Below are 1,149,746 nucleotides of genomic sequence, written 5' to 3' on the forward strand. Positions count from 1 at the left end.
GATCAGCTCTGAGTGGACAGGTCTGGCATGAGCTGGAAGATAGGCATTGTGCCCTTCCTTAGCATTCAAGGTCATAACCAGGGGGCCAGTGTGTCTGGGGATTCAGGAAAGTAAGATGATAGGAACAGAGAGGGGAAGGAACAGAACAGATTAAGAGATCCACGATTGCAAGGAGCTGGAGAAGGCTGGTCGGAGAGAGTTTGAATGCTCAAAGCCCAGGTTTATCTGTTCCTGATTTAAATAGGCAGATGTGATTTAAAAATAGAAGAATAAGACTAACAGCTCTGTCTCTACCTTGGCAAAAATGGCATGAGGATCACATGGGATAATGGATGGGAAAGCCCTGTCACACTGTACTTGATAGATGGGCTGAGTCAGAAGAAGAAATGAATTATGCAGAGGGAAAAAAAAGAATTATATTGAAATTTCTCTCCACTGCCACTGATCTGGTCAGTTCAAGGCTACTGTGGCAAATGTAGCCAGAGCTGATCTGTCGAAGGTCAAGTTAAAATACTACTCCGTCAGCAGCCCCTTCAGCAATGCTGAGCTGGTTATCAGTTTTCAGAGAAACATGGAGGGCCTACAGACCACGACTATTTTTGTAAATAAAATTTTTATTGGAACACAGCCACAACTGTTTGTTTCCATAACGTCTGTGTGGTGACTTTCATGATACAATATCTGAGTTGAGATATCACAGCAAAGACTATCTGGGCCACAGAGCTGAGAGTATTTTCTATTTGATTCATTGCAGACAATGTAAGTCAGTTTCTGGATAGGATGCACAAATGCCTGTGCATAAGACCAGGCCATAGAGTTCTTGTACTAATAAGGTAAATGTTTTGTTTGTTGTTTGTTTGTTTGTTTGTTTTTTGAAGCCTTTTGGACACAGGCACCTAATTTTTCTGTTCAGTTATAAACAGAGAAATTCAGGGCTGATGAGAAGGAACTGAAGAGAAGTTAGAGCGTGGTTACCAATCACCAGTCCACATGTACGTACTGGTTTGGAGAAATTTCCTGGGGGGTCTGTAAAAAAGTTCTAACTCCTTAATCTGTGGGATTGTTGCATCATGCAGAAGAGTGGATGGGAACAGTGCTGCTCAGAACAAGTTGAAGTGGTGGTGTGCAAGCACACACGTATACAATGGTTCACCAGCACCTATTGTGGAAACTTGTTTGCTGGTAGCTCCTGTTAGTCCCATCCCAGGGACCTTTCTGTCCCCTAACTTTCTGGCATTTGCATATTGTTGCTAAAGTTGCATTGTGGTATTTGAGAAAGCAAGTTTATTGTGCCATCATGCCGCAAAATTCAAAACCCTACAAAATGGAGACAAAAATGTCAAACACCAAAACCTTTGAACCTTCTTTCAAAGCAAGAACAATAGGAATAAGGAAGTGACAAAGCTGAACATAAGCCAAGTAAATGCTTCCAGTTTAGAAGAAACAAGGAAAAAGAAACACTTCTACTTTGTAATGTGCAACATAAATCAAAAAAAAAAAAGAAAAGAAAAGAAAAAGCATTTAGGTTTTCCAATAAGGGGTGCTTAAAGCTTGGTTGCCTGCAGCCTCTGGCAGTGAGGCTACAGTACTGAGTGATATGCTCTGAACTTCTGTAAACTGACATTCTGAAACCTTCCAAACTTGCCGTTGTTTGTCTTTGAAACATATATATCTTACAGGCAACCCACCAGAATTCTTTTGGGTAATCAAGCTGAAAAATACCTGGATGCTGTATCACCCTCAGACAATACCATTCAGAGGGAGATGGTAGATGTCACCCTGAGCTCAAAGAGCAAGTTGTTTAGGGGTTGAATGTTTTGTGATTCAAACTGATGATTCATTAGCATGAGTTATCCTGCTCTGCTCTGTGAAGACCAGAGAAGATTAAGACTATAGAGAAGAACTTCTTTGTTACCTTCACTCTCTAGCATGGTCGCTAGTTCAGAGATATTTAGTGTTCATAATGAGAATTGTCTGCTTCCTTCCTTCCTTCCTTCCTTCCTTCCTTCCTTCCTTCCTTCCTTCCTTCCTTCCTTCCTTCCTTCCTTCCTTCCTTCCTTCCTTCCTCCCTTCCTCCCTTCCTTCCTTCCTTCCTCTCTCTCTTCCTCCCTCTCTCCCTTTCCTCCCTTCCTAGCCTCGCACATGGCCAAACCTGGTTTGAGCCCCAACACTACATATGGTCCCCCAACCCTCACTAGTAGTGGTTCTTAAGTGCAGGGCCAGGATTAAGCCCTGAGTACTGCCAGGTGTGTTTCCAAAACAAAATTAAACCCCAAGAAAGGGGGATGGTAGCTCAAAGCTGGAATCATTAGCCTAAAAATAAGGATACTATGGAAATAAACTTAATAATCCCTCCATGGAAGATGTCAACTCACTAGCAGATAGTTCTTGTGATGACAAAAAAAATCCTGATTCAGTTGTCTTCTGATGTTACTTTGGGATTTTAACATTGTCTCTATTTTGGATATAGCCTGGAGGAAAATTATCCATATCAATTACAAAACTACTTAATTGTGGGACACTTTTTTGGCTACCTATTTGTGTGAGATGTTTTTCAGGCCTGTCAGTGATTGGGAAAAAAACACACATAATGAAATGGAAAGGATGTCTATGGCCTTGTCCTCTCACTGCAATGGTATTGCAACCATGGTTATCAAATGTTCTAGTGGAGACAGTCTCATCTGCGCCAACAGTATTTGAATGAAATATTACTATCTTCAAAGTTCAAGATGGTCTATTTTTACTACTTTTTTTACTCCTTTGTTTCTAGTTATTTTAGAAAGGTATAACTCTGTTTTAACACCAGACACAAACTGTAGCACTGTAGCACTGTGTCCTGTTGTTCATTGATTTGCTTGAGCAGGCACCAGTAACATCTCCATTGTGAGACTCCTTGTTACTGTTTTTGGCATATCCAATACGCCAGGGGTAGCTTGCCAGGCTTTGACATGTGGGCAGGATACTTTTGGTAGCATGTGGGCTTTCGAGAGGGATGGAAGAATTGAACCCGGGTCTGCCATGTGCAAGGCAAACACCCTACCTGCTGTGCTATTGCTTCAGTCCAGACATAAACACAAACACAAATAATACGAAAAGTAACATTTTGAATTTCTGCTTTAGTGATCAGAAAATGTTACTCCTGGTCTTCAGGTGAGAAAGATTTGGAAACCACTGAAGAAGAGGATCTAAGTGGTCTGATAAAGCCTTTCAACCCTGCATCTGACAAAGGGGGGACCTGGGAATAGAGGCAAAAAGAATACAATGGTTAAGAGCAGGAATGGCCTGAGTTCAATTCTGCATCCTCTTTGCTCAGTGACCCTGGGAAAGTTACATCACTTTTATAATTCTTATAAAGTAAGAATTATAGAAAGTGAGAAGAACAACTCTCACAGGGGTAAAAATAGAGAAGGGATGTATGTAAAGCACTTAGGATGGAGTCTGATAAAATCCATCATTATTTACTTTGATGTAGGAAGGAGTTTATGATCTCTTCACTTCCATGGTCCCAGAAGGAAACAATTCTGGAGGGGCAAGGGAATAGGTCACACCAGTGATGCTCAGGGACTACTCTTGGGTCACTCTTGGTAGTGCTCAGGGGATCATGAGATCCCAGAGATTAAATCCAGACTTCCAGCAGGCAAAGCACTTGCTCCAGTCCTCTGAGCTATTCGCCCCCCTCAGCCCACATAATATTTTTTCAATTACTAAAAGTATGGTTAAAAATTGTCCTGACTATGAGAAGTCTGCTACAGAAACTGAGAAGTATAAATCATGCTTCTGTATATTCTGCAGCAGTGAAATATTAACAACTGGCCATCACTCCAAAATAAAACTTACTTTCCACTTTATTGAGGCCACTTCTCCCACTCCATTCATTTTAATTGACTCATAAAAATGACACAACTAAGTTCTCAAGGTTGGGGCTTTTGGTGGGACCATAGGAGAAGCTTCTGCCTCTCCTTCAGTACCCCTGCATCTCCAGGTGGGAAGCAAGATTTGTCCCATCTGCCATCTCTAGACCAGAGTCCCTAGTAGTTCCAGAGACCCTCAGGAAGCAATTTCCTTTTCCTATGCTCAGGCCTCGACCTCTGGTGTGGAGACTCCAGGCTGTCATTTATGGGTGAAGAGTGCTGGGCTTCTGGGAAGACTGTATGAAGTAGCCTCTCTCTCACTGCCCTCACCCCACTCTCTGGTGGTGTGCCAGTTGGCTAGCTCTCTAACAAAATACAGAACGCTGATTAATATAGCATTTGCCAGTTACTATGGTGTAAGTGCTCCCACCATGGTCCATCGAAAGTTATCAGTGGTTTGTAAATACTGAGCCAGTAGAAGCAGGCTCCAGCCCTGCAGAGCCATGACCGTATGTCATCCCCCCATCCTTCTTCCCTATTCCAGGTTCCTTATCTGAAGCCATATCACACTGCAACCCTGGTGACTCTTGAGTCTTTAGTGAATTTTCCCCAAAGGGTCTGTAGTATTGAAGAGTATGAGTTCTCTCAAATTCTACTCCTCAGATAACTTCTGCTTCTAAGTCTAGATGGGTTGACCCTGTTCCCAATACCAGAGACTCTTCTGGGACTCACCAGTTGAGATACCAGCTTCCAAGCCCTTCTTTGGCTCAAAAACCTACCCATTCCTCACCATCTCACCCAGACCCATCCATGACCTTCAAGCCCTTTTTGCCTCTTGATCTTCTTTCAGCCTCTTCTTTGCTTTGTTCATCCCAGACATTCTCTACCCAGTTCGTTTTCTGCAAAACCACCTGAGAAATTCTCCTAAAACATAAATAAAATTTTATCACTCTCCACTTACAAAGAAAAAGCCAAAGAACAACAACAACAACAGAAAAAATTGGTTCCCTATCACAGGGTAAAGCAAAGGATGTTTTTTATTGCTAGTGTGGGATTTTTGTGTTGTTTTGTTTGGGGAGCTTTCTGGAACTCAGGTACAAAGCATCAAGTTATCACAGTCCTTGCTCTATGGAATAATGTTATGATCCATAGAAAACCCATCTGATTTCATTTATTTATGTGTATTCTCCTTGATTCCTAGTCCTCTCTTTTGTGACATGCAACTGCACAAAACATATTATTTGTATTTTTGAATACACATGTGTCCTTAGAAAATAAAGATTGTTTTCATCTATGGAAGTGAGACTGCGTGGAAGATCTTGTCCAGTTCCTTATGCATATCATATCTCCTGTGGGTGAGAATTTATCTGGGGAATTGTGGGTCCATATGGAATCTGTCTCTTTAGCTTAAGTCCACAGCAAATAGCTCCCCAGTGCTATTATAATAGCAATGCCTGTCCATATCCTTGCAGCCCAAATCTATAACCATTTGACCCTTCCTAACTCTCCAGCCCATCTCTGGTCACTCTCATCCTATGCTGACACACCACCCCATGTGTTCACTGGCTTACTAAACATTGGTGGTTTTGAGAGTACCCCCCCAACAACAACTTTGACAGATTGGAACACTAGCATCCCTAGACAGGCTGTCAGTGGCTCAAGCTCATTTCTACCGGATGGTTTCACTAGGGAAAGCCTGCGTCTCTTGATCAGCTAAGGTTCTTTAGCTGACTTTATCCCAAGGTCAAATTCATTTATCTCTCATTCTGAAGACATAGTAAAGATAGACCCAGAATGATTAAACGGCACTTTGGATTTCATGGAAAATTAGAGGAGAGGGAAAAATCATGGCTGTTTTATCTCTGAAACGATCTTCTTTGATATAGACTTGACCTACAGAATAAGCAAATCCTGGATGCTCCTGTGAATGGGGCCTCAGGGTTGTGCTGGGCTCTCTCCAAGTCACGCAGAGCAGTTCTCTCCAGCACTCAGACTGTGCACCCCACTGTGCTCACCTGTCACTATGCACTGGCCTCTGGGACCTGGAGGAGTGAATGGGTCTTTTATCAGCTTGATCTTCCTGAGGCTTCAGCTAGGGAGAACACATTTAGACCAAAGTCTGTTTCCATGTAATTGTCAATTATTCCAATGGATCAAAGTTGGTTTGGGAAACTGGAGGCTACATTTAAAAGTCAGTTTAAGCTTATGAAACTGTTTGGGGACAATAATAATGTAAACAAGTGGGCTCTTTAATACATTTTAAATGAATTCGTTTCATTTTTTATAGGGTTTTTCATCTCCTCCTCCCCCCTCCACCTTCAGGGCATCATTTTTAAACTGAGAAAAGGTTTGCTTGTGAGGGAGAGGTTGGGGTGAAGAACAAAGTCAGATTGTGACGGGCTTCCCTGGGTGCCTTTCCCCTTCAACCAGCCACAGGAAGCCCCTAGAGGATGGCTCTTACCCTGAGAGATAAAGGGAACCCCCTGCCTGGCCTCAGGGCCACTGGGTATTCATGGCCTGTACCCCACGCCCCCACCATATCACTTTCTAGCTATTGCAGCGAAGGACAGAAAACTAGTCTCCTTTGGCGCCTGTTCTTTATGCAAGAACAGCCACCTCCTGCCCCCTCCCTCCACCTCCTCTCACTCCCCAAATCCACCCGCAAGTTATAGGCAATTTAACAGGCAGATCTAATCTCACCAAGATTTCAAAGCCTTCTAGCCGATGTATCCTCTGCATCCTGGCTCTGCCTTTTTTGTACTCAGTCTCTTCTTCCTCCTCCTCCCAAGCTGAACCACAGCAGGGCCCTGGGGGAGGGAACAGAGGCCCTTCCCTATCAGTCCTGTGCTTTCTGGCTGGCACTCACAATGGAAAAAAAGCAGTCTTCATTGTACCTCATGTAACACAGAGAGAAAAATGGCCTCACAGCCAGGAGCCAAGAAAACTGGAGTTTATATTTATTTATTGCTTTGGGGGTCATACACAGTGATGCTCAATGGTTACTCCTGCCTCTTCATTCAGGAACTACTCCTGACGGTGCACAGGGAACCATATGAGATGCCAGGGATTAAACCTGCTAGCTGCATGCAAGGCAGGTGCCCTACCTGCTGATTTATCTCTCCAGCCTCAGAAGACTGGACTTTATACCAGCTGTGGAAACTTGAGCAAGTTGCTGAACCTTTCTGTGCCTATGGTTTTCAGGGAGAAAAATAGAAGTATTTGTATTTTTAGCAGGACTTGTTAGCAGGACTTACCTCATTAAAAGACTCATTTGTGAGATTTAAATGTTTTCATACCCTTGGCAATATGCTAAGAACAATACCTGGTGTGGTGTACAGGAAGCATCAGGTAGCACTTGCTGCCAGGAGAATAATTGATGATGGTGATGATGCAACTCCAAACGAGGAAGTGATATTTAGGGAATCCAATATATGGAATTCACTGAATTCACTGAAAAATTCACTATTTTCCAGGTCATTTTCTCCTTGTTGTCCTCAGAATTCAGTGTTTCTACATATTGGTGAAGGAGGCCTCCTGAAGCCAACACAGAGTGAAGGAGGCTGCAGGAAACCAGCATAGAGTTGACTGGTGAGAAATTCTGGATGCCTAAGGGTCTAGAAATCACCAGAAGACAGCTGATACAAGACTGTTGCCTAGGTGGCTGGGGTTTTATCTCCAGAGGAAAGGAGAATTCGCACCCTGCCATGTGAGGTGCTCCAGTTTCTTGCGGCTCCAAGCATGGTGTAAAAACAGTGTGAGTTTCCCCCAGAAATTTATTAGAAAGGCAGAGTCTCGGGTCTGGCCCAGATCTTCTCAATAAGAATTAGCCTTTTAATAATATCTCCAGATGATTTCTCTGCATATTCAAATTTGGAAAGCCCTCCCCTGCTTAAATGCAGGGGTGTGGATTTCGCTGCCCTCCTCTTTGACCTGTTAGTACTGTAGGTATGCCGGAGAATCGCATGACTCTTTCCCCCCACTTGACCCTGAGCACATGCACCTGATCACTCTGAAATAATTGCCAAAGAGCTGTACAAGCAGCAGCATTTGGAAATGAGGAAATGGATGACCATGGGACTCAGTGACCCGGTAACTCCTTTAGGGTCCTCACTGAACAGCTGCAATCCCCCTCGGGGGTACAAGTGAGTGAGCCAGCACGTCTGCAACACATAATTTAATATAAGATTGAATGAGGAAGTATCTAAGGTCTAGGTACTTCTAGACTGCATGTTGCTGGGCAGAGCAGGGGCAGGTAGGGCCTGACCTCGTGCCTGCCACATGTCTGAGCACTCATCCTCAAGTGTCTTTGAGAAAGAAGGAAACCAGGTCAGTCTGACATGCCTTGTGCTAAACGTGCTTGCCTGACAGTAAGCCTGACGTCCTTGCCTGGCACTTGAGCATCAGTGCCTCCAGACCCTGGGTCTGCCTTCTTACATGCAGAGAATGGCTTACAAAACTCACCTTGTCCTTTGAAAATGTGAATGACATTTGCTATTTCTAGACTTACACCTATTCCCAGACTTAAATGTTTCCCCAAAGATCAACATACTGCAGTTGGGTCATAATCTTTGCAAGTGTTTTTCAGATGCCCTAGTACACCATTTGTCAGGGCCAAGAGGCCAGGGATGGACACAGTACTCAGTGTTTGAACATAGGGACCTTTCTTCCTCTTGAGTGGCTTTTATCTCTACCAATACTTGCTGCAACCTTTACATTCTAAAGATTATGCTAAAGATCCATCCAATGAATTGAGGAACTGCATGTGATTGCCTCAAAGCTTTGAAGATCTGTGGGCAGCTCAGAGAAAGCCCCGCTATTTAGGTCTCTCTTTATCTTGTTCCAGGCAGCCCCTTCTATGATTGCTCAACTACAGGATATACCTTCAGTAGTGAGGCACAGGTTGAATCTCAAATAACCCAGGGCTTGGATACCATCTGTGAGGGACAGACCAGCAGAAAGAACTAGGTACCGGGTACTAGAACATCCAAGTCCATATACTTGCATGACCTATGAGTCTCATTCTCTTCTCTTACCAGTCAATCCTGCCCAGCTCTTCCCCGCTTTACTGCATGGAAGCAAAGAACTCTCCCTCTCTTGACATGGGAGCTCCTAAGTATGACAAATATGATGTTTTCTGACTTCAGTATTCATTCCCATCTCATATTATTGGATATCCACCACAATCACCTTTCCCTTATGCTTCAGAAAGAATAGACACAGCCTTTCTGGGATTCTATAGGAATCTAAATCAATCTTGGTTATTCCCAACCTTATTGCCAATACCTGTGAACCAATGTTGACCAATAACTTATGAGGCTGGTCAATAGGAGAACATTTACAACAAAATTGCTTACTCTTTAAAGGAAACCCATGAAAAGAAAGAAAAGGTGTCTTTTTCTTTAAAAAAAAAATTTTTTTATTAGAGAATCACTGTGATGTACAGTTACAAACTTACAAACTTTTGTGTTTGCATTTTACTCACACAGTGATTGTTTACCTTTCCCTCCACCAGTGGTGTCTTTTTCTTAATGTCAACAGGTCTAAACATTATTCCTGGAATGATGGTAGCATTGGGGATGAACCAGACTTAAGCCAAAACATTTTGGATGACAGAGAAAAAATATAAAGGAGTCTGGGTCCTTGATGACATCTATGGGCCATTGAATTAATCAACCCTGGAGCTGTTCTACCTCTGGGCTGGTGGTAATATGAGATAATAAATCTTTCTATTGTCGGGAGCTGTTGAGTTGAGTTTGCTGCAGCCAAAAGCTAAAAAAGTCAAATTCGTATTAGATATAGATATCTCAGGAGGAGGGTTGGTGCTTCTATCTCCTTTGTGGTGATTGATTTGCTGAGAAATTCAGCCCTGAGGGTCAAACTTTATGCCTCCCATAAACAGACATGCACGCTTCACAGGCCCTCACACAAATGCATATGTCAATATCGGCCACGAAATGGCAGCAATTATGTGAATATCCTTCTGAGGAGAACCCAGTTCCGTTGAAAGCCGAAAGTACAAGGGCCCAGTTTTGTTCAGATCAGGAAAATGAAGCACCCCCAGGTGGGATTGGGTGAGAACAAGCCAATTAAATTGTGACATTTATTAGTAACTTGTCCTTGAGCTTAAGGCCTAATTGGTACAAGTTTGTCTAGGAGAGAACTTTGGAAACCATAATTCTGTTGCTAAAACTAAAACCCATAATTTTGATGCTAAAAGGTCCTTCTGTTCAGAGATCATTATGTAATTCAAGAAACATACAATATCTGCAGTATAAAATTCTTGAGAGAATGAGGCAGAAGTTAGCCAACTCCATTTTGCTGAGCCTTGCCTGGACTGGCCAGCTGTAGCCCAGGACTTACCCTAGCAGACATCCCTTGGGCAGAAGCCTCCAACAAGTCTCAGGAGGTCTGAATGCAGGAAGGTCTTCGTGTAAGAGTCAGGGCAGGGAAAGGGTTCTCAGGAATACCTGGAATTAATGAGGGAAACAGGATTGGGGAGAGACTGGGGAGAGCAGATAAGTTTGAGACCTTGGAAGATCCCCCAGGGACCTCTAGAGATGATGTGTCTCCCACAGAGATTTCCTGCATTAAAACAGGCACTGGGCTTTGACCTTATGCATTGACCTTTCACAGGACACAAGCTGTCCTCAGTGAAGGCATATAAAATCTAGGACAAGACAGAGGGAAGGAGGGAAATTCCCAGGGGAAGGAGTCTGAGTCATTGACAACTGACATTTCCGACATCTTGGAGAATCAGTACCATGGTCTGGTGCAGGGGGCTCAAAGCAGCATGCCAAAGATCCACTGCCCTTGCAGTATAGATATTAGAAGGTAAGGAGCAAAAATATACTATTACTCTGAAACTGGCTAGAATACACATGAGAGGCACTTCCTAAATCCTGTGGGACAAATATCCATGGCTATCCAAGATTCAGCTAAGGCAAAGGTGAAAGCATCTGCCTTGCCTCCTCTCTTCAACTGATCACTCCATGCAGAGAAATCACTGTCAGCTGTAGAACTGTCAGGCATACACTGTTTGACCGCATACATTGGCATCAAATCTGAGCCATAAAGAATGAGACAACCAAGAGGGGTATTTCAACTCTGAGAAAAAGCAAATGCTCCAGCATTTCTGCACAACACATAATAAAACTATATCTGCATGGTTAAGGAGTTAAATATAAAATAATTGAAGTCATAAAAGAATTAGAGGGACAGTCTAGAATAATATTTATGTAAACTTAGGGTAGTTAGGTCTTTCTAAGCATTACTAAGCAAAACAATAAAAGGAAAGATTGATGAATTTGATTACTTAAAAATAAAATCTTCACTGGGTCAAAAAAAATACCATAAGCAAAATTAAAAGGCAAATGACACACTGGGGAAAATATAATAAACACATATTATAGAAAAAAGACTGATATATATGAAGAGCTCTCAGAAGTCAAAAAGGAAAAGATAAGCACACCCATAAAAATGGGCAATTGACATAAGCAGGCAATTTACTAAAGAAAAATTACAAATAGACAATAAACATATGAGAAAACATTCAGCCTCATTGGAAACAAAAGATATGCAAATTAAATCAACAATGAGTGTGGGGAATTGGGCCTACTTGTACCCTGCTGCAGGGAGAGCAAATTGGTGCAACCTTTCTAGAGGGCAATTTGGCAATATCTATCAAGTCTTAGAAATGTGCATGTATACTTTTGACTCAGCAACTTTACTTCTAGGCATTTATCTTAATGATCAAAGCAAATATATGTGCAACTATTTATGTGTAAGCATATTCAATAAAAAATTATTTATGCTAATGTAAGCTAGAAATAAGCTGCATATCCAATCATAGGCAGTTGATGGAAACAAGTATGGAATATTCATACTATGGCATGACTAAAATGAAATTACAAAAGAATATTTGCTTGTATGTTTGCAAAATATTGCTGAATTAAAAAAAACAGGCTATGAAATAATGTAGAGAACGTCACAAATGTGAGTGCTTGTACGTTTCTGTGTCTAGCTAGAAACATGTATTTTCCAAATATTTACTTTCACTTGGCAGTCGATAACTGTGGTGGATCATCTTTGTGTCTTTCTGTATGTTGTTGAAATTTTCTGGATTAGACAGGAACTGGAATCAAATGTCATGAGTAAAATAATCAGAATTGATAGGATTAGCAAAAATTTTTAAAAAGAGAGCTTCCATATGGCCCAGCTATTTCATTTCTAGGTACAGATTCCAAGAAAACAAAATCCTTATTTCATAAGGATAGATGAACAGTCTAGTTCATTGTAGCATTATTTACTCTAGTCAGGGAAATAACTCATCTACCCAACAATAAAAGAGTAGATAAAGAATTGGTGGTGTATGGAATGCTATTCAGCTGTGGACAAACTGAAATCTTTCATTTCAATGCAATTTGAAAGACACAGTGCTAAGTGAGAGGAGTCAGAAGGAGAAAGACAAACACTGAATAATCTTGTTTATATGTGGAGCATAATAAAACAAAATAAGGGGCTACATACTGTGCCTGGTAGAAATAAACTCTGTGATATTTCCATTGGAACCGAAAATTGAGGTTGCCAAGGGTGGGATGGGTGAGTGTGTGTGTGTGTGTATGTGTGTGTGTGTAAAAGGGACCTTTAGGACAGTTGGGGTGTGGTGGGGGGACCACTCTATAGGTGGGTGCTGTGCAGGAGTATTATCAACCTAGAACATGACTATTAGCATTATTGTTGACCATTATACCTCAATTTTGAAAAACCACGTTATTGTCAGTATTAAGAGTATCAGGGAGGGTCCCTCTGTCTCATTACAGTTGTTGAGACTCTCATTTTTCCTGAGAGTCAGGGCAAAGCACACCTGAGTTTCAAAGAAGATACGAAGTGTGCAGCCCCTGGTGATATAGATCACCCATGGTTTGAGAGCACGGATGAGGTCCAATGTCTCTGAGATCAGCACAGGATTGGCCATGAGTAGAAGGAAGTGATAAGTGAGCAGCATGCCTTGCACTTCTACATTCTACCTGGCCCCCTCTGTCCCCCCAATCCTCTCCTCCCCACCTGCCTTGTCCCCCCTACCGCTATGACTCCTAGCTCCTGTGGAAGCAGCAGAATGCTCTTATTGCCTTGAGATTCTGAGCAGAGGTCATAGCCCTGTGAAGGTCAGCTTCACCAGGCCTGTCCCTCCTTCCACTCTTGCCCAAGTGGAAAGGAGAGGGCTCCTGGGGCTTGCTGTCAGTCTCCAGGTAGAGACAGCTGGCTGCTCTACATAACGATGCTTTGTATTTACCCTTGTGCTCCAGGCACAGCTGCATGAAATTCTGAAGGGCCCCAAGTACAGACTGTATTGATTTAGTTTTACTCCTGGAATAGATGATGACACTGTAGTTAAGCTTGATTTGGTGGGTGGATATGAGGTCAGTGTTTTCTAAAAGCAGGGAGTGGGGAAGGCACTAGACACTGGAAAGTGGGATACGGCTAGAAGTGACAGAATGTTCACTAGTGAGGACAGGGGTCTTTTCTTTGTTCTCACTCCCCCCAATCTCCATGTGTCAGCCTTCCCTGCTCTTGAGGTCAGAGCAAGCCCCTCACCCACCCACAGCCCTGGGAGCCCTCAAAGCCCATTTAGGTCCACAGAGAAGCTACCACCATCTGTCATAACTGTCTGTTTACTTGTCTGTCTCCTCTAGACAGCAAATCCTCTGAAGGCTATGATTTTGTTTCAGTCAGTTCTCCTTCAGTTAAAGAAATCTCAATCTACGCTGAAGAGTAAAATGGAATCCATGGCTCTTAGGTTGTTGAGACCCAGGGCGCAGAGCTGGCTTTGGGTATAGTTCCATCCAGGGGCTCAAATCATTTCACCAGGACAATCCAGTTTCTCTTTTCCTGTGCTTTTTTCCTTCCAGGTGGTCATCATTCTCAGAAAGGCATTTCTCCACGGTAGCAAGTAAGTTGCAGCAGATCTAGCATTTCACATCCTTTTCACTTCAAGCTCTCCCAAAGAAATATTCCTGAATCCCCTTCTAACATCTTACTATACTTGCTATTTCTCACTGGGCCTTGTGCTCGTTTCTGATCCAAGTATTGCAGTCTGACGAAGGCAGAGATTTCCATTGGTTTAAGCTGCAGAAACAGTTAGTTGTCCAGAGAGAAGCTGAATATTGTACCATAGAGACTGAGGGTGCTGAATGCATAAGGAGCAAATACACACGGGCAGAGCACCTGCCTTACAACATGAGGCTGGCAAGGCCTTAGGTTTGATCCCAGAGTGCTGCACTCACCTCAAGTATGTACCCAGTGATTCTCTTTGGCACCGCTCCCTGTGCTCTGGGGCCACAAGAGGTTCTGTGGCACACTAGAGTCACAACAAGTACCATAAGCCAAATGTGCAAGAGCACCACAACTAAAGTGTGCAGTTCCCAGAAAGTGCCACACAGAGTGCAAGAGAACACCATAGCCAAACAATCCCCATCCTATACTCACAACAGCATAGAGAAGGAAAGAGGTTATATTTTCAATTAAAAAATAAATACTAGAAATGGAATAGATGTACTTGGCAAATAATGTCTTCTTCACACTGGGTCTCACTACCTCGCGTGGATTGGTGACTCTAAACTCAGCATGAGCTTGTTACAGAAACCCTCCTGACCCAGCAGGGACTCCAGCAGTAGGGAGGGGCAGTCCATCAGCCCCCTCCCTTATTTCCTCTGCTGCCTTCTTGCTAGCCTGCCATGCACTTTAATGTTCCAGAGCCCTGGGGCAGGAATATCTGAAGTTGATAGAAACTTAGAAAACTGTGACTTGTTTTTCCCTTTTCTCTAAACATATGGTTTTTCTCAGACACCCAGAAACTGATGGTAGTGGATTTCTGTTCATACCTGTAACGACAGTGATCACACCAGTAACAATAATAGTTACTGATATAGCAATTTTCATTTTAAAAGTCCATATGGTACCAAATATGTTAGGCATACACTTGTATTTCTGTACCCTAACTTTGCAAGATAGTGTAACTGAGACTACCAAACATTTGCCCACCTCTAGGTGGTAATAAAACAAACTCAACATTACAGATAGAGATACGAATTTCACAGATTGGTTGACTCCAATTCAGGAACTAATCTCTAGTCTTCTCCTGTGAGGTCCCAGGTATATGGGATCATCGGTTCTGCGTGAAACCATAATATCAGTTATAGCAGTCACCAGCACCAATCACCCATGACTTATTCACCAGACCTTTTTTTTATTGGTCATAGTCAATCAAATATAGGCCTAACTGATGTTGCCAGGGTACCAGTCTGTGGGTTGGAAAACAGGAAAATTGACACCTTCTTCCCTCCTACTTCATTCCCATGTTGTCAGTACTTGTGCCCTGATAGTTACTGAAATGACTCCATGGGTATCTCAATTCCATCACACACACACACACACACACACACACACACACACACAAACACACTCTTATCATGGGAGCTAACAAGACATGAGGGTTAAGTGCTGAACTATCAGGGTCAGGGCTGACAGGTGCTCACAACAGATAATCAGAGATCCTAGATCTCCTCATTCTTCATTTCCTTTCTTCTTTCCCTCCCCCCACTTCTTGAATGCCACCCAAGACTGTTCTCAAATTTTTATGTAAGGTTTCCCTTTCTCAGGCAAAGTTTGTCCTAATTGGGGAAAATCAGTTTTTAATAAACATATGTTCAATCATTAGTAGGATGGATAAAACACTGCATCAGTTCTTACGCCAACTAGTTTCTGGTGTGTCCACTCCACATGTATTTGAATTTCATTTACACTCAAGCTGGGATCCTTATTAGAGTTGGTATGATTCTCCTCCATTTTATCGAGTAAAAGACTAAACTCTAGATACGTTCGACCACTTGTGCAAAATCACACAGCTAATAAGAGAAAGAATTTAGTTTCAAATTTAGGCCTAACTGATGCTCAAGTTAACTCCTCTTTCTATTCCACTATCTCCAAGGAAATATGGAATTTATGTTTAAGGAGGCTCGTGATACTCTCATTGCAGGGCATCATGGGATGTCCATTTTGAGCTATGACCACCAAGACAGTGCTGTATTTACTGTACCCCTAGGCATGGCAAGTCCAGGATGGAAGTCTGTGGAGCTCTCACTTCAGCAGCCGGTCTGCTAGCCCTTCCGGGTGAGGAGGGTGGTTGTTCTATTGTTCACAGTCTGCTTTTACCTGCTTGTCATTCACTTTTACAGACAATCACTTTTATAGCTAGCTATGTTCCAAGGTCCCCATGACCCCTCCAGCAGCCACATCCTTTCCTAGTTTTTTCTGGTTCATCTGAAAAGTGATCTCCAGGGATTTTGGAGAAGACAGGCCAGTCCTTTGGGGTCTGTTCCTGGCTACTGACTCCTTTCTCTAAGTAGTAAAATAAAACCCTAAGCAACCTCAGCTCTGCTAAGGTCAGGACATAACACACACCAGTCTGGCTGGCAATTACCAGACGCTCTTGTTTCCACTCCTGAATAAGGGAGACGTGTCAGCACATGGGCAGGAGATAAATCTGATCAGCTCCATGGTTCAGCAACAACACCCTCACCATACCACTACCAACTACCAACAATCTTCTCAGCCCATCCCTGGATGCTGCTGTTTTCTAGTTTCCAAATTATAGCAGCTTGTTACCTGGGTCTCACCTCCAATCCCTTAAGAAATCTCTAGGCCTCACTTTAGAATGACCTTTATTCCTATGCTTTTAACCACTCTCTGGCTCCCAAAGATGTGTAATAGTACAGTCTCAGCCTAAGCTGAGCAAAACAGCTTCCTTCTTGCCTCTGGAGACAACCTTTTGGATTTCAACCTCAGCCTAGATCAAAGTCCCCTGGTATCCTTGAACTTCTAACCCCCCCTCTCAAGCCTGAGTAGTTTCTGCCCTACCTTACTTCCTGGCAGAGCACTCACTGGGGGCTTTTAAGGGGAATTGATTTCCAGTGGGAGAGTTTGGAGATATTCTTTCATAGCAGCACAGAGCACGTGGGGTTACAGATCCAATTCCGTAGATGACTTGGGGGTCAAGTAAGTGCCAAGTCTGGACCCAGTCTTGCAAACACTAAATGAGAACTGGATATCAGTTTCATAAGAATTCATACATGTGTATGCTTGTGCTCCATTGCTTTTGTTAATATAACAAGCATTTACTCAAACTTATTATGTGCTGGGCACCATTTTAAGGACTAATGCACTTTTACACATTAACTGATTTGACCTTAGCATGCTTTACAGAGGCCAGAATAATAACTGGACAGCAGGTAGGGTACTTGCTTTGCATGCTTTCCAACCAGATTCAATCCCCAGGATCCCACAGGGTCCCTCAAGGTTTGCCAGAAATGATCCTTGAGCACAGGACCAGAAGTAAGTCCTGAGCACTGCTTGATGTGACCCCCAAACCAGAAAAATACCCCACCCAAAACAAAAATAAAAACAAAAGAAACATGCTCTATAAAATAATATTATTTGGGGGTTATTTTTAAAAATTATGTTGGGGCCACAGCTGACAGTGCTCAGGGCTTATTCCTGGCCTACACTCAGGGATCACTTCTAGTAGGATGCATGGGACCATATATTGTGCCAAGAATTGAGCCTGGGTTGTCCACAGGCGAGGTAAGTGCCTTTCCTCCTCTATGCTCTCTCTTTGGCCCCAAATAATAATATTAATATCCCGATTTTATTCACAAAGAAACTAAGATTCAGAGAGACCAAAGAGCATTAACAGTTCACATAATACAGTGAAAAAATGGAACTAGTAGTAGAACCCAGATATTTATGAACTCCCAACCCCTGCTTTTATTTTATTATTAAAGACATATGAAGACCAACAAAAGCTGAGACTTCACAAAAAGAAAAGTTAAAAAGTGGGAAAGAGCCTTGATTGCATCAAAATGCAGGACAAGGGAACATTAAAAAAATAGTGTCTAGTATGGGTCAACAAACTCCTCTATTAAGTCTTGGCACAAAATTTTCACTCATTTTTCCATAAGCAGTGTGTGAATCAGACCTCACAAGCCTCTTTTTACAGGAGGGGAAAGTATATCTCAGTGAGGATCAGTACCCCACTCATGCACATGTACTTGCATATCAGTATGTGGTGATCTGAGATTCAAACCAGGGCCCTTTTGAATCTGAAATCAGGGCTGTATAAAAGGTAGATTTCCGGTCAAAGTTTTAAATATCATGGTCAGGGACAGATGTGTGGTCCAAAAAATACTGTGCTCTTCTTTCATCCCTTTCTTCTCCCAAGGGTCCCTCCCTTGATTCCCACACCTTCCACCACACCTCTCTTTACTTGCTGGGGATTAAGTTAGGAAAACAAAAATGAAATGAACACTGTTCTGCCAAGCCATCCCTGGAGACACCGACTTACACGGGTCTGATGCTGTTGATGATGTTCTATCGATTTCCCCTCTAATTGCTGCAGTTGGATCTATATTCATTTTCTGTCTCAAACTTGTCTTTTGTTGGTTCAATCAGCTAAATGAAGGGCCCATTTCTCTCTGCTCCTGTCCTGAAAAGCCAAAAAGGTTTCAAATGAAGCGCTCTCTTCAGAAGTCAGGAAGGTCAGCAGACTAGGGACACAAAGTGCCCCCAAATGGCTAATTTCTTCTGTAAGCTTGGCAAAGAAGGCTATAAAATAGAGACCCATAACACAGAGTCATGTGTCAGGAAGCCAGAAATATTCCACCTGAAGTTAACAGCTTTGGAGTCTAGACATTCAGTCAACATCTTGCTTAAGCACCTACTGTAGACTCCTACAGATAAGAGGGTAGAGAAATATTCATTGCACAGGCTATGTCCTTATGGGAGTTCAGTGTGAGTCAGGTAGACAACCATCCATCAAATAGTCTTATAAATAAGTCAGTTGTACTCTGGAAAATGTCTTGGTCAACCTGGAAAACCCCAGGAAGGACTCTCAGGGAGAGACCCTGCACTGGTTCAAGCAAGACTCATCTTTCTCTTTGCCAATTCAGCTTGCTTTTCACTCCACTGAATATGTACAGTGAAGAGAACAGTGTTAAGGGAACTCTGCAATCTGAATAAGATGAGGTTTTTCTTCAAGGACTTGACCACAATATCTGGAAGTTAGAAGCTGCAGCAATTGTGCCTCTATGGGTGGGGTTGGAGTGTATACAAAATCAACCCTCTTCTTGGGTGATCTCCTACTGGGTTTGGGTAAGTAGACTCTTGTGGTGCTTGCCACAAGACTGTTCATTCTTCTCTCAAAAGACACATGGGATTTCTTGGTTCCCAGCCTTGAAATCTAACTCTATCTTATATTTCCTGCTCTGTTCTTTGCTAACAACTGACCTTCAGCTATCCAGTCTTCCTCCAGCCCTTTAATTATCAGGCTAGAAGTCTATAGGGGCATTATTTGGGGTAAACAAGATTATGCTGTAATAAGATCAAAATATTCGTCGATGAGCATAGCAAAAGCTAGTTTTCACTCGTGTAAATTCTCCAGCAGTCTCAGAGGCTCTCCACGGTGTTCCCTTCTAAGTCTCTAAAGTCTTCATCATAACTCATATCTGTCACAGCAGGACAGGATGAAAGGGTCATTTGTGGGATCTTATTGCCTCTTATCCCAAGAGGCATATGGTTTCTACTTAGAAGCTGGACCAGAATTAGTCACAAGGCACCACCTAACTTTGCAGCTTCCTAGGACAAGAAGAAAGCCTAAATATTTATAGGTTCTAGTATTATCTACTATAGTTTGTCTAGTCCCTAAACAGGGATTATTTATAGACATTATTATCTTGACATCTCAAATAATCAACCCATTGTAATCTAGCTTCTCATATCTTGTCTTTAGTGCTATGAGGAATTCTGACCCTATATCTCTGTCTTTAATAAAACACTGACTAAACTGTGATCCAGACTCATGAATATCTTTAAAAGCAAACCAAACTCACACTTTTCCTTCTATATTAGACTTGTTTATTGGAAAAGTTTACATCACCAAAGCATTTCTGCTCTTACTCAGACAGTAGTATTAAGACAGACCATAAAGTAGAATGGCACAGTATCTGAGTTTATGAAATGAGTCATACAGGTTTCAAATGTTATTTCTGCCATATATTATGTTGGTGACTTTGATTAAATTACATAATCTGCAACTTACAAATCTATAAAATGGGTGCTGTGGTACAAAATGAATTCATGTAATTAGCCAGAACTCAGTAAATGGTAACCATCATTGGTATTAGTATAAACTTTTGAAAGTCAATATCTGATCAAAGGGTTTGATAGTTTGCTTCAGACTCAGTAGTGGAGTAGCAACGAGAGAAGGAAGGAGTATGAATATGCATTTGGACTGCATATTTTGCAATCTCCAAATAAATTGTTGAGCAATTAAACTTACAATAAATTCAGATGTAAAAGAAATTTCAGGCACACACCTCAAAAGTAATGAGGCCTGGAGGTAGGTGTTGATAAATTTCTGACTATAAGGAAATGTTAGGGACTGCAGATACACCTACTTTATTCTGCAAGCTTGAATTTGGGCTGACTCCAACAGTTCTTGAATTAAATATCATCATGCTTATAAAATGCATATTACAGTCCCAGGTCTATAGTTGATGCTCAATAAATGATAATTATGGTCATTGTGATGATCATTCCACCCCCAGTAAGTTGGCTCATTTATGTGAGGGATTGTAATAAGATAGTTATGTCATAAGAGACTTCTAAGAATTATTGATCCCCACCAGCATCTTGTTAGGGAACCCTATTTAGAAAGACATTTCCCTATATGTGTAAATTTATTTTATATTGAGCCACACCTCCTTGGTGCTGGGGTGGGTATAGCTGGGGCCAATCCCAGTGATGCTTGGTCTGGCTATGCAGGCCTAATAGGTTATGCAAGATGCAGGTTCTTTGGCTCACTAGTGCTAGGGGGACTGTATGGTGCCAAGGATCAAACACACTAGGAATATTCTATACCATTTTTCTCTTCATACCTGCTTAGTAGGGATTTAAAATGGAAAATGTACTATTACAGATCTCAAAGAATTTATGACCTAGGCAGAGTTAGATTCGCTGTGATGATGTATGTGAGGTGTCTTATCCTATATCATGGCCATTATTAACATTATCTCAATTCTTCATAAAAATTTAGCAAGGTAAGATCATGTTTTGCCCTGTTTTACAGTTGAATAGATGTAAACCTCCACTTCTTAAGCATGCTGCCTTCTTATGAAGATTAGAGATACGCAACTGACACACATAGAAAAATTCCAAGATGCAACAGTGTTATGGCAGATGAGAGTGAGGTCTGTAGGGAGCAATTGAATTGTTGCCTGTAATGGATAGGTTTGTGAGAGAAGTATTATGGCCAAGGAGTCTGGGAGAGAAGTGTTATTGTGTAAATTATCAGGAGGAAACAACAGATGGACAAATGAGTGAGTGAGAAGGGATGTGAATCTTAGATTCGACAAGACTTTTAGCTAATATGCTGGAGGGCTGAAGCCAATATGGTTATGAGATGGATTCTTTTACTATAAACTTTCAGCACCCCACCAAGGACTAATATAATCCAAAATTTACATCTAGTTCTTTGTAAAAAACTAAAGAACGCCGAGGGCGAGTGCACCTCCAGGCGGCTCTGTCTCACCGCCCGCGTCCGGTGCCCCAGAACCGCTGTGTGTGCTGTCAGTAGAGGGCAGGCGACGGAAGGAAGAAGGAAGAAGGCCAAACTGGTTGCTCAATCCGTTTATTTCATCCTCTCTCTCCGCTTCTCTCCCGCTCTCGTGGATCTTGTCCCCGTGGATCTGGCTCGTGGATCTGGCCCCCCAACCCACTCTTACAGCCTAGTTAAATCTCCACAGCATGAGGGGGTTGGGGCGTACACATAGGTGTGGTCACCATCAATAGGGTAAGGTCCTTTCCCTTAGGGGATGCTTCTCCTAGGACTTAATTCTCTTTCAGCAGGAGGATCCGCCCAAGGGCGGAGTCCCATGAATGTGTTTCTCTTCTCCTCAGCCAGCAAACATATAAGAATTCATAATATTAATTATTTTGTATGGACACAACAAGAGATGCATTAAAGCTTATAGAATTGCTCTCCTGGGGCCATCTCAATCTCAGACTACAGTGCTCAGGCCAGATCAGTCTTTCCTATCCCTGGCAGGGTCCCAGTCTCATAATTACTACTGGATCATGACAGCATTTGTCTATGATCAAGCTCTTAACTTATAGTTAAGAATTAGGCACTTTGGCCAGGCCCATCTCGATGCCAGGGTAGCACATAACTCACCACTTGCCCTGGATCCTTCCTGTCCCACGTCGGGGACCCTGCTTTGGGGTGCTAGGAACTGAGGGCAACTGAGGCTTAAGTGGAGAAAGCAGATGCCCGGGAGGGAATATTCGAGGCCAATTAATTCCCAAGTTATAAAAACATAATATTGTCTTCTTGTGTCTATACAAAACAGTCATAGCTTTAAAGTAAATAATTCAAAAGGCACAAGAAGAGGAGAAAGGCAATATTAACTTATATAATATAAATTCAGTATCCTAGGAAGGTCTGACCTTGCAAATTAGCAGAGTCAGATTAAGGGAAAGCCGAGGATTAACTCTTTTGGGGAAGAGAGCATGGAGAAGTGATTATAGCTAAACAAAGGGATGGGAGAGATTCGGGAACACCTTGATGGGTGTGACTGGGGTAAGCCTAAGCTCTGGGTAAAACCGGGACAAGCTACTTGTGGCAAGGAGGGAAAGGACAAAGTAATGTCATCCTACAGTTCTTCATCTGAAATTTTACTGCAACTTTTTTTTAATTACCATAATTCTCCAGTGTAGCCACCTGGAGTCAATATGTCAAAGACTAGCCTTGGGTTGGGCAACTCCAAGTCTCTGCACAACTGAATACTCCCACTCTCTCCATGACTTCATGGTGTAGAGCTAGGATCTGTCTATTACTATAATAAACAGTGCTACATTGACATACCTCTTCTCTCTCTGTTCCTGAATATTTGACATACAGCAAGATATTCATAGAATCATAAGAAAGACCTTTGAAACTACAGTAATTATTTATTGAACTTTTCATGCTTAGTTGGAGATAACCACGATAGGTGAACTCTCTGGAAGCCCCTAAGTCTAAAATACTCCCTTTGGGTTGTTAAAAGCATAAATTCTGCCATCAGAAGTATTTTATTTTAATTTGGATTATGAATCCTTTAATGTGAAAATATTTCCAAGAAGCATAGTACATAATCAGAGCTCTGCAAAGTCTTAATGCGGGGAGTTTCTCAATGAGGTTGCCTGTGGCAAAGCCAATAATCAGAACGCTGGAGGATGGAGACAGTCTGGTTTGGACTTCATAAAAACAGGACCATGGAGAGCTCCTTCCAGGCTTAGAGCAATCTCAGGGAGGGTTTCAAATCTGTTCCTTGTCCTGCAGGCACCATTACCTTTAGGCCATCAGCTCTCTAGGGGAGAGTTCTTTAGCAGAGACTTTAGAAGATGAGGCCTTCATTACTGAGAAAATGTCAAAGTCTTTCCTCTTAACAAAGCTGTAGCTTGACTTGTGCTCAACACATTAGATTAACCGAAGTACACAGACATCTCCTTGAGTATACCTTGATGACATTTAGGGTGACAATAATAGTGGTGATAGAGATGGTAGTGATGATGACAGATTGCTTTATATTGCATATTTACATTGTGCCAGATTTTGTTTTATGTACTTCATGTGAATTCATTTATCGAACACCGATAGTAAGCCTTGGAGGTCTGTACTATTACTGCTCTCATTTTTACAGAAGAGAAAACTGAAAGGAAAATAATCAGAACTTCTTGCCACTACACTAAACAATCTTATGGTCCATGTGATTCTCACTAGGACTACCCTTGCAGTTGCTGAGTGCACAAACAATAGAGCCAGTGTGTAGAGGGGAGGGGTTACCACATTCGTGGGAATAGGAAGAGAACCCAAGCAATGCAGTTCCAGATTTCCCATTAGTAACCACAGCATAAGATGTTAAACAATTACCACTTTATCAGAGATTTTGTTTTCAAATAAGTGTCCTACAGGCATTCGATGAACCATGTGATATTTTTAAAGTTCAATTTTAATCTTTGTTATTACCGAGATAATCCATAATCTAGTCGCCAACTCAAACATAGAAGAAATCTATGTGAAATCAGTTTCCTTTCCTGCCTCTCACTCACTGTCCTCCATGTGGGTGTCTCTGTCCCCTCATTCTCCCACTAGTGCCCCACAGACAAAAAACAAACAGAGAGGGGATGATGATAGCTTGACTTAATTACTAATGGGGAGCATGGTTGGACAAGGAAGATAAGGCCATCAAACCTGACTTTCATAACAACGTTTGGGCATTCAAATTAAGTGTCCTGCTTAATTCTTTCTTATCTAGATAAGTGAGATGGGAACTATGTCCTATGCAAATTTGAGGAGGATATTTAAAATGGTTTATGAGTGGTGCTTCAGAGCCATTGGCTCTCATTCCTACCTATTAGACCCCTGCCAGGAGAAAAAAGCAGTGTCTATATGTTGTATTAAGAACTAGACAAGTGTTTACCAAAGAGATGATTTCATCCCATCTGAGATGACGAAATGATCAAGAGGGGGATTGTCGAAGTTTTAGGTGCAATTGGGGGGGTCTTTCTATTCCCAGAATGAAGGCAAATTTCTAGAGTGGAGTTCAAACAACATTTTTTCTGCAAAAGGGACAGTAGACAAAATAAGTTTAGGAATCTTTGATCTAGGTACTTCTGGGCTCATTTTAAAGTTTTGAAGACTGTGTGATGCTTCCGTGAGTCTTGGCTATAGTAGCCAATGCCAGGACCATGTAATCCCAGGACCAGTATAGGGTAACTCTCATGACCTTAAAACCCGTATATGCATGGTTTTTCTATTTTTATTTATTAAAGTAAGATCATACTATATTTTCCTATAATTAGTTCTGCTCAACACACTCTCATCTATCCTGCACTTCTCCCCATGTCGATGCAAAAAAAAACACACCCATATTTTTTTTATCAGAGGTGTGGGTACCCATTGCCACCACAACCCAATTGTTTTATCAACATCCTATTTATGGATATTTAGATCATATCTTTCTGCTGTAAACATTGCCATTACAAATATTTTCACAGATCTCATTTCACCTCACATATGTTTTTATCTGAAGGGGAATTGCTATGTCAAAGGACATACATTTGGTCGGTTTTAATGGCATAACCAGATGACAAGAGAAAAAAGGCAAGTCTCTTTCTCTGAGTATGGAGGTGGAATGGCTTAGAAATGGTCAGGAGGCACAGGAGAATGCTGACTAGAGCTATTCCATCTTAGCCGAGAGAGACTTGGCTTGAGGCAGCCAGGAAGATCTCACAGTTAAGGCAGGTATTCCAAAGTATTCCAGGGAAAATCTGAGCAAGCAAGAAAGCTCTTTTGTATTTTTTAACTGGGAAGACCCGAAGGGGTAGAAGCTGTGAAGTTGGATGGGGGTGCAAGGGATGGACAATGTGGAAATGAGAGGATCAGAGGTTATGAGATACTGGAGTTTAGAGAAGGGCTTTCTAATAGGAGGTGAATAGCTGCAGACAATGATAAGGATGTGACTCTGTCTCTATGGTTCAAACCAGTCTAGAGTGTGTTTCTGAACAGGTCCAAGGTATGATATTTGTGAAGAGATGGTCCTTAATGTGGTGTTTGTCTTAGGTCTGCTTCCCAAGAAACAGAGCCCAAGGGATGAATTCCCATCATATTTATTTGGATGGTTATGATTTCTTTTTTATGGGAGGAGGGAAGGGAACATACATAGTAATGCTCAGGAGCTATTTCTGGCTCAGTGCTCAGGGGTGACTCTCTGGTGGTGCTCAGAGATCATGTGTGGTGTTATAGATTCAAACCAGAGTTGGCAGGTTGCAATGTAAGCACTTTAACCCCTGTACACTCTGTCCAGCCCTGGATATTATTTATTTACAAAGGGTTTGCTAGAAATACCTATAAAGGAAGAAGGGTAAGGAAGTGGGAAGAAACAAAATAGCAAGCAAGGTGGTTAATAGCTCATTGTGGCTAACCGAAGTGGTACTCTGGAGTACAAATCACATCATGAGATAAAGAGACCAGGGCTTGCACTGTCATGTTAAACAGTCACTGGACACTAGGCTTTCTGGTTTTCTCCATACCATGGCTTCCCACCAGCCAAGGCAAAAATTTCCAGTGAAGGTCACAGTCATATGCCATTAACCACAGGCATTGCATTGATCAGGGATTGAAGCAGGTAAAAGAATCTGAAAAAATCCCAGATGGCTGTAAATCAGGAACTCACCATAATTTTGACCATATGAAAGCCAAACAGACTGATGGGGATACCTCCAGAGACATACAAACCAGACATCAAAGTGGGGCAGCAATCAAACATTCCCAGTAACCTTGCCCCAAAGCAGCAGGAAAAAAATTGCAGAAATAAAGTTGTGCTAAGGTGAAGAGATCACTGTATTGTGTACAGTTTTTTTCTCTGTTTTTAAATTAAGTTTTATAAAAGCGCCATGATTTTCAAAGTTGTTAATTATACAGTGTTTCAAGAATTTATGTTACAACACCATCATCATTGGTATTTTTTTTCCACCAATACCCCTAGTTTCCTCCCAGTCCCAACCTTCCTTCTCAGGCACACAACAAAGTTAGCTTATATTCCTTATTCCAAGAAAACTTTAAGAAGTGGTAAATAGAATGATCAGGAAAAAAGTCAGGAAGAGCAAATGTGTGATTACTCTATGATTTTGACGGATGTAAATAAGAAAATTAAAACCACTTAATACAATATAATAAAATGCCCATTCTCACTTACATATATTAAGTTTTCAACTCTGGAATCTAAAGTATATTACATTAAATTTCATTTTATACTGGGATCTCATTTTGGTAAAAATGATGTCTCACTTGTCATTAATACAACTTTTAAAGCAATTTTGTGGAGTTTACATGAAATAGGTAAGGCCTACATGTATAATTCACCCCCTACATTTTATATAGTTTTCTTTTTTGTGGTGTCTTTGTTTGCTTTTGGTATTAGGGGGATATGAGCCTCATAGAAACTGTTTGGGAGGGTTTCTGTTTTTTCAATTTCCTGGAAAAGCTTGAGAAGAACTGGCAACAGGTCCTCTTTAAATGTTTGGGAGAATTCACTAGTGAATCCATCTGGACCTGGGCTTTTGTTTTTGGGAAGACTTTTGATTACAGTTTCAGTTTCCTTGATATTACTATGACTATTCAAGTATTCCTGGTCTTCTTGATTTAGTCTTGGGAGGTTGTAGGAATCTAAGAATATATACATTTCTTCTAGATTCTCTTTTTTCATGGCATACAGCTTTTCAAAATAGTCTCTGATAATCTTTTGAATTTCTTTGGTTTCTGTTGTGATGTCCCCCTTTTCATTTCTGATTCTGTTTATAAGGGTTCTCGCTCTCTCTTTCTTTGTGAGTCTTGCTAATGGTTTATCAATCTTGTTTACTTTCTCGAAGAACCAGCTCTTGGTTTCATTGATCTTTTGGATTGTCTTTTGGTTTTCCATATCGTTGATTTCTGCCCTAAGTTTTATTATCTCTTTTCTTCTGCCTGGTTTGGGCTTCTTTTGTTGGTCCTTTTCTAAAATCTTAAGCTGTGAAGTCAAGTTATTTATGTGGGCCCTTTCTTCCTTCCTGAGGAATGCTTGCAGAGCTATAAATTTTCCCCTTAACACTGCTTTGGCTGCGTCCCACAGGTTCTGGTAGCTCATGTCTTCATTCTCATTTGTTTCCAGGTACCTTTTGATTTCTTCCTTGATTTCCTTCCTGACCCACTCATTGTTCAACATTGAGTTGTTTAATTTCCAGGTGTTTGATTTGGTTTTCTCCTACATTTTATATAAACACCGTAGTTTACAGAGTTGTTCATTATGATTTGTCACAGGCATCCAATATTCCAACACCAATCCCACCAACATTACACCTTCCCTTTATCATTGTCTACAATTTTCCCAACCACCCTTAGCATCTGCCCCCATAGCAGGCCCTCAATAGTTTATTTTATATTGCTTGTTATCAATAATTTGCTAACAGAATGATGAATGATCAAAAATGTTTCCTTAGAAAAAAATTATTGTAACTTGGTGTATCTCACCATAGATACATTAAGTCCTTGTATGAGAGATTACTAAGTTGTTGTTACAGGGTAAAATATCTATGTTTCTGTTTTGTTAATGGAGACTGGCTGCCTTCTATGTTACATCCCATCCAATATTGTGTGCTGTTAGTGGTTTATCAGTGTTGTAGAGTTTGAGCTGTTCAGGAAGTTCAAAATTTTTAAGAGGGTGGTACAGCTGACATTAAATTTTTAACGGAGTGGTGGATTTGGTATGTGGGTGTGACTGCTGGGGCTTCTGTAAGTATGGGAGGTGAGGAGAGGTAGCCCATCCTGACTCTGAGAAAGCCAGGAGATTTAAGTCACAAAAACCACATGCCTGAATTTTGGCAGAATAATTTCTTGGTGCACTTCATCCTGAGATGATGGAGTCTAGGCAGAGACATGGCAGTGATTCTGGAGTTTGGGAGCAAATGGTTGCTGAGGTTCTGTTTGGGTGGGCACCGGGCTTACCTGGTCCCCTGTGGAGTTATTAGGCATACTTTAGAGAACACTTGCTTTGTGGAAGGTTGTTCTAAGAACCAAGAATTATGGTTATACTAAAGTGAAGAATCTGTACCAACCATCTTTGGCACCAGTCCCTGCTTCTGGGCTATGAAAAGAGGTCTAGGGATTCAGAGAAGCCTGGAGAGAGTATATTGAACTGCAGAAAATGCCCAGGTTGGGTACTCCCTTTCCTGCAGAGATGATACAGTTTGCCTTGATAGAGCCATCTGCATCTCAGCCCTAAAACCATCCTGTTAAATAAAGGTTTATCCATGGGCACTGGAATCACACATCTGGGGTTGCCTTAAGGCCCTGTTATTTCCTAATTGAGTGACCTTAAGTGAGTTTCCTCACCTCTCTGAACCTCATTATTCTCACTCAAGACACAGATGTGAGAGTAATCACATCACTGAGTACTTGTGCAAATGAGATGATAAACACAAAGCAGAAAGCAAAAAGTGGGTGCTTAATAAGTGATGATTACATTTATGGTCACACTTAAAAATCAGTATATTGCTAGAGCTCAGCAGTGTCTATTCTGGCTCTCTCTTGGCCTATAGGCCTAAGAACAAACACCTCATAAAAGGGTTACTCCCACTCTGCTCCCCTGGGACTCCTTCTAAGCTCAGTCTCTGACTGCTAATCCACCTTGAGTATTTCGTATTTATGCCTGATGACAAAAATTTACATTTTTTAATGAACAGAATAAGAAAGAGAGCAGTATTGGGAATGGGATGGACCAGATGGAACCAGAATTGAGCAGGTGGCTGTGCTCTGGGGCTGCCCTCTCAGAAAGGTCCCAATCTCTCTTTGGCACAGCGCTTAAAGGCACTACAGAGGTCAGGAGGAACACTCACAAGCTCTGAGAAATTCATTTGTTCAGCTGTTCATGATGCAAATTGGTGAAAGCTAGTTGAAACAGACAGACTTTGTTTTTCCTACCACTAGGAGACTTCAGGTCAGAGGTTTCTGAAAACATCTTTAAAACTGGATGAAGTCTGAAGTGATGTCTCTGAGATGCTCTTGTCCTTTATCTTTGAATTTTGCTTCTGATCACAAGATGAATGTGAATATGGTGCTCATGTTTGTATCACAAAGAAGGAGAAAGGGGGAGGAGACAGAGACTGCTTCAATTCTGCCTTCTACCCTTTCATGGGGATGTGGTAGCTTGGAAAAGGCACTCAGAAGAATTTTGTGAAGATCCAGTTAGCAGATGTGGCTAAAGAACACACACTCCTGGCTTTTCTTAATCTCACATGCCTACCTTCATTCCACCACATTAACATCCAAATAATTCTCTGACATCACTCAATGTGATGCAGTTCTAACACTCCCTGGTGAACATCAAATACTATAAAGGTCTCAATTTTACCAGAATCTCCTGTCCCCCTGCCCTCTCACTGCAGATCCCAATTTCAAGACCAAGCTTTCATCTGTATGTCTGATCACAATATCTGACCGTATCTGGGGTTTGTTATTTTGCTAGAATGGTTCATATAACTCTGGGAAAGGTCTGTCAATTTCTGCTATAATGAAGAGTCTGAGGAATCCATTGGACTAACCATAGGCATAAAGAGCAGAGGGAGTTCCAGCTCCATGGAGTGGGGTTCACCAACCTCCCAGAATAGAGATGTGCTCACCAAACTGGAAACTTTCCAAACTCTGCATTTAGAGACACGCAGGGCTGGAAAGTTCTGGTTGCGAATACTCACCCCAAAGTTCTGACCAGGCAGTGAGTGCAAGAGGAAAGGCTAACTCATATGGTCTCAGCTCCCCTCAATCTAGAGAACCACAGCCAGAAGCCTTTCAACTGTTTTTCAAACAAGGGGCTCTCACATTCAGGTCCTTACCACCCTCTTCAGTCAGAACAACTGTTTTCAGAACTGCATTTCCGTAGATGATTGCATGAAGAACCAAGGTTAATAATAAAGATTTAAAAAATTACTGATGTGACTCAGTTCCCTCTGTTGAATATCCAAAACAAAGCCAGTTTCTTCACTATTCTAAAATTCAACCTGCACCTGGGTTCCTTGCATTTGCCAAGTTGATACGTAAGCCAAGATAAAAATAACACTTGTAACCATGTCTCAGAGTTGTAAATTCAGAGTGGGGAACACTCTGCTGAAATGATTCATCTTGAGCAACTGAGGTGGGATACCTTAGCAATGAAAAGGGTGGGTTCTCTGTTCAAATCCTGAGTCCATTCCACATAAGGCATAATCCTAGAGGTTAGGAAGCCAGCCTCTCTAAAATCTCTGAATTGTGAGTCAATGAAATCTATGCCTAGTAAGTATTGATTTAATGACAAAAGATGAGAGAACCTATAGAGAACACTCGGCTCATAGTGAAATATAAATCTGATCCAAAATATTTACCACCTCATGCAGTTCTAGTGCCAATCAACAGGGAATATTCAGCATTTTGCAAACATGCATTGATCAATCAGGGCCACTGCCCAATAAGAGTAGATACCTGAAGGGACCCACAAGAGCATACCCTCCTTTTCATGTTACAACTTAAGAGTAGTTTTATGTATTCTGGCCAGCTAGCAGAAACCTCAATACAATTTTCCTTTCCTCCTTGTTACAGAAACTCCAAAATGCTCTAGTTTATTTCTATACTACAGTCAATAAAGAAAGAGAGCTGCTCTGCTGAGTGAGGGAGATTTTTTTCTCCTCTTCCCTCATCCCTAAAATAGACCTTCAATAAAGATGGACAGAGGAGACCTGAATCACTTGAGCTTCAGGGATCACTCCTGGTAGTGTTCAGGGAAGCATATGTAGTTCAGGGATTGAATCTGAGTTGGCCACGTGCAAGGCAAATACCTACCTGCTATATTATCTCTCCAGCTCCTGAGTTTCAATATTGAGCATGCATGCCCTTGGCTGCCCCAGGGCAGTGAGAAGAAAATAGGCTATTGGAGCATATTCTCAGGATTCCTGCAACTGTTGTGCCAGGAAGCCAACATCTTACTGTGAACAGTGTGTCTCACCCTTATTCACAATGCTAAGTTCAGGAGGCAGAGTCTGAAGGATGGACTTTATTTATTTATTTATTTATTTATTTATTATTGAATCACCGTGAGATAGTTGCAAGCTTTCAGGTTTGGGTTACAATCTCATAATGATCAAACACCCATCCAGTGGGTGAGTCGATCAGTGCACATTCCCCACCACCGATATCCCAGGTATACTCCCCCCTTTTCCACCCTCCCCCTGCCTCAATGGCAGACAATATTCCCCATAATCTCTCTCTACTTTTGGGCATTATGGCTTGCAACACAGACACTGAGAGATCATCGTGTTTGTTCCATTATTTACTTTCGGCATGCATCTCCCATCCCAACTGGTTCCTCCAGCCATCATTTTCTTAGTGATCCCTTCTCTATTCCAGAGATGGACTTTATTCAAGGGTATATTTCGACAGTACTAAGGCATTGAGTGGGAAATTCACCAGAAGGAGAAAATTCTCCAAAAGGAAATGGAGAATCAGATAACTGCTGGGCAGCAGCATAAGAGAGATATATCAACTACATAAGGAGACATAGATTCATTCCTTAATGTTCCTCCATTTAAGTTATGACAAAAACCTCAACTTGCCAACTCACCTGAAACTGGAATACACAGACTACGCACTGTTTAATTCCATTCATCCCTAAAATGGTGACCAAAGGAAGTGAGGGAGGTTTCAACTACCAAGATTTCCTGTAAGTACCGAAGTCCTACCTATTTCAAGTGTTATTTCCTTTCACCTTTCAATTTATTCCCCACTCCTGAGAGTTATTGTATCATCAGTTTCTAATTAATACTCTGTATGGTTGTTTGCCAATAAACTTTAATGAAAATGGAGGCGTCTCCTTGGACCCTGAACTGCCCCACCACCCTGAGCACCATCCCATCCGCCCCTGAGCCACCCTCCAGTGCTGCTCCCAGTTTTCTCTCTTTCCCAGATTTCTGCCCGGGACCTGGCACCCCACCCTAACTGCAGTAGTGGGCGTGGTATCCGCAGAAGTGGGCGTGGCCTGTATGGGGGTGGCCACAGTTATTTTCCCCTTTCCTGGCACTCAGAAATCACATCTTCATTTCCATCACCTAATTCTATGGAGATTATCCTGGCCATCTCAAACACATTAGGACAATAGTCCAGTAGGGTATTCCAATTGCACCATAATTCTGGCATCACTAGAAGCTCTACAAGTCCAATATGAAAGAACACATCCAGTGCCTTATATACCCTTGATATCAACCCCTTAGCTGATGGCTATTGGGTGAATATCCTTTCCTATTCTGTAGAAAGTCTTTGTATTCTGGTCACTGTATCTTTGGCGGTGCAGGAGCTTCTTAGTTTAATGTAGTCCCATTTGTTTATCTCTGTTTCCTCTTGGTTGGTCAGTTGAGTGTCATCTTTGAAGAAACCGTTAACTTCAATATCATGGAGGGTTTTTCCAACCTTGTCTTCAATGTACCTTATGGTTTGTGGTCTGATGTTGAGGTCTTTAATCCATTTTGATCTGATTTTTGTGCATGGTGTCCGGTCGAGGTCTAAGCCCATTATTTTGCATGTGGTTGTCCAATTGTGCCAGCACCATTTGTTAAAGAGGCTTTCCTTGCTCCACTTCACATTTCTTAATCCATTATCAAAGATTAGATGGTCATACATTTGGGGTTGTGTGTAGGGATATTCCACCCTGTTCTGTTGGTCTGAGGCTATGCCTTTGTTCCAGTACCATGCTGTTTTGATTATTACCACTTTGTAGTAAAGTTTGAGGTTGGGGAGGGTGATGCCTCCCATCATCTTTTTCCCAAGAATTGGGAATCCGTGAGTGTTTATTGTTCCATATGAATTTCAGGATTGCTTGATCAATTTTGTGCTGAAAGTAGACTAGAGACTGAACACAATGGCTACTCAATACCCCTATTGCAAACCACAACACCCAATTGGAGAGAGAGAGAGAGAACAAAAGGGAATGCCCTGCCACAGAGGCAGGGTGGGGTGGGGAGAGATGGGATTGGGGGGTGGGAGGGATATAGGGCTTATTGGTGGTGGAGAATGGGTACTGGTGGAGGGATGTGTTTTCGAACATTGTATGAGGGAAAAACAAGTTCGAAAATGTGTGAATCTGTATCTGTACCCTCATGGTGATTCACTAATTAAAGAATATAATAAATTTAAAAAAAAGAACACATCCTCTGAAGCTTCACTAGAGACCTCACCTAAGCCGCTGAGGAGCACCTGAGAGGAAGAGGGCAACACTGATAGTGAACTGGAAGGTTCCACCACCACACTACTACAAAAACATGAAGAAACAATGAAAATCCCCACCACAAGGAGAAGATGATGAAAAGGGCCTGGTGCCTCAACACGCATTACCCACAAATATGATCTCTCTGATAAAGAATTCAGAGATGAAATACTGAAGATGCTCAATGAACTCAAAGAAGTGGCTCAACAGACATCCAGTTAAAGGAGGGCTTGAAAGAAACAATGGAATGAACAACCAAGAAAATACAGGAAGAAATTAGAGCAGGAATAAAAAACTTACAAAATGAGGTGTCACGAATTAAGGAATTATGTAGAAGAAATTAAAAACTCAGTGGGTGTCCTCAATAGTAGAATGGCCACAGCCAAAGACAGAATCAGTGAGCTTGAAGATGAGCTGAAGGAAGCTTACAGGCAACAACAAGCAATGGGAAAAGACCTCAAAATAGCTCTTCGGCAAATCAGAGACCTAGGGGATGATTTCAAGAGGAGCAACATTAGAATCATCAGAGTACCAGAAGGACAGGGAAACAACCCTAGTGAAAAAAGCCACAGTTAAAAATATCATGGCTGAAAAGTTCCCAGAGCTGGAGAATGCAGGCATCCAGATCTAAGGAGCATGAAGAGTGTCAGCTAAAAGAGAACCTAGTAAAAAGACTCCAAGACATATCACAGTCAGAATGAAGGATGCCACAGATAGAGACACAATACTGCAAGCAGCAAGGTCACATACAAAGCAGCACCCCTTAGATTGACAGCAGACCTATCAGAGGAAACCCTCAAAGCCTGAAGACAATGGTGGGATATAGTGAACAAACTCAATGAAATGAATGCCTCACCAAGAATACTTTATCGATCTAAACTCTCACTCAAACTCAAAGGAACGATACACTATTTCATGGATAAACAACAGATCAGGAACTTCATAGACTCAAAACCAAACTTAAAAGAAGGACTAAGGGGGCCACTGTAAGACAAGAAAAAAAACTACAAGGAAAACAAACCTCTACAGAAAGATGTCAATGTCGGGGGCCAGAGCGATAGCACAGCGGGTAGGGCGTTTGCCTTGCACGCGGCTGACCCGGGTTCGATCCCCGGCATCCCATATGGTCCCCCAAGCACTGCCAGGAGTAATTCCTGAGTGCAAAGCCAGGAGTAAACCACCCTGAGCATCGCTGGGTGTGACCCAAAAAGAAAAAAAAAGATGTCAATGTCAATGGTCTAAATTCACTCATTAAGAGACACAGAGTGGCAAAATGGATTCGGAAACTAAACCCAACATTCTTCTGCCTTCAAGAAACACATCTGACCAGTCAGAGAAAACACAGACTCAAAGTGAAAGGATGAAAACAATCCTGCAAGCAAACAACTCCCTCAAAAAATTGGGGTGGCCATACTAATATCCAACAACATAGATTTCAGGTTTAAAAAGATTAAAAGGGATAGATTATAGATATCTACTGTCAAGGTCTCCCAAACGTCTCTATTCTCACCATACTTGAGATGTCCTTATTCTGTCTTGTTTGGATTCCCTAAAAGAAACAAGATACTCACAATAACTCTTTTTTATGTAAGCTAATAAGTCATTGGTTTGTTATTTATAACTGAAAGAACCTTATTCGATACACTCTTGATTCTCTGTCTCTGAGAATGTCATGTTCTCCTTTTCCGTGAAGCTGCATTGACAAAATATGCCGTCTTCATCTTCTGTGCCCTCTTCATCTTCAAGTACTTAAAGTTTACTTCTGCTGCAGCATTCTATACATGATTATGTAATCTGTTGTGTATTTAAAAGCATGGATTCCTCCAGGAAAGAGCAGTCTTATTTATATCCAGTCCCCTACTACCGACTACCGATCTTAGAGCTTGCAGCACAATAAGTGTTTATTAAATTATTCTTGACTAACTGATTAAATGAATGAATAATGAGAGTTAAATTGAAGACAGAATCCGTGAAGTATTAAACCTTATTTCTTTTGTGTGTATGCGTAGGTGAATACTGCAAAGGGATGCCAAAACCATGCCAATTCTGTTCATCTCTCATCTAACCACAATGAACTCCACAAGCTGTCAGAATTCCTTTGTCCTGCTGGAATGTCTGTTTGCTACATGCTTCTTGGAATGAAAGGCCATCAGATAGGGAGCTGGAGATTCCTTTGGTTGTACAGGGATTTCTCTCTTTCAGAAACCCTGACCTGGAGGAACTTCTTGTTGTCTTATTGACTCCTGATTGTCTGGAGTAAGGCCCCAAAGAGCAGGAAGAGATGTCTCTGCCTGGGGGAGAGCGCCAGGGTGCAATCTGGAGAACCTGGCTGAGCTCTTCTCATTCACCAGGCTTCATTCTTTCAGGATTTAGAGAGATTCCTGGCTGTGACTTGAAGGTAAAAGTCAAAAGCATTGCAGCATGGGTGAACATGAAATTCCTGACAAAGTAAAGACTTCCAGAATAAACAATCCAAAGATCGCAACTCTGACCCAAGCTGCACAAAGCTTGTATAATTACAGAAAAGCAGGGCAAGAGAAGATAGATGAGTCTGACACTGATCAAAGTTCAAACATTCAGATTTTTTCAGATGCTTGCCATCTGAAAAGTTGGACCATAAGGCCAGAGCTTGAATTTCAACAGGGCCACAATAATAAGAACAATGCAAACTTCCCTAGAGGACTGTAGTTGTGCTATTTTGGGGAATGTGTTAGAGAGGTGGAAAATGCCTGAAAGGAAAAGTTCCGTAAGCCAAAAACGAAGGCAAAAGATGACTGATAATTATAACAACACAGTGGTAATATAATAACATGCTAGACACAGTCCTCAGGGCTTTCTAGATGTTTTATCTCATTCAAGCCTCATGATGCACTTATGAAAACAGTGTCTCCATTATTCTATTGGCAGATATGAAAATACCCCTGGATAGGACACAGCTTACCTGTACTCACACAGGTTGTTACTGGTGGGCCTGAGGTGCTGACTCTGAGGCGAGAATCTATGCATGGAGCCCCCAAGAGCATAGATGGTTTTCAGACAATACGGACTTTTTTCTTGACTTCAGGTTTTGCCTCTGCATGCCCATGCCTAAGCATAGTGAAAGGGCTTGGAAGAATAGACTCATGTGTTTATTCATAAAGCAAAATTTCAGTTGAGAATTGCCATGAAATGTGATAGGTGCAGGGACTAAAGCAGTAACCCGAACAGTCTTGCTCCTGGTAATGTAAAATATGAGAAACAACAAATCTCAGTGAAGAAGCTAGGGGTTGGGGATGGTCAAGGGTGAAGTACTGAGAGAAGTTCTTCCAGAGAAGATGACACTTAACTGAAGACTTGAGTGGAGAAAGTCATGTGGACATCTGGAAGAATATATTACTAGGGAGCAAGAATAGCAGGTGTGTACAAAGGGCCTTCCTTGATGTATTTGAGGAAGAGCAAGGAGGCCTTAAAGATGAAATGGAGTCAATGCAGGTAGCATTCAGAGTCCTGAAGGCAATGGGGACCTGGACCCTTCATAAGGCCATTGAAAGTCCCTGAGTTTTTCTTGGGGTGAAATGGAAAGTCCAGGGAGAGTTGCCATAGAGATGTGATATATCTTACAGGTACTTTGAAAAGACAAAAAAAAATTCACCTACTTTTTCTGTTGAGAAAAGATATCAGAGTCCCATGGTAGAAGCCAGGGGACCAATTAGAAGCCTGTATCGTTAGGTTAAGGAGCTGTATCCAATGTACCATAGATGCCATGGCTTATAAACAATGGACATTTATCTTTTCTAGTGCTAGGGATTGAGAGTTTAAAGTCTGGAATATTTGGTGTTTGGTAAGGGACATTAGGTCATATTGGTTCTCTTCTCTCTATGTACTTTCATGATGGAAAGGGCAACAGAGTTCATTGGGGTCTCCTTCATAAAGCACGGATCCCATTTGTGAACTTTCATGAGCTAGTCCCTTTCTAATGACCCTTTTACTTTACCTCCTTTACTGTGACCCTACCACAGTAAAGATTAGGTTGCATCAGATGGACTTTGCAGGGCATGATAATAATGGGTATTGAAATGATAGAATAGGATGTTAAACTACTCATGGGAGATGGTGTTGGGATATTCGGGGTGGTAAAGACTAGTCTTATTCTGGCTAAGTTTGAAAGAAGAACCATAGGATTTTCTGACAAATTATATGTAGAGGATAGAAAGAGGGATAGAAAATCACAAAATTCAAGCTTGAAAATGTGCCTGCCAAGGAGGAAGGCTGAGAGGGGGGAGGGGGGATGGAAACTGGGGACACTGGTGGAGGAAAGTTGACATGGTAGTGGGACTAATGCTGTAATAAGGTGTGTATAAAACTCAACTATGGATAAGTCTTACATCATGGTGTCTTAATAAAAGACTAAAAACAATTTAAAAAGAAATAAGAACATTGGAGAGTAATTCCAAGATTTGGGTGCTGAACAACTGGAAGAGTGAATTGCCATATTTTTTTTGCTATTGGAAACACTTTAAGGGGATATGGCATGGGTGTAGTGAGGAGTTTGGTTTTAGGTTTTAGATACTTTAATTCAGAGATGCCATTAGCTATTTAGGTGGAAATATACTCAATAAATAATTGTGTATTTGAGATATCTGGGCTAGGTGATATTCCACATCATCTCTCTATATCAGATCACACATATCTATATGTGAGATACCCCAAATTTATGAATCATGTGATGTTTTTCTATACAAGGACAGTAGATACAAGAGGATTGCCCCATAGCTGGAAGCCTTCTTCATGAGTGGAGGGGAGAAGACAGATGGAATAGAGAAGGGATCACTAAGAAAATGATGGCTGACTGGAGGAATCAGTTGAGATGGAAGATGTGTACCAAAAGTAGATAATGAACCAAACATGATGACCTCTCAGTGTCTGTGTTGCAAGCTATAATATCCAAAAGTAGAGAGAGAGTATGGGGAATATTGTCTGCCATGGAAGCAGGGGGAGGGTGGGAAAGGGGGGGTATACCGGGGATATTGGTGGTGGGGAATGTGCACTGGTGGAGGGATGGGTGTTTGATCATTGTGAGATTGTAACCCAAACATGAAAGCTTGTAACTATCTCGAAGTGAGTCAATAAAATTTTAAAAAAGTTTTTTAAAATTATGAATCATTAGTGTCAACATTTTATTTATTCATTCATTCATTTATAATTTGGAGTGAGGATGGACATCTTTGGCAGTGCTTAGACGTTATTCCTAGCTCTGTGTTCAGAAGTGACTGCTAGCCATGCTTGAGGGACCATTTGACGGGGTATAGAATCTCTCCTGGGTTGGATGCAATCCATGCAAGGCAAGAGCTTAACCTATATCTTATATTATCTCTCAAGTCTTCTGCTTATTTGGTCACAGGATCAGATAAGACCACCCAGTTTAACAGCAAAACAGTTGTTTGAGTGTGAGTTATACTGCACTTAAATAGCAATAGGTAAGAGAATCAAGAAGGAACCAGCAACACCCAAGACTAGTAGAAATAAGTACCAGGAGGCTGACTCCATGGCTTGGAGGCTGGCCTCACATTCTGGGGAGAGGGCAACTCAGAGAAGGGATCACCAAGTATAATGCAATCAGAGGCCATGCGGGGGAAGGGTGATGTGGGCTGAATGTAGACTAGAGACTGAACACAGTGGCCACTCAACACCTTTATTGCGAACCACAACACCTAATTAGAGAGAGAGAGAACAAAAGGGAATACCCTGCCACAGTGGCGGGGTGGGGTGGGGGAAGATGGGATTGGGGAGGGTAGGAGGGATGCTGGGTTTACTGGTGGTGTAGAATGGGCACTGGTGAAGGGATGGGTTCTCGAACTTTGTATGAGGGAAACAAGAGCACAAAGATGAGTAAATCTGTAACTGTACCCTCACGGTGAGTCACTAATTAAAAATAAATAAAGGGGAAAAAAAAGAATAGTATTTCTAAGCTTTTAAAAAAAAGAACCAGCAAAAGAGTGCCTGATAAAGAAAGAAGTGGATAAGAATATAAGAGAAGAAGGCCTTTCAGGAAGGCAGGAGTCATCAACTGTGTCAGCTGCAGTGAGGATGTGTATGTCTAAATTGGGCAGGATGAGGTCCCAGGACTATGATCAAAACTATTTGTTGGCATCACTGGAGTGAAAGACTGTGGAATGGCTTTGAGAGGACAGTGAAAAGAGTTTGTGGTTAGAGCAAGTGGAGATCCTGTTTCTGAGATGCTTGCCCATGAATATGTGTAGAGAGAGACGAGACAGTACTTGGAGGAAGAGAGGTATAAGAGGGTTTTAATACTTAAATCGATGCCTGGATACTTACAAAAAATGGTCAAAAATAGAAAGGAAATGAGTAGTGGAAGTATTTTCAGAATTCATGAAGATCCTCTGAGGCAATAAGAAAAGAGTCTCCATATACAAGTTTCACAGTGTGTGTGTGTGTGGGGGGTGTCTCCAGGAGAGGATCCCAGGTCCCCAGTGCAGGTTTCCAGTGGAAGGCACAGCTGCATATATGATCCGACTGCTTTGTTGAAACTCTGGAATTGTCTGAAAACGTCTATTTTCTCAAGAAAGCAGGAAGCAAGGTTATAGCTAAGATTGGGGAAGAAAAGAAAGTGAGGTAAAGGAGGAGTAGGTGAAAAATGGAGGAGGAGGTGTGAGAGTTTTGTGGGAGAAGGAGAGAGAGATGTGAGCCAGGAGCATGTAGACCGATTACCAGGTTGCCCTGAAAGCCTTTTGAGGTTGGTGGACAGAAACTGAAAGTCACAGCTGAGGGCTTCGGCTTTGGGTTTCCTTCACGCTCAGTTAACAGTGCCGGCATGCAGTGGACAGGAGGTGGGTGAGGCGGTTCTGATGGGTCCACCTTGTCTGAGCAGTCACCAATGCCACATTTGCCTTCTGTGGTCCCAGTGGCCCTTTGTACTAGGATGCCTTTGTGCTCTTGGAATTTTATGAACTTTAATCGCAGAAGAAGGAGCTGTTATTGCTTGCTGAATTCCTCTCTGCCAGATGGCATTCCAAGCACTTCACAGGCATGATCTTATTAAACTTCATGACAATCTTATGAGTCTGGTGCTCTTATTATTCCCATTTTGCTGATGAAAACACTGAGATACTCAGAGATTCTAATAGCATATCCAAGGCCACATAGATAATAAATGAAAGTAGTACTGGGCAGATACTACAAAGTGCCTCTCAAGCACCACAAAACACCCCAGTACCCGGAATTTGCAATACAATTCAGTGTCTCATGCAAAATCGCTGAGTTCCTAAATGTGGATACCAGATGGGGAAACATGTTCCAATTTATTGCCTAATTTATAAAGGGCTCTAACTTAGCTCCAGTTCTGGAGGCATGCTTTTGAACAGAGGCATTCTAACCCAATTAAAGGAACTGGAAAGGATGGAATGATGCTGGTAATCCTCAACAAACTGTCTTAATTATCAGCAATTGAGGGTGGGAGAAAGTTTGCCTCAATTCTGAAACTTCCTCATCATTAACAATATTGTAACTCAACACTCCATCCACACACACCCACAGTCTTTACTTTTTGGTGTTACAAGGGTGGATGCCTTATCTGGCAGTGCTCAGGGCTTGCTCAGGGCTCACTCCCGGCAGACTTTAGGGGTGCTGGGGATCAAACCTGGGTCAGCAGTGTGCCAAGCATGTACCTTATCTGCTGTACAGTGTGCCTGGCATCATGTACCTTATCTGCTGTACTATTGCTCTGGCCCTGGAAACACCATTCTTTTTTTTTCTTTTACTTAAAAAAATTATTTTTATTAGAGAATTACTGTGAGGTACAGTTACAAACTTATGAACCTTTGTGTTTGCATTTCACTCATACATTGATCATTTACCCATCCCTCCAGCAGTGCCCATTCACCTCCACCAATGATCCCAGTATCCCTCTCACCACCCCCACCCCATCCTCCACCACCCCACCCTGCCTCTGAGGCAGGGCATTCCCTTTTGTTCTCTCCCCTTTTGGGTGTTGTAGTTTGCAATAGAGGTATTGAGTGGCCTTCATGTTTGGTGTATAGTCTACTTTCAGTTCACATCTTCCAACCTGAAGGGTCCTCCCAACATTCTCTACTTGGGGAAACACCATTCTTAATCTATGGAGAGATACCAGAGAAATGTCTCCCCTAAATACTCTTAAAATTCACTACATTGGAGCCTGGAAAGAGGGAGTATTTGCATGTTGGAGGCCCAGATTTGATCTTTTGTACCATGTGTGGTCCTCTAAGCACCTCCAGGAATGAGACCTGAGTATTTCCGGAAATAAGCCCTGAGCTTCCAAGTGTGGCCAAAAAGTCAAAATTTAAAAATCACTATGTTGAGTGCCAGGGATATAGTACAGGGATTCAGGCACTTGCCTTGCATGTGACCAACCCCTGTTCAATTCCACACACGATATGGTTTTATGAGTACTAACAGGTATGTAATAGAGGCCCCTGAGCACTGCTTAGTGTACCTCTTGAAGCTATCAAGTACTTCTGGGGACCCTGGTAGTTCCTGGCATTACAGGGTCTTAATAGCACCATAATCTTATGTCCCTGGCACTCAACCATGTGGCCTAGTTAGCTAAGAATCATCAATATGGTTCCCAGATCCCCTGTACCCTGTTTGAGAAGCCTCCCAAATCACTGCATTGTTCTTCACAACCTGTTTTCTTCTATTATCTTCTGATGTTGTTTGTGCTTACAGGCCATGCATTACTAAGGATCGAACACAGAGTCTCACGCATATAAGGGCTCAACCAATGATCTTAATCCTTAAATTCCTAAGACCCTAATAATTTTTCAATCTAGAGGCAAATCCCAGACTTTTCCAACTGCCAGCACACCCACTCTGGCTGGGTGACCAAGGTAACCACCTACATTCGTTCAGGCTTCTTCCTGAGGTGATGGAGCCTTGTTCATATAAAGGTATTTCCTGTCTCTCTCCTCTTGTCTAAGTGGGATTAGTTAGGTGTTAGTTTGCTCCGGGCCAGCTCTTAAGAGAACCATACTGACCCATGAGGTCTCTGCAAGAGGAACCAGGTGAGTCTGGAAGTAAGGGGCTGGAGTGAAATGCTTTAGGGATCATAAAGTTTATAGACCCTCAAGGGAAGTCAGTAGTGGGTTGGGTGGATGCAGTGAGAAGGGTAGCTTATGCAAAATATTCCTTTCCCAGAATGGTTCTCTGGAAAAGGAATGTTTTTCTGGCTGAATTATGGGTGGTGGCATGGGGCTGAGTGGGATTTCTTTTTAAAAAAATTTTATTGAATCACTGTGAGATAGTTACAAGCTTTCATGTTTGGGCTACAATCACACAATGGTCAAACACCCATCCCTCCACCAGTGCACATTCCCCTCCACCAATATCCCTGATATATACCCCCTTTCCCACCCTCCCTCTGCCTCCATGGCAGACAATATTCCCCATACTCTCTCTCCACTTTTGGGCAATATGGCTTGCAACACAGCACTGAGAGGTCATCGTGTTTGGTCCATTATCTACTTTCGGCATGCACCTCCCATCCCAACTTTCTTGATCTTTAAGTAGTTCAGTGTAAAAATCTAAGGCTCGCTGAAGGGCGCGTGCACTCGCGGGCTCTCCGGGCGGCTGTCTGGAATCGCTGTGTGTGGGCTGGATCAGGATGGTCAGTGGTCAAGGACAGGCAAAGGAAGAACGAAGACCAAGCTGGTTGCTGATTAGTTACTTTTATTCAATCTTCTATCTTTCCCATCTCCTGCACTTCTCTCTCCATCCTCTTTCTGGATCTGCTCCAGCCTCTCTTGCTTCTCTAGTCTCTCCTCCTACTTGTCTCTCCCACCTTGCCCTCTAGGCTACACCCAGCCAGGTAGCAAAATCAACATAAGAAAGCCCTTCCTGAGGGCAGGGCATTCCAAAGCCCTTCCTGACTCTTAAGGTCTTTTTCCTTTCCTTAGTCCAACATCTTAATACTAGTTATTTTTGTATGGACATAGCAAGAGATACATTGAGGCTAGCAAGGCAGCTCTCCTGGCAACATCTTGCCACAGGCTCAGACTACAGCACTCAGGCCAGATTAATCACTCCTAACCCTAGCAGGGTCCAAATCTAGTTATCACTGTTTGGATCATGACAACATTTGTCCATGATCAAGCTCTTAACTTATAGTTTAGCATTAGGCACTTTGGCCAGGCCCATCTCGATGCCAGGGTAGCACACAACTCACTGCTTGCCCTGGGTCCGTCTCGTCCCTCATCGGGACCCTGCTTTTGGGGGTGCTAGGAAGTAAGGGCAGCTGAGGCTTAGGTTGAAAGAACAGATGCCCAGGAAGAAATATCATGTAGAGTCAAATGACTCCCAGGTTATAAAAACATAGCATTTGCTAAGTCTTCCTGTGTCCATACAAAAAAGGACATTGCTCTGAACAAACTATGCAAAGGACTCAAGAAGATAAAAACAATATTTGCAAGTCAACAGAACACTAAGAAAGAAGTTACAAATAAACACAGAGGAGTGGGAGCACTGTAATGGGAGTAACCCAATAAGCCTAAACTACCTGAGGCTATGTTATCCTACAGTTCAGTCCCTCCAAAAAGCTTGGGACATACTGTCTTCCTTCCTTGGTGAACTCTGAACCTCTTTAGCATCAGCTCATGGCCCAGTCAGAAGAGAGAGGGAACAGGAAGCTGGAGACTCTCACCTCCTCATTTTGGTCCTTCTAACTACTATCTACTGCTGTGGTCTCTGCTGCTGTATGAACACCCAGGGAACCTCACCCCCCTCCTTTTCCTTTTCTCAGGCTGTTTGAATGTGAAATGGGACAGCCTTGAGGAAAATCATTCTCTCCTCCAAAAGCCAACTCTTGAGGGTTTATTGGGGTGTTCCAAGGAGCAGGGAGAGATAGAAGCAGCTGGAAGTGCCCTGGGGATGGGAGCTGTACAACAGGGGGCATGAGAGAAAGGTTATAACTCTTGAAGTGCTCTGAAGGAACCAGTCGATCTCATGGTGCCACGCACAGAGCACAGATCACAACACCAACAAGCTCCCAGATCTCACAGGAGCATTCCAGTCATGGCAGCTGGCACATTCTGCTGCCTTCCATCGGACCCCGAGAGCTCTCCTGATGTATTTGTTTCTAATTTAGCTAAGGAATGCATTTCTCTGTTGAGAAATCAGGAATGCTAGGAAATACCCCAGATCTTTCCCCACGAAGATAGGTATGTTTTTGCTTTTTTTTTTTTTTTTGGGGGTCACACCCAGCAATGCTCAGGGGTTACTCCTGGCTTTGCACTCAGGAATTACTCCTGGCGGTGCTTGGGGGACCATATGGGATGCCGGGGATTGAACCCGGGTCGGCCGCGTGCAAGGCAAACGCCCTACCCGCTGTGCTATCGCTCCGGCCCCAAAGAAGATAGGTATGTTAACGTGTTTACTTCCACCATGACAACTCTGTATCTGCACGTAAATGCCCTGCACACATATGACTTTGAACTGTATGTACTATATTGCAACCTTCTTTCCAATTTGACAATCCGTCAAGCTCAGCTTTCAATGTCAGTGCACACAGCTCTACATCATTTTTAATGACTACACTGAAATCCTTTGGGTCGATATACTAAAATTCATTTAACCAACCCCCTGTTGTTGGATATTTATGCTGCTTTCACATTTTTTCCCATTATAAACAAAACTGTAGTGACTATTTTTGCACATACAGGCTGTGCCCTTGAGGAATTTGCAGTATAAGAATTTGGGGGCAGGGAGAGAGCAGGTAGGGCTCTTGCCTTGCATGCAGCTGACCTAGGTTTGATTCCTGACTCTATGTACGGTCCTCTGAATCCTTCCAAGAGTATTTTGGTGTCTTGGTGTGTTCCTAAAACCAAAACAACAACAGCAACAACAACAACAGAAGGATTTTTGAGGGAGATTTCACTGTTTATGTCAGGAGCAATAATGAAGGCTATTTTGTGGAATAAAACTATAATAAAAGCTGCTTCATTAAACTGCTCCATCATACCCTGCACTATGCTATGAGCTTCTAGACCATGTGCTATTTGATCCCAATAAGAGGCCTTCAAGGGTGAAACCATCGGTCTCTCTATTTTGAGAAAACGGAAGCTGAGAAGGTGCAAATGGCTAGCCAAACATCACACAAAGCATATGTAGCAGTGACGGTATTCCAACCCAGGTCTAAAATCCCTAAAGCACAAGTTACAGGTCAAATACAGATTTTTTTATAATGACTAGAAGCCTGTGTTTCTGGATTTCAACTCAGATCTATTCTTTATATATATATATTTTTAATTTTGGGGAGGCCTTCCAAGCTATAATTAGGAAGCTTGGGAACCACTCCTGTTGATATTCAGCCATCTGGGCCAGAAGCTATCAATGATCAGGACTACTGATGCAGGGGTGTCACTGAGCCCAGACCCGCAGTGCTTGAGACTTACACCCACAGTGCTGGGGATCCGTGAAGTGCTAGGGGTAGCACTTGGGGCTTTGAGAATGCAAAGCATGCACTCTGACTCCTGAGCTATCTCCCCGCCCCTCAGACCTATTCTTGACAAGGTTCATGTTGGAGTGATGAAACAGCTCTGAGAGCCCAGGTGGCAGTCTTTTTCCTCTGTGCAAACGAGCCTCTCTTTGCCAAGAGAGTTTGAAGCTCCCCCTTCAAAAGCAGAGCCTTTTTCCTGCACCAACGAGACAGCATCGGCCTTTGTGGTTGACTTTCACCAACAGGATAGGCCCACAGGACAGGGCACTGAATCTGAGCTCAGACCTCAGGAGGGCCTGCTGTTTGCAGCCTCATCTGAGATACTCGCTCTGCCAGGGGGAGCGCTTTCTGTCTGCCTGTTGGAGCATGAAGCTTGTGAGGCTCAGTGACCCAGCAGCCTTGGCCCATCAAACCTCCTGATTGACAGCAACTGAAGTTAAGGAAGACCCCCAACTGGGTATGCACACACCTGTAATTAGGAGCTCCTATACTTACCCTGCCAAGCACACTGAGGACATCCAAGTTGTCGGTGGATGTTCTCAGTAAAAGCGAATGGGGTACCTAGTCTGGTTGTGTGTGTGTGTGTGTGTGTGTGTGTGTGTGTGTCTGTGTGTGTGAGTGGTGGCCGAGGTGGGGGGGGGGTTGGCTCCATTGGGGCTTATGAGCCACGTGACTAGGAAGGCTTCACAGAAGAGGTGACAGCTCGTGCATCTCGGGGTGTGCAATAAATAGCAAAGCCTTCTGAAGCAGAACAGAGAGGTGGGCCTGCATGTACAATTAGACCAACTGCACCGCTGGGGCTGCGGGTTGCCTGAGCCGTTTCTCCAGAGTCTGAATTAAGCAGAAACCTCCCTCTGGCCGGAAAGGCAGCTAGATGTCATTTACACACCAATGCAAAAAATAAAACACCTGGCAGGTTCCCTGGCAGCCTTTCCCAGGTCTACCCTGCGGGCTAGAGCAGAGATGAGTCGGATGATGGGCTCCCTTTTAAGTGGAGAATTGGAATTCCAATCTCGGAAGCCATAGGAAAATGCTGCTCCTTCTTCGACATCTCCACGCAGACTGAGGTTGCTCCCCAAATGGTGGGCCAGGAGTAAACGCTGCCTCATTTGAGTTGGTTAAGAAAGCCGTGGGCTCTCTTCTCCCACCTCTGAAAGAGCCTGAGGGTATTGGAGTTCAAGAAAAGAAACAGGAAGTTGAAAGAGGGGATATCCAGATGCTGCAACTTGTGCACTTCTGAGCTTTCATGTCACCCAGGAGACTGACAGACTTGCTAAGGCTGTTGCTCTTATGGGAGTCCAGGGTGATAGCCTTGTGCCAGGTAATAACAGGAACAAGTTTTGCATCTAAAAGCACCGTTTTGTCCTTACCTATTAAGGCTCTGTTTGTTGAACCAGTCTTATGGGAGGTGTTGGGGAGTTAATGAGGCTCCTGCAGACCTCCAGAAACTTAAGGTCTTCAGACAAATTGCTGCATTCCATGCTGACGGACAGTAGTAGGAGCAAGCAATAACTGACATTACTAGAGACTGCCACTCCTGTTTATCTTCTTCCAGCCTCACAATAAGCTTGTAGGACTCACAGCACAGATCTACTACTGTCCCTGTGTCTGCAGTCAAAGAAACAGATGCTTTCTGTCATGGCCAACGAGAGGGAGATCAAAGGAAAGTCTCTTCGTCTCTTCAGATTCTCAAGCCCAGCACTGTGTCCAGAACCCAAAATCATCACCCTCTCCAGGGCTTCCCAAGTTCATGTGACAGTGCTAAACCCCAAGAAACTCCAAACTCTAATTCTCCTGTCTCTTTCCTTTCCTGTCTTTTAGGACGAAGGGGGACTTCCGAGGCCTGAGGGAGGGATGGAACAAGAGGGTGCCCCCAGCTTCGCTTGAGTTTCCATATAATTCCATATAAGGTAGTCTTGGACCACCTTTGCTAGGAGCCAGAAGGTCTCTCTGGTACCAGAGAGAGGACAGAGGAGATGATGTGTCACTTTTATCCCAACTCCTTGAGGAGAGGAATAGAGATGCACAGCATAGAGATGCACAGAGAGGGAGGGAATCTTCTGGAAGCTCTGTGTTCCAAGCAGACATTTATTACCATAGTAAGGGCTTATACTATAAGACAATCAATATCATTTCCATTTTTTCTTACCTGAAGTCTCAGAGCTAGGGTCAGTCTCCAAATCCTTCATCATTTGGCTGTGGTGATCCTGCCCTCTGGTGAAGAAGGAGGGGCTGACCTACGTTGGGACAGTCTCCTCTCACCTGGGGGTGTCTTCAACCAGCCAGGGAAGGTGTCCTACCTGGGAGTACTGCTCTGGTGAGCCCCCAACTGAGTGAATTAAGTAATGTGAAAGGGACTCCCTGGAGAAGTAGGAGTGGGAAAAGGGACTCAGTTTATTTTCTTTTCTTAACCAAACTCAGTGTGTATCTGTCTCTAGCCTGAAGAAACATTTAGATGGAATATATTAACAGCCAAGAAATGTGATAAGTACTTGATATACATTATTTCATTGACTACTACAAACAACATTATGAATTAGGTGCTGTTATCACCATTCCCTTTGCTAGAAGAGAATCCTGTGGCTCAGAGAGGAGGAAGAGCAACTTCTTCCTCCAAGGTTATTAGTTCTAAGTGGCAGCTATTAGCATGGGTTCTTTTTATTGTGTGTGAGGGGGTGGTAGAAGGAGTCACACCTGAACTCTGTGCCAAGGGTTCACTCCTGGAAGCTCTTGGGGGATAATATGAGGTGCTGGTAATTGAACTGGGGTTGGTTGCATGTGAGGTAAGTGCTTTTCCCATTGCACGCTCTGGCCCCAAGTTTATGTTTGGAACCAGCAGTTTCTTCTGCCTTCTGCAGGAGGGTTGAACATGTATACCAGTTGCAGTGAGGATGAGTGTACAAAGCTCAAAGACCACCTGTGGCACATGGATCCACATGGGACCCAGAGGATAATCCCTCATAGGAGCTCTCAGTCTGGGCTGAATCCCTGAATGAGGGTCCACCAGCCACAATCCTGGCTTCATACCCTAACCAAGTTTCACTGACCTGGGATTCTTATGCATTGCTGAATAGTAACAGCATGTGGTCCCCCTGCTCAGGCCTGTGGTGTGCAAGAGCTAATGCTAGTCCTGCCATCTGCTCACTTGTGGGCTTGACTTTGGGTGCTCATCTGTCAAACAAGGCCTGTCATACATCTATTTTCTGGTTTCTATTTCTACCAAACTGATCAGCTTAAACCACTCATGACTCAGTGGTGAGCCAGGACTTTAAAAAGGGGAGATGCAGTGCATCTACCTGAGAACACGCATCGGGTAGAGACTGATGATATCTAGGGCTGCCACCAGCTGAAGGTTTGTCTGAGCTAGACATTCAGTTTATGTTGGGAGTCAGTATCACTGGCCATGGACAGCATAAATGGGGTGCACTTTAGAGAGCCCCCCAGGGTTCCTGAGCATGGCTGTTTCAAGGCAGGTTTTCTCAGAGAAAAGAGAGAAAGAGAGAGCAAGAAAGAGAGAAAAAGGGAGGTAGATAAGAAGGGAAGGTTGGAGGGAGAGAGGGAGGAAGGGAAGGAGGGAGGAAGGGAGGGAAGGAGGGAGGGAGGGAGGGAAGGAGGGAGGGAGGGAGGGAGGGAGGGAGGGAGGAAGAGAAGCAGGGGGAGAGAGAGAGACAGAGAGAGAGAGAGAGGAAGAGAGAGAGAGTTTGGATTCCCAGGAAACAACTCATCCTCATCCCATTAACGACGGAGCCTCTGAAACCAGTCCTGTCTTGCGATCCTGTTCCTGAGCTCTGTCAATTTCACAGATGTCCTGGAACATCTGGGATCAAGGGAAGAGAACTGGATTCCACCTTAGAGTGTGGAGAGTGGGAAGGGTCCAGAAGAAGAGATAAGCAGATCATTTTACTGTGGTCACTTCAGGAAAGATGATCTGGCAGCCTGGCATTATGGTATTGAGCAGAGATCATCTAAGCCTCTGCCAAAAAAGCCTTTAAGCATGTTAGCTGTAGAGAAATTGCTGTGAATGTTGGTTCTTGTTTCGAACTGCATGTTTTAAAGATGGTGGAAGGGTGGAAGAAATGGTGGAAGGAAGGATAAAGGATGTTGCTGAGAGGTAATATTTTGATAGGTATGGTCCAAATCAATGATAAGACACAATTTCTTCAGAAAGCAGAATCTGAGGATCCTCTGGATAGCAATCAGGTGCATGGGAAAGGAAATGGGGCAAGACTCAGGAGACCTCAAGCAGTGGGAGATCGGGTTGGGACCCTCCGAAGTCCAAGGTCCTGTTCAGGAAAGTGCAAGTAGAAAGTAGGCGGGATGAGGGGAGAAGAAGGAAAGAGAGGAGTTCAAGTGTGTGAAGTGTGTGTGGATGGGAAAGCAGGTTCTGGGCTCATACTTGAGGGGGGGAAGAAGTCTTCAGAGAAGATTCTCCACCAGGCTGATAGACAAAACAGAGTGCAGCTTTAAGAGCTGCACATTTTGTTCCCTCAAGGCCAGATCTTCCCACAAATTGGGGTCTGGGCTAGTTCCCAAGGGCAAGGAAGTTGTTCTGGTAAGGTATTCTCTGTGGGGACAGGTTGGTGCACTGGACACGTAGTCCTTTGGTTTCCTAGAACATTCTCTCCTGAAGGCATTTTCAATAGGTGATGAAAGTATCAATGTCTGGACACTCTGAGGAGGTCTGGGAAAATCATTCTTTGTTCCCCTATTGTTTTTACAACACAATGCACACATCTCAGAACCTTGGGGGATCTGGCCTCCTGCACTCTGGACTTGAACTTCTCTCCCATTTTCTAGGCCTTAGTTCCACTGATTGCCTTTCAGTTGCATCAGCATTCCTTGTTTTCTTTCCCCAGGACCTCTACACATGTGTCTTTGACTTCCAATGGCCCCTGCCTTTCTATCTCACCCCTATCACACTCTGGATCTCAGCCAGAGTGTCACCTCTTCAGGTTTCCCCCAACAACCCAATATGAATAGATGGCTCTTACTCTCATTTAAAAATACCTGCTGGTTTCCTTCATGCCTCCGATCACAATTTTTTGTGCATTTATATATTGAACTATTTTCTTGTTTGTTGTTTCTTTTCATACTAGATTCTCTGCAATATGAGATTGGGGATCTTGAGAGCTCTATATACTCTACATACTCACTCGGCTCCTTGTAAGTGCCACTGGGCGTGTGTTAGGTGTCAGAAAGGCCGTGATGTCAATGTGACTGAACTAAGGGTCATGGACCTTGTTCATTTTGTGACCTCAAAGCTGGGAAGGTTAGAAGGTACTGGAATGTTGGTTGTGGCTAGCCATGACCCATCAGGAACTAAAGGGTTTGTGTTCCTAGAGTTGAAGTTCCCTCAAAGATAGCTATACTTGAAGTTAAACTCCAGTCTCTAATATGCTCCTTTGGAAATGGTTTCCAGGAATTTTTTTTCCTCTGTGCAAATGAATTTGAGTGTTTTCTGTTGTCAGAAAATGAAAACAGTGTCGCCAAATATGCAGTTGCTACCAGAAACAAGGTATTATTTATGTTCCGTCACTTGAGTTGGGCTCTGTAGGGGGCTCAGAGGCAGGTCAGACTGCTCTCCTTGCTCCTGAAATCTATCACCTTTGTCCTCAGAGAAGCATGCAATTCAAGAGGAAAAAAAGCACAAACCACACGTGTGTGCACACACACTTTTATACACACATCGCACATTCATCTTGATGTGCTCTCATTAATGGGGAGATGGCTGAACTCATTTGGCACATGTGTATTAAGCTGTTATTTTGTCACTACAAACTAGGACGCTTTAGGTTCTTTATAAAAATAAGGCCATTCTAGCTCCAGAGTCATATTTGTTTGCAAGCCTACAAATTATTTTTGTCCCTGTGTCTGTGCCTCTTGTAACGTGATTTTCCTTTTTTTTTTTTGCATCGAGAAGTAGAATCTATTTCCTCACCTCTTAGATCTGGGGCTAACCTAGGACCCACATTAGTACACAGAAAGTGACACACATGAGAGTGCATGAGTTCCAAGCCGACGTTTCAAGAGGCCTTGAATATTCTTATTCTCTCTCTTGGAAATTCATCCAGTTGCCATGTGAACCAACCTGGCCTTCCTGCTGGAGAATGAAAAGCCATGCAGGGTAGAGATAAACCATCCTAGCTGAGCCCCTTGCAAACAGTACCATCTCCTCATCCAAGTGCTCCTCAAGCAGCCTGACTCAGCCTGTCCCAGAAAGCTGCCTAGCCAATCAGTGGACTGTCAGCAGCCATAAATTATTTTTAAAGTCACTAAGATCAGGGTGATTTGTTACCTCAACAAGCTCTGGGTATAGTTGCTTATATGAAAGACTAAATTGAAACTTTTCCTGAAAGTAATGTCCATAAAGGACCCTAAAGTAATTCTATTGATTACTAGAAAGCCCCAGAGGCACTTGGTAAAAGAGACCTAAATCTTCATCCTGACTCTGCCACTAATGGACTGGGTGACTTTGGCCAAGTCATGGCTCATCTCTGGGCCTTAATTTTTTTTTCTGTATATTAAAAGGGCAAGTTTAGCTGACTTTAGACTCTTGTGTCTCTGACACAAATGTTGTGATCCCATGATCCTCAGTCTCTGCTACTTTCATCCTGCAAATCAAGGGAAGATGATTCAAATTCTTTCTGTCTTGCAGGATAATTCGGAAAGATAAAGTGCTATTTTCTCGATGGCACCTCTGCTTCCAGACACTTTCAAGAATTTGAGTGTCTGTGTGGTAAGAACAGATACGATGAGATGCTGGCTTTGTTATAATTCACTGAATTTTATCAACATATGTGAATACACAGATTTTCAGCTAGTATTAGAACTTGGGAGGGAACTGGTGAGTGTAGCTCTGTAGCTCTGAGGCAGTCTCCATCAGAGCCTTCAGAGCAGGAAGAGCCTCCTGTTTGAATGTACACTCTAGCCTCGCTCCTTTTCCCTCCTGGGTTTCCACTGGAGGTTAATAAAACTTGATTTGTGAGTATGATTGAGTCGAATGAGGTCCTAGGTAGGCAAATACATTTGTACAAACAAGGTGAGGAGAAAGAATTTCTTGGAGCTCTCTACCTTGTTGGGACCATACAGAGATCAGTATAAATGGCAAGTGGGATAAAATTATTCAGTCAATTATAAATGAGTTTAAATAATTTTACTGAAATTTGTACCAGAAATGGAATCTAGGAAATGTCGAGTTAGGAACCAAAATCTGGATTCCAATTTATGATAACTCAGGAGAGAGCATTGCTGTGTGACTCTGGGAAGCATTTATTTAAAAAAACTTGATTACCAGAATCAAGACCTGCAGAGCGCTTGAATACAAAGGAAGACCACAGTCAAGGACCATGCACCCATGACTTTCATCAGTGCCAGCACACACATGAAGGTAAGGAAATAAGGAAGCTTTTGCTGGAAGTGTTTAAAGACAGGATGAATCATGCATTGTTTAAAATTTTGGGGGCTCCCATAACTGGGAGACTGCTTCATGAATGATAATTTCATGAAGGGGAGAAGGCAGATGGAAAATAGAAGGGATCACTAAGAAAATGATGGCTGGAGAAACCAGTTGGGATGAGAGATGCATGCCGAAAGTAGATAATGGAACAAACATGATGACCTCTCAGTGTCTGTGTTGCAAGCCATAATGCCCAAAAGTAGAGAGAGAGTATAGGGAATATTGTCTGCCATGGAGGCAGGGGGAGGGTGGGAAAGGGGGGGTATACCCAGGATATTGGTGGTGGGGGAATGTGCACTCGTGGAGGGATGGGTGTTTGATCATTGTGAGATTGTAACCCAAACAAGAAAGCTTGTAACTATCTCATGGTGATTCAATAAAATTAAAAAAAAAAGATTTTGGGGACTATAGATTGCAGAAAAATCAGATCCCAAACAACTAATTCAAAAGTGACTTTAGTGGATTGCTGATATGAAAGGAAAGGCCAGGGCTATAAGGCTGCCTCTGGACATGCTTCATGCAAGAGAGAGAACAATGTCACCAAGACCCAGTGTTCATCTCTATTCTCTCCTTTGTGCTGGTTTTGACACCTTTCTCCTTTACTACACCCAAACCACAAGAACTTAGAGTAGAGAAAGATTATCTCTCCAAAGGAAATTTAAGATTCCATTTTTAAACCATAAGGTAGGTCAGTGGAAGCTGGTGGGAAAATAACCACAAACGTTCACTGTAAGTATGAGTAAATAGAAATAGAACACTAGACTGACAGACCTTCTAGCCTGAATGTCGATGACTTCCTGAAAACAAAAAGCTATTGCACACAAGCAAAATCTAATGATTAATGTTAGCAATATTAGCTGAATTGTGTGGCTAGAGAGAAAGGAAACAGGCTTCTCAGATAATTTCTGGACTGGAAAGTCTGGGGTTAAAGTACTCTGGGCTTTTGAATATGAGGACTAGAAGAAAGATCTGCCAGCCCTGATCTGAACTGGGAAGAAGTCAAACAGAACTGAAGTTTCTAGGGACCAAGACTCAGAGAAGCATCTCTAAAAGAAGACCTATTGGACCTTTTTTTCCAGAAAAAAATCTGAACCTACTGTAAGGTATAAAGCATAATTATTATTCTCTTGTACATTGCATACAACCCAAATTCAGCCTGCAGATACAAAGGAGGTCACATTAAATGCTTAAATTACCATAGCTCCAAGCTCCCACCTGCTGGATAACAACATTTATAAACAGGATCTTAGTCTTCTTACAACTCTGTCACACTCTGTCACCTAGGCCCAAAGCAATTCTGCTTGTTCCCTGAATCTATATCTTTCAACAAAACAACTCAATAAGCTGCTTGCTTTAGCCCTCTATCCAGTGAGACTTAAACCTGATACTGGAACCAGGGAAGAATAGATATCACAGCATCTCTGTCTCCATCCCTTCTACCTCTGTTGTGCCCATGTTCCAGTAAATTGCTACTCTCCTCCCACAACTTCTCAGTAGATACAAATAACTACAAGTGGGGGTTATTTCACCCACTTAACTAATATTTATTGAGTACATAATAATCCAGGTACTAAAGTGGTAAAGATGGAGAATTAAAAATGAACACAAGGGTGCAGGTACATAGACATGCTATTAAAAACTGTCTAGATGAAAACCAATTGGTATAGTTTATCACATGAGCAGACTAAAGAAGAAAAATCACACAATCATATTACTGGATAAAGAAAAATCTTTTGAGAATATCCAAAAACCCATTAACAATAAATACTTCTAGCAACAATGAATAGAAAGGAACAACCAACTTCATAAAGAATACCTAACAAAAATTTCAGTGACATCAAGCTTAATGGTTAAAAAAAAAACTAGATTGTTTTCCTGCTAGGAGTAGGATGAAGATGAGGAAGTTTCTCTCATCACTCATCTCTAACATCATACTGGAAGTTCTGACCAGTGCAGGACAAAAGAAGATAAAAGAAGATTAGAAAGGAAGCTAGCATGTGAATTTTCATGATTATAATATACTGCATTATTAATACTCCATGAAACACAGGTTAGATTCCCAAAACATTTATCTGCTAGCTGCAAATTTTCTGTAAGTACTCCAATCACAAAAAATAAATTATAATCATGTGAAACAAAAGAGGTATAACCTATATCAACAATGGCAATCTTATTATTATAACAAATACGTATCAAATCAATGTCATATACCTTAAATTTACACAATGCTATATGTCAAATATGTTGCAATTAGAAAACTGTAAAAAAGCAAAACAAAAAAGACTAGAAAGGAAGATATAAAAACTGTCTTTGTTCACAGGTGAAATGATTGCCTATGTAGTAAAGCTCAAGCAATTGACAACAAAAATTCCTGGTACTAATAAGCTTTCAAGATACAACTTTAACAAATAAAAGTCTTGTTTTGGGAGTTGAAGAGATAACACTGTGGGTAAGGCCTTTGTCATGCATGTGATTGGTCAGGTGTCATCTCTCTCACCCCATATGGTCCTCTAAGCACCACCAGAAGTAATCCCTAAGGACAAAGACAGGACTAATTCCTCAGTATCACCAGGTGTGGTCCCTAAACCCAAAAACAATGAAGCAAAAAGCCTTATTTTTATACAGGTGAGAAGTGAGCAAATGTAAATTGAAATGTAAAACGTAATGCAATTGACATCAGCAGTAAAAATAAGATATTTTGATGTAAATCTAACAAAATGTAGATTTACAAATCTAACAAAATGTAGAAGCTCTGTATAGGTAAAACAAAATTCTGGTAAAATGACTAAGGAAAATCTGAATAAATGAAGAGATACTCCACGTACTTGAAAAGGAAAACTCAATATTGTCAAGCTATCAGTTCTTTCCAAATTGATATATAGGTTCAGTACAAGGCGAATCAAAACCCCTATACATTCTCATGTATATATAGACAAACTTATTATAAAGTTTATATGGAGAGGTAAAAGACCTAGACCAACTAATATAATATAGAGAGTAAGAATAAAGTTAGAGGACTGACACTAGCCAACTTTAAGACTTATCATAAAACTCTGATAACCAAGACAGTGTGAAATTGATAAAAGAATAGAAAAAATATAAGTGAAACAAATAGACAAAAGAGGATACCTGAGAGAGAAAAGAGCAAAGGAGAATAAAAAAAAGATGGAACAAAAATAACAATCAGGTCTTCCAGTCTACATAGATGACATAGACCATCTATTCTTTGCTCCTGATTGCTAAATAAGATCTGGAAAGAATGCTTGTCACAAGAAGACGAGCTGGAGCACAGTATCAGAAATGGAGGAATAGCAGTGACAAAGCGTTTTTTGCGTCCCCACCTAGCACAGGAAGATCATCCAGCTTAGAATTTCCTGGCCCCCAATCCTACAACAGAAATCAGTCCTGGTGCAACTTTTTCTTCCTTGGGTTAAACAGAAACTTTATTTCTGAGCAAAATAAGATCAATCCAACATCTCCAACAAAAAAGATCAATTGACCAAGAAGGAAACTCTCCTTCCCCAGTGACTCTGAGGCTTCTCTTTTCCACCAGGAAATGCTAAGGTTGGTGGGTGGGGCTTAGAGGAAAGACCAAGATACAGCTAACTGGAAACCTCTTCCATGGGGATTGAGGACATCATTTCTTTACGATGGGCCAGTGACTCTAGAGAAAGGAACTCAGATGTGGTGAGTGCATAGTTCAGAAAGTCTCATTGACCCCACTGGCTTCTCACTTTCTAAGAAAAACCAAGCAGTTGGGGATACCAGCCCATCCATCTATGCAGCCAGAAGACCTAGGGAAATCCCTTCCTTACCTTGAGCAGTTCTAGCAGAGATCAGTGGAACCCCCAACAGCACCAAGTACCACAGACCAAACAGACTGAAGCACCACCCTGAAGGCTCTGCCAGTGAAGTTCCCATTGGAAGCATTATTGACAAATGTAGGACCTCTACTTCTGCTAAACCTAAATGAAATGATCACCTGACTAAAAAATGAAAGATTTAGGCTGGAGAGATAGTGTGCCTGGTAAGGTGCTTGCCTTGCGTGCAGCTGAGCCATCCCCAGCAACTCTATCTGGTCCACAAAGACCACCACAGGTGATCCCTGAGAGCAGAGTCAGAAGTAAGCCCTGAGCACTGCTGGGTGTTCAACAACAACAAAAATAAGATTAAGTAGGATCAAGAATTTCCTAACATAGTGGGAAGAATTTCCAGCATTGAAAAATTTTAAATAACTGAAAATCATCCATTAAAACAAAGAACAAGAAAATCAAAAGAAGATAAACAATGTCAATATTGAGATAAATAAAATGCTGGAATCGTATAACAAAGATTTTTTTGTGTTTTTTTTAAAAAAATTTTTTTTAACTGATCACTGTGAGAACACTTACAAAGCTTTCCAGTCTAAGTCTCGGTCGTACAATGATCAAACACCCATCCCCTCACCAGTGCACACCCTCACCACCAAGAACCCAAGTATACCCCCTACCCCAGCCCTCCCCCTGCCTATGTGGCAGATGATTTTCATCTTACTCTCTCTCCGCTTTGATCACATTCAATATTTCAACAAAAAATCCACCATTATTATTTAGAATTTCCCCCAATATTCAGACCTGCCTAAAAGGCATCATTAGATAATTTGTTTTCTGTTGCTGGTTATGAAGAGCATTTTGGATTTCTGATATTTTAGTAATAGGTCTGGAGGGATTTCTGCCAAAAGCCACTGGGTTCCAAGATTGTTTTGTGTGCCTCTGGGATCATGGCCCTTCAGGAACCAGGAGCTATTCGTGGGCAGCAACTCAGGGCCTCATTGGGGCAGGGAGAAGGGCCTGTTCTACTCCCCATCCTGTGAGGTCCAGCGTGTCATGTCACTGCAGTATCATACTTGGATGTCCAATAGGCTCTGAAGAGGTGGCGGCCACCCTGCCACCGGGGAGAAAAGGTGAAAGGGACAAACACCTTCCCCCCTGCCCCAGGTGGCACGGTGCCACAGTTTAATTAATGCTCAGTACAGATGCATTTCTGCCAAAAGCTGCTGGGTTCTGAGATTGGTTTGTGTGCCTCTAGAATCATGGCCATTCAGGAGGCAGGAGCCATTCATGGGCAGCAACTCGGGGCCTTGCCAGAGCGGGGAAGGGGCCGGTTCCACCCCCCATTCTGCGAGTCCCCCCGCATGTTGCTGCTCTCTCTCTAGTTTTGGGCAGGGGCAGATGCTAGATCATTTATTTTTTGCTGCTCACTTTGTATATCAGAAAAGGTCGTGCGGCTGAGTAAGTAGCAGCTCACTTCGGAGGAATAGTCCTGTAGCCATGCTTGTAGAAGCTCATGGTTGCCGGGATTACATCTGGAGAAGGCGAGGAGACTGCACCTGCTCCATCTGGGGTGTCCCGGAGATATTGGCTCAGTATGGGGCCCAGAGAATTCTCCGGTGTTGTGGCGCCCACCAGATTTCTTCACTGCTGAGTGTGACAAGATCTTCTGTTGTTATTTTTGAAAGTCCATCCCACAGAGTGCACAGGGGCTCCTCCTAACCCAGTGCTCAGGTGTCATTCTTGGTGGTTCTTTGGGGAATCATTTTCTGGAGACAGAACCTAGGCCTTCATCATGAAAAGACACTTGCACTAACTTCTTGAGCCATCTCTATGGTCCCATAACAAACATTTTAAAGTAGTGATCACATAAGTACCCTAACAACTAATCCAAATTAATTGTTACCTGAAACAAATGAAAAATATATGCAATGAAGTGGAATGTTTAAAAATAATTAAACAATAATTATAAAATTATAAATCTGAAAAACACAACAGCAAATGAAAAACGTTATAGATGGATGCAAAAGCAGAGTAGATGCAGAACATATTAATGATCTTGAGGTCAGATCATAGAATAAATCCAAAGCAAACAATATAGGGGAAAAGGACCAACAAAAAAGAGACTTGGGCACACATCAAAAAGTAAGAAAAAGTCTAACATCATGTTCACAGAATTACAAAAGAAGAGAAATAAGTGTGGAACAATGTTTAAAGAAATATTACCTGAAATCTTCCCAAGTTGTCTATATACACAAAGCTACACATCTAAGAAGCTATGTGAACTCTGATAGAATAGACCCAGAGAAAGCCATGCTGATCATTTTTACAGTTTTGAAAACTGTTGAAAATAGTAGCAATAGAAAGGACATATTATTGGAGCTGGAGCTATAGCACAGCGGGTAGGGCATTTGCCTTGCGTGCGCCTGACCCGAATTTGATCCCCGGCATCCCATATGTTCCCTTAATAATAATTCCTGACTGTAGAGCCAGGAGTAACCCCTGAGCATTGCTGGGTGTGACTCAAAAAAAGCAAAAATGAAAAAGGACATATTATGTATAAGAAAACACCAATATGAATGACAGCAAATCATCATCTAAGACCATGAAGTCCAGAGAAAAGTAGCACAACATTCTTCAAGTGATGAAAAAATAGAATTGTTGTATGTCAATTCTACACCCAGCAAGACAGTTCTTCATAAATAAAAGAAACATCAAAACATTTTCAGAAGGAAAATTAAAATAATTTGTCACTAATATACTTACACTTGATTAGAAAATAACTATATATCTGAACCACAGAAGCAACAAAATTGAAAACATGAGATATAAACTTCAATAACCAAACTTAAAAATGTATCTATCAAGGAGGCAGGCTGTCAGTGGGAGGGAAACTAGGGACACTGGTGAAGGGAAATTGACACTAGTGATGGGATAGGTGTTGGAAAATTGTATACCTGAAGCTTAATTATAAATAACATTGTGCATAATGCTGTCTCAACTAAAAACAGAAAAAAGTACATCTCAAAAAACATGAAGGAACTATTATAAGAAGGAATATTAGAGCCTCAGAAAGGATGAAAGAAGAGTGAGCAGGAAAAATTATGAATATGTATATTAGATCTACCAAATTTATAATATCTTCTACTGATGACAAATAAAACTACATAAAGAGACATCTTAAGGCACTGTAAATTAAGATGGAGTCCCTTAAAACTTTTAAAGGCAAAAAAATAGAGAAATGAGAACCAGAGGAAATAAATAATCAATGGCATGTTTAAATATATATATATATATATACACCAATAATTTCTTTAGGTTTAAATTATCTAAATATACAAATCAGAAGATAGAAATTGTGGGCAAAAATATTACTCAATTATATTCTATGTATAGAAAACATTTCAAATGCAGTGAAACAATTTGACCATATATTATACACCATTAAACATTAATATTTTATCTATGTGGGACATAAAAATAATAATTCTTTTTTGTTGATTAGTATTACAAAGTATAACACGTTTTAATTATATTCAAAAATATACTTTTGTATATTTTAATTATTTCCAGGTTTTGGTTATTAGAAACACATTTTCCATGAATAGCTTTCTGAGGGAGGGACCTCTTTTATTTCTCTTGGCTAATATAGATAATACCTGAAATTGAAGTTAGTGGATCATAGGGTACTTCTAGGCTTAATTTTCAAATAATCTGCTGTCACATTTTTTTTCAAATTAGATTTACTAGCTTATATTCTCATAAGCAATATGAGAGCTCTGGTTGTTTCATATCCCCAGTGATATTTGATCACCAATATTCTCCATTTTTGCTATTCTAATGAGTATGTCATGAAGGCTTTTGTGAAACTAATAGTAAGAATAGATTGCAGTTAGAATGAAGGACACTGGAATCATAATTTGAGCAGTACTATTACCATTTGAGGTAATACTATAGAGCTCAAAGAGAACCATTGGGCAGCAATTTTAAGTGGAATAGAGTTCTATTGAAAGATGATGAGGCATAAAATTTCCAGAGATGGGTGTATTCATTTTCTATGGCAGGCAATATAAACAACCATAGATTGGGCAACTTAAACAGCATAAACTTATTTTCTCAGTATTCTGAGGTTAGAAACCAAAAAAAAAAATGGTATTGGCTAGTTTACTTTCTTCTGAAACCTTTTTCCTTGACTGGCAGATGGCATTTTTTCCCCCTCAATGTGCCCTTTCATGCTCATTCTCCATCATTGCTTATTTGTGTGATATCGTCTTGTAAAAACAACACTCTTTGGATTAGGGGCTACACAACTAACCTCATTTTATCTTCATGGGCTTTTAAAGATGTCTTGACAAAGACTTCTTGACCAAACAATAGTGAGGGTTCTCTAAACCCTTTTCTCAAATAGATCATGAGTTTGAGAGAGTCTCATGTTGATTTTACATTATCAAACTTTATCAAAAATTCTGTTCATTTTAATGAGAATCTTCCTCACCATGTAACCACTCCCCCGATATGTGAAGGGTTCTTCCTGCTATACTTCCCCCACAATGACGACTGATCTCTCTAGCTTATCCTGACAAGTCAACGTATCCAGAATCTCCCTGCCTGCTCACTTTACTGTTTCTGCATCCACAAATCTCCCGACATAGTTCTTTGTGTATAAAATCCCCATTTTTCCCTATTTACAATATCCAAATTGCATTTGGAGCAACTTTGGAGGGGTGAGAGCTGCTAAGCTGAACCTATGACAACAGGGTATGAGAGGGGCCATTTTCGTGGGTGACAGGATAATAAGCAACAAGGACAGAGAGGATTAGGAACTAAGAATAAAGAACTGAGTCTTCAGGGAATGGGGTGGGGAAGCAAGGAATGGCCAGGCCTCTGGGAGGCAGCAGTGAATGTATATATTTGTAAGAGGGCACCTGTGTGGGTATCAAAGGAGAGATAGCCTTTGGAAGTGGGAAAAAGTAACCTAGAAAGAGTTGTGAGGTGAATAGTGAGGCCTTCTTTCCAGGTCCTGAAGCATTTGGAAGTTGGAACCTGAAGATCCAGTTTCTAGGGCTGCCTATGCTGGGAGATCCTTCCCATAGGCATGTTTTTGCCAAGGCTGGAGGTGAATTGGAAAGCCAGGAGAAGCTAAGAATACAGGAACATTTGCTCATCTGAACAGGAGTCTACATGAGGGTGCCAATGTGGGTAAACCTGTGTGTGCACATATGCATGCACATTCCATCGCTTTCAAGCTCCAAATCAAGAACTTTCATGGTCTCCTGGCCACTGTTCTCCACATTTACTCAGTGGCTAGAAGAACCACTTACTCAGTGTAAAGATCTGGTCACCTGTGAAATGGGAGCTGACTCACAAAGCCCTTGTTAATTGGTTCTCCTGAGGAGTGCCCCACAGAATTCACAGAGTCGGCTCACTTTCCATTATTCCAAGGACAATCTGAAGTTAAAGAATCTCATACCAGGATCCATCAGCCTCTTCCATCGAAAGGATGTAGTTAAATATTAAGAGGTTATGACTCTCATTCCATTTACATAAGGCCAGGTGATTCCTTCCTTCTGATTTGTACATTAATGTTCAAAATAAAAAGTCAGGTTATGCAGTGGCTTAAAGTAAACTAATATTTAGCCAAATAAGCATGTGCAAATGCAGAAATTGAGTTTTGAGCTGGAACATCTGAAGGACAGGATGTGCCTGCACGTTTTGTACATTTTACTCTGTGGAATGAGCCAGGCACTTTACTTAGATGATGCATTGCTGAAGACTGTCTAGAAACAGAAAAATGAACCCGAACCAGGGCAGGCTCCCTCCATTTAAGTAGACATGAATCCCAAACGAGTGCCTTGGGGAAATGGGTTGAATTTGAATTAACTTAATCACTAGGAGGAATGAAATCAAGGCATTTTCAAAAATGAAAATGGATATGTGAGACTATCTGGGCATCTCACTTTAAATAATAATAAAATCATCATGTAAGTAATTTCATTTTCATTCATTCAATCAGAATTTAAAAAATCTGTTTTGTCTCACATTTTATGCTTGGTGCTGGTGATATAAAAACAAGGCAAGTCTCTGCTTCTGAAGCTCCTCTGAGTCCAAGGGAAGACAGACAGTCACAGATGTTATCAATTTCCATTAAAAGATTGTCTAGATCATGATTCCCAGTCTATAGACTCAGAAACCTAGGGCAAAGGGTATCTATGCTGCAAAGTTGTTTTGCTCTAGGCATTTTATAAGAAAAAGATTTTCACACTTTTGGGGAAGGAGGCAGTGATTAGAGCTTTACTCTTGGCTCAGTGCTCACACTACATTTTAAAGAAGAATGAACAAAGTAATGATTAATAGAAATAAAATTTACTTGAAATTTTTCTTGAACTCCTAAGATTTCTTGCCACTATGTATTTTCTAAAGCAATGAGTAATACAATGTAAAGTTATAGACTGGAGAGGAAACTCAGTGATCAGAGCACATGAGAGGGGGACTCAAATTTGCTTCTACCAGGTGTGGCCCTGATAGATGGGAAATGGCAGGGCCTGAGCAATCTCAGGCCCCAGCGCTGAACCGCCTGGCTTGGTTGGCTGAGTAACTCAGATCAGATCCTGGGACCATGATTTCTGAGGCCCATTTTCTAAGAGAAAAAGTAGAGCTACACATGGAACTCCAAAATTTACTTCGGAATTCAGACTAGAGCTTCAGGTTGTAAAGAGTTGGTTACCCAGCATGGAATCCAAGTGTGGCCACTGTCCAGAGGAAATGAAGGCTCTCTGTTTCAGGGCCAGAGAGATAGTACAGTAGATATGGTGCTTGCCTTGCATATGGCCCCTCTGAGTTTGGCCCCTGGTACTCTGAGTCTGCCAGGAATGATCTCTGAGTGCAGAGTCAGGAGTAACCCCTGAACACTGCTGGATGTGGCCCCCAAACAAAATAAATCCCCAAAACACTGGCTGTTTCCTCCAGGCCAAGACTGGCCTACCACCTAGTTCTGGCTTCCTTTCCACTCCTCCTCAGGAATCACTTCATTGACTGCTTCTTTGATAGCTTCCCTCCTCACCAGATTTTTCCCCTCAGACCACACACAAACTCAAGTCTCTTCCATCGCTACAGTCTGTCATGTCAACTGTATAGCCATTGACTAGTCCTCTGTAACCCTCATTTGGAATGTCAGGGAGACCTCTCACCCTCAACTCAGGGTAAACATCAACCTCAGATCAAGAAGGAGGCAATTGCCAGCAAATATGGAAGAATAAAATATAAGAGCGTTCCAGGCCTTTCATTTGATCTAAAAATTCCCTCAGCACCTTTAACTTCCCTCTATCTCTAACATCAGCTTGTCCAAACTGGGATCAACTACTATCTGAACATTGAGCCTTCATAAATAGTCTAACTTCTGTCACTCTTACTGCATATTTCTCATCACCACATTACAGCCAGAGTCGCCTTTTCAAACGAGGGCTCTTCCTAACTCCTTGCTATAACTGTAGCAGAGAACTTGTGATTCACCTTAATTCAACTCTCCCATCTCACCAAACACCCCTCATCCCCTCACCTCTTTTCATCCAATATAAATGAGCTTTGTAGTATTCGTATATGCTTTGATCCCTACCATCATAGGAACTTAAACAAGCTTCTCTTGGTCTGAGCTCAATGGTAAGAAGCTGGTTTCATTTTAAGAATAAAGATAAGTTTTTGAAGCATTTTTAAGCAGAGGAGTAATGCTATATATGGAAGATCTTCCATATATATATAAAAGAGTAGCCTGGTTTATGTGTGAAGAGTGAATTTGAGGGGGCAGAGCATGAAGCAAGGAGACTCGTGGGAAGGCTTTTTATGAGACGCAGGTGAGAAATAATGGTGGCCCGAATTCAGAAGACAGCAGTACAGATGGAGAGAAATAGACTAAGTATATTGGGAACTAGAACCAATAGAATTTGGTGACAGAAATTAAGAGTAATGGGGGAATCAAGGATGAATCCTAATATTTTTGTCTGAACAATTGAGTGGGTGCTGGTTTTGTTTACTAAAAACCCAAGCAAGGGGATGATATGGAGTTTCACTGTCTTATCTCTACTGACCAGCTGCTCTCTCTAGTCCTGTACCAACTGGCTTTGCATTTTCAGGGTAATTGGATAAGGAGTGCTTGATTAGGAGCAAACTTGGAAGATGCTGAAGTATAGAGAAGAGAGGGTTGAGGAGCATGGTCTATATAAAGCTTTATCAAAATTCACACCATACAGTCAAGCTTGAGATGTTATCTTGCTGACCCATGACACTGGCATTCATTTATCTCTGAATATTGGTCCCCTCCAGTTTTTACTTCATTTCCACCTAGTTTAGGTATTACTTATTACTATTTCTATCTCTCTCTTACTAGTACCCTTTCCTCAGTGTCTCCCCTTCCAACTTCTGGCAAAACATCAACTTTGGATGAATCCAATTATTGCTCATCTTTGGTCGCTAAGCAGTACTGGAAAATACACACAGATTGGTGTCACTAAAATCATTAATGCCATTCAAAATTTCTGGTCACTGGTTAACAATGGACCGTCTGTGCTGCTTGGCAATCTTTCTCAATTTCCCTTGTCAGTTCTCTCTCATTTTCTACAATGGCTATTACAGATTTTTACCTTCTATGAAACTCCACTTTCCCTTCTCTGTGAGTGGATGCATTGGCTCATATGTTATAGAGGATCATCAAGATATCAGAAAGTAAAAATATCTTACCCTTCTTTCATAAACCTATAAACTTACTTAAATCTAAAACTATTTTTCTTATTCTCTCCAGCTACAGGTTTCTTCTCTCTAAAGGTGGTAATTCGAACATCAAAAGATGATCTCATTCCCTTCCACTTTTCAGGAAGCCTCTTTATTCTTTTTTAAATTTTTTAAAAATTTTATTGAATCACTGTGAGATAGTTACAAGATTTCATGTTTGGGTTACAATCTCACAATGATCAAACACCCATCCTTCCATGAGTGCACATTCCCCACCACCAATATCCCAGGTATATCCCCCCTTTCCCACCCTTCCCCTGCCTCTAGGGCAGACAATATTCCCCATACTCTCTCTCTACTTTTGGGCATTATAGCTTGCAACACAGACACTGAGATGTCATCATGTTTGGTCCGTTATCTACTTTTGGCTTGCATCTCCCATCTCAACTGGTTCCTTCAGCCATCATTTTCTTAATGATCCTTTCTCTATTCCATCTGCCTTTCCCCCTCCGCTCATCAAGCAGTCTTCTAGATATGGGGCAATCCCCCTGGCCCTTGTATCTACTGTCCTTGGGTGTCAGCCACATGTGATGTTATTTTATACTCCACAAATGAGTGCAGTTCCTCTATGTCTGTCCCTCTCTTTCTGACTCATTTCACTTAGCATGATGCTCTCCATGTTTATAAGCAAATATCATGACTTCATCTCTCCTAACAACTGCATAGTATTCCATTGTGTAGATGTACCAAAGTTTCTTAAACCAGTCATCTGTTTTAGGGCATCGGGTTGTTTCCATATTTTGGCTATTGTGAACAGTGCTGCAATGAATATATAGGCACAGATGCCATTTCTACTGTGCTTTTTTGCGTCCTCAAGATATATTCCCAGAAGTGGTATTGCGGAGTCATATGGAAGCTCAATTTCTAGTTTTTGTAGGAATGTCCATATTGTTTTCCAGAAAGGCTGGACCAGTCAACATTCCCACCAACAGTGAAGAAGCGTCCCTTTTTCTCCACATCAACACCAGCACTGGTTGCTTTTGTTCTTTCAAATGCGTGACAGTCCCTGTGGTGTGGGATGATATCTTATTGTTTTGATTTGCATCTCCCTAATGACTAGCGATGTGGAGCACTTTTTCATGTGCCTTTTGGCCATTTGTATTTCTTTTTTGAGGAAACTTCTATTCACTTCTTCACCCCATTTTTTGATGGGTTGGAAGTTTTTTTTATACAATTCTACTAGTGTCTTGTATATCCTGGATATTAATCCCTTATCAGATGGGTACTGGGTAAATATTCTTTCCCATTCTGTGGGTTCTTTCTGCATTTTGGCCACTGTTTCATTTGAAGTGCAGAAGCTTCTTAGTTTGATATAGTCCCATTTGTTTATGTTTGTTTCCACTTGCATGGTCAGTGCTGTTTCGTCCTTAAAGATGCTTTTAGCTTCAATGTCATGGAGAGTTCTGCCTACATTTTCTTCTGTGAACCTTATAGATTCATGTCTGATATTGAGCTCTTTAATCCATTTTGATCTGACTTTTGTGCCTGGCATTAGACAGAGGTCAGAGTTCATTTTTTTTGCAGGTAGCTATCCAGTTTTCCCAGCACCACTTGTTGAAGAGGAAGCCTCTTTATTCATCACCTCTTTTTTTTCTATACTGCTCAACTACTTATTTACATAGGTGTCTGTATTTCCCTTCTGTTCTTAACTAGTTACTAACAGAGCTCTCTTCTTCCTTTCACTTAATTTTTTAGCAAATATTGTCAATGCTGCTTTTGTCCTATTGCCCCATCAACCAAAGTAGCTTTACAGACACTATGAGTACCCTTGCCAATCATAAAAAAATATACAATCTGGATCCTAATAATTATCATCTGTGCTTTTTTGCGGCCCCGCGCGAGATCGACCCCGGAGGCAACTGAACCACTTTGGACACGAGCGGCGCCCCCAAAATGCCTCCAAACTGTGTGCTGGGAGCTTCTGGCCCAGGCGCTGCCGGCAGGGTATGCTCTTTTCTCTCTCAACTTTTTCTGTTTGAACGCAGCGAGGCTATAGCCGGTTTTTAGACTCTACAGGAAGCCCGGGATAGCCGATGGGCGGGACTCCCGGATCCGCCCTGTGCCGGCCGACATTTAAGCAGAGAGCCATGTGGGGACGCTCTCTGCTTAAATATCTTCCAAAAGATATTAGGAAGACCTAATATCTTTTGATTGTTTGATTGTCAGCAACGTGTAAATGTTCCTTTTTGGCAGGGCTTAACGTGGGGGGAAACTCCAAACAATAGTACTCAGTTTTTTGTTAAAGGGTAAAAGATTGTAGCGATAGAATTTTAGGCAGAATTTTCCCTGGACTTTAACGGGTCGGACTTTGGTGGGAAATCCTAACAAGAACAGTAAGTCTTTTGCTGAAATATTGAAGGCCACCAAAGTGGTAGCCATCTCTATAGACTGAACTAAGCCATATCCCCACGCCGGCTGAGAAGAAATATCCTTCTTTCTCGGGAAAAAACGCGGCATGGCGTTAACCATAGTATGATGTCCATTAAGCTGACACGGACCTGGTGGCGTGGGAATCAGATGCAAGGGAATAAATTATTATGTACTTGGAACAGCGGGATGCTGGTGGAACCTTGAGCCGGGGCCGATACCAGCGTATTACTTTTGGTTCCAGAAACTGCTTGCAGACATTATACCAGACTATCAACTAAGCTAGAGCCCCACGCCGGCTGATGACGAGAAATAACCATCTCTTTTGGTTTGTTTCCCTTTGTCAGGCAGCGTGGTGATTACTAAACAGGCGTGATCTCGGTGGCGCGGGACGAGGGGGGAAAAAAATAGAAAAGTTATGTAACAAACAGCGGGACTTAATATCTCTACATTCTCAGCAATGGAGAGCCATCAAATGCTTCCTTGACAGTGGGACTGTCTTCTCTTTTTTGGGGGGAAACCCTAGCAACAATAGTGAATTATGTGTTGAAACATGGACTGTAACCAAGATAAAGCGTAAACGAAGTGAAACTTATCACTTACAAGGGCGGGGACTGGGGGGGTGGGAGGGGGCGGGAGGTATAATGGGGTGGTTGGTGATGGAATATGGGCACGGGTGAAGGGAAGGGTGTTTGAGTACTGTATAACTGACATAATCATGAGAACTTTGTAACCCTCCACATGGTGATTCAATAAAATTTAAATTTAAAAAAAACAAAAAAAAATAATTATCATCTGCACCTCTTGCTTTTCAGAAGTTTTGATGTGATTATCATTTCTTCCTTCTACACACTCTCTATACGTGGCTTAGGGGAACCCCACTCCCTATTTTCCAATGGCCTCTGACGTCACTACACATACATCTTAATCGCGAATAATAGTTAAGTTCTGGGATTTCTTCTTTTTCCCTTCTCTAGCTAAATTTTGTATCTATGTGTTTGTAACATGCTATACAAGAAGTAGAGTACCTATTAAGGGGCAGGTGTGTTTTTATCTTTGAGTCTGGACTGATTTTCCCTTACTTTGGCCAATCGAATATGGCAACACAATGTCATACCAGTTCCAACTTGGACCTTGCTGCTATGTGAGTAGCTATAAGTGAACTTCCTAGATGGAAAGAGTGTTGTGGTCTAATGGCTTAGCTAACAGCCAACTAAACAACTGGTAAATAAGGCCACCTGAGACAAGCCAGTCTCAACCAACCTCCCAATGGACTAGAGACACAAGAGCATGATCATCAGAGATTAGCCAAGCCCAGTTCAGTTCACAGAATTTGTAAACTCTTGAACTGTAAAACATGCTTGTTCAGGTATGTTTTGGGCAATTTGCTGTCCAGTCAAGTTGAATGACTTACATGTTCTTTAACAGGTCCTTCACAGTCATCTTTAGGTTGATAATTTTCTGGTTTGTCTTCCACCTCCACTCTTCAGTTTGATAATTTTCTAAGCCACATCTTTAGTATAGGACAACGACTCTAATGCCAGGCACTGATTTATACTTGCCTAGTAGACAACAGCATTTATACAACTTTTGTATTGTCAAGATGCTATGCTACATACAAAATTCTCTTCATCTTATAAATTTTCTCATTTAGTGCACCTTGTTATGCCCTTATTTTAAAGATGAGCAAAATGAAAGCAAAGAGAATGAAATGACATAGCCACACAACAGAATTCAGTAAAATTTAATTTTACATCTAGCATATGTCAAAGTCCATGGCTGTTACTATTAGTTTGCCCTTCCCTATTATCTGCAGTTTCAAACACACCATGCATTCTTAAATCTCTTTATTTCAAATATACACCACATTCTCATAACTTAACTTGTGTTGACTTTTGTTCCTTATGATACTATTTCACAGGCTAATTTCTATCTGTCCTTTACAACTTTGTTTGGACGTTCCTTCTCAAAAAACTGACTTCTCCTTCTCTCAGATTGAATTAGGTGCTCCATGGTCTTCACAGCTTCCCTCCCCACGGCATACTCCTACCTAGTCTCACTGCATTTTATTTGTCATACCTTCTTTCCTAGATTGAAAATCCCTGGTGGGACAGGGAGGTGGGAGAAGCAGGTGCTATTTTCAGTTTTCTCCATTAGACACCATAAACCAATATGCAAAAGTGAAGAATTCAAATATTCCCATGAAGTCTAATGAAGAAGTAGAGTTGGAAAAAAAAGAAGTACAAATGGCCAAAAGACACATGAAAAAATGCTCTACATCAGTAATCATCAGGGAAAAGATAATCATCAGGGAGATGCAAATAAAACAACAATGTGTTATAATCGCACACCACAGAGACTGGCACACATTCAAAAGAACAAAAGCAACAAGTGTTGGCTTGAATGTGGGGAGAAAGGAATGCTCTTTAACTGTTGGTGGGAATGCCGACTGTTCCAGCCTTTTGGGAAAAAATATGAACATACCTTCAAAAACTAGAAATTGATCTTCTACATGACTCTACAATACCATTTCTGAGAATATATCCTGAAGATGCAAAAAAAGCACATAGAAATGACATCTGCACCTGTATGTTCATTGCAGCATTGTTCACAATAGCCAGAATCTGGAAACAACCTAAGTGCTCAAGAACAGATGACTGGTTAAAGAAACTTTGGTACATCTACTAAGTGGATGGTCATGGAGAGTACGCTAAGTGAAATGAGTCAAAAAGAGAGGGACAGACATAGAAGGACTGCACTTATTTGTGGAATATAAACCAACATAATATGAGACAGACACCCAAGGACGGTAGACACAAGGGCCAGAAATATTGCTCCATAGTTAGAAGTTGTCTCATGAGTCAGGGAAGAAAGCAGCTAGAATAGACAAGGAATCACTAAGTTAATGATGGTTGGAGGATCATTCAGGGTGGAAGATGTGTGCTGGAAGTAGATAAAGGACCAAACATGATAGCCTCTCAGTATCTATATTGCAAACCATAATGCCCCAAAGTAGAGAGAGTATGGGGGAAATTGTCTGCCATAGAGGCAGGGGGAGGATTGGAAAGGGAAAGTATATAGGGAACATTGGTGGTGGAGAATGTGCACTGGTGGAGGGAGGTGGGCGTTCAATCATTCTATGACTGAAACTCAAACATGAAAGCTTTGTAACTGTATCTCATGGTGATTCAACAAAACAAAAAGTTTAGCTTCTCTTAGAGAAATGGAAATTCCAGTCCATGTAAGGTAACATTGGGTTTGTCCTTTTAGCCTTGCCACAGGGAACTTAGTTTACCTTAAAGCAATGTCCTTTCTATATGGACACAGGAAGACAGTTAATATTATGCCTTGTAACTGGGGAGCTGATTGACTCCAATAATATTTACTCCTGGGCATCTGCTTTTTCAACTCGGTTGCCCTTAGTTCCTAGCACCCCCCAAATCAGGGTCCCGACGAGGGACGGAATGGACCCAGGGCAAGATGTGATACCCTGACATTGAAATGGGCAAAGCCAAAGCACCACAATATTCAACTATAAGTTGAAAATATGGTCATAGACAAATGCTGTCATGATCCAAAAGTAACGACGAGACTAAGACTCTGTTGGGGTTAGGAAGACTAACCTATCCTGAGGACTGTGGTCTGGAATATATAGTGAGATGTCCTCAGAAAGAACCAAACTTTAAGTTTGATACATCGTTTATTGTGCTCTAAAATGACATTGCTAGAAATATTTGAAGTAAATTTACTATAATTATTTAAGCAGATTACTAGCTGCGGAAGGAAGAAAGGGACACACCCTGACACACCCTTGTTTGGATCCCATCCTTAAGCAGATCTACTAGTAGTCTGGAGTAATCTCCTTAGATGAGATTTTGTTAATCTCCTCGAGAAATAGTCTTACCCTTCTTGGTTGATTTGTTAATGTTCAACCCACCTTTGTGTTATCGCCCTATGTGATTGCTATATAAACTAAGACTGTAACAGAAGTAGGGGGAAGACACAGAAGAAAAGGAGACAGCAGAGACAGAAAAGGAGATAGCAGAGACAAAAAAAGAGACAGCAGAGACAGAAGAGGCAGCAGGACACAGACAGAGGCTGCAGGACACAGCCAGAAGAAGACACAGCAAGAAGAAGACACAGAGGCAAGACAGAAGCAGCAGAGGTAAGACAGAAGCAAGGAGAAGAGACATAAGTGGAGAGAAGACACAGAAGCAGGAGAGAAGACACAGAAGCAGAGACAGAGAGAGGTTGGAAGAGACCAGAGAACAGAACACAGAGACAGAGACAGAAATAGAGAGACAGACAGAAGAGAGCACAGCGGCACACACAGAAGCAGAGCACAAGGAGGAGCCATCCCGATTTGGTCCATGCACAGCGGCTTGAGAGCTCTGAATGCGAGCAGTGCACGTGAGAGAGAACCGCCCCAAGAGCCCTCGAACAACAGAACACAACACACACATCATCACACCCTCCCACGCATGTGTCTTTGTAATTTTTTACAAGTCTACTTGACAATTTTTAAGACTGCGGGTCTTAAAAATGAATTTTTCATAGTTCAAGATTTGCAGAGCTACATGCCATAATTTCTTAATATGTGGACTTGCAGAGAAGTACAAGAGATTTCTTTTTTCTTTACTTCATTGATAGACATTGTCTTGTGAAACTGACTCTAAGAGGTGCTGAAAATAAAAGGCTTAAGGAATGGAAGTAGTCAGCCTGGCCACATCTCAAGTAAAACCAAATTCAAATAGCCCCAAAGCAGAGCAGTGAAAGCAAATCCTCACTAGGATGGCTGGGGCTTCCTAAGAGCTCCTGTCTCAGAAGTTGCTGCCATCTAGGTGTCATGTGGTCTAGAACCATCAATTCTACTTCAATCACCTCTGATGTGATGAGACAATGATGAAAAAAAAATCTGCCATCAAAAGAACGAAGTCTTTAGAGGACAAAATCCTGGCTTATAACAAGTGTCCCAGGCAATTAAAACAACCATTATTATTTTTTTAATGTGCAGTTGGTTATATAGTGATAAAGCTTTCTAGAATACATTTTGTGCAGTTTCTCAGAGAATCTTTAGCCATCCACCTTTTCCAGAACTTTCTTGTAAAAGTCACAAATGCTAAAATTAAGCAACCATCAGTAAGGACCTATGGCATCAATGTGATCATGTGGAGCTTAAGGTTAGTTTGTTCTTAAGTAAATGGCCTTTGCATTGCAATTGTGACTTGGGGTTGTTTTAAATTATAGAAGCTTTTGTACACATATATGAGAAAAAGTAAACATTTGTCACCCCAAATCTGTGCTTCCTTCTTAGATACACAGCTAGAAGAGTTTTTTTTTCTCAATTTCTTGTCCAGTTAGGTGTGACCATGAAAACAAACTTGGTTCTTGAAATACGAGGAGCAAAAATGACATACCTTCTAATCTTGGCTTTTAGACATTCTGATATCTCAATTTTACAGAATGGAAACAGTCCTAGAGATACTTGGTCGTGATGATTGTCCAAAACTGTGAATGTACTTCATGTCACTGAAATGGATTACATTTTATGTTATGTATACATTTACCATTATTTAAACATAATTAAAAAAACTAAATCACAAAGTCCCATCCGTGCTCCATCATGTTCTCATCCCCTTCCATGGGACTGAAACATAGACTACCTCAGAACCATCTTGGAAGTCACTTTAAAATGAGTCTCTATTAGCATGTTTGTAAGTGCTCCAGGTAAATTTTTATTGTCTTTGAGCCATTATACACTCTAGGATCTGTATCCATTATTGATCGCTTTGTAACAAATTGCCCCAAACTTAATGTCTCAAAACAGCAACATTTACTATCTGCCACTGAGTACTCGGGAATCCAGGTGCAACTGGGTCCTCTATTTCAACGTTTCTCACAGGCCGTAATCAAGGTGTCAGCCAGGGCTACAATCATCTCCAGTCTCAACGAGGGAAGGAAGTATATGTTTTCAAACTCATCCTCGTGCTGGTGGGCAGAATTCATTTCCTTGTGAGTTGTTGGCTGGAGGTAGCCCTGGGGTCCTGGCTCTGTGGACTACTCCACAGGGAAGCTGACTTTTCACTTAAACTGGCGAAAAAAGCCAGAGGGAGGAAGTGAACAAGACTACCAGTCCTTTGTCATCGAATCTCAGAAGGGAAGTCCCATCTTTGTGCCACATTCTGCCATCGGAAGCCATGGATGCAGTCCACAATCAAGAGCGGAAATTGCTTGTGTAAAAGTCTGAGATGATTGGTTAAAGAAACTTTGGTACATCTACACAATGGAATACTATGCAGCTGCCAGGAGAGATGAAGTCATAAAATTTGCTTATAAATGGATAGACATGGAGAGTATCATGCTAAGTGAAATGAGTCAGAAAGAAAGGGACAGACATAGAAGGACTGCACTCATTTGTGGAGTATAAAATAACATCACATGAGGCTGACACCCAAGGACAATAGATACAAGGGCCAGGAGGATTGTCCCATAGCTGGAAGCCTGCTTCATGAGTGGAGGGGAGAAGGTAGATGGAACAGAGAAGGGATCACTAAGAAAATGATGACTGGAGGGACCAGTTGGGATGGGAGATGCATGTCAAAAGTAGATAATGGACCATACATGATGACCTCTCAGTGTCTGTGTTGCAAGCCATAATGCCCAAAAGTAGAGAGAGTATAGGGAATATTGTCTGCCATGGAGGCAGGGACAGGGTGGGAAAGTGGGCGTATACCAGGGATATTGGTGGTGGGGAATGTGCACTGATTGAGGGATGGGTGTTTGATTATGGTGTGATTGTAACCCAAACAAGAAAGCTTGTAACTATCTCATGGTGATTCAATAAAATTTTTTAAAATAGAGTTTGAAAGCCCTGAGATAGAATCTGTAGCACTGTAGCGCTGCCGTCCAGTTGTTCATCAATTTGCTCGAGCGGGCACCAGTAACATCTCCATTGTGAGACTTGTTGTTACTGTCTTTGGCATATCAAATATGCCACAGGTAGCTTGCCAGGCTCTGCCCTGAGGGTGGGATGCTTTCTATAGCTTGCCAGGCTTTCCAAGAGGGATGGAGGAATTGAACCCGAGTCGGCCACGTGCTAGGCAAACACCCTACCCACTGTGCTTGGAAATTATTCTAGAGGCTACTCCAGGGTTTCTTTGTTACTTCACCTCACCTACTTTACATTTTACAAGTCAAAAAGAGCAGTTTTCAGTGTTGCTATTAGTGACAGTTTTAAAATTTGAAAATTTTACCCCATGCATTCTACCTATGCTTGCAAAAGTGTCCAAGATCATGTTATTTGTGACTGAAGAGATTAGTGATACCAGTAAGGTCTACATTACTACATTCTGACCATTTCTGAGCAAATCTATGGCAAGATGAAAAATCAGTTTCTTTTTGCTGTCAAATGCTACTCTTCCTTTCCTTCAGTGGTTAGAAACCAAAGCAAAGGACCTTCCTGACTGAGGTGGCCTTGTCACCATATTCTTTGGAGGGTATAGTCAACTTCTGATGCTTCAGAAGCTCTAAGAGGAACATGCTGGTGTGGTTTCCACACACCCTGGATTGAGGAGAGGCTAGTCTGTCAGCTGTCAGATGTAAAGATTCTTACTACGTGAATAGTGTGATTTCATTGCTCATCTGGCTAAACCCCCTTCCCCTCCAGATGTTGTTTCACGACACCACTGGAATTGCTGATTTCAGCCTCTTCTCATCACCCTAATTAAACCAAAATAATAAAGCAACATGTTAGACACGATGATCAAGTTTTAATTAGACTTTGAGAAACCCAATGTGAATTTGGTTTCGTCAGGTGCAACGTTTCTGATGAGCCATGAGGCCAGTGCATCATGAAATAGTTTGGGTATAAATAGCAACCATGGTCTGTCTCATTTGTGTGGAGGGGGTTCAGGGACTGGGCATATGTGCAACTATGATTACCCATACATTTGAGGAATTTTATAGTTTTCAAAGTTTTTTTCAGCCCATAGCTACATGATTGTGTGAGTTGAGGTTCATTTGGCAGCGAAACAGCCGGGCCCAGATGGGTAGAGGAAAGGAAAAGCTGACAGTTAGTCAACTGTCAAGACATGCCAGGAATTGTACAGGAGAATCCTACCGGGTAGAGTCAGATGTCTCACCCAAACTTGCAGGAGAATTTCCTCTCAGGTTTGTTCATTTCCTCTCCAGGATTCTCATACATTTCATGAAAATAATCTTCCAAAGCCCCCATGAAAGCATCTGTCACATAAGTGAGCCCCAGAATTAGCTCTGAAAGCACCCTGAGAAACTGATCAAACTTCTTATTCATCGTGTAGCCTTAGGGACAGAAGGAGAAGGCACGCACTCTAGCCACATAATTATTTGTTCACAGAACCCAACAAGAACTGGACATTTACACTCTCAAATTCATTCAATTCAACAAATGTTTGCTGAATGTCTACTATGTGTCAACCACCACTTTAAGAATATAACTAGTACATTCATTGAGTAAAGGGAGGGTAAAATAATTGACACCCATAAGCAAGTTCAATGGTATATCAAATGAAACAATTAAGGATTTTTTAAAAGGAAAAAGGAAAGGCAGGATAATGGGAATGGAAAGTATTAGGGAGAAGGGAGCTTACATTTATAACAGATAGGGTAGGTGTTATTATGATGGAAACAACTTTTCAAAAGTAAAGATTTCTATCCATCCATTCATTCACTTGTTCTTTTATTGAGATTTTACAGAACACTCTGTGTCCAGCCTTTTGATGGAAGTGAGTAATGATGTTAACAGAACCCACACAGTCATTCTGTAGTCTGAACTGCTTTTTCCTAAAAAGCTCCTCAGGCTCATTATCATTACAAGTCATGAGCTTGCTCACAATAACCGATGCTATTGTTCACTTTCACGTGGCAAGAAAGAAACAACTGGACACAGCATGAGAAGTGACTGGCATAGAAAGGGGAAAGCATTCAAACCATGTTGGGGATCAGACAGTAGGTTCAGGAGACTTCCTCCCTCGCCAATTTACCAAATATGTACCCCTACAATTCTCCCTCCCTGGAAAACCCTCCAACTGACTTTTACTTACCCTTTCCCATCAGAATATCCTGTAACTAACCCCATAATCAAATCCTATGAAACCCCAGGTGTCTGTGAGTTATCCCTATAAGTTAAATGACTCTGGGTTCCTGTGTCTATTCTGGTCTGTTAATTGGAGTCTACTGACCCCAGACTATTCATTTTCTCCCTTCTTCTAATTTGTTGAAGTATCATTCTAGAGATAAATGGTCTCTGTTGGGAGCCTGTGGAGTACACTATGTAGGAGCAATAATCCTCAGTGTTTGGGTAGAATTGTACAATTGTAAGGCACTTTTCACATTTATCATGTTGTGTGAGCCCCACAAAAGTGTTGGTCAGAGTATCCTGCCCGCACGGCAGAGCCTGGCAAGCTACCCGTGGTGTACTCGATATGTCAAAACAGTAACAACAAGTCTCACAATGGAGATGTTACTCGTGCCTGCTCGAGCAAATCGATGAACAACGGGATGACAGAGGTACAGTGCTACTTTTTCAACAGTATTTGTCCAATATTTGTCCAATTCAAAACAGCTATTGAAACACAAAATATCCAGTCTTCTTTCTAGAACTCAAGTTGGTTTGACCAGTGGACAACATTTGGATGACAGGCCAAATAAATAAAGTGGGGGTAAATAGAAAATTAATAGAAAGAATGGAATTCAGGAGCACTAGAGCACTATGTTTCCCCAAATTCAACGTGTACAAACATCACAAAGGAATTTATCTCATGAAAATTCAGATTATGAGTTTTCAGTTCAGGAGAAGAGCCTGGAATCCTTCATTTTGAAGGAGGACACTCAAGTATCCCAATGCAGCTCGTTCTCAGGTCACATTTTAAGGAACCAGACTGAGATGTATATGCATTGCTCAAATATTCTATCCATTGAAAGGAGCTCAGATCCCCATTATGCCCTTGAGCATATGTGGGTCAAAATTCTTTACCAAGCTGAAATTCAGGGCACTTGGTTTGTTCTCTTTTTTTTTTTAAAGGAATGATAGTATTTTTATTTTATTTTATTTTTAAATTTTATTGAATCACCATGTGGAGGGTTACATAGTTCTCAGAATTATGTCAATTATACAATACTCAAACACCCTTCCCTTCACCAGTGCCCCTATTCCATCACCAACCACCCCAGTATACCTCCAGCCCCCTCCCACCCTTGTAATTGATAAGTTTCATTTCATTTACGCTTTATCTTGGTTACATTCTATGTTTAAACATATAACTCACTATTATTGCTGGGGTTTCCCGCCAAAAGGAAAAAGACAGTCCTATTGTCAAGGAATCATTTGATAGTTCTCCATTGCTAAGAATGTAAAGATATTAAGTCCCGTTGTTTTTTACATAACTTTTCTATTTTTTTCCCCCCTCATCCCACGCCACCGAGTTCACGCCTGTTTAGTATTCACCACGCTGCCTGACAAAGGAAAAAAACTGGAAGAGATGGTTATTTCCTGTCATCAGCCGGCGTGGGGCTCTGGCTTAGTTGATAGTCTGGTAGAAAGTCTGCAGTTTCTGGAACCAAAAGTAGTGTGCTGGTATCGGCCCCGACTCGAGATTCCATCAGCGTCCCGCTGTTCCATGTACATAATACTTTATTCCCTTATATCCCATTCCCATGCCACCAGGTCCGTGTCAACTTAATGGACATCATACTATGGTTAACGCCACGCCGAGTTTCTTCCCGAGAAAGAAGGATATTTCTTCTCAGCTGGCGTGGGGATATGGCTTAGTTCAATCTAGAGAGATGGCTACCATTTTGGTTGCCTTCAATATTTCAACAAAAGACTTACTATTCTTGTTAGGGTTTCCCACCAAAGTCCGACCCGTTAAAAAGGAACCATTTCACATTGCTGATGATTAGATGACATTAGGTCGCGCGGTTTTGGGTTTCTGTATAAAGTCCAGGGAAAATTCTGCCTGAAATTCTATCGCTACAATCTTTTACCCTTTTATGGTGCTCATAAGATGGGAAAACCTAGAAAAATACCGGGCCCCCGCACGGGCGGAAGTGGGAGAGTGTCCGAGGTGGGCAGAGACTGGTACTTCCCCGCCCTCGATCTCCCACCAGCCGCGCCGCGCAGTTGGGTGCATGTTTCCATTTTGTGCTCAGAGAAGTGGGGTGGAGGCTGTGCTGTGCCCAGGAGTGGTTGAGAGAGAGAGAGAGAGATTAAAAAAAAGAGAAACGCCGGGCCCCCGCACGGGCGGCCTGGCGGAAACGCTCAAATCACATACTACAGGTTGTTCAGTGGGCTGCTGGTGTCCAAAGCAGCTCCCTTGTCCTCCTCAGTCATACTGGAGCGGCGGGCGTGGCGAAGTGGGCGGTTTGTTCTCTTTTACAACTTGGTTACTTGAAAAGGACACGATTGACAGCCACATTTGACTGGCACTCACCCATGGGAATGGGCATGAGCAGAAGTCCAGGCTTCGCTCCTCTCACAATATGCAGCCCACATACAAGTCCACATGAACCTAGGTAATGGAACACTGCTTCTCTCATTTATTCAGGGCCACCACGTGGGTAGCAGAGACCTCCAATACCTTTCTAACATCCTTAAATACACTGTCGAATCATTCTGCCCCTGCAGGGCTTGGTCTAATGTGAAATTTTTTCTAACGCTTGGTTTCCTCATCATTCTTGTACTGATCCCTGGGACTGCTCGTCCAGGTCTATATTATTGCCCTCTCCCCTTGCAACCATGAATAATTTTGTAATAGGGTTCATATTCATTGATTACCATTTACTCATTCATTCAACAGCAAAGAGTTAAGCATTATCCTCTGTATGACAGGCTGAGCTCCAGGTCTTGAGTATAGATAGAGGACCAAACAAAAGCAAAGTTTTTGCCTTCTGGGTTACCATTATCAAAGAGAAAGGATGATCCATAAATAATGTGTATAGTAATGGCAGGTAGTACTCATGTCATGAGGAAAATGTAGCAAAAGCTATCTTTGAGCACAAGGGGCAAGAAAGTGAGGCTTGTGAGATATTGAAGGAGAAGTATAATTTGGGCAGAAGAATCACCTCTAAATACTTCTTCCATAAACAATGTGCTTACTGTGACCAAGGGAGGAAGAAGACCTGTGTGTCTGGGGAAAAAAAGGAGAGTATCTAGGTCCCATGGAGGACTTTGGACTTTTTGGAAAGCCCTATCATGAAATAATTCTGGAATACCCTATGCCTTAGCCATGTTCTGCCAGTCCATCTTTGTTTCCAGTCCAAGTGTATCAAAGGTTTGGAGTTTGTAATAATTTATTTAACAAATGTATCCTGAGCTCCTTCTAGGGGCTGAGAAATTAGCAGTGAGGACTATAGACAAAATACTTATCCTCACGTGTCTACATTTCTATGAATGGGGAGATACATCTCCATGCTTTTCTCTTCTTGCTAAGATTTAGATAGCAATGAGATGAGAGTGAAGTTGTGCTATTTAATAGACATTATTGACTTAATATGTCCAAGTCGGATCAGGGGTGGGACAAGAACAGAGCCAAAGAACCCACCGATATCTACACACAGATACTTGGGTTTGGTGACTCACATCGAACTCAAGAACAAGAAGTAACACTAAGCTAGAGACTATGTGAGGCAGAGAGAAAGGCGAGCTCTGGGAAGGAAAAGCATGTGGGAGTAAGCCTCCGAAAAACTGACCTCGCAAAGTCATCACAAACTTTGGGAAGTCATTCTAAATTCTAGAGCAATAGGGAAAACAGAGGGAGGCTTCACATTGCCTGTGATTTTCATGTGGATAAACTTTTGCCTAGATTATACTTGCCTTGTAAGATACAGCTGAAAACACATTTTCGTAGGACCTTTTTTTCCTTTCAGTTTTTGGGTCATGCTTAGCAGTGCTCAGGGCTTACCCCTGGATCTGTGTTCAGGGATTACTCCTAGTGGGGCTCAGAGAACCATATGAGGTGCCAGGGATTGAATCCCAGTCAGAAACATGCAAACCTGTGGTACTATTGCTCTGGTCCTGGATCTTGTTTTGTTTGTTTTGTTTTGGGGCCACACCCAGATGTGCTCAGTGCTTACTCCTGGCTCTTTGCCAGGAGGAATCAATCCTGGCAGGCTCAGGTGACCATATGTGGTGCTAAGGATTGAACCCAGGTTAGCAGTGTGCAACACAAGCACTCTATTCACTGTACCATCTCTCTGGCTCATGGCCCTGATTCATTTAAGATGTTTCCTGATGTGGTCAGCCTTTCCAGAGTGTTTCACAGAACCCAGCTCATAGCAGGCCTCGATAAATACTTATTGGAAAGATAATACGACACGATTTGTATATAGCTTGATCTGAGCTAGCTTGTTGGTTCCATGGTATAAACATGTGGGGCTCATGGAGGTTTCAAGGAATGACTAAAACTGATTAGTCTTTCTCCTCTAGCACCTAGACTGTGACCTTGCACATAATGAGAGTCCAATAAAAGTATGCTGGATAAAAGAAGATAATCTTTGGACAGAAATATGAGTCCAAAGGCTCTGTTTTTTTTTCATAAAAGTTTTATACCAAAAATAATTTCTGCATGTGAAAGTTATTCTTCTCTACTCATCTTTACATAATCAAGCAGCACGTGGTTCCTGGGGGACTTGTTTGGACATTACATTCCTTCAACAATCTGAGGATGAAAAGGCTGCACTTAGGCCATTACCATTGATTTGTCATTACAATAGAGGGGTACAGAAACAATGGAAGTGGTGGGGATGGTTTGGAAAGGAGAGATAGAGAAGCAGAAGACCCCAGAGACCAAGACATAGGGGCTATCTTTAGAGAACCAGGGACCACAGAGATCACTATCTTTCAAAAATGCCAACTTGCAATGCAGGATCAGGCCATCAACACACCCCCGAGGTTTGGAAAGCTCTTTTTTTCTTTTCTTTTTTTTTGTCTTTGGGGGTCATTCTGGCTGTGTTCAGAGATCACTCTGGAAGTGTTCAGGGGACTTTATGCAGAAGTGAGGATCCTTCCAAGTCAGTGGCATGCAAGGGAAATGTCTTAACCTCGTACTTCTCTCTGGTACTGGAGCTTTTTGTGTTTTGTTCTGTTTTGTTTGGGGGCCACACCTGGCTTACTCAGGGTTTACTCCTGGCTCTGTGCTAAGGAATCAATCCTGGTATGCTCAGAGGACCAATAGGCGATGCTAAGGATTGAACTCAGTTTAGCTGCATACAAGGCAAGTGCCCTACCCACTGTACCATCTCTCTGGCTCATGCCCTGATGCAATTAAGATGTTTCCTGGTGTGTATTTTTTTCTTACCTCAGGATCTAGCTAATGCCCCTCAACAGCTTGACAAGCGCATCTTATCAAGTCAGGAAAGGAAGGAGGTCAGAGAGGTTATCTTTGTTTTTCAGTGAAAAACCCAGGAGATGAGGAGGAAAAGCATCCTAGAGGCGCTCTTTGAAGATGGGAGTCCCCGGGGAGCTGTCAGAGGAGGCGGTGAATTGCTAAGGCAGGGTTTGCAGGCTCCCCCACTCTGCTCCTACTTCCAGGATCCCAAAAACCAGCACTTTTCTTTGTAAGGAGAAGTCTGACTGAAGGTGACCAGAGCGGCTAGAACCCTGGGGAGAAAAGATAATGGCTCCTGCAGGGACCCAGAACTCAAGACAACAGAACCTCTAAGGAAAAGAAGGAGGCAGGATTGCCCTCCCCTGATTCTGCATGTAAAAGGGAAATTCTCTCCAGTTGGAGGTATAATGGGAGAAGAAATCTGCAGGCCTCTCTCACTTCTTTGTGAATCCCTGGAGCTGAGACTAATTGGAGATGGACAGAGATGCAGGGAAGGAGAAGTGGGAGGAAGTCTTTACCATCCATTTTGCTCTAAGGCAACCAGCTTCCTGTTTCTGGTCACTCCAAACCTGTCCACCTGTTCTCTGGAACAAATTCAGTGATTTCTGTTCATCACTGGCTGATGGGATTCCCCAAAAGATAGGTCCTAATTCCATGTGTGTCACCTTATTTAGAAAAAAGTTATGGGTGTTCTGGGGAAGACATTCTGGTTGATGGGATGGACCCTTGGTCCAAAGTTTAGTGTCGCCTAAAAGACAAAAGACTCTGACCTGGATGGTCACCTGAAGACCAAGGCAGAGAGTGAACTGAGGCAGCCACTGACTAAATTATCCCTCCTGGAGCCACCAGAAGTCAGCCAGGCAGGAAGCACCCTTCTTTGAACCATCCAAGGGTACTGGCCTTAGTTTCAGTCTTCTGGCCTCCAGAACAATGAGAGAATAAATTTTTCTGGTTTCTGGTCATCCAGCTTGTAGTTAATTTATTTTTATTTATTTTATTTATTTATTTGGGGGACATACCCAATGCTGCTCAGAGATTATACCAGGATCTGTGTTCAGGGATCACTCAGAGGGGGAGAAGGGGGGTTGGGAGTGCTTGCATACAGAACCAAGTCAGCCTTATGCAAGATAAGCACAAATGCCTAACTGCTATATGGGCCCATTTGTAATAATTTAAATGTCACCCTATTACACCATTTCAGAGCTGGGAGAAACAAGACACTGAAAGCTTGAGAAATTGCTAACACCTGGCTGCTTTGAGGCAGCTCTGGATTCCAAAGCCTGGCGTAGAACAGAGAATGATCATTTTCCTAAGGACACCCCACAGAAATGTACCCAGTAAGGCCACCTACAAAGGGTCTCATGATAAAGAGGTTTGGGAAGTTCCTCTCTGCTGTCAGGCCTAAAAACATCTCATAGGCACCTGCTAGACCTCACTTCCTCAGCAAGCCTTTCCCTGTGACAGAGAAGGTGACACTCTCAGCCCAGCCAGTCCTCCTCTGTGTCTATTCCAGGGCTTCCCTTCTCTACACACCTGCACAAGACATGAACCAACCACAGACTTCAACCAACTTGAGTTGTTTCATGTCTTTTCTCCCCAGCAAGACCCAGACACTCCATGAGCAGCGAGGCTGTATCTGAGGTTGAACCTTTAATAGTCCTAGTTCTGAGCTCCACACTTGCTACATGGAAGGTGCCCATAATACCTGCTAAGTGGATGATCAAGAAAAACATTTGGTAACTTTATTTAACCCAAGGTTTTCCAAGCATATATCCCCATGGAACCCTTTTGCCTGGAGCACCTGTGAGTTTCCAATTTGGGAGAAGGGTTTCTGCAAACATCTTGGACTGAATGACAGTTTTCTCCATGAGAAAACCTTGAGCACCAACTTCTCCACCCAATGAGATCACACTCTCCTGGGAATAAGTGATGCTGTTGGCACAACATAAACCAGTGAATATATCAAAGCAATTGGGGTTAGGGGGATGGGGAAGAGGAAATGATGAGTGGATTTACCACCTATGGAGGGTGAGGGATCTGGCACAGAGGGTAGAGCACATGCCTAGCAATTCAAGACTCTGGCTTTCATCCCCAGCACCGCACTGGCCTTCGAAATGCCTTCAGGTGAGGACCACACAGCTGATAAAAAAAATAGCTAAAAATAAAGTCTTCTTGGAAAAGTAAACATGTGGTACTAACCCAAAATAATCTGAAATATTTTAAAAGAAAATAAAAGTGACAAACCTTGCCAGATATTAGAACATGATTTAAAAAGAAAAGTGATCATGCTCAAGACTATTTGGTACTAGGCCATCCAAGCAAAAAAAAAAATCATATAGAAATCCAAGAACACATAGGGATTTAAGTACATGATGAATATGGCATTTCAGATCCGTTTGACAAAAAGATTATTCAACAAGGAGTGGGGGTGGGGGCTGAGACAACCAACTTACCATCTGGAAGAAAGTAAAGCTGGATCCTGTCTTCACTTCTCACATCAAAGCAAAATCCAGATGGAGCAAGGATTTCAATATAAAAAATAAAGCCATAAAAATACTAGAAAGGGACAGGGGAGAGTTTTTTTTGTGGCTAAGGAGTAGAGCTGCTCCTTCTAAACAAGACATAAACTCTAAAAGGATTAACTTATTTGAGTAGAAGAACTAAATTTTCTGAGCTTCAGGTATTGTACATGAATTTACAATTCCACCAATAAGCTGAGAAAAAGAATCTGCAACTCATATAACAAAGCTCGCTTACTTATTAAGTCAAAAGCTCTTATACATTGATGAGAAAATGACAAATAATCCAATAAGGGTGAAAATGGGTGAAAAAGAAAACAGAAGACAAACCACAAAAACACACTGGAAAAGATCTGCAAGTGGCTCGTGATATATTTTAAAGATATCTAATCTGCAAGTGGCTCATGATATATTTTAAAGATATCTAAAGCATTTTTGGCACATTTAAAATGAGAAACAATTTCCCATTTTCTAGACTTGCAAAATTTAGAAATTTGGTAAGACACCATGGTAATTTGTGATAGGGAAATAGACACCCTCCCGCCTATTAGCGGAAATATAAATGGTTCAGGCTTTCTGCAGGGGAATTTGGTGGCAAGGACCAAAATGAAGAGAGAGCCAAACAATCAGTGGAGGCAGATTCTGCTTCACCAGTGACTGGGCTGCACCCTGGCACTAGAACATGATTTTTTAAAAAAGTGATCATGCTTATCAGGGCCTCCAAGACCACCTTTCTCAGCCTCTTGCCAGGATCCCTCTCTTACTTGAACTACTCTCAGCTCTGGAGATCTCCTTCAAGCCCAGAGCAGTCTGGAGCTCATGCCCACCCACCCCCTGATATGCTCTGTTCGTGCCTCCCCTCTGTGACAGAAGCAAAACATCTCAGGACATCTTTGCACAATGTTTTCTTCTCAAACTCCATTAGGAGAATAGATGTGCTGAGAAGCTGAAAGGAGAAGCTATGATGAGAAACAGCACAAGGCAAACAGGAAGCAGACCAGGGCAAACAAGAGGGTTGAAAATTACAAGTGTGCATTACACTTGAACAGAAGTGTGACCTGATTATTAACAGAAACTGTGCAAATTACTTCTTGACCCAAATGCTTCCCACTTTGGGTCTTTTCTGAAACCTGGTTGAATAGCCATAATACATCAAGGAATGGACTGATCATAGAAGCAACCTCTCAAGATGGATTCTGACCTGGTGGAACATCTTTGTGACAAACTCACCTGGAAGACAGTGACAGTGAGCGTTGAGTCCAGGACAGCTTGAGGGTGGTTTCCTAATATACTGTGTGTATATTAGGTGCCCATCACTTTTTCTCTGAGCTACTCCAAACGACATTCTCTTGGAATATTTCACTATTTCTTTCATGAAGGAATCTTACACCCTTTCCCCAAAATAAATATCAATATGTTAATATTAATACTTAACATTTTAAATTTCTTAACACAGCCATCTTTTTTTCAGGGGTGGGGGCAACACCTGGTCGTGCTTAGGGCTTAGTCCTGGCTCTGCACTCAGGGATCACTACTGGAAGTGTTCAGAGAACCATATGGAATTTGGGGATCAAACCTGGGTCAGCCATCTGCAAGACCTTACCTGCTGTACTATCTCTTTGGCTCCATCAAAGCAATTTTTGAGGAAATTATCTTCCCAATATGCTCACACATGGGTTAAATACACACGCGATTATACAATTTGTAGTGGAAGCAAAAGACAGGAAAAATCCTAGTGTCAGTCAATAGAGAACTTGTTAGATCAATTACAGGATAGCATGTAACAGAAAACTAGTCAGCCATGAAAAGGGATGAGACAGCTGATAAGGCTCATTTAATATTTTAATATTTTTAAAGCAAGGCACTGAATTTTTCACCGTGGATGAAAAAAACAGATAATTGTATATGCCTAGAATAGTTTTAGAAGTCTGTCATTATAAAAGGCATGTGGTAAACAGATTCCCTTCACCCACGGCAGGCCAACCTTCTCCCTTCCCCAAGTCTAAGGGAGTAAAGACTGATCCTCTGAAACAGGAGGAGTTACATATGTGGTCCTCTCACAATCCAGCAGCCCAAAGCATCTGAGATCTTGTTTAGGATCATTGACCAAAGTGTATTTGCCCCACCAGCCCCCAGTAAGGATGATTAGAGCTTCTGTGTTCTGATCAGGCCCACAGTTAGCTGCAGAATCCCAGCCTGGAGATCAGAAACCCATTCTTGGGCTGCATTTCTCCATTACTCATTGCCTTGGTATATGAAGTCCAATCTGTGTGAAATACCCAAACCACCTCCTAGAAGGCTGAGTCCTCCCTGCTGCATGAACACTGTCTCTGGGTGCACTGAAACTACACCTACAGTATCAGGCATAGCTTCCTGATACTGCCCACAACAAAACTAGGCATAACCTCCTAACATCACCATTCCAGAAGACATATAAATACACTGCAGTCCTCAATATGGCCACCGATGGTCTTGACTTCTCCACCAGGAGAAAAACTGCCACAGATCTGGAGCTCAGGGCACTGTTTGCATACAGAACATCTCCGGCTGTATAGTTGCTGCAAGGCACCTAAGGAGGACCTCCCAGTGTTGAGTGGATTGCAAGCATGGACCACAGAGCCTGTGTGCAGAAGGTTTAGAGCATGGTCTCTTGAGAATGGGCTCATTCGAATGTAAGAAATCCTTACCCGCCCCCCCCCAACACACACCCTCATTAACTACTACCATCTCAGACAAGGTTTTATTTTCCTATCCCCTGACTTCCAGTTCTGCATCTTTTCTAGGGTCATTTTATCACTCCAATTACAGTGGCAAATTGCCTGAATACCTATTATGTACTGAGCATGGTGGTACCTTGGCATCAACTATGTGCTGAACATGACAGTGTCCTAGACACCCACTGTGTGCTGTGCTGTGGAAAACTTCTATTCTGGGAAGTAAGAGATAAGGAGAGAAACTACTTCTTTCATAAATATTTTGCTGAGTTGTAAGCAGGCTGGTCTGGCCACTGTCAGAGTAACTCAGAATGAAGTTAGAAGCCAAGATGTTGGTATTTTTTTCCAAAAATGTCTATAGAGACATTGTGATTTACAAAGTTGTTTATAATAGCTGTATCAGGCATGCAATATTCCAACATCAATTCCACCACCAATATCCACTCCCTCCATAAATATCCCCAGATTCCCTCCCACCCCCCAGCCTCTCCTCTTGGCAGGCATATAACAAATTTATTTTGTATTACTTAGTACAAAAATCCCCTTAAAGGAATGACAAATAGAATTATCAAAAATAAATCATTAAAAGTCATTTGTGATGATGAATTACTATATATATATATTTATGTTTCTAATCTAGTAGAGGAGATTATCTGGCGCCGGTAGGAGGTGGCTTATGAGTGTGACCCCCGGGTTGCCAGAGACTGGGGGGAGCAGACAGAGAATCTCTGTTTCCAGGTCTCATTGAGCCCAGAGTCCAAGATCACAAAGTTCCACATTACCTGGGTTCCATGGGACTTTGCCAGATAATCTCCTCTTCGGCCACCCTCAGAACTCATGGCTGCTTCTCCTGGAAGGGAACATAAAAATGAGGCCCCCCTAACCATGCCACTGGACTTCGTGCCAGGCTGCTTTCACTAGGGGCGCCCCCGAGGGGGGCAGGTGAGAACCCTCCCTGCCCCAAGGGACCCAGCCCCGGCAGCCGACCTCCACTACCCAACTGCCGTCATGCTCTAGGCCACTTTCCACATGCTCAGGCCGAACCTAACACATGAGTGAACATATTCCTGGACCACGCAGACGCAAAGTGTCTGCGCGATACATCAGCATAGAGGGAAATAAATATATATGCCTCTCGGAGAGCCCTGCAAGCTACTGAGAGTAGCCCGCCCACACCGCAAAACCTGGCAAGCTCCCCGTGGTGTATTCAATATGCCAAAAGCAGTAATGATAACAGGTCTCATTCCCCTGACCCCGAAAGAAACCTCCAATCATTGGGAAAAACGAGTAAGGAGAGGCTGCTAAAATCTCAGGGCTGGGACAGATGGGGACATTACTGGTGCCTGCTTGAGTAAATCAATGAACGATGGGATGACAGTGATACAGAATCTAGTAGAGGCAACCATGCACACCATTAGTGAGTGCCATACTCAATGCCACATAATGGGATGCTTATCCTGTCCTTTAAAGAAGCTCTTTTAACACTTGTTGCCAAACTCTTTTCAAGGCAATAAATTCCCTAAGCTGTTGCCTGTCCATAAAGCTCTATATAAGATATAGACCTTGATTAGCCAAGCTCCAGAGGGTTCAAAAGATGAACTGGCTTCACTTCAGGAGATGCTAAGTCTGAATTGGTGGGTAATGCTGATAGGTTAGAGCTCAAAGGGTGCTGAGATCATCTCTCAGGATAAATTAGAAGACTTATGCATGTCCTTTGGGTCAAAGGCTAGAATTCAGGCTATGCCATCATACCTAAGACCCTGACTTTCTCTTGGTGTGACCCTATACTACAGCCCCTCTGTACTCCCAACAATTTGGGCCGTGGTTATAATTAAATCACTCTCAGACACTGTAGATAATTTTGCCAGGTGCTCCCCAGTAGTCGCTTTACCCTTGGGCTTCCCATGCAGGTACATGGTCAGTACCTGGTAACTTCAGCCATCAGTCTGTGCTCTCATTCCTATGCTTGTCTGGATCTCCAGTGCTGGCCACAGCATTCTGGAGAAATAGAGCTCCAGACAATCTACTCGAGAAACATCACCAACTCTAATGCTAATCAGAAAGTTCTGTGCCCATGGTAATCATGTGGGAACTTACCCTGGTGTCTTATGGTAACCCTGGGAAGGAGCACTGAGGTCAGAGCCTGTGGCAGCAAGCCACGTCCACTGGCAGATGGCTTAGCTTCTCCATACCTTAGTTTTCCACTGGTAAAGGGGATAAAAATGGTATCTCCTGAGAGCGTTGTGAAGACTGGCTGAATGAATAAATCTTAAAGTATTGAGAATGATGCCTGACACACACCAACTGCTCTAAAATATCAGTTAACACCACTGCTAAGGGTAAGTTCCTGAACACATAGCATGATCCTTCACAAGATCATTGTGATTTAATTCTCAGGGAGCCAGAGTCAGGCTTGCCATCCCCTTTTGTTGATAAGGAATCAAGTCAAAGAGAGGGAAGGGGGCCTGCCTAAGGGCTATGTCTCCAAAGGGATGAAGTTGAAGTACTAGGCAGATTCTAGAAAGACTCTAACCACTAAACAACACAGTCCTGGAGAAGCAACCTCCTCCTTGGGTGGGTTTCTTGTGTCATTGAACCCAGATTTCTTCAGACACAGCCATCCCTGCAGACTTACTATTTAGAATATGCTGGGGCTCAGTGGCTGAATAAATAGCAGTTTATTCATTAAAATTACAGTTAAAAAACATAGAATATGCTGGGGCTTGTTCCCTGAAACACTGAAGTACCTACTGAGGTTACTATGGATACAGGGCTGGATTATATGGGCTGGCCAGAGAGATCAGGAAGGTAGTGAGCCCTGTAAAAGTCAGCACTCACTTAATACCAAGTCATAAGCCTCATCTGCCTGTGAGCTTCGGGCTAAACTGTGCGTTAAGTACTGTTTTATCAGTGACAATGCTGAACACAGACCAGCTCAGTAATTTTCCCAAGATCACACAGTCTGTCAGAACCTCAGACAGACTAACCCAGGGGCCATGCTCTTAAGCACTGCTCTACATTGCATTAGAAGTTGTTAACCTAGAGCCCATCTGCAGCGGGAGAAGCATAGACTCCTGTGACTGCTTATGCTTCAGAAAAGGAAGAGGAAGTACACCTCAGGGAAAGCCAGGAAAACTTTACAATTAAACAGCTCTTGATCAGGAGGTGTAAGGTGCTGGTGACCCTCACATGTTGTAGCAAGAGCTTCAGGAAGGGGAGTTCAGAGTATAAAGAGAAAACACTGGGCTCGGGCGACAGGGGGTGGTTCCAGATGCTTGACCCGCAGGCTGCTACTCACCCTCTCTGGAAAGGAGTTTTCTCGTCTATAAGTGAATATGGGGACTTACAGGCTCTCAAGGGTTGTTTTTTTTTTTTTTGTCCTGATGCGGTTCTGTCAAGAGAACCATGGCCCAGTCTAGCACTGAGCCTTGTCTATCTGAGGTAGACGCCTCCCACTTACAGTGGGGAAGCCTGCCATAGCATTGACATTGCCATAGCAGATGTCATTCACGTTGGCAGCTGCTAAGACAATGCTGATTCCACTTCAAGGTCCCAAGAGGTGGAATGAATCTAGGAAGCCACTCAGAGGAGATGTGGAGCTAGAGAGTCAGTCAAAAACAAAGAACAAAACTTAGAAAACATATGCCAGTTTTCTTATGGAAGAGAAAGTTGCTGATACAGCAAGCATCTGTGCAGAGACAAGCGTTCATCACCAGAGCTTTGGAGAAGATGTTCCTTCCTTCCCCCGTGGATTCATAGTGCACCATATTTTAGCCTGCACATTGATCACTTACTCACCCAATGGTATTTCACAAGCAACTACTGTGTTTTGGACACAGGCAAGGAACACTGATAGAGCCCTGTCTCAGACTGCAAAGGTATATTGTGGTATCAGGAATATTAAAAATGATTCTCATTTACTGAGATATAACCTCTTGGTGGGTCATGCCCAACTTGAGGGTTTCAAACATGATCATCTGTGTTATATTTTATAACAAAATTTGAAGTCTGTTGGGGAGAAGAGAGATGTGTCCTAAAGTTCATGCTTCCAGCCCACTTGCTCCCATGCCCATAGAGCTGAGTCCAGGCAGTTGGGCCCCCTATCTGGTGGCAGAAAGCTGGGAAAGACTTTGAGGCTCTTGGGAAATTACAAACCCACATCAGACAGAACTGGAGTGCAGCCATGAAGGTGACCGAATCCAGGCTCTAGGAGGTTTGGGGTGGGTGTATCTCCTTCTTCAGCAGAAACCCAAGAAGACAGAATATCTCTGGCAGGATGAGAAGGAAAATCTATGTCTTTAAGCAGGCTAGAGACTAGGGTAATAAAGGGTGGGACTCAAAGCAAGATCTCTCCTGAGAAAAACCCAAGTAAGTTTATTCACCTGGGTGGGGGCAAAGATACAGGCAGAAAGCAGGGTCACCTCGGTTCCTTGAAGGATCTGATGAGAAACATGTGGAACAATTACAGTCAAAGGGAAACTAAAGGTCTGGCCAGAGAATAGCTGGCACATGGCCACATCTTCCACAGAGTTTTTTTGCCTCGGTTCTGCAAAATGGCAGTCAGAACCATTCTAACCCACTGCCACTTTCAGGACAAAGTGTGACTGTTCGTCTCTGTGGGAGGTGAGGCCTGGCCATCCAGAAACTACAGACGCCCAAGAGGAGGAACTGGAATGGGCGTGTAAAGCCAAGCACAGAGTCCAGCCATGTGAGAAATGGAGCTGCAGCCTCAGAGGGCTCCTCTCAGGTCAATCCTGTAGAACAGAGAGGCTGGGAGCTCACCTGAAGGGGCCTGGAAGATGGCAGCTGGCTAGATGAAGAGTTGGCTTTCTAGGGTCTGCCTGCCTCTGAAGTAAAGTTGACCATTGATCCATCTTTCATCAAGATGGGGTTCGAAGAGCTGTTCCCTGGGTACTGTGGTTCCTAGAGCTGCCCTTTTATCATGAAAGCCGGCCTGGCTGTTCTCCTAGTGCAGAGGCCCACGTAACAGCAGCAGCCTGACTCTGGCCATCTTCCTATCCACTTCAAAGAGCCAGAGTCCACACTCCCCCACTCCTACAGACCAGACACAAGGATTCACCTCTCCTAACATCCTCCAAGGTAGCAGAGTCTGTCCATTCACCAGGTAGGGGAAGAGCTGAGCTTCAAGTGGTCAGAACTGTCTCAGACTACAGGGGGCTAAGGAGCGAGCTAGGTTCAGACCTGGGCCGGCTGGGAACTGCCACTGAGTCCTGCTGTGCACCCTGATCACTGAACATCTCCAGGGATTCCCTGGGGCATCTTGGTCTCTTGTCCCCTGTCCTTTGGTGATTTTGGATCTTGATAACTACAGCAACCTCACTGCTTCTTGGCCAGGATCTAGATTTGGTGTCTGCTTGGCTGTGTCTCTGCCTTCCTCCCTCATGTGGCAACTGGCACTGGCGAACCACTGGTCCTTATTCCTCCTTTGGTGATATTGTTCTAGGAGCCACAACAGAGCTGGTGCTATGTTTAAACCTCCCTCAAGGTTCTGCTCATCCACCGTGAGACCCCAGAGGCTGGGCTTCTCCTCTGTCTCTCCCTTGCTGCAATCCCTCTCTCCCTTAATAGCTTCTGAGGATGGCAGCAGCTTCCAAACCTGAGCTCCAACCACACTGAGTGCAGTGAACTCCAGCCTCAGAGAACAATCTTTCCTCAAAACCCCTTCTACCAGCTGGGTTTCCTGTCTTCAAATCATCTTACCCAGGATAGCCAAGAATTTGTCGCTCAGTTAACCGAGGTCTGCTGGCTACATCTCAACCTGCTGTGGATCTGGAAATTCAGCACACTGGCCAGTGTGACTGACAGGAAACGCTGGGCCCACGGATCCATCTGGCATGTCTCGAACAAGCCCAGGCTCTTGGCCCCTCCACAAATGCCGTAGTGAATCATGACATAATTGTTTCTTGTCTTCTAGACTTAGTCTCGTACTACATGTTCAAAGCAACTCAAAGCAAAGCAATTACATCAATAATTTAAGGAAGAGAAGAAAGAGGAGAAAGGGGAGGAAGAAGAGAGGAGAACTCCCAATTCTGGGCTCTAGAGGGGTTTCTGTGGACTGAATCAGGTCTTCACATAGTCCTAGCTTGACTCCCTAAAATGGGATTTTAGGGACGTAATTTTAAATGAGGTCATGAGGTCATGAGCCTTGAGGGAAGGATTAGGATCCTTTGGAAAGAAATACGGTATTGCTTCTGCTCTTGCTCACCATTTGAGTGTAGAGAGGTGGTGACCATCTGCCAGTCACCAGAGGAGGCCTCAGAAAGAAACCCACCACCTTGGTAGCTCGACCTTGGATGTGTCCATCTCCAGCACTGGGAAATAAATGCCTCTTGTTGGAGCCATCCAGTCTATAGCATTTAGTCATGGCAGCTGAGATGGCTAAGGCAGGGACATTTTGTCCTTACTGTCTCTGGACCTTTGAGATAGGAGGTAGACACTTTCGGTTCTAAGTGGTCCCCACTTCTTCCTTAGTGAGAGAATCCCACATTCATCTCTGGGCCTGTGGAAGGTAAGTCCCTTCTCCCACCCCAGAGTGTCAACTTTCACGTGAGATTCTGAAGCCAAACAGGGGAACATGCACATCCATTAAAACACAACTCTGGTGAGTCATTATGCAGGGGTTAAGGATCTTGCCAGGACTGGAGCACAGCAGATAGGGCGTTTGCCTTGCTCGCAGCCGACCCGGGTTTGATTCCTCCCTCCCTCTCAGAGAGCCCAGCAAGCTACCTAGTGTATCCTGCCCGCATGGCAGAGCCTGGCAAGCTACCATGGCGTATTCTATATGCCAAAAACAGCAACAACAAGTCTCACAATGGAGATGTTACTGGTTCCCGCTTGAGCAAATCAATGAACAACAGGACAGTGCTACAGTGCTAAAGATCTTGCCATGCACTATATATTATCCCCTGAGGACTCCCTGAGCACAAAATCAGGAATAAGCCCTGAGCACTCCTGACCCACCCACCCAAAAACAATTCAAACAAATAAGCAAAAAGAATTCAAGCAACTCCAACTTGCAGGACCTGTGCTCTGTAGAATCACTCCCAGGTTCACATCCAAGTTCTGACAATTAACCTGCAGAGTGGCCCTGAGCATAAATTTTGAAACCTGTCTGCACGTATTTCTTGGCATTGTTAAAAGGGGTAAGTTGGTTTGTGTCTATGAAAGGGGTCTGCATGGCATCTGTCCTCTATAGATGCCCCTTCTGTGCTTGTGTTTCTCAACACTGTTGTTGGTGCCGAGAACAGTATAACCAGGAAGTCTCTGGGTCCCCAAAGCAAGATTATTCCCTTTAATGAAAGAGAAGATGGCAAAGAAGACTACCTCCCCCCCTTTTTTTTGGCCTTAACTTTGAGGGTGATATGAGTTCATGCCTGTAGATGCTATGCTTATGTTGAGGTTAGAAAGGGATACTGAAAGGAAAATAAAAACTCCAGAAGACCCCTAAGCATGTTTGTATGGCCAGAAAGTCTTCCTCTGCACTTGGCTCCCCATTAAATACAGAGTAGCCATTGGAGGCTCTTATTAGCCCATTGTGCCAATGAGGAAACTGAGGCTGGGGGAAGGGAGGAAGTGTTTACATAGCTTGTTCATGATCACACCGCTAACGGCAAATTTAGGATTGCAGCCCAAAGCCCAATCCCTTGTCTTAAACCCATAGGCCTGGGGAGCCAAGGAGGGGGCGTGCCCAGGAGAGGAGGCGAGGGAGGCTGTGTCTGGTAGGCTCTATGCTTCCCCTGGAAGAGGTGCATTGGAGCAGGTGCCTGCCTGCCTCCAGGGCCTTAGCTGTCAATAAAACCCGCAGCCTGGCTGTGGCAAGCTGCAGATTCATGCAAATTCAGGGCCTATATTTAGGAGTAATTTAGCTGTCATCAGTCAGAGGGAGAAGAAAAAACCCTCCCCAATGGAATGGTTATTCATATCGACTACCTACTCCTTCGGTGCCTTCTAAATCCCAGGGAATATGCCTTCAAAGAAGCACTGGTGTGCAGGGGCTCCCTCACTTGGATTCTCTGATTCCCCCAGGGCTGAGAGGATGGGGCAAGGGCCTGAGTACAAAGACAGGGAGCACAAAAGCATTTTTCTTGGAGGGTAATGATAAGGAGAGAGATGGGGAAAGATGAGTCAGTCATAGAAATGCAATGGGAAAAAAAATCAGACAAGAAGGATGCAAATGAGTCAGGATGTCAAGCCTGGAGGGTCCTGGGAAATCAAGCCATTCAAACTGAGGAAACTGAGGGCTCCTGAGGGGAGGGGGCACAGCCTGTCCCATAATGGCAGTGATTATAATTAGGGTTCATTGGCAGCTCACACTCCATGCCAAATTCCACATGAAGTACTTTGCGGGCATGAACTCATTCGATTTCCTCAAGAGCACATGAGATCAGAATCACTGATCCCGTCTTACAGCCCAGAGATGAAGAAGAGAGTTCAGTCCCTCAGTGCAGGTCTGGAAAGGGCTGGGTCAGGATTGGAACACCGATCTGTCTGGTGCCCTCATTGCCCAAAACCACTAACAATACTGTAGTCGCCTGGTTAATAAGTCAGCAGCATCCCTCCTGCCTGCCAGGCCTTGCCTTGACCGCTTCCTGGATTCTGTTTTCTCCAAGTAGAAAAGAGCAACGATTCACCTGGGGCTTCTTAACTATCTTCCACTTGTGATTCTCCTGTGACAAATTTTTACACGACTCACGTATCAGGGTCTATATGTCTACAAATCAAACATTTCCGGCCCATAAGTCATAGGGAAATTCATTGTAAAATGACCCCCACATGCAGTTACAAGTTTAGGAATCACAGTGTCAGCTAGGACTTGAGAGGGTGAAAAGCGGGGGGGGGGGGAGGGATGTGATGGATGGAAAGAAAGGGTTTGTGTTGGAGAGGGTTTTGGAATAGATATAAGTGTCCTGCACTCTCTCCCTCCCTAATAATGCTGAATTTGTTGGAGGGGGCTACGGGGTTCCTGGTAGTACTCCATGGAGAGGCTGCTGTGAAAAGGGAATCAGGCAGACCACCTGGCAAGCATGGTAAAGGGGACTTTGGGCATCCTGAGGAGAAGACATTGGACACAGAAATGGAGGCCAAGCAAAGGGGTTACGCCAGCTCCCAAGGGCCAAAGCACTGCACTCCTGTCTCAGGCACCTTAGCCTCCAGAAGCTTGTAGACATAAAACCACCTCATGGGGAGTGAGAATCACACACATCTTCCAGTCTAGAAATGGTTGAACCAGGAAGAAGTCACCCCTCTGTTCTCAGCCCGTACACTCTGAGCTGAGCCGGGTCTTAGGACTCCCTCCAGGACAAAGAAAGAGGATTCTGGGACCAAAGGTTACTCATTAGTTGGGTGACCATGGGCAAGTCTCTTACCCATTCTGCGGCCCCATCTACTCAGCGACCCCCACAGTAGGAAGAACTGAGCTGACCTCCTTGGGTGGGTGTGAGGCTGGAAGGAGTCCTATAGGGAGGGCATGCAAGACGGCTCCTGGCAGCCGGTGCTGTCTGTGTGAGTGTCGGCACTTACTATTGCTTCTGTTGTCGTTCTTTCTGAGACACTCCTGTCTGCCAAGGCAGAAGGTCTGTGGGAATGAACGTTTCCCTCCGTAAACTTAGGATGAGTCAATTATCCCCAGCCAGGCCACAGAACACACATCCCAGTCACGCTCTCTGCAACAATGCTGAATGTCTAGCCCAATCCTTCCCCTCTACCCCTACTTCCCCACCTCCACCCCCAATACACACCTCCTCCTCATCACTACATTTATCTGAATAATTATAGAGAAATAAACCCGCTGCTTTGTCCTCAAAATGCACAGGCATCTTCAAGTCAGTTCATTTGGGGAAAGTTTCACCCAGAGAGACTCAGGCAGGTTCTTCTTTTACCTGCACCCCACCCTCGGCTGCCACATCACGTTTCCTCAGTCCTGTTACACAGCAGCTCTAGGGCCTGGAGTCAGAGCATCGCAGACTTCCGTTCTGTGCTGCAAATTCCCTCCTGGACAGCATTTTGTACCCTGAGTAGCCAGGAAAAGGCACTGCCCTAAGTACCTGTGTCAATGGAGGTTGAGGAAGGAGCAGACTAGGTCCCCAGCTTACTGGTCTCACCAACACAGAGTCCGTGGTAGACTCGAACTCCTGAAAGCCAGTACTGGGGGCCAGACTGTGTACAGAGAGAGCATTTCAGGAAACAGACCCTAGCACTCAGGTCTTGGGAAAGGAGAATCTCTACAGTTTCCTACTTCCAAGACATATGCTCAATGAAAACCCTCACTGGAGAAAATTACTCAAAATGTATTGGCGTCTTCCCCCCTGAGGGTCGTGTGCAGCCACCGGAAACACAAATTTCTCACTTCACTGAATTAGAAGGGCAGGAGGTGGATCCCTGTAATCTAGGTGGCAAGCATTCAAGTCACTGGTATTCAAACTTGGTTAAATACTAGGATCATCTTTGAGCTTTTAAATCTTTTGAGCTTTTAAATACCTCCCACACACGCTCCCACACTCCAACACGCCCCACCAACTTCCACCAGTGGCCAAGTCACCCTCAACCCAACTTCACGACAACTCCTAGATAGAGGGATCTAGGGGAGCAGAGTGCCAAGTTCCTGCAGGTGACTGATACAAGTTGAGGACTTCAAGCCACTTATGAAAATGTTTTCTAGATGAAGGCACAATATCCTATTATCAATATAACTGGGTCAAACAAATGCCAGGAAGATATTATGCCTCCGTTTGAGTTTAGGCTGCAGCCACTCAATGCCAAGATATTTCTGTGCCTGTTTGACTAAGAAAGAGAGGAAAGTAGAGAGCTGATAAGGTGTTCACAGCCCAAAGCACAGCCACTTTAAGGCAAGCAGCACAAGTTGTTCACCTGGAGTCTCAGCTGAAACCTGGGTCTGGTGCTAGACTATAGTTCTGCAGCCCTTCATGGCACTGCTGCCTCACAAAAGGATGCATCCCACTCTGCTGGGGCCTGGGAGTGCTGTTGCCAGCTAAGAGAGCTCAAGCATGGTCAACAAGCCAGACCATGCGTGCGAGTAGCACTTATGCAAAAATGAGACTGTACTTGTAAAGTGTGGTACACTGCCCAGAAGCAAACAAATCATGACTTCTTTTGGCTAGCAAATTACGGCTAGTATATAAAATATAAGGGAAAAAGATATTAACCCCTGCAAGTATAAGATAGAATAAGAAATAAAATAAGCTTAAACACCGAAACCAAAATGGTGATTTTTATTCCCAATGTTTTCATATTATCTCTGGTCTTGATTCCTCATCCAGCATGTTTCAGAGCCATAATTTGAATCCTCCTCTGACTGACCCCCAAATTCAGGCACTTAATACTGGCTTTGAAAATCAATTCCCAATGAATAGCTCAATAGAAAAGAAAAAAAATACTTCTGCATAGGATGTTCATCAAAGCATTAGGTATACTTTTAAAACAAAGAATATTTTGAAATAATAAAATTATTAATAACAGTTATGGGAGCATTTTGGGTACAGTTCAAGTGGCAGAGCACATGCCTATTATCTACAGGGCCCTGAGTTTCATCCCTAGCATTACCTTGGTAGCCCTTGAACACAGATGGGCCCAGCTGGCTCTGAACCTTCAGATCCACAGCACTGGGCTAACATCACAGAATGTGTCTTCCCCACCCCACTCCTGCCCACACACCACTGGGTGGGACCCCTATATGAAGAAGACAATAATGGTAGAATCTTCCCTCTGAGATCACCTCTTGTTCCTAGGCACTGTGTTAAGAACCTTGGATGTACTGTTCCATTTTCTTTCCTTATGTGAAAATCGGTGTCACAACATAGAAGTCCCATTCTGTGTTTATCAAATGTCTGTAGTACTCCCTTTCCAGATGCAATGTAAGATTGTACTTCTGGTTCCCTTGGACTATGGGTGGGGTCGCATAATTTTTCAACAGAGTTGTAACCAGAAAACATGAGGATAGAAATAAACCTTTGTTTTGTAATCTTGGACTTAGTGGTTGTTACCAGAAACCCACCAACCTATGCCAACTGATTACATATATTATTTCATGCTAAGCCTGATTATATCTCAGAATGATTAATGTCGATTCTATTTGATAAATGTTAAAGCTGAGTCACAGGGAGATTAAGTGACCAACATGCCCAAGTGCAGCACTAGAAGGATTTGAATGAGGTGGGCTAAGCCAAGACCAGGCTCTTAATTGCAGCACTAAGGAAACAGTAGGAACATTTCAAAGGACTATTAGGAACTCACAAAGATCTCTAATTCCTAAGATGGTATGGAAACCCAAGGAGAATTAATTTGGTACAGTAATAAGTGAAAGTGAACCTATTGCCCCTGTGCCAGGCTGTCTTCACCAGGGCCCCTTGGAGGGGGGTGGGTTGAGTTTCCCTCCCTGCCTCAAGCAGAATCCCAGCAACTGAAAACCTCCAGAACCTAGCCACGGTCATGCTCAAGGACACTCTTTGCACACCTCACGCATGAAGGAACCGATAGAGAAACCCAGATATGTGGGACCCATGGCTGAGATCTCCAAAGCCTGCTCGGTTAGGGACTGGGCCTCATTCACCCATCCCCCATTTTCTAGTAGCTTGGCAGTCACACCCACAAACTGCCCCAGCACCATATAATATTATCAATGACCAAGATCCAGACTATAAAACAAAGCTTCCGGAAGAGAGCAACACAATATTTCCGTCCCTCTCAGAGAGCCCTGCAAGCTACCAAGAGTATCTTGCCCTCATGGCAGATCCTGGCAAGCTACTCATGGCATACTCGATATGCCAAAAACAGCAACAAATTATGGCCCTCATTCCCCTGACCCTGAAAAAGCCCCAAATATGCTATCGGGCTACACTATGCTAGCACGTGACAGGGATGAATGGAGACCTCACTGGCACCTGCTAGAGCAAATTGATGAACAACGGGATGCCAGTGATACAGTGACAGTGAATAAGTGAAAGAAGCAGATGATCAAGTAGTGGAACATTGTGTCTGCGATTATATTTCATTGTGTCTGAAAGGCACCAAACCCAAAAGGAACTGGGCCGAGTGGGAGTGACCATGGTCTTACAACAGTGGAATTATGGGGAACAAGCCAGAGGTCTCCCCAGTGTTGTTATTTCATCACTTTTTCATTACTAAGATAAATCCATCTTCTTTCTCTAAGACCCACAAGTACCCAATGTCAAGTATGTGGGCGGAAGGTAAGAGAGAGACTGCCGTCAGCAGTATACATCTTACCCAACATCAGACATCTGGAAACTCTGAATGTGCCAAATGACGGCACTTTTCATGCATCGCTGAAAATTTGAGGGAGTACAGAGGACACAGCTCTCTGAAAAACTGTGAGCCTCATGATGAGGCCGCCTTAGGTAGAAATATTGTGGACATCAATGTCTCACAGAAAGCATAGGAAAGCAGCTAGAGGCTCCCAAGAAAATCAGATGCAAGACATTTCTCAGTCGACAGGCCTCCAACATAGTACCTGCAGAGTGGACCTCTCCCTGGCACTATATCCCGTGGGGCAGGCTGCCTCACCAGGCCTGCTGGGCTCCCAGCTCTGCATGGGGGAAGAAGCAAGGAGGACTATTTTAGTCCACTGGAAGGAAATGGTGCCCAACTCAAGACATGTCCAAATATAGAGTTAATAAGGCTACATACTAGGCATGCCCCACACTTTCTGGTTATGCTGCCCTTTCACAAAAATTGTCACACTGACAGTATGTGACCATCTCCCACAAGACCCTAGATGCTGCAATACGAGATCCCTTAGGTCAAGTGGCATGCAAGGTGATGTTTCTGACTTAAACAGAAAGCTCTTACTTACTCCAAGAACAATGTCATCTGAGAAGACCTTCTCCCTTTCTTAATGAGAGTCCTAATTCTCCCTTCCTACTCCACCCAACCCACACTCCCTGAGATGGAGATATTCACCAAAAGTAAAGATTAGGTCATTGGAATAGACGCAGGAGGCCTTGCAGGATGACCCACCCTTGTGTGGGTCACTGGACACACTCTTGCCTTTAGGTGCAGAATGGTCTTTTACAAATGAGTTGGCGAAGGAGCATCCATCCTGGAGGAGCTTCCTCTTCCCAGGCTATCTTGCAGTTTCAAGACAGTGAGGTCCAGAAAACCTTATCTGAGGGTACTTACTAGGGTTATTCTTTGGAGCCTGCTAAACTGGCAAAAGCATTTGCCTAAGCACTTCCCTAGGATAAGAATGTCAAAGCCACAACAATCTTCAAATTCTTGCAAGTACAGTTCTTGATCTAATCAGTAGAAAAAGGAGTCAGCAAACTTTTCCTGTAAAAGACCATGTAGTCAATATCAGCCTTTGGAGTCAAATCATCTTTGCCACGGTCATTCAACTCTGCGGCTATGGTTTGGAATCGATTGTGGAGCACATGCAAATGAGTGGCTGCCAATCAAACTCCATGATGAAACTGGCTGCAGTTGACTGACCCCTGCATTGGGCTATCAGGATACTAAATGCATCAGGGACTTGTCTGCCTGCCTCTCCAGGATCTGGTGCCCACAGAAAATCAAATGTCTTCCTTTCACATAAGCAACTGATGGTGTAGCAGAAGGGGGCTGGCTCAAAGTGACATTAATCTCCAGCCACTCCCCTTTTCCCACCATGTGGCCTATAAGTCTTTTGCAGCTCCTGGGTTCTAGGGACAGCATGATAATGAGGTGACGCAGGGCTGACAGGGGCTCTGGAGCCCTGCCCCCTCCTCCTGACAACTCCTCTGTCTTCTGTGATAAAAACACTAGCAGAATATAGGGTGGTAGTAACTGAAGAAAAGAAAACACCACAAGTGAAAATAAGAAACTACCTCTCGACTCCATCCATATTTAAATGAATCCCCTTGCTCACAGAACAGTTGATTTTTAACAACATCTGGCCATGTCTATCCCTGCCATTTCTCCCAACACACTAAGTTACTGGTTTCAATGCCTCTGCCCTGAGTTTCTGGCTGACAAGGGACAACTACCTCCACTTGGAGACCTAATCAACAACTCTTGATTAGTAATCCCCGTGTGCCCCAGATCTGCTGTTCCTCTACTTTTTCCACATCATTAAAATGTCACCTTCAATTATTCAATTTCTCAGACCTAGATGCAAGGAATCCTTATTCTCTCTTTCCTAATCCACCCAACCCACAACCCAGTCTGATAAAGTTTCACAAGTTATTTCAGATCTTTTTTCTTGATTTCACCCCTAGTACATCTTTCAGGGCCTGAGGATCATCCTTTTCCATAACTCCTACCATACTCTTTTTGCTTCTCCACTCCATTTGCCATCAGCTTGAGTAACAATTTTTCAAACATAAAGGTGGGGGTTCAAATATTATCCTTTAGGCTCTTACTCATTAACCTCCCTTAGTTTCTTTTTACTCATAGAACAAAGCCTGTAACACAAAGCAGCTCCTACCCACTTCTCCCATCCATCCTATTCATGTTGCTGCTCACTGGACTATGGTCAAGTGGTCTGATACCTGCTCTCTGACTCTACCAGCCCTCTCTAATCTCCAGGCCCATACATGAGCTACTGTCTCTGCCTGCTGAAAATGCACTTGACCCACTTCTTTGCAGGAATTGCTGGTTTGTTCTCTGCCCTCAAGAGTAATTTCTAATGCCATAGAATGACAGTAATTTCTCTGTCAGAGAAGCCATTGATCAGTCCCAAGTGATTGGTGTATCAACCCATCTGTTTCCCTCAAGACCCTCCTCCATGGTCAGAAACCATCTTTGTGGTATTTGTTTACCTACATATTGTTTCTTGCACTAATTTCTAACATCTGGGAAAACAGAAATTTTGCCCATCTGCTCTATTGGCTCTGTGAGCATCTGGCACTGGGTTTATGCTCTCTGCTGATTGAGTAACCTCACCCACCACCCATGGGGATAATGCAACCTTCCTCCTCTCTTCCTCCACTTTCACTCCTCCCTTTCACAAGGACTCTGATCTTGCTTACTTGTCCAATATTTATGCTCACAGAAGGAACTCTTTCTGTTTTGTGATAAGAAGACTTAACCTAAGATCAATGTTCTCAAAAGTATTGGAAACTGTAGCCACGACAGTATGCAGCAGATATTCCCATTGGGTAACTGAAACTCTACCTGTTGAACAGCAACTCTACTTTTCCTTTTCCTCCCCCTTGGACAGCTAGATTTCCTCTTTCTAGTTCATGATTGACCACTTTAGGTTTTTCTTCCTTGTGGATAATCATGCATTGTTTGCCCTTCTGTGGCTGCTTATTGTACCGAGAATACTATTCCCTAGGTATTTTCCTCTGATCACATGTGACAGGATTTAAGAAGGGACTTCTGTTGGAGTTGCCAGGGGACTAGACTTAGATCAGGAAGGAGTGTGAGACATGAGAATTTAGAGTAGGGTATCCTATCCCCCCTTCATACCACCAGCCTTTTATAGCCTTTACTCCAAAGACACACCCTGCACGTGAGTTTTATTGTCCGGGTTCAAAGGAGGGATAAATAAATGCTACCTCTCAGATTGTTGTCTGGGGAAAATGGAAGAAAACTCATGAAGCTAACTCATTCAAAGAAGTTCTGGACACAGGGGGCAAGAGTGTAAGGGGGTACCTTCGTTATGTGTTAACCAATACCACTTAAAAGGAAGACATCAACACACTCCCTGAAGAAGCAAGCTCTATTTTACATTGCTGTCTGCCCAGGGCCTACAACAGTGCATAACACAGAACAGGCACAGAAGATACAAAACAGAGCATTCAGGGAAAGTCAAAAGTCATTATCTGTTGTGAGTCAAGAAGAGAAATAGGAATCTGAGTCTGAGTTAGTACAGCTGAGACCCTTTGCTCTTAGTTCTAACAAAAAGGTTTTTTAAGGAAGGAAATAAATGGAACAAGTAGAGTAGCTGAGTATGATCATGACTGCGGTGTAGTATAAGGGACCTGGTTGGGACTTATCCACAGGGTATTGCACTTGGGAACTTTGTTCTGGTAGACTATGATCCTATCCCCTTTCTCTTTTCTCTCCTGTTCAGGCTCAATATATCTCCCAGCAGCAAGCCTTCCATACATTACTTCTTTTTTATTATGCTTCATTTACCTCAGACAGACTCTGGGATTAACTTGGGCAATCATGCTCTCTGGGTGAGGGAACTTCATTTGGGCTGATGATTGTAGAAACGCCAGTAATTGATTCACTCAGAATCAGTCACTCTTGGTGACTATGGTGAGAATGTAGCTACCTGGACTTGTGCTTCTCCACCTCCCCACCTGGTTCCAGGGCAGATGGTAGGGGACACCTCCTACACTGTTGTCTGCAGAGCTGCCACTCTCCTCCTGAGTTAGTTCCTAAAGCACAGCAATTCATGTGAGCTGTTCAGGAGTCTAGACATACTCAGCATCACAAACCAGGGGCTAATACTGACATGGTTCATGAATGAACTTTCAAAGCAGGGTCAAAGTAAAGATTAAATTATGGAGGCAGTGTGAGGGTGGGGGAGAGAATCTCAGAAGCCATCTTATGCCCCACCCATCCTAAACTGTTCTCAGCTTGAAAATGTCAACTGTGGTTCTACTTGTGCCGTTTCAGAAGTAGTCTAGCAAAAGACCCCTAAAATGATGTTAGCTTACGTCCACATTTCAAAGGGTTGGCAGGCTGATCCTCCCTTCTAAGGTAAGCAGCTGTGCCCAGGAGTTTCTAGAGGTTTCTAGAGGTCCCACTATTGCTCAAGTCTGTCAGTTCCTACAACAGTTCCCTAGGAATACATGCCTACCAAGGCATGGCCCAGAAAGACATATATTCTATGACTTTGCTACCAAAGTTCTTAGAATTGGTCACACCACTCCTTTCTTGAGAAAGACTGAAATTATTTTGCATATATTTTATTATCTCTATATTATTGTCTTAGAACACTTCATAATTGATCCAAATTATTATATGTATTTTAAAAATATTTTTCATTTACTTGTCTTGGAACATTTTACATCTAATTTATTCTCTTTTCAAAATTGGGTACATGTCTCCTTCTAGCCTCCTCCCAGAACTAACATTCTCAGGAAACTTTTTATCTGGGTCTCTGCCTTTGGAGGCCTCCTCGGTGTCAGTCTGACCAGTGTAATAAATAACAGCAGTTAGTCAATAAACTGACTGCTCTTTTACCACCCCAGAGTTCAGATTCACAGGGGTCTGGGTTCAAGCACCTCCTCCTAACCCTTGAATTTCTTCTGTAAGACAATAAGAAACAAACACACAACAACAAAACATTCCCTCTTCCTATTTTTTTGGATTATTTTAACCTTAAGAGGAAGAATGGATACATAAAAGAAGGCTTCCATGCTACCTCTGACTGAGTCAGGGCTGCTTCTTCCTGACCCATGGATTGGCCTCTAAGAAGTCCTTGACTTACTTTCTCCCTCACATTGATGAGAACTCCTCCAGGGTGAGAACTTGTATTATCATGAAGCAGTATCTGAAGAAAGACCTACCACTTAGTCAGTATTAAGCCAACCTAGCAAATTTTTGAAGATCATAGGGTTCAGAAGTAGCAAATATCCAAGTCAGCATTGAGGTATATCGGACCACCCTGAAGCTCAGGGCTTCAGTGAACATGCACTAACTTTGTGCTTGTGTTGTGGTCTAGCAACTACAGCAGAGCTGTGATTCTACTCAGTTCTACTTGATGTAGCATCTCCTTATGAGATGCAAGGAGAAGAAGTATCTCCTGGATGGGACACTGCCATTCTCAGGGCAGAATCAGAGAGCAAGAGGTTGAAACTAACTGCATTAAGTAAAGCTTTTGCCCAGACAGAATATATGTCAGTTCACTCATATTACAAGCAACATGGCAAAGCCCAGAGTCAGTGAGAGAGAGTTTTCTTTTAGGAATACTTAAGTAGAATGAAACAACCATTCACTTTGGAATTTTATATTAAATGGCCTGCCTTTCCTCTGCCCCTGCCTTTGATTGTAGAAACTCAACACTAAGTTTGACATTTAGTTAGTAAGAAAGGGGAATGGATCCAGATGTAAAGGAAGTCTATGTTTAAGAACCATCAGGCAGAACTGGAGAGATAGTACAACAGGTAGGTCACTTACCTCGCACATGGTCTACTAGGAGTAATTCCTGAGTGCAGAGCCAGTAATAACCCCTGAGCATTGTTGGGTGTGGCCCCCAAACAAAATTTTAAAAATACCCAATGGACCAGCTTTCTGAAAAAGCTGTATCTATTTCCCATTTTGATGAAAAATTCCTATGTTTACACCACTGCAACTCTAAAAGCATGACTAAAGCTTTGATAATTCCATAAAATATTGATTTTGTGCAATATTTTGGCAGTCCTACACATTTAAAGGCATCATAAACTTCCTTTTTCCTCCAGGAACCAGGACTGGAAAACTTAGAGAAATAATCCTAAGAAAGACATGCAACATAAACTCAGTTCTCTTCTCAAGGCTGCATTTAATGCTCCCAGAAATTCCAGGTGAAGCAAGAAAGAATTGGACTCAGTGAGCATCTGCACCCCAAGCCAAGATCACAATATCTTCCAGCTGAGAGATAAGACAGGCTCATTGGTAAGGAGCAACTAGTCTTCTCTCTTCTTTCGATAGATCTTGCAGGGGATGGAAAGATATTACAAGATATGACAGTGGGTGAGACACTTGCCTTCATGTGGTCAACCCCAATTCCCTTCCCAGCACCATATATAGTTCCTTGAGTACTGCCAGGATCGACCTAGGAGCACAGAGTCGGGAGTAATCCCTGAGAACTGCTGGGAGCAGCTCAAAAGCAAAAATAAAAATAATCGATTCCTCTTTCAGCACCATTTTGATTATGAAAGGAGGGAGAAGAAAGAAAGGGACTATTTGCTCCTATTGATACAGCAGAAGCTGAAGTGTAGAGCACCAGATCACTTTAAATCTCCACTCATTAACAGGTAGCAAATCAGAATGTAGAATGGGATGGCTAGGGGTGGGATTTGGCTACAGATCACAGGAACCCCCGAAAGCCAGTCTCTTTCTCTCCTCTCCTTTTCGGAACATGCATACCTTGGGCCCACCTCTCTCTCTACAGACCCCCAGGTCAGGTAGGGCTGCATGTGCTTGGACAGCACCTGGTATAAGTGGGCATCTCGGGACCAGACAGGAAAGTCATTCATGGGCCAGGCATCATAGGACAGGACCAGGGGAAGCATTAGGGACAGGACCTGGTCATTGTTCACTGGTAAAGGAGAAACTTTGGACATCTGGGGAGGGACCTGGAACCATCTACCTTTTCTGTACAATAAGCTTCCAATCTTCTGAGCTTGCATGCAAATTTTTCATACAATTCTCAAAAACCCACCAGTGCAAGAAAATTTGTTTTTGTGTTAACACTATTGCACATAGACTCTAGTAACTGACAATGTGAAAAAAAATCTGCAGGCGTCAAAGAACCCAGTTTTCTAGAAAATAGGAAAATTGGTAGATGAAGTAAGGCTAGCCTACCTTTCCACACGATACCAGTTGCTAAGAACAGGGAAATGGGCAACCCCCATTAACTGGGACATGAAGCCCTATCTCGATGAATACAGTCACCCCACAATGTCTGACTGTGTCCAGACTGCATGTCTAACCTGCCTAATTAATTTCTGGTTTCCCTCTAGCATTTGTTAGCATTTACAGTTTTCAATGCCTATTTATTAAGTGCCTACTGTGTACACTGGAGTAGTCTAGAAACCACATTTTCACCTTGTTCAGTGGAAGGTTAATACAAAAGGGAGCGTTTCCTTTACAGAATTTCCACTTAATTCAATCTGTATTTGAAGTTCTCATAAAAACTGAGGGGCCCCAGATGATTGGTGCCTCCAAGGAGCAGAGAATGATTTTATTTGGGCCATTGATATAATTTACCTCTAGGGAGTTTTCTAATGACTCATTGTTCACATCTGGAATGCTAATAAAGTTGAATGAATATGAGTTTTGGGCAAGTTGACCTTGACTCAACTTCCAGCATCAAGTCACGTCAAGTCCCTGAAGGTTTGATTCCTCATTGTAAAATGGATATATTTAATTCATTCTTTTTTCTAATAAGGACCGAAAAAACGAGGTCATGGGCCCCTGTCCCAGGAAGCTGAGGAAACTCAGTGGTGTTGGCAGCCCTGCATTTTACTCAAGATTCCCACTTTGCCCCCAGGTCAGTACCCACCTCCTGCCTGCAAAATGAATAAGGAAGGGGAGAGTTGCTTAGCCACTGTGGCTTGGCTCTGCCCAGCCCCAGTCAAAGGAAACTGAGGAAGCTCAGCAGCATCAGGCATCCTGCTCTTCATCTCTTCATAACTCACTGTAAAAATACAAAAAAAACCCAAATGCCCAAGAACAGGTGACTGGATAAAGAAACTGTAGTACATTTATACAATGGAACACTATGCACTGTTATGAAGTCATGAAATTTGCTTATACATGGATGGATATGGAGAGTATCATGCTGAGTGAAATGAGTCAGAGGAAGAGGACAAACAAAATGATTGCGCTCATTTGTGGGATATATATGTGTGTGTGTATATATATATATGTGTATGTGTGTAGATACATATGTATATATACATATATATATATCTTAGAAAACAGCGATAGCATAGCAGGTAGGGTGTTTGCCTTGCACACGGACTACCCGGGTTCGATTCCTCTGCCCCTCTCGAAAAGCCCGACAAGCTACCGAGAGTATCTCACCCACATGGCAGAGCTGGCAAGCTATTCGTGGCATATTCAATATGCCAAAAACAGTAACAAGCCTCACAATGGACACGTTACTGGTGCCCGATCAAGCAAATCGATGAGCAACGGGATGACAGTGATACAGTGATACAGTATGTGAATAATACCTAACGATAGTAGAAAGCAGTTCAGGAGGATTGGTTCATAGTAGGAAGCTTGCCACAAAGGGGGAGGGTGAGTGTAGTTAGGAAGGAAAAAGGACCGCTCTGTCAATGATAGTTGGAAATAAACACTCTGTACAAAATGTGAGTGCTGAAGAATGTAAAATGATGTGCATGATAACTTTCAGTAACAGTTTTGTAAACCACAATGACTGAAAGGAAAATAAGGGGAGAGAGAGTGAGAGAGGTATCTGCTCTAGAGGCAAGGTAGGGCAGGGATAGGCAGGAGGGAAACTGAGGACATTGGTGGTAGGAATGTACACTGGTGAACAAATGGGTGTTGAAACAATGTATTACTGAAACTCAATCAAGAACAACTTTGTAACTGTATCTCACAGTAGTTCAATAAAAATATTTTTAATGAGATTGTGTATGTAAAAAACTGATCTTGAATTATAAAACAGTCAATAAATATTGTCTCCCTTTCTCTCTGTTTTGTTTTTCTTATTTTATATTTTTATGTTATCCCCTTTAAAAACCTCATCTAGTCACAGTTTTACATGTGTGAAGACCTAATATGTGAAAAAGACGTGAAAAAATAAGTAGCTAAGAGATGATTCAGAAAAAGTGAATATACTGTCTAAGGTATAATGGAAAGCTGTAGACCATTCTGTTTTAGGAAAGAACTTTGTCCTATTGCCCCCAGTCACCGTGGCCCATGTCATGGCTTCTGGTGGACAGGAGAGTTCTGTTGGAGACTGTGAGGTACAGTCTTCTGTACTATTGGTCTGCGTTTTTGTTTCTTATGTTTACATCTTGCTTTATTAAATTAGTTGGGTAGATATTGTCCTATCTTATAGATACAGGCAATCTTATTAACTCTTGGCTGTAAAAGCTACTAAAATTATCTACAGTTCTATACTTTAATGAACACACTAGAATATAGCAAAGCCTCATAAGGACAGGCACTGGGAACTTGTAGCACAAGCTGCCATTCTCAGTAGCCTCACAGTTTCTCTCCTATTGCTCTTCTCTCTGATGGCTAAGCATGCACTTGCCCGTGTGAGCACCAACCTGATTCTTCCCCATTTCCTTGGAACTAATCAGCTTCTCACAATCCAAAGGAGTCTGTCATGGATTCTGAAGTTCTTGCCCTTCTACTGTGAATAAAATGCCTGGTGTAGGACTTCATTGGATACTCTATCCGTTTTTATGAGTTCTTCCTACCCCATTTCATTTTCAATATGAAATGGAAAAAAGGCAATATTTGAAGTGTTAGTAACTGGCATTCCCAGAATTGAAGAAATAAACTAATACATTGGTAAACCCAAATGAATATTGACTATGCAAATAATAATAATATCTAATTTAGTTTGCTAAAAATACCAAATAACAATAACTTTGAATCAAAGAGGGATAATTGTAGTTAAAATTCTTTGAGTTATTTTTATGGAAAACATATATAATTTATTAATTCTGTTAAATATGCATGATAAAATATCTAAGGCAACACTGAAGGAACAAAGATTAGGTTGTTTAACTTCCATGTTATATGCGAGATAGTGTATAAGAAAGGAATCAATGAATAAAAGGCAGAGACCACAACAAAAGCAGGCCATAGGCAACTCAAAACAATAGGATAAAATCAAACTTATAGAGATTTTAAGAGAATGAAATGATAACCAGAATAAAAATAATTCACTTATAGACTGTATAAAGCATAAGGTAAATAGAAGCAAACAAAATAGAACAAATTAAAGCATAAAGATAAGGGAAAAATGTAGCACTGTAGCACTGTCATCCCATTGTTTATTGATTTGCTTGAGCAAGCACCAGTAACATCTCCATTGTGAGACTTGTTATCACTGTTTTTGGCATATTGAATATGCCACGGTAGCTTGCCAGGCTCTGCCGTGCGGACGGGATACTCTTGGTAGCTTGCTGGGCTCTCCGAGAGGGAGGGAGGAATTGAACCCGGGTCGGCTGCGTACAAGGCAAACACCCTACCCGATATGCTATAACTTTAATACTAGATAAGATGGCTTTAATTTGAATAAATGTAAAAAAATGTTGTATAACATAGGCTATAGTTAATGGATTAAATGCAGTTAAGTTAGATAAAAGTAAAAAATAAATAACTAGGAAAAATTCAATTCAATTAAAAAATTTTAATTTTTAATTTTCAAAATTGAAAATCACTCTTTAAATAACTCATGTGAAAGAGGTGAACATGGTAGAATCTTTTTAATTAAATGAACAAAACAATATTAAAATGCTAAGTATTAAAAATTAAAGGACTCCGCTTAGATGGTACTTAGGAAACATTGGATAGTTGAGGATTTAATGAAATAATCTTATCCCAATATGAAAACAGAAAGCAACTGAATAAACCCAAAAAAGGGTAAAATAAAAAAATTACCAACGGGGCAAAGTTATTAAAATTAGAAATGGTGACAATGGAGATGATCAACAATTTTTTTAAAATGTGAATTATGAAATATTTGGTAAGGGAAATTTATAAAGTAAGTATATAAAGCAGACACTGTATATGACAGAATAAAATGGTAGTAAACTATTAAAATTTTTATAGTAGGGGCTGGAGCGATAGCACAGCGGGTAGGGCGTTTGCCTTGCACGCGGCCGACCCGGGTTCGATCCCCGGCATCCCATATGGTCCCCCAAGCACTGCCAGGAGTAATTCCTGAGTGCAAAGCCAGGAGTAACCCCTGAGCATCGCTGGGTGTGACCCAAAAAGCAAAAAAAAAAAAATTTATAGTAAATGTGAAAATAAGGATAAATTATGTACCTAGAAAAAATTGCCCAAAAATAGATGGTATAAGCAGTTATAACAATTAAAGAAATTGAATTTAAACTTGTCAATGTATATAATACTAGACCCAAAGACTATAAAGATAAGTTCTATCAATATTTAATAACAAGGCATTTCATGATTGCATAATTTTTTAGAGGTTACATAGAAACAGAACACTTTCCGACTCATTTTTTGAAGATAGCACAGGATACCTAGATTTTGGTATGAGGATCAATATTTAAAAAATCAGGGTCATAAACATAAGTACAAACATATAAATAAAGTTTAGTAACTGATGATAAAGTATTAATCAATATAATTTACCTCATAAATAGCTTAAAGGAGAGATGGTACATTACTAACCAGGAAATGCATAAAACCATTCAGAAGCATTCAATACTTATTGATTTTTTAACATATACTACTATAATCTGAGAATAAAAGGAAACATTCTAAAACTAATATAAATTATCAACAAATAACCTTATGATAAAGAACCTATTGAATAGCTTGAAGATTTTAATTTACTCTTTAAAATTAGTAACAAAACCAGGATGCTTGCTGTAACTCTATATATTCAATATATACTTAGTTCTAACCAGTTAAGAACCATAAGAAAAAAATGCCAGTCATAAACATTGGAGAGGAGTAAACAAAACTATCATTACTTAATATCTATAAAGAATCCCCTAGGGACCTACATAGTTCCAAATTAAAATGACTTAATAAAGCGCATTGTATATTTACAATTTTATTTCTATATGCCTGCCTAATTTTCAAAGAAATATAAATAAAATCTAAAAAAGATAGGCAAAATAAGATAGAAAATAATCCAATTGTACTAATATATATTTAAGAAAACATAAATTAAGGTATAAGACCAAAACAAATAGAGAAATGTACGTTATAACTGAATAGGAAGATCCCAAGCTATAAAAATATCAAGTACAACGCTGTTCTGTTTTTTTTTGGCAGGGATCTAGCTTTGGTTTGGGGCCACACCTAGGGTTACTCAGGGCACTCAGGGGTTACTCCTGTGTCTGTACTCAGGAATCACTTCTGGTGCTTCTCCGGGGACCATATGAGGGTCTGGGGGTGAGTGGGGGAACCTGGATTGGTTCATGCAAGGCAAGAACCCTACCCACTATACTATCTCTCCAGACCCGAATGCAACACTAATTCTTATTCCAATCCAGTATGACTTTTGGTTTCTGTTATAGAATTAAGTATTGAAGTGATATTTTTTCCATGCAGTTTTTAAAAATTTTTTTCTAATTGAATCACCATGAGATACAATTACAAGCGTTCATGTTTGAGTTACAATCATACAATGATCAAACACCATCCCTCCACATTGCCCACAACCAATCTACCCAGTATACCCTCCCTCTCCCCCCTCCCCCTGTCAGTATACAAAGCAGGTTTTAAAACATAGTTAGGATATCATCTAGAAAGAAAGCAGTTCAGGAGGCTGGTGGATAGCTCGAAAATAGAGAGCAGTTGCTTTGCAAACATGAGTTCAGGGAGGCTGGGATCTCTATCCCTGCCCCTAACCACATACCTGAGTGCAATCCCAGTGATTCTGCTGTTTAAGACCCCTGAGCCACAATAGTGTGCAACGTCTGGCTCACTGTTACCAATTCTGATGAAGCCCTGACCTCAAGCACCACAACTGAAAACCACATGATCTCCACAATACTCCACAATACTCAACCCACAGTGAATATGGTGAGCAAAACATGTGCAATCACCACAACTGAAGTATGCAACCAAGTGTGTGACCTCCAGCAAGTACCAAAACCCAGGGTGTGAATGCCACAACCAACTAGGTGCAGCCCCTATGCTCACAGAAACATTATCAGAAGGAAGGGGAGAAGAAAAGGTAAAGCTTGGTCACTGTCATTGTCACTGTCATCCCGTTGCTCATTGTTTTGCTCGAGCGGGTACCAGTAACATCTCTCATTGTGAAACTTTTTGTTACTGTTTTTGGAATATTGAATACACCACGGGTAGTTTGCCAGGCTCTGCCATGCAGGCGCAATACTCTCGGTAGCTTGCCGGGCTCTCCAAGAGGGGCAGAGGGATCGAACACGGGTTGGCCTCATGCAAGGCAAAAACCCTACTGCTGTGCTATCCCTCCAGCCCTTGCCTGGGGTAATATAAGGAAGCACTAAAATATTAACCATGAGCCAATAGAGTTTTTTTTTGTGGGAACTGAACTTGACAAGCTTGACTATAAAATTTACATGGTGAAGTAAAGCCAAAAATATATATATATACAACCTTCCAAAAAGAGATGAGTATGGTGAACTTATTCTGCTAGATTAAAAAAAAATACTTCATGGGACATGGTGGCCAATTCAGGTGTGTTGAGGTGAGGTAACTATGCACACCAAGGTGATAAATTCCAAAACAATTGCACACACATTATCTTAACTATAATAACTTAATAACCATGCAATCACTGTATCACTGTATCACTGTCATCCATTGTTCATCAATTTGCTTGAGCGGGAGCCAATAATGTCTCCATTGTTCCCTGTCATGTGCTACTGTAGCCTGATGGCATATTGGGGGTTTTTTCAGGGTCAGAGGAATAAGAACCGTCATTGTTACTGTTTTTGGCATATTGACTATGCCACGGATAGCTTGCCAGGCTCTGTGGTGTGGACAGGATACTCTTGGTAGCTTGCCGGGCTCTCCGAGAGAGATGGAGGCTTTTGGGGCAGTCTCCAATTGCCTTTACAGGTGTTCCCAGTCAGGCATGTATATATATATATTTCCCTCTATGATTTTTTGCCTACTGTTTGAACCCCATCAAATATGGTGTGGCAATTATGGAAAATGAGTAGGGAGTGTCTTATGATGTGTTGCGTGGCCACTTATGTGGCCATGCAGTCCAGGAATATGTTCACTCATATATGAGGCTTGGCATGCAGTGAATGTAGGGTTGTGGAGGTCTACTGCCAGGGCTGGGTCCTAAATGCTCATTAGGAAGAAAATTCTGTACTTACCTGTATCACAAGGGACAAGTGAGCCAGCTCTGTTCCATAGCTCCTTCAATTTGTTATAATTATGTCATTTGTTTCAGAACAAAAAAAATTGGAAAAGACCAATGGAATAATTAGGGACCTCAGAAATAGATACACATATGTAGAAACAGTATATATAAGAAATTACATTGCCAGGGCAAGAGAGACATACAGTGGGTAGGACTGTATGCCTTGCATGAAGTTGACATTAGTTCGATCTCCAGCACCTCATATGGTCCCCTGAGAAATGCTTGGAGGTATCCCTGAGCACAAAGCTAGGAACAAGCCCTGAGCTCAGTCAGGTCTGGCCCAATAACCACTCCCCCCCATACACACACCCAAAAAAGGCATTGCCAATAAAGAATGGGAATGGAAAGATAAGTTCTCCTTTAAGTGTTCCTGGGAATTCTCCAGGTTAATAGTATTTCAGAAAAACAGAACCTTGTAATCTTGTCTCCAAAAATGTGCAAAAATCAATTTTATAGATATTATATGTGAAAAAAGAAAATACAAAACTTTTAGAAAATGACAAAAAAGGGAATCTTTGAAACTTCATAATGAGAAATTGTTTTTTAAACAGGACTACAAAAACAAACCAAACGGAAAATAGAGGGCTTGAGAGATAGCAAAGCCTGTAAAGAGCCTTCCTTGCAAGCACCTAACTGTATGGTTCATTTCCCAGCTCTGTGCATAGTTCACCAAACACCACCAGAAATAAACCCTGATCACCACTAGTTGTGGCCCCGAAAACAAAACAAAACAAAACAAAAAGAGAAAGATGAATTTAATTTCACTGAAATTAAGTCTTTTGTTCATTATATGAGTGCCCATGAAGAAAGAAAACAACCACCAACTTGGAAAACCTCTTAGGGTTAATATTCTATATGTATAAAGCAAGGAGGGAAGGGGGAGAAACACTAGAGAACTTATAGGAAAAATAGACCAAAGGTCAGGGCTGGAGCGATAGCATAACAGGTAGGGCATTTGCCTTGCATGCGGCAGATCCAGGTTCAATTCCCAGCTTCCTGTATGGTGCCCCGAGCACCACCAGGAGTAATTCCTGAGTGCATGAACCAGGAGTAACCCCTGTGCATCGCCAGGTGTGACCCAAAAAGCCAAAACAAAAAATATAAACTAAAGGTATGGGAAGTCATGCACTTGACAGAAATAGAAAAAAAATAACAATATGAAAACACATGCTCAGTTTCATAAGAAAAGAGGAAAAACTCTCAGGAAGACCACAATGTAGGGTGAACCCACAAACAATTATTTTTAAAGTTACATTTCTGACAAGCTACCGAGAGTCTATTGCCCACTTAGGGGAACCTGGCAAGCTCCCCATGGCATATTCATATCCAAAATACAGATATATATATATATATATATATGTTGGAGAACCCGGCAAGCTACCGAGAGTATCCCGCCTGCAGGGCAGACCCTGGCAAGCTACCCGTAGCATATCTGATATGCCAAAAACAGTAACAATAGGTTTCATTCCCCTGACCCTGTAAGAGCCTCCAATTGTTGGGAAAGATGAGTAAGGTGAGGCTGCTAAAATTTCAGGGCTGAGTGTAATAGAGACATTACCGGTGCCCACTCGAGTAAATTGACGAACAGCAGGATGACAGTGATACAGTGATATATTTATTTAAATGATAATTGCCTATTTAAGAAAATCATAGTGGTGATGTATTATGGCAATATGGGGGACTGTACACCATAGAAATGAAGTTTAGGAAAAAATATGGGAGAGGCACAGGGAAGCCTTATTCTGTCTGTTAGGACCACGATAATAAAGTACTACCAATGGGGTGGCTTCACCAACAGAATGGCATTGTCTTGCTGTGCTGGAGGCTAGCAATTTTAGAAAAAGAGAATGCTTTTCACTTCGATTCTGGTGGTTTTATGGTCATTATTTAAAATTTCATCAGTTTGTAGACATATTACCCAGTTTCTGCTTTCCCCTTCACCTGCTAGTCTCCCTGTGAGTGCATTGCCAGGGTCCACATTTCCGCTTGTGAAAATAACAGTCATACCAGATCAGGGGTCTGCTTTCCTCCAGTATAACTTTCTAACTTAACTGCTATATCTGTAACTTTACCAAAAAGGCCACATGCTGGACTAATGGAAGTTAGAACTTCAACATAGGAATTGAGAATGAGGAGATGCAATTTAACCTAGAACATTCTACCTCTGGAGCTCTGAAATGCGTGTCCTCATTTGCAGAACATATTTACTGCATTCGACATCCCTTAAAGTCTTCAACTTCTTTGACAAGGATATCAAAATGCCATTTACTTGTGATTGACACTTTTTTTGCAGTTAAAACTTGCTTTTATTTTTTATTTTAAAAAATTTATTGAATCACAGTGAGATAGTTACAACCTTTATGGTTTGACTTATCCTGGGCTAATATTACTTTTCATTTGTCAGTCTATTCATTATTTCCAAAATACTATGGTATAGGCACAGGCCACACTTTTTCATTCCTCCTGGGAGAAACTTGAGAATAGTCACTAGTTCTCTTTGGCTTGAAACTTTGCTCCCTAGGATCACCCTTGAACTCGTTGTGGCCCTGAGTCTACTCTCTGGGTTTATGGCAACCACTCCATAGCTCTGGCAATAAGTCAGTTCAGACTGACAAAGTTTCTGTTGGTTGGTGTAATATTCACAAATACTCTTCTTGGCCTCCCATGGGAGTCCAGGCCATTAGACAAGAGTATCTCCACATACTTTTCCTGAGAAGCTATATCTCAATCTCTGTATTTTTCTGGGGTTGTTGATTGGGTCTCTGGATTTTAGGTGTAGTCTATTCAGTAAATAGTACACTCCTGGTCCTTTCGGTTGGTTTACAGAGCATACCTTCCATAGTTTCAAACCCTGGATTCTTTTTTGCTAAGTAGTTCCTTCTTCTATTTATTTCTGTTCTCTCATAGGAAAGAGCCACCATGTTACACTTTTAAAAACTGGAAATATCACCTGTGAAAAAAATCTCAGTATTAGCATCTCTTCAACAAAACACAATTCAGTCAATTATTTTGTTATTGAGTTATAAGGATCATCTTTCTTGCAGTTTCTGATAATGTCTCATTTCTGTATGGGAACACACCAGAATCACTTTCCACCTTTGTATTTCTAACAAATTTCTGTTCAGGATGGTGTATTTTCTAAGATGATGGCATCTCTATAGCTCTCCTCTTTCTTTCCTGAGCTCTCATGAGAATCTACTTTGACACCCTATTTCTACCAACAGTAGACTCTTCAATGCAATCTAAGTTCCACTTAATCCATAACAATGTTAAGAGTCATGCAGTGTACATTACTTCAATCAGACTTAACAAGTTGAAGAAACATATTCTGCAACTCAGAGGATCTACTAAAAGACATAAATGAAAACACAGAAGTGTATTTAAAGAGAAAAAGTGGAAGTAAAATGGAATACTAAAATTACTTCAATATAAATGAAAGTAGAAAGGAAAAAGAACAGATGGAACAAAAGGCAAACAAATTATAAGATGGCAAATTTAAACCTGACCATACTGGTGTTTACATTAAGTGTAAGTTGTCTATGTATTCCAATTATAAACCAGAGATTGTCAGTCTGGGTTTAAAAACATTGTCTGAGGGACATAAATAAGGTAAGAATAGAATGTCTTAGCCTCATTTCCTCTGCCCCCCTGAACTCCACAACACCAACCTAACAAGCATTCATAGCTAAAAAAAGTACTTTTACCTAAAGCTCTGGAATCTAGGGGAGCAATTACAGAACCATGGTGGATCACATGGATCACGGAGTTGAGAAAAGATGGTCAAAAAAAAAAAAACGGCAAGTTTTATTTTACCCACATTATTCTCCTCATAATCTGGCATGAGTAGAATGAAACAGAATCCTCTGGCTCAAGAGTTCATCTGGAGGTTAAGTGGATAATGAATCCACTAATTAACCCCGGAGCCCCATGGTATCTGCCCCCTAACTTATCCAGGATCTCTGGTTATGTTGAATGAAAATACATTTCCTACTTAGGTCATTCTATAAAGTTTGGATGATGTGGCAGCTTCAAGTTTGAATTCTTCAAATCCTTAGACAATAACAGAAGGATACAGGATTATGAAAGATCTGAGGGAAATGACACCACCAATGGGACAAAATTAAGTTTCTGTAACTTAGCCTAAAAATGGTGATATATGAACCACTGACAATTCCTAATGACAATTTTAAGAAACTCTGTGATCTATGAAAGAACAAAAAGAGCTAAATGAAAACAGAAAATTCATAAACAAAATTTAATGCTCAGTAAAGAGATGAAATTAAATAGAACCCAAAAAATGTGAGGTGAAGAATTCAATGTTTGAAAAATTCAATAGAACTTCAACAACAGCTTAAATAAGAGGAAGAAAGAATCCACAAACTCAGACAAGTCACGAGAAATTATACAGTCATAGTGATAAAAAGGAAAAAATATGATAGAGTGATAAAGTCTGTAAGACAGATGGCATTCCAACAAATCAATATTTGCATATGGGAATCCCAGAGGGGGGAAAAAAGCAGGAGTAGAAAGCTTATTTATGGAAATAAATGGCTTAACGCATTTCAAATTTGGGGAATGAAATGGACATTCATACTCATCAAATATCATTGACTCCAAATGTATTGGTTCTAGACAAAGATGCATTCTGATTAAATTGCTAACAATGTAGAGAATTCTGTACATAGCAAGAAATGAGCAACTTGTCACATATAAGGATCCCCTACATAAGACTAATACCAGATTTCTCAGTAGAAATTTTGCAGGCTAAGAAAAAACTGAATGATGTAATCAAAATTATAAAAGAAAAACCTTCAAAAAATGTAGAGAAACTTGCAAAATTAAGAGAGGAAAATTGTCACTACTAGCTTTAAAAGAAGTGCTAGAGGGAAATATACAAATTTAAATGACAGGATGATATAAAAGAGTAGACAAGTATAAACCTCAATCATAAAAATAAATATATACACAGATACAGAATAACATTATATTGCAATGTTGGTATATAAATAATTTTAATCTGTGTATAAAATTTAAAAGTCAAAGAATAACTTAGATATAAAAAATTGTTAATAGATATGCAATATCAAAAGAAGTATATTATACTATCAATAATATAAAATATTGGGGAGAAGGATTTAAAGTACAGATTTTTTTGTATTCTTTTGAATAGTTTTGTATGCAATTTTGTCAGCTTAAAATAGACTATTACATTATACAAAGTTATATTAAAGTTCCATGGTAACCACAAAGTAAAAACCTATAGTAGAGGCAGATAAAAAGGAAAGAACAAACTATATCACTACCCAAAAAATTACAAAGAAGACAGTAACAAAAGAATTAAAGAACTACAGTGGGCAGTCTGGCCAAAGGCCTGGTGATGGTTTTGGGGTGTGGTAATGTTGCTGGGACTTTGTTAGGGTGGGAGCCAGCCTGATCCCTTGGACATCGCCCCAGAAATCTCAGCCTGGAATAGGTGTCTAAGAAGTTTTTGTAGCTAGTTGATCTCTTTTGAGATCTATTTCTGAGTCTCTGAAACAAGACTAGTAGATGGGCTTACATGGTGACAGTGGGGTGTGAGTGTGGCTTCTGAGTCTTCTGGAAGTACAGGGAGGCTGGGGGAGGTCACCCGTCCCAAAGTCCCTTCTGCTGCTCCCACATCCCAAAGCCAGCACTATGCCTCCAGCCTAAGTGTCCATGTAAATGTTCTGGATTTTCTGGAGCTGATATGGGGTAGCAACAGCTCCAAAATCTGCAACACTTACATCTCAGTAGTAGCACACCAGATTAGACAGGATGTTATTTAGAAGCCAATCAGTCTTGACTAGCAAAAAACATTAACACAGAGGGCTTAACTAGAAACAACAGCTTAGTAAATCTCCAGGCAAGGACATTATTGTCCCGATGGTGAGATACAACAATTTTCACAAATTTTCTTCTACAGAAATATTTTTTGATCTTTCTGTTAGCTACTTAATGGTAACAAGCAATATAAAATAAATTATTGCGACCCTACTATAGAGGTAGGCTTTAGAAGTGGTTGGGAAAATGGAGACAATGGTTGGGGGGGAATGTGATTGGTGTTGGAATATTAAATGTCAGTAACAAATATTTGTGAACAACTTTGTAAACCACAGTCTTTAAATAAAGTGGGGAAGAAAAAATAAAATACCGTGGATCTCGTGCTCTGGGGGGAAAGGTACCTGGGATGGAGAGAGGAGCACTAAATAAACGATGGTTGGAGGAGTTGCTCGGCATAGTAGTGTATGTTAAAAGTAGACTATGGACCAAACTATGACTTACCAAACTAAGACTATGATGGCAGCTTGTTAACACCCAAAAGGACAAAGAGAGTAAGAGGGATTGTGCCTGCCACAGAGGCAGGAGGTGGGAAGGGGTGGAGCTGGGGGGAGGGATACTGGGAACATTGAGGGTGGAGAATGGGCACTGGTGGAGGGATGGGTACTTGAACATTATTTGACTGAAATGCAATCATGAAAGTCTGTAAGTCTGTAAATGTATCTCACAATGATTCATTAAAATAAAATACCATGAAAAGAAAGGATAAAAGAAGTAAAAGATAGAAAACAATAAAATGTGAAAATTAGGGGCCTGGAGTGATAGTAGAGAGGGTAGGGTATTTTCCTTGCATGAGGCCAACCCAGGTTCAATCCCTGGCACCCCATATGGTCCCCTGAGCCAACCAGGAGTGATCCCTGAGTGCAGAGCCAGAAGTAGGCCCTGAGCACCACCACGTATGGCTATGTATATATGTATATATATATATACACACATACATATATGTATATATGTATGTATATATATACATATATCTACACATATATGCATACACACATATATATGTAAACACCTCTAAAGGCAATTACAGGCCACCCTAAAAGCCTCCATCCCTGTTGGAGAGCCCGGCAAGCGAACAAGAGTACCCCGCCCGCACAGCAGAGCCTGGCAAGCTACCCGTGGCATATTCGATATGCCAAAAACAGTAACAATGGACCTCATTCACCTGACACTGAAAGATCCCCCAATATGGCAGCATTAAGAGCAAGGAGAAGCTGATAAAATCTCGGGGATGAACTAGACTGCAAAAACAAAGAAGGACTAAAATGACTGTCTATAATTTCAACACACGTACTCTGACATCGGAAGCATCCATTGAGGACCTGATGGTGCAAGTGCAGAAGATCAAGTATGACATCATTGGTCTGACCAAAACAAGAAGGCATCGATCACATCACGCCATTTTCAACACTGGAGAAGAACTGTTCCTCAGAACATGTGACAATAGAGGCATTGTCCTTGCCAACACGAACTTGGCCATGAGCATTGATTCCTTCGAATGCCTAACAACCTGAATCAGACAATTAGGCTTGAATAGATGTGGCTCACTGCTGGCAGTTTCTATCTTTGTTGCCTATGCACCAACACCCAACTACTATGAAGAAATTGAGAAGTTCTACATGGAGCTGGAGAAGTTCTATAAAGAAGACCACACCTTCTACAAGATCATTGTCGGTGATTTTAATGCCAAGATAGGACCAAGAAGGTTGCCTGAAGAACTCCACATAGGGACTCATGACCTAGAATGGAGAGAACAGGGTGAGAGACTGTCTGAGTTCATCATTCGACCAAGACCATCCATGGTAACTCACAGTTCCAGAAGACCTAATCTAAACGTTGGACATGGGAGTCTCCCAGTGGACAGTTCCACAATGAAATTGACCACATTATATTCAATCCACAGTTTTGCTTGACCAATGTTGCTGTTGTCCCAAAATTCCAAACGGGATCGGACCACTGTGTAAACACAAAAAAGGGTGCAGTGCACAGGGGGCTCTATCTCTCCCCTGCTGACCACGTTCAGTAGTCTCACGCCACTTCCCCCACCCTGGGGAGGTCAATAGCGAAGGGCAGGCGAAGGAAGGAACGAAGGCCAGGCTGGTTGGTCTCAGTTGCAGTTTATTCCATTCCCATCTCCATTCTCCTCTGATTCTTCTCCTGCTTCTTCCTCCCCCATGCTACTTCATTCTCCTTCTCGCTCTGGATCTGGATCTGGATCCGGAACCCCCAGCCCACTCTTACAGCCTACTTAAATCCCCAAGCATGAGGGGTTGGGGCTTACGCATAGGTATGGTCACAATCAATAGGGTTAAAATTCTTTCTCTCAGGGGATGCTGCTTCCAGGACAGATTCTTATCCAGCTAGACAACTGGCCCAAAGGTAGATATGGCTGTGTTTCTCCTCTCCTTAGTCCAATAAACATATAAACATTCATAATATTAATAATTTTGTATGGACACAGTAAGAGATACAATAAGTTTATAGAATTGCTCTCCTGGGGCCATCTTGATCTCAGACTATAGTGCTCAGGCCAGATTAATCTTTCCTATCCCTAGCAGGGTCCTAGTCTCGTCGTTACCTCTGGATCATGACAGCATTTGTCTATGATCAAGCTCTTAACTTATAGTTAAGAATCATGGTGCTGCTTTTGGAACCTGCTGCGGAGCCAGCACGATGGAAGAGCCCAAGGAAGCGCCCTTGGACTCTAAGCTGCCCACTGAACTAATTCCGGCACGGGACCAGAGACCTCACGGCGCTGAAACAGTGGGAGCCGGGCATCCCCCAATTCCTCTAACCTCTCTCTCTCTCTCTCAACTCCTTCTGAACAGAGCGCAGGACCCGCGGTTTTCCTGAGCGCAAAATGGAAATGCTGAGCGGGCTGAAAGAGGACGCGCGCGCCTGCGGGAGGCCCCAGGGGGCGGGGGCAGTGACCCCCGCCCACCGCAATAGATACTTAAACCCACCTCCCCCACGTGTGCCTCCTTTTGGAACCTGCTGCAGAGCCAGCACGATGGAAGAGCCCAAGGAAGCGCCCTTGGACTCTAAGCTGCCCACTGAACTAATTCCGGCACGGGACCAGAGACCTCACGGCGTTGAAACAGTGGGAGCCGGGCATCCCCCAATTCCTCTAACCTCTCTCTCTCTCAACTCAGAGTCTCTCTCTAGGTTTCTCCATCTTATGAGCACCATATAAGGGTAAAAGTTTGTAGTGATGTTATTTCTGGTTGTACTTTCCCTGGACTTTATACACAAACCCAAAAACCTAATGTCATCTTAGCATCAGCAATATGTAATGGTTCCTCTTTAACAGGTCGGACTTTTGTGGGAGATCCTATCAAGAATAGTCTGTTGCTGAAATATTGAAGGCAATCAAAGTGGTAGCCATCTCTCTTGACTGAACTAAGCTATATCCCCACGCCGGCTGAGAAGAAATACCCTTCTTTCTCGGGAAGAAATGCGGCGTGGTGTCAAACATAGTGTGATGTCCATTAAGCAAATAGACCTGGTGGCGTGGGAATGGGATATAAGGGGAAAATTATGTACATGGAACAGTGGGACGCTGGTGGAATCTCGAGCCAGAGCCGATACCAGCGCAGGACCCTTGGGTTCCAGAAACTGCTTGCAGACACTCTACTAGTCTATCAACTAAGCCAGAGCCCCACGCCTGCTGATGACGGGAAATAACCACCCTTTTCGGTTTTTTTTTCCCTTGTCAGGCAGCGTGGCGATTACTAAACAGGCGTGAACTCTGTGGCGCGGGGCAAGGGGGAAAAAGAAAAGTTAGGTAACAAACAGCGGGACTTAATATCTCTATATTCTTAGCAGTGGAGAACTATCAAATGCCTCCTTGGCAATAGGACTGCTTTTCTTTTTTGGGGGAAACCCCAACAACGGTAGTGAGTTATGTGTTGAAACATGGAATGTAATCGTGATAAGGCGTAAATGAAGCGAAACATCATTTACAAGGGTGGGGACTGGGGAGGTGGGAGGGGGTGGCAGGTATACTGGGGGTGTTGGTGATGGAAGATGGGCACTGGTGAAGGGAAGGGTGTTTGAGAATTGTATAACCGACATAATCCTGAGAACTATGTAACCCTCCACATGGTGATTCAATAAAATTAAAAAAAAAAAAAGAATCATGGTGCTTTGGCCTGGCCCATACCGATGCCAGGGTAGCTCATAGTTTGCCCTGTGTCCTTTCAGTCCCTCGTCAGGACCTTGCTTTTGGGGTGCTAGGAACTAAGGGCAACTGAAGCTTAAATCAAGAAAGCAGATGCCCGGGAATAAATAATATTCAAAGCCAATTAAATCCCAAGTTATAAAAGCATATTAACAACTGTCTTTCTTTGTCCATACAAAAAGGACATTGCTTTAAAGTAAACTATTCAAAAGACATACAGAGAGGAGAAAGACAGTATTTCACTCATACATGTAAAATCATTGATTTCTGAGGAATCTGACCTTACAAGTTAACAGAGTCTGATCAGGGGGAAAAGCTGATAGACCAATTGCGGTAGAAGCATGGAGAGGAGTTTAAAGATAAACGCAATGGAATGGAAGTGCCTCCGTAGCACTGTGATAAACCTAAGCTTTCTGTGGCAAGGGGAATAGGACATACCAATGTTGCTTAAAATGTTTGGAGATTATTACATGATAAACCTAAATTCTTTGTGGCAAGGGAGAAAGGACAAACCAATGATATCCTACAGACCACCATCTCCTTCGTACAAAATTCTACTTCACAGAGCAGAGAGAAAGGACTGCAAAGTTTACATTTAAGAAGAGAACTTCCAAAATGACCACCAACTGGGAGCTTTTTGGCACTATTGCTGCAACGTGGGAAGATGTCATCCTCAACAACATTGACAAGGAATAAAATAGACTGGTTCAGCACCTCCATGACTGCACGAGGAATGCTGAGAGTGGGAAAGCCAAAACAGACACCTGTCTTTGGAAATTCTAGAGCACATTCGCCAATGTGGTTTGGCATGAGCCTCAGGCAATCACAAGCTAATGTCCAAGCTTGCAAAGCTATGCAGAGAAGTGATATAGGAAGACCTTAAGGGGAGAAGAGCAGCAGTGTTGGCCGATGCAGCAGAGGCTGGAAAAAGTATTCGCAATGCTCGCCTGTCCTTCACCAACAAGATGACTCGCCTCCAACGTCCTGATGGATCTATCACATCTTCCAGAAGAGCAATGGAGAGGATTATTCACAACTTCCACTTGGATCTCTTTGACAGCCATGTGCACCTGCCCACATACCAAATTCTGCAGGATGAATATGTCTTTCCCAACGTCCTCCCTTCCGAAATCTGACATGCCATTCTGTTGGTAAAGACATGTACAGCATCCGGTCCAGACAAGGTCAGACCCGAACACCTGAAGAATCTGCCACCAGTACTCATCAATACACTGGCTCGGCTCTTCACATGCTACCTGTCCGAATGCAAGGTTCCGTCCCAATGGAAAACCAGCAGGACCATTCTGTTCTACAAGAAGGAAGATATCCACGACATTGCCAATATCATCCAATCTGCCTGTTGTTTGTCATCTACAAGTTGTTCACTTGAGTCTTTCTGAATAGAGTAGGCAGAACACTTGATGAAGGACAACCATGTGAGCAAGCCGGGTTCTGAAAAGGATTCAGCATGATTGACCTTATCCACACAGTGACCAAGTTCATTGAAGTTTTCAAGAGTTCATGATGCCACTCTGTCTAACGTTCATCGATTTAAAGGCCTTTGATTCTATTGAGACTGAAGCGGTCATCGAAGCCCTAGCCAAATAGGGTGTTCAAACTCAATACATCAGGATCCTCCATGAGCTGTATTATGGATTCACCACCAGGATCCCACCATTCTACAAGGAAGTGATCATCAATGTAAAGAGAGGGGTTTGGCAGGGGGATACCATTTCATCGAAACTCTTCAGTACCACCCTTGAGAATGTCATGCGATGACTGGAATGGGAAGGAATGGGAGTGAAGATAGAGAGTCGGCAACTACACCACCTTTGCTTCACTAATGACATCATTCTAATAACACCAAACATTAGCCAAGCGGCACAAATGCTGGCCAACTTTGACCACGAGTGTGGAAAGTTCAGACTGCAGCTGAATCTCACCAAGACAATGTTTATGAAAAACAAACTAGTCCCTGACGTTCCATTTGCTCTCAAGATAACAAACATCTCCAAATACAGCAGCTATGTGTACCTGGGTCGAGAACTCAACATGAGAAATGACTTGGCAACAGAACTGCACAGGAGGAAGAGAGCAGTGTGAAACGCCTTCCAGAGCATTGAAGAAGTTCTTAAGAGGACGATGAACCTCCAGGTCCAGGCACATCTTTTCGACTCCACCATTCTTCCTGCACTAACATATGCCTCAGAGATCTAGGCCCTATGAAAACAGGACGAAAACGCTATTTGGGTATCCGAAACAGGAATTGAAAGAGCTTTGCTTGGAATATCACATTTCACTCAAGTGAGAGAAGGAATCTGGAGTTCCAACCTCCATTGATGATTAAGAATCAGGGACACTGTCTCGTTTGCCAAGGCATCGAAAATCAGATGGGCCCGACATGTAATGTGATTTAGAGACGACCGCTGGACTAGAGCTGTTACTGACTGGATTCCACAGGATGTCAAAGACCGCATGGTCTCCCACCTATGAGATGGTCAGACTTCTTTGTCAAAACCCTGAATGAACAGTTAGAGGCTCTTCGTGTTCCTGGATCAAGCAGATATCATTGGGCTACATTAGCACATGACAGGGATGAATGGAGACATTACTGGTGCCTGCTTGAGCAAATTGAAAATCAATGGGATGACAAGTGATACAAGTGATATTTATATGTATATATTTATACATATAAATTAGTTATTATTTATCAATAATGTAGCTAAGACTCACCAATAAAAATGTACAGACATACTCACTTTATTGCATGTCACAGAAATTGTGAGTTTTATAAGCTAAAGTTTGTGACAATCCTTCTTTGAAGAAGTCTCTTAGTATCATTTTTATAACAACTCAGATGATAGCTCTTTTAGCAAGAAAGTGTTTTTAATAAATGTACATTATTTTAAAAACAATGCTACAGTACACTTAAGAGATCACCATATAATGTAAATATAACTTTTGTGTGCATAGGAAATAAAAGTGTTAATGGAGCTCACTTTAATTTATTGGTCAAAGTATCAAACCCATAAGTCTTTACCTATACAGCGTGGCTGAATGGATGAAAAGGAAATCCAACTACATGTGATCTAAAAGTGACTTTTTAAAAAAATGTATAACTGAAAGTGAAAATACTGTATGCAACTTGCAATCAAAAGAAAACAGGGTTGGTAATGCTAGAACAAAATAGACTTTAAAAATGTTGACACAAGGCAAGGTCACCAACATAATTATAAAATAATCAATTGGACAAGAAGATGTACCAATACATATTTGTGTACACATTTATACACATGATCTCAGAGCACCTAAATATATAAAGCAAACGTTGACAGATACTAGAGGAAAATAGACAGCAATACAGTAATAGCAGGAGACTTCAATAACCCAGACTCAATAATAAGTAGATTTCTCGGATGGAAAATCAATAAAGAAGTAGCAGACATAAACAACACAATAAACAAAGTATATCTAACAGTTACAAACAGCATTTGACCCAAAGCAGCTGCATATATGTTCTTTCCAAGTACACTTGAACAATATTCAAAATAAACCACTTACCATATCACTAAAGTTTTAAAATAATTTATTATAGCACCATGATTTAAAATGTTATTCATAAAACTCCAGATTCAATGGAACTGGTAATTGGTTACCTACACCCATCTCTTCTATTTCTGGTGGTCACATCCACAAAGCTCAACCTTTAACAACACGATAGTAATCTCTTATAGAAGGGCTTAATAGCCCCTGGGTGAAATACACTTGTATTTTTTTTACAAATACAAGTCTTCACACACTTTCCTCTAAGGAAACTTTTTTTGAATCATTTTCAGAAGTTTATTTCTTATAAACAATACAATATTTTATATCTTGGTTTGTATTTTGTAAATTATTTTGGGTCTGCTTTGGGGCAGGGGTTGGGGTTCAGAATGGAAATATCTGAAATATGGTGGTAGGAAGGTGTAATGATGGTGGAATTAGTGTTTGGATATTAAATGTAATCAATTACTGTGGACTACTTCATAAAAATAAAATTAAAAAATATTATTCACAGTTGATTTTTAGACAGTGTTTCAGTACTGATCTCACCACCAGTGTTAAATTCTCTCCACCACTGTTCCCTGATTCTCTCCCCCATCGCCACCCCCAGCCTGCACCTTGATAGGTACCTTTGGTTGTTATAGTTTGGATCTCATAATTTCAGTGTTATTTGCTCTGTGGCTTAGAAATTTGGCTATACCATTCCTGTAACTGAATCCCCTTGACCCCACCCCCATTGTTTCTTATCTGTTTCTTTTCCCCCCACCCTTCAATCTCTTTCCTTCTCTATCCTTCTCTCTATATTCCAGGGCCAAAGGTGATCTAAAAATCTTCCTTTAAGATATTGCATTCTTTTATCCAGTTATTCTAAATGCCACATGTGAATCATCCTGTGTTTGTTCTTCTGGTTTATTTTATTTAACATGGTAACATCCAGTTCCATCCATGTTGCAGTGAATTGCATGATTTCATTGTTCCTTATTGCTTCATAGTATTCCACTGTGTACATAAACCACATCTTCATGATCCACTTATATATTGTTAGGTATCTAGATTGATTATATATCTTAGCTACTGTACTAAATGCTGCAATGAATAATGGTGTGAATGTGTCCTTTTGAATGAATCTTTTTCTATCCTGATTAGATACCCAAAAGTAAGGTTTCTGGGTCATATGACAGCTCAATTATAAGTTTACTGAGAACTCTCTACACTGTTTTCCAGAGGAGATGAACTAGACAACATTCCCACAAGCAGTGAATAAGAGTTCCTTTTCCTCCACATCCCCACAAACACAGATTGTTCCCAGTATTTTATTTTTTGCAGGGGGCAGTTCTCAATTGGCAATGCTCAGGGTTTACTCTTGGCTCTGTACTCAGGAATTAGTCCTGGCAGTTCTTGAGGTTCCTTATGAGATGCTGAATATCAAACCCATGTTGGCCACATACAAGCTAACACCCTACCAGCTATACTATCACTCCTCCTCCTTCCAATATTTTTTATATGTGTCATTCTCATTGGTGTAAGATAATACCTTATTGTCATACTGATTTGGATTTCCTTAATAAGAAGTGATGATGTGCATTTTTTTCATGTTCCTGTTGGCCATCTGTTCGTCTTCCTCATGGAAGTCCCTGTTCAATTCCTTCCCTTTTTTGGATTTTTTTGTTGTTGTGTTGATCTTTGTGAGTACTTTATGTATTTTGGATATCAACAATTTATCTGATGTGTTGAATGCAAATATTTTCTAACATTGAGTTAGCTGTCTTTTAGTTGTATTCTGTTTCTTTGCCATGCAGAAATTCATTAATTTGATGTAGTTCCATTTACTTTTTATTCCGTAGCCTTTGCCAATGACATCGTATCATTGAAGACATCTTTGAGGTCTAGATCTTGGAGTATACTGCCTATATTTTTCTCAATGTACTTTATATAGATTCTGGCTGATCTCAAAGACTTTGATCCATTTTGAATTGACTTTTGTGTAAAGTGTCATATGTGGATCCAGCTGTAATTCTTTATACGGGGTTATCCAGTTTTTCCCAGCACCATTTATTGAAGAGTCTGCTTTTATTCCATTTCATGCTCTCAGTTCCATTGTCAAAAATTAGCCTACAATGTTTATGGGGGTGGTTTATGGTTGTCATTGGATATTCTTTACTGACCCATTAGTCAGAGAGTCTATCCTTATTATGCTGTTTTATCACTATGGTTTTATAGTATAGTTCCAGGTTAGGTAATGAAATGCCTTCCAGTTTGATCATTGTGCGATTGTAACCCAAAAATGAAAGCTTGTAACTATCTCACAGTGATTCAATAAAATTTTTTTAAGTTTCTTATTTTTCAGTATGGTTTTGGCTATAGGGATCTATTATGATTCCACACAAACTTTATTATTGACTGTTCTTTAAGAATTTTGTATGAATTTGCATAGTGTTGCATTGAATCTATATGATACTTTAGGTAGGATAGTCAATTTGATAATATTGATTCCTCCCATTCAAGTTTCTCACCAAAGTTTCAATAAATTTGAAAGACTAAGAGTATCTTTTCCAAACACAATGGAATAAAACTGGAAATAGCAAAAGAAAAATGAGGAGACTCACAAATACACAGAAATTAAACAACACACTCCTGAACATCTACTGGGTTAAAAATTAAATCAAAAAATAATTTTTAAAAGACTTGAGATCAATTAAAATGAATGTGCATCATAAAAACTCATGGGATACAAAGAAAACAATGCTCATACTACAATTTATAGCGGAAAATTCTACATTAAAAGTTTTTCTTTATTAGTGAATAACTGTGGGGGTACCATTACAGACTTACAAACTTTTGTGCGTGCATTTCAGTCATACAATGATCGAGTACCCATCTCTCCACCAGTGCCCATTTTCCACCACCAATTGTCCCTACATCCCTCCTGTAACCCCCACCCAGTTTCCTGCACCCCACCTCACCCTGCCTTTGGGGCAGAGCATTCCCCTTTGCTCTTTCTCTCTTTTGGGGGGCTGTGGTTTGCAGTAGAGGTATTAAGTGGCCATCATGTTTGGTCTATAATTCACTTTCAGCCCACCTCTCCCATCCTGAGCCAGCCCTCCTAGCACCCTTTACTTGGTGGTCCCTTCTCTATTTAGCTGCCTTTCCCCCCAGCATAGGAGGCTGGCTTCTAAGCTGTGGAATAATCCTCCTGGTACTTATCTCTGCTGTTCTTGGGTGTTAGTCTCCCATTCTGTTACTTTACCTTCCATACATGAGTGCAATATTTCCATGTCTGTCACTCTCTTTCTGACTTATTTCACTTAACATGATACTTTCCATGTTGCTCCACCTATATGCAAATTTCATTACTTCATCTTTTATAACAGCTGCATAATATTCCATTGTGTAGATGTACCAACATTTCTTTAACAGGCCATCTGTTCTCAGGCACTTGGGTGTTTTCCAGATTCTGTCTATTGTAAGTGCAAAAGTCATTTCTACTATATGTTTTTGCCTCTCTGGGATAAATTCCCAGAAGTGGCATTGCTGGGTAAAATAGAAGCTCGATTTCTAATTTTTTGAGAAGCGTCCATACTATTTTCCAAAAGGGCTGAGCCATTCGGTATTCCCACTAGCAGTCTGTGTGTGGTTGACTTCTATCTTCAGTGCATTGTGGTCTGCAAAGGTAGTTGACACAATTTCTATCTTCCTGATTCTATTGATGTATGTTTTGTGACCTAGCACATGGTCTATTTTGGGAAATGTTCCGTGTGCACTGGGAAAAAATGTGTATTCTTTTTTTTGGGAATGCAAAACCTTGCATAGATCTATTAGCCCTCTCTCTTCTATCTCTTCCTTCAAAGCCAGTGTTTCCTTACTGATTTTCAAATCTTGAAGATCTATCTAGAGGCTATAGGGCAGTGTTGAAGTCTTCAACTACTATTGTGTTGTTAGCAACGTCCTTGTTAAAATCTGTTAGCAGCTTTTTAAAGTATTTAGCTGGTCCCTCATTAGGTACATACATGTTTAGGAGTGTGATTTCTTCCTGTTGTATATATCCCTTGACTAGTAAAAATTGGCTTTTGCTGTCCCTTCTAATCTTTTTCAACCTGAAATCTATGTTGTCAGATACTAGTATGGCCACCCCAATTTTTTGAGGGAGTTGTTTGCTTGCAGGATTGTTTTCCATCCTTTGACTTTGAGTCTGTGTTTACTCTGACTGTTCAGATGTGTTTTTTGTAGGCAGAAGAATGTTGGATTTAGCAGAATGTTGAATCCGTTTTGCCACGCTGTGTCTTAATGAGTGTATTTAGACCATTGACATTGAGGGAGATTATTGTCATGGGTCTTGTGCCATCTTTCTGTAGAGGTTTGTTGTGCTCGTAGGGTATTTTCTTGTCTTACAGTAGCCCCTTTAGTACTTCTTTTAAGTTTGCTTTTGAGTTCCTGAGCTGTTGTTTATCCGTGAAATAGTGTATCGTTCCTTCAAGTTTGAGTGAGAGTTTAGACGGATAAAGTATTCTTGGTGAGGTGTTTATTTCATTGAGTTTTTTCACTATATCCCACCATTGTCTTTGGGCTTGAAGGGTTTCCTCTGATAGGTCTGCTGTCAATCTAAGGGGTTCTCCTTTGTATGTGATTTTCTTCTTTGACCTTGCTGCTTGCAGTATTGTGTCTCTATCCATGGCGTCCATTATTCTGACTATGATATGTCTGGAGTCTTTTTACAAGAGTCTCTTTTAGCTGGCACTCTTCTGACTCCTTGGATCTGGATACCTGCATTCTCCATCTCTGGGAACTTTTCAGCCATGATATTTTTAACTGTGGCTTTTTCACTGGGGTTGTCTCCTTGTCCTTCTGGTACTCCGATAATTCTAATGTTGTTCTTCTTGAAATCACCCCCTAGGTCTCTGATTCCTCTAAGAGCTATTTTGAGGTTGTTTTCCCATAGTTTGTTGTTGTCTGTAAGCTTCCTGTACATCATCTTCAAACTCACTGATTCTGTCTTCGACTGTGGCCATTCTACTATTGAGGGCACCCACTGAGTTTTTAATTCCATCTACAGAATCCTTAATTTGTGACGCTTTATTTTGTAGTTTTTTTTATTTCTGCTCTCATTTCTTCCTGTATTTTCTTGGCTGTTCATTTTATTGTTTCTTTCAAGTCCTCCTTTAATTTACTGGATTGAGTTGAGCCACTTCTTTGAGTTCATTGAACATCTTCAATATTTCTTTCCTTTTTAAAAATATTTTATTGAATCACCATGTGGAAAGTTACAATGCTTTCAGGCTTAAGTCTCAGTTATACAATGCTCAAACACCCATCCCTTCACCAGTGCACATATTCCACCACCAGGAATATACCTCCCCCCACCCCGCCCTCCACCCCCTGCCTGTGTTTCTGATAAATATCACTTTACTTTTCCTTTACTTTGATTACACTCAATATTTCAACAAAAAACTCACTATTATTGCTTGGAGTCCCCCCCCGGCAAAGTCAGACCTGATGAAAAGGAAGCATTTGAAAATTTGTTTTCCATTGCTGACAATGAAGAGATATGAGGTCGCACAACCACACGGCTTTGGATTTCTTATTTTAGTAACTAAGTCCAGGGAAATTTCTGCCAGAAATTGCATCACTGCAAGCTCGTACCTCCCTTTTGTGGTTGTCATAAGATGGCAGCCGTGGCTCAGTTCACAGTCTAGAGACATTTCTGCAAGAAGCTGCTGGTGCCCATATTAGTTTAGCTGGCCTCCTGGACCATGTTCGTGCAGCAGCGGAAAGGCCAAACATCTTCAATATTTCATCTCTGAATTCTTTATTTGAAAGATCATATTTGTGTGTAATGCTTATTGAGGCGCCTGGACCCTTCTCATCATCTTCTCCTTGTGGTGGGGATTTTCGTTCGTTCTTCATGTTATTGTAGTAGTGTGGTGGTGGAACCTTCCAGTTCACTATCAGTATTGCTCTCTTCCTCTCAAGTGCTCCTCAGCGGTTTAGGTGAGGTCTCTAGTGAAGCTTTGGAGGATGTGTTCTTTCATATTGGACTTGTAGAGCTTCTCATGACACCAGAATTATGGTGCAATTGGAATCCTCGACTGGATTATTGTCCTAATGTGTTTGAGATGGCAAGGATAATCTCCATAGAATTAGGTGATGGAAATGAAGATGTGATTTGTGAGTGCCAGGAAAGGGGAAAATAGGCCAAGCCCACTTCGGTCGAGGCCACGCCCACCACCACAATGTAGGTGGGGTGCCAGTTTGGGTGGCAGAAACCTTGGGAAAGGAGAAAACCTAAGCGGGCTAGATGATTAAGTTCCTCACCTAGTCAGAAAGAATGTAGCAGAGAATCAAAAAAAATCTCACAAAGGGGAAGGGAGAAGAGATTTGATTCTGAATCTCCTACTGCTAGGTTCTATGTGGAGAAGTCAACTGCTGCTTGAGGTGGGAAACGGTCTCAACCACTCAGCCTTCACCTCTTCACAAAATGGCTACATTTAAAATAAAGAAAGATGGGACTGGAGAGATAGCAGAGTGGGTATGGCCTTTGTCTTGCACACACCTGACCTGGGTTCGATTCCCAGCATCCCATATGGTCCCCCAGCACCACGGGGAGTAATTCTTGAATGCAGAGCCAGGAGTAACCCCTGTGCATCGCTTCGTATGACCCAAAAAGAAAAAAAAAAAGATATTAGAACACCAACCTAAATTTATACCTCTAGGAATTAGAAAAAGAACAAACTAATTCCAAAATTAAGCAAGGAACATATTAGAACATGAAAAAAATAAAATTAAAAAAATAAAAAACAAAAGAAAATAACAATGAAAGTAAGAATCAGTTTTTAAAAAATAAACAGAATCAACAAACCTTAGCAAGACTAGTAATAGATGCTCAAATAAATTAAATCAGAAATTAAAGTAGATATTAAAGTAATGCAGAGAGTCTCTTGCCCACACGCCTGGCTGTCTTCTCCGGGGCTCCTCAGAGGGGATAGGCTCCAGCTTCCCTCCCCACCCTGAGCAGAGCTCCCGGCGGCCGAAGACCACCGGAACCTAGCTACAGCCATGCTCGAGGCCCCTCTCCACAAGTTCGGATGGGCCTCACACATGAAGGTACTGGCAGAGGAACCCAGGTGTGTGTAATCCCATCAACGGCCCACATCCAGAGACTTAAAAGCAAGCTCCCAGAAGAGAACGATACAGAGAGTCTCTTGCCAGCATGCCTGGCTGTCTTCCCCGAGGCTCTTCAGAGGGTATGGGCTCCAGCTTCCCTCCCCACCCTGAGCAGAGCTCCTGGCAGCTAAAAACCACCAGAACCTAGCTATAGCCATGCTCGAGGCCCCTCTCCACACATTCAGACAGGCCTCACGCATGAATGTACTGGCAGAGAAACCCAGGTGTGTGTAATTCCATCAATGGCCAACATCCAGAGACTTAAAAGCGCGCTCCCAGAAGTTCCCGATATCTTGTAGCCTACTTCTCCCTTTGGGAGAAACTGGCAAGCTTCTGAGAGTTTCCTGCCCACATGGGGCAGCCTTACAAGCTTCCCATGGTGTATTCATATGCTAAAGCCAGTAACAAGCTGGATTCTATTCCCCTGACCCTGAAAGAGCCTCCAGTGCAACATCATTGGGAGGGCCGAGTCGAGAGAGACTTATAAGATCTCAGGGAAAGGACGAATGGAGAGGTTACTGAGCCCACTCGAGAAATCGATGATTAACGGGATTTCGTGATCGTGATTTCATGATTAAAGTAATATCACAGGAATCACCAATTAGATATTAGCAATGTTGGCAGGAGTATGAAGAAATGAAGGAAGAGAACTTACACTACTGGGTGAATGTTATAGGTACTGTGTAAAGCAGAATGAAGGCTTCTCTAAAATTTAAAATAGAACTAAAATATAATCTATCAATCCCATTTTTGGATATAAATCAATAAAAATTGAAATCAGAGTATCAAAAAGATCTCTACATGAGATAGGTTTCTTATCTTCTATGCAGCTGACCTAAGTTTAACTCCCCAGAACCCCATATGGTCCCACAAGCCTTGCTAGAGGAATCCCTCAGCACAGAGCCAGGAGTAAGGTCTGGACACTGCTGGATGTGCCCCCCATGAAACCAAATATAACTACCAACAAAAATCCCCTTGTGTCATGTTCATTGCAGCATTATTCACTATAACCAAACTAAATGTCCTCTGGTGGGCAGGTGAATAAAGAAAATATTATCCATATAATGTATTGTCCATCCTTAAAATGAAGGAAATCCAATTGGCCGAAGAGATAGTATAGGTGTTAAGATTCTTGTCTTGCATGCAGCCAACCCAGGTTCAATCTCTAGCACCACATATAGTCCCCTGAGCACCGCCAGAGTTCACTTCTAAGCCTTGAGCAAGGAATGGACCTTGAGCACTGATGGATGTCACCCAAACAATAACCCAACCATTCCAATTTTAAAAAGAAAAGGAAAATTAAAGTCTAACTATAAGGTGTGTATTTGTAGATGCAGTCAAGAGAGGAAACATGAATAGGTTAAAATTAAAACAGCATGAAAAGATATGCCAGGCTAATACAAAACCCAGAAAATCTAAAGTAACAGACAATCACACATAAAATATTTTCAAGAATAAAAAGCATCATTTCATGAAGATAAAGGAGACATTAATTTAGGATTTATAACAATCTTAAATGTGTGTGTATCCAACAATAGGCCTTCAAAACGCACGAAACAAGAGCTAACAGAATACAAAGAATAAATGGACAAATTCACAATTTTAGTTGGAAATTGCAACAGTCCTTTCTCAATTATTGATAGAACAAGTAGACAGAAAATTGGTAAGTGTATAGAATACTGAAGACTATTTACAAATGGAAGTAATTGACATTTATCAAATACTACTTTTAACAACAGCAGATCATGCATTCTTCTCAAGTGCACATTATCTATTCACCAAGATAAACAATACACAAGGCCATAAAATAAATTTTAAACAATCTTTGAACATTGAAAACATATAGACCATGTTTCCTGAAAAGGGAATTAAATGAAAAGCAAATAGAAGAAATACATCTGAAAATTTCCCACATAATTGGAAATTGAAGCAAACATTTCCAAGTAATTCACATCAAAGAGGATATCACAAGAGAGAATATTTTGAATTTAATGAAAACAAAAGCAAAAACATCAAAAATTGTGAGATAAAACTGAGAGTGCTTTGAGAAAATATTGAGGCTCTACGTGGTTGTATTAGGAAATAAAAAAGGTCTAAAACCAGTTATCTAAGTTTCCACTCTAAGAAAACACACTGTCATCCGGTTGCTCATCAATTTGTTCGAGTGGGCACCAGTAACGTCTCTCATGGAGAGACTTATTGTTACTGTTTTTGACACATACCATACCCCCCGGGTAGCTTGCCAGGCTCTGCCGTGGGGATGAGATACTCTCAGAGTCTCTGAGAGGGGCGGAGAACTCAGGTCGGCCGCTTGAAAGGCGAAAGCCCAATTGCTGTGCTATCGCTCCAGCCCAAGAAAACACACACACACAAAAAAAATGTTGGGAGAGGAAACAACCAAGCAACGCTCAGAAGGCCTCCCTGCCACTCTCTGCCAACAGGACCAAGGGCTCATTGCTGATTAGAACACACAGCCAGTGGCTTGGCGGCAGGGGGTGGAGTGGGGTTGGTAACACCTATACTTGAGCTGGGGTTGGTTGTTGACATCTATCCCATCTTTCCCACCCCTCAAAAGAACATATTACGGCCAATGAAAGTAGGAAGGGAAAGGTAATAAAGAACAGGGAATTAATAAAATAGGAAATAGATTTAAAAATGAGAAAACTAATAAAGTCAAATGGGGTGGGGGTTAAAAAAATATCGTTGATGAAACGCTAATGAGCTTGATTAAGAGCTAATTGTTGAGACATTGTATGGAGGAATAGACCGTGTCAGGGAAAGGCCACTTGGAGAGGAGGGAAACAGAAATCAAGCTTTTATTTCTTTCAGCTCTATCACGAAGAGCTTCTCACCAGTACAAGCACCTACGTCTTTTTAAGAGAAGCTGGAAGTTCCTGGAATTGGTGGAACAGGGAGAGTTCCTATTGCTGCCCCAGGAAACCGGAGTTCTCACCGAGCGAATTCAGATCAAGCAGGAGAGCAGCCGGTCTATGGGGGCACCCAGCTCTCCAGGACCTCAGTGCCACCCTTAGAAGAAGGACCTGCTTGACAGCTGGAGCTGCGTGTGTATCTGGCCACTGAATTTTCACAATTTTGGCAGACAGAGCATGGGGGGTGGAGCTCCCTGTCTGCCCCTGCCGCTGCTGTCCCAGTGGGCAGGGGACCACCACTGACTCCAGCACCACCCAGTGTGCTGGGGCTGCACCTACTTGGTGGCCTTCATGAATTTGTGTTTGGACAGGACGTGGGGGCGGGGCGGGGCGGGGTGGGCGCTAAAGCCCCCCTAAGTAGCAGGGCCGAGTGTCCAGAAGGTCAGGGAGTGGCGGTGTGGCATGCACAAACCCCTTTGGCCCTGGCACTCGGGGGAGCCCCTTCCCTGCTGCCTCAGTGCCTCAAACCCCCACAGCTAAGGCGGGCAGCCCCCTGCTACCGCAGGGAAACGGAGCCGGCGGGCAGGTGCAGCAACGAGGCTGCCACCTGCCCCATCACAAGTGAAGCTTCCCGACCTCGGGGCAGAACTGCTGTCCACGCGTGCCTAAGGGGCCCTAGTGGATGAGCACGCGCAACAGGCTGTGGCCGCAGGAGGGACCAAATTTCAAACTAACAAATCTCACCATGCAGCTCCTCTCAGCTCAGCTCAGCAGAGGAGGGTCGCAGATGCGCTGGCGTAATTCAAGGAGCTACCCAAGGTAGAAAACTACGGCTAGAGGATAGAGGAAAGTTTCAAGCATTTTAATATATATTGGGTGGCGAGGAGAGTTCCCCCCACCAGCCTCTCTCCATCCCCTCCGCTCTCCACCCCCTACACACACACACACACACACACACACACACACACATACACACTTACTTCTCCCTGTGCCTTCAGTGATAAACAACAGAGCCTCAGGCTTCAAATTCCTACCCTGTAACTGGGAATCTGCAAAGGGATGACGGGCATCATTTGGAAGACTAAGATCCCTCTTTCCTTCACTGGAAATCTAGGCAAGACTATCTCCTGAGTCCCACTAACATAGCAGCAAATGCCTGCAATGGGTCTAGAGGGGAGATAAATTAAAATGAAAGAGAACAAGGACGAATTTCATGCCCAGACTAATTCTTCTGTCCCAGGGAAATGATCAAAGGAAACCCCCAACAGCCCAGTGCCTCTTCCCCTCACATGTGAGGTTCTGAAAAAGAAAAAATAGATTTTTAAACCAAGAGCCATGAGGCCTCCTACTGGAGAAAAACAAACAAACAAATGCCAGAACTCTAAAGGTTAAATCCAACAACAAATGAGAAAAAAATCCTCCCCCATCAATCTTAATACCAGAAAAATACAGAACATGCCATACAATAAACTTCAAATAGCCATGATGTAGAAAGAAAGATCAAATGCACATGAACACAGAACAAGATAGGAAAAACAACACTAAAAGAAAATAAAACCCATCTTTGTGGAAAGAATAGTGAACGAGCTCCATCTTAGAAAAAATATTAAGTGAAATTGAAGATATGATCCCAGTAAAGACTTATGGGAAAGAGGATAGAAAAATAAGATTTAGGAAAAATGAAGCAACCCTTTGCAAATTATCAGACTTCATCAGAAGAGAAAATGTTAAGACAGTGGATATACTGGAAGGTGAAGAGAGAGGAAGGAACAAAGTACTTCTTTAAAAGAAAAACTGAGAACCTCTCAAATCTAAGGAAAATAAACTGACATAATACCCCAAGCTCTAGACTTAAAAACATTATGCTACATAGCAAGTTATATCATTATTAAATCATCTAAAGTCAATAATTACCCCCTGCAGTCTTTAATATTGCAAAGGGGGAGATATATAATATATAATGGCACCCTATAGGTTAGGAAAATAGAATGAAAGATTTTTGAATTTAAAAGATAAAACTGATGGACAGGAATACCATGAAAATTTATCATTCGTGGAATAGTTTTCATATAAGGGCTGAGAGGACACTCCTCCTATTGGAGCCTGTGGATTCCTGGGGCAATGAGGGAAATGATGTCTTAATTAGGGAAAGAACATAGTCCTGTTTCTGTCTTGCTAGGGTTAAGCTGACCACCAGTGGGGTAGGCTGGATTACATAAATAAAGCCCCATTGGAAATAAGAGTACCAATTTGAGGTCTTGTAGTGATGAAGATGGCTGATATGGCCAGACAGATGGTTATGAAGAGGGAAAGAGGATGAGGATAGGGAGGTATTAAAGTCAGAGCTGGAAGAATTAAATTATTAGGCTGAAAACAGAAGATTTTAGTGAAGTGGAAATACTCTGCATTATATAATAGTGAATACCTGTCATTAGACATTTGTTCTAACCTACAGTAGGTACCAAGAGAACCCTAAAACATAATAGGGACTGGATAATGATATGTTAATATAGATTCACTAACGACAACAAAAGTTCCAGTCTGATATGGAAACAGGGAAAATAAAGGAAATTTCCATACTTTTCTCTAGGTTGTGCTATAAAACTAAAATTTCTCTAAACACATGTTTTAAAAACTAATACAACTAATACGTCATATCACAATTGATGGAAGTTATCAGAGGTGAAAAAACTGAAGATATCTGGATTTCTGGATCTGATAATGAGATTATTTTTCAAGATAACTATGCTATCTCCTGTAATTCAATGAGTCATCTTATTCTTAAGACAACATGGATCTTTACCTTTGTAAATAACTAAACTATTTCTCTCTCTCTCTCTCTCTCTCTCTCTCTCTCTCTCTCTCTCATTCACAGACCCCTTAAAACTATGACCAAGGGTCTGAAACAGAAAGAGGCAGAAAGAGTAAATTAGGATTCCTCCTACTGATAAACCTTTAAGTGAGGAAATAGATTGAATGGTGCAAGTTACTAAATGCAGGTGAGCAGTCATTGTCTAGGTCACAGGGCAAACATTCAAAAAAACATTCTGAACCTAGCACTAAACAGGCATATCATACAAGGAGTAGATATTTGTTATTGGAACGAACAAGCTATCTCAGGGTGACGAAGCTGAGATTAAGTTCATATGCCCAAGGTTTCAGAGCTGGTGAATAATAGAGTATTCACAAGTCTAATGCTTATAGGGAGCTTTCTATGTATCTAACACTGTTCTCTGTGGATAACATGCATGAAATCATTTAATGAACTGCTTGGCTCCATGACAGTTACTACATCCAAAAATCTTGGATGGGGGGGGTGAGAGAGATAGTATAGTGGGTTGGGCGCTTGCTTTGCATGTGGCTGACCAGGTTTGATCACTGGTACACTTATGGTTTCCTGAGCTCACCAGGAGTGATTCCTGAGTGCAAAACTAGGAGTAACACCCAAGCACTTCAAAAATAAAAAAATTAAAAGAGAAAACTCAGACTACCCCCCCCCATCCAAGCTAAATAACACAGTTAAGATAGTACTGACCAACCAAGTGGAAACAGAGATAAACAAATGGAACTATATTAAACTAAGAAGCTTCTGCACCGCAAAAGATACAGTGACCAAAATACAAAGACAATCTACAGAATAGGAAAGGATATTCACCCAATACCCATCCGATAAGGGGTTGACATCAAGGGTATATAAAGCACTGGTTGAACTCTACAAGAAGAAAACATCCAACCCCATTCGAAAATGGGGCGAAGAAATGAACAGAAACTTTTCTAAGGAAGAGATACGAATAGCCAAAAGGCATATGAAAAAATGCTCTTCATCACTAATCATCAGGGAGAAAACAATCGTGAGATACCACCTCACACCACGGAATGGCACACATCCAAAAAAACAAAAGCAACCGCTGTTGAAGAGGGTGTGGGGAGAAATGGACCCTTCTACACTGCTGGTGGGAATGCCATCTGGTTCAGCCCTTTTGGAAAACAATATGGATGCTTCTCAAAAAATTAGAAATTGAGCTTCCATTTGATCCATCAATATCACTTCTGGGAATATATCCCAGAGAAACAAAAAAATATAGTCGAAATGACATCTGCACTTATATGTTCATTGCAGCACTGTAAGATTGCACTCATCTGTGGAATATAAAATAACAGAGTAGGAGACTAACACCCAAGAATAGTAGTATATACTACAAGGAGGTTGACTCCATGGCTTGGAAGCTGGCCTCACATGATGGAGAGAAAGGCAGCCCAGATAGAGAAGGGATCACCAAGTAAAATGTGGTTGGAGATCCCATGTGGGAAGGGAGATACGTGTGGAAAGTAGACTAGAGACTGAACACAATGGCCACTCAATACCCCTATCACAAACCACAACACCCAAAAGGAGAGAGAGAACAAAATGGAATACCCTGCCACAGAGGCGGGGGGGGGGGACAGGATTGGAGGGTGGGAGGGATACTGGGTTCATTGGTGGTGAAGAATGGACACTGGTGGAGGGGATGGGTTCTCGAACATTGTATGAGGGAAACACAAGCATGAAGATGGATAAATTTGTAACTGTACCCTCACGGTTTTTCACTAATTAAAACAATAAATAAATTTTAAAAATACTAAAATTAAATAAAAAAAAAAGATAGCTCTTCTGATGAGTACAGGAAACTAAGAGTTAGACCTCAGCCACTTTGCACTAAAACTTGTTTTTGGCCCCTATTCAGCCCCTCCCTGAGGTGTTCATCTACCTGATGAACTCTATAAAGACAGATACTCTTTGTGACTGCTGAGCATCCGGCGGCCCAGACATGGAAGGGGAGTTGGCGGAATTCCAATCTCAAGGCATTGAAAGACCAGGAGGACTGGGGGTGGCGCACATAGTAGGAATCTTTGCTTTGTGGGATGGGCCTGAGGGTTCTGTGTATCTGTGAGCTCTGAGAAGGAGACAGCAACAGGGCTGATGGCTGCAGCATGCTCTGGACAAAGGCACGTGAAGGATTGAGACTGCAAACTCTCACCTTGGCTAGAGCAAAGGTGTGGTGGTAGAAGGAGCAGGGCACTGTAAGTGGCAAGGCTTGTTGAGATTCTATAAGGACACTTTACAAGGATCAGACTCTCTGAGTCTTGTGAAATTGATTTTATTTTTATGTCTTAAGTTCGTGCCAGGATGTTATTTCTCAGTTGAATTCCTCTGACTACTTCTATCTCCAAATTGCGCTCTCATCTTCCTCCGGTAGCTGTGCATTCATTTCCACGTGCGCACAGGGACTGCAAGCAAACTAGTCTTGTTTCCTGTAAGCCAAGAGTGCTGTCTGCCTGTTGGTGGTGACTAGAAAAGAAGCACACTGCACAGAGTCCAGTGACCTGTGTCAAGTCAGACCTTCTCCTTGAACTGGTTTTGCTTTATCTTTCTTGTCTCATATTTTTACCTGCCGTATTAACTTCACTACAGGCTCCCCCGCCTTTTAAAAAAAATTATGAATATTAAAGCCACTTAAAAGTTACAGGAGCTTTAAAATGGAAAGAGAAAGGAGAAGGGAGAGAGAGAGAGAGAGGGAGAGAGAGAGAGAAGAAAAGTGCCTGCCATAGAGGATGGTAGGGGTGAGGAAGGATGTGGAAGGGAAATTGGGACATTGGTGGTAGGAAATGTATACTGGTGAAGGGATGGGTGTTGGAACATTAATTATATGACTGAAACCCAATCATGAATAACTTTGTAACTGTGTTTCTCACTGTGATTCAATAATTAATTAATTAATTAAGGTTTCAGGAGTTTTAACCTTTGCTTCATGCCTTTCGTCTTAACTAACAATCTTTATCTAAACTTTCAGGGCCTTTGGACAAGGTTCTATCTTCCTTAAGACTTTTGCTTGAATTTTTTTGAGGAATGCCCATACTGTTTTCCAAAAAGGTTGGACCAGTAAGCATTCCCACCAACAATGAATGAGAGTTCCTTTCACGTATATTTTGGCCATTGTATTTCTTTTTTGAGGATGTTTCTGTTCATTTCTTCTCCCCATATTTTGATGGGGTTGGATGATTTTTTCTTGTAAATTTCTACCAGTGTCTTACATATATTGAATACTAACCCCTTACCTGATGGGTATTGGGTAAATAATTTTTTTCCATTCCGTGGGTTTTCTCTGTATTTTGGTCACCTTTTCTTTTGAGGTGTAAAACTTCTTAGTTTAATGTAGTCGCATTTGTTTATCTTTGTTTCCAATTTCTTGGTCAGTGGTGTTTCATCCTTATAGATTCTTTTAGCTTCATTGTCATGAAGGATTCTGCCTAAGCTTTTCTCCATTTACCTTATGGATTTACTTCTGTTATTGAGGTCTCTTGCCCTCACGCCTGGCTGTCTTCCCAGGGGCCCCTCAGAGGGGTTGGGCTCCAGCTTCCCTCCCCACCTCGACCAGAGCTCCCAGCGGCCAAAGACCACCAGAACCTAGCTACAGCCATGCTCGAGGCCCCTCTCCACACGTTCAGACAGGCCTCACGTATGAAGGTACCGGCAGAGGAACCCAGGCAGAGGAATCCCATTAAACGGCCAACATCCAGAGACTTAAAAACTAGCTCCCAGAAGCGCGTGGCTGCTGCAGTATCTTGTAGCCTACTTCTCCTTCTGGGAAAAACTGGCGAGCTTCTGAGAGTTTCCTGCCCACATGGGACAGCCTTGCAAGCTTCCCATTGTGTATTCATATGCTAAAGCCAGTAACAAGCTGGATCTCATTCCCCTGACCCTGAAAGAGCCTCCAGTGTGACGTCGTTGGGAGGGCGGAGTCTAGAGAGACTTCTAAGATCTCAGGGAAAGGACGAATGGAGAGGTTACTGAACCCGCTCGAGAAATCAACAATTAATGGGATTTCGTGATCATGATTGAGGTCTTTAAACCATTTTGATCTGACTTTTGTCCCTGGCTTTAGACAGAACTCTGAGTTCATATTTTTGCATGTAGCTATCCAGTTTCCCCAGCACCACTTGTTGAAGAGGTTTTCCTTGTTTCACTTCACATTTCTTGCTCCTTCATCAAAGAGTAAATGATCATATATTTGAGGGTCTGCATCAGGATATTCAAGCAAGACTTCATGCTATGTGTTGTGGAGACCATGGCTATGTTTAAACAAATGTAGGCCTTTTACCTGTCCTTTAAAAGCCTCAAAGGTGAGCCAAAGAGACAATACAGTGAGTACGATGCTTGCCTTGCATGTGGATGACCCAGGTTTGATCCCCAGCAGCACATATGATCCCTGGATCCCACCAGAAATAATCCCTGAGCACAGAGCCACTAGCAAGTCCTGAGCATAGCCAGGTGTGGCCCCCACATCCTAAATTAATCAATAAAAACCCTCAATGGCTCCCATTGCTCATAGATGGAGTTACAATGGGGTTCTCAGCAAGTCTGTAAGATCTTTCAGTGGTCAAGTTCCTGAATACATCTGCACCCTACCCCTCCTCCATTTACTAACTCGTTCTGCTATTTATCTTCAAATCCCAGCTCAAAACTAGAGTCTATGGGTTTTGGAAAAGGACTGTGACTTGGGGCATTACCTCACAAATCAAATCTGGGTTCAAATCCTAGCTCGGTGCCTGATTACCCTTAGGATCAGGTACCATTTATAAACCACAGACAAGACAATGGAATACTCAGTGCTTCTTCCTTCTTGAATGAAATCAACTTTACTGGGAATGCAGCAAGGTGTGTGGGGAGTTGGGGAGTGATGATTCACCAAAGCAAATCAGGAGATGGTCCCAAAAAGGGGAGGCAGATGCTGAATAATAATTGTCCGCTTCATCTTCATACTGCCTTTTCCAGATCTTGACTCTGGTGCTCCTCCTCCTTGACACTCCCTTATCAGGTTTCGCAAGTATTGCTTTTCCTTCCATTTCACCATTTCACTTTTGTACTTAGAGCCTTAAGATAAAGTTATTTATATTACTTCTACAAATGAAAACCTCTATTACTTGCCATAAAGAGGAGTTAATCTTAAATTTTTATACCGTGAAAACAAAGCAATGTTATTAAATTCCACCTAGAGACTGTGGCCTGCTAGAACCGCTCCAAGATTGTGGCCTTGTTCTCTCTTTGTTAAAAAGAGAGATTATCAAGTGTTAGAGAGGTGTAAAGACATACTAACACCAAACTGAGCCTTTCTCCCTGATGTAATCAGAAGGCCTAAGGAAGAATTGAAAAGGAAATTACTTTCTCACTATGTGATTCAATGTGATGTGATGCCATATCCATATGGCATTGAAAAGTCATTTTCCATGCCACTTGCAATCATCTGGAATGCGCCAGTGTTACCTGCCCCACGATTCAAGACACACTGTCTTGGTGTGTTTGAACCTGGTCAGAATCAGCGAATGGATGACCCCAGGCATTTCACTAAAGGACTAGTTGGTTTAGGGTTAGAGGCAGAACAATTTATATACTTTAGTAAAAGGAAGTTCCCTCGTTGTCTGATGGTCCTTTCTGGGTATATTTGAAAGGAGTCAGCTCCTGTTTCTCGTTTCACTTCTTGCTTCCTGTGCTGCTGCCCCTTCTCCAGGAGACTACAATTCTTTGCAGGGAGAAGGTTTGGGATCTGAGCTTGGGGCGAGGGGTCTCTCTCTCTAGGCAGTACTCAGTCGACCATGCTGTGTTGTGGATGAAACTGGGGTTAGCAGCAAGCCCCTGTCCTCTCTCTCCTGCCACAGAATTCTCTATTTTGCCATCCCCAAAAAGTGTTTCCAGTGAATTAGCCCTTCTGCACACTCAGAACCTCGATATACCCTTGACACTTTAATTTACTCTTTCCCTCCACCTGACAATTTCTCCAGCATAGTCAGTCGTTTCTGCCTATTCCCTCAACTGCCCATTTCTACTCCGCACAGCAATACCCATGGGCCACACTATCTTCATCTCCCTTCTGGATGACCACGACTATCTCCAAATGATCCTGAATATTCAGTTTCGCTTTGCTTACCCTCTGATCCACTTTCCACCTATCATTCAGGCTGATCTTTTAATTCTAACACTGATCTCCCCACATTAAAACTTCAATAATTAATCAAAGTTATATTAAAAGATGTAACAAAGACAGACCTACCTGAATGTCACTCAAACCTGTCTCTTCTCTCTCTTCATATTATTCCATACCCACCTCCTCCAACCCTCTATAGGAGCCTCTCATTCTTCTTCGTTGGGTCCTGGACTAATTTGCTCCCATCTTTGGAGCCCTTATCCCACAGGCTGCTCCGAGGTGTGGTAGAGGGGTCAGGAAAAGCACTCGTTTGCACTCAGGGGTTAGGAGAAGCACTACTATGAGCTCAGGGATTACTCATCGTGGGCTCCCCCCAACCATAGCACTTTTATCATTCATTCATTCATATATATATATCACTTATATATGTACATATATATTTGCATATGTGTTTGCATTTATGAGTGTGTATATGTGTTTAATGTTAATCTACTTTATTGGGCTTGAATCCCCCTAAGTAGAGGAAATAGGTTTGTCTTTCTTATTCACTGATACATCCCAGCCATTAGCCCAAAGCCTGGCATTCATTCATGTTTGTTAAAAAACATAAATAGATGCTTTCCATAAAGCACATAATGTCCTTAATGTCTAAAATTGACTAAGAGGGAAATGCAATGCATTAGAAGAGGAGAATTTGTAGGTTAAACATTAAGTGAATTGAATGCATTTGGTAAGATGTTTGGTGGTGGATAAGGTATAATTATGTGGCTAAATATGTTTAGGGATGATTTGTGCTTTATGTTTAGTCAGTAGAAGTAAAAAAATCTGTTAAGCTAGAGAATTCAAGAAAACATGAAGAGTTCATTAAGGCAAGGAATATAAACATACAGGATAACTCAGAGGACTATGAGTGTTGACCACCTGGAGGCCACGGGAATGAAGTGAGCTGTGCAGACAGCTGGGCTCTAAGTAAGAGGGCCCCTTCAGGCTAGTCAAGGGCCCATCACACCCTTGCCCTGGTCCTCTCACTAATGACACCAGAGTTAGGAATATCCCTCCCCCACAATCCCATGAACAAAGAGTCAAACCTTCACCAGTTCCTAGCAGAAGGGAGTGAGGAGAAGATGAACCAATACGTTATCTGGGGATGTTACAGAGCCTTTGAAATGACAAAGGAATCTACTGAGTAGATTTATGTACTGGAGAACTTCTTGAGCAAGATACCTTCGTGTACGCATGTGACAGCCAGAGCTCATCAATTAAGAGTTTGGGAGGCCAAATTATCTCCTCTGTCCTGCCATCCCCACTCCAGGGAGCAGGGCAAGGTAAAGTCAGTTGTCTCCACCAGATCTTGAAAATCATATCCCTTTTCATTATACCTATAAGGATATGACATGAAGACAGACTCAATTCTAATGCAATCAGTACATACACCACACTGTGTATGATTATTGTGAGTCTACAAGCCCCAGAACTAAGAAAGTGAGTGATCTGTTAAAAGTATCCACCAGAGAGGGCAAGTTTTATCACTAGGACAAAGTCCTCCTGAGGTAAGTCAGAAGGGTGTGAGAGCCAGTTCATACCAGCTTTCAAAATTTAGTTGTTAGATTTTTCTGAAATTTTTGTACTAGTTATTAAGCATAGAAATTAAAAATTAAATTCTGAAGCCAGTACAGGGTTAAAGACATTTGCCTTGCATGCTGCTGATTCCAATTTGATTTTTGGCACTGCATATGGTTCCCAGAGTACAGCCAGGAATGAACCCTGAGCACAGAACCAGGGTACTACTAAGTGTGGCTTTACACCCCTCCCTCCCATTAAATTCTCTATAGCTATAATTAACTAAATATACAAAAAGCTAACAGAAACTCAGACAGCATAACCTGATTACTTCTTAGCACTTTACTACAAACTACTCTCAGAATTATTTCTCTCCAATCTGTCTGTGTGGTAGACATGCTGTATGATATTGTACTTTTGCTCATATCTTCCAACACAAAATTCAGCGACATCATATTGTTGGCTTGAAATCATCCAAGATGGGAGTATTTATACCATAGAAATCATAAAATGCTAAAATCAGGGCTTGGTTTATTGTTTTGTGGATTAGCTAGACTTGAAAATTGATGGAGAAATGTTAATAAGACAGATTACATTTAAAAGCCTGTCGTGTCTGCAAATAATACATTGTGAATGGCACAAAAATTGAGAAAATATTCTTTTGGTATTTGAAAACTATTATCGGCTCAGCAAAGCAGTCGCTCACATCATTGACAAACGAATGGAGTTCCGACATGCCTTCCTTGTTTCTTGTTCATAGCACTTGTGAATGTAAAAGAAAATATCAGCCAATGTTCATGTCAGAACTGCACCCATTCACCGATTATGTCCTTAGGTTGAATATAGATGGATTCAAGAGTTCAACAAAATCCCACAAAAGCTTTCTCTGAGAATCAACGGGTTATAAGAAATGTGCAATAGGCAGTACTTAATATTTTACTATCTGTGAATTGTGTGGTAGAGATCCTTTCTATCGGGAAACACTTTATCAAACATAAAGCTGGTTGTTAAACCAGTATCACACTTGGTTTCTTCTAAACTAAAAATGAGTACTGAGCATAAAAGGTCAGTGAGTTCTAATCAATTGTATTTATAATTTTCAGAAACAAAGCCATCAAAAGAAAACTGAATTTTGTGAAGCCCTATGAGAATTGAGCAATGGGAATTTCACAATTCATCTAGTCCTTCTAGTACTTGGAGATTGTTAAGTAGCAAACTTTAGGGAGTTGATTTCTGCTCATCATCATCATCAGCAGCAGCAGCAGCAGCAGCAGCAGCAGCAACATCCCATTGATCGTCAAATTTCTTGAGCAGTCTAAGTTCTCCATTCATCCTAGCCCTGAGATTTTAGCAGCCTCTCTTTACTTGTCCTTCCCAACGATGCCACATTGGAGGCTCTTTCAGGGTCAGGGGAATGAGACCCAGCATTGTTACTGGTTTTGGCATATAAATACACCACGGGGAGTTTGAGAGGCTCTCCCATGTGGGCAGGAAGCTCTCGGTAGCTTGCCAGGTTCTCCCAGAGGGAGAAGTAGGCTATAAGATCTCTCACAGCTGCAAAGTGACTGTGCACTTCCGGGAGCTTGGTTTTAAGTCTCTGGATGTTGGCCGTTGGTGGGATTACATGGCGCCAGGGGCACCATGTGACCAGTCCCTGGGTGTGACCACCTAGCTACTGAAAAATTGGGAATCTGGGCGGAAGAGGCTCAATTCCAATCTGAGCAGGCTTGGAGGTCTCAGCCCTGGGTCCCATACACCTGTGTTCCTCTGTCGATACCTTCATGATTGGTACTTGTCCAAATGTGTGGAGAGGGGCCTTGAGCATGGCTGTGTGTAGGATTGCATAGCCTCAGGTAGTTTAGGTTTATTGGGTTACTCTCGTTACAGTGCTCTCATTCCTCTTTGTTTATTTGTAGCTTCTTTCTTAGTGTTCTGTTGACTTGTAAATATTGTTTTTCTCTTCTCCTTGAGTCCTTTGCATAGTTTATTCAGAGCCATGTCTTTTTTGTATGGACACAGGAAGACTTAGCAAATGCCATGCTTTTGTAACCTGGGAGTCATTTGACTCTACATGATATTTTCCTCCTGGGCTTTTGTTCTCTCAACCTAAGCCTCAGCTGCCCTTACTTCCTAGCACCCCCAAAAGTAGAGTCCCGCTGAGGGACGAGATGGACCCAGGGCAAGCGGTGAGTTGTGTGCTATCCTGGCATAGAGATGGACCTGGCCAAAGTGCCTAATGCTTAACTATAAATTAAGAATTTGGTCATGGACAAATGCTGTCATGATCCAAACAGTGATAACTAGATTTAGACCCTGCTAGGGTTAGGAATGATTAATCTGGCCTGAGTGCTGTATTCTGAGTCTGTGGCAAGATGTTGCCCAGAGAGCTGCCTTGCAAGCCTCAATGTATCTCTTGCTATGCCCATACAAAAATAAATAGTATTAAGAGTTTGGACTAAGGAAAGGAGAAAAACACCTTAAGAGTCAGGAAGGGCTTTGGAATGCCCTTAGGTAGTGTTCCCTTTGAACCTGGCTGCCCTCAGGAAGGGCTTTCTTATGTTGATTTTGCTACCTGGCAGTGTGTAATCTGGGGGGCAAGGGTGAGAGAGGAAAAAGGGAGGAGAGAGATGAGAATCCAGGCGGCAGTAGATCCAGAGAGAAGACGGAGCTGGGAGTGTGGGAGATGAGAAAGATGGAAGATTGAATAAACGGTAACTAATCAGCAGCCAGCTTGGTCCTCGTTCTTCCTTCACCTGTCCTTAACCACCGGCTGTCCTGATCCAGCCCATACACAGCGGTTCCAGAGCACCAAACGCGGGCAGTGAGACAGAGCCGCCTGGAGAGCCCGAGAGTGCACACGCCCATTGGCATGCTTTAGTTTTTTACAGCTGTGGCTGGGCTCCGGAGGTCTTTGTCCATGGGAGCTCTGCTCAGGGAAGGGAGGGAAGCTGGAGTCCACCCACTCCCAGGGGCCCCGGGGAAGACAGCCAGATGCCTGGGCAAGAGAATTCTGTTGGAAGAACAAATTTTTCATCAAATCTCACCAATAAATCCACAATTTCTCAACCTTTGCACTATTCTGAACCACTGAATCATATCATATCTCTCTCTCTCTCTCTTTCTCTCTCTCTTTCTCTCTCTCTGTATGTGTAGGGGGTGAGAGATGTCTTGTGTATTAAAGGATATTTATCAGCATCCCAAGGCTTTCTACCCACTAGATGCCAAAGACACCTCCCCACTGTAGCAACTAAACTCTGCAAACTTCAGCCCCGAGGAGAAAAACTGCCCTTGATTGAACTGAAATATGACTTGAATTCCATGCCATTTAGTAAATAACTATGATCACCTGATGATCACCTGATGGTAGAATGCCTGAGGTAGAATGCCAGGAACTTGGAATTCAAAATTGAGTAAAATACAAATAGAGGTTTGCTCTCATGAAGCTGCCAGTCTACATGTTTTTTTTTTCTTTCTGGGTCACACCCCGAGATGTACAGGGGTCACTCCTGGCTCTGCACTCAGGAATCACCCCTGGCGGTGCACAGGGGACCATATGGGATGCTGGGATTTGAACCCGGATCGGCTGCGTGCAAGGCAAACGCCCTACCCGCTGTGCTATCACTCCAGCCCCACTCTCTACATGGTTTTGATGCCAGTCTACATGGTTTTGATGATGCACTGAGTTGTTTTCTTATGATTTCTTATGATTTCAACTGTGAGATCATAAGCTCTGCAAGAATGGAAATTCTGTCTAGGCCTCAAACACAAAGTCTGGCCCATCTAGCCTCGGTGATGTGGTACTTGATCTGAGCACACTATCTACATGGACAACACCATAACAACTTTGCTTACTTTTGCTCTCCATCATTTTTCTTTCCCTAGTGCCATCAGGTTCTCTTTCTCTTGGAAATCATTCTGTCATTATCCCTTGACTATGTGAGTTTTCCATTGATGGGCAGCAAGTTATTAAAAATATAACCATTAAAAACCATCTTGCTGCTTTTTTCCTGCCTGAGATCCAGGCACTTGATGTTCTATGCTGAGGTTCTGAAATGAAGGTGACTTCTTTCTGATCTGGAGCTTAAGAACTTTCTTTCAAGTACTTTCAGGAAGTTTGTCACATATCCATGAATCTGGCTATCCACCAGAGATGGCATTCAGTTATGGGAGGCAACTTTTATCCCTGTCACAAAGACAATTTATCTTCAAAATCAGAAATGTGCAATGTCTTCCACATCCAATTCCCCCTCATGTTTCACATCGCTCTGACTTTGCTGTCTTTCACCATGAAAGGACTTCTCCCTTGTAAGGACTCACATGATTCAGTCAGATTCACTGAGAATAATCTCCGTTTTGCAGCGCATAACATAACTGGACCCTGACGCAAAAGAAAAAAGGGAAGTTTTTGTTTCTCTTAAACCACAGAAACATGTCTTGTCATGACTTGGGTCCCTGACCCCTCATGATAAATAGTATTAGACAAGGCTGTGATCCTTAAAAAACATTTTGGAATTCTTCCTGCCCCATTTGAACTCCTACATCAAACTCCAAACTCTAAATCACCTTCAATATCCCAGCAGTCTTGTAATTTAGACCTAAGTTTGATGATACTACTTAACAATAGCAGCTTACTTTTATTGAGTTATTTCCAAAAAATCATGCCCCAAGCTCCACACATAGTTTTGTATTTACTTTCTGAAACAGCCATATGAAGTAGATGTCATATTTATTCTCAGCACTTAGCTTTCCCTCTGGCTAAAACTCTTCCAAGAACATTTCATTCCATTACTCCTTTACCCTCCACTCAATTGCCACCTCCTCAGAGAAGTCTTCCCTGGTGATTCTACCTAAAAATAGCTTATAATAGAATTCCAGCTACAAGTGCAAAGAATGATAGAATTAGAAAATCATCATTTGGAACCAGCATATTAGTAATTGATTCAGGCAAGAGTCATCAATGGAGGCAAAAGCCAATGGGAAAATTTTTGATGAGCAGCAAGATAATTACATAGCTCCAAGTATCTCCTGACAAAAGCCTTAATCATTATAAAAGAAAAAAATTCACATTTTTATTATAAAAAAAACTGGCAAAGATTACTTTAACTAAATGGTCAGAGTTAATATCACCAATAATAGGATAAATCCACCAGGTGTGCCTTCTAACGTGAGGCCCTGAGAGAGGCACATTACTTCTATGTTTTCCTGTCTTACCAGATGTGCCCAAATTGAGGGCTCGTGCTACAAAATTACTAGCCTGTACACTTCAAAAATGTCAAGACCAAGGAAAGCTGAGATGATTGCCGATTAGAGATTAAAGATGTGTGAGAACTAAATGAAAATGTGATTCTACATGGATCCTGAAGCAAAAATAATAGGAAGAATTTTTTAAATATAAAAGATACTATTTATGTAACTGTTAAAATTTTAATAAGTCTATATAATAGATAATGGTAGTAAGTTAATTTCCCAATTTTGATCGTTGTACTGGGGCTGTGTAATAAAAGTGTTCTGACTCTTTGAAAATACATATTAAGTATTTAGAGAAAAAGGGACATCCTTTCAGCAAGTTACTATCACATGGTTCCAAAAAAAATAATAGAAAAATAGAAAAAAAATTAATGGTGACGCCAACTTGGTAACACAGGCAACCTAAGAGAAAACGTACTAGAACCCTGTGCTATTTTGCAACTTTTCTATATGTTTCAAATTATTTCAGAAGTTACCATATATAAGAATATATCACTGATCCACTCTTTATCCCTCTGCTTTGCACTCTTTATCCTCCCTAATTATAACATGCATTTATTTACCTACGAAAATGACCTTATGAAGTAGGTACCACTGTATTTCTCCCTGCCTGGAATGTTCTGTTTGCCCGGTTCTTTGTAGGCTACTCCCTCATTTCCTTCTAGTGACTACTCACGTCATTAGTAGTGCAACAATGTCAATTTTATCCCTCTCTAGACTAAATTCCATGAAAGCATAGACTTTAGGGAGCTTCTTAAAGCAGTAGCAACAAGTCTTATAATGGAGACATTACTGGTGCCCACTCGAGCAAATCGATGAACAGGATGACAGTGACAGTGACAGTGATTTATTTTTTAGTTTTTTGGGTCACACCCAGCGATGCACAGGGGTTACTCCTGGCTCTGCACTCAGGAGTTACTCCTGGTGGTGCTCAGGGGACCATATGGGATGCTGGGAATCAAACCTGGGTCGGCCATGTGTAAAGCAAACATCCTACCCACTGTACAGGTATGGTATGGTGTGGAGAGATCCATATGACAAGAAACTGAGAAATACTTTTAGTCAATAGCCTATAAGGAATTGAATCTTTCAACAAATATATGAGTGCTCATTTGTATGTGCCTCCACCTCAGTTGAGCCTTCTGTTGAGACTATAGTAGCCCAAGTAGACACTGGAATTGCATTCAATGAAAGATCTGAAACAGAGGACCCAGCAAAATCATGTCCAAGATCCATATCCATGTAAATAATGGTTGGTTCTTTAAAACCATTGTGGTTTGTAATCATTTGCTATGAGGCAATAGAAAACTAATACAAACCTCTGCATCTCTACAGTGATGTCCCACTATTGTACAAATATTTTGTATTATATTTATTTGAATCTCCCATTACCCACACCTTAAACTCTTTTGGGGCACATACTGTGACTTGTTTGTTATTTATGGCTCATGAAACAGTTCCTGCTTTCTTGTTGAAGCTCAGTAACTGATCATCAAATATCATCAAGAAAGTCCTCATTCAAAATAAATTACAGCAGGTTTATCCATTAACCTATAAAGCTGATCAGATCTAAGAACCCTGGTAACTGAGCTTTGAATTTGAAAATTTCTAAAGCAAAGCTTGAACTACAGACACTTAGCCATCGCTCTGCCTGTTATGAGGCCCCATCTGGGTGGCCAGCTGGACCCCTAGGTGACATCTCTATCTTAACTCCTTCAACATCATAATTTTTAAAACTAATGTTTGTAACACTAAACCACATGAGAGGACAAAGTGACCTGTCTGTGCACCTGTTCCAATTAATATACTTTTAATCTTCCCAAGGAAAACCATTTCCTCTATTTCTTTACACCGCAAAAAGATTTAGCCATAAAATTTTGGCTTAGAGTAATCACATCCTGAATCAATGGCTCCTTTTTTGAGTTAGAGGAGGGGGAAAAAGAAAGGTCCTTCTAACATGTTCATTTTAATTTTAAAAATGCTATTTTAAATGGTAGGGAGCCTTTTAATTCTCTACTCGGGGTTATAAAAAAATAATAGATAGGCAGAAATGCGTTATTAAAGCTATTTTTCTTGGCGTTCTGGTAATTTAATAAACTGCTGAAGCTAAGCCTCGAGACTTTATGATGCAGGAAGAAGACGGCTTGTCTCTTGATTAATAGTTTCTGATCGTCCCCATCCAACCACTCTGCTTCATGGAGTGATCCCTGAAGGACAGTGGGTAATTTCTGAGGAATGGAGATTTGGGGAAACATCAGGAAAAAATGTCTTTTCCAAAAAACATCCCCACATTCTTGTCTAAGACTCAAGGTCTCAGAAAGTTGATTGGGATAAGCCTCAGAAGAACTCCGGAGATGGTCACTTCCATAATGGATAACTTCCGAGGGTTTTACCAACATAGAAGATTTTCTCTGTTGCAGTAATTAGAGAGAGTCTGAGACTGGCAAGGCTGCCACAAGATACAACCCTGTGATATAAGCAAAAGATCATTCTGGCATTTCTAGGAGTGGGAAGTTCAAAATCAATGTGTCATCAACATCTGTTTATTCTATGGGTTCTTCTCTTGCTGTGTCACCACAAAGCCCCTTCTTTGAGTGCACGTGGAAAGAGTGCAAGTATTCATCTTGTAGCAGCATGAGGGTCTCACCCTGAGAACCTCACCTACTCTGATTACTTCCCAGAGACCTCCTCTCTTGGAGGGAGAGGCCACACTGGAGGGAAGGGTATAATCTCCGGTCTAGAACTCTGGGTGTTCTAAGTTATCAGGCATTTATTACCTGTCTTAAACCCACTCTTGATGATTCTGAAATGCTATAAACCACTGAACTGCATTGCCTGCTGGTTCTCTGTTAAGCTCTGTCAGTAAGGGGCACTAGAGGGAGATATAAGTCTGGAAGAGAAAGATGGGACTGGTTCATTCCTTGGTTTCCAATTCTGATTGGAATCGCCCCAAGAAAAGTCAGCGTCTCATAATAGAAGCAGTTTCTTTCCAATTTTCCATGTGTCTATCACTTTCAGACCTCCCATGTCCATGCCTCCTTAGAAAACCAATACCACTAGGTTAGTACCACCTCCTTAGAGGGACCCAACTCCATAGAGCTTTTCCTCTGAGCCCAGAGAGCCTGACACCAGCCCTGTTCCCCATGCCCAGATTTCTAATTTCAGCCCTTCCAGGTTCCTCCTCCAGGCTACTGAATTTCAACATTTCTACTTTCTTGTTTATAGATGGTGAATGCTTTCATTAATTGCTGTTTCTGTTATCCTAAGGATTTTCTTTTCCTTTTCCATGATAGAGTAAGCAATTACTAGCTTATATGAAATTCTGCTCAGATAACTGAAGCCGTTTTCTCTTCTTCCTGGGCTATGACAAGAGACTTGGAGTACTCATTTGGCAGAAAAATATAAGCCCCCAAAATGTAGATCAGACACTCCTGCATTCTCCAAGCCTATTCCTCTCCTTATAAAGCAAAGCATTAGCAAATGTTTCAAGCATGAGGCTGACACCACTAAGCCAACAGTGTCTTTCTTCTAGGCAGCATTATTATGGAAAGAAAATATTCCTTGGAAAGTTCTCTTTCTCTAGAGACAGCTCTGTGAGGGCAGGGAATAGGATTGCTCAACCATGGAATTCAGTCCCAACCCAATGCATGAGTCAAGGAAGGTTTTCAACAAAAATCTACCAAGTCAGTATTTTTTGACATTTTTGTTTTTGGACCAACACACATCTGCAGAGTAGGTTTTGAAAAGCCATTGTATATACTAACTGATGAATGAATAAACAGAAGGACAAATGGCTAAAAAAGAAGAATAAACGGATAAATGGATGAGATATGGAAGAGCAATGGATGGATAGATGGCAGGATGTTACCTTAAGATTATCAATAAGTGATGAAGGACGCTGGTTTTTGAGTACACCAATTAGGATTAAGTTTGCTAATATGTGTAAAGGAAACCTGACCCATCAGTGGCTTTAAAGGAGTCTACTTTACTGTCACTTAGAGCTCAGAGTCAGGCACTCTAGGGAAGGGTTGGTCTCCCATGATTATTCACCAACTTCTTCACATAATACAAACCTTTAGGCATCTCTCTCTCTCTCTCTCTCTCTCTCTCTCCCTCCCTCTTCTCCTACTTTCCTTCCCTACTCTTCCTATGTCTGTCTGTCTGTCTGTCTGTGTCTCTCTCTCTTACACACACACACACACACACACACACACACACACACACTTCTGCTCAAACCCCATTTAGTCAGAATGAAGTCATGTTCTGGTGCCCAAATGCCAATCTGAAAAAAGTTTAGTTCTTTAACCAAAGAAAAGAAGGTAGTGAATACAGATTGGCAGTGACATCTCCGTTACATGGCAGAACAATGAATAAAGAACTAAAATGCTCATCTGACTCCTCCTTTTCTTGGACTGCCTTCTTCCCAGCTCTCATCCCCGCCTCCCTTTTATATAATCATGGTGGAATCTTGGAAAGTGAATTATAGGTATCAGTTGCCTAACAACTTAATTGTCATTAACCATTAAAAGAGAGTTTCCCAAGGGCCAGGACCAATGGTTCATGGTTGGAAGCCTGCCTCAAGGGGTGGGGAGAGGGCAGTTGGGATAAAGAAAAGACCATTATGACAATGGTGGTTGGAAGGGATCACTCTACGGATAAAAGTGGGTAAAGTGGGAAAAGGACCAATCATGATGGCTTCTCAGTATCTGTATTTCATCAGATCTCGAAAGGAGAGGGGTGGGGAGAGAAGAAAAGTGCCTGCCATAGAGGCAGCCTGGAGGTGGGGGGGTTGAATATTTTATGACTGAAAGCTGATCATGAAAACTTTGTACCTGTATCTTATGGTGATTCAATTAAAATATTTTTAATAATAAAAATTTTAAAATTTAGCAATATCCATTCACTCCGGGCTGTGTTACTAGAAGCAAGAAAGTCGGTGATAGCAATGATTTTGAATCACTATGTGACCATGTGATAAGAAACTTAAGCACTCTGACCTCAATGTCTGTGTATGTTATATAAAAATAAAAATATGGATAACAGTTATTATGGGCATTGCATTATAAATAAAGAGGACAGATACAGACAACCCCTTGTCTTCCCATATATGTTCGGTGATCAGTAGCCGTTTTATTAAGCATGTCTGTACCCCACAAAAACATGTTACTTCTTAACTTGGAGGCTTCAACTTTTCACAGGCTGGTTTTAAGATTTTGCAAGTATGTTGGGGGGAAGCAGACTGGGGATATAACTTGAAAATCCTCAAGTTGGTGACAATAAGCTGCTGAAAGAAGAAACAATCTTCGCTCTCTGGCCGTGGTGGCTGCACTGCAGTTTACTCCCATCATCTCCCCAGTAACTATAACATCAAGTTAAACTTAAAGATGCCTCAGTGCAGAAAAGGACACTTGTCTGTCTCGTCCACTGTTGCTTCCCTAAGAATCTGTGCACCAAATGCATGGTGTGGAATGTCACTTGGGAGGAACCAGAGAAGAGCAGAGAGTTTTTGACCTCTTCCCAGATTGTACCATCCTGGATTGGAGCACCCCTGTCCCCATGACTCCCTGGCAGTTTTCAGAATTCCTTGAATGTGTGAGCTGAGTCAGAGGATACACTGTGTTGCAAAGATATGGAGCATTCGCTCCAGCCCTCCCTTAACCAAATTTCCTCCCAAAGCTTACCTTAGGGGAACCCTTCATAGAGGATTCTGAAAATCCAGTTTTGAGTTATCCAGGAGCAGGGGCTTGAGCAGTAGGTGCTTGTATGTCAGAATGCAGCTCAGTGCAATTCAATAAGCATGTCTTCTACCATTGTGCAGGCATCATTCAAGATGCTGTACTCCATGCAATTTCTTTTTAAAAATAAATCTTTATTTTCTACAAAATAATCCATGTATATGGGTTAAAAGCCAAGAACAGCTGCTAGAAAGCTTGTAAGCAAGGCAGCTATCCCCATATTCCTTACAAACTCATCCTATTTTTCATAGGCAAGTCTTTGTCACTTTATTTGGGGATTTACCTCTAAATTTCTAGATAATTATGGGCCTTCCTCTCTTGAGCCATCCATTTCAGATATTACCTACTGACTTTATTATGATAAATGGGAATTTGGGCTCTATTCACATCCCTCTTTCCACCTCCATCCTCCCACTATAGTTATAACACAATTTTGGATTAAATCCATATTTGGGCTTTCTATTATTATGAGCCATGCAAATGTTTTTCACTGTAGAGTTGATACCCATTACTCCATTTTTTAATTTGAATTTATAACTCTCTCCACCCTTACCCACTGCTATAAAAAATAACTCCAAATACAATTTTCCACACCATCTACTCTCTTCAAATAAACTATTCTTTCTTTCCTCTAGGAAAAAGGGACCCCTAACCCCAACACATCACCCACACACTCCTCTCTCTAGTTGCTCCCTTCAAGCTTTCTGCCTGGACTAGGGGTGGGTGTAGCTTTCCAGTTTCAACTCAGGGTCCTTGTGTTAAAATCGTCCCTTTTTGGTTACACCAGGAGTTTCCTCAACCTCCCCCCCAAGGAGGGTCCGTTCCTCCCGCCCATTTCCTGGATTCTGAGTCTTCTAGGTTGGTTACCCACCTGTCTTAAAAGCACATTTCCCCTCAATCCCCCCAGCTTCCAGAGAAAGGTTCAGGAGGTAAATGTTTGGGGACTTTGTCAATATGAAAACATTTTCATTTGACCTGCAGCTTATGAGAATTGTACTGGAATTCTGGACTGAATATCATTTCCACACAGAGTTCTGTACCATAACTTTCCAGCTCCCCAAGGTCCTATTGAGAAGTCTGATGCCCTTGAGACTCTAAAACACTTGCCTGTCAGTGGATTTTTTGAAAAGCCAGGTCCCTTGCCTTTATCTTCTGGTATTCTAAATTTTCACATGGAATGTGATTTCACAGAGAACTTTGTCATTTGTTTGCCTGTTGGTGAAAGCTATTGGCATTGGCCATGTATGCATATTTCACTTAATTTCTATTTTCTATCTGGGCTCTCATCTTCTATAACTCTTATGTATCATCTATAAATTATTCTAGAGAAAATATCCCCCAACCCTATAGAACTGTGTGCCCCCCTTTTAGGGGCCAGAATAGGAGTTACTTTTTTTTTATTTATTTTGATTTTTTGGGTCACACCTGGTGATGCACAGGGGTCACTCCTGGCTCTGCACTCAGGAATTACCCCTAGTGGTGCTCAGGGGACCATATGGGATGCTGGGAATCGAACTCAGGTCAGCCATGTGCAAGACAAACGTCCTACCCGCTGTGCTATCACTCCAGCCCAGAGTTACTTCTTATATCAAACCTTCTTTCATCTTTCTTGCCCCACTTTCTACGTTATCTAGTACCTTCTCAGGTCCTCTGGGCAATGCATGGGAAAACACTTTGCTTCTTGTTGATGAAGAATCAAAAGTGACTTCTGGAAAAGCCACTTTTATGTGATCTTTCCTGGTCTGCTGAGGTTATTTCTAACCCTTCCATCCTACTTCTGCTGTTGTCAATAGTGGACATTATTCCTGGTTGCACCTGGTCTTACTGAGAATGAGATACATTTACTTGTTCTCATATTTTGGGGATAAATTCCAAGGAGGTCTGGAACATCTCATTAAAATCGTAGTGAAACTGTCCCGTCCCACGGGACTTGGTCAACGTGGGTAGCCAGGAGAGGGTGCGCAAGTGAAATGGAGACAAATACAAGAAGAGACAGACACAGACACACAGGAATGACATGGACACAAGAAGAATGAGAGTAAGCTTCAATTTTATTTCTCCTAAGCTAGTCTTTTATAATTGATTATATGAAGAAGTGGGCAGAATGGGAGAATAGCAAAGAATGCAAATGTTTAACGAAACTGGATGTGGGCCCTGACGGCAGTTATCCTGGGCATTGTTCTGCAACCTTCAAAAGGTACTTTGATATTTTCCCCAAGAAGCGGTTGTTCCTTAGTTACAGGTCAGTTTGTACTGACACATTGGTTCCCAGGCATTGGCTCCCAGCATGAAATCACACTTCTACATTAGTTACTGGTCTACATTGAACTGGCATCAAATTCAAACCCTCCCTGGGCCGGAGCGATAGCACAGCGGGTAAGGCGTTTGCCTTGCATGCGGCAGACCTGGGTTTGATCCCCGGCATCCCATATGGTCCCCCAAGCACTGCCAGGAGCAATTCCTGAGTGCAAAGCCAGGAGTAACCCCTGAGCATCGCTGGGTGTGACCCAAAAAGCAAAAAAAAAAAAATTCAAACCCTCCCAACTATAAGCATTATTATTTGTAGAACTCAGGTTCAGACACCTTTAAGTTCTCTGCTCAGAGTTGGATAGTGACTAGAAATCCAAGTCTGGCCAACAGTCAAGCTCTTTCATTTACTTTTCTCCAAACACTTGGGGAGGAGAGAATATGGCAAACTATCGTCCAGTCTGAGTTAATGACTTGGAGTGCAGTATGAAGAAGTCATTCATCCTGCTGGCCTAGGAATAAGGGCTTAAGGACTCCGGAGGAACTCAAGATTGAGACCTTATGAGGCAGATGATGGTGTCATACCATGAGGGTATGAAAAATAGTCTCTTAGACCTATCCCAAGACATCAGTATTTCTGCCTTTCTTTCTTTCATGCTCCTTTTAACTCACACTGACTGTCCTCTGGGAGATACAGCATATGGCAAAGTCTGCCATGGATGTGTGTGGCCTGACATGGCAGGGGAAAGGGCACATATCCCTGTTTATGTCTGGATTAGGGTCCCAAATGTTCCCCAGACCTGGCTCTCATCTCGGCCAGTCTGGGAAAGACCCCTAGACTGGTCACAGAGCAACTAAGCTGAAAGTATTAAACCATCTTGTGTGTACAGAATTCTTTTCTGATAATGTATCTGTTAATTTCACCAGTGAGAGTTTTGCAAAGGATGACACCTGAGTTTCACTTATAGGGTCCTGGGTTCCTGGACAACCACAGGGAGCATGATTCCGTGATTTCGTCCAGGCTCATGGGAGCCACTCATTAGTGTGCCCACTGTAGCATGGGAGATTTAAAGCATGTGTGCTGTCACTAGCCCAAATTATCTCATCTCCCCTCCCATGACTAGTGTCCTCCCTAAAGGTGACCATGATGCAGTTGGTCCGGTTGCGTGCAAAGGCAGTGCACTGAGCGCAGTGTTGTTCACGATTGGCTTTCCAGTGCAGTAACTGAGACAGTCTGTCACATTTTGTTTTTGGAATTGATTTCCAGGCCACATTTTCCCACCGTGTGTCCGAGAGAGAGACTTTCCCATCAAATGAAGAGGACGGAGGAGAGCACTATTCTCCCACACTGATTCCAGAGGCCCTCCACTGGGCCTGGAGAAAGGAGTGGCCTCCTGAGGGGAGTGAAGTCCTCCAGTTCCCGGTCCTCAGGGGCCCAGAGTTACAGAGCAGCATTAAGAGGACTCCAGTGGTCAGAGAAAATGTTATTTCCCGGGAGAAAATGAGCAGTAAAGATGACACAGATCATAAAAGAAAAACAGGCACACTCCATTTCAAGCAGTTCATACTTTTATCATAAAATACAAACTTTCTAAGATATAGTGTCTTACTTCTATTTTACCAACAACAACAAAAACAAAAATCACTCATGGTAGCTAAATACAGGTAACATATGTAGTTGAGCAAGCAAGTATGACTACGAGGGGTGTGTGTGTGTGTGTGTATGTGTGTGTGTGTGTATGTATGTGTATGTGTGTGTAAAAGGGGCATGTGTGTGAAGGATGCTGTGTGTGTATCAGTGTTGGTTAATATATGAGACTGGTCTTGCTGTTTTCTGTCTGTGACCTGGCTGGAACCTTGGCTTTCCAAACTTCGAACCAAGCTGTCGCAGAACTCAGAATTCCAGAGCCCTTAGCCCTGATCCAAGGGCGAAGGTAGGAGGAGGCAGGAGAGTAGGAGATCTAAAAATTGATGCCATTCCCACTGGAGGGGAAGTAGGGGCTGTTCATCAGGGGCCCACCGGATGTTGAGCCGAATCTGAGATAGAAAGAAGGTGGACATCATGATGAGATTCCTGATGCGAGCAGGGGTATTAGAAAAAAATAATGTATTAATTTTGTGGCTGTCAAAGACTGTGAAGATCATGACAGGCTCGGGGGCTAAAAGCTTTAGTGTAATATAAAATCTTTGACTCTGGGAAAATCAAATATTAAATTGATACAACTGGATGACAATAAAGAGTTTCTTCTGCCACTTACTCAGGTCAGGAAGCCCCCAGGGCCCCTAGGATCAGCGCTGCCAGACTGCACTCTCCCCACCTCCCCCCATTCTTATCACAGAGTGGGGAGCCCTCTCTGAACTTGGGCACCTTACCTGGGGACTGGGATTTCTCTACCTGCTTTAGGATCAGGATCACGTGTGGCCCTCAGTAAGTTCCACATCATCAGAGAACTTGGGGCCATGGTTCAGAGTGAAATGTGATCACAAGCAATTCCCCCTTCCCCACTTCTCAGCGCCCAGCTGAGATCTTTCAATATCAATTTTACTCATAAGCACTGACTGGGAAGCCCTTGAGTGCCTGAACTTTGCTAGATTGAAAGGTAGGAAGAGCCAAGAAGAACCAAGATTCTCCCTCTATTTTTGGAAGGTTGAGGGATGTGGGCCACCCTTGGCATTACTCGGGGCTTGCTCTTTTCTCTGCACTCAGCGGCCATGCCTGGCGGGGCTCGGGAGACCATAGTGGGTATGGAGGATTGAACCTGTTTTAACCAGGTACAAGGAAAGTGCCTTACCCTCTCTGCTATCTTTCTGCCCCTAAACTTCTCCCTTTAAAGGTGCACATATACACTCCTTCTTTTTATCCCTGGAATTCACTTACTCATACTTCAAAGAGAAAAATGCAAAAGCTATCTTTTCTGTAACCTCTCCAGATGGAATCACTTATTTGTATTCCTGGGATACCATTGCAATTTTACCACCCATCTGCTAGAACACTGGGCAAGAATGGGAGCAGGGTGCAATATAAATGGCGGCAGTGCAAATGACTAGCTTTAGTCTAATCCAGGGATTTCCCAGTCACTTTTCAGTTGGCCAGTTGCATATATTACAGAGGCAGCTCATGTTCACTGCACCCACTTGTGAATGGATGAAACAAAGAAAGTGGGTGGGGAAGGGAAACAGCAATGGAAATAACCAGCCCATTAATTCATGATTCCTCCATGGCATACTATCTGTCATTCACACGGAGCGTCCACCCAAAAGCTGAGCTTTGGGTTATGTCAAATTCCTTTCAGTGGAGATAAATTCCATGGAAATAGGGACATCATCCAAATTGTTCACCTTTGTACACCCAGTACTCAGGCCGGGACCTGGCACGTGGTCAGTGCTGAATAAGAAACTAATACAAGTGGTGAAAGCCACCTCTTTTTCAACAGATTGGAAAAGAATTCATTAAAAATGGTACTTTCAATCCATTCAAAAGGATATATGCACATCATTATTCATTGCAGCACTTAGCACAATAGCTAAGATATGGAATCAACCTAGGAGTCCAATGACAAATGACTAGATTATGAAGATGTGCTGTGTATGCATAATGGAATACTACGCAGCTGCAAGGAACAATGACGTCATGCAGTTCACTGCAACTTGGATAGAACTAGAGGATATCCTGTTAAGTGAAGTAAGCCAGAAGGAGGAGGACAAACACAGGATGATCTCACTTATCTGTGGTCATAGAATAACTAGATGAGGGGTTGCAATGTATTGGGGGGGGTGCCTAGATCACCTCTGACCACAGAGTATAGGGAGGAGAATGAAACAAATTGAGGGGTACAAATAAGAAGAGGCAAACAGAAAGTAATGGGGTGAGAGGAGCAGGTATCAAGGCCCTTGGGCCCATCGGTGGTATAGAGGGGTGGTATAGTTCTATATCCAAACCGCAGAGTAAACAACACTGACAATAGTAGATCCACACTACAAAAACCAAACATAAAAATGTGCCTGTCGGAAAGCAGGCTGGGAGATGGGAGGGAACCTAGGAATCCTGGTGAAAGGAAGTTGATAATGGTATGGGATTCATACTAAAACATTGTGTGTCTAAAACTCAACCATCAATAACTCAATTTTAAGTGTTGTTTTCACACTGGGGGACTCTGGAGTCCATGCTGGTCTAAAGGCACTAACCCCGTATTTGTATTTGATCGTTATCAGGGACAAAGGGCTTGTGGCACATTTCACTGTCTCTACCACAGCCCACACGTGTCCCTGGCATGGTCTGCAGAGGGCTGGCACTAGTGACACCATGTGGATTAGAATTACCCCTGAGTGTTTCCTGGAGGAAGTGGGGAGCCTGATGCTTCCCGAGCAAGAGTACGGTAAATAGCTTCTAGCATAGTATTTCCAGTGGCGTTTCTTTCATGCTCCTTTTAACTCACACTGACTGTCCTCTGGGAGATACAGCGTATGGTAAAGTCTGCCATGGCTGTGTGTGGCCTGACATGGCAGGGGAAAGGGCACATATCCCTGCTTCCCCCTTGGGGCTACCAGCTTCTTCTTTTCCCAGTTCATGCAGTAGTGGCTTCTGACCCTCCTTGGCTCCCAGACTCGTTGCTCCATGAAGGCATCCGCTATACCTTGTTTCATCCTGCACCCTGCTGTTCACAGCGCCCCTCCATGCTCAGTGCTCCCTGTGACCATCCTATGGTGCCTGGGCTTTTCTTTCATTACTCCAGTGTCCCTAGTTTCTAGCAGCCATTTCTCTATCAGCTCCCTGCATCTATGCTCTGTTTCCCCGCCCACCCCACTAATGCTCCTGCTCAGGGCCATTTGGCTTCCCCAACTTCTTCCCAAGCTCTCCACGTGTTGGAACCCAGAGCTCAGTTCCCGAGTCTCTTCTTTTCTCTGTGTAGTTGCAAGTCTGCACACTACAATTGCATCCTTTCCTTTAAATACCAGATACATGCTAACGACCCCCAAGTTCATACTACCAGAGTCCAGGAAGAGAGAGAGAGAATGGGACAAAGGTATAAAGAAGGAATAAAGAAATATGGGAGAGGAGAAATGAGAAGAAGGAAAGAGAAAGACAAGGTGGGGGGGAGCATGTACAAATAATTTTATCGCCCATGCCCTTGTACTTCACTCAGGCACTGTGGGAAGCTAAATGATCTGAGAATCCCAACAGTTAAGAAGTCTGTTTGTCTTTGTTTCTCAGCATTTCCCCCAAACAAACCTGGTTCAATCAATCTTGTTTTAAGCAAGCAGCCCTTTTACTAGTTAGGGAAATGCTGAATGGAGGAGAACTTGGGGGCACCTGCTGGACACAGCCGGAAAGGTTTCTCCAATGGGTGATGGGGTGGGGGGGCGGGGGTCTGGCCCTAATCCTGTAAGCTGAGTTTCTCCACCATGGGCCCTACACCCTCTAGGTATGCCCAACAGCCAGGACTCTTGGGAAGGACTCAGTCCCACCCATCTCTTGGGAGCACCCTCATCCGGTGAAGATCGGAAGAGGGGAATGACCTCTGTTTGGCCTGCAATCAGTTGGACACACTGCCAGCAGGCAAACTCTGTGGGGCGCACAGCTGAACTGAACTGTGGAGCTGGAGCTGACTGCTCAGTACCCACCCACCCAGCTGTTTGGGGGGCTTCTGTGGGAAAGCAGGAGTGGCTGTGATAAGCACTGTCCCCAAAGGCTGACAGTGGAAGGTTCAGGACATGAGGCTGGCAAGAAGCAGGTGCAGCAGGTGGGGAGGGAGCTGGAGGGAGATGACCTGTCTGAGTCCTCCCACAAGCCCAGCCAGTGGATACAGGCACATGTGTCACATCCCCCATCCGGCCCTGCCATCCCTGCACTCTGACTGCAGGCCCCGGCCCCTAGGTCTGGACCTACCTCCATACACGCCCCATCAGGACTCACCCAGCATCAGGAGAGGGCAAAGGATAATAGGACCCAGATATTGAAAACGTCCCCTCTGGCTCCCCCAGGCCATAGGCTGAGGACTCACCCGTAGGCCTGGGGGAACAGGTACTGCGGCCCGTCACCTGCCATGGGCGAAGCGTCTCTCGGGTTGGTGGGCAGCTTCGGAGGCGTCCTCTGAGGGTACGGGTAGTTGGGCTGCACAAAGGGGATGTAGCTCAGCAGGGGGGTGTAGGAAGAGCGGAAAACCTGCTGTCCGGTCTGCTGCGCACTGTAGGGCGCCACCTGCGGCTCAGAGGGGAGACAGGGGTGGGTTTCAGCTTAGGCCTACCGCCTCCAAACATCACCCTAATTCTGCCCCCACTTTCACCCGCCCCCTCCAAACAACCCCTCAAGCACTGTGGGGCACCCAGACAGCACCCTGTGGGGATGGGAAAAACCCAGGGCTCTACAAGGACACATGAGACCAGAAAATTAACTTATCAGAATCTCAGTTTCCTCATCTGCAAAATGGGCCCAAACTAGCTCCATGAGTTGGGACTTGAGTAGGTCGGTATAAGCAAAGTTGACTGGCACCTAGCAAATTGCTGGCACATATTACTTTTTCCATTATCTCCCTGTCTCACTATTGATTTGTCCCCATCAATAGCCATTCCCCAAATCCCTTGCTCAGTTGTTGTCTTTTGAATTCTCTGGAGGGCAGGGCAGTGGGGGAGCTGATCCTCACACATCCCTTGGAATGAATGAACCAGTTCTCAGTCCAAGGCAGCTCTACTGAGGGCCAGGGATGCAGTGCAGTGGGAGAGCCTTTGCCTGGCATGTGAGAGGCTCTGGGTTCCACCCCCAGCATGGTACATTATCAAGGCAGCTCTGTGCAGAGGCGTCCATGTGCTGGCGGAAGATGCCCATCCCCACTGCCCCACCAAGCACAGACCTGAGCACTTGGAATGTAGCTAATGTGAATCTGAACGCTTCATTTTACTTACTAGCATTGACTTAAAATTAATGTCACTGCAGTATTGGACAGAGTGAGGCAAAGAGAAAGGGCGGAAGGGGGTTATGCTCAAAACCTAGAGAAATTAAGGCCCTCCGTGGGGTTCTGAGACTGCCTGGGTCAGACACCCATCAAGAGCTCAGGTTCTTGGGGTCAGGCTGATAACTCCAAGGTCTGGGGCTCCTGTGTGCATGCGGAAGCATCTGGGTTTGTGCCCCAAATCTATGATATGATCACCTGAGCATACTAGGTTTGGTCTCTAAAGAAAAATAAGTTAAAAAATAAAAAGCTCTGATTCTAGCTTTCTTGGCCCTAACCAGGCAAGGACCCCTTCTTATCTCATTTCCTAAGATAGAGCTCGCCCGCCAGGAGCTGCAGCACACACATGTTAAATGAATGAGTGCAAGGAAGAAAGAGGGCAGATGCAGAAGCAGTGAGTACCAAGGTACTGTATGGTGCATCACCTCTGCCAGAACAAACCAGAAAATCTTCTCCCAGTGCAGCTGATGTGTGTCCTGGGTGCTGAGGGGATTCGCCGTCAAAACTGGGGCCTGGCAGAGGCTGGAGGGTTCACCTTACACACAGGCGACCCAGGTTTGGTCTTCAGCACCACATATGGTCCCCCAAGCCCCACTAGGAATGATCCTTGAGCTCAGAGCCAGGAGTAAAAGCCCTGAGCACTCCCAAATGTGGCAACATAACAACCCAAACCTTGGGTCATTCCTGAGTTTCTCCTCACAAGTCTGGATGCACTCCACATCACAGCCCTCGGGTAGACATGTAGGACCTCGGCATACTGGTTAGGGACGCCCACATGCTGAGATAACAAGCTTCAGACCAGAAAGCACTCAGAGCTTTATAGAGCATCCCAGAAGTTCACATGCCAGGGCAGACATTCACGGGTCTATGAGGCAGAAAACGCCCCTGGTTTTCAGTGAGTCTCCCCAAGTTGAGGACATCCACACAAAGGAGAAGATGCCCGTCTTGGAGCATAGGCAACTTTCATTCAGAAAACATGTCTCTACTGGCACACATTCAAAAGAACAAAAGCAATCAGTGCTGGAGTGGATGTGGGGGAAAAGGGATGCTCCTTAACTGTTGGTGGGAATGCCGACTGGTCCAGCCTTTCTGGAAAACAATATGGACAGTCCCTCAAAAACTAGAAATTGAGCTTTCATATGACCCCACAATACTACTTCTGGGAATATATCCCAAGGGTGCAAAAAAGCACAGTAAAAATAACATCTGTACCTATATGTTCATTGCAGCACTGTTCACAATAGCCAGAAACTGGAAACACCCTGAGCTCCTGAGAACTAATGACTGGTTAAAGAAACTTTGGTACATCTAAACAATGAGTACTATGCAGCTGTTAGGAAAGATGAAGTAATGAAATTTGCTTATAAGTGGAGAGTATCATGGAGAGTACCATGCTAAGTGAAATGAGTCAGAAAGAGAGGGACAGACATAGAAGGACTGAACTCATTTGTGGAATATAAAATAACATAATATGAGACTGACACCCAAGGACAGTAGACACAGGACCAGGAATATTGCCTGCCTTGTGAGCTGGGGGAGGAGGCAGCTGGAATAGAGAAGGGATCACTAAGACAATGATGGCTGGAGGAATCGTTTGCAATTGGAGATGTGTGCTGAAAGTAGATAAAGGACCAAACATGATAACCTCTCAATATATGTACTGCAAATCATAAGTACCCAAATGTAGAGAGAGAGTATGGGGGAAATTGTCTGCCATGGAGGTAGGAGGAGGGTTGGAAAGGGGGGTATACTGGGGACATTGATGGTGAGGAATGTGCACTGGTGGAGGAATAGGTGTTTGATCATTGTATGATTGAAACTCAAACATGAAAGCTTGTAACTATTTCATGGTGATTCAATAAAAATAATAATAATAGTAGTAAAAATAGTAAAACACATAAAATACTCTGTGAAACTGAAAAAAAAAAAGAAAAAATGTCTCTCATCTTTAATCTCAGGGTCAAACCAAGACTGACTGGTCCAAAACAAGCCCCCAAATCCATAGACTGAGCTCTGCATCCCTGTACTCTGAGCATCTCTGACAAATGCAGCCACACTGGGACATCGGCCTCCCTGGATCCAACCCTCTGACCGGCCTCAGTGGGATTGAAGCACCCTGTGACTTGGCCAGCTGGGATTGAAGCACCATGTGACTTGGCCAGCCCAGCTCAGCCTACCTGCAGGCTCAGAGCCAAGCCAGAGGCTGATGGACAACAGTCTCGGAGGCATGGACCAGGGTGTTAACATGTGTTAATGCCACGACCTGAGGCAGCCACCTGGTCTTCACACCTCCTTCATGCATCTCTCTGCCTTTGGCCTTCCCATAGTGTGGTGGATACACAGGCAGTGGAGGGCCGCCCAGCACACGGCGAGGGCACTGCGGATGCTGGCCTCCCCCTGAGAGGCTGACTCGTGCACCCTATCTCCTGGACCTCCCACACACACAGGAAGTTTGGGTTCTTTCCCCTGGATCCTGGGGTAGATCACATAGTCTGACACGCGGGCCAGAGGCCGGGAGCAAGTGTCCAAGCCTGAAGGTGCGAGGTGGACATCACTCACCTGTCGGGAGTAGCAGCCCAGCTGGGGGTGCAGGGGCTGCTGATAAGGCATCCTTGCTGCTCTCTGAGGGTAAAGGCCCTGGGGAGAGAAGGAAGAGGTCAGAGCACTCTGGCACAGAGTACCGGGCACAGTGTGGCAAACACCCAGACTTCGAGTTGGCTGATCTGCTGGAATCAGGCTGACTAGGCCCATCTCCCCCTGCTCTGGGAGCTCCTGTTTGCAGGTACACAACCTCTCAATGAGCACTTATCCTAAGAGAGTCAGGTACCTTGTTGCTTCTTGAAGTCCAGATTGGCCCTGTAGGACTGTGTGACCTTGGGAAAGCCACTTCACCTCTCTGAGCCTCATTTCCCTAGGTTATCAGCCCATGTGTGTTCAAGCCCTCCGAGTGAGGGCAGGGGGTCTCTTCAGCTTCATCACCAACCACACAGCTTTTCTAAAAGCCTCTCCCCAGCCCAGACATTAGGTGCCTAGGGAGTTGGGGCACTGGGTCACCTCTGTGTCTGTTGGAATACCTCCATGTGTGCATTTTGGTTCGCGTCTGTAGCTGTGTGTTTTTATGAAAGTGTGTGCTGCTGGGTATCTGTGAGCCCCCACATGATGAGGATGTGTGTGCCAAGAACTGGGTTTCTGCATCTCCTGTGACCACACATGGTAAGACCTCTTGTGCGTGTTAGGAGCCTTCAGTGCCCCACAGGCTCAGCCAGCAGAGGAAACACTGAATTCACATCTCTGTCTAGAATGACCTTCAGCTGTCCATGTGTAAACATACACATGCACGTACATGCATATACATGCACGTTTATGCACACACACGTGCATATGCACAGCCACCTATGTGTGACCTCTCCAGTACCACACTGACTTTCCTGCCCATTTAGAGGGATCTCCTAAGATGCAGCGCAAAGCTCCGCAGACCAGAACATCTTTCCAGAAGATTCCACACCCTGAGATGTTGCATCCCTTCTGTGCTCAGTCTGTGCCAATTAACAAATTGTGGATGGATGGCACTGTGAGAACTCTCCTCAGCAAGGCTTCAGAATCCCTGAGATGGAGTCTGGGGGTCCCTGAAAGCTTGCATCCTCTTAGAGTCCCCTCCTGGTTCTTTCTGCTCCCCTGCTCCTGACACTTGATCGTGGCTGGACCCCTCTCACTACTACTCCAAATAATATCCTGGGCACAGTCTGGTCCCTACCATCCAGACCTGCCCCCAAACCTGTCAGGGAAGTCAAAAGAATGGGGCTGTCTTGCCTGTTCCCAGTCCTTGGGGTGTTGCAGACCAGGATCTAAGTTTCCCCACCCACCCCACCCCATTCTCACTCTGCCCCATGAGCTCTCCGTTCTGCTGTGCACCACCAGCTCTGCCCACGCCACCCTCCTCCTGTGCCCTGTCCAGGCAGAGTCTGCCTCCGCCTCGTCCATGGGGGCTAAACAGCGGCGTCTGTGCTCTGTCCTGGGGCAGGTTTCTGGGAGACGGTGCCATATTCATCAGCCGGAGCAACACTGTGGGGCTTGAAGACCATTTCTAATGGCTCTGATTGCATTTCTGTAAAATCACAAGCGAGGGATAAATACACATCCATTCTCTGTTGCTGCCGGCCATGGTCTTGCCCTGCTTCACCCCACTTCTTATCTGCCAGCAGAGTTTCTTTGTGCCAAATAGCCCGGGAGCCTCCGGAGCTCCTGAGTGTTTGGATTCAGTCTTCCATGGCGGTGCCTCCACCGTGAGAGTGGAGCACTGAGAACATTGGATGGGCACCTCGTCCTTACTCCTAAACCCAGCAGGCAAAGGATGTGGGGTTGAGGGCAGCTCCTGCTTCTCCCTCTAGTCTCCTCAGGCTCAGCCAAGCTCTCTCACCCTGTTTCTGAGGAAGATCAGAGCTGTGCACTAATAAAAATCATGATCTGCGTCACCGTGTAAGTCTTACAGAGTCCTTTTCCTCCCAGGGACTCCCCCTGACCAAATATTGAACATTCAGGCTCTTGCTAGAGCTGCTGGGGGGATGATCAGTGCATTGCTCATTTGGGGAAGTCAAGACTCAGGACTTGGAGCATGCAGCTAAGTTACCCATGGGCACAGTAGCAATTACTTTCAACCCAAATCAAATGATTCTCAAACCCATTCTTCCCGCTCCCTGAGCTGTCTGGAAGCTGGGTGGTGTTAGGAGCCGGAGACTCTGGGAGACGTGAGTGTCTTTCCCTACCACCTTCAAGGGCTGTGGTCACATCCAAGGGGCATGGCCAGCGCCCGCTCAGCCTCACAGGCCCCAGGGGAATCCTACTAGGACCTGTACCCACTTCGCACAGAGGCCAGGGAGCATCTGATGCAAACACTGGCACAACCCAGGACCAGATCGTCATGCTCACAACACGCGCTGAGACACTCTCCTCACAGATACACTCTCCCCTCTTCATGGAACAAACCCGGGAGTGGTAGCTTCACCCGATGAGCCAGTGAATGGGGCCTCCTGAGTTTTGTTCTCCCTTACCCTGTACCATTTGTGGAAAGCAAAGGCTTTTGAAATGACTTAAGTGAATATGTAGGTAAATAAAATGAGTAAATCACTGAGTGGGTAAGTAATGGCTGAGTAGACAATGTGGGAACACAGAAATAGAAGAATGAAGCAACGGGGTCCAGACTAGAGACCCAGGGGCACAGAACTCTGTGGTCTGCTGGGAACTGGGCTTTATGGGTGGCTTCATTGCTGGGGGTGGGATTTCAGGACCTCTCTCTCCTCTGCAAGGGAAGAGAGGAGGGGCACTTGTGTCCTGCATTAAAGGAGCAGGAAGAAGCAAATCTTGGAAACAAATCTTTGGAGAAGGAAAGGGAGAGTGGGTTAAGCCTCTTCAAGTGGGGCCTAAAAGCCACTTTCACTGCTTTCTTTGCGTAGGACTTTTAAGAGGAAGACTTGCAGGTCTGCTCTAAAACAGGACATACCCACGGGTCTGGCCTCACAAGTTTGTATCCTATGAGATGCTCTTTCAATCTCTGTCTCCCCCAGACCTGCCCTCTCCTCTCTCCCTCTCTCCCTCTCTCCTTCTCTCCCTCTCTCCCTCTCTCCTTCTCTCCCTCTCCCCCCACTCCCCCCACTCTCTCTCTCTGCCCCCTTTATTTCCCACTCTGGAGAAGTCCATGTTCCCTCTTAAACACATTTAAACACATCTTTCCTCTCTTTCTCTCCATGTCTTTCTAAGTAAGTTTCATTTAATTAAAACTTTTGCTTTGCTAAAAAATTGTAAAATAAAAAAATATATATCCCCCTGCATCCTCCCCCCCCACACACACACACCTAGATGCCATTCTACAGAGGACCCAGAAAGGGAACCCCAGGTAGAAATCTAAGATCCTAAAGAGTCACAACTCAGTAACAAAAGGGCCTGTCTTGCAGGCATGTGGTAATGAGTTCAATCCCAGGTGCTGTCACATACACAAAGCACCATCCTGGTGGCTCTGCTGTGATCCCACTGCCATAGTTGGCCATTCAGTTGAAAGCACCATGGCTTGAGTGCATGTGCACTGGCAAGCACTATAACCAGAATGCTTTCAAGGACCACAACTAAAGGAGCTTAACCCCAAGTAAGCATCACAACCGTGTGTGTGTGTGTGTGTGTGTGTGTTTCTGTGTGTCTGTCTCTGTATGTGTAGGTGATGGCTGGTCATCACAACCCCAACACCCACAGAGGGAAGCCAGGGGAAGGGGTGGGGCAAGGAGAAATCCTAGACACTGAGCACTATTTCTAGAGAAATGGAGAATACACCTAAAAAGACTATTTAGTTGTTGCATTGGACGAGGATTTAAACCAAATCCAACATTTATTTGATTTCTTGATTTCTTCCTCCCTCTTCCCACTTGGGCAGCAGCTCTTCTGGGATATTTAGTTAAATAGACAAACTAAAGAAACTACATTTTCTCTGCATAAGTCAGTTCGGTAACATTTCCATCCCAGCCGAAAACTGTTGCATCATCCCTGTGTCTGGTTTCCAAGTCTCCTTTACTGATGAGTCCAGTGCTGAAAATGTGCTTAGCTGAAACAAGTCAGGAGTCTATAAACTTTAAATGAGGCACTGTAGACTTTGCTCCACAAATCAGGAGAGGTGAGAGTGCCAGGTGGTGCGAGGGGCCCAAGGAGATAGGAGAGCAGTGAGGCCCTCTCAGGTTTGTTTGGGGTTTTTAAAGACTATTTTATGAGTTTGGGGAGGGGCTGAAGTCAGCAGTATTCAGGGCTTTCTCCTGGTCTGAGCTCAGGAATAACTCCTGGTGGAACTTAGGGGACCGTATGTGCTGCTGGGGATTTTACCTGGGTTGGCCACATGCAAGGCAAGTGCCTCACCTACTGTACTATCCCTCTGATTGATCCCAGTACCACATGGTCCCCGAGCATCACCCAGGTGTCTCTGGTGGTCCTTGGCACTGCAAAGCCCAAGTGGTACTTCCTATTTAGGTCCTTGCCTTGAACCATTGGTTGGCTAGTAATCACCAAGCCCCCTGAACACTTTGGGAGAACCCAAAACCATTTTTAAGTGGGTTTAAAAAGCCGAACCTGGGACTGACCCTGTGACTATCTGACATGTTGTCCAGTTCTAAAAGAAGGGACAGGAGGAAGACAAGAAACCAGGGCTCTGCCATCATCCTATCCTAGGACCCCAAATGCCCAGCTGGCCTCAACCAATGAGACAGCCCTGGAGCACACTGCACTGGCCAATCTGGAACTCAGAGCACACACAGGTGTGTGTGCATGTGTGTCCCCAGCAGTCGGCCTGATGGGATCTCCAGGAAGAAAAGAGAGGGCATGAGTATGCTTGAAAGTGCTCTGGGAGCCAGATTCCAGGCCCAGGACCCCAACCTTGTCTGTGAGTGGGATGTGCAGTGCAGGTCCCGCCCAGGGCTGGCGACTCACCTGGTACTGCGGGAAGGTAGAGTGGTTGGTGAACATGGGTGGGGGAGGATAGTTGAGGTTGAGCCAGAGCGGCTGGTTGAGGGTTGCTGAGGTCAATGTGGTGGCAAAGCGTGGGGTGAACACATTCCCTGTGTATTTGAGGTTGTTCTTGTCTGCAGCTGTCACAGGTGGGTTAACTATAAGCAGGAGAGAGGGCAAGCAGGGCCACCGTGAGGGCCTCAAGCAGGGACGGGCAGCCCAGACTCCCCCCTCCCCCCCCGCCTGGGTTACTGTTCTCAGCTGTCCAGCCATGGAGCTCTCAGCGGGTGTTTCAAGTTTGGGCATTTTATGCTCTTAGAAAACTATTTCTGGGGCCAGAGCAATAGTACAGTGGGTAGGGCATTTGCCTTACACACGGCCGACCTGTGTTCAATCCCTGGCACCCTATATGGTCCCCCTAGCACCGCCAGGAGTGCATGAGCCAGGAGTAACCCCTGAGCATCACTGGGTGTGACCCAAAAAGAAAAGAAAATTCCATCACACCTCCCAGTTTGGAAAGAGTGACTGGCCCCAGCTCAGCCTGGCTCTTAGTCTCTTGCTCTTCCTTGCTGCTAAAAGAGGAGGAAGAGGGTGCAAGAAACCCGACTGCCAGACCTAGAATTCATCTATGGAGAAAAACACAGTTCCTTTGCTTGCTTTTGCAAAACCCAGTTTTATACAGACCATTCTATGGAAGTTACTAAAGCTGCCCCCGCTGAAAGCGAATTTGAAACACTGAGGGGCGCACACAGCCAACTTTTGCTTCTAGATTGGAGAAATTTTGTTTGTCTTCGAAGAATAGTTAAGACATATAATTCATGACCCCCAAATCAATGTGACTAAATGAGACCTTACTGAGCTTTTCAGGGACCTCTGCTCCCTCTCCAACACATCCTGGGAACTTTTATGGAGTCAGAGATGGGGCCCTGGTTTTTCCTTCTTGGCATTTAGGGGGCAGAGTAGAGGTTTAGCCAAAAAAAGTTATAAGAGGACAGGGACAGAGGCAGGAAGAGTCATCTCAGGAACCTAAAGCAGGGATTCTTCTCGAGCCAGGACTGCTGGAAGGGTGACAAGGCACACTGCCTAGGGCGGAGTGCACATTGAGCACTGATGCCCCCACGCCTCCTGAGACCCAACTGCATTGCTCGGGCAACTGTCGTCCCAGCAAAGGACACAGGAAGAAGTCACTTCCCTCATTTTGTGAGTTTACTAACCATGAAGGAAAGCAGTGACTTGTGCTGAAGAGACAGCCCAGTGGAACTCTGGGATCACTCCCCCAGGGGCACCCCTGGGTCTCCCGGAGCCTGGAGCGCCAGCTTACATTTCAGCTCCAACCCTTCCACCTCCACTTTGCTGCGAAGCTTCAGCTGCCCACTTGGGTTCTTGGTGGCCCCAAGAAACTCATAGAACAGGTTCTTCTCAGCCGGCCATGCAGCAGGCTTCTTGGCTGGCTGGGCCGTGGACACAGAGCCCACAGGCTCACTGCCGCCTTCCTCATCACGGGCGTCCTTCCGGCCCTGGGGCCACTGACTGAGAAAGAGGCTCTCTCGACTTTTGCTTGTCTCCTTGGTACCAGGGTTCCGTTCTGCAGCAGAAGAGAAACTGAGTCAGTGGCTCTGGAGGACCAGCTGCTGGATGTCTCCAGGGAGTACCTGCTTGTGAACTAAGTGACGATTCATCCATCATACAGATATGTGCTCTGTACCCCCCCACACACCCATTCAAAGGACTCTGTCATTCATTCCCAGGCTATTTCTCTCTAAAGCCCCTGTTAACCATTGCCAATTCTTGTCCTTCCACACATGCACCCTCTCCCTCCATCACCACCCCCTACTCACCTACAAATCCACCCAAAATCTAGCCATAAGCCAGCCAGCCATCACTCATCTGCCCACCCCTATATCTACCCATCAGTTCATCCACTTATAAATCTATACCTCAGCCTACCCACTCACCCATCCATTCATCCATCCACCCACCAATACCAATCCACCATACACCCATATATCTATCCATCTGCCCTCTACCTACCCATCCACTCACCCATACACCAATGCCTCAGCCCCCCACCCCACACACAAACATCTATCTCGCACCCATAGCTATCTCCCATCCCATCACCCATTCATCTATCCACATTATCAGTCCACCCATACATATGCCAATCAGTTTACCTATATATCCATTTCCCAATCCATCCCTATCTTTCTTCCTTTCATCTACCCATTTATTTTTTCCTTCTGTGCTTCCTTTAGTCCATCTAAACTTCCTTCTGTTACCTTTTCCTTCCCCCCTCATTTCCTTCTTCTCACCCACCTTTCCTCTTCTCTTCTTTTTCCCACTTTTTTTATTTCCTTTCCCCCTTTCTTCCTCATCCCTTCCTTTCATTCACAGTGTCAGCCTTGGTATTCACTGTGATGAGCACCCCAGCTTGCCTTTGGGGTACAGCTGGCTAGTGGAGGAGACCATCAGTTTCCCCCCCTCCGCCCCCCACCCCCAAGCCTGTTTGGCCTGAGCTACTTTTGTCTCTCATCATGGATTCTACTCCTATCAGCTCACAGGCAATTCAGTTCACTTGTTAGCGTTGGGCCCTGACCTGGGAGTGGGGACACTGATGACTCAGAGGCAGACTCAGCCCTGCTAGAGCTTGCAACAAGGAGGGAGAGGGACACGGCACCAGAAATAGCTCTGGGATGAGGCCAATGAGGACCTTGAGGGATGGTGATGAAGGGTGATGAAGACAAGCTTCTGAGGGGGGCCCAAGAGCTGTCAAAAGGAAGAAGGCCTGGAGAAGGGGACAGGGGACACAGAGGCAGGGGAACTGCTGATCAAGACAAAGAGGCATCAGAAGGCAGTTGGTCACCTCCCAACCTGAGGGCTCTGCCAGGGCCGTGGTGGGATCTTCCACAGCAGTGACCTGCTCCTTGACCCATTTCCTTTACACACTTCAAATGGTTTACATGTGGCAGGAACATGCAGCATAAGGGTTGGGGTTTTCTTTTTGGATTGGGGGCATACCAGATGGCACTCAGCTACTCCTCTAGCTCAGGGACTGCTCCCAGCAGTGCCTGGGGGACCACCTGATATCAGAATTGGGCCTCCTATGTTTTTTGACAGCCCTTTGAGCTATCTGCTGGGACCTCAGGCTGCTTTGGGAGTCTCTGCCAGTTGGAGCAGGAAGAGGCCCAGACCCTCCCAGCCTGGATGGAGGCCCCTGTCAGTCTCCATGGAGCTTGGCTGAGAAACAGGACTGGACACTCAGGAGGCATCTCAGGTCTTTCTGGCAGCAGCTGGATCAGGAGACCTGTGTCCAGCATGACCTGGGCACTTGGCAGCGCCTCTCCTCCTCCTCCTGCAGCCCCTGCCACCCTCACCCCAGCCCACAGCCTTCAGACTGAGTCCAGACTGAGGCTAACATGCCCCCCTCCCCAGCCCCCCAGCAACAAAAACCCATTCAGAGAACGAGCCTCCCTAGCCCAAATCAGTTTAGGAGAAAATGACATTCTTAGTGAAACATGTCCCTGGAGTCTCTTCTAAGGTTTCTCAAGTGGCCGAGTATAGCCCCAGGTCCATGTGCTGAGACGACAGTACCCACAAATAATAGCGTTTTCCCCAGAGACCACACACCCAAAGCCCCACTCACACTTTCAGGGACTTTGAATATGCAGCCACTCACACATCTCCCAAAAACTGTGTACACAGGCAAGCATACACATGCACACGCTCTCGCAGCCCCACCACCATCCCTCCCCCAAACACACACTCACAGCTGCATTCGTGACGGGCACCCGTGGACACATTCTCTCAAACAGCTCCACTAGCCCCATTGCCACTCCACCTCCCCAGCCTGAGCCCTGCCCGGGACCCCAGCTCCAGCTTGCTTGAGGCAACCCTGGTTCCTCCTTTGCTTCGCTACCATATTCCAGTACATGAAATGCTTCCTGGGGCTGACCCTGTCCCTATTTCCTAGGGGAGATGGATACGCCCTCCCAATATACCCCATAGCACAGTTATCCATCACAGTTATCCACTGACGGGGGCAATTACTCTTTTCTTGACATGAGTCTGAGTTAGGCTGTGAGTGGCTGCGGGTTATGGGCAGGGCCACTGACTGCCTGCTTGGAACACAGGACCGGGCGACCAGATCAGAGCAGTAGCCAGCTATAGCCTGCGGGAGTCGAGTAGAGGAGGAGGGTAGGTTTCCTGGGGAGAACATGGTCTCCTGGATGTGGGGGTTGGAAATGCACTGTCCACAGGTCCTGGAGTCATAGCAGACAAACCCAGGAGCCACCATCTGAATTGCCCTGCAGCAACCCCAGTCACTCCCTCCCTCCCAAGACTCCAGTCGGCTGAGCTAAAACAGGCACCTCGAAAGAAACCAGGGACCCACCCACCCTGCCAACCAGATTTCTTTCCCACCCAGCTGCAGTTTTGCTCTTTGCAAGCAGTCGCCATGACTATTCATGCAAGCTGGGCCCATGCAAGACAGGCTGCATGCAAGACAGCAGACTGCAGTGGGGCCACACCACCCGCCTGACCTGCAGTGGCCCACGCTAGGTCTCTCTTCCCTGCCCACGTACTCTCCAGCTTTCCCCATGCTCCTCCCCCCACCCACCCCCCGACGCTCACCCATCAAGTGGTGCTCCTCCATGATGGGTTCGGCCTCGGGCTTGGAACAGATCTTGGCAAACACGGGGAGCTGCCTCTTCTGAGCGGGTTGCTCAGAGAGCTTGTCAGGGGGAGTGGACGGAGGTGGCGGTGGCAGCAGCAAGAAGGGGCCCAGCCCAGAGGCCTCCTTGGGTCCAGGGCCATTGAACATGTTATTCTGCAGGAAATCCTTGATGACCTTCGTCTCCTTCAACACCATCTTATTGTCAGGGGCCTTGCTCGTTTCTGTAGACTTGAGGGGGAACTGAGCCAGGAGTTTGCTGATCTCCGAGTTGGAGGTACTCAGGCTGCGGCCTCCCCCGTCTGACCCCTTGGCACTCTTGACCTTGGCAGCACGCAGGATGCCTGTGACTGTAGACATGGCAGAGTCGTAGTCCTGCCGGCCACCGAGAAGGGACATTGTCATCTTCGGCTCCAGAAGCTTGTCGCTGGTGAGGAGGGAGGCTCCTGGGTGCTCGCTGCTCTCTGCCATCAGGGGGGGTGTGAGAAGGCAGGGAGCCAAGTGTCTGGGGCTCTCCGGAGACTTGTGGGGCCCCTCCAGGGGCCCCGGGCTCTCTGTGACCAGGAGGACATGCTCCTTGGTGAGGTTCAAGAACTCCTGCTCCACTAATAGGGAGATCTCGTCTTTGCAGCTGCTGAACTCCAGAGCTCTGCAAACAGGCCAGACAGACAGATGGGTTCAGTGCCAGTCCACTGACAGCCGGCAGCACAACAGGGACAGCCCTGGGGAGGTGGGGTGGAGGGAGGGACCGTTTCTTCCTTTTAGGAAGGAGGAACTGAGCTATTGCTTTCTCGAGAGAAGGTGGAAGGCGGTGGAAGGGTGGGGCTGCGAGTGCCCATGTGGTGCCAGCATAAGACCTGGCATTCAATCCCCAGGGCCACTGGGTGCCAGCAAGGTGTGCGCACACACCGCAACCGAAGGACATGAGCACGCTCTTGCTGGGCTCGCTGACCCCTGGCAAGCACAATGAGAGACAGACGGATGCTTTCAGTGCCAGCTCTCTGATAGTGGCAGCACAACAGGCACAGGCCCAGGGAGATGGGGTGAGAGAGGAACCAGGGCACCACAGCTGCCCTGGCAGAGAGCACCATAAAAGCAATTCCTGCTGAGCAGCGGGGAGGGGTGCGGTGGGGAGAAAGCCACATGTATAAGTACCACAGCCAGCGAATGTGAAGCCCCTGTCACAACCACAGCTACAAATGGGATGGGGGAAAGGGAAGTTGGGGAAGGGAGGGAAGGGGAGAGGGAAAAAAATGTAAAGAGGGCAAGGGGCCAGAGTGATAGTACAGCAGGTAGAACATTTGCCTTACAGGCAGCTGACCTGGGTTCAATCCCTGGCATCCCATATGGTCCCCCGAGCACAGCCAGGAGTAATTTCTGAATGCAGAACCAGGAGTAACCACTGAGCATCATCAGGTGTCACCCAAAAAGCCAAAATAAACACATAGATCACTGTATCACTGTATCACTGTCATCCATTGCTCATCGATTTGCTCGAGCGGAGCACCAGTAACGTTTCCATTGTGAGACTTGTTGTTACTGTTTTTGGCATATTGAATATGCCATGGTTACTTGCCAGGTTCTGCTGTGTGGGAGGGATACTCTCGGTAGCTTGGCGGGCTCTCCGAGAGGGGCGGAGGAATCAAACCCAAGTCCGCCACATGCAAGGCAAACGCCCTTCCCACTGTGCTATCACTCCAGCCCAAATACATAGATAAATTTTTTAAAAAGAGGTAGGGAGACCCAGGAGATGACACAGAAGTAAAGGTACCTGCCATGCAGGCAGCCAGCATCACATAAGGTCCCCTGAGCACCGCCAGGAATGATCCCCTGAGCACTGAGCCAGGAGTAAGCTCTGAGTAGCACAGGGTGTGGCCCAACTAGCAAACTAAAAAGGTGGGCTAAGCCCTGCTCTCCTCCATGGTTTCTACACTGGCGGGCCAGCAACGAGAGCTGCGCTCTGGGTCGGGGTCCCAGGGTTCCTCTCCCCACTCCATGTCCTTCCACACCATGGCCAGAAACAACAAGAGCCACACAGCTGACCTTGGGGAGAGCCTGCTGCTCTGAACTGGGACCCAGCTGCTGTGGCTGATGCCGGGCACAGCGCCCCCAAACCCAGCCCCCCTGCTGAGTGGCAAGAGAGGCTGGAGTGAGGGAGGGAAGCGGGGGCTCACAGACTGGCGCCGACATTTCCTAGCTGGGAATCCTGCCCAGCAGCCCAGCACCCCGTCTCCACACTCGTCACAGAGGTGCAAACCCCTCAGCCACGGGCTGGCTTCGGGTAAGGCAGTTCGCCTGATGGATTCATAGACCCACACTGGCAATCCAGATTCCTGGGCCGGCATGACCCTCTGAGCAGATCCCAGTCCCAGGGCTCAGCTGCCCTTTTTCCTGGGGGCTCCGGCACATCCCTGAACCCCCATTCACAAGTATGTCCCTATAGCTAAAGCCGGGCCTGTACTGGCCCTGCTGACTTTGGACTCCAGTTGGACCCTCGGGAGCAGCCACCAGCCTGAGGAGGGCGGGTGACCCCATGAATCTTCGGCGGCTCCTTGTTGCTGGCATTCCGGGTGTGCAGCCACCCTGCCTTGTGGCTCAGCCAGCCCCACCAGTAACATCCTGAACAAGGCAGCGCCTTCCTCCCAGGGCCACTAAGCAGTAAACTATGTGCCTTGCTCTCTGCTGTGAGGGTGGGGGAGTGGCCCCACACGGAGCTTGCTGGAAACCACCCTGAGTTCTAGCCTTGGGTGAAGGTGATGAGGATGGTTCCCGCAGGCCCATGCACTCTAGAAAGGCCACGCATGAGCATCACTGGAAAACATGGATGGATGCATTCATGTGTGTCTGGGGCATACCACACATCCAGAATCCCGGAAACTTCTGGCTGGACCTGCCACTGTCCTTAGGATCCCGCTGAAGCTGGAGCGAGAACGCGGACTAGGTGGCGGGCACTCTTGGGGAGTTCAAGGAAGAGCAGGGGAGGAGGTTGGTGTCCCCGTTCTAATCAGGAAGAACTGGCACCTTGAGGAGCCTCCCCAGGCTCAGAGGGAGCAGAGCCAGGAGAAAACAAACTCAGCACCTAGCTCCAGGGGCCACTGCTTGATTCATGTCAGAGGCCGGAATCCCCAGGACCTCCCATGGGCTGGCCGTGCCCCTAATCATGGTGAGGCTCCTTGGCAGGGGTTCATCCAGATGGGGACTTGGTCAGCACATAGCGACCATGAACCTTAGGTCTCTGGGGGACCTGGCCCTGGGTGCAGGGGCTGAGGTCCCAAAGTGAGGTGGAGCCAGCTCCTAAGCTCCACTTCCTCATTCCCTGCATTCTCCTGGCCCCTTCCTGGCCTCTAGCCTTGCCTAGACTCCTACATAAACAGGTTCCAGCTCCCTGCCCTGTGCCAGGATCGATGAGAGCGAGCAGGGAGGGCCCCCCTTCCTCCTGCTCTGCACCAACTTCCAAGGAACCAGCCGAGTCTCTCTAGCCACAGACATCTGAAGAGCTGCTTTCTGCCTCTCCCCTGCAAAGCAAGCTACACACCAACAGATTTCCTGAATTAGACTGACGACAATTATGTTCATTTTTAAAATTGTGATAATGGTGTGTTGGTTATACTTAAGCAAGAGTGGGGGGAGGGCAGCCCTTATCTCTTGGAGAAGATAGATCCTACTAAAGTGTTTACAGATAGCATTCTGTCTGAGCTGTGCTTTAAACTTAATCCAGCTGGGAAGAGGATGAGATGAAAGGGGGTGGGACCTGGGTAGAGAATGGCCCTGGGTAGCTCTGTGTTCGGGGCGGTGGTGGTGGGGGTGGCAGATGGGCTCTTTTGCCTGTTTGCTCCCGTATTTTGTTTTGCTTATAAATCCAAATGTGACATAATTTGTGAAAATACAAAATTCTCACAATGGAACTTCTATTTTTTTAAGGGACCACTCCCAGAAAAGCCAGAGATGTGAAGGGTGGGGGTGGGGGTGAGAGTTTATTGAGTGGGTAGAACTGGCCTAGGGCCCTCATGACTCTGCTTAGCCCAAGGATCTGATGGCTCAGTGTTCAGGGGGTCATATGGTGACAGGGGTCAAATCCAAGGTGTCGCACATCCTAGGCTTTCTCTCCGACTAGGCCCCTCACGACTGAATTGTCAACAACTTTAAGAAGTCAAAGCATCACCTAGAGCAGGGATCTTCAACTTCCAGTCCATAGACTGGTGCCAGCTAAGAAAGGTTTCGACCACTATCTATGGTCTTGATTATACTTGCTGGCCCATGCTCCAGTATGCAAGGTTCTGTGGGTCCAGTCCATGGGTGCCAGCCCACAGGAGTACAAGGTTCTAGCAGACTCATAGGGCCCAACATTGCAACACTGACAGGCCGACCACAAGCGTTGGGTACAAAGGACTAAGGCAGACTGAGAAGACAGACAGAATGGGCAAGACACAGCACCCCTGGAACCTGAAATTTGATGCTGATGTGGAAAGTCATTGAGTCAGGAGGCCTGTGATTGTTTTGTCTCTGTTCTTCCTCCCAGAGGAAATACCCTTTGAGACAAGCCCAACATGTTTGTCTCAAAATGCATGTCCTTTAGGGCCAGAGCAATAGTACAGTGGGTAGGGCACTTACTGGCCTTACATGCAGCAGACCGAGGTTTGATTCTTGGCAACACATAAGGTCCCACATGCATACCAGGAATAATCCCTGAGTGCAGAGCCAGGAGTAAGCCCTGATGACTGCAGAGTATGGTCCCCGGGGGTGGGTGGGTGGGGGGGAAACCCTTGGATCTATAAAACGGTCTAGCCCAGTTAGATTAGCATAGATTGGCAACTGACTAAAGAACGTCATCTCCCCCTTTTCTTGGGACAATTTCTTGTTCTAAGGAATAAATATGAATGTGAAGGATAGTTGAGGCCCACATTTCACAAAGCTATTTGTCCCCTGACCCCATACTTTTGAGTCTTATTTCTGTCTTTTGCCATAATCCTCTGCATAGCCCTATTCACTGGGGTTGGTCCCCAGCCACGAGCAATCGGCCCTCTCCAGCACCAGAGAGCACATTCTGGCCCTTGCGTGGCAGCTAGAGAGGATGGGGCAGGAGACCCAGCACGAACTCATTTTCCTGGTCATTCCTCTACACATCATAGGGACCTCTTAGGAGGCTGGCATTCCTGAAGCAAGTGTAGTGCCAAGAACAAATTCTACACCCCGCTGTGGACTCTGAAAGACTGGCCAGAACTCTCGCCATCCTTTAGACAGTCTTACCAACTCCTATCTTCTTAGCACTTGTCATAAAGAGTCTAAGGCCACCTGATGGCCAGGCATCCATGCAAATGTACTCTTTCATCTTCCCCGCCCCTGGACAACACACAGATGCAGCCCCACTTTTCAGATGGGAAAAGTGAGCCTCAAAGAGACTAAGGATCACCCTTAGTGAAGATGTTGGTGTGGGGATACCCAGACATCCAGCTCTCCTCCCATACCCCCCTTCCCCTTTACGGCCTCTGGCTTCTTTTCCAGGAAGCAGTTAATGTGCACTCCCTGCCCCTTGGCTGGATTTGTGGCCCCCAGACCACCATCTGAATGCAACTAGGGACACGGCTGGTCTGCTTATCCCTATAGCCTGGGTAGGATCATCCTAGCAACCCCTGAGCCTGTCACTAGCGGCATTTCTCTGTCCCCGAGAGCTCCGTGGCAGTGCTGTGTCTGTGGAGGCTCCCGTCGATTTGTGGCAGGGAGTCACAGGCTCAGTGCTGGGGACACTTGCAGTGACACCCCAACTCCTAGCACAACAGTAATTCTGGGTCAGCACTTTGGCTGTTCAATCCAGTGACTCTCACCCCTCACCAAGACAGAATGTGGCAAGTGATGGCGATTCAGTGCCCAGGCACAAGTCTTTGTCCAGGGTCTTTCTGCCACCTTCAACTCCAAGAAAACCAGATCGGTCTGCTCTGATTTAGTCTTAGAAAACTGCACGTGGCTTCTCATGATCGTAAAGACAAAACCCAACCTCCTCCTCAACAACCTCACAAAGTGATTCTACCCATCTCATCCTGCCCGAACTCCCCCTTCATCTGGTCCTATTTCATGACGTATTCCAGTTATAGGGTCTTTGAATTTCCTCAAAATGCTCCATCAACCCTGACTGGCTCTTTCACATCACTAGGGCCCAGAGTTCAAGGTTTGGTCTCTCCATAGCCATCCCTGCCTTTTCTGCAAGACTCTCTCGCCATGTGTTCCCAGCCCTGGGCATTCTTCTCTCCCATCCTGTCCATTTCCCCTTGTTCCTCGCACTTTCCTATGTCTTTATTCTCCATGACATGTCTTTCCTGAGGACAGGGCCATACTGATTCACCCCTGAGGCCTCCAGACCCAGTGCAGGGTTTGGTACATAACCAGCTCCACAGTGGTCAAGTAACTGAAAGAAAGAATCCCACCGTTTACCTTGACTCATATCCATCTCCTGAAGATCTCAAAAATCAAAAGACTTGATGCCAGAGTCTCAGCTCCTTCCACAGGTTGCACCCTGCGTGACTTCTCCTCTGTTCTCCAGCCTCCCTCTGATCCTGGCCTGCTGTGAGCTAATTACATAGCACCAACCACACTCCTCGACACTCCCAGTCTAAGAACTCCTGGTCTCTGCAGACAGAGTCCCCTTGAGATCCCACCCAGAGCCTAGCTAACTCTTAGCAACTTCCTGAGGATGCACAGAAAGAGTTTTTATTCCCCCCGCCCCCCTTCAGCTGTGCAGGCTTTGACATCAGGACGACTGGCCTACATTTTCTAGAGTATCTGATTTTTTTTTCTTCCTCAGAAGTTTTGCCAGTCCTGGCACCTCTCCCATGCTATTTGCTTTCTCCTTTGAGTTGGTACAAAACCATGATGTCTATCACAGACTATCACAGTGAGTCACTGAGGGGGGGAGTTAACCTGGCTCCCAGATGCTGACAAAGGAGACAAGTCAGTGGGCTCCCTTATTTCTCTCCCACCTCCAGAAATGATGGGTGTCTGATGGCGGCTCTGGACTGAGGTACAGCCATTATTCCTGCATTTTCAGTGTACAGAGTCATGTAAAAATAAAGGCTATTGACTGGCTGGCACCCCTTCCCAGAATAATGACTAAGCAAGCATGCTGTTCGCTCCCCAACAGCAGTTCTGTGTACATGATAACACAGAGCAAAGATGAAAACTGCTATTCATCAGAGCCAAACAACAGGAAAACGCAAGCAGAAAATTGTTAGTGCTGGAAGAGGACAGCAAAACAAATATTTTTTCCCCACTGTCTCATTTCAGACCAACAACAAACATGGTATCCAGGCCTGGTGCCCGGAAGTGTGGCTGATTGAGAAGTAAAGCAAGTAGAAGATTCCAGGGTCCCAAAGAGATTTGGGTGTGAATGACCACATGTTCAAAGACTGACCTCATGGACTATGGACTTTTCTATCATGTCTGCGTTGGGACCAGAAAACTGGGGGTAGGGAGATTGTGGGCTTGACCCCTGGAAGGAGGCAAAAACTGAGTTGAAATATCTTCTCCAACATGGAGACCAGACCTCAGAAAGCTGCTTAAGATGTTTAAGCCTTAAGTCCTTGTCACAAAATAGTAAGAATTAGCACTTGTGGAGTACTCAATCGCTGGTCAGGCACTGTGTTGAGTACATCATTATATGCAAAGCTCTCATTTTAATCCTTAAAATAGCCCCAAAGGGGCATAGGGGTAGACTAACTAGAGGTATGGCCCCATTTTATAGTGCCTTCCTGGATCAAGGACCTTTGCTAGTTTCTGTCCCTATTGACTCAGTAATAAGGGGACTTGAAAGTTTGGGGACAATGGAGCTTAAGCTCTTTTTCAGGTAGGGTCTCAGCAACCTCCATGTGAACACACCTGATGGAGCCATGGAGGAGAACTGCAAAGTTTTAGGTCAATGGTCAGCCAGACCCAGAGAACTGAAGCCATGTGGTGAGTAGGAACCTCACTGACACATCAGACCCTCACAGATGAACCAGCCAACTGAGCCCAGGCCAGACTGCCAGACTACAGAAGTGAGAGCTAAGAAGAGTTGTACTTTTGAGAAATTAAGCTTTTGAGAGCCTTTATCAAAAACTAATTGGCAGAGAAATGCCAGTATCTCAGTTGCTTTTTTTGAAGAAAATTAAATTAAGAAGTCAAGGTATAGGGAGGTTAGTTAATTTTTCCCAGGTCAAGGTATTAAGAGACAGAGTGGGAAACAAGATCTTCTTGCTAGATGCCACCAGGCTGGCTTCATGGCTTCTGGCCCTCTCTGCACATGAGACTCAAGGAAAAGGAAATTGCAAAGTCATCCCACCACAAAGGATGGAGCTGGGGTTTGAATATAAAACTCCAGCCCAAATCCCCTATTCCATCTTGATTTCTTCTATTTGGGAAAGGACAGAGTAGTGGCCTGGAGTAGAGTTTGGGCTATGTGGACCTGGGATCTAAATTCTACCCAACATTTACTCTCCTGGCTACACGTGAATGTAAGTTTCAGGGTTCCTGTACCTTGGTCTCCTCTTTCTAAACTGAGACGGAAGATGTCAGCCTAACTCCTCATGGCTGCTGTGGGGACAAATGTCACATATGATGCCTAGAACCTAGTAAATTCAGTGCAGTTCCTAGCTTAAGGCTCAGTCCCCTTCTGTCACTTCTCTGAACTAGCACGAGGAGAAATACCCATCAATCATGGAGACCAGAGCCTCACACCTCCCGACGGAGGTAGGAACCACTCAATAAGTAGTATGACAAGCAGCAGAAGGGCAAAACCTGGGGGGTGGAAGATCAGGTGTTTACCTTGGGAACTTGCATAAGACCTGACAGGGGGAGGGGGGACATCCAAAAGCCCCACCAGGGGGGATGGATGTATCATGTGTTCAGAGGCTCTGACAGCCAGCCTGATACTATACCCCAGTGGATCCTAGCCCTAGTACTCACTTGGGAATTTCACTGGTGGACATGTCTGGATCTTCCTGTATGCAAGAGAAGGGGGATCCATCTTCTATTTCCCTGATATTCACTGAAGAGGTCTACTTGGGTTTGTTTAACCTGCACATAACATAAACTTATACACACAACACACACAATGCTGCTATGTACATCCATCACACCCAGAACCGTGACACATAGACATGCCACCTCTATTACCATAACCTGTGAAGAAGGAAACTCAGGAAGGGAATCAGGATGGGAAGGTGGATTCCATCTCTCCCCATCTAGGGGCTCTGGGCTGACTTTTCCTGTTTGGCTCAAGCAGAAGCTACAGATTCAGTTCCCAACCAACACTGATGAAAATCCACTGAGTTCTGCAGGTGGGGGGTGAGAGTGAGGATAAGGGTAGCGAAGGGCCTTCAGAATGCTCTGGGCTGCCAGCCCCAGCCTTTCCTCCATTTTCTTGCAGCTCGAGGATTAAGGAGCTGATGAATGGGAAAGCACTTGGTAAACATCAAGGAGCCCTAAGCAAATGTTAGCAGCTCTGAAGATGTGGGGGTTGGTGGCCAGCCCCCTAAACCCTCACTGTCCAGGGCAATGGCTGACTAGGGTGGAAAGTGCAGGGAGAGATCTGAAACTTGAATTCATCATGTGCAGTGTGGCAGAGGTGGGGCTGCCCATAGGTTAGATTAGACAGTGGGAGGTGGGTGGGTCTAAATCCTCAGCAGAGTTTCGTGTAGACTAGGGTTTCTCACAATGCTCCTGGCACAGAGTTCAGCAAAGCTTAGTCTCCTTCCTTCCGCTTTTCTTCAGAAAACCAGCTGCTTGAAGTGAGTCCCTAAGGATCCCTCATCTTTGGACCCCAAATTTCAGAAATGGTTATAGACAATATAGTTGTGCATGGGATCCATATGTAGATGTTTTTCAAATGCAGATTCCTGGGTCATTGGAGGAACATACCAGCAGTCAAAGAATCTGAGTGGGAATCCCTCCTTCACCTGTCCTCTATACAGCTTGGTGGGCTTAGATGCAAATATGAGCTCAGAGTCATCAGGTTCCTGTGAATCCCTCTCCACTCTTTTCAGCTCTTTCCTGTGTCCCTGGGGCAGGTGGCCAACCTTGGAAGGCAGATTAGTATATGGAAGAGGAGTCTCCAATCCCAGCCCACCCCACCCAACCCTCCCCTTCTTCTCTCCCCCTCCCTAGAGGGCAAAGTGGGAGCAGGTTCGGGAGGGTTGGTGAGTGAGGAGTCAGTGAGCTGAGGAATGAGGCAGGAAATACTGGGGAATAAATACAGCAATAAAGGAGCTTCGGCTGGGAGCTACAGAGTGATTCTTATTGTTCAAATTATCTTTAAAACTTTTCATTTGAATCTGTTTAATAAGAGAAGGCTTACCCCAAGGAAGAGGTATTTTTTTAATGTGACTTGGGAGCTGAATTGGAAAGAACGTTGCAACAAAGATATTAAAAAGGGGATTAAACCAAACCACTGGTGGCCCATCTCTGCGGGTTCCCACAACCTGCGACATAGCTACCGAAACCATAAAATTAAATTAAAAAGGGGGACACGGGACGTGGGACGCGTTAATCATGATTCATCGTCCCTTCACTGCTCTTGGCTCCTGGTGCTAAGCAGGCATGGAAGGGCTATTCAGAAAGGCTCCTGGTGTCCAGGAAAGAGCTCACATCCTGGTACCCCAGTGACTTCCTGTTCCCACTCTGTCTCTCCAAGCCTATGACTCTGGATGAGTCACCTAATCTCCACTTGCCTTAGCTTCCTCGTATGTAAAATGGGAGCAATATCCACCATCCACTGGATAGAGTTGCTGTGCCACTGACATAAAAATAGTCTAGCAGATGCCGGACGCTCAAGAAAAAATTAGCTCCCCTCTGCACAGCCTAGGGTGAAAGGAGAGGAAACATACTTTGGTGATTTGACTCCTTGATGTTCTCCATGTCCCCTCAATCCAACAGTCATAACACTTTGCCTTCATTCATACCCACTGAATGGACACAAGTTCCAGAAGCTTAACTGTGTAAGAAGGAAAGGAGAGAAAGAAAGAAACAAGACACAAGCCTTACATGAGAGGAGCCAGAATTTGGAGGAGGAACTGTCACAACAGCAGAGAGTACGGACCTGTGACCTCCTTGTCTCAGAACCCATCCGTGCTCTGCACCAACAGATCTAAGTGGGAGTGAGTGTCCCATGCTTGCTCATCGATGCCAGAATTGTTCTAAACCTGTTCTACCATTCTGCATCCTCCAGAGAATTCAGGGCCTGTTGGTGTCTACTGACCAGCCTGACCGCCTCCTCTTGTTAGGCAATAGGAGTTAGGAAACCAGCTGTTACGAACACACTTTCTGCTAGAGCTGTCAAGAATCTGAAAGCAAAATGCTTTCCTCAGTCGAATAGTTGCTCCTGGGTTCAGTGGTCTAGAGTAGAAATCTCCTCTCCTCACACCAGTTTTCTTTGCTTTTTAATTGATCCTTGTCATTTTTTTTTATCCCTGGTAATAAAGGAGTTACTGATGACAATGTACACGAATCTCTATCTTGTACCCAGTGCCGGTGAGCTTTCTATGTACTTTATTAACTTTTATACAGTTCTGTAAGGTGGTTGCTATGACTTGTTTTATTTTTGATAAGAGACATGGGGAAAAAGAAGTTGGAGGGACTGGTTAAGAGATCACAAGTGAGCTGGGAGTCAAATGCACAGTGTTTAGTATAATCTGAGCTCTCTTTCCAGTTGTATGAAGAGAGAGGGGATATCATTGTTTCTTTACCTTAAAAAGAGCATGGAGAAAAAGGAAAGAAGGTTTGGAGAAAAAGGAAAGAAGGTTGAGTGGGGTAAGCCATGGACACCTCAGAGGACAGCACACTTATTCTAGGTCTGGAAGGATGGACAGAGAGAGAGAGAAAGAGAGAGAGATGTGACTAGTAATGCAATATCCAGAACAAAGGCCAGGAGCTGTGCATGTATTGGGTTCTTCTTGGCTCACAGAGTGTGAGGAAGAGAGCAGAAAGACTTGCATTATGAGCCTAAGACAAAGCCAACTCCAGAGACCCTGGAACAACTGAAGTCACAGGTCAGGAGACAATGGAGTGCAATGGGAGATGCCTGTGCAGTTCTGTTGACATGCCCTAGGGAGATGAACAGTGTATAGACTCTGAGAGATAACTAAGACAATAATGGTGAGATGAGGATCCAAGACAATGGCAGCAGAGCATTCAGGAGAAGTAGGGGGTCAAAGGTCACCATGAAGGTGACTGACCGATTATGAGAAGAGACTAGAGGAGGGAAGGGTGAGGACCTTGAGCTTTTCCTCTGCTGACCCCACGTCATCCCCTGATACATGTGATAACTAGGATAGGAACATCCAGTTGTCTACATTAGGGCCTGAGCTGAGGCTGAGACCAGGTCCTCCTGGAGAGCTTCATGGACAGAGGACATCCCAGAACTGGGTTTGGGATGAAGATTCCATCCTCAGGGACTTCCACTGGGAGAGTTGAGGATGTCTTTCAGCAGCTATTCTCTGAGGTGGCCGTCCTCTCCCAGGGCGATAACACTATGTGCAAAGGATACTCCGACTTCTCAAGGTGGCATCTGCTTCCACCATCAGACTGACCCTCTCCTGAGTCTCATCCTTATCACCCCAACTCTATGTTTCCTGCCTTTTATATAATTAAACACAAGTGGAAATATATTCCAAGCAATTTTTCCATAAAGACAGGTATCTTCCCATGACTCAGCTAACAATAGCACCAAAGATTGGTTCGCTGGGAGAGCGGGTCAAACCAGGCTGTACTCCCAATGCCAGGTCTACACAGGCCCATCGACACCAGCCAGAATAGTCCCCCAATGCCAATAGCCCATTCCTTTTAAAGACAGGTTCTCCAGAGAGGCGAACAGCCAGACATTGGCTGTCCTTAAAAAGGTTCGACAATTTCCATTTTTCTTGTAGACTTTCTTCAGATTTGGGTCTATTCTGAAATGATGTTCACCCTAGCCTTCAGACTTTGCTGACAAAATGCTGCCTGACCAGGATCAGCGTAAGGAGGGTGAGCAGATTCCTGGGTGCTGCAGTGAGGGCTGGAGGCAGCCACTGAATGTGGCCATCACCATTAGGCCTCAGTCCGCCTTGTCCTCTGCTCTTCTCTGGCTGGCGGTGACATCCTGCCTCCCCTGCTCCTCCTGGGCTCTTCCTGCTCACTTTTCCTCCTCTCTCCTCAAGCCCCAGACCAGAGGAGGCTCCCAGGGCCACCTTAGCAGTGAGCATGCAACGTTCTCTGCTCAGGAAGTGCTATCCCCATCTCTCCACACTCACAGTGCAAGTCTCTTAACCTTTCAGCCCACCTTCCTGAGCTTCTTTCAAGAAACACACCCTGAACCCTTAGGCTTGGTCACTTATCCCCTCCCTGTGCTACTGGGAGGGGATATATCCTCTCTGGTCCTACTGTCAGAATGTTTATTATATTTATTTATAAATATTTATTGTAATTTTTATAATAAAATTATAATCATTATAAACATTTATTATAATAATCTACTATAATCTGCCCTGAACATTCATGCAGGAAGTCAGAGACTGCCTCTCTTGACACTACTATGCTTTCTCCACACTTTGGCATGAGGTCAATGGACAATAAATATTTACAGAGGGACTGGGCAGAGAGCTTAGGTGAGCAAGCATCTGAATTTGATCCCCTAGCATCACTGGGATGGCTCTGGTGGTCCCCGGCACTGAATCCCTGGTCCTGAACTACTTGGGCCTGGTTGACCAACTATGATTGGGAGTGCCTCCTGACCAACATTCTCCTGTGCATGGCCTAAGAGGCCCCTCAAAATAAATGTAAGGAGCCTAAATACTATCATGCATCCATCTCTCCCACTAGACTGGAAGGTGTTTGCCACAGGAATTCTGTTCAATTTATCTCTGTGTCCTGATACTCCCGTATAGGGCTGAGCCTTTGTTGAAGAAATGAACAAATCTCATTCCATTATTAGGGCTATGGGACGTCCAATAGGAAATCCAAAGCCCGCATTCTGAGGTCATAATGCTTTAGCAGCAGAAGAATGTATCGTCTTAGAACAGGAGCGAGCGAGTGTCCTGCTGCAATCCTCTAAGTCCAAATTTAAGACTAATTAAAAGATAATTGAACAAAATTTTGCAGTTTAATTGACACCAGACAAAACTATTAATTTCTCCTCCCACACTCATACCCCTCTATTCCTTCTCTGCCTAGAAAATGGAACCACGATCCAGACATTAGCATAAGCCAAAAGATTCAATTCAGTCTTGTTGTCTCTGGGCAGCCCAGACCATCTGCAGGTCTGTTAGTTGATCTCAAAATGCACACTCTGAGTCTCAATTTTTTTTACAGTGTGGAAGAAAGTTGGTCCACACCCAAAGTGCTCAGAGATTACTCCTGGGGGTACTCAGGGGACCATAGGTGGTGCTGGAAATCATGCCATGGTCAGCCACACGTGAGACAAGGAGCTTAACATCTATACTACCTCTCCTTCAGCTCCACAAATCTATACCTTTTCCTTCTTCATGGAGATAGGTAAGGTTTAGCCCCACCAGGTTTCATCCAGGTGACTGCAGCACCTTCCAAGTGGTACCCCAATTTCCTCTCTCACAGGCCTGCAAGCCATCAGTTCCACGTGGCAGCTGAGACAGCTTCTTTTTTATCTTTTTTTTTTTTTTTGCTTTTCGGATCACACCCGGCGATGCTAAGGGGTTACTCCTGGCTGAGCATCTCAGGAATTTCTCCTGGCAGTGCTCAGGGGACCATATGGGATGCTGGGAATCGAATCCGGGTCGGCCGTGTGCAAGGCAAATGCCCTACCCGCTGTGCTATTGCTCCAGCCCCTGAGACAGCTTCTAATACTAGTGACTGATCCCATTACACATCTCGCCATAAAACCTCAAAGACATCATGGAGAGCAAAATCTGAACTTCCTAGCACAATGGTTCAAGGCCTTCAGAGACTCCCCAGCCTGCCCCTGTCATCACCTTGGGTTGTCATCAGCACTCCCTACAACCTGGTTTGTTGCTCCTTGAGCATCACTCCCACCTCAGAGTCTCTGTAGTTGCTCTCCCTTCTGCCTGGAAAACCATTCCTTCTTCTCCTGCCCAGTCCTTTTCTGACCACCCTGTTCCAATTCCTACAGAAACTCTGTCTTGTAACTGATTGATTTGAGTTCCATCCAGGCTCTCTTCATTCTCTGATTTTTTTTTCTTTTCTCCAACTAAAATGCCAGTGCTTTTCACATACAGAAGTAAATGCTTTGTTTATTTTAAATGTTTTATGTTGCTTTCTCTCCCTGAGTGTAAGTTTTAACAAGGCAAGGTTTTATCTGATCCAGGACTCTCTCCCCTTTGCTCTTGGAACAGTGTTGGACCCACAATAGATGCTTTATAAACACTACCAGATGACAAATTGAATCAACAAATAAGATAAAAAAAAATGTGTCCATTTGGTGACACCAGTTTGGAGAGGAAAGTAACTGTTCACTATTGTTGGCTATTGAAAACTCAGACACAGAGAGGGAGGGTCCCACCTGCATGGTCCAGTCACAGGTGGATTGCAACCACCTGGTCTGGTCGTGGTTGCAGCTCAGCCACAAGGCTCCCAGTGCAGGTTGGACACTGGCTAAATGGCGCGTGAGAAGACATAGCAAACCAGAGGAAGGGAGTTTGTATAAATAAGAAATCCTGTGAGGGATACTGTGGCTGTCTTTTAATCTCCTAAAACATGCTGAGAAAAAGAAGAGATAGATTTGATTTGGGTAAATCCAGATCAATGGGTATTAGCTTAATAGAAACAACTTCTCCTACATGAAGAAAATGGTCTTTTGCCAGTCAGGACTCATAGGAAAGCAAGGCACTACACTTAGAAAATGGTGAGCTCCTGATCTGAGAAAATGCACAAGTGATCACTTGTACACAGCTAGGATGTAGAGGAAATTTAGGTGGCAGAAGATGGCCTTTCAGAGTGCTTTCAGATTAGTAAGGTCTGGGTGTCTACCACACACAGGGATTTCAAGAAAATACTACTGGCTTACAAGAGATCTGAACCCACTTATCTAACCAACCAACAACCAAAACTATTGCCCAAACTAGGCCTACAAATTTAGTAGTGGGAGAAAGATGAACTGGAATTGAAGCCATCCCAGAAATTGCTGGACAGTTCCCTGGTTTTAAAATCTGTTATGTATGTTGAACATGGGACTGCCAAAGATGTTGGCTATTGAAAACGATGCCTCCATTTCTAGGGGACGATAAACCAACACTACCACGGGTTTACCTCTAGAAACTCCACCATTTGGGAGTTCCTGTTTGGGAGTTAAGTTCTTGGAAAGAATTAACCCCTCTAATACGCAACCTCCTCTGTAAATAGGATTTCATTTAAAAACTGGGGAGGGAGGGAGGAATTGTAACCGGATGGCACAAATTTAATTAATGAAACTCAGTGATAGATACATAGCCATTCCCTATTTTATTCTATTTTATGCATCCGAACATTTGCATAATAAAGAGTAAGGAGGGGGAGTTTTAAATAGTACCTACCTCTTGTAATAATTGTAGGGCTCAAAGAAATCATCGTCATCATTATTACAAGGAATTTTTACAAATCCTAGTTATTATCAGAAATGTTTAAATGGCCCATTTAATCATCCCGACAACCCTAATCATCTCCATTTGGCAGATGAGGAAACTAAAGCTCACATAAATTAAACAAATCTGCAGCTGGCATAGAGCTAAAGTGCGCTCTGAAACCAGAGTTCTCACACTCCACCATCACAGCTGCCTTTATTTCAAGAATAGCTCATTGTGTTCTACTTGGTTGATATCTACACAATTATGATATCGTTTGTTCATCTAAGTCAATGGTTCTCTAGCTCTTTTCTCAGTAGCAGAACCCTTTTTTTGCAAAGGCTGCCTTTACTCCAGAACTCCAGTGATCAAAGCCCATATAAAAATAAAACAATTAAGGCTGAACTAGAGATCAGGGCCTCCTGCAACCAGGTAACTTAACACCAGGCTGGTCCCTGAAACACCCCCAGGTCCATTGGAAGACTGTGAAACCCCAGATAGAGGCCAGCAACAAGAATGCCCAAACCCTCCAGACCCTCAGGGTTATATTTCAGGATAGCCTCATTTGTATAATGCATCTGTCGAGTTCTTGTCTCGCAGCACATTTACTCCTCATTATCAACTCGACTTGGAGGTGGACAAGGCTGGGCCTATCACCCTCAATTTTCAGATGAGAAAATCCACGCCAAATGAAGTTAAGCAACTGGCCAAAGGTGCGCAAGTCCGCCAGTGTGTGCAGCCAAGTGCAGACTGGAAGTAGTCTGACTCCATTAACTCTGGATGACCTGGCAGAGAGAGTGCCATCTACTGGAAATTGCCACTGACCCTTGGTCCACCCAGTGGACGGACTATCAGCTCCTTGGCCACTGGGAGTGGGCCACAACTCCCACAGGCCCTGCCAAAGCCCTGTCTGTGAAAGCATATGACAGAGGCCAGAAGAGAGGAGCTCAGAGCCACTGGCGGTTGGAGAGCAAGATGTTGGCTGTGGTGAGGCTGTTCCCATCCCAGCTATGTCCTGCTGAGAAGCACAGCCAAAGCGCCTTTCCCCTTCAACAGCCCAAGTGCGGAAGCACAAAGGGGGGTGACAGGTAAGAGGGAACCCAGTGCCAGTGATACTGTACGTTTCTTCTTTCCTCTGTCACTGAAATCCCTGAGACCAAACACAGCTGATAATTGCTTGTACAGTCTCCTCCCTCCCCCACCCCCCTCTTCAGAGCATCTCTGAACTGAGCTGGAGCATGTGTTGAAACAGGCAACACTTAATTATCACTTAGCCTTTAATTAGCATTTAATTATTAACACTTAATCCATCTGTAAAATGGGGACACTAATACCTGCCTCACAAGGACTTGGGAGTATTAATTATGCCTGCTGCCCATTTTGAAGATGCCAAGCATTGGACAAGTGCTTTAAGGTGGCATTAAGGACCACAGCCATCTTGCTTGCCTTTCTACTGAGCTTCCTTCTTCCTCTCCCCGTGGATATCCATCCCCAACACTGGCCCAACTTTGCCCTGGTGGAGAAACATTCGGCTCTGTGTTTCCCAGACACAGGATTTCCCATCCAGGAAACGGGCTATTTACAGCCATCTTCCCGCACTTTAATTTTCTATTATGTCCTCTGAATATGTCAGTGCCTTCCCAGTAAATATTTTGATGTGTGCTCCTGCAGCGGCTTCTGTGGAGGCTGAATGGGACAGCTGCTCTCTGTATTAGGGAATTCCAGATGTGGTTTTAAACCACCAGACTCATCCATACTCAGGCCCTGCTTTCGGGGGTGGGAAGAGGGAAGGATCTTGCTGTTATCTCTGGGGAAGCCACAAGCCTCTATCCCTCCACCTTGCCTACAGTGTTTTTTCCTCAGCTCTCTCTCTTTCTCTGGGCTGCTTATGGTTTTTGGATGAGAAATGTCTTCTTAGAGGAGTGATGAAAAGGCAAACTGGACCCCCCCCCACCTCTGTGGGCCAAGACCTCACGAGTAGATGATGATATGTAGCTTTTCGGCTTTATCCAGACTGAGGAAGATGTCGCACTATTTCCCCAAAAGCACAGACTGAGATCCTCCCCACTTCCTGCCCCCACCCAATGCCACCAGTAGGGGATACTCACTCTTCTTGGAAGCTGAGACTGCTGTCACCCAGGGCGGCAGGCAGCAGCTCAGGGAGCTGCTCCTTGGATGTCCTGGACTGCAGGGCCTCTGGCAGACCCTGTACTCTTTTCCAGATCTCATGGCAAGTCTTATCTAAGCTATCTTGGGGAGTGTCCTGGTGGATCCAGATGTATCTGGGGAATGGGCCCAGGGCGGAGGGGCGCTTGGCCACTAGGGCCGAGGCGGAAGGGAGCCCATTCCCACTGGCCATCCTCTCTTTATGGAAGCCTCTTTGTCCACCCAGGACTCGAACACTGGGGGACCAGGCACTGCCACCCCTCATTCACCAGAAAGGGCCAGAAAAAAGGGATGGAAGCAGGTGGGTTCTATCTGGCTCTGGTGGCCACAGGCTGGGGTGTCCAGCGGTGGATCTGCCTGTGAGCGGTGCCTTTCAGAAGGCTGGCTTTGGGGGAGGGGGAGCTTGTGATTTATTTTTACTGGCTCGCTCCTGACTTTCGCTCCCCTCCCCCTCTCCCTTAGAAGAAAATATTTAAAAGTCAACAAAAACCAGTAACTTAGTAACGGTGGAATCCCTGTGAGCTCAGGAACCAGGCTCCTGGGCGGGCAGAATGACATCTGGGAACAGCTGGCAGGGGAGGGCTGGCTCTCCCCACTGTCCCTGGCACTCCCTGCCACTCTGCGACAGGCCCGTGGACACCTTGCGGTGCCAGGGGCTCAGCCCATTCTGCCCGTTCAGCCTAACAGACAACGGAGTGCGGGGTCTGGCACTATGTAGGGCATCATGGGAGGGGCCGGAGCCCTCCCAGAGATTCTCCCACGCCGGCCTCGCTAGGGACCCGCGCTCACCCGGAGGGCCAACGGCCCAGCCCTCTGCCCTCTGCTGGCCTAGCCCCTCTTAGTTTGCCTGCTAGCCCCTCCTGATCAACTCTGCAGCGCCGCCCCGACGCCCCCTGCCAGGCAAACTCCCGAGTAACGTCCCCCACAGGTGGCCCAGGCGCTCCTGCGTCCGTCCCCCAAGTCTCTCTGTCCACTTGCCACGCCCCCTGAGCCGGGCTGCGCGATGCGCCCGGAGAAGGGGTCCCAAGGCCCGCGAAAAGCGCGGTGTGGGCGGCGCAGCGGGCTGGCCAGGCGAGCGGGGGGCGGACTGGCTTGCCCGAGGCTCCCACTCCCTCCGGGTCCAGCGCTGGAATTCTTCGGCGGGCTTCAAACAGCAACGGCTGGGGGGGGCGCGGGGCGCCCGCAGGTGCGTGCCCAGGTCCCGGTGCAGTGGGGGCGGGGTGGGGCCGGCAGGAGCCCCCAGAGCTGTTAGAAGTCAAGGGCGCCTTGCCCAGTCCCGGCCTGGCCCCAGGCCATACCTTTGCGCCCGCCGCTGGGCTGCTGTCAGGGGCCACCCGGGGCTGCGCAGGGCTGGATGCCCCTTTCAAGCATAAGCAAATAGGAGCTGTGGACGACGACCAAATGGGAGGGGCGTAAATGGGTGTGGTCAAGCTCCACCCTCGGGCCCCCCAGGCCCGAGGCAGCATTCCGACGGGATGGCAGGCAGGCAGGTGGGCAAGAGGCTGAGAGGCTGAGATGCAGGGTGAAGGGCTGAGTTAGCAGTTAGCTGCCCCCCATCGCCACCAAAGCCTGGCTACCTCTGGAAACTGCCCTGGTCATTCCTCCTGCCCCACCTCCCAGACCCGGTAGCCTGGACTTGAGCCTCCAGTAAAGGAAGCCCCCGAAGGAAGCAAGAAAAAAGTGACTCCAACGGCTGCCTGGCACACAGAGATGGCTCGTTTGAATGCTGCACTGGCTTCCTCTCGGGGTGACCCCAACAACGTCTGCCATTTCCCCCACCCTCCTCCATTCACCCCCTGATGACCGATAGAGCCTTTTCTCTCTGCCACATGAGTTTCTGGGCATTGGGGACATTTGAAAGTGAACAAAACTGGGATGGTCCGGGGCTCTCAGGGAGTCTGTGTCCTAGTAGAGGGAAATGGATCACTCGCTTCTAGCAAAGCCAATCAGGTGTAATTACAGATGAAAGAAGGATGCTAATGGAAACGAACCCCATTTGCTAATGGCAAAGGGAGAAGATAGGCATGCCCAGCTGAGACCCCTTCCAGGCACACTCTCTGAGAGGGTAACATTTGGGCTCAGAGAGAAGGAAGGGAAGGAATCCCTTTCGGTAAAACACGTTAAAATTATTCTGAAGCTTAAACTTCCCATGGACACATACCATATCAGATGAGTTCATGGACTCCTATTTCTAAAGTGCCCAGCAGACAGTGGGCGCCCCAAACGCAAACTTGCTCTTTACAGAGGGGCTGAGTTCCTGGAAATATTGACTCAGTTTTGAAATCTGAGCTTTATCCCCTTTTGGTTTCCATCATAAAACTGAAGATGTGTTCCTTTGGGGAAAATTCCGAGGACCTAGACTGAATAAAATCATAGTTAAGAATGTAGAAAAACCTTTTAAGATAGTGTATTTAAAGGAAAAGTGATCATTTCTGATGAAATATTAATAGTTCTGAAAATGTCACCCAGTGTTTGTGCTGCTTGGCATTTGGTTGGCTAACACGCTTGCTGAGAGCAGAACACCGATGAGCCTGGCCTGGCCCCGACCACAGGATTCTGGAAAGTTAGCCAGCTCCCTCACAGCCCCTCAGTGTCTGTCTCCCTCCAGCAGGAGACCAGGCAAGGGGCTAAACGAGAAACGACTGCAAAACAGCGTCAAGTCCTGCAGCCAGAGAGACACAAATGTGGAGCACATTTTATATTCCACAGCTCAGGTTTCTAGAAGATTTTATTGAAAAGCTGGTGGTGAGCTTCAAAATAGTATGAAGTTAGGTCTAATGTGCTTGACACATGAGTCATATGTGGCTGTTTTGATTTTATTTTAATGCAGATTCAGTTAAAATGGCAGTTCCCTGATTACATCAGTCCTAATTCCAGAGCTCTATAGCACTTAACACATAGACAGCCCCCAAACGAATACCTGGCACCTAAGACAGCTAAACGTGCTGTATGTCCTTTCCTTGTTGGTAACATTGAGATGTGTGTTGGAGTTCCTGAGTAGCAGCTTCTGTGCTGTGTGGAGGGAGAAGGCTTAAGTGTGCTGGAGAAGGTGCACGGTGGAGGAACGGATTCAATCACCAACCAAGGCTTTCTAGGCTTTGTTTTTTGAGCGCCTCCCATAGGTCTTGATTGTGCAAGGCTCAGGCTAGGAGATGAATAAGACCTCTTAACTGGACATGGTCACAGGCCAGTGAAGTGGGCACTTAAGGCAGAAGCATTCCTTAAGTGGCTGCGCCACACTCAGTGGAGCAAGGCGAATTTGTTCTAGCTTCAGTGCTACACAGAACATGGAAGGGTGCTGGTGCTAACTAGGGGACTGATGGTTCAATTTAGTTGTATTTATGTCATTACTTGATTTAGGGTGTCTATTCAATAAATGTATTGTGCACTGAATAAGTATGGGCATACACCCAATGCTCTTCAAGGTGCTAGAGACAGAACAGTGAGGATAGGCCAGGTGTTGCTTTTTCCCAGAGCCTGAAGGGATATATTCTCTGGTTATGCCACCATTGTCTTCTATGAATTATTTTTAATTTGGACACACTTTTGAACCACCTCTCACTATCCCTATTACCCTGGGCAGTTGGTTCAACACCTTGATGAGTCTCTTGGGGCTGGAGCAATAGCACAGCGGATAGGGCATTTGCCTTGCACGGGCTGACCGGGGTTCGATTCCCAGCATCCCATATGGTCCCCTGAGCACCGCCAGGGGTAATTCCTGAGTGCATCGCCGGGTGTGATCCAAAAAGCAAAAAAAAACAAAAACAAAAACAAATCAACACCTTGATGAGTCTCTCCACTTGCTCATCTGCGAAATAGGGATAATAGAATGCCAACCTCATAAGATATATTTACAGAAAATATTAATTATGAAAATATATAATATTAATAAAATTATATGTATTATTATATATTATGTCACACCAATATATATACAGGCATTGGAGCTGCACTTGGACTTGGCTCTCAGAAATCACTCGTGGCAGGGCTCAGTGTCTTGATTGAGCCTAGGTCAGCCCTGTGCAAAGCAAGCACTAGACCATTTTTATTATCTCTCTGGCCCCCCACATAGCAATTTTTTTACCACTAATGAGAGAATAAATGCATTCATTGGAACACATAGCCTGGCACATGCTGCATATTCAGTGAATGCTAATTATCATTACTTAGAATTCTAGGATTCTTGCTTAGAACCAAGAAAATCTCTGCAGGAGGCAACTTTTTCCCCTTATTGATTCTCCAGCCAAGCTGCTGTTTACCTGACTTCCTTCGCTGAGGGTCAGGATGAGGCTTGGAGGTTCCCACGAGGGTGGGCCAGCCTGTGTACTCTTTGAAGATCTTCACAGTCCCTACACCAGCCATACCCTGCAGTTCTCAGGGGCGATTCGTGCTTTGTGTTCATGAGTGACCCTTCGGTGAGTGATCAGGAAATCATGTGAGGCACCAGGCATAGAACCAGGGTTACAGCAGGAGTAGCCACGAGTGGCAAGGCAAGTGCCTTACCACTGGTATTATCTCTGCAGCCCACACCAAATATATTCCAAACCCACACAATATAGTTGACTATAAAAAAATATCAAGCAAGGTTTTAGCTATTTTGATTTTGAAAATTTTTGGCCATGAGTAATTTATTTAATTTATGGGCAGCCCTGATTTCTCACCCATCTGGGTTAATGCCAGGGAAATCTTGCATAGCGAGAAAACCCCAACCTGAAAATTGGTATCAAATGTAATGAAATTTTTATGCCTACTAAATTCAACAGTTAATGAACTTGATATAATGTTATATTTGGCATTTAATTAAATATTTACTGATTTCAGTGTTGCCACTTTCTTCTTTGTGTTAAGGAGATTGGTAAAAATGTTTTTAGGGGCAGAATTTCCTGACCCCACGCCAGGCTGTCTTCACTGGGTCACTTCGGAGGGGGACAGTTGAGTTTCCCTACCCACCCCAAGCAGTAACCCAGCAGCCAGAAGCCTCCAGAACTCAACTGCCACCATGCTCAAGGCTCCTCCACATTCTCAGAGAAGCTTCACCCAAGAGGAAACCGGCAGAAAAACCAGGTATGCGGGAACCTGTGACTGCGATCTCCAAGCCCACTTGGATCGGGACTGGACCTCCTCCTCCCAGCTCCACAGTTTTCCAGTTGCTTGGCAGTCACACCCACAAACTGACCCTGGCGCCATGTAATCTCATCAATGGCCAAGATCCAGAGACTATAAACTAAAGCTCTGGAAGAGAGCAATGATGCAGAATTTCCTAGAGCGTATGGCCGCATTCACAGCTGCATGACCTCTTATACTCTAGCCCACTTTCATACCAAAAGTAGCACGCATTTGCTTGATTTTAACATACTTGCTTGTATTCTCTTATGAATTCTCCTAGGCTTAAATGGCTCCGGAATGAAATACAACAACCTTCACACACTTCCCTCTTATTGTGGTGTGATAGTGCTGGGTGGTGGGATTGGTGTTTGAATATTATCTGTAATGAACTATTATGAACTACTTTACGAAAACAAAATATATAAAAATTGCAGAAAATATATGTTTTTAGGGCCAGAGAGCTAGTACAGTGGATTAAGGTGCTTGCCTTGCATGGGGCTGACCCCAGCTTGATCCTTAATACCACATATAGTCTCTGCAAGCACCACACTAAGGGGAATTCCTAAGCCTAGATAGACACTATCTTATTCCTAGATAGACACTGAGCACCACCAGGTGTGACCTTAAATGGAAAACAACAAAAAACAAATCAGCTAGAGAAAGCTTTAATATGCTTTCCATTAGATATTTCTATAGAGCCTTCCCAACCAAGGAGCCCCTGGTTTACATCCCGCTGGTACCCAGAGCCAGCTGATACCCAGGAAGAGTCCAGGGAAGTGTCTCAGAAGCCACGTCATCAGAACTGGAAGAAGAGGAGGGTACAACCATGTGTCACCAGAATGGGCCTCCCCTGGATGTTGTCTCATTAACAATCTAACTGCAGAGCAACTATTGATGCATAACAATGACTTGATGGATTTTTTTCTTCTGGCAACTCCATCAGCAAGCACTTTTCCCATTCATCCCTTGCTATCACCACCGTTCTTGGCCACAAATGAGGAGAGTTTGGGGGGTGGCAGTGACACACTCTGATTGGAATCCTTTCTTTGCCACTCACTAAAGCAAGAATATGCACATACGGGGTGGAGTGATAGTACAATTGGTAGGGTGTTTGCCTTGCATGCGGCCCACCCAGGTTTGATTTCCAGCATCCCGTATGGTCCCCTGAGCACCGCCAGGAGTAATTCCTGAGTGCAAAGCCAGGAGTAACCCCTGTGCATTGCTGGATGCGACCAAAAAAAAAGAAAACAACCAAACAAACAAAAGAACATGCACATGTTTCTCTGGTATTTCATCATCTGTAAATCAGTTTAAATATACACAATAGTTCAGAGGGGGACAGACTCAAGTAGGAAAATGCATATAAAGCACTCACAGCACAGTGCTGAACTCAAAGTGTTTCTTCCATCAGAGACACCTTTATTATTGATATAAAAATTCCATTCTATGAGATGTCCCTTATAGTGAGGGAAAAGAGGGGGCAGAGCATAGTACAGCAGATAAGACATGTGGCTGACCCAGGTACAGTCCCTAAGCATAGAGCCAGGAGTAAGCCCTGAGCACTTCCGGGTGTTGTCCCTCTATCACCGAAAATAGGGAAAAGGAAGGACCTAGCTAGAAAAAGAAAAAGAATATGACTTAGTCCAATAAGAAAGCAACAAAGTCAGAATCTAGTTGGACTTCTGCTCTCTACTTGTCTTCCTTCCAGACCCCTGTCATGCTAGGTACTCCATGCATTCCTGGAGAGGTTTTATCTGGGATCTTTCTCAATTAGAAACATGGTGTCCCATCCTTCCCTCCTTTGCTTCCATGAAAAAATGTTGGTCACTCATATGCCTTTGCTTAAATTATATACTAGCTTATCGCTGAGATTACTTGAGGCAGCTTTTAGATTCAAAAAAACAAAGGTATGATATTGCACACTTAAGGGCTGTCTCCATTTAAAGAAAGCAAGAAGGGTTGCTACTCTGAAGCACATGAACCGGCCAGAACACGCGAAGGTAATAAGGCAATGAGATTGGGAAGCCATATTTGTCAACGAAAGTACAAAGGGAAACACATCGGATGGCAGAGTTTTTACTTCCTGACAGCAGAAAATACACATCTTCATCTACAGAGACAAAATACTTCCTGGAAATAACCCCAAGCATGAATTTATCATGAGTCCTTGTATAAAGGACACTGAGTGACAGAGTGGGCAATATATTCAATTCTGTTTTCATAAAGACAGAAATGGCATTAAGTTGGTCAGTTTCTCACATCAGGGTTCTCTGAAGACAGGACATAACATTAAATCATAACTCTGAGAAGGCATTTTTTGAAGGAATTCAGATAATGAAGTCCCAGCTACTTTGGGGCTCATTTCACACACATTACTGAAATCTACTCAAGCAATCATTACCCCCTTCCTTCCACTCAGTTATCCATCCATCCGAACATCCATCCATCCTTCATCCATCCAGCTTGGATCTACTGAATGACCACCCTATACCGGGCACTGGTGAATACTGTAAGAGCTGAACCTTGACAGAGTCTTAGAGGACACAAAATAAAGTGGACATGCAGAAGGAAAAAAATATTCCAGGAAGAGGGAGCAGCAGCATGAACCCTCATGAAAAACTCATTTTTGGGGTCTAAGAATGCCATGGGGGCAGGTCATGAGCCAATAGTAAACTATGAGGGTAGAGGTGTGTGTGTGTGTGTGTGTGTGTGTGTGTGTGTGTGTGTGTGTGTTGGAGAATGGGACTGTGGGTAATGAAGGCTTTTGTGGGGAGGGTTTAGGCAGGAATTTGGAGTTCATTCTTTGCAAAATGCCAGGGGAAAGCAGGGAGATGTGAAACTAGGCTAGAGGGCTTTTCCCTCATTTGTTTTGCTTTTTCACAATCTTTGCTATAGTTGTGGGGACCATACTGGACAGTGGTGGTGATGGTGCCGGTCTCTGCTGGGTTGCATCCAGGGCCTACCACACACCCCACTCCAGTTTTAGGGTTTCAAATGGTAGCACAGCTGCCAGAATGCCCTGCCGAGTGAGGCAAGAGCAGAACAGGGTCTCATCATGCGATGTCATCAGTAACCTGGAAGAGATCTCTTGTGGGCCCTGGCTCATAACTAGAAGATGTGAAGGAGAGAGACTTTAGAAAACTTGGGAGTTACCTGCATGTAGAAGATGAGAGAGATGACCCCAGATGGATTCCCCCAGGATTTTGGCTTGGAAGGGGGGTGCCTATGGAAACATTTTCCTGAGCTGGGGGCCTGATGGAGAGCAAGTAGGGAGGAGTCCAGTTCTGAGAGGCTGTGGTAGGACAACCTAGAGGGCCCGAAGGCTGGGTACACCCATGGCCCCCAGCCCTCAGGGGAGCTTGAAGCAGATTTCCATCAAAACTTGGTGCCTGTCCTCTCGAGGGAACAAAGGAAAAAGTCAATACACAGAGAAAGGGAGAAGAGTCCAGAGCAGACCCCATCCCACCCTCCTGAATGGACCTCTGGGTTGAACTGCTCCTGGTTTCCGCCACTTTTTCTTCTTCTTTTTGTTTTTGCCCCTTTGAGGGGGATGGAGATCACACCTGGGGCAATTCTCAGGGGTTACTCCTGGCTCTGCACTCAGGAATTACTCCTGGTGGTGCTAGGGGTACCATGCAGGAGATCGAACCCCAGGTCAGCTGCAAGGCAAATGCCCTACCCATTATACTATCTTTCCAGATCCTCCATTACTTTTCTATTTCTCTGGGAGTCACACTTTGTGGTTGAATTCTCCTCGCAAGAAACCATCAGTCCCTGAGGGCAGGGATCACCCCTAATGTCTGATTCCTTTGCTTCTCTTGCCTCAGCCCCTAGCATAGTGCCACAGGCAGATATGTGCTGGTGGCATGAACCAATAAATGAATAGTCCATGGAAGATGCCTTAGAATGCAGGAAAAACCAAGGTTGTGTCAGAGTATCGCTACCTACTGTCATGCACCCCAATGTTTCAATGGCTCAGGTCATTTCTCCTACACTGTCCAAAAATACAGGTCTGTCTGCTGGGGCGGGGTTGGGGTGACTTTTCTCCCTGTGGCAGTTTAGGATACAGGTGGCTTTCATCCTGTAACTCTGCCATCCCCTAAGACCCCAAATGCTCTGAATCCAGCCAGCAGACTAAGGGGGTGAGGATTGGTAAAACCTCACAGGCTAGACCTTGCGTGATATCATTTCTGCTCACATTCCTTGGGCCATAACTTCACCCAAACACAACCTGTAGTCCCTGAAGACCTACGCCTTCTTAGTCACAACCAAGCTCCAGTGACATTTTTGCTCAAATAATTCTTTGGAGTAGAGAGGAGTGTCCCTGGGTATTGTAGGACCTTGAGCAATGTCCCTGGACTCTGTCCCCTAGGTGCCAGTAGTACTTTCCAGGTGTCAAAATCACAAATGTCTGAAATCATGGTTGAGTGTCTCCTGGCAAGGCTGCGAGTGGTAGGGAAGTGCCAAATCACTCCGGGGGTGAGGGGTGGGGTTGGGAGAGAACTCCAGTTCCGTACCAAGAACCATCGATTTTTTTTTTTTTTTGGCCATGAACAAGCTGTCCTGGTTGCTAGGGATCATCTCTTCCAGCAGGGGGCGCGGAGAAGACCGTGGAAAGGCTACCTGGGGAGGTGACACTTGAGCTGAGTGATGACTGGGAACCGGTTACTTTAGAAGAGGACAAGAGGTAATGGAATTGCAGCCAGAAGTGCCAGGCAGAGCAAGGCACAGAGACCTGGTGGCAGAGCTGTTTGGAGGAACTTCAAGTAGAGATGGTCGCCTAGAATAGCCCCTGGCCTGCTGCTGATGGCTCTCACAAGCAGAGGAAAATTTGACTTCTAACCACAGACAGGAGCCCCACCCATCCCTCGGCTGTTTCACAAAGGTGGGGTGTTTTGCAAGCAATGGTGAGATCCTGTATCACAGCAGTGATAGTACTGAAGGGATGGTTGAATTGGTTCTTCCCTCTCCCTCCTGTGTGCAGTGGTCCAAAGCATCGCCATAGTTTGTTTGGGGGTTTTCTTCAAGGGCGGGGGAAAAACCCTCCTCTGTCACCTTTCCTTGGCAAGCACATCACTGTCATCTCCACAGTGACAACCTAGCCCTTGGGAAATACTAGCTTCTGTCTGATCATGCTCATGATTTTACACCCCCACCCCCTGCTGGCTTTTCCTCTGAGTCCTTGTCTCCATTCTGGAGCCATTCTCATTCTCTCTCTCTCTCTCTCTCTCTCTCTCTCTCTCTCTCTCTCTCTCTCTCTCTCTCTCTCTCTCTCTCTCTCTGTCTCTTCTTCCCCCCCACCAATTGGGTAAGATTGCATACTTTAGGGCATCTATTCTGCAGCCCCTGCTTGAATCAGGCGTGGGTCCCTGCAGTATCAGGCCTGGCTTTCTTAAACCAACTCTAATATCCCCCAGGCATTAGGCTGCTCTTGGGAGTCTTGGTACATCACTGGGCTTTCCTGCGTTATGGTCTGGTGGGGTGATCCTGACCCAGCACTCGTGGGGCGCATGGGACAGGCTGAAAGCCCAGACTGGGAGTCACCCTGTCTTAGGCCCAAGGAAAGGGCTGTGATCATTCCAGTCTCCCCCCTACCCTTGCTCGATTTCCAGTCTCTACATTACCCACCTGGCTCCCAGATTAGATAAGTGTAGGCACCACATCCCAAGCGACATCCTATTTGTTCTGGCCCTTGTCTTCCTAGCTGTCCCCTCACAGAGGTGTTCAGAGAAATTGTGGGACCAGGCCACTTGACTTTTAGTTCCTGGACAGGGAAACCCACCGCTGGACCTGAAGGGTTTCCACCTTTCTCCACTGGTTCCTGCAGCAGCCACAGGGCCTTCAGCCTTAACACAATCTCTCCACACAGATTGCTCTCTCTTTCTTTCCAACTGAATAGCCCTCCCCCTCGCTGGGACTGAATTGTGGACCCCTTCCCCAATTCATGTGATCAGGTCCTGATGCCCAGGACCTCCACATGAGACTCTTTTAGAGGGAGAGGCTCTCTAAAGAGAGAATCATGCACAAAGACGATTGTTAGGGTGCGCCCTGTCAGCCTGCCTGGCGCCTTGTAGGAAGAGGAAACACGGGCACAGCCACTCAGCGGGGAGACAGGTAGGGGAGAGGGGCGCTTAGGAATCAAGCAGAGGACAAGAGGGAACAACCCTGAGGTCCCCTGGATCTTCTGATTTCAGGGCTCCACGCCTAGGAGATAGGTCTCGGCGGAGGCCACACTCTGAAGTCTGGTACTCTGGAAGGGCAGCCGTGGACTTAGTCAATTAGCTTTCTACTTTCCACAAAAGCGCCCACTCCCAAGAGAAGGCCCCCCGTGGGCCTTAGAATATCCCGCCTCCTTCTCCTCTTTGTGGTGTTCCCCTTGCCCAGCTGGAAGCAGCCTTCTGCCTGCCCGGTACCTTCGTTTGCCCTTCCCAGGTTTTTGCCTGCATTTTCCTCCTGTGTCCTTGCCAAGTTTTTGGGTTTTGATGCCATTTTCAGCACCCCAGAGACCTTCCCAGACCACCTGTCAGGGTGTCCTCTCCATGTTCTTTTTCTTGCACTCTCCCTCCATAGTGTCCGTCACTAGTCCCCTGACCCGTGCATTTCTATTTTTACAATGGCTTGCCTAGACACAGAGGCTGTTCTCTTGGCTATCTCTTACCTGACCCTGGTACAGAGTGACCCTTGAGAAACATCTGTTGATTCCACTAACGTCCGCCTGGGCCAAATCTCTCAAGCAGGTCTCAGGGGACAGCCTGAACGAATCCTACTTCTCCGCTGCAGTTTGCCTTGTGTTCCCCGAGCACCAGGGGTGCTCGCTGCCTTGATGCCCCAGTCTGTCACCGGGATCACCACCACTGGCTGGGTTCTGTGAGGGTTTCCAAATCTGTCCTGCACTCCCCAGGGCCCGCACATTGTGCCTGTCTGTGTTGCCCGTAGAACCAACTGGCTTCAGGCCCAGAGCCCAGGAAGCTTCAGGAAATGCAAGTGGCCCCAAATAGATCAGAGAGAGGGAGGAATGGTGGAGGAAGTGAGGAACTGGGCCATTGACGGGGATGAAAAGATACCTCTGCCCTCCACAGTCCTTCACGGGTGGGACTTCGACAAATGTCACCTCTTGGCAGGGAGGATTTGGGGCAAAGTTCTGAGGCCGAGATGGGGGTAGAGGAAGTTCTCTGGCCTGTAGCCTCATGTAGGCCTTTATAGAGCACCCTGAGGCTCTTTTGCTTAGTCTGGAACTGCCCATGGGCACTGGATCACCAGCCAGTCAGAGCACTGGAGGAGGAGCATACCACTACCCGGGAAAGGACAGCCCCAAGGGAAGACCTAACCAATATACCCTCCTTGCAGCTAGATACCTACCTCCAGACCCAGCCAGTGCCTCCTGCCCCTGCAGGCTTGGTGGGAAGGCCCCTCCAGTGGGGGCCGGCTGAGCCCAGCGCTCTCTTTGGGGGGGTCTGGGCCTGGACAATGGGAAGCTAAGAGCGCCCTCCCCGCTGCCCCGGGAACATAAAGCCTTTCACTGTGCAGTTCTGGCCGCCTCGGTCGCTTCTTGGCATCCCGAGAGGCAGCTCAGGGAGGGGTGAGAAAGCCAGGGGGTGGGGTGGGGTGGGGGTGGGTCCGGGGCGGGCGATGGGGAGGAAGCTCGGAGCCCTGGCCGCCAGGCCTTTCTCCCAGCTGTGGGATGAGTTAGTGTGGGGAAAGGCGAACAACCTGGGGCGCAGGAGGGGGAGGAGCACCAAGGGAGCTGGGGAACCTTGGCTCTGGGGAGCAAGGACAAACCTCCACTCCTCAGACCGCCCGCCACCCTCCCCACCGACCCCAGTGGGCAACCCCGCCTCCTTGTCTCTTCTTTGTCAGAAATTCCCAGCCCCCCCCGCCGCCGCGGGCCACTGCCCACTGGAGCTTGGGCTTGGCCACCCCACTGAGCCGCCAGCGCACGCAGCCCGTTTTGGGTGCCTCTGGCAAGCGGGGAGGGGTGCTCACCGCGGCGCCCCTTTGCCTCCCACCACCCGCGCAGCGTAGCTTCCCTTTCGCTGAGAGTTTGGCGTAGACAGCGAAGGAGCCATCGTGACTGACGGAGGAGCCCAGGGGAGGCGAGACAGAGACCGCCACGGCGTGGGGGTGGGGGACCGGGTGGGGACCGGCACTGAGCCTTTGGGGCCTGGTGGCAGCGGCGACCAGAGAAGCGTGGGGAGCGGCTCACGCCATCGGGAGAAACTCTCGTCTGGATTTGGGGCCAGGACTGGGAGGAGGAGGGGGAGGGAAGAAGCAGGGTCCGGTTATTAAATTTGGAAGATAAATTGTAAACCCACAAGTAACTCTAGGTGGGGCCCCCCTTTCCCTCCCTGGCTCTCCTCGACCCCCCCCCCCGCGCCCCCTAACACCAAGTCCCCTTGCCCTCCCCAGCGCACACGGGCACTCCTCCCTCCATCTGGAGATTTTGCCAGGGGTAGGAGCAAACAGCCCCCAAAACCGTTTCCCTTGCAGTTCTGACCCCGGTTCCATGCACATACACCCCCTTGTCGTGGCGTACGGTAGGGGGCTACTGCAAGGAAGATGACCCAAGGCTGCAAGTTCGAAGCCGCCACCCAAGCGAAGATAGATCCACATCAGCTCATAAGATTCGTGACTCGGGGTACCGAGTTTTTCTTTGGCTACCTTTTACCCAGACAGTATTCAGTATTCCAGTTTCCAAACGTGGAAGATGTGCGTGTGTGTGTGTGCGCGCGTGTGTGTATATGCGCGCGCCTGTATGTGAGTGCGCGTGTGTGTACAGGGGGGGGGGGTGTATTAATGGGCGATCTTATAAATGGAAGGGAGAAGACTGAACTTAAAAGAAACTGGTCAATTGTAAAACAAACAGGAATAAACAGCCCTTTCGATGAGATTTGTGGTTGATGTGGAGGTGGAGGTGGCGCTGAAGAGGCACCCCCACCCCCCAATATTTCCCCCTTTGCTGCGCCTCCACCCCGGCATTCGGAGCGGCGGAGAAGCGGCTCCGGAGTGATTAATCCGGGGATAATTCGCCCCCCTCCTCGCCCCCCGGCGCGAACCCCGCGAAGCGGGATTGGAGCGAGTCATTTCCGAGAGCGCAGCGCGCCTCTCCCCGGCCGGGCGGACACTTGGTTCATTCCAGCCGCAGAAGCTCAGGGCTCCCGCGTACCGGGATTTTTTCCGAGCAGAAAAAAAGCTCCAGAGCTCTCCTGACCTCCTTTCTCCTCGGCGGCGAGCGGAGCCTCTCCCTGGGCGCTGCCGGCCGCGCCATGCCGCGCTCGCGGGGACGGGAGCTGGGGCGTTGCGGCTGCCCCGCTGGGAGGGCTGGCGGCGAAGCCGGGGTTTCCGCGCTCGCGGCGGGCGCGGGGAGCCGCCGGGGCCGCCCGTCGCCGCCGCCGCCGCCGCCGCCGCCGCCGCTGCTGCTGCTGCTGGGCTGGGGCTTGCTGGGTGTCTCGGCCGCCGCGGGTAAGTCCGAGCCCGGCGGACCCCCCACCCCCGGCCCCATCCCCCGCTCGCCCAGACCCCAGCTCATCCTCGCGCTTCGGTCTGCCCCCCATCCCCATCCCCGCCCCCCACTCTCCGCCGTGGCCTCGCCTCCACCCTCCCGCCTCTCCCCAACCCCGCCGCAACTTGGCCGAATCTGGCGGGGCTGGGGGGGCCTGGCAGACGGACGTCTCCTCCCGGGGCTTCAGTTTCACCAGCCTCCCAACCCCCCCAGGTGCCAGGCTGCTCCCCGATAAACTTTCCTTGGAGCCCTCTCCCCCACCTCTGGGTTCCGGCTGGCACACCCGTGCTGGGGTCCGGAGCAGGGGCAGGTGGCGCCCCCTTGCCCGTGCCAGCGTCTGCCGGGTCTGCCCTGCCCTGCCCCCGCCCATTTTCTCCCGAACGGAGCCCACGCCCCCGCCGGAGCCGCCTGGAGACTGCGGCCACCTCCCCCGAACCCCGAACCCTCCGCAAGTGTCCCCTTCTGGGCGCGCCGGGTTTGAAAGGGCCACCAGGGGGTCGCCCGCCCCGGGCGCGTGGGTCCCGTTGCACGTTTTGCAGGAGGGCTCAGGTGGGGGCTGGAGGGTGCCGGGGGCGGGGGAGGGGCTGTCGCCGCCAGGCTCCACGCCGCCGCCACCTTCCCCTCGGTGCCCACTCCGCGCCAAAGTGCCCTTTCCCGCGCCCTGCTGCAGCCGAGCGCCGGGGCTGCGGCAGCGGCGGCGCGGGCAGCGGGGCCAGCTCGTGGCGACGGAATCCAGGAGGGGGCAGAACTGCGGGTGCAGCGAGTCCCGGAACTTTGTGGGGGTCTTGCTGCAGCTGACAGACCCTGGAAGGGAGCGGCCCCATCAGAGGTCTTCATCCTCAAACGGGGACGCGGGCCTCGACCGGTGCCCTCCCACTTTATCCCCTGCACGGCTCAGAGGCTCTGCTCTCTGACCACAGCCTAGAAAGTTCCATGTGCCCGGGTCGGGGACGGGTCCAGTGGGAGAAGCCGGGAGCTGCGTTTTCCCTTAGTCTGGAGACGGATCCCCTCTGGGCAGAAGATTCCAAAAACACCTGCTGCCTAGGCCTGGTCTGGGCACCTCCGACTGGGAGCCTGCTTGCTTTGGCATCTTCTTGTGTTTTTTTTTTTTTTCCTTTTTTTAAAATGAAACCACCAATTGAGTCTCTCCTAAGGCTTGCCCTCCGCTGACCTGGCATCTCTCGGTTTCCTTCTTGGAAAGTGCCCCCCTTTCTTGACCCGTCTCCAACGAGCCGGTTCCCGTTGACTCGTTGACTCCGTCGCCAGCTCCTTCGCCTCTGAATGGTCCGGGTACAGATCCAGGAGGGCACCCAACCCAGCCCCTGATTTCTTCCTCCCCTACTTAACCGGACGTTCTCGGGTTCTCCGACGAGTCATAGCCGCCTCCACCCAGAGAGGGGCGCCCGCGGTGCGCGCGCCGAGATGCTCCAGCCCGGCGCACACCCACACCCCGCGGTGGCTGTGCAGTTCCCCACCGCGCCGCCTGGCATCCGACTTGCCACCTGGGCGGCGGCGGCGGGCAGGCCTCGCGGTGATTTTTGCCCAGGTGTGGCCCTGCTCTGACTGAGCACACAGCTGCTGCCCCCCTCCCCCTTTGATGGGCCGGTTATTGTGGTCAGATCCATTCCCCCGTGAGCTTGCCGTGCTCGTGCTCGAGACAGAGGCAAGCTCGCAGGCTCCCTTCCCCACTAGCACACCAACAGGGCTCTGTCCTGAAGCTCTTGGGTCAGCAGGCCATACGAGGTGGCCGCAGGCTGCGGGGAGGTCCTGATGCTCTGGTTTTCAGTGTCTTTCTTTTAAGCCTTAGCCATATTCCATTGGCCTTGCAAGCAGCTGAGGTTTGGAAATGGACTCAGTGACGGATGATGGCAGGATTTGGCGGATTAGAGGGGGAAGTGCATTTGTTTTGTGCTCTCTTTCATGCCAGTGAATGTAAAAGAGTGTCAGGCCTGAGCAAGCTCCCTTCCTGGGCCTAGTGAGGGCTCAAGCGAGTGAACCATAAGGGTTTTCAAAGAAGGAGCCTTCTTGGCCATCTTCCCCAGCCCCCTGCCCTCCTCTAGGTCTCTCATCCTCACTTTGGTGCTTTCCCTGAGCCTTGGGAACTTTTGAAGGAAACCCAGCTCATTGGATCACTGGGCTAGCAGCCCCATAGCTTTCTCTTTTAGAAGTCAACTCTCTCCACTGGGAGTCTTGTTCAGTTTCTCCGCTTCCCGCTCAATCCCTACAGTTTGCCTTCAGTCCCCAGGACTCAGGTTTTCTAGAAAAGATCACCAACTTCCACCCCCAACCCCTACCTCACTGCCAGTTGTCAGACTTATTATACATTCTCCACTTCGTTTCCCCTCCCCCCCACAAATACACCTATCTGTGCCTCTGTATACAGTCTGGGTTGCCTCCTTTGAAACTTTCCCTGGGACTGCTGGACATGATGTTTTGCTGCCTTTTCCTCTCACCTCATGACTGTTTCTTCCTAGGCTCCCGTAGCACCAATGCCTCCTCCATTCTGTTCCTTAACTGCATCTCTTGTCCTTTCCTTCCTTTCCTCTCACTGCTCCCGGCTGAGCTCATTGGGGCCTGTCCCCTCCGCAGCCATGCGCTGGAACTCCCAAACAGACCTCTCCTGCCAAGATGCTTCACCCGATAAGCGCCCATTGGCTTCCTCACCCATGGAAACGCTGGGTCTAGACAGCCCATATATCTGACTGCCTCTCGGACACCTTCACCTTCATTTTTCCTCCCCAAACATTCTCTTTAACTCCTTTCCCAAGCCGTCAGAATTCCCTGACTGGGCTTTTGCAGTGAGTGTCGCCTAGAGCTTCCCAGTTACAGCCAGAAATTGTCACACAGTAATCTTCAACCACCAGTCCAGATAGGTGCCAGAGTGTAGATGCAGAAGGTTAAATGCCACCGGCCCCTCACACCATGGTTATACATGCTAGTCCATGGGCCTGTGAGCAGGGCATGCGCCCACCCAGCCACAGATGTGAAAGATTGAAGAGCACAGCCCCTGCCCCCATCCTCATTTTCTTTCTTATTAGGTGGACTGAACCAAAAGCACAGTAGGTAGGGCATTTGCCTTACATGCGGTCAACCCGGGTTCGATTCCTCTGTCCCTCTCAGAGAGCAAACTACCAAGAGTATCCCGCCTTCACGTCAAAGCCTTGCAAGCTACCCATGGCATATTCAATATGCCAAAAACAATAACAACAAGTCTCACAATGGAGAGGTTACTGGTGCCCGCTTGAGCAAATTGAGGAACAACAGGACGACAGTGCTACAGTGCTACATTATGTGTCTTTAGGTGCCGCCCATTTTTTGGCCTTGATTATTCTTAAAACACGAGCTGTTCTTTGCATGGAGAAGCTCTGAAAAGGCTGAAACAGCCCCTTAATAAATCATTGGAAATAAAGGTGAAATTAAACATAAGTATATGGAATGCTGGCAAAGGTCTGATTCTGTTCCTCCCCCACCAACTACTTAAATGTCTTAAAAAATATCACTGTCACTATATCTCTTTCATCCCATTGCTCATCGATTTGCTCGAGTGGGCACCAGTAACATCTCCATAGTGAGACTTGTTACTGTTTTTGGCATATCGAATACGCCATGGGTAGCTTGCCAGGCTCTGCTGTGCGGGCGGGATACTTCCGGTAGCTTGCTGGGCTCTCCGAGAGGGACGAAGGAACTGAACCCGGGTCGGCTGCATGCAAAGCAAATGCCCTACCTGCTGTGTTATCTCTCCAGCCCCCTTAAAAATAAAATCAAATAATTATTTTTTAATGCTCCCTACTTTGCTTATTTCCCTGCATGCTTGTTTCAGCTGGCCTCTTGCAGCTGAAGCCCTGACTTTATCTGTGCTCCACTACTGTACTCCCTGAGCTGTATTTGATCGATTACTTTGAGCAGGAACAGTGCTTCACTTCTCTTGGTATCCCCATCTCTGAGCTCTAGACGAGACTCAAAACTGGATCCTGGTGGATGATTGTTAAATAACAGATGATTTTAAAATATCTTTCCTTGAATACTTTTCTAGGGATCTATAAAACTAATTCCAGCATTTTAAGCAGTAAAGGGAATCACGTGATTTGCAAAGGTCATGCGATTATTCACCCTCCCTCAACTCCCACTAAATGTCACATATTAGAAGGATGGCTCCTTAGATTCTAGAACCGAAGCAATAGTGATCTGTTAGCATTATCATACAGCGCTCTTCTCCTAAGAGAAGACATGGAACAAGAAGAAGACAAGAGAAGACATTGGTACGTCACCCATGTACCAATCCAGATTTCCACTTGCAGCTGAGCGCTGGGCTTATGGTGTAAAAAGAATCAGCTCACTGTGGCCAATAGGAGACAGTGTGGACCAAGTCTTGGGCTAGTGTTTTGTCTTCTTGAAGGAGAGGCCAGAATCATGTGCTAGGGGACTGGAAAATGAGATTGTGGGGCTAGAACCCTGCAAGCTTTGGGTCTGTCCAGAAGCAGGGGGCCTCTCTGACCCTCCTGTTTCATCACCAGTGTCACGCCAGCAAGACTGAAGGAATCCGATGGCTCAGCTGAGCCAGACGTTCCTCATTACAGAACCAGCCCATCTTCAGCCCCCTTGAGAGTTCAGATTTCTCCTCTGCAAAAGGGGGTGAGTCATTCCTGCCTGTGGAAAGCACGAGGACTCAGAGATGCAACAGGTACACCTCTTTTCAGACGTGTCCACTCAGTGGATGCCAGGGCTGATGGACGAGCCAGGAGGTCTGTGCACTCTTACCCTGTGCTCAGCTCTCTGGGGGGCCCGGGGTCACATTCACGCACATGCCCACTGAATCCTTTTGTGTGCTGGCATCATTCTCAGCCTCTGTATTAACACAACTCTCACCACAAACCAGCAAGGCTGCAGTGGTATCAGCACCAAGTGCCGCATGCTGGAAGGAAGAGACCCTGTGGGGGCCGTGATTACTCCACCCCACAAGTGTTCAAGCCAGGTCTGAGCCCAGCTCTGCCTGACTCCTAATCGTACTGCTACCACATCTTCGAGGACCCAGCTGGTGCTCCACCCCTGACATCCCTCTACTCAGGTTCCCTGCTTGCTCTTTGCAGTCCCCACTCCCCTGTCCCCTTTGGTTACACTTTGCTACCTTTAGCGCCTGAAGCCTGGACCCCGGACTTCCAGCCTTATAAACAGTCATTGATGAGTTCCCCTACCATAGACTCCTGAGGGCTAGCTATACACCTTGCCTCCTGTGAGTTTGGCCATAGATTCTCTCAATTCACCAGCTTCCTTCCCTTCAAGTGACCTTCCTAGGACTCCCTGAAATTTCTTGCTTAATGAGTTGGTGTTCATCTCTTCTTCCTAAGGGCCTTTGAACTCAGGCAGGTAGTGTGGACTGGGTCATATCAACCTGCAGACACTGCATGAGCACCTGCCAAGAGGATGGGGGGCAGATACTGGGAGCCCCAGACCCCTTTTCCCCCAGTCTTCCCTATTGGCCATTTTCAAGACAAGCGGCTTGGAGGAAAAGAAGGGACAAAGGGACATTCCTAATGGGAGGCCACTCTTGGCCCTTTTGCTCATCATAATAACAGCTCTCCTTTATTGAGTGCTGGCTGAGGGCTTTCAGACATCACCCTTCAATGGTCACAACAATCCAGGCTCTATAATATATTTGAAGAGCCCAAGGTTTAGAAATTAAGCAATTTGGCCAAGTTAAGAGTACAGATAGGTAGAAGATGCTGGATTGAACCTCAGGGCTGCATGACTCAAGGGCCCATCTGCTTACTTCACAGAAAGCATTTGTTACAGTATCAGGCCCCTTGTTGACTTGCAGAACACATGGGAGGCTGCAGCTATTGTTATTACTGCTGTTGCCACTACAGTCCACTCGCTTCCAGAGCTGGCTGCTGATCGTTCTGAGAACTAATGGGAATCTGATGGCTCAGCTGATGGTTCTAGCACTTTGCTACTGGAAGGCACCTCTCAATGTTTTAGCAGGAGTCTTTCTTGCTTCTCCCACTGAAGGTGCTTTCTTGAATTTAGCCAGCTCTCCTCACCCACCCACCAAGTCCAGTGGGTGAGCCACAAACACTGGTCTTTGTGGCATAATTAAGAGAAAGGTTCCTCTTGTTCCCCCTACAGGTGGGAAACTATAACTTATACAGTCCTCCTTGAGTTTGGCTTCTTAAGAGGCTTCCTAAGAGGCCTTGTCCCCCACCCCCCAGCCCCACACACAGCCCCAATCCCGCAGCAGAGATTTTCAACAGAAGACCTTCTAGGTAAATCTCAATGAAGGAACATTTCAGAGTCCTCAGGCTTACAGAGTCCCCATCTCAGGATTCACTGATTTTTGAATAGAATGTGACTTTCCCTTGGATCCACAGAAAGTTTAGGGTGGCCTATGAGTGTGTATGGGTGTGTTAAGGAGAGGAGTCTCGAGAGGAAAATGATGGTGTGGTCCTTGGAGACCTTTCTTAAGTCTTGTAAATTAAGAAAATTCCTTTAAAGTTGAGATTCTGTATGTGTTTCTTCTGTGCCATCTAAACACACAGAGCTTAGAGATGCTCTAGCTTTTTTCATGTATTTTATGTGACATGAGGAAACGTTATGTCCCTGTATACAAACATAGGTGAGAACTTCAGCCATGCAGGGGAGGTGCAAGGAAGAGATGAAATGGAATATGATGGGTGGGACTGAAGAACGGGGTGATCTGCGGTAGATTGAAAGCTCAAGTAGGAAGAATTGAGTAGGGAGTAGGTCAAGAGTATGTTAGGCTTATTTGGACTGAGATGGAAAGAACTGGGATGTATTGAGATGGTGGTGAACAATACAGTAGGATAAGTATTATGATTTTGTTCAGATATGTAGTATCCTGTGAATTGGCTGGGGTGTAGTACGGTAGGGACGGTTAGGAATGGGTTAGAAGGGATGGGGGCGCAATAGGAAAAGAAGCGATGGCTGGAGTTGGGTAGGATGAATTGAGACCACTGGAATATGATGGAGTGGAGGTGAGATGAACTGGGGAATGGGACGAGATGAGGGAAGTCAGGATGCAGGGGGTGGTGTGAGTGAGTGAACCAGAATGGGATGCTGAGAGATATGGTGGGGTTATGCAGCCAATTGAATGGGCACATAAGGAAATGGGAAATGAGGGAGGGCACCCATACACTGCTGTTGCACCTTCATCTTCCTCCCCAGAGTCTCAGTTTCTCACTTGCCTGAATTGCAAAAGTTTCAGCAGGGAAAGAATGTCCCTATCGACTCTTGGCATGGATCTTAAAATGATGGTGGTATCACTTCTCCTGCTAAAGGGCTCATTCATTTCTCTACGACCTCCAAATGAGTACTCAGGGTCCTTGGGACCACAGTACTTCACCAATAGGGCTGGTGGTTCAGTACTGGGACCCAAGGGTGAGCTGCTTGGGTCATGCAGTGCCTGAGACTCCAGGGCCACAGCTGATGGTATTCAGGCCCTTCAGGGGTATATCTGGTGATGTTCAGGGGACCATGTGGTCCAGGGAATCAGTGAAAGTTTGGTGCATGCAAGACATGTGCCATCACTTCTGTATTGTTTCCCCAGTCCAAGGGATCCTTGTTCAAGATTCCTGTGTGGGATTGGGATTCCTGTGTGGCTACCACCACAGACCTTACCTGAGAACTATGGTGGCCGGAGCCCCCAACAGCCCACGTCAAGTCCAACATCAGAAAGGTTGCAGTATACATCCTAGAGCTATGGGGTAGCAGGACCCACAGAAAGCAAAGTCCTGGGTGGGTGCAGGGCTTACTTCTATGACCTCCCTGGCTGGCAAAACTTCCCCATTGGAAATGGCCTTCTACTTGCTACCTATTTGTTTCTGTATTGTTGGAAAATTTTAAACTGAATTGATCTCTAAGGTGATGTCAGGCATATCCTAGAAAATCATCATTATAAGGAACTCTTATGATGCTAAAAATTATGTACGGTTAAATTACCGAGAGCACTGAGATAACTCTTAGAAATTTATTTGAGAATCTCCCGTGTGGTCTAGAGCAGAAAATAAAGGCTCATATTGCATCACAAATAGCCTTCCTCCCTGCCAGTGTCTAATTTATACCCAATTAGGTGCAATTATAATCCAGAAACCTCAAAATTATGTGTCCATCTTCTGGGTTTTCAAATAGGAAAGAGAATAAATTCTATTATTAAGTAGCTACATCTATTTATTGATTGAAAGTAAGTGAGTGTGACGGTTGCAACTTTAAAGGGAGAAAGAGAGAGGCTTTGAAACGTGGACCGTTTGAGATACAAGTATATTATGAGAAAACACGCAGGCATTTTGTTTGGAATGATTGATGGCCCTTTCTGAGATGAGCGAGTGTGGTAGAGCCGACTCAGGTCCCAGGAGGAGGAGTGGGCTAGCATGGCTGCTGGCTTCCCTTGCCCCGCTGTGGTCTCACTTACCTCCCAACAATTCTTACTGCTTCCTCTGTTGCTAGTTTCAGGTTTAGGGGCTCAAGGATGGGGAGCGTCTCAGAGGTCTTGAGATGGTGCTTGCACCCCGGGCATATGACTTGGCAATAAGAATGGGGTGAAAGTTCTTTCCTTCAATCCATGTTACAATGTTCCTAGCTTGAAAACAGCCACCCCTGGGTTGGCATTTCCCCCACTCTGGCACCTGCCCTCCTGGCCACTGTGATTAGTGCAGCCTTCGCTGACCTACTGCAGATCTGTGCCTGGGAGGAAGACATGCTGATCTAACAGATACATGTCCATGGTTTGCAGTTTGGCCCGAGAATCTGGAAACTATTCTTCTGGTCTTGGTGGTGTTCTACAAACTCCATAACTATAAGTGAATCATTTCATGTTCCCACACTTCCATTTCTTACTTGTAACATGGGGAGAATAATACCCACCGTGTCTATATATTCCTGGGCTTGGAAGCACTTTCATACACAAAGCATAAGGGACACAGATGTTAGGAAAGGATCACACCAGGGCCTGAGTGATTGGGCAGTGGGTAGGGCATTTGCCTTGCATGTTTGATGACACTGGTTTGATTGCCAGCATTCCATATAGTCCCACTATACGGTGCATCACTAGGAGTGATTACTGGGTGCAGAGCTCAGGATCCCAGAGCACACCCAGGCGTTACCCCAAAACAAACAAACAAGAATAATGAGGATCACATATGATAGGACTTAGGCCACTACTCTTTTTTTTTTTTTTTTTTTGCTTTTTGAGTCACACCCGGCAATGCACAGGGATCACTCCTGGCTCTTCACTCAGGAATTACCCCTGGTGGTGCTCAGGGGACCATATGGGATGCTGGGAATCGAACCTGGGTCGGCCGCGTGCAAGGCAAATGCCCTACCCGCTGTGCTATCGCTCCAGCCCCTAGACCACTACTCTTAAGCTCTACCCAATGGGAAATCCTGCCCAGCAACCAAACGTGTGTTCTAGGGAGATCAGCTGGCACAGGGATGGTGAGTAGAGGGGGCTGGACTGGTTGAGCTTGCCAGCCTTGGCCCTTTCTCACCTGCCAACGCCTGTGTGATGCAGGCCTTTCCCATCCACATCCATCCGCTCTCTTCCAGAAGCAGCTCCTCCCTCCTGCCCGCACCGGCAGCATCTCTGTGAGCTCAGTGTGGGAGGGGCTGCACAGGCCTTGTGTCCACTCACACAGCGAGCCAGGGGTCAACTCTGCCAAGAAGCTTTTTCATTCTAGCAAGAGGGAAATTCCTCCGTACCTGAGAGCCATAAGGATTCACCTCTCCTATGACATTTTGTTCTAAGAATCATGGCAAAAGGAAATATGACAGAGGATAGATTTCCTGAGCCTCGTGAAAGACATATCTACATGTTGTTTTTTGGATTCTTGAATTTTTGCTCTCAGGAGGCATTAAACCTACCCTCTTCCCATGACGCTTTAGATCTTTCATATAAGCAAAACTCCTCTCTTAATTTCTTTAAAAAAATCGTTTCCTCCCTTTATCCTCAGTCCTAAGGCTGTTGTTACCCTTCTCCATATGTATTCTGATACATTTGCTGTACATCTTGAAATATGCAGGGCTTCTTATAAAATATGTAGTGTTATTTTGCATGTGTGTTATTTTAATTTACAGAAATGAGAATGAACTATAAGTGTCATCCAGTTTCTTCATTTTCTCAACACTGCCTTTGAAAGATCCAGTCTTGCATTTTGGGTGGACCTCGAGTGCATATTTTTCCCCACTGCGTTGTATCTTGAGTTATGCATCCATCCTGTTCTGTCTTTCCACCCCAGGCATGGAGCTCTGGTGTGTCTGTAATTCCTCTGGCCACACAGGAAAGTTCTGAAGATCATCTTATGCACACTCTCCCATGGGAGAAGAGTTTGGGGGGTGTGGGGGGACCAGACAGCGAGAATGGGGATCCTGAGTTGTTAAACTTGTTTTCTCTTCTACCTTAATGCTCTCTTAGGTACCCAGGCATGCTTCCATCAGGAGTGCTGAATAGCTTCTCAGGTCTTTGCCAGTATCGAAAATTATCCAACTTTCTAATGTCAGCCATTCTGAGTTTAATGCGCCCTCTCATCATTTTTATTTGCATTTCTCAGATTACAAGTTTTAATATCTCAAATTCTGATTAGTTATTTGAACTCCTCTTTTCTTGGCAGGGCCAGGGGATGGGAGGCAGATTTGGGGTCATACCCAGTGGTAATCAGGGTTTACGCCTGTCTCTGCTCAGAGACCACTCCTGGCAGTGTGCATATGTAGTGCTGAGGACCCAACCTCAGGGTGACTATGAGTAATGCAAGTACCTTAATCTCTAGACTATCTCTCTGGCCCCTTAAATTCTTCTTTATTAGTAAATTGACTTTTGTTTTAGGTTTTAGGTGACACTCAGCTCTGTGCTCAGGGCTTATTCCTGGTTCTATACTTAAGGAACCATTCAAAGCTGGGGAATCAAACCCAGGCCTCATGCATATAAAGCAAGTGCTCGGCAAGTGCTACCTCTCCGCCCGCTTAATTTCTTATTTCTTTTAACTGAGTTTTCCCTTTTTTGTATACATGGGGGGAAGTTCCACACCTCACTTTGCTCAGGGTTTACTCCCAACTCTGTACTCAAGGATCACTTCTGGCAGTGCTCAGAGGACCCTATGTGATTCCAAGGATTGAACCCAGTTTGGCCACATGGAAACTATGGAACATAACCACTCTCCTAGCTCTTTGGCCCCATCTTTACTTATTTTTAAATGATGCTTCCTGTCTTAATTTTGGAAAAGTTTCTAGATTTTCAGAAATTCCTTTATTTTAAATGCCATCCCTTGTCTATTTTAGTGGCTACAAAACTTGTCTCAATCTTTCTTCTGACTTCTTTATTTAGAGCATCTTCCTTAGGGCAGAAATACTTCATTTTGATGCCCTCAGACTCATCAATGGAGATGATGGTAAGACAAGCAGGGCAATGGTGAGCTGGTGAGCAGGGCAGTTTCCAGGCCTGTTGGGCTCTGTTTTCTGGCAGGGCTGGCTCTCTGTACATCAGGTTTCCCCTTTCCCTGGGCATCCTGCTCACAAGAGGCTGCCCAATCCTACAGGAGATCTCTTCTCTAGCCCAAGATCCCAACTTTCCCACTGGTTTCAGTGTAAGTATCAACAGACATATGTAAGCAAGTTGCAAGATCCCTGCTTTTAAGTTGGCACTTTCCAAGGGTTTGGGCTGTGCCAGGCTCTCAGCTGTATTTGGGCCATGGACAAGTTTCACAGATGTGAGTACATGAGAATTACAACTCTTCACCTTTCAGTGAAGTGTTTTTCATAGTATCCAGCAACAACCCAGGTATTCCTCCATATCTACAGAGATAAACCCAAGGTGCTATACTTATGCAGTGGAGTGTTATCATATGTTCTTCTGCCTTGAGCCAGGAAGGGAGTCGAGAGCGCCCCTTGCTGAACCCTCAAGACACAATGTTGAGTGAAAAAAGGAAAAAATAACCATTCCTTTCTCTGAAGGTGCCTGGTAGGAAGATCATTCAAGAAGAATGCAGAGTACTGTTTTTCAGGGGCAGGGCTGGGGCATAGGTGTAGGGTTTCTGTTTGATAAGATGAAGAGTTCTGAATATGGATTGTATTGATGGATGCACAACAATGGTGAAACACCCAGCACCAGCTCGCTGTACACTGTCAAATGGGGACCATTGGGCCACGGAGACAGTACCAGAATTAGGGGCCTTGTAAGTAGTCCTGTTTGCAAATTCATGTTCTCCATGATCTTCTGGATCAGAGTATCTGGGAGCAAGGAGTGTAATCTGGCACCATGCCACTTTCCTGAACAGAGCAGCATGACGGTGACATGATGATGGTGGTGACAGGAATGGTGAAGGTGATGATGATGAAGATGGTATGTTGGTGAAGATGATGAGGGTGATGGTGATGGTGAGGATGACGGTGAGGTGATGATGGTGGTAGTGAAGATGGTGATGATGCTGATGGTGAGCATGAGGATGTATGCTCACAGCTCCTCAGCTCTGAAGACCGAGCTCACAGGATATGGACCTGCAGCTACCCAGGCCCTTTTTCCCCAAACTCTGGCCCTGACCATGCCCAGGAAGGAACCAAGGAAGGCTTCAGGCCCAGGGCAATTTCCAGAGGCTTCAGAACCATTCCCTTGGAGGGCAGGCATGTTTGTGCTGATGAGAATTAAATGCCTGCCTGTGCCCCCCTTCCCCCCACCCACTGGGGAGAGCCAGAGGAAGTTCCTACAAACACAGCCCAGCATCAACATTCTGAAACTGTTTCATAACACACTCACCAGAAGGCTTGTCAGTGAGGGTGAGCCAGAGCTTAGAGCTCCCGAGCCTCCAGTTCCTTCCACCAGGTGAGATACAGGGTCACCCGGGGAGTCTTACCCTTCAGTTCCTGTGTGGCCCAGGTCCCACTATTCTATATTAAGTGCTCACTGAAGAGTAGACTCTAAGGCCCAGAATGCCGTTTTCCCAAGACTGGAGGATGGGAGGGTGGCAGGCTGGCAAGGCGGAGTCAGGCAGGCAGGGGTGATGGCAGGGTTTGGGGCAAGCTCCCAATGGGGGCCCAGGACCCAGAGTCTGGCTCTAACTTTGCTCCTGGTGGGAGCAGGATCCAGTCCTCTATGGAGGGGCCTTAACCTATTGGAGGGACATTTAGAGAATATGCAGTGAGGAGCCTCAGCAGGGAAGCTGGGGGAGAGAGACACCTATACAAGGCAGGAAGTGCAGAGACACCAGGAGATCCAGGGGTGGTATTTACTCATTGATTATTCAGCCAAGCATTTCTCTCACTCATTCGTTCATTCAGCCAAATGAGTCTTGGGTTTCAGGAAGCAAGGCGGGGACTGTTAAATGAATGCTGTGGAGATTCCACATACAGGTGAATTGCAGTAACATTAGATCCAGTTTCCAGGGAGATCCCCTAGGCCATGCCAGGAAGCCTCTGGAAATTCTTTAACTGCCCCTACCCCACTCTCCTGTCCCCTTTCCCATCTCTGGAACCAGATTCTGCATTCTAACAAAGTTCCAGGTGATTCCTGTGCTAAAGAAATTCTAGGGGACACGCATCCTGTTCTCACACTCTGGGGTAGGAACAACCCTGGACCAGTGCTTGGCCCTAGTGCCTCCAGGGCCCCCTGCAGCTGACCTGGCCAAATGAAGTGGAGAAACCTGACCTGAGGTCATTCCTTCAGTATCCAGGTTTGCAAAGAGCCTGGCACCGAGCAGGCAGCTCTTCCCAGAAGCCCATGCCCACAAGAGGTCACCCTGGTGTCCTCAGCACCTGCGACCATACCAAGAACATGGCAGTTGCTTGGCCAACATTGGTTGAATAAATGAATGCTCACCCAGAACGGCAGAGACACGGTGTTTTCTGTAGCAGCACCATTTCGAGATTTCCCAAGGTGAAGGGCAGTTGAGCAGCTGAGGTTAGGGGGTGGTGGAAAAATTGGATAGAGAAGAATGAGCCAGCTATTCTGTGTCAGCTTATGTTTCTGGAAGCTTCTATTGTTCCTGACATCTTTGAGTCGAAAGTTGTTAGCATTAAATATTTTGAGAAGTGTTAGCCATTAACACCTTAGTTAAGATGAGCTCATCCATCTCTGGAGAGAGTTGAGTCAGGTAGGGTGATAAAGGTAGATTTGAGTGTGTGTGTGTGTGTGTGTGTGTGTGTATGTGTGTGTGTGTGTGTGTGTCCATATCTGTGTCTGGACCAACATAATGTCTCTGAGCCTCAGATTTCTAACCCTTCTAACCCAGAATTTCATCTGACCCAGCCTGGCTCCTCTGCTAGCCTCACCCTCTCAGCTCAGCCCATCAGCTATCCTGCCCCTGGCCCACTCAGAACCACAGAATCTTTCTCATGACTGTTCTCATCTCTGAGGCTGTCTCAGTTTCCTGATAAACCATGTCATCTACATCCCAGAAAAATGTAACCCTAAAAGAAAGCAATGTTGGAAACCTTGCTGCTGGATTGGAAGAGGACACAGGGAACGCAGATACTATTGTACTCTGTGCCAGGCAGGATGGCCCTTGCCATCACCCTGCCATCACTGGCATCCCTGCTCCCCGTTTCTCTAACACCGCCCTCTGTTACCTGCCACTAACTCACTTGTACAATCTGTCTTTATCTTAAAAACATATCAAGCCTCACACGCCCCCCTTGCACCCTGCACCCCTTCCTGGCTGTCACCTTTTCTCTCTCCTTCATTTCTAGCCACGCTGTCTGAGAGGCTGTGGTTCTACCATGCCCTTGTTCCCAGCCGTCTTCCCATCCCAAATGCTTGTGTGCTGCTCTCTGCACCTTTCCACCACCCACCTTCTTAAGCCTGAATGCCAGGCTGGCTCCTTGGATTCGACCCACATCCACGTGCTCTCAATAATCAGAGAGCTGTATTAAGGTGTTTCTGCCTTACATGTGCACCAGGGCTGCTGACACTCAGGCCTCACCTCAGTCTCCTGGACTCCAGGGACCCAGTGTTCTGCCCATGACAGTGATGTCCAAGGGTTCATCCCTCCATTCTTGCCGTGCTTCAGTTGGAAAGACATGGGGTGATGCCTCCCATCCCTCGTGGGGTTGGTAGGGAGAGACAAAGACCAGAGAGGAGAGAGGAATTAGCCCTTCGTGAACAGACTGGAGCTGCTACCTAAGTGGGAACCTAGGACAGTGTCTAAACCCACAGACTTGAAGATCCCCAGCTGCTGGGTTCCCCGGCATGGGTAGGACAAAGAGCTCTACTCAGGCTAGAGGGAAAGTGTGGGCTCATTTGTCACCAGCGGGGGTGGGCCTGGTGTTTGGGCTCCTGGCACACTGCACTGAAGACCCTGCTTGAGACTGGGCAAAGTGGTGATTTCTACCTCTCGCCTTCATGAGTCTGAATTTTGGAAAGTGAGTCCTCAGGGGCTCTGCTAGTGGACAGGATCTCTAGGGCATGCTTACCTCCCCTTTCCCAACCAGCTGTTAGTGTCGCAAGACTGACCTGATGCCCTGCCTTGGCTCTAGGGATTGCCAGAGGCAGCTAGTGGACAGAACTGACCTTTCGGTTCAGTGATGAGCCCATGGGTAAACCATGGCCCACTGAGAGGCAGTGGAAGGGCGGTCAGCAAAGCAGCGTTTCTTGTGCTTGCAGGTACAGAGGTATCAGGTTCCCCCTCATCTATGTGCTAAAACCATCACAGCCAGGAAAGGTGGGTAAGCCTCCAAAGTATCTCTTCTCCTTCTGCCCAGCCCAACTGTGCTGCACTGCTCACCACAGGCCCCTCAAACCCGGCCCTGCCCAGCACCCCCAATCTGCCTGTTCTGAGAGCAGTGTGTCCTGTTTATTTCCAAAGTCAGGGTGTATTGCCATTGTCAACTCCCAATCCCACCACCCCACCCTGCGCCACTGCAGGTTCAGAGAGTCCGCCGGCAGGTTCACCAGCCAGCCTGGTGCCCTTCCCTTCAAATTGTCCTGCAGAGCCACAGGTAAGGAGCATGCAATCTGAGCTCTTGCTGTCCCTCACTCTCCTGCTCTTGAGCCCTAGCCCCCTTCTCACCCACTGTGGTCTTGCCTTCCCTTGACATCCACTCATGCCCCTGGAGCTGTAGTCCTGAGCGGCCAACTCTCCTAATGTGGGTGCTCTAGCCTTTGGTCCTGGCTTCTTGTGAGCAATCGTTCTTATACCTTTCATCTATGTTTGAGATGACCCATTCCCTTCCCTCTTCCCCTCCAAGCCTTCCTGCAGTTTCCTCTTTAAAAGCAACAGACAGTGCTGCCAAGGGGGCTAAAGTTTCTCATGCGGTGAAGCGGAGGGGCTGGGGAAACCAACACCCCTTCATTGTCAGGTCTGTGGGGTCCTCAGAGAACCACAGCTCCGTCCCACCAATCAGCGTGGCCCGAGGACAGTGTGGCCTCACAGTTTGGGAATCCTTCCAGCCAGAGGCAGACACTTGGCATGGATTTTGCCTGTGCATTTTGATTGGGGCTCAATGCAGTTTCTGTTGGGCACTTTGAAATATTGAAACTAGCTCACCAATGCTCATTACTGCCTTTGAAGACCTGCAGGGGTCTGGGAACCCCAAGCAGGGAATGCTGATCTCATCCAAGTCCTCTTACCCTCCCCACCACGCCTTTCTTCCCCTCTCAAGCTGCAAACCCACAGAGTGAAAAATGCCTGAGGAGTTAGATGGAAAAGATTGAAATGTCAGTGTCATTACCCATGGAGCTGGTTGGAGGAGGGGGCTTTGGATACGTGGCCCCATTGATTTCTTAACACATCCCTCTTGAATGGGACAAGTGTTCCCATCCATTCGTGGGCACAGGAGGGGCCAGCTTGACTCTGGTGCTCAGAGTCCCTCCCACCCTCTGAACTGTGCTAGCTGCCATCCTACCTCGGGGCTTCTGCAAATTCTGACTCCAGACTGAGAGATTTGACTGTGATGTGGGTCACCTCGCCTGCTGATCTCTGTGTCATGTTTAAATGAGCAAACCCATTATTCACTTTTCTTTCCCCTTCCTTGCCCACTGGAAGAGTCCATCGAGGCAACAGTACTTCATTCAGGGGAACTGTTAGGAATGGCTCTGGATTCAGACTTCGTTCTCCTCCGTGAGTTCCTTGCTAGGGACTATTGTCAGTGCAAGATTAGACACTGTGCGTCTGCTTTGCAGATGAAGGACCAGAATGGCGGAGGATCCTAGATCAAGACCAGAGCAGCTGCAGGGACAGGCAGAGAAAGTTACATAAGGCAGTAACAGAGCCATGGTCTTTGGTCTCTTCATAAGTTTTCCTTCGCTCTCCCCCTCTTCTCATTTTCTTCCCTGTCAGACCCCAGCCATTCATGCACCTATCCAACCAAGTATCGAGCCCCCGTTTTGGGCTGGGGATTCTGAGGGGCTCTGGGGCCTCAGTATGATGCCATGAGTGGATTCTGAACCCCACCCCACCCCAAGCCCCAGGCTTGCATGTTTTCCTCACGTGTCACCCTCGAGCAGGCAGATGATTCAGCAGGTCATCTCAGTGTCGTGCCCTGAGTATCCCAGCAGAGTTCACAGGTGCCAGGCTGGTTCTGTGGGAGTATAGAGAATGGCTGGCGTTGAGGCAGGGGCTCTCTCCCAGGGCTGCCTTCTGGGACATACTTTGGACATGTCATAGGTTCCTGGGAAGATGGAGCTGTAGAAGCTGCAGCTCCTTGACCAGCTCCATCACCTCATTGGTGGTGACTGGAGGTGACTATGCATTGGTGGGGTGGCATAGATGCCTGTGCATCTCTGATTCTGACTCAGTGGCCATGTGGCCATGCCCAGGCACCCTATTAGACACATTCCATGTGATGTGTGACCCTCATGTGCAGCGAAGGATCCCCAGGCCAGGGTGGTGGCCAGTGGGGTGCATCCCATTGTAGATACTGAGGTTTGGAGGAAAGAACTGATTTGCCCAAGTATCACACTGCAGTTAAGAGGTGGAGTGAGGACTGTTGCTCCTGCTTACCCACCCTCCTGGAACCTCTTGACATTTTCTGCACTGCACACAGTCCAGGACACAAGTGGCAGTGCTGGTGCAAGTTACAGATGGTTTCTGTTATGATAGCAGTGATGCTATTCGCTTCATGTCTGCAGTTTCTCCTGGGAGCTGCCCTGTCAGGCTTTTGATAAATACCATCTCGTGTGCATCTCTCAACAGGTATGGGCCCTTAGCTCCATTTCACAGATGGGCAAACTGAAGCTCATGGAGGTCACTGATGGCTCAAATGTCAGTGCTAAGTTAGAGCCCAGGGCGAGCATGACCCCAGCATGCAAGGTGCAGGGCAGAGTGTTACTCGCTTTCTCCTCTATGGCTTTCAGTAGGGAAGTGGAGAGAAGGACGATCTTCATCCAGCTGCCTTTGCACCTGTTCCTGATGTTTTCTGTCACCTCCTTGGTGGTATGGGGCCTGTCATTTCCGCCTCCCTGAAATAGGCAGATCGGTACCCCCCCCCCCATCGCCTCCCCAGAGCTTGTCCGGAGGGCTGGGTGTCTGTCTGAGGGAACACCAAGAGGCTGAGGGCAGAGCCTCTGGTGGGCCTCAGCTAGCTGCAGGGCCCAGGTGTCCAATCTGAGCAGGCCCAGGTCATACGCAGCTGGCATGGAAGGTGGGGAACCTGTTTGGAGATGGAGGAGTCCCCAGGACAGGGCATCTCCTGTCTCCTCTCAGAGACAGTAGCTACAGAAGGAAGGGCAGAGAAGCTGCTCAGATGTGCTGGCTGGTGCCCACCAGGGACAGACACTGCCCTATGTGGTGCTGAGGGGCTCCCTGGCCTGCAGGAGGCACGCTGGCTTTCAGGAGCAGAGAGCTTCATACACAGTGGGTGCACTGGTGTCCTGGTGGGAGCAGGTCTGAGAGGAGGGGGGCTGTGAAGTGACTGGCAGCCAGGGCTCTAGGGCCAGCTCACCTCCCCACCCCCCGCCCGCCTGGCAGAGAAGATTCATATGTACCCTTTTGAAGGACCAATGAAATCATGGCCCAGACCTCGGAGGTCTGTGTCAGTGACTCTCGGAAGCACGAGCTGGTGCTTGAGATTCTGGCTTAAATCCCGGCCCTTCTTGGTAGGAGACTACCAGAGAGACTGCAGCTTGCTGGGCATCCATTCCCCAGCTCTTAAAACAAACAAACAAACAAAAAGCAGCAAAACAAAACTAGAAAACTAATGATCCTGCTTCTCTGAGTCTTTGGAAGGCTGCAAGGAGACTCTGTGTGCAGACCTTTGCTTTCTGCCTGGGCTGGATCTTGGTCACAGTTCAGTGGGATCAGGAGCAAGCAGGGAACGTATGCCATTGCAGCTCTTGGTGGGGCCACAGATGTACTCCAGAGAGTCTCCTGCTCTCTAGCCTGCCACCTTCCTCGGGTCCTCAGGGCCTTTGTATGCCCATGTCGTCCTTTGGCTGGAATGTTCTCATCTCTTCCACCTCACTACCAAGGCTCCTTACTTCCTTCCAAGATTTGCTTCCTCCTCCAGGCCCCTGGAGAGGATTATCCTCCTAGAATTGTGCTCCTTGTCTTCCTGTTGTTTATCTCAGCTGACAGTGTTCACTGTGCTGAGTCCCCAATTCCTCACTGAGACCAGGAGTTTCCAGAGGGCAGGGACTGTGGCCCACTTGATGCATCACTGTTTCTGGTCCAACAGACGTAGGTTATGAAGAAAGGCAGCTGGAAGTGACATGAAAATGGTCGCAACCTTGCCTTCTCCTGATCTTTCCTGCCCAGACTTGCCTGTGAACCTCCCAGCAACAGGAGGGACGCCAGCTCTTTCTGAACATAGAACAGCAACAATAAATTACACGCTCGGCACTCTAGTCACTGTGCTAAGTAATCTGTAGACATTACTTCATTTAATTGAACCGTCATTATTATTGAGTGAGAAAAGCTGAGAAGTATGTATAATATGATCCAATTTAAAAAAGATAAACAATGTCAAACCCCTACTCTATATGTAAATGCATAGATGGGAGCATGCAGCTTATGTTTGTATATGGTTTTATGAGTCAGAATAAAATTATGGAGAGATGCAAAGTAGCTCATTAATATGGGCGGGTGTTGGCCAATGGGGGAATGGGGCGAGATGTGGGTGGGAGTGAGGGAGAGAAAGCCAAAGGAATAAGGGAAATCACACCAAGTCTGCTTAATAAGATTATAGTTGCTTATTCGTGCAGGATTATCTGTGAATGCATGTGTGGAGCGAAACATACATCACTGCAGAAAGAAGTTCTGAACGACACTGGCAAGGGTACCATGTAATGGAGACTTCCACAAACTGCCTGGAGGAGTGAAAATGGCTACAAACTTTCTGGAAAGCAACTTGGCAACAGCTTCATCAACAGCCTTAACTATATTTGTGAATTTGGACTCAGTCTTCCACTTCAGAGAATTTACTCAGAAGATAGAGCCAGGGTTGCAGCCAACCTTCTATGGGCAAGCTGCACAAAATTATTTATCCTAGAGAGAAAGTGGGAATAAACTAAATGGTGAGCAACAGAAGGGAAGGTTAAATAAATGTTTGCATCAGACTATAACTGGCAGTCTCTTAATGGTTTTGCTGACATGGATACTCTTATCATTGTTTTACTGATCAAGGAAGCAGGCTTATAGAGGTGAAGGGAGCTATACAGAGCACAGGGCAAGTGAGAAATGCTGTGAATTTAAACCCTCTGTTTTGCAGAAATGTGGAAATCACTACTTTATAGATCAGGTTGAGAATGGGGTGAATGGGCATCCTTTTGTTCAAGTCCTGCTCATGCCTACAACCTTTGAAATCATGATCTGACAATGTTCAGTCTGAGTGGGTGGAAGGAGTCCCAGAAAGACCATCAAGTAACTTAATTTTCTTTCTAAAGAAACCACAGCTAGATGGGCTAGAATGATATAGCACAGCGGGAAGGGCATTTGCCTTGCACGCGGCCGACCTGGATTTGATTCCCAGCATCCCATATGATCCCCTGAGCACCACCAGGGGTAATTCCTGAGTGCAGAGCCAGGAGTTACCCCTGTGCATCGCTGGGTGGGACCCAAAAAGCAAAAAAAAACCAACCCACAGCTAGAAAGTCTCTGCTTCATACCTGCCAGAGTTAGCACACAGTATATGCGTTAACTTGGGATTTACATGATCATTTTGTCTAGGTTAGGGATGCAGCTAGGAAAATAGAGCTCTTTGCTATTTTAATATTAACCGATGAAAATGGTAAGATTTGTTTGATAATTCATTATTATAGTGGAAAATTTTAACATAGACTCCAAGGGAACAAGAAACACGTGGGTTAGCATGTTAGAGTTAGAAAATGGCTGATTAAACATGTCTAGGGAGCAGCTACACAAACATCCTTTTAACAAAACAATACAGATACTTTTAGTCACATATGATTAAACATTATTGAAAAACTTTGAGGGAAACAGGAAACACCACAGTCTCCCTGACATGAGGAAGGTGCATATTGTCACTGGAAAAGGATGTGGACAAGGGACTCCTGCCTAGTGTAGCAGAGAAACACATTCCCATGCTGAAGGGGTGACAGCGCCTTTGTGAACGTCATGGCAAATCCAGACAACCTTCATTTCTCTATTAGAATTGAATAAAGTGTTTTCTATCCAAGTGATACCTCTACAGAGGTAACCCAGGTGAAAGGGGAATCAGACTGATGCCCATCCACAAAATCTGAATACATTTCCTGATGGGCATAAGATGCTTTACTGTAAAATCTAGAGTCCAGATATCTAATATCTAAAGTGGATCTTTGAGGTGAATCCTTTGAATATATCAGTAGACTCTTGTACCTCCAGGAATATGGGAATAAGTTTCGGGTGATTTTCAGGATATTCTTTTTTTTTTTTTTTTTTGCTTTTTGGGTCACACCCGGCGATGTACAGGGGTTGCTCCTGGCTCTGCACTCAGGAATTACCCCTGGCAGTGCTCAGGGGACCATATGGGATGCTGGGAATCGAACCCGGGTCGGCCGCGTGCAAGGCAAACGCCCTACCCGCTGTGCTATTGCTCCAGCCCCCAGGATATTCTTAACTGGGAAGAGCAAAGAATCTAGAATCTAGGAATCTGGGAGATGATTTCCTTCAAGAACTTATGCATTGTCTCCCTGTATGATGACTTCAAAATCTGACATCTTCATGTCTGCCTTGAAAATTCCATGCCTTGAAAATCTCCAGGTGCTTGGAGAAATCTAACATGGAAACGTGAGGAGGACAAGTGCTAGGAACTCTAGTTCCTGATGTTACTCACAAGGACCATCTCTCCAGCCCTAGATCTTATTGTCTTGTCACAGGTCTTTTCTTCATTCAAAATATGCTCCCCAAATATAAGTCAGTAAGAAGGATCAGGAGCAAAGGCTCAAACATTAAAATAATAATACACCTGGATATAATCTCTTTGATAAACTTGTCATAGATTAAAATGTATTTCAATTATTTCATAGCAGGGAAAATGGAAAATGGATGCTTTACTCACCAAAACCCCCCCTTATCTGTAAGGTATACTATATTATGGATACCTAGAAAGTTCAAACAAAGTCAGTAGAAAAAATGAAAAATGAGGCTCTTTTCCATCATTATCAGTCTGATTTCTCTGGGCTGTTTGGGAAAATGTTCTCTAAGCAGCAGTTTGCTGGAAAGGAAGGAACCAAAACTTTGATGGGGTTTGAGTTTCTGTGTTTCTCTCAGCAGTTGTGTGATTTTAGACAAATTACTTAACCTCTCTGAGTCTCTGTTTCTTCCTCTGAGCCTCTTGCCTAACCAAGAGAATTGCAGTGAAGATGTAATTAGATGTTAAATAGAAAGTGACTAACGTAGCTCCTGTCTTGTAATAGGCTGCTTGCTTCCTAATTGGAAGGCACATTTTTCAGTTGAAGTCTTGCTGAGTGGCACTGGATTGTGGCCAGCCAGTGCCACAAATTGGTTAAAGGACACAGACATCATGGCTGGGGCTTTATTTTAAGCTAGAGTTCAAAGCGAGAGAGATAGGAGAGAAAAGAACCTGGCTCCAGGATATGGATAAGACATTAGTGGCCGATTTTGAGCTTGATATTTTTTCTCTGGTTGGTACTTTGAAGTTAAACTAATCAGAGGTCAGTGGGGGGAATTGGCATAAAAAAGAGAGGAAGGATGGGAAATTTGGTAAAAACGTAGTATTGAGACTGTTCAGATAGAGTCTGTATTTAAGGAGCTTGGCAGTTCTTGGGTAAAGCAGTGGAATTTCAATCACATTATTTTTTTTCTTGTAAAGTCATTTGACCTTGATTCCCCAGCCCTTCACCTCCAGAGGCATACACTTAGTCTATGCAGTGGGATGAAGAGATGAATGAGTGGATGGATGGGTGGATAGATTGGATGCATGAATAGCTCATGGAAGGATGAATGAGTAGACAGGATGGTGAAATCGAGAGGAAATTAATCTAGAGGCATGGTGATATCTAGAAGGCAATTGGTATAGGCAAATACACAGGATATTATTTATGAGAGAATAATATATGCATGGAGGGCTAGGATGGAGAAATAGCATTGACTGATATACTGGTAAAATGGAAGGATAGACAGGCTGGATTGGATGGATGACTGGAATAGATAAATAAATGCAAAGTTAAATGGAGGGATGAGTAGATAAATGGAAGGAATTTCTTGATAGATTGTACGGATGAAAGGGATGGTTGAATAAAATGATTGATGGAATGGACAATGAGTAGTTTCATTGAATGGGTAGATTTATGAGTGTTTGAATAGATGAATAGGTAAAAGAAAGGACCCGATCAAGGGTATATAGGAGGATGATGGGAAAATAGATGGATCAGGGGTTTTATAATTTATTTTATAAAGAAATATACTTGAGAGTTGGCTGACCAGAAGTGGAGATAATGTCTGAACTGGAGAATAAAATAGATTGGCTTCTTAGAGGAAATTCCTGGGATTAGTAATCTTGATTTCTCTGCATCAATCTTTCGTTTCCCGTGATGTCCTTAATGAAAAGCCTTAGTCTATCAAGCTTGGAACATCAACACAGACCATGTGTTCACACACCTCTGTGAAAACAGGCTGTCTCTGTTCTGAGGTACAAACATAGTCTTTATTCACTCTGACATGCAAATATGAGATATGTCTACACTGGCATTTACACTCACATGTGACTTGTAATGGAGACAGAGTGTTCATACTCTGCTGGAAACCCAATGAGATTCAGTCACTATGTCCACAGCATCACAGTTGGGAGGGATGAGCCAAGGGAAGCACAGCAGGTAGCGTGGAAACCTGGCCTTGTTTACCAGGCTTTTCACTTTGTTGTGTAAGTAATTGACTTGAAAGCCACCAGTTCACTGAAACAGTTTTTCAGTTGTTCTTTATCAAAACAACCCAAGTGACTAAAGATAAAGCACTGGAGTGTGGTGCTTGGTTCTCATGTGGAGTCTGGGACGTTGCCTCGATGCAGAGACCCAAATGATCTAATTTTCCTCTCTTCCAACCATGCTTCTCTCGCTTGCTTGCTCTTTCTTTTCTACTAAGTTAATTAGTTATAACTAATTTTCAATTACTGTAAAAGCAATATGTACCCAGGGCAAAAATTCAAACAGCATATAGCAAATATTATAAAAAAAACAAAAAGGAGAAGAAAGGAAACCAAAAAACAAAACAAACACTCAAAACCCCAACAAAACAAGAAAGAGACCTTCAACCCTCCATAGATCCCTCGTCCTGCTTATTAATGGTTTCTTCTGAATTACCCCAGAAATCTCCAAACCATGTCAGGAAGTAGAAATGTGGCACAAATATAGATATAGCATTTATTATTTCTTATGCATCATTCTGATTAGGTGTATAGAGGTTCCTCTCATTCTTATAATTATTACAATGTATTACATAAATTACCATAAATTAATAAATTCTTTATTATTTAGGGATTTTCTCTATTTTGACCACCCTAAACAATGCAACAATACAAAAATTGTGTGTGTTTGTGTGTGTGGTGTGTGTGCGTCAGAGAGAAATTTCAACATGAATGAACTAATATCTAAAATTATAATATCTAGACCTGATGATATTTGTTTTAAAGTTTATTTTATTTTTTATTGAAGTAGCATTGCATCATAATATATAAATTTCAGGCATGCTTCACTGAAAGTCAACATGCATGAATACTATATAAGAACATTCTACTAGGGGCTGTCTCTTGTGCTGGGGGAGATTGGGATATATTGGCAGCCACACACAACTACATCTGCAATTCCTGGATATATCAGAAGATGCTTGGGTTGGGAAGAGGGTTAGAACAGGGCCACGTGGAGCAGCTGCTTTTAATTTTTTTTTTGAGGAATCTCTGATTTGCTTTCCATGAAGGCTATACCAGTCTACACTTTCTCCCACAGAATTAGGAATTCCTCTCTTCTTCATCCTCTTCTCTCCACATCCTTTCCAGCAGCTGGTTCTTCTCTTTGACAGAATAACCATTCTCATAGAGGTGAAGTGCTATCTCACTGTTGTTTTAATTTTCATTTCCCTACTATTAAGTGCTAATATCTTTTCATGTGTCTATTACCATCTATATGTCTTCTTCGGAAAAGTATCTGTTTTTTTCCTCTGTGCCTTTTAAAAATTGGACTTTTTCATTGAGTCTTAGTGGTTTTTTATTTTTTCATTTTGGATCTTTTCCATAATGGGCACATACATGTATACCACTAAAAGTCCTGAATGGCACAAATTCAAGTAAATATTAGCATTAGCATTTGGGAGTTCTTGGTTTCTCCGTTCTTAGTGTATCAAGATCGCTGGAGGTGGTTAAATCACAGATCTCTGTCCCAAGAGTTTCTGATTCAGTGGAGTAGGTTGGGAGGGGGTTGAGAACTTGAATTTCTGACAGGTTCCTGGAAGATGCAGAGTTTCCGGTCCAAGAACCTCTACTTTGTACCTGTCCAACAACTTCAAAAAATGTAATCTGACATTTACAGAAAGGTATCTTATTATTGCTTCTTTAATTATAAATGAACTTGAGCATCTTTTCATGTTTCTTAGTCATGGGTGTCTTTTCCTGTAAAGTATTCACGTGCTTTGATCATTTTCTATGTCACTGTTTATATTTTCTCCTAAGGATTTTAAAGAGCATTTTGCAGGACACTAGGTTTTCATCTATAGCAGCATGGCACATGCTCCCCCCGCTCCCCAGTTTGGAACTTTAGAGTCTGTGATATCTTCCTACATTTTTATCCAACCCAATTTGTCATTCTTTGGCCTTCCAGTTTTGTGGGAGAGAAAAGTCTTTGTCACTCGGAGATTACAAAAGTTAACAATGAATGTGTTTTAATGTTTGATTTTTTTCAAATCTGCAATCTAAAACAGAGCAGCAAGTGTTACTATGGCAATGGAGTAATTAATTAATTGAAAATGAAAATGTGAAGTCTTCACATTTCTGAATTAACCTGAAGGGATCTTTTCAGTCTCTTCATCCCTTGGGTTTGAGAGAAAAGAAACTGTCATCTGATGATTTCTCCCATGTAGCTTTTACTGTGATGAGTTGAGATTTTTAAAAACTGAGGAAGAAAAAGAGCTTGAAGTTTGGGGACCAGTGTGTTGGCTGTTTTTAGGCAAGCAGATGTTTCTGAAGTGACACAGAGAGAGACATTTGGAGGCCCCAAGCAAAAGGCAGCAGAGTAAATAGAAGCTCGCACTCTTGCCCACTCCGCCTCTGTGCTGCAAGCTCCCGGCCCCGAGTGTGCCCTCCTCCACTCAGCTCCTCAGAAAAGAGGACTGGGAAGGGGGCTGGTGGAGCCTGGCCCTCCCGAAACGGAACACCAATAAATAAAGGCAGATGGAATGAAAGGGCGCATTTTGCTTTTGAAAGCTTCCCTTCTCTAGTGTTTTCTCAGACAATTTCTGTGCAGGTTCTTCGACTAGAGACTGGGATGACACTCTTGGTCAGCTGCCATGCTGGCCATGGAGGAGCCAAGTTGCTTGATGGACACCTGGATATGTGGAGAATTGCTAATTTACAGAGAGAGAGAGAGAGAGAGAGAGAGAGAGAGAGAGATGCTAGCAGAGGCATGAGATTGGACCAGAGGAGGAACAGGGTTTGGTGCATCATTCTGATTAGAAACTAACACTTAGCCTAATGCTCACCCAATGTTTGGTGACCGAATGAATGAGCTTGAGACAAGAGAGAGAAATGGGGGTGTCCATTCTTGAGGCAGGAACAGAGGAGGGGAGACTAGAGTGTGCCAGATGGGGGTCTCTGCAGGGCTCACCTGTTGTTTACTGGGGCTCAGGTAAGTGGCACCTGTCTAAGTGCTTTTGTAGGGACAGGCACTGATCTAGGCAAGGGCAGCAGATGGGTGACCCAGGCCCCACATTCTCCTTAATCTCCATAGAGGGGTGTGCTGGGGCCTTGGAGCTCTACCTGAGGCTACTCCTTCCGGTGCGTCTGGCATGCTGGTCCTTGGACACTGAGCTTTTGTGGCAGGCTGGGGTGACATGGAGACTCACTGTGCTCAGGGCTGCCTCACAGGGAGCCTGGAGGCAGGGGGTCTGCATGAGTCAGTGGCTCCTGCCCCGCCTCCATTTCCTGCCAGCTCTTGGGTGGAACAAGGCCCTGAAGTGCTCCCAGGTGGAGATCCCAGGGAGGGGATGCAGGAGGCTGAGGGCAAGTTTGGAGGGTGCACATGGAGAGACAGTGAAGCAGAGGCAGCCCTCAGGCCAGGCCAGCCTGGCTAAGGCACCTGCAACATGTATACCCCCTATTCATTAGGGGAAATGAGTGACATTGTAACCTGAAACATAATTCTTAAGAGATATTCAGCCTATAAACTGGTGTTATCATAATTTGAAATAAAGAGCAAGACAGCCTGGCCGCCAGAGCATAGACACTGTGACAGATGTACCCCGGCTCTTATCCAGGACGGCCACTCCTCCCTGCTTGTGAGACCACTCAGGGCACGTTGTTCCATTGCTCTGCACGCGCCTCGGTTTCCTCATCTCTGCATAGTGGAGTTGCTATAGCTGTGGTCTCATAGCATAGTTGGGAACACAAAATGAGATTATGTCCTCGGGAAGAGACTTAGCCCACCGGTGGTCTTAACATTTGTGGGCTAGAAGAAAGCGCCCATTGGAGAGAGGAGAAGTGGGGGACACATGTGAAAGGGACAAGCCTTGGGCAGGAAAGAAGGGGGGAATTTCCTGCATTCCCCAGTGTGCTTTGTGGCAGAGGGCTTCAGTCACTGGTCTGCATATTGGTGCCCTCCATACATGTGGAAAGGTTGAAGGCTGCTGTCTGGGGTGGGGCGTTCTATGTGAGGAGTCAGAGGCCATGCTGGTCCTGAGTCCTAACTAGGGGATAGTAGCTTGTCCTTTAAACCACGTGCTTATGTGGGTAATTGTGTAGAGGTGGGGACCAGAGAGTCTCCTTGAGAACATGCCTGCAGAGTTCGGATATAGCCTCGGGAGTCTGGAGTCATGAGTAAGGAGCCCAGGAGAGATGGAGGAAGAGGTGAAGGCCGAGAAAGAAGTCTCTGGGGGCTCCGTTGTGCTGAGTGAGCCCTTATGGTCCCATTGTCCCATTGTCTCTCCCTGGGGACAGTAACTCCTTGACTGCTCTGCTCCTCCCACCCACCCATCCCCACCAATATCCCTGTGTCCATGCACCCAGCAGTGAGAGAATCCCAACCAGGTCTCCCCATCCCCTCCCTGCCCGGCCCACAGGGCAGTGTTAAATCCAACTAGCCCGGGCCTGATCTTGCCGCCATCCACCACAGCTCCTGTCACAGCACCACTGAGAAAGACGAGTTTCTTACTGTTACCCCACAATACCAAGGTGGTTCCAGCATCTTGTCACTGATGCCTGTTCCTTCCTCTACCTGGCATGCTCTCCCCCACCATCGTCCATGGCTCCCTCTCACTCCGCTCCCAGCTCTGCTCCAGAGGGTCACCCTCTGAGGCGGGCTGCTGCAGACAGAGCCCGTCACGTGTCACCTTCTTCAAGGCTCTGACCACACTCCTTCTATTATTTGTTTATTGTTGGCTTGCTCACCATCTGTCTTCTTCACTGGAAAACAGGCTGCATGAGGATGAGCATACGGACTTTGCACCTCCTGTACCTACAGCAAGCTTGACACACAGTTAGCACTCAATAAAGACATATCAGTTGCAGGCATGGAAGCACAAGGTGGGTGGAAGGGAAGGAATGAGTGGTAATTAATGTTTATTGAACGCCTTATGCCTGGGGCTTCACATTCATAATCTTATTTAATCTTCCCACTCACCTGGGGCAGAGGAAGGGAACTGTTGAGATCCTTCCTTTACTGAGGAGGTTGCTGAGGTCCAGAGAGGGTGAGCAGAGTCTCCAGGGTCACACAGCCACTGTGATGTGGTAGAGTCAGCTCCCCACTGCAATGCAGGGAGCTTAAGGCCAAAGCCTTGGCACTATGCATGTCTGAGGGGGCAGTGTCATGCTCTTGTGTCGTCCCCCATACTTTGTGTCCTCTTCCATGTATTCCAGTGTGTCTGCATGTGTGAGCAAGCACATGTACACACTCAGACCTCTACACACGTGCTTACACACACAGCTTCCTCAGACACACAGTTTGCTCTACCACTCACAGACACAGCACCAGGGAAATGAGACACCCAGACTTGGCATAAATTCTTCCAGAAAGCCAGCAGGGTTTGATGGCTGTAGGGAGTGGGTACCCGTATACTGCAGAGGCAGGGGAAAGCTGCGAGTGTATATCTGGGTGGGGGGATGGGCAGTGAGCTTGCCGGATCTGGGCCTGGTCCTGGTATCTGCAGACGCCCATGTGTGCGTACACATGAACTGCGTGTGTGTTGAACTGTCCATGTGTGTGCTTGGAGCAGGGAGTCCTGGCAGTAAGTTTAGCCTGGGTCCCTTCTCCCAGCCCCAGGGTGCAAAGCCGGCCTTGACCCTGGAAGTGTCCCCTGTATGTTATATTCCTGATTTTGGCAGAGTTTGGGGGTGGCCTGGTGCTCTGAGCTCAGCAAAAGAGGTTCGGTGCCTCCACCTGCCCTCCAGCCTCCCTGAATTCCTGGGGTCACTCCCTAGGCAGAACTCTGATACCCGCTGGCTGGAAGTCACTGTTCCTGCTTTCCAAGGGAGGTCCAGGGGGACCCTCTCAGACAGCCTGAGGGAGCCACCCCAGGGGGTGAAATTCTTCTTCGGTTCTGTGGGCCTCAGAGGTGTTCCATCTGTCTCCTTGCTCAGTCCTCTGCAGGCTTTGTGGGGAGCCTCTGAAGTTTCCACCTCCCAGAGCTGGTGCGGGTGGCCCAGGCGAGGCTGGTGGTTTATTGCCACTGTGCGACCAGCAGGGCCTGAAGCAGGGCAGCCCTCCAACCCAGCAGGGCTGAGCTGCAAGCCCGGAGCTGTGGGAGGAAGGTCACCGTGGCCTTAATGAGGAGCAAAGGTGGGTCAAGGCAGTGGACATGGCTTCTGGGGAGGTCAGCGCTCCTTCCAAGGGGCATGGACAGAGCAGTCTGGCCAAGGGGATGAGGTCTGGGCTAGGTAGGGCCGTGAACGTGGAACCTGGAGTGCCCGGGCACAGAAGGCTTCTGGTGAGTACGACCAGGGGTATGGACAGTGCCCGGATAGAGTCCTGGAACTCCTCTTCCACCTCTCCCTGCACTACCAAGGCCTCATGTCCTGCCCGTCTCCAATTGTCCTACTGGATCCTTAGCCTTGGTCCCTCTGGGCTAGTGATGTGGGTCAGCTCCCTGCCCAGCCCACAGGGCAGCAAGTCCTGCGTGCCTGCCTCTGGCCTCTCCCTGCTATGCTGCTGCCATGGCCCCAGGAGTGGCCCTTCCCAGTGTTCCCTGCTCAGTCACAGGATGACGGGGCCAGTGTGTCACCGCAACGGGACCTGAATCCCACCTATCCTCCCGCCACATCTGGGCTCCCTAAAGAACAGGGGCAGGAGGGATAGAGATGGGCACTGCAGAGTGAGATGCAGCCCCCCCCCCCCCATCTGCAGAGAGGCTCATTTCTATTCCCTTCTCTGGGCCTGACTGTCCTTTCCTGCACCTTTCTGCTTTAATTTTCTTTCACAGCAACTTTTCTTTCTTTCTTTCTTTCTTTCTTTCTTTCTTTCTTTCTTTCTTTCTTTCTTTCTTTCTTTCTTTCTTTCTTTCTTTCTTCCTTCCTTCCTTCCTTCCTTCCTTCCTTCCTTCCTTCCTTCCTTCCTTCCTTCCTTTCTTTCTTTCTTTCTTTCTTTCTTTCTTTCTTTCTTTCTTTCTTTCTTTCTTTCTTTCTTTCTTTCTTTCTTTCTTTCTTTCTTTTTGTTGGTTTTGGTTGTTCGGGAGCCACACCCAGAGGTGCTCAAGGCTTACTCCTGGCTCTGCCCTCAGGAATCAATTCTGTGGGTTTAGAGGGAGCATAATATGGGGTGCCAGGGATTGAACCCAGGTTCACAACATGCAAGACAAGAGCCACAGCAGCTGTACTATTGCTCTGCCCCCAGCTTTACTCCTTAAATCTCAAACATGTTCCCCCTCAGCGGCTCTCTCTGGCTTCTCCCTCCTCTGCACGCTGCCCTGTTCTTCCACTTCTACCAGCTGCTCCCAGCGCTCTGCACTGCCTCCTCCTGTTTCCCCAGTTCATTGGCCTGGAGACTTGGGCTCCAGGGACACAGGTGACCTTTGTCAGCTGGGCAGGGCCAGTGGCTTCCCTTGCTGTTCAGTCCACCGTCCTCTCTGTGACAGATTCTCACTCTGCAGTGCCCATCTCTGTCCCTTCTGTCCCTGTTCTATCTGTCCTGCCTCCCCCTGTCTTTCTGGCAGCCTCTGCCACATGCCCCCTGTGTCTTTCTATCCACCTGTCTCTCTCCCTGGTAATCTCAGTCATTGTCTTTCTGTCTCTCGCTGGGCAGGGGCGTCTGGCCAGGGTGGTGTGATAAAAGGAGCCCCAGTGGGTCCCTGAGACAGCTCCAGAGAGCCTCCCTTGGACCGGCTGTGCTCGGACCTGGCACAGTGGCCCCATGGAGGAAGGTGCCCTCCAGGAGGTGGTGGGGCCGGGAGAGCGTCCAGCTCCTGGTGCCTCTCCAAGGTGTGCAAGCCACGGGGGCTGGGAGCGCCTCCAGTTAGTATAATTACATTCTTCCTGCTGTCAATTCCCACCGTGGTCTCGATTGGATGTGACATTCTTATTAAATAACTTCACCAGTAACTAGTAATAATAACACAGCCCTGACCTAAATTGCTCGATGCTATTTTTGGTGAGCAGCCCTGGTGAGCGGTGCTTCTGTACGATAACCTGCCAGACTGCTATCAACACACGTATCAACACACACGCACACACATGCATGAGCGCGCACACACACACACACACACACTCACCTGGGTGTGCTGCAGTTAACAGGGAATGTGTGTACACATGTGTGTGTGTGCCCAGCAGCATGGGGAAGTGCTGTAGCCCCTGTCCAGACCAGGGAGTCCCCCAGCCTCAGGACCCCGCCACCCTCCCCGGGATTTCTCTGCCCAAAGACTGTTACCCAAAGTGAATATTTGAGTTTTCCAGAGGATTCTGTGATTCTCTGTCCCTTCTTCTGTTGTCTTAAACTCTGCACTGGCACAAGCCTTCCTTCATGTCTGGAGTCCTTTCCTCCTTTTCCACCATGCAAGACTCAATTTATCCTTCCAGATCCAATGTAGATGCTGCCTCCCCCAGGAAGCCTTCTCGGATTCTGCCCTAGTAGGGCAGACTGAACTGCTCTCCAGCTTTCTTCTGCCGTATCTCTGTTCCAGTTTCACTAGCTGGTATGGGACCATCTTCTGAGCCAGAGGCCATCTGTGCCTTAAGAGCCAGGACTGAGTCCTTTCAGAGACCATGCCTGTTCTCATTGTAAGACACCACTTCTAATGAATAGAGTGACGAGAGGTTTATATGGGGGCGCATTGCTAGAAACTGATGTGGGTTTCCCCCGCACAAGATGGAGAGTTTTCAAGGCCCTGAGACTGTTCTTTGTTTTTATTTTCCATCTTGACAAAAAAAAAGTGAGATGTTCACTCTCACAGAACAAATAGAACTGCGACTTCAGCTTCACAATTGACGTGGCTGACTTTGTCTGCTTTTGACAGTTCTGTCTTGTTCCTGACAGTTACAATTTGGCTTTCCTCTGGGACCTGGGGATGATAAATTGGGATGCCAACCTGGCTTCGATCCATGAGGGAGCACTGAGTCCTTTTGCCTTTTTCCCCATTCTAGGTTGGTACCAGGGGGAGAACAGATGGGGATGAAAGTGAGTGTGTGCAGGTGAGCAGGTGCCAGGGAAGGGTACCACCTGGATCATCTGACCCAGATGATACCCAGACATGAGTGGTGCCAACCCAGAGCTCCCCAGGCACCTTCCCCACAGCTGCCCTGGTTCCCAGAGAATGCAACTGGGCGCTCCTTCTGGGCTCTCCCATTCCCTCCCAGTTCACCCACCAGCCTGTCCTGTGTCTCCAAAACACAACTGGAGCTTTTTGAGCAGAGGGGTCAAGTTTGTTTCTTTTGCCTCGAAGTCTGGTCTTGGCCTCCAGTTGCCTGGGTCCATGTTTTGCGGAGTGCCTGATGAGTTAATGAATGGACACCTAGGTGAAACAATGAATGAGCTATCCCTTTTTCTAGAACTTGCCTTTTCCTTCATGCCCAGAACATGGAGTTTTGAGTCTGTCTGAGATTTAAATCATACACTTACTATTCCTGAGTGATCTTGGAAGGTTATTTAGTCTTTGAGAAACTGGTCTCCTTCTGAATATCAAGAAGAGAATCCGAGTCTGGGTGACTCACAGGGCAAAATGCAGGAGGAACTGACCGACAGTGTGGGGTCAAACCCATGATGGGTTCTAGGTCTCAACTACCCAGTTTTACAGCTTCACTCAACTTCCTAGCTGTGTGACCCTGGGCAACTGACTTAGTCTCTGTGTTCCCTTCCATTCCTCTCTGCCTGGGGATCACAGTGCTACTTCTGCCCAGGACTGCTGGCCGGATTGTCTGAGGCAAAACATTGTAAGCAGGACCTGGTACATAGCTATAGCTGCAGCATGTCTGATGGGGCATCTCAGCTGAGTCGCAGCTGAGATTAGGCAAGAAAGGCATTTAGGAATTAGGTGCTACCCTCTCTGGAAGGCCTCTCTGGCCTCTGGGATGTGGTCCTTTTGTTCAGAACTTTTGGGATAATATCATATATATTAGTCATATCCTTAGTTTTCCTGGGACTTGGGGATTTCATGAGGAAGAAATTGATTCCTTAGCACTGATGGGGCTCATCAATAAGACCTGTCTAACAGGGGAGGTGGGGGAAGGCTCCCTGGTAGTAAAATGTCCACTGGGATTTTTCCAGGCTGCTCCAGTGCCGCAAGGTTGAGAACCAGCCAATGTCACTCAGCTTTAATGGCCAGATATCCTGGAAGTTTGTCAAAAGTGCAGACCCCACTGGGAGCTAGTACAGCTGTTAAGACATATGCCCAATAGACCGATACAGACTTGATTCCTGGCAGCATATGAGACCCCCACCCACGCATCTCTGGGTGCAGCCTTGGAGGCTCCAGACCCCAATGAGGTAGCCTGGGTACTGTGGGCTGTGGGCCCAGAGCAACATGTCCTCAGGCCCTTGCATTGAACTGCTGGTCCAGCTGGCTGAGAATCACGGGGCGAGGTGGGGGCAAGCCTTCTGAGAATCCAGCAGGAGTCCCCCACCCACATAAATGTGGACTTTCAGACCCCACTGACACCTGGTGATTGCCCAGGTGACCCAGACACCAGGCTTTGAGCTAGGATATGAATAGTGGGAGGGCTGAGGGAGCTTCCTTCTGTGTCCTGAAGTCTATTGACCTAGTGACCTCAAGGGAAATCAGCTACCTGTCATGGGTCTGGGGCCACAAGAGACCAGGGCAAAGGTTCTCTAGCGGATGAATGGTCCTTCCCTCTTCAGCCTATTCTAGAAACTCGTTCCTGCCTCCACAAGCCCGGCCTTAGACCTGAGGCTGCTACAGGTCTCCCTCCTTTCTCTCTTTAAGGAAGACTTCCAAATGCAGGTGAGAAGCCTCCTTCTCCCTTTATTCGCTCACTGGGCATCTGCTATCGGCCACTCATGCCTCTAGATGCTGAAGACTCTGTAACAAACAGGAAGGTAAAAATCCCATTCTCCCCAGGGAGCTTGCCTGTCTGGTTATTTGCAGACAATAAATGGGTGAGTCAACATGGGACCTGTTGGATGGGCATCGGTGCTGGGAGTAACAAAATGAGCAAGTCAGTGTAGTCAAAAGTCTTCTCTGTGCACGGGAATGGGACTGTTCCTTTTGCTTTAACTGGACAGGGTGGGCCTGGTCTCTGCCACTGATGGTGTCTGTCTGCATGCCTCATCTTGCAGTCTTGGTAAATGATCCCCAAATTCCCAAGCTGTCTCTGTTGTTGTTATTATTATTATTATTATTATTATTATTATTATTATTATTAAGGTGGACATAGTGGCAAGCTTACCATCTTTTAAAAAATTTTATTGAATTACCGTGAGATAGTTACAAGCTTTCATGTTTGGGTTACAATCACACAATGATCAAACACCCATCCCTCCACCACTGCACATTCCCCACGACCAATACTCCCAGTATAGCCTCCCTTTACCACCCTTCCCCTGCCTCCCTGGCAGACAATATTCCCCATACTCTCTCTACTTTGGGGCATTATAGCTTGCAACACAGACACTGAAAGGTCATCATGTTTGGTCCATTATCTACTTTCGGCATGCATCTCCCATCCTGACTGATTCCTCCAGCCATCATTTTCTTAGTGATCCCTTCTCTTATTCCATCTGTCTTCTCCCCTCCGCTCATGAAGCAGGCTTCCAGCTATGGGGCAATCCTCCTGGTCCTTGTATCTACTGTCCTTGGGTGTCAGCCTCATGTGACGTTATTCTATACTCCACAAATGAGTACAGTCCTTCTATGTCCCTCTCTTTCTGACTCACAAGCTCTAAGTACCAGGGCCATACTAGTAACCAAGGAACAAAACACATCTCTAGAGATTTCTGTCTCACAAAACTGAAATGAAAAAGCTGTCCCACAGAGCACACCTTCACCCCACCCTGCCCCACCCCTGACAACCACCATCTGCTTTTCTGAGTTTGAAATCTTTTGTACCTCTTATCAGAGAAATGCAATATCTGGCTTTCTTTGTGATGGGTTTATTGCATTTCACATCATACCTTCAAGTTGTCCATATGCTGGTTTGTTACAGGAACTCCTTTCTCCTGGCAGTGTTTATAGGCTGCTCCTGTTGAGTTCCTTGGAGGCCAATCCTGGCAGTGCTTGGGAGACCAGACAATACCCGGGATTGAACAAAGGCCTCCTGCATTCAGAATATGCACAGTAGCCCTTTAAACTATCTTCTTGGCCTACAATTTCTTCCCCTCTAAGCCAGGGTAATATTTTACTGAATGTATATATCATATTTTGTTGTTGTTTTGGGTCACACCCACCCCAGTGGTGTTCAAGTCTTATGCCTGGCTGTGCACTCAGGGATCACTTCTGGTGGGACTCGGGAGACATATGCAGCACTGGAAATTGACCTCAGGTTACTGTGTTTAAGGCAAGCAACTTATCTTCTGTACTATCTTCTCTGCCCCTTTAGCATATTTCCTTGATCCATTTTTTGTTGATTAACAGTCAGATTGCCTCCACTTCTAAGGTTTTTATGAATAATGCCCCAATAAATTTAAGCATGCAGATAATCTTTTGGGACTGCAGAGTCATATGGTGATTATGTTTCTCTTTGAGGTCCTCCATACTGTTTTCTCTAATGGCTTCACCATTTACAGCCTTATCCATCCAAATTGCTCAGAAGCCCCCATTTCCTCATATCCTCAACACATACCTCCTTTCCTAGTGCCACACAACTGGTGGTCCTGAGGGGCTATCTCATTGTACTTTGATTGGACTTTACCTTGTGCATCTTTTCATGTACTTGTTGGCCATCTCGCTATATTTGGAGAAATATTGTTTTGGAGTCTCACCCATTTTCAGATTATTTGGGTTTTGGTTTTGAGTACCAGGAGTTCTTTATATGTTCTGGTAAGTCATCCTTTATCAGAGAGTGGTGTATGGCTGTTTTCTTCCATTCTGTAGTTGGTTTTCATTCTTGACTGTTTCCCTTGCTGTGCAGAAGTTTTCACACTTGATGTAGCTCATTCCTCTATTTTTAATTGCATCATCGATGTTCTATCTGGTAGATCATCGCTGATTTTAGTGCCATGAGGCTTTCCCCTGTTCTATTTTCTTTCCAATGAATTTTGTAGCTTAAGGTCTTACATTTAAATCTTTAATCCACTGAGTCCATACTTTTCCTATGTATTATGAGGTAACAGTCAAGTTTCTTCCTTGCATGTGGGGGTGTATGTTTCTCAGCACCATCTGCAAAGAGACCTTCCCTTCCTTCATTGTAACTTTAGCACCAGAGTTAAAATCATTTGACCTTAAACCTGAGAATTTATTTCTGGAATTTCCATTCTGTTCATAAGTCTGTCATACTATTTCAATGACTATAGTTTTAAAGTAAGAAAATGTGAATTTTTGTTTCATTTTTATTTTCCAAGTTTTTTGTTTTTGTTGTTGTTTGAAGTTTAATGTTTGTTTCTGATTTTCTATTCAGAGTTGTTAAAATATATTATGAGTTGTAGGATTTTTCCTATTAGTTTTGCAAAATATACCACTGGAATTTTAACAGGAATTACTTTGAATAAATGGGTCATTTGGGGACAGTGTGGACATTTTAACAATATTAAGTCTTTCAATTCAAAACATAGAATGTATTTTCATGTATTGTGTTTTTAATTTCTTTCAGCAGCAGTATGTTGTATTTTTAAGTCTTTTTCCTCTTTGGTTAAGTGGATTCTTAATTATTTTATTCTGCTTGATGCTATTGTAAGTAAGATTAGTCTGTTAATTTCCTTATTGGATTCTTAGTGTATAGAGAGACAGCTGATTTTTGCATTTGTTTTGTACCCTGCAATTTTGCTTAATTTGTTTGTTCTAACATATTTTTATTGTGTATTAAATTTTTAGGATTTGGATCATGGCATCTACATCCACCAGCAGATATACTTCTACCTCTTCCTTTCCAATTTGGATGCCTTTCTCTCTCTCTTTCTTTCTTTCTTTCTTCCTTCCTTCCTTCCTTCCTTCCTTCCTTCCTTCCTTCCTTCCTTCCTTCCTTCCTTCCTTCCTTCCTTCCTTCCTTCCTTCCTTCCTTCCTTCCTTCCTCTCTCTCTCTCTTTCTTTCTCTCTTTCTTTCTCTCTTTCTTTCTTTCTTTCTTTCTTTCTTTCTTTCTTTCTTTCTTTCTTTCTTTCTTTCTTTCTTTCTTTCTTTCTTTCTTTCTTTCTTTCTTTCTTTCTTTCTTTCTTTCTTTCTTCTTCTGTGGGAGGGGGGCAGTCTAATTGTTTTCACTGGGACTCCCAGTTCTATATTGAACTCAAATTGGTGAGAGAAAATATCCTTGTCTTAGGAGAGATACTGGGAACATTGGTGGTAGAGAATGGATACAGGTGGAGGGATGGGTCTTCAATCATTGTGTGATTGAAATGTAATTACAAAAGTTTGTAAGTCTGTAACTGTATCTCATGGTGATTTGTTAAAATATAAAAATTAATATTTTTTAAAAAAGAAAGTATCTTTGCCTTTTTCTGATATTGGTTTGTAGTTTTCTTATAGTACCTTTGATTTTGGTATCAGATATAAATTACAGTGCTGGGGCTGGAGGGATAGTATAGTGTGTAGGGCACTTACTTACCTTTCATGAGGCTGACCTGGGTTTAATTCCTGACATCCCATATTGCCCTCTAAGCATCAACAGGACTAATTCCTGAGTGCAAAGCCAGGAGTAATCCCTGAGCATTTTGGGGGGTGTGACATGCCCCCCTAAAAAAAAACAAATAAGCTATAGTACTGACTTTATACAATGAGTTTGGAATGGTTCCCTTTCCCCACTTTTATTTTAAGTTTAAGAACATTTGTGTTAATTCTTATTTAAATATTAGCTAGAATTTTCAGGTGAAGCCATCAGCTTCTGGGCTTAACTTTCTTATGATTTTTTGAAAAAAAATTGATAATCAAATCTTTTTACTAGTTATAGTACAATGACTTTTGGTGTTTTATAATTTTTTATTTCCTCATGATTTGGGTTGTATATCCAGAAAAATGGATAACATTTCTCTAATGTTATCCATTTTTCTGCATATAACCACTATTAGTAGTCTCATGACATTTTAAATTAGGTGGCACTGATTGTAAAATAACTATAAGAGGTTATTACTGATTTTTGTTATTTGAGGCTTCTCGCTTTCTTCTTAGTCTAGCTAAAAGCTTGTAAGTTTTGTTGGCCTTTCAAAAACTCTATTGAAAAGAGAGTTCCTCTATTGTTTTTGTCTTCCCCACTTTGTTTACCTCTGTTCTCTTCTTTATTACTTCCCTCCCTCTAGAACGATGTTAGTTTGCTATTCTTTTACTAGCTCCTTGGGATATAAAATTAGGTTGTTGATTTGAGCGCTTCCTTATTTTTAATGTAGGCTTTGAAAAGAAGTAGCCTTCTTAGAACTGCTCTTGCCATATTCCCTAAGGTTTGGTATATTGTATTTTCATTTTCATTTGTTTCAAGTTATCTTCTAATTTCCCTAGTGAGTTCTTCTTTGCTTGCTCAATAGTGTGTTGATTCTCACATATTTGTGAATTTTCCAAATTTTGCTATTGATTTCTAGTTTTATTCTTTTCTGTCAGAAAAGTTACTTAATATGGCTGCAGTTCTCAGTTTATTAACACTTCTCTGCGGCCTAAACATGTCATCACTCCTGCACAGTGTGCTGTGTGTGCTTGAAAGCAGTGTGTATCTTGCTCCTAGGCTCAATGTTTTTCATTTGGCTGTTAAATCTATTTGGCCAATTATGTTGTTTAAGCTCATTTATTATTGAAAGTGAGGTGTTGAAGTCCACGATTTTGTTATTGTCTCTTTTTCTTTTCAATTCTTTTGGTATTGCTTTATATATTCAGGTACTCTGTTGTAAGATACATATATGTTTATAGCTGTACAAAAGCTGCCTTTTTTCATAATCATATAATACCTTTATGTTATAACAGTATTTATAACTTTGTAACAGTATTTTCTCTGACATGAGTATGGTCTCCCCTGCTTTTATTATGGTTACCATTTGTATAGAATTTTTCCCCAACTTTCATTCAGTGCATGTATGTCTCCTATTCCTAAACTAAAACTAAGACTGAGGCACAGAATTCTTGTTGTTTTATTATCTACCAATGCCTATATTTTTGTTGCTATTTAGTGGACTCTGCCTAGAGGTGCCCGGGACTTACTTCTGGCTCCTCACTAACAGATCACTCCTGGTGGGGGTGGGGAGACCATGCTGGGTGTCAGGGATCAAATACGCATCAGTCACATGCAAGACAAACTCCTTACTAACTGTATTCATTCTCTTAGCCCAGTGTCTATCTTTTGGGTAGGGGGTTTGATCGATTTATATTTAAAGTAATTTAAATTTAAGTTTAGAATTTGTGTTCCATTTCCTTCCTCAGACTTGGTATATTTTGGTGTTATATCTTCCAAAAGCTTTCTGCGCCTTTCACTCTCTAGCCTCTTTTTGTATATATTGATCTGCTTGTTGGGGGGTCTTTTGATTTACTTGAACTCTCTCTCTCTTCCTTCCTTCCTTCCTTCCCTCCTTCCTTCCTTCTTAATTTGTTCTTTTCAGTCCTCTGATTCTATCACATCAAATGATATTCCTTTAAGTTTACTGATTCTTGTTTGAGAGTCTGATGCTAACCCCCAGTTGTGATACTGGGCTTTTATTAGTTTTAATGATAGATTCTTTGGCTACAAAATTTCTGTTAGTTCCTTTCAAATGATATTTATCTTTTTATAGATATTCTCATTTTTCACTTAGGCCAGTTGTCTGTTTGAGTCTTGCTCTTCAAGCCCGTTTTTCCCTTGAACAAGTATTGTGCCTGCTTGTCTCTGTCTCTACTTTATTTCACCTTGGAGAAGCCCGTGCTCTCTCTTGCACACCTACTTCTCTTTATGTACCCTTACATCTTCCCATGTAACTATTTTTTTGGTTTTTGGGTCACACCCGGCGATGCACAAGGGTTACTCCTGGCTCTTCACTCAGGAATTACCCCTGGCGGTGCTCAGGGGACCATATGGGATGCTGAGATTAGAACCCGGGTCGGCTGCGTGCAAGGCAAACGCCCTACCCACTGTGCTATCACTCCAGCCCCCTTCCCATGTAACTTTTAATAAAAACTATCTTGCTCACCAAAATAATAATAACAGTTATCACTGCTCCCCATATTTATCAACTGACCTCCTACAGGAAAAGACTATCACCAACTGCCTGGCTAGATCTTCCTCAGGTGTCTCAAATCTTGTCCAGGAATATGACTTCGCTGGGCTTGTTCAATTAGTTTCTTAATTCCAGGGCTCTGTCATTTTCTGTTCTAGGTTCATGTTATTTCTGACTGCTCTTTCTCTGATGTTGCATCAAGCTCTCAGTGCTCCTTGGTTCTCTGTGACTCCCATACCTGCAAAGCATGCTGGTTCTCCATTTCCAGTGCATGGCCCATGGGCATTCTTCCTCCCAGACCCTGCCTCCAATCTGGAACTCTCTGCCTGCGCTCAATGCTGTATTTCCTTCCCATGGGAGCAGTCCCGAGTTAAGCTATTCTTCCCAATTATACTGAGCTCTGCAGACTTTGGGGAAAGAAATCTTGAGGTTGCTGCGAAATAACTTTTCTCACCAATTTCAATGTGACTGTTTTGACTTTTATTTTTTCTGGGATGCTCTGATTCTTGTTTCCTCTCCCTTGCAGGTGCCTTCTTGTCCTTTCCCTAAATTCTTTTTCCTTTCTTGCCATATACTCTTTTTGGCAGCTCCCCTCTTCCACAAACACTGTCAGGGAAGGGTCAGACAGCTTTGTTGGAGATCCTCACAAATGTCAATGGAATTATCTCACACTTTATGCTTCCCATAACCTCCTGATAGAGACCCCCCAGTGCTTCCTTCCAGAGACCCCCAGCAGTGGAGCCTCCTAGATTCAAAGGCACCAAACTAGCCTTGCCTCTTCCACATTCTTCCAATGGAAAGCTCATCCTTTCAGCCATTCACTCACTTTTTAAAATACACACTTTCAATTTTTGTTAAGCCACCCAGAAGATGGCTAATAGAAATTCCTGTCCCAATCTCAGGCACAGTACAAATCAGTATTGTGTGCCCACAGGAGAGGGGACCTAGTCTTGGCAGAAGTTCCAGGGAAGGAAGGAGTCTTGAAGGTCTCCAGGACCCCTACAGAGCAGTCTCCCGCGAAGCCCTTTGAGGGACCTAGTGCTGGGATGCTGGGCCAGGAAAGAAGACGGCAGAACTCAGCAGGAGGTTATATAGACCGGGTTGGGGCTGCCAGGTTGGAGGAGGCCCAGGGCATTCTGAGGCCACCAGTGCCATGGGCAGGTCTTTTAAACTGGAGTGTGAGGTTGCCGGTTAGGTTCTGAACCAGAGGCCTACACACACCCAGCCTCATACTGGTGCTCCGCAGGGCCCACCTGTGTGTGGTGAGGGACAGCAGTGGGGCTTGGGCTGTGATGATCACCTCAAGAGAGCTGAAGAGGAAGTTCACTTCTCACCCATTACCTGACATTGTTTTTAGGTTCTCTTTCCACCCACTCAAGTATGTTTTCCCTCAGTTCATTCAAGCAGAGAGCTGGGGGTGGAGGTGGTAGAAAGAGAGAGAGTTCGGGCTAGCGGGGTAACTTAAAGTCTCATGTATATGCTTTACATGACAGAGGCCCAGGTGTTATCCCCTGAGCACTGACTGAAGGTCCCCCTTGAATAGGTCTGAATACTAAGCTGGGAGTAACATGTGAGCACCACTGAGCATGGCCCCCAAACGAAACAGTGAAACGAACAGATGTCTCTTTCGGATAAGATGGGTCATCCTGGTGCCTTCCCTGGATGGGTGTAGGGAACAGGACTGGAATAAAGACATATCTAGCCGAAAGGAAAAATTCCCTAGCTCTAGCCAGGACTTCAGACCTCACATCACACCTGGCATATGGCCAGCCCTGCCATCTCCATCCCTCCCCCTCTACTCCGCCTTCCTCCCTCTCTTTTCATCCCAGTGCAGAGGGAGACCTACATTAAGATGGGGCCTCAGGAGTCAGACAGGCCCGTGTTTGAAGCTCGGCTCTGCCATCTATTATCGTCTGTGTGAACCTGAGTGCCTTTCTTAGCCAAGACTACTTTTGTTAAGATGAGTCAGAAGGATGAACATCAAACAGAGTCCCTACTTCTTTGAGAGAGTTGAAAGAAATGAGAGTCAGGTGCTCAGCATCATGCAGGCACATTATCAGTGCCTGGTGCACAGTGATGGAGATTCCTTTGACCAGCTGCTTACTGAGATTTGCTTCCCTTGGCAGTCCTGTGCTGTACCTTCAAGGAGTTTTGGTGAATTGCTCTGTGGGTGACCATTCTCTCTGTCTGCCAGGAGCTTGGTGTGGTGTTTGTGGGAGCAGTGGGCAGTGGGATACCACCTCTACAGTTTTCATTCCACTCTGGGCTGCATCTCCCAGGGTCTGTCTGTCTCCAGCTGCTTCTAGACACAACCACACCAGACTGTTTGACTCTTGGGACTTCAGGGGGTTGAGACCACAGAAGCTGTGCATTGGTGAGTGGACAGGACTGCAGTTTTTTCATTCATCCATGAAATATTGACTAAGTGCCTAGTATGTGCACTGTTCTAGGCTCTTGGGATGTGTCAGTGAAATAAAGCAAGGCCTTGCTCTTATAAAACATATGTTCTAGTGGAGGAACAGAATATAAACACAATATATCAGTAAATTAAATACGTGCTATAGAGCCACATAGGATATAGGAAATAAAAGAAAATAGAGAGCATAGTAAGGGAAAGTAGAAATACCAGAATAGGTGAAGGCAGTAGTTTAGGTAGTTCAACTAGAGTTCATTGAGAAGAAAATGTTGAGTAAAGACAAATGATTTTTATGGAAAATTTACATTAAATAATTTTAATGTAAAAATTTATGTTAAAAAATCTAAAGGTGGGGAGCGGGAGAGAAGAGAATTTTTTAAGGATAGGGGAAGCAAGTGCAAGGGTCCTGAGGCAAGAGTGTGCCTGAATATTGAAGGAAAGGGAGAAAGGCAAACTTGGCTTGGGAGGACTGAGCAGAGAGGGAGACTGGATGAACAAAGACATGGAAGATGTCCAATGTGTATTATTTGAATGAATAGATCTCTGCTGGCATCTAGGTTGTTCTGAGCTGATCCAGGCCAGGACTGACCTCACCACTAATTTGCTTGAACAGAGGGGGCTAATTTAAACTCTCCTTTTTGCTAGGAACAATTTTTTGATATCCATACTCTGATAAAATTCAGTTGTGCAGTTGGGGGCATTGAAATCCTCAGTCCTTCCCCTAGCATATAAAGAGAGCCACACTCACAGGGAAGAGTGGGGGCAAACAAAGAATTGCAGGTGACCTTCCTCTAAGTTCACCTACCTCATCTGAAGGGAAGTCCGTGCTGGGCTTGCCCTGTAGCTGCTGTGAATGCGCCAGTTGGATATGCAGCAGATGTCCAGTCTAAAACTGGGGGAGGAAAAAAGACAACAGGCAATCTATGGAAGACAAGGCTACCCTCAGCTGCTAGGGACTGCCTGTGACATCTTTCCAGACTCTGGTCCCCAGGATGTCTTTGTTTTTGTGCCTGACTCTGTATCTTAGTCTCCTGACCTCTTTCCTGCAGAGAGTGGTCTCCTGCCCGTCCTCTTCATCCTTAGGGACTGCTGAAGATAAGGTCACAGGAACCTTTCCTAAGGCACCAGCCCCCTCTCACTCAGCCCTTCTCCTGCTTCTGGGTGGCTCCTGGTATTGCCTAGCCTCAGGCTGGAGTTCCTTGTCTCAGGGCCTTAGCATCCTGCCTGGGGCGCCTATGATGAGTTCTGCCTCCACCTCCACTAGGTCAGCCCCTCTTTATTACTCTCATTCTCTCTCCTTCTCCAATACCACTCCCTTTACCTTTTCCCTTTGGAGCACAGATGTTGGGAGAGGCTGGGCAGGCATTCCTAGTGGCCATGTAACAGGAGGAAAACCAGGATCCTTGAGGCCTTTCATGGTTCAGGACCATGGACAGGGATTCTTACTTCCAGAATATAGAATAACTATATTCTTTGTTATTCTTTGTTTTGTTAGTGAGGGGAACTTTACTATATTCTTTGTGACTTATAGGAAAATTAAGGAGCTAAGACTTTAGTTTCTTTCCACTCTTACCATGATAGTTTGGGGGGGATACTTTTCCTTTATTTATGAATATGTTTTTCTGTGCTGGAATTGAACGCAGGATCTCATGTAAAATGAGCATTCTACCACTGAGCCATATCCCCCAGTTCTATTTTTCCATTTTTAATTAATTTTCAGATGTGGTCCTATCAGGGCAATGGACTTGAAATTGCTTGTGTCCCTTAGGGAGAAGGCCAGTTAAAAATGGGTGTATGTGTTTGACAAAACAGCAGCCAGGAGCTTTTAATGGAAAAAAAAATAAAGAAAAAATAAAAGGCACAGATGACAACCGGACATATTAATCTATGTACTCAGCAAATATTAACTGAGTGTCGATGAAATGCCAAGCCCGTGTTGGGGATTGAGCCAATGAATTAGATGCAGTCTCTGCCACTGTGAGGTGCTCAGGCAGCTGCCAGAGACAGAGACATAGCTTTCTCTCACTTGATTTTTGACAACTCACTTTCACCTCCCCAATCATTGTTTTTCTTCTTCTGGGAAATCTGGTGTGCACAGAATTCCCTTTGTGGACTCCTTTCTGATACCAGGTGGAGCCTCCCTCTAACAGGCCGAGTCCCCCAAAGGGCAGAAGCCTAGGTGTTTGAGCTAGAGTTTATTGACACTGGAAGAAAAGGCTTCCCAAGGCAATATTCTATGCCTATGAGAACACTCTAGAAAGAGATATTGCTTATCACCTCGGCAATAAGCGTTTAACCCTCCTCACCCTTATCCCCATCCCACTCAATCCTTCAGGCTATAGAATGATGGCTAAGAAGATAGGTGTTAGAAGTCAGGGACTTGGTTCAGCTGGTAGAGCAAATGCTGGGCATAGACCAGTTTCTGAATTTGGTCACTTGGACAGCAAACTACCCTCTGCCAAGCACTGCAGGTATGTCTTTTACAACAATAGCAGCACACACACAAATAATAAGATGAGATTGATTTGACACTAAATGCCTGGGGTCAAACCCATCCATCTCCTCCATTTCCCAGCTGTCTGAACTTGGGCCAGTTTCTTAACCTTCCAAGGCCTCACTTTTCTTGTGTGAAAAATAATGATATTATGAGTAGCTCTCTCACACAGTTCTGTGGATAGAACATTGGGTTAGACATAAAGTGTCTATGGCAGCAACTGGCCCAGGAAAAATGATTAATGATGAAGCTAAGCTTCGTGAGGGTGATATGGTACCTGGGTCATGGTGGGCACTCGGGATGATTCTTTCTATGAGTAAATGAAAGGATTCAACATGTGATAAGATCTGAACTTCTGTGAGTCAGGCTTTGTGCTCAGCCACTATCTCCTGAGCTACAGTCCCAGCTCAGGAAACTCCTGGCACTCAAGGAGGGTGCCTTGGCATTGTGTCTGAGATGGTGTATGGGGTCCCGCAGCATGACACGAGGAGGGGCCTGAGCTTCACTTTTGCATTGAGCTGGATTAGAATCCCAGCCCCTTTGTTACTTGGAAAGACCCTGGCAGGGACAAGATCATTATTCCCCTCTCTGTACAGACCTGGACCATGAAGCAGGGAGGAGTACAGCATGATGCATGAGAGGCCCTGCCATCAGCAATTCAGAGTCCAGGATTCCCCGTCAACATAATAAACAACTTGGCTGGTGTTGGCGCGCCATGATGACAAATGAGCTTCATCTGGATTGCCAGGCGGGGAAAATCATATTTGGTCCACAGCGGTGACTTCCGTGTTAAACATGTCCAGGAGAATGAAAGCTCCTCACATCAGAACTGAGGAGCCGAGGGGCCTGGGGTTAGGCCTGCAGAGCTATTGGATGGGGTCTGGAGGCAGGTTTGGTGCCTCCCATGTCCACCATGCTTCATTTTGTTGCCTGCATCCTGGGCTTGTGAGGAAAAGGAGACCCAGGTTTGTTTCCATGTCCCTGAGGCATAGCAACTGTGCTAAGTCCTTTCAGCAACCCCCAGATTCTGCCCCTGGCACTGTGTGCAGAGTGGAAGGGGGCCTCAGCTTTGGCGTTGTCTGAGATGGTGTGTGGATCTTGCAGTGTGGCAGGAGGACGGGCCTGAGCTTTGCTTTTGCACTGATCTGGGCTGGAATCCCAGCCCTTCCACTGCTCCCTGCACCCTGGGTGTCTTTCTACCTGGAGGAGCTTTGGTTTCTAGACCTGTGAAATAGGAGGGGAATAGGCACAATACCACCATATCTCTCTCTTTCTCTCTCTCTTTCTCTTTCTTTCTTTCTTTCTTTCTTTCTTTCTTTCTTTCTTTCTTTCTTCTTTCTTTCTTTCTTCTTTCTTTCTTTCTTTCTTCTTTCTTTCTTTCTTTCTCTCTTTCTCTCTTTCTTTCTTTCTTTCTTTCTTTCTTTTCTTTCTTTCTTTCTTTCTTTCTTTCTTTCTTTCTTTCTTTCTTTCTTTCTTTCTTTCTTTCTTTCTTTCTTTCTTTCTTTCTTTCTTTCTTTTTCTCTCTCTCTCTCTTCTTTCTTCTTCTCTTTCTTTCTTTCTTTCTTTCTTTCTTTCTTTCTTTCTTTCTTTCTTTCTTTCTTTCTTCTTCTTTTCTCTTTCTTCTTTCTTTCTTTCTTTCTTTCTTTCTTTCTTTCTTTCTTTCTTTCTTTCTTTCTTTCTTTCTTTCTTTCTTTCTTCTTCTTCCTTCCTTCCTTCCTTCCTTCCTTCCTTCCTTCCTTCCTTCCTTCCTTCCTTCCTTTCTTTCTTTCTTTCTTTCTTTCTTTCTTTCTTTCTTTCTTTCTTTCTTTCTTTCTTTCTTTCTTTCTTTCTTCCTTCCTTCCTTGCTTCCTTCCTTTCTGATCTCTTCACCAGTGTCCACTTTCTTCTACCAGTGCTTCCCACCCCTGTTTGCCTCCCACCCATCAGTCTTGCTCTATAGGAAGTGCTTTTATTTTCTTCAATAAGTTTTTGTACTGTTATTTGCAGTATGAGTGCTAATAGGGTTTTATACATAACACTTTACCATCTTTCAGCACCACCAGCTTCTCCCAGTTGAATGCTTCCCTCCACCATAAGTGTTGCCCCTCCCTGTCCTTTCCCCCAGGTCCCCCACCCCCGCCCAAGTGGCAATTTTCCTAATGAATACCAGTTCTCGTGTTGTTTTTACATTGCGTTAGGGTGTTTATTATCTCATTGTTTCTTTATATCCTGCATATGAAGAGATCATTCTGTGTAGGTCTCTCTGACTAACTTCACTGAGCATGGTACTCTCCAGGTCAATATGGCAGCAAATTGCTTGACTATCTTTTCTTGTGGTCAAGTAAAGAAACATCGTTTCTTTATCCAGTCATCTATTTCTGGGCACTTGAGTTGTTTCCAGATCTTGCCTGTTGTGGATAGTGCTGCAAGGAGCATAGGGGTGCACATGTCTATCTCCATTTTGTTTTTGTGTCCTTGAGGTATAGTCCAAGAAATGGAGTTGCTGGATCAAAGAGAAGCTCAATTCCTAGTTTTTTGTTTTATTTCATTTTGTTTTTTAGGAATGTCCATGTTGTTTTCCAGAAAGACTGGACCAGTTGACATTCCTACCAGCAGTGAGTGAAAGTCCCTTTCTCCCCACATCCACACCAACACTGGCCATTCTTGTTCTTTTTGTGGAGGTGGCATGCCCAGCTGTGCCCAGGGCTTTCTCTTGACTCTGTGCTCAAGAGTCACTTCTGGTAGGGCACAGGGGTTCATATGGGCATATCGGGTGCTGGGTATCAAACCCAGTTGGCTATGTGCAAGACAAATGCTCTACCCACTGTACTATCATTCCAGACCTCAGTTCACACCAATTTTGATATATGTCAGTCTCTGGTGTCTGTTGAGGTGTTGTCTCATTGTTGTTTTGATTGCATTTCCTTGATGATGAGACACAACCACAACTTTCTAAGGGACATTGCAGGTGTTAGGAATAGCTATTGGTTTCCTCTTCATACCTGCATAAAAGCACCTGTTTTCCTGAGTTTGTTGGTATGTACTCTTTCTTCCACTGGGATCCATGATGAATCTTCCCTGAACACTTTGTTAAATGGAGGCGGTTAGATGGGCCCTGTCTCTGTACTCCACTGTGAACTCCTGGATGGCATAGTCTCTCGTATTCTCAGCCACACGTTTTAACCCCCTGCCACACTCCCCACCTGCACACATGCAGTCTATAACTGCATTCCTCTCCATAATTACTGAGGTAAGGAGGTGGCTTGAATTTCTGGGGTTTCTCAGTAGAATCTGATCCTAATTTGAGTGGGGAACATTTTATTTTCACTAATTTACTGATAGTTAGAATTCTATCAGCCATGAATGTAGTCAACACAGCACTACCTGTGAATTTGTCACCGATGAGAAATTTTCCTGGAATGTTACAGTTGCTGCCACTCTCTAGAAATAGCACTTATGCTTTGAACTCCAGTATTTATCATGCCCACTGTGGATTATGTTAATAATACATTAATAAAGGAGTGCCAGTATTACTCTGTGACAAAATATTTTGAAAACTATATGTCACCATAATTGGTTTGTAACCGATTATAATTCATTTGTAACCCTATGTCTTTTGTTTTATGCCATAAAAGGCATCATTTGAGAAAGCTTACCAACAGGGGGTCACGGCACAGCCAAGATAAAAAGCTGGTCAGGGAAACAGATCAGTGAATATCCTTAAATAAATGACCAGGAGGAGAGGTAAGATTTCTATGTGTATTATCCCAGATGGGCTGGAGCAATAGCCCAGTGGGTAGGGTGTTCACCTTGCACACGGCCGACCAGGGTTCGATTCCTCCACCCCTCTTGGAGAGCCTGGCAAGCTACCGAGAGTATCTTGCCCACATGACAGAGCCTGGCAAGCTACCCGTGGTGTATTCGATATGCCAAAAACAGTAACAAGTCTCACAATGGAGAAGTTACTGGTGCCCGCTTGAGCAAATCAATGAGCAACAGGATGACAGTGACAGTGACAGTGATTATCCTAGATAGACTTTTTCCCTGGCTTTCATTATAAACTCCAAAATGGCTAAGAGGCAAACCAGTGGGTCTCAACTTGGAGTGAGAGATTTTTTTCCCTTTCAAGGACATTCGGCAAATGTCTGAAGATTTTTTTTTATCAACTAGAGGTGCTAGTTGGCTATTTCTTGGGGAGAAGCCTGGGATATAGCTCAACATCTTGTGTACATAGGACAGCCCCTCAAAGAAGAATGACCTTGCCCCATATGTAAAGAGGCTGAGCTTGAGAAAGTCTGAACATACGCTTCTGCAGTGATGAAAATTTCTATGTAAGCTTCTAAGAATGGGAATCGATGCACAACTTCATTAGCAGCACCTCTCATCCAACACCGAATGCGCACCTGCTGTCTCAAGTGGCCCAGAGCTTGACTGTAGGATTGCAGAGAGAAGTGTGAGCCTGGAGGGGCTCTGAGACCTGCAGTTCAGGAGGGGGGATTGAGCAGAGATGCAGCCATCTGCAAATCTCTGCAGGGCCCCTGTTTTCCAGGCAACATGATAGGACCTGTGCCCTGGTGTGGATGGAGGGGAACATTATCCCCACTGCATGGGACCCACAGTGCAGGGAGCACAGCATAGCATCCCTGTGATGACACGGCTTGAGCTGTGTGTATGTGTGTGGGGGGGTGCAGGCTGAGGACACGTGTCCACTGTGAATGTTTGGGTGCAGGTGTGAGGACGGGGCTCTGTAGTGTTGGGGTCCATAGCGCCTTCTGGGAGTGGTGAAGCGTGATTTGCCATCAAAAAGAGGAATAAGCAGAGGGTGAAGAGATGGGGGTAAATAATGCTTCAGCCAGAAGGAACAGCAAGGTGGAAGGTTCAGTGAGCAGAAGGGCTGAAGGGTTATTTCAGGGACAGAGTGGGAAGGGAAGAGCCAATAGAGAGTGTTGTGAGATAGATTTAGGATTTGGGGCTTTCCCAAAAAGAGACACTGAAGGAGTTTAAACAAGAGCTGCTGAAAAGTTTTTAAGGTACAGAATGGGAGGGGCTAGAATTTATGAATGGTTCTTATAAGGGGAGTAGGGAAGAAATACAGAGAGAGAGACAGACAGACAGACAGACACAGAGAGATAGACCGACAGACACACAGAAGAGGGGGGGGGGTTGCTGAGGACATATGTGGGGAGTTCACAGAGAGATTGCCCAGAAACCCTGGAGGAGGTGCGGTGTGCATTGAATCTGGAGCAGGGATAAAGGTTAACCAGGCAGAGAAGTAACTGAAAAGCATTCCAGAAAAGGAAGTGAGAACTGACATTGCCAGCAAGGGCCAGGGTGTTTGTAGATGACACAGTCAGCTTCTGGGTATGTACTGGAAAAGTTTTTTAAATTTTATAGTTTTATTGAATCACCATGAGATACAGTTACAAAGCTTTCATGATTGAGTTTTAGTCATACAATGATCAAACACCCATCTTTCCACCAGTGTGCATTTTCCACCACCAATGTTCCTGGTTTCCCTTCCCGTCAACCCCAACCCATCCCACCCGCTGCCTCTTTGGCAGATACCTTCCTTCTTACTATCTTTCTACTTTTGGGCATGATGGTTTGCAATTTAGATACCAAGAGGTCATCACGTTTGGTCCTTAGTCTACTTTCAGCACACATCTCCTGTCCTGAGCAATCCCTCCAACCATCATGGACTTGGTGGTCACTTCCCCATCCCAAATGTCTTTCCTCCCAGCACATGAGGCAGGCTTCCAAACTGCGGAGCTATCCTCCTGTGTGCCAGAAATTTTGTGTGTAAGGGAAAGGAACTGAGAGAAGGCTTGGCGCCAGTCTCTATGCTGACACCTCTGCCCCTGTCCTAGAGAGTGATGGCAAAGACTAAACACACCGAGCCCTGCTTCTCCCACCTATTGAACCGGGTGTGTGTACCAGTAGGTATGCAGAGGGTCTCACCAGATTCCCAGTCTGGACTCATGGATGGGTGGGAGATCTTGATGGGCAAGCTGATTTGCCTGAACTCCTACTCTCCTCCAGGTGGCCGCGGAGGGGCACTTCACTCATGGCTGGCTCTGACACATGGCTGTCAGCAGCCAGCATGCTCCGATTCCAGCCCACAGCCCTAATTGCCTTCTGGCCATCTATAGCTGGATGTCCCACTGGCATCTCCAACTAGATTTGTCCAAAATTGACCTTATCAGTCAATAAATATTTGCAGAATTAAATTGAATCTTCCTGTCAACCTCCTCAAAAGAGTTATCTCTTCAAAATTATCATTATTTGTAGAGAACATGAGTGCAGACCTAAAACACCCAAGGGAATCAACTGAGAAATCTTTCGAATTAATAAGAGTTCAGGAACCCAGTTGGTTGCAAAATGAATATATAAAAATCAATAGGTTTTCTCTATATCAGTAATAACAAGCAGAAAAATATAATGGGTAAAATATTATTCACTAGAGCAACAAAAAATGTTTGGGAATCACTTTAACAAGGTATGACTGGGACTGAAATAAAGATGAGTAGCAATCTTTACTGAAAGATTAGCTGGTATTTATTGATCACTTACAGTATATCAGGTACTGTACTGAGCATTGAACCAGTAAGCAGATAACATCACATTAATCTGTATGACCATTCTACAAGTGAGGTTAATTTAAAGATGTCAAAGCTAAGCTTGCAGGGCTTATCTATAGCAATCACAATGTGTTAAGTGGCAGAATTGAAATTTGAGTCTTAGGCATTTTTGTCTCCCAAATCCAAGCTTCTAAACTTTTTACAAAGCCAATCCAGGATAAATCGTAGATGAACAAAGTTGTAGATAGAGTCTGAATATTATAAAATAAGTAATTCATTTCCCCATCTGTTTATTAAAAATATATACCCAGTATCCACTCTTGGCAAGTCCTAAACCAAGTGACTATTCTGGCAGAGGTTCCAAGGAACAGGGAGGATTTTGACTTTCATGTCAATGAAACGGGAAGCCTGAGGGAGGTCTTTTGGGAATGTCAATTAAAGAAGATATTTTCAGGCAAAAGACTAACTACCCATATGAAATTGAACATTTTGATTTATGTGAAAAATCTAAACAAATCAAAAAGCATAGAGCTAAGTAGTGGACATCATTTCTGACCAATAGAACAAAAGATGAATGTCCTGGTCCTAGCGTTGGTACCAACTGAGATAAAAATAGTACAACCTTACATAAGACTTAAGTATAGGGACTGGAGTGATAGCACAGAGGGTGGACGTTTGCCTTGGATGCAGATGATCTGGGTTCGATTCCGAGCATGGTCCCCTGAGCATCGCCAGGGATAATTCCTGAGTTCAGAGCCAGGAGTGACCCCTGTGCATCACCAGGTGTGACCCAAAAAGCAAAAAAAAAAGGACTTAAGTATATAAACCACAAGTAACTCAGGCTGTTGAATCTAATACAAATAATAGAAACCACTACATGGCATGCATATAATGCACAGGTGAGAGAAATGTGTAAGTCAGTAAGAAAAATAAATGCCCTGATGAAAAATGAACAACTTCATCAGATAGTTCTGTAAAGGGGAAATAAAAATTACTAGGGATTTTCAAAAACTGTTGAATCAGTCATAAAGAATGACTAAATAAAACAGATAAAATGTTTTTCATGCACCAAATAGGCGAAAACGTCTCAAGAAGAGAATGCACAGTGCTGATGAATGCATGTTGAGATTGAGACTCCTGGGTGTGACTGTTAAGAACATTATTTTTATACATTTTCTAGGAAGTATTTGGGCAATCCAGAGACAAAGCCTTAGTCATGGTCAGACCCTTTCTAGCCAGGAACCTGCATATTTAGAAGTTTGTCCTAAAGAAGACATCTCCAACCCATGTATGAACAACAAACTGGATAGAATTTTCCAAGACTGTTCTAAAGCCTCAAAGAGCCTATTTGATAACTGCATTAATGAGAGAGGTTGAAGACAGGAATAGAGAGATGGTTTGCAAGAGGTACCAAGAAGGAAATGTAAGCACCCTCAAATGAATGTTGGTAGCTGCATTCTAAAACAAGAGAAGCAAACAGAATTGTCTTCTGTTTGTTACTTCTTTTGGCTAGTCAGCTAGTCTAGAGAGTAGAACAGGGAATCTTTCTTGGGAGGAATTCAGTGTTTGATTGCCATAAAAGGGCAGGTAGCCTTCTTGGGATGGGTTCTCACTCTACTAGTGTTTAGATCTACAGTGCTCATCTGAGCTCTATAACTTTCTCAGCTCACTCACATGCATTCGATTTCAGGGAGACTTCCACGCAAGTCAATCTTCTAGCCCTTTGCAACTGTCTCCAACAGTACTTGCCACAGAGGTCAGCCAGCTAACAGAGAAAATTCTCCCCTAGAAATCAGAGCTGGATGCAGTGACCGCAACAGTGTTCATTCTGGGACTCTGGCCATGGGAAAGCATTTTCCACTGTACTGACCAGCATTCTGTCACTGGCCCTGACTTGGAGTCCAGGTCTTATTTATAACAGGGAAAAAAATCCAGAAACAATTTAAATGTTTGACAATAGGAGAATGCTTCAGTAAATTTTAGTGTAACCACATACCGGAATGCTGTGCATCCATTTAAAATGCTGTTTATGAGCAGATTCAATATCTTGGGAAAAAGCTCCTGTTATAATGTTTACTGAATTGTTGCAAAAGAAAACCAAGAAATGACCTGAATGGCTGTCAACTGGGGAGTGGTTGAATAAATTGAGGAATATCCATGCTGTGGAATATCATATATTTATATAAAAATAAGTTAGATATGTATCTACTGACCTGGAAGGGATCCCTGATGGATTGTTAAGTGAGAAAGCAAGTTGCAGAGAAATGAGCTAAACTTCGATTTTTATTTTTAAAGGCAAGTAATAAAAAATTTCTGGAACGTGTCTGTTTTAGTGAAAGTAAGGAAGGTTGGAGGGGCACCAAGGCCTGCCTGTTAACTTTGGTAACTTTGAACTGGGTGGAAGGAGAATGCCCAAAGACCAATTTTTCTTTCTACTTGCCTTGGTGCTGCATAGAAGCATATTTATATGCATTATAAGGGCACATTGCCTTTTGTAACTTAAGACTGAAGAATAATTTACTGAAAAAAGCACAGACGAATTGTATATGTATAGATATGTGTATGTGTGCTTTATAGATTTAACTTAGTATGAAATATGCATGGAAAATGTAGAAAATAATGAAAATGTTAAAAGTAGTTGCCTCTGGAAAGAACATGAAATGATAATGTTTTCTCTTTTCTTAATTCTAATATTTCACAATTTTTCTACAAGGAGAAACAAGTATAACATACTGTTTAAAACATAATAGTTTCCACTTTATTTCATAGCCAATCTTGCCTTTAATGATTACAGCCTGGCCTCTCTTCCTTACCACTCGCCCCTTGCCTTGGCTGAAGCTCTGTAAACATTCAGCAGATATGAATTCTAGGCACTGAGGTGCGGCAGGAATCTGGATGAAGCGTCCTCTCTAAGAGTCTTCCTCTCAGAGGGCTTGTTTAGACACCAAACCCAATGACCTCATCCTGGACCCTCATCTTACTTCTCTATACCAATGCTCCATGTACCTTCTGCATGGAACTGCCCTGCAGTTCTTTTCCCACCCTCCTGCCTGCCCCCTGCCCATCATCCTTCTGTTCCCACATAATGGAAAGTGCCCCCAGGAGCTCTGTTCTGAGTCCCTTCACTGTTTTGTCTACAAAATACCATTAAGGTGGATAACCATTCGTGTCCAGATTCTGAGTCAAAATTTCAAGACTGGGCCAGAATTATACCACAGCAGGTAGGGCACTTGCCTTGCATGCAACTGGGCCAAGGTCCGATCTCTGTCATCCCATATGGTCCCCTGAGACCTGACAGGACAGATCCATGAGTGTAGAGCCAGGAGTAAATCCTGAGTACTATTGGGCGTGGCCCCCAAACAAACAAATTCTCCAAATGAACAGAAACTTTAGGCCAGCAGATAGTAGCTGAGCAGCAGTCTGGGATGCTGTGGAAGATGACGGGTGTTGGTCCAGGAAATTTGTATGAGGAGGAGGGCCCTATAGGGTTCTGTACAGCAGCATCGCTCTGTGTAACCCATAGGCTCAGTGCTTCATAGGGATGGGTTGCTCATATCTAGTCCATGATCTGGGTTCCATGGTCCATTATATAGTATAACCAGAAGAGTAAAGAAAATTATGCATGGAACAGCAATATAGAGACTATGGTATCACTATGGAGGTTTCAGAACATGGACCCTCATAGATCACCTGTGGATAGTAGTGTGGGGAAGCTCCAGGGAGTCATCTAGGAGAATCCTTTGAAAGTTATGGACTTGGAAGCTTTGCTTGATTGTTATTGTGGTTGAATATTTTTCTGACTTCTGGACCATTTATGTTTTTCTTTTGTGAATTAATTTTATCAGGACTCTGCTCAATTTTTCAATTATTGTGCTTATTGTTCTCATATTGGCTACTGATACTTCTTTCTCTATTGAGGCTTTAATATAGTAATAAGTATAAAAATTGGTTCATATTAATTGTTCATTAATAGGCAAAAATTAAGATAACAACTTTATTAACTTTTCATCTAATGTTTCGTATATGCCTTTTGATTTTTGTTTCCATTGCTGAGATATGTTTTATGCTTTTTGCATGAAAGTATAATTTTTGTAGTAACTCTTGTAGATTTTATCCTCTGTAAACCAAAGTCAGATCATTACTCTTGGCTGGGCTCAGGGGATCATATTGGATGCTGAGGATTGAGCCTGGGTTGACTGCATGCAAGGCAAAGGCCCTACTTATTACACTACCTCTCCATTTCTAGTTCTTTGGTGTATCATGTCCACCCCTCTGCAATACCATGTCATAGTCTGCCCTGACTCTGTTGGCCACCTTCACACTCTGTGTAAGTCCTTCGGTGATTTGACTGAGCACCTTGTAGGGTGCTAATGTCATATTTACTATCTTTTAAAAAGTGCATTGTCAGGGCTAGAGCAATAGCACAGTGGGTAGGGCTTTTGCCTTGCACAGGGCCACCCCAGGTTCTATTCCCAACATCCCATATGATCCCCTGAGCACCGCCAGGAGTTAATACCTGAGTGCATGAGCCAGGAGTAACCCCTGTGCATTGCCAGGTGTGACCCAAAAAGCAAAAAAATAAAAATAAAAAATAAAAATTGCATTGTCTCTGACTCTGTTCCTGGTGAAACTTAGGAATCATTTCATGAAATTTAAAACAGGTCATTAGGCTTTTGATCAGAATTGGCTTTAACTTGTAAATTAACTTTTCAATAACTTTTCAAAAGGTTAATATCATAAATTAACCTTTCAGTGGTTAGTCTTTCCACTCAAAATTACATTATGTCTTGTCTCTCTAATTATTCAAATTTTTATCCCTCTCTAAAAGTTATTTTCACAAGTGCCTACACAAGTCTTATAAGTGTTCTTCTATAATATGAATTTTAAATTATCATAAATAGGACCTTTAAAATATTTTTATCTAAAGGACATGTGGAAATGTTATTTTTTTGTGCACATGTGTGTGTTTAGGTCCATATGTGTATAATTGTTTTTTAGCATCCCTGGGTAGACAAGAGATGATTTTGTATATTTACTGGTATTTTGCATTTGGCTATCTTCCTGAAATTTCTTATTCATCTAATAGCTTTATAATTGATTCTCGTGGGTTTTCAGGGTAGATTAATATAGCCTCTGAAAGCCATATTTTCATTTGTTCTTTTTCTCATTTTTTTTTCTTGTGTCGCATGGTTTGACTCTTCCAATAAAGTATGAAATCCCAGGGGTGAGAGAAGCTTCTCTATCTTGTTCCTGATCTTAATCACGTGTTTCATCACAAGTACATGTAGGTTATTATTTTAAAATGGATGCTTTACCATAGGAAATATTCTTTTTCCTGGTCCCAAATGCTTATTTTAATCAGGGTTACATGTCTAATTTGGTTAAATGCCCGTTTAGCATTTGTTCAAAGACCTTGACTTTTTTCTCTTTTAATGGAATACTTTGTGTTAAGAGATTCTTCAATATTAAAGTCATTTTAGAGATTAACTGCCCTTTCAGATAGTCCCTAATGTGGGCTTTATGAAAAATAAGTGGTGAGTCCATTCTTGAGTGTCAGAGTTGAAAAGGTAGATCTGAAGTTCTCTGCTTATTCTTGACTCCTATCCAGGGGTAACTGCTACATGGGGCCATCCTTATTTTATCTTGGTCTTAGTTCTTCATCTGTAAAATGGAGATGGTGATTCTAGTACCCACCTTATCAGGCTGCTCTAAGATTCAATGTAAAAGAAATGTAATGTAAAGTTCTTAAAAGAGCATCTTATCAGATATTGCATCCAAGCACTACATTAAATTACAAGAACTTGCCATGTGCCTCAGACTGAACTCAGGTGGGGACAGATTAAAAGATAGGAAAACTCACATGTGGTCTGTCTTTTGGAGGAGTTTAAAGCCTGGTAAGAAGATAAAATTTTATGAAATAATCACATCAGAGCCTGGAAATATGCTACTATGATCAGCTCTACCAAAGAGAGATTATGGAGTCACAAGAACAGAATGGGGGTTCCGCCTAGTCAAGGAGACACTTGATTGAAGTTTTAGAAATAATTGTGCCAAAGAGGGAAGGAACAGTGTTCAAGGGTATTCTAGGCAGAGAGATAACTTATGCCAAGGGGTATTTCAGGAGCTGTGCTCTGAGAGCCCATGGCCAATATAGACAACCTAGAGGAATTGCATTTGCTTGAAGCTGGTGGACATGATGCTAAAGAGCTCACTGAGGGCCAGACCATGCAGTAAAAACTCTTAGTTCATCTGGTGATTTCTTTTTATTGAAGAGCAATGAGGAGCCACTGAAGTTGGGAATAGGTATGGGGGAAGCAGAGTTAACCTAAGCTCATTTCTGTTTTGAAAACCTGTTCCCAGCTACAGTACTGGCAAGGATCAGCATCCATGTGGTTGGTCAGTTAACCAGTTGCTATGATAGCCCAGAGATTGGTGTTGGCTGGGGAAATTGGAGAAAGGGTGCGAGAGTGCGAGACTGACCTTGGGGTTGTGAAGGAGGTTTCAGGATAGGACCGGTGTGTATGTGAGGGCCAGGAGTGGCACATCACGGGCTTGGGCATTCCCAAAGAAGATGGCAGGTCTGGAACTCAGAGAGGCTCTGGCCTGCACTGTGTAACTGAGAGTCATCAGAGTGCAAATGGGGGGTCCTCTAGATTAAGGAGAAGGGGAGACGGGGCTCCAAACTGAGTGAACAGAAGAGCCCAAGAATGAGTGGTGGGAGAGAGTCCTGGCCCCCTGTGAGGTGTGCCTGAGCAGTAGCGGCCTTGTATCACCAGTTTCTGATTAGACAGGCTCTACTGAAGTGCTATGATCAGAACCTGCATTCCAGCATGGTCCTCCGCACCCACAGGGCAGCCTGACACTTGAGAGGAGTGTGTTCAGAAGGAGGGTTTGCAAGCAACAGAACCTGAGTTAGCTGAGAGAGACTCTGTTTGATGGAGATAGAAAAATACCAGCTGGACCCACCAGTGATCCTGAGACACCCATTGGGGTGGATGGATCAGATCAGGAGGCAGAGCTGACAAAGCTTGAGAGTGAGTGGGAAGTACAGCAACAAAGACAGAAACCAGAGACAGATTGTGTTTTCTAGAAAGTTGGCTGTGAAGGGGATGAGAGACAAAGCTGGAGGGGAGATGAGGAATGGAGGGAAATTGTTTTCTTAATGACAGATCCCTGAGACACATTGGAAATGGGGAGATTTCCAGTGGAGAAGACACGTTTGGACATCCATAGCATATGGAAGGGAGAAACGTGCACTTGAGGAGGGTGGGGAGGGGAAGAATCCGGGATCTGAAGGGCACAAGGAATGGTGGGAGGAGCTGGGACCTCCGTGGGAGGGAGGAAGAGGGCCTGGGGTAGGTCTGAGCGGGGCCGGAATTGAGAAGAATGGGATCTCCACTGGAGGGAGGAGTGTAGAGGCAGCTAGGTGGTGGGAAGGGGTGAAGCCTTTAGTTTGGCATCTGATCTCACAGGACAGGGCCTGCACGCTGCCTGGCGAAGTGCTTTTGAGTCTGAACACTCCAGTCTTCATTTTCTTTCTCACGGCATGTTTCTGAGACTGGACTATTAGCTACACATTGATATGTAGTAAGCACGTCCCAGCAAGTTCCCCTACTGGGTCTTCACCCTCTTTGCCTCCCTCTGTTGGCGCATCAGGCTGACCTGCAGGAAGCACTTGGAAAAGTGGGTCAGTGGTTCTCCAGCACATTGCTCCTGTCTCTCTGGACGTTTCTAGGTGTTCTGTGGCTGCACTGAACTGTTCCCTTTCTCTCTCCCAGGCCAGAACTGCACGTTCCAACTGCAAGGTCCCAATGGAACGGTGGAGAGCCCCGGGTTTCCATATGGCTACCCCAATTATGCCAATTGCACGTGGACCATCACTGCAGAGGCCCAGCACAGGATCCAGCTCGTGTTCCAGTCCTTTGCCCTGGAGGAGGACTTCGATGTCCTATCTGTGTTTGACGGCCCACCTCAACCAGAGAACCTGCGAACCAGGTACCCTGCACCTGTCTGCCCTTCAGGGCAAGCATCTGGACGCTGAGGGGTGGGGCAAGGTTGACTCAGGTGCAAGTTCAAGGTCACCCACAGCAAACACTGGTTTTTGTGAGCTCTGCCTTCAACTCCTCTTGTTACTTTAGTCTTTCCAAATGCTTTCTCCTACTCAGAAATACCCAGTAGAGAGGATGGTTGTATAGGCACTCTGGAAGACTAGATAGGAAACATAAAAGGGTGGAGAGAAATTGAGGTCTTTCCTTTGCATACCTGTGTGTATGTGATTCTATCAATGTATATTCCTGGTGTACACAGAGGTAGATATTTCTTCCCTTGGACCAACAGGTATGAGTTGAAGACTAAAATAACTTTATCTTGTATGCTGTTCTTGAAAACCATCACCACAGTCATCTTCCCATTAGCCATAATCTTGGTGTATGAAGTTTCAGTTATTGAGACTGATCACAATTGGAAACTCTTGGGTAATAACAAGACTTTGAGAGCGAGTGACCACCTTCATGTATGTATGCTCATCTACTCTAAGTTGTGATAATTTATAAATTAATGAGCTATGGCATTAATGAAAATAACAAGTAATAAAATTATTATTTGTTATTAATTATAAATTACTTGTTATTTTCATTAATATCTTACCATATTAATTTGAAGATTTTCAAACTTTATGATAGGAAGTGTGTACAAGAAGAAACCTAGTATGTACAAGATTGATATTGAGGTTTCAACATGGGGGGTTATCTTGAAATGTACTTAGAGGGGGCTATTGAATTTTGTTGGCATTTGTCCTATGTTTATGTGCCCTTGACTGTGAATCTAGATGGGGACATTTCAATTCATGAAACTCTATCCCAGTTGATATAAGATAAATTCAGGGAGGAGGAATATATGTTTTCCTGTAACCTAAACTATCTCCCAAGGGAGAGAGTTCACCTCCAAAAGGAAGGGAGGGACAGAAATGTCTCCCTCTGAAGAAAGGGCCGTGTGCTGTGTGCCATGGAAAGGCTTGCTGGCTCCTCTCCAGGAAGTCTAAGGGCTAATTGCTGCCTTCTAACCCCAGGATCCCTAGGTGCTTATCAGCAGTGCTCTCTGGAGTGGTTTCTGAGCAATTGCTTAATGGCAAGGCTTTATTTAAGATTCCTCTGAGCCATTGGCTTGCAAGCTCCTAGAGCAGGGCCACAGACTGCATTTAGCACCCACTTCTGGCTACCTTCTTGTCCTTCAGGCAGAGCACCTCTGGGCGGTGCCCAAAAATACATACATAAGCATATAATTAAGAGACATCAGGCTGAAGTTGCAAACCTGGGAGATTGGGACTGGATAGTGCTGAAACCCACAAGCTTGGATAAAGCCTGAGAGCCTTCGCTAGAGTTCAAAGGATGCCAAGTGTGTAGACTATTGGTCAATGATGAATGAAGGCTGAGAGATGGAAGCCAGGTCAGATCAGTGCAGCTTTGGTGGGGTGTGGACAGTCGGAGGCTAACTTCCTGGTTTTGTCTTCTAGACTCCTTCCAATTTCCTTGCTCTTGAATAGGGTCTACCCCTGTGTGATCTTCCTGTCTTCTGACAGATGGGTTTTCTAGTTTTATGAGGGAAGTGGAGAAAGAGCCTCCAGAGTGAAACTTCTGTGACTTTGAAGGTTTCTCTGATCTTGAGAGTTGGCCATGACACAGACTGCTTCGACAGACTGGTGGATGGGCTTCTGTTTGTTTGCTAGTTCATCCCACCTTGAGGTCCTTATCTCTGCCATCTTCCTGATCTGCTCATTTTCATTTATTTCACTTTTTCTTTTCTTTTTTATTTTGGCTTTTTGGGTCACAACCAACAATGCTCAGGGTTTACTACTATCTCTGCACAATAAGAATCACTCATTGTGTTGCTCGGGGAATCATATGGGATACCTAGGATCAAACCCACATTAGCCTCGTGCAAGGCAAACACCCTACCCACTGCACTATCTCTTTGGCCTTTCCATTTATTTCAGAAGATGCCAAAGGCATGCAGACTCAGCCAGGGGAAGGGCTGGAAAGAGGCCTCTGGACTTTATGGGGCTCACCACTTTGGGGACATGAGGAGAATTGACTCTAGAGGGTGATTCAGATAGCACCAGAATATGAGCTCCTGGAGGTATCAAAGTGGTGCTTTGGGGGAGTTGAAGGAGAGATGGCAAGTGTGTTTGGGGGAGATCCTTGGGTCTTGGTGGATTTTTCCATATTCTTGTTTTCTTCTTGGTCTACCCAGCTTTTTTCATATTCACAAACTCATTTCTATATGAATGTTTACCTAGTAAATCATGCAGTTTATGGAGATGTCCAGGTGTCCGCCTAGAATTGTCAGTGATTTCCCCATGCAGCAGTTCTATCTCCCTGGTTTAAAATTTCTTCTTTCTTACATCTGCTCCTGCATGTTTGTGTTTTACTTCTTTTTACTCAATTAGGTTTTGTTTTGTTTTTTTTTTATTTTTTTTATATTTTTTAATTTTATCACCATGTGGAAAGTTACAGAGTTCTCAGGTTTATGTCTCAGTTATACCGTATTCAAACACCATCCCTTCACCAGTGCCCATAATGCACCACCAAAATCCCCGGTATACCCCCCGCCCCCCACCCCAACTCTATAACTGATGAATTTAACTTCATTTTCTCTTCACCTTGATTACGTTCAATATTTCAACACAAAACTCACTATTGTTGTGGGAGTTATACCCCCAAACAAGATAACCCTAATAAGGAAGCATTTGATAATTAGTTTTCCATTAAAAGATTGTATGTTTTCAGGTTTTAAAAAAGGACGCGCGGCTCGGATGTGTCCCAGTCCCAAATCCTGGAGCCATGTTAGTTGCTGTTCAGTGTCGCCAGGGCTCCATCTGGAGAAGGTGTGCTGGCGGGACCTCCTCCTTCCGGCTCCCCCGTGTTGCTGGCCCCAATTTGGGTCCGGAGCATTTTCCGGGCCGCGTTGCTCACCAGAATGCCTGCCGCTTCTCTGTTGATTGTGGAAGATGGCACCGAGGGTGGGTCGAGGGCGTGACTTTCGGCGGCCGGGACCACTTGGAGTTTTGGGCTGGCGCCGCCCCACTCCAGTGCCCCCCCGCGGCTCGGATGTGTCCCAGTCCCGAATCCTGGAGCCGTGTTAGTTGCTGTTCAGTGTCACCAGGGCTCCATCTGGAGAAGGTGTGCTGGTGGCACCTCCTCCTTCCAGCTCCCCGGTGTTGCTGGCCCCAATTCGGGTCCGGAGCATTTTCCGGGCCACGTTGCTCACCAGAATGCCTGCCGCTTCTCTGTTGATTCTTACTCAATTAGTTTTGCCCTAAAAAAGACTCAGTTCATTTTTTGTCCCCGCTTAAGTTTAGTCATTTTAAAGTTTCAACTCTGGGGCTATCTATTTTATTCTTTCCCTATTATCCAACCTATTGATTTCAGCTTTTAACTTTATTCATCCTTTTCTTCTCCTTACCTTAGGCTGATACAGCTTTTCTCCTGATTTTGCAAATTGAATTAGTTTCATTATTTCTTGTTTGGTAATAAACACACTAACAGGCATCTCCCCTAAGAATAACTTTGACCATATTCCATAAATTTTGATGGATAGTCATTATTTCAGAGTCTCTAATTGTAGTTTTGTTCCTTCCCTGACTCTAGGGTTTTTGTCCCTCAGATTTTCCAATAAGATTTTTGTGTACTTAAAATTATTTCCAAGTTGTATTGCAATAGAATCAGGTTATGATTTCTACTTTGTTTTACTATTTTCCTTCAGTACAAGACCAGTAAAAGTACAAAAGCAGCAGTACAGAAGTATAAGTACAGAAATACAAGATCAATTTTGGCAAATGTTTTATGAGTCTCTGAAAAGAAATATATTCTGTGGTTGAAGGTAGAAAAGGTTAACATTCTTAAATTTATTTTCAATCTTATTTTCTAACTAATATATATCAAGGACAGGCAATGTATTATTTTCATATTTTCACTATTGTTCTTTTCAATTTATCCATTTATGTCAAGGTTCTAATTATGTATTGTTTTTGTTTGGGGAGCCATACCTGGTGATGCTTCGGGGTTACTCCTGGCAGCACACTCAGGATTTACTCCTGTTGGTAAACAGGGGACCATCTGGGATGCTAACCTCTTCAGTATATATTTTAAAATATTAGGTCTCTAGAGTGAATTTTATTTCTTCAATAGACAGTTGTGGGAAACTAGAGTGATAGTACAGCTGGTGGGCCACTTGTCTTGCATGTGGCTGACCTGGATTTGATCCCCAGCACCACATTGGGTCCCCTACGCCTACTGGGAGTGATTCCTGAGTGCAGAGCCAGGAATAAGCCTTGAGCACCACCAGGTGTGGCCCTCAAAACCAAACCAAACCAAACCAAAATAATAGAAAAGTTGTTTTTATCCCCAAATGGATTTTTGCCTGAAATACTCTTTTAATACCATTTTTCTCCTCTTAGTTTGCCCTTATTGGATCCATTTCTGCCACTTCTGTTTGTAATATTCCTATGCTGTTACTGTAGGTATGGCTCTTGTACAACATCTAGTTGGATTTTTATTTTTAAACCATTCTCCAGAGGTTTGGGTTCCTTAACAGGGGATTACGGTCCACTCATGGTTCTGGTAGGTGTGGTTTCTCTCAGGGTACTACTGCCCCCTATATTGTTTAATGCCCATATCCCCAGGACGCAGTGTCCCCCACTCAGGGAGATACTGGCCTGGAATGAGTCTTCTTCCTGGCTGGGTCATGCTGGGACTCTGTTTCATAGAGATTCTTCGATGCTTGAGCATGCACTGCCCCCCTTTTCCAGTCTCCCAAACTGACATATAGATCTCCTCTTCTTACAGACCTGAGCTGATTTCCATGACAATTTAGGGGGGTTGGGTGGAAGCAGGGTGGGGGGGAGCTCAGTGTGCTGCCTCGCCTCTCCATCTGGAAATGGCAATTTCTTGGATATTATTTTTAGATTATTCATTACTAATGTACAGATATAGAATCAATTTTTATATACTGGTTTTGTGTTCTATGACCTTGCTGAATTTTTTCTTAATAGTTTTACTAGATTTTTTTTAAAAAGATTTGTGCATAAAGTAATTTTGGTTCTTTCTTTCCAGCTTAGATGCATTTAATTTCTTTTTTCTTTTTGCATAATCCTGGATAGAGCCTTAAGGATAGTTGTTTTTTTTGTTTTTGTTTTTGCTTGTTTGTTTGTTTTTCGGGCATGGGGGTTGGGCCACACCCAGCTGTGCTCAAGGCTTATTCCTGGCTTTGCACTCAGAGATCACTCCTGGGGCTCGAACCTGGGTTGTCTAAGCGCCAGATAACCATCTGACTGTACTCTTTCTGGCCCAGGACAGTTTGTGGCCCAAGACAGTAACTCACATAGCCTGCTTCATGAGCAGAGGGGAGAAGGCAAATGCAATAGAGAAGGGATCACTAAGAAAATGATGGCTGGAGGAACCAGTTGAGATGGCAGATGCATGCCAAAAGTAGATAATGGACCAAACATGATGACCTCTCAGTGTCTGTGTTGCAAGCCATAATGCCCAAAATTAGAGAGAGAGTATGGGGAATATTGTCTGCCATGGAAGCAGGGGGAGGGTGGGAAAGGTGGGGTATATTTGCGGTGGGGAATGTGCACTGGTGGAAGGATGGGTGTTTGATCATTGTGTGATTGTAACCTAAACATGAAAGCTTGTAACTGTCTCAGTGATTCTATAAAATTTAATATATATATATATATTTAACAAGAAAAAAGACAGTAACTCACAAGAGGTGAGAGTGGACATCATTGCCTGATCCTGACCTTGATGTGTTCAATATTTTACCATAAAGTCTGATGGTTGCAGGAGGCATTTATTAGAAAGTAGATGCCCTTAATCAGAAGATTTTGGTATAATCTGACTGTGTTGTGCAATGAGGACCAGGCCAAACAAGAGACAAAGGCATCCCAGACTACTGCAAGGAAGAGGTCAGGCATGAGTTATCCCATACTACAGGAGAGTACCCTGAGAATGAAGGTAGACTTGTAGGGACTACAGGTGGGGATAAAAAAAGGGAAGGTGGAAAATGACTAGTGTGTAGCTTGGAAGATGATCAGCCTGTGAGGGATACCAGTCATCAGTGAACAATTAGACATGTGTTCCTGAGTATGTACTTGTGTTTATAATAGTTCTTTCACCAAGAACAGGGGGGTCATTTCCTCTCACCTGTCAAGCTGTATGGCCCAGCAGATAGACTGACTGGTAGACTGACACCCCACCAGTTCATATACTTACTAATGCTGTGACCATGCATGTAGGATGATCTGATCTGCATGTGCACTGGAGGTGATCCTCACCCACCCTATGTGTTGCTTTATGGTATCTTCTGCTATGGCTCCCTGAGAACCTGCACGCTTGGTTTGCATCCTTCCTGCCCTGTAATTAATAGGAGCAAAGCACCCAGGCCATTTTGACAGTGTTAGTGCCTCTCTGGAGTGTGTCTTTGAAGAGATATTTGGCTTCCAGGGAGTCATTCCTAGAAGATGGCATTACTGGGTCCATGGGTTAATTGCTGGCAGTGGGGCAGAAGAACCAGGAAGCCTGTGCAAAGTACACCCTGCTTAAATTCCTCAGGGTTTTGTGTTTTTACTGTTTCAAACAGGACAGTTCTAAGTTTGCAATTCTATTTCTATGTATTTATTTATTTGTTTTATTGATTCTGGGGGGGGTGTCACCAAAGTGGTGCTCAGGGGCCAGTCTGGGGCTACTTTCAATGATATTCAGCCAGAATGTGGTATACTGTTCAGATCCTGCAGTACCAGGAACCAGGAGGGCACCCCCAGCGATGCTCAAGAATCTGTGTGGTCCTAGTAATTGAACCTGAGCCAGGTGAACACAAGGCTTTCACTCTAGCCCCTCTAATAAATCCTCAGACCTAACTCAGTACATTTTTGATGCTTAACTTTTCTCTTCCCTAACACTTTTTTTTCACTTTACTTGTGCATTCACCCCAACAAACGACTAAAGAGGCACCTCACCACCACCCTGAAATGCTCCTTTCTCTAGCGATGTTCTCACAACTTGTACTGCGAGTCACACATTCTCTTCAAAGATCTTAAGCTCCTTGAACTAGGAGTCAAACCTCCTATATTTTGCTGTGGCAGAGTGATGCAGTTGAAAATTATCCCTTGCAAGGGCTTGTCACGGGATTTGAGTCCTAGCTCCTCCCTGTCTAATTGACCTCGGTGAGTTGAATTTACTCCTCTTCCCAGTCTTTTCATCTAAAAATGGGCTTCTCAATGTATACATCATAGGTTGGTTGTTGATAATCAAATGAGATAATGTATGTAAACTGCTTTGAATCAGATTAAGATGTAAATAAAAAGAATACTATTGGGAAAAATAGAAACTATAATGAAATAAAAACACAAAAAAACTCCAGAACTTCTGGATCAAGATAACCCGGGAAGAGCCTATAAAAGACACCTTGAACAAAGGAAGGGCGCACATGTGCTGCCCAAGCCCAGGTGCTGCTTGTGCCCACGGCCAAGCACATGCGGCTCATGAGCACATGTCTTGCCCACATCTCCCCTCTTGAAATGTGTACTTTCATGCTTTCGTGTCTAATGCTAGGATGTGTGTAGGGGCTCTCTCTGTCCTTGGAGAAGCCTGTGTTCTCTCTCTCTCTCTCTCTCTCTCTCTCTCTCTCTCTCTCTCTCTCTCTCTCTCTCTCTCTCTCTCTCTCTCTCTCTCTCTCTCCTCCCTCCACACCTTAAAAAACCTCCAAATAAAATCTATTTATTTCACTGCTAAAAAAAAAAAAGACAAAAAGAAGCCCAATCAATACATCATGTGATGGAGTGGTGGGTGGAGATCAAAATGACATGATTTGGACCTCCAGAGACATTCATTGTTAGGGCCTGGAAGTATGCTTGTTTCTCACTAGTAGACACAGACCAGGACATCCATGGGCTGAGTCTCGGGAGGCCACTAAACACTGACCACACAGAGAGCCACCCCCACAACAAATGCCTGGAATGCGAGGATTGGGGAAACATAAGGTAGAGTGAGGGTGGAGATAAGACCTTGAGTACCTCACCTACCTGGGTTCTAATCCTATTTCTGTAGTAACTAGAACAAGTGAGACCACTCACCTGAGCCTCAGTTTCCTCTTCCGAAAAATTGAGGACATCTCAGTGATACTTGGTCCCATTGCCACCCCTGGTATGGTGAACGCAGAGGCGCTGCTAGGCACCAAGCTCCCAGCTCCCAGCACCCAGCTTGTTCTAAATGCAGATGCCATCCATCTTCCAAAGACTCCTTTTCTCCACCAGGAGCTCATAGCCATCTTCTCAAAAGCATCTTACATTTCATCTGGCGCTATTCACAAGCAGACACACCCCAGGGTGCCAGAAGGCAGCGTCTGGCTGCTTGAAATTAAATTTACAATAGAAGCTGATCAGATTCTTCTCATAATGGATCAGGCTGGGAAACAGGAGTAGGAGCTGGTCCTGAAGGCCGGGGAGCCTATAGGAGTTTAGAAATTAGCAGCCAAAGAACAAAGAGCCTCCCAGATACTGCAGTGTCAGCCCTGTCCGAATGAATTACTGAAACAATCTCCACATCTCTGCTTTTGCACAATTAGATGGCCTTCCCATGCTGGCAAGCATCCTATTGCAGCGCCGTTTAATGTGGAATGAAGTTTTCTAATGGAATGCGAACAAACACAATCTATGGAGAGGCTGCTAATAAACTGCCTCACTGTATGGAGAAGGGTTTCTGGGGGCGCTGGTGATGACTGCACCAGTTAAGCACAGCTAAGCATCCCTTCATTTAGACACTTGGGCTCAAGTTATGGTAAACACTACAACTCGTTCCCTCAATTACTGGCAATCCACATTCTGTCATCAGCCTAAGGTGTAATGCAGTTTCAGTCATTTGGAGCTGGTTGCAGATTTCACTCAACTGGCGTTAGACACCTGTTTGGAAGTTGTAAAAATATCACAAATTTGCCAGATTTACTGTCTTCTTTTGCATATGTATCAGTGCAGAGGCTCTGAAAAACCCTGCTGAGGATTCGTTGAAAAAGCATGCCACGGGGCTGGAGCGATAGTATAGTGGGTAGGGCGTTTCCCTTGCACGCGGCCCACCCGGGTTCGATTCCCAGCATCCCATAAGGTCACCGAAGCAGAGCCAGGAGTGATTCCTGAGTGCATGAGCCAGGAGTAACCTCTGCACATCGCTGGGCTGGGTGTGACCCCCCTTCCCCCAACAAAAAGAGAAAGAAAAAACATGCCTTGCAAAAGCTGAGGGCTTGCCCTTACCGAGCGTGCTCTTGAGGGCATGAGGTAGCTATAAGGTCTGGGGCAGGAGGGTGCCTCTTAGTTTAGAATTGAAACAGAGAGAGTTGCTGGAAAGATGAAAAAATGAAGACATTGTACACCTATTGGCAGTCAGTCCTTGTGGCAGACAAGCCTCTCATTCACTCATTCATCCATTCATTCATTTGTTCAACATTAATCGGATGCCCACTCGGAATGCCGAGTGTTGGGGAAATCACAGTGCACGAGGTCCTTGCAGTCTCTTTAGTGAGACAGATACATAAATAGGCTGAGGTAGTCCAGGATGCCACCCGTTGTGATGGGGGACCTGACCTCACCTTGGGGAGATCTCTGTAGAGGCTCCTTCATGGGCCTGGGTACTTGCCTTCTCTACCCCAAAGCTCAGTGATCACTCATGCATTCAGTTTTTTCTACTCTGCCACTTCCTAAGCACGGACTCCTCAGAGATAACCTATGACTTTTCTGCCCATCTCACCCTCCCTTGATACCTCTTGGATCAGCCTGTGTGCATTCTCTTTGGTGTTGCACATGTGTGCCATGATTTGATGTGTGTTTGTGTCCCCCACAAGCCCCCCACCTCACTGTGAAGACGTTCTTTCTGTTTTATTATCCACCAGCTCTCCATGGCTGTGACAGAGTAGGGGCATAGTAGACCTGTGTGCAGTGAATGATGGATGCTCTCTGAATGAAAGGCTCCCCAAGAGCGCATGGAGTCAGGGTGGGGAGCATGTTTGAAGCAAACAGAAGAGTAATGTGCACTTGGTCAGGCTGTGGAAGGACAGACCAGGCACAGAATGGCAGAGGTGCTTTGTGGGGGAGTATGTGGGAGTGTTGGAAGCATGAAGAGACCAATTGTAGGGGTCCCCATATGATGTGTTGGCAAGCTTGTCATATATCTGAAGGATAGAGAAGACCCAGGCAAGGCTCCCTATAGGCATTAAATATGTTGCCTATAGCATGTGCTACATTTCTATAAAATCTGGTCCTATATATGCACACCATTATTCACTGCTACACTCAGTAAAATAGCTAAGATATGGTATCAGCCAGGTGTCCAATGACAGATGAGTGGATTATGAAGATGTGATATATATGTATATAGTGGAATACTATGCAACTGCAATAACAATGGAATCACGTAATTTGATGCAACATAGTTAGAATTGGAAAATATCATATTGAGTAAAGTAAGACAGAAGAAGACAAAAAGAGGATGATCTCACTTATCTGTAGTGAGATAACTGGATGAGGAAATGTATTGTAGCAAAAGGAGATGTTTAGATCATCCTTGACCCCAGTGTTTAGCAAGGAGACATAGAAGGAAAGAAATCAAGGGGGGAAGAAGAGAACAAGAAGTAGCAGGTTAACAGCCACCAGGGCTCAATTATACCAGTGATATGAGCAAGGGGTATAGCTATAAACCCCAAACACAAATTCAACAGAATTGAAAACATGAGATTTAAGGGGTAATGACAGAAGCTTTGTAATGTGCCTTTCAAGTTGACAGGTGGGGGTCGGGCAGGGGTTGGGGTGGGAAGGGAATCTGGGAACACTGATGGAGGGATTGGTATTGAATTATTATATGCTTAAAACACAACCATCAGTAACTTTATAAATAATGACTCTTTAATAAATAAATAAGCAACAACAAAATCTCTGGTCCTAGCCTGGGGAGGGGGCCATGATTTCCTTCCCTGAGTTAAGGAGGTCAAGTGGCTGATGACAGAACCGGCCTGGACCTGTGAGGGCCAGAGCGTCGCCTTCCCCCGTCATGATGCCTTCTCCCTCTTGAGAAACATTTACGCGCATTACACTTCCTTAATAAAAAGTCCATTCCATTTTCTTTACAAAGCAGGTTTTTTTTCAAAGTTATTTTTAAAAAGTCAAGTGTGGCCACAGTATATTAAACCCGCGCCCTGGTCCCAGCCCTGCTCCCCAGAGGTAACCACTCTTCCCAGTTTGGTGTCTGTCCAATTTATTCTTAAATAAAGATTCATTAAACTGCCCATGAGGCTTATTGGGACATTCATCAGCCCTTTAGAAATTGTTCTGATGAATTAAGTGTAAACTAATTAGAAACATGGATTCAATTACCCTCGAAACACACAAGGGTTTAATAATTAATAGGAAGAGGGCTTGAGGCCAAAGGCATTATGGATTTTATCAAACCCCTAACATCTGAAAAGTAAATATGTTTGATCCACCCTAAATGCTGGAAAAATTTGCCATTCAGAGACAGACTATTGATGGGCGCTTCATACTGAGTCAGGAAAGTTATGTCTGAGTCATGAAGGGTCAGGGAAGTGGGCAGGGCTGGCACCAAGGAGTGTTGCTAGGTAGGGCTGCCTGGGCCGAGGCAGCCACCTACCTGCCTTTGCAGGTGATCGCATTGGCCTGGTCCCCATTTCCCCCCGGTATGCTTTGGCAGCAGGGTAGGAGTGCGGGTAGGGGGGTGTTTGCTAAGTCCCCAAGGCCATCCCTTGAGGGAGCCCCCTGGAGACAAGACACACTGCACAACTCTTTGGGGAGATGTTCTGTGACTCCCCTTAAATATGAGTTATGGTGACTTAAGACAGAGAGGTGGTCAGGGTTGGAATGAAAATGTATCAGCTGCTTGTGACTGAGACTTCACAGAAGAGTCACAATGTACCCAAAGTGAGGAGGAAATGATTGCTTCCACTTTCCTGATAGAGGCCTGCCCTGGGTCTCTGTTCAGATGGACAACCAGGTCACACTGGCCTGCACAGCCTTGGCGGGTCCACAGAGACTGGGGAAGGGGGGATGAGGAAAACTGGATCTTCCTGGCCAGGGGCTTGGCAAACTGACCCATGGGGCAGTCATGTGCTCTGTCCCCCAGTGCCAAAAGCGGGGCTTGGGCACACTGGGTATGAGGAAGGGTTGGCAGCAGGTGAGATACAAAGCCAGGTGGACAGCAGTGTCGGAGGCCTGAGCAATCTCTCCATTCACAGTAGGATAGTGTGGTTCAAGGTCAAAGTATTTGTGGCAAAACCTCACCGGCTTGTTCGCCAAGTCTTCTGTTTCATAGCAGCCAGAACAGAAGACCCCATGGTGCCATGTTTTTCAAGCTAAAAGGTCACACTGTCTGCATCACTCTCCATGAGGATGACACCACAGGGTCACCAGGTGGTGATCAAAGCTGCAACATTGCCCCACAGTGGAGTTGTCACCCCAGATTACCATCTTGCCAGTGGTGGCCCATGGGGCCGTGACGAAGATAATAAGAGAGTCTTCGTTTTTATCTTCAACTCCTAGTCTTTGAGCTTTTGGAGCCATATAAATTGCTATAGCAGGACCCCTGTTACCTGGGAAGCAGGTTTCAGGGTACATGTAGGTTTGGGCATGTCATTCTAACCTTTACTCAGACTCCTTGTGAGTGGAAATAGACACCCAGATCAACACTGCCAAATACTGAGCAGCTTAGCATTAAAGTAAATAGGAAAGAAAAATAATTATCTGCTTTTTTGTTTGCTTTTGGTTCTAGCCCATCAGTGCTCAGTGACGACTCTTGGTTTAGTGCTCAGGGGATGCTTCTGGTAGTGTTTGGGGTTTGGGGGCCAGGCAGTGTCAGGAGTGGAACCAGGTCTTCTGTTTACACAGCCAGAACTCAGAACATTAAGCCAGTCTAATTAAAGTTTGGGAGTTTTGTGGTGTTGTTTTGGCGGGGAGGGGGCGTAGAGTGAGAATCATATCTAGCTGTGCTCATAGCTTACTCCTAGATCTGCAGTTAGGGATCACTCCTAGTGGTGTTTGGGAGACCGTATGTACATATGCGGTGCTGGGGACCAGTTGAAGTCAGCTGCCTGCAAGGTAAGCACCTTACCCACTGTACTATCTCTATAACCTTTGTATTTCTTTTTTTTTTTAAGTGTTTAAGTGGCCGAGTGACCTCTTATAGTCTGGCCCACTGATGTGCCTAAAGCAGCACATATGTGTTTGGTTTTAACATACTTGCTTTTATTCTCTGATATACATTCTCTGTCCCTCTCAGAGAGCCCGGCAAGCTGCTGAGAGTATCCTGCCCGCACAGAAGAGTCTGGCAAGCTTCCCGTGGCATATTCAATATGCCAAATACAGTAACAATAACAAATCTAATTCTCCTGACCCTGAAAGAGCCTCCAATTGTTGGGAAAGATGAGTAAGGAGAGGCTGCTAAAATCTCAGGGCTGGGATAAATGGAGACATTACTGGTGCCCGCTTGGGCAAGTCAATGAACAATGGGATAACAGTGATACAGTGATGCAGTGAAGTTTTTTTTCATTATCAAATAATTTTATCTTTTTAATTTTATTTATTTATTTATTTTAAAAATTTTTATTGAGTCACTGTGAGATAGCTACAAGCTTTTATATTTGGGTTACAATCACACAATGATCAAGCACCCATCCTTCCACAAGTGCACATTTCCCACCACCAATATCCCTGGTATACACCCCCTTTCCAACCCTCCCTCTGCCTCCATGGCAAACAATATTCCCCATACTCTCTCTCTACTTTTGGGCATTATGGCTTGCAACAGACACTGAGAGGTCATCATGTTTGGTCCATTATCTTTGGTCCACTTCCCACACACATCTCCCATCCCAACTGATTACTCCAACCATCATCTACTTAGTGATCCCTTCTCTATTCCATCTGCCTTCTCCCCTCTTCTCATGAAGCAAGCTTCCAGCTATGGAGCAATCCTCCTGGCCCTTCTATCTACTGTCCTTGGGTGTCAGACTCATGTTACGTTATTCTATACTCCACAAATGAGTGCGGTCCTTCTATGTCTGTCCCTCTCTTTCTGACTCATTTCACTTAGCATGATACTCTCCATGTCTATCCACTTATAAGCAAATTTCATGACTTCATCTCTCCTAACAGCTGAGTAGTATTCCACTGTGTAGATGTACCAAAGTTTCTTTAACCAGTCATCTGTTCTAGGGTACTTGGGTTGTTTCCAGATTTTGACTATTGTGAACAGTGCTACAATGAACATGTAGGTACAGATGTCATTTCTACTGTGCTTTTTTTGCATCCTCGATATATATTCGCAGAAGTGGTATTGTGGGGTCATATGGAAGCTCAATTTCTAGTTTTTGAAGGAATGTCCATATTGTTTTCCAGAAAGGCTGGACCAGTCAGCATTCCCACCAACAGTGAAAGAGCATCCCTTTTTCCCCACATCCACACCAGCACTGGTTGCTTTTGTTCTTTTGAATGCGTGCCAGTCTCTGTGGTGTGAGATGATATCTCATTGTTACTTTGATTTTCATCTCCCTGATGACTAGCGTTGTGGAGCATTTTTTCATGTGCCTTTTGGATGTTTGTATTTACTTTTTGAGGAAACTTCTATTCATTCTTCTCCCCATTTTTTGATGAGGTTGGAGGTTTTTTTCTTGTACAATTCTACTAGTGTCTTGTATATCCTGGGTATTAATCCCTTATCAGGTGGTTATTGGGCAAATATTCTTTCCCATTCTGTGGGCTCTTTCTGTATTTTGGTCACTGTTTTTTTTTTTTTGAAGTGCAGAATCTTCTTAGTTTGATGTAGTCCCATTTGTTGATGTTTGCTTCCACTTGTGTGTTCAGTGCTGTTACATCCTTAAAGATGCTTTTAGCTTCAATGTCATGGAGAATTCTGCCTATATTTTCCTCTATGTACCTTATAGATTCATGTCTGATATTGAAGTCTTTAATCCACTTTGATCTGACTTTTGTGCCTGGCATTAGACAGAGGTCAGAGTTCATTTTTTTTTGCAGGTAGCTATCCAGTTTTCCCAGCACCACTTGTTGAAGAGGCTTTCCTTGTTCCACTTCACATTTCTTGCTCCTTTGTCAAGGATTAAGTGGCCATATATTTGGGGGTCTGTGACAGGATATTCAACTCTGTTCCATTGGTCTGCAGGTCGATACAGTGAAGTTTTTAAGTGAACAAAGAGCCAAGCTATGGTAGGGGTGAGTTGCCCTAGATGGGGGCCCAGAGCCAGGACTGCGGCAGGGAGCCCTGGAATTTGTCCCAGTTCGGACACCGCTTTGCTGGTGATAGTCAGTAGTCCTGTCCCTTCTCAAGGACAATGCACTTTCCTGACTTGTAAGTCGAGGACCTACGTCTAGGGCAACTCCCAAGTTCTTCCCGTATTGGGGTTGTATCGCTGAACAGTCCCTCACTGAAGGCTGATTCTGACGGGCTTATTTCTTCCCTCCTTGGGTTTGCTGCTGATCTCCACGATTCCTGTCTGCTTCATTGGGAAGGGTTGTTTGCGGGAAGGAGCGCCGGCACCAACAGGAGCGCCTTGTTTCTAGGGTGCCCCGAGCAGAAGTGGCAGGCCTGGTCCAGAGAAGCGCCTGTGATCTTTCACTCACTTTCCGCAGAGAAATCTGAGAATCACGGGCCCCTGGATGATCCCGTGAAGTAAGCAGTCTCTTGAGAGTGTACAGGGTATCTACTACTGTCGCCGGTGTCTCCTAGGCAGTCGTGCGCTCCAAGGCTTGATACTTAGGAATTTATACGAGCTAGAAGTAGGTGAAGATTCTAGCTAGCAGAGCCCATGAGCTCTCCTGAGTGGACACGTGGCCTGGTTTTCTCTGGGAGACATGAGCCTTCAGGATCATCTGGCCTGAGAGCCTTGAAAGTGAGGCCATTGCCATAAAAGGGGCAGTATATTGATTGATTAATTTGATTTGTGGTGCTGGGAGACGATCCAGTTCTCATGTGTGTGTAATACTCTTTTTTCTTTTAATTGAATCACTGTGAGATAGACCCTTACAAGACTGTTCATGATTAGGTTTCAGTCATTTAGTGTTCCAACACCCATCCCTCCACCAGTGCACATTTCCCAGCATCAGTGCCCCTAATTTTCCTCCCATCACCCCCCCCACCCCAGTCTGCCTCTGTGGCAGGCACTTATCTCCTCTCTCTCTCTCTCTCTCTCTCTCTCTCTCTCTCTCTCTCTCTCTCCTTTCTCTCTCTCTCTATCTCTTATCTTTCGGGCATTATGGTTTGCAATACAGATATTGAAAGGTTGTTGTGTATTATCCCTTCGCCTACTTTTAACACTCAGTCCTTGTCCAGCGTGATCATTTACAACTATTATTGTTATACTGGTCCCTCCATTGACCAGTCCTCCTAACCCTTGTTATTCTTAAAAATATGTTTGTGCTAATGTGCTGCTGGCTTTGGTGGATTCTTCTTGGCACCAAAGGGTAGTTAGTACAGTTGGAGTGATAGTACAGAGGGTAGGGCATTTGCCTTGCATACGATCGACCTGGGTTTGATTCCCAGCATCCTATATGGTCCCCTGAGCACCACCAGGAGTGATTCCTGAGTGCAGGAGCCAGGAGCAACCCCTGTGCATCGCTGGGTATGACCCAAAAAGAAAAAAAAAAGTGGTTCTTGATGCTCTCTTTATCACCAAGGCCATCCCCTGCAGGTCTAGTGGAGCATAACACACAAAGTGCAGGATGGGAGAGAGCCTTTTAGAGCCAGCCTGCCTGGGTTCAACTCCCTTGGACCAGAGAGATAGTACAGGAGCTAAGGCACCTGTTTTTCATACACACTGCTAGCGGTGACTCCTGAGCATACAGCCAGGAATATCTCCTGAGCACTGCTGAGTGTGCACCCCCCTCCAAGTAAAAAGGTCACCTGTCCACAAGGCAGAAAGGATGTAGAAGATGCTGGCACGTGGGAAGCACCCAGGGCCCACTAGTCTACAGGTCTCACTGTGCTCCTCTTTCCCTGGTGGCTGCCACTTCCCCTGCAGGCCCGCAGCCACTAAGCTGAACCAAGCATCCACTGTCAGGCCTCAATGACCAAAGTCTCTGACCTGCTCTTCCTAGCTAGAGCTCGTCACTTTCAGTCTGTTTGTAAACCCAGAGCTGAAGGGCTTTTAGTTTCTCCCTCTTTCAAGAATGAACTCTAAAGTCAATAGAAATTAATTTAGAACTAAAGTTGTGAAGATTAGTTCTTAGCCCAGCCTTCCCTATGATTACTCGTTTGCATTGGTGTGGAGCAATGAGTTGTGAGCCAGGATCAGTCTATTATTAGGGCCCATCGTTTGTTTGCCTGTGTGGAGGTCCTCTGCTGAGCCCCGCCTTAGGTAGAGTCTTCTTGTCTCCCTAGGCTCCTTTCTGTCGTCAAAGTGCTTCAGACTTTCCTTGTTTTTGAAGACAAACAGTTTTGAAGAGTGCGAGTCAGGTATCTTGTGGCATGCATGACCTTCTGTTGCAAATGTCACCTATTTGGGTACTGTGGTTTTGAGAAATGTCACATTTTTCTGGGATCATGGCAAGGATAGAGATGATCAACATGACTTTCCAACAGGCTAAGCTGATGTGGATTTTGGTGACCTGGTTGGGACAGTGCCTAGGAGGCCGCTCTACTGTCTGCCCAGTTCCTCCTGCTCCGTGCTGCCTTCTTTGAAGGAATCTCTTGTGCTCACCCCCCTGCCCACAAAGGGAGAAGAGATTTGTTTCATCTCAAGGCAGAGCATCCACATGTATTATTTGGAATCATACAGGAGACATCTGAGCTCCACTTATTAATAGTTTTTGGTCTTGGTGTAGAGTCTTAGATGGTGATTTTTATATTCTATATTTTGGGTTATATTTTATATTTATTTATATACATTTAATATATTATTGTATATAATATATGCATATATTATGCATTTAATATATAATACATACATATTTAAATATATTATACATAATATAATATATAAATATATAACATATGGCTATATGTTATATAAACACAATATAACATAAATATGTTATATGTTTATTCATTATTATATATTTTATAGTAACGTCTTCACTGTGAAGCTTATTGTTACTGTTTTTGGCATATTGAATATGCCATGGGTAGCTTGCCAGGCTCTGCTGTGCGGGCAAGATACTCTTGGTAGTTGCCGGGCTCTCCAAGAGGGGCAGAGGAATCAAACTGAGGTTGGCAAAGCGGGCAAAGCAAATGCTCTACCCGCTGTGCTAGACGTTACTGATGCCCGCTTGAGCAAATCAATGACAATGACAGTGATACAGTGATATATTTTATATTTTGGGTTATAATTCATTCCTTTCCTTTTCTGCTTGTGTTCTTCCCATGCAGGTCATTGGAAACACTTTTCATCGACTCTTTTGACCTCTGACAGCACCATTGCTTTTTATATTTCATGTTGCTATCATTGCTACTATTGTTTCACCTAAGCCTTTTGGAGCCTTACATTGGAAATGGCATTAGAAATCAGATCTGGTGCCCAGTGGCCTTCTGGCTCTTGAGGATTCCTTGCTTCTCTTTGCCCTTGCCCTCTCAGGTGACAGGAAGAAATGTGCGCATGTATGTCGCCTGTGTGTAGACTCATAGCTGCAGGTATTTTAGTAGGTCTCCATCTGTGTTTATGGTAAGTTAAACAGGAGTTCATATGAAGTCTCCAATTCTCATCCATCCATACTGGGCTGGGTTTATTCTAACCTCCTCCACTTGCTTTTTGGAAACTTCACAACAAGCAGTCTGCCTCCCACCATCTGCCATTCATTCGTTTCATTGTTTGATTTCAAGAAGCACATGCGATGGGATCAGAACTGTTAGCCCTACCTTGGTAGGAACCAGTGTTCTCAACTTGAGGGCCCTGACTCTGCAATTCTTTTAGACGTACAAACTCAGCTCATCTCCAGAGTTCCTTAGTCATGCCTGTCATCTTCACCTGGTATAAGACAGTCAGATTCTTTCATTTTAGTCTGAATTCCATCTTAGGCTCCACCAAGACCTCCTCAATGAGTTTTCAAATTTCCTTATTCAGAGATTCACTCTTGATGTTATTAAAGTTTCATAACTTCAGACAAATATGCAGTGTCGTATATTGCCCATGATAGTACCATACAGGATTGGTTCAAAATAAAATCCGTATGTTCACCTCTTCAAGACAAAGACCAGAACTGATCCTGTATGACTGGACCCTTTGGGTTCTGCCACCCCACTCTCTCCTGACTCATTTCCTCCTACTATCCCTTTAGTCCACTCCAGCTTCCACATGCTGACTTCCTCACACTTCCTCCAGCATGCCAAGTCTGCTCCTGCTACAGTGCCTTTGCACTGACTGTTCACTCTGTGTAGAATGTTTTCTATCTAGAATCTTCTAGGGTATTCAGGATCAGTTCCTTCCTTCAGGACTTGAGAAGTCATGCCCATCCCCCTAATTTTTTGTCTTTGGGTACATCTAGCATTGCTCAGGGATTACATCTGCATCTGTCTTCACTCCTGGTGGTGACTGAGTGATCATATATAAGCTACCAGGGATTATACTGGGGTTGGTCACACACACTTACAAGGCAAGTGCTCTAATCCCTGTACTATCTCTCTAGCCAACCTTCCTCTCTTAATTCTCCAGGACCCCAGCAATATCTTCTACTTCTTTAATTATTCTCTGTGGTACTTATCCTTATTTGATATTCTATTTTTTCACTTTGTTTGCATGTGTCTTGCCTGTCTCTTCAGCTCAGACTGTAAACCTCATTAGAATGGGCCTTTATTTGTTTGGGGGGTCACAATCAGTGGTATTCAGGGGCTACTTTTGGGCTTGATTCTTCAGGGTCACTCCCAGCAGTGCTGCACTTGGAGTACCATGAGGTTGTGAGGTGCCAGCCCATGTTATCACCTGTGAAGCATATGCTCAGACCTTTGAATTCTCTCCCCAGCTTGGATCATTTTTTTTCTATCAGTTTTTGGGCCATTCCTGGCCATGCTCATATTTACTCCTGGACTTGGTGCTCAGGGATCACTGGTAGAGGGACTCGGGGGATCCTAGACTGTGCCAGGGATCAAATCAGAGTTGAATATGCAAGGCAGGTACCTGCCTACTGTACTATCTCTGAAGCCCTTGTTCACTATTTTTTTCATAGGAAACCTCCTGAGTGGAGTTTGGGGTGCGACCTGGGGCTACTGTTTGGTGATGCTTTGTCCAGCAGCAATGCGGTGCTTGGGGATCCACCAGCCTTAGACCCTGCCATACTCTGGGGTCACATAGTGGCAGGCATTATACTCAGGCCCTCAGGCTTGCAAGCATGTACCCAGCCACTCGCGCATGTACTCAGCTACTCGAGCGTGCGTCCTGCCACTTGAGCCTTCTTGCCAATTGGGGGGGGGGGCGGGGGTGGTCTTGAGTTTTCTTTGCAGTCAGGGGCTGGGTCTTTTGCTCTTGTCCCTGAATAGGTCAGTGGTAGATCCTCACTACTTTATGATGGGTTTTTTTCTAGGCATTCCAAACACATCAGTGGGGCTCCAACCAATATATAGAACATGGGGACCAAAAGCCAGAGTCTTTATCCTCAAGTCACGCTTGAAAAGTAGCAGTGACGGTTTGGAATGCTCCACTGTCTGTGCTCAGAGGCTCACAGAGGTGCACTCTGCTGAGTCACGGGGCACTGAGTCGCCTGGGATGCCAGGAAGGTGTCGAATGATACACCTGGCCCTGGTGCTTGGCCCTCCAGCCAGGCCACTCTGTTGGCTCCCTCCTCACTCCCTCTCGGCTCCTGCCCCAGCTACTGCGTGACTTCTGCCCAAAGACAGCAACTTTCGATATGAACTGGAGCCCCCGAGTAATCTCCCTATGTCACCCAGCTCTTTTCTTTAGGTGTACAGTCAGCATTCTCACTCTGGATGTTGTGTGTTTCACATTTCTGGGTCCCTCCCTTTAGACAAAAAGGAGAACAAAATTCTCTCCAGTTTACTGACCTCTGGGATAGGCCTGTGCCCAGCACTTGCCTATCATGTCCCCAAGATACTCCTGTGCATCCCTGAAGTGGTTTAGAGGAGGAGTGGGGCACGCCTGGTGACCTTAACTCACACTGCCTGCCTCCTTTTCCTTCTGCCCATGCTCTGCCTGCTCTCTTTGGCCTCAATCATGGACCTTACACTGCCATTGCCATGTCACTGTCTCGGTCATTTTACAGACCTTTGCCCCATCTCTGTTTATGGAGTGAGAGCAGGACACAGACCTCCATTCTAGGGAGAGAAAACAAAGATGAATAAAAGACAGAAATCTTCTGTACATGGGACTGACACAGGAATAGGGCAGGCACACAAGAAGTACTGAAGAAAGTTCTGGCAGGCTTGTGGTGAGGTGGCATTAGGGGTATCCTTGGGCAGGGTGGTGGAGAAAGCTGCCTCAAGATGGTGGCTGTTGGGGGCTGGATCCATAGTATACAGTGGGTAAGACATCGGCTTCGCAGGTGGCTGGCCCAGGCTCAATCTCGAGCATCCCATCCCATGGAACTCTGTGCACCTCCAGGAGTAATTCCTGAGTGCAGATCCAAGAGCAACCCCTGAGTATCACTGGATATGGCCCCAGAAAAGAGAACAAAAAGACAGTGCCTGTTGACTAAACACCTGAATTGGGGTACGCTGGGCTCTTCCCCCAGTCCCTATGCACCTGCTATGTTGGGTTGTGTATGCCCAGGCCCCACAGGTTTCATGTAGGCAGGGAGAGGAGCTGCCCCTCAGCAACCTCAGGGGATGGGATAGACACTCAGGCACAGGTTTTGGCCTGTCCCTGAGAAGATTCAGTCAGTAGGCTCCCAGGATAATGGGATGAAGTGGTGCGGAGTCAGTGTTCAGGCTGAGAAGATCAGAGGCACAATTTCTGATCTCCTGAGGCTCTGGTGTCCTTGGGCTTTTGGAGGCTTCCCAGTCCTGTGCAAAGCAAGGCTTGCTGTCTCAAAGTTTCTGTTGGTGAGCTGCCTGGCTCTGCAAGGCCTCTCTTTACCCCTCCCCGGGCCCCATTCTGTCCTTCTTCATCCCTGCTTTGCTTCCTTCACCCTTCAGAGCCATACAACATATGGAAGGAAGTTAAGGCCATGGCTCCTTGTTGCATGATTGTGTCCCAAAGGGCTGTCAAATAGTTGACCAGAAATCTGTGATGTACTGACCAATGGGGAGAGGCCTATACAGCCTCTGCTTCAGAGCTCCACAGCCAGGGTTTATGCAAAGTCCCGAAGCAGAGGGGGATGGAGACAGATCAGGGCTCCAAGAAGCCCTCTGGACTTCAGTCCCTGCAGGAAATCATCCCTGCCTTGAAGAACTCCTAAGATTAGACAGCAGCCGAGAGGCTGTAGGAAGCAGGAGGTAGCCAAAGAATGCAGCCAAGTCCCTGCAGTTCCAGGCAGGTCGGGGAATGTCCACTAGCTGCAAGACCCTCCCTGCCTCCCTGTGGGTGCCCAGCATGGCACCTCCCAGTTCTGGGGGACAGTGCAGGCTGCTGAGGCACACGAACTGTTTGCTTCTCTCAACCCTGCAATGAGTGTCTTTCTCTCCCGTTCTGCAGAGGAGAGAGCTGAGGTTCGGACTGGCACATGAGCAGAGAGCTGGCAAGAGCCGTATGAGCTCTAAGCATTGCTCAGAGTCCGTGTCCCCCATCCACAGTGACTGCTGTGTCGTGAGGGACAGGGAAAGGGTTGCCTGGGCAAGGCCATTCATCCTGTAGGCACTGATGAGTGAGAGGGACCGTTTTGGAGGCACAAACCTCTCGCCCACAGCCCTTCTCCCCCCATAAGGGAACGTACCTGAACTTGGGCAAAAGGGCTGGTGAACAGAGCCGGGCTCCTTCCCTGGGCTAAGCTAGCAGAGGACCCCCGTGTGGCATATATTTGTAGAATCCCAAAGGAGTGGCTTCCTTCTATTTTGGAGTATGTAGAAGAGTAAAGATTTTCTTTAATTAGATAGTGCCGGATAGATTTAATTAAAGCTTCAAACCTGCAATTTTCTTTGTTTGATTGATCAGTTGGTGCTGATTGCCTGGAGTAATTATGAAGGGGGGGGTGGGGTTTGCAAAGTCTGATGGCGATAAGAAGCAGACAGTATTGACGCCGGGATGTTCGGCTGTCAGAATGGTTCAGAAAGGTTTGAATTGCACACATGTTTGTTGGCTGGTCAAATGGAAAATAAGGTGTCTAAATTATACTTTTGTCTAAATGGTGCTCCTGGCTGATGTGCTTCTGTAGAAAAGTTCCCCGTTCCCTCCTTCCTCCCAATGCAATCACGCCCCCAAGACCAGGCGGTATTCTGTTATTTTTGTCTCTTTTGTGAAATAATTGAAGCACATTGTTGGGAGTGTCTCTTAATGGCCTTTAAAAATTGCCAGAGCCAGGAGAGAAAGATTTTCCTAAGCAGTGTGAGTGGAGGGGACGCAGGAGAGGTTTGGAAGGAGGCAATCCTGAGTTTGAATCCTGGCTCCGTGACCTTGGCAAAGACATTTTCTTTCTCCCTTTTCTGCAGAACAGGAGGGTTGTTGATCAGATCCATGAACCGGTGCATGCTTCTCTCCCACCCTGACTGAGGTTCCTCTTCCTGAGCTCTGCTGGATCATGAAGGGCACCATGAGCCTAGGGGCCTCTTTCTCACCCTCACTCCAAAGCCCCCAGGGGCATCCTTGGTACAATGTGCATCACCTTGTTTGTTCAGTGGGTGGATAAGTGAATGAATGAATACCCGTGCACAGAGGAGTACTCTGTTATTCCCAAATCAAAATGACACCAATGCAGGGTGCAAGAGGTGACTTCAGACTCGAAGCACTGGGGAACTAAGGTTCCACCCCACCATGGAGTATCCATCATGAGTATCCTGTGGGATTTGCCACTTGGAAACACTGGGAGAGGCAGAGAAACATGTCACTCCTTCTGTGCTGCTGCTCCAATCATGCCAGAGATGAGCTTGTTCTCAGTAATACATCAGAGGGAGTTGCTGAGGATGACGGTTGGGACAGTCACAGCACAGACAAACATCTTGTGAGAAAAGTCAGGCATACCACAGAGCTACATCACAGGAGAACCTCAGCAGAAAGACAGGCTGGAAATCCAGCCACATGCCAGTAAGGTGGGTGCTGGGATGTCTGTTCTAATGTGCTTCTGTAATCGTCTATATTAAGAAGTAGTATTGCGGGGGCTGGACTGATAGTACAGCAGGTAAGGCGCTTGCCTTGCATGCAGCCAACCTAGACTCTATCCCTGGAACCGTAGATGGTCCCCTCCCCTCCGCCCGAACTGCTAGGACTGGGGCATGAGTACAGATCTAGAAGTCAGCCCTGAGCACTGCCCAAACCCTGCCCTCCCTCTGCAAAAACAGTTTTGGTCACCGAGGTGTATTCTTTCTACAATAAGCATCCAGTATCAATGTAGATAACAGGGGATGTAAATGAAACAGCTAAAGCTCACTGTGAACTCCCAGCCGAGCCTCCAGAGACACACTGAGGATGTGGGTGGGGGGGAGGCCCACAGGAGCACACAGGCTGGGTGAAGAGGGAGTTAGGTTTGGCTGCGAGGTAGATGGTGAAGGACTGTACCGTGTTTACATGGACCAAGAAGATGTTTAGTGGATGGTAACTTGTCAGAGACCCAGGGAAAGGACTCAGACTCAGGTCTCTGAGAGTGGCTTTGGGTGAGGAAAAGGAGGGAGGTGCTATTGTACCTCCACGTGGGGCCCCCTCCCCAGGAAGTGGGACTTTCTTCTTCCAGAACAGTGGGGATGCTGGGGCTCCTGGAGCTGCCCTTCTCTGGGTCACAGACAGCCCACCTGCACCGCCTCTCTCTAAGTCAGTGATTCTGTCAAGGGGGCATCCCACTCCTTAGTGAGAATCTCGAGGGAGGTGTGAGGGGCAAGTGTGTGTGGAGCTGGGAGTGTCTGAAGAGCAGCCATTACTTTGTTTTGAGGGGGACTCCCTTCATCCTCAGACTTTACACCACATTAATAAAGGAAGTGCGGCTAGAGAGGTAGTATATACATATAGTGGGCTCTTACTTTGCATGTGTACAAACTGGCTTCAATTTCCAGCACTCCACATGATCTCCTGAGGCTTGCCAGGAGCAAACCCTGAGCACCACTGAGTGGGGCCACAAAACAGAGACATTTAAGAAAATTTTTTAATAGAGGTGATAGTTTTATGTAGATTGTGAGGGACCTGGAGGGAGTCCTCAGATTAACTGTGGACTGGCCAGGGGGGGGGCTTCTCAAAACGTCATCACCAGGTAAAGCTCCCACCAGCCCAGTCAGACGTGCCCAGGGCTCTGTTAAGTCAAGCTCCAGCCTCTAGTTCCTAGGCAGCTTCCTGGTAGCTCCTGGGGCCCCTGGAGCCCTGGCATGGCAGAGTATTGGTTGCTCAGGTACGAGGCTGTGGCTGTTCTTCATGGAGTATTCGAGGGGGAGGAATTCAGTGGAATGAAGATGCAAGCACAAAGGAAGCTGGGCAGGACTTAGGAAATTTGTTGTTCATATTTACATCCTCCTCGCATGTTTATATCTGTGCTGTGACTGTGGATCACTTGCAAATAATGCTCTGTTGTCCTAATCCTACGTTCATGGCTAATGGTGTGTGTTTCACTCCAATCAAGCAGAGAATCTGAGTAAACATTTATTTCTCAAGGTTTCCCCCTCTCATCATTCGTCAGGGCTGCTGTGAGTCACTGAACGTTGTCCCAGATGGGAGTGGGGCAGTTTCTGGTCGGCCTTGCCCTCACACCAGCTTTTTCTGATCCACACCCATGGGAGTGAGGCCCCTCATCCCCGAAGGCATCTTTGCTGCTAGCGGAGGGCACCCTTGTGACTTTCTCCATGAATCTCCAAGGGCCTGCCAGGTTAGCTGATATCGTCGGTCGCATATCCCTCGGCAGAGTTCTTTCACTCTCATCTCCATGAATGTGAAGGGTTTGAATTTGATTATTGAGCCTTACTCTCCCCAGCCCCATTACTGCTTAGCTGCAGTGCTGCTGCCCACATCCCACCGTGCCTTTCCCAGACGCTGTTCTTAGCGTTGGAGAGGCACTGACACTCAGTTGCTTGTGCTGTGGGCTACCCCCATCTGGCCACTGCCCACAAGACCCCAGCCTCCCCCGGGCCTGGAGCCTGCAGCCTTCCCACTGATCCCAATCCTCCAAGCTGATGCTGTGGTTCAACCCTGACTTCTCGCTTCTGTTCCATTCTCTGCCTCATAAGGGGTGAATGACACTAAGCCCCGGGAATGCTGAGGGAGAGACACTTTGGGGACAGTCAGGAACAAACAAGGAGGCAGATGGAAAGAGCCCGAGCAGGATTTGGGGCTGTGATTCCTGATGATAAGAAATGACACAGGCCAGAGAGATGATTCGATGGGCTGGCACACATGCCTTCCATGCAGGAGGTGGGGGTCCCTGGCATTGCAGTGGTCCTCTAAGCACCACCGGGTGCAACCCCCAAGCAACAACCCAAGAGTACCACCTGAGCAGCACAGAGTGTGGCCCAACCCCCACTTCCCCAATTTTTTTTCACAATAACCTCTATAAAATTATTGATAACCAGGTTATAGATGTTATCAAGAATTATGCACTTTTTATTATGTTGTATAACATGCATGTGCCTGGCTTGATGTGTGGTTTGTCATTCAGAGCTAGCACCCTTCGGGGGTGGGGGAGCATTGGCATCCCCGGATCATGGGAGCTGAGGGCAGGTGGGAAGAAGTCACACAGCAGAGCACCAGGCTGCTGACACAGCAGTGTCTCTCTTTTTTTTTTTTGGTGGGGAGGGTCATACTCAGAGATACTCTGGGGACAGCTCTGTGCTCTGCGCTCAGGTATCACTTTCTGGAGGTGCTCAGGGGACCACACGTGTTGTTGGGGACAGAACCAGAGTTTATTGTGTGGACTGTCTGTCTTAGCCTCTAGACTGTCTTTGGGCCCAAAGAACTCATAGTCTTCACTACTAGGTACCACTGTCCCCAGATCTTCTCTTTGGTGGGATGAGGGCTCTGAACCCCTTTTGGTAATTAAAAAAAAAGTATAGTTGAAATGACGTCTGCACTGATATGTTCATCAAGGCACTGTTTACAATAGCCAGAATCTGGAAAAAATCTGAGTGCCCAAGCACAGATGACTGGTTAAAGAAACTTTGGTACATCTACACAATGGAATACTATGCAGCTGTTAGAAAAGATGAAGTCATGAACTTTGCATATAAGTGGATCAACATGGAAAGTATCATGCTAAGTGAAATGAGTCAGAAAGAGAGGGACAGACATAGAAAGATTGTGCTCATCTGTGGAATATAAAATAACAGACTAGGAGACTAACACCCAAGAATAGTAAAAATAAGTACCAGGAGGTTGGCTCCATAGCTTGGAAACCGGCCTCACATGCTGGGGGGAAAAGGCAGCTCAGATAGAGAAGGGAACACTAAGTAAAATGAGGTTGGATGACCCACTCAGGAAGGGAGATGCGTACTGAAAGTAGACTATAGATTGAACATGATGGCTACTCAATACCCCTATTACAAACCACAACACCCCAAAGGAGAGAGAGAACAAAAGGGGATGCCCTGCCACAGAGGTGGGGTGAGGTGGGGGAGGGGGACAGGGCTGGGGGGTGGGAGGGATACTGGGTTCATTGGTGGTGAAGAACGGGCACTGGTGGAGGGATGGGTTCTTGAACATTGTTTGAGGGAAACACAAGCACAAAAATGTGTAAATCTGTAACTGTACCCTTATGGTGATTCACTAATTAAAAAAATTAATTAATTAATTTTTTAAAGACCCTTAAATTTTTAAAAAAAGTTAAAAGATAATTTTAAAAATCAAAAATATGTTAAAAGATAAAGAAACTCTTTTCAGGTGATATTTGATTTACCTTACTTTACCTCCCATGATTTACCTTACTAATTATCAATATATTTATTTTAACCATTCTAGATGAAATACTTTCTAAGGTTTATTATGTTCTTTCTTTCTTTAATAGAATATAGTCAACAAGTTTGAAGCTTTAATTTGATACCTCAATGTTGTATGTTATAGCATTATATTATTTCTAATGCATTCTAGAGTTATTAAGTCATGTCAGATTTTATTTTATTAGTTAAAAATATTGCCCTGGGTTTCCTCTCACCAATCATGCACCCAGTCACTGAAGAGTTGGCATTTAGTTTTGCTGGACAGAGTCATCAACCTCGAAGGGCTCACCAGGGCACCCCAGGCCCAGAGTTCCTGCTCTTGGAGCTGTGTCCAATGCAGAGGACATCGGTCACAGGGAGCACTTTGTGGCACAGTCTCTGCTCTGGGCGCCATGTTCATGGCCTTCTGTGAATCATTGTGTTTGTACCTCGCGGTGGTTCCATGCAGTCAGCACGACCACCTCTACTGGGCAGAGAAGTGAGCCGAGGCTGGGAGAGGGTAAGGCCTATCCCAGGCTCAGAAGTGGACTTAACTCCAGTGTGCTGACAAAATGACTGCTTCGAGAAAGAATCTGAGATTTTGGCGGTGGTGGAGGGGAACAATTTTTTTTAATTTCTTGGAGATCTGGACTCTAGCCCAGTCCTGCTGGGCCACTGCTGGTGTCCCAGCTTTGTACACATCCAGAAGCTTTGCTCCTGCCTTTGAGAGCAGAAATACAAAACCGGGGAAGGCAGGGGAGGCTAGAAGTTTCCAAAAGACAGAACTAGGTACAGAGGAAAGGGGGAAGCTTGTTTGGGAAGTCAAGTGGAAACGACATGCTCCAGAAAGAAAACATCCCAGTGAAGGGGGCCAGGGGAGGCTGAAGGCAGAGGGGCTTGTTTTTTCAGCGTGGGAAACTTCCTCTTGAGCAGGTCTATGAGTGGAGGCCTGCAGCCAGTTCTGCTGTGTGGCTTCTCTAGGAGCTGTCAATTGTACTGTTCAGTCACAAGAGCAAGAAGTAAGGGCCTTGCAGACCCCTGAGCAGGGCCCACCACCAGCAGGGCCGGGGCCAGATGCAGATATGGAGGCTGCCCTAGGGCTCCCTGCTCCTGCAGCCCCCTCCTCCTAGAGACAGGCCCTCTATTTTGTTTTTTTTTATACATATATGATTTTTAAAAATTACTCTGAGATACACAGTTACAAAGTTGTTCATAATTGGGTTTCAGTTGTACAATGTTCAAACACCTGTCCCTTCAGTAGTGTACATTTCCCACCACCAATATCACCAGTTTCCCTCCCACAATCGACCCCCCACACACACACACATAAATGCCTTTATGGCAGACACTTTTCTTCTCTCTCTCTCTCTCTCTCTCTCTCTCTCTTTCTCTCTCACACACACATACACACATACACTAACTCTTTCTTTCTTTCTCTCACCTTTTGGGCATTATGGGTTGCAATTCAGATATTGAAAGATTATCATTTACATCCCTTTGCCTACTTTCAGCACTCCACTTTTGTTCAGAATGATTATTTCTTCATTTCCAATTTTTTCCAGAGTGATCATTTCCTCATTCCCAGTCATCATTGTTATGGTAGACCCTTCTCTGTCCTAACTGCCCTCTCCCCCTCACTTGTGGCAAGCTTCTAACCATGGACCAGTCCCCTTGGCCCTCATTTCTACTGTCCTGGTCCTCATTTCTACTGTCCTTGGGTACTATGTTGTTGGTTCTTTATTAAAATGAGTGTGATCATTCTATGTCTGTCTCTCTCCTCCTGACTTATTTCACACATGATACTCTCTATGTGCATCTAGTTATAAGCAAATTTCATGACTTGTTTTTCCTGGTGGCTGTGTAGTATTCTATTCTATAGATGTACCACAGTTTCTTTTCCAGTCATCTGTTCTCTAGCACTTGGGTTGCTTCCAGGTTCTGGTTATTGTGAATAGTGATACATGAACATAGGAGTGTAGATGGCTTTTCTGCAGTGTGTTTTTGGGTCCCCAGGGTATATATCCAGAAGTGGTATCGCTAAGTCTTAAGGAAACTAAATTTCTACTTTTGTGAGGAATGCGCATATTGTTTTCCAAAAGGTATGGAACAGCTGGCATTCCTACCAACAGTGAGTGAGATTCCTTTTGTCCTGCATCTGCACCAGCACTGGTTGTTTCTTGTTTTTTTTTTATGTGTGCCAATTTCTGTGGTATGAGATGATATCTCAGCATATTTTTTTATTTTCATCTCCCTGCTGATTAGTGATGTAGAGCATTTTTCATGTGGACAGACCCTCCATTCTGTCCTCATGATCTAATACTTCCCACCCTGTCTCCATCACACCCCTGACCTCCGCATCCCTCCCCTTAGCACTGTCAGCTCCATATTCGTTCCCAACCATGGCTGGAGTAGAACTTTTGGACTGGCCAGCCTACAGCAGCCACATTCAAGCCATAGTGTTAGCGCTCTGGGCCTTTCTTTGGTGACCCGGCCTGTGTGCTGTGGACACCCGACAGATGACAATGGTGGGCATTGCTTGGTCATAAAAATAACTGAAGGCTTCATGGAGTAGTTTTAGGTTGGGCCCAAGTGTTGCTGTTTCAAAACACGCGGGCACAGAGATCCAAGGGCCTGATGGGGCTAGCTCTGTCTGATCCAGATCACATCCAAAGGGGTGTGGCAAGGTCAAAGGCCATGGGGGACTGTGCTCTGTGGATTCAGCATTTTCAGCATCAGGAGTTGTGGCTCCAAAGACTCGCATCAGCTCTGCTTTCATTGCCTCTAGAGGGGAGACCAGTTCCCTACTATGGGGTGCTCTGCTGTGGATCTACCTCCCCCACCACACACACACATGTACTCACCCCCCTGAGAAGTTGGGGGCCCAATTTCAGATAAGGAAACTGGATCCTGAGGAGAGGAGGGATTGTTGGTCAGGGTGCTGGGCTTTTGGCTGCCACGCTGCTGCTGCTGTGTATGTGTGTTAGTGGGGGTGGTAGCTGGGGTTCCAACCAGGGCCTCTTTTGCGCAAGGCAAGTTATGAGCACCAGTTCACAGGGGCCAGGCACCCTCCTGCCCTGGCTTCCTACACCAGGAGACTCTGGCTGTGTGTCCAGGGGAGTCGTGCCTGGGGTGCCTTCTGAGACTGCTGCTCCCTCTCTCAAGGCTCTTGAGGCATTTTCCTCTTGAGAACCTACCCAGCAGCTGGCCAGGCCTGTGTTTATCAAGTCCAGCCCACTGCAGAAACAAAGCAAACATTCTCCTGTAGGGCCCAGAGGCCAGGGCGGGGCAGAGATACTCTGGTGGATACCTCTGCTAGGGGCACTAGGAGGGGGCTGCAGCCCTTCTGACCTGGCATCTCTTCCATACCTGCCAGTTCCACTCAAGTGCCAGAGAGCACGTTGGGTGGGCTCTCTGCATTGCTCGGCATGTGGCCAGAGCCTTGCGGAGGGAGGGGAGGGCTGCCTCTTTGGGCTGGCGATCCGACAGGGACTGCTTGCCCAGCCTTTCCTTCCTGTTCCATTAACCAGATACATGGCACCTTGCTTACTGCATTTCCGCAAAGAATCTATTGAAAAGATGAGAAATATGGCATCTGGAGAGTTTAAAATTAGATTCTTCAAAATGCAAAGTGGAAATGAGCAGAAAAATATAGAAACAGGGAGCCCCATGACTTGCACAAACCCTCTATTTGTTGCCTGGGAGCTAAGCAATGTAGCTGAGATGAGAAGGAATTCCAGGGTGCAGGAGGGAGGTGGAGCCTCGGGGGCGTAGGAGAGGCCCCACTCCTCCCTGCAGGCAGGTACCTGCCTCTCCTCCCCCAGAGCCTCTCCTTGCTCAGCCCCCTCATCCTTCCTCCTCCTCCTTTGATGCATATGCCTTCTTTATATACATCGATTCTAATTATAGAACATGGGGAAAATGTAGACTGTGGTAAAGGAGTAATCGTGAAAATCAGCTGTAATGTTGACACCCTAAAGGAGCTGCTGACAACACCCCCCCCTTCACACACACACGCACACAGACACACAGACATACATACACCCCTCCATCAGGTTTTCCAAAACTGAATCACCCTGTACATCCTAGTTCACAACTGCCTGCTTTCTTTTCCTCTTAATCTAACCTAAACCAATGGGTGGAATCCAGTTTCTGGGATCCCTCTGCCCCTCATTTTATCAGCTACAGAAGCCTTTTATGAGCCTTTAGAGTGCTCAACCTGCAGGGGGGACTGGGCTGAGAAGGAGGGAGCCCCCATCCCTCCATGTGCTCATAGACTGGAAAGGACTCAGCACTGGGCCTTTGCCAGGGCAGTGCTGCATCTGTGAAGATGCCCTGCTAGGACCAGACTCCCAAGGGCATCCTAGAGTGCACTGCACCATCAGGTTGGAGAGTGGGGTGCGGAGTGGTTCAGGATGAGGAGGAGGGCACAGCGTAAGCAATGGCAGGAGTGAGCTTCCTCCCAGGCCTTTCTTGTGGGCTGGAGAACGGAGGTTCCGAGTTGTAGAAGAAGCACCCAGTCCTGTTGACCAAACTGAGGATGGAGTTTGTCTGGTGAACTGTTGTCTGGAAAGTCAGGTCCAAGGCCAGCTCCTAGAGGAAGTGGATATCTTTAGAGGTACCTGCTGATATTCAGGATGGGCTGTTGGCTGGACTGTGGGAAAAGGCTTTGACCACCGACGTCCCGGGTAACGGCCACCTTCTGACTTCTTGGGCTCCCTGGGTCATTACCTCTAGTCCCATCCGGCTGGGTTGCTCTGTTCTGCATCCAGGGGCACATGTCCTCTGCCTCTGACACCCCCTCTGCTGTCCCGCCTCACCCCTTTTTTGCCTTACTGCACAGCCTTTGTGTGGCCCAGGGTGCAACCTGCACATGCTCATAGGCTCGGACGTGTGGACAGCCTGCATTGGGCTTAAAGCTGTGCCACCACCGTCATGGAATTCCTTCTTCTTCATGGCAGGGGCTCTGCATTCTTGCTTTCCTGGGAGCTCCACACAGCTCATAGGGGTCCCACCTCGGACCACAGCTGCACTTCTCATTTGCTTGACATCTTCCTGGAGGTCCCTTTTGTCTCAGAGACCAGCCAGACACATTCTCTACCATCTTTCTCTGTTTCTCTGAAGCCTCCCTTTCGGGCTCTCACTCCTGCACCGTGGCCCATTCTCACTTTCCTGCCCCCCTCCTTGTTCATTGTCTTCCTGTACCTTCCCTCCAGCCCACAGCAGGCCTGGGAATTGCAGATCTTCTTATGTCAAATACACAAGCACCTTCGAGTGCCTCCCTGCACCTCTGCTCCCACTGTCCAGGTGCTCTCCATCCTCTGCTTTTGGGTGGCCAGAGGAAATCCCTGCTATCTTTAGTACTTCCTCATGGCATGTTTTGGGGGTCCTTCTCCTGAAGGTTCACTTCTCAAGGTGTTCCAGAGCCTGTTTCCAACTCACCTCCTTCACTCTCTGAAGGATCCACCTTCCTTAGAGCTTTGTGTCCTTCACTTGCCTCTTGGCCATGCCCAACAGCCTTCAGAGGTCCCTGGAAGTAGATACAGTAGTCCAGCATGATGGGAGATGGGGGTTGAGGGGATCAACCGGGGAAGAGTTCAAGGGTGGGGGAGCTGGGTGCTGACAAGTGTTCAGATCAGAGCCAGCTGGGGTGGGTGGGGGCAGTAGGATAACAGGAGACCACCCCAGGACTGGCCCTGCCTACACCCCTGCAGTCCCTCAGTCAGTCCTCCCATAGCCGGGCACCAAGGCCAGCCTGGTAATGTGTTAATTATACTGGGCCATGTGGTCACCCTGCAGGGGTGGATGAGCCGCTGGGAAAACAGTGGCTAAACAAAGCTCACAAATTCCCATTGTCCCCAATTCAGTCTCTACTGGGAGAGATTAATAAGCAAACAAACAAAACGAACAAAATGATTACAGCTTGTGGTATGCTTTCTGATGGAAATAAATAGGGCACTCAGAGAGAGACAGAGGTGGGGGTGACTGGTGTATGTGTTCACAGAAGGACCCAGGGATTGAATCGAGGGGTAGGCGGGCAGAGCTGCAGGGAGCGGGGGTCAGGCAGAGGCCTGCCCGGCAGAGGGCCAAGTGGTTCTCCCCTTCAGCCCCAAGCAGAGTCCTCCCTGGTCATCGGAAGCGCCCTGACTGCTTGAAGTCCTGACAGGTGTCTTCTTCACACTCACTGTGACCTGCAGGTCCTCGTGGCCACCCATGAGTGTGTGTGTGTGTGTGTGTGTGTGTGTGTGTGTGTGTGTGTGTGTAACCGCAGTGGGGCCTGGTCCGGTGCTTTATCCAGATTATTCCTCTCTTTCATCCTGCCTCCTGCCCAGACCCCTTCATGTTTCTTTCCTATGAATGTGATTCATGGCCCAAGGTCCATATTGTCAAGGACATCAGAGGTGGGCCAGTGTGGAAGCAGGGGACACAAGGACCAGGGGTCATCATTTACCATGCTTATGACCTGAGCGTCCACCATTCAGAGGCCTGAAACCTTGCTTTAGGCTGAGACCCGTCCCGAGGTGCCTGGCAAGTTGTGATCTGGGAACTGTGACTTGCACTGTTTCGATGCACTTCAAGTCTGCCAGGATCTGGTGTGAGAATGCAGTCTGGGCTGAAATGAGAGAAGCAGACCTGGTCTCTAGGCAAGCGGTCTGCCCCAGCTTAAGGCTGGATGGGCAGAGTCGTGCTCAAGGAACTGGGGTGGCACCACCATGAGGACACCAGCCCACCAGTCAGAACCCAAAGGCAGCAGCCCTGGCTCTGAGCTTAGCCCCTCCATGTTCACTGGCCTTGCGGGGCCTTGACAGGGCAGGGGGCGGGGAATGCAGTGCTCCATTGACATGGTGGGCTTCACACTCACATTCTGATGATGCAGCTGTGGGCTGAGAGTGGAGTCCTTCTCTCTCTGCGTAGAACAGGTCTTGGCTGCTCTTTCTCATGAGTTTTGCTGGCTGGCTATAGAGGGTGTTTTCCTGCCTGCATCCTTGTCCTACCCAACTCTTTCTCTCTGCTGTTGCTGTGCTGAGTGCTTCGCCTCTATCGGCTCCCTAATCATCAAGAAGGTCACTCTTTCTGTTTTTCAGACAATGAAAAGAGGATCAGAAGGGGGAAGGGGCCTACCTGGCATCACACGGGAGTAATACAGAGGTAGTGTCTTGCCCTGACTCTCACTGGCTCCTCTTTGGTGCAGGATCTGGCCAGGGGTCTTCCTGCTCTCCTGCACAGGGGCCATGTGAAAGTATTCACCTCTACTGCAGCGGTACACACCTCTGACTCCCCCACCCCATTCCTTTTCCGCTTTCAGTCTAGGAGAAGCTAAGCCTTCCAGCTACTGGGGATGGCAGGGGCAAAGACAGAAGTGACAGGCTGCTCCGACCGATGTCACTGCCAGCCCAGAGCTCGGCTCACCTCCTGGCCCCAGCTACCAGCCTCTGCCAGTGCTCAGATGTGTGCAGCTATAAAAAGCCAAGGAGTAATATGCAAATCGCTCTGATTATTTATGGCCAAGTTAGTAAATAAGCCAGAAAGACAAGGTAGGTTGTTGTTTTTATGATCCCTGCAGTCCTCGCAGGAAAAGCTACAGTAGGCAGAGTTCGGGTGAGCAGAGCCTGAGCCCGTGGTTTGATAAACACAGCCTAATTACCAGGCACCGGGGACAGGCAAGCCGGGGGGCTGTGGCAGGGAGTAATGAGAAGTTGCTGGAGGAAGGAGGCGAGGTGGAGGGCAGGAGTGGGCAGCAGAGCCTCTCTCCGCCCACCTCTGAGCCAGCTGGCTGGGAGGAGGTGGGACCGGCCGCAAATCACTGAGATGGACGTATGTGTTGCTATGGGTCCTGCCAGCGTGCAGAGGCAACACTCCCGCCTGGAACCCGCTGCGGCTAATGCTGCTGAAGAAAGTGTTAGGACGGGGTTGGTGGGAAAGCTCGGGACGCAGGACTCAGGAGACGGGAAGCTTCTAGCCAAACGTCAGCCTGGTGCTGAGGATGGGTGACCCCTGGAACTGTCCCCCTCAGTTTTCAGCACTGGGGCAGCACTGTGCCAGCCCTCAGGAAGCTGGGGTTGGACAGGCTCAAGGATAGCAGGGCAATGGGCGATGGGCACTGGAATGGAGGAGAGCCAAGGATCAGGTAGGCACCAGACAGGCACTTGCCCCCAACTCCGCACCCATATCTTGTGTTCAAGTATGAAATGGGAGTGGGGGGGAGAGACAGGTGCCCCCTCCATAACTCATTGGTTGGACAGAATGCCCAGGAACATCTGGAGACCAATACAGACGGAGTGATCTCATTGCATTCACTCATAGAACACCAGATGTGACCCTCTGGGGCCCCGACTATCAACTCAGAAAGAAACCCACTTGCACACAAATCCTTTATCCAGGCCCTGATTTAAGTGGAAAGAAGATCCAGATGATGAGAGCTGGCAGGTGCTAAATATGCCGCTGGAAATGACAGTGACACCCATTGAGTGCTGACTAGGTACCAAGCACCTTCCTGAGCATTTTACCTACATTAACTCACCGAATCATCTCAACACTCTATGAGGGAGACAGCGTCTGTCTCTCACCCCCACCTAGTAAAGCAGAAAGTGAGGCAGAGATATAAAAGAAAATGGTCAAGGTCACACAGCTTGTCAGTAGCAGAGTCTGAGAAGCACTGCTAGCCTTCAAGAGTATCCTCAGAGTCGTCATGCCAAACTGCAGGCTTCTAAATATTCTCCAAACAACTCTTCTTCCCAGACCTTTCACTCAGACTGTGGGTTCCGAGATGAACCAGACATTGACCCCAACCCTGGAAAGCTCAAGTCGCTGAGGTCAAAGCATCACATAAATAGACAAGTGGGTGAAATTTGGAGAGAGGTGCCCAAGCAAGGGCAGCATAGAGACAAAGCCCCTGGAGGAATCAGAAGCAAGTTGGGTGTGGGTGAAGTATCACTCAAATGGATTCGGGGCTGCAAGGCAGCGAGATGAATAGGTTAGAGAGGAGCTAGACAAGGAGAGTCTACAGGTAGAAAGGGTCAGAGTAGGCCCACTGTGGTGCTATTTTAGAGGATCACCTGACATTATTCTATCAACTGGAGAGGTAGAAGGAGTTGGCACTGTTGTTTATTTATTATGATTGTTGCCTGGGGTAGCAGGTTGGTGATGGATGGGAGAAGAGACAGAGGGTAGACTGGGAAGGAGTTTGTCTCCAGTGATGAGGGGAGGGAAGCTCCCCAGGGACTCTGGTTGTGTCTGAGATGCTTCATTTCCCTGGTCAGTGATAGGTATACAGTGGGAATTATGTTCTCTCTTGTGTTTCTGAAAGATCTTGTTTTAGAATATGATTTGTAAACAGAAAGGCAATGTGTAGTTAAACCAACTCACACAGAACAGAATCATTGGCCTCGCCCTGTGGACACTCTGGTCCTGGAAAGGCGACCCAAGGCTCATGTGTTTTATTGGTACAAAGTCCCATAGAATCAGCTAGGAGCTCTAGGGATGTATAAAAATGGACTGATTGAAACCCACTTTTGCATTTCAGATCTAAGACCTAAGGACACAGGTTGACTCTTGTCTGTCTTTTGTGCAAGTTCCCTAGATTAGAACTGGAAGGACTTGTCAGACGAGGGTCTTTGCATCCCAGTCTTATGCTGACCAGTGGACCATCTGTGTTACCAATCAAGAAACTAAGGATGATGGTGTTGATGCAACAAGATATTCTGGATAGGCGCTTGAAACAGGAAATGACATTTATGGGGAAATTGGTGATATCCGTTAAGACATATTGTATAGAAAATAGTCAAATGCCAATGTGCCTGTACCTCAGAGATGGAGAAAGCTAACAAAAGTTGGATGACAGGACATGGGGACACTCTGTGCTCTTTTCAATGTTTCTATAAATTCAAGATTATTTCACAGCATTCAGAGAGATAGTATAGGAGTAAGGTGCTTGCCCTGCATGTGGCCAATGCTGGTTCCATCTCTGCCACCAGATATAGTCCCCACAAGTACCAATACAACTGAGTCTTGAACACCACCAGGCAGGACCTCCCCAAATCAAACAATGAAAACAAGATTATTTCATGAAATTTCTCTTTTAAAAGTGCCACATACAGAGGGTTGAACTCTACCACCAACTCTCCTTCCAAGTTGACAGTCACTCTTGGTCATTGAACCAGCAAATTGGTCATCAGTCCAGCAAAAGTCCATTGCTCATGCTGACTGTGACCAGGAGCAAGCCACAACACTCTCTGTGCATGCAAAAATGCCTTGTGGAAGCCTGGATACTCCATCTCTGTCACATCATCCTGACTTTCCAACAGGTAACTCTCTAAAACATGGATTGAAAATGATGGTATGGCAGTGTGCTGAGAGCAAGCTCCTCATCAGAAGATTCACTATTGGTTGTCTTGTGTTAAGCATGTTGTCTTCCCGCCTCTTAAGGTGTCTAGCACTGTGTTTTCACTTTCCTCTTTAGACCTATTTAGAGTAGTGCAGACTGGGAGGAACTGGAAGCATGTGTGAGGGGCCGTGAAAGCATGTGATAAAAGCAGAACATGTGGCCCCTATGTGTGCCACACCCAAAAGCTGACTGGAAGGTTTAGGTCTCCATTTAGAGGAACCCAAGAAGGTGAACTCATGAGAATTGGTCACCTGGGAGAGTATCTCCTTCTGACCTCCAAGAGTGCAGGCCCCTTTCCGGCTGTTCTAGATGCCCATGCCTCATGGCAAATCACCCTCCCACCTGCACATTCTCACTGTCCCTGCTGATTAATGATGTCACTTAAGGTATCAACTATTAGACTGACAAGGGAATGAACATCACACTGAAACAAACGCTGGTGAACTTGCTTATTCTGTTAAGAAAGTAATGGGAGATGATGATTGGTGTGGACCCAGTGGAAAGCCACAGAAAGGGGTGGGCAGAGGAGAAAGGTAGGAATGAGCACTCAAATAGAGGCTCCAAAGAGGTTTTGCTTAAAGTAACTTTATGGACTCCTCTCCCTGCAACACCCCATTGCCTTGAGAGCTGTTGAGACTCACTCGGTGTCTCCACAACCTCCCTAGCACTTCATTGTGTCTTCCCTGACAGTCCCGTTCCCATCCCACACCCCACTAACAGACTGAAAATGGCCAGTACCTGGCCCAGTGCTCTCCTAATGGGCCTTGGCACCTTCTCTTCCCATCCTCTCTCTGGAAGGTGTTTGCTGTCCTTGGATATATTCTTCTTGAAAACCTTTCTTGTTCTAGCTTCTCTCTCACTTGGTCATATCTGCATTTGTCCAGCATTCATTGTAGGCCAGCCCTTGTACAAGACTCTGATCATGGAAGAATAACTAAGATGTAAAGAGTTCTGGTACTATTGAATTGATTTTTCAAATAGGAGCCACCCGCAGCAGTTTTAAGGTCTGGGTCTGGTGGTCCCAGGGCTCAAACTCAGGGCATTACACAGGGTAGGTATGTTCTGTACCACTTGAGCTATCTCCCTGGCCCTCAAAGTCATTGCTTTAAATGAAGTTATACTCAAGGTGAGGAAAATAGATCACTAGCAAATAAACACAACTAAATAAGCTGTTCGGTATCATGAGGAAATTGTGCGAGCGAGGCTGGAGCGTGTGGATGGCAGCGTTTGGAGATATGATCCATGCCACCCTTGCAGGATTGTCACTTTCCTTCTCCCCTTGTCCCTGAAATCCTGCACACACTCAGCTCCACTAATCTTCCTTGGTGTCATCCCACTCTTCATAATCTGTGGCACTATCACAGGGATTATGGGATTGTGCTGGATCCCTCCCTCCTCTCCAACTGACCAAAAGATGATCGAAATGTTGCCATCCGGGGAGTAGAACCCTGTTGGAAACTCAAATCATCTAATTCAGAAAGTGCAGGCAAAGAGACAGAATCAGGGTCGTGGCCATGGCTCTGAGTGCAGGGCCAGCAATGGTGCGCTGAAGGCCTGACTGTGCTCGGACAGGGATGGCTCCTTCTCCACATCTCTGGTATGGGAAGTCTAGAGCAGGAATGGGGGTTCCACACCTCCTGGGGGCTGTGATAATTCAGATTGTCCTGCTCTGTTCTCAGCCTCCATCCCCTGGACCTTGCTCCATGACTCATGGTTGGGTGCAGAGCTGGCTGTTTCTGCAACCCCACTTGGCCCTGGACACTCAGCTGAAGTAAAACCCTGCTCCACCTCATTCTCAGAGAAGACTGGACACCCTGTTTACCCTGAGCACAGTAAACCTGGTGCTCTGTGTTTCCTGGGGCTGCTCTGTCTCTAGGTGTGTCCGGGCACATCTCTATCCTGCTCATGGGAACAGAGCTTTAACTCCCTCATCTCCTCTCCCGGCGATGGTTCCTCGTGCTCGGGCACATTGTGAAGTTCTATCATTGGTGCACGGCTCCAGGTCTTCAGACCAGGTGCAGTGATCAGAAAAAGTTCAGCTGCACGGGGTACCTCCAGGAGACAGGCACAGACTCCGGGTGCAAGTGCTGCAGGGAAAGTGTGCATTCCAGGAGCACCACATCTGCCTGGATCTCCCTGTAGGTGAGGAACCAAAAAATGGTGGCTGAGACAATAGTAGGCAGGGAGAGCACTTGTCTTGCATGCAACAGCCCTGGATTCAATTCTCAACATCCCACATAGTTGCCCAAGCTTGCCAAGATGAATTAGTGAGCTCAGATCTGGGAGGAAGCCTGCTGTGTATGGCTGGGTATGGCCTCCAAAACCAAAACCACAAAACTCTTACAGCTGTCTGCTCTGGAAACCCCAAAAGAGGTGTAGTCAAGGAGAGCATGACCTAGCCCCAAGTGGAGGACATCACTGGGCCTTTGGTTGGCCCTTCTTTCTCAAAGCCTCCCGTACCATCTCCAGCCAACCTCCAGCCCCATTGTACTTGCTAGAAGCTTCCATCTCTGTCATGGGAAACTATGCCAAGGCAGGCTTTTCCCAGATCCTGGAGAAGCAAATAAAGTCCACATCTGCCCCGGAGCTGAGCAGCCTCTGAAAAACCCCTCTCTTGGGGAGCGTGGTAATTAAGCAGTCATGGCAAACACACCGAGGAGGAACAGCTGGCGGTATACATTTGTTTCCCTGTCATTGGTTGGAGAACAATTTCATAAATTACATGTAATGTTCAGTTTTCACTTCCCTCCACTCACACATTCCCTTTGGTTGAAGTGACCTTGCTCTGGTCTCTTGACCCCCATTCTGGACCCTTTGGATGACTGATGAACAACTTATCTTTGAATGGACTCAGGCAATAAGGTCTGGTTCCTGGCACACCACTTTCACTGCACTTGCTGGGTTGTATTATAGTGGTATCCTCAGCAAGAATACAATTAATTACCAACTCCTACTGGGTGCCTGGCATGGTTGTCTAATTCTTTGCACATAGCAGGGAAGCCAGTCAATAAAAATCCCTGCCCTCGGAGTAGAGGAGCTGGCTCAAGGAGAACCCTGAATTTAATTCCCACCACTGGATGCCCCCCCAAGTACTGCATGGAGCACCTCTGGATCCTTATTAAAAAATAAGCAAACAAACAAAAATCCACCCTGCCCTCCTAGAACTTAGTGGGAAAGGCAGACAGTAAATCAGGCTTAATAAAACCAGGTAATAGATAGTGTAGTGAGAATGGCATTTGCCTTGCCTGTGGTCAACCCAGGTTCAATCCCCAGTACCGTGTATGGTCCTCTGAGCCAGGAGTGATCCCCGAGCACAGAGCTAGGTGTGAGGCCTGAGATTTGCCAAGTGTGACCTCAATATGAAAACAAACAAAAGGATAAATGAAAATGTGCCACTCATCAAGTGGTACTAAATGTTATGGAGAAAATTCAGGCCATATCTCAGGACCAGAAAGGATATTCTGTAAGGAATTCTCCTGGATGTTGACAGGTAAGGGAAGTCAGAGAATGTCCATTCTGATCATTCAGTGTCATTCCCCTATTTTTAGACATCACCAGGAGGGCCTGCTAGAACCCCAGATCATCCTCCTAAAGCAAATACACCTCTAAGCATACCTAAACATATATGATATGGAGGCTGTGCTCCCAGCAGCATTTCTTCAGCCAGATATTCTGGCTTCCAAGAATTCAGCATATATGTGCAGTTGAAATGCATACGTGTAGAGTTGGACATGTTTTCTGGATAGACTGGGGGCATTTTAGTGAGGAGCCTTTGGATTTCAGTTGAAAATTTCCAGCAACTCTGGCTAGTGTCCAGTGGGTGGGGTGAGTTTTACAAGCGGTAATTATAATAATCCTTGGATAGCAGGTAGAAAGTGATTTGTATGCACCCACTTTTTATTTTAACAGCGTTATTTGGTCACTAAGTCTCAGAGCTTCCGAGGCCAAATGCATCAGCAGCCTCATGAGCAAAGAAATAACTGTGGTATGTGCCCTGCCTTCTCTGAGCATGTGTGTCTGCAGGTGTGGCCCCGAGAATCCCAGCCCGCAGGATGCTCCAAGAATAAGAGGATCTAGGAGAAAGATATGCTTAACCGCATGGAAAACCCATTTCCCCCCAAGTTTCTTGTGTTAGCAGCTCTTGATGAAATGCAAATTGGAATTACCAGAGAGAACATGTGTCTGTAGGGCTATATGCGTGTGTCTGTGTATTGTGTGTGATTATGACTAATGTCCATCAATTACCTGCAAATTACTAGATGATGCCTATAATGATAGTTCTGTTTTTAGCTTAATGGTTTATGTATCTAACTAGTGGCTGCTGTCTGGAGTAGGGCTGCTGGCAAATCAAAACACTGTTTGCCAAGCCTGTCAGTGTGATAAATGTTGCTTACATTTACTCTTTTATTCCCAAGGTCAATTGACATGTCTTTTTTTATATCACTGTTTGATGTGCTAAGAGCCTTAAATGAGAACCATTCAATAAAGGCCCAATTTGCTATATTACTGTTTATTCCTGGATAATTTTATATTAGTTGGGCTCTTTAAGATTGCAGGGAAGAGATATGTATAGATCATCCTCAGAAAGAGGGATTTATTATGAGATTCTTCACATTTGGAGGCAGTACAAGAATCATTTCTTCCTCTTTTTAGTTATTATAAGACTTAGGGCTTCTGAGTCCAGGGCATCTGAGTCCAGCTACCTTAGGGCCAATTGTAGCAATGCCTGTACCCTCCTGACCCACCTTCTCTGACAATGTCATTTCCTAGAGAGGGTCCTATATTATGTTCTAAGAGTGAAAAATACTATAAGATGTGTTGGAAAACTGTTACATATTCTATCTTTGCCTTGGAAGTTGCCTATTAGCATATTAACAACTCCCCCCACACACACACACACACTCACATATACTTGTACTTTTTTTTTTATTTTCTGAAAAATCCTTATTTTACTTTGTTTAATCTAGTATTTGGTCCCCCAAGCACCATCAGGAGTAATTCCTAAGTGTAGAGCCAGGAGTAACCCCTCTGCATTGCCAGGGACTATATGGGATGCAGGGAATCAAACCCGGGTCGGCCGCATGCAAGGCAAATGCCCTCCCTGCTGTGCTATCGCTCCAGCACCCATTTTAAGATTCTTAACTGTGGGCGTGAGCCAGGGACCACCCAGGTCCTCGGATGATCTCTGACACCAGTTTTGGAAGTTGTCATACTTGATCAGCCTCATTCATGTTCTCGTTTAAATTTTTCTTAGTTTTTCTTCATCTCACTAAAGTTTAATTTTTTTTTTATCACTTACTGATGTTTTTTTCTTTTTTGGACTAGAGCGATAGCACAGCAGGTAGGGTGTTTACCTTGCACACAGCTGACCCAGGTTTGATTCCTCTGTCCCTCTCGGAGAGCCCGGCAAGCCACCAAGAGTATCTCACCTCGAGGCAGTGCCTGGCAAGCTACCTGTGGCGTATTCAATATGCCAAAAACAGTAACAAGAAGTCTCACAATGGAGATGTTACTGGTGCCCGCTCGAGCAAATCGATGAACAATGGGAAGACAGTGACACAGTGAATCTAGTATTTAGCAATTCTGTTTTGCTGATGATTATCCACCATCCTTTAGAGAATTGTCTAGTATTTGTATTGTCCAGAAGCATCTGGTTAGATTAATTTACCAGTCTCATATTGGAGGGCTCCCAAGGTCACCTGAGCTCCCTGGTTTGCTATGAGGATGCACATGATTTGGCAGGTAACTGCCTTCATGGCTGATTTATTACAGCAAAAGGAAGGTGCAAGGGCTGAAATCCGGGGGACCAAGCACAGACTTCCAAAGGATCTTTCCTAAAAGTATGTTGACAAACACCTAGCCATGGACTGTGACACAAAAGACACATGGCCAGCAGGGGCTGCTCCTTGGAGGCTCAATGCTCAGTTTTCATCAAGGAGTGTGGTGTGGTGAACCACACAGATATGCCTCTGCCTGGCGCATGTCTAAGTTCCAGACTCCCAGTGGGAAAGCAGGTGTTCCGTATAAACCATTATACATGTACAAATAATTCAGGCCATTTTTACCTGTTCTGGGGATAGTGGGAAACCCCTTTATGTAAAATCCACTTTCCCAGATGCCAGCCAAGGGCCAAAAGTAATAAGGTCACCTTTCAAAGGATAATAGTGAAGGCTTTGTGTAGCAACACATTTATTCATGCACACATGCATGCATTTATATATCCCAATGAACCTGGGCAGCTATTATAAAAATTTCATAGACTCGGGGACTAAAAAGTATTTCCCCTTATTTTGGAGCCTGAAAATCCCCAGGTAGGGAACTGGTCTGGTGAAGATCAGTTAAGAGTCCCCGGAAGTTGCAAACCTTCTGATTCTCATCATCTCCCAATATGGAAAACAGAGAAGTCAGCTTTTTCAAGACTCTTCTAAAAACCATTTTGCAACTCACAAGGGCGCTACACATCCCTGCTCATCTCTTCCTATTAACCCCCACCCCATTAGAGGACTCCTCATACATATTTTTGGGGGTTCAAGCAGTGCAGAGAATTTCAACCTGTGAATTTAAAATGGCACACTTTGTCCATGGCTGCAATACCACTAGACTCTGGTGCACAGGAAAGATGAGCAAAGTTCTTGTTGTCAGAAGACTTAGCTTCAAGACAGTCAGAAAGAGAATTCAACAAAAATATCCATCCAGTAGTCTATCTGGAACAGCTGTTGCCAAGGAAAAGTGCCATATTCTGAGAACATTCATCAGGAAGCCCCAAACCCTTTCCTGGAATAAGTAATCTTCCAAGTGAGACCCAAGAAGTTGGTCAGAGGTGTCACTTTGACTTCATCTGGATTTTTCTCCTTCCTTTTTTTCATTCTTCAAATGAAAAAAGTTCAGGAAGAACTTTGCCATGAATGGCTATGCAGGGAAATGCCAGATAATCTGCCTCTTACCTAAGAGTGAATGTGAGAGGAACTGGCCAGAGGAGTCAATGAGCAGCTGGTGCTTCTGTAGAACTTTCCATGTAGTCCAGGAGACCTCAGTAAAAGCACAAGGTGCAGATATCTGCTCCTATAAGCATCTAACTAGGAACTGGGATGAATGTGGAGGAGAGGATTGAAGATGGGGCTGGGGAGGATTGAGTAGTAGAGCATTGGTCTTGTATGGGTAAGACCAATGGTTTGCCCATGGTAGAACATTGGTCTTACATAGGTAAGCTTTTGGTCATATCCCCAGCACCACAAAAAAGGTAAATAAAAGTCATTTTAAAGGGAATATTACAGACTGCTCTGTATTATTCTGTGTGTCTTCATCTATTTTTACCTTGGTTTTAGTTTGGGGTGGGGGAGGCACCCTTGGGGAGAGGCGGTGCTCAGGGCTTACGCAGGGCTTATTCCTATCTCTATGCTCCTTGGTGAGGCATAGGGGACCATATAGAGTGTCAGATATCAAACCTGGGTTAGTTACTTTCAAGGTCAATGCCTTCCCTGCCGTACTATGTCACCATCCCTATAAAAAAATTTTAAATTCTTTAAATATTTTGTAATACTTGATGTAGGGACCTTTCAACCCAGATAAGAAAACTCCCTAGGTCAGTAATTCCAAGAGAGAATAAACTACAGCAGAGTCTCCAACAATGCTGTTTTTTTAGTGTTGTTTCTTTAGGATGAAGGGGAGAAATCATTAATTCCTGACCCAACTGGACCCCTGTCTGCGATGTTTGCCAGAGAGGGGTGTGTGGTTTTCTCCAAGGACTCTAGTCTCTTTTCATATCCCAAAGATGTGCATATGATGATTATTGCAGTGAATGAGTGAATGAATACAGATTGCTGTTTAATATTAGAAGCATCTTTGGTCTTCATTTAGGAGCTGTGTTATGCTTTTATAATCTGAAGTATGGTCTAGGCATTTAATTCTAATTTAGTTGGAATAAGCCTGTGGTAAAACTATTTTGGAAATCAATAGATTCACCCAATATCAATAGGTTTCCAGGACCCTGTGGATTTGGTTCAGGGAGAACCACTGACCTCTTCCTGGAGAGAACAGTCTAGAGGCAACTGACCAATTTCAGTGAACACCTGTTGAACCTCCCTCCCTCCTCTGCCCCAGCCCCACCTCTCCCTCATCCCTGATAGCTGGCCGTAAGGACAGTCCCTACCCTAAGACCCTCTAGGGACCAAAACAGCCTGTTCTGAATCTGCTGGACTAGCTTCCCCTGCCTCCCTGTGACCAGCCTAGCAGAGGTTCCTTCCCACACCTTCCTCCTTTCCCAGTGCAGTACTTTCCCGAGTGACCCTGCAGGCCTCTGTTCTGAGGAACTGTGTGCAGCAAATTGTTTTTTCAATGCAGATATGCTCCTGATCTGTTGGCCTCAGCATATCTGAGCAACATAATTTACACATACTGTGGAATCTGAGAACCTTCACATCTCAGTGGCTTATCTCACCAGAAGTTCCTTTCCTGCTCCGGCTGCATATTCAGAAATGGTTTGCAGGGCTCTGCTGCTGCAGCAGTGGCCAGGGAAGGAGAATATGGCAAAAGGGGCTCAGATTCCCTAGAGCCCCTCTCAGAAGCAGCATCCACTGTCCAAGGGTCCTCAGAAGAGTCCATGCCAGGTCCAGGGGAAATGTTGATGCACCATCTGTCCTGTGGGATAGGGTCCCAGGCATATCCACAGGGGCTGTTTGGAATGTAAACTAGACTAGCCTGGGAGGCAGAAACTTAGCTTTCCTAAAATAATATTGGGACATTCATGATGAGATTTGAATGATGAGGAGTTAATTGGACAAACAGCTGGAGGGGATGTGAGCAAGTGTTGTAAGAAGGAAGCTGTGTGACTGGATGGCCCATGGGAGGGAAGGGAGCCGGCAGTGAGTAGGAAGGAGAAGCGGGGAACTATTTAGTGGCTCAGCTGTTGGGTACACAGTTGCCTGGTGATGAGAAGTGACTTTTTAAATGTCTATTGTTGTTATCTGTTTGGGAGGGAGGTGTTTTGTCACACATGTAGTGCTCAGGGGCTGTTGCTGGCTCTTTGCTCAGGAATGGCTCCTGGCTGTGCTCAGGTGACACAGTGATGGGGACTAGAACCAGCAACACGCAAGGAAAATACCTTACCCCCCTGTACTATCTCTCCATTCCCTTAAAATTCATTTTGTTCTCAGTTCCAAATTCTCGCTCATTGTCCATGCTCTGGGCCATCAACCTTCTGCTTAACCAAAGAGGACTGAAGTTTCTCTTCCACACTCCAGGGCAGAGGATCTGGGGTCCCACAGGCATCCTAGGCCTCTCCAGTGATTCTGGTCTTCATCCTACAGTGGGAAGTCTCGGATGGCTTTGAAACAGGGACAGTGAGGACAGGCATATGGCCAGTTTGCAATACCTGTGTGACTCTGGGCAGGGAGACAAAAGTTGCAGATATGTTCTAGGAGAAGTGGCAAGATAATACCCCCAGATCAATGGAGGCTGAGGGCTGGCTGATGCCCATAGTCAGTCACCTGTCTGCTAAAGCTGTCCTTAGCTCATCTGAGAACCAGAGAGGAGACCAGCCACAGTGGTAAGCCCACACATCATTTTGCCATGCTTATCTAATGAGGCTGAGTCCATCCACTATTGGGAGATAGTGCTCTCCCCTCAATATGGTGTTTAGACCTGTCAGATGTGAGATGGGCAAGTCAGAAAGATGTACATGCAATGCCATGAGATCTTCTGGCATGCAGGGTCCTCGGTTTGCCTAAAAGAGACTCATTGAGAAGTAAGGACTTGGGAACACCAGGCAGGGGGCAGGGAATGATGATTCAAATATCCAGATGGGGAGAGTCAAGCATTCACACACCTCCAGCTTTAGCGCCTTTGAGGAATCCTCCATGTTAGGATCTATTTACCACGTCTGGGAAAGAGCAGAGCTTGGTAAATATCTGATTAAAGAAAATGCCTAGTAAGCTGCAATTCCCTACATTGCAAGTGATCAAACCATAATTGTTTGTTGACAGTGTACATTAGCTAGTTGCAGCCTGTGTCAATATAGAACCAAGAAATGAGGGCCTAGAAATCCTCCATGGCAGCACAAAAGTTACTCAGGGAATACAATCAACAAGTTCTACTCAGTGGAAAGAATGCCATTCCCGGGGACAACTCCTTGGAGAAGCCTAGTGAGGTGTGAGATTCTTCCAGGAAGCTATCAGTTATGGAAAGAAATTGTTCTCTCTGGATTGTCTGGGAAGGGCACCTGAGGGCATATCGTGTGAACACAGGCAAGAGGTAACTGGTTGTGAATTGGACCCACTTGGAAGTGTAGACATGGGGCCAACTGGGATGCGGTATGGGGACAGATCCAAATAAAATTTGGCCCCACTGGAGACAAATTGAATGCTCAAGGCCTATTGCAGGGATGCAATGTCATTGGTTGACAAACATTTCTGGGAGCAGAGTCAAATCAGACAGAATCCCAGGAATCGGGGTTAATGGTGCTGATACATAGTCTCTTGATAGCCAGGCCCCAGCCAGAGCTACAGATGAAGAGTGTGTGTGTGTGTGTGTGTTGTGTGTGTATGTGTGTGTGAGAGAGAGAGAGAGAGAGAGAGAGAGAGAGGTGGGGAGTAGAAGGGAGGAGGAGCCTAGTGCTTGCACACACATGACCGTGTGCATGCACACACATTGTAAGGGTTGAAATGAACAGGACACAGCTGAAGAGATGGGGCCAAGAAGTATCAACTAAAGATTCAGTCAGTCTAGGATGCCTGAATTTAGGTCAGGTTCAATGGAGAACTGCAGCCACCAGAAAATCATTGTGAGACTGTAACCCAAACATGAAAGCTTGTAACTATCTCACGGTGATTCAATAAAATTTTTAAAAATTACACTGTGAACCCCTTACATAATTAGAAAATAAAACTTTAACTTTGAAATATTGACAAACTCGCTAAAAGTTTCAAAGATACGACAGGGAAGTCTCGGATACCTTGATCCCCTTTCCCTCAGTGGGCACATCCCATGTGACATGGCTCCTACCCAAAGCAGGACATGGAAGTCAGTGCTGTTGCCACAGGTTCTGTCCCTTGCAGCTGTGTGGATTTGGGTCACTGCCACTTCCATCCAGATGCGAAACTGTTCATGGCTGCAAAAAGCCCCCTTCTACTTCTTCTCAGTCACCCACCTCCACTTATTTCCCTTGCCATTCCTTAACCCTTGGCACCGTCTAATCTTTTGTCTTTTCCTTTAATGTCACTTCAAAAATACTATATAAATGGAACAGTCTGCTAGGTCATCTTTTATGTTAGGCTTATTAAATTTTAGCCCTCCAACTAATGCCTGGAGACCCACCCAGCTTGCTCAGGTATCATAGTCTCCTTCTGTTCACTCCTGAACCTCAGTTTGTTTCATCATCCATCTATTGTAGAACATCTTGGTTGCTTCCACTTTGGGGTTGTTACCAAAAAATAACAAAATGAGAAGAAACAATATGAGCAATCCTGTATAGCCTTTGTGTGCACTGTTTTCATTTCTCTGGGACAGGTGCCCAGGGATGTGATCACTGAGTTTTATGATCCATGTATGCATCATAGTTATTATTCTCATTTTTCCCCTTTGAGCCTCACAAATGGCCCACAGGCCCTCTTTAGGGATTCTCAACCATCCAGGCCGGACAGAATCTAAAGATGCTACAAAGCTGCTTTGATTCTGTGGTACCTGGGATTATCCAGGCCACACCTGACAATGCTTTGGGGAGCATGTAGTGCCAGGGCTGGAGCCAGGGTTGGGTGCATGTCTTACATACACCTTAACCCTGGCATTCTCTCCCCAAACCCAAAATAGACATTCCTAAAAAGGGAACTGGCAAAATATTTTCCTGAGTGTCTGTGTCATGTTACGTCACTCTAAAAATCTACGGGATATCTATTTACTCTGCATCTTCATCAACATTTGTTTTTGTCACAAATTTTATTCCACCTGTTCTAATAAGTATGCACTAATATCTCATATCTCATCATCATGATCTTAATTTTTATTTCACTAATGGCTTTGAATATTGAACCATTTACATAGCTTATTTGCCATCCACATATCCTCTGTAGTGAAATGCTTCCATGCCTCTTGTCAACTTTCCAATTATCCAGTAATTATCCAATGTTCGATCTATACCTTATTTTCAATCTTAGAGAAGGAGCATTCAGTCTTTTGTCACCAGGAGGGATGTGATCTATAATATTTTTGTATGCTCTTTGTCAAGTCAAGAAGTTTTGCTTTATTCTTAGTTTCTGCTTGTTAATCAGGAATGACTTTTAAATTTTATCAAGTACTTTTTCTGCATTAATTCACATGATCATGCGACTTTTCTTCTTTTGACCTGTTATTATGAAAAGTGACACTGATTGATTTGAAATGTTGACCCAGACTTGAATCTCTAGACTTAACCCCGCTTTTTTGGAGTGTCTAGTTATTTTTATATCTTGCTGAAATCTCTTGGCTAATATTTCATCAAGGGTTTTCGATTTAATACACTGTGGAATACTGGTCATTCATTTTCTTTTTTGTACCATCTCTGTTTTTTGTCTCAGGGTAATACTGACGTTCTAAATGAGTCAACAAGTATTCCTTTCACTTCATTTTATTTAATAGATATATAGAATTGGTTTTAGTTCTTCTTTATGCCTTTTTGTGGAATTCCCTGGTGAAACTATCTAAGGCTGCATATTTCCTTGGAGTTATTTTTAAAATATTATTCTCCATTAATAGTAATAGAGCAGTTTAAATGATCTAAGGCTTATTGGGAAAGATATGGTAGTTTTTGTACTTTTCAAAGAAGTGGCCCATTTAAGCTAATGTGTGAAATGTACACATACAATTTATAGAATTTCCTGAACAGTCTTTTGGCAACCATACAATATTTCTTTCCTAATCCTTCCCAACCCTGGATATTTGTCAATCTGAGAATTAAGAAATGAGCAGTGGGCCAGAGAGATATAACAAGGGGTAAATCTCTTGCCTTGAGCACAGCCAACCCCAGTTCAATCCAAGGCACTGCATATGGTCCCTTAAACACCATCAGGGGTGATGCCTACGCACAGAGCCAGGAGTAAATCCTTGAGCACAGCTGGTTGTGGCCCAACCTCATTCTACAGAAAAGAGGCTTGTATTTAATTTTTGTGATTTTGGTATTAAGTGGATTGTCTTTATGTTTTTATCCTTTGCCCTTTCCCTCTATGTGTTTATCATTTTCATATTGATTTTCAAGTGTTCTTTATAGATTGTGAATACTTAGCCTCTTCCTGTCATGTGTATTATACTTAACCTTCTCTTTTGCATTTTCTCTTTATCTTTGAAAAAACATTTTTCTTGCTTCTCATACACGCTTTTGATTTTCATGGAATAAAGGCAATCAATATGTTCCTTTAAAGCCTCTAGGGTTTCATGCTGTATCCATCAGTGTTCAATCAATTTCAAGAGAGAGAACGCAAATCAAACTAGCTTGAGCAAAAGAAACAAAAAGGGAAAGAAGGAGACATGCAAACAGCAAGAATGTTGGCTTGCATAACCGGGAACTGCAGAGATAGATCACTCTGCTTGGCTGGATTAAAGATCTCAACAATATATCATCAGGCCTCTGTCTCTCTTCTCACTGTTCAGCTCTGTTTAAATCTATGTGGGATATCGTTTTTGCTAAAGTAGATAGACTCTATATAATGATAAAGAGGCTGCTGGAAGTCTCAGGCTTACATGATAATGATTTAGAGTCCCAAAATGAAAGATTCCCGGAAGGATCCAGGATGATCCTATCAGGGTCCTATGCCCTCTTCCCTCTTTTCCATTAAACCCATAAAGATAAGAGAGAAGTCATTGGTCATTTGCCCAGTCTTAAGTCTACAGCACAGATGAGGTGCCTATCAGAATGCAGTGACCACTCCGTAGAAGAATAATGGGTAGGTTGAAGCCAAAGGAGTCTTCTAGACCTGTCAGATTTGTGAAGATATTCCCAACATAAGAGGACAACAACAACAATAAGACAAATTAAAAAAAAAACATAGTTTTCTTCCATTCAAGATATATAGTTTCATTATTTCACTGATTTGGAGGCCATGTGAGAATCTGAAGGAGCTATAGATAAAAAGCTGGAGTGGGGAAGGAAGTGATGCAAAGTAGGGTCCATCACTGGGGGTATCTTGTACCTGAAGACAAGATGACCTTATGGCATAATTCGATGAACTTTTTCATCATCTGATCTCTTTTCTTTCTCACTTCCTTGAGTTTCTGCTGAGTTCATAGGAGTCCTCTGGGTCAGGATGGTGGGAGGCAGGCCTTCATCTAGCACTGGACTTCTCACAGTGAATTTGAGCAGTGGGCTCATGCCTTGTGTGTTGTGAACCCTGGTTCGGTCCTTGCGACCATAGAACTATCTCCAGGGATAACCCCAAGAGCCCTACCCCACCCCAGCATGTCCAGGTTACCCTGGTAATCCCCGGCACTGCAGAGCAGAGCCTAGAAAAGCACCATAGCCTTGGGCGTGTGTGTTGAACTGTTGGCTCGCCTGGCCAGAACCCCTGTGCAGGGCCCCTTATGCCTCTTGAGGATTGCCTCTGAAACCCCTCTCCCCAAACTAAAATACTAATAAGGGTGAGATAAAGATGAAGATAAACCTTGAATTCCTGCTCAGAGATCTGCAGTTTGGTGTAAGACTGGGGAAAAAGTGCCAGGACACTGACCACATCATTGCTGCCTGTGGGTATAGGGAGGCCACCTATGGGCCACTTGACTGGACGCCCAGAGTGGACAGATTCCTCCCTACAACATACCCCCAAGTGCTCAGTAAAAGCTTTATTCATTGGTCTTTTTAACAGCAGGAGAAACTTTATAAAACTAATTCTCTTAGAGGTTGGAGAGAGAGAGAGAGAGAGAGGGAGAGCTCAGTGTACTGCTTTGCGTACAGGAGACCCAGCTTAGGTTCCGGCAAGACCCAGGTTAGATCTCTGGCACCACATACCATCCCCCAATAACCAGCACTGCTGGGAGCGATTCCCTCCCCTCCATTTCCCCAGCTTCTACCCTACCCCTGAGCACATAACCAAGAGTATCCTCCCAGCCCCCCGAGCACAGCACGGTCAGGCTCCCAATCCCAAAATTTATTCCTGTGAGCTGGAAGTATCTCAGGTTTAACTATTCCTTTCCTCTTACCTGCTTCTTTTCCTTCATTCAATTTGTCGAGGGAAAGATCAAGCATTTTAATATTAAAAGCACACACGGTATGATCCCATTTGTACAGAATTTTCTTGACTATGATCCTATCTATTGATCCTTCCATCACTTGGCATGTCAACTGCCAAGAATGATTATTTCTAGATTGCTGTGGGTTTATATTTTTTGTTTTCATCATTAAAAAAATAATAACCACTTATCATTTTCTGTATAAGCAATAGATATTCATCTGAAAGAGAAATTCTATGAAAAGAGTCTTCCACTTTCTGCTATTTAGAGCTGGAGATATCATCCCTGTCCCTGGTATGTGAATAAATGTTGTCAATTGGTGTTTGTTAGCTTTAAATTTCTGAGCCTCCAAGGAGCTCAGCCAGAAAGGGGAGAGAAGGGAGAAGAGATGAGAAGAAAAGCAAAGAGAAAGACATGGATAAAGAGGGTTTCCTGGTCAGCAATCATCCATGACAGGGAGATCCCCTCTCCCCTACATCCCGTGCAGCCTTTAGCAGGCAGAGCACTGCTGGCTCCTGCACTGAAGGTTGCTGTGGTTTGAACCCTGGGCATTGCCTGGTGTTCAGTTTCCTTCACACACCCAGTTCTGTGTTGCACCCCAGCAGGCTCTCAGTTAGTGGTTAAGGTATGCGCCATCCCCAAGGGGTTCATGCTCCCTAAAATATGCCTCTTTGTCTTTCAGACTCACAGGCTTTCAGCTGCCAGCCACCATCGTCAGCGCTGCCACCACACTGTCTCTGCGCCTCATCAGTGACTATGCGGTCAGTGCTCAGGGCTTCCATGCCAGCTATGAAGGTAGGTGCCCCAGCCCAGCCTGACCTGGAAGGTGGGGGGGTCACGGCCCTCAGGGCAGTGCTCTGTGGTGGGGAGGGCTTCCTCAGCTTCAGAGCCTAACGAGGTGGGCTACTAACCAGTAACTCAGTTACTTCAATGGCCCCGGCTGTGCTTCCAGGAAACAGAATTGAAATTGGAGTTTAGCTGCAACAGTGTGTCCCGAGGGTCTGGTAATATCTACTGCTTTGTGCCCTTAACTAGGTTTTGTTGTGTTTTTATTTTTTTTTAATTCTGTTTTCTATTGCGCTTAATTGCATAAGGTACCTCAGCTTGGTTTTGGAAACAAGAGAGATATAAGCCCTAAGTAAAAGGAAGAAAATAAGTAGCTGCGGAAAAAAAATCCACTCAATATAGTGACTGCAAAGAGTCCGTTTTATATCATTTGGAGGACAATGAATTTTTTTCTTAATAGCATGGATTAGGATTTCTTGGTTTGAGTTATGCAAATTACTTCCACTTCCCTTGGTCTGTTTAAATGTGGTGTTGGCATTCAAATTAACACTAATATCTTCAGATTATACACTATTATTATTATTAACTTTATTATGTTAGTTCAGAAGGTGGTACTTCTAGATCTCTGTCATTTCCCTGTGAAATTTACATCTCATTAATAGGTAATTATGCTGCTCTTGGCTAAGACCCACACTGCTATTTTGTGTTGAGATCATTAGTAGGCATATTTTAAGACTGTTAATGATAATTAATAACAGTAATGACATAACACCCTCGTAAAGCATGCCAGTTACCCAAAAGCCTTCTTTTCCTTGCCTCCGGAACTCACAGAAGTGGTATTGCTAGAATGAAGCTACAGCAATATGTATAGTTCATAAACTCCATCTCTGTCTTAGCTGGCCTGCACCTGCCAGGCACGAAGGCAAGGCCAGACTCCTAGAACAAAGTGTCTGGGGGAGGGGTGGAGACACATTTTAATGTTTATACTTGAGTACCAGAGGGCTCCTGACAAGGTCTCAGTCATTGTTTTGGTTGTCCAGGAATTTTTTTGGAGCCACATCCAGTAGTGTTCAGAGCTTACTGTGGTTCTGAGCTCAAGGATCACTCTTAGTGGGACTCAGGGGACCATACAGGGTGTCAGGGATCAAACCTGGGTTGGTCCTACATGCTGTAATATCTCCCTGGCCTCAATCTCAGTACTTTTAAACCAAAGTTTCTGAGAAGTCTCCAGGCACAAACCACCTGGCTTGACCTGTGGCTTTCTGACTTCATTCTGCATTGCTTTTGTGCCGGGTTCTGGGCGTACCCCATCACTTCTACCCAAGGCTCCTGAAAAGACTCACCTGGCTCTCAAGTGAGGGCCCCTGAAATTGCCCGATTTCTTTTCAAAAACAATTCATTCCTTGCCATTAAGTTCCCCTGTTCTCTCAAAATAGAGTCTTTTGGTGAAAGCTTTCACAAGCCGAAATGGCCTCAAGTGAAGAAGCAATGACTCATAATTCTGATGGGAAAATGTTGAGCATGCCCAGACCAAAAACATCACCTACCTAATCATACCCTAAAATAGCCATAGTACAGAGCAAACGGAGGCATAATGCGATACAAAGAGAGGCTGAGGAAAGCTGTTCTTGAGAAGGAGCTAGGTGGGGACACTCTCATTGCAGCTGTCCTCACAGATGAAGGAAAGCTCTGCTCTGTGTCTTCTGTGGTAAAGCCCACTACTTCTCTGGGCTTCTTTCCTTTCATTGGGGGTGGTTTTCGAGGCTTAGTCCTCTCTCTCTCTATACTTAGGGATCACTCCTGGCAGTGCTAGGGGGACCATATATGGTGCTAGGGATTATACCCAGGTTGGCTGCCTGTAAAGCAAATGCCTTAACCTCTGTACTGTCTCTCCTCTGTCGTATCTCTGTACACTCTCTGCACTTCTTTTGGTTACCCTAGAAGAGTCCAGATATAGGTCTTGTGTAAAAGCAAAATGAGGTCATGCAAACTTCTGAAAAGCAAGGCCACCTATAGCTGTGTTCTGTAGTTGTGTTCTATAGTCGTGTCCATCCTGCTGCATTGCCATTCTAAACTTGGGCCCTGATCCCAACTCAATTCTCTCCAAGTCTGATCCACAACCTCTTTTTTTTTTTGCTTTTTGGGTCACACCCAGCGATGCACAGGGGTTACTCCTGGCTCTGCGCTCAGGAATTACTCCTGTCAGTGCTCAGGGGACCATATGGGATGATGGAAATTGAACCCAGGTCAGCCATGTGCAAGGCAAATGCCCTATCCTCTGTGCTATTGCTCCAGCCCCCACAAACTTATAATTAAGAGAAGCATGGAAAGTATCATGTTGAGTGAAATGAGTCAGAAAAAAAGAAACAGACATAGAAAGATAGCACTCATATGTGGAATGTAAAGTAGCAGAATGGGAGACTAACACCCAAGAGTAGTAGAGATAAGAACCAGGAGGTCTGCCCCACAGCTTGGAAACTGGCCTCACATGCTGGGGGAAAAGGCATCAGAGATAGAGAAGGGAACACCTAGTAGAAAATGTCGGGAGGACCCACTAAGGTTGAAAGCTGCGTGCCAAAAGTAGACTATAGACCGAACATGATGGCCACTTAATACCTCTATTGCAAACTACAACATCCAACAGGAGAGAGAACAAAAGGAATACCCTGCCACAGAGGCAGGGTGGGGGAGTGGGGGTGGGGGTGGTGGGAGGGATACTGGGAACACTGGTGGAGGAGAATGGGCACTGGTGGAGCAATGTAAACGAAATGCAAACATGAAAGTTCATAAGTTTGTAACTGTACCTCACGGTGATTCACTAATAAAAATTAAAACAAAAATAAAGAAAAAGAGAAGCCTCATCCAGTCTCCTCTGGAGCCTAGTTTCTGATGCAGTCCTTTGAACTTGGGGACATGGGGTGTGTTTGGGGTGGGAGGAAATACATCAGGACCCTAGACGTCATGCCTGCAGAAAATCTGGAAAGGGTTGACAGGCACATGACTCAACTGGGCCCTTGCAATGTCCTTAATCCAAAGTCCTTGTGGATATTGGCCTGAAGCCTGGGGAAATTGTTGTGTTCCTCCTGACCACACGCTCCTGCTGTAGAACCACACGAGCACCGTCTCCATCAGGAGGGGCAGATCTGAGAGTGTATCCACAGTGTGCTCTAAATCAGAAGCTCCCGCATGGAATTCAGAGGCAGGCTTTCTAGATGAATGAACATCAGAGGTCTGCTCACTGTAACATGAGAGGAAAAATTAAGAATATATAAGGCTATTTGTATATTTACTTGAGACACAATCTAAAACAACTCAGCTAAATCCAGCCCATGCTTGCTTATATATAAAGTTTTATTGGAACACTGCCCAGCACATTTGTTGACATTGTGCCTGCGCCTGCTCGCATGCACTACAGCTTTGAGCTGAGTTACTGCCTCGGAGACCATATGAGACTCCAAAGCCTAAAACATTTCCTCTCTGGCCCTTTAGAGGAAACGTTTACTGACCTGTAGTCTAGTGCACACGGCGTACTACGGTCACGTGTATTTTAGCATTAAATTAGTAGCAGTGAAGTTAAGGTTAGGATCCCTGACTCAGAGGCACGGGTTTGATATCAAATGTTCAGTGGTCATCTGTGACTTGTGTCTCTCACGCTGGAGAACATGGACATAGGTGTGTCTACTGGTTACAGAAAGCCCTACGGGACAGGGCTAAACTAGAGCATCTGTCAGATTCGCAAAGGGTCTGTGATTCGCATGAGGAGAAAGACACCATTCAGAGAGAGGCCCATGTGTCCCTCATCTCACCTTTCTGGTCCAGTTTGGACCGGCGAGGACTCAGCATCCAGAGCAGAAGGACAGGACATCACACCCGGTGTCGGGTCTCCAGGCTACTGGTGCTGAGATGAGCGAATCCTGCAGGGCCTGTACACTGCGGTTCTGGAGCTGAGTCCCCATGCAGCCCCCTGTGCAGTGTGGGAGGCTGCTGTCAGGGCCGCAGGCAGGGCTGTGCTCTGGGTCTCTGTCTCGGTCAGGCAGTGATGCCGTGGCCCAATCTATTTGGTCCGAGTTAAAGCTGGGACCAGGGGAGAAATGGTGCCACTGGTGGTGTGAGAGTCGTGATGCTGCCTTCTAGAACACCTGAGGAGGAGGGGTGTGGCGGGAGGGTAGGGGGGAGCCAGGAACAGCCCAGCTGGCATTGAAGCCGGAGACTCCTGCACCTCCATGCACAGCCTGAGCGCTTTCTATGATTGGGCTTATCAACAGAGCCAGCTAATCCCCTGTTTGGGGATTGGCTGATGAACACCAATGTAACTGACTCACGGGGTGACCTTGCGCAGATTCTCCTCAACTCCCTAGGTCTTGCTGTAAGGAGGGAGGAGGAGACAAGGGGATTAGAAAGATTGGGTGTGTGGGGGGGAGGTTGATCCTTCATCGTCCGTGCAAGCCCACTGGAGTCATTCTTACAGCCAGTGCACAAATAGCCCCCATCAAGGAGGGCTCTATCCCAGCCCCAGCCCCTTTACAGCCTCCTTCTAGGATTTCAAACGGATGCCAGTGCCCCGCTCTGGGCAGCTCCCATGGGCTGACATGCTGATGCTCCGGGAAGTCGACTATCAAAGCGGGTTTGATCCTCCTTCACCCCGACTGCAGCAGCAAGTGAGAAACGCAGATAAGGAAGGGAGCACGGCTTCGGACACAGCAGAAAGGTGAAGGCAGGTGAAGAGTGGCAGCTCACAGCTGCTGCCACTTTCAGGAAAAGATCAAAAAGGCCAGTCGTCAACCTGAGATGCTGGGAGATGCTTGATTTGTAATCCCCAGGGACAGGCGCGTGGGCAGCAGCCGCCCTGGACAGGAGAGAAGGGGATCAGTGAGCATTCAGGCTGACTCTCTGCCAGGCACTTTACATCCATTATCTCATTTAATCCCCATGACAGCCTGGGGCAGAGGTGCTATCTCCATCAGACAGATGCAGAGCTGGGACTGGGGGTTTTATGCTCAGCTTAAGGCCACTTGAGGGCCAGGAGTTAGAAGGCGCAGTTCTGCCAGGGAGGACTTTATGTCTCTCCTGCACCGCCCTCCCTGTGCGAGAATGTGGGGCCGATGCCACTTCTCAGGCAGGCTACAGGAGGCCAAATCTGCTGCTGGGAACACCCAAGAAGCCTGACTTGATATCAGCTCCCCTTCAGAACTAAGAAGGGAGAGCAGTGGGGGAGCTATGCCCACACGGCACCCACCAACTCCCACCCAGAGGAATCCCAGCACTTTTCAGCGAGGGTTGCTTGGAGATAAAATACTGAATGCTCTGCGGACTTGACTTTCCAATTATTCAAAAGTTTGAAATGGGAGTTTTGGTGCATCTCCCCATTGTTTTCTGGAAGCTACCTTTACTGTGAAATCGATCCATTGTTTGTCTGAAATTCAGATTTCAGGGAGCAGCCTGTATTTGTGTTTGCGGGAACCCAGGGGTCCCATTTTCAGCACTAGGGCCTCAGAAGCCCTCTCCCCCTCCACCTTCTCCTGCACCTCCCACTTCTCTGCTCTGCCCGCCATGGAGGGCCTCCCTACCTCTGCCTTGTACACACTTTGACACACAGAAGAAAGCGGATGCAGCTGGTAGGTGCTGGGGATGCAGTGCTGGGGCCTGGTGATCGAGGCAGCGATCTTTTGGGCTATTAACATTAGCTTTGTCCTTCCTAATGACGATCAGGGGCAGCCTCATTGTGGTTTGCACATACTACAGTTACTTAACCAGTCACCTCTGGTGCCATTTGGGCAAAGAACATCCCTGTACAGACAGTGGAAGTCCTCATCTAATTATCTCCGATGAAGGGATTCCTGGAAGTACAATGGCGGGGTCAGAGAGTGTATAGATTTTACTTGGTGAGAACTAATTCCCCAGTGTCTTTAGAAAGGTTGTCCTGATTTCTATCTCTCCCCATTCCTCTCCCCACCCCTCGCCCCACCCTACTTAAACTGCATATTGGTGAGTTTCAAATCAGTTCCATTGATTAAAATGGGTGAATAATGAAATTCTGCTTGCTGTTATAATTTGCATGACTTTGATGATAGGGAAGGCTGGGTACCTGTCACTACTGACTGGTTCGTCATGTATCATTTTATAAATTGCCCTTTCGGGTCTACATCTACTTTTTCTTGGAGTGTTAGTATTTTTTTAAATTTCTTTCTTTTTGCATGGTTTTGTCTATTAAGGATATTAACATGCTTTCCCTTTTGATGTATGGCATGTTTTGGAGTTTCTATTCATCAAGTTTGGTATTTAAATTTTTTCTTCTGTGGTCCTTCTTGGGTGACATGCTTGGAAAAGCCTTTTCCAGGTGAGAATGAGGTCCATCTGATTCTTGGAGAGCTTTATTTTTTTTCTCACTTTTTGGGTCACATCCAGCATTGCACAGGGCTTACTCCTGACTCTGCACTCAGGCATTACTCCCAGTGGTGCTCAGGGGACCATATGGGATGCTGGGAATCGAACCCGTGTCGGCCGCGTGCAAGGCAAACACCCTACCCGCTGTGCTATCACTCCAGCCCCTAGAACTTAAATTTTGCAATTCCCTGTTAAACTCTGCCAGATTCAGTTGTGCTTTTTTTTTTTTAACTTAATCCACCAACTCTAAAGTTCCTTCTCATCCTGCCTCTTTGTTTTTTTTTTGTTGTTGTTGTTGTTGTTCTGTTTTGTATGGGGCTACATCTGGTGGCTCGGGGTTTATACTCCTGACCTTGAACTTAGGGATCACTCCTGGCAGTGCTCAAGGGGTCATATGAGATACTGGGGATTGAATCCCAGCTGGCCACATGCAAGACAAGCACCCTGCCTACTGTACTATCTCTCCAGCCCCTTCTGTCTCTTTTTAACGGACAGTTGGTTCTTCCTTCCCTGATGTGTCTCTCTCTGGTATTTCTATTATTCCCACCATTTGGATGTCATTTCTCCCACCCTCGCCTCCAGGGTTCTCACCTTTACTCACACAAATCACAGAGATCTTATGACACAGTTGATATGTGACCAGCAGATAAACAGGAATCATAAGCTGCTCTGAGATGTCAATTATATAAATGCCTGGGTGGGTTTTTAATGCTTAGTGCTGGTTGCCACTTTGTGTGTTAGCAGCCTTAATCTTGAGCTGTCACTAACAGCTCTGGAAGCAGCACCCACCTCCATAAAGTTCTGGGTCACAGTCTATTAGATTGTTTAATATCTTGGTCTCAAAGCAGGTATTTCTACTTAACTTAATCTATGATCTTAGGAGTTCGCTGTTCAGACATAGGCAGCCTCTTAAAAGAATGAGACCTATTGGCTTCTACTTATTATCTTTATGCTCAATCTAGAAAAGGGTTGAGGGATGCCTGTGGGTGCTGAAACCCTGGTAACCATAAGGAGAAAAGAGAGTACAGTGGTAGAGACTGTGTATTCTGTGTTCAGAGATCAGAAATCAGATCCTATAGGATTGAGTGACTTTGGGCAAATATTTCATTCCTCCCACTCTGGCCTCAGCAAGTTTGAAATCTGGTTAAGAAACTGCCTTCAAAGAACTGTCATGACAATTAAAGACGAAAACGAATGTGTACTTGGCACGAGGGGCTCGGGGCACAGCGTGGCGACTGGTCAGTGCTGGAGAAATGTCAGCTCATTAATGAAGTCACCCTCATCTTAGAGGGGCTTGCCTGAAGTCACTTCAGGATGGAAGACAAGACATATCAATTCCACAGGTCGTAACCCCAGCTCCTTTCCACCCACTTCTGAATTTGCATAAAATTCTCAAGCCAGTGATTCATGCTGAGCCTAGTCCTACCAACAGAACAGACTATGGCTTCTCAGGGGAGGAAATTTCAGCCAGGCCAGGAGAGTCATCTTTAAATGGGCGCTTCTCCTTGTATCACAGATTGATTTTAAGCCACTGGTATAGGTTCCAAGTCCAGGAGGCCCTTGATATGGGGGTCCATAGATTTAAAAGTGTGCCCCTTTGAGCAGCAATCCCTCCTACCTAGACCAGCAGCACAAAGAACCTTTTCTATTATTCTCTTACCCAGAAACCCACTCAGGAACCCCCTAGCCTGCTGGGTGCACTGAGCCCAGAGTGACAGGCTCCCCCATGAAGTCAGTGACAGATTCTTTCACAAGGTGTTCCTTGAGCACCTACTCTGTGCTGTCCCCTACTTTTCCCCGGAGAACTGCTGCTTCCCAATAATGACTTGTCATTTCTATCCCCCTTCTCCAACCCAGCCCCCAGCCCCCCACTCTCATGTGTCTCTTCCGCTATGTTTTTGCCACCTGCGGCCGCTCTGGGATCCACACCTGGGGTTGGCAGGATCAGAACGTTGCATCTGGGAGGGTTGGTGGACGGAGGGAGCTGGTGCCCGCTGGGGGCGGCAGGGCAGGAGGCGGCTGGGAATAAAGTGCTTTCGTGGCTTTTGTAGAGGGGAGCAGGGCTGGAGGTGATCATGTCGCTGTGCACGCAAGAAAATTGGGGCCTAGAAATGGACCCTCCTGATTTTAGTCCTTCCTGTAATTAGACCTGCTGATTCCCCTCTCTCAGTCTCGGCCTCTCAGACAATTTCCTCATTCTGAAACGGTTCCCCAATTGTGGGACATTATGCAGGCATTTCAAAATTGGGCTAATGGAAGCTATTCCATATATATACATGCATATATATATTTATATATTTGCAATTTGCACCATTCAGGTCACTCTGAGCCAGAACGGCAAGCCTGGAAGGCCACCTCTCAGGTGGAAGGTGATACATGTCCATTTCCTGTGCCCGGGAGGAATGTGCTTCCTGAGTGAACCCACTCCGTTTCACTTGGCTCTGCCTTGGGAGTTGGCGAACATTCCTTTTAATCAGTACTGTAGAGTAGAAAATTAAATACATAGGGATGTGACATTTGAGACAAATTGGGCAGCACTTCTCAATAAGTGGGGAATCAGGATGAATTTCACATCACGTCGTCAATAAGCCCACAAACAGTTCATCATGCACAGAGGTTCTTTGCCCTGCAGAGGAAGAGTATGGTCATGGCCCGAAGACACTATCAACCAAACACTCATCCCCAACCCTTTGCGTGTCTGGATGTCAAATGAACTGGGAATGTAGGAGAGGAGCCTTTCTGGGGAGAGGGTGCTGTATTTGGGCAAGGTATCCAGCCAGCCTCTGGCCTTCTCTGTTCCTGTTCACGCAATGAACAGTCACTGTCCATGGCTCTCTGCCAGCTGCCAAGCTAGGCTTTGAAGATACAAGAATGGATAATTGGCCCTTGCCTTCTGGAGTGAGCACTGAGTGCGGAAGCCTGAAGTGGTTAGGGAGGGATGAAAAGACCATAGGAATGAGAAGACCAGAGAACGGGGTCAGAGTGAGCTAAACTCTGACTCTGGCTCGCTGCAAGCGACTGGATTGGTCTGCCAACCTCCCCCAGCTGATTTTTGGTAAGACCTTTCACAAAGGGCTGTAATGAGAACAGAGAGAATTCGTGCAAAGGAAATGCTCGGCACTGCGGCACAAGTCAGTAAATACCAAACTCTCCCTCTACCACGTGGAGAAAATTTCTCTCATACAGGTTGGCTTTATGAAGATTAAATTGGTGTCTCTGTGGTGTCCCTGCTGTGGGGACCCTGGATAAGGAAGGGGCCGGGGGATGATCTTTTCAGTAGGATACTGAAATGAGTGACAAGGCCTTGAAAGCACCTACCATGGCATTTGGCACACGGTAAGCACCCAGTAAAAGGAAGCTATTACAATAGAACATGGCATTTTTTGTAGGAGCGAAAAAAACTTATTCTGTCTCCTGGCAAAACTGTTGACCAAGCCTATGGCTCTCTAAGAACAAAGACTACCAGGTACCTTTTGTTTCTTGTTCCAGTGATACCTTACCTGGGAATGCCATGGCACTCGGTTGGGGCTTTGCAATTAGGGTTCGTGTTTGACTTTCCTAACCTAGGTCCCTGCCTGGCCAGAGAGGGCTTTTCTACCAGTGAGCACATGTGGACACCCTGAGGGCATAGGCTAGTGAGCCCATGGCTCCATAGGTAGCCTATATAAATTGATGTTAGTTCTCCCAAATGCTCTGAGCACTTTTTTTGCAGTACTCCATCTTGTACCATAGCCTTTCTCCTAGAAGCCACTCATTATCCAATAAAAGAGCAGAGGATTGTTCGATTTATTAGATGCAAGCATCCTGGGGAGATTTCACTTAATTAAAACGCTCTAATTGCTTGGCCGATGGAGTGCAGACTCCATTCCTGACCATCAGAGCTCTGGGCAGCAGCCTAGCCTGCACCCCATCCCTCCCCACTGGGTGCGCTGGGCTTTGTCTAGCCTTTGTCGACACTGCAGGCGTCTCCTCTCTCCTTCCTGTTCTTGTTTCCCTGAACTCTCTGCCTGAATCCAGCGGCCCTGGTGCAGGATACTCCTGGAGCTCCCCTCTTTGCTGTGCCTACATTTTGCATCTCACACATGTATGCATGGTGTATTTCCTGTAACCTGTCTGTTCCACTTCTGGGTGCACTTCCGGACAGTGGGACCTCACAACAGAGCACTGGGACTACAAGTTCAGAGCCTGGAGGAAGTATCTGTTCCCAGCACAACCCGTTAGTAGCCAGCATGGGACTCTGCACAGGACATTTAGCCTCCTCCACTGACCTCCCCTGTGATGAAAGGACAAAGTCAATAATAATCCCAGCCCTTTGGGATTGTCACTGGGAACAAATAAAGCAGTCAGGTCAAGGGTCTGGCATGGAAGGAACAAGCAGGCACTCCCTAAGCCGAAACCAGCCCCCTGCTTCCTGCATGTCTGTCCCCAGGTCATGGACATCATGGTGGATGCTCAGTAAATTATGGCACCTCTTGTATTGCTGTGCCTTGCTTTATGACACCCCCCGGGATAGTATATTTTTTACAGACCGAAGTGGTGTGGCAGCCCTGGGTCAAACCAGTCTGTTATTATTGTTTTCCTAGCATCCTGGGTCCACTTCATGGCCGTGTTGGGCTCAATTAAGCATTGCTTTCAGTGCATTGTCTCTCAAAGTGGTAATGCTACTGTCTACTCAAACCAGAATAAGAGGAAGCCAAAAGTCCCTGAGACTCCCTCCGTGGCAACCCTCATTAGACTCACGATATCTCCAAAGCCAGCCTGTCAGTGAAAGGACACAAGCATCTGGACAATGCTGGACACCCAGACAGGAAGGGTCTGGGTGCAAGATGCCCGGGGCCACAGTTCACTGGATCTACACTCCCTCATTTAAAATATACAGCTTCATACTATTCTACTCTCTATAGTTTTTTTTGTCCTTGGGCCACACCCAGATGTGCACAGGGCTTTCTCCTGGTTGTGTGCTCAGGGACCATTTGTGGTGGGGCTTAGGGGACCACACGGGGTGCCGGGGTTCAAACTGGAGTCAGTTTCATGCAAGGCAAGTGTCCTACCCCCTGTACTATCCTTCCGTACTATCTGGTCCAAAAAGATGCAGCTCTGCTTGGTGTGCCATTGAGAAGAGAAGAATTTCTCCATGGAAATCAGGCAATAGCATTGACAGTAAGACACCCCCAATTTCAAGGACTGTGGGAAAATGTGTACCACGACCAATGAAGCATAGAAACTCCTGAATGGCTTGCCCTACCAGTTGTGTCCTGTGGCAAGACTCATCATTCTGACCTCTCTAAATGTATCCCCCCAGTGCCTCCTTTTCAGCATTCCACAGTGGCTCTCAGCTAGCCATGTGACCCCCTTTTAATTTACTCTCTTGACTCCAAGTCTCATTATTCTCGATTTTCTGCATTGAACTCTATTTAACACCTATTAGCCCAAGTCTTCAGCTGATAAACGTCCTTTGGGGGGAAAGGCAGCAGGATGCACCCACCTTAACAGTTCCTCCTATACCTGTATCTGAGGGGAGACCATGCACCTCAGACATAACTGGTTTAGAGCCACAACCAGCACATCCCAGAATGACCTCAGAGGGACTCTGAATTGTTTTTTCCCAGGAAGGAGGAGCAATCTCGCTTCTCTGGCCATGGTGGTCCCCCAATGTATTTCCTTCCTGTGGGGCTGGTCAGCCACACTTTCAGAGCACCCTCCAGTGACCAGCCTGGGGAGGGAAGGCCAGGGGACTTGTGCCTTTCGACCATAGTTCTCCCTTGGGGTGACTCCCACCTCCCACTCCATAAGCCAGCAAAGGCAGTGGGGAGAGAGTCCTTCCAAATAGACATATCAGATTACATATTCCAACCCCATCTCCTCCCATTAATTGATAATTCGGGGGTGATTAGTCACTGTTTTGGATTATTCTTCCCAGCCCTTCCCTTCATTAGTGTGGATAATTGAGGGTTGAACCCATTGACATTTCATTTTAGCAGCAGGAGAGAAAAGCACTAACAGCGTTAGCTGGGAGATTCTGATTTGGAGAAGTGACCGTGGACAGACTCTATCTCGGTCCTTCCTCTGCGCATCCCATAAGTGTAATTGGAGCATAGTAGCAGTGACTCCACAGCCCTTCTCCCCACCAACCCTGGCGTTCACAAGTCCAGAGCCCTGGAGAGGAAGAAAGCAGGGGCCGCCTCTGGCCGCCTCTCAGACATGCCCAGCCATCAGCGGGAGCTTTGTAGATGCTGATGTACCCCTACGTATGGGCAAATCACCTTGAGCAAAGAGCCCCCATTCAAGAAGAAGGGGTACAGAGCCCAGAGGTTCGCCACCACTCCTGAGGGCACAGATAGCATGTTGAATTCTGCCTAGTTTGATTGAGACCCTGCTTGGTCCCCAAACTCCCTCTTTCCTGTGCAGGGGCTGGGGGTGGTGGAGGAGGAAGAGCAAGCAAATCCCATACAGTTCGTCAGTCCACCCTGCCCGGCTCTTTGACCCCCCAAAAGGATGGGGTGCTGGTGCAGGGGGTGGATCCCATCGTGACTGTGCTATCCCAACACCGTGCCCGGCATCCGTGGCTGCCTGAGACCCTCTGGCACACGGCACAGGGAGCAGCATTGCTTCCTGCTTTCTCAGCGCGGCTTCTGGCTCTTTCTTTCCTGTCTTTCCCTTGGATGGGTGTCCAGCCATATTGGTTGGCATAATGAATCAAATTATGCCAATTATGCCGGGGGTTGGTTTAGTCAAGAAGAAGGGGCTGGCCATGCAGGCCTCTGCCTCAGGCCTTTATTCCGTTCTCTCCCCTTTGCCTGCATCATGGCTCCCTCCCGGGGGACCCCATCACACTTCCCATCTCATTCAGCTCTTGGCCCAAACCATCCCTTGGCAGAGAGCCTTCCCTGTTGATCCTCTGTAGCAAAGTCTCCCCCACTCTGGCCCTCTTTGACTCTGGAAACAGAAGCAATGGTTTCCCTGCTGACTGTCTGACAGGAAGCCCACTTCCCTGGGGCCAACACCTATGTCTTTTTTTTTTTTTTTACATTACTTCTGTTGTTTGCTCATTGATCCTTAACTCCTAGAGCAGGTCGTGGAACGTTTGTTAAGTGCTCAATGAAGATTTGGTGAGTGGATGAATAAGGGAAACTGAAGGTCAGAAAGGGAAAAGAATGCATGTAGTTGGCTTGGAAGCTAGCCTCACATGCTGGGGGAAAGGCAGCCCGGATAGAGAAGGGAACACCAAGTAAAATGTGGTTGGAGATCCCGCGTGGGGAGATGTGTGCTGAAAATAGACTAGAGACTGGACACGATGGCCACTCAATACCCCTACTGCAAACCACAACATCCAAAAGGAGAGAGAGAACAAAATGGAATACCCTGCCACACAGGCGGGGTGGGGGGGATGGGATTGGAGGGTGGGAGGGATACTGGGTTCATTGGTGGTGGAGAATGGACACTGGTGGAGGGATGGGTTCTCGAACATTGTATGAGGGAAACACAAGCACAAAAATGGGTAAATTTGTAACTGTACCCTCATGGTGACTCACTAATTTAAAAAAATAAATTAAAAAAAAGAATGCATGTAGTAAGAGCAGGAAATCTGTGAGCCTAAGAAGGCAGGGCCTAATCCTCAGGGCTCTAGGATGGAACTGGGCCTTCTCACAAAGGTAGGCACCATAGGGGGGCTTAGGGAAGGGGTGCAGTGATATTTGTGCCTTAGACATGGGGAGGGATTCCAGGGCCCACTGGAGACAGGGACTCACCACGGTGAGGATAGTTGGCCCACAGAACCCACAAAACACATTTTGACATTGCCAGCATGGGGGTGGTGGCAGAAAAAGAAGACCTACCCTGGGCCCCCCTTCACATAGCCCACTTACCCCTTGGCAAGGAACTCTGGTACTGAGACAGAAAGAATGCCCTTCCCATGGAGTTTCCTGGCTTTTTCCAGGCTTTAAATGAACACCTTCATGGTAGTCTAGCCTGTCCCGAAGCTGGACCCCGGCTGAGCGTGACTGATTGAACAGGCTCAGCGGAGACTGGGATGACTAGATGAGTGTTCGAGTGCCGCCATCTCCAGCTCTAGTTATGTGACTAAAACCTTCAAGATCACACTCTGCAGAGAAGTCAGGGAATCTCAGGGACAAGTTAGCACCCCAGATTAATGGGGATTAAAAGGATAATGAAAGTCGACATTCACTGAGTTCTTACCAGTGCCAGGTGCTGTTTTAAGTACCTTACACTTTGAACATTTAATTTTTGCAATAGTCCAGTGAGGTGGACGCTATTATTTCCATGTTACTAGTGAGGCTCAAAGAGGTTAAGTAACTGACTTGAGGTCACATAAGCTGGTCAAAGGAAAAATGTGGGTTCAAACATAGGCGGTTCAATTTCAGCCCCCTCCTCCCCCCTAAATGAGTAAAACAATGTTATGCAACTGCAATTATTGGAACAAAATTTTTAGCTAGAATAAAGAGCAATGCCAAACTCTGTACTGGGGAGGAACTAACAAACGGTAAAGATGTTCTAATATGACTGTATTCTAATGGGAACATCTTGAACGATAAAAGCAATCCCAATTGCAGTGAAAGGCACATGGAGCAGCAGCATATACCTGTTGAATAATAGAATACTAACGATCAGGGGACTGTACAAAGGGAGTTCACACCGGAAGAAGAGGCAGCAAACAAAAACACCAGAAGTCGGCCCATCTTGCTAGTCATCCTCATGTTGATTGCAATAATGAAGTGATTCTCCGTTCCTATGGAATCAGCTTGAAGAGCCTTAGAAAAAGGCACGGTAATGCTGGAGCAGCTGCTGAGAAACTGGCACACACACTGTGGGTGCGGTAAATGAGGGCTTCGGGAATGCAGTTTGACAACTTGTATCAAGAGTCATCAAATGCTCATGTCATTTGACCCAGTAATTCCCCTCCTGGGAATATTGCCTACAGAAATAATTCAGCAGCAGAAGAAAGTTCTAGGCATGAAAGTGTTGATTTCAGCATTATTTATAATGATGAAAAATTGGAAACTGTAAAAATGTCCAACAATTGGGGAACAACTAGTAAAATTATGAGGTGCCTACGTAATGGATTTATGCAGCCGTTTAAAATCATAATGGCATTATTTAGTAATACATAAAGATGTTTATATTATTTTCAGGGGAAAAGAAAGAATGTAAAATGTTGCCTCCCCATATTTATTTACAAGGGTGTGGATTAGGTCTTATCCACACCCTTGTAAAAGAGTGAGGGACAGGGACAGGGACTGGATAGAAGTGAGAAGGAAGTAATTGATATGGGAGAACAAGAAGGTGATGGGCAATTTGATGGCTTCTCTGGTGCTGTTAAGTGTGGTAAAGAGCACTGCAGCTCTGCTATCCCATTGTTCATCGATTTGCTCGAGTGGGCACCTGTAACAAGTCTCCATTGTGAGACTTGTTGTCACTGTTTTGGACATATAGAATATGCCATGGGGAGCTTGCCAGGCTCTGCCTTGCGGGTACTATTCTTGGTAGCTTTCTGGGCTCTCAGAGAGGGACAGAGGAATCGAACTCGGGTCAGCCACATGCAAGGCAAATGCCCTATCCACTGTGCTCTCTCCAGTCCGTGGTAAAGAGCAAGCAGGAGAAAATCCCAAACTTAAATATTAGGACCAACATTATTAGCAGTGAGGCCCTTGTTTATGTAAAAATGACATGGATATTTCTTTATTGAGGGGGTCAGGCACAGCTGGCATGCCCAGGGCTTACTTCTGGCTCTGTGCTTAGGGATCACCTGTGAATGGCTCAAGGGACCATATGTGGTGCCAGCTATGCAGTCCCGGTTGCCTGAGTGCAAGGCAAGTGCCCTACCCACTGTACTATCATTTTGGCCCCTAAAAGCTTCCTTTGACTCTATTGGGGGAAGTGCCATAGGGCTCTATTAATAGAAATATTGATCCAGATCTTGGGAAATGGGTGCATGCAGAGGAAGGAAAACTACATAATAAAGCTTGAGCCAGTAGGAAGGTATTTTTGAGGGTCATAAATGCTAGATGCTAGAATATCACAAGATCTGGTACAGAGTAGTTGTTTGGGAAGAGTGGAAGAAAGGAATGGCCTCACAAATAACAGTTAAAGAGTAGACCTAGAAATGATGGGATTTTTTTGCCACAGAGCAGGTGAACAGACATTTTGGGGGGTTGCCCCAGGAGCAAAACAGTATCCTAATCATCAATGGTAGAGGTAGGTGAGTCCCAGCCAACATGAGGAGTCTTAGCTCCAAGTTTCAGTAATGATAAATTGCCCTGGTTGCCTGGTGAGATGTGAGCATTTCATCTCATGAATGTCATCAAGCCAGGGTCCGATGGATCACGCTCTGCCTGAGATACCCCTGGCATGCTTCTCAAAGTGACATAGCCTATGGGATTTCATCCACTTACCACTCTGTCAGTTGTAAGATGTCCCGTTATGTTATGAGACACAAAGAGTGAAGGAAAAATTCCACTGCAATTAGAAACTATGACATGCTCTCATTTGCTTGCTCATTCCAAGCTCTTGGTGATTTAAATGTGTTGTGCTGTGTGTGGGGGGGAGGGGGAATCTGTAAATAATGGTTAGCCCTGAGGAGTACATGATGTATTTTGAGTGACCAATATATGGGCCAAACTTAAGTGCGTCTTTCCATCTTCAGCCATTTCCCCATGGAGAGAGGGTAATGATGCCAATGGACATTTTTCAAAAGGCATTTTTCAGAGCCATGCCTTGCTGCTGGCTGACGACCACTTGCTTGGGCCCCCCATATTCCAGGGGTGTGCACACATATTCCGTTCCTCTGAAGGATTTCTTTGATGTGAGAAGCTGGGCTGACATGAATAGGGGGTTTCTGTAGATGGTCTTCTAAATCCATGACAGATCTGAGCTGCTAATTCCAGGGCTCTTTGATTTTGTAACTCACGGCTCTAAATTAGCAACTCCCCATCCATTAATTCAATTGACTTTGATTCAAAAATGTTTTCTAATCTTGAGTATTGGCCTAGACGCCTGTCAACCCCCATTTACACTGAGATTGCAAGAAGACAGCTACAGGGAAAGTCCCTGTGACATCCCCACAGCCTTGCACACCCATGTGGCAGCTCCCACTGGGACCCTCAGTCCTCCTTGTGAGGGGTGGAGGAAGGGAGGAGATGAGGGTGGGGTGTGCGGTGAAGAGAGGAAGGGATAAGAGTGTAGAGAGGGATGAAGGTGGAGGGGGAAGGAGAGAGGAGGAAGGGATAAGGGTAGAGAGGGAGGGAGGCATGAGGATGTATGGAAGGGTCTGAGTAGAGGCAGAGAGGGACAAGGGAGGAAGAGGGGAGTGAGGGTAGAAATAGGAAGAGAAGAAGGTGGAGGGAGAGAGGTTGAGGGGTGGGAGGCTGATGGTAGAGGGAGGGATGTGGGTGGGGGGAGGGAGAGATGAAGGTAGAGGGAAGGAGGGTGGAGGGGTGGAGGGTTGGGAGTAGAGGAAGGGGGTGGGGTTGAGGGAAGGAGGCTTCCCAGGCACTGCGAACCTAGGCATAGTGCCCAGAGTGCCCCTATGCGCCCCTCACCTAGCTGGTCTCCCCCTGCCTTCGGGAGGCAGGAGAAAGCCAAGCTGGAAGCAGCCAGGAGAGCAGAATGAGCGATATCTTGAAACCAACTTGTTCTTGGCTCAGTCTGCCATTCCCTGTGTGTGAACTGGAGAAGACACTCCAGCACCCAGGTGCCCCAGCTTTCGGGGCTATAAAGATGGCAGTGTGGCATGAGCGTGGTGGAATAGTGGCATCAGCAGCAGCTCTGCCGGTGGGGTGGGCCAGCCTCCCCCTCCAAGATCCCTTCTAGCTCTGGGACCATGTGAGACTCTTGGGGCGCTTCCATGCGTGTAGCCAGTAAGGCGTGTCAGAGGAAGCTGGCCCTTCCCTCTCGGGGGGCTGTCTGGACCGCTCTCCCCAGCAGGAAGCCTGTTCTCTTTCCAGGGCTGCACACTCCTGCAGAAGAGCACGGGGCCCGCCTCAACACCGCTCTTGGCTGAGCTTCTTGGGATTGGGACATGGTGTATTTTCTTGTTTTCTCACAGTGTAATCAGGTGCAAACCATAGAAAATATGTGGAACATTGTAAGGGTTATGAAAATAGAGGGTTTTTTATTCATCTCCCATCCACCCACCCATTCACCATCTATCCATCCCAGTCTTCATCCCTCTCTATCCCTCTTTCTGTCTCACGTCTGTAGCCATCCCTCTTTCCATCCTTCCTCCCTCCTTTTCCCACACTTCCCTACATTCCTCGTCCCTCTCCCCTCTATCCCTCATATTTCTCCTTCCCTCTGCACTCATCCTTCCATCCATCAGCCCCTCACCCCCTCCCACCCTCCAGCTCTTAGCTTCCTTCCCTCTCACCTTCCAACCCTCATCCTCTCCCTCCACACCTCCCTCTCTTGTCTCATTCACACCCCCTACACATGCCTTCAACAGGCTGAACAGGACCTAGGAAGACACAGGTTGGGGATCTCTGTCCTTGACCGTGGGCCATCGTGACTGAGCTGGGAGGCCCAGCAGCGGTGATTCAGTGTGGTGACTGCTGGCAGGAGGGGGCCTGAGTTCTGGGGGCCACTGGACTGGCTTAGGTACCAGACAGAGTCCTCTGTGGATGGACTGTCTGTGTCCCTTACTGTCCCTCAGGGCCTCTCCAGGCTCCAAGTCAGCAGCACTGCCGACCCTGCAGACGAGAGTTCCCTGGAGCTGAGGACAGAGATGGGTCAGTGCAGCTGGGGTGGGGGGGGGTGGGAGAGGAGGGGGTGGCAGTCAGAGATGGGCAGGGCAGCTGCAGCGTTTCTGTGGTGCGAGCACTTGACAGGACTGCTGAGGGAAGCTCCCAGATGGTAGCCCAACGGGTTCTGAGGGATGCTGGCCTATTTCTTTCTATGATTTAAAATTACTTTAAAGGCTTGGGGTTTTTTTCTGGGGGGGGGGATCACTTCATCCAGCAGTGCTTGGGGCTTATTCCTGGTACTGTGCTCAAGGATCACTCCTGGTAGGCTGGGACTATCATATGACTGACCCAGGTCAGTCATGAGCAAGGCCAGCACCCTACCCCCTGTACTCCTCCTCCAGCCTCCAGAATCCTTTTTGTCTGTTTCTTTCTTGGGTTGGTTAGCTTTCATTTTTCTGCAGTTCTGGGATGGAACCTAGGGCCTCACTCCTGCCAGGCATGTGCTCTACCGCTGAGTCACATCTCCCACCTCCGACCCTTGGTTCTTGCAGTAACCTCAGCTTCTTCTGAAGGCCTATGACACGGCAGGTCAGCCTGCACGTACTGGAGACCAAGCACCTACGTTGGTCCCTCCCGAGGGGGCTAATGCTCCCTTCTTACCCTCAGGAGTGATGGCGGGGGATGGGGGGCTCTCCCCAGGTCCCAAGAGGAGCAGCAGGAGGTTCATGTGTCTGAGCAGAGGGCCTCCCGCCCCACCGCGTGGAAAGACCGGTGTGTGTCATGTGCCGGGGCCACGGGCAGCTGGAGGCAGCGGGGACAAAGGATCGCCTGCAGCATGGGGAGCAGCAGCTCGTCTCTGCCTGGCGGGCACCTCCTGCCCGGGGAACTATGGATTGAAAAATCCATAAGGGGCACAGCAGTGAGTGATAATACTTGAAAGGGAACCTGCCACGTCTGCTTTCAAAGCCGCATTCCCAGGACGCTGATCCGTGCGTGGTTCCTGTAGCGATGCCTTTGGAGATGTCTGTGAGCACGTGCTTGGCCGGGCACGCTGGTGTTAGCCGTTAGGGAAGAGTTGGGGGATTAGGTTCAGCCACAGACTTTTTTCTTTTTTCTTTTTTTTTAAATTTCTTTTTCTTTTTTTTTTAATTTTCTTCAGCCATACAATGGTCGAGTACCCACCCCTCCACTAGTGCCCATTTTCCACCACCAATGTTCCCAGTATCCTTCCTGCCACTCTCCCATCCCCCAGCCCGCTACCCCCTCCTCCGTGGCAGGCACATTCCTTTTTACTCCCTCTCTCCTTTTGGGTATTATGGCTTGCAATACAGGTAGTACGTGGCCAGAAAGAGAGAGACAGACATAGAATGACTGCACTCATTTGTGGAATATAAAACAACATAATGGGAGACTAGCACCCAAGGATAGTAGAGATAAAGACCAGGAGGCTTCCTCCGTGGTTTGGAAGCTGGCCTCACATCTGGGGAAAAGCAGACGAGATAGAAAAGGGACTATCAAGCAAAGGATGCCACAGGCTTCTTTGAAAGGCCACATCATCACTCTTCCACAGAAGACCAGAGGACTCATTGCAGAGGGGGGTGCCAGGGACCCAGTGACCAGTTCTGGTTACGGCAAAGATGAAAACATCAAGGAGAGCAAACACGTCCCCTTTGTTCGCACACCTTTTTTTTCTTTTTTTTGCTTTTGCATGCTCAGCGGTGCTCAGGGTTTGCTCCAGCTCTCAGGGATCACTTCTAGTGGGCCTTAGGGGACCATTTGGAATGCTAATGATCAAACCCTTGTTGGTTATATGAAAGACAATGTCCTACCTGCTCTACTGTCACTCCAGCTCTATGCCCATATCCTGGCAGCCTTCATATAAGATCCAGCTTGGGTCAGGCACTGTTGTGCTAGCCTTATGATGCAGCACTTATTTTTGGGGGGGTGGGGGGCAAAAGTTGGGGGTCACCCTATGAGGTACTCAGGGACTGGTTTTAGCTCTGTGGTCAGTCGTAACCCCTTATGGTGCTAGAAGGACCTTAATGCAGTGCCAAGGATTGAATCTGGGTCAACTGCATGTATGATAAGTGTCTTATCTCTTGTCTTATTCCTCTGGATTTGCCATTATGTATTTCTGATGAAGAGTCATTCATTCATTCATTCATTCAACACACGTGTTGAGTATCTACTGTGTACCAGGAAATTTGATATCCTGAGCATAAAGTAGTAAATAAAGCAGATGAAAAGTCCTGCCTTTGGGGAATTTACATCCTAAACTATGGAGCAGATAAATGGAGGAACAGGTAGATGTTAATGAATGCAAAGCAAACTAAGTAACAGAGAAGCAGAACAGGGCAGGTCTAGGGTGGGGATGTGCCATTTTATAGTGGGTGTCCAAAAAGCCACCTAGAAAGGTTGATGTTTGTACAAAGACCTAGAAGACCCAAGAGGCGGTCTGGAGCGAAGATGTTCCAGGCAGCAGGTCTAACAAGTTCAAAGGCCCTGAGGTGGGCCTGGAGTGTTCAGGGAACAGCATGGAAGTCTGGGGTGACTGGAGAAGATGAGATGGGGTGAGAAGGAGAGGAGGTGAAATCAGAGCCACAGGACACAGGCCTGAGAGATTGTTGCCAGACTAGAAATAAACCCATCCCTTGAGGGACCAGAGAGACAGTACAGCAGATAGGGTGCTTGCCTTGCTGAGTTCGATCCCTGGCATCACACATGGTCCCTCAAGCCTGCCAGGAGTGATCCCTGAACTCAGAGCCAGAAGTTATCCTTGAGCACTGCCATGCGACCCCCCAACCCTGTCCACTGCCCTCCCCCAAAAAAGGGGCACAAAAGAAAACCAAGCCCTTGAACCTAAATTCCCACTGTGGGATGAGGAGCAGCCGAGCCAGGCCATGGACTGTCCACATTCTCACTGGCAGTGGCTGAGCCGGTGCTGACATGCAGGCCTCCTGACAACTTGGTTCTCATCTCGTCATTCAAAAATTGTTATACAGAGATTTAGCTCCCTGTGGGAGATGAGAAAGACACAAAGTGGGTGGAGAGGTGCCGAGACCCCACAGCAGGGAGGGCAATAGCCACACTCATGTCCACCGCTCATCCTAGCTTCATATTGTGTTGGTTTCTGACTTAGACAAAACCCTTACAGAAATATCATCCAGGTAGAGGTGCAAGTTAGGGCCTCTGTTGCCCAGTTTTCCAAACTTGTGTCTGACTTTGGAGGGTTTGGATAGCAATTCACTTCTGTCTATCTTTGCATTTCTGAGTTATTGGGCAGAGTGATTAGATGAGACATGGCTACCAGTGGGGAAGGAAGTGGAGCAGGGAAAGATTTGATCCGGAATCGCCCACACAGTGCAAGGCAGTGGGAAAAAGAAAAAGCAACCTTTGCCCCAGCCTAGCCCAGATGGAGGACAGACTAGCAGCCACTGTCCCACCTTCAGGCAGGGATGGGATTGACAAGATGTGGGCATGGCAGAAGATTGGTGTCCAGGCCAGATGAAGGCAGGCATGTTTGCATAAGCTCCTGAAGGAGATGAGAGTTACAGGATGTGGGTAAGCATCAGCCTTCGCAGGGAAGGGTGAGACGCACCTACCAGTCAGTGAGAGTGTTAGCGTGACAGCTCTCGTGAAGTTCTAGCTGATGGTATGACCTTGAAGACCTTGAAGACATCATTGAGCCCCCATGAGCCTCAGTTTCTAAGATAGATAATGCTGGCCGTGCTATAGCTCATCCCCAGTGCTCAGCAGCTATTATCCATCTTCATTGTAACCCAGCAGGGTCTTGGGTTATGGACCATGATGCCCCATCTGGGCTCTGCTTCCTGGAGGTGGTGCCTGGTAGCTGAGTCTTAAAGGGAGATGCTCTGTGGGTCCAGGGAAGAGTCAAGAAGTGAAGAAGTGTTAGGGAAGAACATCCACATAAAAGGGACAGCCCTGGCCAAACCAGAGAGCACAGGGCAGTCTGTGCAGGTAAAATTAAAGCATATACACTGATTCATAAGTGAACTTGGCTCATGCAATGATGGCGGTGGGGAGTTCTCCCAGCCTGCCATCTGCAAGCCTGAGACCCACAGAGGAAAGGGTTGTGGGGAGCGCAACCTCAGACAGGGGAGCAATGACGTGAATCCCAGTCCATGGAGGCAGGGGCAGATGAGCTGAGGTGTCCCAGTTGGAGCCGAGAGGCTGGAAACAGAGAGTCAATGGCTACATCCCACACCTTTGTGTCCTGTCTGATGCCCCTCCACACGGGGGAAGTCACATCTATGAGCCCTTGGATACAAATGCTCATCCAATCAGGAAATAACCTCATGGACTCACCAGAAAGCAGGTGTGGGCAGGGGTGGGAGGTGGACAGAAGCTAAGCAGTGCAGGGGCTTGTTACTCCCCATGCCCTCTTGGAGTCAGATGAATGGGCTTCAGCCTTTTGAATACTGCAGGGCTCAACCTGCTTTCTTGAGCCTACTCATTTGTTGGTTAAGGAAGATCTCCTGGTGTCTTCTTCAAAGACTCAAACAATCTGTACGCAAACTGCAGCTTGACAGCCAGACGTGGAGATGCTTGCCTTTTATTTTGTTTTCAGACCACATGCTTTGCTTTAACAGATCATAAAACGTATTAAATGTTCATGGGAGGAAGCAGGGGAAAGGCACAGAAGCTCGAAGAAGAAAATTCCAGTCAACTGTGATCTGATCCTCTGATAGGACGATATGTTGGGATTTATCCTCAAGACAAATATGTGTGTATATGTGTGCACAAAATTGGAATTGTGCGTATTTATACATATTTACACATATATACATATATTCTGATGTTGTTATAATCATTTAACCAATCCCCTGTGTTTAATATTTAAATAACTTCTACACTCCCCTGATGATAGATAATGCTGCAATGAAAACTTTCTTATACATAAATCATTGGGTGCATCCGATTATTTTCTTAGGATAAATCTATAAGGTCATGGCCATTTCAAAGACCTTGGTAGGTGGTTTCAAATTGCTTTCCAGAAAGATTTATATTCTTGCCAGCCATGTATACTTGTTTCCTCATGGCCTCCCCAGTGCTAAATATTAGCATCATTAAACAATGGACAAGGGGAAAGAAGATTCCCCCAAGGACCCAGGGCAGGACAGTATCGAGGGTTTGCCAGAGTCCTGGCCACTGTAGGAATGACAGCAGAGAGCTCGTGTTCTCAGGGTCTCTTTGCTCCTGGAAACTGCCCCGGCCCTCCCCATCTGCTAAATATCAAGGTGGGCTCACCGTGTGCTTGTCCCAGAGGGCAACAGGCTGGCATCCAGCCTTGTCAGAGTGAGCTCAGGGCCGAGAGTGAGAGACAGACACACACACACACACATGTCCACACACACACACACCAGAGACTGTGTATCCTTTTGGTTGTCCTACTATAGGCTCAGATTCTAGGCCACTTCTGGGCTTTACTAGCACTTCAGAATATTATTATCTTTTGGTCCTCCCGCTGCAGATGGAACACACCCCTCTAAAGGCAGGGAGCTGTTCTCAGTGGCCACACTGAAAAGAGTCCAGCCAGCCAGCTCCCTGGACAGTGTTCACCCTCTTCCTCCTCTTCTTCCTCCTGCTCCTCCTCCTCGTCCTTTATGCTTTTTTGTTTCCTGGAGGCTTCTCCTCCGGCCAGCCCTGCACTACTCTGGAATGGTCATCTCCCCAGCCTGCATGTGACGGGGAGGGAGGCCCACAAGAGAAAAGGGAGGCAGCATGAATGTCCTGCACTGGAGCTGAGAGTTAAATGGTGTGTTCCCGCCTGCATCCTAACTGGCACGGTGCTGGAGAGTGGGAGGGAAAGGCCAAGGGGCAGGACAGACCATTGGCTACCCTGGTAGGAGCCCACAGTCAAGTGAGACAGACCCACCCCAGTGAAGTGAAGACAACCAGGGGCCAAGGGGGACACTCAGAACTCTCTCTCTCTCTCTCTCTCTCTCTCTCTCTCTCTCTCTGAGTCCCCGAAGCCCAGATGCTGCCCTCCTTCCATCTGTGGTTTCAGCTCGGAAAAGATGCCTCTGGAAGCAGCCTCTGAAGGCGCTTGAGGCCAGGACTGAGAGTGGCGGTAGAGGGTGGAAGAGGAGCAGGCGACCTCTGGCAGAGCTTGGTTGAAGCTGGGGGTAATCAGGCAAGGCTGAGCAGGGGTGGAGGCTGCTGCAGGCAGGCTCCCCTTCCCAGGTGGCAGGGCAGCAGCCTCCAAGCTGGGAATCCCAGAAACAAGGTGAGCGCTGTCCCAGGAGGGTCTGATTGATCCCTGAGGACGCAAGAAGTGTTGGAGTTCTGAAGGGCCCTGCGTGCACTGAGGGCAGGGGGTGGTGGGGAGCGCCTGCCGCCACATCAGAGAAGAGAGCCGAGGTCAGGTGGCACGTTGATGAGCCGCGTGTGGGGAATGTGCAATGAGAGGTGGCCTCGCTCACCCTTGGCTCCCACGAAGGCTCGGGGGACGGGGCAGCTAGGACGGCATCGTGATGGCACGCCTGCTCACACGCACCCTTGAGAGACGGGTTCCCTGGGTTCCCCTGGAACAGGAGCCATTCATGGAGAAAGATGGTCTGAGTCTCAGTGTCAGGGTTGGGGAGCTCTCACACCAGTCCGGGGGATGGAGGCAGGAAAAGGGGAGTGAGGGCAGTGCCAGCAAAGGAGGCTCTAGCTCAGCGGACTCTCCTCGCCTCATGATTCTGAGACTCCTACCACATCCCTGACTCAGACTCTGCCTTCTCCTGACCTTCAGCATCAGGACCTGTGCAATGGAGCCTTCTGGGGCTGCCTGGGTGACTCCTCATCATAAATGGGGTTCGACCATAGAGAGAAGTGGGAAGGTGCTGGCAAATGAGGTTCGGGTCTCATTTCTCTTCCCCTGCGTCATCCTTGCCTCTGTCCTAAGAACCATCTTCCAGCTGTGGTGGTCCTGTAAAGAAGAGGCTCACCCCCACCCGGGAAGTGCAGCTCCCACCCCCAGTGCTCGGCCCACCCTGACTCCTGGCCCAGGAAGCACAGGAGCAGCCTGGCTGCAGGAGCTTCTGTCTGGGCACGTTCTCTCTCCGGGAAGGTTTCCCCATGGCAGATCTGATTAGCTTCCCTATGGAGATACAGTTTTCCCTAAATGGGGATTCGGCCCATGGCTGCCAGTGTCAGTGGGAAGAGCCACTAACGAAAAGTGGCCAGAGATTTTTCCCCTGCTGCAGCACCCCAGGGGCCCTGTCCTTAGGGGTAATTGGCAGTTGACCAATTGTGGCCAGACCCTGGGCTGCCCAGCCTGGCCCACCAAAATGGGGTTGGAAGGGAGGGAGAGTGGATGTGCCCAGAGATGGGTAGGCAGCCTGCTCTCAGAACAGTAGGGGTAGGAGAGAGCTGGAAATCTTAGCATTGAATAGAATTAAGATGGTATTTTCCTAGGCCACGGGAAGATATGAACCTTATTACAGGTCACCCCTTTTCTGAAAAGTTTCCCTAGGAAAGCTATGTGCCTCCCATCCTTCTAGGTAACACCTAATAGTTTAACCCTTCTGAAATCAAGAAAAATCTCTAGATCATCCACAAATGGTATTTTTTGTGGATGTATTTTTCTTTTTTAAAAGATACATAGCTCTAATTAAATTGGCAGCACATGTCCTTACCGAGGGCATGCTCAAATCAGGGAAGTATGGTATATAGACAAAATGTGAACCTGAAAAAGAACCCCTTGATTACTAGATAAAGCCGTGTCTCTGAATGCGGAGTGGGCTGGTTGGATTCCAATGAAAATATCTTCCCCTTGTTCCCACACATTTTTTTGCTAGTACACAAGAGAAACCCAGCTCAAAGGAATGGAAACAAAAGGGGATCTATTGGTTTTCGATCTGGGCCTGGCATTACTGGTATTCCCTTCTTTACTTTGCAGCCCCGATTGATTTGTCTTTATGTTGCTACAAAATGCTTTCTGGGACGTTTGGGCTGGTGCACTCCTGGGGGACAAAGAGATCCCATATTTTCCAATATCTTTATGGAATCCATATGGAAAACTGTTGTTGGCCAGTTGGGGTTGTGTGCCTCCCCCAAGAGGAATCATGGTTGGGGAGCGGGCTGAAGAGAATAGATGCCCTGGGGATGAGTTGCTTGTGGCCTTCTGAGTTCACTGGGGATCCTCACCAAATCTCAAGGACAGAGGCAAGGCAGAGAGAGCCCTAAGGAGAACATAAACAATGGCACTCCAGGTCACAGCCACGGTCGTCCACTCTCGAGTCAGATGAACAGGCCTATAGCCAGGGATGTTTCACCCCAAGTTTATCCTGAGACTTAGCACTGCTGTTCCAGGAAAGGCTGGAACAGCTCCTATAGCTAGCAGGGCATGGTGGGAAAGAGGCAGTGTGTCTCCCTGCTCCAGGGGCTGATGAATGCTATGGAAACCCTCCTGGTGGGGCTGCCTCTCCAGCATGGTCCCACAGAGGGGGCCTGGGTGTCTCTAGAGGAGAAGCACACCCGCTGGAGATGCTTGGAGCAGCCTGAGCTGTGCCTACAAAGGAGGGAAGAGGCAGAGGAGAGACCGCATTGTCTGTGAAGATAATGCATGGGAATGCTTAGCCCAGTGCCGGGCACCCAGCGCCCAATCAATAAATGGTAGCTATTATTATTACCCATTAGGGCTCATCCCTCAGCGCCTGCAGTCTGGGCATGATGGATGCCGGCTGTGTTTGTGTAATGGGGATTATTTATTAGTCACCTTGTAAAAAGCAATGACAGAAAGGCACAAAACTATGCTACCACAGAGGGATCTTATCTCAGAGAAATCAAAGCTTCTGTTTTTCCACTAAGAAACAAGAGCACTTGTTCTCGCAGATTAAATCCAATTCCTCTATTAAGGCCTCCAGAGGAAGGAGGCGATTTAATTCCCACAGAGCTCAGCCCTACTCTTAGGATAAAAAACCGCCCCCCTGTCCCTGGGACATGGGTGCAGGCCTTAGGGGCCTGGGGCTTGCGGGGATGGGGGTGGGGAAAGGGAGGCATAGCGGGGAGTCAGTAAGTGTCCAGAGGTGGGGAGCCCCGAGGAGCCCACTTAGGTGTTGGTCTACACAGTCCAGTTGTGCAGGAATAAAGGAACCCAGAAAGGGCAGTTCCTCTTGGCTGGGGGAAGGCTGACCTCCTGTGCGGTGCCCACTTCTCTCACACAACATATCAGCTGCCTCACCTGGCCCGCTGGGCACCTGGGTGGCCAGTTTCCACAACGTCATCTAGAGACTTAGATGATTTCAGAACCACTTAGAATTTTCTTTGAATTTTTCTATTTTTTTTCCACTGAGCAGATGTAGCCAGAAGATATGTCTGTGACAATGCTCCTAGAACAATTCCGAGTGGCGGCAGAGTCCCCACGCAGGAGATTAGGTCCTTGGCTAATTATTTGTTTAATAACAGCTTTGCCTAACAACAGTTGAGGGCCTAAAGACAGCCATCAGCCGCGGTTCCCCAAAGAACACAAGGACATCTTAAATTTATGTGGCGAGTAGGAGGGAGCATACAAATCACTTCCTATTAGCCCGCAGTGGGGGTGTGTGGCCGCTTCAGATGTCGCATTTATCCTGTACCGAGAGAGACGACCAGCCCTGTCTCCTCTTTCGTCTTACTTCTTCTGAGTGTTCTCCGAACCAAGTGCCTGTAGCTTGTTGCATTGCCCCATTTTACAGGGGATGAAACTGAGACCCTGAGAGGTGAGGAGACTAGGCAAGCGCTGAACCTAGAGAGAGGTTGGTACCCACCACTCCTGGGAGACAGGGCCTGGCCCGAAACTACCTCATCAGTCAATGAAAAGGAACTTCGATTTTTTTTTTCATGTTTCATGACTCATTTTCTGTTACAAACACAGAAGAAATTCAGTCAAATTAAAAATACAGAACGTTTTGTAATTGCATAGAACATTGTGTAATTGCACCAAATCTCACCTACCCCACAGTAAAGCAATGTTCACATTCTGAGAGCATCTTTTCAGACATGTATCTAGGAAGATAGTACACTTAGGAGACACTGAAAAGAAAGGATGGGAAGACAGAAAATGGGATTGCTGCCTGCCCCTCATGCTATCTTTATTTCTTTTTTTCTTTTCCATGACTGTGCCTTTTTATTTTGCTATTTTCACTTTTAATAAGATAGCATTAATGTAAATGTTTATGTGTTTTAGGGCTACAGTGGGACCACGCTTTACCTGTCACTAAGGTACCCTGCTTAAAAAGTGAATTAATAAATAACAAATTCAAAAAATTTAAAGTGCCCTGCTTGTCCTTTTATTTTCATTTTTTGAAAAAAAAAACATAATTCAATAGAAGGAAAAAAGTAGTAAAATAAATTGAAGGAATTATTAGATGTAAGATGAATAGCCAAGTACTCTTAAAATAATAGACCATTAAAGCTAAGAATGCAAAGAACACATTGTGAAGTGGCAGTTGCTATTAATTTTTATTATTGCCCTAATTTTTAAGCCCCCACCTTGTAAGATGTGATTAAGCATATTATTTTTTAAAATATTTTTCCTGTTTTAAAATTTTAAATAAACATTTTTGTTTTTGAGTCACATCCAGTGGTACTCAAGACTTACCTCTGGCTCTGTACTCAGGTATCATTCCTGGTGGTATTCAGGGGAACATATATGGTACAGGTCAGCCACATGCAAGGCAAGAACCTGGACAGTTATACTATTTCTTTGGACAAAATTTTAAAAATACTCTTATTTGGCAAGGTGTGTAACATTTATATTCTACTCTGAAAGCTCATTCTCACGGGTGTAATCCAAGTCCCATATTTATAAAACAATTCCCCATTCATCACTAATCTCCTGACCATACATTTTTTATGTTCAAAAATACTATATTTTCACTGATTGCCTGGGTGCTAAAGTTCTCTGTAAAGCTTTTTACAAGAAGGTCTCATGGGTGTTGTGTTCTCTAAATTCTTATATATTTGAGAATATTTGCCTTTGTCTAAGTACTTAAATGATAACATTCTGGGTGTACAGTTCTTCAGATGTAATTCTCCTTAGAGTTCTTGGATTGACTGAAGGCCAACCAGTCTTGTCCTGGACTGTTCAGTCTGGTTTTTCATCCTTTTTTCTCGAAGTGTAGGAACTTCACCAGCATGTTTTAAAATCAATAAGAGATCTGGAGATATGTGCCCTTTTATATTCAGATTCAGCTTTCTGTATTTCAGGATGTTTTCATTGATTATGTCTTTGTATATTTTTCTCTACGGACATGTTGGTACTCTTGTCAATATTCCATATCTAAGATCTTTTCTATAATTATTCTCATATCTTTGATTTTTTTATTGATTTAATTTTCTAACCCTTGCCTCCCAAATTACTGATTTGGATTCTCAGGCATACTTAATTTGTCCCTCCTCCTCCTCCCTCTGCGTCCTCCTCCTCCTCTTTCTACCTCCTCTTCCTGCTACCTTGTTGTCCTTCCTCTTCCTCCTCTTATGCTTCCTTTTACTCCTCTTCCTCTTGTCCCTTCCTCCTTTTTCAGACACTTCAATGTTATCTTTCTCTTTTTTTCCCTTATATGAAAATTTTCAAACTCACCTTTCATTTTTTTGCCCACCTTACAATTTTCCCTTTTTGTTATTATTGAGGATTTTTTTTTTGGCAGGGAGGGGTCACGGCAAATGCAGCCAAGTGCAGGGCTTACTCCTGGCTCTGTGATCAGAATCTTTCCGGGCTGTTCTTGGGGACCATATGTGGTTCCAGGAATCCAACCCAGGTCAGCAGTTGTGCAAGGCAAGTACCCTACTTGCTGTCCTGTCACTCCAGCTATACAACTTTTTTATATAGCCTAGAATCTCTTCTTTAGATTTTAAAATATTTATAAATTCATCAAGACTAGAAAATTATGCTATTTCTAAATTCATATTGTTTCCTTTGACAGTTATTTTCTGAAATATAATATTTCTATGGCCTGTGACTGTGTTCATTTCTTTCTTATTTTTATTATTTCCTGATTCTACTTGTCCTTCTCTAGCTAGTTCCCACTATATTTTTTATTTGAGCAGACCTTTGCTAAGTAATATTTGCTATATAACAGTATGCAAAACTCCAGAGCCTAGAAAATGAGTGATGGTTTGCCGAGCAGCCCTGCATTACAGGTCAGGTTCTATAGCTCAGATATCCTTGTGCAAATCCAGGAATCTATTTACTCTGTGCCAAAACTACTCTGTGCATTGGTTTGGGGAGCGATGCCTTACCCTGCAGTCTTTCTAGGGCAAAAGCTGCTGAGAAAGCCTGTGTGTCTCTTCGCCCACCCTTCTCACTCCCTTTTCTGTGGATAGTGCTGATGGGGTTTCTGCAGGACCCTCCTGATTTCCTTGCACCTGTTTCCCATTCCAGCATCTTGTCATTCCTTTCGCACGTTCTTGAAGAGTGTTTCAGGAGCAGTTTTTGATTTGGGGGAATCTGCATTTTGTGGTTCTCAAGGAGGCCTCTACCTTCCTCCTGGGTCTAGTCCATGTGCTGCCATTGTTTAATGACTGTTCAGTGATGTGTGTTTGGGGTCCAGTTCATGTTTCACGAAGACACAGCTATTATTTTTTTTTGGTTGTTGCCAGTGGGTTTCAAGAGACATGAAGTGTGTAAATGTCTTTACTTGACATCTTCAAAAAGAAGTATCTCATGGCATCATTGTTTAATAGTCGCAGAGAATTCCACAGTGCCAGATAGCAAGATACTATGAACTAAAATTCTCTTTTGAGGGACATTGCTCTTGTATTGTTCCCCAAACTCCCCAGTATAAACAGTGCTGTGATGACTATCCTGGGAGGTTCGATTGTCCTCACCCAGTTTAAAAACTTGGTTGGGAGCCTAAGAGAGGGTAGGGCCTTTGCCTGAGGTCAGGAGCCTAGTAGCTAGTTGACAGTGGATTCATGTCCAGCTTGAGACCCTGTGTCAAATCTGCCTTGCTCCCACAAGCCTACTTCAGTGTGGGTCCAGGAGAGACCACTATCCACCACTTGAATTTTACTGCCTCTACCTTTGGCTCCCAGTTCTTATAGATTTAGTGCCTGTTCTCAGAGGGATTTACTGTAAGAGGATTTCTGTACTGCTTTTTCCCTGGATTCACACAAAAGGACTTAGATAAGTCTTGGCTTATGGGGCCTTAATGGGCCATTAGGGGAAACTGGAGCATCTGGGGCCAGTTCTAACCAGAGGGAGGCATCAGGCAAACAGGGACCAACCATCTGGACCTCCCTCTAGTTAGCCTTTTCTTCAATGTCCTCTTGAAAGGCTCATTCCAGGAGTTGGTTGTTTTGGGAACCCAGGAATTTGGGCTTTTTGTTTTGTTCTGTTTGGAGGCCATACCCAGAGTGGCTCACAGGATTTAATCCTGCTCTGTGCTCAGAGATCACTCCTAGCAGTGCTCGGAGACCATAGGCAGTGCTGGGGATCTAACCTGGGTAGGCTACATGCAAGGTAAGTGCCTTCCCCACTATATTCTCTCTGGCCGTAGACAACTAGACTTTCTTAAATTGAATATCACTCTTTGGGGACCTCATGTGTAGTTGGATTCATAGGTAGGTGATCGAGAAGCACCTAGAATTGTGACCTGATTGTGCCCAGCAAGTGCTCAGAGCTTGGCTGAATACTTGGTTGCTCTTGAAATTCTTACCGGTGCATGAATAGGGGGCCTTGCCTTTTTCATTTAGTGTCCGTGATGGTTCTGTGGCTGGTCCTCCATTGGTCCGGTGCCTGCTCTGTGAGCTCTTTCCCCCAGGCTGTGCCACGGAGGCTGTCTTGGGGCGAAGCAAAGCTGGATTGGAGCTTCCGGGCTGGAGTGTCCGGGTCCTGCAGGCTGCAGTCTCAGCAGCTGCTGCAAGAGCTGCCTCGAGCCTGGTGGGACTGGACAGAGGGACAGGCTCCTGGGTCTGGACGCTGTCTTCTGGGTTTGTAGCCCCAACAGGTCACATTACACAGCCCAGTCTCTTGTGGAACAGGAGCAGGTGAGACAGTCATCCTGCCTGTTTAGACTACAGCCCACAGATGGAGGTTCCTGGAGAGGAAGGCGTTCATTTGGTGTTTACTCCCCTTTTCTGCCATCACCGGCAGCATCCCTGAGCAAAGGAGTCCAGTTCCAATAATGGTGCAGACAGATCCCAGCATTCCATGCTCTCAGCGGCTGGAAGACAGCCTCCCTCTATCTCCCCTTCCAAGTCTCTCCCTTTCTCTCTCCTTTCTTCTGTTTTATTAGCTGCACACAAAAAAAGATTTTTATTACTCAAATGAGCTCTCAGCACGTCTGCTAATACACTCCTAATGGGTTTTAAGACTTAAAAGCAACAGCATGGATCACCATTTGCCTGCTCAGCAAGAATCTGCCTGGTGGGAGGGCAAGGGGAGGGAGGGGAGGGAGGGCAGGAACAGGAGATACCTCTGTTGGCCAGACCCACCATGCAAATGAGCTGGGATGAGGGCCCAACATATTAAATGGATCAGAGCAGCTTCTCGTTCACATGTGCAAATTAGATTAATCAGACCAGACGCAGAAAGAGGAGAATAATAATGCCGTTACTAAGGACACGCAGAGACCCACGGGGGCACGCAGGAACTGTACTCGGACTGGAAATCATCTTTGGGAGAGGGCTGAGGGCCCAGCTTCTTTCCCCCAGCCACTCAGCAGGGTTAGATCCATCCAAAGATCCCTGCGTCGCTGGCAGTCCAGGCCCTCCCTCTGGGATCCAGCCAGTTTAGGTCACTGGCCAGGGTTCCTCTGTGAACAGGATACCCACCTCTGCTTTCCTTACCGCCCCCTGGTGCTTGGAGATGAGCTCTGCACACAGGCCAGTCTTCAGAGATGCCACAGGGTTCAGATTCAGAGCCCAAACCCCAGTCTGGTGTGCTGGCACTGTCACAGAGCCACTGCGTAACCTTGGAAACGTGACTTGATAGCTGTTCTGAACTTTAGATTCTGCAGGTGTTTGCTGTTGAGCTGAATGTTGACCTGTGGATTAGACACAGTAATTCAGGCAAAGCACAAATGCAATACTTATTTGCCATGATTCCCTCTCCCTCTCCCTCCCTCCCTCCCTCCCTTCCTCCCTCCCTCCCTCCCTCCCTCCCACATTTCCTTCTGTTCTCTCCCTCCTTAGTTTTCTCCTACTTCCCCTTCCTTCCTTTCCTCCTTCCCTCCTTCCTTCTTCCTTCTTTCCTTCCTTCCTTCCTTCCTTCCTTCCTTCCTTCCTCCTTCCTTCCTTCCTTCCTTCCTTCCTTCTTCCTTCCTTCCTACCTTTCTTTCTTCCCTCCTTCCTTCCTTTCATTCCTTCCTCCTTCTTTCCCTCCCTCCATCCTTCCTTCCTTTTGTTCCTTCCTCCTTCTTTCCCTCCCTCCCTCCTTCCGTCCTTCCTGCCTTCCTTCCCTTCCTTTCTTCCCTTCCTTCCTTCCTTCCTTCCTTCCTTCCTTCCTTCCTTCCTTCCTTCCTTCCTTCCTCCTTCCTTCCTTCCTTCCTTCTTCCTTCGTTCCTACCTTTCTTTCTTCCCTCCTTCCTTCCTTTTGTTCCTTCCTCCTTCTTTCCCTCCCTCCATCCTTCCTTCCTTTTGTTCCTTCCTCCTTCTTTCCCTCCCTCCCTCCTTCCGTCCTTCCTGCCTTCCTTCCCTTCCTTTCTTCCCTTCCTTCCTTCCTTCCTTCCTTCCTTCCTTCCTTCCTTCCTTCCTTCCTTCCTTCCTTTCTTTCTTTCCTCCTTTCTTCTTTCCTCCCTTCCTTCCTCCCTTCCCTCCTTCCTTCCTTCCTTCCTTCCTTCCTTCCTTCCTTCCTTCCTTCCTTCCTTCCTTCCTTCCTTCCTTCCTTCTTTCCTTCCTTCCTTCCTTCCTCCCTTCCTTCCTCCCTTCTTTTCTTCTTTTCTTCCTTCCTCTTCCCCCACACCCCAGCTATTTCCTTCTCTTTCCCATTTTCCTTTCATAGTTCATGAACTCAGTTCCATTTCTCTAAACACTGAGTCACAGTATAGACTTCACAGTTTCTTTGACTGTATCTTGTAGAAGGGGCCCACAGACCCACCCCACAGGGCACTGAGCATCCTCTGTCAATGTGCTCCTCTGCCTGCCTGGAGCAGCACTCTGGGAACCTCCCCCGCCCCTTCCTGCCATGACAAGGTCTCTGACTCCCTTGGGAGGAGATTTGGTTCAGTTTTCTGTTTTCCCAGATCTCAGTAGCCCCAGGACCATTGAGCTCTGCTGCCAGGGAAGTCTGTTTGTCCCACACACTTACAGAGTCCATATTCCATGCCTGGATCTGATTGTTTATGTTGGTTTTTAGTTTTGGGGGACATACCCAGCAGCACTCAGGGCTTACTCCTGGCTTTGAGATCAGGGATAACACTCCTGGTCATGCTCTGGGGACCCTATGTGATGCTGGAGATGGAACCTGGGTTGACCATGTGCAAGGCAAGCACCCTACCCGCTGTACTATCACTCCAGCCCCAGCAAGGAGGTTTCTGTGGGAAAGTCACACGTCAGGAAAGAGGAACTCACAGCTTGATAGAGCACCACTTCCTATAATCCTTGGGCTTTCTTTCATCTCCCTGCACAGTTCTTTTCTGGGGGTAACCTGGCGTGAGTGGAAGGAGGGAACAGCCCAGGTATGGTCACTGGGAACTGCTCCATTATCCAGGAGCTGGCCTTATCATTATCAGCCACTGACTTTTCCCTTCTTCCCTTCTTATCATTTAAATTTTTCTCTCTCTGTCTCTCTGTCTCTGTCTGTCTGTCTGTCTCTCTCTCCCTCTCCCCTCCCCCCTCTCCAAAAGCTCTTCAGATGTTTCAGTCATTCTCTCATTGTTCGTGATCTATATTGTGCTTCATTTTTTTCCCAGTTGGCCACCACCAAGAACGCCATTCCCATCACAGGTACAGTGTCAGAGGGTGGAGCAACACCTTGGGAGAATAGCCACCAGGGATGAGCCATGTGAAAATCTAGATGTGCCACTATTCCAGGGAATGGGATAGTAACAGAACCAGGCTTGGGAATTTTAAGAGCATCATTCTTCCTATTTGTTGTAAGTCTGATTCTGTCATGGATGAACAGTTGGAGGGCACGATGAACTCGCTGCCTGGCCATAGCAGAAAAATGAGTAGGAAAAAGTTGGTAGTGGATTACCAGGAGTGGGAGCAGACGTGACAGCTGTCAAGTTTTCTGTTTTCTAAAAGCTCAGCTTGACCCCAGGGCCTGGGCAATATGGGGTTCTCCAGAGACGTCTTGCTTTTGAGGCCAGTTGCAGATGCACAGTTCCATAATAGGAGGGTGGCAGTTGCTTTTACTCCTGAAGTGCCAAGGCAGTTAGAAGTGGCATCTAAAGAGGTTAAGGCTGCCATCGGGGCCACAGCTCTGTAGCCTCCATCTTGTCCAGCTCAGCCACATGACAGCCTCTGATAGTGACCACACATGTGGGTTTAATGGAGAACCCAGGGACCCCCATGTGGATGCAGTTTAGAGTGTTCATTCAATGAGAAGTCAAAGAGCCCTGAGTAGTTATGGTACAAATTTGGAGGACAGACTAGCTGAAATGTCTGAGAACTTTCATGCTTAGAGAATATTCCTTCTTATTTCCTTTATCATGAGAAACACATGCTGAGTACCTAAAGCGTTGGGGCTGATAGGAGCATGTGGAAACATGTCTTAGCTGGTCCATACAATGCGTGGACCAGGCCATTGAGGGCAGGTTCCTGGATGCTTCTGATTATGAGGAGGTGGGGGCACTTGGGGGAAATAGTTCCAAGTTATAGAGAGTTTTGACCAACAACCAACTGAATGTTTTCCATGGTGACTATTTATGGAAGTGTTGTATGTAGCATGTGTTAGGTGCTGGGTGAGGCTCTGGAGAGAGAGTGTAGAACAGTATACAGGTGTGTCCTTTCCTTCCTGCTCAGAACATAATCTTTATTTGGGAGGGTGGGATGCACTGGGGGGCACCTGGGACGTGCCAGGAGACAGGCTCTGGTGTCTAGGAAGGAGCTATCTTCCTGGAGGATCGGTAGCTTTGGCAATGTAAGAGAGGTGTGGAGAAGATCATAGCAAGACCAGCTGAAGGTGCTTCCCCATTGTGGAGGGGACAGGAGCTGAGGCTTTGTCAAAGGCAGTTCCTGGCATCACCACCATCTTGGTGGCAGTTGGTGAGAGTTCTCAGATTATCTGGAATTATGAGCCACAAGAGCTGTGGGCAAAGGATGGAGCCACCTTTTGAGAGTTTTGGTCAGTATGAGGAGTGAAGCGGGATGGAAGCTGGACAGGAGTGTATGGGGGTAGGGGTGCGGCTGCGGGGTTGAGGGCACTTAGGTCCCAGCAGGACTGACAAAGGCTGACAAAGGCCTGGGAGAAACCAAGCAGCGTATCTGGCTGGGCTTGAAGATCAGAAGTTCACCTTGGACGGGAGGAGGGAGGCTCTTTCTCAGAGAGGACGCATTTTGGGATACTATGAGATAGGGAGAGACAGGTGCGGAAGGCAATCCTTGGACCCACCACAGTTCTCTCCACTAAGTTCTAAAATGCTGGAAGTTAACATGTATATGCATTTTGATGTACGTTTTTCAAACAGTGTGGAAGGGTCCAAAGTAAAAACTCTGCCCACCAGGCTTTTCCCTGCCATTGCCTCTTGTACATAATAGCTGAATAGTGCTAAATGCATGTACACAAATATGCATGTATGTGGGTATGTGTGTCTAGTAATAACGGCATGTATGTGTATATACACTGCTGCACATATACACATATTGTTCCGCTTTTGATATAAATTAGAGAACACAAGAAAGCACTTTTTCTGTAACGGCTTTTTTCATGTCATATCTTTAGAGCTTTCTTCCTGTGTGTATTTGTTCTTGGTAGTACTATTGATTTTGGTGCCATGAGTTCTCTATTTTATTGATGGACATTGAAGTTGCTTCCAAAAGTCCTACTCAGAAATCTTACTCAAAAGCAATGTTCCAGTGAGTGCACGGATGTGCACAGACGCAGCACGTCAGATGGAAAGCTAGAAGGGGGGCTTCCAGGTCAGAGTTGTGAACTACTTCTGACATGGTTTCTTGTCTTCCACCAAAGCCACGATCCTTATATTCCCATCAACCACCTAAATGGATTTCCCTCCCCTCTCCTAGCACTGGGTTATTTGTCAGCTTCATTTCTGACAGTCTGATTGTCAAATACCACTCTGTTTCAATGTTGTTTTGATTTGCCCTTTCTTATTAACATGATGCCTCTTTTCATATGTTTATCCTCCATATTATTTTCTTCACAGTGAATCGCCTGTTCATATCTTTGCTCAGTTTTTCCTGTTGGATCGTTCATCTGCCTTTCCTTAAATGTAGAGCTTTTAATATATTAGTGGCACCACTGTTTTATCCATGATATTTTGTGATATCAGCCTGTCTGCTTGTTTTTTTGTTTTTGATTTTGGGCCACACAGCAGGGCTCAGGACTTACTCCTGGCTCTGTGCTCATGGATCACTCCCAGGGGGTCTTGGGGGCCACATGTTGTGCAGGGAATTAAACTGGGGTCATCTGTATGCACGGCAAGCACCCTATCCCCTGTACTATCGCTCCATACCTTGTCTGCTTCTTTGATTCCATTATCTAATCCCTACTGTAGAAGTTCTATTCTTTGTATGATAACTTTTCTTTGGGGCCCATTTTAGAGATGAAGAAACCCAGACAGAGGATATTTGAAACAACTTTCCTAGAGCACTTTCTGATTCGCAGCCCACTCTGCAGATGTAGTATCCTTCCGCAGAAAGGCAAGGCTCTGTCCTCCCCTAACTCCCACTCAGGGGAATTTATAAATCCAGCAGACACACAGGAGGAAGCCAGAGTTTCTGAGGCTCGGAGCCAAATCTGACCGTGCTGGAGGCTGCTCTTGGTGCTGCTCTAGTCTCCACCTCCTTTCTATTTTAATATCCAGCGGAAGGACCACAAAGATTTGTCATTTTTCAGCTCATGTTAACCTAAAATCTCTGTTTCTGGAGAGTATATGAGGGGCTTCCCGCAACGGGGCTGGTAAATTTCTCAAATAAAAAAATAGCAAGACATCCATTTAAGTTTGCATTGCACATAAGCAACACATTTTTTAAAACCTTAAGTATGTCCCATGCAATGACTACTTAGAGTAAAAATTATTCATTGTTCAACATGAAGTTAGACTTAACTGGGGTCTTGTGTGTTCTTATCTGCCAACCCTACCCTGGAAGAGATGGGAAGAGATTCAGCAACTGATTATGCTCAGGAGCCCTCCCTCACCCCCAGCCTTACCCCTAGGAGACACATTTTAATGTCTTAAAGTTTTGGATTTAGGAACAAGAGTATGTGATTGGCAAAGCCTGGAATTACTTGGAAAGGAGAGAGTGTCAGGATTTTTCCCATGAGACCTGGATTTGGAGAGGGCAGATCTGCTTCTATTGACCCCCTTATCATGCTAGGAAGAAAAGACCCAGGACCGCAAAGGATGTGAGGAGCTAAACCTATTATTATAACACAGGCTTCCCATGTGGGGAAAGCGGAGTGAGAGTGGAGCGAAGGGAAGAGAGTAATGTGTGTTTCCTGCAAGACTCTCATCACCTTAAATGGAGTGAATCCACATTAATTCAAATTAAATAACTATCTAATTGGTTCTAACTCCATTTCCAGGAGTGAGCTCACAGCCCATATATGCGTCTTTGGGCTTCTGATTACTACAGATCTGACATTACTACATAGCCTATCACTTTTCTGATGATTCCTATTCTAAATGTTTTTTTTTAAGATCACCTTTATTGAGATATAATTAACAGGCAAAATGCACCCATCTTAAGTGTACAATTGGATGCTTTTAGCAAGTATGTGAGTCCGCCCACCACCGAAATCAAGACATAATCATTCCCATCACCTCATCACCAAGTCCCTTTGTGTCCTTCCCCATCAGTCACCCCTCCTCCACCTCCCCATAACTAATCTGCCTTCTGTCACTTTGGATCCCATTTTCTTTCCCAGTGCTTCATAGAATCGTACAGTATAATCATGCCACCCACGCGCTTTTGTGTCTGACTTCCTTTAGTATAATGATTTTGAGATTCATCCATGTTGTTACGAGTTTCATTCATTTTTTTACTCCTGAATCATAGCCAATTGTTTTAGTGTGCCATCCTTTGCTTATCATCTCACCTGTTGATGGAAATTTTGTTCATTTCAGATTCGGGGCCATTGTAAGTAAAGCTGCTATGAATAAGCTTCATACCTACGTCTTTGTGTGGGCATGTTTGCATGGCTCTTGGGTAAATTCCTAGGAATTAAAGTCTTTTGCTAAGAGTGTGTTCCCATTCATAACAAATTGTTTGTTTGCTTTCCGAAGTGGTGGTACCATTTACACTCCTATCAGTAATGGTTGATGGAAACACCCTCAATAAAAAATCTCCTTGTTCTTCTGAATTTTAGCCACTCTAATGGGTATGTAGTGGTATCTTCAGTAATTTTTGTCTCCCTGATGGCCAATTACAACAAACATCTTTCTGTGTGTCTACTACCCACTTGGATACTGTCTGCTCAAGTCTTCTGCTCATTTTCTTTCAATTGAGTTATTGCTTCATTTTCATATGAGTTGCAAGATTGAAATATATGCATATATTTATGTATATACATCTTCATAGATACAACTGCCTATACATATACACACAGGTTTATAAACCTATGACATATATGTATATATACGTATATATGTATATATAAAACATAATGTACATACACATGAACACAAATAATTATTCATATATATATAGAGAGAGAGCAAGTACTGAGGCTCATTATTCCCATATGATTATGCGATTGTTCCAGCACCACTGGAGTAAGATGCAGTATGATTGATTCCCTGCCAGCCCTTTTATTTCTGCCTCATTTGTGAATGCCTACTGTGTGCCTACCGAAGTTTAGCAGGAAACAAGGTGGAGCAAGTGCCCATCCTCAAGGGAGGAGGGCCCAGTCCAGCAGCAGAAGACAATCAACCACTTACCCCGGAACTGTGCCCGTGGTCCAGCCCCTGGAAAGAAGCACAGCTGGGTCTCGGGGACACGTTGCAGGGCCCAGGGTAGGCTTGGAGCAGAGACCTGAAGGATGGAGGGAGCTGGGTCTGAGCTCTCTGCAATGGGTTGGTAGTCAAGAAAAAGCCTCATCCCCCACACGCCCAGCCCACTTGCAGTTCTGCCTTCAGCACCTGTTTGGCACCAGGGATCATGGGAGCCTTTCCAGTGCCTGAGCAGTCCCAGCCCCACTCCGAGTTGCATCTAGCAGTGGTGATGCTGCTGCCAGTTGGCTGCAAGTGACCAGCAGTTCCCCACCCACTCCACTCTCAGTTCATCTTTCCCATCTGTGCCCGTATCTTAAGCCCAGCAAGAGTGTTTGGTGCAGTGCTGGAGTACACAGGGGGAGAGAGGAAGAGGACGGGGCTAGGGAGAATCCTGGGTTGCTGGTTGTTTGTTTTTTGCAGGGGTGGAGGGTGGGCTACATCTGGTGGTGCTCAGAAATTACTCCTGACTTTGCACTTAGGAGTCACTCCGGGGGTCTCGGGAGACCGTATGTGATGCCGGGGATTGAACCTGAGCTGGCTGCATGCAAGGCAAGTACCCTATCTACTGTATCATCTCCTCCCGCCCCTGGTTGCTACTGTTTCTGCAAAATCCTACAAGAGTCTGCTACGAACCTAGTGCCCCAGGCTGTACTGTGCAGACAGGGTGCTCTCTGCAATGGCATGAGTTGGGAGTGCCTATGTTCAGATTTGGGGGGACGTGGAGGGAAAGGGGACACGGAGGGCTGATGTTAGGAAATGTTGCCTAGCCAGGACCAGCAGCAGGAATACAGGAGTGAGTGGATGAAGAGTTGTGGGTGACCCAGGGCTCAGACCTAAATGAAGCAGGCTGCTGGCATCGTGGAGCCGCTTTGGGGCCACAATGGGAGAGCAGCACTGGCATGGGTAGGAGGGAGTTGGGGGGACTGGTGGGTGGGTGCGTGCTAGGAATGAGGAGTGCCTGCAGCACTGCCCAGGGCTTCCTCATACTTAAATATGCGAAGCTCAGAAAGGGGGCTTCGGGCCGAGTCTAAGGAACTGCTGGTGCTGCGGTTGCCTGAGATGCTCCAGGAGGCACTAGCCCGCTCCCTGGGGCAGCCCTCATGGCCAGCGCACGGCTCCGTGTCCGCACTGCAGTGGATGCGACACGGGTGCTGGCACCCGGCAACCTGGCTCCAGATCCCCGTGTCCCAGGGTCTAAGGGAACCCTTTACCTTTCCTGCTCTGCCTCGTTACCTATAGCAGGTTGGTGATGCAGGGCTCTTGCGGGGAGGGCCAATCTGGGTCAGAAAAGGTTTAGAGCATTTCAAGCACTTCGAGTAGAGCCGGACTCAGTGATCAATACACGCTCATTGTCATGCTCTCCCACACTCTTCTAATTCTCCGGGCACCCTGAGCTCCGATGTTCCAGCCTGCTCCTTTGGGAGCCGTGTGCACTGCCCAGGACAGCTTTTGGCTTCCTGTGACACAATATTCCTCTGGCACCTGCTGTGCTGGTGGGCTGGGCAGGGAGTCCCTGACCCATACCCAGGGCTCTGCATTATGCTCTAGGGACCCCGTTTGGAGAAGAGAGCTAGTCCGGAGCACGTGGCAGCCTGGGGTGGAAGCCAGAGAGCAGACTTGGAAGGACTTGAGACTATTAGCAAATAAAGCCCAGAGAGAGACCAGGAGCTCTGAGGCTGGGTGGAGGAGCGGCTGAGTCATGATGCCTCAGTGGGAGGCAGGCAGGCAGCCAGCCCCAGAGAGGGCACTGAGAGTCAGACCTGGTGGAGGGAGGGGGAAACAGGCTCCACGCCCCCACCTGCTCTTACACAGCGTGCTCAGCCTCCCTGAGCCTCAGTGCCTTCCACTGTGAAATGGGCACGAGACTGGCACAGCCCTCCCAGAACGGTGGCAAGAGTCCAGGCGACCTTTTCCTTTCACTCCATTCTGGGGAGAGAAGGATTTTTATGAAGAGGGCAAAACTGTGGGGTCTTTAGGAGACCTAGAAGGACGCGAGGTCATGGAAAAGGTAGCAGCCTTGCAGCCAGGCACAAGTTACATGGGGCTCATGCCAAGGAGGACTCTTGAGTGGAAGGATGAAGGGACACATGTGTATGGAGAAGGCAGGAACTGGCAAGAAGTGTCGGACCTGAAGTTCTGCTGGTGCCGGCTGTGGGTTGGATGTGGTGCCAGGATGGGGTGAGGTGTTACCTCTGCTGGAGGTCAGTTGGAGGCAGTTTGGGGTGAAGGTAAAGGATGAGGGAGGGTGGGCGCTGAGCCTGTGTCCTGCGACAGGGGTCCTGCTGGGCAGTGTGGTCAGTGAGAGAGGCTGGACGCTGGGGAGGCGTTCAGGTTTGTACCAGCACTGAGCTATGCCCTGACACCTTGACCTCCAGAAGGGACACATGGAAATAGACACTGACAATGACCCCCCCGTTCCCAACCCCCAAAGTCCTCAGTCTATGGAGCTGCTGAAGCCCAGAGCCGAGAGTCACACAGTGACCGAGCTTCCTGCTAGTGTCCTTCAGGCTTCGATGCCCCCGTCCTCCTTTTCATGCCCCTCCTGCCATCCCCACGCTTCCCCCGCGGATGGACCACTCCCACACCTTGGCCAAGCCTGTGGACCTTCCCCTGAAGGAGCCAGGGCAGCCCCTACAGCCTCCCGAACTGCCAAACCACTAATTAGCGGGCCTGGTGTTGCGGGCTCCAGCGGGCACACACAATTGTTCCGTGCAGCGTCCCTCTCACTCTGACCTCCTGGAGAAAGCCTGGCCCCTGGCTATGTTTAGCAGCGGCTACTTGGCTGAGAGGTTGGGGTGGTTGGATGGGGATAGAGGGAGGCCTCCCCGCGGCTTTGGGCTGAGAGGAGGTGGCCCGGGCAGCCGCTCCTCTACCACCTGCGGATGAGGCTTTGGCTGGCCAGGGGGCTGCTGCACACACTTGAGTATGACGGTGCTGAGGCCCAGGGATAGAGCCGTTGGAACGGCTCACGGCAGGCTCTGGCTGCTTCCAGGCCACCTTGTTAGTACTAATGGGTCTGTAATGAGCAAGCATCACACTGGCACCTGTGCCTGCTCTTCCCTCCATGTCCTCTGCTTCACACCCAGGGCCAGCGAGGCAGATTTCTTCTACTAATCTTTTGTTTGTTTAGAGGCCACACCTGGAGGTGCTCAGGTCTGACTCCTGGCTCTGTACTAAGGGATTACTCCTCGTGGGGCTTTGGGCTCCATATCAGGTGCTGGGCAGTGATCCTGGGTCAGCTGTGTCCATAGCGAGTCCCTCCCCACCCCCTCTACTGTCTCTCTGGTGCCTTGCAAGACAGGTTTCTTTCAAGAGGGATTTTTCTCCTCTTAAAATGCAATTTTTTTTTATATTTCACAAATGAGTATGTAATCATTCTATGTCAGTCCAAAAGAAGAGGTGGGGGGAAGTGCCTCTCACAGAGAGGGCCTCTGGGGGGGGGGCGGGCGGTGGAGAGGGCCTCTGGGGGGCAGGGAAGGGAAACTGGGGACATTGGTGGAGGGAAATGTCCACTGGTGGATTGATGGGTGTTGGAACATTGTATGACTGGAACCTGATCATGAACAGCTTTGTAACTGTGCATCTCATGGTGATTCAGTAAAAAAATAAATATTTTATAAGACCCTCAAATTTAAGGAGATTGCAGCCTGTGGCCCTGCCCCCACTCCCACTCCGCCCCGTGTTGTTCAGCGCCCCCTAAAGTCTCCTGCACCTCTGCCCTACCCTAGGGTCCTCCTCGATGGTCCTAACAACTGAGTGTTGTCGCTGCTGCTGCTGCAGCCCCATGAGCCCCTATGACTCTCCCTCTCAGACCAGCGCTACCAGTTCCCCATCCTGGCTCCCGTGGACCTCCCTGGCCTGTCCCCTCTCCCTCCTGTTCTCACATGCTCCCCCACCCTCACTGCCATATCTCCCCTCCAGCCCTGCCCGCATCAGCGTGTGCCCTGGGCCTGGCACTTCCTCGTGCTCCTCACATGCCCACTGCGCCTTCTAGAACGCAGCATGCTCCGTGTCCCGTAGCCAGGAGCCTCTGCCCACACCCCGGGTCTACTCCCAGCTTCTCTAGGCTCCTCAAGTTGGTGGACTTCCCTCCACGCAGACAGACCCTCCTCCCTCGGACCCCGGTGGTGGTGGTGCCAGGCCATATGGGACGGGCCGAGTCTGACTTTGCTTCCTTGCCTTTCCTGAGTGATGAGAGGAATGGGCCCCCACAGCCTCCTGGTGGCCCCCACCTGTTAGAGTCTCCCCTGCTTAGGGGCTGGCTTCCCAGGGCAGAGCCGAGGATGTCCTCACCTCTGAACAAGGACACACACAGGCCCAAGCCTGGCCCGTGGAAGGCCCCTCTCTGGAAATGCCATGACTGAGCATCAGGTTAAGGTTCCTAGGGGCAGAAGACAAGGAAGTAGAGCACTGTGGAGTAGATCCTTGTGCCTGGCTCAGGGGTCACCACCCCTCCTGGGTGGAGCTCAGAGGCAGAGGCTGGAACTGTTGTACTCCAGCATCCCTGGTGCCCTGCCTCATAAACCGCAAGGAAGGACCCCAGAACCCCAATGGCAGCAACCCTATCCTCAAGGGAGGGGCTGTGACTATAGGACCCACCCCTGAGGACCAGGCCAGCAGGATGGTCTGATTTTTTTGTGGTGTTAATCTCCCAGGGAAGTTCTGTATTTTTTTTTTTTTTTTTGCTTTTTGGGTCACACCCGGCGATGCTCAGGGGTTACTCCTGGCTCTGCACTCAGGAATTACTCCTGGCAGTGCTCAGGGGACCATATGGGATGCTGGGAATCGAACCCGGGTAGGCCACATGCAAGGCAAATGCCCTACCTGCTGTGCTACCACTCCAGCCCCCGGAAGTTCTGTATTTTTGCTCCCAGCCTGCAGATGCTCCCGGGGTCTCTGCCCCCAGACCATCTTCTGGAGTCTGGGGCACAGCCAGGAGTGGTCTGCAAAACTCTCTGATGCCTCGAGCAGGCAGTGGAACTCAGACTCCCACCGAAAGGCAGAGCCCAAATCCCAGGAGTCAACCCTCAGGGGGCTGGCAAGACACTCTCAAGGGAATCCCAGGGGCTCCTGGAATCTTAGCCACAGATGCTGAGGGACACAGCCAGGCTCGGGTTCAGGCCCGTGAGCTCTGGGCTCTGCTCCCGACAGCCCAGGCACACAAAGGGATGCGAACCCGCAGGGCGCAGGCACACAGCCTCCCAGAGACGCTGATAGAATGTCCTCCTCACTTGCATCTCTGCAGGCACAGCCCTGCTGGCGGTGGTCCACCCGTTCCCAGCAGGCGGTCTCTCCCCCGTGGATGGGGCCCTGCTTCCAGGCCGGGAACGGGCTCCAGAAGCCCCGAGCCCATGGTTCCTGGGATGTAGAGGACTGCGGGGAAGAGGCCGGGCGATTGCTCAGCAGGCCCTTGCTCTGGTCTGGCCTCACAGCTGCTTTGGACGGCTGCCGAGACGTTCTTCATCTCTGTCCCATTAATTCAGAGATGCCACCGGAAACCTGCTAGGGAAAGCCACACAAGGCCACCTCCCCTCCCCCGCTGTGCAGGTTAGCAGGGGACCCCAGGAAGCTGCCGAGAGGGCGGGCTGGCAGGGTGCTCCTCCCCGGGCAAGGCAGGGCTAGAGAGAGTGGGTGAGGATGGCTGCAATTCATCTTCCATGTGCTTGTTTAGTTCCATTTATTGTTTCCCCTCCTTTCCCCTTGAGGGCTGCTGCTGTTTGTGACCAAAGGTCACACATGCTTGTTTGTGATGTTCACAATGAGGCAGTCTTTTCCCCCCACCCCCATGCTCAGCTGCAGTGCTCACTGGTTGGTGCCACCTGAATGCTTGCTGGGAACTGCACTCTAGTCAGGTTGTGAGGCCCCCAGTGTGCTCAAACAGTGCTCCCCAGATGTTACACTCCTGCCACAGGACTTGGATATGTTTTTAAGATTACAGTGATTTCCGGGAGTCACACAATTTGTGGGGACAGAGGTCCTCAACCCTGGCACTACCCGCATATGCAAGGCATGTACTTTGGACTGAGCCAACCCCAATCCACTTCGCTTACTTGCATTTTTTGTTTGTTTGGGGGCTGAGCCTGGTTGTGCTCAGGGCTTATTCCTGGGGCTTGATGGACTGTTTGTGGTGCCCGAAATTGAATCCGGGTCAGCTGTGCACAAGGCAAGCACCCTGTCCATTGTACTATCTCTCTGACATTTCTTTTTATGGTTTGGGGGCCATACTTGGTGGTGCTCAGGGGCCACTCCTGACTCTGTGCTCACACACATCTGGGTATGTGTGTGGTGGTGCTCAGGGTCGCAGCTTGAACTGCTTGCTAGCAAGTGCCTTAACCTTTGTACTATCTTTCCAGTCCCTACTTTGCTTCATCAGCTATTAGTGTTCCGTCTTCTAAGTGGTGGGCAGAGCATGGGCAGTGGTGTTGCCGTTGTCATTTATGGGCCAAGCAGAGCTCTCATCTAAAGGAAGGGGTGAAGAGAGGGGTATCTCCAGCATCATGAAACCAAGAGGGAGCAGGGAGACTGCCTCGCAGCCCACCCACATCATTCCCCACCTGTGCTGTCTCTGCTTCTCCCTGGGTCAGCCTCCAGGCTGGGGCAGGCAGGAAGGCAGTTGGCTGGGAAGAGCTCTGAAGACGGTGTTAGGGCCCCATAGATCAAAGGCCCAGGACATATCCCTGCTCATATGCCTGAGTCCAGGATCTTCTCCCAGCAGCCCCTCTTCTAGGATCCATATTCCCATGACCTCGGCCATCTCCTTCTCTGGTCCACATGCATGTCCTCATGCCTAGCCTGCAGCCCAAATTCTGGCTGGGGCACAGGCACGGCACCCGGAAACCCAGAGTGATGTGGCTCCTGGGCTTCCTCCGGAGTTGGACGAGCACTTTCTACCCAGGTGAGGAAGTGGCTCTGGTCCCTTGGCTCCGCATCAAAGAGCCTGAAATTATCAGCCAAGTTGCTTTTGAAAGAGTAGAGAGGCGCGCGACGTGTGAGGATATAACTTTTAATTTAAAATACTGTGCCCTCTGCGTGCGGGTGTCAGGAGGGATCTTGAGTGACATTTGCAGAGCTGCTGGGGTGAGCCTGTGAGGTCAAGCATGCTCATTAGCCATGCTTAGAGGCGGCTGTGGAGGGCGTGGGGAATAGAGCGGCTCTGCAGCCCGAGTTCCCGCTGGCAGGAGGGAAGCAGAGCTCAGGCTCACTTCAGCGGCCCAAAAGCGGGGCCCAGAGCAGCATAAAGAGAGTTTGCCAGGGCCAGCTGAGCCTGAGGAGGAGATTCAACTGGTTTCCAGTGGTCCTTGGTCCCCTCCTGTTTCCAAAGTGACTCCTTTGTAGGAAAATCATCTTGGCTTACAGCAAAGCAAATTTTGGCTGTCGGGGATTTTATCTGGGAAGAAACCTGAGGCACAAAACAGTATGGAATCCTCTAACTCATGGATCTCTAACTCATGGACAGCTCTGTGTGTGTGTGTGTGTGTGGTGTGTGTGTGTGTGTGTGTGTGTGTGTGTGTGTGTGAAGACCCTTTATAAGGGAGACAACCCATAGATACACTGAATTTCTTCACATTCTCCAAGGGAATCCATTTATGTATTTTAATTATTTAATGACTGAGCCCTTACCTAGCTCTTTCTTAGGTACTGTGGCCAGAACAGTGGACAGTCTGTCCACGAGCATAAAGTCAATGCATGCACAGGCTTGTTTGGTGGCTCCAGTCCGCGGAGAATAAAGGCAGTAAGCAGATGAGAGAGGGGCGGATGACAGTACTCCTGGAACAGGACTCCTGATGTCAACCGGGAGTGGCTTCGTGTCCACGTGAAAGGGACTCCCTCATCTCTGCACCATGCAGACCGGCTCGGGATATGAGCTGGGACCTTGGGATGCCTGGCTCTATGGGAACAGATGGACTCTGGAAAGACACAGGAAGCCTTTGGACTTTCCATCCTGCACCAAGCCTCCCCCAGGCATCTGGGGGCGGAACGAGTGGCCTCTACACAATGGAAAAGCACCCGGCTACCCCACAAATCCTCCCCACCCCCACCCGCTGAGAGCTGTTGGGCACATCCGGGCCAGGTCTCTCCCCCGAGCGCCTCCTCCTTCGCTCCTGAGGGTCTCAGAGGAGCATCTCATGTGGGAGGTGTTGGGGGTGAGGTGCAGTTCTTAGGTCACTTCTGGGCCAGGTGCCTCTTTAGGCTCATCATGTTCCTTGGGCCCTCACAGGCCAGCCCAGCCCAGTCCAGCCTAGACCTTGGCCAGTGTTTCCCTGAGGGCTGCCACCTACCACACTCCATGCTGAGAGGAGCCTCACGCAGTCCTGAGGCAGAGGAAGTATGTAAGAGAGACTCTGCTCTCCCCCGCCTCTAGGCCTGGCAACTTTCATCCTCTGGAACATGAGGACAGTGGAACCCAGCCTGGAACTGGCAAGAGAAACAACCCATAGCACAGAAAGGTGTTAGGGCAAAAGGCCTGGCCTGGTGCTAGGCTGGGACAAGCCTTGTCAGAACTCAGGTAGAGGTTAGGCAGCAGGAAAAATCTCTTCTGCCTCAGTTTCTGGAGCCACGTGCATGCACGCAGGGTCACCCATAGACCCTTGCCCCGCTGCTTCAGGCTGCTGGAAAGCTATTGCCAACTCTTACCCTGTGAGTTTCTGCACCATATATCTGAGTCTTTGAAATACGGGAGATGTTTGCCAAGGGAGAGAAATGTTATTGGACATTTTTCATGGTTGTAAAGATTATTTCTTGATGAAAACACACACAAAGGAAGACTTACAAGCTGCCCTTAAGGTAGGCAAATGCGTGATGTGTGTTTCCAGTGTCCAGACCATTGCTGGAGGCTGTCTGCCAGCTCTGTGGCTCTCATGGAAGACACACGGAGGACGGGCTGCAGCCCTGGGTGATGACCATGTATGCGTGCAGCATGCCACGACTCCACACCATCCCTGAGAACATATTATTCTCATCAAGCTGTCAGAGCTTCTCCTGTCAAAGACCCCTCTCTGAATGTGCCTGCCACAGAGGCAGGGGGTGGGAAAGGGTGGGGGTGGCGGGAGGGATGCTGGGAACATTGGTGATGGAGAATGGGCACTGGTGGAGGGATGGGCGCTTGATCATTGTATGATTGAAATGTAATCATGAATGTTTCTAAGTCTGTAACTATCTCACGGTGATTCAAAAAAAAAAAAACCCTCCCTGTGCATTCAGCATGCTGGCAGAATTAGTGTCCTAATAGCCACATTATTAAGCCAAGGGCCCCCATGTTCCACTGGAGGTTGGCGGGATGCTAACCTCAGGTTTTAGAGGGAGTCCATGGTCCTAGAGCCTCTCCTCTATTTCATGTCAAGCAGGCTTTTCCAATGTGACTCTTCATTCAAGAATCCTACACAGGGTCTCTGTCCCCAGAGGACCAGGATGGGGACTTTGATGATGCAGCCTGACCGTGAAGTGGCATCTCTTTGTCATATCCTATCCACTGGGGGCAAGTCACATGTCACCCATATTAGTGGATGGGGGGTACACAGAGAAATAACCAGAAGCAGGGAAGTTGCAGGGGAGTACTCTTTGGATCTTAGAGTTTATAAAGAAACGTAAAATGAATAAGAGGTCAGGGGGCTAAGGTGCCCCTCCTCCCATTTAAGCCCCCAATCAAAGAAAGATCTCTGCAATGACACTGTGTGAAACAGGAACCCAGGAGTCAGCTTTATTTAATTCTGGTCAAGCCTGTCCAGGTAAGAGATTTGACTGAAACCAGGTAGAAGGCTGGACCCCCATCTTCCTCTCAATGACAAAGATAGTTGGAAATGATCATTCTAAGTAAGACCTGTGTGCTGAAAGCAGGTGAAATAACAAACATAATAACCTCTCAGTATCCACTTCAACACATAATGCCCAAAAGGAAAAGGGGGGGGAAGAGAGAGAGAGAGAGAGAGAGAGAGAGAGAGAGAGAGAGAGAGAGAGAGAGAGAGAGAAAGGAAGAAATTGCTTGCCTTAAAGGCAGGCTGGAGGACAGGTCTAGGCAACAGGGGAAACTGCGGTCATTGGTGGTAGGAAATGGACCCTGGTGGAGGGATGGGTGTTGGGTCATTGTATGACTGAAACCTGATCATAAACTGTGACTCGATAAAAAATTAAAAATAAATTTTAAAAATAGAAGGAATCCAGGCTCAAGAGACAGCACCAGCCAGAGATGCTGGCCACACGCAGGAAAGGAAGGCCAGCAGGAGAGATTGGACCTATTCTGGAAAAGACAGTCCCTCTGGGGCATGAAGTACACGGGGCCTGTGACTGTTTAGTGACCCTGGCCCTAATCAGGTCCACCTCCCCGAGAGCAGATTCTGTTGCTCCTCATTTCCTTTTTTTTTTGCGGGGGTAGGGGGTAGGGGGGGCTTCATACCTGGTAATGCACAAGGTTTACTCCTGGCTTTAAACTCAGTAATTACCCCTGGAAGTGCTTAGGGGACCACATGAGATGCTGGAAATCGAACCTGGGTCAGCCGTGTGCAAGGGAAATGCCCTACCCAGTGTTTTATTGCTCCAGCCCTACTCCTCATTTCTTGAGAGATTAATGAACAAGGTTGGGACAGAAGTCAGAAATGTCTTTTTAAGAGAAGGGAGAGTAGTACCTGCCCAGTTGGGGCATACAGCAATGTAGGAGCTGAAGGAGGCATCAACCCACCACCAGGGAAAGAATCCTCACAAGTGCCCTGTATGGACCCTGAGCACTGCCATGTCCCAGACCCTAGAGCTTAGGAGCAATAAGACTGTAGTAGGGGTCATGAGGAGGTTTAGAGAGGAGGATGGGGAAGCCCTGAGCTCATGTCCTGAGCTTGGGGGTCCAGCATTCCTGCCTCCTGTCTTGTCCTCCTTCCTCTTTTCCTGACATCGACCAGAGGTTGAGGAGAAAAACAATGCAGCTGCTGCTCCCCCGCTTACATCCACTCCCACCCTCCATGTCTGCCTCAGAAAAGGTTAGCAAAGACATCAACAGCATTTCCAGAGACCTTGTAGGGGCTGAGACAGCTCCGGCTCTCTCAGAAAAATCCCACCCACTCTCTGCCCACCCACTCACCCAATGCTGCCCCTGAGCACTGAAGGACCCATGTGAGCAGTTCCCACGCTTTAGTATCCTTTGCTCCAACAGGGTTGGCCTCTTGCCTAACTTCCAGAAAAATCATCCAGGAAAGCCTTCGTGTTCTTCTGAGTTCATCTGCATAGCATCGACCTGCCTTTGGTCCAAGCCAACTCTCATCCAGGCCCCATGGGGGTCCCCCACTTCTGCTCAGTGCCTAGGGTCAGGGGAGTCAGAGAGACACCCTCTTTATGCTTTCTCCTCTTGCTAGCTCTCCTGTGGAGAGAACTTAGTGGACTTTTGGCCAGGATTTGACCTTAGAAGTAGCGAGGTCATGGGATGGAACCAGGATCGAATGAGAAAGAAGCTGGAAGGAGCAATGGATGTGGTGCTGGCAGGGGGCGCCCACTGGTGCCTTTGTGCCCCTGCCATGCTGCTAGGCTGGTGCTTAAGCAAAGCAAAAACCCATCCTTGTTGAATCTGGGAGGCGGCGTGTGGACCAGTGTGAGCTTCTTGAAATTTCAAGAGCCACAGTAGCAGGGTCTATCCTAAGAACGCAGCATTCCCACATCTTCAAATATCTTGATGCAAAATCTTCTCTGTTTTTTTTTTTTTAAAGAAGTCAGTGAACTGTGTACTTGCAGAAAAAAAAATATTTTGATGGCCTCTTCCGGGGGTTAATATTTCGGTGACCTCTTCAGACCTGGAGTGATTCCATTACTACAAGACCAAAGTCACTCCTAAGATGTTAGAATTAATTCTCTACTGAAATAAATTGCTGCGGCCGTTGCCGTCATTCCCCAGTCACATTCAGACAGGCCGAGGAGAGCCGGAAGCACTCGCAGGAATGCGGCAGCGTCCACCTCGCTTCTGCAGCCCAGGGAACTTGGCAGAGTGCTGAGCCTCTCTTGGTGCTCGCAGGTCAGTCCAGCAGCCGCATGCCTGTGCCCACCACCTGGCACTTTCCGGAAATATTTACAGGGCTCCCAGCTGTATCCCAAACACATTTTTCATGGAGAATCATGGATTTCCAGGGCAGATTCTCACAACACTCTCAACCGCCTTTTTAGCTGTCACCAAAGTATTCATTCCCACTCAATGAGCAATTTTTGCCCTGGCTGAAGCACTTGCTGAAATGATTTCATAAATCATCTTTTTCTTGTTTTCAAACATTCGCAAATCAGAGCCACCATCAAATTCAACATCCCCTCCTTAATTCATCCGCAGCCTCTATTTTCTCAAATCATTACTGTCTTCGACGCCCTCACTTACTTTTCACTTCCATTACCACCCTGGGCCAGTTGGCTCTATTTTGGGAAATGATTTTTCAGGGTAAAACAAAGATTTTCATCACTTCACGTAAGCCCAAGAACTGAACCCCACGGAACCAGAGATGTCAAGTGGCCGGTGAGGTTTCCCCTCATCCTAGAGCCACTCTCACACCAGCTTTCCAGCGCTTGCTATGCGAAAGTCAACCTCCCCTTGCCGGGCTGACTCCTGGCCCAGAGCTCTCTGGATGTAGATGGTGCCTTTAGGGACGTGCAGCCAAAGAGGTAGAAATCCTCCCGGAGTCCACTAGAGACAGGCAGGCCAGATCCAAGCTGGCCCAGAATCACACAACCCAGAAGGCTTTGCTGCTAGTATGCTGGGTGGAATCAGGGATCAAAACTCCTGTTCTACATAAGAGCAGGATTTCCTCCAGGAAGCCCTCCTTGACTATCTCCCAGTCTGCAGAGCCAGAGTGCAACTCACAAAATTCCTGCCTGTCCATGAACCTACTGCTTTGCACGTTCCCTACCTGCCCACTTCTGCTCCCCCACAAGACTATGTTGTGCCCCATTTGCTTCCTGGTTCCCGAGGTGGACACACCCTATATGGGGATCCCTGAGTTCCAGTTATTGACATGGGTGTCCACCTCTGCAGTGGGCCAGAGGCAGGAGCCACAGTGGTTACTGTTCTACCACTGTCTTCTTGACACTTGCATCCATTATTCGAACCAGAACCCTGCATTCTCAGAATACACTGGATTCTGCCTGTTAAGTTCCTGGCCATGTTGGATAAACATATGAACGGGGTGTGTTGTGGTATGTCTGGCTGCCCATCCTGGGTATAAAGTGAGAATCCTAGGCTAGAAAGATAGTACAAGGGTAAGGTGCCTGCTTTGCATGTGGCAGGCCCCAGTTCTGTCTCCAGCACCACATATGATCCCCTGAGCCCCACCAGGAGTGATCCCTGAGTGCAGAGCCAGGAGAAAACCCTGAGCACTGCCAGGTACGGCCCCCAAACAAAAAGAAAACATGAATGAAAAAGAAAGAAAGAGATAAAGGAAGAAAGGAAGGAACAAAAGAAGGAAAGAAAGAAAGGGAAAAAGACAGAAAGAAAGAAGAAAGAAAGAAAGGAAGGAAGGAAGGAAGGAAGGAAGGAAGGAAGGAAGGAAGGAAGGAAGGAAGGAAGGAAGGAAGGAAGGAAGGAAGGAAGGAAGGAAGGAAGGAAGGAGATGTAAACAGAATCCCTGTAGACTCTGACAACAGAGTTAATCCCACACCAGCTGGGACTTAGGGGCATTCTTTTCCATCACCCTTGTGCCCAGCATGGAAGGGAGTGAGCAGAAAAAAGAGGAGAGGGTTCCCTGTTCTCCAAAGAGTCTCGGGGTCAGGGTGCAAGCGGCCCTCTGCCTCTGTCCCGGTGAGTGTGAGAATAGCTGCAGGGGCAGGTCTAGCTAGCAGAGATGGTGGTGGGGGAAGGGGGCAGGAGCCCTGACACCCTCGGAGAGGTGCCAGAAAGCCTGGGGTGGCAGGGCTGGAGGGGGGCAGGAAGTAACAAGGGATCAGAGGAGGGGAGAGACCACCTGCTCTTGGCCCAGCCCTGGGACATGGGCCTTGGAGGACTGTCCCCAATCCCTCAGTAACTTTCAAACACCCTCTGTAGTAGATGTCCACAAAGAGAAAGACCAGGGAGGTGCCCTGGGGCTGGGGCATGTGCCCTCCCCCACAGAGCCCTCTGATCACTGTTGGGCGTAGTCCTGGCGGTGCCCAGTGCTCTAGAGCCCCCCAAATGACGCTGGGGGTCCAGGGGCACTTATAGTGATGCTCGGTCACTGGGTCAGAGGTTCAGGTGAGGCCTTCTTGCTGCCTGGGCTTTTCAGCACCTGCTCTGAGCGAGCACTCAGGCTCGGAGGCAATGGTCTGACCGTGTCGGGGAGAGTGGATCCGGCACCACCAAGGTTGTGTGTTGAATAATTGAGTGAGGCGTGCCTGTGGAGGGGCCGACGGGAGACTCTCAACCTAACTGATGAATGACAGACTTGGTCGGGGAGGATGAACCAAGCAGAGGGTCTGCGTGAGAGGCAGACGGTGCCATGCAGAGTGGGGAACTCCAGGGAGCACTATCGGGGGGCTGCTGTCACCCAGAGCAGAACTTGATAAGGGACTGAACACTCATTGGTCATTGGACATGTGTCCTTGGTACAGGGCTTCATCAGAAATAGTGGCTGCCTGGAGGAGGCGGACGGCTAGCAAGAACAAGAGCAGGGCTGGGAACAGCATGAGGGTTACTGGGGACAGGACCAGGCAGTCGAGAGGTGGCCCTGAGAAGCTGATCCTGATGGGTCAGCTGAGGGCAGCTCACCTTGGTGACTCTGAGCTCAGCATGTTTTGGGGAGATGTCAGAAGGTGTCTGACAGGAGTCAGGAGGGGAGGAAAGGCCAGGCCCCCTGAGTGATCTGCCCCAGACGGGTTCTCAGGAGGGACTTTGTCTGTGAAACCTGAAGCTGTCGCCACCAAGCAGGGAGTTAGTGATTCGCCAGAAGGAGGGGCCTGAGAACAGAGCCGGGCAGGGGTCAGCAGCGAGGGACAGGGGCTGGTCTGGGTGCCATAGGAGGCTGGCAAAGGATCTGACTCGGCTGTGAGCTCACCAGTATCTCCGTGCCCTCCTCTGTGGCTAGACAAGGAGCCCGGGGGAGGTGCGCACTGCCAGCTTCAGGGATCCTCCTTGTGGGCATTCTTCAGCGAGGCTCGGGGAAAACACAGGAAAGTTCCTCGCCAAGACCCCCAGAGTGACCCTTTCCACAAGGGAAAGGATCCCTGGACACCCTATTTTACTGGCACAGGGGGGTGTGCTCTGCGCCAGGAATCATGCTGCAGCCCAGACCCTGCTCACAAGTTCCCCGGGCAGCAGACCGCAGAGGGGCACCTTTATGGCACTGCAGGACGGGACTGCTGGCTGCAGGATCAGGCGGCATCCAGCAGCACGTGCAACTCCCAGGCACTGGGCATCAGTTTCCCAGGCCACACACGGTGCCAAGGCTTGAAACGCCTTTCCTGGGGCGGGTAGCTCCGTGGCATTCTCGACTCCACCGCCTCAAAGCAATGCTGACGCCGGTGCAGCCGAGGCAGGTGACCTTCCTAGGTGGGCATCTTCGCTCAGGTCCATGCAGCTGTAGAGCCCTGAGGTTGTTTCTTCCCTCAGCGGAAGAATTCTTCCTGCTCCCAGCTCACGGGATTTGGCCAGGCCCATCTTGGATCGTTTCCCTTCTGATTCATGCCAAGTCACCTGACCTGGGGTTTCACGCTCCCCACAACACCAACTAAACCTTCTATCACTTTCGTCATATGACATCACCTAGTCATGAGGCAATCTCTGAGCAGATTCAGAGGCATCCTGACTCAAGGCCAAGGTGGAAGCCGGGGGCCTGATGGGAGTAGGCCCAGGACTGGATCTGGGGGTCATCGGTTATTTCGGCTCCCTATATTAGCCATGCAGGGAGAGCGTTACCTGCATGAACTCCATTAATCCTTGAATAAATCTCAGACACAGATCTGACTGTCCGCACTTCACACATAAGCAAACCGAGGCGGAGAGAGGATCCACAGTGGGCCCACGGGGACTCAGGAGCTCTGGGGAGCCGGATCTTTGGCGAGGCCCAGCCTAGGCACCAGGAGCCCTGTGCAGGCAGGCAGGGAGAGGGAGAGGAGCCACCAAAGTTCCCAGGGCAGGTTGGGAACGCGTTGCCATGGAAACCCTGCAGGAAGCGTCCCTGGAAGAGCTGTTTGATGATGCTCTGGGGCAGCCGATGCAGGCTCAGAGCAGCACCGAGGCTCGGGCACAAGGGCAGCCATGCTATGGGGCCCCTGGGAAAAGGAGACTCTTTCGGGTGCCTGGTCGAGGTGCACAGTCAGTCTCCCCTCACCCTCCTCCTCCATGGGGCTGACACTTTCGGCCCATCCCTAGCCTGTCCTTCCCCAGGCCTTCTCCAGGCAGCCGACTCTGTGCCTTTGCTGGGCTGGGGACAAGGCCAGGACAGTGTGGACTGCGTGGATCCGAGCCAGGCCCTGGGTACGGCTCGCTGAGCCCCCTTGGTGAGCTCTGGCTCTGTGGCTGCACAGCCTCCTGCACACTTGTCACACGCGGCAGGGCTGCGCTTGCTGATTGGCACAGCAGGAGGTCTGTGGGTCACAGTGACTCAGCGATCGCGACTGCCATCTTGGGCGGCTTCTTGCCAGCACCCCCGGGCCCCTCCGCTCACAAAGCGCTCTGTGTACATGATGTCTGATGGCTTGTTTGTCAACTCAGTCACAGAGTACCTATTACCCATGACTCTGGGCTGGGCTCCGGATCCACGTTAGACCAGCAAAGGCTTAGACTGGGATCCCCGCTGGGACCAAGATTACATTCTAGGGGGTCGGGGGCTGGAGCAGATAATAAATCAAAGGGAAAAATACCCAGCTTTATGCACCACACAAAGAATTCAAGAAAACACTGTTAAAGAAAGGGCCTTGGAAGCTTTCAGGTTTTTGTGCCTGCAGGTGGGGCTATGGTGGGTAAGGGAGGGGGATTGGTGGGGAGAGGGCAGAGGGTTGTCTCCAGTGAAACAAATAGATGTCTGGTCAAAAGCAGCTCTAGAGAGAAGGGACAGCTTATGCAAAGGCCCTGAGGTAGGAAGTGACTTGAATAGGGAGACAGACAGGGCCAGTGCCACTGGATCTTGGAGAGTATGAGCAGAGTATGGGCAGCAGAGATTGGTTGAGTAGGACTTTGGAGGTCCTAGAAGTAGTCAGGGTTTTATTTGAAAAGTCAGAGGAAGGCTTTGAAGTGAAGTGGAAGACAGGCTTTACCATCCAGAGATGGCCCAGACTGCTGTGTGGAAAATGGTGGTGGTGCTGCTAGGCGCGAGAGCAGAATTGGCGTCTGTTAGTAGAGTTACAGGGACTGCAGGGTGAGGGATGCTGGTGGCACAGGCTGTGGACTTGTCCCAGTTAGAGCGGGCTGAGATCTCCCCAGAGGAATCACACAAAGACAAGTTGCAATGCAATAAGCAAAGGGTCTTTATTGGCTAGCTCGAGCTAGGACCCTCTTCCGACTCACCAACAGAGTGGGTGGCAGCCTTCTCAGAACGAGCAGCCCCAAGTCTCAAAAGTGAGAGGCTTTTATACCATAACATTATACAGCAGGGACTTTCCATGGACCACCCTTCCACCCAAGTCTGAGGGGCTTCCCACTACTTGTACTTAGCTGATTGGTTATAAATTGGAGTTACATAAGGGTTGCATAAGAGTTACATAAGGGTTACATGGAGGGGGGGGGGGCTTCCCTACCTGCATCTGATTGGTAACCCTTAGTTGACCTCACCATGGCTATCTCACTTCCTGGAAATCATGACTCAATTCCAGGTGTCTGTGCTCAACTCCAGGAATTCTGGAACTGAAACCTGGCTTCATTATGAGTCTGTCATGGCACTGCCTCTGCCTCTCTATCTCTCATCCTCACAGCTGGACTGAAGGTCATCCAGATGTGGTAGGTGCAGTCTGGAGGGTAGCTAATGGCTTGGATATAAACCTAGAGAAGAAGACTGAAGCATTCCTAGGATTAGGGTGTGAATGACAGGGCCTAGAGAGTCCCTTTCGTGGCAACTCTGAGGGGCGCTGCTATCTGTGAGGCATAAGCTCACAGTCACTGGCTTGCTCCTGTGACAAGGATGCCCCTGCAGGGCACAGAGACAGAGGTGGGGCTGTGGGGCGGGAGGGACGGGGCTGCACCAAGGGCTGGGGCAGGTGTGTGGTGGAAGAAGGAATTGACGGTCCAGGGTTTGGAGTTTCTGTTTTGTGGGATGAAAAGTGCTCTGCGGGTAAATGACAGTGAGGCTGACCTTCACCGGGGCAGATGTCCTTAACATCACTCATCTGTGACTTAGAAATGACCATGACGGTCTCTTGAACGAGGTGTGTGTGTGTGTGTGTGTGTGTGTGTGTGCCTGTGTGTGTGCCTGTGTGTGTGAGGGAGAGAGAGAGAGAGAGAGAGAGAGAGAGAGAGAGAGAGAGAGAGAGAGAGAGAGAGAGAGAGAGAGAGAGACTAAAGAGAGGCTAAAGAGAGACAGAGTGGAAGAAAGAGGTACAGACCAGAGACCGCACTCTTGGCAGGAAGTCAAGTGAGGCTCTGGCGAGGGCTCAGGCAGCTCCACACCTGCCATGTTAGCTGGTGTATCACCTGCACCAGGAACACGGGGTCCAGCATTCCCGGGGCTCCCCCTGCTGCCCACCCCAGCATCAGGAGAGGATGGCTGGCCTGGGTGGGCAAGTTCATCAACTGCCCTGGGACACTGAATGGAGATGGAAGGCCAGGAAGCAGATTGAGCCCCACACTTGATTTTGTCCGTTAACAGGGCTGCCATGGGCAGAGCAGCTCTGGAAGACGACGACTTTAGAGAAATAATGGGAATGTGACCACACTCTCACAAACACACGTGTGCCAGCTCCTCACCTGCCCCACCTGTCCTCCGGCACATGCTCCAGTCAGCAGCAGAAACCTCTGTCACTACCATTTCATAGATGGAAAGACTGAGGCTTACTGCCATGGGCACTGGTGCCTGACCGCCCCCAGTAAGTGGCAGTGGATCTCCAGCGGGCATCCAGCCAGCCCACAAATGCCTTCGAAAAACGACCCGGGTTAAATGAGGAGGCTAATTAAGAAGGTGAACCCAGGCCACTCCTGGATGTGAAGTTCTTTGGGCCAACTTGAAGGGACATGGAGTAATTATTTCCTGGAATGAGCTGCTCAGGCACACGCCCCGTGATGCTGTGAGCTCAGCCTCCCCCTGCCTGCTTCTGCTCCCCACAAGTCACAGCGAGGCCGGAGCACTCCTGCCCGCCCCTCGCCAGCATGGCCTCGCAGGGGAAAACAAGATAAAACAAAATCAAGCTGAGCTCCTAATTCACATTCCATCTCCGGCAGCTCCTTGATGATAAGCAACTCTGGAATTAGAAATGAGGCAGGAGGGAGGCAGGCAGAGAGCCCATTTCCACATGGAACTGTCCTCTCTTGCCTCCTTGGGGCCCCAGGAGGCAGGGCCCAGTGGGGTGAGCAGCTCCTTTGCCCTCCCCCTTTTGTTCAAGTTGTTCCCGCTAATCCCTAAGACAATAGGTGGGGTGTAGCTCGCCAACTTGCACATTTTCAACTTCCCAGTTCAGTGGCATTAAGCTGCCACCTCCATCTCCAGAACTCTTGCCTCCTCCCTGCTGAAATGGTCCCCCCATTGAATGCAACCCTGCATACATCCCTCCCCCCCAGTCCCCGGCAGCTGCTATTTCACTCTCTGCTTCCATGGGCTATTCCTATTAGTCCTAGAAGTGGAATTTGGCAGTATTTTTCTTTTTGTGATGGGCATATTTCAGTTAGAGTAATACCCCCAGGGTATAACGGTCCTCAAGCAGAGTTGCAAACATCCTTCTTTTTCAAGGCTGAATAATATTCCACTGCATAGATGTGCCACAGGATGGCTATCTGTTCTTCTGTCCATAGGCACTTCATTGGACCCATCCACCTTTTGGCAGGGGTGGCTAATCTCCCTGTGCCCAGTCCCCCTCTCTTCTGCCCCAGGCATGTCCAGGTATGTGCCATCAGGATGACCTGATGCCTCAATACCCTCCTGCATGGTTATCCCCCAACACCTCCACCGGATTCACCTCAGAACCTGCTCATTCTCACGCATGCCTGCGTCACTCAGTTGGGAAAGAGGATAAGAGGTAGTGGTTTGATCTGGGCTGTGTCATTACCAGTTGGTAATTGATGGCACCTTCATGTCTGTGAGCTTAGTTTATCAGCAGAACAGGGATTGTTCCAGTACCCACTTCACAACTGAGGGGTTGGACTCCCACTCGTCCCATTTCTTGCCGGGCCTCATGCTGGGTGCTGGCTATGCACTTTCCACCGTGGTCCTCACCCTGATTTCACCTCATGCTTAGGGAATGTGGCCAGCCTAGCATCTGGCCCTCAGGGTTGCCCAGCCAATGAGCATCAGTTCAATGAGTTTGGACATGGCCCCTGCTGGCTCATGCATTCAGGAAGTCAGTCCGCCTGGCCCAGGACACAGAGTGGGCTCTCAGGCATCACTTGGGTTACGTGTGGACATCTGAGCTTGGGGTTGGGATGGGAGGCTGCTGAGAGAGCCAAGCCTGAGGTCAGGAATCTGTGAGTCCTGTTTGTCTGAGAGCGAGTCTGAATGTTTTGTCATTTTGCAAAATTTTCTTCATCCCCCAAAGGTGAAAAAGATGTACTGTCACTGTCATCCCGTTGCTCATCGATTTGTTCGAGCAGTAGTGTCTCTCATTGAGAGACTTATTGTTACTGTTTTTGGCATATCCAATACACACAGGTAGCTTGCCAGGCTCTGCGGGGGGGGGGGGGGGGGCTCCATACTATCAGTAGCTTGCCGGGCTCTCCGAGAGGGACGGAGGAATCGAACACGGGTTGGCCTCATGAAAGGCAAAAGCCCAATCGCTGTGCTATTACTCCAGGGCTGGAGCGAAAAAGACATACATAGGTTCTAAATCCACAGATTTCAGGAAGACCTAGAGGCTTGATAAGGCTCCTGGGCAGCATTAACGGGTCATGTTGAAGGCTCAGAGAGAGGCAGACTCTTGGGTCAGTCCAGATGTGGGGGACTCAGGCCAGGACCCTGACCAGCACCAGGGAAAAACTGATCCTGACTGCAAGGATGGCCATGCCAGAGACCCAAAAGGGCGGGCAGGGTCTGGTCACCAAGACACCATTTCCAGGCCATGGCACATGGAACCTTATTTCCTGCTTCTCTCTAAGTGCCAAGAAATCTAGTTTGTTGCGGGGCATTTCCCCTGCATGTTGTAGTGCAGGGAGAGCCAGCATCCCCTCGGTCTGGTTAACTCCAGACACCTGAAATGGGAAGAACAAGGAGGCAGCAGCACAGAGGGAGGCACCTGGGAGAGGCCGAGAGCAGAATGCTTCAGTCTGCACACCTGCAGACAACACCTGCCCATGGACCAGTGGTTCAAACATGCCATCCTAGGTTACCTGTGCCCATGTCCCATGAGTGGGAACCCAACAAGGAAGTATGGGATAATTGTCTACCTGTGTGCCCCCAAAGGAAGACTGAGTTCAGATGGGCATTTGGTTTGTGTGTGTGTTTTACCCCCATCTAGCCATTCCATAAATGTTTTCCGATGCTTGCTGACCTAGGGACTGGTAAAGATCCTTAACTCTGGAGCTAGTGGACTAATGAGGGCCTTTTCCTAGTGGACAGTGAGCAACCATGCAGAAAGAGCAGTGCCCTGAACTGGCCTTCCACAGTGCACGGATTCTTCCTTCCTTCCTGATTCTGTTCATGCAACAAAGTTATCCCGTTTGCTGTGTCCTGGCCACTGCACTGTCAGCAGGAACACAAAGGTAAATCCGTACAACATCTCTGTTCTCATGGAACATACATCTGAGTGGAAGGAGGGGTAATCAAGAACAAATTAGTTAGGGAACTGTTAAATGATCACAGGTTGCTGACAGTGATCTGAAGGCAACATAAAGAGCGATGAGACAGGGTATAATTGAGGTTGAACTAAGTGTCAGGGTTTGGCATGCTGAAGAGGGGACATTTGAGTTGAGAGCTGATAGATGAGCATGATTGAGCCAGCAGAGTAAGCAGCCAGAACCCGGCTGGAGCTGGAAAACTGTGCCTGGCTCTGGAACAAAAAGAACAATGCGGTGAGGGATATTGACCTCCGTCTCCATCCTTACTCAGGTCTGACGTGACACTGCCACTCTCCTGCTGAATCCACTGGTGTCTCAGTGGCTCTGCTCCTTCTCTGTGGCACTTCCTGTTCAGTGTTCACTTTGCCATCCTCGTGGGGGCAAGCCCGTCATGGGCACTGCAGCCCCTGTCACCCAACCCTCTTGTCATGTTTCCTCCCTTTGCCCTTTTGATGTTTGGCATTTTCTGCCTTGTCTTCCTGTTTCATGCCACTTGTCTTCTGGAAAGTGAGTGCAGAGCACCCTGCCCTGGCCTCCTGGAGGAGATGGGGAAGCACCAGGAGTGACATTTGAGAGGAGATAACACACCCATGGAGGCTTGCAAGGTTGAGTAGGATGTTTTCAGATGAGCCAAGAGAGAAGAGCATTGTCGTGGAGGAACCACAAAGGTGGAGGAACATGAAGGGATGTGGCCAGAAGTCATGGAAGGAAATGGGGTGTGCATGCTTGAGGGGCGAAGAATGGGAGAAAAACCTGGGCGGATGGTGGCGTCCAGACTGGGAAGGGCCCAGAACAACTCTAAGAAGTCAGCTCTGCCAGCATCAAGGGGCCGTGGAATGCTTAGGTTTGTCAGGCGAGAAAGTTTATTCTGGCGCTGACTTCCCTGGTGCCATGACCAGTGCGCTGGTCCACATTAGCACCTATAGGTCACATCATCTCTGTGTTTTGTGTGTGTGTATGCGCGCACATGTGTGTGCATGCACACACACATTCACACATATATGCATGAAGTGACAGGAAGGAGATATAGGAGTTCAGAGCTGCTGGAACATTGGATCTGAGTGGGGACTCTGAAGGCTCAGTCTGGGACTGGGAAGACTCTCTGGACCTCGGCGACGTTTCTGAGGAGTTTGAACCTGGCAGCGAGGCTCCACTTCAGCCTCTCAGAGAAGGCGCCTGAGCCCATGAGTGGGCTAGAAGAAGAGCTAGGGGGCAGCAGGTCGAGAGACAGAACCATCCTTGGGTCCCAGAGAAGGAGGTAGAAATTGAGGGCAGCCTGAGGCCTGAGAAAGCACAGGACAGAGGGAGGGCCTGAGAGTGCCACAGTGAGGCTTCACGCTGGGTGGCTCGCCAAGCCCACTCCCGGGTGCCAGGGCGAATGGCCGGGTGGGACGTGCCAGTCAGAAGCACATGCAGAAGAGTGGCATCGGTGGCAGGGAATGTTGGGGGCTGCTGTCAGGATAAAGAGCTGTGCCAGGGCTATGCCAGCAGATGGATTCAAGAATCAGTGACCTGAAGGACAAGAGCATGGGAACGGGGGCAGGAAATACATAGGCCGGAGTGTTCCTGGGCCCGCATCGACCCTCTCCTGCCAACTCTTTTCTTATGCTTCTTCCAGGAAACCTCTCCAGATGGTTCCTTGCTATCATTGCCCAGCTCATGGGTGGCAGCTGAGAAGAGGGCCCCGCTCCGAGATCAGGGCCACCCACCTCCAGAGCCTCCAGGTCATCAGTATGCCCAGTGACCTTGGGGCGGCTAGGCAGGAAGGAACCTTCACTAATGATTCTCCCTAGGCCCCGAGGGAGGATTTCAGGGGGCAGCAGCAGGCCCTTGCTGGCTTGCTGAGCACCAAGGGATGCCACCTGCCTGGCAAGCCAGGGACAGCATCCCCGTGCCAGTTCCGGGGTCCATCTGCTCTCTCAGCTCCATGCCCAGCTTCTCTTTATTCAGCTCTGGCCTCCCCACACCATCCTGGCATCTTCTATCAGGAGCTCCTGGAACTTCGAGGCTATTACATTACCAATTTATTGGATATTTCTTATGTGCCAGACACTGAGCTAAAGCTTTCCTCTGGTTTAGCTCATGCAATCCTCTCTAAAGCTTCCTGAGCTGGGTGCAGTTGTTACCCATTTCGTAAGGGAGAAAACAGAGAAATGGGAAGATAAAGCATTTTCTCCTTAAACACCAGAGTGGGGATTTGGGCCTGGGGTTCCTCTGTGTCCCCGTATCCCTGGGTTGCCCCTTTCCTATGAGGTGCTCTGCTCCCTGTTATCTGGGAGGTGGGCCCAGGCAGAGTTCACTCCCTGGTTAAGGGACATCGGAGCCATGCTCCAAGTTACGATGCTCTGAGTCTTCTGGGCCTCAGCTGTCCACTGTCCTCACCACTCACAAATCACAGGCTGAGCCTGCACCTTGTGAAGCTTCTCCAGGGCCCTCCTGCCTCTCTGTGTCCTGTGACTGGGGATCAGGAGCTTCAGCCCAGGTGCCATGTGGGCCTCGCGCGCGCGCGCGTGTGTGTGTGTGTGTGTGTGTGTGTGTGTGTGTGGTGGAAGGGGGTTGTCTCTGCACCCCTGGATGCTTAGGCTGCAGAGGAGATGTCTGTGAGAAGGAACTACAAAGCCCTAAGAGGCAAGCCCCCAGCAGACCATTATTTTGAGACATAAGCATGGGCGGCTTGTTTGCATGTGTGGGAGTACGTGTTGTATCTGTTGTCATATGTGTGAAGGCAAGACCATGTGTGGATGCGATCTGGGGTTTGTGTTTTTACACAGGCATGTTTATGAATGAACGAGGAGATGCCAGTGTGTGTGTGTTGAGTTTGTGCACGTTGAATGTCTGTCATGTGGGAGAAGTTCTGGGGTCCCCCTATGTAGGACTTCTCCAGAGTAGAGCCCAGTATAGATCCTGCCCCTGTGACACAGAGCCCCGGCTCATGCTCTCCCAAGCATGGGGACTCCCTGCAGAGGTTTGGGGGAGCCAGAACCCTGCCATTAGCAAACACACACTCAGGCATGATGCAAAGCCTCCAGCTCACCATTGCTCCATTGCTCTGAAGTCTCAAAGTTGTAAATGTCTCTGTGCACTGGCTCTGGCCTGTGGGAAAGATGGAGCATCAAGGCTACTTTGCTGCCAGTGAAACAGCTTGGCCAACCCTTCCCCGGTCCCTCCACGTAATGAAGCAGCTAAGAAAGAAGGTGATTCCAGAAACCAGGATTCCCTCTGAGATCCCCAATTCCTGACTGTTGAATCAAGCAAATGATCCTGTCTGTGCTTTGGTTTCTTTATCTGCTAAATGGGGACAATACCCCCCTTCCAGCATTGCTGTGAGGATGAAATCAGATAAGATGAAATGCACCGTTAGTCCACAGACATGTCAGTAAGGGATGGTGCTCGTGATGGAGAAGAAAGTGAGAAGATGTCGCAGGCAGTTGCGACATCTGAGTGGCGATCTGAGTGGCGGCTCAGATCGATCTTAACCAGAGTCTTTTGTAGTTGCTGTATGGACTAGGCTTGGTCCATGAAACAGGTGGATGACTGTGGCTGGAGGCCTCACCTCAGCTCCTCTCTTGACCCCCTAAGTCTTCTGAGAGAGAGGGAAGCCAGAGGCCAGAACCTTTGGGATGTGGGACTTGCAGAGATGTTGGGGGTTTTGTTTATTTTTCAAGAGGAGGGAATTTCTATGGTGTTTTCAAAATAACATGACCCACTGAATTTGTTCCTCCTAGAATCTTGTTCTTAGCCAGTGTTAGGTAGCCGGCGGTCAAGCTTTGGAAAACATTTGCAGGCTCCACTCTGTAATTACTCTAGTGGACATCATGTTCTTTCTTGCTGCTAGCACAAGTCACCTGCCTGCCCAAGGGTCCATATGTAGGAGAAAGGATATTTGATCTGGGTGCCTGTCCTTAGGTGCCCCCTGTCTGTCTTCTCCCTGTCCCCCTTCCTGCCCTGTGTCTAGGACCCTCATCAGGGCAGCCCGCTCTCCCCCCTCTCCAATCTGACTGCTCTTTCCTCAGCTTGTCTTATATAGAGAGGAGAGATTCCTGAAATAAAACTCCTGAGATAAGTTCCTAACTGAAAAAAAATACCAGATCAGCATGACCAAACTGCGGTTCATAAGCTAACTACCTGCTTTATAAATAAAGTTTTATTTATACATATACATATATTATCTGCCTCTACTTTTACACTAGAGGGGAAATGTTGAATCCCAGGGCTAAAGAATGCATGGCCTGGCCTACAAACCAAAATATGTTCTATCTGGTTCTTTACAGAAAAAGTTTGTTAACTCTGCATGAATAAGGAGATATGTATCTCTGTAATTTTTTTTGCATATTTCAAGAATATGTATTTCATTCATTCAAACCAGTCCAACAGGACATTCATTCCTTGCTAGGCATGAAATCAACACTAGAGATACAAAGGATGCACCCTATATTTCTTCAGAATCAACACCAGGGGTGGGGAGCTTTTTTCCTGTTAAGAGACATTTGGATATTTACAACATTATTTGCAGGCCGTATAAATCAGGCAGACAGGTCATGAGCAGTCAACAAGAGGCATCAATGTCTGTCCTGTCATGTGCAAGCCCAGAACATAGGATTTCATGGACCTTTTCTAGCCCATGGTCTGGACCTTCCCCACCCTTGACCTAAGTGAACAATTAGCAACAGGATTGGCTCAGGCTTGGAGCCAGGGTGCTGTAACTTAATGGATGAATTATATTTCAATGTTGTATGACAAGTGCAGGAATTAAAGTGCAAGGAAAACTCTGTCATACCTCTAGGAGTGGAATCCAAGAAATCAAAGCACTTAATGCACAGGACTTGAAGATTACACAATGGTGCTCTCCAGACTCCGGGAGTCAAATGCCAAGGGCATTCTGCCCAAATTTGCATTCTACCAGGAAGTGTTCATGTGGGACTTCACAGTTTAAACAAGACATTACAGGCTCAAGAGCAAGAGACAGTCTAATGTAGCTTTGAAAGATAAGTACAAGTTTGTCAGAGAAAGAAATTTGATAAAAAAAAAAAAAGAAAAAGCTAGGTGTTGCTGGGGGAAAACAACAATTATTGTTTATTGAGTAGGATGTTTCCAGATGAACAGAGAGGGAAGAGCATTTCAGAGGAGAAGCCACAAAGGCAATTATATCAACAATTGTGATTTCAAAGTTTTATATAATTTATAATTAAATAAATCATAATTATTAATTAAAATTTTAAAATTAAATTATACAACAATGATTGTTGTTTGGATTAGTAATGACAAAGGGTACAAGAATTAAGGGAATGGGCAGAAGAGCAGGCAGAATGTATCCACAGCAGTCAACACAGAAAAGAGGAAGGAATATGGGAGCCTAGGACTTCATTAATCCCAACAGCAATGGGAAGGACCACGGGGCTTTTTCTTTCCTTTTGTTTATTTTCACGAATTTTTCAAAGAGTTATTTTTATTTTTTGCACAAGTCACATTAAAGGTCAGAACTTTGGTGGACTGTGGTGGCAGGAAACTTGCTTTGGCAGATGTGTGCCTAGTGGGGTGAGGGAGGCACGATTGTGGTGAACTGTCATTCTCAACACTGGCTCTGATGTTCGTGGGCAGTGTCCTGGAGAGGGAAGGCCAGCAGCAGGGAAACCAGAGTGCGTGCAGAAATCCAGGGAGAGGACAAAGGTCTCCAAATTAGAAAGCAAGAGTGGGTGAGTATGATTTATGGAGGACAGGGAAGACATTTATGGAGACAGGAGAGACCAGGCTCGCCACTCCCAGAAGTCAACACCCAGACACAAGGAAGTCCCGGAGATGAAACGGGTCACAGCTCAGAGAGAGAATGCAACTGGGCTAATGACACAGATCACAGGAGTAGAATTCCTGTGGCTTGTTCTGCTCAGTTCTGTGTCTCAGGCACCTACAGGCAGAACTTCTGTGATTCTGCTCCAGGAGATTTGGAGACGGGGTCTGGGAATTGGTATCTTGATGAAATTCACACATATTCAAAACTGTCGGGGAATTCTGGCAAGGTAGTAGAATAGTATAAAAAATGAGACTCACCTTCTCCCCACATAGACAACAAAACATACGGCTCTACGACAGTTCCCAAAAAAGATGGCACTGCTCGAGGAGCTGCATTTGCACAAGGAAAGGTGCTAGAAAACGTTCTTCATCTCATCAGCAACACTACCTGGCACCACTCCCTGAGAGGAGGGGGACCGGCTGCAATTCAGAGCCTGGCTAGGATAGGGCAGGGTTCAGGCCCACATCAGGGACCTTGGACCTGGGGGGCAAGTCCTGGTATGACTTGGGTAGGGCTCCCCTAAAGAGCAATGGCTACAGGGGTACAGAGATGCCAGGCTGCCCAAGCAAGCAGCCAGCAGACTGAGGTCAGGAAGGGAAGAGGCCATTTGGCAAAAAACTCAACCAAGGAGCCAGGAGATTGGAACCTCCCACAGCCCTGTTTTCTGGAGTGTCAGGGTTACTAGGCAGCCCTGATGACCCCCCAATGTTGTGTTCCCCAAACAAGTTCTCATAGCTTGAGTCCCTACTCTTAGGAAGTGGGGAAGGCACTTGGAGCTTTCTTGGGGGGAACTTCTGGGGAGTTGAACGAATCCCAGGCCAAGGCCCCCCTTCCGGGGGCCCTTCTCCCCACTGGCTTCTGTCCTGTGGAGCCACTGTCCTGCTCTGGCCCAGACCCAGCTGGATCTCCTTTTCCTGGGCGCTTGCTGCCTGACATTGGAAGATCTGTTTCATGGAAGTTTCCAGAAAAAGAGTCAGGCCATGGCTTCCTGAAAGACTCTGTCTCTTGGGGACACGACCCTCAGGAAAATGTGGGTTGCAGGAATTGGGGAGCAAAGAAGAGAAGTCAGTGTGGGCTGAAGACTGCCTGGAAAGCTCTGGCTGAGGGATTGACCTGAAGGAGATGATTGTGGGGTTTCTCAGCTTGGGGGCCCTGGGAACCCGAAGGTTCTTTACCCTCTAGCAGTTCTTTTCCACCTCCTGCTGCCTGGGCTCTTACCCAGACCGACACTAGGGTTCCAGTCATCTGACAGGCCAGAGGGTTGAGATAATGAAGCAATAGGCACCCCCACACACACCACCTCACCCCAGAATCTTGGGCCAACTATACCAGGATTGTATCTTGAAATCTGTCATCTTAACATAAGGCCCCTGCATCTAGTGGAAGAGAGAATGCTGCCTAGCTTAACCCATAGAAATTGACATGCAGTTTCAAACAAATGAAGACACAGAGGAATCGAACACAAATTGTGGAACAAAACAAAACCCAGGGAAAGACCTGAGTGCAGCAAAAGTAGGTAACTGACCCGAAGAGTAATAGTCCTAATGGTGCTTATTGAAATAAGGACAGCAATCAATGAGCAGAATTACAAGCGCAAGCTTCAAACAGAAAGAATAGAGTGAGAGAACACAATAGGTGAACTAGAAAATACAATAGAGGACTCAACAGCCGACAAGCAGCAGCCGATAGAAACACCGAGTTGGATCATGGGACAGTGGGATGACACGCAAGCAGAGCTGCAGGAAGGAAAAGATTAAAGGTACAAAAACAGCCAAAGCATCTTATAGGAAGAATGATATTGAGAGGGGCAGCGTCTGCATCAGAAGGTGGAGGAGGGAGTAGAAATCTTTTTGCAAGAAAAAAAATTAACTAAGATTTCCCCTAACTTGGGGAAGAAAACAACATCCTAGAGGGTCAACAAGTTCCAAACAAAATAAACCCAAATATATGCCTTGACATATTACGATTAAAGTGCTAGAAACTAAAAACAAGAAGTTGCTAAATCCATCTAGAGAAAAATAAATCATATACAAGGGAACCCCAATTAAATTATCCCCAGATTTCTCAGAGGAAAGCTTGCAGGCAAGAAAGAAACATTCCACCTTGCAAGATTATTCAAAATTGATGGAGGGATAAAAGATTTTACAGACCAACAAATATTAAAGGAATTTATCACCACTAAACAGTCTTACAAGGAATATTTTAAAAATTTCCTATAAAATAAAACTAAATCCCACCTGTAAACAGCAAGACAAAACAGATGTACTGTGATGGACTGAATCCACCATCCATTAATGCAGACCATTAGGATGAGTTTGAGATCAATCGCCCAATAGGTTATTAGTATAGAACCTTAGATAAACCTATGTTAACTTTAAAACAAGAAATCCATAGAAGGAAGATAAAGAATTGGAAAGGGATTTCAACTATAACACAAAAGGAAGATGTCAAAACATAGAAAAGAGGATGTGAGAAAAAACAAGAGAACAACTACAAACTATAAAAAGCACCCTAAAAATCCTACAAATAATGAATGGCAATAAGTACTTATCTTCCAATAATTACTCTCAACGTAATTGGTCTGAGTTTACCTGTTAAAAGGTATGAAAAGGCTGAATGGATTTGTAAAATAATGCAAACCCAACTTTTTTTTTAATGCCTACTGGAGAACTTTTCTAAGCTCTAAAGACAAATATAGGTTCCAAATGAAAGGCTATAAGGAAATGTGATATAAAAGGGCAGCTTAGAATCATGTTTCTATCAGATCACAGTATCACTGTATCACTGTCATCCCATTGCTCATTGATTTGCTTGAGTGGGCTCCAGTAACATCTCTTTTGTGAGACTTGTTGTTACTGTTTTTGGCATATCGAATACGACATGGGGAGCTTGCCAGGCTAAAACAGATTAGGTTAGAAAAGTAATGAGTCATGGATAGCCATTTAAGGTGATTAAGGGATTAATTAAACAAAAATATATACCTGTGTGTATGTATACATCAAATTATAACACATCAAATACACAAAGTAGTTATTAATAAAAGTAAAGAATGACATTGATAATAGATGATTTTGACTTCCTACTTCACAATCATAGGTTGATCAACAGAACAAATAAGGAAATAAAAGTCTTAGATGAAGAACTAGATTAAATGGACTTAATAGACACTTTACGAATATTTTGCTCCCCAAACAGTAGAACTTATACTTTCCCAAATACATGTGGAACATTCTTAGGGACAGACCATACATTTGGATACAAACGACTTAATTAACATTTGAAGATAGAAATTACATGAGTATTTTTTTCTATGGAATAAAATCTTCAAAGACATGGTGAATAGCTTATCAACAACCAGTGGGTCAACAATAAAATTAAAGCAAAAATTTAAAAATATTTTGACATTAAATGAAGGCACAAGTTATCAAATATATGAGATACAGAAACACAGAGTTGGTTCTTTAAAAAGATAAATTAAATTGAAAAGCTTTTAGCTAGACCTACAAAGGAAGAAAATCTAATAAATAGAGCCAGAAATTTAAGATAAGTAATTACAAGATAGTATAAAATAAAAAGAATCATATATATATTTATAACAAAAATATACCACGATAATCATCAAAAAGAAATAGATTAATGTTTAGAAAAAAGCAACCTGAAAGTAAGAAAAGGGATATACATAACCTTTCAGTATCTGTATTGTAAACCATAATGCTCAAAGGAGGAAGGGAGGGAAAGGGAAGGAGGAGAGAGAGAGAGAGAGAGAGAGAGAGAGAGAGAGAGAGAGAGAGAGAGAGAGAGAGAGAGAGAGAGAGAGAGAGAGAAGTGCTTGCCATAGAGGCAGGTGGGGAGACATTGGTGGTAGAAAAAGTACACTGGTAAAGGGACAGGTGCTGAAACATTGTATGATTGAAACCCAATCATGAACAAGTTTGTAACTGTGTATCTCATGGTGACTTACTACTAATAATAATAATATAAAGAAAAATGCAGTCTACCAAAAGTAGTCTGTACCTTCACAGTAATAAAAATATTCCCCTCAAATGATATCCAATGCAAGTCATCTTTACTTCGAACACTTGGAAATCTAGAAAGCTGAATATATGCTTGTTCTTCTCAAAACCTTCCAAAGTTAATTAAAGAGGGGATACTTCCACACACATGTATTATGGGCCTAACATTAGCCTGATACCAAAAACACATAAGATCTTCATTTTTAAAAAATGACTGTCATGAAATTTGCTTATAAATGGATGGACATGGAGAATTATCATGGTAAGTGAAATGAATCAGGAGAGGGACAGACATAGAGTTGACTGCACTCATTTGTGGGATGTAAAATAGTATAGTATGAGACTAATACCCAAGGACAGTAGAAACAAGGGCAAGGAAGATTAGTCCACAGCTGGAAGCCTTCCTTAAGTGCTGGGGGAGAAGGTAGTTGGGATAGAGAAGGGACCACTAGGACAATGGTGTTTGGAAGGATCGCTCTGGTTGGGAGATGTGTGCTGAAAGTGGTAAAGGACCAAACATTATGGCCTCTGAGTATCTGTATTGCAAATCATAATGCCCAAAAGTAGAGAGAGAGTAAGAAAAGTGCCTACCTTAGAGGCAGGCAGGGGGCTGGATATGGGGTGGGGGTGGCAGGAGGGATACTGGGGACATTGGTGGTGACACTTGGTGGTACAGCCACCAAATGTACACTGGTAGAGGAATGGGTATTGGAACGTTGTATAACTTAAACCTGTTTGTGAAAGCTTTGTAACTGTGTATCTCATGGTGATGCAATAAAATATTAAACATAAATAAATAAATAAAAATTTTAAATGACTGATATCAATAACTCTGGTGAACATGGACACAAAACCTATCAACAAAATACTTGCAAATTGAATTGAAGAATATATTAAAGACTCATAGATCACAGTGTGTGGGATTTATTCCATAGATGCAAGGATGGTTCAACATGTGCAAATCAATTGGTATAATATGCTACAGACAAAGAGAAAGATAATAATTCATATTATCATATCAATAGATGCAGAAAAAGCATTTGACAAGTTTCAGTTCCCATTTATATCAAGCACTGAATATAATTGGAATAAAAATATTTCAATATAGTAGATATTACATACCACAAGCCTATAGCTACTATTATACTAAGTGATGAATAGCTTTTCCTTTAAGATCAGTAACCAGACAAGGTTGTCTACTCATACCATTTATATTTAATTTAGGATCAGAGGTCTTAGCCAGAGCAATCAGACCACAAGAAATAAAATAAAGCAGTATTAGAAAAGAAGAAATGAAACTCATTATTTGAAAGTAACATAATAAGATATATGGAATTCCTAAGGGTTCTGCTAGAAACCTATTAGAAATACTAAAGAGGAAATTAACACAGAAATTAAAAAATACTTGGAAAATAAAGTCACAAGTGCCAGATTACAAAATCAATTTATAAAAATATGTTGCATTCCCATAGCGAAAAACATGAAGAAAAGAAAATTAACCCACTTAAAACTTTCATTAAAATATATAGGAATAAAGTTTTTAAAGTTTGTGAAAAAAACTTACAATGAAAAGTACAATACTGTTAAAGATATAGACCAAGATGTTAAGAAATGGAATTACAGTGCATGCTCATGCATGAGAAGAATTAATATAGTATAAAATGACCATCTTACAAAAAACATATAGATTCAATGCAGTTTCTGTCAAAACTCCAGTGAAGTTGTTTTTTTTTTAAAGGAATAGAACAAAAAATGTTTAACTTTATAGGAGCAACAGAAGATGCAGAGTAAGGGGTTCTGAGCAAAAAAGAAAAATTGAGGTACCATGTTACCTTACTTCAGATTGTATTACAGTTATAATCAAAATAATATTATATTGGAGTAGAAAGATACACAGATCAAATAGAATTGAGAGGCCAGAAATGATTACGTATATATTAACTCTTAATCTATAATAAAGGAGTCATGACCATAAAATGGAGAAAAGAAAAGTCTGTTAACAGTGAACAGCCCCTGAAAAGGAGTGAAACTACATGTTTTGTTTTGTTTTTTTCTTGAGGTGATTGTTTTCTGGCATTTCTGGCTGTGCTCTGGCGTGACCTTGGCAGTGCACAGGGGCCCGTGTGTGGTTCTGCGTATTCAGACTCAGGTTGGCTGCATGCAAGGCAAGCACCTTACTTCCTGTGCTATATTTTACTGGTCCCCAAACTACATCACTTTAAACTCTGAGCACAAAAATAAATTCAAGGGGCTGGAGCGATAGCACAGCAGGTAGGGTGGTTGCCTTATACACGGCTGACCCGGGTTTGATTCCCAGCATCCCATGTGGTACCCCGAGCACTGCCAGGAGTAGTTCCTGAGTGCATGAGCCAGGAGTAATTCCTGTGTGTGACAAAAAAAAAATCAAAATACATTAAAGACCTGGATGTAAAGCTTTAATCGATATACAAAGAAAACCTTTGTGATATTTTTCATGATGTTAACATTAGAGAGTTGACCCCAATGACAAAGTTAAATGAAATATTTATTTAAAAATAAAACAAGTGGGACCACATCAAGTGAGAAGAAATACTTGTGTACAATAAAATTATCAACAGAATAAAGAGGGACTGAATAGGAGAAGATATTCATACCTCTTATATATGATAAGGGTTTGATCTAAGGTATATGAAAATATTCATGCAACTCAGCAACATAAAAAACAAATAATCCAATTAAAAATGGGCAGGTAGGGCGGGTAGGGCATTTGCTTTGCATGCAGCCAATCTGAGTTTGATCTCCAGCATCTATATGGTCCTCAGACCCCTCTGTGTACTACCAGGAGTGATCCCTGAGGACAGAATCAGGAACAAGCTCTGAACACCACAGGGTGTGACCCAAAAACAAACAAAAGTGGGCATCTTAATAGACATTGCTCTAAAGAGGACATGCAGATGACCAACAGGCACCATTAGAATGTTCATTTTCATTGATTAGTAGAAAAATGCAAATCAAAATCACAATAAGCTATTGTCTCACACCTGTGAGAATGACTTTCACCAAACTACTACTTGTCTATTAACAAGTTCTGGCAAAGATGTGGAGAAAAAAACACACTGTTGGTCATTGAAAAACAATACTGAACTTCCCCAAAATCTAAAATCAGGTGACCTAGAGATAGTACAGAGGGCAATGCACATGGCCAACCCTGATTTGATCCTTGACACCCTTGATGGTTCTCTGTGTACTACCAGGAGTTATCCCTGAGCACAGAACTAGGAATAAGTCCTGAGCACCACCAGGTGTGACCCTAAAACCAAAACAAACCAAAAAAAACTAGAAATAGAACTATCATATTATTGCAGCAACCCCATTTTTGGGTAATATCCAAGGATATGAAAACATTAACTCAAAGAAGTAAGTGCTCACAATGTTTATTACCGCATTGTTCACAATAGCTAAAGTCTGGAAACAACTGAAGTGCCCACTGATGATTAGATAAAGAAGATACCGTGGACCAGAGAACGAGTACGGTGGATAGGGCATTTGTCTTGAACACGCCTGAACTCAGCTCAATCCTCAGTGGTGCATATAGTCTCTTGATCACCTCTAGGAAAGATCCTTGAATACAGAGCCAGGATAAAGATAAATCAGGCCCAAAGTGTGGTGCAGAAGTACCTGGCACAGAGCAGCTTAGCAGAGGAGAGTTTGTAACTCATGCCTTCTCTCAGAGTACCCAAAGTCCATAATCACACACACACACACACACACACACACACACACATGCCACTCGCATACACAGTTGTGCAGCACTGGCTCCTCTTTCCATGTTGAGGACTGCAGAAAACAAAATCCTCCTTTCTGAATCCTGCTGTCTTGAATCAACTGTCTGGCCACGGTGATGAAACAAGTTACTGGCTGGCAGATAAGAAATCAAAACATACGGAGGGTGCTTGTCCAGAGAGCTTCAATGACTCTTCATTATAATATGGAAACTAAAGTCTCAAATTAAAAATAAAGGGAGGCAGGATGTAGCTTCTGCTGCACTCAACTGCAGAGGAGATTCATTGTCATACAATCACGGAGAATATTATGTTGATTGGCAAGAGCTGGGCTTCAGAGAAGGGGCAAAATTCCCCACAGCTAATCTACAATGGAATTGTTCAATGTCAGGCTGGCTTTAATAATATTGTTCTGGGCTGGGTTGGATGTAAATATCCCACTCTTCATTTTGTAAGCAATCAAAGGGAAGTTTTATAGATGGGCGAGCATGAACAGTTATAATATCTGTGCCAAAAACACACGGGCAAAATAAAAATCAAAGAATGCTGTGCCTTAGAAAGGCTCTGCTTTGTGCCTTATCTCTCATCTCCTACGTCTGTCCAGAGAGTTGTGTATCAGACATATTACAAAAGACTGCACTTTAAATGCTGCCCTTGACATTATTAAAAAGTATAGGACTGGCAAATCAGACTGGGACAAAGAAACAGCATATTAAATCTGGACAATCAGGTAATCGGCTACAGCATCTACAGTGATAAAGGGAATAAGGAATTTTTATTTATTAAGCACCCACTGTGTGCTGGGTGCTTTGTCTCTGCCAGGAGCCTTATCAGTTGCATTCCAATCAGGAGTAAGGAACAATGGAGCCAGGAAGACCTAGATTTACCACTTGCCTCAGGTAATTTTCTAGCTCTGTGACTTGAGCAAGTTCCTTAAGCATTCTGTGCCTCAAATTTTTTATCTATAAAATTGTTTGGAGGATTGTTTTGAGGATTAGGTAAAATAAACTTGAGTAAGCTCAGTACCCAGGTCATACCAGGTACTCAGTAATGAATATTATAAATCTAACAGGATTTAAATGGCATAATAGTGCTGTTTGAAGTTGAAGTATATATACATATATAACATGTATATATGTAATATATGGTACATGTATTATATATGTGAAGATTACCTTATTTGGAAATCAAGATTATGAAGTTAAGATGGGATATATATTCCAATCCAATATGGCTAATGTCTTTGTAAAAAGGTGAACTTCAGAACCAGACATAGAGAGAATACCTTATGGAGGTGAAGACACAGGGTAATGCAGCTAACAAACCATACGGTTCCAGAGACAAAACCAGCAGTGGTGAGGGCAAGGCAGGAAAGAACTGTCAGTGGCACTGCTCACAGGTTAATAGGGAGATAATAAGTAGCTGTTGTAAACTACCCAGATTGTAGAAAGTTGTGACAACACCCCAGGACACTTAAAAAATCCCCCACTGGTAAAAAAGGTACCTTCACTTTTAGATAAAGGACTGAAGTCCAGAGACTTACAACCTGGTACACAAGATCATTTAGCCACAGATAGGGAAGTGGAGATTTGAAGCCAGGTCTGTCTGAACCCACCTCCTGCCCCATCTCCACTCACTGTGTGGCCTCTCATGAGTGAAACTCATGACAGGAAAGGAGGTGGGGTTGGAAATGAGCCCCCATTTATCACACTCAAGTCCTTGGGGAGGTGCCAGGTCAGAGTGGCCTGATTATGAACAGCTCATTAAGTAAAGAGCAGTGAGCATTTGAGAGTGATTTTTTTAAAAAAGAATCGACTTTTATTTATAGTGACGTTCCAGTCATTAATTTCAAAGGGAAAAAGCCCAAAGCAGAAGCAGGTTCATTAAAAATTTGACATTAGTAATTTAATTAAATTGGGTCTTTGCGTCTTGTTGCAGAAAATGAAACGTTAGTTCTACACCAGTTCTCAGCCCGTTTCCCCTGCCTGGCTCCCTCCCCTTACCTTGGCTGCTTTCTTCTCCAAATGTTTACCTGACCCGCCACTCCTACCCTCAGCACTCACAAACACACACATCACAGTCACTGCCTCCACAGAAGTGGCTGGGATGGTGGAGCACCAGACAGGAAATGCCAAGGAATCCAGCACTGAGGGATCCTGGGAACACTAAGGAAGCGAGCAAAGCATTGTGGGAGCATCAAGGAAGCCAGTATTGTGGGATCCTGGGAAATGCCAAGGAAGTGGAACTATGGGAACACCCAGGAAGAGTCAGCACTGTGGAATCACCAGCAATACCAGGAAACTGACACAAGGATCACACAAATGCTAGATTGGACTAATGGACAGGGTAACGGTGGGAAATCGTATCCTCTGTCAGAGGTAGGATCTAGGCAAGGAAAACTCTTGACTAAGGGCGCTCACAAAGACATGAGTGTCTTAAGGAGGACCTGCTTTGTCTATTTTGCTTTATTTTCAGTATAATAGACCCACAGTAAATTTCTGTTGTTTGGGGGGATTAATATTAAGACAAGTAACTACTATAAACAACTAACTAATGAACACACAAATACACCCCTATAAGAACCAGGCATTTTATGTAGTCCATAGGATAACCTGAGTCAAACCAGGGCCTGTCCTCAGGGCTCCACAGCCCTGTGGAATGATCTTATCTATGATCTATATTCCTTGAGCACTTACTGTGCCAGGGATACATTCTTTATTATTGGTAACCTCCTCAACTATTAGAATTATTTATCCTGCTCTCAGCAGAAGAAACTAAACTTTCTAATGGTCACATGACTCAAGGCAGTAGAGTATGACAATGACAGGACCCGATTTCAGACCCAGATCAAGATGGTTCTGATGCTTCCACACCAAGCTCTCTCAGAAGGAGGGAATGTGGGAAGAGGAAACCGATCCAAAAGTCCCTAGATCATCAGAGCTGGTACAAAGGGTCCCAGAAAGCAAGATATGTGCCGTAAATGGGTACTGGGAAGAAGAGCCCCCCAAAAGGGCATCAAGCTTTTGCACATATTACTCTCATTTTCTGTAACACACTTTTAAAAAAATTTTATTAGTGAATCACTGTGGGATACAGTTAGATTTACAAACTTTCATGCTTGCGTTTCAGTCATACAATGATTGAGTACCCATCCCTCTACCAGTGTCCATTCTCCACCACCAATGATCCCAGTATTCCTCCCACCACAACCCCCCTCCCCTTCACCCTGCCTCTGTGGCAGGGCATTCCCTTTTGTTCTCTCTTTCCTTTTGGGTGTTGTAGTTTGCACTAGAGGCATTGAGTGGCCATTGTGTTCAATCTATAGTCTACATTCGGTTCTCATCTTCCAACCTGAGCTGGTCCTCCAAACACCCTTTACTTGGTGTTCCCTTCTCTATCTGAGCTGCCTTTTCCCCCAGCATGTGAGGCTGGCTTCCAAGCCATGGAGTAAACTTCCTGGTCCTTATTCTACTATTCTTGGGTATTAGTCTACCATTCTGTTACTTTATATTCCACAGATGAATGCAATCTTTCTATGTCTGTTCCTCTCTTTCTGACTCATTTCACTTAGCATGATACTTTCCATGTTGATCCACTTATATGCAAAATTCATGACTTCATCTTTTCTAACAGCTGCATAGTATTTCACTGTGTAGATGTACCAGAGTTTCTTTAACCAGTCATCTGTTCTTGAGCACTCGGGATTTTTTCCAGATTGTGGCTATTGTAAACAATGCAGCAATGAACATACAAGTGCACATGTCATCTCTACTATATTCCTTTGCCTCTCCAGAATATGTTCCCAAAAGTGATATATCTGGGTCAAAATGGAGCTCAATTTCTAATTTTTTGAGAATTGTCCATACATTTTTCCAAAAGGGCTGAGCAAGTTGGCATTCCCACCAGCAGAGAAGGAGAGTACCTTTCTCCTCACATCTGTGCCAACACTGGTTGCTTTCGTTCTTTTGGATGTGGGCCAGTCTTTGTGGTTTAAGATGATATCTCATTGTTGTTTTGATCTGCATCTCCCTGATGATTAGTGATGAAGAGCATTTTTTCTTGTGCCTTTTGGCCATTGGGATATCTTCTTTGATAAAGTTTCTGTTCATTTCATCACCCCATTTTCTGATGAGGTTGGAGGCCTTCTTTTTGTCTAGTTCAACTAGTTTCTTATATATCCTTGATATCAACCCCTTATCCAATGGGTATTGGGTAAATAATCTTTTCCCATTCTGTTCACTGTCTTTGTATTTTGGTCACTGTTTCTTTTAGGTGCAGAAGCTTCTTAGTTTAAGATAGTCCCATTTGTTAATCTCTGTTTCCACTTGCTTGGCCAGTGGCATATCTTTGAAGATACCTTTAGCTTCAATGTCGTGGAGGGTTTTTCCAACCTTGTCTTCAATGTATTTTATGGATTCTTGTCTGATGTTGAGGTCTTTAATCCATTTTGATATGATGTTCATACATACTGTTAGATAGACATCTGATCCCATTTTCTTGCATGTAGCTGTCCAGTTTTGCCAGCACCATTTTGTAACACACATTTTTACCTAGAAAATCTCGCTTATTTTTTAAAGTTAGCCTAAATGCCACCTCCTCATGGAAGTCATTCAATTCAGTTTGGTCTCTTGCCCTTTCTTGCTTCCATCAAATACAGCATAACCCAAACATTTTTTATTGAGACAACATGGTTACAATCATGTTAATATTAAACGTTTTGATATACAAAAATTATTGCACTTTTACCCTCCATTGCTGTCCTTATGTCACTTCTAGTTCACTTTCTTCCACCTCCCCCAGATTCCCTTTCCACTCCCCACCCAAACTTGGGAACCTCAATTCTGTCCTCAGAATCCAGGGTCTGTTTTCATTGGATACTGTTCTTTCCCTTACTTTATTTCTTTACATAACATATATGAGTTAGATCCATCATTTCTCCTCCCCTTGACTTCTTTTGATTAGCATGAGATCCCCTCGTTCCAACAATGTAGCAAAAAGGCAGGAGTTTATCTTTTCTTAGAGCTGAGTAGTATCCCATTGTGTTTATCTACCACGATTTCTTTATCCACTCTTCTGTCATTGGACATCTTGGTTGTTTCCAGATCTTCACTATTATAAATAGTACCTATTAAATGAAATAGGCACACAAATATCTTCTTAAATTGTTTCTGTGTCCTTGAGGTAGATGAAAAGGAGTGGAATAACTGGGTCAGATGAAGCTGGATTTAATTTCTGTGACTCTCCATACTGTTTTCCTTAAATTATCAATGGGATGACAGTTCCACCAAAAGTGCATGAGAGTCCTTTTTTTTCTTAACCACAATCCCCTACAATATTAGTTGTTTCCAGTCTTTTTAGTATAGACTGTTCTCACTGGTGTGAGGTGATGTCTCCTTGTCATTTAGACCTGTATTTCCCTGATTAGGGATGATAAATACCTTTGTATATATCCATAGCCTCCCTGGATAGATTGGGAGCACAGATAACTGTTGGTGTCACACTCGCCCTGTGCCAAGCTCTGTCCTGAACACTCTACAAACCTGACCTTACTGAATCCTCTCTCACCCCAGTGTGGAAGGGACTGTTGTGATCCTGTCCTTCCAAATGAGAGAACTGAGTCACAGTGCCTGAGAGACCGGGAGTAAGCCATCAGACAAGATTGTGTCCCCAGTTCTGTCACTCCAGCACCCTACAACCAGGTCTCAGGGACCTCACTGGGTGGCGCAGTCTGGCTAGTGGTCTGAACATGGCTGTGACTCCTTGCCCCCGTGCTCCCAGGACTTGTTCAAACAGATGGGGGCTGGGTGCAGTTGGCCTCCCAGGAAGGGTCCAAGCCTGCTCCAGGGTGTGGGAGGAGCCAGGCTCAGGGATCCACACCCCTCCTTCCTGATTGGCAGCTGGGAGCAGGGCAAGCTTCCCTGCCCACATGCCCCTCGCCCCCTTTAAGGGCTTATTCTAATCAGAGTTCAAGTTCTCTTTTTATTTTTTTAATTTTTTCTTAGTGAATCACCATGAGGTACAGTTACAGATTTACATACTTTCGTGCTTGTGTTTCAGTCTTACAATGCTCCAGTAGCCATCCTTCCACCAGTGCCCATTCTCCACCACTGATGATCCCAATATCCCTCCCACCCCCCATCCCATCCCCCACCACCCCACCTCACCTCTGTGGCAGGCCGTTCCCTTTTGTTCTCTCTCTCCTTTGGGGTGTTGTGGTTTGCAATAGTGGTACTGAGTGGCCATCCTGTTTGCTCTATAGTCTACTTTCAGCACACATCTCCCATCCCGAGCGGGTCCTCCAACCACACTTTACTTGGTGTTCCCTTCTCTATCTGAGCTTCCTTTTTCCCCAGCATGTGAGGCTGGCTTCCAAGCCATGGAACAAATCTCCTGGTAATTATCTCTACTATTCTTGGGTGCTAATCTCCCATTCTGTTATTTTATATTCCACAGATGAGTGCAACCTTTCTATGTCTGTTCCTCTCTTTCTGACTCATTTCACTTAGCATGATACTTTCCATGTTGATCCACTTATATGCAAAATTCATGACTTCATCTTTTCTAACAGCTGCATAGTATTCCATCATATAGATATACCAAAGTTTCTTTAACCAGTCATCTGTTCTTGGGTACTCAGGTTTTTTCAGGTTCTCATCTTCACTTCTCACTGCCTGTGCAGCACTAATGACCCCTTCGACTCCCCCAAGCGCTACCCAGGGAGACGCAGAGGGAAGTGTGGACGTGGTCTCTGTGGCTCTATGGCCCCTATGAGAGTCCACGAAGTTGGGGAGAAGACAGCCACTTCACCGGGCTTCTCTAGCTACAGAGTCATGCCACCCAGGCCTGGGCAGCAGAAGGTCCAGCAATCTGATGGGTGGCGGGAGATGGACGGCAGCATATGGCCTCGTCCCCTCCTCCTCTCCCAAAAGGCCAGCCACGGCCACATGGGAGCCCAGATGCCACTCGCGTAGGGACGTGATGCTCTGAGGCAGGTGTTGTGGCGCTGGCCCGCTGACCCCACGTCTCTCTCCTTCTCTCTGCAGTCCTCCCAAGTCACACCTGCGGGAACCCGGGGCGCCTGGCCAACGGCATCCAGCAGGGCTCCACCTTCAACCTGGGCGACAAGGTGCGCTACAGCTGCAACCCGGGCTTCTTCCTGGAGGGCCACGCCGTGCTCACCTGCCACGCCGGCTCCGAGAACAGGGCCACGTGGGACTTCCCGCTGCCCTCCTGCCGAGGTATGTGCCCAGTAGAGGGACAGCAGGGCATGGAGAGGACTGCCCAGAGCCTACAGGGAACCCTTGTCTGGCAGGGAAGCTACCTCCTGCGCTCCACGACTGTCCGGGGGTCCACAGCTCTTGGGCTTTTCAGCTTCACCTGACCTCCACCTCCCTCTGTATACACACACTCATGTCTAGCCTGGTGTACTTCTCACCCCCACAACCCAGGCCTCAGAAGAAATATTGCTTCACTTCCCATGGAAGACCTTCTCTTCTTGGGCACTTCCCAGTCCTCTTGCCCTGGCAAGTATCCTTCCCTGCCTTCCTTCAAGTTGACCTTTGCTCCCTGTTCCACATTTTCCTCCTTAGCCTCCAAATAGGCTCAAAAACCCTGGACTCCCCGTATCCTGGAATCCACCTCCCCCACCCCATCCCTCGCAGTTCCCGACAGCTGGTCACCCTGTTCTCACCTCCGAAAACAAGCTTATTTCTAGGATAATTTCTCGTGGCTCTTATCTGATGATAAAAAAAGAATGCATCATCTTTTCTAAGTGATCTTAGGAAGCACATAAAAATCATAAAGGAATAAAAGACACCATATCTATTATAATCATAGTTTTATTATAGCCATAATTTTCATGTGTTTTCCTCCCGGCATCTACTATGCATTACGCCTGTATATACATTACGACTGTGTACGTAATGCAGATTATAGTGCTCTACAGTGCACGTGGCTATATTTAAACCATAATTTAAGAATTGTGACATTATACTGGATGGTTTCCCTTGCTACCGGCAGCGCCTAGCCTCTTGAAAGTTCCATCAAGCATTGTCTCACTTCCCATTTATTCTTCAGTATCCTGGCCTTTGCCCCCAATATTCTGCATCATGTTGCCAAGCCAGGTGGGAATTGTTCTGGCCCTGATATTCTTTGACCTCTCGACAACCCTTTGCATGGTTGACCACTCTTTCCTTCTTAAATTTCTGTCTTTAAATGCCATAGATCTCAGTAGACCCAGATATAGGTGTCGGAGGATAATTTCAGGGAATTAAGACATGATTGGAACAAGTAGCTCTTCTTGGGGTCAACTTTTACCTTTTTTCTTAGAGGAAACTTTTCTGTCATTAGTATCAAAAGACTAGATTGGGAAGAAGCCACCTCCTCTTTTCACCTTTTTACCTCCACCTCATGGAGAACCAGCACCTGCACACATCTGTTTCCCCTTCTTCCGATGGCCCAGACAGGCATAATTAAATGACCAGAGCCTTGCTGTGTGAATCCAGACAGTGATTACCCCTCCTAAGAGGCAAGTCACAGCCAAGCATTTGGGGTGTCTCTTGACTGTTTGTTCCTCTCATCTCAGCCTGTGGCATCAGTCTCAGCCATGATGGACTTTAGTAGTGGTGTTCTAGAGAACTAGAGTTTACTTTCCTGCCTTTCTATTCTGTTTCTCTCAACCCCACTTCTGTCAGAACATGCCTCTTTTCAATATTGATATCACTTAACCTATCAGGTTAAGTGATATCAATGACCAAACCTATCAGGGAAGGCCTTGATCCAGCACAGAGCCATGGGGCCCCAAGGGCCCAACCTGGGCCCTAGCTACTGGCCCTACCTTCCTTCAGTTTTGCTCCCCACCCCTGGCCACAGAGGTCACAGTGCAGCATTGTGGCAGGGTCATGGTGTATGGAATGTGATCGTGATGGAGCTTTTACACATTGTGAAATCGAAACACAATCCTCTTTCTTTATCCAACACTATAGTCACCATATTCTTCTGGGTGATCACGCTGGAATAAAAGATAAACGAGGCAGAGGGACTGCCACTCTGTCCTGTAAAGTAGAATTCACGTTGATTTCCTAGTGTTGGAAATTCACTATCCCTCCCCTTTAGCTTCAAGAACCCTTTCCACTTTAGAAAGGATTCTTGAACCTAATCTTCCCTTTTATTGCATCTTTTCCTGTGCTGGGGGAATCACTGAACTACATCGTGCACCCCAAATAATGGTGGTGATCTCCTATGCCATGTTTGGGTGGCCTGGGGTTATTCCCAGGGACCCTTTGCCCAGGACTTCTCAGAGTAACGTGCTGTGCTAAGACTCGAACCTGGGCCTCTGCATGCCAGACATGCACTCCAGCTATGCCTCCCTCCTTTGGTTCTGCCCTACCAACTTGGGTCAGAAAATCCAAATCCAAGAAAAATCTTTTTTTCTTGACCCTCCCCCCACCATAAGCAAAACCAAACAATCCCTTCCCCACCTGAGAAACCCCAGGTACTAGCAAAACTGTTTGCAGGTAGCATCACCCTTGTTGGAAGTTTGTGGCAAGGCATGGAGCTGACATCAGCCACCTAAGGGTTTTGGGATGAAGGACTGAGCAAGCAGGAGCTTCACAGTGCTGAGCTCCGAAGGACCTGGGTTCACTGCGGTGCCTGCCCTCTTGCCTCTCTCTATCCCCCACCCCCCTTTACTTTGCTGCCTTATCATCTGGGCCCATTTCAGGACTTGTGCTGACTTTTGAGGCACAAGAGCCTGGCTATCCCTTGGCAGTTCCATTTCCTTACAAAGCGACATCTCTTTCCACCCAGCTACTTAGGGCGATATTTCCTGGAGATTGCTCAGACTTGTACTAGAGGTCCCCTTTCAGTGGGACAGAGTAAGGTGGGGTGATGGGGTGACGTAAAGTGGGGCCATAATTTATGAATAAGCCATAACTTTAACTTTTTTTTTTTTGCTTTTTGGGTCACACCCAGCGATGCTCAGGGGTTACTCCTGGCTTTGCACTCAGGAATTACTCCTGGCAGTGCTTGGGGGACCATATGGGATGCCGGGGATCGAACCCGGGTCGGCCGCGTGCAAGGCAAACGCCCCACCCGCTGTGCTATTGCTCCGGCCCCAACTTTAACTTTTTTATTGAATCTCTGTGAGATAGACCCTTACAAAGATGTTCACGGTTGGATTTCAGTCAGTCACACAGTATTTCAGCACCCATTCCCTCCGCCAGTGTACATTTCCCAGCACCAGTGTCCCCAGGTTCCCTCCTCCCATCACCCCTCACCTCCCCACCCCCACCCCCTCTATGGCAGGCGCTTTTCTTCTCTCTCTCTCTCTCTCTCTCTCTCTCTCTCTCTCTCTCTCTCTCTCTCTCTCTCTCTCTCTCTCTCTCTCTCTCTCACTCTCATTTTGGGCATTGTGGTTTGCAATATCGATACAGTCATAACTTATGGACACAGATTCCTTTGTTTCAATAGGTAGGGTCCTCTCCTGGCAATGCTAGCCTCATGGTTCAGGGTCCAGCCCCACATGTTCAGGGACCAGCAGGGTTATACCCCAGGTGGTGTCAGGGCCGGCCTCCGAGCCTCTCCTATTTGAGTCATGTCCTGTACCCTGTGGAGTTGTTAGTCTTGACTCATGAGTCAGCCACTGAGGGCTGTCTGCTTGCTTCTCCCCAATATCCCTTCCTGCTGCCCCTCACTGACTTCTCTCCCATCTTTCCCCTTAGTTATCAGACCCGGCATAGTCTACCCTGGGAAATTCTTGCATGTCTTGGAACTTCTCAGCCACTGTGTATCTTTTAACTATGGCTGGGGATGACGGTCCAATCTCCATCTTCCCTCCTCCCTTTGTCCTAAGCTTCAGAGCTACTTGGAAATCGCACTCCACTGAACCACAGCCCCACTGCGCTTCAAGATAGTGGGGGCGGGGGGTGTCCAGTAACTGGCAACCGGCATTGTTTCCCCAAATCTCTCTCTCACTACCACTGTCTTGGCCAGGTGCCACGGTACAGAGTGGCCAAGTCAGATCCCCAGTGGCATCCTAGCCCTGTAATCCCCCATCAGTCACCCTGTCCTGACCAGGCTCCCTCTGACTCTACCCCACCTCTTCTTTCACTCCTCAGGGACCTCAGAGCATGACAACCCCCACTCTCCCCTCCCCCACCTAATGCCTGGCCAGGTGTCCTTCACATAGCACCCATCCTCACCCCCTCGCTGCCCCCCACACACACACCCCAGGCCATTCTCCTCCACACTGCTGGGACAACCTTCACAGACTAGTCTGACAGAGTTGCTCACAGCTCATAGCCCTGCCTGAGACTCCCCGTTGTACGGGGTCAAGTTTACTCTTTAGCAGGGCACATGTGACTTCCAGAAGGACTCCAGGCCAGCTGTTCTAAGTTCCCTCTTGCAAGGGAACCTTCATCAGAGAATGCTCTCACTCACCCCCTAATATAACAGAAAGCCCACCAGGGTTTTAGATCTCCTAGCAGAAGAGCTTCGAACCCTGAGACCCCTGCCCCCTGCCCCAGAGCCAGGCACCAAGACAAAACTGCCCAGTGGTCAGGAGGGGAAACCAAGCTCTCCCGCCCCTCCCCGCTCCTCCCACCCCTGGTTGTTCCCATTTTTCCATTTCCCTGTTCTCATTTGCCACCACCTGCCTAGGAGAAGCTCCTGCAGTTCCATCAGTGATTTCCTGAGAACCCTTGGCCAGGCTGCGCCCCTGCAGGCGGCCAGGGCAGGACAGACAGGAGAGGGGAGCGTGCTTGTGTGATGGTTTGTGCAGTGCCTGCCAGGAACTGCAGTCACGCCAGAGTTAACAGGCTCCTACTTGGGAAGGCTCAGAGCCTTCTGGCCTTTCTTCCTCTCCTGTAGACTCGCGGGCTGGCATCTGTGCGTGGATAACCAGGGGGCAGTGGTCTGTAAATATTTGCTGAATGAACGGCTGGCTGGGTCTGATTCGCCATCAGGATCATGCAGGCGCAAGTCGGCACGGGAAGCGCGTGGCCTGGCCCCGCCAGCCCGCCCCGCACCTCTGAGTGACGGGAGTGCTCTGCGTCCAGCGCTCCCTGGAGCAGGACGAGAACAGTGTGCTTCCGCTTCATTGCAGAAAAGCCACATGCCTGGTGGGAAGCAGGGCCCCCGCCAGGGACACGCTGAAGCTAAGGGGGAGTGGGGCGTGAAGCCCAGCTCCAAGGAGGCCCATCCTAAGGCTCCTGACCATCCAGGCAAGGTCCAGCTGGCAGGCGAAGAGGTTAGGGCTTCCCTGTGTGTCTCCCAGGGCACATTTTCCAAGGCAACTATTCCCTGGCGCCTCCTGCACGCATGAAGAAAGGCCGTGTAGATTTCAGTCAGAAGCCTTCCTCTGGACGAGGGTCTGGGCCTGGGGTGGGAGGGGGCCACAGGGGGCAAGCATAGGGTTCAATCTCTGGGGGCTGAGAGGCAGGGCATGGAAACACAGCAGACGGAACGAGAAGTGCTTGGGCTCTGAGGTTCCACCAAACACTGCAGGCTGTCCCCAGAACTGAGGGCACGATGCTCAGGATGCTGAACTCTGGTTCACAGACACCGTGCCGCAGGCCAGACTAGCTGACTGCAGCAGGAGGAGGCAACAGAGTGGGAAGCTGAGGCGGTAAGTAAGTGGGGTAGAGAGAGGGATGCGCTTGGCCCCGGCCCTGCTAGCTCGTAGCTGCTGAGCCCTCTAGCTCCCAGGCAGCAGCCAACGTTGACTGCTTATTTATTCCTTTGCTCAAGACTCAACAACTTGGTCTCGGAGCCTGCTACGTGCCAGACAGTCATTGATTCAACCGTATTCATCGACTGTCCTTTAGTGGTAGCTATTCTAGATGCAGAGAACAGTGTGCAGGGGGGAGACACGACATGTTGGTACAAATCCCACGATCTCATGGAGCATGCATTGAGAAGCTGGGAGGCAGAAGACAGACAAAACCTGGATAAGCACATTTCAGATTTCTCTTGGAGCTCTGACAAGGAAGGTCAACTCTAGAGAGGGCTCTCTGCAGTGCTCCTGGGGGAGATGGTCTCCGAACCAAGTCCCACATGGCAGGAAGGAGGCCATGTGTGAAGACCCAGGGAAGGGTATTCCCAATAAGAGGAGTAGCAGCTGCAAAGTCCCTGTGGCAGGAGAGAGCGTGACATGTTAAGAGGAACAGCAAACATATAGCATAATAGTCGGGGAGCCATGGGGAGGAGGTGTGATTTCTCAAAGGACTGGTGCTTTGCATGCCGGAGACCTGGCGTTGATTCCTGGCACCACATGGCTTCTCAGCCACCACCAGAGGTGATCCCTGAACAACTTACCTAATGTAGCCTCTGAATACCGCTGGCTATCACCGTTAAAAATCAGTTTCATTTGGTTCCTAAATTCAGGCAGACACCGGGGCAAATTTTAAGCAAGGAGGAGTGGTGTGACTTTTGATTTTTTTTTTAAGATGGCTCTGGATGGTTGAAGGATGAGGGATGACGGTTGGCAGAGATGCAGGGGTGAGAGTTACTGTAGCAGGCCCCTGGGGATGGCGCCGGTGGGGGAAGGTAGCTGCTTTGGAGGGAGGCAGTCGGGGGAGACTAGCTCAGTGGCAGAATGACAGGTGAAGGTTGATTCCAGCACTGTGAGTACTGTCCTGCTTTGGGTGGGGGGGTGGTCAGGGGGAGCCATGACTAGATGGGGCCGAGGGGACCCTGGCAGTGCAGGCCTAGGAGGATTCAGGAGAGTTTGTTCCATCCAGATGCTGGAGATGTGGGAAGATTTGCAGGCGGGGAGGTTAAGTCAGTGGGGGGAGGGGCAGTTTTCAGCCAGTGGGGATCTGGAGCAACAGGAAGCCCCGGCATGGCAAGGAAGAGAGCAGAGAGGACCTGGGCAGTGCACGCTGGGCCCTGCTGTGTGGACGGATTCAGCAGCTCACAGGGAACCCCGGTACCATAGCCGGAGCCCTCGGGGAGGGGATTCTCAGCACTGGCGTCCTGGCATGGACCAGATGGTACTTTCTGACCTTGGGGCTTCTCTCTGGCTGCTGGGGGCCCCGTCCTTCTCCTACCCCCTGCCCATCACTCATCACTATGAAATTAGCAGAGCAATTTGAAACATGGGCTTGAGAATTCAGTCGCCTGGATTCAAATCCTACACATGCCTCTAACTAGCTCAGTGGCTCTGGCTACTCCCGCCTGATTTCTCATTGTGAAGAAAGTGACTGTAGGCCACACGGCGAGTGGGAGGGAGGCTCAGTGTGCACGTGCTAAGGGCTCGGTGGAGGGCCCTGCTCGTCCTACTGACTCCGTGGGATTGAGTCACTGTGATTCTGATAGCGATGGTCACTCCTCGCCAGTAATTATCCTTAACCACGAGCCAGGGCCCGCTGTGGAACTTCAAGCCCCGCTAAACCCCCATCAGGCTGTATAGTATTGGAGCCGGGGTGGCCATGGTGTGTGACTTCATGAGGTCACACAGCAAGAGGTTCTGCAGCCAGGATTCAGCCCATGCCGGAGTGCCCGCTGGCCAGGATACTGACCACTGCTGTCTTTAGGCTTGTGGCAGGAGTGTCATGACGATTCTGATACGTCCCCAGTTCTGGTGGTCTGGGACAGAGCTGGGCCTCTTCACGGTGCCAGCCCCTTGTTCTCGGAAATCCGGCAGCTCCAGCCAGACACTGAGACCCTAAGGTCTCAGTGTCACCTGGCCTGCAAGTCACTGACTGAACTCGGGCTGGCTGACTAGTGAAGCAGGGAGTCCGATGCGGGCCACAGGATGGAGGCCTCTGGGAAAGCACCCGAGGCTCTGCGGATGGGAAGATGCAGCCCCAGGGAGCCTGGAGTCCCCTGCCCCCTGCCTGCGCCTATCTCAGGGGCAGCACAGAGCTGCCCTGGAGGGAAGGGCGTGAGGCACGGAGGAGGCCTCCTCTACCTGGAAGACCCCTCGCTAGGGTCTGGGGCCCCTGGGAGCCACCCCTTCCAATGTCAGGAATGGCACTGCAGTCACGGAGGCTGGAGAAGCCAAGAAATAAGGGGAGTGGATGTGAAGTCAGAAGGCCCGGGATTCTGTTGCTAGTCCCAGTGTTCATAGCCAGGTGACAGCGGGCAAGTTTTCAAAAGGTGCCAAGCCTCAGACTCAGGCTGGAAGGTGGAGGGCTAGATGCCCAGCAGCCGAGGCTTGAGATGCCAGGAACTGCCCAGCACCATGCTTGGCCCAGTACATAATCTCACATCTTAGAGCTCCGTAACCAAGGGTTGTGTCTAGTCTGGTCCACCCATCCCCCCAGCAGTGTAGTTTGGGGGAGCAGGTCAGGGATGCTCTCAGGTGATGGTGTTGTCTTCATTTTCAGGAGGCATGTCCATGATTAAGCCAAGGGTAACAGGACAGAGCCCTCAGGGAGGAAATGCTTTTGCCTCAAAAGGGACTTGGAGCTACATGGTACCAGAAGGGGGAGCACAAGGGCCTTGGGGAGCTCCTACTCTGGCCCAAAGAGGCCAGGTGACCCAGGGGAAGGAGAATGTGGCCAGAACCCCTGGAGCTTCCAGGCAATGGGATGGTACTGAATTCCCCAGGACGGGGGAAGTAAAGTGAAGGTCCTCTCCTCACATCTGAACATTGGGAATCACTGGAGAATTAGCAGGTGCCAGAGGGGGCTGAGAGATCAGTCTCTAAATTATAGTTAATTGAAGAATTTCCAGAGGAACTTAACGTTGATCACAAATAAAGCATAAGTTTGGGCAGGCAACTCTCGACCTAACACACCTGCACCTAAGAATATACATGACTTAATGGCGACGCAGCTCGCTCATTGCCGGAGACAGGAACGTGTGAATTAATATTGCAGGACTGTGGTGTCAGCTGAAGGTTATATTTTATGGCTCTGAAGTTGTAACCATGAAATATGAGGCCTTATTTAAAGTGTGAGAAAATCTCCAAACAACTTTTACAGCATCTTCAATCAAAGCGGGAGAGTGCTTCAACAAGGGTGTCGGTGGAGCCCCGAGGGAGGGACAGCTCAGCTGGCCCAGGTGTCATCTTCAGAGCAGGCTGACACCTCTAGCCAGGGCAGCTCAAGCCTCCCCCCCACCCCCCGAGTTTTCAGTTCTAGCGTGGTCTTAAAATCTTGACTCTCATGAAGGAGTTTGAACATGTCAGTTGACTTACCTCACCCTACTGCCAAAAGGGGCAGTGTGGAGAAGTCAGGGGGTCACCGGGCTGATGTGGGAGACCCAGCTAGAGCCCCCAGCCTCTGAGCTCTGGGTCCCCATTTATTTCTTTGCTCAGCAATTGCTGAATGAGTGCTTGTTAGACACCACCAGCAAGTGTGGTAGATCAGGTCCCTGCCCTCGCTGGATTTACTGACCAGGCAGTAAATAAACAATGTTGACTGATCGGTTAGTTAGAGGAAGTAACTAGGAGAATGTATGGAGTGCCCAAGGGGAGTTTAATGTGGGGAAGGAGGATTCTATTTCTGGAAAGATCTTGGAGGAAGTGACATTTAGACTGGAACCTGCAGACAAAAGAGAGGGCAGTCAGGTCTAGCAAGGAGGAAAGAAGTTTCCAGAAAGAGAAAATCGCCCTTTCAAAGGTCCTCCAGCAGGGAGATGCCAGATGCCCCCGTAGGACCCGGCCTTGTCTGGATGCTCGGCTCAGTCCTGAGAGACAGTGGGAGTCCTGGGGTTCTTAGAGAGGGGTAGCTGAGCTTGGGAGCTAGTCCTGGAGGGGTACTTGAGGGCAGGGATAGTTCTTCTGGCCAGACTGGCTGCGGACACAGCTGGCTTCTACAGAGCAGAGGGCTGAAGGTGGGAGACCAGATGCAGAGCCACTTTGCACAGACAGGACTTGATGAACAACTGTGCGTGGGGGTGTCCTCTGTGCACTGGCATGAGGCCCTGGGTTAAGTTGGACACTTCCGATTGGTTTCCAGTATGGCATGTTCACAGGACAGCCAGTGGATGGTAGGAGAGGATAAGGATGGCGGGGCGGGATGGAGGTGGAGAACCACAGGAGGTCTCTGGGTTTCTAAGCCTAGAGGCAAACCACGGTGCCCTCTTTCCCCCAGGGCCTACTTCCTAAACCAGTTCACTCGGGATATCTGTTCATCTAGGCTCACAGGCCAGATGGCAAAAGACAGTGTGGGCCTGTCAGAGGCCTTGCAAGGCTCAGTCCCTGCCTCTCTCCACCCGCACAGACCCTGCCCCCTGGTGCTCTTTTTCCACCTCTTCCTGGGGACCCTATTTCACCCGCTTATGGAAGAGCTTCCGGCCTGCCTTTTACTCCTACAGAGGCGCTTCCTGCTCCCCTGCTGATGGCACAGGAATCACAGTTCTGTGCCCTCTAGACCTTGCGCCTTGGGCATGGCCCCCTTTGTGTCCCCCAGGACTCATACTTGGCATAGGAAAGGGGACAGACCTGGGGGAGGGTCACCACCACCTGCGGAGCTGCTCCCCAACCCCCACCCCGGGATCTCCATTGGCTTCAATAGCATCATCTTCATGTCCTCTTGTCCTGCCAAAGACCTCGGGGTCCTCTTTCATGCCACCTCCTCCACTGGCCTCCTTCATACAACTCCCAATCCTAAATCTGCCCCCTGCTCTTCCATCGCCAAGGCCTGTTCCAATGCTTTGTCTTCATCTCTGGTCTCTCTACCGCTCCCCCTCTACCCACCATGTGCTGCTTCACTGCCGCACCATCTATCCATCTCTCTTGCCACCAGTCACCTTTCTAAAAACAGGGCTGGGATTTTCCTTCTGGCTGAATCCCATGTGGGGATCCCAACCCTGGTTGGGAGAATCCCAACCTCCAGGGTCGGAGCTCCATCCTTATCCTCTCCTACCATCCACTGGCTGTCCTGTGAACACGCCATACTGGAAACCAACCAGAAGTGTCCAACTTGACCCAGGACCTCCTGCCAGGTGGGGCTCCAGGGTTTATCTCCCTGGTAATGGCCACAGTGAAGTTATTGAGATATCCCAGCTAGAAATACCGCACATCCGATACAACAAATAAACAAATAAACTGTCCCGGGCTTTCTCAGTCCATCTCTACTATTCTTTGTCTATGTCCACCCTCGACTTATCTCAAGTGTCCTACACATCTTAGCATAGTGGAAAGCACCCACCCATCCCAGGCCTCCCTATCTTACAATGCTGCTTCCTCTGATCTGCCCCAGTGAACTCCTGCCTCAAGCTTCAGAGTAAAGGTCCTTCCTTCACCACGATTTCCCAAGCTCTTGTGAAGTCGAGAGGCAGTCAGGGGCCCAAGAGATAGCGTGAGGGTAAGACCTTATATGAGGTAGACCTAGGTTCAACCACCAGCATCCTATATGTTCCCCCAGACCCCACCAGGAGTGATCCCTGAGCACAGAGCCAGGAGGAAGCCCTGAGCACAGCCGGGTGTGGCCCCCACACAAGCCCACCAAAAATCAGCAGCCATTTGGCTTGAGTGTTGGCAGTTTTCCCTGCAGAGATGGTCCATGCGGGGCCGCAAGCACAAAATTGACAAATCTCCTGTCTGCTGCGGGGCTCCAGGGCTTATCTCCCTGGTAATGGCCACAGTGAAGTTATTGACATTAAAAGGAGATCAGACTTCATAGGCTCCTGCCAGAGAGATATCCCAGCTGGAAATACCGCACATCCGATACAACAAATAAACAGCTCCGTCAAACTGGATTTAAAGCCAGTCCAAGCAAGCTGCCTTGCTTCCCTCCCTCCCTCTCTCCCTCCCTCCAGGAGCCCGAGCATCTGCACGGGTGGCAGCGAGGGGAGCAGGAGGAGAGGGAGAGTTGAACTGCGGCTCCTTCGCTTGCTGCCCAAGCCCTGTCTGGTGCCAGCTTCGCCATCCGGGCCCTTCCCTTCAATTCCAGGCTCTCCTGACTTCTAAGTCCCACAATATTGCGTTTCTTGCAATATTTCTTGCATCTCTTGCATTTCTCCTGCCCGGGACACCCCCCGGCCCCTGGGGCTGTTCACAGTGCAGGTGTGTCTGTGTTGGACCTTGACATCACAGCCTGCGTGCTGCCCCCTGCCCCAGCCATGGCCACTGCCCACACGGGAGCCTCTGCTCTGTGCTTCCTCTGCTTCCACCTTCACTCGCCGTTGTCTACACGGCAGCCCAAGAATCCCGTCCAGTCACACATCGGATCATCCTCTCATTACGTCACAAGTCAGATTTGTCAGTGCGAACCCTCCAGGACTTCTCGTCTCACCCAAGTCACAGGCAAAGCCCGGGCAGTGGCCTTGCTGTGATGCCCTCTCCCTGTGCCCACTGCTACCCACCTTTTAGGTTTCTTGCTCCTCCTCAGTGTGCCAGCCTCTGCACACCAGGGTCTATGCATGTACAGTTCCTCCCCGAATGCTGGTCCCCACAGCATTTCTTCCCTCTGCCCTGCAGGTCTTTGTTTTAATGCCCATTTCCCAGTGAGGCTTTCTCTGACAGTTCTTTTTTCTTTCTTTCTTTCTTTTAAGATCATTTTATTGAATCACTGTGAGATAGACCCTTACAAAGCTGTTCATGATTAGGTTTCAGTCATACAGTGTTCCAAAACCCATCTCTCTACCAGTGTATATTTCCCAGCACAGTGTCCCGGTTTCCCTCCTATCACCTCCCAGCCCCCAGCCTGACTCTTTGGCAGGTGCTTTTTTTCTTCTTCTCTCTCTCTTCCCCCCTCCCCCCACCCCCATTTGACATTGTCATTTGCAATACAGATACTGAAAGGTTTTCATGTATATCCCTTTACCTACTTTTAACACAGCTCTTGTCGCCCAGCGTGATCATTTTCAACTATTATTGTCCTAGTGGTCCTTTCTCTATCTTCCCTACCCTCTGCCCCCCTGAGAGGCCCAGACCCACAGGCCCAGCACTGGACATGCTCCAGCCTCCAGCTCTACTGCCACTGCTCTTTCCACGGGGCTGGCTTCCGAATGCCTCTGGGGTGCCAATGCTTCCTCCTGGCCAGACCAGGAGCCCCCCGAGAGAGGGAGTTTTGCCTGCATACATCCCCAGCAGCTGGAAGAGGGCTTGGCCTGTCGAAGGCTCTTCAATATCTGGGAATGAAAGAATGCGTGAATGAATAAAGGAATGTCTCACACAGACACCACCTCCCCTACCAAGCATTCTTTTCATCTCCGGTGCTATCACTACGCCTTCAGCACCATGGAAGTTCTTCTGGGACCCTTGGGTGTAGCCCTGACTTCCTCTGAAACACACATGGGGAATGGAAGAATGCCAGGTTTTCCTCCTGTGGTGGAGCTGAACCCAGCCTGGGGGACCTAGTAGGTGCTTAGTTAATGGGCATGGGAGGAAATCAGCTCATTCTCCAGAAGTAGGCCCTCTCCCCAGAGAAAGTCATGTGTGGCAGGGCCACTGAATACATGCACCTTTTCACTCTATCACTCTCCTCTCATCTCTCACTGCCACCTGGAGCTCTCCTCTGGGACGTCCTCCGCAGCCTGGTGTTTGGATCTGAACTCCCAGATGTTGTCCCCATGACAAGGAGCTGTTTCCCTAAGGCCCCCTACCTTGGGGAATTGCACCTTTCACCCTGTCCGGTGCTCATGCCTGAACCCTTGGGTCCATCCCCCTGGGTTGCTAAGTCCTATAAGATTCACTTCTCCAGCATCCCACTGAGATGCCCTGCCTGTGCTCCCCAGGGCCCTGCCTCCAGTCTCCTCTGGACTCATTCAGACTTTGGTGACTGTGTCCCACCAAAAGCATCTCAGTAGTTCCCGCTCTGCAGACCTTCTCAATGTCACAGCCACAGTGAACTTTCCGAGCTGCAAGTTTAATCCTATTTCTTCACTGCCTTTGATCCTGAAAATGAAGTGGGAGAGAAAAAAAAACAGCATGGAGGTGGGGGGGCCAGCATTCTAATCACTGACTAATGCTAGGTATTGTCACCTTAATTATCTTATTCTATTAATCACAACAAATCATTGTACAGAGAAGCGAAACGAGGGCTGGTGTTGGGGCGGGGGTGTGGAGGGCACAGATAGCTCTCAGAGCTCGAGGATGTGCTTTGCATAAAGGAGGTCCAGCTCCATCCCTGGCACTGCATGGTTCCTTCTGCCATGCACTGACCTCTGAGCACTGAGCCAAGAGTAGACCAAGCACCACCAGGTGTGCACCCTTTTCCTCTAAAGAAAAGAAACAGAGAAGCTTAAGAAATAAATCTCATGGCTGTGAAATTCAAATTAGAAGACATCGTTGTTCCTGAAATTCATTTCTTTGGTTGTTTTGTGTGGGGGTCACACCCTGTGGTGTTCAGGGCTTACCCGTGGCTCTGTGCTCAGGAATCACTCCACATGGGCTCAGGGAGCATATAGCATGCCGGGAATCAAATGCAGCTTGGCCGTGTGCAAGACAAGCACCCTCCCAGCTGTACTATTGCTCTGGTCCCCTGAAATTCATTTCTTTCCAAATTTTCCCCCTCTGTTTCCAAATCTTATGTGTCCAGCATTTTCTGTCACATGATCCCTTCTAGTTTCACTACAATTACCTTCCATTTCTCTTGATTTTCCCTGTGATAAACTATCTAGAGTTACTTATCTTAGACATGCCTTATATTTAGTGTATATTTAGTGACTGGAGTTGACATGTGGTTCTCTCTTCCCTAAAATAGCTTTCTCTCCCTTTTTCTTCTGACCTATGAACACCTATTTATCTCTCAAATCCCAGCTCTAGTAGTACTTTTCCTATTAACTTTTCCCCAATGGACTCATGGAAAGAATTAGCCAGTTTTCCAAATCCTCAAAGTATGACTTTTACTCTAGGGTGACAGAAGGGTAGAGTGGCCAGGAGCAGAGTCACCGGAATTAACTGTTCAACAGAGAACAACTTCTTTCTTCGTTACAAAATGTATTACCTTCTACAAGTGGCAGAATCCCTTAGTGCCTTGGTTTCCTTGTCAGTAAATGAGAACAATACTTCACAGGCTCATCGTGAGGATTAGATGGAATATGTGGAGTAGTTAGGATGATGCCTGGTGTATTATAAGTGTTCAACAAGTTCTAGCTCTTATTATTGTCCCTCTGCTCCTACTGATACACATATTTGAGCTGTGCACCTGCCTTTTCCCTTCCTTATAATTTAGCCCCTATCTCCCACACAGCACATGCTACAGTGTATCCTAATCACTGGCTGCAAGAAAGCCAGCTTGCGAAGCTGGAGTGACTTCTCCTGGTAAGTGGCTTCAAACCAAGCCCTACAGTCACAGAAAAGCCCATGCAAAGACTGTGCTCTTCATGCATCTATATCAGGACACATTCCTATGCTTCTTGATGGTTTTTGATTGATTTGTTTTTAAATTGGGGGGTTACATCTCTGGCTTTGTTCAGGGCTTACTCCTGGCTCTGCACTCAGAGATCACTTCTGATGCGTCTCAAGGGACCATATGTAATTCCAGGAATTGAACCCAGGGCAGCCACATGCAAGGCAAGTGCATTACCCCTGTACTTTCTCTCCAGCCTCACCTCAGATCATTTTTCCTGAATGTCGTCATCAAGTCTCAGCTGGGAATAGGCTGGATCCGTGAGGCTGGGAGCAGTTGACCATGCAGGGAGAGTAAAACATGACCCCTGCCCCGGAAACTCACAGTGAGAATGGGAGCGGTTACTGGGGTCAGTGCAAGGCCTCGTGTCTAAAGGGAGACATGAGACTGGGGGGCTCAGAGTGTGATTATGGGGCGGGGGGGGCAGGTAGGGAAGCATTGGCATCGATGATGTCCCACAGATGGCACTGGCCTAGGATCTCAAGCATCAGAATGACTCTGAGCAGGTCTTAGGCAGAAGGATTGGCCAGGCTCCTGACAGGAGTCTGAACAGACACCACACTGGAAACTAGATCTACCTGGGACTGGGCAGGTGGCAAGATGGTGGGGATCATGCCAGGCTGTGAGGGTTCTGGAAAGTCCTTGGGGTTTTACCCTGAGGAGCTGCCCTGAGTCCTTGTCTCGGCTGAGGTCTCCTAAAACCCAGGGGAAGGAAGCGTCCAATTTACTGAAGTGAGGGCAGGGAATTGCTAATTTCTCTCCTCCCCAGTCTTCCAGGAATAGCAGGCACAGTCAAGAGTGTGGCCCACCGGGCAGAGTTCAACTCTCACTCAAGGGCCGTGGGACCCCAATCGGCTTTGTTCACCCTTCCTGCGCCTTGATCTCCAACTTGGGTCCATGAGTGCTTCAAACTTGATGTTCTCTGAACAGCCGTGGCACGTGGCAAGGGCTGTTAGTCTCAATGAGCCACTTCCGTGTAGGAGCCTGTCCCATCCCATCTCTCTCTCAGGTCCCAGCGCCCTCTCTGCCTGCTGGGGGCCTGTCCAGGGTGAGGCCCAGGTAAGAGCCAGGGCCTGTGCACTGGGCCCACTGACGGGAGCCTCTTGTGTCTGTGCCCACAGCCGACGATGCCTGTGGCGGGACCCTGCGGGGCCAGAGTGGCATCATCGCCAGCCCCCACTTCCCCTCGGAGTACCAGAACAATGCCGACTGCACGTGGACCATCCTGGCCGAGCTGGGGGACACCATCGCCCTGGTCTTCATTGACTTCCAGCTGGAGGATGGGTATGACTTCCTGGAAGTCACGGGCACCGAAGGCTCCTCTCTCTGGTAAGCAACACCTCTGCTCTTCCCACATCGTGACTAGTGGGCGTGGAGTGGGAGGGGAGGGCCTGCTCAGAACCTGGACTTGAGGCCAAGGACCTCTTGGCCACTTCTCCACCTACTGTCAGAGAGTTTTTGAGCTCGCATGGCATTTTCAGAGTGGAGTTGATTTTGACAGGGATTGCAGTTATCTGAAGCAGGTTCTTGCTAGTTTAGGATGGACCCTGGTTAACTCACTTGCCTTGGGCCTAAGGGAATTCTGGTCTCTGGACATGGATAGTTTTGGTGAAATGACTAGAAACCGTTTTCTCATTGTGGAAGGTGCGTGTCTGTGTACAGCAGCCCACAGAGGGCCCTGAAGCATCCGTGGGGCTCATTCTCCCACCTGGGGGCAGGAAAGACCCTCAGCCCTGGTGCTGATGGGAAGTGTGGTCCTTGCTCCTGACATGGCTAGCAAACTCAGCTCCTCTGTGGAGGGGAGCCACGTGTGATGGGCCAGGAAGAGGGGCAAGACCAAGACTTTCTCTCAGACTCTCTCTCGGGTCTAGCGGTGGTTGTCTCTGGAACTGGGACCCACAAGAAGTTTGTGAGCTGAGACGCTGAGGTCATGAACTGAAGTGTCCAGTCTCTCGTCTGGGAGACAAGCTGAGCAGGCTGTGGGTAGCATTTAGAACACTCTCTCCAGTTGTCTTTCTGGCTGTGTCATCAGGATGACGGCATCACATTGAGGGGGCTGTTGTTAGCTCCCCCAGGAGCCGACTGGCCTGAGGGCAGCGTTGACCCTGCCAGATGAGGACAGTGACTCTGCAGCCTCCAGGCGTCAGCAGGGGGAGGGCAGCTGGACCCGAGTGAAATCGAAGTGGGAGTGGCGAGAGTGAGGCAGGGAAGGGGCCCAGGGAAGACAGAGTCAGTTTCCAGGGGCTGGGACGTCTGAGGGGAAGGAGTCATTAGGAGACAGGCTCCTCCTCTAGGTCTTTTCTGTCAGGTCTCATCCATACCAGCCCATGAGGAATGTCCCTCTGAGGAGCCCATAGTCAGACAACTGCTTGGCAGCAACCAACAGGGACTCTTGGATGACAGGGAGAACATGGGAACAAACCCCTTCAAGTACAGACTCTGGGAGTAAGGGTCAGAGTAAGCTGGAGGGCTCCATTTTCTGGTTGCAGTGGAAGCAGTCTTGGTTTCTTCAGCTTGCCCTGTGGATGTGGCCCAGGATGGGTGGAGAGAAGCTCTGGGGAGTGAAGCCATCACCTGCCCAATGGAGGTGAGGTCCCGCCTGCCCTCTCGGGGATCCCTGGCTGTGTGGGACAGGCAGTCAGACTGAATCTGTGCATGAGCCTTTCAAGCCCTAACCAGGCTGAGCGGGAGAGGGTCCCAGCAGGAGAACACCGCAACTCGTCTCCCCAAGGTTTATCTCTACTGGAGGAGGCCGAGCTTCTGGAGGGACATAGGTAGGGCCATGGTGAGAAAGGAAGGGAACAGTGAACTACCGAAGCAGATTACTGGACTCAGTTCTGGTGATCAGTGGGGTGAGAGCTGTCAATGGCCAATTCATCCTCATATCTAACCTGCTCCGTTTATAGACCTTCCATTCCCCACCACCTTTGGTAAAATGCCCATTTTTCTCATTGGATTATAGACACTTCTTATGGAAGATTTAAAATGCTATGGCTATTTAAAATGAATAACAAATATTAAAATTTTGATATTCCCCTCAATGGCCTTTTTCATTTGCCTAGGGCAAGCTAACTGGCTACACACACACACACACACACACACACACACACACACACACACACACAATTTAGGCATTTTTAACTTCTAATTTTATTTATTAATATATTTATCTGGTTTGGAGGCCAGCCCCGACAGTGTTCGGGCTCTTGTGCTCTCAGATTTCTCTGAGATTTCTCTCTGATATACTCAGAATCGCATACGGGACTGGGGATCCAACCAGGATCAGCTGTCTACAAGGCAAGCCCCTTAATCCCCACACTCTCTCTAGATTTAACTCAGCACTTTTATCATGCATTTTCCCCTCTATCATTATAAATGCCTGTGAAATATAATAGGTGTGATAATACCGTCCTTCATTGAACATTTGTTATCAATGCATAGCCGGCTGGCTCTTAGCTCTTGCAGTCATAATTTCATCTGATAAAAACCCTATGGGATCGCTTCACACATGAGGAAAATGAGGCCGGAGAGGTTAGATCCTTGCTTAAAGCCGCATGGCTCCTCGGGAGCAGGGCTGTGGCGTCTGGGCAGCGTTTCTTGCAGACGTGGCTTGGTTTGTGCAGTAACCCTCACTAGGTCATCCCTATAAACAGGTACTAAGACGGGTCTCCCTGCTATTTCCCTCCTTCCAGCCCAAGGCCTCTTCCACCCACTTGTTTATCCATAGGCCAAATGGCCTCCCACAGCTTCTGCCCCCCAGGTGTGAGTCTACAGTGTCCAAACTTCTGAAGTGAAACAAATCTGAAAGAGTATTCCTTTTCCTATTAAGTCACTCAGTGGGGAAGGAATTAAGCAGAGGAAATCGTTAGGGGACTCATTCAGAACTCTTTGCTATAAGATTAAATTATAATTATTTACAGGGATGGTGTCACCACTGCCAGGCAGGATGCATTTGTCGGTCTGATTTATACTTGCCTGGCAATTATGGATGTACTCACTTGGAAGCTCAGGGCGTCTGTGTAGAAAGCCTGTTCTCCCTGCCTGCCCCTCTCCCCATGGACCCCTGGACTGGTGTGAAGACGTGACGCTCCAGTTTTGAAGCTTACTGCTTCTCTCATCATCCAGGGAGATTTCAGGATGTTCTGTACCCAGGCCTGAGCACAGGAGATACCCCGTTAGCGGAGATTTGAATAACAAGGCACCCTTAACCCTTTGGAAGTACTTTCCAGAGAAAAATACCTACAGCTTCATTTAGTGGAAAGCGAAGGTTTGGAGGACAGATTTAGGGGAAGGTGTCCTGAAAGGTCCCTTCTGCAGCTTTTACTCCCTTCCCACTCTCCAAATGGTCTAACCACAGAGAGCTTTAATTAGGGGTTCCAGATGTTTATATTTCATGGGCTGATGAAATGGCTAATTTGGAAAAATGTCAGGTTGATTTTTTTTTTACTTTGCCAAGTAAAGATATTAGAGAAAATCTTGCCAACTCTTCAGAATGTTAATTCATAAGACAAAGGATAACTCAAAGCAAAAAATGCAGCAAACTTCAGTGGTAGACCCCTGTGACACTCATGTCCCAGGAAATGGTTCACCTCTCAGTACAACCTCTCCTGTCTGGTTGGCTGTTCCAGGACCAGCTTCTGGGAATTCAACAATGTACGCTTTGAACAACACAGTTTGTTACTATGGTGAGCACTGAACCCTGTAACTCTGGCATGTTGAGAGAGTTCCAAGTACTTTAGACTTACTATCCGTAATGTTAATTGCTTTGTATGTGTGATTGAATATGAACAAAAACAGGGTTCGTTTTGGCTCAAGGGCTATAATCCAGATAGATGTGGTATTACTCCCCACTATACACATACTCACATGCACATACACACCTATATACACATGTATGTAGATACAGAGTCATATGTATGCACTCACATGCACACTCATGCACACACATGCTCACATATGCATACATGCACACGTATCATGTATATACGTACATATTCAGAGAATCACACATACACTCACACAGAGAGCCAGATCACCCCGACACACATCCCTCCAAGCCCCACACCAGACAGACATCTCCGAACCCACCCCTGGCACATCCCACTGCATGCCCAGTTCTCTGAGGAGCCAGATAAACTCTTGCTGGTGTGTTCAACGGGGTAGGGAGTATGGCTCTTTCTTTGTTCTGCTCTGACCCATTCAGTCGTCTCTGACCATCTTGGGGCACTGGGCTTTGGGGATGCTGAAAATTCTCCTAAGAGCTGAGGTTGTGGGTCTCTGGGTGATATCAGGATTGTGTTCCTAGAGCATGCAGGGATTGTTGCCAAGGCCCACTTACAGAGCCCATCTCTCCACTGTGGGAAAGGAAGTGTGCGGAGGAGTCCCAAGAAGCTTCTAGACCTGGGATGTCTCCCCTCCTCCCACTGTGCTGTGCCCTGAACTCTCCATGAGCTTCTCCAGGTCCTTCCTCTGAACCACAGGAAGGAGAGAACAGAGACCTTCCCTCGTGCCTGCCTGTCCTGCTGGCACTGTAAGGATGGGTTCTGGCAGGTGCCTGCAGAGTGGGCACTGACCCCCCTCTGGGAACTACCTGGAGAAAGCAGAGTAGGAGTCAGAGAGGGGCTCACGCCCATGCCTCTCAAAAGCTGTGCAGTCTGAGGAGAGCCACAGAGCACATTGAAGGGACTCAGCTCTCAGCACGAGGGGCAGGGCAGGGCATGGTGGGTGTCACTCTGTGCCCCTAGCAGGTGTCACAGTCCTGAGGGCTGGCCAGTTTGGGCTGCAGTCTTGGAGGGGAAAAGGGCCGATGAAGCCTCTGCAGCACCTCAGAGCCTGGTTAGACACCCCCCCACCCCCCACCACCCCCGTCAGACCCCTCTGTCTTCTTCCCCAGGTCATCTTCCCAGACTCTAGCACTCTCTCCCTGGGCGGAGATACAAGCCCAGGCTTTCAGCTGCTCAGCTTCCTGGGTACTTGCTGCAACCCTCATGCTGAATTTGAGAAATTGCCCCGGGTCAGGCTGGACATTGCCCTGGAGAACAGAACTCTGGTGGGGGTAGGGGGTGTTGAAAGTGTGCTTTGATGGAGCCCTCTTCTCCACCTGGACCCAGCTGGAAGTAGCCAGTTAGCTACTTTGGGAAAGGGAAGGAAAGGGAAGGAAAGGGAAGGGGAGGGAAGGGGAGGGGAGGGGAGGGGAGGGAAGGGGAGGGGAGGGGAGGGGAGGGGAGGGGAGGGGAGGGGAGGGGAGGGGAGGGGAGGGGAGGGGAGGGAAGGGAAGGGAGGGGAGGGGAGGGGAGGGGAGGGGAGGGGAGGGAAGGGAAGGGAAGGGAAGGGAAGGGGAGGGAAGGGAAGGGAAGGGAAGGGAAGGGAAGGGAAGGGAAGGGAAGGGAAGGGAAGGGAAGGGAAGGGAAGGGAAGAAGGAAGGAAGTGGAGGGGAGGGGAGGGGAGGGAAGGGGAGGGGAGGGGAGGGGAGGGGAGGGAAGGGAAGGGAAGGGAAGGGAAGGGAAGGGAAGGGAAGGGAAGGGAAGGGAAGGGAAGGGAAGGGAAGGGAAGGGAAGGGAAGGGAAGGGAAGGGAAGGGAAGGGAAGGGAAGGGAAGGGAAGGGAAGGGAAGGGAAGGGAAGGGAAGGGAAGGGAAGGGAAGGGAAGGGAAGGGAAGGGAAGGGAAGGGAAGGGAAGGGAAGGGAAGGGAAGGGAAGGGAAGGGGAAGACAAATAACTCAGCTTGGCCAGCTCTACACAAGACAGACATCCCCCCTCCCAAACTGCTCTGTGCAAAGCTAGAAGCCAAGGGCTTTTGTGGGGGTTAGACACAGCAGAGTAGAAGCAGATGAAATCAGGGGCAGACAGGCTGTCAGGCCATTGTGTAAATCAGGGAGAGGAAGACGAGGGCTTCTCTCAGACATGGGGGCATGGTCTATGACATGAGGGGGAAGTCTCTGAGACATGAGAGAAGGGTCTCTAGGACAGGAGGAGGTATTCTGAGATGTGAGGGGAGGGTCTGTGTGGCACGAGGGGAGGGTCTGTGTCCTGAGGGAAGGTCCGTGTGGCATGAGGGGTGATCTGTGATATGAGGGAGGCCGTGTGTGACAGGAGGCAGAGAGGCTGCTCTGGGCCTGCTGCAGCTTTACACGCCTTCCCCTCGTGGCTCTCCTCTTCCTCTGCTTCTTTTCTTTCCCTGGGCACATTCTTCCTAGGCAGGGAGACAAGGCCTGGCAGAGCCAGGGTCTCACCCGCACCCGATTGAAGCCACCCTAGACTCTGGGGTCAGGAACAGCCTCTGCCCAAAGGATTTCTGTGTTGATGGCAGAAGTGTCCCCCCACCACCCCTGCCCTGCCCAAGTTGTTGGTCGTCCCCTCTATGGTCAGCCTCTTTATGCTCCTGGATCTGTCTCCCCCACCAACTTCACTCATGATGTGTTTTGCTCTGAATATTGGGGGTCTGTTTGCCTGTTCTTATCCCCAACTCCCCACCTTGTTAGTATGTGACCAAAGGGCTTCCATAGAACAGTGTTGTCAGGAAAGCAAGACGCGCCTGCTCGGCTTCCTGGGCTGCTGTGGGGCAGCAGGGCCTGAGGCAGCGGCTGTGCGGGTGGTTTTGATGAGGGACAAAGGGCATAAAGGGGATCATCACTCTAGAACCGGTCCTGGACTGGGGCTGCTGGCTAGTGTGGGCCTCCTGGTCCCTGAGATAGAGAGTGGAGAAGAGGTCTCAGTTTGCTGGAGAAAAGGTTCTTCCCACAGGCCAACCTTTGGGCTGCCTCTGGGCTCTGAAGTGGATTAGTTCTCCTTTCTGCTGGGCTTCCCGTGCCCTCCCTCGGGCGCGAGAAGGAACCTCCACAGTCAGTCTGCTTTGAGGAAGAGATCTGGACAAACCTAAGCTCTGGATCCAGCAACCAATGAATGAGTTTTAGCGTTAGATTTCCTCCATTCATCTATCTCACAGGAGCTCTGAGGGTTTACTGCCCCCTGTTCCCTTTCATTTACTTGTTTACTTTCAATTTTATAGGTGGGGATACATATATACACACACATACACACATGCTCACGTGCACACACACACACACTATTTTTACAGGCATACCATTTGAATATTTCTCACTCTAAAGTCTACCTCCTCTTACAAAACCTTATTTCAGTTATTAAGCATTTTACTCATGGAAGCCGAACCAGCCAGATTCATTTGATCTCAGTGACTTAACTAGATATTTCATTCAGGAACCATTAGATTCAAATATAATTAGAATGCGAACAGCAGGCCAATAGGGATTTGTTAAGAATAAACCATTCCGTTATTTATTCATTCACATATACTTTATCAAACCACTGGCTTCGATCATTCCTGTTCCTTTGTGACTTTCTCCCTGTCTATTTTGGACAATTTTTTATTAGGCACCTATGAACTAGACTTTCCCAGGTGCTAGGAAGACAAAGACACAGCCCTTCCTAAAGGGTTCATTATTCGGTTCCCAAATGTTTACGTAAGAGTCGCACACCATGCAGGGATCCAGAGCTCACAGTCAGAATCGAGGGGCAGAGTATAATTAAATGCTTTACAATATCATGTATTTTTCTAAGAAGTATAAAGAAGTTCCCATAGGGACTACAAAGAGAAATGTAAAGTGAAGATTCTTCTGATTCAAGAAATAGAAACGTACCTCCAGCTGTCTCATGCTAAAAAGACAGTGTTCGGACTGGGGATATGGCTCCATGGTAGAGCATTTGCCTCGGATGTATGAAGCCTAGGGCTCAGTCACGGACACTGCAAAAAGTGCAAAAACAAGAGAGTATTCACAAAGGGGATGTGTTTGGCTCCTGCAGCTGCAAAGTTTAGGGGTTGGCTTCAGGGGAACTAAGGCACACAAACCATCTCCTCTGGAATCTGTTTCCCCATCCATGGGCCCCTTCACTTGCTTCCCCCATAAGGTAGCAAAGGGGCATCCCCCACACATGCCATCCCACTGATCTGCCTTCCCAGCAGACAGTGAAGGTGTCTTTCCCATCCTCCAGATGACCCTGGACCAAATGGCACCCAATGGCTCACATACTCCACCCTCAACACCTGTGCAGCTAGAGGAGATTGTCGGCGCCAGCTCCCAATGTTGTGATTGGTGGAGCCAGAGAGCTAATACCTGGGTATGGCACTTGCATGTGGCTAACAGCTTAGACACCCCATTATGGTCCTCTTAGCTGCTCCAGGAGCAATAGCCAGGAGTAAGCCCTGAGCATAGCTGGTGTGACCCAACCACTCCCCACCAAAAAAAAACAAAAACCGAAAACCAAAAAGCCAACAACAAACCTCATGATTAGGAGGAGGGGTGGCTCATCTAAGAAGCAGTGGGTTACTAGGAAGACAAAAACAAAGTCTTTCCCGCACCCCTGCAATGCTGAGGGCCTTCTCATCATGGAAGAGACTCAGCTGGGGAGTCGCAAAGGGTGGGCACTTTGAGTTGCTAGCGGCATGGAACGGCCAAAAAGCCCCCTTGTGTTTGGGCTCAGCAAGAGGGGCACAGGGTGCAGGAGAGGAGATGAGGGGTGGACAAGAGCTGGGTCTGAGAGCTGCTCGTCCATCCCTGGGCTCAGAAGGCTCATGGACTGCAGAAAACTGTCGAGGAGTGTTCCTAGATCAGTGTCTCTGAATTCAAACCAACTCCCACTAGGATGCTCGGAGACCAGCCCTAGAGCTTGTCCGTGGCCTCTTGGGTCAACGACCCAGCCTTGAACAGCAGCTGGCATGGTATGGCAAAGAGGGGGTGACAACTACAACATCTCAACCAGAGCCAGCAGGACGGCAATCAGCAGAATTGGAATCAGCAGGGCTGTGTCCATGGGAAAGTGGGGGATGAAGGAAGCAGAGGAGAGAGGAGTATGCAGTGATTCCCTGGCTCCTGGCCAGATGGCTGTCCCCGTGGACAGAACGGGACTGGAGCAGGAGAGGATGGTGGTGCCTGGGGTGTCACCGAGGAGCTGCACCAGTGTCTCCTTCCTCAGCAGTATCTCCTCCATCGGCACAGTCAGCCTTGCCAGCTCCACCTTTATTAACATCCCTCCATCACCCCCACTGAATTCACTCTAACAAATGACGCAGGTTCTTCCAGTGTCGGATCCTGGACTTGGCACTGAGTGTACAATGGCAGAGAAGATAGATAAAGCCACTGCTGCCTTTGTAGAACTTCCGGTCTGTTTCAGGGAGGCTGATGTTAATAACACAATCCCCAAATAAATGTAAAATACAATGGTGATGCGATACCACAAAGGAAATAAAGAAGATGGGAGTAAATGGGCACAGGGACCTTCTTAAGATACAAGGTCCGAGGGACAGAGATAGTACAGCCAATAGGGCATTTGCCTTGCATGCTCCCAACCTGGATTTAATTTGCAGCATCCCATATGGTTTCTCAAGTACTGTTTGCAATGATCCCTGAGTACAGAGCCAGGAGGAAGTCCTGATCAAAGCCAGATGTGCCCCAAACATTTAAAATAATAATAATTTTTTCAAGATACCAGGCTCAGGACCAGAGAGATAGTACAGGGGTAAAGTCATTTGTGGCACACTTGGGTTTGAACCTCAACATCCCATATGGTTCCCTGAGCCAGAAGTGATCCCTGAGCATAGAGCCGGGTCTAAGCCCTGAGCAGTACCACATGTGGCCCAAACTAACTCCCCAAAGCCCTGCAAGAGAGATAGGCTGAGGAGAAGCTGCTTTGAAGGTGTATGTTTCTATCTTGACAGTTGAGAAGGTATTACCATAAGAGGCACTTGGAGAGCAGAGTTCAAGACCAAGGGACTCACCTATATAAGCCCTACTTGCCCTTCAGCCTCATACACAGAACTAGGATAAGCCTACATCTGCCTGCAGGGGTTTTAGCCTATCTGAATATCAGGAGCAAAGAAAGGTCAAAGTCTCAAGCTAGCAAAGATGCTTAGGAAGCAGCTGGCGACTGAACTCCATGTCCTCTTGACCCACTAAGAAGATGGGTCTAGCTAGGCAGGACATGGAACCCCTTCTCCTCCTTGGTGATTGCTGTATCTTTGCTTCTTTCTCCTTGCCCATCACTTCACAATATTGTTAGCAATCCCAAGAAGTTGTTCTCTTCTGATGGAGCCCATGAATTGCATCTGTTGTATCCATCAGGATCCTGGCCATAAATAAGCAACCCTTTAAAATCTCATCTTGTGTATCTCTTGGAGTTGGAAATACATTACCAGCTCCACAGCTAAGCAGTTGGAAAGGATTAGTGCCCTGGCATGCTGCTGGCATGCGCCAGGCTGGCGCACGAGTGTCGAGGCTCCTGCGTTTTTTCTTAGAATGTCAACACAACTTCCTTGCCTCTGTCCTTGTTTCCATCAGAAAGAGAACAAAGGCCACAGCAGGAAGAAGCCAGGCATAGGCTGGGACTGTCCTTGTAGGCACCGCGGCTCTATGAGAGCCTGCTGCTTGGCAGAGGTCTGTGCATGGGAAGCTGTGGTCAGGCAGCTGGCCTGCCCCTGGTGGCCCTGTCTGCAGGCAACAGGTCGGGACTAAGTACCTCATCTGTGCTGGGGCCTGTGCCAGGACCATGAAGGGCAGCCGACAGCACGATTCTGGAGGAGCTGTCAGGAGCCTGATCAGTGCTGCTAAGACAGATGGAAGGGACCGTTCTGGGGCCTTCCAGTGGCCCCTCGTTCTGGCCAGGCCTGCCTTCCAGGATAATGACACTTCAACTATTTCATGTGGAATGTTCAAGATCCCCATCCAGGTTCCAACAGTTACAACGGGATTTATTCCCCTCACTCATGGCTTCACCTGTGGGTCTTAAATTTCACGCTTATTTTGCACATCTCTTGCTTCTGTCCCACTTCCTGGTTTCCTGAGATCAACCTCAGTCCTGGGTCCTAACCATCAGCTACTATTCCTTTCGGCCAGGTGCCCTTCTCAGCCAGGAGCTGTGCTGTGGCTCCCACTCACCCACCAGGAAAGCTGGATTCACACTGAAAACGCGAACTCGATAGTACAACAAAGTGGCAAAGGGATGCCATTGAGTGAATGGAATCTGGAATTCAGTGGAGGAGCAGGCGGGACTGGCCTGAACAACACAGGGAGACTATGTGGGACACTCACTCTGGCAGCTTCCATCCAGTTGGCTGGTGGGAGATCCCTCCCCCCCGACGCTCTAAGTTTTCTATCCCCATCAGATGCTGATTGCTTCTGCCATTTGCCTGATCGCTTCTCCCATTTGCCTACTCCTTGAAACCATCTACACGGAGGGAGTATCAGAGAGCCCCCCCCTATCTCAAACACACCCCCTTTCCATGCCAAACCTAAAAGATGAGTTTAGGTGCCATCTTCCTGGGCACTTCCTCCCACCTTCCCTTCCTTGGTCTTTTCCTCCTTGTGAGAGCCCCTCTTTCTCTTCGCCTTCGTGCTCTTCTTCCTGAGGATTCTGGGGCCTCTGACAGACCCAAGTCCCCATCCCCTTTACTGCTCTGCCTGTTCTCCTTGGCCGGTGTTCCCTGCCCTTCAGTACTGCTTGTTTGTTCATAGCTCCTCTCTCTGGCTCCCTGGCCTGGCCTCCCCATGGAGTGTCAGTCTGTCAGTCTGTCAGTCTCCTCTTGAGATGGGTGTTACCTGTTGGAGGCCCTTCCCTGGATGTCTTAACAGTAGCTCCAACTCCCTGCACCAGGATCTCTCCCATGGGCTCCTAAGATGATCAGAGTTACTGTTCTTAGTTTATGGTGCTACCTTCTATCTCATTATCCCCTCAACCTGAGAATCCTCCCACTTTAAGCCTCTCCCACCAGCCACATTCGATTAATTGCTGAGTTCTCCCAGGGTACCTCCTCTAACACTCCCACTCCCCCAGCCCAGCCCATTATCTTTTCTTCTTTGTGCGTTGTAATAGCCTCCTTACTGATCTCCCAGCCCCTCTGCTCTCTCCAATTCATCCTCCCCACTGCTACCAGAATGGTTTAATTAAAATGCATATCTGACAAGCTAAGCCTGAGGCAGAAAGCTTTCAATCATCTTCCATTACGGAATAAAAGCTAACACTTCACAGGGTACCAAACCCTTAGAAATCCAACCCTGACTAATACCCAGCCTCATCTTTAGGGTCAGACCCTAAAACAGTGGCTTAACCCCACAAAGATTTATCTCTTGCTCGTCCCACTTGTATGTCAGTGGGAGTGGCTCTAATCCACATCATGATGCAGGTGGACATGCAACCCAAGGCACGTTCATCATCTTGTAGTTGCACCACCTGGCATTTGCGACCTTCTCCAGGGCCACAGAGCCAGCAAGAAGAGGGTGTCCAGAGTCTAGTAGGGATGTGTCTCTGTCCCTCCCAGAGAGGCCCCCAAATTACCTCCAGTCACATTCTCAATACACCATTTATTCCATTCTAGCTGCAAGGGAGCCAGGAAAAGTGGATGGTGGATGAAATGGGCAGCCAATATCTCAGCATGATTCATTCTGTCTCCTGACCAAGGCTGAGGCCCTTCCTTACAGCTGCAGATCTTGTCTTACTAATTCCCCCAGATTTTCATAATAAGTTCATCTCATTTCCCAAGCATTATTTTTTCTCTTGTCTCTTGAATATTACTAATAGCATAGACACATATTTTAATATCTGCCATCTAAAATCAAAACAAAAACAGCATGCACAAGCTCCCTCCTCTTCCAGCCTCATTCAGCTGCCAATCACCAAGACAAGTTTCTCTGGAAGCTTCTGCCCAGCCTGCCACTAAAACAGACATGGTTACAGCTGCTACTGACCCCCCAAGTTGCCAAATCTATCTTCAATCGCTTCATCTTCATCTTGGCCTCTTGACAATATGTGGTCATCAGTACTTTGTGAATTATTGCCTTCTCTCCATGGCTAATATGAGTCCACCTAGCTAATACCTGTAGCCATTTGTGTGTTCACAAAAGGAGAGAGGGGCACCAGTGGGGCTCTATCTCTCCTGCCGTCTATGTTTGGTGGTCTCACGCCGCTTCCCCCACCCCAGGGAGGCTGATGGAGATGGGCAAGCAAAGGAAGGAACGAGTGTCAGGTTGGTCGGGTATCAGCTGCAGTTTATTCCAATCTCTGCTCCTGTTCCGCTTCTCTCTCTCACGCGCCTCTGTGTGTTCCCCTTACTTCTGTGTCTTTGCCTGTGCTTCTGTGTGTTCTCCCTACTTCTGTCTCTTCCCCCCTCCTTCTCCTACAGTCTTAGTTTATACAACAATCACATAGGGTGGTAACACAAAGGTGGGTCGGAACATTAACACATCAACAAAGAGGTAAAACCACTCCTCAAGGACAAAATCTCATCTAAGAAGATTACTAGGAGATCTGCTCAAGGGTGGGATCTGAACAAGGGTGTGTCGCTTTCTCCCTTCCTCAGCTAGTAATCCACTTACATAGTTGTAGTAAATCTACTTCTAATATTTCTAGCAATGTCATTCTGTATGAGCACAGTAAGAGATATAAAGTTTGGTTCTTCCTGAGGACATCTCACTGTACATTCCAGACCACCTTCCTCAGGTCAGGTTAATCTTCCTAACCCCAGCAGGGTCTTAGTCTCATTGTTATCTTTGGATCATGACAGCATTGTCCATGATCGTGCCCTCAACTTATAGTTGAGTATTGTGACGCTTTGGCCTGGCCCATTTCGATGCCAGGGTAGCTTACAGCTTGCTCTGGGTCCATTCCGTCCCTCGTCCGGACCCTGCTTTTGGGGTGCTAGGAACTAAGGGCAACTGAATCGAGAAAGCAGATGCCCAGGAGTAAGTATTATTCAGAGTTAATCAACTCCCAAGTTACAAAGCACAATATTAACTGTCTTCCTGTGTCCATACAGAAAGGACATTGCTTTAAGGTAAACTATGCAAAAGACACTAACTTACAATACAAGTTCAATGTCCTTAGAAGGATCTGATCTTACAAGATAGCAGAATCTGATTAGGGAAAAGGTGATTAACTGGTTGGGAAGGAGGATGCAGAGAAGAGTTTACAGATAAACAAAGGAATGGGAGTGTCTCCAGAGCACTTAAACCTAAACTCCTTGTGGCAAGGGAGGAAGGACAAACCAATGTTATCCTACAGCCATTCCTTTGTTTCTCCTCTTTTGTTAAATCTATGTGCATCTGTAGACTGGGCTCAGCCTGGGAAATCCTGGGGCCCTCCTCTTGTCTTTCCTCTTTCCCAGCTCCTGCCACAAATCACAGATTAGCTTTCAATATCATCTATACTGATGGGTTTTCCACCATGAGACCTGTGCCTGACACACAGGTGTGAAAAGGTTGAAAACCATTGATCTTCCTGCTGGTGGTTCTCCATGTCAGTGTTGGTCCTGATGGATCCTCGAGGCTCTGTGTGTATTAACAGTTATTTCAAAAGGAATGCTTCCAAGGAGATTATTAAAATTGCGTGGTGAAATGTTCATAACATAAATTTTTAAGTGCTCAATTCACTGGCATTAAGTAATTCACATTGTTGTACAGTCATCACTATTCCCCAGCCCTAGAACTCTTTTTAGTTTCCCAAGCTACAGCTCCCTACCCATTAAAACAGTTCCTCACCTCCTATACTCCTGTAACCATTATTCTACTCTCTAGCTCTATGAATTAGATTACACTAGGTACTTTATAAAAAGTAAAACCATACAATATTTGTTCTTTTGTGTTGATTTCACTTAGCATAATGCTTTCAAGGTTTACCTATGATAGCACTTGTAGTTCCATTTCTGTTTAAAAAAAAAAAAAACAGAAGTACAGAAGCACTTCCAGTACAGAAGTGCATTGTATGTAATCTGCATTCTGTTCATTCGTTTGCCCATGTATAAGTGGACTGACTCACCTCCTTCTCACCCCTGACCTCTCCCTCTCCCTGCAGTTTGCAGTGGCTGCTGTTCATACATCAAATCATGTACTCGCACCCCCCACCCCCGCCGCCGACACACAAACCCACCCTGCCTCTGGTATAAGGCTTGCCAGTGATTTACCATCATGTGCAGAATCAAATCCTACAACAGGTCTCCATACTATTGGCCCATCTTTGTAACATTCCCTATTTTCACTCAAGCTCACTCACCGTGTCCCAGCAACATCCATTTTCCTCCTGTCTCTTGGGTGGGGTAAGCAGGCTACTTTGAGGACTCCCATACTAGCTGTTCCAAAAGCTTAAGATTCTTCAAAGTAAGTGTGTGTGTGTGTGTGTGTGTGTGTGTGTGTGTGTGAGAGAGAGAGAGAGAGAGAGAGAGAGAAAGAGAGAGAGAGAGAGAGAGAGAGAGAGAGGGAGAGAGAGAGAGAAAGAGAGAGAGAGAGAGAGAGGAGAGAAGAAAGCTGGCTTTATAAAATGCAAAACTCAATTTCCCCTCCTTAGAAAGTCTCTCCCTGCCCACGCAATCTGCAATAACTCCTCATTCTCTATCACAGCATCCTGTTAATTTAGGTTTTGTTAAGACCTGGTATTTCCTTGCTTAAATATTTTCTATGTCCTCCCCTCCCTGCCACTGCCTGTGAAGCTTTGGAAAGCCCGGAACGAAGAACTGAGCACTTAGTAGGTGTCTGTGGTCGCTGATTTGGCAGGGAAACCTGCTACTGCCTCACTGGTGACAATGTCCTGTGGCTAATTGCAAAGGTTAACATGGAGCCTCTCCACCAAGTATTTTAAGTAATAACCTTCCTGGGGGACATTTGCAAATTAGCCCTGACTCTTGCTGATTACTCATCCTAAACTCAGTCTGATTAATAATTAATCAGCCAAGTGCTTGGCCAGAGAGGGCTGATCAGTGCTAGAAAGGATCTTAAATTATGCAAGTCACTTGGCTAGTCTTAAAAAAAAAAAAAAAAAAAAAAAGGAAGCGCTCAGCGGTCTCCAGCGCTGGAGAGGTTTGATTGCAGCCTGAGTGAGGTGAGGTTTCTCGGCTGTTTGTTTCTCCTTCTTCTCTCCGCCCCTCCCCATCCCCCCTTTGACTAAGAAATCAATTAGGCTCAAGCTTGCAACCTCAGAGAGAGAGAGAGAGAAAGAGAGAGAGAGAAAGAGAGAGAGAGAGAGACTGTGTAGCACAGAAATAGAAATGTGTTAAATATCACTTTCTTTTTTGTTCCTTCCTTTCAAAAGAGCCTTGGTCTAGGAACAGAGGTTAAAATTAGCCAGTTTGTTAAGCAAATTCCTGTCTGGCACCTGATGTCAGTTCCTGCAGCCACGTTGGTTTCAGCTGCCCCTTCATTTCCTCAGAGCAGTGGACTCTGGGCCTGGCAGAAAGGAAGTGAGAGACTTGATGGGCACTGCCCTCTCTGTCCACCCTGTGGTTGCAGAACCAATTTGCCCGCAACCTGTCCCGCCAAGAGGCCTTAGATCGCTCTTGGCCACCTGCCTGCAAGCCGCAGAGAGACAGGAGACGGGGTCATCCGAGGGCGATGGGCACTCAGCCCGTGGCTGGGTGGGAACTGGGTGACCGCTCAGGACCCTGGTAGGCCTGTGGGCATCCTCCATCCTCAAAGGCCCTTCCTCCCTGGAACTGCATCTTCTCTAGATTTCTTAGAGGGCTGAGGGGGCTCCGAGTGTTATGTCCTGGAAAGGGAGCTTCACTCACACATTGACCAGACCAGACTCAAGGATGCAAGCGCAAGGCCCCTTTATTGCTAGCTCAAGCTGGGGTCTGAGTCTCATCCAACACAGTGGAGTCTTGACAAGGGCCCCAACTCTGAATTCTGAGCAGTTTATATAGGATTTGGTTACATAACAACATTTTTCTAGGAACTGGCAATATGTTTCCAATTCTGGTCCCAGTCCTGTCCTGTGACTCCACTCCCTCGGCCCTCTCTGCTTGGCTGGGCGCCACTGCCCAGGCCCCCTACTCTGATAGGCTTTTCCCACAGGGCAGTTTATCTGCCCAGGGTGATATCGTTTCCTGAGAAGTTGGGGCTTTCTGATAAGGGAAACAAAGTTAGGCCTGCTGGGTGTCAGCCTCATGTGATGTTATTCTATACTCCACAAATGAGTGCAATCCTTCTATGTCTGTCCCTCTCTTTCTGACTCATTTCACTTAGCATGATACTCTCCATATCTAGGACAGTAGATACAAGGGCCAGGGGGATTGCCCCATAGCTGGAAGACTTCTTCATGAGCAGAGGGGAGACGGCAGATGGAATAGAGAAGGGATCACTAAGAAAATGATGGCTGGAGGAACCAGTCGGGATGTGAGATGCGTGCTGAAAGTAGATAACGGACCAAACATGATGACCTCTCGGTGTCTGTGTTGCAAGCCATAATGCCCAAAAGTAGAGGGAGAGTATGGGGAATATTGTCTGCCTTAGAGGCAGGGGGAGGGTGGGAAAGGGAGGGATATACCTGGGATATTGATGGTGAGGAATGTGCACTGGTGGAGGGATGGGTGTTAGATCATTGTGAGATTGTAACCCAAACATGAAAGCTTGTAACTATTTCATGGTTATTCAATAAAATTAAAAAAAAAAAAAACTTAGGCCTGCTGAGTTTCGGTCTTAAAGTGGAGCCTGTCATGGTTCCACTTCAGCCTCACACTAGGAAGCAGAGGTCACTGACACTGGTGTCTGGGTCAGGGGAAATGTGGCGACCACAGGATTTAGGGCAATGAGTGATGACTGCAACCCGCACACCCATTAGAAGCAGCGAGATGCCAAGAGAATGCCCCAAAGGGGTTGGGATACCACATTTCACAACTCCCCATGGGGTCTGGGTTGCCCCAAGGTGAGAAGGCTGAACTGAGGGAGCAGAGGGCTCCGAAGAAGGAGACATCAAAGAGTGCCTTTTGATGGGCCTTTCCAGTCTTCTTCCTTTGAAGTTAAGGCACTTCTGTATCTTTTGATAGGCAAGATCAGGGGAGAAGAAGCTTCCAGAAGCCCTGTCAGTGATTACACTCACATTCAGAAATACTTTTAGAAGCTCATCCCTTATTTTTCAGAGTGGTTCTGGGCCCACCGTCCATTCAGAAGACCCCCTGAGAGGTGTTTAGAAACCAGAGTCTGGGGTCCTACACCAGACCATTCATTTCCAAAGTTCTGAGGCTTGCCATCAAATTCCCTGTTCATAATTGATTCTCCCAGAGTTTGGAAGCAGTTATGAGTTTGGGAGCCACTCTCCAACTCTCCAACAGAATGATTCTTTTGGAAAAAAAGAATCAGCAGCATGGCAAGAGTGAATCTTTGTGCCCTTGCTGAAGTGATCCATTTTCTGTCATGAACAGGCTCACTCTAGAAGTTCTTGCTTAGAAACCCTGGTGTTGCATGTGACATAAATGCTTGTCTATGGCCGCTGCACAAGCTTGGGCAAGCACATCTATTCTATAAAAGGATGCACTCCGACTTCTCACAGACTTTGCACATTTTTTTTTGTTTTTTTTTTTGTCACACCCAGTGATGCACAGGAATTACTCCTGGCTCTGCACTCAGGAATCACTCCTGGCGGTGTTCAGGGGACCATATGGGAGGCTGGGAATTGAACCGGGGTTAGCCACGTGCAAGGCAAACACCCTTACCCCCTGTGCTATTGCTCCAGCATTGATACTTTGCAGATTTTTGTGTTTGTTTGTTTGTTTGTGCCACCCTTGGCAATGCTCAGTGGATCATATGGGATGCTGGGGATGGAACCCAGGTCCGCCATGTGCATGGCAAAGCCCTCTTCTCTGTGCTGTCTCCTCAGCCCCCTTACACATTTCTTTAATGAGTGCCTCTCCCTGACTGCTCTGCCAGCTCCTCTCATGAGCCCTGTGGTGAGGCTGGGCCAGAACATCTCAGCCTGTGGCTCGGAGGCTCAGTCGCATGTACAGTAGCTGGTGAAGGTCTACACAAAGACTCAGCATCTTGTGGTGCGGGGGCGACTGCCTCACCCCTGTCCTCAGCACCTGCACCACTGAGCTTTCCTAACAAGCCTTCTCCCATCTCTGCTCTTGATGAGCTTGTCGGGTCGCCTCAGCACCCTCAGTGCTCAGGCAGGCCCAGGGACAGGCAGGTGCAAAGATTTGCTGACAGTGTATGGAGTGAATAAACCAAGGCTCTGAGATCAAAGAACCTCAGGGCTGGTCGTGCAACTCCACTCACCACCACCGAGGAGAAGGGTAGGAGGCCCTTTGTCCGCCTGGTCCGGTCTGGTTCTGAACCCACTGGGAACAGCACGGAGGGCAGGTTAAACAGGCAGATGTCCTGACCGCCTCTGTAAGCTGGTTGGTTCCTGTGCTCAGTGATGTATTTTGTGTCATTGAAGCTCTGTCCATAGTGATTGACACCATGTCCATCTTGCAGATGGAAAACTTGAGTCTCAGAGGCTTGACTTCCTTCTCCCTTGCCAGCTGCTGGATTCTTCCCAAATCATTCACTTTGTAGGTCTCAGAAGGCCCCTCTTGGGATCATTCCCTGTCCTTTAAGCAGATTCTGATGTGGTCTATCTTCTCTTCCAGTCACTGATTTCTTGCCTCCTTCCTGTCTTAACATATCACACTCAGGACTGTGTCAATCTAAAAGGGATGGACGCTGCATTCTGGTTCCACATACACCATCTCATGGACCCCTGCAAAACTCTGTGAAGGCACATAATGCCATCCCTGGTTTTCAGGTGGCCGAGCTAGGAGTCCAGGTTAAGAAAGTGACCACACACCTGACAGCCAGTAAGTGCCCATGCCTGGAGTTGGTCCTCCGTCCCCTGGGTCCTGGAGTCCTGGGTGACCCCTTCTCTCTCTTGTCTACTTGGATCCACATTTCCTTTCCTGTCCTGGGCCTGTTGCTCAACTGGCCTTGGGATTTTCCAGTGGCAGGTTCTCTCTTTTGTGTCTCCACAGGTGAGCCTTACTAGGCCCTGACCAGCAGAGTGGCCCCTGCCACTTGCCCTGCCTGTGTCTCCAGTCTGGCCTGTGTGCCTACTGTGCCCATTCCTCCTTGGGTCCCAGGACCATGTGAGCCGCAGGGAGCCTCTGGCCTCCACACAGTCTGGGTTTGGCTTTCATTTTCAGTGGAGTTGTGCCATTCATTTGGCAGAGCTTGGAGGGGTGCAGGCTTCTTCCTGTGTAGGGGGCCAGGGACAGGGCGAACACAAACATTTCCTTTCTCCTTGCTTCTCGCCTGACATCCTTACTTTAGTTCTGGGGGTATGAGTCCTCCTTTGGAGGACATTTTTCAGAGGAGGCCCCGGCTGCTGATTCTGTGATGGGTGCTGACCACACCCAGTCCCTGGTTGGGCCCCTGCCAGCTGGCTGGCTGGCTGGCCTCCTCAGTGCCCAGGACCCCTCTCTGCAGGCCCCCACCTGATGGTCTGAGGCCCATGTGTGGGGCAGCCTGGGCTTCTCTCCCTCTAGGCTATAGGCCTTGCTAAGGGAGGGGACACGGAGTGGCACTGCCCATCAGATGCCTCTCCTGTGGGTCTCCAGGAAGACCCCCTGCATGCCTGAACCTCAGGAGACTGGAGTGCGGGAAAGAGCCTGGCTTTAGGACTCAGCATCAGGTTCCAATTGCAGCTGTACTGCCCGCTTATCTTGTGGGGCATCAGATGACCTCACCTCCCTGGGCCTTTCCTGGGCGGGGAACACGTAGAAGACCAGGCCTGGTCTGCTTCTAGATCCCGCTTGTGCCCTTGCTCCGACCTTGCATGGCTGGAACACCAGCAAGGGTCTCCCTGTGCAGCCTCCTCCTTCGGTCACTTCCCCTCTCATAGGACCCACCTAACCAGCTGGGTTTTCAGGCCCTCCGAGGGTCAGAGGAAGAAAATAGAAGCACCCCTGTGAAAAACCAACCGTGTGCTGGACATTTGCTGAGTGTTTCCTTGGCATCTCTAGGTAGTAAAGAAACAGACTCAGCAAGGTTTTCTGCTGCACCACTGGGCCCGTGGAAGCTGGTGTCCCAGTCTCTTACGCTTCTGCACCTCTGGATGGAGGTGGGAATGCCAGACCTGGAAAAGACTCAATGTTCTGGAGTGATCCCCACAGGGCACCCATATACACACCACTTGCACAGACAGAACACACACCACACGCACGCATACAGAACACACTACATACATTCACACACAGAACATACACAGACCACATGAACACAGAGAACACACATGCACACACAACACACATTCACACACATAACATACCACATGCATGCACACAGAACATACCACACACATATATATGGAACACACACCACATGTGTGCACACAGAAACACATGAAAACACTGCACAATATATACAGAACACACCATATGCGTGCACATACAAAACACATTGCACATATAGAACACAGCACATACATGCATGCACACAAAACCCCAGCCAAGTGTGCGAACACACAGAACACTCCACACAGAGAGCACACATCACACACAGAACACACATCCATGGACACACACTGGCAGCCCTGCAGCTCTGCTCCTGCCCCTCCCTTCCTGTTGCTTCTGTCCTTTGGGCCTGTGTGGAGAGAGCCACTGGCTGGCTTATCCCCAGGCCGTCCAGCTCCCGAGGCCCATCTGCCCCTTGCTGCCTGTGCCCTCCTAGACCCCCGTGAACACCCGAGACAGACTGTGCAGCTTCCTGGCAGCTGAGCCCTGTCACTGCAGGCGAATGGCGGGGCCATTCACCGGGTCCCGTTTGGTGCTAGCTGCAGAGTAGCCCTGTGCAATCGCGTTGTCTTCATGGATGCCGTGAGCTTCCCCGGAAAGGGACAGCACCGCCGCAGAAGAGATGCAGGCTGGTCTCGTCCTCGCATCTCTTCACCATCGCTCTGACTCTGACTGTCCCAGGAATATGTCAGGGTCCACCAGGTTCCCTGGGCCTGGCTTTGAGTGGGGCAAGGCACCCGGTGCTTAGGAGCCCGCAGTCCTTCCGGCGCTGCTCCCCTTTCAGTAGCCCACCTTCTCCCAGCCCTGGCACAATGTGGCTCACCAGAGCTCCCCTCCATGCCCCCCCCCAGTGCTCCTGCATGCCACTCCCTTCCCCAGCCCTCTCACAGCCACCCCTTCCTGGGGGCCTGGGCAAGTAATTACCTTCACAGGGAATTTGACAAGTCTCTGGCGACTCCCCGCCCAGGCCGGGAAAGCTTCATTATTCTGTATCTGGAAATAAGCAGGCCCATCAGCGCCGGGCTGCGATAACACCAGTGTAAAAGTTCTCTATTCAGAGGAATTAATTAGGATTCCTTATTAAAGATCCAATTAGGCAAAAGGGCATTTTTATCTGTGATCGTCAGCTGTTCCTATTTTCCTGAAGCTATAACTCCCAAGTTTTTTAAAAAGGAGAGAAGGGCTGTGTTTTTCCTCTGAAACAACCTGCTCTTTCAGTGTCAGTTATGTCTTCATCAGGATGTGAAAATAGATTTTTCTCATTCAATTTGCAATGCTTTATCTCTTCAGAGTCTGGTAATGACTCCTCTCCATCCCTTTAGCAGGAACCACAGCCCCAGATGGGTATTTGGGGAGTGGGACGTTTGGTGAGGATGATTGCAAGGGAGTATTTTTTGAAGCCTGACTCAGGCTGATGGGAAATGCCAGCTGCTCACTGTACCACTGCCCATGTGACCGCAGACCAGGCACCCAACCCCTTAGAGCTTCTGCTTCCTCTTCCAAATCTACCCCCAAGGCAGAGCACAACAGTTAAGAATATATTAATGGCCTACAGGAAATGCCAAAGAATCAGATTCTTGACAAGGGAGACCTGCACCTAAACACACCAGGCTGCCTTGGACCAGTTAAGTTACTGACTGGGCCTTGGTTTTCCTATCTGCAGAATGGGAGAGCAGACATCTTCCCAGATGCTGGGACAGTTACATGAGATCATTATTCAAGCACCTCACCTGGGTGGGCTCCTAATACAAGTCTGTCAGACCTGAATCCACCTGCTTTGGACTTTCCCTGGAAGTCCAGTGAAGTGCTCGAGAGAGCTGTTTCTGCGCCCACTCCAAAAACATTGAGCTCACTGTGTACTGAGAGGGCCAGGGAGACTCCAGGCTCCACCTGTCCAGGAGAACTATTGATTGGCATTCCAGGTCTTGGGGGCTCCCAGCAGGAGCAGCACCAAGTACTGGGGGTCAGTTCTGACCTAGGTAGGTCTCCAGCCTGACCTTCACTGGGATCCAGTGTCTCTCAGGACTGGTTGATGATGTCAGCGTAATAACCCCAACTCCGCAGATGTGTTGTGGCAGTAGTACTGGCTGTTGTCCTCTGTTTGTTTGGGGACCAGACTTGGCAGTGCTCAGGGCTGACTCGCGACTCTTTGCTCTGTAGTCACCCCTGGCAGGGTCTGGGGGGGCCATAAGTTGTGCTGAGGCTGGAACTAGGGTCCAGCAGGTACAAGACAAATGCTCTAATGTATGATCTCCCCAGCCTGCTTGCTGAAGAGAGCAGCCTCTGCCTGTTTATGTCAGCAAAGATAAGACTTGGAGGAACAACAGAATTCAAGGCTTCTAGAAAGTTCTGTGGAAGGTGGATTAAGGTCCAACTGCTTCACTCCATAGCCAAAGACCCCGAGGCCTTGTCTCTTCTGTCAGTCTCTCCACTGTCACATCCTATGCTTCCCCAATCAGAAGGGCACAGCGACTCTAACTTCCATAAGGCCTGTGCCCACACGAGCCCACTCCTCGTTGCTTGTGTGTCACGAGGCCTCAGTTTGCCTCCTGGAGGAGGCATTTCATTTGCGTGCCCTCCTCTTACCTTTCCTATTTACTACTTGGGCCGCCACACCCTCTTTTTGCTGTTTTTGTTTGTATTGTGGGGGTGGGGGTGTTGGGCTACACTTGGTGATGCTCCGGGCTTACTCCTGGCTATGCCCTCGGAGATCACTCCTGGTGGGGCTCAGGGGGCCCCAGGGTGGATAGAATCCAGGGTGGCCGCAAAAACAAAAACAAAATAAGCAACAAAAATACCCTCTTTTAAAGCCAACCGTCTCACCATCATACCTGTGACTTCTTTCTGCCAAGTTCTCTCGGGCCTTACCTCCTCTGCCTCTCGTTTCCTCCTGAAGCCACGCCCTGGACTGGACATTCCAGGGCTTCTCTCCCCTCGGGGCCTTTGTCCTTCCTGCCCGTCCACTCAACCCTGAAGGCATCCGCCGGACTTCCTCCCCACTGCTCTCAGGCACATCCACCCACAGCACAGCAGCACATTCTCCAGAGGGCCTCCCTGGCCACCTGTGCACTGGGGGAAAAGCAACTTCCCCTCTGGACAACTTCCTCCTCGGTCTGGTCTCTCCGGAGTCCCTGGCACCTAGGAGTCCCTGGGGGCTGCAGCAGCTCCATAGACACTAGAAGAAACTGTGGCAGGGAAAGGGGCCACGTGAGTTTTGCCCAAGATTCCCAGAGCTAGGGTCACACCAGTGACTGGTCCTCTCCCGGCTGCTGCCAAGGCAGCTGTGTTCCAGGGCTGTGCATCTCCGTAGGGATGCTAGGACCCCACGAGGCCAGGCCCATGTTCAGGACCCGCATCAGAGAGGCACGTGGTCCAGGGGAAGTGCGCTCCTGGAAGAGAGCACAGTCTGGGCTGAGAACCAAGAAAATCCTCTCTCCCTCCACATGCCGCTCCTCCCTCCCGCCTCTTCCCCCCTGCCAATTCCCCCATCAAATAATTCCTGATAATGAAGTTAGGATGATTCATTGGTTTTCTGATGAGCATGAATTCATCATCAAAATCTACATATTTCAATCCCTTGATATGTGCTCTCAGATTCCTAACCTGATTAATATGTAAAGTGCTTTATCCAGTGACTTAACAAGAGAAAACCCAGCTGGTTTTAGGGGCCAGCGTGGCTCCCCACCTCTGGGGTTCTGGGGCTGCTGCTGGGCTGCTCTTGGGGATGGCACAAGAAGCTGCTGGGCACTGGGACAAGGTGGAGGTACAGTGGAGGGACGGGCGTCTGCAGGGCGGGTGCTGGAGGTCCCTGCCCCCCCACCCCCGCCGCCCCCTGGTTTACGGCTGAGGACTTGCCCAGGTGGTCCAGACCACTCAGCTCTTCACTGTTTGCAGACTAGGAGGGGAGGGATGTAGCCCATACCTCCTGTTTGCAGCACCCCCTACTGAGATTTCTAGAGGGACATCCTGAGTGACCTTCCTGACTGGGCCAAGCTGGCCTGACTCCTGAGCGCCGTCCCCCATCTCTCTAAGACTTAAACAGGACAGGAGGACGAGCCCTCCCTCCACAGCCTCTGCCCCCCACCCCAGAGCTCACCTTGCTGCTCCCTTCTGGTGTCTGAGATGCCTTGCAGGTTAGAGGCAACCCCCCACCCCACATTTTCTCACCTTGCCCCCCCCCCCCCCGTTTACCCTCTATTCCACTCCACCACCAGTTCCAGCTGCAGGCCCAGACGCAACCAACCTCCCACGCCTCCTCAGACCCCCATTTTTGCCTCGTGTCCCCAAACCGGGACACCTGCAGCCTCACACTCCCTCATCTGGTACCCACATACCCCGCTACACAGCCTCAGACCCCACAAGCCCTCTCTCTGCCCAGCTGTGGCGGCAGCTGACTTCAGGAGAAGCTGTCTGTGTTTGTTTGCCCAGACTCCTCAAACTCAGCTCTGGGATTGGCCAACATGGTTTGCCTCTCTGAGCCTCTATTTTCTTTAGTTTCCTAAGAGGGCTCTCAGGAAAGGTCCTTGATAACTCTCGGGGCTTTGGTGGATGTTTACGGGAGCACAAAGTGGCATGTTCCTTCTCTCCTGTTGCTGTTATTCCTTCTCCTGGTCTCTGCGAGGGGCAGGCAGAGCTCCCATCTATCTGATGGGGAAATGAAAGCTTGCAGATGTTGAGACTGGGAAATGACAGGGGCAAACTTCCTGGGGCTTCTTGGCACCAGAAGGGTTGGGAGGAGTGGGATGCAGATTAGGAGTATTCTATGGGAGTCCAATCCTGCAGGAAATGAGGACTCATGTGGAGACCGGGACACCCTAGCAGTCAGAGGAGGGATGCTGTTGCACATCATGTGTCGAATATTGGAATTCTTATTCCCTGGGATTATCCTAGTTTGGATTTTCCCAGAAGCTGACCTGAGACAAGGGTTCAAGTGCATGTAGTTGCAGGTAACACCTGTGAGAAAGAGGAAGTGCCACAAGGAAGGAAGGATGAAACCATATCTGCACACCATGGGACCTAAGACTTAAGCCCAGGGGGAGACTGGGGAAAGAACCCAGGTCTCTGAATTAGCCTACTCAAGGAGCCAAGGAGAGAGGGAGATGGACTTGGTATTTACATACCTGCTCACCAAAGCTGCAAATGAGTCATGCCCCAGGACATTGAATGAGCGGTGCCCTGGCCCCATAGTCTCGTGCACATGAAAATCGTGACCTTTCCTAAGAAAAATGTCCCAAGACACAGGGGGTAAATGCTGGCCACTGGCAGTTAGCTGCTCCCTTCTGAAGGGCAACAGTTTCCAGTAAGATACCATCTACTGTGTAAAAACACAAAAAAGAAAAAGGGAGAGGGGGACACCGCACCGGGCACTGGGCACAAGGCAGCGGCGCTGTCTCTCCCACCACCCCCATTCGGTAGTCTCCAGCTGCTTCCCCCACCTCAGGGAGGTTGATGGCGATGATGAGGCAGGCGAAGGAAGGAACGGAGCCAGGCTGGTTGGTCTCAGTTGCAGTTTATTCCATTCCCATCTCCATTCTCCTCTGAGTCTCCTCCTGCTTCTTCCTCCCCCATTCTACTTCATTCTCTTTCTCCTCTGGATATGGATGTGGATCTAGCTTCTCCAGATCTGGCCCTGGGATCGGTCCTGGGATTGGCCGAGACTAGCCCCCAGCCCATTCTCACAGCCTAGTTAAATCCCCAAGCATGAGGGGTTGGGGCTTACACATAGGTGTGGTCACAATCAATAGGGGTAAAGTTCTTTCCCTCAGGGGATGCTTCTTCTAGGACAGATTCTCTTTCAGCAGGACATCCACCCAAGAGCGGAATCCCATGGGTGTGTTTCTCCTCTCCTTGTCCAACTAACATATAAGCATTCATAATATTAATCATTTTGTATGGAAATAGCAATGCATTAAGCTTATAGAATTGCTCTCCTGAGGTCATCTCGATCTCAGACTACAGTGCTCAGGCCAGATTAGTCTTTCCTATCCCTAGCAGGGTCCTAGTCTCGTTGTTGCTTTTGGATCATGACATGACATGTCCATGACCAAGCTCTTAACATATAGTTAAGCATTAGGCACTTTGGTCAGGCCCATCTTGATGCCAGGGTAGCACATAACTCACCGTTTGCCCAGAGTCCGTCCCGTCCCTCGTCAGGACCCTGCTTTTGGGGGTACTAGGAAGTAAGGGCAGCTTAGACTTAAGTTGAGAAGGCAGATGCCCGGGAGTGAATAATATTCGAAGCCAATTAAATCCCATGTTACCAAAGCATATTCACAACTGTCTTTCTTTGTCCATACAAAAAGGATATTGCTTTAAAGTAAACTATTCAAAAGACACGAGGAGAGGAGCAAGGCAATATTAACTTACAATACAAGTTCATTGTCCTAGAAAGGTCTGACCTTACAAATTACGGAGTCTGATTAGGGGAAGAGCCGATAAACTGGTAGAAGTGGTTACAGATAAACAAAGGAATGGAAGTGACTCGGGAGCACTTTGATGGGTGTGACCGATATACCTAAGCTCTTAGTGGCAAGGGGAGTAGGACATACCAATGTAGTCTAGAATTGTTTAGAGATTATTACCAGATAAGCCCAAACTCTGTGGCAAGGGAGAAAGGACAAACCAATGATATCCTACAATCTACTATCAGCACAGATTTAAATTGGTGAAAGGACTGCGTGGGGATCCACCAAAGAGCTGGAACATTTAGGGTCCAGGCAGCTTTGAGGTGGGCCCCCGTCCACTGGCCATGATACAAGGGAAGGAGCATTTCCTTGAGGAACCTCTCAGCCTTGGGCAAGTCCCAGAAGCCCATGCATTGTCCGTGCAGTGGACAATGGCTCTAGTGAGCAGGGACAGAGGCCATCAGGAACCCCTGCCCGAGGCGGTAGCCCCACAGCACTCACACAAGAATCCTGGACCGTCAGGGCAGGAGGAGCTGTGGGCCCAGGCAATGGGTATTTCCTGTCCTTCCAGCAGGTGGTGGTCAGCGAGCAATAGGGCACACCCCAACCCAGGACCAGTATCAGGTCCTGGAGAAAGGCCAGGCCTCCTTGCTAGGTGGGTAATAAGCTCTGGTAGTTTGGAAACTTGGGAACAGGAAGCATGTTTTTCAGTCACAGAACAACAAATCCCATGGGTTCAGTTCACCCATTTTTGCACACACCCACAGACACACTCACACAAACCAATTATTCACGGGGATGCAGGAGTCGGATGGCAACATTCAAGTCTTTTGGGAAAGTTTTGCCTCCTGGCTGTCGCATCGAGAGAAGTCGTTCTTATTCCACAAGTTGCGGGCAACAAGGATTGAAGTCACAGATAACTCATGCATACTTGAGCAGAAACGCCCACTTGGGGGCTTAATTTAGACACACCCCAGCCTTCACTGCCTCACTTTTGGGAACCATCATGAGAAATTTCAGAGCTCAGCTTGGGAAGGAGGGAAAGGGCTCTGAGTTCAAACATATTCATGACCCATTTACTCTCCTCAGGAGCGTAGGAGCAAGTGACTGCGCTGAGCTTCCAGAAACGTCCCCCTCTCCTCTCCTTGGGCTGGGAGCCCAGCAGGAAGAGCACTGGAGCACCAGAGAGAGCCTCAGAATCCCCCAGGGCACCTTGGACCTGTCCCTACCCCCCCACCTCTCTCAGAGTTCAACACTGGGCACATTTGGTGCCTGGAAGGGTGCTCAAGACAAGGGTTACTCAGCAGATGCTGAGTGAGACTGTCCCCCCATCTTTTCTATACATAATTTCAGTTCTCTCTCTCTGCTTGAGTACCCTGTACGCCTCCCTCAGCGTTTTAAGTAGAACCAGGCAGAAATGCAATCCGGATGTTTCCATTTCAGTGGATAAATGGGTAGTGGGTAGGCTGATCCATTCGTGTGTGTGTTTGTGCAAAATATATATATATGTGCATATACAATATATATTTGTGTGTGTGCTTCATATATTGTACATGGAGCACTCTGCCAGGAAGCTTCCTCTGATCACTTTAAGAGGCTAACAGCAACCCTCTTCCCAGGCTGATTTGTTGGCTCTTATTCCCATCTTCATTTGCTCATTTGCCTCCTACAAATGCTCTCAACTCCAGATCCAGGGATGCTAAGCCCCCCACTTTCTGCTTTAAAGTCACCTGACTGGCCTCAGTGGAACAGAGGAAGAGCACAATTATCTTGCTGACTTGGTTTCTAGCAAACAGGAAGCAACTTACAAAGAGCAGGGAAGATTTGCTTTCTAAAAATTTTCCCATGTAAGGATCACACATGATCCTTAAAAATAATTACGAAATCAGAGAAATGCTAGGTAAATAAACTCCGCGGCATAAGCATTTTAGGTGTATTTCTTCTGGTTATTTTTCTAGACCTGGCTTTGTTTTGTTTTTAATTTAAAGAACTATGTTCTTGGAGTATAGATACATAAATATCAACGTTTTGTTGTTATTTGTAAAAGCAATTCAGGCTTATTTTGAAATATTCAAAACATACCTAAAATACAGAATAAAATGTTTAGCTCTTCTGATTCTCAAGATCTTACCCTAATTTGTTCTTCCTCAGAAGCAAACGCTATTGACAAGTTGGTATGTAGCTTTGTAGACCCACTTCCACGCATGCACACAAACATACACACAGAGACAATAGGGGCTTAAGTGTGTACACGTTAGTCTGTAGAATATTTTTGTGTTGAATTAAATACATACTAAACATGTATGTCTTCTCTAGTTACCTGTAGTTATTCCATGCCAATATTTTTATGTTTTGGTTTTTGAGCCACACCCAGATGTGCTCAGGGCTTATTCCTGACTCTGTGCTCCAGGATCACTCCTGGTGGGACTGGGGGGACCATATGGGGTGCTGGAATTGAACCCAGGTCAGCTATCTGCAGAGCAAGTACCTTATCAGCTGTACTTTCTCTCCAGCCCCTGCTCATTATTTTTTAAAACAATTGTCTAGTATTGCATTCTTCACTGTTTTAGATGGTGCTACAGTTAACACTGTACAGTTGTTAACACCTGCATGCTCATATCTTGGTGCATGTGTCAGAAAATCTGTCAGATAGTTTCCTTAACATGGAATTTCTGGGTCAAAGTGAGTTTAAGGTAGAGATTCTGCCAAAGCACCCTAAAAGTTGCTGGCTCAATTTAACCTTTCCACCCACCAAGTATGAAAAAGGTTATTCACTATATCCCTTCCACTTTTTAGAAAGGTTTTCTTTTGATTCCTATTTTTCAGTCACTAGTAATTGATAAAAGTTTCATGAAATTTCATCTTCCCAAATTGCCTATGTATATGCTTTACCCACTTTTCCATTGAGTTGTTTCTGTTTCTATCCCTTTATGAGGCAAACTCTTTGTAGATTTTTGTTTTTTTTATATTAATGCCACATCTGTCCTCCTAGCCCCTTCTGGCTGCTCTAACAAAAATACCACAAGCTGAGTGACTGATAAACAGCAGGAATTTATTCCTCCTCGCAGTTCTAGCAGCTGAGAAACCTGAGACCCAGGTGCCAGCAGGGTTTGTTTCCTGGTTCAGAGATGGCTGATGTCTGGCTGTGTCCCCAGGTGGTAAGGTGGGGGGGGTTAAATTCATCTGGGGATTCTCTTTATTAGGGTCTTAATGCTATTCCTAAGGGCTCCACTCTCTTGCCTCATGCCTCCTTTAAGGCTGATGCCTTGGTCTCTGAAGCCCTCCTGCATGGACACTGGGAATAAGGTATCAGCAGAGGAACTGTGACCTATAGCAGTCTGTCTTCCATGGTGCACTATCTGTTGCTGATTTGTCTGCTGGCAGCCTCATTTTATTCTTTTCCAGGCAGACATTTTTCATTTTTAAGTGTTCAAACCGGTTGACCTTTCCTTTGTGACTCAAGAGTTTTGTGCCTTGGCTAGGATTATCTCCCCACTTAGAGATTAGAAAATCATCTTTTCTCAAGACCTATGTTTTATATTTTATTCTTACCTCTTTAATCTTCCTAAATTATATTTTGTTCCAGGCAAGAGATAAAGTTCCAACTTTTAGTTTCAAATGAATAATAAACTTTTTCCAGACCTCTGTGAATTGAAATGGTCCAACTTTGCTATTATTCTTTTCCTGTGCCAGGAACACACAGTTTCTATTACCATAGCTTTAGACTAATTTTTTGTTTTCTAGTAGGAAAAGTCCTTCTGTCCCATCATTTCTATTGTCAGTGCTTGGGCTTTTAAATTTTCCAGATACAATTTTGAATAGGCTCTTAGATTTCCCCAAGAAATTCCGTTGTGATTTTGATTATATTTTCACTGAACTTGTAGGCTAATTTGAAAATAACTGTCATTTTTACAATAGCAAATCTGCTTATATAAGACCATGGTATATCTTACCTTTTTCAGATCATTGTTTATATTCTTTAATAAAACGTTATAGCTTTTCTCATTTATGTCTAGTACATTTCTGGTTTGGTTTATTCCTAGGTAGTTTTAGAGGTTTTATGGTTTTTGTGAATAGTATTGTTTTGTCATTGCATTTTCTAATCGTTTATTGCTGGTAAATAAGAAAACAATTGATTTTTGTACATTTCTCCTCAAACTGGCCATCTTCATTGAACTCTCTCATTAACTCTAATAGTCTTTAAGTTGATTATTTCAGATTTTCTAGGTTAGGCAATCCTATTAGCTTGCAAGTAATACAATTTTGTTTCATATATATATATTTATATATACCTTTTCTTCTTCTCTTACGTGACTAGTGATTCCAGATCCTTACTAGCATGCCCTGGCGTTTCTGTATGAGAGAAAATTTAAGGCAAACATAGTTCTTTCCACCCCCTCTACACTAAATTCTGTGCTGCATATCAAATCATATAGCAACATTTCTTAAGATTATTTGTTCACACTATAAATATATATATTGAAATATATTGAAATATATTTTGGAAATATGTATATATTGAATAATGTTGTATTTAAAATCTAGTGTTACTCATCTATGGTATATAGAATAACAGAGTGGGAGACTAACACCCAAGAACTGTAGAAATAAGTACCAGGAGGTTGACTCCATGGCTTCGAGGCTGGCCTCACGTTCCGGGGAAAGGTCAACTCAGAGAAGCGATCACCAACTACATTGTAGTCGAAGGCCATGTGGGGGAAGGGAGTTGCGGGCTGAATGAGGGCTAGAGACTGAGCACAGCGGCCACTCAACACCTTTATTGCAAACCACAACAGCTAATTAGAGAGAGAAAACAGAAGGGAATGCCTTGCCACAGTGGCAGGGTGGGGTGGGGGGGAGATGGGATTGGGGAGGGTGGGAGGGACACTGGGTTTACGGGTGGTGGAGAATGGGCACTGGTGAAGGGATGGGTTCCCAAACTTTGTATGAGGGAAGTATAAGCACAAAAGTGTATAAATCTGTAACTGTACCCTCACGGTGATTCTCTAATTAAAAATAAATAAATTTAAAAAATAAAAAAAATAAATAAATAAAATCTAGTGTTACTTAAAAGGGACTGACAGAGGGTAAAGGAAGATGGGCCCAAATGTGGAACTCCGGGGGTCTTCAATTCCATCACTAGGTGAAGCCACGTGTAACTTTGTATCCTGATTGCTTTGTGCTTATAACACTGACAATTTTCTAATGTAGTTATAAGGCTTCAGTCCCAAGATATTTCATTAAGTGGATATATACACTTAGATCGCCGCCTATTGTCCATGTTATAAATATTGTTATGAAGAGAACAGTGTTAGGGAGAAAGCCCCCGACCACCCACTCCCGTTTATGATAATTTCTTTAGAAGTAATTCCCGGAATGAGTATTTTTAAGACTCTTGATTCTTATTGCCAAATTGCTTTCTAAAAGCATTTGATCATTTTACGCTGCCACTAGCATTATATGAATGCCTGAAGAAATGGAACTTTTAAAATTAAAGATTATAAAATGTGTCACAGGGGAAAGGGAATATACACTTTGGAGTTGGATTAAGAGGTTTGAATCCTGTTTCCTCCCCTGGCAGATTAGGTCCGGTTGGAGCTATAAAGGCACTCTGAGCCTCAGTTTCTCTCTCTGTGGAATGTGTGGCCAGTTCCTCTACAGTCTTGTCAAAGGCTCAAAGAGGACAAAGCGGCGAGTGGCACCCTGGTATATATATGTATCCATTGTATCCCTTTATTTGGGATGTTTTCAAAGGTTTTTCTTTTTCTAACCAGCTTTGAGGGATTTCTGAGGCCTTTCTACCAATGAAGCAACTCTGTCCTGCACTGGCCATGGGCCCAGTTGTCAGACCCTAAGCCAGTTAAACATGGAAGAATTTCCTATGGCTTTCCCCTCACGGATGGGTCTCTTACAAGTCACCTGAGTCCAGAGCCAAGGTCCTTGTCTCTGGGAAAAAGTGGTCCAAACTTTGCAGAAGATACTGGCTTCTCCCAGTTTATTGCCTGCACCGTCCCTATCATGCCGTTTGCTGAGCTAGGAACCTTGTCAACCACTCACATTCTTGGTTGCTAAGTCCTACTCATTATGCCTCTGAGTATCTTTCTACTTTGTCCCTTTCTCTGCAACACCAGTTCTTCTGACCTCATGCAGGTGCTCTCAGCTTGCAAACATGGAATAGCTCGTGCTAGAGCCTAGAACCACTCTAGAGTCTAGAACCATGCCCTTCCGTTCATCATGGCCCATGCAAGTGTCCCAACAGCCTGGATATGACATCCATTCCCTGCTGAGAAGCCTCTGGAAGCCGCTGATGCTCATGGGAAATGGTTCAGATTCTTTCCTTTGCCCAGTGTCCAGCTCGCCTGTGGACTATTAGGCCTGCATCACGTATTCCACTCTTGCTGTGTTTCTGCGTGAGACATTCGTTAAGTATCAGGGGCCAGACTAGCTATTGGAGCAAATTGTGGCTTGTTTCAAGCTAACCAGTCCAGAATAAAAATTGTATCCACCAACACATTTTACATTCTTTTGAGGATTTAGTGCTGTCTGTGCCAAGCATTTATATGCTTAATCTCTTGTTACCATTTTGGTGACTCTGTGAGAGAGGGGGTAATATTTTCCTCTTACAGACAAAGTCCCCTCTAACAGACAAAGAAATCAAGCTTTGAATATTAACGTGGGTTGCTCCAGGAGGCTCTGCTGGGAAGTACTCAATCAGGCTCTCTGTCTCCGGGGTTCATACCTGCAACCACTAACTGTCCCAATTTCTTCCAAATGTCTGAGTACCTGGTAGACTAAACTGATCCTATTTTCTCTGTAGACCAAACTTATAAGACACATGGGCATAGAACTCAGCATTCTAATGACCTTTTACAAAATTTGCCAGTAGACAGGAACTAGCTCAAGAACTTGGCAAATTCATCTTGCCCTTGAGTGCTCCTGGGCTGGCATCAGATCCCTGCCTGAACCCAGTTCCAGGCAGGAACCCCAGTGGCTTCTTGTTTTACAAGAGGACCTTCTGCCTTTCTCTCCGGACCTTCCACAGTCTGTCCTTCCAGGGTGCATAGTCTCTACTTGATAACTGCACTGAATTAAATTGGATTGAATTGAACCAAATTGAATTCAGAAGCAGATATTCCTCAGCAGTGACTGGGATTTGAGTGCTTTGTTGTCCTAATCATTTTGTGGCAGATAACATTGCCTTTTCCATAAGCCGGCCTACACTTTGAGGTGTCGGAGGAATGTTGATCTTCAGGGGCCTTAGTGCAGGCAGGGCAGCCTCGGCAGCAGAGATCATTGTTCTTTGATATTCTCCTCTGATCGGCCTGGGAATTCAGACCATCTAGGCTCAAGAGCCATCTGTACCTCATGGAGGACTGAATGACCTTGAGCAACTTACTTAACCTCTCAGGCTTCTGGCTTCTCAGCTGTTTTTGCCCTATGAGGATTCAAATGAGAAATTGAATGTAAAGCTCTTACTATGCACCATGCAAACTGTCTGGTCCCAGCTGTCCAGCCCAAACAAGTCACATGAGTGTCTCCTTGTGTGCTACTCAGTGGACAGACAGGGGCCACGTGAGCCCAAAAAGGCTTAGGGTGAGGTGGGGGATGGGGGGGGTGGGAGGTCAGCATTCCTGAGAGAAGCAGGGTCTTGAACTTTCTAGGAGGAAGTCAGCTTCTCCCAATTTACCACCTAGGTTCTCTTGGTCCAGGATTGCAATTTGGAAGGCAATTGGAAGAGTAAAATCTCACAGGTCTGGAAATAGTTATGAAAAGTGTTCTTCTCTAGAATGTCTCCACTTTCTGTGCTGATTTGGATTATGGGAGCAGCAACAGAAAGGACGAGGCAGAGATAGGAAATCAGTAGCTTGGTCTGCAGGGAGAAGGGTTAGTGAAGAGACCCTGGAAATCAGGGGAGTATCTAAGGCCCATGCCTGAAAACATAGCTAAAGGATGTGGAAAAATCGAAAGAGGATAAGCTGGAGAGGTTGAAGGCCTCTGAGGGCCATAGGAGCCACTGAAAGGTTTCTATAGGAGGGGCATGACATGACTAGTTGTGTCTGAGAGATCCTCTCGCTACGCTGAAGAGCAGGGTGGAGGGATGTATGCAGGGGCAGAGAGGAGCTGGTATTTGTGCACTGGCCCAGGGAAGAACCAGTAGGGTCTGAACTAACACAGTTACAGTGCAGACTGAGAGGAAAGGGGTGACGGGGGGACTGGAAGAACCACACTTCGTTAATCTTTCAATGAGTCTGAGGAGCAAGGGAGGATAAAGAGAGGGAAAGATGGCCCCCAGCTCATGGATTTGAGTGGCTGGTGAGTGGCACAGGGTGGCACAGGGAGCCATGGCCTGTTAAGTTTCTGATGCCCAGGGAACATCTCAGTAGATAGATCTGAAATCTGGAGAAGTATGTGGGATGCAAATAGACATCTGGGGGCCATCAACACAAAATTGGATACACAGAGAGTACTTATAGCTGGGAGATAGCAGCGAAGGGAAGTGAGTGAGAAGATAAGAGGAAGTGAGAGATTAATGAAGAATCTGGTAGGATTCTCTGGTGGTCGAAGATGCATTGAAGTCCAGAGTGTCAGGGAAAGGCCTGGGCATTCTGGCGGCTACCAAATGTCTGCTGTGGGCACAATATCCCTGCAAGGAGTTGGGGTGTAACCCAAATAATAGCCTACTATATGGTCCCGTAAGCCTCAGCCCTGCCCTGCTTTTTCTCCTTTCCAGGCAATGAGCTTCTTGCTGCTGTATGAAGATTACAGACAGTTTAGGCCTTAATCTACACGGTAAAGCTTTCCCCATTCCTCTCCCACTTTCACGTTTCAAGTCCCACAGCAAGGAGGAGAAGCCTCTGTCTGAGAGTGAGCACACAAGACAAGGAACACAGGGTCTTGGCTTCCAGCTCAGAAATAGAGGTCTTGAGGGAATCTCACCAGATACTCTGTGGACCCCTGGCTGGCCTTCAATATAGTTCCCACGCGTGTTACCCAACTTCTTTCCACATGGATGCTGCTCTAATTTAACTGAACAGAGGTCTCCAGATCCTGCGTATCATAGAATGTGATTCAATTGATTCAAGGCATGACCCTTAACTCTACCCTTTAAGAATGACCCTAGGCTCTTGTGATATAGTAGGAGAGCACCTTAGAGGCCATTGCAATAGGAGCTGACATTTAGCAACCAACCACTATTTGCCATGTACTGAAATTTCATTTCATCATTGCTACATGCTAGTGATGTAAAAACATCATCATCTCTTACCTAGGGAATAATGTGAGACTCAGAAATGTTTATCAAGTTGCCCAAAGACACAGCTGGCCAGAACTGCTAACACGGTTGAAATTGAAATTGGAGATCTCTCTGACTTCAAAGACATGCTCTAGACAGACTCCAACTTTTTACCTACTGAAAAAAAATATGGTACCGGTTTTCAGATGGTTAAATATTCATTGCATAACTGTCAGAAACTAAAAACAATGAAGAGTTGCAAAAGTCAAATCTAGGTCCAGAGAGATAGTATAGTGTGTAGGGCACTTTCCTTACATGCGGTAGGCCTGGGGCTCAATCCTAAGTACCCCATATGGCTTCTAAGCTCTGTCAATAATGATCTCTGAGCACCACTAGCATTCCCCCCACCAATAAAAGTCAAACCTGGACTGGGAACAAGATCTTTCTAGCAGTAAGAATAAGCTTCCCGATGAACCACCTCACTTGCCATGTAAGCTCATCTCTACCAGCCTTGTTCCAGAGACTCATAAATAAATCTTGAAAGATATTAATTAGCCACAAAAACTTCTCAGACCCCCGTGCCTGGCTGAGACACCTAGGGCACTCTGGGAGGGGGGTGGGCCCGCACCCACCCAAACAAAGCCTCGCAGCACTCACTTCCATACCCCAAAGCCTCTGCCATGCCTCCAGCCAGATTCCATTGCCTCAGCACTACTGAGCCTCACAGAGAACTTAACCCTGTCAAAACTTCAGGGACTCAAGTCCCTGTGGCTGCAAGCTCCATGCCTTCTCAGAAACAAGATGGGCTACCTCTCCCCACTTCCCTGTACTTCCGGAAACACTGACAATTATGTCCATGAACCATCTCTATTGCCATGTAAACTCAACAGTAAAAAAAATTAATTCCAACTGAACTAAAGAGTTAAAAACTGGATTTTCTGGAGTGTGAGGCTGCATTCACTGCCACACAACACCTCTAAACTCTACAACACTGACAGTTCAGTTGTAGCACACCAGATTGAATGAGATATAATGTAGAAATCAACCAAGACTAACAAAAAAGATTAACACAGAAGCTTAATTTGTAGTATTTTACTAATCCCTCAGACAAGGACTTAATATCCACATGGCAAGATACAACAGTTTCACTAATTTTCTTCTAAGGAACTATTTTTTGATCATTGTTAGCCATATATGGGTAATAAGCAATATAAATAATTGTGGGCCTGCCATGGGGGAAGGCTTGAGGGGTGATTGGAGAACTGAAGACAGTGGTGGTAGGATTGGTGTTGGAATATTGAATGCCTGTAACAAATCACCATAAGCAGCTTTGTAAACTATGGTGTATTTACACATAAAGTGTGGGGGAGTTAAAAAGAATTAGCTTCCTGCCAGATCCTCTGGAACAGAGTGAGTGCTGAGCAGACATTAGTTGGGGGTGTTGTTGGAGGGGTTCCTTGAAGGGCTGGCGTGTGGCCCTGATTCCATTTCAACCCTGTGAGTCTTCAGCCCCGAGATTGTGATGACTCCCTAGTTTGGTCCTCATATTGACCCTCGACATGTCACTACATTTATGGACATGCAGGAGGGAGGTGAGGATAGCAGGTGTGGAGAGAAGAGAGTGGAGTAGACTAAAGCAGGCAGCTTTAGTACGGGGATTGAGACAGCAATGGTCCCTGAATCTTTTCACCCATTGCGGGAGCTATTCTTAATTCTGAGGGGATTGAGAAAACCCACTGTGGCCCAGAGAGACAGGTCCACTCGATTTTACTGCTTCTGACTTAAATATCTGCTGAGTGTTCATTTGGTCGTAAACCCAGCACATGGATGAGGAAGTCTCCTTGAATCAAACTTCAGCTTTGCGGCCCAATTTCATGTGTGCCTTCCTGCTAACGACAACCAAAGGCTCTGTCTATAGATTTGTAGCAGTCAAGAGAGAGTCAAATCTGTTTTTCTTCTCCATGGTCTGAACACTCAATTGGAAGTTTTGACACCACCACTTTAGGGAGTGCAGGGAACACGTCTGTCCACTGAACCTGCAGTCTTTAAACTCTCTTTCATTAGACCCTTAACATGTCCTGGGTAACACTCAGTCCTCCACGTGCAATTCCTTCTGGTCATCTGCCGTTCTACCATGGCCTCATGGATACCAGTGCCCACGTCTGACTCCCCTTCTGTTTCATCTTAGGAGTTGCTCAGCCACTGATCACCTCATGTCTTGTGGGATTGTGAAGGGACACGACCCTTTTGGAAGGTCGTTTGACAGTACTTATTAAAAGGCAAAAGGCACATAACACTTTTAAGAAATTATGTCAAGGAAATAGTGAGAGGTTACTGTAAAAGGATAGATACAAGGATGTTCATTGCAGCATTATTTATTATAGTGAGAAAGGAAACAGCAAATGTCCAGCATTTAATGGCTTCATAAACTGTGGTACATGAAGCTGATAAAATAAGAGGTAATTTATTTCAAAGAATTCTTAAAGAAATTAGAAAATGCTTAATATGTGATATTAAGTAAAAAATATCATCCTATAAAACTGAATATATAGTATGAACTAAAAATTTTATATACATACATATAAAGTAGTAATTTTCAAAAGAGAGGACAAGAAAAAATGCCAACACAAAGGCACTCAGAATTAGTTTATGTTCCTTTGTATTTTCTAAAAGTTTTACAATTAACATGTTATTCTTGTGTACAGAAAAAATCAATATGCTAAAATATATTAAGACAGCTCCCATCACCAGGAGGATGGAGAATACACTTCCTAAGACAGGACTTTCACAATCTGTCCCTCATATGGCAGCGTCACCTCTTCTCCCCGGTCCCCATCAGCCCCCCCAAACTTTGCTGCATGCCTTGTTTTAATCACTCTAGCCTGTTGCCATTCTCCTTGCCAAACCCTCCTTCACCACTCCTTTGGTCATGCCCTTTTTCTTCCTCTTCTTCATCTGTATTTCAAGAACCAATTCAAGTACCTCTGCCTCTTCCTTTACAATTATATCTCCACCCCTTTCTTTACAATTATACAAAACTTTGATCGGGGCGGGAATCTCCTAAATGGTAATCAGGGAGCCCCAATAGCTACCCTGGTGATAGTCAAATCCAGCCAGCACGTCAATCAATGCTCAGGCCCAAAGATATGGTGCTTGGGCCCTGCTTTATTGCGAGCCACAGAACCACCCAAGTAGAAGTCAGGAGCCTCAGACTTATGCTCACTGGTGCTGTGGTAGGGGGCGGGGGGGTGGGGGGTGGGAATGCAGCATCTGGAATAAAACCGCAAACTCCCTAATCCCTCTAATAGCCCCTTATTTCCCTGTCAAGACATTTTATGTTTCTAGAACTTACTAGTTCAGTGTCTGTCATCCCAAGTTTCCCTTTCTTCAAGATTTTGGGGCAATTAACTCTATCTTGTAGAGTTGGAAAGGATTCATAGAGTGTTTTTTGATTGGGTTCTTGAAGAATATAAATGGGCAGTAAATCTTCCATCCTAAAATGAGCTCCCCGAGTAAGCTCTCATGCTTGTTTCTATAACTCCAATTTCACTGCACAGTGTGCTGTGGGGTGGCAGGAGTGGGAGTAGGGATGAGTGTCTCTACATCACCAGACTACAGAACCATAAGGACAGACAAATATTCCTACTCTTTTGTGCAGTGCTGTGATGCCGAGTACGTGCCCGGCATTGCATTGTTTCAATCTCTGAGTATGATGGGCTGAATGTACCAATCCAGTAATTACCCTTCTTCCTAGACTTAGTGCAAATAGAGAAAATATCATGTTCTTGTTATCTCATCATTGGTTTCAAGTAACAGGCCCAGGGATGCTGAAAATACTTTAGAAATTGTCTGTTGATATGAACCAAATTGAAGAAGTTACTTACATGGTAGACATTAAGAAAATCTTCCGCAACATTTGGTCTTCATCTTAGTATAAAAATTCCACCAATATGAGCTTGGCTTCCCCTTTAAACAACATGCCACAGTTTCAGAATGATGCCTTTGAAATAAATCCTGTGTGAGTAATGTTTCTCTTGGACTCATAAAATCTTTATAGCAGTCTTTTCTCATCTCAGAGACTGTGAGAAGGGAGACAGAGCCAGAACCACGGAGCTAGAAGTGGGAACTGCAGTGTTTTCTCAATGTGGGCCACACCTTTAATATAAACAGTTTTTAAATGCAAATTCAATGCTGAACACACATTAGCTGAAAAACCCTGGCTCTGTCCAAAGTGCTCAATCTGTGAGTACTCTGATTAAGAGTATCCTTTCCCATAAAGGATAGCATGTATTCTAATGCCAGTATTAAGGATAAGATCACAACTGCTGGCAGAAATGAACAACTTCATTGCCCCTCCCCCTACCTGCAGAGAGTATTGGTTGAGCTGAACTCCCAACCCATTATGCAGAGATGTACAGAATAACTGTTGGGGGCCATGCTTTAATCCAATAAACATTTTTGAGTACTTTCTGTGTACTAGGTAGTTTCTGCATACAGTATAGTTTATACAGGACACTGTCCTAAGATTTTAAGTGAATTGTTTATAGCTTTGGTTTCTGTGGGATTGCAAAGAGGGATTGCTCAATCATTGATTAGTTATTATAGCACTGTCATAAAGCACTGTTGTCCCGTTGTTCATCGATTTGTTCGAGCAGTCACCAGTAACGTCTCCATTGTGAGACTTGTTGTTACCATTTTTGGTGTATCGAATATGCCATGGGTAGCTTGCCAGGCTCTGCTGTGTGGGCGGGATACTCTCGGTAGCTTGCCAGGCTCTCCAAGAGGGACAAAGGAATCGAACCTAGGTCGGCCGTGTGCAAGGCAAACGCCCTGCCCGCTGTGCTATCCTTCCAGTTATATTTAGACTGCAGGCTGGACTGGAGCAACTAGTTGTTGGCCGTCACAATTTTTTGAACCTTTCTAGCTTCAGAGTTCTTTATGTGACTAAAAAGGGAGTAATGGGAAGTCACATTACTACATAAATTACCTGAGGTGAGACTGGTAAAGCAGTTTTCACAGAATTGGACACAGTTTCTAAGCTCTCAGTGAATATTATGGACTAGGAATGTGTGTGGAGCACTGTACTAAGTTCCTTATGTCCTGACCTCATTCGTTTTCTCACTCACTCTGCCGCAGTCACTGGGATGTATTTTAATATCCCCTTTACAGGGAAGGAAAAGGAGACGAGTTCACACAGTAGTGTGGACAGAACTCAGAGCCTGTTTTTTTTTTTTGTCTTGTTGGGTGACACCTGGTGATGCTCAGGGGTTACTCCTGGCTCTGCACTCAGAAACTACTCCTGGCAGTGCTTGGGGGACCATATGGGATACCAGGGATCAAACTCAGGTCAGCCGCTTACAAGGCAAATGCATTACCTGCTATACTATCACTCTGGCTCCAGAGTCTGTACTTTTGACTTGAAAGCCAATGCTCAGAAAGCCAATGCTCACCAGATGCAGAAGCTAGTTAAGGCTTTTGGAAAAAGATCCTGAATTTCTATTATCAACAGCCAAGGAATGAAGGCAAATTCTATTCTCATCTGGACTGACATTTTTCTAAAGGGAAAATTCTAAGGACCGGGGGTGATTGTGTGAATTTTAGGGACACTTGATAGCTTATGAAGAGGGAGAGGGTAAATCTCATCTCTCAGGAGAATGGGACCAAATCCCAAACCTCTGGAAGGAATTTCACCCAGTCCCTTGCCTATTAGGAAGCAAGCAGGAATGAGGACTGGGAGACTGGAGAAGTTAAGATGGACCATACACACTAGTGGACAAGATTAACTACAAAGACATGCAGGGCTCCAGGATTTAGCCTACAAGGGGCATGGCATCTTTGCTGGGGGCCTGGGGACAATAGACTATTTCTTCTATTTCTTCTATGCACTTCGAGAATTTGCTGTGGAGACTCTCTGCCCTGGGACTGGCCAGGGGGAGCATGTCACTGAGTATGTTGTTCCCAAGGACACCATCATCTTTCTAACTTCTTTTGGAAGCCCCAGTGAAGGGCAGTCTGATCACCTGGCCTGTGTCCCATGGAGCTTCTGAATGGGACTTTTGAATTAGTGACCAAACATGGCTACTTCGGAGGTGAGAATGTGCTTTTCCTTTCACAGGAGCTTAGGACTCAGACCTACAAGCATCCCGTACATATCTATTCTCTTTGTTTTCCTCTCGGTGGGAAACAGGGTCAACAAAGCACAGCAATGCCCCTCAAAACTGCCCAATAAACAATGGGAGCTATTTGCTCTCTCTGGATTGAACTTGGTAAGGTCACAGCTCAGCGGCGCCTTGGGGACTGACTCTTCCCATCAGTGACCATCCTGGGCTGTCCCAGGGGCCTTCCCAAGGTGCCCTTCCAGCTCTAACCTGCTCTGGGTATCTCAAGTACAGAGGCTCTGGTTGGCCATCAGGCAGGTGTGTGGATCGATGAGGGCCGTCCACTAGACAGTGTGCATGGGGCTTCGGAGCTACCTCTGGCCCCTGCCACTGTCAGGTCAATGTGAGAGCAGATGTGATGCCAGCTCACAGCAATGGCTCATTTGCAGGGATTTTTCTGAGGCCCTCTCCTTTAAGCTGAATTGGTCAGAGGCAGCCCTGCCTCAGACCCCAGCAGCTCTAGAGTGGCCTAGAAATCTCCAGAGCAGACTGTGGCTACCCCCTCACCTGTAGTACCGATTGGCTGCAAAAAAAGAGTTTGTTATCTCACTGTTGTTTTGATATGAATCTTCCTGATGATTAGTGATGAAGAGCATTTTTTCATGTGTCTTTTGGCCATTCGGATTTCTTCTTTGAGAAAGTTTCTGTTCATTTCATTGCCCCATTTTCTTATGGAATTGGATTTTTTTTTCTTGTAGAGTTCAACCAGTGCCTTGCATATCTCTGATATTAACCCCTTATCAGAAGGGTGTTGGGTGAATACCCTTTCCCATTCTTAGCCTGTCTTTGTATCTAGTCACTGTTTCTTTTTTCATATTATTTTTTATTAGAGGATCACTGTGATGTAGTTACAAACTTATGAACTTTTGTGTTTGTATTTCAGTCATACAGTGATCGTTTACCCATCCTTCCACCAGTGCCCATTCACCTCCACCAATGATCCCAGTATCCCTCTCACCACCTCCACCCCATCCCCCACCACCCCACCCTGCGTCTGCAGCAGGGCATTCCCTTTTGTTCTCTCTCCTATTAGGTGTTGTAGTTTGCAATAGAGGTATTGAGTAGCCTTCGTGGAAGATGCGAACTGAAAGTAGACTATACTTTACGTCACTGTTTCTTCTGAGGTGCAGAAGCTTCTTAGTTTAAGAGAATCCCGTTTATTTATCTTTGCTTCAACTTGCTTGGTCAGTGGTGTTTCATCTTTGAAGATACCCTTAGCTTCAATATCGTGGAGGGTTTTGCTGACCTTTTCTTCAATGTACCTTATGGATTCTGGTCTGATATTGAGGTCTTTAATCCATTTTGATCTGACTTTTGTGCCTGGTGTTAGGTAGAGGTCTGAGCCCATTTTTTTTTTGCACCCAGCTGTCCACTTCTGGCACACATCCAAAAGAACAAAAGCAACCAGTGTTGGTGTGGTTTTGGGGAGAAAGAGGTTCTCCTTCATTGTTGGTGGGAATGCTGACAGGTCCAGACCTTTTGGAAAACAATTGGATGTTTCTCAAAAAACTAGAAATTGAGCACCCATTTAACCCAGCAAATACCACTTCTGGGAATATACACTGGGGCCCCCAAAACACACAGCAGAAACACCATCAGGACTTTTATGTTCATTGCAGCACCATTCACCATAGCTAGAATCTGGAAACAACCTGAGTGCCCAGACAAATGGATAAACTATGGCACATCTACACAGTGGAATACTGTGAAACTGTTAGGAAAAATGAAGTCATGAAATTTGCTATAAATGGATGGACACAAGGAGTATCATGCTGAGTAAAATGAGTTAGAAGGAGAGGGACAGATATAGAATTTGTGGTAAATAAAAAAATGTATAGCAGAAGACTAATATCCATGGCCAGGGAAAAAAGGGATTGGGGGGACTGGCCAATGGTTGGATCTAACCACAAGTGTGTGTGGGGCTGAGGGTGGGTAAGACAGAGAAGAGACCAGTATGACAATAATAACTGGGAATGATCACGCTGGACAAGATCTGAGGACTAAAAGTAGGTACAGGGATATTCTTGATAAACTATCAGTATCGATATTGCAAACCACAATGCCCAAAAGGAGAGAGAGAAAGAGAGAAAGAAAGAGAGAAAAAAGGAAGGGAGGGAGGGAGGAAGGAAGGCAGGAAGGAAGGCAGGAAGGAAGGAAGGAAGGAAGGAGGGAGGGAGGGAGGGAGGGAGGGAGGAGGGAGGGAGGGAGGGAGGGAGGGAGGGAGGGAGGGAGGAAGGGAGGAAGTAAGGAAGGAGAAAGAGAGGAAAGAAAGAGAGAAGAAAGAAAGAAAGAAAGAAAGAAAGAAAGAAAGAAAGAAAGAAAGAAAGAAAGAAAGAAAGAAAGAAAGAAAGAAAGAAAGAAAGAAAGAAAGAAAAGAGAGAGAGAGAGGGAGGGAGGGAGGGAGGGAGGGAGGGAGGGAGGGAGGGAGGAAGGAAGGAAGGAAGGAAGGAAGGAAGGAAGGAAGGAAGGAAGGAAGGAAGGAAGGAAGGAGAAAGAGAGAGGAAAGAAAGAAAGAAAGAAAGAAAGAAAGAAAGAAAGAAAGAAAGAAAGAAAGAAAGAAAGAAAGAAAGAAAGAAAGAAAGAAAGAAAGAAAGAAAGGAAGGAAGGAAGGAAGGAAGGAAGGAAGGGAGAAAGAGAGAGGAAGAAGAAAGAAAGAAAGAAAGAAAGAAAGAAAGAAAGAAAGAAAGAAAGAAAGAAAGAAAGAAAGAAAGAAAGGAAGGAGGAAAGAAGAAGAAAGAAAGAAAGAAAGAAAGAAAGAAAGAAAGAAAGAAAGAAAGAAAGAAAGAAAGAAAGAAAGAAGAAAGAAAGAAAGAAAGAAAGAAAGAAAGAAAGAAAGAAAGAAAGAAAGAAAGAAAGAAAGAAAGAAAGAAAGAAAGAAAGAAAGAAGAAAGAAAGAAAGAAAGAAAGAAAGAAAGAAAGAAAGAAAGAAAGAACTCCTGTCATAGAGGCAGGCTGGGGGTATGGGGTAGGGGATAATGGAAAGGAACCTGGGGACACGGTGCTGGGAAATGTACACTGGTGGAGGGATGGGTGTTGGAATACTGTATGACTGAAATCCAACCATGAACAGCTTTGTGAGGGTCTATCTCACAGTGATTCAATTAAAAAGTTTTTTAAAAAGACAGTTTGTTTACCACCTCCTTGTGTATGTGGCCTGGTTGCATTTCCACTTGTAATGGCCTCTTGAGAAGGTACCTGGATTAGGAACCCAGAGTTTACTGAATACCAATGCATGAGACAGGAAGTGTTGGAAAGCAGCCCTCTCAGACACTGCCTGGTTTATCTCCCTTCACTCTGCCTCTTCAACACCCTACACAGCCCGCAAAGGGTCACGTAAGACTCTCAGTCTGGCTGGCCCCCAATTTCTACACCTCTGAAGTCTACTTATCAAGAGAGAATCAGATTGGCCAGCTCCTTAGTCACGTGCCAAGGGCTTATCCAATCAGCTCAGACTAAGAGGGGCACACTTTCCACAGATTCCGATCTGGCTGCTGGAGCCCCCTGGAGGAGATGGTTGGGAGGGGTGTGAGAGGCAGGACAGTCAGGCAGAGGTGATTCAAGGCCTACTGGCTTTGTCTGCTTAACCTCCTTGTCTTCTTTTCAGTCTTCCTTACGTGGTAATGGAGAAAAATACTCTTTGCAGCTACCGCTTTGAGCTTAACAAAACCAGTCAGACTAAGGGCCTGGCACTCTGTGGCGAGAGCTCAAGAGCCATTTCTGGGCGTTCTCGCTGCTCCACTGTTGTCTGTCTGGAGTTCAGAGTCTGGGGAGGGAAGCTCTGTAAATACCCGGATTACTGCGATTATTCTGAATCCTCCAAGCCTCTAAATTCCCCAAATTCTCAAAGTTGTAATGCCCTGGGATTTAGAGATGTAATTAAGAACAGATGAGCCTCAGAAAGGTTGATGTGATGAGATGTGGCGTTGTATCAAACAGCAGTGCACCTCGGTGCCAAAACTCCCTCTTGCCCCATGGTACATGGCGTCAGGATGGGGCTCAAAGCTCACCGGGATCTCTGGGTCCCAGAGCCTTGGCCCCCAGTCACCCCACCTGTGAACTCACTCTGCAGCATAGGACAAGGCAATGCTGACACCACCCAGGACCCTGGCACGGTGGCCACTGCCAAGGGCTATCAGCAGGGCTGGAGTGCAGATGGGGCCAGCCTCTCCCGTTCACACTCAGATGGCCATTTGTCTTCTGCCTGCACTCCAGTCTCGCCAAAAGAGGACGTTTGCTGCAGTGTTGGATCATTCCTCCACCCGCTTTAGTTTTAGCTCGGCTCCCATTGTTTTTCTCTGAGCTTTGTTCTTACCGGAAATGGCAATAAAACAATCCTATGTTTTATTTGATGTATTGACCATGGTGACCTGAGCCTACAGGATCTGTCATGCCAAGAAAGTTTTGACCTTCTGAAAGGAAATGAATGTTCTTCGAACCAGAGCCAAGCAAGCAGCTTAGACCCTTCCACCAGCACAACTAGGGCACCCAGGGAGTTCCATGGCATTAAATCACCATCAAATCCAACAGACTCCCCCCACACCCCCCCATGAGACTCCTGCAGCCCTTAAATGTGGGAAGTGAAGAAACAAGGACTCCACAGCTGCCCACTGAGGTGGTAGAATAGTAGAATAAGGCTGCTGTTGCCAGAAGGTCTCCGTTCTGCTCCTTGGTAGCTGTGGTGCCTCGCCGAGGTTGTTTAACCTCTCTGTGCTCCCATCTTCTCACACAAAACCAGCGATGGTAGTAATCAGGGGGTAGGCTGTGAGTGTGAGAGGCAGGCAGCTGTGCGTGTGAGGTGCTTTCCATAGTGCGGGGGGCTGTGGAAAGGCCTCAAGGGTGACCCTGGGTTCCAGGTGTGTTTTCTGTCTTGTATTGTGCAGAAAAAGCAGTTGTGACTCTGGGACTAGAGAGATAAGACTGCCAGTAAGGCACTTGCCTGGCAAGCAGCTGACCCACGTTCAATCTGCGGCCCGCCAGGAGTGTTTCCTGAGTGCAGAGCCAGGAATAACCCCTGAGCACTGCCAGGTGTGGCCCCAGTACAAGCAATCCAAAGAAGCGATTGTGATTTGGATGTTCGGCCCATTCCTCGGGGCTCCATCCCAGGAAAGAGCAGGGATAGACTCCTAGAGTGGTGGGATGCCAAACGCCACAGCCTTCCACTTCCTGTTTCCTCATGACCGGCCCTCCTCGGCTCTGAACCTGACTCCTGCTCGCTCATCACTGCCCCTCCCCTCCTCCGCCTGTGCAGCACCTCCTCCAGTGTCAGTGACAGGTGGTCACAGTGCTCCTTCCTAGTGGGGACACTTCTCTGAGCCTTCCCTTCCTGGTTTCTGGAAACAGGCACAACCCCAGAGTCTGCTGAGCAAGAGAGCGGCCGACTTTGGGGCCAGAAACTGACCTGCCATTCTCTGGCTGCATGCTTGGCACACCCACCTGATGACCTCTTAAACATAAACATCAACCCCAGAATAGGCTGCTCTGAGTGTGCAGGATTAGGACAGTCACCAGGACCGTCCTAATCATCATGTCTGAACTCAAGCAACACCAGAGCATTGTCACATACCAAAAGAGAGCAGCATTCACATCTTGGCTAAGACAGGAGTGGAACCAAATGTGATGAAGGTGTCTGGTGAACAGCTAGAGCAACCTGGGACCAGAGTCATAGTACAGGAGGGAGGCATTTGTCTTGCATGAGGCTGACCTGGGTTCCATCCCCAGCACCCCATATGTTTCTCGGGGAGCGATCTCTGAGTGTAGAACCAGGAGTAAGTCCTGAGTGTAGAACTAGGAGTAAGTCCTAAGTCTGGCCCAAACACACACACACACATACACACACACACACACACACACACACACACACACACACACACACGAATGACCTGATCTATAGTATGTGCTCAATTCGTGGCAGTTATTAGTAGTATATTTATCACAACTAATGTTTTATCCTTTGGACAGAGTTGGAGTGCACCCACAAATGCTCACAAGCCACCTCCACTCTTTCTTCCCTAAAGTCCTTATCAACACCCTCTACTTTTACCCACTTTTACCCGGCCACTGTCACATTCCCTCTGCTTTTCACAGACCATTATACCACACACTGTGAGCTTGTGGAAACTGTTTTTGTCCATGACATTCAGGACCACTGTTTGCCCTTGGGGGCCCTCACTTGTTAGACCTCCTCTCTGGAGTTTAGGCGTCACAGAGGGTGGAACGGTGTCAGAGTCAGCAGCAAGTGCTGAGCAGACTCCTCCAGCCCTGGCAAGGCGCACACTGCAAAAAGAAGTTCCTGCCTCCCCTTGCCAGAGTTGCTTGGGCCAGAGAAGCCTGGCCAGATTCTTCAGCACAAATGTCCTCACAGCTGCAGCTACGAGGGGCAGCCCCAGGGAGAGCAGAGTTCTTCCATACCGCTGCCACTAATTGAAGATAATGCGTTAAAAATACAGAGTTGCATCTGTTCACTGCAACACGGGTATCGAGGAACGTAGGTGGTTTCTAACGACAGTGTGAGCAGATGAAAACGCTGCTTCTGCCTGTGGGTTAGAGGCACAGCTGTGGCCATGGTGCCCAGTAAATTCTCTGGATGCCAGCCAAACCCTTTTTTTGGAGGTGCCAAGGGATGGATCTAGGCATTTCTCTGGAAGCACCAAATTATGTAACCAGTCAAGCACCTGTTTGTACTCCTCCTAGACTCCCGGGAGGCCGCCTGGCCCTCTCTGCCAGGATGGCAGGTGCAGTGCACCTCTCCTGACTCTGTTCACTTTCCCACTCGCAAGCCCCAAGTGCTAGTCTAGGGCCTCTGTTCCCCATCTGCAAAATGGGGGTGTTGAAAGTCCCTTGCCTGGTTGGCTTTGTTATTTAGTAGGCAGTAGTAGCAAGTCACCTCCAAATGGCACCAGGCATGGCAGAGCCGTTCACACAATTGGAGTTTGCTGTTATTGTTTTCCTGAGTGGCAGGCATCGTGGGAGATTTTAAGGATACTGGGATGAATAAGGTATGCTTAAAAGGAGGTCTTTGCCCTCCTCCACGGTAAAGGGATATTTAGAATATGATGTGTTTGGCCCCCATAACCATGCCACCAGAGGGGGGTGGGTGAGAGCCCTCCCCACCCCAAGGGACCCAGCCCCAGTAGCCAACCTCCACTACCCCACTGCCGCCAAGCTCCAGGCTCCTTTCCACACGCTCAGGCCGAGCCTCATACATGAGTGAACATATTCCTGAACCATCATGAAGAGAGGCTCTCAGAGAGCCCGGCAAGCTACCGAGAGTATCCCGCCCGCATGGAAGAGCCTGGCAAGCTCCCTGTGGCATATACGATAAGCCAAATACAGTAACAATAACAGTCTAATTCTTCTGACCCTGAAAAGAGCCTCCAATCATTGGGGAAAACGAGTAAGGAGAGGCTGCTAAAATCTGAGGCTGGGATGGATGGAGACGTTGCTGGCGCCCATTCGAGTAAATCAATGAACAACAGGATGACAGTGACAGTGATACAGTGATATGTATGCAATAGGAGATTACATGTTTTAGGTGCCTGGAGGAAGGGTCATTAGGGCTGTCTGGATGCAGGACATCTGTTTTTCCAAGTCCTGTAGGACAGGTGGAGGCTACCAGCTCTAATGGTAGGAGGGCCCTTTCTAGCCCTGAGTAGTGCATGCAAAAAGCCTGAGAGACTCAAAGCGTGGGTGGAAGGAGTAGGCGGGGATACTGGGTGGCAAAGCCTTCTGTAGTTTACTGATGTGTAAATTTTCCCTAGACACTGACTTGAAACATTATCTCATAATTGCTCTGGGTGAGGGAGCTGATGGAGATTTGGTTTTCTGTCTCAGGGAACAAGGCTTCAATGAAGTATCCACCAGAGCTCAGTCACCTCACAAACCTCCCCCCGCAGAGGGAAGGGGTTTCCTCCAGGAGTATTTACACAGTGGTTTCAAGCGCTTCTCTTTTGAGGTGGGGTGGCATGTTTGGGTAATGCTCCCCAGGAGATGCTCAGGGTTCCTCCTGGCTCTGCACTCAGGAGTTATTCCTAGTGATGCTCAGGGGACCCTATGGGATGCTGAGGATCAACTTATGGGTGGGCTACTTACAAGGCAGCACCCTACCCACTATACTTTCTCTCTCACCCCAACAACAGGGCTTCTTACACACCTATAAAATAGGAACACAAGTCAAAACATTTACTGATAATCACAAGGGACTTTGTTTTAAAGCAAATTTCTAGAAGTTGTGTGATTCCACATAGTGCCCTAGCCTACAGTTCTAGAAGGTAAGGGTTCGAGCGAGGAGCTCCTCTGGGCCCTGGAGGGGAGGCCACTTGAGGTCCTGTTCTCAGCATGGTGCTCCTTTCATCATAATCTGCAGAGGCAAGAATGCAGCAGGAGCGGGTCCTTTATGACCTCGCTGCACAGCCAACAGCCCATCACACTTTTATCAGACTTCATTTATTTAGTCTTCAAAATGTTACATTGGTGTTGAAATGCATGGGGTTGATATATAAAATTGTACACACCACCACTAGCATGACCACCCACAGCCCACAGCCCTCTGCCACAGTCTCTCATCTCTTCTTCCCCAATCTTATTCCTCCCCTCTTCCCACTGTCTGGTAATTGGTTCTGAAGCCCAATGTTAACAGTTTGTCATGGCTCAGTGATGTTTTTGTTCTGATGTGGGCTCTCTAGATTATATTGGAAAGCAGTATGCAGATTTCTCAAGAATAAGATAGAACTCCCACATGAGCCAGTGATTTCACTTACCAGCATCTACCCCTCAAACAGAAAAACTTTGATTTGGAAGGATTTATGCACCCCCTGGTTATTCCCATGCTTGGTACAATAGCCAGGATATAGAAACAGTCACCACTTCTGATGTATCCTGTTAGATGCAGGAACTGAGCCCAGACCACACACAAGGAGAGAGAATATAGCACAGCACACATGTGTACTGTGTACAGGACATGAATACAAAGAAAGCAAGATCACATAGACCTTTTTGAAGCAGCCACAATTCCCTACTTGGGCTGGTGCCTCAAGTAATGCATGTCCCTTTCATCTGCAGAAGTATTGCCCACCCCTCCCTTCCCAGGGGTCCTAAAATTTCACTCTCCAATAGCTTTCTCTCTCAATCCAGAATCTCCTCATCTAAATCGGTTGAGTTGTAGACCAGCTCTTGTGTATAGTTCCTTCAATACAGGTTCTAGAGAAGCTTTTCTCGATCTCAGACCATACAGTGCCCCTTTGGAGTTTCCAGGATATCAGGTGAAAATTGTGTAAATTGGAGCCACACCAAGAGACTGGGGAGTCAACGTAGGGTAGGGGATTGGTCAAAGGAAGGAAGTGAGATTGGAAGGGGGTAGCTGTGACACTACTCTATACTACTGTTACTCCATCTGTAGCTCTGCAAGAGTAAAACAGCTGATTCCCTCCCAGCCCAACCCCGTGCCCAGTATACAACAGGGGGGCTCAGACAGCGCAAAGGTCATAGACATTCCTATTCACACAAGGCATCCAGGAGTTCCTGGTCCATAACAATTTTAGAACCCACCCAGGAATTGTTAGAAGTATTTTCATTCATGTCAGCAATTGGGATGACTTTTCTTATTGTTGTCAGCTTCTGAGTTCTTGATTTCCCACTCTCATTATCCTCTGTCTTAAATGTTACAATGTCTGTTTCTACCACTTCAAACTGACAGGGTTCCTACTGATAGCCTGCTTCTCAAAAATTCGTGTTCTACAAATCTGAGAATCTATAACATAGAAACCAATCCCAACACATTTCTTGGACTGAAACCCTTGTCTACCTTAGGCTTCTGCTAAGATGACTCAGGGTGGATGCTCAGATACATCCGTGGGGTCTTTGTGTTTTTATCTACAGTAGAGGTTCCCGGACCTGTTTCTCAGAAAAAAAAATTACTCCACATCCTGGAAAACTACCTTCTTTTTGAGAACCCGCCAATCGCACCCCAGGCCACTAGCAGCCAACCCGGTTGGTTCCAGAACCCAGTACCACTTACTTTGGGAAGCACCGATCAAGAACAGTGTTTCTCAGGCTTTTTCTGACAGTGACCTCCTGACTTTGTTTCTTTTCTGTACCCCCTTGCCCATTATTTTCACCTGTGGTCCCCTTGGAATCCTGGGAACCTTATGGCCCTGGGTCAAGAAGCTCTGTTCTGCCGCCTGAATGCTTTTAAAGGGCCTTTGTGTGACTGAATAATGCCATGATTCTTTGCACTTCCTGAGATACTAACCAGAGGTAGGAAAGTTACACCCTCAGTTTTAGCTGTAGACAGTTTCTTTTATTCTTTTAATTTTTATTATTTTATTCCATTTTTTATTCTCTTACTGGTTCACATTATGATGCAACTACAGAGGGTTAGCATCACACCTCATTATACTCCATCACTGAAGGTCCAGTGCCATCACACCATCAAAGGACGCTTCTACAAGCTGGAGAGACATGTCAGAATGTGATTCCAGGGAGACGTCATGTGTCATGAGGTGGAGGCTAGTGCTCTCACTAGTCTCAGATGACTTTCTTCCCACACTTTCCTTTCTGGTAACATAAATTTCATTGAATCTAGAAGTCAATTTGGGGGTTCTTTTCCCCAGTTTTTCCCCTTAATTAAGTTATATGTGCATGAAACCATGTAATAATTATTTTTCACTTCCTTATTCACTTAGCATAATTACCGAAGTCCTATCAATTTTGCTTTGAAACATAATTTCTTATTTTTTTATTGTTGAAGAATATTCCTTTGTGTTTAGTTACCACAAAGGAACTATGTGACTTCTTTATTGAGTCATTTGTTGATGGGACCAATCTAGGTGATTCCGAATTTTGACTATTGTAATTTTCCTGTGAACACAGGATTACAAATATAATTTTGAACTAGTTCGTGTTTTCAAATCCTTTAGGAGTAGTTAGGCGTGGTATTGCTGGATCAGATAGAACTTATATTTTATTTTATCTTATTTCACATTTTGGATCTTGAGGCCACAACTGGCTGTGCTCAGTTCTCACTTCTGTGCTCAGTTTTTACTCCTGAGCACTCCTAGCAGTGCTCAGGGACAGATGGGGTACCAGAATTCAAATCACTTGTAAGACAACAACTTAACCCCCATACTATCTATCACCCACTATTTTTTTTAAAGAATCTCGACATGAATTTTGCTAGAAGTTATACTGATATATGTCCCTACCAACAGTGTGTCAGAGTTTATTTTTATCCACATCTTTACCAAATTTTGTTTACAAATCCTTAGATATAAGCCATTCTCACCAATTTTAGATGATACCTCATAGTTTTGATTTTCACTTTCACCATAGGGATATTGAACCTCTTTTCATGTGTCTACAGTCCATCTGTGTGTCTTTAGAGAACTGTCTTTTCAGGTCTTTTGCCCTTTTTGATTGGGTTGCCTTTTAGCTTTTACTGAGTTTTGGGTTCTTATATATGTAAGTGAGATATTAATCCTTTGTAAAGTCTATATGAAAAGATATAATCTATCTTCTCAATTGCTTGATAGCTTCTGTTTTTGTGGTAATTTCTTTGTCTCTAAATGCTTTTTGATTTGATTTTGTCTCATTTGCTTTTTCTTGTTTTTGTTTCCTTTCTGCTGGATTATTTTTATATTACCATCTTTGATCATATAATTTACTGATTTCTTAATATCAAATATATTTTCATGATCTATTTGTAACCAATTACCTTAAATCTTCGTGGCATGAAACAGCATCTATTTAGGTTCTGGGGGGTCAGAAACCAGGTAGAACTTACCTGACCATCACGGGACTGCAGTCAATGTGTTCTCAAGAGCTGGAGAATGGTCCACTTCCAAGCGGGTATTTGCAGGATTCAATCCTCCCAGACACAGGACAGGATCACAGGGCCTCACTGGGTTTTGACTAGAAGCTACCTCAGTCTTGTCACATGAGCCTCGACACAGGGCACAATCAACACTTTGGGTTGCTCAGCAAGCAAGAGAGTCTTTTATAGCTTAGCCATTTCCTAAGGCGTGAATCATATCGTTTTTTTCTGCCCTCCTCATTCATTGGAAGTAAGATTTCAGGACAAGTTTATAAGAAGAAAGAACCACACCAGAGTATACACAGGGGAGGGGATCTTTGGGAGCCATTTTGGATGCTGAGTGGGGCTACCATACAAGTGCAGAGGCAATAGGGTCTGATTGTTGTGCCAGACCCCTCAGGAGGTTGGCAACCAGTGAAATATGGAAGGAACAGCGTACACAACCATCCTTCAGGGAGTAGGGGCACAGAAGGATAGGGGAGGTGGTGTGGGTGGAGAGGGGGAGCTACAGAATGGGAACTAGGCCAAGACATGTTCCTAGCAGACGCTGTCACTGTTAATTCAACCTGAAGCTAAGGCTAGCCCGATGGATCCCTGGTTCCCCTGGGCCTTGTGCCAAGCCCTTTTTCCTGCTCAAACTGCCATTTTATATTGCTCACTGTTTTTCAACCACTCTTTGTAGACTGGGGGCCAGGTATCACTTCTTTCTCATCTCGTCAGGCTTCATATACAGTGTTGAACCCAGTGTTCCAGGTATCTGATCCCCAGATAATGAGTGGTTTTACAGCTAAGAATCAACTCCTAGGTTAGGATTCACAAGAAACCCAATAAGTATTATCTGCCCCAGATTCAGGCAATGGATAGAAGTGAAGGGCAGATGAGGCTCAAGCTGTCATCTTAATTGTGACTAAAGTGATTGAAGAGCAGACCTGAGCTGCCCCTGCAAGGGAGAGTACATTGACTATCCCTTCTCAAAGGCACTAGTTGGACAATCCAGGCCTCCTCCTTGGGATGAATGTCAGTAAACAGAGAGGAGCTCTTACTAAGCCTGGTGTCAGCAGCACAAACACCTGGGAAGTTTTAGAAATACACACAATAGGCCCAACTCGCAGAAAAATGGAATCAAATGCTAGGAGAGGTGCCCAGATAGATGGGCTTTCATAATCTCCAAGGTGATCCAGATGTAGGCTCATTGAGTTGTGATCCACTGGGCTTGTGAGAACATGGAAGCATGGGCCCTAGGAGGATGTGCTGCCCTTGGCTTTCTGCCCCATGGCCCCCCTTACTGCCTGGGAAAGTGAATCCCACTGGGAAACTTGAAATCTGACTGGGAAACATTGCATTTACACACCTAACTTTTAGCTACAGCCTCCTTGAAGAGATGCCAGATAGCGATTTCTACTCGTTTACTCCAAAAAGAAGAAAAACTCATATCAGTTGGTATTTCTAGCTCTCTGTACTTCTCAATGCAGACCCCCTGGTTGGCACTTAAGTCATCTCTGAAGATTCTAGAATGACGAATGACTCGAGGTCCATCATGGAAAGAGATGTTCCCCCCATTGCTGAAAGTACTTTGTGGTTTCCCCTTGCACTTAGATCCCAAAGAAAATTCCCCACTGAAGCTGCGTCTTTCCAAACTTACCTACATGCTCTCATCCATCCTGCCCTTTAGACTGCCCTTGACCTCAGATGCCACATTCACAGCTGTGAATCTTTCCTTGGACCTTTGCACCTGCCACACCTGCAGTTGCAGAAACACATCCATTAGATCTCAGTATGCTCCACCCCTTCATGGCTTTTGAATCAAACCCCAAATGTCATCTTCTCAGCTCAGCCACTTAATGTGCCCCCCACTCCCCTTGTCATTGTTTACCTCAGTACCCTGCCTTTTTTCTTGGCTTCAGAGCTCTTGAAACTACCCCAGAGTGATCGGTGTGTTTATCTGTTGATGTATTTGTGGTCGTCTCTCCCGCACTGGGGTGTGAGAGATCAGGGACCTTGCTGTATCCCCAGCACCACAACAGTTTCTGGAATATTGCAGGCACCAGATTTACATAAGTATTTGTTGAATAAATGCATAAATGAATGAATAAATGAGCCCAGGAAAGGACTCAAGGAGGAAAGGATCAGACTCAAATGATTCAGTCACCAACAAGACAGTGATGAGACCAAAGGCCCTGGCAGGGGCACCTGGACCAAGCCCTGGGGACCTGGGGTTCTGCCACCACTCCTGAGTTTGCACCTGCTCTTCCTTGCCCACTGAAGCCCAGACTCCCTCTCTCCTTCTCTGCCTCCTTCATTGGCATTACTTTGCAGTCATTACCCTGGCACATTCACACCCTGAGTCTTTTTCATAAAGAGATGGTCATGGAGTTAATTTCCAGCTAGAGGAAGACATTCATATGATTAAACACACAGGAAATCCACAAAGGGGAACAGGAGGACTTGAGTGGGGGGCTCTGTGTGGAGACCCTCTTCCCAGAGAGAAGCATTGTGTAAAGCATAACAACTGTCCACCAGCAGCACAAATCCAGGCTAGAAACAGGAAAACCCACCAGACCCACTTCTGAAAGCCATCGCTCACAGTTTGATTAGCTCTGGGGCCTCCGCCCCTTTTCATGAGGTTGGTACTGAGGAGGAGGAAATTACACTGGTTGGGGAGCAGCTGGAGTGAGAAGAGGCCGAAGTGAGTCTTTTCTAGAAGTGTAAGGAACAGGGCATTGATTAAATTCTGTGGTCATTATCTGTTGCTCTCTAACTGATTACCAAAAACATGCTGGCTTAAAATAGCGCACATTCATGACCGACCCTTTCTGGGGGCCCCCAGTTCACACGCAGATTTGTGTTGTCCTTTGCTTGTGGTCTTTCCCAGCCATGCTCATCAGGTGCTGTCCGGAGGCTCGGCGAGCAGAGGCTGCCCCCTTGCTGAGGGGATGGCTGCAGCATTTGCTTCCTCGTGGCTGTGAGATATCCTAGCCCAACCTCAGCCCCTAGACGTTGCCTATAGCTCCTGACCATGTGGACTTTCCCAGCTAGACTATTTCCTTAAACTAGTCTCTTTGAGAGAAAACCCATTTGAAGAAAAGCTTTCTAATTGCAGTAGCTGCATCCCACCTCCCTTGCTTTCTTCTATTGGTTAAAGCAAATGACAAAACTACCCATGTGGAAGAGATATCTTTTGAGGGTGTGGAAGAGAAGGGAGGAGAGACCGTGGAACAGCCATCCCGAAGGGCTGCCGGCGTCCAACCTGCTTCGTGCTGAGGACTGTGCTTGGACATAAGCAGCATCATTTCAGGATTAAAATGGCCTGACATCATCCCCATTGAGATGTCAGACCTGAGACTTGCAGGAGTAAGACCTTTCCCCCAGGTTCTACTGAGAACAAAATCACTTGGATCATGTCATCAAGCTCTAACCTGTGCAAGCCGAAGGGCCAGTAACTTTATAGTGGGAGCCAGGGTTGATGCAGAGCTCCTTGTGACATGGAAGGCCAGGCAGAAAGGGTGGGTGTGGAGTGCGGGATAGGAATGGAGACAGAGCACTTATGGCAAATGATCTGTTTTCTCAATGAAGCAGAAAATGAGGGCGTCTCCTGAGAGGGTGGAGGCTGGGCTGGAGCGGAAGCCAAGCCAAGTCGGCACAGCAGCTGTGGGGCACAGGAATGGGCGATGGGCCAGCCTGGTAGTATAAGGTTGCCAAGCAGGAGGAAGTTGTTTGCTCCTGACGACACTCCTCCCCTCAGCACCGTGTGGGGCCCCACTCCTCACACCTTGGAAAATGTTTTCTACTGTGTTCACCTCTCTTGTCTGAAGGAAAGTCCTCACAGGGTGGGAACCCAGGCCCTTCTGATGACCAGCAATAGGCTAGGGGGGGCTGGTTCTGTCTTGGCCTCCTCCACAGGTGACCTGCTTTCAGACCTCCCCTTGCTAACTCACTCTATCTCTATATTCTTTCATCCCCCTCAAATCAAAGGTTCCCAAATGTAGGCTATTCACTTCAGAAAAGAAACAAAATTTTACTTAGCGCCCAGCCCCACCCCACCCCACCCCAGGAAATCTATTTACTTTTTAAGTGAATAAAGTACCCCCCCTCCAATTATGCCCAAGGCTACTATCCCACCCTCCACCCCTTCTTGCTATCATCCGCTTTGGGAAACATTGCAAGACACAGGACTTTTCCTGTTTTAAAAGCAAACGTTTCAACAGCAGTCAAGTACAAATGGCAATTACACCATGGAATAGAGGTTAGAGGTGGAACTAGGGAATTCTGTGCATGTATTACCGGGTGACAAAAATGAGGTCCAGTCTTTTGGATGGAAAGAAGTGGAAAAAACCATTTAAAACTATTTCATTCTATCTGTATCAATTAGGATCAGTGTATGGTAGCCTGAAAAAGTTAGAATACAGACATCAAACAATCCCATTTGTGTCAAGCTAGTAGTTTTTTGAGTCATTGAAGTGGCAGAAAACCTAAGCCAAACCAACTTTTAAACCATCTTTTTAAAAAGATGAAACATGTTTGCTTCTTTTCAGGAGAAAGCACTGAAGCTGGGGGACATTTTGGCTAAGTGGATAATGCAGATGGCTGTCAAGAGGCCCCAGGGCTACATGCCTTCCCCCACCTCATCTCCCCACAGATGCTGGAACCTTCTGGTTACACCCACAAATCCACGCCCCTCACTAAACTGCCACTGTGGCCACCGGGAGCCGTTTGGTCAAATGTTAGGTCAGGGTGGAATCTGGTGATCAGAGCTAGAGGAAGGAAAAGGCTGTATAGTGGTCCAAAAGAAACAGATGCCCTCTTCATGCACATGCCCAGTCAGGGTGGGGTACCAGGTTGCCCAGGGTTCTAAAATACAGAACCATCAGTGACCAGTGGGAGCGGGCAGTCTTTGTGCGGCCAGAGTGTAGTGCGCCCTAGCCTACTGATGGTATCTGAGTCTGGCTGTGGGGGGGACAGTTCTTCCTCTATGTCCCCTGGTCCCGGAGGGGGACCAGATCCCCGAGTAGAATCTAACATAAGTAACCATTTAAGAATCAAGACTCTCCTTCCTCTTCTAGATTATTTACACTGGAACTCTCATCCGCACCCTCCCTCTTGTTACCCACGCCTGGCCCACCGCCATACTACCACATGCCCTTGAACACTTATTGCCTCTTCTGTCAAAGCCAGCACCCCCAATCTAAGCTTAACCAGCCCACTCCCAAAGCAACCACCATTCAAATGCCACATATAAGACTAGAGACAGAAAGTGCAACTGAATGGTGTTTTATTTCCGTTTTGATTTACCAGCTTTCTTTTTACTTTCGGCGCTGGCTCTTAGTGAACCTCTGGAGCCTCTTCTTGTTGTTACCTTGCTTGCGGTATTCTTCCAAAGCCCCTCGGTACTTAGATCGAAGAACAGCTGCTCTTTGGCTGTAAACTTGCTTTTCGGGGTCTGGCAATGCACACCACATGTTTGCAGCAGCCTTAGCCACCTGCACCACTGTCCAGCTTGGATTCTCTCTCTTCAGATGAGCATAGTGGTCTTGGCAGAAGAGCAGAAAGGAAGACGGAGGTCGTTTGGGTGCCATGGGGTCCCGCTTTCTTCGTCTCCTCCTCCTCTTGCCTACATATTGCATCATCTCTTCCTGGTAACGGGCTTTGTCGAGCTTGGCCAGAGTCTCGAATTTGGCCTTTTCATGCTTTGGGATGGACCGCCATTTTTCAGAACATTTCCGAGAGAATTCCTTGAAGCCAAGGTAGGAATTAGGCTGCTGCTCCTTGAACTTGTTTCTGTAATTGAGCAAAAAGTGGATGTAAGAAGAGACATTTACCTTGGGTTTCAGCAGGATTTCTTTCCCCATGTTTGTAAAGGCATTGTTTTCTGGATTTAATGATCACTGTCCCCACTGCCAGGGGCAATCTGGACGGTGCAGCTTGTGGTGAGAGGCCCTTTATGTAGAGGCTGTGGTCGGAAGTCAGCCTTTTCAAGGCTGCTGCCATTGTTGGGTCACAAGGGGGCCTATGACATGGCTCACAGCTCACCACTCCCATGAGGGCCAGACCACCTGGCTCCTCCTACTGGACCAATGAGGGTTAGTTTTGCTTCTAATAGATGATTTTTTTTACCCAGCAAGTAGCTCTTCTTGGCTCTGCTCAGCTGCGGGACTTTCAATCTTTAGGACATGGTAATGAGCCACAGGGTCTTCCTTCCTCCCCGGAAGATTGTCAGGATGCCGCCTCATCCCCCCACCCCACCAAAGACAGGCTGGAAATAATGAACATGAGGAGGTGGATGGCTCCAGAGCTGTCATAATAAAATGGGGAGTCTTTCTGCTTGCCATGAATGGTGGCAGCTCCTGCCGTACAGAGAGTTTAGTAGTATCTCTAAAAATAATCAGCTCTGACAGCTATGACTCGGGCCCTGTCAGGACAACATTGTCTAATTTAAAACCTCAACACTTGGGCTATAAGTTTGAACTCTTTCCATTCACCAAAGAAATTGAAGAGAGGAGGGGAAATGGGAGGAGAACCCTGGGGTTTCACTCTTCACACTGGACTCCGTGACAATGGGATGGGATCCCCAGCTCCCCTGGAGGCCTTTCCACTCTCGAGAGCCCCTGTTTCTTGGGGTTATAGGGCATAAATATATGAAGCTACATCCACACTAGTTGGCCTCTGCTTTTTTGTAAAAACAATTGCAAATTGTTGGAGGGAAATAAGGGGGAAAGAAGACCCACGAAAAGTCCTCATATACCACATACTTCATATCCCTATTTCGACTGATCTCTGGCCACTGGCTTGTGGAAGGTCAATTTTAAGAAGAAAGTTGATGATTGCCCAAAATTTAGCATAGCAAGTAATCTGGTTACAGTTACCCAACCAGAAAAATTCTTCCAGGTGATGTGCTATTTTTTGTTATGGCTGGATTTGGAGGCCTTATAAAATTAAATTCCAGCTAACGAATTTCAGGCTTATAGTGGAGATGGAGGGGTCTGATTAGTGGAAATGGATTATTCTGGGGATGATTTTTTGTTTAATTTTAAGGAGCTTTAAAAAAGGAGGAGCGAAGTGACAGTACAGTGGGTAGGGCCCTTGCCTTTCATGTGGCTGACCCAAATTTCATCCCTGGCATTCCATATGGTTCCCCAAACCTTCCAGGAGTGATCTCTGAGCGCAGAGCCAGGAGTAAGCCCTTAGCATTACCTGAAACAAAATAAACAACAAACCTTAATTGGTTCTTTCAAGGAGCTAGAGATTGGTTTCCTGGTTTACTGGACTTGAATTAGGCTGCCGAGATGAATAGGAAGGGTGTGTTGTAAGAACTTGGCCAACATATGCATGTGTTAAGAAAACCCCTGCTCAAACTCACAAAAATCTCAGCAGACCTTGTTTGTCTGTCTGTCTCAGGCTCTTCCACCCCTTTAAAAACCCAAGAGATTAACCCCTGATGGTCATCTGACTCCTAGCAAGGCTAGGCCGAGAAGCTAAATGAAAGGTGTGGCTTTGACCACTAGGTCCTCAACTTCTAATGAACAACCAAGCTGCAAGGAGGAAGCAGGTACCCTTTGTCTGGGGGTGCTGGAACAGTAAACCCACTCTGTTTTTCCCATCAGAGCTGTGTGTGCTAGTGTCTGAGACTCTTTATGCCAGGCTTTCTTTTCAATCTCCTCCACCCTGCTCCCTCTCTTGGGGAAGTGGCCCCATAGCACGCCCACTAGCCCGCATCTGTTTGACCCATGGGGCCCCAGTAGGCAACAGGAGGAGAGGAGGAAGGTGAGGTCAAGGCACTGATTGTCTTGGCTCCCTCCCTGAGTCTCCCCCAGAGGGCTGTTTTTGCTAAGTGCCTCTCCATGCAGGGTCAAGCAGCAGCCCCTTCCACAAAGGGAGCCATGGGCTTTGATTTTACAAAACTCCAAGGGCTGCTTTATCCCTTGTGGCGTTCCTACATTTGTCCTTACCTTTGTAAATAGCCTTTTTATTAAACACGCCTCAGATGATCCTAATTTGGCTTGCCATCTGTTTCCTTCTGGGACCCTGACTGATGCTTTCCACCATGAAAACTAAATCCAACATGGGCATCTGTCCAAGGGAGAAGGATGTGGATCCTTGGGAGCCCAATGGCCCAGGGTCTCAGAGCCCAGAGTGGTCTGAGAGGCCGTCTGCCTGCAGGGTGGTAGTCACAGGACAGGACTCGGAAGAGGAAGAGGTGCTGATAGCCATTATACTATGAACACCAGGCAGAGGGTCAGAGGGAAAATGCTTTAGCTTTGGGGACACAGTGTTGCAGTACTCAGCTCTGTCCTGAAGTCACACCCAAAGTAATCATAGGTAATATGTAGATGAACCAGTATGCCATGTCCCGACAAAACTACCAAAACTAGTGGGGTGCTGAGATTATGAACCTGTTGACCTCATCTAGAGTGTGGCATCAGTACTTCTGAACTTAAAAACAAAAGTGTAAGCTGTACACTGGGCAGTTATCCAGTAGACAGGGGGCATTCCCTGCGATCTCAGCCCAGGGATAGGAGTCTCAGGGTTTGTTACTGGAAGTGATGGCACCAGGAGATCATCAGAGCTAGACCCTGTGGTGTTGGGGGGCTGGGAGGGCTGGGTGTCACATGGTGTCGGAATCTAAGCAAGGGTCTTGCACATGCTAGGCATGTACTCAACACTTCGAGCTATTTCCCCAACCTGTTTTCCAACTCTTTCATTGCAGCTACGGTAAAAATGACATTGTACTCCACGACCCTTTGGTGTATACATGTACATCATCGTATTTACATAACATTTTATGCAGGCCAGCCTCTGTTCTAGGCACCTTCCCTATATCCATCTCATAATAACTCCACACAAGGAACAGGAAGTAGGCTATTGTGCTATTTTATCACTTGTAAGTTTTCAGCAATTTACTGAATCAAAGGTTGTATGAAACTATACCTGCTCCGGATATGACACACTCTTTTCAATTCCATTCTGTTACGTTGCCTCTGGTTACTTGAAATGAACCCCCCTCAGCCTGACTGTGGACCCTCCCTGGATTGAATTTTAGTAACATTGTCCAGGAAGGCTGGCCTCCCACATTGGAGCTTTGCGAGATTCTCCTTTCTTGGTGATAAAGGGAAGTGAAAATCAGAACATAGCCTTTGGAGCAAAGATAGCCTTGAATTCAAATTCTCCGTTTGCCACTTACTAGCTGGGTCACTCTGGGTCAGTCAGCTTGTGACAGGCTTGTCTGGGAAAGTCAGTAAGGTGATAACAAGGCAATGGGTTAAGTAACTGAAGTGAGTCTAACAGCACCTTTCTCGTCCCTCCCCCACAGTGCCAGATGGAGTAAGGGATTTGCTTCTAGGAAAGGAAGCCTGGGAAAGGACAAATAGTATCACAGAGGAAACAGGTGGATTGTGTTGCTATCACATCCCTCTTCCCTATGATGTAATAATACAGATATCTCAGCCTTGGGGTACTCTTACTCCAAATTCAGAGCCCTAGTCTAACCATGAGGAAATATTAGACAACTCATATGGAAAGGGATACTACAAAATGCTTGACCAATACTCTTCAAGGGTGTCCAGATCCTGATAAACAGGAGAAGAGTGAGAAACCAGCCTATGGGGAAGAGAACCAGTAGGCATGAGGGACCCCAGGCAGTGGTAAATGATGGGTTGGACCTCAGAGCAACTGAAAGACTGGGGCAGTGTGAATGGGCATCTTCCATGGAGGCACTAGGCTGTGCTAGTGTTGATTTCGGAGTTTGGTACATGTACAGTGATCATAAGATCTAATATAGGGAATGCTGAGGGAAGGAAATGCTAGAACTTGTTCTACCGTCTCTGCAACTCTGGTCTTATTTCAAAATTTAAAGTTTATTTTGTAAACCTCCGCAAACTGACAGCAATGTACAGCTAAGGTTAAGACACCCAGATTATAAACATAATAACCTTTTTGTACCTGTATTGCAAGCCATAATGCCCAAAAGGAAATAGAGAAAGAATGAAGAAAATTGCCTTCCATAGAGGGAGAGAGGGAGGAGAGGGGAGGGAAATGGGGGACATTGGTGGTAGAAAATGTGCACGGTGAAGGGATGGGTGTTGGAACATTGTCTGACTCAAACGCAATTAATTATAAACAACTTTGTAACTGTGTATCATAGTGATTCAATTTTTTAAAAATGAATAAGGGGGCTGGAGCAATAGTACAGCAGGTAGGGCGTTTGCCTTGCATGAGGCCGACCCGGGTTCAATTCCCAGCATCCCATATGGTCCTCTGATAACTGCCAGGGGTGATTCCTGAGTGCAGAGCCAGGAGTAACCCATGTGCATTGCCAGGTGTGACCCAAAAAGCAAAAGAAAATTAAAAAATAAAAAATAAAATAATGAATAAGATGCCCAGCGTTTGATCTTTCTCCTCCAAGAACCACAGGGCAGATTTTCCCATTAATTGCAGCCATGTAGCCTCTTGGCCTATCATCTGGCACTGGGCTACTCAAATTTGGGGTATGGTAAAGTCATCCAAGGAGATTTACCAAAACCTTCTCATTGCTCAGGACCCAGCGACAAGAGCAAAAACAAGAACCACAACAGACACAGACATGGCAAATATGTTGGTGTTCCTGCATCCCCTGTTTGCCACTCTCCTGGGGAATGGAAATTACATGGAGGCACTTCTCTCTGAGCATAGTGTTTTGGTAGTGATGCCCCCAAAGATGCCCATGTCCTAAGCACACTAAAGCCCATGAATAAGTCACCTAAGGTGGCAAAAGGAACTTTGCAGATGTGGTGGCTAGGATTTTGAGCTGAGAAGATCCTGAGTGGATTGTCTGCATGTCCCTGAGATGATCACATATCCCTAAAGAAGTAGGATTACAATGTCAGGGTGAGAGAGGCAGAGGTGTGGATGGAGGCTCAGAAGCAGAGATTTGAATGTGTGAATTTGAATGTGTACAAGCTTTGAAGATGGAGGCAGATCACTAGTGAAGATACGATGACCCCCAGAAGCTGGGAAAGGCTCTATACTGACGCCTTGGCCCAGTGATACCAGAACCACCAGATAATACAACTGTACTGTTTAAAATTCTAAGTATTTGGTCATCTGATCAAGCAGCATTAGGAAACTGACACAGACTTTCTCAGCTGGCGGTCTCTAACTGGTGGCCTGTAACGTTCCCTGCACTATTAACGCTTGTGTGGGTTAATAAAGGTGAAAGGTTTAGACCTTTGCTTATTAGATTAGTTGGAGGGGTTGGGAGCATGCTCTGTTCAATTTCATGCAGTCCTCTTCACTCTCTTGCTGACTCATTAAGTCTCTAATTCACTCGTTTACTTACAAATTAATTCACTCTATGTTCTCTCAGCTCATTCACTCGTACACACGCATCTCAGTAAATAGCTATGAGGTACTGGAGTGGTGTGGCTGTACTAGATGACTATTGAGAACTAAATCCATCTTAGCAGGGGAGGCGGTGCAGAGAAAGGCATCTGGAATTTCCTGGAAGCAGGCTGGTGGGGAGGGAGGGCACATAAGCAGCTAGATCTAGACTCCTGGGAACTGACCTCATGCCGGGAACTGCTACCTGATGGGACAGGACCATGATTTTGAGCTCAGAACATTCTTGGTGGATTGTCTGGGTGGCTCAGATAGGATCACATCTATCATTATCATCTATCCTTGGGTTGGTGGGCAGGAAATAGGAAACGAGGCACAGAATGGGGTCATCAAGATGGTGGGGGAGCCAGACTGGCCCCAGAGATCTAGAACAATGCTAACCCTGAGGGTGGCCACCATAGGGAGCTGTGTCTTTCCTTCACAGGCCTGACACAACAGAAGGAAAAAATATCCCCCAAGCATTCCAGCCCCCACAGCTGGGGTCAGCCGCAGAAATTCTACTTCCTTCTTAGCATTTTTCTGCTTTGGGGGAACCCTGTCCCAGGGCTATGCCTTTGGCCCCAGGAGTGAGCACATCCCCCAGCTGAACTAATCAGAGGCCTTCTATGAGCTTTGTAATGAGCCAATAGGAGTGATGTTCATCACTGCTGGGGGATGGTGAGAGAGTGAATCAGAGAGCTGGGGGCAGCCGGGGTGGGGGAAGGGGGCACAATTCCTGCCTTGAGCTGTCCTTTGTAATAGGATGAATTGGGCAGAGAGCACTAGGTGAGATGGGCGTGAAAGAGTGGGTAGGTGGCAGGTGAATGCCTGGCAACCATCCACCACAGGCTCTTTCTATGGTCTTTCTATGGGTCTGTCCAATAGCCACCAGTAACTTCCCTATTCCAGCTTATTTCTGACATGTAGAACCACAGGTATAAATTCTCAGGCCCATCTAATGGGGATGAGTGCCCTGAAATATAGGAACTTGTTTCCCCAATAGCCATTCCTTTACCTAAGAAGTTTTGTATTGACATAGCATTGCACATGACCAGGATGCAAGGTTCCAGGAAGCCTCACTGAAAATCGCTGTGGGGCTGTACGGCATTCACTCGTCCACTGAACACCCAGGACCACCACACTCCACAGAGTCCCCTTTGTTGCCATTGATCAATCCCTTCACTTTCCATCTCTTTCCGCTCGCTCTTTCTCTCCTCACTTCTTCTATTGGCCCATCCCACTGGGATCTGTACCCCCAATTTGCTGTCCAGAGGGTATTTGTATCACACTAATAATAATGGTTTGAGCACTTGTTTGGAGCTGGGCCCTGTGCTGAGAGTTTATCTACCCCTTCACTTCACTTAGACCCCTTAATAATTCCATGAGGGGGAAAACTGAAGCCCAAAGCAGGTCTATCCCTGTCCAGAGGAAGACTTTTTACTGAATGTGAACTTGAAACTCAAACTCAGACCAGCTCTTTCTGGAACCTTTTCTTGAGTCTCCTTTGCTGAACGGAGACATGAGCAAACACTCTTGATGCTATGTCTGAAAGACTTAGCCTCGTTTTGTGAGCCTGACAGCATCACCTCTTACGCACCTAAGAGCAACTACACAAGAGAGAAGCCCGGCTTGTGGGTACAGGGCATCCACCTCACTGACCAGAGTGCTCCTGAGACATTTTAGCCCATCTCTTCTCCAGTCAGTGGGAGGGCTCCCTCAGCCAGTTCATAGCTGCTGGACTCTCAGACAGGGCAAGCTTGCTTCCTCTTGTGGGGAGAGAGGAAGTAAAACAATGCTCAAGCATTTCCCCTGAGAAAGGAGGACCCAGATGCACCCCTGGAGGACTCTGTGAGTCACAATGCCACCTGTCCTGGGGTGTGGTAGAGCCTCCCTCCAAGTCAGGGCTCTGGGTGGGAACAAGTGGAGGTCAGGGTTCTCAGTGGACAGAGAAGGTGGCTGCTAAGTGTGCCAGCTTGGCTGGGGGCTATGGAGTGCCCTGTCTTTTCACCCTACACTGTTCTGCCATCAGAGTGACTACAAGTGTCCTTACTGCCCCGGGGAAACCAATGCCAGTCAGGTTGGCGTCTGCTAATCCCTGTGCTGTGGAGATTGGTTCTAAGTATCGATCAGATCCCATCCCACCCTTCTCAGATCTGAGTATGAGAGAAATGCCATTCCCTTATGGGGGCTGAGAGATGGTACAGCTGGCAGGGTCCTTGCCTGGCAGGGACTGACCCTGGTTCTATCCCTGGAACTCTGTATAACATCCTGAGCACCATCAGGAATGCTCCCTGAGCCCAGAATGAGGAGTAGCCCTAGGCACCATCAGGAATGCCACCCACAAAAGCAAGGCACACAGAAACACTCCCTTCTTAAAGGTGCTGCCGTGTCTCCCGAGGGTCCTGGACATGTGACCTACCAACATGGCTGGTCACAGGCATGTTTGCAGAGAGGAGGACAGGGAGAAACGGAGAAGTTTGGGTACGTGCAGTCACTTATTCAGCTAGCAACAGAGGAGCTGTGGTGCGAAGTTGAGGTTGCAGATTACCCCAGCCCTTAACTCGACCTTCTTCAACCTGTTGCCTCAGTGCAGGGCAACAAGAACAGTGAGGAGCCACAGCTCTGCCTAAGCAAAGCAGGGGCCAAGCAACGTCAATGGGCTCAGCCTGTACCTGTCTCCTGGGCCAGGCTTGAGGGGGCTCCGCTTGGGACACTGACACTGGAGGAGGCGGGGGAGGGGGCAGAATCTGCGTTTCAGTCCTGAGCAGCACCTGCGCCCAGCCTGTAAGGGAGCCCAAGGGAAGAGCAACTGAGTGGAAGCGACGAGCCTGGGACACGGGTTTCCTAGCATCCTCCTGGAAAGCCAGGTTGGCCTGGGGCATCTCTTCCTTCTTCCCACCAGCTGATTGGCTGAGTTTGGGACACGTGGTCCAATTAGCTGTAGCTGGAAGCTGCTATCACAAGGCTCTCCCTGCTGTGTGCAGAGGGCAGGGGACTGACTTTCTAGGGCTGGCGGTGCTAAGAAAAAAAGAGTAGGATTGCTTGATTTAGGCCCAAGTTCCCCTGAAAGGTTGTGTAGGGATTCAGCATGTGCCCCTGGCCCAGGGCTTGGTATCCAGCTCCATTTCCATCTCGCAGCCCACCTGCATTTTGTCCGTTTCCACATCATGGTGCAACCTCTTCAGAGACTGGAACTGCCATGTTAGTGTCGCTCCTGAGTGAGCAGCTGAGCTAGGAAGAGAAGGTGCTGATCTCAGACCCTCTCCAAGTACCCCCCACCCCAACCCCCAATGCCAGCCTGATGTGGGTGAGAAAGCACACACAGACACACACAGACGCACAGACACACACACAGACACACACAGACGCATATACACAGACACACATATACAGACACACACATAGACGACACAAACAGACAGACAGACAGACAGACACACACACACACACACACACACACACACACACACACACACACACTAGCCCTGGCCCTGGCCCTCAGCACTCGAGATGCAGCCTGTTTTCGCTCCATGGAGCAGCGCTTTTCTTAAATGTATCTGGAGAAGCATTTACCTGATGTGGTTTGTGGGTTTCCTGAAGCACGGAAGAGCCCTGGCAAATTGTTGAGTTTATTGAGCCGCTTCAGGGAAAAAAGCTCACGTGGCTTACCAGCCTCCACTGTGCTTCTCTCCCTTGGCATCCAGGCCTTTGTCCAAGCACCTTGATTTGTACCCCATTCTGTTTTTAAGACTCTCTGGCCTCCCTAGAACACAGGTGCGCTTCATTCCTATGACCTCCATCTCCTGGCTCCCCCGAGGTCACTGTGTCCTTCACGCTCACCAGCTACACTGAGTCTTAGCTCAGGGTGTCTGCCCAGAGCGTGTCATCATCCCAAATGACACTGTGTGCACAGGTGACCAGAGACTCCCAGCTCCAGGCACCACTCCTGTCACTGTGACCTTGGCTCTCACCGCCCTTCCGGTTTGGGTCTTATTACAAAGAACCCCAACACCCTGCCTTCTTTCTAGTCCTCTCATTCCGTCATTCTTAGAGCACCTGTTTTTCTGCCTCAAAAAATTAAGGTTCCCAACTGTGGCCCCAAGAGAGTAAACATTTAAATAGGTTTGAGTCACACCTAGAAATTAGGGTTTGATCACTCTGGGATGGGGCTTAGGCATCACTGGATTCTATTTCATTTATTTTGAGGGTCCAGGACTCCAGCTTCTGGCCCCCAGGAAGTCCAGGATCCCCACCAGAAATCCTCAGTCAGTTGGGCCAGTACGTCAGTGAGGGCCCAAGGATGTGGTGCTTTGAGGACCTTGCAGTGCCAGGGGGGTCCTGGGGACCTCCAGGGTCATATCTGGCAGTGTTCGAGAGAACATTTGTTGCTGGGAATTGAACCTGGCAGGTGAATGCTGGGCATGCGCCCTCCCTGCTGTACCATCGCCCACCGCGCTTCTCTCCCACCCATTCTGTCTTCTTAGCGCTGCTCAGGAAGAACGCCCAACCCCCACTCAGGCTGTATGTCCCTGTGGACAGAGACTCCCGAGGACACAGCCAGGGAAGGGACGGTGCAGTCAGGGCTCGGGGCCAAGGGGCAGGGCAGCCTGTTTCACAGGAGACCCAGAGGAAGCCTAGCAGGCCCTTCCTGCTGTCTCCAGGTCCCCTGCTGGTCCCTGCTGTGCTCCTCTCTCAGCCAGGCTTGATCTATTGTCTTTATCTTTGTTTTGCTTTTGCTTTGTTTGGGGGCCCACATCCAGTGATGCCCATGGCTTATTCTTTGTGCCCCCAGGAGTCACTCTGGCAGTGATTAAAGGGACCATGTGAGACACCAGGGATTGAACCCAGGTTGGCTGCGTGCAAGGCCAGCACCCTACCCACTGTCCTATCTCTTAGGTTCCCAGTCGGTCCTCCTCAGCGAATTGTTTCCTAAGCCCTTTCTGTCTGTCCGGCTCTGCTGGGTACCAAAGAGAGCACGGTGAAAATAGGGATAGTCCCTGGTTTCAGAGAGCTCCTAGTTTGGTGGGTGAGGTAGACCACCCTCACACAGCCTTTGGTGAGACCAGCACTGTGGTAGAGAAAGGGCAGCTGTCAAGGGGTCCACTGCCAAGTCAGGCAGGCTCCAGGGTGAAGGACTGGTGGAGGAGAGACTGGCCAGAGGGGTGCTGCATCTTTGCAACAGCCAAACAGATCTGCATTGACCATTTCTGAGGAATTTTGCAGTTGGGAGCTGAGCCAAGCCCAGTGTGAGCCCTAAAGACCCAAGATTGTATAATCAGCTGATTTGCATTGTCCTGACATAGAGGGGACAGGTCTGGGAAAGGTCCCTGAGGGCTACCGAGAGCAATAGCCAGTGTGCGTATGTCTCCCCATTTCACCCTTCACACACAGGTAGGAGCTGGCACTCTCATGGCCTTGTCCCCATTTCCTTACCCTCTATGCCCACTGTCCCCGGGCCACCTCCTCAGCGCCTGTTCAGACTGTTCCCACCAGCTGAGTCTTGCACTTTCCAAGACTCCACTGGGATCGTCGCCGGCTCTCTCGGTGCCAGTCATAGTTGTTATTGTAATTATGTGATTTAAATTAAACATCACATAAACTGGTGAAATATGGGTGTGAGAGGAAATATAGTTGCATCTCTGCAAACGAAATTGAATGCTTTGGAATGACTCCACGAAGGAGCGTCTCGGAACAGAATTGCTTCCTAAATATTAGGGCTAAGGCTAAGGGAGAGTTTGCTTCCCTCAAAGTCAGTTCCTGGGGGGCTTCCCTGTTCCCCACTGCCCCTGTGGCTCTCCCCGCATGATGCCCGGTGCGTGGCAGGTGCTCAGTCAGTACGAGCTGGGTCGGAATCAGTGAAGGAGGTGTTCTGGGTGTCGTTAGTGTAACGCTGACAATGTGGAGGGCACTCTGCTTGTCAGAAGGAAGCGTGGACCTGCGTTAAATGGATTGGCAAATAGATGCATTGTTAAGTCTTTGACTTTGTAATGAAAGGTTTAAGCTATGTGTGCATTCTCTTAAGACAGGGACTGTGTTTTTTTTAGCAATATCATCTGCACTTCTATGCAAAGTGTCAGTAAACTCTCTCTGTAAAGGACCAGATAAATATTTTTGGCTTTTCTGGTTATAGTTTCTGTCATGACTACTCAACTCTGCCCGTATGGGATGAAAGCAGACAGTACACAAATGGCCGAGCCCCGCCACGCTTCTCTAAGACTTTATTTATAAAATCAGGCAAGTAGCCAGCGTGGGCCAACCCCTGAACCTCTGCTCCCTGGTAGTAATTTGTCCTGTGTGCCAGGCACTGCATTTGTGTTTCTTGAGACAGAGATAAAGAAGGTTCTGGCTGTTCTCAGTGCACTTTCTTCCTAGGAGGTGAGCAACTCAAGCCTGAGTAATAGGACAGTGGATAAGGCACTTGCCTTGTATGTGGCTGACTCGGGTTTGATCCCTGGTGCCACATATGGTACCCAAGCATGGCCAGCAGTCACTCGAGCACAGAGCTAGGAATACCCCTGAGTACCATAGAATGCATCCCAATCCTCCCCTGCAAAGGTGATTACAGTTCGGGGTAGCACTGTAGCATTGTCATACTGTTGTTCATCGGTTTGCTCGAGCAGGCACCAGTAACATCTCCATTGTGAGGCTTGTTGTTACTGTTTTTGGCACATCAAATACGCCACAGGTAGCTTGCCAGGCTCTGCCGTACGGGCAGGATACTCTTGGTAGCTTGTCGGGCTCTCCGAGAGGGATGAGGAATCAAACCCGGGTCGGTCACGTGCAAAGCAAATGCCCTACTCGCTGTGCTATCACTCCAATGATATCCACAGTTCGGGGTAGCCTGCAGAAGGGAAAAGATATATCTGTGGTATTGACAGGACAAGAGAAGAAACTTACCTTTCCGTGGGGGCACAGAGAGGTGGAGGACAGGAGGCGTGGCTGGGCTTAAGGGGACCATGATATTTCCCTAGTGGTCAGGGAGAACCACAAGAAAGAGCATTCCAGGATATGGTGGTCCCTGGAGAGGAAATTCTTGCTCCTGGAGTCAGGGAGCCTTTGGGATGACAGCAAGGCAGTTCCAACCAGCTGTCCTGGAGCACAGAGGTGGGGTGGAGTCTGCGGGCTGATCAGAACGGGGTGTCTTGGGTCCAGGTGGGGAACGTCAGGGTCAAAAACTGGGAGAGACATGATTACAGTTGGCCGTATGGGAAGAGAGAGAGAGGGGGCGGGGTGGTGCCTCTAAGGAGGGTGTGGACTGCAGAGACAGAAGCAGAAATTGGGGCTGCAGCCATGGGGGTTGGTTCAGATCTACCCCAAGCTCATTCAGGAGCTACTGGGAAGTTGAGTCTTTGCAGGGAGCTCAGGTCCCACACTGCTCCCTCCAGCTTGATGAAGTGGGCACTGCTGGGAAGGAGGGGATGGGAGGTGAGGGGGTCCCTTCATGGATTAGACTAGGCTGGGGCGGGGGAAGTTCTCCAGGGACCCTTGTCTAGAACAACCTGGCATTCACCCCAGGCAGGCACCCACAGGCTAGAAAACGTGTAATGGGATGGGCTCATCTGGGGAAAGGTAGAATCTTAGCAAGAGTCCTAGACCTCTGGCTAGAGGAAAACTGATATGGAAATTGTTTGTGAGGAGACCAGGCTTTCAGAGCCGAGTCAGTAAAAGACTTGCTTCAGGGGGCCGTGGGAGGTGGCTGGGACCTTGCTGCCCTTGGCCCACCCCCAGAGATGTTTGCAGAAGGGCTCCCTGCTTGCACTAAGGCAGCCTCTCTGTTCCCCAGAAATGAGAGCTCAGAGGTGTAAAGAGAAGAGCACTTGGCAGGGGAAAAAAAGGGAACAAGTGTCTCCTGTCACCTCCTCCCAGGCTGGCCTTGGGGCTCGCTCTGGGGTACAGGACTGGTTCAGCCTTCATCAAACAGTTTCGTTTAATTAAGAGCAAGCCCGCAGGAGGAGCTTGGGGCAGAGAGCCCGGTGTGTTAGAGGAGGGATGGAGACTGCATAAGGAGGGGCCCACGGGGGCTGCATCCTGCCTATCACAGCCTTGAGAAGGGACCCCCTCCATATCCAGTGGCAGTGACACCCACTGGCAAGCACAGTGCCTGGTACCCATAGGTGCTTGAAGAGTAATGGTTGAACGGATACTTCCTCTGATGTCCGTTTTCAGGACTGCTGAGATTGAACCCGAGATCCCTTATCGCTCCTCCCCCTCAGTTTAGGTAGACAGCTGCGCCTCACAGAGATGGTTGTCAGCTTCGGCACATCAGCACCCGGACTTAAGAAGAAACGGGTTCCAGAGAGTCTGCCCCACGTTTTCCTCTTACCGCGGGAAGCGTTTAGAGCTTTACGCAGAGGAACTCGAAGTCACTTTCCCCACACACAACTATCTGCATTAAAGGGAGTGATTTTTCTATTCTCCTCAAGCCAGATTCCATTAATGAAGCCCCATTTAACGGAAGCCAATTTACCAAAAAGAAAAAAAAAATGGAGTGTAATTGCTTAAGCACATTTTATGTTGTAGTGCAATAGCAATGTCCTGGGCGAATGTGGAATTCCCCAGGCCCCCCAGAGTGAAGTTAATGTGGACAGAAAGGTTTGAAGGGGAGAATCTCTCTTTGTTTCTCTTCTTTAATTATGATTCTGAGAGGGCGCAAAATTAAAGAGGATCCTGACTGGGGGGCTGGGTGGGGGAGTGGGGGAAGAACAGACTCAGAACGGAATGCAGCCTGAACCACTCCACTGCGGGTGTCTGTGTGATGCAGGGCAGAGCACAGAGGGCTCGGGTGGATGTCTAGCATAGAATTCCACCTCTGCCGCTTAAGAGCTGTGTGACCCTGAACAAGTTGCTTTACTTCTCTGGCACTTGGATGGTAGGGTGGGAGAGGGTCTAAAGAATGGCAAGTGCAAAGATGGAGTAACACAATCAAGGCAGAAATTGTGTTCTAGTACAGTAAGCACTTCTGTTTGACTGGGAATGGTGAGGGTGGTGGTGGTGTGTGTGTCTGTCTGTCTGTGTCTGTGTCTGTGTGTCTGTGTCTGTGCAGGCGCGTGTGCACACACAAATACACAGGTGCTCAGAGAAGATGGGTGGAGAGTCAGACCAGGAAAGCATCTCAGCGAAGGACTTGGAGGGAGTTTGAGGGATGGTGAAGGTGAAGGGATCACCTGAGGCAGGGGCAGGCCTGACTAGGTTTGAACAGTAAGGGAGGGGAGGCCTGGTGGCTGGACCCTAAAGAACACAGAAGTGACAATAGGAAGAGGCAGGGGAGGTAACAATGCACCATTTTCTTTGGGAAGGAGAAGGCACTTGTGGCAGTGCTTAGGGCCTACTCCCAGTTCTGTGCTTCTGGCAGGCTCAGGGCATCATAGAGCTCCTGCCAGGGATCGACCCCCGGTTGGCCAAGTGCAAGGCAAGCGCCCTACCCACAAGTACTATCTCTCCAATGCGCCCCCTGCCCAAACCACCACCACCACTTTATAAAGTCTGAGGAGAACAGGAGAAGGGTTAGAGATTCATTTGCTTTTAATTAACTCAATTAAAGTACCATTTACCTAAGATGAAGGTCTCCGTTTTAAAGTTACACTTTTCTTTGGCGTTTGGACAAAAGTGCCCACCCTGTATAACAGCTTCTCATGAATCCATGGAACATTTCCATCACCCAGCAGGGCCCCTTCCCAGCCAGCCCTGACCCCCAGCTCTGACAACCACGAATCCGCTCTGTTTTGTGAGAAATTTGTATTTCCAGAATCTCACATACATGAGCTCATCTGTAGACTATTCTCATACACATGCACGCATGTGCACACCCACCCACATGCAAGCACACGCACACACACACACACACACACACAGTGCGTTCAGTCACCCATGCTGCTGCACGCGCCTCTTGTTGTTTTTCTAGTGGGGGGGTTTCAGTGAGGTATGACCCCCTCAGCATGGACCGAGTATGAGAGGGTGCCTTCAGTAACAGAGCCCCCAGTTCCCTAGAAAGTCCCAGGATACCCTCAGATGCACATGTGTGTGTTCAAGGAGAGAGGAGCAGGATCAGGACTGGGAGTTTAACTTTGGAAATTAGCAACTAATAGGATTCCTGGAATGCGGAAGATTGTGGGAGAAATGGGGAGTTGTAGATGTTCCTTGGGGTTTTCCAGACTGACAATGGGGGGTTCAGGCAGACCCTCGAGCTGGGGCTTCTCTTCTGACTTCTGGTTACAATCTTGGTAATTAACCTTATCCTGGACTCGGGACCCCAGAACCCCGTCTCTCATTCCATTTTGTAATAAACAGCCTTGATTCTGAATTATTCAGATAAATTCTCCCTATTTCTACTTTCCTTATGTAAATAGCCTCCAAGTTTTGTCATTGAGATAGAATTGAATCTGACCTGGGGGTGAGGGGAATCCACGATATTGTTTGCGACTCCTTAGAAAACTTAAATGAGTCTGCCTGTAATAAACTATTTTAAATGGGATCTGGTGAAGTACAGTAATTGGTTTCTATAATAGCTCTTACCATAGCAATATGGGTTATATTCCTGGAGTTGGGTGTGTGTCAGCATTTTCAATATAGTGAAAACTGTTTTGCAGGTTGTGGAGCTCCCGGGTTAGTGCCTTTGTTTAATACATATTTATGAAGACCCTCTCTATTGGCCCACTTCTGTTTATCCCTCCAAGATTCTTCTCCCTTCCCCTGGTACCTTGGAGAAGGGCTGCATTGCTTTACATTCTTGCTATCTAGCTTCCACTGGTTAGATCAACAGAAACATCAGTGGGGAACTGAAGGAGGGTAGAGAGAAGTGTGCATCTCAGTCAGGATTTTTGCCAGCTGACTGGTCTATACAGAAGCTTCTTTCAAACTGCTGAAAATCTCTTTCAGAATAACTTTTTTCTCTCCAGGTCTGTGAGTGGTCTTGAGCCCCCATTCCCAACCTCCCCCCATTACCAACACCGGAATACTGCTTCATCTTGGCCGTTTTCCCTTTATCAAGTGTTCGTTGAACTCACAGAAATATTCATCATGGACAGAGCACCTGATTTTGGCTAGATCTTTGATGCCCTGAGCTTTACTAGCAATTGAGTTTTGTACAATGGAATACTATGCAGCTGTTAGGAGAGATGAAGTCATGAAATTTGTTTATAAATGGATAGACATGGAGAGTATCATGCTAAGTGAAATGAGTCAGAAAGAGAGGGACAGACATAGAAGGGCTGCACTCATTTGCGGCATATAGAATAACATCACATGAGGCTGACACCCAAGGACAGTAGATACAAGGGCCAAGAGGATTGCCCCATAGCTGGAAGCCTGCTTCATGAGCGGAGGGGAGAAGGCAGATGGAATAGAGAAGGGATCACTAAGAAAATGATGGCTGGAGGAACCAGTTGGGATGGGAGATGCGTGCCGAAAGTAGATAATAGACCAAACATGATGACCTCTCAGTGTCTGTGCTGCAAGCCCATAATGCCCAAAAGTAGAGAGTAAGGGGAATATTGTCTGCCGTGGAGGCAGGGGGAGGGTGGGAAAGAGGGGGTATATCCGGGATATCGGTGGTGGGGAATGTGCACTGGTGGAGGTATGGGTGTTTGATCATTGTGTAACTGTAACCCAAACATGAAAGCTTGTAACTATCTCACAGTGATTCCATAAAATTAAAAAAAAAAAACCACCACAATTAAGTGTTGTCTAAGCTTCTGGGGAGGATGGAGCAGCAGCTGCCACTTACCAAGGGTCTGTTGCTTGCGAGGGACTGTGCTAAGGCCTTCCTGGGAACCATCTCACCGAACCCTCCCAGTCTGTTGGGGAGATGTTCTCAGTGCCCATGTGATGGACAAAGTGGCAGCCCCGCCCATGCCCCTCCACCCCAGAGTCCATGCTGTCGCTCTCGAGAGTGTCCTCATCCAGGCCTGAGCTGCCCAGAAACAGCTGCAGCTGGAAGCAAACAAAGTGACTTCCCAGAAGAGGCCCATTTCTGCCAGGAACGGGGCAAGGTTCTTTGGCCAAAAGGTCTCCCGTAGGTTCCTTCTATCACAGTTGGACTCTTCTCCCAGAGGCTCAGAAATGGGTTTTCATGCCGAGCAGCAATACTCGGGTGTTGAGTCCAAATCAGCGCAGCTTCAAAGGCAAAGGGAGTTGGGGAGGCTGTCCTGGGACATGCTCTTGGAGGGCTTTGCAAAGAGATGTCCCTTCAGGAGGCATGAACTGAACCACCTCTCAGGTGATCTGCGAGAGAAGGTTCCAGAAGACTTTCCTGTAGCTGGAAAGGCAGAGGGTGTCTGAGGGAAGAGTGAGCAGTGACGCTGAGTCTTTGCAGGGAGCAGGGCCAGGTAAGGGCGTTGTGAGGGAGAGGGATATCTATGGGGACAAGGGATTGGGCGCATGTCTGCAGGGGGCACTGGGTGTACATCTGATGGAGGGGCGGGTGCACATCTGGGGGGACTACGTGCTCATTGGGGTGGACTGGGTGCTCATCTGTTGGGAGAACAGGGGATATATCTGCTAGGGAAAACTGGAGCTGTGTTGAGGGGACTGGAGCTGTGTTGGGGGGCACTGGAGCTGTGTTGGGGGGGCTGGAGCTGTGTTGAGGGGACTGGAGCTGTGTTGGGGGGACTGGAGCTGTGTTGGGGGCTGGAGCTGTGTTGGGGGCTGGAGCTGTGTTGGGGGGCTGGAGCTGTGTTGGAGGGGTGCTCTGCTGGGGAATTAAACCTCTACCTGAATGTTGGGCCTCTCCTGGGAGAACAGACTCTAGGCCTGAAAGTCTATCTCATCTCTCAGCACCCAAGTAAATGACATGAGGATTCTCTTGCACCAGACACCCCAGGGCTAATGGAGAGCAGTGAAGGGGGGCTTTTGAGGGGGCTGCCCGTGTCCCTGACGCCCTCTGCCTCTGTCCCCACAGGTTCACTGGAGCCAGCCTCCCGGCTCCCGTCATCAGTAGCAAGAACTGGCTGCGGCTGCACTTCACGTCGGACGGCAACCACCGGCAGCGCGGCTTCAGTGCCCAGTACCAAGGTAGGCGCAGAGGAACGCCCGGGTGCTGCCTGGGGCGCTCAGCCCTCCCCAGGGGGAGCCCCGGGATCTGGGGGTGCCCTGGCCTCTCAGAGCCTCTGAGTATGCCCCCTCCAGGCCCAGCTGGTCTGACAGGACCCCCTGAGAAAAGCTCCGTGCTAGATGTTTGACGTACGTGTCATTCGGTCCTCATTAGCCATCACCCCCATTTTAAGGAGCAGGAGCGGAGGCTCCCCCTAGCCAACCCAGCTCCTCTGAACTCTTGCCTTTTGAGTCCAGAGTTCCCCCTCTTTCGCCCCTGGCCTGCTAAGACAGGGGTGAGGCAACCCGGCTCCACCCTCTCCTGCTGTGTGTTCATTTGAGGTAACACAAACATGTTCCACATATGGGCAAAATAGCAGGAGGAAACAGGAGCACAGAGGGCTGGCTGTCTCCTGAGAGGAGATGAGAGTGGGTGGGGGGGAGCAGGTGTGCTCTGCTCTAGGGGTAACTTCCCAAACCCCTGTAAAAATGAGGGGTTGGGACAGTGGATGAGGTGTTTGCCTTGCACTCTGGCAACCGGGTTCAATCCCTGACACCCTGTATGGTTACCCTGAGCCCCACTAGGAGTGATCCCTGATGCTGATGCTGATCCCTGCGGGGCCAGGAGTGAGTCCAGAGCACTGCCAGGTGTGGCCCCCAAACAAGAGAGAGAGAGAGAGAGAGAGAGAGAGAGAGAGAAGGTTAACCCTACAGAGATGCACACTACAGGGCTGGGGTGTGGGGAGAGACCCCATGGTCCCAGAGATGTATGGAAGGAGATAACTCATTTGGCTACGAAGCTTTTTTTTCCAACCCGGAGTGTAATTCCAAGTTCATCGCATTGATGGTGATAAACACCCAGGACTGGCCTTATAACTTGCTCATTAAGACTTAACTATTCCCAATTACAGATGGATATTGGTTCTAATTGATCCACCAGTGAACTTGGACTGCACGCCTATTAAGCAGAGCCACGGTGGGCGACCCTGGGGAATAAGGGAGACGTGGGCCCCTGCTGTCGGCTGTGAGGGGAGGGAGGGTCCTCAGTGGCATGGACCAGGAAGGGCAGGTGGCCAAAGGAAGAGGAGCTAATTCCTGGGGCTGCTGAGGAAAGAGCTGGACTCGCACGGAGGGGCACTGGGCAGCTGGCTCTGTACCCTGACCTCCAGGTGCCTGTCGGCTAATCTGGCCTCACATTCTCCGAAGGGCCTCCCGTTTCCTGAACCCAGAGCAGACACATTTGGAGGAGTAAGAAGTAACAGAGTATCCTTCCTGCCCACAGCGCTTCCCCAGCTCCCTTCACGTTGCCTGGAGGCTTCCTGCCAGTGAGGCACCTCCGTGGGGCTCGTGGCTGGCCTGTCCTTTCCCGTTTGCTTTCCCTTTCCCAAGTGGCAGAGCCAAGAGGGACGCTTTCAGGGCAGCTGATTAAACAGACGCTGGGCTTCCTAACAAGTGTGGGGTCTGAATGGCCCGTTCCTCACCATCAGAGGTCAAGGTTGGATGTCAGCCCACACAGTGCCCCTGGCTTCATCTATGACTGCCCCATTGCTGGGGCAAATGTATTTCTATTTCCTTTTTTTATTGTATTTTTTTAATCATGACAGTGTTCAAACCAGGACTTCTTACTTGCAAGGTATAATGAATATAATGTGTAATCTTCTGCTAAGTTTCAGTCCTGGCTCTTTTTATTTTATTTTGTTTTATTTAATGGAGCTTGAGGCCATTCCTATGATCCTCAGCCCAGGGCTACTGTCTTTCCTGCTGGTTCAATGCTCAGCCATTGATGCGTGATTGCTGCTCGGACTGAGGGGTGCTTGGGACCACCAGGGCCCCAGTCAGTGGTGCTCAGAAGGGACCAGGTCAGAAAGGAAATTCAGCATGCGTGCCAACTGAATTTGGGCTCTTTCAGGCCCAAACAAATGTGCTTTTAAGTTTTGGTTTTAGGCTGAGGAAGCTAATGCTTAAAATGTTGTCTAACAATAGTAAGAGTGAAGGGGGGGGAGAGATACAGAGACAGAGACAGAGATAAAGAGAGACAGAGAGAGGTGAAGCTCAAATTTATTCACAGGTCTGTGTGAGCTTTTCTGAAAAATCCCAGAGCCTTCTCATGCCAGCCATTGGGTTAACTTTCCTATTTAACTGATAGCTTTTAAACTTTGTTTTATTAATCTCATTCCACCTTAAAAAAATACATTCTCCATACAACCCCGTACACACATATATCAGTAGAACTACAAGGAAAATGTCACCAAGTGGTATTTACCCTTTGCTAAGTGTGATGCACCCTGCAAATTTCTCTTCCAGTTTTTAATGTTAGGTGCCACCTCTAAATTAATTTCATAAGTCTGTAGCAGGGAACTACTTACAATCTGAAAAGTCATTTTCGTTAGCAGCATCTCAAAAGCAGGCCCTATGGTATCCTTCTTTCTCTCCCCCTCGGCATGGTCCAGCCAAGGATCTGCGTGTTCCTGTGTACCTGTGCCTGAGGAGGGTTTTACGAGACTCTGCTCCTTAACTCAACCCTAACAGCACCTGTGTGAATAGGCCCTTCTCCTAGCCCTGTGTTACAGATGAGGGAGGGTGTGTGTAACTGGCTCAAGATCTTGTAGCTGGTGTGCTGGAGCGCGAGGATGTGAATCTGGTGCTTGCCTCCACTGTGGCTGTAGAAACGATGGAGCTAATGAATCTCCTCAGGCCTTTTTCCCCTAATGGTTTCCAGACAGTGGATGAACAGTGCAAGGGTGTAGAACAATTGTGGGGTGATAAAGTCAGCCACTCGCCGAAGCAGACTTGTCAGCCTCAGCACAAGTGAGAGTGTGGCTACCGAGGGGACCTTCCTATGCAGCAAAGGGGGAGAGAGAGGGGGAAGGGGCTTTCAGCCTGCTGGGTCCTACCCACTAAAGGCCAGATGCCAAAGTGCCCCAATTAGTAATGGCACCAAAACGTTTCCAGGCCTTTCCAAATGTCCCCTGCACGGAAAGCCACTCTGCTTGTGAACTAAGCAAGGGCAACGTTGGAACCACTTCTAAACCGAAGCTTATTTAGAGCTGCGGCCTGCTGGTAGAGTCCTGAAGAGTGGCTGAGGCAGACTTCTATCCCAGCTGTAGCAGGAGACAGAGCCTGGGGCAGAGTTAACTAAAGAGGGCTTTTAGAGAGGGGACACTGAGAGAGGCGAGCGGAAATAACGGAATGCACAGGGACGATATCCTAGGGATTAAACGGCAGAGGCCCCTGCTAGAGAAAAGGAGTCGAGGGAGAGCAGAGCCACAGAAGGAAGACAGGTCACCTAGAAGACTGAGTGCAGGAGAGGCCTGGGCACCAGCATCCAGCTCAAGAGGAGGGGGCCTGGGAATCAGCAACCAGACAGGAGGCAGAAATGGGGGAAGGAGGCCCTGCTTGGCCCACTCTGGGCCTTGGGGGCTTGCCCCTACTCTCCAGCATCCTATGAAGCCGTCTCCTCCTCCAGTGTAGGGAGCCATTTTACCTTACTGATCTTATCCTGTCACTATTTGTTTAATCACTAGCTAACCCCATGTCACACCTAGCAAAGGTTGCCACTCCTAATCTTACTGATCTTATCCTATCAGCATTTGTTTATTACTAGCTAAATCCTGTGCCACACCCTGCATTTCTATTGGGGGTCCTGGCACCACCTCCTCCCAACAGGGAGGTATAAATACTGTAACTGCCATAGAATAAATGCCTTTTCTCCCTCCTCCGGGCTCTGCGTCTGTTCTTTCGGCTGCGCCCTACGAAGGGTTCTCCCTGCTGAACAGAACGAGACCTCCACATCGACTTCTACACTTCAGGACTCTTAGAGGGCAGCAGTGTTTGAAGACTGGACCCAGGAATCCCCTCCCCACCATCTGATTCCCCCACGGCATTAGATACTCGCGTGATGCATGACACTCGGAGCCCATCATTGCCAGTGCATAGATGGGGAAGCAAAGCACACCGTAAATAAATGACCCTCCATGGAGCATACCCCGTTCTTGCCTCAGTCCCACAGAATTCGGGAGTGTTTGTGGCAGACACTGCTGTGAGGAACCCCGCTGGGGATCAGGGGACCCGAGTGCTAAGCAGGTCCTGCCTTGGGAGGGCTGTGCTGGGCGCGGTTGCTCTGTTGGCTGGCACTAGTTTGAAATGAGTCATCAGCATTCTGATGGATGGCAGCATGGGAAGATGGACACAGTCAGTCTCTGCTCCCAAGGAGGGAAGGTCAGGGGCAGTGGTGGGTATAAATCTCAAGTTCTGGACAGCATGATAACATGATAATTGAGGCCCAATGAGGGGTTCTAAGACTGGAGACAAAAGAGAAATTAGTTTTGCAGGAAGAACTTGAGGAATCCAAAAAAGGCAAAAGCAATGACTTAACATGTGGCTCTCATGAGGTCAGACATGGTCAGAAAAAGCCTGTGAGGGAGAACAAAGGCGAGAAAGCATGTGTGTTAAGTCTATGTACCAGATACATCCTCCCGTGTATCCAGCCCCGACACAGGCAAGCCATACCCACAGCCCCGTCCGGCGCTCCATCTGCTCGCAAATGGCCCTTGCGCCTTTACATTTGAAAACAGTTCCAGAAAAAAAATAAATTAGCCAAAAAGGAATATTTCATGCTTACAGGAAATACACCTTTCAGTGTCCCGAAGTTAGCACGGCAGCACACACTCACTGATGCGCTTTCCATGGCTGCTTCGGCACGAGCCGAGCAGCTTGCAGGAGAGACAGATGGCCCACAGCCTGACATGTTTACCCGCAGGCCTTTTACAGAGAACATTTGCCAACCTAGAGTGAAGTCTATGGGCTGGAGCAAAGGTGAGCGTGCGGGTGGTGGGTCCTGAGGCTGCGAGGGGAGGGCGGGGCCACTTTGGGGCAGGCAGGCTGCCCTGATGCCGGCACCGGAGGGGGTAAGAGGTGATGGGTTTGAAACAAGAGGGCTAATGTGAGCACAGTTTGATTTCAGGAAGATCGTTGCTCTAGACTGAAAATGGGGGGGCGGGTCACACCGCAAGGAATCCTACGGGGTTGGCTGAGGCCCAGGTCCAGGCAGGAGCCCTGGAGATGGAGGGGGACTATGTCCAGCGGGCAGCTTTCCATGGAAACATCGTGCCACGTGACTCATTGAACTCAGGAACGATGAGAGAGGAAGGGATGGGGCTGGGAGAGGATAAAGGTGCCAGAGGTAAATCTTTAGTTTACAGCTTCAGAAGAGGGAAAAAAAAAAATCTAAGGATGGTCTTGGGGAGACACAGTCAGAGGAGGAATTTCTCTTGTGAATGCCTGATTTGATAGACCCTGAGGACGAGGAGGAGGAGGAGTTGGATGTTCCAGGAGTGTGTGGCTCTGGGGAGCAGGGTCTAGGCTGGAATTCAAATGTGAAAGGCTCCTGCCAAAGCAGAAACGAGCCATGAGCCACCCCCGCCCCAACGCCTCCTTAGCACAGGCCTCTCCCTTTGTGCTTACCGTGGGTTCTTTGGAGATGTGGGGTTTGTTCGTTGGTTGTGCAGAGAAGGCCTAGACGCTAGGATTCCAGGTTTCCCCGACTGTTCCCCCTCTTTGATCCGTCTGGGGGCTTGAGCACTTACCTGAGAAGCACCAACGCCTAAAGCATTTGGCAAGTGCAGCACCACCATTCCCAAAGTTGCTCTTGTTCCAGAAGACCCAGAGCTGATGTGGGGGGCCCTCAGCCTCTAAGGGGAAACTGCTGCCCTCCTGTTCAGAGCATCCACTGCTCCTGGGTTCTGCCAACCAACGCCCCTGGATCCATAGTTGGATGTCCTTCGTAAACACAGCCAGCGGCTAGAATCACAGTCCGAGAGGGTCTTCCCCTGGAGGATAGCGCCATTCCCTGTCTCCATCCTTGTCCAGAGAGGGGGAATCATGAGGACCCCACAGGGCCCTGGAAATTAAAGGAGACACTGGTGAAGTCAGCACCAGTGGCAGGTGTTCAAGCCTCAGATCCCACCCATCTGCACCCCCTTCCTCCTGTCTGGGGAAACTCTTGCTGCTGGCTCCTCCTCAGACATGCACCTTGGTCAGCCCCTCTGCCCTGAGGATTGTCATTGCATGCCAGTCCTAGCCTGGCCCTGCTCACTCTTCAGTACCTCTGGCTAATGCAACCCCAATGACCAGGAGATGGGCCATCTGCCATGGAAGCTGTCTATTCCTCTGTCTTCCTGAAATCTTGTGCAGAGTCTCAAGAATAAACTTTGCCACTTGAAAAGCATTTGCATCTCCCCAAGCTACTGGGGCTTTTTATAGGAACAAGCTGAGTCTTCTGTTTGCCACAGCAGTGCGTGGGGTTCTTGCTGGTGACTGAGCTGTCTCTCCCACCCCAGTGAAAGTGCCTTGGGGAAGCCCCTGTCCTGCACTCTGACTGTTTTGCCTTGTTCCCATGGCTCCACTGAGCTGCTCCACACTTGCCAGCCTTATTTCCAGGCTCTGGGCTTCTGTGGGCCTCTGTGCAAATCTCGAAGAGGTTGTTCCTGGGCTCCAGAGCCCAGGGAAAGGTACCCACAAAGCTGGGCTCCGGAGTTCAATCTGGAGGTGAACTGAAAAAGAAGGGTGGACAAACACCCCCCTTCCCATGGGTCATCTCACTCACCTCACCCAGTAGCAAGTGTACCCCAATCCTTTTGTCCAGGAGTGAATTCAAAGCATATCTTCTCCCAGCAATTTTTCATGGTCCCCTAAGTCCTCCAACTGGTGCAGGAAACCTTCTCAGTGACTCTGTGCCACTCACAGGCTGCAGACAAAGGTGCCATGGGGCCAAGGAAGATCTGGCATTACCATGGACTGAGGGTTTGGGCAGAGATTTGAGTGGAGGCCTGAGGGACAAAAGACTCTCCCTGAGATGGAGCAGCCGCTCCAGAGAGGAGATAACATGAGCCCAGACCAGCAAGACTTAGCTGAGCAGAGACAAGGAGAAAGGGTGCTCCAGAGAGAAAAGCCTGGCCCAGGCAACTGGAGCCTACAGCCAAAGGCCATAGCCATTCCCTTAAGTATCTCTGTTCTGGTCATTTCTCTCTAGGGTGCTTCTCTGCAGTTGGAAGTAAAGACTGCAGTCCTCTAATCATGTTCTCTAAAACACCATTCTAGAAATTACACCATCCCACCCCAAACTCCCGGCTTCCTCGCACTGACCACACTGGGTTTTACTGTGGTTCATCAAGAAGCCACACAAACAAACACAGCCAATCAAAACTTCTTACCACATGTTGAGGGGTGGGGGAGCATGATTCCATTTTCCTCCATTTCTGAAATTCTCCCCCAGTGCAGTCCCTAACTAGATTCTAAGGAACTCCAGGTAAATGTCTTCACTCCCTGTAATACTTCCATGCTACATTTTCAGCAGTGGCGATGCCAGAAACTAGAGTGTCCTTTTAATGATTCCTATGACTATTTTTGTTCTTCCTTAGCTGGGACATGAATCCAAACTAAAAGACATGTGTCTGGAACTGTGTTTATTGTCCCACGTCCCTTAGCTCAAGCCATCTTCAGCCAGCACAGAAACTTCCCATGTTTCACCACATCTTCACTGAGTTTTCTTTTTTCTAGTCAACTTGTGGTCACATTGAACTGCTTAATGATTTCTTAAATATGTTTCTCAATTTAGAGCCCGTCACCTTTCAGCTGCCAGAATGTGGCATCACCTTTGATCACAGTAAGGTCTCTGACATTTCCCTAATTATAAAGCTGAATGGCTTAAAGACTTGGTGCCTGGCTCGTTCACAGAGATGACATGCTCAGTTTTATTCTTTCTCTGACACCGAAACCAGGAGCTTAGACTGCTGTACCCTCAAGCCAACTGTCGCCCTCTTCCAGATGATCGTCTATAAGATCAGACCTATGCTGGGAATGGCAGTTTCAGAAATGGGCCCAATGGGCCGGACCCAGGGAATCATACATTTCCAGGAATTCCCACTCCTGAATTCCAGTGGGATTCAAGCTAGGAGATCTGTCATCTTAGTTCAACCCAGCCTTCAGCTGGTTGAACGCACCACTGGGGGTTCTTCTGATCTAGCCAGTGGGGACACCCTCCCAGACTGGGCAGAGACTTCAGAAGGGCTCTGTCTCCATGGGACAAAAACGACGGCAAATCAGACAATTTCTTCAGGGGTTGTCCTGGGATTAAGCTACTTTTAAATCCAGCAGTTATAGTCCCCTGTGCCTCACCCCACTGCTTCTGACTCCCAGAGGATCAGCTCCTCTCTAGCCTTCGGGAGCCTCCACGGTCACTGAACCTGCTAGGAAAACAGCAGTGTTGCCACCCAGACCCCCACTCTATGTGCGAACAACAGCCTCGTCCAGTTCAGTGCCTCAACTTTCTAGCTGTCCTTCAAGGGAATCAACCTGACAAAAGACATGACAGTTTCTGTGACTTGAGGCCCCCAGCTCTGTGCAGGAATTTGGTGCTTTCCTTAGACACTATAACACGAGCCTTGGCATCTGCTAGACTCTACATGGTGAAGCATTAGGTCTTATGCATCTGTGCAGAATAGAGCCACGCTTGGCAATAAGCTGGAGTAAGGGCAGGAGTCAGGGTTCTGGCCACTGACCTTGAGGGAAAACGGACTGTGAAGTATCACAGTACTTTGTGGGGTGGTGCCCAGGCAGCGAGGCGAGACTCGGTTGATGAGAGAGAAGGGTAGGGTAAGAAGGATGCACGCCTGGCAAGCTTGCAAGGGGAAAGAGAGGAAGAGCAGATTTCAATTTTTTAAAGGCTTACCCTTCACTACAGTCACTGGAGAGTGTGAATCAGTGGACAAAATCCAAGCGAAAACAGGACCAGCATAGGCAGGAGAGGAGGTCAGAAGGCTGGAGAAAGGTACATGCCGGAGAAAGTTCTATAGGCTGAACCCCCTGGATGTGGAGGGAGAAGGAAGAACGGCCTAATGATGGAACTGGTCAGGGTTAGTGGGGCTCATCCTTTTGAGGGGAAATCTGAACTTCTTGGGATGTTAAGAAGCAGCAGGCCCTGTCCACTTCTGGATTCCCAGAGCCGTGAATCTGGTTAGGCCAGATGGGTTAGGCCTCTCTTTCCTCCCCTCCCCTCACAGGTCCTTATCTCCTGCTAGCTCAGCCCAGTAACTCATGCGGCAGACTAGAGAGGCATTTGTGTTGCAGATTCTTCTACCTAAATGCATACCATGTGTTCCTCTAACCTTTACAACAGCAGGGAAATGTCTTGTAATTAACCAGAATATAAAGGATGAATGGAACAGCCTGGCAGTCTCCTATAGTCATTACTACTCCAAGGAGATGCATGAATCTAGAAAGATTTCCATCAACCAGTTAAAGCCAGAGTTCCTCTTTTGGGAGACCTGACAGTTCACGGACGGCACAAACGCATGTATGAGTGTGAATTATGTTTTGTCCAAGGATATTGGTGTCCAGATGAATACTTGAGCACATGCATTTTTGTGGTGTGCTTCGGGCAGAAATGTGCATATGTGCAGCAAGGGGCATGCATTGGAGCAGGACTGGAGCAGCACGTCCCCGGGTTTGCATGTGAGGATGGTCAGAACCGTGGAGCCAGCCCCAGGCTCTGTTTTGACTCCTCTGCATGCATGATTTGGAAATCCTCTCTTAGGGGACCATGACTTTAGCACAGGATGGGTGCAGTATGCTGGAGTGGAGGAGGAGAGGCGATGTGAGTGAAAGAATGCACACACACACACACACACACACGCACACACACACGCACACACACACACACACACACACACACACACCATGGACTAATCTGTGCTGGAAATTCTCTAGGTCCTTGCAATCTGTCCTCCCTTCCCATTGGTATGTCAGTTATGTACTATGAAGCTCTAAGGAGAGACATGTTGTCCTTGTTCTCTGACCCCTCGTACCCAGGTCTGTCCTGGTCTGTTGAGCCAGTTCTTCAGTGACCTCCTTCTGTATCTGATTCCCCAGGGTGCTCCTTTTCTTAGCACCACTGAGCACCCACACTGTGATGAGCATTGTTAACTCTGTGTCATTTGGGGGTCTCCTCCCTGGGATCACTCAAAATCTGAGGTCCCAACCCCAGGAGCTGTTTTTTTTTTCAATGCTCCTATCTCTATAGAACTTGCCGAGAGCTTCCTTCTATGCCCACGGATACTTTCTCGAGCTGCTCAGCTCCAGTGGTGTAGGTCAGCTGCCAGCTGCACCTCCCCAGAGCCTGGGTTCATGCCCACTGGCCTGGATGAGCTCCTTCTGTAGCATGAAGAGCCCCTGCCCTTTGCAGGTGGATGTGGAGGGACCCATACAGCTTGTCAGCATCTGCTCAGAGAAGTAAAGGCTTACACAGCTCTTGTGTAAATGAAGGGAAGCCCTCTAGATTTTCTACCTTTATTTTTTGCTTTTTGGGTAACACCCAGAGATGCTCAGGGGTTACTCCTGGATTTGCACCCAGGAATTCCTCCTGGCAGCGCTTGGGGGACCATATGGGGTGCTGGGAATTGAACCCGGGTCTGTTGTATACACGGCAAACGCCCTACCTGCTATACTATCACTTCAGCCCCCCTCTAGTTTTTCAAGTTCCTTCTTGCTCACCTAGGATGAGAAGCAGACAGGAAATAGGAAGGACACTTAGTTCCTGATGCAGAGATGAGGTCAGGCAACTCAAAGTGGCCCAGTGAATCTTGACATGTCAAGATGGGGAGGATTGGCAGAGAGGATAGACATAGGGGTCCTAAGGATTCCTTCTGGGTCCTCAAGAGGCAGTGGAGACCTCTTCCCAGTACAGCCTCTACAGCCTTCGAAAAGAGGAAGAGAGTTTCTACTTAGCCAGCCCTGTATTCATGACATCCCCTAAAGCAGCTCTAAGGAACAATAAACAGCATTGTCACCCCCACTCCCCACCCAGGGATGGTGTCCGTGGTGCCCAAGCCTCCTTCCTCCCCTTCCTTCCTCTTCTGGATTCTGGCACCTGAAACCCGAAACCAGGAGCTAAGAAGGCTCCCAATGTCCCCACTCCTCCTTAGACTGGCACTCTGAGCCATCCCATTGCACTGATCTTGAACAGGATGCCCTGGGTCATAGCACCCCCCTCCCATGCTTGGACATGGAGTAGGGAGGGTGTGGCTGGCATGGTTCTGTATGCTGACAACTCTGTTTCTGTTCTCTTGGCATGGTTGAGTGGAAGTCTCTCCCCTCCCTGCCCCCATTGCTGCACCGTATTCGTGAGGCTTGAATAATGCATGTTTCTCTACTAATACCCTCTGTTTGATAATGTGTCCACGTTGGTGTTCATTGGAAATTTTCCCGCTGGATACACATGGAGAGTAATGCACATTTATAAAGGGTCTGGATGCACGTTGAGAGTGGAAGCAGGGACTGTGGCATGACTGAATTGTCTCAGACATTCAGCTTAGACAGCAGTTTGTCATGGGACAGACCCCAGGGAGCTCTTGCTGTAGCAAACAAGGATGTGAAGGCTTGGGAGAAAACAGTCCACATGTGTTCCCAGTCACCGTGGGTGGAGTGTGCGCTCACTGGCAAGTGTGTACCTGAGTCATCGGGGCCCCAGCTGGGGAAGGAACGATGGGTCCTGTGGGGTTACATTGGGGACAGTCACAAGAGGCTTAGCCAAGAGCATAGCTGCCTTCTGGCTGTGTGGCCTTCAGTGAGTCACTTAAACAACTACCATTCCTGGTTTCCTATCCAGAAGGCATAACCACAACCAGTCAAGGGGGGTGGAAATGATAAGGAGTGAGATGATAAGGAATGTTGGGGGGGGGGTTCCCATAACAGGTGCTGCTCCCACTGGGAATGCAGAGAATGAACAAAACAGAAAAAGCTCTGCCTTCACAGAGCTCAGAGGCAATGCTAGGTTGATCAGATTCACAGGGTCAGTGTCACTGGATGCTAGAAAGTAGAGAAATAAAGTAGAGAAAGTGGAGCATGAGCAAAATAAAATAGATGCGTTATAGAGGCATAAAGTTCAGGATAGACTCCATGAAGAGGCAGTGATTGCATAAGGTAAAAAGGGAGCAAGTCCAGAACATGGATTTGAGGGAAGAATGTTCTAGAAAACTGGTAGACTGAAGAGGACACATTGAGGCACATTATAGGAAGGCCCACATGACTGGAGAAAATGATTGGGGTCCAAGTTCGGGTCACGGGAGGGCAGGTTGGTGGGAGGGGGCGCCGTTTGCATAGAGGGGTGTTGGGTAGAGTGCACTGTAGTCTGATGCGTTTTAATTCCTCTGGATGCTGTGATGAGAACAGAACTGGGGAGCAAGCAGAGAAGAACCCAGGACAACTGGGGGGACGCTGAGTGATTTGGACCAGAGCAGGAAAGGCAGAGATTTGCATTTGGGATAGATTGGGGAGGATTTAGAGGCAGGGGGAGGGGCCAAGGATGCAATTTAAGTAAAGAGCTTGTTAGGGACATAGCCCTCAGCCCGACACCTAAGAAGTGCCTGGTGACTGCCACTGCCCCCACAGCTGGTATCCATTCGAACGGGGCAGAGACACCTGGCTGGCATCTGGGGGTGGACACATACATCAAATCAGGCAGCCAGGTCCATAATACAGGCCCTGGAGGCCAGCAAAATGCCTTGGGAAACAGGGTGGGCATCATACACAGTGAAGGTAGGTGGATTCAGGCAAAGGGCTTTGGCTGTTGTGAGTTTGGGTCTGGCTCCCTTTGCGTGCTGTTTGCTGAAGTCCCAGCATGCTGTGGACTGGACTTATTGCTAGGATGAAGTGGTTCAGTCATAAGGCTGCCTACCACTTGACCCAGGGCCTTACCCCGCAGGGTCCTGCTGCCCTCCATTTCTGCCTTTTCACCGGGCTAATGGAATCTTTTCCATAAGTCTCTCCTCTCCTGTGGGTGACACAGATGGAAGGGGTGCCAGCCTACCCTGGTGGGCAGTGTTTAAGTCTTTGTGAAGGTCAAGGCCTACCGATTCCAGGGGCTGGAGTGATAGTACAGCGGGTAGGGCATGTGTCTTGCCCACGGCCAACCTGGGTTCGATTTCCAGCATCCCATATGATCCGCTGAGCACCACCAGGAGTAATTTCTGAGTGCAGAGCCAGGAGTAACCCCTGTGCAATGCCTAAAAGCAAAAAAAAAAAAGAAAGAAAAGAAAAGAAAAGAAAAGGCCTACAGATTCCACCAGCCGAAGGCTATTGTGTGTTCAACATCACATAAGTCACCTCTTAAATAGGAGGGAAGAACCTTGTTTAGGTTTGAATACAGGCCAGGTGGCAGTCAGGGTCATAATGCAGCCAAGCGTGCCTGCTCAGGGCGGCCTAGGAAACTGGGCAGGGCCTATCCTGCCAGGGCATCGTGGCACCAGGAGATAGGCTTGCCTGCCTCCCCTGTGAGCCAACCCTGACAGCAGCGCTTCCTCAGCTCTGGAACCCTGCTGCCCTGAGCATCCCCTCGGTCTGCCCTTGTCCAGGTCTGCCCCACCATGGTCTGTCCCACTCGTCAATATCTTGGCAGCGGAACTTCAGGCCCCGTCACAGTTCACTGACACTGGCTTTCCCTCTTCCTCCTCTCTAGTCAAGAAGCAAATTGAGCTGAAGTCCCGAGGTGTGAAGCTGATGCCCAGCAAGGACAACAACCAGAAGACGTCTGTATGTAAGTGTCCGCCGGCCGCCCGCTTGCGAGGCCTCACTCGAGGCCAGACCGTCCAGGGCTGTGTCCGTGGGGAAGCCATGTGATGCTGAAATGTTTCCCTTTGGTGGTCCTGCAGCCCCCACCTAGGGCTCTGCAAGGATACACTGACCAAGTGGCCACTGAGCAGCCCCAGCCCCAGGGCCTGCCTTTCCTCCTCTCCTCTTCATCCTTCTCCTTTCTCCTCCTCCTCCTTTTCTTTCTCCACCTCCTTCTCTTTACCTTTCTCCTTTCTCTTCCTCCCCTTCCTCCTCCTGTTTCTTCTCCTCCTGCTAATCTTTCTTTCCTCTTTCTCCTTCTCCTCCTCCTCCTCTTCTACCCCAACCTCTTCCTCTCATCTGCCTCATCTTCCTCCCCTCCTTTTCTTCCTCATCTTCCTCCTTCCTCTTTCTCCTCTACCTCCTCCTGCTTTTCTCCTTCTCCTCCTCTTCCTCCTGCTCTTCATCCTTCTCCTTTCTCCTCCTCCTCCTCCTAATTCTTCTCTCCTCCTTCTCCTTCTCCTCCTCTTCCTCCTGCTCTTCATTCTTCTCCTTTCTCCTCCTAATTCTTCTCTCCTCCTTCTCCTTCTCCTTCTCCTCCTCTTCCCCGACCTCTTCCTCCCCATACTCCTCTTCCTCCTACCCCTATTCCTCCTTTTACTCTTTCGCTTCTTCCCCCTCTCTCCCTTCTCCTCTTCCTCTTCCTCATCCTCCTCATTCCTCCCCCTCTTTCTCCTCCCAACCCCCACTCACTCTTATGTCTCCTCACTTCCCATTCTGACTGGAGTCTAGGGAGCCATTACTGCTACATTTCTCTCGTTATTTTTCCTTTTGAATCACTTCCACCTGCTAAGACAGTCCTTTGTCTTGTTCCTCTACTAGTCAGTGACCTCCAGCTGGGATGGTGGTGGCTGCCGGGCCCCATCCCAGCTTTCAAGAAAGCCTGGGAAAGTGGAGAGGAAGTGCCCAGTAGCTTCTGCCAGGGTTCCTGCCCCTGACCGGGCCCAGGCTGACCGGGCCCAGGCTGACCAGGAGGTGGAGGGTCTGGCCAGTCTCGCCAGGCAGCGAGGCAGTGCTGGGTTCTCTACGTGGGCACAGGAAGACTATGAGTCCGGAACTTATTACTAGTTTTAGCATTGAAAGATGAGGAAGGGAATGTGCTGCAGAAGGGTCTGGAACGGAGCCCCTGCAATACCTGACTGGCGGCGGTGTGTGGAGTGGCCTTGGAGCTTGAATGCTGGGCGGGGTAGGGCGAGGCTTTGGACCACCCGAGAAAGCTGGACCGAGAAAGCAGAGGAGGTGTTTTTCCAGACGCCCTCTCTCTTCTTCCTGGAGGTGAGAGGAGGAGCCTTCCCCGTCGGCCCCATGACTGACCCTCTGGTTCTCTTTCTCCTTCTCTTCCTTTGCTCTGGTGCTGCTCCCTGTCCTCCTCTGCCTCCTTTCTCCCTCTCTGCCTCTCTGCTCTCCCTCTCTCACCACCCCCCCTCCCTCCTGGCCCCTCCTTTCCCTGTCTCACCTCCGCATGCTCCCTTCTCAGGTGCTGGAAGTACTTGGAGGGTGTGGTGTGGGTGGCGCTTGGTGGTCCCAGAGCACTGCCCCAGTGTGGCAGGGAGCAGGGGCTCCTGAGCATGGACGGGCGGGGATTGGGGGGGACCCTCTGGTCTTTCAAGGCTTCAAATCAGAGAGGAGCACCACTCCCCACCTCTGTGACTGTGGTCTTGGGACTCCCCACCCGAGGGGGCTAGTTGGTAGAAGGCAGCCAGAGGTGCTGCTGCCCTGGCTTAGGCCCAGGAGTGGGCAGGAGGTCAGAGCAGGCCATAGTCCCCTTGGGCTCTTTCGTCCTGTTAGTTACAGGACTGTGTGCACTGAGGTGGGGGTGATGGTGTTGTAGGGTTTGCCCTGAGCCCACAGGCAAACTCTAAGAAGGTCACCTTGACTTGGAGAGTGGGTGTGTGTTCACCGTGGTCCCCAGCTAACCGTGTTACCCCAGGCTCAGTTCGTGACCCACTTGGTCTCCACATCTATCAAAGAGGGGTGAGCGGCCTGACCCCCTTCTTCCCCCAGGTGCTGTGGGCTCTAAGCCGAACCATCTTGACCAAGGATATCAGGACGTGCGTCCAGGAACTCTAATGTTTTGGGGGGGGGTTTGGTGGGTGCGTCGGTGGGGGCAAAGCCATGGTGTTCATTAGCTGCTCGATGCTCCCCACGACCCCCGGAATGCTGAGAAAGCCTCGTCTAATGAACTAACGAACAGCTCTTTGGAGGAAAATGCTTGTCTCTTTGAGGTTCGGCTGGGAGAGGGACAGGTGAGGGCGGCAGGTAACAGGTGTCTGCAGTGACTGCCCCTGTTGCCTGTGGGCCCAGCCCTGAGCCTGAAGTCAGGGAGGCCTTACATCTCCTGTTCCTCCTTACTGCCCCTCAGACGGTGCTCGGGTGCCCCAGCCCGACTGGTGCATCCTGAGGGGCTCCCCTCCCTCCTGTGGAAGCAGAGTCTCTCGGGATGGAAAGTACCTTCCCCCCCTCCCATGCAGTTACTCTCAGAGCGCAGCACACGAACAAGAGCTTTGGGCAAGTGGGGGAACCTGAGGCCCAGAAAAGAGAGGGCACAGCCTCGAGGTGCCAGTGCTCAGGGAGCTGCCCAGAGGAAGGGAAGTGGGCTTGTTGGAGTGGGAGGGAAGGGAGGGGGCACTGAGGGGAGGAGATGACACCAGTGGGATGTGAGCAGCTCACTGCCGGGCCAGTGATGTCCTGAACCCAGCCCCAGTTCCTTTCTGGCCAGCTGCTGCGCGGGTAGGTGGCAGGGTGTGTTCCGAATGTTCCGGGCATGCACTTGGCCCTGGCCTCCTCCTGTCTCCTGTGCTGTCAGTTTCCCGGGCCTGGGCACCGAGTGAGGCTGAGCTGGCAGGAGAAGGAAGCAGGAAAGGGCCATCCGGGCTTCCATGTGAGCCTGGCCCCCTTGTCTCCTCACAGGGACCTTGGGCTGGGGGGGCGCGGAGGCAGCAGTGGGTGGGCAGGGCTGAGCAGGGGAGCCACCAGAGGGTGGGTGTCTAGCTCCACAGTGTTGGTGGTGACACATATCTGTCCCTTGGCTTGTGAACCCTGACCCAGCTCAGGGCTGATGGCCTCCTTGCTGCGCCCAGGACCCTCTCTCTGCTCCGACCCCACAGAGGCCCCATTTAACCGCCCCCCACCCCCACCCACCCAGTGCTTGCAGAACCCTCAGTGGGAGTTTGCTCTAACTCTCCAGACAACACTGCCTCCATGTCCGGACGGCCCTGGGCTGGCTGGTGGGGACAGAGACGTCGCCTGGTGTATGATGTGAAAGCTCTGGAAATGGGGGTTGGCAAGGACGGGGGCAAGAGGGACGGGCATCCAGCGGGAGTTGCTGCTGGAGCCTGTCAGTGTGACATGCTGGAGAAGAGGAGGCCTTGCACTGCCGGGCGCCCCGGGAAGAGAGCCCCCGTGTCTGCCTGTGTGTGCAGGCTGTCCTCACCTGCCGGCTCCCGACCTGCCCCATCCTGGGGCAGGTCAGTGCCAGGCTTTGCGCGAGAGCAGCTTCATCTCCGTGTGTCGAGTAAGAGTCCTCCTTCCAGGCGGCCAGGCCCAGGGCTCCGTGGTCCTCTGCCCACACCCTGGTCTTCCCTGAGTCCTGCTGATTCCTTCTGGCTCACGGCTATCCCCACTGCTGCCTGTCTCTGTGTCTCCCCACGGCCGGCGCTTCCGAGCCTTCACCTAGATCTTCCTCGCTCATCTCAGGAACTGGCCTCCTAGGAGCAGCTCCAACTGCCGAGGGCTCTTGGGTGACCCCTTTCATCTTCAGGGTCAGAAAAGCACTCCCACGGCTGACCTCTCAGACCTGCCTCTCCACACTCCCCTGCGGCCCCCTGTTCCGGCCCCACATGACAACTCTCAGTTTGATGTCCATATTCCTGCTCATCCCCATTTGTGTGCTTGCAGTGTCACTCTTCTGCCACCCTCTCTCCAATTCTATCTTGGGAGGTCAGGATTAAACTGCCGTCTCCTCCAGGCAGCCTTCCTTGCTTCTCTCGCGACTTTCCTGACCTTGTGTCTTCCTTCACCTCTCTCTTTGGAGGTATGTGTTCTCATGGTTCCTCTCTTTACTCCACTGGAGAGCTCCTTGAGGACAGTGGTCATTTCTGACATCTGACATTGGCATCTTCCATGACATCCAGACCAGGGCCTCATATGTATAGTAGGTGCTCAGTTAATGCTGCCAGCTGATGTGTGTGAATGTGTGAAGAGGTGAGTGAGTGACAGAGCACCTTGATAATGCTCATTGAGTGGGAAGGAAATGGGCCAACTCAGAGAATGTCTCTGTTCCAAATGTGGGCATTGTTCTTCAGCTAGAGGTCATTCCTATTGGGATCCAGGAGTCTCTGGGGGCAGGGAGGGTAAGATGGGGGTGGTCATGAGTATGAATATCGCAAGACCGTCATGAGGTAGGCCAGCGGGTGTCCACACTCGTCACTGGAGTCAGGAGAAAACTGTGCGTGGACCGGTCCCCACTCCCCCAAGAGCCTCCTCTAGCAGAGATGACTGTGCATGTGATTGTGTAAATGAGATTCTGGTGTTGACAAGTGGGAGTCTCTGCATGGCAGAATAACAGCAGGTACCACCTCTGCTCGGTGCCCTTGGCAGGTGGCATGGGCTGTGGCATGTGCTGGGGTGGCTCGCTCTGCCTCCCCCGGTGTCTCGGCAGCACACTCTGAGTCCGAGCTCAGGTCCCCGCCTTGGACTTCAGCCTGCACATTTCTCTCTCTCTCTCTCCCGCATTCTTTCCTGCTTCTGACCACACATCCACCTTTTATTTAACGTTCTTCGAGTCATTTCTCCATGCGGGGCTGAGGTTGGGGGGCTCATCTCATCTAGAGTCACGACCCCTGGATCTGAAATGTGGGATGGGGTGGTCCCTGGGGCCACGGGCCATTCACCTCTGGCCACTGGGATGGAAGGAGGCGATGGGGGTGCGGGACATTGGTTTGGGGGGGTCTGCCCCGCTTTTGCACATGCAAGCTGAGTAGGACCCCAGCAACCCCACACATCCCCAGTGGAGCAGGTGTCTCCGTAGCCACCTCCCGCCCCGAGACTCTGCCTGCTTCTGCCGCCCTGTGATGATCCGTTGCTCTGTGTGTGCTGTTTTTGCCTTGTAGTAACTCAGGTTGGTGTGTCGCAAGGGCATAATATGTGTCCAGACCCTGGCATACCTGAAAGGGGGAAAAGACTAGGCTCGGATTTCAGGTAAGCTCTGTTTGGGAACTTTCTGACTGTAGGAAGGTGGGGGCGGTTGGGGGCGGGGGGTGGCCCGGTTGGAGGGAAGATGGGGACTAATGATCCTGGAGCTAGACCCGAGAGGATGGTGTGGACAGGAGGACAGAATCTTTCCAGAGACAAGCTATGACCGTGGCTCTCCTGGGCCCAGTCCTGGGAATGGGATCCTGTGCGTTAAGTAGGAGGGGAGGACTGAGGAGGGTTCTGCTACCAATTTAAGGGACTCAGGACTTTCAGCATCAGTGAGGACACGTCAGCAGGCGGCTCATGCCATCTGTAATCTAGGAGAACCTAGAACTGGGCATAATTAGTGCATTTTGCTAATTTTCTAACGGCCAGGGCATTGTCCTACAATCTTCCATTTTCATTAAAGTTTATGGGTATCATCCACCCACTCTTAGCTCTCCTAATTGATACTTATCTCAGAGGATTGCTGTTTTGCTCACAAAGTCACCTTTTAACTCAACCCTAAAGTCATCAATGGCCCAAATAAAAGAAGATGAGGAGCAGACATTCTTTCCCAAGAATATTTCAAGAGAGAAAACTGCATAGCATAGAGACTAAGGGTCCGTGGAGAAATGAAGCTTGGTGTGGTACTTCCTGTAGACATGGGAAGAATTGGGCCCCACCGGTGAGCTGACAGACACACCTTGTCTCCCAGGTTAGGATCCAGCGTCCAGTTCACCTGCAACGAGGGCTACGACCTGCAAGGGTCCAAGCGGATCACCTGTATGAAAGTGAGCGACATGTTTGCGGCCTGGAGCGACCACAGGCCCGTGTGCCGAGGTGAGGGCACCCTGGGAACGGGGGGCTCCCAGAGCGTGGGGCTGGCAAGGGGGCCAGCACCTTGCACCCAGGCCCTCATCCAGATGAACTCACTATGCTCCTGCTGCTCCCCAGGCCTCAGGATCTGCGCACATTTACTCATCAACTTAACACGCGGATTTCACACCTCTTCTGTATCAAGGCCTGTACTAAGATCAGGTGGGGCAGAGGTGGGGAAGCCAAACATGGCCACTGCCTTGAATGGGCAGAGTCTAAGGGGGGAGCCAGATAGGTACAGCTTGTTAGCACAGTGCCCAGATAGACCACAACTCCACTTAGCTCAGAAAAGAAGTTGCTTTGTTGAATGTCCTGTTGACGGTTCCATTATGACACATGTAAATCAAGATTCATCTGCCTTGGTGGACCCATTTCTTTGCACTTACTTGACCATAACTAGACCTATCACTTCAGAAAGAATGCTCTTAGCTATGAAAAAGGAACCTGAATCAGGGTCTCAGATTCTCCAAAGGTCCCTCCATGGTTTTCTCCTAACTCACACTAGGGCATCTTATTCCCAAGAGCCTAGGCAGTCACTTTTCCAGGTATTTCTTGGACCCGTTTGGGCTGGTGGCATCCCTTTCAGCCAAATAATCTTACAATATCACTATATCAGACTTGAGTTGTTTGCTTCCTCGGGCCAAGGAGAACATTTGCTCCTGTAGGAGGGATATCCCTGGTCTCACCCCCAGGGTACCAGGAGACATTGTGTTGAGTGATCTCTCTTCTTCCACGGTGTCAACTCTCAGTCAGAGCTCAGCCCTGGGTGCAGGAGTTTCACCATCAGCCTGTAGCTTATACACCAAGCTAGCAGGCTCTTTGGAGAGTCCTGTTGGAAGGAAGAAGGTGCCACCGTAAAGTTATGTTCTGAATCTTTCCATGTAAGAAGAAAAAATTTGCTTCTCTCCAGCATATGCCTCAGGATGAAATCAGAGGAAAGATTTCAGGGAAAAGAGAGCATTATTTCAAAAAAGTGCAGAGTGGAACCCCACTTCTTCACCCCCTTTTTAATGTGTTGATAAGAAATCAAGGATCTTAAAAGTATCCTTCAAATAAGCATTAGATTCATTCCTTCCCCCTCAATTTGTAGGTGACCATGGCCCTGATCTATAGTTAATATATTTTGCACTTCCACTGATTTTAGCCATATTAGTTCAGACTCTACCTAGATAATCATTTTTTTTAAATCAAACAAAATCATTGTGGGCTATCTCAGCTTTCTCACTAGCTAGCTAGCCATGGGGAACGGGGTCAATCTGTATTTTCTCCAGGCTTGTTTTCTTTCCTAAAGTGGAGATTTTGGTAATGACAATGCCCATCTCATGTTACTGGACATCGGAGGACATTGATGATACAGAAGCACTCAGAGGTGTAGGAGGTGCCAGATGCCTGTGTCCTAGATGTGTGCATTGGGCAAGAGCATCTGTTTCATTCACTGCCTAGAACAGGGCCTGGCACAAAGTAGGCACCCAATAGCCAGCCCCCGAGCGGATGATTCAACAGATGAATAATGGAACAGCACAGCACTCGAGCACTCGGATTCCGGGGAGCCAAACAGCAACTGTGTAGAGAAGCAGAGGATGATCAGGCTTGGGGACCAGCAGACTCTTTCCCATCTGTCCTTCCCAAATGCCTTTTGAGGAGCCAGAATTATGACGCCTTTAGACAGTGACTGGATCTGATCTCTCCCTGAGACCTTTCCACTGGAGAACAGTTGTTCTCCTAGAAATGGTGGTGGTTCATCTGTGTGCTCGGGGTGGGGAAGGGCTGTGCCCTGGAAGGACGTTCACATTCCAGAAATGGGCTCATCTTTTTCTCCACACACAGCTCTCTGCTCAGAGCACTCCATGTGATGGGCTTTACCTTGCCTGCCCTACTTTTTATTGAGCACTCACTGTGCTAAGCTTATCCACATCCATTCTCACACCATTCTGTGCCATGGTGAAATGGGGAGGAAATCACAGAAAACAGGGCTGACCGAAGTGGATTTGAGTCCAGCTATCACCACTTGTGAATCTGGTGTCTAGACAGCCTCACCACCTCTTGAGCCTTCACACAGGGGCAGTGAAAGGCATCATGAGTCACTGAGACTCAATGAGGAGAGGACTTGTCCTCAAGGGGAGAGATGATGCCCTTTGTTGGTTTAAGGTGCTGAGCACTGTTGGACCACAGCCTCCAAGATCTGGAAGTGGCGGGGGAACACACCCTCTCAGGCTCTGGGGGCTGCAGCTTTCTTTCAAAGCCATTCCTTCCCAGTCCTGTCAGATCATGTTGTAATTGCAGTTCGGGTGGCACAGTTCGGGCAGGCTTTGGCGAGGACCACGGCTCTGCTGCCTCCTGACTTGTGGGTCCTGGCGGCTCTCTTGACCCATTTTTATCCAGTAGCCCACATGAGGAAAGTGAACAGCAGGATGGCTCTGCCACAGTGGGGCCTGTGACCAACTTCTTCAGAGGTGGGGACGCCTGTGGACCTGGCAGAAAGGGGGACTCCAGCAAGCTCCCCCTCCTGCTCCTTTCCCACTCCTGTCCCCCCTGAGGTCACCCACGAGGAGTAAGAGAGCAGAGCAGAGCTCGGAGGACACTGCATGGCTGATCTCTCCTGGGCTTCTCTGATGGCCCAAGGCCAGGATCCAAATGAAATTTAAGGAGCCTTTTACTTTGGCAATTTTTAAAGTTCTCCTTTTCAAATCTCTTGTTTTTAATTAGTTGGAATTATAATTCTAATGAAGATTTTTTTAAAGGAAAGTTTATGTGAGCCCTGCTTTAAGAATAGAAAGGGACAAAACTCCTTCAATTGCAAGGTAGCTGCACTAATAAGCAGGTTACCGAAAGAGCATATTCTTAAACGGACTCGCTACCCTACCCAGCGGTATTGTTTTCCCTCTAATGCATTTAAAATATGATTTGATTTTAAATATTCATTTTCCACCCAATTAATTCGACTAAAACATGGGGCCTGGCAAATAATAGGTTCTTGACAAAACATTCGAGGACAACCTGAATGAATCAGTGATTGAAGTGAATGAACAGTTGGGGACTGCACCAGCGTTTGTAATGTAGAATCAGGTATTCTCAGCCCTATCCGTTCTCTTCACTCCCAACCCTGAAAACAAGCGTTTTATCTGGATCCTTGAGATGGTTTGAGGAGGTGGAGGGCGGTGGAGGGCGAGGAGCAGCCCAGCTCTGCATCTCCAGCTTCACAGAGAGGCAGGACTGTGTAAGGGAAAACTTCTCCATCTCGTGTTACATGGAGACCCAGCCTTCCCAGCCGTTCCAGAAGCCCTGTGCATCCCGTACATGCAGCAGATGCAAGCAGAGCTCTCAGTGAAGTCCAGGAAGGCTGGAGAGTTGCCCACTCACCCAACACCCCCTAAGCCAGCTCCATGGCAACCTGAGACCCTAAGGCGCCCTATCTGTAAAGCACTGAGAAAGTGTCCATTTTGCTCTGGTTTCAGTGTTAGGATTGGAGAGGGAAAGCCCTTTCTGAGAGCGGAAAGGAGATCAGGAGATCTTCTTTCTGATACCCACAAACTGATGTTGACGGGATAGATGCTGAACACCAGGCCAGATGAGATGTGCCCCACAAAACCACTGGATTCTTTTCCTTTGAAACCACTATGTGTATGTTTACATATATGCATATGTATGTTCATATTTATATATAATACCTATCATAATACCAATATATACAGACATATGCATGTGAATTTGTCTGCCTATCAAATCTATGCCTACATTTGTTAATTATATATTAATATACATGAAACCCAAGAATCAGGACCCAAAGATCCAAGTTCAAGTTCCTACCTTGCTGTTAGCACATGAGATGGCCCAGAACAAATAGCTACAGTGTTCTGAGTCTTCTCCCTTGTTACCTGAAACGGGAATGAAATGTGGGGAGAAGAGCACAAACCAGCCGTCATGCAAGTAGGAGGGGCCTGTCTTCCTCCTTGGTGCCCTTCACTGGCTCAGCTTCCCAGTCTGCCCCTAGGTATGATGCTGTCCAGAATTCAGTGATCATTCCTTCCATCCCTCCCCCAGCCCCCTCACCCCCACTTCTCCCCTTCTTTCCCCTCCCCTCTGACCCAGTTTCTCTTCCTCTCCCCAAGTCCGACCCCTATTTCTCATCTCTCAAACTCCACCCTCTCTGCTTCTCTTCTCTAATCATTCTCCTTAGGGGATGTACTAACTGCATGAAGAGTGTTTATCAACCCCTGATCACTAGAATTTCCTGCCAGTCAATACAAAAAAAAATGTTGCTGCTTAACTGACAATGTTTTTTAACCGGTGGTTCATGTTTGCCAATGTACAACCGTGGAAATGTTGCAAACCACTGTGCTAGATTATATGGCCAGTGTTCCCAAAGTCCCCTGGCCCTCCGTGCTGCTGATAAAGTGCTCTGTTAGTAATGTATACTGTAGAAAGTCACGCAGAAGGCAATCTTCATCATTTCATTTTTGAGGAAAGTGACAATATCGATTGTTCATGTTTGGTTCAACTTGGATGGACTTGCAAGAAAGTGGCCATAATGGTGGACATGGGAATCTCCCCTGGGTAAGGGGACAAGCTAGGGAGCAGGTGGTTAGAGGGAAACTGTTAGTGTCCATGGGGGAGGGGGAATCTAAATCAAGGCCCAAGACAAATGTCTGTGGAAAGTAGCAGAGTGCAGAGTGTGGAGGAGTTCCCCACATCACATGCTGGGTGGAGGAGTGGCCAGGAGCGGGGCCTTCAGTCAAGGCCCAGGGGGTACTTGGTTCTGAAGCAGGTGGCGGCCACAGTGCAGGGTTTGCTGGCCTGACAGTTGAACACAGAGTGGGTCCAGAGGATGGTGGGAAGGCTGAGGATGGAGTTGGTCGTAGAAGCCAGGGGACATAGAATGGAGTCAGCTGGGAACGACATGGGGACGGGGAAGGGGGCAGGGAGATAGGAAACCAGGGACACTTGCTTCTGGAGCACCTCACTTTAGGGTGCCAACGTATTTGGGGGCCAGCACTGGCCATGGCATGTATCCACCCTGAATCCTGGGATCCAGTCACCCATCCTAGGGCATAAGGGTGTCCAGAAAAGTTGTGTATGCATAGGGGGGCAGGGAGCCGAGTACCTGAAGCACTTAGACACAAAAGGTCCCAGCAAAGTCTCTAGAAAGCTCACCAGCCCAAACATTGGATGGGAACAGGCAAATCAAGGAACAGAAGCAGGTTTTTTCCTTTATTCAGACATTGTCTGAGCACCTACCATTTTGCTGGGTACAGCAATGAGCCATCCATCTCTGCCTGCTCAGGGGAAAATCTGTCTGTCTGCCCCCAGTCCCCCAGCAACCTTTCCCAGACAGAAGTGGGGAGAGGGGAGGAGCTGATGCTCTATTCTACACCTATTTTAAGGCACTTCACATTAACTATCTGCAGATTGTAACATTTTAATTAAACACCTCTAAGCCCTTAAAGGGGCAAAATGCCTTTTTGACCTGTTCTCTCTAATTATCTACCGCATGTTTCAACAGACTGCAAATATCTTCTAATTCTTAGAAACAGGTACAGGATAAATGGGATTTGAAACAGAAAGCTTTTTTGTGACAAAAGCTGACTTGAGAAGAAGGGCAGAGCAGTGTTCCGGGGGATTTGTAGGAGCTCCCTGCAGGACTGGGTTCTGGGTATTTTTTTTTTAGCAGGGGGACTGTCATTGGGGTTTTATTCCTGATCTTGCAGACAGGGTTTTAGTCTGATGCGTGTAATCATGACGGTCTCACACGTGGTCATAGGAAGGGAATCCCAGGTCAAGAAGCTTCAGGAAAGGTAGAAAATGATTCTTGGGCTTGGAAGTCGCGAACATAAGTGAGGTGGAATAACTCTGGCACGGGAATGGCCATCTCAGCTCCCTTCGATGGCATCCCCAGCCTGGGGTGTGCCTTCATCCCTTCCCACCCCTCCCCCCACTCTGTCATCTCATTAGTTCCATACTCATCAGGCCTTGGTCAGGGGCCATCATCAACACCATCTTCCAGTCCACCAGACATTGCTGCCCTTCTGACAGTTTCGTTCTGCTTGCCTGGTGCTGGGTGGCACCTGTTTCCTCCCCCTTGCCAGGCCCTCCTTCCGAGCAGAGGGTCTGTGTCATAAACATTTTTTCTCACTCCACACTCAGCCTGGCCTATAATAGTCACTCAATAAATGTTGGGATGAGCAAGTGCAGGAATGAGTATGGGAAACGAGAAGAGATTGACTGTCTGGGAGCTGCAACTCGGGCCCGCTGCCCTTCCGAGGAAGGGTTTCCTGGGAGAGGTTTATCACGGCCCTGTCCGTGCTCCGAGAGGAGCGGAGGAGACTCGGCGCCGTCAGAGGGAACCAGGCTTGACACCGCTTTCATTTGACACACTTAGGCTTGTTGCGTTGGCTCACTATTTCTTTACTGTTAGGCACTTTGCCTACAATTAGGATAAATTGCCATGTGGGCAGCAACAGAACAGGCTCATAGAACTCTTTATTAAAATAGCTGAGTGCCAGCATTGAAGAATGAAGTGGCAAGAACGGAAGAACACGGTTTTTTAAAGAAAGCAAACACCTAGGTACAATGTAGTACCTTAACTGTTATCAATCACTACTTAATCTAATTAGTTCAGAAGCTATTTTAAAGAGCTTAATTAGATTAAGCTGTGATTGATAACACTTTATATCTACTTGAGGAGAGCACTTCTTCTAATTCACCTTAAATCTTTGGGCTCCCCGTCACACGTCGGTTTCAGGCTGAGTGTGAGGAAGGACTCGGCAAGGCCTCAAATGGCTCGGAAATCCCCCTGCGTGCCTGGCCACGGGCTCTTGGCAGAGTCCCCAAGCACAGACATTCTGAGACCTCAAACGGGGTGACCGTGATAAAGACATGCTGAGATTCTGCTTCAGGAGGCCTGAGAGCAAATGGGGAGAGACAGACAGGCCGGCAAGCGCCCAGGCCAGCAAGAAGTGCACCCCTAGGGGCCTGGGGCCAACTTGTTGGAGGACATCACTGGGAGCCCGCATCTGTTCATCTCCCAGAAGGGCCCAGTCTGGTGAGGGGCCCGGGAAGTCCCTTGTTGCCTCAGAGCAGTGGGTGACGGGTACCGTGCCTGGTACTATGCCTCCTTTGCAGTCTGCTGGGAACCACTGAGCAAAGAATGGGGCAGCAGAAGCTTATCCCTGGGGAAGAAGGGCACAGACTTGGTCTCGCCTGGGGCAGGGAGGTCAGGGACTGGACCTGGTCTAAACTAAGAGGCTTGTCTTTCGTCCTCTCTGCAGCCCGCATGTGTGATGCCCACCTGCGAGGCCCCTCGGGCATCATCACCTCCCCCAATTTCCCCATTCAGTATGACAACAATGCGCACTGTGTGTGGATCATCACGGCACTGAACCCTGCCAAGGTAAGGCTCGGGGAGCGAAAGGCCCACCGAGGGCCAGGCTGGGCTGGGTGCCATTGTTCTGCCAGGGATTTCCAACCTAGAACCGAGCTGTGGCCAGCAGCAGACGAGTCTCTAAAATGGGTTTTTATTAAAGACTAAGTAGATGATAAACAAATACCGATGTAGCCATCTTCCAATGGCTGGAAAAGAATGATTACAGCGACCTTACCTTGATTCTGCATTTATTATTCAGCATTTCCTTGTATTTAGCATCTAAGTGTGTGTTGCTAAAATCCGTTGTTTAGTATTCAAGCAGTTGAACTTCATAGGAACATAATCATGTTGTCAGTAGTCTCGGCATTACTCAAAATTATGTTCCTAGGATTTATTTGTGTTGTGTTTGTAGTACTACTCTATACATTTTTTTTCTGTTGGCTTCCCTTGTCTTTATTTTTGCTTGGAAAAGACCTTTGTTTTCTCATAAATTTTACATGGAGCTTTTTCCAAGATCCACAAAATAGCCCGTGGGAATATTTACTTTAATTATAGCAAAATTACAGATCAATTGAAGAAGAACGAATATCTCTATGGCACTGAATCATCAAGTCCCTAAGCTTGATATAACTCAAGTTATTTAGGGTTTCTTGAATAACTCTCAGTAAATTGTGTGATTTTTTTCCATAGTAGTTCTTATAAATTCTTAATATATTTCTGCCTAGATATCTTGTGGCTGTTGTTATAAATCATATTTTTAAATTTTCATTTCTACCTGTCTCTTGCAGATGTTTAAAAATGCAATTAAGAGGATAGGGAGATAGCTCAAAAGGTTGGAGCACTTGCTTTGCATCCCTGAGAGCCTAGATTTGATCTCCCCAGGCATTGCCAGGTGTTGTCTTAGTGACACCCAAGCACTGATAGATGTGGTCCTGGTGACCCCCAGGACCCTGCCAGGTCAGGCAGAGCATCACCTGGGGTTCCCCTACCCGGCCTCCAAGCACTACTGGCAAGGGACCGAAATAATAAATAAAGCACTTCTGAGGACCGTGAGTAAATAAAATAAGTATCCATTCACTTTCATTATTTCATTGTTGTGTGTTGCAACTCCTTTGTAATAATCGATTTATTTGAGGTTTCCTGCATTATCATCACCTATAAAGGTGATAGTTTAGTTTCATCCTTTAAAACCCTTATACCCATTTCTCATTCTATTTCTTGCTGCACTGTTCTGGCTGGAGCACTCTAATGCCAGATCGTCGTGCTGCCTACTCTTGTCATGATTTAATGGGAAATAGAACTTTATTATTTGTTTACCGTTTAGACATCATGTTTGCTGAAGGTTTTTTGTTATTGTTGTTTTCAAAAATTCACCATTCCTGGGTCTAAAACAGTATCGTATACGGATAGGGTGCTTGCCTTGCACGCAGTCGGACTGGGTTCAATCCCTGGTCCCAAAAACACTACCAGAAGTAATTTCTGAGTGCAGACCTAGGAATAACTCCTAAGTACCTCTGGGTATGTTCCTCAAACCAAAAAAAGAAATAAACAAAAAGCCTATTTTAAAAAAATCTCACTATTCCTTTCTAATCCTAGGTTGCTAAGAGCTTTTATTGTGGATGAGTATAGAATTTTACTAGGTATGTGTTCTGTATCTGTTGATGTGGTCAGATGATTTTGTCTCTTGAGTCTCTAAATGTGGTAGATTACTTGGGTTGATTTTTCTAATTTTAAGCTAATTTTGCATTTTTGGGACAAACCCAACTTGGTCATTTTTATGCATTCCTATATTTGATTTGCTGGTGTTTTGTTTAATAAGTTGCTTCTATTTAGCTAATGAGATACACCTTTTTTCATATTAAAATGAATTTTGCTGGATTTTTATGTGAAGGATGTAATTTGCCTCATAAAATGATTTGGAAAGTGTTTCCTCTTTTTCCTTTGGAATTGTTTGTAAAATGAAAAAATTGTCAGCAAAACTATCTAGTCCTGGTTCTCCTTTGAAGATTTAAACTAAATATATTTAAGATGTAATGACTAGGGGACAAAGAAATAATCTAGGTGATAAAGCACTTGCCTGGCATAAAGCCAACCCTGTTTTGATCTTCAGCACCCCATATGGTTTCCTGAGCACCTCCCAGAATGATCCCTGAGCACAGAGCTAGGAGTAAGCTCTTAGCACTGAAAATGTATTTCCAATCAGAAAAGCAAAGACTTAATGACTAATGGATTATTCAGGTTATTCAGGTTATTTTTTATTTCATGAATTCATTTTACTAAGTTTTCAAATTTATTACCTGCAAAGTTTTTGTTATAATATGTCATATTTTTATTTTCTTCTTTATTTCTAATTGTATATCTTTGTTTTATTTGTTTTCATATTTTTGTTATTCAAATACTTCTCTGAACATATTTTTTATTCTTCTCTCATTATTGTTACTTCCTCCCATCTATTACATTGCATTGTTATTTTTCTAGTATCTTAATTTTTATGCTTAATTATATTCCAGTCAGATTTAAACACTCGAAGCTGTTGACTGCTTTCTAAGATTATTTCAGCTATGTTCCTGTATTTTTTGCAAATTGTATTTCTATTATAGTTTAGTTCTGAATATTTTCTGGTTTTTATTATGCTTCCACTTTTTCAACCATTACTTATTTAGATATATCTTAGACATAATTTCCAGGGAAAAAAAGAATTTCTTGTATATATTTTTATTAACTATAAAGCTTGTGGTCATAAAACATTGTATGTATTTGAAATACTTAAGATTTGTCGAGATGTACCATTTGGATCAGAAGTGGCCATTTTCACATATATTCTGTCTATGCCTGAAAGAATAAGTTGTGTGTTGTGCAGTCTTAAATTCTGCTGTATCCATTACATCAAGCTTGTTAATTGTGTTTATTTTTTTCTATCTTCATTATGTCTTCTTGATCAACCAACTGCAGAGGAAGGCATTTTAAAATCCCCCACTGCGATCGTGAATTTGTCTAATAGTTCTAGAAGTTCTGTCAATTTTTTCTTTATATATTTTGAAACTGCCTTAATAGAGCATACAAGTTGAGAATCACATATCTTGTTAAAAATTTAACTTTTCCAAAATAAATTATAGAATGAGTCTATCTATAGTAATGTTTTTGACCTTTAAGCTTTTCCTTCCCAGCTATCTTTTCCTTCCCATCAGCTATCTTTGGGTCTTTGTCTAATAATTTTTTTCCTATTCTCTTTCCTTCAATTGTCTACTTTCTTCTGTTTTATCTATATTTTTGTGTACTGGTGAATTTTAAACAATCTAATCTTTCCTTTAACTACAAAATGTAGACCATTTAAATTAGACAATCAATTCTGTTCTCTTACAGTCACCCTAGAAATATTAGTATACGTGCTTAATAAATTCTAATAATTGTGATTTTTATGTTCCTCCCGAATAGTCAGAGGTCTTAGAACACTCTGACTTGTATTTTTCTCTCCTGGATTAGACTGTATCATACCTCTGTGTTCATGTTGCCTGACTTTTTCTGACAAACATCACTGCCATTGTTTAATGAAACCAGCCTCCACTTGAATTTCCGGACATAGCTACCATTACTCCATTCACTAGTCCTGTGTGCACAGTAGTTCCTCTCTTGGGAATGAATTCTGTCCAAAGTTCCTACATTAGAATTCATTTGCCTGTTGATGACAAGTGCGCTTATTGGTCCTAAAACATCCGGCCCCACCTTATTCTTCAAAGAGCACTGGTACACCAGATGCTTAATTTTCAGTCAGTTGATAGATATGTTCCTTCTGCCCATGGAAATACTGTCCCAAGCTGTCTAGCTCCCCTCACCACTGTTGGGTCACTGGCCTCCTTGTGTATGTGTCCCTGGTCTGAGCCTCCTCTTTCTTGCTCAGTTTCACTATGTGGAGTTGACTTGTGAGTGTTTGGGAATTGGTCCTACCCACAGTCCTCAATTTTCTTGAATCTATTAGATCATTTATTTTATTTGGGGGAAAACTTTAGTTAATATCTTTTGCAACTATTGCCTCTCCTGAAATCTTTCTCCTTTCTGCTTCTGAGATTCTGGTGAGGTGGGTTTGATTATTATTCACTCATCTTCTGACAAATATGTTTCCTCTCATATTTTTCTCACTGTGTTGACTGTTGGTCTTTTCAGCTACATTTCACTGCTACTGAAATCACTAAATATTTATCAGTTATTTTCAACATGTTCTCCATCGTGTTTTATAGTCTCCTATTTCTTCTTCTGGAGTTGAGATTTTTCTTTAACTCTACAACTGTCCCAAACATTCTTACTTCATCGCCCGTGCCAACAAGTCCTAGTGGCCGTAGGCTATGAGTGTCTTTCTGTTGACAGTTGTTTCTCTCTCCATACTCCAGCACTGTATTTCCTCCATAGAGAATAGAAGTATTTTTGACTGTGTGCTTGGGATCCTACACTTTTTGGGATTTCTCTGAACCCTAAGTAAAAGATAACTTCTTCCAGAAAGCAAATGCTTTTTCTTTTGCTTCTGCCTCCTGTCTGGATGCTTTGCCAGCTAGAAACATCTTTAGACTAAATTCTCAGTGAGGGGGTTTCAAACCAAACCCATAGGAAAATCCAGACACTTCTCTTTCGTGTCCACACTGTCTCCAGGCTCACAGCTTCACCTGCCTAATGAGGGTAGCAGGGAAACAGGCTTATTTCTAATTCACATTTACACTGTGGGTGCAGGTTCATGGAGCCGAGCTTTCTTTAGGGGTGTTGTAGTAGATCTTCCCGCGTTAGTAAATGCAGACTTTCATCACCTGCCCCTCTTTGTCATGAGGATATCAAAACCAAAGTTCAGGGCTAGAGAGATAGCACACAGGTTAAGGCACTTGCTTTGTATGTGGCTGAAGGCAGTTTAATCCCCAGTACTGCACGTGATCTCCCAAGATCTCCCAGGTATAAGCACTGTGCAGACAGCTAAGAATAAACCCTGAGTACCATTGAGCATGGCCCAAATTCCACCCCGCCCCGCAAGGGGAAAAAAAAACCCAAAGTCCTACTTTAACAGATTGGAAAGACAATAACCAGTTTCCCGCTCTCAATCACATTTGGAACTCCTACATTGATTGTATTCTGTGCTTTTAAGCGTTCTTACTATATTCATCTGCTCAGGCTTCCATAACAAAACGCAGCAGACTGGGTGGCTTAAACAACAGACATTTGTTTTCCTGGAGTTCTGTAGGACGAGAGTCCACAAAGTGCCAGCACATTTGGTGGTTGGTGAAGGCACCCCTTGAATGCATCACTAGCCTCCTTCTCCCTGTGTCCTCACATGGCCTCTGTCTTCCTTCCTGAGAACTCTGATCCCAACAAGCTCTGACTCTCCCTTATGCCCCAATTTCCCCTAAACAATCTCCCTAAAGGCCCTGCCACCAGCACCCTGGGCTTCAGCAGAAATTTTAAGGAGTATACAGGAGAAGACACTCTTTAACTTATTACAAGTTTTTGGTTATTTATAAATTTTATTCAACATGATCAAATGTTTGGTTAAGGACCAGAGTGTGCACGTTTCCAGAGCTCTACAAATTACAGAGAGCCTCTATAGGACCAACGCCCAGAAAGGAGTCACATCTGAGCAAACCATCAGCTGGTGAACCTAGTCCGTGGGAAAGGGGGCTCCAGCCACGTGGGAGTGAGGATGGAGGTTAGCCCTGGAGGTTACTTAATTGGTGACTTAAGGGGTCTCTCTAGTGCTCTGTTAGAGATGGTGGTCTGTTTTCCTTTGCCCCTGACAGTGAGGTGCAGGGAGAAGTGTAGGTAAGGCTGAGAACTTTCTGAAAAATTGATCTGATCCACACCCCCACCCAGATGGTCTAGCTTTGGCCACAGTGTGGACATAAGTGGTCCCATGACAGTCATTTCCCCATTGTCATGGCCAGCCAAGCCCCTGTGAAGGTCAATCCCTCCATGTCTATCCCTCCATGTGTTCCCAGCATCCTGTGGGTTTTGAGTGGGCTACAGAAGGTGCTGAGGGAGTCCAGAAGGTCCCTGTTCTGACCCCATATGAGCAGAGATCTGAGAGTGCAATGTGGAAAGGAGGGTGAAAGTGTGTAGGGATTCAGAGTTTAGGACTGGAGGGCAAGGGTAGCCTCCCGACATGACATGCAGCTGCTCCAAGCCCGTTCTGGAGCTGACCCTCAGGAGAGAGGCAGGCATGTGCTCAGGCTGTGAGCAGGACCCTGCACTGCCTCTGCCAGCAGCAGGCAGAGCCCCCTAAGGTCATGGCACCTTCTTTGAGCTGAGCAGTCATTGCTCCATCCTCAGTAGTGTGCTGCCTGCCCTCGTGAGATGTGCACACGGGCTTGCGTAAATTAACCACCTAGAGTGTGGCCAGTGCTGATGGAGGGGTGTCCAGGATGCTATGGGGAACCTTGGTAGGAATCTCTACGTAGAAGGGCAAGGAGAGTTCCACAAAGGAGGTGACACCAGAGCAGTGTCTTAAAGGAAGAGAAGACTTGGAAATCAGTAGCTCAAAATGGCCAGTGGTGCATGCAAGGCCTAGAGGCTTGGAATGGCCTTTCCTAACTGAGAGGAAGTCAGGGTACCTGGGTAAAGATGAGGATGCAAAGGTCAGAAGGAGCCATAAACAGCAACATTCTTGGCAAAGGGGATTTATTTTATCCTGAAGCCAGTTGTTTCTTTTTTATTTATGGGCTATACTCAGGGGTGCCTGAGGGCTATTCCTCGCTCACTTGTGCTTGTGAGTCTCTTCCAGCAGTGCTTATGGAATCCTGAGCTGCCGGGGATGAAACCTGGGTCTCCCACATGCAAAGCATGCTCTAGGCTATTGAACTTTCTTTCCAGCCCCAGTAAAGCAGATGCTGGGGGTAGAGGGTTTAGACTGTTGGTAATTACAGTAATAACTATCTCTTATTGTTTGCCTATTATGCACCGAGCACTGAGCTAAGCCTTCTCTATAAATGATTTTATTTCATCCTTTAATAGCGCCGTTAATTACATTTTTACAGTCCCATTTGATGGATGAAAAAACTGAATCATTTATAGGGTAAAGGTTAGGAAATTTAACTATAGTGCATTGTCAGTAAATGGTAGTGCCAGGATTTAAACCCAGTCTGTCCGGCTCTATCACCAATGAGTCTAAGTAGCTCCAGGACAGAACAAGGTCTCAGAGTTGATGGGAGCAGGTGGTTAGCACAGCACTGGGATCAGCCTTGGGACGGAAGGGAGCCACTCTTTATTCTAACCCAGAGTAAAAGCAGGAAGGTCTGAATTTTTACAAGTTTATTTTGACAGTTACAGAAAACATTAGAGGGAGTTAGACCAGTTAAGCCAAGGGTTTGGAAATGTGGAGTGAGAGAAATGAAGAGAATAGATTGTTACTTGTGGGGTGATTGCATATTAGCATGGAGGATAAGGAGGTGAATCATAACTCAAGTTTTCTGACTCGTGCCAATGGAAGGCTTGACATGGAAATGCACTGGGTGGAGAAATGTATATTTCACAGCTGTTGGGAGAGAAGTTTGGTATGATTGAAATATTTTTGGCTCCACCAACAGCATTTGGATATGCTGGTTGAAAGCTGGATAAAATCTGGGCTCAGAAGAGAGGTGTATATGTTCTCTCATTAGCACATGGTGAGGCCAGATGCCTAAGAAATGGAAACTCCTTTCTGGGAAGAATAAGAAGACCAGGACAATAGTGAATGCCTCTGGTGCAGCATGCTTCCAGAAAAAAGGAATCCAGTAAAAGAAAGTAGAGCCAGTTTAAGTAAGAGGTGGGAGGAGGATCATATGTGAGAGTAGGACATTTTCTGTCTGCCATTGGATACATTTAGCAATTCCTGAGATTTTCTGGAATAGTTCTATAAAGAGATCGTTGGTTTGGGCCTTGGAAGAAGAACCCTGGATCCTCAGACGCAGACAAGCAATGGTGTAGAGAGTGAGTTGGACACAGGGAAGCCTCTGTAGATGTGGGGTAGACCAGTCTGTTCCATGACAAGTTTTGTAATGAATGAAGAAAGAAGGAAAGAGGTAAGAGGCATTAATATTCAGGGGTGATGGACACTTGGTTGTGTTTGTTGGCTGAAGGAAAAGCAAGCAACAAGGAAGAGAGAGAAGACAGAGGAGGAAGAGGAGGATGAACGAAGGGAAGAAGGGACAGACAAGTGGGATTGATACTCCAGGAAATGGAAAGAAAATGATGAAGAAAAAGGCTGTTCCAAGATCTGAGAGTTTTGTTGCCTGCAGAAATATGGAGAACTGGACTGGGTCCCATTTGTCTCCACGTAACTATGGAGTGATTCTGTGCACAGATTTCTGTGGGGCAGGTGGGGTGGGGGGTCATGAAAACCTTTCCTAGAATTCCAGTCCCTTATCCAGTCTCTGCTTGACTGAGCTGGGAGGGAGCTTGGGTAGTTTCAGTGACTAGACACTGGACCGCCCATGAGCAGGTTGAAGAGAGAGGCAGTACTTTGGTGTGAGAAGGCAGAATTGTGCCAGGATGCCAACACTGAGCTGCCCGCTGCGCCCCAGTCCCTTCTCTGGGTAGTTCAACAGACTCAGGAGATAAAGAAGAGGAAGCTTTACACTAGCAAATACTGTCTCCACTGTGCGCTGTCCCGAGGGCTGCGTGTCCTTGGGAAATGAGATGCTGAGCTTAGTTCTCAGGCCCTTGAAGACTCTGCTGGCCTCACCCTGTCCCAGATTCTGGCCTTGTTCTCCGAGGAAACGTCTTCCCCTCCTTTTGCAGTCCACACACCCCCTCATCTGAAACGCGTTCCTAACCCCACGAGTCTTGTTCCTTCCTCTGTTCCGACAGCACTTCATCAGCCCTTCTTGTTGGCACGTACATCATGTTTGCACAGTGTTTAGAATCTCTCCTTGTGGTTCCTGAGTGCCCCCCACCCAAAAAAAACCAGTGCTTTGCAGACCTCTTCTGCAGCAAGCACTGTTTTTGACACGGGGAAGCCTGCCCCGTGGCTGATCTCTTGCATCCCTAATAGAAGAGACCTACCTGAGTCAGGGAGCCCTCTTGGGTGTGGCTGCCCCAGGCTGGGCCTGGGGCCTCATCCTGCGCAACGCTTGAAATTCCCATGAACAGGAGCAGAACACATACCTGCCTCACAGCCCCCCCACCTGCTCGCATCGGCTTTCCTTCACAGCTTCTTGGTATGAACCGAAGATAGTTGATCCAATTTGCATGAGCTTGCTGGATTACATCAAGAAACTTAATTCCCCTTCGCTCAAAAGGAAGGAAAAGCTAGGCAGGAGAAGGAGCGAGCTTGGGGCCAGTGAGAATGCCAGGGAGAAGGAAAAGGCAAATAAGAGAGGTGGCAAGGAAAGCTCCTTTTCACGAACTGAGATCCCTAAACCATCGCTTTTTTCCCCCACACCCTGATGGAGGCTCCATGTCACTCTTTCCTTAGTAGATCCAGAAAATTGAAAAGTAACTCTGCAGGCCAGTCATCTCCAGCTAGGGAAATTGTCAGGAACACATTCACTGGCCCCTTGGTTCACTCATTTAGTCATTCAACAAACATTGACACCCCCATTCCTGTGTGATGAGAGAGCATCCCTTAGTATGTTCACAGCCCCCTCCCACTGACTGGGCCTCTGAGGAGGGACACTGTAATGCCCTCCACTGAGTCCTCAGTCTCTTTGCCACACTTGTCTTTTCACCACCTACTTCTTCCCCAGAACTGGCTCTGGCCTCCATGTTTCTGCCCATCCTCAGGTCCTGAAGACAGGCCCTGCCCACCTGTCCAGCCACAAGCTCTTCAATCTGCCGCACTCCATCTCCTCACCACACTGTAATGTGTCTTGCCTGTTGTTGGTACAATGCCATTTTTAGTTTGTCTTCCCTACACTATGAGATCCCCATCCCCCACCCCCCACAGCCACGAAGTGGCCAGATTATAGCACTATAGCACCTGCCATTGGTTCTCCAGAGCTACCCCTCACCCCCACCCCCACACCCCCCTCACACACACATACACATACACAGGAAGAGCTTGTTAACCGGGATGGAAGACTCCATCAGCTGATGAGTGAATGACTCCCTGGAAGGATGGAAGGGTTTACTCCCACTCAACTTAAACCTGAGCTTGTGGCCAGGGTTCCAGAACCTCTGAGAGTTGGTCTCTGTTGCTGGGTGTCCTAACCCTGCTCACCTCGAAAGCCTTCCTCCGAAGCACCGACGGCCCTTCCCACAGCTCTTGAGTGCTCAGGGCTGCTTTCTCTCCAGCCTCCCGCCTCGAGAACCACCCCCCCCAGCTCTGCAAGGGCCCAGGCAGCCCCCACTGGGCACACTGCACCCGAGGAAAGGGTGCCACCGATCCTGTCCTCACACTGACCATTCCCAGTCTTCAGGAGCTGGGGACGTTCCTGAGGAAACAGGGGAAGCAGATCTGGAGCAGCACCCGGCAGAGGGAGCACTGGTCCAGAAGGGGCAGGGGCCTGGGGAAGCCTAGTTTCTACCCTTGAGTTTCGTCCAGAGGATCAAAGCCTACAGACTCGTCTGTGGTGACTTTAGCAGCTTTTCTTCCCAATCCTGTAGGTTGTGATTGGCTATGTGTTCCAGAAAGCTCCATCGGAGCTTACATGAAGCAGCTCATAGCCTAAGGTTCAGAGATGGTGAGGGAGGTGCTGGTTTAGTGGTTCCCTCCAAGTCTCGGCACTGCCTCTTCCCCCCATCCCCCCACCCCTGCCAGTCTCTACCTGCAACTGTCTTTCTCCGGATCACAAGAACCTCTGCCCTCATATTCCCGGGAAATAAAATGAGAAAAACAGAGAAACGCCCTGAGGTGCCCTCAGCTCACGTCTCACTGCCCAGATTCCTATTGCAGTTACGAAGCCCTCCCGGCCCCCTCGCCTTGCTGCACACCATCCGAAGTGGGGCTTCTGTCAGAAAGCTGTGAAGAGAGACAGTTCTAGTGTCCACTGCCCTCTGTCTGTCAGAGAATCCCAAGTAGGATTCATGAGCAGGATCCCGTTGGAAGCTCTTGGCCAGAGCAGGGTCCTGCCCTTTCTGACTTCTCTGCCTCTGCTGGTCGTTTGTGAAATATCTAAGGAGACTACAGAGTGTCCCGGAAGCCAGTTTGCAAACCACTGGTGTAGGCCGGAGTCAGCCATGTGTTTTCCTGTGCAGAGCTGAAGAATAAATATTTTTGGCTTTGGGGACCATGTGTTTGGGTTGCATATTCATGTTTGTGGTAGTTTATTCTCTCAACACTTTGAAAGTGTAAGAATGCATTATCAAAAAGATTGGAAACAGCAATATTGGTGAGGATATGGTGGGAAAGGCACCCCCATTCACTGTTGAGGGGAATGTCATCTGGTTCAGTTTCTGTAGAATGCAGCGTGAAGGCTTCTTGCAAAACTAAGAATAGGGGTGAAACACAGTACAGCAGCATGGACACGTGTCTTATATGCAACCAACCCTAGTTTGATCCCTAGAACCTCATAGAGTCCCCCAAGCACCATGAGGAGTGATCCCTGGTGTGACCCCAAACCAAAAAAAAAAATCAAACAAAATAAAGCAATGACAACAACAAAAATTAAGAATAGTTTCCTATTCTTTTTTTTTAATTTTTATTTTATCACCATGTGGAAAGTTACAAAGTTTTCAGGTTTATGTCTCAGTTATACAATATTCAAATACCATTCCTTCACCAGTGCCCATATTCCACCACCAAAAGCCCCAGTATACTGCCCGCCCCCGCCCCCCACCCCCAACTGTATAACTGATGAATTTCACTTCATTTTCTCTTTACCTTGATTACGTTCCGTATTGCAAAACAAAACTCAGTATTGTTGTTGGAGTTTCCCCCCAAAAGAAAGATAGCCCTACTAAGGAAGCATTTGATAATTGAGTTTCCGATTCTTAATGACCCTATGTTCCCACTCCTTGACATCTATCCCAAGGAAACAAATGCATTAATTCCAAAAGATGTTTACACATCTATGTTCACTGCAGCACCGTATACAATACCCAGAATCTGGAAACAACCTGAATGCCCCACACAGATGAATAGATGAAGAAGTCGTGGTCTATATACACAATGGAATAACATGCAGCTGTAATAAATGATGAGATTGTGCCATCTCTGTGACCTGGACAGGTGTGGAAGGCATCATTTAGGTGAAATAAGTCAGAGGGAGAGTATATACTGGATGATCTCACCCACCTGTGTCCTATAGAGAAACAAAATAAAGGTATTGACAGTAACAAATGAGGACAAACCCTGTCTTTGATTGCAAAACTGACATCACCAAGCAGTAGGACAGAGGGGGAGAGGGTAGAGACAGAAAGCAGTGTGAGCCAGGGACAGGGGGGGACACTTTGGTGACAGTAAAGGTGCAGCCACTTTGTTCTGTTCACCAAAACCATGCAAGCAAACTCTATTGTAACCATATCACCTAAGCTTCAAAAATAAACATCATATATATGAAAACATCATATATGTATGTATATATATGAAAGTATAAGAATGCTTCCTAGCTCAGGCAACCACAGAAGCATGGCAGGTCAGGTGTGGCCCAAGGACTTGGTTACGCAGACGCTGCCTTGTGTGGCCCAGGAGCCTGGAGAGTGCAGGGAGGCAAAGGGGCTCGTGGACAGACCTCTTGGGTCTCAGAGCCTCTGAGCTTCACCAGGACTTGGGCACAGGCCCGCAGGACTGTCCTTCGCCCGTAAAGCACGGGGAATCCTCAGGGGGCGCCGGGTCGGTATTCTGCACTGTCCCGGTTCCATGCCACAATTCTCGGCCGTGTGCTTAGGACAGGGGTTCAGTCCCAGCGACTCCCCACACTCCCAGGTGCCCTCTGCTGGGAACACACTCAGCCTCCCGCCGAGCCACCTTCCCTCCCACTAGAGCCTGTGCCAGCCGCCTGGGCTGCCGCTAGCCCCCCTCCATGCTGGCATCTCCTTCCCGCCCAGTTTGCCTATCAGCCAGATAGCTGCTTTCGGTGGTCCAGCCCAGGCCCACCGCAGACCCAGCCAGGCTGTTCTCCCTCCCCTGCCTCCCTGCTCCCTCTTCGTCCCCTGTGCTCCCCGGATAGAGCCCAGGCCCTGCTGCCTACAAGACTGGCATGCCCACTCTTCTGGGCACCCACCCATCCCCCGCTTCGGCCCCAGCTTCCAACACTCCCCGTCTGCACTCGGGCCTTGGCACGGGCATTCTGCTCTCCACTGTCAGGCCAGTGCGGATGCTAGCAGGGAGCAGCTAACTCGGTGCTTGGCACAGGGCAGGTGCTCGGTAATTCTGTCTGAGATGATGGGATCGTTGATTCATCTACCTAACGGGTGTGAGGGGGGTGTCTGCGCCGGGGACAAATGGGCCGCTTTGATCACGCCTGTTCTGAGTGCTGCCACTCTTCTGCCTCCAAATGCCACTTGCGAGCCTGATTGATCTGCTTGTTCGTTAATGAGTCATCCCCGAATCCCGTCTTTAAGCAAAGGCCAAAGCCCAGGAGGGGGAGAGGAGCAGGAAAATGCCGGCACGGTTCATCCCTGAGCTGCACTGTGGCGCGTGGGGAACAGTCTACTCGGTGTAATTAGCTCCTAGATTGGGTCAGGCGCTGTAAAATGCAGTTCCCACCCATGGCTGCTCTGCCCAATGATGCGGATCATTTTATGGCTCTGGGTTCCGGCCTTCACAGCCATCCTTCCCCATTACAGACCCAGTCATCATATGCTCCCATTTGGGGAGGTGACAGGGGTGAGCTGGTCCCCTCTGCCTTCAGGCTGGTGGGCTTGGGGCACGGGCACAGCCAGACTCCCCACTCCCCACAGAGGCTGCACCCCCATGCCCCCAGCTCTGCTCACCCTGTTTGCTGAGTGCCTGCTGGGCAGCTGAGATGGTCCCTCAGGGCCCCAGCTCAGGACCCCAGACTCACGGGGACACCCCAAGGCAGCAGAGAGCATGAACGAGCCTGGCCTCTGGCCTCCTGGTGAATCCTCGTTCTAACACTTCCCTGTGTCACCTTGGGAGAGTTGACCAACAGCTCTGGGCCAAGGTTTTCTCCTTCGTCCCGGAAGTTGGCAGAGTAGCTGTTGGGAGTAGCTCTGTGTCTGGTGCAGAGTCCAGCAGAGTGAAGAAATCTTCCAGGAGAGGGCGGCCAAGGCCTGTGACTGTGCCTCAGAGATACTCCCCGGCCAGGGGTGGGGGCGTTCCAGCCTGTGTGCCCAGTTCAGCCTGCTGCTCGTTTCTTGCCCAGAGTTACTGGGCCCTGCCACCCCTGCTCCTGCAGCCCAGGGTGGCATCCTCTGCCACGGCTTTGTGGCCCTTCCCAGGGCCCATACACTCACCTTGGTTCTAGACCTCGGTTCAAAAACTCATGTGGCCTATCAGTCAGCCCCTGTTCGGAAAATACCGAAATCATTCCATGCCCTAGAGCTCTCCCTTCTTTAAGCCTGCACACCCCAACCGCACCCAAGAAAGCCTATGCCAGGGGTGGAACCACCACTGTAGGAGGCAGCGGGGACGGTCCCGTCAGTTCAGCCACCTGTCACATGCTCCCCCTGGCAAGGAGGACAGAGGCAGTGAGAGGTTGCCCCATGTCCAGGGATGATCTGGATGTGGAGGAGCCAGGTGGGGTTGGGGGTGACAGGAAGGGGAGACAGGAGCACCTGGAGCCTCAGGCAGAGTCTTGGATGGGAGAACAGGGTCAGGGGAACCGAGGGGGTCGGTGATGAGAGAGGATGCGGAGCTCTGGAGGTTGAGGGATGCAGGGAGCAGGTCTCAAGGCCCCCGGCTGGTCCGCCTGTTGGCCAGGACCCAGACCCATCGACTGAACAGGGAAGAGCAAGCGTCAGCACTGTCTGGAGAGTCCAGCTTGAGCCAGCATCCCAGGATTGCGGCTGGTCTTGGGGAGCCAAGCATGTGGTCTTGGCTGCCCACTCATAGCGACAGAGGGTCTCGTTCCTGTTTCCCCCGTGCTGAGTTTGGGGCCCTCTCACCTCTCACCTCCGCTGTCACAACAGCCCAGTTGCCCCTGTCCTGGTTTTCCACCTCCCCACATGCCTTTGATGGTCCTTTCCTGTCTCTGCACCAAGGCCCAGCTCCTTCCTATGACTGATGCCCTTCCCAGCCCGACCCTTCCCGGCCCGACCCTTCCCGGCCTGGCCTCTTCTCTTCACGCTTTGCTCTCCATGATCCATGATCCGCTGCAGACGAGCTGAACATGTGGACTCACCTCACTGCCCCTTCCCTGACTCTGACCCTTTGTCCCCTCCCTGAGTCCAGCCCTTCTCCTGGGCTCTCTCTGGGCCTCCGGGAAGTCTCGCTCACCTCTGCATCGACTCCCCTCTTCTCTTCTCTCGCTGTCTGAGCGCAAGGCAGTTCTCCTCTGAGGAGGCCAGAAACACCCTGGGGGGGGGGAGGCTCTGCTGACACCCTGAAAGTAGGCATTTGGGGCTATTGGACTTGGAAAGGGGAACCCTCCTCAGCGGGGACCCCACAGGCATTTCTCCCTGCGCCTTGGGCTGGAGAGCAGGAAAGAGCAGAGCACCGCCCCATCCCGCTGGGAGACAGAACTCCTCATCCGGTTGGCATGGATGAGAGACCCGGTAAGAAGGCAGCAGCGGGGCCAGCGCCCAGCAGGGCAGCTGAGGGAGCCCGTGAGTCACCGGGCCCTGCCCTCCCTTCCTGCCCGGCACAGTGCGGCACCTACCTCTGCCCATCTCCACTGCCCTCCTCCATCTCTCGCCTCCCCTCCTCACAAGCTGGGGACCCCCCTCCTGCCATGCCAGCACCCACCCCAGCAGCCAGATTGATGCCCCTCCCTGTGCTTCCCACCGCAACACCTGCACCAGGACTTGCCCGTCACCCCTGCTCGGTGAGAGGGGTCCGTGTGGAGACCCCCTCCTAGGCTAGCCCACGGTGTGTGTTTCATAAATATTGGTGAAAAGCAGGAGGGAAAACCAGTTCAGAGAATGCAATTATGTAAAAATCAGCTTCCTGGAATGTTCCTCTGTTCAACAAGTAAACAAACGAGGGAAGTGGAGAGAAAGCAAGCAGAGGCGAGGCAGAAAGAAACTTCCGCGGGTCCCTGGGGGCCAGAGAACTGCGTGGCTGCCCGGGGCCGGGAAAATGGGCCCCAGGCCCGCTGGGACCTGAGTGTATTAGAGCATGAAGAAGGAGGCTCATCATCTCACATTTAGCCAGATGTGCCTGGGGTTGCCATGGCGGCCCCCAGAATTGGCCAGATGTGCCGTGAACATCTCTGGCAAACATCGGGGGACCCCAGAGACTGTGTCACCCGGCGACAGTTTACACTCAGGAAGGAAGGGGGCGTCATAGGCTCTGTTGAGACCCCAACTTGCACAGAGATGGGGGTGGCGGGGGCAGTCCCAGGGGCTCTGGGCATAAGGGCACAACCGGGAACCTTCTTCCTATGCTCAGGGCTGGGGCATCTCCAGAAAAGACCCTGCCTGCACCTGACTCTCTGCCCCCTCCCTAGGTGATCAAGCTCGCCTTCGAGGAGTTTGACCTGGAGAGGGGCTACGACACCCTGACAGTCGGGGATGGCGGGCAGGACGGGGACCAGAAAACTGTCCTCTACATGTAAGTGGAACAGACTGCAGAGTGGGGTGGGCTGGTTGGGGCCACGCTGCCATGGGGACACCCCCACTCCCTCATGCACTGGTCCTGGCTTTACCACACTCCCTCATCCCCTCGGGGCTCCAGCCCAGGGAAGCAGGTGCTCCCCCACCCCGGCCCCATCTCCCTAGGATTCGCAGCCCCGCCAGGGCTGTGCCTTAGGAAGGAGGAGAAAGCGAGGTTTGGGGGGGAGCCTGTCTCTGTGTCTCTACAGCCCCACTTGTGCCACTCTGCAGTTTAACCCCACTGTTGTGTGAGTCTGCAGCAGTGTGACTTCAGGCAGACCCTGGAATCATGTGCTACACAAACACACACACGCGCACACATATGCACACACACAGACATGCACACATGTACACACACACATGCACACACACACATGCACACACACACATGCACACACACACACACACACACACACACATGCACACACACGCACACACATATACCTGTTCCCCAAAGGCCCAGAACTGCCTGGGACCTTGCAGACAATTGGGACATAGACGCATGATGACCATATTCTCTTGCGCCAAGCAAGGTCGAGGAACAGTCAAGGGAGAAGATCCCGTTGCTGTCGTGCGATTCCGTCGTGCAGTGGGGCTGTGCTCTGGGGAGCGTGTCCTGACCCGATGCTGAGCCTCGGGACTGCGGGCTGCACTTGTGAGCCAGGCTCTGCCCATGGCTGAGGGGGGAGGTGCTGCCCCCCCCCCGCCCCCAGCACATAGGGCACATGGCCCTGAGTGCCCAGCCTTAGCGCTCGGCCGTCAGCATTCAGCCTGTTGGGGGGGCCTTGTGTGGGGTGCACGCCTCTAAACCTCTCTCTCCTGCCAGCCTGACAGGCACCTCGGTCCCGGATCTCATTGTCAGCACCAACCATCAGATGTGGCTCCTCTTCCAGACAGACAGCAGCGGCAGCTCCCTGGGATTCAAGGCCTCTTACGAAGGTAACTGCTCTGAAACGCCAAATGAAACTGCTCCCCACCACAGACGCCCTGGGGCCCAGGTGTGCAATTGGCTGGCCTGGGTCAGCTCTGCCCCGGTGCCATCTCCTGAGCCCCTGTGCACCCCCCACCCCATCTGCTGGGTCTCCCTCAAGGGGTTGAAGATTCTTGGGGATGCATCTCTTTCATTCTCGGGGATGCCAGACCCTTGGCACAAAGCTCATGCACCTATTTTCCTTCCCGGTTCTGACCTGGCTGGAGTGGACCTTGGAAAGGGCCTTGTGAGCTCTTGAGCCTCCCTGTGGTTTCAGCTCTGCAGCCAGCAGCTTCCCAAGCCCAGCCGCCGGGAATCACAGTGATGAGTGGCTGCAGGTCCAAAGCAGGGGCTCGTGTGCACATGTGTACTCATGCACACGCACACACACATGCACACATGCTGTATGGGTGGCTGAGGGAAGAGGACGTCCCTGGGGGTGACCTTCCTCTCCTAGGCCTTGTGAGCTGGCTTGCCAGAAGCGAGTTGTCGCTAAGAGGCATTTGAAAAGTGCTGCTTTGTCTCCTTCGAAGCTGACAGCTGTTGATGGCTGCTCTTCGATAGATGAGGAATCGGAGACTCAGCAGGGTGAAGTCCCTGCCCCAATCACACGGAAGGGTGGGGCCTGGCAGAGCTCCATGTCAAAGCTCTGATTTGTTCCCCTAAATCGGGGAAACCCGGAACAACCAAATTCTAGTTCCCTATAGGAGCTGAAGCCGTGGCCCAGCCTGAGGGGCCACGTCCCCTGAGCTGGGTCCTGGTGCTCAGGCCGTGTGGTCGGTCCGTGCCGCTTCCACTCAGGCAGTCCTGACTGACTCCTGTGCTGTGCGGGGTGCCTGGGTCACAACAGACTGCCGGTCCTGGAGTGGTCAGAGGAGCCTGGATGAAGGGGACACGGCCAGTCTGCAGGGGCTTCTCAGGTCTGTGTGCAGGGCAGCGGTGTGTGAAAGGCCCAGGACTCAGACCCGCCTGCAGGGTGCTCCCAGAGCAGTCCCCGATGTGGGGACTCTGCCATCGAAGCTCAGCTCCCCGCTAGTCAAACAGCTCGCCGGGCACCGCTTGTGAGAGTGAGCGTGGCTGGAGCGGAGAGCAGCTCCTTCCAGTCTGAGCCTATCGGCATGTCCCCGCCACTCCCTTCTCTCCTCCTTGTCCTCATTTCCCCGGGGACTTGTGCCTGCTTGGCAGGATGCTGTCCCCCTATCTCGCCATGTCCCCCACCTTCTCCCTGACTGGCCAGTGGATAGAAAGACTCGGTGACGCTTCACGTCCAGGACGTGGGGACGGATGGGACTGGTGCAGGGGCCAGAGGGCCCCAGGCCTGGCCCACACCACCCCATGCTCAGAACAGCGGGCAGGAGTCAAGGGGGAGGACTTGTCCAGAGGTCCAGAAGCACCTTCCCCAATACCCTCGCTGGCCCCCCTTCACCCATTTGACCTGCCCTCCGGCACTTCTCCCGTGTCCCCGTGGACTTGTGGTCAGCGTGAGCTGGTTTGTCCGGGACTCCTGCCGCTTCTGGGAGTCCCTTCGCCAGTCCCTGCTCGTCTCTCAGCCCAAGCCTGTCTGTGAAGAGGGACTGAGGAGACGAGAACCTGGGAGAGGAGGCCCAGGGGCTGGCTGGCAGGGAAGCCCTCCACTGACAACCAGCTCGCGTGCTCCCAGGGCCCAAAGCTGCAGGAGTGCTCCAGCTCCCCAAACCCCCCTCACCAGCTCCCGGAAGACAGAATTCCTGGCCCAGGAAGGGGAGGGGCAGAACTGATGCCCTCTGTGTGGCAAAGGCACTGCCCCCTACCTAGCCCCATCATCATCAATGCCCCGGACCCCAACTCAGGGGGAATACACTTCTCTGGGCCAGGCATGGGGATACACTCTCTCATGAGTACTCACTCTCTCTGACTCTCTCTCTCGCACCCCCCACTTTCTCTCTCCCTTACTCCCCCCGACTCTCTCTCTCTCTCTCTCTCTCTCTCTCTCTCGCATACCCCCACCTTCTCTCCCCCACCCCATTCTCTCTCTCGCTCTCTCTCTCTCTCTCTCTCTCATACACACACACACACACACAGACACACACAAACAAACAAACAAAAATCTCATTAAAAGTCTGTACCCCTGTGTAGGAAACTGGAGAATTTATTTCCCAGAGTCCCCTCCGAGCCTCGAGACTCAGTCCCCCTCCATGGGGGCCGCCAGCTGTAGGAAACACATTCACAGTTGCAATCGCTTTGCTTCCCAGTAGAACAAGAAATATTTAAGGAACAGGCAATTAGCACGTACCAGAAACATTATAAAATTACATACAACTTGCTAACAAGTTTTAGCCTCAATCTAGTTGTCTCTTGGCTTCCCTGGCCTGTTAATGCTAAATCGGGAAGGCTGGCCCCGGGGAGGCAGGAGCTGGGATCCGGCCTGGAGCTTCAGGGGAGGTGCCTGTGGAGACGCTGCAGGAAGGGTGCCCAGGCATCCCGGGGTTTGTGTGTGAAGGAGGTCACCCAGGCCCTCAGCACCGTCAGAGCCACTCTGCGTAGCACACACCGTCCAGGATGCAGAGCCATGAGGACAATTAGGCCGACTTTGCTTGGGTCGGAGCGTGTGTTCCCCAGGGCAGAGGAAGAGGCGAAGGCGGGGCCTAGCCTGACTTGAGGGCAGCAGGGAAGGCTCCTGGAGGAGCTGGCCAAGGAGATGGGCTCAAGGTAGGAAGGAAATGGCCAGATGAGAGTAGTATGGCTGGAGCCAACCACGCACTCAGAGGCAGCCCGAGTGCTAGGACGGAGCAGATGGCCCTGCTTGGACAGTCCTCTCTCCCCTTCTCTGGCATGGAGCACTGCTGGTAGGTCCAGTGGGCTTCCTGGAGGAGAGGGGGCTGGAGACAGATCTGAAGGGAGGCCAAGGGACAGTGGACAAGCATGCTGACAACACACCTTTCCAGCACTGCCTCTCCTCCCATTGCAATGTCAAGCATGGGGCCACTTTCAGCCTCATCTGCTTTACTGGCTTCCTTGGATATGCCTTGTCTCAGCCCCAGGAGCTGAGTGACCCAAACCCCCCTGCTCCAGACATGTTCCCAAGTCACTCCCTGAGCCCTCCTGATGCCCTCCAGGCATTCTCAGGGCTGGGGGCCCGGGTGCACCTAGAGCTGGCAACAGCGCCCTCCTTCGATGGGATCCTTACTTTACCCACGTCTGGATGTAGGGGCGCTGGCCCCTGGGGTTGGAGAAGAGGCTGCAGGATGGAATTTGGCAGAAAACGTCTCATCAGTGAGACTCTTAAATACACAGGCTTCTGCAGATGGTAAACTCCAGTCTAGGGTGAAAGCAGAATGCCCGGAGGCGGTCAAGATATTCTGCGTGTCCACAGTGCCCACTGTAGGTCTACCTCCTTGGCCCATGACATGCCCATGGCAGTGTAGGAAGAAGATGGGAGGGGAGACAGTTGCTAGCATTCATCCACACTGCACCGGCATCAACCAGGTGCAGAGAGTCATGCAAACACACAGCAACACACGTTTCAGGAGTGTCTCCTTGGCACCTCCATGTTCAGAAGCAGGAGAATGAGCCACATAGCATTGATTCCAAACAGCAAAACATAGCTGCATGCATGCACAGAACAGAGTTCTCTCTGCGCACTCACTCTGCTAGGAGTGGATCCACAGTGACTGTGAATGTTTCCTCAGTGCCTGCCTTCGTCCAGCAAACACTCCAGGGCCTGGGAGCCAGGAAGGAAGGAAGGAAGGAAGGAAGAAAGGAAGGAAGGAAGGAAGGAAGGAAGGAAGGAAGGAAGGAAGGAAGGAAGGAAGGAAGGAAGGAAGGAAGGAAGGAAGGAAGGAAGGAAGGGAGAAAGGAAGGAAGGGAGAAAGGAAGGGAGAAAGGAGGGAGGACGGAAGCAAGGAAGGAAGGGAGGAAGGGAGGGAGGGAGGGAGGGAGGGAGGGAGGGAGGGAGGGAGGGAGGAAGAAAGGGAGGGAGGGAGGGAGGGAGGGAGGGAGGAAGGAAGGAAGGAAGGAAGGAAGGAAGGAAGGAAGGAAGGAAGGAAGGAAGGAAGGAAGGAAGGAAGGAAGGAAGGAAGGAAGGAAGGAAGGAAGGAAGGAAGGAAGGAAGGAAGGCTAGAAAAGGAGCGGGGCTTGGTGCTGGGCTACTGAATGCTGAATACCCTGATGTTCAACCAGAGAGGAAGCTCCAGATTTCTGCTTCTTTCTCTCCTATTTCCCCGCTGGCCGTAACAGTAATTGCGAAAGGGAAGAATAGATGCTTACAGAGGACACTCAGGGCTCTGAAGGGAGGCTGAGGGAGATAAGGAAAAGGGGCCTTTCTACGTGGAGCCATCGGGAAGGGCTGTTTTGAGGAGGTGACTCCAGCCCTGTAAGAGCTGGTAGGAGAGGAAGCAGCAGTGGAAGGAACAGACCAGAGGCTGCCCAGGCTTGGGTCACCCTCTCCTACCTCCACACGGCACCGCCCTTCTAGAATCACATCAGATGATGAGTGTATCAGAAAGTGGTGCGGTTCCTTCTGCACAGACCTGGGTCATGAAAGACGACTCCCATTTGATATTGGACAGGAGAAGACCCGGGGTGAGGGGGCTGAGAGATGAGAGAAACCTAACAGCCGGAGAGGGGGAAGCCAAGCCCAGAGCGGCAGAGCCCAGCCCGAGCACACGGCGTGGATTTCCCAGCCTGCTGTGGGTCAGCTGCGAGGGGGAGAGAGAGAGCAGTGCTCGTGAAATGGAAATTGTATTAAATGATAACGGGAAACTGCCTGCGTGACCCTCTCCAAGTCAGCATTGGCCTTATCAGTGTGTAATTCCTGGCTCTGACATCAGACTCCGTGAGCACCCGACCAGGAGGGTCAAGCCTTAGTCCCTGTTGGGCCAGGAGGGGAGCACAGGGAGCCCTCTGCGGGAAGGCGGGGGCCGTGCTCCCAGCAGGCATCGGTGCTGGGCTTGCAGGAAGGAGCCAGACCAGGGCAGGCGGTGCTGATGGAGGGACAGAGCCAGCTTCCACGCCCACCCGCAGGCCTTCTTGAGGGGAGCTGAACTCTGGATACCCGCTTCACCCCCACCCGGCCCATTATTGCCTGCTCTGTGGCTGCCCATCCTCCCATGAATTCAGCCTCTGCCAGATGACCCCTTCATTCTACTTCCCCTGGGGCTCACCATGACCCAGTCACCTCCCTAAATGCCCCTGAACCTCAGAGACTTAGGAAGGGGTCCATGTGGCCACCCTGCCTGGCCAGTCCAGCTCTGCAGAGCCTCTTGGTGTCATGCGCCCCTACTGCCTCTCCCCCACCCCTACCCTTTGCTATCAGTAGCCTCTGCCTCTGCCCCTCCTCCCCAAGGCTTGCCACCCCCCTGCCCCACAATTTCTTGACCTTCTTGCTTCCTTTTACATCAGCGCCTCTATCTTCAGGCGGACTGGTCCTGCAGGCCCCTGGAATTATGCTTCCTAAGTCCTGGGCAGGGCCCTTGGCCCTCAACTCCCCCCACCCCCCACCCATCCTCCTGCCCCTTTCATCGTCCTTCCCTTGACCTCTCAAGAGCCCCCACCCCTCCTACCCATTTCTTATGGCCTCAGCCCTGTGGCTATCAGCTGGCCCCCATATAACAGTGTCCTCAGTAACTTGTCATTCTGGTTCTCTAAAGCCAGCTACCCACCCCCCGCCCCCCCCCCCACACACACACATACAGCCGCTCCTGCCATCCCTTTCTCCACTCCCACATGAACCCTGTTATCAAGGGCTCTGGAGAGCCCCTGCTCTGCTCCCTGGTGGCCTGTGACGGTGCCTTCCTCATCCTCTGTGCCCATGGGGGTTGGCAGCCCGTGTAGGCATGGCTTCCTCTTCCCCACGGAGATGACTTCAGACATGCTTGTCAGTGTCAGATCCTTTTTCCCGTGACTGGTCCTGACTGTCAGAAAGACCTTGCTCCCCCTCCCCCGCCTCAGTCCCTCACCCTCACACATACACCCCTGTCTCTGGCCCTGGAACCAGCCCATCTGCATTTGGATCTTAGAGCTCATGCCCTCTCCCTCTCCAGGCCTCAGTTTCCTTAGCTTTCAGCTTGAGGTCAGAGGCCTGGCTCATGAGGTGACCCACAGAACGGAAGTGAATTCATGTGTGTTACACACTGCAGCTCCTAACAGGCACTGGAGTCATTGGGTATTGGTGGGTATTGGGGGAAAAGTTACCTTGACAGGAGAATTGGTATCACTGCCACCACTGCCACCTCACAGGTTTCCCTGCGAGTGGGCCTGAGTGCTTCTCCCCCGTGAGGGACCTTCCTATCCCCTCCCCCACTCTCTCCTTGTCCCCTTGCTCCAGCTTTGTTGAGACACAGTTGACAGAACATTGTATATTTGAAGACGTACAATGTGATGACATGGTACACGAGCACCGAGGGAGACAGGGAGACGGTGCCATGGGGGATGAGTTAACACGGCCACCACTGCCCCCGACCACTGGTGTGTTCACAGCCAAGCAGATGGGCTTCAGCAGCTGTTAAATATGCAGGTGTTGTTGGCCCGTGTCACCAGGCAGCACACGCCAACCCTGCCGACCCTCCCAGAGTCCTTTCCTAGCTACTGGCAACTACCAGTCTGCTCTGGGGATGTAGGTGTTGGAGACTCCACGTGTACATGGCACCAGGCACCTTCACTTCTCTCTGTCTGATTTATTTCACTGAGCATACCGCCACTCAGTTTCATCTAGACCATTGCAAATAACAAAATTTCCTTCATTCCTGTGACTGAATTGTACTTGACTGTGTATATGTGCGTATATGTGTGTGTATGTATAAAATATCACATTTTATCTATTTATTTCTCAGTGAATAGACAGTCAGGTGGTTTCCACGTCTTGGCTGTTGTAGACAATGCTTCAGTGAGGCCTTGGAAGCTCCTGCATTGCCCTCAGGTCTCAGCTTAGACATCCTCTCCTCCAGGAAGCCTTCCCTGATGCAAAGCTGGCAAGGGGGGGAGGGGAGCAAGATACTCATCGTGGGGATCAAGTTTAAGGAATTCAGGGGATACGAAATACTCAATGATTTAGATAAATATTTTAATGGAATATTTTTAAAATAGAGGTGAACGTGAAGTTCCGAAGAAGGAAAAGCGTCCACAGGCCAATCCTGAGGGGCCCTGCTGGCAGTCTAGGGCTGGCAGGTGAGTGAGGCAGGAGCGGAGGGTGCTGTGGCTCACAGCTGGACCTTTGTTTTTAAGTTCCAACCTTCATTGTAGATGTCTCTCGATAATTGATATGCATTGGTATTGATTTTGTTTTTTTTTTTAAAGTTATGTTGCATATTAAGACATCATTTGTCTTGATTACTGAGTTGGTGCCTCCTAAGACTTGCTCCCACGGTACAGCCCCTCCCCGCATCCCCTTTGCAGTGCAGCCCTCAAATTGGGTTTGGTTCCTCCTGGTGCTTCTGTAGTGCAGTGAGCTTCTCCTGTCTGGATCATTCGAGATGGTTCCCTCCTGCCGAGCAGAGCCCAGAAACCCATCTCAAGTGTCTCACCTAGGGACGGGCACACAGTAGGCACTCACTGGGTGTCTCTGATCCTGCTGACAGACTAGATGGGTGTGGGTGCTAGGGAGGGGTTCTCCTGAGCTGAGTGCACCCTCACACCAGCTGCTGTGGGCAGGACTGGGCAGATGGCCTTGTGTTCAGGTTTCATACAACATGCCGGGGCCTCACCAGGAAGCCTGGTGCCTGGGGCTCTGCTCGGACTTCAGACATTCAGACACCAAGTCGCTTTCACTGGGTCTCTGGATGCCTGCAAGTGACTATCCTGGCGGCACTCCTGCATCCCAGAGAGGGCCTGTGCAGGGGCCCCGGGAAGGAGGGCCTTCCTGCGTGTTTCCCCAGCTCACTAGTTGGTTGCCAGCATGCCTTGTTCTTTTCCTTCAGATGCTTCGTAGCTCAGGTCCCACCGCCAAGGGATCACCTGACCTTTGTGTCTATGCCTCAGTGTATACAGCCCCCCAACCCTGGCCCCAGAAAGCTGGCATTCAAGGGATTGAATGGAGAGGCTGGGGCCAGGGAAATATGTGAGATAGAGGTGGGTCAGCCCACCTGCATCTCTGCCCTTCAGCTGCTTGTGGCCACAGAGCCTCCTTCCTGCACCTCTGAGGATACTCAGAGTTTGATGTGGGGCATGAGCATGAGCATATACACACACATACATGTGTATATGCACATATTCACATACAGATGCATCTACTCAGATACACAGATACATGTTCATGCATTCTCATATACAGATACATATGTGAATGGACAGACTTTCATCTATATGCATGCACAAACATGTGCAGTCATAACATGCATGCACATATGTTTGTGTGCACACACATGTGCACATGTACATACTTGTACAAATACATACCAGCATGCACATTTACATACACACATACCTGCAAGCACACACTCGCATATACAAATACATATATACACACATACATGTGCATGTGTACACACTCAATACACATACATATACATATGTACAGGGGCACACATGCATATGCACATGCACATATGCATATACATGCCTGCACACACATAGGTACCCACATACACACTAAAATCATTGTGCCAGCTCTCAGACAAGGGCAGGAGGCCCTGGTTGTCAGTCACACGTGCGTGACCATGACGTGCCTTCGAGCAGAGACTGGGCACAGTGCTGGTGGGTTGGAAGACTACCCCCCACCCAGGAGCAAGAAAGCTGCTGCCTCAATAGCCCCTCAAGGGACCTGTTTTCGGCTTTGGAGTGTACAGCTCTTGACAGCCACACTGGATTCCTCAGGAAAGACAGGGTCTCTTTGGCCTGACAAGGCTGGGAAAGTGTCCAGAACATTCCCTGATTCCTCCAGGCCCTTCTCTCCCACACGGCTGGACTTAGCACTCACCTCTCCATCTGCCTTCCTCCCTGGGAACAGCTTCTCCCTCATTTTGTTCCCTCTCCCACCCAGCCCCTGCACCTTCTCTAATAATACCAAGGATAGGACAGGTGGAAGTGGGTGCATTCGGAGGAAACCTCAAGACCAGGGCAGGTCTCCTTTCTCAAAGCACCTGGATCCTGGCTAACAACCCTGAGGGACAGCCATCTGGGCAGCCCACTGGGCCCAGGAGCCCCACTCCACAGCTGACTCAACAGCTCAAATTAAATGCACTCTCAGGGCAGACTTTGTTTCATTTTGCCTCCCAGAGAGCCAGTTTTCAGAAAAGTGATTCTCTCTCAAAAAGCTGCCAAGAGTGATTGTCACTTCTGCTGTAATTTGGGGAAAGGCAGTCTGGCTTCTCTCTTTGTTTGGGGGCCACACCCAAAACTCAGTGCTTCCTCCTGGCTCTGAGCTCATGGATCACTCTTGGAAAACCGTATGGGTTGCCAGGGATCCAACTTGGATAAGCCACATGCAAGGCAAATGCCCTACCTGCTGTACTGTCACACCAGTCCCTAGCATCTCATCTTGTGTCTGCCTCTGGTGCTCAGGAACAGACAGTACTTCAGATTTAGCGAGTAGCTAGGGCCAAAAAGATAGTACAGTGGGTAAGGCATTATCTAAGTTTGATCCCCAACACCCCAGATGGTCCTTGAGCACCAATAGGAGAGATCCCTGAATACAGAGCCAGGGGTAAGCCCTAAGTACCACCAAACCTGCCTCCCCTCCAAAATAAATCTAAGAAGTGATACCGGTAATCATAATGCAGCATCTCTTTTTCTAGAAAGTCTCTGAACTCAGGGTTTAGGACTCCTGGGATGAGTTTCCTACAAACAACGTAAACCCACCTTCCCTGAATGAAAGTACCCGGGCACTTAGAACATGTGCATGGAGAGCTGAGAGACACCCCCCTTCTCCCGGGCTGCCTTGTTCACATGGAACCTGCGGGATTTCTCACTCACTCCCGTCCCCAAGGGGCCCTCTGAGCTCGGGCGCAGACCCAGGGCAGCAGAGCACATGCTGAGGTCTTCCGGCTCTGAGAGGCGTATGAGTCACCTTTTTCTCTGTTTTTTGTCTCCCTGTCTTCCAGAGATTGAGCAGGGCAGTTGCGGTGATCCTGGCGTCCCTGCCTACGGCCGGAGGGAAGGCTCCCGGTTTCGTCACGGGGACACACTCACGTTTGAGTGTCAACCTGCCTTTGAGCTGGTGGGGCAGAAGGCAATCACGTGCCAAAAGAATAACCAGTGGTCGGCTAAGAAGCCAGGCTGTGTGTGTAAGTGAGCGGGGAGGAGGCTGCTGCGGGGGTCTCCACTAAGACGCAGGGGGCCCATTTCCCAGCTCACCCGGGGACCCAGCCCTGGGAAGCTTGCCGTCATGACAACAGCTTCTCTCTGGTTGGTTTTGTCAATGTCTTCCTGTCCCGGGTCCTTGTTCCTGGCAGTCTGTGAACTGTCACACGGCTTGTTCTTAACATTTAGGGGGCCTCATTAGTGCCGTCTTACCCTGCCTGCTGATAAGCCCCCGGGACATGGTTCATAAAGCTCAGACCCTAACACTCCTAAATACTTGATGCGAGACTGACACCATATATACAAGCCAGGGCAGAAGCTCTGGCAAAACTCTAAGACTGTACACTCTGCTGACATCTGGGCACTGTGGAAAATATAAGCGCCTTGCCAGGATATAAGAGGTTTCCTCAAATTGCTTCCTCTTGCTTTGGATTTTGGAAGACTTGGGGATAAAGATGTCCTTGGATTGTTGGTCTCTTGACAGAAGGTTTTGAATGCTCTGTTCTATGATGATAACAAGGGAGTCCTTCTTTCCTCTTGGATGGTTGTGATCATGCTTTCCGGCGCAAATAATACTTTACATCTTGGGTACTGGTGGCATTGGCCAGTGTGAGGGGAGCTGGGTGAAGTAAAGGTTGGAGCAGGCTTGTTCACCATTGAGAAAGCAAACAGTCCAGTTCTTCAAGCCATCACCTCTTTTCCCAATCTTTGCTACCCCTCACCTCCTCCATCCCTCTCATCTGCTGCTTTCAGCAAAGGGCAAACTGTCTGACACCATCCCTCTCATCTGCTGCTTTCAGCAAAGGGCAAACTGTCTGACACTGACTGGCTCGTGGGTTTCTTGGGCCTCTAAATTCTGCCAGCTAGATTCGGGGCGGGGTGGGAGGAGAGGATAACCTGGAAAGTATCTGGAACACCAGAGATGACTGAGAGTTTGTATGAGTTGGTGAGTTGATTTATTTCATGGTGATGATGTTTTTTTTGGTGGCGGGGGGGAGGGGGGACAGAAACCTAGAGGCTCCACCCAGTGATTCTGGATCAATGGGGGACTGAGGATTGCATAGCTGCTTGGGCCTTGCTTTTCACATGGTACTATTTCTTTAACCCTGATTATATTTTTTAATAAACAAACAAAAAATCCCACTGGGTTTGGCAAAGCAATTTTGATGACTTGTGAGTTTATATAAAAATTCTTGCAGGGGTTTAAAGATCAAATCACTCTTAAATACACATTAAACAAATGACCCTTGCATGAAGTCTACCATTCTCTGGGGCCCAGTGTGATTAGAATACAGTCACCCAGCTGTGTTGGTCTGAGAGCTCACTGGAAACCAAGCAGGCCAGAAGGGGAGGGAAGATTAGCAGCGAGCAAGCAACAGAAGCAGGCGGGAGTGAGGGGCTGATGATGGCATCAAACGCAGGCAAGAGGAGGTGGGTCAGGTGGTGTTTTGCTAGGGAGGCTAGAGGAAGGGACTCATAAGTAAATCCACAGACTGGGATTCCCTTGAAATATGGGCAGAATCTTTCTAATGCATCTAATCAAATAAGGTGTAGAGGAGTGGAGAGATCAGGCCATTGCAGCAGTGAACTGATGGGACCATTCCCTGGCTACTTACTCAGGGCCAGATCACATTTCCCTGCCCTGGCACCTGAGCGAGGTAGAGAATAGTGCTTCCTGGGGGCTAAGGGTCAGGGGAGCATCCAGTACTCCCAGAAGTTATGTGATCCTTAGCTCTTAGGAGTAGTTTTCAAAAACTTTTCGAAAGCCTTCCATTGGGGCAGAGGTTCTTGAGGTATTGCTCCTAGAGACCAATCAAATCCTTTGGAGTTCAGGAGTGATTGAGCCCTGGCGACCCAAAGCACAGGGACAGAGCTGCCGGACAGTGTGGAGTTAGACTCCTTTGCTGTCACACCAGGAAGAGCAGCCTGAGGTGTGTGAAGCGGGCACTCCCGGGCCAGCTTGGCATTCCATTCCATGGCTCCTGGAGTCTAGGAGGCCTGGTATCCTATAACTAGGGGTTTCCTGCTCTTTGGGGTGTAGGAGTACAGTTTGAGTCCTCAGGTGCTGTCAGTGCAGAGTGGGTCAGAGAGGACCACACTAACTGGATTGCTGGCCCCGTGCCTTTGCACCACACATCAAGGTAACGTTTGTCTTTTGCGACACTCCCATCTGTCCACTCTCTACTTAGCCTCCCAAGTGGATCTCAGTGTCCTGGGCTGTGCCCTCAAGCTGAGCATAAAAGGAGGGTGAGAAATTCAGGGACACTGAAATATCTGGACACCAGTTTCTTAGTGCCAGCTCAGCTTCCCAGCCATGACCAAGGGCCTCTTCTCTGGAGACCGAAGTGGACTGATTGATTCAGTAGGGTCTCACTCCGTCAGGGCTCCCTGATCGCTAAGTCTCTGTGAGCATATTTACAGGACAGAACAACTGTGCCATGGACCAGAAGGTAAAAGTATAAATGATGCTCTTGTGTTTGCCACAGCGGATGCTTGGAATCCACTATAAAGTGAGTCATTGACAGAGCAAGTCAACAAGTCAAACTTGAAGGGCTAATGTTTAACTTTGGTGCTCTGCTCCTGGCCCCTGACCAAATCTACCATGGCATGTGATCACTAGAAAAGAGGCAATATCCCTAAGTGTCTATAAAACCATGAAATAGTGTAGATGGCCTCTGTTACACTGTTGTCGTGTGTGTGTGTGTGTGTGTATGTATGTATGTAACTTCAAAGCCTCTAGCAAACGCCAGGGAAGTGCCCTAAATTTTACCACATAGACTCACAGTAAATATGCCTGCAATACTTAGCAAATGATGCTATTCTTTCCTCCTTAGGATTTAGAAGGCAATCATGGAAATATTTCCATAGTTCAAGTTTTGCGGAATAATTGTCAAAAAAAATCACAGAGCAGGGCATTGTCTGGTCTTGAAACCTTTTCTTCCAAACTGTTCCTTATAGGGAATTGCCCTATTGAGAATCCACAAAGCGATTCTTCCCTTCCTGTTCCAGAACATTTTCTGTTGCAAGCAGAGATTGCAGAATCATTACATTGGTTTTTGAGCTGCCCTCACTGTCGAGCTGCCCTCAACATCCAATAGATGGCCCTATTTCATCTACGTTTTTAAAAAGATGATTATGTTTCTCACAGTGAAAAGCATTTCAAAAGAAAAGATGGGGCCAGCTTCTTACCTCTTACTCTATATCTTCCTCCTCAGTCAATTCACATTTCCAGGGATCTCTACTCAAAATCAGTGGGAAGTCCAACCACTTTCCCTCCATTCAACAATATTTATCCAGTTTCCACCTGTACCAATTACCAGACACTGGACTCAGAGCTATTCAGTCTCTGCCTAGGAAACCCGCTCAACTTGGTGTGATGGTGAGAAAGTCCAGCTCTGTTGTATGTATTCTTCACCTACCCAGAAGCTCTGCAGTTTTACCCTCTTCTTTAAAATAGAATAGAGTCTTTTCCATACACAATCATGTCTAGTTGCTCCTTCACAACAAGAGATACAATGGGAAGGAAGATACAAATAACTCTCATGGTGGTTTGCACAACAGTTGATGCTTTGTTGACAGGCTAGCAGAACACTTCACACTTCATAAGAAAGCCAGGAAACCAATTATCAGTCCATTAGCAGCCACTTTCCAAAGAACTTTCAAAACAGCCTCCACCAGAGATACGCCTAGACACTACAAACCTAAAGCTTTCCTTTCGCCATTTTAGAACCACCAGGAGAAAGTGTGAATCCTAATTGCTCAGTTCCTAATGCATGTGTGTAGGTGTGAAATGTGAAGTGGGGCCTGCTGGGAGGTGTGTGATGTAAGTCACAAACCAGAAGTCAAACCTTGAGAGACCCCAGGAAGGATAAGTGGGTGCTCAGAGAAAATATACAGAGGATGTGGGAGAGGCTGGACCTCCAGGGAATGGAGAATATGAGGGGCTGTCCCAAGCAACAAGGCCAGGGCAAAGGGCCTTCTGTATCTTCATCTCTCTGGGTCCTCCCACATCACACCCTAGCCCAGACACTCCCAGCACCGGGTTCTGTCATCAGGTCATCAGGACTCTCAGTCTTGACTTTAGTGGTGTTTTGGATCAAAAAATTCTCTTTTTGGGGGGTGGAGGGGTTTGGAGTAGCTGTGCATTATAAGATGTTTTAGCATCATCTATGACCTCTATAGAAGCTAATAGTATGTATGAGTGCACATACAGGCATGTATGTGCGCGTGCACACACACACACACACACACACACACATGCACACGCACAGTGCCAGTTGTGACAACCCAAAAAACTCCAGGATGAACTAAATATTCCCAGAGGAAAATCATCCGGGATTAAGACCTACTGATGTGGTAAAATCTAGTCTTGTCAAATCCTAATTATGAAGGAATCTATGTATTTTTATTTTAAGAGAGGTTCTGATTAAAGCCTATAATGTTGAAAGCAGTGGGGGGAAAGAGGATGCCAATATCTGTTAATGTCTAATGTTTCTGGGAAAGTGTGAACCTTCCCTACAATTTTATGGAGTAGTTATTCTCTCATGTCACAGACATAAACTAAGCCCAAGGAGACAAGGTACACTAGCACAGAGAGGATAGAACCATTAAGTGATGGGCTGGAATTTGAACTGAACTGACAGTTCAGCCTCCCACCCCACATCTCACACTCCTCCCTCCGCTGTGCAAGATTTCCCAAATGCAAGAGGTGATAGCAACAAGGGTAAAGAAGCTGTAGGACAAACGAGTATTAGGTCAGAAGACAGAAGGTAACTGTTATCTGAGTTAGTACCATGAAGTAATGAGGATGAACGAGGATTAAACAAATCCCTGAAAGCTAACTCCAGGGCGCTTGTTGGGCCTGTCCCAGTTTTGTACGTCAATTTCTGTCCATGGATGCCATGCGTCTTCCTCATCTTTACCGCTTCTGATTCCTCCTGCCTACCTATTCATTTATTCAATCCATCTTTGATTTACTGCGGCCCAACCACATGCAAAGTCAGCTTTGATATAAACAGGATACTCTGGAGATTATTCGAGTAGTTCTTAGATTTTTGTGGGGTTTTGAATCTCTTCATTCCATGCTTTATAAAATGTACTGTCACTATTTCAAAAAGTGTCTGGAACTCAAAGGCCAATACTCAACTCAGACCGCTGGTATATTCCAATAATATAAAACTCTAAATTAATTGAATAGTTGAATAAATAGAATTTTCATAAATTCACTCCCTTATGCTGAACTTAGTTTCAGACTTGGCTGCTCTTTCTTGTTAATGCTCTTACCATGTACACACAGATTTCGTGTGTCCTTAAAGTGAACACACCATCTCTCATTTTGTTTTTAAAGTCCACATTGTGGTGCATGTCTTGCTCCTTGCCACATGTTTCACATGATTATTTTTAACATCTGTGGAATGTTCTTTCCAATAAATGGACAATGATTTTGTCAATAACTATTTCAATGACTTTATCTTATATAAGTGTTATATTCCCATGCATCTGGCTTTATTTCTCCTCTTTTTTTTTTTTTTTAAAAAAATCTTTAATACTATAAGTAGCTTTCATTTTTATTTTTTTTTTTTAATTTATTTATTTTTAATTAGAGAATCACCGTAAGTGTACAGTTACAGATTTATACACTTTTGTGCTTATACTTCCCTCATACAAAGTTTGGGAACCCATCCCTTCACCAGTGCCCATTCTCCACCACCCGTAAACCCAGTGTCCCTCCCACCCTCCCCAATCCCATCTCCCCCCCACCCCACCCTGCCACTGTGGCAAGGCATTCCTTTCTGTTTTCTCTCTCTAATTAGCTGTTGTGGTTTGCAATAAAGGTGTTGAGTGGCCGCTGTGCTCAGTCTCTAGCCCTCATTCAGCCCGCAACTCCCTTCCCCCACATGGCCTTCGACTGCAATGTAGTTGGTGATCGCTTCTCTGAGTTGACCTTTCCCTGGAACGTGAGGCCAGCCTCGAAGCCATGGAGTCAACCTCCTGGTACTTATTTCTACAGTTCTTGGGTGTTAGTCTCCCACTCTGTTATTCTATATACCATAGATGAGTGCAATCTTTCTATGTCTGTCTCTCTCTTTCTGACTCATTTCACTCAGCATGAAACTTTTCATGCCCATCCACTTGACTACAAAATTCTTGACCTCCTTTTTTCTAACAGCTGCATAGTATTCCATTGTATAGATGTACCAAAGTTTCCTCAACCAGTCATCCGTTCTGGGGCATTCGGGTTTTTTCCAGATTCTGGCTATTGTAAACAGTGCTGCGATGAACATACATGTGCAGATGTTGTTTCGATTGTACTTTTTTGCCTCTCTGGGATATATTCCCAGCAGTGGTATTGCTGGGTCAAATGGGAATTCAATATCTAATTTTTTGAGAGTCGTCCAAATTGTTTTCCAGAAGGGCTGAACCAGTCGGCATTCCCACCAGCAGTGAAGAAGGGTCCCTTTCTCCCCACATCCTCTCCAACAGCGGTTGCTTTTGTTCTTTTGGATGTGTGCTAGTCTCTGTGGTGTGAGGTGGTATCTCAAAGTTGTTTTGATCTGCATCTCTCTGATGATTAGTGATGCAGAGCACTTTTTCATGTGCCTTTTGGCCATTCGTATTTCTTCCTTGGTAAAGTTTCTGTTCATTTCTTCGCCCCATTTTTTGATGGGGTTGGATGTTTTCTTCTTGTAGAGTTCAACCAGTGCTTTATATACCATTGATATCAACCCCTTATCTGATGGGTATTGTGTAAATATCCTTTCCCATTCTGTGGATAGTCTTTGTATTCTGGTCACTGTATCTCTTGCGGTGCAGAAGCTTTTTAGTTTAATGTAGTCCCATTTGTTGATCTCTGTTTTTACTAGATTGCTTAGTTCCGTGTCACCTTTGAAGATACCCTTATCTTCAATATCGTGGAGGGTTTCGCCGACCTTGTCTTCAATGTACCTTATGGTTTGTGGTCTAATGTTGAGGTCTTTAATCCATTTTGATCTGACTTTTGTGCATGGTGTCAGGTCAAGGTCTAAACCCATTTTTTTGCATGTGGCTGTCCAGTTGTGCCAGCACCATTTGTTAAAGAGGCTTTCCTTGCTCCACTTCACTTCTCTTGCTCCCTTATCAAAGATTAGATGGTCATACATTTGGGGTTGTGTGTAGGGATATTCCACCCTGTTCCATTGGTCTACGGCTCTGCCTTTGTTCCAGTACCATGCTGTTTTAATTGTTACTGCTTTGTAGTAAAGTTTGAGGTTGGGGATGGTGATGCCTCCCATCATCTTTTTCCCAAGAATTGTTTTAGCTATCCTTGGACGTTTGTTATTCCATATGAATTTTAGGATTGCTTGATCCATTTCTTTGAAGAATGTCATGGGTATATTTATAGGGATCGCATTGAATCTGTATAATGCTTTAGGGAGTATTGCCATTTTGACAACATTGATTCTCCCTATCCACGAGCAGGGTATATGTTTCCATTTCCTCATGTCCTCTTTGATTTCATGGAGTAGCGTTATGTAGTTTTCTTTGTAAAGGTCTTTTACTTCCTTGGTTAAGCTGATTCCGAGGTACCTGATTTTCTGGGGCACGATTGTGAATGGGATTGCTTTTTTCATGTCCCTTTCCTCTGCCTCATTGTTTGCATATATGAAGGCCATGGATTTTTGGGTATTGATTTTGTAGCCTGCAACTTTACTGTATAAGTCTATTGTTTCTAAGAGTTTCTTAGTAGAGGTTTTAGGCTTCTCTAGATATAGTATCATGTCGTCTGCAAATAGTGAGAGTTTGATTTCTTCCCTTCCTATCTGGATGCCCTTAATCTCTTTTTCTTGTCTAATAGCTATTGCAAGTACTTCCAGTACTATATTGAAGAGGAGTGGTGAGAGTGGGCATCCTTGTCTTGTGCCTGATCTCAGAGGAAAGGCCCTTAGTTTTTCCCCGTTGAGGATAATGCTTGCCGTAGGCTTGTGATAGATGGCTTCGACTATCTTGAGGAAAGTTCCTCCAAACCCCATTTTGGCGAGGGTTTTCATCATGAAAGGATGTTGGATCTTGTCAAATGCTTTCTCTGCATCTATTGATATGATCATATGGTTTTTATCTTTACTTTTGTTGATATGCTGGATTATGTTGATTGATTTCCGAATGTTAAACCATCCTTGCATCCCTGGGATGAATCCCACTTGGTCGTGGTGTATGATCTTTTTGATGAGTTGTTGGATCCTATTTGCTAGTATTTTGTTGAGGATCTTCGCATCGGTGTTCATCAGGGAAATTGGTCTGTAATTTTCTTTCTTAGTGGTGTCTTTGTTTGCTTTTGGTATTAGGGAGATATGTGCTTCATAGAAACTGTTTGGGAGAGTTCCTGTTTTTTCAATTTCCTGGAAAAGTTTGAGGAAAACAGGCAATAGGTCTTCTTTAAATGTTTGGAAGAATTCGCCAGTGAAACCATCTGGGCCTGGGCTTTTGTTTTTGGGGAGGTTTTTGATTACCGTTTCAATTTCCTTAACATTGATGGGTCTATTCAGGTATTCCAGGTCTTCTTTCTTCAGTCTTGGGAGATTGTAGGAATCAAGGAATCCATCCATTTCTTTTAGGTTCTCCTTTTTTGTGGCGTAAAGACTTTCAAAGTAGTTTCTAATGATCTTTTGAATCTCACTGGTTTCTGTTATGATGTCCCCCTTTTCATTTCTGATTCGATTTATTAGAGTTTTCTCTCTTTCTTTCTTTGTGAGACTTGCTAGCGGTTTATCAATCTTATTTATTTTCTCAAAGAACCAACTCTTTGTTTCATTGATCTTTCGGATTGTTTTTTTGGTTTCGATGTCATTAATTTCTGCTCTAATTTTTATTATTTCTTTCCTTCGGTCTGGTTTGGGGTCCTTTTTCTGGTCCTTTTCTAGGGTCTTGAGTCGTAAAGTCAAGCTATCTATGTGGGTCCTTTCTTCCTTCCTGAGGAATGCTTGGAGAGCTATAAATTTTCCCCTTAACACGGCTTTAGCTGCGTCCCATAGGTTTTGGTAGCTCGTGTCTTCATTCTCATTTGTTTCTAAGTATCTTTTGATTTCTTCCTTGATTTCCTTCTTGACCCACTCATTGTTCAACATGGAATTGTTTAATTTCCAGGTGTTTGATTTGATTTTCCGTATTTGTGGGTGGTTAGCTTCTATCTTCAGCGCATCGTGGTCTGAAAAGATGGTTGATACAATTTCTATTTTTCTGATTCGATTGAGGTATGTTCTGGGGCCCAGTACATGGTCTATTTTTGAAAATGTTCCATGTGCACTGGAAAAGAATGTGTATTCTTTCTTTTTGGGGTGTAAGGCCCTGTATAGGTCTATTAGGCCTCTCTCTTCAATTTCTTCATTCAGGGTCAGTGTTTCCTTGTTGAGTTTTGTTCTTGTGGATCTATCTAGAGGTGATAAGGCCGTATTGAAGTCTCCGACTACAATTGTGCTGTTAGTGATGTCCTCTTTGAAGTCTGTTAGGAGTCGTTTTAAATATTTAGCTGGTCGTTCGTTAGGAGCATATACGTTTAAGAGTGTGATTTCTTCCTGTTGTACATATCCCTTGATAAACAGAAAATGACCTTCGCTGTCCCTTTTGATCTTTTTCATCCTGAAATCTATGTTGTCGGATACCAGGATGGCCACTCCAGCTTTTTTAAGGGAGTTGTTTGCTTGGAGGATTGTTTTCCATCCTTTGACTTTGAGTCTATGTTTACTCTGTTTGTTCAGGTGTGTTTCTTGCAGGCAACAGAATGTTGGGTTTAATTTCCGGATCCATTTAGCCACTCTGTGTCTCTTGATAGGTGCATTTAGGCCATTGACATTGAGAGAGATTATTGTGATGTGGTTTTGTGCCATCTTTCTGTGGGATTTGTTGTTCTTATGGGGCTCCTCCTTGCCTTACAGTAGCCCCTTTAGACCTTCTTTCAAGATTGGTTTTGAGTCTATGAAGGACCTGAGCTGTTGTTTATCCGAGAAGTAGTGTATGGTTCCTTCGAGTTTGAGTGAGAGTTTAGCCGGATAAAGTATTCTTGGTGAGGCATTCATTTCGTTGAGTTTTTTCACTATGTCCCACCATTGTCTTCGGGCTCGGAGGGTTTCTTCTGACAGATCGGCCGTAAATCTGAGGGGTGCTCCTTTGTATGTGATTTCCCTCTTTGACCTTGCTACTTGTAGAATTGTGTCTCTATCTACAGCATCCGCCATTCTGACTATGATATGCCTTGGAGTCTTTTTATTTGGGTCTCTTTTTGCTGGCACTCTTCGTACTTCTTGTATTTGGACGCCTGCCTTCTCCAGCTCTGGGAATTTCTTAGTGATGATGTCTTTGACTATGTTTTTTTCATTGGGGTTACTTCCCTGTGGTTCTGGTACTCCAATGATTCTTATGTTGTTCCTCTTGAAGTCATCCCCCAGGGCTCTGATTCGCTCTATAGCCATTTTGAGGTCTTTGGCCATGATTTGTTGCTGTCTGTAAGCTTTCTGCAGCTCATCCTCAAGCTCGCTGATTCTGTCTTCGGCTGTAGTCATTCTGCTGTTGAGGGCATCTAGTGAGATTTTTATTTCATCTACCGATTGCTTTATTTGTGAGACTTCGGTTCGAAGGTTTGAAATTTCTGCTCTCATTTCTGCTCTCATTTCTTCGTGTATTTTCTTGGTAGACCGTTCCAGCGCTTGATTCATCTCCTCCCTTAATTTATTGGATGTCTGTTCCATATTTGCTTGGAGTAGGTCGACTCTCTTCCATATTTCCTCTCTGAATTGTTTATCTGAGAGGTCGTAGATGTTGGGAGACTCTTTTGAGGTTTCTAGTATCTTTTCTTCTCCCTCTCTTGGTGGAGGGGATTTTCGCTGTTTCTTCATATTGTCACAGAAGTGCAGAGTTGGAATCTTGTAGTTCTTTATTCCTCTTCCTTTTTGTGGGAAGAAGGGGCTCCGATTGTGCTAAACTTCCCTTATTCACTGATAGCTTTTATAGTGTCAGCCTAAGCTAATGGCTGCAGGATGGAGATTGGTCAGGATCCGACGGCGGCGGCGGACAGGTGCCAGGCAGGGGCTTCAGGAGAAGCCCCGAGCCGCGGCGGGCAGGGGGCGGGGAGGGGACTTCTCCGCGCTGAGGCAGGCTCTCCAAGGGATTGCCTGTTTACCTGCAGGATGGAGATTGGTCAGGATCCCTATTTCTCCTCTTGAATTATTTCCTTTGAATAAATTTCCAGCTGTGAAGTTTTGGGGCCAGGGCATAAACATGTTTCTGGGAGAATATTCTTATATTGCTCCCTCCACCAACATATATTTTTTCTGGTTCATAATGTCAATAACAAAAGCTATAAAATAAAAAATAAGATTCATATACTATGCACCCTCCCCATGCAGAAACATGTTCCCTATCTTCCTTATATTTGTCTATATTCACCTTCCTAGATAGGAGCTTCGTGGGTTTGTTCCTGCAGATCACATATATCGCTTATATCCTTGATCAGCTTCATCAAGTCTCAAGTATTTGTGTGGCCTTTTAAAAATTGCTAGCATAGTACGTGTGAGTAGAACGTGTCCCAGCAGCACATCCTTGTCGACTTCTACAAAATGTCAAATGTTATGACAAGTGCTGCAAAGCCAGAGATGAACTGGGCACAGCCGCCGACCTCAAAGAACTCACTCTAAGGTGAGGGTAGACATAATTATGTAAATTAAAGTGGGCTCTTATGGTTCAAAAGAAGCACAAAATGGCTCTTTTAGTTCGTCAGGGTTGGGGTGACAGCTCAAAGGGCTAGAACCCTAGCCTGGCATGCACAGCGCCCAAGTTCAATTCCCTACCCTGCATGGCCATCTGAGCATGGCTGAGTGTAGCCCTTGTACCCCTTACCATCTTGGGAAACCCCCACAAAAAATAAACAGATGAAAGTCCACAAAAATTCAGAATGTAGTTCTTCCATGATGCAGTGCTGGTGTGCAGACGCATTTTGGGTCTCCCCTGTGAAGGTTCTCGATACCATGCGGTGTGGATACCATGCAGCATGGCAGGCAGCAGGGTGGGTGCTGAACAGGAGAGCACGGCCCTGACTTGACCACATCACTCATACTGTTGTTGGGCCTAAAAGGTGGAAGGACATGGTCCAGGGGAGAAGTCCTGTGGGAAAAGGAGAGATCCATGGTACTAAAGCTATACATCTGAGAGATGCCTTAGGACTGGGTCTGTACCAGGGGGGGCTGCTGGACAGATGCACATTCACATTCGTTCTCATTCCCAGACACACACATGTGATGCCTTTCTGGGAATGTAGTTTACACCGTTCCAACAGAGATAAGGTGCTGTCACACGTATGTGAGTGAAGTAAGGAAGGCAGAGACTGGCAGGTAGGGTTTGGAGAGGCGTGGCTGGGTTCCTATAGGCTGGAGGCACAGCCCTGTTAGGGCAAATGGATGAAGGACCAGGACACCGGATAGACTCCAGCCCTATTGCTCTAGGTTTGGGTCTGCTGTAGCAGAGACCCAGAAGAAGGGCTGGCATCTGCCATCCCTCTGTCAGGACTGTCTGTGCTGAGTGGGGCTGTCAGCGTCCTACCGGGGCCTTCCTTTCTACCTGGAAGGTGCACCTTCAAGATTGCAAATCAAAACTCTCTGTGGCATTTGATCAACAGAGTCTCCCAACCTCTTGTTTCCCTCTTCGTAATTTTGTTCTGCTGTTTTGCATTGTGGTGTTGTTTTACACTTTTTATATAGACAAATCTCTCAATATTTGTGATTTCTTTTCAAAGCTGACAAAGTTATCATTCTGTCACAGAACTGAGAAACAGTTTGTTCTATTTTGGGTTATTTGTCAGTAATTTGATTTTTTAAAAAAAATATATAACTTGCTAATCCATCTGGAGTTCATTTAGATGAATTAGAATATTGTCCAAACTTTTACACAGTTTTCCAACACTCTTTATAAAGTAATTCATTTCCCTTTTTTGATGTCAGAAAAATGAATTGTATTATCACATACCAAATCTGCAAATGTAGTTAAGTCTATTTCTTGAGTCAACACTGCGTTTTGTTGCTCTATTTCTATCTTAGCACCAGTACTAAATAATTTTAATTATGTTATACTATGTTCTAATATCTGGCAGAGATGGAAACTCTCCCATTCTCTCAATTATTTTCTCTTTCAAAATATTCATTGTTATTCTCATCTGTTTGTTGTTCAAGATTAATTTTAGAATCATTTTGTTAGAGAAAAAAAATCCTGTTGGGATTTTGTGTGTGCACTCCGATTAAACTCTAAATTAACTTGAGAAAAATAAGCATTTTTATAATATGGAGTCTTCCCATCCGGAAGCACGGCAGGCCATTCCCTTTGTTTGTTGGTGTGTTCTTCTAAATATAGCTGCATCGTGGATGTCTTCCCATAGGTCACACACATGCCCTGCTATCTTTCTTTTTAAGCAGCTGGTTCTTTTCTCTGCTCCCACGCCACCCCGGTCTCCCTCACCTCTGCAAATAGGAAGCAGTTTCCCTTCTCTCCAAGGCTAAACCCTGGAGTTCTCTTGAAAGATAGAATCCCAAATAATCCATGCCAAGAGACGTCCTTTCTTTTGACCTGATAAAGCTCCATCCTTGGCTCCACAGCTTCATCCTTAGGCTTTCAAGTGTCAGAAGCCAAGACTTAGATCTGCTGAGGTTTGAGGGCATCAGCCTCTGTTGGAGATGATGCTCCTGGGAGTGGCTTTGATCAGGGGCAGGGGCTCTTACCCAGCTAGTGTGAGCTTCCTCTGCTTGAGGTGGCTTCTCTTCATTTCTCTGGGCTTCCTCGGAGGTCCCATTAACCCACGGGGGAACTCGGGAGAGAAGCAGGGAAGCTGGGGATTGCTTTGGTTCCAATTTGTATTTCAGGCCAATTTCTGGAAATGGAAAACCAGCATGTGCAGTTACTGGGCCCTCCTCTGTTACTCTGTCCTCAAGGACCTGAGCACTGAAAGCATGTCTTCTCTGGGGCTAGTGATTTGCAGAGCTGGTGGGACCTGCTCTAGAGAGGGACCTTCAGAAACATAAGGAGCCATCGCCTTGAGCAGAAAGTCTCACGCCTAGAACCTGAGCAGAATCCCAGCCCCTGTATTAGGGAGAACAGTGGGACAGAGGTCTGAGGGGAAGATCTTAAATTCTGTGGGCCCCCAGGTATATGTGGCTCCTCCCAAGCCTAGACTCTGCGGAACCTCACTCAAGCCTCCTGCACTCGTGTGTGGGGTGCAGTGGGGAGATATCACCCCATGATAATCATGGGGTGGCACAGGTGCTGAATGGAAGAACTGAACCTAAGAAGCAAAGATCTGTGGCCTACCTGGAAGGGTTTGATCAAAGGCTGGGTATGAGCATGACTTGTAGAGAAGGTTGCCAGTTGCTAGAGTATTCAAGGAAGTAGAGTTAACACTGTTTCTACTGGCCAGTGTGGCTCACAATTCTCCTTTCATTTTTAAATAGCTAAATATTTTTTATCTCACCAATTCAAGCAAGCCTATTTTGGTGTCACTGACTAGTCTAAAATAGAACCATATGCAACAAATCTTTCTACTTCCTCAAGTGTTATTTAAAATATAAAATCCTGGGGGCTGGAGGGACTATACAGCAGGTATGGTGTTTGCCTTACATACAGTCAACTTGGGTTCAATCTTTGGCATCCCATATGAACCTCAGAACACCGCCAAGAGTGATTCCTGAGTGCAGAGTCAGGAGTAACCCTAGAGCATTGCCAGGTGTGGCAAAAAAAATAAAAGAAAGAAAATAAAAGAAAATATATAATCTTGTCCTCATCCCCAGAAACTCTAATTTAACATTAGCGTTCATAAATTAGCATTCTGAGGCTGGAGAGAGAGTACAGCAGATAAGGCACCCGCTTTGCACATAGCCGACCCAGGTTTAATCCCCAACATCCCATATGGTTACCTAAGCACTGCCAGGAATAATTCCTGAGTACGGAGCAGGGTAACACTGTAGGACTGTAGCACTGTCATACCATTGTTCATCGATTCGTTCTAGCGGGCACCCATTAACATCTCTATTGTGAGACTTGTTACTGATTTTTTGTCATATTGAATACGCCATGGGTAGCTTGCCAGGCTCTGCTGTGCAGGTGGGATACTTTCGGTAGCTTGCCGGGCTCTCTGAGAGGGATGGAAGAATCGAACCTGGGTGGGCCATGTGCAAGGCAAACGCCCTACCCGCTGTGCTATAGCCCCAAAACCCTGAAAAAAGGAAATTAGAGTTCTAAAGCCTCCTTCAGTCATCTAGATGTGAGACCGTATCTTTTAGTCGATATTGTGAGCCAGTTGCCTGAAGTGGGGTTGAGAGTAATTCCTGAGGTTTTTGGTTCCTAAACAAGACGGGAGTGTTGGAGGCATGGGGCTGTGTTGCACATGCTTGGGGCGTGTTACTGCCTTGAGGGTGGCCAGGCTGATGCTGCTGTAACTCAGCTGTTGTGAGAACAGTGGAGGCTTTTAGGGCTACTACATTGACTTCAGGTTGGGGTGAGAAACGGAGTGCAAGGTCCAGTCCAGTGCACCAGTGCAATGACTTTAGGACTTTGTAGTGTGGTGCCTATCTTGCATTTCTTTAAAATACAGCAGAATATGGTGTGTGTGTGTGTGTGTGTGTGTGTGTGTGTGTGTGTAAGGAGGGGCTGGCTGCTCCAACCTGACCCCACACTCAGCACTGGGGAGTAAGGAGATGATTCCAACATGGCTCTTGTTCTCCTTCCAAGGGCTCTTATTCTACTGAAATCATCACAAATGAGTTTACTCTAAAGCTGTCTTTGAATCACTGTGACAGATGTGGTCACAAAGCGCCACGAGAAGAGAGAAAAAGAATAATGTATTCCAATAGGAAGCCCCTCAAAAGACTGCTTGGAGAATACTAACGCAGGCACAGTTTCCACCATTCCAGCCCAGGACTCTGTCCAGAACTGAACTTCAGACACAGCTTAGTCTAAAGGCCATTATCCTACTCTCAGAATAAGATGCTGGTCCAAGGTACCAGGGACCCCAGCTATAGAACTGGCCAAGCTTCCCAGTTAAGCCAAACTGAGCCCCCAGTTGATGCCAGGGTGAGAGGAATGACAGGTACCTGCTGTTTCTCACTCCAGCTTTCCTCTTTGACACCAGAGCTCACGGGTTCCCTTCTTGCTATTACATGCTCAGTCTCGTGGATGCCTAGCAACTTCCTGTTGGTCTCTCTGCTGTGTCACGTCTGACACAGTCTCCCGAGTCCCAGAGCCTCTTTTCACAGCTTCTAGCTCGGGAGGCAGGCCTTGGAGTTCTGTGAGCCTTTGAGCAAAGTGCTGCTCTCCTGTCGTCCTGAGTGTCCTTGGGCCCCCCGGCTTCCATTGCTCACTGGCTCTGGCCTTGGCTTTCTAAGTGAGTTCTGCACAGCCACTCTTGCACGCATAAGCCTTTCCTTCAGTTCCTTCATGCAAAGATAATCTGGCAGTGCTCCTAGAAATGGGGCTGTCTACCTAGGCCTCCAAAGCGATTCCCATCTTGCCCTGGGAGCCAAAAAAAGTCTCCTCCATGGTTTTGAAGAGAGCTCTCTCCAGCTAATTGTGAACGTCTTCAATCACTATAAATTCCCACGGATAGAAACCCAAACACGTTTCCTTCTGGTCTCAAAGAGCAGCCATAAAGTGTTCTTTCCATCTTCCATAGCTGGTGGACAGAAGCATTACTGGGCTCAGGCAGCAGGAGCCGGCCTGGCTGGTTGCAGACCGTGTCAGGAAGAGGCTCTGCTGGAGCCACCTTCAGAAAGACAAAGTTTGTCCTCAGATAGACAAAGTTCTCTGATGGAGTTTGGCGGCTCAGGGGAGGACAGACTGAGAGGGCCTGAGACCCTGTGGCCTGGGTCTGCACTCCCAGAAGTACTTTATCATTGCTGGGATGAAGTCTGTGTTCCTTCCTGAGTTCCCTGAATTGATGGGAAAGCTTGGATCCTTGGGCTCCATCCTGTCCCCAGGCGTGTCCCCAGCTAATTCCTGGCTCTGACTGAACAGGTCCAAAAAACAGCTGAAGCTAATCCCTTCCACTGATAGATCTGCTGCCACGTCCGAGGCAGCCCTGGAAGCACCACTGAGGGGCCTTTTCAGATGAGCTGGGGAGCTGGGGAGCCTCATAGCAGTGAAAAACACTATGGAGTAGCCTTTGCTTGGCATGCAAGAGAGACTGTACTCCTCACACACACACACACACACACATGCACGCAGTACAACTAACAGCACTCAGCACTCAGACCAAGAGCCCAAGAGCTGCTCCTCCCTGGCAGCCTCCCTGCAGCTGTCGGAGCACATCTTCTCTCAGAAGTTGGTCTTCCCACCGAAGAGGACACACCACATCCCACTCAACAAACCAACACCTATTCCTGCCAGTGAGGAGTTCAGTCAGAATCTTCCAGATTTGCAGTTATCTGCTCACTCACTGAGAAGCAGGACTGATACCCAGAGAGCAAACCTTCTGGTCTGTAGTCTGGCTTGGTTGAGCTGGGAGAGCTATGCCAACAGGGGGGGTGGTCGATGCCTCTGTTGCCCACTCAGTGCTGGGGAAGACCAGACGAGGGACTGAGCAGAAGCCTATGTGAAAATAGCCCTTCACAGCAGAACCGGGAAGTACCTCTGGTTTCCAACCTGAACTACATCCCCGTTCTGCCTGCTTGCTCAGGCCCATGCTGCCTGTGCCTTAGGAAACGCCAGCAGTGACTCATCACAGCTGAAGTGTGATCTAGAAGTAGTTGGCTTAATGTTTATATATGTAGATGCAACTGAGTGAGATATGATAGTACCTCCCCCCCTCAAAAAAAAAGTATATAGCAAATTGGACTGGAGTAATAGCAGGACTGGAGCGTTACCACAGCAGGTAGGGTGTTTGCCTTGCACACGGCCGAACCAGGTTCAATTCTTCCATCCCTCTCAGAGAGCCCAGCAAGTTACTGAGAGTATCCCGCCTGCATGGCAGAACGTGGCAAGCTACCCGTGGCGTATTCAATATGCCAAAAACAGTAACAAATCTCACAATGGAGACATTACTGGTGCCCGCTCAAGCAAATTGTTGAACAATAGGATGAAAGTACTACAGTGAAAATTAGTGAAAACATGACATCCAAGTCCAACATTTTAAATTTGCCCCAACTTTGGGGCAATGCCTTGGTTTGGCAACGTTTGGCCCTATTTCCAAGATAAATGTTGGGCTCCCAGTGCAAAGACTCAACTCCTTCTCAAGAAACTTAGAGCCGAGACCCTGTTTCTGGCCTCAGTGAAGCAGGTCCTGGGACTTAGGGAAGCCCCATCTCACTTGGGCAAGCACTACTCTAGAGGTGTGGCAAAAATACAGGCTCGATTCAGGTAGGGGGATGTCTCCTAGAGGTAGCACAGAAAGTGGCTTTGACCTGGTAACCCTGTCTCCACCAAGACCTTAGCCAACCTCTGGGAGTGGCAAAGAACAGCAGAAAGAAACAGGAATGTGGCAGTTGCCAACCCCCCACTGGTGAAGCTGGGTTAGAATTCAAGTGTCAGAAGGCGGTAGACAGTGCATGAACTGTTGGCGACAGGTTCTACCCCTCGTGACAGAAGCCAGTTTTGCAAATGGAAGCAAAAGGACCACAGACGGGGAGACCATCCATCCTTATTTGCTGGAGACATTCTGAGCTTCCATCTTTGTCGTCCGGTGATCATCAGCAGTGCTGCCTTTCATTCTGTTACCTGTCCGTGAGCCTTTTCTACCTCCCAGGCCCAAGAGAACAGGCCTTCCCTTCACATTCACTTCACAGCCTTTAAACGTGTTTCATCTCCTAAGTGTCTTACTCAACCTCCACTGTGGCATTCATGGTTTAAACAGCTCACAGAGAATTGCCACAACAAATTCTCTCTCCTTCACATTCCACTCGGGCTGCAGGGCAGGGGTGACTGTGGGGCTCTGCTGGTCTTCTCTGAAGCTTCTTGTTCTGGGATCCAGGGCCCGTGTGTACCCAGGCCAGTCTGTTCTCATGACAGATGGCAAAACCTAGAGGCAATAGCAGAAAACCACCAAACATTCTAAAAGCCACTCACTGCTTGGGCATTCCTGAGAATGTGCACTTACTGTCTGAGGGTAAATCTAGTCCCAAGTAAAAGTCATTTTTCTTAATGTAGGACTCCTCCTTAAAAAGAAGCCAAGTTATGGGGGAAGACATACGGTGGACAAATGATGTGCGATCCCTGAAGCTAAGCTTATATTATTTTCTGACTGTAAACTCCCACAGGACACAACTGTGGAATCTCCAGGGCCTGCCAGATCCACAGAAAGTTCTTTAGAAGTACTGACTTCCTGATTTCATTGTGATCATTAGGAGTCTTACCAGATAAGCGAGACCCATGGCTGAGATCCCCAAGCCTGCTCGGATCGGGACTGGGTGCCCTTCACCCAGATCCCCAGTTTTCCAGTAGCTTGAGAGTCACACCCACAAATTGCCCCTGGCACCATGAAATCTCATCAGGGGCCAAGATCCAGAGACTATAAAACAAAGCTCCCGGAAGAGAGCGATGCAGATTTTTCCTATAGCGCATGGCTGCATTTGTAACCACACAACCTCTTTTTTAAAAAAAAAATTTTCCCCACATGGCAGTGCCTGGCAAGCTACCCGTGATGTATTTAATATGCCAAAGACAATAACAGCAATGTGCTCTTCGTGTTCCTGGAGCGGGCAGATGCCGCTGGACTACACTAGCATGCAACAGTGACAAATGAAGATGTTACTGGTGCCTGCTCAAGCAGATCGATGAACAACAGGATAACAGTGATAGTGATACAATGATTGGTATTGGTGTTACTGTGTAGGCAAAGCCAAAAGGGTGATAGTCAGAGGTCTCTATTGGGGAAAACTCTTACCATGCAGAGTCCAAGCTGTACTGAATTTCATTCTCTGACCCCCAGACTGGTATGATCATGACACAAGTGGCTCAGGTATTGCCTTTATCCTTTTCAACCACATAAGCAACACAGGTAGGGCAACTGATAAACTTCAGAAATGTGCTCACAGTTTTGGAGGCTGGAAGTTAGAAATCAGAGTGCCAGCATGGGCAAGTTGGGGTCCTCTTCTGAGCCACAGACCTTGTGTATCCTCACAAGGAAGAAGGGAGAGAGAGGTCCTCTGGTGCCACTGATCCCATTCATGAGGACCCCAGGCTCCTAATTTAAGAACTTTCCAAAGGTCCTTTGGGAAATAGGATCTCAACCTACAAATTATCAGGGACACAGACCAGAGCACGCCCTGAATGGCATGAACCTGGTGTACAACCCTATGGCCACAGCTGGGAGGAGCAAATGGGCATATGAGGGACCCACCCCACTTAATGTAAAGGATGCTCTGCAGAGCTTGCCAGGTAGACACTGCTGGAGGAGGAAAGAACATTCTGGACAAAAGAAAGATCTTGATAAGGACATGGGGGTAGGCCTGCACATTTATAGGCCTGGAACTTTTCTAATAAATCTGAAATTTAGAGTGCAATTGTGTGTGTGTTTGTGTGTATGTGTGTGTGGCAGCGGGTGGGGAGCAAGTGACATAGCAAGGGCCATAAGTCTCTGAAGGTCTTTGGTGCCCTTTTGAGACATTGAGTCTTTATCGTCTGAGAAATAGTGAGTCTTTACAGAGTTTCAGCTTAAGTTGTAACATTGTGTGTGTGTGTGTGTGTGTGTGTGCGCGCGCGCGCGCGCAAAATTCACTCTGGAGCCAATATGGAGCATGGCTTCAAAAGGAGACTTAAAGCTGGGAAACCTGGTAGACTATTGTGGTAGATTATTAAGTTGAGGCCTCACCTTAATAAAGGCATGATGAGGATGTGACAAGTATGAGATAGTGAAGAGATACAAGGCACAGAAGTGAGTTGCCAATTGGATATGGGAGCAAGGCAGAAGGAGTTAATGTATTTTGCTTTGGCAATTGCGTGTCATCATTCAGAGATAAGGAAGGAAGGAGGATTAAGGGAACAGATAAAGAGTTCAATTCTGGACGTGCATCTAAGGTACCAGCGGGAGCTGAGTAGAGATGTACATCAGACAGCTTCCTACCACGTCCAGGTATTCGGAAGTGTTGGGACACTGGTGTTTTTAGGAGATGGTGACATATCAGGGGACTGGGTGAGTGTCAAGAAGAGGTCAGAGAAGAGCCCGTAGTGGGGTGATGGTGAAGAAAAATTGTCTGTAATTCCACCACAATCCAGATCCTAGAATCTGGAAGAACAGGTTTGGGGAAGAAGGCTAGGCTTTCCATTTTGAACATATTCCGTTACATTTGCGGTGCTAAAATTTAAACTCCTCCTTTGGGTTTAGAAGAGCTCTGCCAGCCTCTGTCTGGTACCATGCTCTCCTGGCTTCATCACATTGGTTTCTCTCTGTTCCTCACACACCAGGCTCATCCCCTGCTGAGGGTCTTTGTGCTTGGGATTCCTTTAGAAAAGCTGGGTTCTTAGCATCAGGCCACATCTCAGAGGCCTCCTCCTCTGCCATCTCTGATCCCTCTTCCCTTTTTCATCAAGTCGTATGTTCCTGGTCACCTTTTAGCATGTAAACTTCTTTTGGTTACCTCTTACCTAGAGTCATGTTTGGCACACAACAGGAGCCTCGTCAACCCTTAAACTCAGTAGAGCCATTGCCAAAACCGTTGGCTTTTCCAGTCCATAAGTCTGTCTTGGAGGCATTCCTGGAGAAGCTATGAGTGGAGGTGGAGTGTCTTAAATGTGTTTAAATGTGTAAAGGAGAAGCTGGCCCTGAAATAGGCATGTATTTTTACCAAAAGATAATGCAAAAGCCAGAAGAGGAAAACTTTCAAATGACTCTGAGCAGGCTAGAAGTGGGCAGCCCGCGTGGGTGTGGTGGAGGACAGGATGAGGGTGCCTCAGAAATGCAGCATGCCCTGCTGATCTAACTCAGGAAGCCAGTACAGAAATCTTGTCTTCCTGGGAGATGGGATTGGGCAACGGGAAGCAATCTAGAACTGGAGCACAACTGAGTTTGAGGGGACATCTGGTGTGCTCAGAAATAGGCATTTATACTTTATGCTCCCTTGGCATATGTCTAACTTTCTAGAGGCATCCTCAGTATTCTGCTCAAAGAGAGCCAAGACTTAAGGCGAGAGAAAGTACAGGGCTAAGGCACAGGCCTTGCATGTGGCTGATCCCCGTTTGATCTCATCACCATATGGTCCCCTGAGCATCACCAGGTGTGAACCTGGAAGATTCCAAGCATTGCTGGCATAGGCTGGGTCACTGTGGAGACTCACATTTCAGAGTCCTCTCTCGGGCCCTGACATTGAGCCACTGACTCAACTGGCCAAAATTCGCTAGAAAGGGCTCCCAGGTTCCCTGAACACTCTGTGGAAGGAACCCCCACCACAAAGAGAGAGAGCGAGAGAGAGAGAGAGAGAGAGAGAGAGAGAGAGAGAGAGGAGAGGGGAGGGGAGGGGAGGGGAGGGGAGGGGAGGGGAGAGGAACCAAGACTTAATCTTGTTAATGACAAGATTGAGCTGTGGTAGGTGACCCACCTGCATGTGCCCTTGAGAACCTCACCCAAATTCCTTGGGACCAGTGAAATCCAATGTGATTTTCCCCCAAACTCCAGTGCCAGAGATCTTGCTAAGGAACGCTGGTGAAAAATAGCATACACACTGAATTGCTGAGCAGAAATGGTGAAAGGAATTCAAGATTGAGTTTATGAAGGCGCTGCTTCCAGCTCAGCAGAGCTGCCTCGGCTTACTGGTCCAGAGACACACAGTGATGCAAGAACAATCTGATTGGGGCCCTCCTGCTTGAGTGAGCACTGCTGGAGAAAATCACCCAGCCAGGCAAATTGGTGCTCCTACAAATTCTTGGTCTCCAGTCTCAATCAGGCCTGCAACAGTGCCTGGCAATCCATCTGTGTTTCTCAAGCCCGTCTATTCTCCTCCTCCATGGAAGCTAGCTGAAGCGTCCGTCACTCTGTTCGAACCCATAAACTCCCCCTCTCCTCCCCTTACATGGTAAAGTGACCTTGTCTCCTGCTTCAGGCAAATGCCCTCAGCTTCCAGACGTCAGAGTCTCTGCACCTGTCTCGGTCCTGTCTCTATTTTTCCCTTCACCCTTCTACTTCCCTTGCAGAAAATCTCATTCCTCTCTCCATCAAAGAACAGTTTCCCAATTCCCATTTAGTCTTTTCATTAGGAACTTTCCCAAGCCTTTAGCCTTGCAGTAAGAAATGCAAACTCTGGGCTCACACACACACACATACACACACACACACACACACACCACCACCACCACCACCAACAACAACAACAACAACACCACGTCACTGAAAAACCCACAAGCATCCCTCATAAAGTGAAAGGCGTTTGGGTCATTGTCATCATCGTTCTCTTCCCTAGGGTGGTGTTCTCAGCCTTCATATCATGACCCATGACCCATCACACTCATCACCATTCACTTGGGCCTTGTAATCTGCTTTTAAAAAAAACCTTGGCTCTAGAGTCCTCCCTCACCTCTTATCTTCTCCAGAGCTTTATGCCTCCTGGTCTCATCCTTGTGTCTCTTCAGCCATTTCCCTGGCTAAGTCCTTCTCATCAACATTGGGATTTTTCTCAGATCTTCCTTTACTTGAAAGTAAAGATTTTTCATCAGTCCCACCTCTCTGCTGTGTCTCTGGTACCCTCTTGAACATCTCTGACAGGATGTCTTTCTTTGTGTCCGCTTTGTACCCCCTTTTCCCTCATCACCCCATTCATTCAAACCTCGGCCACTATGCCTAGAAACTGCTCGTCCACAAGCTTCGGTTGCTGCCCAGTCTCCCCACCTTCCACCTGCATCACCCATGGATGCGGAACAGGCAGCTCTTCCCTGCTTTTGGAAAACGCTCTACGCTCTTCTTCCCTTGTCCACTTGGTAGTTCTGTGGTATGAAAGTATTGTTTTCTGGTGATATTGTATGTTTCCTCACATTATTATGGACCAACTGTTTAGCTCTTGTCAGCTATTCAATTTCCATATTTCTAAGCTGAGTGATCATCATTTTAGTGAATTGTAGCTCTCAAATATGTAAGTGTTAATACATATTTTGCTGTAATAATGTGCAACTATTTTTTCTCCATTTGTTCTGGCTATTTAACTTTTGCTTAGATATATATTTTTTAATTTCTGTGGCTAACAATATTATTTTCCCTAGAACTCTAGATTTTGGCATAATGCTAAGAAAGTCCTTTCCTACTTCTAAGATTTATAAATAATTCCTATATTTCCTTCTCGTATTTCAATGGGTACTTTGAGTTAAGTGGATATCTGGGTTTTTTAAATCAAATTCACCATTTGTACAAGCCTCTTTTATGAATTAATGAAACCCTTCCTCTAATAATTTGAAAAGTCCCCTACATCATTTACTAAATTCCTGAATTCCTGTGTCTGTTTCTGAACTTTCTCTTCTGGTTCTATTGATCTTTGGTTAGGAGCCAATACGATACAGATCTTTTTGCAGCTTTATAATACATTTTAATATGTTTGACTACTTAAGGGCTTGCAAGCCCTTTCTTCATTTGGAGGGAGGAGGTTTCATGGTTGAGAGAAGGGGGTCTGGAATCAGTTTGACTGGGCTCTTAGTCTTACCTTCTATGACCTTAGGCAGATAGCTTACTAAAAGTAACTTTACCTGGCTGCATTTCTGCTCCTATAAAATGAGTAGATTAGTAATATTCATTGTGGTGTGCTGTTGTGTGGGTTAATGAGATCATTAAAAAAATGCCACTTTGGGGATACTAACAGGCACCTCTGATGCTCTTCCTTCTCTATTTCAAGGAGAGTTTGGCTCTTTTCACCTGTTTATTCTCTCTCACTTTGAAATTTTTCTTTTTTACCTACCAATACTAAATTTTGTTGTTTCCCTTCTATAACTCGAGTTTGTTTGCTGTTTTAGGGCTGAATTTGGTTTGCTAACACTTAGCATATTGGATATTTTTGAACCGAGGGTGTGTCAGTGTGTAAGTGGGTGGGTGTGAATATGTGTATCCTACATACCATATTTATGGAGAACTTGCATCATTGTTGATTTAAACAGCCTGGCTATTATTGTCTGTGACTTGAAAGCATTTGTGATGAAAGCATCCCTCCCAAGTGTATTTTTGTTTCCTTAGGGTTTCCCCTACACACAAATCTGACAATTCAATTCTCCATTGATCTTGAAATCTTTGATCAAGATTTCAAATTTATTTGTATGTTATCCATACTAATCTTTTCTAATTCTCTTAGCTCCTTAACTCTAGCAGCTGAACTCTATCCATGTGCCTGTTGTCTTTTGCCTTCCCAAATAGAACATTCAAAATTTCCCTTTAATTGGTCTCTATAAGTCAGTGTTTTTTCTCTTCTTTACTCCCTTCATTTATGTAGTTTGTTTTTCTCTTCTGTTTTTTTCTTTGACTTTCTCAGTTTGCACATTCATTTTGCTTTTTTATCATTTAATAACAAATAAAGCTATGAATTTTCTCTTAAGTACAGCTTTGGCCTAGTATTATCAGCATTGTCACAGTTTGCCTTGGGTGTTTTTGTTTTCCCTTTTAACTCAATACCTTGTTAGAGAAAGGATTTTATGACTTTTCAAGAGACATGGGGCTTTTTCTTTATTCCTTTATTACTGGTATCTGGTATGCTCTGAAAACAGAAAAGGTGCACCCCAGTTTTTGCTTGGTGAGGGAAGGAGATTTCCATTCTTGTTGCCTAATACAATGTCCATTTTTGCAATATTTCATGTGGCTTTTGTAAAGAAGATGATCTTCCTTTCTTATAGGCTATGTTTTCATATAAAATATACACACTCACCATATCTTTCTCATCTTCTTTATCTTGACTTACTTGGAACTTCAGATCAATATTTTGTTCTCTAACTCTTAAATTTAAAAACCAGTTTGGTCTGTTTCAGTGTTTGGGGCCATAAAGCACCATCACTGTCAGGGCTTCCTTTTGAATGTGCATATCATCCATTTTTTAAATATCATCTTTGGAGTTTGTTTTGCTTTGTCAGGCCCCTGGTAATTGAGTTATCATTTTGAAAGCAAATGAAGCTAGAAGTGACAACACAGAAGAAAATACTAATAGAAAAGGGTTTTTCAACAAGCCTCTTTTATTTTCTACTCAATATCATATTAAATAATAATCTTCTATTATGTATAGCAATTATACATCCACATGCTAATGAATTTCTGCCTGGTTTGTTTGTTTTTTTTCACTCTGAGCCATGTGCAAGCCCTGTGACTTAGAGGCTTACCCAAGGTCAAGAGACATGAACACAACATGGTAACTTCTTCCTGAGGGAGCAGCACTCTCTTTCTCTCTTTAGTTAGAGTGATTGATGGAAATTACATCCAATTATAACTCTTTTTGTTTTCCTCCTCCTTGACACTAAGAAGCAAACTCTTTTTCTCTCTGACAGAAATATTCCAATATAACATGCAAGCATATTTTTTTAGAGCAAGAAAAATTAGGCCTTAGTAGGCAATAGATACTCCCTTTTCTTTAGTTTATTTGCAACAAGAATGAGTTATGACCTGGAATGGAAGGCCTTGCTTTGTAAGGCCACATTCTAGCTTATTGGTTCCATCTCTTTGCAGCTATAAGAATAAATGTCTGTTGGGAGCTATATAGAGACTCTTGGCCCTGAAAAAGGATCACTCAGGAGTCTTGTGTGGTGATTTGATAACATCCAAGGGTCTGGCACTAATAGGAATGCTCCTTTATATGGTTCACATTTGCTTCCCCCAGTAGTTCTCAAGTCCTGACTGACTGCACATTAGCATCACCTAGATTGCCCTTAAAATCTGTGATGCCCTCGTCCCCAAAGTAATTGGCCCCTCCCCCACTTGAATAGGAACCTTTAAGCTATAGACAGTGCTAAGGTTTAGCATTCCTTAGATGTGAAACCTGAGCTGTCTTGTCTAATTCCTCTACTTTCAACAATTCTGAGTCACTTGTTCTTAGCCTTATGTCTTATCACAAACTGAGGGTTGTATTTTACTGGGCTAGATTAACCTGTAGACATTTATTGTCATGAATGTTCCGTCTCTTCTGGGGGGACCTTACTTTACATTTCCCCTCTTTATGCTTCCTTATCGATTCTTTGATATTTTCCCCCCTAAATTGTCTGCTTTGCTCTTTTCCCTTTGGTATTTTGAAGATAAGCTACTTTGTAGTCTATTAGTAATTACATTTAACATGTTTAAAAACATGCTCTAACCTATATTTCTCTAATTAACCACAGAAACAGTATTTCTTGAAATTAGGGGAAATTAGCATATCTCTTGCTCCAGCGTTGTTCTATCAATATAAACTGGAATATTTTACCCTGGGCTTTAAGGATGATATATCTTCTCTACCAAGGAATATTTTTATACCTCCATTTTGTTTCATAACATCTACAGCAATTATTTCATTACTACATTGGGCTTATTTGCTCATTGACAGTTTATTTATTAACTCTAACTTTCAATCGTGAGTTTATTTTGATTCATGTTTTAGTTGAATTTCAAGCATCTTTAAGTTTTTTTAATAAATGTTATGTGAATAATACTCTTTGATAGCTTTAATATTGGCATAAATTTCTATTGCTTTAGCTGTTTAACAACTTGGGTATCTATATCCCCTTTCTACTATAAATTATTTAGGGATATATCTGTACTGAGTCTAAGAAAAATGCATTGGGGGTCATTTTTCCTAATTTCCAGAACTAACACCAATGTCTGTCTATTTTTCATAGACTATGGTCAATTCTGTTGACTGACTCTTGGAGTGGGATGAGGGATATGAGATACCTATATTTATACAACCATGTTTTCATATGGTAACAACCATTAACTACACATTCTTTTGTCAAATATTGATTGAGCACCTACAAGGAACCAGGCATTGTGGAAGCCATTAGGTATTCAGAGGAAGCCATTAGGGATTCAAAGGAAGCAGAAATCAGATTTCTGTCTTTGTGGAGTATTATATGTATGTGATGAGAATAGCAAAGGACAGGCCAGAGATGAATAACAAAGTGAAAACAAGATAATAATATTATAAAGTGATAGAAAGAGCTACCATGAACAGATACTCAAATTCCAAAATGTGACTTGGAGCTTTAGATCATGGCAACTGTGGAGAAGGGATCTAAAGAAACAAAGTGATGAATGGTGGAATGGAGTCGGGATTTGGATGATGTTGATTAAATTCTCCTCTACAGAAACTCCATTTGTTCACATGCTCATGGCACCCCTAATGATTTTCCCTCTGAAAACATTGTCTTCAGTCAGCTTTAGTGTTGTTCCACTGGGGATAGAGCAAGTGATATATATTCCCCTGTGGTCTTTAAGGTAATTGTCTATGGGATAGGGTTCCTCATGATTTGCATTATTTCTCAGCTAGACTAACACAAACTAGAGGCAGAATAGCTGTAGGGAAGAAGGGGTTGAGGGGGGAGCACAGCCATGTTCAGCTGAGAGTCCTTTATGTCTGTACTGATAATATGATATGTAGACTCCAAAACTAGATTCTCTGCACATTCTGGGAACACCTCTGAGAACTCCACTCTTCTTCTTGAACTACTGGGCATTACTATTCTCATTCTGGGAGATAATATTGAGGGATGGCTGCTTCATGTCTATCTGACTTCAAGTGATATCCAGATGACATACTGGAGTCAGGGGGCCATAAATATGCATGGGCTTACATGGACTTAAATTTGCTGATCACCATTCACTGACCTTATACCCCTGGCAAGTTACTTTCCCTCTGTGTCACCTCATTGTCTATATCTTTAAAAGGGAATGATATCAATACCTACTTCATAGTGTTACTGTGGGTAATTGATCGTAGTGCTTGAACAGTTCCTGCATTCAGCCCAATAATATATAATAAGAATTACTGTAACTATACTTTATGCCCTAAAATTTTTCTGTATTCTCTTGCCATGGTTCAACTTCCCCTATACTTATAAAGTACAGAAATCATAGGATAAGACTGAATGTATCTTAAGGATCTGGTTCACGTTGCCGAATTTGATGCAGGTGGGAGGTGAGGGGTCTTTCAATAGACTGGAAACAAAATACATAATGCAGAAAGGCAGAAAATGGATTTAACAGAGAGCAAGGAGAACTCATATAATGGGTCATCAATTTCTTTGTATTGTGTGATTTTTCTTTGGGAAATATTATTTTATTTTTATTTTGCATCTTAACTCCATTATAATTAATAAGCTAAATAGTATTCTTATTTATCAATATTCTTAGAAACAACAGAACTTCAACATAAATGTCCTAAAGGGATTTAAACCTTTGCCCATATTTTTTTTGCTGTCTTTATATTTTTATATAATAAAAAGTGCTTAGAATGATCTTATATCATGTTTGCAGTCAAAAATACTTAATAGGAATTTCCTTTGGGGAAAAAAAACACCTTGAAATCTATTCCCCTGATGCAGCTTTTATTTAGGGGCTCATGTCCAGTCTTTGTCCATAAATAAATAAATGTTTAATAGCATTAATCAAAAATATGCATATAATTTTGTGATCTACTGTTTTACTTAAAATGATGTTTAACATTCTTCTTTCTACAGGCTCACATTTATCACTTTAATGGTTGTGTTCCAACAGCATCACATTAAAGGCTGTGATTTACCACACATTGTGGAGCCGACATATAGGTTGTTCACATTCCTTCTCTGTAATAAAATTATGTCCCTATAACCATCTTTGTCCATGTGGCTCTTTTTCTTTTGAATTAATTCCTTGAGATTACCAAGTCAGAATATGTGAATAGTTTTATGACTGTTGATAAGAATTCATATGCTCCCTTTCCAAAAAGATTACATCAACTTTATCCTGGAGCAGCCAATACATACATATGAGTTTCCGTGAGGCCTCCAGAGTGTATAGTTGTACTTTTCTCTTTACTTTTTTCTAGCCAAATGAACTATGTTTTCATATTACTTCTATTTTATCTTATTAGTCCTTTGAGTATACTCTTTGCTCATCTTGATCATGGTCTTATATGGCTATAAAAGTGCTAATTCAATATTGATATTCGCCCTTTGGCATAGATGCTGCAATTATTTTTCTTTGGTTCTACTATTTTTCTCTTTAATTTGGGTTCAGTGTTTGTTTTTCCATTTTCAGCACTCTTTTCGCCTCATCCTTGTTCAAAGGTCTGTTCCTGTAGGAGAGGGTAACAGGAGGGTAATTAGGAGGATTTTCAGAGGAGTGCAGCCTGAGGGGAGTGTAAGAGCCTCAGAGGCGGCAGACAGGGCACTGAGAGAGGCACTGTCTCCTCTCTCACCCAGTTTCTTCCAAAGCATTGGTGTCTGGAAGATGGTACTTACCTGTTACAGTCTTGGCATCATTTGGGACCTTGAATTGCCCAAATCTCCAATGCAGCAGTGATCATTTCCCCACCAAAAATGTTCAAAGGAGAGTCACAGACTTGGAGTATCTCTGCTCAGTTTACCCCCTGGGGGACCACCTGAGCTTGAATGGTGTTTTTCCCCAGCACCAGGGACCAGGAACATGCAGGCACTGCCTGGACTGAGCAGATTAGAAGAGGGAGTGAGGACCAAGAGAAGACCAAATCATCCATATCCACATTTGCCCAAGGCCCCTGCCTGGTACCCCAGCTCCTTGACCAACCGTGTATCTCTGCCCAGAGCCCAAACGGGGTCCAGTCCAGCCCTAGTGACATCCCCTCTTTCCATTGCTCTTTAGACTAAGGGAACGTGCCGCCTGCCAGCCCTCTGTGGCCCCGGTGCGTGCTGGGCTGCTGACTGACCACCACGGCTCTTCTTTTGCAGTTTCCTGCTTCTTCAACTTCACCAGCCCCTCGGGGGTCGTCCTGTCCCCCAACTACCCAGAGGACTATGGCAACCACCTGCACTGTGTCTGGCTCATCCTGGCACGGCCTGAGAGCCGCATCCACCTGGCCTTCAATGACATCGATGTGGAGCCACAATTTGACTTCCTGGTCATCAAGGATGGGGCCACTGCCGAGGCCCCCGTCCTGGGCACTTTCTCAGGAAACCAACTCCCCTCATCCATCACAAGCAGCGGCCACGTTGCCCGTCTCGAGTTCCAGACGGACCACTCCACGGGGAAGCGGGGCTTCAACATCACCTTTACCAGTGAGTCCTCCCTCTGGCCCCTGAGGGTGACCTGGGGTGCTGATGTGGATGGGACCCCTCCCCGGGTCTGGCGAGCTTCTGTGTACCCAGGAAAACCAGGATGCTCTTCCTTGTTGAGTGGGCATGTATTTCCCTCCTGGAGTGTAACAGATAAAGGAAATGAGCCTGTGATCATTTCCCCACCAAAAATGTTCAAAGGAGAGTCACAGGGGTTGGAGTATCTCCACTCAATTTACCCCCTGGGGGACCACATAAGCTTGAATGGTGTTTTTATATAGCCTCACTGAGCCCACCCCAAAGGCCCAGCTGGAGTCCAGGAGGCCCTGGGGAGAGAACTCTCAGTTATACTCTGTCCCCTCCCTCTGCATCCCTCCCCCCAACCCCCCTCACCCCCCACCTCTGTCCCCATGGAGAGCCATTGACCTTTGACCTCAGGTATTCCTGATGGCACCGCTCACACACTGAGGCCCTGATCAAATCAGAAATGAAGAAAGGAATCTGGAAAACTTTTTTTGCTCCTTCTTCCACGAGGAACATTCTGGACAGGAGTGAGCATCATTACTGTGTGCTGAGCACCAGCTCTAGGCCATCCCTGCCACGCCCTCCCCCTACACTTCCAAGGTTGAGCACCATCCCTGTCCCCTGCCAGGAGGCCCCGGCATGAGCAGGCTCACAGGGAGAGCTGGCAGCATTTACAGTGAAGACTGCAGCCCCCACAACCAGGGCAATAGCTTCATAGCCCTGTTGGGTGTGTCGTTATGTGTTTGTACAGGCAAGTTTGAGACTTGTGGAGTTGGAAAAAAAACAAATGCCCGGACTTCTGGCCTCAAAGCACCACTCTTCCTCCTCCCCGGTATCTCAAAGCATAGGGTAGCCTTGTGGTAGTAGGAAAGTAGGGGAGACGCAAGTCTGGGCTGTCCCAGGCTTCCATGTCAGATGTCCTGGCACAGACTCCCCCGGGGCCCTTCTCAAGAAGACCACCATCACCTCGGGGCCAGATGCTCCGTGACTCACTGAGAAGGATGTCCAGGCTTGCAGGCCTCTTGCCTCCTGCCAGCCACGACAGCCTCTGAGGCTCTGTGTGCTGGGGCTTCTCCCTCTCAGGGATCTCCCAGCTTACGAACGGAGCCTTCCCAGGCCCAGGCCAGGACAGGCCAATCTGGTTCCTGATGTCCAGGCCCGGGTGTGACCAATCCAGCTGGTTCTCACTGGAACGCACCCTCTGTCAAACAGCAGAAGGAAGCAGGGGAGTTTCTCAGACTCAAGGGGTTTGAAAATGAGGATATCCTGGTAGCTTTGGGAAGGGGACGAAGGAAAGGGACTCAGGAGCACATTAATGCCCTGTGCCAGGGGCCCAACCAACCATTTTCTGCTTTCAAACTATCAGCTCTCCTTTTATTCCCCTCACCTGCAAGGGCCGAGTCATCTCCATGGGCTAGGTGGGAAAACAGCCTCGGCAAAATGGCATCAGTGCCTGAGACCAACATAACTATAGCAGGAGGCAAAGCTCTGTTAGACCAGCAGGCGTGCCTGCTCTCTGCTCTCATTTCTCACTGTCCTCAGTTTCCTGGGACTGAGCACGAGACAAGGGAGTGAGAGCAGTGGCTTCCCACTGGGTTAACACCGGGGACCGTCCTGCATGATGCTGAGTGCCCCTGCTAGGACTTAGGGGATGGCATAAATGAACCCATCAAGGAGCAGCCTGTTCTCTGGTCAAGTGTGCTCCTGTCCAGTGCCCAGGAAGGCAGCAGTCCAGTTTGACAAGCACCCTCGTGGTGCCCCTCTAGGAGCCTTGGTCCCTGGTTCTGTGTGCAGCAGGTTCAGTGGGAAGCAGGCGAGGCCGTTGGGAAGCTTGTTTTCTGGGGCGGGGGGGCTGTCTCGGCATGCCAGCTGTGTCTGATCCTGTCTTTGACCCCCACCCCCAGCCTTCCGCCACAACGAGTGCCCCGATCCCGGCGTTCCAGTGAACGGCAAGCGGTTTGGTGACAGCCTCCAGCTGGGCAGCTCCATCTCCTTCCTCTGTGACGAAGGCTTCCTGGGCACGCAGGGCTCGGAGACCATCACGTGCGTGCTGAAGGAGGGCAGTGTGGTCTGGAACAGCGCCGTGCTGCGCTGCGAAGGTGCGTGCCGAGCCAGGGACCGCAGCCGGAGGGGCGGGGCGTAGGAACTGGGGACCCAGGGCTGGGGTCACCCTCTCACCCCCCCAGCCCCCGCCCCCGGGCTGGAACGGTAAACAGAGACAGCACTGGAGATACGCCCACCCTAACCTGCCAGGCGGCAAAAGCACCTATTTTCCCACCGGGAACTCCCCACGCCAGGAGCTCTGCCGTCTGCCCCTGCCCCGTGCGCCTCGGCTACCTCCTGAGCCACGGTGTGGGGGAACTTCCTCCTCTGTCAAGCCGCCTGCCACTCTTTCCTCCTCAACCTACTCGTTCCCCGGTACCCTGAGACATGTCCCAGGCCTGGCCTTTGTGTGCCTGTTAAATGTTGATATTCTTGCAAGTCAATCTCCAGGCGACTTAGCACAAACCCAACAGCAAGAGGCAGGAGGCAGCCCGCAGGGAGCCTGGGGTTGCTGTCAGACTTCTCACCGCCCAACAGGCTGCTCAGAGACCAGCCGTGTGTTCCAGCAAGCTCCAGGCGCTTAAAATATAGCTTAAAGGAGAGATGGTACAGTGCGGAGGGCCTTTGCCTGCCTGTGGCTGGCCTGTGTTTCATCCCCAACATCCCATAGGGTCCCCTAAGTCCACTAGGAGTAATTCCTGAGTGCAGAGCCAGTGGATAGGGCCCCAAAAGCAAAATCCAAGAAACATAAATAAAACATAGGTTAAGGGCCTGAGAGAGAGAGAGAGAGAGAGAGAGAGAGAGAGAGAGAGAGAGAGAGAGAGAGCTCAGGACTCATGCTCATGGTCAAGGACTCATGTGCCAGCCACCCAAGCACTGCCAGATGTGGCCTGGAGGTCCCCCAACACTGTTGGGCCCAAGAAACATCACCAGGCCTGACTATGGAACCTTCTGGCTGATTAGCTAAGTATTGCCAGAAATAGCCCCCCAGCCCCTGATACTTGGGGAGGTCCCCAAATTATAACAAAATAAGGGCCAGAGCTGGAGCACAGTGGGTAGGGTGTTTGCCTTGCACTGCGCCCATCTGGGTTTGATCCCCAGCACCCCATAGGATCCCCTGATCATAGCCAGCAGTGATCCCTAAGCACAGAACCAGGTGTAAGCCCTGAGTACCATCAACTCAAAAAACAAAATAAAAATTATAATAAAACGTAAAGCACAGAATAAGCTCCTTGAGGGCAGGAATCATGTCAAACCGGTGCACTAAAACCCAGGTCATGGCCCTGAGTGGTGTTCAGTTGACACTGTGACAGGTGCCTGGGTGATGAGTCTCTTTAGAAACCAGAAAAGCTCCTTCTCTCCTCCCACACTGCAGGAGGGGAGAGACCAAGGGTTCCTCTGTGCACCAGACCCCCAAGCCTGGGTGCCCCTGCCAGCCAGCAGGAGTGAGTGAGCCAGGAGGGGAGTGTGCCCCAGGTGGGAGACAGAAACCACCCAGGCCACAGGGCATGAGCCAGAGGGCCTGGGGTCCGGGTGGGCTTCCCAGTCTGGGGACCTGGTTTGGAATCCTAATCAGTTCCCTGGTCCTGTGAGTCTGCTTGTTCCAGCTGAATAGACGGGGGACAGGTGAACCCCAGCTCCAGATGACCAGGACACCCCTAGCATAAAGGACTCGGCATGTTAGCACTTCCCTTACTGCCTTACATCAGCTTTAAGGCAAGATAGTCCTTCTCGGCCCCACATCCTACCACTGGCACGTTATTTGGCCCTCAGTAGATAACCTGTAGATCCCGGTTGATGATTGAATGAGCAACTTGTAAACTAGGTTCAATTAGGTTCAATTAGGTTACTAGGTACAATTAGGTTACAGCCCCTTAAATGCTCCCGGAGACCTGGCTTCCCCCGAGCTGCTTTTGGTCCCCAAGTCAGACGTCCAGTAAGTCCCCACAGGCAAGCAATGGTGGCATATCTGTAAAGTGCGGTTCCTGAGCTCATCTCTTCTGGAAAGCTGGTGGAGGTGGCACTGCCTAAGTATTGGCTCTGAGCACTTTTTAATGTGAAAGTAGCCTTCTATTTTTACCAGGTCCATCAGACAAATATTGGTGCACTTTGGGGGAACAAAGGGGCTGTGTACATTCTCCCAGGGTCCTGCCCCATGACATCAACAGGCTCCCCTCCAGCCTGCCCGCTTCCACGGGGAGCCTGCCCCCCTCAGCGGCCCTCCCCCTGCCCTGGGTGTGTGCCAGGGTAACAGTCTGCCCTCCACAGCCTCCCCATCCCTGTGAGAGACTTGGGGCTGCACTCATCAGCGGGAAGGGGTTCTTGATGTACCAGTGGGATTGTTAGGGTGAAGTAGACAGCCCTGCAGGGCAGCCCTGTGGAGCCCCAGGTACACTGTGCTCAGCTGGTGGCCCCCCTTTCTTTTTATCCAGTCCCCTCTTTTTCCTCATGCGATTGGGCCCACTTCGCCCAAGACATCTTTGCTGGTATCTCCTGCTCTGCTGGTCTCCCGTTTCTCCCAAGATCCTTCACTCTTCACCCCAAGACCATGATTACTACATTTTTCTTTTGCCACTTTCACAGGCCTTAGTCCAGGCCCCCATGACCCTCCAGGGCCCCCAGGGACTCGGCCCCAAGAGAGCTGATCCCTCCTCATCCCTGGGAAAAGAGGGATCAAGATACAGTAACTGGAGACTTCCCCTCTTCCCCCACACCAGCACCCCTCCCCCACCACCACTGGTCCATCATCCCCAGAGTCAAGGAGCCCCCCCAGACCCTGTGCCACTAACACACATCTGGGAATCAGGCCTTTGCTCCTGGCTGGAGCCAGCCTGCCATGTTATGGCAAAGATCTCGTTTTGAAATGGAAATTGTCTCTTTCACTCCATCCCTGGGGTGAGAAAGGGGAAAGGGGTGGGTGGACACTGATGTCAGGGACCACTGTGGGCCACCAGAAATAGGGTGGGCAGAGAGTGATGGGTGTGCACCGGAAGTCTGGTTTGGGGGAGTAGAGGGCAGGGGGGAGCCTGATGCCACCTAAAGCTACCAGCCCCAACCTCAGAAGAGAGGAGCAGCAGGTGAGGAAGGCCCCCCAGACACACAGCGAGAGTCCGCCTGCCTCTTAGCCCTTCAGCCTCGGAAGAGCCCTGCTTTCTAATCAGCATCTTGGTCTTTTCCACTTTTTTTTTCTCACTTTGTTTTTGATTAAGTATCCCCACCTTGTGGACAATTAAATGCTGAAACTAATGATTTTTTTTAAAAAATCTTTTAATATATGCTAAGAGCCACTTAGCTTTGGAGAGGCTTTAATGGAACAAGGGAGAAAATGGCTTCTTCCCTACATTTAGAAAGAAGGGTGATCATCTGGCTGCACTAGAGCCGGAGGAGGACACCTTTTCCTTAAAGGGCCAACCAAGATGGGGTTTCAGCAGGTAGGACTGTTGTTGCCTTGTAGGTGGCTGACCCAGGTTGGATCCCTAGCATCTCATATGGTCCCCCAGGCCTGTCAGGAATGACCCCTGAGTGCAGAGCCAGGAGTAAGTGCTGAGCACCACTCCGTGTGCCCCCAAACAAACAGACAAACAAAAAATATATCACTAGGGAGAGTGTCATTTCAAACTTATCTATGAAAAGAATTAAAGGCAGCTACAAATAGGATAAAAAGCAGGTTTTCTGCTTTCCATATCCCAGTAGAAAATTAAAACAAAAGAAAACATATTGTCTATCTCAAAAGACAAAGCAAACAGGACCCCACATGGCAACATCACAAACTGACAGCACAAAGCAGAATGCCAGCAGGAAGACAAGGATATCAGTTATGACAATAAAGGTAATTAAACTCCTTATTAAAAGGCACGACTCTCAAACTTGGTTTTTTAAAAAGATGCCACTTTACCAAAAAAGGAGATAAATTATCTGCAGTGAGGATGTGTTTTATTTCCAAAATCAGGCACGGTGGTTGCACAAAAATTTAAACAACACACTAGTATGATAAAGTTCAAAGTAAAAATGCTCATTTCCCAGCCCCACTCCCCAGAGGAAGATGGTTTAACAGTGTGGTGTAAACACATCCACATTTTTTGGTCTCTGAGTATATATCAAATGTGTTACGTATATAATCAGAAACAAACAGCCCTATAAAAAAAGGAAGATCAATTCTTCCCCTTCCCACAAGAGAAATTTCAGCGACGGTTATAGCTCATTTAGGCCTCCAAGGAAGGAATAAGGGTAGTTATTGAGTTTCTAACATTATCTCATTTAATCTTCTTGTCACTCTTGTGTGAAAGAAAAGAGAAAATAATTATGCTCTATACTTTGAAAATCTTCAAGCTAGTAAAGTGAATTGACTTGCCTGAGATCGGGCATTGAATAAAAATTGAGCACGTAGGACATGTGAACTAGGAGGCAAAGAGCTCTCTACATATTGTCCTATTGAACCCACATGCCAACCTCATGAGGTGGGTGCAGGTACTGATAATGTCCTCATTTCACAGCTAAGGAAACTAAAGAACAAAGTTGCTAAGGAACCAACCCAAGTTCACTCAGCCCAGTGAAAGGATTCAAATCTCAGTATCCCCATTTCAAAACCATCCCTTTGACAAAAGCACCAAACGAGCTGCCTGTCTCCACAGCATAGATTCCTTTCATTCCACCTGACAGAGGCACAAGTGGGACCAGGAAGGCAGGGAGAGAGCAGGAGAGGAAAGAGCTTCCACTCATGGTCATCCGCACCCAACATCAGGCACGTGAAACCCTTTCCAGGGCCGTGGTTAGGGTGAGCATTCCCACATCCACTGTAGTTCTGAGACACAAGAGCCGTGGAGCCAGACCACCCAGATTTAAGACCCGGATGGTGCCTAGCTATATGTACCTGCACCAGTTACCTTTCTAGCTAGTACCTGGACCAGTTACTCTCTGCACCTGTTTCTTCAACTGTGAAATAAAGCAAATGCCTGCGCCCACCTTGTAGGGGTCATGACGATGGACAGACAGAGCAGAAGACCCACCTACCTCGGGCATGGTGTGTGGTACACTGGGGGCATGCGTGAGCACCAGCAAGTCCTATCGTTCCACTCCCTGTGGCTCTGGCCTGGAGCCACTGTTGCATCAGAGGGCAGGAGAGGTTGGGAACCCCTCGAAGGGGATAGCAGACCTGGATCAGAAGCTCTGAGTAGCCATCTCAGGCTCCCAGAACAAAACTCCAGAAAACAAAAATCTGTTGATTTGTTTTCTCCATGTTGTGGAGGGTGGAGGTCCTCACTGAGGTGGCAGCTAGGGTGGGGGGGCTTCTCCTGAAGCCCCCTCTCTGGCTCACAGAGGGCCACCTTCTTGCTGTCTGCTTACACGGTCTTTCCCCTTCATATGGGTCCCTAGTGGTGCTTCTTCTTCTTAGAAGGATGCCAGATCTGTTGGAGTAGGGCCCCACCCAAATGACCTCCATGAAACTTATTTACCTCTTAAAAGGCCCCTTCCACAGAGGAAGTAGGACTAAGTGTATGGATTGAGGGAAAACATTCAGATTGGGGGAAAACCTACCTCTGCCTTCAACAAAATATTTATTGAGTATCTACAGTGTGACAAAAACTAGATAAGGCCAGACTTCCTCTTTTGGGTCATTGCTGAGCAATCCCTACTCAAGACAGGACCCTCACATCTTAACTTTTTTCTTTTCTCTGTGTGGGTATGTGTTCCCTTGTTTTCTCCTGAACATGTAATTATGGAAAATTTCTAGCAAAGAAAATAGTATAATGGACTCCATGAACCCATCATCCAGCTTTAGCAATCATACATGTATGGCCTATTTCATTTTATTTCTATCCCCATAGCTTCAACCACCATTCCCCCTCACTACCCCCGTCCAAAAAAAAAACCACTATACTTTTCTGGAGTTAATAGGAAAGAAAATTTCAAACATAACATCTCACCCCCAACATTTTAGAGTGTATCCCAAACAGATTAAAAGTATAAAAATGTAATCATAAAAAAATAAATAATTCTTTTAAAGAATTATTTAATAAAATTTCTATAATTGGGATTTTCTTTTATGCTATTTTTTTTAAAAAATCAGAATCCTGTTTGGTAACTATAAAATTAAATAATGAGTCTCAAGTCATTTTAAATCTATGGGTATCTGCTTTTTCCCCTCATGAAGTTGATGTTGTTGTTGTTGTTGTTGTTGTTGTTGTTGCTTTTTAAAGAAATTGGGCCATTTTATCTTGAGAAGTCTCCTGCATCCTGAATTTTGGAGGGTAAATCCCTGGGAGGTAGTTTAATATGGTCCTCTCTTGCTTATATATCCGTAAGCTGGCAGTAAGATTGAGAAGGCTAATCAAGTTCAAGTTCCAAGTTTTGGCCAAAATATTTATAGGCAGAATTCTGTGACTCCATTGAAGGTACATAATGTCTGGATGTAGCTCTTTGGGGGACCTTTAGGAGCTCTTGATGACCAGCCTGGGACTGTAAAGTGGTGACATGCTCTTGTTTATGCTGCCTTTGTAAGTTAGAGAATTTAAAGAAAACATCCCTTCATCAACAGTATGGTTACCCTCAAGTATAAAGGAAGGGCAAGAGAAATATTTAATCATTTTACCTAATGTCCATTTTCCTAATGAATGGATTCATTCTCTAGTATCTTCCAAAGTTGAACATTTTTAGATATTGTTGCAGCCCACTGTATTTAAACATGTTTTTTTTTATTTTATTGAATCACCGTGAGATAGTTACAAGCTTTCATGTTTGGGTTACAATCTCACAATGATCAAACACCCATCCCTCCACAAGTGCACATTCCCCACCACCAATATCCCCAGCATAACCCCCCTCTTCCTCACCCTCCCCCTGCTTCCATAGCAGACAATATTCCCCATACTCTCTCCCTCTTTTGGGCATATGGCTTGCAATACAGACACAAGAAGTCATCACGTTTGGTCCATTATCTACTTTCGGCACACATCTCCCATCCCAACTGGTTCCTCCAGCCATCATTTTCTTAGTGATCCCTTCTCAATTCCATCTGCCTTCTCCCCTCCGCTCATGAAGCAGGCTTCCAGCTATGGGGCAATCCTCCTGGCCCTTGTATGTACTGCCCTTGGGTGTCAGCCCATGTGATGTTATTCTATACTCAAATGAGTGCAGTCCTTCTATGTCTGTCCCTCTCTTTCTGATTCATTTCACTTAGCATGATACTCTCCATGTCTATCCATTTATAAGCAAATTCTGGCCCTTGTCTCTACTGTCCTTGGGTATCAGTCTCATGTGATGTTATTCTATACTCCACAAATGAGTTCATGTTTTATGCATTTAAATCTATTGCAGTACACTTTTAAAAACCTGTATTTGTAGAGGAGGACTAAGAATGGCATAAGGACAGTAGTGGAGTGTCTTGGGGACTTTGGTGTGAGGAGGTGTAGTAACATCAACGCAGTAGCCATGAACATTGATACAACTGCAACCATATTACCAAACTGTAGCACTGTCCTTCTGTTGTTCATGATTTGCGCAAGCGGGCACCAATAACATCTCCATTGTGAGACTTGTTATTACTGTTTTTGGCATATCGAATATGCCCCAGGTAGCTTGCCAGGTTCTGCTGTGTGGACAGGATACTCTCGGTAGCTTGTCGGGCCCTCCGAGAGGGACAGAGGAATCAAACCCCGGTCGACCTCATGCAAGGCAAACGCCCTACCCGATGTGCTATTGCTCCAGTCCATTACCTAAACTATCACTGTATCACTGTATCACTGTCATCCCGACATTACTGGTGCCCGCTCAAGCAAATCGATGGGCAACCTAAACTATAACTAAAAAAATTAGTCATCACAAAATTTAATAAAATAAACAAAATTTATTGCTGCTATTATGCTAATTGAGGCTTAGGTTTTTCCCTTTGGCCAATGGGAGCTCGTGGAATTGGCCCTAACTCCCCATGTACATTTTCTGCCCCTGACCTAGAATCAGCTGTTTCTCCAAGGAGTCCTGGTAGAAAATATTATGCACAATCTGGGTGCTCAGGGCCTTGTTACTATTGAGTAGCTCCTTGCTTCTAAAGTTTTTTTCAATGAATAGCACTAAAAATTACTTTTTGAAAAATAAGACGCATTCTGGGTTCATTTCATGTCAAATGTAAGAACACTTTTTCTTTTTTACTTAACTGTATATCTTATCTCTATCTCTTTTCATCCCCACTAAAAATCCCATTTCCCAACACCAGCATAATTTCCCATGGCATAACACATGATCAGAAGTCTCAGAACTGAAGCACCAGGACTACACAAAGCACATTATTATTGAAAGTAATTTAAGTTCCTTTCTTTCAGCTCTTTTCCATTATCCTACTAAGGGTAGGCTATTTAACAGTAACATATTCGTTTATTTCACTCTATTTTTGAATTTTGAGAAACTGCTTATCAACATCAAGTTTTATGATTATGTAAAATATTTACATAGTGCCAAAGTTAAACCTCTTTTAAAAAGAAGAAAAAAAGGTCTAGTCTGAAAAAATCTAACATTTTTGGTTTTGAAAATACTTATTTTTTATTGATTGCAGTAATGGTCTCTCAGTGCATAAATGTTAAAGTTCACCAAATGGTACACTAGAAACATATATCATTTATTCATGTTATGATCTTTAAAGTTAGTTATCTAGCATTCTAAATGGCTGATTGCTGAAATTTATATATATATATATATAATTTCTAATTGGATCACAGTGAGATACGCAGTTACAAAGTTGTTCATGATTGTATGATTTGGTTTCCGTCATATAATGTTCCAACTCCCATCCACACTTCCCACCACCAAAGTCCCCAGTCTCCCACCCCTCCCCCATGCTCCAGCCTGCCTCTATGGCACTTTTCTATCTCTCCTACTCCTCTCTGTTCTCTCTCCCTCTCTCTTCTCTCTTTCCCTTTCTTCTCTCTCCCCCTCTCTGTTTCCTTCTCTCCTGTCTTCTCTCCATTTCTCCTCTCTCTCCCCCTCTCCTTTTCTCCTTTCTCTCCCCTCTCTCCTCCTTCTCCTCTCTCTCTTTCTCTCCTCCCCCTTCTCTCCTTTTGAAGCCTAACTTCTATCCTATCCTGTCTACTCTGTTTCCTCCCTCTCTCCACAAGAAATCATTTGAATTCTTTACTTTTCCATTGATTCTTAGCATGTGTGTACCTAATCCCTTTCACATATAAATGGGATCATACTATGCCCACTATTCTCTACGCCATTATCCACTTACTAATATATTCTGGGAACTGCTCCATGACATTGTATAGAATATTCCTCATTCTTGTTTTAACAGTACATTTTATTGAGTAGCTAGATCATTCCATCAGTTTCCTATTGCTGAGTTTGTGGACTGTTTCTATTCTTCTATCATGAATAGTGTTGTCTTGCATATACTTGAACATATGTATGTCTTTTTATAGTCTTGCCAGTTTATCTTTGGTATAGGATTCTAGAAATAGAATTGCTGGGTCAGAGAGTAAATCATATGTATTTTTCTGGATAATGCCACATTTGTCTTTGTAGGGGTTGTTTAATTTTGCCTTTTCTCTAGGAAGGTACTAAAATACCTGGTTTCCTTCAACCTCATGTGTCATCCAGTTTTACATTTTGCCAATCTGATGGATGAAAAGTCATTTCTCATTGTAGATTTAATATGGATTTTCTTAGTAAGAGTGAAGTTGAGTATCTTTTTTGAATGTTAAAGAGATAGTACATTCTGGATTCCTCCTCCATTGCTCCCTGTTTGGCAACTGTTACCTGACTGTGAAGATGAACTAGAGAGACAATGAATAACAGGAGTTGGTTGACAGTCACATGAGCCAGAGAAGATCAACTAGTCAAGGTAATAAAAAGTACAGTAGAGAAATATATCAAAATGGTGAGCACCAAAGGAAAGATTTGTGCTTCCTTGTCTGGAGAGTCCAAATCTGGTTTTATTGATACATATGTGCATTAATGAAATTTAGTGACTTGTGATCTCTGGCTTCCTGGAAGTGACTAGGAATATCAAAATCCAACAACCAAAGAGGCTGGCCATTTGTTGAATGGGGGCTAACAGAGAGTCTCTATTTATGCTGAGTCTTGGTACCTGTGTGGGATCACATGGATTGAGCAGTAGTCATACCCCTCTCCACCTCCAAGATCTCACATGTCCACTGGAAAAATAGAGGAGGACATCTGGTAGTTTTAATGACATGGACAGATGTGTTTTGAAAACTGGGGTTATCCATAAAGTGAAATATCCATATGCTATTTAATTTATCCTCACATGTATAATAGAAGGATGGGGTAATTAGTTTCTCTAAGTCTTAATTTACTGAAAATGGATTATGATCATAATCCCTGCCTATAAAAGGAGAACAATACTAGTATCTGCCTTTGAGTATTGTACTTGTCACGAGGATAATCCACGCTAAACCCTGACACCTCTCAGCTTTCAGTACCTGTGAGCTCATTATTGTCAGAGGTGGTTCCTAGTCCTGCTGGATTTAGAGACAGAGGGCTGGAGGTTAAATTTCTGCTTGGCTTCATTACTTCTCTTCTGCCCAGTTAGCCTTAATTTCCTCCTCTGTAAAATGGAAATATGTAGTTCATGCTTTTAGTCCTCAGTCAACTATTAATATCCCCATCGTCATTGTTGTTATTTCCTTTGTAAAACTGAAACTTCCTAACATAACTGTTCACTAAGTATGCTTGACAACTTTTTATTGCAGTAGTTTCAATTTCTAACATTGCATAAGTTTCAGATACACAGCACCACACTAAAGTATCTCCAGAAATCTAGTGTCCATCTTTCTCCATACAACAAACTTATGATCGAGCTCCCCGTCCCTTTTCCCCTTCCCTTTTGATAACCACTGTTTCTTCTTACAGTCTTGGAAATTTGTATTTTTTAATAGTTGTTTTAGATATTTCCTAGAAATTTACAGTGTTGAGAGAGTAAAAGTGTGGTGCTTTGGGCTCTATTTTATGAAACTGATCACCTGGGGAAATTTGCAGGGGTGCTACATAGCTCTTTAACCCCTTCATGGTTTTGTTCAGGATATTTCTGGCATCTAATTTCTGAGTAGTAAAGAGGTTCAAAGGAAGTGGAAGTTGTTTTGCTTAAGATGGCTGGGTTTGTGCTATCTTCCTAGGTCTGTATCCAGCTCTGCCTCTTGCTAACCCAAGCCTCGTTACTTGTCTTCCCTTAGCCTCAGCTTTCTTAGCTGTAAGATGGAGGAAATTGACATCCCTCCCCCACTGGGTTTGTCTGTGAAGATCTTGTGGCAGGCTTTCTGTGAATGTCGGTATTGAGGACAGTGGTAAAATCCACGCAAAGACCCTGATGGAGGGGCCTAGGGAGGGCTCTAGTGACCACCCAGGACCCGAGGGTTTGGTTTAGTAAGATCAAGAATGATGGCAATTGGGGCTGGAGCGATAGCACAGCGGGTAGGGTGTTTGCTTTGCATGCTGTGGACTCGGGTTCGAATCCCAGCATCCCATATGGTCCCCTGAGCACTGCCAGGAATAATTCCTGAGTGCAGAGCCAGGAGTAACCCCTGTGCATCGCCAGGTGTGACCCACAAAGCAAAAAAAAAAAAATGATGGCAATCATGTGACCTGCTTGGGGATAGGAGAAAGCAGGTAGAGAACCCTAGGGGGATAAAATGGACTTTGCAAGATCAGAGGCAGCCATGGGGTCAGCCTGGACCATCAGTGTCTTGTGGGTTACCTGGCATGAGCTACGCTCTTGCAACCTTCCAGAAGTTCGTTCATCTAGTCACTGAGGGTATTTGTGTGCCAAGCACTGAGCTGGGAATTCCAGCTCGAGAGAAAGAAGTCCCTGTCTTCAGGACAGGGGAGGAGGACTCAGCGCTGAACTTTGGAGCTGCCAATGCCAGAGTGCTTGGTGCTAGGTGTGAGAACACTGACCATTGCCCCAGGCCTGATGGTTGGGTGCCGTGTGGCTAGATGCCAACCCTTCTAGAATGGCAAAGGCCTTTGTGTAAAGGATTCTCTTCATTTTTCCCCTCTGGCCTTTCATAAAACTCCCAAGGATGCCACAGACATCGCCATAACAGTCCCAGTAGACAAAGTGCAGCTTATCTAGTTGATGTCATTTCCCATAAAAACAAAACAGCACTTGCTGGCAGGCATATTTTATAAGGGTTTTTTTTTTTGGTGGTGGTTGTTGTTGTTCTATTACTTGTTCATTTGTCCACTGCACCTCCCAAGATGTCTGTTGTTCTCCTGTTTGTCCCCTAGCTCCCTGCGGTGGCCATCTGACTTCGCCCAGCGGTACCATCCTCTCTCCAGGCTGGCCGGGCTTCTACAAGGACGCTTTGAGCTGTGCCTGGGTGATTGAAGCCCAGCCCGGCTACCCCATCAAAATCACCTTTGACAGGTGCCTGCAGCACATTCCTGGGGAGAGGGCAGGGGGCTTTTCAAGGAGGGAAGTGGGAGGGAGCCTGGAGTGATGGGGGCTTCCATGATGCTGGAACGTCAGCATGGTCAGGGGACACAGGAGCAGACAGCCCAGATAGGGCCAGGCCCGGCCTACACTGACTCTGCCCTTGGTCTTGATTCCACCTCAGTACTGAAGTCTGGCTGTGATGCTTGGGGGATTATGACCAGGGGGATGAGGAGATGCTGTAGTATCCTGGGATAGAAGGGAATGCAATAAAATACAGAACCATCAGAAGTTACCACCTGCATTAGTATCTGCAGAGTGTAACTCAGAAATTTTCCAATGAGAAGTGACCTTCCTGCCCTCTGCCCCAAAGCCTGCCCCCCTGGTGCCCCACCTCTAACTCCCAGCAGAGTTATGCTCTTGGGGTGGGGAAAATCAGGCCACCCACAGATGAACACAAACTTCTAGAAAAGGCACTTGTGGCCTGGAGGAGCAGTTTCCTAACCTTCTGTGAAGGGCCCATGAGTAAATATTTTAGTTTTGAGGGATAATTCATGAATGTTTGTTGCCTGGTAATCTCTGTTACAAGTTTCTAAATGCCACTTTATAAATGTGAAAATAATTTTTTGCTCCTGGGCCATATACAAACAGGCTACAGACCAGATTTGGCCATGGTGCTGTAGCTTGCTAACTCCTGGCCTAGAACATTCTAACTCCAGAGCCTGGCAGTCGTTGTGCCTCTAAGTCTTCAGATGGGTCATGGCATGAGCCACAGTGGGGACAGGGAGAGCTGCCTCCATCTGCAGGAGAAGGAAAAGGAAGGTTTAATGAAGACATCCTTCCACAGTTAGTGAGCATGTGCAAATTATATTAAAATAGGCCAGTCTACTAAAAGCTGCTGTTCCGAAGCCCTGGGGCAGGCCGGGTCTTTTGTCATTTGCACATTAATAAACCTTGGAGTTCTTAAGAAGTCTTCATTTCTGTCTTTGGCAGATTTAAAACTGAGGTCAACTATGACACTCTGGAAGTGCGGGATGGAAGGACTTACTCAGCACCCTTGATTGGGGTTTACCATGGCACCCAGGTGCCCCAGTTTCTCATCAGCACCAGCAACTACCTCTACCTCCTCTTCTCCACCGACAAGAGTCACTCGGACATTGGCTTCCAGCTCCGCTATGAGAGTGAGTCTTGGAAGGCTGATGGCAAGGTTGGCAGTTGGCAGGGATTAAAGGACTCCTTCAGTCAGCCCTCCGGCATAACTCCTTTCCTGGGAAATGACCCCAAGGCTGGGCTCCCCAGGAAAAATGCCCTTGCTCTCAGCATCCCCTTGGAGCTCACCCAGAGTGTAGAGCTCATAATTTAGACACAATGGACACTCACAGTCCGCACCCCACTTCCTCATGGACAGGGTCTCTCTTTGAGCAGTGACTGGGCACTGCTGGTGGGGCACTGAGGGGGATGGAGTGTGTGATAGATCACAAAGCATCCCCCCCCCTGACTCTCCCTCTCATCGATCTGCACTCATTTGGATGCCTCAGTTTGGAGATTGGTGACACAATGATTCTTTTTCAGTCAATAGAGAAAGTTAGGGTTGACCGCCCCATCAGGATGGGGTCATTTTCTTACTCAGGTTTGTATTCCTAAGCTTTTGTGTAGGGATATGCTAAGCCTGGGGGACACACAGCTCATGTTTAATGAAATAAGGGAGTGAGTTGCTAAATGAATGAATGAATGAATGAACAAATGTTTGAGCCAACTTATTTTCTCCAGCAAACTGGTCTCTAAGATATCCCCTCAGCAGATCTGGATGCACATTTGATGAGGGGGTCATTGGCACCTTCAGCCTGGTCCACCTGGGCACTCTCCTTCCTCCCTTGGTGAAGCAGCTGGAGCCGGGTTTGGCATGGGCAGGTTGTCTGTTTCAGCTGTGGACTCTCTTCTCCAGCAATCACCCTGCAGTCAGACCACTGTCTGGACCCCGGAATCCCCGTCAATGGGCAGCGCCATGGCAATGACTTCTACGTGGGTGCTCTGGTGACCTTCAGCTGTGACTCTGGCTATACATTAAGTGATGGGGAGCCCCTGGAGTGTGAGCCCAACTTCCAGTGGAGCCGGGCCCTGCCCAGCTGTGAAGGTGAGGCATGCCTTAAGGGGCTGCTGAGGCCCTGGCTTCCTTTCCCTGAGAACCCAGGAACTGAACAGGCACTGTTCTCCCAGTTTCGTGGGAGGGGTAGGGGCTTGAAAGAAGATGTCTAGTGGGGGTAAGCCATCAGAAATATTTAGGGGGGTTTCCTTAACTGCTACAGCCTCTCACTGACTTCTTTATGCCTCTATAGCACTCTGTGGTGGCTTCATTCAAGGTTCGAGTGGGACCATCTTGTCTCCAGGATTCCCTGACTTCTACCCCAACAACTTGAACTGCACTTGGATTATCGAGACGTCACATGGCAAGGGTGAGTGTTGGGCCCATAGTCCATAGCAGGTACTGGAATGTGACCTGATCCAAGGCCCCAAGTTCCCCAGGTCAAGGTGACCTCAGCAGGGATCTACTCTATATTGGCAGCCTCTGGATTCAGTCTGAATTTTTCTCACCCACAAGAAAATACCCAGAATCTTCCCATCTCTTTCTGGTTATTCAATTAATAGAATGTAAAATCTCTATGCAAAGAGATCTTACAAATAACCAGCTCTGAAAGCCAATGTAATGCTCCAAATTGCTCCCCACCATAACAACAGAAATTCTCTCTAAACATCCCAATTGTGGAAAGCTGGCTAATGTATCAACAAATATACACCCACTGTCATGTTTTGATACATATGACCCCTGCTAATAGCCTATTAGAGGTCTCTGTACTGTCTTCCTTGGAGTATGTTCTAAGAATGTAGGATAAGCCTGTTCCCTCTTCTCAAGTCTACCCATTAGATATCAATATGGAGATCTTTCATTTCATCACTCAGCTGTTTCTCAGATGATATTTTCATATTCCTTACCAGGCTGTATTGCTGCTTCAACTTCCCTAACATCAGTGATCTTTGAGAGTCCAAGTTCAAAGTCAGAACAGTGAGTGCAGATAAACTCAAGGTCTTTCATTCAACAAGCATTGAGTGCCACATGTATGCATTGGGGCTGGGAACAGTAGTAACCAGGAAGATATGACCTCTACCCTGCTTTCCCAAAATTCCATCAGGAATCTTGATCTTAATCCCTCTGAAACTTGGAAAGCACACAAAAGCTTAGACCATATCCCAGAGGTTTTGGTTCTCTATTTTGGAGGTATAAGCTAAGCATATAGATTTTTAGAATACCAAATTAGTCGTTCTTATGAATGCTTTTAAAGTAATAGCCCTTGGTCTGCAAGAATTAGAATGCTGAAAAACCAAGATGATTTTTAAAGAAACAAGTAATCTTTCCAGATATTAGCATATTAATATGGACTAAAATATCACACACTAATCAGTGGGGGAGTAGAAAAGTCTATAAATAGATCCCTGTGTGTGTGCATGTGCATACATACCTGTGTACAAGTGTGCATGAGAGACAGTTTTTTATTATATTATTAAGGTATAATTTTTAATCTATTGAGTAGGGACTGGATTGTTTAATAAACATTTTTAATTGTAATAGCTTAAAATTTGAAGCTGATTGGGCTAAACCAATTGGGGAGGAAAAAAGAAGCCTTTTGCTATATACTTAACCACATAAATTCCAGTACCAGAACATGAAAATCTAACCTCAGGTGGGAATGTACTTTAAAGGGTAATACCAAGAAGAAGATCTATAAAAGGACAGACTGTTTGATTTGATTAAATTGAACTGAATGGATTTATGTTTTAAAAGGTCATAAAAAGTTAAATAATAAGCGGGAAAAATATTTGTGACACATATCAACTAAAGATTACCAGCATGAATAGCTCTTAAACATGTTGAAAAAAAATATGCTTTGTCTACAGCCTATAAAATGAACAAAGCTATAAACCCATGCTTCGTAGTGAGGAAATACAAATGGAAAGGCTTTGACCCCACTAATAATGCAATAAGTGCAGATGCAACCAGGAATAAAATACCATTTCTCTTTTCAGGTCAGCAAAGAAAGACATAGCAGTGTTGGAGACCTGTACAGACACTAAGATACTCTTGTCCAAACCAGGCATTGTGTGAAATGGATTAGACTGCCCACAGTGGGAATTCAGCAGCCTGAATCAAAACCCTTAAACAAAGAACTGCCTTGACCCTCAGCAGTTCCATTTCTTAAAATTTATATAAAAAAATAAGAAAAACTATGCATGACAATTTAAATAAAAGGATGTCACCTAAAACCTGTGTAATTGAAAAATTAGTAACTGTCCAAATGTCTATCACTAAGATGTTAAATAGAGTCTGGAACAATTGTACAGCAGGTAGCATTCTTGCTTTTCATGTGGCCAACCAGGTTTGATCCCTGGTACCCCATATGGTCTCCCAAGTACTGCCAGGAGTAATCTCCGAGTGCAAAGCCAGTAGTAACCCAGAGCAGTGCTGAATATGGCTCAAGAACAAAAAGATGTCAAATAAAAAAAGATACAGCCAGGGAGTGGAATAATGTTTAGTTACTTAAAGGAATGATATGAAATAATATTTTAAGATCCACAGAGGTTGTGGGAAATACACTAAGAAGTTCCTCAAAATGATATTTTACATTTGCAAAAAGAAAAACCAAATCTCATAGCAAATAATCTGAAAAGATGTACTTCACAATATGAATACTAGCTACCTATCATTTTCATCTTTTTGGTTTTTTTTCTAACTTTAAGCAGTAAATCATATATTACTAGTATAAATATATACTGAAGTTGACCCTTGAACATCATGGGTTGGAACTGCATGGGTCCACTTACACAGAATTTTCTTATAAGCAGATGATGTGGACTCCTAATATGGATAAATGTAGTAAAATACTATAAATGTGAATTCTGTCTATGATTTTCTTAATAACATTTATCTAAAACTTGTTTTACTGTGATGGTACAACATATAGTACATATAACATACAAATATGTGTGAAGTAACTGTATTAGCAGTAAGTCTCCCAGGCAATCCATAGTTAAGGTGTGAGTGGGGGTGCCAAAAGCTAGATTGTTGATCATATAGGCCATCAGCACCCATAACCATCGTGTTGTTTAAGGGATAACTGTATTTGTTTTTTTTAAAAAAAAATGTTAAGGACAAGTAACAGATAACTTCTCCCTATATACTTGAGCACTTACACATTTGCCCTTAACCAACCTCCTTCGTCTAGCCAGGGTTAGGATGGCCTGGAGCTTCTTGGGCAATCAGAATTCTCCACACAGCTAAAGCAGTCTGCACATGATCCCTTCTCCATACAATGGAGATCTTTCTTGACTTAAGATAGTGTTATATCCTGTTAACCCCGCATGGGAAGTTGGAAATACCATAAGCCCCAAATGCATGTAGTATAGCTGCCCTACCAAACATCATACCTTAGCCTAGCCTATCTTAAACAGACTCAGAAAACTTACATAGGGCAAAGACATCTACCATATGGTTCATTTTATAAAGAGTCCTTGCCTACAAGTTTATTTACTGGCCACTATACTGAAAGTGTCAAAAACTAGAATGCTTGCAAGAGTTCTCCCTGGTAATGGCACAGCTGAAACCTCTGGGCCCGGAGAACGGTTGGAGCTTTGAACAAACTTCATTGCTGGCTGATGAGGAGACGCCCAGGCAACACTGACCCTCCTGTGGTCTGGCGCTGAGGCTCACAGCCACTGCCCAGCAGCACCAGAGAACATCACAGCACATGTCACAGCCCCAGAAATGATCAGAATTCAAAGTGGTTTCTGCTGACTGCAGATTGCTTTTACACACTGCTGGGAGCTGTTTATATCCCTCCCAAGGAGAGGAGGAGGAGGGGGTGCAAGTGGGGAATCTCCACGTTCCTCCAGCATGAAGCCTGGGCAGGGGAGACCCTGAAGGAGCCAGATATTCCCTTGTGGCGTCTGACAGGAAGGAAAAGCAGCCCCTCACAGCCCAGGGAGGAAAAGCCCTGTAGCCATGACCCTCTCTGCGCCAGGTGCTGTAATTATAAGGGTGTGTCTTTATTTCTCTATGCCTTTCCATGGTTTTTTCTAGATAATAATGCAGCCCAGCACATATTTAAGACATGTCAAATTTTTTTAATACATATGCTTAATTTGTTCTAGCACTAACTCTCTGGATGCTAGGAAATTGTAGCACAGCAACATCCTGTCTAGCGTGTCCTTGAAAAGCTGAGTCTAAGGACACATATAGAGAGCCTGGAGAGATCACTCAATGTTCCATGAGTAATGTTGGGATCACGCAACTACAGGTGGGGAAACAGCCAAAGGCCAACCTGGGTCTAGGTAGGCATCCTAGAGCAGAGATGTCAGCCCCTCTTCAACATGAGAGGAATGGGAGGCTAGAGAGATAGTACAGTGGGTAGGGTGTTTGCCTCGCATGCACCCAAACCTTGATCCCTAGCATTCCATATGGTCCTCTGAGTGCAGAGCCAGGAGTAACCCCTGAGCATCACACCAGTGTGACCCAAAAACTAAAAAAAGAAGTTGATAAATAGTACTGACATATATACATACATATATATACATATGTATGTAGATATGAATGTATGTATGTGTTTAAAAGAAAAAATCATAAGTAGGAATGAGCCAGGATCAAGAGTTCCAGGCAGAGAATCAAAAGAGAGCCCTGATATATGTGGAGTCATTTCTTCCTTAGAATCCTGTAGAAGCTGACTTAACCCGTGGCATAGAAAACTACCACTACACACACACACACACACACACACACACACACACACACACACACACACACACATCACACCAAATCAATTCCTAGAACTTCCTAGGCTCTGGTTGTCTTCTAATGCTTTGCCCATTGGGACAATATTCTCACTGGAATTCTTCCCATCCCCACACCCTCATCCCCACTGCCCTTGCTTGCTCAACTCTTCATCCTTCTGGACTCCCTCTCAGGAGCTGAGCCTGGCTGCCTGGCGTGGGTTCCCAAATGGGGATCTACCTGATCTCCAACCTCAGACTCTATCCGAAGTACAGAACTTGCCTTCCTCACCATCTGAGTCTATGGCCAACTAAGCTGTCAGAGAGGCAGGTCTCTGCCTTGCAGTGTCCCAAGCTCTGACTCTCAGCTTCACTCACACAGATCTCTAGAAATATTTGTTGCAACTCAAATTAAGCCTGGCCCAGACCTACAGAGGATACCCCTGTGTCCCTCCTTGTAAGAATATCTCAGGTTAACAGACACATCAGGTTTATATGCTGACTGCTCCCCTACTAGGCAGAAGGGCAACTGAGCAAACTCAAAACTCTGTCCCACTTGTCCTACATCCAACCTAAGGGAGCTGCCAATCGAGGAGTCCAGAGAAAGTGCCTTACTGAGAGCCCAGAGCATGAACCCGCAAGCTGTCAGGTCTTAGATGGGCTAAGCAAAGAGAAGAGCTACTGCATGTCATATGCTATGGACATTGCAAGGGTCACTCCTCATCCCAAGGATTAGAGGTCCCTGGGAGGAGACACGAACACCCACATTTGTAGTGGAGAAGAGATACAGACCAAATAGTGCCAAGTGCCATTAGCCCAAACCCTTCAGCTTGTATGATTTTTTGACCCAGCTCTGTCTCCCTCCTTAGCTGATGCCTTCCCCACCACCCTGCTTTCTTGCACTGCTCCAGTGTACCACTGACGCCTCTCCTCTGTGGCTTCCCTGCTCACTCAGGAGAAGCATTGCTTGGGTGTCTCTGCCACACCAAATCTAGATTCACACTCCAACAGGGAACCTTTCTATTTCAGCGGCAAGGTCTTTATTTTCTCACACTGGTCAGAGAAGCCCCAATCAGTGCAGCTGGGAAACCCAGGGGGTTCATCTGGGCTGTTTACTCATCCTTAGAATCTCAGCCAAATGTTGACTCCTTTGGAGGGGCTGTGTTTGTGTGGGAGGAGAATGGAGCACAAGGCACTGTGTTTAATCAACTGGGCATCCCCCTGTCCCTGCGTTTCAGAGAGGAATTCTCGCATTTCTGCCCTGCCTTCCCCATCTCTGTGCCTGATGCGTTTCGTTTTCTCACGTGCACATGTTTATACAACAAGAGTGTGGGACACATGGGGCTATGTATGCTTGCAAATCTCCAAGCATGCTTATACTAACCCTTGTGTCAAGGATTATGACCCCAGGAAGCCCACCCAGCTCTTGAGGCCTGGTACCTTCTCTTCCTGTCTGCCCCCACACTGGGCTCATTATTGCTGCATCTGTCCCACCATACCTCGAGGTCTTTCTCAATCGGTAGCACAGACCTGGCACTTAGTAGGTTCTTGGGGTCTGTTTTGTTTTATTTTGCTTCTGTATTTTTCTGAGCAAAGAGGTGTCTCTCAGTTACCTGGGCTTGGGTCATTTACAATTCACAGGCTTTTCTCCCACCCCCTCTCCGGGGTTTGGGGCCCCCCTCTCCCACCCGTAGAATCCCAAATCTCCCAGAATCACCAGCATCTATCAACTGAGAGGCAACAATATGAAATCATCTAAAATGCTGTAGCATTAAGAGCTTGGATCCAACCATCATTTATCAAGAATGTATCGGTTATTATCTAGAGAAGTAGTTCTCAAACTTTTATGTGCCTATAAATCAGCCGGGGATCTTGTTAGCATGCAGATTCTGACTCCAAAGGTTGGCCGTGCTGGCTGAGCTTCGGCATTTCTAACAAGCTCCCAGGTGCTGCCCTGATCCTGCTCCTTGGATTCCTGGCCCTCCTGGGAGCCCCTGAGCCTGCCCTGGACAGCCATGGCAGTCTCAGGGCACACACACCTGTGGGTAGGCAGCATCTTCCCACACGCTCACCCAGACACAACCACCATACACCCACACACCCACCTACTCACGACAGATATCTGGAACAGGTTCCAGGGTTGCTTTGGGGCTTAAGATCCTGCCCCTCCATCACATTCTTCACCACTTAGCCACTCTGACAACCTGTTCCTGCTACAGCAGAAGAGACTGCATTGTGTGTGTGTGTTTGGAGCAGAGTCATCACATTTAGAGCCCATCCCTACCCTGTGGGCCACCTTGGATGAGTATATTTCATCTCTTTGTGCCTCGGTTGTTTCAGAGAAATGGAACTGAGAATAACCACACCCGCACCATCCAGGTGTCCACAAGATGGCATGAGATTTTCCTGTCTCCCTTCCATCTAATAGGGGCCAACTACAGAGCAACTGAAACACGCCTTTTCCTCTCCCAGCTACTTGATACCTGCGCATTTCCTTTACAACCCAATCAAATGTTCATTATTTAGTGAGGACCACTTATGCTCATCTGTTCCTGCTGCCAACTGCTCCCCACACTGGATCCTGATCCCAGGAAGCACTTCACAAATTTACAAATGCTTGTAGAGTGACTAATGAATGAGGGAGTGAGTGAGTGAGAAAGTGAAGGACTCCTTCACTGGGTCGGTCCAAGCATTCGCATAGACCTGGGTAAATTTCCAACTTTCCTTTCTGGAGGTGGTGCCCTTCTCCCTGACTCCCTTGTGGGCAACGGCACAGTCAGATCTGCCTCTTCTGCCTCGTCCAGGCACATTTCTCAGTGTGCACTTAAATGCTTTTGCACCCCGACAGATGCTTAGCAATCAGAAATCTGAGTGCAGGATCCATCTCTCAGCCAAACTCTTTATCCGCTGCCCAGACCTCACCTTGACCCTGTCGTCTCTTGTCAGGTGTGTTCTTTACCTTCCACACCTTCCACCTGGAGAGTGGCCATGACTACCTCCTCATCACTGAGAATGGCAGCTTCACGCAGCCCCTGCGGCAGCTGACGGGCTCGCGCCTGCCAGCCCCCATCAGTGCTGGCCTCTATGGCAACTTCACCGCCCAGGTCCGCTTCATCTCCGACTTCTCCATGTCCTATGAGGGATTCAACATCACCTTCTCAGGTAATGCATGCTGCGGCCCCAGGAAGGACCAAACCACGAGCGTCCTGTCTGTCCCTCTGGATCTCCTGGCAGATGGACACTGCACATTCCCACCCAGGGGCAGCAGGAGATGCTCCCTGTGCTTCACTGTGGGCAGAAAAGGAACATCAGGAGTCCAGGGAGACCCTGCCCCTGTGGGCAGTTAGGAGTCAGTCCTAATATGACTGCCCATGTGCTTGAACTAGGGCATCTCATACAAGTTCCCCTTGCCCTCGTAATTCTAGATTCTTCTCCTAATTCCACTTCCACACTTTTACAACCATGAGGAATTGGAAAAAATTTATAAAGGGGGTGGGAAATAAGTGTGATGGAGAGTTTTTGTGTCCCAGCTTCATTGGTGCTGGTTCATAGTGCTGGACATTTATCTTGGGGGCAAGGGTCCTTCATCAGGATCTGGGAGCAAAGAAGGCCCATGGTTTCCCTGAATACTGAGTCTCACCCTCTGCATTTCTCTTGTCCCCCGTCCTCCTCTGCCAGGAGCACCAATGCCAGGCTCCTGCTGGGATGGGCAATCTGCGTCTGTCCTCAGGGACTTGGCACAGCCTCACTCTGGCCCTGCAGGAAAGCCACGTGCCTCCCCGACCACCTCTCCCCACACCGAGCCTGGGACTGTGTCTCAGAAAGTCAATGTCCTTGGGTTAGAGCTATTGTTATCCCTGTGCCACTGCTGGAGGTTTCTGGCAGGTCCCTGGCACACGCATGCCTCCTTTCAGGGCGTTGGCTTCAAGGGCCAGTGCTCCCAGGCTGCTCATGTGAGGTTCTTGTTCGTGCACTCTGACCCTCCAGCACGGGGGCTGGTTAAATTGCCCAGGCTCAGTGCCTGGGGAGAAAGAGGCTGGAGGGCCTGTTAGCCTGGAGGCTTGAGGTCAGTGCAGAATAAGAGGTGCAGACCCCTCCGTGCCCAGACTGTCTCCTCACCCCAATGTGCGCCATCTGCCTCCCGCTAGCCGTTTCCTCTCACCTCCCCTTTTGAGGATCAGAACCTGCACGCCCGTCAGTCCTGATCTGGCCCCTGGCTCCCTGGCTCCCTAACCCGGGTGTTGCCCCTTTGTTCTCCACCTCCCCCGTGTCATCCCTCACCTGCTGCCCTTCCAGAGTACGACTTGGAGCCCTGTGAGGAGCCCGAGGTCCCGGCCTACAGCATCCGGAAGGGCTTGCAGTTTGGCGTAGGCGACACCTTGACCTTCTCCTGCTTCCCCGGGTACCGTCTGGAGGGCACCGCCCGCGTCACGTGCCTGGGGGGCAGACGGCGCCTATGGAGCTCGCCTCTGCCAAGGTGTGTTGGTAGGTGGTCACGTGCTTTCATTTTGCTTCACTAATGGGGGGGCCTGAACTTTAGTCAATTGGTGTGTGGGAATGGCCCGCACGCAGGCCAGAAAGCCAGAAGGCCTGGGTGTGGGGGCAGCTTAGCACCTCCTCACAGTGGGGGCTCCTCGAGGGGGTGGCCTAACCTCCCACCCCAGTCCTTCTCTGAGCCGCGGGGCGGCAGTGTCTGCTTCCAGAGCTCTTCTGTAGCCTGAACTGATGCCTACGAAGTAGATCCACAGACAGAGCTCTCACCTTCCCCCCTGCCTGGCCATGCCTCGTGCAGAGAGATCTGGAAGGGGCACTGGTAGTGAGGGGCTGGCTTTGAGAAGCTGCAGCAGCATCCGCTCCGCTGGGGAGAAGAGCGGGATGTGTGAGGCAGGTGCACGTGGAGAACGTTCATGGCATGTGGGAGCAGCCCTAGGTGCTGGGGGTGCAAACTGGGAGAAGAGGAAGTCAGGCAGGTCTCACCATGAGTGGTCTCTAGTCCTGACTGAGAGAGAGTGGAGGGGGAAGTGAGAGAGCGTCAGCTCTAAACACACAGATTCATGATGTGCCGGGCACTGCAGAGGGCTCCAGAGGAAAAGCAAGCCCACTTAGAAGTGAAGAGCGGGGCTGGAGTGATAGTAGAGCAAACAAGGCGCTGGCCTTGCACGTGGTCAAACTGGGCTCTATCCCTGACATCCCACATGGTCCCCTGAGCACCGCCAGGAGTAATTCCTGAGTGCCAGGATTTACCCTCTGAGCATCACAAGTATGGCCCGAAAAATTTTTTAAAAAAAGGAAAGAAAGAGAGAAAGAGAGGAAGGAAGGAAGGAAGGAAGGAAGGAAGGAAGGAAGGAAGGAAGGAAGGAAGGAAGGAAGGAAGGAAGGAAGGAAGGAAGGAAGGAAGGAAGGAAGGAAGGAAGGAAGGAAGGAAGGAAGGAAGGAAGGAAGGAGAGCTGTCAGGAAAGGCCCCTCTAGTGAGTGGACATGTTAGCATTGATCTGAGGGAATGGAGGCGCCAGCCACTCTGCTATCTAGAGGGCAGGAAACAGGAGTCAGAGCCTGGCATTGGGGAAGCCACTGGGAGGCCAGTGTTAGAGTGGCTGCAGGAGACTCTGTGATGACATAGAGAGGGAGCAGTTGGTCTCAGAACCAGGATTCCTCCAACCCAAGGCCCTGCCTGGAGAAGACTGGCAGAGGCAGAAAGAGGCTACAAGTGCCAGTGCTGGTGTAGCGATCCCGGCTGGCCATCCCTCCTCTCCAAGGTGGACCTTCTGGGCACTCACCTTGTGGGTGGGACACAGTGCAAGCTGCATGGGGCTCCTGCGGTAACTGGGGCTAAAGGCGGGACATGCCCAGCGAACACTGGGGGCCGGGGGTCAGAACAGCCCTATGCTGGCGAAGCAGGTCTGTGAGTGCAGCCTCGCCTGAGACCACTCCAAAGACCCCTGGGCTCTGCAGAGGACAGTAATAAGCTGCCTGGCTCCGTAGTCACGCCTGGTCTTGCGGGTCTCTGCCAGGGCTCATTCCAGCTGCTAGGGGTGGGCAGGGCCCAAAGCCCTGCAAGCCCCAGCTCCTTCATTTGTAAGTCAGAGATAATTAGATTTATTCTGGATTAGATGACACAATTTACATAAGCCATGAGGTGCCCTGCAAGTATCATCATTTGCCAATAATCTTTTTAGTGGGTTTTTTTTTTTTTTATCAACAACCAAGCGCCAGTAAGTATACTCTTTCACAATCTCAGAGAGAACACAGTCAGGCAAATAGATGCAGATTCTCTCCTGGACTGATTAAGTAACTCCAAGGTGTATCCTTCGTCCTGTAATCACCCTCAGTGCACCCCACTCTCAGCCTGTGCGCACGCACGTGCACATGCGCACACACACACACACACACACACACACACACACACACACACACACACATCTCCCCCACTCCTCTGCTTCTCTCCGGCTGCAGGCAGCTCTTTTCTCCTTGGGGAAATTGTCCTTGGCTGAGTGGTTTGGGTATTTCATTAGTCTTGAATGATATTCTCCCACACAAAGATGTACACTTTGGGGGGCGGAGGCTGAGTGTTTTGTTCTGTTTTGCTTTGTTTTGGGGCCAGCACCCAGCAGTGCTTAGGGCCTACTCCTGGCTCTGCACCCAGCGATCACTCTGGCAGGGCTCAGGGATCCCCTTCTAGTGCTGGTGATTGAACCCAGGTCAGAACGCATGCAAGCAAGCCCTGGGCCAGCGCTCTGGCCCTGCACAAACATCCTGAGCTCCTGCCCCTCTGATCTCATTAACAAAATGTATCCTTTCACTTATTACTCCAATTCCTGTTTGTCCATAACACCTCAAAATATTTTCTTGATTATATTTGTCTTCTGCTTCATATGTCATTAATAATGCACTGCAATTGCAATCACCACTAATTACCACCATCCCTGCCACGGAGCCTCAGATGGGAGGTGCCATGGAAAAGCCCAGCCAGCAATGCTCCCGGGGGCCACATGCATTGGAAGTGTGAATTGGATGATTCGACACAACCCAGTGTTAGTAGGGCTGTTCCACCTGAGAAGAAGATGGACAGCCCCGAGCTAGCATTCCTGATGTGAGAGGGAAGGCCATCTCTGATCTCAGGGAGAGACAGTCCTGAACCCCATAGGCATCTGCAGCAGAGAGCCCTGGATGTTGGACAGCACCTCGACTCTGTGTTGGAACCCCACCTTGATAGATAAGATGAAATCTCAGCCTTTAGTGAGACCTCCTTGGCTGAGGTGAAAGTCAGAGGTCCCCAAACCCCAGTTCACTGTCCTTATTTGCTTTTTCCCTCTGGGCACCTGTCTGTTTCCCTGAGTGTCTGTCCTGGGCTACCCACTTACGTGGAAAACTGAAACAAGTGCCAGCACTCTCTTATATCCTCCCCCACATCCTCCCTGATACCAGGACACAGGCCCAGGCAAGAAGCAAGGGCTTAGGGAGTGGCCCAAAATTGGCCCCGTCTGATGCTCTAAGCCCTGTTTCCCTCTTCATAAAAACATCAGATGCATGAGATTGGTCATGCAGCTATTGTGCCAGAATGCAGGAATGAAGCTCCAAAGCCCAGGATGAGACCAAAGGGAAAAAGCTCCAAGAATAGAGAGGATTCTGGGAACAGCAGATAGCCAAGGCAGCTTCCTAAGTAGCCCTCTGGAACTTTCTGCCAGTCCCAGGGAGTTGGGGTTGCAGATGACTGCAGGGAAGCCACACAGATTCTCCTGGAATGGGTGAGAAAGAGGAAGAATGTCCTTGTTGAGGGTCTACTCTGTGCGTCCCTCTCCCCACATTTCTGCCTATTTTATCATAAAATCATGGGCATGTATCTGCTATCATCATATTAGGATGCTGTGACTATCCAGAAGAGACTGGAGTCCTGATATAATTTGTTTCTCTGTCCCAAGCCCATGCCCACACCACAGAACCACATACCTCTCCCTAGTGGGGGAGAAGTGGTGTGTGAGCCCCAGGAGAGAGAGGAGAGAACTGTCCATGGGATCAGGCTGAGAAACAAATGTAGAAATATGCACCCTCTCCCCAAGAAACTATCCCTGTAAGAGCCTCCGCAAAACTTATACACTCCAGAATCATCTCTACCTAAATCAGCAGCAGCCTCCAGGGTGCCCACGTGCCACACTTTCATTTTAAGCTCCAGCTCAGCACATTCATCACACACATTTGGATGCCTTGCCAACAGGCTGAGTTTAAAGTATTGCAAGACTGGATTTCTCCTCAGACAGTTGATGGATGTCTTGGTCAATTCATATTTCTGTACAAAAAAAATACCACAGACTGGATGGCTCAAACAATAAGCATTTTTTTCCTCATAGTCCTAGAGGCTATGAAGTCCAAGGTCAAGGGGCTGACAGACTTGGTGTCTGGAGAAGGCCTCTTCTCTGAGGTGCTGATGGCATCCTCTGTACCGTGTCCTCACACAAAAGAGAAGAGGGTTCTGGCCTTATACTCTGCTCCAAATGGAGCCCATCATATCCTAGATCTCTACCTTCACACGAAGGTACTTCATCTCAGCCTAATTGCTCCCCAGAGTACCTGCCCCCAAATATCATCACAAAGTAAATTAGGGCGATAACATAGGAATCTTGGGGTGACTTATATAAGGTCTTAGGAATTGCAAAGAGCCTGTGGTAGGAATCATGTTAAAAACAGATAACTTGGGAATGGGGCATAAACACTGTCTTCAAAGGTCTAAGGAGTTACTCTGGGGACAGAGGCACACCCACGAGATGCTCTGTTCTGAATGCCCCTGTATCATCACGTGCTCCACCTAGCACACGCTGGGTTTAGGGTAGTTAGAGTGAATATATGGCCTATTGATCCATGGTCCATTGGTCGAATTCAGGTTCCTTCTGGCCACTAAGGTGCCTAAAATGGGAACATTGAGGGAGGACTTGGAAAAAAAAAAAAGCAGACTTGAAACTCGCAGCCTCAAAGATTCAAAACATGGTCCAAACTCCCCATATGTCCAGACAAATAACGGGCCTGCCATCTGGACATGTATTTACATTCTTCCAGAACCTAATTATTTTTAGGACTGTATATCTCCTGAGGTCAGTGTACTCCGTATCCATTCATTCATTCATTTGGCAAATATTTATTTTACAGATGATCTGCTCTAATCCTTAGAAATTCATAGATTCATTAAACATGACTCTGGTCCTCCTATAACTCACAATTTGGGTGGGGAACACAGGCAAGGAACAAGCAAGCAGGGCATGCTCCTGGTGAAGACTCTGATAATGAGAAAGCATGGGGAGTGAGTTCACAATTATTATAGAGCCCAGAGAGCCAACTTCAGGGTTCTGCAGTGCATGCTTGGTTGCTGAGCTACCTCCCTTTTTATCTGCTAACAGCCCTCCCCTGCCCAGACCTGTAATGGGTGTTGGAATATAGAAATAATACCAAGCTTTAAAGGATCCACAATGAGGTGGAAGAGATAGAAAGGTGAACGAATAAGTCCAGTCAAATGTGCTAGCTGCTACAATAGTATGGAGATAATGGGGAAATAATGATGAATTCTGAAAGAGGAAGGACAGATTTTTGAAAAGGAGAGCATGCATTTATTAGCTGCTGAATGAATCAAGGTTTTACTGGATGAATGCTAAAACTTTCTCCATAACTGCAGGTTGGGGGAATGGGTGGGGGGGGGAGGAGGGATATAAATTCCAGGAGCAAGAAGACTAAGATCTCTACTCTCTCCTATTCATAAACTGAGAAGCAGGCACAATCTCAATTGCTGAGTGCAAGGCTCTTGATCTTGAAACCCAGGGTGATCATTTGCACCTATCATCTGGGATTGGTTGTTGTGACTAACAGCTGAAATGACGCTGGTAAAGCTTGAAAGAGCCCAGAAACAATGATTGAATCTGGTCTCCTCTTAGTTACCATTCTCTGGTATTTCATGAAAGACTTCCTCTCTCCTCACTTGGCTTCCTCCATCCTCCGGTGCCATTCTGCTCGGTCATTTCTGTTGCTATGATACTCTATGAACAGGTGTGGGGAGTAGCTGTTTCATAACATTGTGAATGTAAGGGGTGCCGGGTGGATTCATTCCTATTTCTGCAGCAGAGAGACAAACAAACAGAGCAAGGAAGATAAAGAACCAGGCAGCACGGAAGTGGGCAGGGATATAAAAGCAAACTTGGGTCTGCAGCCCTATAACCAAGCAGACACATAGACAGATAAGTGGGCGTGTTGGTAGGTAGAGAGACAAACAACTTGTCATCATTGTGAGGTTTTCCAGTGCTGAGTTGACTCTGGATGTAGCTGATGGGGGTTAATCGGTGATTATTGTGATTCTCTTTCCAGCGGAGTGTGGGAATTCAGTCACGGGCACGCAGGGGACGTTGCTGTCCCCCAACTTTCCTGTGAACTACAATAACAACCATGAATGCATCTATTCCATCCAGACGCAGCCAGGGAAGGGGATTCAGCTTAAAGCCAGGGCGTTTGAACTCTCCGAAGGTGATGTCCTCAAGGTAAAACCCACAGTTGGCTTGCACATATGCGACAGCATTCAAAAGTGTGACTTGCTCATGCACGTGTGCGCGTGTGCGTGCGCATGCGCGTGCGCGCACACACATATCTCTGTGTGAATGCCCCAAACCTTCTTCCTTCCAAGTCCCAAGATACCATCATTACTCAACTGGGCAAAGTGAGAACCTAAAAGAGCAATGTCTGGGACTGGAGCAATAATATTGCAGGCAGAGCATTTCCCTTGCACGTGGCTAACCTGAATTCAATCCCTGTCATCCCATATGGTCCCCAGAGCCTGCTGGGATTGACTCCTGAGTTCAGAGCCAGGAGTAAGCCCTAAGCACTTCTGAGTTGGCCCCCAAAAATGTAAATTTAAAAAGGGAGAGAGAGGAGAAGAAGAAAAAGAAGAAAAGAAATGTCTGTAAGTATCTTAGAAAGCAGCTTCAGTATTTGCGTCAGAGCTGATGCTTATGTAACCAGGTGAGGGTGGCGTGCATGATGAATGATACTCTGATTCTGCAGGTTTTCCACTGTGAAGACTCGTCATCCAGCTGGCTAATGTGGTGCTCACAAAATTTGTGTCTGTGCCCTTTTAGAGGTTTGTTTCTGGATACTGTAACTTCTGTGTAGACCTTTGCACACGGTGTGAATCTGTGTCTAAGTGTATTTGGTGCGGGGCTCTGCGTCTGGGCATACCTGTCTCAGTGTGTTCTCTGCATGTGTGCACCTACAAACAGATTTTATTTGGTTTTTTTGGTTCTTTTTTTCAAACAGATGTTTTGACAGACTCATATACCATTTACATACTTTTAGCACACCACCATAAAGGACTGTATGGGGTCATGTGTTAAATAAAACATACACAGTAGAGAAAATAAATAAAGAGATGTGGATTGTAGACAAAATGCAGAGAGAGTGTTGTTAAGACACAGTATATGTACAGAAACAATTTGTATTTCTTTTTCTGTGTCTATGTGATAGTTTGGCTGAAGCAATATGTGGTGTAGCGGTGTGTTTGTGTATAATCAAAGAGGTCAGGCTGAAGAATCTATCAAGAAACTGTCTTGTCAAAATGGATTATAAGGTAAAGCTCAGAGTATGCCCATTTTTATTTTGGGCAGACAAACTGTGATAGCTTATTCTCCTATAGTTTGATTCCCCCAGAGCCAAGGAAACAAAGAGATCAGAGATCTTTGCAGAAACCGTTAAATAATCCTCATCCCCCATCCCTTAGAAGTCTGTATAAATACATTGAGTATCGATGCACAGATGATACCCATCCCATCCTCTGGAGCAAGTGTTCTCTGGTGTGTGTGTGTGTGTTTCTGTGTGTTATGTATGTATTTCTGTACTATCTGTGTGTAACTTAGTGTTGAAGGTATGCCTTCTCTTACCTAATTATCCTCTCATCAAGAAGACTTCTTATGAGATGACAAGTTGGGACTGAGTTCACATGAAATAGAGAGAAAATTAGAGTTGTAGGAGTTGGGGCCCTACCATTGGCTTCTTCAACTCTCTTTTAAGCCCCTGAGCCTCCCAGACACACAATCACAGTGTGCATCCCATCAGTAAGCAATATAAGGCTTACATTCCCCTGTAGAGCCCCAAGTGCACATTCTGAAGGATATCTTCAGACTTCCCCTTTGACCTTCCTTCTCTTCCTTTGTCCATGATGAACAACAGGGCCTCAGAGGATGTGACCAGTAACAGTGGGCCCATAGTGACCTACTCTGTGCTTCCATCTATATGGCTGTGGGCATAATAAAAACTTGACAATGCAAAGGGCTGTTGTTGACCCTGCAAAAAAGGCATCTTTAAGAAACAACTTGACAAGAGCATGGGACAGCGATGCTACCAAAAGGAGAAAAGTTTCTTGGATTTCTGGCGACTCCTGGGGTTGAGTCATACTGGATTTGCTCCTAAGGTTGGTCTAGAATCAGAGCAGCACCTAAGACATAGGCAATACTTATGCCACACTGTCCAGGGTCGGCCTGGGGACCCAATGAACTGTCTAATAGGCAGAAGAAATGTGTTCTCAGGCACTCGGGTTAAGGGAAGGACAAGGAGCAAACAACCAATGACCTCTTTATTTCCTTGGCTGTGGTGGAATCAAACTATAGGAGAATAAGCTATCAGAGTTTGTTTGCCCCAAATATAAATGAGCGTACTCTGAGCTTTACCTTATAATCCATTTTGACAAGGCAGCTCCTTGATAGATTCCTCAGCCTGACCTCTCATACACACACACGTATACCAGATAGTGCTGAAGCCAGAGACAGAGGAGGTCATGGAAGATTCTAACAGGATCCAGGACCCAAAGCAGCTCTGCAATATTAGGAAAAGGGGATGAAGACCTATTTCTTCATGTGACAGTCCCAGACTTCAGTCTGTCTCTGCAGCCCCTTCCCAAATATCCCTGTTACCCATCCTTACTAATACTAAGTTTGCCCTTCTACCACAAAGCCTCTTCCTCACGTTTAGATCTCTTTAGTACATGCTTCAGAAAGCTGGATGGTAGTGCTCACCTGGCTGAAGGGCCAGCACGCTGTGAGCCCTGAATGGGCTCTAGGGGAAAGAGGGCCAGCTTGTGGGGAAGAATGGGTGTGCCCCTCTTTGTATGACTCTTCTCCTCAAGACCCCGGGCCTCCCAGTGAAGAATGTGGGGGGTATTAATGGGTGCAGAGATGACTCAGAACTGAAGAAACTCAGAACTCCGGCTTCTCAGATATGAGTTAGAGCCTCCTGCCTGCACCCTGCGTGGCAGCAACACTGAAGCGTCCACCTGCCACTCCGCTTCCCTGCAACACGAGCACATGCAGGAGCCTGGAGTGATTCCTCCAGCAGCATCCGTCCCTCTACCCCTAAACGGCAAGTGGGTGCCATCAGCCCCACTGCCTGAACACCAGAGAGTGTCTTCTCTGAAGCCTACTTGCCCCTCCAAAGAAGCCTGAGACAGCCCTAAGCTCCTGACCAAGGAGCCTGTCACCCACCACAGGTCTCAGTGATCTCCCGAGATTCATTGTCCTGGGCTCTTGGCCAACCCTCCAAGAAAGTCTTGTATTTCTGCCCATGAAGTGACTGCTTTCTTACACTTATATCTCTGCTCTTTTCCTTACCTTTACTTACTGAAAATTTCTAAACTCTAATTTGTCTCCCAGAATGGTTTGATTCTTTTCATTCTTCCCCTTACCAAAAAACAATTGGGTACGGGAATATGGTTTCCAAGAGGTCTTCTGAAGGGTTCTTAGGAGCCTGGGGAACACTCTTGGTGATTCTTAGCCCTCTAGGCCAGTGGTTCAATGTGGAGGTTGAAGAATGTGGTGCTCTTGCCCTGTGGGGCCCTCCAGGACTGCATCTCGAAGTGCTGGGGGGATCATGTGATGCTGGGGATGAAACATTCACCTCAACCTCTGTCCTCTCTCTCTGGATCCATCTCTACCAAATTATTGCCTTCAAACATTGGCCCACCCGGATGGGCTTTTAATGCAAAAGTGTCGGTAGATAGATAGCTTCCAGCTCACTATGGCCAAAGAAACACATTCTGTTACAGGTTCCTACTGAAATGACTCACAGAACATGAAAACAGGACACTGAAGTCTCAGCACTGAAATTAGAGAGAGTTCCTTTCGCCCCCACACAAGGTCTCGATCTAATCAAGCTCTCATTCACACAAGCGAATTATGTGAATGCTTATTAGTTACTGGAACCTCAGCACAGGGGGAACATCAGCAGTCACCTTGCTTAGAGCAACAGAACCAGGTGCCAAGTGTGTATATGGAACCACTGGCAGGGACCATATCTCTGTCTTATGAGCCTCCAAAAGTGGCCCAGGTCTAAGAGACCAGGATCCCTCACCTCATGCTATTCTGATTTTCATTTGGCTTTTGTTGGCAAGACAGGTAAAGTATGGCAATGCCACAAATGATGCCTAACAATAGTCAGGCTCCTTTAGAAGCAGCAGCCAAGGTCACTCACATACCTGTGCACATACATGCCTGCACACACACTTAGATGCACATACCTCTCCATGTGCACATACTTCCACACAAACATCCTATACACACACACACACACACACACACGCTCACATATCCACAACTCTTGCAGGCACAGGAGCTGGAGAGGCTGTTGCTGTAGTTCCTTCTGGCTTAGTGTCCCCCATCCTGAGGTGTCTGCACCCCGCCCCAACCTTGGCTATTTCCAGTCTCCATTTTTAGCCTCCCTCTGCAGAGCAGTGCCAACAAGAAAATTAACTGGCTGTGTGTAAATATTCACTGGATCAGAAGAAGGAGACCCATCTGAGGAGTCAGAGCTAATTGGCCCTCTGTAAGCAACAAAGAAAAAAAAAGTTTGTAAAAGCTTCTAATTTGTATTCTTAACAAGATTTGAGGAGTATTATATTTATGACACACCAAAAAAATAGGCAGTAATGAAAACAGAGCAATCTAAGATGGGGAAAGATTGAATAGAGATGAAAAACATGATCACCCAATTAAAAAATGGAATGGAGAGAGGATGGTAAACCACAGAAAAAATGAAATCAGTTTATTATAAGATAAATTTGAGAACTTCTCTCACATCTCATAAGGAAATGAAAAAGACAATTTTATATTAATAAAATGTACACTTACTCCACAGTAAAATTTTATGTGCCAAGTAACATAGCATGAATAAATTAAATAAAAACTGCTAGAAATGTTTAAAAAAATTTAATAAAGTTGCAGCCACTGTGGAAGAGTTTAATATACTTCTGTTAGTCTCTAACATATCACCTGGGTTAAAAATAAATAAAAATTTGGGTTGCTTGCATAATATAATAAACCCAGAGAAAGTAGGGGAGAAATACTCTTAATGGTCCAGAGAGATGTACAGCAGGTGGAGAGAGCTCTTGCCTAGCACACAGCCAATGCAGATTTGATCCCCCACACACCTATGAACTCCCAAACATTGCCAGGAGTGATCCCTGGGCACAGAGAAATCCCCAAGCAACAAAATAAGAGAGAGAGAAACTTTTAAAGATAAAAATAGGAAAAAATAGATTGAAAAAGGAAACTAAAAAGCAATAGTAATTATTTGGAAAAGTCAACTAGTTCTCTGAAAACTTATAAATAGATAAACTTGATAAGGCAGATCAATAAATACCAAACTCATAAATGTATACTATTAAGGAATAAGAAAGAACAAAATTATAAATATAGATAATTAAAATGATAAAGTATTTAGAAACAATTATAGGCCAAGAAATCTGAAAGCTCAGATGAAGCTCTTTTTTTCTTGAATGGAATTATTTTACATAAAAATCACTAATGTCCAGAGAAAATAAAAATCCAAAAAGCCAATAATCATTGAAGAAACTAAAATTCTCAAAGTAGTTTTGCATAGACCCAGGCCTAAACTATTTTATAGGCAAACTAATTAATCAAAAGGAACAGATAATCCTGGAGAAAAATAAAAATTAGTATCCATATCCTACCCATTTTATTTAAATAAGCAAGTATAAATATTGATAGCAAATTGAAAAGCATCCTGAGCACAAAACCTATGTCAATCTCATTGAAGATCATAGATCTGAAATTTATGCATTGAATCTAGTTGTGTATTAAAACAGAATTTATCAAGTGGGATTAATTCTTGGGAGCTAAGGGAATTTTAGCATTAGTAAAGCTCATAATGATACTTATTTAGGGAAACTATATGAAATTGCCATTTTTTTGTAGATCAAAACCAGCCAAATACTAGCATGTGCATTGGTTTAACCTAAATCCTGTAGACAGATTGGAAAAGAACATTATATAATCCTGCCAATCCACCCTAAAACATGTAATGAATTTTAAAGCTACTTTATTACTTTTAATTATAAAATTAGAACTATAAATTTTCTTAGTCTGATAAGAAGTTTCCAACTACCAACAGATTCCCTGTAGTCCAGAAAGTAAGTATTGCACCGTAAAACCAAGCCATTACAGTTGTGCCTAACAAAAAGAAATTATTAAAAAAAGATAGAAATAAGAAAAATGTATCTTTTATTTAGAACATACAAAAAAAACAATTGATAAGCTACTAGAACCTTTAAGATAATTCAGCAAAGCTACTGATGTTCTATAGCTCATCAAAGCGTATCAGCAGAGGAGGAGACAGAGGCATCTCACTCAGAATAGAAACTAGACTTTCAGACATTGGGCCTGGGGAGACATTTCGTGGCCAAACGCACATGTCTTGGATACACAGGTACCCAATTCAAACACTGCATGGCCTCTGAGCACTGCGGGACTGGGAAGCACCATGCTGCCAGCCTTTCCATCAGCCCAGTTTACTCAGGCAAAGTTGTCATTGGGAGTGATCATCACTAGTGACCCCTATACACTGCTTTGGCATCCCAGGCCCACCCCACTAAAAACAAAACCTGAAGATATCAAGGAACAAGCCTACCAAATCCATGAGGGGAAGTATAAAGCATTCTTTTGAAGAACAAGAAACTGAATTGAATGTAGAAGATTTCATGTGTATGGGTGAACTAGGACAGGAAATCTCTAGAAGAGGAAAGTAGGATTGTTGACCAATATACAAAAGACACTCAACCTCAAAATATTCAGGGAGATAAAAGTGGAAAAAAGGGAAGATGCTAATCCACACTTATCCAAATCGGGGGCTGGGAGTGATTATAATGCCTGAAAATAGCAAGTGTTGGCAAGATCATAAAGCAAAGGACACACCGGTTGTCAGGAGAACACAGGTCCCAATAGGCATTGGGACCCAACTGACAAAGTTTAGTGTGTGCCTTGGTGTCCCCTTATTCTGGACACATGCCCTAAAGGCTCTTGAGGACAGTGTGCAAGAAAATATGAAACCATGGCTGTCACATGTGCGCGTTCAGGGCCGTCCTGCCCACAGAGTCATCAATACGGATGCCAGCCATCTTGCCAAATTGTCTTTTCAGATGTAGTTGTATTATCAAAACATTGAGTGGCATACCTTAAGTTTAATACATGTCTTTTCAAATATGCCTTGATATGACTGGGGGAAAAGGATTCCCATTGAATAGATAAAGGATTGAGGCTCAGTGCTCAATGTGCTCAATGTAATGGTCCGGCATAGAAGCTCCATGATTTCTGTATAGAAAGATGAACTGTCACTTGTGTATAAAGATAAACTGGGTCATCAGAACAGTTTTTTTTATAGACAAGCAATGTATACTAAGGCCCAATTCCCAATAGCAATAAAAATATAAACATACTCGAGAAGACATAAAGAATTTTACTTAAAGACCAGAGACAGCTTTATTAAATGGAGCCCAACACTGTGTGTAGGAAAGGAAGATTTAATATCATGCAGACAAAATTGTCTCTAATCAATCCATGTATTTAATGTTAATCAGAATTGCCCAAGTTGTTTTAGGGGGAGGGCAGCTGTTTCCTTTTGAGAAAATTCTTCCAGAGTTAATCTAGAAGAAGAAGTAGGGGAGAGTGTTTGAGTTAAAAGAAGACAAATGAGAGAGGATTTGCCTTACTAAATATCAAATATGCTAAAAAATGCATTATGCAGTAGTTAAAACAGTATGGATCACACACAGGAGTTTAGAAAGACGAATACATGTGAATGGGGAGTTGACAAAGTCAAATGCATCTAACTACATGTGTGATAAAGGTGTCTTTAGCATTAATGGTAGATGGGGCTGGAGTGAGAGTACATGCATGCAGCTGTCCCAGGTTTAATCCCCAGCACCACATATGTCCCTGGACCCATAAGAAGTTATCCCTGAGTGCAGAGAGAAGGGTAAACCTTGAGCACCACAAAGTGTGGCCCCCAAACAAACAAATACATAAATAAATGAAAAAATAAAATCATCTGTGGATAGAACATCAGCAAATTTAGTTAAATGGTTAATCCACTGGGAAGCAAAGGTAGAATCCTACTTTCTAACACATGGTAAAATTAATTCTAAGTACATCTGAGGACAAAGTATAAGAATAAAGCATTTGCTTATTTATTTACTTGTCATCCATTTATTGGGTGTCTTTTATGTGCCAGGGCACATATCACAAACAATAACATAGTGAATAATTCTGAGGGTTAAAAATAACTTTATGGTGGAAACTCCTAAAACTATTTAAATGCTGTTAAGACAAATATACACATTATGTTCAGTACAGGTTAATCGTGGAGAGATGAGGTGAGAGGGGGTGGGAGAGTGAGTGAGAGAGAGAGAGAGAGAGAGAAAACACAAACCCTGGAAAAAGAGGTAGTCCCCAGATGTTATGAATGCCAAAAGTTGTTTTTATCTCTTCTGTGCTCTTCTGTTTCATAAGTTTTATGCGATGAATATTTTATTGTAATGACACATAAGAACATTTTCGTTCTTAACAAATTAGGATGATATGTGCTATGAAATTAAGGAAAAAATCTTGTTCCCATTATACTTTTATTAATTAACATCAGTTTCTTAATATCACCATATATCCAGTGAGTGTTCAAGTTTCCAATTATCTCATAAATGTCATCATAGTGTTTGGGATTTACAGTTTATTTGAATCAGGATGCAAACAAAGTCGGCACACTGGACTAGCTGCCTCAGGGGTTTCCCCATCTGTGGGTTTCTGTACTAGCTCCTTTTGAAAACCCCCTTGTAACTTTTTATGCTGAAAGCTTGGGTCATTCGTGTAGTGGAATTTTTCAGAGTCTGGATTTTGCTGACCACACACTCAAAGATTTCTCTCATTCGTACTCTGACGTCTGTATTTCCTCTATTGTAAATTGTACTAACTGGCTTCATCTGACTCAGAGTTGATTTTTTTTCCCACCAGATGCTTTCATTATGAAGCTTACCATGTCTCTTTTATTGAAATATTCACGAATGCAGATGTGCAATGCCTTGATCAATTAATTACAATGTATTTTTTAATAAGTAAAAATACTTGTCTAGTCTCTTGGATGAAGAAGGAGGTGGAAACCCTTTGAACTGGTATCAACTCTATGTCAGCTGGAACTCCAGAATTCTCCTGTCTGTTGGTGATATAAAGCAATTGTACATAAGATCTGGGCTTTGGAGGCTCCCAAGGGCCTAAACAAATCTCCGTAATATACAGCACTGTTAGCTTGAAGGATGATTTCTTTTAGGAAGCTTTGCTTCATAAATAGTAGAATGGAAATATTGTTCCAATTTGCTGGCAGCTGGCACCACATCCTGAGCCATGCACAAATATTCATCACCCACCCATAGATCCCATCTTTGATATTTACCAAAGCACCAGGGGGTCTTTCACTCAATCACAACTTCTGTTGTTATTTGTACAATTATCTGGAAAGGAGCAGCCACCTCAGAACCTGGGGAGCCCGTTCATTATTCTGATGATTGTTGTCTTTGCTGGTACTCAGAAGTTCAGAGGACAGATGGGAGTCAGGGAAACCAGATGCACACAAGATCCTGCCCCTGGCAAGCCCAGCAGGCCTTCCCTGAAGTCCTCATTTTAGGAGAAAGAGGACAGAGGTTAGCTTGGAAAAGAGAAAGGCACCAGGACACACTGGTCATTTTGACTCAATCCCAGCAGGATCCCAGGGCCCAGACTGTGGACGCTGCCACCGTGAGGTGAGGACATGCAGGAGGACGATTGTCTCGTAGGATGGGATTGATTGTCTAGTGAGGCCGAGCTGTTGAATGCTTTCAGCCTGCCTGCGTGCACAAGCAGATGGCTCAGACAGGCAGGCTGCCCCAGCCTGACCTCCCCAGGCTGCTGAAGAGTAAACTGGTGCCATATGGGCTTGAGGGAACAGGAGCAGATCTCCACTGGAAAGGTTAGAGCAGCAACTGGTTCCCAGCAAGTGGCTCACACTGAAATAGGCGGGGCACAGCCCTGCCCCACGTGGCCAAGGAAGGGCCCAGTCATCTGGGCAGTTAACTGGCTCCCGGGCCAGCTCCCTTCCACCTTCTTCCTGTATTCAGTGACTACTGCTACTCTCATTTCCCTGTGCTGCATTCTGGGCATGTGGGCTGTAGAGTGAAAAGCCACTGCTGAAAACAATGCCATGCTGATGCCACACGCTTGGTTCTCTCCATGTCTAGGTGTATGACGGCAACAACAACTCTGCCCGTTTGCTGGGGGTGTTCAGCCGCTCAGAGATGATGGGGGTGACTTTGAACAGTACATCCAGCAGTATGTGGCTTGACTTCATCACGGATGCAGAGAACACCAGCAAGGGCTTCGAGCTGCAGTTTTCTAGTAAGTCTTGCACCTGTGTGGATGGCGAAGCCAGAGTTTCTCAGCTTCCAAAAGCAGAGGCTGGATGCTGGGGTCCCATCCATCCTGTGGTAGTTAGAGTTTCTCCAGCTGATTGCTGCCTCTAAGACACTATGCCCAGGATTTAGATGAGCTGCCACTTGGCTTATGGCTCCGGTTCACATGTGGTTCAAATGGAGTCAAAAGGCAGAGCATAGCTGTTCCTCGCTAATCCTTATAAAGAAAGAATAAACACTGAGCCTTTTAATTAAATGAGCCCAAGACAGCCTTTCCTGATCATGGCATTTATAAAATAATGTTCAGCTAAAACTAAACACAAAAATGCAAATACTCATGGATAATTGTGCTCTTTTATCTTGGGGAGGGGGGTGCAAGCAATATTCAGGGGGCCTGGGAACTATTCTCAACAATACTCAGTCAGCAAGCCAGGCTTTCATTGTTCAGGCCTGGTGGTATGGTGCTGCTTGGCTCTGGGGTCCCACAATGCCAGCAGTGCTCAGCTGCCACTGGAGCTACACCCAACTCTGCTTAAGGTCTCATGCAATGTCAGGGCCTAAACCTGAGTCTCTGCATAAGCAAGTTGTGTGCCCCTGACCCCTCCGATACCTCCCCAGCCCTTATGACTTTTCTGTTTTTGTTTTTTACTACTCCTTAAATAATTGAGTCTAAATTCTCTTCTTTTAGTGATTTTTAAATTTTGTCTTACTCTTTAATTTTTTTTTTTTTGCTTTTTGGGTCACACACAGTGATGCACAGGGGTTACTCCTGGCTCTACACTCAGGAATTACTCCTGGCGGTGCTCAGGGGACCATATGGGATGCTGGGAATTGAACTTGGGTCGGCCACATGCAAGCAAATGCCCTACCCGCTGTGCTATTGCTCCAGCCCCTTACTCCTTAGATTTTGAAAATGAAAATCACACAGATTGAAGAGTATAGCTTCAGACCTTGTTTAAGCACCATTTTTAATTTTTGAGTTTTTTCCTAGTAGGTCCAAAGAAATGCACTTTTATAGACTATTTTAGTTAGTTTTAGGGCCACACCTGGCAGTACTCAGGGCTTTAACTCCTGATGGTCCTCAAGGAACCATATGGGCTGGCCAGATAGCAAACCCAGGTCAGCCACATGCAAGGTAAGCACCCCGTCTGCTATACTCTCTCTCTCTCTCTGGCTCCCCCTATTTTAAAATCCAGTGGTTTTATTCACAACTAACTTGTAAAGGAAACAAGTTGTGATCTTTCTGTCCATGCAATGAAACACTATTTGGTCATACCAAGGAATAAAGTACTGCCAGATGCTATGCAGCATGGATGAACCTTGGAAACTATGCTCAGTGACAAGATAGTCCCCAAAGGCCACACATTGTGTGACCCAATTATATGAGATGTCCAGAACTGGCCAATCCACAGAGAGAGACTGTGAATCAGTTGTTGTCTGGCATTGAGGGAAATGGGTTCAGAGTTTCTTTTTGAAATAATAAAAAATGTCCCAGAGTCAACTGCGAATTTAGATAATTCTTTGAATATACAAAGAGACACTCAGTTGTTCACTTCCTGTGGGCGACTGTATCATGTGGGAATTAGGCTTGATAAGTCTGCTAGAGAAAGCCAGTGCAGTGGGGCTGTTTGCGGGTTCCTCCAGCCTAGGCTCTGCTGCCTGGCAGAGGGTCCTGTGCCCGTGCCAGCAGGCAGATCAGTGGAAGAGGATTAGCCAGAGTCAAATTCCAATTCCCTTTCTATCATTTGATATTGTGTGACTTTGAAACAATTTACTGAACCTTCCCCAGTCAGTGTGCTCAGTTGTAAAATGCAGATGGTGACGCCTCCTGGTAATTCTCCAGTGAATGACCAACGGGAGATAATGCACGTGCAGCCCCCGAATACACTTCACGTGGGCTCTGCACACAGTTTCGACACCAGCCTTCCCAAGGGTCCATTTCTGCAGGACCCTGTGGAGCTCAGAAACCCATTTAGAGAGTTTCCTCCTTGGGCAGAGAGATAGTACAGGGATTAAGGCACTTGCCTTGCACTCGACAGACATTGGTTCCATCCCTGGAACCCTGTATGGTTCCCCCTGAGCCCTGCTCCTGCACACAGAGCCAGGGGTAAGCCCTAAGCACTCCCAGATATAGCCCCAAACCCAAAAAAATTAATTTAAAAATAAAAGAGAAATAAAGAGATAATACGGCAGGTAGGGCATTTTTTTTCTTGCACACAATTGACCCAGGTTCAATTTCCAGCACCCCATGTGGTCCCTCAAGCCTGCCAGGAGTGCTCCCTGAGTACAGAGCTGGGAGTAAGCCCCAAGCACCACCTGGTGTGCAAAAAATATTTAAATAATTAAAAAATAAAGAGTCCTGTCAGAATGTTCCCAAGAGCAACATGGAGGCATTAGCCCCCACTAGCAAAATGCTACAAGGTCAAACCAAAGAAAGACGATCCAAACCCTTTGCCCGCAAATGCTGAAGCATTGTCCTGGGAGAAAAAACCAAAATCATTAACGTGCAGCCAGAGGAGGTGGCGCTCTGTCTCACTCACCCCAAGCCCCCTGCACTATGGTAGGAGGGACCCCCCATGGCCCCTCCACACACAGGCTCGTGCTGGAGCCCTTTCTGGGGACACAGGTGCCACCCCAAGGCGGCAGGCCGTCCGGCTTCCTCCACAACCCGCCCTTGCTCACTTTCCCTTCTCTGCTCACCAGGCTTTGAGCTCATCAAATGTGAGGACCCGGGGACCCCCCTGTTTGGCTACAAGGCTCACGACGAAGGTCACTTTGCCGGGAGCTCGGTGTCGTTTGGCTGCGACCCGGGCTACAGCCTGCGGGGCAGTGAGGAGCTGCGGTGTCTGAGCGGCGAGCGCAGGACCTGGGACCGGCCTCTCCCCACCTGTGTCGGTAGGTAGGAGCCTTTGTCTGCTGGCCAGGGCTCCCCCGGGGGCCCCGCTGCAACCTCTGCTCCCCTAACGGTGTTCTGCAGTGGGGAACACACAGGCTGGGCCAGAACTGGGTCCAGCGTCCTGGGCTGCGTCCTGGAATTTGTGGGAAATCCCGCCCTTGTCCATTGCCTCTTCTTCACCCTAGGGCCGTGCAGGCAGGCAGGTGGCCCGGCTTTGTCACACATTTGGCAGATGGGACCTGAGCCGAAGTCATCTCCTCCCTGGGGGATGCAAGGGGGCGGGGGGGTGGAGAGGCGGAGCTTCTCCTGGGATTTCAGCACCTCTGGTCACACTAGGACTCAAACCCACTCACCTGGCCCCAGTTTCTGGGAGGAAAATGGGGCTCAGGCTGCTTTGCCCAGGGAAAATATTATAGAAATTCAACTTGGACACCAGTATCTCGAGCAGGGGAAGGGACTGAGCTATCCTCTGAAGTGGGGCGTGCTTGCTGAGGTCAGTGAGGGTGCCGGGAACTTTAGTGCCACATCACAGGACACACGAAGAGTGTCCCAGAAGTGGAGGCGAGGCTGGGCCTGTTGTTCCTTCAGTCCCCCTCCCTCTTCCTCCTCTGCCCTCTGTGAGTGGACTGTCCCCCCTCTGCCCAGGACTCCTTGCACACTCTTCCTCCCGACTCCCCGTCCCACTCTCCACCCCCGCCCCTCACCTCAGCATATCTGGGTAGCTCTGGTCACTTTTGACAGCTGCTGGCCAAAGGCCACACACCAGTGCTGGTGCAGATGTGCGCTTGGGTGTGTGCAGAGACCCACAGTGAGCCCCGAGCAAGTGGAATAGACACATAACAGATCATGCTGATACTTGGTGAGCACTGTGAAGGGCCATGTGCAAAGGGTCGGGGGAGAGGAGAGAGGCGTCCTTGGGAGGTGGAGACTCGGAAGGAGGCGGCAGAGTTCCAGCACCAGCAGGGAGTAGAGGTGGCTTCTAGCTCACCTCTGCAAGACCAGAGGCCGGGACACAGCCTGGCAGAAGTGTTTACTTCTTTCCCTTCCCCCCACCCCATCAGCTTTGCTTTAGCAGGCTCTTAACTCCGGTGCCCAGCAGGATAGGATATCTAAAGGCAAGAACTTAAGCCAGGGGGCTGGAGTGATAGCATAGCGGGTAGGGCCTTTGCCTTGCATGCAGCCGACCCAGGTTCGATTTTAGCATCCCAAATGGTCCCCTGAGTACCGCCAGGAATGATTCCTGTGTGCATGAGCCAGGAGTACAGGAGTAACCCCTGAGCATTGCCTGGTGTGACCCAAAAGAAAAAAAACTACTTAAGCCAGACAACGGACAGGGTCAGTGCACTAAGAGATCAAGAGACTTTTCTATCCTTGGTGCTGAGAGTGGCCCAGTCGTCAGGCTTTAGGAATGAGGAGAAGGGAAAAGTGTAGTCCAGCAGAGAGACCATGTGTGATGCCATGGCCGGTCAGCACAGGGCATAATGAGAAGAGATGCCAGCTCATACTATGGCACCACAGTTTGCTCTGTAGTTCAGATCTTTTTGTTGGGTCAAGTGTGGGGGCCCCCACTGAAGTAGCATGGTGGGATTTACACCGTGACCTTTAGCCTTCCGCTCTGAGGCTCCCTCAGGGCCCCCTCCGGTGGGTGAAAGCTGGGAATTGTGGCATCTGTGTCTAGTCTTTCCCTCTGTTGTGTAGCAGCAGCCCCCCCAACTTCTAGATGGCACCCCACAGGGAAGACTTGCTGTGAGGCTGGAGCAGGTTTGAGGGTCTCTTCACATCCTCACAGTCTATTCTTCTATCATGAAGAGTCGAGTTCCAACATGATCTACAGCATGAATTTAGCATGTTGTTTTCAAAGTTAGATCATGTTGGAGATTATGTTGGTGCTCGACTCTATGATAGCGTAGAGAATATCATATCGATATTCCACATTTGATTTTCCTCAGCTGATGAACATTTATTTAGGTTGTTTCCACTAGAGGGAATTCATTGTTCAGAATGCCCCTATGAACAACTTTGTAACTGTATATCTTTCAGTGATTCAATTTAAAAAAAAATTTTTTTTAAAGACTGCCCCTATGATCTTTCCTGAGTCTGTTTCTGTGTGAAGATATGTTTTCACTGCTATTGGGCATGTGTCCAAGAGCAGAATTGCTGGAGTAACAGAGTTCCGCATTCGAAGGAACTCTGAAACTGTCACCTTCTTGTGTGCCTTCGCGTGTCTCTGCAGCCTTGGTTACCCTTGTTGTGGCTCTCCTTTGATTACAGCCCGGTGAGTGGGAGCGAGGCAGCAGCTCCTCCTGCTTTCAATTTGCACTTGCCTCACTGCTAATGATGGAAAACATTTTTTAATTTAATTTTTTTTACAAAGCTGTTCATGATTGGGTTTCAATCATATAATGTTCCAACATCTATTCCTCCACCAGTGTAATTTCCCAGCACCAGTGCCCACAGTTTCCCTGCCACCCCTCCAAGCCCCCCTCACCCCTACCCACTTCTATGGCAAGCACCTCTTCTCTCTCTCTTACTATCTCTCTCTCTCTCTTTCTTTCTCTCTCATTTTAGGCATTATGGTTTGCAATACAGATGCTGAAAGATGATCATGAATATCCCTTTACCTACTTTCAGCACTCAGTTCCTGTCCAGAGAGAGTGTTTATTTCCAACTAATGTTGTCATAATGGACCCTCCTCTATTTTAACCACCCTCCAGCCCCTACACTTTTGTGGTGCTTTTCAGCCATTGACCAGTCCTCCTGACCTATTTCCCTTGTCATGGATATTAGTTTCATACTGGTTTTATTTTTATCCGACCAATAAATGCAGTCATTCTATATCTGACTCTGTTCTCTGACTCACTTCACTCAGCATGATACTGTGCAGGTTCATCCATTTATAGGCGTATTTCATGACCTCATTTTTCCTAACAGTTGTGTAGTATTCCATTGTGTAGATGTGCCATTGCTTCTTTATCCACTCGTCTACTCTCAGGCACTCTGGCTGGGAAACATCTTTTAAGTGCATTTTGGCCAACTCTTCCGTAGAGTAAGTGTCTCCTCAAATGCTTGGCCCATATTTTAGTTGGGCAGTTTGCCTTTTTATTGCTGAGTTGTGGGTGTTTGGGTGTATATACATATATAAATGTACATATATAAATTCAGGGACCTCTGTATTTGCTATGCCTAATTCACTGGAGTGAATTCCAGAAGTTACCTCATTGCTGCTGGCAGTGCAAGTCACCCTATGAAAATCAATCTTCTGGGCTTTCTTTCAGCTGAATGTGGAGGGACAGTGAGAGGCGAAGCATCTGGGCAGGTGCTGTCACCTGGGTATCCGGCTCCCTACGAACACAACCTCAACTGCATCTGGACCATCGAGGCTGACGCAGGCTGCACCATCGGGTAAGTTCCTGGTCACAGCAGAGTGACTGACTGTGGTTGTTGTTTCTGGGAATTTGTAGCAGCGGCATCACCAGGCCACCCTGTTAGAGGTGGTCTGGTATCCCTTCTTGGGCACCTTGTGGTCATCAGTGGCTGCAGAGACTCTGGGCTTGGGCTGTGTCTATGGAAAACCTGAAAAGTGGTAAGGACAGTCTTGGCCGTTCAAGAGCAAATGTCTCATTGGCCCATAGGGCACAGTTCTAGCAGTGGAGCTGAGGGCATAGCCCTGAAGTCCTCTGGACCCCGTTTGAATGGGAGCCTTGCCATTGAGAGCTTGCAGGACCTGGGAGAGAGTTCTGTTCTGGCTAAGTCTCCTTATCTCCCACAGCATTTGGGCTCTATTGTAGTTGACTGAATAACATAGTTGCCAGTGGAATGGTCCACTTACATGTGGATTTTTGTTTCAGAAACTACCATACAGCTTTGTAAATGTTGTTATCTCCCTTATGATTTCCTTAACATTTTCTTCTCTCTAAAAGCATACAGCACAAAATACCTATAACAAATATGTGCTAATTGTTTGTGTCTGGGTGAGAATCCCAGTCAATAGCAAGCTATTGATAGTATTTGAGTTGTGGAGGAGAGGGAAACTGGGAACACTGGTAGAAGGATGGGTGTTGGAACGATGAAACCCCATCATGAACAACTTTATAACTGTGTATCTCACGATGATTCAATAAAAAAGGATGGGGGAATAGTAAAGTGTTTAAGGAGTCAAAATTTATAGGCAGACCTTGGACTGCCTGGGTGCGTACCCCCAACTCCCACACTGTTCAATGGTCAGCTGTGCCTGGTTCTCATAAAGCACCCAGAGGTGCCTTCATGGCTGTGTACTCAGCAGAGCTCAGGAACACGGTGACTTTTGTACACACAGCTCTGCACTGGCTTCTCCCAGTGTGCAAGAGTCAGCTTAGAGCAGGGCACCCTCAGAATGCCTCCCTCTTAGTCTGTTTCAGCCACAGAATGAGTACGAGCCCAATGGCAGGTGAATAAACAAAGATGTCCTAAGATATAGGTAGATAGATAGTAGATAGATAGATAGATAGATAGATAGATAGATAGATAGATAGATAGATAGATAGATGTATACATACAATGCAATATTATAGGCTACAAGTAAAGGTGGAATCTTGTAGTTTTCTGCAACTTGGATGGAGGTGAGACAAGAGTATTAAGAAAAATAAGTGAGAGGAAGGACAAATACTAAATGATCCACCATCTGTGATATATAAACAAGCCAGACAAGTGAATGAGGGTATCAAACAATGGCAAACCTTGGATTACAGAGCTTAGAATGCCAAGCAAGGCCATGTGGCAGGGGAGGATAAAAGGTGGATTGGAGGGGCACAAGGACGAGTGTGGGAAGTCTTGGGTACTTTGGCATTGGTGACCTGTGATAACTATGAACAGCAAAACTGCAAATGTCAGTATAATTGTAAACATGTACTAACTGCATTTAGAAAACATTGTTTAAATGATAACAAATGTGTTTATGATTTAGGGTTGCACTCAGCAACTACTGAGTGTTAGACATATGAGTGAATGAATGAAAAGCAGGATTTGGACATTTATAACTAGTAGATCCTTGTTAGTCACTCAGGTAGTATTAAATGGACAATGAATGAATGAAGAGCTAAAGGATTCTCTTTACTTTTGTGTATAGCAGTGCAAATCCAAAGATTTTCCTGCCTCAAAGTATCATTCATTCATGTATTCAGTCCTTCCTGGAACAACTGTTTAAGACATTGTGGGTAAATGGTCCTGGTCTTGTAGAGGTGAATGAGACCCTCTCCCTGCTGGCAGAGAGGAGATATTTAAGTATGTCCAGATGGAGGTACTGGTGGTGGAAGGAGGAAGGAGAATGAATGGCAGCCCAGGAGAAGCCAGAGAAGCTGTCCCCTAAAAGTGACATTCAGAGATTAGTCCTGAAGAACAAAGTGGAGAAGGCCAGATAGTCCAAGAGGAAGGTTGGTGACCGGGAAAGTGTCATCAGACTCAAGGATCTGGAATTGGACTCCCGTGGCGAGAGCATTGCCTCTGATTGGGTGGGTGGGGGCAGCTGTGGGAGGTGGGGCTGATAGAGCAGAGCATGGAGGGGCTGAGGGCTGGGTTAGGCTGCTTGGGGCTGTCCTGGCAGCCTGGGAAGATCAGGTGCTGGGTCTGGGAGCTCTGAGAGGAGACCATCTGAAGAGCATGAAGTGCCCTGAACCACTTTCCATTTTCATTGTGTAACATGCAAGATACAAAACATAAAGAAAAGTTGACAGAACGGTATAGTCTTACCTAGCGACTACCTAGACTTAACTGCCAGGACTATTTTGTCATATTCGCTTTCTCCTGTTTTTCCCTTCTCTCGTCCTTTGCTGGCTGTGTTTTGTTTTGTTTTGTTTTTGTCTGCCTGTCTATCTGTTTGTTTTGCTTAATCACTCGAAAGTCATCGTGGACTTTCTGACGCCTCCTTCCTACGTGTTTTTGCCCCTGCGTCTTGTGAAAAATTCCCAGCTCCCTTCTGGCTCAGCGCATTAGCATGCCCGAGACACGCAGCATTAATCCTGGGAATTAAGGTGGAGGATGAGGGTGGAGGAGAACAGAGCAGATTGGAACAGCTGGCTGTGAGAGCACAGGAAATCAATGCCAGGGCTTCTGGCAGGAATGAGAACATTATCCCCTACAGGAACTACAGGCCAGTGCTGGGGGGCACCTGGGGGTTCCCTGCCTCTCCCTCAGGAAGGGGGATCCAAGCACTCCAAGGAACTCTTCTCTCTGGGTAGTGCAACCCAAGTGTGTACATGGTGTGTGTGTGTGTGTGTGTGTGTGTGTGTGTGTGTGTGTGTGTGTGTGTACGTATATGGACCCGAGGTGAGCAGCACAGAGTGGAGGCGATAGTACCAATCCTCCCCTGAAAGGTTTTCTGGAGCCCCAGCCTCTGAGAGCTCCAAGTGAGCAGCTGCTCTGCCAGCTTCTGGGAGGGAGGGCTGGGTGGCAAGACCCCCCTCCCCCTCCCACCCACACTGGCACCTACTCTGGTGTGACCTCATTCCCTCTCCTTCCTGCCTTCCTCCTGGTCTCCTCACCCCTCTGTGCCCTCACCCTTTCCTCCATTTCCTCCTCTCTCCTCCTCTCTCTCTCTCTCTCTCTCTCTCTCTCTCTCTCTCTCTCTCTCTCTCTCTACCCCCTGATCCCCCTAATCCCCAGCATACTCACACTCTTTGTGTAAATAACCAACAGTAAAACTAAGGGGAAACGCCAAAGCCCCATTTTGATTTCCATCCTATTCAATATGAGATTTGCCTAAAATGTTTTTAATTGCAGTGCCTTTGTACAATGGTTCTCTCGAAAATGTTGATACTCATTTTTAAAAATTCAAGATACCAACAGTGCAGCACTTGTGGAGAACAGATAGCTTAATACCCCCACCACGTGCTGTGGTTCTGTGCAGGCTCTGTGCTAGCAGTTCGGTCCTTTTGTTTCCCTTTTGTTTCTTAGGTGTTTGAGATCTTATATAGACCCAAAGCAAACGTAATAAACGCAGCTTCCGAAATAAGATCATCTCCGTACATGCCTCAGTAACCTGATTTTTGCTTCTTTCCATTTCATCGTGTATCATCATCTTATTATGTCAACATCTCTCTGTCTGCCTCATCTTGTTTGATGGCTTCAAGGAGTCCTTCATGGGCACAATCATAACTTATTTAACTGCTCCCTTATTGATAAAGTGAACACTTTCTGTTTTTCACTCCAGTAAACATCCTGGTACATGAATCCTTAAATAGGTGTCCAATGATTTCTTTAGGATATATTCTTAGAAGGCAAATTGTAATAAATGACCTCAAATTTCCTCCCAGATTCCGCTGCAATTTACACATCTACCCAAAGCTGGCATCCCTACATGGCAGCACCAGATGATGTGAGTCCTGTTGGCATTTTTCCCGTCTGAGGACAAAGTAGTACTTCATTGTCTTTGCCGCTTCAGGTTCTCTTAGGATTTCTTTGGGGAAGTTTATGTTTTCCATGTGGGAGTATTCATTTCTAAAGTCTATGATTTCAGTTCAGACTTCTATTCCACCTAAAAGCATTTAAGGATTTTAAAACATTTCTAAGTGGTTTTATATTTTGTGTGATCTTCTTTATTAGTTTTACTGCTTCATACTCTTCTAACTTTTTGAATTTTTGTCTTATTTACGTTCTCTATATACTCATAGATAGCAAAAAGAGTAGGGTTTTGACTATATTATTTTTGCCAAATGTATTACGCAGACCTTCAAACAAAGAATATTTAGTTTCTTTATTGCATTTTGGGGTTTTTTGTTTGTTTTTAACTTCATACTGTTTGCTGATTTGATCTAATTAGGTTTCTTTTCTCTCTGGTGATTTGAAAAGTTCTCTATCCTATTTTTATTCTGTCAAGGATCCCTTGTTTTCATTAATTCTGTTTTCAATAGCACTTATCCTGTTATTTCTCCCACTTTCTTTGGAAAAATATTGTTTTTGTTTTTACTTCAAGGAAACTGCGTTTTCGTTTTCTGATTACTCTTGGCAGCCTGCTTTTGTTTTTATCAGTGTATTATCATCTTGCATCTCCCTGAGGATGCTGTTTATGTTTTGTCTTACAGTGTCTCCAGCTTTTCCCTGCATCAATTCCATTTTGCAGTTGGGCCAGTTGGTCTGATTGTTCACTGGATTCCTTTGAAAAGCTAATTCTCCCAATATCCCGGTAGTTTTGTTGCTCATTCAGTATTAAGTTGTAGCTGAGAACTGGACCCTTTCCCCAGACCTCCCAGACACACACACACACACACACACACACACACACACACACACACTATCTGTGGAGCTCAGGAAGTTCTTCATGTTTTCGTGCCTCTTTTCTCTTATTTGTGAAACAAGGATTTCCAAGAGTCCCTGCCACCTCCCGGGACAGTGATGCCTCAGTGAGTCCCCATGGCTTACACTGAAACCTGCCTGGCACCACATAGATGTTCCCCTAGTGCCCAGGTAGGATATCCAGTAAGCACGACTGTTCAGCCAAGGACGCAGAACTGTTGGGGGAGGCAGAGGTTCAAGCTCCCCCTAGACATCAGAGATGGGGGGATGATGATAGCCCAGGGTCAGTCTGTGAGACTGTTCCCGGGGACAGGGAACAAAGACAGATGCACTTTCTACCCTGCTCCAACTCTTCCCAAGCAGGTGACCAGAGGAATCCATAGCGAAACCTCACTCTGACAAGCAAGAAAGCACTGGCCCTTTGAGGTGTGCCCAGGAGGGACCACGGGGATGGCAGGGATCTGGGGCCAGGCTGGATGTGTTTCAGCAGGAAAGGAGATCCTTCCATGGGCAGCCCCCTCCTGGAGCCCAGGAGCAGCTGCAGCCTTTGGTAGGGGCTTCTCCCTCAGGGCAGCTCTGTGGGACAGGTAGCTGATGACCCCCACTCAGACCTGGCACCCCCGCAGGGGAGCAGATCTGTGTGCCACCACCCTCCACGTCTCTGCTCCCTGCATCCCACGGATGCGACTTTGTCATGCTGCATTCAGCTTTGTTCCATAGAAATGAAACCACTTCTTGGCTACCTGCAGGTCAAAGTTATCCTTTCTAGAATCCATGGACCGACCCTGGTGAAAATTGGAGAAGAAAGTGGGGGCAAAGCTATCGCTCATGGTTCTTCCCCTCTATCCATCTCTGAACAGCAGCTACATCCTGCCATGTTCTGGATCAGTTAGTACTGGACACTTTTATAGACAAGATCCTTGGGGCCTGGAAAGAATGAGTGACAACCCCCATGTCCCCAGGTCTCACAGGGGACATGGGGGTTGTCACTCATTCTTTCCAGTATTAAAGTTTTAATAGTATTAAAACCCAGTGATGTAGGTTTTAATACTATTGTTCCCAGCACCAGGCTTCTCTTATCCTCTCTGCCATTCTGACCTGCTTTCGTTCCTTCAATTACAACCTATGCTAAACAACTTCTCAGTGTGCGAAACTCAGTGTTGATGTGTGGTAGAACACACACACATCAGTGCTAGGGAGAGGCTCACATCCCAATGGGGAAAAATAATCCAGCAAACAGGTACCTGCAGATAGAGTAGTGTGCGGGCCCCCTTCAGTCTCAGAGGAGAGAGCATTCTGTCTAGAAGTGTGGGGCCAACATGCCAAGACCGAGGAAGAAGAGAGTCCACATGAACACAGTTAAAGATATAGGATCTCTCCTAGAAAGTATGCTTGCTGGATGTGGCTGGAGCCTGTGGTGGGGCAAAGGGGGTATTCCCTGTAGGACCCTGAAGGCCAAGATGCGAACTCTGAATGGATTGCTCAGTATAATGAAAAGTCATCAGAATATTTTAAAGACAGTAATGACATTCAGCTTAGTGCAAAATCTTGGAGCGCTTACTTGGTGCCAGGCATTCTGCCAAGCATGGTGGATATAAATATAAATAAAAAACAGTCTTTTCCCTTGAAGGTCTCAGTCTTATAGATAGAAATGTATGTATCCGTTCAGAATGAAAGTAGAAAAAATGAACAAAAACTGGCTTCAACAGATGGAGATTCATTTTCTCTTGGGGAAAAAAAAAGAAGAATCAGAAGGTCCCATCCAAGCCTGGGGCATCTGTTCAGGATGGCTTGACTTCTTGCTCAGTCCTCCTTGGGCATTGCTTCTCCTCGTTCCCTTGTCAGCTGTGGCAGCACCAGACATCATGCCTGAGTTCCCATCTCAAAAACTGAAAAAGTGGAAAGGGCCCAGAGCTTTCTCGAAGCCAGTGTTTACCTTTTACTTTGGAAGAACCACCATCCCTCAAGACATTCTGCCTAAATCCTATTAGTCAGAATTTGCATGCCTGATGGGGGGGATGAGAAATCAATTTGTTTTGCTATTGTCATTTCCGTAGAAGTCCTGTGGAAATAGAGTATGGATAAGTCCATCTAGAGAGTGTTCTACAGATTCTGATATAATACAATGCGTTCTGTAGTGGGGATATATGTGAAACACAATAGACATGTATTTATAAGGGTAATTCATAATTTCAGGCAGTGAGAATTGGGAGCAGGGTGTTACAGAAGTACTTATGCTTGCTACAATTTAAAGATCAGTACTGGTTCTTAGTGCTGGGAGGAGATAAGGCCTAGAGCATGTGAAAGACAGGAAGGTGCATCGATACAGCTGCTTCTGGAAGAGGTCACTGTCTGGTGTGACAGGAGGAGACCCCCACCTGAGAACCTTCAGTAGTGATGATGCATAGGATAGGCACGGTGGCAGATAGCCCTAGTTTGAGGGACACTCCTTACACGGAGAACTGTGTTTTGCTGCTTGAGTATAAAGCCGGCATAGGTTGAAAGCTCTTTTTGTCTGGCTTGTAGGAAAGGGAGGGGAGAAGGGCTAAGAGCCAGCTCTCGAAATGAATATGTTGATGCTTTCCCCACCAAGATCTGAGGCCCCATTTGTGGAATATAAAATAACATACTAGGAGACTAACACCTAAGCATAGTGGATAATAAGGGCCAGGAGGATTGCTCCATGGCTTGGAGGCTGGTCTCATGCGCTGAGGGAAAAGGCAGCTGGGATAGAGAAGGGACCACTAAGTAAATGATGGTTGGAGGGCTCACTCAGGATGGGAGATGCTTGCTGGAAAGTAGGCTATGGATCAAACATGATGGCTGCTTGGTGTCTGTACTGCAAACCATAACACGAGAGAGAGAGAGAGAGAGAGAGAGAGAGAGAGAGAGAGAGAGAGAGTAGGAGGGAATGTGCCTACCATGGAGGCAGGGGGTGGAAAGAGGTGGGAGTGGTGGGAGGGACACTGGGAACATTGGTGGTGGAGAATGGGCACTAGTGGAGGGATGAGTACTTGAACATTGTTTGACTGAAAAGTAATCGCAAAAGTTAATCAAAGTAAAGTGAAAGTAAAGTGAAATTTATCAGTTACACAGGCGGGGTGGGGGGCTGGGGAGGTGGGGGGTGGGGGGGAGGTATACTGTAATTCTTGGTGATGGAATATGTGCACTGGTGAAGGGATGGGTGTTCGAGCATTGTATAACTGGGACTTAAACCTGAAAGCTTTGTAACTTTCCACATGGTGATTCAATAAAAGAATAAATTTTAAAAGAAAAGGTTGAAATCTGTAAAAAATAATAATTAAAAAAGAAAGTTTCTGATTTCAAATCATCTTCATGATTTAGAGGGGTATGGTATTGTTTAACCCAGTTAAATCAGATACTGAGATGGCTGTGGTGGGAGATAACAGGAGTCGAGGGGAAGCCCCAGCCAAGCAGCTCTTTCTTTATCCCTCATCTGTGCCGCAGCCGAAGGCAGGACAACGGGAATCTCACCCATGTGGCTGTGGCTGGAGACCAAGGAAAGCCTAGGGGTGACAGGGAGACACTGAGATGCAGCCCTAGAAAGGTACAGGTTACAGAGCAGTGAGCCCCAGCATGGGGACACACCTTACAGGGCTCCAGCTGCAGATTCCAGACTAGAAAAGCAAACTGGATAGAGAATGGTGACATAGGGACAAGATTGGGGTCATGGTACAAGACCAGGAAGTTGTCTGGACTGGGCACGGAGGGACCGCAATGTACACAAGTGAAAGGAGAGGCCTGGACAATGAGGAGGGGCCAGGTACTAACTGCTTAAATGGTACAATACGCTTTGACTTCTTAAGCATCTGAAATAATAAAAAAAATAAAGATCTGCAACCCATGGAGTATGGAGAACATCTTGTTCCCAGAACCTTGGCTATCTGCTCCCCAAGCCCACGTAAGCCAGGATGTCTACTCCTCGTGCTCATAAAACTTACCTGTAGTTAACTGTCTTCGTTTTGTTGAGTTTTTAACTGGGAGGGATGCTTCTTAACAATTAACGCAGACAACAACCTGGAAATTCCATTTTTGGTTGTTGCTCACTAAGCAGGAGGGCATCTGAGAGAGGGGGGACCAGCATTTTTGATTAGCCAGAACCCCTGCCCAATGGAGCATGTTTTCCTGGGAGGATGCTGGACCAGACAAAACATCTGGCTGTGCTGCAGTCCAGATTCCCCTGTGACAGTATTCTATCAATCACAGGGCAGCCATTTCCCACGTGGGCAGCCTGGCTTCCCTTTAACCAGCAAGTGGGCAGCTGGCCCCAAAGAAGCAGAAGGCACCGGAAGTGAAGCTTCTGTTCCCTGCTCCTGCCAGGAGTCATGGCAGTGAGTTTAGCAGCCTCCAGAAGGTCTATTCTTGAGAAATGACAGTGAGTTCAACCTTAAGTAGAAAAGGGCAGCGTCCTCCCTCTGCTAGAGCTGACCTCATGAAGAAACTGAACAGATATACACACACATGGCAGGGTGCTCCTTTTCAGATTAAGGTTTCAGCAAACAGGGAGCTCTAAAATGTTTGAAGAAGAAGATGCGGATATAAATGTTGCTTGAAGAGTCATGGTACTCTCTAGCAATTTCACTTTCCAGTGGTTCACCTCTAAATAAAGAAACACAAACTACTTCAAATTATCCAAGCATAATAATCCAGCTGAGCTACAGTAGTTAAATTGGCCAGAACACATCAACTTAACCACCAGCTTACAATTCCAGAAGTGAATTTCCACATCTCTTAGGAGAAAAATCAAGAGATGACCCAAAGAAACATAGACTTTGCTGGCTAGGCACACTGAAACAGTACACCTCCCCTCTTTCGAAAGATAGTAAACAAACAGACGAAGAATGCATTAAATGGTTGTGTGTGTGTTTGTGTGTGTGTCTGATGCTGACTAAAACAGACTAGTTCTTAGAAAAGAGAACCATTTTCCTGTAGAAATAGAAGCAGAGTTTCTTAAAAGCCTTTGCTATCATCAATAAGAGACATTTTAAATGTATAATAATTTCCCCCACTCCATTGTAAGAAATAGGAATTAAAAATAGCAGGAAATGGTCCATGGGAATGATAAAGAGAACTACTGAGACAGAAAGAAAGTTAAGAGAGTTTGTGAAAGAAAGAAAACTGAATATACAATAACAATTTTAACCCATGAGAGGGGCATCTGCCTTTCAATAATTAAAGGCATTGACATAGAAGACAAACTGGAGAATCTGTGATTGCAGAGGAAAGGATGAAGGTACAGAAGTTAGAAAAGAAACATTGCCCCGAGTGAAAGACAGAATACCAATCCAGATGGTATAAATGCAGAAGAAGAAACATAAGGAGCAGACGGTATAATAAAACACAGTCTTGCCAGAACCCTCTAAAAGGGGAGACGGAGAGGAGTGGCCCTCATTAAAGTTTCCTTGTTGAGTTGGAAGGATTTCTTGATTCCAGGCAAAATGAACTGATGAGGAATTAAATGGTTCTGAAGATTAAAAAAACACTTGACAAAAAAAAAAGAACCACACAGGTAAATATGCAATCAAACCTCCCACAAAAGTCATTTATGAAAAAACAACCCCCACCACTTATCCAACTCTCCAAAGATTTCTTTCCCATAATACCAAAAGCCAATGTTAGTGGTGTTATGAGACCCAAGAATTGTTGATTTATATAGAATTATAGGGCTGGAGAGATAGTGCAGTGGGAGAGCACTTACATTGTATGCAGCTGACCCAGGCTCAAACCCTGGCACCCCAGATGGTTCTCTGAGCTCTTCCAGAAATGATCCCTGAGCACAAAGCCCTGAGCACCACAAGATATTTCCCCAAAACCACACACAAAAAAATAGAATTACAGGCACAAAATTCAAACTTGCTACTAAGACTTCTTGAAGAATTTTCCAGAAAACATTGCTGTATAGGGGATGGGAATCCCAAAGATACCAGTTCCTAATGTATGGAAGCTGTAAGTGTTACACTCCTTGGAGCATGGATCCTTGCGATTAAGGCTTCTCTAATGAAGAGAAATTGTGAATGATACAGGAAGGAATGAAATGTGGTCACACAACTCCTAAGAAAAGCAGAGGGAGAGTTCATATGCACAGAAAAGCAGGTGCTGTGAAGACAGACAGAAATTGGGATGGAGCCAGGGCTGTAGCTCAGCAGAAGAGCTTGCATTGAGGCCCTGGGTCTGAGCTCTGGAACTATACAAAAAGGAAACAGTGGAACAATGCAGCCACAACCTCAGAAATGTCAATGACCATGAGAAATCAGGAGACACAAAAAAATAGAACTCTGTAAAGATTCGGAGCTCACACCGACTGATACCTTGATTTCACCAGGGTGGGAACAGCTCCAGACTTTGGTCTCGCTGAGTTTGTGGCACTTGGTTAGAGCAGCCGCTGAAAAGTAAAACAGATTTATAAAATTTAGCCTCTAAAACGTTTAGGGAAAAACACACACACACATAAAAGGTGAAGGATTAAAGACATAAAAGATGATATTGAATTTTATTTCTGTAGGTCCTGATTATATTGTCAGTGATTTTCCTCTCGTTGGAGGAAGGCAGAGGAGAAAGTTAAATGTTTGTGGATTTTCTGTCTTACATAGAAAGAGTAAAATAGTATGTTATTTTTCTTAAATTTGATCATTAGAGAAAATGCAGGTTTGGGAGTATTTTGAAAATGTTAAAAGATTCTTCAAGTAGAATGAAAACCAAAATGTACACTTTGCAGATCTGTGAAGAAAATGTGAAGACTAAGAACTATTACAGAGGAAAGAAGGAAATAGCAAGAAAAATGTTGTCAACCAGAAGCGTAAGAGCAAGAGGAAGAAATTGCTCACTATTAGTCAGCAGTGACGGCTAATAGACTAACAAAGAATCCCCAAATCTCAGGACACTGTTTTTATGTCACAAAGCCTCACTTTTCACTGTCCTCACAGCCCGGGCCAGACTGCAGGGAGAAGCAAGGTAGTGGCATTCGTTCCACAGGGCAATACAGGGCCCCATACTCCTTCCACTTGAGACCCTCATACCGCCCCCCCACGTGCTCTCACTATAGTGTCCTGCTTGTGGGATGAGATTAAGGGACCCTGCTGACCCCATTTGGCAAGTCAGGCTCCCCCCCCTCACCCCACTGAGTCTAAAGCTCCCCTAGTGGTGGAGGAGCTTGTGCCTTGCAATGAAGCGGCAGAGTGTGTAAAATCCCAGCATGTGCCACACCGGAGAGCAAACATTTCAGTTCTGCTATTCGCTATAATTGGGAGGCGGGTCTGGCCACTTCTCCAAGGCAGTGAGAATTTGGTGGGAGGAGCATTAGCCATCCCTGGAGGTAGCCAACGTGCCAGAAGCTCGGGATGAGCAGGGACCAGGAGGGATGGTGGATCCAGGGCCCCCAGCAAGTAGCTGATGTGGTTCCTCTGGATCTCGTGAAAGGATCAGCAAAGGACAGGGGTGAGGTGGGAGAGCAGAGCACAGCAGACTCCAAGGCCACTTGAAGGTCTGCACAGTGAGCAGGCAGTGGGGGAGCGGGGGGTAGGGTGGCAACAGTGACCACCTGAAGCAGGAAGGGAACCACGAGGATCCATGAGGGGCTGGTGCCCACAAATCAAGCTTCTATATTACAAGGGAAAGATTCTCAGGTTGGGTCAAGGGAAAAAGAAATGCTGGAAATGGAAAATGAAAATACAAAAAAAAGAGGGATGGGGTGGGGGGACTGTAATTCAGTAGCAACTCACTTTGAATATGAGTTAGAGGCTAGGGGTAGATCACAATCAATCAATCACAATATCCCGTTAATCACCGATTTCTAGGGTGGGCTCAGTAACATCTCATTTCGTCCTTTCCCTGAGATCTTAGAAGTCTATCTCGACTCAGCCCTCCTAACGATGTTGCACTGGGGGCTCTCCGGGGTCAGGGGAATGAGATCCAGCTTGTTACTGGATTTTGCATATGAATACACCATGGGAAGCTTGCAAGGCTGTCCCATGTGGGCAGGAAACTCTCAGAAGATTGTCAGTTTCTCCTAGAGGGAGAAGTAGGCTAAAGATATCGCTTCTGAGAGCTTGCTTTTAAGTCTCTCTCTGGATGTTGGCCGTTGATGGGATTACACACACCTGGGTTCCTCTGCCGGTACCTTCATGCATGAGGCCTGTCTGAACGTGTGGAGAGGAGCCTCCAGGATGGCTGTAGGTAGGTTCCGGTGGTCTTCGGCCACCAGGAGCTCTGCTCAGGGTGGGGAGGGAAGCTGGAGCCCATCCCCTCCAAGGGCCCCTGGAGAAGACAGCCTGGTGTGCGGGCAAGAGACTCTATTTATTTATTAAAAAATAAAATATAAATAAATAAATAAAAGTTAAGGGCTAGAGCGATAGCACAGCGGGGAGGGCATTGAGTTCGATTCCCAACATCCTATATGGTCCCCCGAGCACCACCAGGAGTAATTCCTGAGTGCAGAGCCAGGAGTAACCCCTGAGCATCACCGGGTGTGACCCAAAAGAAAAAAATAAATAAATGAAGATTAAGATTTGGGTGCAAGGAGGGGGTGCAAGGCCGGTGTCTTAGCCTGGGGCTATCTCTTCTGACAGTCACAAACCCTTCAGGTCCTGTCTCTCTGGAAGGGGGTAGATATATATAAAACAAAAGTTAAAAGTTTGTACAAAATAAAAATAAATGCATAAATAAAAAGAAGCATGATTATAATTTTTGCCTTCAGTTTTACCATTTTTTAAATTAAAATTCAAGGTTAAAAAGAATTAAAGAGATGGAGGGAATTTTTTCAGTGAATAAAATGCACCATCCACAATTGTGCCAACAGTAGTGAATCTTTATGCACCAAATAACCTTTCCAGAAAACATAAAGCAAAATCTGTCAGAAATACAAGAAGAAGCTGACAATTATAGGAGTGTTTAACACATGTCTTAGTCAAGTGAAAATAAATAAATAGGACCCCAAAAAATTGCAGTTTGTTCTACAGATTGATCTTTCCCTACGTGTCTTGGCTGATTTCCTTATAATGTGACTCCCAGCAAGGTTGCCATGAGGGCGACGTCTCGGCGACTTCACCAACCGGCCAGCTGAGGCCGTGCAGGGTCCCGAGTCAGCTGCCACAGAAGCGGGATCTGAACTGAGGACCCACATTCCACAGCCGTGGCTGCTTTCCACGGGGCCCATCCATGAGCCTTTTATCTTGTGAAAACATTTTCTCCACGAATGACAAGGACACAGCTGCCTCTCCCTGTAGTGCTGGTGCCTTGGGGACTGACTCTGGCTAAGGACAACTGTCACAGAGCCTTTCTTCTCAGGGGCTGCGGCCCAGACAACAGCTGGTGCAAGGGCACGATGCAGAGAGACAGAAGCTTCAGGGCAGTAGGCTGAGCCCCAGATCTGGTCCTGCCCCAACTCCCTCCTGAAACTCCCACCAAGCAGCTTTTTCAGTGACCCAAAGCCCAGGCTTACTCTCTCACTTAGGAGAAAAATGCCAAAAGCATCTTCAAAAAAAAAAAAATACCAGCTGAGTCCCAGGAAGAAGGGCCCAGAATTTTGCTCTCAACACCAATGCTTGCTTTGGACTCTGATCTGTCGTCCCTGTTTCTGCTCTTTGGCTAATGCAGTGCTTTAATTATTATTTTCTGCTCTTATATTCATGGTGTAATTGTTGGTTTGTAGCTCCATGGCTCAGAGGGGGGCATTTGAACAAAAAACAAATACTATTTCCTTTTTGCTGTTTCCAGTGTCGTGGAGAATCCATGTCAGCTCTGCCTCCCGTTCTGCCCTCAGTGGACACGCCTGGTCTCTGGGCCCCCCCCCCACACACACACACCTGTTCTTCTCCCTATGGACACGACCACAGTTAGGACCTAGAGTGTGTAGCAGCCACTTTGCTCCTGTGCTGATTGCTGTCACCTTGCATTTTTCTGGGGCCCAGTCAACAGTAGGTGGAGATGCCAAGGGTTCTCATGTGGCTTCTCTTTCCTGCATGCAGCAGGAGCAGAGGTAGCCTGAAAGGTCTGCTGTGATATGGTTCCTCGGCCTGAGAAGACTGAGCAGCCATGGCCCCAGGAGCAAGTTGGGCCTTGGGAAGGCACTGGGGGGGGGGGGCCCGGCACCTGCTCGGGCTACCAATGCTCTGCTCACTTTCTAGACCACCTCTCCCAGCCTCTGAGTCTCGTGAGCCTTAATGGAGGAGCCTGGACAGTGGCAGGAAGAGATACAGGAAGGAATCAGACCCAGCTGGGAGCAGCCACTCCCGGGGACCTGCTCCCAGCAGATAGGTGGATAGCGGATGGATCTTGATGGAAAGGTGTGTGGAGAGCCCAGAGCAGGGCCAGCCCCCTGGGCTTGCAGACAAAGCAGGCGGCAGCCTACTATCCCATGAAGAACCAGCTCCGAGGAGACAAGAGGGTCTCAGGACCTATCTGAGTGCCTAAGTGGCACCAGATACCAGACTGAGGACACTGAGACCCATCAAGTCCCCTCCTTTGGTGGGAAAGGGCTGCCCACGTCTCACCCCAAGCCTTGTCCCTAGTCACCCCATACCAAAAATACTGGTCCCCTTTGGATTACTGGGGCCCTCCCTGCCTTGTCTGGGCCCTAGCTGGGACATCATGCCCTCCCCTGGGACTCTCTCTGCTCCTCTAGATTCCTGGCGCTACTCCTTTCCCCAATTTCCTGTTCCCTCCTCTTTCTCGTGCACTCTACAGACCTTCCTCCCACTGCGTGTCCTCGTACTGTGCTTCACAGGCTGCCCTCTCTGTGCTAATACAAACTTACTGGACTTGTCAAACCAGAGCTTCAGCTGTCACTCGCATGTGCCCTGTGCTCAAGCCTTCTTCATTCCTTACTGAAGTACTTAACACCCCACATCTGGGAGCATCAGCTTGTGTGGTCCGCTCTGGATGTTCAGGTCTGACAGCCTCTCTGCCTCTAGCCCCATCCGCCTCTTGATTGTGTGAATCAGTACCCCAGTGCGCTTGGAGAACCAGTGGGACTGAGCTTGCAAAGGCTGAGACCACAGGCACAGTTCCTCCAGGCCTCCTGGTATAGACTGGGCAGCTGTCACCCAGGGCTGTGCCCTGAGGCCCATGTCCAGTACTGAGAGAGCACCAAAGATAGGTGGTAAGATCCAGGGGACCATCGTTGCATCAGTAAAGAAAGGTTCAAAAAATATTTGTTTCAGGGCTGGAGCAATAGTATAAGGGTACTTGCCTTGCATGCTTCTGACCCAGGATTGATCCCCAGCATTTCATATGGTCCCCCAGCCCACCAGAAGTAATCCCTGAGCACTACCAGGTATGGCCTAATTATTTTTTTTAAATAAAAAAATAAAATCTTTGTTCCCAAGTGGCACTCCCTTGGCCAGGACCATGGAGGAACATGGGACACATGGCCAAATGATGGATGTCCCTTAAAGCTGACGAACTTTCCTTCATTCTTCAGTTTTGCCATACCACAGCCATCGTGAGCTCAGTGGAGGTCAAACCTAGGGCTGGGCAGGCAACAATGAAGGAGGCACAGAGTAATGAGACAAAAAAGCCAATGGATGACTAAGACGGGAGCATAGAGAGGGAGCAGCTGGACCCATGGGAAAGAAGTAAAGCACATGGCAAAATTGCCCTCTGGGTATGCTGTATTGACCAGCATATTCTGGACAGGTGATAAAGTCTTTCACTGGGGCTGCTGTCACTGAGTGGCCTCAAACCACAGAAGTGCATTTCCTCATAGCTCTAGTGCCTGGAGCCGGGAAGGAGCCAGGCTCGTCAGTGGAGCTGCGGGAAGAGTTGTTCACAGCTGTCCCCTAGCTTCCGTCAGTCAACAGTCCTGGTTTCCTTGGTTGGTGGACATGGCACTTTAGTTTCTGCCTCTCTCTTCACGTGCTCTTCTTCCTGGGCCCCCTGAGTATCTCTGCTTCCCCATCTTTCTCACTGTCTCATAGAAAACTGTTCTTCCGGAGATCCAGAGTCCATCCTGATCCAACCGACTTCACACTTCATTACATCTGCAAAAACCCTGTATCCAAATTACATCAGACTCACTGGTACCAGGGGTCGAACTGGAGCATGTCCTGGTGTGGGAGACACTTATTTAACTCATGGCAGATAGCGTGAGAACATGGTTAGGGGTTAGAATCTTCCCAGCAAAGGGAAGTTCAGAACCAGCAAATAAGAAGAAAGAGGGGAGGGTGGGAAGAAGGGGAGAAGGCAAATGGTGGCGGTTGATGAAGGACTTGCACAAACCCCCAGAAGTCTCTTCTGGAAGGGAAGTCCCGGCCGACTCTCGTGGAAGGTGTGGGCTGGAAGGACAGACGAAGATTGTATCCAGAAAGGCTGGTGATACTTCCTGTCTCTCTGCCATTACCTCTCTTTCAATATCCCCCCTCTCTCCTTTTCTTGAGTTTTACTTTTCTTTCTTCAAAACTGCCTCAGAGACCCTATTTCTACTTGTTCTGCTGGACTCTCTTGGCGAGAAGTAGAGGATGTGAAAGGAAAGTCTTGGGTATGGATAATGTGATTAGAAGAATGGCTCTCCCCACCCCTGGCCCCCAGCCCAGGCCCTGCGTTGTTGGGGAACATGTTTTCCCCAACGTGGCCAGGCGTGTTTTGTACTGGGTCTGGGCAGACATGGGGCAAAGGATGACGGGCACGTAGAGAAACCACTCTGGTAGACAGCTGGTGACCATTCAGTTTATTGCCAAATACACATATTTTATAGAGGGTCTCAGCTTAAGAGGATGGTCCAATCACATAAAGTTTAGCATTACTGACCTATCACCTTTCCAGCTCTAGAACTAGATGCTGCAATTAGGAATAGGACTCGCTAAGCATAGGTGACAATTCTTGGGGGCTTGTGTAGGACTCAAGCCAGATACCTGGTGCTTGTAAAATGCTCCCAGACACTCCCTACTGGGTCGTTATCCAGATAAGACAGGTCTTATCTGCTCTGCAGGGACAGACCTTATCTGCTCTGGTGCCTGTTGCCATGCTCCACACTCTGTGAACCCCAGGTGTGGCCTGATATTCTCCCCTACCCCCACCCATCAACAGGCAGTGGGGCAATAGCATCTCAATGGTCTGACTGCAGTGAGGATAACAGACAATATATATATAGAAAGTGCTTGGTGCATATTTTCCTGTAAGTGTTCAGTTCACTTCCTCCTTCAGTTATTTCTACAGTGCCTTATTTATTCCACATCTTTGTATCCATCACAGCTAATTTTTGTGTGTCTGTTTCAGTAAAACACACCAGCCTCTGGGGAAGAGGACACCCCTTCCACAGCTTTGGGTGTCTCACTTCCTCTGTGTCTCCCCGCAGCCCCAGACCTGGCCTGTGTGTACCTGTGTGCCCAAAGAAACCCACGTACAGAGAGCAAGGCCTCTGCCTAGCCCCCCTCCTTCACTCTCCTCCGGGGGCCGTGCGGGGGTGGGCTTCTTCCACTGTTTTCAGTATTTCAAAAGCCAAACGGAGGCTGCCTGGCTTTCATGTGCAGGGAGCTGCTCCGGCAAAGCCAAGTGTCTGATTCAGCCCAGACTGATCCCCGTGGAACACAACCTGGAATTAACATTTTAGAGACGGATTTCTCTAAGGCAAGAAAAGACTTTCCCTAAAAGTCTAAATAAAGGTGCTCATCTTGGCAAAGCAAGTCTTTGCAGACTGTTCACCCAGGAGCCCAGGGGCTGGCCAGACCCTGCAGCTGCCCCTCAGCTAGTGCCCCTGCATCCTGTTCTGCCCTGATCTAGCCTCAAGTGGGCATCAGAACTCATCTGAAGATGCAAATAGGACCCTGTCGGACCATGGCTTAAAAATCTATGCAGAATTTTTCCCTTATCTCATAAAAGATGGCTGAATTCCTCCCCCGCCAGCACACAGGGCCCTTGCCTGGCTGTTCTTCTGCCTGTTTCATGGCCAAGGGACACCCACGGTCTTTCCACTGCTCTGAGGAGGCTCCAGGCCACCTCCCCATTGGGGGCCTTTCAGCACTCTGCCCTGTAGGCACAGAAAGTTTCCCCTTCCTCCTTCCCTGCCCTAAGCTTGTTCCTCTGTTGTGTCTGTGGGATCAGGTCAACGTTCTCTCTGTAGAGAGGCTTCCCCACGTTAAAGAAGTGCCTTCCATTCCTCCAGCTTCACCTGCTGCCTGTGTCTTCACCTTTGCCACAGCTGATCCTTTAAAGGTCTTAAGGGGGATGCAAGATCATTGTCCATCTCCACCAGAGGTGGAGGAAATGATGCCCTGTGCTTCATCCTCACCGTCAGCTCCCCGAAACCAGCCCAGAGGAGGTATTTAAATAAATGAAGACAGTGTGAGGTCTGAGACTGCAGTTTCTATGCTTCCAGTTGTCAAGGTGCATTATTCTGCATGCAAAGGCCTCAGCTACTTCCTCCACCTGCTTCTTTTGACCCCATCAATGCTAAGCCTTTGACTGGCTGATTATCAGATCAGCTGAACTGAGCACAATGAACTGGCGGTTTAAATTCATGGTCTGGAGTAACAACCCTTTCACCTTGCACGCGATTCCATGTAAACTATTGATTCCTGCCAGGGTCTCTTGCGCATGCCCAGCTCCAGGCCACAGCCTCCTTCTCCTGCAGGTGTGTGCATTGTCGGGGGACAGAGAGGCAGTGTGAAAGTCTGACCTGGTTTCTAATGACATAATGTGATTTGGGCTCATTCTCACCAGCCCTTGACCTTGAGCATGTCACTTAAACTCTCTGAACGTCAGGATTCTAGATTTTAAAGACAGCATGGCACACTCCTGACGAAGTAGAGATGCTTGTGAGGACCCACGGGGGTCCCGTGAAAGTGGCACGTGCTCTGTGGCTGCTGTAGGATCATGTTTGCTTTCTTCTTAGGCTCCAGATTCTCTCTTGGCCCAATTCCCTGCCTGGCTGCTTCTCCAGGGATTTTATTCACGTATTCATCTATTCACTCATTAATTTATTCCATCCTCCCTGGAGGGGCTTCAGCCCCATTGGTCTCTAATTAGAAGAGGATCAAGCCCAAACTCCTCCAGCAAATCCTGAGGCCCTTTATCTTCCATCTCTCCATCTATAAAGGTCCCCTTTCTTCCCCACCCTGCCACCTCCCTCTGCCTCTGAGTCTCATTTTCTGTTATTAAATCAAAATATAAGAAACCAACCACGCTCCTTTTCTTGCCACCCAGACATCGAGTCGCATTTCCTCCTGGCTTTGCTGACAAGGGCAGCTCACATGGACTTTTATTTCACGGGATCCCAGAGCCATCTGGCTGCATATCTCTACTCCCCTCTGGGCCCCTCCAGGGCTGGCTCCTGCTTTCAGGGTGCTATTCGTACAGGATGCAGAATACAGGAAAAACCGCGGCAGTGGGGTGCCATGGTGACTACCCGTTTTCATGGCTTCCCCAAAGTTCCTTCTCCCCTTTCCAATCCAGCGCAGAGCCCAGCCCATCTGCATGGGAAGTGCTCTGAAGGCCACGAGAGCATGACCATGATCAACGCAAATTCCCACACAGCTGAGAGGCAGGAGCGTCCTCCCTGTGTCTGTAGAGAGGGCTTCCTAGGAAATCCTGGGGACCCCTCACAGGCTATCCGAACTGCCTAGGAACTCACATAAGCCACACACACTCACAGTCTTAGAGCTGACAGTCAGTAGGTCATTAAATTCCCCTTTTGGCAACATGAAAACAAAAATAATTCATTTAACCAGAGTCGTGACAGGAGCCAGGGAGGTGACTCTGTGGTGGAGTGTGTATCTAGCATGGATGAGGCCCTGGAGACAAAAGAATGTCACAAATAAGACAATATAAAACTGCACCAAAGTACATAAACTAAGCTCTGAGCTGTATCTGTAATGTAAGAGGTGTCAGATCAGGAAACATTCATCCACTAACGAAATGTGTGCCATTGCAATCAACCTATCTGTGGGGTTTGCCCCCCAACCCCATTGAAGAACCAAAAAGTTTTTTGAAAGGTTAAATTTGTGAAGTTAGCTAGGGAATGTGGAGGGACTGGGGGTGGGGGGCAGGAGGACAGGAAGGGAAAGTTTGAAGATCCCCATCAGAATCTCCAAAGGATGTGATGCCGTAGCTGAGTAATTACGTTCCTGACACCACAAATAGAATCCAAAGCACATCCTGGAGGAGCCCTGGGGAGGGGGCCTAAACCAGACCCCTGCCAAGGAGATGTGGCAGACCCCCAGGGCAGAGCCTGGATGCTCTGTCTACAAGTGACTTCACCCAACCCGGGTTCATGAACATCATCCCCAGAGCCAGCTACTCGTAGACACTGAGCCTGGTGAATCTGACCTGTGAATTTTCACACTCACGACAGTTATGTCCGGGGGCAGGGGATGGTGAACAAATTAATAAATGGGCATTGGTAAAGACTTTTGCTATGAGGAACTGAAAGGTGTCCTAATAAATCCAGATATGGAAACAGGTTTAGACGGCAATTGGGACCCTTGAGTTTGTCTGGAAAAATAATGAATCTATGAATCTCAAAAACAGAGATTTTGCAAGTTCTTAGAAAATTTCAAATCTTGCTTTTTGCGCATTTGGGGGAAGAAGCGTTTGCCCAAGAATAACATGTCACCTGATTTCCTTGAAGGAAAAGATTAACATGCTTGATAATGTAAAGCCAATTATTTCTATATCAGAATAGATACCACAAGCCATTTCAAGGGCACAAAGATTTCAGATACTAGGGGAAAATATTAGCAAGAAATAAGTAAAAAAGAAATCAAAATATATAGAAACATCAAAATCTTAATATATAAATCTAATTTAAAAATAACTAAACTAAGGCAGAGCAAAGATATGCTAATATAAAAAACAGCACCCAAAAATGCAAAAAAACACAAACTTACTAAATTATCTAAGCTGAAAATATCAATGAAATTTTATTTTAGTTTACAAATGGGAAAGCAATCCAGTAACATCAAATATATAATATTGAGAAAGTAGAATTTAAGGTACCACATTAATAATATTTTGTGAACATGTAAATTGGTATAATCACTAAGAGAATAATTTAGCAGCATTTATCAATTTTTTAAATAAATACCAATTCCTCACAAAATTGTTTCTACAAGCCCTCTGAAATGTGCTACCTAAAGAGAGTAGTATTCCCTAAAATCGTAAGTGAAATAGTGGAACAAAAGTCTTTCTGTAGAAGAAGGCCAGAGAGAGAAAGTACAGAAATTAAGGCACTTGCCTTGCAGGCACCTAACCCCGATTTAATCCTGGCACCACATACGGTCCCTGAGCACTGCCAGGAGTGATCCCTGAGCAAAGAGTCAGGAGTAAGCCCTGAGCAACGGTGGGCGGGGCCCCGAACTAAAACCACATCAAAAAAATTAATGAACTTGTCCAGTAAGGAAAGTTGCAGGAAACGATGGGAACCATGGTTCCATGCCGAAGGAAAATGCCTGTGAGCAGGTTGAAATCAGGTCTGGCGGGCTGGGCACCAAACCTTCTGTCATGCGGAAAGCTCTAGAGAACAGATTGGTTTGTGTGAGAGAGACTCTTTTAACATTCAGTTCATCTGTACTATATTGTTTGCCTTTTCCTGCCTTGAGCACATCGTGTGTTTAAAATTTGAAAGGATATTTTTAAAGAGGAGAGAGTGAGAAACGAATGAGAGCCTTGCACATAAAAAAGGACATCTGTAGGAAAGCTAGTGCCGCCAAGCCCAGTCGGCAGCGGTGTTCAGACTAATGCAACCATGTTGGTTCCTTCGTGACAAACGTACCCAGGAAATGTAAGACACAGACAGCGGGAGAAAGAGCAAGGGCTCCGTGGGAATTCTCTCCATTATAACTGCATCTTTCATATAAGCCCAACATGATTCAAAAATTAAAAACCCATTAGGAGAGAAAGGCTTGCAAGAGAGGCCCCTTAGCAGCTGGACCTTCCTGGTGGCAGAAGAACTTGAGTTCCACTGAGCCTCTCTGCTCTGAGAGCTGTCTGTGACCTGAAGTGCCCCCCTCCCCTCTACTCATGGCGACCCTGCCTCAATTCCTGATTCCCAGGGTGGATCAGGGTAATCTGAACCAGTTTCTGTGGTGACATATAAGCAATCCCTGTCCCCAGGGCCTCCCCCACCGTCAGTCCCCACTTCCAAGGAAGATTTGTTACAGTTGTTGAGCAACTGTAACGACTTCAAGGGTCAGTGTCCCCAGTGCCCTGCACTTCTGATAGACTCCACCTCCTGGGTACCCCCACCCCTCCCACATACAGCCCACGGCAGCCATTGGTAGCTTTTCTGTCCCTGCAGTTTTGCCTTTCCCAGAGCCTTCTAAGAAGGGAATCATACAGTATGGAGCCAATTCAGACAGACCCCTTAAACCACGGTTTTGTGGTTTGATAGCGTATCTTTTTTCAGTGCTGAAATTATTCCACCAGTGCACTGCGGCTCACCTCTCCATCATCCCCTGGGTGCTTGGAAGTTTGTTTCCAAGGCAATCAGGAGGCAAGCTTTTCTGAAGCATCTGTGTGCAGGTTTTTGTGGGGAAGTAAATAAGTTCTCACCTGCAGCCTCCTACCAAGAGGGCATAGCTTGCTCTTCCTCTGTTGCGTTGACTGCTCCTTGCCTTCACCATGATGCATTAGAATCCATTTAGTTCAACTGACAAAGAGCTTACAGGGCTTTGGGTCCTTTGGTTTCACCTGTATCTTTCATGGCAGCCAGGTCCTGCCTCCTCAGCATCCTTCTCAAATCAATGTGGACACGGATTCAGGAGGGATGGCTGTGGGCTGTGGTATAGAGGTTTGACTTTGGCCGTCTGAAACTCATCGTAACTACCAAGATGCACAAAATCTGCCTGCAGGTCATACCCGGTGGGTAGCGTGATGAGACAGAAGCAGGCTGGCAGGGACCATCAGCCTCCTCCTCCTCCTCCTCCATCCTGCAGGGCTGTTCCTGGCCAGACAGCCCACAAGGCAAAGAGCTGAACGTGTGTGACGTCTCCCTCTCCTCCCCGTCCAGGCTCCACTTCCTGGTGTTCGACACGGAGGAGGTCCACGATGTGCTGCGCATCTGGGACGGGCCGGTGGAGAGCGGGGTGCTGCTGAAGGAGCTCAGCGGCGCCGTCCTGCCCAAGGACCTGCACAGCACCTTCAACTCGGTCGTGTTGCAGTTCAGCACTGACTTCTTCACCAGCAAGCAGGGCTTTGCCATTCAGTTCTCAGGTCTGTGCTCCCCTTCTGCAGCCCTTCTCTATTTCCCTGCCATGGCACCAACTCCGTTCCTCCTGCCTCAGCTTCCCTTCTTTCCCCTGTCTTTCCACTCCTATCCATTCTGGTCAGGCTTCTTCTTTTTTTTTTTTTTTTCTTTTTGCAGGAAGGGAGCTCGCAAGTAGATCCTAAGAGCAATTCTCAGCCAACAAAGATTGGCGGCTCAGTGCAAAGTCTTAAAGATTCCATGTAGCACAGGCCCTGGGGTGCCAGGGGTTACCCAAGCCATCCCAGCAGTGCTTGGGGTGTCCAGGACTGTGCCCAGCAATGGTCAGAGAACTGTGTAGTACCAGGGACTGAACTAGGTTCAGACACATGCTATGCATGTACCCTAACCACTGTCCTATGGCTCAGCGTGTTTTCTGAGCAGCAGCTCTGTGTCTGTATATGGTGAGTTCATGCCCAGATATCTCTGCTGGGCCTAACTGGCTGCATACACCAGATTAATAGACAAATGCAAACCGCAAGTGTCTGGAGGGAGAAATAGAAACGTCTTGGTTACCTAAAGAAGATCTTCCACTATAGACTGAAGGCCACTCAATACCTCTATTGCAAACTAAAACACCCAAAAGGAGAGAGAACAGAAGTGTGGGGTGGTGGGGGATGGGGTGGGGGTGATGAGAGGGATACTAGGATCATTGGTGGGGGTGAAAGGTGAATGGGCACTGGTGGAGGGGTAGGTAAACGATCACTGTATGAGTGAGATGCAAACACAAAGCTCATAAGTTTGTAACTGTGCATCACAGTGATTCTCTAATAAAAAATTTTTTTAAAAAAAGATCTTCCAGAAAAGATAATGCCCAGCTCAGTCCCGAGGATGAAAAGGCATTATAGGAGCAAAAGCACATTTCAAGAAGTAGTCAGTCTGGAGACGGGTTGTTATGGAGTCACCTTATTGATGAGAAAGGGAGATAAGGCCCTGTAGGTAGATGCCAAGAGGAACAGGTGCTGAGGCAGGAGGGCTGGCTCTGCACATAGTAGGGGACCCTTGGTGGCTGAACACAGGGACTTGGATTGCAGGAATTGGAGGGAGGGAGGCAACTGGATCCCTTTGGGGTGTAGTCATGGAAGAACAGATCTGACACACCACCCATTCTGGTTCTTAGTTCAGTGCCAGTCTCAGAAAGCCTGGAAGCCAAACACGAGTAACCAAAATCCAATTCATGATGCACTGCCGTAAGCAGTTATGGCGAACCAGAAACCAGAGTGGCCACAAATGGGCAGTGCTCCAACATGCTGGTCCAGATGCTGGACACCTTCAACGACCAGTCCTGACACTCACACCGGGCATCAGTTCAGCGCCTCTGAAGTGCCTCCTCCATCCCCCCCTCTCCCCGCACAAGTGGCTCCACCTCGGTGGATGCTCCTGTTTGTTATACAGCAGCTGTCTTCATTACCATCTGCTTACTCCACTGTGTGTGTGTGTGTGGTTTCCATGTTGAATCCAGAGCAATTCTGCGTGGCCCCTGTGCCCCGTCTGCCTCCCCCTGCTCACCTGGTGGGTGGACCCACTGAAGCCAAATAGATCCACTGGGCACCACTGAGTCTTCACAGCAGGGACAGATTCTACTTTTTGTATCTTCCTTTCATGCATCTGTCTTCTCATGAGATAAGTGCTCAGCAGTAGGGATGGAGGGAGAGGGGGTCTCCCCAGGTGAGTCTTAGGGTTGCCAGGGCCAGAGACTCTGGTTCTTGCTAACTTTCCATGCAGTCATGTCAGCATCCAGCCCTGACTGGAAGCAAAAGCTCCTGATTAGCTTCACTGTGTTTGCTGCCTCCTTGACATCCCATGACAGAGTTCCAGGGACCTCCAAGTAAAGCCAACCCCCCTAAAGTGAGGGGCCCCTTAGAGAAATGCAGAAATCCTTTTAAACCAGGGTTCCCCTGACTACTCAATACTGCCAGAAACAGAAGTCCCTAAATCAAGCCCCATCAGGCCCATCAGAGGTGGTTTGTAAGGCTGAACCTCTGTGAACCTCTGGAATGAGAGTGTGGGCACATCTGGAAGGCAGTTGGCCACAATTCCCAGACATATTTGACCACAGGTGACTTTTTTTTTCTAGGCCATCTCAAGAGACTAGCGATTCAGGGAACAAAAACTTTGGAAATTGCTTGGATAAGCAGTTGAAGGCCCTCCCAGCAGTGAGGGGTAGAATAGTAAAGAGACAGAGCCCCCTCCAGGGAAAGGAGTGGCATGAATAATTAAACTGACATGCATTTTCTCTGGCTGTGCCCAAGCTGATGAGGAAAGGGAAAAAAAAAACAGAGCAGTAGCCCATAAGTTAGTGACAAGTTCCCCCAAGGATCTGTATTATCTGACCTCCACTGTGTCCTCAGGATTGTACTGGGACAGTCTCTGGGCATTCCTGCAGCCAGGCCTTGGCCTGGCACAACTGGTTGCTTGCTCACGCAGTGCCCAGCCTCCAGAAGCCCAACATAACCTTCAAGGGACATCTCAGACACCACCACTTCCCCAAATCCCACGGACAGTAACTCTCTGTGGCCCCCAGCCCCCCAGCCCTCACCTCCTGCTTCTCCCGCAGAGTTAATTTTAGACATCTTGCCTCATCTCAGCTGGTCACTTGCCTGCCATACCACCACATGCTCTTCCAGGATCCCGGCTGCACTGTCCCCCAGGCCTCCCTACAGCTCCGGCGTGCAGACTAGGCTCCCCCACAGCATCCCGAACAAAGGGGTCCAGTAAGACCAACAAATGTTCAGCTTTTCTCTCGCCCAGGGATTTCCTTGGGTCTGGCTGAGGCTTCATGGAGAGCGGGTGGGTAAGGCTCGGTAGCCCGGGCTCCTGGAAGGCCGAAAGAATGCGGCCCCCGTGTTCTGGACGTGACGAAGGTTCAGGAAAGGTCATCTTCCCTGTTGCTGTCATGGGTGAGCAAATACCAGGACTGCTCTAGGGAGGAGAGGATCGCTCGGCCCGTGTTAACTTTATAGTGTGTGTTTGACAGGGGATTGTACAGAAATGCCAGGGACGATTAGTGCAGCCTCGGCTTTATTAAGTAAACATGACTGTGTAACATCTAACATCCTGTCTGCGCCACGTGGATGCAGCCTGTCCCCGGGGCTTTGCCAGGCAGTTAGTTCAAAGTCAGAAGCATGAAAGAGAGAAACGGAGAACAGAAATAAGTGAGGGGAGGCCCTCAGAGAGGGGGGCTGTGCCATCCCTGCCCTCTGGCCAGCTGGCTCCCTGCTGAGCCCTCTACTATGTGTTCAGTTGTCATTATTACCAAAATCTGAAGGCCTGGGCACTTCTATCAGTGCCTATTGTAGTTGGGGGCTCTCAGCCCAGGAAAGGTTTCTTCTCTAAGGCCTTCTTGTTTGCGAGATGTCAGAGCAGAGCTGGGATCCCAAACCTCTGTGTCTGATTCCCAAATCTAGGTTCTTTGTCATTGCACTCAACTGCCTCGCATACAAATAATCCTCCTGAGGAGGGTCAGAACAGTGAGCTATTTTTCTTCTAGAAAATCATTTACATGGGCACATTGCGTTGGTTGGTAAGGCTTGAGACGAAAGCTGTCTGTTTTTTTTTTTAATTGGGAAGGAAGAAGATTGATTCTTATTTGACTTCATAAATAAATTCAGTAAGTGTCAGATGGTGGTGATTTGTTCATCTGTTTATTCATTCAACAAATATTTACTGAGCACGATTGTGTGCTGGGTACTGTTGTGGGCCCTGGGGATACAGTGAGAAGGGAAACAGCCAAGGTCTCTGTTCCTGTAATGACACACGAGCAATGTACAAGAAAGAGGCAAACAAATAAATTAGCAAGGTTCTTATAGTTGGTGCCGGGCCATGCAAAGAGCAAAGCTGGATAAAGTGAAATGGATGGAAGGATGTTGAGGAAGGCTGAGGGCAGAAGAAGGGGATTAAGGAGGACTGTGTGAGGAGATGAGCTGAGGATGGAGGCCAGGATAGAGCTGGCAGAGGAAGTGCTATTCCACGTGCTCCTGGCAAGGACAAGGGCTCCAGGAGGCCGGGTCAGGGGTGGGCAAGGACAGAGGTCACTTCCTTGGAAGATGTTGCGAGTGGGGCTCAGGCATAGTGATAGCAGGTCCTTGATGGTGCTGCTGATTAAAACTGGGTAAAAGATGGGGCTGGAGCGATAGCGTAGCGGGTAGGGCATTTGCCTTGCACGTGGCCAACCCGGGTTCGAATCCCAGCATCCCATATGGTCCCCTGAGCACCGCCAGGAGTAATTCCTGAGTGCAAAGCCAGGAGTGACCCCTGAGCATTGCCGGGTGTGACCCAAAAAGAAAAAAAAAAACCTGGGTAAAAGAAACAAAGGAAGCAGTTTTAAAATGTGTTCTGAAAAGAGGAGAGCATAAGAGAGCTGCCATTTACGTGGAGTCAGCCAGCCTGTTTTCATGAACAGCCAGAGAGCAGGTATTCAGGGCTTGGTTGGCTCTGTGATCTCTGTCACCACAGCTGGACTCTGCCATCATGTGTGTGGCCAAGGGTTGACAGCCGTCTGCAAAGCCACTGCCTGTGTTCCAGCAAAACTTGATTTATAGGAACAGGCAGGAGGGAGAGAGAACGCAATGGGCTGAGCACACGCCTTGCATGTAGGAGGCCCGGGTTTGATCTCCAGCACTGAATATTATCCCTGGAGCCCCAAGCTGGAAGTAGCCCCTGAGCACCACTAGCTGTGATTCCAAGACCAATAAGGTTAAATTAAAACGAAACAGTTTTAAAGGCAATGGGTCAGACGAAGGTAGCACTAGTTTGTTGTATATCGTCTTCGGTGTTTCTGGAAGGTACTAGGCAGTTGAACTCCAGCCTGTCCACACACCAAGACACAGTAGTGATAGCAGTGTGCACAGGTGCCCTGGGCTGGTGCTCCTTGACCTTTCCTCTGATGGTCACTAACAGTGATGGTTGAAGAGTGCAGAAGTACAGAGGCTTCCTGTTCCTAGTTAAGAACTCATGTCAAAAGGAAAAAAAAAAAAAAGAACTCATGTCGGGGCTGGAGGAATAGCATAGCAGATAGGGCGTTTGCCTTGCACACGGCCGACCCAGGTTCAATTCCCAGTATCCCATATGGTCCCCCAAGCACCTCCAGGAGTAATTCCTGAGCCCAGAACCAGGAATAACTCCTGTTCTTTGCCGGGCGTGACCCAAAAAGCAAAAAAAAAAAAAAAAAGAAGAAGAAGAAGAAGTCATGTCAATTCTATGCATTCTACTGTGGAATAAATTCATGTGCTTCATGCAAAAGTTATTGCCCCTGGGTTTTTTTTAAAAATCCTCATGCAAGTAAACACTATGACCCCAAGAACCTCCTGTCCCAGGGGCCCGTGACCATGGTCTGCAAATGGTGATGTGGGGGGTTGGAGGTTGTGGGGGGCAGTTGGGGAGGGGGAAGGTGCAGGGGTCTGTGGAGGTTACTGGGGTTGTTCCATATTTCTACCCTGGACTTTCTCTTCCACCGTTTCCTTTGATGGGTTTCTTTTGTTTGTTTTTTTGCTTTTTGGGTCACACCTGATGATGCTCAGGTGTTACTTCTGGCTCTGAACTCAGGAATTACTCCTGGAGGTGCTTGGGGGACCATATGGGATGCTGGAAATCGAACCCCAGATTGGCTGCATGCAAGGCAAACGCCCTACCCGCCGTGCTATGGCTCCAGCCCCTGATGTATTTTCTCACGCTGCATTTGTTCATTCATTCTTTTATTCCTTCTATTAATCATCCGGTGGTGTTTGCATTCAAAATACCTACTCTGCATTGTACTAAGTTTGCTACTGGACAACAAACATTTTCCAAACTCCTGAGGCCTTTTAATCTTTGGGGGCGGGGGTGGGAGTGGGGCGGGTTCCTCATCAATGCTTGGGGGCCTGTGGGCCACTCCTGCCTATACTCAGCCTGGTTGTGTGGGCCTGACACTGGGTGCTCCAGCCTAGAGAAGTCATTGTAACTCATTGCCCGCAGTGCTTGAGGTGCCAGGGCCACACCCAGTGGTGCTGGGGTGGGGTATGCAATAGAGGGGCTTGAAGTTGGGGCCTCAAGCATCCAGGCATGCATCTATCTCCTTTGATCTATCTCCCCCCACCCATCCTGGACTTTTAAGATGTTGAACACGCCCCAGCTAGTTATGTGCATTTTGATTCTACTTCCTACAAACGTCAGATCTTTCCTTTGGTTTCTTCAGTCATGGGTGGTTTTCCATGCAAGAGAGCACAAGCACCCCACTTTAGTAGCACCCTTCCACCTCAGAGCCCCTGCCCGGGAGCCAGACAGGCCCCTCTGCACAGTCTCTTCTGACTGAACATCTGGAATTTGCACTTGGTCATCTTGTCGCTCCCTCCTAGTCGCATCACACACCATCGCAGAGCGTATCGATGCCACACAGAACATGGCATTAAACCCAGCTGAACTCAATTCTGCAATCAGAGAAGGTCCATCATGCTTAGCTCATCCCACATGTGGCAAAGGGAGTGGAAGAATGAGTGATGGCCAGAGGTGGGGTAGAGGTGGTCATGGGATCAAGGACGAGCACAGATATGGTGGCACTGTGGCCACAACCGAGGATGCTGGTTGGGGGTGACAGTCACCGTGGTGGCACTGGTGAGGGAGGTATTGGTGTCAGTGAGGGCACTGAGCCGGAGCCTCACTGTCTGGCAGACGCCCAGGAAACCCCACTTCCTCTTTTGTTTTCTTCTCCCAGTGTCCACAGCCACGTCTTGCAATGACCCGGGGGTCCCACAGAACGGAAGCCGAAGTGGTGACAGTTGGGAGGCCGGTGACTCCACGGTGTTCCAGTGTGACCCTGGCTATGCGCTGCAGGGGAGCACAGAGATCAGCTGTGTGAAGATCGAGAACAGATTCTTCTGGCAGCCCAGCCCACCAACATGCATTGGTATGAAGCAGCTGCAGAGCAAACCCTGCCTCTGCGAGCTCCCCACAGACACGCACATATGCACACAGTGCACGCACCATACATACATAAATACACATACGTATGCATGCTTACGTGTCACACAGAAACACGTGTGCACAAATATGCACACAGACACATACATACTTAAATACACAGCATGCACAAGCACACACATACATAAGTACAAGCACGTGCACTCATGTACCCATACATATAAAATACATATGCATTTTATACAATATGCATGTGTAAATAGACACATGAGCACACACATGCACTCATACTCACAGTTACATGCACACACATACATACACACATGTGGCCATTACAGCTTGGGCCTCGCTAGGGGAACCTGATCTTTGAAAGTTGGGAAAAGATACCAAAGTTTTTACCCTGCTCTGCACACATGTGCACACCTACACACACTCACATAACACTCCCACACCTTTTCTACACGGAGACTCCAAAAAAGTCTCCATTCCCCAGGATGAGCTCAGATTCCATGTGTTTAACCTCTGCTCAAGCCATGGAGGTTGGTAAGGGGGTGGAGGGTCGCCTGGGCGAGTAAGGAGCAGGAGGGTCTGAAATGAATGCTCCTCACGGCAGCGCCAGGACACCTGCAAGCCCCAGGGAAAGTATCGGTCTTCTGCTTCTCACAGAATTTATTGGTTATCTGGGCTTGGGTTCTCAAGAACTAGCCTTAAACTTAAAATCTCCCCATTTGGCAGGTATGATCATGGAGACTCTGAGATTTATCCAAGTAATATGAGTATTGGGTCCTGAAGAATCCTGTGCCCTAGTTACCTGAGTCTGAGCAGTGGGACTGTGAGGGAAGGGGACAGGAGAGGAAAGGAAGTTGAGAGAAATGGCCCACTGCTCAGTGCCACATGCGTCATTCCTCAGGCAAAGTGTCAGCCACAGTGACAGAAGGGAAGCAAGCCCTGAGTCCCTGCTTTGTGACAGCCTCCTTGTGGACGTTGGTTGACTCCTCCTACCCCCCCACTGCAGGCCTAGGTCCATCACGTGTCTTTCACTCAGGCTTGACAGAGATGCTGGGTAGGCATCCAGGACTAGCCTCTGCCCCTCACACCTGCAGTCTGGGGAAGATGGGAAATCCTGTCCCTGCATGGCAGCCAGGGGTAGAACAGGTTATGTGGCTGGAGCGAAGGCAAGTACAGCCAAGCTCAAGTACATGGTGTGACTTATGGAAAAGACACACATTCGTGTTTCAGTCCCACCCCTGCCATTTGCTAACTCAATGGCCTTGAGTTACCTCATTTTCCTCATTCTGTGAAGAGAAGTATTTCCCTCGCACTTAATTCCCTCCCAAGGGGCCGGAGTGATAGCGCAGCGGGTAGGGCATTTGCCTTGTGTGTGACCAACCTGGGTTCTATCTCCGACATCCCATATGGTACCCTGAACACCACCAGCAGTAATTTCTGAGTGCAGAGCCAGGAGTAACCCCTGAGCATCGCTGAGTGTGACCCAAAAAGCCAAAAATAAATTAATTAATAAAATCCCACTCCCAAGAAATATTCAGGTCTCTCTGCCTTTGCTCTCTTGTCCTTTTCTCCTTTCCCTCCAAAACCCCATTTTTTTCAGGTACTCTTTTTCATCCCCCTGAGTGTTTTCCCCAAAAACAGAGCTGGTGATAGGAATTCTGAACATCCCGAGCGGAAGTCCGCAGAGGAGGCGCCTTCCAGACTCAGCCTTCTCTGAGGCTGTGATTTCTTCAGCTTATCTCACAGAGAGCCAGGCCTGAGACAAGTCTGTCCCAGGTGGGGAGGAGAGATCACTGTGTTATGGGCGTGAGAGCAGTAAATATGCAGCGCGCAGGGCACGGAGGTTAATTCAGCTTTCATTACCCATTCTTCTGCACTTGGCTTGGGGAAATGCTCCTCAGGCAACAAAATGAATGTCTTAGCCTCTTCTCTCAAGCAGTCTGGAAATCCCAGTGACAAGCCCCTAATTTCCAGCTCCCTTGGCAGTCTGCCCTGACTGGTCTGGCAGGCCTTGATGCCCTTCATTACCGGGAGGATGCAAGGGGAGGAAACCACTATTTATGGAGCCTTATCTCCTAGATGGGCCCTGGGCCAGACTCTTCAGCTGCATTATTGCAAATAAAATCATCCTGTGGGTTTACAGCAAGCTCTGGATTCTAATTCAGCTTCACCACAAAGCCATGTGGCCCAAGGCGTTTTGTTTAATCTCTTCAAGTCTCCTTTCCCTCCTTGTAATACGGGGGCACCGCAGCGGCTGTCTTTCTCAATGGGTTGTTTAGAGGATTAAATAAGATGCTACTGTAAGAACACTTAGAACCATGTCTGGCTCATAGTAAACACCTTCCATGCTAGGAGCCAGTACCAATCACTATTATTTTCTTCCAGCATCAGAGCAGAAGAACAAAGGGCCAGAGAAATGGGATAATATGCCCAAATACACACACAGCAAGGAAGTCACACATCCAGCAGCAGAACCAGCAGCTCCGGATGGTTCTGAAGTCATCCAGAGCTGCTGGGATTTCTTGGCAGCGGGATTCAGTATGACGGTCGTGGTCTTTTCCACAAGCCCTAAGCCCTGCTGCCCATGCCCTGCCCTGGCTGCCAGAATAATGGGCAGGTCCTTCCCTACGCTGCCTGGGCCTCTGTGGTTTGTACCAGGGTCCCACCTGGGGCCACAGGGCAGCCTTCTGCTCCTGACAGGGCACAGACCACAGACGTAGGGGAGAGGTAAGCCAGGTGTCACCTCCACCCACAGCTCCTCAGCTGCTAAGTCCGGCTAATGGCACACCCAGTCCCCACTACATACCTGCTGAGGGGATGATTCTGGGGGCCCACCTAGCTCAGTCTCCCAAAGGGCTAAAGGGGGAAAGGCGACTTCCTGCCCCTTTGTTCTCCTCACACACCCCAGTGTGGGGAGGGGACCTACATCTTATGCCCACCCAACCTTGAGTCAGATGCAGATGCAGGAATGAGTGGCTGCGCTCTGCTGGGAGAACGCCAGCACGCTGAGCGCCCCCTGGAGGCGGACCATGGAAGGACAACTGCAGGTTCAGAAACACTTCAGAACCGCCCCGGCTCATCAGAGACGAACTTGAGGGAAGAAACATCTGAGCAGATGGCAGAGAAAGGTCTAGTATGAAAGCAGCATGTGCTCCCTCAGTGACCCTCCCAGGAAGCGGGACAAGTGCCTGCCGGACGTCTCTCTCTCTCACAGGAGCTGCAGTGTGAGGCCGCCACGCGCCCTTTCTTTGCCAAGTCCAGGGGCTTAGCCTGCCCTCACTCTGGTCTAATGCTCATTACCACACACCTCTCAGGGACCTGGGCGAGGGCCACCCCTGGGGGCAGCTGTCTGCCCCTCGTCCCTGCTGACCACTCAGCGGCCAGCCTTATGGCTGAGGGCACACAGCCCAACACTCAAAGTCTGGAGTCTCAGCGGGACGCCAGCAAAGTCACTAAACCCCTCTGGGCTCTCAGTCTCCTTCTTCCAGGCCAGAAGAAGTGACCCCCGGGCTCCTTGAGCTGTTCTGAGATGCAGGCGAGAGACGGGGGCCCCTGAGTCAAGGACTCTGCCGGATGCCCGGACAGGGGCAGCCCACTGGGCGGTTGCTGGCTCTCCAGGTGGTTATTAGAACTTTTTTCCACAAAACGCCACTCACGGCTTGTCCTGTCTTCTCTTCAGCCGCGTCTGGGTTTTTACAGCCCAGCCCGAAGGGCCCTGTTGGGCTTTAACCTCGCTTTGAGTCAGTGCTGCCAAGCTCCGGGCCAGGCCGCTCGGCTCTGCGACCAGCCAGCAGCTGCTCGTATGGCGGGCTTTGGATGCACACGGTGGACCCCAACTCTGTGCCCATCTTGGAATCTGGTCACTCCCTAGACAGTGCTCCCCGCTCTGCTCCTCAGCAGGACAGGTCTGCTCCATTGCCCCGCGGTTGGCAGCTCCAGCCCCCTCTGTAGTCTGGCCATCTTGTCCCAGTCATGTCCCCACCAGAGCCTCAGGCTACCAAGCCATCAGCCGGTCTTTGACGGAAGAACCTGGTTCAGGGCCTGGGAAGTGCCCAGGAAAAGCCTTTCCCCTCCTGGCCAGCTCAGAAGGCCTGGTTTCTCCGGGAAGTAACTGCGGGCTTGTCCCTCTCCCGACAATGGAGCCCCCATGCTTCCTCCGGGAGGCCGGTTAGAGTGCCGGGAGGTACCTGTAGTCCGAGAGATGCCAAGGACGCTGTCAGTGATGGAGGCCAGTGTGCCCGGCGGGGAGTGAGGGTGGGGAGATGATTCTTTTTTTTTCCAATCTTCCCTACATCAAGCAGCCTGAGACATGGGAGAAATACCTGCTTCCCTCAGAAGCCAGATGAGAGGCCATGGGAGGAAACAGGCGCTTCTAGGGTCTTAAAAGATAAGTAACCAACTTGAATACCCAGCACTCAAACCCTATCTCCTAAATCTCTACAGCTCCCTCTCTAGCCCCTCAGAATAAAAAGTGTCTATGTTCTGGAAGGGCACTGAAGACCAGAGAGGCTAGGTAAATTCCCTAAGGTCACACAGCCAGGAAGTGGCAGCACCAGCTATTGTGTTTTTTTGCTCTCAACTAACTTCTGGAGGTGAAATTACAAGATATAAAGTTCACCACTTTTGAATTGTTGGCTCCAGAGTGTCTCCATGGGCAATGTGGGGTGATGGTCACCTCCCTGCCCCTGGGCCACCAGAGCCTGGTCCCCAGTCTGAGGCTGTCCTGCTTGTTAGTGTGTGGAGGGGTGAAAGGGCAATCTGACCCTCCTCTTCCTCTCTCCTCAGCTCCCTGTGGGGGAGACCTGATCGGGCCATCCGGAGTCATCCTGTCGCCCAACTACCCAGAGCCCTACCCTCCCGGAAAGGAGTGCGACTGGAAGGTCACCGTGTCCCCAGACTACGTCATCGCCCTGGTATTTAACATGTATGTACCTTCCCCCTGGGGGTGGGGTTGGGGAGACGGGGTCAGAGCACCGGGTCAGGGGGTTCAGACTGGGGCTCCGTGGGTAGGTGCAGGTCTGCGGTAAGCTGGCTCCATCCTGGAGGAAGGGAAGGAGGAAAACTAGAGAGAAACGAGCTTTGCAGAGCCCTTCTGGCGGTGCCTGGGGCACACACAGTATCTCATTCCTCACTTACCCTCCCCTAGGAAGGAGCTTTCATCACTGCTGTCAAACCTCTGAAAAGGTAGATTCAGAAAGGCAGACCTCCAAGCCAGAGCGGGGAGGGCATTTGCCTTGCACGTGGCTGACCCAGACTCAATCCCCAATATCCCATATGGTCAGGAGTAATTCCTGAGTGTGGAGCCAGGAGTAACCCCTGAGCAACACTGGGTGTGACCCAAAAATCAAAAAATTTTTTAAAAGGCAGACCTTGGGAGTCGGGCCCGTGCTCGGCTCCGGCCGGCCGGGTTTTCGGCCCGGGCGCCCATGCCCCTGCAGAGCCGGTGGATGTGGAACAAGCGGGAACCAGAGACAGCTTTAGGAATTGGGGTTCCAGCAAGTGCCTGCACCCATGGATGGAGACTGTGAATTAAGCCTTTGCCCCACGCCGGCTAACGGAGGAAAGAACCTTCCTTCTTGGTCTCTCTCCCCTCCGGGAGAAGGCGTGGAGTCCGACATTTTGTGGGTCCGTTGAGAAGGTACGAACTTGGTGGCGCGGAAAAAAAAAAAAAAAATGTGTGCTTTGAACTTGAAACAGCCGCAGGATACAGAGCCAGCCCTAGTCGGGCCCGTGCTCGGCTCCGGCCGGCCGGGTTTTCGGCCCGGGCGCCCATGCCCCTGCAGAGCCGGTGGATGTGGAACAAGCGGGAACCAGAGACAGCTTTAGGAATTGGGGTTCCAGCAAGTGTCTGCACCCATGTATGGAGACTGTGAATTAAGCCTTTGCCCCACGCCGGCTAACGGAGGAAAGAACCTTCCTTCTTGGTCTCTCTCCCCTCCGGGAGAAGGCGTGGAGTCCGACATTTTGTGGGTCCGTTGAGAAGGTACGAACTTGGTGGCGCGGAAAAAAAAAAAAAAAAATGTGTGCTTTGAACTTGAAACAGCCGCAGGATACAGAGCCAGCCCTAGTCGGGCCCGTGCTCGGCTCCGGCCGGCCGGGTTTTCGGCCCGGGCGCCCATGCCCCTGCAGAGCCGGTGGATGTGGAACAAGCGGGAACCAGAGACAGCTTTAGAAATTGGGGTTCCAGCAAGTGCCTGCACCCATGTATGGAGACTGTGAATTAAGCCTTTGCCCCACACCGGCTAACGGAGGAAAGAACCTTCCTTCTTGGTCTCTCTCCCCTCCGGGAGAAGGCGTGGAGTCCGACATTTTGTGGGTCCGTTGAGAAGGTACGAACTTGGTGGCGCGGAAAAAAAAAAAAAAAAAATGTGTGCTTTGAACTTGAAACAGCCGCAGGATACAGAGCCAGCCCTAGTCGGGCCCGTGCTCGGCTCCGGCCGGCCGGGTTTTCGGCCCGGGCGCCCATGCCCCTGCAGAGCCGGTGGATGTGGAACAAGCGGGAACCAGAGACAGCTTTAGGAATTGGGGTTCCAGCAAGTGTCTGCACCCATGTATGGAGACTGTGAATTAAGCCTTTGCCCCACGCCGGCTAACGGAGGAAAGAACCTTCCTTCTTGGTCTCTCTCCCCTCCGGGAGAAGGCGTGGAGTCCGACATTTTGTGGGTCCGTTGAGAAGGTACGAACTTGGTGGCGCGGAAAAAAAAAAAAAAAATGTGTGCTTTGAACTTGAAACAGCCGCAGGATACAGAGCCAGCCCTAGTCGGGCCCGTGCTCGGCTCCGGCCGGCCGGGTTTTCGGCCCGGGCGCCCATGCCCCTGCAGAGCCGGTGGATGTGGAACAAGCGGGAACCAGAGACAGCTTTAGGAATTGGGGTTCCAGCAAGTGCCTGCACCCATGTATGGAGACTGTGAATTAAGCCTTTGCCCCACGCCGGCTAACGGAGGAAAGAACCTTCCTTCTTGGTCTCTCTCCCCTCCGGGAGAAGGCGTGGTGTCCGACATTTTGTGGGTCCGTTGAGAAGGTACGAACTTGGTGGCGCGGAAAAAAAAAAAAAAAAATGTGTGCTTTGAACTTGAAACAGCCGCAGGATACAGAGCCAGCCCTAGTCGGGCCCGTGCTCGGCTCCGGCCGGCCGGGTTTTCGGCCCGGGCGCCCATGCCCCTGCAGAGCCGGTGGATGTGGAACAAGCGGGAACCAGAGACAGCTTTAGGAATTGGTTTCTGGCAGAATTTTCCCTGGACTTTATACAGAAATCCAAAACCGCGCGGACGCTGCCACGTCCGCGCGACTTAACATTTATAATTGTCATCAATGTGAAAGGGTTCCATTTGAACAGGTCAGACTTGGGGGGGAAACTCCAAATAATAACAGTAAGTTTTTGTTGAAATATTGAAGGTTCTTAATGTAACAGCCACCTCTGGACTATGAGCTAAGCAAAAGCCCCACGCTGGCCAACGTGGCGTGGAGTACACCATACTATGAGGCGCAGGAAGGGGGATGAGGGGGAAAAATTTAAAAAAAAAAAAAAAAATGGAAAAGGAAAAAGAGAAAAAAAAGAGAGAGAGAGAGTTATGTCAACTATAGTGAGTTTTGTGTTGAATTATGGAATGTAATCAAGGTAAAGAAAAAATGAAGTGAAATTCATTAGTTATACAGTAGGGGGTAGGGGGTGGGGGCGGGGGGTAAACTGGGGTTTCTGGTGGTGGAATTTGGGCACTGGTGAAGGGACGGGTGTTTGAATATTGTATAACTGACATATAAACCTGAGAACTTTGTAACTTTCCACATGGTGATTTAATAAAAATTTAAAAAAAAAAAAAAAAAAAAAAAAAAAAAAAAAAAAAGGCAGACCTTGGGCCAGAGAGGTATATGAGCGGGGAAGGACATATGAGTGGGGAAGGCACTTGCCTTGCACACAGCCCTGGGTTTGTCCGAACCCTGCCAGGAGTGATCGCTGAGCACAGAATCAAGAGTAATCCCTAAGTGATGCCAAGTATAGCCCAAACGGCCCCCCACCCCAAGGCAGACCTTGCCAGATCCTTTCCCCATGCCCTCCTCTGCTGCTTATTCTGCTTGTTTGAGCAAGAGCAAGTTCAGGCTCCTCTCCAGTTCTCCCTCCCCTGGCACCTGTGCCGTCTCCTTCATTCCTTAGAGGCAAAGCTCTTCAAAGGAACTGTCTGGGCCCAGGGATGTGGCTCAGCGGGAAAGCACATGCCTCGCCTATATGAGGACTGGCACCATGATTTGATCGGATTTGATCCCCAGCACCGTAAAAATAAGCACGTCAATAAAAGAATTGTCCCAGCTTCTCTCTGCTCCTGTTCACTCTCTGATCACTGCAGCCTGCCTCCGTGGCTCCGCTGGGAACTCTTCTGATAAAAAGACACTGACCCACTCCTGCTTGCCAGCAGAAATAAAACTTCCCCTGTTTTGTTTTGTATTTAAAATTTTCATTCTATTCCCGTGGTTGACGATACTGCTAATGGTAGGGTTTCGTGCATAGATCATTCCAGCACCTCCACCAGTGTCCTCTTCCCTCCACTATTATCCCATTGTCCCCTCCCCAGTCCCCATCCCCCACCCCCTGTCTTGATGGCATCCTCCTTCCCAATCCCACTGTGGGGCCCCTGGGTTTCCTGACCTTACTGTTTTCTGGCTCCCCAACTTTTTGGGCTTACTGCTGCTGACCCTCAGCTGTTGTGGGCTCCTTCTCGGGCTCTGCCTTCTCTTAGTCACCCCAGCCCCTTCTACTCTCCTCTTGTGCCCTGGAGACTGCCCTATGCTTGCCACCTGCCTGGAATTTTTTCTAGGCTGCAAGCTCCTGTTCCGGGGGGTTGGGGAGGGGGGTCCCCGACTATCCATGTCCAGCCTGCAAAGACCTCAAATGCAAGGCCTGTAAAATTGAGCACATACTCAGCTCCCAGGACAAGCTCAATCGTGAGCATGGAGGAAGGCACCCCTCATCTATGTTCAGGGCTCCTCCTGTTGGTGACCAGAGCCTGGAACCGTGGCTGCCCACTCTGCTCCTTTACTGCCTCTCCTCTGCCATCCCAGCTCCTCCAGAATTCTTATTGTTGCCATATCAGTTGCCACCATTGTCTCCCAATGCTTCCTCGGCCCCAGCCCAGCCTTGCTGGCAGGTCTCTCTTTTTAAGCTAACTCTCAGAGAGCCACCTCATCACTTGAAAATGTGAAAATAACCGCATTTTAACAAGTGATAATAGATGACTCAGCAATAAAGAGGACTAAATTACTGAAACATGGATGAATGTATATATATATATATGGGCTGGAGGGATAGCACAGTGGGTAGGGTGTTTGACTTGCACACAGCCGACCCAGGTTTGATTTCTCCATCCTACTCGGAGAGCTCGGCAAGCTACCAAGAGTATCCCGCCCGCACAGCAGAGCCTGGCAAGCTACCCGTGGCATATTCGATATGCCAAAAAACAGTAACAAGTCTCACAATGGAGACGTTACTGGTGCCCGCTCAAGCAAATCAATGAACAACAGAATGACAGTGATACATTGACAGTGAGTAGACTGGAGCAATAGCACAGTGGGTAGGGTGTTTGCCTTGCATGTGGCCAACCTGGGTTTGATTCCTCCGTCCCTCTCGGAGAGCCCAGCAAGCTACCAAGAATATCCCGCCCGCACAGCAGAGCCTGGAAAGCTACCTGTGACATATTCAATATGCCAAAAAAAGTAACAACAAGTCTCACAATGGAGATGTTTCTGGTGCCTCCTCGAGCAAATTGATGAACAAACGGGATGACAGTGCTACGGTGCAATATGTATTTTGTGCAGAGAAAGAAATCTGCCAAAAAAGCATAAAGTATGATTCCACTTGTGAAAAATTTATAATCAGCAAAACCAATCTGTGGTGATAAAAATCTACTCAATAGTGGTGGCTGCCAGGAGTGGAGAAGATTGAGTGAGAAAGATCCCTTGGGAGTATTGTGGGATGGTGAGAATGTTCTAGGTCTTGATGGGCATGTGCCAAACTCATCAGTGGGACCCAGAAGGGCTGGTTATTTCATGGGTATAACTTAGAGTTCGCTGTAAGCATGGAGAAAGAAACAAATTGGTTCTTGGTGTTTAGCTCTTACCATGGTTCCTGTTTGCCTCTGAGCTAAAGTCAGAACTTTTGAGCCATATTCCAAGAAACCCAGCTCCTGCCGACCTGCACCTTTATTACCTTCTACCCTGACCCTGTCCTAGTCCCTAAGCTCCTGCCAGACTGAGCCACTCAGTTCCCAGTACTTCGTGTGCCCTTGTGGCTTTGCTTCTCCCTCACCCTTCATTGCGTCTCCCTTCTCCCTTCCTATCCAACTGCTGAGGGTCTTCTCACCCCAGATTCAGCTTCTACTTGGCCACCATAAAAGCTTCATCCCCATCCCCCTTTTGTCCTTTGCCCACCCACGTTGATACAAACTCAGACTTTGCTCTGTTGTCCTCACCCCCATCCCTCCAGACCCTGTGGCAGTCTTGAGCAAGGGCTGTTGTCTGGTGGACCACGGCTTCCTGGGCAGCCTCCTCACAGCCCAGCATATTGGGAAAGCTCTGATGATTGGAGGATGTTTTGGACAGCTGGAGGCAGTTAAAAAGTGCAAGGACCACCATCTATGACCAAGACTGATTTACCCCAAAACCCACCTCTTGGACCTTTGAAATATCACTCAAAGGCACTTTTTCAGTACTTTCGCACTAAGTGTTCCTGTGGGAGAAGCTGCATGCAGGAAGCCTAGTACCAAATCAGCTAAGTAAAGACTGGATTTCTAAAAGGATTATTTTCCTCCACACCAAGGTCATGAGGTGGCTAAGGGAGGGGCAGCATGTGGGTGCAGGAGTAGGGTGGGAGCAGGTCCCAGGGTTGTTCAGAAAATTGGTTCAGGGGCCAAAGAGTAACACGAGGATCCTCAGTGGGAGTGGATCCCTCCCCACTGGGAATGGGCCCTTGGGTGCCTCCTCCCCTCAGGAACAGGCGGTACAGAACAGCACAGCCAACAGCATGTTTGATTCGGGTCAGAGCCCTGGCTCTGCTCTCACCGGACACCGTAAGTTGAGTTGGTAACTCATTTCCTTTCTGTAAAAGGAGGTTGAGGAGTCTGCAGCTCCAGCTTGCTGTACACTGACTCTGGTTTCTGTCTCGGGGTCCCTGGGGTGCCGACCCTCACTCGCCACCTGCAGGAAGACCCTCTGGGATGGCAGACTTGCCTCCTGGGATGCCCCCCTAGGCCATAGTCAAGTCGAAGTCGAGTTCCCAGCTGTGATTTGACCTTAGTGGGCTCGGGGCGGGCTGTTTCTGTTCCCCAGCTTTAACCTGGAGCCTGGCTATGACTTCCTGCACATCTACGACGGCCGGGACTCCCTCAGCCCTCTCATCGGAAGCTTCTATGGCTCCCAGCTCCCCAGCCGCATCGAGAGCAGCAGCAACAGCCTCTTCCTGGCCTTCCGCAGTGACGCCTCCGTGAGCAATGCTGGCTTCGTCATCGATTACACAGGTAAGGGCCCGGAGTGAAGGTCGCTGAAGGAGCGCCCCCCACCAAACCCCAGGCAGAGCTGGCAGTGGGGCAGCGGAGGCAGTGTGGTGCAGTAAGGACTGCGTGCGCTGGGTCATATCCCTGGGGCTGCCAGCACCCACCTTTCCTAGTCTCTTGCACCCAGAGCCAACATTCTTCTTGCACCACATTTTTCTTTCCAAATCAAGCCTCTGCTCTTAGACCTTCTTGAAAGGAAGATTCTGAACTCTTCTTCAATCTTCTGTAACCTAGCCCACTCTTGATTGATTGAAATGCTACATCCAGTGCCCATGTGCACAGCCCAGCCAACTGCTAGGGTCTTGGAGCTTGGATCTCCATCCCAAGGACACTCCTTGGCCATACTCTGATACCATGTCATTGACTAGATGCTTTCTGATGCTCCTTGGTTCCATTCCCATATCCCTCCAGTCATCCATTCTTTTATGGCCCTTGCACTTTTGAAGTCAGCAAGTTGAAGAATGCAGGAGTCAAGACCAGGGGCTGGCTCACATTTTCTAAAAGGACCAGATAGCTACTGTTTTAAGCCTGTGAACCTTTGGATCTGAAATAGCCCAAGACCATACATAAATGATGGGCAGGACTGTGCACCAGTAAAAATGCACTTACAAACCAGGTCATGGTCCTTGCCTGGGCATGAGTCTCTCAGATTAACTGGGAGCAGAGCCCAAAGCAGTTGTGTGTCCTGGGCAAGTTTCTTGGACTTCTCAACATCTTCATTTCTCCACATCTTACATGATGAAAAATAATTTCTGCCTCTCTGAGATGTGAAGATCAATGAATCCAGTGATCAAAGGAAAGATACAGAGATATAATACGGGGGTTACAGCACTAGCTATGCATGTGACCAGCCCTAGTTTGATCCCAGTATTATTACATGATGTCCTGAGCACTCCAGAGCAAGTACCAAGCTGGGTGTAGCCCAAGACACCGCCTCCCAAAAGAAAGATATCTAGTGTTGGCACATACCACCCGGTAGCCATTGCAACAAGACTAGTTCCAGTCCCTCTAAGACTCCACTCCTTTTTTTTTTTAAATTGAATCACCAAGAGACACAGTTACAAAACTTTAATGTTTGAGTTTCAGTCATACAATGATCTAACATCCACCCCTCCACCAGTGAAAATTTTCCACCACCAATGTCCCCAGTATCTGCCCCTATCCTACTCCTCCCTCTGCCTCTATGGCAGACAATTTCCCCTGTACTCTCTCACTACTTTTGAGCATTATGGTCTGCAGTATAGATACTGAGAGGCTATCACATTTGGTCCTTTATCTACTTCAGCACACATCTCCCATTCCCATCCCAGACGATTCCTCCAACCATCATTGATTTAGTGTTCCCTTCTCTATTCCAGCTGCCTTCTCCCCCAGCTCATGAGGCAGGCTTCCAACTATGTAGCAATATTCCTGGCCCTTGGACTCCACTCCTTTTGACCTTTTCTTCTTCTCTGCTTCACCCAAACTCTATATTCCAACTCCTAGCTCCATTTCTTGCTTGATTTATGAGATCAGCAAACTAGTATGTCTTAGAACCCATTTCCCCATCTACAAAATGGTGGTGATAATAATTACACTTCAGAGGTTAAGTTTTTAAATTATTTTGTATATGCTTATGTATGCATGGCTATGGTGCCCTGTATATACCAAAGCCTGCTGCTACTCTAGAGATGACCGATGTTGTTATTGTGTACCATAACCCAAGTTCATCCGTGGCCTCATCAGCCTGTGTGGACAAATGGGGTCACATTGCCAGTTAAAATTAAGAAGTCTCTGGCTTGTGTCCCCCGCTTGCATAATGCAGCACCTCTGCAACCTTTTAAAGAGTCCCTTAATTAAATATTTCTGGCAGTATCTACAAGTATCTCACATGAACTCACACAAATAATACCAATCATCATAATAGCTAATAGTGTCTCCCCACTGCCAGCACCGTGCTTAGTACTTCCGGTCCAACAAGACCTCACAGTCCCCGTTAAGTATTGATTATCTGCTGTTTGTCATGTCAGAAGCATTCTGGAAGATGCTTGGCACTGAAACTATAGTGTTTGACTTGTCCTCCTCCCTCTGGGCACTGGCTTGGGAATGGCTAGTTTGCGCTTCTCTATTTCTTTAGGCACCCACATTCACTAATCGAGCCCTTCTCAGCATTCCCCATCACACAAACACAGTTCCGTGCAAATGGAATTTAAACTGAGTACTAGGTCCTAGACTCAGTCTGAGACCCCCCCCCCATGGCTCCATACACTGCCACCCCTCTCAGTCCTATCATCAAAATTTTCCCTAAAATTTCCCTCTATACTCTCACCCTCATCGGTATCCTCAATTTTCCTGCCCCCGCCCCCCACCAAACCCCAGTCCTGTTATTGCTTAAATCCTGCAAAATAACATCCTTTATTAAACCTATACCCAAATGTATGGGCATGGGTCAGAAAAGGTTTCCGAGAAATGGCACTTGGGGCCACCAGAGAGATGTCATTTTAACCAGTGGTTTTCAATATTTTACGTGGGTGGGCCAGTGAAAACAGAAGTATTTTAATGGACTATGGAAACAGAAATAAAAACCACAACTTAGAATAAAAATATTTATTTATCAATATTTATCTATCAACATTTGTAGCAATGCCGGCACATGATCCACTCATCCTGTAGATAAGCAATACTTTGTGAAAAGTAACAACTTTTCATGAATCAGAAGGAAATTTCTGCAGACCGATTCTTCAGGTGTGTCCACTCAGCGCCCATGGCCTTGATGATAAACATTCCCTCGAGCCTACTATCCTCATGTGGAGGGGGTGCCTCCATCATTTATCAGTCTGTAAATCAGGCACCTACCTTCTCTGAAGATAGCTTCCTCGCCCGTCAAAGGGAGGGCTGTCGGGAGCACTGGTGCACAACACGGCACCGAGCAGAGTGGCCAGTGCCGGTGAGTGGTTGGCGCACCGTTTGGTCCATCTCTTCCATATCATTGTCTTTGCCCTGTTTCATGGCTATTTCATTTGTTCTGCTCATGTCTGGGGGGGAGCCAGGTCGGATCTGCTCTTCACGAGACTAGCCCAGTAGAATGGAAAGTGTTTTCTCTTCGGCTCGCTGAACGTAGACGGGATGGAAATGGTGTTTTCCCCTCACCTAGGGCGCAGTGTAGGGTCTCCGGAAGGGTAAGAAGTTAGGGATGAACAAGCTTTGCTGGAAAGTGGGAAGCCCACTTCCACCAGGGAGAGGAAGGGGAAGGTCTCCAAGTAATCTGGACAGAAGGGACAGTGCTGGAAGCATGAGCTAAAGAAGCTGACATCACTCGTGAAAGGCCAGTGAGAACCAGCTGTCCCCAGAATGTGTGTGTCTCCTCTTGCAAACCCCTAGAAGTAGCACTGTGGGATGAGGAGTTAGCGCTTGACCCCCGCCTCCTCTCCCTCATCATCACCACCACTCGCAGCAACACCCCCCTCCATGCTGTGGGTCTTCCTTTATTAACTCAAAATGGACGTGTTCTCTTAGTTCCTTCTTTCTTTCTGTTTTTTGTTGGTTTGGTTCGGTTTGGGAGCCACACCCATCAATGTTCAGGGGGGATTACTCCTGGCTTTATGTTCAGGAATCACTTCTGGTGGGGCCCAGAGGACCATATGGGGTCCCATAGATCAAACCTTAGTCAGCCATATGCAAGGCAAGCCCGCTACCTATTGTACTATCTCTCTGGCCCCTTCACCTATTTTTTTTATTTGTTAGGTTTTGGTTTGGGGGCCACACCTGGTGGCTTAAGGCTTGCTCAGGACTCTGCACTCAAGAATTACTCCTGGCAGTGCTCAGGGGACCATAGAGGATGTCAGGGATTGAACCCAAGTTGGCCATTTGCAAAGCAAACACCATACCCACTGTGCTGTTTCTCCGGCCCTTACCTTAGACTATTTTAAATGTGTGTTTGTTGGGGAACATTCCAACAAAAAGAGAACTATTTAAGATGTACTCCAAAAACTCAACATTTCCTGTTACTGCTTTTTCCTAAAGTAACATCATTAAATAATCTGTCATTCCATTCCAAATAGTTTATGTAGGTATAAGATAATGTAAATTCTATGTCAGGGAGGTACAAACTTTTTCTTTTTTTTTTGGGGGGGGGGTCATACCTGGTGATGCACAGGGGTTACTCCTGGCTCTGCACTCAGAAATTACCCCTGGCCGTGCTCAGGGGACCATATGGGATGCTGGGATTTGAACCCGGGTCGGCCACGTGCAAGGCAAATGCCCTACCCGCTGTGCTATCTCTCCAGCCCCGATACAAACTTTTTCTATGTGAGGTTTTTTCTTGAATTATTTTTGAGGTGGGGGGTGGGGTGGGGCACATTCGGTGGTGCTCAAGGCTTACTCCTGGCTTTGTGTTCAGGGATCACTCATGGAAGTGCACAGAGAATTATAATGGGTGGGAATAAACCCTGGTCAGCTATGTGTATCTTACCTGCTGCAATATCTAGCCAGTCCTATCACACAAACTTTTTCTACCAAGAACAAGATATACATTTTTCAACTCAGAAGGCCAGATGGCCTCAGCTCTGCTCCTGTAATGCTAAAATAGCCACAGACCATATTTAAACAAGTGGCTGTGGCATGGCTGTGTGCCAATAAAACTGTTTACAAAACGGGTAGCTGGTCTGTGAACTGTTGTTTGCCTACTGATCTCTGTCCTATATGAATGAGATCACACATATGTATCATCTGTAATATGAGTTATTTCTCTCATTTTTTCGTTTTATTTTTATTGCCAACAATAAAGAACTTGGGCATCTCTCGATATCTGTATTCAAAGATGTGTTCTATTCTTATTAAAGGCTACTCATAGTTCATTAGATTGCTCCAAGCTAACCTATTTTAACTGATTATTTATTGGTTGGTTGTTGGGGTTATTTTCAGCTTTTGCAATGGCTCTGTTTGGAAAGGACCCTTGTCAAATAGCACAGAAAAAACTGTGGTGTTTCCTTTTAATTGTCCCTCTTTGGGCAACTTGGGTTTTGTTTCTGATGCTCATTGTGCTGTTTCAGCCATTTAGCTTTATCATTCACAGATGAGCTGTGCCTTGGCCAAGAAGTCCTGATTTTAGCTTTAATTCTACTCTCAATAGTTGAGTGGCTTGGAAAAATCATTTAGCCTCTCTGATCACCATATTCCTCATCTATAACCTGAACATGAGTATACCTGGCCCTGCCTGCTGCAGAGGCTATTGTGAGACATAAATGAGATAACAGATTGGAAAGTGCTTTGAAAATTATAAAGTGATGTTCCTATGTAAGAGGCTATCATCATTATCATTATCCTTGTCATTATTATTAATGTGATAATGCTTGAAATAATGAGCTCTCTTTGCTCTGACATATGAGTAACTATAGAACAGGGTATGTAGTTGCAATCATTGCTGTGGTTGTTGATTTTCCAAGCCCAAAGTGCTCAGCCAGTCAATTCAGCATGCATTTATTAGACTTCCATTGAGTGCCATATAGAGCCAGCCTCATTGCCAAGTTCCATGCTATAATGCCAGAACTTTGAATAGAACAGGTGATGGTCTCTGTCATTAAAAAAATCCACAACCCACTGGAAAGAAATACTCTTACCACACTACCAGAATAATGCTTAAATCAAGAAAAAGAGAATTCTTTCTGCAGAAAAAAAGCAACCAGCAATGTACTCAAGACAGGGTGGAATTGTAGTGAAACAGAGAGAGAGAGAGTACAGAAAGTAGGAGACTGTCTTACATGCAGCCAAGTTGGTTTCATTCCCCAATACCACATAATAATCTCCTGAGCACTGCCAGGATTGATCCCGAAGTGCAGAGTCAGAATTAAGACCTGAGCACCACCAAATCTGGTCCAAACACTAAAGAGCAAAGGAGAGAGAAAGAGAGACATTAAACAGTTTAAGAGTGTGCCACAGAAAGAGAAAGAAAGACCTTTCTAGTCCAGTGTAAAGCTACTCAGCAGTCATATCCAGCAAGGGTTCGTTGCCAGCACAGCAATTAGTCAAAGTTTCTTATATGAGGTTTAAGTTTACTCTCTGTCCTATAAAATAAAAACAAAGGAGATTTTTCTGCAGGGCAGATGAGGTGACTCCCCTGTGCTCCTTTGGTCTCTCTATTCTCCCATGCTAGTACCTAGCTCCCTTCCTCATTCATGGTTATCTTGGAGTCCAGCAAGTGACTGGAGTTCCAGCCATCATGTCTAAATTCAGACTATGGAAGGAGGAAGGAAAGAGGGAAGGGCTAACGAGAATGTTCTCAGCTAAGTCAGCTTCCCTTACATGAACTTTCCAGAGGTTTCTCATTTATCCATTTAAGAACTATTTGCTGAGTGTTTACTACACACCTGCTTGGACTTACTGCAATATGGCGTTTCCTATTTACCACACATAAGTAACTAGAAGTAGCTGAAAAGCTATTCTCATGGAACCTACATTCTAATGGAATGGCACAGAGAAAAATAAGGGAAGTATATAGTGTCTAAGAGTATTGGTGTCAGGACAGAGAGGGACTAGAAAGGCAGACAGGGTGTTGGAGAGGAGAAGAACCACTTTAAATAACTTGTCAGGGACCATCACTGAAAAGAAGTCAATGAGCAAACCCTGAAGGAGGAGGGGAGAGGAAGCCGTACTCGTGGAAAGACATCGGGTGCACAGAGACCAGTGTGGTTGGAACAATGCTAGCAAAGGACAAAAAGCTAAAGTCATGGAGGAGAGGATTGCAGGCAAAAACATGCAGAGCCTTGTTGGCATGTGGGTATATTGGTTTTCACTCAGTGAGGTGGGAGGGAGCCATTATCTGATCTGAATGTGTTTATATTTCTTTGACCATATCAAGCAGCCTAGCAGGCTGGAAACTGCATTTTAGCTGGTGCCTTGACATTTTGGATAAAATCTGGGTCATATTATTTAAGGGTAAATGGAGGAAATGGATATTGAGTGCCACCGCTATTTCGGCCTCTTAGGAGCTATGCGAACTTGGTTCCAAGTTACTTAATATCTCTGAACTTCAAATAAGATTTTACCCAGTTAGAATGTATAAAAAGAACAGATAAAACACAAGGCATAGTGACAGTTCTCTGTATTTCTGTGGTTCATATATGATCATCCAATGACCATTTTTATTGGGGCCACACCCACCGGGTATGGGGAGAGGACAATTCTAGGCAGAGCTCAAAATGACATATCACAGAGCGCAGGAGGAGACCACTGGTGTCCCCTGCTAGGTGAACGACCATTCTCTGGGCCCTGTTGGGCCCAAGACAGTGCTGCATACAATGAATCCATAATAATGCTCAGTATTAAATCTTAACTATGGACAAAAAAACAGGGTCCATTCATGCTGTCATCAAGGAGCAGGCCTCCTCCTCTCTCATGACTGAAGAATATTCCATTTCTTCCATTGTTTTATTAATGGACATTTAGTTTCCATACCTTGGCTGATGTGAATAACGCTGCAGCAAACATGAATTTATCTCTTTGAAATATATTTCTTGAAATACCTCTTCAAAAGACAGTTTTCATTTCCTTTGAATATATATATATATACCCAGGAAGGGAATCTTCCTTATGGAAGATCTATTAATTTCTGAAGCGCTTTCATCTTATTTACTGTGGGGTTTGGACAAATTCACATCTCCATCCGCAGTATATCAGAATTCTCTTTTCTACACATCTTTACCAATACCTTGTTTCTTGTCTGTTGGATGGTAGCCATTGTACTAAGGGAAAAGAGAATCCCACCGTGATTTTATTTATGTTTTCCTGATCATTCATGGGGACATTATTCTGTGATAAATCAGACTGAGAAAGATACAAACCATGTGATACCATGTACATGTGGAATCATAAGAATTCAGAGTAATATGAAACAGAATAAGATGGTGGTTACTAGGGAACTAACAGATCCAGGGATTAAATTGAAGTGTAAGATACAGTAATGAGGGGGCAAGTGAGAGCTCTCCCCACCCCAAGGGACCCAGCCCCGGCAGCCAAAAGCTTCTAGAACCCAACCACGGCCACGTTCAAGCCTGTTCCCCACACAATCTGGCTGAGCCTCACGTAAGAGTAAATGTATTCCTGGACCCTGCAGCCACAAATCACATCATAGACGGTTTTCCATAACAGACAATACAAAATGTATTATTTGGGTTGTGCTTTGGGACAGGGATTGGGACTTGGGATGGAAACATCCCAAATTTGGTGGTGGGAAGGGGTAATGGTGTTGGGATTGGTGACGGTGTTTGAATATTAACTGTAATCAAATATTGTGAACCACCTATAAAATAAAAAAAAATTAAAGACACAGTAATGATACAGTAATGATCTCATGAACCATATAATCAACACACACAGAAATACTGTAAGACAATTTTGTGAGATAAATTTTGTCGTAATTTGTCACTACTATCACTATTGTCGTAACGATTACTACCATGGCAATCATGTGACAATAGAAGTAGCAAAATATCAAAATGTAGCAAAATAACAGATATGCCTTAAATCTTTAGAATGTCATATGTCAAGTGTATATATTTTTTAAGATATAATAATACTGGGGAAAGAAAGAGCAGCTCTGTGCTGAGGGTTCCAGTGTGTGCCTGGTCAGCCGTGACAGGACAGTGGCCCCTCAGAGCCGTGGGCTGTGAGTCAGCAGGCTGATTGGCAGCCAAGTAGTCCCACCAAGCAGCAGCTGCCTCTTCCGTCTAAAGAGAAGGCACAGCACTGAGCAAAATCCCTCCTCGCCATTCCTCTCTGCATTCTCCTCTGCTCTGGCTCTTCCCTCCCGAGTCTGCTCTTGTGAGTCCAAGCCCTTCAGTTGGTTGGCACCAGTCCATGAAAACCACCGCTGCCCCTCACCCCCCTGAAGCGCAGCCTCCAGGACTAGTAGCAAATGGAACCTAATAATACTCGGGTGCATTTCATAGATACGAGATATTACCAGAACAGGATCCTGGTGCTGCCTGTCAGGACTGCAGCCTTTTAGCCAGCGGTGACCTTAGAACGAGGAGCACTGGCAAAGGCAGCAGTGGGCAGAAGTGGACGTCGGCTCCCAAGAGCTGAGAGTTGAGGATTCAGGACCCCCACTGCTACCCCCAATTGCTCGAGCAGCATCAGATTCACTCATATCTAGTGCAGAGGACAAAGTGGCTGCCCGGTGGGCACATTCATAGCAAGCCTGATAGAGAAACACAATAGCCAGCTGGAAAAATACCACTGTCTAGATAAACTGGCAATCACCCCAAATCCCAGGGAAAGGGGCTGAGGACCATCCTAGACATCTTGACTTCTCCCGGAGGTGTCCATGTGATTTTCTACTTCCTAAATATAAGTTTCAGCAACCCTTTGGCATCGATGTACTCAGAAGTACATCACGCCCAACTGGAGCTCACAGACAGAGAAAACCATCCCCAGATTCCAGCCCTGCTCCCCATGTAGAGACAAAGACAAGGAACCCACCAGGTTGGACCACATTATGGTGGGTCGACATTGAGCAAAGGGGAGGGCCTAAGCCCTAGGACTCCCTCCACCACTCAGGTGTGATCCAGGGGAGGAGCAGGTTAGGGGGTGAGAGAAGGTCTCCAGGGCAGCCCCTCTGCAGAGAGTGAGGCAAAGATGCCGGCAGAGGAGGAAGATCTTGCTCCAAGATGCCTCCCAGTTCTGGATTTCCAATCTGTTTTGGAGGTAGTTCTAGACCTGAGGGACTAGAGACTAGCCATGCCCTTGTGTACACTTTGAGATGGACATCGGAGCATCCTGGGAGCAGAGCTGCTCAAACCACACATTTGAACAGATGTGCTTATTTTCTGTTTCTCCAGAAAACCCACGGGAGTCGTGTTTCGATCCTGGTTCCATCAAGAATGGCACTCGAGTGGGGTCTGACCTGAAGCTGGGCTCCTCCATCACCTACTACTGCCATGGGGGCTACGAGGTGGAGGGGTCCCCCACCCTCAGCTGCATCCTGGGACCCGATGGAAAACCCGGGTGGAACAACCCTCGGCCGGTGTGCACAGGTGGGGAAGGGGGGCAGGGAGGGGCGCGGTGGGCAGGAGGGCAGGGCCCAGACACAGGGGCGGTCTGCTCGGGGGAGAAGCAGCTGGGCAGGGTCCGCAAGGGGGCTTCCTGGATTCATGTGAATGTGTTTGGGAGTTTCCGGGCATGCTAGTCCTTGTCAGTGGGTCAAGGTAGATGCCCCTACCCTCAGCATGGCCCAGACACACCAGCAGTCACTCCAGGGAGAAGTAAGCCCTGAGTACTGCTGTGTATGGCCCAAGAAGCAATAAATAAATAAATAAGACGAGCTCCTAGGCTAGTGGAAATCCCTGAGAGGTCAGCTGTGTTGTCAAGGCAAGTGAAAGGTCTGATGCTGATGGAACAGAGTCACCCACCGGGGCTAAGAGGAGGGACAGGAGAGGGGTCAGGGTTCACCAGCACGCAGAAAAAGAAGGAGGCCTGCTGTCTGGGAAATCCACCACTGTGGGAAGTGGGCCCCATGCACAGAGCCCCACTGGGTTCCCTGGGATGGTTGCTATCTGCCCAGACACAGAGACCAGCTTGAGGGAGTGGGATGCAGGGGGAGGGAGGTGGCAGATCATGTCAGCAGAAGAAGGTACTACAAAGCTTCCCATGATAGTGCCTCTAAGAGAAAATGCTGCATGCTGCACTCAGAGCTGGCTAGTATGTGCCCAGGAGAACCCAGGAGAGCCTGGGGTGGGTGAGGACCGCAGAGAGGACCTTCCCTCCACCTATGGGAGTCTGTAACCTCAGGACAGGATGTCCTGGCAACCTCAGGGACCAACAGCTCAGCTTAGCCAAGTCTCGTGGGGGAGGTCAGCTGATGAGAGGCGTCCAGGTCAGCGCTCTCTACCTGCTTCTCTTTCAGCCCCCTGTGGGGGACAGTACGTGGGCTCAGACGGAGTGGTCTTGTCCCCCAGCTACCCCCAGAACTACACCAGCGGACAAACCTGCCTGTACTTCGTCACCGTCCCCAAGGACTATGGTATGAGGCTTTTGTGTGTGTATGGATGAGATGTGACTCCTGCCTGCTCCTCTGGCCTTCCCCGCGTCCCCCAGTCCCACTCTCCAGGACACTCACTCCTGGAACAAAAATGGGTAGAAGGTGCAGAATGTCCCACATAGGACCACCAGGCACTGCAGCTGGGCGGTGGGCAGATGGCTACCTGACACACAACAGCAGACGTAATGTGGGGCTGCTTGGAGCTATGGCCCAGGAGGAACTGGCCAGGACAGGGGCGAGCCGGGGTGCAGAGAGGCTCTGGCACAGGGCGAGTGGGAATTCCAGTCAGGGTGTCCAAGGGCAGGAAGAAGCTTGGAAGTATAGCTGCGGGAACCAGGACCCCTCACTCAGGTATCCCCTCCGAGCCTGGTTCAGCAGGTCCAGGCAGATGGCAGACAGAGCCCGAAACCACTGAGGAGCCAGCCAGTGCCAAGAAGGCAGAGGGACCCCCAGATCCATGGAGACCTTCGACATCAGGGGTAGTTGAGTCCAGTTGTTCCCATGCAACCAGGGGGCAGTTCCCTCTGCTGAAGCAGGGGGCAGGCTGTTTATTCCCAAGAGGATGGAGACAGGCAGGACAAGAACCTGTCATCTGCTAAGCATTCAGCTCCTGACAGTGACTACACAGCCGGGTCAGGGCTGGGCCAGGGGAGGGAGGCTCAGCCCCAGCCTGTGTGAGCAGCCAGGCCCCAGCCCAGTCAGTGTCACTGAGCTGCACTCTGCAAGCTGCATGGAGTTTGGGGAAGGGTGGTGATCTGTCCAAGCATGTGCTCTTGGCTAGCCATGCTCAGCCTGGGGTCTAGGGTTCAAATTCCCCCTCCAAATATAAAATACATGTATATACCAGTTTAGGTCCAGCTCTGCCATCCTCAGGTCCCAGCTCTATCATCCTCAGGTCCCAGCTCAAACATCCTCAGGTCCCAGCTCTAACATCCTTAGATCCCAGCTCTAACATCCTCAGGTCCCAGCTCAAACATCCTCAGGTCCCAGCTCTAACATCCTTAGATCCCAGCTCTAACATCCTTAGATCCCAGCTCTAACATCCTCAGGTCCCAGCTCTAACATCCTTAGATCCCAGCTCTAACATCCTCAGGTCCCAGCTCTAACATCCTCAGTCCCAGCTCTATCATCCTCAGGTCCCAGCTCTGCTATCCTCAGGTCCCGGCTCTATCATCCTCAGGTCCCAGCTCTGCTATCCTCAGGTCCCGGCTCTATCATCCTCAGGTCCCGGCTCTATCATCCTCAGGTACTCAGCTCTATAGGTCCCATCTGCATTATCCTCTTCTTCAGCTCTTATTTTGGTTCTCTCCCCAGAGGGTCCAACCTCGCCCTATCATGATCCCTGATTATTCCTAGTTCTCTGAAATGATATCTTCTTTCCCTCTATTTACCTGAATGGTTTTATTTTCTTTTTGACTGTTTCTTCCACTGGGATACACACTTGGAGGAAAGAACCCTGCCCTGGCCAGTTCCTCTGCAGAAGTGAGCACGCAGCCCCTCCTATCACCCACACTCACTAGGGCATCACTTCCTCCTCGTGCTCCCCCCGCTCCTCTGCCTCTGAGCTGAGCACTAAGAACCTCTCGCTCTATTCACTACTATAGTCAACAGTACAGACACATGTTACCCAGGCTGGCCAATTTGCTCCAAGACCTGGGTCCTTCTTTGTCCCAGATCACAATATAAGGCTTGCATGCCTACATGCACGCACACGCGTGCCTGACTGCCTACATACTCAGAGCTTGAAGCAAAGTAGAAAAGGGTCTTCCCTGCTTTTGCCAGCAGAGAGACCAGTGTGGGCAGAATGATCTGGAGTATCACTGCATTGGAGTTGTGGCTGCTCCTCCCCCTCACCCCTACCCCAGCTCTGCCAGTGGTCCCTCCAGCTGTGACTGGCAGAGTCACACTGCCCAGGAAGTGCCCTGTGACTGGGCTGGCATAAAGAGCATCAAATCACAGGGCCCGTAGGCTTTATCTAACAGAGTACTAGCAAGCCAACACCTACCAGCCTGTCCACCTCCTTCCTTGAGCAAGCTGAGCGGCCTAGGGAATCTCTCTGGACTTTGGAACTCCAGTCTCTGTGTCTATCCAATAAGGAAAATATCTGCAAGGGTCACAGGTGAAGAAGACGATGCACACAGCATCGTGATTCATGGAGTAAGTATATACACCAGCACCAAGCAGGTGCTTAATAAATGTCATTTGCCCTATTCTGTGGTGCTTTGCCAGAGGAGGAAATGAGATGTTCGCCCAGAGCATGATGTTCACAGACAGTAGCTCCCTCCCCGAGGGCAGGCTGATATCACCCCGCTTCCTGTTAGTTGGGGGAGATCCAGTGTGTAGCAGCTGCCCCGGTGGGCTGGATCTCTGAGCACAAGGTGAGGAAGGCTTCCGTGCTGAGGTCCTACAGGGAGTGTCCCTTGCGCAGCCTCACATCACCACTGCAGCTGCTACCTGGGGAAGGGAGGACCAAGCTTAGCGCAGCGCCACCGTCATCAGGCTGACCTTTGAGTGCCCTCCTTCATGGCCATTGACCCATGTGGGAAAATACCATCCGCCCTTCCCACTTCCCACCTCCCTGCACCTGCCTGCTTTCCGGTCCAGCTGCTGGTCAGCCAGACACGAGGCCAGGCAAGCACGTGACCGAGCAAACCAGGGGTTCCCTCTAACTCCCTGCCCCAGAGCCCCAGTCCTGGCCTCCAGGACTTGGTACTAGACTCTGCAACCGCGTCTCTCCCCCACAGTGGTGTTTGGGCAGTTCGCCTTCTTCCACACAGCGCTCAACGACGTGGTGGAGGTTCACGACGGCCACAGCCAGCACTCCCGGCTCCTCAGCTCCCTCTCAGGATCCCACACAGGTACCCTGGGTCCAGCCTAGGGCTTTGGGGGTGGGGTGGGGGTCATCACACAAGCGGGATCCAGAAGCTGCCCTTTCCTTCCCCCCACACTGTGCCTGCAGCGCCCCCAGGTGGTGTAGCTCCCTCGGTTTCTGTTCTGTCTCCTTGCGCTTTTCTCCCGAGACGCGGACGGCATTTCCATTGTAGAAACTTAAAGGCAAGACAAAATAATTGTATGGAGAATTAAAATTAAAACGACCCAGATAGAACTACCAAAAAGATGGAGTGTGTTTCCTTCCAGTCTCTCTACTCAGACTTAATATTTTACATATTTTATTGAACAGGCAGTATACATATTTTTATAAAAATATTCATTGTGTGTTTGCCATTATTTTCTTCTATAATAAGAGTTTTATAATGCTGCACAATAGCCAATCATCTAGTTCTTTAAAATTTATGGAGTGAATTTCCTATTATTGAACATTTAGATTGTTTCTAGTTTTTCACTTCAAGAATAGTAATCCAGTGTATTATGCATGTGTCTTATACATATCACTATTACCTTGGAATATCTACAAGGGGAATTACCAAGTTAAAAATACGTGAGATATTTCAGGGGTTTTTAGTTGAATTGCCAACTATTTCTCCAGAAAATTTTGCCTCTACTAAGTTTGCGTGATCACAATTGATAGAATGTTACATTCTCATAAAAGCTAAGTAATTAAAAGAAAAGCCATCATCAGGTTAATAGTAAAAATGGCACCTCAATTTTTAGGTTTGCCTTTTTATTACTAATTAGGTCAACCTTCTCTTAATGTGTTCATTAGTTGATGCATTTTTTAAATTTACTTGTGAATCAATGCCTCTTTTATAACTTTTATAATCATTTATCTTCTTATTTATTTTGCAAAGTGCCATATTATTATGCTTTATGTGCATATTATGCCACAGGAACCTCTTTATAGGTAGCATATAGTATTATATGCTATAAAGAACCTTCCCCAACATCTTATCATTTGCAATCTGATTTTCTTCAGGGTGTATTTTAGTGCCAGAAAATTTAAATTTCCCATGATATCAAATCTATCAAGGTTTTATTTTATAGTTTACTTCTATGCTGATGAAATAAATATTCCTTTGTGAATTTTTACCACTTTTTAGTTTCATTGTTTTGCTTTAATACCTTTGGAATTTATTTTGATTTATTATTTGATATAGGAAATCTAACCATATTCTTTCAAATTCTGTTAATCAGTTGTCCTAACAGAATTTTCAAAATGCCAGATTTACATATATTAAATTTTTATAAAGTTCAAGTAACTTTATCCATTTCCTCTCAATGTCTATTTATTCTTCTATCAGAATCCAAAAGTTTTAATTATTTTGATAATATAAGGATGTTTCATTCTATAATTTGAATCATACGGTATTAAAAGTTTCTGTAGTCATTCTTTGTTTTTCATTTTTTATTCATTTGTTGTTTGGGGAGCCACATTGGCAGTGCGAGGGTGCTATTTCTAGCTCTCTGCTCATGAAACCATGGGTTGTGGAGAATCAAATCTGGCTTCCTACATATAAAGCATGCACTCAATGCACTCGGCTGTTTTGCTACCTCATTTGGAGCTTTTTGTTTTGATTTGGTTTGGCTCTTTATTTGGGGGCCACAACACCCGTGCTCATGGCTTATTCCTGGCTCTGCATTCAGGGATCACTCCTGCAGATTTGGGGGACCAGGCATACGTGGTGCCAGGGATTGAACCTATGTTGGCTATGTGCAAGGCAAGCACACAAGCACCTTACCTGCTATACCATCTCTCTAGCCCTCAGGGGCTTTCTTTAAATTTTTATTGGACATGTTTGCTTATTTTTTCCTCCAGACAAAATTTTAAAGTATTCGGAGGATTTTTCATTTGAGATAACGGATGGAGCTCAATGATAGAGTACCTGCCTTGCATGTGTGAAGTCCTAGGTTTAATCCCTGACACGCAAAAAAAAAAAATTCTTTTCATTGTGATTCCATTATGCTTATATATAAATTTGGAGTTGAACTCTCATTTTAATAATAGTAACTCTTCTTCCTATCCAGAAATATAGAATGTCTGTCTATTTGTTAATCTATACTTTTTTTTTTTTTTTTTTTTTTTTTTTTTGCTTTTTGGGTCACACCTGGCAATGCACAGTGGTTACTCCTGGCTCATGCACTCAGGAATTACCCCTGGCCGTGCTCAGGGGACCATATGGGATGCTGGGATTTGAACCCGGGTCGGCCGCGTGCAAGGCAAACGCCCTACACGCTGTGCTATCTCTCCAGCCCCGAATCTATACTTTTTATTTAAGTAGCTTTTTTTTGTTAATAAGGCTTCATCCTAAGTACTCTATAGTGACTTTTGTAGTTAATACACTGAGTCTTTTCCAGTTAGTTTTTCGTGTTATAAAGTTGATATTTTGTTAGAATCAATTTGTAAAAGCATTGAATCCTTCGTAATAGAGCTAACACTGCCAGTTGATTCTCCAGGCCCTATAAGCAAGAAGCAATTTCCTCTGCAAATAAATTCATGGCCATTATTTTATCTCTTTCTTTTAGGGAGTTTTTCTTTCATTTTCTTCCATGGTTCTAATCTACTCCAGTTTATCAATGTCAATACTTATATTTTAGTAAAAACAAACAAACAAAAACCCATGTCATTCCTTTAAACTTAGAAGAATCCCTTATATAAATACTTGCAAGATCTTCACTTCCTCTCTGTGGTTGTGCCCCTGCCTTTGCAATACTTGATGCCGTATTCATGGTCCCCTGGTTCTCCACTAGATGAGAGGTTTCATGCTGTTTGTTTTGTATTTTATTGCTTCTACTTACCAGTTCTTCTGTGGAGTTGCCATTATTTCATAATGTTTCTCCCTTTTCCCCTGCACATTATTCAGTCCTTTCTTTTCTTTTTGCATGAAGAGCATTCCTTGGACTTTTCTGTGTAATAAAAAGCAGGCGTCCAGCAATATATACTCACCTCTAAGCATAGCTTTGGCTTCACGCTGTAAATTCTGACACATACTGTTTTCATCATCATCACTTTCTAAATAAGCCATAGTGCATAGTTTACTCTTTTTGTCCAAGAATTGTTTAAGAATGACTCTTCTCTCCTCCCAAGGACTTGGATTCAGTCCTGGTTTAATTTAAATATTTGTGGTGCGTTCTTTCTCATTCTCTGTGATTAGAGCAATGTAGCCTCTGTCACTTATGCTTTGGGGGCTTAAATGAGGACCTCTCTGGAACCAGGAACATTTTTTAAAATTTCCCAAGTATCTGAGATTGTTCTCTATAGGGTCAACGGGGTCACAGAGAGAAGAGAGAAACTCAGGCCCTACAGTCACATGGCCCCAATTATCATCTTTTTTACTGGCCAGCTAATTGCCAATGGACACAGTACTTGACTTTCTGTGCCTCCGTTTCTTCTTCTGTAAAATGCACAAAGTCAAATATCTACCTGTTAGAGTCTGCGTTAGAATTTGATGAGCTTTGTAATAGCTATTGGATTTGGCTCACTCCCTTTTACTCAAGTCAGCAACCAAATACCAGTGGATCGCAACCAAATATTTTTTCTATATCACCATCCCGAACATACATACTTAACAGAGGTCAGAATAGAATGCATTTTCAAAAATGAAAGAAATATTGGAGGAAAGAGACAAACTAAAAAGAGAAAGAGAAGTAAATTTGCAGACAGCTAGATAGCTCTACATTTAGAATTTGTAAGCAGGCATACAGACAAAGGGGAGAGGCAGAGGACCAACAGAACCAGAGAGAGATAGGTAGGTAAGTAGGCAGTGACAGGTGGACAGGCAGAGGGATGACAGCACCGAAAGGTGTCACTATCAGTGAACTATGATAGTCTCTGATTCCTCCCTTGGACAAATATTCATGATAAGCCTTTGACGCTGAGGGAAGTGAATTTGTTGCCCTGCTCCTGAGGTGTGTCAAAAGAAACAAAACTAAGCTTTTAAAACCCACTACTCAACCATCTCCGTTTTGACATAGCTACGATGGACATGCCATGTCCACCTGCATTCTCTTTCTTCATTGTTTTCCTCTGAGGGCTTTTTCTTTGTAGAGGATGTGGTGGTTTTACCCATTTTACAAGTGACCTGTTTGGTCTGAAGTCTGTCCTCTAGTTTTGTCCTTTCTGAGTTTCCATTCATTTTGATTCTCATTATTCACTTCCCTGCACATACCAAATTAATATCTCATCCAAGTTTTATTTATTTTTTATATTTTTTTTTCTTTTTGGGTCACACCCAGCGATGCTCAGGGGTTACTCCTGGCTTTGCACTCAGGAATTACTCCTGGCGGTGCTTAGGGGACCATATGGGATGCCGGGGATCGAACCCGGGTCGGCCGCGTGCAAGGCAAACGCCCTACCCGCTGTGCTATCTCTCCGGCCCTCATCCAAGTTTTAGATATATATTTTGGACTTTTAAATTAGTGGTAAGTGATTATTTAAAAGTTATGAATTTTTGCCCCAAGAGTTATGCCTGAGAGTTAGCTTTGTTTCCTCATCAGTAATAGTGATTAGGGTTTAACTGGCTCTTTTTTCTTGCTCACAGGTTTGGATCTCCAGGCTTTTGTTCACTTTCTGAGTATGCTTCACAGGCGTAGTACATTCTGTCACCATGTGCGCATGCGAATGCCTTTTCCTTAACATAGCATACAGATGACAACTTGACTATGAATTAAATTATGGGTCACAAACCTGCTCTTCAAAACCTCCATCAAGTGTTTCACTTAATATTACAGATGAGTTGCAGTCTACCCTGAATCTTTGTCCTTGTAGGCAACCCATCCTTTTCCTTCTAAATGTCATTCATATATTTTACTTTACTTAAAAGAAAATTTAAAAACTCATTGGGGTGTATTGTAGTAGAAATCTCTTTGCTTTAACTGGATCTGGCATTTTTATGAACAGTTTCCATCTGAACCTTGTCTTTCTTAAGCTTAGGAAAATTTTCTTCCCTAAAATAGCTCTTTCCCCTTCTGTTTCTCTTGTCTTTTCTCCCTAGAATTTCTGATATATGCATATTGGTGGTTTCTTTTTAATTCACTCTCCTCTATGTCACAATCATTTCTCTCATTCCTTTAACCCCTTTATCCCTTTCTGTGGATTCTGGAAGAATTTCCCAAATTTAATCTCCACTTTGCTATGTTGAATCCAGCTGCCACACACTAGTGCTTCTCATCTCTTTGTTGTCTCGTGGAACCCAGGTGTTTTCTGGGGCTCATCTCCCCTCCTCTGTTTCTCAGACACAGCTTTATGTTTATTCTCATGTCCTCAATGATGAAAACCTTGAGGGGAGGTTGGCCTCTTCTCTGTGATAGCTCACAGAAAGATGTTAGCTTTGATTTCTCAGTGTGAACTTTTCCCCTTGAGGGGGGAATAGCCTTTGTGCTTATTTATCCCTGGGGAGGGAGAGCTGCATATGCCCCACACTGGACGTCAACATGAACACTGAGGTGACAGGGGTCCCATCAACGGATGCCAGCCCAGAGATGGGAGGATGAAAAAAGCTGAATTTCTTCTGTCCGTGCCCATTAGAGGAAGACCTCATGCTGGCTGTGATAATGAAGAGATTTTTTTTTCCTGTTTGGGGAACCAGCTCTTAGCTGGAACAAGGACTCAAGGGCACACTCTGCCCCCCAGGACTGTGAATCTGTGAATCTAAGTATGTTGTGCTAAACCCACTCCACAGAACCTGGCCAGTAGCGTTACATGGTGATACATGGCTTTTGGGGATTCCAGAAGTACTTCCAGTGGCTGACCGGCTCCAATTGCAGGCCTCACCACAGTGGCTGCGCTGACTGGTTTTCTCTCACCTCTCCTCCCTTCTTCCAGGAGAACTGCAGGCCTCCTCCAGGGTCCCTGAACCCAAGGAAGCCTAGAGACATTCCTCTCTCCTCTCCTTCCCTGGGGGCCAAGACTGAGTGGAACCTCACTACAGGGGCTACAAAGGCCCCAGACCATGCATTCTTTTTCTTCCTTAATTATTATAGCTTTGGTCACAGGTTTATGATAGAATTAAAGTTTATTGTAACCCTGTGTACACAGTTTCCTCATCTCCCCACCATCAAACCCAGGACCTATCTTTCTGTCAGCTTCAGTCTACCTCAGTTGATGCTGCGTTTGTTCTCATCCCTCTGTAACTCCTAAAGAGGAAGCTATGCCTTTATCTACTGAGGTAACTAATGACTTCTGGGCCTCCCTAGGTCCATGGGTCCTTGCAGGCTTGCCCCAATCTGAGTGTTATTGGTTGAGGAACAATAGGTCCTGCTTTGCCCGGGACAGTGCCAGCTGTCTCACTCTTCCGAGTGTCCTAGCCATCAAGCCTGCCATGGCCCTGACCTTCCATCACTTCCCTGGGGGATCTGGTCCTCTCAGATGATCCCCTCACCTGCCTTCCAAGAAGCTGGTGCTCTTCTCTTCAACCATCAGATCCATGTCAGTTCTCCCAAGAAAGTCCGGGTCAGTTGAGCCAAGGTCATTCTCCCCACCTGTGGGGCTCAGCACATCATTGGAAGTGACTCCTTTACAGGCAGCTCACGTTCTCTTTCACAAGCTCTTGTTCTTTGTTACTTGGGGGAACTGAACTCTTGCCAGGCCAACTTGCCATTGACCACGGGTCAAAGTCAAGACCATGGACACAAATTTGGGCAAATGCTAGTGTTCAGTGAAAAGGTGAGTCTTTTGTTTGTGGAAGGCCTGGGACGTGGAACCTTTTGCTGTGCGGTGGATGACAGGGGCCGTCCAATCCTGTGAGGTCTTGATCTGGTAGTCCGACATCTGGACTCACTTTTCCTCCTCTCCCTGCCCCTTATCTCGGCAGGAGAATCGCTGCCCTTGGCCACCTCCAATCAAGTGCTAATTAAGTTCAGCGCCAAAGGCCCAGCACCAGCTCGAGGCTTCCACTTTGTCTACCAAGGTAGGCTGTGTGCAGACGTGAGCCGGGCTAGAGCGGCTCTGAGAGCAACGGTCACTTAACTCAGATCCAGTCTGAGCCTCGATCTTAGGGTGTGTAGGGGGAGCTACCGGGGCGGAAGTAGCTCCCTGGAATACGGTTGCATTTGATCAAGTTGTTTACGTAGCCAACAGATAGCTCTTGGACGCCCCCTGCCCCCTCCATCCCCATGTGTTGTCCCCTGCAGCCGTGCCTCGAACCAGCGCCACACAATGCAGCTCCGTGCCTGAACCCCGCTACGGCAAGAGACTGGGCAGCGACTTCTCTGTGGGGGCCATCGTCCGCTTTGAGTGCAACTCCGGCTATGGCCTGCAAGGGTCCCCCGAAATCGAGTGCCTCCCCGTGCCTGGGGCCTTGGCCCAGTGGAATGTGTCAGCGCCCACCTGTGTGGGTGAGTGTGAGGGCAGCCAGGCAGGGCTGGGCAGGAGGGCTAACAGAGAACCCCTTTGCTAACCTCTCCTCCTGTGAGTCTGACGTCAGCGAAGAATCCTGTTCTTGGGGATCACTGGTCCAGTGGGTTGGAGGAGGGACTGGGTTGGGGGGGATCTGTAAAGGGAGGAGCTGGGGTCCAGGGCCCGGCAGTGTGGGGGAGAGTCTTGGGTGGAGACAGGACTGGGTCCTCTAGGGAGAAGTCGGCAGGAGGAGGAGTCAGCAGCAGCTGGGGGGCTTGGGTGGGGTTCTGCATGGGGGCGGCTCCTGGGGGGAGCCTCTGACCAGTGCTACCTCCCTCCCAGTGCCGTGTGGCGGCAACCTCACGGAGCGCAGGGGCACCATCCTGTCCCCCGGCTTCCCGGAGCCCTACCTCAACAGCCTCAACTGTGTGTGGAAGATCATGGTCCCCGAAGGTGCCGGCATCCAGGTAGGGATGAGGGGTACCCGGGGCAGGCAGGGCACCGGGAGGAGCCTCATCATCCACCCTCTGCCTCTGGGGCCAAGTAACACAGGTGGACAGCACAGTTGGTGCTCCGGAAGCTTCCGAGGGGCTGAGGGAAGAGAAGGGTAACTGGGGGAGGAGGAGGGCAGATCCTGGCTCAGGCAGGAAGGAAACAGGGCAATGGAGGAGGGAACAAGGGTGGTTCCGTGATGGAAGGGTTCTTTCCCAGAGACTGTGGGGAATAACAGGCGGGACTCAGGAAGGGAGAAACAACGTGACAAGCACTGACAGGGCGGGAGTGCACGAGGTGCATGCCTGGGAATCCCACCTGCATCTGAGCCCCCAGGTAGACTTGGGGCTTCATGGTAAGAACCAAGTGAAAGTAATCCCAGCACTGACGCAGTGGCAGGGAAAGAGGCCTGGAGGCTGCCATAGGCTCCCAGAGAAGCAGCAAGCAGGGACCAAGGTGGACAGGCCCGGCCAGGAGTGGGAAGCAGGCTGGTGTCTGGTGCCATCCATGCAGGAGAGTAAGAAAGCTCGAGGTAAGTATGAGAGGAGGAGAGAGCCTGCCATGGCATGGAGGCGTGAGCACTGCCTAGAATTCCCACTGGCCCATAATAACCCACTACGCGTCTGTCTCCTGAGGGGGCCAGGAGCATGGAGGGGGCAGGGACTGTGTCTCGCTTCCCTGGGACGGGCCTGGGCCTGTTGAAGGGCCTGAGGAGGTGCTCAGGAAAGGAACTGGCTTTGAAGGAAGGAGCAGGAAGAGGCCTGCCAGCTGCCTCACCCACAACTCAGCCTCTGCCTTCCCAGATCCAAGTCATCAGCTTTGTCACCGAGCAGAACTGGGACTCCCTGGAGGTGTTTGACGGGGCGGACAACACTGTGACGATGCTGGGGAGTTTCTCAGGTGAGGGCCTCCCAGGGGCCGCCGCAGCGGGGCACTTTGTTATCATTGCCTTTGGTGACCTTTATCGCTATTGGTGTTGCTGTGGGAATAAAGTTGACATTAAAAATTAAATGCGTGCCACTTAAAAGTCCAGTACTTTGGGTATATTCTCAGTTTGATAACTGTCGGTGCTATCTAACCCCACAATATTTTCATCACCCAAAAAAAGAAACCCAGGCCCACCTATACTTCCTCCCTGTGCCCCTCTCATCTGCTGGCAAACTCTGGCATGCTCAACATCCCCAGGGAGTTGCCTTTCCAGAAAGTTCCATGTTATGAGTGGAATCCTACACTCCAGTTCACTTGGGCATATCCCTAGCAGTGGAACCCTTGAGTCCCCTGGTAGCTTTATCAAACCTTAAAAAGCACCTGCCAGACTCCATGGCAGGGTGGGCTTCTGACTGAGTGTGAGCATGAGTCCAACCACTGGGGGCAATCATCTGGGTCTTCGGGTCCCAGAACGCCATGTTTTGGAGACATAAGAAGGAGTCCTGGGGCCAGAGGGGTGAACATGCTTGCCTTGCATATGGCTGTCCTGGGTTCAATCCCTGGAACTGCATAGGGTTCCTCCTGAGCACCATTAGAAATGCACCCAGAGAACAGAGTCAGGAGCCCTGAGCACAGCAGGGTACGGTCCATAACCACCACCACTCCAAATAAAACAAAAACAAATAAACAAACAGAAAATAAGAAGGAGCCCTATTTCCCAGACATAGTGTCTTCACTGGCTGGCTTTTCCAGAAAGCTACTGAAGATAACTCACAGTCCTTCATTTGTTTATTTATTGCCACACCTGGCAGTGCTCAGGGTTTACTCCTGGGTCTGTGCTCAACAATCACTCCTGGTGGGGTCTGGGGATGCATATGGGGTGCTTAGGATAAAACCTGGGACAGCTGCACGCAAAGCAAGCACACTACCTACTCTATTCTTGCTCTGGCCCAAGTCAGAGTCCTTTTGAAGTTGGCTGGGAAAGGACTAAACTCACAGGGAAGTCCCTTTACTGTTGGCACACAGTTCTGCCATTGCTCATTTTGTGGGGAGCTGTTTGAAGCTCCTCTGCTTACTTTGGGAGAAGAACAGGAAGAGTGGAGACCCTCTCTTTGGGGAGAGAAATGCTATTTGTCATCTGGTAAGTGTGATAACTGGGACATTTGGAGACCTCGGGAGCAGAATGTCAGCAGGGATCAAAAGTGAGAGGAAAGGGGCTGGAGTGATCGCACAGCAGGTAAGGCGTTTGCCTTGCATGCAGCCGACCCAGGTTCGATTCCCAGCATCCCATATGGTCCTCTGAGCACCACCAGGGGTGATTCCTGAGTGCAAGGCCAGGAGTAACCCCTGTGCATTGCCAGGTGTGACCCAAAAAGAAAAGTGAGAGGAAAGGGGAAGACCCCCGGGAGAGGGGCAGGGTGGCCAAGCCTAAATGCCCCTGTGTCTTTGCCCAGGGACCACCGTGCCTGCCCTTCTGAACAGCACCTCCAACCAGCTCTACCTGCATTTCTACTCAGACATCAGCGTGTCCGCAGCTGGCTTCCACCTGGAGTACAAAAGTGAGACTTCAAAGGGTCACTTCACTGTCCAGGGGGGTGGGGTGGGGCCTCACGATATGGTTCCACGGTGAGCAGAGATCATGCTGGCATGTGCCCTCTCCAGCCTGCTTACGCCTCACCTCACATAAGGGGGAGGAAGCAAAGCTCCAAGCAAGTCCCAGCCTCAGAACTGCACAGCTCATCAGTGGCATAGCAAGGCTTCTGCTGCTGGGGTCTGTCACTCAGAAACCTGTGTGCTTTGTGGGTGCCACAGTGGGGACAAAGAGAGGGCCAGCCTAATTTGATACCTAATTTGGGGTACCAGAAAATGGAGGTACTTTTCTTTTCCCATCCCCAACACAGGCCTCCCCTAGCCCTGATTCTGTGATGTGATGGTCTTGACGTTCTTCCCATCATTGATGCTCCCTTCTTCTAGCACCATATTTCTCCTCAAAGGAAGCAGGTGCCTTGAGGTTGCTGGGAAGATTCTTCCCATCCGGGTACTGCCTGCCCACACCCTCCTCACTAGGTTCAGGAACCACTAGGCAGGTATTTGTACTTATTACACACTCATTCAGCAAGTGCTTGAGCATTTTGCCATCCACCTGGACCTGTGCTGGGTTTAGCTGGGATAGGCTAAAATCAAGATGGATAAGTGCCCACAGAGTCCACTGGATAAAAACCAGACACGTGGACAGACTATCCTGCAGCCTTGGAGATGTTTCCACGGATATCTCTAGGTGGTAGAGCGGGTCGAGGAGTGAATTCTCTGCTTCTTTCTATGTGGGGCAGAGGGTATTATGAAATGAATTTCAGAAAGAAACATCAAGCACTAACGAAAGCGGTAAGCCCTGTGCCCTGCTGGCAGAACCAAAAAGCATGAGACAGTTCCTGCACCCAAAGGCACAACTTCTAGGAAGAGACGAGGATGTGGGGATGAAGACTTTAGTGCATCCTGATGGCTTAATGAACTGAATGAGAGGGGAGCCAACCCTGACCAGGTCACATATCCAGAAAGGGAGGTGTGGTTCAGTTTGGAAAGAGAAGAGGTGTGGGAAGGCATTGTTGACATGACCATACCTTTGACAGCAGAGGCCTGTGCAGATGTAGCCCCAACAGGTCCTGAAGACCCAGGAGGGTCAGTTCAGCATTAAATGTTCTGTCAATACCCAACTATTCTGCATCCCACCAAGTTCATCTCCTGAAAGAACTCAAGTGTGAGTTAGGCTGGACGTGAGGCAGCTCAAAGCAAAGGCCTGATGGGGAGAAGGGGAGAAGAATAGGGGTGCCTGACGCCTGCTCCCCTCCCCTAGATGCTAAAGCTTCTCACGCCAGGTGGAGTGAAACATCCAGATCCTTAAAAATTCACATATTCATTCCACCCTCCTTTCTGTTGTCTCTCCAGTTTTATTTCCAAATTTAATCGGAATCCTCAAATGTTCCCTAGAATCTTTTCCTTCCTCTCCCACCAAAGGCTAACTTCTCTCTTCAATCCCTTTGTCATCCTACTGTCTCACTCCCAGGGGGAAAGTTACTTGTGAATTCGTTGCTCTTGCTCCAGGCCACTAGTGGTCTCCGCCACACACTGTCCCCTCTTGGTGGGGAGAGCAAGATGGAAGCAGTTTTCCCCCAGCAGTATTCAGAGACTGAGTTCCTAGGTGCCAAAACCCTAGAGTTCTATTTTTGTTTTGTAGCTTATCTACAAAGAGAGGGCAGAGGGGCCGCATTAACTGCTCTGGTAGAGGCAAATGATTTTGAAGGGTACTGAAAAGTCAGATCATCTGAGATGACTCACATTTAATGTTTATTTCATTGAACTGGAAATGCAACGATATGCTTTCAAAAGTAATAAATTGCATATGATAAAAAAATAAGTCTTCCTTTGTTGTAAGCACAGCCTAAATCAAATCAAGCTGTGCCCTGTAAAAGAAATTAAAAGGATCCTGGCTCGCTTTCTTCTCAACTCTGCGGTCACTTTTCTCCCTGTACCATTCTTTTCTGTTTTGATCCTTGTCCACTCTTTTGTTCTCACTTTCTCCCTGTCCCTCCTTCTCCTATCACTGCTATTCCAGTCAGCAGGTCTCAGGTCACTAAGTTTTGATCCCCCTCTTTTACCCCCCATATATTTTATTTGAAGTGCAGGGAGGGCTTTGGGGGGAGAGACAGGATGACAGTCAGGAGGAGGCATTTCATATTCAGTTTGATGATTGTTTTCGTCTTGTCCTTGAGGCCTTTTGGCACACGTATATATGCTCTCATTTCTAGGAAGTCTCCACTTCTTCACTGCACATGGGGACAGGAGAGCTAGGGAGGGCCTGTGGGAGCTTTCACAGTGGCAATGATCTAGAACTTGGGAGGTGTTTTATGCAGGTGCATGCATTCATCAAAGCTCAGCAAGGCCATTTAGGATTTAAGTGTTTTCTTACAAGTAAATTTCCCTGGAGTGGGGGGGTGGTGTTGCATGAGATTAGCTCATGCACAGGTGGAACTCTGGCTCAGTATGTGGTGTAAGGATCCCTCAGCTGCTACCCACGATGGGACAGGGGGAAGGTGACCCAGCCTGACCAGTCCTTCCTGTTCTTGCCTACAAACCCAGGCTCCTTGTAAGACATGGCATCTAGCTGGCTTCCCCAGGGAGTCTGTATCTCCCAGAGACCACAAGAATCTGCTGGGAGAGCTTTCACCGTATGGAATCTACAAGGACTCTGACAAGGCGCTGTGGCCGCCCTCTCCCAAATTCTCTCCACGGAGATGACCAGAGTCAGAGCAGGCTACAGAGTCTGTAGGTCCAACCCACCTGTCCCCCTCCAATCTCTTGAATTCCTCCCTTAGAGAAAAAAGAACATTTGGGCACCGGTGGAAACCTTAGCTTACAGTCTGTCCTGGCCACATCATCCTTCCTAGCTCGGGTCCTTGGCTTCATGGGCACTTCAAGTCTTCCCTAAGGACACACAGGGATTGCTTTGCTGTCTCCATACCAAATCTAGTTTTTTCTGTGCGAATTTATGCCCATACCCGTAGATGGGCTCCAACGGGGACAGATGTGAAGCCCATGGTCAGAAGTGACTGCAGCCTCCCCCTTAACTGTGGAAGTCAGCCAGGAAGGGATTTAGAGTGGAGGGAGGGCCAAGAAATCAGGGCTGGGCCAGACCTAAGTTTAAGGGGTCACAGGTCTTGGCTTCCATTTGGGCCAACCTGGGCAGTCGGTGCTGCTTTGAATTACAGCCTGCTGGTATATAAGGGCACATCCCCGCCCCTTAGCTCGTGTCCTTACCTGTGCAGTGCATTCTTTACAGCAGCTTCAAGGGAATGAGATGGTGTGGGACACATCTGCCCCAGTCTGGTGCAGGGAAGTGCTTAGCAAGTACTCCTCTAAGGCTGATAGTGTGGATGTGGCGGGAGGAGCAAGGTCAGGGGTGGGAGGAGGAGGAGGAAGAGAAGGAGGAGGAGAAGGAGGAGGAGGAGGAGGAGGAGGAGGAGGAGGAGGAGGAGGAGGATGGATGGATGGATGAATGGATGGATGGATGGATGGATGGATGGATGGATGGATGGATGGATGGATGGATCCCTCCTTAAGCATTGCTGGGTCTAAAAGAACTGAGTGATGTTGGGTCTACAAGAACTGAGTGATGTAGATGGAAAGTCCAGAGTAAAGGAACCTTTGAGAGCCTGTAGTGATGACCTTGAAATAGTACTGGGCCAAGCTCACAAAGGTACTAGAATAAGTTAGACTCCACAAAACGGTCCAGTTGCAGAGCAAGGAGACACATGATCCAGGGGAAACTCAGAACATGAGTGCCCCTGAGTGCAGGACGGACTGGCCCGGCCTGGGTTTGGAATGGGGACAGGCTGGCTACCAGGGTTCTGGCAGTGGTGGGTGAGGTCAGAGCTGTTTCCAAAAGAGTCTGTCAATGAGAGGGGCCGCCATAAGCCGCCCCTTCCTGCTGCCCAAGCTTCTTTCCTCTACTCTACCTCCCAGTGCGTTCGTCTGCAGGAACTCTCTGCTGAGAGCAAACCGGAGAGCGGTGTGCAGTCTCAAGTGGGCCGAGGCAGAACAAGAGCATGAGAGAGAGGTCTGGGGCCTTAGAGGCTGGTGGGGTCAGCTCAGAGTCCTCCTGCAGGGCCGGGGCAGGAAGACAGCTCCAGGCCTCCCCTTGCCCATCCCAGGAGCTGAGCCTCTGTGGAGTCTGATTTCTTCAGTGCAGTGGTTCAGGCTGGCAGGGCTGGGCAGCACTGTCTAGGGGCTGAGAGGAGAGAGAGAGCACACACCGTGGGCACCCATCTCTGCATCGCCGGCTCCCCTCCACCTGCGGGGTTTCTCCATTCCCCCATCAGTCTGACTGTCATCTGTCTGTCTCGTGCAGCCGTGGGCCTGAGCAGCTGTCCTGAACCCGCCGTGCCCAGTAACGGGGTGAAGACTGGTGAGCGCTACCTGGTGAATGACGTCGTCTCCTTCCACTGTGAGCCGGGATACGCCCTCCAGGTATGTGTTCCCCCCCCACACACACACACACACATGCAGGACAGCACCCAGTCACAAAGCTGGTGCCACCAAAGAGCAGGGAGCGGCACCCCATCCTCCCGGGGACCACCGTCCCCTCCCAGAGCTGCCCATGCACAGGACAGACTGTGCTGAGCAGTCGTTTGGCTCCAGCCAGCCTCCGATGTGTTCCCGCAAAGTTTCGGACTGATGAGACTTTCAGAAAACTTAATTTTCCTTCGAGGCCAGGAGGGAGTCTAGTAATTACCACAATCTCCCAAGGAGCCTCGGTAATGAGTTCTGTGGTTGTCGCTGTTGGTGATCATCCTCGCTTAAACCCTTTCTCCCACGGTGGGGCTGCATGGCTCTGTGTGTTTTGTCTTCAACACGAGAGTCGGAACAAGCCCCTGCCGTGGGTGGTGTGTCTCCTGGTACCCCCGGTGGCAGCCAGTCCTTCCCGACTCCTGATTTCCCCAGGGCCACGCTCACATCTCCTGCATGCCCGGGACCGTGCGACGCTGGAACTACCCTCCTCCACTCTGCATAGGTAAGAGAAACCAGCTTGCTCCATCACATCTACCTCCTACCCAGGAGAGATCCAAGCTCGGTAACATGCCTGGGGGACCCAGTTCCAGTGACTAGGCCACCAGGTATGCTGGGTCTGTTCAGGGGTGAGCTCTGAGCCTGGTGCCTGGATGCTGAGACGCTCTGTCCACATTGTCGGGACTTTGGGTGAACTTCAGTCACCACATGAAGCTTGAAAACATGACTCCCCTCGAGGCTGGAGAGATGGTACAGTGGGCAGAGCATTTGCCTTGCATGCAGCAACCCAGGTTTGATCCCTGGCGCTCCTGATGATCCTCCTAAGCTCCATGAGGAGTAATCCCTGAGTATAGAGCCATGACTAAGCCCTGAGCAACACCCAGTGTGAAACAAACCCCCAAAAAGAAAAAGAAAATGTGTGAGTCACTCTTATTCCAATCATCAAGACCGCCAAGTGGAACTTGTAACTGCTTTGGACTTTCCACATGACAGAAAGATATGGAACAAAAAAAGAAAAGTAATGTGAATTTTATGCCCAATTCAATCAGCTTAATCAATGGCTGAACAATAGCAGTACTCCTACATTAGAAAGAAAGAAAGAAAGAAAGAAAGAAAGAAAGAAAGAAAGAAAGAAAGAAAGAAAGAAAGAAAGAAAGAAAGAAAGAAAGAAAGAAAGAAAGAAAGAAAGACATGAGACAGACAAACATAAAAAGTCCAGTGAAAGAGAAATGTGGAAGTTTACAGGTGAGCCAATGACTTACCTGATCCACTTCCTTGTTCTGGGCTGAGCAATAGTGCATCATCAGTAGAAACAAGAAAACCCAGGTCTCAAAACCCAGAAGATTTCATTCCTTGGTGGTTTACAGAGAAAACAATGAAGAAATGAAACTTTGCCTATGACACCAATTAATGGTTACCAAAAAGGAAGAGGGAAGGGAGGGACCAGTTGGGACAGGGACATCCCTGTTAACTGTCAGTGAAAGCCACAAAACATACAATGTTACAGGGCAGTGTCCCTTTGACAATAGAAAATAAATTCAATGATTCAAATAAGCAAAGAAGAGAAGCACATCTCTGCCTTCAAGAGCCTCTGGTCAGGCTGCAGTAGGGAAAATAGACATTTGCTGAGCATTAGACATGGTCCCACTGCTCCTCACAGCCCCTCTCCCGGGAAGTCTTGCTCCCTCATTTTGCAAATGACAAGACTAAGCAAGGCTTTTTACCTCAGAAAGGAGATGGCCAAGTCAGAAATGGAAATCTAGGTTTTTCTGTGGCCCAACTATCAATTCCAGGAGGGCGTGTCACCAAGCCCAATGCCATTTCCCTCTGTGATTTCCCTGAGGGTAAGGCCTGGCCTTCTGCTGAGCAGTGAGAAATGTGCCTGCCAACCCAGGGACCTCCCCAGTCCCTACACACACACACACACACACACACACACACACACACACACACACTGTGTTGCTCCCTCCAGGACTAGGAAACCTGTCCCAGCCCCTTCCTGAGGACATGCAGTCTTTCTTGCCATGGTGACATCCCAACCTGTGACGTAGGTGCTCTTGTAAGCTCCTTTTGACAGATAGGGAGATGGAGGTTTGAAGGGATACAGGCCCTGACCAAAGAGTCATAGGAAACAGAAACCGTCATCATGCCCCAGCTGGCAGTGCCAGCGCTCCTGCTGTGACCCTGGCCACTGTCCTGCTGGCTTCTGTGGCTTGAGTCATTCTCTCCCCAGAAGGTGGACATCTGTGCAGATGCATTCCTTGCAGGTCCCTCCCTCCTGCTCCTAATAAAACATGAGTGAAAAGCACCGACATCAGCTCACCAGACGGTAGCTGTGTGCCACCTCCTTAGATGTCCTGACGTCACCTTGACTGGGACATGCAGTGCCTAGGCCCCTCGGGGCAGCTCCCCAGGAATGCTGATCAGTCAGGCTGGCAGAGAGTGGCCTGATGTCTGGGCTCTTGGGGTGGACTCCCAATTTGGCTCCCCCAAGAGATTCTGTCTGTAAAGAGCCTATCATGGCACCTCACACTCCGCGGGGACAGTGAAGGAAGAGAGGCCTGGGGGTTAGTAAAGGAAGCAGCCCTGTTTCTTTCTGAGCAGCTCCTTCGACTGCACGGTCACCGTCATCCTGTTGTTCATCAATTTGCTCGAGTGGGCACCAGTAACATCTCCATCGTGAAACTTGTTACTGTTTTTGGCATATTGAATACGCCATGGGTAGCTTGCCAGGCTCTGCCGTGCCTTCAACTGCACTTTCTCATGAATAACAGAACCAGCCTTTGGAGGGCATTCCCATGTGAAGGGTGGTCCCGTGGGGAGAACAGTCGCATGCAGAGGGTGGTCCCATCTGGAGGATGGTTCCCTGTGCAGGGCATGCCCATGCAGAGGGGAGAGACTCCTTTCCTTCCTGCATTTACATTCCTGGTTTCACCCCCTCGGGTAGGTTTGTCGAGGGAGGAACGAGAGGTGCCTCCCGGTTCTCAAAGGGGCTTTCCAAAGGGAAAGGCTAAGAACAGCCCTCTCAGGGAAGCTCCAAATCTGGGCCCGGCTATGTTTTCACCCCAACACTGTCTTAACTCTCTGTCTGATCTCATCGCCACAGCACAATGTGGGGGAGCAGTGGAAGAGATGGAAGGGGTGATCCTGAGTCCGGGCTTCCCAGGAAACTACCCCAGCAACATGGATTGCTCCTGGAAAATTGCCCTGCCCGTGGGCTTCGGTGAGTCTGTCGGCAGGGCCTTAGAGCACTGGCTGCCCCATACAGCCTGGACCACGGGCCCTCGGCCTCACTCAATTCCCACTTCTGGTACAGTGGCGAGCATCAGTTTAAAATGTGTAACGTGGAGCATGCTTTGAGAACAATAAAGCACAGATGGAAATCTGAGTAGTGATTATTGAGTAGCAAGCTAAAATCGAGAAATAAAAAAATGACTCAGGGACAGTTAAAAAGAAAGCCATCTATTTTTACAGAGCCTGGACCTCAAATTGTGCTTTTAACTCCACTATCCAATTTCTCATCCTAATTAAATGGAGCCAAGGTCAGTATGAAATTGAGTTTGCGTTCCTCATAAGCACATTTTAACTGGCCTCAGCGATTGGGAGATAGTTTTTCTGTACGGAGATGGAGTATGCTAGGCACGAGGGTTGGCGGATGTGGAGGACGTGGCTCTGGGTACAAATTTTAATTGCCGATGATTCATGTGCTGTGCCCCGGGAATATAATTTATGCCCAAATGTCTCTCGGTTGAAGAGAAAAGGGTTTTCATTGATGTGGGACTCATGGGCTGGAAGGAAGGTCATCCTGTCCCAGCCCTGCTCTGCTTTTCTGGAGCAGGACATCTCAACACACTTCTTGCTGCAGGGACCCCGTCTCACCACATCTGAGCTCAGGGATGGAGAACCCCCGACCCATTTGCTCCTCATTACTCAGCCTATTGTGGGTTTCTGGCAGAAAGGGGCTTTGGGAAAGAATGATCTAATTGTCCTCTGGTACTGATTCAAGGGGCGTAGAGCCAGGGGCAGCGGGGGAGAAGAGGGAGTCTTGCTTACTGCCAGCCCCAGGGGAAGTGGAAGAATGATCGGGTGCAAATCCATATCCATGATGGCATTGGCAGTCTTGAGATCCTCCAGGTTTTGAGGCAGTGAGGAAAAATTGGCTGGGGGAGCCGTGCTTCTGCACCCAGGCAGGAGCCAGAATCTCAGATGATGGAAGGATGGGGAAGAATGGGGGTGGGGGGAGCACAGCACGCAAAGGAAGACAAATCCAACAGGAGCCAAATCACTGTTCTCTGTGAGTCGTGATATTCAGCCACCAGAACCTCCTTCAGTCCCAGGTGCCGATTCAGCCTCTGGGGATTAGACTTCCTGCAGGATCACGTATTTTCAAGTGAACATCTGCCAGTGGTCCCTAATGAGTTGGTTTGACTATGTAAAGGACCACAGCACTTTCAAAACACCACCACTAGATGGTGCGAAGGCACATGCCGTTCTTTGCCCGCAGAGCAGTTCAGCTCTCTGTGATCCTTGAGACAGTGCTCGCAGCAGGCAGCACTGGGAGGATGCCTGAGCTGTGGGTGGGCAAGCACAGACTCTGGAGACGACAGCACAAATAGCACGGACCTAGGCACAACTTGGAAGCAGTCTACAGGTTCATTAGTAGGAGAGTGATTTGTGTGCTGGGGTCATTCATAAGTGGAATGAATTCATACGTAGTTAAAAATCAATGAACTATATATTTGCTTATCAATAAGGCTAGACCTCGAAAATGCAGTGTTGAATAAATATAAACTTGCTGCCACTGTGAAAGACAAATCCAGTTTTGTATAATTTATTCAAGAATCTAAAACACAACACCCAAAAGGAGAGGGAGAACAAAAAGGAATGCCACAGAGCCGGGGGGGGGGGGGGGGGGGGAGGGGAGGCGGGATTGGGGGGTAGGAGAGATACTGGGTTCAATGGTGGTGGAGAATGGGCATTGGTGGAGGGATGGGTTCATTGTATGAGGGAAACACAAGCACGAAAATGTGTAAATCTGTAACTGTACCCTCATGGTGATTCACTAATTTAAATAAATAAATAAATAAATAAATAAATAAATAAATAAATAAAAATCTAGAAGCATGAGAGGAAGGACTGTCTCCCAATGCGTGTGCATCCTTACTTACCTCTCTACAGGAAGGGAAAGACATGTAGGAGATATATATATATATATATATATATATATATATACATATGAAACCTTTTTAAGAGTATATTTTATTCTTTTTTTGCAGGGGGGGCACACACGGCAGTGCTCAGGGCTTACTCCTAGCTCTGCACCCAGAAATTACTCTAGGCAATGCTCAGGAGACCTGTATGCCTGGAGTTGAACCTGGGTCATGCATGCATGACAAGCTCCCTCCCTTCTGTACTGTCTCTCCAGCCCCTACATTTTATTATTTAAATAATCAAATGCATGGCTGGTAGGGTACTTGCCTTTCACAGTGCTGACCAAATTTAATCCCTGGCACCACGTTGGTCCCCCAAGCATCACCAGGAGTGATCCCTGAGTCTAGAGCCAGGAGTAAGCCCTGAGCACAGCCAGGTGTGCCCCCAAAACCAAACAATAATAATAAAATAAAAACACACATGCATGCACTCACACGCACTCATTCTAAACAAATTAGAAAGTACAGAGGAAAGATTTAATAATTAAAACCCATCTCTAAGTCCACAATAGCACTGTATTACTGCCATTCCATTTTTCATCGATTTGCTCAAGCGGGCACTAGTAACATCTCCATTGTGAGGCTTGTTGTTACTGTTTTTGGCATATAGAACATGCCACAGGTAACTTGCCAGGCTCTGCCATGTGGGCGAGATACTCTCGGTAGTTTGCCGAGCTCTCCCAGGGAAACGGAGGAATCAAACCCAGGTCAGCCGCGTGCAAGGTAAACACCCTACCCGCTGTGCTATCCTCGCTCCAGTCCCTAAGCCCACCATACCATTACTAATAGTACAGTCCTCACCGTTCAAGTGAAGTCTCAGGAAGACAAGAATCTTGTCCTTCTTCTTTAGCAAGTCCAATCCCTAGCACAGCCCCAATATAGGGAACAGTCTGTAATAAATTAAGTGACTTCAGTGTTAGTAACTCAGTAATTATTCTTCTCATTCTTAGCGCAAAAATTAAAATTCTAAATCATGTTATTTCATAGTCAAATGTTTGCAATTCACACTATAGACGTTTTCTTATGATCAGTAAAAGTATTTTCTCACCATCATTTTTAACAGTGACCTAGTTTTGAAAAATCTTATGAACATCAGTATTCCTATCTATGGTCTCTAAAGAGGATATTAATTTATAAGTCAAGAACTTAATTAAATCCATTTAACCTTTTGGATTATCAGTATATTTTAATTCAGCAAGATTAAGATACTTAATCCAAAGTACAAACTCTACTTGGCTTCTTAATAGAACAGACAGGAGGACATATTTTTTTTTAAGTCTCATGTTTCTGAACTTCTACAACTCACCTAAAAAACACCAGTATTGAAGTTCATGTCTTTTGACTCGGTGTGGGGTTGTTGTTGTTGTTTTTTTAATGATGGCATTATTTTTAAGTTAAAAGTTTATTTTAGCAAGGCTATCTTTATACTGCTAGCAGACATATGAATCACGAGTTAGATCCAGTGTTAACCCTGAATTTAGTTTTCAGAAAATAATAAAGAACTCTGGGGAAAGATAACTCAAAGGGCTGGCATGGGTGTTTTGCATGCAGGAGACCAGGTTCCATCCCCAGCACTGCATGGTCTCCTGATCACCCCTGGGAGCAACACCTGAGCCATGTGCTAGGACTAATTTTTTTATTATTATTATTTTTTATTGAATCACTGTGAGATACAGTTACAAAGCTTTCATGTTTGAGTTTCCATCATGCAATGATCAAACACCCATTCCCCCACAATGCACAGCACTAATTTCTGAGCACCTCCCCAAAATAATTAATTACTTTCATTCTAAAACAGGATAAAATGGACTCCAGATAGCTCTCTGAAAGAGACTGTCTCTGAGAGAGACTTTTTCTTTTGAATGCTTGCTGTGCTTTCAAAGTTCAGTCCCACCTGAAGGCAGGAGACGGGACTGAGCCAGCACCCTCCGAATGTGCTTTGGGAGCCTTCCATGGGTGCCAGTCCACAGATTGCCCGAACCCTGACGGAACTTGCTTTCATCAGACTGCACGTCTGGGGTGACAGCGTCACTTGGCCTCTGTTTCTCTGTGTCTTGATCCCAGGAGCTCATATCCAGTTCCTGAACTTCTCCACGGAGCCCAACCACGACTACATAGAAATCCGGAACGGCCCCTACGAGACCAGCCGCATGATGGGCAGGTTCAGTGGCAGTGAGCTGCCCGGCTCCCTGCTCTCCACGTCCCACGAGACCACCGTGTATTTCCACAGTGACCACTCCCAGAACCGGCCTGGATTCAAGATGGAGTATCAAGGTAAGGACAAGGAGGGTCCGATTGTCCCCGCTGTCCATCCCCGCCTTCCCAGCCTTCCTCAGAGCAGACGGGGCTGCCGGCGACGCTGAGGGACTCGGGCAGGTCTGCCTGTGGATGCTGCTGTGGTGGCGTTCACTGCTGGCCCAGCTGAAGTGTTCTGATCCCACTGGAGAAGTTGTTTCCGGGCAGACCCACGCGCACACTCGAGTGTCTGGGCAGCCACTTCAGTCTGGCAGATTTACTTCTTTCTCTGGGGTCCTCCTCTCTGCGTGAGGCCTGGTTACAGCCTGCAGTGCTCCTTCTAGGACAGGATGGAGGAGTCCAGTAGCAATGCAGGGAACTCCTCAGTCTTGAGTGCTGAGGCCCGGCCAGGCTCCCCACAGTTCTCCCCTCCTGAAGCCCTATGACAGCGCCACTCCTGCCAGGCCTTCCACCCTGACCCCGGTGTCCGTGGGAAGGTGTAGACTGAGCATCTTGTGGTTGCACAGATGGAGGCCAACACATGTGGGCCTGGAGACCCCTGCAGTCTCCGGGGATGGCCCCCCAAAGTCAATCCTGGAGACATTTATTCCAGACATCCTTTTCCCAAATGCCACCACTGAGCTCTATTTTTTTCCCTATTTCTTTTTTATTGATGATCACTGTCACTGCACTGTCACTGTCATCCCATTGATCATCGATTTGCTTGAGCTAAATCATAAATTTATTTTAAAACAATTTTTTGCTCTCCTCACATTTAGCCCAAACTTTTCCCCTACTTTTAGATTTTGAGGGCCAATACTAATACATGTTCATACAAATAAAAATTAAAGCATTATATTTTCTGAGTGCATCATATAAAGCTAAAATTCTCCCATAACCTCACATCCAGCTCCTCTTTATGCAGATACAAACTTTTAACAGATACCCCCCACTTGTGGCTATACATAGATTGATTAAACCTATATCACCATGTTTTAGCTAAAACTGGATCATACTATACTGCTTGTGCAGTTTGCTTTTTTTAAGTGACTTTGTAATTAGGAAATAATCTGCAACCTTCTTTTTAAAAAGAGGAGTAGAGGACACAAAAACATTTGTTCAAAAGGACATATCCATACCACGATTCATGGTAGCATTCAGCACATTAGCTAGGATATGAAATCAACCTACATTCCCAACAACTTTGAATGGATAATGAAAGTATGGTATGTGCACAGTGAAGTACTGCATGGAGTGACGAAGTAATGCATTTCACTGCAACTTGGATATATATCATGTTAAGTGAGTCAGAAGAAGGACAATATACAGTAGAATAGTAAGAAAAGAGAACCAAGGGTCTCAAAGGGGAAGTGGAGTGCCCAGACTACCTTTGACTCTTGAGCATACAAATGAGGACAGGGAAGGACAGAAACCAAGGAGGGTAATAAGAAGAAAGGGACGAGGGGCTGGAGTGATAGCACAGCGGGTAGGGCGTTTGCCTTGCACGTGGCCAACCCGGGTTCGATTCCCAGCATCTCATATGGTCCCCTGAGCACCGCCAGGAGTAATTCTTGAGTGCAGAGCCAGGAGTAACCCCTGTGCACCTGTATGTCGCCAGGTGTGATCCAAAAAGCAAAAAAAGAAAAGAAGAAAGGGACGGGACCCGAGAGGAGTAACATTCAGGGGCCTCGAGCACATTAGTAGTGCAGAGGTGAGGTATATGCGTATATCTAAACTGCAAAGTCAGCAGCACTCTAAGCATGAGATCCAAACTAACAAAGTTTTTAATGTGCCTGTCAAGAAGGGAAGTGCTGGGGGTTAGGAGGAGAGCTGGGCAAGTGGTGGAAGGAAAGAAACACTGGTGGTGGGATTGGTGTTGGCACAGTGTATGCCTGAATAACTGCAAATCACAGTGCATTAATCACTGTATCACTGTAGCACTGTCATCCCATTGTTTGTCAATTTACTCGAGCAGGCACCAGTAATGTCTCTATTACACTCAGCCCTGAGATTTTAGCAGCCTCTCCTGACTCGTCTTTCCCAACGATTGGAAGCTCATACAGGGTCAGGGGAATAAAACCTATTGTTACTGTTTTTGGCATATTGAATACACCATGGGTAGCTTGCCAGGCTCTGCCATGTGGGCAGGATACAGGATACTCTCGGTAACTTGCCGGGCTCTCTGAGAGGTATGTATGTATATATATATATATATATATATATATATATATATATATATATATATATGTTACTGTATTTTGGATATGAATACGCCACGGGGATCTTGCCAGGCTCTCCCAAGTGGGCAATAGACTCTCAGTAGCTTGTCAGGTTGTCTAAGAGGGAGAACTAGGCTATTAGATGTTGCGCATTAATGCACTGTCACACAGTGCATTAATATCTAATAAAATTCACTTTTTAAAAGAGGGAGGAAAGAGAAGGAATGGGCTTTTTTCCTGCCTCTACCAGATCCAAGAGTAAAAATTACGTGTCTGTGTGTGTGTGTGTGTGTGTGTGTGTGTGTGTGTGTGTGTGTGGTGTCAGGGTTTGAACCCAGGAACCCCCAAGCCATACCCCTATCCACTGTTTTTCCTTGGATGTGCTCATTCCCAATATTTTACGATGCATCCACATATGTGTGTTCCATGTGCCTGGAAAAGCATGTCACGTTTCATGCAGCCATGCAGTCATATTGCTCTCTGACTGTAGGGTGCTCCATCTATAGTATGTTCTAATATTGACTTTTTCACCCCTTGTCAGAGTGGGTCTGGCCTTCTCTGTCTGGGCAAGACTTAAGGGGTCTTACACAAGGTGGGCACTGCTGAAACTCCCAGCCACCTTGTGAGGGGGCACCCAGGCTGTGCTTCTGCCTGGGGGTAAGGGCGGGCAGCCTCAGTAGGGAGTGCTTGGCCTCACACGCCCCACGTGTGGAGAAGCTGTCCCTCCTCACCAGGGAGGGCTGCTGCCTCCGAATTAAGGAGGCAGCCCCTGCCCCAGGAAGACGTGTGGGCAACTTTGTTGGGGCAAGGACAGCTGCCTGGGGCTTCCTTCACCCCTTTGGCAGCACAGCCCTACCCACCGGGTCTGTGTGGGGGGACCTGCACTGTGCTCCTCACGGGCTCTGCCTGCCTGTCACAAAAGCTGCCCTCTGAGCCCCCTCACACTCCACCTATGGGGACGAGACCTAACTTCCTCATTAAAGTGTCTCAGGAGGTCATGTTTACAAATAACTACACCAGAGACACCTATATATAGCCAGGCCCAGATGGTGAGCACCATTGTGATGCTTTTTTACTTTTATTTAGTCACTGTGAATTAAAAAGTTACTAATTTAAAAGAATTAAAAAGATTGGGTTTCAAGAATACATTAGTCCAACACTAATCCCTTTACCAGTGTCCACTTCCCTCCACCAATGTCCCAAATTTCCCTCCCACCCACCAGTCTGCCTCTATAATGGGCACTTTCTTTTTCCTTTTTGGGTCATACCCAGCAATGCTTAGGGGTTACTCCTGGTTCTACACTCAGGAATCACTCCTGGCAGTGCTCAGAGGACCATATGGGATGCTGGGAATCAAACCCAGGTTGGCTGCGTGCAAGGCAAATGCCCTACCTGCTATGCTGTTGCTCCAGCCCAAGACGGGCACTTTTTAATGAGTTTTTGGCACTGGTTTGCAGGGCTATTACTGGTAAAGTTTCATGAATATCACTTTCCCACCTTTCAGCGCTCCCTTCCTCTCCCGCTTGAACACCCTGCCAACATCTTTATAGTGCTCTCTTCCCTGTCCTACCCCCATCCCCCAGGCCCCACAAAGCTTCCTACTGAAGAGGAGTTCTCATGTTCTCTGTTTCTGTTGCCTTTGAGCATTGGTTATTTTCCCCGACTATGTTTCTTTATATCCCACATAAGAGAAGGATCATTCTGAGTCAGTATCTCTTCCTCTGACTGGCTTCACTCTGCATGATACTCTCTAGATCCAGTCACACGGCAGCAAATCGCATGAGTTTCTCTTTTCTTATGGCTGAGTAATATTCCATTGTGTATATGTGCTATAATTTATTCATCCAGTCATCTGTTCTTGGGCACTGGGGTTGTTCTTATATTTCCAATATTATTAATATTTCATATTGTTAATATGTAACATTATTAAAATTTAATAGTATTAATTTTTAACATGGTGCTTTGTTTGATATTGTGTCCATTCCCACTGAGATAGCAACCTTTGGGACAAACCCATCTACCCTCCCTGAAAATCCCATCTCTAGGGAAGTTAATGATTGTGGCTCTCAAGGACCATTTCTACCCTCTAGGCCCCTTGATGCTCTGTTCCCTTTGTCTGAAGGTTGTTTGGGCAGCGTGGACTAGGAGAAGCTTTTGAGCAACCCAGGCTTCTGTCCTCAGGATCTCTTCTTGAGAGGAACCCCCGCTCCTTCCATGGAGCCTTTGAGACACCCAGCCCCTCTCACGGAGGCTTCTCCTGCCTTCTCACACGCAGCCACTCTCTATGGGCTCCTCACTGTTTGGGAGTCCAAATTTGGACCTGAGGCTTCTCCTTACAGGTACCACCCAGGCATGGAGGTCGCCTCCCTCAGCAACAGACTCCCCACTTCTGCTTAGACCTCTATTGACCAGGTCCAGCTCCATGCTGTTGTCAGAGCCACACCTCCTTTGGGACACACCCAACTACCTGGATGGCTTCTCAGTGAACCTGCCTGTTCTTCCCCCCCACCCTGCCGAGACATCCCAGTGTGAGAGTACATGAAGCACAGACCTATCACAGAGAGAGTGCTGAGGAAATATGAGCTTCATTGTCACTGTCATTTATAATCGTTCCATGTGATGAACTTATCCACTTCTATGGAATATTTCTCTTTATTTTCCACCATTCCCACAGAGAAGCTTCTCTGTAGGACACTCCCACTGCTTACTTCTTACATAAGGTGGGTCCAGTTACTGCCACGAAAGCTGTTATTTGTTCAGTGGACCCCATTCATCCACAGCTCTGCCCTGTGGCACATGCTCAGCAAATCCCTCAGCTATTCTCCATGTTGGACAGGCTTCAACTACTCTCACTATTTAGTCTCCTTTTGAGTTAGACCTACATGTTCTCATGGAAGAAGGATTCTTGTTCGGGGGAGGGACAAACTATGATAATACACTTCCTTGTAACGGAGCTGTTCCCTGTGGAAAATGTCTCCTCTTGGCAGATTTGACTAACTCCCAGCAAGTCTCTTCCTTCCCGATAAGTTCTCATTTGTCAGTTAGAAAGATCCCACTCACATCCTCACATAACTGTTCCCTGTGATCTCCATGGTTGTTGCCATAGTTAGATGAGTAAGCAACAATACAGAACTGAGATTCAACACCAGACCCCAAGGAAGAGAATCAAGGTTCAGTCTAGCATTGTCTTCCTTGAGGCTCCTCTCCCCATGGGAATAATAATAATAGATAATGTTTACTGAGCTCTTACCATGAGCCAGCACTATGCCAAAAGAACGGCTTCTATTGTCCTTCTCAATTCTCACAACGGTCATTTTCTAAATAAGAAAACTGAGACACAGGGATGTTAAATCACTTGTCCAAAGCCAACAACTAGTAAATGACCACATCCTTCTGAATCCAAGTCTTATTGCTTCAGTACTATTCCATTTGATATTCCTGTAGTCTGGTTGGTGCAGATGGGGGTGGGCATAGGCCCAGAGAAAATAGTAACCTTCTTTTTCAATCTCTTCCCAGCCTATGAACTTCAAGAATGCCCAGACCCAGAACCCTTTGCCAATGGCATTGTGAGGGGAGCTGGCTACAATGTTGGACAATCCGTGACCTTTGAGTGTCTTCCAGGATATCAACTAATAGGTCACCCTGTCCTCACATGTCAACATGGCACCAACAGGAACTGGGACCACCCCCTTCCCAGGTGTGAAGGTATGTCCCTCCCTTGTCCTTGATGATTCCTCCTAAGGAAACCAAGTAGAACAGTCCTACACTTTACCTGCCTCTTCCATGGAATTGTCCATACTGGAACAATAGTCCCAGCAAATACTAATCGACCTGTGGGATGGGCTTGGATGGGATCCAGCCTATCCAAGAAGAGGGAATAGAGTTCTGGTCCAAAGATAGGAGGATCTGAAGGATATCTAGGGACCATGAGACAAAGCAAGGAGAAATATAGTCACCCCTTGAGAAGATCCAATTTGATGAGCTAACTGCCCCCATTCATAAAGGAATGAGTGTTGGATCCGGAAATATACTGAGATGGAAAGAGGTAGGGGTTCATTATGGCTGTTTCACAAAAGAGTAAAATAATAAAGCATCTTTTTAGGAATCATCTTACTCCTTTGTTCTCCATCCCACCATCCTAAGACACACAGTTTGTTCTTTTTCCTCCTACATGTGTCTAGAGAATTTGAGTTTACAATATCAAGAAGCTAGAGATAGCACTTCCCAGATTGTTTATTAATTAGAATCGAAATGGAAGAAGAACCAGAGATTTTGCTGCCCCTAGAAAAATCTGCATGTCTTGGTTCCATCTTTAGTTTGGGGACTCAGCATTTGTCTTAAAAGAAAAAGACTTGGCAGGGTAGGGAAATGGTCTAGCTCAGGATAAAGTGTCCAGCTGGGGAGCATATTGCCTTGGTGTTCTTCCCTGAATCTCTTCTCCTCTCTGAGCTCCAGTATTTTCCTTAGGACAAGGGGTTGGTACTTTGTGAGAGCTGGGAGGATTTCCAATTGCTGGTTAAAAGCACCTGTAAATAAGTGATTTACAGATTGCCATCTTGAAGTATGAACTTCCATAGAAAAATTAATCTTGTTTACAAAAGTGAGCTTCCCTGCTGTTGAAATATGAGACTAATTTCTAAAACTGTTAAAATCCTAGTTGAATCCTCAGGTTTTCATAACAATCTCTTCACATAACCTGTCATTCTGGAATTGCTGCCCCAAGTGTATGTGACCAACTTCATTCCTAATATTTTCCTGGCCACACCAGAGAGACAAAAGGACAGAACTTTCTCGTGTAACCTCCTAAGCCAGGAGGCCTTCTCCCTTCAGAGAAACCTGCTTCCCTTGATGTCTTTAACGCCATATTCACTCACTCTTCAACTTATCTTTCCATGTGAACTGCCTTTTAGGCCATTTTCCTTTTTTTCTCTTTAAGTGCTGTTAGTTGAAGTTATTCCCTAGACTTTTGCTTTTGTTTTTGTTTGGGGGCCACACCTAGTGATGCCTAAGGGTTACTCCTGGTTCTGCACTCAGGAATTACTCCTAGGGGTGTTTGAGGGACACTATGGGATGCAGAATAGAACTTTGGTTGACTGCGTGTGAGCAAGTACCCTGCCCACTGTACTGTCTCTTCAGCTCCCTTCCTGGAGTCTCGTCTGGACTTTTCCTCATTCACTTTCATGGCTCTAAATGCCATCATAATCTTGCAACCTTGATGTTTTCTGAGATCTACACCTAAATATCCAAATTCTGAATAGATATCTCCACTTACCAGGAGGCATCTAAACCCTAGAGTATTTGAACCTGAACTTGCCATTTTTCTGCCACTAAACTGAAACAATCATCTTCCTCTAGACTCCTCTTGATTCAGCCCTTAATCGGGTATCTCCCTCATTTCTCTCTACAATATTCACCCAGTCTTGCTCATTCTACACCTGAATTACCTTCCAAATGCTTTACTTTTTCCTATCTGTTACTGCTACCCTAGTCCATTTAGCTAGGCTCCTTGAGGTCTCTGGATCATAGTCTTTCATGCTTCAGTTCAGTTTTCACCATGTACCTGAAGTGTGCCTTCAAAGTCGTCGGTATGTTCCCAACTCTCTCTCCCTTCAGGCCATCAGGGCATGATTATCTTCCTTGGTGTGACACACCTCATCCCTCCATGGCTGACCCCTGCTTCCTGGGACTCTCCACTCTCACAGACTTCGCTCTCCACCTCAGCCAAAGTTGCTCTTTTAAGGGGCCAGGTTCTCCCTGGTTGTCGGCCCACACTGTCCCCTCCTCAAGCTTTGCTCTTAGCATTCCCTCATTTGCTTAGCCCTTGTCATCACTCATGTCTAAATTTAAACGTGTGGATTCTACCTGGAATCCTTCACTGCCCTAAAGCAAATGGGGGGAAGGGCTTGCCCCAATGTTCCTTGATAAGCTGATAAGCATGCATCACCTGTGCCACAGGGGACCGTCTGCCCAGTAGTACCCCGGTCACCTGTGAAGGCAGGGAAGGCAGACCCATGAGCTCTGATATTCTTGCTTCCTTTGCCTCCCCAGGCCTTGACCTTCTGGGGTTGGGTCCAAGGGGGGCTGTTCAGTACTCATAGGAACAATGGTACATCCATGAACATCTCATTTAGGATCCTCTTCACGCTCACAGAAACTTGCTCTATCTTGGAGGCATTAGGATTCTTCTCAGTTTGGTCTGCCTCATCTTACTTTATGTCCCGTGCCAACTAATACACCAAGGGGGGATTGCCCCAGATTCCTTATTACTCTCTCTGATAACTTAGTCAAACTCTTTGGAGACTTCAAGATGTCTTTATTGGAATGGTGATTTGAGGTGCTGGAGAAGAATGGGACAGAGAGACTTTGGTATAATAGTGAAGGGATCTCTGTGGGCATGGTACAGCAGCTCTGCAAATTAAAAATACAATAATACTAGGACAATGGTGGAGAGTCTTGTGCACATTGGTGGTGGGGAAAGTACAGTAACTTTGTACATCAAAACCAATAACATCAATATTGCTGTAACAATGTTACCTAAACTACAATAAAAATTAGGGGCTGGAGAGATAGTACAGTCAGTAGGACTTTTGCCTTGTACAAGGCATGCACAGGTTTGATCCCTGGCTTTCCATATGGTCCCCCAGGTTCACAAGGAGTGATTCCTGAGCATAGAGCTAAGAGTAACCCCTGAACATCACCAGACATGACAGAAAACAAAAAATAATAATAAGAGACCACTTTATCCCCCTACCTAAAACCTCAGTGAGTTGAAATTGGGTGTCACTCAGCTGGGACAGGAAGATCAGGAGAGAATAGAATATCTCTGTAGCTTGTACCTTTCTCTGTGAACTGGATCCTAGGCTGAACATTTTATAGCCACCAGTTAATCTTACAGCTACCACAGTCCCATGGCAGGATAGGGTGGTGGGAGGAAACCTTGATCCCATTTTCTAGATAACTACTTGTCTGAGGTCACCTAGCCAATCAATGATTCCGCTGCCATTTGAAGCCAACCATAACCTCAGCACAAGAATCCCCAAGTATTAAGTCAAGACTAGAAGCACCACTCTTGAGTCTCAAAGCATATAAAAAAGACATTTTCATTCTTTCTTAGCTCTGCCCAGGGAGAGCAGCTCAGACCTGACTTGAAAGGCCACCTTCCATCCTAGGAAGGGAGAGGGGAGAGCATGAGACACTTCCTCTGGGAGTGACTCCCCCCTGGAAACCAGGTGCTAAGGTGGGCCCCGGGGGGGGCCTGCACTAGAGGTAGGGGTCAGAGCCAGCCCCGCCCCTCACCTCCCCATCACCCGACCTCTTCAAGCAGGTGGGTTGGAGCTGGGACTTTAGTAGCATCTCTACTCGGCAGGGGGCTGAGCCCTCATCTGTGCTCACGTTTCCTCTCTGGCAGTCCCCTGTGGTGGGAACATCACTGCTTCCAACGGCACCGTGTACTCCCCTGGCTTCCCCAGCCCCTACTCCAGCTCTCAGGACTGTGTCTGGCTCATCACTGTGCCCTTCGGTCACGGCGTCTTCCTCAACCTCAGCCTGCTGCAGACAGAGCCCTCCGGAGACTACATCACTGTGTGGTAAGCTGCCCGCTACAGGGCCTGTTGGCACAGGGCATCCGCTGGGCTCCAAAGCCAGTTACCTAAGTCTTGGTTTAGAGGACAAAGTGCTAAGTGGTTTCCAGTGGCTGTCAGCCTCCTGGGGTTCAGGATGGACAGAGGGATGAGGACTGAGAATGTGGCCTTGACAACCTCTGGCCCTGGAAGAGGAGCAGGAGTGCCATAATTTCCAGCGTGGAGTCATCTTTGCTTCCGGAGTGCTAACGGGTCTGTGAAGGGAGGTGATAGGCAGAGATCTGCAGATTTCTCTGCTATTTGCAACATCCAAGCCAAGATTCTTTGTAAGAGTTTCAGGATGAGGTTGTGGAGTCCCACCAACATCTCTTGCCAAGTCAGTGTTCTCTAGCAAAACGTCCCAGCTCTGGCCTCTGCCCGACTCGGAGCTCTTGAATGTGATGAGAGAAACAGAGGAGTTGAGTTTTTAACTTGATTTAACTTGACTTTAAATATAAATTGCCCCATATGTGGCCTACTGTCAACTCTCTACTGAATTATATAGTTAGAATATCCAGAGTTGATTTTACAGTTGGAATCTACATGGTTCTTTGTTGAAAAGGCAGCTTCCTGCAGTTTTTTCCCAAACCACTGGATCTTTGGGTTTGTTGATTCCTTTGTTTCAAAGGTATTGCTCTTCTTAGAACAGTCAGAAATGGTGGAATTCTCTGCCAAAAATTCCCTCTGGCTAGGAAACTGTCACTTCACCACTGAGGATTAATTTCCAAGCAATGGCTAAGGACAGGTGGGGGAGGGACCAGACAAATTGCATGGGAAGACCTGTTTTGGCCCAAAAGATCAGGTGGGCATGTCTCTATGTGTGGGGAACAGGAAACAGGGTCATATGGACACTGGCATGAATGTCCTGTACCTATTCTGCAGCCCTGTCCGGTGTAACCTTAGACCAAGGGTCCACCGTAGGCTGCCCCAGAACAAAGGCTCATTCAGGGCTTCCTCAGACTGGGGCCTACCATCAGACACACAATCTGCTCTGTGGCTCCTGCTTCCTGGGTTGGTTCATTGCTTGCTGAGCCCCGTAGGGAGGTCTAGCTCCTGAAATAGAGGAGGAGGAATCCATGTGGACTTCACTGATTCTCAGCTGGAGGAGACGAGAAAGAGATGTGCTGAGCACTGGGGGAGAGGGCACTGCCCAATCCAGGCCTCTTTTAAGGCCACCTTTGGTGCCAGGGAGGGCAGGTAGCCCTGGTAGCTTGTGACATGCCAGGACCCTCTTTTCTAAATGCAGGGACGGTCCACAGCAGACCTCACAGCAGCTTGGGGTCTTCACCCGGACCCTCGTCAAGAAAACCGCATACAGCTCTTCCAACCAGGTCCTGCTCAAGTTCAACCGGGACGCGGCCACGGGTGGGATCTTCACCATAGCCTTCTCAGGTCAGTATGGACGACTAGCCTGTGCCCGTGGCTCTGGCTGAGCTGCTCCGTTGTAAGAATTAAGTGTGTAAGCCTGTGTGAACCTTCCCACATCCAGCTCTGTAAATCAGTGTCTCCTGTACCACACTGTAAGGACAGAGAAATGCCGGGTGCTGAGTGCCTATGGCAAGTTCACATGCAGAAGCAGTAGGATGAAGCTTTGGATCCCACTGGCTTCCATCAGCGCCCTGGGCTGGGCGACCCATCCCTCTGGATCCCCTTAACATCTACAAAAGTGTTGTCCCATTCCAAGGGAAGGGTCACCCAGCCCAAGGTCTCCACAGACCTCACGAGCTTACCACATCGAAATGAAGCCTTGGAGACTCAAGTAGGAGGATCACGGGTGGGGGCGTTCATCCTTCTAAGAGCACATAACTATGAAGCTGGATATTTCTTCATGCTTTGAGTAGTGCGTACAACATAGGAAAACTCAGAAAGTTTTCTGTGGGCATGTGCCCTACTATGGGATAATCTTCTGTGTTAACCTCATCAGAGCATGACATGACATGACATCAGAGTGGACATGAGGAAAACTTGGCTTGCCTCCTACTTCCACCTTGGGCCTCGTGTAGGACCTGGTCTCTGGCTGACTTGGGACCTCAGCCAGTGTCTGTGTGTTCAGAGAGGGGCTTGGAACTGGTGCCTGCTGAATCTTTGGTTAATAGTGGTACAGTGAGTCATTTATCACCACCCTGCTTTACTAAGGAGGAGATAAGGGCCAGGATAAAGGCTCAGGATGGCTGGAGTGATAGTACAGTGGGCAGCGCACTTGTCTTGCACACAGCTGAGCCAGGTTTGGTCCCCGGCATCCCATATGGTTCCCCCAAATCCTGCCAGGAGTGATCCCTAAGTGCAAAGCCAGGATATAGTCCTGAGTATAGTCAGGAGTGACCCAAAAGCCAAAAACTAAAAAGAAAAGAAAAGGAAGAAAGAAAAAGGCTCAAGGAATGCTTATATCAAGCCACAGGAGAATCGGGAACAGAATCCAGTTCATTCAGTTCTGCACTGTCTGCCCTGGAGGGACTATCAAGGGTTATTGCATTGTCCCTGGTTTGTACACGGGTACGTTTTTAGAAATGTGAACACATTCAGCCCCGAGCTCTCAAAGGAAACAATAGCAACACAGAGAGAAATACAGAAAAGCAGTCACAGGACTTCCAGAGCACTGGCACCATCCCGAAGATAGTCCCCAAGGCAAAAGTCACGTGGAAATGAGTTTCTGCCCGGACCCCACATCCTTTCTGGGGACACAATCTCACCATACAGTTCGAGCCAGGATTTAAGTCTGAAGGGCCCCAGACTCTGGGCATGGGGACTACGTTGGCCCAAGGGTAATACCTTGGCCCAAAGGAAGTTAAGCTCACAGTCTCACTCTGGCTCTGGCCTTATCCTAAGCCCTTGAGTTGTCTCTGGGCCCTTTCTGGCTGGGTCCTGAAGACAAAACTGTCCAGACAGCCCTCAGTGTACACAGGCCAAACTCAGGTTTACACTCAGTCCTTATTCCTGTCAGGCACACACCTACATCTCTGAGCCATCTTCCAGGCCCCACGCTGTTGTTACTCTGACATGCCCCAGGTCATAGAGGTACCAGACACACACTGAGCTGTCATCTCACCTTTGGAACCTCAATTTCAGAAGCCACAAAGTGCGAGCAATATGTTTTCCTAATCTCACAGAGTTTAGTTCTTTTTTAAAAAAAATCATGAAACTCCTTCATTGCAGGCACAGAATATAAATGGTACTCAATAAATGGCCATATTAATATTTGGTATCATCATCTTTATTACCAGCGGTCCCTGACTCGGGATGAGATGACACAATTTTTTGACTTTATGACTTGACAATCAGTGAAAAAAAAGCATCTTTGTGGTTGTGTTCGTGTCCTGGGCCAGCAGTATGCAGTCTGGCACTCTGGTGATGCTGGGTAGCGGCTGCCCTGCAGCCTCCCAGCCAACCACATAACCCTCAGAAGCAGAGGATGCTTCTAAGTGCAGGCTAATGGGAGTTAGCTAGGCTAAGCTGGGATGCTTAAAGGTTAAGTGTGCTAAGTGCATTTTCCGTGTAGAATATTATCCACTTACGGTGGGGTTATCAGGGTACAAACCTCATTGTAGATTGAGGAAGACAGCAGCCCCCCTCTTCACCATGGCAGGAGACATTCCAAAACCCCCAGTATAGAGCAGAAGCTGGGTCATACTGAACCCTGGGGTTACCTTGCTTTCTTCCTATCTCTCCCTGCGTCGATGGCCTGTGGTTTTATACTCTGTGCCGGAGAGATGGGAGGGAGCACGGGTGTCTGTGTCTGTGCACATTCCTCTGAGAGGAATTTTGAAGAAGAGACTTTGAAGAAGTGCCTCTCCCAAGGAAATGAATGTATTAAATGATCTTTAGAAATCTTCACGTTTCTAACCAGAACTCCCGGAACTAGTGACTGATACTTTGGCTGGGCAGACAAACCACAGACTGAAAGCAGGAAGTGAGGAAGTGCTCAGGATATGATGGACACGTGCCCAGAAGATATCAAAGCTAGCTTGTAGACACTCCCGTTGAACATAAGGAGATGGTTTGAGGGTCACTAGTTAATGGTGATAATGAACAGTAACCTACTTAATAAATACATATAGTGATATATATTGATGTATATATTGATATATTAATTTAGTTCAAGTTTTATGAGAAACGAGGTAGTTAATCACTTCAAGCCACTTCCTCACTTAAGACCACAGTGGATTGGGGCCCGAGTGATAGTACAGAGGGAAGATGTTTGCTTCGCATGTGTCCAACCTGGGTTCATCCCCCAGCATCATATATGATCCCCAAGTGCCACCAGGAGTGATCCCTGAGTGCAGAGGCAGGAATAAACCCTGAGCACTATTAGATGAGGCCACAAAAGCAAACAAAAAGGAATTACAGTGGAGAACCCCAGAAGATACCACCTAGTCCAAATGATCCATGTGAACCTTTCTGGCACTCGTTTCCAGACATTAAAGAAGGTACTTTTTTTAATCAACGTTTAGGGGCCGGAGTTGGGAATGTCACCTCATGAAGGCAAGAAGTCTTTTGCAGACTTCCAAGGCATTAAAGTTAGTACTACTCATAGTCCCAATTTGAATTGTTACTCAAAGATGTAAAAACCCAATAATAGATAAATCAATAACTAAAACATAGAGAAGTTATATGAAAGAAAATATAAAATGGAAAATATTACACCCTCTAATCATAGATTTCATCTAATAATTGAAAATATAGATTCAGAGCTGAAAACAAATACAGCACTAATCCTTAAAAGATTAAAACTAATCATTCCTATTAACAAATGCCAAGTTAGAAAAGAGATTAGAAGAAGGGATTGTCCTTATCTCTTGTGGGGGTAGAATCAATAAGATATTATTTGAACATTAACTATGATAACTGAAAAAAAGAATTCCAAATTGTATTTTAGTCACTAATAAATTCTTGAAATCCATAATACAGCTAAACTGCTAAACAAAAAACATTTAGGCGAAACATAGTCTATATAGAAAAAGTTAAAAAGAAAGTAAACTATTTAGGAACAAAAATATAGAAATCACAAACACTATCTAAAATATAAAATGAAAAGTATTCATTTCAAAACAAATATAAATTTGTTCAATCCCACTCCTTCAAAGACCTGCGCTGGGGAGATAGCTCAAGGCTTGAAGTACATGCCCACCATGCTCAAGAGTCCAAGTGTGCTCCCCAGACCAGCTGGTGCCTGAGCACTGCTGGGGTGTAGTCAGGGTAACCCCCAGAATCACTCGGCCAGAGCAGTTCTACATCCTGGCCAAGCTCTGACCCATCATCAGGCCTGCGCTGCTAGCTTCATAGCCCTAGAAGTAACTTCGGGGTCCAAGCACTGAGGGGATAAAGAAATTTCACTTAACATATAATGCCAAACAAGATCTTATTTTCCATTCCAGACAAAGTGGCAGCTTAAAATAATAATAGGACAGGGGCTGAAGATAGTACAGTGAGTAGCACATTTGCTTTGCACATGGCCAGCCAGGTTTGATCCCTGGAACCCCGTATGGTCCCCTGAGCTTCACCAGGAGTGATACCTGAGCACAGAGCCAGGAGTAAACTTCGAGCACAGCCAGGTATGGCCCAGAAACCAAAAAATTAATAATTAACTAGTAGGATAGTTTAAATAAAAGGCAGAAATATAATTGGTAAACATTAGCAATAATGATAATCAAAAAAATAGATTTCAAAGCAAAAAAGGAAAAGAAAAATCCGAAGATAATTTGTTGCTGTTGTTGTTGTTTACTGTTCATTCAGGAGAGGTGGTTTGGGGCGAGACCTGCCAGTGTTGGGGGCTTCCGGCTGGTTTGATGCTCAGGAATGATCTCTAGTGGTGGTCAGAGGGCCAGATGTGGTGCTAAGCATCAAACCCGGATCAACTGTTTGCAAGGGCTGTGTGCAAGACTTAAGCCTGGTACTATCTCTCTGGCCCAGTCAGGATAACTTTTTTATGGTAACCCCACTGGAGAGCTTGCAGCGGGAGGGCTACTTGCTGAGGGCCACTTAAAAAACGCAACATAATGCAGTTGTCAGGTGTCTGCACTGCTCATAATGATAGCCAATGATGAGCACTCATCACGTGAGCACTCATGAGCCACATTTGCACATGGTGACACCCTCTCCAAGTGCAGCCGTGGGAGCTGAAGCAAAGGAGGACTTCTGACCCGGTTTCTGCGCAGGTGGTCAGGTGTTCTCCCTCCGATCTGAAACAAGATCTAAGAGGTTCTCTTTGTGCCTGGCCTACTCTTCTGCAGAGAGGAAGTAGGAATCCGAGTGCAACAGAATGTCTTCTCCGTCCCTGTAGATTAGGAAGCACAAAAATCAATGCTCACAGCAATATGCCTGAGACCCGGGAACTTTCCCTGGCTTCCTGTTAGTCTAGATTCCGGAATTGGAATATCTGATCAGAAATTCATCCTTGGGTGTTTCTTCTCTGAGATGCAATTTTTTTAATATTTATAAAATTTTTTTCAATTTATTTTAATTTTTTAATTGACTCACCATGAGATACAAAGTTGTTCACGACTGGGTTTCAGTCATACAATGTTCCAACACCCTTCCCTTCACCAGTGTACATTTCCTACCACCAGTGTTCCCAGTTTCCCTCCCACCAGCCCACTACCAGGTGGTGGGTACTTTTCTTATTTCTCTCTTGCTCTCTCACTCTCTTTCTCTCTCTTTTCTTTTGGAAAATGCAGGGTTTTTTAATTTTTTTTTACCTCAAATTGATGTATGTTACTTCCACCCAAAGGTTCCTTTCAGTAGTGATCTAGAATTCATCAGTCCTACTTGTGGGACTTATGAAGCTGTGTGTTTTGAGATATTCCTAGAAATTTTATTTATAGCAGGTAGTTTTTTTTTAAATACCCAAATGCAAAATCATAGGAGATTAGGCATGCAAATTATAAGACAGACAAAAGTATAGAAAAATACAGTCATTAAAATCATTCATGAAGAATATGATTCATTGATTAAGAGAAATACTTATTTTATATACTTCGGTAAAAAAAATAATTTGGTGGGTTTCAGGTCATGGTATTGGTAATTGCAGACTTAACTACTTATGGTATTACTGAGAAAGAGTTATATACTAGGAAAAAGGCAAAGAACAGTATTTTAGTGTACTAGCTGAGTTGGACCCAAATGCAGAGGCCTGGACCATCTAGTATACCAAACTAAGTCATATGAACCACACATTTCCCCAAAAATAATTGGCTTTTAAAAGCTTCTGATGAAAGACCAATCCAACCACACATTAGCATAAGAAACAAGGTATACAGAAACAGTCCATAGAACTGGATTGGCTGGGGTTAAGGCATTTATCTTGAAAGCAGCTGGCTCCTGTTTGATCCCCTGAAATAATATATGTGGACCCCCTACCCCCACCCCGCCACCAAGTACCACCAGGAGTGAATCCTGAGCCCAGAAACAAGAGTAAACGTTGAGCACTGCTGAGTGTAGCACAAATCCCCACCCACCAAACAAGTAAAAAAAAAAAACAAAAAACAGATTCAGTAATGCCTGACTCAGCATACGAGAACCTTGCAATGGCTGTTTGCCAGCTGCTGCTTGACCTGCAGCAATGAGCCGGACCCACAAGTTGGCATGTTAACGTGTTGAGTATGAACCAGAGTCTGTTCATGCCATAAAGTACTGGCCCCAAAGAAGAACACGAAGGATGAGACTAGCGTATCCGAGAAGTTCTCACACAGGAAGATGATAGACACAGCGTGCATTTAAGATTGTCAGTGAAAGGTAGAAGTTCACAAGCAATGGCCATTGCTCTACCTGAATGGTAGAGCAGCCTAGAAAAAAAATTTTTAACTTTTCAGTATTCCACTAGTTGTCTGCCCTGAACATAAATTTTGCGATTTCAAAAATATAATTTTTAAATGTAATGGGTATTCTTTTCTATAAAACTGGTAAGTCCCCATGTGTAGGTAATTTTTTGTATGTTTTTATTTTTGCTTTTTTTTTCTTTATGGGTCACACCCAGAGATGCACAGGAGTTATTCCTGGCTCGTGCATTCAGAAATTAATCCTGGCGGTGCTTGGGGGACCGTATGGGATGCCGGGAATCGAACCCGGGTTGGCCACGCTCAAGGCAAACTCCCTACCCACTGTGGTATTGCTCCAGCCCTTGTTTTTATTTTTGGTTTGGAGGCCATACCTAGTGGTGCTCAGGGATCACTCCTGACAGTGCTCAGGGAACCGTATGTGATGCCAGGGATTGAACCTGGGTCGGCCACATACAAAGCAAGTACCTTACTATGTTATCTCTCTGGCTCCCGGGTTGTGTTTAGATGGAGATTTCTTTGTACTAATATTTTTTTGCTGGAAAAGTTGAGTATATCTCAAGGAAGTTTTTGAAGGTGGGTTTGAGAAGTAAATAAAAAGCTAAGAATAAAAGATACTAAGTTTTTAAAAAAACTGTCAAGGAAAACATTGAAGATTAGATAAATTTAATGCTTCGACAGTGTCAAACATATGCAAATAATAACAATGCCAAAGTATATTTACTAGGAAATGGTCAAACCTTAAAAATTCTTCAAATTTGTGAAGAAAAACCAGAGCAAAAGACATCTAAACAGAAAAAGAAATTAAAAGTTTAACACTTGAAAAATGGCTAGACTAATTGTTAATCTAATGCCTGATTAACTAAAAGAAATGCTTTTTCTGTTGTTTGCCACGTTGACAAAGATTAAAAGTGATGACTGTTTTCCCTGTGGGCTCTAATTCTGTTAGGCCAAGCATTGCCTATTTTATCTACTGTTACTTTCTCAGTGCCAGACTTAGGGTAAATTCAGTCAAGAATGAAATGAAAGAATATTAGCGCCCCCTGTCGGCGGAACTACTGTTCTGTTGACAATTTTCCTGAAGGGAAAAACAGAAGTATGCACCTAAAGCATGGTCTTTCTTGGTTTATGCTGACTTTTTTTTATTTCATCTATTCAGTTATTCCAAGAGTGTCTCTTGGGTTTAATATCTACACTTCATAAGACTTGCAGTTTTCCATCCAACAAGTGTTATATAAAAAAAAGTTTCCAGTTAAGTGGGCCAGAAAGCTAGTTCAAGAAATAAGGCACTAGTCTTCTGATGCCAGTTCAAAACCCTGGCACCGTCCATGGTTCCCTGAACACCACCAGAGATCACTCCTGAACACAGAGCCAGTAACAGTCCCTCAGCAATGCTACTTGTGACCCAAACACAAAAACAACAGTTCCAGTTAAATTCTCAAAACATAGTGCTACATTTTGAGTAAAACAGTGCAGGGCACGTCTTGCGTCACCGGCATCCACAGTCCCAGGTCAACATCTGAAAGGTGTCTAAGATGTGTCTGCCTTGAGGGGAACATCCGTACCAGGTTGGCTATGAAGAGCCCCCTGCCCGCCACCTGCTATCACAGACATTTCCAAATTGAACCCTGGTGTCTGCCTCTGGTTTGACCATGTCTCAAGTGGACAAGGCTTGTGTGGTGTCAACTCTCTATGGTACAGTGTAAAAAGTATTTCACTTCTAGCATAGCAATTTGTTAGCCATTTTTAAGTATTTCCTTATTTAAAATAATTTACAGGTGTTGCATCATACCCTATAGTTTTTCCCACTTGAAAAAAAAAATGGAAAATAGACTCCAAGTTAGCATCATTATGCAGAAAATACCATATCGAAGAATGAGTTACTGACTTTCAACAAGAGATGCCTTTACTTCTAAAAGAATATGACCTTCACTTTAGTCATTTCTACTTTAAAAAGAGAGGAGGCAGAGAGATAGGGTGCCGGATAGGGCGATTGCCTTGCTTTCACTCCTCAGACCTTGGTTCAATCCCTGACACCCCAAATGATCCCAAATGGTCCCCCGAGCCCACAAGAAATGATCCTCAAGCTGAGCTCACAACTAGGAGTAAGCTCTGGGCACAGCTGTATGTGAACCAAAAACAACAATAATAATTTCAAAACTCATAAATGACTAATATATAATATAGAAGAATGATCAACACAGTTTGCCTTTAAATTACACAGCTTGGGGCTGGAGAGATAGCACAGCGGGTAGGGCGTTTGCCTTGCACGCGGCCGACCCGGGTTCAAATCCCAGTATCCCATATGGTCCCCTGAGCACGGCCAGGGGTGATTCCTGAGTGCAGAGCCAGGAGTAGCCCCTGTGCATTGCCAGGTGTGACCCAAAAAGCAAAAAAAAAAAAAATTACACAGCTTTACAAGCCTAAATGGTTAACAGTATACTATCTGTTAAATTATTGAAAATAGTATTGTTAAGTCCTATGAAGTCATTTTAGGTTTTTTTCAGAATCTTTATTTAATCAGAGGAAACTTGCAGGAGCAAATAAGGATCAACATCAAGCATCTAACAGTGCAAATTTGTTATGTGCTTGATATTTATCCTTGCTCACAATATATGGATTAAATAGTAAAAATTTGCAGTAAAGGATTCAACTATGAATTAACTCAATTATCTCTGAATTAACCTTATATTTAAGTTTTCACCTATACCTTTCATTAAAAATGTTCACATTTCAAGCTAGAGAGATAGCACAACAGATAAGATGCTTGTTTTGTATGCACCCAACCTGGGTTCAATCCCCAGTCCCCAACATCACATATGATTTCCAAAGCCCCATCAGGAGTGATCCCTGATGGCAGAACCAAGAGCAAGCACTGAGAACTGTTGGGTGTGGTCCCAAAATAAATCAAAACCAAAAACACCTCATATTTTGCTTAACGATAGTGTATTAAATGTGTAATTAATTTTTCATAGAATGCTATATAATTTCTTTTAATTTTGTATTAGTGAATCACTGTGAGGTACAGTTACAAACTTATGAACTTTCATGTTTGTGTTTCAGTCATGCAGTGATAATTTACCCATCCCTCCACCAGTGCCCATTCTCCTCCACCACTGCTATTTTTTTAAGTATAGCAGGGGTGGGGGTTTGGAATAATATTAGCAACAGATCCAACTAACACTTACGCAGCACTTAACTATGAGTCAGTTAAAGAACAAAAACCAAGTTTTGAGCCTTGGTAACACTATCCACGTGCAGTCCAGATCTACCCAGAGAGATGGAAATCCACCAAAGAAAATCCACAAAAGTCAGAAGGCTTTGGCCAAAGGTCAGAAGGGAAACAAGCTGTTTTCCATGCTACTCACATCAGCCACACACGGGGTCTAGAAGCTGCAGAGTCAGAAATAAAAAGACTAGATTCGAAAGCATCCAGACCTGGCTTCAAGCCCTGCCTACTCATTTTCTTGTGTGACTTTACGGAAAAACTTTAAAAAAAAAAAAAAGTCCACATTTTCAGTGGGGAAGGGTGTCAACTGCTGTGAGAGTAAAGGTGATGCATGGGAAAGTGGCTGACAAAAACCAGGGGCTCACTAAATCACTAAATGTTTCTCTTTCCTTCCCCTTGGTGTTAGTGGACGTGCTGCCTTCTGAGATTTTCTTTTCTTTCTTCTTAGTCTTAATTTTTGGCTCCTGTCTCTGCATTAAAAATAAGCTAAAAGAGGATGACAGCTTGGCCAATGTATAGATAAATATCAATATCTCTGTTAATGGATTAAGAATGAGAAAGTGAAGCATTTGAGCAAATAAGTGGCTATTAGAGCTCTGAGAATGATGTCTTACAGTGACTTGTATTTTATCTTTTCAGCATATCCTCTCACCAAATGCCCTCCTCCCACCATCCTCCCCAATGCTGAAGTCGTCACAGAGAACGAAGAGTTCAACATAGGTACTAAATCCCAAACCCAGAAAGGAGAGGGTTGGCAAGAAAGGGCCTGGCAAAGGCAGGAACCCCCATCTGTAAAGGCTCATCTCCCCTTCCTGCTCATACAGACAAAGCCTCATGCAACCGAGTTGATAATCTGTTAACTGAATTTGCATCCCAGATATAATCAGGCGCGTCCCTTTAGCCATTCCCAGTCACAGGAGCTGAAAAGCAATTTCCTGCTGTGAGTCAAGTCGGTATGTTTTTGAGAAATAAACCCATGGATGACTGCATTCCTGGAGCAGGAAAGCAAGGCTGAGCCAGGAGTGGAGAATGACAGTTGTTCTGGATCATCTGATTGGAGTTGAACTGTTTTTTTCAGTCTAAACAGAATACAACCCGGGGCCAGAGCAATAATACAGTGGATAGGACACTTGCCTTGCATGCAGCAGCCCCAAGTTCATTCTCTGGCATGCTATATGGTCCCCCGAGCACCGCCAGGAGTAATTTCTGAGTGTAGAGCCAGGAATAACCCCTGAGAATCACCAGGTGTGATCCCAAAGCCAAAAAATAAAAATAAATAAACAGAACAAACCCCGATGATGATTACCTTGCCTGGGCATGTGCTCTAGGGGCTTGGCGGGGTGAACCCCACCAAGCCTTTGCAGGGAATCCTTATTTGGTCTCTCTTTGACAGGTGACATCGTACGCTACAGGTGCCTGCCTGGCTTTACATTGGTGGGGAATGAAATCCTGACCTGCAAGCTCGGGACTTATCTGCAGTTTGAAGGTCCACCCCCAATATGTGAAGGTGATACACTAACCCATGCCTTGATTTCTAGAGTTGCCTCAAAATACAGCTTTTATTTTATTCCTCACTATCATCCTATCCCTGGGAGAGTGAGTTGAAGGGATAGCTTGCGAAAGCTTAAGAAGAACCGTGCTAAATATTGGCAAAAATGGGAGACAACTAGAAATTACATATGTTGCTGTATGGAATGGAAAACCAGACTCACTTTAGAAGATGTGTTGATTGTTTCCTTTAAGGTTAAATATGCATAGTCAGGGGTATAGATCAGCAATGGAGCATTTTCCTTGCATGCATAGGAACCTGGATTCAACTCCCGGCACAGCAAAAGATGAATGAGTGGGGACTGGAGCGATAGTACAGTGGGTAGGGCATTTGCCTTGCACTCAGCCAACCTAGGTTCAATCCCCAGCATCCCATATGGTCCCCTGAGCACGGTCAGGAGTAATTCCTGAGTGAAGAGCCAAGAGTAACCCCTGAGCATCTCTGGGTGTGACCCAAAAAGAAAAAAAATAAATAAAAAAGAATGACTGAATTAACTAATTAAGTTCAACATACACTTACCATGCCAAACGATATTTGTTCTCCTTGTTACTTACTCAAAAGAAATAAAGAAACCTATTTCTACAAAACAGACATTTATGTGAATTCCATAATCATTCCAAATGAGAAAGATTCTATGTTCATCAATATAAGAATGACTAAATAAATTTTCTTATGATTGCCATAAAGTAATAAAAAATAAATGCAGTAGTGATACATGGAACATTACAGATTCCTTCTTACCAGCATAATGTTCAGTGAAAGAAATCATTCATTAAAATGATGCCTTATGATTTCAATTTGCATCAAGGCCTAGTATAGACAAAACTAATACACAGTTATGGAAATGGCATCAGTGACTTCCTTGAGGATGGGCACATCATTTTGATTGCAGTAAGGTATGAGAGTGCTTTCTGGGACAATAGAAATAATTTATATCCTGATTGTGATGGTAGTTACACTGGTACATACCTTCCTCATCCCTGATAAATAAGTAAAAATCTTATGCTAGAACTAAAAAACGGCAAAATAATCAAAACCATTAGACAAGTTAAACAAAAGGAGAAATAAGAACATAAGGAGATGGAGACAGATAAGAAAATAAGGAGGAAGGAGAGGAGGAAATGGTGGAGGAGAGGAAAAGTGGGATAAAACTACTGAATAATGCCAAATCTGTGCCAGTAAATCAATGATATTAATGATTTCTTAGGAAGCTGTAGTTTACTCAAATTAACCCCAGTAGAAGGTTATGCTTTCCAAATTCATAACTGGGGAGTTACTACGGTGGGTAAGGTTAGTACAGCGGGTAAGGCCTTGCATGTGGCCAACTGCTGTTCAATCCCTACACTACATATGGTCCCCTGCATTCCGCCAGGAGTGATCTCCGAGCACAGAGCCAAGAGTAAGCACTGAGCACAGTTTGGTAAAGCTCCCAATCCATATGTATATGTACATATATATGTACATATACATATATATTGGGAGAGAGACTATTAACAGAAAGAAACCCCAACAAAGACATCAAGACTGTATACTTTCATGGAAGAAGTACTGCTATAGTGTCAAAGCTCTGCTCTCTCTGAAATTTGCTATGTATGGACTCATGTGGCTTTCCTGTACCCCCAGGACAGAGAACACCCTGCTGGGTGCCTGGGATACTTAAGACCCCTCTGGTGCAGTATGGTACTCTGGGGTGGCCTCCCCTCCATGGTGACAGTCACTGAAATCCTTCTGCAGTATTTCCTTTTCTAAATTCCATACTTGGATGACAGGTTTTTCTTTATAGAGCTTAACAGCTACTAATCAGGCTACAGCCAACCCGCTGGCTCTCTCAGTCCCTGGTGCAATTACCATCATTGTCAACTCTGCAATTAGGGGGGCAGCACCATGATGCATGCTTTCCATAGATAATTCTTTTCTATTATATCAATGAATATATAATCGTATATAATTTCCTCACCTTGTATATGATGCCACATCCCTGTAAGGTAGGTGTTATCTTTCTGTGTCAGAAATGTAAAAATTGCACAAAGAGAAAATAATTTGTTTGACACCACACAGGTAGTAAGTAACAGATGCGAGCTATAAGTTCAGGTGTGTTTGACGCAAAATCCCATGCGCTTACCTCCATCCTGTGTTGCCCAGATATTAGACCTGGAATATCCTTCTATTGTCTGTCTGTATGTTTCCTTCCCAACTACTCCAAAGTCCCTATCTGACCTTGAGAGTGATTCCAACCAGGCTCTGATATGGTCAAAATGACTCAGAATCTGGAGCCCCCTCATGATGTATCATAAACTATATAATTACGGGCACTGGGATTTGATTGCACATGCTCAGACTCTGGTTTTCCAATGGTTGTCTTTGGCAGCAAGTAGGACACACATGTTGGTCCTGGTTTCAGCACCATCCTGATCTCTGGCATTTCTTCCTTTCTCACAGTACACTGCCCGACAAATGAGCTCCTGAGTGACTCCACAGGTGTGATCCTAAGTCAGAGCTACCCCGGAAGCTATCCCCAGTTCCAGACCTGCTCCTGGCTGGTGCGAGTGGAGCCTGACTACAACATCTCCCTCACAGTGGAGTACTTTCTCAGTGAGAAGCAATATGATGAGTTTGAAATCTTTGATGGTGAGTCAAAAGTTGTGCTCCTTCCTCCTGCAGAGGGTCAGGGCTTGCTTCAGAATCCTAGGGTCATGCTGTCACCTTCCAAACACCAGCACCAACACCACCAACATTTAAACATTCCAGCTCTACCAAAGAAGCTGTGATAGTACTTTGGTTTCCCCAAGTACGAACATAGTTTCCCACTCTGTATGCAAAAAGTTGTAAAGGGGCCAGAGAGATAGTACAGGGTTAAGGCACTTGCCTTGCACACAGCTGACCCAACTTGGATTCCCAGCACCATATATGATGACCTGAATACAGCCAGGGGTTACTCCTGAGCACAGAGTCAGGAATAGCCCCTAGATGTGACCCCACCACCACACACACACACACAAACAGAGCAAAGGAAAGCAAAGCTATCTGATCTTCCCTTTCTGTAACCTTTAGAGGTATCTGGACATCCCCCTTTCTCCAGATTTTGGTTATCTAGCCCAGACAAGCCATGCTGGGGAGTACTAGGGCTATACCCAGAGGTGCGTGGGGGCCATACAATACCAAGGTTCAAACTTGGGACTTTGTGCATGCAAAGCTCATGCCCCTGGCATCTGGCCTCTCTCACTATCCTTGAGCAGCATTTTAAAACCATCAGGGTGCTTTTCAGAACAATAAATCCTGTGTTTGGGATTATGGGATTATCCAACCAGAATCCTCTCTCATTGGACTAATACCCTCAGGATATGCTCCCAGGCACTTCTTTTTCTGAAAAAGTCTTGGAAAGGATTATTGAGTAGCTATATTAAATATGACATTGAGATAGGTTTTCCAACAGCCTTCTTCTACACATTCAAATATTTTTTTCTCCATGTCAGCCACTGCGATGTTTTTCAGTAACAAACAAAAAAAAGTAGCAAGCTGGAAGAAGTTCCCTGTTTGTAAAGTAGATATTCCACCAACCAGTATCTTGGCTTAGAGCAAGTCACATGGTGGCAAATAGATTTCATCTCCCTTGCCAGCTGCAAAGGGTTGGCAGTGAATTCCTGGCACTCTGGCTCAAGGCTCAGGGGCAAAGAGCAGCAGAACCCAGCTTGAACACAGGGGATGAGAAGAAGGGGGCACCAGTGATGACCCCGACTCTGAACAAGTCACCACCCATTCCAGTCCTTGCCCAAGGAGGTTGCTGCAATGATATTCTCAGATGCAGCATCTTTGCTGCCCGTGGTGGTCTGTAATCCTGTGTCCTCTCCTCTCACCGCAGGCCCCTCAGGACAGAGCCCCCTGCTAAAAGCCCTCAGTGGGAATTACTCAGCTCCGCTGATTGTCACCAGCTCCAGCAATACTGTGTACCTGCGCTGGTCCTCTGACCACGCCTACAACCGAAAGGGCTTTAAGATTCGATATTCAGGTGAGTAGACCACAAACACTTAGGAGAAGGACCACAGATCCTGAGTCCTAGAATTTATCACCCAGAACATCTCCCCCCACACTGAAAATTAAAAAAAAAAACTCCATTGACAATGGGGAGGGAGTGGGGGGCTCCTGCCAGGGACTGGGCAGTCTTCTCTGAGCCTCTCCCGCCCAGAGTGTCCTTAGCCTTTTCCAGTCTCCACTCTTAATCTCCTTCTTCTCTTGTGCTTCTACTATAAGCCTTTGTGTTTGGATTAAATTTGACAATGCCATGAGGGGGTTCTGATCCCTTAATAAAAGTCCCTAAGACTGAAAAACCCTTAAGACAGGGGTGTTTGCACGGCAACCGTTAAGCAGCAATAGAGGAATTCTGTCTCCGCCACACCTCAGGGCAGAGTGAGCACAGAGGCCAAGCCAGAGACATCCCTGGCGGGGTCACAGTCTATAAGAAGCAAAGGAGACTCGCAAATAGAAATGAGATAGAGAAAATGGAATTTTATCCGAATGCCTGGACATGACTCTCTACTGTTAGGAGGGAAGTTTGACCCGCTGCCTCAGGCCCATTTGAAAGGGCGTTAGTTGGTCTCACGGCTCCCACTCAGAACCCTGGCCTGCCTGCACCTGACCTGCTGCTCTCCAGGCAGCCTGCCCGTCTCGGTCCCGCTGCCCGTGCAGAGCAGCCTGACCTTAGGGCACCATCTGAATCACTTTAACTCCTGGGTATCTCTTCAGGGAAAGAAACCCAGCCTGGGCAGTTTGGGGGAACCTTTACAACCTGATTCATTTCTTCTACGACGTCAACCCTAAAATTCTTTCCTACGTGCGCCCAAGAAATATGTGACGTTAGGACTGTTAAGTGGCTACCTCCCTCATGCACCCAATGTTTGTTATGTAAATCCCTTCACTTCCTCTGGCCTCAGTTTCTTCCTGGCAGCTGCCCAGGCCAAAGGACTACCCAGCAACTAAGTGTCTCTTCCCTGTGCTGCCTGTTCAACTAGGAACTCAGCCATCAAGGAGGTGCCTTTTCATGGATGTTTTGAAAGATGAACCATGGGATCAGGGCAATGAATCCGTTGAACTCACAATACAGAGGTCATGTAGTGAGTTGATTACCAGGCGAAACAGGACTTTGGTTCAATTAAAAATGGGGCCAGAGCAATATTACAGTGGGCATGGCACTTGCCTTCTACACAGCTGACCTGGTTTGGTCCCCGGCACCCCTTAAGGTCCCCCAACCCTACCAGGAGTGATCCCTAAGCACAGAGCCAGGAGTTAGAATTGAATACTGCCAGGTATGACCCAGAAATTAAAACTTTAAAAATTAAAGTCAGTCTTACCCCTCCTTCCGGGATACCTGGGCTCTAGAGCAGGTGCAGGGCTGTGCCTGACATGCCCCCCTACCCCTGCCATCCCACCTTGCTCCCGCTGAGCAACCTGGCAGCAGATCTGGCTGTGGGCTCTCTGAGCCAGGGGTGCTGTCTTTGTTCCCGCACTTAGTGACTCACAGCTGCCCATGAAAACCCTTCACATCTGTTTGTTGAGTAAAGAAATGGGCTAGGGGAAGCCAGTGCTGAGAGGAAACTAGGACTGTGGGGCCTTTGCCCTCCTAGCACTGGGCAGTGGGGCGGGGGTATCTAGTTTAGCAACACTCGACTAGGCTCTGTGAGTCTGGTCTATGATTTGGTCTGAGGGTGCAGCCCCTGAACCCCCCAGCGCCACCCTCCAGTTTTGTGGGGTTAGATAGACTTGGAGCCTGGTTCGTTCCAGGCATGGGCATGAAAAGGCCCTTGGAGCCATCTCCTGACACGTGACTGGGGAGGATATCCTGGACTCCTCTCTCTCTCTAACAACAGAAAGAGGAAGGGCTGTGGGCCATTCATTCAGCCCTCAGTGCTCTGCAGGACTGTGGAAGAGGCTTTCAAAATGTGACCCTGCTTTCACTGTCCAGACCCCTGTGAGGTGGGCTTTATAAGCCCGTCCTCTGGGGAGGAAAATACTGCTGAGATATGCAAATGATTCTGACTAAGTCACAGACCTGAAAAGTCAGCCCTGGAATAGGTGCCTGGCTGGATCGACATGTCCCCACACCCTGCATGAACTTCCTGGGAACCAGCCCCATCGGACTCTATTTTCCTTGCGAGCAAATGAGATTTGAGAGGCTGAACTTTGCTGCACAACCAGAGCTGCCTCCACTCCCAGAGGGAGCCCGGTGCTACATGCAGCTGTCTTGTCCCTTCTCTAACTGTATTGCACTGGCTGAGATTTAAGATTTGCTACTTCGACCTAAGCCAGCAGTGGTCATGCGATGGCAGAGACAAGGAACTGGGCAGGAAGGGAGTCAGGGAAGGTGTGCGGAGGTGACATTAGGGACCATGTCTGTCTTCCTGCTGGGTCCCTGAACTCCTGTCTGCTTGTTCAGCTCCCTACTGCAGCCTTCCCAGGGCTCCTCTCCATGGTTTCCTTCTCGGTCAGACCAGCACCCAGCCCGGAGGCTCCATCCACTTCGGCTGCAACGCCGGCTACCGCTTGGTGGGACACAGCATGGCCATTTGTACCCGGCACCCCCAGGGCTACTACCTGTGGAGTGAGTCCATTCCTCTCTGTCAAGGTGAGAAGCACGTGGGAAAGGGGTGATGGGTGGCTCGGCTCCTACTCATATCTTAGACCGTACCCAGGAGCCATCATTGCCACATGATGAGGCTTTCCTCATTGATGATTCATTCATTCCTTCAGGAATAGATATTGAGGATGTAGGCTCTAGTCCTCAGGTATCCCTGTTCATAGAAGAACCTCACTGCATTCACTCGGTGGCTGTGTCACCCCACTCATGCAAATTGACAAAAGAATTGCTGTATCAGGGATAGAGACAGTGGATGAAAAAGAGGAACAAGAAGGGAGCTACCTCTTCTTGGAGGGAAAACTTCAGAAAGAAGCTTCTAGAAGCTCAGACTTCTAGAGCAGGTGTGAATTGGACTGATTTGCAAAAATAAAAACATTCCAAGTGACAACAAGACCAAATAGGTGCAGACTCAGAGAGAAATCAAAGCACGTGGCTATCAATAAGGCTGATTCTGTCTGAGGAGGAAGAGAGGGCATGGAAGGAGCAAGGATGGTGAGAGACCACCTCCTTATTCAGCAACCAAGGCTCAAATATGTGATATGTACAAGCCTCTTGTATGAGTTGTCTTTAGTGATGTAGAGGGATATTTCTTCCTTAAAGTAACACACATTCTAACTAGGAATCCATTTTAAATCTCTATGACAATGCATAGGAAAAATATTCCACTAACTGGGATCACTGCTGTTAACATTTTCAGGGATTTTCTTTAGTTCTTTATATGTTATTTATAAAAATGGCATCATTGGTGTACAGAACCCTTCATACTTTGTTAACATGCAGCATTTTGTTGAGTACTTTTCTTTGTCACTCTTTTAGTGGTTGAAGAGCAATATGGAAAGTAAGTCATTTTTTTCAAACAGTCCATGACTTATTGGTCATTATGTTTTCTATTTTTTTTTTTTGCTGCTGTAAATGTGACTGCTGTTAAAATTCTTATAACCCCATTTTTATCAGATCCCTATTTATTTTTTTAATAAATTCCCAGAAATGAGATTGTCGAACCTCCAACTGTGAAAAATCCACAGTTCTTGATACTTTTTGCCCTCCAGAAATTTCCCTTCATTTATACTCCCATAGCAGCATATGAAAGTTGCCTTTTGTCGCACATTCTCAACATGATGCAGTGCATTATGAAAAGGCAAGGGAGAAACTCTGCCAATTACGTAGATAGATACAGGAAATCACATTGATGCTTGATGTTCTGTTTTCTTGGTCCCAAGAGTGGTGACTTTCTCTTTAATGGCATTTGTTGTCATCTCTGACCTTCTCAACCTTCCAGCCTGTGCCTGAACTTTCTCCAGGAACAGAAACAATGTGTCATTAATATCCTATTGGCTGTCCTAAGCAAAGGTCGCGAGTCTGACAGTCCACAAATGGCATATGGCATTTGGCTTCAGTCTCCCTATCTCAGACGATGTCAACACAGACAATGCGTTCGTCCCTCCAGGCTCTGGGTGGAATATATCATGCGTCTAATCTCTTTTATCCTTCATCATTTGCCAAAATGGAGCCTACTAGACTTGTGTCCCTTCATCCCCATCCTGCCCTGTGCTTTTCCTCCCCATCCCCACCCCACATTTCCCTGAGTACCCCCCTCTCCTCAACTCAGCCATTCCCTCTGAGCTGGGAGTGCTGAAATCTTGGTTTCATGCCCACAAGCATACGCCCATGGTCACTAGCCAGAAAGGTGGCTGGCTTCCCTCCCGCCTCGAAGAGACCATAACTCTCCTGAGCAAGCACAAATGCTGTGGCCCTTTCCAAAGGAGGGGACTAATACCCCATATCCCACATGGCCCAGGGACAGGAAAGGCCTGACATTGTCCATTCCCATTGCTGCTTCCAAACCACAGACTTCTCTACCGTATGTCTCAGATTCTGAGCTTCCTCATACTCTCTCTCTCTCCCTTCCCTAGCAGGGACTCACCACATTGCTCTCCCTCAGACATTTCCTTCTGCCACATGCTTCCTTCAAGTGCTTGGTGGTTGTAACCCCTCCTTCCCTGGCACAGGAAGCTTTTCTTTTACCTGTAGGTGTGGGATACTGCGGTTTTGGCCTGGAGACGGTGGAACAAGTAAGGAATGGCCACTTGCCGTTCCAATTCCCCAGTGTCTCCAGGTTGACTCTATCTACGCAATGTCAGTGTAGATCTAAGTTTTCTTCCTAAAGAGTTCAAGGAGGCAGGGGAATTAGTTGATCAGAGGAGACCCTAATGCCATCAAAGAAACTTAAAAGTTGTACTCTTAGGGCAAAAGAGCATCACAGTTAAATGTCTCTTATTTCCTCATTCCTTCTGTTTTCTTGAACCTCTTTTGATCTTACAGCAACTCTTTGGAGTCTTCTTTCATCTTGAAAAGCCATGCCCTTTTCCTCTTGATTGCACATCTTTTCCTTGCATCATAAGGGAGCCCCTAGTCTTATTGGTTTCTTGTTGGTTCTAGAAATTCTTGTAGCATCTATCATCATTGTTAACCATTATTGATTGGACTTTCTTCTGCTTCTCTAGCTCTGAGAGTCTAGATGTCTAGATCAGTTATCAAAGATGGAGGTAGATGAGGGACATATATCCTAATTAATCTCAGTCCCTTTATAATCACTCTGAATTATCAAAAGTGGAAACCATTTGGAAGTAATTTCTTTTAAAGACAATACTTGGGACCAGAGAGATAAGACAAGGGGTAAGGCACTTGCCTTACATGTGGATAATCCTGGTTCAATCCCTGACCCCACATAAGGTCCCCACATAAGAGCACTTCCAGGAAAGTGATCCTTGAGTACAGAGCCAGGAGTAGGTCCTAAAGTAAGCCAAGAAAGAGTAAGTAACCACTGGGTGTGACCCAAAGTAAAAATAAATAAATAAATAGATAAATAAATAAATAAATGCAAGCTACTATTACTGCTGAGTTTTACATTACTCCTGCAAACATAATGCTGACCCTATTCCTTATAAAGTAATAACCCTGTTATTTTCCCGCACTTCTTTCTCTCCTAAATTGTTACCTTGAGTTTCCTTATTTTGTACTCTGAAATTAGTTCTGACATTTGTATAGACCCTATCCTTCCCCTTCTTGTTTTTCCCCCTTTTCAACTGAATATATAATTTTAAGTAAATTGTTCAGAAAAAGGTGGTGAGAGTTAATATTTATGAGTCATTAAATATCTGAAAGCATCTGTATTTTTATCATCCCTTGTACTTGCTAGGTTGACTAAAATTCTAGGTTATGTCTTTGAGAGTGTTGAAGACATTGTTTCATTATCTTCCAGCCAATATTCCTGCAGGTGATCAATCTGTTGCCAGTCTGATTTCCATTCCTTCACAGGAAGGACACATGATCAACCTCATTTTAGGAGCCTGTGGTAACTGTGAGTTTAGTCTTCCCAGGCTCCGTGATGGCACATTTATGAGTGGGTGAACTTCATCTCCAGCCCTTGACCTGAATACTTGTGTTTCCATCAGCTCTAAGAAACACTCACCTGTGATCATTCCATCCCTCCACTTTCTCTGTGCTCCCTTTCTGGAAATCTAACCAGTTTAATGTTGGACATCCTAGATGTAGACCTTCCTAAGCTTTTGATTATTTCCTCTCATTTCAGTCACAGTCTTTCTGGATCATGTTCTGAGAAATTTCTTCTAATCCCCAGCCCTTCTATTTAATGTTTACTTTGGCATTCATATTTTAAGTTCAAAGAGCTCCTGTTCTTTTGTTGTTATTATTGTTTTCAAATCACCTGCTCTAATTTTATGAGTATCATGTCAGCTTGACTTTTTCAAGATATCAATAACTGGAAGTTGAAATATGATATATCTTCTGCTTCTTGAGTTAGTTTTGTTCCCTAAAGGAGACTTTTTTCATTTCTAATCTAATCTTCATTTATCTTTATGTTGCTGGTTTTGTTTATATATATATAGTTATAACTGACTTCATACTTTTTTTCCAATTTTATTGAGAAATAGCTGACATAATTGATTGTTCCTATGTTAAGGTATAGACTAGGTTCATTTTTTTCCAGGTTTCAGATGTGGGTTATTATTATTATTATTATTATTATTATTACATAGGTATTTTTGCTTACTTTATCTCTCCCCCAAGCAGAAAGTTGAGCATGTAACAAAGATAAGCAGTCAAGGAATAATCTTTAGACTTAAAGTCCCTAAATCCTGAACTTAAAAGAGATTCATTTTGGGACTCACGTTGCTAGTATACTTTGACAACCCTTGCTATCTCCAAGTTATTTCTCTTTTCCTTTTCTCTTAAATTAAAAAAAAAAAAACCCTCTTGCTTTGGGAATAGATTCTCAACTGCCACTGTATTTGGGAGAAAGGACGGAGGAAAACTGGATCCATTTTGTGCTCCGCTCACTCTTTATTTCAGATTGTGGCTTCTTTGTATTCATTTACTCAGGTTCACACTCTGTCTTCCAAAGTTTTTATCGAATCCCCACTGCTGATGATCCTCTCATTTTCTTTCATTTTTTCATATAATATTTCCTTTTATTAATATTTACTATAATTGTTCTGGAGCCCCAGGGAAAGGGAAGATAAAAAGTACATTCACATAATGCCATCTTGAACCAGGCATGCTCATGATAATTTTTTTAACCTTGTCTAGCTCTGTCCTGTGGGTTTCCTGAGGCCCCCAAGAATGGAATGGTTTTTGGCAAAGAATATACAGTGGGGACCAAGGCTGTGTACAGCTGCAATGAAGGCTACCACCTCCAGGCTGGAGCTGAGGCCACAGCCGAATGTCTGGAGACCGGCCTCTGGAGCAATCACAACAAGCCCCCACAGTGTGTCCGTGAGTCCTTCAGCAGTGGGAGCAGTTGGGGGGCTGGACCGGGCAACTGACTGCACAGATTCCCGGAGGGAGTAAGCTAAATGCTCAGTAGTGTGAAGAAAATACTCGCAGGGCAGCTGGGGACTCAGGAAGCAGAGACGGGCAGGTGATGTCATCTGTGGACTTGGGTTCCCACTCAAAATTGCTCTCAAAGCATCAACAGGTCTTTGCAGTCCTGAATGATTTCCACAAACCACCAGAGAACTCAGAAATGGAGACTGGAGAAGTAGGATAGCATATAGGGCACTTGCCTGCAGCCAACTCGGGTTCGATCCCTGGCACCACTATGGTCCCCTGAGCCCAGCCAGGAGTGATCTCTGAGCTCAGAGCCATGTGTTCCTCCCTCCCCACCCCCCACTACCCCCCCACACACACATAAAGAGAATTCATAAATGACCTTGTGTACTTCCCTTTAGATAAAGATTGTCCAAAAGTTTGCCCGAATGTCCTTTAATCATAAAATTCTAAAAGGTCAGGATGCCCTTGAACTCTAATAAGTGACTCACAAACTGTCCCAATGAGCCACACCCAGAACAAAGACACAGGATTTTGTTTTTGTTTGGGCCTGGCTGTGCTTCATAAAATGTTTTTAATAGCTCTCCGTTGTTTTAAAATTGAAAACAAAATTACACGAAACTGTATGTTTCTAGCTTATCTTAAAAGTCATATTTAGGGCCTGGAGCAATAGCACAGTGGGTAGGGCGTTTGCCTTGCACACGGCCGACCCGGGTTCGATCCCCGGCATTCCATATGGTCCCCCAAGCACTGCCAGGAGTAATTCCTGAGTGCAAAGCCAGGAGTAACCCCTGTGCATCGCTGGGTGTGACCCAAAAAGCAAAAAAAAAAAAAAAAAAAGTAATATTTAACCAGATAGAACTTGTAGTCTCACCTCCAACAGTCACTGGGTCGCCCTCTCTTTCTGGCAGGTAGGCAGGAGACCCACAAGCTCTGGTTGGCCACAGTCACTAACCTGCCCACTTCATTCCTTTCCCAAACCTACCTGGGGACTGAAAACTCTTACATTCATCATTACTGTAGTCTCTGCCCATCCCAAGCTCTGGACTCCTACCAGCGTCTGCCATAATTCCCCAGTCATCCTCCTCCCTGCCTTTGTCTCCCCAGCTGTCACCTGTCCGGATATCAGCAGCATCAGTGTGGAGCACGGCCGATGGAGGCTCATATTTGAGACACAATACCAGTTCCAGGCCCAGCTGATGCTCATCTGTGACCCGGGTTACTACTACACTGGCCAAAGAGTCATCCGCTGTCAGGCGGATGGCAAATGGAGCCTTGGGAACTCTATGCCCACCTGCCAGAGTAAGTCCAAGAGGGGAGGGTGGGCAAATTTGGCCCAGTCTCATCCATGGGACAGAGAGAAGAGACAGAAAATATATGTGTCTTGTGTGTAGGAGTGGAAGGAGGTGTTTACCTCTTTCTGAACTCTCACCTGGAATCAGGAACTGAGGAGATACCTATTTCTTTAATAATAACAACAATAATAATAATCACTGTATCACTGTCATCCCATTGTTCGTCGATTTACTCGAGTGGGCACCAGTAACGTCTCAATTACACTCAACCCTGAGATTTTAGCAATGATTGGAGGCTCTTTCAGGGTCAGGAGAATGAGACTTATTGTTACTGTTTTTGGCATATCGAATACGCCACAGGTAGCTTGCCAGGCTCTGCCATGCGGGCGGGATACTCTCAGTAGCTTGCCAGGCTCTCCGAGAGGTGTGTGAGTGTGTGTGTGTGTGTGTGTGTGTTTTACTATACTTGGGATATGAATAAACCACGGGGAGCTTACCAGGCTCTCCCAAGTGGGAAATAGACTCTCAGTAGCTTGTCAGATTCTCCAAGAGGGAGAACTAGGCTATTAGGCAATGCGGCAACGCGCTTCTGGGAGCTTGGTTTTATAGCCTCTGAATGTTGGCCATTGATGGGATTACATGGGCAGTTTCTGGGTGTGACTGCCTAGCTACTGGAAAATGGGGGATCTGGGTGGAAGAGGCCCAGTCCTGATCCAAGCAGGCTTGGAGATCTTGGCCCAGGGTCCTGCACACCTAGGTTCCTCTGCTGGTTCCTTCATGCGTGAGGCACATCTGAATGTGTAGAGTAGCCTTGAGCATGGCTGTGGCTGGGTTCCACATATTCTAATAATATATTATAGTATATAATAATAATAATAATAATAATAATAAATCTAACACCTTTCAAAAACTGCCTTGGCAGAGGGGGAAGCACTCGCTAGTTCATTGTTCAGCATTCCTGCCAGGTACTGATAGAACTACAAAGACAAAAGGGTATGACTCCTGCCCCCCAAAGGGCTCCTAGGAGAGGCAGGGAAAGAAGTGGTGAGGACGCAGCCTGATGAGATCAATGACAGGAGGCGTTTCAAGACTTGAGTGTTTCTGGCAGCATTGCCAGTTGGGAATCCCTTCTCCCAGGTAACGCCACCCTGGTCACTGCCACGGCCCATGTGTGCCAACATGTCAGGTTGAACCACTTTTGTTTGGTCCCTTACTCTTGCTACTCAGAAGGAACATGAGCCCCTCCTCTTGGTACTGGCTTAGAGAACACCTTGTGGTCTTTTCAGTCATCTCCTGTGGCGAGCTCCCCGTCCCGCCCAGCGCACACCGCATCGGAACTCTGTCCATCTATGGAGCAACAGCCATCTTCTCCTGCAACTCCGGGTACACGCTGGTGGGCTCCCGGGTGCGGGAATGTATGGCCAACGGGCTCTGGAGTGGCTCCGAAGTCCGCTGCCTAGGTAAGGGACTCACCAGGTCCACCCTGCCCCTTCTCCCTGCACAGGGCACCTTAGGCCTTTCCAAAGTCATATCCCATTTTTCAACAGTATCATTTCCGCCTTTGGTCATGAAATGCTTTGTCCAGTCACCAGCTATTGGCATCCCTCATAGCCGATGGCTAAACCCAACTTCTCTTGAGCTACCCAAGAGAGTGAGAAGAACTTCAGATCTGCTGAGCAAACTTTCCAGAGGTTCTCATCTGATCAATAAAAACACTTTACAAGGGGCTGGCACAGCGGGTAGGGCATTTGCCTTGCATGCGGCCGACCCGGGTTGGATTCCCAGCATTCCATATGGTTCCCCAGCACCGCCAGGAGTAATTCCTGAGTGCAGAGCCAGGAGTAACCCCTGTGCATCACTGGGTGTGACCCAAAAAGCAAAAGAAAAAAAAAACACTTTACAAGCTGGAGAAGTAGTACTAAAGTTAAGGCATTTGTCTCGACAAGGCTAAGCCTGGTTCAATCCCTGGCACTACATATGGTCCCCCAAGCCCTGGCAAGAGAGATTCCTGAGCACAGAGCCAGGAATAAGCCCTAAGGTTAGCTGGGTGTGCCACAGTCACCCCACCCTCACACCAAAATAACGCATCCCAGTTTTACTAGCACCTTATGATAAGCAAAGTTCCCATGCTACCTCCAGGAAATATAGACGCATTTCCAACACACTGATATTAGCAGACTTTATATGCATATATCTTGCTTATATATTTGTATATAAATGCAATCATGGTATACATAAATACATTGTCATTTTCTTATTTTGTGTTTTACATATCACATATGTCCATAAAATATACATAATATCTTACATTGCAAGAAGTCTAAGGACAATGGGCAAAGCCATCATTTTCATTTCCACCTTGGCTAAACCATTCTCTGCCCAAACCTCTCAGGTTCTCTCTCTGTCACTTCCTCCAACTCCAAATGCAGGCACCTGTGACACAAGCCTAACCACAGAGACTGGCTGGTGTGTTCCCTGGGGAACAGCTTTCACAGTCTCAGCCTTTGTTAGAGACACAGTTGTGAGTCATTTCACACAAAGAGTACAAATGCGTGTACCACACTTGGCCCAAACCCCACCCTTTCTTGGTTTTGTTTTTGTTTGGGGGTGGGGCCCCACACCTGGCTCTGCACTCAGGGATCACTCCTGGTGGGCTTGGGAAACTATATGGGCTGCTGGGGATTGACCCCTGGCTGAGTTTCAGTATCCTTCTCGGAGGGGCATCAAGCCCTCACGGCAGTAGAGGTTGGGTAGAGTCTGGTTGGTGAGGAAATGAGGGATTCTTCCAAAGATAGGGAGATGATGGTGGTCGTTTCTTACCCTGTAGACACAAAAACAAACGCTTGGAAATGAATGCAAGTTTGGAGCCTGGGGCTGCCATTTCTGTCCTTTCTAGGATTCTTGAAGTCATGCCTCGCTGGCTACTCATGTGGGAAGTGAGAAACACTAGGGGCGTTTGGGTCCAGGGTCCTTTGCCCCGCCATCCCTGTTCTCCATGGCTTCTCTTTTGTTCTTTTTCTCCATCCCACTCCACAGCGGGACACTGTGGGACCCCTGAGCCCATTGTCAACGGGCACATCAACGGGGAGAACTTCAACTACCGGGGCAGCGTGGTCTACCAGTGCAACGCGGGCTTCCGCCTCATCGGCATGTCTGTGAGAATCTGCCAGCAGGACCACCACTGGTCGGGCAAGACCCCTTTCTGTGTGCGTAAGTATGTTATCCACTCTCCCTAGCCGTTGCTAGAATCAACATGGACTTTCTCCTTGTTCTCTTGAGTAGGATAGCTACAGGTTGTATATAATCTGTTCCTTTTTTCCCCAGAGATGGAGTCGTTACATCTGCAGTATTCAGTGTCATTGTTCATAGTTTTTTCCTTTCTTATCACTACCTTTATGAAATCTTGTGGTTTACTTCTCTGTTCATGTTTTGGTTTTTGACTTGGTCATTGAATAATTAGTTTCATTCTTTTGATTTTTTTCATTGTTGTTGATGTGTTTGAGGCTATACATTTTTCTTACCACTGCTTTGTTTCATAAATAAAAATGATTATTTTATCACGGGTTAGGCTTTTTTTTATTTTAGTATTAATGTCTTCTTTTACCTGGAAATACTTGAATAGGAAAGTGTGGTTTAATTTATTTTCAACTGGAGGGGCTGTTTTAATTTTTGTTATTTATTACTAATTTTATTGCTCTTTATATATTATTTCCATTTATAAGATTTAATGATGCCTTCTTTGATAACCTAATATTTTATCAATTGTTATGAATGTTCCACATGAATTTGCAAAGATAGATAAATAAGATGTAAAGTTCTATATATAACTCTAGGTGTGTCTTATAGATTATGGTGCTTCTGTTTTCTATGTGATTACATATTATTTTGGTTCACTTGATCTATTTTGTTCAGAGAGATAGGTTTTCAAGTTGTCTATTATTGGTGCACTTCTATATAATTTTCTTGAATAGAAGGAAAGAAAGTTTCCTGCAGTCTCAACTACATAAAGACAGTTACTGTTATTTAGTCCACAGATATTCATAACAGCTATGTCTTCTTTTTCTTCTTCTTTTTTTTTTTTTGGCCACACCCAGTAGTGCTCAGGACTTACTCCTGGCTCTGTACTCAGGGATCACTCTTGGCAGGCTCTGGGGACCCTATGGGGTGCCAGGGATCAAACCCAGGTCAGCCACATGCAAGGCAAATGCTCTCCCTGCTGTACTTACCCTTCCCACCGCAGTCTTCTTTATGGTTTGTCGTTTTAGCCTTTCAGATGTCTTATCATGTCTAATTAACTCCTTAATTGTCTTAGCTTGAATTACCTTATCTTAGCTTGAACACCTGATATTAGGCTTACATCCCATATTTTTATCCTTCTACTATTTGTCATTTATTTTCATTTTTTGGAATTGCTTGCCTAGGTGTGTCTCTTAAATGAAGTGAAGAGCTGGGCCTTGCTTGTAAGCCAGTTTGAAAATCTTTTTCTTATAGGAAGTCCATTCGAATCATTTATATGTATTGACAGTACTTATCTGGTCTTAATTCTGTCATGGTTTGTATGATAATTAGATGTAAATATATACCATTTATTTCAGTAGATGAGTGTTTTCCTTTACCTTTGTTTCCTTTGGTATTTAGGAAAAATATTTTTTGTTGTAAAAGAAATTCTATTCAAGATAAGGAAAGGTGACAAATATTAAAGGTGACAAAGAGATGTTTTTAAAACTCCTAAATCATAATGTTTAATGTATATATAATATTTAGGGATAGTCATACATAAATAACACACCCACTATCTTTGCATATGAAAAGAACAGAAAAGGCAAGGAAAACAAATAGAAGCTTATTAATAATATAAAACTTTTTAAAAAATAAACTCAAAATAGGTAAGGGGGAACAAAAAATTACCATATAAAAGATAGACATTTTGTAATTGTAGCATTTTAATTTCATTAATTCCTTGTTTTCTTTAACTTTAATTTACTAATTCTACTTTTTTATTCTCTCTTCCTGTTTTCAGTTGCATCTTCTGCTTCCTCAAAATATAAAATGTTTATTAGTGTTTATATATTATTACTCTTCCCTTCTTCCTACCTTTATTTTATTCCTCAATCTATCACTAAATATATATTTATATATTTTATATATAAATCATATAATTTATAATTATATATTTACATATAATTAAGAGTTCCCCAATGCTGCTAACATTTTCCCAATTATCTCTTAGTAAGGTCCAGATCAATCTCTGGCAGATTCCTTAACTGTGCTTTCTTTTCACAATATTCCTTCAAGTTCCTCTTCATGTGCAAGACTTCTACTGAGGACAGATGGATGGGATATAAAATCATTCACAATGATTATTCTTTGACTTTCTTTAAATGGCTCGTCCATAGTTACACTTTTGTTGACATGTTGCTCTTGGTAATTTTAATATTTGTTTTATTAATTAGTGATTCTTAGAGGTTATTGGTAATGCTTCTGGTGACCCTCATGATTTTTTCCCCTTTATCCTTAAGGTTAACATTTTGACCATCATGTGCCAAGGGTTGAATATTCAAGTTGCTGTTCCTGGATATCTGTGGATCTTGGAATATATATAGATTCAGGTGTTCTTTTATTCCTGAAACATTTTTTATTATAATTTTAAACATTCATTCTGGAGTTTTCCTTCGACATCATTTCCACTTACAGGTTTGCTGAATCTTCTTTGCACTTCTTTTTCAGCTTCTGCCTCTGTAATCATTTTTACTCCTTTCTTTACCTTGTTCCAATTTTCACAGTTAATTGTTGTTTTAATACATGTTACTAATTTTTTATTTAACTTCTTTTGAGCCTCATAATTTAGCCATTATTCTTGAAATCATTTTTGTCTTTTTCCTCAATTCTTTCCTGTGTGAAATCTATTTTTCTATTTCCATCCACTTTTTGTTCTTTTCTAAAAGTTTTGGGTTGTTTTTTTTCATCTTCTGATGCATAAGATGACTTTTCCTATCTCCAAATATCTATTTGTGAACATTCGGCTTAGCATGTCACTATATTTTATTTTATACTTTAAAAAGCAAAATTGTTGGTGATGAGTTTTTTGCCAACTGAGATGTTTTTGTCCTCTTCCATTTTCTTACAGTAACTGTGTAGATTTAGAAAATATTTTGAATTCCATTCATAACTGTAGAGTGCTTTACAAAAGTCACTATTACAAAGTATTACAATTCTCTCTCTCTCTCTCTGCCCTCTGATATCTGTCTGTCTTGGCCTCCTGTATGTGTGGGGCAAGGGGGGTATTTCTCTCCCCCACCCCACTCCATTTATTTGTTTTTTTCTCTTTCTTTTCATCCAGAAGTAATGAAGGAAACTCATACACATTCTATGTCCCTTTCCTATAGCCAAAGCACTGACACACAGACTCTTCCTTCAGTACATTTGCATTTGAATTTACCCAACAGTGAATTAAGGGCGATATAGGGCTATTCCCTTGACCCTCTATTCTCTTTTTCATGCAGCTTTGTACTCCAACCAAAATTTGCATCAGAATCGAAAAATCCTTCTGCTTAAGTTTAGTGTTAATTTTCCTACTTATATAACTTCAAACTCAAGGAAACTCAAAGTTTAGAGCAAACTTTATCTTCTAGTTAGGTTGAAGGGCTGGACTTTCCATAGTTCTCTTTGCTCTTCTTATTAGTATGCATTTTTTTAATTTGGGTAGCACACCCCATTGTTCTTAGAAGTCTGAAGTAATGTTCAAGTTGCTTCTCTCTTTCAAGACCTTTAAATGAACATTAAGTGCAAGTTTTTATTCTTAGTTGTTATAAGAGATGTTTTTGTTTCGAATCCCTCTTCGTTTAGTTTTTTATATATAAGATAGCACAATAAGATGAGACTCAGTAAGCAAGACATGAAAATTAGTCTTAATAGCTTTATAAGTGTTAGGTTTACAAAAAGCAAGACCCATCTGTACTGTCACTTTTCCAGATGAGCATAAATAAAGCAGATTTGGTTTCATCCAGAAGATATAAATCAAATGGTTTCAGGAAATTGGAACAGAATGTGTGCAAAGAGACTTGGCCTATAAATAATAGAGAATGTGAGAGCTTGGAATTAAATAGAGAATTTTTCTGGTCTAAATATACTTGGTTTTAGAGCCGGTCCATATCAAAAGGCTGAATGTAAAGTAATTGAGTACTCAGGCTCTGGACTTAAATTACCTGGGTTCAAAGCCCAGTTTTTCCGGTAATATCTATGAATATACAACTTTAGATGGGTTAGTTTATGTTTGTTTGTTTGTTTTAGTATGTTTCTTAATCTATAAAAAAGACAGATATCCCAAAGAGTATCGAGAGAGTTAAATAAACCAATACACATAAAACGGTTGGACAGATGCCTGGAGTAAATGTAAAACGGATGCTGCTGCTGTGGTGATGATAAAGATGGAAATGGTGGAGGTGATGATGGTGGTGGTGGTGGTGGTGGTGGTGGTGGTGGTGGTGGTGGTAGTGGGGATGGCTGTGGTGGTGACGATGATGATGATGGTGACAATGATGGTAGGAGTGGTAGTGGTGGTGATGGTAATGGTGGTCCTGGTGCTGATGGTAGCAATGCCAGTGATGGTGGTGGTAGAGATGGTTGTGACAATGGTGGTGGTGGGAGCAGTGATGCTGGTGGATGTGGGCTTGCGATGGTGGTAGTAGTGGTGGTAGCAGTGATGGGGATGGTAGTGATGGTGATGGTAGTGGTGGTGGGAGCAATGGTAGTGGCAGTGACGGTGGTGTTGATGGTGGTGATAGTGGTGGTAGAGATGACGGTGACAGTGGAGGCGGTTGCAGAGGTGATGGTGGGGGTGGGCGGGATGGCAATGGCAATTGTAACATCGGTAGTGGTGATGCTGATGGGTCTGGAGGGTGGTGATGGTAATGATGATGTTGGTAGCGATGGTGGTGGTGCCACGACTCTGTCACATTGCAGAATCCAGAATCTCTTACACAGAACCAGAGTACAGACACTTCTGTCTGAAGGAGGAAGCAGGAGTTAAAGAACAGATGGTTTTGTTTACTCTATACTCAGCACCCTTTTAGTGTAATCCCATATAAATTTAAGATTTCCACTTTTTGTGTGTATTTAATAGTCCCAACAATGTTCAGGACTAATTCCTGGCTCTCCAATCACTCCTGACAGGCTCAGGGGACCACATAGGATGCCAGGTCAGCCATATGCAAAGCAAGTGACTTACCCACTGTACTATCACTTGGGTCCAAGATTTATATTATTAACCAAATTACCTACAATTTTCAATTCCCTTTTATGCTTCCTCAGATTTCTTGCCCAGTCCACACATAGCTAATTTTCAATGAGTGAGCTCTTTTCTGAAAAATCCAAACTCTGTTTCCTATATTTTTATTCTCAGCAAATAGCTAAAGCAAAGGGTTAAGATGGCTTAGAATCAGAAAAGCTGGGCCCTGGAGTATATATACTCTTTACAGTGGGTGCTCCTTAAAGAAGCCACCTGGCTCCTCTGAAGGCATCATTCTCGTTTTCTGTAAGGGTATATGGTACTTACCTCATACTTACCAATATATGGTTGTGAGGATTAAATGAAATAATCCTTAAAAACTTAAGTTGTTCGGGGGGCTGGAGAGATAGCACAGCGGGTAGGGCGTTTGCCTTGCACGCGGCCGACCCGGGTTCAAATCCCAGCATCCCATATGGTCCCCTGAGCACGGCCAGGGGTAATTCCTGAGTGCAGAGCCAGGAGTAACCCCTGTGCATCGCCAGGTGTGACCCCCCCCAAAAAAAAAAAAAAACTTAAGTTGTTGGAGCTGAAGCGATAGCACAGTGGGTAGGGCATTTGCCTTGCATGCGGCCGACCTGGGTTCGATTCCCAGCATACCATATGGTCTCCTGCCAGGGGTAATTCCTGAGTGCAGAGCCAGGAGTGACCCCTGTGCATTGCTGGGTGTGACCTAAAAGAGCAAAAAAACAAAAAAACAAAATACTATGTTGTTAACTGATTTGACTACTTTGCTTTCTATCTTACAGCGATAACAGAACCCAAGAGACCCTCCTACTCCCTCCCCTCCCCAACATACACACACATTTCTCCTTGTCTAAATTCATCTTTGTTGCCACCACACACACACACACACACACACACACACACACACACACACACACACACAGAAGAGTCTTTGATCAAGCCCAAGACTGATTGTCTATATATACCTTCTCAGTGAGCTTACTCAGGAGCAGCTGTGAGCGTCTCCAGCAATGAAGAATGCAGATGTGCAGACAGTGGGATAGAGGCAAAGGGTATGAGGCAGGACCGCCTGCCTGCGTGGCAGAGAGCAACCACCCAGACCTAACAGTCTGTGAAGAGTCTCAGAACAATCTCCCCCAAACCCCCAGCCACAACACATCTTCAGGGAAGAGTATTTGTCCCCATGAAGATTTCAAGAAATAAAGGTTGAAAGAAGGAGCCAGAGAACGTGAAGTTTGGCTGAGAGCTGATCTCCACTGATGGTGTGAGAAATGCCAGGAAGGAAGAGCTTTTAGGGTGTGGTATCACAGGAAGACTTACCTTTCTCCAATTCTGGTTGCAGCAATTACCTGTGGACACCCAGGAAACCCCATCAATGGCCTCACTCAGGGAAACCAGTTTAACCTCAACGATGTGGTCAAGTTTGTTTGCAACCCTGGGTATGTGGCTGAGGGGGCTGCGAGATCCCAGTGCCTGGCCAGCGGGCAGTGGAGTGACATGCTTCCCACCTGCAGAAGTGAGTCCCCCCTCTTCTTCTCCCCTTCCTCACACCATACCTCTTCTCACCCAGGGCCCTGTCACCTGCAAGCCAAAGCCAGTGACGTATTTCATGAAATAAGAGGGTCATAAGTGGGATTTTATTAAGCACTGAATATAGTGATGCAAATGTTCATCATTAATTTGTAAAAATAGCTAACAAAATTTCATCTTCCAATGTAGAATAGGAAAGAACTTTTCATGTGTATGTTTCATCATTATCCTATTGACCCTCATTCTTTTGGTTTGGGGGCCACACCTGGTGGTGTTCAGGGATTACTCCTGGTTCTGTGCTCAGGAAGCATTCCTGGTAGGGTTCCTGGCAGGGCACTATATGTGGTGCCAGAGATTAAACCAGTGTTGGCCACATGTCAGGCAAGCACCCTGCCTACTGTAGTAGCTCTCTGGCCTTAAGTTCCGTTCTTGATGAAAGAGAATAATAGGTAGTAGTTAGAGTTAAACCTAAAAATCCAGGAGTGTGGGAATTGGAATAATTCAGGAAGAAGAGATGAGAACTTTAGAAGCAGGCTCTGAGCAAGGTTGCTCTGGCTCAATCTGAACTTCACAGGGAACTGCTTCCAATTCCTTCAAGGCTGTACCAAGCAGCTGTGGGGTGAACACAAGTTGCCTGCCTTGTCCCAAGATTGCCAGCAGACTCCAGGCATGGGTGTGGAGACAGAGCAGGCCCAGTCCCAGCCTGGAGCTGTGCGAGTCTCCAAGGCCATGAGGGCTGAGATCCCCAGGGACTTGGTTCCTCATCACAGCATTTGGGGTGCATGGTGACCAACTGTGCAACGTATCATGTGTTGTTTGTTACGCTGTTTTCAAATGAGGTTTTAAATAAGCTGAGATTCCATCACAATGTGTCCCCGAGTATAGCCCTTTCCTAACATAGGAAGGTGTGGTTTTGAATGAGATAGGTCAGAGTACTGGGAAATCTGCCAGGATCTCATATAGTGCCTTCAGTTGAGTATATATTTGGGCAGAAAAGGTTGGGGGGTGGGGGGCTGGAGTGATAGCACAGCGGGTAGGGCATTTGCCTTGCACGTGCCCAACCAGGGTTCGATCCCCGGCATCCCACATGGTTCCCCAAGCACCGCCAGGAGTAATTCCTGAGTGCAGAGCCAGGAGTAACCCCTGAGCATTGCTGGGTGTGACCAAAAAAGAAAAGAAAAGAAAAGAAAAGAAAAGAAAAGAAAAGAAAAGAAAAGAAAAGAAAAGAAAAGAAAAGAAAAGAAAAGAAAAGAAAGGAAAAGAAAGGAAAAGGGTGGGGACTGTGTCTCTAGGGAACTAGTAGCCCCTTCTCAAAAACTCTGCTTCACCTCCCCGGAGAAGATGCAAATCTACTTCCCAACAACAGCTCCCCCCAGTCCACGGGCCTCTCCCAGGTAACAGATGCAGGGGGGTTTGGAGTCAGACATAGGAGGTCACATCCTCAGGAGTCCCAGGGCCCCACATGTTCCCACCCCCACCTCGGCCTGCAGTGACCTTACTAAGATGCAGGTCAGATCAAGTTTTGCTCTTTCAAACACCTGTAGGAGTGCCCACCTCTCCAGGTATTTGCTGGTACCCATCCCACGTGGTTTATGGCCCCTGAGATTAGCCCAGTCCCACTCTCTCCTCCCACTACCTCCCCCCCTGCCTCACCCCTGCACTGAACAGCAGCCACACTGAGCTTCATCCATTTTCTTCCACATGCCCGGTCCTCATACACCCCCGGGACACCCTGTCGATTTCTTTGAATACTTTCCTCCCTGTCCCCTTCAGCAAACTTCTTTACCGGAGTACTTTGACTCTGGGATCTTTACCGGGGTACTTTACCCGGTACTTTACCGGGGTACCCTCTGGGATCAGCCTCCTTGTCACAGCATCTCAGAAACTTTTCCCAGCCCAACCCCTGGCCAGATGCTCTGCCAGGTGCCTCCAGACCATTCTCAACTGGCTCTTTCCAGAGAGCTGATCAAACAGGATAATTGCGTGTTTGTCCTTTTCTCTCTAGACCAGCAGTTTTCAGCGGAGGGTTTGTCCATTGACCTGTCCGAATGGGGTTACACATATCTGGAGTCTTTGGAGCTGTTAAAACAGGAGGACTCCTATGGGCATCTGGTGACTTAAGGCCTGGGGGTGCAGCCAGACACCCTGCAGTGCACAAGCGCACCCTCACCGCTAATCACCATCCACTCGAAAGGTGCCCAACACCAAGACAGAAAGCCCCAGTCTGGGTTTGCAGTTCCAGGGCGTCCTCACTGCCTGGCGTGCTGTCGCTCTCCATGCCTCAGCGAGGCCGGCTCCCCCCGGGCGGACACACCAACTTTCAGTACGGCTGGAGATTAAAACTACCGGCACTGTTACAAAAAGAAAAATGGGTAGGAAAAATATTTTGAAAGCAAAGGCACATATCCCAGGTTCACAACGATGTTGTCACAATTCTAAAATATGCCTCTGATTTTGAGTCAAGCTGCTTGAAAAACACTTTAACATTTAAAAGTCAAATGTATCCCCCAGGATACTAATATCTCCCTGAAAACGCTCCTAAGAGTGATTAAGCCCACGTCCAGTGAGCCCTGCTCACAGCCCTGGTAAGTCAGCTCAGACGAGTCGCGTTCCAGCTGTGGGCAAGTCATTTCTCTGGGGTGGGGGAGACGAGGCACGCAGGCCCTCAGGGCGCGCAGGCAAATCACAGGAGCCTGATGGAGTTGTCGGCCTGGAAGCACAGAGGAGGGAGGGTACCCAGGCTCTGAAGGGGATGGCTGGAGGAGCAGTCTCGGGACTAGCTCACCCGCTGTGCAGGCTCCTCCGCTTCCGTTGCCAATTCTGTTCCACAAGCATTGCCGCCTGGGAACATGCACCTCTTGGGATTTCCAGCTTATCATTTAAAAGACTGTGAAGATCCTCGCATCCTTGTTGCTGTATCTAATTGTCTGTTGTTCCATTGCAGTCATCAACTGCACCGACCCTGGGCACCAGGAGAACAGTGTGCGTCAAGTCCATGCCAGCGGCCCACACAGGTTCAGCTTTGGCACCACTGTTTCTTACCAATGCAACCATGGCTTCTACCTCCTGGGCACCCCCGTCCTCAGTTGCCAGGGCGATGGCACGTGGGACCGTCCGCACCCCCAGTGTCTCTGTAAGTAAATAATACCATTCACTCAGAAGGACCACTGCAAAGTCTTGTGCACTTGTGCACTGCAAAATCTGCACGATAAAGGATCAGTGTGTGTGTGTGTGTGTGTGTGTGTGTGTGTGTGTGTGTGTGTGTAGGAAAAGAGAGAGAGAGGGACAGAGAGAGAGAGGAGAGAGAGAGAGAGAGAGAGAGAGAGAGAGAGAGAGAGAATCATTGTCATTCTGGCTTCGTATTTGGACATTAGAGCCTTTTGATCTTTGTTGGGCTTGATGCCTTGCAAGATTATGTCTTCTTCCTCCCTGGCTAGAGGCCTGGTTTCTTTCCTCTTTGCTGGCACCAAGCTCCAGGGTTTCCCTTCCACCAAACCAACTGCCTCTTGGGATAATGTCTCTTTCCTTCCTTGCTCTTCCTGAGAGACAACACAGGAACCTTTTTTCTCTGCAAGGTCTAGAGCAGAAATGCCACCATCTCTAGAAGTAGGTAGACCTGCATTTGCTTCTGGGTTTGCCATAAGACAAGATACAAGAGAACAGCCCATGGACCTGTCAGTCCCCATTTTCCATCTGTAAAAATGGTGCCCGCATTGATCCTGTAGAGTTATTAGAGGATTCCATGATACGGTCCATTAAAAGTGCATTTATAGTATCAGCTCATAGTAGCCACTCAGTAATCAAGAATTGCTTTCATTCTTTTTAGAAAAACTAAACTGTGGGAGGTGACTTGTTTTTAAAAAAAAAAAAAATTTAACAGTGGATATGTTGGAAAATCCTGACATCTAGCTGCTAACCTCACACGGCCCCATAAAGAAATCCCTTTGTCTCCTGCTTGCCTTTTGGTCTAGAAGGTAAAGCCTTGAATCAATCTCCCCTGTCTTTCTGGTATTAGAAGTGAAGCTGTAAGGGGGGAAAGTGGGTGGTAAGTTGTATCCATTCAGCAGTCTGGACTCCTTTACACCTTGTGCCTCTCCCTAGGCATGACAGAACACTAGAATATCTTCTCACTGCCCTTATTTCTCTTGAGGGCGTCATCTTGCTGGCCTGTCCCATTTGTGACTGTCACGTTGGTGTTGGAAATGGACAGCCACCTCTGCATAATGTTGCCTACCAAAACTCAGAGTCCTTGGAAGTTTCAAATGATTATACTTCCTGGAAAATTAAGCTGTTATCATAAGAAAGTAACTCTTCAGAGTTTCTTTTATTTTGTTCAAAACCTCTCAGGTCGAGTCGCTGGCTTGTATAGTAGCTCCCTGTTTCACTTTTTGAGGAACTGCCAAATTCTTTTTCCAAAGTAGCTATACCGTGTTCCCACCAGCGGTCGAAGAGGGTTATTCTTCCTCATCAGCTGCATCTGTATTGTCTGCTTTTGCCATCATGGGCACACTGGAGGTGTGAACTGGGATCTCACTGCAATCTCACAGATACACAAAGATACTGAGCACCTTTTTATGTGCTTATTATCTACTTCTATCTCATTTAGAGAAATCTCTGCTCCATTTCCTTGCCCATTTCTTAAGTGATGGTATTTCTTTGTATTGTTGTGTCTTAAAAATACCTGTGTATTGTGAATACTGCATTCCTATCAGATATATGGTTTGCAAACATTTTTTCCTGATCTGTGGATGATTTTTTTTACTTTCTATATAATCTTCTGTGATGCATGAACATTTTAATTTTAATAAAGTCCAATTCATCTATTTTTTTCTTTTGTTGCCCAAGCTCTGGGGGGAATATTTATGAAGCCATTGCTAATCCAATGTCATATCATACAAATTCAAGATCATTCATCTATGCAAACACATCGTTCTTCTTCTATGTTTCTAAATTTTCTTTTTCTTACTTAACTGCCCTCTCCAGAACTTCTAGTACATGTTAATTAAAAGTGACAAATATTTGCATTTTGTTTTATTTTGGGGCCACACCCAGCAATGCTCAGGGGTTACTCTTGACTCTGCCCTCAGGAATTACTCCTGACAGTTTGTCAGTGCTCAGGGGATCATACAGATGCCTGGGATCAAAGCTAGGTTGGCTGCATGCAAGGCAGGTGCCTACCCACTATACTATCTCTCCAGCCCCATACATTCTTAATTATTTTGTTTATTTTCTTTACAGAAAACTTGAAGTCTGTAAGTATTAAGTATGAATGCTAACTGTGAATGTTTTTGTAGATTCCCTTTATCAGTTTGAGGGGTTTCCCCTTCCATCTTTGCCTACTTTATTGAGTATTTTTATCTTGAAAGGGTGTTAGATTTTGTCCAGTTCCTTTTGCATCTGTTGAAATGATCATATTTTCCTTCATTCTATTTATATGGTTTATTACATTGATTAATTTTCTTATGTTGAACCACTCCTGTATTCAGAGAACAAATCACACTTGGTCACAGTATAATCCTTTTGATATGCTGCAGGATTTGGTTTGCTAGTAATTTTGTTGAGGTTTTTGCAACTATGTTCATAAGGGATGTTGGTCTATAGTTTTCTTTCCTTGTAGTTTTCTTTCCTTGTAATGTCTTTAATTTTGATATCAAGGTAATTCTGGCCTTATTGGATGAGTACAAAAGTGTCCTTATATTTTGATTTTTTAATCATTTTTACTTAGTAGGGGGATTTACAATATTGTAACTCATACTTTCCATGGACACATCATCCCAAAACCACCCTCACCTCCAGAGATCCCTCTTGCCTCCACCAGTGTCCCAAGAACCCCTCCCACCTACCCCAATGTGCTTTCAGCTCTATTGACAAAATTTTCAGTTCGGATTATTTTGATCATACTCTTACTATGTTTCTTTTTGTTGTTGTTGTTAATCTCATATTTGCGATAGAGTTCTCTTTTCTTTTTTTTCCTAAATGTGGAGTGGTGACACCTACACATAAAAAGATAATAGAGCTAAATTTCTGGAATTCCCCAATGATAAACCTTTTTTTCAAAAACTATCTTTTGACAGGTATGTAAATTTTTAATTAATAGCATGAACAATTTATGCTGATATATTTTAAGATTTACATGAAATAGATAAATCCTACAAATACTAAGTTAGTAAGAGTGAAGAAAGTTTAGAAACATTTATAGGGAGATAGTGATGGGCCTATAAAAGTTTAAAAGGCCAAGAGTTTGTCTTGCCTTTTAAGGAGCTCCTTTAATGTTTCTTGCAAGATGGGTTTCAAGGCTATGAATCCCCTAAACCGTTGGCTGTCTCTGAAGCTCTGTTTTGTTCCCTCAAATCTGAATGATAACCTAGCTGGATAAGGTAAAGTTCTCATTTCATTGAGGTTTTTTGTTTTGTTTCATTTTACTATATCCCTTCTAGCTTGTAGAGTCTCATTTGATAGATCTGCTGTGAATTTTATGGATTTTCTCTTTTTTTTTCTTTTTGAAGTAAATAGATTTTATTTAGAGGTTTCTGAGGGAAGGAGGAAGGGATAAGTGGAAAGAAAAAACAGTAGGAGTAACGCGCTCAAGAAAGAACGCGGCCTTCTCCAAGGGTGGAGGAAGCTCTACACACATTCTAGCACTGGACACGAAAGCATGAAAGTACACATCTCAAGGGGGGAGATGCGGGTGACACATGTGCTCGGGCACCACATGTGCTCGGCCACATGGACACAAGCAGCACATGGGCTCAGGCAGCATATGCACCAATATGTATTTTCTTTTGCATGTAAATTACTTTTTTAAAAAAATTTTTTTGCTTTCAATATCCTGTCTCTGTCTTTTTTGGATTCTATCCTATCCTCAGCACCATGGGGCCTAATGAACATAGCTTCCTTGAATTCTTGACTCAACCGAAGACCCAGTTGGCCAAGAACTGCTGTGAGGGGCCTGGGCTTCTTGAGCACCGCTTGGGAGGTGCCCTCTAAGATGAACCCTAATATAGATTATGGACTTTGGGCAATGATGATTTGTTAATGTGTGTTCTTTGCAACAGTTACATCACTGTATATCACTGTGGTATATATAGGGTATGGAGAATGAGGGAGGTTATTTGTGTGGGGTGGATGAGTGGACTAGAGTCCCAGCCCGCAGGACTAGTCAACATGGGTAACCGGGAGAGGGTGCGCAAGTGGAAGAAAGAGAAAGAGAGAAGAATGGAAGCGAGACAAGGCTATGATCAAGCAAGCAAGCAAAAGCAAAAGCTCTTGGCCAACCAGGTCTTTGGTTGAATCAAGAATTCAAGGAAGCTGTGTTGATTAGACCCCATTGTGCTGAGGATAATTTGGGCCACCCTGACAATGCTCAGAGGCAGCAGTGCTCAGAGGACCATGTGGTTGCAGGAATCTGATCAGACTCAGCTGCATGTGCCTTCGCCCCTATTGCATCTCTCCAACCCTCACTAAAGTTCATTTCTTATGTTGTTTATTCCATTGCATTTATTCTTCAGTTTTGGTAGTTTGTGTATCTATACATGCTTCCATTTAATTTGAGTTATCTAATTGATTGTCATAAGTTCATAGTGTTTCCCTAGCATCTCTTGTATTTGTATTTTGGTAAGTCCAGTTATTGGTAGTGTCTCTGATTTTCTAACTTTAGTCATTTGAATTTCATCTCCTCTCTCTCTCTCTCTCTCTCTCTCTCTCTCTCTCCCTCCCTCCCTCCCTCTCTCTCTCTCTCCCTCCCTCTCTCTCTCTCTCTCTCCCCCGACTAGCTACCTGCTTGTCAATTTTGTTGACCTTTAAAAAAAAAAACTTTTGGTTTTTCACATTTTCCCTGTCAATTTTATATTTAATTATTCTTACCTGTGGTACTTTATATTTGCTTTTTTGTGTTTGCTTTGGTCTTAGTTTGATCTTTTTTTCATTTCCTAAAAGAAAATTTAGGGTGCCAGTTTGATATATTTCCTCATATCTAATTTAAGTTTTGCAGCTATAAATTTTCCTCTGAACATTGCTTTCTCTGGACCCCTTAAACTCTGGTATGTTATTTATTTTCATTTTTGTACATCTCTAAGCATTTTCTCATTTTTATTACAATTTATTCCTTTTTGTTTGTTTTTGGGGCTACATTCAGCAGTGCTTAATCATGGCTCTGAGCTCAGGAATTACTCCTGGCAGGCTCGAGGGACCATATGGGTGGCGAAGGATCAAGCCCAGGTTGACCAGGTACAAGGCAAGCCCTACCCACTGTTCTATCTCTCCAACCCCTTGAAACTTATTCCTTGACCTATTCCTATTTGGAAGAGTGTTTTTAATATGTATAAATTAGTGAACTTTCAAAATTTATTGCTTTGTACTTGGAGGACATACTTTTTGTTATTTCATGAGATAGGCTTCCAACTATGGGAGCAATATTCTTGGTCCTTGTGTCTACTGTCCTTGGGTGTCAGTTTCATGTTATGTTATTTTATATTTCACAAATAAGTGCCATCCTTCTGTATCTATTCCTCTCTTTCTGACTCATTCCACTTAGCATGATACTCTCCATGACCATCCACTTATAAGCAAATTTCATGACTTCATCTTTCCTAAAAGCTGCATAGTATTCCATTGTATAGCTGTACCAAAGTTTCTTTAACCAGTCGTCTGTTTTCGGGCACTCGGGTTATTTCCAGATTCTGGCTATTATGAACAGTGCTTCAATGAACATACTGTTGCAGATGTCATTTCTACTGTGCTTTTTTGCACCCTCGAAATATATTCCCAGAAGTGGTTATTGTGGGGGTCATATGGAAACTCAATTTCTAGTTTTTGAAGGAATGATTAGCGATGTAGAACATTTTCTCACGTGCCTTTTGGCCATTTGTACTTTTTTTTTTGAGGAAGCTTCTGTTCATTTCTTCTCCCCATTTTTTGATGGGGTTGAAGGTTTTTTTCTTGTACAATTCTACTAGTGTCTTGTATATCCTGGATATTAATCCCTTATCAGATGGGTATTGGGTAAATATTCTTTACCATGAGCTCTCTCTGTATTTTGGACACTGTTCCTTTTGAGGTGCAGAAGCTTCTTCTTTTAATGTTGTCCCATTTGATTATGTTTGTTTTTACTTGCTTGGTCAGTGGTGCTTCATCCTTAGAGATTATTTTAGCTTCAATGTCATGGAAGGTTCTACCTACATTTTCCTCCAGGTACCTTATGGATTCAGGTCTGATATTGAAGGTCTTTAATCACTTTCATCTGATTTTTGTGCCTGGCATTATACAGAGGTCAGAGTTCTTTTTTTTTTTTCGGGTTTCTGTCCAGCTTTCCCAGCACCACTTGTTGAAGAGGCTCTCCTTGTTCCACTTCACATTTCTTGCTCTTTATAAAAGATTAAATGGTCATACATTTGAGAGTCTGTTACAGAATAGTCAACTCTGTTCTATTGGTCTGTGGGTTTGTTTCTAGTCCAATACCATGTTGTTTTAATTGCTACTGATTTATAGTGCAGTTTGAAGTTGAGGAAAGTGATACAACCCATATTCTTTTTCCAAAGGATTGATCTAGCTATTCAGGGGGAAGGGGCTTGTTCCATATGAATTTCAGGAGTGTTTTGTCTATTTCTTTGAAAAATGTCATGGGTATCCTGATAGAGACCGCATTATATCTGTATAGTGCTTTGGGGAGTATTGCATTTTGAAAATGTTAATCCTCCCTATCCATGAGCAGGGGATGTGTCTCCATTTCCTAGTGTCCTCTTTTATTTCTTGAAGTAGTGTTTTGTAATTTTCCTTGTATAGGTCCTTCACCTCTTTAGTTAAGCTGACTGAGGTGCTTGATTTTCTGAGGTACTATTGTGAGCGGGATTGGTTTTTTAATATCACTTTCTTCTCTTTCATTATTTGTATGTAAGAAAGCCATAGACTTTTGGGTGTTGATTTTGTACCTGCACTTTACAATACAAACCTAGTGTTTCTGGGAGCTTTTCTGTAGATTCTTTAGAATTTTCTAAGTATAGTATCATATCATCTGTAAATAGTGATAGCTTGACCTCTTCCTTTCCTATCTGTATGCCCTTGAAAAATATTTCTTGCCTAACTGCTATGTCCAGAACTTCCAGTACTATATTGAACAGGAGCGGCAAGAGCAGGCAAACTTGTCTTGTGCCTGATCTTAGAGGAAAACCTTTTAGTTTCTCCCCCATTGAGAATGATGCTTGCCGTGGGCTTGTGGTAGATGGCTTTGACTATATTAAGGACAGTGCCTTCAATACCCATTTTGCTGAAAGTTTTAATCATAAACAGGTGCTGGTTCTTGTCAAATGCTTTCTCTGCATCTATTGATATGATCATATGGTTTTTATCTTTTCTTTTTTTGATATAATTAATTATGTTGATTGACTTGTGAATGTCACCTTGATATGCAAATTCATGAAGTGTTCCATATTTTTATTTATTTAATAAAAGAATTTGAATTGATTGTTTATGCTACAAAAATTGTGCCTATATATGTGAACCTGGGCTGGAGCGATAGCACAGTGGTAGGGCATTCGCCTTTCACGTGGCCAACCCGTGTTCCATTCCTCCGCCCCTCTTGGAGAGCCCGGCAAGCTACCGAGAATATCAGGCCCGCACAGCAGAGCCTGGCAAGCTACCCATGGCGTATTGGATATGCCAAAGACAGTAACAATAAGTCTCACAATGAGAGACGTTACTGGTGCCCACTCAAACAAATCGATGAGCAACGGGGTGACAGTGACAGTGACAGTGCCTTGTGAATGTTAAACCATCCTTGCATCCCTGGGATGAATCCTACTTGGTCATGGTGTATGATATTTTTATGATGAGTCATTGGATTCTGTTTGCTAGGATTCTGTTGAGATTCTTTGTGTCTGTGTTCATCAGGGGTATCGGCCTGTAATTTTCTTTTTTTTTTGGGGGGGTCACACCCGGCAATGCTCAAGGGTTACTCCTGGCTCTGTGTTCAGGAATTACTCCTGGCAGTGCTCAGGGGACCATATGGGATGCTGGGTATTGAACCTGGGTCGGCTGCATGCAAGGCAAATGCCCTACCCCCTGTGCTATCACTCCAGCCCCCGGCCTGTAATTTTCTTTCTTTGTGGTATCCCTGTCTTCTTTTGGTGTCAGGGTAATATTTGCTTCATAGAAACTGCAGAGCCAGGAGTAATCCCTTTGTTTTACTGGGTGTGGCCTGGCCCCAAACCAATAAACAAAACAAAGTGTAGTAATATTTTGGTTCTGTTGGATTAAAATAGCAAATTTTCTGTTTTGTTTTGTTTTTGGTCACATGTGCTGGTCGCCCATCTCGGTGTTGAGGGATCATGCAGTGTGGGAAATGCCTGGGCCTCCTGCACACAAAAACACATCGCAGTTGTATTTGTAATTACCCTTTTCTTTTTGCTTTTGGACTTTGGGCTATACTTGGTTATGTTTATGGCCTATACCTGGCTCCGCGCTCAGGGATTACTCCTGGCAGAAGTTGCGGGATCTTAGGCCATGCCTGGAATTGAAGGTAGGTCAGCTGTGTGTAAAGCAAGTCACTGTATTCTCACCAGCCCTGATTTTTTTTGGTACAGGATGGGGCTGGAACGATAACACAGATGGTAGGGCATTTGCCTTGCACTCAGTCGACCCAGGTTTGATTCCTCCTTCCCTCTCAGAGAGCCCGGCAAGCTAGCATAAGTATCTCACCCGCACAGCAGAGCCTGGAAAGCTGCCCATGGCATATTCCATATGCCAAAAACAGTAACAACAAGTCTCACAATGGAGACGTTACTGGTGCCCACTCGAGCAAACAGATGAACAACGGGATGACAGTGCTCCAGTGCTCCAGTGCAGAAACTGTTTGGAAGTGTTTCTGATTCTTCAATTTCCTGGAAAAGATTAGAAAGGATTGGGAGTAAGTCCTCTTTAAAGATTTGGAAGAATTCACTAGTGAATCCATCTGGGCCAGGACTTTTGGGGAGATTTTGTATTACTCTCTCAATTTCCTTGATGGTGATAGGTCTGTTCAGGTACTCCAGGTCTTCTTGGTTCAGCTTCGGGAGGCTATAGGACCCAGAAATTTATCCAGTTCCTCAAGGTTTTCTTGTTTCCTGGCATAAATATTCTCAAAGTAATCTCTAAGGATCCTCTGAATTTCTATAGTTTCTGTTATGATGTCTCCCTTTTTGTTTCGGATTTGGTTTATTAGGGTTTTCTCTCTCCCTTTCTTTGTGAGTCCTAAAAAAGGTTTATCGATCTTGTTTATTTTCTCAAAGAACCTGCTATTGGTTTCATTGATCTTTTGAATTGTTTTTTGGGCTTCCATCTCATTAATTTCTGCTCTAAGATTTATTATTTCCATCCTCCTGCTTGGGCTGGGCTCCTTTTGTTGGTAATTCTCCAAGCTCTTAAGTTGTAAGGTTAGGTTACTTATGTAGGCTCGCTCTTCCTTCCTGAGGAATGCTTGTAGAGCTATAAACTTTCCTCTTAACACAGCTTTTGCCATGTCCCATAAGTTCTGGTGACTTGTGTCTTCATTTTCCTTGTTTTCAGGAATCTTTTGGCTTCCTCTTTGATTTCCTTTCTAAGCCACTCATTGATCAGTAGTGAGCTGTTTAATTTCCAGGTGTTTGATTTGATTTTCTGTTTGTTTGTGTGATTCACTTCTATTTTCAGCATATTATGGTCTGAGAAGATCGTTGATACGATCTCTATCTTCTTAATTTTATGGATGTATGTTTTGTGACCCAGCATGTGATCTCTCTTGGAGAATGTCCCATGCACACTAGAGAAGAATATGTACTCAGCTTTTTGAGGATGAAGTGTCCTGTATATATCTACTAAGCCCCTTCTTTCATTTTTTCCCTCAGATAAAGTATGTCCTTGCTAAGCTTGAGTTTGATTGATCTATCAAAAGGTGATATCAAAATGGTGTTAAAGTCTCCCACTAGTATTGTGTCACTATTGATATCTTTGTTCAAGTCATGAGTAGTTGTTTTAAGTATTTTGCTGGTTCCTCATTAGGTGCATATGCATTTAGGAGTGTAAGTTCTTCCTAATGTACAGATCCCTTAATCAATAAGAAATGACCTTCACTGTCTCTTGTGACCTTCTTCAGTCTGAAATCAGTGTGATCTGATACCAGAATGGCCACCCAAGTATTTTTGAGGGAGTTGTTTGCCTGTAGAATTGTTTTCCAGCCTTTGAATTTGAATCTGTGTTTGCTCTGACTATTCAGCTGTGTTTCTTACAGGCAGCAGAATGTTGGGTTCAATTTTCTGACCCATCCTGCTACTCTATGTCTTTTAATTGGTGTGTTTAGCCCACTGACATTGAGAGAGATTACTGTATGGGGTTTTGTGTAAAAAATATGCACGCAGAAGGGATGATGTGTTTGCAGTCTCTCTGGGCAGCTCTCTCTCACCACCCACATTCAGTGTTCTCAAGCCACTGTGTATGGACTGGATCAGGACAGCTGCTGGCAATGGGCAGGCAAAGGAAGAATGAGGACCAAGCTGGTTGCTGATTAATTGTCATTTATTCAATTTCTCCGTCTCTTCCATCTCACACACTCTTTCTTCCTAGCCCCTCATTCCTAGATTCCAGATCCCCTGACTCTGACCCCCTCTGCTCTTACAGTCTTAGTCTATATAGCAATCGGGTAGAGTGGTAGTACAAAAGTGGGATTGAACATTAACAAAAACAACAAAGAGAGATAAGGCCACTTCTCCAAGAGATTATCTCACTGACAAAATCTCATCTAAGGGATTATTCCAGATTACTAGGAGATCTGCTTAAGGGTGGGATCCCATCCAAGATGTGTTGGCTTTCTTCTTTCCTTGGCTAGTAATCCACTTAAATAGTTACAGTAAATTTACTTCTAATATTTCTAGCAATGTCATTCTGTATGAGCACAGTTAGAGATATATCAAACTTAAAGTTTGGTTCTTCCTGAGGATATCTCACTATATATTCCAGACCACAGTCCTCAGGCCAGGTTAGTCTTCCTAACCCCAGCAGGTTCCTTATCCAGTTACCTCTTTTGGGTCATGACAGAGTTTGTCCACGAACGTGCTCTTAACTTATAGTTAAGTATTATGGCGATTGGCCTGGCCCATTTCGATGCCAGACGTTCCCAGAGCTGACGAGCATATGCAACCAGATTCAGGAGCCCGAAGCGTACTAGCTAGAAGAAATCCAAATAAAAATACTCCAAGACAGAGTGACGAAAACCATAGACAGAGACAAAATTCTGAAAGCAGCAAGATCAAAGAAAGAAATTGCCTGTAAAGGAGCATCCTTAAGATTTACAGCTGAAACATCAGATGAAACCCTCAGGGCCTGAAGACAGTGGTGGGATATAGTAAAAAAACTCAATGACATAAATGCCTCATAAAAAATACTTTACCCAGCTAGACTCTTATTCATATCAGAAGGAACAACACACAGTTTCACAAACAAACAACATCTCAGGAACTTTATAGACTAAAAACCATTCTTGTTCAAAATCAAAAATAACTATACAGGCTACTTTAAGACAACAAGGCTCGCAAATACACCAAACTTCAGCAGAAAGATGGTACAAAACTGTAGGATAACATTGGGTTTATCCTTGCTGCAGGGAACTTAGCTTTATCGGGTTACACCTATCCCGAAGCTCCCGAGTCACTCCCATTCCTTTGTTTATCTGTAAACTCTTCTCTGTGCCCTCCTCCCCAACCAGTTAATCACCTTTTCCTGAATCAGATTCTGTTAGCTTGTAAAATCAGATCCTTCTAAGGACACTGAACTTATATTGTAAGTCTGTTGCATAGTTTACCTTAAAGCAATGTCCTTTCTGTATTGACACAGGAAGACAATTAATATTATGCTTTTGTAACCTGGGGGTTAATTGACTCCAATAATACTTATTCCTGGGCATATGCTTTCTTGACTCAGTTGCCCTTAGTTCCTAGCACCCCCAAAGCAGGGTCCCGACAAGGGACTTAATGGACCCAGGGCAAACTGTTACTCTGCTGCTGAAGCCTTTCACTGAGTTTTTCAATTCAACCTACCAGGTTTTTGAGATCTGTCATTTCTGTTCGTAATTTTGTTTGCATTTTCCACATTTCTCCTATCAAATCCTCTTGTATTTTATTGGCAGTGCATTCCACTGTTTCTTTTAGCTTCCTATGCTGCATCCTCAGTAACTCCCTTCTAGATTCCTTGTCAGAGAGGTTGTCTAGTGCTTCATTACTGGTTGGGTCTTCTGGGTTAGTTTCTTCACTAACTAAGCTTGATGGGTTTCTGAGTTGCTTTACCATTGTGACCTGTGCGGTTTAGAATTTCACGCTCACTGGTACTGTTGTGTTTTGGGTGTAATATTAATTGAGGTGGGGCTAATGAATTATTGGCCAAATGTGTTTTTGGTGATTGGGCTGTCTTATTGAAAGTTCCACCTTAGAGAATAATTTATTGTTCTCCAATCTCGGAATGCAGCAGCTGCTGGCAGAAATACCTCTGGACTTAATTACTGAAATACCAGAATCCCAAAACTGGACGGCCGGTTTCACGACCGTGCAACATCATATGCTCTTTGTTATCAGCAATAGAAAACATGAGCTAATGATGCCATTTCTACATGTCTGATTGTTGGGAGGAAGACTCCAAATGATAATAGTGCGTTCTCTGTCAAAAATAGAATGTAATCAAAGTAAAGAGAGAATAAAGTGAAATCACCTGTCACACAGGCAGGAGGGGAGTGGGAGTGGGGGATATGCTGGGGTTCTTGGTGGTGGAACATGTGCACTGGTGAAGGGATGGGTATTTGATGTAACTACTGATAAGATAGTTGGTTTATATTTTCTTTCTTCCTTTATTTATTTTTTGGTGTGGGGGCCACCACCAGTGGTGCTCAGAGCTTACCCCTGGCTTTGTGTTCAGGTATCACTTCTAGGAAGACTCTAGGGACCATATTGACTAATCAAACCCAGATCAGTCTTGTGCAAAGCAAGCACCTAACCAGCTTATTTCTCCAGTTCTATTGGTAATATTTTCTATGTAGCGTGTCTTATTTGTTCATTTACTCTTCTATTTGACTTGTTGTTACTGTTTTTGGCATATCTAATACTCCATGGGTAGCTTGCCAGGCTCTGCCGTGTGGGCAGGATACTCTTGGTAGCTTGCCAGGCTCTCCGAGAGGGACGGAGGAATTGAACCTGAGTCAGCCACATGCAAGGCAAACGCCCTACCCGCTGTGCCATCACTCCAGTCACAAGTTTCACAATGGAGACGTTACTGGTGCCCGTTTGAGCAAATCGATGAAAAATGGGACGACAGTGCTACAGTGCTACTCTTCTATTGCTCCGTTTTGTTTAAAATAGGTCTTTTCCATTTATTTATTTATTTATTTATTTATTTGCTTTTTGGGTCACACCCAGCGATACTCAGGGGTTACTCCTGGCTCTGCACTCAGGAATTACTCCTGGTGGTGCTTGGGGGACCATATGGGATGCCGGGGATTGAACCCGGGTCGGCCACGTGCAAGGCAAACGCCCTACCTGCTGTGCTATCGCTCTGGCCCTGGTCTTTTCTTTTTAAAATTTAAATTTCTTTGTTGCTTCTTTCACTATGCTTTTAAGTTATTTTCTTTTTAAATAAAATTACTCTGGAGATTATGTTCAATATCTTAGTTTATAATAACCTAGCTTTTGCCAACTCAGTTTCAGGTGGATAGAAAGCTATTCCTTTCTGTTGACCTCCCTTCCGTGCCACAATTTTGTTATTGTTAGTGCCATGCAGGGTATACATCTTCTACTTCCTGTCAGCACACATTTTACAATTATTGCCTTGTGCATGTCCTCAGGCAGAAAAAGTTGAAAAACAAAAACATACTTCAATAATTTCTTTATGTAGTAACCTTTGTCCATGCAATACTTTGTTTTTCTGCGACTGAGTTCTTTCTGTCCAGTTTAAACAACTTCTTTTAGAATTTCTGTATAATTTGGTTTTAGTTTTGGGTGATTTATCCTCTGTTTTTATTTGTTTGGGAATGTTATGCTTGAGGAATGGTTTTTCTGGTTATAGAATTCTTGTTTGGATATCTTTTATTATACAAGTATATCAAATTACAAAATAGCCAGGTTTTAATTTGACAGGGGTTTATTTCTTTTCTACTTGTTCTACCTTTCTGTTATTCTCTTTTCCTGCCCTCATATTAATTTATTTCATAATTCCATTTTTCTTTATCAACAAGTAAATTTGTACACTCCACATTTTAGATATTAACATTAGAAACTATAATAGAAACCCTTAACTTATTAAGTCTAAATTTGATCAATGAATTTTACTTCCTCCTATATAGTACAAGAACATCAGAACACTCCACTTACTTTTATTCTGTCTTTGACATTATTGTTTTAGTATAAATTATTAATTTTGCCTTATTTTTAACATGTTTGCACAATGTGTTATTATTGTTCTAGGAAGAATTTTATTATTCATTTAGACTTCCCACATATATACTATATTCTTTGCTCCTCATCTCTTCTTATATATTGACCTCTGTATTTATGGGACTGTTTTCCTGCTATTTGAAAGACATGGTTTAGTACTTTATTTAATGAAGACTCTATAAACTGCTGGGAACCACGCTTCATTTTTGGTTACCTTTAACACTTGCATTTGTTCCTTTTCCTTATGTGTGTGTGATTTTAAAATAAGGCTGGCATTTATTTCCTTTTTCCCATTAAGGAAATATTTTGGTTATCTTCTGACCTCTTTTGTTACAATTTAGGTAGTATCATCAGTCTTTCACAAACCAAAAAGACATCATCTTCACTGAAGTTGCCAAGAGTTGGTGGGGACATGGCCTTGGGGGTGGAAGAAGAGGCAGACTAGAAATGACAGTGAAGGGAGGTGAGGGTCTTAGGTACTTTGATGGGGGAAGAAGGAAAGGGGTAGTAACTTTGTGCAACAAAAGTATAAACATTAACACTATCGTAACTATATTATCTCCCTTTCACTTTAAAAAGAAGAAAAAGATAGTCTACATTTCTGAGGTTCTGCTTTTTCCCTACTTAAGTGATAATTTAGCTGAACTGTAAATCTATGTTCATATATTTTCTCTTAATCCTATCAGCTAACATTTATTATTAAGACATCTGCTATCAGCTTAATTGCTATATCTTTTGTGAGGCCCATTTTTACCTCACTGATTTCAAGGATCTATTATTGGTATTCTGAAATTTCATATGCTATGCTAGATTTTTAAAAAATTTATTCTTAATAGGATTTGCTAAGCTTTCTGGATTTTTTAGATATCATAAATTTCATATTTTCCATCCCTGGTAAAGAACCCATTGTATTATTCCTCTAAAAAAACTTATTCTTTTATGCCATTAACATCTGGATGAACTCTTAATGCATTGTTTTTCTGAGACTTCCAATATTGTTAATATGAAGCTAATCTGCTATTTCTGCTGATCCTGACTCATAGTGATTTGTTTCTCATGTGTTTTACTGTATTTGCATTTTAATCTCTTATTTAACTTATCTTAACCTCTGGAAACCATTAATCAAGCTCTCAGTTTGGTAGAAGCTGAAGTCTAAATAAAGGCTAGCCATTATCTTAGAAAGAAAATGATTAATGTTCAATAATTGCAGCTATTCTTTATTCCAGAAAGCCGGTGGTCACTTTTTTCTCATTGGTATTTGCAAGGTGTTAAATTCTCCCTATACTAATTACTGAACTATCATCTCATTATCAGGAACCTAGAAATCAAAAGACAACACAATCCTTTCTTTTTAAATCAGGTATACCCAGAACAAACCACATTCAAACATGGTCATGCATTTTCATTTATTGTTGGGGAAATATCTGAAGGGTGGGGCGGGGTAGGGGTGGGGAGTTGTTTGCTAGATTGGGTAGCATTTTTCTACCAGAGCCTGGGCAAATTTCCCTGAGTAAAGGTCTCTAGAGGATGATTGCCAGTGAAACCACATCCACTGATGTTCCATGACTATCAGGAAGGCATTTACTGAACTAGCTACACTTTTACTTCTCCAAGCTCTAAAAGCCAGACAAAAAGATTGTAGAAACTGTAGAGGCTGTTATATATCCCCTGAAAACCAGGGAGTCCTTTCAGGTAAGGACAAACTGAAGTTAACTGAAAGTTAAAGTCCTTTCAGGTAAGGACTTTAACTGGTATGAATGTGTAGGGCCCAAAGAAAATGCATGATCTGAATCTGTATAATATGCAATTTTCTGCTGAAGTATTTTTAGAAAACAGTGGACATTCTGGAGGTTAGGGTCTGTCTCTCCTATTAGACTCCAGGACCATTATCTACACTCATCTCCCATCCCGACTGATTTCTATAAAATTTTTAAAAATAAAATAAAAATAATAAAATTCAAGAAGAAAGAAAGAAAGAAAGAAAGAAAGAAAGAAAGAAAGAAAGAAAGAAAGAAAGAAAGAAAGAAAGAAAGAAAGAAAGAAAGAAAGAATAGACTCTAGGACTGCTCTACCAAGGCCTGCCTTTCCCTTTTCTTTCCTTGGTCATTCTATTCCAGCAGCCCTTCTTTCCTGCTATTTCTCAAACACACCAACTTCATTCTGGTTCTGGGCCTCAGTATCTGGGGTTCCTTTCCTCCCATTACTCTGCCCCCAGATTTGGCATCTTCACATCACCCAAGTCGCTGCCTCAGGTGTCAGCACCTCAAGAAAATTCCTCCCCACCTGCTTAAATAGCACCATCATCCTTTGCTGATATAGCTTTGTATTTGTTGCCACCTCCAAAAATGGTCGACTTTGTTATTTATTATCTCTACCCACCCTGTGTAAATTTCATGAGTATGTGGCCTTTGTTCTTATACATACACACATAAACCACACCTCACACATCATATACATACACTCAATATGCATTGAGTCAGTGAAAGGTGTTAGGTCAGCCTATGGCTGGGACAATGACAGCAGCACCTGCCCGACCCACCCACCCTCCTCCAGAATTCCTTTTGTCCCACTGGATTTCAGTGACACTTTGGGAAAGGGAAGCTGCAGGCAGAATGGGGCATGATGGGGATGATGGGAACTGATGTGGACAGCTGGAACATGCAGTGGGTTCTCATTCTGGAAACTGTGGCCAACATGGGTAGACCCAGAAGAAGGGTCACCCCCTTTAGCATATGTATATTAAGGTAACCACCTCCCCCCCCATGGACATCTAAGGCTATGAGAAAACAGGGAGAAGGGAGATAAGAAACCAGGAAGAAGGGTGGGCAAAACACCTGCTCTGGATTCAAAAAGCAAAGGAGAGAGAGAAATGAAGGGGAGAGGGGAGCAAGGATGGGGAGGTCTGGAAGCAAAATAGGGGCTAGCATCAGAGGGTCCCCTAAGGGGAGAAGCAAAGTGTCTAACTGAGCCACTAGATTCAGCATTGCAGCTCCCAGACTACAACTAAACATAAAAATGTTTCCATTGTATAGAATAACATCACATGAGGCTGACACCCAAGGACAGTAGATACAAGGGCCAGGGGGATTGCCCCATAGCTGGAAGCCTGCTTCATGAGCAGAGGGGGGAAGGCAGATGGAATAGAGCAGGGATCAATAGGAAAATGATGGCTGGAGGAACCAGTTGGGATGGGAGATGCGTGCCGAAAGTAGATAATGGACCAAACATGATGACCTCTCAGTGTCTGTGTTGCAAGCCATAATGCCCAAAAGGGGAGAGAGAGTATGGGGAATATTGTCTGCCATAGAGGCAGGAGGAGGGTGGAAAAGGGGGGTATACCTGGGATATTAGTGGTGGGGAATGTGCACTGGTGGAGGAATGGGTGTTTGATCATTGTGAGATTGTAACCCAAACATGAAAGCTTGTAACTATCTCACAGTGATTCAATAAAATTAAACAAACAAACAAAAAAAGTACATTTAAACTAGAGAAAAAAAAGTCTCCATCAAGAAGTCAGGCTGGGGGGTAGGAGGGAACCTGAGGTGGGGAGGGGGCGGTCACCGGGTGCTGGGGTTGGAGGCGGAAACACCACATGTCTAAAACCCCATTGTAAGCAGCTATGTGTCTAAATAGAAACCAATTAAAATCCATTGATCAATATTGCACCAAATAAAGAGAGCAAGAACTGAGTTCCTACTACATGCAGAGCCGAAATGGCCACGTGCTCCTTGGGCTCTGAACAGTGTGGGTGCCGCACCTCCTCCCGCAGGTCTGTGGGTGGGTGTGCGCTGAGGGGGTGGGCGCGCACAGCCTGCAGTGGCCGGGAAAATGTGCCTGCTAACGGCTCTCGGGTCCTCTCCGCCGGTCACTCCCAACGCCCAGAGCGTGTCCGGTTGGTGATGAGGCTCCAGGCCGTGTGGAGGTGCTGAAAGGTCTTCTCTTTCCCGCAGTGGTGTCCTGCGGTCATCCGGGCTCCCCGCCGCATTCCCAGATGTCGGGGGACAGCTACACCGTGGGGGCCGTCGTGCGTTACAGCTGCACGGGCAAGCGGACGCTGGTGGGAAACGCCACGCGCATGTGCGGGCTGGATGGACACTGGACCGGTTCCCTCCCGCACTGCTCAGGTACAGGGCTGGGGGGCGGGGCGGGTTCCTAGAAGTCCCCGGCTGCTGAGAGGCAAGTGTGACCAGCATCGGAGACACACTTGCCGCTCTTCCAAGCACAGCGCTTCCCTCTTGCGTCCCCACTGGACTTCAGCCCTGGTGATCTGGAACCTTCTTTGGGTGCACTGGGTCAGCCCCCAGAGCCAAGGAATGCAGAGCTATAGGGGAGGACTCCCTCGGGCCAGAGTCCCATGGAGACGCTTGATCCCATGAGTTCCTGCCAACCAGCCATCGAAGCCTTCCTAGTCTCGGGAACATCTCAGTCCTATGTTCTTTTTTTTTTATATAATAAATTTATTTATTTTTAATTAATGAATCACCATGAGGGTACAGTTACGGATTTATACACATTTGTGCTTATGCTTCCCTCATACAAAGTTCGGGAACCCATCCCTTCACCAGTGCCCATACTCCACCACCAGTAAACCCAGCATCCCTCCCATCCTCCCTAATCCCATCTCCCCCCACCCCACCCTGTCACTGTGGCAGGGCATTCCCTTCTGTTCTCTCCCTCTAATTAGCTGTTGTGGTTTGCAATAAAGGTGTTGAGTGGCCACTGTGCTCAGTCTCTAGCCCTCATTCAGACCACAACTCCCTTCTCCCACATGGCCTTCGTCAGTCCTATGTTCTTTCTGCTCTGTCGGGACCCCCACATTCCTGCTTGTGTTCCTTCCCACTTGTCATTGCCTCCCCCCACCTGTCCCGCATCCTGGTGACCTCATGGGATGCCATGACTGCCCTCAGACACTAGTCCCCTAGTTCTCCTACAAATAAATTTGTTTTACTCTTACTCTCTAGAAAGTGTTGTCAGAACAGCAAGTGTATGTCAATACTATGGTTCTGACATCCATAGTATCCAAACTGCAAATTCATTAGCAATGTCAGAGCAAAATACTTGAAATTGCGTTTTCCTGTCAATGCCAAAGTCAAAATGTTAGCAGCCACAGCCGTTGAGGTGAGCCTGGCTGTCCCCAGAAGAGAGTTCTTACCCTGTGTCACACCCACAATGGCAGTGCTCCTGTCACTCAGGATTCCTCCCGCCAGGGCTCACCCAGGCTTTGAAACTGCCCCCCTCATTCCTGGTATAATCAGATCCTCTCTGGAAGCCTGGCTGCCTCCCAGTGCCAACGCCCTCTGCTGGCTGTGAGACCACATCACAGTTAGGAACCTAAGACTGGACATGGTTGGGTTTCAAGGGGAGCTTGTCTCTGAAATTCAGGACACTGCCAAAAAAGAAAGAAGCAGAGATCAATTAGGTCTCCCAGGACCATTCCAGACCCCTCACTCTAAGTTGCTATCTTGGACTTTTAGTCCTCACCCCTACTGACCTCATTAACCACGCAGTTAGTGAACTAGGAAGGATCCTGTGTGAGGCAGAGCCAGAGGAATCCAGTGCTCACATATCATAAAAAATTCAGCTCTAAAACCTCCAAAGTTCTTTCGCCCTCGACATTTCACATTTGTGTGACTTCCTATGTGCTGGTCCTGTCTGTGGAAGAAGGGAGCTCCTCCTCGGGCACATCAGAGGGTCAAGGGAAACTAAAAATAAGATGACCCCTTGGGAGCATGAAAAACTAGGAAGCCAGCAAGAACCCTTTCAGAAGCACAGTGCCCCCGTCAAACATGCAGGAATGTGCTTTAGCCAAGTGTTAGATGCCTGCGTCTGAGTAGTCTGAAGTGGTAGCAATCGCACTTCTCTGTCGTCAAGGGAGAAAAACAGGGGATGAGAATTGTGGCAGAGCCCTCCTGGGAACCTCAGAGAACAGAACTAGAAGGGACTTTATAAACTCTCAGGTGATAATGACTCTTAAATGCCTCGGGTAAGAAAATGGAGGGTCAGGGAATGGAGAAGTACACATTTCTAGGTGTGTGCTTGTAAGTAGAATAGTATCTCCCCCACTCCCCTCCCCTCCCCAGTCCTGAAACTTAATACTTTCCTGTGCATCAGCTGCTCCTGCCAGTCCTGATCAGCACTAGTTTGAAGTTTCAGGGTGAAACTTTTGAGCAGCATTCGGTATAGTCAGTGCCTCATATCTATAACAATATTCTCTGAATCTTTCAGTCATAAGTCTCTAGACCATCAAAGGCATGTGAAGATCTCTGGCATCTTACACATCTTTGGCAAACTCATTGCCCACCTCTGCAAAGCCATCACCTTCCTGATACACCTCTTCAGTAAAGAGTCAACAGCCGGGGCCAGAGTTGGCATTTGCTTTGCACTTGGTCAATCCCGGTTCAATCCCATCAATATGGTTCCCTGAACACCACCAGGAATGACCACTTAGCATAGAGAGAGGGGTAAGCCCTGAGTCCCACTGCCCCGCCAAAAATTTAAAAGTCAACAATTGTCATCAGTTTCCACACTACAACATTCTGTCTTAGATTCCCTTTGATCACAGGAATGAAGATTGTTACGATGCAGTGGGGCCAGTTTGTCAGATAAGTTCTTGGGTAGAAATTTCACACCTTAGCCCTTAAACAAGTGGCCCTTCTAGCTGAGATCAGAGAGGCAGTGTGGAAGTTAGAGCTACATCCTAAAGACTCCAAAAGATAAGAAAACCAACTAAAGATGATGGAACCTCTTTTTTTCAAATGCTTGAGTTGAAGACTGGAGGAATTCCTTCCTCCTTAGTAGAGAGCAGAAAGGGTAATGTGATGTTATACAGTTTTCTCAGTCTAAAACTAGTATAGAAAAAGGAAATAATGCTGACTCAAAGAGGCAAAAATGATAAATGGTAGGTTAGACATACACCCAAACATTTATTACTTCCAATAAATAGAACCACTCAGATGTTATCACAGATCATCTCATAAGAAGATCCATTCAACATCAGTTGGAAACTTTGTCTTCTCATGCCAATGACACTCTTTTTTTTTCTTTAGTTTCCTATTCATCTTTCAGATTCACCTGGTGTGATCAAGAGATGTCTTCTATACATCTCTGTACTTATGAGATGTGTTGGCTCATCTTCCTTGGGCCTCATCTCCTGTCCTCTATTCTCCATCTTTTGAGTCCATAGCACTCTCTTGGGTAAATTTGCACAATATCAGGTAACATCACTGTCATTGTCATCCCATTGCTAATTGATTTGCTCAAGCAGGCACCAGTAACATCTACATTGTGAGGCTTATTATTACTGTTTTTGTCATATCAAATACACCACGGGTAGCTTGCTGGGCTCTACTGTGCAAGTGAGATATTCTCGGTAGCTTGCTGGAGAGGAGGAGAGGAGCAGAGGAATTGAACCCTGGGTCACTTGCAGGGCAAATGCCACTTGCAGGGCAAATGCCCTACCCGCTGTGCTATCGCTCCAGCCCATGCATAAATGTAACAAGGAGGCAGGAGACAAAGAAAGCCTGAAACATGAAGGCCGCTGGTGTTTAACCTAGAATTGTGAATAGGGAGCCCTCAATTAAAGCCACTATCAGGACTCAAGAATTGGAAGCTTGGGTTTTATTCTAGAGGCAGTGAGATGCCATGGAGTAGTTTCAGCAGGAAAGAAGTAAGGTCAGATGGTTGGTGATTGTCAACCATTTGGATTTGAAGATAAAGTAGAGGATGGATAAGAGGAAGAGACTCTGGAGAAGTTCTCGCAGCAGTGCAGGCAAGGGAAAACTGAGCACCAGAGCTAATGCAGCAGAAATGGGGAAAGTACAGGACCTGCCGGTACAGGTGGGGGAGAGATAAAGGGGAGAAGGAGGAGAAAAGCCCAGCTTAGACCACCGACGTCCTGCACTAGCACAGGCCAAAGAACCAGACCATGGATGGCATCTGCCACAGAAGCTCCTCTCTGCCGTCTTTCTCCCCTGGCTGCGTTTTTCCCCCAGCTCCTCCGTGAGGTCAGAACTCTGTGTTCTTTGACCTGTGAGTCACAGGGCAGGATTCCCTTCTAGCAACTCGGGTTAGACACAGTTTTCACCCCCATCCCTGCTGACGCCCACTGACTCCCCCTAGCAATAGACCAACCACACTCTTTCTCTGTGTCCGGCCTCCACTCCTGTTTCCTCGATTCGAGAAACAAGGGTGTTCGTTTGGTTCTGGCCCACAGGCACCAGCGTGGGAGTGTGTGGAGACCCTGGGATCCCAGCCCACGGGATCCGTCTGGGGGACAGCTTTGCTCCCGGCAGTCTGATGCGCTTCAGCTGTGAAGCTGGGCACGCACTCCGGGGATCATCAGAGCGAACCTGTCAAGCCAACGGGTCCTGGAGTGGCACGCAGCCTGAGTGTGGAGGTAATGTATGTGACCATTCTGCTTCTCCCCCCCTTTGCCTGCCCCAGGCACTCTTCTCCCGCTTCCCACCTGACCACCTGTCCTCCTGCTCAGGCCCCGTGGCCCCAGCCCTGGTGGGCACTAGACAGCAACAGGGAGTTCATGCTGTTTTCACTGGTGATCCAAAACCAGACAGGGGTTCCATGCTCCTGAGAAGGGAAGAAACTGCAAGTGAATAAGTTTGTTTAGTGCACAGTTTTATTGAATAATAATGTGCCAAGTACTGTAGTGCACATTTGGGTGCAGGACATTGTCTCCTATTTGAGCTCATAGTTTAAGGGGAAGAGATTGTCTTAAACAAGCATCCTAAGCTCCAAGAGAAATTCAAAATTATTTAAAAGTATTGTAAGCCCTAAAAAAAAAAAAAGGTAATATAAGCCCTTAATGTATGTTATTTCCTGAAGTAGTTTCAATGAGAGGGGGGGCTGAATTCTATTTCTCCACACACATATATTTCGTGCAGGGGGGAATCTTTTAAAAACCTCTCTACCAGGAAGTCAATTTTTTGAAACTTCTCCCCATCTCTCTCTCTCTCTCTCTCTCTCTCTCTCTCTCTCAAAATAAAAGGAAGCTTGCTTAGGGCTATTTTCTTCAAATATAACACTAACCATATAGTTTGAATTCATCTATTTAGGGGTATCTTCCAAAAGTAGATTTGGTACAGGCCATGGCTCAGTTATCCTACTTTCTCTCTGCCCTCCCTCTGCAACACAAAGCTTACTTGAGGAGTTGGAAGCTAGGGACCTCCAAATGAATGCTGATTATATAAGAAATATCATGTAGATTTATTTTGCAACTATATAAATGCTGTATATACTTATGAAATGAAATCAAATATTAGAAACAAGCAATCTGTATGTATTAAAATAGATATGAATAAATCTAACAGTGGAGTTAATGATTTAACAACCCACCAGAGCATTATTTTTAACTGACTTCTTAAAAATGAAACTGGAATCTCTCTATTTATATATCTATAAATAAATATAATAAGAGATTTATGACTTCCTTGCTAAGCTCCCACTTAGCCTTTAAGACTTGACTTGATGTTTTTGTTGGTTTATTTGCAGTTTCAGAGATTGAACCCAGGTCTCATGAATGCGTGCATGCAAGGCTTATGTATACATGCATACATTTCCCACCACCAATGTCCCTAGTTCCCTTCTGCCACCCGCCTCATTCAGACTGCCTCTATAGCAGGCACTTTTCTTCTTTCTTGAGGGAGAAAGAATTTATCCCTAGGATATAAAGAACTGAAATGAAGTCATATACTGTTTTTAGCAATCTTACTTTTAGTATAATACTGATATCTCTATCCTTAAACTATTATGTGTAACACTATAAGATACTGGATAAGAAAGATTATTGAGTCAGAAAGGGGAGGAAATATACGAGATGACGGGAATGTGGCATCACCCCAATAAGGAATCTACAAAAGACAAGAGGACATCAGTCCATGGAGACAGAGAGACTCTCACTGGCCAAAGATGGAATCATTTGAGCATCAATAAAATAAATAATAGTGGCAATGGATAACAACATAGTAAATCATTTCTTAATCATTTTTATATTCATGAGTCAGATGTTTGCTGCTCACCTCTGGAGCTAGCAAGAGAGCCAACACATTATTCTAACATCTGTTAATTAAAAAGGCATGCACCATCTGGCCTTTCTGTGTGAATTATGTTTGGGGGTAAACAATTATTTGATCATGTGCAAGTTTTTTTGTTGTTGAGGAACTGTAGAGAGTGTGGGAGATCTAACAGACTTAGGATGTCGCCGTTTCTTATTCCCTAACAACATGATGAATCTTGTCAACACTCATCAATTGCTGCTGAAAGTTGAAAAGCGAATCTTGCCTTTGCAAAGCCATATTAGATGGGCTAACCTGAGCCCATGAATCAACTTCAAGAGGAGCAAGGCTGTGAGCAGACATTCTGTGCTTCCTGATGTGTTGCCACAGGGAAGGCATACCTCAATGAAGGATGCTAGGCAAAGAGTAGAACTCGGTCCAGGAACCACAGGGAGTGGAACAACTTGGTAAATGATGCAGAGTGATGCTGTGAGCGAACTCCAGAGGCAGAGAAAGCTGCTGGACTCCTGCCCTGGTCTCTGTAATAGATGGATGAAAGGAGGAAGAACAGGAATCTCTGGATTCTAAGAGTCCTAAGAAGCACACCAACCTAACACATGCGTGGATTCTCCATCTAACAAAACAACTATTTAAAAATGAGACCCTTAAGGGAAATGAAGCACTGGTTAGATATTTGGTGATATCAAGGAGTCATTTACAACTTTGCATGTCATAATAAAACAGATGTATTCTTTATGTTTTTTAATTCCTGGGGACGTGCTTCATTTTTTTTTTCAGCTTCTTGGGTCACACCCGGAAATGCACAGGGGTTACTCATGGCTTTGCACTCAGGAGTAGCTCCTGGAAGTACTCAGGGGACCATATGGGATGCTGGGAATCAAACCCAGGTTGGCTGCATGCAAGGCAAACGGATAGCACAGTGGGTAGGGCATTTGCCTTGCATGCTGCTGACCCAGGTTCGATTCCTCCATCCCTCTCAGAGAGCCCAGCAAGCTACTGAGAGTATCCCGCCCGCACGGCAGAGCCTGGCAAGCTTCCCATGGTGTATTTGATATGCCAAAAACAGTAACAACAAGTCTCGCAATGGAGATGTTACTGGTGCCCGCTCAAGCAAATCGACGAGCAACGGGATGACAGTGACAATGACATTCTTTATGTTTTAGCACTGAGGAAAAAGAAAAAAATTGAGGAGGTCTTTTCCTTCCTGCTCGAATTCTGCAGGTGAAGTACATGCATGGCCCATATAGTATTTCAGTCCAGAGGACCCTCTGCTAGCACGTTAGTTCCACTCCAGGCATATCTCAGACCCCCTGCTCCCCACCCACGTGAGACCTGCCTTTGTTCTGGTGAATAATGTGCTTTTTTGGTTTCCTAGTGATCTCTTGTGGGAACCCTGGGACTCCAAGCAATGCCCGAGTCCTGTTCAGTGACGGCCTGGTTTTCTCCAGCTCCATCGTCTATGAGTGTCGGGAAGGCTACTATGCCACGGGCCTGCTCAGCCGACACTGCTCAGTCAATGGTACCTGGACAGGCAGTGACCCGGAGTGCATGGGTGAGCGGCCAGGCACCTGGGCCCCCTGAGAAACAATGGCTGAGGTGCTGGACTTCCACCCCGACAAGGCCTTTCCTGGGAGAATGGGAGGACTGGCAGGGGTTGGGGGCTCAACCCTGAAGGAGGGTCTGATGACTGAGTTCCTCTGATTGGACATGCCGGACAGCCATGAGGCACTGGTCGCATTCTATGTGCTTCTTGCCTTTTGAGTGGTGCCCTGAGAGGCCATTGCTGGTTAGCCCCACTTTACAGATGCGATGACTGAAACTCAGAGAGCCAGGGAATATGTATTTGCTATTTCTCAGACTTCAGCCAATTTCTTTTTTCTTTCACTTTTTTAAATATTTTTATTTTTTATTTATTGAATCACCATGAGAACAGTTACAAAGCTTTCAAGTTTAAGTCTTGGTCACACAATGATCAAACACCCAATCCTTCACCACCATTTTCCACCACCAAGAACCCCAGTATAACCCCCATCCCAACCTTCCCCTGCCTGTGTGGCAGATGATTTCCACTATACTCTCTCTCTACTTTGATTGCGTTCAATATTTCAACAAAAGACTCACCATTATTATTTGGAATTTTCCCCAACAATCAGATCTGACAAAAAGGCATCATTAGATAATTTGTTTTCTATTAAGGATCAATAGGATGATAGTGATAGAGATAGTGATTGCTGATTATGAAGAGCATGTGATGTCGCACAGCCGCTATTGCGGCCGCGCAATTTTGGATTTCTGATATTTTAGTGATAAGTTGAGACCTATTCCTGGGTGGCAACTCAGGGCCTCGTCGGGGTGGGGAGGGGAGAAGGGCCAGTTCCATTCCCCATCTGGTGAGGCCCCGCATGTCTCTTCACTGCAGTCTCGTACCTGGCTGTCCAATAGGCTTTGAAAGATGGTGGCCACCATGCCACCGGGGGTGGGGGTGGTGGGTGAGGTGGAGGGACAAACCCCTTTCCCCACCCGGAGTGGCACGGTGCTGTAGTTTAATGCACAGCCCAGATGCATTTCTGCCAAAAGCCACTGGGTTCTGAGATTGGTTTGTGTGCCTCTGAGATCATGGCTGTTCAGGAATCGGAGGAGCTGTTTGTGGGCGGCAACTCGGGGCCTCGTTGGGGCGGGGAGAAGGGCCAGTTCCACCCCCCATCTGTGAGGTCCCGCATGTCTCGTCACTGCAGTCCCGTACCTGGCTGTCCAATAGCTCTGAAAGATGGCGGCCACTGCGCCACTGAGGGATGAGGGGGGCGGGGAGGCGGATCCAGCCAGTTTCTTGAGCTTTCTTTTTCTCATAGATGTACACACACACACACACACACACACACACACACATACACATACACACACATGCACACACGCATGCACACACACACACACACACACACACAGACGCACAGCGCTAAGCTTTATTTTTCCCCTCTAAAACTGTGGCCTTCTGCTATGTCTAGTTCCTCCTCTCCCTGGCTCCCTCGCCACCGTGTCCTGCTCTCGAGCGGCATGGCTCCACAGCTCCACGTTATGATCCGCCAAGAGCTGCTTCAGCCTCTTTCTCTTGGGAATTGTGTTGCTCTGGGGCCCTTGTGGAGGGAAGTGGTCAGATAAGGGACTCTGGCCACACTCTCCCTTTCAAAGCCTTGGCCTGAGCCCCGGCTCCCTCTGATATCCACATACACGCCGGTTCATTCTGAGGTCAGAGCTCATCAAACCCCACCTCACCTGGTCCCATAGCACAGGTCACTGGTGCTGCCGCCAACACACAGAGGCCACCGAGCAGGGCTGGGGTAGGGTCTGACATGTCCCTTGGCAGACAAACTATCTTTTGTGGCCTGGGACCATATCTTAAGCTCTTCAGCCTAGAAACTTCCCTCCCCCAGGGCCTCAGCCTGATTTTGGAACTGGGGTCCTCTGGGTAGGTCTCTCCTCCAGGTAGGTCCTCAGTGCCCGAGTGTGTATACTTGGAATAAGGGTGTGTACACGGGCAGGACAGCCAGGAGCAGGGTCGGCTGGGCAGGGAGAGTTGTCAACCCCACTAGGAGTGCTGGTGAGGCCCTGGGAGGGGTCTGGGCATCCTTTCCCTGGGTTTCCCTTCTAGGCACGTGCAGGGAGTGACGGGGTAGGGTTGGAATACGGGGGAGGGGCTGTCTGTGCTGGGAGTGAGCCATTCTGTCTCCTTAACCCCAGTCATAAACTGTGGTGACCCTGGGATCCCAGCCAATGGCCTTCGACTGGGCCACGACTTCCGGTACAACAGAACCGTGACCTACCAGTGTGTCCCGGGCTACACGATGGAGTCACACCGGGTGTCAGTGCTGAGCTGCACCAAGGACCGAACGTGGAACGGCACCAAGCCAGTCTGCAAAGGTATGTGTGTGCACGTGCATGTGTGAAGTCTGTGTAGACAGGGCACGGACCAGGGAGAGCCAAACACCAGGGGTGGGGTGGGGCTTGAGTGTGGAGAAGGACCAGGGTCCTGGCAGCTGCAGAGCTGACACTGGTCGGGGGGCTACAACGTGCAGGAGGGTCTCTGAACGTCTCTTCAGACAGCCCAAAGGAGTCTAAGTTTCCAGCACTGAGAGGAAACGTGTAACAAAACAAGGTGGGCTTTTTCAGGTCTTGAGAGAGCCTGGAGTAGGGGGGCAAGGATCAGAGCTTCAACGGAAGTGAGGACCTTCTGCTGTTTCCGGCTGGCCCCAGACTCCAGGCAGCATAGGACAGTGTCTCTGGCCCTGTGCTGGTGTCCAGGGCCTGTGTTCCCCAGGACACCCATAACCCAGCCCGCTCTGCTCTCCCCCCAGCTATCATGTGCAAGCCGCCCCAGCCCGTCCCCAATGGAAAGGTGGTGGGGTCCGACTTCATGTGGGGCTCCAGCGTGACGTACGCCTGCCTGGAGGGGTACCAGCTCTCCCTGCCGGCCGTGCTCACCTGCGAGGGCAACGGCACCTGGACCGGAGAGCTGCCTCAGTGCTTCCGTAAGTCACTCCTGACTCCCCCAGCCCACCCCCTTCCCCCCGCCCTCTTCCCACCTGTGTATCTATGTGACCTAGAGTAGGGAGTGCCCTCCTCAAAAGTCAGGGTGGGGGGGCTGGAGTGATAGCACAGCGGGTAGGGCGTTTGCCTTGCACGCGGCCGACCCGGGTTCGGATCCCAGCATCCCACATGGTCCCCTGAGTACCGCCAGGGGTAATTCCTGAGTGCATGAGCCAGGAGTAACCCCTGTGCATTGCCGGGTGTGACCCAAAAAGCAAAAAAAAAAAAAAAAAAAAAAAAAAAAAAAGTCAGGGTGGAACTTTGTCCAAAACACTAGCAACAAAGCAGGGAAAGTTTAAAGGACAAAAATGAGAGTGTCTTTGGGGGCTGGAGCCACAGCAGAGAGGGTAAGGCTCTCGCCTTGCACTGGACCAACCCAGGTTGGATCTCTGGCACCCCAGATGGTTTCCCTAGTCCTGCCAAAAGTAATCCCTAAGCACAGAGCCAGGAGTAAGCCCTGAGCACCACCGGGCGTGGCCCAAAAACAAAAATGCTGGTAGGTAGATAGAACAACTCTCTGCTATTATGAAAGGCATGAAAATTGCTATGGCCTGTGGGGGAAGGGAGTTGCGGGCTGAATGAGGGCTAGAGACTGAGCACAGCGGCCACTCAACACCTTTATTGCAAACCACAACAGCTAATTAGAGAGAGAAAACAGAAGGGAATGCCTTGCCACAGTGGCAGGGTGGGGTGGGGGGGAGATGGGATTGGGGAGGGTGGGAGGGACACTGGGTTTACGGGTGGTGGAGAATGGGCACTGGTGAAGGGATGGGTTCCCAAACTTTGTATGAGGGAACTATAAGCACAAAAGTGTATAAATCTGTAACTGTACCCTCACGGTGATTCTCTAATTAAAAATAAATAAATTTAAATAAAATTAAAAAAAAAAAAAAAGAAAATTGCTATGGCCTTCAACTCCCTTTAAGACAGAGGCCCAGGGGCTGGAGCAATAGCACAGCGGGTAGGGCATTCACCTTGCACGCAGCTGACTCAGGTTCAGTTCCCAGCATCCCATATGGTCCCCCGAGTACCGCCAGGAGTAATTCCTGAGAACAGAGCCAGGAATAACCCCTGTGCATCACCAGGTGCAACCCAAAGAAAGAAAACAAAAAAAAAACACGAAGACAGAGGCCCGCTTCTGTAACATAGAGAGGAGTGAAGCATTTTTAATACATGTGCATGCAAACACTTAAAATGCTGAGTAGAATGGAAGGAAGATGGGCCTGCATTTATTCCATTTGCTGTCACCAGCTTTGAATTCCACTGTCAGCTTTGATTGGCACTGTCAGCTTTGATTTCAGCTCTGGTGACCTGAATGAAAAGGGCTCCATCCTGCCCTGCCCCCCACCATGTAAATGCAAAGCCTTCGGAAAGACATCAGGTGCATTCAGACCCACTCAGACACTGCAAGATAATAAGCACGTGCCCAGAGACAGCGCCTAAGGAAACAATGCAAGTGCAAGAATGGCCTTTCCAACTCCTCCAGCCTAGAAAATGCTAATGTACAGTGATAGCAAATTATGATTGCGGGGGGACCTCTTGCTGCAAAATGAGGAAGTGACAGTGCTGTGGCTTTCTTCCACTGGGGAAACAATGATAGGGTAGCAGGTGAACAAAGCGAGATTAACAACGCCTGAGCCTTGCTTTCATAGCCAGGCACAAGTTCACCCACACATGATCCAGCAATAGAGCAGCAAAGAGGAAAAGCGAGTTTGGGAAAGTGGGCTTGTGATTACTTTATCTGGCTGCTCTAAGCTTCCTGCCACATTCCTCTGCTCCCTCGGTGACATTCAGACGCATCTGCAGCAGCAAGGCAGCCGTCCACCATGAGCCAGGGCTGCCCTGGTCTGCAGAGCTGAAGAGTAACCAGGCAGGAAGGGACAGAAAGAACCAATATTGGGGTGCATGGTAGGAATGTGGAGACAGAGATGCCAACTGGGTTCTAGAAAGAATCCTGGACCTGCTTTCCTCCCTTCCTCTTCCCAGCTGTGTTCTGCGGAGACCCTGGGGTGCCGGCCCATGGGAGGAGAGAGGACCGAGGCTTCTCCTACAGGTCCTCTGTCTCCTTCTCCTGCCAACCCCCTCTGGTGCTGGTGGGCTCTCCGCGGAGATTCTGCCAGTCAGATGGAACGTGGAGTGGCACCCAGCCCAGCTGCATAGGTAAGAGATGGTCTTGGGCCAGGGCTGGGCAGCCTTTTCTGGGTTCCGAGAGGCTGAAGCTCCTTCCCAGTCTTCAGGGACTCGTGTGCATGGGGAAAGAGCCCGCCTCTGAGCATCTTACAGCAGAACGTGCAGAGCGCTACCAGGAACGGTGCCCGCAGCTGGGTGGCACTCAGCCGCCATGCCTGAGGGAGGGAAGGCAGAGGGCTCTCCATTCACTTTACTATGTCTAGCTCTCCACACATGTAGAGGCCATGAGTGACCTGTGATTTTTTTTTTCAATCCAGATCCAACGCTGACCACATGTGCAGACCCCGGCATGCCGCAGTTTGGGATCCAGAACAATTCCCAAGGCTACCAGGTAATGAGGTCAGCCAGGCCTTCCTGCCTCCTGTGCCTTTTTCTGCCACTGTCAGCCTCTGGGGACTGAGGAACAAGCTTCAAGACAGCACTTGGTGGGGGAGTTGCGGGGGGGCTCGGTCAGGAAAAGCAGTGTTAAGCTCTGAGTCATGCACTAGAGCTCACCCTTCAAGACCAGAAGCGCACTGATACCAAAGCAGGAGGAGGGGAGGAGGATAGCCCCCCATCCCACCACTACCAGCACTGCCCAGCCTGCAGTTAGGAAGGGCATGTATGCAAGTACAGATATGAACCCAAAGCATCAGACCCAATCCCCAAGACACTGGGCTACCAGAGAGGTGGGAAGGCAGGGGAAATGTATATTGCTTGGAGATGCATGTGTGCATGTGTGGTGGAATTCCTTTCTAACAAAGGAAGGAAATTCAAAACACACAAGTTCCTGGCTCCCACTGAAGGGAGCCCGTGACAGGGGCAGTGGAGGGAAATGCAAATAGTCACAGCTGTGTCACCTGAGAGTTAGACCCCGCACACTAACACTGGCACCCACCACCAGTGACTCACACTTGGATGTGGCTTAATGAACATCAGTTGCATTACAGGTGACATCATAAAATGATATTTAGATTATAACAATTTATATGGTGGTGCTCCATGTACTCTTTGTATGTGTCAAATGTTATGCCATAATTTTTGAAGAGACAGAGATCTGGGATGTGTCATGTAGGACCCTGTGGCCTTGATAAATATTAGCTATTTTATTCTAAATGCCTGGGGTATCCGATCCAGGATTGGAATTCTCACTAAGGACAGAATGAATAAAAGGGACCAAGAATGAAAGTGTCCGAGCACATAAGATGTTGTTGAAGCGGCTCAGAGAAAGGTGAGGACAAGGGCAGGCAAGCATAGTGACATGGACAAAGAAATGAGGCAGGTGGCAGAAAGTGTTCTGTACGTAGGACCAAGAGGACTCACTGTCCCACCAGATGAAAGAAGAGGTTTGAAAGAAGAGGAATCAAGGATGACGAGGTTTCAAGGATGACAGGGTTTTGCTTTGAACAAGTGGGTGATTAGAGGTACCGTTTGCATATAAGTGAAGAAATTGGAGATGTACAGTTTAGGCATAGTAGAAACTAAGAGTTCCCCTTTGCTTTGGCACTTGCTCTTGGAAATAATAGATGTCTCCAGGCATTCTAAACTGAGTAGTATACATCTGAATCTGGAGGAACACTGTGTATGCAGCTTTTCTTATAAACATGTAATTGGAAAGTTTTCTGTCCATCACTTCTCGAGGGGGCAGGCAATCAAGAGATAAGTTACCGGGGCCAGAGTGATAGTACAGCAGGTAGGGTACTTGTCTTTCATGTGGCTGACCTAGGTTTAATCCCCGGCATCCCAGAGCACCACTAGGAGTAATTCCTGAGTGCATAGCCAGGAGTAATGCCTGAGTATCGCCAGGTGTGACCCAAAAACAAACAAACAAAATAAAAACAGGAAAACAGGAGATAAGTCACCAAGTCAAGACTGAGCTTTCTTAGTAACAAGCAGGCTGACTGGAAGCAGGTGGACTCGAATCCTAGAGAACCATCTCGCCCAGATGGTCACAAGAAGCAGTTATATAGAAAAAGATCCGTGGACAGGTTGTAGACCAGCGGGTGTCAGGGTGGTGAGAAAATTCCCTTGCGGGCTGGTCCTGGGAGGCTGCTGCCAAATGGATTCCTTGTTTGAGGTAAAGCCTCTGTGTCACCTTCCCTAAGGTATGCTCATGGGGAAGGAGAAGAATGGCGAAATATCCTCTACCTCTAACAGCCTGGAAGAGTCTGCTGGTTCCTTAATTGTTTAACTCAGTTCTTACTATCTCCTGGACCAATTTCAAAATCTCCTGGGCCAATTTCAAACTAAATACATAAATATATGGTGTGAAGAAATATAGTAAAGCAGTTAGGATAGAGAATAATAGTTGGAAATGATCACTCTGGACAAGAACTGAGCGTTAGAAGCAAGTAATGGGTCAAACATGATGACCTTTCACTTATCTGTATTGCAAACCATAATGCCCAAAGGAAAGAGAAAGGGAGAAAGAGAGAGAGAGAGAGAGAGAGAGAGAGAGAGAGAGAGAGAGAGGAAAAGTGCCTGACATAGCGGTGGGGTGGGTGAGGGGCTGAGATGAGAGGGAAATTGGGGGCATTGGTGCTGGGAATTGTACACGTGTGAAGGGATGGATGTTGGAACATCATATGACTGAAATCCAATCATGAAAAGCTTTGAAACTGTGTATCTCATTGTGATTCAATTTTAAAACCTAAATAACAATTTTAGAAAAGAAATAAAAATAGGGACTTGTGCATAAAAATAAAACATTTAAACTCTTTAAAAATAAAGTACTACAAATGCATTTTCTCTTATAATTTCCATAACTGTTTTTTTCCTCTTTTGGTTTGTTGTAAAAATATAGCATCTCCTACATAGAACATACAAAATATGTTAATGGGTGGTTTTTATCATCAGTAACACTGATCTATCTAGTCATCAGTTGGCTATCAAAGGATAAGTTTGAGGAAAATCAAACTTATGTATTGGCAGCCTGGGAGATTGCCCAAAGGGCTGGAGCATGTGCTTTACATGAGGCAACCCACGTTGCATCCCTGGCACCACAGGGTCCCTAGAGCAGTGCTGGAAGCAACCCCTGAGCACTGCGCCAGGAAGTAGCCCTAAGAACTGCTCAGTGTGGCCCAGGGGAAAAAAAAAAAAAAAAAGAAAAGCTACATATGGGGCCAAGGGGTGGTTACTCATAAGGCTCAAAAGGCTGGAAGCCCAAGGTTCTCTGTTAACCGCCTGCCCCCCTCCCAAACACCATAGATGTGGCCCTGTCACCCCCAGCACTGTTACACCTGAGCAGCACGTGCCTAATCCATCAACCCACACTGCAGGGCCGAACATCACTGATGTGGCATCTGAGCCCTGCGCACTCTTCAAAGGCCTCCAGAAAGGTTCTATGTGGAAGGGGCCAGAGTTAGTACACTGGGTAGGGCACTTGCCTTGCACATGGCCAACCCAGGTTCGATCTCCAGCATTCCATATGTCCCCCAACCCCCAAACAGCACCAAACGTGATTCCTGAGCACAGAGCCAGGTGTAGTCCCTGTGGGCAGTCCAAAAACCAAAAAAGTTCTATGTGGGTTTTTGACAGTACTTAGGGTTGATACCCTTGAGTTCCGCCCTGTTCATGGGCCAAGTGTAGTGCAGTGGGGGAGGGAGTGGAGGAAGCCGATCGGCGTGGCAGCAGAGCCCAGTGGGCCAGGGAGGGACTCCTGGTGGCGAATGTGACCAAACAATTGTGCTGATGGAGAGAGGAAGGGGCCCACACCACAGAAACTTGCCAAGTACTGTCCCATCTCTGGAGGGCTTGTCCTTAAGGAAGATGAGTCTTCTAGTTTTATGGAACTTAGAGCTTCATCAAGGAAACACACACACACACACACACAATCATTCTATATTGCACAGTTGGTCATATTTTATAAAAAGCTTTCACTCCTATGCTCGTTTCAGAGGGTCCCAACCTTCCACAGTGGTTATCCATGGCCAGAAAGCCCATCCCCGCTCTCTACACAGGAGAAGGAGGCATGGGGTCAGTGCAGCCTGCCCTTCCTGCATGATGTCAGGGCTCCTGGGTCAGGGTCAGCCTCCGTCCACCACCTCGGGCTCAGTGGACGGTCTTGGCAGAGTGTGGCAGAGGAAGGAAGACCTAGATAGAGGGAAGGAGACCCAGTGTCTGGGGAACGGCGGCTCACGATAGGGCGTGAGCGTTGCTGGAAGGCCGGGGTCACAGGTCTCTTTTCTTGTCACAGGTTGGGAGCACAGTGCTCTTCCAGTGTCACAAAGGTTACCTGCTTCAGGGCTCCACCACCAGGACCTGCCTTCCTAACCTCACCTGGAGTGGAACCCCCGCGGACTGTGTCCGTGAGTACCAGCTCCTTCTGCACCGCCAAGACAGCTTACCTGGACAGTCTTACCTGTCTGCTTAAACGCTCAGAAAGGTGGGGTGATCACAACTTCTCACTGAGACCAGTGTTGGTCTCTGGGTGGTCCCCACCCTGGCGGGGGCTACACTTAAGGTATCTCCACATAAAAGTTCTCTGATATGTCACAGCAGGTCAGAGGGGTTAGCAAAGGAAAAGAGGTGGCAGTCAAGACTAACTCCCAGCCCAGCACTCAGGATATAAGGCTTTGGGCTTTTTTGCTCAGGATTTTGCTCTTTTCTCATGAAAGTACTGTTAGCTTAGGTGCCCCCAGAGTTGCGAGGCCAATACCCCATGTCTCCATCCTGTATGTCTCCATACAGACATCAAAACTGGGCGTAGTGCAGGAGCTGGTGCACATGTCTCCTATGTGGCTTTAACCAACTTGATTTGATCCCTGGCACCCACGTAGGATTCCCCCCCACACCATCAGGAGTCACTCCTGATCAGAGAGCCAGGAAAGAGTAGACTTGAGCATCACTGGGTATGGCCCAAAAATATGCACTCCCCCCCCCAAAAAAAAAAAAAAGAAAGACTGGGTTAGAGGGCTGGGGAGGGGTGTTGAACTTGAAAGGGTCAGAAAAAGAAAGCTGAATGTCTGTTTAGGAGCAGGGGGTGGCAGGAGGAAAGCCCTGACTCTCCAGCTCCAACGGCGTCTTCCCTCTCCCCCAGCTCATCACTGTAGGCAGCCGGAGACGCCAACCCATGCCAACGTCGGGGCCCTCGACCTGCCCTCCATGGGATACACCCTCATCTATTCCTGCCAGGAGGGCTTCTCCCTCAAGGGGGGCTCCGAGCACCGCACATGCAAAGCCGACGGCAGCTGGACAGGCAAACCCCCGGTCTGCGTGGGTGAGTGCAGCCCCTGGACGTCTTGGGGGGTGGGGGGAGCGAAGGGGATGAGGGCTGAGCTTGAGTGAAGGCAGACAGAGGGGAAGAAAGAAGCATGACTTGGGAAATGGCACCCCACTTCTCATTTCCTGAGGTCTTACGTCTCTAGAAGACGACACCACAGCAGCCCAAAGGGGCACAGAGTGAAGTCTGTTAGAAATGGTCATCTTATGGGGCTGGAGCGGTAGCACAGCGGGTAAGGTGTTTGCCTTGCAAGCGGCCAACCCGGGTTCGATTCCAGCATCCTATATGGTCCCCTGAGCACCGCCAGGGGTAATTCCTGAGTGCAGAGCCAGGAATAACCCCTGAGCATCACCAGGTGTGACCCAAAAGGCAAAAAAAAAAGAAAAAAAGAAAGAAAAATAAATGGTCACCTTATACCTGCACGTAAACAGGCTCCAGCCACAGATTGTTCTACGGACCTTATGTTAGCTCATCTCACCCGCAGTTACCATTAATGGCTGCTGTTATGCGCGTCCCCATTTAACAGATGAGGAAACCGAGGAAATGAGGAAACAACAGGTCACGAGCTAGGAAAGAGAAAGAGCTGGGATTCCTATGCTGATAATGTTCTGACTTCAGCATTCATGCTTAGAAGTTCTTTGCTTCCCAGCACCTCAGAGAGAAGACTTTAGATTCAGCCTGAAATTTAATAATGTTGTTTTTTTTCTCAGAACCAGAATTTAATGACATTATTTTATTTTCATTGTTGTGACTTTCATTTATAGAACGTAATGCTTGTTTTTATATATGGCAGCCATGTAAGATTTCGTCTTAAGAATTTATTATTAGATATTATTGTAGAATATAAAAATTCCCATTTTATGTTTTTGTCGTTTCTTTTTTATGGAGATATAATTGACTCATAATATTTTGACTTTTTTTAAGACCACAATTCAGTTGTATTGGGTACATTCACAATATTGTGCCACAATCACCACTACCTGTTTCCAGAAATTTCTTAGCCATCCCCAAAAAGAAACTCCATACATGTTAAGTGACAGTATTCCATTGCCCCTCCCCCCTGGCCCCTAATAGCCTCTGTTACACTTTCTAGGCTGTCAATGTGTCTGTGCCAGGTACCTCCTGTGAGAGGTGTCACATTTGTTATTTTGTTTGTAGATGATTTCACGGACCACAGAGTTTTCAAGGTTCATCCATGTTACAGCATATATCACAATTTCATTCCCTCTTAGACCCAAGTAGCATTTCATTGCCAACTCTACAAACTTTATTTATCCATAGATAGATCTATGAATTGTTTCTATTTGGGGGCTATTATGAATAGTCCTGTTATGAAATGTTTTTGCAGGGATGTGTGTTTTCAGTTCTCTAGGATTTATATTTAAGAGTAAGTAGTGACTCCCAGTAACATTCCGAGTCACCCTCACACTGGTTTTGCAAACTGTCTGCATCCCTTTACATTCCCACCAGCAATGTAGAAGGCTCAGTGATTCCATATCCTTGCCAACTTGCTATTCTGCATCCTTTTGAGTACAGCCATTCCAAACAGGTATGAAGTGGTATTGCATTGTGATTTTTGTTTGCATAAACCTGAGGACTAGAGACATGGACCAAAATTTCATGTGTTTATTGGCCATCTGTATATCTATTCAAATCTCTGGTCCATTTTCAATGAAATTATTTCTCTTGTCGAGTAGGATTTTTTCAGTATCCCATTAATTTCATTTTTCCAGCTATAAATATTAGGATTATACTTACAGACAAATGAAGTTGAAATATATTTAAATTGTACAAGGTGATAATTTGGTGCACCTAGATATTGTGAAAGGAGATGAAGGCAGCTTGGAGGTGACCCGTTAAGGTCACTAGTTCATCAAGCACTAATGGACCTGGACCCAGCTGTGTGGGTCAGGCCTAGAGCTATTCCCTCTGCCTTTGCTCAGGAACACCTCTCAGTACCCAGGGCTGCCTCGAGCCCCACCAGAGCTTAGGAAACTCATTCTGATGGGGGAGGTCTCCTGGTATAGGATACCGGGAAAACAGAATCCAGCACAGGGTTTTCCATCCTGGGTTCCTTGATAGGGGGCATTTCAGGTGCTCTGTGTCCTGGGAGAGCACATCTTTTCCCCTTCCTGCTCACTGAAACAGAGCGTTGCCTTTCATCATCCACAGTGACAACAAAACCCGCTGATAATACCTATGACCGCCACTGGTAAAAATAGCAAAGGGTTTTGTATAGCCAGAAAAAAAAGAAAGAACTCATTGGACTAATGTCAAAGAGGCAGCCATTAATCGGCCAACTGAGGGACAACTAAGGGCTGAACCTGTCTGTTTCTATTCCCTTTCCCCAGCAGAGATCCGGCCCAGCGGGAGACCCATCAACACAGCCCGGGAGCCACCACTCACTCAAGCCTCGGGTATGTAACTTGGGTCAAGAATCTGCTGTTGCGGGGCTGGAGTGATAGCACAGCGGGTAGGGCGTTTGCCTTGCACGCGGCCGACCCAGGTTTGATTCCCAGCATCCCTTATGGTCCCCTGAGCACCGCCAGGGGTAATTCCTGAGTGCAGAGCCAGAAATAACCCTTGTGCATTGCTGGGTGTGACCCAAAAAGCAAAAAAAAAAAAAAAAAAAAAAAAGAATCTGCTGTTGCTTCCTTTACTGAGTGACCCAGAAAGGACTTGCTGGCTGCCTAATGGAAAGGCACGAAGACCAGCTGTAGAACCAGATAGATTTCTCCACCCAGCTCCCAGACCAGGGAGACCTCAGGAGTGAGCTGAAGGAAACAGGCGTCTCGCCTAAAAGAGGAAGCCATGGTCTTCCAGAAACACATCTCCAGCCCCGAGCTGTGGAGCCACTGATCCCCAGAGTCCTTCCTGGACAAGCCAGGGGGACCAACCAGCGTAGTCAGGAACAGACAGCAAAGGCCCTGTCCAGGATGCTTCCTAACAATGGCTCCATTTGTGGGGGTCTCCCAAGGAGTGCTCAGGGGGTCCTGGGGCCACTCCCAGAGACACTCAGCCCAGCTATGCAGACCTAGGGGTTCAAGTCATGGTGATCCGAGGCTGCTCAGACACTGTGGTGCTCAGAGGACACCAGTGGTGCTTGGGGGCTTGTGGTACTGGGGATCCAGCTTGGCCTCCCAGGCCAGACACGTGCTCCTGTCCTTTGAACTCTCTCCCCCACAGGAATTGTGCCTTTCAGAACTGGAATGGAACGATAGCAGTGGCTTGACCAATGAAAAGTTATTAGACTCTCGTTTCCTTACTTAAATTTATACCTCTCCAAAATTCTCGTGGTTGTGTTCCAAGAAAGAAGACTATACTTGGCATTAATAGACTCAGAATTCTGTTTGAGCCATTGACCAATGTTTCAGATCAGTGACTTTTATCTCTTCATATTTTATTTACATTTCTTTAAGAAAAAAATCAAACATCCAAATTGCTCTAGAAAATTATTTTAAGATTGAATAAGCCATTTGAGTGGCTGTCAGCCATTATGTAGTTGTGTGTGCCCGGCTTCGCGTGCCAGACAATCTGCAACCTTAGCTCTGAAAGTAAGCAGAGTGGCCCCATTGGCAGGACTACAGGTGTGGCTACAGTGAAGCATTGACTGGCACACATGAAATAACTCAGAATGAACAGCCAAGACCAGTATTGTGGTCACTCTGCACTGGCCACCGTTCCTGTCAACATGTTGATGCCAGACACTGTGCTGCAAATATTTTGGTTTTCTTTCCTCACTTTTTCCCTTTCTTTATTTTTTTCAACCTCAGTCTCCTTTTCCTCTCCTTTATTCCTCTCTCCCTTTCTTGTTTTATCTCCTTTTCTCCTCTTTCCCCGCCCCTCTCTCTGTCTTTCTCTCTCTTTCTCTCTCTTTCCTTCCCTCCTTTACTCTTTCCTCCCTTCCCCCTCTACCCATCCACTCTGAGACAGCGAACATCCTGAGACAGACCAGAGTCCCCTAGATTCCCCTCTGTGAGACCTCAGGGGAAACCCTCTCACTGAGCAGCCCAGGGTTAGTCGGCAGCCTCGATTCTGCCAGCACATGAGGAAATCCTTTTCCTTTCTGTTTCTTCATTTCTCTAGTTCCCGGGGATGTCTTTGCCAAGAATTCCCTATGGAAAGGAGCCTATGAGTACCAGGGGAAGAAGCAGCCGGCCATGCTCAAAGTGACCAGCTTCCAGGTTGCCAACAGCAAAGTCAATGCCACCATGATTGACCACAGCGGTGTGGAGCTGCACTTGGCTGGTAAGGAGCAGACAGACAGCGGAAGCTTGAGGTAGTGAGGGTGGAGAGATGCATGCCCTTCCCAAGAATGCGTTTATGTCACCACCTCGGTCTCATGCTCACAGATCCTGAGGTCACAGGTCTCATGATACATGCTCATACATCCTCTCCCAAGGCTCAGATTTGTCCACTGGACAGAGGGGAAGAGAAAGTGTCTGTTAAGTTTTGTCCACTTGAGAAAAGCATTACAGGAAATGCAGAGATGAAAGCATTGAGTGTACAAAGGACTATTCTAATTAAAGAAGGCACAGAGAGCTAAAAGCAAAGCCAAAAATGTGGAGGGACAGAGAACTTTGAAGCCAAGGTACAGTCAACAAATAAGAGAAGAACTTTTTTTTTTTGAGTGGTTAGGAAAAAGAATTACAATTTTTTTTTCCAACTTATTGAACTAAAGTTTGATTTTTAGTCTAAACTTCAGTGCCTATCAGCCTTCCAGTACTTTCCAAAGTGTAAAGTAGCAAAGTTTCAGAAGCAACTAGGCGATTGGTATCAAGAATCATAAAATGATTGGCCTCATGAATTATACTTATATAGTATATAGTATAAGAACATTTATTATAAGAAATAGTTATAAGGGGAATAAAACATTTATGAATGTCATTTCAGATGCTATGTGTATTACATGGACTGGAAATAGAAAATTGTCCCAAAATAAATAAATGGATACTTTAATTAATACATCCACTACACAAAATGTTATTCAAAACTGGGGATAAATGTGCCCACTATGATGCCTCAATATACATTTAAAATATGACTCCAGGGAGGGGATGTGGCTCAACCGAACACTTGCCTTGCATGTGTGAGGCCCTGAGTTCAATCCTCAGCACTGAGATTTAAAAAAAAAAAATTGAATTCTAGTTTTTGTTTCTTGTATTAATACATGGTGATTCGTAGAGTTGTTCATGATAGAGTTGTTTCGGGCATGCAGTTGTTTCGGTGGAGGTTTCCCGGTGGCTTGGGCAAACTGGAGAGGAGAGAGGCAGCAACCTCGAGGAGAAACTCTCCAGCTTTTCTCTGTCCACCTGTTACCCCAGGAAGAGCCTGGGAGATACAGGACTGATAAGTCTGCCATGCGCCTTTGCGCGGCACCTACCTCACATCTCACCAGCCCCGTGAGGCAGCCACAGAACCGCAGCTGACACCCACTTGTCCTGTGTGGTGGGGGATGATTGTTGCCACCCAGCTTCTCCGGGAGCGGTTGACTCAGGCTGGAGCAAGATATTGTTCTTTGCAGAAAAGGAAAGTCAGTCCTAGAACCTTGCCTGGGCTGGAGCAATAGCACAGCAGGTAGGGCGTTTGCCTTGCACACTGCCGACCCGGGTTCCATTCCTCCATCCTTCTCGGAGAGCCCGGCAAGCTACCGAGAGTATCCTGCCCACGTGGCAGAGCCCGGCAAGCTCCCCGTGGCATATTTGATATGCCAAATACAGTAACAACAAGTCTTACAATGGAGACGCTACTGGTGCCTGCCCGAGCAAATTGATGAACAATGGGACGACAGTGCGACAGTGCTACAGACCTAGCCCAGGCTCTTCAGGTCTGTTTCCCTGTCCTCACAGAAAAAGAATTTCAGGGGGAAACAAACCATAAGGCAAAGTAGCTTTTATTTAGAGACTTTGAAGAAGGAGGGAAGCGGGGCTGGAGCGATAGCACAGTGGGTAGGGCGTTTGCCTTGCACTCGGCTGACCCGGGATCGATTCCCAGCATCCTATAGGGTCCCCTGAGCACCGCCAGGGATAATTCCTGAGTGCAGAGCCAGGAGTAACCCCTGTGCATCGCCGGGTGTGACCCAAAAAGCAAAAAAAAAAAAAAAGAAAAGTGAATTAGGAGGGGAGAGAGGGGGATTCAAGAGAGAACGCAGGCTTCAGGCGGGGAGAGCCTGAAAGTACACATCTCAGGTGGAGATGTGGGCCACGCCCCAGAGCGGGTAGCCGTGCTGAGAAACAGAGTCCACATCTCAGATGGGAGCTGTGGGCAGCATGTGTGCAGTAACATGTGCCTGGCAGCACCGACACGGGCAGCATGGGCTGGCCATACATGCGCAGTCTTCCCTTGCCCAAGTTAGTTTCATACAAACTTTTCCCAAACTGCCACCACACTCATACCTAGATAAGAGTCTGTGCAAGGAGAAAGTTTGAAACTTCTGAGTGTCCTCCTCCATGTCCTTCTCTCAGTCCCTTGCTCCTGCTGGACAGAGGTCCAGCCTTCTCAGGCCTGTGCCAGTGCCACAGGTAGAGCTTTATCATGTCTCAGTTCCTGTGTCCACAAATGGGCCCTAGCAATAATACTTTCTGCTTCTAGGGGCTAGTGACAGGGTAACCCCTTCAAATCTCGGTTTTATTATATCCCAAGAACTCATTGCAGGGACCCCTCCTAACGACCTGCCTGCTTCACAATGTTCCAACATCAATCCCAACTTAGTCTAGCTTTTAATAGAAAAAAAGTATATGGAAAAAAATTAAAAGCAGCAATTCCCAAATACTAACTGCAGTTTTTCCTTGACAGTGAGTTCTAGAGTGATTTTTTTCCCTTCACATATATTTGCATTTTCCAAATTTTCTCCAATTTTCAATTTTTATATAATCAAACAATATACATCTCTTTGGGGTAACTTTTTGGGGTCACACCCAGCACGTTCAGTGATTATTCCTGGCTCTGCACTCAGGAATTACTCCTGGTGGACTCAGGAGACCATATGGGGGGTTAGGGATCGAACCCAGGTCAACCACATGCAAGGCAAACACCCTTCCCACTATACCACTGCTCAGGCCCCTAAATATCTTGTAAAGTAAGTGTCTGTTGAAAAAGACGGGCAGAGAACACATGAGTGAATCAATGTCCACATTAACACACAGCCACACACAAATGCACCCGAGTCCTCCTGCTCACTCACTGGCCCTGGGTGCCAACATGCTCCCACACATCTGTGTGCCCGCCCGTGTTCCTGCACCCACTGCACTGTAAAGCTGAGCCCGCGTTAACTGAGCCAGCAAATACACAAAATCACATTCACTTAGTCCTCACACGTGCCTGTGAAATTGGGGTCACAGACAGAAGCCTGTGGTTTGTCTACATACAAGGTCATGCCTTTGACCTTCCCAACTTGCAAGCCACTCTAAGCTCGCCCTGATGATGAAATGTTGATATCAATGTCACCCGTGGAAATCCCACTCACTCACACCCAGGACCCACAGGCTTGAATTTTCACATTCCCAGGCCTTTGCTGTATTCCTTCTGAACTTTCCCCTTCCAGGAATTTACAAGAAAGAAGATTTCCACCTCCTCCTCCAGGTGTACCAGGTCACGGGCCCTGTGGAGATCTTTGTGAATAAGTTCAAAGATGATCACTGGTCTTTGGACGGACATGTAAGTGCAGCAAAATTTTATTCACCCTCACCCCCCTGAGCCTTTGCCCCACCTCCAGTGCTCAGTTGACTGGCAAGCAAGAAGAAGAGTGAAGAAAGTAGAAATTTCTAGAATCACCAGAACACCTGGCAGGAGATTTGCTGTAGGTGCAGGACTGGGAGCAAGTCTGGGGAGCAAGTATGGGGCGAAGGAAGGCGGAAAGGACCAGAAGCCTGAGAGCCTGGGGTCAGCTCCTCGGAGCAAGATGGAGCAGCTTCTGCTGCTTCAGCAGAAAGCAAGTAGTTGGCAGTTCAAAACTGAGTCCAAATTGAGGGCTCACAGGGGTAAGGGCCAGAGCGAGTGACTAGGACAGACATCAGCTCGTAGGTGAGGGTGTGGAATGTGGGTGATTCTGCACAGCTGGGGGGAGCCCAAGATGAGGGGAAGGACTGTGATCTTTCTAGAGATGGGTCAGGATATCCTCCCAAGTGCCGAGGCCCCGCTGGGCTACCTAGGTCCTGCTGGCTTCTAAAGGAACGATATCAGATTTGTGCCGGGACGGCAGAGCCCTCTCCTGGGAGGGCTGCCAGAGGGAGAAAGCAAGGATACAAGCCGGGAGAGGTGGGGGTCCTGAGCAACAGTACAGAGAGCAGGGTTAGGGGGCTGGAGCGATAGCACAGCGGGTAGGGCGTTTGCCTTGCACGCGGCCGACCCGGGTTCGATCCCCAGCATCCCATATGGTCCCCTGAGCACCGCCAGGAGTAACTCCTGAGTGCAAAGCCAGGAGTAACCCCTGTGCATCGCTGGGTGAGACCCAAAAAGCAAAAAACAAAAACAAAACAAAAAAAAAAAAAACAGAGAGCAGGGTTCTTGCCTTGCATTTGGCCAAGCTGGGTTCGAACCCTGCACCCCATAGGGCTCCCTGAGCGCAGCCTGAAGTGAAACCTGAGGACAGAGAAGGAGCTAGAAGTGCAGGCCCAGAGGCTGGAAGGAAAAGAAGCTCTGGAGCGTATGGGGCAGCTGCAGGGACTCCTCAAGAGACACACGTGGTGCATTGGAGACCCTGTGTGTGGGGGGGGGGGGGTAGGCGGGCACAGAGCACAGCAGACAGAGGGCTCCCCCCTGGGGAGGGAACATGAGGCAGAAGCTACACTAGTAATTCAAGCATCCTCAGTGCATGCTCTGCGCTGAACAGTCCACAGCCTGCACTGTGGGCACCTCTGTCTATCCCGTGCATATCATGGAGGCAAGAGCAAAAGAAACAGCAAAGCATGTGTCCCCAGACCCCCTCAGCCTGCTAAAATCTTAACAGCATGGGGCCAGAGCAATCGTACAGAGGGTAGGGCCCTTATCTTGCATGCTGCCAATCTGGGTTAGATCCCCAACAATCCATATGGTCCCCCAAACCGCACGAGGAGTGATCCCTGAGCTCAGAGCCAGGAGTAAGCCCTGAGAGCCACAGGGTGTGGCCCCGAATCAAACAACAACAAAACGAACACCTGAATGGGACGGTGATGCCATCTCCAATGGGCTGATCCACTCGGGCCGTGAGTGCAGGCAGGGCCCACACTGGTCTGAATGCACACGGTTCGTCCTCACAGCTGCTGCAGGACCGAATTACCAACACTATTCCCTTCTCGCAGATAAGAAATTGAGGCACAGACCAACAGCAGGGTTGGGTCTCTAGAAAGTAAGAGACGTCTCTTACCAGACTCCTAAGCCCCTTGGAGCTCGGGATGCTGACCACACTCTTTCCAGGCCTGGTGTGCACTATCACGTCTGTCCAGGCAGCAGGGTCTCTGGGAGACACATGTGTGTTGGGCCACATGGGCCTCTGCGTGGTTTCTGGCATGACAGCATGTGTTCTGGCTCCTTCTGGATGGTCCCAGCTTCCTGTCTCTGTCCCCACCATCACAGGTCTCCTCAGAGTCCTCCGGAGGCACCTTCGTGTACCAAGGCTCTGTCAGAGCCCAGGGCTTCGGGCAGTTCGGCTTCCAAAGACTTGGTAACGAGCATTTGTCCCTGGTGGAGCACTGACGGGGGGTGGGAGTGGGGGCTGGTGGGGTTCAAGCAGGCAGAGACGGGAGCCACTCAAAGCTCTGCACTTCCTCCCAGGAAGCAAGCCCCTGGGCACAGTGCTCAGCTTTGAACAGGTTCTTGCTGCGCTCTTGGGTGGAGACCCCCACATGACAGATACTGAGGTCTCAAATACAACCCCCCCTCCAACCCGAAGGACTATCCAATATGCTGTCAGGCATCCTTCAGCATTCAGAGGGGCTCTCGGGGGTGCCCCTTGAGGCAGCCTTAACCCCCGGCCCAGCCCTGAGAGTGGGCCACCCCATCCAGCTCTGAGGGGATGACCCTGTAGTCCCACCGAGGGGCCCTGAGAGTCACTTGCTCACCCCACCCCTCGGACCTTCAGGAAAGACTCTGCCTCCCTGACTTGTTCCCATTCAGCTGCCCAGTTCTAGGATCACCCACCTGGCCATTCATGACCCCTCACCTTCTCAGACAGATCGCCATCAGCCGAGTGCACCAAGAGACCCCAGGACACCAATTTCTATTCTGGCTTCACAGCTTCTTCCCCGGATGCAGAGACATCCCCTGAGGCCCCAACCTGATGCTATATCCTAATGGGGGTGGGGGCAGTTCAGGGGGAGCCACAGTGTCTTGGTTGTTTGAGCCCTGAGTCTCTCTGTGGGGGGCCAAGGAGAAGCTCGGCACCCCACCTTCTACCTCAGTGCCCTTGTCCTAGTTTCTGCTGTGGCTGCCCTGTGAGGTGCCACCTGGCGGGAGGCTGCAGGGGCCAAGGGCAGCTCACACACTTCCACGGCTGTGCTTGGGGTTTTCTTCTAAGCCTGCTGTGGCTTCTCCCACAAACAGAACCCACAGAGAGGTGGGCGCTCTGGGCCCCCAGACCTCTCCCAGCTGAGTGGGAGAAGGCGGCGTCCACGCCCCGGCCTCCGTGCCCTCTCACATGCCCACCCCGCGTGCCCTCTGCCGTGTCTGGGGCCTGACTGTGTGCTCTGGGACTTTGTAGACCTCCGGCTGCTGGAGTCTGACTCCGAGTCCATCGGCCGCCACTTTGCATCCAACAGCAGCTCCGTGGCAGCTGCCATCCTGGTGCCTTTCATCGCCCTCATCATCGCTGGCTTTGTGCTGTATCTCTACAAACACAGGTGAGTGTTGGGGAAGGCACCGACACGGGCTAGGGCCTCTCTCTCTCCCCCTCATGTCTGGCCGCTCTCCCGCCTTTCCAGGAGAAGACCCAAAGTTCCATTCAACGGCTATGCCGGCCACGAGAACACCAGCGTCCGGGCCACGTTTGAGAACCCAATGTACGACCGGAACATCCAGCCCACAGACATCATGGCCTCCGAGGCCGAGTTCACCGTCAGCACCGTGTGTACCGCCGTATAGCCCCCGGCCTGGCTGCCACCGCCGCACAGAGCCCCGCCTCCGGCAGCCGGTGAGACTCACCCTGGGCTCGGAGAACCCCCCACCAGCCCCACACACACATTCCCACACTCACACAGGCACATTCACACGCTCCCACACTCACACAGGCACACTCACATGCTCCCACACGCACACATTCCTACACTCACACAGGCACACTCACATGCTCCCACACGCACACATTCCCACACTCACACAGGCACACTCACACGCTGGCACACTCACACAGGCACACTCACACGCTCCCACACTCACACAGGCACACTCACACGCTCCCACACGCACACATTCCCACACTCACACAGGCACACTCACACGCTCCCACACTCACACAGGCACACTCACACGCTCCCACACGCACACATTCCCACACTCACACAGGCACACTCACATGCTCCCACACGCACACATTCCCACACTCACACAGGCACACTCACACGCTGGCACACTCACGCTCCCACACTCACACAGGCACACACATGCTCCCACACGCACACATTCCCACACTCACACAGGCACACTCACACGCTGGCACACTCACACGCTCCCACACTCACACAGGCACACTCACATGCTCCCACACGCACACATTCCTACACTCACACAGGCACACTCACATGCTCCCACACGCACACATTCCTACACTTACACAGGCACACTCACACTCCCACACGCACACATTCCTACACTCACACAGGCACACTCACATGCTCCCACACTCACACGCTCTCACACTCACATTCTCACATAGGCACATTCACACACACATTCTCACACACAGGCATTCTCACATGTTCTCACATTTAAATGTTCTCACACTCACACAGGCTACACTCACACGTTCTCACACCCACACAGACACACACACACACATGTTCTCTCACTCGCACAGGCACACTCATGCTCTCACACTCAAACAGGCACACTCACACATTTTCACACCCCACAGACACACACACTCATCACACAAGTTTGCACAATCACACATTCTCACACAGACACATTCACACAAATTGTCATACTGACACACAGATTCATGCACATGCACACACTTGTGCACAGACACACAGATGCATAATACACATTCACACACACACTCATACATATTCTCAAAGACACACAGAACACATTCCCATAGGCTTACACTCTTACATACAGTCTAGACAGAGAGACATATGTACACAATCACACATACACACACTCAAACACACATACTCACACACAGTGGCTCACATATCCACACACACTTTCATACACACACTCAAACATCTGCATCCTCCCACCCACAATGACACACATATTCATATGCACACATACACACACACACACACACACACACACTGACTCACACATATGCACCTACCTCAGCTAGAGGAGTGTGTGCTGAGTGCTATGGTGTGCCAACCACTGTGCTGGGCACTGCTCACCACCTGGAAGGGAGGCTCTGGCATTATGCCATTACAAAGAGAAACTTGGCCAAGATGATGCAGCTACTATGCAGCCGTGTCAGGATCCCATCCCAGGCAGCCTGAGAGAGCTCACACACCACTTCCAGCAAAATATCCAAGCAGTGTCTGAGGCTCTGCTGAGAGAGATGTAGACACAACAATTGTACAGCTATACACATCGCTCTTGGTCCCCTTCGCCTCTCCCTCTGACGGTACTGTGTGTGACCTATACTCCTGCCAGATGCATGTATGTCTCATGGGGAAATCAACAGAGAGAGAGACAGAAAGAGACAGAGAGAGAGTTGGGGAGGAAACATTTAAAGAATTGGCTAACATGGTTGTCATCCACAGCACATTCTGGAAAAATAGGAAGCCCATCAGAGACTCATGCGGAAATCCCGAGTCCAAAGACAGAACTTCTTGTTCTTCAGGGGATCTCTGGCTTTGGTCTTCAACTGACGAGACCAGGCCACCTCATTAAGGAGGAAGATCAGCTTGACTTAAAGTGTGCTGACTGAAATGTCACTCGTGTCTAAAAGTTACCTTCACAGTGACATCTAGATGGGTGGGATCTGACCAGTCTTGTCTCTCCCATCCCCAACACAGACATCTGGGAGCTGAGAATCTTCAGGAATATATCTAAGTTGTACCCCGCTGAGAACTGTGTCCTTACCCACAGACCCCCATTTCCGAGAATGGCAGCTCCTTCCCTCAGGGACCCGACCTACTTCAGACAGACAGCCAGGGGGGCCCAAGGATTCCAGGGAGAAGAGCCACAGCCAGTCCCAACCCCAAAAGTGGAAATTTCAAGAGAGACCAAAAGAGCCAAACAGTGGGCCCTGGGCCATACCCCAGAACTTGGGCAACCCCCACTTCCCTGGGGCTGGCCTTGTGTGAGTCTTCCTGGCTGGATAAACATGGCAGTACCTGGAAGGGGAAAAAAGGCAGCTGTGGGCCAGGGTGAGAAGACTGGACTTATCCCGGGGCGTGAGGACAAAAGATGCCCAGAGAGTAGAAGCGAAAGGAGAACACCTTCAGCTCTCGCCTCACCTAGTTCCCAACCACACTGCTTCATCTCACCCGCAAGCAGCTCCGGGAGACTGTCCCAGCCCCCGGCAAGTACCAGGTCACACAGGGCCAACATGGAAGTTCTGTCCCAGTCTCAAACCTGTTGCCTCCACCCACGTTCTCCTTCCCTCTTGCATCCATATTTTCCCTCCAGATCATTTCCTGTGCTTACATCAGATTTGAAAATTGTAGGTATTAAGATGACTTACACATGAAGAGGCATAAAAGTGTTTTCAGAATATATAGAGGCCACAATTGAACACAAACAATTAAGTTATTACCTTTTCCTCCTCCTCTTATCTCTATTCAAAACAAATATTTAAAGAGAAAGGAGAAATTCTCCCAGCAGGACCATTTTAATATGCAAAAAAAAAAATTCAAAATTATATTCTATCTCTCTCTTCTTATCTTTTTTCTTAGAACATAAAGGAAATTTTCTAGAATATTCTCAGAATAGGAAGCAGGAAAGAAAAAGTCAAAGCTTTTCTGATGGCATCAATCAGGCTTTCATGTTCAGTATTCAGGGATGACCCTAAACACACACACACACACACACACACACACACACACACACACACACACACACACACACAGATCTCCACCTGCATCCCGTCTCAGCTCTGAGGGTGCAGGTGCCTCTGTGCTCCATGCTTGCACCTCTTGGAGTCAGGTGTCTCCCAAGTCTCAACAGCCTCCGGGCCACCCCTCACCAGCATCCAGTGGTTCCCCAGCTCTCTGGCAAAACCACTCCCCTGTCCAGAGCTGGCACACAGAGAACCAATCGCTTTGCTCGGGAAGGAAATGTGTAAAAATAAATACCACCTGAATGGAGTAGGGAAATAGCACAGCAGTCAGGGTACATGCTGGGCATTTAGTTCAATCCCTGGCACCCCACACCACACCCACCAGCACTGCCAGAATGGCCCAGGAATCTCTGGCACCATCACCCTTGCATTCTACACCTGTCCTGGTGCCCCACCATCCCCTGAACAGCTTCATCCATTTGAAATTTAACCATGTGATTAGGTGATGCACCCCAGTGCTCTCCAAGGAGGGTGGGTGAGGTTCAGGCCTGCACCCAAGGGATCACTGAGGCCTGGGGTAGTGGGGTGGGAGGTAGTGAGAAGGTGCAGAGGAGGAAGGCTGCTAGGACTCAGAGATCCCTTCCTCTAAAAAAAAAGTAAGAATTCTTTATACCTATGAGGTTATAAAGATTCATATGGCCCAGGATGGATTGGTTATTACATGTCCATTTTATGAGCATGTTGTTCTGATTTTTAAAGAAACTAAAAATGTTAAGTTTAATATTAATATTTTCCTAAGTCCCCCAGAGTACTATGGCCAACCTCCTTGATACTAGATACTAGGTCTCCTGTGTCTCGTGCAAAGGTGAGTTCTGCCAGGAGAGAGATGGGAAAGGCGCTATTCTCCCGTGTGATTCCCTATCTCTGCCCACTTTTATTTGCACAGCAGAAAACTCAGAGAGAGAGAGAGAGAGAGAGAGAGAGAGAGAGAGAGAGAGAGAGAGAGAGAGAGAGAGAGAGAGTGAGGCCAGTGTTCTTAGCCGCTCCCCTTCCTTCCTTGCTGTGCCTCCTTTCTGTTGCTTTCTGCTGCCCCCATCCTTCCCCACCCCCCACCTCTTTTTTCTGATGTCTGTTTTCACAACCCCTGTGTGATCTTCTGTCCCCAGTTTTCTCCAGGGGCCAGGACACCAGCGCCCCTGAGCCCAGTGCCCAGTGCCCATCCTCGTCTCTCTTCACCTGTGTCTGCTCCTGATGAGACTTGGGCCCTCGCCTGGCCATCATCTGCACCCGCCGCCCGGGAAAGAACCCCCACTGGGACCCAACTTTGAACAGTTGGGACGGAGGGGCTCCTGAGGGGGCAGAAAGCTTATGGATTCAAAATCACAGAGCATTTCGTGGATGTCCTCGTGAGTGTGCATGAGCCTGGGCACACATATGCACACACACACACAAACACACACACACCCTTCTTCACTGAGTCCTGAGGCAGAACCTATGGGAGCTTCCTTATAGAGAAGGTGCCCTGCACCCGGCTTCCCACACATCAGAGAAGAGGCGAAGAGGAGGTGGCAGCTTGGGCCGTGAACCACACACCTGCGTGCGCCGAGGGTCTGCAAACGGACGGCTTCTCCTGAAAAATGATGGCAAGGTTACCCCAGGGACAGAAAAAACAATCCTTAGGAAATTTGGAATTTTTTTTTTTTTAGCATAACACTGCATTAGAAACTTAGGGAATTAAAGATCCATTCTGGGCCCTGGCAGCCTTGGGAAGGAAAAAGAAGAGGTGGGAGGTCAGAGTGTAAGTGTGTGGCCCTGACAAGGATGCCCAGTGGCCTGGCATCAGGAAGTGCTGGGAGGAGGTGCGGGGGTATTAGTGTACCCCAGTGTCCAAAAACATCACAGCTCTCAGATGTTGAATCTCTCCCCTGCGGCTGACACTCCAGGTAGGTCATTTCTAGACTTCGGCAACAACTAGTGTCAGGAATCATTATTCCCACTCTCTCGATGAGGAAAACAGAATCAAGGTACTAGCCCAGATCCACCTCACTCCAAAGACCTGGTCAGCAGCTGTAGAAAGCTCAGCCTGGCAAGGGCCCCAGTGTGGGGACCAGGGATGGGTCTCATGCACACCAGGGCCTGGGCTGACAGGTCCCGCTGAGAACCCGAGCGTCCTCTTGGAATTGTGTTTGCCCTGTCCAAGGCAGTGTAGGGCAGAACCCAGCCCCCACGGCCCCTCGACATCCCACCATAGAGAGCCTCGATGGAAAGAGTGGAGCAAATGAAGACCCACCCACTCCGGCTCCCCGCAAGCGGGTTGGGTTCATTTGGAGTGTGACTGTGCTTCGAGTGGTGAACTCGAGGACTGCTGGGGTCAGAGCCCCCCCTCTGTGCCTGTGTGCCTCAGAGTCCGTGTCCATGTCACCATGAAAACGTCCTATGAAGGTTGGTCAGAGTCAGGTGGTAGGTCCGTGTCCTGCTAGCAGGCCCCGTCGTGGTGGGAGTCCACTGCTGCCCATCTGTGCCCTGGGTGGCAGCCTCTCTGGCCGGGCAGGAGGGGCCCATCCAGACAGGCCCACACGCCCATTCTCGATCTTTCCACAGAAACAGACACAGGAAGTTCTTGGGCTGCTCCCTTCCTCCTCTTTCCACACCCGCTGACCCCCACGGATTCCTCCAGGCTGCCTGCCCGCCTCCCCTGGGGCCCCAAGTGAGGTCCTCGGAGATGGCACGTGCTGACAGGAGCCCATCACCCTAACCTGGGTCCCCCGGCACCTCCCCTGGCCTTCACTCTCCACCCCCCAGAGGCCGGGGAAGGAGCGGGACAAATCAGGCCCTTCATCTACCATCTCCACCACACACCCACTCACCACCATCCTATGAGGGAGAAAAAAAAAAAAAAAGGAAATCTAAAAACAAAACAAAAAAAATTTTTTGTACAGAGATATATTTTTATTACACAAAGTTTGTACAGTACCAAAAAAAGAGAGAGAGAAAAGGTGTAAATTTTTTTTCATTATTGTAGGTAAATGGTAGTGGAAGCCTTTTTTGTAAATGTAATAAAATGTATAAATATGGTTTTCAGAAAACATCAAGTGCTGTAAATATGTAATCTACATACCTTCTTGGCTTGTCTGCAGTATATACATTTAATTTATCTGTCTCTGTATATGAGGCTTCCCCTGGGGCTCCCGCATTATGATACTTTCCTGAATTTGAAAGCAATTTTAAATTTTTTGAATTCAAATAAAATATAAATTTTTGCATTGGTTTTCTTACATTTTGGGGGCCTTCTTCATGGCGGGGTCAAGTGTTTGTTGGGGAAGGGGAGGAGAGAACTATTTTGAACCTAAAAGTCAAGAATGGAAATTGCTTTATGTAGCTGCTAGTACATGTTGGAAACTCCAGGCCAAAATTCTGATGAATTCAAAATGGATCAACCCTCCATACGTTGGAGCTAAAACTATATAGAAAAGCCTCACTATATTAGATTTGACAGAGATTTCTTGACTCTGATACCAAATAATAAACAAAAAGGTAAAATAGATACAGCAGGCTTTGTCAATGTTCAAACTTCCTTTTTTTTCTTTTTCCTTTTTTTTTTTTGCTTTTGGGGTCACACCCAGCGATGCTCAGGGGTTACTCCTGGCTTTGCACTCAGAAATTACTCCTGACAGTACTCAGGGGACCGTATGGGATGCTGGGAATTGAACCCAGGTCAGCCACATGCAAGGCAAACACCCTACCCGCTGTGCTATCACTCCAGCCCCCAAACTTTCTTAAAGGACTTAACCAACAGAATGAAAAAGTAGCCTATAGAAAGGGAGAAAATATTTGCTAATGATGTAGCTCAGAAGGGAGTAATCTTCAGAATAAATAATCCTAAATTATCCTATTTTTAATCAGTAAATATTTGAAGATATCTTTCACAATAATACACACAAATTGCCAGTAAGCACACACACACACATACACACACACAACATAGCTAATCATTAAGAAGATACAAGTGAAAACCACATATGCCATTTCATACCCATTAAGATAGCTACTATTAAAAATAAAACAAGGGCCGAAGTAATAGCATAGTGGGTAGGACATTTGCCTTGCATACGGCCAACCTGGGTTCGATCCCTGGCATCCCACATGGTCCCCCCAAGCACCGCCAGAAGTAATTCCTGAGTGCAGAGCCAGGACTAACTCCTGGGCATCTCTGGGTGTGACCCCAAAAAGCAATCAATCAATCAATAAATCAATAAATAAAAATAAAACAGAAAAGTGTTGGTGAGAAGGTGGAGAAACTGAAATTCTTGTGCGCTATTGGTGGGAATATAAAATCATATGACGGTTGTGAAAAACTTATGAAAAGTCCTGGGGGAAAATTTTTAAATTCTACGCCTCTTTGAGGTATTTGCTTAAAATTCATGACAGTGGGGTCACTAAGTTCTGTGAGCAGCACTGTTTTCAGTGGCACTATGCACAATAGCCTAATGACAGAAGCAGCTCACATGCCAACGGACTGATGGGTAAGCAGAATGCGGTATAAACATACAAAGAGTTAGTATTCCATCTTCAACAGGAAGGAAATGCTGACACATTTTATAACGTGAATGAAGCTTTTATTGAGAAGGGCACCCCAAGTTATGATCACAAGTTGCAGGGGTCACACCCAGAGACATGTGACCTGGATGTGTGAAATAAGTTACAAGACACACACTGCTTGGTTCCATTTCTCTGGAGCATCTAAAGTAGTGGAGCCCAGTGGCACAGCAAGGAGGATTTCAGTGACTGCAAAAGAGGTGGGAGGAGATCGAATTATTGTTTAATAGACATAGAGGTTCAGTTTTACAAGATAGAAGATTTCTGAGTATTGGTTTAACAACAATGTAAATATAGCACTCTTGAACTGTGCATCTTAAAGTGGTCCAGGTGGTAAACTTTATGTTATTTGTAGTTAATCCAATTTAATTTTTTTTCATTTTAGCAGGAACCTGGGGGCAAAGAAGCTTCATTCTCTTCAAGACTAGAGTTGGGCTTAAATTAAATCTAAGGCTTGCAATTGAAAAGGCAAGTGACTTAGGCAACAGAAGATTCATAGCAGAGGAAGGTTCAATATGCAGGGAAAAGGAGAGGGTGGGAGGAAAATGACAAGACTTAGGAATCTCCTTCTTTAATACATAGATGGATGATAGATAGTAAACAATAGACATGTTAATATCATATGTAAGATATTTAATCCTGAAAATCATACATAAATGTCATATGTAGTCTGTCTCTAGCACTGTCGTCACGTTGTTCGTCGATTTGCTCCAGTGGGCACCAGTAACGTCTCCATTGTGAGACTTGTTACTGTTTTTGGCATATTGAATACACCACTGGTAGCTTGCCAGGCTCTGGCGTGCAGGCGGGATATTCTCAGTAGTTTTCGGGCTCTCCCAGAGGGATGGAGAAATCAAACCCGGGTCAGCCACGTGCAAGGCAAATGCTACCTGCTGTGCTATTACTCCAGTCCAATGTCGTATCACTGTCACTATCATCCCGTTGTTCAATTTGCTTGAGTGGACACCAGTAACGTCTCCATTGTGAGACTTGTTACTGTTTGGGGCATATCGAATACGCCACGGGTAGCTTGCCAGGCTCTGCCGTGCAGGTGAGATACTCTCTACTGGGCTCTCCAAGAGGGGCGGAGGAATCAAACCCGGGCCAGTTGCATGCAAGGCAAATAATGCCCTACCTGCTGTGCTATCGCTCCAGTCCACAATGTCATATATATGTACACACATATATGAATCATCATTACATTTAGAAAATTTAACTGACCACCTTCAGGTTTCTGATGCCCAATGCCATTTACTGTTTTGGCGCCAGTCATCCCCCAGTAACTGCATAACCTGACAAAAAAATTTTCTTAATTTCAAAATAAAAATTTATTTCAGCTGGGACATATTATCTTGTATTTTCTACTGGCCACAGGGAACTAAGTAGATGCAACCCTTTCTAAGGGAACTCAGATAACTTGACTGGAATTCAAGGCCAGAATTTTGTAACACACAGGCACCTACTGGATTAACAGCTAGGAAAGCAAAGCAGAAAATATTAAGTATAAACTCACCCAACAGACAAACACTTTATAATAAAATCACAACAATTTTTGCACATATGATGATGATCATGCTAGAGCAGTCTTGCATAAATCTAATGGTTTGGATAGAGAGTGCAAGGGACAAACCCAAACCAGTAAAACTAAGTTATACTGTTACCATAAAGCCAATCAAAGCCAAAAAAGAGATTTTCCTTTAACTAAGAAATCAAATAAGCAACCAAATCATTCACATCACAACTGACCCCAGTATCACTGCCTCTTTTTTTTTCTTTTTGGGTTACACCCAGTGATGCTCAGGGGTTATTCCTGGCTTTGCACTCAGGAATTACTCCTGGCGGTGCTTGGGGGACCATATGGGGTGCCGGGGATCGAACCCAGGTCAGCAGAGTGCAAGGCAAACGCCCTACCAGCTGTGCTCCGGCCCCGGCCCCCAGTATCATCGCCTCTTATTGCTGGTCTGAGAAAGTCCTATACAGTTTTCCTGAATAGACAAGGACACTCACTATACCTACAAGGTCTCTAGCAGAATAAACACTCCATGGAGTGCTTGAGGGAAGTCTTGGCCCAAGCAACTGGGCAAGAAAAATAAATGTCATTTAAATCAAAAAGGAAGAAATACAAAGATCTCTCATTACAGGTGTTATATTAAAAACCCTAAAGATTCTACCAAAAACACTTTAGCTTTTAGCAAAGTTGGAGGATGCACAAGCAACATGCAAAAGTAAGTTGCATTACAGAGGCCATGGTCCATACATACAAGGGAACACTGATCTGCTGTTCAGTAGCCACATCCCTCCAGATGCACCATATAAAACATTGATGAGGGAAGACACCAATAAATGAAAAGATACTCTGTGATCAGGGGCTGTAAGAATTAATTTTATTAAAATATCCATACTAACTATACACAGCTACATAGATCAACAAAAGAGAAGAACCAAATAGATAAAAGAGATAAGAAACTAAAAGAAATAGGAAAGGTAAAGACAGGCACATTGACATGTAATAGGGATTCCCAAAGAAGGAAACTGAAATAAACAGAATTGATAGTTTAAATTATTTTTACTAACTGGTATGAATCCTATAATAAAGCTAACTAAATCTCTAAAAATACATATATAAGTAAAAATTAAATATCTTAATTAAAATTTTAGATATAATTATAAAAACTTATATGATAAAAAAAACCTTTGTCCTGTTTTCTTCTTTTTCTAATTTTTTTAATTGAATCACAGTGAGATACACAGTTACAAGGTTGCTCATGATTGGGTTTCAGTTATATAATGTTCCAACACTAGTGTATATAACGTCCCTTAACCAGTGTATATTTCCCACCACCAATGTCCCCAGTTTACCTCCCTCCCTACCCCCACCTACCTGCCTCTGTGGCAGGCACTTTTCTTCTTTCTCTCTTTCTTTTTCCCTCTATCTTTCCTTTTGAGTATTATGGTTTGTAATACCGTAGCACTACACTGCACTGTTGTCCCGTTGTTCATCGATTTGCTCGAGCAGACACCAGTAACATCTCCATTGTGAGACTTGTTGTTACTGTTTTTGGCATATCGAATATGCCACAGGTAGCTCTCCAGGCTCTGCCATGGGATATTCTCGGTAGCTTGCCGGACTCTCGAGAGAGACAGCGGAATCAAACCCAGGTTGGCCGCATGCAAGGCAAATGCCGTACCCTCTGTGCTATCACTCCAGTCTGGTTTGCAATACAGATACTGAAATTTGTTATGTATATCCCTTTACCTACTTTCAACACTCAGTTCTTGTCATCTCAGTTAGTGATCATTTCTAACTTTTATTGTCATAGATCCCTTCTCTATCCTAACTGCCCTCTGTCCCCCACACATTTGTGGCAAGCTTCCAACCATTGACCTCTGTTTTTCCTGGCCTAGGATGTTAGCCTCATATTATTTTTTTAATTCTTTTATTAATTCACCATGTGGAAAGTTACAAAGCGTTCAGGTTAAAGTCTCAGTTATACAATGCTCAAACACCCATCCCTTCACCAGTGCTCATATTCCACCACCAAGAATCACGATCATATTATTTTTTATATGCCAAAAATGAGTGCAGTCATTCTATAGCTGACCCTCTTTTCCCTTCACTTCACTCAGCTTGATACTCTCCACGTCCATCCATTTATAGGCAAATTTCATGACTTTATTTTTCCTAACAGCTGCATTGTATTCCATTGTGTATATGTACCATGGTTTCTGTATCCAGTCATCTGTTCTCGGGCACTTGGGTTGTTTCCAGATTCTGGCAATTGTAAATAGTGTTGCTATGAACATAGAAGTGCAGATTGTGTTTCTGCTGTGTATTTTTGGGCCCCCAGGATATATTCCCAGAAGTGGTATTGCTGAGTCAAATGGGAGCTCAATTTCTAGTTTTTGAGGAATACCCATATTGTTTTCCAAAAACGCTGGACCAGTCAATATTCCCACCAACAATAAATGAGATACTCACATGCACGCACCTCTCTCCATAATTATAGGTGTAAAGCAAGTAAAATAATAAGGATGTAAGCAGAGAAAAAGGAAAATGTTCTGCATAACATAAAGAATATTTGGAGATCAGTAGGGTAAAAATAGAGATTTGCTAAATGTTAATGCACACATTTTTAAAGTGCCCTAAAAATCAAATTGTAAAAGAAACAACCAACAAATATGACAAATTCATTAAAGTAAATCCAACATAAAATTAAGTGACAGGTCAAAAAATAGCCCATCTATCATTGAATGCATTAGGTTTAATTCACTTAAAAGAAAAAAATTTTTATATTAGGTCACAAAGTAAAGTTCAACTGTTATGACAAGAGGTGTATATAAACCAATGTGATTTCAAACAAAGGGCAAAGGAACATCAGGCACACACAGGGTCTTGGACTGTGAAGTACACCTGTGAAGGAGAGATAGTATATATTTCCTTGTATCCCATTGGCCTTGGTTTGATCGCTGATACCACATACGGTTCCACAAGCACCACCACAGATTGTTCCTGAGCCCAGAGCTAAGACTAGGCCCTGAGAACTGCTGAGTGTGGCCCCCACCAAAAAAGCGACAGAAACCAGGGGTCCTGTCTACCATCTTGGTATCAGACTAGCCAAAAATCAGGCCCAAAGGATACAAAGAAGGATACTTGGCAGTAATAAGAAACTCTGCCCACCATGAAGACATAACTACTTAGAACACAGGGCCAGGGAGATAACTCGGGGAGCTCACTTGCCTCCTAGGTGTGAGAACCAGTGTCACACCATTCCCCCCAGCTCTGCAGTGTCGCCCAGGTGGCTGCCAGCACCGTGGACCCAGCCAGGCCTCATCACCTGGACCAAACATTGAACTGTAAACCTAGTTGGCAAAGCAGTTGGGAATGGTCCCCAGGGCCCCTGAGCAATGCTGGGAGAGTCCACACTCCCATGAGCAGAACCCAGGAGCAGCAACTAGAAATACACAAACTCACCCAGAAACAAGAACTATAATGCACCACTCTCAGCCCACAAAAGAGTAAGTGCACCAAGAAGACTCAAAAAAACCCTCATCAGGCGGTCTTTATGAATGCGTGTGGACCTCTGCAATCCAGTATTTAAGAAGACACTTCCTCTTAGGGCCAGGGGTGTGACTCAGCAGCAGAGCACGTAGCTTGAATATGTGAGGCCCCGGGTTCAAAACCCCAGTAGCAGGAGCCTGAGAGACAGCACAACAGCTGTTATGCTTGCACATGGCCAACCCAGGTTCAATCTCCAGCACCCTATAAAGTCTCCCACACCCTACCAGATATGACCCCTGAGCAAAGAGCCAGGATTAAGCCCTGAGAACTGCTGGGTGTGGCCCAAAAAACAAAAATAAAAACAAAGAAACTAGTACTAGAGAGAGAGAAAGAGAGAGAAAAAGAGAGACAGAAATAGACACAAAAAAGAATATACTTTTTGACAGACACATTCATATAAATATCCCTTGTATATTAAAATATATATATATAACCACTTACATAGTATTTGCTTTTCTTGTCAATAAAGACAAGAAATATTAATCATCAACGTTGCAGAAAATATAGGGTCTCTAGCTTATAAGAAATTATTTCAGGGGAGCAGAACGATCGTACAGCAGGTTGGGCACTTGCCTTGCATGCGGTTGACCCAGATTTGATCCCCAGTATCCCATATGGTCCCCCAAGCACCGCCAGGAGTGATTCTTGAATGCAGAGTCAGGAGTAACCAAACCCTAAACACCACCGGCTGTGACACAAAAAAACAAAAAAATTTTCTTTCAGAAAGGAAAATAAGCTCAAATCAAAAATGAAGGGGGAAATTCCCCAAATGAAAGCCTAATGATCCCCCATGGCACAGCCCATGTGACCAGTGCACTGCAAAACAAGCATGCACCCTGAACACTGGGACTGCAGCAGAAGGGCCGGGGATGCTGGGTTCGTGTATGACTCTGCTCGATGGGCGCTAAGAACAAAACCACAAGGTGAAGCCTGCCAGGAACCCTAGAGCAGCTCTGGCCCTTGCTTTTATTTCAGAGAAATGTCAGAGAAATGCAGAAGTTTTTTAATTTGTTAAGTTTTTCTTTTTTTTGCTTTTTGGGTCACACCTGGTGATGCACAGGGGTTACTCCTGGCTCTGCACTCAGGAATTACCCCTGGCCATGCTCAGGGGACCATATGGGATGCTGGGATTTGAACACAGGTCAGCCGCGTGTAAGGCAAACGCCCTACCCTCTGTGCTATCTCTCCAGCCCCTAATTTGTTAAGTTTATACTGAGCATTTTTTTTGGTTTTGGTTTTTGGGTCACATCCGGCGATGCACAAGGGTCACTCCTGGCTCATGCACTCAGGAATTCCTCTTGGCGGTGCTCAGGGGACCATATGGGGTGCTGGGAATTGAACCCGGGTCAGCGCGTGCAAGGCAAAAGCCCTACCCACTGTATATCGCTCTAGCCCTGAGAGCAATTTTTTTTTTAATTTTTTTATTGAATCACCAAGTGGAGGGTTACATAGTTCTCAGGATTATGTCAGTTATATAATACTCAAACACCCTTCCCTTCACCAGTGCCCATCTTCCATCACCTACCCCCCCAGTATATCTGCCGCCCCCTCCACCTCCCCAGTCCCCACCCTTGTACGTGATAAGTTTCACTTCGTTTACGCTTATCTCGATTACATTCCATGTTTCAACACACAACTCACTACCGTTGCTGGGGTTTCCCCCCAAAAAGAAAAGGACAGTCCTATTGCCAAGGAGGCATTTGATAGTTCTCCATTGCTAAGAATATAGAGATATTAAGTCCCGCTGTTTGTTACATAACTTTTCTTTTTCCCCCTTGCCCCGCACCACCGAGGAATCGCCACACTGTCTGACAAAGGGAAAAAAAAACCGAAGAGGATGGTTATTTCCCGTCATCAGCCGGCGTGGGGCTCTGGCTTAGTTGATAGTCTAGTAGAGTGTCTGCAAGCAGTTTCTGGAACCAAAGGTCTTGCGCTGGTATCGGCTCCGGCTCGAGATTCCACCAGCATCCCGCTGTTCCATGTACATAATTTTTCCCCTTATATCCCATTCCCACACTACCAGGTCTGTTTGCTTAATGGACATCACACTATGTTTGACACCACGCCGCGTTTCTTTCCGAGAAAGAAGGATATTTCTTCTCAGCCGGCGTGGGGATATAGCTTAGTTCAGTCTAGAGAGATGGCTACCACTTTGATTGCCTTCAATATTTCAGCAAAAGACTTACTATTCTTGTTAGGATCTCCCACAAAAGTCCGACCCATTAAGAAGGAACCATTACATATTGCTGATGCTAAGATGACATTAGGTCGCGCTGGCGCAGCCGCGGTAGTGGCCGCGCGGTTTTGGGTTTCTGTATAAAGACCAGGGAAAATTCTGCCTGAAATTCTATCACTACAATCTTTTACCCTTTTATGGTGCTCATAAGATGGGAAAACCTAGAGAAATACCGCCCCCCCCCCCCCCCGCACTGGCGGAAGTGGGAACGCTCCCTTGTCCTCCTCAGTCATACTGGGGCTGCGGGCGCGGGGAAGTGAGGAAGCCCACGTGGCTGCACTCTCTTTAAGTGTCCGATGTGGGCGGAGACCGGTACTTCCCCGCCCTCGATCTCCCGCCAGCCGCGCCGCGCATTTGGGTGCGTCTCTCCATTTTGTGCTCAGAGAAGTGGGGTGGAGGCCGTGCTGTGCTCAGAAGTTGAAGAAGAGAGAGAGAGAGAAAAAAAAAAAGAGAGAGAGAGAAACGCCGGGCCCCCGCACGGGGGGCCTGGCGGAAACGCTCAAATCACATACTGCAGGTTGCTGGCGGGCTGCTGGTGTCCGAAGCAGCTCCGTCTTCTTCCTCCGTCATCGCAATTTTTTTTTAATCACAAAAAGGGGGCTGGAGAAATAGCACAGCGGGTAGGGCAGTTGCCTTGCATGTGGCCAGCATCCCATATGGTCTCCTGAGCACTGCCAGGGGGTAATTCCTGAGTGCAGAACCAGGAGTAACCCCTGTGCATCACCAGGTGTGACCCAAAAAGAAAAAGAAATCACAAAAAAGCTTCATAAAAATCTATAATTCTAAAACCTGCCATTGTCGTGGTAAAGTTTTAGATACTTTTAAAGTGATTCTGTGCCTAAACCTACTTTTTTTGTATTTTGTTTTGGTTTGGTTTTCTTTTTGGGTCACACCGGGTGATGCACAGGGCTCACTCCTGGCTCTGCACTTAGGAATTACCCCTGGCAATGCTTAGGGGACTGTCTGGGATGCTGGGAATTGAACCCAGGTTGGCCGCATGCAAGACAAATGCCCTACCTGCTGTGCATTTGGAGCTCCAGCTCCCACTACACCTACTTTTATAACACTTGTCAGCTAACAATTGATTGCAAGCATCGTTATATGCAGTTGTGCCTGGGATATTTTCCCCCATTTTAAATGGATGATTCATTTTCTGTTGCCTGATAGTATCATAATTGGTCATCTTTTTCTTTGTTAGACATCTGGATAATAAAAAGTTTTGTCATCATATTGCTGCCATGAACCACTTTACAGATGACCGTAGGACATTGTTTAGGACCTAAGTGACCATGAATTACGAAATCATCCATCTTTCTAGTAATTATTTCTTCTTCAGTGAGAGCTGAGAGCATGAATGTAGGTACAAGGGAACATTATTGGGTCTTAGCTGACTGAGATTAGCCATGGCGATGAAAAACTGTTGACAGCAGTAAGAAATGTGAGGATAGTAAAGCTCTGAGCCACAGCACCCCTAGCGGCTAAGAAGGACATGAAGTTGAGGAAGGTAGTGACAGGTGGAAGAGAGAGAACTGGAGACTAATGGTTCTTGGGTATATTTCCCTCAGCTGCAAGGAAAATGAAATTCTGTTCAAACTCACAACACAGAGAAATGTTTTGACTCACATCACAAAGTCTGGTGGCTAGGTGGGCATTGACTCAGCCAAGGTCTCCAGCACCATTTCTCTGGACTCCTTTGGAAATGTACCGTGTGAGGGGCTGGAGCGATAGCACAGCGGGTAGGGCGTTTGCCTTGCACGCGGCCGACCTGGGTTCGAATCCCAGCATTCCATATGGTCCCCAGCACCGCCAGTAGTCAATTCCTGAGTGAAGAGCCAGGAGTAACTCCTGTGCATTGCCAGGTGTGACCCAAAAAGAAAAAAAAAAAAAAAAGAAAAGAAAAGAAATGTACCGTGTGATAAGGCTCCAGGTTGCTCTCATTGATAAGCTAATTCTTCCCCTTGCATTCCACACTGCAACCTATCTGATCGGATTGGCACAAAGCAGATCATCCATTTCTGATCACCAATCCCTGCCAGCATGAGAATTGTTAAGATTAGCAGACGGTGCTCCTGGTGGAGCAGAGGCCAAGGAAAGTGAGTCTCCTTTGGGTGAAGCAGGCCCACATCTAGAACTCAGAGCTGGGAAACGAGGTATCACAAGGGCTCCATAGAACAAACCAGTTATCTGGATGCCTGACCTGTCCACCTTGCTCATGAGGATCCAGTTAGCCAACCCCAATTTTCTCCCCCTTATCTTCCTTATATCGAATCTGGGTTACCCCTCCCCCATCCCTTTCTTCCTTTTCTTCCCGTTCTGTCTCTGTCCTCCTTATCCACCCCCATCCTTCCCAACTTGCTGTCCTCTCTTTGTCCTTCACCTGACTCCCTCCCCAAATCGGCCAAGCCTTCTAACTGTTGGGTCCCTCTTGTCTGTCTCCCTCAGCCCCAAGGATGCCAGACTCCTCTGGTGACTCCCATTGCCTACCTTGGAACTAGGTGCGCCTGCAAGACAGATTTCTTCTGGGTTTCAGGCTACAAGTTCTGGAAAACATAAACTCCCAGCAGCCTGTTCACCATGTCCAGCCTATCAGACGTCTTGCTCAAGTAGTGTTTTTCTCCTGGGATGACAATCTCAGACATACTGGTCTTGGCCAGTTCACTGGCTATATATATTGATAAGCAAAGTTCTAGTTCCTGCCTGGTTCAAAGGGCCTCAACATTTGTGATTGATCTCTGGGTCTTGCTGTCCCCATGGTCAGCCCATGATTAAAAGCAAGATATCAGAGGCTGGAGCGATAGCACAGTGGGTAGGGCGTTTGCCTCGCACATGGCTGACCCGGGTTCGGTTCCCAGCATTCCATATGGTCCCCTGAGCATGGCCAGGAGTAATTCCTGAGTGCAGAGCCAGGAGTAACCCCTGTGCATCACCGGGTATGACCCCCCCCAAAAAACAAAACAAAACAAAAAAAAAAGGCAAGATAACAGTCATCAGTGGCCTTTGCCCTACCTTTAAGGGAAGTTCAGTGAATCTGGTCACTAAAGGAGCAGCTACCAGAAAGAAGTTTCATGGAAAAGGGTCATCAAGACCCAAAGCTTCTCCTCTAGGGAGATCATGAGTCATTCCCTCCCACATCATATCTTTGTCTCAAGGTATGCAGTGCATTATGGCATTCCAACCCCAATTACCATCTACACTGGAGACTAATTCCTACAGAAACCCATGGGTTTCTAGAAGATTCTGAACAAAGCCATGTCAGACTGAAATAGTCCTCTCTTTTTCTCTCCCAATTATAATTAGAGCTGAAGGATAACAGAGTCTATAAGGCAGAAGGATTTATATCCTTTCAACAAAAATAGAGTGAAACTTTATTAGGTAACTTTAATCTTTAGCTATAAAGTCTTCTGGATATTAGCAGAGGACTATGGGTAGAGGAAGAGAAAAAAAATCTTCACAGAAAATCCCCAGATCTGAGCTGTAGAGATAGTACAGTGGGTAGGGCACTTGCCTTGCATGTGGCCAACTCAGGTTCTATCCCTACCATCATAATGTCCCACGAGCCCGCCAGGGGTGATTCCTGAATGCAGAGCCAGGAGTAATCCCTGAGCACTGCCAGGTGTGGCCCCCAAACAAAAACAAAGCCCAGATCTCCTCTCCTTCTTGATTACAAAGCATGCCCCCTCCTGGAGCGATAGCACAGTGGGTAGGGCATTTGCCTTGCACATAGCAGACCTGGGTTCGATTCCCAACATCCCATATGGTCCCCCGAGCACTGCCAGGGGTAATTCCTGAGTGCAGAACCAGGAGTGACCCCTGTACATCGCCGGGTGTGACACCCCCCCCCAAAAAAAAGTAAAGCGTGCCCACTCTGTTTCTAAACTGGGAAGCAAATCAGAAGAGTACCTGGCTGACCTACACATCTTACCTGAGATTCAGCCCTCTGGAAACTCCTTCTTTTTCATCTATAGTCATCCACGATTTGAATCCCGCAAACCATACATTCTCTAGCCTGCAAATTCTAGGGACTTATCTAAGTTGTTGTGGAGAGGCCAACAGATCAAGGAGATATCTATTTGGGGGAGAGGGGGAGCTGTGACTCCTGGTTTGAAGATCTCTGCCCCATGTAAAGAACCATGGAGAACAGTGAAATGAAAGGAGCAGTCCAGTAAAGTGGGCCCCAGTTCTGATGGTCTCGCTGTATCACTGAATCCCCATCTTGTCCATACTTTTGATATAACCAGAAAGATACCCAAATTCAAAACAAGTTCCTTTCCTTCTTCTAGACCTCCCCCAGTCTAACATAGTTTATTAATTTATCAGATCACTTCATTCCAATCAGATGTGAGTAGTTTCAAAAGACATGACTACTATCATGGGAAAAAATAATAAAGGAAAGGAAATGGAAAAAAAGTCTCTAAATAAAATAAATGCAAGGATGGATGCACAAATTGCAAACCCCGAAGAGCCCTGTCCTGGTTTTGAAATTGGGCCACAAATATCCGAGTCTCCTGGGATCATGTAATCCACTTCACTTTCATGGTGCTTACAGGGAATGGAGCTCACTTGTACAGGTGCAATTTCTGTAAGAAAGTAGTTTCTCGAGAAAAGAGCTTCGGATGACATTTCTGTCCCAGTCTCCTGTCATCTGTTTCCCCAGGACACACCAGACAGGTCTGGGATGACCTCCAACTCAGCTGAATCCACTTCCTTCTTCTATTTCTGGGGGATTTCAGGAGTGGGTTAGACTGGGGTCCTAGTATGTGTCCGGAGAACACCCTCCTGCCCTGACCCCCAGGATGAAGTTTGTAGTGAAGGTTTCAAGACACTTCTCACATTTACCCTTGGGCACCCAACCCACCTCCACTGAGTCTCCTTTGCCTCTCAATATGCAAACAGTCCCCTGAGGTCAAGTCCCCACAGCACGAAGCTCAGCTCAGCTCCATGCAGGGAGAGAGGGCCCTTTCTGCTCTGGTGACATGTGGCTCCTCTCCTGCTTAGTTGAACCCAAAATGTTGATCCAGAACCAGCTTTAGACTTGTTTTGTTCCTCTTTCATCTTCGTACTCCAGGTGGCATCATTGTGGGGTATGTTTTCCTAATACGAAAATGTGAGCAGGAAATGCAACTTTTGAAGTATTAAGTAATAAACAGGATTAATCATCCGGGGCAGGAAATCATGAACCACACCAATTAGAAAAGCAGCATCGATGTGGTTTCCTACCCAACTTCTACCATTAGTGTCTGTGCTTTGTTTAACTGGCTCTTCCCTAGCTGGCGCTCCTGAATGCATAGAGCAGCTCTCATCCTGACCACACAAAGACAGGAACACTCTTCCCCCAGGCAGCATGGGTGGGTGGATACGAGCTCCTGACAGCTCCCGTGTGAAAGCACACAGGGGTCATGGAGAGGCTCTTCTGGGTGGATAGTAAGTGAGGTGAGGCACTCAAGAGGACCTCTGAAGGCGACTCTAGAGTTGCCTAGGAGAGGGAGAGGCAGGAATGGTAGTAAAGCTACTAGGGCTCACACAAATAGTGGGACAGTAAAGCTCTCAGGAATTGTCACCTCAGATTACACTGACCTGCTGACCTGCAAGGCCTGCCCGGAGATTGCTCAGGGGCAGGGGATGTGGGGGGTACAACAAGGAGACACCCACAAAGGGTGCTACCAAACTGAGGCACAGGGAGTTTCCTGTGATTCATTCATTCTAACTACAGAATTCAGAAAGACTTCAGAGGGGCAGAGGGATAGTACAGCAGACACTTACCTTGCATGTAGCTGACCCAGGTTTAACCCTGGCACCCCATATGGTCCTCCAAGCCTCACCAGGAGTGATCCCTGAGCACAAAACCAGGAGTAACCCTTTGAGCAGCACCAGGTGTGGTTCAGGAAGAAAGAAAGAAAGAAAGAAAGAAAGAAAGAAAGAAAGAAAGAAAGAAAGAAAGAAAGAAAGAAAGAAAGAAAGAAAGAAAGAAAGAAAGAAAGAAAGAAAGAAAGAAAGAGAAGGAAAGAAAGAAGGAAAGAAAGAAAGAAAGAAAGAAAGAAAGAAAGAAAGAAAGAAAGAAAGAAAGAAAGAAAGAAAGAAAGAAAGAAAGAAAGAAAGAAAGAAAGAAAGAAAGAAAGGAAGGAAGGAAGAAAGAGAAAGAGAGCGAGGGAGGGAGGAAGGAAGGAAGGAAGGAAGGAAGGAAGGAAGGAAGGAAGGAAGGAAGGAAGGAAGGAAGGAAGGAAGGAAGGAAGGAAGGAAGGAAGGAAAGAAGGAAAGGACAGACTTCTGGGTCACTGGGTAACTGCAGTCCAGTTGGAAAGTCCAGTTGCAGGAAGAATGTGTATCTGGGGATGGGTCTGTGCTGAGTGGGAACGTGCAGGCCTCCCTGGGAAGTGAGAAAGCTTGTTAGGGAGCCACGAGGCATGAACATCAACACAGGTGCTCAACGGGTGGGCATGGGGGTTGGGAGGCCTGGGAGTTATCCAAGTAGGGCAAGGGAAGGGCCCTGGACAGAAGAGTGAAGTCCTCAGAGCCATAGAGTAAAACTGCAAGGGCAATGGCAATGGCGTGAGGGGCCCCGGGAGGCACTGGCGTGAACTTGGGTGATGGGAGCCACCTCGACACCACAACTACCCCCAACAGCAGATTGCTTCAGAACTAGCATATCCCCATCTGCAAAAAGGTGACTAAACACAAACTCTTTTCCATAGCCTGAAAGAAAGACAGCTATCCCTGCTCGAGGCCCCAGAATAGAATGAGGCAAGAACCAGGAGTCCTGGCCACTTCATCAGCAGAGATGAGCCTGTTGTCCCGCTCCTTTGGGCAGGGGCTATGAGGGCCCACAGGGCAGAGGCAGACATGACCATGAGTACCGAGGCGGGGGCTTTAGAAGTCCGAGGGCCACCTTTCCCTGGCCTGCCTCTAGGAACAGTCCCTCCTGAGGAGTCTGAGAGCCCCTTTGGTCACAGCAGAAGAGCCAGTGCCCTTCCTGAGCTGAAGGGTACTGAGACCAAGCAAAGGGTGCAATCACATACAACTCCCTTTATGCTGGGAACCAAGGGTGAAGATAGAAAGAGGAGAAAGGAAGAATGGGCAAATAATAGCACTGTATCAGTCATACCATTGTTCATCGATTTGCTCTAGCAGGCACCAGTAACATCTCCAGTGTGAGACTTGTTGTTACTGTTTTTGGCATATCGAATATGCCACGGGTAGCTTGCCAGGCTCTGCCATGGGGGCAGGACACTATTGGTAGCTTGCCAGGCTCTCCAAGAGAGACGGGGGGGATCAAACCCGAATTGGCAGCATGCAAGGCAAATGCCCTGTCCTGCTGTGCTATCGCTCTAGCCGAACCTGGAGTCTGGAAAACCCCCGCCCATGTGGAAAACCACTGAATCCAGGCTCCTGTAATTGCTCTGTATCTGCTCTTCCTCCCAAAAGAACCATCCTTTGAGATAAGCCCATTATAAAGATATTTGTACTGATATACTGAGACCCGCAGATGTATAATAGTTTAGTCCAATCAGACTAAGATAGTTGGGCATTTTGAGCAAAGAATATTGCTCTGTTGAGTATTACTTTTTCTAAGCAGTAAATACAGAAAGTATAGGAGTCAAGGGCTCCAGTCCAAGAGACTGTTACCCTGACTCCAACTTTTTCTCATGTCTTTTTCCCTTAATCCTCTGCAGCATCCCCACCTCAGCCCTGTTCACTGGGGGCACCTGTCCCCAGCACCTTTCAGGCTGACATTCCTGGATTCCAACTCCCAAGGCCAGGGTCTGGCCCATGCCAAAGGCTGAGAAACTAACTGCCCGCTCCTCAGTGATGCCACTGCCCAAGAACAGATTCGAATGAACAAAGTTCAAGATGGCAAACCAGATGTCATTTTATTTGGGCAGCAAAGACCTGTTGGAGAATGTCCAGGGCCCCCAAACACAGCAGCCACCGAAAAGGAAACATACGGAAGAGTCTTCCTAAGGAAGAGTCTGGGACATGGGGAGTGGCCACTGAGGGTCACGATCCCCTTCTGGCTCATAATGCCCTGGATTTCATGGCTGAATCTACAGTTACAGAGTTTCTAGAAAGGAGCAAGATATTATAATAAGCATCGAAAAAATTCACTGAGAATGTGAGACACTAGCACACAGCCCAGAGCACAGGAACAGGTGAACTCAATGAGGGAGAGGGGGATAAGGTTCCCCTCATTTCTACACAGACTTCAGCTTAGCGTCCACAGTGAAGGTTCCAGAAAGTTCAGGAGTGTATTGAGAACCCAGATGTCGACAGCAGTGGAGGCAGTGTCCAAAAGACAGGAAAGTGCAGGAGTGAAGGGCGATGAATTCTCCAGTTCCATCCTACACCAATCTTCCTCTGACTCTGGACACACTTCCTTTCTCATGGGTGTTATGTGTTGTGCATAGAGAATATTCTGGCTCGCCCCTAGATTTGGGCCCAGATATCCAGAGGCCTATCACCACTTGATGTTTTTAGGCACAAGTTCAAAACAACCCAAACTAAATTTGTGATCTGCCCTTCTGCCTTACCTGTGTCTCCCTGTGTCTCAATCCTGAATGATGACATGTTTTGTCCAGTCAACCCAACTTTCTGCTATCTTCAACTCTGCCCCGGAAACCTCTCAGATCCCTTCCCCTCCTTTTCAGGGGGAACCCTGCTCTAGGTGGGACCCTCATCTTCTCAATGGAATACTGCAACAGCATCCTGACACGTATGTCTTAACTGCAGCATGTCCAAAAGTTGCATTAGGCTATTAGATTATTAAATCTAAGCCTGGAATCCATGCTCCACTCAGATATGAGGTCTCCATGACCTTGCCCTGGTGCTATCCTGTCTCAGCTCTCACTATTCCCTACCTCCCATTTTATACCCCCATAGCACTAAGATGCTATCATCCCCACCCTGCCCCAAACCCATGTTATTTCTTATTACCAAGCCTCTCCTTTGAACTCTCTTCTCCAAGGCTTAGATGGCACCTTTGTTAATGCAGTAACAAAGGTGTGGCCTTTGCCACTACAAATATAACTCATAACCCCTGCCCCTCACAGGTCATGGGAGACAGGAGCTGTCAACGGGGAAGGAGTTGTAGGTAGGGGCTCCAGATGAGCTGGTTCTTGGAAAGCCAAGGAAGCATTTCATTCTACAGGAACACAAATCTCTCCACTGACTTCAAGTGTATTCAAAGTCCCATTCTTCCTGGTTCAGAGCCACTATCTGATCAATACTTCCCAGCCTGTGAACGAACCAGGAAATAAAGAGCACCCCACTATTGCAAGCAAGGGTCAGGGATTTTCTTTCAAAATCTAAGAGATACCAGTCCTTGGCCAACACTTTCAAACCCTCTGAGGGAGAAACTCTGGAAACTCGAATGCTACAAGTGAGAAATCATCCTTTCTGATTTAGTGGGTCTGTGCGGAGGGGATTCTTCAACAACAACATTTAGAACACCTGGGCTAGGCCTGGGAGAAAGCTGGTTTGGGATAAAATTGTGCCATGAACCTAGAACAGAAAAGTGTTGACACACTTGCCTCCATTTATCTTCCTTCTGTCTCAGCCTTGGCATGGGAGTGAAAAGTCAAGTTTCTGCCATGCCAAGAGAGAAAGAGCCAGAGATGCTAAAAATGCAGGGAAGAGCGAACACTAACAAGGAAGCTCAGATTCGTAAGCTTTCAGTTAAGATACAGTCACATTTAACAGCAGCAGGACTAGCTTCTGGAAAAAATGAAAATTCTAAAAGCCCTTAGTGAAAGCAGTACCTGCTGGAAGAAACATCACTTTAGCTATATCTTTTTCCCAGTCTCCACCCATCTATATTTCTCCACCCCTGTGACTATAAAGATGGAAATGAGTATAAAATGCTTGGAAATAGCTTAGCCTTGCTCAAAGCTTGCTGCCAATTCTGAATATCCCAAGTCCTTTAATCTTTAGGTATTCCCCATTTCCATATTAGTTAAGAAGAGAATTCACAGAGGTATTTCAACAGCAATTCGGTTTTCCAAAGTACCTGGAGGTCCTGGCACCTGAGATATCAGCCCCAATGTAAAAAGGGACTCGGAGCAAGTACACGCACCTCAGACTCCGGGGACACGCAGATCTAGTTGAATCCTGCCTCTTCCATTTTTAGACGTGTGACCCAAGCAAGTTACCTAACTTCCCAAAGCCTGTTTTCACCTTTGAGAAGTGGAGGAGAGTATCAGTAGCTACCTGCAATAGCAGTTGTGAGGTTAAAATGAGATGTGTGGAAAGTGCGTGCTAACGGGGTCCACCAAAGAGAAAAAAGCTCAAGACTGGCTGTTTCTGGCTGTTCTCAGCAACAACTTCATAATCACATCACTGCTGTTCCTACTGGCTGCTGGGCTCCTGGTGGGCTGCTCTAGGTTAAAGATTCTCCCGAATGCCCCTCTCTCACCAGAGCTGCACAAGCTCTCCCCTGAGGATATGCCCAACTGAAAACTGCCAGGTGTAAGACATGCTGACAGATGCTGATGCATATCAATGGGGCACGTATGCACGCAGACAGTGTAAAGGCACAGTTAGGTGTGGAATCACAGCTCAGGATCACTGATTTACCTCTAACCTCCTAAACCACAGAGGGGAGGGGAGTGAGGGGATAGGCGGTTACAGAAGAAAATCAAATTAACTTAAGAAAAAGTGCCTTCAAATCTGGATCCTTAGCATTTGTAATTCACTTCCAAATTACCTGGATTATATCAAAATAAGTCCCCTGGGTATAGACTAAGCTTAAAAACTAGGAAAGTTTTGTCTAGCACATCTTCTGATCTTGGCGAGTCAGAGCCACATTTAGCTGCTGCTGTGGGAAGATGTGTCTCCTAAGACGCTTTTCCTCCTGCGTGAGTTCTCCGGTGGGCACTGAAGTGGGAACTGTTGTTGAAGTCTTTCCCACACTCGGTGCACTTGTAGGGTTTCTCCCCTGTATGGATTCTCTGGTGAATTATAAGACTAGAGCTCTGATTAAAGCATTTCCCACACTCTCTGCACTTGTAAGGCTTCTCTCCCGTGTGAATTCTCTGGTGCGTGATGAGGTTAGAGCGGTCACGGAAGAATTTCCCACACTCGAGGCATTTGTAGGGTTTCTCCCCTGTGTGTACTCTCTGGTGGGTGATGAGCTTGGAGCGCTCGCTGAAGCACTTGCCACAGTCCGCACACTTATATGGCTTCTCACCTGTGTGCGTTCGCTGATGATTGGCCAGTGTCGAGCTCTTACTGAAGCTCTTCCCACATTCAGGACATTCATACGGTTTCTCGCCTGTGTGGATTCTTTGGTGACTAATGAGGGCAGAGCTCTTCGAGAAGATTCTTCCACATTCAGAACATTTATAGAGTTTCTCCCCTGAGTTGGTGCTGTGCAATCCAGGAGAATTCAAGTCCTTACTGGCACTTTGGGGTTGTTCAGGAGTTGGCTCCTCAGCTATGTTCCTCCAGGGAGCACTGCAGGATGGGCTTTGGCCCAAGTCTTCCCCAACTTCACGACAGGGGTCCGCATTTCCTCCGACGTGGATTCTCTGATGTTTCAGAAGGTTTGAGCTCTGGTTGAAGCTTTTCCAGCATTCTCCACATTGATAGGGCTTTTCCCCTGTGTGGATTCTCTGGTGGGTCACGAGATTGGAGTGGTCACTAAAGCTTTTCCCACATTCAAGGCATTTGTAGGGCTTCTCTCCAGTGTGGATTCTCTGATGGGTGTTGAGGTTGGAGCGGTCACTAAAGCTTTTCCCACACTCAAGGCATTTGAAGGGCTTCTCACCCGTGTGTATCCGCTGGTGGGCCATAAAGTGGGAACTCCGACTGAAGCTTTTCACACAGGTGTCACACTTGTAGGGCTTCTCTGCTAGGTAGAGGCCTTGGTGATCAATAAGCTTTTCTAAGTCCTCTTCAGAAGAACATTCTTCCCATGGTTCTTTTGAGGGATTTCCCCACTGTCCTTCACCTTCATTTTCATTTTCACTGTCATCCCCCCAACCTGGAGGATGGCAAACATCTTCTGTGGTACATTTTGCTAAGGGTCCAGGCAAATCCTCAAAAATGTCCTGCTCTGAAATCTGGTCTTCTTCCTCATGCTTCATTTCAAAACCTGAAAGAACACCAAGAATGGCCGTAATTTCATTCATTCATTATTTAGTATCTATCTTGTGAAACTGGCTAATATGAATCTGTATCGTGTATGTTATTCTTCATACCAATTTACATCAAATTCAACTAAGATAAAACTGATCAAGTTTTGGTGCACACGTGCTTTTCTGAGCTGTAAAATAGAACAGAGCGTGGTATATCATATCCCAAAAAAGGAGCCATGAGCCCAGCCCAAGGAGCCAGTCAACTCCATGAAACTGAATAAACTCGAGTTGCCCAAATGAATGCCAGTGAAAGCTAGACCTGACTGCTCTTCTCATTTGTGTGATCACACTAAGATAGAAACTGGATGCTCGAAGCAAGGACAACCCTTTTTCCTATTAAATCCCATTCTTTCACTTCAGACACAAGAATGAACCTGACTCCCTCACTCTGCCTTCTTGTGGACTTTGTGGAGCTCCAGTTCCTCCAGGCTTACCTGTCTCTGGAGTTGTGGGACACAGGGTTTGAGGTTTGGTGGCTTCTTCCTCAGCCATCTCATCCCAGGTCTCCTGGGGGTCAGTCTTGGTTTTGCTCTGCCCAGACCGCTGGAGACCCTCTGGCTCCCTGAGGGCGCCCATGGCTCGGATGGCCGTCCGAGCCCTCATCAGTGAATCCAGCTCCTCAAAGAAGGGGCACGTCCCTGGTGGGTGGGTGCTCTTGGCTTTCCGGTAACTCCTCAGGAGGTTTTTGAATCTGTAGCGACACTGCTCGAGGGTCCGCAGGAAACCCTGTGCACAGAGCCGCTCGGCAATGGCCCGGTACACCTGGCTGTTTTGGTGACAGGTGCGAAGCTTTTCAGAAAACGGAGACTCACTGAGAATGGTCAGGAAGGTCTTGGTCTCCTCGTAGCCCCAGTGCACACCTGCTGTCAGGAGCAAAGAGTTCAGAATTGAGAGAACGCATAAATCTTGCTTTAGTCATCAGGGATCAATGTCTCCTATCGTGCTAAACCCCTAGCATCAACGCACCTCAGAAATTTATTCAGGTGCGTGGGGACACCTTGCTTCTCAGGGTTACGCCAGAGCTTTCTATCTCCATGCCCTTGTGGTTACAGAAACAGACAGAAATTCTATTAACAAAAGTCTTGGCTGGAGGCAGGGTTTAGATGCCCACCCATTGACTGGTTCCCCGAAATGCCTGTAACTGGGACCTGAGAGCTCTCTTGTGCCCATACAACACATATCTATTTACTTTCTGAATTTTCCTTTTAACAAATTTGGAAACTAAGAACCCTTAGAGATTAAAGACAGAAATGTATTTCAGATGATCTTCCAACAGAGAATGGCCTTTCCCTTTTGGTGCAAGAAGAACATCAAAGGGTCCTGGTCTCATTTCCTCTGCAGGAGAATGATGCAGGTAAAGGAGGAGGCTGACAAGTAGACGGGAAACCACATGAAAGTGGAGGCAGATGCCCTGGGCCCTGATCCTTACTCTGCCCTACCTCACGGTGCCCCTTTAGGAAAGCACTTCAACTCTGGGACTCCCATGTTCTCACTGTTACAAACACTGGATGTCTCCCAACATCAACTATTCAGGTACATGCCATCATGATTTCTGCGATACCTGTTAAGTCCACTTCAGCACCTTGAACTAAGTTAACCATCTGGGAAATCATACACTGATGTAATTATTCACATTAAAATGAAAAGTTCTGAGGCTGGAGCAATAGTACTGCGGGTAGGGTGTTTGCCTTGCACTCAGCCAACCCGGGTTCAATTCCCAGCATCCCACATGGTCCCCCGAGCACTGTCAAGAGTGATTCCTGAGTGCAAGAGCCAGGAGTAACCCCTGTGCATTGCCAGGTGTGACCCAAAAACAAAACAAAAAAAAAAAACCAATAAAATGAAAAGTTCTAAGGTACTGGAGAATAGTTCAGCAGAGAAGGCACCTGCCTTGTAGACAGTCACCCAGGTTTGAACCCCATCACTGCAAATGGTCCCTTGAGCAAATGGTCACTCAGGAGTGACCCCTGAGTGCTGCACCAGGAGTAAGCCCTGAGAATAACAGTAATAATAAAAGTTCTCCTGTAACACCTAAGATCAACGTCACATTACCAGTGATACATTGCGGGAAATCCTGAATTATTCTTTAAATCCTTAATGTTTTTTAAAGTGCTTTGCTTCTTTATAAGAAAACTAGTACAGGGGCTGGAGCGATAGCATAGCGAGTAGGGCGTTTGCCTTGCACACGGCCGACCCGAGTTCAAATCCCAGCATCCCATATGGTCCCCTGAGCACCGCCAGGAGTAATTCCTGAGTGCAGAGCCAGGAGTAACCCCTGAGCATCGCCAGGTGTGACCCAAAAACCAAAAAAAAAAAAAAAAAGAAAACTAGTACATAGAGAATGACCACAGAGAAAGAGAATAGATATCTGAAGATGACCTAAGAAACTTAGTCCTTTACTCCAGTAACATCAATACAGGCTAGCTCTTAGTGCCCTGAACTCAGAAAGCAGAAATCAGGTTTGACTGGGAAAAGGGTTCGAATCTATATCCGATTAAACAACCATGTTCTTACCAATACGACTGTGGAACAAAGCTGGGACTCCTGGAGTCCTGGGCCCCTGGATGGACTCATCAGTGGCTAGGCCGTCACCATCACAGTCTTCTGCTGTTTCTTCAGGCTCCCAGCCCCCTTCTTCAGGCTCATCCATCTCTGCGTCACTGTCCCCCAGTCTGGGAAGTGCCGCAGCCTCTCCTGGGCCATCGGTGCCTCTGATGGCTGTCCGAGCCCTCACCAAGGCCTCCAGCTCCTCGTAGAAGGGGCATGTCCCCGGCGGGTGGCTGCTCTTGGCTTTTCGGTAATTCCTCAAGAGGTTTTTGACCCTATAGCGACACTGCTCCAGGGTCCGCAAGAAGCCCCGGGCCCTCAGCCGCTCGGCAATGGCCCTGTACACCTGGCGGTTCTGGTGACAAGTCCGGAGCTTCTCAGAGAATGGGGACTCACTCAAAATGGCCAGGAAGGTCTTTGTCTCTTCGTAGCCCCAGTGCACACCTGACACCTTCATGTCCTCTGCGTCCCACTGGCACTGTTCTTCCCAGGCCCTCGAGTCCCTCCACGCCAACGCCTGAGGCGCTTTGGTCTGCTCACTGTCTATGTTTGAATCTACAGTGCCTTTTCTTCCAGAATTCATAAAACCTGGGCCCCAAAATTCTGGTTCTTGCTCTTGCTGGGAGATACCTGGTTTTGAAACCGGAACACCTATATAACAGAAGAAATAAAACTGACTGATTAGAAATGATTTGTTGAGCAACATGTTTATCTAAGATGTTCCTATAAAATATTATTTCCCCATCAGAAACTAATGGAAAAGTCCCATGTTAAGCCCTTGAGGTCTTGTAGTACTAGAAAGTGGTAACTAGAAGTGACAGGATCATTTTATAACAATGTTCACTGACATGTTTGTTTTGTTCATTTCTCTTTAGTGCTGTTAGGCATTTCTGTCATAGAAAAGAGTCATTGTCATTGGTCCACAGATGGGCTTATGACCTAAGTTAGCCAATCAGAGTGAATTTAAGTGTGACTGTGGCAGTATATCTCTCGCTAAGGAACTTGCAGCCTCAACTGCCATTGGCCTCTGTCTTTTAATACAGTTTTAATACTATGCCAATGCCAAGAACTGCTAAGCCAAAGGAAGGAAAGTACCCAGGTCTGTTATAATTATTACTAAGCCCGTTTCTACTGTGGTTAAAATATACTCTCCTCTCGACTTCCAAAAATATGGGAAAATTAATTCATTTCAAAAAAAGAAATGCTATGTTTAAAGAACTATTGTCCCACCATGTCCCTGCCCCAATGAAAAGTAAGCCCTTAATTAAAGTAAATATTGGGAGAGACAGAGAGCTAGTGCAGGAGTTGAGCTTCACAGGTCACAGACCCGGGTTCAACTGTAGTTCAATCTCTTGATCACAGGATGCCCACAAGGTGTGTTCCAACTCCCCCTGCCCCCTCCCTCAAATATTTGAACAAAACTAGATGAGAAGATGTTTAGAGCTAAAAGAAGCTTAAGGATACTCTAGCATTTCCCAAAGCTTGTTACTTTGAACACTCTGTTCCCCAGATGCCCTGTGGAAAAAGGGGTCAGACTGTCAAGTGAGTAGCCAGGAAGTTTCTGGTATCTCACTGCACTGACTCACTCGCCTCAGCATCAGACCTATTATCGTGGCTTCTACTTTATCCCACTCACATGACAAACTGACTCTACACTCATCCCAGGCTCTACAGAGAAATTCATTATTATTTGGCGTCCCAAGATGTGCCTACAGAGAAAGGAGTGTGTGCTGGTCATACGAGCTTCAAGTGTTTTGAGCCCTGTCTGATGTGGATTTCTCCTTGTGTTATATAGTACTGTCTTAGGGGCTTAGTTCATTTGAGTCTCCCCTTGAGAAATGGATCCCGTTTGATGGACTTCTGAGGCAGCAGCAATCCCTGGGCTGAGGTAAATGCACTAAGGAGACAAAGATAATGAGAACTGAGAGGGCACGTTCTTGGAAGCCAGCTCGGCGGCCTCCACCCGGGCAGACTCCATTCCCCACACTCCACTCCTGCCCACAGAGTGTTGGTCACCAAGACCAGGCCTTCTTCCTACACCTGACATTCCCGAGACATGAGCCTTATGGGAGTGATGACCAGCTTGAGGAACTAAACGCAGCAGGAACCCAAGCTCTTCCTCAAGGGAGTTTCCTTACCCAGGAACACACCATTCCCGCAGCTGTCTCCCGGGGGGTCCTTGTGGCACTCCATCTCTGCATGTTTGCCAAGGCCTGTGGTTTCCTGTGGGAGGTACAAGAGAAGAACCCCAAATGTCTCTGACCCTTCAAAACCATCTAGGAACCTTACTAGCAGGAGGCCAGCACGACCAGGAAAGGCCCAGGGGGGTAGGGGCAAAAGGCAAAGGCCGACCCCCTTTGCCTCATGACCTTTTCTCATGACAGGAAAGAACTGAGAGAGAAGAGCTGTAGAGGACAAGAACCCACGAGCAGTAAAGACGGGAAAGGACAATTACCTGGGACTCAGTGGTCACCTTCCAGTCTCCGGGGATGCCCATTTTGGGAAGAGTAGGAACTCGGGAGGTGAGGACGCCTAAGAAAAAAGAAAACGTTTCTGAAAGCCGGGCTCTTCCAAAAAGCCACCCGACCCCTCACCTTCACTCAGGCCCAACTTCCCGAAAGTCATGCGTGGGCCAAACTGAGACTTCCCGGTAGCCAGGGCAGATATTACTTCCTTTCTAGAGCCGAGTTCCTAACCTGCCTTGAGCGACGTGTCTTAGACATCAAGAGGCAGCCCTGAGCGCCTAGGATCACCCCCCAGCCTAGTCCCCGTCTGAAGCTGCTGCAGGACGAAGCTGTGGCGCACGTGCCCACACCACTGGGGGCTTCATCTTCTTTTACAGAGTTTACAGACTCACTTCTCGGTATGTCACTATTCTGTACAGCCCCGCCCCCATCGCCTCCCTCCCTCCCTCTTCCCTGATGCGTCTGACTCCTGGTACTCACTGCTCTCCGTCAAGGGCTGCGGTGCCAGCTTGTTGCCTGGGTGCTTGGGAAGACCAGCGCAGTGATGCTTCGCCCACTCCTCCTGAGACTGCTCCTCAGGCCTGGGACCCGCTGGGTGGAGCTGGAGATCCTGAGACTCCTGCTCTGGCTTTAGTGACCTGTTCTCTTCTGCGTACAGTTCCAGCTCCTATACACAGCCAAGATTCCCAGCCATCAGTTCAATAAGATCCAGTATGGCAGAGCAGGGAATCTTCTTTCTAACTATGATTCAGAGGTTAACAGGCTTTTCAAAAATCCTTTAAAGATGCTTTAAAGTATAACAAGAAAATCATGAAGCTGATGACTTCGGTAAACAGACAAGCATTTATATTACTAATGTCTTTGTTCAATACTATTCAAAAATCTCAGCGAGAACACCAGTGATCACAACATTTTTGAGTCACAGATAAATTATACATTACGACTTTAAAAAGTATTCTATAAATATTAAAAAAAAAATAGATGGTTTTCTAAGTTATCAAAACCAGATCGAAGTTGACCAGGAGAAATCGTGGAAGGCGTAAGCACTTGCCTCACATACGGCCAACCCCAGTTCGATTTGGGTACCATATATGGTCAGCTGAGCCCCCCAGCAAGACTGATCCCAGAGCCAGAAGTAAACCCTGAGCATCACTGGGTATGGCCAAAGGGAAGCATAAAAAATAGGGGAAGAAAACAAAACTTAACACTTAATGTCAATTTTTATTCCAACTGAAATGCAAAGAACATTTTAAATACTGAAAAAAGGTGATATGGGGCTGAAGCCATAGAACAGCGGGTAGAGCGTTTGCCTTGCACGTGGCCAGCCCGGGTTCAATTCCCAGCATCCCATATATGATCCCCTGAGCACTGCCAGGAGTAATTCCTGAGTGCATAAGCCAGGAGTAACCCCTGAGCATCGCCAGGTGTGACCAAAAATGCAAAAAAAGAAAAAGAAAAAGGAAAAAAAAAAGAAAAATGAAAAAAGGTGACATAATGAATTTCAGATAGAATTTTAAGAAGGCATTTCTATTCTAAAAAGGAAGAAAGATAAGGAAACTTGAACTCAAAAGAAAAGTATAAGGGGCTGAAGTGGTAGCACAGCAGGTAGGGCCTTGCACGCGGCCGACCCGGGTTCAATTCCCAGCATAGAGTCCCAGAGCACCACCAGGAGTAGTTCCTGAGTGTGGAGCCAGAAGTGACCCCTGAGCAGTGCTGGGCGTGACCCAAAAAGAAAAAAAAAAAGGAAAGTAACAAGTGGCCATTTTACTTCAATGCAGAAATTCTGGCCAAAAGGACAGACATAGAGAGCATATATATCTGTATGTGTGTGTATGTATGCACACATATATATATGCTTATTCTACAAATGATGAATCACTAAGACCTTGATTTAACTGAATTCTTATTTCTGGATCTCAAGTTCTTCATAGTCTAATTCTGAAGTCCTAAGTCTTTCATTTGTTTCTTTGCAGCCACTAACTGCTCTTTAGAAAAAATAATATGGGAAGGTGAAATAGCATATTTAAATAAGTATGCTCTCTCATACTTCGTTCTAGAACTTTAAGTATCGGGCTTTCTACATCTTCAGTCAATGTGTAAAGGATTCGTAGAAGCAAAGTGACAGACTTTACACCTTCCTTTCCCTACCTCACATCTGTGTGCTTTACTCTTATGACATACAGAAAAACCCTGCCGCTTGCAAGATGTGTGATCTTAAGCCCTTAATTTCCCCCAGTAAACTGTGACCAAGAATAATATCCTAAGAATTACTAATGGTATAGCAAGAAGCACCGGGGTCATATGGAGATGAACAATCTAAATGGCTGGTTCAGACCACAGCTAAAGGACTTGCTGTACACCAGCTTCAAAGTAAGGTTCAAGGTTTGTGTTATAGCAATATTATTAAGTAATATCACAGGCCTTCAGGGTCACATGCAAATTGCTGAATGCAAGTGTTAAATCTGCAATATTTTTACTTCTCTTATCACAGCACTCCCACTAAGCATCACAACTGTGACAAGTTCAGTCTCTGTTTTTCTATTTGAAAAGTGGCTATAATAACCGTAGCCACCTTAGAGGGTCCCTGAGTTTTTGATTTTATAAATGATACATGAAAGCTTGAGTAGCGTCTGACACACAGCGAGTGCTCAATAAATGTCAGCCAAAACCTCACTTCAGCCTCACAACTCCGTGGTACTTTAATCCCCAAGAAGGTCTGCAGATGAGGCATCAGTTTAGGAGAAAGAGCAATGAACATGGAGCCCAGGGATCAGAGTTTAGGTTCTAGGTCAGACTGACCTTTGGGGGTCACCAGACTTTGGGGGGGCTTAGATTAATTTATGAACATGGGGTCAGAAATGCTAGTTCTACCTCTAGTAATAGGGTGTGCATCCCAAGAGATCACATATCTGAAAAGACTATATATATTCAGGATAAAACACAAGGCTGGGGACATAGTTCAACAGCCTGAGTGCGTGTTTTGAATGCAGGAGGTCCAGTTCGAGTCCTGGTCCCTCAGGGCTACATGATGCCCCAGCACTTCCAGGAGCAATCCCTAAGCAGGGCCAGAAGCCTCTGAGCATTGCTGCATAATTAAAAAAAAAAAAAGCATAAAACACAACACAAATAAATGAAGGCTACCATGGATATAGTACTGGGGGCAGTGTGAACCCAGTTCCAAGTGTTAGCTTTAGAGTTAGACTGCGTGAAGCCAAATTCTAGCAGAACCAATAATAGCCAATAATAGCTGCATGCCCTGAAGTCAATCTAGCTGACCCTTTTTGTTGTTGTTGTTTGGATTTTGGGGCAAACCCAGTGGTACTCAAGGGACTATTCTGAGCTCTGTACAAGAGTGAAGAGAGGGAGTTGTTCTCAACAGTGTTGGGGGGCCACGGAATATCAGGAATAGAACCAGAGTTAGCTGCATAGGAGGCAAGTGTCTTAACAAGGCCTGTACTATCTCCCCAGCACCCCAATCTACCTATTTTTCTGCCTCAGTTTCCTCAATGGTAAAATCAGAATATCAGGATCTCATTGAATTGTGGATAAGGTTAAACAGTTAATATGTGGAAAGCATTTAAAACTGTGCCTGGAACATAACAGTGCTAAATAAATGTCACTTGCTCAGTAAGACAGTTTATTTTTTTTTATTTTATTTATTTATTTATTTTTTGGGTCACACCCGGCAATGCACAGGCTCTGCACTCAGGAATTACCCTGGTGGTGCTCAGAGGACCATATGGGATGCTAGGAATCGAACCCGGGTCAGCTGCATGCAAGGCAAATTCCCTACCCATTGTGCTATCACTCTAGTCTCTGTTTTAATTCTTATTACTATTATTACTGCCTTATGGTTTAGGATGTTATTAACCTAGTCACAGTGCTTGTTGTTGCTGTGGTTTGGGCAATGATTCTAACCCAGTCATACCCGCTGCCCTGCCCAACCCACCCCTTGGGGAACAGAGCAGCAGCCTTACCTGTGGTTCTGCAGCCTGGCTCTCTCGGTGCCAGTCCTCCACCAGCGCCACAGCCTCCTCGCCACTCTCAGGGTGGTGTGCCTGCACCCAGGCCTGTGCATCCTGGGGTAAGATGGTCAGGAACTGCTCCAGCACCAGCAACTCCAGGATCTGCTCTTTGAGGCGGATCTCCGGCCTCAGCCAGTGACAGCAGAGTGCCCAGAGCTGGCTGAAGGCTTCGTGGGGTCCCGCTGCATCCCTGTACTGGAACTGCCGGAACCGCTGCCGGGAAGCCTCAGGGCCGGGGGCCGCGTCCTTCTCCCGGGGTCTGCTTTCAGACCGCCACGAGTCCTCCAGCTTCACAATCAGGAGTTCTTCAGGCTCTCGTGGGGGAGAGTTCTGGGTCTGGGACCCCAAGGCGACAGCCATGGCCTCCCCCAATGTCTTCCTACATCGACCGTGTCTTTCAAGGGGTGCTGGGAGAGGAAGTGCTCCCCAAGCCTCTGAAAGGAGAAAGACAAAGGATAAAGTGAGCAAAGAGGGTCCAGGCGTCACTCAGTTCCTCCACTTTACCCTGGCCACTGCTGGGGCCAGTGCTAGGAGACATTTCTCTACCTGAAGCAGGAAGTTAAAATGCATTCTGAAGTTAGAATGCATTCTGACGCCAAGACCAGCAGAATGAATAAAACACAGCAGTGAGTTAAGCCCTGGGATAATGGACAAGCTTTAGCCGAGCATCAGTGCCTATATGATCTGGGCCAGCCTAGACTTCTCCCTTCTCCATATGCCCAAAGTCTAACCTTCCTTAAGTCAGATTCCTGACATCACCCACTTCCTGCGCCTTAGCGTTCTGACATTCCTCCAGAGATGGGGTGCTCCCCTTACAAAACCCCTTTCTTACACTATACTCCCCCTCTGAAAATTCAGCCCAGCCGGAAACTTGCCCCATCTCAACACTGACGACTCCCCAGACTTCAGCCAGAAACTGTCTCCAGACCGCCACATCCAACACCTACGGGACATGTCCACTTGACTCTCAAGGGCACCTCAAGTTCAAGGGGTCCAACAAAGCTGACCTTAATGTCTTCTTCTGCATGAGCTCCACCCGCCAAGGTAGCACCTTCCATCCAATGCCCCACCGGCCGTCATCTCCCTCCAACTTCCCCTACATCCATCTCTTCTCCACGCAGGGTCTGCTGACCTGCATGCACCTCATCCAGAGAACCACCAGTCATACCCCATCAGCCTCCTAACTCATGGCCCTGCCTCCACACCTCACACCCCAAGCCCTGCTCCACTGACACTGCCGACTAGATGTACCCTGTGCCCAGACCCCCAGCCTCATCTCTTTCCCATGCTCACCCCGGCAGTGGACGGTTCCTGCCACAGGCTTCTCTCTAAGTCTCCCAATGCCAGGGTTCTTTTGGGAACAATCACCCCTCTGGGTGTTTTGGGGGGCTGTGTTTTTAATTGAATCGCTGTGAGATACACCGTGACAAACTTGTTCATGATTTGAGTTTCAGTCATACGATGTTCCAACACCCTCCCTTCACCAGTGCAGGTTTCCCACACACCCACACAGCCTGTCTCTATGGCCTACACTCTTCTTTTCTTTTCCCTTTAGGTACGGTTCTTTGCAATACTGTTACTGAAAGGGTATCATGATATCACTTTACCTCCTTTCAACATTCAGTTCTTGTCCAGAGTGATCATTTTCAACTATCATTGTCATAGTGATTCCTTCTCTGTCCTAACTGCCCTCCCCCACCCATTTTGCAGCAAGCTCCTACCATGGACCAGTTCTCCTGGCCCTCATTTCCAATATCTTTCTATTATTTTCATACATTTTCTTTATATCCTACAAATGGGTGCAATCATTCTATGTCTGTCTCTCTTCCTCTGACTCATCTCAGTGTTATACTCTCCACGTCCATCCATGTATAAACGAAGTTCATGACTTCATTTTCCTAATGGTTGTGTAGTATTCCACTGGGTAGATGTAACATAGTTACCCATTTATGTGTTCTTGGGTGGTTGGATTGCTTCCAGGTTCTGATTATTGTAAATAGTGCTGTAATGAACATAGAAGTGCAGATGAGTTTTCTGCATTGTTTTTGAATCCCTAGGATATATTCCCGGAACAATACTACTGGGTTGTATGAAAGCTCAATTTCTAGTCTTTTGAGGAATGTCCCTATTGTTTTCCAAAAAGGATGGACCAGTTGGTACCCCACTAGCAATGAATGAGAGTCCCTTTCTCTCTGCATCCACACCAGCACTAGTCGTTCTTATTCTTTTTGATGTGTACCAGTCTCTAATGGAATGATCACACCACTTTCTTCACCCAAGGTCTCCCTAAAACTACACTTCTGGGGCTGGAGCAATAGCACAGCAGGTAGGGCATTTGCCTTGCACATGGCCAACCCTGGTTCAATTTCCAGCATCCCATATGGTCCCCTGGGCACCGCCAGGGGTAATTCCTGAGTACAGAGCCAGGAGTAGCCCCTGTGCATCACCAGGTGTGACCCAGAAAGCAAAAAAAAAAAAAAAAAAAAAAAAAAACCTCACTTCTTCTAAAAGGTCTGGGCCTTGAAACAAGAGTAGGTCCACAGCAACAACCTTCCAAGGACCTTTCTATTCCCATTACCAAAACCCTGGTCACACTGTACTGTGATTATCTTGCCCACGATGTATCCTCCTGAGGGATCTGGTGCAGAGCTCAGCACACACAGAATGAACAATGTCAACAGTGAAACACAGAACAACTAATGATGGGGAGGCATCAGAGGCAAGGGTTATCAGGAGGCCCCCCTTTTTTTTTTCTTTTTGGGTCACATCTGGTGATGCACAGGGCTTACTCCTGGCCCTGCACTCAGGAATTACCCCTGGCGGTGCTCAGGGGACCATATAGGATGCTGGGAATCAAACCCAGGTCGGCCACGTGTAAGGCAAATGCCCTACCCGCTGTGCTATCGCTCCAGCCCTGAGCCCCTTTCTCAAGCCCACTAGTTATAAAAAAGAAGCAATCTCTTGCTCATGCCAGAATGAATTCTTTGTCCTCTTTATTTTCATCTCAGTGACACGTGCGACTTAATTCACTGTCTTGGAGGAGCATATGTGTAGGCACAAGAGTCTCCAGAGTGACTGGAGCCTCCAGAGAGATTAGAGCCTTTGTCTTCCACTCCCCTCTGCACCAGCTTGATAAGCTTCTCTGTGTCATTCCCAGCAAAGCTGGATGACATTCAAAATACCCAGGCCACAGAAGTTGCTGGCCACTTCCAAGTGGAAATGACAGAGCTGAAGTGAGAATGGAGAGACGGTGGTCTGCTGCACTCTAGGCCGTGCGGTGGGGCTGTTTGGTGGCCAAGGTGATGGAAAATAACATGCCTGTCCCAAAGACCTTTGCCTACTTAGGGAGAATTGGGAGAGAACAACTGTGGCTGTCTGACAACCTCCTGCCTGTCTCTGTTACCGACTCAATGTCCCCTCCTCAGTGAAGAGTTCCTTGCTATGTCCTCCCTGCTGCCCAAGAACCCTGTGCTCCGATATCTCTAGCGCAGGTATTACCCTATCCTGTTGTACGCATGGGTCTCACCTCTGGCAACTCCGTTAGATTGTCTCACTTGGGCCAATGCTATTCTTACTCATTTCTATATCCAAGGGCCCAAGTCCAGGTATAACAGCAGAATCACTCGAAGTTCTGCTGCTTCATATAAAAATGGTAGACCGCATACACTGAAAACTGAATGGGTGATGGACAACCATCACATAGATGAAGCAAAGAATTAACGTTTCTTGAAATTCCTTCCTTAACCACAGATTTGATCATGTACGAGTCCAGTACATCTGGGTCACTTTCACATGAGGACCAATCCACCAGTCAGGCACCTCCACAGTCCCTCTCTGTCCCCCACCCTCTACTGGGAGCTAGAGAAGCAGCAACACCTAGCCCAGAGGAAGGCTGGCTGGAGTCTGGATGGAGATAAGCAACAGGCCAGTCGGGTGTCTGCCCCAGAGAGAACACTACAGCAAAAGGGGAAGCTTCAGTGTCTCGGGGCTTAAGGCTGAGTCTCAGATAATGGGGGGTTATTCTTCTGGGAAGTCTTTAAAGTCCCAAAGGTTAGTAACAACTTGATATCCAAAAGATTTTCTTACTACTCTCTAGCTGAATGAGATTAATGGCCCCTGAGGGAAGTGAACACTTCCAACAGCAGGTGAGTGCCCATGGAACTGAGCAGGGATAACAGGAAGGGCATTCCCCACTTCGGAGACAACTGGAACACCAGAGCCCCGGCTGGGATCAGCAAGCGCAAGGAGTCCCCAAATACTGAATGTCCAGGATCTTCTGGGCAGAGCACAAGGCCCTCCACATTCATAACCTCCCTGACTCCCCCAGGTAAGCAAGTGAGGTCATCAGGTCATCAGTGTGGAGGTACCGTCCAATGCCAACACAGAAAAGGACCGGAAGACCATAAGGCAAAGTGCAGCCGAATCCAACGCCAGGAGACAGTCACTACTCTGCAGGCCAAGCTGGCCTCAGTCCCCTCACGCCTCTCTCTCCACGACTGTAAGCCAAGTGATTTCCATACAGCTCAGTCCCTAATCAGAGGCCAACTCTTTTACTGGACGTTTAACCCACAGAGCCTGACCGTATTGGGCAGCTGCATGAAAGAACCCTGTGCTGGTTTCTGAAGTGGCTCCTGACCAGAGGATTCTCAAGCTGACTCTGGATTTGAATGAACTTAAGACGTTCACATTCTGCACTGGCTTTTGAATAGAATGATTCTGTAAAGTACAACTCCACCGCACCCTCCATAAACACATAGGGAACAGATTCAATGGAGAAGAATCACTCAAAGTGGTACAACTAGCAAGCAGTTGAGTTGAGACCCAAATCCCAATCCCAAAGTTTCATTTTCCCTAGCCATGTTTCTTAACCACAGGCCCACTCAAAGTCTGCCAGTCACCCAAGCTCCTATGAAGACAGAGGGAAGAGAACAGGAAGGCAGGAGTGAGCAGATTAGGGCTCTAGGGCCACTTCGGCCCACTATCAGGTGTGTGACTCTGACAGGTACTGTAGCCTCTGCAGCTGCCTGATCCTCTTGGGTAACTGCCTCAGGTCCCCAAGGAGCACAATGGGAGCAGAGCAAGGAGACAAAGAATCCAGACTCAGCAGCTCTAAGTTTAGAGCCAGGAGCCAGAAGCATAAATGAGTGCAATGGGGCCCGTGGCTAACTACAAGAGCACCAGAAGGAACACGTGCTCAGTGTTCTTGAGCCTTCCAAGTTTTCCTGGAAAAACCAAAGCTATGGATTTTTAAATGCTGGCATCCAAGCCAAACTGTTTCAAACACTGAGAATTAGAGCACAGCAGTTAGGGTCCAATCAGCTCACACTCAGTCTGCCACCTTTCAGCAAAATGATCTCAAAGGTTTCGTCCACTACCTAGAAAGGCTTGAAAAAGTACAGACCATCTTACATAACAAGTGATAGGTGTTCCAGAGCTCCAACTTTTCCCAATTTCTTGGGGAGAGAATTTGGGTTTCCACCATTATCTAGGCTGTTCTGTCTGTTTGGAATATTACTTTGCCCCCAGTTTCTACCTAGGGAAGCTCTCCACCTAAAAATAACTCAAATGCTACTAAATTCCCTTCAGGAACTTCAAATCACTCTGAAACTGTAGCAATCACAGACCTCTTGGTATATTCGACTTAACATTTAATCATAGTCACCGTATCATCATTATCATCATCAAGAAAGATGATTTTCACTGCACTGTTTCAGACCAGGACAGTTTCTGGATCACCTTGGTTTCTCCATTGCCCAGACCAAAATACTGGTAAATAATTGGTGTAAATTCAGCCAAAAATCTCAAAATCTGAATCTCTTTACCTGTACAAGGAGACTGAGGGGCATCCTGGCTCCCAAAGTTATGGGCTTGGAGGAAACATGAGAAGCCCACCCAGGGAACGAGATAGTAGGAAGAGCAACTGTGCCCCAACCCCCATGGGAAAGGTCAAGCCTGGCCTGTGATATCCAAAGACAAAGGAACTAGGAGTCCAGGAGGCCGACTACTTGGCTGAGAGTAGAGGACACTGTCTGACCTTACACCAAAGGGCTCAGTCCAGGGAGAACAAATAGTTTTATTGAGAGTATCAACTTAAGGGCCAAAGATGACACTCAGTGGGAGAGAGTATGCTTTACATATCCAAGGACCAGGTCTGATGTCTGGCACTACAAAAAAAAATAATAATAAAAATAGTAAAAATACTAATAAAGCACCAGCTTCAGTCAAGTGTGTTAAGGATTCTGGACTCTGTGTGACTATGACCTATAAACAGTTGGCTCTGACTGCGAAGCACAGGAAGCGGAAGTGGATGTACTCCCAAGCCTGCCTTAAATCATTACAACCAGTGAGTCTCTTTCGAGCAAGACAGCCCAAACAGGCAGAAGGAAACTAACACTCAGGCCTCTAGAAATTCACCAGAAGTGGCAATTTTGAAGCCAGTATTAGCAAAGCTCAATGAGGCCCCTATTCACAATCATCAAGTTATCGGCTCCATTTACAACAATTATTTACCACTACTTTGGTCTGGGCAATGGAGAAACTGAGGTGATTCACAAACTGTCCTGGTCTGAAACAATTTAGTGAAAAGGATGTTCCCTGATGATGATGATGATGATGATGATGATGATGATGATGATGATGATGATGATGATGATGACGGTGATCAAACACTGTAGCAAATGCAGCAAGAGATCTGCGGTTGCTACAGTTTCAGAGCGATCTGAAGTTGTGAAGAGAATTAAATAGCGTTTGAGTTGTTACTAGAGAGGGGTAAAAGTAATATCCCAAACAGAACAGTCAAGATAACGGTGGGAATCCAAATATCCTCCCCCAAGAAACTGGGAAAAGTTGGAGTGCCAGGTGCACAAGAACGAGACGTCAAAAGCTCTAGAAGGAACTGGACTGACTGGCCCACTGGTCTGCACTTAATCCTGCAGGCGCTGGAGGCTGGGGGGGGGGGGGGGGTTCTGAAGAAGACTACTGTACAGCAACCGGATCCCGGCGCAGTTACACATCACGGGCCACAGTCTTTGTCCTGGCGGGGGAAGACTTCTGCAGGGTCACTGACAGGAAGGGCTGCATCGACCCAGGATGGGGAGGCGGGGACGACTCCAGCAGACAGGGCGATCCTGGGACAGGGGCGATCCCGGACCAGAAGGACCCCAGGTCGGGGCGTCCATCCCCAGGACTGGGGACGATCCCAAGCAGAAGGACCCCAGCGCTGGACGACCCCCGGATGGGAAGGCACGCAGGAGGGCTGGGGACGCGCGGAAGGCGGGTACCGATGCCACTCACTCCCGCCGCGCCTGGGGGAAACAGGGCGGGGCGCAGGGGCCGGTCGGTCCCGGGGGTCGGGAGCAGAGGCGGGGAGAGGGGGGTGTCCGTAAGGTCTGTTCTACGTGCCAGGGCTGAAACACTCTTCTGGAGGTCAGGCTTCGAGCTCAGGCCCGCTCACGTCCACTTCTTGCCAGAGCCCCCAAGCCCATCCCACAGCCCTCTCGGGTCTCCTGCCCCGGCTGAGGGCTCCCGGGACCCTCCGGGGGCCTCCTCCCCTCCGGCCCCTCCGAAGCGGCTCCTCGCTCCCGGGGCCGCTCCCCCGCCTCATCCCCGACCCCTCTCGGACCCTCCCGGAGCCGAACGCTCCATCCTCCCGGCGCCCCTCACCTCGCCCCGCCCTCACCAGGGCTTCTTCCTGCCCTCGCACCTTCCCCGGCCCCCCGGGCACCTCCAGCCCTGAGCCCGAGTCTCGGCTGCCCCCGCCCCGCCACCCGGACTCACCCACCGAGACACCCACTTCACAACAGGGCGGAAGTGCTCCAGGGTTTGCGCGGGGAATGCTGGGACGCGGAGTCCGAGCGGCGCCACCCCGGGAATGGCGCATCGGGGACTACAACTCCCGAAAGGCACCGCGGCGAGCTCCAGTGGGCGGGCCTCTCAGAGGGTGCCAACCAATAGACGTGCAGATTTATAACCGGTCCGCGAGGGAGGGCGGGGTCCGCTAGGAATAGGGTCCTTACGGCGGGTTTCGAGATAACGGCTCCGCCTGGTAGGCGGGCATTGAAGGTGGAATGGGTGGAGCCTATTGTAGGGGCGCTCTGAGAATCCTATTGCCTGGCACGTTAAGGCAGAAACATAAAGAAGTAAGGAGAGCAAAGAACTAGTGATGACCACACTGGTGGGCTGGAAAGTTGGACAGTTGTAGGTTCAATTTCTAGCATATAGCGTGACTTTAGATAAAAAATTTACCTCTCCTTCATCTGTGTAATGAGGATAGTAGTAGCACTCCTGTCGCCGGCTTTTTGCGAGACTTCACATGAGATTATATATATGTGAACTGTATTATCTCAGCTGTAACGGCTAGCTCAGGGTCTGGACTTAGTAGTGCACAATGAATGCTGGCAGCTGGCCATGACTATCTAAGTCGCTATGTACAGAGCTTGGAACTTGGTGTGTTGAACGAATGTTATTATTAGAACAACAGTAATGAATCATCTTAATATCACGGGCAGTTGCTTTGTACCATTGTGAATACTTAGGAGATAATGAGTCAAATTCCAGCCCAACCACTTCCTAAAGCTTGGTAACTTTGAACAATGTAAGCAACTATTTTATCTTTTTTTTTCATCTGTAAAATGCAGGATATACAACAAAATATACATTGCAGAGTACTGTGAAGATTAAATGAAATAAAGTAGGTAAAAATCGCTCTGGAACCAAGCTACTTCTGTCTGACTGGTCTTATTTTCTTTTATTTCTTTCTTTATGGTGACACTGGGAATCACTGAAACCAGGGCTTCAGGGCTCAAATAGAGAAAGGGGGTGGGGAGCAAGGGTGTTTAGCTCTGTTCACATGTGCACCCACAACTAAACTCTTGCAGGGTTAAGAGGCAGGTGCCCAGCACCCCAATTCTCCCTCCCTTACCCACATTTCTGAGTCCTGATGCTTATCTTCAAATGCAGAACATAGAGGTCTTGCCACTCTGCTACTGAGGTCTTGGGCAGATTTCTTACCTTCTTACCTCTGTGTGTGTGTGTGTGTGTGTGTGAGATTCATAATGATGGAAACAAAATAAAAGCTGTCTACCTGGTTAGAGGAATAAACTGGAGGGGGGTGGATAACGTAAAGAGTTTGGGACATGTGTGACAAAGTGACTCATAATCATTAGCTATTAGTACTATTTTTACTAACGGTGATAAAACTGTCACAATATATATGGCAGATACGAAGTGCTTGATCTGAGTCAGCTATTGCTAAAATTAGGGAATTCTGTACATTACGTATGAAGACCCAGTTTCAGATTTCCTTTGTCAAATGTATTCCATGTGTGAGGTTCAGCCGGAATGTCCAGAAAGCGGCCTGGGGCGTGGTGGTGGCTGGGTAGTGGAGGATGAGTGAAGCCCACAGAACCAGGTAAAGCAGAACTTAGCGACCTTGTATATGAGGCTCAATGAGACCCAGAAACTCCTACAATCTCTGGCACCCCAGTCCAGGGATCAAACCGAGATGGCCCACCCTACCTGAGTCAGAAAAATACCTCACCGGCAGACCTCCACTACCTCCACTACCCAGCCACCACCACGCTCCAGGCCACTTTCTGGACACAGCATAAGATACTTAATACCCATTTTCCATAATTTTCAAACAATATTTGATGGGCTTCAAATATGGTATGAACTATGGGAACACCTGTAAGGGCAATTGGAGGCCACCCTAAAAGCCTCCATCCCTCTCAGAGAGCCCGACAAGCTACTGAGAGTATCCCGCCCATACAGCAGAGCCTGGCAAGCTACCCATGGCCAAAAACAATAACAACAATGGGCTTCATTTGCCTGACACGGAAAGAGCCTCCAATACAGCAGCATTAAGAAGGATGAGCAAGGAGAGGCTGATAAAATCTCAGGGACAAACTAGACTGCCAAAACCAAGAAAGACTAAAATGACTGTCTGTATTTTCAACGCATGTATGCTGGCATCAGAAGCATCCATCAAGGACCTGATGGTGCAAGCACAGAAGATCAGACATGACATCATTGGTCTGACCGAAACGAGAAGGCATCAATCACATCACACCATTTTTGACACTGGAGAAGAACTGTTCCTCAAAACATGTGACAACTGAGGTGTCAGTGGCATCAGTGTCCTTGTCAACATAAACTTGGCCATGAGCATTGATTCATTCGAATGCCTAACAACCTGAATCGAATGATTATGCTTGAATAGATGTGGCTCACCGCTGGCAGTTTCTATCTTCGTTGTCTACGCACCAACATCCAACTACGGTGAAGAAGAAATTGAGAGGTTCTACATGGAGCTGAAGAAGTTCTATAAAGAAGACCACACCTTCTACAAAATCATTATTGGTGATTTTAATGCCAAGATAAGACCAAGAAGGTCACCCGAAGAACTCTACATTGGGGCCCATGGCCTAGAATGGAATGAACAAGGTGAGAGACTATCTTAGTTCATCATGTCGACCAAGACCATCCATGGTAACTCGAAGTTCCAGAAGGCTGAATCTAAACGTTGGACATGGGAGCTCCTGGTGGACAGTTCCACAATGAAATTGACCACATCATATTCATTCAAAGGTTTTGCCTGACTGATGTCACTGTTGTCCCAAAATTCCAAACATGATCGGACCACCGTCTCCTTCGTGCAAAATTCTACTTCACAGAGCAGAAAGAAAGGACTGCAAAGTTTAAATATAAGAAGAGAACTCCCAGAATGACCACCAACTGGGAGCTCTTTGGCACTATTGTGGCAATGTGGGAAGATGCTGTCGTTGACAACATCGATGAGGAATACGATTAACTGGTTTAGCACCTCCATGATTATGGGAAAAATGCTGAGAGTGGGAAAGCCACAAACAGACGGCCTGTCTTTGGAAACTCTTGAGTTCATTCGCCAATGTGGTTTTGCACGAGCCTCATGCAACCACAAGCTAACGTCCGAGCTTGCAAAGCTGTGCAGAGAAGTGATAAAGGAAGACCTCAAAGAGAGAAGAGCAGCAGTGTTGGCTGATGCAGCAGAAGATGGGGAAAGTATTTGCAATGCTGGCCTATCCTTCGCCAACTACAAGACCAAGATGACTGTCCTCCGACGTCCTGTTGTATCTATCACATCTTCCAGAAAGACAATGGAGAGGATTATTCATGACTTCTACTCGGATCTCTTCAACAGCCATGTCCACCTGCCCACATGTCAAATTCTTCAGGATGGATATGTCGTTCCCAACGTCCTCCCTTCCAAAATCCAACATGCCATTTCATCAGTAAAGACGCATACAGCACCCAGTCCAGACAAGGTCAGACCCGAACACCGGAAGAATCTGTCGCCAGTACTCATCAATACACTGGCTCAACTCTTCACACACTACCTGCCCAAATACAAGTTTCCATCCCAGTGGAAAACCAGCAGGACCATTCTGTTGTACAAGAAGAGAGACATCCACGACATTGGCAATTATCGCCCAATCTGCCTGTTATCCGTCGTCTACAAGTTGTTCACTCGAGTCATCCTGAATAGAATAGGCAGAACACTAGACAAAGAACAAACATGTGAGCAAGCCAGGTTCCAAAAAAGATTCAGCACGATCGACCAAATCCACACAGTGATCAAACTCATTGAAGTTTCGTGAAAGTTCAAGATGCTGCTCTGTCTAATGTTCATCAATTTAAAGAAGGCCTTCAATTCTGTTGACACTGAAGCGGTCATTGAAGCCCTAGCCAAACAGTCCGTTCAAACTCAGTACATCAAGATCCTCCATGAGCTGTATTATGGATTCACCACCAGGATCTCACCATTCTACAAGGAAGTGATCATTGACATAAAGAGAGGGATTCGCCAGGGTGATACCATTTCACTGAAACTCTTCAGTGAAACTCCTCAAGAACATCAAGTGACGACTGGAATGGGATGGAATGGGAGTGAAGATAGATGGTCGGCAACTACACCACCTCTGCTTCGCTGATGACATCGTTCTCATAACACCAAACATTAACCAAGGGGCACAAATGCTGGCCTACTTCAACTGTGAGTGTGGAAAGGTCAAACTGCGCTGAATCTCAGCAAAATGATGTTCATGAAAACCGAACTAGTCCCTGACATTCCATTTGCTCTCAATGGAATGAACATCTTTGAATGCAGCAACTATGTGTACCTGGGTCGAGAACTCAACACGAGTAATGACTTGGCACCAGAACTATGCAGGAGGAAGAGAGCAGCATGGAACGCCTTCAAGAGCGTCGAAGAAGTAGTTAAGAGGACAAAGAACCTCTGGCTCCTGGCACATCTTTTCGACTCCACTGTTCTTCCTGCACTAACATACACCTCAGAGACCTGGGCCCTATGCAAACAGGATGAGAATGCTATTCCGGTATCCCAAAGAGGAATTGAAAGAGCTATACTAGGAGTATCACATTTCAGTCAAGTGAGTGAAGGAATCCGGAGCTCCAACCTCTGTCAACAGTCAAGAATTAGGGACTTTGTCTCATTTGCCAAGGCGTCAAAAATCAGATGGGCCAGACATGTAATGCAATTCAGAGATGACCGCTGAAGTAGAGCTGTTACCAACTGGATTCCACAGGATGTCAAAAGACCGCGTGGCCGCCCACCAACAAGATGGTCAGACTTCTTCGTCAAAACCCTGGATGAATGATTTGAGGCTCTTCCTGTTCTTGGAGCGAGCAGATATCATTAGGCTACACTAGCACATGACAGGGACAAATGGAGACGTTACTGACGCCAGCTCAAGCAAATCGAAGATCAACGGGATGACAAGTGATACAAGTGAATGTATTCCAACTTATTTCTAATGATTTTGTTCAGAGGACTTAAAACACCTATAGGTGCTTCCTAACTGCTAAAGTGCTCACAACTGCCATATGGGATTGGCATTATCATTTCTAATTTACAAGGAAAAAATGGGGACTTAGGCGAAGTGATCGCATAGCAAGTAAATGCTGTGCTGGGATTTGAACCCTTGGGCCTGTGACTCCATAGGGGTTTTTCCCTAGACGCCACATAAGAAAAAGATCTCCTCTGAAGTAGATAGAGGAGAGGTTGCACAGAAATGTGGGGGGCTGGGAAGGCTGGGGGATTTGAGAAAATGTCAATATCTGATTCTGGAAGGGCAGTTTTACAGGTCACTCACACACTAAACTGAAATCCCCGGCAGGGCCAGCAACCCTGAAGAGAATTCTAAGCAAGGCGGCTGAGAAAGGACACCATTAGCACACAAGAGGGCGCTCTTGACCCTAAATGCAGCCCAGAATTGTTCTAGGGCTTCTTCCCCTTAGCCTTTGTCTAATAAAGAATGCCTTGCATTTTCATAGGAAAGCAAAACTGAGGCTCCAGGAGGCCAAAAGTCCTTCACAATGTCACATATAAAAACACCAGAGACCTTGAAACAGACGAGGTGGCAGGTCCCAGGTTTCTCTGCATCAGCCTCAGCCAAGATCTTTTCTGTCTCGCCAAGGCCTCTGCGCTGGGCTAAGAAAGCAGCTTTAAGGTTGCAAAAATAAATTAATAACTGACATCCCTACCACCAAAATATTTCTGAGCACACACACAAAACATGTATGTCCTTGTTATCTATAGGTAGCACACTAACTAGTATAACTAACACTACCTATTTATTGTAATGTATAGGTAGCGTTAGTTTTCATTCTCAATGGCTTGTTATATATTAACTCATCCAAAATCCATTAAGGAGGAGGAGACTAATACTATCCCATATTATAGAAGAAACCAAGGGACCAAGAGTTTAAACAATATTCCAAACCACATAGCCCAAATCATCAAACTTTAGCGAAGGAAGAAGAAAGGAAAGGAAAGGAAGGAAGGAAGGAAGGAAGGAAGGAAGGAAGGAAGGAAGGAAGGAAGGAAGGAAGGAAGGAAGGAAGGAAGGAAGGAAGGAAGGAAAGAAGGAAAAGAAAGAGGACCAAATCAATAGTACAGCAGGTAATAGGCTTGTCTTGCATGCAACCAACTCGGGTTCGATCCCCTGCAATCCATACGGTCCCCAAATACCACCAGGAGAAAGAAAGAAAGAAAGAAAGAAAGAAAGAAAGAAAGAAAGAAAGAAAGAAAGAAAGAAAGAAAGAAAGAAAGAAAGAAAGAAAGAAAGAAAGAAAGAAAGAAAGAAAGAAAGAAAGAAAGAAAGAAAGAAAGAAAGAGAGATAAAGAAAGAAAGAAAGAAAGAAAGAAAGAAAGAAAGAAAGAAAGAAAGAAAGAAAGAAAGAAAGAAAGAAAGAAAGAAAGAAAGAAAGAAAGAAAGAAAGAAAGAAAGAAAGAAAATAGAAAGAAGGAGCCTTTGGACCCTGCTGCAGAGCGAGCATGATGGAAGAGCCCAAGGGAGCGCTCTTGGACTCCAAGCAGCCCACTGAACTAATTCCGGCACGGGATCGGAGAACCCACGGCGGGCTGAGACAGTGGAAACCGGGCATCCCCCAATTCTTTTAACCTCTCTCTCTCAACCCCTTCCTCCCGAGCACAGCGCAGGGTCCACGGCTTTCTGAGCGCAAAATGGAGACGCCGAGCCTCTCTCTAGGTTTCTCCATCTTACGAGCACCATAAAAGGGTAAAAGTTTGTAGTGATGTTATTTCTGGTTGTACTTTCCCTGGACTTTATACAGAAACCCAAAACCGCGCGGCCGCGGCCACGCGACCTAATGTCATCTTAGCATCAGCAATATGTAATGGTTCCTTTTTAATGGGTCGGACTTTTGTGGGAGATCCTAACAAGAATAGTAAGTCTTTTGCTGAAATATTGAAGGCAATCAAAGTGGTAGCCATCTCTCTAGACTGAACTAAGCTATATCCCCACGCCGGCTGAGAAGAAATATTCTTCTTTCTCGGGAAGAAACGAGGCGTGGCGTCAACTATAGTGTGATGTCCATTAAGCAAACAGACCTGGTGGCATGGGAATGGGACATAAGGGGGAAAACTATGTACATGGAACAGTGGGACGCTGGTGGAATCTCGAGCCGGAGCCGATACCAGTGCAAGACCTTTGATTCCAGAAACTGCTTGCAGACACTCTACTAGACTATCAACTAAGCCAGAGCCCCACGCCTGCTGATGACGGGAAATAACCATCCTTTTCGGTTTTTTTCCCTTTGTCAAACAGCGTGGCGATTACTAAACAGGCGTGAATTCGGTGGCGCGGGGCAAGGGGGAAAAAGAAAAGTTATGTAACAAACAGCGGGACTTAATATCTCTATATTCTTAGCAATGGAGAACTATCAAATGCCTCCTTGGCAATAGGACTGTCTTTTTCTTTTTGTGGGGAAACCCCAACAACGGTAGTGAGTTGTGTGTTGAAACATGGAATGTAATTGAGATAAAGCGTAAATGAAGTGAAACTTATCACTTACAAGGGTGGGGACTGGGGAGGTGGGAGGGGGCGGCAGGTATACTGGGGGGGTTGGTGATGGAAGATGGGCACTGGTGAAGGGAAGGGTGTTTGAATATTGTATAACTGACATAATCCTGAGAACTATGTAACCCTCCACATGGTGATTCAATAAAATTTAAAAAGAAAAAAAAAGAAGAAAGAAGGAAAGGTGGGGTTTCCGCATTCCAGCTGCTCAGAGGCTCAGATGAGTCTATATGGAGCCATCTTGCACATTTATACTGGAAACCAGTAAAGTCCTTGCCTCCTGCACAACCAGCCAATTCCTGGATAACCCAGGTAGTAAAAGGGGTCCCTCTGTCCCTGGAAGGTCTGGTTCACTTTGGCCCAGGCCCCATTCCTCAGTTTGGGAGTGCTCCCAGCCTCCCTCCTCCCCACACTCCACATCAATCCCCAACATCAATCGCCTCTGGGCTACCATTTTTGCGATCCCTTGCAACCCCCTTACCTCTGTCTATGTAGGATTCTAACAGAAACAAAGAACAAAAATCCAATGAATTCGAGCCTTTTGTGGATTTAGTCCGCTTACTGCAGTCTTGGAGATCTTGAGAACAAACCTCACACCACAGTGCTACCTCCTGTCTCCCAAATGGTTTCAGTCAGCCACCACAGCCTTCTCCAAGCCAGGTTTTCAAGCTAGCATTTGACCCTTCCCATCCATGCAGCAGCCTCCCCCCACTGCCCTCTACACACACACACACACACACACACACACACACACACACACCAGAAGCTGAGTTCTCTCTCTCTCTCTCTCACACACACACACACACACACACACACACACACACACACACACACACCCCAGAAGCTGAGTTCTGGTCTCAGGTATCGGCTGTCTCTCCTAGAAGCAGGCTGCCTTTTCCTATTCCCAAAGGGCTAAGCACAAGATCTGGACTATGTGGCCAACAATCTCACATTCTGGTGACTGCTTGCTTGACAAACAACTTATGTAGATGGGAGGCAAGCAAGTACCCAAATTCCTATTTAAGCAGGGGCCCAAGAAAGCCACGTGCTGGAGGAAGTGCAGGTTGCTCAAGATACAGGGAGATGGGGAAAGGTTATCCTGCATTCAGCCTCAGGATCTTGGGCCTAGGAAAATAAGAGAAGCTACCTGGGAGCAGAGCAGATGTAGAGCCCCCGCTCCATCCCTCCCCACCATCGCACCCACACCCACAAGGCTGGCATTTAGAAAGGCAGAAGCCGGAACAACTCCCTGCTGTCTTCTCTTTGCCAGAGAGGAACCCAGACCCCATGTTCTCCCTCCACATATGCATATTTAGTTCCACCCACTGCCCGCTGTGGTGCAGAATGCACGGGTTTCCTTCCATGTGTACTGGCAGGGCCGGAAACAGGCTAGGAGGAACCCAGTGGGAGAGGGGGGCCATGGCTAGACGCAGATAAGAGTGCAGGAGAGCGGGCAGGAAGCAGTGCACTGATGGAGGAGGGCCCCCAGCTCTCCCTTCTCAGCCATGATGCAGCATGCTGTGTTCCCGAGCATGAGATAGAGGCCGGAGGCTGCCCCCTGCCACTATCCCCTCTCTGAGGTCCAGCTTCCTCTTACTAATGCCCACTTCTCAGGATTGCTTCCAATTCCATCTGGGTGGCAATATAGGGTCCTCTCAATATTTCCTTGGCAAATTCCTTTGTTTATTCAAGTAGAAGTCTAGAGTATAGTAATGCTTTCTATTTGGTGTGTGTGTGTGTATGTGTGTGTGTGTGTGTGTGTGTGTGTGTGTGGTTTGGAGACACACCTGACTGCATTTGGGAATCACTCCTGGCCGCTTGGAGACTATATGGGGATTGACCTCAAATCTGTCACATGCAAGGTAAATACCCTACCCATGTTATATTATCACTCTGGAACCTATAGCATTATTATTTAAAAACATATGTTTAGTAAGCAAAATAAACACACTAAAATGATGATTTATAGGCATCTTTTAATGTTTCACATAGAAGATCCCAAAGAATCCAAGACTTATTCCAGATGATCTAAATCTCCATTCCTGCCCTTCAGATAGTCTACATAGCCTTAACCATGATGAATCCCCAGATTGCAGAGTCACCTGTAAAATTGAGGGGGAAGGAGCGAAGAGAGAGGAGAGCAGATTAAGTGTTTGCCTTACATGTTGTCTACCCTGATTCCATCCCTGGCTCCCTATATGGTCCCTCAAACCCTGACAGGAGTGATCCCTGAGCACAGAGACAGTTTAATTTCATTTTATTTTTACAAAAAAATAATTCAAAGCCTAAATTAAGCCTAAATGTGAAAAATAAGCAATAACAAATTTTAGAAGAAAACATAATGGAATATTTTCATGTTCTTGGAATAAATAAGATTCTCCCAGATAGGCCACAAAAAAAGAACTAGCCATGAAAAAAGGCTTCATTAAATATGACTAAGAAAATACCGATATAAGACATACACATGTTCAACATAAAAAATTATTTTGAATAACTCATGAGCTAAAGGAGATATAATGATGAAATCTGGAAAATATTTTAACTAATAACAGAAGTACTACATATCAAAACTTGTCGTGTAATGTTAAAGCAATATTTATGAGAAAATGTACAAATTTAAAGTTCTATACTCAAAAAAACAAAATATCTAAAGCTAAAAATTCATGAACCAGGCAACAATCTCAAAAAAGCTAGTAAAGAGGGGGCTGGAGTGATAGCACAGCAGGTAGGGCGTTTGCCTTATACACGGCCGACCCAGGTTTGAGTCCCAGCATCCCATATGGTCCCCCGAGCACCGCCAGGAGTAATTCCTGAGAGCATGAGCCAGGAGTGACCCCAGTGCATCGCTGGGCGTGACCCAAAAAGAGAAAAAAAAAGCTAGTAAAGAGAACAGGAACAATAGTATAGTGGGTAGGTGTATAAAAATAAAAAGAAAAGGCGCGGGCGAGGGAAGGGACGCCTCACCGCACCGAGCCAGGCACAGGGCCTAGGGCAGCAGCTGTCTCTCCCGCCACCCGAGCTCGGTAGCCTCCGGCCGCTTCCCCCACCCCGGGGAGGTTGATGGCAAAGATGTGGCAGGCGAAGGAAGGAACGGAGCCATGATGGTTGGTCTCACTTGCAGTTTATTCCAGTCTTCCCTCTATACACTCTCCATCCTCTCTACACCTGTCCGCCCTCTATACACTTTCCGCTCCTATCCACTTTCCCCCCTCTCCTTCTCTCCCAACCCCTTTTATTGATCATGGCCCTTCTAAAGGGCGCAATACATTGACGTCACCAAAAGCACCAAAAGATCTTACAGGAAGAACATTGAGGCAACATAATTCTCTTGTATCTGCAGGCCGGCTAATCTAGGCCCCCCCGGAAAGAAGATACAAAAACAAAACGGAAGCCTTCTTTGGGCTGAAAGCACTCGGATTTACATCCCAAAGACCAGGCTGGGCTGCAGCCTGGAATCTACAATGTCAAATCAAAGCCTGGCTAGCACCTTAGATCTGCGGGGTCAAAGATCAGCTAGGTTTCTGTGACAAAAGGTTTCTGTGACAAAACTCCAGAAGGCAGCTGGAAAAGGGGAAATATTCCAACAGGTAGGGTGTTTGCCTTGCACACAGTCAACCCAGGTTCAATCCCAGGTATCCCATGTGGTCCCTGAGCACTGCCAGTAGTGATCCTTGAGTGAAGAGCCAGGAATAATCCCTAAGAATTGCCTGGTATGGCCCTAAAACAAAACCGAAAGCTAGTAAAGGAACTGTTAACAACAGAAGCGTTCACTTCCCAAATTATGGAGTAAGTGGTACAGACTGGTTCTTGTTTCACACACAAAAATAAAAACTCTATAAAACAGAACCAAACATAGGAAACAATTGTTTCCATACATTAGGTAACCTAGAAGTTGAGATACCCAAGAGAAAGAAAACAGAGAAGCTAACTCTACAGCTGTTCCAACTCTCTACCTACCACTTTTTGTACATATTTGCTAACCCCAGCATAGGGAAGGAGAGTAAATCAAGTAAAAGCACAGAAGCCTAATAGATCTGAGAATATGAAGGTCAAGAAAATGTTAATTTACAAAACCAAGTACAGGAGAGGAAAGAGCCCCTGAGAGCTGATAAGACCTCCTTGGGCCTTTGGCTGAATGCTAACAAGAGTATATTTAGGATAAATAATTCCCAGAGTTCTCACAAAATTGAAGATGTTTGAGTTCGGTCATGTATGAGGAACCTTGACAAATAGTGTATTCTTGTAGCACTTAGTAAAAGGTTAAATTAGCCTGAGAATAGACTTAAAAGAAAGTCTCAAAAGTATGAAGGTGACCCACAAGTAGCTGCCTTCCTGGAAATAAAAGCTGACATTCTTTAAAAAAAAAAAAAAGCACTTTGTCACTGTATCATTGTCATGTTCATTGATTTACTCGAGCGGGCACCAGTAACGTCTCCACTCATCCCAGCCCTGAGATTTTAGCAACCTCTCCTTACTCGTCTTTCCCAATGATTGGAGGCTCTTTTCAGGGTCAGGGAAATGAGACTGTATTCAGCATATTGAATACACCACGGGGAGCTTGCCAGGCTCTTCAGTGTGGGCGGGATCCTCTCGGTAGCTTGCTGCGCTCTCCAGGAGGCATACATATGTATTTCCTTTTATGATGATGTGTCACTCAGCGGTCCAGGAATATGTTCACTCATGTGTGAGGCTGGTCCTGAGCATGTGGAAAGCAGCCTGGAGTGTGGCGGCGGTTGGGTAGTGGAGGTTGGCTGCCAGGGCTGGGTCCCTTGGGGCAGGGAGAGCTCTCACCCTCCCCCATCTGGGGCGCCCCCTGGCGCAGACTCTGGTGGCATGGTTATGGGAGCCTCATTTTATGCTCCGTTCTGGGAGAAGCAGCCGTGAGTTCTGGAGGGTGGCCGATGAGGAGATTATAGTTATTAATAATGTAACACTCCCAAAGTCCAAAGGTTTGTCATTGCTCCACACTGTCTATTCCCTCATTTTGTCTCTCTATGCCACAGGATGATCTCATTCATTTGTGGGGACTTTGTCTTGATGTACAGCTGTTGATAAAGGTACATCAATGGACAGGCTTTGGGACAAACTGGACATCTTTCATCTGAGTCTCTTTACCAAGCTTATTAGTAGCCATGTTCTCCTTGTCTCTAGTAATTCAGTGCTTCTACCTGGAAATCTGCCCCCTGCAAGAAAGAGTAAATCCAGGAGGTCCGCTCAACTGCAACTTCCTTCCAGAATCCCTTTCTATTCTCTTTGTTGATGTCTTTGAGTCTTAATTTCACTGGATTCTTAGTTTCAAGTTATTTCTAGTATCCGTTAATTGATGGTTTCACTGTGTTGTAGTTAATTTGTCAGAGTCCCAATGATTAAAGCTGTTTGCACTACCATTGGTCTCAACAGGACCAAGTAACCAATTCCTGGGCTCCTCCTCTTTTCTTGCGGGCCTTTCGTTAATCAAGGTTTACTATATACAACAGAAATGAATTCTGTCTGATTGAAGCAGAAAAGTGACCTATACAAAGAATTTAGGGTAATTCTTGGACTCTTGTGTGGGGGCAGAGGGCAGGGGGCACATTATCAAAAGCCATATCTCTAGCCACATAAGAGAAACATCCCAAATTATGCTCTGGGAAGAATAAGAACTGATAGAGTGCATCTTTTGTCACTGTCACTGTCATCCCGTTGCTCATCGATTTGCTTGCGCGGGCACCAGTAACGTCTCCATTGTGAAATTTGTTGTTACTGTGATGTATAATAAAATTAAATCAGGTGCCTTTGCATTGGTCCAGATCATCCCGTGAAGGGCTTTCTGCCTTTTTTCTGCAGGCCCCGACTTTTCTGCCTCCAAACCCCAGGGGGCCTTCCTCCCTGTGCCTTCTCTCTCTCTCCTGTCTTTGTGACCTCCCTCTCCTCCTCCTTGTCCTCCAGGAGGACAGACTTCTGACCAACCTGTGGTAAAATGGGCAGCAATTCCAATGTCTCCAGCCGGTGCTCAGTGACCTCATCATGTCACTGTGTTCTGGTGACATGGCTAGAAATCTGAAATCACAGCACTGGGTCCACATCCCCAACACTTCCCAGGGAAGGGCCTTCACTTCCCTGCATTTGCTTCACTTCTTGCTCCAACACTGACCATTTCCGTAATTGACCATTGCGCCCACTTTGCTTTCTGCCAGGCATTTCAAACAATATCCATCTAGAAAGGTTGAGTGTCCCAGAACCCCCTTCCCCGGGGCTCCCAGGAAATCTGCTCATATTAAAAACAGCTACATTGGATCAGGGCCTGCCAAGAGACTGGCACTGCTCCCTTTCAACCCTCCGACCTAGTTTCTCTGTTCTGCCTGCTGGTCCCCAGGAGACTGTGACCCAGGGACATCAGCTGCTATGTGACACCCTGGGGCAGCAGGTTCCTTCCGCTGTAAGAGGTGAGAATGTCCCAGTTATGGCCCCCCTAATTTAGGTTGGGGGGGGGAACAATTGGGGTTTGACTGTGAGATCCTTTGTTGTTATTGCCTTTGTGGCTTTAGTGTTTCCACGTGTAATTCCCAGACAGCCCTGAGGAAAGGGTCCCCCTGTTTCCTGTCACTTCAAACATCACAAGGACAGACAGAAGGGGTTCTAAAACAGGGCTGAAGGAAGAGGCTATACCCACCAAAGCACAAACAGGACAGTTGGGCAGAGTTGGGGGAAGAGCTCCCGGAAGCCCTAGGGGCAGGGAGGGTGAGCGACAGCTCCGGCTCCTTCTGCCCTATTGTTTTGGTTGATTTGTATTCTACCCCACGGGTACCATTTGTTGGGAGCTTGTGGGGTAGCTCGTGGAACCCTAAAGCCGGAAGTAAGGCCTGGGGAAGGGCTGATACCTGGGAGCTGAGTCTCCCAGACCTGCCAGAAGTTTATCTTGCTCTTGTCTCTGCTTCCGTTTTCCACATTCTCCTGATCTCCCTGTCTGTTCCCATGGCTGATGCTGACCCCAGGGCTGAACCAAAAGCAAAGGCCAACTTTGGGGGTGCAGAAACTCCGCAACTCCCTGTTCTAGTCCTGTTCACCTCCCATTCCCTCCCTCCCCCATCACCTACCTCATCTACTCCGGGTCCCCCACTTGCTGGATTTGATCTACCCATCCCCCACTCCATGCTGCCACGGATTCCATGCAGGAGCTCAGAGGGAAGGGAGAACCAACATCTTCCTTCCTTGGGGACTCTGGGAAGTCTGTTCCCATGTGGCTTCCTAGCTGTGGTTACTAGCTTGTTAGGATGCTCCACCACAGGTGGACGGGCTTCTCCAGAGTTCTGGGGGAGAGAAGCAAACGTTCTTTGACTCAGAGAGGCAGCAAAGCAGCCTAGGGCTCCATCCCCAGCAAGGACTCTATCCCCAGAGAGTCCCAGCAGTGGGATTATGTGGTGCCATCCTACCCTGGTTTCTCGGGGCCTACAGATTTCATGACCTAAGTCAACTCCCCCCTAGACAAAGTGTCCAAAACCTACCAGCAATGATGTCCCTTGCCTACTCCGTACCACAGCTGTTCTGAGCTGAGCAGGGTGCACAGAGGCAGAGCAACTGATCTCAGGGGGCTCAGAGTGGGGGTGGAATAACAAACCCATGAATAGAGGATGACCAGACATCCTCTTGTTTCTCCTGCTGGCAGACACGCCATATTTAACACATGAATGACAGTCATGGAAACTCTGAGCTGCAAGACTTAAGGGGAATTGTTCTCTTTCCAGGTTCTGTATTTCCAAGGGTCTCAGAGTTCATCCTCCTAGTTGGGTTGTCACTTGTCCCTTCTACCTGCCCCCCTCAGACTCCAGCAGGGCCAGGGAGACCTATACCCCTAAACTTCCTGCTTCACTTCTCATGCAGCCCCAGTTAAGTTTGTGTTCTCAGGGAACCCTGAGGTCCCTCTTTCTCCCTATGTGATCTCATCTGGTCTTGGGCTTCTCAATGTCATCTCACCGCCTTCTCCCTCCGCCCCGAACTTTCTCCCGAATTCCTTTCTTACCATCTCCTCTTGGGGGTTATGCAGGTGATGACATTACTCTGACGCCCCTCTCTGCCCACTTACACCCTGCAGTCCCTTCTCCATGTGTAATGTAGAATGATGGCATATGTGCAACTCTAACCCAGATCATACAACTCTCCCTTCAAAGACTTCCCATCACATTTAGAATAAAATCTGGTTTTCTTTTACTCTGACCTGTCACTGTCACTGTCATCCCATTGATCATTGATTTGCTCAAGCGGGCACCAGTAACATCTCCATTCATCCTAGCCCTGAGATATTAGCAGCCTTCCTTTACTCATTCTCCCCGGCGGTGCCGCATTGGAGACTCTTGCAGGGGTAAAGGGAATGAGACCCATCATTATTACTATATTTGGCATGTCGAATGAGCCACAGAGAGCTTGCCAGGCTCTGCCATATGGGCAGGATGCTCTTGGTACCTTGCCAGGTTCTCTGAGAGAGAGAACTAGGCTATAAGAGGTTCCTGAGAGTTGTTTTATAGTTTCTGGATCTTGGCCATTAATGGGATTACACGGGATTACACAGATTATGTTTAGGGCAGTTTGTGGGTGTGGCTGCCAAGCTACTGGAAAATGGGGGGTCTGGGTGAAGGAGGCCCCATCCCGATCTGAGCAGGCTTGAAGATCTCAGTTCCAGGTCCCATACAGCTGGGTTCCTCTGCCGGTTCCTTCATGCATAAGCCCCTTCTGAACATGTGGAGAAGGGCCTTGAGCATGGCTGTGGCTGGGTTCTGGAGGTCTTCGACTGCCAGGACTCTGCTCAGGGCGGGGAGGGAAACTCAACCTGCCCCCCTCCAAGGGGGCCCCAGTGAAGACAGCCTGGCACAGAGGCAGGAGATTCTGCATCACTCTCCTCTGAGAGCTTTGTTTTATAGTCTCTGGATCTTGGCCTTGATGAGATTACATGGTGCCAGGGACAGTTACTCTGTTCTACAATGTCTTATGTGAGCTTCACTCAAGGCTCATCCAAACCTCTTTGCTACATCACATATATCCTCTCTCACTCTCCCTTGCTCTCCCGACTCCTATGTTACACTCATACTATCATTCCTCTCTCTGTTCATTAGAAGGGTCAGGCCCGCCCCGGGCCAAGGGTCTTTGCAATAGATTTTCCCAGCAGTGCTCAGGATTTAGTCCTGACTCTGCATTCAGAGATCACTCCTGGTGGAACTCTGGATACTCTATGGGGTACCAGAGATCAAACTTGGGTTGTCACAAGCAAGATAAGCACCCTACCTGCTGTCACTCCAGTCCCTGTAATTTACTTTTAGAAATAATACAAGAAGATTTAAACCTCCCCTTTCTCTTCCTTCTGTCGATGCAGCTGTGATGACTGGACGTTGCACACTTGCTTGGTTGTGCTACACACCTGAACAGCACGCATGCACCATAGAGCTCAGGGACCACCGTGGTGCTCAGTGTGTGCCCGTCTCTGCTAACCACCAGTCAACACTAGTGATCCGCCGGCTCTGAATGAGCGACCATTGGAAGGACTTGCTGTCTGGCACAAAATAATTCTCTCAGGCCATTTAGAAGCTCTGCTCTCCCATACTATTTTTGCATCAGATAACATGACTTTGAACCTGAAACAAAACACAGCAAAACACTCTGAAGTCTTTCCAACAATAAAAAAGAGAACATAATTTGGCAAGAAGGAGGAGGAATGGAGGAAATAAAATTTAAGACCAAACCATCAAACGACATTAAAGAGGATTTTGTTGAAATAATAAAAGCTCTATTACAAGAGCCACTAAATACACAAATTGGATTTTTAGAAAGTCAAGAAAAAGTTGTCAAAGCACAATGGTAGTTTTTCTTTATTAACCCAACAAATGATTGCCGACTCTCTGTTAAGCATTGTTCTGAGTTCAGGAATGCATCGTGAACAAAAGATATAAACTCCCTGAGCAGTGGAGCTTACATCAAAAAAAATGTTTAATCCAATATAGATTATGTATGATATGATAATAATGAGTTTTAAACCTGGGAGGAGGGGCAAGGGCCAAGTAATAATGAGGATGCAGGGGAGTGTTGCAACTTTACATAGCATGGTCCACGAAGACCCCTTCAGTGGGGATATCTGAATAGAAGCACGAAGAACAAAGGTGCCACGCAGCTCTCTGCAGGTGAGCCCTCAAGGAGGAGAGAGACAGGACTAAGGCTGAGATGGAATCAGGCCTGGTCTTGTCAAAAAAAAAATTGAGCCAGTGGAGCTGAGAGGAGCAAGCCAAGGACAGAGGAGGCCAGGGAGTCCCTGGAAGGACTTTCAGAAGAGAATGCAGATTTTTTTTCCCTTTTACCATAAAAACATGTGCAGGCCCTTAAAGTATGAGCAGAATAGCGGGGGTGGTTTGGGGTGAGTGAGATGAGCAAGGAGCAAATGTTCTGGGTGGGGGGAAGGACGTGTTGGCTGGGACCCCTGGAGGGGAAGAGACATGGTCAGATTCCAGGGTTCCCCTTCTCTTCCTCTGGCTCTTGTTATCTCGGCCAGGGATTTGGCTGTGATGCCCGTCAGGGGCCACACATGCAGTAGCAGAGCTCAAGCACATTCTTGAGTGACCTGCTCTCTGGAGGTGAGGCAGCGGGACTCACATACTCATTAGCTGCGAGGGCTCACACACCCCTGACTGGGGTGCAGAGGGAAAGTGCTCGCAGTGGATCCCAGAGAGCAGAGCTGCCAGAATCTCGCTCCACACAGACAGCAGCCCAGGTGATGATGGTGGTGGTGGGGTCCTAAGGGGATCAAACTCAAGGCCTTAAGTTTGCAAGGTGGGCTCCTTAGTTACTAATCCCTTCCATCTTCTGTGTCCTTGGAAGTCTACTGAAGACATTATTTACGGCCTCAGCTGGTGGCTTTGATGTGGGATGAGAGACCGAGGAGTCACAGGGGACACCAAGACTTGGGAGAATGGCTTTTGTCTTTTGAAATATTTCATGCAAGGTAACAATTGGGGCTAGAGATGTAGCTGTCTTCAGTTCCATCCCTGGCACCCCGTATGGTCCCCTGAGTACCAACCAGAAGTGAGCCCAGGTGTGGTCTCTCAAACAAAACCCAAATAAATAAACAAACAAATAAGAATTAAAGGACTGCTCTATCCCGTGGTAATGTCAAGTGATGTCAAGTGTTAGGTGCTTGAGGCCCTCAATTTGCTCGTGTGCGAGGAACACGGAATGTTGATCTAATCAAGCTAACACCCCCCACACGGAGAGATTTGAAACGCTCTCCATCGTTTCCAGGTAGGACTCCTAACCAAAGTGGCATCTAATTATTCTTTTTGTTTGTTTATTTGTTTCTGGGCAACACCCAGTGATGCTCAGGGGTTACTCCTAGCTCTGAACTCAAGAATCATTTGTGGCAGTGCTCAGGGGACCATATGGGATGCTGGGGATCAAACCTGGACTGGTCACGTGGAAGGCAAGTGCCCCGCCTACTGTACTATCTCTTTGGCCTGGCATCTAATTCTTCTCCCTTCTCACGGGCAGACCTTGCACTCAGCAGGGAACACATGGACTGTGATGGAAGCCACACACCGTGACTTTCTGGGCTAAGTCAAAAGAGCTTCCTTCAGAGTCCCACCCTGAAGACTCCAGCCCTGCAAAGCCACATACACTGTGCTGTGAAATGCCCAAGTCACAGCGAGAGGTGGTGGACAAGCTGCAACTCCCAGCCGAGGCTGGCGTCCCTGTGTCTATGACCCGACCTGCCAGCCCCCCAACACCTTCAGGCAGTCCCAAGTCCTCCCAGGATGTCAAGCAGAGCAGGGACCAGTTGTACTTGCCCAGCTGCCCAAAACGCTGCTGTGTGAATGGTATCAGTGCTACTTGGAACTGTGCGACGCACAGATACAGAAGCCGGAACAGGGAACCCTGCGCTCTATACACCGGCAGCCATCCACAGGCACTAGCCAGGAGGTGCCCCGACAACGCATCTCAGGACTTGGGGAAAATGTCCTTCAGGGTGGGTGTCACCTGATGCTTTCCGGCAGCAGGTGACCCTACATGTGAACCCGCACAGTCCTAATCTGACCCCTGCCTCCTCCTTCCTTTAAGGCCTCCTTCGTTGCTAGTACACAGAGTTCTTTCGAGTTTCATGCTGTCCTTGGATCTAACTACCTTTTCCTTCCTGCATTCCAGGAACTTTGCCTCCCAGACACTTCGTCCCTCTACTCAGGGCCTTATGTCACCCAATCTTACCCAAGGCGTGGTACAATATTCTCCTGTGTGTGCATGAGAGAGAGAGAGAGAGAGAGACAGAGACAGAGAAAGATACAGAGAGAAAGACAGAGATAGAGAGAGAGGGAGAAAGAGAGAGACAGAGACAGAGAAAAAGACAGAGATAGAGAAAGAGAGAGAGAGGGAGAGAGAGACAGAGACAGAGAGAAAGACAGAGAGAGAGAGACAGAGAAGAAAACCGCCTGCCATAGAGGCAGGCAGGGGGTGGGGGTTGATGAGAAGAACCTGGGGACCCTGGTGCTGGGAAATGTACACTGGTAGAGGGATGGATGTTGAAATCCAATCATGAACAGCTTTGGAAAAACAAAACATTAAAAAGACAAAAATTTAAAATAAAAATTAAAAAATCCGGGGCTGGAGTGATAGCACAGCAGGTAGGGCGTTTGCCTTGCACGCGGCCGACCCGGGTTCGAATCCCAGCATCCCATATGGTCCCCTGAGCACCGCCAGGGGTAATTCCTGAGTGCATGAGCCAGGAATGACTCCTGTGCATTGCCTGGTGTGACCCAAAAAGCAAAAAATAAATAAATAAATAAATAAATAGAAATAAAAAAATAATAAAAATTAAAAGATCCCAAATTCTCCTGCGTGGAGGAGTTTATTCCCACCTTCCTGCAGGCCTCCTCGGGGGCCTTTACTAGATGGACACCAGAGTCAGAGCTCCGATGAGTGACGTCCAGGGGTGGGAAAGTGAGTGAGCAGAGCAGGGAGCTGCCGTACCTGCCCAGCCGCCTGAAGCACAGCTGTGTGAATGACGTCAGTGCTACTTGGGACTGGCGCAATGCTCGCCAGATCTGCTGCTGGTCTCGGGTGCTGGCAGGAAGGGAAGAGAAGAGAGGAGGGTCTGGGGTGACCAGTGACGCCTTCGGAAAGTGACTCTGGGTAACGGTATGGTCTCCAGCTCCTGTAGCGTGTCCCCACCAAGTCTTATTGCTCTCAGGGCACATCCCACTTATAGCCCAAAACAAGCCCGTGCTCCCGCAGCCCCCCTCTACTGTGCCCCCTCCGAGCTCCTCTGCTGAACTGACCCATCCTTTCAAGCCCGCCTATATGCAGTTGCTCCCGCCAAACAAAGCTGATGCCCACAGCTTGCAGCCAGAGTCCTGGGCAATGCCACTGCCCCTGGCTCCGAGGTTGGTTGCAGGGCATGCATGTCCAGAAACCCTCAGTTGTTGAATGAGGAAATGAAGACTACAAGTGTGCTCTTTGTATTATAATCTAATGCTTGTTTCTCCCATAGCCTCCAGGCCCAGGAGCTCTCCCAGTGCCAAGCAAATTTGGTGGTCTCAGCAGGATGGGGAGAAAAGCCCCCGCCCTCTGTGTCACAGGGAAGACCTGGATGACCAGAGGCCTCCCCTCCTGCAGGGATTACGGTGCTTGAGAAAGGTCCAGTATCCTTGGGACACATTTTTCTAGGACAATTCTGCTGTGAACTAGGTACTCGCTGGACTCACTGCCACACTGCCTTGGCCTTGGCGTCTCTGGGAGTCCCAGCACTGACTAAACATCTCTGCAGCAGTGAAAGCAGCTGCTTCCCCGCCTCCTCCTCTCTGCCCTGCCCTTGACATTATGTTGGGACACTGCTTGGGCAGGTGCTCACACTGTGGACTTGCCTCTGACTGCATTGTCATGTTCTGCTGAGCTGCTGGTCAGTTCCTGTACTGACCCTCAGGGCAGCCTTGCCTGTCTGGTCATGGGGGGAGAGAACTGAGTTCCCTCCCCTGGCTTCTGCTCCCCTGGGAAGTCACAGCAGGTTGACTGCATCCCGAGAAGGTGCAGAGCTGGTGTTTTGTTGCCCCTGATGCTGACCCAGAGCCCAAACCCTCTGTATCACTTATATCTGGAACAGTCTAACTCTGAAGTTCAGGCCTGCCTTCATTCATTCAGCCTCTGTGTACTGAATGGTGCCCATACGCCTGGCACCAGGAGAGTAACCAAGTGTGCACATTTCCTATTGCCGCTCTATCATTTCTTTTTTTTTTTAATTTTTTTTTGCTTTTGGGGTCACACCCGGCGATGCACAGGGGTTACTCCTGGTTCTACACTCAGAAATTACTCCTGGCGGTGCTCAGAGGACCATATGGGATGCTGGGATTCGAACCCGGGTTGGCCGCGTGCAAGGCAAACGCCCTACCCGCTCTGCTATTGCTCCAGCCTCAGCTCTATCATTTATTAACGATTTAAACCAACTAACATGAGACCCCATCCTGCCAAAAGGTCCAGCACCTCACCCAACCCAGCAAGCTCTGATCCATAACCAGTGCAGCTTCACAGCTCGGCAACTCTTCTCGAAGAGAAATCAAGCTGCTGAATCATCTCGGTTCATTCCACGGTCCCTGGAGTGTGCAGCTGCCTAGGTGGCTGTGTGACACCTCCAAATTTCACAGTACTGACAGCCTACTAAGAGCACAGCAAATTTGATCGGAAAATTGCATAGAAACCTACTAAGTTCAGTGTGTGTAAATAGAAACACAGAAGGCTCAACTAGCACCCAATAGCTCGGTAGCTCCTCGGACAATAACTTTCCTCCCACCATGGTGAGACACAACAACTTACACAAACTTTCCCCTATTTTTTATAATCTCGTTTACCATTTTGTTGTAACAGCAACAGAAAGTAAATTATTTTGTGCCTACTAAGGGGGCAGACTTGGGGGAAGTGAGGGCGAAACTGGGGGAGATGGTGGCGGGAAGGTCACACTGGGCGGGGTGAGGGGGGCTTGGTCTTGGAGCACTGAATGCCGGAAACAACTGTATTATGAGCAACTTTGTAAATTATGGTGTTTAAATAAAGACTCAAGCAAAAATAAATGAAACAAATACTATTTGTTATTTTACCATGATAGATGTGGAAGTCTGAAAGGAGATTTTGGAGGCCCAGAAGGGTCTATTTCCAAAACCTTTCCCAGCTTCCGAAACGCCTTTGCCCCACTTGCCTCCGGTGGGGAGTACTTAAACTTTGAACACTTATCAATGTCATCTGATATGGGAAATTCCCAAAAGGGAAGGAGCTGAGGAGGCTGTGTGGGACTGTGTGCGAGCAAAGAACTTGGGAAACCAAAGCTGATCCTGAGCAGGGTTAACAGAGAGGAACGAGGCAGGAATGGACAGTGCCGGCCCCAGGGCAGCGAGGGTCTCCAGCACCTGCCTCCAGCACTGCCTCCACATCCCAGTCTCTGCTCTCCGCCTCCCAGAGACAGCACCGCAGTGACCCCTAAAGCCAGCCTCTCCCTGGACGAGCAGGAATGCACGCCTGCTTCTCACAACGCAGTCCTAGATAAAATAGCAATTATGGCCAATTGGGGCTGGAGCAATAGCACAACGGGTAGGGCGTTTGCCTTGCACGCGGCCGACCCGGGTTCGATTCCCAGCATCCCATATGGTCCCCTAAGCACTGCCTGGTGTAATTCCTGAGTGCAGAGCCAGGAGTAACCCCTGTGCATCGCCAGGTGTGACCCAAAAAGCAAAAACAAACAAACAAACAAGCAATTATGGCCAATTACTACAAGAACCATTTCTGGATGCCTGCCCTGTCCAGCAGTGGCTCAGGCAATGGGTGGGGTCGGCTGTGTGCACTGGGGATCTAGGGAGGACGAGATGAGTGAGTGGAAGGTCGGGGCTGCGGTTTGAATAGCTGAGCACAGGCCTCGTGTGACTATGCCCAGGCTCGGCTCATGTCCCCGCTCTGAAGATGAGCTGCTGACAGTGTCTCCCTGGGCAGGCAGAGAGGGGAGCCCAGTAAGTACCAGGGGAAATCTGGAGGGACCTGAGGGAGGAGGCATCCAGCGAACCACTCGAGAAAAATATGATGAGGTGGGCTGTAGGTGCAGGCAGCAGACTGGGGGATCACTTACAAGTAGAGAACCCTTGAAGCAAAATCCATGCCATCACCCCTTTACTGCTGAGAACTCCCCAGTGGCTCCTAAGTGGCCTCAGGGTGGGACTTTGAATCTTTCCCATGGATTCCATGGAACGTGGCATGCTTCAGTTGCTGTTTATTTAGGGGTGTTTTTTGTTTGGTTACCTGGTTTGGGGTCAGTAGTGCTCAAGGACTACTCCCAGCTCAGTGCCTGGGGTTTGGTCGTAGTGGTGCTTGGGGGACCGTGTGGTACCAGAGATCGAACGCAGTCCTCCCACATACAAAGCATGTGCTCCAGTCTTCAGAGCCATCTCCCTGGTCCCACTTTGGGGTTTTTGGTCATCACTGTTGGCCGAGCCAATGATGAAACACAGAACCCAATGCATGCCAGGCGAGTGCCCTGTCAGGCCGGAACCACATGTGAGCTCCTCTGTCATGCTCACAGGCATGGCACAAAAATCTGCTTGAATGTGGTAAGCCAAGGTCAGAGGCAAGGACAAGAATAGAGATGAGGGGCTGGAGCAATAGCAGAGCGGGTAGGGCGTTTGCCTTGCACGCGGCCAACCCGGGTTCGAATCCCAGCATCCCATACGGTCCCCTGAGCACCGTTAAGGGTGATTCCTGAGTGCAGAGCCAGGAGTAACCCCTGTGCATCACCGGGTGTGACCCAAAAAGCAAAAAAAAAAAAAAAAAAAAAAGAATAGAGATGAAAACAACATACCACTTGCTGGCAACTTTTTTTTTTTCTTTTTGGGTCACACCTGGCTCTGCACTCAGGAATCACTCCTGGCGATGCTCAGAGGACCATATGGGATGCTGGAAATCGAACCCGGGTTGGCCGTGTGCAAGGCCAATGCCCTACCTGCTGTGCTATCACTCCAGCCCCAAAATTTATACATTCTTAACTCTTCACAACATAACCATGTCATGGCTGGATTCTGTTTCCCCCATTTTACTGATGAGAAAAAAGAGACTGTGGAAGTTCAGCCATGGTCTTCAGAACACCCAGAAATAGACTAAGACTCACAACCAGACCCTCTCCCAGCAAAGGGCAGGCAGTCCAGGCCTGTGTCATTTCTGCCCTTCTTTAGAGGCCAGTTTCCCGGGGCAGACAGATCAGAGTTGGAACCTGGGGCTCTTCCTCTTCCTAAGTGGGCAACCTTGAGTACCCCAGTCAATGTCAAAGTACCCCTTAGATTCCTCCCCTGCAGGATGAGGTCATAGTGGGAGCCTCCCACTGCAAGTGGCTGTGAGATTAAAATGAGAGACTGCACAGAGAGAGCAGGGCCCAGTGTCCAGCCCGCGTCCCCATTGTTTCAGGAACACCATTACTTCTTCACTGAGGTGCCGTGCCCTCTGCCACCCTGTCCAGGCCGGAGTTCTGCCTCTTGTCACAGACACAACCTAAGAGCAGCTCCCCACAGGGCCTCCCAGGGCCAGGTCTGTGCCGTGAGTCAGGGGGAGGCACGGCCTATCATTGATCCCCTCGGAGAACCACAGCCCTGTCTTCCCCGGCCAGGGCCTCCGGAAGCAGGGCTTGGCCTGATTGATGGGCCTGCTGCACGGGGAATGACCCGGTGCCCTCCAACGTGTTCCAGCAGCAGACGAGGCCATAAAACGGAATTGGGGCTGCACATTTGTGTCTCTCGGGGCCAACACGTACATGTTGCACCCAGCTTAGGTCAATCCCTTCTCGGGAAAAGTGGGGGTATGTGGCCACCCTGTGCGGTCAGGCCACTGGGAGTTCAGGGACAGTGGACAGAAGGAAAATGGTGCTCTTGGTTGCTCTCAGGACACCGCTGTTTGTGACTAATTTCCCAATCTACTTCCTCTACCTACAGCTCCCTTTGTCTCAGACCCAACTCTCCAAAGATGCCTTTGTCCCCGGTTCCTAGGTCACTGCTATAATTCGTGAGGTTCTCCTCTCTGTCTACTCTCCTCCTCTTCATGATCACCGTCTTCCTCCATTTCCTTCCTCCCCTTCCCCTAGACTAAGAGCTCCACTTCCTTTCTGGCCTGTGCAACCTCCTTTAGACATCAAACTCCCCTGTTTAGTCATTAGGACAAATGGCTGCGGGGGTTTCACCATTATCTTCTTTGGTCTATCTTCTCCAATGGACTGCAAATCCCTAGAGACAAAAGACTGTCTGTGATTAAACTCCGCCCCCATGGCTAGAACCAAGGCTGGGGAAAGGACAGCTGAGTTGAACCCTTCGATGAGTGAGTGCCTGAGAGAAGAAATGAATCAAAAGACGGGAAATTTGTCCTGTGTATCTTTCAAAATCATTTATATTTTATTGAGGTAGGGAGGCCACACCTGATTCTGTGATCCCTGGGAAACCACGTAGTGCTAGAGGTGAAACTAAAGTCAGTCACTGGAAGGCAAATGCCTTACCCCCTGAAATATCTCTCTGGCCCCCCAAAGGTATTTTTAACTGGAGTAGAGTGCTGAAGAGAAAGTTCAATATGCTAAGTGCAGGGTTGGTGCAGAAGGCCTAGATTCAACCCCCAGCACCACATGGGCCCCTGAGAACTAGCAGGAGTGATTCCAGAGCCCTGGGCCAGGAGTAGCCCAAGATCAGGCGTAGTTTGGTCCCAAACCATAAACAAATAAAGTGTGGGCTTCTTCTTTTTTTTTTTTTTCCTTTTTAGGTCACACCTGGCTCTGCACAGGGGTTACTTCTGGCTCTGCACTCAGGAATCACTCCTGGCGGTACTCAGGGGACCATATGGGATGCTGGGAATCGAACCCGGGTTGGCCGCGTGCAAGGCAAACGCCCTACCCGCTGTGCTATCACTCCAGCCCAAGTGTGGGCTTCTTAAACAGACTCCTAAAGCCCCAACAAAATTAGATTATTACCTCTGAGATCCAGAAAGACCTTGTGAACCATATGCTCTAAGACCCAGAAAGGGGAGGCAAGTTTTCTGAAACTGAGCAAGGTTGAGGTAAATTCATACTGCGCCTAGGTGAGCATGAAGTGTGCCTTCCAAAGCCAGAGCACAGAAATCAGACCGTATTCTAGGCCAGTGGTTTCCAGCTACCAGCTGACAAATCCCCCCCCCCCCCCGCCCCCGCCACACCCGCCACTGCCCTGCAGAAACGTCCTGTCAGTCTGTGAAAAAATCATTACTGCTTAACACACAGTCTGTCTGGGGAGCATTTTCATTTTATAATATTAGATTTTGAAGTGAATACATAAAATCCTATTTTAAATCGTAATTTTTATTTCTGCTTTAGTGGTCTGCAAAATTTCTCTTTAGTTGGTTAGCAGATGTAAAAAGTGATTGAAAAACCACTGTTCTAGGATACACTATAGTTTTATTAACAACATGATCCACAGGGGGGAAGAAAACAATTGAGATGAATATCTCAGGAAGTTCTAGTTTTAAGAATAAGAGTGAGGCTACCTGGGGCTGGAGCGATAGCATAGCAGGTAGGGCATTTGCCTTGCACTTGGCCGACCAGGATCAATTCCCAGCATTCCACATGGTCCCCCAAGTACCGCCAGGAGTAATTCCTGAGTGCAGAGCCAGGAGTAACCCCTGTGCATCACTGGGTGTGACCCAAAAAGCAAAAAAAAAAAAAAAAAAGTGAGGCAACATGTGCCAAAGAACTAGAACAGATGTGTTATAAGTGAGAGTGCTGGGTTTAGTCCCCAGCACAGAACATTACCCTGGGCACTATCAGGTATGGTCAAAGAAACAGAAACAGCGTAATCCTCATCCTTTCTAAGTCTCACTTTGTCCGTCTGAAAAATGGGAGTAATAGCCCCTGTAATGCAGGTTTCCACAATAGGTTCTGTTGTATTACTATCTCTAACTATAAGCTAGAGTCTCAACAGACAGATGGCTCATCTCTGCCTGCCACAAGATTTGTAGTACCTTTCTTGAGGTGGAACATATTTCACTGACCCTTGTGTGTCAACCTCAATCACTGGTCAATAGAATATGTTGAAGTGAGCCATGTGACACATGACAGCAGACGCTCTGAAAAGAGCCATTCACAGCCTCATCTGACTCTGCACTAACTGGGTACCGCACGATAGTACGTTCAACATTGTGTTTTCAGCCCTGAGTCCAAACCCGACATCCACTGCCATTCAATAAAAATGTGCTAGCTGAATAAATGAATCAAATTGGTTAACATCTCTGAACCTCAACTGGAAACAGAGAGGGTGTTTTGGATTCCTCAAAAACAAAGCAGTTAGGGACAAATTGGGAAATATACCAAATATTCAAGCCGAAGTTCTGGGACAGTGAGTGAGTAATAGGCAGAAACTAAGGTGTGGAGGGGGGAGGAGGGCATGGGGGCATTAAGTGACTCAGCAGCAATTGATAACAAAATATTTCACTAAATGAACATTCATTTGAGGCTACACTGGTGAAAGTACACTAAATTTCAACCCTGTTCTGCAAAATGGGGAAGTGGATACTGAGCTGGTTAAAAAGCAGTCAGTGGTCACAATCAACAGCTCAGTAGCATACCAGGGGGAGCAGGCCTGAGAAGGAACAGCTGAAGTTAAGAACACACCAGGGCAGAAATACTCACACTTCCCCCATGGGCTTCCCCACCCTGACCCACACTACCACACTACGCGTGTGTGTGTGTGTGTGTGTGTGTGTGTGTGTGTGTGTGTGTGTGTTGGAGGTGGGAGAGTGAGGGAGATCCAATTCAATTTGAAAAGGTGTCAGTATTGGTGATTTGCAGGTATTCAAGAGCAGAACAGGATTGGCTAGCTCTCCTGTCAGCATTCCTGTCATCCCCCTCAACTAATTAGAGTTAGAAATAGGGGTCCCTTCCGTGAAGTACCTGGCCAGGCCTCCCACCAGTGTTTAAGACCTTAAGCCCTCCCCAGCCCCATCTCTGCACCCATGCAAAGCAGGAGCAGAGATTATGGAGTGGAGTCCAGGCTCTCTGGGCTAACCCCCCATTCTTGGATCAGGGATACTGGACTGAAGGCACACAGTAGGTACCTTCCAACCACGTGGTCTGTCCAATGTCACCCAGCTAGAAAGTGGTGTAATGAGTCTAAATGATTTCTGTGATCTTTCCATTCTTCTCTGTTTCAGTGTTAGGAAATTAAGGTCATTGATGAAGGTTGTGGTGCCTAGAGAACACCAGGGGCAAACACAGAGTCTCAGACCCCCGTGAGGGTTCAGAGAGCTGAAGGCAGTGGATATACAACAGTGCTTCCTTCCCAAAGGCTGCTAGATTTTAAACCGGAAGGACTGTGTGTATCCAGAAAGAATCAATGGATGAGTAGGTGAGTGAATGAATGAAGGATTGTGCTTTTAAACCTTTGTAGAGAGTGTTAATAAAAATGATAATGTTATTGATCGTCAAGAATTCAAAGACTTTGCATATGTTAAGTCATTAACTTTACATCAAATCAATGAATCCTGGTATTCCCTTTCAGAAGTAAGAGACCATGTGCATAAAAGTTAAATAAGTCACTTGCATTTACTGGGTTAGAGGAAGAGACATTGCAAAGCTAAGCAGTCTGGTTCAGACCTCAGTAAGCAACTCAGCCCAGACTTAAACTTAGTCCCTTCAAGGGGGACCTGGACTGAGTTGAACCAGTTTCAGGAGATTCTGTAGCACTGGTGCACCTAAAACTGAATTTTTAGCAATAATTCAGGAGCCATGTGGCTAGAACAAATAAGGCTATTTGCAGGATTTTAAAGTTTATCAGATTATGGAACCATAAGGCCTGCTAAATAATGTTGACTGATGGTACCCTTCTTGAGAAGCGGGAACTCAAACTCAGATCAATTTCAAAGTACTCACTGGGGACGGGTGAGCAGAAGGCCACTTAGGGGATCTGCTTATGAGACCATTTCCAAGGGACTCCACTGCCGGCCACTGTCCTCCAGAGAGCCCGACTGGCTGTGTACCTGCCTGGCTTCTGGACTTTGATCTCCCATCTGACCTCCTTCTCACCCCTGCTCTGATCTGAGGACTCCTGCTGGGCTGACCTCATCTCTGACCTCACCAAACCCAGTTTTCAGCCTGACTGCTCCAGGCTGATATCTCACGTGATGACAGCTTAAAGCAGAACAATATTCAATTTGGCCAGCCCTCACCAGAGCCGACATCTTCTCTTCTAATGATGCAGTGACAAATGGAACATTGAGGCCAAGGAACTGTCCTTTCAGAGTAGAAAGGTTAAGATTCAGGTATTTGAAACAAATGCTACATCTCACCGCACATGGGATATAGAAGCGGGGAGAAATCAATGGCTCTTGGTACTAACTGGAATGGCGTCTACCTATTCTGGGATCCCTTATTCTTTAATATTCTTCAATTCATCAAGTGGTTATGGGGGGCTGAGTCCATGACCATGTCTGTGTTAGCAACTGGGAGAAGAAAAATGGACATCATATTGTTCCTGACCCCAAGAGGTTCGTTTATGCCTCCTCAACCAGAGGTGATGTTTCAAAGAATGGTCAATAATTGGGCCAAAAAGAAGAAAGGCTGAACAATTGCACTTTTAGAAAGTGGAGTCTTTGTTCATGGTGCCACATTCCATTAAATATCTGACTGGCTGATAGAAAATTCAGGAAATTAGTAACAAGTCTTAGAACACAGATGCCTTCAAAAAGTCTAGATAAGTTTGTGTGCCTGAGTAGTAGTCGTTCTGGTAGGAAAGACTGGAACTTGGGATTCCCTTTTCTGTTCCTGGCTGAATTCTAACTCAGTGCATGATCTTAGATGATTCACATCCCCTCTCTGAGCCACGATTTTCTCAATCTCTGGATGCCCAGCTCCTCCCAGCGTATTGGGGAAAAATTTGTAGAATGAATAAATATTTGAAGTCCCTTCCAACTCTGATATGAATCCATAACCTGAAGACATCTTTGGGAAAGAATGTGATTGGATAAGAAGATCAAGTTGGTTCCATTCTTCAGGAATCTTGGAGTAGGTAGACTGCACTCCGCAAAGGAGAACTGCCTCTCAAGAACCACCTTCCTCTCTGTTCCATCTCCTCTGCACCCCCTTATGCCCTAAAGATAATGTTGTGGGTTTAGTTATGCCCACTTCACCTCCTGACAGATATATTCCAGTCCTGCCTCTGGTGCTGGGAAAGTGCCCTCACTGAAAATAGGGTCTCTGAGGTATAGTCCAGCTACAGTGAGGTCATACTGGCTGAGAGTGCTCCCTACAGCAATAGATCTCATGTTGTAAGAAGAAGGAAACTTGGATGTAGACAACCAGGAAGGAAGCCATGTGCGACGGAGGCAGAGACTGGAATGGTGCAGCCACATGGGTCTGGCTACCTCTGGAAGCTAGGAGAGAGACAGAAGTGATTGCCTGGCAAGCAGCCACAAAGGAACGATACCCGCAGACACCTTGACTTCAGGCTGCTGGTCCCCTGAGCCCTGAGAGACTAAAGTTGTGTGGTTTGAAGTCTGCGGAATTTTGTGACAGCAGGCTCATGAAGCTAAGATCCCTATTCAAGGCTGTTCTTTGGAAATCACTCCCACGGCAGCATGTTAACAGATCCCTAGAAAGCTCCATTAGCCCTGCAGTCTCTCCACATGAGCGCCGCAGATGAGTCACGCTGTGTCTATTGCAGATCTCAGAAACCCAGAAGCCTGACTCCCCCTTGGGGGAAGGAGGAAAGCCTTCCACTTGATTATTTAGTAGGAAGAGGATGCTGGGGGTGGGGAGAAGTTTCCAACTGCTTTTCTTCCCTATTGGGGGCCAGCCAAGGAAAAGGGGAGTTTTCGTCACCAGAAGAGGATGTCACAGTCCTCTACTTTCACTCATCCAGTGAAAAGACATGGAGCATGCACTCCATGTAGGAGTATAGGGCCAAGAGCTGGTGAGGAGGATATGTATTTGGACATAGAGGAATCTAAAGAACAGAGCACACGTCCCTGAGTTCAAGAAGCCATGCTGGGGTTAAAAACCTGCGACATAGTGGATTATTAGCCTGGATTTGGGAATCAAACAATCCTAGCTTGAATCCTGCATCTGCCACTGATCTTTATTGGAATCTTGGACGAAGCATTTAATCTCTCTGGACTTCCAGCAGATTGTAAGTACTAAATAAGTGATCGATCAGCGAGCCAGGGGAAATGCTCAATAAAGGTTCCTTTTATTTCCATTTTTGAAGATCCAAGATAATCTCCAGAAACAGGTCAGTGAAAGAGCAAGGTGAATGGGTTCAAACAGGACCTCAGTCTAGTTCAGACCCTAATCATGGTCTGAGTGAATGCTTAGAGCAGCTCATAGAGCATGTTGGTCCTTTCACAAGTAGCAGGGACTTGGGGATATTGGTTAAGTTGTCAGAGTGAGAAATGTGGCAGAATCAGGGTTCTGACTAGACTGCCTGGATCAGACTCTTCCTCTTGCCAGGCAACATTTATTTGCAAGTCAGAAGAGGTTGGGCGAGTGCCTAGAGCACTTGGCTCAAGGCTGTGGCTACCTCCATAGAAAATATGCTATTTGTATTGGACTTAAATGCATTTTCATTTAATTAGAAAATACTTTTCTATGTACACAATAGCATATTGTGCTAATGACTTCTTTCATGCTCACAGTAGCCTGTAATGGAATGCTCTACAGTATTGTTCTTATTGTACAAATGTGAACACAGAGAGATTAAGCAACTTTTCTAAGGTCACACAGAGCATGCAATGGAAACAGGATATGCACTTGCTTCTTTGACTTTAGAAACAATTTTTTGTGCACTGTTTTACACTGCAGTGCCTTTTGAGGTCAGGGGAGAGTGACTGGTGAAATAACTACATGGAGGAAATGGTGGAGGTTCATTGTGTGTGTGTGTGTGTACACACAATACCACCTTTTGGTGCTATTGAGACAATAAGGCTGGGAGTAATTTGACCCTGTAAGGTGAATGACAGGATGGGGGCTGTTTAGCTCTGCGATTCTCTTAGTCAACAGCTTCTTATCCCTGGCCCACTTCCTGAAAACTCCTTTGCGCCTCAGCTTTGGAAACCCTTTGAGCACAAAGAGCTCATTTCCTGTGGCCAGGAAGGACGGGACAAGTTCCTCTCTCTCATTAAGGCACTCATAAAAGTGCTTCAAGGAGCCTGACTTATGGCTCCGCTGTTTTTCAAGATCCCCTTCTGCAAGGAGCCACTTGGGTAATTTGGTGCCAGGAGATGTGCAAGAGAAAGCAACTCCTTTGAGTCCAGGAATTATTTATGATCCTACAAAGAGAGAATGTCATTTGGAGAGATAACAAGGCTTCACCAGCACAACAGGCTATTTAATATGCCACGAGGGATGAGAGGCAGCTTCACAATTCCAAAACCAGCCAGGAAGCCTTGAGAAATTCTGCACATGTAGATTGTCTACTTAGTCCTGTGAAAGCTCCTGAGTGAATAATATAACAATTATGATGGATTTGCCTCTGAGCCAGGGCTTGGGCTTTTTATATATTAACCCGCTTGATTCTCCCAACATACCTAGCCCCTCTTACAAATGAGACCATTGAGGCTCAGAGAGGTTAAGTAACTAGAGCAAGCTCACACAGTGAGTAGCCAAGTCAGATTTGCAATCCAAATAGGTCAGCCAACACATGTGTGCTCTAAAACAGCCAACAGTCCCAGTTAGGAGGAAATTGCATTTAAGTTAATTCACTAAAATGAAATGTACATATATTCAAAATGAACAGTGATTATCCCTTAAAATACACATAAAATTTAGTGTATTTGATTGAATCATAGTCCTATCTCTAAAATTAGAGTCACTGAATTAAAGGAAGGAGCAGAAGGAAAGTCTATGCAGATACTTATGTTTCAAATACTGTGCATTTAGCTGAGAGTTCAAATCCCTAGCACTAAAAATGGAAAGAGAATTCTAAAGTGTTTCTCCCCACTGCAGAGGTGATGCAACTCTATTACAAAATTTAGCCTTTTTGACATTATGACATATTACTGGAATTTTGCTTTAGGATTAAGAGAGAATACAGTAAATTTTATGAGGAGGTGAATGTTCTTGTAATAAAGAGGTATTGATGTCCACGCTCAAGTTAAATGTATATTGTTTGATGAGACTCATTTTGGACTCAGACAAACTGAGATTTGGAGTTTACATCTACTACTTACTAGCTGTGACACTTAGGCAATTTGTTTAACTTCTAAAAATCTCCCTTTATTTTTTTTCCAAAAAATATTTTTCATCACAGGTATGGGGGGAGTATTGTTTTTTTTATGTAGTGCTCAGGGGGTGCCCCAGCAATGCTTAGGGAACTCTGCGCTGTGAGGGATTGCACCTTGGCCTCCTGTTTACAAAGCACCACTCTGCCCTTTGAGTTCTGTCCCCAGCCGTGCAAAATTTGTTTTTAATCTGATCTGTAAACACGTTGCCCTCCTTTTCTTTTCTTCCCTCTGTTCATGCTGCTGTTGTGGCTTGGCTGTGGTGCCCACACATTTGGCTCTGCTCACTTTACATCGTATACTGTGTGTGTCGATGTGTGTCGCACACACATGCTTACAACAGCACATGCGTGGCTTTTAGGAGTGGTGCTTGGCAGGACCTGGAACCTCAGTTGCCATGCTCACAAGCCTGGCTGCGAGGGTAGCTGGAAGCCACTTGAACCACGAAGGGGAACAAAGATCAGAGCTGTCAATCTAGAGTTTCATACGTGCCAGCAATACCTGGGATCCAACTCAAGTCCTGCACACGGAAGGCAGGTGTGGCTGAAGCCACTGAGCCATATCCTGCCCCCTCTCAATTTCCTCATCTGCAACACAGTCAGCACATGCTGAGAAGACTGAATGTTGATTTTTGGTTGGGGGGGGGGGAACGCAAGGCTCGAGGCGGGGGAGATGGTTGGGGAGGGAGTGCACACCAGGAGGCAGTGCCCAGAGGTTATTCCTGATTCTGCACCCAGGAATTACTCCTGGAGCTGCCCCAGGGGCCACATGGGATGCTGGGAATCGAACCAGGTTGTCTGCGTGCAATGTAAGCTCCCTGCCTGCTGTACTATCACGCCGGTCCTAAAGAGACTGAATTTTAAAGTTAATAAAACAACGAGCCAGACTACAAATGACAGTAATCAAGCAGCACTTTAAAAAAAATAAGGCTTGATCTGTGACACTTCTCTGCGTCTCGTTTCTCACCAACTGCAATATGAACTGATCTGTTTGCCTAGTAACCTCTAAGGTCATTGTAAAGAAATCATGAATGGAGTTTGTGTGGATTTTCCCCCCAGCGGCTAGGTGGACCTGTAACCGGAGGCGCTGGGAGACCCCTGCTGGAGAGAGTAACTCAGGAGAGTCCTGGGCCTGAACTCTGAAACGGGTTCGGGTTTCCGGCTTTTGCCATTTAGTAGGGCTGTGTGTGGGGTGAGGGGCTTAGCCTCTGTGACCCCCGCCTTCCCTTCTACCAATGATAGTTCCTACTACTGATGTCCCAGAGTGACCCTGAGCTTCCTGTTCTGCAGAAACACTTCTGACACGTGGTCAGCGCTCAGTGAAGGTCTGCATTCGCATCTTCCCAGGCTACACCAAATCCCGCGGGCTGGGAAAAGTGCGGGGTGTCTCTAGGGACAAGAGATGCTCCCGGGGGTCCACTGGGCTCTAATGCTCTTCCCCGCTCCCCGACCCCCACACCACCGTTGCCATGGTCACCGGTTCAGGCCCGGAGCAGCACCTAGGCGTGCTCCGTCCGGGCCCCGCCTCCCCGAGTGACCATTGGCTGCGGCGTCCACGTGACCCCGCTGGTATGCTAATATATGGTAATCGCCCCCGCCCCTCCTCCCGGCCGTGTCCGAGCAGCCAGCAGGGTGCGCGGCGCCGAGCCGAAGGGGCGGGCTGAGGGGCGGCCCCCGGGAGAGAGCGGCCAGGTGGAGGAGGAGCGCGGAGGCGAGCGCAGGTAAGGGGCGGGCGCGTGCGCGCTGGGGCCGGCGGGCGGCGGGCGGCCGCGCTGCAGGCTTAACCCTTTGGGCGCCCAGCTGTCACGGCGGGGCTCGGGCCGCTCGCGGCGGGGCACTGCGGCGGGCACCGGGCGGGCAGACGGCGGCCGGCCGCGCCCGACTGGGCACTGGACCTCCCGGGCCGGACCGATCAGCTGCGGCTACCCGGGGCCCGCACCCGGTGCGCGGCCAGGGCTGCGGGGGCAGCTGCGGGGCCGGGACTTTGCGGGAGGCTGCACCGAGCGGGCTGAAGTGTCCACTGTTCGGGCAGTTTCCCGGGGTCCCGAGCCCCGCCCGCCTCGACGAGGCCCACGCCCCAGCAGCGCGTGGCCTGGCGCGGCCTGCGATCCCCCCGCGCCCCCCCGCCCCCCCACCCAACCCCGCGCGTCCCGCGGAGAGCCCCGAGCCCGGGGGTCCGGCCCGAGCTCGGCGCCCATCCGTAGCCGAGGCCTGACAGCCCCTCGGTTCTCCTGCGGGACGAAGGCAAGATGGGTGCTTAGGGACAGCAGCAGAGGGAACTGGGGGCTGCCAGTGCGGGGAGAGGACAATCCCCTGAAGGCAAAGCAGGCCTTAAGAGGGACCAGGTTTGAGAAGGAGGGGTGCCGCGAAAGGCACTGCACCCTGGTTTGCAGGACTGGGATATTGACCCGACACTTAACGGGGAAAGGTCACTGCTGGACTCCTGGATCGGGTCTGCCCTGTCCAGAGGAAACGGCTGTTTTGCGTGAGTTTCTATGCATTTCTTACAAGACACGGTTTAAATGCGTCTCCCTGTCTCACCCCCACTTCTTTCCAGATCTGCCACCGCCGAAGTGTCTTTTTTTAATTATCTCCCCGCACCCCCCACCAATACACTGAGACTGATGGCAGCTTTGGGCTCATGGTGTAATTTAGCTTTCACCACAATGGAAATGGTAGGGTGGGCCATGTGCCACTAATATCAAGCCTGCCCTGGGAGTTTCTGCAAGTGAGGGGAGGAAATGTTTCTATCACCAGTGTGGATGGAACACTGACTCCTGTGCAAGGGAATAGAATTTCCTATATCACTCTAAAGAGGTTTCTTCTAAATCGAGGGGAAATGTGGTTCCACGTGAAGAGTGCGGGGAACCCATTTAATTTCTGTGAGTGAAGTGCAAATGGCACTTCTAGGTTGCTCCTAATGTATTTTATCACCCAACAACAAACACTGGCAAAGTGCTAGGCGTCGTGGGGATGCAAAGATGAATAAGACAATTAGTCCTTGTTCTCAAGCAGGAAAGGCAGAAATAAAATTACCAGTAAAAGTGATAACAAGCATAGTAGATGGATTTATCAAGAACTGTGTGTACACAGAGGAGAGGAGAGTGAACAGTTAGCTGTCTCAGAAGGTCAGGGGAGGATTTGCAGAGAAGATCCCATTCAAAATAAGGTATTTCTAAATTTATTTATTTATCTATTTTGGTTTGGGGGCTATACCCAGTGATGCTCAGGAGTTACTCCTGGCTTATGGCCTGCTGGGGGTTGAATCTTGGTTGGGGCATACAAGACAAGTACCTAACCGGCTGTACTATCTCTCTCTCTCTCTTTTTTTTTTTTTCTTTTTGGGTCACACCCAGAGATGCTCAGGGGTTACTCCAGGCTTTGCACTCAGGAATTGCTCCTAGCAGTGCTTGGGGGACCATATGGGATGCCGGGGATGGAACCCGGGTCGGCCGCGTGCAAGGCAAACGCCCTAGCCGCTGCGCTATCGCTCCGGCCCCCTGGCTGTACTATCTCTCCAGCCTCTAAAATAAGGTCTTTGAGGGATGCATTAAGGATTTTTGTCTTGCATTAGACAGAGAAGGATTGGAAGAGCAGCCAAAGCAAAGAGGTGATACAAATGTTTGAAAGAATGGAACTTCTGTAGGCCAGTCTTCTCAGCCTTTTTTCTGACCATGGCCACTTTCTAACCTCGTTCCTTTGGCTGGCCTGTCCTACTGGTTGGTCCCCAAGTCTTTTGTGCTACACCCCCACCCCTGTCTCCTCCCTCCTCCCCGAAGCCCCCACTTAAAAAAATACTCCTCTGAGCATGGAAATATATTGCAGCCATGCCTTTTTTCCTTCCTCAAGGGCATAACTTTTCAAAACTAACCAAAGACTTCTGTGTCCCACCCATTTTCCTCTGGTACTTCCCTTCTTGTGGCTCTTCTCCCTTACTTTCGCCCACGCCCATCTGTGTTTCTGAGCCTCCCTCCTGATCTTTGTCACTCACGTCATTTTTGTCATCTTTGTTTGTTTGTTTGGGAGGGGTCCATACCCTGTAGTACTCAAGACTTACTCCCGACTCTGTGCTCAGGAGTCATTCCTGGCAGGGTTCGGGGTACCATATGTGGTGCCAGGATTCAAACTGGGATTAGTTACGTGCTAGGCAAGTGCCTTAACCCCTGGCCTCTCTTTCCAGCCCGTTGTTACATCTTTATCACATGTGAAGAGAGGGAAGGGGGAGCTCACAGTAAATCCAAGTAAAAAGCTTTAAAAACGAAATGTAACTGTGACTCTAGAGGCATCGTCCCCTGGGAGGGCAACCCTCAGCTGTGGAATAATGGAGAATGTGGGTCAGACCCGAAGCAGCGCTCAGCATCACTTGTATGAGAGCAAATTTGCAAGCCCTGGGGAAGTAGGTGATAAGGCCAGAAGCTGGAAAGATCTGCACTGTGATGTGGGTCAGGACAAGCAGTGCAGGACCGAGACCATGAATCGTGTGGAGATGAAGGAGCCGAGCCTGGCAAGAGAGAGCAGGGTTGGTCTGACTGTGTCGGGCAGTTCCGGGAAAGGACAGTGGTGCCGCCTCCTCGGTCTTCCCTGTCCCCCTGTCCTCCCTCCTTCCACCAGGAGTCACTTTGAGCTTCTTTCATCAAACTTTTGGTTCCCTCTAGAGCAGACACAGTTTTATTCCTGCTGCTTTCGCATCCACCTCCAGAACTATAAATAGTTTGTTTTACCTCATGCACCGTGACTGGCCGGCCTATTTTTACTCCCTGGCCACTTGGAAGCAGGCAAGGACGAGCGAGCCCAGAGGTGTGTTCATCTCCAAGCAGACCTCAGCCTCCCAAACCCTCCTCAGATTCAAATCAGATTTTTTTTCCTTTAAAAAAACAAAAAGTTTTAGCTTGGCTGAAGCCAAAATTTATTTTCAGAGTGGGTTGCAGCGAGTGAGGTTTTGGCCCGAATCTAGAACAGATGCAGGCCTGTGAAGACAGGCGCTGGAGAGAGAAGTCTGCATGGAGGCTAGAGACTCACCAGGGCCTGAGGCAAGGCCCAGCACGCTTACTGAGCACCTGCTTGCATGTACACACTGGTACCCGCGAACAGGAAGAGGCAAGAAAATTCTCAACTAAAGATTCCTGTCCCAGTTCTATAATCAGTGACTTCTATGTGCCTAGGACTTCATTCCTTCAATAGTGCTGCCTACCTATGACCTATAGCTGTGAGATCTAAGCCCCGAGCAGAAACTCAATAAATTTTCCATGCTGCTCCTGTGCGGTTCCAGGTGTTGAAAAATGCGAGATCATCATGAATTCTGAAGACTTTTTCAGAGACACGGTGATTAATGTTGTATAGGGAGAAAGAAGGTAGAAAGGGGTTTTCAGACCAGAAAAATCATGTCCACAAAATTCAAGACTGGAACAGAAAAGAAGTCTTTAGGGATCCACTCATGAGACCCACCAGTCTGGCAAGACCAAAAGGTGTGAGCAGAGAAGTTACAGGATTGGAAGCATTGACTGAAGCCAGATTTTAACAGGCCCTCAATGCCAAGCTGGGAATTAAGATTTTATCCCATCTGATGGAAAGTATGAAGATGTTTGATCAGGGAGGTGTAGAGTCACAAAGGTAATATTTAAGATTTTCAGCAATGATGGGGGGAATAAACTTTATGAGGGATATAAAGAGAACTGCTCTTGCAAGGTGTTTGCATACCATTGACCTGGGGTTGATAAACAACAACAACAACAACAACAAATGCAGAATTTCTCAATTAGTTTGTTATTTAAGTAGTGTAGTTACAAGGGAATTAATATGATGACAATGGAAAAAAAAAGAAATGGGTTGAATAATTATTAAGGAAACATGAAATAACTCTATAGAAGTCAAGAAATAAAAAAGAATTAAGTATAGTTTTAGACATGGACAACAAGATGAACAGAAATTGGGCAGAAAGGAAATCCAGTTTTCCAAAGAAGAGACACTAAGTGCCTTAATTTAAATTTTGAAGTGGAATTTAAAGTGGACCTGTCCCATAAGTGGTTGGAAGTGGGGGATTAGTGTTCTAGAGAGAAGTCTTAGGAGCCTGGTACAGGGTGATAATTGAAGCCACCTGATTAGTTTAGTTCACGGTGCTAGCAGCATTATAAATAGAGAGGATGGGTGACCAAGAATGAAAGCTTTGAAACTGCCCACAGTTAGGGGAAAGGAAGAGCAAACACATTTAGTAAGGAAGAAAATAAGGAATGTCAGAAGCTCTAGAGCCATCTACTTTATTCATCCAACAAATTCAGTCTCTTCTGGACCATTTGTGTACCTGACGGATGCAGGACAAGTGGGACTTGCAATCAGTCAGGAGGGTTACTGTCACAGAAGCAAAGTGGGGGCTCCAAGGGAGAAGAATGGATCAACAGTATGAGAATATAGCCATAAACCGGTCACTGTTCTGGGTAAGCAGGTAGTCATTAGTAGCACTGTAGCACACCAGTAACCTCTCCATTGTGAGACTTGTGTTACTGTTTTTGGCATTTTCAGAGTGGGTTGAAATCCAATACGCCAGGGGTAGCTTGCCAGGCTCTGCCATGGGGGCGGGATACTCTTGGTAGCTTGCCAGACTCTCTGAGAGGGATGGAGGAATCGAACCCGGGTCGGCCACGTGCAAGGCAAACTCCCTACCCGCTGTGCTATCACTCCAGCCCAGTCATTAGTAACTTTCTAAAAATAATAGCAGGGGCTGGAGCGATAGCACAGCGGGGAGGGCGTTTGCCTTGCACGCTGCCGACCCGGGTTCAAATCCCAGCATCCCATATGGTCCCCTGAACACCGCCAGGAGTAATTCCTGAGTGCAGAGCCAGGAGTAACCCCTGTGCATCGCCGGGTGTGACCCAAAAAGCCAAAAAAAATAATAATAATAGCATTAATTCAATGGGGAATGGTCGCTGGAATGTTCCCCATTGCACTTCCTTAAAGATGGCTGTGCAGGAGATTGTGACATGTTAAGAAATGGAAACAACGTATGGCTTAGTCTTTGTATGACTGATAAGGAAGAGAGGAAGAGACCATGAGACCACACAGCAACCTGGTCAAAGGAAGTAGAAAATTCAAGCAAAACGTTCGATCTCTCCAGTCAGCTTCATTATTCAGCTTGTCCCGAAATGGTCTCATTCTTTTCTATTTTGAATAGCAGTTCAGCAATTCAGTGCTTAGATTTTTCACATTGATAACTACCTGTGCATTTCACTGAACAATGAGACTATTTATAAATTGCTTACCAGGTGCCAAGCATTTTTTTGTGTACATTGTATTCTTTATTCCCTTTAATCTTGCAGTCCTCCATTGTAACCGCCTAACCATTTTCAAGTATCTAAGGGCTGAGTAATTTGTGGGAGATCAGAACATGAATGAGTAGCAAGAAGCTGCTGCTTGCGCCCAGACCTGCAGCCCCCAAGGTCTGGGTTTAGAAGGGCCCTTGCTTGCTTTCCATGCTCATTGCAGTCTTAAAATACTTCGTGATTTCTTTACAAAAAAAAAAAAAAAAAAGGCACTTTCATTTCTTACTGGGCCTTACAAATTCCAGAACCAGTTCTGCCTGATAGCGAAACGGCATCCTGGTGCTGGGGAAGCTCTCTGGCCTACATCTTTGTGTTGGTTTTATCGCCTTTTTTCTGTCCTGGGGAACTGTCACATTTTCCTGTGTTCTCCATTCCATCATGGACTCCTGAATACAAGGCCCAAAGGAGGATAATTCTGAAAGGGAATACCCAGGTTCCCAGCAGTCGAAAGAGAATAGGGATGGGGCTGGAGTGATAGCACAGCACGTAGGGCGTTTGCCTTGCATGCGGCCGATCTGGGTTCGATTCCCAGCATCCCATATGGTCCCCTGAGCACTGCCAGGAGTAATTCCTGAGTGCAGAGCCAGGAGTAACCCCTGTGCATCACCAGGTGTGACCCAAAAAGCAAAAAAAAAAAAAAAAAAGAAAGAGAATAGGGATGGAAGAGGAAAGGAATTGTTTATTCAGACTATTTTCTGTACATCTGTTCCTCTTATCTTGAGAATATTACTGGATAGAGTTATAGATATGATGCTTTTGTTACTCCCAATCGAAATAAGAAATGAGTTCTTTTTATCACCCCCACCTCCCTGGCAGGAAGCAATGGAGACCATTTTCAAACTAAAGGAGAAATTTGGATTGGATAAGTATAATGCAATTTATATGCCGTAATCTGTACCTGTTAGCCAGCTGATGACATCCCTCCAAGCTCCTGTCAGGGTCTCCCCACAGCAATGTTCTCCTGCTTATCACGTTTCTTTTGAATGCTCATGTTTTGCTCTTTCCTTTGTTGCATGTTCTTTTTTTTTTTTCACATCAGGCATACAAACAATGAGACGTAGGAAAGCTTCCCTTTTAAGTATTGTCCCTGACAGTTTTTACTTCATAATAACAACTTGGGATGATAAGCAAATTAAGTTTGCAGGTTTATCACGGTTATTGCTCCATCAAAAATCACTTTTCCTGGGGCCAGGGCGATAGTGGGTGGGGCACCTGCATCTGCCTTGCCCACTACCGATACAGCTTTGATCCGGCATCAATCCCTGGCACCCCGTTGGGTCTCTGGAGCTGGCCAGGAGTGATCCGTGGGTACATAGAAAGGAGTAAGCCTTGTTGCTGGGGGGTGGGTGGGTCCAAACAAAAACAAAGTAAAAATTTTTTTCCTCCCCAATCCTCCTCCCATTCCTGATTTCTCTGAATAATCATTTGAGCAAATACTGGCCAAGTCCTGCCACCGCTGGTTGATGGCTGACCATTCTACCAAGCCCCAGTGCCTGTCAGCCAAGATTCCTCTATGGATGAAATCTGACAGGACTGAGATTGTGTTGTTTTCTCTCATTTTCAGCCTCACTCCCACGTGGAGTGTTTGTTCTCACTCCATACTCTCAGGTGGGTGTTAGAATATGTGAGATTAAAAATATAGAAAGATTTATAGTACAGCCTTGGATATTGTCATAAAATAAAGTTGCCTGGGTATTTTACATCATCCATTTGTATTGGTGATGTCTCCATACGGCACTATAATTGTTAACTACTGCAGTGTAATAAATTCACTCCAAATTCAGCCGTTTAAAAGAATGAAGCGTTCCTTTAAGATTCTACTCATGGACTGCATTACAGAAGCACTTCTCAACTTGCTCTTAATAAACTAGTATATTTCTTTTAGTTCTTGACCTTCCTTTGTACCTTAACATCTCACTGCAGCACTGGCCAGTTTGTTGTAATTGCTTGGGACTATTTTCAGATCCATAGCTTCAGTTTATAAAACTATTCCACGCATAGAGTAGATGCTCAATAAATGGTTGCCAACTAGACTTTATGATTGCTTGTGTCTTTATAAACCTTGATTCTATTCTAAAGAATATTATATATCTCACCTACGACCCCCATTTGTAAGTATACCTGCCTTCGTCTATCTGGATGCTTTGACTCAGGTGTAAGGTTAAACTGTGAAGAAACAACTGTAGAAAGCAAATGGCTTGCCAACGTACTCACACTAGGGAGAGTAGCTCAGCCTTATTTCTGTTTCAAGGCCTCTGCTCCATTTGTACTTTGAAGTCAATTCTTTTTTACTTTGTTTTGGTTTATTTGGGGGCCACACATGGCAGTACCCAGGGCTTACTCCTGTCCCTGCACTCATGGCAGAGGTTGGGGATCAAACCTGGTGGGCCGTGTGCAAGGCAAACACCCTATCCTCTGTACCATGGCTTCAGCCCCGACTTGAATCAGTTCTGACTCTTGAAGTAAATCATATGATGAGCTCCTAATCCAGAGATACTTGGCTTTAAATAACAAAGCCATTATTAGTTCCCTAATTAAATACTTGACTATAAAGTTTATGAGGAAGGGTCTGTGCCTGGTTCATTCACTGTTAACAACATTCGAGCTCCAAGCAATCAAATTAACAATCCTCTATTCTTTTTTTTTTTTTTTTTTTTTTTTTGCTTTTTGGGTCACACCTGGCGATGCTCAGGGGTTACTCCTGACTCTGCACTCAGGAATCACCCCTGGCAGTGCTCAGAGGACCGTATGGGATGCTGGGAATCGAACCCGGGTCGGCTGCATGCAAGGCAAACACCCTACCTGCTGGGCTATCGCTCCAGCCCCAACAATCCTCTATTCTTGATACTTACACCCTATTTGTGCCATCAAGATCCTGACCTCTGATGATCTAGAATCCTGGGCTTGAGTTCAAATTTTCATGTCACCTACTTTCACTTTTTTTGGCAGGGGTAGGGAATTGAGTCACACCTAATGGTGTTCAGGGTTTACTCGTAGCTCTGTGCTCAAGGATCACTTCTGGCAATATTTGGGGGCCCTGGATGGTGCTAGGAATGAAGCCACATGCAGGACAAGCATCTTAACCTTTGTCTTATCTTTCCAGCCTTTTGTCTTTGCCCTTGATGCTTCTCTTCTAGCTCCTTATTATAGCTGATCTTCGAGATTTTTATCTCTTACTCAGAACTGAAGTATTTCTTTTTTTTTTTATATTTTAAATTATATGATTATTTTATTTTTTATTGGGGTAAAATTGGTTTACAAATTTTTATTTTATTTTATTTTTTTGATATAAATATATATTTTTAATAGTTTATTTTTAATTAGTGAGTCAACGTGAGGGTACAGTTACAGATTTATACATTCTTGTGCTCATGTTTCTCCCTTACAAAGTTTGATAACCCATCCCTTCACCAGTGCCCATTCTCCACCACCAGTAAACCCAACATCCCACCCCCCCTTCCCAGTCCCGTCTCCCCCCACCCCACACTGCCACTATGGCAGGGTATTCCCTTTTAGAACTGAAGTATTTCTTAACTCTTTTGACCTTCCTGTCACTGTTACTGTCATCCCGTTGCTCATCGATTTGCTCGAGCGGGCACCAGTAACATTTCCATTGTGAGAATTGTTGTTACTGTTTTTGGCATATCGAATACACCACGAGTAGCTTGCCGGGCTCTGCCATGCGGACGCGATATTCTTGGTAGCTTGCCGGGCTCTCCGAGAGGGGTGGAGGAATAGAACACGGGTCGGCCGCATGAAAGGTAAAAGTCCTACCGCTGTGCTATCACTCCAGCCCCTTTGATCTTTTTAACTAGAAATATTAAGGAGGCATCCTTAGGGATATAAAGTTTTCTCTACATATCACCAAAAAGGTCCAGCATACATGTTAAGTGTGTTTTAAAATATTTGAACTGAAAATTCCATTCAAATTTGAAAAGAAAAGGGAGCCAGGGCCCTAGTGACATGAGTTTTGTTTAGGAACCAGTTCTAAAATTTTATAAGTCTGTCGAATTGATGAACTTGAAAATTCAGCAATTCAATGCAAATTAATTTTTATATTAATCAGCAAATTAAAGGAGCAGAGGGAATGGAGTGAGTGTATAAACATAGTTGTCAGGGAAACTTTTCCTGACAGAAGAGAGGATCTCATAGAAATTCGTACAGATCCCAGAAAGCAATGGGGCCTGTTGTTTCTCTGCTTATGGGGGAAGGAAATGATGAAGAAACAATGAGTACAGATAAAGGTGGCTTTAGACTTTTCTAGAGACTCGAGTAAGTTCTACCTCTAGAAGGAGGTCTGAGTAATAGAGTTCTCTGGGGCCAATATGCCAACTACTAGGTACCTGTTTCTTCGGAGGAAACATCTGGAACATACAGAACTTCTCTAAAGCCAAGTCTGAAAGAGCATTCGTTTATTCAGCAACTATCTACTCAGTACTTTATTTTTTCTTTTTTGGGTCACACCCAGCGATGCTCAGGGGTTAGCTACTTGCTGTACTGCCGCTCCGGCCCTAGTACTTTCTCCATGGAACATTGTCCAGAAGGGAATATGACTATAAAAGATTGATAAAAATTTGTCTTCCACCTATAGGATGTTTCTTATATTTTGTCTAAATTCATTTGGAGTAGCACTGTCGCACTGTAGCACTGTACCACTGTCGTCCAGTTGTTCATCGATTTGCTCTAGCGGGCACCAGTAACGTCTCCATTGTAAAACCTGTTATTACTGTTTTTGGCATATCGAATGTGCCACAGTAGCTTGCCAGGCCCTGCCGTGTAGGTGGGATATTCTCGGTAGCTTGCTGGGCTCTCCGAGAGGGATGGAGGAATCAAACCTGGGTCAGCTGCATGCAAGGCAAATGCCCTTCCCCCTGTGCTATCGCTCCAGTAGGAGGGTAAAATGTACTTAATTAAATAGCTAATGCTTTTTTAAAATAAAATTGTTTCTGTATAAAAATAGCATAGAGACTCATTCTTCACACTGAAGATTAGCCTACATCTCAACCTGAGATGTGTAATTTCTTTTTTGTACTTTATGGCTCATTCATCATCCTGATTATTGGCACCCATCTCACCCTGAAATGCGTACTCAGCTTTTTCTCCTTTGGAGAAACCTGTGTTCTCTCTTGAACACTTATCTCTCAGACTTTCTCTTCCCTCACATTCCTCAGTAAATTTCTTTAAATGAGACTCTTTTGCTTCAGAAAGAAAGAAAGGAAGGGAAGGTAGGAAGAGAGAGAGGGTGGAAGGATGGGAGGGGAGAGAGAGAGAGAGAGAGAGAGAGAGAGAGAGAGAGAGAGAGGGAGAGAGAGAGAGAGAGAGAGAGAGAGAGAGAGAGAGAGAGAGAGAGAGAAGAACGTAGAAACATAAGTATATCTTACCCTGTTTTTCTTCTTAGGTGTTGTTCCTGACAAAAGATTAATTTATTGATCCATAAAGTTCCACCCTACGGTGGATTTTTATCTGGTGATTGGCATCTAAATTGTATGTATATTGCCAGTAACAGACAGATCCATCTCTTTAGTGGTTGCAGTCACCAGAGACCCATCTTATTTTAGCTATAAATGATGAATGGGTTAGGGGCTAAAATCTTGGCCAGGGAATGTACTCAGGTTAAAATGTAGATTGCCATCCCACATCTGAGACCCACTGTTCAATGCCTCCTTTTCTTCTTCTATTGTTTTGTTTGTTTGTTTGTTTCTGGTTACACACAAGGCCTGCACTTTTTTTTGGCTTAACACAGAACTTCTGTGCCCCTCTGTACTTACATGTTCTGGATTTTATGCTGTGCATAGTGTGTTCCATGGGCCTGCAGGGAGGTGGCAGGGGGTCATGGTTCACAGAAAGATGGCGATGAAAATGAAATTACTTTGTCAAAGGCAAAATGAGTTGCTGTGTCTTGGTCATCTCAGTATTTTAAGGTTTGTTTCTCTCTTTTCTCATCTTTTCTCTTTTCCCCTTAAAATCCACTTGTTAAGGGAGCAGAGAGATAGTTAATGGGTTCTGCTTTGCATGCAGGAGACCCAGGTTCAGTTCCTGCCCTTCATAGTCCCCAGAGCAATGCTAGGGGCAACCCACAGCACCAAACCAGTAGCCCCAACACAGAAACGGGGAGTAAGTGCTGAATACCACTGGGTGTCACCTAAAAACAAAACAAATCTATTTGCTTATTCAACAAGTATGTTTATTACTGGTTTTTGTTTTGGAGCTACACTCGGTAGTGCTCAGATTTGCTCCTGGCTCTGTGCTCAGGGATCACCTCAGGAAACTATGTGAAGTGCTGGGGATCAAACCTGGTCACCACTTGCAAAGCAAGCATCCTACTTTATGTACTATGGCTCTGGACCTCAGGAAACAATTTTTCTTGTTTGTTTCTTAGTTTAGGCGCCACACCCAGTGTTGCTCAGGGGTTACTCCTGGCTCTACACTCAGGAATTACTCCTGACGGTGCTAGGGGAACCATATGGGATGCCGGGGATTAAACCCAGTTCAGCCCCATGCAAAGCAAATATCCTACCCAGTGTGCTATTGCTCCAGCCCCTCACAGCATATTTTAAAGCTTCTATGCCCCATGCTAGTCACTAGGGATGCTAAGGGCAATAGAACTTAGACCAGGCACATGAGAATCTTAGGGAGACAGGTGTGGAAACAACCGATACAGCCCAGTAATGAGGAGCTATCACCAGAAGCATGTTTGCAACTCTGTGGGGAAGTATTGCTCAGTTATGCTTCGAAGGGTCACCTCTGGAGAAAGTGACATGGTGATGATGACTGAAGGATCAGGCGGATGGGATCCTCACGCAGACAGTACCCACGGACAGAAGGAGCAGCACGCATGAGGGTTTGTGTGTGAGCAGAGCAGAGCATTTGCGGGGGGCCCTGAGTCACCTGATAGGACAGAAGCATCCTCAGGTGCTGACGGACAGGCTAGGATCTCCCTCAGAAGGCTTGGTTTGCTGTACTGCGGAGTCTGGAGACCAGGAGAAACTGCCGAAGCACATTGCCCGTAACTCGATCAGACTCGCCTCTTCGGGCAGTCTGCAGTGTCGAGGAGGTTCCCACTGGAGTGAGATCTGAGTCAGGCGCCCCTCGCTCAGCTTCTCATCTGCTGCCAGTAATTTTTGCTGTCGAGCATGTATATTTGTTTGTTCAACCCAGAATTATTGATGGCATGCCAGGTGATGAGCTAACCACTGGAAATATACCATTTTGGTCTTGGAGTTGTTTGCATCGTCTTATTTATCCTGAACGACAGCTTTCTTTAAAAAAAAAAATAATAATAAGGGGGGAGGAATAGTATTTATTTCATTTTCTTCTAATTCATAGTTTTATATAGAAATGCAATATATTTTTAAATATTAATTTTATAGTCTGTCTCCATACTGTATTGGTTTATTGTTTTTTTGGTGTTTGGTTTGGGTTTGGGGCCACACCCAGCAGTGCTCAGGGCCTAGTCCTGGCTTTTGTGCTTAAGAGTGACCCCGGAGATACCCACAGAAACGTGGTGCCAGGGATTCAAATAGGGATTCATATGCAGGCCAAGTTCCTCACCCACCATACTATCTGTCTGGCTTCGAGAGATATTAAACAAAAGCTTCCTTAGGTTTCCAGCTTTCATTGTCTCTTCTGTTTTATCTCACGCCTAATCGTGGGGTTGTGGTAAGTTAAAGCGAGCTAGTTTGTGTTTTTCTCGTCTGTATTCATGGTTCTCTATCCCTCTCTTAATCACTGCTGCTAAGCTGACATTCATCCAAGTGCCAAGGGCTAGGCTGCAACATCTCTCTTAGACTTCTGTCTAAATTCTTAATTCTCTTTCTTGTTACCCCAAACCTCAAGCTCTGTGTTAGTAATCGTACAGCAAATTCTTTGGGCCATATTTCCTGTCCTTTATGGGGTTATAAAGTTCTTATTTTCTTTATTCTTCTCTTCCTGTTTCCCTACATATGTGCATAGCAGAGTTGTAAATGACATTATTTTCTTTGCTTTTATTCTGTACTGGTAATGCCTTCCAACCCATGAGATCACAGGATATCCAATCCTGAAAATAAATTGAAGATAAGATTAAAAATCTACTGTAGAGTAGACAATGGGAGTTTTATTAGAAATAGTGGCATTTATTACATAGTAGTACAGTACATTGTGGTTATCATTTCTTAAACATCCGTTAGAGATGCTAATTGGCGGGCTGGATCATTACATGAGTTCTCATTTCATCCCCCCCAGGGACTCTCTGAGATGCTCTTGGTACTCCCATTTTCCAGGTGAGGAAACAGGTGCAGATGGGTGATATGCTCAGTCTAGGGGTCATAGCATGAATACACAATAAAGTCAGATTTTGCATGCAGGCTCACCTGACTCCAGAAGCAAGTTCTTCGTGTCTGTGTAGCACAGGGGCAATAGCAGAGTCTGAGTGCAGACCGTTCAGAGTGAGCCTGCCTGGAGTCATGGATGCCGTCATCCAATCTAGCTTCCCCAAATCTTCTTTATAATAATAAGCCATTTTATTTAGATCACAAGAAGGCACAGTAAGTCTCGAGTTACACTTCCCCAAGACTGTGATGTGTGTGACAGTTTAGTAGCTTTGCGTTTACACGGGAATCCCACTAAGAAGGCCTGGCTCCCTGTTAGATGCACGCTTAGTCTAGGGTCCTACTTCTGGTGACGGCCTTGGAATACAGCCACCTGTCCTGACACACTTTCTGTACGTAGAACTATGGACATACAATTCCACATGAAAACTTCACATTGTCGTTTCCACCCTGAGACAATCTCCCCATGGCAAAGAACGTAGGAGACAGAACAGGAGCTGCTCCAACAGTCGCTCTACTCCCCGGCGCAGGGAACAACACCTGATAAGGAAAAGAGATCTGCTCATATACAGTGAAATTAAGGATCCTGACATGGAAGGATTACCTGGATATCTGGGTAGCCCCCTACAGCCAGCCACAGATGTTGTAAGAGAGAGTCAGAGGGAGATTTGACACATCCGGAAGGAGCCAGCGACAGAAACACAGAACAGGGAATTCGACTGATGTGGCTAGAAGCAAAGCAATGCTGGCCTCGGCCAGGGCAAGGAACTGTGAGTGGATTTTTGCTGCAGGTCTGCAGAGGGGGCACTGCTTTCCTCGCCACAGTGAAGCTGATGGGGAGCTGCCAGCATTCTGCGTCATGAGAGAATGATTTCCTTGTGTTTTGAATCGTGAAATTTGGGATGGTTTGTTATGATAGTTCACAGGGAGCTAATACAATCAGGATAGTTTCTTCTTATACTGCTGAATTCATTTTGAGGCCAAACATCATGACTTATGAAAAGGTAACAACACACTAACATACTGTGTATAATAATCATTTCGGCGACTACTTGTATAGTACTGATACTACAATGCCAGGTGTATTAGAAACTTTGGAAGTATATTTTTTTCAGAGCAACCTTGCAAGGATGGTTATATTATTATCTCGACTTATACGTATCTGAAGTTGGAAGCACAGAGAAGGTAACTCACTCAGCCAAAGTTTGGTGGCCAGGAAGTTAGGTAAAGACCTGAACACAGACAGTCTGACTGGGAAGTTCATGGGAATCCTCCCAACAGGACTTGCACTTCAGAGACGTTCAGCAGGGGGACCCACTGCAGTGCCTGAAGTCTGTCCAGCCCTCTGGCCGCTGTCTCCCAGGTGTTCTCTGCATTCACAGCTTTTGTCCTCTTTCATTGGTTACTTTTCCTTTTGTTTTCTTTTAAGGAGCCAACCTGGCACTGCTCGGGGCTGACTCTTGGTTGTGTACTCAGGGGTCACTCATGGCAGGACTCGGGAGACCAGATGTGGTGTTAGGGGTCTAACCTGGGTCAGTGTGTACAAGACTTACCTGTGGTCTTATCTCTCCTGCCTCTGTCTACCCTTTCTTTTCAAAGTCTCTTTTAAGATAGACTTGTGTGGTTTGATATTAGGGTAATTCTGGACTCATATAATGATTAGATAAGCATTTCCTTTTTCTATCTCTTGAGGGAGTTTAAATAGCACAAGTATTATGCAACCCTTTCCCTTCCTTTGTTAAACTGATTCCTAGGTGCATAATTCTTTTTGATGCAACCACTTTTTATTTTAACCTATAAGCACCTTTATTTTTAAAGTGGGTTTCTTCCCAAAACTGAGAGGCCGCTAAGTGTGGTCACTCGACCTCATACTTCTTCATCCTCAGCAATGGAAAACAAATTATCTAATGCTTCCTTTTCAGCAGGTCTGACTTTAGGGGAGAGACTCTCCAAACAATAATAGTGAGTTTTGTTGACATATTGTATGCAATCAAAGTGAAAGTAAAGTGAAATTTATTAGTTACACAGGCGGGGGGGGGGGGCTTAGGGTGGGGGGGCTAGGGGCGTGGGGGGGTTTGGGTGTGAGGGGGCGGGGTGGAGCTATACTGGGATTCTTGGTGGAATATGAGCACTGGTGAAGGAATGGGCATTCGAGCATTGTATAACTGAGATTTAAACCTGAAAACTTTGTAACTTTGTAACTTTCCACAATAAAAAATTAAAAAAAAAAAAATAAAGTGGGTTTCTTATTGAAAGCATATAATTTAGTCTTGCTTTTCAATTGATACAAGAATGTCTGCCTTTTAGTTGGAATGTTTAAGCAGTTGAAATTTATTATCATTATTTGTATAGTTGGATTTAAAATTGACCTCTTGCTATTTGTTTTCTATACATACCATCTGTTCTTTGTTCCTTTTTCCTTTCTTTTTTCTTTTTGCCTAATATAGGATCACTTGAGTCTCTTACTTAGGACTCCATTTTATCTTCATTATTGGTTTATTGCCTATATATCTTTATTTTATCTGTTTTTAGTAGCTGCTTTCATGTTTATAATTACATATCTAGCTTATCCTCAGCTATCTTCAAATTATATTGTATTACTTTTTGTATGGACTGGAGCAATAGCACAGCGGGTAGGGCATTTGTCTTGCACGCGGCTGACCTGGGTTCGATTCCTCCCTCCCTTTCGGAGAGCCCTGCAAGCTACCTAGAGTATCCCACCGCACGGCAGGGCCTGGCAAGCTACCCGTGGAGTATTCGATATGCCAAAAACAGTAACTGCAAGTCTCACAACGGAGACGTTACTGGTGCCCACTTGAGCAAATCGATGAACAACGGGACGACAGTGCTACAGTGCTACTTTCTGTATAGTATAAGAACTTGGATATGCTGAACTTCTGTTCTCCCCCCTTCCCTGCTTCTGACCTTTTGTTTACTTATTTATTGGGGACCACCTTTGAAGTGGAGGTCTCTAACATCTTTCTCAGGATTATACCTAATGATAGTTAATTCCTTTCTTTTCTTTTTGTTTTTTCGGTTCATACCCAGTGCTGCTCAGGTCTTACTCCTGGCTCTACACTCCAGGATCACTCCTGACTATGTTCAGGGGACCATATGGGGTGCCGGGAATCAAACCTGGGTCAGCCACATGCAAGTCAAGTGCCCTACCTGCTGTACAATTGCCCTGGTCCAAGGGCAGTTCCTTTTAAAAAGAAGCTGTCACTTCAGACATACTTTTTGAATCATTAAGGAAGTATATATGTATTTCATATAACAGAAGCATATATCTAGGTGAGAAGTGCCTAAGCTTATTTGCCCTACTATCCTCCCTTTCAGGAAAAAAAAATAGTTTGTGTCCCTGCCACCCCAGGAAATCTTCCATCTTTAAGGGTATAAACAGTAAATGCCCCCCATTTGCATCTGAAGCTACTACAACCCCTGGACCATCCCCCTAACACACACTTCCCACACACATGCCTACTCCGTACATGGTATCCCCACCTTGGAAACACTGATCTGGATAAATGAAAGTCAGCCTTAGGAGATGCACCCCCGCTATTAGTAATGACTGGGGTAGGAAAGAAATTTCAGCACAGGACCACAGCCGTCTGGATGGCACTTTGCCGAGGTGTGTGGTGAACGGGCTGTAACCAGTTACTCCATTGTGGCCATCAACCTTTTAATTGTCCCACTAGCTCTATAAATTCCTTTTTGCTTCTTGGTCAGTGGTCTTCAGTGTTTGTGTTGAGCCTTTGTTCCAGTATCCAAACGAGGAGTGAAACAACACTTTGTTCCACTGACATAAGAATAAAACACTGGAGAGGTTAGATAAAGAAATTCTAACCAGGTTCAATAGAGAAGCTTCTACTGTCTGACCCCAGAAGTCATAGTTTTCTCTCTGCTAGCCACAGTGAAAATAAGCGATGCTATTCACAACATTTTATACTTGTGCCAGGTTCTGGGGAGCAATATATCAGTCTTAACTGTTAACCTGTGTGTGCGTGTGTGTGCATTCGCATGCAAGTGAGAGAGAGAGAGAGAGAGAGAGAGAGAGAGAGAGAGAATGTGCATACGTGTTTGTAGCAAACGTGCCAGGAATCTCACTGAACCTTCGTCATAACCCTGTGCAATCTGTTTTTAGATACTGCATTGTCGGTATTTGATGAAAAGGCAAATGACTCACTCCCAGTGTTCCCACAGCCCTGCCCTGCCTCTCACCTGCCAGACTGCATGGCCCTTAGGAATGCCGCAGTGCCGTTGCAGGCTACAGACACAGCGTGGGGTTCATCTTGCAATTCATGAGAGCCAGGCCACAAGAGCTACTGGGGTAGATAATCACAGTGGTTTTCCCTAGAAAAATAACATTAGTTCGTAATTTATAGAGAAGGGACAAAACAATAACAAAGCAGTGAGAGCAGAACCTTATTTTGTGTTTGTTTTGTTTGGGGGGCCTCACCCGCTGTGCTCAGGGATCACTCCTGGCAGTGCTTGGGGCACCGTCTGGGAATGAACTCTGGTCAGCCGTGTGCACAGCAAGCACCTTAACCCTGTACTGTATCTCTGGCCCAAGGACAGCACACGAATATCTACATAGGCCAGTTAATTTTTTAAATAAGATTTTTTATTGATTTACTATTGGCTGATAGGCAAATTTAACTGAAAAGGATGGTAGGTATATCCCCCTGTCATACCACCTGCCAGCCAAAGACAGACCTTTTCATTTGAAGTTATAGTAAAGTTAGTGGGGCCTTTTAAGCGTGGGATCTTCATAAAGAACCTTTACATTTGAGTTCACTTCCATAGAATGATTTTTCTGTGGTTATTTTCCAGCTCTCCCCATTCTGTCCTGGACTGGAGCGATAGCACAGCGGGTAGTCCAACCGGGGTTCAATTCCTCCGTCCCTCTCGGAGAGACTGGCAAGCTACCGAGAGTATCTTGCCTGCACGGCGGAGCCTGGCAAGCTTCCCGTGGTGTATTCGATATGCCAAAAACAGTAACAACAAATCTCACAATGAAGACGTTACTGGTGCCCGCTCAAGCAAATCAATGAACAACGGGACGACTGTGCTACAGTGTGCTACAGTGCTACCATTCTGTCCTACATTAAAGCCATACAATCCCTGATGAGGGCCAGAGCGATAGTCCAGTGGGGAGGGCATTTGCCTTGTACATACCCAACCTGGGTTCAATCCCCTGCATCCAATATGGTCCCCCGAGCACTGCTGGGAGTAATTCCTGAGTGCAGAGTCAGGAGTAACCCCTGAGCATTGCTGGATGTGACCCAAAAAGCCAAAAGAAAAAAATCCTAATGAAGTGAAAATTTTCCCTGCCTATAATCCGTTGTCCCATTTGGTTGCATTGCTGGCTGCATCCCACTGGCTGCATTGCTGAGTCACAAGACCTCAGTATTTCATGGTGGCTCAGCAACTTAGCGATGTTAGTTTTCTCATTCTGTTGGTTCTGGTACAGCTTTGAGTAACTACTGAAAAACCCACGTGTAGCCCTGGTTGATTATCCTCGGTTCCCTCCACAGAGAGCACTGCTAGCCCTCTTGACTTTAGCTTGTGGCCAATCAGATATTAGTACCTTGCTTTGAAGTCTGTGCCAATTTTTTGAATTCTGTTTCTGAATTTACTAATGGTGGTCCATAATCATCAGAATTCTTTCAGGTTTTGCTTTGCTCAGTTTGGTTTTTGGTGTGGAGCTCAATCTGACTGTGCTCAGGGATTGTGCCTGGCTCTGTGCTCAGGGATTACTCCTGACAGTTCTTATGGGACCGCATGAGGTGCTGTGACCAAACAGGGGTTGGCTGGATGCAAGGGCCTGAACCCTTGTACTGTCTCTCTAGCCCCCCCACCCCGCCCCTTCCCCACCTCCACCTCAGGCTTTGTTTTCTAGTATTAGAAATAAGTTGCACTACAATTGGGGCTGGGGGGGCCACCGGGCAACAAAAGAAAGAAGTTGCAGTAAACTTTGGCATCTCCCATGATTTCTAATGTAAGAAAATAGGATACACATATCTGGGCTATATTATTGAAGTTTTACTCGAGTCTAACATGTGCTTGTCTGTATTAAGTATTACATGTTGAACTTTACCAGGGAATCACATGCTTTATATATACATATAAAATGAGGATTTAGCATTCACATTTATATATAATGAGGATTTAGTATTCTTATTTAGTATTCTTTTTTTTTTCTTTTTGGGTCACACCCAGCGATGCACAGGGGTTGCTCCTGATTCTGTGCTCGGAATTACTCCTGGTGGTGCTCAGGGGACCATATGGGATGCTGGGAATCGAACCTGGGTCGGCCGCGTGCAAGGCAAATGCCCTACCCACTGTGCTATTGCTCTAGCCCCTTATTTAGTATTCTTATACACCAAAATTTGGAGTATAGCTAGAACTCACTGGATAAACCATATATGAGACCATACATGAATTTCTTTATCTCTAAAGGAAGGTAGTCTTATTACTTGTTAGCAGGCACTGCTGGGTCTGCATTATTCCAGTCGTGCTGTTTTTGTACAAAAGACATTTGAAACAGTAAAGTGAGTCACCCCCGGGCACACATGCTAGTTCCAGTGCTTCCGATGGAAGTGGCCCTGTGCAGGGCGGGTGGCTAGGGCTGCTCTAATCTTCCACTAAGGTCCTATTTGCATAACCCAGAATCTCTCAAGGCCTGGGCTGTCCAATGCCTCTCTCGACCCTTTATGCAAGTAAAATTGAATCAAGCAGAGGAGTGAATAAGTGAGACCTGATGGCAGCCCCGGAATCTCCCTGCCCTTCTCATGTGCAGGGCTGCGTTGTCCAGCTCTCTGCGTGCACACAGCTTTCGGGGTCAGCCCCACCAGGGGCTCTCATCGTCTCTTTTACAGGACTGGCCTTTTCAGCTCCGAGAAGGAGCATGACCCGCTCCATTGAGCCGATGGTCTCAGCACACTCTTTCGCTTTTTTTTTCTCCCCTCCTTACTGCCGTGGAGTGTGGCTCTGGCCATCCCACACATGCTCTCTGAGCAAGTCATTCACAAAGGCCGTCTGCTCTCCACGGACCAGCGAGTGCCAGCGAGGACGGAGGTGATGGATGGGGGCCAGCCGCGGGGGAGCGGCCGTGTGGCGCATGATGTCTGCGCAGTCGGCTAAGCCCCCAGGGGCTTGTATTGAGCTGCTGTGTTTTTCCTGGAAATTCCGGCTTATTCCAGGCATTTCTTTTCTTTCTTTCTTTTTTTTTTTCTATAAAAGAGTGGGGGCAGGTTTGATTTTTCTCCAGACCACAGGGATAATTCAGAAGAGAGGCAATTAAGCCTCATTAACCGGCACTACATAGAGCCACTAAATAGACAAGTGTTAGACCTTCCAGGGAAAAGTACATGAAGCATCATCATCATAATCTCCCCTTTGAGTATTCTCACAAGTTTTTCTATTTGGCTGGGTATGAGACAGTGAGCCATCAGAAGCAAGTGCTTTCATTGGAGATTATCTGGTAGAAAACAAGCACATTTTACATATGTGACATTACCCAGTATATGAATGGATGTAATTCTAGCTTTTACCAATTAGTTCAGTTCCATAAACACCTACCGTGAGCCGCCCTCCCCGCTGCTGATGGATGAGTGCTACATTTTATTCTGAGCCGCAAAAAAGCTGAGGAAATCTGGATATGGACCAAGAAGGGAGTCGTGGATCTAGACCTCCTTGCTAATCAGTGACAGATGGATTGGGCCTACTCTAAGGGGACCAATTAGAATTATCTGAAGGATAATTAGAAAATTATCTATTTTATGATAATATTTTTCTTATCATAAATGTAGCATATTTTCATAGAGGGGATGGTGGGAGCAAGTAAGGAAAGCCAAGGCGAGGAAAACAATGCCTTACTCTCATCAGCCCAAAGTAATGCTGTTAACGTTGGGGGGGATTGAGGGTTGCGGTGGGGCCATTCAGGGGCTTCTCCTGGCTCATTGTTCAGGCATAACCCTGGCAGTCCTCAGGGTACTGTGTGCGCTATGCAGGGTTTGAGCCAGGGTCAGTGGAATGCATGGTGAGTGCCTTAACTAACCCTGTACTATCTCTCTGGCCCAACTTTTTGTTTAAGATCCTTCTAAGTTTTTATAATTATAAATATATATATGTATATATATACTTTTAACCAAAAGAAAAAAGACCTTGCTACATGTTTTCCTTTATAAACTGATTTATCACTTTACTCTGCATATTTTTGTGTCATTAAAAAATCTGGGGGCCGGAGTGAGAGTACAATAGGTAAGGTGGTTTGCCTTGTACACAGCTGATCCAGGTTCCATCCCCAACATCTCATATGGTCCTCTGAGCCTACCAGTAGTGATCGCTGAGCACAGAGCCAGGAGTAAGCCCTGAGCACCACTGGGTGTGGCCCGACCCATCCCCCTCCAAAACAAAAATAAACTGGTAGGTGACATGAAGCCATCACTGTATCACTATATCACTGTCATCCCGTTGCTCATCGATTTGCTCGGGTGGACACCAATAACGTCTCCATTGTGAGACCTGTTGTTACTGTTTTTGGCATATCGAATATGCCACGGGGAGCTTGCCAGGCTCTGGCATGCAGGCGGGATACTCTCGGCAAGGCAAATGCCCTACCTGCTGTGCTATCACTCCAGCCCAACATGAAGCCATATCATTAATTATGTATTACCTCAAATAAAAAATGTTTAAAAACAAAATAAATTTAAAATACAGTATTCTCTTAAGTGAAATATTGTTACTAATCTCCCTTCTGTTGGGATTTTAAGATTTTTTTTATTTCTCCTCTTATAATGATCATTGTGAACACCATAATTGTTTTTAAGACAAATTCATAATAGAGGGTTTTGTGAAATACTCTGACCTGGGGCCAGAAGGGAGTTCAGTGGGCTGGAGCACAGGCCAATTTGCATGCAGGAGGCCTGGGTTCCAGTCCCATCCCTGGCACCACATGGTCCCTTGAGCACTGCTAGAAGCATCTCCCACGTAGTGCTGGGAATAGACCCTGATCACTACCAGGTGTGCCCCCAAAACAAATGTATCAAAACCAAAATTCTCTGCCTCTGGATGCACATTTTTCCTCCCAGTTTCCCCCATTACACATTTGTTCATCGTCTATGTGAAAAAAGTCTGACATGCAAGCTGGACGTGCATGAACAGTGTCAAGCTGTCTCTCCAAACCTTATCTCTGATTAAATCCTGAAACATAAGGAATTTTGCATTGCTCCAGGAGGTGGGGGAAGAGAGAAGGGGTGAATTCCCCGGAATCCAGTTCTCCATGGCACCAGGAAGCGTCAGGAAGGTGACCAGGAAGACAAGACAATGGGCTGTGTTGTTTGGCTCCTCACTAAAGCAGGAGTGGGTCTCCTCTTCAAGAGCTCACTGTCTGGTCCGGACAGAGAACGCATCCATGGAAAACAGACACTGAGCAAGTAGCACATTCCCCTCAGGCCGTGGCCACCTTTCATGGTTGATGTCTTCACTGTGCTGCCCCTGTGCTTACACACAGACTGGGAGAACGTGACCAGAGCCAGCTGGTTGCTGACCACCACCAGCCCCCTGCCTCTCCCATACCCTGCATTCAAAAGTCACCCATTGGCTTTCCCCTGTGCTTAATCTAGGAGCTTCCATTTCCGGAAATGATGGAACTAGGTGCCTCAGACAACTGAGGACAACCAGAAACTTACAACCAGAAACTTGGAGAGAAACACCTTTTTGAATTTTCTGAAGTGTATTGGGGAACTAGCAAAATAGACTGAGGCCAAAGCTTGGCATAAAGCAAGATTCTCAAGAGGTAGGTGCAGAGCTCAGAGCCCCCTTTTTTGTGAAGGCATTTGTCTGTCTGAAGGAGATCATCTGCAACTCAGTTTTGAGTTTGGCTAATGTTTAGAGCAAGAGGGCAGAGCCTAACCTAGGGAAGAAGTAGGGAGCCATCCTGTCCTGCAGCTTTCAGAGGACAGGCACCTGGATGCCAGTCTTGGTTGGGCCCCTCGCTGCATTGCCGAGGTGGGCCCCAGAGTGTGGATCTTTTGCTTAGAATAGGAGGGTTCCATAATCCCCTCAGTGCCCAGTATGGCAGAAAATTCTTTCTATATTTTTTCCTATTTATTTATTTATAATGTAGAAGTACTGCTATTTATTCAGCCATTGACTAAGCTCATTGAATTGGGCATAAACTCTACACTACTTTTTTAAAATTCTATTCTGAATGTTAATTTTATTTTATTATTTTATCATTATTATTTCCCCCCCCCTTTTTTTGATTCACCGTGAGATAGGGTTACAAAGCTTTAATGTTTGAGCTTCAGTCATACAATCCTCAAACACCCATCCCTTCACTAGTGCACATTTTCCACCACCAAAATCCCCAGTATTCCCCCCACCCCACTCCCATTCCAACACTTCCCCTGCCTGTGTGGCAGAAAATTTCCCCCATACTCTCTCTACTTTGGTTAAATTTACTATTTGACACCAGTCTCACCACCACTCAAACCAGCCGTAAAGGCAATGCTAGACAATTTGTTTTGTATTGCTTTTTATGGATAGAACATAATGTCCAGGAATTCTGTGTCATTCTCTTCTAGGAACTTTAGTTTATAGTCTCTGAGTCTTGGCCATTGATGAGCTTATATGGTGCCAGGGTCAGTTTGTGGATGTGACTACCAAGCTTCTGGAAAACTGGGTACCTGGGGGGAGGAGCCCCAGTCCCAATCCAAGCGGGCTTGGAGATATCAGTCACAGGTTCCCACATATCTGGGTTTTCCTGCCCGTCTGCTCTTCAGTGAGGTTCATCCTGTCTAGGTGGGGCTCGTTCGAGTGTGTGGAGAGTGGCTTTGGGCATGGCAGCAGTTGGGTTCTGGAGGTTTTGGGCTGCTGTGGTTCTGCTTGGGGCAGGGAGGGAAACTCAACCTGCCCACCTCCGAGGTGCCCTGGTGAAGACAGCCTGGCGCGGGGTCAGGACATTCTGCAGTGCTCTCTTCCAGGAGTTTTAGTTTATAGTCCCTGGGTGGCGGTTGATGAGATTACATGGCACCAGGGGCAGTTTGTGGGTGTGACTGCCAAGCTACTGGAAAATGGGGACCTGGGGGAAGGATGTCCAGGCCCGATCCAAGCGGGCCTGGAGCTCTCAGTCATGGTTTCCTGCCTACCTCCGCGCTACAGGCCCTAACTGCATCTTTTGATCTTTCTCAAGATCTATGGGTCTCTGAAATAAGGCCAATAAATGAGCTTATATAGCTGAGCCGGAGATGGTTTGTGGGTGTGTCTCCCACATACCTAACTTTTGGCTGTTTAATTTCTTGGTAAACTAGGCCCCAAGTTGTTGGGGTCTGGCCAAAGGCACAACAGCAATTTGGAGGTATCTGGAAGTTTGAAGGCACCATCAGGCTGCTGATACACTTGCCCCACAGGCAGGTTGACCTGCTGGTAGCATCATACCCCGGTAGCATCATACCCCTAGAAAATCCTTTCTAGGAATATGATGCTGTTACCTGGACTCAGATTAGTCATGGAATGTTTGGGGTGGGAAGCTGGAGAGATAGTACAAGGGTCAATAAAGTTCATGTCTTCCATGCAGCCAACCCCACCTAGGGTTCTATCACCAACCCCACATAGTCCCCTGAGCGTCGCCAGGTGTAGCCCTAGGGCCAGTGAGTACCTGGTAATCCCCAGCACCCCAGAGTCCAAGAAGCACCACATCCTTAGACCCAAGCATTGGTCTTCCAGCCTGGCTGACCAAAAGCTGCTTGAAGTGACTCCCTCAGGCCCCTAAGCACCACTTGGGAATGTCCCCCGCAATTGGGGGGTGGCAAGATGACCCAAAGGACTAGAGCACTTGCTGTGTATCCAGGCAGCTGGGCTTACATTGTCTTTGACACCACATGGTCCCCAGAGCACCTCCAGGACTGAGCCAGTAGTCCCTGAGCACTGCTGGATGTGATAAAATAGCACAACAAAAATTTTTCAGGACGCTGGGGATATAATTCAGCAGGAAAGCACTTGTCTTGCATTTCTAAAACCCTGAGTTCGGTCCCTGGCACCACACACACAAAGGTCCAAAATAGGTTTTTTTTTTCCAAGTATAATGTCCAGCAATCAATGATTTATCAATTCAAAACAAAAATAAGATAAACTGAATAACAACCTTGTAAATGACAAAGAAATCCATACACAAAAATATTCCTTAAAACAGTTTAATTTTAAAAGAGCTTTTTAATGAGCTTGAAAATTTCTGAACAACAGGAATTCATCAGTCATGTTTTAGCAGGAACCATGTTAAGAGGAGTGGCATGGTGGCTAAGAATGCCTTACAAGTATATAGTTTCGAGTTCATTCCCTGGTGCCACCACGTACACCGAGCACTTCTCTTCTCCTTGAGTCTTGCAAGCTCTGCTGTCTGTGACTCCCCAGAATCATAAGGATACTCAGACACATCATTTTCAGGTGTGTGTGAGCATAACTACCAAGGGTTGTAGTCCCCGTCAGAGCTATGGCTAAATAAAGATACTCCAGAACCACAACAAGAAAGTGAACCCCTAATGAGCACCGTCGAAGCACCACAGTGATCTCTGGTGAGCAGCACAGCTAAAGAGTGTGACCCCCGGCAAACCTTCATGAGAGCACCATACCCAAAGGAGTGCAGCCCTCAGTGAGCCTCAGCCAAGAAAACTGTGCAGAGCACCCCAATCTACATGAGAGTCCCAGTAAGCACCACACTTAAAGGGGTGAGCACCACAGCCCAGCATATGTGGAATGCCCAGCTACAGAAGCAATAGCTTCAACAGCAATGAAGAGAAGGTGGGGGAGTTTTTTATTTTTTTTGCAAGTGTTGTAGCAGGTTTGGAAAAGGGGTAAAGAGAACTCCTAAAACAGAATGAGCAAAGCTAGCTCAGTGCGCATATTTATTAGCATATTTCTCAAATCTGAAAAGAGAACTGAAAGATGGACCTGAAGAAATGGTCCAGGACATGGCAGAGCTGGGAAAAAAAAACAAAAACAAAAATCAATGGTAGCATGTATACAAGATAGGGTAAAGTGGGGCTAGAGAGATAGTACAGCAGGTAGGGTGCTTGCCTTACATGTGACAGTTGAGGTTTGATCCCGGGCATTCCCGGAGCCTGCCGAAAGTGATTCCTGAGTGCAGAGCCATGAGTGACCTCTGAGCACTGCTGGCTATGGCACCAAAATCATAAAACAACAACGACCAAAAAGATAGGATAAGAGACAAAAAAGGATAAGACAAAAGACCCCACTTTCTTTTTTTTATTAGTGAATCACTGTGAGGTACAGTTACAAACTTATGAGCTTTCATGTTTGCATTTCAGTCATACAGTGATCGTTTACCTATCCCTCCACCAGTGCCCATTCTCCTCCACCAATGATCCCAGTATCCCTCCCCCTCACCCTGACTCTACATTCTAGAACATTCCCTTTTGCTCTCTCTCCTTTTGGGTGTTGTAGTTTGCAATAGAGGTATTGAGTGGCCATCATGTTCGGTCTATATTCTACTTCCGGTACGCATCTTCCAACCTGAATGGGTCCTCCTGACTTCCTCTACTTGGTGTTCCCTTCTCTATCTGAGCTGCCTTTTCCCCCAGCACGTGAAGCCAGTTTCCAAGCTGTGGGGCAGACCTCCTGGTCCTTATTTCTACTACTCTTGGGTGTTAGTCTCCCACTCTGTAACTTTATATTCCACAGATGAGTGCACTCTTTCTATGTCTGTCTCTCTCTTTCTGACTCATTTCCCCACTTGCTTTTAAGGTAAGTCCCATAAGGGAAGGGAAGTAGTTTGGAGCAGAGGCACTTTGAGATGACAGCTGAGAATTTTCTCAAGCTGCTGCAGAGCATTGATCTGTAGATTCAGGAAGCCTGTGGAATTCTGAGTAAGTCAATGAGAAGTTCATACGTGTATTCATGCTGGTGAAATGACATCAGCCAAAGACACATCTGGAAAAAAATATCAACATATTCCCCTCAGAGAGCAGCTGGTAGGCTGATGGCTAACTTTGACATCTTGTTTGATTGATTGGTTTATTGATTTACTTAATGGTGCCAGGGACAAAACCCAGGGCTCACATATACAAGGCAAGTGCTCGACCACTGAATCACAACCCAGCCCCTGATGACTCACTTTTCAGCAGCAGGGGTTGAAGCCAGAGACTAAAAAATTCTCAGTTCTTTCTGCAGATTCTTCATTTTCAAGGATCCCCAGGTGGGAAGTAGTTGAACAAGAATGTTCCACTTCCTCCCCCAGGTCCCGTGGCTGCTCAGTGTTTGCACTGCTTCTCCCCAGAACAGGGGGTGACTCTTTCTTCCTTCCTTTCTTTTTTTTTTTTTTTTTTTTTTGCTTTTTGGGCCACACCCAGCAATGCTCAGGGGTTACTCCTGGCTTTGCACTCAGGAATTACTCCTGGCAGTGCTTGGGGGACCATATGGGATGCCGGGGATCGAACCCGGGTCGGCCGCGTGCAAGGCAAACGCCCTACCCACTGTGCTATCGCTCCGGCCCCCTCTTTCTTTCTTTCTTTCTTTCTTTCTTTCTTTCTTTCTTTCTTTCTTTCTTTCTTTCTTTCTTTCTTTCTTTCTTTCTTTCTTTCCTTCCTTCCTTCCTTCCTTCCTTCTTTCTTTCTTTCTTTCTTTCTTTCTTTCTTTCTTTCTCTTTCTTTCTTTCTTTCTTTCTTTCTTTCTTTCTTTCTTTCTTTCTTTCTTTCTTTCTTTCTTTCTTTCTTTCTTTCTTTCCTTCTTTTTCTCTTTTTGGTTTAGGGCCACTCCCAATGGTGCTCAGGGCTTACTCATGGCTCTATGCTTAGGGATCACTTCTGGCAGGGATCAGGGGACCATATATGGCATTGTCAGGGATCAAACCTGGGTCAGCAAGGCAAGCACCCTGCCCACTGAACTACCTCTCTGGCCCCAAAGGTGCTTTTTTCTAATTCCGCAATGTTAGCTCTCTCTTGCTCCGTCACTGGGCATCAGATGTCCTGGAAAGGCACCCTGTTCAAAACTGAGAAAGTAGAAATAGAATATAACTAAAACAACAAAAACAAAAATAAAACTAAGAACATGTTGTGTACCCAAAAAATGTCATAAAAAGAAAAGGAGAAAGAGTACAAAGTGAAAGTAGAAAGGAAAAATAATTGTAAGATTATGTACTATTGTGTTTCAGAAAAACTTAGAGGAAAAGGATTGCCCTCCATCTAAGGAGCCTAAATTTCTCCGTGGTGTTTTTTGAAAGATTGTATTCTTACTTGAACTCTAGTACAAGTAATGCTCCTTGTTTTTTCCTTTTTGCTAGAAATAAAGGAGAGAGAGAGGGTTTTTTTTTTCTCATTATGTAGCAGGGAGTAAAGGGTGTGGGCTACTGGGGCCAGAGCAGTAGTACAGGGGGTAGGACATGTCTTGCACGTGGTCAGCCAGACTCCATCTCTGGCACCCCATATGGTCCATAGGAGTGACCCCTGAGTACTGCCGGGTGTAGTTCCGAAACAACTTTTTTTTTTAAAAGACTGTAAACTACTTGCTTTCATGAAGTATTATCCAGGGCTACTGTTGGTGCCATTCACTGAGAGAATACTGGAAAACCCACCTTGGAGGGAAATGAGTTTCATTTATAACAGGTTAAGATTTAGAGGGTTTTGAAACATTCAAGTTGAAGTGCTACCTAGATGCTGGGCTATATCAACCTGGAACTGAGAGGTCTGAGCTGGGGTTCTAATTGTTTTATTAGATAGTAATTTAAGCTGTGGGCATGCATGCTTAGGGGGAGAGAGAGAGAGAGAGAGAAAGAGAGAGAGAGAGAGAGAGAAAGAGAGAGAGAGAGAGAGAACTTTGAAAATTTTTCACATCTTTTGGTTAAGTTTTGGGACCGTGAGGGGAAATTGAGAAAGATTGGGCAGGAGAATAGAGTTTCATGAAAGTCAAACGAGAGGATGGTCAGTCCTGTTGTGTGTTGCTGAAATGTCTGGGAAAACAAGGCATGGCAGCATTTATTAGGCTGAGCGACAGTAAGTCTTTGACCTCTATGGAAGGGATCTTTCTTGAGCAGTGGTAGAATGAGCATCCACCTCAGCTTTCCATCTGAGACACATTAGCACAGGGTGATAGTCAAGATGTATTTTTTTCATTACTTTGACTGTGACATGTTGAAATTGATGACACAAATTAGTAGAGTTCTAGAAGATATCTTTCTGCCACTCCCCGGTAATAGCTCCCTTCTTCCTTGTCCATTCTGCCAGCCATTGTGATAAACATTCCCTCGATTTTCTCTGCTGTTTTACCAGGTTTTGGTAATACTGCATTTTGTATTGTATTTCTCAAATTGTATCTCTTTCTGTAGAATAGGCATACTACTGTGTCTGTTTTTATGGATCTTGCACTTTGCTCAGAATTCTTGTTCATATTTGTCTATGGTTATGCATGAGACATAGATCATCATTTGCACTGTTGTATAGTATTCTATCAAATTAAGACAGCCATGCATTATACTGATGCACAGTGATGCACCCCATCCAGCAGGGGGGGGTTGGGTAAGATATATTGTGAGAATTGCATCATTGGATGATTCAATCACTGTGAGGACAAGAGAGTATTCTTACAAAAGTTCAAAAGTCTGGGTAGTAGGGGCTGGAGAGATAGCACAGAGGGTAAGGCGTTTGCCTTGCACGCGGCCGACCCGGGTTCAAATCCCAGCATCCCATATGGTCCCCTGAGCACGGCCAGGGGTAATTCCTGAGTGCAGAGCCAGGAGTAACCCCTGTGCATCGCCAGGTGTGACCCAAAAAGCAAAAAAAAAAAAAAAAAAAAAGTCTGGGTAGTAGCAACTTAATGTGTGCCCATCCTAGGTCTAGGGGCCACCACAGTTTTTGCAGTCAGTTGTTGATGAGAAGTTCCAGTGTGGTGCATGGCTGTACCCCACAATGTATTTTTATATTCTGTGTTAGTTGGACATGTGGATCACTTTCCATTTTTGCGCTTACCAGTTACACCATAAGAAGCATCATATGTGTCATCTTCCGAATGTGTGAAGTCACAGCATGGTCATATATATAGGAGATATGTGCTCAATTTACTGTGGCATGACAAACTTTCTGAAGTGATATAGGATTTACATTCCTATGCTATCTGTATAAGAGTGCTTCTGGAAAATATTAAGTGAACCATCAAAAAGCATCCCACAAGTGCACATGAGGCTGCTGGCACCCCACCTGGACATCCCAGAACACTCACAAGGGGACAGTATCACCCACTTTGGGGAAACACCCTTTCTGCCGTTTCTGCTTACGTGTTTAATCTGCATAAACTAGCTTTAGAAATTGGTGAGAGGTAGAGAATTCTCTTTTGTTATTATTTTTATTTTATTAGTGAATCACTGTGAGGTAGTTACGTACTTACAAACTTTTGTGTTTGCGTTTCAGTCATACAATGATCAAGTACCCATCCCTCCACCAGTGCCCATTCTCCACCACCAATGATCCATCCAGTATCCCTCCCCCCACCACCCCATCCCCCTCTACACTTCTTCTGTGGCAAGGTATTCCTTTTTCTCTCTCTCTCCTTTTGGGTGTTGTGGTTTGCAATAGAGGTATTGAGTGGCCATCGTGTTCGGTCTGTAGTCTGCTTTTGGCATGCATCTTCCAACCCGAGCAGGTCCTCCAAACACCCTTTACTTGGTGTTCCCTTCTCTATCTGAGCTGCCTTTTCCCCTAGCATGTGAGAGAGGTAGAAAATTCTTTACACTTTTTTCCATAGATGCATCTGATTTCCCCAACACTAACCCCAGTTTTGCTCCTCTAGGATTGCCCCCACAAAATGGGGGCAGAAGAGTTAGTTCAATGGCCGCAGTATATGCTTTGCATGTAGGAAGCCCAGATTCAATCTCCATCACCACATGACCACCCCCCACCTCCCCCCAACACCTTTGGGATGATCCCTCCACGCACTGAGCTGGAAATAGCCCCTGAATTCTTCCAGGTATGGCCAGTCCCCAAGACAAAAGTGTTGGCAATATACTTGAATTATATTTATAATTGATTTGGGGAGAAATGACATTTATAACATGGAATTTTCCAAGGCATGAATATGGTTTATATCTTCGTTTGCTTAGGTCTTTTTAATTGTCTTTTGCTACATTTTTGTATTTCCCTCACCCATGCCTTGTGTACCCTTTGTAGATCTCGTCCTAAGCACTTTATATCTTTTGTAATCTTAAATAATGTATCGTTTGAATATTCATTTTGAATAAATTATCTTTTGAATATTCATTTTAACTCTTTGTTGCCAGACAGAGCAGCACATATAGTTGATTTGTTTTCTTTTGTTTTCTCTCGGGGAGCCTTGGCTGGCAGTGCGTGGGGGATCATGCTGTGCTCGCTGGGGTCTGTGGCCCCCTCCTGCAAGGCAGGCTCTCCAGCTCTTTGCACCAGCTCTCTGGCCCACACAGTTGCTTTCTATTACCAACTTTATAGTCAGAAATTGGGGAAACATTAAATCTAATCACTTAACTCTCCTTTCAGGTTGGATTTTCTCTATGTGCAAGCAGGTCATCTGCATAGAACCAGCGACTTTGCTTCTTCCTTCCCTTCGCTGTTAATTTTTCAGAACGCTGTCTTTCTTCTCCCCCTTCCTGTTCTTGTTGTCATTGTACGCAGGGTTGCAGTGCTCTCGGGGGCCTCATGCTTGGTTGCTCTTTGCAGTCGTGGTGCTCACTCATGCTTGGTTGCCGTGCCCCGAAGATTACAAGCAGTTTTTTGGTAGTGCCAGGGTTCACAAAGGGCAAATGCCTCTGGGGTGGCACTCAGTACTGGGCTAGTGCATGGCTTCCACGCTCTACATTTGAATTCTTCTTCTTTTCCAAGGGGTAAGTAAGGGCTCCAGCACCAACCACACTGATTTAAAAAAAAAAAAAGGTGGTCAGAGGCACCCGGTCTGTTTCCCCATCAAGCAGGGATCATTAGTGCAGTGAAAAGCACGCTGGGGGTGAAATTGAGCGTGGATTAGAAAAGCTGCAGGTGCTCTGGGGAGGAGAGAGCTCTGCTGCTAATACGATGATGCCAGAGCTGCGATTTGTGCCTCTTACCATCTGCTGACTTGATCCAGGGCGCGCCTCTTTGTGGATGGCACCGGGCTGAGGTGTATTAGGAAGTGCTGGCAACAAGAACCATTTCTGTTGCCACTTTTCGGTACTGATTATTGACTGAGCAATTGAGTTTCTTATCACTTTTTTTTTATTATTATAATGTAAAAGCGCTCATCCGTGGGACATCCAAATGTGAACCACTGGTGATACACACAGACGCCAGTGTGTGACAGAAGGCTCTTGCCTGACACCCTGAAACCAGACTGAGTACACTTGGCTCGGATAAGGGACGCCTGGGCAGCAGGGGGAGGGGCGCAGGAGCAGAGGAATGAGCCGAGCTTGCAGGTGGAAGAGTCCGAGGGCTGAGTGAGTTTAGTTCCTCCTTGGTGGCAGCCAGGAGTTCATTGCCTCTTCAGAGTGCCTCTGGGACAGACCCCTTCTCCACCCCTGGCGCGCCACACCTTGACCCAGGCGGCCCTCCCCTCTTTCCTGGGCCACTGCAGAAGCTCCCACCAGTCCTCTGCTTCACCCCTGCCCCCTGGACCATCTGTCCTCACTGAGACAACCAGAGCAATGCTTCAAAAATTGAGCCTCCATCATGTCACTTCATAACTGGGGCAAAATCCAAAGTCCTTGCAATGACTTCCGAGGTCCCGTGTCAGCCTTTCTCAGCTGCATTGCTGTGGGCCTGGGGCTCAGGTAGTTCTCGGTGGAGGGGGCAGCCCAGTGCTCTAAGTATTCGGCAGCCTCCCGGGTCTCGATCCCTGAGTGCCAGCGGCACCCCAGCCCCCGTGGTGACAACCAAAGCTGTCTTCACACCCTTCCCAGTGGCCCATGGAGGGATCCTCAAGCCCAGAGATACGGTTCCTTGCACCCTCAACTCCACCCTGCCCCTCTGGCACCAGCTCAGTGACAGGGGTCCCCACTCTGTCCCTTTGCCCTCCTTGGAGTCCACAGAGCATGCTCCTGCCGTCTCCTCCGGGACAGCTGCCCCGAATACTGCACACTCCCTCCCTCGCTTCCCCCGGCTTCTGCTCCAGCATCCCTAAGTGGTGCGTCCTTCTGTAGCTCCCCCGGACCCCTGCTCCCGCGACCCCACTTTCCTTCCTTCCAGAGCTTCTGCTGCTCCCGGACACCTCTGTTTTCTCCAGCCGGAAGGGAAGCTCTACCGGAAAGGGGCTTGGTTTGTCCTGGGCTGTGTCACGTTGCCCGCAACAGTGCGTGGCACATGACTGGTGTCCAGCGTTTGTCGAGTGAATGGGCAGTGATACTGGGCCGGGTGGGACCAGGTGGAGGGCATCGATAGTCACACAATATCATGCCAGTTCTTTCCTCAGATTGGACACTTGGGCAGAAGCATACAGTGCGTGTAAGGAATAAACGAGTGGGCGTGGCAAATTGAAACAGGTGACATTGGGAAAGGGGGAGCCTCCCAAGGACAGTACCTCAGCCATGTTAGGAGGGCCTCAGCTTGGGGTGGCCGTCAGAATGCCCCATTCAGGGAGAGGACCAAGTGTCACCTTGTTGCCAGATGCTCGTAGAACCATGACAGCCCCCAGATTTCCTTCAGGCGCCCTCATCCGGCAGACAGCCCTGCCAGTGACCTCTGTTATGTCCCGGGAAGGGAATTTCGCTCACACATTGACCAGACCAGACTCGAGGATGCAAATGCAAGGCCCCTTTATTGCTAGCTCGAGTGAGGGTCCGAGTCTCATCCAACGCAGTGGAGTCTTTTTCTTTTCTTTTTTTTTTAATTTTAACGCAGTGGAGTCTTGACGAGGGCCCCAACTCCAAATTCTGAGCAGCTTATTTAGGGTTTGGTTACATAACAGCATTTTTCCAGGAACTGACAATATGTTTCCAATTCTTGGTCCCAGTCCTGTCCGGTGACTCCAGGGACCAACATTGTTTCCAATTCTTGGTCCCAGTCCTGTCCCGTGACTCCACTCCCCCGGCCCTCCCTGCTTGGCTGGGCGCCACTGCCCAGGCCCCCCGACTCTGATACGCTGTTTCCCACGGGTCGGCCTATCTGCCCAGAAGTCTGGACTTTCTGATAGGGGAAACTGAAACTTAGGCCTGCTGAGTTTCAGTCTTAAAGCAGAGCCTGTCATGGCTCCACTTCAGCCTCACACCTCGTGCTCTGCCCTGTTCCTCACTGTCACACCTTTCCCCTGGTGACCACGCACCCTTGAAGCAGCCTTCCTCCCAGACACTTAGTTCTTGCAAACCCTCCTTACAGAGACCAAGTGGCTTTGCTCCCTAGGGTATAAACATTAAAAGATAGTACAACAGGTAGGGGCCTTGCCTTGCACACACCCCACCAGGGTTTGATTCCCAGCATCCCATATCATTCCCCAAGCAGCACTGGGGGATGTTAACTCCTGAGTGCAGAGCCAGGAGTAACCCTTGAGCGTTGCTGGGTATGACCCCCTAAAACAAAATAGTTTGTAAATCAAGGAATCTTAATTTAAAAAAAAACTGTACTTGGGCTAGAGCTCTTTACTTTGAAGGCAATTCTACTACTACTAATAATACTCATTTACTGTTTTTTAAAATAAAGATGAATGCAGTGACCCACGAGCTCCTATGTATTAACCAATGGAGAGTCACGTAAAGCACATTGCTCTAAAGTGGATCTCTCTAAGTGAGTAGCGTGTCTTAGAGGTATTTTCACACCAGTGTGCAATTCTCACTGATTTTTTTAGCTGATTCTGAGTACTCCAGGGTGTGTGTGTGTGTGATAGTGGTTAGGGGGAGGAGCGCAGGAATCAGCCTGCCCATATCAGAATTCTGATGAGAGTTTAGTCAAGTTTCTTAACCTCCATAAGTCTCTTTCCTCATTTATAAAATGGTCAAGAGGCTCATTTACCCATCTTAGAGCTGGTATGAAGAGGAAGAGAAGTGCTGCATGTAGAACATTAGGTCTGGCCTGCCCGTAGGAAGGGTTCAGTGGCTGTCAGCTGTTCCTGTTTCACTTTACGGTGGTGCCTTTATTCCTCCTGCCACAACACGCAGAAGAACCCTCAGGCTGTGTCTTTGCTCTGGCAGAGCTGTGAGGAACAGCCTAGCACATACACCTCAAGATCCATCTGGAATATTTACCCGTAAGGTAAGTTCCAAGGAGCAGGGATGTTGAATCAGAGGGGATGCTCTGAAACATGTTGATAACAGAGCTTTAGGCATTGCATAGGGGCTAAGGCTTTTGCCCTGCATACAGCTGACCTGGGTTCTATTCCCAGCAACTCATATGGCTCCCGAGAACCACAAGGGGTAATCCCTGGACACAGAGCCAGGAGTAAGCCTCGAGTACGGCCAGGAAGCACTCCCCACCAAAAAATGGTGATGACTGTCGCTAAGTTGCCCTCCAAATTACATTACCCCCAGTAGTATGAGAAGTATATCTACTCACTTTCTGTCTACATCAGGTATCCTCAACTTCCTAAATGTCTATCCTTCTCTAATTATTATTTTAATTAGTATCTCTTTAAATATGAATGCAGTTATATGTCCTTGTATAGGTTTAACTCTTAAAATTGTTTCCAAGTAATGAGGACCTGCTTATTCATGTTCTCTTTTCCCGTTGTATTTCTCTATGTTCCATATGTGCATATACCATAGACGTGTAGATGTGTAAATTAATATGGATGTCAGCTGTATGATATCTGTGAGTTCCTTAGGAGTAAAATATTAATGCATCAATTCTCAGAAACGCAGTTCCTGGAGAAACCAGGGATAATTACTTCCTGTGTCCCTGTAGAATATCAGGCTCTCCTGGCCCTTGCCGGCTCAGTGTCCCGGGTGATCCTCATGAGACCCTCTGTGCACAGGTGCTGTTGCTGAAGTTTCAGACATAGCCTGTCTGCTCCTCACACTGTCCCTTCAAGGGGTGCTGTCTCCATCTGAAGGACCACGGAATAGGGACTCGGGGAGGTGCAGCATCTTGCCCCAGGTCCCGCTAGAGAGAGAGCAGGTGGATCCCAGGCCAGGCCTGCGGAGCCCCAAAGCCGCTGCCTCTCACTGCCTGCTCCTCTAGTGCTTTGTTCTTCCATGGATGTGTTGTGTGTGCCCTGTGTTCTAGTGCCACGGTCTTCTGCTTCTGTCAGGAGTCCCTGGCTGCCGAGCCTGCCTCCCGCACCTTCCCAGCTACACTGACCAAGGCTCCTGGACGCGGGCTGCATTGACAGCCTGCTCCAGAAATGCTTGATGGTCATTGTCTGTCTCCACTTGCTCTTTCTTCTTCTTTTCCTTCCCTTGGAACGCCAGTGATTGAACCCTGGACACACACACCTGAGGCCCGTGCCTAGTGACCCAGCCACCTCCAGCCCTGCTATGTTTCCTGCCGAGAGACAGTGCTCAGAGTCCAGCCCCTCCATTCTCTGTGTGCTCCTGAGTGCCGTTGGAATATGTCAGCAGGATCCCAGGAGCAGAGGCCTGGGCACTGCGGGCCCATGCGGGCACCTGCGTCCTGCCAGCCCTCACACCCGGGCATCCTTCGATGCCAGCGCCTTTCCCTGAGGCTTACAATTTTCACTAGCAGTTTGTTCTAAGAGTGCTGTGGTATTTCAGCCAGGATGCTTTTAAAAATATAGATAATTTGGACAATGAATAATAACTCAATTATTATTCATTTTTTTAAAAATCAGCAGTAACAGAACCACCCAAAGTGTTAGTGATGTTTTGGTGTCTAACTCCCTAGCTAGTCAGCCCTCAGTCATGTGGAATGATCAGAAATGACATGAATTTCTGATCACATGCTTACATCACATGTGTAAGCAGAGTACACATGCTTACCACCTAAACACACATGCACACATGCAATACACATGATACACACGACACTCATGCACACACATAACACACACCACACATACATGCACGCATATACACAACACACAACACGTACATACAAACACATCACACACATACACACCATTTTACTGGTAATTCCAAATCTGGGGGAAAACCTCTGAGTTTTGTTTTTATAGTTTTGTTTTTGGAACCCTACCCAGCAGTGCTCAGGGCTTATTCCTGGTCCTGTGCTCAGGGATCACTCCTGGCACAGCCCAGGGGATCAAACCCAGGTCGAGCTGACCCTCTGTACTATCTCTCAGGCCCATCTGGTGAAAATATCTGTAGGGAAAAGTCTTCGTCTCTCCCCATGATTTAGCAGGGTGACAGAGGGTTCAGTCATAATTGTGCTCATTTAATATTTAAAGGTCTGCAAAGTACTTTGATCCTAATGAGGGAAAAACCTAAGTCCTGCTCCCAGTGCGGTGACGAGAACAGAGTCGCCATCTGCACTCCAGCCTCCAGATCTTTCCACCACAGTTCATTCCATCTTCCCAGGGTGCTTTCAAGTCTCAGATTGCAGGATAAGAGAGAGCACAGGCAACACATTTGTAAGGCGAGCTGGATGATCTCTAATAGCAGGGCCAGATGGGGTTTTATTTAGGATCAAGTCTCTCTCTGATGGCGCTCTTTTGAAAAATGAAATGGTGAATTACTTTCTGCATGTGTTTTACGCGCGCAAGAAACAAAGTTAAAAGGAAAGGAAGCACCTCTCAATCCTGGGGTTCCTCAGCCCTCAGGCCCTCTCTGTTAGGGCTTCCTGCAAGTCCTTCCCTGCAGCAGGTGGAGTGAGTGCAAAGGGCAGGCATTAGCAGAGACCAGAGGTCAGGGGTGAGAAGAACTCGCTTTGCTGTCTGCCTCCTTTGCACCTGTGTCATCCATTGAGGTCATCCTGGGCCTGACCACCAGGCCTCAGCACCCCAGCAATGGTCCTCTGAGCTGGATTGCTTCCTCTCAGAGCTGCTTGCAGATGCATCTCCCCAGGGCCAGAACCGCCACCACTGAGACCACCCAGGAAAGGGAGCAGAAGGTCTGCACCCTGGAATCAATGCCTCAGGAGGCACCTGACCCCCTCCGGGCTCGGCCTCTTGGAGCCCTGCCAGGACCAGTGCAGGCAAGCTCGGCCTTGCTGAGCCAGGAGCCTTGCCTGGCTCATTTCCAGGTGACGCGGGACTTCATCTGGGAGGCCACACCAGAAACTCATCAGCCAGTGGCTTACACGCACACCCTGTCCTAGACTCAGGCAGGTGGGAGGTCCCAGCTCCAGGCACCCGAGGGGCCTTGTCCACTCTGCAGGCTGACTTCCTCCACGCCCTCCTGCTGGGGTGGCCGGCTCTGAGAGGAAGGACACATCTGAAGGGCTCTGCCCTCGTGCCTCATCTCACCCTCAATCCCTCCCCGAGGCTCAACCCTGGCACCAGCACCCTGGGGCCACTCAGTTCATCACCCGGAAGGGCCTGACTCTTCTCAGCAGACGTGGAGGCAGCAGCCCTGCAGCCCCTGCCCCCTGCCCCCAGGGCCGTGTCCTGCAGAGCAAGGACTGAGCTGCCCCCACTACTGGCTTGTCACCTGTTGGGAGGACTAAGCACCTGGGGGTCGTAATGAGAATTATTTTGAAACTGAACAGCTTCCTCTGGAAAGCCCGTGCGTCCAGTTTCCCAAGATTCTTCACCACTGAAAAGTGCCAACATGGTGGGAATTTCCCGTAGGTGTGTGCCAGGCACCCCAAGAAACTTCTCCCCTTACCCTCACAGCTACCCCATGAAGTCAGTGCTGTGTTGATTTCCCAGTTTTGTTTGTTTGGGGGGACTACACCCAGTGGTATTCAGGAGCTACTTCTGGAAGGTTGCTTGGGAATTGCTCCCAGTGGTGCCCAGGGAACCGTGCAGTACCAGTGTTCAGACCCAGGTCTCCCACGTAGGAGGCATGTGCACTAACCCTTTGAGCTGTCTCAAAGCGTTATCCCCATTTTACAGATGAGGACACTGAGGCTCAGAGAAGTTGGAGTGCTTGGGATTACACAGCTGGTAAGAGGCAGAGTAGGTGTTCCACCCATATCATGTGATTCCAGGTCCTTTCTCTTCCGAAGCTAAGAGCAGAATGTTGTCCTCCATTCCAGCCTTGGAGAAGAACACCTCAGGGGGTCCTGCATCCCCAGGCTGCCCCCTTGAGTGTATGTGGGAGGGGGGCCACTGCTGCCCATTAGCTCCGAGGGTCTCCACCTCCGCCGCCTCCTCCGAGGATTGGGGCTCAGCTTGCACATCGATTCTCTGCCTCACATTTTCCTGAGAACCTAAGGGGTTCGGGCTGCTGCCTGCCGGCTGGGGGGCAGAGGGCGCCTCCGTGAGCTTCCTCTCCACCAACCAGGGCCTCCCTCGGCTGTGAGCAGCACTTAGCTCGTGTCATGGGAAGGCCATGGGTCTTAACAGGCCACATCCATTTTCATTTACCTTCTAAAAGAAGATTAAGGAGAAAATTCAATTGTGCCTAATGCCTCCCCCAAATGACTAATTTATATGCTAATTAGCAAGATAAGAATCGATGAAACTAGTAATCAATATGCTATCCAAGACGCCAGTAATGAAATTCATTTTGAGATGCACTGCCAGTGGAAATGAAGCAATTACACAGAAGAAATGGGGCCGCTCGGGGAGTCGGGGCGCCCCGTGTGCGCGCCGCTGCATTACTTTCCCCTTCCACTCCCCCCCTCACGCTTTCTCGCCCTGCTGAAGTCACGCGTCCATTCAGGCTCTTTGGGGACCCACACACAACCTTGTTCCCGTCTGAACCCCCGCCCCAGCATTACCCCTGGGGACTTACAGCCCGTCGGGAAATCGGAGGTCAGGAAAGTGGGAGTGTAAGAATAAGAGGGACCGGCGTGGCAGGAGGGTCATGGCAAATAAGGACTTACTCTCACACCACGGAGGTAGGGGTTAGGGTTTTCAATTTGAGAGCTCAACTACAATTATCACAGTGCCTCTGATTTCAATTATTTTGTCCCATCAAACCACATGTCAAATGACGTGTTCAGTATGACACAAAGGATGGTAGCTGATGAGGTCTAGTATTTTAACCCAAATTCTCTCTCTCTCTCTCCCTCTCTCTTCTTCTTCCTCTCTCTCTCCATCTCTCTCTCACCCTCTCTCTTTTTCTCTGTCTCTTACACTAACTGTAACAATCTCTGGAGACCAGGAGAATAGCATTATTTGTTTCATGCTATTCAGCTAAGATCATTAAAATTGGTCTTTTATCCCAGTGCTATTCATTGAAATCATCTAAGGAGCATTTTCTCCCCAAAATTTTAATATGAAAATTTTTAAACATACCAAAACGTTGAAAAATGTATGTAGTGAATAGTGTTAGTATCTTTCCTGTGGGCACAGCGCGTAGGGCATTTGCCTTGCATGCGGCCAACCCGGGTTCGATTCCTCTGCCCCTCTCGGAGAGCCTGGAAAGCTACTGAGAGTATCTCACCCACATGGCAGAGCCCAACAAGCTACCCATGGCGTATTCAATATGCCAAAAACAGTAACAACAAGTCTCACAATGGAGATGTTACTGGTGCTCACTTGAGCAAATCAATGAGCTCGATTGTGACAGGAATGACAGTGACAGTGGCAATGATCTTTCCTGTATTCTACCATGACCATTTTACCATGTCACATATATCAGGCTATCCAACCCCTAGCTCTCCTCAGCCCATCATATTGTTATGCATTTCTAAACAAGTTGCAATCATCTGTATTTTTCACTTCATTCAGCCCACATATCCTTAACCAAGATTTAATGTGTGTTTCTTTTTTTCTTATGAGATAGAGCACAAGGCATATATGTCCGAGTTACACTGTCCTGTAGGTTTTGACAGATACATACACCCACATACAACAACCCTAGGTTGTCAGATAAAACATTGTCATCCACCCACAAGTCACCTCCTACTCCCATTCTGGAGATTCCCCACCCTTCCCTTCCCGAAGCAACTACCACTCTGATCTATCTTATCAACGAACTCCCCCCATCCCTGCTCTTCTAACTTAACATCAAAGAAGCACATCATTTGTGCTCTTGAGTGAAGCTTCTCCTGTCCAGCACTGTGCCTTTGAAGTCCCTCCATGGTGTCACCAATCCCAATAGTCTTGTTTCTTGACGTTGCTGAGTATTAGTCCACTATACGGATATAGCTCGGTTTGTCAGCTTGCGTCAAGAGAGCAGCTCGGAACATTTTCATACTGACTTTTTGCAGATGTATGTTTTCCTTGGGCTTGAATAAATTCCTAGCAATTGAATTTCTGTTTTATAGAGGAGATGTATGTTTATTTCTCTAAGAAACTGACAGACCATTTTTCAAAGTGACCATGCTGTTCCCTGGGAGATTTAAAAAAAAAAAAAAAAACACTATCTCCTTCCCAATGACCCAGCCCCTCAATTTTTTAATTCGCTGGTCTGGAGTAAGAACCTGACATACTTATCTCAGACATATTCATCTGATGATTTTAATGTGAGCTGGAGGATAGAGTCTCTAAAGATGTACCATTTAACTGCAGATGAAAGATGTATGGGTACCTATGGACTTCCTTTTGCCACTGCCTTTTTCTTTTATTTTTCCTGCTATCAGGACCTGCACATAGTCTGGGATGATCTGGACTTGGTAGTGCAGTCTTTTGAGTGAACAGTTCTGCATTACTTTGGCGGGTGTCGGTGTGGGGGCCACACCTGCTGTGCTCAGGGCTTATTCCTGACTCTGTACTCAGGGATTGCTTCTGGTGGACTCAGGGTGCCATATGGGAGGCCAGGGATCGAACCCAGATCAGTCATGTGTAAGCTCCACTTCTATTTTTGATCCCCATTTTGCCTCCCTGTAATTAGATTGCTCAAGCAAGTTATAAATCAGTTTTCTGTTCTGTAAATTGGGGGTTATAGTATATAAAGACTTTTAAGCCTGTCCCCAAGACTCGAGTTTAAAAGTCAAAAGAATGTTCTGAAAGTCACCATTGGGCCAGAGTGGAAAGAGAGCTCCCAGTTAACTGCCGCCCTGAACAAAGGCCGGCTGACAGCTCTTTTCTTTGGTCCTCTCATGCAGCTCTGGGTGGTGAGGCCGAGAGTGTCAGAGGTTGGAGCCCTGTCACCTCCTTCCTGCAGTGATTGAGTATAATTATCTCTGGTCTTCACAAATAATGTAGAAACTACAAGTCCATAGGACAGGGATTTGAATTGGTTTTCTATCCTTTGGTCACTTGAGCTGATTGATTGTTTCCCTCTCCCGGTGTCACCAACAACACCCCTTTGCAAGGATGCTACTGGAGCTGGTATAAAGAACACAGTGAGGGGCCAGAGAGAGAGGGAGGGAAGGGAGGGAGGGAGGAAGGGAGGGAGGGAGGGAGGGGAGAGAGAGAAAGAGAGAGAGGGGGAGGGAGAGAGAGAGAGAGCGTAAGAGCAAGGGATAGTTGAGGTGCTTGCCTGTCATACAACTGACTCTCTGGTTTGATCTCCGGCACCACCAGAAGTGCCCCCTAAGCACAGAGCCAGGAATGACTCTTGAGCACAGCTGGGTGTGAGCCACCCGCCTCCCCCTCCCTCTCCCGCCCCCACACACCCCAAAACAACCAAAGTCAGTGTGGAGCTGTCTAGCATCAAGATCATGGCTGTTTGTGTCAACTTCATGTGGGATTATGTCAACAACAGGAGCACACATAACCCAAAACCCACAGCAGCCATCTGAAAGTCTGGCCCACTCAGCAGAGGAGATAGAGGTGCCTGTGCCGAGTCCACCATTTAGGAGTACTGTCCTAGCGCTTGGTGAACTGGCTCCCAAGCCTTCCATTGTGTGGCTCTTCCTATGTTGTGGCCCCTGATGGGCAACAACAACACACATCTCTTCAAGGGGTCTTGAGTGATGTGGACTTTCTCATCACTCAGCCAGTTCAGGATTTGCCGATTGGCAGTGGAAGAAAAGCAGCTGTAGACGGTGGGCTTTCCCCTGTGGGCCCGGCGCCTGTGGGCATTGTCGAGGCTCTTTAGTCGGGTTGGAAGGGCCAGGCTTTCGCTCCTTCCTGCTCAAGGAGAGTGGGCAGGAGTTTTCCACAGACCAGTGGAGCCTCCTTAGGAAAGTAGCATTCCAGTGTCTCTGACTTGACTCTGGGCTCCAGCTCTCGGCAGAGGTCCAGGCTAAAGCATCCTCCAAAGGAGCCTCTTCAACTTTCTGGCCTCCCAGCGTATCTGGCTCTGGAACCTGAATGCTTTTGTTAGGAGGTGCAGGGCAGAGGGAGTGAGGGCGAGAGATCATATGGCTCCTCGCCGAGGCATGCGCTTCAATCATCCCCACCGGGGTTGGTTTTATTCTGTAATGTGTCCCCTGAGAAGACAGACTAAGCAGCCCGTGTTACCCTGCAATTTCTCCAAACTATTTGCATGAAATACTGCAGGCAAAAAGCCCAACCCCTGATTGGCTGTTGCTAGGTAACAACATAATCATCAGGAAATTAGGCTGTCCTTTTTTATTCTCCGCCCCCTCCTCCCCCCCACCCACTACCCCAAACCCAGAGTATGCATGTGATCCAAGCACTGAGCAGGAAGAGAGAGGGAGTGGAACAAAGAGAGATAAATGGGATGGTCTTGAAGGCGGGGACACCACAGCCACAAACCTGCGCCCCACGGTAGGACAATCTGCTTTGGGTCGGGCTCTTTACTCAGTCAAGCCAATATCGGTACATTTTCCGTCTTTATTTGAATGACAAAGCTGGCAGGTCCTGGAGGAACAGAAGCTTTGGAAGCAATTTTGACATGCGAAGTTGTTTTATAGACGCAGGAGGTGGTGCTTAGTCTCTGAGAGCGACTCCCCATGAGGACGGGTAAATGAATGTGTCTGCAGCGTGTGGAGGCAGATAGGAGCCCATTAGCACGGCTGCAGTGTGCTGGGAGGAGAGTGAGAATGTGCATATGTATGAGGCATGTGGCAGAGGAAGGACAGGCATGCTTTAGACTGCTGGAGGAAGCCCCCCAGCAGAAGTGTTGAATGGCGTCTCGCATGTTCACATCAGCCAGGAGCTCCTCAGCCTTCCTCTCTATCTGACTTGAGTTGGCCAGCAGATGAAGAACGATAGAAGGAGATTGTATGTGTGTGCAAGTGTGTGCGAGCACACACGCCATGTATGTACATGAGTGCATGTGTGTACAAGTGCACCCACAACTGAAGCACCCGTCTCATTGTCAAGGGTCTGTCTCCAGCATAGCAGGCACTTGGACACTTCTGGGTGATGACCATCTTCGGAGACCAGCAACACTGTCCTCCCCTGCCTCTTAGCCCCAGATGGCTTCCCCACCCCTAGTCTCCCTTATGTGGTCTCCTTTTGAGTTCTCCAGTAATGACCCTGCCCTTATTCTAGGCCCTCAATTGCCAAGACTGCATCTTTCATTCATCTCCGCAGGCTGGCTAATGCCTTTAGCCATTCATTTGTCTGTGGATTAATGACTCCTGTGCAAGGGACCAGCGTCTCCTCTGAGACTTTCTCGACTCTCTCTGGTTTGTCTTTCCCTCCCATCCACCTCCTCAACTCTCTAGGGCCACAGCTGAATTTTCAGAAGCCATTCATTTTACTGCTTCTCCCAAAGCAAGCCTTATATATTTATTTACTTACATATTTGGGGGGTTATTCAAAGGCAGTGGTCCCTGGCATACTGTAGTGCAGACCGTTTTGTAGCAGTAGTAAAAATTCACAAGTGTATTATGTGTCTGGATTCAGACCATGTCTGCCAGTAACCATGACTCTGAAGGGGATACCCCCATCTCCCCCACACACACACACCCAATGACTTGCAGCCTTCAGGCACACCTCCCAAGCCTCCAGTCTCCCACCCTGGAGGAAAGGGGGTTGTTACCACTTACAGGGGCACCAAGGCCCCTTCGGGTCTGGGGGCAGATGGGAGCATGCCCAGTGCTCTGCAGAGCAGCCAGGGAGCACAGTGAGCCGACCGTCTCCAAGACGGCGGCTCACAGATGTGGTCCCGGAGTCACAGTCTAGGGGTGGGGCTAAGCATCTGCTTTGCCAAGCCCTCCAGGTGAGCCTCACCTATGCTGAAGTTTGGGAACTTCTGTGAAAATGTGTTGGGAAACAGTTTTCCCCAAGATGCCCAGACACGCTGCGCACCGGCTTCCGGCAGATGTGGGGCAAAGGATGGCAGGCGCGTGGAGAAACACCCTCCGGGAGAAGCTGACGGCTGTTCACTTTACTGCCAGATACACACATCTTTCCTAGGAGATCTCGGCTTACAGGAAGGTCCCATCACATTAAGTTTAGCATTATTGGTGTATCACCTCTCCTGGGCTGGAGCGATAGCACAGCGGTTGGGCTTTCGCCTTTCACGCGGCCGACCCGAGTTTGATTCCTCCGCCCCTCTCGGAGAGCCTGGCAAGCTACAGAGAGTATCGAGCCCGAGCGGCAGAGCCTGGCAAGCTACCCGTGCCTATTGGATATGCCAAAAACAGTAACAATAAGTCTCTCAATGAGAGACGATACTGGTGCCCGCTCCAACAAATCGATGAGCAACACGATGACAGTGACAGTGACACCTCTCCTACTCTGCTTTGCCCTGTCCAATCCCAATCAAGGCTGGCTGCTGCAGTTAGGAAAGACCTGCTAAGCGTGCATGACAGTTCCTGTGTCTTGGGTGCCTGTGACTAGGAGGTTGAGTGAGGCTCGAGGCAGAACACCCGGTGCTGGCACCCTGTTCTTGCCCACTTTGCCCAGACACTCCCTCTTGCGAGGCTTCGCTTCTGAGCCACTTTGCAAGGTCAGGTCTTACCTCCTCCAGTGCCCGCCACCATGCTCCACAGAAATGTGCATCTTTAATAAACTCCCAGTAGAACTCTGCTCTAAAAATAGAAAATGGGCGCAGTGTACTCATGGGAATGAGTCCCCTCCCTGTGTTTCCAAAGTCAGACCCAATTCTAAAGCGTCTCCCCAAATGGAACTTCCAGCTGATTCAATGGAAGGGCATCGCTTCTTCTTGGGGCCAGGGGCTTGGGGTGTGGGGGTGGGGACCCAGGCAGTGCTCAGGTCTTAGTCCTGGCTCTGTGCTCAGGGATTATTCCTGACAGGGCTCAGGCAAAGACCATAGATGGTGCTGGGGATCAAACCCTGAGCCAGCTACATGCAACACAAGCACCCTTGTGCTATCTTTTCAGCATGCTTATATAAAACCCTAGAGCTAAGGATGGACTTTTCACTTACTTCTGTTTTTTTTTTTTCTGTCTGGGCCTCCCTAACAGTGCTCAGGGGTCCCAGGAGGCCATGCCTGGTGATTCTTGGCCAATCAGGATCGCTCGATGCTTAGTTGGGTGATGCCATACGATCACTGGTAATACTATCACTGGTTCTGGGGGCCACTAGGGCCACCCTAGAAGTGCTTTGAGGGCCATGTAGTGCTGGGCATCACACTCAGGGCCTTGCCTGTGCAGGGCATGTGCTCCAGCTCTTTGAGCTATCTCTCTGGTGTCCCTTTCAGAAATTTGTACACTGTTTCCCTTTTCTGGAATGGAGGAGGGAGGATAAGAATATGCAACAGAGACCATATGTGATCCACGAACTCAACTATTTGCTACATGGCCCTTTATAGAAAATATTTGAGACTCCTACTGATTAAATTATTTATGAACTTTCTTCACTCTCTACCCAATTCCATAAAATCATAGAGGGAAATACACACACACACACACACACACACACACACACACACACACACACACACACACACATATGCATCTTGGAGAGCCCTGGCAAGCTACCGAGAGTATCCTACCCACATAGCAGAGCCTGGCAAGCTCCCCGTGGAGTATTCGATATAGTTACAAAAACAGTTACAATAACAGGTCTCATTCCCCTGACCCTGAAAGAGCCTCCAATCATTGGAAAAGACAAGTAAGGAGAGATTGCTAAAATCTCAGGGCTGGGATGAATGGAGACATTACGGGTGCCTGCTCCAGTAAGTCAATGAACAACAGGGTGACAGTGATACAGTGATACAGTGATAGAGTGATGAACTTTCTTGGTCTATCCTTTAAAAACTGCTAATCCTGGCGCATATGCTGCCCAAGCCCATGTGCTGCTTGCGCCCGCATGTCTGAGCACATGTATCGCCCACATCTCCCCACTTGAGATGTGTACTTTTTTTTTTCCTGTCTAATTCCGGGGTATGTGTAGGGGCTCTCTCCATCCTTGGAGAAGCCCATATTCTCTATTGAGTGCGTTACTCTGTCTCTACTCTCTCACTTTTCTCTTCCTCCTTTTCGCCAAAAAAAAAAAAATCCTCCAAATAAAATCTGTTTTACTTCAAAAAAAACCTGCTAATCCTTTAATAACAGAATCAATATTTAAGTCAGTATTATAGTCAGTGCTACACACATAAAAATGGTCAATCCATATAGGATGGATGGTGTTTGAGTGAGCTAGCCAGTTGGGTGATTAGTGTACTGGGAATGCAACAGAGAATAACTTCCGCTTTGTGCCCTATCCACAAAGTAAGAACAGTTGTTTTCTTGGCCTTGATGATGAACATCAAGAAGTTCATACTAAAACAAAAAGCTGGGTGATGTGGCTCAGCTATAGAGAACTTGTCGTCCATGTGTGAGGTCGTAGGTTTAATCCACAGCACCACACACACACAAAAAAATCTATCTAACTATATGGAATTTACTCTTCATTAGTAATTGGAATGATGAAAACCAATTAAAAACTGTTCTACAGTTTAAAAAACAAGATTAGCTGTAGAATGTTCATTCATGGAAGAGTTCAAAAGGAATTTAAGCACAAAGCTTAAAACGTCAGCTGGGTTTCTGGTTGCCAATAAAGATTCCCCTGGAATGTTTCCATGGAATGAGGCCCTCCCACTGGCAAAGGAGTCCCAAAAGGCGAGGTTGTGTGGATCAGTGCTCGGGGAGCTGCCAGCCTCTGCCTGACACCTGCACAGGCAGAAGGAAGCTCACTGCTCAAGGCAGCCCACTCCACCTTTTAACAAATGCAGTTATTAATAAGTGCTCTTTTTTTTTTTTTTTGTCAAGTTGAAATCTTACATCTTCACTGTTTCCTTTCTGCCTGGTCGTTTTCTAGTTCTGCCGACTCAGCTGTCAAAATTAGCTGCCATTTTTTTTTTTATGAATATGAGAAAAGAGGGACTGGAGCGATAGCACAGCGGTAGGGCGTTTGCCTTGCACGCAGCCGACCTGGGTTCAATTCCTCTGCCCCTCTTGGAGAGCCTGGCAAGCTACCCATGGTGTATTCGATATGCCAAAAACAGTAACAACAAATCTCACAATGGAGACGTTACTGGTGCCCGCTCAAGCAAATCGATGAGCAACGGGATGACAGTGACAGTGACAGTGAGAAAAGAAGTGAAGTAAAGTTATGCTTGAAAGGGTAGAAGATTGAGGGGGAGTCTAGCCTATTTTTATCACTTTCTCTTGAAAATAGTAGCGAGTAAATTAGAAACACAGGAGACCAACGCTCCTGAGTATGGAGAGAGAAGAAGCAAATGGTAGAATCTAGGAGGAACCCAGATGCCTTCAGAAGTGATGAACAGATCATGGCATGAACAGGAACTCCAGGGAGTGTGCTGATTCTAATTTCTAACCGTCGTTGACTGCCCAGGGCCTGCAGATGTGTGAGGAAGGGGACCTAGTGTCAAGCCTCTTCTCTGTGGTCTTCACCCCCTGCCTTTCCCAGTTCTCATGCGCACCTGATTATACGTGTTTGGGGGCCCTCGCCAACCCCCTTAAACTCTCCCAGCCATAACACTCTCCTGGCTACCGCTTGCCGTTCCCCTGTTGGAAGGGTTGCAGTTTTCTCCCTGTTCTTTTCTCAGGAAGAAAACTTCTCAGATACGAAAATGGGGCTCTTTGGACTTGGCTGAAAAGCCTGGGACCAATTGCGCGCTTACTAATGCTTGCTAATTATAAAGGATTAAAAGCCCCAGATGTCGGCATCTTCCTTTCTCCACACTCAAGGCATTCCATGGGGGGCCTGGGGATTTGTTTTCTCTGAGTTCTAGATTTTAATGGTTCTGGCCATCTTATGCCATTTCCTCGCTCATTCCCATCCCCACACAAGGAGGGCGGGTTCCCGCAGGCAGGAGGCCCATTAGCAAGTGCCTGGGCTGGGCCACGGGCCAGGCTGTTGTGCTGCGTGTTTGCTTGTATGTCCTAATGGTTTTTTAAAAACCCCTTAAAAATCCGAATCATTAGCTCTGTTTATCGCTGAGAAAACTGAGCCCATGGAGACGAAGTAACCTCCCGACCTGCCTCAGCTCCCCCTGTCTAGGGCAGAGGCCGGAATCAAAACCGCGTGCTCAGAACCAGGAGCTCCTTCTCGCTCTTCTGAATCCTGCCGCTCCCTGACACTGTGCCCTCAGGAATGGGGTGTGGGTGGCGGGGCAGAGGGGCCAGGAGCAGGCGGGGCAGAGGCGGGCCCTGTGCCTTAGAGGACTCTGGCAGCTGTCTTTGTTTTGTATTACTTGTCAGTTGAGAAGTACAACGTGGTTTTCTAAGCACTGTTCCCAGGACTGGCTTCTCTGTCGATAAGTCAGCGTCCGAAGAGCCTGGGGGACAGGATCAGGCCCACACGGGAGCAGTGGCCAGCTCATCGTCCAGCTGTGACTTCTGGGACATGAGAAAGGCACCATCGGGGGCTTCGCCGACCCTCCTGCTCAAGAAAACTCTCGTGAGAGACAGAAATCAGAGGCAAGGCATGAGGCAAATTCCCTTTTCTGAGCACTGACTTGCTGGGCTAACGCCCTGCCCAGAGAGGCCAGGGACAAGCAAACACTGCTGATGCCGCGTCAGGCCTCTCACGGCCCACAGCTTAAGGCCCTCAGCCCCGTTTGCTAACTGGGTGCCTCGGCCAGTGACTGGACCTCTCTGAAACTCTTTTCTTTTTTTCTTTTTTTTTTTTTTTTTGCTTTTTGGGTCACACCCAGCGATGCTCAGAGGTTACTCCTGGCTCTGCACTCAGGAATTACTCCTGGCTCAGGGGACCATATGGGATGCTGGGAATCGAACCCGGGTCAGCTGCGTGCAAGGCAAACGCCCTACCCACTGGGCTATCACTCCAGCCCCTGAAGCTGTTTCTTGCAGGAGAAGTGCGGGAACAGTTATTGTAGTGTTGAGTGGATGAGGCCAAAAGAAAGGCAGTTGTGGGGAATTAGTGAAGTGGTGCGAGCAGAACTCCTGTCCCAGAGCCCCTGCCTGTCGCTGGCTCTAATTCTCATTCGTCAGCGCCAGGCGAGCGCCAGTCTCCCAGTGGAGAGGAGAGAAGACGCTGAGACCCAAAGTCACCAGGCCAAGGGACATCACCTGTGTCCCAGGTGGCATGTCCCCCTGTGATCCGTTCAAGCCCGTCCCCCATCTCATGTGCAGGTCGAGGGGCCTGGGGAGGAAGCCTGCCCCCTTTGAGTGAGCTTGCCCAGGCCTTTGCTGAGGTGAGAGCAGGAAAACTGGGCACCCCGATCTAATCTTGTCACTCTCGGGCACTTGGGCACTGGTGTTCCGAACAGTGAACAAAGTCCTCCACCCCAAATGCCACCAAGAGTTAAGTCATAGGTCCAGAGCTCCTGGTGGGGCTGAGGCCCGTCGCAGCTTGGAGGAGAAAAGGCAGATCGAGAGTTCTCTCTCCCTTCTACATGACTTTGAGAGCTGGGGTTTCTCCAAGCCCTGCCATCGCTTGTTTGTGTGTGTGTCAGCCTTCCTCATTTCACGGGCCCCGGGCCAGTCCTGGGCTGGGGGAGCAGCAGGAAGTGGCAAGTTCTCCAACACGGCTGGGGTACGTGTGTGTCTCTGATGGCGAGGCTTCTTTCTCGCCGTGGCTCCTGAGGTGTCTGTGCACGCATCCCGGGAATGCGCAGCCCTGCTAAGACGCCCACGGAAGAGTAAACGGAACATAGCCCCAAGACTCAACTCTCTCACCACATATGCAAGGAGGAGGTTTTGTTGGTTTTTTTTTTTCCCCTAATCTTGAGACTATCAAGGAAAATGAAAGTCTCTTTTCCTCTAAAAATAACATTCTTTTCTATCCTCCCCTGCCTCCTCTCTTTATAGCCATAAACTGGGAAGTTTAAAACAACAGCCATATGGCCCGGAAAGAGCTCAGAGGGCTGGGGGGCCTGCCTGGCCTGCCCAGGGCACGGGTTCCAGGCCCGGCACTGCACAGCCTTCTGGGCATCAACCAGGAGAGTCCTGGTGGCCCCCAGCAGCACAGGGGAGACCCCGAAACAAACAATAGACATGTGTCGTCTTATAGTCCTATAGACTAGAGCCTGGAATCTGGGTGTAAGGGCGCTGCTCTCTCTTAGGTCCCTCCTTGCCCCCTCCTAGAGCTCCTGGGCCCCAGTGCCTGCCCCGTCCATGCAGGGCTGTCCACTCCCTGTGGGTATCTGGCTATGTACATGGCGTTCTCTCCACCGGACCCCCCATCCTCCCGGGTTAGGGCCCACCCTGCTTCCGTATGACCTCACCTTAGTCACACTGGCCGCCTCTCTCTGAACAAGGAGATATTCTTCAGGTCTGCAGGGGCTGCAGCAGAGGCTTCGGAAGGCGCATGGCTGAACCCCCAAACAGGCAGCCTTCATTCCGGACTGAATGGAGAGATAAGACAGTGGACAGGGGGAGCTTGCCTGGCGTGCAGCCAACCTGAGTTGGATTCCCTACACCACACATGGTCCCCCACGCACTTCCAGGACTAAACCCTGAGCACAGAGCTAGGAAGAAGCCCTGAGCACTGCCAGGTGTGACCCCCCCAAAAAAAATCAAAAAGCAAACAAGCAAAGATAATCAAACCCAAAACCTAAACAAACAGGCACCGTTCAACATGGCAGGAAGGAGGACAGGGACCCCGTGTGTGAGGGCTGGCAGGGGAGTGAGGGAAACGCAGGTCTTCCGGCGAGGCCCCGTGGAACCGCCGTGGGTACTGCCATCTGGGAATCTGGTAGGGGGCCCCGGTGGTGGCTGAGAGTCTCCCGTAGCCCGGCGAGTGGCTGTCCCTTTCCAGTGGTGTTAATAGCAGGCTAGCACCTGGGAAGTGTTTCAGAGCGCCCGGCGGGGGTCTGGTGCTCCCCCTGTAGTGACTCCTCCCAGCAGCTGCCCATGCCGGCCTCCCGGGCCCATCTTCACTCTCAGGAGCCTGGAGCCTGGCGTGGTTCTGCGGCAGCGCAGGGGCACCTGGCTCTGGAGCGCGTGTCCTCTCAGCGGTCCTGCTTTAGATCACGTGTCCTGACAGAGCCCTCCCAAGAGACTTCTGAGAAGGAGAAAAAAATAAGGTTTAGACCAAAGCCTGGCTCTTCACGAAGAGGTTTAGCGGGGAGGGGGACCTCCCAGGTGGCACTCAGGAGGCCTCGCCCATTCCTGTTGATTCTCAGCCCATCAGACCAGATGGTTCCTTGCAAAGGCCCCAGATTGTTTGGGCCCAGAGTGCCTGGGGCCACAAGGGCTTAGCCCAGTGGTACTCGTAGGCCACCAGCGTCACCGCATCAGTGCTCGAATATCACAAAGAGACTTTTTATTTCTTTTTGGGGTCATACCCCGCGAAGCTCAGGGGTTACTCCTGCCTCTGCCCTCAGGAATTACTGCTGGGGGTGCTCAGGGGACCATATGGAATGTCAGGGATTGACCCCGAGTTGACTGCGTGCAAGGCAAACACCCTTCCCGCTGTACTATGGCTCCAGCCCCAAGAGCTGTTTGAGTGTCAGTGGGAATAGTGATGAAAACCACTCTGGCAGCATGTGTGCCCATCTCCCCTGCCCTAGGAGACGCAGGCCGTCCCCAGTCCCCCCTGGATACTCAAAAGTGTACAGATCCCTCCTGCTTACTCTTTATCGTCACCCTGAGTGCTTCACAGGCATCTTACTACCCCGGGGAGGAAGGGGGGATGTGTCCTCACTGCTGAGGAAACTGAGGCCCAGCGAGGACAGGTCAGAATGTGCACCCAGGCGTTTCTGTGGCTGATGTATGTGTCCAGATGGGTTTGCCAGAGAACAAGCACCTTGTGAGCCGCAGCCCGTGGCCAAAGCCAGCCCGGCTGCCTTGTCTCGAGATGGCGCGTGTGTCACTGGCACACAGCCCTGCCCCCTGAGTCCTGGTCTGTGCTCCCCCACAGCAGAGGGGAGCAGCCCTGGGGGGGGGCCACAGGGTCCCGACACCCAGAGCTGTTTGCTCACTGGCTTTGGCAGCACGTATGCCCATCTTCCCTGCCCTAGGACACGCAGGCCGAACTCGGGGTGGCCCTTTCTTTTTTTTTTTTCTTTTTGGGTCACACCCGGCGATGCACAGGCGTTACTCCTGGCTCTGCACTCAGGAATCACCCCTGGCGGTGCTCAGGGGACCATATGGGATGCTGGGAATCGAACCCGGGTCAACCGCATGCAAAGCAAACGCCCTACCCGCTGTGCTATTGCTCCAGCCCAGGGTGGCCCTTTCTTAGAGTAACGAAGCCCCCAACCCCACAGTGTAGATAGACTCAGCCTTGGGCCCCAGACCCACCGCACCCCTAGCTTTGCCTTCCCCGAGGGAGCACGTCTTCATGCCCTGCTCCTCTTCATGGTCAAACCCAGCACCGGCTCGTTTCAGAAACGCTCAGTGTCAGCTGCCTTTCTGGAGTGATCGAGGGAGGCACGGGTTTTGGAAAGTTGGGTGGGGCCCATTTCCTACGGAAATCCTTCTGCCTCGTTCCTGAGCCTACAGGACCCCGTTGAACTCCTCCTCCGTCACATCTGTCAGGCTGGCCTTGGTTTCTTGAACTGGGTTTCCAGAGACACTGAAGGAGGCAGGACTGAGGGGGGTGGGGCGTGGGTTATGAAGAAGTGTGAGCGGACCCCTTTGGGCCTGCTCTCAGCAGAGAGTGCCCTCATAGCGCAGCCAGAGGACTCCCGCGCCACTGCAACTCAGGATACCTGTAATGCAGAAATTCAAATGATGGCTGGAGGAACCAGTCGGGATGGGAGATGCTTGCTGAAAGTAAACAATGGACCAAACATAATGACTTCTCAGTGTCTGTGTTGCAAGCCATAATGCCCAAAAGTAGAGAGAGAGTATGGGGAATATTGTCTGCCATAGAGGCAGGGGGAGGGTGGGAAAGGGGGGTATACCCGGGATATTGGTGGTGGGGAATGTGCACTGGTGGAGGGATGGGTGTTTGATCATCGTGTGATTGTAACCCCGACATGAAAGCTTGTAACTATCTCACGGTGATTCAATAAAATTTAAAAAATTAAAAAAAAAAATCTCCCCTCCACCCCCGGAGTCTAGAGGTCCTAGATTCTTGACTCTTCAGCTCTCACCCGGACAGAGGAGAGGCAGAGTCCGGGGAAAGACGGCACCCACTTGCCTTTCTGAACTCGGCCTACTCAAGGTACTGCCCGCGTGGTAGCGCCAGCCGTTTCTGTGGGGCCCTCGGCCCTCTCGTTTCCTGTCAGTCTGGGGTTCTGTTAGGAACAGCCCTCCCCGAACTCACCCCGGGGCTTCTAGGCTCCACTTGGAGGTTGTTTTCGTCGTCTTTCCCACTACTTCCCTGTTACCCCCGTCACAGCTGTAATCCGCAGCGAATGGATTTCCCCGGCTCCAGGAGAGCCGAGGCCCCGTGTCCCCGAGACTCGAGACTCGGTGGCTCCTGGGAGGGCAGGCTGGCCTCGGGCCTGCGGCAGCAGAGACCTGTAATCAGATCACCCGGGCCCGGCTCCCTTGGCCGGGAGGGGCGGCGGGGCCCTCGCAGTCAGCACAGGCTTCAGAGCTCCGCCGCCCACAGAACCACAGAGTGCGGTGGAACTCAGGAAAACAGGCTCCCGGTTCTGGCCGGCAGCCACTAATCTGATTTGACTGCGGCTCATGGTGGGAGTTGACGGGGACAGGCCGCCATGGGGAGGAAATAAGGAACGAGTTAGGAGGAGGAGAGGGGAGGAATAAGCAGGAATTAAACGGAAATGGAGTGGGGGGAGTGAGTGGGTGTGCGAAGCGCAGAACTGTCTAGAAACAATGAAAATTGAAGGGTTCCGATTTTCTAATGAGGGGCCCCAGGGCTTGGGGTTTAATGAGGGTCCTCACTCACCCTCCCTGAGACTTCAGAATAACTCCTTTCCTTCCCACAGGAAGTGGGAGTGGGCAGGCGCCAAGAGCTCGGGTTTAAACAGGGAAACTCACAGAGAAGGTTTGAAAGCTGCTGTGTTGGCCCACGCTTCCTGATCAAATTCTTTCTCACCAAAGTTTCCTTCCACTAAAAGAGCAATAAGAAAGTGATACATGGCGGTGCTGACGAGGTGGTGGGCAGTAGAGTACTTGCCTCGCATCCATGAGGCCCTGGCCACCATGCCTAGCAGAGGATGGAAGGGAGGGAAGGAAGGAAAGAAAGTGCAGGAAGGGAGGGAAAGAGGGAAGGAAGAAATGAAGGGATGCAGGAAGGGAGGGAGACAGGGAAAGAGGAAGGGAGGGAGACAGGGAAAGAAGAAGGAAGGAAGGAAGGAAGGAAGGAAGGAAGGAAGGAAGGAAGGAAGGAAGGAAGGAAGGAAGGAAGGAAGGAAGGAAGGAAGGAGGGAGGGAGGGAGGGAGGGAAGGGAGGGAGGGAGGGAGGGAGGGAGGGAGGGAGGGAGGGAGAGAGGGAAGGAAGGAAGGAAGGAAGGAAGGAAGGAAGGAAGGAAGGAAGGAAGGAAGGAAGGAAGGGAGGGAGGGAGGGAGGGAGGGAGGGAGGGAGGGAGGGAGGAAGGAAGGAAGGAAGGAAGGAAGGAAGGAAGGAAGGGAGGGAGGGAGGGAGGGAGGGAGGGAGGGAGGGAGGGAGGGAGGGAGGGAGGGAGGAAGGAAGGAAGGAAGGAAGGAAGGAAGGAAGGAAGGAAGGAAGGAAGGAAGGAAGGAAGGAAGGGAGGGAGGGAGGAAGGGAGGGAGGGAGGAAGGGAGGGAGGTCCGTAGGGCAGAACCCTACCTTCTGAGTTCTCCCTAGGTCAAACTTCCTACTCCATGAGTCTGGTTTTCCTGGGGTGTCTTTCAGGCCCATGCTACTGAAGGAGAACTAAAGGAAGCATACCTGCTTGTGGGAGGTATATGCTTTTTCCCCCCCAAACTAGACCTCAGTTTTTACATAAGAAAAACAAGGGAGATTATGGTAATGTGGGATTTCCTGAACCCACCGGCAGGTGTACATGCGCGTTACCCTTAATTTCTACAAAATCTAGAGAGCAATTACTTTATAAGCGACTTGGCAGACATTAGTAATACGGGGATTAAATGATCTCATCATAGTTCCTTTCTGCTTCTGAAAATCCACTTCCTCTGTGCTCTGATGAGGACTTGGTCCACTGTCATTAAAATAATGGCTCCAGGTGAGAAGCTAGGTGACTCTCAGAGGATGTAATATGGAAATAGTTCTGACTTTGTTATCAGACCTGTTTTGAATCGAACCTCTGTGATGGCCCCAGGTAAGTTACTTAGACAAGTTCCTCTTGTCCACGTTGTCACACTGTCTTGCTCCACATTGACAAAATTGTGGTATCCACCTTTTTATGTAGAAGTTGTGAGCATTTACGATGCATTTGCTAGATTGTGTGTGGCGTGTCAATAAATAAACACTATGGGCAACATTGATGGGAGCTACTGAAATGAACTCAACATAAGTACCTATTTTAAAGCGCTTGGGGGAATTCTGTAGGTGAGGTGGAAAATTAAGCTAAGCCTTCGGATGAGAAGTAGGGTGAGAGTGTGATGTATTTCAAGGTATTTTGTGCAAGGAGCATTTGTGGAATGAAGCACCGGGAGCATGTGTGAAAAGTAGGGCATGGCCACTATTCTCTGTGAGCACAGAGCCCCGTGGGGAAGACAGACACAGAGCAAGTCTCTTTCTTGCAATGCTGCGTTAGAACAGCAAGGGGGAACGGGAAGTCAAAAGTTGTGGGAGCAACAGTCCCACTGAATGGCTTAAAATTAGAAATCCAGATGTAAGTGTAGGGGTTAGGGCCCTGACCTTGCGTGCAACCTACTCAGTTTTAGTCCCAGGCACTGCAGATGGTCCCTCCCAAGCACCAGGGGTCACTCCTAAGCAGAGTTAGAAATAGCCCCGTTGCCCCACTGGGTATGCCCCCCACCCTAAAAAAAGAGAAATACTGTTATTGAAAGGGTATCACAGTGATTCCTTTTTTTTTAAATCCTAGAAAACTTCTTAACTTAAAATAAGATTATAATGAAAAATGAAAAACCAAGATCTAGTTTGAAGGAAGCAAGAGAGGCATTGTCAGAAGAGTTGCATCTCGTCAGTGTTTTGCAGGAAAGACTCAGGTTGTTTTGAAGATCTGAGATTTGGCAAAGGGGGGGGGTAAAAAAATGGGAGAACAGCATTTTGGAGAAAGTGAAGAAACATCAGCAACTAATGCCACAGAGGGGAGATATGGCACAGAAACCCAAATGTTGGGTTGTTTGTAGTAATGCTGAACCTAGCAAAAGTGTAGCGGGAAAATATGGGAAATGAGAGAAATAGGGTTAGCTGCTGCATGAGGGAGGCGGTGGGGAAATTCTGTGAGCTCACGAACAGGGGTGATTCAATTCCGGGTTCAGGGACAACAGAATATCTGCACTTCAGAGAACAAAGGTGGAGGAAACTGTTGGTGGGTCCTCCAAAATTTAAACATAAAATTACTATAGTAATTTTGGTGTTGCTGGAATTCTCCAGCAATTCCACTAGTAGATGTATCCAAAAGAATTAAAAGCAGGACTCAAACTAGTATATAGACATCAATGTTCACTGCAACTGTTTACAGTGACCAAATTGTGAAGACAATCCAAATGTTCCTTGATCAATGAATAAATGAACAAAGTGAGGTATATTCATAGTAGCACTGTAGCACTGTCCTCTCGTTGTTCATTGATTTGCTTAAGTGGGCACCAGTAATGTCTCCATTGTGAGACTTATTGTTACTGGTATTTTTTTTTTGTCACACCTGGTGATGCACAGGGGTTACTCCTGGCTCTGCACTCAGGAGTTACCCCTGGTGGTGCTCAGGGGACCTTATGGAATGCTGGGAATCGAACCCGGGTCGGTCACATGCAAGGCAAATGCCCTACTCGCTGTGCTATTGCTCCAGCCCCGAGTTGTTACTGATTTTGGCATGTCGAATATGCCACGAGGAGCTTGCCAGGCTCTGCCGTGTGGGCGGAATACTTTTAGTAGCTTGCTGGGCTCTCCAAGAGAGACGGAGAAATCAAACCTGGGTTGGCTGTGTGCAAGGCAAACACCCTACCCATTGTGCTATCAGCTGATCTGAGATATTCATAGTGGCGAATATTATGTGGCTATAAAAAGGAATGAAATTCTGATCTGTGCCCCCATGTGGTTAAACAACACCATGCTAAACAAAATAAGCCAAAAACAGAAAAAAGCATTATGAAACCACTTAAATGAGATATTTCAAATCAGCCAACTCAAAAACAGAAGTCCTATGGGTAGTGCAGGGAACAGAAAAGTTACCACTCAATGATTACAGTTTCTGTTTGGGATCTTGAAAATTTCAGAAAATAGGTCATGGCAATAGATTTTGCAACAGAGTGAGTGGGGAAAAAAATTTACACTGCATGCATATATGTATGTAACATATATAATCACATTTTTTTAGTTTAAGAAAAATAATAAGTTTGTACCCCGACCACATATCACAAACAAAACTCAACTCAAAATGCATTAAAGACCTGAATGTAAGAACTAAACTTTGAAGAACCCCGATATAAATCCTCATATCTTTGTTTGAAACAGTGGTTTCTTAGATATGATTACAACCAAAGAAAAAAACATAAACTGGACTCATAAAAAGCCCAGTTCATGGCATTTGGAAAACAGATAGCTGGCCAGTGCAGTAGTTGCCCAAGGTGAAATATGAAGTAAGAAAGTGAAAAGAGGTTCCGAGATGAACCCTTGAGTAGCCACATCACCAAACCTCATCGTCCTTAGAGCCCCATCTTACACAGCAGGGAATTCAGACTGCAGGAATATGAGCCACCGTGCCCTCCAGCTGCCAGTGGCAGCGCTGGCACCCCTAACTTCCCGGGACACTGCAGCCTCAGGTTCTTCTTCACAGTCCATGTTCTTTCTCCTTGAGCACATTGGCTCTCCCAGGGAAACTGAGTCCCCGGACAGTGTCCAGAAGGAAGGGCTGGGCTCTGATGATCTACGAGCAGTCGCCGTGCACCTAGCCGCACTTACGGCACCCGTAAAGCTGAGACTAAGCCTTCCTCTTCTCTCCCTCGTCACCGCACATACATCTGTGACAGCACACTCTTCTGAACGCACACAGTTGTCTCCATCACTCATTTGGAGAGTGGCAAGGGCTGTGAGATTTTTAATTTTTTTTATTAAAAATGATTTATACCATGATTTACAAAGTTGTTCATAATAGAGTTGTTCCAGGCATGTAATATTCCAATGCCAATCCCACCACTGCTGTTATCTCCCCTTTGCCAATGTCCCCAGTTTCCTTCCTTCTCACCAAGCCTGCCCCCCTTAACAGGCACATAATAAATGTTCTTTATATTGCTTACTCCAGCATAGACATTTTTGGTCTGTACTACATCCCTATAATTCATCCTATGTAAGCAGAGCTTCTTGGTGCAAAGTACATGGAAGACTTCAAATGATTCACTGGCCTCATAATTCCAGTCACTTTTTTTTTCATTTTGCTTTTTTTGGGTTACACCCAGCGATGCACAGGGGATACTCCTGACTCTGCACTCAGGAATTACTCCTGGCGGTGCTTGGGGGACCATATGGAATGCTGGGAATGGGACCCGGGTTGGCCTCGTGCAGGGCAAATGCCCTACCCGCTGTGCTATTGCTCCAGCCCCCTCCAGTCACGTTTTACTGCCTCCTCCTCCTCCTCCTCCTCCTCCTCCTCCTCGTCCTCCCCCTCCTCGTCCCCCTCCTCCTCCTCCTCCTCCTCTTCTTCTTCTTCTTCTTCTTCTTCTTCTTCTTCTTCTTCTTCCTCCTCCTCCTCCTCCTCCTCTTCTTCTTCCTTCTTCTCCTCTTCCTCCTCCTCCTCTTCTTCTTCTTCTTCTTCTTATTCCATCTCCTCCTCCTTTTCCTCTTCTTCCTCATTTTCTTCCTCTTTCCCCTCCACCTCCTCCCCTGGAGATGCTTAGCCACCTGCCTATTCCATGGCCCCAAACCACATTTCTATAGAAGTCCATGTGCGCTTTTCTTTAGTTCTGAAAGAAGCTTCCTTGAGTTTTACCCTTTCTTATGTGACTCCAGAAGTCAAGAATCTTAAAAGTAATGGTGGAAATGAGGTGAGGGGGTGGGGGCAATTTGTGAAAGGAAGTGAACACTGGTGAAGAGATCCATGTTGAAACATTTTATGCCTGAAACCCAATCATGAATAACTGTAATTTGTGATGAATAAATTTTTAAATAAAAATAGGCATGCCATGCACCCAGTTACATTTTCAGTAGAATACTTTTATAAAAATAGATTTATTCTAAAAATAGATTGCTTTTGTGATTTGAAAATAATGTTTGGGGGTGAAAAAAATTGAGGACCCCTAGCTTCTGCCTCTTTTCCATTCTCAGTACTTAGCAAGAATACCCTATCACGAGGTATTCTTGTGATAGCTACTCAAGAGACATTCTGGATGTGGGGAAAGTCGGAACTTACTGGCTGCAAAAGGTTCTCGAAGTTGTTACCATGGAGTGGCAGGTGGGCTGGAGCGGCTATGTGCCGTGGAGGCAGAGTGCGTGTGGGTTCAAGTGACTCCAAGTCTCCTTGTCCTTTGAAATGTCCCCTCCCCTCAGCGGAGTCTGTGCCTCCCTCCTCTGCACTCTTCTGGAGTGGCAGGGAGAAGCCGGGGGAGTGCACGCCTGGGAGACAGCTGGAGCTGGCAGAGCCTGAGCTAGAACAGGGCGTGCGAGCCCGCGCGGGGGGCACTGTCTAGAGAGGCCGTGGGAGCCTGGGCATGAACTCGAGAGAGGACGTGCCGTGTTCAGCATGGGGAGAGTGAGCCTCACGGAGGAGACCACTGTGAGGAGAGAAGAGAGAGCAGGAGTGAGAGAGCCCCGGGGTGAGGAGGACAACATGAACCAGAGGCAGCGTGAGGGCGAGTGTGAGGCGCTGGTGCTCCCTCGGGAGACCAGTTGGGATCATTGGAGTGAGGGCGCGAGGAGGGGATGAGGGAGAGCCTGCCCACGGTCAGGAGCCTCTAAGAGGGGGTCAGAGCCACAACCCGGGGGCCAGAGAGATACAGGAGAGGGGGTAAGGCGCCAAGTACCGTCTTCCAAGCACAGCCAGGAGTGCCCATGAGCACAGAGCCGAGCCTAATGGGAGTGAGAATGAGCTGAGATATCATCCGGGAAAGGAAAGCGATTGTCAGCACAGCGGTGAGACAGACTTGGGGTGAGATGCAGCAGCAGGAACGAACAGGTGTGTGGAAGCAAAGATGCAGGGGACAGCAAAGGCAAGGGAGGGCGCGGGCAGAAGCCAAGAGTGAGCCAGGGACCATTATGACAAAGATAGTTGGAAAGGAACACTCTGGACAAGCATTGAGTGCTGAAAGTTGATAAAGGAACAAGCATGATAACCTCTCAGTGTCTGTATACAAACCACAGTGCCCAAAAGGAGAGAGTGAGAGCAAGAGCGGGAGAGAGCAAGCAAGAGAGAGAGAGAGTCATAGAGCCATAGAGCCATAGAGGCAGGCTGGGAGAAGGGGGTGGCAGGAGGGAAACTGGGGTCATTGGTGGTGGGAAATGGACACTGGTGGGGAGATGGGTGTTGGAACATCATATGTTCCAATCCAATCATGAACAAACAGCTTTGTTACTGTGTATCTTGTGGTGACTCAATTAAAAAAATAAAAATTTAAAAATAAAAAAGTGAGCCAAGAATGAGAAGAGAGCGGGAAGGGCTCGCGTGTTTGTGGAAAGAAGGAGACGGGCTGGCAGAGAGCGCAGGAAGTGCTGGCGGCCGGCGACGGTGACTGTCTCCGCTCTACCAGAGGTGCTTCGCGGCTCTACAGGGCAATGCCACACCCTGCAGAGTTTCTCATTTTGTTTCTGAACAAACACTGCACACAGGATGGAAAACAATGGAACTGAGACTTGGCGATCCTGGGTCTAGGTTATCCTGTCCTTAACCATGCCAGCTGCCACCGTTTTCCTAAATTTTTTATGTATATCATTTTTCATGTTGATGTCATACCCGGCTATGCTCAGGGCTTACTCCTGGCTCTGCACTCAGGGGTCACTCCTGGTCGGCTGAGGGGACCAAGTTCAAGACAAGCACCCTCCCCGCTGTACTGTCTCTCCTGCCTCAAGGGGTACTGTTTTAAAGCATGGGGAGGAAGGGGTGGAAGGAGGAGCTTGCATGTAGAAATGAGGATTTCAGGAACAGGAGTTAAAAAAGGAGACCAGAATTTGAACTTAGCTCTGAGCACACTTTTTCCGGGTGTACTCAGATTTGCCAGTGTGAGCAGGGCACAGTCCCTGAAGGAATGTGTGACCCTCCTTGGTGGCCAGGACAGAATGTTCCAGGAGGAAGAAGCCCCAGTGAGAACCAGCTGGGGACAGGCTTACCGACCAGAGCAGCCACTGCTTAGGGAATATTTGTGTGTCCCTGACTCCCCACTAAATAGTCTATATTGTTATTTTACTTTATCCTGCCAAGAATCTTGAACTTCTTATTTAAGAGACAGAAGGGTAAGGAAATATGATCTGCCAAGGTCACCCAGCCACTCAACCCCTCCTAATTCCAAAACCTATGATGTAGGGGGTGGGGTGAGAGGTCTCCTAGTGGTTCAATGTAAAGACCTGGGAATGCGGTGTCAAGGATAATCCTCCAGGGCCACTCCAGGGGCTGCAGAGCTGCACTCAGAAATGCCTTGGTGCCAGGGATTGTACCCAGGGCTAGTGCTTGCCTCACTACTGTATTCTCTTCTTACCCTGAGACCTATGCTTTTAACTAGTTTTCTCCCATCAGTGCCCTGTGCAGTTTTGGACAGAAAACACTAAGACTCCTAAAAAAAAAAATAGTAACTACACGCACACATACATGCACATGCACGAACACATGCATGGACACATATGCACACGCACATACACAAACACGCACACACATGCACACATGCACACAACAAGCACACATAGCACACATACATGTACACACGCACATGCACCCATGCACACATGCACACGCACATGCACACACAAGCACATAAGCACACATACGCACACACATACACAAGCACATGTGTTTGTGCACAGGCACACGTTTGCACACACATACACATATGCACGCACGCACACACATGCCCTTGCACACATACACACACAGGACTCTGCTGACTTTGAAACAAGTCACACACAGAGCAACAAAATTAACACTTTGTTTGGTTTTATTACCTCTTTATTTGAATCTTTCTCTCTTTTTCTGATCTCTCTAAGTCAGTCATGGGTAACCCCAGCCCTGGCCTATTCCTGGCACACGGCTCACCCACCCTATACATAAGACTGAGTCAGAAGTTCTCTGGGGCCTGGGGAAGGGGCTCAGCAGTCAAGCACGTGTCTCACCTGCATGAGCCCTGGCTCTGACCCTCAGCCCCAGAAAGGGAAATAATAATAATAATAACAACAACAATAATTAGCTCCCTGGTGCTCAGAGAGCTAGTGAAGGTCCCCTAAGGTCCCTTTCAGGGAGGCTAGGCTAGGAAATCAGCGTCCTGCCATGCTGGGGACTCCTCCAGTAGAACCAGCAGGTCTGTGACGTCTGCATCAGGAGGCCTGGGTCCCACATCTCGAGCCGTGGAGCCAGCCTGGCCTGGCCTCCCGCTGCCGGCGTGTCTCAGGACCTCTGTGTCAAGGTCCCCCCGGCCCCAGGGCATCCTCCCATGCCTGTTTAACAACCACATCTGCCCCTTCCCTCCTCACAGACGCTCGCTCTTCTGCCAGCTGAGGCGCCACCCCCCAGGCCATGGAGAATGAGCTGCCCGTCCCCCACACGTCCAGCGGTGCCAGCGTGGCCAGCACCCCCAGTGGTGGCAACACCAGTGGCAGCAGTGGGAGTGGGAGCGGCCGCCCCGCGGGGCCCCAGATCTCGGTGTACAGTGGCATTCCCGACCGGCAGACTGTGCAGGTACGACCCCAGCGGTGCAGAGAGCGTGTTCCTTAGACGGCCCACAGCGCCGGCCGTGGGCTGGCGGAATAACAGGGGTGTGGAATCCAGAACGGGGGTGAGGGGGTGTGTTAACAGACATGAGGCTGTGCAAGGAGGATGCTCTGTGGGTCCCAGCGAGTGCGCTGGGGACAGAAGGAAGAGGCAACGGGTCAGGAGGCCCTTTCTGGCCTGGTGACTCTCACCCCAGTGGGCTGTTCTGGGAAGACATGTGTGGGAGGATGTGAAGAGGCAAACAAGAAAAAAAAAATAACAAACAGGAAAAAGAACGAAAAAAAAAAAAAAGCCAGGAGCTGCTCTACCACAACCGAGACCTACTCGCTCCATGACCACTGTCCTGTGACAAAAATACCTTTCACAGAGGCAGCAGTCCCCAAGGAGCCCCCGAACAATCCTGTCTTTGCAGCGTTTGTCTTCTCCCCTAACTCAGCAGCTTGTCCACGAGGACATGCGGGGGACCCCACACCGCTCCCAGAGCACTTGGCCCCCGGCCCTGGCTGACATCTGCCTTCCCTGCCTACTCTCAGCACGGCTGTCGGACACGCCGATAGCACATAGAAAGCACGGCCCCACGAAGGCAGCACTTGCTCAGGGCATTCAAGGTTAAAAAACGAAAGCCTGAATCGTACCCTCCACCACAGCTTGTGTTCTCAATCTCTACAATGTCTGGGGCGCGGTTTGGTTTGGTTTCAGGGCCACAGCCAGCGATGCTCAGGGCTTACTCCGGGCTCTGTGCTCAGGGATCGCTCCCGTGGGGCTCCAGGGGCCATCTGGGGTGTCAGGCATCGGCGGCATGCAAGGCAAGCGCCCGACCGCAGTACCCTTCGCTCCTGCTCCTACAACGAGGTTCCCAGTAAAACTGGCAGGAAAGACCTCACGGCCAGCGAGGTTTGCGCTGAGGAACTCTGCTAGGCCCGTGGCTCCCGCGGCTGGGGCCCAGCCCGGGTTCGGGAGCTGAGGAGCAGCCCCAGCAGATGGGTGGCCTGGAAACTGCCACCCGAGAGGATGTCTACAGACCCTCTGGAATCTCCCCCGCCCCTGACTCCTGCTGCCTCCCGCCCAACCAAACCCTGCTCCCGGTGCCTGCTCAGCCGGCCTCTGGCCCGGGTGCGTTTTAGCTCCAGTTGCCAGCAGCTGACATCCCTGTGCGTCCCCACCCACTCCTCCGCACAGCTCAGGGAAAACAAGTTGCGTTGTTTTCCCTCCCAGCTGGCCCTGGGTTGACTCTGGCAAACGGAGAGGACAGGTTGTATCCACACCCACGGGGGACCACTGGGGGCTCCCGCCACTCTCGGGCTGCCCCCACGGAAACAGTCCTCCCCGGGACTCTCCCCTGCGTCTGCGCTGCCAGAGTCACTGCAGGCGCCATGAGGAGAGGGGGTGGCGCAGGGAGGGGGCACAGGGAGAGCAGGCATCTGTGGGTCACAGGACGCTGAAGGAAGGCTGTGGACGAGCTGAGGTAGGGTGGGATGTCCAGCCCTGGGGGAACCTGCACGCACAGACCTCCAAATCGGATTTGTCCTGGGGCCATCAGCCCCAGAGATCACAGTGAACCAGTGAACCAAAGGGACTCGGGCTAGGGCTTGCTTGCGGGGTGGGTGAAAGAGATGTACTGGGTGGGGGTTGCCGTGGAGGGGGAGGGGCTAGAGGGGGCAGGATCCAGGGTTGGGAGCAGCCCTGCAGCCAGAGCTTTCACAGAGCTAGGGCCGGGGAGTGACCCCGAGCCGGCCCGAGCCCCAGAGGGCAGGGCAGAGGCCAGGGCTGGCAAAGGGTCAGAAGGGAGAAGAATCTGCAGCTTGGAGACTGGGCTCTGGGCACTGGGCAAAGACTCTTCCTTCTCTCTGTCCCCGGGGCCTCAGGGGCCTCGGGGCGCTGAGACAGAAGTGCCCGGGAGCTGGGAGCTGCTCTGTGTCCCGGAGAAAGGGAGCTGGAGTCTCCAAGAGAGGGCCGAGGGGAGTTGAAGAGAAGGATATCCCCAGGGGCCAGGCAGGGTGGGGGCGGGGGGAGCTTTTTGGGGGCCGATGGGACTTTGCAGGCAGCAAGCAGGAGGCTGGGGGTGGGAGCAGCCCCAGCAGGAAGGCTGGGCCCTCCGAGTGCGTGGCCGTGTGGCTGACGCTGGCACTAGCTGGCCAAGCTTGTCCCTTCCCCCGACCCTTCCCTTCATCCTCCTTGCCTTCCTGTCGCCCTCTCGGGGGGCGGAAACCCAGAGAGAGGTTGCTCAGGCATGGGAGCACACGCCTTCTGTGTGCATAGAGCCCAGTCCCACCCCGAGCACCACATTCCACACCACCACCCCCAAAACCACCACCAGGCGCGGCCCTGGTGGCCCCCGGCATGGCTGGTCCCAGGCAGTGTCACACTGCTGGGCCCAAGCGTGGAACCTTCCAGCCAGCTGGGCTGAGTATCACCAGGAAGCACCCTGGGGGCCATGAGTGCTGCTTGGGGACACCCTCACTGCCACCCCCACCACGCCACCCCCCAAAAACACCAATAAAAACCTGGAAAAAAGGGGCTGGAGCGATAGCACAGCGGGTAGGGCATTTGCCTTGCACGTGGCCAGCCTGGGTTCGATTCCCAGCATCCCATATGGTCCCCTGAGCACTGCCAGGAGTTACTTCCTGAGTGCAGAGCCAGGAGTAACCCCTGAGCATCTCCAGATGTGACCCAAAAAGCAAATAATAATAATACTAATAATAATAAATATAAGAATAAACCTGAAAAAAATGTTTTAGAGAAAAATTTTTAAAAAGAATGGCAGGGGCAGGCAGCTCTGAAGAGGCCTGGCACACAGGGGCACTGGCGTCCAGAGCGATTTGTACCTCCAGTGGCTAGAATGTGGGCACAGCCCGGACGTTCCCAGGAGAGCCAGAGCCGCAGCCTGGACAGAGGCAAGCAGACGGGTCAGCGGCCTGGCCAGCGGGGGCCTGACCGCCCCCTCCCGGAACGGCTCCGGTCGCAGAGAGCCCGCAGGTCAGGTCCTGGCCCGAGGTGCGGGGCTGGCCGGGCCCCCGCAGCAGCCAGGCCCCCCACCGAGCGCCCCCTGCCTCCGCAGGTGATCCAGCAGGCCCTGCACCGGCAGCCGGGCACGGCGGCGCAGTACCTGCAGCAGATGTACGCGGCCCAGCAGCAGCACCTCATGCTGCAGACGGCGGCCCTCCAGCAGCAGCACCTGAGCAGCGCCCAGCTCCAGAGCCTGGCAGCCGTGCAGCAGGTGAGCGGCCCGGCCCCGGGGACAGGCGCTGGGCGGTGATTCAGGCTGAGGCCCTCACGTGCACGGGAGCCCCCCCCCAAGGCAGCGGTGCCCGCCAAGAGCTCGCCCCTCCTGCTCCCCTCGAGGCTGACGTGAGGGAGGGGACGGAGCACTTGACGAGGAGCACCCCGCCCACGCTGCCGATTGAGAGTGGCACTGGTTCCTTGGGCCGAGGCTGACGTTCCCAGAGGCACCGTGGAGGAAGGAGGCAGAAACCCGCCCGATGCGGACACTAGCCGTGTTCAGCGCCTGTTCCCATTGTGCTGGGCACGGAGGGTCCAGCGGAGAGGGGGAAGGAGCATCCACCAGTGGCCCAGACCCACCTGGAGCTGGCCCTGTCGGGTGGGGAGGAGCCCCACGAGGCCTGTCCAGACAGTGTGTGTGTGCGTGTGGCACGGGCCCCTGGGTCAGCGGCAGGGGGCAAAGGGGAAGCTGGAGACTCCGTGACCATCACCGCTCACCGTCCGAGGGCCAAGCCTTTCCCTGGCTGGTATGGTTGGGGAGGCTGGTGCTAGGGTCTGTTTCATATAAATTAATGATGACCAAAAAATAACCAGCCAACTCCGAACAGACGCCAGGGCCACACTCTCAAACACTGGGGGCCGCGGTCCTCTTCTTGGCTTTGCCTAATGTCCATTTTAGAGAAAAGGAAACCGGAGGGGAGGGGGCAGTGTCTGAATCACATAGATGAGGCTCAGTTCTGGGAAGTTCAGCTCCTCGGCGTGGCCCAACAGTGCCTCTCTCAGGGGTGAGAGCCGCTCGCGTGACCGGACTCCTTCTGTTCTAGGCCAGCCTGGTGGCCAGCAGACAGGGGAGTTCTTCCGGCAGCAGTGTGTCTGCACAGACCCCCGCCCAGTCAGCCTCGGTGAGTGGACGGGGCAGGCGGCAGGCAGAGCTGCCCGCTGGGGTCCAGCCCCATCCTCAGAGCAGCGAGGGCGGGAGTCTCCTCCTCTCCCCAGAAAAGACCCGCGTGGGGCCCCCAGAGCTTCCTGCGCTGGGCCTTGGTCGGCCTCCCTGCAGAGAGGGGCAGTGCCGGACCCTGCCAAGAGACGGGAGGGAGGGGGAGGCGGGGGCAGAGGGCGGGGGCGGGGGCGCCTCATCTCTGACCGCTCGTGTCCGCAGATCAACCTGGCGGCCGCCCCAGCCGCGGCGCAGCTCATCAACCGGGCCCAGAGCGTCAACTCGGCCGCGGCCTCGGGCATCGCGCAGCAGGCGGTGCTCCTGGGGAACACGGCGGCCCCGGCCCTGACGGCCAGCCAGGCGCAGATGTACCTGAGGGCGCAGATGGTGAGTCCCCAGCGGGCATCGCGGGATCGGAGAAGGGCGGGGGAGAAGGGCCAGGGCACCGGGGCATCAGCCAGGGGCGTTGCAGACAAAGGGGTCCTGGAGGGGGAGGGGAGCTGCGCCGAGGCGCCCTGACTCAGTCGAGAAAGGGGTCTGGGTCCCTCCTTTCCTTCCTCCCTATCAGGAGCCCCTCCCCCACACTAACTCAGGGGGGAACTCCGGCGTCGTGCTCTCTAACCCGATGCGTGCGTTCTACGGAGACGGAGACGGCGTCTCCCCTCTGCCTGGGCCCGGCCCCCACTGGCCCATGGGCCAAAGGCCCACAGAGCCCTGCGATGTGGACAGCGGCCCGCTCTAGGGACCGCCGCCGCTGCCCTCCTCAGGCCTGTCTCTGACCGGGACCACCCTCCTGTCCGCTAGTCGGGCAGGGCCCGTGGGTGCCGGGGACGGCCTCCGTGCTGGCGCTGCAGCCGTCTCTAAGACGCACGAGGCCCAGGCACCCAGCGGGCTTCTCAGATCTGGACGATTTCCCTGGGAAAATGACTCCGTGTCCTCGGAGGCGGGGGTGGGGGGCAGCTGGCTCCGTGCTGGCCTCTTCGGGTGCCCCCAGCCCCCTCGCCTCAGCTCCCCGGAGGACGGTCCCTTTCCATAGCTCCTGGCACCAAGTCCTCCACCCTCTTCATCCCTAGGCCACTACGAGCCACTTGCTGGTGCATTTCTGCTCAGCCTCTAGCACTTGTGCTCTGGACGCTGAGTGCGGGGTGGGCGGTCACCTGGGGGGCCTACCTGTGAGCAGTGTCCACTGCTACAGCCACTGGGGGCCCGGCCCACACCTGCCTATGCCGAGGTCTCTTTGGAGCCCCTGACACACAGAGGAACCTGCTCTGGGGAAGGCGCTGCCGTGACAGGCACGGGGTGTCTGCGGCCCCTGGGAGCCTGGGCTGCACCCAGGGCGCTCCCGCCCACACACCCCATCTAGACTGGACTCCTAAGTGACCATGCAAAGACGTCTTGTCCAGTCCTTTCCGGAGGCGAGGCCTGGTTCTGAGCAGGCCTGGGGTCAGGAAGGATCATGGAAGATGGGCCCGAGGGTGCTGTCTCTCCCGGGTCCCTGCTGCCCGGTGCTCCGAGGACGGGGCCCCCTCCAGGATGTGCTCTGCAGAGGCCCCTTCCCTTCCCTGTGCCCTCCCCACCCCCCGCCCCTGGGGCTGAGCCGGCAGAGGCAGGCCCGGCCAGGTCCCCTGGTGCGGTAGCCGGGTGCCTAGGAGGCTCTGTTCCTTTGTCCCCCCAGCTCATCTTCACGCCCACGGCCACCGTCGCTACTGTGCAGCCTGAGCTCGGCACTGGCTCCCCCGCCCGGCCCCCCACCCCTGCCCAGGTGAGGACCCCTGCTGCTGGGAGGGCGGGAGGGGGGGAGGGCCTGGCACTGGGGATGGGCAGAAGCCCGGAGGGCCCAAGGTGGGGGCCTTCCAGGCGAGAGGCGGGAGACGGGCGTCCCGGTGCTCCCTCTGGGCCAGTGCCTCTGTCCCCCGTCCCCAGAGAAGGGGCTCGTCTGCCCCCCAGAGCTGGGGGACGGAGCGGAGAGCAGGGGGCTGAGCAGAGCGCCGCCCATCACCTTGCCCTCCACAGTACGCTCCGGCTCTCGCTCCTTAGAGGGTGCTCCCTCGGTTAGATCTGCTGGCCCCTCCGGGAGCGGGCAGGAGTGGCGCGGCAGAGGGAGGAAAGACAAGAGTCCTCGGGCCCTGCCTGTAGCCCGGAGTGCACAGACGCTGTTAGACTGTCAAGACTCTCTGTGCAGTGGGCCAGAGAAACCCCGCCCACCCGGGAAGCACCGGAGCAGATGGTCAGCCGGAGCCTGGCACAGCCCCTGCGTGTCCAGCAGAGGGCACCAGTGACCGGGCCCAGCAACCGCTCAGCTCCACAGAGTCTCTTGCCTGGAGGACCAGCCTTACTGGTGACCTTCTCGCTGGCCTTGGCCTGTTTCACGGTGTCTGGGAACTCTCTCTCCCAGTGCTCTCCACTCCATCCTGATGGCCTGGGGGAGAGCGAGCCCTGGTTCCTGGTCCCCCGCCCCCACCAGGCCTGCCCACCCCTGGGCTGCAGCCAGACCCCCGCCCCTCTCTCAGACCACCGTTTTCCTCCTGGTGCTGAGTCCCGCCACTCCTGTCCCCTTCAGCAGCTCAGCCTGCGCTCCTGGTTCCTCTTTCTGTCCCCAACTCACACTCTCGCTCCTGCCCCGAGTGTCCGGCCCGGCCCGCTGTCCTGCTGGGCCCCTCGCAGATCTGTCCCTGTCTTGGCGGTGTGCTGGGGTGGCTCCTGCCCACGTGCTCGTCGGGACTCCAGACGACCCCTCTTTTCCAGGTACAGAACCTGACCCTCCGAGCACAGCAGGCACCAGCTGCAGCAGCCTCGGGGCCGCCCCCCACGCAGCCCGTGCTGCCCAGCGTGGCCCTGAAACCCACCCCCGGTGGCGGCCAGCCTCCGCCGGCCCCGTCCCAGGGCAGAAACACTGCCCAGGGCTCCCCCGCAGGTGCCAGGCCTGGCATAACCGACAGCATTGCCGAGCCGGCCAGGAAAGGAGATGGCAGCAGCAGTGTGCCAGGGAGCACAGAGAGCCGAGCCGGGCCCGGCCGCATGGTGCCCGCGGTGGCGGCCCACCCCCTCATTGCACCAGGTAAGGACCCCGGGAAGAAGGTGTTCTCAGGAGAGTCTGTGGTCCACGGGGAGCTAGGAAACTTGCCTTTCCCCCAGTGTCTGGGTACCAGCCGTGTCTGCACGCGTGCGTCTCTCCCTCCTGCCCCTCTGGAGATGCTCCTGGGCCCAGGACTAGCTAGACAGAGGCACACAGGAACCACACGGGGTGGGGCCAGGGAGGAAGTGCAACAGGTAAAGCACTGTGTGCCGCCTCACACAAAGCAGACCCAGGCTCGGGGCCGGAGCGATAGCACAGCGGGTAGGGCATTTGCCTTGCACGCGGCCGACCCGGGTTCGATCCCCGGCATCCCATATGGTCCCCCAAGCACTGCCAGGAGTAATTCCTGAGTGCAAAGCCAGGAGTAACCCCTGAGCATCGCTGGGTGTGACCCAAAAAGCAAAACCAAAAAACAAACAAAAAAAAGCAGACCCAGGCTCAATCCCCGGCACCCTGTGTGATGGGGCCCTGGGCCCCACCCACAGGTGATCCCTGAGCGCAGAACCAGGGGTAAGCCCCGAGCACAGGACAGAACAATTGCACAGGGCAGGAGGGGAATGGAACGTTTCTCTTCTCATCCTTCATGAGGCGTTGGTTGACTGATGTTTTGCCAGCAGTGTGGCCCGTTCCTGGGGTACAGAAGGGGGAGGAGGACTAGACCTACCCCCTGACAGGAAGGCCTGGACTGAAGGGATGGGGTGGTGATCTCGGGGAACAGAGGGAGAGCTACGCTGGTAAATGTGGGAGCACAGAGGCGTTCTCCAGCTCTGGGGAGGGCGACCAAGAAAGGCCGCACCGTGGAGATGGCACTGGAGAAAAATCCAGCAGGCTTCTTCCTGACCCAGCAGAGTGCTGGGGAGGCATGCCCAGTGCACAGGGTAAACAAATGGCTCCTCCCTCTAGCCAGACTTCTTTCCCAGCCAGTTGTGGCCAATCTGTAAGCAGAAAATTCACCAGGGACCCAGCGTTTTAGCAGAGAAAGAAGCAGGGTGGCAAGACTCACGTCTTTGTATGCAGGAGAGAATCACCCCAGTCACTTCCCAAGACAACCCACCAGCCCCCCTATTCTCGTCCTGACCCCTCGTCCTGACCCCTACATCTCGCCTTCATTCTTTTAATTATTATTATTATTGAATCACTGTGAGATAGTTACAAAGCCTTCATGTTTGAGTTTCAGTCATACAATGATTGAACACCCATCCCTCTGCCTGCCTCCACCTGCACATTTTCCACCACCAATATCCCCAACATCCCCCCCAACACATCCCACTCCTCCCCCTGCCTCCATGGCAGACAACTTCCCCCATATTCTCTACTTCTGGGCATCATGATTTGCAATACAGATACTGATAAAGTTTGGTCCTTTATCTACTTTCAGCACACATCTTCCATCCCGAACTAACCCTCCAACCATCATTGACTTCGTGACTCCTCTATTCCAGCTGCCCTCTCTCCCCCAGCTCATGCGGCATTGCCTTCATTCTTGACCTATAGGAGAGTAGGAGCTTCCTTGTTTCCAGGATGGTCAAAGTACAACTCCTTGCTTAGGGGGCAACAAGGAGGGTGCTGAGTCCAAAGCAAACTCCCTTCCGCTTCGTGTATGGGGCCAGGGGGTTGGTGTGTGTAAGGCAGTTTGGGCACAGGCGGCCACTCGGGGCCAGCAGGGTGTTCAGAGGCAAGAGGACCTGCACCCCAAGCATGGGGCAGTGGCTTGGGGCAGGGGAATGTTTGAGGAGAAGCACACACAAGGCAAGTGGAGTGACAGTCAGGGAACAGTCCCAGTTTAAGTCCTTTGCTCGCCTTTTTGAGGGTGGGGAAAAGGGTGAGTCTCTGCCTTCCAGAGGTGGGTGCTGAGGCAGGCCCTCACTGCCCTGTGTTTCCAGATGTTTCTCTCCAAGATTAACCCAGCCTCTTTTAGGGAAAAGGGAACTGAGACTCAGAATAGTAAAGATTGAAGGAACCTTTCAGTGCTTTCATCATCATCATCATCATCATCATCATCATCATCATCCCGTTGATCGTTGATTTTCTCAAGTGGTCTCAGTAATGTCTCCATTCGTCCTAGCCCTGAGATTTTAGAAGCCTCTCTTTACTCGTCCTTCCCAATGGTGCCACATTGGAGGCTCTTTCAGGGTCAGGGGAATGAGACCCATCATTGTTACTGGTTTTGGCATATGAATATGCCACAGGGAGCTTGCCAGGCTCTCCCATGCAGGCAGAAAACTCTCGGTAGCTAGCCAGATTCTCCAAGAGGGAGAACTAGGCTATAAGGTGTTTTATATTCCGGGAGCTTGGTATTATAGTCTCTGGATGATGGCCGTTGATGGGACTACACGGCACCAGGGACAGTTTCTGGGTGTGACTGCCTAGCTACTGGAAAATGGGGGATCTGGGTGGAAGAGGCCCAGTCCCGATCCGAGCAGGCTTGGAGATCTCAGCCCCGGGTCCTGCACACCTGGATTCCTCTGCCGGTTCCTTCATGCGTGAGGCTTGTCCAAACGTGTGGAGAGAGGCCTTGAGTATGGCTGTGGCTGGATCCAGGTTGTCTTCAGCTGCCGGGGCTCTGCTTGGGGCAGGGAGGAAAATTCAACCCATCGCCTCCAAGGGACCCCAGTGAAGACAGCCAGGCGCAGGGGCAAGAGACTCTTTAGTCATCACTTGGGCTAAAACTCAAACCCCCAATTAGCCTTTCATCTGCCCTCTTTTTGTTTGGGGAAGGGGACACACCTGATGGTGCTCAGGGCTCACTCCTGGCTCTTCGCTCAGGTGTCACTCATGGAAGGCTCCAGGGGTGAAACCTAGACCAGCCACGTGCAAAACAAATGCCCTACTTGCCGTGACCATCTTTCCGGCCCTCTTCTACCCTCTTACTCAACCTCTCAAGTCTAGAATCAGCGGCAAGACCCCAGATGGGTCCCTGTTAACTTTCTGTGGTTTCAAAGGGGATAGTTTGGGTTTCTTTGGTTTTGTTGGTGGTTTTGTTTGGGTGTTTTTTGGGTTGTTTTGTTGGTGGTGCTGGTTTTTGTTTTGTTTTGTTTTTGGTGGTGGTGGCGGTGTGTGTGAGTATGTGTGAGTGTGTGTGTGTCTGTGTGTCTGTGTTTGGTCAAACCTAACTGTGCTTAGGACTTACTCCTGGCTCTGTGCTTAAGGATCACTCCTGACAGGGCTATGGGGAACTGATATGGGGTGCTGATATTGAACCCAGGTCAGGCGTGTGCAAGGCAAGAACCCTGCCCCCTGTACTCTCTCCAGCACCCCCTCATTAGTATTTTAGACCTTTTATTTAAAACATTTATGACTTAATATCAGTACTATATAGTACTATATATGTATATAATATACATATACAACTGTACATGTATACTGTAAATTATATATTAAGTGTCTTATCTGTACCTATTTTATAAACCAGTATATCTGGGGCCACATAACACTTTCTCAGGTGAGAGCCAGACAGACAGTAAAGCAGGTAAGGGGCTTGCCCCGCACAGGCCGGCCCAGGTTCCGTCCCCGTATATGGTTCCCCAAGCGTGATCCCTGAGCTCAGAGCCAGAGAAAGCCCCGAGCACTGCCGGGTATGGTCCAAACCCCTCCAGAAAAATTAATTTCTCAGGTGAAAGGTATGGGTGGAGCGAGTTAGGACCTGCCCAACAGCAGAGCTGAGGCTTTGCCGTCCTCACCCAGGCCCAGACATACCTGCTCCGTGGGCCTCTGCCAGCCGCTCACCCCTAATTCTCAGGACCCTCGGGGAGGCGGCCCGCTGGGGCCGGAGCAAGAGTCCAACAGGGAGTTTGCACGTGCCTCGCACGCAGCCAGTCACGTTCCCGCCGTCAGCACTGCCAGGAGTGATTTCTGAGTGCAGAGCCGGGTGTACCGGGGTGTGGCCCCGAAACAGACTAAACAGGAAGAGAAAACCCAGTGCTCGGGGCCATTCCCCTGTGCCAGGAGAGCTAAGCCCGGGGAGGGGCCCGCCTGGCAAAGAGCCCACGGTGTGCCAGCACCACACCTGCCTCGGACTCCGGAGGGAAGCCGGTGAGAAACGGGGGCTCCAGGGTGCGACCCAGAAACCCACCGCAACACGATGCTCGGGCCAGAAACACACAGTTCCACGTCCGGCCGAGTCAGATCCCCCGGGGGCCGGCAGAGAGCCCTGTTTGCCCCCTCGGTTCTCACAGGAACTTGGGGCGTCTCAGTCTTTTCTGTTCCTCACCCAAACGCCAGGGAGTCTGACAGTCTGACGGGTCTGAGGTTTCCCTGGGGCTCCAGCCTCCTGGAAGCCTTTCTTCTCGGCCCCCTCCACCTTTGCCCAGCCTCTCTCCCCCTCTCCACTCTGCCCTCCTCCCTCCATCCCTTTCCCCCTCACTGCTCTCCCCCTTCTCTCTCTCTCTCTCTCTCTCTCTCTCTCTCTCTCTCTCTCTCTCCTTTTGTCTCTCTACCCCCTTCACCCTCCCCACTCCCCCTGCTCTCCCCTCTCTCCACCCTCCCTTCTCATCTCTCTCCCTCCTTCTCCTTCCCCCCCCTACACACACACACACACACACACACACACACACACACACACACACACACACACACACACACACACACACACACACACACACACACACACACCCGCGCGCACGCACACACACACCCTGCTCAGGGGCTACTCCCAGCACAGTGCTTGGGGCACCATGTGGTGCTGGAGGTCAAAGCCAGGGCTCCGCCCTTCGGCCATGCCTCCAGGCTCAGGGATCTGTTCTCTTGGGCCTGCTGAGGGCCCCCTCCCGTCAGCCACAGGCTAAGGTGCCAGGCCCAGGTGTGCTCCAGCATGTGTGACTCTGAGCGGTAGAGGCAGGTGCACCTGCACAGAGGCTTCTGCGAGCAGCTGGGAGCTGCCATGGCTGCCCTGCCACCCCCCCCACCCCGAAGACACCACCACCTGCGGGCTTTGCATTGTGGCTGCCCCCTGTCTTCTCCCCCTTCCTCTGTGAGCCCCGAAGCTCCTGACCCCGCTCCCGGCAGGAGGTGCCGGGACAGCCAGGGGCTCCACGAGTAAGAGAACACTGGAAACCCCCCCTCCACCTGGCCCTGCAGGGAGGCCCCTGCCAGCCTGTCCACCTGGGGGCTGGGGGGAGGGAGAGAGAGGAGGAGGGAAGGAGGGAGAGAGGAAGAAAGGGGAGAGAGGAAGAGAGACAGAGAAAGAGAGGGAGGGAGGAAGAGAAAAAGAGAGAGGGAAGAAATGAGGGAGAAAGAAAAAGAGGGGGGAGAGCGAGAAAAGGGGGAGAGGAGGAGAAGAGGAGGGAATGGGGCCAGCACTTTTTTGTTGTTGTTACTGTGTTACTGGAGCATTTTGGGAGCTGGCTGGCTGCCCCCAGGGAAAGAAGCTGGTAGAAACTTGTGGGGGGCGTGGGGGTGCGGGGAGTGGAGCCAAGTGGAATGGAGAGGGGGGGGCTGCTTCCTCCCCAGGCAGGCAAGCTAGTCCCAGCTGGGCCTGCTCCCCCTGACAGCTGTTTGGGGGCACAGCACCTCCCCCAGGGCTCACTCCCTGCTGTTCCCGCTCCTGTCACCTTGGCAACGGCTTCTTTAGGCTCCACAAATAGAAAAGGTCCCTTATGCCCCCGGAGGGGTGGGTTGGTGGGTGGGGGAGGGGCGCAGGGGTGGAGAACAAGTCCTCCTCGAGGTGGGGCTCCGGCGGGGTGCAGGACGCAACCAGGAGGCCTCCAGAGGGGCTGGCGAGTTTGGGGTGGGGGGTCCCGGGGCCATGTCCCCCGCTGGGAGGCCTGTTTCTCAGGCTCGTGGATAAACTCCAGGCCTTGAGCCGGCGCTTTGGCCTAAAGGTGAGGAGAAAGTTGCTGCCCGGGAGGGAGCCAGTGCTGGGGTGGGTGGGAGGGGGCGCTGGGGGGGCCCGGGTGGGGGGGGCGTTGCTGCGCCGTGCCCCCCGGGATCTCGTGGCTCCAGTCGCCAGGTCTTTGCTCCGGCTCCGTGGCCCTCCTTTCTCTGAGGAGAGCTGCCACACAGTGGCTTTGTTCTGTCACAGAGCGGCTTGTGTCTGCGGGGCCGGCAGCCCTGCAGGCCGGCTCCGCGGCCCTCCCAGCCCCGGGGGCTAGACGGGCGCCCCCTTAGAGACCCTGCGCCCCTTATCCGGCCGGATTCAACCCTTCCCCCCCAACCCCGCCCCCCGACTGCCATGGTAAAACCATGCAGCCGCCCAGGAGGGTCCCCTCCGCCCCCCGCCACAGGCCCAGCCTAGATGTCCGAGAACCTCCTGCTCGGAACCCAGCTCAGAGGACACGCGTGGAGGTGAGCATGTGCGCACGCGCGTGAGTGACAGCCTGGCCGCGGGGACACCTCAAGGGGCTTCCCTGCTGCCCTGACGTGGCCACCGGCCCCTGCGTCTGGCACCTGGTAGTAAGACTCCCAACAGGGGGTGGGCTTGTGCCCCCAGCAGCCTAAGAAGTTCCTTACCTACCTGCCTCACTCAGTCCCAGCCTTGGCGATGCCATTTCACAAAAGAAGCGGCGATGGTGCAAAAAAAGAAGGATGAACTATCCTCCAAAGAGATGTTCTCTGGGCTGGAGCTATGGTATAGCGGGTTCAACCCCCAGCACCCCATCTGACCCTCTGAGTCGTGGTCAGCCCTGAGCACAGAGCCCTTAGCACCACTAGGTGTTGACACCCCCACCCCACCCCACCCCACCCCACCCCCCAAAAAAAAAGTTTTTCTCTGTCTTTTAAATGATTCAATTCAGCTCAGCCGACTCTCAATTAGCACCTTGTAAGGGCTAAGCCTAACCTAATGCTGACCATCTGGGAGATAGAGCGACTAGCCAGAGTTCAAATGATAATAGGTGCTGGGGAAACTTGAGTTGTGCCTTGAAAAATGAGTTTCAGGACTGGAACAGAAGGAAGATTATCTCAGCTGGCACCCAGAGCCTGGAGAGGTGGGAGGCCCGTGAGCTGGTGACTGCGCGCATGCGTGTGTGTGTGTGTGTGTGTGTGTGTGTGCGCGCGCGCGCACGCGCGCGCAGGGGCGGGGGAACATCCGTGTGGGACAGCCTGCGCTCCGCTCGTCGTGGGAGGGGTGTGTGGCCAGTAGGCCGCCGCCGCGCCTGCCCCTGCTCTTTCCTCACCTCGTAGCCGTCAGCACGAGGCTCCCAAAGGACCAGCCGAGGGCCCGACAGACAGTACAGCAGGCAGGGCGCTCCCTTGCACTCAGCTGTCCCCGGCACCACAGATGGTCCCCTGAGCCCCGAGCACAGAGCCAGGAGTAAGCCCCTGAGCACAAGCAGCTGTGGTGTCCCCCAAAATCAAAACGCCTGCGCCCAGCTGCTGTCTTCCCCTATGCTCACTCTCAGGAGCTCTGGCCTAGCAGAGGCCCCATTCCTCTCCCCTGTCATTCTCTTCCCTTCCCCTCGGTCTGTGGGATTCGCCTCGTGGACACACCCCACCTGCCCTCACGCACCTTCTGTCCATTGACGAGGGTCCACGGACTCAGGGGAACCCAGATGGCTTCAGACTCCCATCCCGCGGCCTCATACCTCAGGGAACTCTGCTTGTTTTTTGGCTTGGGGTCCACAGCCGGCAGGGCTGCTCCCAGTACAGTGCTCAGGGCTCTGTCCTGGTGGTGCGGGGGTCCAACGGACTGAGAGAGAGCTCAACTCAGCCAGAGACTCCATCACCGGGCCCCCCAGGGAAGCCCCCCGGGGGTCCTTCTGCAGGGAACAGAGCCCTGATGGGAAAAGCAGAGTCTCCCACTTAGCTCTGGTTTCTGACCCAGCTTCATCACTGACTAGTTTTACGACCCTCATCAAGTGACTTAATCTCTGTAAACCTCAATTTCCTCATCTATAAAACAAAGATGATTGTGTTTACCACCGGCTGTAAAGATGAATGCGATGACCTTAAGGGGACCTGGCAGACGTGTGCACAGCTAGCAGGGGTCTGCCGTCTGCCCTCCGGCCCAGGACAGCGCCCTCGCCCTCGTCTGGGTGCTGTGCCTGCCCCGTGCCTGCTTCCTGCCGAGCTGACCCCCATCACACACCCCTGCACAGCTGCTAGGATCATCTTCCTCGGAGATAATCGCCTTCTGGGGTCAACTCATTATCAGTGGTCACACCTAAATCTTTGCGAGGGGCTCGGCTAGTAGCAAGGTAACTTCTGGGTGGCCATCTCTGGGGAGGGGCGGGGGGGGCTTTAAGACCCTGCCCCCAGTGCCCACTGAGTCACACTCACTGTGGGCAGCTCCCTATCCTGCAGCTCCCCCTCTCTCTCCCTTTTGCGTCTGCCCGACCTGCCATGGGCCTGCACAGGCCTCCACTTCCCTGCTCTCGGGTCTGAGGCTCCTGTTTCCTCACCCGTCCCTCCAACATGACCTGTACAGTTCCGTCTGTCGTCAGCAAGTACTCTGAGGCGTGCCTGGTGGCACAGAGGGGAGAGCTGGGTGCCCAGACTCTTCCCGGCAGTGGGTAGAGAGGGTCCTGCCTTGTCGGGGGGTGTGGAACTTGGGCTGACACGCTCGGTGTGTGCTCTGCCGTGGCAGCGCCCTCCGAGGCTGCTGCCCGGACCAGCTGATTTCCGCTATCTCTCGCCGTCAACCTTTGTTACAGGTAATGCACCAGGCATTACATGGCAAATGAAGTCAGTTTTTCTTCATTGACAGCATTGTAGAAATCACGGGGCAAATTCTCTCAGCTCTTACTTGTGGGAACAAAAAAAAAAAAAAAGTAATGTTGCTTGTAAAATAAAATGGAACTCAGCCTCTTTATCTGCCTCACAGGCGTTTTGTTAGAAATGAGAGTCAGCTTATAAAAATGCTTTGAGAGGTTCACAGCAACGTACAAACAACAGGTCGTATTTTAAGACCAGCTGCCATGTGTTGGGCACCCACGAGCTCTGAACGAAGTCAGCGTTCCTCTTCGTGCTTTAATTAGCCATCATCTCCCACTTGGGGCTAAGCTGTATTCTGTGTGGTACGTATCCTCCTTTACAGAAAGAACGTCAAGATTCAGAGAGGTTAAGCAAGTTGTTTAAGGTTGCACCGCTTTTCATTCCAGTAACAGAACCAAGAACCAGACCCCGGTCTGTCTGACTCGGACTCCCGTGTGTTAGCGTAGACCATCCTTCATCTCCCTGCCGAGGGTGGCTGGAAATGTTAAAGCCAGTTTCCTCTTCACCATCCCAAGTTGCCTTATAAGGAATCCCGGTCACAGGACATTTGGCAGGTTTTCCAGATGGCAGCAGAGCAGGCAAAAGACATTAAATGGAAGGAGAGACCCCAGAGCGCCTGCCCGTGTTTTTGTAACAACAGTTCCCGCTCACGGAGAAACTGCCTTTAGCTCCGCTTCCCCTCTCCGGCTCCCAGCCATCAGCCCAGAGGGGCTGACCTGGGAACTCTCTGTGGATGTTTTCAGAGTTTTGGTTTTTGTGTGTTCGTTTTGGGGCCACACTTGGCAGTGCTCAGGGGTTACTCCTGGCTCTGCACTCAGGAGTTATTCCTGGCCGTGCTCTGAGTCCCAAGTGGGGTGCCGGGAATCAAACCTGGGTCAGTCGCGTGTAAGGCAAATGCCCTCCGTGCTGTACTATCGAACCAGCCTTGTTTCTGCGTTTCCTGTAAGGAGCATCCTCATCTGCTGATGTGACTTATGGGCTCTGACCTCTAGCGCCAGCCTCAATCTCAGTCACTCCCTGCGGTCAGATGTTGGGTTGGGGCTGTAGCTCCGCAGGAACAGTCCCTATTGTACGAGGCCTCGGCTTCCATCACCAGTGCTCAGGGAACAAAGTGGAAAGGGAAGGAGCCCAGCACACATTGCTGGGGGGAGCAGTCTTGGAGAGCAGTCCTTTTTTTTTTATTATTATTTTATTTTATTGAATCACTGTGAGATAGTTACAAGCTTTCATGTTTGGGTTACAATCTCACAGTGATCAAACACCCATTCCTCCACCAGTGCACATTCCCCACCACTGATATTCCAGGTATACCCCCCCCTTTCCCACCCTCCTCCTGCCTCCATGGCAGACAATATTCCCCATACTCTCTCTCTCCTTTTGGGCATTATGGCTTGCAACACAGACACTGAGAGGTCATCATGTTTGGTTCATTATCTACTTTCGGCATGCATCTCCCATCCCAACTGATTCCTCCAGCCATCATTTTCTTAGTGATCCCTTCTCTGTTCCATCTGCCTTCTCCCCTCCGCTCATGAAGCAGTCTTCCTACCTAACTTCCCACTGTTCTCGCTCCTGTCCCCAGACGTGGTGTCTCCAGCCGCCCCATCCCTCCAGGTCCCTAAATACACCATAGAAATTTGGAGTTTGTGTTTGTTTTTTGGACTTAGGGCCACAAACAGCAGTGCTCAGGACTTATTCCTGGGTTCTGTGCTCACGGGGCCCATAGGCAGTGCCAGAGATCAAATGCGTGCAAGGCAAGTGCCTCAACCCTTGTCCTGTCTCTCTAGCCCCTGGTAGGTTTTTTTTGCCTATAAGTCTTGCCCCGCGCTCTTCTTTTTGACATGTTCTTACACTCTGAATGCTGTGAGCTACTTCCGTCCTGAGAATCCTCTGCACCCCTTCCTAAGCTAAGCCCTTTCCTCTGTTCTCACTAGCCTGCGCTTATCTCCACAGTCTGCTCCGCCGTGTCCACTTACCGTGTCTCCCGGTCTGCGCTGTAACCTAATCTGTCCTGGGCCCCAGCACCAGGCACAGGCCTTGGTCTGTAGAAGGTGCCAAGCGATGATTGCTGAGTGAATGAAGGCTGAAGAGTACCTCTTCACTTCACTTTCCCTTAACCTCTGACCGGTGGTGGTTAGTAAGGAGTGAAGTTATTCCTCTCCCTGGGGTGTCCTGCCCTCCCCGTAGACCAGGAAACACCAGCCGAGTCCGGCGCAGCAGACATGCACGGGCTTCTGACCAGTGACTGGCCCTCTGGAAGTTCTATCCTGTGGCACAAAGATTCCCAGCCTTTCTGCGATGGAGCCTTTCCTTTGGTCTTGAACCTGGGATCAATAGAGACCCACTGTTGACAAGGGGCATGAGGAAGGAGACCTGCTGGGTAATCCCTCACAGCTGGGGGGCACCTTAATCCTTTTTTTTTTTTTTTTTTTTTGCTAGAGCCAGCTGGTTTGGGAGGGTGAATGGGCCTCTTGAGATCCTAAGAGACTCACAGGTTAGAGTCCTGGCGGGGGGAGGAGGAGGCACTCTCTCAGAATCCAATTACAGGCTCGGTTCCCAGGATCTGCCCCGCTCCCGGACAGAAAGGGCTGATGAGGCCCCCTCCATCCACTGATCCGGTTCCATCTTCCTCCGAGGCCACAGCCTTCCCAGCAGCAGAGGAAAGAGTTGCTGGGATGCGGGTCAATGAGAAACGAAGCCACTGCCCACTGGGAGGGAAACAGGAAGAAAGATCTAGAGAGATTTCTGCAACAGACTCCCACAAAGTCCCCATCCTAGCCTCAGGGAAAGAGGTGGGTCTCCTCCAGTATCGAGGCCAGAGTGGGAAATGCCCTATGAGGGCTTGGAGAGGGAGAAAAATTCATCTTCTCCCCATAATTTGCAGCAGACATTTGCTGAGCCTCTGTGAACACATAGATTATTATGTTGAATAAAAATAGAAGGGAAGCGATCCTTACAGCCTTCTAGTTAATGAACATTTTTCTTTGAAGTTTTAATAAAGAAGAAAAGAATAAGAAGCAAAAGACATGTGATCAAGGGACTGGAGCGATAGCACAGTGGTTAGGGCGTTTGCCTTGCACATGGCCGACTTGGGTTCGATTCCCAGCATCCCATATGGTCCCCTGAGCATCACCAGGAGTAATTCCTGAGTGCAGAGCCAGGAGTGACCCCTGTGCATCACCGGGTGTGACACAAAAAAAAAAAAAAAAAAAAAGAGAAAAAGATTGACTTCAAAGGCAGTGTCTAGTTGGGTGAATAGATGCACAAAAGATTAAAGGAGTCCCGTGTTCCATCTGAGACACCGTTGACTATCAGATGTGCTTTTGTGTTATTTTTCACAAAAGAAAGCAATGCCAATTAGACCCGTGCCATCCCCTGCAATATGTATTCAAAAGATGTTAAAATGTGTGTGTTGGTGGGGGGAGGGGAGGGGAAATCAGAGGCCGGGAGAGATAATCAATGAAATACGTAGACAGGATAAATCACGGATGAATCAAGCAAACAATAGAAGCATTCAAGAATTCTGAGGGAAAACCCATAATTGAGGGTTAAGGCAAACAGAAAAAATAGGAGCCGAGCCAGGACCCAAAGAAGCTTAAGCCTTAAGTCACTGAAGCAGAAGAAGGGCATTCCGGAAGATGGAAGCTCTGAGAGGGAATCCCAGAGGCGCCAGCAGGATGTGTTTTATGGGCAGTGAGTAGAGCAGTGAGGGCCACTGGACGTGAGCAGAGGCTGGACAGGTGGAGGGTCTTCAAGAGACCAGAATGTTGTCCAAACCAAAGTGGCCACGGAGTTAGACCCATATCATCCAGGTTTTAAGGGGAAAACTTTTGGGGCTGGAGCAGTAGCACAGCGGGTAGGGCATTTGCCTTGCATGCGGCTGACCCGGGTTCGAATCTCAGCATCCCATATGGTCCCCTGAGCACTGCCAGGGGTGATTCCTGTGTGCAGAGCCAAGAGGAACCCCTGTGCATCATTGGGTGTGACCCAAAAAGTAAAAATAATAAAATAAGGGGAAAACTTTTTGTGGGACAAGCTGGAGTCCCTACATTCTTCACTTGATCTTAGCCAAAAGCCGAAAAGGGATGTTCCTGCATGTCTTATCCATCCATCCATCCGTCCGTCCATCCATCCATCCATCCAACAATACTGATGGAACATATAAATTCAGGGTACTTGTTGGGAATTTTTTCTCTTTTTGGTTTTTGTGACACCCCTGGCTGTGTTCAGAGATCACTCCTGGTAGGGTTTGGAGGATCATATGTGTTGCCGGGGATTGAACCTGGGTGGGCTGCATGCAGGAAAGCACCTCACCCCACTGTACTATCCTCTCCAGCCCCAAAACTTGAGGTACTTTGAATGGGAAAAAGGAATCATGTCAGCTCTCCCATGACCCCTGCAGTGACTGAGCAGGGTCCATCAGTGCCCCAGGTTTTGAGTTTGGGTTTGTATGGTTTCGGGACCACACTCAGCTGTGCTAAGGAATTCCTTCTGGCTCTGTGCTCATGGATCACCCCTGGAAGTGCTCTGAGGATCATATATGCTGCCAGGGATCGAACCCTGGTTATCTGTGTGCAAGGCAAGCACCTTACCTGCTGTGCTGTCCGTTCGGCCTGTTTCCATTGTGTTGTTGTTATTGTTTGTTTCGGGGCCACACCTGGCTATGCTCAGGGCTTGTTCCTGGCTCTGCGCTCAGGGATCATTCCTGATGGGGCTCAGGAGACCAGGTGGAGTGCCAGAAATTGAACTCAGGCTGGCCGTGTGCAAGGCAAGTTCCCTCCCTGCTGTGCTCTCTCTCCAGTCCTCCACCAGTGTTTAAGTCAGTGACTCAGAGTTACCAGGGGCAGTCTCTGACCCTCCACCACCCTGCTGGTTAGGGGCAGCACTAGCATCCATTGCTGGCTTGCTCTCTGGAGTGCGTCCTTTCACCGCTAGACACCGCATCTGGAGGGGCGATGCTTCGAGGGAGCTCAGAAAAGCTGGGAGGAAGGAAGGGGCCTGTGTGGGTCAGGGGAACAGGCAGGCTACCCTCAGGCCCCCAGACAGTCTCTACGGTGACGATGGCTTGGGTTAAAGGGACAGAAACGCAAAGGATAGTTTATGTCAGAAAGAGGTTTTTCATTTGTTGGGTTTTTGTTGTTGTTGTTGTTGGAGGGAGGAGCATACCTGGAGGTGCTCTGGACTTATTCCTGGTGCTGAGATCACTCCTGCCTTGTAGGGGATGAGGGATCAAACCCCGGTCAGCTGCGTGTAAGGCAAGCACCCTACCCACTGCACAATCTCTCCAGCAGTTTTTTTGTTATTGTTGTTGTTGTGTTGTTGTTGTTGTTGTTGTGTTGTTGTTGTTGTTGATGTTGCTCTTTAGGGGTCACAACCAGCGATGCACAGGGGTTCTTCCTGGCTCTGCGCTCAGGAATTACTCCTGGAGTGCTCAGGGGACCATATGGGATGCTGGGAATCAAACTCGGGTCTGCCGCATGCAAGGCCAATGCCCTGCCTGCTGTGCTATGGCTCCAGCCCGTTTTAGTTTTTTTAATTGGTGGAAAATGAATTTGGAATACCTCTTCAAGGTGGGCTAGAGAGAAAAAATGCGACTCAGAAATACCAATGAGAAAGTTACTGTAATCGTTTAAGGATATCTGGCCTGGAGCAATGCTGAAAAATCATGATCTCCTTTTCTTTAATCTCAAAAGGGTAAGGATGTGTATACACTCCCGCAAATGCCTTGGAGACTTTGATCTAAGGACTTTAAGCTGCCATGGGCTTTGTGCCTGGCCCAAGCATATACTGACATTGTTGATTCTAAAATAATGGTCTTGGGTCTTGGGTTTATCATGAGCAGGGCGAGGTGGGGGAAGTGTAAATCCAAAGGTGGAGTTCCAAAGGACTTTCCCTAATTATTATAGACCCTAGGGATTTAAGGATAGTTTTCCTTGCTAAACTCCTTTTTCCACTTTGTAGATCCTGAATTTTGCATTATTTTCCTAGGGATAGTCACCCCCCCCCCCCATCAAATGTTTGGTCTCTTCCAACCCTGCTGTCTCCCAGATAAAAACACGAAAGACTGAGAATGAGGCTCAGTTCTGACTCTGGGAGAGCACAGGGCTGTGCCCTGACTCCTCTGCGCCCCGCTCCCCATCACTCCATGGTCCACCCTCAGCTGGGGAGGGCAGCCCCAGGAAACCTGTGCCTGGGCAGGATTTCATGATTCGGTAACAAGGAGGAGGTTTCCTCTTTTGCTTGGCAATAACTGTGTCTGTCCTTCTGAGGTTCTCCCGCAGGGAACATGGCATCTGTCAAATCCCTCCAGATTCCTGAGCAACTTACTGCCAGTTGTGGGACTGGAGAGACAGCTTGACGGCAGAGTACATGCTTAGTATGTAGGAGGCCCTGGTTTGAACTCTTGGGCACCATTGGGATTCATGGTGGCACTGAGCTGGGAGTAGACCCTGAGCATTTCTGGGTATGACCTAGAAGCAGAAAAAGAAGAAGAGGGGGAAAAAAACCCAGTTGCAGGGCTGGAGTGATAGCACAGCAGGTAGGGCGTTTGCCTTGCACGTGGCCAACCTGGGTTCGATTCCCAGCATCCCATATGGTCCCTTCAGCACCGCCAGGGGTAATTCCTGAGTGCATGAGCCAGGAGTGACCCCTGTGCATCACTGGGTGTGACCCCCCCACCACAAAAAAAAAAAACAGTGGTGGGAGAGTTGATCATGCATGAGCCTTGGAAATCTATTCCTAGAATCATTAGTTTTCCCCTTCCCACCCCGAGAGGACCACTAAGTGTTCCTGGTAGACCCCAGCACCCTCACCACCACCATCACCCCCAAAACAAGAAAAAGGAAAAAGAAAACAGATGAGCAAAAGTTTGCCTGGTGAAGTTTGCCTGGTTACCCATCCTTGCCGGGTGGTCGTTCTGAGCTGCCCTGTAAGGTCTTAGTTGGGGCTGAGGCTGGGGTCGGGGCAGTGCCAACTCACCAATACCCTCTGACAGTCCCACCTCACCTCCACGTTTCCCTCGTCCATCCCTCACTGCCATCCGAACTGGACCCTGGGGACACCCACAGTCCCACTTCTCTGCCGACTGTTCTTTGCCAAGGACCCCTTCTTACTTCTTACTTCTCATCTTCACCCTCTCTTTCCCATTCGTATTGTTCTTTTGCCTGGAGCTCCCCATGGCACCATGATAAGCTTGTGGGATACCTGCATGAAAATAGTCAAAATTCCTGCCCTCACTCAGTATGACATCTGCTCTCTCCTGTATGCCTGGAGGTCTCACAAGCAGGATGCTCATGCTTTTAGGCCATGCCCCTGAGACTCAGGGACTATTCCTGACTCTGTGCTCAGGAGTGACTCCTGGCGAGTTTCAGGGGATCAGCAGGTGCCAGGACCCACCCAGGTGGTTTGCATACAAGCCGAGCTCCTTACCCACGGTACTATCTCTCTGGCCCATAAAATGTTAGCTCGGAATCCAGAATTTGCCTTTATCCTTCTTGGCTGGGAAACTTGCTTTTGGAACATTCTATCTGGCCTTCCAGCCATGGCCTCCTGTCCCACGGCAGGACACAGCCATCATCCATGGCTCCCCAGGACACAGCCACTGTCCATAGCTCCCAGCGGCTGAGGTCTCTGGAGGAGAACGGGACAGAGAGAGCAGCTGGACATCTACTCCTTCAGCTAAACTTCCTGACTCCTGACTAAACACAAGGCTTGTGTTCAACATCGAAGGACTCATTGAGAGTGTAGGCAGCAGCCCCCGACACACACAGCCCCCCTTCAGGAACCTGCCTGGCTCCAAGGAAAGAAGGGAGGTCAGCCACAGGTGGGGACAGGCACAGCCAGTTCAGGACAGTGAGTTCATGGACGTGGCCACCACACGGCGTTCTGAGTAAAGGAAAGGCTCAGGGATGGTTTCCGACCACTTGATCTGGAAGGGAAGTTAACTGAGAAACAATTAGTGCCTCAGTGATACACGGCAGTCTGACCGCAATAATCGAGATGCTCCGAGAGCCTAAACCCAGGCCAGGATCGACGTGCTGCCGGCTCAGCAGGACTTCACAGAGCTGCACGGCCCGCCACGCCGGTCACTGGTCACTTCTGTCATTCAACGTGTGGGCTTTCCCAGGGATCACCACCACATCCGCTTTCAGGCTGGGAGCAACTCTGGTTTCCAGGTTTCAGATGTGGCAGCGTGAGGCCTTGAGGGCTTCAGCAGCGCGGCCACGGCCCCCGTAGAAAGCGGCAGTTCTCAGCCTCCCGCCGATTCTCCAGTCCGCAGCTCTTTCTGGCAGAGGTGGTCTGAGTAGAGCTGGGAGGGGGCCGGGGAGATGGCTCAGTGCTCAGGGCCACTTGGGCACCTGCATCCAAGCTCCAACCCTGGAACCACTTGGCTCCTAAGTTCTGAGGCAGGGGGTTGCTGAGTGTCCCTGGGCTCTGTTGAGGGGACTCTGGTGGTTCTCCGCATTGCAGACCCTAAGCAGCTCTAAACCCTTGAACTTCCTCGTCGACTGAGAATTTCCAGGAGTGGCCCCTGGGGTCTCTGAGCACCACAGGGCCCCCACATCCCACCTCCACCCCACCAAGAAATACAGTAACAGCCAGACAGAGCTGGGCAGGGGCAGGGAGATGCCCACCGACACATGGCAGGCAGAGAGGAAGGCCAGGGCAGGCCTGCAGGGTAGGGGGGGCAGGGAACAAAGGTGCAGGAGAGCGTCGGTTGTTTCTCTGAGCAGCTGGAATGAGCAAACAAAGAGAAGAAGATGGGTTTTGCCTTGTGTTTTGAGAGGCCACCCCCAGGCGCAGGGTCTCAGCAGAGGAGGGGGGAGAGAGAACAGAGAAGGATGCGCCCATGGAAATGACCAGGCCAGGCTCCAGGGGAAGATGAAAGGAAGACACAGCAGCCAGGGCAGGGGAGGGGGGCTGCTCTGTGGGGGCGATGGGAGTGGGGACCATGGCGGGGAGGGGGGTGGCGCTATTGTCAAGCCTCGCCACTTGTCTCCTGTCTCTCCCCTCCAGCCTACGCCCAGCTCCAGCCTCATCAGCTCCTCCCACCGCCGGCCTCCAAGCACCTGCAGCCCCAGTTTGTGATCCAACAGCAGCCCCCGCCGCCGCTGACCCGGCCAGCCCTCCAGGCCCAGGCCCAACCCCAGCTCCCTCCGGGCCCACCCAGCTTGACCCTGCAGCCTGGCTCCGAGGCCCAGGCCATGCCGCTAGGCCCCGTGACCCCCACGCTGCCTCTCCAGGGCCCCGCTGCCAGTTTGCACAAGCCCGGCAGTGCCCAGCAGGGCCACCCTCCCAGCCCTGACGCCGGGCCTCACAATGGATACCCTGAAGTCCTGCCCCATGCCCCACCGCGCAGGTTCCAGCACGCCTCAGCCGTCATCCTGCAACTCCAGCCTGCTTCGCCGGTAGTGAGTGAGCCCGTGGCGCGGGGCAGGGCACCCGGGGGAAAGGCAGAGCTCAGGGCAGACCCCAGGCACACCTGGCCATGCTTCCTGGTGGCTAAGGGCTCAAGTGGCTAAGGGCTCAAGTGCTCCTTAGGTATTCCAAGACAAGGAAACAAAGGGCCTCTCCCGCCAAAGCCAGGGCTGGCTGAATCCTGTAGTCTCTGCGGGTCCACCCAAGTCTGGTAACGGGATGAGTCTGAAAAATGTCAAGGTGGCCCGTGGTGACTCCCTGCGTCCTGCCCCTCTGCAGCCCCAGCAGTACCCTCCTGATGACTGGAAGGAGGTGGTGGCCGGGGAGAAGAGTGTGCCAGAGACTCGGTCTGGCCCGTCGCCACATCAGCAAGCCATCGTCACGGCCATGTCGGGCGGCCTGCCCGTCCCCAAGAGCCCCAACGTCCAGCAGCAGCCCCCGGCTCACGGTATGGAGTGGAGCAGGGCCCCGGGGGGAGGGGACACAGCCGCCGGGCCGGGCCCTGGCACAGTCCACTCTGGCCTGCGGGAGGACAAGCTCCAGTTGGGAGGAAGAAAGTGGAAATGGAGAGAGGGGATGCGAAGAGGTGGAGCTGGGGTGAGGCGGGGGCGCAGGGATCCGGAAGGGCACGCTCCAGGAGGCAGGGAGGAAGCTGCAGGAGGGGAGACGGGGAGAATGAGAAGAGGTGAAACCAGGGGTGAAGTTGGGGGACCCAGCGGATGGAGTAAGGGGATGAGCCAACAGGGAGGGAGCTCCAAGGGCAAGAGAACACGCCTGGTATGCAGAGGCGCTGGCACAGGAGCTGGATCCCAAATGCCAGTGTAGCCCCTGGCAGGCAGCGTGAGGCAGGGCAAGGGACTGCCCCCCGCCCCGCCCCCACCCCCCACTGTGCCTCTATGGCACCAAACTGTTAGTGGGCTGGAGCAAGAGCACAGCAGGTAGGGCACTTGGCTTGTGTGCAGCCCACCTAGGTTAGATCCCTAGCATCCCCAGAGGGTCCCCCAAATCCCACCCGGAGTGATCCTGAGTGCAGAGCCAGGAGTCAGCCCTGAGCGTCACCAGGTATGACCCCCCTTCCCCCCCCCCAAAAAAAAAAACAACCACATAAAAGAATAATGACCAAGAGTGGCCTCCTAAGTCCTCTTAACTCTGCTTTGCTTGGTATCAGAGGCCATTCTTGCCAGTGGAAAAACGACAAGCTGGCTATACTGCTAGAGAGAACGAGGAATAGCCACAGGAGCTAGAAGGGGATTCAGAATGAGCTCAGCTCATGGGCAGCACTGTTGAGGGGGCTGTGCTCAGCGTGGCTTCCCTGTTCAGCTGTTTGGGTGCCCAGCAACAAGGGACTTCTCCACGACCCAGGCTTCAGGAGAATCTCCTGCATTCTTTTCCCTCAGCCCCCTGCCCCCACCCCCCCACCCCCGACCGCCATGCCTCTGCCTTCCGCAGTGACCCATTTGCCTCTCTTCCACTCCCTGCCCGTGTGTGCAGCCATCTTGGCTCCAATCTCTGTGATATTCTGCTCCATGAACCACCCATAGCTCACAGAGGCGCTCCAGTCACTGGACCAAGAGAATGCTTAGGAGAAGGGGGTGCCGAGTAAAACAGGACCTAGAAACCAACAGAGCAAAATAAAGAAGAGTACACGGGACAAAAGGGGAAGAGATGAACTATCCACCGATAAGGAACGGAGGATGCGATCAGTGGGAAGGAAAGCCAAAGATGACGGAGAGAAACCGTTAGAAACACTTAGGCGGGAGGGAACCCCTGCAGTGAGAAGGGCTCCCCACCCACAGAAGCAGCCCCTTCCACTGTGGGATCGTCTCCTTGATCAGAAAGTCACTCTTCCCATTCAACCTGTACCTGTTCTGACGCTCCTCCCCTGCTGGAGTCTGCCCTGTGTGTGGTGGCAGAGTCCCTCTCCTAGTGTTTGCAGGCGGCTCCTCTCCTCTCCCTCCCGTGAGAGAGAGAACTCTCCAGGCTGCACATCTAAGACTTGTTTTATTTATTTTTTTACTATGTCATGTCCAGACCGCCCGTTCCCACCCTCCTAGTATTTCTTGTTTGGCCACATTCCACCTATTCCTTAATTCTCTTGAAGGGAATTCAGTTAATTCACTAAGTGAAGCACATGAATTCCCAATGTAAAAAGCCACTCTGTCACCCTCGGTGGGCACCTGGACCCAACTTTATAAGTCCTCCAAAGGGCAAGACCGTTTCTTTGATCTGCAGGGTGTGGGAGGGAGGAACTTTATTTCATGGAGCAGCACTGATGTGCCGGACGCCGCTCTAAGTTTTTCCTTAGTCATGGGCACCGTGAGCTAAGCATAACTGTTCCCTGTTACTCAGAGAAGGGAAGAGAAGGCTGAAGAGGCGAGGTCACACAGCTGGGAAGCCATGGCTCCTGTCCCCAGCCCGCCCCTCCCCGCTTCTCTTGGACACCCCCCTCCCTTGCCCCTGAACTCCCCCAGACACAGAGAGATGACAGCCTGGGGTCTACTGGGTCTCCTTGCATTCAGAAGGCTGGGCTCAGGGAGGAGGGTATTTTTCAGTTTCTTTTTTCCATAAATTGCCATCATTCTAGACCTCAGTCACAAACTTGTACGATTAATATTTTGAGCCAGAATAGAAGTGATTTTATCTGCTGAGCATTACTTCGTGAATTTTGCCCATAGTTCTGTTCTGGCCAATAAACAGAAGCACTAGTTCACAACTTGATTAGTCCCTTTCTGCCAGGTTTTCTATATAATTTTCATATTTCATCCTGAACTATAATACTTCTGAAGTTGGAACTTTCTTTTTTTTTTTTTTTTTTTTTTTGCTTTTTTTGGGTTACACATGGCGATGCACAGGGGTTACTCCTGGCTTTGCACTCAGGAATTACCCCTGGCCGTGCTCAGGGGACCATATGGGATGCTGGGACTTGAACCCGGGTCGGCCTCGTGCAAGGCAAACGCCCTACCCGCTGTGCTATCTCTCCAGCCCCGGAACTTTCTTTTATTGTCCCCATTTTAAAGATAAGAAGAGAGAGGCACAGAGAGAAGAAGTGGTGGGGATGAATTTTTTTGTGTCTAAATCTTGTTATTCGTTACACTAACTCCTCTACTTAACTTTATCCTATGCTAACTGATAAAGCATGTTTTCTCTGTCTAACCAAATTACTTATAGAAATGTTAACTAGGGCCCAACTTGCGGACACATGCATATTGCAGGTTAGTGATTACTGACATTCTTTGTCCGAGTATCTGTTATCCAACAGCCCCTAAAAGAACTGCCATTGGCCACATTTCTCCGTCATCTCTATGAAGCTCTCAAAAATCTCTCTAACATCTAATCAAGATGACCCACAGAGCCAGCACCCTGCATTGGAGGTACTATCTCTTGAGAAAAGTAAGCTTTGCACAGTGGAAATTCTTGGCAACCACCCAATATTTAAATGTGAGTCTATTTGCTGTCTGAATGCTCACTCTGGGCAGAGCATAAGAGAATGGGAAGATAATAAGAAGAGAAATACAGTTCTCTACCATACTTCAAGCAGCTTAAAAGTGAGAAATGCACAGGAAAATTAAGAAACACACAGGAAAAAATATCTATATACAAAATAAATATGTAAAAATAAATCCAAAAAAATCTAAAATGTGGTAAAAGTTACAGGATTATAATTAAGTACCTTAAACGTTAAGAAGAATTCTCTGAAGGCAGCCCTGGAGACCCCAGCCCAGCCAGGAAAGGTCTTGGTCTCCCGATACCATCACGGCAGGCAGCTCATCCCAGCACCACCAGGCACCAAACAGCATCACACCCTCAGGCTCTCGTAGTCGTGTATCGAAGCACCAGTCTGGCTGGCAGAGAATGCCAGTGGTGCCACTGAGCACTGCCTGAGAGTCCTCCCTCCCCCCCCGCCCCCACCCCCCACAAAAGTTAAGAGGAAAAAAGTCTCCCCTCTCCCCAAGTCCCCCAAGACAGATCTCTGAGCACAAAGCCAGGAGTAAGCCCTGAGCACCTCGGGTATGGCCCAAACCCCCCACGCCCAAAAAATAAATAAAAGAGGACAAATATCCATCAAATTAGCAATAAAGAGGAGAGATTTCAGGGAGGACATGACCTTGTTCTAGAGCTGGAGTTGGGGTTGGCATACTCCCTGGCAAGGACCAAATCACAGCACATACCGGTTTTTACTTTTTTTTATTTTACTTTTTCTTTTAACTTTTTTTTTTTTTTTGCTTTTTGGGTCACACCCAGCGATGCTCAGGGGTCACTCCTGGCTCTGCACTCAGGAATTACTCCTGGCAGTGCTCAGGGGACCATATGGGATGCTGGGAATCAAACCCGGGTCAGCTGCGTGCAAGGCAAACGCCCTACCCACTGTGCTATCACTCCAGCCCCACATATCGGTTTTCGTACAGCCTACAAGCTATAGAAGTTTGTACATTCAAAATAATTTTAAAGATTCAAAAGAAGACTTTTTTTTTTTTTTTTTTGCTTTTTGGGGTCACACCTGGCTCTGCACAGGGGTTACTCCTGGCTCTGCACTCAGGAATTATCCCTGGCAGTGCTCAGGGGACCATATGGGATGCTGGGAATCGAACCCGGGTCAGTCGCGTGCAAGGCAACCGCCCTACCCGCTGTGCTATTGCTCCAGCCCCAAAAGAAGACATCTTTAAAGTAAAATTTTAAAAAAGATAAAGAACTTAATGGAAAATATCCATGAAATTCAAATTTTGGAGTTCATAAATTAAGTTAGCAGAACACAGTCACAGCTACTAATGTTTGTATGGTCTGTGGTAGGTTTTGTGCTACAAAAGCAAAGTTGAGTTGTTGCAACAAAATTGCAAAGCCTGAAGTGTTCTTGCTGCATCTGGTCCATTACGGGGAAGCCCCGCCCACCTCTAACTTTGAGTCTGGACTTGAAGAGGCAGGACCCGGGCCTGGGCGTGTGGAGGTGGGGAAAGAGTAGGAGCAACTGGCGAGGAAGGCGGGAAATCCCGGGCTGGGTGTGTTGGAGAAAGGAGATTGCATACTCAATCTCATAACACCCTCCTTTGCAAAACAAAATGTCAGTGTGAGAAATTTGAAAGAAAAGAGGGGAGAGAGGAATATTTGTTAATGAAAGAACATTTGGTTATTTTGAAAAATAGAAAGGGGAAAGATAGGGAGAAAGGAAAATGAAGTAAACATCAAGGAATATAGAATAACTGTAAGACTTGGGAATAGGGCGAAAGATAGAGCCCAGTGGACTGAGCACATGCTTTCCCGGTGGAGTCTGACACCACATGGTCCCCTGAGCAACCTGGATCCGGTAGTAGCTACTGAGCACCACCAGTTGTCACCCCCAAACCAAAGCAAAACAAGACCAAAAATAAATAAAACAGAACGTGGGAAACAGGGAAAGGCATGAGGCCTGAAAGAGAGGAAGAGCATACCCATACTAGGGGAAATAGGGAGAAAAGTCAAATATTCCTGTCTTTGTTGTTTGGGCCACACCCTGTGGTGCTCAGGGATCACTCCTGGTGGTGCTTGGGGATCATCGTGGGTGTTGGGGAACAAGCCCTGGCCAGCCACGTGCACAGTCAGCCCCTCATGTCTGTTCTATGCACCCGTCAGGGTGAGATTTGTATTCTCATAAACAGGTTTTCACACACACACCCCCCAGACACACAAGTTCTTATCTACTAACTTATCTACTAATGGCGTGCTTCGCTGTGATCAGTTTAAATGAGCGTGATTTAGGAGAGGAACGTGGAGCGAACTTGTGCTGCGCACCGCAGGCAATGGATGCATTCCCCCAGTTAGCCTGCGCGGCCCATACGGAGAGCAGGCTTACGGATTGTGGAATGGGTCGCTTTGGTCTGCACTTAACCTCTCTGATCCTCGGTTCCCAGCGGGAGGATAATGACTACTTGCAGGCTTATTGCGAACCGTGAGTGCGAGTGCGTGCACGGAAGGGCTCGACCCGCATTAAGCGCCCAGCTACTGGCAGTCGTCACTATCGCTGCCTCTGAACTGGCGGAGGAGAGAATCCCATCAGAGAAGGAGAGCGGGCCGCCGGCGTCCCGAAGCCGAACCCGGCGGGTCTCTAACCGGCCCCGGGCCCGGCGGCGCCCCCGGAGCGCGCGGGGCGGGGCCAGCGCGGCCGCACAAAGGAAGCGTGCGCCGAGCTTCCGCGCCGGCCCCGCCCCGCGCCGACCCGGCCCCGCCCCGCCCCGCGCCGCGCAGGCCCCGCCCCGCCCGCGCAGGCCCCGCCCCGCGCCGCGCAGGCCCCGCCCCCGGCGGAGGCGGCCGCGGGAGCCCTGCCGGGACGCGCCGCATTGTCTCCGCGGCGGCTGCAGCCCTCGAGCGCCCGCCGCGCGCGCGCGATCCGCCGCCGCCCGCGCCCCCGCCCCGGCCTCGCGCCCCCGCCGCCCTTTGTTGACGCCGGCCAGGGCCGGTGCGGTCGCAGGCGCCGCGGCAGCCCCGGGCCCCGGCTCGGAGGCTCCCGGCGGACAGGAGGCGGCCCGCCGGGGCCGGGGACCCCGCAGCAGGCGGCGCCCGGCCGAGGGGCTGCGTAGGCCCCGCCCGGCCAGGCCCAGCCGGGCCCTGGACAGGTCAGTGCCCGTGGCGGGGGTGGGGTTCTCGCCAGGAGGGGGCCCGGGGAGCCGCGCTCGTTACCCGGGAGCCCGGGCACCGCCCTCCCCCCCGTGCCACTCCCGGCCCGGGCCTACTCGGGCTGCCAGGCCGTGCCCGCGCGCCGCCCCCGCCGGGGGTGCCCGCGCCGCCCGCCCGCCCGCGCTGGGGGACCCGCGAGCCCCCCAGCGCCCCGCCGTGCCCGGCCGGCGGGCGCCCCCGGCCCCGGCCCGCGGCCCCGCACGCCCCTGCCCCCACCCCGCCGCTGGCCGCGGCTTCCGGGCCGGCCGTGTGCCCGGGTGGACGGTCCGCGCCGGGCGGGGCTGCTGGCACCGCCGCACTCGATGGGAAACTACCTATTTGGAGGCCCTGCGGCCTCGCCGGAGAGTTTTGTTTTTAATCGAGTTGAGTCTCACGAGGTTTTTAATTGGTCGGGCAGGCACAGGCCGTTCTGCGTCTGCCCTCCCTGCCATTTTTAGAAGAGCGCTTTTCCTCTCCTGCCCGAGGCCAGGCCCGGGGGGGGGGCCCCCCCGTGCGGTTGATTCTTGACCTGCAAAGAATCGCCGGCCCGGGTGAGATCCCCCGCACGGAAGCCCCCCGTGGGAGGAAGAGCTGACCCCGGGTCAGGTCGCCAGCCCCCGGCCAGGCCCCCAGCTGAACTCCCTGATCCCGTATTGTTGGCTCCGGGCTGTGCCAGGCCTGCCCTCCCCCACCCGGCCTTTGATACCTGAACAGATCACAGCCGACTTGCCTCCCTCCCCAGCCCCCCTGCTTTCCTTTCTCATCCTGAGGATGTTTCCCCCCTTGCCCCTGAGTCGCGTCCAGACACACTTTTACTCTCCCCACCCCCGCACCCCCATCACCACCCTCCTGTACAAAGCAGTGGCCGCTTTGGGGCGGACAGCCCCCATCCTGGGTTTATAATCCCTCCCATTAGCATATTGGGCCCAGGGTGTCTCTTGTAGTCAAGTAAGCGACCGACCTAAATCCACCGTATGTCCCTGATTTTTCTAGGACAGCCCCCAGTCTTTCCATCTTAATGTCTGTCAGCCTGAAGACCTCAGTTTTGGATTTAGAAAAACCATGTCACAGACTGTCAGATCCTACTGGCCCGGCCTTTTGGAGGCCATTTGGCTCGGGGGCCTGATTGGGTAATCCAATTATCATTCACCTGGGACCTCTCTTGCCCTCCTGAGTCAACCCAAATGTTGGAACTGTCAGGATTTCTAGGTGAGTGTGAAAATTGCAAGCCAATGTGAGGCATGGAAGTGCAGTGCCTCCTTGCTCTTAAATCCCTCCCTCCTGCCTTCCATCCTGCTGCAGGGCAGCCAGCCTGTGGCAGTGTCCAAGGTAAGATACTGTTTTCGGTTATAGGTCACGAGACTCTGTCTCGACTCTTAGGGTGGCTGGACAGCTAAGTAAGTGGGTTTGGCTCTGGCACCCTTAGATTTAACATGTCCCTGTTGGGCTCCTGCCATGAAGAAAACACGGTCCTGGCCTCTGTAGAGTCTAGAATGTGAAGGTGATGTGTCCACGTAAGGCCCAACATCTGAAGCTCGAGAGCTATTTGCACTTCTATTGATTGGGGCCCTGCTAGTGTTCAGGGCTTACTCCTGACTCTGTACTCAGGACTCCGTCCTTGCGGTGCTCCAGGGACCATCCCGGGGATGCTGGGGAATCCAACCTGGGTCGGCTGAAGGTGAGGCGAGCTCCCTGCCTGCTGTTCCTCAGGCCCTTGTTACACTTGTAAACCCGCTGGGAAACCCAGTTTCTCTTCCCGAAGGCCAGTTGCTGCAGGGGAGGAACTTGAGCCTGCGGTCTGGCTCAGTCCCGAGGCCTGGCACGTTTTGCAGAGGGTCCAGCAGATGGGGAATGGCGCTCTCTCTTGGCACTTGTCCTTTCCCGGCCCTCGGCGCCCCGCCCCCACCTGTCTCCAGGCGTGTCCACTGCTGGGAAGAACAGGTGCCCCTTTCCTCCAGCCTTAGTCTTGAGGAAGGTGGCTCCGTAGCCCACTTGTCTGGTGTTGGTTTCTCAGGGGGCGCCCTTCATTTTCATGAGCAGTCTCCTGTCTTCATCCTCTGCCTTTTAAAATTTTTACTGATACTGTGGCGCATATGTACTTAGTGAGTACTGGTGTTTCATCATGTACTCACCTCCCTGCCCGGTCCCCTCTTTTCCAGATGCTGACTTAAATCTCGTTTCTCTTTGTCTAGCACACTCAATACCTGTTCCTTCCGCACCCATTAAAGTAAGGAAGAAGCTCTAGTCCTTCCTTCAGCCCTGGCAGTTCCTCTCCTGGCTGCAGCTCCAGCCATCGTCTCTGGACTTGTCAGTGGAAGATGACTCCCTTTGCCGGGGAGCTGTGTGGGGCCCACACCCATTGGTGCTCAGGGCTTCCTTCTGGTTCTGTGCTCAGGGACCACTCCTGGCAGTAGTGCCTAGGGGAGGGGCGATACTGGGGGGTGCTGGAGATCAAACCCAGTTTGACCACCTGTAAGACTGGCAGGTGGGGCTGAGCTGTGCCAGACATGCCTGCTCTGTCATGACCTTTTTATTTTTTTTGTCCTTTTCTGTTTTGGGGGCCACACCCAGGGTTCCCCCTTGGCTCTGCACTTGGGAATTACTCCTAGTCGTGTTCAGGGGACCATATGGGCTGCTGAGGATCAAGTCTGGGTTGGCTGTGTGCAAGGCAAGCTCCATACCCACTGTACTATCGCTCCAGCCCCAAGTCACGACTTGCTACTCTAAGCTGATGGACCCAAGAACTTCTCTTCCTGCCACCGGGCCCCTCCCCCCGCCATGACCCTGTGCCTGTTACTCGCTCTGGCTCAGCCCCAGAATCCACTCTTTTTCCGACCACATCCTTTTTCCTGCCTTACTCATTTCCTGTCTTAGATGCTTTGGATCTCTTGGTTGTTCTGATCTTTCAGACAAGAGAGAATAAACCAGAAGAAGAATACATGGACAGATGTTCTTATAAAACGGAGCCGTTCTCCATGCCACTCTTGTCTTGTGTAAACGTAGGTTATCCCCTGAAAGGGTTTTTCTTCGGAAACAAACAAAAAGCAGTTACTGTCTTGGAGTGAGGGACCCTCACCAGCCTGTGTGTCCATGACCTCTTTCTGTCTTTCTCCACCCCCAGGTGAACATACTAAGCTGGTAACTTGACTGCTTTAGATTCATTTAAGTTTCTGTCCTCTGGACCGTGGGCCTCACGCTAAGAAGTTGGTAACTATTTGCAAAATAAAGTTTACATATTTTTGTCCTTTCAAAGTTCTTTGCTTCCAGCTAACCAGCATGGTCAGTCAGCTCACCTTAAATTTAAATAGAAAGAAGCTAGGGATAGACACAGAATTTTCATTGACAGCATTGTAAATCACAGTGCCTAAGAAAAACCTGAAGGGGGAACAAAGGCGAGGCATGGGATGGTGGTGCCAGTTCTAGCAACACTGCCCTGTGTGTATATAGTAACCAGGGCTTTCCCTCCCCTTCTTGAAACAATTCAAATTTATATTAAAACTCTGCCCGCAGGGGGCCAGAGAGACAGTACAGTGGGTAGGGCTTTTGCTTACACAGCCAACCCGAGTTTGATCCCCACCACGTCAAGCCCTGCTAGGAGTGATCCCTGAGCACAAAGCCAGGAGTAAACCTTGAGCACTGCCAAGTGTGGCCACAAGACAAGACAAAAGTTCTCCCAGCAGCCCAGCCTCCAGACATATTTTATTGTGCCCTGAAAAGGATTCTCTCCTGAAACCGCCAGCGGGGCAGTATCGGGCAATGAGAAAATGGCTCTTCCTGCCAGGCAGTTTCTCTTTTACCCACGTTGTGCCAATTTGTCCTTGGAAGGGGAAGATAATTTCTATGCTCAGGGGGAAATCTTGAAAATGGGGTGGTAGAGGGAGAGGCTGGTGCTTTCCCTCCACTGAAAGCAGGATGAAGCCATGGCTGCCTCCCGCACCCCTTCCTGAGCCGGCCTTGGTGCCAGGCCCAGAAGCCGCCTGGCAAGTTAGCACCTTGCCTGCTGGCACACAGCCCGCTGACTGCTCAGAGCAGAGCTGCAGGCACCCTGGGTTTGTGGTGCAAATGTTTTGATGGTACGGCTTAACCGATGATGTGAGTCTCCAGTTCAGGCTGTTCTATTTGAATATGTTTTCTATTCAAAATTAAAGTGTTCGTGCTGAAGAATACTTGAATTACTTATTAACTCAAGTAGATGCTGGTTTCCTTTTAAGCCTTGACTGACTTAAATTGTTTCGGCTTGAATTGCTAGCTATATCCTCATGCTGGTTTCACACTTGCAAAGAGACTCAGAAGCAAGCTAGTTTTTTTAATTCATCCAACTTTATGGCATTTTGAAAATTGTTAGAAAAGTGATCCCTTATCCAAGACAGCATTCTTACAGCTTCTGGGCCCCTCACCCCCCATCTGTAACAAAAGTAGAGTGTAAATCTCACGGTCTAGAAATGGACTGTTGCTGTGTGAATCAAGAGTGTGTACAATTGCAGCTCAAATTTAACAGCTCGGTTGCAGAGTGACAGCTCAGAGTATGAGACTTGGGTTCAATCCCCACCGCCAAAGAAAATGTGTACAGTTAGGAATGACTTATGGTTGGGGGTGAGGGGCATACACCCTGTGATGCTCAGGAGTGACCCCTGGCACTGCTCAGGGCACAGTTGTGATGCCAGGCAGGGATTACACTGGCATGGTCTGTGTGCAAAAAGAATAGTGAGAAACAACATGTAATTTAGTAATTGTTGCTATGAGGCTCATAGACCAGAATTCTAAACTATTAATAGCTATTTTTCTCCCTTCAAAATTATTTATAGTTAGTGAGAAAGGATGTGCTTTCTTTTCTTTCTTTCTTTCTTTTTTTTTTTTTTTCTTTTTGGGTCACACCCAGCAATACTCAGGGGTCACTCCTGGTGGTGCTGGGGGACCATATGGGATGCTGGGAATTGAACCCAGGTTGGCCGAGTGCAAGGCCAACGCCTTACCCGCTGTGCTATCGCTCCAGCCCCGAAAGGATGTGCTTTCTTATTTCAATTTTTTTTTTTTTTTTTTGCTTTTTGGGTCACACCTGGCGATACACAGGGGTTACTCCTGGCTCTGCACTCAGGAATTACCCCTGGCCATGCTCAGGGGACCATATGGGATGCTGGGATTTGAACCCGGGTCGGCCGCGTGCAAGGCAAACGCCCTACCCGCTGTGCTATCTCTCCAGCCCCGAAAGGATGTGCTTTCTTATTTCAATTTTAAAATCGTTTTCTTTTAGTTCAGATAAGTCCAAAAGAAGGGAATATTCTTTCTACCGCTGCCAAAGAAATGATTGCTCTTAAACAGGATTGCTAATGTTCTAAGATGAACCCAGATGTTGAAAAGAGGCCCCCAGTTTGCAGTTAGAACTCTTTTTAAAGCAAGTATCTGCTGCTTGGTTGATTTCCTTTTTAGCAGTGAAATTTATTGTAGCTTTTGAGAAGTGGTGACTCTTAGATTCCACGAAGCAATGAGCGCTTCCCCAGGAGGTCAGGAGGACTATGCTGATACCGAGTACTGAAACTGTTGGCAAGAAAATGAGAGTTCATGACTGCTGGGAGTTATTTTTAAAGCCCTAGTTGCATAGCTGTTATGTCTCAAATACTGTATAATTATCCCTAGTTACTGATATCTTTGGCATATTTGAAGCCATCCATATGTGGCCTAAATCTTCACGACTATAATAAGACAGTTCTAAATAATCAAAACAAATGATATTTTAAATTAAAACCAAATTATGTGAACTAAATACTTTAAAAAAAAATTAAGTCCAGGCAGGGAGGAAGGCTCGGAGACTGCACCTGGGAGCCTAGATCCTGATCCCCTGGCACTGTGTGGCCCTGCATCCTAACCCCGGCACCACCAACAGTACCGGGTATGCCCCTTCACCCGCCAACAAAAGGTTAGATACAGGAGCCAGAGAGATAGGATAGGGATTAAGGTGCTTGTCTTGCATGGGCCTCTTCTGTTTGGTCCCTGGCACTGCATGTGGCCTCAGAGCCCTGAGCACTGCTGGGTGTGCCCCTCCCTCCCCCCAACCCCCAGGCAAAAAAAAAAAGAAAGCCACAGTTCCCAACCTGCAGTAATCAGGATTGATCTGTCAGTTGATAGTAACAAAGTAGTGATTGATGGAAAGCTCAGACAGTAGTTACGGGAAGGAAGGGGGTGATGTTTTCCAAGAGTAGACGTTATCAGGAGGATTGATTGCAAGGTAAGTATGATCTAGTTCAGGATATAGACCAGACAACTGAGGCTTGCATTCTCTCTTCCTTCTGCAAACTTTCTAAGAATACTAGTGGTCTTGCAGTTGGTGAATAAATAGAACTAAGCATGACATTGACCACCATGACTGTTTTTCCTTATGTTGATCGGAAAATAGGGAATTCACTGTCTTTCTAGACTTACTAGTTAACTGTCAAAAGTTCATCATTAACATTGCAAGTGCCCATAAATTGGGACTGGAACTATAGTACAGCAGGGAGGGCATTTGCCTTGCACACAGCCAAGCTGGTTTTGATCCCCAGCATCCCATATGGCCCTCCAAGCACCACCAGGTGTAACTCTTGAGTGCAGAGCCAGGAGTAGCCCCTGCGCATCATCAGGTGTGATCCATAAAAGAAAACCAAGTTCTCATAAATTTACCATTCCCAAATAAAGTGGTTCTTCCTTTCATTTATTCCAAGGTTACCTTTTTAGACATCAGGAATTCTTCGGCACTGTCTCTAGGACCCTAGGCTACCCTGATGCTCTTTGTGAAGGCATTGTAGAGAAAGATCAGATGCTTGTCCTGTCCTTTGAGCAATCACTGTTGTAGGTGAGTCGAGGCATTGCCATCCTGTATCCCAGTCGTTGCCAGGGTGGAGGGTACTCCTCACTGATGGCTGACCTTGGGGGTGAGGACGAGATGCCCTTGGCTGCTGGTGAGCGGCTCTGGTGACAGCCATGCTGGTTCTTTTCCAGTGGGGGCCAGCTCTGTGGGAGAGAGTCAGGGAGTGAGCTTAGGGGCGCTTCCAGTTCCCCAGATCTGGGGTATTAGCCCTGCCACCTGTTCCCCACTTGCAGCAGTGCTGGCTGATTTAACCCTCATTTCAGCCTTTAAAGACAGATCCTGAGCACTGCCAAGAGGGATTCCCAAGTGCAGAGCCAGGAGTAACCAACCCGTGAGCATCGCCGATGTGGCCCCAAATCAAAACAAGACAAAACTACCCCATTTTATAGATGTGAAAACTGAGGAATAGGGTGATTATGGAGTGATTTGTACAGGATTATAAACTAGGGTTTTAGCCTAGAGACTGTGATTCAGTACTCTCCCCCTCCCCCCGCCTTTTTTTTGGTCTCCTGCCTCTGCTTCTGCGTTCAGAGATCACCTTGGCAGGAGCTTGGGGTGCCATAGGTGGTGTTTGGGATTCTAAGTTGAGTCAGCTGTGTGCAGGGAGAGCTCCTTATCTGCCGCACTGTCCTGGGCTCCGCTGCCATGCAGCATAGCGTCAGTCTGACTATAATTTACTATTCAGTGTCACCTGGCAGAGAGAGGCAGTGCACGATCCTCGTTAGAGCTGGAGATAGGAAGGCGCAGAGCAAGGGTTGAGTGTTTAGAGCTACGCAGGTCCTCAGAGGCGGGGCCCTCTCTGCCTCCCCCCATCTCCGAGTCTCCCATTGTTTCTCTTTCATGTTTGTGTTGGTTTGGCTGTCGTTTTGTTTTGGTTTGGTTTGGCGGCCACATCCGGGCCTGCTCAGGGGTTACTCCTGGTTCTGCACTCGGGAACTCCTCCTGGCATTGCTGGGGCGCGTATGGAGAGTCCGTGTGCTCTGTTCTGTCTCTCTGGCGCCCTGCGGGGCTCAGGGAACGGCCTGGGGTCCTGGATACAAACTTGGGTTAGCCACATGCAAGGCATGTGCCCTGTCCGCTGTCCCATCACTCTAGCCTTCATGGCGTGCAGACGTTGTCTGTTTCTGAAAACTGTGAGCATGGCCTCCAGGCCCGGCCCCCCCTTAAGGAGGCCTCTTTCTGAAGGCTTCCCGCTCCTGTCGGCCTTCTCTCACTCCTGGTGCGCGGCCCTGGCTGTGGTGGCAGTCACGCGGCGGCCTGCAGGTGCTGCTGGCCGGTCCGCCTGAGGCTGGGAAGCAGTTCTTGCAGCTGCTCGGAAATCCCCACGGCTCCCGCTGTCCTGAGCTCACGCGCCATTGATTCCTTCCTTCAGAGCTGGGGGTGGCAGCTTGGAAAACATTCAGCTGTTTACAATTCAGCTTATGTCGGCTCACGCTGGGGCCGCGGGTCAGTCAGGAGGGCTGCTGTCTCCGCCTGGGCCCCGAGACGGGACCGTCAGCTGTATGGTAATCGCGGGCTGCCGTGAGCACCAGGGGCTCCCCTTCCCCAGAGCCGAGGGACCCCAGGGCAGGTCTGCGGCCCCGGGCCCAGCCTCCCTCGAATTCTGTCCAGCGCCCCGGCAGGAGCTCCGCGGCAATAAGGGGTCCCCCCACCTGCACTTGCCATCCTGCTCCGCGGAGTTCCCCAGGGGTCTTCCTGTCCCCGCCACTTCCTGCCCACTCTGGAGCATCCTTCAGCATGGGCCACCGTTGCTTTGTCTGCAGAGAGCGGCCTGAGGAGCAGGGTGGTGTGAAGACCTGCAGAGCGGCCGGGGCTTCCCACGGCCTCCGCAGCACTCACGAGGCCTGGCGTGGGCTTCTGCCGCCTCCCCGCACTCGCCACCTGCCCCAGGGCTGTAGAGGAGCCGGCTTGCCGTGTGAGCGGGATCCACTCCGGCCTTGGCCCTCAGATGCGTGCTTTGAACCGTGGGCGCGTCTTCGGAGTCTGGAGAGCCAGGTGGTTAGACCCAGGTCCCCGGGCCCTGTGTCAGGGCCCAGGGCCTCAGTTGAGCCCCACCCCCCCGTTCCTCTGTCCCTGTGCGGGGGAGTGAAGTGCACCCCACCCCCCAGCAGGTGTGAACTTGCATTCTAAAGGTTAGCCCAGTGAGTCTCCGTGACCAAGCTCTGTGTGTGTGGTGGGGGGTGGGGGTGTCTCCAGGTAGAGCCCCGGTTCCTCCCTTGTGCTTCACTTTTCTCCCTGGGGTCTGGGGCAGGGAAGCCCACGAAGGGGTGCATTTGCAGTGGCTCACCACCTGCCCTTTGAGCGGCACTCATCTTCAGGCCTGAGTGTAGCTGTCGAGACAGGAAGGCTGGTGGCAGCCCCCCGCCCCAGAGCAGGCATTTGTGTTGCGGCTCTCGGCCTCCCTCGTGTGGGGTCCAGGCTCCCGTGCAGTGCTCTGCTCAGACTCGCTGTCCAGGAACCCTGCTGTCCCCTGTCCTTGGCCAGGGACAGTGAGCGTGGCTCCAGAGGGCCTGTAGAGTCGGCCCCGCCAAGGGCAGGCAGCCTTCCTTGGCTTGTGTCCTGCCAAATTTGCGTCTCGCAGATGGCCGTGTTCTCGTTTGCCCGCTCCCTTCGGTTCCTCCCCGCCCCCTCCCGCCCCCGTTTCAGGGGCGATGAGATAGTGGCCAGACCCCAAATAATTAGTTAAAACTTAGTACCGAGGCACATCCCAGTGTGCAGACTTGCCCTGAGGCGCAGCTCTTTTGCCTTGGGGCCACATCCAGTGGCTCTGCGCTCAGGGATCACTCCTGGCAGTCTCCGGAACCGAGTGCGGTGCCAGGACTCAAACCTGGGTCAGCCGCATGCAAGGCCAGAAAGCCCTTCCCGCGGAGTTGTGCCGGCCCTGCGGCACAGCTGTTTGCGTAGGCCTCTCCCCGCCTCTGCCCCTAGAGGTCCTCCTGTGCTCTCCCCGGCGCCTGAGGCCGGCGTTCAAGGTCTCCGGTGGCCTTCAGGGGTGCCGCAGTGCTCCTTCTCCCTCCTGCTGGAGAAAAACCTGCTGTGACTAGACGGCCAGTTCCTCTCCTTCAGAACCCCGTGTCGGGAGCGCCCCTGCTGCATGTTGCTCTGAGTCCACTCTCCCCTCAGAAAGTGACCTGCTGCCCGGCGCTGCTGCCTGGGTGCTTGTCTTGGTGCTCCAGAGAGCCCGAGAGCACAGAGCCTGGGGGCAGCACTGAGGCTGAGCTGGCGGGGAGTGTCTGTCCTGCGGAGGAGTCGGGGTCAGACTTCGGGGTGACGGAGACGGCGCCCTGCCCGAGGAGCCCTCCCCTTTTCCTAGCAGAGGTGGCCGGCCCCGGAGCCGGGCTCCACAGACACAGCCTCTGGGTGTTCTTCCTGCGCTAGGGGCCCTATTTGGAGGGGGTCCCCCCGACACCCTCGAGGGGCTGTTTCTGCTGGGGCCCACAAATGGCATGGAACTGAGAAGCCGCCTAGACACTGAGACTATATTGCATAATGATTCCCCCCCTCCACACACACACACACACACACACACACACACACACATGCACATGCTGCTTTCGTATGGATCTGAGTGCTTGGCCCTTTGTGCCAGCCGTCGTCAGACTAGATGCGACCCAGCAGCCCACGGCACCCCCACACCTCCTACTGCGGGTGTCCTGGCCCCTACCTTCCTGCGGTCCTTGAGACCTGTGGGGATTCCAGCAGCATTTAGAGCCCTAAGAGGGTTGGGAAGAGTGGAACAAGGAAGTCACAGAGGGAGGGAGCACTTGGTCTGTTCTCTGACCTCCGGCCGGCCCGACACGGCAGGATTTTGCAGGTTTTGCTATTAAACTGCTTTCCCCCAGTAGGGCACAGGACTGCAGAACGGTGGGGGAACAGGAAGAAGATTAAATTAATCTCAGTGTGCTGAGCTTGGCAGGGGGTGAGATTGTGTTTGGTCATTCCAGAAATAGTCCAAAGTCCTCTGTTACTGAAGCAGATGGTGACGTGTTAGCCTGGAAGATGACTGCAGCATAAAATACTGTAAGCCTTTGTATGTTCACAAAGTCCCCCCGCCCCCTTGGATGCCTGTCACAGTGGAGAAGAACAGTCTCTGATGTCACAGTTAAAGGGTGCTGTTTCTTGTTTTGCTGGTTGGGAAGGAAAAAAAGGGTCTCTTAATAATGTTGTCATCCCCTCCCCCTCACCACCCCTCCTTAAAAAAAAAAAATTCCCAAACTTCTTGGCTTCCCAGAATCAGTTTTGGCTCAGCTCCTGAGCTGGTGAACGTTGTTTGTCCACTGCTGGTCACTGGCCCCCCTTCGGGTGCACCTCTCAGGGCCACCTCCCTGGATATTTTTGGTCTTTGGATTTGTTGTTGTTGTGTTTTGGGGCCACACCCACAGTGCACCAGGCCTAGGGATCTAACTCTGTTTTAAGGGATCACTCCTGGTGGGGCTCAGGGGCCCATAGGGGGGCTGGGCATCAACCTGGGTCGACCCCTGCATGGAAAACACCTTACCCGATGTGCCATTGCTCCCACCCCTGCCTGCCTTCCTGTTTGAGAGGCTCCAGCCTCATCGCCTCATTCTGTGCTGCTCCCTGCCCACTTCCCGGGGTTATTCTCTCTCTCACACCACCTGTGGACTGATGCCACCTTTAACCCAGCAGTTCCTAAAAGAAGGGAACATCATTTCTTTACAACAGGCTAGCTGTGAAACACAGCCCAGTGCTGTGTGTGACACACTAAAAATGATCAGTACGTTGGTTAAAAGTCTTTCACGAAATTCTTTATAAGGGCCTGGAGTGATAGTAGGGCACTTGCCTTGCACTCGGCTGACCCGGCTTCAGTCCTCAGCACGTACGGTCAGTACCCTGAGCCCAACGGAAGTGATGCCTGAGCACAGAGCCAGGAGTAGGCCCTGAGCGTCACTGGGTGTGGCTCCAAAACAAACAACACTCCAGCGCTGCCCGGAGTGAACCCTGAGTGTAGAGCCCAGGAGTAGGCTCTGAGCAACTCTAATGATGCCATTCCGACAGGTCTGTCTGCTGAAGGAAGAACTCCAAATAATGATAGTGAGTTTCCTGTCGAAAATGGAATGTAATTAAAGTAAGGAAAGAGTAAGGTGAAAATCATCTGCCACACAGGCAGAGGGGGAGTGGGAGAGGGGGTATGCTGGGGTTCTTGGTGGTGGAACATGTGCACTGGTGAAGGGATGGGTGTTTGAGCAGAGTATGACTGAGACTCGATCCTGAAAGCCCTGTACCTGTTCTCACGGTGTCTCAATTTAAAAATAAATAAAAATAAAATAAGCTCTGAGGTGTGCCCCCCCCCAAGAAAAAAGACTATTAGGCATTTCTTCTGGAGTCACCCACTGTGAAGTGTGGAATCTTCCCCTGGAGGGATGGGTGGGATGCTGGGGATTGTCCTTGGGTTGACCCTTGGGTGCAGGGTCAGCTGCATGCAAGGCAAACACCTTTCCTGCTATGTTCTGGCCTAAACGTTCTCTTTCGTTTGTTGTTTATTTTGGAGCCACACCCAGTGATGCTCAGGGCTTACTCCTGGCTCTGTGCTCAGGAATCACTTCTGTTGGGCTCAGGGTACTGACCATATGTGCTGAGGATTGAACTCCGGTCAGCCGAGTGCAAGGCAGGTGCCCTACTCTCACTCCAGACCCTCATTAAGAATTTCATGAAATGTGTGGCATGTATTTCCTGAGGCTCTTCCCCTTTTCTCTGTAGAAGCGCATGTTCTTTTGAGTGCATTTTCTTTTCTCTTAATAAAATTTCTCCCTAAAAGTCCATTTTCTATGAAGATGCTCTCATGCCAGTTAAAGATCGCAAATCTCACCACAAAATAGTAATTTATAGTGACTGTTTTGAGTATGAAGAAGTAAAAATGTTTTACTCCCTAATTCGGAGTCTAGTGTTTCGTAAACATAGAAAAATTATTTTTCTCTTGGGTTTTGTTTTGTTTGGGGGGTGCTTTTTTTGGGGAGGGTCACACCAGGCCGTACGTGGGCTATTCTGGGCTCTGGGCTCAGGGCTCATTCCCCAGACTGCTGAAGGGGGATATGGGGTGTCCACGGGGCGAGGGGGCATGTCAGTGGACGGATGGGGGGAGGATGTCCGTGAGAGGGTGGGGAGGGCATCTGGCGGGGCATCAGAGTGGACACGTAGCTGATGCTTGGCAGCGGCCTGACTGGGAGCCGCTCGGTACTGCCCGCCGGACAGGGCACCTGTGTGTCTTAACAGTGGCCTCAGCTCAGTGGTTCTTCGGGATGGTGTTGGCGTTGGGGCTTCCCCCCCAGGTTTCTTTAATTCCTGGAATTTAGTTCAGTTCTCTTAACGTTTCGCAGGATGTTAAAATCTAATCCATCTCCAGGCTCCGGTTAGCTTTCTCGCCCCGGGCCCCACCACACCCAAGCCCTCTGCCCAGTTCCGGCTCTCGTCTTTATTGGAAATATCACCTGGATTTTATTTTTCTCCCTTGAAGTGTTACCTCGTGCAGCTCACTGTGGATCACGGCCTTAATTCCTCCTCCATTTAACCTGGCTAAACTTACCAGGGCCAGGAGAGAGTTCCCGGTCAGCGCAGGGCTGCCTGCGTCGAGGCCCGGCTTCAGTCCCCGACAGAAGAGGAAAGAACCTTCCACCATGCACTGGGTGGTCTCAAGGCGTGGGTGTCCCCCAAGACCTCCCGAGGACCGGGACCCAGACGGGCCTGCCTGCTTCGCACCTGTGTGGCTCCCCCAGCAGAGGGCGCACGTGGAGCCCCTGCCGGTCTGCTCGCGGGTTCTGACCACTGTGCTTGTGTTTTCCTGCTTCCTTTGTACAGAGACAGGGCAGGGCATTGTTCATGCACTGACCGACCTCAGCAGCCCCGGCATGACCTCAGGGAACGGAAACTCTGCCTCCAGCATCACCGGCACTGCCCCCCAGAATGGTGAGAATAAACCACCACAGGCCATTGTGAAACCCCAAATCCTGACGCATGTTATCGAAGGGTTTGTGATCCAGGAGGGGGCGGAGCCTTTCCCGGTACGGACTACTTCTTTTCCCCTCTTTTTTTTTTTTAAGTATATTTCAGATGTGTATTAGACTATTTTTACATTTCCATGTAAATTTCCAGGAATGTGATCCGTTTGCTCTTGTTGATTTTCCCCTCCAGGATGTCAGGGCTTGCTGCTTTCTGGGATTGTGGCAGGGGTCAGTGATTGGGGTGATGGCGGCCCCTCCCCACATGCACCAGAAGGTCGCACAGACCCTGTGCTTTCCCCCTCTGCGCATGTGCGATTCTTTGGGTAGAAGGGGGTTCGCACTGGGGTGCCCAGGACAAGATGATGCACTCTGGGAAATGAGACCGCATTCTGCCTTGAGGGCCACACCCTCTGAATGGCAGAACTCTGACAGTTAGAACAAGGGGAATCTGTGGAACAGACCTCTCAGGAGGTGTGGGCAACGAGAATGGGGTGGCCGCCTGCAGCTGCGTTTCTGGGGACAGACAGAAAGCCTCAGAAGAGGAAGAGTGACAGCCAGGGGTGCTTCAAAAAGGACCCGCCAAGGGTCTCCAGTGAAAGCATCAGTCCAAAGGGAATCTGAAGGAGCCAAGAAGTTGGTTTATCAGGACAAAGCCCAAGCCGATTCTTGAGCCAGGGGACAGGTGGGCCTGCCCCGTGGGAGAGGGGAGCCAAGCCAGGCCCGCCTGTTTGTGGGATGCCATCTGCCTTTTGCTCATTCTTGGCACCCATGAGTGGTTTGGCTAATCAGCAGAAAACTTGGAGCATCATCCGCAGCGATGGGTGAACTAGCTGCTCTTCAAAAAGTGCCAAAAAATGCCAAAGGCAGGGGCCAGAGGGATAGTAGAGTGGGTAAGGCTCTTGCCTTGCACACAGCTGACTCCAGTTTGATCTCTGGCATTCCCCAAGCACTGCCAGGAGTGATTACTAAGTGCAGTGCCAGGAGTAACCCCTGAGCATTGCTGGGTGTGGCCCCCAAAAAACAAACAATAACAACAACGAAAAAAAGGCCAGAGGCAAACAGGTCCTTGTCCTCTCTCCAGAGGTCACTCAAGGCTGATGGTCTGGACATTGACCTGGAGCGTTTCACTCTGAGCAGCTCTGGGCTGTCAGCCTCCGCTGGGATGGGTGCTGATGGACCACAGCCCCGCTGTACGCTAGCCTCCAGTCTGCCCGCGCGGGGGCCGCAGAGAGACCTCACCTGGCACTGGCAGCCAGAGGGCATTTGCTCTCTGTCTGAAGCCCGCCTTCTCCTGCTCCCCGCCACGGCAGCCTCGAGGTCCGGGGAGGGTGGGGAGCAGCGGCAAGACAGAAGCCTGCTGGGAGGATGGGGCGCACGGGCACACGCCAGCCCCATTCCTCCTGCATGCCGAGTGAGCACTGGGCTCAGACTCTGGCGAGAGTGGCCGCTGTCCTGAGCGCCAGGCTGTCCTCTGGTGCTGAACTGAAGTCATCCCTGTGACGGGAACCGGGTGCTTGGGTGCCCCTGGGCATCTGGCCTCAGGGCCCCAGGGATGATGAACTCGGGGCTGGCTTTGGTGCTGGGGTGCTTTGTACATGTGTTGATGATGCGACTAAAGAGCAGAGAACCATCCCCTGCCCGCGCCTCATGGCCTCCGTGTCCCTCTGTCCTCCAGGTGGGACGTTCGTCCCTGCTGGTGGGGAATCTCAAGAAGAAGTATGCACAGGGGTTCTTGCCTGAGAAACTTCCCCAGCAGGACCACACCACCACCACTGACTCCGAGATGGAGGAGCCCTATCTGCAAGGTGAGTTCCTCGGACCCGGGGTCTGGCGGGAGTCTGAGCACTGCAGCCTCGCCAGCATTTCCCCGTTCCCGGGAAACAGGCGGAGGCCCACCCTTTAGGGACTGCTTGTCCCCGGCCTCTGCAGCCAGGCCTCTCCAGGAGCTGTTCCTCCCCGTGCCTCACCGGCAGGCTGGACAGTGACTGGGGGAGCTCTGCCTTCGCGGCCTCAGGCGCCATGCTCCTGCCTGTCACAGCCATGTCCAAGGGCAGGCGCATCCCGTGGGCCAGGTGCTAGCAGGCATCCTGCTCTCACCCAGAGCCAGCGGTCAGGATGGGTGCTGACACTCATCTGCCTGGGCTTTGCCTCAGATCCACGTTGCTGCAAAGGAAATCTGTCAGGGGGCACCCCCCCCCCCCGCCCGCCCCTGCTACACTGGGGCAGGGACAGGGAACCCAACTCCTTGGAATCAGAGGCCAGGCAGTTGGGCATTTCCCATTCTACCCGTGTGGTGGGCGGGGGGTATGCCCAGCCATGCTCAGGCCATTAGTGATCGCTGCGGTATCCGGGACCATACGTGGTGCCGCGTATTGCAGCAGGATTGGCTGTACGCTCGCTCCGGCCCAACAGTTGGGCGGTTTCCAAGCTGAACTGTTGCTGGGAGTCACGTCTGTGGGCACAGAACAGGGTGTCCCCTGGGGGGGGCTGGCAGTGCTGTGACAAAGGCTCATTCTCCCCTTACATTTCCGCTGCCTTTCAGAATCCAAAGAGGAGGGTACCCCCCTCAAACTCAAGTGTGAGCTCTGTGGCCGGGTGGACTTTGCCTACAAGTTCAAGCGTTCCAAGCGCTTCTGTTCCATGGCTTGTGCAAAGAGGTGAGTGGTTTCAGTGCGGCCCGGGCCTCCCCCTCCCTTCAGAGCTGTGCCTCTGCCCTGCTCTGGGCACAGTCCACCCAGCAGGCCCTCCCGTGGCTTCCCCAGCTTCCTGTGCCGGCTGGCCAGCAGGTCCAGCACTGGCGCCACGTGGCTGCAGGCACACCCAGAAGCAGGGCCCTAGTCCTAGGGCCCCCTGCCCACCCCAGCCCTTCTTGTGCCTTGGGGTAGGGGACTCCCCACCAGCTCTGGCCAGGGCCACTGCGCTAATGGCCTTCCCTCTGAACCCCCAGCTTAAAAGGCCTGTGAGAATAGGAGGGCCCAGCATGGTTTGTCTCGAGCTGCTCTGTGTGCTACCAGCTGACGGGCACGTCACCTGATGTCCAGAATCCTCCTGTGAGGCAGGACTGGCCCTGGGATACATCAGGAGCCAGAGGCACAAAGGAGAAGCGAACGTGCCTGATGTCAGAGACCTGGGATTCGGCTCCTGGCAGTGAAGACCTAGGTGGTCTTTGTACCAAGGTGGAGGGGCAGCTGACCTTGAAGTCCTGCCCTCTGATCACAGAGGAAACCTCTAGGGCTCCTCAGGCAGAGGTGTCCATGTGCCAGCTGGAGTAAGGCCCTTGTCAGCCTTCCCAGAGACTCGTCAGGACCACCTCTGTGGAGCTGTGCCAGGCTCTGTCCGGCAGGATGCGGGGGTCCTGGCACGGCTGTGGATCAGCTGGAACCATAGTCAGAAACAGCATGTGCTGCCCAGAGCCACCATGCTGGTGATGGACACAGGACTGGGAAGGACAGGTGGGCTTTGCCGGGGGCCCACACACCTCTGACTGCTCTGACTCCCCTTGTTCTCCGACTCTGGCAGGTACAATGTGGGGTGCACCAAGCGAGTGGGTCTTTTCCACTCTGACCGAAGTAAGCTGCAGAAGGCGGCAACCACAACCCACAACCGCCGCCGTGCCAGCAAAGCCAGTCTGCCAACACTTACCAAGGACACCAAGAAGCAGGTGAGTGGGCTGTGGGCCAAAGCTCAGTCCTCACCACTCTAGCCTCCCTTCTCCGGGCGCCCAGGACACCCCCGCCCCTCCGACTCAGGCCGCCAGTCTGCCCCCTGAAGCCCCAGCAGCACTCGGGATGTCCCTGTCCCGACCTGCCCTGACATGACCCCTTCCTGCCAGTCTTCTGGGGCCCTGGATCCGGCCTTCCCTGCCTGGCCCCGGGAAGAGACAGGTTGTTCTGGTTCCCTCCTGTCTGTCTCTTCTGGAAGGCTGCAAGTAACACCTCCCCCTGCCCTTGCTACCTCCTTGAGCAGGAACCCACTGGGTCTGCCACAGTCTCCTCTGCTCGAGACACAGAGGCGCCAACTTGCCCTAAAGCAGACTTTCCCGAACTCCCTGGGTTTGCTGCCTCGGTTTTCTCGGCACACTCTGCAAATCAGAGATCGGCCTTCTTCAAGAGAACAAAGCACCTGCCCCATTGCCCAGAAGCTGCTACGCCCCCTTCCCTGGACCCAGTGCCCCTGGGGGTAGAGCCTTCCAGTATGCAAAAGCTCTGCCCTGAGGGAACCCACAGCCTGCCTGAAGTTTCAGAATATTAACTGTGTTTTATTGCTGCTGAGTGTTGGGGTTATCAACGTCTTTAAAAAGAGAGCTGGAGGGGGGCTGGAGATAGCACAGCTGGGGTAGGGGGTAGGGCGTTTGCCTTGCACATGGCCGGCCGGCTGACCTGGGTTAGATCCCCAGCATCCCATATGGTTCCCTGAGCACAGCCAGGAGTAATTCCTGAGTGCAGAGCCAGGAGCAACCCCTGTGCATCACCAGGTGTGACCCATAAAGAAAAAAAATAAAAGAGGGCAGGAGGGAGAGATGGTGTAGAGGTGCTCGCCTTTCCTGCAGCAGCCCCCAGCTCAGTCCAGGGCCTGGCATATGTCCCCGGAGCACCACCAGCGTGACCTCTGAGCACAGAGCCACGAATAGTCTCTGAGCACTGTTAGATGTGGCTTAGACACCCAACCCCTACACGCCCTTCTGGAAAAAAAAAAAAGTTGATGGAAAAAATGGCATGTGTTACAAAATATTCACATGCCACTTCAGGTGATTCATAGGCCTCCCCTGAGACCCAGACACCTGGTTAAATTTCAATGACAAGAAATGACACACATGCTACGTGACTGCCGTGCCCGCTCCTAGGGAAGGAGGCAGCTTGGAAACCGCGTCCTGATGCAGGGATCCAGTGACATAGCGGGGTGGTGGGCCAGGTCGAAGGGGAGCAACCCCGACAGGCTTGCCTTGGCCCATCACTTGGCCTCCTTGATTGATGTTCCAATCCTGAGGAAGCCTCTCCTCTCCCCGCAGCCCACAGGCGCTGTACCCCTCTCAGTCACGGCCGCGCTGCAGTTAACACACAGCCAGGAGGACTCCAGCCGTTGCTCAGATAACTCGAGCTATGAGGAACCCTTGTCACCCATCTCGGCCAGCTCATCCACCTCCCGCCGGCGACAAGGCCAGCGGGACCTGGAGCTCCCTGACATGCACATGCGGGACCTGGTGGGCATGGGCCACCACTTCCTCCCGAGCGAGCCCACCAAATGGAACGTAGAAGACGTCTATGAATTCATTCGCTCTCTGCCAGGTAAGGCCTGGGGAGTTCCGGGAAAGAGGAGGGAGGGACCCAGGGACCTGACCAGTCAGTCGGCAACTTAGGAATTGAGGTGCAGAGATGAAGATGAGGTTTCTGCCTCTGAGAACGTAGAACACAAACTTGAAGGAACTGTCTGCAGCTGAGTCTCTTCGCGTGCTGACACAGGGGCAGTCTGAGTGATCCTGGCATTAGCTGATCCCCCAGGGCAGGTGGGATGGTAGACTTCTGCCAAGGAGAACATCAGAATGAGGAAAATTTTATCTCCGAGGGAGAGCCCATGCCTTGCATGTGAGGCCCTGGGTTCAGTCCCTGGCACTGCTGAAAAAGAAGAAAATTTGGAGTAACAGTTGCCAGCTGTAGTGTGTGTACCAAGAAGAAGCCTGGACATCGATACATGAACGTCCGTGAGGAGTATTGGGCCTCATCCCCCGTACGGGAGGAGCAATGGGGGTTGGAGGGCAGGAGTCTAGAACTGAACCTTGAGAGCAAAACCTCCCGTCATTCTCGGGCGCTTTCGGGGCGTCCTCACGGCTTCTTCCAAGCACCTGTCGGGATCAGGGTCGATGGCAGCCACCGTGTGACAGCGGAGGTGGGTCTAGGGGTCAGGAAACTCGGGTCAGACTGGCCCCAGATCCTGCTCTGCACTCGATCCTGTGCAGTTCTTACCTGCTGCTGCATCCCCAGTTGCTGGGGCCGGGCATTTGGGCAGTTCTGCCGCACACTGTCTGGGGAAGTTGGGACTAAGATAGACGCTAAGGCTGACGCCATCCAGAGGCTCCTTCCAAGGGGCCCGCTCATGGGGTTGTCATGTTCCCGGTGACTGTTGACACGAGGCCTCGCTCTTCCCAGGTGGGCGCCTGACGAGGGAGTCCGTCCCCCCGCAGGCACGGGCCACAGTGTGTGTCCTTGGGGACCCAAACTCAGCGTCCCGGTGACTGAGACGCCTGACTGTCGGGAGCAGCAGGGGTTATGGGACCCCAGTTTCCCTTTGGAAACAGCCTCAGAGCCCACCGTCACCCTGTGTCTGAACTCTCACAGCACAGATCCCTGGTCGAGGCGCCGTGGGCCCAGGACTCAGTCTGAAGCCGGAGGGAGCCCGGGGGCAGCGTACCCTTCTCTCTCTGCAGCCCTTGAGCTGGCAGGAGAGCCGGTGGGCCACTGCTGCCCGCACGGGCGTTCAGGGAGGGGCCACTGCGCAGCCCGCTCTGAAGCCGGAGGGGCTGTCGGTGTTTCACCCTGTCCCGTGAAAGGCCGCTGAGCTTCAGAGAAGATGGATGCTCAGCCACTTCCTGCTTTTTGGGTTTTTCTGGGTTTTGTTTTTGCTTTTTGGGTCACACCCAGTGATGTATAGGGGTTACTCCTGGCTTTACACTCAGGAATTATTCCTGGTGGGGATCAGGGGACCATATGGGATGCTGGGAATCAAACCCGGATCTGCTGTGCAAGGCAAACGCCCTACCCGCTGTGCTATGGCTCCAGCCCCTCCTGCTTTTTTTGTTTTTTTTTACCTCTGATGCTTCTGGTCCGAGCCAGCCATGTTTCTGCCAGTGTTGATCTTTGTGGACTTCTGTGAATCCTGATGCAGTTCACTCCATTAGACCAAAAAAAAAAAATAAACCTAACCAAAAATATCTTTTGAGATGAGTTTCCTATACACGGGGCTGCTTCTCAAGTGGAAGCAGCGCCCTTAATAGCCTCAAGCCCCGGGCCCCATCCCAGCATCGCATGGGGCATGCCCCCTGCCCCCCAACTTGGCCTGGCAGGAGCCAGCAGTGCTGCTGTGGGTGCCCCAAACAAGAGCAATAAAGAGTCAGAGTCCCCACTTGAAGCGAGAGGCTGAGACAAGCCTAGAGAACCCTCGGCCTTTTGTGTGGCAGTTCCTTGAGAAGTAGCACATTCAATTTTCCTCACGACTTACTAATAAAAGACTTTTGTCACACACCCCATTTCAATGTCGTTAAACATAGTTTAGGTAGGAAATATTGGTGAGGAGAGACAAGAGTCCAGTAAAGAAAGAAAAATTACGTGCCCCCCCCATAGCTTAGCTGGGGTGTGGGTGAGTTGAACCCCACTTGAAGAGCCGCCACTTGCCACAGGTTTCTTGACAAAATGGATTTTTTTTTTTTTTTGGCCAAGGGTATCACACCTAGCAGTACTCAAGGATTGCTCCTGGCTTTTGTGCTCAGGAATTACTCCTGGCAGTGCTCCAGGGACCGTATGTGATGCTGGGGATTGATCCCTGGTCTACCATGTGCAAAGCAAACACCTACCTACCGTGCAGTCGCTCTGGCTGCAGATGTGGTGGGAGGGGTGTTGTTGTTTTGGATTTGGGGCCATACCTGGTGATGTTCAGGCTTAACTCCTGCCTCTGAGCTCAGGAATCACTCCTAACTGGATTCGGTCTTTGCCTAGAAACTTTTTCTACCTTTATTTTTTTTCCTTTTTTAAACCTTTAGCATCATTTTGCCATCTTAAGTGAGGGATTTTAAAAGCCAACAAATTCTAGCTCCGTTACCTTGAGCAGTTTTCCTGCACCTTCTCACTAACCCCTCACTTGACCTGAGCAGCAGTGAGAAGCCTGTGGGCCCCGTCTGGGTCCTGGTCTCTGCTCGGTGCCTCATTCCTTGTCTTGGCCCCCTGCCTCGTCCCCTCCCGCAGCAGCAGCAAAGCTAGGAGTTCTGCCTTAGAGACCGCCACCCCCATTCGCCACCTGCGGCCTCTTTATAAGCACCGGCGTTTCCTGGCGCTGAGAGACTGCTCCAGTGCCCCGCAGAGAGTGGGGTGTCTTATTGGGGGGGCGGCTCTGCGTGGAGATGGCCCTGGAGCTGCCCACACACGGCAGGGCTCCAGACGGCATCTCGGTTAGTTCCTCTCCAGGCGGGGTCTGCTCCTCACCACCTGGCAGCTCTCGTCCCAGAGAGCAGGGTGCCAGCTGCCGTGCCCTTGGAGGGGGCCCCCGGGAGTCCTTTGCTGTCACACGCTTCTCCAGCCCGGGGCAGGTCCGCTCGGCTCCCTGGGCAGCAAGTCTGGACTGGTCTGTGCCGAGCAGGAGCCGGCAGGGGCTGCGGCTCTGGCACACGCCGGAGACCGGGAGGTGAGGGGCGGTTCTGACCGACTGACCGTGTCTCCGGCACTGTCCCTCGCAGGCTGCCAGGAGATCGCAGAGGAGTTCCGGGCCCAGGAGATCGACGGGCAGGCCCTGCTGCTGCTCAAGGAGGACCATCTGATGAGCGCCATGAACATCAAGCTGGGGCCCGCCCTGAAGATCTACGCGCGCATCAACATGCTCAAGGACTCCTAGGCCGCGAGCAGGCCTGGCCGGGGCGCTTCGGCCCCCTGCAGAGCCAGACAGACATTCCTGAGGGGCCCCCGAGGGGGCCGATAGGATAGCTGGAGGGAAGGGGCTCTCCCCCCACCCCCGGGTGCGGCCAGTGGCAGGAGGTGAGGAGGCCTCTCCCCAGAGGCTCTCAGGGGCCTTCCCCCCGCGGGAGGGAGAGGCAGGTGGTGCCGGAGATGGGGCTTTGCGCTTGTAAATACTGACAGCACTGGCTTCTCCAAAGCCCCACTACTCTCGCCCCGCTCCCTTCTCCCTCTCTGTCCCCCACTCTCCAGGGGGTTTATGGTCAGGGCTCCCCAACCTGAGTTGGGTCACTTCCCAGGGCAGCCGTCGGGCCTCGCAAGCGGCCTGGGAGCCCTTGCCCGCCTGCCTTCCTCCCGCTCCGCTCTCCAGGCCCGGCTGGCTCCTGGGGACCAGCTTCTCCCGCTCGAGCCTGTCTCGGAGGCAGGGGCTCGCTCCTCCCCTCTGCTGGCGGAGAGAGAGAAGCTGGGCCCGGCGGGGCCCGCCTGCTGGCCCAGACGCCTTAACTGTGTGTGACTGTGTGACTGACTGGGGCCTGGCTCAGGCGAGGCCCAGGGCCGCTAGGCATCTCCAGGTGTTTTGTAGCAAACAGCCACTTAGTGCTTTGTCCTGGACTCCACTCGGCCTCAGGAGGGGAGCGGGGAGGAGGAAGGACAGACAGACAGACAGAGACGCGGCGGTGAGCGCACAGAGGCGCGAGCAGAGAGGCTTTCCTTCCCAGCCCTCAGCATGTCTCCGAAGCCCCTTCCCTGCTGCCGGCCGCTGCCCGCCCTGGGGCCTGGCTCGGGCCCCAGAGAACGCCCAGGGGAGAGGAGCAGGAGTGCCCCTGGGGCCCGGCCCTCGCAGGGCGCTGGGCAGGAAAGGGGCGCGCCCTTTCTCAGCCTGTCCTGCTCTCCACTCGACCCCACTCCCGCAAGCAGGGTTGGAAATGAAGGACTTTTTTAACCTTTTGTTTTTGTTTTTTCAAAATAAAACTGTAAAATCTATTCTCCTTGTGTTTCTTGGGGCTGCCTTTCACCCGGAGGGGGAGGGGTGGCCGGCTCACTGGGCCCTCCAGACTCCCGGGAGAGGAGCCAGCCTCGCCACGCCCCCAGTCAGCGTCCTGCCCCTGGGAGGGCACAGCTCGCTCTGCACACATAGCAGGTTTGGGTGCCGGGAGGGATCCGAATGTGGCCTGGAAGTAGGGCCCTTCCTTGCTCATTTGAGGCCCTGGGTTTGGTTCCCTCAAATCCAGGAGAAGTGGGAGAAGAAGCCCTAAGGGGCTGGAGAGGGTACAATGGGTCATTGGGTTGGGCACTTAACCTGCCCAACCCAGGTTGGATTTCCCCACCTCTTACTGCCTGCAGCCCAGCCAGGAGTGACCCCTGAGTGCAGAGCCAGGAGGAAGCCCTGAGGCACCGCTTGGGTGTGGCCCTCATTTTTTTTTTTTTAAATGTCTGGAATCCGCATCCACTGACTTCAAGAAAGCAATTCCCAGCCTTGCTGGAAGGGAATAAGGCACCCCGGAGCCAGGCTGCAGGACAGAGGGTGCCTGTAAGAGGGGACCTGAGCTAGCGGGGGCTGGGTGGGGCACACCTTCCACAGTGCTAGGCCGGCCAGGTGCAGCCGGGGGCCGGGCCGAGTGTGTGCCTGGGAACAGTAGCTCCTGCGCCCTGCGTGTGGCCCTGCATCCGTCTGTGCGGAAGGGAAGAGGCGGGTCGCTGGGCTCCCGCGCCCTGTCCAGAATAGAGCTCTCCAGCCGCTAGTCCACCCTGGCGCTGGCTGCAGGAGCGGGGAAATGGCTGAGCAGAGCGAGGGCGTGCCACGGGCAAGGGTAGGAAGGAGGACATGGCTCTAGATGTTACCGTCGGGCACTGGTTCCAGGGGTGGTGTGTTTGTGGCAAAACTGGAACTCCAAGGGTAGGGTCAGGAACAGAAAGTTTGCTTATTTTCCAAGCTGATACCATGTCTTGATAATGCGTTTCAGGAAAACCAGTTAAAATGTAACTCACCAGAGAGAAGCTAATTAGTTGCAGCCAGTGGCGATCTGGTTTCCCAAGCCGCCTGAAGGGAGCAGGAAGGACCTGGGGAAGGGCCTGCAGAGCCCCCCGCTGCTCTAGCCACACGGGCAGGTGGCCTGCAGACCCCCTCAGCCAGTCTGCACGTTTTTTCTTCTTTTGTATTTCGGGACACACCTGGCGGTGCTCAAGGGATTATTTGGTGCTGAGGATGGAGTCTGGATCTCCTGCATGCAAAAAGCCAGACCGTGCCCAAGCCCCATCTGAGTTTAAGAGTGTGGTGGGAGGAAGAGGAGAAAGCGAGAGCTAGACCTAAAAGAATTGTGACTCGGGCATCTTAACGGATAAGTACTGGAGCTATTTCTTTACTTTCAACAAAGAGAAACCTTGTAGTTTGAAGGTGCCTCTTGATTGGGTAGTTCCTGCACGGATTTCTACAGCCTTTTAGGGGGTAGGGGGCTGTGCTCAGGAATTACTCCTGGCAGTGCTGGGGAACCATATGGGATGCCCAGGATCTAACCCGGCTTGGCTGCGTGCAAGGTAAGCGCCCTCCTCACTGTACTATCTCTCCAGCTCCTCTGCAGCCCCTTTCAGAAGATCAAGTTCTACAGCTTTAAGAAATGTTCCCTACCCTCAGATACAAGTATAACAAGATATTTGCAGATAATAGACAAAGCTCTTAGGAAATCACACCTGCCCTTACCATTCATTCTGATCCTATTCATTCTCCGCTCATTCATACCATTTTTAATAATACTTCTTATTCTATTGTTTAATCCACAAAACTCTGATGACTGATAGGCGGCCCCCCGAGGGTCAGCGTCCAGCAGGACTTGCGGAACTGCCTTGGCCCCACGCCCTCACCACTGCAAGTGACTAATGTACCCCATCGACTGCAGCAAAGAGGCTCTGAGAGTAGAGCTGTGCCCCTTGATGGGGTGATCTGGCTGGTGACAGTGCCTGTCCCCTGATCCCGGACAGGGTGCCGCCAAAGAGGGGTTTCCAGGACCCCTGAAATGGAAGTGGAGTCCGTTCAAGGTGGCTCAGCGGCCGGCTGGCCAACGGAGCTGCTTCCTCCGCTCCGCCCTCTTCGCATGATTGGCCCAGGCCTGCTGCCCCACCCCGACCCACCTCCCTCCGGCAGGTACGGCAGGTACCCTCGGGCAGCCACAGCCTCCCAAGGTCCCAGGGCCAGCTGCTCCCGCCGGTTCCTGTGGGTTTCTGATCCGCTGAGGATCTCTGAGTCACTTGGAGCGGGTCGTTTCTCCCGGGTGGTGAATCGAGGGGGTTTTCCCACATGCCTCTCAAAGAAGGACTCAGGTGAGTGTTGAGCGGGGATGTACTCCCAAGGGTGGGGGCGGGGGCGGCTGGAGGGACAGGACAGCTGAGTACTTACATCTGGGCCGGACCGTGGCCCCCAGGATCCCATCCATGGCTGCCAGGGACACGGTGCTGAAGGGACGCTTTCACTGGCCGCTCACCCACGGGCTGGGAGCTGGGTCCTGATGCCACAGCCCCCAGAAGTGAGGTTTTTCATTGGTTCTTCTGGGCCATCCCCGCAGTACTTGGAACATTTTCAACTCAGTACTCTGGGGTCGATGCTGGGGGGACTGTGGTACGGGCAGTGGAACCAGGCCTCCTGCACGCGAGCATGTGCGTGGCCCTGAGCTCACTGTCTGCCAAGGAACCATTTTGCTTTGGGGTCCCACATGCGCTGATGCTCAAGGGTCACTCCTGGCTCTGTGCTCAAGAATTACTCCTGGTAGTGCTCAGGGACCCGTATGGGATGCCGAGGATCAAACCCAGATCAGCCATGTGTGCGAGGCAAGCGCCTGCCGCCCATTTTACTATCTCTCCAGCGCCAAGAAGCCATTTTTATAGACAAAGAACTAGGAAGCACAGTTCAGAAGGGCTGGCCCGGAGGCACAGTCCCTGTGGGCTTAGCCCAGGCCTTATCAGGACATTTTTCCATCTTTCCAACTTCCCGGTCTGTACAGAAGAACTTGCTGGCATTTTTTTTCTGATTTCAGCTCCTAATTTGTTTGGGGTCAGTTTTGGTATTAGTTCTGGGAGACAGTGGCTGAGAGGATGAAGTCAGTGGGCCCCCCATGAGGGGCTTCCGTGGGGCAGAGAGCAGAGAGAATGGTCACTTCCTCCGGGCTTGCCTCTGCCACCCCCGGACTGGCTGGGAAGGCTAGGACTGATCAAGTCTGCGGTGAGTCCCTGCACGGCACGAGCCAGACGCCCCCCCACCCGCCTGCCCCAGCAGGTGGCTGCCAGTATTTTACCACTTGGTCTTCTTGGCATGGGAGTTGATCCCCACCACCAGATATTTCGGGGGGCCACAAACTCAGGCTGGAGCAAGGAATTGCTCTGTAGGAGTGGAAAGCCAGCCGTAGGCCTTCCCCAGGGTTTCGGGTCCGTGTCTTTTCTTGCTGAAAGGGATTTCAGGAGTCGACAGCAAGGAAGTAGAAGCATTTCATTTGGAGGCTTTTAGGAAGGGGAAGGAGGGAGAGAAAGCGAGAGACTAACATGCTGACGGGAGAGCGAGGGCTTCTCCAAAGGTGGAGAGAGCCCCATTACACATCTCGGGAGGGGAGATGTGGGCAACACGTGCTCGGGCACTACCTGTGCTTGGCTACGTGGGCACAAGCAGTGCATGGGCTCAGGCAGTGGATATGCGCCCTTCCTTTGTTCAGGGCGGCTTTTGTGGTTGCTCCAGCCTGCCCTACAGCAGGGCAGGCTTCTACCTAAGTAAAAGTCCGTTGCCACACCCTGTCTGGATTCATGCAAACCAACATCGTGCCATGAAGCATCAAAAATGTACTGAAGATGCAAAGAGAGAAAAGCAAATATTTCACTTTACTCACAATGAGGTGCAATATACTCATCTGCGGTGGCTCCTAGTCAAAAGTTAAAGATCTGTAGAGAAAGAGCATGCAGTTTAATATCATGTCTAATTCATTTAATTTCATGTTGAAAACCTTGGTTTCCAATTGTCTTAAGGGCACTGTAACAGGAGTCCAGACCCTCCATTTAATATCTTTTTCCATAGACCTCACCAAAAAAGTATTAGAACAATCCTGGGGATATTATTTAAAGAGTTTCTTATAAAAATACAGTGTGATCATAATTTCTTTCCTTAAAAAACAACTTCAAGCTTTCTACACGTTCATTTACATTCATTCTGTCCTGTAACTTTTCTTCATTTTGTTTCAAAACCAGTTTCACTTCAACTGGATTCCTCTCTTTTTTTTCCCCCCCTGATATCTCCATCTATTATCTTTCTTATTTAAAATATACATCTTTATGGTAGAGAATGGACACTGGTAAAATTTTAAAAATAAAGTTTCCATGAGATATCTGTGATAAAAAAATATATATATATATACATATATATATATATACACATCTTTACTCCTTATAATCTCAGGTTTTAACATCCCTATTTTACTGAACTTCATACAAACATATTCCAGAATATTTAGAAGCAAGTTGCTAATCATTATCTCATTTAGCATGACAAAAACTATACTCTGCAGTATTCTTCAAAAACATCAAATTCATTTCAGAAATATTCAAAAGACTTCAAGATGCTCACAATTAAAGATCTTATAACATATATTACTCTTGGCAAAAGTTCATTTCATTAAAATTAACCAGAATTTTTAACCAGAAATTCATTAAAATTAACTAGCATTATTTTCTGGAATTAACCAGAAAATAGATTTAAAAGTTTCATCTTTAGAATTCCAATTTCTAGGAAAACACAGAAGTAAAAGGGTTAAAACACCCAAAAATATTACCATGAAACAGTAAGGGTTTCACACTTGTGAATAAAGCTCTCTTAAGGTCAAGACTAGGTTGATACCTAGTGACAAAAGTTCACATGAGAAGTTATCTTTTAATAAGTTATCTTTTAATAAGCCCTAAAGTCAAACTCTTTGTAGCTGCACTTAAAACTGCCCGTTTTTCTTTTTTTTTCTTTTCCTTTTTGGGTCACACCCGGCGATGCACAGGGGTTACTCCTGGCTCTACACTCAGGAACCACCCCTGGCGGTGTTCAGGGGACCATATGGGATGCTGGGAATCGAACCCGGGTCGGCCGCGTGCAAGGCAAACGCCCTACCCGCTGTGCTATTGCTCCAGCCCCAAAACTGCCCGTTTTTCCCTGCAGTCTCTTATCAGTATATTTTCCTGGATTCCTCCTGGAAGGGAGGAGTGAGATAATAGAGTTTTGTCCAATTGTTTGGATTCCTCCAATTTTATAACCTTTAGGAATCTGTCTTAAACCAAATTATTATTTTTTAAAAAATGTTTATTAGAGAGGCTGGAGCGATAGCACACGGGTAGGGTGTTTGTCTTGCACGAGGCCGACCCAGGTTCGATTTCCAGCATCCCATATGGTCCCCCGAGCACCACCAGGAGTTATTCCTGAGTGCATGACACAGGAGTAACTAACCTCTGTGCATTGCTGGGTGTGACCCAAAAAGAGTTAGTGAATCACTGTGAGGTATTTACAGACTTATGAACTTTCGTGTTTGCATTTCAGTCATACAGTGATCATTTACCAATCCCTCCACCAGTGCCCATTCTCCTCCACCAATGTTCCCACTATCCCCACCACCCTAAATTATTATTTTTTGAACCAGTTTTTTTCTTACCTCAGTTATTTCAAATTATGCGTTTTCTAGGCCAGATTTTTTTTTTTTTACCAATTCCACATAGGAAAAAAAAAAACTATGCTTTCAGACACAGAAAAAGGCCATTGTATCTTATCAAACTTTTAGATATCAGTATAAGAAAACACTTGAACTGCCAATGTTTATGAAAACATGAGAAAACTTTCTTCAACTTTGATGGCTTCTGTACTTCTGTTATTTGTAAAACAGTCTAATTTCTCATTAAAATAGCTCTGCACTGTCTCACAAAGCCCTTATCTAGAACTCTAGTTCCCCTCCCCATCTAAACAGTACAGGTTCTGGAGCTGAGAGAATCTCAGGGATCAGGAATCCCTTAACCTCTCACAGTAACATTTACATTGAGAATTTCAATTTCTTCTCGTGCTGAGCACTGTTTAAAGGACTTTCAGCTCATCATAATTAACAGACTCGCTGACACACTTCTTCATCCCAGTTAAACAGTTAATCACATAATCTCGCATTTTTCTGCCTCCACTGCTTTGATAATTCCATTTCTTTTGCTTCTTTCAAAAAAGGTCTAGCTGCGAGATGATATAATAATACAGTCTGTCATTGACTGACCATCTTTATGATGCTTTAGTTAATATTATACCACAAGGTATTTATTACAAAGGTCGTTAAGACTCTTCTGTTTTAGCCCAACTAACTGGAAGTTTTTCCAACGTCTTAGTATGCAACCCAATGGGAAAGAAAAAAACCTAAAACAGGACAGTTCTTTGGCAAACTTTTTCTCTTTATTTTCTTCTGAGGGGCCTCTCTTGAGGGGACTGTAACCCCCCCCCCCTATATTGGCCTCTGGTCCATGAAATTTGGACATCATCAATGGCCTCCACTTCCACCTGGCATCTCTGGGTGGGTCTGGTATCAGACAGACCCACAGTTACGTGCTCGAGGCTAACCCTGCTGTGACTTTCAAGAAATCTCGCTACTTGGAAAAAGTTCTACCTTTCTTAGCTTTGCTGTATCTTTTGCTATTTTGTTTTGTGTTGTGTTTTACCTGCCTTTTCTCTCTCTCTTTTTTTTCTTTTTTTGCTTTTTGGGTAATACTCAGCGATGCACAGGGATTACTCCTGGCTCATGCACTTAGGAATTACTCCTGGCGGTGCTCAGGGGGCCATAAGGGATGCTGGGAATTGAACTTGGATCGGCTGTGTGCAGTTGATTTCCAATTGTCTTAACGCCCTACCTGCTGTGCTATAGCTCCAGCCCCTCTTTTCTTTTCTGCCTTAAATCACCTAAGCTAAACCTGCTTGCTTCCTTCACTCATTACATTTCAGCCGACCTCCTAGCTAGTCTAGCTAGTTCTCTTGAAGTAAGGGGAAAGGATTTCTGCTTGGGAGTTGATCTCCTGCTTTTAATATCTCAGGATCTTTTCATTAGTGGGTTTTCCTCCTATCCCTCCCATAGTGATTGGTGATGTGAGACAGACAAAGGAGGGGTGGCTTTCACAGAGACTATTCAGGTGCTGCTGGCCAGTGGAGGATTTAGCCTTAGTGGTTCAGTCTCTATCTCAGCACCACCCTAGACCATACGTGTATCCTCCGTGGAATTTTCACAAGCAGCCCACACATACTCCATAACCTATCCATGGAACCTTAAGGGTACCAGGTCATGGAGCCATAGAATCACATCTGATGGGAGGACCTAATGGGGTGCTCATGCACACACACATTAAGAGAGAGGTTATTACATTCCTCCCTCCAGCGCCTCCTTAGAGATTTCCCAGGGAGCAGACCTCCACCACAGATGTCTATGAATTATCTCCTTCGGCGTGGGGTTCTTCACTGCACTGTCTGGCTGGCTCGCCAAGAATGAAGTTGGTGGGCCCCCAGGAGTGGCTTATGTGAGGTGGGAGGAGGGAGATGGTCACTTTCTCCCCATCCGCCTCTGCCACCCGGGGATCGGCTGGGAAGGCTCGGACTGAAAAAGGCTGCAGTGAGCCCCTGCACAGCACAGACCTCAAGTCCTGCTAGCCCCACCAGGTGGCTATCAAGCCACAATTGACGTCCGCTTGGTCTTGTTAGCATAGGACTTGATTCCCACCACCAGATATGTCGGGAGGCCTCAGAGTCAGGCTGGAGTAAGGAATTGCTCTTTGCAGAAAAGGAGAGTCAGTCCTAGGCCTTACCCAGGGTTGCTGGGTCCATATCTTCTTGCAGAAAGGGATTTCAGGAGTAGACAGCAGTGAAGTAAAAACAGATTTTATTTGGAGGGGTTGGGGAAGGGGAAGGGTGGAGAGTAATGTGCTCAGGGAGAACACAGGCTTCTCTAGAGATTGAGAGACGCCAACACATCTCAAAAGGGGGGATGCAGGTGACACATGTGCTCAGGCATCACATCTGCTCGGCCACTTGGACACCAGCAGCACTTGGGCTCAGGCAGCATATAAGCGCCTTTCCTCTGTTCAAGGTGGCTTTTATAGGTCTTTCCAAGCTTTCCCCATGTGGGCCTTCTACCAAGGTAAAAGTTCATTGCTAAGGTGTTTGCCAAGAGGGGAGTGGCCAGTGGTCCTCTTTGAAGTTCTTTTCCTGGCCTTTGTTCCTGCTCTCTGGGAGGGGCTGTGTCCAGCCTTCTCTGGGTCTCAGCACCAGGTGAAGTCTTATGAAGCCTTAGTTCCTGTACTCACAAGGTGGGCTTTTTGTGACCTCTGGGCTATTATTTCCCAGGAATTCCATTGCCATGGGGGAGCCCTTCCCTGGTTACCTGCCTGCCTGCATCAAAGGGACTTGAAGAAGATGCAGAGTTGATCCTTGGCTTGGACAGGGGGGTAGGGGAGAATCTGGGGCCAGGGAAGACCTGGGTGATTCCTAGTGTCCCTCAAGTTGGGTGAGCCTGAGAAGGAAGATCAAGGGGACAGCCCCCCTAACCACACTCTAGTCCCACTGGGAGTGAGTAGGAATGTGTGACCATGTAGGAATAAATAACTGACGGCAGACTCCTTGGAGACTAAGCAGGGTCAGGGAGCAGGGCACGGGGTGGGCAAGTGTAAAAAACTAAAACACACCAACGGGCGTATACACTCTCGGGCTCTCCGGGTGGCTCTGTCTCACCGCCCGCATTCAGTGCTCTGGAACCGTTGTGTATGGGCTGGATCGGGGCGGCTGTTGGCCAAGGACAGGCGAAGGAAGAACGAGGACCAAGCTGGTTGCTAATTAGTTACCGTTTATTCAATCTTCCATCTTTCTCATCTCCTGCACTCCTAGCTCTGTCCTCTCTGGATCTACCGCAGCCTCTCTCTCCTCCCTCTTTCTCTCTCCCCCTTGCCCCACATTTTGCTACACAGCCAGGTAGCAAAATCATCATAAGAAAGCCCTTCCTGAGGGCTGGGCATTCCAAAGCCCTTCCTGACTCTTAAGGTGTTTTTCTCCTTTCCTTAGTCCAAACACTCATTAACATCTTAATACTAGTTATTTTTGTATGGACATAGCAGGAGATACATTGAGGCTTGCAAGACAGCTCTCCTGGGAACATCTTGCCACAGACTCAGACTACAGCACTCAGGCCAGATTAATCATTCCTAACCCTAGTAGGGTCTGAATCTAGTTATTACTATTTGGATCATGACAGCATTTGTCATGACCAAGCTCTTAACTTACAGTTAAGCATTAGGCACTTTGGCCAGGCCCATCTCGATGCCAGGGTAGCACACAACTCACCGCTTGCCCTGGGTTCATCTCGTCCCTCGTCGGGACCCTGCTTTGGGGGATGCTAGGAAGTAAGGGCAGCTAAGGCTTAGGTTGAGAGAACAGATGCCCAGGAGGAAAATATCATGTAGAGTCAAATGACTCCCAGGTTACAAAAGCATAGCATTTGCTAAGTCTTCCTGTGTCCATACAAAAAGGACATTGCTCTGAATAAACTATGCAAAGGACTCAAGGAGAAGAGGAAAAACAATATTTACAAGTCAACAGAACACTAAGAAAGAGGCTACAAATAAACAGAGGAATGGGAGCACTGTGATGGGAGTAACCCAATAAACCAAAACTACCTGAGACTATGTTATCCTACAGGCAAGGGGCCACCTCTTTCGGTGGAGATGTGATGAGGGAGTTGAGGGAAACAGGGTCCTTCTGAAACTTCTTGAGCAAGGAAAGTAGAGGAAGGCTCAGAGAGGGCGCTCAGTGGACACAGGGCTCCGGAACTGGGGCACACCCAGCATCCACCCCCAGCCCCTTCCTGACTTAACAGCTCATCCTCACCTGCATCTCCTGAGGCGAGACAGTGCCAAAATAACAGTCCCCTGGACAGGCTGGGAGAAGGGAGGAAGACTGGTGCAGGGGAGAGGCTGAGCTCACAACAGCTTCTTCCTGCCCTGCACAGAAAGTGACTTTCACCTAGTGCCAAGCTCAGCACCCAGCAGGGCAGCAGGAAGGGAGAAAGGCTCTTTGGGCTGGAGAGAAAAGATGGAGGCTGTGGGGGGTGGCCCAGAAAAACACTGACACAAGAAGCAGGGTGGGACCCCCGGAGACAACGCTTGAAGCTGTGATGGGGCCAGGTCTTCAGAGCCCAGGTAAGAGGTTCTGTCTGGCTCGGGCCTGAGGTTCTGGTAGGCCCCACCCCCTGCCAGATAATGTGAGCTGAGTAAAGATCGACCCTTCCTGGGTTGACCCTTCGTGGCCTCTCAGACCTCAGGGAACAGGGCCAAAGTGGATCCGCAGACAGGAAGCAGGCAGATTGGAGCCCCCAGGTTCAGTCCTTGGCTTGGCGTGGCCTTCCCCAAGCACCCTGCCTGTAACCCACTAAAATAACAACAAAAACACCCTAGTAGATTGTCTGGCTTCATAAATGTCTAGAAGAGAGGCTGGGGCAAGGGCGAGGGCGAGTAGATTTACCCTGAGGAAGATAGAATTGTCTGGGGGGGAGGGGGTGTAAGGGTTCCATTCTGGAATTGCTTGGGAACTACTCCCAGCCCAGTGCTCAGGAGGGGGCTATACAATGTTGGGGATCCAATCCCAGCCTCCTGTATTCTTGACATGCATCAGCCCCTTGAACACTCTCCGGGCCCAGAAAATGGAATTTTTAAGCACAGAAGTAAAACTTTGAGAAAGATCATGAAGACAAGGAATGAACATGATCCTGCCGCAGTCACCCACTGAATACACACTCACACACACACACACACACACACACACACACATGCACACACACACAGAAATAAAACTTTGAGAAAGATCATGAAGACAAGGAATGAACATGATCCTGCCGTAGTCACCCACTGAATACACACACACATACACACACACACACACACACACACACACACACACACACACACACACACACAGAACTGGGGCCTGGGTCTCAGAGCACAGTCTTAGAGTCTAGGTAGAGGTGGGGCAGGACAGCCAAGTGGTGCCATGGGGTGACTGCTGAGCGAGGTCCTGGGGTCCTGGGGAGGCAGGAAGACCCTGAGGGGAAGCCCAGTACCACAGCCCAGCACCTGGCACGGGTGATGAGAAGGGACTCAGGCTAGAGGCTGCAGAGAACTGCAGCAAGGCCGTGGGGAGGCGCTGGGTGTCGGGCAGCCGCCTTAGACCACAGGGCAGGAGTCCGCAGGTGGGATCTGTTCCGGACTCTTCTGGGGCTCTGGACCCCAGCCCACTCCAGAAGGGAAGCCGGAGAGAGAGCGCTGCATAAAGGAAAAGCATTTGGTCCTCCAAGTTCCTGAAACTCCGGGGCCTGAGCCTGTCCGAGTGGAGCTGCCGTTTATTATCCACGATGAGCCCCTCTCACAGCTGTTGGCGCTCAGGGGATAATTTAGGGGAGGGCCCCTGGAGGGCTCGGGCTGGATTGATCATCTGAAATGAATTCTGCCCTTGTGCTTGATAGAATTCAGATGCATGAAGGGCCAGAGCCACGTGAACCTATTATCCGTGAACTTTTCCACACCGAGCACGTCACCTCCCTTAGCTAAGTGGGTTTCGAAAGAGCTGCAGCGAAGTGTCTACACTTCTGCGAGCAGACAGAGGAGCACCCGGCTCACTCATTTCGCTGTTAGGTTATTTTTGAGGCGTGGGTGGGGTACACCCAGTGGTGTTCAGGGAACCTGGGTCCACTCCCAGCGGTGCTCAGGAGGACCAGCTGGTGCCAGGGATTAAACATGGGTATGTGCTTGACCACTTGAGTTATCTTCCCTAGCCCGTTTCTTTTTACAAAACGCTCATTTCATAGGCAAAACAACTCGTTGCTCCAATTTGTCTTTGACAATAATCAAAGCGAGGCTGAGGGGGGCTGTTTTCCATATGGACACCGACTGCGTATATTCCTCCTCTGGGATTTACCTACACCCCAGTGACATGCAAACAGTCTGGAGTATTTGTTATTGTCATGTGACCACGGGCACCTGTGTGGAAAGGGAGCAGTGAGAGTCCTGCCAGCCAGGATCCCTGCAGGGCAGGAAAAGCAAACAGTGGGGAGATCAAGGACGTTGTCAACCCAACCTTGAGCCGGACAATAAAGGGTGGAACTGGGGTGCACCCAAGGTTCTTCCCTGGCTATAAATAAGAGGTGCTGTACAATGAATTAGGATGCAGGTGTACACAAGCACACACACGCCCCCCCTTTACAGCCACAGACTGGATATACCTGCTGAGGAACAGGACTGTGGAAGAAGGGGAAAAGGCAGGTGCAGGGAGCAGGCAGCCTTCTTGAAAGAGACTAGGGAAGCCAGATCGGGAGGATTATATTTTTCCAAACACAAAGTCGATAGGGAGGTTGTTGCCCAGTTTGGTGAGAGTCTGCTTAGCAATTAACAAAAGAATCAACCAACAACGACTGAAGCTCTTGGAGCTTTTATTCTGTGCAAGACCTTGTTCTAATCCCTTGACGGGAATCCACTCAACATCCGGAACAGGTCCTGGGCAAAGGTTTTAATTTTCCACGTTTTATAGATGAGGAGGTTGAAGTTCAAGATTCACAGCCTTGAGGAATGACAACTTGTTCTATCTGCAAGCCCTTTTCACATCAGCACCAGGCCACACCCTGTCTCCAGACACTCAGGGACCTTGGTTTCTGAGTGCCGCAGCAGCAGGCTTGATCATTTTGTCGAATGGACATAAAAGACACAACGTGAGAAAATTGGCTTAGATTGGTTAGTAGCTAGGAAGTGGCTTTTAGACAGAAACCAAGGTTGAAAGGGATGTGGTATTTTTTTTTCTTTTTTGGGTCTAAATACATTTGCTGGAAATGATGGTAAGATGGAGTTTTGCCCTTGTCATGTCTAAATTTTGTACAAATTTTATATAAATTTTATACAAAAGTATATTCTATGAGAATGATTCATGATCTGTAGACTACCGGGGTGATGTCTTGAGATGTAAAATCCCATCTTTTGCGGGTTTTTTTTTTTTTCCAAATAACTCTGGTCTTTAAAGGTCTAAGAAAAACAAAACAAAACAAAAAAACCAGCGTGTCCAAGATCAGATAACTGAGAAGCGGTGGGGGCCAGGGGCCAGGGAGGCGGGGGTAATGAGGTCGTCCATGGGGACTGCTGGATAAGATTTCTGGGAGAGACTTATGGCTCAATTTTGGGGGGCCTCCCTGGCAAACAACCAACCATGGAAAAATCCCAGAGTCCCCCTGCTCTGAGCCAGGAAGGGGGCTGCTAAGCTCTGTGGAAGGACTGGGGACTTCAGTCTGTATAGACACGTGGTCCCTGACCATAGCTGGCCCTCCCGAACCTTAGAAGCTCACCTCTAGGCCCCAGGCTGACCGCAGCGTCCAGCCCCCAACCCACAACCTCCCTGCATGCTGGGGCCGGATCTCTCCCTGGCTAAGGTCTGGTCCCCTGCTGGGCCACGTACCTGACTGTGACCTGGCCCAAAGCTGCCCAAGGTCGTGCCCCCAGGATGCCCGGGGAAAGGCAAGGATTATAGGCTGATCTGCTCAGAAGGGGCAGGCCGGGCAAAGCGTGCCACCCCCAACCAGTGCTGCTGAGAGGCTAGGGAAGAAGAGTGAATGGACGCCCTCCGAACCGAGATGGAACAGCCTCGGGGCAAGGCGAAGAACCACATCCTGCTGCACTCCCAGCCACCCGTGGGAGGAGGGACGGGCGTGCGGGAGGCGTGGGCGTCATCACGTGGGTCGCTTGCGTGGACGTCATGACATGGGCGGGTTTGGACGTCATGAGGTGGGCGCGCTTCTGGATGTCATGACGTGGGGGCGTTTGTGCGGACGTCATGACGTGGAATGCTTGTGTGGACGTCTGACTTGGGCGCGGTTGTGTGGACGTCATGGCGTGGCACGCTTGTGTGGACGTCTGACTTGGGCGCGGTTGTGTGGACGTCGTGGCGTGGCGCGCTTGCGTGGACGTGACATTGCCAGGGCGCGCTCGTGCAGACACTGAGGCTGGGGGCACGGGCAGGGGCCAGCAGCTGGTGACACAGGCCTCCGCGGGGAGCAGCCGTGCGGCCTGGCTTCTTGCATGGACCGAACAGATCCGCCGCGTTCAGAGCCCACCAGCGCCGCGTCTTCTCTCGGGCGCGTGCGGGTGTGCCTCTGTCCGTCCGTCCGTCCGCCTGCCCGCCTGCGCCTTACTGCCGACGTCCCTCCCCACCCCCCAGGGCCTGGAAGAGAACCTTCTGGCGGCTGATCGTCCTGGCCCTCGGCCTGTTGGGAGTGTTCCAGTACGCGGTCCCTGTGGTCAGGTACCTCCCGTCCCTGCACTGAGGGGGCTGCAGCGGGGGAGGGGCGGGGCTGGTGGGAGCACTCGCTGCTGCCCTTCCCCACAGGCAGCTGGAAGCGCTCCTGCCCCTGGGAACTTGCCCTGCCTCCATCATGCCCCTGCTGAGAGACAACTTCTCGGGCCCCCTGCGCCCCTGGTAAGGAGCCGCCGCCACGGCAGGGGGTCTCAGCTGGCGTGGGGGTTGTGTGTGAGAGGATCTGTCTCCCCATCTCTGCCCTGCCCAGGGCCCGGCCGGAAGTTCTGACCTGTACCCCCTGGGGCGCCCCCATCATTTGGGACGGCACGTTCGATCCAGATGTGGCTCGGCGAGAGGCCCTGCAGCAGAACCTCACCATTGGGCTGACTGTGTTTGCTGTGGGCAGGTAAGGCCTGGCTGTTGGGGGGGCCCCGGGGGACGCTAGGCAGGTGATGGGGGCCAGGGGAGCACTGTTCCCCACTCCCAGGCCCAGGTGGGGGCACAGCCATCCTTTCCTCCCTCTCTTCCCCGGACACGAGGCACAGGGAACCAGGGGCTCAGAACTGTGTCTGACCCCTCTGGAAGCCGGGGCCTGTCCCACAGGAAGCTCTGGGTTGGGGTGAGGCAGGTGGCGGCCTTGGGGATGGTCTTGCAGATGGTGAGCACGGTCAGGTAAGCAGAGGAAATGGTCAAGTGGTGGCCACTGGCGTGGGGGCATACAGCAGGGGTAGGGCCTGTGGGCTGCCCCTGGGGGGGACATCGGGGGCAGGGGACTGAGGGAGGGAGTCTGCAGGAAAGGAGGCACTGCCCCGGGTATCAAGAAATCCCAAGGGCACTGGCCACGGATGATCCAGGTGGCCAAGCCTCGAATCTGCTTTTCAGAAGTGAAGCAATGGGGTCTCCTGGCTGAGAGCCACGGAGGGAGCCTCTGAGCCCCCGTAGCAGGGGGAGGGGGCTGGGCTCCAGAGGGAGGAGTTTCTCTTAAGGATGCATCCACATGGGGAGGAGAGATCTGGAAGTCGGGGGTGGGGGCAGAATTTGGCCAAGGTTGGGGGTTCCTCCAACCCCATCCCCACTGGAGGCAGAGCGCACGAGAAGGACCCCCACTTTGTTCCTATCACAGTACCCCGCCCCGTGTCACACTTGCTCGGTGCCCCCTGGAGGTCCTCCTGGCTTTCTCTCGGTGGAGGGGAAGAAGGCGGTGGAGGAGCCTTGAGCAGTTTCCAGGTGGTTCTGCCAAGTCGGGGCGCAGGGGCTGGGGAGAAGAGGGCGGCCAGGGTCTTGGGGGCTGACCTCACGGGCCTTCCGGCAGGTACCTGGAGAAATACCTGCCGCGCTTCCTGGAGTCGGCGGAGCAGCACTTTATGGTGGGCCAGCGCGTGGTGTACTACGTGTTCACTGAGCGGCCGGCCGCGGTGCCCACCGTGCCGCTGGGCCCCGGGCGGCAGCTGCGCGTCGAGCGCGTGGCGCGCGCGGGGCGCTGGCAGGACGTGTCCATGGGGCGCATGCACACGCTGCACGAGGCGCTGAGCGGCCGGCTGGGCGCCGAGGTGCACTTCGTGCTCTGCATGGACGTGGACCAGTTCTTCAGCGGCGCGTACGGGCCCGAGGTGCTCGGCGACACGGTGGCGCAGCTGCACGCGTGGCACTACCACTGGCCGCTCAGGGTACTGCCCTTCGAGCGCGACGCGCGCTCGGCCGCCGCGCTGGGCGCCGCCGAGGGCGACTTCTACTACCACGCGGCCGTGTTCGGGGGCAGCGTGGAGGCGCTGCGGCGGCTCACCGAGCACTGCGCGCGGGGCATGCTGCGGGACCGCGCGCGCGGCCTGGAGGCGCGCTGGCACGACGAGAGCCACCTCAACAAGTTCTTCTGGCTGCACAAGCCCGCCAAGGTGCTGTCGCCCGAGTTCTGCTGGAGCCTCGACATCGGCCCGCGGGCCGAGATCCGCCGCCCGCGGCTGCTCTGGGCGCCCAAGGACTATGCCCGGCTGCGCGACTAGCGGCCTCCCGGGCCACGCCGGCTCTCCTGGGCCGCGAGAGGGGTCCCCGGAACCGCGGGGGGCGGCTTCGTTTGGAAGCAACAGGGCACTTGGGAGGATCTCGAGCAAGAGCCCCGAGGCCTCCCGCACCTGCCCAGCCCTGGGGTGGGGCCTGAGTTTGTAATAACTCCGCCCCGAGGAGCCGGGTGGGGCTGGGTGCTCAGCTGCCATGGCCCTAATTCGGCCTGTGTTAATGCCTGCAGGGAAGCCCCTGTGCACCTGCACTCCACGCATTCCTGCACACACTTCGTTTTGTTACCCGGGGTCATCCCCAGCGATGCTCAAGGACTATACTTATTTCTTTAATTTATTTATTTATTTATTTTTTTCACAGGCAGGAAGGGAGTGCAGTAGTTATGACCACTGAGGGTCTGGGGCAGAACTGGCTCTCCGGCCACATGGAGCTGCCTCTGGGTAGGAGGAGGTGTGACGTCCAGTCACTTGGCCTTTCACCTCCACGGCTTTGAGGCCACCCTGGTCACTCCTGACGGTCCTCAGGGGACCATATGCGGGGCCAGGAATCAAACCAGGGTGGGCTGCATGCCAAGCAAATGCCTTCACCCCTGGCCCCATCACCTTCCCCACGGTTGTGTCAAATTTGTATTTAAGTGATCACTGTAATAAAATACCTTTGATGTTTTACACGTTTGTGAAATGTCCCGAGGGAGCCCTGTTTCTTGGAGGGGACCCTTTGTTTAGCCTAGAGCCTGGGTGGTGGGTTTCCTGGTTCAGGGTTGCTGTCTGAACTCCAGGGCAGGGGGAAAGACAGGCTCTGAGTGTGAGTGTGAAGGAGTCCTGCCCCTCCAGAGAAGTGTCCAGAGCCCAGGAGATAAGGACAGTCGCCATGGGAGCCCCTGCGGTCCTGTCTGCCCTGAGAGAGTGGGCTGCACTCAAAGTCAGATCCTTCTGGAATCTTCTCCCAGAACCTGAGTTTGTAATAACTTCCACCATCCCAGGGACCGGCAGCCATTCCCTCTATTGGCCTGGCCCAACCCTCATATATTGTGTCGTCTGATGTCATTTTCCAGCCGTTTGCCAGGTTGGGTGCTGTGTTAAATAAGACACAGCTTTCCTTTCCAAAGCAGTTCGGAGTGCCCCAGCTTGTTCCACCCTGAGCAGCCAAACCAGAAGAACTCCTGGACTTTGGTCTGGGGCAGGTGAGCCTGAGCACTGAGCGCTGTGATGACCCTGCGATGGCCTGTCCCTTCCCACGTGGGGAAATGTTTGTCCTCTTACTCTGCAGTGGCAACCCTGACCCCGAGGGCCATGCGGACTCCTCGTGAGCCCTGGGCCGCCACACACCTGGGTGCAAGGAGATAGGATCTGCCTGGGAATCCGTTTCTCTTCTAACTCTGCCTGGCTCCAGACAAGTGAGTGTCTTCCCTTTGCTGGCTCCCCTATAACACAGGGGCACCAGGCTCCCTCCTGGCGGGCTGGCTCCGGTGCTCTAGGAAGTGCCACCTACCTTCTCTGCTTGCCTGTCCCTTCTCCAGCAAGTTCTTGGAGTGCAAAGGTTCATCAGTACCAAGCTAATTGCCGCCTTAAGGAGGAAAGGGAAGCCTAGTGGGTGGAGCCCTTCCTGGGGAGTGAGTCATGGAAGCTGCAGCGGGGCCTCTTAGGAAGGAGCTGGGTGGGCCTTCCTGAGGGGCTTGGGGCTGAAGCAGAAATTTTGAGGGAGATTAATTCCTTCTGCACCTTCCTCCCTGACCATCGAGACAGTTCACGGTTGACACAGTTCTCAACACTTCTGGCGTCCTCAGGGTCTGTGGAAATCCTGAGCATCCAGGGAAACAGGTGGCAGCAAACTCCCAGACGGGCAAGTGTTACTGCTGCATGCAAAATCTCCACCTGTCCCATCAGCTCCACCTGGACAGTGGGTGCAAGTGCTGCTGCCAGGCATCCCCAAACATTTCCAGCTGTCGAGTCAGGGGTCACTGTAGGCCAGGAATGTGGCTCAGGGGTAGGCTGCATGCTTCACTTGCTTGAGACCCTGGGCCTGATCCTCAAATCCACACACCAAAAAAAAAAAAAAAAAAAAAGACAAAAAAAAAAAAAAGGCCCATGGATTTGTGCACCGTTAGACACTTAACTGAGATTCAACACATACCCATTCACTTAATTCTCGTATCTGCCCTGATAAAACTCTTTACCATTTCCCTTATTTTACGTGATAAAATCAGGCACAGAGAGATTAAGAAATGTACCAGATAACAGGGCTGGAGCAGTAGTACAGCAGCTAAAGTGCTTGCTTTGCACACGGCTTAACAGGATTTGATCCCCAGCACCCCATATGTTTCCCTGAGCCTGCCAGGAGTGATTCCTGAGTGCAGAGCCTAGTACCTCCAGGTACAGCCCGAGAGAGAGAGAGAGAGAGAGAGAGAGAGAGAGAGGGGGGGGGGGGAGGGAGAAAGGAAAGGAAGGAAGGAAGGAAGGAAGGAAGGAAGGAAGGAAGGAAGGAAGGAAGGAAGGAAGGAAGGAAAGGAAGGAAGGAAGGAAGGAAGGAAGGAAGGAAGGAAGGAAGGAAGGAAGGAAGGAAGGAAGGAAGGAAAGGAAGGAAAGGAAGAAAGAAAAGTAAGGAGGAAGGGAGGGTGGGAGGACACTTACCAAACAATACACAACTCAGCAGCTTAAATACAATAATAGGAGAACAAGAATGAAGTTAAGCTTAGGCAGAAGACAGAGGTGAGACCAGGATCTCAGGCTGCCACTGGTTCTCCCTCTGCTTCTCTGCCCCGTTTATCCCACCTGTGTCTGGCCGCGCACAGCTACCCCGACCCCCAGGTCAGTGCCCACCATCTCCTAGCCTGTTTTGAATTCATGAAGTTGAAGGACCTGGTCGGAGCCTGCCTGTTGGATCCTAGCGCTTAGCAACTGGCTCTCGGAAGGAAAGGAAAAGCTGCCGCCAGCTGCCCTGGTGTCAACTAGCCAACACGGCTAGTTTCAAACCACAGCACCCACTGAATGGGGAGCCAGGAAGAGGCGTGACTCGGGCGCCAAGACCACAGCACTACCACGAGCACCCCAGGAGCCAAGGTTGCAGCTGCGGAGTCAGGTGTCCACTACTGGCCAATCAGCTGTGGCCGAGACGGAACCACGTGATGCAACCCGGTTGCTAAAGCCCAAGCTGCTCGGGCATAGGCCCCTCCTGGTCCATTTCAGAGAGACGGCCCCCAGCGGCGTGGCCCCTCGGCACGTTTCCTACCTTCCATGACACCCCAGGTCCACCCCTGCTCGAGGGTTAATTCGTGTCGCAAGCCTGTCAGGTGCAGAGATTCTGTCCCTTGAGGGGCCCAAGGACCGTCCAGCCGGGCCGGGAAGTAAAGGCCCAGTTAGACTTTTGCTGGTGTCTGGGAAAGGGCCGCGGGAACAGAGCCCACGTGGAGGCTGGGCGCCCTGTCGCGACCCCACACTGACGGGCGCCATCGGCCAGTACGAAGCCCCACTCACCGGAGCTACTGACCCGCAGCCCCGGGGGCGGATAGTCTCCGCGACACTGGCCCTTGTCGCGCTCTCCTCCTTGTTACCCTCCACCAAGCTTGGGGACTCAACTCCTGCACGTTGCTCTTGGGCAAATCGCGGACCCCCCAGTGGGGGACAACGTATGTGAAGGGGACTTCTGGGTCCTGTCTACAGTTTCCACCAACCAGGGTACTCATGACGGAGCTCCAGGGGGGTTAGGGGAGCTGAGGGGCCAACCCCCTGGGAGCAGGCACAGGGGACCACAGCAGGGCCCCCTTCCTCTCAGGGGCTGGACAAACCTGGGTGGAACTGATGTCCCTGCCACCTGATTGTGACTGAACTCTTGCCCCTCCCCCCCCGAAAAAGACACATTAAAAAAAAATTCTTTTTTTTTTTTTGCTTTTTGGGTCTCACCCGGCGATGCACAGGGGTTACTCCTGGCTTTGCACTCAGGAGTTACTCCTGGCGGTGCTCAGGGGACCATATGGGGTGCCGGGGATCGAACCCGGGTCGGCCGCATGCAAGGCAAACGCCCTACCCGCTGTGCTATCGCTCCAGCCCCCCTAAAAAAAAATTCTTGCTTTGTTGCCCACTGCCCTGCGGCTGTGAGGTTCACACCCAGCTCGCCAGCTGGCCTCTGGGCACAGGGAGTGTGGCGAGCGCCCAGCCCTGCCCATCGGAGGCTCAGGGGCACAGCCCACCCGGTGCAGGTACAGTTCATTCTTTACACAGAGAAACAGGGAGGCAGAGGGCGGGGAACGCCTTTGTTTCTCGCCTCCTGTCCTGTCCCCCGGCCCCCGTTTGACTTTCACATTGGTCCCCCAACCCTCCCAATGGGAATGAGGCTGCTTTCCGGCCGCACGGAGGGCTGCCACTCCCGCCACCGCCGCGCAGACTCAGGAGCCCATAGACTGTTTTCTCTTTTTTAATAAGGTAACTAGTTCTAAATACGGTGGCTTGGAGGTCCCATAGAAAAAAGCAAAGGGGTGTTAACAGTATGTATAACAGCGTATTTACAGGGTAGTTAACATGCGGACGAAAAGCTACAATACTGAGTATCAGACGACGCAAGTCAAACAAAGGGGGTGGGGTGGGGGCAGAGACCCCACGGGAAAAGAAACCCCAGGAAACGTTAAACTGGTAAATCAATGGCGAGTTAAGGCTTAAAAAGTGTATAAAAATAACACAGTTAATATTCAAAACGGAACTCCAGATACAGAATATATAGATGAGCTTCTGTCTAGTTTTCTTTTTTTCTTTCCCGAGGGCTGGGGGGCTTCTCTGGGCTCTGTACATGGTTCCTATATACATGGACACGCATGGCTTTCAGATTGGGGTGTGTGTGTGTATGTGTCTGTGGAGGCGGAGGGCAGGGTCTGCTCCTGGGACCCTCCTCCCAAGAGTCCCTTTCCTGCCGGGGGACCTAGGGCTGGGCTGGACACTCCACTCCATGTAGGGAAGACAGACAGCCCCTCCCTGGGCATTGCACCGTCTGGAGGAGATTCTAGGCGGGTGTCTTAGCCCCAGATCTACTCCCTCCCCATCTCCCTGCCCGTGGCTTGGGGTGAGGGGAGAAGCAGCCGACCGGGACCCTGGCCAGCACCGAGGTAGACGGGGGTGGTGTTCAGGGCTCAGGGACCGGGTCTGACCCAGCCCACTGCCACCCATTTCCCTGGGCCTACACTAGCCCAGCCCCACACGGCCCCCTTTGGTCCTGCCCACCTCCCGGCCCTCTCTCCTTTGGCTGCCTGGAGCCTGGACAGTCCTGGCTGCGGACACATCCTCTGTTCAGTGGTGCCCAGGGCAGGACGCCAGAGGGTCCAGCAGGGCACCCGGGCGAGTGCCTCACACCAGCTGCTTCCAGCCCTTCCTATGGGGCCTCTCCGTCCATCTGCAGTCCCGAGACCCAGGCCAGGCCTGAGCCTTCCCTGGAGACCTGAGGCTGTGGCAAGAGAAGGTCCCCGCTGCCCTCTGGTTCTCTGTGTCCATCTGTCCGATTCTTTCCATTTCTCGGTCTTAGCAGCACCAACTTCTTGGCCAATAAATATCTTTTTTTTTTTTTGTTATTTCCAAAACAAAAACTTAAAAAAAAAAAACAGTGAAGCAAGTGAAGGGCAGGGAACAAAAAGAAAACCCAACAGAGAGGTTCAAAGTGCTCGGAGATGTCTTTGGATGCCACCAAAACTGTCCAGAATCTTGCAGGTGGCCTAGCCGCCCCGGAGCCACAGCTGGACTGGCCGGTGCCTGCGGCCTAGGCTTTCTGGAAGGTCAGGAAGGTCATGAGAGAGCTCGGCTGTCCCTGGACGGCCCCTGGAGGGAGGTGGGGCCTGGTGCTGCCTGGGTCTGCGTCTGCCGGTGGGCAGGGTGGGGTGGTGTCTGGGGTGGGCTCAGATGAGGGAAATTCGCACCGGGATACCGGGGGACTCCGTCCTCTGGGGCGAGTGATGGCTCACCAGGTGCTCCACTACTGTGTGTTTGGACATGTGCTTCATCAGGTAGGTCTCCTGTGGGCAGGGCGGAGAGGCGGAACATTAATTGCATCCTCTGCAAGGGACAAGGGATCCAGAAGAGGCTGCGGTTTCCGCAGCGACCACTGGAGGGCGCCAGGGCCAGCGGGCCAGCGAGTGGTCAGCAGCCTCAGCAGCCAGCACTCGTCGTCCCTCAGCTGCGGGCACCAGGGAGAGGAACGGCTCCCTCTCCGGGGCTGGGCCCACAGCTGGCAGGCAGCAGGCCACCGGGAACTCTCAAGTGTAGACCGGCTGCCAGGAACCACGTGCGGGCCAGGCCTCCGGCCCGCCGGAGAGGGCGGGCTCCTGCCCCAGGCCCCACGCAGCTGCTGCAGCTGCTCCCAGGAAGGGCGAGGCCGCAGGCCTGCAGGTGTGGGCTGACTCAGTCTCCTCGGCAAGCGGGGACGGGAAGAATGAGCCTTCTGGGGTTGCTCTGGGGAAGATGCAGGGGGCGTCCCTTGCCTACCCTCCCCCCTACACGCTCACACATTCATCACACACATGCTCACACCACACACGCTCATACACGTTCACACACAAAACACACACACACACACACACACTCTCTCTCTCTCTCTCTCTTCTCTCTCTCTCTCTCTCTCTCTCTCTCTCTCTCTCTCTCTCGGGGAGAAGCTGATCTGGGCAGGTTTTCCCAGAGGCTCTGCTGAGTCTGAGGGGCCACCACAACTGGGTGGGGAGAGCCGAGGCCACTTACAGGCCCACGAGAGCCCCACGGAGCCGCGGGGAGGATTTGGGGCCGCATCTTCACTCTGTGGCCTTCCACCTCAGTTTGCTCAGACGCCCGCAGAGGGGAACCTCCAACACGGGCTGGACGGAGGCGGCCAGCAACGCCCAAGCAGATACTCTCCTTTATGTTTGGTTTGATTTGGAGGCCACACCTGGCAAGTGCTCTGGGGCTACTCCCAACTCAGTGCTCATAGTGCTAGGGACCCAAGCACCACCAGGAGTAATTCCTGAGTGCAGAGCCAGCCTTGAGAGTCGGCCCTGAGCATCACCAGGTGTGGCCCTAAAAGCCCCCCCACCCCAAAATATTAAATAAATAAAAAATAAGGGAAAAAAAAAAGAATGTCGATGGGGTATTGATGGGAATCGGGAATCAGAACTCCTGGTGACTGCTAGGTTTTATAAAGGTGAGGCAGGTGTAGGAGTTCCTCTGTTCAAAGGACAAAGTGAAAATTTTCAGATGAAACCATATTTCACTGGTTTTACTTCACACAAATTTGTGAGCCCCTGGGTTCCCTGCTGCTCAGGCACACCGCCACCAGCCCAGTCAAAATAAGGGTACAGGGCGCTGGGACAATAAGCACATCAGGTAGGGTGTTTGCCTTGCATGTGGCCAACCTGGGTTCGATTCCCAGCATCCCATAAGGTCCCCTGAGCACCACCAGGAGTAATTCCTGAGTGCAGAGCCAGGAACAACCCCTCTGCATCGCCGGGTGTGACCCAAAAAGCATAATAATAATAATAATAATAATAATAAGGATACAGGTGAGTCAGCACTGGTCTGGGTGCTGATAGGATCTCACCATTCTGTGGCATACTTGGTTTTGGGGATTTTGGTGAGATAAAATTTTTTTTTGTAATTTGTTTTGTTTTGTGTTTTTGGGCCACAGTCAGCAATGCTCAGGGCTGACTCCTGGTTCTGTAATTGTAATTGGGAATCGGTCCTGGTGAAGCTTAGGGCACCATATGTGGTGCTGGGGATTTAAACTAGGGTTGGCCAATCTTAGAGGTGAAAAAATATATATATGTTATATACACATATATATAAGCACACAAGGCTCAACCTTTAACAACATGTTAGTGATCTCTTATAGAAGGTCTTAATGACCCCTGTTGAAATAGAACTATCCTCACATTCTATCTTTTTTTTTTTTTTCTTTTTGGGTCACACCTGGCGATGCACAGGGGTTACTCCTGGCTTTGCACTCAGGAACTACCCCTGGTGGTGCTCAGGGGACCATACGGGATGCTGGGAATCGAACCTGGGTTGGCCATGTGCAAGGCAAACGCCCTACCCGCTGTGCTATGGCTCCAGCCCCACATTCTATCTTCTAAGGATACTTTTTTTGTAGCATTTTCAGCAGTTTTTCATAACAAACAGTACAAAATATATTATTTCAGTTCTGCTCTGGAACAGGGACTGGGATTCGGGATGGAAATATAGCGGTGGGAAGGTGTAATGGTGGTGGAATTGGTGTTTGAATATTAAGTGTAATCAAATATTGTGAACTACTTTATAAAATAAAAAAAATTAAAAAACAGAAAGATAAATGGACTAGGGTTGGCTACAACAATGTCCCCCACCCGCAATCAAAGCACCTCCTCCATTCAGAGCAGCCTCTCACGGCCCCACCTGCCCCTCCCCGCTGTGACTCAGCCTCCCCCCACCCCCATCAGCAGCCGCTCCTCCTTGGGGCACCGGGGATGGGACAGCCACTCCCCAGGGACCTCCTCCCCTGCCCACAGTCTGTAACAGTGCCCCGGGATATTCCTTCCCTCAGACGGCACCCTGGGCCTCTGCCCTGTCCCTCCGTCCCCGCTGCTCCATCTTTCCACTGGTCCCCAGCAGCCCCCGGGACACTTCTGATGGTCCCAACTTGGGGGGTGGAGGATGTGAGAGTCGGCAGAGTCGTGGGCTGCTGGCCCTACGACCCCTCGGGCAGCCCTCCAGCACACAAGTCCAGCCCAGTGTCCACGCGGGCCACAGGAGCAAGCCCCGGCCACAATCTGTCATGAGGTCTTCTTTGGCATGGTGGTTTGATGCACAGCCCCGGGGCCCCCACCGCGGTCGGGGCCAAGCCCACCCGGCTGGTCCTGAGGGCAGGTGTGAGCACCCAATGAGCAGTACCTGGGGCCCTATGGGCGCCTCTGCCCGGCAGCACCATCACCCCAGCCTTATTCTGCAGACGAGGAAACCGAGGCCCAGTGATGTCTATGGGGACACACGGGGACCGTTCACCAAGAAGACCTGACGGTCAGAAGGGGGGGGGGGCAGAGCAACGGTATAGGGCGGGGCGCTTGCCTCGCACACGACTGACCTGGGTTGGATCCCTTCCATCCCCGATGGTCCCCGGAGCACAGCCAGGAGTCACCCCTGAGCACCACTGGTGTGCCCACCCCCTCCCCTGGATACAGAAGCTCACACCCCAGGGTGTCTGGGACTTCCTGAGTGCTGAAAGGCGCTTATTTAGAGAGGCCCCCATCCCCATCCCGGGGTGGAGGCGGCCCCTTCCCGCACTCAAGCCTCGCCCCCAAGCGGGGCGGGGGGGGGGGGGGGGGGGGGGCCTCGCGCGGCTCCGGGCTGAGGCACTGCACCACCTGGTGGCCTGCGTGGGAGCGGCCAAAGCCCTGGTGGAGGAAGGTCCTTCTCCCTCCCGGACCCCCAACCACAGAGCCCTGGTGACTGGGCCTAGCTGGGCGGGCTCCCCGGCTCTGCCTGCGGCACTCACCGAGGTGTAGGCCCGCCCGCACATGCTGCAGCAGTAGGCCTTGGCGTGCTTGATGGCGTGCGCCGAGAGGTGGATCTGCAGCGAGGCCGAGTCCGAGTAGGCGCGGTAGCAGTTGGGACACTTGTAGGGCTTGTCCTTGTTGTGCTGGCGCTGGTGAGACTAGAGGGGGGGGCACATCGCAGGGGCGTCAGGGGGCAGGCAAGGCTCCCCCAGCCACGCCCCCTCCCCCCGTGCCCCGGGCTGGGCACTGCCCGGCACTCACCTGGAGGTTGGAGAGCTGAGTGAAAGCCTTTTCGCAGCCAGGATGTGGGCACTTGTACGGTCTGTCGCCTGTGTGGATTCTGCAAGGGACAGCCCAGTGAGGTGCGGCGTGCGCCCGTACGCCTGTGTCCCCCCGGCCAGGGCGAGCCTTCCTTCTCCAGCACCGCCACTGCTGTCCGGCCACCTCCGGCGACCCCCAGCTCACAGAAGCCTGGCCAGAGCGCTGAGCAAATCGGGGCTGTCTGGGACGCATGCCGGCCTTGCGACACACCCACCTGCAGACTGCCCACTGGAGCGAGCAGGGGGTCCCAGGCTGGCCGGGAATCCCGCCCTCACTGCCCTCCCTCGGGGCACATCTGCCTGTCCCTGCTCGGCTTCTCTGCACAGCAGGCTCACGGCTGGGCAGGGGTCTGGCCCCAGCGGCTCCCGAGAGGATGCGGCAGCCCCTCCCTGCCCTTCCCCAGGGCCCTCCGTGCCCCCTTCCCAAGCGCCCATCCTGACTCCTCCAATTACTGATCAAGGGTGACCACTGGCAAATCATCGAGGCCTCCGTTTCCTCACCTGCAAAATGGGTGTAAAAATGCTGGACTTCAGCAGAAGGTGATGTGCGTGAGGGGCTCAGCCTGCACTGGCCCAAAGTCACCCAGTGTCACTGACATTTTAGTAAACCAGGCACCAGGAGGGGGGTGACTGGAATTCGTCAGCAAGCAAAATAGGCCCAAACCACTGCTGCGGGGAAGTGAAAGTGAGCAGAAGGAAAGTGCACGGGTCACAGTGGGGTCGGGGCTGGGGGTCGCAGTGCAGGGGCAGGGTGCCCTAGTGGGCAGGGTTTCTCGAGAGGAGGCGGCTTTGGGCAATACGCTGCCTGATGGTGTGTTTCTGGTTATCTTGCGCGGACGGGGGGGGGGGGGGGCGGTGGTGCATGCGACCCTGGGATGGAACCCAGAGCCTCAATCCCTTGGCATCCTCGGCATCACAGCAGGAACGACACACGAGGACACACAGTGGTGAGAGGTGGAACTGCAGCCTGAGCTCAGCCCTGCCTCCAATCCCGCCTTCCAGCACAGGGTGGGGTTGGTGGGGGCAGGCGACCTGGATGAGTGGGATACTGCCACTGAGGCAAAGGCACTTGAGAGGTAGGGGGCTTCCCACTGAGGCCCACCCCACCCCCCACCCCCCACTGACCCGCCTGCAGCCTCCGCCTAAGGTACCATGCTCTCCTCTACTAGAGGGGGGTCCCACACTCAGGACAGGGTCCCGTCCCCGGGCTGCATGGACACCTGGCCAGTGGCACTGTCCGGCCCGGTTCGAAGAGCCCTGTGCATTTGGCGGGTGAGCCCCCTGGAGTGCAGGGCCTATCCGCTGGCACCCAGCCGCCCCCAGAGTCTTCTCTCCGACCCCAGCTCCCGTCCTGCTAGTCCGGGCCCTGCGCCAGGCCCACTTTCCCCACAGGCCATGACAGCCCAGGCAGCTCGTGACTGTGAGGACCCCCATTCTCAGACGTACGTCCCGGGAGGAGGCGCTTCCCTGGCCCCTCGCCAGGCGCCTGGCTCAGCGAGGGCAGGGCCAGGGCCTCCTTCCCCAGTGCCGCCCGCCACTCCATAGGGCGCAGACGAGCCACACGGAGGGACGACAGCCACCCCACGGGCGGACACAGACCAGCAACTCCTCAGTGCGGCCCCAGCACCCACACCTCCGGCACGAGCTTGCCAAAGGGCAACGGGCTGACCCCGGGGCTCCTTCCTAGAACCCAGCCAGTCCTGGGGGCCAGCCACTGCCCTTGGTTACCGGCCTCCCTGGACTTCCACAACAGCATCTGGGGCCTCAGACTGGCCCTGGCTCTGCCCAGCAGCGGGCACCTCCCTCATGCCCACCACAGAGGCCAAAGTCCACCGATTCCATTCCCAACCGCCGGGCCTCCACAGCACCTCCAGGGCTGCAGCTCCCAGCAAGGCTGAGCCTTGGCTCCCACTGTCCCTTTCACAGCCGGGGGGTGGGGACAGATCACCCAGAGGCTCCACCCTCACCCACAATGTCCCTCTGGGTTAGGTCTGACCCTGTCAACCCCCCAGGTCACAGAACAGGTGCCTCTGGGTCCATCTGCCTCTGCCACAGACCCGTCCCTGCACACAGCACCAGGCAGGGGACTGGCCTCAGGGAGCCAGGAGGGTCCACAAGGCACCAGTTGCCTGTTCCCACAGACACCCAGCCCCAAAGGGCGTCGGTCACTGAGTTTCACAAGGATGAGGGCAAGGCAAGGGCAAGCCTTCCGCCCCAGCAAGGGGCTATCCCCACTCGGGACACATCTGCTGGCATGGGGGTATCATACCGAAAATGAGTGCCATCCCCTACCTTACCCCATGACCCACTTCTACCTGAAGAGCATTTGCACATGCACACACAAGTAACACGTAAACACACACAAGCACACACACAAGCACTCACACATAAGCACACATAAGTACACACCCACAAGCACATATACAAGCATGCATAAGTACACATAAGCACACACACACAAGCACACGTAAGTACACACAAGCCCACATACAAGCATGTAGACATACGCACACATAAGCACACATAAGCATGGACACAAGCACGCACACATAAGCACACTTAAGTACACACAAAAGCACAAAACACACTGCACACACAAGCACACCCACAAGTACAAGTAAGCACAAACAAGCACATGCCGTCTAAGCAGTGTACAAACACAAGCACACAATGCAATACACAAGCGCATGCACGCAGCATACTGTTATTTGTCATCTATGTGGAAGCACACACAGATACACACACACGCACACGCATTCACACACAAACATTCATGCACACACAGGTACACACATACAGCAAAGACTTGTGCTTTCCTGCAGCCTGAGATCCCCAGCCCCATGCTCCCTCTGAGGCGCGAGGTGCTCCTGGATGCTCTGGGCTCTGGTCTCACTTCCACTGCCGTGTACAAGGCAAGCGTACCTCCTCTCTGGCTCTGGGGTCAGTCTTTGACGTTACCTCTATCACCAGATGGGAGAAACCCAGACACGATCCCCTGTCCCCTCAGGGTGCGCCCTCAGGAGCAGCACACACACACACACACACCCTGATACACACCAGGAGAAGAAAGGCACATGCAGAACATGCACCACACAGCTCAACAGGCAAACCCCAACTGCTCTGTCCTGTGAGAGAGCCCGAGACCACATGGAGCCCGGCCGGCCCTGGCCCTAGCCACCCCACAGAGCCCGGCCCTGGCCCTAGCCACCCCACAGAGCCCGGCCCTGGCCCTAGCCACCCCACAGAGCCCGGCCCTGGCCCTAGCCACCCCACAGAGCCCGGCCCTACCCACTGAAGGCAGCTGCTGGGCTGCCATGGAAGGGCCCACTCTCCAGGGCTTTCCTTACCAGCCGTGGCCCTTCTCACTGACCAGGGGGACCTTCCGGGTCTGGATTCTGACCACTCTGCTGGCCATGCCCAGAGCCACCTCTACCTGAGCCAGGTGTGCCAAGGGGTCCAGACTCACCAGCACACTGACCTGCCTTGTGCCTTCTCCACCCTGCCTGCTGCCCCGCACAGGGCTGGCCCTTCTTCCCGCCCTGCGGAACAGCAGGGTGCCAGGGCAACTGTCCACCTGGCTGCCGGAACACAGGGGTCGGCCAAAAGGTTCCCTGAGCACAGAGCCAGGAGTAAACTCTGATCACAGTCAGTGTGATCCAGAAACAAAAAACAAAACAAAACAAAACAATAGAAAGAAAGTTGGCAAAAATGACCCCTGAGCACAGAGCCAGGAGTAGCCCCTAAGCATCACTAGGTGTGGTTCCAAAACAGAAACAAACAAAACACAAAGAAAGCTGGCAAATCGAAAGAGAAGCTCATCTCCCTGAGTTAATTTTATATGCGTAATTATATACAATGTATATAAATATATAGTGATATCATATATAATTATACCACATATAATTATATATATTATAAATATCTATGCATGTATTTTTAACATAGAGGGGAAAAAACCCAATAACTTATTTCATGTCAAAGAGTAGCACAATAATACCCAACAAAGAAACACCTTCAAGATGTTTTTTTTTTTTTTCCTAGTGGAGCTGTTCTGATTAGTGACGATCATGACTCACCCTCTGAGAAAGAAATCAGAAGACGGGTGGGCCCAGAGCGTATTCCCGGGCCAAAAAACAGACCGTGCACAGCACTGCAACCTGACACAGGCGGTGAGAACCGTGTGTCAATTCAGAGCTACCTGCGTTACCAGGAGGGCCGAGTCCCCTCACACCTGCCCGGAGGCCTCTGCTTCCAGCCGCAGGGCAGGACTCAAGTCTCCTGGACACACTTCGAGAGCCCATAGCTCTCGAGCCACAGCACTTGGTTCCTTACACTGGAGAATGGACGAGAGGGAACTGGCTTCGGGGGAAGCCATCACCACGGCCAATGCTGCCCTCGGGCACGGCCGGGGAGACGGACAAAGGCAGACAGCACAGGCTCTGCATGCCAGAGGCCCTCCAGTCCCTGGCACCATGGAGTCCCCCGAGCACTGCGGGGAGTCACCCCCACCCCACCAAACTGGAAAGAGCCCCTGAGCACTGCCAGGCGTGGCCCAAAATACAAAGCGGACAAAAAGTCTGAGTCAAGAAGTCAGGCAGGGGCTAGAGTGATAGCACAGCGGGTAGGGCGTTTGCCTTGCATGCGGCCGACCGTGGTTCAATTCCCTGCATCCCATATGGTCCCCTGAGCACCGCCAGGGGTAATTCCTGAATGCAGAGCTAGGAGTGACCCCTGTGCATTGTCAGGAAAGTGAGGAAAAAAAAAAAAAAGTCAGGCAACTTAAATGGCACCCAAATGCCCCTGGGTGCCATCTAAGTGTGTAAACGGCCATGATCCAGAGACTCTCAAATGAATCTCAGAACCGAGCTGCTCACGGCAGAGATTTTTCCGGACCCTAATTATTTAAAATTTTAGAATTCCAGGAGCGCACAGCTGCTTTCACAGCCGCGCAATATCTCATGCTATTCGTAACGAGGAATACAAAATAGATTATCTAGCATCTGCTCGTTGGGCAGGCTTGAGTGGTGGTGGGATAATTCGAAATAATGGTGGGAAGGTGTAATAGTGGGGGGATTGGGATTGGAATACTGAATGTAATCTATTATTGTGAAGAACTTTATGAAAATGGAATTTAAAAAAGGAAGAAGAAGAAGAAGAAGAAGGAGAAGTAGGGAACTTTGCAAAGTTGATTAGCCCAAGATTTCCAAAACAGGAATTGTCATCTGTGACTGGATAAAGGATTTATCTGCGGTTGACATTCTATCTTCTAAGAGGTTGATGAGGGGCTGGAAAGAGAGCTCAAAGGGCTGGAGCTTTGCAGTGTGGGAGCCCTGGGTTCAACCCCCCGGCATCGCACGGTCCTTGAGCACTGCTGGATATGGCCCAGAGACACTAAAAAAGCAAGTGGGGGGAAACCTATTTTTCCTTGATCTCTAATCCGCAATTTAGGAGGTTATATTTGACACACTGAAATAAAATATCCCTTAAATGGTGCTTGGCTCCTATTAGCCCCTCAAAATCTGGGGGAAGATTACTATGCAAGCTAAACAGACATAATCCAGTGAATTTTAAAAATACTAGTTTCAGGGGCTGGAGCAATAGCACAGCGGGTAGGGCGTTTGCCTTGCACGAGGCCGACCCAGGTTCGATTCCCAGCATCCCGTATGGTCCCCCGAGCACTGCCAGGGGTAATTCCTGAGTGCAGAGCCAGGAGTGACCCCTGTGCATCGCCGGGTGTGACCCAAAAAGAAAAAAAAAATACTAGTTTCATTGAAAAAAAGAAAGAGAGTACATGTAATTGGTCTTGGCTACTCAGAACAATTGCTAAAATACATTCTAGGTGGCCAGAGAGATGTGTGCTTGCCCGCATGAAGCTGGCCCAGGTCTGAAGCACCCCCATATGACTCCTCGAGCCCCGCCAGGAGTGACTCCTGAGCACAGCGCCAGGAGTAATCCCTGAGCACTGTTGGGCCCAGAAATAAACACACTTATACACCCACAAACCAAAACACTGTAGGGCTTTCACTAAGACCCTGTCTTTTCATCACCACGAAGGCGAAACATAGGCTCATGAAGAATCTGTCCTCATTCCTAATAGGATACAAATGGGCAAATCAAATTTGTAACCATGACCATGCCAGAAATGTCACATTTAAAGACGTGTTTTGCCTAACGAGGCATGGAGAGCCTGATGGTAAGACGCAAGGGCAGTACTGATCTGGGGATGAGGCCTTTCTGGCCTGCTCCGTGGGCGCGCAGCCTCCTCTGGGGTGGACACAGGCACCCCGGCTGGTCCAGCTACACGGCAAACCTGACACGAGAAGGGGCAGCAGCAGTGGGGATGTGTCTCCATTCTTGATGATAGATAATGTGATAACATGCACACTTAACACAATGACCCAGGAACTTTCAAACGTTTCCTTACAAAGTTAAGTCTCAAGTCTTAGCATCTTGTATTCCAGTTTTGTTGCTGTTTGGGGGTGGGGGCGGGGTGTTTGTTTTTGTTTTGGAACCGTACCTGGTGATGCTCAGGGCTTACTCCTGGCTCTGCACTCAGAGGTCACTCCTGGCAGGCTTAGGGGACCATATGAGGTGCCAGGGATCGAGCTCGGGTCAGCCATGTGCATGGCAAACACCCTACCCACTGTACAATCTCCCCGTGGCCCTCATGTGCTCTAGTTTTATTAATCACACAGCTAAAAAGACACTGCACACGCATCGACACCAAGTTATCCACGTCCGTATGTAAAACTGGCCATGGAAATCAAAGGCGAGACAAAATCGGGAAATCGCTGAGTCAGGCTTCTGGAGTCAGGCCTGGGCCTTCAGCGGCCGGGCCAAGGCGAGACGGCCGTATTCCCACCCGCCAACCTGCTGCTACCCAGGCCTGCGGCAGGGAGCCAGACAGCACAGGCAGTGTGCCCTGGAGGGCAGGGGGGTGACAAGAGAAAAAAAGAACACAAGGCCTTAGAGAGAAATAGGGCCCCTCTGTCTGGTGTGAGTCCCCAGAGGGACGAAACTTCTGTGCCTTCTGTAAGTGACAAACACCACAGCAAACAACGTTGTCCCTGACGCTGACAGTGCTGCAAGCGGCCTTCAGACAGCGAAGCCTCGAGATAAGAGAACTGTCTGCAGAGAAAACCGCCCCATTTCTCCCCTCTAAAGAGATACTCACAATCGTGGTGCCCTCTGGTTTGTCTTCCAGACATACAATGCCTGTGTCTTCCCGTTTGGTGAGCTTAGTCCTTTGGACGCCTGTAGTCCCTGCAAAACCTCGTCTTTCCCTGGAGTGAAGTTCTGGTAGCGTATCTCTGCCTCTCGCCCGCGGCTAGACTGCGGGCCCCGTGCGGGCAGGCACTGGCGTCTGCTGTGCCAACCGCGCCCCATCTGCTCCCCAGCAGGGACGCTGCCAATATCTGCTGCATGGATGACTCATCGAGCCGCTAGAAGCTATTTCTATTTATTCCACAAACATAAAGCCAGTGCCCAAGTGCTTATTATGTGCCACACACGGGGAGTGGGAGGGCTATGGGCGTGGAGACCAGCACAGCCTTCCAGAGCTCCCCGTACAGGGGGAAGACGGGTGGCTTTTGGCCCGGGGGATGGCCGGGCAAGCTCAGGAAGGCCTCAGGAGCTGTGACGGGGACTCTCGGGGTGGCTGGAGAACACGCTCAGGGGCCAAGGAGGGCTTCCTGGAGGAAGCTGGCCAGGAGCTGGACAGAAGGGCTGAGAAACGGGGTGAAGGACTGGGCAGAGGAAGGAGACCTGTCCAGAGGAAGAGTGGACAGATGTGAGAGCAGTGGACAGAGGATCCACAGAGGTCAGATCGAAAAAGGCCCTGGAGGCCCCAGAAGAGGCATCTGGTCTGGACCCTGTGGGCCGAGAGCACTGAGCTGAGGCGCTCACCCGTCTTGGGCGGGCGTGGGGCACTCACCTGGTGTGCTGCTGGAGGTGGGAGAGCTGTCGGAAGGACTTATCACAGTAGGAGCAGTGGTAGGGCTTGACGCCCAGGTGGATGCGCAGGTGCTGGGCCAGGTAGGAGGCGTTGGCAAAGGACTTGGAGCAGTGCGGGCACTTGTGGGGCTTGGCCTCTGTGTGCGACTTGGAGTGGATCTGCATCTCGGACTTGGTGAAGAAGGTCAGCGGGCAGACCTTACACCTGCGGGCAAGAGGCAGGTCACAGCCAGGAACCCCCACTTCCTGCCGGCATACCTTGGGGGAGGGGGACACCAACCCCACGGGCCCTACCCTGGGCCAGCATTTTCCTGGGAGATGGCAGAGGGCATGGCACCCCTGGGAGAGTCACGCCTCTCCTCTGGGGAGGGTTTGCCCAGGGCACAGCCAGGGCTCAGGAGAGGGGCGCCCACACCCACCCTCTGCACGGTCCAGTGTGGGGGAGCAGGATGGCTTTCAAGAAAGGCCCGGAACTGACTCCCAGCGCACACACACCCCTGCCCTCAGCAAATTCAATGGGAGTGTCTAGAGTGGGCAGCCCTGGGGCTGGCATGGGGGGGGGCGGGGCGGGGAGGTTCTCCGGATGATTTCAATGTTGAGGGCTGAGAACATGACTTGAAGAGAGCAGGCTCCTGCCAGCCCAGGCTGGGAAGGGGACGGCCCTCAGCACCCCAACTCTGATGGGGGATGGGGTGGGGGTTCCCATGCTCCCTCATTCCCCAGGCCCCTCTCTCCCGCTCCGACACCCAGAGCAGCCAGTCAGCGCCACCCAGATCCCCTTTGGCTGGCCGAGACCCTCACCTGTATGTCTTGCCCTCCTTGGCAGTTTCACCCGAGGCCAGGATGGGGTAGGGGACTACGAGGACAGGCGGGCCCCCGGGGTTTTCCGCCTTGATCTTTTTGCGGCCGCGCTCGGACTTGGGGGGGCCAAGCAGGCCGTGGCCCTGGATTGTCTTGATGGAGTCCAGGAGGGGGGGGCTGGTGATCCCTGAGATGAGGGTGGGGGACGAGGCGATGAGGCGGCTCTGGCTGGTGGTGGTGGGTGTGGACGGGGTGCTGGTGCCCGTGCCCGTGCTCGACTCGGACGTGCTCACTGCAGGCGTCCGGGAGGACAGCCCCAGACCTGTGAAGACACGGGGTGGGAGCAGGGTGAGGGGCAGCCACAGAGGGGCCCAGCCTCCCAGTGGGGAACTCTGACCCACTGCCCTGTCTTCCCGCACCACCTCTACCCCAGGAGCAGTCACTGAGCGAGGGACTGGAGAACATGTAAGACGGCCTACGAAGGTCTAGCTGTCCCAGGGCTACGCTGAGTTGGCTCCCAGAGCCACTGTGGAAGCCACTCAAACCCCCAAACAGGAACCAAGGCAGCAAGGATGTTCCCTGCTGAGTGCCTCCCACCGGCAGATGCAATTGGCACAGGCAATATTGTCATCAATTTCCTGAGCATGACCTGTCCGTTGAAAAGTTCATGTTTGCTTAAAAAAAAAAAGTAGATGTATCAAAATGTGATACTGATGGCAAAATTGAGAGTAACTAAAACTACTCTTAATGGGGCTTACCTATACTTTCTGATTCTTTGAAATTTTTCTTTTACATCTGTCATGAAAGTTACTCTTCCGAAAACAAGGAGACAGAGAGAGAAAGAGAGAGAGAGAGAGAGAGAGAGAGAGAGAGAGAGAGAGAGAGAGAACGAGAGAGAGAGAGAGAGAGAGAGAGAGAGAGAGAGAGAGAGAGCGCACTCCACGGAATGAGCTCCTGCTTTACATGTAGGAGATCAGGGTGCGTTTCCCAGCCAGCACCACCCAGTGGTCCCCCACGCACCACCAAATGACCCCCAAGCGCAGAGGTAGAAGAAACCTATGCTTGGGTGTGCCCTGCTCCAAGGGAAAAAGGGTGGAGGGAGGACCAGAAATATTTTCAACTTGGGGTTAGGTTAGCCAAAAGATAAAAATGGCATCTCTCTCATGTGGCTGAATTCCGTTTTTTCCTAAAAAGAGAAGCCAAAACTCTGCCCTGAGATCGACAATGTGCAGAGCCGCGCAGCCTGCCGTGTAGACATTCATCAGCCTAGTGGAAGGCTGGCTGCCAAGACCCATTACAGTTTTAAATGCACCCAATTTCCCATCGGGTCAGTCTGCTTCTAGACACTGCCCTTAAAGACATGTTGCACCAACGCTGTGTGTACATGACCTTCCGTAGAAGCTCCAGGCAAGAGAAAACGACATGACTGGCCGTCCTCAGAGGGTTATGCAAAGATGTCGCACAAACAAATGTGGTGCAGTGGTATCAGCAGAATGGCAAAATACAGTGTTGGCCAAAAAGCAGTCATCACGCCTGGCATGAACCCATCTCTTTAAGCCATTTACCCACTTAGGCACCTGTGGGCAGTATGTGTGTGGACGCTGGCAGGATCTGAGAAGGGACATCCCAAACTAACCTGCAGTTCCCTTTCCTGAGGAAGAGAAACTATTGACAAAAGGTGATTGTTTTGGGGAGGGAGCAAAAAAAAAAAAGAGAGATTGTTTCATACCTTGTTTATCTGCTTCTATAATATTTGAATTTTTTAATCTGTGATTAAGATTAAATAAATGAATAAATACCTATATAGGGGCGGGAGAGTACAGTGGGTAAGGTGCTTGTCTTGCATTCAGCCGACTGCAGCTCTGTCCCTGATAACACATACGGTCCCTTGAGCACTGCTGGGAGTGATCCCTGAGCGCAGAGCCAGGAGTAAGCCCTGAGCACCACCTGGGTATGGCTCATATACAAAAATAAATAAATAAAATATAGAAAAAAACAGAAATGTAAAGAACAGTAGGACTAGGATACTTTTTCCTCCTTTCAGCTTGTGTGCAGTTGCTAAGTGACTATAATGACTATGTACCACCTTTGCAATAAAAAAAAAATGCTCTAAATACATTTATGACCAAATGGCAAGTATGAAAAGCAAGTTAAAGTCATAGATACTGTACTACCACAAGCTCAGCAAAATATACACACATATTAAAAACCAAACAAAAAACACAGAAAGGGAAGGAAATGAGCCAAAAGGCTCTCTCAGTGCTGGGTTAGGAGCTAAGGATTACACGCAATTTTTCTCAGTTTCTCTTTCTTTCCAAATTTCCCATAATATGCTTATATTGCTTTTTTAAATATTACTTCCATAATGAAAAAATAAATTTAATAAAATCATAATGGGGGATTGTGCAGTGTGGCTAGGGCCTGGGGGAGGCTCTCTGGGCCCTGTAATTCTTGGCTCGCTGGGAGGGGGAGAGGCAGAGAGACCATGCTGGAGGCTGGGCTGGTGAACAAAGGCCCAGGTGCAGAAGCTTCCAGAGAAAGCCTGTCTGCCAGACTCCACAGAGGGCACTGAGAGCCCGGGCCCAGGACGTGCCAGCTCACCTCAACCTACCCAAGACGAGCTCGCGTCTCACCCTGCACCTCCTCCTCTGACTCCAACTCTCTGCCAGCACGTGGAGATCTCCCCCTTGCCACTCCTTACCCCAGCCCTGCGCACTTGGCCACTCTTCTTTCCCACTGCGTGTCCTGCAGTGCCAGCGTGCCCTCCCGCAGACACACTGCTCCGCGGGGCTCGCCCCCCGGGGGCCAGTCTCCACCTGGCAGCTAGGCCCAAATCGGAGCATTTTTCATCCCACCCGAAGAACCTCCCAGGGCTTCCCAGTGCTCCGTGTTTGGAGGGAAATGTGGTCCGCAGGATCCTTCCCCATCTGCCTCCTCAGGCCTCAGCAGAAGGGGCGCACAGGCGCCGGGGCCCTTGCCCCCTCCGCCTCGGCCTGACCGGAGACTCCGCCTGGCTGGACCCACTGCTCCTGCCTGCCGAGACGGCCTGCGAGTGGACCCTGCGGGGCACACACAGTGTCCCGCGGGAGCCCGCGGCCGCGGGGTTCTCATCCTCGCGCCCCCTGCCGCTCCCCGCACACGCGGTGCTGCTCCCGCTTTCTGCACGCGCCGGTCCCGCCCCAACCAGCAGGGGCAGACCCCCACCCACCGCACCCACCTCGCCAGCCCCAGACACGGAGGCCGTCAGACGCCCACTCCCGTCGCGATTAGGAAGTGGATCCTCCCAGTACAGGGGGACCTTGGCTCTTGCAAGTCCCGCCCCGGCCCCGGCCCCGTCCTCCTGACCCCGCTCCATCCACCCTCCTGACTCCGCCCCGGACTGCTCCTGACTCCGCCCCCAGAACCGCTCTTATGAGCCCGCCCCGCCCCGGCTCCGCCCCTAACCCCGCCTTAGAGCCGCCCTCATGGTCAAGCTCTCGGGCCGCCCCTGACTCCGCCCCCGGAACCGCCCTTATGACCCCGCCTCGCCCCTAACCCCGCCTTAGAGCCGCCTTCATGGCCACGCTCTCGGACCGTTCCTGACTCCGCCCCCGGATCCGCCCTTATAACTCCGCCCCGATCCGCCCTCCTGGCCACGCCCCTGGACCGCTCTTGACCCCGCCCCGGGCCCCGCCCCCCGGCCTACCTGCGACGGTGCTGGTGGCTGGTCGTGCGTGTAGCGCCACATCGGGCTGCGGCACGGCCTGCGGGTGCAGCCCTGGCACCTGCTGCAGTTTGGGCAGAGACATGACGGCTTGGCTGCTTTCGGCCGGCGCTGGCGGCACCAGCAGTGGCTGCTGAGAGGAGGCCGACGTGGGCGGCAGGTGAGGCGGCCGTATCTTCTCCGCCATCAGCTGCTCCTTGATCTTGTTAATCAGAACCAGGTTGTCTAGCTGCCAGAGTGACACAAGGATGGAGAGGGCTGGGGCGGGGCGCCAAGCTCCTTTACGGACCCCCAGCCCACTCACCCGCAACCCCGAGTCCAAGCTAGGGACATGGGGGGAAACAAAGCAAGACTGCGCAAGTCTTACCTGGCTGGGCATGGTGGGAGGAGGGGGCCAGAAGTAGGGGTTGTTAAATCGAGGCTCGGCCATCCTGCGGGGAGAGAGCGACTGTCACAGGGAAGGGGGTTCTCCCCACTGGCTAGCGGGTGAGTGCCAGATAGCCGCTCCACTCTGGTCTGAGTCAGTGTCCCGGGTCCCTGCCCTGGGGAGGGGACCCTCACCCCAGCAACGCTGGCCTCCTCCCAGGCCCAGGAACCACCACTTCTCCAGATGGAAAAGTCTGGAATTCACCTATTCCCTCAGGGGGCTCCAGAGGGCAAAGGTCACCTACAGTCTCCAGGCCAGCCCCATCCCCTTGACTTCTGCAATCCTCACTCCTAGCCGGACCTGAAGCTGCAACCCACCCCATACACTCATGGGTTCCACACACAAGTTCCAAAGCCCAACTCCAGACCTAAGACAGACCGAGGGGTCCTGGGCCGACTCTGAAAGTGGCACAGAGCCAAAGCCCATCTCTGACCCCACCTCCTCCTTGTGCCAGCATCCCCATCAAACCCGGGGCAGCCTGGTCACCAGGTTCAGCCTTTCCCAAGGGCTCCCGGCAGGACGACTCTCAGAGACCCAAGGCCCCTGCCTCTGGAAGTTATCCCAGAACAAAGTGAATCCAAGTGTTACCTACAAGGACAAGTATTAGAGAGGGGGGGTGGGGCCGGGGCGGGGTGAGGCTGGCAGGTCCTGGAGCAGCTGGGGGCTCAAGTTGTCCTGTGCATCAGTTTCTCCAGAGCCCTCACTCCTGGCACAGTCCACGGCAGGCCTGAGTGGGTAGAAGGGCTTTTCAATCAGGGCCCGGTGAAGGCCGGGCATTCAGAGCAATTTCGTTTGGTCTTCCTGCTGGTTCCAGGCTTCCTGTGACACTAGAGTAAGTCAAGAGGCAACTCACACCCTGCTCTGCCAGGCTGCGGTATATGGAGCCTCGCTCCCTCCCAAGTCTGCCGTCTCTCTCTTCGGGAAATTACCAACCAGCCACTTGACCGGTACTGTTGCCGAAATGAAATCGCGCATGCTGGCGGGCAAGGCTAAAATTAGGTACCTTCAGCCGCTCGCTCTGACCCTCCAGATCTGAGAAGCCCCCACTTAAATTACAGGCAGAGGGTCTCAGGAAAGACCCTCAAATAAATATAGCCTCATCTCCACATCTTAGGACACTTTATATATGAGTCATCCCTACGGATAGACAGGCACGCACAGGGGGGTCGTCTCACCCTATTTGTGTGGAGAGCTTGGGGAAGACCTGGGCTAGGGTGCCAGGAGAGAGACTGCCATTCGACTGGCGCCATTGGGGTTCCTCTGGGGAATCTGTTTAGTGCACCTCAGTTCTTCGCTGAACAGATATCCATGTGCAAATGGACTGGCTCCTTCACACAAAGTCCCCGCCTCTCATGCCCCGTGGGGGTGGCCTGGGTGTCAGAGTATCCCCTCTGTGGCCACGCAGCCTTCCTCTACCCAGCCTGCTTCTGCCCACACTCCTACTCTCGAACCCCGCACCAGCAGCACTTCCTGCCAGGACTTCTAGGGACTGCTCCAGACCCCTGGGGCTTCTCTCTTCTTGGAAAAACCCTAATATAAAGTGAGCAGTGAGTCCTGCCCTCTGTCAGGCACAAGGCTACTAAAAGTCTGAAGTTCAGAGAGGTGAAGTGCCTTAGTCAGGGTTCCACAGGACGCAAGGGGAGACGCCCACTTGAGTCTGCCTGTCTTGAGAGTCCAGCTCCTCAGTCCCCTGTACAGAATGAGGCCAGGAATGCCCTGCCCTGCCTTAGGACGGCCTGGCCACTGATGGGCACCTGCTCACCCAGTAGCCTTGGGACCTGTCCCCAGCCTGCTGATGTCCACTAGGGACGGGGGGGGGGGGGCTAGTTCTAAAGCCAGGGGGCGAGGTCTCCAGACTTGGGGCCAGCAGGGAAGCTGAGGCGCTCCTCGGAGCAGCCTGGGACCTGGCTACACCTGTCTCATTCATCTCGGTATTCCTGCACCAGCCCCAAAGGTGATGGACAGCACGGACTCCATGCCAGAAGGGACGTGTGATGGAATGACCATTGGAATTGTTTTAAAGACACCCCCACACAGCGCTGACCCTCCTGCCCCACTGCTGTGCCCACCAGAAAGAAGGTATGGACGGGGTCACGTGGGTGAAACAGGAAGGAAAGCTGTGCTGCAATGGGGGTGGGGGGGAGAATAGGGGCGGGGCCTAGCTCTCTGAGTCTCAGTTTCCCTGCTTTGTAAAACAGGGTGAAATAGGCCACTCTGCCTCTCCCCGCTCCAGCCAATCCTCGCACTGGGGCGAGCTGTTCTCTGCTCCGGTTCAATGCTGAGTTCAGGCTTCTCCAAGCCCCACCTGGCTCGGGCGCTAGGGCGAAGTGGTGTCCCTGGGGTTCTCAGTGCTGGGACAGTGCCCTCACTCTGGTTCTGCCCTGGTTCCCTTGACACCACCCCAGGGTGTCAAGGGAACCAGGTCTGACCACTCTGCTCTAGCCGGTCTTCCCTGTATTTCCTCAGTGCTGGGATGGAACCCAGGGCCTCCCACCTCCAGGCGAGTTCCTCACGCTGTGCCATCTCCCGGCCCTTCTCTCTGGCTCGTCTAACTAATGTCATGCGTTAGTGGGGGATGGGGCTGAATGTATGTATACCCTCCGTGTTTCCGAGGCAGGGAAGTCTGGGGTGTGTGTGTGTGCGGGGGGGACATCTGTTGCATCCTAGTGTGTGTCAGGCACACTGCCGGGGTATACTGGGAGTGTCTCACAGGAGCCCCAAGAAAACTGTGCAAACCCGACACCCACAAGACACGGGGGACAAGGCGAGAGGTGTGCAGAAAGGAGAATCTCAGGGGTTCACAGGGCCTTCCCAGCACTGGAAGGGTGAGCAGCCCCCCCGGGAGCAGGCTGGAGAGTGGGGAGGTGGCAGCAGGCATGGTGCATAGTGTGAGGGTGCAGGGGCGGTGAGAAGGTATCAAGGGTGCTGCTGGGGGAGCACTGACCCTGAGGGTGGAAGGTGAGAGGGAGGAGCCCGAGGACAGAGGGGGGCGAGGCAGGGGCGCGGGAGGGTGGAGAGGGCGAGCTAGTCCTCAGGCCCCAGATCAGAGCCCGGGCACACGGGCTGACAGCAGCCAGGCAGGGAAGCGGGATGGGGGATGACTGCAGGCCCCTGAAGGCAGCAGCCTGAGGCCCGTCACCACCCCTCATCCACTCTGGATCCAGCCTCTGTGCCACAGTAAGGGCCAGTGCTGGACCCTGCGGCCATGAGGGGCTGGGGGCTGCCTTGGCTAGGGAGGCCACGGAGCTGGAGTGCCAGTGGCTGCGGGAAAGAGCACCTGCTCTGAGCTCTACTTGGCGCCCCCAGAAGCCCCCAGCAGCCAAGTGACAGGCCCTGTCCAGTCCCCTCACGCCTCTGGCCCCCCAGGTTTGTGGCCCCGCCAGATGCCTCATCTTCCCATGGAGCCCCTGGTCCCTGGGGTGGGGGGATGGTCAATATCAGCCACCTCCGAGGTCCCAGCGTCCACCCAGTGCACCCCTGATCCCCAGTCTCGGCCCTCCGGCAGCCACGTGCGACCTGCTCAGAGTCCACAGGCCGAGGCTGGGCCTGTCATCCCGAGACAGGCACCTCCCCTGGCCAGCCCACCTCTGACAGAGCACCCCAGAAACCCCCAATGCACAGCACGTCCCCTCTCTCCTCCCGGCTCAGGTGTGCCACCAGCCAGCGTCTGGGGATCCCCGCTGTGCCCCACGCGTCACGGCCTCCCTCCCCCCTGCCGGGCCCAGGACTCCCGGGTCACAGCTTGGCTCCGCCTTCGCCTGCCGGGGGGTCATGGGCAGGTGAGACCCTCCTGTCCCTGAGGTAAGGGAAGGGACAAGCAGCCCAGAGCCTTGGGCATGAGAGAGATGGAAAGCGTGCATGGTGTGGGGGTTCTCCCAGGAGGCATGGGTGACCCCAGGAGGTGTGGGTGAGGACCCTGGGGAGGCGTGGGTGAGGGTCCCGGGGAGGTGTAGGTGAGGGGTCTTGGGGAGGTGTAACTGAGGGGTCTTGGGGAGGCGTGGGTGAGGGTCCCGGGGAGGTGTAGGTGAGGGGTCTTAGGGAGGCGTGGGTGGGGGGTCTTGGTTAGGCGTGGGTGAGGGATGTTTAGGGAGGGATGGGTGAGGGTCCCCGAGAAGGCATGGGTGAGGGGGTGTCAGGGAGGCTTGAGAGAGAGGTCCCCAGGGAGGCGTGGGTGAGGGGTCCCCAGGGAGGTGTGGCTGAAGGTCCCGGGGAGGCAGGGATGCTTCAGGAATGGGGGGAAGCCAGCCCAGCGGCCTGTCGAGGCCCAGAAGGGAGAAGCTAGAAAGGGAAGGGTGGGTGTTGGGGAGGGGGTGTCAAGCACCCACTACGGAGCAGGAGAGTAGGAGTTGGGAATGGGGTAGGACCAGTGCACGCCTAAGCCCTGGAAGCCAAGGGGGAGGGACAGAATCTGTGGTGGAGACAGACCCCTCTGACCAGGAGTGCAGGCGGGGCCTGAGGCTGTGGCCCAGGGAAGGGGGGAGCGGCAGGGGCGCCCACAGCCCAGCTCCTGGGGAAGGGCCCGGGGCCTCGAGGCACAAACGCGGACAAGCACGACCACGGGGACATGCAGACAGCACCAGACTCGGACACACGAGACAGACACGGACAGGTGGCCCCGAACCGGGGCAGGTGGGGACCCCACAGGCACCGGGCGGACACTGGGACGGGAGGGCAGGCACGCGGGGCCCCGGGGCAGACCCAGAGGGAGGCAGCGGAGGGCACTCGGGGAGGCTGGGGTGAACACGGGGCCTCCGTCCCCCAAAGAACAGACCCCTCAATGACAGAGTCCCCCTGGAGCCCAGGCTTACCTAGAGTGTCCTTTCCCACTTGGTGAACTTCTACTCATCCTTCAAGACCCAGCTCAAGTGTTCCCTCTTCTACGGAGCTTTCCCTGAACCCCCAGTCAGTCACTTCCTCTGTGTTCCCAACAGCACCTTGTATATGGGAATAACAATAACAATAATAATAATAATAATAATACAATTGCAGCCACTATCAGTTTCAACACCCACTACGTGCCGGATTCATCATCAGCACCGTATCACTGAGACTTCCCCTGTGGCATGTGCATTTCACAGACGAGGAGAGCTGAGCCCAGAGAGGTTGGTCCACTTGCCCAAAGTCACACAGCTCGCCAGGGCTGGTGTCTGGACACTCCCCCGAGCTGGTCCAGTCCCAACATGGTGCAGTGATTGGCTTCCCGGGGGGGGGGGGGGTATCCCCAGCAGATGGTGAGCTCTTCCCAGACAGAGTTGGTGCTCCTCACCTGGGCCATCCCAGCCACCCTCAGAGGTGGGCTCTGAAAGCCACTGTCTTTTCCTGAGTGCTGAGGAAGGGCCAGGAGCAGTGTCGGGGCACACGACAAGCACTCTACTGTTACAGTAGACCCACTGGACAGACACGGCAGCAGACGTCCAGAGAGATTAAGTCACTTGCCTAAGGTCACAGAGCAGAGTGTGGAGCTGAAAGCAGGTCTGTCCATCCCCCTGTCGCAGAAGGGTGGCCTCAAAGGCGACCCGGAAGCTCCTCTGAGAGGCAGAAGGCAGGGGCCACAGAGGAAGGGGCAGACCCGGGGCCAGCCCGGCTGTCTGGGGAGCTCCAGCGGGGACAAACACACAGAGAGGCAAGCCGAGGCAGCCCTGTCCACGGCAGGGCGGGGAGCCGGGGGCGGTGGCGGGGGGGGGGGGTGCCGCACCCCTATTCCCTGCCTACCCCAGAGACGGTTTTTAAAAATGAGGATCTGCCCAGACCCCTAGGCCACAGAGGAACTGGCTCCCAACAACGCAAACGGGAAAGAGAGCGAGACCCAAAACTGTCCGAACACTGTGATTACAAGGAGGCAAAAATAAAAACCTGCGTCAGAAAAGCAAGCAGCTCGAGCCACGCCCAGGGGCGGCCGGGGGCGCCTGGCGCTGGTCTGGCTCTCTCTCTTTGTTTCCCTGATTTCCAGATTCTCCAGAATGTCCTTCAGTTGCTTTTATAATGAAAACAATAAATTTATTCTTTAAAACAGGAACGAAAGGAAGTGGTTAGTAGCAGGGGAGGGGACAGCCTGTGTGCACAGGGGCAGGGGGCAGGGGCAGCTGATGGGGGGCGGACATGGAGCTGGTCCTGCCAGCCGGCCCCCCCCCACACTCAGGGCACGGAGGACCCGGCTGCCCAGGGGCAGGCGTCAGCCAGCACGGGGACACTGGGACGCGGCTTAGGATTCCGCAGGGCGGGGAGACAGGGTCAGCACTACTGGCCCAGGCCTCCCTCAGCCTTGGCGAGAGCCCCCCAGCCCCCGCACCCCTGCCCACACCCTCATTCTGTTCTCTCGCTGCAGTCGCTGTGGACCCATCCGATCCCAACACTCCCCGCCCTCGGCACCTCCCACAGCACCCCACTCCCCTCGGGACAAAGCTTATGCTCCTCCCTCGGGCCTCACATGTCCGGCCCCTGCTGACCTCACTGGCCTCCCTGCTTGTTCCCACTTTACACTCTGCTTGGCCAGTTTCCCTCACCTTCAGTTAGACTGAGGCTGCACTGGTCAATCCCATCCCATAGGCCCCGTTTACAGGCCGCTTCCTCCTGACAGCTCCCTTAAAAAAAAAAAAAAAGGTTTTATTGGGCGGGCGGTGGAGAGACAGAGAGACAGAGACAGAGACAAAGACGGAGACAGAGATGGAGACAGAGAAAGAGACTTAAGAAAGGGCTTCTTGGGGCTGGAGCGATAGCACAGCTGGTAGGGCGTTTGCCTTGCACGCGGCTGACCTGAGTTCGATTCCCAGCATCCCATATGGTCCCCTGAGTACCGCCAAGAGTAATTCCTGAGTGCAGAGCCAGGAGTAACCCCTGTGCAATGCCGGGTGTGACCCAAAAAGCAAAAAAAAAAAAAAAAAAAAGGGCTTCTCCAGCGTGGAGGGAGCCCAGACACATCAGGGGCTGGAGCAGAGAGCAGTAATACAGGGCTAGGGCACCTGCCTTGCACGCTGCTGACCCGGGTTCATCCCCAGCACCCCATATGGTTCCCCGAGCCTGCCAGGAGTGATCCCCAAGTGCAGAGCCAGGCTATACGCTGAGCACTGTCAGGTGTGGCCCCAAAACCAAAAAATAAATAGGGAGATGCACCATGGACTCAGGCACCACATACATGGCGGCAATACACATGTGCCCTGAAACCTTCCTGAACTGTCCACCTCTACCCTGAAGCTGGACTGGGTGCCCCCCCCCCCATGCCCCGTGTTTCAGTGATCAGAGCACATGTCACTATCTTCTATCGGCTCGTGCACCAGTGCTGGTGGACAGGTGCCGTTGGAATCAAATGGGACCTGAGTAGTTAACCTTTAAGCCCAGCATATAATATTCGAGGGGTTTTGAGCCACACCTGGCAAGGCTCAGGGGTTATACCTGGTTGTGTGCTCAGGAGTGACCCCTGCGGAGCTTAGGGGAGCATGTTGGTGTCAGGGATTGATCTGGTGGAGGCGGCATGCGAGGCAAGTGCTTTACCTCCAGTACGACCTCCTGGCCCTCTCAGGGCTTTGAATGAGTAAGTGAATACTCTCAGCGGAGGGAATGAACATGCCTAGGCTTAAACAGATGTCTGCTTTCCCGCCTCTGAATTATTTCTACATATCACCCCTTGGTTCAAGAGCAAAGTCCTACCTTCCTAGTCGATCTAAGAAGAGACGGTGTAGGCTCTATAAAGACTAGCAGGCCAGAACGATATGAGTGGCTAGAAACACACACAATAATGTTTCCCCGGCACGGACAATTAAATGAGCTTTACCGGCTAAGAAGATGCTGGTACCCAGCGCTGGCAAGGTGGGGTAAGACCGGCACCCCCACGAAGACAGAGGTATGAACTGGAACTATCGTTTCTGAAAACAATCGGGCAAAGGTGTGTCACAAGTTCTAAACATTTATGATTTTGTGCTCCTTCTGGTCTCGTTTTTTTTTGTCTTCCATCCCTAGAAAAATACCCACCAAAAACAATGGGCATGGGGACTCTGATGCACACAGAATTTTGCGTGCAAAGCTGTTTGCGTCAGTTCTTTGACAACAGTAGAACCTGGAACAGCCAAAGTTTGAAGCACTGAGGGGGGATGGCCCTGTAAATCATTCTCAAGGGGGCTACAGTTGTAGGCTTGACTAGTTCGGAGGAGGCTTGGCCCAGATTAAGCGGTCCATGAATAACCTGGAGCCCGGGAGACTCTGGGGTCCACCCCTGTCTTCTACACAGACGCACAGGAAGGGGACAGTGACCACCCTGTGTCTACTCAGAACACACCCGAGGTGTGTGCAGCTTCCACGGGGAGGTCTTAGGCTCTTGCAGTCAGAGCAGGAACGTCTGTACAAATGCCGGGCGCTGGGCGGGCACTGGGCCAGAGTGGAAAGAAGCACCAGTGGCTAATAGTGGTGGTTTCAGGGCTGGGTGAGGGCGGAAAGGGGGCCAGGCTGGGTTTAATTCCCCAAGTCTCCAACTTTTCCTCAAGGTAGTTCCATGACTTTAAAAAAAAAAAAAAGAAGAAGAAGTATGGAGTTGGAGCAATAACACAGGGGGTAGGGCATTTGCCTTGCACACGGCCAACCCGAGTTCGATTCCCAGCATCCCATATGGTCCTCTGAGCACCGCCAGGGGTAATTCCCCAGTGCATGAGTAAGAGCATCGCCAGGTGTGACCCCCCAAAAAAAAAGCAAGCAAGAAAGAAAGAATAGAAAGGAAGGAAGGAAGGAAGGAAGGAAGGAAGGAAGGAAGGAAGGAAGGAAGGAAGGAAGGAAGGAAGGAAGGAAGGAAGGAAGGAAGGAAGGAAAGGAGGGAGGGAGGGAGGGAGGGAGGGAGGGAGGGAGGGAGGGAGTATTGGCAGCAGTGGGGGGCATTGCTAGGGATCAAACCAGAGCCTCACACAGCAAAGCATGTACTTGACGACTGAGCCCACCCTCGGCGCTGAGGAATAAAGACACTCCTGAAGTACCATAGTAACATATAGAAAACATTCCCTCCTGACGGGAACACGCTGCAGGAATCCTGTGGGGTTCCCGTCCACCACCCACTGCCCCGGGGAACCGTCTCTCTGAGCACCTACAGCTTCCTAGACCTCCTAATGAGCTGTGCCCTACGCTGCCTGCTGGCCTGTCCACCCAGACCTCCTGCAGTGGACACCTGGCTCCTAGGCAAGGTCCCACACGCCCTGTGAGCCCCACAGCTCCTGGCCCCAGAGAAGCCACTTTCTGGTCCTCTCGCCAGCAAAGACCAGGCCACACCAGCAGGCACGCCCAAGGTGCCACCTCTGGCTTCCACCTCCAGCTGCCCCTGAGGCAGTGCGGGCCACATGTAGGTGCTCCTGCGCCCACTCCTGCCAGTTCAGAACTTCCCAGAGAACCAATGCAGAGGGCTTAGAATACACATATACAGGCAGGGGGAGAGACAGACAGACAGACAGACAGACAGACACAGAGGCAGAGGCAGAGGCAGAGGCAGAGAGAGAGCAGCTGGCAGCAGAGGGAGGGTGCCAGCTCACCTGTGCTAGGACGGAGACACTGCCAGCTCTTAGGAGAGAGTCCCTGTCCCAGGGAGCAGCCCCAGGCATGCTGGGCTGATGGGGGGTGTTTCGGGGAAGCTGAGCTCCTCCCCCTAAGGGAGGCAGGGAAGTACCCAGCATCCTGCCCGCCTACATGGCAGAGAGCAGGGGTGCCTAGGGCAGGCCAGCACAGGGGCCAGGCTGTTGGTAGAGGGTGGAGGGATGAATGACCATGTCCAGAGGGCGGGCAGGGAGTGGCCTGGTGACAGCGTGCCAGCCTGGCATGCATGAGGACCTGGGTCTGATCCCCGGCAACCCCCCCCCCCCCGCCCCCGCCCCACCCCTCCAACACACAAACAAGGCCTGGGGGATCCCTGAATAGAGGCAGCGATGTTCCCAAAGGACAGGCCATGAGGTCATCACGGGGCCAGGGAGAGGCCGGGGAGCCACATGCAGGAGCCAGTCTAGGAAGGGGATTGCGGTCTCCCCTTTTCCTGCCTCCTTGGGACCCCCGAGTGCTCCAAGTTTGCTTCCCACGACCCCCCTGTCCTCCCTGTGGCCCCCTCCCTGCAGCCAGAGCCCTCAGCCCCGGCCCCTGCACACCCCCACCACCACCCCCCAAGCCCCAGGCCAGGCTTGGAAACTGGCTCCTGGGAACTTCCTGTGAGCAGCCAGGCTCCCGAGGGCCCTGGATCCAATTAGGCTGGGTTTCCGCAGCCCTGCGGGGCTGGAGCGCGCTGCCTGCACAGAGGAGGGGGCCATGGGAAAGGCTGGGGTGTCGCCCGTTCCCCCACCCTGCACCCCTCCCCCCACACACAACTCCCCAGAGCAGTGGCCCTACTGGGGGCTGAGAAAACACAAGCCCTCCTCAAGTGTCAATGCCCGGGGCGCCGGCTCCCATGCCCTCGCCGGCGTGGAATGGGTACAATGGCAGCGTCGGGCACTGCTCTACACTTCACAAGCATGGCTCACTCGCCTCCCAACGACCCAGTCAGGAAGGTGCTGGGGACACTTCGAACTGGAACACGGATTCAGGGCAAGCCGAGAGCGTGCGCAAGAGCTGACCTACTGCACGGCACGCAGCCGGGCCCAGCGGCTTCCCCACCTACCCAGTCCCCCAGAGGCCCCTCATCACCGTCCCGTAGCCCTGCCCTCCGAGGTCCTGCCGGGTGTGGGTACGGGACGGAGGGGCGGGCTAAGAAGGAAGGGCAGCTGAGCCGCCTCCTGGGGCTGGCCGTGGCAGCTCTGGCAAGCCCCCGGCCTCTGGGGCCTTTGTCCTTTCTCTGCAGAACCACGGAAACTTCAGCACCGGTCTGGGCCCCTGGGCCACGAAGGGACAAGGAGGGAGCAGCTCAGGGTTTGGAGCCAAGGCTACAGGCCAAGCGCTGCACCCGCAGGGAGCAAGCTGCCGCTGAGGGCTTGGCTTTGAGGCTTCGTACGGCATCAAGGAACATCCCAAAGCCCTACCTGGAAATGCCGCTGGCCAGAGCCTGACTGGGAGGGGGGTGCCTCTCGGGACACGCGGGGGCTGCAGCGGGAAACCGAGTCTGGGACTAGCTCAGGAGAGATGACTGCTCTGCCCCAGAAACTCTCGAGCCAGTCCTTGGAGTCCTGGGCGAAGAACCACTGGGGCCGGGCAGAGCGAGAGTGAAGGGCCGCAGAGACGCGGCTCCCAGGCCAGGGCCCTGCCCGCCTCGTGTGACCACATCTGGGGACTGCCCCCTTCTCTGTGCCCCCAGCGCTCCCCCCACAGGCCTCTGCCCAGGCCGCTCTCTCTGCCGGATCGCCCTCACCTGGCACATCCAGGCTGCGGTTCTCCCCTCCTCCCCTCCACACACGGCTGGGTCACACTGTTGTGCACGCCGTGCATGGAGCTGGAGCTTCTCCGAGAGAGGCAGCGGCTCCCAGGGCGCGGGAATCTGGGTCAGGCCGTCAGGGGCGCGTTTCAGGCAGGACTTCGGGTCCCCAGTACGACAGGGACTCGGCCAATTTTCCTCAGCCCGGCCCCACCGGGGAGCCCCAGCTGTGTGCATGCTGCGGCCTCTGTGTGTGTGTGTGTGTGTGTGTGTGTGTGTGTGTGTGTGTACACGTACGTGTGCTCATGCAAGCACACATGCCTGCCTGTGTATGTGTGTGTGTACGTACGTGTGCTCATGCAAGCACACATGCCTGCCTGTGTATGTGTGTGTGTGGGGGGGGGGGAGATGGGGTGTGCACCAGGTATGAAACCACACACCTGCGTGCAGTGTGAGCCGTGTAGGACACACTCCAGCAGACGGTCCTGCTGAGCTTCTGCAGACCCAGTTTGGGGCATTTCTAGGGGTGTCCCTAAGAGCAGCGGTCGGCAGAGGGAGGGGTGGAGTGGAAGGTGCTCGTGGTGGGGCTGTGTCTGGGTATGTGCGAGTATGCGTATGAGGGGGCTCAGCCCCACTGGGTGGTCGCTCCTTAGAGCCCCTCAACCCCTACACTGCCCCTTCCAGGAACCTGCCGCCGCTGCCCAAATCTCAGCGAAGGGCCCAGAGTGCAGGAACATCCTGCCCGCCCCCTGAGGACACCCTGTGGTACATAGTGAGGCTGGGCCAAACCCATCCTCCCCGCTCCAAGGCTGCCCCTGCTTTGATCCAAGAAGCCCCCCCAACCCCCCACCCCCCCAGTCCGTTTCAACCACTCTCACTTCCTTGAGTCCAACCGGAGTGCCAGGGGCAGCACTGGCCCCTCATCTGGCCTCTCGTCACCTCTCCACAGGCCTGTGCCTCCAGGAATGTTACCTGCACTGGGAGATGACAAGACCTGCGGTGGCCGGTGGCACCCGAGGGGCAGAAAGCCCTGAGGTAAGGTGTCCGGCAGGGGCCTGCATGTAGTTCAACCCGCTCCTCCTCCCCCCTCCCGCGGGGCAGAGATGAGGCGGGCAGTGCTTCTCAGTCAGTGGCCCACCACGGAGCCTCCCAATCTTGTGGCCCTCAGCCCTCTGCCCGCCACGGTTCCTTCCAGTGATTCCCCCGCTCTGCAGCTTAGCCCACTCGTCTTATGCCGTGGCCTCCCGTTTACGGCACTTCCATCATCGGCTCCCTGGAATTTCGGGCCAGATGCCCCTCCCCCCTCTCCCAGTAGCACATGACTTCGGGTCCCAAGACTTGCACATGCAAACGATATCGGATACCAACTCTCCCGGGGCTGCAGTTACCTATCTGCGTCCCCCAAGCATGCCAGACCCATCTAACACCCTGACGAGGCCCAGTCACACAGCGCAGAGGCACTTGGGGGGGAGGGGAGGTGCTTCACTCATCCTCTCATTCATTCCATGCCAAGGTTGCCTGTCCCCAGGGAGCTCGTGAGCCAGTGGGGAGAAAGAGGCCACTGAAGTCATGAAAGCACACGCCCGCCAGGCTAGCCACAGGGGAGGCGCAGCACTGGACACTTCCTAAGGATCTTTCTAGCAATGACAACGGTCTCATGGGGGGCCCTGGGGAGGGCAGGCACTCCCCTTCAGGCAGCAGAGATCCAAGGCCCTTTGACCCAGAATATGGGACGGGGGGGATCCAGCCCTGCTCAGGGGTCCAGTGAGGCTGCACCCCCTCCATGATGTGGGGTGCTCATGAGGCGTCCCCGAGTTCCAAGCCTGGGTCCCATAAAGCCCTACAGTTCCATAACCACCGCAAGTGCTCTCAATTGCTTTGTGCCTTGGTTTCCCCATCTGAACATGGGGTAAGGGAATGAGAAGTAAACAGCCGAAGAGTTAGAAAAGGCTCGGTGCCCTGTGTCTCTAAATCAGAGGGCAGCGCGAGTCCCCACGGAGACTCTGATTGCAGGTGGGGTCATGCCAAGACTCCCGCTGTCGAAGGCCCTCGGGTGGGAAAGAGACTCTGACTCTTGCAGCCCACCATTCCATCGTCTCGTGGTTTTCTCCCAACAGCCTGAACCTCCCAGGGGACAAGAGGCCGGCTCAGCTCCCGCCACCCGCCACCTTGGGCACTGCCCCACACCTGGCTGACTCTCCGCAGCCCCGGGGCCGGAGCTACCTGCACGCTGGCCGCCCGCGTGGGATCTGCACGGGATCACCAGCACAAACAGCGAGATGCGCAAACAAATGAGTGAGTGTGGACACCAGGAAGAACCAGGAACGTGCGGCTGGAGCGGTAGTACAGCAGGGAAGGCTCTGGCCTTGCATGCAGCCTCCCCGGGGTCAATCCCCAGCACCGCCAGGAGTGACTCCTGAGTGTAGAGGCAGGAGTAACCCCTGAGCACTGCCGGGGGTGGCCCCCACACAATACAAAACAAAAAACAAACAATTAAAAAAAATAACTACGAATATAAATCAAAGGGGCTGTTGTGACTTGAAACACCAGGAAGTCCGCTGAGGAGGGGACCTGGGACGGAGCTACAAGGCCACCACGCAGATGCTGATGGCAAGTGCGCCATCCTGCTCTGCCCACAGGCACTGCGGTTTCCAGGAAGGTGGGCAGGCAGGGCTAGGAGGCAGGGGCTGAGGCGGAGGGGTGGGCAGGCGCAGGCCGTAAAGGGAACTCGGGCCCACAAACTTTGGGGTTTTGTTTTAAACGCCTGGAGAACATTCATTTCAGTAGGGGAGCAACAAGACACAGCAGGGCGTTCTGAGTCCCCAGAGCGCCGGGCTTGTTCTGAAAACAGTGAGGAGTTCCTCCATGGCCGTCTGCTGAGCGCCTCTTCTCCACCAGACCCAGCCTGGGCGGGGGACACATCACAGACACACTGGTCAACGCTCCCAGCCAGCCAGGAGGGCCCCGGCCTCAAGCTCCACAAGTAAGGCTGAGCGACAGGAGGAAGGCACCCCAAATCACACATGCCACGAACCACACCGCGCAAACCTAAGACCCAACTCACGAACGGCACTCAGTCCCAGGAGCCAGAGCCACCATCGGGACAGTCTGGCTTGCCTCTGTGCTATTTTTTTTTTCCCTGTTTGCTTCTCTGTGCTGCCGGGGTTGGAACCCAGCGCCTCCCAAGTGCAAGGCAAGTGCTCCACCACTGAGCTGCATCCCCAGCGCTGCCCTGGGCATTCTTAAGCCACCTCTTCACCTCTTCCCTCGGGATCCAGGTTAGCACCCAGGAACACGGCCCTCGCTTCCAGCCTCTCTCACCCCTTCTTTCCTATTGGCCTTGGAGCCTCGGGGGAAGGCACTTGAAGCTCACGTGGTTGTCCGACCTGAGCCCGGGATTGGATGGATGGGTGAATGGATAGACAGAGGCGTGCATGCACGGAAGATGAAAGGAAGAATGGATGTGATCTGTAACCAATCAACTAATGAACGTACAATGGAAAGAATAAGGGTGGGCCCGAGCAAAGCGATGAATGAATGAATGAATGAACCGATAGCTGGCAGAGGAAGAAAGGAGAGAAAGGGAAGCGGGGAGGGAGGCACTCTGCAGGGAAGCAGGGTCCCCTGTGGAAGGGCAGGGGCCAGGCCAGCCGCAGACCCAGTCTGTGTTTCACCCACGCCAGCTTCAGTCTCCCCGCTGGGGCCTTCCTGCCTCCCTTCCCCAAGGACAAAACCCTGCCCTGTCTCTGCCCCATACTAGCTGGGTGCCCCTGCCACTCCACGCCAGCCACAACTACTGCTCTCCAAGTGGAGCCCAGGCCGGGTCGAGTGGGCCGCGCGCACCTGAGTCTCTCTCAAGCGCAGGGAGACAGGAATGCCTAGGCCCAGGCTGGAAGCCCAGTGGGCAGCGGCCTCCAACCTCTCTGGGCTTCAGGGCCTCGTGGGGTCTTTCCAGCTCTGCCATTCATTTGGAGAGACTCTCTCTAACGACTTTCCGATCTCTCTGGTGACTTTCACACAGTCCCTGGGTCAGCAAAAGAACTGGAGAGGCCAAACACCAGAAGACGGGGAAGCACCCAGTCCATCACCAGCAGGGTTCGCCCGGCCCAGCACTGGGCAGCCTGAGGGTACACTGCCCCCTCTCCCCCAAATCAACCTCCCCAGGCCTCCCTTTCCGACACTGAGAACAGAGCTCAGGGCGGGTACAGAAGGAGCTGGAAGGCAGGTTTTGCACGCCAGAGACCCAGGTTCCATCCCTTGCACAGCTTGGTCCCTCGAACCCTATAGTAGGGGGGTGCCCCCCACAAAATGTTAAAAATGGGATGAAATATTACCGCCTAGACAACTTCACCCCGAGTGAGTTTCTGGGCGAGCCAGATATGCAAAGGCCCTGACTACACTGTCCAAACAAGAAGCTCGCTCCAGAGGGGGCCGGTGGGGAGGGCAAGGGGGCGTGCTGTCGTCTTCCACTGCTGGTCTGTCCAAAGTGGCCGCCTGCAGGAGCCAGGGTCCCCTGCACAAACAGCGGGCCTGCCCCCCTGCTGCCCGGCCTCTGCCCTCCTAGCTGCAGTGTGACTTTGGGCACTCACCTCCCCTCGCCACCGCAGCGGCTCTGTCTGGAAAACGCCTGGGCTGGTACCCTCTGGCCAAGGCAGGCCAAGTGCTGAGCCCTGACCCCTAACGCCCCACCTCCGAGCCCTGTCTCTGCCCTCCGGGGGCACACCCCATGCTGGGGCAAGAGCCAGGTCTAGCGGGGTGGCTGCCTTCCGGGAGACTGGGAGCCAGGAGCAAGCCCGACTCGGGGTGCTCCCGGGACAGACTCTGGGAGAGCAAAGGCCGGGCCCAAAGGACCAGCGCGCCTTGGACGGCACTGGGCACCGCAGCCAGCCCCTGGCGGCCTGGCGTGAACACTCCTCACTGCCACGGCCGGCAAAGGCAGAGGCTTGACTGCCCACCAGACATCTGGGGAAGTTCACCCTGGTGCAAACAGCTCCCCCACAGGAGCCTCGGCTCCCTGGGCTGCCCAGGAGAGAGGCTCTGGCCACCCCAGACACACCGGCCACCTCCCCACCCACAAGCCAAACTCTCCGGCCCCTCCCTCTATGGGGCCGCTGGGGCTGCTGCTGAGCTCGGTGCAAAGCCCAGGGAGGGGGAGGCCAGGGGCAGCCACCACCAGATGCCACCACCTGGGCCAAGAGGGCCCCCAAGAGTGAGAAGGGACCCCGTGGGCCGCCCAACACCGCACCGGAGCCTGAACCCCCGGGGCTGCCGATTCTCCACAACCAGGGCAGCTCCCAGAACAAGATTCCCGCCCACAGGAGCCCCCAGGCCACCCAAGAAGGAGACAGGCCCACCCCTCACAGGTCACAGCCAGGAGGGTCTATACTGCAGATGGCAAGTCAGGAACTGGGGATTATTTCCTCCAGCCGGAGGTTGAAGCTGGGGACTGGGTCCACGCAGCCGGCTCCCCGCTTCTTTACAATGCCATTTTATAGCGCCTCTTCCATTAGACCTTCCTGGTCTCCCCAAACCCTCCTACCGGACCCTCCACACCCGCTTCCCAGCTCGGAGGAAACCAGCCCTTAACTTTTCCCCCAAAACCTTCCAAAGGGGACTGATTGCTGCGGGGACAGAAATGGGCCCCAGGATCTTTCGCGGCATTTCACCGCCTTCCCAAAAAAAGGGGGGGAGGGGGAGAGAGAGGACTTTAAAAGAAAAAAAAGAAAGAAAAAAAGAAAAGAAAGCAAACTTTCGGAGTTAACTTTAAATTCCCAGCCGCCCCCCCCCTCCTCCATCGCCCAGCGGCTTCCCTTTTTTTTTTTTAAAGTGCAATTGCATTGTGTCTCACCTCCCGAAAGGCTTGCGGCTCTCGCCAAAGAAAAGGAAAAAAAGCCAACCCTTCGGGTGCCCCCTCTGCTTCCAGCCGCCTCTCCCACATTCTCAGACAGTTTTATTAAAATTTTCAGACAAAAGAAAAACAAAAATGGCAGCCTGGCTTATTTTTAAAACAGGACAGGGACGCCATATTCTGCAGATCTGCAAAAAAAGGGAGAAATCCGGCACTGGCCGCTCCACCCGGCCGGCTGCAAAGTGCGCGAACCGCGCCGTTCGCCATCCGTTTATTTGCATTAAGCCCCATGAATCATTGTTTACCGGAGAATTGCAGCAGGTTTGAATAGCCCGGCTTAAGAAAACACACACACACACACACAGACGCACACGCACACACACACACACACACACACACACACGCACGCACACACCGGCGACCAGACCCAGACACGCCGCGGAGCCGCTTCCCCGGCGGGCGCGGCGGCCGCTCGGCCCGGGCCCTGCGCGCGGGCGGCCCCGGCCCCTCGGCGCGCCCCGGCCGGGCTGTCAGCGCCCGCGCGGCCCGGCCCCCGCCCGCAACTCGCGGCAACTTTCCCGCCGCCGCCGGGCCCACTCTCCCCGCGCGCCCCGGGCCCGCACGGACCTGGCTGGAGGTGGCGGCGACTCCGGGACGCGGCCGCAGCCCCGCGCCCGGCGGCCCGTGCAGGGCCGGGCTGGGGCTCCGGCTCCGGCGGGCAGCCGAGCGGCGCGCAAACCTTCCGGGTCGCCCGCTGTTCACTTCTGGGTTCCGCCAGCGCCGAGGCGGCGGCGGCGGGAGGTGGGTCTGCAGCGCCGCGCGGCCCCCCGTGCGCCCGGCTCCGGGGGGGGCCGCGTCGGGCCCCCGCCTCTCCGGCTGCGCAGCCCCGTCCGGCCCCGGGGGCTCCGGCGAGTGGGCAGCGGCGGGCGCGGGCGGCGGCGGCGGCGCGCGCGGGGAGGGGGCCGCGCGGGGGGCGGGGGCGGGCCGCGCGCTGGGGGCCCCGCTCGGGCCCCGGGGCCTCGTCTCGCCGCCGCCGCCGCCGCCTGGCAAAGTTGCGCGGCGCCCCCCGCCCGCGCCGCGCCGGAGGCAGAGCCACAAAGGAACTCGGCGGCCCTAGGCCTGCCCCTTCCCCAGCGCGGGGGCTCCCGGGGCCCCGGAGGCCGAGGCCATTGTCCCGCCCAGGCCGGGCCGGGCCGGGCCGCCCGGCCGCCCCCTCCGCGGGGACCGCGCGCTGCCCACCGGGGCCTGGCGGGCGGCTGTCCCGGCGCGGCCCGCTGCCCCCGCGCGCCTCCTGCCTCGGCCGGGAGGGGCCCCCACACCTGACCGCCGGCCGTCGGGCTCTCGGTCCCGGCCGCCGGGGTGGGGGGCGGGGGTGTTTTCTTTTTTTCTTTTTTCTTTTTTGTTTTGTTTTAAGACGAGGGCAGGGGACGGAGCAGAAGTTTGGCCAGGCCAGGCTACCCCCTCGCGCGCTAGGCCCTGGACCGAGGCCCACGCCCCCAAAGGCGGCCGTGTCAGCGCGGCGGGTCCGAGGTGGCACCCGCGGTCCTCCGGCTCCAGACCGCGGAGCCCTCGGTGGGTGACTCCTCCTCCCGCCTCGCCCTCCCCGGCCAATCAGTCACCAACGGCCTCCGGATTCGGCCTCCGGGCTGGGTCCGCTTCCAAACTTCACTGCGACCCACCCGGGGAGGCCACCAGTCCTCCTGGCTCGGAATTCCTGTGTCACCCCCTGCCCCGAAACCTGTAGGCAGTGACAGTCCACGCTGGCCCTGCCCGCAGGAAGCCCCCCCACCCAGGAAAGCAGTACCCATTGCAGCCGACAGGGACAGGGGACCCTCTAATGATGCGGCCAACAGGGGACCCGCTGCCCTGCTCGCCGCCGCGGCCACTGGAGCAGACAGCTGGACAAAGGCCCTGCCCTCATGGAGCTTCTGGTCTAGCGCAGAGGGTCAGCGCTGCCGACACTTTGGGGTGGTTTGTTCTCAAGCGCCAAGCCCCCAGCCGGGTGCCCCTAGGAGCAGGGCGCAGTCTGAGTGTGGGGCTGTAGAGCTCCAGGGGAGAGAGAACGCGGACACCCTTTTTCTCCCCAGGCAGGGAGAGAACTGGAGGGGGAGCTGGGTGGGGAAGGCTGGAAGACTTTGCAGTTCCAGGAAAATGGGGGTGACGAAAGCACCGTCCCAGTTGCTGGGAAGTCCAATGGGATAGTAAATAGAGAAATGGGGAAAATCTCTATTAATATAGATGGGGGATATGACAAGGAGATGGGGCCTCAGGGGCGCTTCCTTCAAAGTGCAGGCTCTGAAAGGGGTGGGGGGCAGAAGTGACTCTCTGAAGACCCAGGGGTCCACAGTCACAGATGATGCTGATAGTAGGCATGCTTGATAGCGTGTGATGGGAAGGGTGTTCTACTTCTTTGGGCTTCCTGTGACCTGCAGCCCTCCTGAGAAAAACACTGGACCAACCCCATCAGTGGGGTCTCCTAAAAGCCAACCCCTCTGAGCATTCAAGGTGACCAGAAACAAGGGCCGTCTGGGAAACCAACAGCCCTATAGGAACATAAAGAAGCACAGCAGGTAAATATAATGTGGAATCCTGAAAACCTTAAGGCGGCCTCACGAAGCTAAAGACTCTAGTTAATGATAATGTACCTGAGGCCTTGGATGGCACCATGGCAAAGCCCTTTCCTGAATGTGGGGCTGCAGGCTCAGTCCCAGCACTGCCTACCTGTGTGCTTAGCACAAGCCTGGCAGCCCTGTCATTTGGGATTCTGCTCAGCCCTACACCAAAATGTGGGGTCTACTTATACCACAGACAAGCACGGGGCGGGGTGGGGGGAACCAGTGCAGGGACAAAAAGGAGAATAAAATAGTAATATTTCATCATAAAAGTATTCTTCAGTAATTGCAATATGTAAATTTATTTTACTTACAGTACTAAAGAGAGAAATGAGGTGAGGGGTATAGGGGAATTCTGTAATAACTTTTCAGATTTTCTGTAAATTTACAAATATTCTGGAAAACAGTCTACCAGTACCAAAAAAAAATAAGTTATATATATAAAAAAAAGCCCACCAAACTGTTATGGTTGATGTCATTGTTGTTCAAAAACACTCATGTTTTGGGGCTGGAGTGATAGCACAGCGGGTAGGGCGTTTGCCTTTCACGCAGCCGACCCAGGTTCGATTCCCAGCATCCCTTATGGTCCCCTGAGCACCGCCAGGGGTAATTCCTGAGTGCAGAGCCAGGAGTGACCCCTGTGCATCGCTGGGTGTGACCCCCCCAAAAAAAAAGCAAAAAAAAAAAAACCACTCATGTTTCTTTTGTTACCTCCCTCGATAGGCCAACAAATGTTGCTGTAATATTACTGTTGTCACTGTCATTCCTGGTCGTGCAAAGGCACTGTGAATGGGGGGGAGGGGGAGTGGAAGATTGAGTCCGGCTTTGTTGCCATGAGCTGTGCCCTTGTAGGGAATTTCAGGGGAGAGTGACAGGCCTGGCCCCTCTCTGCCTCACCCGCCTCCTGTCTAACCACCTGCAGGGCTGTGCTCCAACCACAGCACACTGCCGCCTGGGCCCCCGCCTTCTCCTTCTGAGATCTTGGCACGCAGTACCCTGGTCTATAGCACGTTCCCGTGTCCTTTCATTCCACCTTTCCTGGTCCCCTACAACTCTTCCTTCTAGTCTTGGCTTGGACATTCCCCACGAGGTCTTCTGGGACATCCATGTTAATAGGGTCTGGACGGAGCCAGTATGGGCTGAGGTGCACCAAGCCAGATATATAGGCTGCACTCCCCTCTTTGTCACTGGTACCCCCTCACTCAGCTCCCCTAAACTCCAGCCACACTGTCTGCCGCTCTTTCCCTGAGCACGCCGTGTCCCTCCGTGGCCCCCAGCCTCTGCGCATGCTCATCCCTCTGCCGGTGTTTCTTGGTCCTTCCTCCCCACTCTGATCTCCACAAACACCTACCATGGCTCAGCTCAAACATTACCTCCCCTGGGAAGCCATTTTCAAGTCCCTCGCACAGGAAGAGGCAATCTCCTCTGCGTGCCCAGCGAGTGGACATTCTCCAGCCACGCTGCTGGCAAAGTACCTGTGCAAGGTCTGGACCACGTGTGGCACATGCACAAAGAGCGAGTTGTCATCCTCTCCACCCCTCACCTCCTCCAAGCAGTCCTCCACCCCTCCCTTTCCAGTAACTTTCACAATTCGGCCTCTGATTAGAGCCGTTACTTTCGAGTGTACCTGTCCCTTGGAGTAGAAAAAAATTTTGGAGGGCCTTGGGCGATGTGTTCTATTGTTTTGTTTTTCACTCGTTTACTTGTTCAACAAAAACATATACAGCACTTAATTCGTGTTACATGTCAGACCCGTCTTTTTTATCTTTTTTTTTCTTTTTGGGTCACACCTGGCAATTCACAGGGGTTACTCCTGGCTCTGCACTCAAGAATCACCCCTGGTGGTGCTCAGGGGACCATATGGGATGCTGGGACTCAAACCCGGGTCGGCCGCCTCAAGGCAAACGCCCTACCCGCTGTGCTATTGCTCCAGTTCCCAGACCCTAGTCTTGGGAGAGGCAGTGAACAGGAGCGTTCACTAGGATAGACTAGATCATGTGGTCGCCAAGAGCCTGCATGAGGGACAGTCTAGTGACGTGGTTCTCAGCAGGACCACGTGCCCATTGTGGGTCCCCTGATCTTGACATTCGTAGTTCTGAACTGGGGGATGCCTGATGACTTGAAGCTGCAACCACTAAAATATGTGCCCTCCTGGCTTTGGAGCGAGAGTACAGCAGGTGTTCTATTTTTTTGCCTTGAAAGCGGCAAACCCAGGTTCAATCCCCAGCATCCCCTGTAGATATTCGAGCACCACCAGGAATAATCCCTGAGCATTGCTGGGCGTGGCTCCCAAACAAGACAAAAGTAAACAGAGAGGAGAGCTGGAGTCACACAGCCTGAGCCAGGCAGGGGCACCGCTGCCCACTGTCTTTTGTCAGATGAATCAGATGGTCCTGCCTGGCACAAAGAAGGCTGGGGAACGCTGGGCCTCTCTGGAAGGACTAGAGAAGTGGACAGCAGCAAGCGTTCCTCCGTCTGTCATTTAACACTGTTTAACGCATAATTGCCCGAATCGTTAATTAGTCTTGTAAGATCTACACAGGAGAGGTTGAGGAGTCAGGAGAATGGATAGGAGACAGTCAAGAACTTCCCAGAAGAGACCTATAAGGCTGAACCCTCAGGAGGGGTGAGGATGAGAGAACAGAGAAGGGACTTAGAGCCAAGAGGGGAGTGTGTGATATTTCCGAGGCCAGGAGGCTCCTGCCACATGGAAGGGCCAGAAGGGACAATGGAGTAGAAGCAGAATGGGAGATGGGTATGTAAAATAGCACTTAGGGCCAGATGTCCCAGGTGGGACCCAGCAAGGGTTTAGGATTTTAGCTCGAGAGCAGTAGGAAGTTACAGCAAAGCAGGTGCTAAGGCAGATAATTAAAGTGATCAGATTTCTATTCAAAAGGTCCACACAGCTGCTGGCAAGATCATGGCTAGGCACGGGGCAAAATGGACAAGCAGGGAGGCTTTCAAAGTCTTCCAGCTGGGAGAGGGTGATGCCGAAGATAGAGCACCTCTACCTAGAGGTGGAAGGTGGTGAGCCTCTGGGATGCAGGAAGGCGCCAGGATGTGGGGCCTGCCAGGTGTGGGGTGAGAGCAGCAGGCTGTGTCCCCTGCAGGGAGCAGCAGGCAAGGATTTCATCTGCCCCTCCTTGCCCCCTGCATCAGCTACCACTTCCTCAGCCCTCCAGCTGGAGTGCATTTCCACATGGACGTGAAATCAGCCTCAAAGACCTACCAGGAACTTTCTAACCAGACATTCCCAGGAGCCCTGGGAGGAAGGCTGGGTGGCACAGGATCCCACATCTCTTTCATAAAACCCGGAGCAGGAAAGTCTTGGGCCCGGCCTCCACCTCTGGGATTCCTGGCCCAGAGCTCTTCCCCAGCGGGAGGGAGCACTGTATGTCTGTGGGGGATGGTCTGTGGCCTTAGCGGAGTGAATGAATGAATGAGTGAGTGAACACGTAGGTGAGTGCTCTGCTTATTACTCTCTTTTCTTCTGCTCATTTTGTCTTCCTCAAGAAGGCTGTGGGATTTAGAGTTTGGAGTTAAGGGTGCACTGAGTCAGTGCACTTTGACAAGGATGCGGATTCTTGGCACGTACCTTTCCCCGACCTCAGTTTTCTCTTGTGCAAACGGAGCATGATAAGACCTACTGCGTGAAGCAAGGATTTTGTGAGGTCCTGCAGGCTGGAGGCCAGGACCATGTGACTACAGACTTCTCAGATCACCCGTCCCAGCTCTCCTCTCCTAAAAATTCCTCCCTGAGAACTCCAGCTCCCACTGCCTGGATCTCCAGCGACCTGAGGCCTTCTCCTGTGTCCCTTCCAGTTGGCATGCGGAAAAAAGTGATGCTTCCGCCCCACACTGGCGCTGCGCCTTCATGGGAGGTGGCAGAACTCTCCACTACACGCCCCTGCTCTCGCCTTGCCCCTTTGCTGGCTGGGTGGGGCTGGGTAGGGGCCAGGGAGGCCAGGAAAAACCTCTACCTGCTCCACTGAGAAAAGAGCATTTGGCTCTTGGTGAAACAATTTTTATTTTATTGTCTGTGGCAGTCAGGGCTTATTTCTGTCTCTATGCTCAGGGATCACTCCCACTTTGAAGATCATCTGAGATTCTAGGGATCAAACCCCGGTCAGCTGTGTGTAAGGCAAGCACCCCTACCCACTGTTAATATCACTCCAACCCAAGCAGCAATATTTTGGGAGTTTTCTTTTGGGGGGGCGGGACACATCTGGCTGTGCTCAGGGCATAATCCTGACTCTGGGCTCAGGGATCACTCCCGGTAGTGCTGGGGGACCCTGTGCAAATCCGGGGATCAAATCCAGATCAGTGGCAATCAAGTCAAATGCCCTACCTGCCGCCATATTATCTCTCCAGGACCTAAAGCAGAAAAATTAAAGACATTTATGGATATTCTCAGAATGTCCAGGAGCTGAGCTGGAAATGGAAACCTAACTTGTCCTCCAGGATAAAAATGATGGTCCCCTGGGGGATAAGAGAGGGAGGGGAAATGACTGTGGTGGTAGGAAGCCGTCAACAGGGAGAAGGAGGTGGTGCGGAAAGGTGGGAAAATGTTATGTATATGAGACTCTATCAGCGACGGTGCTGTAAACCACAGTGCAAATTCTTTTTTTTTTTTTTTTTTTTGCTTTTTGGGTCACACCCGGCGATGCTCAGGGGTTACTCCTGGCTCTGCACTCAGAGCACCCCCTGGCGGTGCTCGGGGGACCATATGGGATGCTGGGAATTGAACCCTGGTTGGCAGCATGCAAAGCAAACACCCTACCCACTATGCTATCTCTCCAGCCCCAAAACTTCATTTTTTAAAAAGCGTGTCTCATAGAGGCAGGGGGGCCGAGGGAGGGCTGAGAGAACTGGTGGAGGACAGTGCACACTGGTGAAAGGACTGGTGTTGAGACATCTGGTGCCTGAAACCCAACGGCAAATAACTTTATCATTTCACAGTGACTAAATAAAAAATGAAATTAAAAAATACACTTTAAAAAGAGAAAACAAAATAAAATAAATTTTTATAAACAGATGTGCCCTGTAGTCTCTCAATGGCCTGCTTCCTGCCCGTGCTCTCCATCCCCAGCTCGACCAGCTCAGCCTCTGTGCTCCGGCCACCCAGACTTCCTGTGAGTTGAGGGGAGTCCAGCTGAATTGCTTTGCAGTCCCTCCATGTTGGTCTATGCTTCCCACCTGTTCATACCCCACTATGTTACCCCTTTACCTAGTGAATTCCTACTCACCGCAACATATCATGACTCACAATCACATCCTGCGTTTGGGAGGCTGGGAGACAGGGATCCCAGGATACTCTCTGAGTACTACAAACTTCTTTTTTTTTTGGTTTTTTTTTTTGTTTTTTTTGGGTCACACCCGACGATGCACAGGGGTTATTCCTGGCTCTTCACTCAGGAATTACCCCTGGCGGTGCTCAGGGGACCCGACGATGCACAGGGGTTATTCCTGGCTCTTCACTCAGGAATTACCCCTGGCGGTGCTCAGGGGACCATATGGGATGCTGGGATCAGAACCCGGGTCGGCCGCGTGCAAGGCAAACGCCCTACCCGCTGTGCTATCGCTCCAGCCCATGAGTACTACAAACTTCTTTTTTGCACACTTCATCCTGCTGTTATCTTGCACTCAGTTTTTTAGTCCTACCATTGAACATCAAGCTGTAAGTCAAGTTCTTATTTTGTTTATTCACACACAAAAAAAATGATGGGGATTGAATATTTGAAGGGAAATGTGTGAGCATTGGCCTGGGATATGAACAAGGGGAGTGTGAGGAGAGAGAGGGCAAGTGAACAGAAGGCGATGGGATCATGTAGAATCAGAGAAAACTATTCTTCAGCTCTCTGCTGGTTGCATAGCTATTGAGTTCCCACCTCTGCCATAAGCCTTTAATTAAAACAGCTGCAATAGTGGATAGGGCCCTTGCCTTGCATGGGTTAACTCAGGTTTGGTTCCTGGCACCCAATATGGTTCCCTGAACTCTGCCAGGAGTGATCTCTGAGAACAAAGTCAGGAGTAAACCCTGAGCACCACTGCATGTAAAAAAAAAAAAAAAAGATAAAATAAAACCAGCTTCATAATGAAGGCAAGGTGGACCCTGGTTAGTTGGATTGAGTAGCACAGTAAGATGAGAAAAAGCAAGTTCATCATAAAGGTGTGGGGAAGTCACAATTTGAAGGGACCAGAACTTCACAACTCACTGGAACTTGAATAGACCTTGGGGACATCACTGAATTTCTACATGATGAAAGGTAGACTACCTCAGCTGATTTTCCTTTAAATCTCCAAGGACCAGGAATCTGGGCTCTAAACTGGAAGAAGGTTGTGTTTGATTCACAGTATTTATAGTTGACAGTGACTGCAGGTCACAGGGGGCAACTGCAGGAGTTCCCAGTTCCGCCGTGCAGCTGACTTTTTGCGTATCAAGATAGTTGAGATATGTCTCATTCATCTTTTGTGTCCAGTATTTATAGTGACCTGGGATGGTGGGATGCAGGAAAGTGGCAGAAGAAAAGACAGGATGCAGGACAAAGCCAGCAGAAAATCAGAGCACCAGCTTGATTCGGAAAGACACATGGACTGAGGAAAGACACATGGACTCTAGTAAATGCTTCCCTGAGCTTGAGCAAGGCAGACTGCAGCTCCAGGCCCCAACTGCCTCAATGAAATAGGCTAAAAGTATGTGGGGACCTGTCAGTGGGAAGCATGAGTGCTATGAAATCACATACACCGTTGTTCAAGTCTTCATTCCCGTTTCCAAAATGAGGACAATCATCTTTATTTCTCTGGCCAGTGCATCAGGATTTGGGTATCATTAATTCTCCTCTTCCTCTAGAATCTAAGGAGTTGGTTGGTCTGGGAGGGCCTTATCACCCACAAAGACTCTTCCGAGATGAAGCTGAAAGTAGGCACTCTTTTCTGTGCTCTCCCTGGTGGCTCCCTGCAATCTGTGCTCCTTTATGACTGGCCCCGGGGCTGCCCAAGGAAAAGGGCAAAAGTGCCATAATGAAAGGGCAGACAATTACCTTTCCTTATAATTACCATTTGCAGTAATTAAATAATAACAGCCTTCGTAGGACCCAGATCTCAAAGCAGTCCACAGCTGGTTCCCCTCCCTTCTGCCAGAAATTGCCTGCCTACAGGGATGGAATGGGGAAATTGAGGCAAAGAGAGGAATACAGCCAGTCTCCCACAGGCACCCGCAAATCAGGGAGCTGGAGTCAGAGAATGGTCCTTTTCTTTCTTTTTCCTTCAGTACCAGGGCTTGAACTCAGAGCCGCACACATGCAGGAAGAATGGTCCTTGAAGTGACTTGGCACAGCAGACAGGCTGTATGACTGGGGGTGATCGGCTTTCTCTCTGGTCTTCGTTTCCATATGTCATGAGATGGAGATGGGGCCAAAACTGATGGCTATCAGACTGTTGTTCCCGCAGTTATTAGGAACATACACAGTATTGGACAATTTTTTGTTTTGCACACTTTTGAGTTGCGAAGAATGAAAACTCATCTCAGCAAGCAAATAAGTATTGAATGGTGTGTGTGTGTGTGTGTGTGTGTGTGTGTGTGTGTGTGTGTGTGAGTGTTTGTCGTGTGTCTGTGGTAGGGTTGGGAGGCAGTTACCAGCTCACCAAATCCAAGCAGGGTTGAATAGCCAAGACAGGCAAGAAGTGGAGGTTTGAGGGCTGGAGAGATTGAAGAGGCTGTGCAGCACTTGCTTTGTACCTAGCTGTCCTAGTTTAATCCCTGGAGCTGCACAGAGTCCCTGAATGCAGCATTAACCCCTGATCATAGCTGGGATGGCCCCAAATCAAAACAAACAAACAAACAAACAAACAAAAACCAAAGAAGCAGAGGAAATGAGAAAAAGCAAGGGTCAAGATACTGGAGACCTCCTTCCTCTGCTCTCCGCCTCCCCCTCAAGTATCAGTTTTATTCTTTCTCTCCCTTCTCTCTAGAGAGGAAGAAACGGGGACCTCAACAGTCACCCAAACTGCTGTGGAGCTGCAGCCGCTAAGGCGTCTGCTCTCATTGGCCATCCTGGAGTCAGGTGGCTATCCTTGAACCAATCAGCTGCAGCCACTAGGGCGGGGGCAGCGTCTATCTTATCTGTGAATGGAACTAAGGAAAGGATCAAGGACTGGAAGAGGCAGAAACTAATCATTCCCCAAATAAATTCCCTGTACCTGGCCTGTAGATGAGCGAAAGGGAAGCATCAGAAAAGCAGAGCAAGAAGGTCACCAAGAAGCAGCCTGCTTACAGGGAGGGGCAGGAAGAGCTAGACAGAAGCCAGCAGAGCCCTGGCTACTGAGTGGCACCCACCCTGTCACCCCTTTGTACACAACCAGTATGGATAGCAACAGCAGTCAGGCATCTCCAGGGCCCGGGCAAAGCACCCTTTGGGAGCCCAAGAGATAGTACAGCAGGTAAGACACTTGTCTCACTTGAAGCCAACTTGGGTTTGATCCCCCAGGTCAAATGTGGTTCTCTGAGCAATGAGCAAAGAGCAAGCCCTCCGGGGTGACATACAACTATCCTCACACACTTTCCTCTAAGGAAACTTTTTGGGATCATTTTCAGCAGATGAGTTATAACAAGCAGTTCAAAATAAGTTATTTAGAGCAGGCTTGGGTGGTGGTGGGAAATTTTGAAATAATGGTGGTAGGAAGGTATAATGGTGGTGGGGCTGGTGTTGGAACATTGAATGTAGGCTGTAGGAATATTGAATGTCATAAAGTATTGTAGCACAGCGGGTAGGACATTTGCCTTACATGCGGCTGACCCGGGTTCGATACCTCTGCCCCTCTCGAAGAGCCCGGCAAGCTACTGAGAATATCTCGCCCACACAGCAGAGCCTGACAAGCTACCCGTGGCGTATTCGATATGCCAAAAACAGTAACAACAAGTCTCACAATGGAGACGTTACTGGTGCCCGCTTGAGCAAATCAATGAGCAATGGGATAACAGTGATATAGTAATAACAGTGAATAAAGTAATTTAAACAACTTTATAAAAATAAAATAAAATGTAAACGTTTTTAAAAATTTTTTAAAAAGCAATATTTTTTTAAATAAAAGGAGTAAGCCCTGGGTATTGCTCTTCCTCTAAAAAAGTAGCACTTGTAGCACTGCCATCATGTTGTTCATCGATTTGCTTAAGCGGGCACCAGTAACGTCTCCATTGTGAGAGTTGTTTTTTAAAAATGTAAATAAATGATAATAAAATATATGGTGCTGCCTGCAAGGCCCTTTCATCATACCAGAGATCTTGTACCATTCTAAGGAGGGAAGCCGTGCACTTCACCTTCCAACACAGTGGTTCCAGTGGTGATTGGAAGGTACTTACAATGCCCAAGCTAAGCCTGTCAGAATTCCCAGGTCCTGGGCTGGACTGATAGTACAGTGGGTAGGGCACTTGCTTTGCATGCAGCTGACCCAGATTCAATCCCTGGCACCCCATGTGTTCCCATGAGCACCTCCAGGAGTGATCCCCTGAGCACAGAGCCAGGAGCAAACCCTGAGTACTACTGGGTGTGGCCCCCAAACAAACACACCAGAGGTCCCAGGGCCCATAAGATCACGGAACCATCGGGCTGAAAGGAAGGAAATCTCCTGGCCAGAGGAACAGGTCCAGAGGTGAGCATCCCAGCAGCACCTCAATGCCTTTGCTAGTCATCCCCAAGTCTGGCCTGGCTGAAAATCCCTCTGGGACGCTAGATTGGGCTGATCAAGTGCGCTTGGATCCTCAGCGTAGCAGAGCTTTTGTAATTTGTAAGACCATGGAAATTGCATTTATTTTTTTATTTATTTATGTTGGTTTGGGGTCACAGCCAGCAGTGCTCAGGGATGACTCCTGGATGACTCCTGGCAGTGCTTGGGAATCATATGGGGTGCCAGAGATAGAACCCAGGTTGACCAGATGCAGGGCAAGGACCCTACTCGCCCTGTTATCACTCCAACCCCATAGAAATTAATTTTCTCACAGTTCATGGACAAGATGTCCCACATCAAGTGAGAGTAGGGCATATTGTTTTTATTTTTACTTATCTGTTTATTTAGTTACTTAGTGTGGGGCATCCCCAGCCTCTGGCCCAGGGTCAGCTCCTCTTGGTGCTGGGGCTGGTGATGCTGCGTCACACTTGGTGGCACTGCAGTGAGGGAGCATCCTGTGATGCAGGGGATCAAAGTCAGAGCCTCATGCGTGTCAGGCCGTCACTGCAGCTCTCTGGGCCATCCTCTGGCCCTCGGCCTCCCTCATAAGGTCAGTGCGTGTCTCTCCCACTGTTGAAGGCTCCAGGCATCACTTACTCTCTGCCTTTATCCTCACCTGTCTGGGAACCTTCTTTGTTTCTTACAAGGTCACTTGTCATTGGCTTGAGAGTCCACCTGGACACTCTGGAGCGATCTCATCTCAAAATCCTTAGTCCAGTCTGCCAAGACTCTTCCCAAAGAAGGTCACATTCTCGAGTTCTGTGGTCAGGACACAAACCTAACTTCCCTTTCAGTAGATAGGGTTGACCTTTCAACCCACCCTAAGAGGCTTCTGTCCTTGTACCCAAAAGCGCTCCTATGTCGGGGCCACAGGGACAGTACAGGGGAGAAGGCACCTACCTTGCCTGCTGACTTGAACTGACACTGGTCCCATCCCAGCACTATATATCCCCCTGTCCCCCGCATCCCCAGGGACACCTAAGCACAGAGCCAGGAGTACCTTCCAGTACCACTGGCTATGTCCCCCCAGACTCCATCCCTAATAAAGCACTTTCACTCGGCCATGCCTCAAGGCCAAGCAGGGGTCCTCCTGGCAGCATTCTGGACCTGGACTTGGAATGACACTTTTGTTTGGTGTGGGTTTTTTTTTTTTTTTTGAGGGGTTGCCATGCCCAGCAATGCTCAGGGCTTGCTCCTGGCTCTGTGCTCAGGAATCAGGCCTGGTGGTGTTCAAGAGACCATATGGATTGCTGAGCTTTGAATCTGGGTCAGCTACATGCAAGGCAAACACCCTTCCCACTGTACCATCTCTCTGCCCCCACCCCCCATGACACTTGAAACATTCATTCCAGCTTCCTTCGAGGCGTGAGACCCCTGGTGTGCTGCAGGCATTCGCTTTCCACCTCTGAACTCAGGACAGTCCCTGCCGTTCTCAAGATGGTGGGTGGATTCGGTGGAGGGTCCCAGGCGAGATTCGGTTTCACACGTTCAACCCCAAGTGAGTTCGTCTCTGCCTGAAGGTCGTCAGAGCCAGCCAGCCAACCAGTCCTGTCTGTCCAGCCGTCACTGGAGGGCTGACAGCGCTGAGGGCCAGCCCTCCTGCCCGGCCGTCAGCCGCACTGAGGGCGGGAATCTTGAGCATGATGAGAGAAGGTTTTCAGTCACACAGGAAAACCCTGAGAGAAAGAAAACCGTGTTGACAGCTGGGAGGCTCCCCCACACCCAGGCCCCTGAAGCCCCTGGAGCTCTCACCCACTCCCACACTGGGGCTGCCGGGTTACAAAGCCGCCACAGCTTGGAGAGCGCCATCAGTGGTGTGAGGGCACGCGAGCAGTGGGCCTGACTCTCCTCCACGGTGCTCGTCCCCTCCCCGGTGATGCTCACGGTCTCCCTCTACATTGAAGGCCGGTGAGACAGTGGAGGGGTTCACCTCCTGCCCCCACCTGCCTGCACCCACCGCAGCCTGTCTGGCTCCAAGAGTGCCTGGCAGAGCCTGCCCTCCGTGAGTACGGACCGAACACCAAACAACTAGAGTCAGCTAGTGACAGCACTGCTGTGGTGACGGCGTAACCCAGGGAACAACCCCCCACCCCCCGTCGGGACTCCTGAGCACCCGCGCTCTCACTTCAGACTTAAAACCCAAAGTCTGGGACGGTAGGTGAGACTCTCTGAGAACAGAAAGGCCACCCCTCCCGCCCCTCTTCCCAAGAGTGAGGGGAGGAAGAGGGAAACAAACACGGGGCAGCGTGGACAAAGCTTCCAGGCTGGAGGGCTGCAGGAAGGGAAGCCCAGAGCTCCCCGGGCCAGGAGGCCACAGCACCACAGTCCCCGGGCTCTGCACTGTACTGGTGGTGGGCAGACACCTCAGACCACCCGGGCACCCGTGGGGGGAGGATTGGCTGGAGGGCAGGGGGAAGGGTGGGCTGGGGAGTCTGGGAGGAGGGGGGAACATCTTCGCTGAGACCGGGTATACAGGGGTGTGGCAGTAGCTACGAAGCTTGATATGTGCCACACTGGGCAAGGCCCATCACCCCTCCGTGCCAGTTTTCTCCTCCGTAACATGGAGATGATTTCCTGAAGGCCCCCCCGCACAGCGGGCATGAGGGGGAGTGAGTGCCAGGATCCTGGCCGGTGCTCTGGGGGGACTGACTTCTTCCTGGGGCCGGGCTGGCACCCTCAGCTGTGCCACCTGGAGGAGGCTGGACGAGGGTCTTCTTGGAAAGGATTCCCTTGCGGCCCCTCCTCCCCGCTCAGCCGCAGGCTCAGTGGGGGCTGGGAGACCCCCACCCACGGCCGCGCCACACACCACAGCCCCTTCACTGACCAGGCTTGGCCCCGTCTCCAGATCCGTGGACACATCCCCATCTTCCTTCTCCATTATAAAATCAGCGTGTGTTCATGATAGAAACACTTGAAGACACAGGAACGTCTAAGAAAGAAGGACAAACTCTTCCGGGCTATACGCGGGGGCAGTCAGGATCAGGTGTTTTTACAAAGGCATTTTAGCCAAATGTGATCACTGGCAATACCCAGACATAATTACCAGGAGCATCCCTTTTCTTATTACAATACATGAGCAAAATTAGTACATAATTTTAAAAAAAAGAAAACTATTAACCTGGGCCCCATACAGGGTGCAGGGCATTCTGAATGCCCACCGGGGTTTTGCTGCTCAGTCATTTTCAAGAACTGCATGGTGGCTGTGTTTGTTTTTTTTTTCTTTTCTTTTTATGTTGAGGCACCGTGATTTACAAACTTACTCTTGATTGAGTTTCAGGCATATAATGTCCCAAAACCAATCCCTTCACTGATGTCCCCTTCCCCCACCAGCGTCCCCAGTTTCCTTCCCATCCCCCATCTTGCCTGAATGTCAGGAACCTTACTTTTTTTTTAAATTTTATTTATTTATTTATTTATTTATTTTTTGGTTTTTGGGTCACACCCGGCGATGCACAGGGGTTACTCCTGGCTCTTCACTCAGGAATTACCCCTGGCGGTGCTTAGGGGACCATATGGGATGCTGGGATTAGAACCTGGGTTGGCCGCCTGCAAGGCAAACGCCCTACCCGCTGTGCTATTGCTCCAGCCCCAGGAACCTTACTTTTTTTTTGTTTTTGTTTTTGGGTCACACCCAGCGATGCACAGGGGTTACTCTTGACTCTGCACTCAGGCATCACTCCTGGTGGTGTTTGCAGACCATATGAGATGCTGGGATTGAACCCGGGCTGGAAATTGAACCCGGGTCAACCATGTGCAAGGCAAACACCCTACCCGCTGTGCTATCGCTCCAGCCCTGGCAGGCACCTTTCTTTTTTTTTTTTGGCAGGCACCTTTCTAAAATTTCTTTTAGACACTGGTGAGCAGCACGCCACTGTTGTGGTTTCACGCATGCCACTGCCCCCTCCCAGCACCCCCTCCTCTTCCAGAGTGACCCCTTCCCTTCACCACTGCCCCAATGTTCTCCTCCCATCCCCCACCCTGCCTCCCCCTCCTTGGCCTCCAGTGACAGGCTCCCTGCTGAAGACCAGTTCTCATGTTATTATTTTCTCTTGCCTTGGGGTATTAGCTATTCCCCTACTATGTTTCATTCTGTTTTTTTTTTTGTCTCCTTAAGTGCTGATGTGAAGGAAGGCTCGCACCCCCCCCCTACAAACGGCCCCGCCTTGAAACACAGCTGCTGTTTTTCTGCTTGCAACATATCTTAGGCTTCTGACCCAGGGGCAGAGAGGGAGGGAAGGATGAGCTATTTATGCCTTGTCTTTTCTTTTTTTGGGACGGGTGGGTGGGGTGGGGCTACATCCAACAGTGCTCAGGGCTTACTTCTGGGTCTGGGCTCAGGGGTCCTTTGTGGCTGGGCTCTGGGGACCATATACAGTGCCAGCGATCGAACCTGGGTTGGCACAAGACAAGTGCCCTGCTGGCTGTACAACCCCTGCTTTGCCCTTTCTTATCACTGTCAATGGTAACTTGTTAACTCCACTTCTCAAACTACTTTCATCACTTTCTTCTAATCAGTGGGGATTCTACTTGGATTTTCTTGATTTTTGATTCTGACTTGGATTTTCTTTTCTTTTTCCTATTTTTTCTTTTTTCTTTCTTTCTTCTTAAACAAGGACACCTTATTTTTTCTTTCTTTCCAAAATCCTGTTCAGCAGCTTCTTGAGTCCTTCATTGATTTTTCAACCCAGGTTTTTGTTGTGTTAATGAATATACCCCCTCCACCCTTACCCCGAGATTTCATAGGTATGTTCTGGGTGTGTCACTAACTGCTTTGCCAGTTTTCAAGGATATTCTTATCCTATTGGACTTTCCTGGCATTTGTCCCCTATGACCACTTCCTCCTGCTTGAAAAATCTCACCTCCCTGGTTGCTATGCCAGTGTCATTTAACTCTCCTTTTGCCACTCTGGCTACTCCTTTTCTGTGTATTTGGCTCATTTAGCTTCCTCAGCCGGCTCAAAAATGTCGGTCTCCCCAGGGTTCCTCCTTGGCACTCTCTTCTCTGTGTAATTTCTTCCATCCCTCCCAGGACTTGCACAAGATTAATTCATCCTCCCTCTCCCCTCCAGCTCTCCAGCCTCAGGATCATGGACCAGAGGGGTTTCTTGTAAACTTACTTCTTCAGGAGTAGGACTCCACCTTCCACCTGTCAGCTTGTCCCTCTATCACTGCTCCCCAAAGTCCTCTTGCTGGATAGATGTTTTCTCCCCCTTTCTCCCTCTTTCTCTCTCTTCAGTCACTCACCGTGTTGGCTCCATGTCATCCTTTCCCTTCACGTCCCGTCCCCCACAGAGTCGGCCTAACCTCTATCGCTTTTGGAATTTGTTTTGTAGTTTTGCATTTTGTAGTAATTTTGTTTTCATATAGAAGTTATAAGAATCACTCAAGTAACTTTTAAATATCCTTTATTCAGGTTCACCAATTGTTATATTGTGCTCTTTTGTTTTCTTTTTAAAGATCTACTTACCTATCTGCCTATCTACCCACCTATCTATTCATCCATCCATCCATCGATTGACCCATCCACCCATCCACCCATTCATCTGTCTTCTAACTATCCATCTATCCACCCATCCATCCATCAATCCATCTATCCACCCATCCATCCATCAATCCATCTATCCATCCATCCATCCATCTATCCATCCATCCATCATCTATGTCTTCATACTGGCATATGAAGACATTCACTAATTATTTCAGAGTATATTTCCAAGGAATAAGAGTCATCTTCTAAAATCACTTGTATCACTTGTCATCACTTTTCATCCCATTGATCTTCGATTTGCTTGAGTGGGCTCTTAGTAATGTCTCTGTTCGTCCCTGTCACGTGCTAGTGTAGCCCAATGATATCTGCTCGCTCCAGGAACAGGAAGAGCCTCAAACCGTTCATTCAGGGTTTTGACAAAGAAGCCTGACCATCTTGTTGGTGGGAAGCCACGTGGTCTTTTGATGTCCTGTGGAATCCAGTCGGTAACAGCTCTAGTCCAGCAGTCGTCTCTAAACCGAATTACATGTCTGGCCCATCTGATCTTTGACACCTTGGCAAATGAGACAGGGTCCCTGATTCTTGACCGTCGACGGAGGTTGGAACTCCGGATTCCTTCTCTCACTTGAGTGAAACGTGATACTCCAAGCATAGCTCTTTTGATTCCTCTTTGAGATACCCAAATAGCGTTAAAAACCAATTTTAAAACAAATATTGAAAATGGGAACTTAGCGCCAAAATAATTCTGCTCTCTAATGTTCAAGTTTTGTCACTCATTCCAATGATGTTCTTCATAATCATTTTCTCTAACTTTGAGAGCCAATGTAGGGTGGCTCACTATGTTTAATTATCACATCTCTTTAGTCCTTTTTCTGAGCCTTGTTATGTCTTTCCTAACCTTCACATTTTGTTTTTGTTATTATTTGTTTTGTTTTGGGCCACATCTGGCAGTGTTCAGAGTTTACTCCTGGTTCTGTGCTCAGGGATCACTTCTAGTGGGACTCAAGAGACCATGTGTGGTGATGGAGAGCAAACCCAGGACTGCTGCATGTTATGCAAGTGCCTTATCCCTGTACTATCTCTCTAGCCCTCTTCACAGTTTGAAGGCAAGTTATTTTGTAAACTTCCTTTCAATTTCAGTTTGTCTGATGTTTCCTCATGGGCAGAAGCAGGCTGTCCATTTTGGGAAGGCAGCTTGTGTCCTTCTCAGTGTCTTATCTCAGACACTTGACCCCAGAACAAGTTTTTTCCTTTTTTAAAATGAACATTCCTCTCTTCTGTAGAACACAGTGATGTTTTAGAAACATTTATAAAATGATGTGAATGATAATAATGGCACAGAGAAAAAAAAACAGAAACAGCAATGAAATTAAGAGAAAATAGGACATTTAAAAAATATTATAGGGCAGGTGCTGGAGTGATAGTACAATGGGTAGGATGTTTGTCTTGCACAAACTGATCTGTGTTCGATCCTGGGTCCCATATGGTCCCCAGAGCAATGCCAGGAGTAATTCCTGAGTGCAGAGTCAGGAATAACCCCTGAGCATCACTGGATATTACTCAAAAACAAAACAAGGGCTGGAGTGATAGCACAGCAGGTAGGGTGTTTGCCTTGCATGCGGCCAACCCGGGTTCGATTCCCAGCATCTCATATGGTCCCCTGAGCACTGCCAGCGGTGATTCCTGAGTGCATAGCCAGGAGTAACCCCTGTACATTGCTGGGTGTGACCCAAAAAGAAAAAAAAAACCTAAAAAGAAAATGTTATAGGGCACAAAAAGAAAAGGTCAACAGATTAATTGTTTTTAATTACATTATATAATTTTAGAAAGGGGATATATCTACATAGTATATATGTCACAAAGTGCATATTCTTAGTTTCTGTTTTCATGCCTTAACTGCTGTAAATTTCTCATGACTTGATCATACATTATATTATTTATACGTTTGTGTCTAATGGAAAGTGTCATCAGGTGTGGCTGAAACAATAGTACAGAGGGCAGGGCATTTGCCTTGAAAACCACAACCTTGGCACCCCATATAGTCTCCCGAGCCCACCAGAAAAAGTTGAAATAAGGACATCTAGAAAAAACTAATAAGGAACCCTCTTTCACAACAAATCCAAGATGGCATGGAGCGATAGTACTATGGGTAAGGTGCTTCCCTTGCTAGGTTCGATCCCTGACAGCCCATGTGGTCCTCTGGGCCCTTCAAGGAGTGATATCCAAGTGCAGATTCAGAAATAAGCCCTGAGCACCGCAAGATGTGGTCCAACACACACACACACACACACACACACACACACACACACACACACACTAAGAATCACAATATCTGCTCATAACTAGTTCCTTTGGAAGTAGCATTAATTCAACTGGCTCCACAAAGGAGGGGAAAAAATCTACAAACAGAATGGCTAAAACATGGCAATATTTGATCCATTCTTTTGAGTCTCCAATTCTTGGCGGAAAGATTGAGGCAGGCAGACATATTGCCTTTTGTTTCTTATACAGAAGAAGACCATCATTTTCTGTTTGTGCTAGCTTTCTTCAAAATGTGGTTATTTTCTCCACACAAACGTCCACTTCTTTCCATTAGTTGGTGCCATCATTAACAAAAGTCTCCACAATTTTTGTATGCCAAGAAGCAGGTTTGAAGCCTAAGATTTTCCTGTGGCATAATTGAGGCTGGTTGTAGCATATTCGAACAATTTTGTGTCTATTCGAACTCACCAAGAACTTCACATTTCATAAAAGATTGATCATGAAAAGATCATTCCAGGCAGCAGAGAACAAACTTGCACTGCTCAGTCTTTGGATTACACGGTCTTCACAGGCTGAGGTTCACGCTTCAAAAGCTGTATCTTCTGTCTGTGCAGCTTTTCGGGGAAGTCTTCACTAGTCCTCGTTCTGCTGCCTTTTCTGTCAATGAAGTGAGATGAGAAAGAATGATTATATTTTTCCAAAGTTTCCCAAACCTCACATAGGTGAAATTCCCGGGTCATCAGAGAGAATGGAGCCAACTAACTCAAGTTCAGACCTCTTGCCATGGCTCTATCAGGGTTATTTTGAGTCTATTTCTTTATGCATGTATTTATTTATGTGTTTATCTTTTTGGTTTGGGCACCATACCCACTGGTGCTCAGGGCTTCCTCTTAGCTCTGTGATCAGAGATAATACTTGGCAGTGCCAGAGATAGAACCTGGGTTATCCACTTGTAAGGCGAGTGAAACTCTACTATTTAAACATAAAAACTTGTAAGACCCCAGGGGTTGGAGGTACAAACCACATAAATGGTTAAGAATTGAAATTAGAAGGGCTGGAAGAGAGTACAGGGATTAAGGCATTTGCCTTGCATGCAAGCAACCTGGGTGCTCTGGCCGTGTACGATAGATGGTCTTCTGAGCTCTACCCAGAGTGATCCCTGAGTGCAGAGTCAGAAGTAAACCTCGAGCACCTCCAAATGTGACCCCCAACCCTTCCTTCCAAATAATTGTAATTCACTGTATCACTGTATCACTGTTATCCCGTTGCTCAAATGCTTGAGTGGGCACCAGTAACATCTCCATTCATCCCTGTCACATTCAGGATCAGGGGAATGAGGTCCATTATTGTTACTGTTTTTGGCATATCAAATACACCATGGGTAGATTGCCAGGCTCTGCCGTGCGAGATTCTGCATCACTCTCTTCCAGGAGCTTTGTTTTAAAGTCTCTGGATCTTAGCCATTGATGAGATTACATGATCCTGGGGGCAGTTTGTGGGTGTGAATTCCAAGCAACTGGAAAACTGGGGATCTGGGTGGAGGAGGCCCAGTCCAGATCCAAGCAGGCTTGGAGATCACAGCCATGGGTCCTGCATACCTGGGTTCCTCTGTTGGTTCCTTCATGGGTGAGGCTGTCCAACCATGTGGAGAGTGGCCTTGAACATGGCTATAGCTGGGTTCTGGAGTTTTTTGGCTGTCGGGGCTCTGCTTGGGGTGGGGAGGGAAACTCAACCCCCCCCAGGGACCCCTGGTGAAGACAGCCTGGCAAGTGGACAGAAGATTATGCTTAATTGTAATTAGGGACCCAAAACGATAGCTCATTTATCAGAATGCCCAGGAGTCCAAGAACCAGGAGAAGCTCTGAGTGAGCATAGCCATGTGTAGGTCAAAGACAAAAAAAAAATTCTTTTTAATTTAAATAATTAAAAATTGTTTTGGCTTTTGTTTGGGGTCACACCCGATGATGCACAGGGGTCACTCCTGGCTCTGCACTCAGGAATTACCCCTAGCAATTCTCAGAGGACCATATGGGATGCTGGGAATTGAACCCGGGTCAGCCGTGTGCAAGGCAAACTCCCTATCCGATGTGCTATCACTCCAGCCCTCAATTTAAATATTTTTAATAGAGAAGAAAAACCATATTTTTCAGCGTTCACATATATTGGGGTCTATTGTATGACTGTGATTTAACCAAATAAATTTCCACATTGAATGTTCTATTTCCTTGTTATTTTCTTTCTTTTGGTGGTGGGGGGATGGGGAAACACCACCCAGTGGTGCTGAGGGCTGGCTCTGTGCTCAGGTGACCATTTGTAGTGTTGAGGATCAAACCAGGGTCAGGTAAAGAGGCCGTGTGCAAGGCCAGTGCCTCACCTCCTGTACTATTTATCTGGCCTCAGAATGCAATGTTGATTAAAAGATCATTAGAAGACACCCCATATGAAACACATATGTGTGTGTTTAAATATGTACAAAACAAATCATTCCAATTCAAAAGTAATATCAGTAATTGCTTAGATATTTTCAGGGAAGACTTTTTTATCATGAAATTTCTGCACATGGTAATGACAAAGAGCAAATCCACTTTAATAAGTCACTGTCACTGTCATCCCGTTGCTCATCGATTTGTTCGAGTGGGTACCAGTAACGTCTCTCATTGAGAGACTTATTGTTACTGTTTTTGGCATATCCAATACGCCACGGGTAGCTTGCCAGGCTCTGCCGTGCGGGCTCCATACTCTCAGTAGCTTGCCAGGCTCTCCAAGAGGAACAGAGGAATCTAACACAGGTCAGCTGCATGAAGGGCGAACGCCCAACCGCTGTGCTATCGCTCCAAGTATCACTTAAAAAAATTGGGGGTGGGGCTGGAGCGATAGCACATAGGGTAGGGAGTTTGCCTTGCACGCTGCCGACCCGGGTTCGATTTCCAGCATCTCATATGGTCCTTTGAGCACCGCCAGGGCTAGTTCCTGAGTGCAGAGCCAAGAGTGACCCCTGTGCATCGCCGGGTGTGACCCAAAAAGAAAAAAATTGGTGGGGGGTGGCTGGAGAGATGGTAGTATAGCAGATAGGGTGTTTGCCTTTCACACACGACCAACCGGGGTTCGGTACGTGATACTCCATATGGTCCCCCAAGCCTGTCAGGAGTGATCCCTTAGCACAGTGACAGGAATAAAGCCTGTTCATTGCTGGAAGTGGAAAATAAAATCTGACTTTTGATTTTGGGGGAGAACACCTGAAGGGCCTGGGGGCCACTGCCTGTATGATACCTGGGGGCCTGGCCCATGCAGTGCTGGGGATCAAACTCAGAGTTCCTACAGTGCTCCAACCCTTTGAGTTATCTTCCCAGCCCTATTTTTTTTTTGCTTTTTTTTTGGGGGGGGTCACACCTGGCAATGCACAGGGGTTATTCCTGGCTCATGCACTCAGGAATTTCTCCTGGAAGTCCTCGGGGACCATATGGGATGCTGGGAATCGAACCCGGGTCGGCTGCATGTAAAGCAAAGGCCCTACCCATGGTGCTATCGCTCTAGCCCCATTCCCGGCCTATTAAAAATAATAAAATTAATCATTTTTAAATTTTTACCGTGAGACAGAACATTACAAAGCTGTTCATGATAGGGCTTCAGTTATACAAATTCCAACACCCATCCCTTCACCAGTATACATTTCCCAGCACTAATGTCCCCAGTTTCCTTCCCACCTCCCATCCCTTCCGTGTCCTATTTTTAAGTTCAGCCAGGCTGATGGTTCAGTGTGAGGGCCCGAGGATGTGGTGCTGCTATGATAATCCCTGCAACACTCGGGACTACCTGGGCCTTGGTCCTTGGTAGCTTGAAGGACCACACTGGCAATGTTCGGGAGACAAGGAGGCACCTGGGAACCAGCCAGGGGGGTGGCATACGAGGTCTGCTCCCAAACTCCTATACTAGCTCTCTAGCCTCCCTTTCTCAATACTTTCATCCCCTTACTGTCTGTACCCAGGACAACTGAGTCCTCGTACCCTGGGTCTGCTACGAATCCATTGCTTACCGCAGGAAGTACGAAGTCCTCTTCAGTGAGGGCTGCCAGAGCCCTTAGCTGAGTCTTTGAGGTTCTGCCCCCGCAGACATGTGGCTTCAGGGCTCGGCCTGCTGACAACCCGAGGGAGGAGTTAGAGGAGGTTGTTCCCTCCCCTGCCCTGGACCCTAAGTTTCTCGGGTTCTCCTCCCGCTGGTGAGAAAGAGTCACAGGGCCTCAGCCGGATACCACGCGAGCGGGCACAGAAGAGGAAAAGCCTCTGACAAGGATGCAGCCAGTCTCTGCTGTGGACCCCAGTGACCCCGAGGGCTGCATTGGGGGGTGCTGTGAAGACTTCGCACAGGGACCTGAGAGAGTGCAGGGGTTAGGGCCAGCCTGATCCCCTGAACCACATCTCCCCAGAGCACTACCAGGAGTGACCCCCGAACACAGAGCCAGGTGTAGCCCCAGGGAATTGCTAGACATGGCCCAGTACCCCATTCCCCAGTATTCCCTCCCCACCCAAAGAGAAAGGGTTTAGCACAGTGTCTATCCCAGAAGCACCTGGGAAATGGCAGCCGTGGTGACTGTGGGAGCTGGGGTAGCGTTCTCCTTTTCAGTGGCAATTATATTGCTGCCATCTTTTCTTTCCCCTTCGCCCTCCCTTCGTGGTGGTCACCCAGTCATCGCTCCCTTGGCCACAGCACTTACGGTGAGGCAAGAAATCAGACAGGATTGCAGGCAGCAATGTGGGGTGGTGTCGGGGATTGAACCTGGACCCTCAGACCTGTGGGGGAGGGGGGCGTTCACAGCCGTGGTCCTACAGCACATGCACCCGATAACTGCCACCAGTGCGAGTGCCAGGGCCAGGCCAGAGGCGGCAGGAGAAGCCTGGCGGCTCCCAAGTGCCTCCTGTGCATAAAGCCATCTGCCTGCAGCCCCCATCAGGCTGTGACAAACCGCAGCAGCGGTCCAAGAAGTGTCACCACGGGGCTGAGGTGTGTGTGTACAGACGCCTTCCCAAGCTCTGAACAACTTTTTGAAATTTTGATGGTCAAACTGCAGCCTGGTAGGGGTGGGGTGGGGCACCAGACTGATTGTTTTAGGGAACCCGGACCCATCTTTTTTAATAAACAAGATCGGGTAGACTAAACTGGAGCGGAGGCTAGACTAAATTGTAACAGAAATGATCACCGTAGGGGAAATATTGTCTTAAGGGGTTTTGTTTTCTGTTCCTTAGATCCTGGGTCATGACATGAAGTGTCTTTCTTACAGTGGGTCGCAGTCACACTGCCAAGGAGGTGGAGGCGGGGACAGAGCATTGAGTGTGCCCCCTCGCTCCCGCCCGGCCCCCAGCAGTCGCTGTGAGGCGAGGCTGTGGAGGCCGTGGTGCTCTCAGCATTTTTACTGCTGCAGCCTGGCCCCGGAACCCCAAGCTAACGTGGGCCCTACATCCTCCCAAGAAATCAGTACCTCCCCTTTGGACTAAAGCTCCCTCCTGTCGGACTCTGGACGGTGCCCACCCCAGATGTTAGGCAGGGCAGAGCGTGGGCAGTGGGTGGGAGATGGAGGAAGGAGGTGTTGAGCTACCCTGGACGGCGGGGATCAGCGTCTGGAGCCCCCACAGGCGGCACAGGGCACGGAGCCCTGCCAGGCTGGCGACTCCTCCCGGGAACAGAAGTGTGAGCACCTCGGGGGCTGGAGTGATAGCACAGCGGGTAGGGTGTTTGCCTTGCACGCGGCCAACCTGGGTTCGATTCCCAGCATCCCATATGGTCCCCTGAGCACCACCAGGAGTGATTCCTGAGTGCAGAGCCAGGAGTAACCCCTGTGCATTGCCGGGTGTGACCCAAAAAGAAAAAAAAAAAGAAGTGTGAGCACCTCGCCCTCTCCTTGGAGGCCTTGGATGCAGAGTGGTGAGATAACTCGTGTCGGAGGCCAGGGAGAGTCGGGTGCGGGGGGAGCTGGAACGGCCCTGCGTCAGTGTGGAGCGGGTCCGGCGCTGAGCACCGACTCGGCCTCGCAGCAGAGCCCAGGAAGTGCAGGTGCTGTGGGCTTCGGAGCCGAAGTGGCATGAGAATGGGTCCATGGGGCAGGCGGGGTCCCGGGAGGCTCTGCAAGCACCAGGCCGGAAGCTCCCCAGGGCGCTCAGACACAGACAGGCATTTCCTGTGCCTCAAACTTGAAGACTCCCCAGCCTGGTGCCTCCACCACAGGTGGCTCGGCAAGGAAAACAAAGTCAAGTCTCTCTCAGCCCACACATTCGCGGGGCGCGAGGCGGGAGTCCAGCCTGGGCCGAGGCCTCCGTCGTTCCCAGGCCGCTCGGCGGGCCCCACGCAGAGCAGGAAGTCAGGCGCGGCTCCAGAGGGCAGGCAGCTGGGAGCCTCTGGGAACCCATCCTTTGATCTCCCTGGCAGCCGAGGGGGTCCCACATCCTGCCTCCCCGATGCCTGCTCCGGAAGGGACCTCAGAGGTTACGAAGCCCCAAGAAGCTCGGACTCGGGGCAAGGTCACACAGGGAGCCCTTGGACAAGTCCGTTCTGCATCCAGGACACAGGGCGAGCCCTGAGCGGCTCCCCACCTCAGGACTCCTGCTTCCTCGGCTCTGTGGGGAGCAGCGGGAGGTGGGGGGCTGAGCTTTCTGATTCTCTGTGTGGGGGGTCTGTTTCCTGCAAAGGTTGATTTGGTTCAAAAGCCCCTGGAATGGTGTGTGTGTGTGTGTGTGTGTGTGTGTGTGTGTGTGTGTGTGTGTGTGTGTGTGTGTGTGGAGGGGGCCCTGGACAGTACAGGGTTGGGAGTGGGTCTTTAAATCACAAAGAGTACTTTATCCTTTGAGATTTTCAGTGGCCAGAAGCCAGTTTCCTAACATCCTTTCTTCTCATGTGGCCCTTGGCAAAAAATTATGACATAGTTGGGGGTTGAGGGGAGGGCAAAAAAACTAAAGATATTTGAGCCCCAGCCCTATGCCGGGCGGTGCGCCAGCCGAGTCCTTCACAAGCATAACAATCTTTCACGGTGAGGATCGCTTTCCTCCTTGTACAGAGGAGGAAATGGAGCATAGGTAGGGGAAGTAACGTGCTTGAGATCACACAGTCAGGATCTGAGCCCATTGTGCCTGACTCAAGGGCCTAAACAGGGCCCAGAGGGTTGGGTCGTGAGTTCTCTGTTAGGGTTCTACAGAGAAGCAGAACTAATTTAGGTGGATGAGCTGGAGTGATAGCACAGTGGGTAGGGCCTTTGCCTTGCATGCGGCCGACCTGGGTTCAATTCCTTCGTCCCTCTTGGTGAGCCCAGCAAGCTACTGAGAGTATCTCGCCTGCGCGGCAGAGCCTGGCAAGCTTCCCGTGGTGTATTCGATATGCCAAAAACAGTAACAACAAGTCTCATAATGGAGACGTTACTGTTGCTCCCCATAATGGAGCAAATCAATGAGCAACGGGATGACAGTCACAATGACAGTGACAGATAACTAGCAGACAGATCAATTCTTTCTTTCTTTCTTTTTATTTTTTTGCTTTTTTAGGTCATACCCAGCGATGCACAGGGGTCACTCCTGGCTCTGCACTCAGGAATTACCTCTGGTGGTACTCAGGGAACCATATGGGATGCTGGGAATCGAACCCGGGTTGGCCGCGTGCAAGGCAAACGCCCTACCCGCTGTACTATCACTCCAGCCCCTCAATTCTTTCTTTATAAGGGTCACACCCAGCAGTGCTCAGGGGATCATGCAGAGCCAGGGACCCAACTTAATGTCTTGCACATGCTCAGCACATGCTATTCTACTCGAGGCATTTCCACAGCCCAATGTACATTTATTTTAACTTGTTGTCTCATCAGGGGTATGGAAGCCAACAAATCCCATGATGACTGGAGACCCAGGAAAGGCAGGTTCCAGTTCAAAGGCCTGTGGTCCAGAAACCCCAACAGAGTCAGTCCCATCTGGGTGTAAGAGAGGAGGGGCATTCCAGCTTAAGTACACAGGCACAGAGCGAACTTGAACTCGCCCTTCTGCTGCTTTTCTGTTCTCTCCAGGTCCTCCACAGATTGGAAGGCGCCACCCGCGATGGGGGTGCCATAGGCTTGGTCTGCTGCTGGGTCAAATGCTAATCTCTTCTGAAAATACCCTCACAGACGTATCCAGAAACCATGCTGAATTAATTATCTGGGCATCTCATGGCTCAATCAAGTTAAAACAAATTAACCATCACAATTATTCCATTAATTCATTCAATGAGCACTAGCTCAATGTCTGCAAGATGCCAAGTTCTTTTAAGTAGAGAGGTAATAAAATAGACAAGATTAAGGACCTGCTGTGTGCCAGACACCATGGCATGAATGAACCCAGATAATCTCGCTGATAATCACGCCAGGTAGGCATTACTCTCTCCATCTTATGGGGAGTGAAACAGGCACAGAAAGTTGAAAGAAGTGAGCTACCACTCCATAGCGAGGAAATGATGGTACCAAAGTTAGCATTATGGGGCCAGAGTTCATTGTTTGTTCTTTCATGGTTTTTTGTTTTTCATGTTTCATGAAAAAAACATGTTTCACGTTCGTGTTTTTTGTGATCATTACACCATCTACCTTGTTAAATATCCAGATATGAAGTCTCATGGCTCCAGGTAATAATAATAAAAATAAAATGGGAGAGGCGATGGGCTGGGGAAGTACAGAGCAGTGTAAGTGAGAAGCAGGTCAAGCCAGCTCGAGTGATGGGGAAAGGCTGTTGACAGCAGACCCAGGGCCTGAGTGGTGGACATACTAGGGCAGGTGGGAAGGAAATGCGCTGGGCCAAGGGCACAGCAGCGGAACAGAGAGAGCATGGGATGAGGTGGGGAGTGGAGGAGAAAGGTGAGATTCGAAGCTGAAGAGAGAGAAGGGACCCAGGGCTCCAAAGGGCAGTGGCCACGGTGAGAAGTGTGGGTTTTGTGCCCTGGGAACGAGGACAGCCTGAGTGGGGAGCCCTGGACCAGCGCTATGGCCTGGCTGCATAGCGCCTCCTCAGCAACCGGGAATAAAAGAGTATGCTTTGCAATACTAGAGTTGTGGAGTAGAAGCAAGACAATGACTGTGTAGGAGGAAGTTCACAAATGCTAGTTTGCAGCCTCTCCCTACCCTCAGTCGAGGAACACAAATACTTGGATGCAGTTGGACATCTAGATAAATGTCAAGGAGGGGAGGTTCCTTGTATGTTAATCAGAAGGCTATGAGTAGCAAGGAGCAGAAATTCTAGCGAAATACAGTTTAAGATATAAGGAGCGGGGTGGAGCGACAGCACAGCGGGTAGGGTGTTTGCCTTGCACGCGGCCAACCCGGGTTCGATTCCCAGCATCCCATATGGTCCCCCGAGTACCGCCAGGAGTAATTCCTGAGTGCAGAGCCAGGAGTGACCCCTATCGAACACCGGGTGTGACACAAAATCAGGAATCACGAATCACGAAATCCCGTTAATCACCAATTTCTCAGGCGGGCTCAGTAACATCTCATTTCGTCCTTTCCCTGAGATCTTAGAAGTCTATCTCAACTTGACCCTCCCAATGATGTCGCACTGGAGGCTCTTTCAGGGTCAGGGAAATGAGATCCAGCTTGTTACTGGATTTTGCATATGAATACACCATGGGAAGCTTGCAAGGCTGTCCCATGTGGGCAGAAAATTCCCAGATTGCCAGTTTCTCCCAGAGGGAGAAGTAGGCTAAAGATATCTTCTGAGAGCTTGCTTTTAAGTCTCTGGATATTGGCCGTTGATGGAATTACACACACCTGGGTTCCTCTGCCGGTACCTTCATGAATGAGGCCTGTCCGAATGTGTGGAGAAGGGCCTCCAGCATGGCTGTAGCTAGGTTCTGGTGGTCTTCGGCCGCTGGGAGCTCTGCTCAGGGTGGGGAGGGAAGCTGGAGCCCATCCCCTCAGAGGGGGCCCTGGGGAAGACAGCCAGGTGTGTGGGCAAGAGACTCTCTGCATCACTCTCTTCTAGGAGCTTGCTTTTAAGTCTCTCTCTGGATGGAGAAGACTAGGAATTGAACCCAGGGGGCCCTACACAGGCAAGGCAAGTGATCTCTCATGGGCTGTTTCCCAGGCCCAGTGTGTGGTCACTGCTCAGCCCTCAGTGGGACCCTCAGAAAGAGGGTATCTCAGGTCACCCCTCTGTGCGGGAGACCCAGACGACCTAAGAAGTAGTTATTGGGTGGGGCTGAGTCCTGTGCCTCTTAGAGGAAGGTCTAAAGCAAAGGGAGCACAGTGGGAGAGAGGCTGGGGGTCAGCAGGGCGCTGTTCAGAGTAGCAGGAGCTGGGCAGGAGCTCACGGGAGTGTTTGCTCACAGGAGTGTGCAGTCAAGGGGGTGTTTGCTCACGGGAATGTGCACTCACGGGAGTGTGCACTCACAGGAGTGTTTGCTCACGATACTGCGCACTCACGGGAATGTTTGCCCACAGGAGTGTGCACTCACGGGAGTGTGCAATCACGGGAATATTTGCTTATGGAAGTGTTTGCTCACGGGAGTGTGAACTCAAGGGAGTGTTTGCTCATGGGAATGTGCACTCACAGGAGTGTGCACTCACGGGAGTGTGCACTCACAGGAGTGTTTGGTCATGGGAGTGTGAACTCACGGGAGTGTTTGCTAATGAGAATGTGCACTCACGGGAGTGTACACTAACAGGAGTATTTGCTCACGGGAGTGCGCACTCACGGATGGTTTGCTCACGGGAGTGTTCACTCGAGGGAGTGTTTGCTCACGGGAGTGTTTCCTCACGGAAGTGTGCACCCACGGGAGTGTTTGCTCACAGGAATGTGCACTCACGATAGTGTGCAATCACGAGAGTATTTGCTCACGGGAGTGTTTGCTCATGGGAATGTGCACTCACAGGAGTGTACACTCACAGGAGTGTTTGCTCACGGGCGTGCGCACTCACGGGAGTGTTTGCTCACAGGAATGTGCACTCACGGGAGTGCGCACTCACGGGTGTGTTTGCTCATGGAGTGTGCACCCACGGGAGTGTTTGCTCATGGGAGTGTGCACTCATGAGAGTGTTTACTCACGGGAATATGCACTCACGGGAGTATGCACCCACGAGAGTGTTTGCTCACGGGAGTTTGCACCCACGGGAGTGTTTATTCACGGGAGTGTTTGTTCACGGGAGTGTTTGCTAATGGGAATGTGCACTCACAGGAGTGTACACTCACGTGAGTGTTTGCTCACAGGAGTGCGAACTCAAGGGATTGCGCACTCACCAGAGTGTTTGTTCTCGGGAGTGTTTCCTCATAGGAATGTTCACCCACGGGAATGTTTGCTTACGGGAGTGTGCACTAAAGGGAGTGTGCACTCGTCGGACTGTTTCCTCAATGGAGTGTTTTCTCATGTGAGTGTGCACCCACGGGAGTGTTTGCTCATGGGAGTGTTTGCTGACGGGAGTGTTTGCTCACGGGAATGTGCACTCTTGGGAGTGTACAATCATGGGAGTATTTGCTCATGGGTGTGTGCACTAACTGAAGTGTGCACTCAAGAGTGTGCACTCACGGGAGTTCACACTCACGGGAGTGTTTGCTCACAGGAGTGCGCGCTCACGGAAGTGAGGGCTCACGGAAGTGAGGGCTCACGGGAGTGCGCACTCACGGGAGTGTTTATTCACAGGAGTGTTTGCTAACGGTAGTGCGCACTCACAGGAGTGTTTGGTCACGGGAGTGTGCACTCATGGGACTGTGCACTCACGGGACTGTGCACTCAACAGAGTGTTTGCTCACGGGAGTGCGCACTCACGGGAGTGTTTGCTCTCTGTAGTGTGCACTCACGGGAGTGTTTGCTCATGGGAGTGTGAACCCACAGGAGTGTTTTTCTCACGGGAGTGTGAACTCACGGGAGTGTTTACTCACGGGAATGTGCACTCACGGGAGTGTGCACCCACAAGAGTGTTTGCTCATGAGAGTGTGCACCCACGGGAGTGTTTGCTCACGGGAGTGTGTACTCAAGGGAGTGTTTGCTCATGGGAGTATTTGCTCATGGGAGTGTTTGCTGACGGGAGTGTTTGCTAATGGGAATGTGCACTCACGGGAGTGTACACTCACGGAAGTATTCGCTCACGGGAGTGCGCACTCATGGGAGTGTTTGCTCACGGGAGTGTTTGCTCATGGAAGAAAAGATATGAGTGCAGAATTTGAGCAACATGTTATAAAATGATAGCTATATTACAAATAGGATGATCGCAAGATGGATAGATGATCGATTAGGTAGATGTGGAATTGGCATAAGTATGTCACTCTCACTCTTTGCTCACCCGTTGCTCATCGATTTATTCGAGCGGGCACCAGTTACGTCTTCATTGTGAGACTTATTGTTACTGTTTTTGCCACATCCAAAACACCACAGGGAGCTTGCCAGGCTCTGCCATGCAGACACAATACTCTCTATAGTTTTCTGGGACCCAAAAAGCAAAAAAAAAAGAAAGAAAGAAAGAAAGAAAGAAAGAAAGAAAGAAAGAAAGAAAGAAAGAAAGAAAGAAAGAAAGAAAGAAAAGATACAAGGAGCTCATTTTCACTTTGGTTTGTGTTTGGGGCCACCCCAGTGGTGCTCAGAGCTTAGTCCTGGTTCTGTGCTCAGGAATCACTCCTGGCAGTGCTCAGGGTCCATAGGGGTTTCAGGAATTAGGACCTGAGTGAGTAGACCACATGCAAGGCAAGGGTCTTACCTGCTGTACTATGGCTCCAGCCCCAGGAGCTCATTTTCTTACTCAACAAAAGACAGAGGTGTTATTGCTTGAAATGATGTCTTCAAAGTGCCATCAGCCTTGGGACAGAGCTGTAATACAGCAGGTAGGGGTTTTGCCTTTCATGAGGGCAGCCAACTGATTTCGATTCCCCAACCTCCCATATGGTCTCCTGAATATCGCCAGGAGTAATTTCTGAGTCAGAGCCAGGAGTAACAAACACATAAACATTGCCAGGAGTGACCCAAAAACCAAAAGCAAAAGCAAAAGGAATCAGCCTTTTCCCTTGTTAGCAAGATCTTGCTTAAGGTCACAAGATGGATACACTTGCCATCATACACTCAGAAACCATGCTCAGCGATGAAGGTGCTCTTAGGCATCTTTAAAAAGTGAAAATCATAGGTTGAAGCTTCCCTATCACACTTCTTCCCCGTTGCCACTGAGATCAGATCACATCGGTTCACTGAACCAACACTAGTGAAGGGAATACAATCACCAAGGTTGGCGAAGGCCAACTATGATTCACACTCCCCAGCCCAAGAAGCGACTGTCCCTTGAATGCTGGGCCTGGGGGGCTGGGTGGGGGGAAGCAAATAAAGCAGGCCTTCCAGCGAGGGAGGAGAGACAGATTTCACCAGACTGTTGGCATCCCCCGGGGCTCCAAGGACCTGACTGTCCAAGCTCTGACAGTCACCTCGGGCGCTGACATCACTTTGACTCTGACTTCAGTTCAGGAGGAGCCGCTGCCCTGGGAAACTGCCCAAGGGAGCTGGAGTGTGTCCCTGGGCCCCCTCCTCAGTCCTCTTGGCGGCTCTGGTAGGCTCCGAGTCTACTGTTTCCTCCCAGCATCACTCAGGGTGCTCAGGGGCCTCTCTTGGTGACACTGAGTTGGGCCATGGGGGCCTGGCTGTTAGGGCCCCGGGCTGCTGGGAGGGTTCACCAGTGCCACACCCAGCGGTGCCTAGGGTGCCGTGCTGGAAATCAGTGTGCATGCAAAGCAAGCGCTCACCCTCCTGGGCTGTCTCCCTTCCCTCCTTGCCCCCCCCCACCCTCGTGTCATTCTGAGTCCCTGTTTAACCATCTTCTGGCTGTGTGCTTTGGTCAAGTCACTGTGACTCGCTTGACACCAATGCTTTGCCCTTGTCAGGAAGTAGCAACAACAACGGCAACGGGGCCTGGGTTTGGTAAGAAAACGAAATGAGAGCCTTGGGCTAGAAGCCTCACTGTGCCGACAGTCCCATGCTCTGGTAGAGCCTCTTGGTACAGTGAGGTTTCCAGCCAGACCAAGTGTGTTTGAAACCAGTGCCGCTAGCCTCCTAACAGAGCAACTCTGAGCAACTGCCCCCACCCCTGCCCACCTCAGTTTCCCACTCCGCAAAATGGAACCAACAATAGAGTTACAAAGATTAAGGACCGGCCAGGAATCGGGTTTAAGTGGATGAGTGCATGCCTAGTCTGTGAGTCCCTGAGTCCCACCCACGGAGCCACATGGTCCCCTAGCCACTGGAATGGAATTACTCTGAGGAATTACTCCAGGAATTACTCCCTGATGACCCCCAGAACTCATCAGTATGACCTCGACACGAAAAAAAATGATGAAAGAGACCTTGTATATGAAGCTCTTGCCAGGAGCCGATGACACAGTAAGTTCAATAAACAATAGCGAAGACTCCAATGTATAATAATGACTAGATTATTATTGTGCTATTTTGAAATTAATAAAAAGTGCTGGGAATCGTAATGCAGTGATAAAGGGTTTGTCTTCTATTAGCTTGTGAGGCTCTGGATTTGATTCCGGGCCCTGGGTTTGATCCTCAGTCATATCAAAATTAAACAAAACAACAACAATATGAAAACATGGGTGGGGTAGAAGTATTCAGCTTAGGAGCCGAGAAGTTGGTTTTCCTTTTCAATATTTTAACAATGACGGTACGTGTCACAACAGTAGGTGCACAGCTTTATATTTTAAACATCCCTGAGCATCTCTGGGCTTGATTTTCCTCTGAGTCCTGGCGCTCCTAGTTCTGTAATCAGTAACACACCTTGAAAAGCAACCACTGTTGGATAAACAAAGGCAGCTTGGGCCTGCAGGCTGAAGGCACTGCAGCTTCCAGGCTGCTTGCAGCCTGCACTGGGTGGAACCAATCACAAGCCGCAGGATGCAAATCGCACTCCCTAATTGATCCCTCCAGCAAGGCTGGGTTCGGGTTTACAGAGAGCTGTGTTCTGGCAGGATGGTCTGCTCAAGCAGGCGTGGGGCCCGTCAGCTGAGGAGGCTTCCCCAAAGACCAGTGAGTGTTCTTAGAGGTTTCCGATTGTTCCCTGCATCTCATACCGATGCAGAGCCAGCACTTTCCTGTATAAAGCCCCGGACACCTCTTTAGACTGTCCCATTATGGCATAACCGCACCAGATTTCTAGTCTGGGATTGTGAGGATACATAAATTAATATGCTTGGAAGCAGAGCCTGATAGAGCCAAGTCTTCAGGATCCACAATAAAAACAATAATAATAACAGACACCTATTGTGCTTACTAGGTTCTTCTTTCCAGACCTATCCCTGCCAGTGAGGTTGGTATTTATACAAATCCCATTTCGCAGGAGAGGAAACTGAGGTCGAGAAAGGTTAAGCACCATGTGTGAAGGTATATGGCAAATGCAGCTAAGCTGCAATGATGATCTTTTTTTTTTTTTTTTTGGATCACACCCAGCAATACACAGGGGCTACTTCTGGCTCTGTACTCAGAAATTACTCCTGGCAGTGCTCAGGGGACTATATGGGATGCTGGGACTCGAACCCGGGTCGGCCACGTGCAAGACAAACACCCTACCTGCTGTACTATCGCTCCAGCCCCAATGATGATCATGTTTTTAAGTAGCGCATTTGTCTCAAGAGTGAGAAGCTCTTGGGGCTGGAGTGGTAGCACAGCAGGTAAGGCGTTTGCCTTGCACGCGGCCGACCCGGGTTTGAGTCCCAGCATCCCATATGGTCCCCTGAGCACCACCAGGGGTGATTCCTGAGTGCAGAGCCAGGAGTAACCCCTGTGCATTGCCAGGTGTGACCCAAAAAGCAAAAAAAAAAAAAAATTAAAAAAAAAAAGTGAGAAGCTCTGGCATAGGTAAAAAAAAAAAAAAAAGCCCTGTAACTTGTGCCCAGGAGGAAAAAAAAAAACCAACAAGACCTCCAGAAACATTTCCAAACACAAATAGTGCTTATCTCTAAGGACTAGACGTATGGAAGGGCTTCCCCTCCTTTTCATTGATCTGTCTTTTAAGCTTCCCATTAGCAACATCTACTACTTTTCTATTAAGGGGGAATAGTCACATTTAATGCTTCCACTGACTGCTGGAGGGCCTAGATGAGTGCTGAGGGAGGGAGCCTGGTTCACAGACAATCACAGAAGCTGAGAGCCTGGGGTAGGGCTGAGCACGGGCTTTCACCGTGTAAAGGAGGCGGAGCATAAGTGAATGTGGTTGCCTTGGACCTGGGCCAGTGAGCTGGCTGGGGTCTGTTTCTCCATCCCACAGAGGGCTGCTCAGCTGTGTTCCAGGAGCTGTTTTAGAAACCTGGGGTGCCCAAGACACTGTAAATGCAAGCTTCTCCGTTCACCAAGCATCCACTCAATCAGAGAGCGAACAAGTTGGTGTGAGTCCGCACCTTGGACACGCTGGAGCAGAGACAAAAGGAAACGAGAGGAGGGGCCCTGTGTATGTCTTCAGGAAAACCGTTTTCTTGCCCAGGGAACAGAAACTGTGAAGGTTTTGTGACCAGAACTTTGGGTGCTAATGGAAGAGCAAGGTAGCCAGGTAGCTGGAGAGAGGGAAGGGGAGAAACGGCGGAGGGAGGCAGAATTAGAGAGACGAGGAGTTCAGACAGCCACTGGATACTGGGGTTCTTATTTCGAGTAATATGGAAGACAGTAAGGTTTAAGCAGAGGGAGGCGAGAGGTTGGCCTTCGTCTCAAAGGATCAGAAGGGAAAGAGGCCCAGTGGGGGCAGGGGACCAGGAGGAAGCCTTCCAATGATCCAGCATGCCTGGGGGCTTCAGGGAGTGTCTGAGCAGGGCTGGATTCTGAACGCACAACAGCCAGAAGAGTCTTGGGTAAGTCCAACATCTATGGCCTGTGCAACTGGGAGAAAAGGGGACATTTCTGCAGGGAAAGCTGCCAGAAGCCGCTCTGCAGAGGACAGCCCGGGTGGGGGAGTTGTGGGGGGGGGTGCTGAGGGTGACACCTTTCAGGTTCTGTGTCAAGTGTGCAGGTGTCAAACAGGACATGCTAGAAACAAGCTCAGAGGAGAAATCAAGGCTAGATGTTAAAATATGGGGCTCCTCAGTGCACAGAGGTGAGATTCCAGCCCCAAATGTGCTGAAGGAGACTGTCTGAGACCGAGTGTAGGAAGAGACGGATGACTCCCAGGATTCTGGGCCAGGCTTCTGGAATGCTGGTTTTTCTCTGGAGATGAAAGACAGTAAACAAAGCAGGTTGGGAAGGGCAGGTGCATGGTGTGTGTGTGTGTGTGTGTGTGTGTGTGTGTGTGTGTACACTCTGAGGCACTTCAGGCATCATAGGATGCAGAGAGGGGCCCTGAAAGCTGTCCAACTCAGAGCTGTTATAGTTTGGGGGGCTACAGAGCTCATGGGCTATTCCTGACTCTGCTCAGGAGTGACCCTGGCTGTGTTGGGGGTCAAGGGAAATATATGTGGTGCTGGAAAGTCAAACCATAGCTAGCCATAGAAAGACCTTGTTCCCGTATCCTCTTTACTCTCTTTAGCCCCTGGACAAAGAGATTATAAACTCAGGAACAAGGGCGGAGAAAGACACAGAGAGAGACAAAGGGTCACTGAAGTCCCAGCAAGGGCCACTGTCATCCCGTTGATCGTCGATTTGCTTGAGCGGGCACCAGTAATGTCTCCATTCGTCCTAGCCCTGAGATTTTAGTAGCCTCTTTTTACTCGTTCTTCCCAGGTGTGCTCTTTCAGGGTAAGGGGAATGAGACCCATCATTGTTACTGTATTTGGCATATCGAATACACCACAAAGAGCTTGCCAGGCTCTGCCGTGCGGGCAGGATGCTCTTGGTACCTTGCCAGTTTCTCTGAGAGAGGAAGAACTAGGCTATAAGAGGTCTGAACATTGTTTTATGGTCTCTGGATCTTGGCCGTTGATGGAATTACACAGCGCTGGGGGCAGTTTGTGGGTGTGACTGCCAAGCTACTGGAAAATGGGGGATCTGGGTAGAGGAGGCCCGAGCAGGCTTGGAGATCTCAGCCCCAGGTCCCGCACCCCTGGACTCCTCTGCCGCTTCCTTCATGCGTGAGGCTTGTCCGAATGTGTGGAGAGTGGCCTTGAGCATGGCTGTGGTTGGGTTCCGGAGGTCTTCGGCTGCCAGGGATCTGCTCGGGGCAGGGAGGGAAAGTCAACCCGCCCTGCTCCAAGAGGCCCCAGTGAAGACAGCCAGGCGCAGGGGGCAAGATACTCTCTGCCCAGCAAGGATAGCTAAGAGAAATGAAAGTTCACACGAACCTCTGCTCTCTCCCAACCTCCAGAACCTGGGCAAACAGGTGTCAGCACTGCCGTCCCGGGGATTGCAGGGGAATTTGGAGCCACAGGTGAAATCTCTCCACCTGTGGAATCCTAGGGAAATACCCTCAGAGAAGACCAGGGGAAGAGGCGGGCCAGGGAGAGAGCTCAATGGGATGAGCACAGACTTTGCCTGCCAGAGGTCTGGGTCTGTCCCTGGCACCACCTGATCCCTTAAACGCTGCCGGGAGCAACTTCTGGGGCATCAAGCTAGGAGCAGCCCCTAAACACTGCTGGCTGTGACCCCAAAATTTAAAAACCAAGACAAAGCAAAGACAGGTTTGAGGGGAAGAAGGACCTGCCTGTCCCAGCTCCGGGCTCCTTCTGCTTCTCCAAAAGAAAAGGATACCGCCGAATCTTCCCAGGTAGACTGGTCGAGGCTGAGAACTCTGGGGCCTTCTGGGAACTGGGGGCAGGTGGGAGACAGACTCTCTTCTCTGCCTGAAGGCAGAGTAGCCACACCCGACACCCTCTGGCATAGAAACAGCCCAGCTTCACAACTGAACCTCGCCCAACTGCAAAGCCACCAAATTGTTCGGGATCTATTGCTCCTGGACCATGCGGCTGTAGCACCTCAAAATCTCATAGTACTGTTGGCTCAGTAGGATCACAGTAAATCTGGAAAGTTGCCTAGAAGGCCACCAAGCTCAGTGAGCCTAAGCGATGACACACAAGGCTCAGCCAGCTCCAACCAGCACAGCACATCCTCAGACACTGACTTCAGCGACACCATCATGAGATACAACAGTTATCACAAATTGGCACTTATTGATCTAAGCTTTGGTAATTCCATTTGCCTTTGTGTTGTAGCAAACAATATGAAGTAAATTAATCTGTACCTTCAAGGGAATGGGAGGGAAACCGGAGATGTTTGTGGAGGGAAGGTGACGCTGTGGGATTGGGATTGGAACATTTAATGCCTGAATCTACTATGTTATGAACAACTTGGTAAATCACAGTTTTAGAATTTTATATATTTTATAAATCACAGCTTTTTGAGCCACACTCAGTGATATTCAGGGGTTAGTCCTGGCTCTGCATTCAGGAATTACTCCTGGTGGTGCTTGGGGGACCATATGGGATGCCAGGTATTGAACCCGGGTCGGCTGCGAGCAAGGCAAACACCCTATCCGCTGTACACTATTCACTCTGGCCCGAAAAATATATTTTTAGAGATATGAAATGACCTTTTGTTTATTTTTATTTTGGACTTTCCCAGGAAGGGCGAGGCAAAGACCACTCCTAACAATACGTGAAGCTGATAGGTATGACAGCCTGGCAGTGCTGGGGCCTCCAGAATATTGGGGATTGAGCTTGGGGTCTCAGATAGGCCCAGCTTGTGCTCCAAACCCTTGACATATCTCCCTAACACCATGGGGGCGGGGGTCAGAGGTTAGATTACTCCCAATAGTGCTTAGGGAGCTATTTGGGGTTCGATGCTAAGAGGGTCAGTCCCAAGAGTGTTTGGGGGCAATACCATGGCAGGAATTGCATTCAGGACTGCCCTCTGAGTGAAACGATGGCCTCCAGTCCTTTGAACCAACTCTCTAGCCCAAAAAATGACTTATTCAGTGAAACTCTGAGAGATGCTCTGGGCCGTGCCCTTCACATATCGGCATTCTTATTAGTAGAACCTTAATTTTAATTAACATAAAAGGTAATTTTTTTATTTATTGAGGTTTAAAAACTAACATGTCAAGTTTGAGTTTTTTAGATTTTATTAAGCTGCTATCAACTTCATGGGAGCTGAAGCATGAGTCTGATTTTTTAGTCATAAAAATTATGATTAATCGAAACCAATCACAACTCTTCATTTTCCTTCCCATTTATAATGGTGAAAGGGTTACTTAGCCCTGTAAAGCAGATAAGGAAGAAGGAACTATCCCTCTCCAACATAATAGTTTCATGTCTTTCTTGTGAAACCGTACCTCAGTCAGCCCACTGAGTTTGATAAAAAGTGAAAATGAAGGGGCTGGAGAGATAGCACAGCGGGTAGGGCGTTTGCCTTGCACGCGGCCGACCCGGGTTCAAATCCCAGCATCCCATATGGTCCCCTGAGCACGGCCAGGGGTAATTCCTGAGTGCAGAGCCAGGAGTAACCCCTGTGCATCGCCAGGTGTGACCCAAAAAGCAAAAAAAAAAAAAAAAAAAAAAAAAAGTGAAAATGAAAAGCAAATCAGTGTGAGTAGGAGCTGAGGTGAAGCTTTGACTCCAGGTGACTTTTTCTGTGGGATAATAAATGGCCTTCTTCAGTCACTGGTTTTCCATATCTCTCAACGCAAACATCATGCTTAAACAAGAATCTATCTCTAAATACCTCTCCAGCTCTCATCAATATACTTCCAGAGAACACTGATGCTGTTGAACAATAAGAGAAACAAAGGAAAATCAGAACTGGTGTAAATAAGTAATGAAGGGAGACTTCTATCTCTGGTACCATAGCATACTGAATGCCTTTACTGACCCTCCTAATAAAAACTACTAATGATGTTTTTTTAAATGGATGAATGTTTATTTGATAGTCATATACAAAGTGGGCAGCAGTTTATGGTTATAAACTTTGAATCAGACCAAAGTTCAGAGCCTAGGTCTTGAACATGCAAGAGAACTGAGTCATCTCCACCCCCTCCCCCCAGCCTCGCCCCATGGAACCCTGGAGGTCACACCCACAATAATTAATAATTATCTAAAAATTTAGAATTGCAGGAGTGGCTGCATAACATCTTATGCTAGTCATAACAATACAAAAGAGAGTATGGGAGAGATTGTCTGCCATAGAGGGGTGAGGAGATACTGGGAACATTGGTGGTGGAAGATGTGCACTGGTGGAGGGTTGGGTGTTCAACCATTGCATTTCTGAAACTCAAATATGAAAGTTTTGTAACTGTATCCCATGGTGATTCAATTAATAAAGAAAAAAAGAACTGAAAGTATGGCCAGAGCAATAGTAGGATAGGGTGCTTGCCTAGCAAGAATTGAGAGCAATTGCCCATAGAACAAAATGGTATCTTGGAATGCATCAGGAGTTCTAAGTTTACTAAGAGCCAGTGACCGGAGGTATTCTACTACACACCTCTTTTCTGCAGCATGTAGGGCTCTTACCTTGCATGGGGCTGACCTGAGTTTGATTCCTGGCACCATGTACGATCCCCAAGCCCACCAGGAGTGATCCTGGAACACAGAGCTGGAGTAAACCCTGAGCACAGCCAGGTATTGCCCAAAGACAGTCCCTTGCCACCCCACCAAAAAAAAAAAGGAGTATTAGGTGTCCTAGGGGATAATTTTTTGTTTCTTGTGGAATTTTTTAAATCTAAGTAGTGGCAGATGAATTGGTAATGTGGTTTATCAATTAATGTTTTCCTTTCACATTAGGTGCAACCCAGATGTGATATTTCTACAGGAAGTTATTCCCCCCCCCTTTTTTTTTTTGCTTTTTGGGTCACACCCGGCAATGCACAGGGGTTACCTCCTGGCTTTGCACTCAGGAGTCACTCCTGGCGGTGCTCAGGGGACCATATAGGATGCTGGGAATCGAACCCAGGTCAGCCTCGTGCATGGCAAACACCCTACCCGCTGTGCTATTGCTCCAGCCCCAATTCCCCCATATTTTAGCTACCTAAAGAAGAGAGAAAAAAATTATCAAATTATTACAGGTAACAATTTTTTTATTACTTCACTTTTCTTTTTCTTTGAAAAAGTCAATGAAAGAGAAATCAAACTAGCCTGTTGTAGTACATACAAGAAAAAGTAAAAAAATAAACGAGAAAAATAAGCCAAACACCAGATACTAACTGTATGAGAATGTCATTGAGTTTAATGTTATAGGTTCAAAAGTAGTTGATGGCTGAAGAGAAAGAATGGGTTAAGACATTTGCCTTGCAGGTTGGGCATTTGCCTTGCATGTAGCTGACCTAGGTTCAGTCCTCAGCATCCCATATGGTCTCCTGAACATTGTTGGGTGTGTTCCAGCCCCCCAAAAAAGAAAAAAAAACACCACCACCACCAACAACAAAACATTTGCCTTGCATGTGGTGAACCTGGTTTGATTTACAGCGTGGAATAGTCCCAAGAACCTCTGAACTTCTGTTGTGTGCCTTCATTGCCTCTACTACGCCCACCTCAAAAAAGTGTTTGAAATGATTTTTCAAGAAAATACAGGGGCTTGGGACTGGAGCAATAGTACAGCGGGTAGGGCATTTGCCTTGCACTCGGCCAACCCGGGTTCGATTCCCAGTATCCCATATGGTCCTCTGAGCGTTGCTGGGGTGATTCCTGAGTGCAGAGCCAGGAGTAACCCCTGTGCATTGCCAGGTGTAACCCAAAAAGAAAAAAAAAAAGAAAGAAAAAAATTTTTAATAGAAAATACAGGGGCTAGAATGATAGTACAGTGGATGGGACTAGTAAGTGCAGTGAGTAGGGTATTGGCCTTTCATGTGGCCAACCCAGGTTTGATCTCCAGCATACCATATGGTCCTCCCTTCCCCCTAGCTCTTGTCACTTGTCATCCCGTTGATCTTCTATTTGCTCGAGCAGGCGACAGTAACATCTCCTTTCGTCCCTGTCTCGTGCTAGTGTAGCCCAATGGTATCTGCTCACTCCAGGAACACGAAGAGCCTCAAACTGTTCGTTCAGGGTTTTGACAAAGAAGTCTGACCATCTCGTAGGTGGGCGGCCACTCGGTCTTTTGACGTTCCATGGAATCCAGTCGGTAACAGCTCTAGTCCAGCGGTTGTCTCTAAATCGCATTACGTGTCTGGCCCACCTGATCTTTGACACCTTAGCAAATGAGACAGCGTCCCTGATTCTTGACCGTCGACAGAGGTCAGAACTCTGGATTTCTTCTCTCACTTGAGTGAAACATGATACTCCAAGCATAGCTCTTTCAATTCCTCTTTGGGATACCCGAATAGCATTCACATCCTGTTTTCGTAGGGTCCAGGTCTCTGAGGCGTATGTTAATGCAGGAAGTACGGTGGAGTCGAAAAGATGTGCCTGGAGCCAGAGGTTCTTCATCCTCTTAACTACTTCTTCGACGCTCTTGAAGGCGTTCTATGCTGCTCTCTTCCTCCTGTGCCAGGAGTGATTCTTGAGTGCATGAGCCAGGAGTAACTCCTAAGCATTGCCTGGTGTGACCCAAAAAAGAAAAAAAAGTAAAAAAAATAGAGTTCTAAATGACCCATAATTTAGACATCTTTACTATGCTTCATGTGCCATTTACTTTTCTTTTTATTTTTTAATTCTTTCATCTCTCCTTACTTTGGTCTGGCTGTTTTCTATTGACCTATTTCTAGTCCACCAATTCTCTCTTCAGTTGCATCTAATTTACTGTCAAATTCATCTACTAAATTCTTAGTTTTATTTTTTGTATCTCAAGTTATGGAGTTTATTTTTTTTATTTTTTCATTTATAAGTAAGTTTTTATTGGAAATATATGTGCCATTTTTTCTCTCTTTTTTTTTTGCTTTTTGGGTCACAACCGGCGATGCACAGGGGTTACTCCTGGCTCTGCACTGAGGAATTACTCTTGGCAGTGCTCAGGGAGACCATATGGGATGCTGGGAATCAAACCCGGGTTGGCCTATAGAGTTTATTTTTAATCATTTTCATACTTTCCTGTTCTTTGCTGAAAATTTACTTCTTTTCATCTAATTTATTGATAATATTAATGAAAAGTCTGATAATACCAAGAGCTGAGTTTTCCATGAGTCTGTTATTATACTTTAACCTTATTTGGGAGAAATCAATTTAATGTCTGTTTGCATATTTAGTAACTTTTAAAATATATTTTGTTATTGTGATGACTTGAACTTTTGCTCATGATCTCTTACTCAAGAAATCATGTATTTTTGTTCAGATATAGTTCAGTGGAGACCTGAGTTCAACCCCAGCATCCCAGCACCACACACATGAACAAACATACTATATCATACATACATATATAGATGTATTTTACTGTGTTTACATGTATACACTATATAGTGTGTGTATAAGTGTATATATATGTATATATATTTCCTTTTGATAGGCAATTGAGATTAGTCATCTTAACAAATCAGGATTGACCTGAATGAAACCCGGTATTTAGTTTTTATGATAGCTGCTCCTTTTCTAATTTCCCCAAAACTATAAACTGTGGAAAGGACTGTGAAGAAAGAAAAGATGGTGAGAGAATGGAGAGTAATTTGGGGAAGGAGTGAGAAGTTGAATTCTACTTTAGTCAGAGTGTGATAAAGTTTCTCTGACTTAAGGCCCCTGAATCTCTGCGGAATGATGAGATGGGAGAGACCATAGGAAGACATGGCTTCTTCCGGTAGAGTGATCACAAATACGTGCACCCAGTGATAGAAATGCACTGGTCAGCCCTATGGGATAGGAAGAAGACAGGATAACCTTCTCAGGTAGAGAAGAGTCACATATGTGCAGCCCTGAAGAGTGTGAATATTATTTCAATTGTAGTAGGAAGTTATTCAAGAATTTTATGCACAGAAGTGGGCATAAGCTGCTTCATGCTTTTGAAAAATAACTGGATACTCTGTGGAGACATGTTTCAAGAACTGAAGTGAAGAGACCACTGGCAAGTAACGCCTTAATCCAGGTGAGAGATGGTGGGTGCCTGCATGGGGGCAGGGGAGGTCGTTCCAATAAAGAGAAATAGATTTTGGCAAAAGGACTGAGGGTTAGATACACAGGGGGCCACTGGAGCAATCAGATGGCTGGAGACGGAAAGAGAGGTTTGGGGGACAAAAATCAAGAGCTCCATTTTGAAGTAATTGACATGCTGCATAAACATGATTAATTTGTGTCATTTGGTTCTAAGAGTCACACTGCCTTAAGCAAAGAATGGGACGTGTATCTTAGAAATACAACCTCCTGGATCAAGGCATTCTGCCATTTGAACACACACTCCTCTCTGTCTCCTCCTCCTCCTCCTCCTCCTCCTCCTCCTCCTCCTCCTCCTCCTCCTCCTCCTCCTCCTCCTCCTCCTCCTCCTCCTCCTCCTCCTCCTCCTCCTCCTCCTCCTCCTCCTCCTCCTATTCCTCCTCCATACCGCTGGGAGTTCTGCGCTGGAGGGGCCGTAGCCTTGCCTCTCTCACTGGAACGCTCTCTGCAGTGGGAGAAGTAACCGTCCTTGGCCTGTACCCCTATTCCCCGCCTTGTACAACTCTCCCTCTGCTTCTCCTTCTGGGAACAGGATGGGCACCCCTCAGAGTCCCTTGAGTTCCATCTGGTTTACTCTTACTAGCTGGGTGACCCTGGAAAGGTGACTTAACCTTGCTGAGATATTTTTCCCATCTTCAAAATCATAACTAGAATCCCACAGCTGGGTAGGTCCTGAGGACTCAAGAAGGTCTGGAAGAGAACTGCCTGGTATGGTTTGGATGCTCCATGTTCTGATCCATGATGAACAAAGGCTGTAGCAACGCCCTGGCTTAGGTCTTGGGGGCCTGAAGGGTAACAGAAGCTAGCGTGGGGCAAGGCGGAAAGACAGCTTGGGGCAGGGGACTGGAATGCCTGCTGCTCCCTGGGCAGTTCCCTTGGCCAACCCCACCCTTTACCTGGCCTCAGCCCAATCTTTCCCCGTGGGGCCCCTCTCTGGGGTCCCTACCTTTAGCCAGCAAGCCAGGGCCTGCCCCCCACTCCTCTGCCTGCGGCTGGGGGTTACTGAAGCTGCCTACATTCCTGAGCGATTGATGAAATTCCGGGAGCCACACCCACCACCCACTGCCTCCCTCACCTGGAGATCCGGGAGCACCAGGCCTGAGCGCCAGCGCCCCAGGTACACACGCTCCTGGAACCGTCTTCACGGAAGGGCGCGGCAGTCAGGAACTGCCGAGAGCCCTCGCAGCCTCCTACTGCCCCGGTGGGCTCCCGTAGCCCCTGCAGCACAGTCCCGCCCTCACAGCTTCTCCTGTGCTGTGGCGGTGAGCGGGAATCCCCGTGCTCACGTTACTCTGTGGGGCCATGACTGCCTGATGGCAGAGCTCCGGCTTGTCTGTGGTGCTCACACACACTTGATTGCATTGCTCACATGCAGTGCTCACACACACTTGTTTGTGATGCTCACAGGCGCTTAGTTGCATGCTCACACAGGTACACTGGGTTTCGGTGTGCACACTCGTCTGCTCTGTGGAGCTCACACACGTCTGGTCTGTGATGTTCACGTACATCTGTTCTGTGGAGCTCCACACACGTCTGGTCTGTGAGGTTCACGCATCTCTGGTCTGTGAGGTTCACGCACCTCTGGTCTGTGGTTCTCACACACATCTGGTCTATAGCACTCACATACATCTGGTCTGTGGTGCTCACACACATCTGGTCTGTAACACTCACACATGTTTGGCCTGTGGTGCTCACACATGTTTGGCCTGTGGCGCTCACACACATTTGGCCTGTGGTGCTCACACACACGTCTGGTCTGTGGTGCTGTGCCTCACACACGTTGCAGTGTTGCCAGAGAACCCACATGTTCTTAGCTGCTGGCTGGTTCCCAGGTGTGCTGTGGTGCTGGGAATCAGACCTTCAACCTTGTGCCTGCGAGACAGATGTTGTACCGTTGAGCCTCCCTGGCGCCCTTTGGTGCCTTTCTTTCCTCCCCACAAATCCCACAAGTTTTCAAAGGTGCTCAGAGTCTATTGGCATCAGGGAACTCGTGGCAGAAGGTGACCTAAAAGGGGCGAATGATGCGTGCTGTTCCACACAACTTCCCCTGGGACTTCGAGAATCCTGGAGGGCACCCTCTGGCACTCGTGGGTGCTGGGCACAGTCCTACCATGACCGTGGATGAAGTGGGGTAACACCAGGAGAGACCTCAGCCTGGAGGGAGGGACAAACAGGTGCTCCTGTTCCCACCCGCTGGGCCTCAGTGAGACCTCGAGCACTGCCAGGAGGTGCCCTCCCTGCACACAAGGTGGACAGTAAGGAAGGGATTGTTCAGTAAGAGTGCGGGGGCAAGAGCTGAGCAGGGGGCCGGAGGTGGTACGCCGGAGGTGAGGGGAGTTGCCATCGGGCACATTCAGATCATCAAAGACAGAAAGTGGTGCTCTGCCCCCAGCATCTCCCGGTGGCCCGAGGGATCCCCAGCACCACAGGGTCCGAGAGCACCACACCCTCACCCCTGCGTCGAGCCTCTAGCCCCAAGACGCCCTGAGCACCATTTGGGAGTGTCCTCACCCCAACGAAAGTCCTACTAGAGTCTTGGAGAAAGTCCCCCCGGAAATAGTAGAAAATTCACAGACAGCCCCTCCTCCGATTGTGGGGTCCCAGGACCTCACCACCTCAGCTTACTGGCTCTCCCTCCAGAACCCCCAGAGCAGGACCGTGGGCCCGGCCGTCTCTGCTTCCTGCTGCCGACAGGCTGAGTCATCGCTCCAGGCCACAGGCTCTCCTGCCAGGAGAAACCCACTTTTCTGGTTTCCCCTCCTGAGCCAGGGTCCCCTGCGCTCCGATGCTCAGTCTTCATACCAGGGAGGGGCAGGGAGCCCCTTCGCCAGACCTGGGGCCTAGCAGGAATTGCGGAGGCCAGGCGGGAGGAGGCAGCGAAAGTCAGAGTAGAGGCCGCTCCTTCCTCTCTGTCTGAGTTAGGACTCCGTCAGCCGTGAGCTGGTGGGTTTTGTGGGGCCGTGGGTGGGAGGGAGAGGGAAAGCCTTCTCCCCACTGCCCTCCCTTCCCCTCCTTGCAATGAGGCCAAACTGACCTCCTCCGGGACACAGCTGCTCTGCCCTGGGCAGCCACTGTCCCTCAGCCCACACACCTCTTCTGCCCAGCCCCTCTCCCCTATCACCGTGGCTGGCCTTGTCTGTCCACTAGCCTCGCCCACGCCCCTGTGGTGGTGGTGGTGGTTTGGTTGGTGATGTTGGGAGCCCCACAGCCGGCGGTGCTCAGGGCTTACTCCTGGCTCTGTGCTCAGGGCTTACTGCTGGTGGACCTCGGGGGACCATATATGATGCTGAGTTGGTCACAGGCAGGGCAAGAGCCTTAGCCTCTGGCCTAGCTCTCTGGCCTCTGGCTGAGGCGCAGAGTGATGTAGCCCAGGCAGGTTTGCGGGGAAGGGTTGAGGGGAGACCTGGCTGTTCCAGCCAGAACCTCCTCTCTGCCTCTTCAGTCAGCGAGGGCTAAGGGCTCGCGGGTGAGCTGCGCTCCCCCTCACTGAGCACCGACAAGCCGGGCTACATTTTCCTTCAGTCTACTTTTCTTTCACCACACCCTTCAAAGAAGGATCTCTGGACCCACTTTCCAGACAAGGAAATTGAGGTCTTGGAGGCAGCACCCAGCCATAGCCAGAAGGTCACAGGGGGTTGTTTTTGCTTTGTTCTTCTGGTTTGTTTGTTTCGGGGTCACACCCAGCAATGCTCAGGGGTTACTCCCGCTCGGCATTCAGGAATCACTCCTGGCAGTCCCAGGGAACCATATGGGATGCCGGGGATAGTACCTGGATCAGACGTGTGCGAAACAAGCGCTCTCCCCGCCATGCTGTCACTCTGGTCCCAGAAGGCGACAGAGTTTGAAGTCTGACTGACTCCACTGTGAGTTCAGAACCTGGTTCTTCCCAGAGTTTAGTCTCTAGGGAAGTAAACTGTGTTGGGAAACCCTTGGGATTAGACTAAAAGACGCTGATTCTCAATGATGTACCTGGAACTCAGACTGTTGCAAAGCAGTGGGACTTGAGGAGAATCAGTGAACCACATCGTCCTCTGAGGAGCTCTCCGTTGAGGTCTTTGCAAGGGTAGTGTGTGAGGGCACTGTGTGTGTGTGTGTGTGTGTGTGTGTGTGTGTGTGTGTGTGTGTGTGTGTTTGTGTCCAGCTCCTGGAGACCTGTGTGTCCTGCCTGCAAGAGAATCTTACCCACTGCTGCCCTCCACTGACCGGAGGCAGAATTGCTCCAGTCTTTAGGGAGTCTGTGTGGAACCATGATGCCCAGCTCCTGGAATCTAGAAACCAGGTGGTCAGAGGTTAAATTCCTAACATGTAAAGAGCTTTTAAAAAGCAATAAGAAATCAAAGGGAACTGGAGGTGCAACGCAACAATAAAGTACTTTTCTTGCATGTGTGAGGCCCTGGGTTTGATCCCCAGCATAAAAGGAAGGCAGGGGGCTGGAGCAATAGCACAGCGGGTAGGGCGTTTGCCTTGCACGCGGCCGACCCGGGTTCGTTTCCCAGCATCCCATATGGTCCCCCGAGCACCGCCAGGAGTAATTCCTGAGTGCATGAGCCAGGAGTAACCCCTGTGCATTGCCGGGTGTGACCCAAAAAGCAAAAAAAAAAAAAAAAAAAAAGGAAGGCAGGAAGGCAGGCAGGAAGGAAGGAAAGAAGGAGGGAGGGAAGGAAGGAAGGAAGGAAGGAAGGAAGGAAGGAAGGAAGGAAGGAAGGAAGGAAGGAAGGAAGGAAGGAAGGGAGGGAGGGAGGGAGGAAAGGAAGGAGGGAGGGAGAGAGAGAAAGAAAGGAAGAAAGAAAGGATGGAAGGAAGAAAGAAGGAAAGAAAGAAAGAAAGAAAGAAAGAAAGAAAGAAAGAAAGAAAGAAAGAAAGAAAGAAAGAAAGAAAGAAAGAAAGAAAGAAAGAAAGATAAAGAAAATATAAAAGAAAGAAAGAAAGAGAAAGAAAATATAAAAGAAAGAAAGAGAAAGAAAGAAAAAGAAAAGAAAGAAAGAAAACATAAAAGAAAGAAAGAAAGAAAGAAAGAAAGAAAGAAAGAAAGAAAGAAAGAAAGAAAGAAAGAAAGAAAGAAAGGAAAATATAAAAGAAAGAAAGAAAGAAAGAAGAGAAAATAGATAAGGGATATAAGATCATTTTACAAAATAAGATATCTAAATAGCCAACAAGGAGATTAACAACTTCACTAACAAATGGATAAATAATAAAAAGTGAGATGAAATACTTATCAGAATAGAAACTGATAAGACTTTCTGTTAGAAAGATGTTGAGAAATAAACATCATTAGAGCTGGAGAGATAGTACGGGGGTGAGGTGCTTGCCTTATACCTGGCCTGTTGGATAACACTGGGCTGAACCTTGCTCCCCGCAGGGAGCTTAGTTTTATTGAGTTACTCCCACACCCGTGCCCCTGAGGCACACCCAATTCCATCAAGCACTAATAATCCTACATAGGATTTTCTCTTTCCTTTATGTCCCTTGCATGGTTTAGCAATGTCCTTTTTATATAGACACAGACAGTTCATGCTATGCTTTGTAACACAGGAATTGACTCCAAAATAATATTTATTCCTGGACATCCACATTTACTTGACTTAAGCCTCAGTTGCCCTAATTCCTAGTACTCCAAGAGCAGGGTCCTGACAAAGGGACTGAATGACCCAGGGCAAGCTGTAAGCTACTCTGGCATCGAAAAGGGACAAGCTAAGTACCGTAAATATAATAAATTATGAGCACGGTCATGGAACAGACTCTGCCATGACCCAAAAAGGAGTAACTGAGTAAGGACCTTGCTGGAGTTAGGAAAGACTAACCTGGCCTGAGGACTGTGGTCTGGGATATATAGCGAGATGTCCCCAGGAAGAGCCAACCTTCAAGCTTAATATATCTCTTACTGTGTTCGTACAAAATGACTAGGAATATTATAAAAAGTAAATTTACTATGATTGTTGAAATGGATTACTAGCTGAGGAAAGGAGAAAGCAATACACCCTGGATGGAATTCCGCCCTTGTGCGGATCTTCTAGTAATCTGGAGTGCTGAACCCTCAGATGAGATTTTGTCCTTGAGTTAATCTCTAAGAATGTCACCTGAAGAAGTGGCTTTACCTCTGTTTGCTGTTATGATAATGTTCAACCCCACTATATGCACCTCCACCCTTCATAGTTTCTATATGACTACGCTGTAAGGGGAGAGTGGGACTGTGACGGAGATAGGGACTAGACGAGAAGACGAGGACTTTGACAGGGACTAGGATGATGGAACTGTGATGACTATGACCAAAGCTATGACTACAATTGTGCTGTAAGGGAGAAATCGAACTACGCTGGGGAGGAGAGAGAAATAAACTACCAAACAGCCAGAGTCCCTGTTTCTCCGTTCCCGCTGTCCTTCGTCTAGTTGTCGCAGTGGGCTGGCCAGGGGGATGGTTCTCGGCCACCGAATGCTTGCATCCAGCACACACCCACACTTTTCTCTTGAAACTCAAAGTGGCCAACCTGGGTTTGAGCACAGAACCGGGAGTGACCTCTAAGTACAGCCAAGAATGGCTCCAAAGCAAATTGAAAACAAGCAGAAAAGAAATGAGCATCATGTTATTGGTAGAGGTAAGAATTACCTACTATTCTACTATTAAAATATTCTACTATATTCTACTATCCTACTATTTTGAAGGATGAATGGGCAAAATCCACCCTACTCGGTGTGCTATCCTGCCCGATGTACTATCGCTCCAGTCCAAAATTAAAAACAAAAAACAAACAGCAAAGACAAGAGAAGAGCAAAATTTTCTACCACATCATCCCTCTTTCTGGGAACTGGTTTTCCCTCTGATTTTTTTTTCTTTTTGGGTCACACTCAGTGATGCACAGGGGTCACTCCTGGCTCATGCACTCAGGAACCACCCCTGGCGGTGCTCAGGGGACCATATGGGATGCTGGGATTTGAACCCGGGTCGGCCGCGTGCAAGGCAAACGCCCTACCCGCTGTGCTATCGCTCCAGCCCCTGGTTTTCCCTCTGAGCAGAGGGATTGAGAATCTCCGAATTCTCAATCATTTGGAGAATTCTCATCCCAGGCTGGAAGAGAAAGATCAGGAAAAATAGATAAAACATTTTAATGTTTACATATTTTTGTTCACAATTTTGTCTGGAAAGTTGTCCTGAAATTTCAAAAGGACACTTAAAGATGTTCCTTACACTGCCAAGGATATAGCTCAGTTGTAAAGAACACACTAGGCATGTGTGAAACCCTGGGTTTGATCTTCAACAATAGAGAGAGAGAAAGAGACAGAGAGACAAAGAGAGAGGGAGAAAGAGAGGACAGAGAGAGAGACACACACACAGAGAGAGGGAGGCAGCCAGGATGGCAGGGTGATAGGATGTCAGGATTCAGGTCCAGGGATGGCCCAATGGTACAGTATCTACTTTTCAGGCATGAGACCTCAAATTTAATCCTTGGCACTGCACCAGGTGTCAGTGTGGACCCCAATGAGCACCACAACCAAGCATGTGTGACCCCCAACAGTCACCCATTAACTTCTAGAGGAAAATAGAGCCACTAAAGAGAGGAGCAGGATTCTTCAGTCCCACCACATTTGTATATATGTGCAAATGGTATATTTGCATTTGTGTAACCAAAATTTAAAAATAATAATAATAACAAAGTAAATATTTTACATAGACATCCAAGACATATTATATAGTGAAAAACTACAGTCCTGTCTACACAGGGTTGCTTGTGAGAGTGACTAGTGCTCTGTGTGTACATAAAGTGAAGATTGTTCTCAAAGTTTTCATGTTGGCTACCTTTGTTTACATTGAGCGTGAATTTCTCTTTCTTCTTTTCACCTCTCGTAAGGTGTAAATGTTAAACAATGCACCCCTACGATTTTTCCAACAAAAGCAATAGAAAGCTATTTTCATTTTGAGGAGAATAATCAGAGAATCCTGCTTCCGCACCAGATAGATACCCACAGAGGGATGAGGGTGAGCTAGTGTGTTGGGACATTAAGGGGACGTAGAGGATTAGCGCTGGATCTAGGGCAGTTTTCTGGAACGAGTCCTGGGAGAGAGACTGGGGAAGGCGGACTCATCTACCACCTTTGCTTTGAGACAGGAGTCACAGGTGGAGGGTGTGCAATGCCGAGTGGGCACCAAAGCCTGCCGGGGTCAGGCACTCCCTCAGTGCTCCCTTCCCAGGGTGGGGCTGAGGGCCAAGAGTCAGGTCACTAGAAAGCAGAGTGTTTCCACAGATGCTAGTCTTTCCGTACACATGGTGTGTTTCCACGAATGCCACATGTTCCCACAGATGCCACGTGTCCCCACAAATGTGTTTCCACAAATGCCCTGCATTTCCACAGATGCCGCGTGTTTCCACAGACGTGGTATGCTTCCCCAGATGCTGCGCATTTCCACAGATGCGGTGTGCTCCCACAGATGCCACATGTTTCCAGGGATGTAACGTGTTTCCACAGAGGCCGGGTGTCTCCACAGACACTGAACAGCCACGGGCGTGCTAGAGAGCAGTTCTTGCCAACAGTCTCTTCCTCTCTGGGCCAGGAAGCCACAGCTCCTCGGGAACAACCCAGACCCAGAAGCTGAGCTGTGGGAAAGGGAAGGCGGCCTCCTCTCTGTGCCCCTGCCCCCCCCGGCCCTCCTCCACTTGTGCCTCAGCCATCCACTCTCTGTATCTCTCAAGGGTTGCTTCGAAGCACTGCTTTGACGCTATCCTCTGCTTGGAAAAGGTCAGGCAGAGGTTGGTGGTTCCCTACTGCCCTCTGCCAGGACTTCAGTGATGGGCCCCGTTCTTCCTTTGTGGCCTCCTTCCCACCTCTCGGACCCCCTTGTACATTTTCTTATGCAGCCACTTCTATTCATTTCAATATTCCTACTGACTCTAGAAGGCACATTTCTTCTGTTTGTTCTTTGAAACTATACTAAACGTCCTCTCTTCCAGGAAACCTTCCTTGACTCCCCCAGGAATTTTTTTTTAGCTTTTTGGGTCACACCTGGTGATACACAGGGGTTACTTCTGGCTCATGCACTCAGGAATTACTCCTGGCGGTGCTCAGGGGACCATATGGGATGCTGGGAATCGAACCCCGGTCAGCCGCGTGCAAGGCAAACACCCTACCCGCTGTGCTATCGCTCCAGCCCCACCCCCCAGGAATTTTTAAGAGGGTGCATTAAATTATTCCTGATTCCCTGCAACTCGTTACTACCTGTTTTCCCTTTGCTCTTCTTTTTGTTTCTTCACATAAGCTTTTGAATTGATATTTTTGAATTCCCTTTCCTTGGTTCCCTCAGCCAGTATAAACACTAAGTAGACATACAGCACTGTGAAAACCTAGAACTGAGGGGGCCAGAGTGTTAGCATACAGGGTAAGGTGTTTGTATTTCTATCATGTTCTAGTTTCCACAGATGCCCTGTGTTTCCACAGACCTGGTGTGTTTCCACAGATGCTGTGCATTTCCACAGATGTGATGTGCTTCCCCAAATGCCATGTGTTTGCCTTAGAGGTGGCCCACCAGATTTGATCCCCAGCACTCCCTATGATCCCCAGAGCCCACCAGGAGTGATCCCTGAACACAGAGCCAGGAGTAAACCTTGAGTACTGCCGGTTGTGGGGCCCCCCCAAAAAAAAACCTAGAATTGAATAAAATTCTTCGTCTTTCTTTTATTCCACCTTGTAATAATTATTACAATGACCCTAAATCCTACTTATTGAGATTCACCAACACATTTGCTGATTTCTTCCTTCACCCTTCCCTCACTTCCCACACTAGATTTTTCCCAGCAGCTTTATTGAGCTATAATTGGCATACAATAAACTGCATACATTTGAAGGGGAAATCTCAATGTTTTGACATTATTTCTACACCCATGGAGTCATTGCACCATCAAGATAATGAACTTCACCCCAAAGAGTTCCTACAACTGTGATTTCCCAAACCCTCCCTTCACTCCCACCCCACCCATCTGCAGCCAAGGTTGGCCCGCTTTCTATCACCACAGCTATGTTTTCATCTAGAACTTCATGGACATGCCTCATGCAACATGTACTCTTTGTCTTCTTTCATGCAGTACTATTACTTTTCAGGTTCTTCCATGTTGTTGCACATAGTTTTTTCTTTATATATATATTTTATTTGGGGGGGAGCTTGGGGACCAGCAATGCTCAAGGCTCACTCTTGGCTCTATGCTCAGGGATCACTTCTAGTGATGCTCAGGGGACCATTTGTTAGTGCCAGGGACAGAACCTAGGATAACTGTATTCAAGGCATGTGCCTTAACCGCTGTACTATCTTACAGGCCAAGAATATCATTTTGTATTCTTAGTTGTCATCTACTATATTCTTTAGTGTAGTCTTTATAGTCTGTTTACCCATTTAGGGGAGAGTTATATGATTTTCTATTGAGCTTTTCTGAGTCTTTATATTCTAGGGGCAAGTCTTTTATCAGATATATGATTTTCTGTTATTTTCTCCCTATCTGTGACTTGTTTTTTCAAAATCTATTTTTTTTTCTTTTTGGGTCACACCCGGCGATGCACAGGGGTTACTCCTGGTTCTACATTCAGGAATTACTCCTGGCGGTGCTCAGGGGACCATATGGGATGCTGGGATTCGGATTCGAACCCGGGTCAGCCGCGTGCAAGGCAAGTGCCCTACCCGCTGTGCTATCGCTCCAGCCCCTCTATTTTTTTTTTTTTTTTTGCTTTTTGGGTCACACGTGGCGATGCACAGAGGTCACTCCTGGCTCTGCACTCAGGAATTACCTCTGGCTGTGCTCAGGGGACCATATGGGATTCTGGGAATCAAACCCGGGTTGGCTGCGCACAAGGCAAACGCCCTACCTACTGTGCTATCACTCCAGCTCCTCAAAATCTATTTTCAAAGAATAGATTTTCTTCTAGGCGCATATGCTGCCTGAGCCCATGTGCTGCTTGTGCCATGTGGCTGAGCACATGTGTCGCCCGCATCTCCCCCCTTGAGATGTGTACTTTCATGCTTTCGTGTCCAGTGCTAGGATGTGTGTAGAGCTTCCTCCACCCTTGGAGAAGCCCGCGTTCTCCCTTGAGCGCGTTATTCTTACTATCACTCTCTCACTTATCCCTTCCTCCCTCCCTCAGAAACTTCTGAATAAAATCTATTTACTTCAAAAAAAAAAAAGAATAGATTTTCTTAATTTTAATAAAATCCAATTTATTCACTTAAAAATTTTTTTGCTATAACCCTTGTCAACACAAACTTAGCCATGAGCATTGATTTGTTTGAATGCCTAACAATCCGAATCGGACGCTTACATTTAAATAGATGTGGCTCATTGCCGACAGTTTCTATCTTGGTCGTCTACGCACCAACATCCAACTATGGCGAAGAAGAAATTGAGAAGTTCTACATGGAGCTAGAAAAGTTCTATAAAGAAGACCACACCTTCTACAAGGTCATTGTCGGTGATTTTAACACCAAAATAAGACTTAGAAGGTCACCTGAAGAACTCCATATTGGGGCCCATGGCCTAGAATGGAACGAACAGAGTGAGAGACTGTCTGAGTTCATCATGTCGACCAAGACCATCCATGGTAACTTGCAGTTCCAGAAGGCCGAATCTAAACACTGGACATGGGAGTCTCCTGGTGGACAGTTCCACAATGAAATTGACCACATCATATTCAATCAAAGGTTTTGCCTGGCCGATGTCGCTGTTGTCCCAAAATTCCAAACGGGATCAGGCTACCATCTCCTTCATGCAAAATTTTACTTCACAGAGTGGGGAGAAAGGGCTGCAAAGTTCAAGAAGAGAACTCCCAGAACTACCACCAACTGGGAGCTCTTTGGCACTACTGCAGCAATATGGGAAGATGCCATCGTTGACAACATTGACGAGGAATACGATCGACTGGTTCAGCACCTCCATGACTGTGCGAAGAATGGCGAGAGTGGGAAAGCCACAAACAGACGCCTTTCTTTGGAAACTCTCGATCTCATTCGCCAATGTGGTTTGGTGTGAGCCTCAGGCAACCACAAACTAACGTCAGAGCTTGCAAAGCTGCGCAGAGAAGTGATAAAGGAAGACCCCAAAGAGAGAAGAGCAGCAGTGTTGGCCAATGTGGCAGAAGATGGGAAAAGTAATTGCGACAAAGTTGACTGCCCTCTGACATCCTAATGGATCTATCACATCTTACAGAAGGGCAATGGAAAAGGTTATCCACAACTTCTACTTGGATCTCTTTAATAGCCATGTCCACCTGCCCACATACCAAATTCTGCAGGATGGATATGTTGTTCCCAGTGTTCTCCCTTTCGAAATCCGACATGCCATTTCGTCGGTAAAGACGTAAATAGAATCCGGTCCAGACAAGGTCAGACCCAAACACCTGAAGAATCTGCTGCCAGCACTCATCAATACACTGGCTCAGCTCTTCACATGCTATCTGTCTGAATGTAAGGTTCTGTCCCAATGGAAAACCCGCAGGACCCTGCTGTACAAGAAGGGAGACATTCATGACATCAGCAACTATCACCCCATCTGCCTGTTGTCTATCATCTACAAATTATTCAGTCAAGTCATCCTGAATAGGATTGGCAGAACACTAGACAAAGGACAACCATGAGAGCAAGCCAGGTTCCGAAAAGGATTCAGCACAATTGGCCATATCTACATGGTAACCAAGCTCATTGAGGTTTCTCAAGAGTTCAAGATGCCGCTCTGTCTAACATTCATCGATTTAAAGAAGGCCTCTGATTCTATTGAGACTGAAGCGATCATCGAAGCCCTAGTCAAACAGGGTATTCAAACTCAGTACATCAGGATCCTCCGTGAGCTGTATTACGGATTCACCACCAGGATCTCACCATTCTACAAAGAAGTGATCATTGACGTAAAGAGAGGGGTTCGCAGGGCAACGCCATTTCACCGAAACTCTTCAGTGCCACCCTTGAGAACATCATACGACAACTGGAATGGGGAGGAATGAGAGTGAAGATAGATGGTCGGCAGCTATACCACCTCTGTTTTGCTGATGACATCGTTCTCATAACACCAAATATCAGCCAAGCAGCACGAATACTGGCCAACTTTGACCAGTGTGGAAAGGTCAGACTGCAGCTGAACCTCATGAAGACAATGTTCATGAGAAACGGACTAGTTCCTGATGTTTCATTTGCCCTCAACGGAACCAACATCTCCGAATACAGCAGTTATGTGTACCTAGGTCAAGAACTCAACATGAAAAATGACCTGGCACCTGAGCTGCTCAGGAGGAAGAGAGCAGCGTGGATGCCTTCAAGAGCATTGAAGAAGTGGTTAAGAGGATGAAGAACCTCCAGCTCCAGGCACATCTTTTTGACTCCACCGTTCTTCCCGCACTAACATACCCCTCAGAGACCTGGGCCCTACGCAAACAGGATGAGAACACTATTCGGGTATCCCAAAGAGGAATTGAAAGAGCTATGCTAGGAGTATCATGTTTCACTCAAGTGAGAGAAGGAATCCGGAGTTCCACCTCTGTCGACGATCAAGAATCAGGGATGCTGTCTCGTTTGCCAAGGTGTCAAAAATCAGATGGGCCGGACACATAATGCGATTTAGAGATGACCGCTGGGTTAGAGCTGTTACCGACTAGATTCCACAGAAAGACCGCATGGCCTATGAGACGGTCAGACTTCTTCATCAAAATCCTGGTTTGAGGCTCTTCGTGTTCCTGGAGCAAGCAGATGCCACTGGGCTACACTAGCACGCGACAGGGACAAATGGAGACGTTACTGGCGCCCGCTCGAGCAAATGGAAGATCAACGGGATGACAAGTGACAAGTGACAACCCAAGAAGTCTGCCTAACTCAAGAAGGATAAATAATTTATTCCTTCCAAGTTTTCTTTTAGAAGTTTTATTATTTTTGGTTGTACAGAATGAATGTATGGCTCATTTTTTAGTTTTATTACTTTTATGTTTTTGGTGGGGGGATTCACGTGGGGGTTGCTTAAGGATATTGTTCCAATACTATTTCTTGAAAGCATTATCCTTTCTCTACTGCACTGCCTTCCTATCTTTGTCAAAAATCAATTTATTGAATGTGAGTCTACTTCTGGAATCCTTATTCTGCTCCACCAATCCATTTGTCTATTTTGAAACTAGTTTGATGACTGAAGCTTAATAATAAGTCATGAAGTCAAGTGGTGTAAATTCTTCCTTTTCCTTTCTTTTAGGTGTTTTGAAATTTTTTTTTTATTTTTAAGGTCTTCAACATTTCAGAATTAGCTTTTCCATTTCTAAACCCTTAATGATACTGAGCCTTCTAATAAAAAAATAATCTATATATCCCCAATTATTCAAGTTTTCTTAGCCATGCTTGTGGCCAATAGTCTAAAATCTTATTTTGATTTCTGGTAGGTTTTATTTTCTGTCTTTAGGGATTTTCTTGGGTTGGGGGGGCTCTCAAGTGTTTCTCAAGGGCCAGAGGACCCCTCCTAGAGATGCTCTGTCAACTGGGCTGGGCAGCTCAGTGCTAGGGCGCCAGTATGTGGACCTACCGGGACCCTGCAGTACCAAGGACTGCCAGGGTCTCCTGGGTGATGCTCAGGGCCTCCAGAGCTACACTTGGCGGTGCTTGAGGGGCAGGCAATACTGGGGTTTGCCAGTATTACTGGGGAATGCAAAACTTATGCCCCTGACTGCTGACCGACCTCTCCAGCCCCTCTTTCCAAGTTTTGTGTTTTGTATTATGTGTTTACATCTGGCAGTGCTCAGGTCTTACTCTGGCTCTGTGCTCAGGGGTCACTCCTTGGTGAGTTTGAAAGACCAGATTGGGTGCTGGGACTTAAACTCAGGTCAGGTGCATGCAAGGCAAGCACCCTACACACTGTACTCTCGCTCCAGCCCGAGCTTCCCAGTTTAAGATGAAAACTGGCATCATTGGTTGGTGCTCCCCGACCTTCTGATATAGGAGTTTCATCCTATAACATTCCCTCTGTGTATTACTTTAGCAACATCTGGAAAACTTTAATATGTCGTGCACTTATATCAAAGCGCATTTCAGTTTTCTTGTTGTGGGGGTCACCCCCTAAGCTGCTAGGGGCCACCAGAGCGTCAGGTACACATGGCACCTAAGAACTGAACTTGTAGCCAAGTGCTAGCACTTGATTCACATCTACAGTCTTCAAATCACTTTGTGATTTGCCATTTGATTTCCTCTTCATCCTGTGGGTTGTTTAGAAATGAATCATTTCATTTCTACGTTTTCAAAGATTTTCCAGAGATCTTTCTATCGTTTTAATTTGATGTTCTTGCTATCAGAAAATATATTTTATAGGACTTGAGTCCATTAAAATATATTGACACTGTTTCATGCTCAGAATATAATTAATCTTGTTGAATGTTCTGCGGAAGATGCCCAGGATGAAAGGCTCTACACTAATAGTTGTCATGTCAGGTTGGTTGGTTGATAGCACTGTGGGTATATTCTGTATCTTTACTGATGTGAACCTACTTTGTCTATCAGCTTTTAATAGAAGAGTGTTAGAATCTGCTACTATATTTGTGGATTTGTCTATTGCTTCTTGCAGTTGTGTAAGATTCTGCTTCAAGTATTTGTTAATTTCCTAGGGCTGCCATAACAAAACTTAATTTCCTCATAGTGCTGACATTAAGAGTATAAGATCATGCTGTTGTCAGCATCGGTTTCTTCTGAGGCCTCTCTGTCCTCATAAGGTCTTCCTTCTGTATGTCATCTGTGTCCAGATTTCTTCATCTTAAAATAAGACCACTTCAACTAGGGCCCATCCAAATGACCTAATTTCAGCTTAAATATCTTTTCAAAGGCTTTATCTCCCACTGATGAGGGGTGCGGTGTTGCAATTATGTTCATGAAAACCAATTATTAATAGTTTTATAAGCAAAAAAGACATTAAAAAATTTAAAATAGGGGCTGGAGCAATAGCACAGCGGGTAGGGCGTTTGCCTTGCACGCGGCCGACCCGGGTTCGATTCCCAGCATCCCGTATGGTCCCCCGAGCACCGAGTAATTCCTGAGTGCAGAGCCAGGAGGAACCCCTGTGCATCGCCGAGTGTGACCCAAAAAAGCAAAAAAAAATTTTTTTTAATAAAATCTTAAAAAAAGAGAAAAAATAAATTAAAACAACAAAGGCTTTATCATCATATACAATTACTGAGGGTTAGAACATCAGCATATTACTGGAACGGCACACTTCAGCCCAGAACAAACAGTGCATTTTAAAACTTTATTACTTGGTGCTGAAATGTTTAGGATTGCTATATCCTCCTGATGAGTTGACCCTCCTATTATTATAGTGCAACAGGTGGGGCATTTGCCTTACACATGGCCGACCTGGGTTCAATTCCTGGCACCCAGTATGGTCCCAAGCACTGCCAGGAATAATTCCTGAGCACAGAACCAGGAGTAAGCCCTTAGCATCTCCTGGTGTGACCCCAAAACAAACAAAAAAATTTACTTTATCCCGGGTAATATTCTTTTCTCTAAAATCTACTTTTATTTGATTGACTAAAATGTAATTTATCTTTTCCCATCATTTTGCTTTTAGTATACTTGAATTTTACTATGTAAAGTGTTTCTTATAGTCTACATAGAACTAAGCCCTGCTTTTTTTCTTTTTCAGCTTCAATCTGAAAACTCTCCACTTTTGAAAAAAAGTTTACAACTTAATTTTTGATATGCTTGGATTTAAATTGGACTATTTGAGAGGGCCAGAGCAATAGTATAGTGGATAGGGTGTTTGTCTTGCATGCAGCTGATCCAGGTTCAATCCCTGGCATCCCATATGGTCCTCTGAGCCCACTAGGAGTAACTCCTGAGTGCAGAACCAGGAGTAAGTTCTCAGTACCAGAAGGTGTGGTCCAAGCACCAAATAAAATAATATTGGCTCTTTTATTTCCTTTAAAAAATTTAATTTAATTTTTATTTAAGTTTTATAAAGTAGTTCATAATATTTGATTACATTTAATATTTTAAAACCAATCCCACCACCATTATGCTTTCCCACCCACTATATTTTGGATGTTTCCATCTGAAACCCCAACCCCTGCCCCAAAGAAGAACTGAAATAATTTTATTTTGTATTGTTTGTTATGAATAAACTGCTGAAAATTCTCCAAAAAAGTTTCCTTAGAGGAAAGTGTGAGAAGATTGTTGTATTTCACGCAAGGGCCATTAAGCCCTTCTTTAAGAGATTACTAACCTGTAGTTAAAGGTTGAGCCTTGGGGCCGGAGCAATAGCACATCTGGTGGGGCATTTGCCTTGCACGCGGTCAACCCAGGTTTGATTCTCAGCATCCAATATGGTCCCCTGAGCACCACCAGGGGTAATTCCTGAGTGTAGAACCAGGAGTAACCTCTGTGCATCGCCTCCTTTGAGTATTTTCTATGATTACATTTTCTCCTTTAAACTGTAACAACTCATTGTTTTATTCTAGTGGTTGATTTAGCATTCATCCTATACATCCTTAACTTACTACATTTTACTTTTCTGTGACACTATGCCATTTTACCCAGAGTCTAAGAAACTTACAGCAGTATCATTTCATTCATTCCCTCTTGTTCCTTGTACTACTGTTATCAGGTATTTTTCTTCTTGGCCTTGGCATATACTTTGCTACAATGGCACAGTGAAATACACTGTAAGGGTGGGAGAGGTCATTGAGGAGGATAAGGCACATGCTTGCATGTCAATGAGGTGATTGAGCGGCTTGTTTGAATGCCCCTTGCTACTTATGTTCCCCTGAGCACCACCAGGGGTCACCTCCGAGCACAGCGTCAGGAATAGAACCAGGAATAGCCTCTGAGCACAGCTGGGTATGATCCCCCCTCCAAACCCAAAACAATATATTATTAAAACAATATATAAGTAGTTGCTTGTTCATCCTTTAATGAAATTTCATAATCAAAAAAGAGCTGTTACTTTTACTGACACACTTATATCACTTTCATGTTTTAAATTTCTTGGTGTAGATTTTGGTTTTCATTTGGTATCATTTTCCTTCTTCAGAATAAGTTTCTTTAACTAATGTTTTGTTAAAGTGATTATAAAATATTTTTCAGCTTTTAGCTGAAAAAGTATTTCTTTCACTTGCTTGTTTTGGTTTGTTTTTGGGCTTGGGAAGTTCTCAGGGCTTACCTCTGGCTCAGGGATCACTCCTGGCGGGCCTGTGTTTGGCGCTGGGGATTGAACCTGAGTCAGCCGCATGCAAGGCAAGCACCATACCCACTGTACTATGTCTCCAATCCCCTACACATTTTTTTGGATCACACCTGGCGATGCACAGGATTTACTCCTGGCTCATGCACTTAGGAATTACTCCTGCGGTACTCAGGGGACCATATGGGATGCTGGGAATCTATCCTGGGTTGGCTGAGTGCAAGGTTAATGCCCTACCCATTGTGCTATTGCTCCAACCCCTACACATTTATTTTCAAAACACAATTGTACTGGGTATAGAACTCTAGGTTGCTTGATTTTATTTCTGTATTTTAAAGATGGTGTGCCACTGTCATCTAGCCTGGGTATTTCTAGATTGAAATCAATTGCCATTGTTTCTCTCTGTATTTTATATTTGTCCTTTGACTGTTTTTTATTATTTTAATTTTATCACTTGTTTTAAAAATTTTGATTATCATGTGTTTTGATGTATTTTCCTTTATGTTGTATTTGTGAGTTATTGATTTTCTTGAAGTTGTTTTAATCATATTTCAAAGAATTTCAGACATTTTATCAAAACTTTTTTCATCTCTCTCTTTTACCTCCCCAACCCAACACATATACTTTAGGATGCTCCAAATTATCCCATGCCTCACTGGTATTTTTTTCCATTTCCTTTTACCTTGTTTATTTTTGTACCTTATTTTGGATAGTTTAAATATTTTGAGGACTCTATGACTTCATATGTGTGAAACTTTTTCCCTGCAATAACAAAACTGCCATTAATTCCATCAAATATTTTTTCATACATAAAAAATACATATGTAGCAATACATAATTTTCAACCCTAGAAAATTGGTGTGGGGCTTTTATATCTTTCATATCCTACACAACATGTTTAAACTTTCTTCCACTTTCTTTTGCTTTTTTTTTTAATGTAGGAGTATTGCTATTTATCTAGCCATTGATTAAGCTGATTGAATTGGGCATGAACTCTACATTCCTTTTTTTAAAAAATTTTAAATTGTATATCCGTGAGATAGACCATTACAAAGCTGTTCATAATTGGGTTTCAGTCATATAATGATCCAGCACACATCCCTCCACCAGTGTACATTTCCCACCACCAATGTCCCCTGTTTCCCCACCCCCAGCCTCCCTCTATGGGAGGCACTTTCCTTCTTGCTCTCTCTCTCCTTTTCCTTCTGTGCATTATGGTTTGCAATACAGGTGCTAAGAGATCATGGTGTTTGTTCAGGGCATTCAGTATTTTCATCGGGACGGTGAGGCTGGAGTAGCTTTTCAACTGGGTGGTAGCTTTGGGGTGTGGATGTTACTGCTGAGGCTTCCGGAAATAGAGGAGGTTGGGGGAGGTAGCCCATCCCAACCCCAAGAAAGCCTGGAGATATCAGTCACAAAACACGCATACCAGAATTTTCAACAGATTATATCTTGGTGAGGTCCATCCTGAAATGGTGGATCCAGGCCAAGGGTATGGTGGTGATTTTGGATTGTGGAAGCAAGTGGCTGCTGGGGGCTCTGCTTGGGCGGGCCATCAGGCCAACCTGCACCAGTTTGTTCAGCCATGCGCAGGTCTGAGATTAACTGCGGCTTTTGATCTTTCTCAATTTATCTATGGGTCTCTGAAATAAGGCCAATAAATGAGCTTGTACTGCTGAACCAGAGGTGGTTTGGGCATGGCTCCCACATACCTAACTTTTTTTTTCTTTTTGGGTCACACCCAGCGATGCTCAGGGGTTACTCCTGGTTTTGCACTCAGGAATTACTCCTGGCAGTGCTTGGGGGACCATATGGGATGCCGGGGATCGAATCCGGGTCGGCCACGTGCAAGGCAAATGCCCTACCCGATGTGCTATCGCTCCGGCCCCCACATACCTAACTTTTGGCCATTTAATTTCTTGGTAAACTTGGTGCCAAGTTGTTGGGGTCCAGCCAAAGGTACAGAGGTGATTTGGGGGTATCAGGAAGTCTGAAGGCCACCAGGCTACTGATGCACTCGCCCCACAGGTACAGGTTGACCTGCTGGTGGCACATTACCCTCTTTTCCACTTTCTTGAACAGTGAAGCAACACAGTCATAATAGGTGTTTTAACATTCATTTCCTAATTTATCAGTCTGGGGGTCCGTTTTAATTGATTTTTCTCTTTCTTATAGGCAGTATTTTCTTGCTTGTTTGCAAGTCTGGTGATTTTTATAGGTTTCCATTCATTATACATTGTACCTTGTATAGTGCCAGATACTTTTTATATTTCTGTAAATAGTCTTTAGATTTTAGATACCTGGAAATAAGGTGATACTGTCAGGTCCTGATTTTAGGCATTTTAGGCAAGACCAAAGTAAAAATTAGAGATATTTTTTGCCATTAGTGAGGCAAAGCTTTTTTGTTTTTTGAGTTCGCTATTTAAGAGTCCAAGAACCATGATATATTTTTTTAATTTATTTTATTGAATCACCATGTGGAAAGTTACAAAGTTCTCAGGCTTATGTCTCATTTGTACAATGCTCAAACACCTGTCCCTTCACCAGTGCCCATATTCCACCACCAAAACAACCCCAGTATACCTCCCACCCCCCAGCCCCCAAACCCCCCACCCCCACCTGCATAACTGATAAATTTCACTTCATTTTCTCTTTACCTTGATTACATTCCATATTTTAACCCAAAACTCACTATTGTTCTTGGAGTTTCAACAGAGAATTCACTATTCTTGTTGGAGTTTATCCCCCCAAAATATGGCCCTACTCACAAGGAAGCATTTGATGATTAGTTTTCCACTGATGAAAATGAAGCGATATAAAGTTGCGCGGCCGCAGTAGAGCAGGTTTAGGATTTCTGTATTTTAGTAATTAAGTCCAGGGAGATTTATGTTGGAAATTGCATCATTTCCCTTCCTGGGGCAGCATGGAGCAAAAGCTTAATTCACAGTCTGAAGACATGGCTGCAAGCACTTGCTGGGACCAGAAGTAATGTATGTAGCTGGCTCTGGATCTTGGTCGTTCAGCAGCAAAGCAGCTGTGCAAAAGCAGAACCATAATATTTTCCACTCTAGCCATAAGAATTATATTATTCCTAACTAATGCTGAGATACTTTCTCTCTAGTTCCTTTAGAAGGTCCTTTGCTTAATTTTTGGATCTGGTGCAATGATTCACATGAGAATTGGGCAGTTCTCTTCTCTCGGTACCCTGATGGAGACCGTTAGAGTTAGAGTGTGGCAATGGTATCCTGGAAGCTCTTCTTCTTTTTATATTTTTTTCTTTTTGTGTCACATCTGGTGATTCACAGAGGTTACTCTTGGCTCTGTGCTCAGGAATTACTCCTGGCGGTACTCAGGGGACCATATGGGATGCTGGGAATTGAACCCGGGTTGGCAGCGTGCAAGGCACATGCCCTACCCCCTGTGCTATTACTGCAGCCCTGGAAGCTCTTCTAGGAAGTAAAGTGAGATAATTTTAGGATTCACCTAATTTGTTTCCCATCTCTCACTGACCTTTATAGTCACATCCTGAATATCCAACACCAGATTCCTAAGGCATTTTCTATATCTTCTTTTTTTTTGCTTTTTTTTGGGGGGCTTTTTTTGGGGGGTCACACCCAGCACTGCACAAGGGTTACTCCTGGCTCTGCACTCAGGAATTACCCCCTAGCAGTGCTCAGGGGACCATATGGGATGCTGGGAATCGAACCCGGGTTGGCCATGTGCAAGGCAAATGCCCTATCCGCTGTGCTATTTCTCCAGCCCCGGCATTTTCTATATCTTGTCCCATTTTTTAGATGTTTCAGGCAAGAGAGTAAATTAAGATTTTTACATTCATTCTGGGACAGAGGAAATAATTTCTTCTGAGTTTAGTTTTCTTCTTGTTGAACTTCATCCTTCATATAGTATCTAGGAAAAAGGAGATAATAGTACCTTATTTCTTAATCTGTGTATATTAAAACACATCCGTTTGCTGTGCCTAGGATACAACCCAGGCCCTGCCACATGCAAGGCATGTGCTGTACCACTAAACCACACACCCAATCCCTCTGAAATATTTCCTTTCACATTCTCTTGCCATTCAGTCACAAGCTCAGTGAGTTGGTAAGCTGAAGCTGTGAGCATCCTCGGGGTCTGCCTAAGCTTTGAACTGTGATCCTTGTCTTCCTCGGCAGGCCCTCAGCAATGACTAGTTGTTAATAATGAACACAGGATTCTTGCCCTCTCACCTCAATGTGGTGCTCTCAGGGGCAAATATTGCCCCTCTAACAAGCCAAGATTTCCTTAGACCTGCATCATGTCCCAGGCTCTCCTTGCCCAAATTTCTCTCCTTCCCTTTTCTTCTTTTTCACAGGCATTATTACCAAATAAAACCCCTTGCCCTCCTAACTCCACCCCTACATTGGCCTCTGGAGGACTCAACTAACACAGCATGTGTCCTACCCAAGTTGTTTTATCTTCTAACTTTTTCTGCTAGCAGTCTTTCTCGTCTAATACTTGGTCATGTTTGTACTACTGGGAGTTATTTTCTATTGACATACCACAGGCCCTGGAATGTGGAAGAGGGCCTAGAGAGTTTCCCAAGACATTCCATTCCAGAACAGAGAGATAGCTCAATGGGTATAGCACATGCCTAGCGTGTGTGAGGCCCTGAGTGCAATCACCAGTATCATATGCACCTGAACTCTCAACCTTTCGATGGGTTGCTTCTGACACCTGCGTTTTATGCTATTTTCAAGACTTTCTACTGTTGAATTAAGCTTTAATTGCCAACTCTGGTGGGTGACTTTAATTGAGGTCTCTTCCCTTCCTACTTCTCTAATAGTGTAACTGACACTTCCCAAATAAGCTCAGTCAACTCAGGTCTTTGTCAGAGGATCTGCTTTGAGTCTCCTAAGTGAAGACAGCTTTTTAACACCAGATCTGTCCTTAGCAGCAGATCCTTAAAACGGAATTCTAGAACTGGATCACTTGCCTGTCAATAGCACAAGATCCCAAGGTAGGTAGTCCTTGACATGTCGGAGTCATGTTAATACCGGCATGTTTAGACACATTGGCAGCCTTTGATTCTTATCTCCTGGGCTAGGTGGAGCAGGAGGCAAGCTAGGTCCTGGAGAGGTGTGGCAGCGGCATCTCACTCCCATTTGCCAGCGGAATTTGCAGACTCCGCCTCACCTAAGACAATGATATCTTACAGAACACTCGCCCTCTTCAGGACCAACTCCTGCTTCCTCTTGTAACTCTAAGCCACTCTCAAGATCAAGAGAGGCCACTTTAGGGTCATCTAAGGGTGGCATGACCTGGGGAAGTATTGTCTCTCCTTAGAGAAACTGCAGTGTTACAGTTTCAAAACAACCACAGCATAGAAATAGAAAGCTAGAGAACAGGCCTGGACATGGTTATTAAAGGTTGGAAGGAATTGGAAAATCGGGCTGGATCAGAGAACTTTGTTGATAGGGTGGCATTTTGGAGTCTCTCGAGCTTATCTTCTGCAAGGACATTTGAACTGAAGCTGACTCCAAAAAAACTGGGGGTGGGGGTTGAGGTTGGGGTTGGGGTCAGAGACCAGGAGTCCAAACCACAACACAAACATAAATAGAATGCTATGTAAATTGTTCAATTGGTATGCCATCATTAGCTAGACAACTAAACAGAGAGCACTGAGTTATTACAAAGGTAGTAATTACCAAAGCAGATACCCCGGCCAGAGCTGGTAAAAGAAGGTCAGAGGCTACAGTTACCAAGCTGAGACATTCAGGGAAGGGGATTGTAAGAATGGAAATCCAGGGGCTGGAGTGATAGCACAATGGGTAGGGCATTTGCCTTGCATCCAGCCGACCGGGTTTGATTCCCAGCATCCCATATGGTCCCCCGAGCATCACCAGGAGTGATTCCTGAGTGCAGAGCCAGGAGTAGCCCCTGAGCATTGCCGGGTGTGACCCCCAAGAAACAAAACAAAAACTAAGAATGGAAATTCAGACCTGGAAGGAGGGGCAGCGGTATTGGGAATCGAAGCTGGCCTCAGCCGCTGCTCAGAAACTGCTCCCCATGGGCTGGTACAATAGTACAGTGTGGAGAGCCTGCACATGGTTGACTCAGGTTTGATCCCCGGCATCCCATATGGGGGCCCGAGCACCGCCAGGAGTAATTCCTGAGTGCAGAGCCAGGAGTAACCCCTAAGCATTGTCGGGTATGATTGAAAAAAGTGAAAGAAGAAAAAAAAAGAAATGGCCTCCCCACTGCCAGGGCCAAGCGGCTTTTACTAGGTGATGCTCAAAGGAACTGAGAGTTGACAAGTTTCTCCTCACACTTGGCCTTAGCTGTAAGATAAGATTCACTTGAGAATGTGCCCCTCTGCTTTCCTTGTTGGCAGGGCAGTCAGTAGTAGCTGGCAAGGCTGCACTGTGATTTTTCAAGTCCATTCTTCAGTGAGGTAGGTGGAAGATTGCCTGCTAAGAGTCAAAACTGAACCACCAAAATCTGAACTTCTGAAGGACTTACAGATGTGATACACAGCAGTGTACAGACTGCCACGATGTGAGGAAGTAGCAAGAAGTTCAGAGTCTGAACCCGTAGAGAGAAAGGTGCTACCTAAAACCAGAGCATACTCCTGCAGAGGGTGTTCCGGCATACTTCCTCACCGGACAAGCAGAGATAGGAAGCCGTAGGGTTGGGACGTGTCTCAGCAGTCGAGCACATGACTTGTGTATCTGATGCCCTGGGTTCCAGCCACAGCATCGCCCCAGAACCCAGCCAAATGAAAGGAAAGAAGTGATCTTTGACAGGGGATTGGCATCATGGCATGTCTCGCTGGTAATTATTCTTCATTCTGTTTGTTTGTTTGTTTGTTTGGAGGGAGGGAGGGAGGGAGGGAGGGAGGGAGGGAGGGAGGGAGGGAGGGAGGGAGGGAGTACTGGGCCACACCTGGTGATGCATTGAACTTTCTCCTGGCTCTGCTCTCAGGGATCACTCCTGGTGGGGTTTAGAGACCTTAGGAGGTGCCAGGGATCAAACCGGGGTCAGACAAGCATCTGAACCTGCTGTACTACCGCTCCGGTCCACTGGTAGCTATTCTTTCTGAGGTAGGCAGACCACAGAGGGGGCAGCTATGAGACTGGATTCTCTAGTTTTCTTTTTTTTTTTTTTTTTTTTTTTGCTTTTTGGGTCACACCCAGCGATGCTCAGGGGTTACTCCTGGCTCTGCACTCAGGAATTACTCCTGGCGGTGCTTGGGGGACCATATGGGATGCTGGGGATCGAACCCGGGTCGGCCGCGTGCAAGGCAAACGCCCTACCCGCTGTGCTATCGCTCCGGCCCCTGGATTCTCTAGTTTTCTTAATGATGACAACAGGATTCCAGGACAGCAGAGGTCAGGTAGCAGCAACATTAGAGCAAAGGGGATGAAAAGCCAAAAGTAATAGTACAGTGGGTAGGGTGTTTGCCTTTCACGCGGCCAACCCAGGATTGATCCCTGGATTCCCGTATGGTTCACCAAGCACTGCCAGGTATAACTCCTGAGTGCAGAGCCAGGAGTAACCCCTGAGCATTGATGGGTGTGACCTGTCACTGTCACTGTCATCCGTTGCTCATCAATTTGCTCGAGTGGACACCAGTAACATCTCCATTGTGAGACTAGTTGTTACTGTTTTTGGCATATCGAATACGCCACGGGTAGCTTGCCAAGCTCTGGCGTGCGGGCGAGATACTCTGGGTAGCTTGCTGGGCTCTCCGAGAGGGGCGGAGGAATCGAACCCGGATCAGCTGCATGCAAGGCAAATGCCCTACCAGCTGTGCTATTGCTCCAGCTCAATGGGTGTGAACTAAAAAAAAAAAAAGACCTTGGGGATTCTAAGGACTAGATTGAAGGGCAACCAACAGTGGAAAAGCACTGTCCCTTAGCCATTTTCTGGGCTTTAACTAGTCCTTAAAACCAAGTACCCTGGGGCTGGAGTGATAGCACAGCAGGTAGGGCATTTGCCTTGCACGCGGCCAACCTGGGTTCAAATCCCAGTATCCCATAAGGTCCCCTAAGCACTTCCAGGAGTAATTCCTGAGTGCAGAGCCAGGAATAACCCCTGTGCATTGCCAGGTGTGACCCCCCCAAAAAAAAGCAAAAAAAAAAATCCAAGTACCCAAAGATAGATCAGTTTCACTTGAGAAGGACCATGCAGCAACATGCTAAGCTTCTACCATATTGGTGCCCTCCCCCAAGAGACCCATGATCATTTAGCCAGAGGAACCATATGCTGGGAAATGAAGGATATCCAGGTGTTTCCATGTTCCTTGAATTTAGGGTGAGTGCTGACACTATTACTGGGGCATCTACAATGCCCCTATGGCCCACCTGTTGAAATAGGGACCAACAGAGGCAAGACAACAAGTAGAATCTTGACCAAAGCCCACCTCACAATGAGCCCATTAAGGCTGCAGACCCTCCTGTGATTATCTATCCTGCCAGTGTTATTGTGATGAATTAATTTAGCACTTGACCGAAACCTCACCTTGGTTTCTTAATTCATACAGAAACAAGGCAGTGGTAGGAAAGTTTCAAAGGAAGTTTCTGGAGTTACACACATACTCTCAGACAAGATAATAGTGCTAAAAAGTAAAATTCTAGCTGAGAATGTTGTTCAGTGGTAAGATATTAGCCATCCATATGTGAGGTCCTGAGTTGAATTCCCAGTCTCACCCAACAACAACAACAACAACAACAAAAACAACAAAGGTAAAATTTGGGGCCTGGGGAGATCATGTGAAGGACCAGTGTGAATGCCGGAGATCCAGGCTCAATCCCTGGCCCTGCATATGTCGAAAGTGATCCCTGAGCACAGAGCCAGGAGTAGCCTTTCAACGCCCCTAGGTAAAGCCCACAAAAACCACACATGCACACAAAGATTCACAACTATTAGAGGTCTAATTAGATTTATTAAAGAATTGACAGATCAGGCAGTGTGCCTTTCAGCACATAGAAAAGCACTGTCAGGGCTGGCTCCCAAGGAAGAGTTTGACAGTTAGAAAAAGGGTGAGGCAAGGTTATCAGCAAAACAAAAGAGTATTTCAGGTCAAGCCACCTCTCCTCAGCAGCAGGAGGTGGGGACCTGGAGGTGCAGATTACCTTAGGGGCTGGAGAGGTAGGTGATGTGAGCTCCTGTTTGAGATTGCCTTTTGAGGAGAGGTTGAAACTGCAATTAGATGATGGGTTAACTCTGGGTTGTTCTTTCCCGACTCCAATGACTCCTTTCTTTTTCTTTCCATTCTTTGTATGGTTTGGTATTTGTTCTTTCGGGCTATACCCGCTGTACTCAGGGTTTTTCCTGGCTCTGTGCTCAGGGATCACTCTGACAGGGCTCAGGGAGCCACCTGGAGTACTGGGGATCAAACCTGGATTGCTGCATGCAAGGCAAGTGCTCTACCTGCTGAATTATTTCTCTGGACCCACTTCTCCACTTTTTGCAAAGTTATATTGCGTGAAAGGCAGAAATGAGCAGTATTGAGAGATTTAGGGAATGCAGGGATGGTGATGCAGGGAATTCTCATTCAACTCACCATCTCCTGTGGCGCAGCTGCTCTGATCCATGTATCCAATGCTTGAGTGAGAGAAGCATTCACTGTAAGTAAGGACACACTCAGGTCTTTGGCAAACCCCAGGGCAGACTCCAAGGAACCTGGAACAAGACATACCTATGCACCAGAAAAACATTTGCTACTTGAAATCCACTGTGTAGAAATTTTAAATTAAAAATATTTTAAAAGAAAATTTTAAAAAATGTTTAGGGTTTGGGGATCACAGTTGGTAGTGCTCAGGGCTTATTTCTGGCTCATGCTGAGTGACCAGGGATCAATCCTGGTGGTTCAGGGGACTACATGTGATGCTGGGAATCAAACCTAGCCACATGCAGGGAAAGTACCCTACCCATACTATCACGTTGGCCCCAAGGAAAAAAAATTCTTAAGAAAAAAAGAAACTAAAGTCTGGTAAGCTCCTGGGTTCTAATAAAACCTGAGAAGGTGACAATGAATGAGAGATCAATTGACGGTGTGACTAGAACATCCCAACACAGTCCTGCACTGTCAGAGTCACCAACTCCTAAAGCTGGACCAGAGACACCAAAGGGTAGATCATCAAGACCAGACAGAAAGAGGATCAGAAATCACAGGTAAATTATTCCAACACACTGGAGCCACTCAGGGTCCAGAGAGATATTACAGTGGGTAAAGCACTTGTCTTGCACACAACCACTCTGGGTTTGATCCCTGCAACCTCTTGTGGTCATTGGAGCCCTGCCAGAGTGATCCCTGAGTGCTGCAACATGTGGTCCAACACAAAGTGCATGGTCCCATGTCTCCTGTCAATGGCTATCAGAGAGTGCCCGTTAGCGGAGGTAGAGAGGCAGACAGAATGGGGCATTCAATGGACATCACCCAGCCTCTCTCCTTAGCCATCCCAGAGGATCCATGAACTGACCGCCATGGTGGTTGTATCAACTTTTTGCTTCTCAAGTAACGTTACTCACACTTCCCAAATAAACAATCTTTTCTTCAGTCTTTTATAGCAAGGTCAGTTCTTGGAAGAGTCTGTACTATGATGCAGATGATTCAAGGACATGTTCTGAGAAGCAACAATTTAGAGAGTGGACACACTTCAGTTTTTATTTATTTATTTATTTTTATTGAATCACCATGAGATAGAGCATTACAAAATTGTTCACGATTGCATTTCAGTCATAGAATGTTTCGACATCCATCCCTCCACTAGCGTAATTTCCCAGCATCAGTGTCCCCAGTTTCCCTCCCATCCCTTCAAGCCACTCCCACCCCAGCCTGCCTCTATAGCAGGCACCTCTCTTCTCTTACTCTCTTTCTCTTTCTCTCTCTCATTTTAGGCATTGTGGTTTGTGATACAGATGGTGAAAGGTTATCATGTATATCCTTGTACTTGCTTTCAAGATTTAGTTCTTGGGGCTGGAGCAATAGCATAGCGGGTAGGGCATTTGCCTTGCATGTAGCCGATCCGGGTTCCATTCCTAGCATCCCATATGGCTCCCTGAGCACCGACCGGGGTAATTCCTGAGAGCAGAGCCAGGAGTAACCTCTGTGCATCGCCAGGTGTGACCCAAAAAGAAAAAAAAAAGATTTAGTTCTTGTCTAGAGTGATCATTTCCAACTAGTGTTGTCATAATGGATCCTCCTCTATCTTAACTACCCTCTATCTCCCACACCATTAAACAAACATTGACCAATCCTCCTGGCCTGTTTTCCCTGGCATTGGGTATTAGTGTCGCACTGTTTTTTTTCAATTCCACAAATTAATGCAGTGATTCTATATCTGTCCCTCTCCTTCTGACCCATTTCACTCAGCATGATACTCTCCAAGTCTATCCACTTATAGGCAAATTTCATGACCTCATTTTTCCCTAATAGCTGTGTAGTATTCCGTTGTGTAGGTGTACCATAATTTCTTTATCCATACGTCGGTTCTTTGGCATTCAGGTTGTTTCCAGCTTCTGATTATTGTGAATAGTGCTGAGTAACCGACACCCACTCTTCAGTTTTGAAGGGGAAAAAAAATCTCAGGGCCAGTGCAATAGACAGTAAATAGGGTGTTTGCCTTACATGCGGCCAACTGGGTTCAATCCCCAGCATCCCATATGGTCTCCCAAGCACCGCCAGGATTGATCCTTGAATACAGAACCAGAAGGAATTCCTAAGCATCAGTAGGTGGCACAATAACAATAACAACAACAACAACAACAACAACAAAGATCTCCTTTCTCTCCTTTTGTGTGTGCACATGTGCATGAGGTGGGGGTGAAAAAGAGGATATAAACCAAGTATGAACTGCAGTTCTTGATGGATGGGAAATCAGGACTACTTCCAGTTTTTCTCTTTTGTTTTCCTGTTGGGTTTTTTGTTTTGTTTTTTGTTTTTGTTTTTGTTTTTCAGTACTGGGTTCATAGTGCCCTTTCACTGCAGAGATTGTTAAGTGATTTCAGAGGAGTGGCGGGAAGCATCCAGGCTGTGGTGACTGATGAATAGCCAGGGAGGGGTTGCAGATGGTTCTTTCAAGGAGCTAGGCTAGAGAAAGACAAAAATGAGGTGGTGGCTAAAGATGGGGGTGGGGGTACTGTAGAGAGATATTTTAAGAGAAACTTGAACCTACTTTTACATATAGTCTGAGGGAAAGCCATTGATGCTGAAAAAGGAGAAAAAAAATTAGTGAAAGGAGGGATAATTGAAGGGCCTGGCCACAGGGGAGGTTTGTGGGGATCGGTGAAGGGTCCAGGTGGACTGATCGGTCTTGAACAGAAGGCACTCTGATCCTCAGAGGAGAGGAAAGGGGAGGATGTGCTGTGTTGGCTTCATCCAGGTGTTTGCTTCGCACTGCTTGCTTTGCCTTGTTCACAAAGCACTGGAGGTGTTTCTGTAGACCAGCGATGGGCCGCAGTGAGCGGGAGTGGAGAAGTTCTGGAGGAACTCTGCTTGCTTGGGGGAGAGGGAGGCAAGAGAGAGGGCAGGTATCACTGGGCTAGAGGAGAGGGGCAAAGATCTGAAATCACAGGAGAGGGCCTGGGAGAGGGGGGCCATCAGAACTATATGTATAAGGACCACTGGGTGGAGATGAGGACCCACAGTCGATGTGATCCAGGTTG

At 47.9% G+C, this 1,149,746-nt stretch overlaps 7 protein-coding genes across 14 annotated transcripts; 3 read left to right on the plus strand and 4 right to left on the minus strand.

Moving 5' to 3' along the window:
- Positions 1-165,288: 165,288 nt before the first annotated feature.
- On the minus strand, positions 165,289-201,376 carry C5H1orf94 (chromosome 5 C1orf94 homolog). Its single transcript, XM_004614335.3, has 7 exons — positions 201,054-201,376; positions 182,380-183,068; positions 179,072-179,335; positions 177,733-177,908; positions 172,834-172,911; positions 169,330-169,526; positions 165,289-165,364 (listed from the first exon to the last, which is right to left on the minus strand). Exons 1-7 carry the CDS (start codon positions 201,374-201,376, stop codon positions 165,289-165,291), a joined length of 1,803 nt encoding a protein of 600 aa, XP_004614392.3.
- Positions 201,377-215,292: 13,916 nt separating this feature from the next.
- Positions 215,293-824,291, plus strand: CSMD2 (CUB and Sushi multiple domains 2). The gene is made up of 71 exons (XM_055138092.1): positions 215,293-215,676; positions 276,238-276,454; positions 330,687-330,799; positions 414,353-414,547; positions 430,678-430,885; positions 509,435-509,547; positions 523,076-523,153; positions 528,339-528,426; positions 529,118-529,242; positions 536,544-536,665; positions 553,096-553,199; positions 554,067-554,179; positions 564,224-564,406; positions 595,239-595,565; positions 597,491-597,685; positions 609,867-610,005; positions 611,005-611,192; positions 611,957-612,145; positions 612,348-612,464; positions 619,774-619,989; positions 621,124-621,312; positions 627,169-627,338; positions 637,394-637,550; positions 640,268-640,459; positions 643,736-643,862; positions 667,684-667,886; positions 674,606-674,797; positions 679,606-679,744; positions 686,137-686,324; positions 696,176-696,370; positions 697,240-697,356; positions 700,119-700,232; positions 707,082-707,177; positions 707,401-707,604; positions 707,948-708,072; positions 708,901-708,997; positions 710,479-710,583; positions 714,927-715,045; positions 715,520-715,589; positions 718,191-718,307; positions 722,359-722,568; positions 728,265-728,453; positions 732,157-732,334; positions 733,614-733,759; positions 744,005-744,085; positions 744,759-744,872; positions 747,354-747,542; positions 748,774-748,920; positions 751,342-751,530; positions 756,151-756,336; positions 757,498-757,692; positions 758,972-759,145; positions 760,722-760,895; positions 767,279-767,452; positions 770,411-770,599; positions 788,834-789,007; positions 793,096-793,278; positions 796,287-796,463; positions 798,647-798,826; positions 799,261-799,434; positions 801,479-801,652; positions 801,940-802,013; positions 805,857-805,968; positions 806,700-806,879; positions 809,237-809,299; positions 810,969-811,130; positions 814,426-814,538; positions 816,435-816,522; positions 817,558-817,696; positions 817,778-817,986; positions 822,183-824,291. Exons 1-70 carry the CDS (start codon positions 215,481-215,483, stop codon positions 817,935-817,937), a joined length of 10,830 nt encoding a protein of 3,609 aa, XP_054994067.1. The 5' UTR covers positions 215,293-215,480; the 3' UTR covers positions 817,938-817,986; positions 822,183-824,291.
- HMGB4 (high mobility group box 4) lies at positions 490,494-491,039 on the minus strand. Its single transcript, XM_004614336.1, has one exon. It carries the CDS (start codon positions 491,037-491,039, stop codon positions 490,494-490,496), a length of 546 nt encoding a protein of 181 aa, XP_004614393.1.
- Positions 824,292-840,752: 16,461 nt separating the features above from the next.
- ZSCAN20 (zinc finger and SCAN domain containing 20) lies at positions 840,753-861,889 on the minus strand. Its single transcript, XM_004614271.2, has 8 exons — positions 861,846-861,889; positions 854,022-854,503; positions 850,525-850,711; positions 850,035-850,111; positions 849,718-849,802; positions 847,547-848,230; positions 845,467-845,895; positions 840,753-844,989 (listed from the first exon to the last, which is right to left on the minus strand). The coding sequence occupies exons 2-8, from the start codon at positions 854,427-854,429 to the stop codon at positions 843,731-843,733; spliced, it is 3,129 nt and encodes a 1,042-aa protein (XP_004614328.2). The 5' UTR covers positions 854,430-854,503; positions 861,846-861,889; the 3' UTR covers positions 840,753-843,730.
- A 31,415-nt stretch (positions 861,890-893,304) lies between these two features.
- Positions 893,305-1,017,738, plus strand: PHC2 (polyhomeotic homolog 2). 6 transcript variants are annotated; one of them, XM_055140339.1, is made up of 15 exons: positions 893,305-893,601; positions 962,146-962,348; positions 965,440-965,598; positions 966,425-966,502; positions 966,760-966,924; positions 968,213-968,299; positions 969,283-969,595; positions 987,278-987,672; positions 987,959-988,127; positions 1,007,958-1,008,160; positions 1,009,776-1,009,905; positions 1,010,643-1,010,757; positions 1,011,620-1,011,761; positions 1,013,109-1,013,385; positions 1,016,541-1,017,738. In XM_055140339.1, exons 2-15 carry the CDS (start codon positions 962,187-962,189, stop codon positions 1,016,693-1,016,695), a joined length of 2,550 nt encoding a protein of 849 aa, XP_054996314.1. In that variant the 5' UTR covers positions 893,305-893,601; positions 962,146-962,186; the 3' UTR covers positions 1,016,696-1,017,738. The 6 variants fall into 6 exon arrangements, with proteins under 6 accessions (XP_054996314.1, XP_004614329.2, XP_054996313.1 ...); XM_004614272.2 differs by lacking the exon at positions 893,305-893,601 and adding an exon at positions 897,297-897,410; XM_055140338.1 differs by lacking the exon at positions 893,305-893,601 and adding an exon at positions 898,020-898,174.
- Positions 1,017,739-1,031,429: 13,691 nt separating this feature from the next.
- On the plus strand, positions 1,031,430-1,034,091 carry A3GALT2 (alpha 1,3-galactosyltransferase 2). Its single transcript, XM_055139867.1, has 5 exons — positions 1,031,430-1,031,515; positions 1,032,014-1,032,097; positions 1,032,182-1,032,271; positions 1,032,360-1,032,497; positions 1,033,404-1,034,091. The coding sequence occupies exons 1-5, from the start codon at positions 1,031,430-1,031,432 to the stop codon at positions 1,034,089-1,034,091; spliced, it is 1,086 nt and encodes a 361-aa protein (XP_054995842.1).
- Positions 1,034,092-1,038,498: 4,407 nt separating this feature from the next.
- ZNF362 (zinc finger protein 362) lies at positions 1,038,499-1,074,832 on the minus strand. Of its 3 annotated transcripts, XM_055138530.1 has the most exons (10): positions 1,074,546-1,074,832; positions 1,063,278-1,063,355; positions 1,061,583-1,061,708; positions 1,056,715-1,056,778; positions 1,056,330-1,056,576; positions 1,052,645-1,052,966; positions 1,051,824-1,052,048; positions 1,043,832-1,043,910; positions 1,043,570-1,043,728; positions 1,038,499-1,040,093 (listed from the first exon to the last, which is right to left on the minus strand). In XM_055138530.1, the coding sequence occupies exons 3-10, from the start codon at positions 1,061,618-1,061,620 to the stop codon at positions 1,039,977-1,039,979; spliced, it is 1,251 nt and encodes a 416-aa protein (XP_054994505.1). In that variant the 5' UTR covers positions 1,061,621-1,061,708; positions 1,063,278-1,063,355; positions 1,074,546-1,074,832; the 3' UTR covers positions 1,038,499-1,039,976. The 3 variants fall into 3 exon arrangements, with proteins under 3 accessions (XP_054994505.1, XP_054994506.1, XP_054994507.1); XM_055138531.1 differs by lacking the exon at positions 1,063,278-1,063,355; XM_055138532.1 differs by lacking the exons at positions 1,061,583-1,061,708; positions 1,063,278-1,063,355.
- Between the last annotated feature and the right edge of the window lie 74,914 nt (positions 1,074,833-1,149,746).

This window comes from Sorex araneus, chromosome 5 (genome assembly GCF_027595985.1).
Source record: "Sorex araneus isolate mSorAra2 chromosome 5, mSorAra2.pri, whole genome shotgun sequence".
Taxonomy (NCBI): domain Eukaryota; kingdom Metazoa; phylum Chordata; class Mammalia; order Eulipotyphla; family Soricidae; genus Sorex; species Sorex araneus.

Excerpts from the sequence above, each read along its gene's own strand:
- C5H1orf94 (XM_004614335.3), bottom strand. The coding sequence starts at position 201,376 with ATGAGGGGTGGCAGTGCCTGGTCCCCCAGTGTTCGAGTCCTGGGTGGA. Across the intron at positions 179,336-182,379 it reads GGAGGAGCACCACTTGATGG|AACGGAACCCTGGTACCAAG; the intron begins GTGAGCGTCGGG and ends CTTCTGCTGCAG. Across the intron at positions 177,909-179,071 it reads GGAAGGGTTGGAGCTGAAAT|TTAACCCACCTGTGACAGCT; the intron begins GTAAGCTGGCGC and ends TCCTGCTTATAG.
- CSMD2 (XM_055138092.1), top strand. The coding sequence starts at position 215,481 with ATGCCGCGCTCGCGGGGACGGGAGCTGGGGCGTTGCGGCTGCCCCGCT. Across the intron at positions 733,760-744,004 it reads CTTCACCATAGCCTTCTCAG|CATATCCTCTCACCAAATGC; the intron begins GTCAGTATGGAC and ends TTATCTTTTCAG. Across the intron at positions 760,896-767,278 it reads CAAGACCCCTTTCTGTGTGC|CAATTACCTGTGGACACCCA; the intron begins GTAAGTATGTTA and ends TTCTGGTTGCAG.
- HMGB4 (XM_004614336.1), bottom strand. The coding sequence starts at position 491,039 with ATGGGGAAAGAAATCCTGCTGAAACCCAAGGTAAATGTCTCTTCTTAC.
- ZSCAN20 (XM_004614271.2), bottom strand. The coding sequence starts at position 854,429 with ATGGCTGTCGCCTTGGGGTCCCAGACCCAGAACTCTCCCCCACGAGAG. Across the intron at positions 849,803-850,034 it reads AGGTGACCACTGAGTCCCAG|GAAACCACAGGCCTTGGCAA; the intron begins GTAATTGTCCTT and ends TACCTCCCACAG. Across the intron at positions 844,990-845,466 it reads TCCCACAACTCCAGAGACAG|GTTTTGAAATGAAGCATGAG; the intron begins GTAAGCCTGGAG and ends GTGTTCTTTCAG.
- PHC2 (XM_055140339.1), top strand. The coding sequence starts at position 962,187 with ATGGAGAATGAGCTGCCCGTCCCCCACACGTCCAGCGGTGCCAGCGTG. Across the intron at positions 965,599-966,424 it reads GCCTGGCAGCCGTGCAGCAG|GCCAGCCTGGTGGCCAGCAG; the intron begins GTGAGCGGCCCG and ends CTTCTGTTCTAG. Across the intron at positions 1,009,906-1,010,642 it reads GGAGGAGCCCTATCTGCAAG|AATCCAAAGAGGAGGGTACC; the intron begins GTGAGTTCCTCG and ends GCTGCCTTTCAG.
- A3GALT2 (XM_055139867.1), top strand. The coding sequence starts at position 1,031,430 with ATGGAACAGCCTCGGGGCAAGGCGAAGAACCACATCCTGCTGCACTCC. Across the intron at positions 1,032,272-1,032,359 it reads TCGGGCCCCCTGCGCCCCTG|GGCCCGGCCGGAAGTTCTGA; the intron begins GTAAGGAGCCGC and ends TGCCCTGCCCAG. Across the intron at positions 1,032,498-1,033,403 it reads ACTGTGTTTGCTGTGGGCAG|GTACCTGGAGAAATACCTGC; the intron begins GTAAGGCCTGGC and ends GCCTTCCGGCAG.
- ZNF362 (XM_055138531.1), bottom strand. The coding sequence starts at position 1,061,620 with ATGAGTAGAAGTTCACCAAGTGGGAAAGGACACTCTAG. Across the intron at positions 1,056,779-1,061,582 it reads AGTGGGAAAGGACACTCTAG|GATGGCCGAGCCTCGATTTA; the intron begins GTAAGCCTGGGC and ends CTCTCCCCGCAG. Across the intron at positions 1,056,577-1,056,714 it reads CTCCCACCATGCCCAGCCAG|CTAGACAACCTGGTTCTGAT; the intron begins GTAAGACTTGCG and ends TCACTCTGGCAG.